Here is a 935,842-nt window from a genome sequence, read left to right as displayed (position 1 = left end):
ATAAAGATGGGAAGAAACCAGCGCAAAAAGGATGAAAACACCCAAAACCAGAACACCTCTCCTCCTACAAGGGATCACAACTCCTCACCAGCAAGGGAACAAGAGTGGATGGAGAATGAGTGTGATGAAATGACAGAATCGGCCTTCAGAAAGTGGGTAATAAGATACTTCCATGAGCTAAAAGAACATGTTCTAACCCAATGCAAAGAAACTAAGAATTTTGAAAAAAGGTTTGATGAAATGCTAACGAGAATAGACAATTTGGAGAGGAATATAAGTGAATTGATGGAGTTGAAAGACACAACACGAGAACTTCGCAAAGCATGCACAAGTTTCAACAGCCGAATTGACCAAGCAGAAGAAAGGATATCAGAGGTCGAAGATCAACTCAGTGAAATAAAACGAGAAGGCAAGATTAGAGAAAACAAGGTAAAAAGGAATGAACAAAGTCAACAAGAAATATGGGACTATGTGAAAAGACCTAATCTACATTTGATAGGTATACATGAATGTGATGAAGAGAATGAATCCAAGCTGGAAAATACTCTTCAGGATATTACCCAGGAAAACTTCCCCAACCTAGCAAGGCAGGCTAATATTCAAGTCCAGGAAATACAGAGAACACCACAAAGATATTCCTCTAGAAGAGCAACCCCAAGGCGCATAATCATCAGATTCACCAGGGTTGAAATGAAGGAGAAAATGCTAAGGGCAGCCAAAGAGAAAGGTTGGGTTACCCACAAAGGGAAGCCCATCAGACTCACAGCAGATCTCTCAGCAGAAACCCTACAAGCCAGAAGAGAGTGGGGGCCGATATTCAACATCCTTAAAGAAAACAACTTTCAACCCAGAATTTCATATCCAGCCAAACTAAGCTTCATAAGTGAAGGAAAAATAAAATCCTTTGTGAACAAGAAAGTACTCAGAGATTTCATCACCACCAGACTGGCTTTACAAGAGCTCCTGAAAGAGGCACTACACATAGAAAAGAACAACCAGTACCAGCCACTCCAAAAACACATGAAATGATAAAGAGCATCAACACAATGAAGAATCCGCATCAACCAATGGGCAAAACAGCCGGCTAGCATCAAAATGGCAGGATCAAATTCACACATAACAATATTAACCCTAAACATAAATGGACTACATGCCCCAATCAAAAGACACAGACTGGAAAATTGGATAAAAAGCCAAAACCCATCAGTGTGCTGTATACAGGAAACCCATCTCACATGCAAGGATACACAAAGGCTCAAAATAAAGGGATGGAGGAAGATTTACCAAGCAAATGGAGAGCAAAAAAAAGCAGGAGTTGCAATTCTCATCTCTGATAAAATAGACTTTAAAGCAACAAAGATCAAATGAGACAAAGAAGGATATTACATAATGGTAAAAGGATCAATGCAACAAGAAGAGCTAACGATCCTAAATATATATGCACCTAATACAGGAGCACCCAGATACATAAGGCAAGTTCTTAATGACTTACAAAGAGACTTAGACTCCCACACAATAATAGTGGGAGACTTCAACACACCATTGTCAATATTAGACAGATCAACGAGACAGAAAATTAACAAGGATATCCAGGACTTGAACTCAGACCTGGACCAAGCAAACTTAATAGACATTTACAGAACTCTCCACCCCAAATCCACAGAATATACATTCTTCTCAGCACCACATCACACCTACTCTAAAATTGACCACATAATTGGAAGTAAATCACTCCTCAGCAAATGTAAAAGAACGGAAACCATAACAAACAGTCTCTCAGACCACAGTGCAATCAAGTTAGAACTCAGAATTCAGAAACCAACCCAGAACCACACAGCTTCATGGAAACTGAACAACTTTCTCTTGAATGTTGACTGAATAAACAATGAAATGAAGGCAGAAATAAAGATGTTCTTCAAAACCAACGAGAACGAAGACACCACATACCAGAATCTCTGGGACACATTTAAAGCAGTCTCTAGAGGAAAATATATAGCAATAAGTGCCCACATGAGAAGAAAGGAGAGATCTAAAATTGACACCCTATAGTGAAAATTGAAAGAGCTAGAGGAGCAAGATCAAAAATACTCAAAACCTAGCAGAAGACAAGAAATAACTAAGATCAAAGCAGAACTGAAGGAGATAGAGACACGAAAAACCCTTCAAAAAATCAATAAATCCAGGAGCTGGTTTTTTGAAAAGATCAACAAAATAGACCACTAGCCAGATTAATAAAAAAGAAAAGAGAGAATAACCAAATAGATGCAATAAAAAATGAGAAAGGGGATATCACCACAGATTCCACAGAAATTCAAACCATCATCAGAGATTATTACAAACAACTCTATGCACATAAACTAAAAAACCTGGAAGAAATGGATAAATTCCTGGACAGTTGCCTCCTCCCAAGCCTAAACCAGGAAGAAGTCAAAACCTTGAATAGACCAATAACAAGGTCTGAAGTCGAGGCAGCAATTAAGAGCCTACCACCCAAAAAAAGCCCAGGTCCAGATGGGTTTACAGCCGAATTCTACCAGACATACAAAGAGGAACTGGTACCATTCCTTCTGAAACTATCCCAAATAATCCAAAAAGAGGGAATCCTTCCCAAATCATTTTATGAGACCAATATCATCCTGATACCAAAACCTGGCAGAGACTCAACAAGAAAAGAAGACTACAGGCCAATATCCATGATGAACATAGATGCAAAAATCTTCAATAAAATACTGGCAAACCGATTACAACAGCACATCAAAAAGCTCATCCACCATGATCAAGTAGGATTCATCCTGGGGATGCAAGGCTGGTTCAATATACGCAAGTCTATAAATGTAATTCACCACATAAACAGAACCAAAGACAAAAACCACATGATTATCTCAATTGATGCAGAGAAGGCCTTCAACAAAATTCAACAGCCCTTTATGCTAAAAACCCTCAATAAACTAGGTATCAACGTAACATATCTCAAAATAATAAAAGCTATTTACAACAAACCAACAGCTAATATCATACTGAATGGGCAAAAACTGGAAGCATTCCCTTTGAAATCTGGTACTAGACAAGGATGCCCTCTCTCACCACTCCTATTCAATATAGTACTGGAAGTTCTAGCCAGAGCAATCAGGCAAGAGAAAGAAATAAAGGGTATTCAATTAGGAAAGGAGGAAGTCAAATTGTCTCTATTTGCAGATGACATGATTGTATATCTAGAAGACCCCATCATCTGAGCCCAAAATCTCCTGAAACTGATAAGCAACTTCAGCAAAGTCTCAGGATACAAAATCAATGTGCAAAAATCACTAGCATTCCTATACACCAATAACAGACTTAAAGAGAGCCAAATCAAGAATGAACTGCCATTCATAATTGCTACAAAGAGAATAAAATACCTAGGAATACAACTAACAAGGAACGTAAAGGACCTCTTCAAGGAGAACTACAAACCACTGCTCAATGAAATAAGAGAAAACACAAACAGATGGAGAAACATTCCATGTTCATGGTTAGGAAGAATCAATATCGTGAAAATGGCCATACTGCCCAAAGTAATTTACAGAGTCAATGCTATCCCCATCAAGCTACCAATGACCTTCTTCACAGAACTGGAAAAAACCACCTTAAACTTCATATGGAACCAAAAGAGAGCCCGCATAGCCAAGTCAATTCTAAGCAAAAAGAACAAAGCGGGAGGCATCACACTACCAGACATCAAACTATCCTACAAGGCTACAGTAATTAAAACAGCATGGTACTGGTATCAAAACAGAGATATAGACCAATGGAACAGAACAGAGGCATCGGAGGCAACACAACATATCTACAACCATCCAATCTTTGACAAACCTGATAAAAACAAGCAATGGGGAAAGGATTCCCTGTTTAATAAGTGGTGTTGGGAAAACTGGCTAGCCATATGCAGAAAGCAGAAACTGGACCCCTTCCTGACACCTTACACTAAAATCAACTCCAGATGGATTAAAGACTTAAACATAAGACCTAACACCATAAAAACCCTAGAAGAAAACCTGGGCAAAACCATTCAGGACATAAGCGTAGGCAAGGACTTCATGACCAAAACGCCAAAAGCATTGGCAACAAAAGCCAAAATAGACAAATGGGACCTAATCAAACTCCACAGCTTCTGCACGGTGAAAGAAACAGTCAATAGAGTGAATTGGCAACCAACAGAATGGGAAAAAATTTTTGCAGCCTGCCCATCTGACAAAGGGCTGATATCCAGAATTTACAATGAACTAAAACAGATTTACAAGAAAAAAACAAGCCCATTCAAAAATGGGCGAAGGATATGAACAGATACTTTACAAAAGAAGACATACATGAGGCCAACAAGCATATGAAAAAATGCTCATCATCACTGGTCATTAGAGAAATGCAAATCAAAACTACATTGAGATACCATCTCACGCCAGTTAGAACGGCAATCATTAAAAAATCTGGAGACAACAGACGCTGGAGAGGATGTGGAGAAATAGGAACACTTTTACACTGTTGGTGGGAGTGTAAATTAGTTCAACCATTGTGGAAGACAGTGTGGCGATTCCTCAAGGACCTAGAAATAGAAATTCCATTTGCCCCAGCAATCCCATTACTGGGTATATAGCCAAAGGATTATAAGTCGTTCTACTAGAAGGACACATGCACACGAATGTTCATTGCAGCACAGTTTACAAGAGCAAAGACCTGGAACCAACCCAAATGCCCATCGATGATAGACTGGACAGGAAAAATGTGGCACATATACACCATGGAATATTATGCAGCCATCAAAAACGATGAGTTTGCGTCCTTTGTAGGGACATGGATGAACCTGGAAACCATCATTCTCAGCAAACTGACACAAGAACACAAAATCAAACATCGCATGTTCTCACTCATAGACGGGTGTTGAACAATGGGAACACATGGACACAGGGAGGGGAGCACTATACACTGGGGTCTGTTGGGGAGGAGTCGGGGGGACAGCGCGGAGTGGGGAGTTGGGGAGAGATAGCATGGGGAGAAATGCCACATATAGGTGAAGGGGAGGAAGGCAGCAAATCACACTGCCACGTATGCACCTATGCAACAATCTTGCATGTTTTTCACATGTACCCCAAAACCTAAAATGCAATTAAAAAAAAAAAAGAGGACTGTTCGGGGCCAGGACTTGCAGAAACCTGAGACTCAACTACCTCCAGCTTTCAAGGACACCGAAAGTACCACTTTTTGGACTTCTCACTTAATTCATAGAAGCATTATTTTAGAGAGAGGTGGAATGGGCGACTGGGTACCTCAGGCGGCTGCTGAATGGGGGGTCCTCAGCGCTGCAAACCCCGGCCATCCTTTGCCATCCTCTGCTGCCACCAGGCCTCCGATGCTCTGCGACTTTGTCATTCCGCATCCCACGGTGCTAGCTAAGTCAGTCAGCTGTCACAATGAGGTCTGGAGCTGCAGGATACAAAATAACTCCGGGGAGACCTCCCCGAGGCGAGGCGAGGCGAAGTGGGGGTGCGTGGGGGGTGGGTGGAAGGCTGGGCCCCAGGGGCGAGGAAAGGAGCACCAGCTGCCTCTTGCAAGTTGCTAAATTAGTCAGGCTGTTGTTTTTCCTTTTAATTTTTGTGTGAATTCAAGAATAGGTTGCGGGTGTCTTGGCAGCATGTGAATGAGACCCTTCCTCAAAGAATTCACCTTGCTCAAGGGCTGCTGTCAGGCGCACAACACTGAGCGAAGCAAGCTTTGCCGGCTGCCTCCTGCTCTCCCTCCCGGCCGGCACGCTCGGCCTCCTTCCCAGCGCCTGCCTCCCGGACCCCGCGCGCCAAGCCGGCTCCACTGCCCCGTGGGCCGCGCCCAGCCTGCCCGCTCCCTCTTGGCCTCACCCCGCCGGAGCAGTGACCTGAGCAGCAGGCAGGGGAATCGGGCGGAGGGCTCTGGAAGCTGCCAGACTCGCTCCTGGCCTCGCACCTTCTGGCCTCGCACCTCAGTGGCGAGCCCCGAAGCCGCCTCAGGCGCGCACAAGGAGAGGGGCTTTCGGTGACGGTGGCCCCAGACATTTGTTACCCTTATAGAAGGCAATGCACGGATGGCGAGTATTACCATTGTTTTTTGTCTCAGTGGCACATCCACCTCTTTGCTGCCACCTTTCTCCATCTGAGTGCACTTGAGGCCTCCTGGACTTGGGTCTCCAGGGTAAAGCCAAGGACCCAGAGCCTCAACAACCTGTCTGACGGCCTCGGCCGGTGCTTTTGCCCACGCAAGCGCGTGTCTCAACTGAGATTCATTAAGAATCAACAAGATACCAGGCGCGGTGGCTCACGCCTTTAATCCCAGCACTTTGGGAGGCCGAGGCGGGCAGATCACAAGGTCAGGAGATCGAGACCATCCTGGTTAACATGGTGAAACCCCGTCTCTACTGAAAATACAAAAAAATTAGCCGGGCGTAGTGGCGCGCGCCAGTAGTCCCAGTTACTCGGGAGGCTGAGGCAGGAGAATCACTTGAACCTGAGAGGCAGAGGCTGCAGTATGCCGAGATCGCACCACTGCCCTCCAGCCTGGGAGACAGAGTGAGATTCTGTCTCAAAAAAATAAAATAAAAATAATGAGAATCAACAGGTTGCCGGGCGCAGTGGCTCATGTCTGTAATCCCAGCACTTTGGGAGGCCTAGACAGGCGGATCACTCGAGGTCGGGAATTCTAGACCAGCATGACCAACATGGAGAAACCCTGTCTCTACAAAAAAATACAAAGAAAAATTAGCCGGGCATAGTGGTGCATGCCTGTAATCCCAGCTACTCGGGAGGCTGAGGCCAGGGAATCACTTGAACCCGGGAGGCAGAGGTCGCAGTTAGCCAAGATTGTGCCACTGCACTCCAGCCTTGGCAACAAGAGCGAATCTCTGTCTCGAAAAATAAATAAATAATAAAAGAATAAAAAGGTTACTGGGCTCGGTGACCCATGCCTGTAATCCCAGCACTTTGGGAGGCCGAGGCAGGAGAATCACTTGAGCTCAGAAGTTCGAGACCAGACTGGGCAACATGGTGAAAAACCGTCTCTACTAAAAATACAAAAATTAGCCGGGGGTGGTGGTGCACACCTGTAGTCCCAGCTACTCGGGAGGCTGAGACACGAGAATTGTTTTAACCCGGGAGGCAGAGGCTGCAGTGAGCCAAGATCACGCCACTGCACTCCAGCCTGAGTGACAGAGTGAGATTCTGTCTCATAAAAAGAAAAGAATCGACATGTTACAGTTTTTAGAATGTTTTGGATATTTTAAAAATATATAGTCCAACATGAAGAGTTAATAAAAGTTCATGAATAACAGCGAATAAACATATGAAAAACGGTCAGATTCAATAGTTACCAAAGACATGATCATTAAAACTATGAGAGGCTATTTTTTTCCTCCCAGATTAACAAAATGAAAATATTGCCATTCTCCACACTGACCTGGGTGTGGAGAGTTTGGCAATCTCAGTGGGAGTGTGAGGAAAGTAAACTGATATTAGTTTTCTGGAGAGTAATTTGATGTTTACCAAGAGCCTTTTTTTTTTTTTTTTGATATGGAGTTTTGCTCTTGTTGCCCAGGCTGGAGTGCAGTGGCACAATCTTGGCTCACTGCAACCTCTGCCCCCCGGGTTCAAGTGATTCTCCTGCCTTAGCCTCCTGAGTAGTTGGGATTACAGGCAAGTGCCACCACACTCAGCTAATTTTTTGTATTTTTTGTAGAGACGGGGTTTCACTATGTTGACCAGGCTGGTCTCAAACTCCTGACCTCAGGTGATTCACTCACCTCGGCCTCCCAAAGTGCTGGAATTACAGTCGTGAGCCACTGCACCTGGCCACCAAAACCCTTAAAAATATACCAAGTAGGCCTGGTGTGGTGGCTCATGTGGTAATCCCAGCTCTTTGGGAGATCAAGGTGGGAGGATTACTTGGGCTCAGGAAACTGAGGCTGCAGTAAGCCATGATAGCCACTGCACTGAAACCTGCACAAAACAGAACCAGACCCTCTCTTTCTCAAAAGAAGAAAGCCCCGCCCAGCTTGGTGGCTCACATCTGTAATCCCAGCACTTTGGGAGGCCGGGGCAGGTGGATCACCTGAGGTCGAGGGTTCGAGAACTGCCTAACCAACATGGGGAAACCCTGTCTCTACTAAAAATACAACATAAGCCAGACGTGGTGACGCATGCCTGTAATCCCAGCTACTCAGAGGCTGAGGCAGGAGAATTTCTTGAACCTGGGAGGCAGAGACTGCAGTGAGCCAAGATCGTGCCATGGCACTCACTACAGCCTGGGCAACAAGAGTGACACTCTGTCTTTAAAAAAAAAAGCCCCAAGTAAATGAAGGGCCTCTAAAGCAGGGGTTTGGGAGCTGTAAACCAAAAATAAAATTCTAAGCCTCCCCAACCATCTGAATGGAAACTTCTTCCTCAGCCAGGGCTCTTAAAATTTAACCTGAGAGACTGTTTCAGGCATTAACATCAACACAGACCTTTAAATCTAAGAAGAAGCATTTACAATCGGTTCTCTCTGAAACCTGCTACCTGGAGGCTTCATCTGTGTGATTAAACTTTGGTCTCTACAACATCTTATAGCACCCAGACATTCCTTTCTATTGATCCCAGGTCTTAATTTTTTTTTTCTTGAGACAGAGTTTCACTCTGTTGCCCAGGCTGGAGTGCAATGGCGAGATCTTGGCTCACCGCAACCTCCACCTCCCAGGTTCAAGTGATTCTTCTGCCTCGGCCTCCCAAGTGGCTGGAATTACAGGCATCCCTCCACCACGCCCAGCTAATTTTGTATTTTTAGTAGAACGGGTTTTCTCCATGTTGATCAGGCTGGTCTCAAACTCCCCACTTCAGATGATTTGCCCACCTTGGCCTCCCAAAGTTCTGGGATTACAGGCATGAGCCACTGCGCCCAGCCTGATCCCAGATCTTTAGACAAACTCAACCAATTGTCAACCACAAAATGTTTAAATATACCTATAGCCTGGAAGCACCTCCACCACCTCCACCCCCTGCTTCAAATTGTCCTGCCTTTCTGGACCAAACCAATGCATTTTCTTCAATGTATTTGATTGATGTCTCTTGCCTCCCTAAAATGTATAAAACCAAGCTGCACCCCAACCACCTTGGGCACATGTTCTCAGGACCTCCTGAGGGCTGTGTCACGGGCCATGGTCACTCATATTTGGCTCAGAATAAATCCAAATATTTTACAGAATATGAGTCTTTTCATCAACAGAGCCAAGCAGATCCGGGTCTGCTGTCAACATTCCAGCTGTGTGCCCTGGAACAAGTCACTTCACCTCCTTTAAGCCCCTTTCCTCAACTACAAAAGGGAGATGCTCCTCCCTACCTCATGAGACTGTTGAGAAGATGAAGAAAAAAACAAAACAAAACAAAACAGCCTGCTTAACAGATGGTGATGGTTGCCGAAATGGTTGCTATTGTAAATTCATTTTGCTATCTCCTTGGCCCAGTAATCTGGACTGTCCCAAGTAAACAGCTTTAGGTGTAGACAGAAATTCATGCGCAAAAGATGTCTATCACAGCATTACAATATAATCACAAAAACATGAAAACAACATACCCAGCAACAGGAGAAAGTTAAGAAAATTATGGTATAACCATGGGATTTTACATATAAATTCAATGGATAGCATATGATATACACTGCTTTGTAGCTTGCTTTTTTCACTTAACAGTGTGACATGTTGCAAGTTTTTACTGTGTCTGCAGGATAAGTTCCTAGCACTAGAATCGTTGGGTCATAAGATGTGCATTTTAGATTTCTACGGCTATGGCCAACTTGCACGGAGGCTGGCCCCGTGCACACTTCCCTCAGATATAGGGCAGAGCCTGTTTCCTCAACCCTCTGCAAACATTATCAACATTTTGCTGTGATAATGTGAAAGTGGTATCCTGTTGAAATTTCAATTTGTATTTTTCTTTTCTTTTTTTTCTTTTTCTTTTCTTTTCTTTTTGAGATGGAATTTCACTATTTTTGCCCAGGCTGGAGTGCAATGGCATGATCTTGGCTTATTGCAACCTCTGCCTCCAAGGTTCAAGCAATTCTCCTGCCTCAGCCTCCTGAGTAGCTGGGATTACAGGCACCTGTCACCACGCTTGGCTAATTATTGTATTTTTAGTAGAGATGGGGTTTTGCCATGTTGGCCAGCCTGGTCTCAAACTCCTGACCTCAGGTGATCCACCTGCCTCAGCCTCCAAAAGTTCTGGGATTACAAGCATGAGCCACTGTGCCCGGCCTGCATTTTTCTTATTATGAATGAGGTTGTGTACCTTTTCATGCATTTAAGAGCCATTTGTATTTCCATTTCATTCAACTGTCCACTCAATACAATTGGCCTGAGTTTCCAATGGGTAGTGAGTCTAATTTTTATTTATTGTTATTACTTGAGACAGAGTCTCACTCTGTTGCCCAGACTGGAGTGCAGCGGCATAATCTTGGCTCACCTGCAACCTTTGGTTTCAAGGGATTCTCCTTTCTCAGCCTCCCGAGTAGCTGGGATTACGGGCACCTGCCACCACATCTGGCTAATTTTTGTATTTTTAGTAGAGACGGGATTTCTTCCATGTTGGTCAAGCTGGTCTCGAATTCCTGACCTCAGGTGATCCGCCCACCTCAACCTCCCAAAGTGCTGGGATTACAGGTGTAAGCCACAGAGCCCTACTATTTATTTATTTATTTTTGAGGCAGAGTATTGTTGTGTGACCCAGGCTGGAGTGCAGTGGCATGATCTCGGCTCACTGCAACATCCACCTCCTGGGTTCAAGTGATTCTTCTGCCTCAGCCTCCTGAGTAGCTGGGACTACAGGCACGCGCCACCACGCCCAGCTAATTTTTGTATTTTTAGTAGAGACAGGGTTTCACCATATTGGCCAGGCTGGTCTCGAACTCCTGGCCTCATGATCCGCCCGCCATGGCCTCCCAAAGTGCTGGGATTATAGGTGTGAGCCACAGTGCCTAGCCTATTTATTTATTTATTTTTTAAGTGGAGACAGAGTCTCACTATGTTGCCCAGGCTGGTCTGGAACTCCTGGGCTCAAGCAGTACTCCCACCTTGGCCTCCCAAAGTGCTGAAATTACAGGCATGAGCCACCAGGCATGGCCAAGAAAACAATTTTAACTCAAAATATGCATTGTCTAGGGCCTAGGTAATTTCTCTTTCTATCCTTAGACTCTATTGTTGTAATCCATTGACATTTCCTGCTCTCTAGCTCCTTCAGGGCAGGAAACTTGATGACCTAGTTTACAATTTGAACTCCAGCAGGCACCCCACAGAGACTTCAGTGAGACACTTCTGCTTTGTAAGTGACTGCCAAGAACTTCTGGTCTCCTAGGCAAATCTGCATACTACACAAGGAAAAAGGATTATTGTATTTTATCAAGTTCTATCACGAAACAGTCGTGTTCAACTGGTGACAAAATGTAGTGAATTTTCAAAGTATTACCCCAGCCTTCTATAATAGGTTGGCAGCCTAACTTTCAAGGGCACATGAGTGAGTGTGGACAAGTTCACCCCAAGCCTTGCCCGGGCCCAACCCTACTTCCTAGCCCCATATTCAACAGACTCTCCCGACCTGCCACACCTCCAACCCCTGAGACTTGCTGGGATCCAGCTCCCCACTGGTAGGTTGACAGGCACGTCTCCACCCACAGGGCCTGGGCAGCTTGTAAAGATCCTCAACTTATCCTCTTAGGAGCCAAGAAAAGTCCCTTTCCAACAGGAAAGAACAGGGTCGCCCAGATTGTTATGCAAATGTTAACTCATCTATGGAAACTTCAGAGCATTCCTGGCCTCATCAGCAAGAAACAAACCAAAAAAAGAAAAGAAAGAAAAGGTAAAATGAGAAGATACAGAATAACATCCAGCTTCTAACAGAGGAGGGTCAGGCCAGGCATCGCTGCCACACTCTCATGTGTTGCTTGCTGTTTAAAGGCAAATTTGGGCCAAAGTACAAGGTGAAACCTTGTGCCCCAAACTGATTTCATTTTGGACCCCAGCCATCAGTGTCATCTGCTAAAGAGGCCCTTCCCAGGATCGAGGGACATGAGTGTGGCACTGGAGAGACATCAGTGTGACTGTGCTCTGGCATCCAGCACCACTCTACTGGAATGCTTAGTCCTCGACAGAGCCCCTTTAAACAACCACCTCTGCCCTTCCTTTACATGTCTTAACAGGCTTTCTGAATTTAAAATTTTTATTTTGAAAAGCATGTCAAATTTACAGAAAAGTTGCAAAAACAGTTCAAGGAACTCCCATATGCACCTCACCTAGGTTCACCAATTGTTCATATTTTTGCTGCATTTACTTTAGCCTTCTGTATACAATATATATCGCTATTATCTTTTTTATCAACCTGCTTACCAAATTATTTTTTATTTTCTACTTTTTTTTTTTGTTAGCATTTTACTCTTGTTGCCCCGGCTGGAGTGCAATGGTGCGATCTCGGCTCACCGCAACCTCTGCCTCCTGGGTTCAAGGGATTCTCCTGCCTCAGCCTCCCAAGTATCTGGGATTACGGATGCCCGCCACCATGCCTGGGTACTTTTGTATTTTTTGGTAGAGAGGGGGTTTCACCATGTTGGCCAGGCTGGTCTCAAACTCCTGATCTCAGGTGATCCACCACTACACCCAGCTAATTTTTATCTTTTTTTTTTTTTCAATTTTTTCTTTTCTTTACTTTTCTTTTTATTATTATTATTTTTTTTTTTTTTTGAGACGGAGTTTCGCTCTTGTTACCCAGGCTGGAGTGCAATGGCGCGATCTCGGCTCACGGCAACCTCCACCTCCTGGGTTCAGGCAATTCTCCTGCTTCAGCCTCCTAGCTGGGATTACAGGCACGCGCCACCATGCCCAGCTAATTTTTTGTATTTTTAGTAGAGACGGGGTTTCACCATGTTGACCAGGATGGTCTCGATCTCTTGACCTCGCGATCCACCCGCCTCGGCCTCCCAAAGTGCTGGGATTACAGGCGTGAGCCACCGTGCCCGGCCCTCTTTTCTTTTAAAAAAAGAAAAGATATATTCATATATTTTTAAATTGAGACAGAGTCTGGCTCTGTTGCCCTGGCTGGCCTCAAGTGATTCTCCTGCCTCTGCCTTTCTTTTTTTTTGAGACGGAGTTTCGCTCTTGTTACCCAGACTGGAGTGCAATGGCGCGATCTCGGCTCACCGCAACCTCCACCTCCTGGGTTCAAGCAATTCTCCTGCCTCAGCCTCCCGAGTAGCTGGCACTACAGGCGAATGACACCACGCCCAGCTAACTGATTTTTGCATTTTTAGTAGAGACGGGGTTTCACCATGTTGACCAGGCTGGTCTCGATCTCTTGACCTCGCGATCCACCCGCCTCGGCCTCCCAAAATGATGGGATTATAGGCGTGAGCCACCACGCCCGGCCGCCTCTGCCTTTCAAAGTGCTAGGATTATGGACATGAGCCACCACACTCCAGCTATTTATTTATTTATTTGTAGAAACAAAAAAATAAATTTTTTGTGTAGGCTGGCAAAATTACTTCTAATAATATGTCTCCATCTTCCAGTGAGCCTAAAACCCACCATCTTTGCCTGGAACCCCATTTGAGCATTAGTATGCTTGATTTGAAGGTGGAAGGTGGAAGCTTGGCTTTCCTGGGGAAGGGCTCCTCCCAGAAATGAAGGAAAGGATGGCTCTGTGCTGTCAGACTCTCTAATAAAGGACGGCAGGTTGGAACCCAGGGAATTCAACCCAGTCATTCTGTGGGTTGAAGCTTCCGGTTGCTCCTTTTATCTTGCAGTTTGGTCCAACCACGCAAGCCTGACACTTAGCCTTTACATCCTGTCCACACCCAGATTCTCCTTCCACATCGTTCCTCTGCCAGTTGAGTAGAAGGCACACCAGCACCTTCTCTACTCCCACTCTGGAGTTCTGATGTTTGGAGAATAGATGAAAACAGGCTCAAACACACAGAGAATTAACCACATTAAAATTATAATGAAGTGGCCAGGTGCAGTGGCTCATGCCTGTAATCCCAGCACTTTGGGAGGCTGAGGCAGGAGAATCACTTGAACCTGGGAGGCGGAGGTTGTGTGAGCCAAGATTATGCCATTGCAATCCATCCTGGACAACAAGAGTGAAACTCCACCTAAAAAACAAACAAAAAACACAAATACCCTCCAATCCAAGTAATTCCCTTCTTAGGAAAATTCCCCCACAAGTGCCCTAAGGGACAAATACAAAAATGTCCACTGCAGCATTATATATAGTGAACATGGAAATAATTGACCACTAATAGGAGAATGAATCAATACTTTAATGTATAATCCTACAATAGAACACCATGCAAAAGTTAAAATTAATGAACCAGAGCTATATGTATCAGCATTTCAAAATATAAGTCAGGTCATATCTCTACTCTGCTCAAAACTCTTCATTTCGGTGAAAGCAAAATCCTTCCAATGGCCTACAGCCCTCTCTGTGGCCAACATCCCCCAATCCACCCCCACCTACCCAATTATTTTTCTGATGTTACCTGGCACACACTTCGTTTACAGCTGCAAAGCCTCCTCCTCTTGATAGTCGCTAGCTCACCTGCCCTATCCTGTTTTCCATTTTTTCTAGCCTGATCTCTTTTCAGTGAAGGCAGGGATCTTTGTCTGCTTTGTTTACTGATGTATTCCAAATGCTCAGAATGAACAAACATGGCTAAATCTCAAAATCGTAATGTTAACCAATAAAATCATGTTGCAGAAGGATGTTTATGGTATGATATCATCTATATAAAGTTTTAAGATGTAAAATAATACTATATATATTTATATATATAAAATCATTCCCTTATGTTTTTATACGTTTACTACATACATAAAAAACTTTTACTACATATATAATATATATTATACTATGTATAATATATTTGTAATTATACTATATAATATAGTATATAGTATAATATATATTATATATGTAAAATATATATTTTATATATATAGTTAAAGTATAAAAACATAAGGGAATGGTCAACATCAAATTTAGGATAGTAATTATCTCTGGCTGTGGGAGTGAGTGGGATGGATTATGATAGATTTTTCATGTTTTGTTTTAAAAAACTGATCTGAGACAAATGAAAAAAAATCATGAGACTTGGTAAAGCTGAAAAGTTTGATTCTATTGTCTTCAATTCTTTTTTTTTTTTTTTTTAAGAGATGGAGTCTCCTCTCCCTCCATCACCCAGGCTGCAGTGCAGTGATGTGATCAGAGCTCACTTCAGCCTCCAACTCCTGGGCTCAATCAATTCTCCTTCTTCAGCCTCCTGAGTAGCTAGGAATACAGGCATACACCATCGTGACTGTGAATTTTTTTTCTTTTTTTGAATTGCAGTCTCACTCTGCAGTCCAGGCTGGAGTGCAGTGGCGTGATCTCAACTCGCTGCAATCTCTGCCTCCTGGGTGCCAGTTCAAGCAATTCTCCTGCCTCAGCCTCCTGAGTAGCTGGGACTACAGGCATGCACCACCATGCCCAGCTAATTTTTTTTTGTATTTTTAGTTGAGACATAGTTTCACCATGTTGCCAGGCTGGTCTTGAACTCCTGACCTCGTGATCGCCCACCTCGGCCTCCCAAAGCGCTGGGATTATAGGCGTGAGCCACTGCACCTGGCAAATTTTTGTATTTTTTGTAGAGACAGGGTTTCATCATGTTGCCCAGGCTGGTCTTGAACTCTTGGGCTCAAGCAATCTGCCTGTCTTGGCTTCCCAAAGTGCTGGGATTACAGGCATGAACCACTACACCTGGACCATCTCTATTCATTTTTTTTTTTTTTTTTGAGACAGAGTCTCGTTCTGTCACCAGGCTGGAATGCAGTGGTGCAATCTCGGCTCACTGCAACTTCCACCTCTCGAGTTCAAGTGATTCTCCTGCCTCAGCCTCCTGAGTTGCTGGGACTATAGGTACTCGCCATCACACCCAGCTAATTTTTGTATTTTTAATAGAGACAAGGTTTCACCATTTCACCATGTTGGCCAGGATGATCTCAATCTCTTGACCTCATGATCCACCCACCTTGGCCTCCCAAAGTGCTTGGATTACAGGTGTGAGCCACCACGCTTGACCCTCTATCCTTTTTTTTTTTTTTAAGATAGAGTTTCACCTTGATGGCCAGGCAGGTCTTGAACTCCTGACCTCAAGTGATCCATCCACCTCGACCTCCCAAAGTGCTAGGATTGCAGGCATGAGCCACTGCACCCGGCCAACCCTCTATTCTTTTAACTCTATTTGTGTCTTTGAATCTGAATTTTGTCTCTTGTAAATAGCATATTTTTGTTTGTTTGTTTTTTTCTACAGAGTCTCACTGTGTCCCCCAGGATGGCACCTTCTCAGCTCACTGCATCCTCCACTTCCCGGGTTCAAGCGATTCTCCTGCCTCAGTCTCCCAAGTAGCTGGGATTGCAGGCACCTGCCACCACACCTGGCTAATTTTTGTATTTTTAGTAGAGATGGGATTTCACAATGTTGGCCAGACTGGTCTTGAACTCCTGACCTCAGGTGATCTGCCTGCCTTGGCCTCCCAAAGTGCTGGGATTACAGGCATGAGCACCCCACACCCAGTGATAGTTTTATTTTTAAAATCCATTCTGAAAATCTCTGCCCATGGATTCAAGTGTTTAGTCCATTCACATTTAATTTAATTACTGATAACATAGGATATATATCTGCCATTTTGCTATTTTTAATATATATTTTAAGTCTTTTTAACATATATTTTAAGTAATACTCTATTACTGCCTTCTTTTCTGTTAAGTAGATATTTTCTAGTATATTCTATTGTCATTCTTTTACTATATATTTTTAGGTATTTTCTTAGTGGTTCCCTGGGGATTGCAATCAACATCTTAACTTAAAACAATACAGTTTGGAACCATGCCAATTTAATTTCATTAGCATACAAAACTTGCTCCTACAAAGTTTCATTCCCTCGACGTTCCTTTGTACTATTATTGCCAAGCAAATGCATGTTTATAGAATATATGACCCTCAATATATGCTTCATGGGTTTTTTTTTTTTTTTTTTTGAGATGGAGTCTCGCTCTGTCGCCCAGGCTGGAGTACAATGATGTGATCTCAGCTCACTGCAGCCTCTGCCTCTTGGGTTTAAGCGATTTTCCTGCTTCAGTCTCTGGAATAGCTGGGACTACAGGTGCGTGCCGCCAGGCCTGGCTAATTTTTTGTATTTTTTTTTTTAGTAGAGACAGGGTTTTACCGTGTTGCCCAGGCTGGTCGCAAACTCCTGAGCTCAGGCAATCGGCCCACCTCAGCCTCCCAAAGTGCTGGGATTACAGGCATGAGACACCGTGCCTGGCCAATATTTCATGCTTTATATTAGTGCTTTATGCAGTTGTTTGAAGTAAGACAGGAGAGAAAAAGAGTCACAAACAAAACATACATGTATACTGTCTTTTACAGTTGCCTATTTAGTTATGTTTTCCAATGCTCTTCACTGCTTGTGGATTTGAGTTAGTGTCATGTGTTCTTTCATTTCAGCCTGAAGGACAGATGTGCTAGAGATAAATTCTCTTCAGTTGCTGTTTTTATTTAACATTGTAACTTTTCTTGATGTGGGAAAATATACATAACAGAAAATTTATCATTTTAACCTTTAAATTTTTTTTGTTTTTATTTATTTCTTTTTCTTTCTTTCTTTCTTTTGAGGCAGAGTCTCACTTGTCGTTCAGGCTGGCATACAGTGGCACGATCTTGGCTCACTGCAACCTCTGCCTCCCATAGTCAAGCAATTCTTGTGCCTCAGCCTCCTGATTAGCTGGGACTACAGGTGCATGCCACCATACTTGGCTAATTTTTTGTATTTTTAGTAGAGTTGGGGTTTCGCCATGTTGGCCAGGCTGGTATTGAACTCTTGGCCTCCAGTGATTCACCTGCCTTGGCCTCCCAAAGTGTTAGGATTACAGGCATGAGCCACCATGCCTGGCCTATTTATTTTATTGATACCTACTACATGTACATATTTTGGGGGCATATGTGATAAATTTGATACATTTATATAATCAAATCAGGTTAACTGAGATATCCATCACATTAACTACTTTATGCCAGGGACATTCTCTTTAAATTACTATTTTCTAGCTATTTTGAAATGTACAACTGGTTAATGTCAACTGTAGTCACCCTACTTACCTATTGAACACCAGGTCTTGTGTCTTTTTTTTTTTTTGAGACAGAGTTTCATTCTTGTTGCCCAGGCTGGAGTGCAATGGCAAAATCTTGGCTCACTGCAACCTCTGCCTCCTAGGTTCAAGCAATTCTCCTACCTTAGTCTCCCAAGAAGCTAGGATTACGGCTGTGTGCCACCATGTCCTGCTAATTTTGTATTTTTAGTAGAGTCGGGGTTTCACCATGTTGGTCAGACTGGTCTTGAACTCCTAACTTCAAGTGATCCACCTGCCTCGGCCTCCCAAAGTGCTGGGATTACAGGGATAGGTCACCATGCCCAGTGGTCTTGTGTCTTCTAAGTGCATATTTGTAGTCCCCCATCTCAGCCTGCCAAGATGCTGGGACTACAGATGCATGCCACCACACCCAGCTAATTTTATTTTTGTTTGTTTTTTGAGATGAAGTCTTACTTTGTCGCGCAGGCTGGAATGAAGCCTTGTAGTGAGGATTAAATGAAATAATATACACAGGCTGGGCGTGGTGGCTCACACCTGTAATCCCAGGACTTTGGGAGGCCAAGGTGGGGGATCACTTGAGGTCAGGAGTTTGAGACCAGCCTGGCCAACGTGGTGAAACCCTGTCTCTACTAAAAGTACAAAAAAATTAGATGGGCATGGTGGCACATGCCTGTAGTTCCACTTACTCCAGAGGCTGAGGCAGGAGAATCGCTGGAACCCAGGAGATGGAGGTTGCAGTGAGCTGAGATCACACCACTGCACTCCAGCCTGGATGGCAGAGTGAGACTCCACCTAAAAAAAAAAAAAGAAAAGAAAGAAAAAGAAATAACATAAGCAAAGATCAACACATGGTAAATGCTCAATCATTGAAAACCATTATTAATAAAGATAATATTATAAAATGTTATTTCTGCAGACTATATTATTAGTTTTTGTTTGTTTTAAAAATATGTGTATAATTTGCTATCCAGTGTGTGTTTTGAGGTGGTGGGAGATTCTTTGTTTGTTTTTTGAAATAGAGTCTTGCTCTGTCCCCCAGGCTGGAGTACAATGGCACAATCTTGGCTCACTGCAACCTCCACCTTCCCGGCTTAAGCCATCCTTCCACCTCAGCCTCCTGAGTAGCTGGGACTACATGCATGTGCCACCACACCCAGCTAATTTAGTAGAGATGGGTTTCACCACATTGGCCAGGCTGATCTTGAACTCCTGATCTCAGGTGATCTGCCCACCTCGGCCACCCAAAGTGTTGGGATTACAGGCATGAGCCACTGCACCCAGCCCATCTAGTGTTTTTTTGTTTTTTTTTTTTCTTTTTTTGAGATGGAGTTTCGCTCTTATTACTGAGACTGGAGTGCAATGGCGTGATCTCGGCTCACGGCAACCTCCACCTCCTGGGTTCAAGCAATTCTCCTGCCTCAGCCTCCTGAGTAGCTGGGATTACAGGCACGCGCCACCATGCCCAGCTAATTTTTTTGTATTTTCTTCTGTTGCTTCGTGTCTCCATCCTTTCTTCGTTTACCATGGTATATTGCCTTAATTGTCTGAATCCCTTAGGGCCTTGGACAGTGTCTTGCACAAGACAGGGACCCAGTTAAACAGTGGCTAAAAATCAAATGAATGAATGAATTGTTAAATTAAGTTTAGCTTAAAGCTGCCTCCTTACATATTTTAAGTTCAGCCTAAAAGTTTCTTCATACATAGCAATCTGTAACCTAACTGGATGTGTAAACAGGCTATAACTTACTCAGCTACCGAGCATTCAGTTCCAGCCAATCAAAAGTGGCCAACTGTTCAAACCATGTTTAAATTAGGCAAACAATCAGCTGTAACCAATCCAGCAATTTCTGCACCTTTCTCTCATTTTCTTTTCTTTTTCTTTTTTTTTTTTTAGACGAAGAGACGAAGTCTCCCTCTTGTCGCCCATGCTGGAGTGCAATGGTGTGATCTCAGCTCACTGCAACCTCCACCTCCTGGGTTCAAGCAATTCTCCTGCCTCAGTCTCCCAAGTAGCTGGGATTACAAGCACCTGCCACCACGCCCACATAATTTTTGTATTTTTAGTAGAGATCGGGTTTCACCATGTTGGCCAGGCTGCTCATGATTTTCCTTTTTCTATATATCACATTGCTTTTTCTGTTCCTAAATCTTTGACCACATGGCAGCACCAGAGTCACTCTGAACCTAATCTGGTTTTTAGGGGCTGTCCAATTTTTGAATAATTCTTTGGTTAATTAAACTCTTTAAATTGTCTAAAGTTTTTCCGTAAACATAATGATCCTCTTCGAATCCTGGGACAGAAGGAAATGCCCAGCAGGCTTAGAACACCCATCATTGTTTATTGTTTCCTCAACTTCACGGCAAAGCATCAGCTTCACTGTTTAACCATTAGCTAAGGTCCAACTGTGCTATTATTATCTTTATTAGAGACAGAGTCTCAATCTGTTGCCCGGGCTGGAGTGCAATGGCGCCATCTTGGCTCACTGCAACCTCCACCTCCCAGGTTTAAGCGATTCTTCCGCCTCAGCTTCCTGAGTAGCTGGGATTACAGGTGCATGCCACCACACCCAGCTAATATTTATTTATTTATTTACTTACTTACTTATTGGCTACAGATCCTTGATTTAGTCCAACCAGCATTTTTTTTCTTGTTTTTTTTTTTTTTTTTTTTTTTTTTTTTGAGACGGAGTTTCGCTCTTGATACCCAGGCTGGAGTGCAATGGCGCGATCTCGGCTCACCGCAACCTCCGCCTCCTGGGTTCAGGCAATTCTCCTGCCTCAGCCTCCTGAGTAGCTGGGATTACAGGCACGCGCCACCGTGCCCAGCTAATTTTTTGTATTAGTAGAGACGAGGTTTCACCATGTTGGCCAGACTGGTCATAACTCTCAACCTCAGGTGATCTGCCTACCTAGGCCTCCCAAAGCTGGGATTACAGGAGTGAGCCACTGCACCCAGACTGTGCTATTATTTTTTTTAAATATGCAGTTAGGTAGGATAAATAAGTGTAGAGATGTAACATACAGCATGAGGACTATAGTTAATAATGTTGTATACTAAATATTTGCAAAGATAAGAGATTTTGGGTGCTGTTATCACACACACATACATGCATAAAAAGTAACTATGGAAGGTGATTGTTTGGAAAAACTGGAGCTATGCTTTACCTCTGCTCTCACATGACCATAAGAACAACAATCATCAACAAGGAAGGAGACTTTTGTGACCAAATGTGTATGGGAGCGTCTCCCTACCACCAAGTGAGCAATCAGTTCTGCAGGGAACACCAGTGGGGTGTCCTCCAATTTGATTCTGACACCACATACCTGGAGATAGTGTCAGATCCCACAGGTTAGGGGCTCAGTCTGCAAAACTGCCTCCCTTCAGACACTAGTGGCAAGTCCAGGCCTCTGCAATTTCTGACTGACTGGCTTTGAGTTGGGGCTCGCATGACCCCATCTTTGGGTTCAATTAATTTGCTAGAGTGGCTGGCAGAACTCAGAGAAACACATTTACTGGTTTATTACAATGTATGTTACAAAGGATACAGATGAAGAGATGTGTACATTGAGGTGTGAGGGACGGAGTTTGGAGCCTCCATGCCCTCTCCAGGAACCTCCATGTTCAGCTATCCAGAACTCTCTGACACCTGTCCTCTTGGGTTTTTATGGAGGCTTCATTACACAGGCATGACTGATTAAACCATTGGCCATTGATGATTAAGTTGACCTTCAGCCCCTCTCCTCTTCCTGGAGGTTGAGGGTAGGACTGAAAGTCCCAATCCTCTAAATATGCCTTGGTCTTCCATCCTGAAACTATAAAAAAGATAGCATACAAAAAGACAGCACTTTGTAGCTGAGCATGGTGGCTCCCACTTGCAAGTCCCAGCTATCAGAGAGGCTAAAGCAGGAGGATTCTTTGAGCCCAGGAATTGGAGGCTACAGTGAGTTATAATCACAGCCCTGCACTCCAGTCTGGGCAACAGAATAAGACCTCATCTTAAAAATAAATAAATAAATAAAGACCAACATGGAGTAACCCTGTCTCTACTAAAAATACAAAATTAGCTGGATGTGGTGGTGCATGCTTGTAATCCCAGCTACTCAGGAGGCTGAGGCAGGAGAATCACTTGAACCTGGGAGGCGGAGGTTCCGGTGAGCCAAGATTGCACCATTGCACTCATCCAGCCTGGGCAACACTCTGTCTCAAAAAAAGAAAGAAAGAAGAAAGAAAGAAAGAAAGAAACAAGAAAGAAGAAAGAAAGAGAAAAGACAGCACTTTGGAGATTTCAAGGATTGTAGGAGTTGTATGCCAGGAAATGGGGATGAAGACTGTGAAAGGAAAATAAATCTTGGGGCCCCCAAATTACTAAACTAAAGGGAAAAGTCAAGCTGAGAACTGCTCAGGGCCAACCTGCCTCCAATTCTATTCAAAGTCACCCTTCTGCTCACTGAGATAAATGCATATCTGATTGCCGCCTTTCGAAAGGCTAATCAGAAACTCAAAAGAAGGCAATCACTTGTCTCTCATCTACCTAAGACCTGGAAGCCCCTCCCCTCCCTACTTCACATCTTCCCACATTTGCTTCTAGTTGTTCCGCCTTTCCAGACCAAACCAATGTTCATCTTACATATATTTGATTGATGTTTCGTGTCTCCTTAAAATGTATGAAACCAAACTGTGCTCTGACCATGTAGGGCACACGTCCTCAGAACCTCCTGATGCTGTGTCATAGGCGCGCATCCTCATCCTCAAATAACCTTTCTAAGTTAACTGAGACCTGTCTCAGATTTTCAGGGTTCACATTTTGGTAATCCCAGAGGTATTCTGAGTGGAGATGCCCTGACCTTTGACAAATCTCCTATCAGTGCTTGGTACCAGCACGAGGTAATTTTAGTGCTCAAAACAATAGGACAATTTGCTGAGGTCTGGGAGCATCCCCTCTAGGGAATCCCTCATCTTCCCAGATTTGGTCAAGATCTAAAGTTTGTTTTGCTATACAACTCCTTTTTTTTTTTTTTTTTTTTTGGTTTTACTTGCTTCCAACAAGAAAGGCAAGATTTCCTGTTTCCATGACGATGGAAGGCAGGTAACTTCTTTATGGGAAGATGAGTTCTGGTTTTTCTTTTTTTTTTTTTTTTCCTGCTTCTAGGATGGTAGAGTACAGTCTTCAGCTGAGACCTATACCTAAGTAAGTATATGAATTGGGGTTTTGTCTTGGCTAAAGTTTGACAACCAGCTGGTCTTAATTTCTCCTTACCATTAGAGCACTCAGTAATCATGTAAGTTGTGTGATAAATTTCTTTTAACTGTTTTTTGTTGTTATTGTTGTTTCTGCTTTTTTGTTTTTTTGGTGGGGGGAGGCGGTTTATTGAGATGGAGTCTCGCTCTGTCACCAGGTTGGAGTGCAATGGTGCAATCTTGGCTCACTGCAACCTCCGTCTCCCGGGTTCAAGCGATTTTCCTGCCTCAGCCTCCCAAGTAGCTGGGATTACAAGCATACACCTGTAAATTTTTGTATTTTTAGTAGAGACGGGGTTTCACGGTGTTAACCAGGATGGTCTAATTTTTTGTATTTTTAGTAGAGATGGGGTTTTACCATGTTAACCAGGATAGTCTTGATCTCTTTTCTTTTTTGAGGAGGGTAGGGGCAGAGTTTTGTTCTTGTTGCCCAGGTGCAACCTGCACCTCCTGGGTTCAAGGGATTCTCCTGCCTCAGCCTCCCAAGTAGCTGGGATTACAGGCACCTGCCACCATGCCCAGCTAATTTTTTGTATTTTCAGTAGAGACCGGGTTTCACCATGTTGGTCAGGCTGGTCTTGAACTCCTGAGCTCAGGTGATCCTCCCGCCTTGGCCTCCCAAAGTGCTGAGATTACAGGCGTGAGCCACCTCGCCTGTCCTGTTTCTGTTTTTGTTGTTGTTTCGGTCTTTTTGTTTTTTTGTTTTTTTGTTTTTTTGAGACAGAGTCACCCAGGCTAGAGTGCAGTGGCTCAATCTTGGTTCACTGCAACCTCTGCCTCCCAAGTTCAAGCAATTCTCCTGTCTCAGCCTCCCAAGTAGCTAGGATTACAGGTGCCTGCCTGCCACAATGCCCAGCTAATGTTTTGTATTTTTAGTAGAGACGGGGTTTCACTGTGTTGGTCAGATTGGTCTTGAACTCCGGACCTCAGGTGATCCATCTGCCTCGGCCTCCCAAAGCGATGGAATTTACAGGCGTGAGCCACCATGTCCGGCTGTTTGGGTCTTTTTCCTGTTGGGTTTGACCAACTCTATCCAACTTGATCAAGTCCAAAAGAAAGTTCCAAATTATTGTTACAGGAAAGGGGTCCCGATCTAGATCCCAAGAGGGGGTTCTTGGATCTCATGCAAGAAATAATTCAGGGCGAGTCCGCAGTGCAAAGCAAAAGCAAGTTTATTTATTTATTATAAGATGGGGTTTCACCCTGATGGCCAGGCTGGTCTTGAACTCCTGACCTCTGGTGATCCACCCACCTTGGCCTCCCAAAGTGCTAGGATTACAAGCGTGAGCCACCGCGCCCAGCCCATAAAAGCAAGTTTATTAAGAAAGTGAAGAGTGAAAGAACTGCTACTCCATAGACAGAGGAGGACGTTCCTGAAAGTAAGAGGAGGAACGAATCCACCCAGGTACAATGCTTGTGTATGTGGGGAGATGTGCTTTGCTACAAGGGTTTGTGATTAAAGGATTACTTTTCTTAATTACTGCATTTTGCAAGATCAATACTATGATCTTTAAAGCAAAATTAGGAATGCCTTTGTTTTCCAGATATTGGGATATCTGGACACCTCCAACTCTGAGTCTGTTTAGTAAATATTATTATTATTATTATTTTTTTTTTTTGAGACGGAGTTTCGCTCTTGTTACCCAGGCTGGAGTGCAATGGCGCGATCTCGGCTCACCGCAACCTCCGCCTCCTGGGTTCAGGCAATTCTCCTGCCTCAGCCTCCTGAGTAGCTGGGATTACAGGCACACGCCACCATGCCCAGCTAATTTTTTGTATTTTTAGTAGAGACGGGGTTTCACCATGTTGACCAGGATGGTCGCGATCTCTTGACCTCGTGATCCACCCGCCTCGGCCTCCCAAAGTGCTGGGATTACAGGCGTGAGCCACCGCGCCCGGCCCTAGTAAATATTATTAATTTGTTCCCTTAATCATAAACATCTAGAGGCTAGGAATACCTTATTTTTTGAGAATGCAACCAAGCCTTATTTCCCTAACCCTCACTCAAAATGGAGTTGCTCTGGTTCAAATGCCTCTGACACATCTCCCCCTCCCTTTACAAGAGGATCCTTAATCCTAAGGATTGCAGAGGGATGAAGATCCGTTTTCTGTAACTTCTTTAGGCTGAATAGAGGTGATGATATGCCTGTTAGGATCTCTTGCATTCAGGACAGAGCAAAGCTCAGTCAGAGAGCATTGGTATGGTGAAGGTTGTTCATAATTCCGAGTTCCGGCAAAAGGTGATATATATCCCTTTCATTTCTTCTGAACAAGAGTAGGAGATCACTGATTGGCTCACAGGAATAAAAAGGTTTAGTCTCGGCCTGTGGGACTTTGTAAGAGACAGGTTTAATTCAAGATAAGTGGCTCCAGCTGTTCATTCCCAGAAGTTTAATGGCAGTTGGGGTACTAAGGAGAACTTGATAGGGTCCTTTCCATTTGGGGGAAAGATGATCTGCTGGGGACCCTTCCAAGTTTTTAATAGGACCCAGTCTCCCACTGGGTTGTAACAAGATTCTTTTCCTTAGTGAGGGAAGGGAGTCTTTGATTTCCATATTCAAGGAGTGCGTTTTGCACTTGTCCTAAGTTGATCACATAAATCTTTTTTTTTTTTTTTTTTTTTTTGAGAAGGAGTTTCACTCTTGTCACCCAGGTTGGAGTGCAATGATGTGATCTTGGCTCTCTGCAACCTCTACCTCCAAGGTTCAAGCGATTCTCCTGTGTCAGCCTCCTAAGTAGCTGGATTACAGGTGCCCATCACCACGCCCGGCTGATTTTTGTACTTTTAGTAGAGACAGGGTTTCATCATTTTGTCCAGGCTGGTCTTGAACTCCTGACCTCAGACGATCTACCCACCTCTGCCTCCCAAAGTGCTGGGATTACAGGCGTGAGCTACCACGCCCGGCCTGATTACATAATTATGTAGCTTGAAAGTATCTATGTCTATTAGGAGGTCCATAGTTACAAAAGACCTTTCATACATTATTTCAAAAGGGCTGAGCTACAGATTTCACTTAGCGGCCACTTGAACCCGGAATAAAGGTACAGGTAATAAAGCCGTCCAGGTTTCTGATGTCTCTGGGCATGGTTTAGCAAGAGTCCTTTTTAGAGTTTGATTAGCTCTTTCTACTTTCCCTGAAGACTGTGACGCTTCCTCCATGCCAAGTGAAGGCGGTAGGGAATTCCTAGGACTGAAGATGTGAAAGATGGGCCATTGTTGCTTTGTAAGCTCTTAAGCAACCGAAATATAGGAATTATTTTTTTTAGTAGGAGTTTAGAAACCTCAATTGCCTTTTCAGACTGGGTAGGAAAAGCCTTGATCCAACCTGTAAAGATGTCATGAATGCTAATAAATATTTAAGCCCTTTACATGGGGGCATCTGAGTATAATCTATTTGCCAATCTTCACCAGGGTACATCCCCCTGTGCTGAAGAGGCCTTACTAGAGGAAGAGGTAAAGACTGGTTATTTGGGTTATTCCAGGCACATAGTTCACAGGCTCCAGGAACCTGCTTTACTGTTTTAAGTAAGCTTGTTTCAATAAGAAAGCCAAGACATTAATTGAAATTGGGAATCTGTTCCCCGGTGAGTAGAGTCATGCAAATGTTTAACTATTTCCCACTGATTCGCACCTGGTAGTAACAGTTTGTTGTCCTGCTTCCCTGATGCACAAAGCTACTTCCATCTGTAAACCCTTCTACCTCATGATTATCTAGAGGCTCATCCTTTAAATCTAGACAGCTGGAGTAAACTTGCTCCATAACTTGAATACAAGAATGATCTAGGTCACCTGTGGGTTCAGGCAAATAGGTAGCTGGGTTCAAAGTCTGGCATACTTTAAGTACTTTTTATTTTATTTATTATTTATTTAGTTAGTTGAGATTGAGTTTTACTCTTGTCTTCCAGGCTGGAATGCAATGGTGCAACTTCAGCTCACTGGAACCTCCATCTCTTGGGTTCAAGCAGATTCTTCTGCCTCAGCCTCCCAAGTAGCTGGGATTACAGGCACCTGCCACCACACCCAGCTAATTATTGTATTTTTAGTAGAGAGGAGGTTTTACCATGTTGGCCAGGCTGGTCTTGAACTCCTGATCTCAGGTGATCCACCTGCCTCGGCCTTCCAAAGTGCTGGGATTACAGGCGTGAGCTACCATGCCCAGCCATACTTTAAGTATTATAGCATAATGTTTAACAACAAAGCCTGACACTTATTCACAGGAAAGGAGAAGGAGCAATTTCTGTCTACCTTGTGATTTCCAAAAGATACTACTGTTTGCAGCTGAGTTGCCAAATCTCTTCTCAACAAGGGTGGGGCATTCAGGAGAAAACCACAGTCCCTGAAGCACAGCTTAGAGTATAGGTAAATGTCATCTATGGGCTTGTGCATCTATCCCTTTGACCATACAGTTTTGGGGTGACAGAGGCCCATTATAATGGGTCAAAACAGAGTAAACATTCCAAAAGGAAGTTAATATTCTTACCTGCCACATGCCCAAGGCTCCCCCGGAGATACGTCGAGTTGTCTGATAGGAGAGTGATGGAAAGTCTAGGCCCCGGCACTCTTGGGCTCACCTGGCTATTTTGGCCATCACTGGTTCAGGTACTGATGGCCGCCTTTTGAACGCAGAGCAATCCCTCTTCCAATGACCAGTTTTCTTACTGTGTGTACACTGATTGGTGCCCAAGGCATTTTGACTCAGATGCCTAGCTTTGGGCTTCCCACCTTTTAGCTTCCCTTGTTCAGGCCAAGGGCCAGGAGGGCAGCCCCATGTGGGAGGTGAGCTTAAGGCTGAAGCCAAGAGCTGCACCTTGTGGGAGGTCCTTGCTCTTTCTGCTTCCTCCACTTCGTCCCTGTTTTTAAAACCTAAAAATGCCATATCCGAAAGCTGTTCCCTAGGAATCTGGGGACCCATAGCTGCTATTTGTAGTTTCCTGCAGATACCTGGTGCAGACTGGGTTATAAAAGGTACTTCCAAGAGGGTTCGTCCTTCCCTTGAGGCAGGATCGGTATTAGTATATTTCCTGATTGCCTCAACTAAAGCTGGATTCTCATCTCTTTGCCCTGAGAAACGTCCTTAACCTTTTCATAGTTAACCGGCTTTTTCATACATGTGTTTATCCCTCAACTAACAGGTGGTCATATGATCTCTCCTCCTCAAGTTCTCACTGCCCCTTGGATAATAGTTAGGTTCATGACTACGCCAAATGTCATGCCAGGTTCCAGCCCCATCTGAGGTCCAAGAGGAGTGGGTGGACGGGGAGTAGAGAGCTGATAGAACATTCGAAGGACTATAAGCAAGTGAAATGTGGTTTTATCCAGCAGCTCTTTCATGAGCAGCTTTCTCACTCTAGCTCTCACACTGTTCTCTCATCGGCAGCTTACTTACACTGCCCTGTCTCAGCTGCTTGAGCTGCCTGCTCCCACACACAGCTGCGTGGCCAGCTCTCCCTTGTTTTCAGGATCAGCAGCTTAACTCTTTCTCTCTCTGGGCCTGAGCACGAGTCGTGCCATGCTGTGCTGAGCCATACCCTGGCTCCTGTCTGTCTGCAAGATGGACAGCTCTGGTTCTTTCTCTTTCTCTAGGCACCAGTGTGCCTGCATGAGAGCACTCTCATGCCCCAGAGTGCCTGTACAGCATTAGCAGGGCACTTACACCTTTCACAGACAATAGTGGCTCCAAGGCAAGTATGAACTTCACAAACAGGTTATATAACAAGTGGCATATGTGCCTGCACCCTAAACTTGCTGAGTTACTTTGGCCTGGATGTCTACCTATTGTTGACCAAAGCACATCCATGTATCTTCCAATAGTTCAACTCTGGATCTTGATCTGGAACTGCTAGACTTCCTGCCTGATGTATATTATGGTTTGGGTTGTGAGCCAATACCTCATCTGCGTGGGTCCTAGCTGTCCCCAGAATGCGTTGTTTTTCTTCCACTGTACATCATAGAGACAACAAAACATGAAGACCCTGCCAAGTTAAACGATAAGTCAGAGTGAACTCCTCAAACTCAACTGTGAATTTTCCTGGATCTTCACAGAAATGACCAAACTTCTCTTTACATAGAACCAAATCAGACATAGAAAAGGGGACATGTACTCTCACAGTGCCTTCTTCCCCGTTTGCCACCTCTCTAAGTGGACAAAGATTTCTTTGGAGGTTGATGGGAGGCTCCACTGCAAGTAGTCCTCACTGGGCTCAGTTCCTCAGGGAGTGGTGGGTATAAAGTGGGACTCGACTAGTAAGGAGGAGGGGATGAAGGGTTCTCAATAGAACTTTCAGGCAGATTGGAGAGAGAAAAGACGGACACATCTGAGCTTTCAGAGCTGACGGAAGGAGGTTCTGTTCCACCCAAACCTGCCCGCTGAACCGGGTGTGGGGGCTTGCACTAGAGAATTATCTCGTATGTCTAGCTCCTTTTCCTCTTTTCCTCTCATCAAACATGCACACGCATGCCACAGGGTTTTACCCTGACTGAGCAGCAAAAATGCTTAAACATACAGTATTTCATACCATTTTCCCTCCCGCTTACAAAACAAATTAAGTTGAATTATAGTATTAAAGACCGTGGTTCCAGTAGGAGGCCATTTCTCTTGGTTTTCCAAATAATACTGAGGCCAAACAGTATTACATGGAAACACCAGTTTTCGCCGGGTGAGGTCGCTCACACCTGTAATCCCAGCACCTTGGGAGGCCGAGGCAGACAGATTACCTGAGGTTGGGAGTTCAAGACCAGCCTGACCAACATGGAGAAACCCCATCTCTACTAAAAATACAAAAATTAGCCAGGTGTGGTAGCATATACCTGTAATCCCAGCTATCAGGAGGCTGAGGCAGGAGAATTGCTTGAACCCAGGAGGCGGAGGTTGCAGTGAGCTGAGATTGTGCCATTGCACTCCAGCCTGGGCAACAAGGGCAAAACTCCATCTCAAAAAAAAAAGAAAAGAAACACCAGTTTTCTCTTGTTAAGCCCATTCAGTTTAAACTGGTCCCAGTGTTCAGGAATATATCCCAGTGGTGAGTTCTTTGGAATCAATGCTGTGGTTCCCACGAAGGAGGCAGGTGATGTTGAAAGAAAGTTCCAAACCTGTGAGATGGTATTGCCACTGGCAGAGTTCCACCAAAAAGTGAGGTTTTTAAAGCCAGCTGCATTAATGAGGGGATCCCTGCTGAAAACTGAATTCTCTTATTCACATTTTCCAAATAACATAAGTGAGCCAAGCCGTGAATCTCAGGTAAGCCACAACATGGATGTTGGCAAAAATGTGGAATAAGGCAAAGGAAATGAAGAGGATTTAGATGGGAATGACCAGAGCAAGCAGGTTCTGGGCAATAGCAGCAGTGTGGGTTGGACAAGCAAAGCTGGTTTGCCCAACTCCAAGAAAAGTTTTTTAGTGTGAAACAAAACAGCAAGGAGAAAATTCCCCTGACCTTCATCCTAGTGCTTCTCCATCACAAGCAGAAAGATGGAAATCGGGAGGTGCTTAGGAAAAGAGTAAATTAAAATCCTTAAGACTAGTTAAATAAAGTCTGCTGACAATGACAGTGAAACAGAGACAGCAACGAAGGAATTGATTTATGCAGCAAAGAGGACAAGGCAGATTATACAAAGAGCATAGCCTGCGGTGCCAAACATATTTTTAGCTAAGAGGGACTTTACCTGTAACCCCCAAATCATAGAAGTGATTCTAACCCTCCTAAGTTGGGCCTCTAACCCCAAATCAGCCAAGCATCCTTGCCTTTTATTAAGAAGGGCCTCTAACCCACTCTGTCTTAGGAGAGACTCTACCTCCCATAAGTTGGGCTTCTAACCCAATCTCATTATTATTATTTTTTTGAGTCAGAGTCTCACTGTGTTACCCAGGCTGGAGTTAAATGGCGCGATCTCAGCTCACTGCCACCTCCACCTCCTGGGTTCAAGCGATTCTCTTGCCTCAGCCTCCTAAGTAGCTCGGATTACTGGCGTCTGCCACCACGCCTGGCTAATTTTTGTATTTTTAGTAGAGATGGGGTTTCACCATATTGGCCATGCTGGTCTCTTGGCCAGGCTGGTCTCGAACTCCTGACCTTGTGATCCACTTGCCTCGGCCTTTCAAGGTGCTGGAATTACAGGCATGAGCCACGCACCGGCCCCAATCCCATTCTTTACCCAGGAACCCCACCACTTACCCAAACTCGCCCAATCAGTGCAGCAGTCTATTCCTTTGGGTTGGAGTTTTTCTTCAGTATCATCCCTCAGGGTTAAGACCAGCCTGGCCAACGTGATGAAACCCCTTCTCTACTAAAAATACAAAAATAAGCCATTAGATATATAACATCTACCCCAACATTTACCCAAAGGTAGCTTTTGAGTCAGAGTTTCCACACTATAGTCCCTTCTGTGGTCTCCAGAAATACGTTACAGGAAAGGGGTCCCAATCCAGACCCCAAGACAGGGTTCTTGGATCTCGCACAAGAAAGAATTCAGGGCGACCCTGCAGTGCAAAGCAAAAAGCAAGGTTTAAGACAGTGAAGTGATGAAAGGACAGCTACTCCATAGATAGAGCTACTTCAGGACCTTCCTGAAAGTGAGAAGAGGAATGCACCCGCGCCAGGTACAATGCTGGCATATATGGGGAGACGTGCTCTGCCACAAAGGTTGTGATAAAGAATTAATTTTCTTAATTATTGTATTTTGCAAGAATTAGTATTATCTTTAAAACCTTTGTCATCCACGGACAATTGTTGTCTTGGTCCTCTTTAGATGGTGGTTTTTTTTTTTTTTTTTTTTGAGACGGAGTTTCGCTCTTGTTACCCAGGCTGGAGTGCAATGGCGCGATCTTGGCTCACTGTAGATGGTGGTTTTATAATCAGCTATGAGACTCTAGCAGGTGCTCTTGAATGCAGGTTTCTGATAACTTTGGAGATTGTGACATCAGAATAGAGGAAAAACTGTAGGAGTCATGCAGAGCTGAAAGGGGCTTGAATTCTAAATAATTACCAGCCATTATTCCACAAATCATAAGATTTGCAACTTCCCCAATTACTAGGATTGGCCTTTAAAAATGTCTCTTCAGGTTTTTGCATTTCTGACAACCTGATGGCCCCATCTGGACCTGCCAATCAGTCCTGTGACCCCCACCCAGGAACTGACTCAGTGTAAGAGGACAGCTTCGACTCCCTATGATTTCATCTCTGAGCCAACCAATCAGTGCTCCTGACTCACTGGTCCCCTACCCACCAAATTATTAAAAACTCTAATCCCCAATTCTCGGGTACACTTATTTGAGTAATAATAAAACTCCAGTCTTTCATACAACCAACTCAGCGTGAATTAAACTCTTCCTCTATTGCAATTAACCTGTCTTGATAAATTGGCTCTGTCTAGGCACTGGACAAGGAGAACCTGATGGGTAGTTACAGCCTCTACAAAAAAATTTTTAAAAATTAGCTGGGTATGGTGGCACGTGGCTGGAGTCCCAGCTACTCGGGAGGCCAGTGTGGGAGGATCACTTGGGCCCATGAATTCTAGGCTGCAGTGAGGTATGATGGTGCCACTGCAATCTAGCCTAGGCAACAGAGCAAGACTCTGTCTGCAAAAAAAAAATTTTTAATTAAATTTAATTTAACAAATTAAAAATTTTATTTATTTATTTTTTCTTGAAACAGAGTTTCGCTCCAGACTGGAGTGCAGTGGCATGATCTCAGCTCACTGCAACCTCCACCTCTCAGGTTCAAGCAATTCTTCTGCCTCAGCCTCCTGAGAAGTTGGGACTATAGGCGCATGCCACCATGCCCAGCTGATTTTTGTATTTTTAGTAGAGACAGGGTTTCACTATGTTGGCCAGGCTGGTCTTGAACTCCTGACCTCAAGTGATCCACCCGCCTCGGCCTCCCAAAGTGCTGGGATTACAGGCGTGAGCCACCGTGCCCGGCAGCAAGTTTCTTTTTAAAATTTTTAGGCCAGGCACGGTGGCTCATACCTGTTATCCCAGCACTTTGGGAGGTTGAGGTGGACATATCACCTGAGGTTGAGAGTTCAAGACCAGCCTGACTAACATGGAGAAAATTAGCCAGGTGTGGTGGCACATACCTGTAATCCCAGCTATTCAGGAGGCTGAGGCAGGAGAATCGCTTGAACCCAGGAGGCAGAGGTTGCGGTGAGCTGAGATCGCGCCATTGCACTCCATCCTGGGCAATAAGAGCAAAACTCCATCTTAAAATAAAAAAATAAATAAGCAATTTCCCTTTTGATTACATTTAAGTAAAACAGCAAATTTTGTTGTTGAGAATGTTAGCCAGAAATTTCTCTTGAGGACTCCAGTGAAGCCGATGATAAAGTGGTTCTCTACTTCCCTGGTGGGGGTGTTCCTAGATGGGCGTGAAGGGGAAGAGTCCATGGATTTTTTCACTCTTTGTTGCCCAGGCTGGAGTGCACTGGCATCTCGGCTCACCGCTGCCTCCTGGGTTCAAGCAATTCTCTCGCCTCAGCCTCCTGAATAGCTGGGACTACAGATGTGTGCCTGGCTAATTTTCATATTTTTTGATAGAGACGGGGTTTTACTATGTTGGCCAGGCTGGTCTTGAACTCCTGACCTCAAGTGATTTGACCACCTTGGCTTCCCAAAGTGCTGGGATTACAGACATGAGCCACAGTGCCCGGCTAGCATTCAATTTTTATGATTTGTAAATTTAACTACCTAGAAATCCAGGATAAGGACTCAGGTTAATACTCAGACCCATCAGTAAAAGAAAAATGCAGTGAAACATTTTTTTATTATACACCATGCAATTGTTTCCAATTAGCCCAGGATTCATGTTGCATGTTATAGAACACAAAGTATCTCTAAACAGTCTAGAACGACTTCTTGTACAATATACTTCCTAATTATATCATTGCTGCTGGTTTGTAATTTCTGTTATAAACAAGTTTGCTGAGAGGTTCATAACTCCACTTTAGCTTCCATAAAGCATCTTTTTGGCAGGTACGAGTTGAATTGGATGCAACTCCTCACTCTAAATTAAGTGAGAACTTGTTAAGTCACTTTATTTAGATCAAGGAGGGATTTTATCAGTTTTTGGAGAGGATACAGACGCTTTTTGGTCCTGCCACTTCCCATAGCTATAGACAGCTATTTTATCAGGAGAAACCGTTCCCCAGGGGTAAACCCTGCTGAAAACTGGTGGGTGCTTCTCCTCTGGGATGCAGGTGGCTGGGAACCGGCTGTTCTGCACTCTGCATGGAGAGAGCTGAAGCCTGAGACGTGACCCTGGCTCTTCCCTGCTCCCTGGCCGAGCTCACTGCAGTTCGGCACTAGCATGAGATGGTCTGAAATGTCAGCAGGCCTGGGTCTCTTGGCCACACACCCTCCAGACTCCCATATCTTCGGTCCTTGCCTTCTGCAGAGTTTGGCTAGAAGGATTTTAGGGGCCCTTGTGAGAGGGTCTCATCATCCTCTGGCCAATCTGAGTGGCTAGTAACTCTGCCAGTGTCCCAAAGTGACCAGTGACTGTGACAAATGAAACACAATCTGTCAGGCCAGGTGTGCTGGCTCACGCCTGTAATTCCAGCACTTTGGGAGGCTGAGGCAGGAGGGTCACTGGAGCTCAGGAGTTCGAGACCAGTCTGGGCAACATAGTGAGACCAGCCCCTGTCTCTAGAAAAAAAAAAAAAATCCAAGTGTGGAGGTGTGCACCTGTAGTCCCAGCTACTCGGGAGGCTGAGGTGGGAGGATCACTTGAGCCCAGGAGGTAGAGGCTGCAGTGAGCTGTGATTATGTCACTGCACTCCAGCCTGGTAACAGAGCGAGACCCTGTCTCAAAACAAAAACAAAAAGAAAAGAACACAGTCACTAATTCTGAAATATAAAGCCAAAGAATTTCATCCAGACTCTTTCAAAGAATGTTAGCCAGAAGTTTCTCTTGAGGACACCAGTGAAGCCGATGATGTGGTTTTCTGCTTCCCTGATGGGGGTGTTCCCAGACGGGCATGAAGGGGAGGCACCCATGGACACCTTTTGTTTTCATTTATCCTTTTGAGCATTTTTGTTCCTCGGGCAGCAGATCAATGACCGCCCAAGGGACAAGGGACAGCTGCAGCTCTGAGTCATTTTCGTGTGCTCACATTTTCATGTTCATGCAGAAATAATTCCTCTGCTTGTTAACAACCTGGCGATTCTGCCTCTCCCTTCTCTGGACGCTGAGTCCTAGGTGTTGCAGCGGCTGCAGTTTCCTGGGCTGGGGCCTTTCCTCCTTCTGTTTCATCTGCAAAAACCCATTCCTGGTTTCAACTGCCAATTTCAGATTCAAAATGCCCATCTTTCCAGCTCCTCTCATTTCTGCTACACCTTCCCTCCCTCTGTGATCTACCCACTTGCTGGGCTGTGTGCACCTTGAAAATAAGACCTGTGTCACCTCTGGTCTGAATCCCCCCCAGGGGGCTGAGTTTATCATTTGTTGAATTAAACCAAATTATATCTACTTTTGCATTTTCATTGTCTCCCCATTTGAACCCTTAGCTTTGATCTTCACCACTCTGGACTTTCTATTCATTCATCTCTTCATTCATGGAACATGTATTGAGTGCTTTCTAAGGGTCAGGCACCAGTCTAGGTACTGGAGAGGTCCCAGTGAACAAAACTCTGTCCCAGGTGCCAAGCAGACCCCAGTGCAAGGGGAGGGCTGGGCAGGAGTACAGGGTCCACTGTGGAAGGGGCTGCAGATCTGCTGGGAGAAGGCAGGAGGCTTTCCAGGGCAGGCAGTGTCCATGCTGGGACTCCTGGAAGCTGGAGTCTGGTCCCTGAGGGGCCCTGTGCCCTCCTGCTCTCCTCTCTTATCCTCCTGCTATTCCTTGTCTCTCTTTTCAGTGTTGTGGGAAGTAGAAGAGTTCCTCTTTAAAGTTTCCTTTCTTGTTAAAGAATAAATTTGCTAATAACTCTTTGTTAAGCCCTATCCTATGTAGCTGTTAAACATGTCATGCTTATAGGCACATAGTATATTCTATATCCTTGTGCCCACAGGCATGTCCCAGCTCACCATTGCCTTTGCCTGTCTAAAAGAGCTTTAAGTTGTTAGCCAATTGGGTTTTAGTTTAGATTGTGAGGTCTGGCTCCAGCCAACAGAGATCAGACACAGCAGTAAGGCCTACCCCAAATGCGTAAGGGATAAATATGTCTGCTTTTCCTTTGTTCGTTGTACTCCCATGGCAAAATGGCTAGGGAGAGTACCCTTCCTGCAGTCCAGGAAGTAAAAATTGCTTGCTGAGAGATCCTTTGTCTTAGTGCTGATTTTTCTTTGTGGCACCAAGCATCTGTTTCCAAGTGTCAATGACATTGGCAAGGTTTTATTCTGGACCTTGTCCTCCTTCCTGGCTGGCTCTCACCTCAATGCAGGTGACTTCTCGCCATGTCTCTAAGCCCCAGGCTTCTCCTGCTGTACATTCTAACAGCAGGCCGGATCCAGTCCCCTCCAAACATTCTTCTGTTTCCCCAGAATTCAGCACATCTGAAACAGAACGTGGCATTTCTCTTCTGAGTTCTTGTTCCTAAGACATTCAGGTGGTTATGTTCTGGAGGCTGGGTCTGGAATCAGGTAGAAGGCATTGCCGTTGATTTCTGTCTTTTTACACAACCCAGTCCAAATTCTACTGGAGCCATATTCTCTCTACTCACAGACATTCCTTGGTGAGAAACATAATCATACTGTTGGATTATTTGTCTCTGTTTTTTGTTTTGTTTTGTTTTTAGGGACAGAATCTTTGTCACCCAGGTTGGAGTACAGTGGCACCATTATAGCTCACTGTATCCTCCAACCCGTGAGCTCAAGCCCTTCTCCCATCTCAGCCTCCTGAGCAGCTGGGATCACAGGTGCATGCCACTACACCTGGCTAACATTTTAATTTTTTGTAGAGGTGGGAATCTCACTATGTTGACCAGGCTGATCTCGAACTCCTGGCCTCAGGTAATTCTCCTGCCTCGTCATCCCAAAGCGCTGATATTATAGACTTGAGCCACCGCACCTGGCCTCTTTGTCTCTGTTCTTAGGTAACGGTTTCTATCATGTTATATCAAGAGTAACTTACTTCTCAGAGGTGGCCTAACGACTGCATGGGGCGGCTGCAGCTGAGCCCTGTTGTCGCATGCCAGTCGCCTCTGGCAGTTTAGGGGACTTGTTCAGATTTTTCACCAAGAACTTCCAGCCCCCTGCATTTCCCAGGACATGGTAGAAATGCATTTTGGAACCTCTTGTGGTTGGGTGGGGCCGTGTCACGTGTTCTGGCCAATGAGTCCCGAGTGGAAAAAAAGTACCATGTGTCCCTGGGCTGTGGCATTTCATTTACATGCAAGAGCCTTCCAAGACTCCCTTTTCCATGGCGACTGGCAGTGTTTGAGATGACAGCTGCTTCCCCAGCCTGGGTCCCAGAATGAGGAGACATGACACCGTGGCCCCAGCCAACCCATGATACACACAGAGCTTGAGTGAGAAATAAACCTTTGTTATTATAAACCACTGAGGTGGGGGCTGTTCGCACCTGACTGGTGTGAAACGAAGCTCTATTTATCACCTTTTATATTTCAAGTAGGCATGAGTTTTTATAAGTAAATAGCTGACATATCCATTTCCATAAACATTGTAAATGAAATCCCCGAAAGCAATAGGTTTCTCTTCAAACAATGGTTGAAAATATATGCAGTGAGAGCATATTTTACACAAACCTAACCTGGGTGAAAGCAATGTGTGTTCCATACTTAATAAGTTAGGTTTATTTAAGAGACCACACTGATTGTTAAGTTCGCCTTAAGCTCTAGCTGCCTCTGCTGGGACACAGCACTTACTTGACCTACTGAGCCAGCACGTGGTGGCCACCCCTGGCCCCTTTGTCCCACTGTCACTCACTCTGATAATTCAGAAGCCTGTTTCAACTGGCATCACCCCTCTGATCTTTCTTTTTCTTTTTCTTCTTTTGAGACAGTATTTCATTCTTGTTGCCCAGGTTGGAGTGCAATGGCACGGTCTCGGCTCACTGCAACCTCCGTCTCCTGGGTTCAAGTGATTCTCCTGCCTCGGCCTCCAAAGTAGCTGGGATTACAGACATGCGCCACCGCATCCAGCTAGTTTTGTATTTTTAGTAGAGATGGTGTTTCGCCATGTTGGTCAGGCTGGTCTCGAACTCCTGACCTCAGGTGATCCACCCGGCTCGACCTCCCAAAGTGCTGAGATTACAGGTGTGAGCCACCACGCACAGCACCCCTCTGGTCTTTCATCTTTCTCTTCCTTGTGCTAATGTGCCACTGAAGTTTCTAGTTAGAAGGGTCCCTCATGGTCACACAACAAGAACAGAGGAAGGGAAACTCGTGTGGCCATCATTTAAGGGCAGAGGACAGATGCTTGGGGTCCGGGCAAGGACAGTCTTTGCAGATACTAACATGGACCAGGCCTCATCCCCTCAGCCTGGAACGAGGCCCCGGCTGCCTGGGCTTGCTCCACCCTTGGGGCTTTGCTCAAATGCAGCCCTTTCCCCCAGTGAGGCCTCCCCTGAACCCCAGATTTAAAATTGCAACTGCTCCCTCATGTTGCTTAATGCTCTGCGTCCCCTGCCTGTGTATCCTGCACAGCACTGTCTCCTGAGCACACACCATACCATTTCCTAATTTATTATAGTTATTGTCTCTTTCCCTCTCTCCTAGAACATGAGCACTACAAAAGCAGAAAACTTTGTGGTTTTGTGTCTTGCACCCCAACAGGCTGTCCAGGCTCTTGTCCAGAATAGTGCCTGGCACAAAAGAGACACTTAATAAATATTTGTTGAGGCTGGGCATGGTGGCTCATGTCTGTAATCCTAGCACTTTGGGAGGCCAAGGTGGATGGATCACCAGAGGTAACAAGACCAGCCTGGCCAACATGGTGAAATCCAGTCTCTACTAAAAATATAAAAATTAGCGTGGTGGCACACTCCTGTAATCCCAGCTGCTCAGGAGGCTGAGGCAGGGGAATAGCTTGTACCTAAGAGGCGGAGGTTGCAGTGAGCCGAGATCACGCCACTGCACTCCAGCCTGGGTGACAGAGCGAGACTCCATCTCAATAATAATAAAAAATAAATATTTGTTGAATGAATAAGTAGGGTGGGTCCCAGGCATTGATGATTTTGCTGGGCTCCCCAAGTGGTTCCAAGCAGAGCAGGGTGGACAGCCACTGCCCTCAGGCCCTCATTCACCTGCAGTGTGCAGAGTGCTTGCCCTTTTCTCAATTTGATCCAAGTGGCCAAGCATTTTTTGGTTTCTTCCTGCCAAGCAGGGACAGTATCCCTGCCACAGCCTTGGGAGAGCAAGAAGATGGAGTCTGGGAGCCCCTGAGAGCCTCGCTATGTGTTCCTGTTTTAAATGGACACACACCAAAAAGAAACACAAATGGTGGTGATAAGGAACAATTTTTAGTGACTACTAGATTTGGCATTGCAAGTGGAGGACAGTTTTTCTCTCTAATTTCATCTCCTGAGCAGAGGTGTCCCTGGCCGCCTGTGGTGGTCAGGGCAGCATCAGATGCCTGTGGCGGCAGTGGTCTTGTTCTGAACCTTGGAGTAGCAAAAGGGAGACACAGTGTCATGACATAATTTGTCCTTTGCAAGACAGGACAGACACATCACTGTTGGCAAGCACACAGACCCTTCGCTAAATTTTTATTTTAAAATTTCTTTTATTTAAAGAGTACCACTTGCTGTAGGGCACAGTGGCTCACGCCTATAATCCCAGCAGTTTGGGAGGCTGAGGCATGAGGATCACCTGAGGTCAGGAGTTTGAGACCAGCCTAACCAACATGGGGAAACCTTGTCTCTACTAAAAATACAAAATTAGCTAGGCGTGGTGGTGTGTGCCTGTAATCCCAGCTACTTGGGAGGCAGCTGAGGCAGGAGAATCACTTGAACCTGGGAGTCGGAAGATGTGGTGAGCCGAGAGTACGCCCTTGCACTCCAGCCTGGGCAACAGGAGCGAGACTCTGTCTCAAAAAAAACGAAAAAAAAAAAAAAATTAGCCAAGCGTGGTGGCTCCTGCTTGTAATCCCAGCTACTACTTGGGAGGCTGAGGCAGGAGAATCGCTTGCACCTGGGAGGCAGAGGTTTCAGTGAGCTGAGATTGCACCACTACCCTCCAGCCTGAGTCACAGAGTGAGATCCTGTCTCTAAATAAGTAAATAGTACCATTTGCTAATAATTTTTTGCCAGATTGTGTTACAGTGTTGTTTGTTTGTTTCTTTGAGACAGAGTCTTGCTCTGTTGCTCAGGCTGGAGTGCAGTGGCACAATCTCATTTCACCTGCAACCTCCGCCTCCTGGGTTCAAGTGATTCTCGTGCCCCAGCCTCCCTGAGTAACAGGGATTACAGGTGTGAGCCACCATGCCCAGCCTGAATCTCATTACTTTCTAAGTAATGTATTTGATTAGTGGGTGGCTTGGTAATAATAAAATAACCACTATATTTTGAGCCCTTACATTGTAGTAAGAGATATTATCTCCTAATTCTTAACAACCATCAAAGGGAGTTATTTTTACTCCATTTTGCAGAGAAGCGTAGATATAGATTTACTGAAAGTCACACAGTTATTTTAACCACGGGATCTAGGTTCAAACCAGGTCTTCTGACTTCAAAATCTGTGCTCTTAATTGCTCTACTCTTTTCAAATGTGCTCTTGTCAATAGAGAACAGCGTTGGTTCTCTTCCTTTCCCTGGTCACGGAGGAGCCCTACACTTCTTACTGCCCTCGTGGGACTGTGCTACCATTTGTAACCAACGGGCTGTGCGTGGAATTTCCAGGCAGAGGCATTTAAAAGCAAGTATGAGTTCTCTACTCTCTTTTTCCCTGTTGTAGTAATTTGGAAGCAATGGTCAGTTATGGTGAAGTTATAAGATAAAAGGTGAGCCAGGCGCGGTGGCTCATGCCTGTAATCCCAGCACTGTGAGAGGCCGAAGTTGGCAGATCACCTGAGGTCAGGAGTTTGAGACCAGCCTGGCCAACATGGTGAAACCCCATCTCTACCAAAAATACCAAAAAATTAGTCAGGTGTGGTGACCAGCACCTGTAGTCCCAGCTACTTGGGAGGCTGAGGCAGGAGAATTGCTTGAACCCGGAAGGCAGAGGTTGCAGTGAGCTGAGATCCCGCCATTGCACTTCAGCCTGGGCAGCGAGAGTGAGACTCTGTCTCAAAAAAACCAAAAATACAAAAATAAACAAACAAAGTCACCCTGGATCCCTAAGTCACCACATAGCAAATAGCTGTCCTGGCTTGCATTGAACTTTGAGCAAGATACAAATTTTTGCTGGGCGCAGTAGCTCATGCCTGTAATCCTAGCACTGTAGGAGGCTGAGGCGGGTGGATCACCAGAGGTCTGAAGTTTGAGACCAGCCTGGCTAACATAGTGAAATCCCGTCTCTACTAAAAGTACAAAAAATTAGCTGGGTGTGGTGGCAGGTGCCTGTAATCCCAGCTACTGGGATGCTGAGGCAGGAGAATCGCTTTAACACAGCAGGCAGAGGTTGCGGTGAGCTGAGATTGTGTCATTGCACTCCAACCTGGGCAACAAGAGCAAAACTCTGTCTCAAAAAAAAAAAAAGTTTATGTGTTAAGCTGCTGAGAGCTCAAGCTCTGTTTGTTCTTGTGGTGTAGGCTACCCCATCCTATGAAAGCTGAGTATCAGTGCCTCCATTTATTTTTTCATGTTTATATTGTTTTATTTCTTTTTTTTTTTTCTTCAACTTTTCTTTTCAGTTCAGGGTTATGTGTGCCGGGATGTGCAGGGTTGTTACACAGGTAAATGTGTGCCATGATACTTTACTGCACAGATCATCCCATCACCTAAGTATGAAGCCCAGCATCCGTTAGCTATTCCTCCTGATGCCCTCCCTCCCCCAACCCCCACAGGTGCCCAGTGTGAGTTGTTCCACCCAGGTGTCCATGTGTTCTCATCACTCAGCTCCCACTTATAAGTGAGAAGATTTGGTGTTTGGTTTTCTGTTTCTGTGTTAGTTTGCTGCGGATAATGGCTTCCAACTCCATCCATGTCCCTGCAAAGGACATGATCTCATTCCTATTTATGACTGCATTGCCTTTATTTATTTTCCTCTGGATTGGAGTTCTGCCCTCTAGGGCTATACATAAGGAATGCCACATTATCTTACTGTCAGACACTTGCCAGATTGTTTTATTTGCTGTTACCTTCTATGAGTTAGTCTTGTGGTATTGATTAGTTATGATCTCCTTAGCTGGTCAGATATTGTGTTTTATATTTCTTTGTTGTTGTTATTTATTTATTTGAAACAGGGTCTCGTCTGTCACCCAGTCTGGAGTGCAATGGTGTGATCTCAGCTCTCTTTAACCTCTGTCTCCCAGGCTCAAGGGATTGTCCCACCTCAGCCTTCAGAGTAGCTGGGACTAGACTACAGGGGCACGCCACCACACTCAGCTGATTTCTTTTTAGAGACAGGGTCTCACTTATGTTGCCTGGGCTGGTCTTGAGCCCCTGGCCTCAAGCAGTCCTCCTGCCTCGGCCTCTCGAAGGGCTGGGATTATAGGCATGAGCCACTGTGCCCGGCCTATATTTATTCTTTATCCTGGAAGCTCTAAACACAAAGTTAGTGCTATAGCAGTGCTGGTGAATTATTGGGTCTATATTATCCAGAAAAAAACTATTTGCATTTACTCTGGTTTTAAAAAGTTAATATTCAGTAGACTTTTAAGTTCAGTTGAAACCCCTATTCTATTTATAAGTCTAGGTAATTTTAGCAATTACTTTTAAGGAGTTGTAAAGTAATAATTTAGTCCCATTTACACATTCAGTTAAATGCCTTCAACCATTTAAAACTTCATTTATAAATTTAATATATTCTATTTCCTTTTAAAAGTACATCAATACAAAAATTAGCTGGGTGTGGTGGCATGTGCCTGTAATTCCAACTACTCAGTAGGCTGAGGCAGGAGAACCACTTGAACCTGGGAGTCAGAGGTTGCAGTGAGCCGAGATTTCGCCACTGCACTCCAGCATGGGCGACAGAGCACGAGTCAGTCTCAAAAAAGAAAAGAAAAGAAAAGAAAAAGTACATTACTGACAAATGCTCCCAAGTACCTAATTTTTATAAATCTAATAAATTAAATATATTGCTCTGGTGATCCTAATTTCCCTTAAATGTTTCACTACTGTGTTTGAATTTAGTAAGATTTTTAGTTAAAAACCCCAAATCAAACACTTGATGACATGTTTCTGATGCAAACACAAACTCATAGTACACAGAACTGTTTTTGTTTTTGTTTTGAGATGGAATCTCGCTCTGGGCGGCGCAATCTTGGCTCATTGCAGCCTCCACCTCCCGGTGGAGAGTTCAAGCGATTCTCCTGCCTCAGCCTCCTGAGCAGCTAGTACTCCGGTGCCCACCATCACACACCCAGCTCATTTTTGTATTTTTAGTAGAGATGGAGATGGAGGTTTCACCATGTTGCCCAGGCTGGTCTCGAACTCCTGGACTCAAGTGATCCTCCCACCTCAGCCTCCCAAAGTGCTGGGATTACACCACCACACCTGGCCTAGAAAGAACTTTCTATCTGAATCATTTGAGAGGATTGCTAACCTAATACTCCATTACCTGTGAATATTTAGTGTGTGTTTTCCTGGAAACAAGGACATTGTCCTGTATAACCTCAACACAACCATCAAAATCAGGAGATTAACATGGTATGTTACTATCATTAGATCCTAATACCACATCTGAGTTTTACCAGCAGTCCTAACAATGCCCTGCACAGCAGGCAGACCCAGTTCAGATCCCGTGTTGCATGTAGTTGTCATGTCTCTTCCTTCTCTTTCAGTCTGGAATAGTTCCTCAGCCTCATGTCCTTGATATTTTTGGAAGTTACAGGCCAATTATTTTGCAGAATATTCCTTGTTTTGAGTATGTCTGATCCTCACGATCAGATTCAGGTTATCCGTCAGGCAGAAAAAAGACAGAAACGATGCTGTATTCTTTATTGCATCTTATTGATTGGTGCATGATTTTGGTTTTTCTCATTGTTGATGATGTTGACCTACATCATGTGATTAAGATGGTGTCTACCAGATCTTTCTGCTGTAAACTTAACTTTTTTTTTTTTTTTTGAGATGAAGTCTCGCTCTGTTGCCTAGGCTGGAGTGCAGTGGTGCAATCTCAGCTCATTGCAACCTCCACCTCCCAGGTTCAAGCAATTCTCCTGCTTCACCCTCCTCAGTAGCTGGGATTACTGGCTGGCACCACCATGCCCGGCTAATTTTTTGTATTTTAAGTAGAGACGAGGCTTCACCATGTTGGTGAGGCTGGTCTCGAACTCCTGATCTCATGATCTGCCTGCCTTGGCCTCCCAAAGTGCTGGGATTACAGACATGAGCCACCATGCCCAGTCAAACTTAACCTTTTATTCATTTTGTAACTAATCAGTATTTTGCAAAAATATTTTTTGAAGCTATGCAAATATCCCATTTTTAATAAAAATTCAAATAAAACTTTCAATTAATTAATCTATCCATGTTTGAGTTATAATCTACTACCATTCTTTTGAATCTCATTGTCTCTCATCAAGCTGCCTTGTTCATTTTTTATTTTTGAGATGGAGTCTTGCTCTGTCACCCAGGCTAGAGTGCAGTGATATGATCTCAGCTCACTATAACCTCTGCCTCCTGGTTCAAGTGATTCTCCTGCCTCAGCCTCCTGAGTAGCTGGGATTACAGATGTATGCCACCACACCCATCTAATTTTTGTATTTTCAGTAGAGACAGGGTTTCGCCATGTTGTCCAGGCTGGTCTTGAACTCCTGACCTCAAGTGATTTGCCTGCCTCAGCCTCTCAAAGTGCTGGGATTATAGGTGTGAGCCACTGTGCCCAGCTTGGCTTGTTCCTTTTGACATGCCCCCATTATATATATATATATTTTGAGTACTTGTGTGCTTTCTGGAAAAATAAGATGTTTAAGGTTTACATGTCACCTTGCTTGCTCTAACAATGGAAGCATCCATTTCTCCAAAGAGCTGTGGAAAATAGTATTTAGAGCCAAGACCTGCCCTCTGGGGGGGGGGCCCGTTGTTATTGGAGTGACGCCGCTCCTGGGTCCCCTCAGTGACAGAAACAGAGAGCACCCTGGCTTCCCTTGCCCTCAATTTCTTTACTTTTTGTTGTTGTTGTTGTTTGTTTTTATTGAGGCAGAGTCTTGCTCTGTCGCCAGGCTGGAGTGCAGTGCAGTGGTGCTATCTTGGCTCACTGCAACCTCCACCTCCTGGGTTGAAGCAATTCTCCTGCCTCAGCCTCCCGAGTAGCTGGGACTACAGATGCACGCCACCACACCTGGCTGATTTTTGTGTTTTTAGTAGAGGTGGGATTTCACCATGTTGGCCAGGCTGCTCTCGATCTCCCGACCTCGTGATCCACCCGCCTTGGCCTCCCAAAGTGTTGGGATTCCAGGTGTGAGCCACTGCACCCGACCTAATATGTTTACTTATTTCATTTCCACCTATGCATGTGATGAATCTCCCACCTGGGCTGCCACCGAATTTTCCCTGAGTGGACTCTGACTCTGTACTCTGAGCCACCCCGGCATGGATCCTCTCATCCCCTCTTTACTCTGCTTGGGATCTAACACTCTGGGCTGGGTCATGGCAGCACCTTACTCTCCCTCTGCAGATACAATAGATTTCCATTACTCATAGTAGCTGCATTTGATAAGGTGACCATGGACACTGGATTAGTGAATATTGAACCATTGCTCCTAGCAGAGATACAGGGTTAGCTTCCTGAGAGCCTCTGGTCACAACAGTTTTGTCAACCGATTAATATATAACATTTTTATGTGTATTTATGATTTTGGGGGTTTTGTTTTGTTTTATTTTTAGAGAAGCTGGGTCTTGCTGTGCCCAGGCTTGAATGCAGTAGTGGCACAACTATGGCTCACTGCAGTCTTAACCTCCCAGGCTCAAGTGATTCTCCCACCTCAGCCTCCCAAATAGCCGGGACCACAGGTGTGCACCACCATACCCAGCTAATTTTTTAATTTTTTTGTAGCAACGGAGTCTTTTTTTTTTTTTGGAGACAGAGTCTCTCACTGTCACCTAGGCTGTAGTGTAGTGGCGTGATCTTGGCCCACTGCAATCTCCGCCTCCTGGATTCAAGCAATTCTCCTGCCTCAGCCTCCCAAGTAGCTGGGACTACAGGCGTGTACCACCACGCCTAGCTAATTTTTTTTGTATTTTTAGTAGGGACGGGGTTTCACCATGTTGGCCACAATGGTCTCAATCTCCTGACCTCATGATCCACCCATCTCAGCCTCCCAAAGTGCTGGGATTACAGGCGTGAGCCACCGTGCCCGGCCCTAGCAATGGGTCTTTATGTTGCCCAGGCTGGTCTCAAACTCCTGGGCTCAAGTAATCCTCTTGCCTCGGGCTCCCAAAGTGCTGGAATTACAGGCATAAGCCACTGCTCCCAGCTGTGTATTTCTGTTTAAAGATGCCTTATTAATAAATATTGTTGATTCATTAACATCGAATGAAGTTGACCGCACTACAGCTCTTGCCTGAACAAAGCTCACCTAACACGTATTTTTTCCAGAAGGTGCATCACAATCTTTCTGCATTTAGGATCACTAGAAGGCACTTCAGCCGTGCACGTGGGGACCATTTTAAACAGCACGATCCCCAAGAAAAAGAACAAAAATATGAAAAACATGGCACTAAATGGACTGTGAAAAGTACATTTCTTCACAAAATGACAGTTGAAACAGGAAGTCAGAGCATTACCTTGTTCGGCCTCTGCTGGAAATGTGCTTGTCAGTTGACTCAAATTTTTTGGTGCTCTGTGTAAGTTGGTGAATATCTGCAAAAGCATTGTGAGTTGGGCACAATGACTCATGCCTATAATCTCAGCACTCTGAGAGGCCAAAGCGAGAGGATTGATTGAGGCCAGGAGTTCAAGACCTGGTCTATGTAGCAAAATTACATTTCTACAAAAAATAAAAAAACTAGCTGGGCATGCTAGCATGAGCCTGCAATCCCTGCTTCTCAGGAGGCTGATGAGGTAGGATCCCTTAAGCCCAGGAGTTTGAGGCTGCAGTGAGCTATAACTGCACCACTGCACTCCAGCCTGGGAAACAGAGCAAGACCCTGTCTCAAAAAATTTAAATAAATAAATAGAGTGCAGTGGCTCATGCCTGTAATCCCAACACTATGGGAGGCTGAGGCAGGAGGATTGTTTAAGCCCAGGCATTTGAGACCAGCCTAGACAATGTAGTGAGACCTCATCCTTTAAAAATAAAAAATAAAATAAATAGTAGCAAGTTTGAAAGACGCTTACCCACTAAGGGAATTATTATATTATCTCACACAATTTTGGGACTTATTAACTCATAATTTTTGAGGTTGCCTCACTGACTTGCAGTGCGTGAGACTGAAGAACTGCTGAGGAGGTAGGCTACTGGTAGGATTCTTGCTGGCGACACTGACAGGTTCCTGGGAATCAGTGTGTATGGGAGCCAGCTTGCCCGGGCTCACAAAAGCTGACTGTGCAATCTCTTTCCAGCCCTACATTCTGGGCCTACCTTCTGGGTAGTTTGAAATGGGCCATGGTGGGTGCATTTACACCACAGAAATCTGCAAATGCCTCAAGTCAGGGCTTTTTCTTAGAAGAACTGGTGGTTAAACCATAACCAGCACGCCATTGCCGTGAACTGTATTTATAGATGCTGCACCAGTGACTTCATAACCCAAGAAGGGAACGCCCAGACAGCCAGAGACCCTCTAACCTCTCCTCACACAAGCGTTCGTGCCTTATATCACTTGTTTGGATACTGCATTTCTTTGGCTCTTAAGATATGTAACCCCAGCTCTAAAAGCTTAAATTTGATGGCTTCCTGTATCCTTCGGAGGACCACACAACTCTTACAGCTACAGAAATAAAATCTGACTAAGTCTAGGCTCTCTACACTTTGTTCAGTTGAATCTTGACCCTGAAGGTCACACTAGATTCCACAACCCCCTACCCCCAACCTCCAAGCTGACACACACCCCCCTGCAGCACCCAGCCCTGGGTCCTCATGCTATAAACTTTCATCACCTCTTTTTTTCTCTCTCTCTCTTTAGGGTCCAGACAAGGGTTCCTTTTGCAGACGAGTCCCCTGGCCTCCCAGCCTGGGGTGCAGGCACCCCTCTCCCCCGCCTGCAGGTCTCCTCGAGCCGGGTAAGTCACTGCAGCCAGTTCCTTCAACACCTGGCAGCAGCATGCTAGACAAAGAACTCATGCTGTTGTGCTGAGCCTGGTGATTCAAGCTGTAAAACTGCAGGCCAAGTTGTTAAACCCAGATTCAGGTAGACAGCCAAGCAGGGCCAAGGCTGCCCCGCATGTGAGTTTTGGCAGACAGAGCAGTTTCCCCATCTGTGGGGGCCTTGGTGTGGCCTTTCCCTCCAGGAGGTAATGTCGGTATAATTTATTGGGCCATAATTGTTGAAAGGAACAGTCCTTCAGGCCATTCATTCAGGCCAAAAATATTTCTTTATTGAGCGTTCCCAGTGTTCTCAGCCTTGTGCTATGCAGTGGGGGTGGGGTGGGTGTGTGATGGGGGAGTCACGAAACAGACCAAGTCCACTCATTCTGCAGCAACAGAGTGGCAATGGCAAGCAGGGCTTGCTACACGATCCACGCAGAGGCAGCGGGTCTTGCTGGAGAGTCTCAAAGGAAGAGCTCCTCGAGCAGCCTTGAACTTCGCCAGGTTTTGCAGGATGAGTGGGATTTAGTCAGTGAAGAGTCCGGCAAGGCGCCTCCCCTGGGGAATCAAAGCACAGGATGGGGTGGGGAGGGCCAAGGCTCGCCCAGAGAGTGGTGAGTCCTATGTGTGGACAGGCAGGGCCTTGGAGAGGGTCTCCTGAGAGACAAGCCAGAGATGTGGCACAGGCCACCTGGGAGGGGACGCTCAATGACAGGAGAGAGTTTGAACTTTGTTCTGTAAGAAACAAGGGATCTGACTGAAAGTTTTTGAGGAGCAGAACGGCGTGACCCATTCCATGTCATATGAAGGCAAGTTGGTGTTTCCACTCTCAACGTGAGAGGAGTTTTCTCCAAGAGGAGCATAGCCATGTACCCATGTTAGCAGGCCGGGGGCGTGAATGAAGGAAGAGGGTTGGGTATGTGTCCAAGAGCATCTCTTCCCGTACTCGCTGGGCCGTTTCCATTGTCCTGCTGCTACTATCTGTAGGAGATGTCAGAGATAACAGTGTGACTCCTAATAATCATTGTGGCAATTATAATAACCACAAAAATCATCAGTATAGGTCAATTGTACTAAGTAATCCCTATGTGCTAGGCCCTGAGCTAAACACGCCAAATGAATGATTTTGTAAAATATTTACCTCAACCCTATGAAGTAGACATTATTTTCCCTATTTTACAGCTCAGAAAAACCAAAGCACAGAGAAGTGAATGTACTTGTGCAATGTCACACAGCCAGGGAGTGGAAAGGGGGAGGCGAGGACCCAGCATTGTCTGGCTCCAGAGCCTGAGCTCCACTACAGCCCTGTCTGAGATGCAGCACTTCCTCTAGAAGGCAGTCCCCAGTGTATCTGGGCAGGATGGGCAGTGGGCGGCTGGATGTCAACCTGGGGAGGTGGTTTAGAAAGGGGTTGAGGACTGTGTCCAGAGGGTACTGAAGAAGCCCTCAGACTTGGACACCCTGCCCCGAGGGTCCACTTACGTTACTTCCTTGGCATCTACAAGTATTTGATTTTGAGACCCCATCAACACATGCTTCCCTGGCCGGGTGTGGTGGCTCATGCCTGTAATCCCAGAACTTTGGAAGGCTGAGGCGGGCAGATCACCTGAGGTCAGGAGTTCGAGACCATCCTGGCCAACATGGTGAAACCCCATCTCTACTAAAAATACAAAAATTAACCAGTGTGGCAGCGGGCGCCTGTAATCCCAGCTACTCGGGAGGCTGAGGCAGGAGAATCGCTTGAGCCTAGAGACGGAGGTTGCAGTGAGCCAAGACTGTGCTACTGCACTCCAGCCTGGGCGACAGAGTGAGACTCCATCTCAAAGCAAAAACAAAAACAAAACACATGTTTCCCTGAATACTCTCAGGTGAAGTGAAGGTGGGAGGGATGGCAAGCAGATGGATCACAGCAGCAAGATCAGCAGGATCCAGTCAATGGATGAGCATCTAGTGAAAGTTTAATAGGAATAATGCGAAATCTTGTAATGGTCTATGAAATCAACTGTACTAGTGTGGACACAGGAGTACAGCTTAATACTAATGTGATGCCAGAAAAAAGAAAATGAAACAAACACTTAAGTTTTGGTTGATGAAAGTATCAATATGAATTAACAGTGTTATATGAGTATCAAAAAAGGTTGTGACTGGCACTTTGGGAGGCTGAGGCGGGTGGACACATGAGGTCAGGAGTTCGAGACCAGACTGGCCAACATGGCGAAACCCCATCTTTACTAAAAATACAAAAATTAGAAGGGTGTGGTGGCATGTGCCTGTAGTCCCAGCTACTCAGGAGGCTGAGGCAGGAGAATCACTTGAACCTGGGATGCGGAGGTTGCAGTGAGCCGAGGTGGTACCACTGTACTCCAGCCTGGGCAACAGAGCAAGACTCCGTCTCAAAAAAAAAAAAAAAAAAAAGCTGTGACTGCAGACTATAATAACAGAAGTATAAAGCAATTGTTTGGCTTCCACACAGAAGCTATTCAAGGTATGCTATGTAGCCTCCCATGAAGAGTATCCATTAATTGCACAGAGTAGAGATGAAGGGAAGACGGACTTTGGCACAGGGTAGAGAAGCTGCTCGGAGCTGTCCAGAGACAGAGTGGCCGGCAGGAGCCAGTGTATTCCCTGGAAACTGGAGTGCTCAGGCATGAACAGGATGGCCGCTTGGCAGAAGGGTAGAGTAGTGAGGGAACCATCGGAAGACCACTGGGCTCAAAGAACTTCACATCCATTTTGACCCTCATGTTCCATGATTCCATGTACTAGAAGTCTCTCTGGGGAAAGGAAGGTGATAACCCGTGTGTTGTTTTAGGTATGAGAGCTACACCTACAGCGCTAGTGCAGAAGTGAAGCCTCTGGAGAGAAAGCATTGGTTGACCCTGAAAGCGCACAGGGGTATCTCCAAAAGCTGGGCCACCCCCTCAGTCTCACTGTCCCAGCGCCCACCGCGGCACTTCAGACATGGAGAGGGCTGAGGGTGGGGCAGTGAGCCACCCCCTTGGTTTGTGGTTCGGCCAAACTTGTAACAGAGACATGGAAATGTAGGCTTTACTGAATTAAGTGACAGTCACTCTGTATAAACAAATTGCCAGCTGTGGGAGTCCCCATGCAGCCACAAACCAAGGCTGGCAGTCTGCTCCTGGATGGGGCTCTGTAAGCTGGGTCAGCAATGGTTCCGAGGTACTGGATGCATATGATCGCCGCGCACAGGGGTGATAGCTCTGCTGTGGAAAGAATACAGGCTCCAGAATCGGGCAGCCTGGGTTCAAATCCCAATTCACCACTTTTTTTTTTTTTTTTTTTTAATGTTTTGAGACAAGTTCTCTCTCACTTTGTCACCCAGGCTGCAGTGCAGTGGCACGATCTCGGCTACTGCAGCCTTGACCTCCTGGGCGCAAGCAATCCTGCCTCAGTTCCCCAAGTAGCTGGGCTGATTCACAGCTTCTTAGCACCATGTAGTCTAGAGCAATTTGCGTCCTCTCTTTGAGGCTGAGGTTACTCCTGTGTAAAATGAGGATAATCACATCTACATAAAAGCTAATATTTATGAAGTGTTCATAATAGTAGGTGAGTAACAGAAACTAACCAAAGACCTATTTTTCTTCACAAATATTTTTAAGATCAGATCCTTTGAAAAAAAAAAATTACATTGCCCAGGCTGACCTTGAACTCCAGTCTCAAGTGATCCTCCCTCCTCAGCTTCCCGAGTAGCTGGGACTACAGGTGCGTGCCGCTGCGCCTGGCTCAGATGTTTCTTCCTTTCATCCTGTTGTGGCTTTGCCTGTGGGGCTGCTTGGATTTCAGCAGCTTTGGCCTCTAAGAAAACACGTATGAGCAGACTGCGGGGAGGGCTTAGAAGACATGAGCTCTAATTATGGGCAGGATCAACACATCGTTCACGTGGAAAGATCATCCCTAGCAGGTTTGTTTGGTTTGGTTTTTTTTGAGTCAGGTCTCATTCTATTGTCCAGACTGGAGTACAGTGGTATGATCACAGCTCACTGCAACCTCGATCTCCTGGGCTCAAGAGACCCTCCTGGTTGGCCTCCCAAAGTGCTGGGATTATAGGCATGAGCCGCCATGTGTGGACTTCACTAGCAGTTTTGCTAGAAAAGCATCTCATGTACCATCCCACTCAGTGTCTCCTGGAAGAGCTTCCCTGCGAGGAATTGCTGTCACCAGCTCCTTAAAGTGCCATCTGGGGGTCCTTCGAGATGCCAGGCACACCCCAAACCAGGGCCTTTGCATTTGAAGCCCTCCTGCCTCGGATATTTGTGTGAGTCAATCTCTTTCATCATTCAAATACGGTCTCATTGGAGAAGTCTGTCCTGAGTGGCCTGTCTAGAACAGCGTCTCTCCCTGCCCTGATCACTCCTTCCTCCTCACCCTCCACGTCACCTGACATTCCAGGTATTTATCTGTGTGTTATCATCATGCCCTGTGGACAGCAAGCTCCAGGAGAGCAGAGACTTGGCTCTAAGCAGAACTCTTTCCCAGGGCCTAGAACATGCCGGCGCATGGTGGGTCTCAATAAACCTTTTTGGATCATGTGGTTCATAATGGCTTCCTGGATGGCTTTACTGCTTCCCAAGAAAACTGTACCCCAAACGTCCTGAGTTCACTCTGAGGAATGGGTCTGTGGCCAGTGGGCAACTTTTAGAGAGGTAATGCCTCCCCACCAGGCACCCAGATGGACAGGTTTTGTAGCTGACTCCCTCTGCCTCTGGCTTCTTTGCTGCTGATCAGGTTAAACAGTAACAGTAAGAGACCAGGCACAGGAACAGGGTCTTTAGAATAAAAAGACATTTACTCAGCCAGGTGCAGTGGTTCACACCTGTAATCCCAGCACTTTGGGAGGCTGAGGTGGGCGGATCATGAGGTCAGGAGATCAAGACCATCCTGGCCATGGTGAAACCCATCTCTACTAAAATACAAAAAAAATTAGCTGGGCGTGGTGGCACGTGCCTGTAGTCCCAGCTACTGAGGAGGCTGAAGAAGGGGAATTGCTTGAATCCGGGAGACAGAGGTTAGCCTGGCGAAAGAGCAAGACTCCATCTAAAAAAAAAAAAAAAAAAATTTACTCACACAAAAGCAGGACAAAGCATCCGACTTCTACTGAGACACACAGAATAATCCCTGGAAGTGGGGAGCACTTACCAGTCTATCTTTCAATGGTGCAATTGTCTGGCCCCACAGAGCTGTGAAAGCTGTTTATAGATGGGCTTTCACACTCAAGCAAGGAAAGAGTCCGCTCTTGACCGTGGTGCCCAAGGTAAACCTATCCTACGTCTTCTCTCTGCACGACCGTTGCATTTCACTCCCATGGAAGATCATGTTTACTCCTTGGGCCCTTAGAGGGCTGATACTGTTGAAGCAATTATTCACCAGCCAGTTCTCATGCTGTCGAAACCTGTATTTCAAAGCTGTGTCTGGCGTTAGAAATAAACTCCATTGGCTGGCGGGGTTTTTTCTTGTGTTGGCATTTAGCCTTGTTGGGCAGTGGGAGCTTTTGAGCCGACAATTCAAACAGTATCTTGTGATGGAAAGTGACCAAATGGATATGGCCGGGGGTCTGAAATGAGGAACTGGATGACTAGAAATATAATTATGTTTTGCGTGACATCAATTTTTAAAAATGTAACCGATAAAAGTAAATGACTCAGAGGGTGGAGGAGTGAGGGTTGAAAAACATCCAGGCTCAAGTAAGATAATTAACCCAGCTATTAGCTATATTTTGTATTCTGCATTTGTCCTTTGTCACATGCATTGTTTGGCTGTATTGCCAGAGCTTGCCGTATGCAGAGTCTGGCCATATAGGATGACCAGACGCTCCCCCTTGAAACAGACCCCTTTGGGGTGGGGGTAGAAATGTGGTGGCAATATGTGTTTGGTGACACCAAGTATATTCGTCACCCATTTAAATCCTACAAAAATGGCATAGGCCCAAATGAGAGCCAGGTGGAGACCATGGCCTCCGTTAAGAGTCTTCAGGAGCATCCAGCTCTGGAACAAGCCCACACATACCCATCTCCATCTCTGTGCTTCCCTCGCTGGCTCACTCAGTAAGACGGTGGGTCCTTCAATGGTGGGGTCCATGAGTCATTCCCTTTTGCAGCCCCTGGGAGTAGAAAGTGCCTGCCACACGTGCTCAACATGGGATCATTGAATGGAATTGGAATGATTATAAAACAGAATTTCAGCAATGGAGGGACTTCAGAGATCATTAGGTCAGAAAGCTGACATTACAGCAAAGAGCCTAAAGAGGTGACACAATTTGCCTGAGATCCCATAAGGCTGGCAGCCATCAACAACCAGGGCCTTTGCTTCCTTGCCAGACCTTTTTCCACTAGAAAACCAGGTATTTCAGGTCAGGCGTGGTGGCTCACCCCTGTAATCCCAGCACTTTGGGAGGCAGAGGCAGGAGCATCACTTGAGTCCAGGAGTTTAAGACCAGCCTGGGCAACATGGCAAGACCTTGTCTCTACTTAAAAGAAATCAAAAGTTAGCTAAGAGTACAGTGTCCTGTGCCTGTGGTCCCAGCTATTTGGGAAGCCGAGGTGGGGGAATTCCTGATCCCAGGAGGTGAAGGCTGCAGTGAGTTGTAATCAAGTCACTGCATTCCAGTCTAGGTGACAGAGAGACCTTGTCTTAAAAAAAAAAAAAAAAAGACAAAAATCCCCTACATGCTTCAGAGTGGGAGTGACCTTGGCATTTGTGAACATGTTTTCCAGTTGTGTCCATGTGTGTGTGTATGTATGTGTGTGTTCATATTCATGTGTGTGTGTTTGGTCACAATGAATTTCTGGTCATTGGATAAAAAAGAAAAAAAAAAACTAAAGTCGGCCAAGCATGGTGGCTCATGCCTATAATCCTAGCGCTTTGGGAGGCTGAGGTGGGTGGATCACCTGAGGTCAGGAGTTCGAGACCACCCTGATGAACGTGGAAAAACCCCTTCTCTACTAAAAATACCAAATTAGCCAGGCACAGTGGTGCACACCTGTAGTCTCAGCTACTCGGAAGGGAGGCTGAGGCAGGAGAATCGTTTGAACCTGGGAGGCGGAGGTTGCAGTGAGCCAAGATTGCGCCATTGCACTCCAGCCTTGGCAAAAAGAGCAAAACTTTGTCTCAAAAAAAAAGAAAGAAAGAAAGAAAACAAAACAAAACAAAAAAACTGAAGTCATCTCTGTAATGCTCTCATTTTATAGAGTTGAGGCCCAGAATCTTGGCATAGTTGCCCAGGCTTCACAGTTGGATATGCGGTAGGCAGAGCCTGAAGCTGCCTCCTTTTTCAGGAGCTGAGCTCTGGGCTGTCCTGGGTGTTCCTAGACCACTAGGAACCTCCTGAGTCATCCACAGGAGGTGAGACTGCATCACTATCACCCATCACAGCCCAGCACAGTCCACTATGGCCAGTCCATGAGGTAAAGACCTCGGGCCCATGGCAGCGCTTAGCCCATTCTAGGGGCTCAGAAAGCCTTTGCTGAATAAAGGAAAGGCTGCTCCCAGGGCTGTTTTAAAGTGGGCCACTTAGAGAATGGCTATAAAGTTACCACGTAGAAAACAACATACGTACTTTTTTTTTTTTTTTAATACAGAGTCTTGCTCTCATTGCCCAGGCTGGAATGCAATGGCATGATCTCGGCTCACTGTAACCTCGGCCTCCTGGGTTCAAGCAATCAAGCAATTCTTCTGCCTCAGCCTCCTGAGTAGCTGGGATTACAGGCATGTGCCACCACACCTGGATAATTTTTTGTATTTTTAGTAGAGACGGGGTTTCTGCATGTTGGTCAGGCTGGTCTCGAATTCCTGACCTCAGGTGATTCAACCGCCTCAGCCTCCCAAAGTGCTGGGATTACAGATGTGAGCCACTGTGCCTAGCCAAAAACAACATGCATTCTAATAGAATGGTTATATCTAAATGGGTTTTGTCTTCTAAAGAATTCACCTTTTGAGGCTATATGTGTTTATTTCATCATGCTGCAACTGTTCAAAACAGTTTTAAAAGATATCCTATGGCATTCCCTTCTGAGTTCATTTATTACTCGTAGAACACCAAAATCTCTTTACTTTGTGGTCAAATTTTCTTTTTCACCTAAACACAATTTTCTCATTCTAATCTCCAGTCATATTCATCATATTTTATTTATTCAAAGATGTTTATTAAATGTCTTTTGCATGCCAGCGTCACTGACTTTAAGATTTAGTATTCAATCATTGTATGTGTGTATATGCAGTGAATATTTATTGAATGCCAGGCACTGTTTATAAGCACATCATAGAAACTGATTTATTTAATCCCATAACTTTAAAAGGTAGTTGGGCATAGTGGCGTGAGCCTGTGGTCCCAGCTACTCAGAAGGCTGAGGTGGAGAACTGCCAAGGGCAATGTAGCAAACCTTGCCTCTGAAAAAAATAAATACATAGGTAGGTATGGAAACTGAGGCTGAGAGAGGTTACAGATTGTCCCACAACACACAGCTAGGAAGAGATGGGTTTAAATCCAGCTCTGACTTCATAGCTTAAGAGCTTAAATATTCTAATATTTACCAAGTCAGAACACACTTTTTTTTTTCTTTAGAGACAGGGTCTTGGCATGTTACCCAGGCTGGAGTGCAGTGCCACAATCATGGCTCACTGCAGCCTCGACCTTCTGGGCTCCAGTGATCCTCCTACCTCAGCCTCCTCAGTAGCTGAGACTACAAGTGCATGCCATGATACCTGGCTAATTTTCTCATTTTTCCAGTTTTTTGTAGAGATGGGATCTCCCTATATTGCCCAGGCTGGTCTTGAACTCCTGGGCTCTAGTGATCCTCCCAACCTCAGTCTCCAAAAGTGCTGGGACTACATATGGACTATAACCTACTAAAGTGGTTTTCTATTGCAGACATTTATATTTATATATATATGTATATTTTGAGACAGAGTCTTGCTCTGTCACCCAGGCTGGAGTAGAGTGGTGCAATCTTGACTCACAGCAACTCCGCCTTCAGGGTTAAAGCGATTCTCATGCCTCGGCCTCCCAATTTCAGGCATATGCCACCATGCCTGGCTAATTTTTGTATTTTTAGTAGAGACGAGGTTTCACCATGTTGGAGAACATTTAAATATTTCCGTTAAAATATTTTAAGTAAAAATATGTAGAAATAAAAAACAATCAGCAGATACATGTAATACAAACATTAAAATTAAAAATATATATATTTTAAGGGCCGGGTGCTGTGGCTCATGCCTATAATTCCAGAGCTTTGGGAGGCCGCCAAAGCAGAATGGTCACTTGAGGCCAGGAGTTTGAGACCAGCCTGGCTAACATAGCAAGGCCTCATCTCTACAGAAAAATTTTAAAAATTGGCTGGGGATGGTCATACACACCTATACTCTCAACTACCTAGGAGGCTAAAGCAAGAGAATTGCTCAAGCCCAGAAGTTTGAGCCTGCACTCCAGCCTGGGCGGCATAGTGAGATCCTGCCGCAAAAAATATATATATTTTCAGGAATTCTGTGATGCACATCCTTGGACATAAATCTTCACGTATGTTGCTTGATCTTTTCTCTACAAAAAATTCTATTACCTACCGAATTGCAGGCTAGTGTCCTGGGGGCCTATAAGCAGGTCCAGAAGGGACCCCTGAAGCCAAAAGGCATCACAGAACTTGGAGTGACCCAGCAGCAGAAGAAAAAGAAGCACAAAGACAAGGCCAAAGTAGGAATCGATGGGAACAAGCAAAAAGAATGAGGAAGAGAAGTGGTATGACCTGGGCAAGCTGACCAGGTGGCCTTCAAGAAAATGCAGGAAAAGCGACAAAGGGAAAGGATCCTGAAGAAAAGCATCCCAGACCCACAAGCAGAGAGAGGAGGACTTCAGCAGACACCTGGACACACGCACAGAGCATCGTGACACCCTCAAAGTCAACTGGACCCGGGAGCTACCCCCCACCCATATAGAGCAGCATCCAGAGGTCAAGCAGTCCACATCAAGTTGTGTCTGTTTCCTTTGGTGTTTCTAGAAACTTGGCTTTACACACACCTCTACATCTTCTGCTACAAAGTGCTTTTCAAAGCTGTGCACCCCAGTCTGGAACTGGATTAAAGCAAGCCTGTTGTTTTACTCAGTTTAGGTTTCTTGGTACCACCTAGAAGATACACCCTTTTGGTTTGGATAGAAAGTTTCTCAAAGTTTGTCCAGAGGTACAGCCTGTTTCTGCGTCCAAGGCATGTAAAAATATTTGACCTGCTAGTGGCAGCTATAAGAACGCTCAGAGGCCAGCCAGCTGTCTTTGCCTGGATGAGATGGACCCCAGAGGATAGGTGCTAACGGCGACTCGACCTCGTGCAGTGTGCAGATCCCCACGGGGCCTAGGGTGGGCACCCTTCCAAGCTCCATCTAGCTTGGCCTTTTCCCTGCAGGCCATGGGAAAGTCACTGGAAACTTTGTGGACTTGACTTCCTCCTCAGCCACCTGGCCGGTGGGATGGCACAGCCTGGGTAGCAGACAACCACCTAAAACAAAGATGAACCACATACCTTGTCCCTTTCTGAGCCCATTCCCCCAAACCCCACATCCTTCCAGGCACTTCTAATGGGTATTGTCATGGCAGGCATTGCTAATGGTCACAGCATTCTTTGTAATGGAAGCCGGATACAGCTCAGCCTGGGGCTCCAGGCAGCCTCTTGTATTTACTCAGAGTTGGTACATCACATGGAGCCCAGTTGACATTCCTGCCCTAAGGACACCTCAGGGTGACGGGACCAGGGCTGAGCCCCAGCACAAACAGACATGAGTGATGTCATACAGGAGGCCCAGGTGGCAGTGCTAGAGGGCTAGGATCTTTGAGGGCCTACGCATCCTGGATGAGGCTAAAATTGCATATGCTATTGGGAGAAATGATCTCTGTTGACATAGATATTGAAAGAATAACAAAGAAGAGAAAAACCAAGTGTGGAATTTGGGGTTGTCCTATGTAAACTACAGAAGAAAGCAAAAAATCAGTTACTGAAAAAAAAAAAAATCTAGACACAGTATTTCCAGGTCATACTTTTAAAGCTTTAACTGCCTTCCACATACGTGAAATCCTTGTTTACCAGTGCTTATGTTATCATTATTTAAATTGTTGATAATCTCACCAGGCACAGTGGTTCTCGTCTGTAATCCCAGCACTTAGGGAGGCAGAGGTAGGAGGCCAGTTTGAACCCAGGAGTTTGAGACCTGCCTGGGCAACATGGTGAGACCTCATTCTGCACAAAAAGAAAAGAAAGACATACACAAAAAAGTAAATTGTTGGTAATTCAGGAGATATAAAAAGGTATTTAATTTTTTTCTTATTTTTACCTGTGTTTCTGTGTTTATTGTTGAAAATAAACCTTTCAGCCAGGCCTGGTGGCTCATGCCTTCCTAGAACTGTGGGAGGCCGTGGTGGGTGGACCATTTAGGTCAGGAATTAAAGAGCAGCCTGGCCAACATGGTGAAATCTCACCTCTACTAAAAATACAAAAATTAGCCCAGCGTGGTGGCGTACACTTGTAATCCCAGCTACTCGGGAGGCTGAGGCAGGAGAATCGCTTGAGCCTGGAGGCAGAGGTTGTGGTGAGCCGAGATCAAGCCACTGCACTCCAGCCTGGGCAACAGAGTGAGACCCTCTCTCAAAAAAAAAAAGAAAAAAGAAAAAGAAAAAATTTCTTTTTTATTCATATTCTTCTTTTGTGAATTGCCTTTCGTCCATTTTCCTAATGGGATCGTGCCACTGCGCTCAAGCCTAGGATAGAGACTTCATCTCAAAAAATTAATTAATTAAGGCTATTAATCTTTTGTTGATCTTTTATTTTTTTATTTTTTTATTTTTTTTGTTATTTAGTCTTTATTTCATAATCATAAACTTAACTCTGCAATCCAGCTAGGCATGGAAGGGAAAAAGGAAAGGGAACTGCAGCGAGAGCACAGATTTTAGGATACTGCAAGCAAATGGGGTGGAGGGGTGCTCTCCTGAGCTACAGAAGGAATGGTCTGGTGGTGAAGACAAAACACAAGTCAAACTTATTAAAGTTGTCCACAGTCAGCAATGGCGATCTTCTTGCTGGTCTTGCCATTCCTGGACCCAAAGCGCTCCATGGCCTCCACAATATTCATGCCTTCTTTCACCTTGCCAAAGACCACATGCTTGCCATCCAACCACTCAGTCTTGACAGTGCAGATGAAAAACTGGGAACCGTTTGTGTTGGGTCCAGCATTTGCCATGGACAAGATACCGGGACCTGTATGCTTTAGAATGAAGTTCTCATCATCAAATTTCTCCCCGTAGATGGACTTGCCACCAGTGCCATTATGGCGTGTGAAGTCACCATCCTGACACATAAACCCTGGAATAATTCTGTGAAAGCAGGAACCCTTATAACCAAATCCTTTCTCTCCAGTGCTCAGAGCACGAAAGTTTGGAAACTTGTCTGCAAACAGCTCGAAGGAGACGCGGCCCAAGGGCTCGCCATCGACGGCAATGTCGAAGAACACGGTAGAATTGACCATGGCTGATGCCACAAGGTCCCAGGCGGCAGCGGCATCTGCAAAGCACTTGTTGATCTTTTACACTGCCAACATCTTGTACCTGTTTGTGGTTTGCCTTATTTTTTAAAAAATCAAATTTAAGTTTTAAATTTTTATGTAGGCAAATCTATGCATCTCATAATTTTTCTTTAAGTATTATGTTTTGAAAAATCCTTACCACTCAAGGTAATAGAAACACTTTATATTTTCTCATTACTTTGTTTATAGAATTTTAAAAAGTAGGCCGGGCTCGGTGGCTCACACCTGTAATCCCAGCACTTTAGGAGGCTGAGGTGGGCAGATCACAAGGTCAGGAGTTCGAGACCAGCCTGACCAACATGGTGAAACCCCATCTCTACTAAAAATACAAAAATAAGCCGAACATGGTGGCATGCACCTGTGATCCCAGCTACTCAGGAGGCTGAGACAGGAGAATCGCTTGAACCCAGGAGGCAGAGGTTGCAGTGAGCCTAGATCATGCCATTGCACTCTAGCCTGGATGACAGAGTGAGACTCTGTCTCAAAAAAATAAAATTAATAAAATTTAAAAATAACCACATTGCACTCTAGCCTGGATGACAGAGTGAGACTCTGTCTCAAAAAAATAAAATTAATAAAATTTAAAAATAACCAATCTATTTGAAACTTTACCTTAATGATTGGCATGCAGTGGGGACTCAAGCTTAATTTTTCCCGACACCAATTATTCCAGCACAGATTGCTTGCATAATATTTCCCCTTTCTGGTTTTAAATGCTAACTTTATCATACGCAAAATACTGGTGTATATATGGGTCTGTTTCCAGGTTTTAAATTTTATTTTACTGATCTGTCTATTCTATGCCAAATCTGTTTTAATTACTGTTTACAGTAATTAAAACCTTTACAACAGGTTTTAATAATTATGAAAAATGCTCTTATATTTCTTTTCTTCCTATGCAATTTACTGACTCTCTTCTTCCAAAGTCTCTTTGAGATTTGTTGTTTGTTTGTTTGCAGAAAGTGATTTATTTAGGTAGAGAAAGAGAAAAAGGAGAGAAAGCTTCTGAGAGAGAGAGTGTGTGGAAGGGGATCCAAACATGGAGGCCCCTCTTTGAGATTTTAATGGACACTGCACTACATTTACTAATTAGTTTGAAATGAACTGACATCTTTTATTATTGCCTTTTCTCTCACATACACGTATCTTGGCAAACGTTTGCTCTATTCTTCATTCAGATCCTATATACATTTTTTAAAGTTTATTCCTGGGTGAAATATGTATGTGTCTATGTGTATGCATATATACACATATAAATATATGTGTGTGTATACATGTATATATGTATATGTATGCACACATCTATATATGTATACATGTGCATGTGTATATATGTGTATACACATATATATACACATCTACACATTTCTATGTATTTATGTGTATATATGCATACATATACGTATAGACATATACATATACACACATATACATGTATACACACATAGATGGATATGTATGGAATACGTATGTGTGTATACATACACAACACACAAACGTGTTATTTACTGTAATTGCTATTTGCATCAGATCTTTTTCTTCTCATTTTATTTTCAAACCGATTATTAATAGTAATATTCAGTCACTCAACAAATACTTACATGCTACTGTGTGCCAGGCACACACAAGGACCATACTAGTGTATAAAACAGACACAGTCTATATGTACCATTGATCATTTCTAAAATATTGATCATCCTTGCATTTCTGGAATAGGCTTTGCTTGGTTATAAAATATTATTTTAAGATATTGTACTAATGAATTAAATTTGCTAGTATTCCATTTAGGATGTGTGCTTATTTATTCCGTATAAATAGCCTAAGTGAGACTAATTTTACCTGGCTTGAGTCGTGTGTGTGTGCATGTGTCTGGTTTTGGTAGAAGGGTTATTTTAGCTTGTGAAATAAACTGGAATCTTGCCATTATTTCTATATTTTCTTTTTCTTTTCTTTTTTTTAATTTTTTTTTTATTGCATTTTAGGTTTTGGGTACATGTGAAGAACATGCAAGATTGTTGCATAGGTGCATACGTGGCAGTGTGATTTGCTGCCTTCCTCCCCTTATTTCTATATTTTCTGCAGCATTGGAATTGTTTCCTTCTTACTCCTAACAATCACATTGAATTAAAATGTTCAAACTGGAAGACTTGAACTGAGAAAAGGCCCCAGTTGTCTATGTCTCAAGCCTTTGAAAGAATTTATGAAAATGAGATAGAATGGAAGTTTACACTACAAGTCTCCAGATGACAAGACATGTCTTTTTTATTTTTAAATATATTTTATTGCATTTTAGGTTTTGGGGTACATGTGCAAGATTGTTGCATAGGTACATACATGGCAATGTGGTTTGCTGCCTTCCTCCCCATCACCTGTATCTGGCATTTCTCCCCATATTATCCCTCCCCAACTCCCTACCCCCTGCTGTCTCTCCCCTAGTTCCCCCACACAGACCCTAGTGTGTGATGCTCCCCTCCCTGTGTCCATGTGTTCTTATTGTTCAACACCTGCCTATGAGTGAGAACGTGCGGTGTTTGATTTTCTGTTCTTGTGTCAATTTGCTGAGAATGATGGTTTCCAGGTTCATCCATGTCCCTACAAAGGACACGAACTCATCATTTTTTATGGCTGCGTAGTATTCCATGGTGTATATGTGCCACATTTTTCCTGTCCAGTCTATCATCAATGGGCATTTGGGTTGGTTCCAAGTCTTTACTGTTGTAAATGGTGCCACAGTGAATATTCATGTGCATGTGTCCTTATAATAGAACGATTTATAATCCTTTGGATATATACCCAGTAATGGTATTGCTGGGTCAAATGGAATTTCTATTTCTAGGTCCTTGAGGAATCGCCACACTGTCTTCCACAATAGTTGAACTAATTTACACTCCCACCAACAGTGTGAAAGTGTTCCTATTTCTCTATATCTTCTCCAGCATCTGTTGTCTCCAGATTTTTTAACGATCGCCTTTCTAACTGGCGTGAGATGGTATCTCAATGTGGTTTTGATTTGTATTTCTCTAATGACCAGTGATGATGAGCATTTATTCATATATTAGTTGGCCTCATATATGTCTTCTTTGTAAAGTGTCTGTTCATATCCTTCGCCCACTTTTGAATGGGCTTGTTTGTGTTTTTCTTGTAAATCTGTTTTAGTTCTTTGTAGATTCTGGATATTAGTCCTTTGTCAGATGGGTAGATTGCAAACATTTTTTCTCATTCTGTTGGTTGCCACTTCACTCTAATGACTGTTTCTTTTGCTGTGCAGAAGCTGTGGAGTTTGATTAGTTCCCATTTGTCTATTTTGGCTTTTGTTGCCAATGCTTTTGGTGTTTTAGTCATGAAGTCCTTGCCTATGCCTATGTCCTGAATGGTTTTGCCTAGGTTTTCTTCTAGGGTTTTTTATGGTATTAGGTCTTATGTTGAAGTCTTTAATCCATCTGGAGATAATTTTAGTGTAAGGTGTCAGGAAGGGGTCCAATTTCTGCTTCCTGTACATGGCTAGCCAGTTTTCCCAACACCATTTATTAAACAGGGAATGCTTTCCCTATTGCTTGTTTTTGTCAGGTTTGTCAAAGATCAGATGGTTGTAGATGTGTGGTGTTTCTTCTGGGGTCTCTGTTCTGTTGCATTGGTCTATATCTCTGTTTTGATACCAGTACTATGCTGTTTTGATTACTGTAACCTTGTAGTATAGTTTGAAGTCAGATAGTGTGATGCCTCCAGCTTTGATCTTTTTGCTTAGAATCGACTTGGTTATGCGGGCTCTCTTTTGGTTCCATATGAAGTTTAAGGTGGTTTTTTCCAGTTCTGTGAAGAAGATCATTGGTAGCTTGATGGGGAAAGCACTGAATCTATAAATTCTGTAAATTACTTTGGGCAGTATGGTCATTTTCACGATATTGATTCTTCCTAACCATGAGTATGGAATGTTTCTCCGTTTGTTTGTGTCCTCTCTTATTTCGTTGAGCAGTGGTTTGTAGTTCTCCTTGAAGAGGTCCTTTACATCCTTTGTTAGTTGTATTCCTAGGTATTTTATTCTCTTTGTAGCAATTGTGAATGGCAATTTGTTTTTGATTTGGCTCTCTTTAAGTCTATTATTGGTGTACAGGAATGCTTGTGATTTTTGCACATTGATTCTGTATCCTGAGACTTTGCTGAAGTTGCTTATCAGTTTCAGGAGATTTTGGGCTCAGATGATGGGGTCTTCTAAATACACAATCATGTCATCTGCAAATAGAGACAATTTGACTTCCTCCTTTCCTAATTGGATACCCTTTATTTCTTTTTCTTGCTTGATTGCTCTGGCTAGAACTTCCAATACTATGTTGAATAGGAGTGGTGAGAGAGGGCATCCTTGTCTAGTGCCAGATTTCAAAGGGAATGCTTCCAGTTTTTGCCCATTCAGTATGATATTGGCTGTTGGTTTGTTATAAATAGCTTTTATTGTTTTGAGATACATTCCATCAATACCTAGTTTATTGAGTTTTTAGCATAAAGAGCTGTTGAATTTTGTCAAAGGCCTTCTCTGCATCTGTTGAGATAATCATGTGGTTATTGTCTTTAGTTCTGTTTATGTGGTGAATTACATTTATAGACTTGCATATGTTGAACCAGCCTTGCATCCCCGGGACGAAGCCTACTTGATCGTGATGGATAAGCTTTTTGATGTGCTGTTGCAATCAGTTTGCCAGTATTTCATTGAAGATTTTTGCATCGATATTCATCATGGATATTGGCCTGAAGTTTTCTTTTCTTGTGGAGTCTCTACCGGGTTTTGGTATCAGGATGATGTTGGTCTCATAAAATGATTTGGGAAGAATTTCCTCTTTTTGAATTATTTGGAATAGTTTCAGAAGGAGTGGTACCAGCTCCTCTTTGTATGTCTGGTAGAATTTGGCTGTGAACTCATCTGGACGTGGGCTTTTTTTGGTGGGTAGGTTATTAATTGCTGCCTCTACTTCAGCCCTTGTTATTCGTCTATTCAGGGTTTTGACTTCTTCCTGGATTAGACTTGGGAGGATGCAAGTGTCCAGGAATTGATCCATTTCTTCCAGTAAACCTGGAAGAAACCTATGTGCATAGAGTTGTTTGTAGTAATCTCTGATGGTAGTTTGAATTTCTGTGGAATCTGTGGTGATATCCCCTTTATCGTTTTTTATTGCATCTATTTGATTATTCTCTCTTTTCTTTTTTATTAATCTGGCTAGTGGTCTATTTTGTTGAGCTTTTCAAAAAATCAGTTCCTGGATTTATTTATTTTTTGAAGGGTTTTTTGCATTTCTATCTCCTTCAGTTCTGCTCTGATCTTAGCTATTTCTTGTCTTCTGCTAGGTTTTGAGTTTTTTTGATCTTGCTCCTCTAGCTTTTTCAATTTTGACCATAGGGTGTTGACTTTATATCTTTCCTTGCTTCTCATGTGGGCATTTATTGCTGTATATTTTCCTCTAGACACTGCTTTAAATGTGTCCCAGAGATTCTGGTATGTTGTGTCTTCATTCCTGTTGGTTTAAAAGAACATCTTTATTTCTGCTTTCATTTCATTGTTTATCCAGTCAACATTCAAGAGCCAGTTGTTCAGTTTCCATGAAACTGTGCAGTTCTGAGTTAGTTTCTGAATTCTGAGTTCTACCTTGATTGCACTGTGGTCTGAGAGACTGTTTGTTATGATTTTCGTTCTTTTGCATTTGCTGAGGAGTGATTTACTTCCAATTATGTGGTTAATTTTACAGTAGGCATGATGTGGTGCTGAGAAGAATGTATATTCTGTGGATTTGGGGTGGAGAGTTCTGTAAATGTCTATTAGGTTTGCTTGGTCCAGGTCTGAGTTCAAGTCCTGGATATCCTTGTTAATTTTCTGTCTTGTTGATCTGTCAAATATTGACAATGGGGTGTTAAAGTCTCCCACTGTTATGGTGTGTGAGTCTAAGTCTCTTTGTAAGTCATTAAGAACTTGCTTTATGTATCTGGGTGCTCCTGTATATTTAGGATCATTAGCTCTTCTTGTTGCTTTGATCTTTTTACCATTATGTAATATCCTTCTTAGTCTCTTTTGATTTTTGTTGGTTTAAAGTCTATTTTATCAGAGACTAAGACTGCAACTTCTGCTTTTTATTTTTATTTTTATTTATTTATTATTTTTTTTTGCACAGCGCCCCTCCTGACTCTTTTTTTTTAATTTACTTATTTTACTTTAGGTGCATACTATATCTGGCATTTTTCCCCATGTTATCCCTCCCACCCCCTACTGTCTCTCCCCTACCCACCACAACTGCCCCCAGTGTGTGATGCTCCTCTCCCTGAGTCCACATATTCTTGTTGTTCAACACCCACCTATGAGTTAGAACATATGGTGGTTGGCTTTCTGTTCTTGTGTCAGTTTGCTGAGATTGATGGTTTCCAGATTCATCCAAGTCCCTACAAAGAATATGAACTCATCGTTTTTCATGGCTGCATAGTATTCCATGGTGTATATGTACCATATTTTCTTTGTCCAGTCTATCATTGATGGGCATTTGGGTTGGTTCCAGGTCTTTGCTATTGTACACAGGGCTGCAATGAACATACATGTGCATGTGTCTTTATATTAGAATGATTTATAATTCTTTGGGTATATAACCAGTAATGGGATTGCTGAGTCAAATGGAATTTCTATTTCTAGATCCTTGAGAAATTGCCACACTGTCTTCCACAATGGTTGAACTAATCTACACTTCTACCAACTGTGTAAGAGTATTCCTATTTCTCCACATTCTCTCCAACATCTGTTGTCTCCAAATTTTTTAATGATGGCCATTCTAACTGGTATGAGACAATATCTCCGTGTGGTTTTGATTTGCATTTCTCTAATGACCAGTGATGATGAGCATTTTTTCATATGTTTGTTGGCCTCATATATGTCTTCTTTTGAAAAGTGTCTGTTCATATCCTTCACCCACTTTTGAATGGTCTTGTTTGTTTTTTTTCTTGTAAATCTGTTTTAGTTCTTTGTAGATTCTGGATATCAGCCCTTTGTCAGATGGGTAGATTGCAAAAACTTTTTCCCATTCTGTTGGTTGCTGATTCGCTCTAATGATGGTTTCTTTTGCTGTACAGAAGCTCTGGAGTTTAATTAGATCCCATTTGTCTATCTTGGCTTTTATTGCCATTGCTTTTGGTGTTTTAGTCATGAAGTCCTTGCCTATGCCTATGTCCTAGATGGTTTTGCCTATGTTTTCTTGAAGTTTTTTTATGGTGTTAGGTTTTATGTTTAAATCTTTGATCCATCTGGAGTTAATTTTAGTGTAAGATGATTGGTAGGGATCCAGTTTCTGCTTTCTGCACATGGCTGGCCAGTTTTCCCAACACCATTTATTAAACATGGAGTCCTTTCCCCATTGCTTCTTTTTGTCAGGTTTGTCAAAGATCAGATGGTTGTAGATGTGTGGTGTTTCTTCTGGGGTCTCTGTTCTATTCCATTGGTCTATGACTCTGTTTGGTACCAGTACCCTGCTGTTTTGATTACTGTAGCCCTGTAGTATAGTTTGAAGTCTGGCAGTGTGATGCCTCCGGCTTTGTTCTTTTTGCATAGGATTGTCTTGGCTATGTGGGGTCTTTTGTGATTCCATATGAAGTTTAAGTGGTTTTTTCCAGTTCTATGAAGAAGGTCATTGGTAGCTTCATGGGGATAGCATTGAATCTATATATTACTTTGGGCAGTATGGCAATTTTCACGATATTGATTCTTCCTAATCATGAGCATGGAATGTTTCTCCATCCATTTCTGTTCTCTCTTATTTTGTTGAGCAGTGGTTTGTAGTTCTCCTTGAAGAGGTCCTTTATATCCTTTGTTAGTTTTATTCCTAGGTATTTTCTTCTCTTTGTAGCAATTGTGAATGGGAGTTCACTCTTGATTTGGCTTTCTGTTTGTCTGTTATTGGTATATAGGAATACTTGTGATTTCTGCACATTGATTTTGTATCCTGAGACTTTGCTGAAGTTGCTTATCAGTTTGAGAAGATTTTGGGCTGAGACAATGGGGTCTTCTAGATATACAATCATGTCATCTGCACATAGAGACAGTTTCACTTCCTCCTTTCCTAATTGAATACCTTTATTTCTTTTTCTTGCCTGATTGCTCTGGCTAGAACTTCCAATACTATATTGAATAGGAGTGGTGAGAGAGGGCATCTTTGTCTAGTGCCTGATTTCAAAGGGAATTCTTCCAGCTTTTGCCCATTCAGTATGATATTGGCTATAGGTTTGTCATATATAGCTTTTATCATTTTATGATGTGTTCCATCAATACCTAGTTTATTGAGAGTTTTTAGCATGAAGGGCCGTTGAATTTTGTCGAAGGCCTTCTCTGCATCTATTGAGATAATCATGTGGTTTTTGTCTTTGGTTCCATTTATATGATGGATTACATTTATGGATTTGCATATGTTGAACCAGCCTTGCATCCCAGGATGAGGCCTACTTGGTTGTATGGATAGGCTTCTTGATGTGCTGTTGCAATCTGTTTGCCAGTATTTTATTGAAGATTTTTGCATCGATGTTCATCATGGATATTGGCTGAAGTTTTCTTTTTTAGTTGAGTCTCTGCCTGGTTTTGGTATCAGGATGATGTTGGTCTCATAAAATGAGTTAGGGAGGATTCCCTCCTTTTGTATTGTTTAATACAGTTTCAGAAGGAATGGTACCAGCTCCTCTTTGTACATCTGGCAGAATTCAGCTGCAAATCCACCTGGACTTGGACTTTTTTTGGTTGGTAGGCTATTGCTTGCTGTGTCTACTTCAGCTCTTGTTATTGGTCTATTCAGGGTTTCAACTTCCTCCTGGTTTAGTCTTAGTAGAGTACAAGTGTCTAGGAATTTATCCATTTCTTCCTGGTTTACCGGTTTATGTGAGTAGAGCTGTTTGTAGTCATCTCTGATGGTAGTTTTTATTTCTGTGGAATTGGTGGTGATATCCCCTTTATCATTTTTTATTGCATCTATTTGATTCTTCTCCCTTTTCTTTTTTATTAATCTGGCTAGCAGTCTGTCAATTTTGTTGATCTTTTCAAAAAACCAGCTCCTGGATTTATTTATTTTTTGAAGGGTTTTTTGTGTCTCTATCTCCTTCAGTTCTGCTCTGATCTTAGTTATTTCTTGTCTTCTGCTAGGTTTGGGGCTTTTTTGATCTTGCTCCTTTAGCTCTTTCAATTTTGATGATAGGGTGTCAATTTTAGATCTTCCTCTCTTCTCTGGTGGGCATTTATTGCTATAAATTTCCCTCTCGACACTGCTTTAAATATGTCCCAGAGATTCTGGTACGTTGTGTCTTCATTCTGGTTGGTTTCGAAAAGCATCTTTATTTCTGCCTTCATTTCATTGTTTATCCAGTTGACATTCAGAAGCAAGTTGTTCAGTTTCCAAGTGGTTGTACGGGTTTGGGTGTATTTCTTGATCCTGAGTTCTAGTCCAATTGCACTGTGGTCTGATTTCTGTTCTTTTGCATTTGCTGAGGAGTGATTTGCTTCCAATAATGTGGTCTATTTTAGAATAAATGCAATGTGGTATTGAGAAAAATGTATATTCTGTGGATTTGGGGTGGAGCATTCTGTATATGTCTATTAGGTAAGCTTGGTCCAGCTCTGCATTCAAGTCCTGGATATCCTTGTTAATTTTCTGTCTCATTGATCTGTCTAATATTGACAGTGGAGTGTTGAAGTCTCCCACTATTATTGTGTAGGAGTCTAAATCTTGTTTTAGGTCATTAAGAACTTGCTTTTTGTATCTGGGTGCTCCTGTATTGGGGATATATATATTTAGGATAGTTAGCTCTTCCTGTTGGATTGATCCTTTTACTGTTATGTAATGTCCTTCTTTGTCTCTTTTGATCTTTGTTGGTTTGAAGTCCATTTTATCAGAGACTAGGATTGCAACCCCTGCTTTTTTTTTGTTCTCCATTTGCTCGGTAAATCTTCTTCCATCCCTTTATTTTGAGTCTATGTGTGTCTTTGTATGGAAGATGGGTTTCCTGAATACAGCACACCAATGGGTTCTGACTTTTTATCCAGTTTGCCAGTCTGTGTCTTTTGATTGGGGCATTTAGGCCATTTACATTCAATGTTAATATTGTTATGTGTGAATTTGATCCTGCCATTTTGTTACTGGCTGGTTTTCTTTCCCATTAGTTGACTCATTTTCTTCATTGCATTTTTGGTCTTTGCCAACTGGTTTGCTTTTGCAGTGACTGGTACTTGTTCCTTTCCATGCTTAGTGTTTCTTTCAGGAGCTCTTGTAGGGCAGGTCTGGTGGTAACAAAATCTCTCAATAATTGCTTGTCCATAAAGGATTTTATTTCTCCTTCACTTACGAAGCTTAGTTTGGCTGGATATGAGATACTGGGTTGAAAGTTCTTTTCTTGTCAGTTTGCTCCTTTCTGCCCGTGGACGCCGCCGAAGCAGCATCATTAAAGTCTCTCTTCTCCCTGCAATCATGTCTAAGTCAGAGTCTCCTAAAAAGCCAGAACAGCTGAGGAAGTTCTTCATTGGAGGGTTGAGCTTTGAAACAACCGATGAGAGCCTGAGGAGCCATTTTGAGCAATGGGGAACGCTCACAGACTGTGTGGTAATGAGAGATCCAAACACCAAGCGATCCAGGGGCTTTGGGTTCGTCACGTATGCAACTGTGGAGGAGGTGGATGCAGCCATGAATGCAAGGCCACACAAAGTGGAAGGAAGAGTTGTGGAACCAAAGAGAGCTGTCTCAAGAGAAGATTCTCAAAGACCAGGTGCCCACCTAACTGTGAAAAAAATATTCGTTGGTGGCATTAAAGAAGACACTGAAGAACATCACCTAAGAGATTATTTTGAACAGTATGGAAAAATTGAAGTGATTGAAATCATGACTGACAGAGGCAGTGGCAAGAAAAGGGGCTTTGCCTTTGTAACCTTTGACGACCATGACTCTGTGGATAAGATTGTCATTCAGAAATACCATACTGTGAATGGCCACAACTGTGAAGTTAGGAAAGCCCTGTCAAAGCAAGAGATGGCTAGTGCTTCATCCAGCCAAAGAGGTCAAAGTGGTTCTGGAAACTTTGGTGGTGGTCGTGGAGGTGGTTTCGGTGGGAATGACAACTTTGGTCGTGGAGGAAACTTCAGTGGTCATGGTGGCTTTGGTGGCAGCCGTGGTGGTGGTGGATATGGTGGCAGTGGGGATGGCTATAATGGATTTGGTAATGATGGAGGCAATTTTGGAGGTGGTGGAAGCTACAATGATTTTGGCAGTTATAACAATCAGTCTTCAAATTTTGGACCCATGAAGGGAGGAAACTTTGGAGGCAGAAGCTCTGGCCCCTATGGTGGTGGCGGCCAATACTTTGCCAAACCATGAAACCAAGGTGGCTATGGCGGTTCCAGTAGCAGCAGTAGCTATGGCAGTGGCAGAAGATTTTAATTAGGAAACAAAGCTTAGCAGGAGAGGAGAGCCAGAGAAGTGACAGGGAAGCTACAGGTTACAACAGATTTGTGAACTCAGCCAAGCACAGTGGTGGCAGGGCCGAGCTGCTACAAAGAAGACATGATTTAGACAAATACTCATGTGTATGGGCAAAAAACTCGAGGACTGTATTTGTGACTAATTGTATAACAGGTTATTTTAGTTTCTGTTCTGTGGAAAGTGTAAAGCATTCCAACAAAGGGTTTTAATGTAGGTTTTTTCTTTTTCTTTTTCTTTTGCACCCATGCTGTTGATTGCTAAATGTAATAGTCTGATCGTGACGCTGAATAAATGTCTTTTTTTTTTTAATGTGCTGTGTAAAGTTAGTCTACTCTGAAGCCATCTTGGTAAATTTCCCCAACAGTGTAAAGTTAGAATTCCTTCAGGGTGATGCCAGGTTCTATTTGGAATTTATATACAACCTGCTTGGGTGAAGAAGCCATTGTCTTCAGAAACCTTGGTGTAGTTGAACTAATAGTTACTGTTGTGACCTGAAGTTCACGATTAAAAGGGATTACCCAAGCAAAATCATGGAATTACTGGTTATAAAGATGATTGTTGGCACACCCTATGCAATATATCTAAATTGAATAATGGTACCAGGTAAAATTATAGATGAAATGAAGCTTATGTATCATCCATTATCATGTGTAATCAATAAACGATTTAATTCTCTTGAAAAAAAAGAAAGTTCTTTTCTTTAAGGATGTTGAATATTGGCCCCCACTCTCTTCTGGCTTGTAGGGTTTCTGCTGAGGGATCTGCTGTGAGTCTGATTGGCTTCCCTCTGTGGGTGACCTGAGCTTTCTCTCTGGCTGCCCTTAGCATTTTTTCCTTCATTTCAACTCTGGTGAATCTGATGATTATGTGCCTTGGGGTTGCTCTTCTTGAGGAATATCTCTGTGGAGTTCTCTGTATTTCTTAAATTTGAAATTTGGACTGCCTTGGGAAGTCTCCTGGATAATATCCTGGAGCATGTTTTCCAGCTTGGATTCATTCTCCCCATCATATTCGGGTATACTGATGAAGCATAGATTAGGTCTTTTCACATAATCCTATATTTGTTGGAGGCTTTGTTCATTTCTTTTCACTCTTTTTTTTCTTGTCTTGCCTTCTCTTTTTATTTCATTGAGTTGATCTTCAATCTCTGATATCCTGATATTGGAGGTTTTGTTCATTTCTTTTTACTCTTTTTTCTCTAATCTTGCCTTCTTGTTTTATTTCATTGAGTTGATCTTCAACCTCTAATATCCTTTCTTCTGCTTGGTCAATTCAGCTATTGAATCTTTTGTATGCTTCATGAAGTTCTTGTGTTGTGTTTTTCAGCTCCATCAATTCATTTATATTCCTCTCTGAGTCATTTATTCTCGTTAACATTTCATCAAACCTTTTTTCAAGGTTCTTAATTTCTTTGCATTGCGTTATAGAAGAGATCTGCTTGATTGATTCGGCTATTAGAACTTGTGTTTGCTTCACATAGTTCTCGTGCTGTGTTTTTCAACTCCATCAAGTCGTTTATGTTCTTCTCTAAGCTGGTTATTCTAGTTAGCATTTTGTCTAACCCTTTTTCAAGGTTTTTGGTTTCTTTGCATTGAATTAGAACGTGTTCCTTTAGCTCAGAAAAGTTTGTTATTATCCACCTTCTGAAGCCTGTTTCTATCAATTCATCACACTCCTCGGTCAAGTTGTGATCCTGTGTTGTTGAGGAGTTCTGATCCCTTGAAGGAGAAAAGGTGTTCTGGTCTTTGATGGTTTCATGTTTTTTGTGCTTTTTTTCCCATCTTTGTGGATTTACCTGGCCGTGGTGTCAGGGAGCTGCTTGATGATGTCACTTGTCTGCCTGTGGAGGTGCTACTAAGTTTCTAGGGACTTCTTTAGGTTACTAGGGAAGCTTCCTGTGTCTTTTTTATTTATAATGGGAGATTAGGCCCACCTCTTCTGCTCACCTGTAAGTGCTACTGGGTTGTCAAGAACACATTCCGTTGCTACATAGGCTTCCTGTGTTTTTTGTTAAAACACATAGCCCTGTCCCACCCCTCTAGTGCCGGGTTGTGCCCTTCCTCCACTGGGCTGGATCATTCAGGGTTCATCTCAGACTGTGGCACTGGCTGTGCAACCCAATAGAGTCAGAGCTTCAGCCCTCTGGGGTTTGTTGGGGAGGGTAGGGACCCGCCCAGCCACACCAGGCCGTCTCCCCCTTTCAGCTTCCTCTCTCTCTGGTCATAGGGTAGGGGTCCACCCAGTTGCTCCTGCTTACAGCTCCCTCTCTCTCCAGGTGGGGGAAGGGGGTGATAGCTCAGTCTGCAGGCTCTTAATCAACTCCGTGCTTGTAATTCCTGGCACTTGATTGGCAAAGATCCCTTGTTCTGTGTATTGCTGAGGCTTTGGGGGAAGTGCTGTATCTGGATGGGAGTGCCAGAGGGGGAGCCTCCAACTTGCTGGTCAGATGCACTTTCTGGGTGAAGCAGCACCCCTCCCCACCTTGGTCTGCCCTGAGTGGGCTTTGCTCACCATCAGACCAGACCCGTTGAAATGCACCTGGTATGTCGGTTGGAGCTAGGATATCTCTGGATTTCTGTGTGTCTCTTGCTGGATGTTGTGCGCTGGAGTTGTGTCTAATCGGTCTTCTTGGATCTTCTCCCGCAACTCCTGCTTTTTTTTTTGGCTCTCCCTTTGCTTGGTAAATCTTCCTCCATCCCTTTATTTTGAGCCTATGTGTATCCTTGCATGTAAGATGGGTTTCCTGGATACAGCACACCAATAGGTTTTGGCTTTTTATCCAATTTCCAGTCTGTGTCTTTTGATTGGGGCATTTAGCCTGTTTACTTTTAGGGTTAATATTGTTATGTGTGAATTTGAACCTGCCATATTGATGCTAGCTGGTTGTTTTGCCTGTTAGTTGATGCAGTTTCTTCATTGTGTCAATGCTCTTTACCATTTGGTATGTTTTTGGAGTGGCTGGTACTGATTGATCCTATCTATGTTTAGTGCTTCTTTCAGGAGCTCTTGTAAAGCAGGCCTGGTGGTGAGGAAATCTCTGAGTACTTGCTTGTTCATAGATTTTATTTCTCCTTCGCTTATGAAACTTACTTTGGCTGGATATGAAATCCTAGGCTGAAAGTTCTTTTCTTTAAGGATGTTGAATATTGGCTCCTACTTTCTCCTGGCTTGTAGGGTTTCTGCTGAGAGATCCGCTGTGAGTCTGATGGGCTTGCCTTTGTTGGTAACCCAACCTTTCTCTCTGGCTGCCCTTAGCATTTTCTCCTGCCTTTCAACCCTGGTGAATCTGATGATTATGTGCCTTGGGGTTGCTCTTCTTGAGGAATATCTTTGCAGTGTTTTCTGTATTTCCTGGACTTGAATATTGGCCTGTCTGCTAGTTTGGGGAAGTTTTCCTGGATAATATCCTGAAGAGTATTTTCCAGCTTGGATTCATTCTCTCCATCACATTCAGGTACACCTATCAAACGTAGATTAGGTCTTTTCATATAATCCCATATTTCTTGGAGGCTTTGTTAATTTCTTTTTACTCTTTTTTCTCTAATCTTGCCTTCTTGTTTTATTTCATTGAGTTGATCTTCGACCTCTGATATCCTTTCTTCTGCTTGGTCAATTTGGCTATTGAATTTTGTGTATGCTTCACAAAGTTCTCATGTTGTGTTTTTCAGCTCCATCAATTCATTTATATCCCTCTCTAAGCTGTTTATTCTCATTAGCATTTCATCAAACATTTTTTCAAGGTTCTTAGTTTCTTTTTATTGGGTTAGAACATGTTCTTTTAGCTCAGAGAAGTTTCTTGTTACCCACCTTCTGAAGCCTCTTTCTGTCAATTCATCAGACTCATTCTCCATCCATCCTTGTTCCCTTGCTGGTGGGGAGTTGTGATCCCTTGGGGGAGAGGTGTTCTGGTTTTGGGTGTTTTCATCCTTTTTGCACTGGTTTCTTCCCATCTTTGTGGATTGATTTACCTGTGGTCTTTGTAGTTGGTGACTTTTGGATGGGGCCTCTAAGTGGACGTCCTGTTTGTTGACGATGAAGTTATTTCTTTCTGTTTCTTAGGTTTCCTTCTAACAGTCTGGCCCCTCTGCTGTAGGACTGCTGGAGGTCCACTCCAGACCCTGCTTGCCTGGGGCTCACCTGCAGTGGCTGCAGAACAGTAAGGGTTGCTCCCAGTTTCTTCTTCTGCTATCTTTGTCCCAGAAGGATACCTGCCAGATGTCAGTCTGAGCTCTCCTTTATGAGGTGACTCTTTGGATATATGGGGGTCAGGGAGCTGCTTGAGGAGACAGTCTGTTCTTTATAGGAGCTCAAGTGCTGAGCTGTGAGCTCCGTTGTTCCATTCAGAGCTGCTGGGCAGGTACGTTTAAGTCTGCTGCAACAGAACTCATAACAGCATTTCTTTTTTCCCAGATGCTCTGTCCCTGGAAGGTAGGGCTTTGTTTATAAGTTTCTGTCATGCTGCTGCCTTTTTTCAGGGATGCCCTGCCCAGTGAGGAGGCACCCTAGTCACAGTGTGCCAGCAGAGGCATTGCTGAGCTGCTGTGGGCTCCACCCAGCTGCCTTGTGAACTTCCCTGCAGTCCTGTTTATAGGGGTATAGTTAGAACTGCCTTGGCAATGGCGGCCTGCCTCTGTAATGGCAGACTCTCTTTGTAATGGAGGACTGCCTCGCAATGGCAGGCTGCCTTGGTAATGGTGGACTCTCTCTGTAATGGCGGGCTGCCTTGGCAATGGCTGACCTCCTCGTTAGTAGTGAACTGCCTCGGTAATGGTGGACAGCCCACCCCCACAGAGCTGGACCGTCCTGGGTTCAGCTATATTTGCTGTGAAACTCTCAATCAAGAGTGTTTCAGATTGCTGGTCTTTGTGGGGGTGGGACCAGCTGTGCCTGATCACCTGGCTCCCTGCCTCAGACCCCTTTTTTTGCAGTTGAACAGGCAACTCTGTCTCCCAGGCATTCCAGTCACCAGTTGAAATGGCACCCAGATTGCAATGGGGACTCGTGGTGCTTTTTTGCCTGAGAATCTCCTGGCCTGGCTCCCTGTTTCAGTCCCCTTTTTATCAGTTGATTGGGCGATTCTGTCTCCCAGGCGTTCAGTCACCTGTGCCTGGATTTGTATGAGATTTTGTGTGTAGACCCGCTGCATGGGTTGAAACAGCCATGCTGGAGACTTGTGGAGCTTTTTCACCTGGGAATATCCTGACCTGGCTCCCTATTTCAGTCCCCTTTTTTCCAGTTTAACAGGTGACTCTGTCTCCCAGGCACTCCAGTTGCCAGCTGAAATGGCGCCCAGACCCATGTGAGGTTTTTTTTTTGTGGAGAATGCAACAGCTGAAACAGCTGCACTGGAGACCTGTGGTGCTCCTCCGCCTGGGAATCTCTTGGTCTGTGGGCAATAAAAATCCATCTGGAAATGCGGCAACCACTCACCCTCCATGCTCTCGCTGGGAGCTGCAATCCAGAGCTCCTCTATTCGGCCATCTTGGATCCCTGATTGACAAGATACGTCTTTCTTGTTTTAGTCCTGTCCCCTCAAAGGGGACCAGTGGACTTTTATGTTCACTTCTTGAAAGGACTGACTTTTTTCCCAGGGAAGAAAAGTGCACCCTCATCCTCCAGCTGTTTGATACTCCTGGCGGGTGCAGGACTGGACTGATGCTGCAAGGCCGGGATGACAGACTGGCTTTGTACCAGGTGGGTAGAAAATGCCAGTGACAGCAAGCTGGGGTCAAAACACAGCACCATTACTGTTCCCGTCTCATAGAACCTGCAGATAGCCAACACAAATGAGAGTCCCATATCTCCCACTTGTCTTCAGCCTTTGTGCCTGAATTTCTACAACTACAGCTGAATCTGTCAGGCCAGTTCCATGCCACAGCAGAGTGCAATGCCAGGGCCAACATGTGAGCCCCAAAGTCCTGGTTCTGTGATCTAATATAATATCTTCCATAATGTTTTTATTCATATCCCTAAACATGTCTTCCAATTTTTTTTTTTTTGAGACCAGTTCTTACTCTGTTGCCCAGGCTGGAGTGCAGTGGTGCAATCTCGGCTCACTGCAACCTCTGCCTCTGGGGTTCAAGCAATCCTCCTGTGTCATCCCATGAAGTAACTGAGGTTACAGGGGCACACCACTATATCTGGCTAACTTTTGTATTTTTTTGCAGAGAGGGGGTTTAGCCATGTTGGCCAGGCTGATCTCAAACCCCTGGGCTCAAGTTATCTTTCTGTCTCAGCCTTCCAAAGTTCTGGGATTACAGACGTGAGAGCCACTGTGCCCAGCCCCAATTTTAAAATTTAAGAACCATCCCTCTTACTTCTCTAAGAACTTTTAAGTACATGGAGTTCCTAGATCTCTACTTGCAAGCAGTGATCTCAGCTCACTACAACCTCTGCCTCCCAGATTCAAGCCATTCTCCCACCTCAGCCTCCCAAGTAGCTGGGGTTATAGGCACCCGCCATCATACCCGGCTAATTTTTGTATTTTTGTAGAGACAGGGTTTCTCCATGTTGGCCAGGCTGGTCTTGAACTCCTGACCTCAGGTGATCTGCCCACCTTGGCCTTCCAAAGTGCTGGGATTACAGGCATGAGCCACTGTGCCCTGCAGCAAATGGTACTCTTAAAAAGATTATAGGTGTGAGCCACCGCATCCAGCACAAATAATTTTTATAAATCGAGACAAGGTCTCACTGTATTGCCCAGGCTGGTTTCAAACTCCTGACCTCAAGCGATCCCCCCATTTTGTCCTCCCCAAATGCCAGAGTTACAGGTGTGAGCTACTGCACCTGGCCTCTCACTGTTCTGGAATCAGAAGTCTGATGTGTGGGCTTGGCAAACTACTGTCCTTAGGGTCTCCAAATGCTAAAATCAAGGTGGCAGCGGGGCTTTGTTACTTCCTGGAGGCTCTGGGAAGGAAGCTGCTAACAAGCTCATTCAGGCTGTTGGTCACATTCAGCTCCTTGTGGTGCTAGGGCTGAGGTCCCGCTTCCTTTCTGTTGGCCTCGAGCCTCTTGAGGTTTCCTGTGAGCCTTGTCACATTGCCCCTTCACCTTCAATGCCAGCAGTGGCTTCCTGACTCCTCCTCAAGCGTCGAATCTCTCTGACTTCTGCCTTATCTCTCCTGCCTCCTGCAGGAGAAAGTTCTCTGCTTTTAAAGGCTCGTGTGATTAGACTGGTCTCACTGGATCACCCAGAATAATCTCTATTTTAAGAACTGTCACCTTCATTATATCTGCAATGGCCCTTTTGCCATGTTACATAATGTACTTACAGATTGCAGGGATTAGGACATGGATTTCTTTGTGGGACCATCATGCCTATCAGAGCTTTTATCTCTTTGTTTTCTATACAGGATATTCTAGGATAATTTTGTTCCCTTTGTGTTTTTATTTTATTTTTGAGACAGGATTTCACCCTGTCACCCATCAGGAGTGCAGTGGTGTAATCATGGCTCACTGCAGCCTCTGTCTTTCAGGCTCAAAAGGCCCTCCCAACTCAGCCTCCCAAGTAGCTATGACTACGACAGGCATGTGCCAACACACCTGGCTGATTTTTGTATTTTTTTTTAGAGACAGGGTCTCCCTATGTTGCCGAGGCTAGTCTTGAACTCCTGGGTGCAAACATTCCGTCCACCAAAGTGTTGCAATTACTGGCATGAGCCAATTGTGCCCAGCCAATTTTTTCCCTTTAAGAGAAAGTAAAAGACAACTCCATCCTTTTGGGAAAAAATGAACTGCCAGACACCATCAGGCCCCACACTCACATAGCCATCACATATTCAGCTTACAAGCATAAATCCTTGATTCTGGCTGGTATCAAACTCAGTAAAATTCATTTGTGGATTTAAGATTTGAGACAGCCAAATTTGGACACCCATTAGGTGGCACTTGATTAGAAAGCTGGCTTCCATCTCAACTTTCTCAAGGCAGCAACCCAACAAGAGGGCAAGGAAACTCTGAAGTCAAGGGGCAGAGTGGGGCTGGGGTTCTTAGTGATTATGGGGAAGTTCTTAAAGGCAAAAACTGTCCAAGACTTGAAAGTTATTTGTACATTCAAGTTAACTTTAGAGAACTTATTACTTAGCAACTGTAAATAGAGTATTTAAACGTTTTACACATGATAGTTTAAAAAAGCATGGCATCATGAAATCACTGTGTGTGTGTGTGTGTGTGTTTAAGACAGAGTCTTGATCTGTTGCCTAGTCTGGAGGGCGCTGGCACAATCATAGCTCACTGTAGCCTCAACCTCCTGGGCTCAGGTTATCCTCCCACTTCAGCTTCCCAAGTAGCTGGGACTACAGGCTCATGCCACCATGTCTGGCTAATTTTTGTATTTTTTGTAAAGCTAGTGTTTCACCATGTTGCTAGTCTTGAATTCCTGAGCTCGAGCAATTCACCTGTCTTGACCTCCAACAGTGCTGGGATTACAGGCGTGAGCCACCATGCCTGGCCACCAATATATTTTTTATTGGCTGCAACATTTGTCCTACGTTTAAAATGAGCAAATGTTGGTTGAATGCTTACTATATGCAGGACAAGCATATCAAGAGCACCACTATGTCCTTCTACCTAACTCTGGCCAAGATTTTGCACCAAGCTGTGTTCTTCTGAAACAGCACTGTCCAACAGAAATATAATACAAGCCACATAAATAATTTTTCAACTGCTTTATTGAGATATAACTTACATAAGGTTCACCACTGTTCACCAATTTAAAGAGAATAATTCAATGGTTTTTAGTATGTTTATTGAGCTGCATAACTATCTAATAATTATTACATAGCATTTAAAACCCTTTTTTATTAAAAAAAATTAACATATACAGTAAAGTTCATAGATAAGTTTTCTCTGTAAAATAAAGTGTTCATTGATTAGCATCATACATAGAATAAAATACAACCTATTTTTACGTGTTTGTATATCATACACAGATTACCAGTGGGCAGCCTTGTGTCTGATGGGCTGGAAGGGTTTGTATTAATGATATGTCACATTGGGAAACCCCAATTTTGAATGTTAAAATATACAACTACTTTGTTTTGAGTTCAGATACAAACTTATTGTCCTTTATCTGAAATAAATGTACATAATATCTTCCATGAATAATAGTTTATAAAGCTGTCTGAGATAGAGTCTCGCTCTGTTGCCCAGGCTGGAGTGTAGTGGTACAATCTCAGCTCACTGCAAACTCCATCTCCTGGGTTCAAGTGATTCTCCTGCCTAAGCCTCCTGAGTAGCTGAGATTACAGGTACGCACCACCATACCTGACTAATTTTTTGTATTTTTAATAGAGACAGGATTTCACCATGTTGGCCAGACTGGACTTGAACTCCTAACCTCAAATGATCCGCCCACCTTGACCTCCCAAAGTGCTGGGAGTCTTTTATCAGATATGTGCTTTGCAAAAATATTTTCCTATTCTATGGCTTACCTTTTCATTTTCTTAACAGTTTCTTTTGAATAGCAGAGATTTTAAATTTTTATGAAGTCCAAAATATAAATTTGTCCTTTTTTTTTGGGAGACAGAGTCTTACTCTGTCACCCAGGCTGGAGTGCAGTGGTGCAATCTTGGCTCACTGCAACCTCTGCCTCCTGGGTTCAAGCAATTCCTGCCTCAGCCTCCCAAGTAGCTGGGATTACAGGCATGCACCACCATGCCTGGCTAATTTTTTTTTTTTTTTTTTTTTAGCAGAGACAGGGTTTCACTATGCTGGCCAGTTTGGTCTTGAACTCCTGACCTCATGATCCACCCGCCTCAGCCTCCCAAAGTGCTGGGATTATAGGTGTGAGTTACCATGCCCAGCCTAAATTTGTCTTTTTTAGGATTGTGTTTTGGTGTCATGTGTAAATATATATAAAAAAAATATACACACACACACACATATATATATATATATTTTGCCTAATGGACTACCAAAATTTTCTCCCGTTTTTATTTTTTGTAGAAGTTTTATAGTTTCAGACTTTTAACAATCAATTGCCACATAATTAAAATTTTAGAAATAAACCCATACATTTATGATCAATTGTTTTTCAACCAGGGTGCCAAGAAAATAGCCTTTTCAACAAATAATGCTGGAAAAATTGGATATTCACATATGAAAGGAATGTGGATCTCTAACACCATATACAGAAATTAACTCAAAATAATATACAGATCTAAATTTAAGAGCTAAAACTATAAAATACTTAGAAGAAAATGCAGAAGTAAATATTTGTGACCTTGGGCTAGGCAGTGGTTTCTTAGATATGCCAAAAGCACAAATAAGAAAAAAGAAAGGTCAATAGCGAAGTTAGAAACTTTTGTGCTACAAATGATACCATCGAAAAACTGAAAAGGCAACTAACAGAATTGGAGAAAACATCTGCAGATCCTATGAAGGAACTGCATCTAGAACATACAAAAATACAATTCAACAATTAAAGACAAAGAACCCAATTTAAAAATGAGCAAAGGATTTGAAAGTACACCTGAAGAAGTTATATAAATGGGGAATAACACATGAAGTGATGCTCAGCACCATTAGTCATTAGGGAAATGCAAATCATAACCACGGTGAGTTACCGCTTCACATCCACTATGATGGCTATCACGATTTTTAAAGCACAGAAAATTACAAGTGTTTGTTAATGAGGACGTGGAGAAATTAGTAAACCTCGTACATTGCTAGGAATGTAAAATGGTGCAGCCACTGTGGAAAACCATTTGATGGTTCCTCAAAAAGTTAAACATAAAATTACAAGATGACTCTTTGACTCTACTCCTAGACATATAATCAAAAGAACTGAAAACAGAGACTCAAGCAGATATTTGCGTGCTAATGGTCATTGTAGCACTATTCACAATAGCCAAACAGTAGAAACAACCCAGTGTCCATCCACTGATAATCAAAATTGCACATACAGCGCAATAGTATTCAGCCATAAAAAAGGAATGACATTCTGATACATACTATACCATGGGTGAATCTTGAAAACATTATGCTAAGTGAAATAAGGCAGACAAATATTGAATTATTCCACTTATTTTTTATTTTTATTTTTTTTGAGATGGAGTCTCACTCTGCTGCCCAGGCTGGATGCAGTGGCATGATCTTGGCTCACTCAACCTCTGCCTCCCAGGTCCAAGCAATTCTCCTGCCTCAGCCTCCCGAGTAGCTGGGATTATAGGTGCCTGCCACTACACCCAGCTAATTTTTTGTGTTTTTAGTAAAGACGGGGTTTCTCCAAGTTGGCCATGCTGGTCTTGAACTCCTGACCTTGTGATTCACCTGCCTCGGCCTCCCAAAGTGCTGGGATTACAGGTGTGAGCTACTGTGCCCGGCCTGTATTATTCCACTTATAATATTTATAATAGGCAAATTTATAGCAACAGAAAGTAGGTTACCAAGGGTTGGGAGTGAGGAGAGGTAGGTGGTTAACAGGTCCTGAGTTTCTGTTTGGGGTGCTGGAAAAGTCTTGCAAATAGTGGTGATGATTGCAAAATACTGTGAAGAATGTAATTAGTGCCACTAAACTGTGCTCTTATAATGGCTAAAATGACATATTTTATGTTACATGTATTTTGCCACAATAATTAGACAAACACATAATGAGATACCATTTCATGTTCACTAGCATGGCTATAATAAAAAAGACAGGCAGTAATGAGTGTTGGCAAGGATATGGAGAAATCGAAACCTTAATACACTTTTGGTGTGAATGTAACCTTTCGTAGCTGTTTTGAAAAATGATTTTGCAGTTTCTTAAAAAGTTAAACAAGTAGTTTTCGTACAATCCAGCAATTCCACTCCTACGTGTCCACCCAAGAGAAATGAAAACTTATGCTCACCCAAAAACCTGTACACACATGTCCCTAGTAGCATTATTGTAGTAGCCCCAAAGTAGAAATAACCCCAGTATTTATCCACTGACGAATGAACAAACAAAATGTGATATATATCCTTACAATGGAATATTATTTGGCAAGGTAAAGGAATGAAGTATTGATACACACTACAACGCAGATGAACCTTGAACAAATTATACTAAGGGAAAGAAGTCAGTTACAGAAGACTAAATATTAGATGCTTTCATTTTATAAAATATCCATAAGAAGCAAATCAGTAAAGAAAGAGATTAGCTGTTGCTTATGACTGAGGAGGAGATAATAGGGGAAATGAGGAGTTATTGACAATAAGTACAAGGTTTCTTTCTGGGTAGACAAAAATTTTCTATAGATTGTGGTGATGGTTGTCCAACCCAGTGAACTTATTTAAAAAATTTGACTTAGGCTGGGTGATGTGGCTCATGCTATCTGTAATCCCAGCACTATGGGAGACTGAGAAGGGAGGGTCACTTGAAGTTAAGAGTTGGAGACCAGCCTGGGCAATATAGTGAGACCCTGTCCCTACAGAAAAATTTAAAAACCAGCTGGGCATGGTGGTACACGTGTAGTCCTAGCTACATAGGAGGCTGAGGAAAGAGGATCCCTTAAGCTCAGGAGTTTGAGTTTGCAATGAACTATAATCATGCCACGGCACTCCATCCTGGGCAATAGAGTGAGACCCTGTCTCTAAGGAAAAAAAAATTAAAAATGTAAAAAGTAGGTCAAGAGAACAAGATCATCCTGGCCAACACGGTGAAATCCCATCTCTACTAAAAATACAAAAATTAGCTGGGCGTGGTGGTGCATGCCTTTAGTCCCAGCTACTCGGGAGGCTGAGGCAGGAGAATCACTTGAACCCAGGAGGCAGAGGTTGCGATGAGCCAAGATTGCGCCATTGCACTCCAGCCTGGCGACAGAGCAAGACTCTGACTCAAAAAAAAAAAAAAAAAAAAGATGTAAAAAGTATACATCTTAAATGGGAGAATGGTTTGGTTTGTAAATTGTATCTCATAAAGCTCTTGAAGAGTCACTTGTGCATATTTATGTGAGACTATTTCTGAAGTCTCTATTCTGTTCCACTTATCTACGTTTCTAACTTTATGCTAATGCCACACTGTTTTGATTACTGTGGCTTTATATGTCTTGAATCAAGTAATGTAAATCCTCTGACTTTGCTTTTCTTTTTCAAAGCTGTTTTAGTTATTCTAGGTCCTATGTATTTTCATATGAATTTGAGAATCAGCAGTTTGTCAGTTTTCACAAAAATGCCAGCTAGAATTTTAATTCTGATTGCATAGCATCTGTATTAGTCCATTTTGTGTTGCTACAAAGGAATGTTCAAGGCTGGGTAATTTACAGACAGAAGAGGTTTATTTGGCTCACGGTTCTGCAGGCTGTACAAGAATGGCACCAGCATCCATTTGGCTTCTGGTGAGGCCTCAGGAAACTTTTCGTTCATGGAAGAAGGTGAAGGGGGAGCAATTGTGTTATATGGCGAAAGAGGAAGAAAATGAGAGATGCCAGACTCCTATAAACAACCAGCTGTCATATGAACGAGAATCACTCATTACCATGGGAGGACACCAAGCCATTCATGAAGTCTGTGCCCATGACCCAAACACCTCTCACTAGGCCCACCTCCAACAGTGGAAATCACATTTCAACATGAGATTTAGAGGGGACAGATATCCCAACCATATAATTCCACCCCTGGCCCCCCAGATCTCACGTCCTTCTCACACTGCAAAATACAATCACCCCTCCTTAATATTCCCCGAAAGTCTTAAGACATTCTAGCATCGACTCAAAAGTCCAAAGTCCAAAGTCTCATCTGAGACTCAAGGCAAGTCCCTTCCACCTATGAGCCTGTAATACCAATAACACATGATTTACTTCCAAGATTCAGTGATGGTACAGGCATTAGGTAAAGATTTCCATTCCAAAAGGGAGAAATCGGCCAAACGAAGTGGGCAACAGGCCTCATGTGAGTCTGAAACCAGCAGGGCAAACGTTAAACCTTAAAGCTCCAAAATAATCTCCTTTGACTCCATATCCCACATCCTGAGCACACTGGCGTGAAGAACGAACTCCCAAGGCCTTAGGTGGCCTCAGTCCTCTGGCTATGCTGGGCACAGCCCAAGTGGCTGCTGTCACAGGTTGGAGTTGAGTGCTTGCAGCTTTTCCAGGATGAGGGTGCAAGCTACTAGTGGCTCTACCATTCTTGAGCCTGGAGGGTGGTAGTCTCATTTCCATAGCTCTACTAGGCAGTGCCTCACTGGGGACTCTACATGGGGGCTCCAACCCCACATTTTCCCTCAGCACTGCCCTAGTTGTGGCTCTCTGTGGGGGCTCTGCTCTGGTGACAGGCTTCTGCCTGCGCGCCCAGTCTTTCCCATACATTTTCTGAAATCTAGGTGGAAGCTGCCAGTCCTACTTCACGCTAGCATTTTGTGTGCCTGCAGACTTTACACCATGTGGAAACTGCCGGGACTTACATCTTGTGCCCTCTGGAGCTGCAGCTCAAACTGTACCTGAAGCCCTTTGAGCCAAGTCTGGAGCGGCCAGCATTTGGGGAAGCGTGTCCTGAGGCAGTACAGGGGAGCAGCGCCCTAGCCTGATCCCTAAAACCAGTCTGTCTTTCTAGGCCTCCAGGTTTGTGATGGGAGGAGTGTCCTGGAAGATTTCTGAAATGCCTTTGGAGCTTTTTTCCCATTGTCTTGAATATTAGCACCTGGCTCTCTTTTACACATGCTAATTGCTTTAGCAAGTGGTTGCTCTGCAGCCTGCTAGGATTCCCCTCCTAGAAACCCTCTTTCCTTCTCTACCACGTGGCCAGGCTGTGGATTATCCAAAGTTTTATGCTCTGCTTCCCTTTTAAGTATAAGTTCCAACCTTAGTAATTCCTCTGCTCCCATATCTGATCATAGGCTGTTAGAAGCAGCCATGGCACTTCTTGAATGCTTTGCTGCTTAGAAATTTCTTCTGCCAGTTACCCCAAGTCATCACTCTCAAGTGTAGCCTTCCACAAAGCTCTAGGACATGGACACAATGCAGCCAAGTTCTTTGCTAAGGTGTAATAAGGGTGACTTTTACTTCAGTTCCCAGCAATTTCTTTTTTCTTTTTTTTTTGAGATGGAGTTTTGCTCTTGTCGCCCAGGCTGGGGTGCAATGGCACAATCTCAGCTTGCTGAAACCTCTGCCTCCTGCGTTCAAGCGATTTTCCTGTCTCGGCCTCTGGAGTAGCTGGGATTACAGGTGCCTGCGACCACGCTCAGCTAATTTTTGTATTTTTAGTAGAGATGGGGGTTTCTCTAGGTTGGCCAGGCTGGTCTCGAACTCCTGACCTCACGATCCACCTGCCTCAGCCTCCCAAAGTGCTGGGATTACAGGCATGAGCCACCATGCCTGGCCAAGTTCTTCATTTCTAGCTGATACCTCCTCAGCCTGGCCTTCACAATCCACATTTCTATCAGCATTTTGTACACAATCATTTAACTAGTCTCTAAAAAGTTCCCAACTTTCCCTTGTCTTCCTGTCTTCTGAGCCGTCAAACTCTTCAAACCTTTGTTCATTACCCAATTCCAAAGCCACTTCCATATCCTCAGGTATCTTTATAGCAACATCACACTCCTGGTATCAATGTTCTGTGTTAGTCTGTTTTGCATTGCTAGGGAGGAATGCCTTCAGAGCCTTTTCTCCCTTGTCTTGAATATAAGCACCTGGCTCCCTTTATTATAAATTTATAAAGACTGGGTAATTTGGCCAGGTGCAGTGGCTCACGCCTGTAATCACAGCACTTTGGGAGGCCAAGGCAGGTGGATCACTTGAGATCAGGAGTTCAAGACCACCTTGGCCAATATGGCGAAACCCTGTCTCTACTAAAAATACAAACATTAGCTGGGCATGGTGACTCCAGCTACTCTGGAGGCTGAGGAAGGAGAGTCGCTTGAACCTGGAAGCGGAGGTTGCAGTGAGCTGAGATTGCACCACTGCACTCCAGCCTGGGTGATAGAGTGAGACTCTGTCTTAAAAAAAATAAGAAAGAGGCCGGGCGCGGTGGCTCAAGCCTGTAATCCCAGCACTTTGGGAGGCCGAGGCGGGTGGATCACGAGGTCAAGAGATCGAGACCATCTTGGTCAACATGGTGAAACCCCGTCTCTACTAATACAAAAAAATTAGCTGGGCACGGTGGCGCGTGTCTGTAATCCCAGCTACTCAGGAGGCTGAGGCAGGAGAATTGCCTGAACCCAGGAGGCGGAGATTGCGGTGAGCCGAGATCGCGCCATTGCGCTCCAGCCTGGGTATCAAGAGCGAAACTCCGTCTCAAAAAAAAAAAAAAAAAAAAAAAAAAATAAGAAAGAAAGACTGGGTAATTTATAAAGAAAAGAGGTTTATTTGGCTCACAGTTCTGTAGGCTGTATAAACATGGCACCATCATCTGCTCAGTTTGTGGTGAAGTCTCAGGAAAGTTTTCTTTTTTTTTTTGGAAACAGTCTCACTCTGTTGCCCAGGCTGGAGTGCAGTGGCACAATCTCAGCTCACTGCAACCTCTGCCTCCTGGGTTCCAGTGATTCTCCTGCCTCAGCCTCCTGAGTAGCTGGGACTACAGGTGCATGCCACCATGCCTAGATAATTTTTGTATTTTTAGTAGAGACAGGGTTTCACCATGTTGGCCAGCCTGGTCTCAAACTCCTGACCTCAAGTGATCTGCCTACGTTGGCCTCCCAAAGTGCTGAGATGAAAGGTGAACCACTGTGCCTGGTCAGCCTTAGGAAGATTTTACTCATGGCAGGAGGCAAAGAAGGAGTAGGTATGTCACATGGTGACAGAGCAAGAGTGAGATGCCACACTCTTTTAAACAACCAGCTCTCGTATGACATAATACAGCAAAAATCACTTATTACTGCAGGAAGGCACCAAGCCACTCAGGAGGAATCCAGTTCTGTGACCCAAACACCTTTCACCAGGCCCCACCTCCAACACTGGGGATCACATTTCAACATGAGATTCAGAGGAAATAAATATCCAAACCATATCAGCATCTATAGATCAATTCAGGTACAATTGATATCTTAACATTATTGAGTCTTCTGATCCATGAACAGAGCATATCTTTTTTTTTTTTTTTTTGATACAGGGTTTCACTCTGTCACCCAAGGCGGAGTGCAGTGGCATGATCATGGCTCACTGCAGTCTCGACCTCCCACGTGTCTGTAGTCCCAGTTACTTGGGAGGCTGAGATGGGAAGATCACCTGAGCCCATCTCAGCCTCTCAAGTAGCTGGGACTACAGGCATGTGTCACCATACCTGGCTAATTAAAAAAAACAATTTGTAGAAACAGGCTACAATTTGTAGAAACAATTTTCATGTTGCCCAGGCTGGTCTTGAACTCCTGAGCTCAAGTGATCTGCCCACCTCATCCTCCTAAAGTGTTGAGATTACAGGTGTGAACCACTGTGCCTGGACTATTTATTTATTTAGATCTTATTTAATTTCTTTCAGCAACATTTTGTGGTTTTCAGTTAGAGGATTTTTACATATTTTGTCAGATTTATTCTGTAGTATTTTATATTTTTGATGCTATTATAAATGGCATTGTACTAATTTGATAAATTAATAAATTTATGACTTTTCACTGTTAGCATATAGAAATACAATACAATGAATTTTTGTGTATTATCTTGTATCCTTCAACCTTCTTAAACTTGCCTATTCTAGTGGCTTTTTTCTGGGTTCCATTAATTTCTACATAGACAGTCATATTGTCTGAAAATGGAGACAATTTTATTTCTTCAATTTGGCAGTTTTTTCTTTCTTTCTTTTTCTGCCTGATTGCAGTGGCCAGGACTTCTGGTTTAATGTTGAATAGAAATGGGGAGTCAAGTGTCTTGTAGGCGAAACTCTTCAGTCTTTCCCCACTGAGTGTGATGGTAGCTGTGGGGTTTTTGTAGATGTCCATGATCATGTTGAGGATATCCCTTTCTGTTCCAGATTTATTTAGTTTTTATCAGGAATGAATATTGGATTTTGTCAAATGCTTTTCTGTGTATATCAAGATAATCATATGGTTTTCTTCTTTACTTTGTTAATATGGTGAATTATAATGAATGATTTTTCTTTTAGAGATGGGATCTTGTGATATTGCCCAGGCTGGCCTTGAACTCCTAGGCTCAAATGATCCTCCCACCTTAGCCTCCTGAGTAGCTTGGACTACAGGCATAAACCACTGCAACTTGCTCAATTATTACTTCTGAATATTGTATTTATTTAGAGATGGGGCCTTGCTACATTGCTCAGGCTGGTCTTAAACTCTTAGCCTTATGAGGTCCTCCCAGCTCAGCCTCCCAGTGTTGGATTACAAGTGAGAGCTGCCACACCTGGCCTGATTTTAAAGATTAAACCAACCCTGTATTCCTGGGATAAACTCCACTTGATCATGATATGTTAACCTTTTCTTTTTGAGACAAGGTCTTGTTCTGTTGCTTAGGCTGGAGTGCAGTGGCCAGATCATGAATCACTACAGCCTTGACCTCCTGGGCTCAAGTGATCCTCCCATCTCAGCCTCCTGAGTAGCTATGACTACAGGCATGTATCACCATGCCTGGCTAATTTTCGTATACATATATAAATATATATATATACTTTTAAAAGAATTTTAATTTAATATTTTTTTGAGATGGATCTCACTCTCTCACTCAGGCTGGAGTGTAGTGGAGCAGTCTCTGTTCACTGCAGCCTCTGCCTCCTGAGCTCAAGTGATTCCTGTGCCTCAGCCTCCCGAGTAGCTGGGATTACAAGTGCTTGCCATCACAGCCGGCTAATTTTTGTATTTTTAATAAAGATGGGATTTCACCATGTTGGCCAGGCTGGTCTCTAACTCCTGACCTCAGGTGATCTACCCACCTTGGCCTCCCAAAGAACTGGGATTACAGGTGTGAGCTACAGTGCTCAGCCAACTTTTTAATATAGTGTTGAATTTGATTTGCTGAAAATTATTTTGAATTTTTAATCTATGTTCATGAGAGATATTGGTTTATTTTCTTCTTTTTTTTTTTTGAGACAGAGTCTTGCTTTGTAACCCAAGCTGGAGTGCAGTGGCGTGATCTCAGCCCATTGCAAACTCTGCCTCCTGGGTTCAAGTGATTCTCCTGCCTCAGCCTACCAAGTAGCTGGGATTACAGGTGTGTGCCACCATGCCTGGCTAATTTTTGTATTTTCAGTAGAGACAGGGTTTTGCCATGTTGGCCAGGCTGGTCTTGAACTCCTGACCTCAGGTGATCTGCCCACTTCAAACTCCCAAAGTGCTGGGGTTACAGGCTATTTTCTTCTAATATCTTAATCCGGTTTTGGTCCTAACCTTAAATAATGAGTTGGAAAGAATTATGTTTTCTTTAATTTATTTTGGAAGAGTATATGTAGAATTGGATTCTTTCTTCTTTAAATGTTTGGTAGACTTCATGAGTAAAGCCATATGGGCCTGAAGGTGTTTTTGTAGGAATGTTTTCAACTTTACAAATTCAATTTCTTTAATATATAACAGGCCAATTCCTGCCATCTTTTTGTTTGTTTTGAAGTAATTCTTACTGAGATACAATTCGCGTACCATAAAACTCAACTTTTAAAGTGTACAATTTAGTTGTTTTTACTATATTCAGGTTGTACAACCACCACCACTAATTCCAGAATATTCCATTACCATCAAGCCACCAAGGAGAAACTCCATAACCATGAATAGTTACTCCTCATTTCTCCCATTTTCCCAGTTCCTGGTAATCACTCATCTACTTTTTCTCTGTGATTCAGAATAATACCAACTTAGTTTCAATAGTATATAAACGATCTGCTCCTGTATTGCTTCACCTCCCTTTTTATGCTTTTATTGTCACAAATTATATCTTTATAGGAAAGAAGAACTACAATAATAATATGTTAACATTGTCTTCTATATTTACTTATGTGGTTACCCTGGCTAGTGTTTTTTGTTTTTTTTGGGGGGGGGACAGAGTTTTGCTCTCTTGCCCAGGCTGGAGTGCGGCTGAGCGATTTCAGCTCACTGCAGCCTCCGCCTTCCAGGTTCAAGTGATTCTTCTGCTTCAGCCTCCTGAGTAGCTGGGATTACAGGCATGCACCACCATGCCTGACTGATTTTCGTATTTTTAGCAGAGATGGGGTTTCGTCATGTTGGCCAGGCTGGTCTTGAATGCCTGGCCTCAGGTGATCACCTGCCTCAGCCTCCCAAAGTGCTGGGATTACAGGCGTGAGCCACTGTGCTTACCTGACTAGTGTTCTTTATTTCTCTGTGTATTTGAATTATTGTCTGGTGTCCTTTCATTTCAGCCCAGAGGATGCCATTTGGCATATCTTTTGGAGAAGTTTCTGCAATAAACTCCTTCAGCTTTTGTTTATCTAGGAATATCTCAATTTCCTCATTTTTGAAGGATATTTTTGTTGGATTCTTGGTTAACTGTTTTTTTTTTTTTTTTTCCTGTCAGAGCTTTAAATATGACACCCCACAGCCTTCTTTTAAAATAGACTTGATTTTTTAGAGCAGCTTTACAATTTTCACGGCAAAATTGAGCAGAAAATTTCAGGAGTTCCCATATACCTCTGGACTCCCAACGGGCACAACCTCCTCCGCTATCAATGCCCTGCACAAAAGTGGTATATTTATTATAATCAATAAACCTACAATGACACATCATTATCCCTCCATATCTATAGTTTACATTAGGGTCCACTCTTGGAGTTGTATGTTCTATAGGTTTTGATTAATGTGTAATGACATACATCTACAACTATGACATTAACAGGGAAGTGTCACTGCCCTAACTATCCCCTGAGCTCCACCTCATCATCCCTCCCTCCCCCAGCCCCTGGCAATCACTGATATTTTATTGTCTCTATAGTTTTGCCTTTTTCAGATGTTGAATAGTTGAAATCGTATAGTATGTAACCTTTTCAAATTGGGTCCTTTTGCTTAATAATATGCATTTAAGATCGCTGCATGTCTTTGCATAGCTTGATTGCTTTTTATTTTTATTTTTATTTTTAAAAATAGAGATGGTGTTTCACTATATTGCTCAGGCTGGTCTCAAACTTCTGGCCTCAAGCAATCTTTCTGCCTTAGCCCCCAAGAGTGCTAGGATTACATTACAGGCATGAGTCACCGTTCCTCACCGGTAGTGTATTTCTTATTAATGTTGAATAATATTCCATTATCTGATGTACCTCAGTTTACTTATCCATTTACCTGCTGAAGGACAAGTTTTGGCAATTATGAATAAAGCTGCTAAGTGGCTAAACTGCAATAAACATCCATGTGCAGGTTTTTGTGTCAATGTAAGTTTTCAATTCCTTTGGATAAATACCAAAGAATATGAATATAGTAAGAGTGTGTTTAGTTTTGTAAGAAGCCACCAAATGTCTTTCAGAGTAGCTGTACCATTTTGGATTCCTACCAGCAATGAATGAGAGTTTCTGTTCTGGCATTTTATGTCTGTCAGTGTTCTAAATTTTGGCCATTCTAATAAGTGTGTAATGGTATCTCATGGTCTTTTTATTTTTTATCTCATTGTTTTAATTTGCAGTTCTCTAATGACATAGGAGGTTGAGCATCTTTCCATATGCTTTTTTTGGGGGGGACAGAGTCTCACTCTATTGCCCAGACTGAAATGCAGTGGTGCAGTCTTGGTTTATTACAACCTCCACATCCTGGGTTCAAATGATTCTCATGCCTCAGCCTCCAGAGTAGCTGGGATACAGGTGCATGCTCTCATGCCCGGCTAATTTTGAAGATTATTTTTAGTAGAGATGGGGTTTCACCATGTTGGCTAGGCTGCTCTTGAACTCATGGCCTCATGTGATCCACCTGCCTCAGCCTCCCAGAGTGTTGAGATTGCAGGTGTGAGCCACCTTGCCTGGCTTCATATGCTTATTTGTTATTTGCATAATTTCTTTGGTGATGTGTCTGTTCAGATCTTTGGCCCATTTTTAAGTCAGGTTGTTCCTTTTCTTATTGTTGAGTTTTAGGAGTTATTTGTATAGTAAGGATAACAGTCTTTTGTCAAATACATCTTTTGCAAATATTTTCTCCCAGTCTGTGGCTTGTTTCCTCATTCTCTTGATCCACACTGCCTGTTGGCTTCCATGATTTCTAATCAGAAGTCAATTGTTAATCTTATTGTGGGTCTCTTGTATATGATGAGTTGCTTCTCTTTTGCTACTTTCAGGATTCTTTGTTTTTGGCAGTTTGATTTAATGTGTTTCAATGTAGATCTCTTTAAGTTTATCCTACTTGGAATTTGTTGATCTTATGGGATGTGTCAATTAGTATTTGCCATCAAGTTTAGGGAGTTTTCAGCCATTATTTCTTCAAATATTCTTTTGCCCCTTTCTCTCTCTTCTCTCCTTCTGGGATTTTCATTGTGTGTGATAAGTGTTATGTTGGTTATATGTTGGTCTGCCCATTTGTCTCCATTCTTATTTTTTCTCTTCCTCAGATTGGATAATTTCAATCTTGAAGCCACTGATTCTTTCTCCCTGTTGTTAAAATCTGCTGTTAAGCCCTCTTGTGAAATTTTCATTTGAGTTATAATTATTATCATTATTATTATTTGAGTCAGAGTCTCATCTGTTGCCCAGGCTGGTGTGCAGTGGCATGATCTCAGCTTCCCTGGTTCAAGAGATTCTTGAGCCTCAGCCTCCCAAGTAGCTGGGATTACAGGCGTTGGCCACCACATCCAGCTAATTATTGTATTTTTAGTAGAGATGAGGTTTCACCTCCCCAGGCTGCTCTCAAACTTCTGACCTCAAGTGATCCACCCACCTTGACTTTCAAATGTGCTAAGACTACAGTCATGAGCCACTGTACCTGGCCTGAATTATTATAATTTTAAACTCCAGAATTTCTCTTTGGTTCCTTTTTTATATTTTCTATCTCCTTATTCATATTCCCTATTTGGCGAGACATCAAGCTTTTTGTTTTATTTATTTATTTATTTATTTATTTATTTATTTATTATTTTGGGGACAGAGTCTCCCTCCATCACCCAGGCTGGAGTGCAGTGGCACCATCTTGGCTCACTGCAACCTCCGCCTCCCAGGTTCAAGTGATTCTGCCTCATCCTCCTGAGCAGCTGGTACTACAGGCATGCACCACCACGCCCGGCTAATTTTTGCATTTTTAGTATAGATGGGGTTTCACCATGTTGGCAGGCTGGTCTTGAACTCCTGACCTCAGGTGATCTGCCTGCCTTGGCCTCCCAAAGTGCTGAGATTACAGGTGTAAACCACTGCACTTGGCTTTTTTGTTGTTGTTCTTTAGACGTGTTTTATTTAGCTGTTTGAACACATTTAAAATAGCTGATTTAAAGTCTTTTTCTAGTAAGTCTAATGTCTGAGCTACCCCAGCGATGATTTTTTGTTGATTTTCCCCCCAAACATATAAGCCATACTTTGTTGTTTCTTGCATTTCTTGGAAAGTGGGCTATGGAACTAGGGCAGGTTAAAATGCTACAATGTCATTGCGCCTGGCCAAGGATGGAGCCTCTAAGAATGGGGCTAAATGGAGAAGAAGCAAGGGTTTCAGTACAGAGGATGTACACAGAAGTAAAGCCAGATAATACAAAGAACTATAGTTGTTCTGGCAGCCAAAATCCTTGGTGACTCTGCCATTCCTAAGTCTCTAACTCACTACAGAAATCTGGAGAAGTGAGAAAGTTCATTGAGCAAACATTTATTTAGCATCTACTATGTGGCAGTAGATAGTTCTGCCTTAGAAGAAGACATATACATTAATAAATAATTATATGATACAATGCAATTGCATAAACTATGATAAGGAAATAGGCAATGTACTATGAGAGAAAAATGGGTGAAGCAGCAACCAAAATTGTCTGGGTAACATAGAATAAAACATTAAAGAGGACCTGACTTTTGAACTGGATTTTTAAATTCAAGTAGTTGAAGAAGAAAAATGGTAATCCAGTTAGAAGCATGAGTGTAGTTATAAGGTATGTTTAGGCTGAAGTGGGGGTTATAAAGTGGGATGGCAGTAGGAAGGCTGTTAAAGTGGTTAAGGGGTGAATGTTCAAGGGATTTAAACAGACCAGGCAATGTGATTGAGTTTCCTCTTTAACAAGGCATCCCCCATGGTTGGGGAGGACTTACCGGTGATGGGGAAGAAACAGAGTTGGGGAAATATATATGATAATGGTCTAAATTACACCAAAGGAGATGGAGACATGAGGAAGAGATTTAAGAGAGGGAGAGCTGATCGAACTTGGTGATCAATTAGAGATATAGGAAGGAATGATGTCAGCAACATGGTGGACAGGAATCTCTGGACTTTCCCTCCACTCACAGATACACCAAATCAATATCTATTTACAGATCAATTCCCTTTGAGAGAAAGTAAGAGACCAGTTGAGAGACACCCACTGGGTGACTGAGAAAACATCAACATTGAATGGGGAAGCCAAGCCACACTCAGGCATGGATACCATTCTGGGCACTGTGCTATAAAACTGGGAAAGGAATTGCCAAAATGTATCTTCTCTAGGGTTGGTTTCTTAATCCACCAACTCTGAGAGTAGAGGGAATCAGGCATACACAAGTCTCTCTAGATCATAGGAGAAAAGTGCCAGTTTTATAGGTACACAAGCACTTCTAGAGGCTTCGTCTCCTGGGAACAATGCAGAGAAGGGGTTTAAAAACGGCACCCCACTTTCTCCCCAGAAGGGGTTATGACATACTCTTTCAGTGGCTACTTGGCAGCCTTGCTTTTAACTAACTTGTATCAGGGAGTTAAAGAGGCAGATAAAATAGAAACCTGCTGGCAGTCTAAGAAGCAGATTGGCACTTCCCAAGCCACCTTTCCTGGTTCACTCCAGCAATAACTCCAGGTCTATTAATCCCTTCTGGTAGGAGATTGTCCACACATCAAGCACCCCAATGTTGACAGTTTCTATCTGAAGAATTGCATCCTAAATCTTCTAGCTCTAGGAAGAAAGGGGATCTAAGTATATGTGAGTCTCTCTAGTCCACAGAAAAAAGTAGTGGTTTCATATGGGCATGCAAGCATTATCAGGGGCTTTATCCCCTGGAAACAGTGTAGAGAAAGGGCTATAAAAATACAGTTCCCTGTTTCTCCCCAGAAGAGGTTTATGCCAAGCATCAAGCGCTCCAGTTTTTACAACTATCTCCCAAAGGATTCCATCCTAAGCCTCTTAGATCTGGGAGCAGAAGGGACTAGGCATATGTGAGTCTCCGTAGATCACAGAACAAAGAGGTGGTTTTAAACAGGTGCACAAACACTTCCAGGGGTTAGACCCCCTTATGGTAGTGCACAAAATGGGTTGGAATGTACTGTTCCTCTTTCCTTTCCAGAGGAGGTTTATAGCACACACGTCCAGTAGCTACTTGATGGCCTGGCTTCTAATGAGCTTGCACTGGGGAGTTAATGGGACAGACAAACAGTAGCCCTACAGCAACCTGAGCCACAGCTTGGCACTTCCTGGTATAAATCCTTTCCTTTGGCTCACCCCAGGTATAAATACAGGCCTATGCATTCTTCTTGGGAAGGAGTTTTTACATGCACTGAGTGCCACAAATTCTACATCTCCTACCAAAGGGACTGTCTCCTTAAGAACCTCACTCTAGGGCAGGCATGGTGGCTCACATCTGTAATCCCAGCATTTTGGGAGGCTGAGGAGGGTGGATCACCTAAGGTCAGGAGTTCAAGACCAGCCTGGCCAACATGGTGAAATCCTGTCTCTACTAAAAATACAAAAATTAGCTGGACATGGTGGTGCACACCTGTAATCCCAACTACTCAGGAGGCTGAGGTAGGAGAATCGCTTGAACCTGGGAAGTGGAGGTTGCAGTGAACCGAGATCGTGCCATTGCATTCCAGCCTAGACAACAAGAGTGAAACACCATCTCCAATAAAACCCCCAAAAACCAACCAAACACAAAAAACCTCTCACTCTAGGAATTGATGGGACTTTGCATTCCTGAGTGGCCCAGACCACAAAAAATAAAGTGTCAGACATACAATGGGCCCATTTCCAGTAGCTATTTCCGCAGGAACAGAGGGTGCTGCCTGAATGTGAAGACAGGTATTTGTCACAGATTCTCTCCCCAGCTTTGTGCTGAGAGGATGGGAGAAAATGCTTGCACTCAGCTTCACTGTGAAGATAGAAGGAACTGGAACGAACTGGAACATGTATGCAACACCTCAACCTTTCCAGCTATATCAAGAGAGTCTGCTTCTACCTTACCAGTCTTGGGGTATGGAAGGACATAGCATATTCTTTTTTCTCTCTCTTTCTTTATTTCATATATTAATATAGAGATAGGGCCTCATGATGTTGTCCAGGCTGGTCTAAAACTCTTGGGCTCAAGCAATCCTCCTGCCTTGGCCTCCCAAAGTACTAAGATTATAGGCATGAGCTACAGTGCCTGGCCAGGACATGGCACATTCTAATCTCCAAGGGACCACCAAAACAAGAAACAGCAGTTTGGATGAACATAAAGATTTGAGAGAAAATTTAAAGTCTCTGGCCAGATGAATTGGTGGGATTCCCTATATAAGGCCAGTCTGACAAGACTAGGAGAGGCAGTTCTTATCTAATGTACAGAAACCAATAAAAAAGCAAAGTAACCACAAAATAGGAGAATATATTCCAAAAAAAGAACAAGATAAATCTCCAGAACTGATGTGAAGTGGAAATGTAATTTACCCAACAGGGAATAGAAAATAATGGTCATGACTGGGTGTGGTGGCTCATGCCTGTAATCTCGGCACTTTGGGAGGCTGAGGCAGGTGGATCATGAGGTCAGGAGTTTGAGACCAGCCTGGCCAGCATGGTGAAACCCCATCTCTAAAAAATACAAAAATTAGCTGGGTGTGGTGGTGCGTGCCTGTAGTCTCAGCTACTTGGGAGGCTGAGGAAGGAGAATCGCTTGAACGTGGGAAGTAGAGGTTGCAGTGAGCCAAGATTGCACCATTGCACTCCAGCCTGGGCGACAGAGTGAGACAAAAAGTTGAAAAAGAAAATAATGGTCATAAAGGTGCTCATTGAAGTCAGGAGAGCAATGTAAGAATAACTGAGAATTTCAACAAAGAGAGAGTATTAAAAAGTACCAATCAGAATCTGGGAGCAGTGGCTCATGCCTGTAATCCCAGCAGTTTTGAAGGCTGAGGTGGGAGGATTGTTTGAGCCCAGGAGTTTGAGACCAGCCTGGGCAACACAAGGAGATGTATCTCCACAAAAATTTTTATTAAAAAATTAGGTGTGGTGGTGCATGCCTACTGGTCTCAAACTCCTGACCTCATGATCCACCTGCCTCGGCCTCCCAAAGTGCTGGGATTTCCAGCTACTTGGAGGGCCGAGGTAAGAAGACTGCTTGAACCTAAGAGGTCAAGGCTCCAGTGAGCTATAATTGTGTCACTGCACTTCAGGTAGGGCAACAGAGCAAGACCCTGTCTCAAAAACAAAACAAAGTACAAAACAGAAATCTTAAGAGCTGAAGAATACTATGACTGAACTGAAAAATTAAATAGAGGGATTCAACAGCCCACTAGATCAAGCAGAAGAAAGGATCATTTAACTTGAAGATAGGTCACTAGAAATCATCCAATCTGAGGAATAAAAACAAAAAAGAATTTAAAAGAGTAATGATAGCTTAAAAGACTTATAGGACACCACCAAATGTAACAACATAAGCATTATTGGTATACCTGAAGGAGAAGGGAGAAAGAAAAGGACAGAAAACATTTTCAAAGTAATAAGGGCAGAAAACTTCCTAAGCGTGGGTGAAGAAAATAGAAATCCAGATTCAGAAAGCCCAAAAGATACCAAATAAGATGAATCCAAAGAGACCCATGCTGAGACACGTCATAATCAAATTGGTAAAAGTTAAAGACAGAGAGAGAGTTTGGAAAGGCAGGCTAGAAGGAAGCAGTATGACATATTCAAAATCCCCAAAGAAAAAAAATTTTCAACCAATGATACACTATACCCAGCAATCCTATCTTTCAAAAATGAAGGAGTGATAAAGATGTACTCAAACAAAAGCTGACAGAGTTTATCACCCCTAGATCTGGCTTACAAGAAATGCTAAAGGCAGTTCTTTAAACTGAAGGAATCGGATGCTAATTAGTAACATTAAAACATATAAAAGTCATTGGTAAAAATAAGTATGTTGTGAAATCCAAAACACTCTAATATGGTAAGGGCAGTGGGTAAATAAATTAAATCTGTAGTATAAAAGATAAGCAAAACTATTAACAACTAAAGCTACCATAATTTGTTAAGATGCAAATAATAAAAGATGTAAATTTTGACAAAAACCTAAAACATGGGAGGAGGGGGAGTAAAAGTATAGAGTTTGTATAAATAATCAAAGTTAAATTGTCAGTAGCTTAAAGTAGCCAGTTATAAGATGTTTTATGAAAGCTTCAGGGTAACTACAAAGCAAAAACCTACAATAGATACAAAAGAGATAAAAAGAAAAGACCCAAAGCATACCACTACAGAAAGCCATCAAACTGCAAAGGAAGAAAGCATCAACAAAACAATAAGAAAACAATGATCAAGATGGTGCCAGTAAATTCTGATCCAGTAATAGTTATGTTGAATATAATGGATTAAATTATCCAATCAAAATGCATAGAGTGGCTGAATGGATTTTAAAAAACAAAAACCAAGACCCAACTATATGCAGCCTGTGAGAGATTCATATCACCTTAAAGGACACTCATAGATGGAAAGTGAAGACAGGGAAAAAATATTCTATGCAAACGGAAACCAAAAGAAAGTAGGGGTAGCTACACTTATTTCAGATAAAATAGACTTTTTTTTGAGATGGAGTCTTGCTCTGTCACCTAGGCTGGAGTGCACTGGCATGATCTCGGCTCACTACAACCTCCACCTCCCAGGTTCAAGTGATTCTCCTGTCTCAGCCTCCTGAGTAGCTGGGATTATAAGCACACATTATCATGCCTGGCTAATTTTTGTATTTTAGTAGAGACAGGGTTTCACTATGTTGGCCAGGCTGGTCTCAAATTCCTGACTCAGATGATCCACCTACCTTGTGTCCCAAAGTGCTGGAATTACAGATGTGAGCCACCATGCCCATCCCTGATAAAATAGACTTTAGATAAAAAAGACTGTAAATAGAGATGAAGAGGATCATTATATAGTGATAAAGAGGTCAATTAAGAGAATATAACAATTATAAATACATATGCACCCAACATTGTAGCACGTAAATATATAAAGCAAACATTAAGAGATCTGTAGGAACATGTAGACTGGAGCAACACCATAATAGTAGGGAATTTTAATGTCTCAATTCCAACAACAGACAGATAATTCAGATAGATAATCAATAAGAAAGGATTGTACTTGAATTACACTTCAGACCAAGTAAACAGACATATAGAGCACATTCTACCTATTCTTTAAGTAAAAGAGTAAATTAGAGGGGAAATTTGTAAAAAGTCTTGAGACAAAAATGAAAACATACAAAAACTTACGCAATACAGCAAAAGTAGCTCTAAGAGTAGAGTTTATAGTAAAAAAAAAGCCTACCTTAAAAATGAAAAAAGTTATCAAATAAACAAACACCTCAAGGAACTGGAAGAACAAACTAAGCCCAAAGTTAGCAGAAGGAAGGAAATAACAAAGATCAGAGCAGAAAAAAATAGTTAGAGACTAGACAATCAGTAGAAAAGACTAACAAAATTAAGAGTTGGTTTTTGAAAAGCTAAATGAAATGGACTCTTTTTTTTATTTTTCTTTTGAGATGGAGTCTCACTCTGTTGCCCAGGCTGGAGTACAATGGCACAATCTTGGCTCACTGCAATCTTTGCCTCCCAGGTTGAAGCCACTCTCCTGACTCAGTCTCCCAAGTATCTGGGATTACAAGTGCCTGTCACCATGCCTGGCTAATTTTTGTATTTTTAGTAGAGACAGGTTTCACTGTGTTGGCCAGGCTGGTCTCGAACTCCTGACCTCAGGTGATCTGCCCACCTTGGCCTCCCAAAGTCCTGGGATTATAGGCATGAGCCACACACCTGACCATGAAATGGACTCTTAGCTAGACTAAGAAACAAAAGAGACAAGACTTAAATAAATAAAATGTGGCCAGGCGTGGTGGCTCATGCCCGTTATTACAGCACTTTGGGAGGTCAAGTGGTAAGATGAGTTTGAGCCTAACCTGGGCAACATAGCAGGACCCTGCCTCTACAAAAAATAAAAAAGTTAGCTGGGTGTGGTAGTGAGCACCTGTAGTCCTAGCCACATGGGAGGCTAATGCAGGACATAGGATCACTTGAGCCTAGGAGTTTGAGGTTACAGTGAGTTATGTCACATCACTCCACTCCCGCCTGGGTGACAAAAAAAAAAAAAAGTGGAAGAGGAGACATTACAACTGGTAACACACACAGAAATACAAAAGATCACAAAGGAGTGCTATTAACAATTATACACCAAAGAAATTGGACAAACTGGAAGAAATGGTACATTCCTGAAAACATGTAACCTACCAAGACTGAATCATGAAGAAATTGGAACTCTGAACAGACCAGTAATGAATAAGTAGATTGATTCTGGAGTTAAAAGTCTCCCATCAAAAAAAGCCCAGGATTAGATGACTTCATGGCTGAATTCTACCATTTAAAGAAGAACTATTACCAAATCCTTCTTAAATTCTTCCACCAAACTAAAGAGGAGAGAATAATTCTAAACAAGGTCATCATTAACCTAATACCAATGCCAGACAAAGATACTACAATTAAATAAAACTATAAGCCAACATCAATGAAGAACACTAATGCAAAAAATCCTCAACAAAATACTAGTAAATCATGTTCAATAGTCCATTCAAAGATCATTTACCGTGATCCAATGGGGTCTATCCCTGGGATGTAAGATTGGTTAAACATATTCAAATCAATAAATGTGATTCATCATATTAACAGACTGAAAGACAAAAACCATGTGATCATCTCAATAGATGCAGAAAAAACATTTGACAAAATTCAAGATCTATTTATGATAAAAACTCTCAGCAAGTTAGGTATAGAAAGAATGTTCCTTAATACAATTAAGACCATATATGACAGGGCCACATCTAATATTATACTCAATGATGAAAATTTGAAGGATTTTCCTCTAAGGTCAAGAACCAGACAAAGATGCCCATTTCCACCACTTTGGCTCAACATAGTACTAAAAGTGCTAGTCAGAGTAATTAGGCAAGAAAATAAAATAAAAGGCATCCAAATAGGAAAGGAAAAAACGAAATTGTCTGTGTTGATGATAGAATCTTATATATACAAAATCCAAAAGATTCCACCAGAAAACTACTAGAACTGATAAATAAATGAAGTTGCAGGATACAAAATCAACATACAAAAGAGTAGTGCTTTCATACACTGACAATGATCTGGGGAAAAAAAAAAAAAAGAAAATCCCATTTACAAAAATAGCAAAATAAAATACTTAGGAGTAAATTTAACCAAGGAAGTGAAAGATCTGTATGCTAAAAACTATAAACATTGATGAAAGAAATTTAAGAGCCAGTTGGATACATTAAATATGTTAAAAAAGAAACTAAAGAGGACATAAATAAGTGGAAAGATATAATTTGTTCATGCAATGGAAGAATTAATATTTTTTAAATGTCCATACTACCCAAAGCAATCTACAGATTCAATGCAATCTCTATCAAAATTCCAGCGTCATTCTTTTTTTTTTTTTGAGACAGGGTCTGGCTCTGTTGCCCAGGCAGGAGTGTTCACTGTAGTTTCCGCCTCCCAGGCTTAAGCCATCCTTCCACCTCTACCTCCACCTCCTGAGTAGCTGGGACTATAGGTGCATGCTACCATATCTGGCCAATTTTTATATGTTTTATAGACACAGGGTCTTACTTTGTTACCCAGGCTGGACTCAAACTCCTTAGCTCAAGCAATCTGACTGCCTCAGTTTACCAAAGTGCTGAGATTACAGGCTTGACTCACCACACCTGGCCTACAATGCCATTCTTCACAGAAAGATAAAAAAAACACCCTAAAATTTATATAGAAGCACCTAAGACCTGAATAACCAAAGCAATCTTTATTAACAAGAACAAAGGAGGAGGCATCACACTACTGGATTTCAAAATATATTAGAAAGCTATAGTAACTAAACTGTATGGTACTGCCATAAAAATAAACCTACTGACCAATGGAATAGGATGGAGATTCCAGAAATAAACCCATACGTCTATGGTCAATTGATTTATGACAAAGGTGCCAAGAATACACAATGGGGAAAGGACAGTCTTTTCAATAAATGGTGCTGAGAAAACTTCCATTCTTCCATAAGTAGATATCCATATATGGAAGAATGAAAATAGCTCCTTATTTCATCTCATACAATAAACAACTTTGCCAGGTGCTGTTTGTGGGGCTGAGGCAGGAGGATCACTTGAGCATAGGAATTTGGGACCAGCCTGGGAAACATAGGGAAACCCCAGCTATACAAAAAATAAAAGTAAATTAGCTGGTTGTGGTGGTGCATGCCTGTGGTCTCAGCTACTTGGGAGGCTGAGGTGGGAGGATTATTTGAGCTTGGGAGGTTGAGGCTGCAGTGAGCTGTGACTGTAATATTGCACTTCAGCCTGGATGATAGAGTGTAAAGAGTCAAATGTAACATCTGAAACTATAAAACTACTAGAATAAAACAGGAGAAAAGCTTCATGACATTGATCTGGACAGTGGTTTCCTGAATATGACTCCAAAAGCACAGGTGATGAAAACAAAAAAAGAAAAATAGGATTACATAAAAAAAACTTCTGCATAGTAAAGAATTAATAAAGTAAAAATACACCCCACAGATTGGAAGAAAATATTTGTAAATCATACATCACATAAGGGGCTAATATTCAAAATATATAAGGAACTCAAACTACTCAGTAATAAGAAAACCCTATTAAAATGTGAAAAGGACATGAATAGACATTTTGCAAAAGAAGCAATATGAATGGCCAACAGATATGTGAAAAAATGCTCAAGATCTCTAGTCATCAGAGAAATGAAATTAAAACCACAATGAGGTATATCACCTTTCACCTGTTAGATTGGCTATTATCAAAAACATGAAAGATAAGAAATGCTGGTGAAGATGTGGAGAAAAGGGAACCCTTGGCTACTGTTGACGATATTGTAAGTTAGTACAGTCATTTTGGAAAACAGCATGGAGGTTCCTCAAAAAACTAAAAATATAATTACCACATGATCCAACAGTCCCACTTCTTGGCATATACCCAAAGGAATTGGAATCGGTATGTCACAGACATGTCTGTTTCCTCATGCTCACAGCAGCATTATTCACAATAGCCAAGATATGGAAACAACCAAAGTGCCCATCAATGGATAAATGAATTTTAGAATGTGACTTATATATACAATGGAATACTACAATTCAGTCTTTAAAAAAATAGAAAGTTGGCGAGGTGCAGTGGCTCACACCTTTAATCTCAGCACTTTGGGAGGCTGAGGCGGGAGGATCACTTGAGGCCAGGAGTTCAAGCGCCTGGCCAGTATGGCAAAACCCCATCTCTACTAAAAACACAAAAATTAGCCAGGCATGGTGACACACGCCTGTAATTCCAGCTACTAGGGTGGCTGAGGCATGAGAATTGCTTGCCAAGAGGCAGAGGTTGTGTACTGAGCCAACATGCCACACTGCACTCCAGCCTGGGCAACAGAGTTAAGACCCTGTCTGAAAAACAATTTTTTTTTTGTTGTATTTGCTTATCTTTCATCTACTTATCTCCCTCTTCATGTTTCTTATTTTTTGATGCACTTTACCATAGCCTGAAAACCTCAGAACACTTTATCTCTATCAGTACATATATTATTTAACTAGAATTCAGTATTTGCTTATATATATATATATTTTTTTTTTTCAGGCAGGCTTTCACTCAGGCTGGAATACAGTTGTGCAATCAAGGCTCACTGCATCCTCGACCTCCTGGGATCAAGTGATCCTCCCACCTCAGTCTCCTGAGTAGCTGGGGCCACAGCCATGCACAACCATGCCCAGCTAATTTTTGTATATATATATATTTTTTTTGTAGAGGGAGTTTTGCCATGTTGCCCAGCTGGTCTCGAACTCTTGGGCTCAAATGATCCACCCACCTTGGCCTCCCAAAGTGCTGGGATTACTGGTGTGAGCCACCACAGCCAGCCTATAATTCTTTTTTGTGTGTGTGAGGTTGTGAGGTAAAACTTAAATATAATGAAATCACATAACTAAAGTGGGCTATTTCCTGAGCGTTGACAAATGCATACAACCTATGTAATCCTATTACGATGCAGCACATCACCATCAGTTCAGAAAGTCCCCTCAGACCCTTTCTGATCAGTTTCCACTTTCTTCCTCCCCTATAAAGGCAACCACTGCTCTTTTTCTTTATAGGTTGCTTTGCTTGTTCTAGACTTTCAAATACAAGGAAACTCGCAGTCTGTATGCTTTTGTATCTGGTTTAACTCAGTAAGGTTTTTCACTTTTGAACCAATTCATGTTGTTTTATCAGCAGTTAATTTCTTCCTTTTCCTATTTTTTTGAGACAGGGTCTGCCTCTGTCACCCAGGATAGAGTGCAGTGGCCCAATCATGGCTCACTGCAGTCTTGACCTGGGCTCAAGCAATTCTCCCACCTCAGCCTCCTGGGTAGCAAATACAGGTGTGCATCACCATGCCCAGCTAATTTTGCTTTTTATTTTTCTGCAGAGATGGGGGCCTCACTATATTATCCAGGCTGGTCTTAACTCCTGGGCTCAAGTGATCCTCCCACACTGGCCTCCCAAATTGCTGGGATTACAGGCATGGGCCATCACACTTGGTCCTCTATTCCACTATTTTAATATGTCAGTTTATCCACTCTCTTGCTGATGGACAACTATCTCTTTCCAGTTTTTGGCAACGATGAATAAAACTGCTACAAGTCTTTTGGTGTATCTACCAAAGTTATACTTTAACTACTGTTGGGTAAATACCAAGAAGTGAAACAGCTAGATGAAAGAATAGGTGTATATTTACTTTTTTATAAGAAACTTAAGGGTCTCTTCCCAAAGTGATTGTTCAGTTTTACATCAGCAATGTTCAGTGGTTGTTCAGTCCATCAGCAATGTTGCTCCATGTCTTCTCCAACATTTGGTGTTGTCATTTAAATTTTAGTCATTCTAGTGTAGTAGTATCTCAATGAGGTCTTAAAATTTATTTCTCCCATGATAACAATGTTGAATTCTTTATCATTCAAATTGATATATCATTCATGATTTATCAATCATGCTTATTAGTGATTCATATATCTTCTTTTGTAAAGTATCTGTATTTTTGAATTGTAAGAGTATTAAGATATATTCTGGATATGAGTTCAGATATATGTGTTGTAATTATTGTATCCTGGCCTATGGGGGATTGTAATGGTGTCTTTAGATGAACATAAAGTTCTAATTTTTTTGAAATCTAATTTATCAATATTTTTGTTATATGGTTAGTGCTCTCATGGTTCTTTCCAAGAACTTTTGCTTACCCCAGCTGGGAAAATATTCTCCTGTTTTCTTCTATAAGCCTAATAGTTTTAGCTTTTATGTTGTGACCGTGATTTATCTCTAATTTTTTGTATGGTGTGAGGTCAGGGTCAAAGATTCACTTTTTTTCCTTATGAATATCAAGTTTTTATAGCATCATCTATTGAGAAAATTTTCCTTTTCCCAATGGATTGCTTTGGCAGCACTGTAAAATATCAAACTACTTTGTATTTAAATTAATTGCACTACAGATAGTCCTCAACTTTCTATAGTTTGGCATTACAAGTTTTTTACTTTATTTATTTATTTGAGGCAGGGTCTTGATCTGTTGCCCAGGCTGGCATACAGTGGTGTGATCATGGCTCACTGCAGCCTCAGACTCCCAGGCTCAAGCAATCCTCCCAACTCAGCCTCCTATGTAGCTGAGCCTACAGGTATAAACCACCACAGCTAATTTGTTGTTGTTGTTGTTGTTGAGATGGAGTCTCCCAGGCTGGCGTGCAGTGGTGTCATCTTGGCTCACTGCAACCTCTGCCTCCTGGGTTCAAGCAAGTCTCCTGTGTTAGCCTCCCAAGTAGCTGGGATTACAGGCAACCACCACCATGCCACCATGCCTGGCTAATTTTTGTATTTTTTTTTCCCCTGAGACGGAGTTTCACTCTTGTTGCCCAGGCTGGAGTGCAATGGTGCGATCTCAGCTGACTGCAGCCTCTGCCTCCTGGGTTCAGGTGATTCTCCTGCCTCAGCCTCCTGAGTGAGTAGCTGGGATTACAGGCATGTGCCACCATACTAGGCTAATTTTTGTATTTCTAGTAGAGATGGGATTTCACCATGTTGGTCAGGCTGGTCTCGAACTCCTGACCTCAGGTGATCCACCTGCTCTGGTCTCCCAAAATGCTGGGTTTACAGGTGTGAGACACCATGCCTGGCCAATTTTTGTATTTTTAATAGAGATGGAGTTTCACCATGTTGGCCAGGCTGGTTTTGAACTCTTGACTTCAAGTGGTCCAACTGCCTCATCCCAAAGTGCTGGAATTACAGGTGTGAGTCCTGTGCCCAGCCTGTGGCTGGCTAATTTAAAAAATTTTTTTTTTTGTAGAGGTGGGACCTTACTTTGTTACCCAGGCTGGTCTTGAACTCCTGGGCTCAAGTGATCCTCCCACCTTGGCCTCCCAAAGTGTTGGGATTACAGTAGTGAGCCACGGCGCCTGGTCAAATCCTTTCCTATGATTGATTTGAATTCAGTTTTACAAACCTTATCTATCTTTTTTTCTTATAAAAATGTCATAATGCTAATAGCAGCTACTTATTAAGCATTTACAAGGCATTGTACCAAATATCTTATACTTGGTAATCATCTTTCTCAAATCATCTCAATGACCTTGTATATAAGGGTTATTATCTCATTTTACAAAAAGGAAACTGAGGTTCGAAGATTTGCCTAAGGTCATATAAAGGTAACTAAGTCTGACTCCATAAGTCCTGTTATACCATTTTGTCTTCCTTAAAAAAATGATTTATTGGTTTCCAATACTAAGTTATTCTTTGGTGTATTATGTTGCTTTTTTCATAATTCCATTAACAAATTGGATATCATTTCAGGGCCCAGTATTAAATAATGATCTTTTTTCCTTAGTTTGTTGTACACAGGGAAAAAGACAGAAAAAAATTTCTATATGTTTTTGTTTGCATCAAATTACAGAGTTCTATAGGACTATGATTTAAATATTGTAATACAACTTAAATTTGGCACATTAATTATCCAAAGTTTATTACATGATTGAGTGCACATTAAAGAGAGATTATTAGGCATAATTTGACAAAATTTCTGTACCTTATTTGACTATCAGGTATATATGTGGTATATTTATGTATGTGTGTGTGTAGATACAGATATACTCCTAAATTAAATATATTTGTATAAAAAGCTAAAGATTACTATGTTAAGACCAATTCATTAAAAAATCTATTATATTAAATTGCATCTGCATTCAAAGCAGAAATGTAAAAAAATGAATCAGTGTACTAAATACACATAAATTTACAAAGTAATTGAAAATGAAATAAAATTTCAAATGTTATATTCTTGTTTAATTGACATTTAAGTGGCACTATCATCATCAAACTATGGAAATAAGCATCATTTTTTAGGTTGTTGAGATAATAAAGACTCTACAAGCATTACCGTACCCTTGTACCCTCTAAATTAAGATTCAGCATTATTATAGTAGGAAAAGATGGCAGATAATTTTCTTCTTTATTAATATGGGAATTCTCAGGAAGCAATCAGGGCAGTGTCTGCACTCCTGGGCTTGCATTTTCAGCTCTTCCATCATCAGTGGAAGTCTGGCTTCTCAGGAAAGGTGCAGCCAGTCCGTCTAATTATGACGCTTGCTGCATAGTGGCCAGCACGAATACATTCAGTCAGAGGCTTGTCAGAGACGAGTTGAGACAGAAAGCCTAGAACACAGGCAAAAAAGAACATGAGTATTGTGTAACAGCAGTGGAAATGTCATATTGGGTTAGACCAATATATGATCTAAGCCCCTATCTAACTCATTCTTCAGCTTTGACAGTAAGAAAGAAAGAGAAAGTCTCGAGCGTTACATTTAGGGAGGTCTTTTCCCAAACAACATCATGGACTCAGCCTAATATTTCTTCTAAAGAGCTCAAGTTGAGACATAACAACTTGCCATCAACTCAATCTGGTCTTTCTTTTTTGAGATGGAGTTTCACTCCTGTTGCCCAGGCTGGAGTGCAATGGTGTGATCTTGCCTCACTGCAACCTCTGCCACTCTGGTTCAAGCTTCTGCCTCAGCCTCCCGAGTAGCTGTGATTATAGGCACATGCCACCATGCCTGGTTAATTTTTGTATTTTTAGTAGAGACAGGGTTTCATCATGTTGGCCAGGCTGGCCTCAAACTCCTGACCTCAGGTGATCTGCCCGCCTTGGACTTCCAAAGTGCTGGGATTACAGGCGTGAGCCATTGTACCCTGCCAATCTGGTCTTTCTAAGTCTAACCAATCAAGTTTTCCTTTCACTTGGAGATGAAAGGTTCTAAGAATGACTGTACCCTGTGACTTTGCAGCTAAGAAATGATTTGTTATCCCTTTCCTTTTCCCTCTGAAGTCTCTGGATTTTCATCCCTAATATATTGCTATTTGGACAAAATTCTTTTACTGGATGTCTGCCTCTCCAAATAAAAACTCTGAGAAATGAAAAATTATGAAGGACTTTACATCTCCCTTTCATTCCCAGAAGAAATGGTGAAATAATCTCTGTAGTAGAGCATGATGAACCAGGTTGGCACGAAAATAAATTATAAGTTAGTTAAAAAGAAAATAGTGTTGAGAACTTCTACTTCTGACCAAGACAGAATCAAAGGGAACCAGATTTACTCTTCCTCCAGAAACAGCTACAACAAAGACAAAATATATGAAACAAAGTTTTTCAAAAATTGCACATCACCCATAAAGGATTCATGAAAGAGAAGAAACAAATGAGGCAAAACATAGAATTTCTCTAGCTCACTGTCTGGAGAGAGTTACCAGGCCACAATACAAGGACGGACAACTACATAGATCCTTAGCTTGGGTTGAGAAGATGAAATTGGGAGTACAAGTAGGTGAAAATTAACAAATCTTTAGGCTGACTATTAAAAAGAGAGGAAGGGAGGGAGAGAGAGAGAGAAGACATAAATTATTATTATCAGGAATGACAGACGTGATATCACTATATAGAATCCACACATATTAAAAGGATAATTAGGAAACATTGTTAACAACTTAAGCTAATAGATTTGACAGGTTAGATGAATAGGACAAATTCTTTGAGAGACACAAATGAGCAAAGCTCATTCAGGAAGAAACATAATTTAAATAGCACTGTATCTATTGCCTTTGCAGTTAAAAAGAAGTTTTTGATGAGACGGGATCCAAGATGGCGGAAAAGGAACAGCTCAGGATTGCAGTTCCCAGCAAAAATGCAGAGGGTGAGTGATAACCGTATTTCCAAATGAATTTTTACTGCCCACAGATCAGGAGATTCCCAGGCAGAAAAGTACCACAAACCCCCAGCACAGCCTTCAGCCGGCACAATGGATCACCGCATAAAAACTCACACAAATCCGGGTGCCTTCTCAACTGGTGACTGGAATGCCTGGGAAACAGAGTTGCTTATGCAACTGAAAAAAAGGGGACTGAAACGGGGAGTCAGGCCAGGAGATTCCTGGGTGGAAAAGTGCCACAAGCCCCCAGCATGGCTGTTTCAGCTGGTGCAGTGGGTCTCTGCACAAAAACTGACACAAATCCAGGTGCCTTTTCAACTGGCGACTGGAATGCCTGGGAGACAGTCGCCCGTGCAACTGAAAAAAAAAGGGGACTGAAACAGGGAGCCAGGTGATCTGGCTCGGCCGGTCCCACCCCCCACAAAGACCAGCAATCTGAAACGCTCTGGATTGAGAGTTTCACAGCAAGCACAGCTGGACCCTGGATGGTTCACTTCTGTGGGGGAAGGGCATCTGCCATTACTGAGGCAGTCCACCACTACCGAGGCAGTCCACCACTACCAAGGCAGTCCACCACTACCGAGGCAGATCGCCATTACTGAAGCAGTTCTAACTATACCTCTATAAACAAAACTGTCAGGAAGTTCACACAGTAGCTGGGCAGAGCCCACGGCAGTTCAACAACTCTGCTGGCAGACTGTGACTAGGCGATCTCCTTGCTAGGCAGGGCATCTCTGAAAAAAGGCAGCAGCATGACAGAAATTTACAAATAAAGTCCCACCTTCCCAGGACAGATTACCTGGGGAAAAAAAAGGCGGTTATGAGTTCCACTGCACCAGACTTAAATGTACCTGCCCAGCAGCTCTGACCAGAAGAGCGGAGCTCACAGCTCAGCACTAGAGCTCCTATAAAGGACAGACTGTCTCCTCAAACAGCTCCCTGACCCCTGTATATCCAAAGAGTCACCTCATAAAGGAGAGCTCAGGCTACCATCTGGCAGGTATCCTTTTGATACAAAGATAGCAGAAGAAGAAACTGCCAGCAACCCTTACTGTTCTACAGCCACTGCAGATGATCCCCAGGCAACCAGGGTCTGGAGTAGACCTCCAACAGTCCTACAGCAGAGGGGCCTCTTAGAAGGAAAATTAAGAAACAGAAAGAAATAACTTCATCATCAACAAACAGGACGTCCAGTCAGAGACCCCACTGGAAAGTCACCAGCTACAAAGACCACAGGGAGATAAATCCACAAAGATGGGAAGAAAACAGCGTACAAAGGATGAAAACACCCAAAACCAGAACGCCTCTCCTCATGGCAGGGATCACAACTCCTCACTAGCAAGGGAACAAGACTGGATGGAAAATGAGTCTGATGCATTGACAGAAACAGGCCTCAGAAGGTGGGAAATAACAAACTTCTCTGAGCTAAAAGAACATGTTCTAACCCAATGCAAAGAAACTAAGAATTTTGAAAAAAGGTTTGATGAGCATCACATCACACTTACTCTAAAATGGACCACATAATTGGAAGTAAATCACGCCTCAGCAAATGCAAAAAAAACGGAAATCATAACAAACAGTCTCTCAGACCACAGTGCAATCAAGGTAGAACTCAGAATTCAGAAACTAACTCAGAACTGCACAGCTTCATGGAAACTGAACAACTGGCTCTTGAATGTTGACTGGACAAACAATGAAGTGAAGGCAGAAATAAAGATGTTCTTCGAAACCAACAAGAATGAAGACACAACATACCAGAATCTCTGGGACACATTTAAAGCAGTGTATAGAGGAAAATATATAGCAATAAATGCCCATATGAGAAGAATGAAAAGATCTAAAATCGACACCCTATGGTCAAAATTGAAAGAGCTAGAGGAGCATGATCAAAAAAACTCAAAACCTAGCAGAAGACAAGGAATAGCTAAGATCAGAGCAGAACTGAAGGAGACAGACACACAAAAAACCTTCAAAAAAATCAATCAATCCAGGAGCTAGTTTTTTGAAGGATCAACAAAATAGACTGACCGCTACCCAGATTAATAAAAAAGAAAAGAGAGAAGAATCAAATAGATGCAATAAAAAATGATGAAGGGGATATCACCACAGATTCCACAGAAATACAACCACCATCAGAGATTATTACAAACAACTCTATGCACATAAACTAGTAAACCTGGAAGAAATGGATAAATTCCTGGACACTTGCATCCTCCCAAGCCTAAACCAGGAAGAAGTCGAAACCCTGAATAGACCAATAACAAGGACTGAAGCTAAGGCAGCAATTAATAGCCTACCCACCAAAAAAAGCCCAGGTTGAGATGGGTTCACAGCGGAATTCTACCAGACATACAAAGAGGAGCTGGTACCACTCCTTCTGAAACTATTCCGAACAGTCCAAAAAGAGGGAATCCTTCCCAAATCATTTTATGAGACCAACATCATCCTGATACCAAAACCCAGCAGAGACTCAACAAGAAAAGAAAACTTCAGGTCAATATCCATGACGAGCATAGATACAAAAATCTTCAGTAAAATACTGGCAAACCAACTGCAACAGCACATCAAACAACTTATCCATCATGATCAAGTAGGCTTCATCCCGGGGATGCAAGGCTGGTTCAACATACACAAGTCTATGAATGTAATCCACTACATAAACAGAACCAAAGACAATAACCACATGATTATCTCAACAGATGCAGAGAAGGCCTTTGACAAAATTCAACAGCCCTTTATGCTAAAAACCCTCAATAAACTAGGTATTAATGGAATGTATCTCAAAATAATAAAAGCTATTTATGACAAACCTACAGCCAATATCATACTGAATGGGCAAAAACTGGAAGCATTCCCTTTGACATCTGGCACTAGACAAGGATGCCCTCTCTCACCACTCCTATTCAATATAGTATTGGAAGTTCTAGCCAGAGCAATCAGGCAAGAGAAAGAAATAAAGGGTATCCAATTAGGAAAGGAGGAAGTCAAATTGTCTCTATTTGCAGATGACATGATTGTATATTTAGAAGACCCCATCATCTGAGCCCAAAATCTCCTGAAAGTGATAAGCAACTTCAGCAAAGTCTCAGGATACAAAATCAATGTGCAAAAATCACAAGCATTCCTATACACCAATAACAGACAAACAGAGAGCCAAATCAAGAACAAACTGCCATTCACAATTGCTACAAAGAGAATAAAATACCTAGGAATACAACTAATAAAGGATATAAAGGACCTCGTCAAGGAGAACTACAAACCACTGCTCAATGAAATAAGAGAGGACAGAAACAGGTGGAGAAGCATTCCATGCTCATGGTTAGGAAGAATCAATATTGTGAAAATGGCCATACTGCCCAAAGTAATTTACAGATTCAACGCTATCCCCATCAAGCTACCAATGACCTATTTCACAGAACTGGAAAAAACCACCTTAAACTTCATATGGAACCAAAAGACAGCCCCATAGCCAAGTCAATTCTAAGCAAAAAGAATGAATCTGGAGGCATCACACTATCTGACTTCAAATATACTACAAGTCTACAATAATCAAAATAGTGTGGTACTGGTACCAAAACAGAGATATAGACCAATGGAAAAGAACAGAGGCCTCAGAGGCAACAGCACACATCTACAACCATCTAATCTTTGACAAACCAGACAAAACAAGCAATGGGGAAAGGATTCCCTGTTTAATAAATGGTGTTGGGAAAACTGGCTAGCCATGTGCACAAAGCAGAAACTGGACCCCTTCCTGACACCTTACACTAAAATTAACTCCAGATGGATTAAAGACTTCAACATAAGACCTAACACCATAAAAACCCTAGAAGAAAACCTAGGCAAAACCATTCAGGACATAGGCATAGGCAAGGACTTCGTGACCAAAACACCAAAAACATTGGCAACAAAAGCCAAAATAGACAAATGGGACCTAATCAAACTCCAGAGCTTCTGCACAGCAAAAGAAACAGTCATTAGAGTGAATCGGCAACCAACAGAATGGGAAAAAACTTCTGCAATCTACTCATCTGACAAAGGGCTAAGGTCCAGAATTGACTAAGAACTAAAACAGATTTACAAGAAAAAAACCCATTCAAAAGTGGGTGAAAGATATAAACAGACACTTTACAAAAGAAGACATATATGAGGCCAGCAAACATATGAAAAAATGCTCATCATCACTGGTCATTAGAGAAATGCAAATCAAAACTACACTGAGATACCATCTCACTCCAGTTAGAATGGCAATCATTAAAAAATCTGGAGACAACAGATGCTGGAGAGGATGTGGAGAAATAGGAACACTTTTACAATGTTGGTGAGGGTGTAAATTAGTTCAACCATTGTGGAAGACAGTGTGGCAATTCCTCAAGGACCTAGAAATAGAAATTCCATTTGACCCAGCAGTCCCATTACTGGGTATATATCCAAAGGATTATAAATCATTGTATTATAAGGACACATACACACGATTGTTCATTGCAGCACTGTTTACAATAGCAAAGAGTTGGAACCAACCCAAATGCCCATTGATGATAGATTGGACAGGGAAAATGTGGCACATACACACCATGGAATACCATGCAGCTGTAAAAAACGATGAGTTCATGTCCTTTGTAGGGACACGGATAAACCTGGAAACCATCATTCTGAGCAAATTGACACAAGAATAGAAAATCAAACTCACACAAGAATAGAAAATCTCACTCACAGGTGGGTGTTGAACAATGAGAACACATGAACACAGGGAGGGGAGCATCACACGCTGAGGTCTGTTGGGGGGAACTAGGGGAGGGACAGCAGGGGGTGGGAAGTTGGGGAGAGATAACATGGGGAGAAATGCCAGATATAGGTGATGGGGAAGAAGGTAGCAAAGCACACTGCCATATATGTAACTATGCAACAATCTTGCATGTTCTTCACATGTACCCCAAAACCTAAAATGCGATAAAATATTTTAAAAAAAAAAGCTTTTCATAAAGAAAATTCCAGGTCCAGATGGTGCTGGTGAATTCTACCAAACATTTAAGGAAGAAAATAACACCAACGCTATATAAACTCTTCAAAAAACTGAAAAGAAGGAAATAATTCCCAACTCATTCTTTAAGGCTAGATTACTCTGCCAACAAAATAAAAAAAGAAAACTATAGACCAATATTACTCATGAATATTTTAGCAAGTCAAATACAACAATATATGTTAATAATAAACATGATGAAGTGTGCTTTACCCTAAAATGCAAGGTTGGTTTAACATTACAAAACCAATCAATGTAATTTACCAGATTAAGTAAAAAAGCCATAAGATCATCTTAATAGATGCAGAAAAAGCATTTGACAAAATCCAATATCCATTCCTAACAAAGACTTTCTCTCACCCTGATAAAGGGAGATTATGAAAAACTTATTAGTATCATTCTTAAGGTAAATGAGGAAATATTTTCCTCTTAATGATCAACAACACTGCAAGAGTTTTTGCTCTTAAATGCTATACTGGGGACTCTCACCAGTGCAATAAGGCAAACAAAATACACAGAAGACATCAAGATGGAAAAAAAAAGTAAAACTGTCACTTTTTGCAGATGGCATGATTGATTGTCTATGTCTGAAGTTCTGAAAAATGGGTGGTTTTGCCCCCCAGGGCACATATGGCATTGTCTGGAGATATTTTGGTTGTCACAACTAGGATGGGGATGCTTCTGTATTTAGTGTGTAGAGGCCAGAGATGCTGTTGAACGTCCCATAATGTCAATAATGTCAAAGTTGAGAAATCCTAGTCTTTGTAGAAAATCCTATGGAATCTAGAAAAAAGTTACTAGAACTACTGAGTCCAGCAAAGTTTCCAATACAAAAATAAATTATCTATACTAGTAATATGTATATATATGTTATAATTATATATACTATCAATGAACAATTAGAAATTAATATTAAGAATAAGCCAGGCATTATGGCTCACGCCTATAATCCCAGCACTTTGAGAGGCCAAGACAGGTGAATTTCTTGAGCTCAGGAGTTTGAGACCAGCATGGGCAACATGGCGAAATCCTGTCTCTACCAAAAATGGAAATATTAGCCAGGTATGGTGGTGCATGCCTGTAGACCTATCAGGAGGCTGAGGTGGAAGGATTGCTTAAGCCTGGAAGGTTGAGGCTGCAGTGAGCTATGATCACATCACTGCACCCCAACCTAGGCGACAGAGTAGGACCTTGTCTCAACAACAAAAAAATAAAAATAAAAAAATAAATTAACATTAAGAATATCTATATTTATTCTTAGGTACTTCACATATTTGAAGTATATTTGAAGTATGTGAAGTACCTTAGAATAAATCTGACAGAAGTTGTGTAAGGCCTGCACATTGAAAATGACAAAACAATGCTTAGAAATATAAAAGAAGCCTAAATAGACATAAGGTGTTCACAGATCAGAAGATTCAATATTATCAGTTCTGCAGGAATTTTTCTATTAATTCATTGGAATACCAATAAAAATTCTAGCAGGTTTCTCTTATAGAAACTTTTAAGCTGCTTCTAAAATTTATATGGAAATTCAAAGGACCTAGATTAGTGAAAACTCAACTTTGAAAAAGAAGAACAAACCCAGAGGATTTATACTACCTGATTTCAAAATTTATTATAGAATGATAATAATCAAGACACTATGGTATTAGCATAAAGATAGACAAATAGACCAATGGAGCTGAACAGAGTCCAGAAATAAACCTACTTCTATATAGCCAATTGATTTTGACACAGGTGCCCAAATAATCCCATGGAGAAAGGATACTCTAATAAATTGTATTAGAACAATGGATACCATGTATGAAAAAAACTGCATTTCAACCTTTACCTTACCCTATCTACAAAAATTCCCTTGAAATGAATCATAGACATAAATGTAAGAAATAAAATTATAGAACTCTTGAGGAGAAAACATAGGAGAAAATCTTTGTGATCTTGGGTTTGCTAAAGATCACTCAGTAAGATGTAAAAACTGTAAACTTTTCTTTTTTAAAAATTAATTAGTTAATTTTTGAGACAGGGTCTCACTATCATCCAGGCTGGAGTGCAGTGGGACACTCATGGCTCACTGCAGCCTTGACCTTCTGGGCCGAAGCTCTTCTCCCACCTTAGTTTTCCTAGTAGCTGGGACTAAAGATGTGTGCCACCATGCCTGGCTATTTCTTGCATTTTTTGTTAGAGATGGGGTTTGGCCTAGTTGCTCAGGTTGGTCTTGAACTCCTGGGTTCAAGTAATCTGCCTGCCTTGGCCTCCCAAAGCGCTGGGATTACAGGTGTGAACTACCACACCTGGCTAAGAGTACAACTTTTATAGAAGAAAAAATAATTTGAATTTTGTCACAATAAAATACTTGGTACCTCAATAACAAGAAACAACTCAATCAAAAGTAGGTAAAAGTATTTAACATCTTAGCAAAGAAGATAGATGCCAAATAAGACATGAAAAAATGTTCAGTATCATTATTCATTAAAGAAATGAAAATTTAAATCAAAATTATATACCATTGCATACCCACAGAATGGCTAAAACTGAAATGACCATAACAAGTGTTGGCAAGGGTGTGATCAACTGGAACTTTCATACACTAATTGTGGGAATGTAAAATAAGACCACTTTGCAAAACGATTTGTCAGTCTTAAAAAGCTAAACATACTTGTATCATATGACCCATTCTATTTCTAGGTATTTACCCAAGGTAGATGAAAGCACATATCCAAAGACTTGTAAATGAATATTCACATCAGCTTTATTTGTAATAGCCCCAAACTGGAAACAATCCAAAAGAGAATGAGAAGGGACAGGGAGGCAGGATTACAAAAGGCCATGAGAGCAGTGGCTATGTCCATAGTGATGGTTTCATGGGTGTACACATATGTACAAAGTTATACAATTGTACACTTTAAATATGTATAGTTTGTTGTATGTTTATTATGCCACAATAAAACTGTGAAGAAAGAAGTATGATTGCAAATAAGACAGGTCAAGAGCAGAAAAATCTGGGCTACCTTCCCCTTAGGGGAAACCTGAGCTGCTGCAGCAACACTCAGATACTCAGAAGAGCAGATGATAATGAGAAACTGTGCTGCAGCCAGGCTTCTGGGCCTTCCCTGAGGCCCTAGGCAGCCTGAGGGGGGATGGAGGTTAATTGAGAAGCTGTGGTATAATGACCTGTAGAGAACATTATAAGTGATTTATGTCCTTCTTCTTCTACCATTCTGACCACACAGACTTTTCCCAGTCAGATTTGGGGAATGCTCTGTATTAGATGAAATAAATAAGTATTCCCAACCAAAGAATAAAATTAATACGGTTAATAGAATGATGTATTTTAAAGACATTTGCTGAGACTGGAAAATCACTCTCTCAAGAGGTTTAGTATTTTATCACTAAGTTTTCAGGTAATAGTCAAAAGTCAATATTAACTTTTCTGCCAAACTGTGAGGCTAAAATGCTCAGTCCACACAGTGAATGGAGCAGATGCCAAATTCAGAGTCAGATCAGCTTACAATGCAAACATGTCTATTAGACGCCTTATAAGCAACATCTGTTTTCTTCATTCTGCCTGGTATGATCATTGTGAGAAAAACAAAAAGCTTATGTTTATGAAATATTTTTGTGAAGCAAAAGCGCCAGCATCCTCTTTCTAAGAGAACTAGATGATGAATGAAGTAAGTATTCTGAAGAGTCTTTTGCTTTGACAGGTGGAGAACCTGGATGTTAAAAAAAGCTAAGACCTTTGCCCAAAGTGAATGTCAGTTTTTCAACAATGTATTTTTAAAAAGCAACTAAAATGAAATACAGATACTACATAATCAGTTATAAGTGAAATCTTCAAACAGTAGCTGATGTGAATCTTGAAAGTTGTATAAAATTGTTTAAATAAACAAAGGGAGCTTATATTTAAAGAATTGTAGGGAATCCTTTCATAATGCAAGTAAACATCTCCAAGATACTTTTTTATTGTGGAAAATATACATAACATAAAATTTACTATTTTAACAATTTTTAAATGCACAATTTAGTGACATTTAGTACATTCACAATGTGCAACTATTACCTCTATGCATTTTTAGAACTTTTTCATCACCCCAGAAGAAACTCTGTACCCATTAAACCGTAACTCCTCACTCCTCTTTACCTCCAGCCTGCTACTCTACTTTTTGTCTCTATAAATTTGCCTATTTTGGTACCTTATATAAGTGAGATCATATAATATTTGTCTTTTTGTGTCTAGCTTATTTCACTTAGGATGTTTCCCAATATAATTTTAGTTTAGATTTTTAATTATTAGCCTGCTTAAAGTGTATTTTATTTGAAAAGAATTCCAAATTCAGAAAAAAGTTGCAGGAACAAAAATAGTACAAAAAGTACCTGTATATCCTTTACCCAGGTGCACAATATTGTTAACATTTTGCACCATTTGCATGTACTCTTTCTCTTTATACAAGTTTATTTTCCCTGAACTATTTGAGAGCAAGTTATATTTATCATGTCTACTTCTAAAACTTCAGTGTATCTTTTCTGAGAATAAGGATATTCTCTTACATTGTGGAAATCAACATCAACTGCAGTAATACCGTTATCTGATCTACTGTCCATATTTCAATTTAGTCAAGTACCCAGTAATGTCCTTTATAGAAATTTTCTCCTCTGGAACAGAATCTAGGATTTAACTGTTATATCTTTATAGTTTTAAAAAATCTGGAACATTTCCTCAGATTTTGACTTCTGAGATATGGACACTTTTGAGGAATATAGTCATTGCTTACCTCATTTTTAATTTATTTCTTTGTTTATTTATTTGAGATAGGTTTTTACTCTGATTGTCCAGGCTGGAGTGCAGTGGTGCGATTTTTTTTTGGCTCACTGCAGCCTCGACCTCCCTAGGCTCAGGTGAGTCTCCTACCTCAGCCTCCCGAGTAGCTGGGACCACAGGTGCACACCACAATGCCTGGCTAATTTTTTTTTATGTTTAGTAGATGGGGTTTTGCCATGCTGCCCAGGCTGGTCTTGAACTCCTGGACTCAAGCAATCCACCTGCCTAAGCCTCCTAAAGTGCTGGGGTTACAGGTGTGAGCCACCACGTCCGACTTGCTTATCCCATTATTTATTTACTTACTTTCCCATTTTTAACAGATGTATTCTAATTTTGGATTTGTCTAATATTTCCTCATGATTAAATTCCAACTATGCCTTCCCAGGCAGAATACTACATAGATTATACTGCATCCTTCTCAATGTGTCACATTTAGAGGCACATCATATCCATTTGCTGTTCACTGGTGATAGGAATTTTGATCACCTGATCAAGGTTTTGTCCTACTTCTCCATTGTATAGTCCCTATTTTTTTCCCTTGCATCTAACAAGCAGTTTGTGGATAGACAATTTAAGATCACATAATTATTCTGTTCTTTATCAAAAGTCCCACCCCCTTCCCAGATTGGGTATTCACTCACAGTTTTTAACTGAAGCAACTCATATTGTGATGATTTTCCAGCTCCAGCATACCTTTCACATTTACCAATCAGCCCTCACCATTCTACCATAAATAAGAGCTTACCTCTTCTCTCATTTATTATTTTTAAATCTATTATCAATAAGAATGCATAATTATTTTATTTATGTGGTGGAATGCTCTGTCACCGAGGCTGGAGTGCAATGGCATGATTTTGGCTCACTGCAACCTCCACCTCCCAGGTTCAAGTGACTCTCCTGCCTCAGTCTCCCGAGTAGCAGCTGGGACTACAGGCATGAACCACCATGCCTGGCTAACTTTTGTATTTTGAGTAGAGACGGGGTTTCACCATGTTGGACAGGCTGGTCTTGAACTCCTGACCTCAGGTGATCCGCTCACCTTAGCCTCCTAATGTGCTGGGATTACAGGCATCAGCGACCACACCCGGCCCACAGTTCTTTTTAAATCAATGGTTTATAATCCCTTACAGCCCTTAATTAATTTAGTCCTTAAAATATCCTAGTTTTTGCCAGTGGGAGCCCTTCAGGCTAGTGGCTCCAGTGTCCTTGGATATGACATCACATTATTTTTGATCACTTCTTTATGCTCTGGCATAATGTTTTGGGCTCTGCTATGCCCTGGAATCAGCCATTTATCTGAAGATAACTGGTTCCTTTTAGCATAGAATGATACTAGAAACCAAGATCTGGGTGGGAGGTATGCTCTTTGCTTCTAGGCCCTATTAATAAACAGAGCCAGGAAGTATGCATGTGTATATAATCACGCACACACACACATATCCATAACTGTATATGTATATATGTGTAGAGACCTATTTTAGAAACTGAGCTGACACCAGTACTTCCGATTCGAGTCCATCTCCATAGGGTTCTTTCTTGCCTTTCCTTATCCCATTATTTGTATGTTCCTTCTTCTATAGTGAGAACCTAGCTCCAACAATATCAACAAATTTCTTTACTTACTCATTTTTGTAATACATCTAAAATAGTTTCAAAGTCACTTCATCCCTAACTTTAAAAGAAAAAAATTCAAATCTACTAAAAAGAGTTTAGGATTGATTTTCTGTTCTCCAATGTAGTCAAATAGTGTGTTCAGTATGTTACTTAGATTGGTTCTCTTTTTTACCCTCTTCAGCGAGCTCATTTTACTTAAGATTGGAAAAAAGTTGGGTTCCTGTCTTTCAGTTTGCTTTAAATTTTAGTCCCATTTCTTCCATTCTATCCTTGTTAATATTTTTAAAAATACGTAAAACATTAACATGTTTCTAAAAGTAAAAATTCTATAAAATAAATGCTCAAAGAAGTGTCACTCTCTTTACCATGTCCTCCTCCCCATCCCTTGTAAATAACCAGTTTCACTGTTTTCTGGTTTACCTTCCTGCATTCTTTTAGTAAAAGTAAGCAGATATATGTACATTTTCTTCTGTTTTTCCTTTTTTTTTTTTTTAACACAAAAGGACTTAATACAGTATATATGCTCTCTCATACTTTGCTTTTTCCACTTAAAAATATCTCCTGGAGGCGTGGTGGCTTATGCCTGTAATCCCAGTACTTTGGGAGGTCGAGGCAGGTGGATCACCTGTCGGGAGTTCAAGACCAGACTGGCCAACATGGTGAAACCCCATGTCTACTCAAAATACAAAAATAAGCCAGGCATGGTGGTGCATGTCTGCAATCCTAGCTACTTGGAAGGCCGAGGCAAAAGAATTGCTTGAACTCAGGAGGCAAAGTTTGCAGTAAGCTGAGATAGCACCACTGCATTCCGGCCTGGGTGACAGAACAAGACTCCATCACAAACAAACAAACCCAAAATCTCCTGGAAATCATTCTACATCAATTGGTAGAGATTTTCTTAATTTTTTCTTTTTTACAGCTACATAGTACCTCCATGTGTAGATATATTGTAGTTTATTTAATCTATCTCCTATGTGTGGACATTTACATGGTCTCCAATGTTTTGAAAATATAAACAATGCTGCAATGAATAACCTTTACATATGTATTTTTGTGTTGTTAGGGGCATAGCTTCAGGATAAATTTTAGAAGTAGAATTGCTAGGTTAATGAGTAACTATATATATATATAGTTTTATTAGTGATTCTCCTTCATAGAGGTTGAAGCATTTTGTATTTCTTTCTTTTTTTTTTTTTTGAGACAAAGTCTTGCTCTGTCGCCAGGTGCCAGGCTGGAGCACAGTGGCACGATCTCAGCTCACTGCAACCTCTGCCTCCAGGGCTCAGGCAATTCTCCTGCCTCAGCCTCCTGAGTAGCTGGGACTATGGGTGCGTGCCACCATGCCCAGCTAATTTTTTTTTTATTTTAGTAGAGACAGGGTTTCACTATGGTGGCCAGGATGGTCTTGATATCTTGACCTCGTGATCTACCCGCCTTGGCCTCCCAAAGTGCTGGGATTACAGGCGTGAGCCACCGTGCCCGGCTGTATTTCCATTAGTAATGTAAGAGTGCCCGTTTTCCCACAATGTCACCAATATAGTATACTGTCCAGATTTTGAATTTTTGCCAGTCTGATGGGTTATAAATATTTCAAACTTTAATCTGTATTTCTCTTAAGTGAAGCTAAACATCTTTTTATATGTATAAAGAACAAATCTTCCTGTGAATTGTTAATTTTTATCTTTTGCTTATTTTCTATAGGATGTTTGGCCTTTCTTTTACCTCTATTTATTATTATTATTTTTGAGACAGAGTCTCTGCAGTGGTGTGATCTTGGCTCACTGCAACCTCCGACTCCCAAATTCAAGCAATTCTCCTGCCTCAGCCTCCTGAGTAGCTGGGATTACAGGTGTGCACCACCATACCTGGTTAGTTTTTGTATTTTTAGTAGAGACAGGTTTCACCATGTTGGCCACGCTGGTCTTGAACTCCTGACCGCAGGTGATCTGCCCATCTCAGCCTCCCAAAGTCCTGGGATTACAGGTGTGAGCCACCACACCCAGCCTCACCCTCTATTTTTATAAAAGTTCTCTGCATTTTAGGGATATTATTCCAATAAAGTTTTTTTTTTTTAAAAAAACACCAATAACAATATGCTATTAATAGATATAAATACTGTACTGTGTCAGCAAGTAAATAAAATACGTTTTTATATTTCATTCACTGAAACACAGCCTCAGACCCCAGAATGTGGTTGGTAAACACTATAGCAGATAAATATGGTTTGCAGGTATTTAAAAAAAAAAAGGCCAGGTGGGGTGGCTCATGCCTCACCTCAAATCTTAGCACTTTGGGAGGCTGAGATGGGAGAATCACTTGAGCCCAGGACAGCAGCCTGGGCAACACAGGCAACATAGGGAGACTCATCTCTACTAATAAAATATATATATATATATTAGCTGGGCGTGGTGCAATCCCAGCTACTTGAGAGGCTGGGGTGGGAGGACTGCTTGAGCTGGGAGGTTGAGGCTGCAGTGAGCTGTGATTGAGCCTACTGTACTCTAGCCTGGGCAACAAAATAAAACCTTGTCTCAAAACCAAAACAAAACAAAACAAAAAACAGGCCAGGCACTGTAGCTCATGCCTGTAATCCCAGTACTCAGGGAGGCTGAGGCATGCAGATCATTTGAGCCCAGGAGTTTGAGACCAGACTGGGCAACATGCAAAATTCTGTCTTGACAAAAAACTTAAAAATTTAGCCAGGTGTAGTGGTGCATGCCTGTAGTCTCAGCTAGTTACTCAGAAGGCTGAGGTGTGGGAGGATCACCTAAGCCTGGGAGGTTGAGGCTGCAGTGAGCCATATCGTGCCACTGCACTCCAACATGGGAGACAGAGTGAAACACTATCTCAAAAACAAAACAAAACAAAGCAAAAAAAGTCTGCTCTTTTTAAAACAAGATTTGGGCTTACCAAGAGTCCAAGAAGCAAAATCTTAAATAACTGACTTTGTGTGTTCAATATGAAAAAGTCTCTTAGGATCTGTTTTTCCCAGTGCCACTGGCTTGTCATCCTTAACAGTAAATCATCTTAAAAATGAAGAGCACAGCTCTCTATGTATGCTTTTCAACACAGCCAAGAGAACAGGAATAGGAGGCATTACACTGGAGAACAAGAACCATCAGTGCAGGTTTCCAAATCAAGAACTCATATGCCGAGACAGTTGTTACTGCTTTTTTACGCTGGTTCTTTCTCTCTAGCCTCTTACAGATAGGTGTATCAACCAGGGCCTTTCAGGCTTTTCCCATCTTTAGGAGACATCATAGACTTTAGGTCCTCTAGCTGTTGAGGCATAAGGTGAGAATCTCTCATCAACAATAAATTGGGTTCCTAGGGTTACTGTTGGCTAGCTCTGAATCTTAGAACAATCTTTCCAAATAAACCTGTGTTCATTAACAATTGGTGCAGCCCATTATCTTCTGATTGATTTTATTTAGACTTTTACTGATGTTACAAAGTGTGACCAATACATTGACAAACTGTATCTAGTATTTGACATGAGGCCTGAAACATATGTTTAAGTTGTGCAAAAAGAGGAGGTTTCCTCAAAGCACACAGAGGTGGGATTGCTGCTGTGGTCAAAAGGCAATGTAATTTCCTAACTTAAGCTGTCCATTCCATGTAGTTACTATAGAAGAGATATAATATCTAGAATTTTCTTAGTGTCATTTACAGAGAATCGAGAAATATTGTCAGTGGGTATGGAAGCCTTAATGGAGACACTTAATAAGAGCTAGGGATATTTTAGAAGGAAACGAACAAAGTCTTTGAGTCAATTTTTTCTTTTCCATTTACCTTCATTAATAGTTTTTCATGGTAGCTGGAAGTTAAAACCCAGCAGACTCTATTACTGTTCATTCTACATTCAGCAGCTTGTCAACAAGTAAGCAAGCTGTACTTTATAAACTTGGAAAAATAAAGTTTTTTTTTTGTTTTCGTTTGCACTCCTCGGCTTAAGCGATCCTTCTATTTCAGCCTCTCAAAGTGCTGGGATTACAGGTGTGAGCCACTGTGCCCTGCCAGAATAAAGTTTTACTAATTCACTTTTTACAAGTGTATATTATGCTGAAATTGTTTTCCCAAAGATACAGTACAAATACATAATCAGTGACTCTACCTTTATCTTCTTAAATAGTTCCCAGAAACCTTTTATATATGGTAGACCACAATATGCCTATGTAGAGTTTAAACATTTTAAAGCATTTTTGGAAATATATATATAATTTGTTCTTAAAAAATCTCATTTTACATTAAATTTAAATTATACATCTAGGTAGTATTTTGTTCACCTGGCAAAATATACAAATGTTTATGTGTTGAAAATGGATTTTAAGCCACATAAATTTAAAGGTCAGAGAATACTGTGAATAGATAGTAACACCTCATATATATAAAGCCTGAAGCCATAGCAGCTCCATGGCCATCCATATTACACCTATAAGGACCCCTCAGGCCTTCACTAAGAGATTATTTTTAAGAAAGTGAGTGAAAAAATTATTTTTCTGATTATAAAAGTAGAAAATGTGGAAAAAGTAAAACAGTAGAATTATGAATAAATGGATAATATACACAGTCCCATTAAAAATAATAATCAGGCCAGTGTGATGGCTTGCGCCTGTAATCCCAGCACTTTGGGAGGCCGAGGCAAATGGATCACTTGAGGTCAGGAGTTCGAGACCAGCCTGGCCAACATGGTCAAACCCCATCTCTACTAAAAATACAAAAATTAGCCAGGTGTGGTGGTATGTGCCTGTAATCCTAGCTATTCGGTTGGCTGAGGCACGAGAATTGCTTGAACCTGGGAGGTAGAGGTTGTGTTGAGCAGAAATTGTGCGACTGTATTCCAGCCTGGGTGACAAAGTGAGACTCTGTCTCAAAAAAAAACCAATGCTATTTAACATAGCATTGTTAAATGCTATGTGGGGAAGTAGCATTTAACAAGCTAAAGTAGCATTTATCAAGTTAAGTGGGGAAGTCCTCACAAGAGTAATAAGACTAAAAAACATTTAAGAATTGTAAAGGGAGGCTGGGTACAGTAGCTTGTGCCTGTAATTCCAGCACTTTGGGAGGCTGAGGTGGGCAGATTGCTTGAGCCCAAGAGTTCGAGACCAGCCTGGGTAAGAAGGTGAAACCTCGGCTCTACAAAAAATACAGAAATTATCTGGGTGTGGTGGCATGTGACTACAGTCTCAGCTACTTCGGAGGCTGAGGTGGGAGGATTGCTTGAGCCCAGGAAATCAAGGCTGTAGTGAGCTGTGATCATGCCACTGCACTCACTCTAGCCTGCCCAACAGTGTGAGATCTTTACACACACACATACAAACATACACACGCGCGCGCGCACACACACACACACAAGGTTAAGGAAGAAATAAATTTGTCAATATTTTCATTGAGAACAGCTTTGCATATAGAAAATCCCAAAGAATATATATATTACAGCAACAGTTTTAAAAATGTAATTTGGTAAAAATACAAAAGTGATGCAAGTTATTGCCAGCCTCTAATAAACAAAACTATAGAACTTTATGGAAAGATCTTACAAAGGACCTAAATGGAGTGATATGCTAGGTTATTGGAGAAGATAACATTCAATACGAATTCAATCACAGTCTCAACAACATTTTGGGGAACCTGAGAAGGTGATTCTAAAATTTATATGAAAAAGCAAAGGATCAAGAACAGGCAGAAACACACAATGAAGAGAAAAAAGTTAGGAGGGACTAGCCTTACCAGATTAAACACTTATAAAAAATCTATAATAATAAATGCAGTGTTTGTTGGCATAGCTATAAACAAATAGGGAAAAGGTGGAAACTTGAGCTACAACAGAGTTGCCATTGCAAATTCATGGGGAAAGGATGGCTTATTAGAAAAGTAGTGTTTAGGCAAGTAGTTTTCAGTTTGGAAAAATAACATTACCTCACTCTATATTTAAAAAAAGAATCCCAGATGTATCAATGAATTAAATGTAAATGGCAAAATTGTAAGACTTTTAGAAGAAAGTAAAAAATATCTTTATGTCCTACAGGTAGAAAACATTTCTTAAATAAGACACAGAAAAGCAGAAAACAGAAAGTGAAAGATTAAACTGTGCCAAAATGAAAACTTCTGGCCAGGCACAGCAGCTCATGCCTGTAATCCCAGCACTTTGTAAGGCTGAGGTAGGAGGACTGCTTGATTCCAGGACTTTGAGACCAACCCTGGCAACATAGCAAGACCCCGTCTCTACAAAAAATAGAAAAATTAGCTGGGCATGGTGCAAATCTTTAGTCTTAGCTACACAGGAGGCTAAGGTAGGAGGGGTGCTTGAGCCCAGAAGTCTGAGGCTGCAGCGAACTATGATTGTGCCACTGCACTCTAGCCTGGATTGCAGAGTGAGACCCTGTCTCAAAACAAACAAACAAACCCAAAGCCTTCTGTTTTGCATATGATACATTTAAAGAGAGGAAATAAATATTTTTTTTTTTTTGTAGAGATGGGGGTCTCACTATGTTGCGCAGACTTGGCCTCAAGGTCTGGGCAACATAGTGAGACCCTCATCTTTTGGCTTCAAGTGATCCTCCCCCTTCAGCTTCCCAAGGTTTTTGGATTACAGGCATGAGCCACCACACCAGCCTCATCCTGACTTTATAATTTCTACTTGTGTTTCCTTCCATTTTTAGTCTTTAGTCAGATCCATGCAGTACATTTAGAAATCAGTTTAGTCAAAATAGTAAAAAAAAAAGTGTGTTTGAAAAACATTGTTTCTAGAGTTGAGATGACTTTTTTCTTCTTCTGTTTGCTTTTCTTATGTTTTAAATATTCTGTAATAAGCTACATTATACTTTTAAAATCATATCTAAGTCAATAAACCTTTTTTTTAAAAAAATAACATGGGAACTTTTAACTATTCAGAAAAATGGTTATTAAAAGCAACCATTAAAGAGTTTCAGCTAAGTGATGTTTTATTTTAATAGTTTTCCACTCATGCCTTTGGAGTTAGTAATTGTAACCACTGGATGAGTTTTCCACAAAATAAATCAGTACAAGTATCAGTGTAAGTAGAATGAAATTGGTCACTCTTAGAAGATTCTTCAAGCACATAAAAATCATCACTATTTCCTGTATTTCACTCTTAGGTTTAGGGAAACACAGGCAATTTTAGAGAAGGCAATTAGAAAGTTTCTGAGGGAATCTTAGCACAACCTTCCTTCCCCAAATGAAATTTCATCTCACAGAAGTTCTATATCAAGTAAATCAGTAAGCATCTTTTGCAATGGAAATTCAAGGCCCGGTGCAGTGGCTCATGCCTGTAATTCCAGCACTTTGGGAGGCTGAGGTGGGCAGATCACAAGGTCAGGAGTTTGAGACCAGCCTGGCCAATATGTTGAAACCCCATCTCTATTAAAATACAAAAATTAGCTGGGTGTGGCAGCATGTGCCTGTAGTCCCAGATACTCGGGAGGCTGAGGCAGGAGAATTGCTTGAACCCAGGAGGCAGAGGTTGCGGTGAGCCAAGATTGTGCCACTGCACTATAGCCTGGGAGACAGAGAGAGACTCTGTCTCACAAAAGAAAATAAATAAATAAATAAATAAATAAATAAAGGGAAATTCAAGGACTCATGCTTCCCTCACAGGGAATGCTGGGGGGATTCCTAACAGAATTAAGAAGGATAACTACAACTTTGAGTGGCTATCATGTGATAGCAATGAAAACAAATATTTTGGTAAAAACTGTGAGGTCACTGGCCATAGGACACAAGTCTAAGCATTAGCACCTCAAGACAGTAAAATTGATCACACTGGGAAACACAGACCATACATTACACACCTAAGATGTCAGTAGAATTATATGGATGGATAAAAGATTTTTCCACTTGGGTTTTTTTAAAAAAATTAATAGACTTTATATTTTGGGGCAGTTTTAAGTTTACAAAAAAATTAAGCAGAAAATACAGAGTTCCCAAATCTTCCCTCATCCTCTTACTCCCCAGTTACCCCCTATGCTTAATATCTTGCATTAGTTAGTGAGTATATTTGTTAAAACTGATCAGCCATTATTGACATATTATCATTAAATAATGTCTATACATTAGGGCTCACTCTGTGCTGTACATTCTGTGGGATTTGACAAACATAATAAACTTTATATACCATTAAAGTACCACACAAAACAGTTTTGCTGCTCTAAAAATCCTCAGTGCTCTCTACCTATTCATCTCGCTCTCCTTGCACCACAGCTCCAGTCCATGGCAATTACTGACTTTTTTACTATCTCCATAGTTTTGCCTTTTCCAGAATGTGATATACAGTAACAAGTTGCTTAACAGGGAGGATATGTTCTGAGAAATGGATCTCTAGGTGATTTTGTCATTGTGCAAACATCAGCGTGTACCTCCACACACCTAGACAGTATAACCTATTGTTCCTAGGTTACAATCATGCATAACCTGTTACTCTACTGAATACGGTAGGTAATTATAACAAAATTTTAAGTACTTGTGTACTTAAAATTACTATACATATCTATACATATCTAAAAATAGAAAAGGTACAGTAAAAATAGGGTATTATAATCTTATGAGACCACTGCCATATATGTGGTCTGTCAATGACCAAAATGTTATTATGTGGTGCATGACTATAGTTAGAATCACACAGTATGTAGCCTTTCAGACTGGCTCCTTTTATTTAGCAACGTGCATTTAAGGTTCCTCCATGTCTTTTCTTGGCTTGATAGCTTCTTTCTTTCTTTTTTTTTGAGATGGAGTTTTGCTCTTGTTGCCCAGGCTGGAGTGCAATGGCATAATCTCGGCTCACTGCAACCTCCACCTCCTGGGTTCAAGCAATTCTCCTGCCTCAGCCTCCTGAGTAGCGGGGATTACAGATGCCTGCCACCATGCCCAGCTAATTTTTGTATTTTCAGTAGAGACAGCATTTCACCATGTTGGCCAGGCTGGTCTTGAACCCCTGGCCTAGGTGATCCACCCACCTCAGCCTCCCAAAGTGCTGGGATTACAGGCATGAGCCACCGTGCCCAGCTGATAGCTCATTTCTTTTTGTTGGCTGAATCATATTTCATCGTATTGATATTGTTTATCCATCCACCTAGTGAAAGATATCTTGCTGCTTCCAAGTTTTGTCAATTATGAATAAAACAGCTATAAACATTTGCGTGCAGGTTTTTGTGAAGACATAAGTTTTTAACTCATTTGGGCAATCAAGGAGCATGACTGCTGGATCATATGGAAAGAAGAGTATGTTGAGTTTTGTAAGAGATTGCCAAATTATCTTCCAAAGTGGTTGTTTACCATTTTGCATTTTTACCAGCAATGAATAAGAGTTCCCAGTGCTACACATCCTTGCCATATAGGCCACACATAGAACCTCAGGATGTTGGAAAATGAAATGAGTAAAATACTTTTTAATTAAACAAATTAATATTTACTTAAAAGAAAAACCTCCAGAAATAAAAGGAACTGTTTAAAATTACATGCATTATATCCCAAACTCACTGATCTATTCCAGTGCTTTGTCAACTTACTCACTTTGTTGTGTGTTTATGGTCTTCAGAAGACACTGACAAGCCATGGAGAATTCACCTCAGATCCCAAAGAACTGGGTGCAATGATGTAATTAGTTATTTGCATTCCTGATTGCAATAATCCTATGATTCCCCTACTGCCTCCATCCCTTGCCCCACCCTTGCTCATTCACTTAAGTTACCAATGTTCTTTATCTATGAGTAATATCAAACTTCACACTATATAGTAGTGACAAGCTAATTACATAGTTATTAAGAGATAATGTGGGAGTAGTAACATAAGTTATCATGTAATTACCTTTGTTCTTAGAGGCATTACCATGTAATTAAAGCAAACCTGATATAATATTTTACAGCAACTAACAGTACTAAACTCAATTCTTCCTGTCTCCCTGCACAAACTTTGTTGTCAGTCATTTCTGGGTCAATCTGGTTTTTCATCTCTTTGTTTATTCTCCATCTTTCTTAGCTATCTGTCCTTTAGTGATGATTTATATGCTGTCTTAAATTGGCCTGCTTAAACTTACCTTCTATAATAATGATTACCAAATATATGCTGCCACATTGCACAGGAGGCAGTCAACTTAAAGGCGCTACATTCTTTTTAAAGGTTTTTATTTTCATTATCTCTAGCTGCTTTAGGAAAGGGAACAGGATACAAATTATAACTTTGACTAATCTGAATCCTCAATTTACTAGACTTACGTATGACATGACTGTTTCCATACTACATTTTTATTATAAGAAACAAAAGAAAGTAAAAACCTGGAATCTATCAGAAGTACCTGGATTCACTCCATCAACCAACAGCTATTGAATATCTAGGTACTGGGCTTTAGGTGCACCAAAGGAGTCAAAGTTGGATAAAACACAGTATTTGTCCTTGAGGGTTTTATAGCTTTAGGAGAGAAAGCCACATGTGCACTTTAAAAATAACATAACACCTCAATTTGGGGACATTTAGAAATGCATCTTGGAGAAGGTGACATGGCTGGGTGTTGAATGAATAACATTTTGCAGAGATAGACATTATAAGCAGAAGAAAAAGCAGTGCTGTTGACAGGACAAAGCTTAGTTTGCAGTATACTAAAAGGTCAGCTGAGTTGGGGACACAGCAGTAAAGACAAAATGGAGACATACTGTCAAGGATCTTGTATGATGTGATATAGACTTTTTTTGAGATGGGGTCTCATTTTATCACCCAGGTTGGGGTGCAGTGGCACGATCTTGGCTCACTGCAACCTCTGCTTCCCAGGCCCAAGCAATCCTCTCACCTAGCTGGGATCACAGGTGTGTGCCACCATACCTGGCTAATTTTTATTTTTTTATAAAGAAAAATTTCAGTTTTGGAGTCTATAATTTTTTTGTATTCTTGGTAGAGATGGGGTTTCACCATATTGCCCAGGCTCGTCTCAAACTCCTGAGTTCAAGTGATCCACCCACTTCAGCTTCCCAAAGTGCTGGGATTACAGGTGTGAGCCATCACACCCGACCTGATTTGGATTTTATATTGTAATCAATGGAGAGCCAACCATACTCTGAGGAGGGGAGGCACATTACATTGCTTTTGGGCAGCTAACCCTGGTAGAAGTGTAGAATATGAACTTACTAGGAAAGAGACTGCTTGCAGAGAGATCAAATGGGAATCTACTGCAACATTCTTTCCAGAAATGGTTCTCAGTGTGTTCCCTGAACCAGCTGCTTCAGCATCACTTAAGTTCCATCAAGGATCTACTAAATCAGAAACTCTGGGAGAGGGTCCAGCAATTGACCATTTAACAAGCGTTCCAGGTGATTCTGATGCACGCTCAAGTCTGAGAACCACTGTTCTGCGTGATAGATAGTAAGGGAAGAAGAAAAATAAACAAGTTTGTTGATTTGATGTGGGTGCTAACAAAAGTTAAAGAGCTAAGAACAAGTCTGTGGCTTGAGGTAAAGAAACTGGAAAATGAAACATGGGTTTCAATGCTCTTCACTAGAGATTTTCACTGCCTCCTTTGTGGAGGAGCTACTTTTTACGCCACTCACACCTGAAATGAAGGAATGGCAGCAAAGATCCTAGGTAGGACAGGACAAGGTTCTATTATCTGCTGAATTAAATCCGTCCCACTGGACATTTTGGTGAACTATCTAAGTTTGAGAGTGCACATGTGTGTATTAGGGGACTTGAGAGTGATGTCAGGAATCAACTTGAAGATCTACTGGTTAACTTAAAAATATATTTTATGAAATCTTGACTGGAGCCTCTGACCTGTATGCTACTGCCTCTTACAGAAGGAACTGATATTCAGGATTATGATCCTGAGAATAAATTTTTCATATCTGTACTGTTAACTACTTAGTACAATTGTTATTAAATATCACCTTCTTTCCTAACACATGTATTCTCTCCATAGCATCCTCTATTTTAAATGACACTAAAGGTAGTGTGAATCAGTCTGTTTCTGGATTAGTCATATACACACCCAGGCTGAAGTGCAGTGGCACGATCACAGCTCATTGTTGCCTCGACCTCCTGGGCTCAAGAGATCCTCCCATCTCACCCTCCTGAGTAACTGGGACTATAGATGTTTGCTACCAGGCTTGGCTAATATTTTTATTTTTGATAGAGATGAGGTCTCACTATATTGCTCTGGTTGGTCTTGAACTCCTGGGCTCAAGTTATTGTCCCACCTCAGCCTCCCAAAGTGCTGGGATTACACGCCTGAGCCACTGCACCTGACCTAGCATGGGTTCATCTTAAACCAAGGTGACCTGATCCTAAAGTATGCCCTAGTCTCTTATTTCCTGACTCATTCTAACCCCTTCTGATAACAATAACCAAATTCCTAGATATACTGACTAAATGGTCTTCATTTGATGGTAGGGGGCAAATCAGTTTGCAGCTGTGCATGTGATTGACTGATATATTCATTTATTTAATATTTACTGAGTACTCTATGCCAGGCACTGTGCTGGGTCCTGCGGATACGCTGGTGAGTAAGACACATACAGTTGCTGTTTTCCTGAAACTTACATTATGTAATGAGGGAGATAAGCAAAAACAAGTAAACAAATAATAAGACAATTCCAGAGAATGTTAAGTACTACTATGAAAAAGAACTGTGTAACAGGAGAGAATTTTAGATAGGATGATAAAAGAAAAGTTAACTTTTAAAGAGTAGGGGACGAACATTCTAGGCAAAGTAAACTTCACTGTATAAAGTATCTAAGGCCTGAAAGAAGACTGACAGCCTGCAGGCAAAGGTGAAAATGGAATGAAATAAGGATGTAAGCATAGCAGGTCATATAGATTCTTTTAGATCACGATAGGAGCTTGGATTTTTAAGCTAAGTGCAGTGAGAAGTAACAGAATGGTTGTAATCAGGGGAATGAAATAATTCAACTTCTTCCTAAAGTGATTTTGGCTACTATAGAGAAAATGGAATGAAGTTCCAGAAAGAGTGAAGGCATAGACATCAGTTAGGAAAATACTATAGTAAGTGGAAAACAGGCCTAAGGTAAAGTCATGACAGAGAAATAGAAGTAGACAAATTTAAGATACATCCTTAAAACAGAATCAAAAGAACTCACTGACGGTTTGGAGAGAGGGAATGGAAGGACTCAGGAAGGACGTCTAGGTTTCTAGCTTGAGATATAAGCTGTTTGATGTTCAATGTCTGTTTGATGTTCCATGTATTGTATGATAGATGGATCATGTTGTAGGGAACATTTTGACTATAAATATGGGAAGAAGGTAGTAGACAAGGCATGCAAACACAATGTGTATAGAGCCCATCCACATATTACCCTTTTAAGAAAAATCACTTCCAGCACTGCTGAATGTTTTGTGCATTTAAATCAACCTTTACTATTAAATGGACTAAAGGGTAGGCATCTGGCTCAAGGGCAAACAACTTCTGGTTTTCCTAGTGTACTACTTATGACACTGCATAAAAAGTGAATTTGGGCTAATAATCCAGTGTTCTCTTTTAGGAGCCAGAATGGAAAACAGGCTGGGAAGCTGACTGTGAGACAAGCAGCAGCAGACATACAATGTAGCTCAGTAGCATTAATTAGTGAAGCACTGGAATGAAGATTCATGAATATCTGCTGCTGAGGTCTCTAGAACTATCTTGAACCTAGAATCACCACCTGGCTATCCACTCATCTTTTTTTTGTGTTTGTTTTTTGAGACGACTCTTTCTCTGTCACTGAGGCTGGAGTGCAGTGGTGCAATCTCGGCTCACTGCAACCTCCACCTCCTGGGTTCAAGCAATTCTCCTGCCTCAGCCTCCCAAACAGCTGGGACTACAGATGCATGCCACCATGCCCAGCTAATTTTTTGTATTTTTAGTAGAGATGGAGTTTCACCATACTGGCCAGGCTGGTCTCAAACTTCTGACCTCATGATCCACTGCCTTGGCCTCCCAAAGTGCTAGGATTACAGGCGTGAGCCACCGCACCTGGCCTATCTTCAGTTTTATAAATGAGGAAACAGGCTTAGAGATGTTAAGTAACTTGTCCATAGTCTCTCTCTTAGTCTGTGCTGCTACAACAGAATACTTGAAACTAGGTAATATATAAAGAGCAGCAATGCATTGCCTCACAATTATGACAGCTTTGAAGTTCAAGATCAAGCTGGTGTCTGGTGAGGGTGGAAGGGTAAGCCAGAGTGGAAGAGCAAGCTAACCAAATGCTGCATGAAGTGTCTTTTATAAGGGTCTTAATCCCATTAATGAGAGAGGAGCCATATGGCCTAATCACCTCTTAAAGTCCCCACCTCTTAATACTATTACATTGACAATGCTAGAATTTTAGAGTGGACATATTTGAACCATAGTAGTCCCACAACTAGTTAACAGTGGTACCAGGACTTAAAACCACATCTTTTGACCCAATGTCTTAAGCACTATGTTATAATGTATTCCTTACAAAAAAAAAATTCCTTAACCTGAACTAGGTGAAATGGGTTTATGCTCCCTGACTGAAAGAGTCAAAGGAAACAGTGCCTTGAAGCTCAAGTATGGCTGCTCTACTATATCCTGCTCCTCCCCATCCAACGAGCTCTCTCACAAGCTGTCATTCTCAAGAAATTGCAAAGAATAAATTACTGTATTGTAGAGATTTTGAGATGCACATTAAAAAAGATGATATAATCATAAATCCATATCCTTTATATTTTGTTTTTGAATATCTTAATATGGAAGAATGATCTAAATACAATTGTGAAAAGTTAATTTCTTCTACCTTTTGAAAAATTAGAAGAGCGAGCTCTAGAGGTGCCCTCTTATTTAACAATATTTCACAACATGCTACTTTTTGGCTTAAAGATTTAATTCAGGGTTGAATTTGGCTTAGGACTACATGCAAAGATAAACATGTGACATAGCATTTCAAAGACAAAGAAAACCCAACGTCTTTTGCTGTTCTTTCTGATGGAGTCTGTTACCCTTAGGCTTTAGAACTGGTCATCCTGAGATATCATAATTTTTATTATTAGACAGGTTGAGGCAGTAGTGCAAGAAGGCATAACAAGTTTACCATAAAGCACTAAATAAATTATTGTAATATGGGAAGATGTGCTTTAAATATGATGGTCAAACTTATTTTTCATTTTTTGAAAAAAAAAAAAACAACCCATATTTGCTTGACTGCAGCATCATGAGAGAAGGTCAAACTTATTTTTAATAAATTTCCAGTTTTCTGTTCATCATTCTAGGTGGGTGACTTTTTTCAACTATGATTTGTTTTTCTAGACATTTGCAAGAGGGCAGGTAGTGTTCATGTGAATGCTTTTCATGAAGCTTAGTAGCTAAGGCAGTTTCTATAGAAGGTAAGCAACTCCTCACTCTGATGCTTGCCTTTTGCACAATGTGCATCAACTTTTATTGTTAAGATGATGACTAAGTTAAAGCAAGCTAGAATATTTTAGAATCTGCTTTAATCAAGGTATTTAGAAATATGGGTGGCATTGACAGTTTTATGTGTTTAGGTAACGTGTTACAAAAATATTTAAGTAGAATAAAGATGCAAATTGGATTTTTCTACAAAGACATGTTTTATTTAATTTTTTTTGAGACGGAGTTTCGCTCTTGCTACCCAGGCTGGAGTGCACTGGCGCGATCTCGGCTCACTGCAACCTCCGCCTCCTGGGTTCAGGCAATTCTCCTGCCTCAGCCTCCTGAGTAGCTGGGATTACAGGCACGCGCCACCATGCTCAGCTAATTTTTTGTATTTTTAGTAGAGACGAGGTTTCACCATGTTGACCAGGATGGTCTTGATTTCTTGACCTCATGATCCACCCGCCTCGGCCTCCCAAAGTGCTGGGATTACAGGCGTGAGCCACCGCGCCCGGTGACATGTTTTATTTTTATTTTTTGAAACAGGGCTTTGTTTTGTCACTCTGGAGTGCAGTGGTGTGATCACAGCTTACTGTAGCTTTGACCTCCTGGGCTCATGTGATTCTCCTACTTTGGCCTCCTGAGTAGCTGGAACTATAGGCGTGCACCACCATGTCCAGCTAATTTTTTAAGTTTTTTAGAGATGAGAGTCTCTATGTTGACCAGGCTCATTTTGAACTCCTAGGCTCAAGTGATCCTTCTGCCTTGGCCTCCCAAAGTGCTGAGATTATAGGTATGAGCCATTGCGGCTGGCTTAAACTATTTTATAATTGCTTTACTACTTCTTTTAAGTTGATTTTTCAGAAAAAAAATTATGCATTTCTTCTGGTATAAGTAAGATCACTGTATCTTTACATTGGTTTTGGTTCTAATTGTGTTCTAGTGGTAGCCTAATTACTAGAGTGAGAAAAAGTCTGAAAACCCCTTAGCCATTAAATTCATATATTTAACAAGTCACAACTTTGATATCTTGATCTACCTGGAAACACCATTAAAAGTGCTTGGCTATTAATACTAGGGAAAGTTTTAATAAAAGCTAATTAAGCTAGAAAACTCCCAAGTGCTTAACTGATTTTAGGGGCTAAATTTCTGGCACTTCTAATTATCCTCTGATGGCTTTACTTAGTGTTTCACAACCATGACAGATGACAATGAAAAACTGCAGTGAAATTCATCCACCCTGACACTGTGCTAAGAACCGGCTTCTCCCTCTCCAAGTAAAATCAATACTCTGTTTGAGTAAACACGTTTACAGCTTTATTAGGATGTCTTGCTTGTTCTGTAACAGCTACTTGAAGCTGTGGTAACAAATCGACTCAACTCAGTTAAACCTAGAGAGCTGGGTAAGAGGCCCATCAATAAGGTTGTTATAAAAATAAACTGCAGGAGATCAGAAAGCTGGAGCAAACAGTCTGGTAAATGTCAATATTTTCCCTTATAGAGGATTACAAAACCAGTGAAATCATGCAGAAAGTCTTTTATCCCCCTTAAAAATGTTACTTGTTTCAATTGAATAAAGCATTTCTACTTTTTGTGCACAGCTCTTCTGAATGAAATATTCACTTCCTAATTCCCATGTGCATCTAGAACAGGAGGTTGATATAAATACTTGGTATTTTTCACGTCATTTCAGATTCTTATTTCCCTCATATTTAGAGACATATTTTGGTCTACACGGACTTTACAAAACAACCTTATCCAAGTTATCTGGAATACCTGTGGTGGTTCAGTCTTATCTTCTATTAACGAAACAAAATTTTTGTCATCTACATTTGGGAGGTTATTACAATGCAGTGTTCATCCTGTATATAATATTACTAAGACTGATGTACATTCAAAATAAGGCCTTCCATGTTTTTACATTTAACAAGAGCGCACAGTATTGACTTTAAATAGGTTGCACAACCTCCTGACTGGTGGTAGTACATATAAAATGTCTCTTGCCTGTTAGGAGCAAGCCTCCAGAGTGGGTATAGCTCTACCAAACAAGGACTCATAACCCCTCACTTAGATGTTCACAGGTTGCTCAAAGAACTAACATCTGGCAGGAAATTCCCACTTCAATTTGGTTAGCTTAGAACATCTAGATGTAACAAAGTAATGGTTTCCCCCAGTGCGCAGATGTAAACTTTTTGTATTTTCTACATAGTCTAGTTAGTAAAATTTTGTTTTGACTTTATATTGACTACCAATTAGTCATGAATTGAAATAACAATTTGTGACCCATATTTTAGAAAACTGATTTTTCAGGGAAAATAACAAACATTAAATTTTGAAATAACTGAAAAAGCTACTGTTCCTGCCAGGGTAAGGTCTGACCTAGTAGGTATTTGCATAATGAAAACCAGGCCAGATGCAGTGGCTGACACCCGTAATCCAAGCATTTGGGAGGCCAAGGCATGTGAATCACCTGAGGTCAGGAGTTCCAGACCATTTTGGCCAACATGTGGAAACCCTGTCTCTACTAAAAATACAAAAATTGGCCAGGTGTTGTGGTGCACACCTGTAGTCCCACCTACTCGGGAGGCTGAAGCTGGAGAATTGCTTGAACCTGGGAGGCAGAGGTTGCAGTGAGCCAAGATCACACCACTGCACTCCAGCCAGGCTACAGAGTAAGACTCTGTCTCAAAAAAAAAAAAAAGAAAAGAAAAAGAAAACCAAAGCTTAAGTGGTGTCAGATGGTGTAATTGTTGACATGTACAGGAAGTAAATTTAGAGCAAATGTTTCTTTAAGATAGTTCAGCAGAACACACCCTCCCACATAAAGTGAGCAACTGAGAAGCAATGTGTCATATACAGGCAAGTGGTCAGTATTATAGCTATAAGAAAGAATAATTTTATTGTCCTATAGCTATGGCTATGAGAATAACTTCTTATTCCTTCTTTGTGGTGGCTAAAAATGGAAACTTACCAAGTTCTGTTAACATGGTATGGGACATTGTATTTGAATTAAAAACAAAACCAAAAGCCCTTCAGTTTAAAAATGCTGTTAATTTAGGAAGAACGCTCTTGAAGAGTGCTGCTAAACAGTATATTGTACTAATATAGATAAGATGCCCTTTTGCCCCAATCCCTTTCAAAATACTGCTTTAAAAGTCATTCTTCTTCATGGAACATAGATGTACAACAATGAGTCAGAACTTGATTTTAAAGCTAATGTGTGATCTTTTGATGTGGTTCCCAAAATAAAAGTTTAGCATATGCTTCTGTTTATTGTTTAAACATCAAGACAAACAAAAAAAGAAAACAAAAAACTCTTCTTCTATGATTTGGGATATTGACTCTCTTTCTATGATTTGGGATATTTAGACCTCCAAGAGGTCTAAATAACAGACAGCTTAACTGACAACTTTTTCTTTTTTGGAGATGGAGTCTAACTGTGTCACCCAGGCTGGAGTGCAGTGGCACAATCCTGGGTCACTGCAACCTCTGCCTCCCAGGTTTAAGCAATTCTCCTGCTTCAGACTCTTGAGTAGTTGGGATTACAGGTGCCTGCCATCGTGCTCAGCTAATTTTTTGTATTTTTAGTAGAGGCGGGGTTTTGTTGTGTTGGCTGGGCTGGTCTTGAATTCCTGACCTCAAGTGATTTGTCCACCTTGGCCTCTTAAAGTGCTGGGATTACAGGCATGAGACACTGCACTCAGCCTTAACTGACAACTTTCATTTGGATTATGGACATAAGTAACTGCTGCATCATGAATTCAGTAATCTGGCTTCTAGTCTCGTATTTGCAATTAACTCCCTTGGACAACTCATTTTACCTTTCTTTGGGTCTTACTTTTTCCATTCATCAAATGGCGGCTTTTGAATAGACCACGGTTTTCCTACCTGACATCATAAGCCACCAAATAAAATGTGGATAAGGAAAAATGGGAGTTTGTTTAGTCTCATTTCATTCTTCCTTAAAACTTTTTTCAATTTTTAATTTTTTGTGGGTTCATTTCATTCTGATTCAGATAAGACCTCATTTGAAAAGAGTTTCACTATTGACAATTATTTGAAAAGCAGAAAATATGATTTAAAAAAAAATTTCCTTTCAGCACTAACACTCTAAACAATATAGTTAAAAACAAAAGATTCACGGGGGCAAAGTAATAGCTGCTGGAATAAGATGATGGTAAAACCTTATTTACATGAAGCTATGCTTATGCCCTAATTCATAAGCAAGATAATTAATTTTGTTATTACTAACTCAATTCAAAAACCTGCATTTGATCAACTAAAAATTTCTCATAGAAGGATGGTTCTAAAATTTTAAGAGCATTTGATGACAGAAACCAGTTTTTAATTTGCCATTTACTTTGTGGGCTAGAAATAAAATATATCTACACTCTATAAAATGTCAATGTGAACTGGATAATTAAATGAAAAATAAATTAAAAGCCTGTGTTTATACCCCAGGTTTCAGAACTTATATATCTGAAAAGAGAGTAGCTGTTAATTTGATAATCATGCTGCTAATTTTGTTTTATTAAGACCTCTGCTGATAAATAGCCTTAAAACATCAGAGGTTACATTTCATATAAATTATCCTAGAGTTTGAAATGTTGTGTCTGATGACTTATTTACCACAGTGAAGATTTCTGCTAGGTACTAAGGTTGGCTAGGCTCTGCATCAGTGCTAGACACAATTTGATTTTATTTATTTAGAAATTACATTAATTACAAAGTCAATAAGGGCACGTTGTAAAAAGAAAATCAGACATACAGAATGGAAAGTGATTATTTCATTCATCCACTTCCAAGTATATCCACTGTTAACTGTTTGGAGTGTTTCTTCTTGGGACTTTTATATGCATTTATAAATATACATACAACATATACACATAAGGACATTTTTAACAAAATACAAATCACATTGTATTATACTTACTGCTTTTACTTATCTGTTAACAGGAAGTATAGAACTGTAAGTTCTATACTTGTCTTCCTTATTTTTTATTTTATTTTTTGAGATGGAGTCTTGCTCTGTCACCCAGGATAGAGTATAGTGGCATGATCTCAGCTCACTGCAACCTCTGCCTCCTGAGTTTAAGCGATTCTGCAGCCTCAGTCTCCTGGGTAGCTGGGATTATAGGCATCCGCAACCACGACCAGCTAATTTTTGTATTTCAGTAGAGAAAGGGTTTTGTCATGTTAGCCAGGCTGGTCTTGAACTCCTCACCTCAAGTGATCCAGCCACCTCAGCCTCCCAAAGTGCTGGGATTACAGGTGTGAGCCACCATGCCCAACCTATACTCATCTTCTTTATATGAAGAAATGGGCCAGATATTAGATAAGCCCAATGTGAACAGAATTCAAGTAATCACTAATCTTTTAGTGGCATAAAAAAACTGGCCAAATAATTTTGTAGAATGAAAAAAAATGGTTGATCAGTGAATCTTAGACTTGGGGTTTCATAGAACACTGAAACTTGCCTAAAAGATTTTAGAGATAAAGAAAGAGCTGGCAAACTTTAATTCTGCTAGATAAGAACATTTTAAAAATCCACTATTACCAACATTATTCATAAAGCAAGAAAATTTAACTCCCTCAAAGTAGGAAGGGCAAGATTTAAAACTGAATATGTTTGGTTTTATGGAAATTTACTTTCTTGCCCCTGCCTTTTTAAATTTTGATATTGACTGATGAAAACTCTTATGTCATAGACTGGTACCAGTCTACAGACCAGTGTTTATAAAACCACTTTGGCTATTTCTCCTCCTTTAGAGAGGAAGATAAGATGATGTAGTAATAAAAGGGAGTATAGCAAAATGGCCAGGGCTAAGAACTTGGAGGCCAAATTTTGAGTTTGAATCTTAGCTTTCAATATGACCTTGGGCAAACTACTTAATGTCTCGAAACTAACACACATGTATTTTGTTATGTCACAATTCTGTTTAAGAAAATGAACTTCAGAAATTTTACTTATGACATTTCCTGTGGACCTCTGCAACTAAATAAAAATTTTCATATCAACATCATTTTCTTAGAATAAACTTTTCTCAATAATCATCAAATATAAGAAACCTAAGGTTCACATCTGAGCTTTGGAGTCTGATAGCCTACATGGTTCAGACTGTGTCTTATCCACATTCCCAGAAGATAAAGTCCTTTCAATTCCATTATCTATTTACAATTGCTTCTAGATGGAGGCCATTCAGGGTATTAGATCTCTGAGGGAACATTTGTGTTGATGAGAAATTACAGACTTCACTCTAAAATCATCCCGTATTTCACATGAACTAAAGTGATTTCTCTCTCTTTTTTTAAATCGTGGCTGGAGAAGGATAATCTTTACCTTTTTTAACTAACAAAGGCTCAAATAATCATAGACAGTGTTTGTGAAATTTGGTGCTGGTCTAGCTTTAGCTTGTCTAAGACTCTGGATGTATAACACAAGTGTAGCATGTAATGAAGCATCCTATCATTGTGCAAGGGTATAGCTCTCTCTTCCTTTCTCTTGCATGAACTTGAACTACCATCTGTGGCGAATGTGTCATATTCTTTTTTTTTTTTAATTTTTTTTAGAGACAGGGTCTCTCCCTGTTGCAAGACTGTAGTGCAGTGGTGACCTCGGCTCACTGAAGCCTCAACCCCCTGGGATCAAGTGATCCTCCCACCTCAGCCTCTTGAGTAGTTGGGACTACAGGCATATGCCACCCTGCTTGGCTATGTGGCATCCTTGTTCTGGAAACAACTCTTTTAATTTTTCTTTCTTTTTTTTTTTTGGTAGAGACTGGAGTCTCACTATGCTGTCCAGGATGGTCTTGAAATCCTGGCCTCATGCGATACTCCTGCCTCTACCTCCCAAAGTATTGGGATTACAAATGTGAGCCACCATGCCTGGCTGTTTCATATTCCTAATGACCAAGCCAATTTCACAGTTCATTTGATGGTTTTAAGAAAAATTGTGCTCAAGAAGATGTCCCATTAGAGCAGAAAGAAAAAGAGTTGGTGACATCGAGCTGCTTAGCAGTAGGCAGCTGTCATCTTGGTCACCATTAAGACGTGGGTCATATGAAGGTTTGTTTTTTGAGTGAAGTGTGAGAAACAATATATTTAATGCTCACCAAGTTGTTTTCTAGTCTTCTGAGTTGCAGAGCAAAGGAATGGGGTAGTGTAGAAAAAAAAATCCCAAGAATTCTGCACCACTTCTGTGCATAGCACAATGAAGCAGCAATTAAGGAGAATGTGGGAGGAAGCCATAAATGTTTGGGACGAAAGAAACAACGTGAGAATAGAAAATATGAATATAATTAGAGAGTCTTTATGGTTCTCAGAAGTATAGCTAAGTGCCACATGAAAAGGAAGGGCATACTTGTTCTGGAAACAACTCTTTTTAATTTTTTTTTAAAGCAATGTTCTTTTCTAAACATGAATTAGAGAATAGTTTTTTGTTTGTTTTTGAGACAGGGTCTCACTGTCACCCAGCCTGGAGTGCAGTGGTGTGATCACAGCTCACTGCAGCCTTGACTTCCCAGGCTCCAGCAATCCTCCCACCTCAGCCTCCTGAGTTGCTTGAACCACAGGCTCATGCCATCATGCCCAACTAATTTTTTTCATTTTTGGTAGAAATGGGGTTTTGCCATGTCGTCCAGGCTGGTCTTGAACTGCTGAGCTCAAGCTATCCCCCTGCCTCGGCCTCCCAAAGTGCTGAGATTATAGGTGTGAGCCACTGCTCCTAGCCTAGAGAATGAAATTAGTGCTCCTTTTTATTAGATGGAAAATAGGAGAATTATTTGCATTGTGATTGCTAAGTGGTTTTAAGAGTCATTTGCATATCTAGGTAATATTTTTAAGGGTAATACATTTTCCCTGCTGAAGCAGTTGTAAGGATTTTTAAAAGAAAGAGTATTCTGGCTGGGCATGGTGGCTCATGTCTGTAATCCCAAATGAATTGTCATTTTAATGAATTGTAATCCAGCACTTTGGGAGTCCTAAGCAGGAAGACTGCTTGAGGCCAAGAGTTCAAGACCAGACTGGGCAACATAGTGAGACTCTGTCTCTATAAAAAAAAAAAAAAAAAAAAGCCAGGTATTGTGGTGCACACCTATAGTCCCAGCTACTCAGGAGTCTGAGTTGGGAGGATGGCTTGAGCCCAGGTGTTTGAGGCAGCAGTGAGCTACCTTTGCACTATTGCACTCCAGCCTGGGTGACAGAGTGAGACCCCCATCTCCCCCCCCAAAAAAGAGTGTCATGAGGCAGCACAGTTACTTTATTATCATTCAAAATAAAATCTTCTGTTCAGGCATGGTGGTTTATGCCTGTAAATCCCAGCTCTTTGTGGGGCTGAGGCAGGCGGATCACCTGAGGTCAGGAGTTTGAGACCAGCCTGGCCAATATGGCAAAACCCTGTCTCTATTAAAAATAAAAAAATTAGTCAGACGTCGTGGTGGATGCCTATAATCCTATTTGGGAGACAGAGGCAGGAGAACTGCTTGAACCTGGGAGGCAGAGGTTGCAGTGAGCTGAGATTGTGTCACTGCATTCTAGCCTGGGCGACTCAAAACAAAAACAAAAACAAAAACAAAAACAAAGCAAAACAAAACAAACCCCAAAATGTTCTAATCTGTATGTGGCTCTTAACCATAGTAAATAAAGGTTGTTTGTTTTTTTTTATCCTAAGAATGTTGGCTCTTGGGTCAAGTCTCTACACTTTTATTTGAGAGTTGTATATAAGTGATATAAGTGCCTATGAATAATCTGTCAAAGATATACTCACTTTCAGTCTAAAGATGATTTGTAGGTCCTGCCCATATCCCTAAGCTGCCATAAAACATATGACTAAATCATATTAGATTAACACAGGCTGGTATTGACAGCCCAGTGGGAACATATTGATTAGGTCCTCTTTCATGTTATTTGTTATGATTTTTCTTCTCAGTTTCATTTACTGGGAAGACACAGGGGAAGAGATTTCACTGGGAACAATGACAGTGCCTGTCACAAAATGTTCTCAATGTTTCCATTTGTTACTATGGCAGTGACAAAGAGGGTTCCAAATGAAAAGGCAGACCTGCTGTGACAAAGCACAGCAGGACAACAGGAAGAAATTTTCTCCTGACCTGGGAAATTAGGAAATCATACTTAGAGATTATAGAATTGTCTCCATTTCCAAGAGTACAATCCTAGCACTTGGGCTTTTGAGGAAGAATGCGAAACAATTAGTTCTATCAGGGCTGGCCAGCGACAAATAAAGAGCAAATATCACAAGGTGCTTAAGACTGCCAAATAGAACAAGGAGTGATGCTTGTAGAGGTTGGAGGGATTTGTTACTGTCACTAAACCGGTGAGATGGAACTATGAATTTAATTTAATTTATGTACATTTGGGTTACTCATTTTTAAACTATACATGAAAATCCATGATGTAGTCATATATCTATTTAGCTGGCTAAAGGAACACATGGCACTTGTACTTACACAGATAATTAGCACATGGTAGTTGGAGTGATGCTTTATCCAAAACTTGAAGTTTATGGAAAGAAAATTATTGTCCTTCAGAGAGTTACATTACCACAAAGTGGACTAAAATGTAGATATGCAAAGTCACAAAAGATGGAAATACTCTTCGGCCAGCAAAACTTGAAAGTTATAAGATGAATATATTAGCCATCCAAAGACAGAATGTGTCAATCAGAAAGAAGATAATTGGGCAACAAAGCAAAGAAAAATAAACTACATAGTAAATGTAAAAGCGCCACTGCCTCTCTGAAATTCATGTCCAAGATGGAAGGAGTCAACAGCTATTATTTAATTAATTAATTAATTAATTATTTTGAGACAGGATCTCACTCTGTCACCCAGGCTCGAGTGCAGTAGCAAGATCTTGGCTCACTGCAAACTCCGCCTCCTAGGTTCAAGTGATTCTCCTGCCTCAGCCACCCAAGTTGCTGGGACTACAGGTATGCAATGTCATGCTTGGCTAATTTTTGTATTTTTAGTAGAGATGGGGTTTCTCCATGTTGACCAGGCTGGTCGTGAACTCCTGGCCTCAAGTGATCCAGCTGCCTCGGCCTCCCAAAGTGCTGGGATTACAGGCATGAGCCACCACATTTGGCTGATTTAGTACTTACATTTAAGTCTTTGATTCGTTGTGTTAATTTTTCCATATGGGCCGGACCTCAGCCTCCTGAGTAGCTGGGACTACAAGCGCATGTTACTATGCCAGGCTAATTTTTTGTCTTTTTAGTAGAGACAGGGTTTCGCCATGTTGGCGAGGCTAGTCTCAAATTCCTGGCCTCATGTGATCTGCCTGCCTTGGCCTCCCAAATTGCTAGGATTTTAGGTGTGAGGCACTGTGCCAGGCCAACAGTTATTATTTCTAATCCCAGTAGAAAGGCTCTTGCTGGTGTGGAGGGGGAGCAGTGCATTTTAACAAATGGATCTTTTAGAATTTCCAACTAACAAGATCACTTCTATTGTAAGATGGATGCATCAGGTTGTTAGATGGATGCTACTGATAAGGACAGGAGGCAGGCAAATTCTGGGCAGAAGAGGGAGGGTCTCTGGTGAGGGCCCCACCCTAATGCCAAAAAGCCTAATACCATGGGCCAAAGTGAGAACTTACATCCTTGTTTTCCTGCTCAAATGTTGCCTTTTCTAAAACCATCCATGGCCCACCCTGCCCCCAATCCTGTGCCCATAAAAATCCCAGACTCAGCTGACAAAGAAAGGAGAAGAGGAGAAGCAACTGGATGTTGGAGAACATGGCTGGGGATGGCCGGACTCCAGGGGATTACCTTCCTGCTCCATGCCCCTTTCAGCTCCCATTCTGGCTGAGAGCCACTTTCATCAGCAATAAAATCCCCTGCATGTACCACTTCCAATTCATTTTTGTGACCTCATTCATCCTGGATGCCGGACATAAACTTGGGTGCCATGAGTGTGGGTGCAAAAGGCTGTCACACTGACCCTCCACTGAACTGTTAACACTTAAGCTGTCTGTGGACAGCAAAGCTAAAAGGGCACTGTAACACTTCCTCTGGAGATTCAGGGGTCACAGGCACCTTCCCCTAAATGCTGCCATGGGGCTGGTATGGAGTTCACTCTTGCAACCAGTGCCAAAAAGTGATTGCCCCAGCTTCTGCACCTGCTCACCTGTGAGTGGTGGAGCAGCAAGTGAGTGGAGTTCACCCATGCTGGCACCAAAGTGGCCGCTAGTTCCAGCACCCATGTACCCCAGTTTCTGCCTGAGAAGGGGTTAGGGAAATATCCTGCTTCACTATTAAACAGTTGATTCATATAACTCTCTTATTCGGAGTCCATGCTAACCGAGCAAGTTTATTATCTGGCTTTCTATATCATTGTAGTGAAATTGATTCTACTGCTTAGCAAAACGCTCTTGGTTCAATCTCACCAGGGACTACAATTCTGGGATTCTCTTCCCTTTCAGTTTTTCTTTCTTTTCCGCAACAATCTTACCTTAGAGTCCTTACAACCCTATCAGATTACAAAAGATCCTTTTCAATAAATGAAGTCATCTATTCAGATAACAGGAAGATTCTCTGGCAAGACTAGCTTTTGTCAGGAAGGCTAATCTGTGGTTCTCAGTTCTAATGATGAGATTTACATAAATGTTTAGAGAAGCAGTATTAGTGTGGTGAGTAAAAGCACTGATTTTAGAGCCGAACTACTTGGGTTTGAATCCTGGCTCTGCTACTCTCCGGCCATGAGACTATGGGTACATTATCTCACCTTTCTTTGTCTCTGTTTTTTTCAATCAGTAAAATAGGGGTAAAAATAATCTACTCCAAGAAGCTTTTGTGAACACTAAATTAGTTAATATATACAAAGTGCTTAAGATATTGGTTGGCTAGTAGGTGTTGCATAAAGGTTATCTATTGTTGTTACTTTGTAGCTTGACTCACATTTGACAGACTGTGCTAAATATGCCAACATAAGTATTCCATTAATAACTGACATTAGGATGTTCATCTCATTGCATGACCCAATGTTTTGGGATCTGATTACCTTGGGAACTGAACAGGCTCAAATTGAGAAAAATGGCTATCTAATTGAGGTATTACCAGTGAAGTCTTGCTTAGTTTCTACCTGCCTTCCACTTTCTCTATTCTGATTTCAACAAGGTGTAGTGAAATCAAGTGTTTGGAACTTTGAAATGCTAGAAATGAAATGAATAAAGTAAGGAAGCTGCCCATGATTACCAAAGGGTTTGGCAAACTATAGCCTGTGGGCCAACCCTGGCCTATGGTATGTTTTTGTACAGCTGGAGAGCTAGGAAAGGTTTTTACATTTTAAAAGTGTTGTAAAAAAAAAAAACATAAGGAAGAAAACAAAACAAGAAGAATATGCAATACAGCCTGTATATGACTTGCAAAGCTTAAAATATTCACTATTTGACCTTTTAAAAAAAAAAAAAAAAAAAAAAAAAAAAAGATTGTGGATCTTTGTTCTATATTCGCTATCTTTTTTTTTTTTTTTTTTTTTTTTGAAGTGGAGTTGTGCTCTAGTTGCCCAGGTGGGAGTGCAATGGTGTGATCTTGGCTCACCCCAACCTCTGCCTCCCGGATTCAAGAGATTCTCCTGCCTCAGCCTCCTGAGTAGCTGGGATTATCACACCCGGCTAATTTTGTATTTTTAGTAGAGATGGGGTTTCTCCATGTTGGTCGGGCTGGTCTAACTCCTGACCTCATGTGATCTGCCTGCCTCAGCCCCTCAAAGTGCTGGAATTACAGGCATGAGCCACCACGTCCAGCCTCTCTTTCTTTTTTACTTACCTAACTATACTGCAATAATAAATATGATGAAGTAGGCTAAAAAGAGATTGAAAAATCCTCTAACAAAAAATCCAATTGCTTTCATGAAGTAGTTTATTTATTGCTGTAACCACAATACAAATGGTAGCTAGCTGGTCCTACCTCAGTATTCTAAGAATGGTCTCTCCCGCCCTCAGAAAGTCTGTATGTTCTCACCTAGTACTGGTAGCATTACAGATAGTTAGACATCTGTAACAGAATCTGTTGTTGCAGGGCCTCTAACCCAAGGCCAGGGGTAGTGGCTATTTAGGTCACCATCATATCTATCATGGCCTCATTATGTGTCCTACTGAATGTCAAAGAAATAGAACACTTCCTGTTTTAAAGATATTAAAGTACTTAAGTAATGCACATATGGTGTATAAAAGTTTCTAGACTAAGATTCCTGGTTTGACCAATTTCTAACTAAAAAATCACTAAGGTTTTCTTAATGTATTACAGAATATGGCTAAATTCAGAATAAAATATTTTTAGCTTACATACATCTATAGCTCTGAAGAGTATAAAATAGGAAAACTGCTGCTAAGTACTCTAATATTATCTATAATAAAGACTTTCCGAGCAAGGAAATAAAAAACACATGCATGATGGTAAAGTAGAATGTTGTCTGTGGTACAGACTCTTTCCAAAGAATACAGGGCATGGTGCATCCTAATAGTTAATAGTTCATTTAAGACTGGGCATAACCAGCCTGACCAACATGGCGAAACCCTGTCTTTACTGAAAATACAAAAATTAGCTGGGTGTGGTGGCATGCACCTGTGGTACTAGCTGCTCGGGAGGCTGAGGCAGGAGAATCACTTGAATGCAGGAGGCGGAATTTGCGGAAAGGAAGGGAAAGGAAGGAAAGGGAAGTGAAAGGGAAAGCGAAAGGGAAAGGGAAAAGAAAAGGGAAAGGGACAGGAAGGGAAGGGAGGGGAAGGGAAGGGAAGGGAAAAGGAAGAGAAGGGAAGGGAATGGGAACGGAAAGGGAAGAGAAGGGAAGGGAATGGGAAAGGAAAGGAAGAGAGGAAGGAAGGAAGGAGAAAGACTGGGCATGAATAGTTTCAAAGAAAGAAAAATAAAAACTTATGTTGGTAAAAGACCATTAAAATAAAATATTAAGTTAAAACGATCACATAAACTTAAATAAGTTTCCCATGATTCAAACTATCCTCCAGAGAAAAATGGACAATGGTCAGGTCCAGTTGCTTGTTTTTTTTTTTTGTTTTAACCTTGTCTCACTTAATGTTAAGAGAAAGAAACAGAGACCAGGAAAGACCCCCTTTGGGCTATTTTTAAGGAAGCTAAAGCTTTCTAGAGACTATAAACTAGCTTAATTAACTACACTTAACTAGAAGGAATCTAGACTTATCAAAAGAATTTTTGAATCAGATTTTAGATGAATCTAAGTCATCAAGCCAAAAATCTTCTATTGTCTTGATTTTATTTTTGAGTATTCATTCCCGAAATCATTAGTTCTTACAAAATTTGTCAGTTCTTATTGAGCCTAAATTAGGCAAAAATTTAACCCTTCCTAGTATAACAAACATCCACCATTGTGTTTGAAACAGATGTTTTAACCAAAGGGTATAATCCAAAGATATCATCCTTAGTTATTAGCATACTGTTTAATATTCATCACAACTTGTTTTAAAGAACAAAAATGTGTTAACATTTAAGCCTGAAGGGCTATGAATATACTATATACTGTACTTGATGCAGCTTGTTTATGCAATTTTCTGACAGATACAATTAATCTTGTGAAAATTACTGGGGTATAGCATAGTAGCAAATTATCTTTTCCAAACACATATTTTTCCTGTGTTAAAACCCCCTTATAATACTGACGATGATAAAAGCATATGGAAAGAACTTTGGAAGTTAATTATTTTAAAAAAGAAATGAAAAGTTATTAAATTAATAAATATTGGTTATGTGGTACAAACAAGGGTTAAAATGTTTAACTTATAAGTAAGAATGAAATAAATTAGTCTGTACCTCCAACAAATGCATCTCCAGCTCCATTGGTGTCAATAATTTCTTTCTGGTCTTGATCCAAGACAGCAAAAGCAGTGACTTCACTTTCTGCAATTAGAGCCAAAGAAAGGCAGACTGACTTCTCTTTGTAACTCTCAATACAAGCTCACCCAGTAACATCTGAAGCTCCTTTATAACTCATCATTCAAAGAGAGACAGGACATAAGCTCCATATTCTGTACAGGAGTACCTGGGAACTAAGGTGCAAAATCATCTGCAAGTAATACTTTTCTGGTAATTTTCTTTCTTTCTTTTTTTTTTCTTAGCCCTGCCTAAGCAGGACATTAAAAAATTTGGCTATAAACTCATAATTGCTCCTCTCCATGGAAATCTTTAGTAAAAGGTTGAACATTTATTTGTTATGAAGAGAAACCAGTGCATTTTTTTTTTTTTTTTTTTGGTAATTTTCAGCATACAGATGCTGCTGTATATGTCTTATAAGAGTTATACCTGGGTAGTTCACATTTTTTTTGGAATGACTATAAATGATAGCAGTACCTTTTTGGACAGTGCAAATGAATAGAAGCCATAAACTAAAGGAAGTGTTGGAATGGATTGGGTCATGGGTTTCTAATAAAGCTTCAAGCCTGACTATACTTCTGACAGTGAAACGTTGGATATAAAGAGCTGTACATTTTAAAAAATATAAATAATGAATATTGGGTGTTTCTTTATAGAAAATCACAATGACACAATAAAAACATTACTATTCTGTTAAAATACTTCATGCCAGTGTCAAGGATTTTTTTATTTTAGTTGTTTTATTACAAACAACCTAATCTGGTTATGTTTTGCAAAGAAGTCACTATCCGTCAACTGGCAAAAGGAAAAGCTACTACTGAATGCAAGGGCAGAAAAAAAGAGACAGTGCAACGGGGCCTTGCCCTAGATAGAGCAGTCTGGACCAGGGCTTGGTTGTTTTGACTACAGAGTAACCTAATTCAGTACTTTAAATACGGCACATGACCGGGGAATGGATTTATCTGTGATGAAATCTGGTTTACAGGACATCTGCAAATGATTGGACAATGCTTCTTATTGGGGGCTGGAACTTCTGAAATCATAAATTTGCATCCCTATGGGGACAGACGTGGCTAAAGACTTGTAAACTTCAATCTCATTTAAGAACAAGAGGGAGGCAAAAGGAGATCTTGAGAACCTTAATAAAGAACATAGAGAATCTTCAAAAGCATATTCTGTCTAGCTTTTGCTAACTGCTCTTAATGGATAGTTCAACAAGAGACATAAAGATGTTAATAAAAAGACTCTCCTGGAAAGATTGATATTCAAGAAGAGGACATATTTATTTAGTCAATCTTTTTAAAAACCTTTTTTTTCTTTTCAGGTCTTGCTCTGTCATCCAGGCTGGAGTGCAGTTATGTAATCGCAATACACTCCAGCCTTGCCCTCCTGGGTTCAAGGGATCCTCCTGTCTCAGCCTTCCATGTAGTTGGGACCACAGACATGCAGCACCACAGCTGGTTAATTTTTTGATTTTGTTTTTTTGGGTAGAGATATGGTCTCATTTTTTTGTCCAGGATGGTCTCAAACTCCTGGGCTCAAGCAATTTGCCTGCCTTGGTCTCACAGTGTTAGGATTACATGCATGAGCCACTGCACCTGGCTTAAACTCTTTTTTCTCTTTTTTTTTTTTTTGAGATGGAGTCTCATTCTGTTGCCCAGGCTGGAGTGCAGTGGCATGATTTCAGCTCACTGCAACCTCTGCCTCCTGGTTCAAGCAATTCTCATGACTAAGCCACCTGAGTACCTGAGATTACAGTCACATGCCACCACATCTGGCAAACTTTTGAATTTTTAGTAAAGACAGGGTTTTGCCATGTTAGCCAGGTTGGTCTCAAACTCCTGACCTCAAGTGATCTGCCTGCCCTACCCTCCCAAAGTGCTGAGATCAGAGGAGTGAGCTACCACGCCTGGCCACACACTTTCTGTAACTAAACATTCCACATTTTGTAACATGAGGGCCTACATGGCAGGTGACAAGATTTTGATTACTTGGAAGTTATAGGACAAATTTTCAGGATTACATTTTCTGGAGAGTATATATAGTACATACTATTATACAGGCAAATAAATAAATAAAAAGTAAGTAGACTTTATTAGAAATAATTGGGAAAGGTCTGCAGTCTGATTCAGGAAAAGGTCTATACCATAAGTAGTTATAAAGAAATCTGGTTTTACTACTTCCAAGTACAAGCTACACTACACAGGGAACTAACAACTATAAACCAAAACCAAACAGGTACTAAATATGTAAAATGAACTAAGTTAATGACAACATTACTATTTATAATACGTTTACATTATGTAATAATGTAACATTCTATAAAACATTTTAGGTAATATAAGAATTAATCACTAGATTTATAGATTTGAAAAGGATTATATATAAATGGTAAGTAAACCAAAATTACATAGAATTCCTTGAGCTCCTTATTTGAAAACAATTTTTTTGCTGCATAAATATTTATGAACAGAACTTAATCGACAATGGAAGAGATTATTTTGAATTTTATTCTTAAGAATCATGACTTCTGGCTGGGGGTGGTGGCTCATGCCTGTAAACCCAGAAATTTAGGAGGTGGAGGCAGGCAGATCACAAGGTCAGGAGTTCAAGACCAGCCTGGCTAACATGGTGAAACCCTGTCTCTACTAAAAATACAAAAAAAAAAATAATAATAATAATTTGCTGGGTGTAGTGGTGCATGTCTGAAATCCCAGCTACTCTGGAGGCTGAGTCAGGAGAATTGCTTAACCCTGGGAGGTGGAGGTTGCAGTGAGCCAAGATCGTGCCACTGCACTCCAGCCTGGGTGACATAGCGAGACTTCGTCTTGGAAAAAAAAAAAAATCGTGAGTTCTTGATCTAAATTCCTGAAAATTCTAAATAAATGCAGCTTCATAATACTTTTTTCTGCATGTATATATCAATCATTGAGATACTTTATCCTTAGTTGTCATATGAAGTTCAATTTCCTGAAATACAAAGTGAAATTATTTTTTACCTTTTATAATTATCAGTACAGATAAGTATATATCACATATGCAAAAGATGTGTCATAAACTCAGTTTTCATTATTATGTACTATCTACAGAACTAGAAGAATGCCTTTCAAAATAATGACACTAAAAAACCTGCAAGATCTTGAAATATGCTCATCATGCAAGAAAGATTAAAAAATATTTAATAATATTTATGTTTTATTACATTTTTAGTACGTTCTGATTTTCAAATGACTTAAGCTGGTTTACAAAGCTATTAAAAACAATCACAGGTGGTGGCAAGAAGGCCGAATAGAAAGAGCTCCGGTCTGCAGCTCCCAGTGAGATCAATGCAGAAGGTGGGTAATTTCTGCATTTCCAACTGAGGTACCTGGCTCATCTCAGTGGGACTGGTTAGACAGTGGGTACAGCCCACAGAGGGCGAGCCAAAGCAGGGTGGGGCATTGCATCACCTGGGAAGTACAAGGGATTGGGGAACTCCCTATCCCAGCCAAGGGAAGCTGTGAAGGACTATGCCGTGATGAACCATACACTCCAGCCCAGGTACCATGCTTTTCGCATGGTCTTCGCAGCCTGCAGACCAGGAGATTCCTTTGGGTTCTTATGCCAGCAGGGCCCTGGGTTTCAAGCACAAAACTGGGCAGCAGTTTGGACAGACACCAAACTAGCTGCAGGAGGTTTTTATTCATATCCCAGTAGGGCCTGGAATGCCAGTGAGACAGAACTGTTCACTCTCCTGGAAAGGGCGCTGAAGCCAGGGAGCCAAGTGGTCTAGCTCAGCGGATCCCACCCCCACAGAGCCCAGCAAGCTAAGATCCACTAGCTTGAAATTCTCACTGCCAGCACAGCAGTCTGATGTTGACCTGGGATGCTCAAGCTTAGTGGGGAAAGGGGCATCCACCATTACTGAGGCTTGAGTAGGAAGTTTTCCCCTCACAGTGTAAACAAAGCCACCGGGAAGTTTGAACCGGGCAGAACCCACCACAGCTCAGCAAAGCCACTGTGGTCAGACTGCCTCTCTAGATTCCTCCTCTCTGGGCAGGGAATCTCTGAAAGAAAGGCAGCAGCCCCAGTCAGGGGCTTATACATAAAACTTCCATCTCCCTGGACAGAGCACCTGGGGTAAGGGTTGGCTGTGGGCACAGCTTCAGCAGACTTAAATATTCCTGCCTGCTGGCTCTGAAGAGAGCAGTGGATCTCCCAGAGCTCACGCTCTGCTAAGGGACAGACTGCCTCCTCAAGTGGGTCCCTGACTCCCATGCTTCCTGACTGGGAGACACCTCCCATCAGGGGTCGACAGACATCGCATACAGGAGAGCTCCCACTGGCATCTGGCAGGTGCCCCTCTGGGACAAAGCTTCCAGAGGAAGGAAAAGGCAGCAATCTCTGCTGTTCTGCAGCCTCTGCTGGTGATACCCAGGCAAACAGAGTCTGGGGTGGACCTCCAGCAAACTCCAGCTGACCTGCAGCAGAGAGGGCTGACTATTAGAAGGAAAATAAGCAATCAGAAAGGAATAGCATCAACATCAATAAAAAGGATGTCCACACAAAAACCCCATCTGAAGGTCACCAGCAGCAATGACCAAAGTTAGATAAATTCATGAAGATGAAGAAAAACCAGCACAAAAAGGCTGAAAATTCCAAAAACCGGAATGCCTCTTCTCCTCCAAAGGATCACAACTCCTCACCAGCAAGGGAACAAAACTGAATGAAGAATGAGTTTGACGAATTGACAAACGTAGGCTTCAGAAGGTAGGTAATAACAAACTCCTCTGAGCTAAAGGACCGTGTTCTAACCCAATACAAGGAAGCTTTTTTTCAAGAACCTTGAGAAAAGGTTAGAGGAATTGCTAACTAGAATAACCAGTTTAGAGAAGAACATAAATGACCTTGATGGAGGTGAAAAACACAGCATAAGCACTTTGTGAGGCATACACAATTATCAATAGCTGAATTGATCAAGCAGAAGAAAGGATATCAGAGATTGAAGATCAACTTAATGAAATAAAGCATGAAGACAAGACTAGAGAAAAAACAATGACAAGGAATGAACAAAGCCTCCAAGAAATATGGGACTATGTGAAAAAAACCAAACCTACATTTGATTGGTATACCTGAAAGTGATGGGGAGAATGGAACCAAGTTGGAAAGCACTTTTCAGGATATTATCCAGGAGAATTTCCCCAATTTGAAGCAAGACAGGCCAACATTCAAATTCAGGAAATACAGAGAACACCACAAAGAGACTCCTCAAGAAGGGCAAGCCCAAGACACATAATCTTCAGATTCACTAAGGTTGAAATGAAGAAAAATAATGTTAAGGGCAGCCAGAGAGAAAGATTGGGTTACCCACAAAGCGAAGCCCATCAGACTAACAGCACAGCACTATGCAGAAACCCTACAAGCCAGAAGAGAGTGGGGCCAACATCCAACATTCTTAAAGAAAAGAATTTTCACCCAGAATTTCATATCCAGACTAAGCTTCATAAGCGAAGGAGAAATAAAATCCTTTACAGACAAATAAATCCTAAGAGATTTTGTCACCACCAGGCCTGCCTTATAAGAGCTCCTGAAGGAAGCACTAAATATGGAAAGGAAAAACTAGTACCAGCCACTCCTAAAACATACCTAAGTGTAAAGACCATTGCCACTATGAAGAAACTGCATCAACTAACAGGCAAAATAACCAGCTAGCATCATAATGACAGAATAAAATTTACATATAACAATATTAACTTTACATGCAAATGGGCTAAATGCCCCAATTAAAAGACACAGACTGGCAAATTGGACAAAGAGTCAAGACCCATCGGTGTGCTGTATTCAGGAGACCCATCTCACATGCAAAGATGCACATGGGCTCAAAATAAAGGGATGGAGGAATATTTACCAAAAAAAAAAAAAGAAAAAGCAGGGGTTGCAATCCCAATTTCTGATAAAAGACTTTAAACCAACAAAGATGAAAAAGACAAAGAAGGGCATTACATAATGGTAAAGAGATCAATGCAACAAGAAGAGCTATTTTAAATATATATGCACCCAATACAGGAGTACCCAGATTCATAAAGCAAGTTCTTAGAGACCCCCTACAAAGAGACTTAGACTCCCACACAATAATAGTGGGAGACTTTAACACCCCACCGTCAATATTAGACAGCTCATTGAGACAGAAAATTAACAAGTATATTCAGGACTTGAGCTCAGCTCTGGACCAAGTGCATCTAATAGACATCTATAGAACTCTCCACCCCAAATCAACAGAATATACATTCTTGTCAGCATCACATTGCACTTATTTGAAAATTGACCACATAATTGGAAATAAAACACTCTTCAGCAAATGGAAAAGAACAGAAATCATAACAGTTTCTCAGACCACAGTGCAAACAAATTAGAACTCAGGATTTAAAGACTCACTCAAAACCACACAACTACATGGAAACTGAACAACCTGGTCCTGAATGACTACTGGGTAAATAATGAAATTAAGGCAGAAATAAATAAGTTCTTTGAAACCAATGAGAACAAAGACACAATGTGCCAGAATCTCTGGGACACAGTTAAAGCAGTGTTTAGAGAGAGGTTTACAGCACTAAATGTCCACAGGATAAAGCGGAAAAAATCTAAAATTGACACCCTAAGATCACAATTAAAAAAACTAGAGAAGCAAGAGCAAACAAATTCAAAAGCTAGCAGAAGACAAGAAATAACTAAGATCAGAACAGAAGTGAAGGAAATAGAGACCTGAAAAACCCTTCAAAAAATCAATGAATCCAGGAGCTGTTTTTTTGAAATGATTAACAAAATATATAGACTGCTACCCAGATTAATAAAGAAGAAAACAGAGAAGAATCAAATAGACAATAAAAAATGATAAAGGAGAGATCACCACTGATCCCACAGAAATACAAACTACCATCAGAGAATACTATAAACGGCTCTATGCAAATAAACTAGAAAATACAGAAGAAACTGATGAATTCCTGGACACATACACCCTCCCAATACTAAACCAGGAAGAAGTTGAATCCCTGAATAGACCAATAACAAGTTCTGAAATTGAGGCAGTAATGAATAGCCTACCAACCAAAAAAAGCCCAGGACCAGACAGGTTCACAGCCAAATTCTACCAGAGGTACAAAGAGGAGCTGGTATCATTCCTTCTGAAACTATTTCAAATGATGGAAAAAGAGGGACTCCTCCCTAACTCATTTTATGAGGCCAGCATCATCCTCATATCAAAACCTGGCAGAGACACAACAAAAAAAGAAAATTTCAGGCTAATATCCCTGATGAACATTGATGCAAAAATCCTCAATAAAATATTGGCAAACTGAATTCAGCAGCATATCAAGAAGCTTATCTACCACAATCAAGTCGGCTTCATCCCTGGGTTGCAAGGCTGGTTCAACATACCCAGGTCAATACACGTAATCCATCACATAAACAGAACCAATGACAAAAAGGGTATGATTATCCCAATAGACGCAGAAAAGGCCTTTGATAAAATTCAACACCCATTCATGCTAAAAACTCTCAATAAACTGGGTATTGATGGAATGTATCTCAAAATATTAAGAGCTATTTATGACAAAACCACAGCCAATATCATACTGAATGAGCAAAAGCTGGAAGCAATCCCTTTGAAAACCGGCACAAGATAAGGATGCCCTCTCTCACCACTCCTATTCAGTATAGTAATGGAAGTTCCGGCCAGGGCAATTAGGCAAGAGAAAGAAATTCAAATAGGAAGAGAGGAAGTCAAATTGTCTCTGTTTGCAGATGACATAATTGTATATTTAGAAAACCCCATCGTCTCAGCCCCAAATTTCCTTAGGCTGATAAGAAACTTCAGCAAAGTCTCAGGATACAAAATCAATGGGGAAAAATCACAAGCATTCCTATACACCAATAACAGACAGAGAGCCAAATCATGAGTGAACTCCCATCCACAATTGCTACAAAGAGAATAAAATACCTAGGAATAGAACTTACAAGGGATGTGAAGGACCTCCTCAGGGAGAACAACCAACCACTCAAGGAAATAAGAGAGGACACAAACAAATGGACAAACATCCCATGCTCATGGATAGGAAGAATCAATATGGTGAAAATGGCCATACTGCCCAAAGTAATTTTTAGATTAAATGCTACCGCCATCAAACTACCATTGACTTTCTTTAAAGAATTAGAAAAAACTACTTTAAATTTTATATGGAACCAAAAAACAGCCCTTATTGCCAAGACAATCCTAAGCAAAAACTACAAAGCTGGAGGCATCATGCTACCTACCTGACTTCAAACTATACTACAAGGCCACAGTAACCAAAACATCATGGTACTGGTACCAAAACAGATATATAGACCAATGGAAGGGAACACAGGCCTCAGAACTAAAGCCACACATCTGCAACCATCTGATCTTTAACGTACCTGACAAAAACAAGCAATGGAGAGAAGATTCCCCATTTAATAAATGCTGTTGGGAAAACTGGCTAGCCATATGCAGAAAACTGAAACTGGACTCCTTCCTTACACCTTATATAAAAATTAACTCAAGATGGATTAAAGACTTAAACATAAGACCTAAAACCATAAAAACCCTATAAGAAAACTTAGGGAATATCATTCAGGACATAGGCATGGGCAAAGACTTCATGACTAAAACACCAAAAGCAATAGCAACAAAAGCCAAAATTGACAAATGGGATTTAAGTAAACTGAAGAGCTTCTGCACAGCAAAAAAAACTATCGTCAGAGTGAACAGGCAACCTACAGAATGGGAGAACATTTTTGTAATCTATCCATCTTACAAAGGGCTAATATTCAGAATCTACAAGCTCCATCAAAAAGTGGGTGAAGGATATTAACAGACACTTCTCAAATGAAGGCATTTATGTGCCAACAAACATATGAAAAAAAGCTCATCATCACTGGTCATTAGAGAAATGCAAATTAAAACCACAGTGAGATACCATCTCATGCCAGTTAGAATGGTGATCATTAAAAAGTCAGGAAACAACAGATGCTGAGGAGGATGTGCAGAAATAGGAATGCTTTTACACTTTTGGTGGAAGTGTAAAATAGTTCAAACATTGTGGAAACAGTGTGGCGATTCCTCAAGGATATAGAACCAGAAATACCATTTGAACCAGCAATCCCATTACTGGGTATATACCCAAAGGATTATAAATCATTCTACTATAAAGATACATGCACTCGTATGTTTACTGCAGCACTATTCACAATAGCAAAGACTTGGAACCAACCAAAATGCCTATCAATGACAGACTGGATAAAGAAAATATGGCACATATATACCATGGAATACTGTGCAGCCATAAACAAGGATGAGTTCATGTCCTTTGCAGGGATATGGACGAAGTTGGAAACCATCATTCTCAGCAAACTAACACAGGAACAGAAAAATCAAACACTGCATGTTCTCACTCATAAGTAGGAGTTGAACAACGAAAACACATGGACACAGGGAGGGGAACATTACACATCAGGGCCTGTTGTGAGGTGGGGGGCTTGGGGAAGGATAGCATTAGAAGAAATACCTTATGTAGATGACGGGTTGATGGGTGCAGTAAACCATCAAGGCACGTGTATATGTATGTAACAAACCTGCACATTCTGTACATGTATCTCAGAACTTAAAGTATATATTTTAAAAAGTCACAAAACTAATACTTTTCACCAGCATGACCTATTCCATAGCCATTCTAGGAAATTTATTATATGAACACCTGAAGTACATTCACTAAATCTGAATATACACTTACTGGTATGGACATTATTCAGCCAATGAAGCCTAAGACACTCACATGACTCTCACTGGGACCTAGTTTTCTTAGGCATGAAATGGGCCTGGAGTAGCAGTGGGAACAATGAGTAAAAACTAGCTTTCTGCTCTAATTGTAGAAAAATGACCTGGTTAGTTTTAATCAAGTACTTCTACCTAAAAGCTTAAGATTATTAATAGCATTTATTTCTCAATTCTGCATAAACTTTTTGTAAACTGAGAAGGAAAGTGTTGGGTATAATTATTATTCCTATTTTCTGGATTTCTATAGAACCACCAAATCATAAGCCTCCCCAAGCAAACAGGAAATAAACACTATCAATTCAGTTGATAATAGATTTGTCTCATGTCATTTGTTAGCTAAGACTTTAGAGTATTCATTCAAAACAGTAAAATTTAGCTTACTTAAAATACAAAATAATCAATTTTAGGCATTCTCTAGATACTTCATATAAATAATTTACTCTTCACTTTAATATGAGACAAGTTTCACTACCTAATCACTTAAGAGGCCAATCTAGTTAGAATGAAAACATATTTATGCATCTTTAATGTAAAGTCAATTACAGCAGAGATGGTTAAGTTTCTACAAATGCCACAATATCTAATTGAACAATAATAAAAATCCAGTCACTCAATGCCAAACAATTAAATGTGCCTGCAGGTTTACCTCCACTAAATTAACTATCTATTTTAGCACTAGATACACACTAACTCATAATATCCTTAGAAAATTTTGTTCAAAGTACTTTAAAATGCCACACTGTTCCTGTTTTGTTGATGTCCTCCTAAACTGTTGAGAAGATACAATTGAAGATGATCCAGCAGGTTGAAAGGCAGGTAGGCAGGTGTTTTACTTTCTCTCTCTCTCTCTCTCTCCCTCTCTCTCTCTCTCTCTCCCTCTCTCTCTCTCTCTCTCTCTCTCTCTCTCTCTCTCTCTCTCTCTCTCTCTCGCTAGGGTCTTGCTCTCCCTCCCAGGCTGGAGTGCAGTGGTGTGATCATGGCTCACTGTAGCCTTGAACTCCTGGGCTAAAAGGATCCACCTGCCTCAGCCTCCTGAGCAGCTAGGACTACACGCGCATGCCAACATGCCTGGCTAATTTTTAAATTTTTTGTAGAGATGGGGTCTTGCTTTGTTGTTCAGGCTGGTCTTGAGCCCTTGGCTTCAAGTCATCCTCCTGCCTCAGCCTCCTAAACACCAGGCATGAATCACCACACTTGGCCTGGTGTTTGTCAACCTCAAGGTAAAATGCAGTCACTACCCCTGCCACTGCCTCTGACCTAGCATCAATAGGCATGGAATAAACAGAAAAGTGATGGTAAAAACTTCTCCAGAAAGTGAAAAGTATGACTATGTAAAAACCAGAATACGTCACATTCTTATGGAGGCTCCTGTATCTTAGCTATTCCTTACAATAAGGTAATCTCCATAGTATTAAAATATTTTTGTTTGCTTGTTTTTTAAAACTATTTGGAAATAATTTTACATTAACAGAAAAGTTCCCAGAAAAATACAGACAACTTCTATACAACATTTATCCAGATTTACCAGTTTTTAACATTTTGCCACATGGCTTTATTATTCCTCCCATATATATATAACATTATTTATTCTTTCAAACTTTTTGAGCATTGGGGGCATATATTATGCCTTTCACCCCTTAATACTTCAGTGTGTATTTCCTAAGAGTGAGGGTATTCTGTTAGCCAGGTTATAGTTGAAAAACACAGAAAAACAACACTTTAACCTAATCTACAGTCCATAGTCCAATTTTGTTAATTGCCCTAATGTATTTTATAGCAATATTTTTCATCAGGTACATAATTCAGTCCAGAATGACATATTACTTTTTTTCTGAGATGAAGTTTTGTTCTGTTGCCCAGGCTGGAGTGCAGTGGTGTGATCTCGGCTCGCTGCAACCTTTGCCTCCCAAGTTCAAGTGGTTATCCTTCCTCAGCCTCCCAAGTAGTTGGGACTTACAGGTGCGGACAACCATGCCTGGCTAATTTTTGTATTTTTTAGTATACACGGGGTTTCACCATGTTGGCCAGGCTGGTCTCAAACTCCTGACCTCAAGTGATCTGCCCGCTTTGCCCTCCCCAAAGTGCTGGGATTACAGGCATGAGCCACCACACCTGGCCACGTGTTACTTTCAGTTGTGCTTGTTTTTAATTTAACTTTTTGAGTAGATAATGCATTAGTATGATTCAAAAATATAAAACATATGAAAAGCTATTCTATAAAATCTCCCTCTCCCCATCTCTCCCATTCAGTTGGTTTTTGTTCCTTCTACTTCCAAATCTGGTTATCACTGTTATTGTTTTCTTATATATCCTTCCAGAATTTTTCTATGCATATACAATAAACTACATTCTTATTTTTTTTCTCCCCTCACCTGCACAAAAAAGGTATCATACTATCTAGGCTGCTCTACACAATATTTTTAATTTTATATATCTTTCCATATTGATAAACAGAGAATGTCCTCATTTTTTTTTATTGCTGCATGATAGTCCACTATATGGATATACTATAAATTATTTATCTAATCCTTTACTGATCAACTCAGCTATTTTCAGTCTTCTATTATTGTAAACAATGTCACAAAGCATTAATGCTTTTAAACTGATCTTAAATTTAATTATTTTGCTTAATAGCCAGGTCAACAACATCACCCCAACTTTATATAGGGAACTGATAGAAGGAAACTAAATTGTCATACTAACAGCATGAAATATGCCTACATCAAGGAATAGGAAAAAAATGAGAATCCAGAAATGCTTTTCTTTTCACTAGGACGCATGTATCAGGATATGAGCAAAGGCACCCTGCTCAGACTGCCCTAATAAACAGGGCAATAAAACAGATGACAAACTCTGCTAATAATAGAGATTTATAGAACAATCCTAATTAACAAGGACTTTTAGGGAATAAAGAGCTCTGAGGTAATTTAATTTTCTAGTTAACTAAAGAAAAAGCAGAAAGACTTTTTAGTTGGAAATCTTTCTAAATGTATTAATATAATAATACACCATGACAACCCTGCTTTAATTAGTTTACTTTATTGAACTGAATAAAATTTTTCTTTGATAATAGAGAATCCTACAGCTCATCTTAATGTCACTATTCTGAGCATCAGTTCTTACTGTAGTTCCCAAGCTGTAAGTGCTTTCACAAAAAGTAGGAAAACTGAAATGTTCACGGAAAGTACACTCGATTAGGAGAAAAAAGCCATAGTTTTAGTCTAATTTTGGCTTAGCTATTTTGTTTAATATTTATTAAGAGTCTACCATGTGTCAGGTACTTTATTAGGGACTGGGAATACAGATCTGAATAGGACAAAATCCATGCTTTTATGAGGCCAACATTCTAGTGGGGATAGATAATATACAAGTAACAAATACATGAACAAGCTAATTTGATTTTTTTTTTTTGAGATAGAATCTTGCTCTGTTGCACAGGCTGGTGTACAGTGGTGCAATCTTGACTCACTTCAATCTCTGCCTCCTGGATTCAAGTGATTCTTGTGCCTCAGCCTCCTGAGTAGCTGGGATTACAGGTGTGCATCACCATGCCCAGCTAACTTTTTGTACTTTTAGTGGAGATGGGGTTTCATCATGTTGGCCAGGCTGGCCTTGAACTTGTGAGCTTAAAGGATCCACCCACCTCAGCCTCCAAAAGTGCTGGGATTACAAGCATGAGCCATCATCCTCGGCCTAAATTAAGATATTAATAGGTGCCATAGAGAAAATACTACAGGATGATATGATGAAGTGTGATAAGGGAGGGGAGTTAATTTAGATAGTGTTACTTCCTCACTGAGGAGGTGATATTTCAGTCAAGATTTCAAGGGCAAGAAGGAGAAAGCCATGTGAAGTTTCAGGGGTAGAACATTCTAAGCACAGAGACCCCAGACTAGCAACAAGCTTAGTAAACTAAGACTGCTGAAGGTAAAGAAGGCCACTGTATCTAGAGTATAGTGAATGTAGGAGTTTTGCAGGATTTCATTCTACATAAAATGGAAAACTGTTGGAAGGTTTTAAATAAGGGAGTGATGCTATCCCAGCTTTGATTTGAAAATATTGCTGGGCACAGTGGCTCATGTCTATAATCCCAGCACTCTGGGAGGCTGAGGCAGGAGGACTACTTGAGCCCAGGAGTTTGAGACCAGCCTGGGTGACATGGTGAAACTCCATCTCTACAAAAAATGGAAAAATTAGCTGGGTGTGGTAGTGCATACTTATAGGTAGGCTGAGGTGGGAGGATTGCTTGAGCCCAGGTGGTTGAGGCTGCAGTGAGCTATGATTGTGCCACTGTACTCCAGCCTGAATGGCAGAGCAACGTCTCGAAAGAAAAAAAAATTATTTTGGCAGCTTGATAGACAATGGACTGGAATGGCAGGGGTTAGGGTGGGGTCAATAATGCTACTTACCAAGAATCCTTGGGCAAACCATAATGTAATTTAAACTCAGTGTTATTACCTAAAAATGAAGATAATACCTGTTCTACCTATTTACTATGACTATTATATGGATTAAGTATTAACAGTGTTATAAAAACACTCTGTCAATATAAAGCCCAATATAATATTATAAGGTATTTTTAGGAGCTTATTCTCTTCAATCACGTAATAAGTGTTTGTTGAACAATAGCTAAGAGCTCATTAGATCTCACAGAACAATAGTTATGATACTCTGTTAGATCCTCTGGGGGAGATAGAGGAAAAATATTAAGACATGATCTGTCTTTTCAAGGAGTTTAGAATCTAGATGGAAAGAGAACATACCATACATCAAAGAATTTGTGAAATATCACACAATGTAATATCTATTATAATTGCAACAGGAGTTCAAAGAAGGGAAGGAACAATATAAATTTAACTGGAGATGCTTTCACAGAGAAGACTGAACTTAAAGTAGGTCTTAAAGATGTGGATAATGAAGAAGAGAGGAAAAGAAAGGTGTGTATGTCCCAAGAAGAATAGAGGCAGAAGAAAGTTTATATCTCAAGGAAGGCAAGAAATAAATCAAGATGGGTGGGATCTAGATCCATTTCTAGGGAGACTTTGAAAGCCAGGCAGAAGTTTGGATTTGATACATCAGGCAATGGAATGAATCAGTAGTTATCTGAGTGAAAAAGCACTGCACCAAATGCTTTATATACTTTACCTCATCTATTTCTCACATGAGTAAGTTATTACTAACCTTATTTTATAAATGATGACACTGAGGCTCACAGAGTTTGTCAACTGCCTAGGATCCCATGGCAAAGGCAGGAATTTGAAACAAAACGAATGAAAGAGAAGTAGTAAAATATGATCCCAAGGTTGTCATTCAAGTAATGTTGCTACTATTTTTCTGAAAAAAGGTGATCATAGAAGAAATAGATTTTGATTCATCATTATACAGCAGTTAATTGACATTTAAATTCCCTTAAGCCTGGTACTGATAACCAAATTTGACTAAATTAAATTGATAAATTCTCCATATAGAGTAGAGGCAGTATAACATTGTAGATAAGAGTATGAGTCAGACTGCTTGGGTTCACATTCCAGATTTGCCATTTACAATCTGGTAATCAAATTAAATTCTCCTTTTTCTTTTTCTTTTTTTTTTTTTTTTTGAGACAGGGTCTCACTTTGTCACCTTGGCTGGAGTGCAGTGGTGTGATCTTGGCTCACTGCAGCCTTAACTTCCCTAGCTCAAGTGATCCTTCCACCTCTGCCTCTGGGTAGCTGGGATTACAGGTGCATGCCACCATGCCCAGCTAAATTTTTGTAGAGATGGGTTTTTGCCATGTTGCCCAGGCTAGTCTCAAGTAATCCTCTCACCTCGGCCTCCCAAAGTATTGAGATTACAGGCATGAGCCACTGTGCTAGGCCAATTTTCTTATATTTAAAATAGGAGTCTAGGCACGGTGGCTCATGTCTGTAATCCCAGCATTTTGGGAGGCTGAGATGGGCAGATATGTGCTAACAAGTTCGAGACCAGCCTGGGCAGAACAGTGAAACCCCATCTCTACAAAAAATACAAAAAAATTAGCTGGGTGTGGTGGTGCATTCCTGTAGTCCTAGCTACTCAGGAGGCTGAGGTGGGAGGATGGTTTGAGTCTGGGAGGTGGAAACTGCAGTGAGCCAAGATCCTGTACTGCAGCCTGGGCAACATAGCCAGACATTGTCTCAGAAAGAAAAAAGGAACAATAATAGTACTTAGAGGATTTTTGTGAGCAGTAAATTAGTTAATACATATAAATTACTTGGAGTAAAAGTTGGCATATAAGATTCTAAGTCTTTTTTATGATTAAATAGACAAGGATATTATTAATCTTGAAATGAGACTTGTGATGGTTAATACTGTCAACTTGATTGAATTGAAGGATGCAAAGTATTGATCCTGGGTGTGTGTGGGAGGGTGTTGCCAAAGGAGATTAACATTTGAGTCAGTAGGCTGGGGAAGGCAGACCCACCCTTAATCTGAATGGGCACCATCTAATCAGTTACCAGCGAATAGAAAGCAGGCAGAAAAACATGAAAAGGCGAGACTTGCTTAGCCTCCCAGCCTACATCTTTCTCTCATGCTGGATGCTCCCTGCCCTCAAACATTGGACTCCAAGTTCTTTAGCTTTGAGACTCAGACTGGCTTCCTTGCTCCTAGCTTACAGATGGCCTATTGTGGGACCCTGTGATCATGTGAGTTAATACTACTTAATAAACTCCCCTATATGTAGATATACATCTATCCTATTAGCTCTATCCCTCTAGAGAATTCTGACTAATACAAGACTTTTGAGTACAGGAGATTCAGGTCTCACTTAAAATTGCTGCTTCTGAAGGCATGGTTCTGACCTTGCAGACTACCTGCCTCTACATCATTGTTTGTGGTAAAATCTCTTAGTTTGTTCGTGTTTTCATCTAATTTTCTACCAATGTTTCAAGTTAATTGCAGTTCAATTCAGTTCTGAATGTAAACAGATAAAAGAATGAGTATTGACTTTGAATATGAATATAGTTTTCCTGGAACCAACCCAAATGTCCATCGATGATAGACTGGACAGGAAAAATGTGGCACATATACACCATGGAATATTATGCAGCCATCAAAAACGATGAGTTCGCATCCTTTGTAGGGACATGGATGAACCTGGAAACCATCATTCTCAGCAAACTGACACAAGAACACAAAATCAAACATCGCATGTTCTCACTCATAGATGGGTGTTGAACAATGGGAACACATGGACACAGGGAGGGGAGCACTATACACTGGAGTCTGTTGGGGGGGAGTGGGGGGACAGTGGGGGGTGGGGAGTTGGGGAGAGATAGCACGGGGAGAAATGCCACATATAGGTGAAGGGGAGGAAGGCAGCAAATCACATTGCCATGTATGCACCTATGCAACAATCTTGCATGTTCACATGTACCCCAAAACCTAAAATGCAATTAAAAAAAAAAAAGAAAAAGAAAATAGTTTTCCATGGAAAAATGACCAAGGAAACAATGGTAGATGGAATTACTGCTCTAAAACCTTATTTCCCTTTTGTTTAGTGTGTGTGAGTGCATTTAAAAAAATTTTTAGAGACAGGAGCTCTGTCACCCAGGCTGGAGCCTGTGGTGCCATCACAGTTCACTGTAGCCTTGAGCTCCAGCTGAACTGACCTTCCCGCTTTAGCCTCCCAAGTAGCTGGGACCACAGGTATGCACCACCATGCCCAACTAATTTATTTATTTTTTTTTTATAGAGATGGGGCCTCCCTATATTGCTTAGGCTGGTTTCAAACTCCTAGGCTCAAGTGATCCTCCTGCCTTGGCTTCCTGAAGTACTGGGATTATAGGTATGGGCCTATATATACGTGTATATATATATATATACACACACACACACATACCTATATATATGTAAATATGTATGTATATATTTACATATATATATATAAAAATGTGAATTAATACTGGACCTGACTCTCTCTTTCTATATATATACATATATAAAATATGAATTAAGGAGGTTTCTGTTACTTTAATAGGTTCACTAAATGAAGCATATCACTTTAATCTTACTATAAAGCTGTTCATTTCAATTTGATATCTCTTTACTTCTTTAAATGTTATCTGTTGCACTGTCTTATCTGAAGAATTGGTTTCCATCCAGGCCTGGTGGCTCATGCCTGTAATCCCAGAGCCTTGGGAGTCTGAGATGGAGAATTGCTTGAATACAGGAGTTCGAGATCAGCCTGCACAACAGCTTGTCTCTAAAAAAAAGTAAAAAGTCAGCCATGCATGGTGGTGCATGCCAGTAGTCCCAGTTACTTGGGAGGCTAACTAAGGTGGGTGAATTGCTGTAGCCCAGGAGGTTGGGGTTGTAGTAAGTAAGCTATGATAGTACCACTGCACTCCAGCTTGGGTGACAGAGGGAGATCCTATCTCAAAAACAAACAAACAAAAAACTGGTTTCCTCTGCTGCTTCAGCTCACAGCTCACTGACCATCTATGGACTGTCTACCTTTAGTTAGGTTGCTAATTCTGATTCATTCAGCTGAGCACAGGAAAGGAGCTAGGGTTCAGGGCACAAAACTTGGCTGCCTACTTAAGAGGGGCTATAGAAAAGGCAAATTTTTTTCTGATGATCCCTAGCATCCAGAACTACGCCTGGTATATTATAGGAGCTCAATAAATATATGTGGAATATATGCCTGGTACATTATAGGGGCTTAATAAATATATGTTGAATAAACGGAGTAATTTTTCATGACCACAAATCTGTTGTTATTACCATTAAAAACTCTTCAATGGTTCTCTATTGAATGAATTCTTAACTCTAGGATATGAATCCAGCCTATTGTTCAAACTTTCCCTGACCAAAAGAGTAACTTTAGTCAAACAGTTACTCTTTGGTCATATTCATGATTTCGTAAATGTGCCATGGTCTTTTATTCTTGTGTATATAGCACGTTTACATTTCAAATTGTTTTTCACTCTCAGTTTCAAATCCCAGATAAGGCATGTTTTCTTAGCTATAGTCCTTGACCTCCAAGCAGAACTAATTACTCTCTTTAATGCCATCCCTTATAACCTTCACATTTTTCCAGGAAAGTATCTATCATAGTTATAATTACTTATTTACAAATATTTTCTCAACTAAACTATGAGCTCTTTATGGGTAGGAATTATGACTTAATCTTATTCTCAGCTTTTAGTACTGTATCTAGTAGAGAGTAGGTGCTCAATTAACATTTATTGCTGAATGTAATGATTATTCCTACTAGATTTTAAGTTCTTTGAGACTGGTGTATGTTTTACACTTGATTCTCTCCCAGAATCTAGTATAATATGAACTCACTATAAATTTTCTGACTGATCTTAAGTAGTACATAACTGTACTGTATTTCTCTTAGTTTAGTAAACCACATAAGCAAGTAAACTTACGTTTCTAGTTGTCAATGATCCTGCCTTTGGGATTTAATAATCTAGCATTTCAGATGCTTGTATAAAAGTAAATCATACAATTGCTTGAAATTTAGCAGGTAGTGTGAATTTATTCACCATTTACTCAATAGTGAATAAATTTAACCTTGCACAACCTTTCCCAAAATCCTTTCCAGACTTAACTGTGCTGAACACATTCTGGAAATAATGAAAATATGATTTGATTGGAGCTTTCACTTTCCATTATTCCATCATTTAAAAATGAGGACATGTTTATGAGTTGATAAATCTAGATTCAGATCCTGTTTAAAGATAGAAGGCTGACTGGGTGCAGTGGCTCACACTTGTTGTCTCAGCCAAGGTAGGAGGATCACCAAGAGGCCAAGGTGGGAGGAACACTTGAGGCCAGGAGTTCAAGACCAGCCTGGACAACAAAGCATGACTCCATTTCTACAAAAAAATTTAAAAAATTGTCCACAGAGGTAGTCTTCAGATTAAAAAAAAATTAGCTAGGTATGGTGCCATATGTCCATAGTTCCAGCTACTCAGGAGGCTGAGGCAGGAGCATCCCTTGGGTCCAGGAATTTGAGGATGCAGTGAGCTGTGATTGTACCACTGAACTCCAGCCTATGTGAAAGAATGAGACCCTGTCTCTAAAACAAAACAAAACCCAAAACATAGAAAGCTCTCAGGTGGGGACTTTGAATTAACACTGATTATTTATTTATTTACTTACTTAGAAGGAAACTAACATTTATTGAGTGCCTACTGGTTCTGGCCTTGTGCAAGAAGTTTTCATCTATAATATCCCATCTAATCCTCATGTCAACCCTGCGAAGTAAGTATCATTCCCATTTTTGTCAGATGAGGAATAGGAGGCTCAGAAAGGTTAGGTAGTTTGTCCAAGGACACAGAACCAGGAACCGATGAGCTGGGATCCCATGCTTAAATCTCAGACTCAGTTATTGCTCTCTCTCCTATGCTGCCTCTGGGAGGAAGAAGGGAGCACTAGCAAAAGCTGCAGTCCTCACACTTCCTGCCCTATGGCCCAACAGCCACCAAGAGAAGCCTGTACCTTCCCACAGACCTTCCCCCTACCTTTGGAGGATGCAGTCAATTGAAGAGATTAAGACATAAATACAAGAATAAACAGCAGGGACAAGGCCCTAGCAGCAAGGATGTGCCATCTCGATGCTGTGGGAAAATCGCTGTGCCATTCACAGCTGCTGTGAGAGGAAGCCCCATGGGCCCTGGGGGAAACTGGGACAATGGCTGCCAAAGGGTGGAATGGGTTGGCTCAACTGGCCCCTCCTGGGTTGCAGAGATTCCAGAACAAAATGTCTAGAGTAGACAGCAGCCACCATCCTCCTCCATCTGATCATTTTACCAGTATTTGTGAATTGGATCAAACCAGGGCAATCAAATGAATCCTAGTGATGCACAGGTGGGATTCACCTCATGAGGATGCTATATAAATTCAAGTCATATCTGTATGCATATGATTCTTCTTTATAAAGAGATCATGGACTCTGGGGCTGGGAGAATAGGAAGAAGCATTTATTAGATAATTTGAACCAAGGTATCATAGTTATAGAAAATACTGAAAGGTCAAACATCAGTTGCTTTCTTTTTAGCAGTCTGGTCCTAATCATTACAATAGTAGGACGTTATTGGTATTCTAAATGTGATCCTTCTTAAAATCATATATCTCCTTCTGAGCACAATGGTCAAGATTTTCAAAATGGATATGTATATATAAAGTTCTTTATTTTTGAAGAAGGAGGTCTTTCTAACATGGACTTTCCATCAGCAAGATTATTATTTGAATTGTTGATGGTGGCAATGGAAAATATTTAGAATTTACAAAGGAAAAATTGTATTAGATATGAGGGAACCAAACGTTCCTTTTTTCTTTATGTCATAGAAGAAACCTTAGAGCAAGAAACCATTTCAGGGATGATAATGCCACAAGGCAATGTCATAGGTTTATACTGAAAGATGAATTTTTTTAAACATTGTATACTGTACAATAAAATTAAAGTTCCCTAAAATATCAAGTCAATTTCAATGGGCACCCTGACAATCAAACACTGATGAAAGTTCTGAGTACTATTTATCGTCCAATAAAGTAAACTGGAGTCACTGATTACTTGTCTACACAGCAATAAAAACCAGTAAACAACCATTTTATCCAATTTATGCAGAACTGTTTTCTTTATTGAGTCATTTGCCAATCTCTCTTGCACTTAAAAGCAGATTAAAATGTGTAACATATGGTTAATTACCTGTAAAAACAAACAAACAAAAACCTCTCAAGTACACTGATTTTAAAGCTTGGTTGTATTTCTCATCATTCTTTACAAATAGAAGCTGCAGCATCAGGGAAAAAAAAGTTGCAGAAATACTTTAAGGATCATACTCCTGTTAATGTTATTCTCTCTCTGTTTTTTTGAGACAGAGTCTTGCTCTGTCACTCAGGCTGGAGTGCAGTGGCAAGACTTCGGCTCACTACAACCTCTGCTTCCTGGGTTCAAGCAATTCTCCTGTCTTACCCTTCCAAGTAGCTGGGATTACAGGCACCCGCCACCATGACCAACTAATTTTTGTATTTTTAGTAGAGACAGGGTTTCATCATGTTGGCCATGCTGATCTCAGACTCTTGACCTCAAGTCATCTGCCCACCTCAGCCTCCTAAAGTGCTAGGATTACAGGTGTGAGCCACTGCACCCAGCCCTCATGTTCTTCCTTCTGTTAAAGGATCTAAAGTTGAGCCTAGCCAGACATATGTGAGGTTCAATAAAGTCTCTGGGCAAAGATACAGCTCTGGGAAAGATTGATTAATCTGAAGAACTAAACTAAAACCAAGAAAATTTGGTCCCTCAATGATAGTGATTGGTAGCAGTTCAGAAACTGGGTTCACACCAGCTTATGAGTTGATTGTACATTTCTCTTCCTAATTCACCATTCAATGCCTTCATCTTGGTAGTCTGACATGGGAGTCATGGTGGGAGTATTTATACCACGGAAATTAAAAAACGAACTAGGGCTTGGTTTGCTATGAGCTGACTGTTAAATATATACTAGCATACCAGGTTCCATCTTACTACTAGGCTTTTTTTTTTCTAGACTAAATTTCGCTCTTTTGCCCCCGCTGGAGTGCAGTGGCGTGATCTCGGCTCACTGCAACCTCTGCCTCCTGGGGTCAAGCAATTCTCCTGCTTCAGCCTCCCAAGTACTTGGGATTACAGGTGCTTGCCACTATGGCTGGCTAATTTTTGTATTTTTAGTAGAGACGGGGTTTCACCATGTTGGCCATGCTGGTTTCTAACTCCTGACCTCAAGTGATCTGCCTGCCTTGACCTCCCAAAGTGCTGGGATTACAGGTGCGAACCACCGTGCCTATCTTTAAATTGCTGTTCGGTTTTTTATTTTTCCTAAGCAGAGACTGAAACACAATTGTTATGTTGATAGTTATGTAGAAAGTACTATTGGGCAATGCTGCTATGAATATTTTCATCTAAGAAAGTTCCTGGCTTGGCAGTGCTCATACCTGTAATCCCAGCACTTTGGGAGGCTGAGGTGGGCGAATTACCAGAAGTCACAAGTTTGAGACCAGCCTGGTCAACATAGTGAAACCTCGTCTCCACTAAAAATACAAAAAAAAATTAGCCAGGCGTGGTGGTGGGCACCTGTAATCCCAGCTACTTGGGAGGCTGAGGCAGGAGAATTGCTGGAACGCAGGAGGTGGAGGTTGCAGTGAGCTGCGATTGTGCTATTGCACTCCAGCCTGGGTGACAAGACCGAGACTCTGTCACCAAAAAAGAAAGAAAGAAAGAAAGAAAGAAAGAAAGGAAGAAAGTTCCTTCATATCCCTTCATAGCCAAATTCTCAATAAAACAAAAACCAAAAAGCTACTATTCTGATTTCTATCACTGTAAATTAATATTGCCTGTTCTAAATTCAAATATAATTATTTGAATATAATGATTCAAATGTAATCACACAGTATATGTTCTTTTATATCTGGCTTCTTACCTCAGCACATTTTTTTAGCATAATGTTTTGCAATTCATTCATATGGTTGCTCATATCAGTTATCTATCTCTTTTAACTGTCAGTGGTGTGCTGGAGCCTGCTCAGATTGGCTAATGAGAATTAATTCTGCACATACAGAGCTCTTCTGAAATCTACATTCAGTGACCTCATGTTGTAGGACAGGTCTATTAGCAATAAACCTCTTTATATTTTATCTGGAAATGTCTTAATTTCTCCTTGACTTCTTAAGGATAGTTTTGTCAGATTATAGAATTTCTATATTCTTAAGCCTGTTTTTTCACATGACAAGATACATACATATATACATACATATGTGTGTGTGTACATATATATATATTTTATAACAAAGAAGCTAACTTACCAAGTATATATATATATATAAAAGAAGCTAACTTACCAATTCACAATCCATTTAAATCTATTGAAGATGCAAGAAGATAAATTGTATCTGTGGGCTGAGATCAGTGTTGAACTCAAGATAGGAAAGCTTTTCACGAAATTAGTTGCTGATTGTACCTTGATAATTAAATATACAAACCTATGATCCTTTTAGGCTTACCTAATTAGTATCAAATGAGCTTACTTAATTACAGCTGTGAATTAAATGCATAGGATTTGCCTCATCTCAAAATAATTATATGTGCAGTATAATGTGAATATGGAACATTAATTTGTAGCTTATCGATTACTCCCTAAACAGAGACTGAAACTCATTAGGACAAAGTTACTATCACAGCAGTTTTGATAAATAGCTCCTAGAAGAGGTTCCTGAATAATGTCTGCATGCAAGTTCTTTAAAAGAGAACTATACATGTGTCAGAGTTAGTAGTACACACATTTATTGCAAAGCCCCAGTTCAGAAAAGTGTGCTCCCTGAGGTATTCAGGTAAGAGGCATATATGCTTATATATATGTATATAGTAATATCTCTCCTCTCATTCTGCACAGTTAGAACAACTTTTTCAAGTTTATAGTAGAGGATGTAATTACCTTTAAAAAATCTTTTAACACAAATAACTATAGGTCAAACTATTACCTCTAATAAACCAGTTCTTAGCATCCCCCAAATAGGGAAAATAATAGATTAACTATCATATTAAGAAAGCTTTTGTTATGTCTATTATACTCAAGAACCACACAACTCTATATCATCTGTGGATACTACACTGTGGGTAGCTATCTTTTTTTTTCTTCCTTGTACAATTTATTCTGAGAACAAATATTTGCTGCTAGAAAATGAACAGATAATTATTAAAGGCATAAATACAGATTAATTAGAGAGAGGAAACATTCTAAATTTAGAGGTTTTTTTTTTTTTAAGGAAATGACTATGTTTATCAATTGGGAAGAGTTGAGTACAAATGGAGCTCACTCAATATACAATGTAATACCTTTTAATTTGGGGTGGGGAGGAGATTCTAACAGCAAATTAAAATATTTTAAGTGTAATTTCATGAACAGGCCTTATATTTTTCCTTAAATATAAAATGGATTTGCATAAAAAAGTGAGATTTTCTTGATTAAAACAGACAAACTTTTCAGACTAGCCAGCCCTTGTCTTACATGCTTTAAATGCACCTACTGTTTTTCACATTTTCCTTTTCCTGCTCTCTTGTGAGGCAACTCCCATTGACCACACCAGTAACTGTGGCTGAGCTTATATCATTCTCCTTCATTTTTTTCTTCAATATTTTGCACTGTGAAACTGCTACTATATAGCCTGAAGACTATACTTGACTGCTTACTGTAATACTAACATTTGCTAGTTGGGAGTAATGGCATTATCAGGCTTCAAAAGCAACGACAGTGAAGGCTGAGCAGCTATGTCAAGGCTTTCCTCAGCATTTGGTATTTTTATCTTTGGCCACCATAGCTTTTTCCTCACTATATTTGTAGTTTTCTGTCATTTTCTCTCTTTAAGTACAGAGACTGAAGGGAAGACCTAAGCATAATAATCCTGTTTTAATTCAGCTCAATTTGGGCCTAAACAAACATTGAATTACTCATGATTACTTCTAAGGAACATAACCTACTCTCATGTTCAATGGGCCTATGTTTGAATCTAACTAGTGGCTTCCCCTTATCCTTCACTGCCTTTCAGTCTTTCTTTTCCCTGTGTTAATCCCCAAAGTGACTGAAGAATCATAACTTGCCATTCTCCTACTACACAAAATTTTTGTACTATGCAACAACTCACATTTCAAGGAACTTATATTATTATCCTTGTATTATGTGTTCAAATTCAGATTAAATTCAGTCCACTCTATAAGTGACAAGATGCATGAGCGCACTGTGATCTAGGCAACCATAATTATACAATTATTGATGAAGTTCCTGTTGATAAACAATGCAAACATTAGGAAATACTATTTTGCAATTAAGTGATGAAGAAAGCTGTTTACTGCCTTCCATTGTATCCTCTGTTAATAAGATTGAAGTTGCAGATGTTCATGTATGCTGCATTGATGTTAAATGGTGCATGATACTCTAGGTGGTTCCCATAACCTTGCTTTGTCTACTCTGAACTGACTCAATTGATATGATAATATAGAAAAATGCAGGGCTGAACTGGCACAATTTGCATAGCCTTGAAATCTGCCATTAATGGACAGCCAACTGCTTCTTAAAGTTCTTGTTCAGTTGTCACTGACAACAACGTATTAGACAAATAATATTTTGAAATTATTCACAGGTGGGGATATCACTTACTGAAGCTTTTATCTCATCAAACAAGGTACTCATCAATGTATTTATAAAGCTAGCAATTGAGGACTTTGTGATCTTTTTGGGAGTTCAATTACTATTAGAGTAAGTACTAATATAAAGAAAGCAGAAATCATTCAGGGGTCACAAAACAGTGGTAGTAGCACTTGCAGCTTTTTGTCACAGGTATAATATTTAGAGAAACACCTTTCTCCCTTTTGCAAAACCTGTATTTCCATTTCATTATTAAATAAATATTATGTTTTAGATGAAGAAATAAAATCTTCAATGTTGCTCAATATTGCACTTTACTCATTAAAAAATCATGTAAGAGACTCCATATAAGAATGGTAGGAATTGCTCTGATATGTGAAATGAAATGACACACTAGAGAACCTCAAACACTAAAGAAAACTGAATAAATTACAAAAATGTATTGAACAGAGAAGAAGTAGAAATGTGCCACATATATAAAAGAGAACTAGAAATCTTTGAGTTTAGAATTTATGGGCACATATGAATAAAAGGATAAAAGACAGTACATGTGCCTTGGGGCAGGGAGTAGGGGATGGACAAACATTTAGAAGAGAAAATTGGAAATAAATTAGAATAATACAATTTTGAAACAAAAATTCTAGAAAAGCTGATATAGAAAACTCAGTGCTAATGAAGGTATAATACAAAAGTGAAACACATTGGGCTGCTCTGTACTACCTAGAGGTTAATATTAAATATTTAACTCCTCAAAGAGCCAATTCCCACACGACTAGTTGGATAAGAGATGGGCTAAAGGAATTTAGAGAAGCGTCAGATAAAATAAAATGTGCATACATATAATTAATGTTTTAAAAAAAGAGCAGCAAAAGTGTTTTTTAAATAAACCAGGCCGGGCATGGTGGCTCATGTCTGCAATCTCAGCATATTTGGGAGGCCAAGGCAAGAGGATCACTTGTTGAGACAAGGTTGGGCAACTTACAGAGCCTCATCTCTACAAAAAATTTAAAAAATCAGCTGGGTGTGGTGGCGCTTGTTCTCCTAGCTATTCAGGAGTCTGAGGCGGGAGGATTGGTAGAACCCAGGAGTTCAAAGTTACAGTGATCTATGACCGCACCTTTCGGGTGGCAGAGTGAGACTCTGCTGCCAAAAAAAAAATATATATATATATATTCTTTCACTGAAGTCAAAGTTTGAACAATAGCTTGTTTAAAACTTTTTGTTTTAGTTGGCTTAAATCCTAAATCAAGACCTTTCATTCTGAGTAGTAGTTTTATTACAAGAAGACTATAATACAAGCATGAAGAAAAATGGGGTCACTGTACACGGTATCCATTGCTCCTCTTAACTGAACTCATCCCTGTGGGAAGACTAAATCTGTTCATAAAGACTGTACTTTCTATCTGATTAGTATCAGATTAAACCTTCAAGAGGAGCTCTTAAAGAGCATCCAGTTGAATGTGGTACAGATGCCCCGGTCAGGGTTACCCCTGCTCTCTAACAGTTTCCTAAGCAATCCAGAAGGACAGAAAAATATTAATATGGATTTAAGTAGGTTGCAGGGACTAATGGCAGCCTAGGTAATTTAGACCATCTTATCAAGAATTAGAACCTCTGGACGTATTTTTAAAAAATCTGTTTGAAGGCATTGAAGTCCTAATAAAAGAATGAATAATTACCAGGCTATAATACAGAGGATGATAGAAACCCAGAGAGGTGAGTCTGGTGTGTGATGTTGCTAGGAGGACAGAGTCTGGAACCCAGAGTCTGTCAAAAGAAATGACCCTAGTTAAAATCTCCTTATCTCAGGGTGGGAATCAAAAGGATTAAGAGTGTGTGAACTGGCAGTAGAAAGACCTAGAAAAGGGACTGTAGCTTAGCCTCTAATCATCTAAATCTCTAAACTTAGATTAAGATAATTCCAGTGTGCCAATGTCCCCATGCCTGCCAAAAGCAAACATGAATCATCCTATACCTCGAATGATTTCTATAAGCAATTTTGCAAATATAACACATTACCCACAATAAAACATAAAGAGGCAAGTAGGAAATTAAAAACAGCAGAAATTACAGCTTAATAAAGCAGTTCCAGATATTGAACTTACAAATAGAAATTTTGAAATAACTGTGCTTACTGATCAAGAGTTAAGGATAAAATTGAGAATTTTAAGAGGCCTAGAATGCAACAGACAGATTTAAATGAAAATTGAAAATGAAAATTCAGTGGATAGTTTTAATAGAAGCTTAGACACAATTTAAAAAAGAATTAGTGGGCCGGGCACAGTGGCTCACACCTGTAATCCCAGCACTTTGGGAGGCGGAGGTGGGCGGATCATGAGGTTAAGAGATTGAGAGCATCCTGGCCAACATGGTGAAACCCCATCTCTACTAAAAAAATACAAAAATTAGCTGGGTGTGGTGGCGCGCACCTGTAGTCCCAGCTACTTGGGAGGCTGAGGCAGGAGCATTGCTTGAACCCGGGAGGCAGAGGCTGCAGTGAGCCAAGCTTGCGCCACTGCACTCTAGCCTGGCACCTGGCGACAGAGCGAGACTGTCTCAGAAAAAAAAAAAAAAGAAAAAGAAAGAATTAGTGAACCGGAAGGTAGATCAGAAGAAAATACCCAGAATGAAGCCCAGTGAAGACAGATAAGACGCATTCTATATAGTTCCCCAAAGTAGAACTAGAATCTATAGGTAAAACTTATCAAGAAGCAAATTCATGTCCAACAGAAGGAAAAAGTTTCTAACAATGTAGGGTTTATAAAAAACGAAATAGACCCCTCAGGTTGTGAATGTTTTAGAAAGGATTTCTGACTTGAGTTGGGAATGGGATAGGATGATCCCTCTGTCCCTTTTAATTTTAAGACCTTAGGATTTAGGCTAAGCATGGTGACTCCTGCCTGTAATCCCAGCACTTTGAGGCTGAGGTGGGAGGATTGCTTGCTTGAGGCATTTGAGACCAGCCTGGGCAACACAGTGAGACCCTTGTCTTTACTAAAAATAAAAAAATTAGTGGCCGGGCGCGATGGCTCATGCCTGTAATCCCAGCACTTTGGGAGGCCGAGGCAGGTGGATCACAAGGTCAGGAGTTCAAGACCAGCCTGAAAACATGGTGAAACCCATCTCTACTAAAAATAAAAAAATTAGCTGGGCGTGGTGGCACGCACCTGTAATCCCAGCTACTCAGGAGGCTGAGGCAGGAGAATTGCTTGAACCCAGGAGGCAGAGGTTGCAGTGAGCTAAGATCATGCCACTGCACTCCATTCTGGGCGACAGCAAATCTCCATCTCAAAAAATAAAAAATATTAGCCAGGTATGGTGGCATATACCTGTAGTCCTACCTACTCAGAAGGCTGAGGTAAGAGGATACCTTGAGCCCAGGAGTTTGAGGTTACAGTGAGCTATGATCATGCTACTGCCCTCCAGCTTGGGTGATAAGTGACAGAGTGAGACCCTGTCTTAAAAAAAAAAGACCTTAGGATTTTAGAAGAATTCAGAGTGTGATCAGGTAGAAAAATTAAACTCAGGAGAATAAGTTTTGGAAGACCATAGTATGATCCAATAAATGTAAAATTATGTAATATGTGTGAATGCAAGCACTCAGTAGAAAGATGCCTAGAAGTAATCACTAAATTTTTAACAAGTGTTATCTCTGGGGAGAATTTTAGTAGATAGAAGAGGGAATATGGTAAAGATGATTTCAGTAACCATGAGATCAGAGTACTGCAACTAAGGATATTACATTAGAGGAGGGGTTCTCAAACTTTTTCTCTTAAAAAATTATTGAGGCCAGGAGCAGTGGCTTGCACCTGTAATGCCAGCACTTTGAGAGGGTGAGGCAGGAGGATTGTTTGAGCCCAGAAGTTTGAAACCAGCTTGGGCAACATAGTGAGACCCTGTCTCTTTTTAAATTTTTAAAAACATTGAGTCCATCAAAAAAATCTAAGCCAGAAAAAAAAAAGAAAAAATATACTGAAGAATCCAAATAAATTTTGTGAGAGTCATATTTATTAGTATTTACTATATTAGAAATTTAAATGATCTTTAAAAATTTCTGAATAAACCTACATTTTAACATATTCTAAACAAAAATGTTAATAAAGAGTATGGCATTTAAGTTTTTGCTAATCTCTTTAATACTCAGGTAAGAGAAGTCAGCTGGATTTTTACATATTCTTCAGTATTCAATCTGTTGTGATATCATACATTATGTAGTCTCTGGAAAACTCTACTGCCATTTAGAGTCAAAAAGGCAAATAATATCTTTGAATTACTGTGAAGTAGTTTTGGCTTTATAGAAGAGATTCCTTGAAAGAGCCTCAGAGAGAGCACCCCCAGTGGGTCTACACTTTGAGAACCACTGCATTCGATTAAGGGCTATAGCTGTCACTATGCTGGGAAGGTGGCCCTGCTCACTCTGAACAAGCTATAATTACTAGGAATGTGTCAGTTCTGCTGTGCTCACAGCTGTGGCTAGTGGGATAGGCCAATAAGGAATTCATGCTCTGCAACTTAGAAAATAAAGATTCCAGACAGTGCTTATATGAAAGCAAGCTGGCCAACAAGAATATTTTAGACTTCCCTAGTCAGATAAAGTACCACTGTGCTGATCCTTTTATGTAGTAATGGGCCTGAATTAAATATTCCAACCTGTAATTACTTTTTCATTGTTGGAAACAAGTTTTATATAAATGCATTAGACAAACTATACTAGCTAAAGCCTAACAAAGGTCTCCAAAGTGAAGACAAACTTATCTCCACATTAGAATACTGATAATTTAAGACCAAGATATAAACCCAACGCAAGATAGATGGGGATCTGAAACCTGCCAAGCATGGCAGCTGCCCCTTTCTGGACCATCAAAAAATTATCTATTTATTTTTAATTTTTAAAAAGTTTTTTTTTTTTTTTCAGTAGAGATGGGGTTTTGCTATGTTACCCAGGCTGATCTCAAACTCCTGGGCTCAAGGGATCCTTCTTCCTCAGCCTGGGATTATAGGCATGGGCTATTATGTCTAGCCACCAGAAATTTAGAAAAATAAAATAGTAAAGGGTCCACAGCCTACCTTCTACTACGAAAAGCATATTAGCCCATTTGATCAGAAAGAAAATTAACAGGCCCTTGAGACTGTCTCCTACTGGGCCCCCAACTTTTGAAGACTTAAAATAACCCAGTCACAGGTGTTACAGACACCATTTTCTTCCTTAATTGGGAACTCAAAGGCTCTATTTCAGATAATTTACAACAACAGTTTGGGGACAGAGTATTTTAAATCTTTTTCCTATGGCATTACATCCTAACAGTGAAATAATATTTTATATTTGCCTACTCTTTAAAAGTTAAAAAGTCTGAGAGAGTGGTCTCTATGAAATAAGGATTATATCCTATTTGTCAAATAATTCTTTTAATATGACATTCCCATTACATTAACATCAGACCTGGGCTTGTTAAAATATGACCTGTGGGCCAAATCTGGATAGCTTCCTATTTTTATAAACAGAGTTTTATTGGAATACAGCCACACCTATTTGTTTACATATGGCTGTTTTCACACTACAGAGGGAAAGTTGAACACTTGCAACAGAGGTAGTATGCCCTGCAAAGCAGAAAGTAATTACTATTTGACCCTTTACAAAAAGTTTGCTGACTCTCGATTTAAACATGTAGTCTATTAGAACCGAAAGATACATTAGAGATTTTTTAGCCACTCCTTTCACTTTATAGTTGAATAAAATGAGGCCCAGAGAATTGAAAAAGCAGAATACAGAGCACACAGAAGACAAGTGGAAGCTTCCTAGCACATGGGATTCCCTCTTTGTTATTTTCCAGCTTACTCATTCCACACGAGGAATGCTCTGCCTAAAGCAAGAATCCTGCCGAGTCTCTTAAAAGCCACATATGGTGTTGGCACAGAAATTGTTTTTTCAACACCTGGGTAACCAGGCTGTGTAGGTCCCAGGAGTGCACCAGTGCCCTCAGTTTCAGCTTTAGCCAATCCCTGAGGAGTTAGATCTGAGAGAGAGCCACTTTCAAGGCCCTGCCTCATTAGTCCCCGCTGCTACCGATCTAGCACAGAGAAAACTGGTCCTTCCCTCATGTCTACTACACCAGGGCCAGTCTTGGGTAAAGAGGCTTTGTTCATAGAGGATTTGTTAATTAAGTCATCATTGTACTAATAAAACCCCAGAGCTTCAGCCAGTAGTAGTCTAATGCTACTTTAGGGTTGCTGAATTTGTGTATTTGTAATTAAAAGAAATATGTTATTTTAGAAACATATTCTAAATTTTAAAATAATGATATGTTTTTTAAAGTATGAAAATAAGATATGGAAAATACAGAGTATCTAACATCTTACCCCCAGCATACTGGCATACTCACTCTTGCTACATTGTTTTTGTTTTGGAATGGAGTCTTGTTCTGTGGCCCAGGCTGGAATACAGTAGCAAGATCTAAGCTTACTGCAACCTCTGCCTCCTAGGTTCAAGTGATTCTCCTGCTTCAGCTTCCTGTGTAGCTGGGATTACAGGTGCAAGCCACCACGCTTGGCTAATTTTTGTAATTTTAGTGGAGACAGGTTTTACCATGTTGGCCAGGCTGGTCTCGAACTCCTGACCTCAAGTGATCTGCCTGCCTCAGTCTCCCAAAGTGCTGGAATTATAGGCGAGATCCACAGTGCCCAGCCTTTCTTGCTACTTTGTAATAGCAGGCAATTTTATGTTTTGATTTATTTATACTTAAAGTCCTCAAATCCTAAGTGGTGAAGTTTCACAAAGTAAATAAACCCATTGTGTTGGTTTATTTTTCATGTAACATAATACATATAGTTTCAAGTTGCTACATTCTTTTTAATGATGGCTTAAATAAACAACACACTTTACCTATTATAGTTTGCTTTTTTTTTTACTATTACACATAAAAGTGACATGAATGTCTTCACATGTAGATGCTTCCAGATTTTTTATAATTATTATTATTATTTTTTTGAGACAGTTTCCCTTTTGTTGCCCAACCTGGAGTGCAATGGCGCGATCTTGGCTCACTGCAACCTCTGCCTCCTGGGTTTAAGCAGTTCTTCTGCCTCAGCCTCCAGAGTAGCTGGGATTATAGGTGCCCGCCACCACGCCTGGCTAATTTTTTTTTTTTTTTTTTGTATTTTTAGTAGAGACAGGGTTTCACCACATTAGCCAGACTGGTCTGGAACTCCTGACCTCAGGTGACCTGCCCCGCCTCAGCCTCCCAAAGTGTTCCCGGGCTGATAAATTATTTAGAGTAAATTCTAAGAGCTGAAATTGCTGTATAAAAAGATAGGAAAAGTTTTAGCAATTTACACGCTAGCAATATTAAGAGCATATGACTACACCCTTAGCATCAAATAACAATTCTTTTAAAAGATTCTCCTATCTCACTTATTTGAACTTCTTTATGAAAGTCCCCTATGTCTTCTAATATATTCAGGTTCAACCTACAGTATTAATCTTCAATAACTAGAGCTCAGCTGGGCATGGTGGTTCATGCCTATAATCCCAGCACTTTGGGAAGCTGATGTGGGTGAATTGCTTGAGTCTGGTAGTTCATGCCCTGCCTGGGCAATATGGTGAAACTCTGTCTCTACAAAAAATTAGGCAGGTGTGGTGGCATATGCCTATAGTCTCAGCTACTCCGAAGACTGAGGTGGGAGGATCACTTGAGCCTGGGAGAAAGGGGTTTCAGTGAGCCGTGACTGCACCACTGTATTCCAGCCTTAGCAACAGAGATCCTGTTCCAAAAAAACAAAACAAAAACAGTAACAAAAATTACAAACTAGAGTTCATATTAGTCTCAACCACAACCAGGATGTCACTGACAGAAAGCCATTAAAAATCTGATTGATTCTAAAGAAAAGCTCAATAAAAGTAAAAATGTACAAAGGTTCAAATAAGTTTGATTGATTGAGACTGGTTTCACTCTCTATAGTGCAGGTGGTATGACCATAGCTCACTGTAACCTCGAGCTCCTGGGCTCATGTGAGCACCTGCCTCAGCCTCCTGAGTAGCCAAGACTATAGGCGTGTGCCACCATACCTGGCTAATTTCCATATTTTTTTGCAGGGTCTCACTATGTTCCCAGGCTGGTCTTGAACTCCTGGCCTCAAGTGATTCTCGAGCCTTAGCCTCTTAAGGTGTTGAGATTACAGATGTGAGTCACCATGCCTGGCCAAAAAAACTTTATTGAAATGATATGGAGCATGTAAGACATCGATCTTTCCGCATCTCTTGCAAGAAAAAAAAAATCAAGCTAATGTGGTATTGATATATTATATAAAACCTGTTTAAAACCCACTTTAACATTCTGTCTACAGAAACCAACTCAAGAAAAATAATCATTCAGAATTAGCATAAATTTACAAATCTATATCTTAATAAAGTATATTATGTCAAGACTACTTTAAATACCATGACACTCAATTCATTATACCTCAGGCAACCTACATTGCTTCAAGTCCTGTATAAATATTTTTAAATGACCATCTCTTCTTTATATGGATGATGGTGTAGGATTTAAAACAGTGTATCTTACCATTCTAAGATGAAAGTAATTTCTTTTGCTAACATCTTTACTGAAGCATGATGGACGTGCAATAAACTGCGCTATTTAAGCGTACAATTGGAATAGTTTAAATGGGTATTACTCATGAAGCCATCACCACAATCAAAATAACAAACAGCCAAGTGAGGTGGCTCATGCCTGTAATCCCAGCATTTTGGAAGGTTGAGGCAGGTAGATTGCAAGAGCTCAGGAGTTCACACCAGCCTGGGCAACATGGTGAAACCCTGTCTCTACAAAAATACAAAAAAATTAGCCAGGCATGGCAGCGTGTGCCTATAGTCCCAGCTACTTGGGACGCTGATGCAGGAGAATTGCTTGAACCTGGAAGGTGGAGGTTGCAGTGAGCTGAGATCACACCACTGCACTCCAGCCTAGGTGAAAGAACAAGACTCCATATCAAAAATAAACAAATAACAAACATATCCATCAATTCTAAAAATTTCCTCGTGCATCTTTGTAAGCTCCCACCCCTTCCTGCTGTCTATCCTTAGGCAGCCACCCCTCTAGACTTGGCAGTCTCAAGGCTTGATTTGGATTTCTAATCAATTATCCTTAAATGATTAAGGTAATACTGCCCATACCCAGTGGGGTTTGTCTTCACAAACAGATATCTAATTTGAACAACAGAAACAACAGAGGTTACTTTCTAGGAAAATTTCTGAGCTACAGATTCACTGAACCAACAGCAGGCTCAAGTATTCTGCTAAGCAATGTACCAGTCTTCTGTAGAGACTGACAGCCTTCTCATGTATCAATGCATAATTATAGACTTCCAGCATTAGCTGATGGTTGTTGGTTCTTGGATCAACAATATTTTAAAACAAATGAAAGAGGAATTAACTTGATTATTTAGAACCAGGCTTTAGAACATTCACAGCAATTCTGTTTTTTCTTCAGTTATGCTATACGTATTTAAACATTTTTCTTTTCTTCTGAGAAAAACATTCATTCAAGTTTTTTTTCTTTTATAGTGTGTCATTTTTGAAAAAAACTGTGCCAATGGTCAGTATCAATTCTTGGCTGTTGACTGGCTTTAAAAACCTGTGATGATTATTTGATATTCAGAATTCCATTGATGAAACACATCTAGTGCTAGTCTTCACACATATACAAAAAGACCTCCTAGGTATTTTATGTCCACTCAGATGAAAAATGTCTATAAATTATATAATTCTTAATACTAGGTTTATCATTATTCTTCTAGTCACTTAAATTCAAAATATTACAGTCATCCTTGTCTTCTTATAAAGTCACTAAATCCTGTTTCATCTCATATAGTCACTAAATATTTCATGATGTCTTTTGCCCATAGTGACAGGATCCTTCTTTATCTTTCTATCTTCTGTACCTGTGCTTAGCTTGCACATGTACACATACTGAACTACATCCCCCAATTCACCATGTGCTACTCTTCTTTGTCTATGACTTTATATGTGCTGTTTCTTCTGGCTAGAATGTTGTTCTCTGCCTCCTTTGTTTGGCAAACGTCACTACTCATCTAAGGTTAAATCTTATGTAAAGCATGTCTTAGACTCTGTATTATTGGCTGCTTCCTATTCTTGTGTCCTCAACACCTTAAGCATTCATCTACTATAGTTCTTATTACAACAAATTGTCATTATTTTTTTACACTTCTATATTTCATATATTGTGCATTTCTTGAATATAAAGACAAAAATATATACAGTTCCTTACCGAGTACATATAACATAGTAGGCCCTCAATCTCTGTAGATGTAGCATCAATATATTTTATTATCATTTTTTCCATTAGCTTGCCACCATTTAAATTCAATTTCTATTGGTGCATATCTAAATTGTTGCCAAATTGATCTGTTTGCTAATATTCTCTCCCTCCTCCAGTCTAATTTGTACACTAGCATGGAATTATACTCCTAAACCACTGTTTTGAACATATGATTCCTCTGCTCAAAACCCTTCAATAGTTTCCCACTTCCCTTCAATTAAGACCTAGCTCTGCAGCCAAGCACTCAGATCTCACTATAATCTAACCCTAAGTTATCTTTTTCACTTTATCACCTATTAATGTGTCTTCTCTACACTAGTCACACAGAAATACTTATATTTTCTGGAACATTTGTAGTTTCCATTTTTGTTAGATTGTAATTTAAAAAGAATTATCTATTGCCCTTTGAAAGTAGACTTTTTTTTTTTTTTTTTCAGACAGGGTCTCACTCTGTTGCCCAGGCTGGAGTACAAGGGTGTAATCATGGCTGAGTGCTGCGGCCTTGAACTCCTGGGGTCCCTGAACCCCCTTGCCTCAGCCTTCTGAGTAGGTAGGACTACAAGCATGTGCCACTGTGCCCAGCTAATTTTTTTTTTTTTTTGGTAGAGATGGGGTCTTGCTACGTTGTCCAGGCTAGTCTCCAACTCCTGGTCTCATACAATCCTTCTGCCTTGGCCGTCCAAAGTATTGGGATTACAGGTGTGAGCCACTGCATCTGGCCTGAAAGCAGACTTTTGAGGTATGACATATACAGAGAAGAGTACAAATTGTAAGTCTGACCCTGGAAATGTTTGCCTTTAGACTAAACAGAATTATAGACATCCCTAATGAGTCTAGCCTGCAGCCAACATACTACCTTAATGTAGCTAACAAGTGACGACTGTCAAGACCAGCACAACTACTCAGCTGAGCCTAGCCTTGATTGCAGAATCATGAGAAAATAAAACTGATGTTTTTTATGTTACAAATTTATGAGGTGGTTCGTTATGGTGAAAAATTCCTTCCTTGCAATTACTCGACTCCACCAAAAGTAATTTGATGTCTATCTCTATTGACACTATACACATGGAATCACATAGTATATACTCTTATGTTTATATAAAAATGTTTTAGGAGAACCGAGCGGAGCTGGTTGAGCCTTCAAAGTCCTAAAACGCGCGGCCGTGGGTTCAGGGTTTATTGATTGAATTCCGCCGGCGGGGGAGCCTCTGCAGAGAGAGAGCACGAGAGATGGAGATGGGCAGACGGATTCATTTAGAGCTGTGGAACAGGACGCTCTCTGATGTGAAAGAACTTGTCCTGGACAACAGTCGGTCGAATGAAGGCAAACTCGAAGGCCTCACAGATGAATTTGAAGAACTGGAATTCTTAAGTACAATCAACGTAGGCCTCACCTCAATCGCAAACTTACCAAAGTTAAACAAACTTAAGAAGCTTGAACTAAGCAATAACAGAGTCTCAGGGGGCCTGGAAGTATTGGCAGAAAAGTGTCCGAACCTCACGCATCTAAATTTAAGTGGCAACAAAATTAAAGACCTCAAAGTTAGAAAACCTCAAGAGCTTAGACCTTTTCAATTGCGAGGTAACCAACCGGAATGACTACCGAGGAAACGTGTTCAAGCTCCTCCCGCAACTCACATTTCTCGACGGCTATGACCGGAACGATAAGGAGGCCCCTGACTCGGATGCTGAGGGCTACGTGGAGGGCCTGGATGATGAGGAGGAGGATGAGGATGAGGAGGAATATGATGAAGATGCTCAGGTAGTGGAAGACGAGGAGGACGAGGATGGTGAAGAGGAGGATGTGAGTGGAGAGGAGGAGGAGGATGAAGAAAGTTATAATGATGGAGAGGTAGATGATGAGGAAGATGAAGAAGAGCTTGGTGAAGAAGAAAGGGGTCAGAAGCGAAAACGAGAACCTGAAGATGAGGAAGAAGATGACGACTAAGTGGAATAATCTATTTTGAAAAATTCCTATTGTGATTTGACTGTTTTTACCCATATCCCCTCCCCCCCTCCAATTCTGCCCCCTAAAACTTATTTTTTTCTGATTGTAACGTTGCTGTGGGAACGAGAGGGGAAAAGTGTACTGGGGGTTGTGGGGGGAGGGAGGGTGGATGCGGGTGGAATAAAATACTATTTTTACTGCCAAAAAAAAATGTTTTAATATCACCTTCATCAACGAAGGAAAATATTGTTGGAGATAGAGTTCTGGGTTGGTGGTTTCCTTTCAGCACTTTGAAGATGTTGGTCTATTTTCTTTTGATCTCTGCTCTTACTGATAAGGTATCTGCAGTTGTTCATATAATTTTCCCTTCTATGCAATGTGCTGTTTTGCTCTTCAATATCTTCTCTTTATCTTTAGTTTCACTAGTCTAATTATATGTTTAGGTGTGATTTTCTTTGTATTTATTCTGCCTGTGGTTCATGCCTAAGTTCGTGTCTTTGACCAGAAGTGGGAAACTTTCAGCCATTATTCATCAAACATTTATCTTGCCCCATTCTCGAACTCCTTTCCTAGACTCCAATTATGCACACATTAGGCCTTTGTTATTGTCCTAAAGATCACAGAAGTTCTGTTCACTGGTTTTTTTTTTATTTCTGAGATGGAGTCTTGCTCTGTTGCTCAGGCTAGAGTGCTGTGGTGCAATCTTGGCTCACTGCAACCTCTGCCTCCCAGGTTCAAGTGATTCTCCTCCCTCACCCTCCCAAGTAGCTGGGACTATAGGCATGCGCCACCACACCCAGCTAATTTTTGTATTATTAGTAGAGACAGGGTTTCACCACGTTGGACAGACTGGTCTCGAACTCCTGATTTCAGGAGATCCACCCGCCCTGGCCTCCCAAAGTGCTGTGATTACAGGCATGAGCCACCGCGCCTGGCCATGTTCACTGTTTCTTCCTCTTCATTTTCTACACTTGATAATTTCTACATACCTACATTCAACTTTGCTTCTTGTCATCTTTAAATTACTGAAAGAGTACCTAGCAAATTTTTTATTTGAAAAATACTTTCAGTTCTACAATTATTATTTTTTAAAGTTTCTTTCTTTGATGAGATTTTTCTAATTGTTTATCCATTATGAACATACTTTCCTCTACCTCTTGGAGTACAGTTAAAATAATTATACAGATTGCTTTAAAATCCGTGTCTGCTAATTCATACATGAGCATCATTTCAGAGTTAATCTCCATTGATTGCTTTTGTTCTTCAGTATGTGTATTTGTTTGTCTCATAATTTTTTCTTGTACCTTGGATACTGTGATTGAGACGCTGTAGAGCAGGTGCTGCCAAACTATAGCCAGTGGGCTGATCACTTGTTTTTCTAAAGAAAGTTTTAATGATATGCAGCCACACCCATGTGTTTACATTATTGTCTGTGGATATTTTTACACTACAACTGCATTGCTGAGTAGTTAGAACAGAGACCACATGACCTGTGAACCTAAAATATTTACTCTCTTGTCCTTTAAGAAAAAATAGCTGACCTCTGTTGTACAGACCAAATATGTTTCTAAGGAGAGGATTATTATTTAAGTAGACAAGTAAACTTGGCTAGACTTAAATTCCAAACTCTGTACCCCAGCAATGGATAATAAGAAATCTCTATTTAGTTCTTTTGGTCTTAGCTGGGCTGCTAGGAATCCACTCTGCATATGTATAATTCAGGGGTCATCCGGAGATTTGGACAAAGCTGTATGTAGAATTTAGGGCTACCTCTGTATGGTTTTTCTCCTTTCTGAAATTTCCTCACTCACTTTTTACCCAAACTCTTCCTCTGGATCTTCAAGCCAGAAAGACTGCATGTTTTCTACCAAATTTTAGACATGCTACTTGGTGCCAACTCAGGCTGGCCCTAGAGAAAGAGTCATAAAAATAGGAAATGTACTCAAGGCCATTCTCCTCCTCCGAGTATAGTCTCTTCTTCAGTTTCTGCCCAATTTTCATTCTTCTCCAGTGTCTCCAGGTAGTTGGTTTTGTAATATTTTATTCAGAGTTATAATTGCTACCTGAAGAAGGACTGGTCTGACATGAGCTATCCCTACCCTATTTAGATTGGAAGTCTGTATATACTCTTTTGGGTCTGACTTTGTTCCACATTATGTTTGTTATATTCATTCATATTGTTGAGTTGAGTGGTAATCCATTCATTCTCTCTTCATTATGTATGCTAGCACATAAATATATAATTTATTCAGTTTACTCTTTATGGACCTTTGGGGTTGTTTCCAATTATTTTGGTCACTGCAAACAGTGCTGCTATATTTGTTGTAGCAAAAGACTAGAAATACTAAGATGTATATCAAAAGAGGATTAGTAAAATAAAGTATGATGTGACAAGAAAATGGAACATTATGCAGCTATAAAAAATAGAACAATCTCTAAGATATATTAAGCAAAAAGGCAAGATGTGGAGCAACATGTATAGCTGACATTCAGTGGAAGCATTGGTTGACTCTGGGAAAGGGCTGAATAGATGGAAAACATAATTAGAAGGTGGAATTTCATACTGTGTGAATATAATACATTGAAAATAAGAATTAAAAAACCTGTAGAACACCCCCAATATATTGTGCACATCATTCCATATTCATAAAAATTAAAATACTAAATCAATTTCCATCTTACATATATATTAATAAATTATCTATGACTGAACATTTAGATTAGAATAAGTGAGAGCTCTATGAAGTGATATGAAAACACTTCCAGGATATAATACAAAGTAAAAAAAGGAAAAAGCAAATATATCAACAGTATGTACCTTTCAAATAAAAAGGAGGAGAAATGAGAAAATGCTCATCTATCTGCTCATTTGGGCATAAATAAATACAGGAATAAAATTCCATTAATTGAAGAATAGGTAAACAAAATGTTGCTTGTCTATATGTAGATAGCTGAATAGTGTGGTGTTGCCCTCAATTCATGTCCATCTGGAACCTGAAAATGTGACCTTATTTGGAAATAAAGTCTTTGCAGATTAATTAGTTAAGATTAGGTCACACTAGATCATATTAGGCCATATAGCCAATTATTGGTGTCTTTAAAATAAAAGGAGTGGGCACAGAAAGATATACACAGGGAAGAAGGCCATGTGAAGACAGAGGCAGATATACTGAAGTGATACAGCTACAAACCAAGGAATGCCAAAGATTGATTGGCAGGAGCCCAGTAGCTAGGAAGACACCAAGAACAATTTCCTAGAGTTTTTAGAGGGTGCAAGGCCCTGCTGATATCTTTTATTTTGGACTTCTAGCCTTCAGAACAGTGAAATAATAAATTTCTGTTCTTTTAAGCCACTCACTTGGTGGTAATTTATTATGGCAGCCCTAGGAAATGAATATACCATGCAACAGAATGTTATATGGCAATACAAAGAAGTAAAATACTGATACATGCTATAATATGGATAAGCCTTGAAAACATTATGGTAAGTGAAGCAGCCTAACACAGAAAAGCACATATTGTAAGAATCCATTTATATACAATTTCCAGGCTAGGCAAATGCATAGAGGCAGAAAGTAGATTAATGGTTGCTTAAGGCTGGGAGAAGTTGGGGGAAACTGGAGAGAGACAATTTCTGGGGTGACGAAAATGTTCTAAAATTGATTGTGGTGATGGTTGCACAACCTAAGAATATATATACAAAAAATGAATTGTATACTTTAAATAAGGAAATTGTATGGTGTGTGAATTATCTCTCAGTGAATCTGTTGGGGGGAGGGGGTGCGGGAAAGAAGAAATACAGAAAAGATAAGCCAAAAACTGAGATTGGTTGGTTACCTATAAGAGGTAGGTGGGAACAGGGTGAGAAGAATGTGGAAACAACAGCGGTGAAAAAGTAATGTGAGGGAAGTGACACTTCTCTTACTGTATCTTTGTGAATAGTTCTTGACTTTTAGAACCATCGTAATTTTCTATATACTCAAAAAACTTAGTTAAAATTAACCAGGATATGTGGTTGTGTGAGCTCCTCATTTTGCTCTGCTTATATCCTTCCCTGGCCTTGATGGTTCAGGCTGCACCTACAGAGTTGGGGTAACAGCTCTAAGCCAGTCCTGAACTCTGTGGTGTTGGATTGCAATAGGTGATACTACTGTGTACTCATGTTTTAAAAATATATACACAGATAGGTTAAATCAGACACAGATATAGATGTGTGTATAAATTCTTAGTATACAATAAAAGAAACCAGGGTTCCTTGGAGAAATTCCTATCTCATGGCTGGGGCAAGGAAAATACAAGATGAACCTGGAGATCTTGTGGTGCCAGAATGTAAGGAAGTCAGAAAATAACGGTAGTACACTGGAAGTTCACAAGAACTGACTTGAAAGCACTTCCAATGGTCAAATCTAGGGCAAATTGAGGAACACAATAAATAATGATAGTAATAAATTTTAATCAATAGAATAAAATATCTGTGAGTCCATATAAGTAAATGAATTAAAAAAATGGGGAAGAAAGCTCTTCTCTTCTAATAAGTGCATAATTTTGAATTAAGACATTTATAAGAAATAATAAAAATAAAATAAAATTTTTTGGCTAATGCCATAGTAATAATTATTTCAGGCAAGATTAACCAATGTATGTACGGAAGACATATCTCAAAGTACCGCCCCATGAGATATTTATTCATTAAGAAGGGAAAATATGTATTGAAGACATATCTCAAAGTACCTCCCCATGAGATATTTATTCATTAAAAAAAACTAAAGTTAGTTTTTGTGTTCATTAAAAAAACTAATTTACATGGAGCAACCTGGCAGGCACCACTTTAACCAAGTAAAGTGAATCAAAGTCAACATCACTACTATCAAGGCTAATTGGTATCATGTCTTTGAATATGATTCACTGAGAAGAGCATAATGTTATTTCTGTGGTATTCTTGCCAAAAATGCATAATCTGAATTTTATCACAGAGAAACATTAGTCAAACAAAAATTGAAAGACATTCTACAAAATAACTGGGCAGTGCTCTTCAAAAATATTAAGGAGAAAAAAGACTGAAGAATTATGCCACATGGTAAAAGAATAAAAGAAGATAGTTACCTACTAAGCACAGAGTAGACTCCTAGATTGTATCCTGGACCAAAAAAAAAAAAAAAAAGTGGGATAATTGGGAACATCTGCAAAAGGTCTGTAGCTTCAATAACAGTATTACATCTATAGTAGTTTGTTGGTTTTAAATTTTTATTTATTGACAAAAATTCTACCTATTTATTAACTTCTTGGTTTTGATAAACGTACTCTGGTTATGTAAAATGCTAATGTCTGAGAAAGCTGGATGAAGGATATATGGAAAATATCTACTATTTTTACAACTTTTTTTGCTGCAAAATGAGAAGTTAAAAAAATTAAATAATTTAAGACCAATGCTATGAAGAACGTTCTTGCATGTAAATCTTTGTGCATATGTTAAATTATTCCATAGGATTAATTTGTAAGTAAAGTTACTGAGTCAAAGGATATGCATATTTTAAGGCTTTTGATATGTATTCTCAAGCTGTCACCAAGAAAAACTGTACACCAAAATTTATCCCACTAGTAGTGGGTCTTAATTTTTCTCAAATTTCTAAGATGTACCAAATGATATCTAAGGTCATTTCTAGTTATTTTTTGCATCAAAATCTCACTTGCATTTCACAAACCAGTTTACATGTCCCTTTTAAAATACATTGTTTCTCTGATCATCAGTGTGATGTGAGTCATGAATTATTTCTACAATACATTTTTTGGTAAAATTCACTTAATCCTTTCTACATATTGTCTTCTAGTGTACATTTCACAAGTATAAGCTCTTTGAAGTAAAGGCCATATACCTTTCTATCCAATTATTACTTTGAATATGGTATACACAGCAGTGGTTTTTAGCACTGCAGGAGTTAAACAAGTTGCAACTGGCTTCCTATCATAGACATGTTCAGATACCTTACCTGCTGACATTTCAAGTCTTAATTATGCTTGTATGAGCTCCTCATTTTGCTCTGCTCATATCTTTCTTGGGTCTTGATAGTTAAGCCTGCATTTACTTACAGAGTTAGGGTAATAGCTCCAAGCTAGTCCTGACAAGGGAAGAATACAAATCAAGAATAAGGTGCCCTGTAATCCCAGTGACTTGGGATGCCAAAGCAGGAGAATCACTTGAGGCCAGGAGTTTGAGACCAGCCTGGGCAACACAGCAAGACCTTGTCTCTAAAAGAATTAAAAAAATAAAAAATAAAACTAGTCCACATGGTGGCATGTGCCTGTAGTCCCAGCTATGTGAGAGAAGAGGATTATGTGAGCCCAAGCATTCCAGGGTGCAGTGAGATATGATCACTCCACTCTACTCCAGCCTGGGAGACAGAGTCTCTTTAACTTAAGAAAAAAGAGTAGGGTGCAGAATTATTTCTGACATCCAGATGTAAGTTGTGATGGTCCAATTGTGACTGCAGAGCTTCTGTTCTAGCTTAATAAATCATATTTTGCACTAATCCTAGGAACTGGAACGAGCTTTGGTCTAGATTCCCTATCTTTAGCTCTGACTATCCCTCCTAGTCTCTGCCTTCTAAAACTAGATGCTCCAACTCCAAGGTGTTGGTTAGGCATTTTAGTGCTTGCCAGTTCCTGACAACCTTTCTTCTTAGAAGACCAATATAACTCCTTTTATATAAGAATAGACTTCTCCAAGTGACACTGGTTGTCCAAGAAAGAGCTTTTTCCAGTTTTTTTTTTTCTGCCACTCTCAGCTTACACAATATCTTGATTGTATTCATACTAGAAGTGATGAGGTTGTTGTACCGCCTTGGAGTTAGATTAGTGCTCCAAAAAGGATGCATAGTGGCTTTGGTTGAATAGCAAAGTCAGTAAAGTGGAGCCAGCAGGACCCGAGAAAACTGAATCCAGGTGAGGCAGATGCTCTGAATCTCACCTGTCTCACCTGGATTAAGTTTTCTTCAGATCCTACTGGCTCCACTTTACAGACTTTCCTATTCAAACAAAGCACTATGCCTCATTCCTGGACTATTATTCTAATTTCCATAATCCTATTTAGGGCAGTTTTGACTTGTGAACTACAAAAAGAGCACAAGAGGTCAACATTCAAGAACCGTGACTGTGGGGGGAAACCCTGCAAGTGCTGTGGCAAGGGTCTGAAGCCTCAGCCTGTTCCCATATAAATATTGATTTAGAAAAGAATTAGAAATGTAGGCACATAGTTATTCCTTTATATAATCATATATAATCTATAGTTACTCACTTAATAATCATAAAGATATATACTCAATAAAACCTTTAATTTTACTAAGGACTATCGGGTTATGAAGCATGGAACTGAGGTGACACTGTGAACAAAGTGATCCTAAGGCAAGATGCTCTAAGCCCTCTGTCATGCCCGCATAAAGGCTGCTGGAGGGCACCTCGGCTGTGTGGCAGTGCGGCAGTGCCAGTGCTGTGAAAGCGCCCGCTGTTTAGCCAGCTAGGGAAGGAGATGTCCAAAATGATGAGACATCTCCTTCCTGGGGAAGTTAGGAGAAAACTCTGCTTCTCCAAGCTCTTGTGGCAAGGCCTGACGACTGTCAGGGAAGCCCAAAGACATCCAGGGACTTAACTGTCTCTATGTGACCTGTCACTGTGCTTCAGTGGTCACATTCCATGTCTACTCTCACGCCCTGCTTCTGCACCTGGTTTCTCTTTTTCTCAGAAGATAAGAATTAATGTCCTTGACATTTCTAACAAATATGCGAAGAGTGCTGACGCATTAGGTTTTCTCCTCGTCTCAGCTACTTGAAAGTCCTGGGCCCCCTATCTTCAAGACATATGATTTCCCTGACCCTATGGCCGACCACCATTACCTCACCCTACCGTCCCTGCCCACTGCTTTGCACTCAATAAAGGTCAGAGTGTCCAGGCACTCGGTGCCACTGCGGGTCTCCGCACTTTGGTTGGCAGTGGACCCCGAGCCCAAACTCTCTTTTCTCTATCTCTGTGTCTGTGTCTTTCATTTCTACAGTTTCTCGTCTCCACATCAGCGGGGAGGGGCTCACAGAACCCTATAGGGCTGGACCCTATACGTAACTGGCATGACTCATCTGAAGAAAAATGATCACCTCAGTAGTAAACAGATACTTCTGTTTTCCCTTGTTAGGTAAAATCCAGAAAAACTAGAGATGCTTTGAGCCTGAATTGAGACTATCAAATACACAGTAACACAAGGAAAGCTGAGTTGCAAATAGATCCTAGATTAAATGTCAAAACTGTCAATGGTGACAAATGTCTCTACGCTGTATAGATTAAGTTTACAAGTGACATGCTGAGTTGGGTTCTTACTATCATCTGTAAAAGAAACCTAATGACCCCCATTATAATCCACTTCATATGCTCAAATACCAACATGTAGGCTTCTAAAAACTTACTGTAGCTAGGAGTGGTGGCTCACGCCTGTAATCCCAACATTTTGGGAGGCCAAGGTGGGCGGATCACAAGGTCAGGAGATCGAGATCATCCTGGCCAACATGCTGACACACTGTCTCTATTAAAATACAAAAAATTAGCAGGCCGTGGTGGTGCGCCTGTAGTCCCAGCTATGCAGGAGGCTGAGGCAGGGAAATTGCTTGAACCTGGGAAGCGAAGGTTGCAGTGAGCCGAGATGGCCACCTCACTCCAGCCTGGCAACAGAGCAATCTCCATCTCAAAAAAAAGAAGACAAAAAAAAAAGCTTATAGCAGTGAAGCCAGCATAATGTTTAGTTAAAAAACATTACGGCCAGCCACAGTGGCTCACGCCTATAATCCTAGCACTCTGGGAGGCCGAGGCAGGTGGATCACTTGAGGTCAGGAGTTTGAGGCCAGCCTGACCAACACAGTGAAACCCATCTATCTCTACTAACAATACAAAAAAAATTAACTGGGTGAGGTGGTGTATGCCTGTAATCCTAGCTTCTTGGGAGGCTGAGGTGGGAGGATGGCTTGAACCAGGGAGGCAGAGGTTGCAGTGAGCCAGGATTGTGCCACTGCACACTCCAGCCTGGTTTTCCCCTTAAAAAAACACTCAAAAAATAAATCTGAACATGTAGAGCAACGTAAAAGTAAAAATAGATAAACCTGAGGCCATTTTGAAAGAAAGCTTTTTTCTATAGACAGGGTCTCACTCTGCCTCCCAGGCTGGAGTGCAGTGGCACAATCATAGCTCACTGCAGCCTCAATCTCCCTGGCTCAAGTGATCCTCCCACCTCAGCCTCCTGAGTAGCTGGGACTACAGGGGCACATCATCATGCTGGGTTAATTGTTTACAATTTAGTTTTTAGTAGAGATAAGGTCTTGCTATGTTGCTCAGGCTGGTCTTGAACTCCTAAACTCAAGGGATCCTCTGCCTTAGCCTTTCAAAATGCTGACATTATAGGAATGAGCCACCATGCCTGGCCAAGAAAGCTTTTTTTTGATTATTACCCTGTGTGCCAAATTTTCAAAGTGGTGAGAGCCAAAGATCTGAAAAGCTTATATATATATATATATGCTTGCTATGAAGGCCTAAGGTCTAAATGCTTTAACAGATCCCTGAATCGTCAACTGCAAAAATACTGTTTATTTGATCATCACAAATAGCAATGTTGATCCTTGACAGTAATCATGTAATGATCTCTAATTTATGGTAGAAATAAAATGATAAATCTTACTACAAGACAGAAAATCAAGGCCAAAGATTATGTTCCACAATTTATGGAAATATTCAGATTAACCAGCAGTATAGACAGAAATATGAACCTTGCTAGGGATCCATATAACTGTTGCAGGGAACCACCCTTGTTCTCTTGGCCTCCACTCATTGTTCCACATCCAATCTTCCTTAAGACCTAGATAACTCTAGACATTTAAACAATATCCAGAGGGAATAAGATAATTTTAAAATAATTCATTCATTAAAATGCAAGCCACTGATGGAAAAATGTTCCACAGAAGATTCAATCACAAAGATTTATCTAAACATTTATAAAAGTCACTTTCAATCATATACATCCTAAGAATTTAGACTCTTGGGCTTGGTACAGTGACTTTTGCCTGTAATCCCAGGACTTTGGGAGGGTAAGGCAGGCAGATCACTTGAGGTTAGGCATTCAAGACCAGCCTGGCAAACATGGTAAAACCCCATCTCTACTAAAAAAACAAAAAATTAGCCAGGTGTGGTGGCACACACCAGTAGTCCCAGTTACTTGGAAGAGGCTACGACAGGAGAATCGCCTGAACTCAGGAGGTGGAGGTTGTAGTGAGCCTGAGGGCCGTGTAAGACTCCTCCAAAAAAAAAAAAGTTAGACTCTTTATTGAAGATATATTTCTACTGCTCTAAATTTCAGGTGATTCTACCATTGATTTCTCCACCCTTAAACCATGACTATCTCCTGGAAGTGGATGCATATTTCTAATGTTAACTGCTGTTTCTATGTGGATTTAAAATGGGGTGAATACGATTTTCTTTAAAACATTATTTTAAACATCTATTTCTAGAGTCTATTATCAGAATTTCTAGAATTTACTATCAGCTTCAGTATCTCCTAATTTAGTATCAACTACAAATTTTATTAATGAGTTACCCTTTTTGTTAAATTAAAAAAATGCTTAATAAAATCTCATCTAGCAGTAATTCTTTTAGCAAACACTTTATAAACTTTCTCCATGACTGAATTCATTAGCCTTTTGCATTAGTCTTTGTTTACCATCTTTAAACCAGCCAATCTTTATTAATTTTCTAAGGCATTTCCCTAGTGCTTTTATAATAATTTTTCTCTACAATTTTTCTAACCCTATCATATTTGTCTCACTATAACCCCATGGGATTGTTCATCACTAATACTTTTTAGAGGGATTATTGCAGCTTTTATTCTTTAGCATTTAATTAAAAAACGGATTTCCGCCTTTAGTATTTGTTGATCCCTCTGAAACAGGGCTTTATAAACAAATAGAAGTGTGATTCCTTTCTTATATGGAATTATGGTAAACTGACAACAAAATGTTTCTCAGTCCAAAAGATATCTTCTCTCTCTGTATATACTTTAAGCACTTAATAATGCATTGCCCAGCATAGCATTTAAATCCCACCACAATTACCATTTCAGAGATGCTCTGTATCTCCCTTCTGCCATTCCTTGCAACGAATCATATGAAGGACTCTGCCTTTTGCTCTTATTACTTCATTAACTTTGAATACCTTTGTAATCTCAATGCCAAAATTGTAAGAATTCCTCAAGGCCTAGTTTGAACATCACTTGCTTTGTAAAGCTTTCCCCAACTTCTTGTTCCTTTTGTTCTCCCATAAAAATTAGTTCATGAAAGTCATACCACTTTTCACATCATGTTAGTTGAGTATGTCTCTTCTTCTAGATTTCAAGAAAAGGAGTTTTTGTTTTGTTCATCTTTATAACCACAATTCTTGACATACAGTAGGCACTGAATAAAACCATACTGAATAATTCAATTTGTGCTGTTACCTTACTGCGTTATCTATAAGTATCTTGCCTCTCCAACTTGTCCTGCTTGAGATTAGAGATTCTCACTTTTTTTTAAGTTCTATATTACCTGGCATATACTTAGCACACGATCAAGAATCTTTTCACTGGAAGAAATGTTAGAAATAAACACAGTCAAAAACCTCAACCAATACACAAATTCATTTAAAAAAAAATATCTATAATGATTAGTGCGACCATATGGGCTGGTTTGCCCAGAACTGTCCTAGTATTATTAATAGCACCCCCCCTTTCACTCTCAGAAACATATGAGTTTTTCTAATAAGTTATATGGTCATCCTAATAATAGAAAAACTGCTTACTTCCTCACAAGTAATGACAGCTGAACAGCTCTGATTATTGTACTTTTTGCATATTAAACCATGTGAATTAGTTACAAAAAAACCTGTTTTTTAAACTGCACCTTCATTATGGGTAAGGGGTGGAGTTCTAGGACTAAAGGAAATAATTGAGTATAAGCAAAATTTATCATGATAAACAAACTGAATAGATGGCTAAGTGCCAAAATATTAACAAAAGAATCTGGATATTTTCTCGAGATTTTAGAATTGTTTATTAAACCAGAAAGGCTTTAAACACAAGAATTTACAATAGCTTAACAACAGCAGAGAAAAGCTAAATAAATTTTCTGGGTCAAAACTCAGCAAAGTTGGGGTGGAACATTAGAAATGATGGCTTCTATTGGGATACTTAAAAAAAAAAAAAAGATAATGAATCAAAAATGATATGGGTTGTAAAGCAGTTGAAATAGGATAAGTTACCTTGGCTAAGACTTAAAAGAAATAAGGCAATAATTGACTATCCATTTGAATATGGTTTTTAATATTTCATGTGTAACCAGTTTATTCCTTTTAAACAGAAAAAATTTTAGCCATTCAGTTATCTGAATCAGACTTTTCGGCTATACCTCCAAAGATTTTTATCAGAGCCAAAAGCTTGCATGCAGTGTTTCAGCCAAAAGAAAATTTTGCCGCCAAGTTGTAATGCTCTGAAAATTGAATTTTAGAGTCTAATTGAATTTCTGAAAGAAATACTCACTGGTACAAACAATAATTATTCTGAAAAAACATTTGGTAATATACCTCTTTAATTAAATATCTATTGGTATTATATTTTCAAGAGCTTTTGATTATAGAAATTGATTATAAACCAAAAAGAATACATTCTCTAAGAACCATTTAGACTAACATGTGTGTGTATATATATACATACGTATATAAGCCTAGAATATATATATATTATGTATATATGTGTATATATGTAAATAAAGTCTATAAATGTGTAGGTAAATGTCACTATCATCTAGATATCCATTCATGCATACAAAATGCATTTACAAGATAGCACGTACAATTCTACACCAGAAAGTTTTCCAGCTCTAACAAATTCTAACTAAAGAGAAGTCTTAGAATTGGAGCTTATTTGGCAAAAGCTTTGTGAAACACAGTTAACCAAATATGGACTAGATCACATATGGACATTTTCTTGGGTCATGCGGCCTCTGGATGTATTTCTACAAGAAGCTTTATCCTACTAAAGCCTATTGGTGTTGACTTTATGATTAAGTGTAAAGAGGGATCAGCCAGTAATCCTTTAAATATATAAATTTTGAGGTATACTGTAAGACAGGGCTTTTTAAAACCTTGATGCAATTAATAATTTGGGCCAGATAATTCTCTGTTGTGGATTGGCTGTCCTGTGCACTATAGGATATATAGCAGCATCCCTGGCTTCTACCCACAAAATGCCAGTGGAAGACCCAACTCTTTCACACCAGCCAGTTGTCATAACCAAAAGGAAGGGGGAAAGTTGTTTCTTCTTGAAAACCACAGTTGTAAGCAAATGAGTTAATGTGGTATAGAACAGATTAGACTAGTCTGGGATTCAAGAGGCTGGGTTCTAATATAGCTGTTTTTGTTTCTAATTTTGAGACCCTGGGAAAATGACCTAATCCAGCAGTTCCCAAAGTGCAGCATGAAGAACAGTATTCCTAAATCACTTGAGTACTTTATATACTACACAGACAAGCCCACTTAACTTTCTCGGGCTATGTATTTTTCTATTTAGTATTTTAAAAACATGTATTCAGTAGGGACTTTTCAGTTAGGCTCTAATGCCATAGCTTGTAGTAAACCAACTCCCATGCCATAAAAAGGTAGAAAAGCTTAAATTTTTTTAAAAAAAAGAAGGTATGAGAGAGCTGACAAAGTAGTCAAAATTTGATAGGAGAAGGTTTCAGAGAGAAGAGAATCTTAAAGAGCTAAACTGACATTCAAAACGCCATTTTCCCCCTAGTGTATTTGCAGATTCCTGTGTTGGGTAAGAAGCTAAGAATGTGGGCAATGAACTATTACCAAGAGGTAGAGAAGCCAACACAACTTTTGTAGTCTCTAGTGGGTGGTGAGACAAAAATTTGAGTTTGGGAGTATCAAGACAGACTGACTAAGGGTCATAATCCCGAAAAGAAGGGGAAAACAATAAAGTAGGCCTGAAACTCAGGAGAGGAAATACTCTACTTGAGGTATTTGCCAAATTTGTCAAGAGGCAGGACAAGAGGCCAAGATACCAAGTAGAAAACCTCCATAAGGCAGAGTGGTGATTTTGCTAGTTGTATGGTACACAAAACAAATAAAATTTGGAGTTCAGAATCCATTAATGAGTAGGGATCTCATAAACACTCCAGGATTTCAGTTGCGATTCCAAGAGGGCTATGGTATAGAAGTGGAAGCAAATGAGAGGTAGACTGGGTCTTAAAAAATCTATAACCCAACCATTAGGTGGCTTAGTACTAGATCTAATTTTATTCTACACTAACAGAAACTCTATAATTTATTATTGACAATGTTTAACATTTGATAAAAAATTATCAGATCAACCAAGAAATAAGCCCCAAAGGGATATACATACCAAACCAAAAAAAAAAAAAAACCCCAAAAAACAGATCCATATACTACCCAAAGTGATATGCCAATTCAACACAATCCTTATCAAAATACAAATGACATTCTTCACAGAAATAGAAAAAACAAAATCCTAAAATTTGTGTGGAATCACAAAAGACCCTAAATGGTAAAAGCATCCTGAGCAAGAAGAACAAAGCTGGAGGTATCACACCATCAGACTTCAAGATATATGACAAAGCTGTAGTAACCAAAACAGCATGTTACTGGCATCAAAAGAGACACAAAGAGCAATAGAACAGAACAGAGCACCCAGAAATTAATCCACATATCTATAGTCAACTGATTTTTGACAAAAGCACCAAGAATAGTTACTGGAGAAAGCACAGTTTCTTCCATAAATGGTGCTGGGAAAACTAAATATGCATCTAGCCATATTTTTTATAGAGAGTGAGAGCTAGTTTATTTTTAAAAAACTCCTAGCTCCTATAGACTCCTATAGACTCCTAGCTCTCACCCTCTATAAAAATCAACTCAAAATGGATTAAATGTAAGACCCAAAACAATAAAATTACTAAAAGAAACATAAAGGAAATGCTTCAAGACATTGGTCTAGGAAAAGGTTTTATGAGTACAACCTCAAAAGAACTGGCAACAAAAGTAAAAATAAACAAATGGGATTGTGTCCAACTAAAAACCTTCTGCATAGCAAAGAAAACAATCAACAGAGCGAAAAGAAACCCTATGGAATGGGAAAAAATATTTTCAACCTACTCATTTAATCAGATATGGGATTAATATTCAGAATACACAAGGAACTTAAAACATCTCAGTAGGAAAAAAAAAGCAAAGTAAAAAACACCCTCTAGTCTGTTTAAAAAATGGGCAAATGATCTGAACAAGCATTTCTCAAAAGATGTACAAATGGCCAAAAAATGTGAAAAGAAGCTCATCATCAGTAATCATCAGGAAAATGCAAATCAAAACCAGTGAGATATCATCTCACCCTAGTAAAAATGGCTACTATTAAAAAGAAAAAATAATATCAAATGCTGGTGAGGATGCAGAAAAAATAAACCAACAGAACTACTATATGACATAGCAATCCCACTACTGGGTATTTCTCCAACAGAAGGGAAATTAATATGTTAAAGAGACATTTGCACCCCCATGTTTAATGCAGCATTATTCACTATAGCCAAGACATGAAATCAACCCAAATGTCCAACAACACATGAATGGATAAAGAAAGTGTGGTTTATATACATGATAGGATACTACTTATCTATAAAGAAGAATTAAATCCTGTCATTCATTGTAACATGGATGTAACTGTAAGACATTATGTCACATGAAATAAGTCAGGAACAGAAAGTTAAACACTATGTGTTCTCACTCATATGTGAAAGCTAAAAAATGTTGATTTCACAGAAGTAAAAAGTTGAACAGAGATAGAGGCTGGGAAGGGTAAGAAGAAGGAGGAAATAGGGACAGATTTTTAAAAGTATACAAAATTTGAGCTAGATAGGAATCAATTCTAGTGTTCTACAGCATTGGAGGATAACTACAGTTAACAATAATATATTATATAGTTTCAAACAGCAAGAAGGAGGATACTCAATGTTCCCAATACAAAGAAATGATAATTGTTTGAGATGATGGATAGGCTAATTACCCTGCTCTGATAACCATACATTGTATATATCAAAACTTCACTATGGGCTGGGCATGGTGGCTCATGCCCATAAACTCAGCAATGTGGGAGGCCAAGGTGAGAGGATCATTTAAGCTCAGGAATTTGAAAACAGCCTGGGCAACACAGCGAGACCTCATCTCTAATAAAAATTTTAAAAATTAGCCGGGTGTGGTGGCAGGTGTCTGTAGTCCCAGCTATTCAGGAGGCCGAGGTGGGAAAATTGCCTGAGCCTGGAAGATCCAGGTTGCAGTGAGCTGTGATCACACCATTGCATGCTGACCCTCTGGCCTGGGCGACAGAGCAAGACCCTATCTCTTAAAAAAAACAACAACACCAAACCCATCGCTATGTACCCCAAAAATAGTTGCAATTATTATGTGGAAATTAAAAAAATAAAATATCTTTAAAAATCAGACCTACAAATGACTGAGATATTGTAGTTTTCAGACATAGAATTTATTAATACTATGATTAATATGTTAGACAAAATAGATGACAAGGTAGAGGATTACACTCTAGAACTAGGATAAATAAGAAATAATCAGATACTTTAGAAAGTACTCACTGGATTTTTTTTTTTTGGAGACAAAGTCTCACTCTGTTGCCCAGGCTGGAGTGCAGTGGCATGATCTTGGCTCACTGCTGTAACCTCTGCCTCCTGGGTTCAAGCAATTCTCCTGCCTCAGCCTCTCAAGTAGCTGGGACTACAGGTATGTGCCACCATGCCCAGGTAATTTTTGTATTTTTGGTAGAGATGGGATTTTACCATGTTGGCCAGGCTGGTCTTGAACTCCTGGCCTCAAGTGATCTGGCTGCCTTGGCCTCCCAAAGTGCTGGGAATACAGACATGAACCACTGAACCCAGCAGCACTAGATGTTTTGAAATGCAGATGGGACAAAGCAAAAGAGAGAATCAGGGAACTAAATGCCAGGTCAGTGCAAAATATACAGCCTGAAGCTTGAAAAGAAAAAGGGGTAAAAATACAAAAAAAGAGCATAAAAGGCATATGGGATACAATGAAAAGATCTAGTATATGTATAACTAGGTTCCCAAGTATAAAGAAACAGATCTAGTATCTAAAGAGGTAATGACTGAGAATTTTCCAAGTTGATGGAAGTCATAAATCACAGATTCAAGAAGCACTAAAAACCCCAGCAGGATAAATAAAAGGAAAACCAGAACTAAGGATAAAGTTAAAAGTTTGACAAATTCTAAAAAGCAGCTAGAGAAAAGACAAATATATACAAAAGAACAGAGTAAGAGTAACAGCTGACTTCTCAACAAAAATAAGAGAATCTAAAAGATAATGAAAGATCATCTGTAAAGAGCTCAAAAAGCATAACTTCTAGCACAGAGAACTCTACATATTGAAAGGCAAAAGGCAACATTTTCAGAAAAACAAAAAACTAAGAATTCAGGCTTAGGCATGGTGGCTCATGCCTGTAATCCCAGCAGTACGGGAGCACAAGGTGGGTGAATCACTTGAGCCCAGGAGTTCGAGACCAGCCTGGGCAAGATAGTGAGACCTTGTCTCTTTAAACAATTTAAAAAAATTACCGTGATGGTACATGCCTGTAATCCTAGCTACTCCAGAGGCTGAGGTGGGACGACTGCTTGAGCCCAGGACACGGAGGCTACAGTGAGCCTGGATAGCACCACTGCACTCCAGCCTGGGTGACACAGCAAGACCCTCTCTCTCAAAAAACAAAAACAAAAACCAGAAAACAAAATAACATCGGATCAAATCCAATAAGACATTAAAAAGATACTATGTCAATGTTGGCATTATTCCAAGAATGCAAAGGTGAATTACCTTTCCAAAATCAATCTGTAATTCAAACATTAAAAGTAAAAAGGGAGGCCAGGCACGGTGGCTCACGCCTGTAATCCCAGCACTTTGAGAGGGTGAGACGGGTGGATTACTGGAAGTCGGGAGTTCAAGACTAGCCTGACCAACATAAAGAAACCCTGTCTCTACTAAAAATACAAAATTAGCCAGGCGTTGTGGCACATGTCTGTAATCCCAGTTAGGGAAAGGATATTTCTGTCAATGAATGAAGTTGGGTTAAATGGTTATTCATATGTGCAAAATAAATGAATCATTCTCCCTACCCTACATCATATTTATAAAAACTAATCTTAGATGAATTGTGCTAGTTGAAAAAGGTAAAAGAATAAAAGTTTTAGAAAAAAACAACAGAAGAATATCTTGACAAGTTTGAGATATGCTATGATTTTCTTTAAAGGAACTTGAGAAGCACTAATCATAAGGGGAAAACATTATGAATTATACTATATTAAAATCAAGAGCTTCTGTTTATCAAAAGATACCATAGAGTGAAAAGGCAAGCCACTGAGTAGCAGAAGATATCTGCAATACATTTATCTAACAAAAGACTTGCATACAGGCTGTAAAAAGAATTCTAAATCAGTAAGACAATTATATATGGGCAAAAGACCTCAACAGCAATACCATCAAAGAAGATATCCAAATGCCAGTAAGCAAGGCAGGGGGCAGTGGCTCACATCTGTAATCCCAGTACTTTGGGAGGCTGAGGCAGGTGGATCACTTGAGGTCAGGAGGTCAAGACCAGCCTGGCCAACATGGTGAAACCTCATCTCTACTAAAAATAAAAAAATTAGTTGGGTGTGATGGCAGGCGACTACTCAGAAGGCCAAGGCAAGGGGATCACTTGAACGCAGGAGGTGGAGGTTGCAGTGAGCCAAGATCACATCACTGCACTCCAGCCTGGGCGACAGAGTGAGGCTCCATCAAAAAAAAAAAAAAAAACACCAAAAACAAAAACAACAACAAAAAAAACTATACATAAAAAAAATGCCAGTAAGCAGATGAAAAGGAGCTCCATCTCACTATACATCAGAAAAATTTCAATAAAAATCATTATTAGGTCTATTACATACTCATCAGAATGGCTAAAATTAAAAAGATGGAGAGTAGCAAATACAGGTAGAGTTGTGGAACAATTAGAGCTGTCTCATAAAATTGGGGCAGTATACATTGGTACCACCAAGTCTGGAGCTGAAAAATGTAACTCTTTGGTATCACAACTATGGTGGTGATTACATGAGCTTATGTAATTGTCAAAACCCATAGAACGTGACACTAAAAAGGTGAATTTTATTTATTGAGCACTTTGGGAGGCTGAGGTCGGTGGATCACGAGGTCAGGAGTTTGAGACCAGCCTGACCAACATGGTAAAACCCCGTCTCTACTAAAAATAATAATAAAAAAAATTAGCCGGGTGTGGTGGTGTGTGCCTGTAATCCCAGCTACTCAGGAAGCTGAGGCAGGAGAATCAATTGCACTGTTGCACTTCAGCCTGGGCAACAAGAGTCCTGCGCAACAAGAGTGAGACTCCATCTCAAAAAACAAAACGAAACAAAACAAAACAAAAACCAATATAATAAATGAAAAATTTTAAAACAGGGACATACAAACAGCCAACAAACATGAAAAATGCTCAGGATCACTAATCATCAGAAAAATGCAACATAATGAGATATTATTGCAACTGTCAGCATGGCTATTATTAAAAAGTCAAAAAATTAAATTTTGGTGAGGAACCAGAGAAAAGGGAACATTTACATACTGTTGGTGGGAATGTAAGTTAGTTCAGACCCTGTGGAAAGCAGTTTGGAACTTTCTCAAAGAACTAAAAACAGAATTACCATTCAACCCAGCAACCCAACTATTAGGTATTTACCCAAAGGAAAAGAAAGTGTTCTGCCAAAAAGATACCTGCACCCTTGTGTTTATTACAGCATTATTCATAATGGCAAAGTGATGGAATCAACCTAAGTATCCACCAACAGTGGACTGGATAAAGAAAATGTGATACATATACACCATGGAATACTATGCAGCCATAACAAAGATGGAAATAATGTCCTTTGCAACACAGATGCAGCCAGAGGACATTATTCTAAGTGAATTAACACAGAAACAGAAAATCAAATGCTGCACACTGTCACTTATAAGTGGGAAGTAAACAATGGATACACATGGACACACATGGACATAAAGGGGGAGGCAGGAAGTGGGTGGGGATGAGTTAAAAACTATTGGGTACTATATTCACTCTTTGGGTGATAGGTTCAATAGAAGCCCAAACCCCAACATTATGTAATATAACCATATAACAACCCTGAAAAAGTATCATGCCCTCCCCACAAATCTAAAAAAGAAAACAAAAGGTAGGACTGTATTTACCAAAAACTCACTAGGTGATCTTGATATGACAGAACCAGTCTTCCAGTTGAAAACCTCTCACTTAATATATTTTCTCCCTTTGTGAAAAATTAGAATTTAAACAAGAATTCTGAGTGTTCAGAAAAGTCTACAATTTAGGCCGGGTGCGGTAGCTCATGCCTATAATCATAGCACTTTGGGAGGGAGGCCAAGGCAGGCAGATTACTTGAGCTCAGGAGTTTGAGACTAGCCAGGACAACATGGCAAAACCCAGTCTCTACCAAAGAAAAAATACAAAAATATTAGCTGGGCAGGGTGGCATGTTCCTGTGGTCCTGGCTACTTAGGAGGCCGGGACAGGAGGATCCCTTGAGCCTGGCTGAGGTTGCAGTGAGCCATGATTGTGTCATTGCACTCTAGCATGGTGACAGAGCAAGGCCTTGTCTTAAAACAGAAAAGTCTACAATTTATTTTTCAGTGGACCTTTTTAACTGGATACACATTATTTCCAATTTAGAACAAAAGTCATATTGTTTTCTCCAATTTTTGGTGATTTATTTAGCACAGAAACTTGGGAAAGTTTAAACTTTCTATAAAGTACTATATATGTATTTACATACATACATATGTGTTTACTATTTTACTACAATGCTTAATATAATAAGGTGTTATTATATGGAGATCTCATTAATAGTTGCTCTCCAACAGGTAAAGAACATTGTTAGTTTTTCTAGTTTGTAAACACAGAAATAATTTCCTTCACCTGATTGCCATGTTATTAAACAGATTCATTGAATATTTATAAAGAGGATCAAAACGGACAGTCATCTTTTCTGCTTTCATCCCCAGCATCTTACTCTTTTGGTTATGTTTAACTTTTTTTAATTGAAAAATAAGCTTAAAAAATAAAAAATACACATAAAATTTACCATCTTAAGCATTACTGAATATACAGTTCAGTGCTATTGTATATTCATATTATTGTGCAACCATCACCACCCATCTTTACAACTTTTTCATCTGGGAAAACTGAAACTTTGTATCCATTAAACAATAACTCCCATTAGCCCTCCTCCAGGCCCTGGCTACCATCATTCTACTTTCTATCTATAAAGTTAACTACTCTAGGTATGTCACATACATTGAATCACACAGTATTTATCCCTTTGTGTCTGGCTTATTTCACTTAGCATAATGTCTTCAAGGTTCATCCATGTTGTAGTATATGTTAGAATATACTTTTTTAAGGCTAAATAATATTCCATTGGATGTATAATATCACATTTTATGTATTTGTTCATCTGTTGATGGACACTTGGATTGCTTCTACCTTTTGGTTATTTTGAATAACGCTGCTATGAACATGGGTGCACATGTATCTGTTTAGGTTCCTGCTTCAATTATTTCAGACCTCTACTTAGCTCTAGAATTGTCCAGCCTGTTACTTTTAATATTCTTCAGTGTCCAGTCTCCCTTGAAAAATTTTTTTGGAACTCAATTAGCTTGCAAGGACTAAAACAATGATTGTTTTGTGACAAAACCTCTAGGGTGGAAGGAAATCCAATCTGAAAGAGGTATGACTCATAAAACAGGGTGACTGAGAAATATGTTAGATTCACAGGCAATTTAAAGAATAAAATTATAAAATAAAGAGGAGATAAGTCTGTAGAATAAACTTCCAAGGAAACATTTTGATACATTATTGCTAAGTGCTACAAAATTAACAGTGTGATCATTTAAAAATAGGTTTGGGTGGCTGGCAAGATGTCCGAATAGGAACAGCTCAGGTCTGCAGCTCCCAGTGAGAGCAACACAGAAGGCAGGTAATTTCTGCATTTCCAACTGAGGTACCTGGATCATCTCATTAGTACTGGTTAGACAGTGGGTGCACCCCATGGAGTGCGAGCCAAAGCAGGGTGGGGCACTGCCTCACCTGGGAAGCGCAAGAGATTGGGGAACAACTCCCTCTCCTAGACAAGGGAAGCCATGAGGGACTGTGTCATGAGGAATGGTGCATTCTGGCCCAGATACTATGCTTTTCCCATAGTCTTTGCAATCTGCAGACCAAGAGATTCCCTTGGGTGCCTATGCCACCAGGGCCCTGGGTTTCAAGCACAAAACTGGGTGGCCAATTGGGCAGACACTGAGCTAGCTGCAGGAGTTTTTTTTTTTCATATCACAGTGGCACCTGGAACGCCAGCGAGACAGAACTGTTCACTCCCCTGGAAAGAGGGCTGAAGCCAGGGAGCCAAGTAGTCTAGCTCAGTGGATCCCACCCCCATGGAGCCCAGCAAGCTAAGATCCACTGGTTTGAAATTCTCACTGCCAGCACAGCAGTCTGAAGTTGACCTGGGATGCTTGAGCTTGGTTAGGGAAGGGGTGTCTGCCATTACTGAGGCTTGAGTAGGAAGTTTTCCCCTCACAGCGTAAACAAAGCTGCCAGGAAGTTCAAACTGGGTGAACTCACTGCAGCTCAGCAAAGCCACTGTGGTCAGACTGCCTCTCCAGATTCCTCCTCTCTGGGTAGGGCATCTCTGAAAGAAAGGCAGCAGCTCCAGTTAGGGGCTTACACATGAAAGCCCCATCTCTCTGGGACAGAGCACCTGGGGGAAGGGTTGGTTGTGGGCACAGCTTCAGCAGACTTAAATGTTCCTGCCTGCCGGCTCTAAAGAGAGCAGAAGATCTTCCAGAGTTCAAGCTCTGCTAAGGGACAGACTGCCTCCTCAAGTGGGTCCCTGACCCCCATGCTTCCTGACTGGGAGATACCTCCCAGCAGGGGTCGACAGACATCTTATATAGGAGAGCTCCCACTGGCATCTGGCAGGTGCCCCTCTGGGATGAAGCTTCCAGAGGAAGGAACAGGCAGCAATCTTTGCTGTTCTGCAGGCTCTGCTGGTGATACCCAGGCAAACAGGGTCTTGGGTGGACCTCCAGCAAACTCCAGCAGACCTGCAGCCAGAAGGGGCTGATTGTTAGAAGGAAAACAAGCAAACAGAAAGGAATAGCATCAACATCAACAAAAAGGTCATCCACACAAAAACCCCACCTGAAGGTCAGCAGCATCAAAGACCAAAGGTAGACAAATCCATGAAGATGAAGAAAAACCAGCTCAAAAAGGCTGAAAATTCCAAAAACTGCAATGCCTCTTCTCCTCCAAAGGATCACAACTCTTTGCCAGGAAGGGAACAAAACTGGATGAAGAATGAGTTTGACAAATTGACAAAAGTAGGCTTCAGAAGGTGGGTAATAACAAACTCCTCCGAGCTAAAAGAAGCATGTTCTAACCCAAAGCAAGAAAGCTTTTTTCAAGAACTTTGAGAAAAGGTTAGAGGAATTGCTAACTAGAATAACCGGTTTAGAGAAGAACATAAATGACCTGATGGAGGTGAAAAACACAGCACAAGCACTTTGTGAGGCAAACACAAGTATCAATGGCTGAATTGATCAAGCAGAAGAAAGGATATCAGAGATTGAAGATCAACTTAATGAAATTAACACATGAAGACAAGGCTAGAAAAAAAAACAATGAAAAAGAATGAGCAAAGCCTCCAGGAAATATGGGACTATGTGAAAAAAACCAAACCTACATTTGATTGGTATACCTGAAAGTGATGGGGAGAATGGAACCAAGTTGGAAAGCACTTTTCAGGATATTATCCAGGAGAACTTCCTCAACCTAGCAAGACAGGCCAACATTCAAATTCAGGAAATACAAAGAACACCATAAAGAGACTCCTCAAGAAGGGCAACCCCAAGACAAATAATCATCAGATTCACCAAGGTTGAAATGAAGGAAAAAATGTTAAGGGCAGCCAGAGAGAAAGGTCAGGTTACCCATAAAGGGAAGCCCATCAGACTAACAGTGGACCACCCTGCAGAAACTCTACAAGCCAGAAGAGAGTGGTGACCAATATCCAACATTCCTTTTAAAGAAAAGAAATTTCAACCCAGAATTTCATATCTGGCCAAACTAAGCTTCATAAGCAAAGGAGAAATAAAATCCTTTACAGACAAGCAAATGCTGACAGATTTTGTTACCACCAGGCCTGCCTTACAAGAGCTCCTGAAGGAAGCGCTAAATATGGAAAGGAAAAACTGGTACCAGCCACTCCTAAAACATACCTAAGTGTAAAGACCATTGCCACTATGAAGAAACTGCATAAATGAATGGACAAAATAACCAGCTAGCATTATAATGACAGGATCAAATTCACACATTACAATATAAACCTTAAATATAAATGGGCTAAGTTTTCCAATTAAAAGACACAGACTGGCAAATTGGATAAACAGTCAAGGCCCATCAGTGTACTGTATTCAGGAGACCCACCTCACGTGCAAAGATACACATAGTCTCAAAATAAAGGGATGGAGGAATATATACCAAACAAATGGAAAGCAAAAAAAAATTAGGTGTTGCAATCCTGGTCTCTGATAAAACAGACTTTAAACCAACAAAGATCAAAAAAGACAAAGAAGGGCATTACATAATGGTAAAGGGATCAATGCAACAAGAGCTAACTATCCTAAATACATATGCACCCAATACAGCAGTACCCAGATTCATAAAGCAAGTTCTTAGAGACCTATAAAGAGACTTAGACTCCCAAACAATAATAGTGGGAGAGTGTAACACCCCATCATCAATATTAGAGAGCCCAACAAGACAGAAAATTAACAAGGATATTCAGGACTTGAACTCAGCTCTGGACCAAGTGGACCTAATAGACATCTACAGAACTCTCTGCCCCAAATCAACAGAATATACATTCTTGTCAGCACCATATGACACATATTCTAAAACTGACCACATAATTAGAAGTAAAACACTCTTCAGCAAATGGAAGAGAATGGAAATCATAACAAACAGTCTCTCAGACCACAGAGCAATCAAATTAGATCTGAGGATTAAGAAACTCAATCAAAACCACACAACTACATGGAAACTGAACAACCTGGTCCTGAATGACTACTGGGTAAATAATGAAATTAAGGCAGAAATAAATAAGTTCTTTGAAATCAGTGAGAATAAAGACCCTATGTACCAAAATCTCTGGAACATAGCTAAAGCACTGTTTAGAGGGAAATTTATAGCACTAAATGCCCACAGGAGAAAGTGGGAAGATATAAAATCAACACCCTAAGATCACAATTAGAAGAACTAGAGAAGCAAGAACAAACAAATTCAAAAGTTAGCAGAAGACAGGAAATAACTAAGATCAGAGCAGAAGTGAAGGAGATAGAGACACAAAAATCCTTTAAAAAAATCAGTGAATTCAGGAGCTGGTTTTTTGAAAAGATTAACAAAATAGACAGACTGCTACCCAGACTAATAAGGAAGAAAACAGAAAAGAATCAAATAGACACAATAAAAAATGATAAAGAAGAGATCACCACTGATCCCACAGAAATACAAACTACAATCAGAGAATACTATAAACACCTCTATGCAAATAAACTAGAAAATTTAGAAGAAAGGGATAAATTCCTGGACACATACACCTTCCCAACACTAAACCAAGAAGAAGTCAAATCCCTCAATATACCAATAACAAGTTCTGAAATTGAGGCAGTAATGAATAGCATCCCAATCAAAAAAAGCCCAGGACCAGACAGATTCACAGCCAAATTCTACCAGAGGTACAAAGAGGAGCTGGCACCATTTCTTCTGAAACTATTTCAAATGATAGAAAAAGAGGGACTCCTCCCTAACTCATTTTATGAGGCCAGCATCATCCTGATACCAAAACCTGGCAGAGACACAACCAAAAAAGAAAATTTCAGGCTAGTATCCCTGATGAACATTGATGCGAAAATCCTCAATAAAACACTGGCAAACTGAATCCAGCAGCATATCAAAGAGCTGATCTACCACGATCAAGTCAGCTTAATCCCTGGGATGCAAGGCTGGTTCAACATATGCAAATCAACACACATAATTCATCACATAAACAGAACCAATGACAAAAACCACATGATTATTTCAATGGATGCAGAAAAGACCTTCGATAAAATTCAACACCCTTTTATGCTAAAGACTCTCAATAAAGTGGGTATTGATGGAATGTATCTCAAAATAATAAGTGCTATTTATGACAAACCCACAGCCAATATCATACTGAATGGGCAAAAGCTGGAGGCATTCTCTTTGAAAACCAGCGCAAGACAAGGATGCCCTCCCTTACCATTCCTATTCAATTTAGTATTGGAAGTTCTGGCCAGGCTAATTATGCAAGAGAAAACAAAGGGTATTCAAATAGTAAGAGAGGAAGTCAAATTGTCTCTATTTGCAGATGACATGATTGTATATTTAGAAAACCCCACTGTCTCAGCCCAAAATCTCCTTAAGCTGATAAGCAATTTTAGCAAAGTCTCATGATACAAAATTCATGTGCAAAAATCACAAGCATTCCTATACACCAATAATAGAGAGCAAAATCATCAGTGAATTCCCATTCATAATTGCTACAAAAAGAATAAAATACCTAGGAATACAACTTACAAGAGATGTGAAGGACCTCTTCAAGGAGGACTGCAAACTACTGCTCAAGGAAATTAGAGAGGACATAAACGAATGGACAAAGATTCCATGCTCATGGATAGGAAGAATCAATACCGTGAAAATGGCCATACTGCCCAAAGTAATTTATAGATTCAATGCTATCCAAGAACTTAAAGTATAATTAAAAAAAAATAGGTTTAAGTTACAATGATTCCTAATTAGCCTTATAATATGTGTGTTAGCACTGCCTTGTGCCATTCTGGAATGTCACTTATGGTAAATTAAGGGATAGTTTCCCTCCCTATCTTCCATTAGTATTTTAATGCTAGGAGGTGGGAAAAAGCTGATCCATATTCAAGAGGAAAGGAGGGAAAACAATAACAAATTGGCATCTCTTTTCTGAATTGCCCGACAGGCCAAGCATTTTTATGTTCTTAATCATTATTAAATGACTTAACATGACACCCTGAGCCTGGCAAATGATTGCATCCTGACATGAGAACGAATTACAAATGAAATGAAAGATCAAGCCGTATTAGAGAACTGCCTCTGGGAAATGAAAATCTTTAATTCTCTTTTATTATTGACATTTATTTGGCTGCCATGAATAACAACATAGCAAAGAGATTCAGCTATGCTTGTGCATTGAATAGCTTATCCGAGGGCTCAAAACTGCATTAACATTTATCATGTTTGCTTTTGTAGCTGACACCACTGAACAGATTCTCTATCCATCTTGTATTTATCATGCATTGCAGATATAGTGCATCCTCTAATTTAAGTTCATTTTCATATGGCAGGAATAGCAAAGATTAGCCAGTGTCTTTCCTCAAATAAATTCCAGCTTGTAAGCATTCCGAAGAATGCCTTAATAGATTTAATAAAGAATAAAATGAGTTCACAAGGAAATTCAGTCACAGGATAGGGAGGTTAATTTTCAATTTGGGGAACCTGCAAATTCACAATGAGGAAGACACTTGCTTGTACAGTATGTATATCTAGAATATATAAAGACTTAAAATGAATGTCTCCACAAAGAGCAACCAAATAATATTTTGTAAATCTGAAGGTAGTACTACAATTTCTGTAAGACACCTGCATGTTTTTCACTTTTCTAAACTGTTGCTAAGACAGGAATAGTCCATATACTATAGAAATAAAGCAATTCAGATAGTTTGTATCAATGCAGGGGTATCTTTTCACAGTTTTTTTTCTCTCTTGTACAGATTAACAACGAAGCTCTTCCTGCCACCACAATAAAAGATTGCTAGTACCTGTGCCCTTGCTTACTTGATCCTCTTTGACTCCACTGCCCTCCTTCCCTTTTTTTGGGGGGGAGACAGGGTCTTGCTCTGTCACCCATGCTGGGGTGCAGTGGAGAGATCATAGCTCAACACAGCCTGGAACTTCTGGGCTTGAGTGATCTTCTTTTGTCAGCCTCCCAAGTAGCCAGGACTATCGGAATGTGTCACTACTCCCTCAGCTAATTTTTTTTTTTTTTTTTTTTTTGGTAGAGATGGGGTCTCGCTATGTTACCAAGGCTGGTCTCCAACTCCTGGGATCAAGCAATCCTCCCACCTTGGCTTCCCAAAGTACTAGGGTTACAGATGTGAGCCACTGTGCCCACTTGCCCTCCTTTCTTTAAATCCTTCCTAGAATTTAAGGATTAGCAGGATATTAATGTATCTTGGGAAAGCCACTCAACATTTCTGAATCTTGTTTGAAAGATTTTTAAAAACTTTTCTTTCTTTTTTAAAGTTTTAATTATGGATAATTTCAAACATATCTACAAGTGAAGATAATAGCATAATGATGCCCCCATATATCCACTGCCTAGCTTCAACAATTAATTCATTACCAGTCTCATTTCATTGATACCCTCACTTTATCTATGACTAACTGAATTACTTTGAAGCAAATTTTTTTGAAACAAATCTCTGAATCTTGCTTTTGACTATTTGGAAATAAGAAAGTTAATCTATATGTATCTATGTATCCTACAATAACATGTTATAAACCTCAAATATACACAATAAAATTTATTTTAAAAAAGAAAGAAAGAAAATATCTTGACAATAATTTCATCTTTGACCCTTTTCAGGCTTTATATTTAATTCAACACACATGTACTTCATATCACTATAACATCTTTCTTCAAGATTTACTGATCCCCTGAGTAAATACAATCCATATAGTTTGCACCAATAGATAAGAACTATAATTATATTTTACTTTGTACTTATATTTTATGAATATTAATTTCCCAATTAGGTCTTTAAAGTTATTATTATTATTATTATTATTTTGAGACAGAGTATCACTCTGTCACCAGGCTAGAGTGCAGTGGCACGATCTTGGCTCACTGCAACCTCCACCTCCCAGATTCAAGAGATTCTCCTGCCTCAGCCTCCCGAGTAGCTCAGACTACAGGCACATGCCACCATGCCTGACTAATTTTTTGTATTTTTAGTAGAGACAGGGTTTCACCATGTTAGCCAGGATGGTCTCCATCTCCTGACCTCATGACCTGCCCTCCTGAGCCTCCCAATAAAGTTCCTATTTTATATTTCAGTGTTCAGCAGAGTACTGAACAAACACAAAGGTAATACTAAATTGCTCTGGTTTACAATAATTACTAATCAACTGATTGGTTTCAATCTGAACAGTACAAACAGAATTAAAACGTTTATGTTTTGGTTTAACACTATTAATCATTTTAATCAATAACATGTTTGCTTACTAGATGAAATTTCTGTTTTATGAGTGCTATAAAATAGATGGTAAAATAAAACCAAAAATGAGATTTTCTTCTTGAAGGAAAAATGGAAAATATAACATAGTTTTGGATTTTAGTTGTTCATAATTGAGTGAATTTTTTTTATTCTAGTGCAGGTATTTTATAAATAAAATATATTCTTTTTTTCAGGAAAGATATTTCTTGATTGACAAAATCCTGAAAATAAGTAAATAAATTATATCAAAGTGGTTTATTAAATTTTAATAAATTATCTTCTTAAACATGAAATATTTTCTACTGAGATACATGGTAGAAATACTTATTAAAATAAAATGTACAGAGCTTTGTATATATTATGATAGAAACAACACAGAATTTTGTAAATAATTAATCTCCATAATAATAGATTCATCACACATTTCCCACATGTACCTGTAGCCACTATAGTGTCATCTCTCCCTTGGGTGAAGATCACGATTCGCTGCCTCTTTGAGTTCACCTTTGGTAGAGCTTGAGTCTTTCTGGCTATGTCTTTAATGTTTTTCGTCTATTAATAGAAAGAAGAAAAAAATTCTCATGACCAATAAAATAAAACAAAACTTTTTTAGTAGATTAACAATTTAGCTTCTGATGATCAAAATAAGAGACCTGCACATCTATTAAGACACATTAAAATTTTTTCAACCATATACAAAAGTAAACAGAATAGCACAGTAACTTCCAAGGAACTCATCAATGATCTACAAAAATTTAAAATGTATGATGAATCTTATTTCACCTACATCCTCATCCACTTGCATTTCATATTATTCTGAAGGAAACCTCATGAACTATATATAATTTCATCTATAAATGTTTTAGTATATATCTTTGAAAGGTAATGATAAACATAACCACAAAACTATTATCATATTTCAAAATTATTAACAATTACTAAGTATCAGCAAATATCCAGGCAGTTTTCAAATTTCAAATTAAAGAGAGGTTATTTTTTTTTTTTTTTGAGACGGAGTTTCACTCTTGTTACCTGGGCTGGAGTGCAATGGCGCGATCTCGGCTCACCGCAACCTCCGCCTCCTGGGTTCAGGCAATTCTCCTGCCTCAGCCTCCTGAGTAGCTGGGATTACAGGCACGCACCACCATGCCCAGATAATTTTTTGTATTAGTAGAGACGGGGTTTCACCATGTTGACCAGGATGGTCTCGATCTCTTGACCTCGTGATCCACCCGCCTCGGCCTCCCAAAGTTCTGGGATTACAGGCTTGAGCCACCACGCCCGGCCAAGAGAGGTTTTTATAAAGAGGAAAATTTAATTATTTTAGAGGTTTAAAGAACATAATTATGCTCACTTTGGAAATAATACAATTCTTATAATGCCAATTTTTCAAAGGACTGATATGAGAGCAAGAAATGCTAATCCTTTCCTAAAAAGACTTAATTTTCTTTAAAAAAGATAAAGTTTAAAAAATGACAAACTAATAATCAAATCCTGTTGCTGTTTTTCACACCACATAGGCCATAAAGTTTTACTGAAATCTTTTTTGAAGTTTTCTGAAATCTTGAAACCTAACTCTTGAGCTAAAAGGCAGAGGTTTTAGAATCATGTTTTCAAATATCTTAGATAATTTGACAATCCATGTCTGTATTCAGTGGGCTTCTAAGACTGTTATAGTTTTGCTAACAAAACTAGTTCATTCTATCACTATGCAAAGTTTCAAATAGTTACAGAGAAAGAAACACCTGTCAGAGGGGAAATACAGCTAAGTGGCATAAATAAAGGATATATAAGAAAACAAATACGATATATGAGAGAGAAACATTGAGGCAAGCAAAGCAGACAAGTCACGATGGTTTGCTATGGTTACAAACATCATCAGAAACTGGCATTTTTAAAGGGATGACAATCTGTAATGAAATATTTTTATATTGTTTGTCCACTAAATATTTAATAAATTCCAGATAATATATGAAGCTAAGCTTCTAATATACCTAACAAGATAACTTTTAGAGGACAGTTGTTTCTAAAAGGAATAGCCATTTGTAGTAGGACAGTGCTGCTGACTTTTTAAACATGCTGAATATTTCACTTTCGATTGCTTATTTTAGAACTGAACTAAGCCTGAACTCTGATAAGATGAGAAGAAATTCCCTCAGTTTTAGAAGACAGACTTTTAGAAATGACTGGTAACAGCTGAAAGGACCAAAAAATGCCATGTAATGTCTTCACTCACCTAAATAAGTGTATGCATTTAATTAAAATGACTGATGTATATTTTGCCAATGTCCTTAACACAAATATATTTACTACTACAGGATTTTTGCCGTGATTAAGTACAGCTCATATTTAATAAAGATAAACAGACAAACACATTCACTTTATCATCTTGAAAGCAGAATCTTATGAATGTCCTAGATGTTCTTTAAAAGAAAGTCTTTCTTCAAGGCGGTATAAGGAATAAATTAAGAATAAAATTCCAGCCAGGCACAGTGGCTCATGCCTGCAATCATAGCACTTTGGGAGGTTGAGGTGGGCAGATCACGAGGTCAATAGATCAAGACCATCCTGGCCAACATGGTGAAACCCCATCTCTACCAAAAATACAAAAATTAGCCGAGTGTGGTGGCACACGTCTGTAGTCCTGGCTACATGGGAGGCTGACGCAGGAGAATCGCTTGAACCTGAGAGGTAGAGGTTGCAGTAAGCCGGAGATCGTGCCACCGCATTCCAGCCTGGCAACAGAACGAGACTTCATCTCAAAAAATAAAAATAAAATAAAAAAGAATAAGATTCCATGGTTGCTTTCTACCAACACTGTGAGAAGATATATTTTGTTGAGAGCTTTGGTAATTTAATCAAAGAACTGTTTCTTATATCTCAAATTAAACCTCATAAAAATGGCAATTAAAGGACAAAATAAATTTTCCAAGTATAAAACACAATTCTTCCAGATTTATGTAAAACTTTATTTCTCCTTCCACAGTATTTCCCCTCCTCTGTCCCCAATAGGTTTTCTTCCCCTTATACTTAAGCTTACACATCTTAACAAATAATGAAATTACAAGGACTTTTAGACTATGACAGGTTTGGACTTACTATTTGTATGATTTGGGGCAGGTTAATAAACCTCTCTAAGCTCTATTTCCTCATCTACAAAACTAAGAAAATATTCACATTAAAAGATGTTGGGGGATAAGTTTGCTAAGATTAGTGGGCAACAGGTTGAAGGAAACAGGATATTTACAGTCTCGAAGTTATGTCCCCCTAAGATATTCATTACAAAAGGAAAAATCATAATGTTATATATAGTAGAGATGTATGTATAGAGTACATCACCTTAACCCAGATAGATCAGTTTAGTGATGCTAAAATTAGTGGATAAAATAGAATATTTCCATAGTCCCAAAGTAGTATCTCCTCCACGATATTTATTAAATACGATGGGAAAGTAGTAACTTTACCTCTGTAAAGTTAAACTGGCAAACACCACCTTAACCTAGTGATCAAGGTTTAGCATCACTAACAATAAGAAACTGTGACACTGTGTAACTCCCTGATATGATGCACCATGAAAGGAACATAATTCCTCTGCTTTTCCTGCCAAAAATGCATAATTTCAATGTAATCATGAGAAAACATCAGAAAAACTCAAATGGAAGGACATTCTACAAAATGATTGACCAGTACTTTTCAAAAGTATAAAGGTCATGAACAACAAGAGTGAAGAACTATCACAGATTAGAAGAGACTAAGGAGACACGACAAATGCAATGTGGGATTAGATTCTGAAACAGAAAAAGGAAATTAGAGAAACAATGGTTGAAACTAGAATAAAGCCTGCATATAGTTCAGTTATTGTAGTTCAATGTTAATTTTCTGTTATTCATTATACTTTGGTTATGTAAGATGTTAATATTAGGGGAAACTGGGTGAAATGTATGTGGAAATTCTGTATTATTTTTTGTAATTTTTCTAAGACTAAAGTTATTTTAAAATAAAAAGTTAAAAATAGTTGTTGTGAGGTAAATAGTTGAAAGATGAGGTAAGTGAAATAGCTTAATGCAATATTCAGCACATACTGAGAACTTAAATATTAATTTCTTTCATCTAATTACTCTCATTTTAATACTCTCTAAAATAGTCACATCCTTAGAGTTCCCCAAAATCTTTAGAAAGCGCCGCAAGAGTTTTGAATATTGAACATTCAATAATAGTATCTATAAGGTAGAAAATGAGGGGGAGGGGTAAGAAGTATGAAAGTTCATAAAATTGAGCTATGTATGAGCCATGTATATAGTTCTAAAGTGCTCATTAAATCTTAAGTTTTCTAGACAGTAGGTACTATTATTATCCCTATTTTATAGATGAAGAAACTAAGAGCCAGGTATAAAGCTCTAAAGTATTCATTAAGGTAGGGCGTGGTGGCTCATGCCTGTAATCCCAACACTTTGGGAGGCGGAGGCAGGTGAATCACTTGAGCCTAGGAGTTTGAGACTACCCTGAGCAACATAGTAAAATCTCATCTCTACAAAAAAAATACAAAAATTAGCCAGGTGTGGTGGCATGTGCCTATAGTCCCAGCTGAAGTGGAAGGATGGGTTGAGCCTGGGAGACAGAGGTTGCAGTGAGCTGAAATGACACCACTGCACTCCAGCCTAAGCGAAAGAGCCAGTCCTGTCTCAAAAAAAAAAAAAAAAAAAGAAAAGAAAAGAAAAGAAAAAAGAGAATGACATTGGAATTTTGATAGGAATTGCACTGAATCTATAGATTGCTTGAACTCAGGAGGCAGAAGTTGCAGTGAGCTGAGATCATACCACTGGATTCCAGCTGGGGCAACAGAGTCAGGCTGTCTCAAAATAATCAATCAACCAATCAATAAAATAAAGTACTCATTAAATCTGAACTACTCTAGGCAGTAGGTAATAATATAATATGCCATTTTATAGATGAAGAAACTGAGTCAGAGAGGTTAAGTAATTTGCCTAAGGTCATAAATTTAAGTAGTGGAGAATAGACTAGCACCCACAAAGTCTGACTCCAAGGATAATACTCGTAACCATTATTATAGTCCTTCTAGAAATGCCAGCAATGTGCTTTTTGTTGTTTTTATCACAAAACTATAGCATGTTCATCCTAAATCATTTTTCTACCACATTCACAAGTCACTCTTGATCTTGTGTTTAAGTTTGCTATTTTTTCTTAATTAAGTTGGCTGATATCTTTACTCCAGTGAATTTCAGTTTTATTTTGTTTGTTTGTTTGTTTTGGAGACAGATTTTCACTCTTATTGCCCAGGCTGGAGTGCAATGGTGAGATCTTGGCTCACTGCAACCTCTGCCTCCCGGGTTCAAGCGATTCTCCTGCCTCAGCCTCCTGAGTAGCTGGGATTATAGGTGCTCGCCACCACATACAGCTAATTTTTGTATTTTCAGTAGAGACAGGGTCTTACCATGTTGGCCAGGCTGGTCTTAAATTCTTGACCTCAGGTGATTCCCCTGCCTTGGCCTCCCAAAGTGCTGGGATTACAGGCATGAGCCACTGTGCCTGGCTGAATTTCAGTTTTTGAATTTCAAGATATTTTTCATTTCTCAAAGTCATTTTGAAATCTAATCTCCTCTTCCCATATGTGAGAATGTGTGAGAGAAAGCTGTGTGGTTTACAGTAAAGAGCACTAGATATAGAGGGCTGAGCTCTTGTTCTGGCTATATGATGTATTAGCTACATGACCTTGAACAAGTCATATGGCCTATTTTTTTTTTTTTTTTGAGATGGAGTCTCACTCTGTCACCCAGTCTGGAGTGCAGTGGCATGATCTTGGCTGCAACCTCTGTTCCGGGTTCAAGCAATTCCCTGCCTCAGCCTCTCGAGTAGCTGGAATTACAGGCACCCGCCACCATGCCCAGCTAATTTTTGTATTTTTAGTAGAGATGAGGTTTCACCACCTTGGTCAGGCTGGTCTTGAACTCCTGACCTCGTGATCTACCTGCCTCGGCCTCCCAAAGTGCTGAAATTACAGGCGTGAGCCACCATGCCCAGCCCATATAGCCTATATTTTCTTTTCTTTTTTTCTTTTCTATTTGAGACGGAGTTTCACTCTTGTTGCCCAGGCTGGTGTGCAATGGTGCTATCTTGGCTCACTGCAACCTCCACCTCCTGGGTTCAAGCAATTCTCCTGCCTCAGCCTCCTGAGTAGCTGGGATCCGCCACCACACCTAGCTAAATTTTTGTATTTTTAGTAGAGATGGGGTTTCACCATGTTGGCCAGGCTGGTCTCTAACTCCTGACCACAGGTGATCCACCCGCCTTGGCCTCCCAAAGTGCTGGGATTATAGGTGTGAGCCACTGCGCTGGTCCATATAGCCTGTTTTTTTAAATCTGTTGAACTGATAAGGCAATACATGCCCTATCTACCTTTCAAGGTTTGTGCAAGTATTACTGTATTAATGATATATTGGGAAAGGTTTCATAAATTGTAAAGCATTTTATAAATGTAAAATTATGCTTTTATTGTCATTGGTGATCACATTATCTTCCAAATCAAAGAACATACTCTCTTCATTCTATTTTCAACCAGCTGGTTATACAAAGGTAAAACACTCCTGTTATAGTCTACCTAGTAATAGGAGTTACTGTAGAAAACCAACTGTAGTGTTTCTACACATTGAGTCATCAAGCCATACCATTTTGTCTTGTTTTCCAAATGGAAACTCCTTTAATAGTTATGTTGTTTATACGATGTGTCAGTGCCAGCTTGATCTCATAGTCCCTCCCCACTCACTCCATTCCAGTCATAATGGCCTTCTGTCAGTTCCTGGAGTAGATAGTACATTAGTTCTCTCTCATTCGGAGCCCTTTATAGTCATGTTCTGTCTGTTTGAAATTTGGTTTGCTGTTTGTCTTGCTTTTTTTTTGTCATTGCTAGATATTCATATTTTTAGGGTCATTCCATAGCCATCATACCTAAAATAGGAACCCTTCCCACATTCTCTTTCACAGCACATTCTCTGGTCACTTCCACCTTGTCTTCAGGGTCTATCAGAGTGGTATGTACATAGTAAGAACTCAGTAAATATTTGTTGAATAAATAAATGATTAAATGAAGAGAATTAGAAGATTAGCTTATCGCTTTCCCTTAACTGAACTGTTCTAAAATTGTCTTCTTCTGGGGTTCAGGCACCTATAAAACAACACTGCACTCTCTTAGCCAGCAGGACCTGATTTAGGGTCTTATTTTCAGAAACTCTGAAACTCTGGGTGATCATCCATTGCATTATTTATATTTGTGAAGAACACAGGAACTTAAGAATCACCTAAAGTAATTCTTTGGTAATCAATACAGCCTGAATACATTCTCTGTAGACTTTCTATCCATGCTGATCAATGGAACTTTCTGTGATGATGTATATGTTCTATCCTGCATTATCCAATAAAGTAGTCATTACCTAGTCTATAGAATACTCAGTATGTGTCTAGTATGACTGAAGGACTGAATTTTAAATTTTATTTAATTTTAATTAATCCTAATTTAAATAGCCACATGTGGCTAGTAGATGCTGTGTTGGATAGCACAATTCCATACTTTTCTCTTTCAGTGGTATAAGATGAAAGAATCCTCATTGGTCAGAGAAAGACTACAAGTCTGGGATCTTCTGGGTAGTCAGGGCTATGGAGGAAGTGAAAAAAGGGAAAAGGATTGCTTTGTTTCCCTTATGAACAGAAATATTATTCTTAGATATCTAAAATAAAAAAAATTAAAATTTGTTACTTGGAGTAAAACAAAATAAATGATCCAATAGAGAAGGTATGAATTCTCTTCATCATTTGGCATTTACTCAGTTGCAGAGACAATGAAAATATAGAGAATATATATATATATTTAGGTTTTTGAGGTATTTTCTTCACTTTATTAAATTTAAATCAATTTTCAATAGTTTAAGAAAGGCTTTATAATGAAACATGCTTTTGAACCCTTATTTTTATTTATGTTCTAAAAATACAAACATTTAATCAGTTGAGCTCAAGAAAAGGTAGATTTAAAAACATACTCCAGTCTGAACTGATTTTCTAGGATAATAAAAGGCTTATAAAACTTTTTACCCCAAGAACTGTCATTTTAAATTCTTAGCAGGTCTGTCATTTAAATCAGGCACTATGCAATTTTCCATCACCTATGTAAAAAAAAATCCTCTCTCTTCTGCTTTGTGTTCTGCCCAGCTCCAGTTTTTATCTCATTCTCCAGTGCCCTCCTAAGCTGCTGCTTCTCACTGAAAATTGCCCAATTCAGTTTAAAGATTTTTTTAAAAAAAGATTATCTAAAATTTGTGGAGAAGCTAACCAGAATAAAAATTAAAAAAAAAAAAAAAAAAAACCAATACCACTGAGAATATTTCCTGATGAATAAACACTGGTTATTTTTAGAGGTGCTTGGATTGGTCTGTCAGCAGCCAGATCACTAGTGGCAATACTCAGTGGCTTTTGGAACTGATTGGGATTTATAGTAGAAAATGAGGGTAGGACAGCAGCACTGATGGAAGGAAAAAATACCTTTCTTTTAATCTTTTCACTTTTTTATTCTCATTCGTGTTCCAAATTTAGAGTCAAAATTAAAGTTAGGAGGGATAAAATGCAGATTTTTGTCTAGTTTGTCACACTAGCCAAGAGCATTAATGCATTTTCATACAGAAAACTACTAAGATAAAGTGATTTATTTTTGTTTTATTCCTTAATAACACCAAGTTTCAAACCTATGCTTTCCTATTTCTGTCTAATGAACTAGGAAACTTTAATGACATTATAAAATTATTGAATTTCCCTAGATAGTGTTCCATACATGGATTATGTTTGATTAACAATATCTACCCTCCTCATGTTTCAAATATATTTTGCAATGCTTGTGATGGTTTTGGGAATCTACAAAGGGACACATCAAGACCCTATGTGCTTTATCTAATCTAACATATCACTGTCAATATCACTGACAGAGCAGTTTTGTTATGTCAAGAGGTAATAAGGTATGCAATTATAATCATTATCATTTTGCTTATATGCTGTAATCAATTATAGCAGATTTATGGCAAAAACAATTCTAGAATCAGTAAGAACTAATGGAAAGGTTAATATAGTGCTAGTTAGTAGAGAACAGAAAAAGTAGTTTGTTGCTATGAATGAATGTAAATAAGGCATATGCAAAGCATATAGCTCAAGAAAGAAATAAAAGTATTAATCAGGCTTAATAAACTATTTTTTAAAAACTGCTGTGTAGGTACTACAGGATCATGATCATTTGTTATACAACAAGTTATATTTCTAAGTATCTGCAAAATTGGTTATTTTATGGAACCAAAAATACATTGTTTATGGTAACACAGTAAACTGACAGGATACAAATGTCTGTTCCGCAAGTTTTTATTTATGGAGAATTTTGATGTATCGAGAGAATATAATTTTTTAACACTAAAACTTAAGTAAAACTTTAAAAAAACTCTGAAAACTTTTAATTATATTCTTGTGATCAAACATCTGACTTTTTAATTGAATATTCACCTGATTACATTTTGTTCTATATATAATTGCCAATTTGGGAAATTACAACGTGAAACTTAAAGTAGAAAAAAAACCCAACACTTGGAAATCCTTTCTCTATACGTGACTTAACCCTAGATTTGCTATAATATGGTAAAACACAAAAAAGCAAACATGTAAGAAACTATCACAGTTCTTAATAATTAAGAAGCAACGTTCCTACTCTAGAGTATTTTTTTTAATAGAATCTTCAGAATAGAATACCTGTATCACATGTTCATTGTCTTCCTCTCTGAAGAAGCAGTTCTATGTCTGGTTTGTCAAGTCTGATGACATGAGTAACATGCACATGTATTACTTTGTTGCTTGGAAATCTGCCTTTACTGCATTTAAATAAGAGTTTCACAAACTCACATAATCTCTTTCTCTAGAGTTCAAAGTGAGCTTACTAATTCTTACCGATTACTATACAATCACCACTCACCTCTTCCCTAGACAGACAATACTAAATATGCAAATAAAAAAGGAGTTCCTACATTTTGGCTGTGGTTAGATTAAATTCAAAAATTTAGTTTAATCTTAAAATGACTACCCTGTAACATTTTAAGTTGCTGTACAGAACACAGCATTCTACATAGTTCTGCTCAATAAATATCATAGTCATAAAACACTCCAACCTAGTTAATTCTTTGTCAGCTAACCTGGGTTCCTATTAGTCAGTGTTTTCTAACAATCAGTTGGAAGAGGGGTATTATAGAGGTAAAAAACATGGTTGTCTCAATTTTGCCAAAAACAACCACATGGAGTTTTGAATCTTGACAGGATAATACTTGTATCAGGAAAACAGAATTAGGACCTAGAAATTAAATCCAATTATTGATACTTTATTTCAGAAAATGTATGTATATTTTATGCTACCTCCCTCTCCCCAGAAAAAAAGAGGAAGAGAGAAGAAAAGATAGGTTCAAACAGCAAGTTTATAAGAGCAGGATTTAAATTAATCAGTTTCTAACAACTGTTAAGTACAACCTTTTAGAAATTAATTTGCATAATGATAATCTACATGTGATAGGGCTGAAATTATTTAAACGACATTATATTTCATTATTTAGTCTTGTTCCACCACTGCTTTTGGAGTGAATCCTTATGAAATGTAATGCAGCTAATGAGATAGCTTTTTAACTGAACAAACTGACAGGCCCCATATCTGCAGAGGCAGCTTGAAACCGTGCCCAACCTCTTGGCTTCCCAAGAGGCTTTTCAAAATTCAATAAATAACATCTGTAGGCGATGTTGGGTGCAGACCTAGCAGAGTGCGTCATAACACTGTGCTGGCAGAACAAAGAAACCATGACGACTGCCAAGTTTCCATGGCAACTGCTGCGAGGCTCTGAGAGTATAATAGCACATCAATCACTGTCCAAAAGAACTTCATTATCAGCTAGAAAAAACCTTTAGGATCTGTTTAGTGTGCAATTGTGGGTTAACTCACCTCAAAGCCTTGCTCTCTAGCAAAAGTGGCAGCTTCCTGAAATAAAAAAAAAAAGAACAGTTAATTATAAAGTGCTCGGTAATGAAGAAATAATCCATTTTTTTTGAAACTCATTCAGTCTTCTTTTTTACACAATTATCTCAATATATCCACATAGTTCAATTTTTATTCTTACAGCAATAAAGATTTCTTTTTTCCCTTGGAATAATAATTTTAAAAAGGCAGCCTAATGTCAACACACTTCACAAGTTGGAATAAAGAAGATAAAGTACATGTTTTTACTGTAGCTGCCACAGTGAGTTCAGGTGTTCTGACCTCAGCAAAGAAAGACAATCCAAGGAATATGGTGGTGGTTGTGTTTTTAATTAAAACAATACCTCTCAAAAAGCTCTTCTGTAGAGAAGAATGACTGCTAATAAATGTACAGATTCAGAAATATCACCCTTTTCCAATCCTTATAATGAAATTTATTACAGACAAAGATCCTCTTTAGATGTTAAATTCACTGGGTAAAAGGATGATAGGGAACTGAGTATTTCCATGGAATCAAAGTATCTCAGGTTATATGCTGGTCATGGGGAGCAAAGCATAACTTTATAATGGAAGGATCAAGCTGTCATCACTTTAACCCAGTGATCGATGCTATCACTTATCATCACTAATAGTGGGATCACCAAATATTCTATGTCTGCCGTTACGATGCAGTGTGAAGTACACAGCATCATCTATAAAGTATTCTGACCTAAATATTTTAACACGAATTAATCAAAACCTTAGTGCAGTAATTTGCAGTCTATAAGAAATACAGAGGATAGGGGAACAAGTTAAAGGATACACAGAGAAAGCAACTGAAAAAATTCATAAGGCAGGACATTCTATAGGACAACCAGCTTAATGTCTTTAACAAGTCAATGTCATGATAAAGTAGGAAAGGGAAAGTGACCAAGAACAATGTATAAACCTTAACTGGTTTATACAAACCAGCTATAAAAGACATTTTTGGGACAAGGAGAGAAATCTGAATCTGAAATGAAAATTAGATAATATTAGGAATTATCAGTTTGATTTTAAAAGTCCTTAATTCTTAAGATGAATCCTGAGGTATTTAGGGATTAAATGTCATGATATACGTAATTTATTTTGGAATACTTCAGAAAAAAATCAAAGTTAAGCAAAAGTGGCAAAATGTTAACAACTGTGAAATCTAGATGTATGGGCTATGTAGGGGTTCAATGTCTCCTTTTTTGTTTGATAAACAGTCCAAAAATCCTCTTTAATATAAGATGACACGGTAACAACAGTTGAGCATTAAAAATATATATATGGTTGAAAAATTTTAATACACAAAGTTCTTCCAGATTTTAAATATCTTAAGGACACAATCTGATGATTATTATATACCCTAAGTCTCTTATAACAGGTTACCAAATGACAAAAATACATATGTGTAATGAAATCCTTTCCCTTTCTTTACTCTTTGTGCATATACTTCAATTTTGAAACTGATAGAAAAGGGAGGCAATATTACTTTTCAGCTCTACTTCCCTCTTGAAAATGAAAAAAAAAAAAAAAAAAAAAACCGCAGACAACTGTCAAGAGCCTCTACATCTTAACTTACATTCTTCCAAAATTATCTTTGCCAAGAGATATTAATAGAAGGATGGGATTTGAGCCTGAGTAGTGAGCATATCCAACTCAACTAAAACGACTGCAGCATCAAGCCATGTAAGGCAGAAAGTATACTCAAGTGTCTTCAGCAGAAATTTGGGAAAACACTGGGAAAATAATACATGTATGCACCTATGGTCCAATATACTGATAAGATACAGGTTAGAGAACTATTTTGAGGATTTAGAAAGGTCAAAATGTATGATTACAGCTAAACACTGAAGTCAACAGAAAGTGATTAAGTTGAAAGTACAACTCCTTATGCTATTTACTAGAGAAACATAAGCCTGATCAAGTTAGCCGTAGTTGATGTAGACAAAAATAAGCACATAAATATGAATCTTGACAATTGGTCAATTTGTGCAAGCAAGGTTAGAACTTTGTACATCACATAGTCAATAACATTTGCTGGCTGTGATATCAAGGAATAGGATAAGGTTCAAAAGCTTACTGGTGTGGTGCTTCCCATGCTGTCATTAGGAACCAAGCAAATTCTTATATGAAAAAGACAACAAAAAGCTATATTAGAACCACTTATCTATATGGAACTTCATCAGAGACATGATAGAACCCCAGGGGACTGTAAGACAAAGTTCAAATGAAGAATCTGTAGGACTAAAATTGCACTAAGCCACAAACACTCAAAATTCACATAGAGTAAAATTGTTTAATGTCCAGTTTTGCTCATATATATATATATAAGAAATTAACTGTAAAAATGTACACACACACATATATACGTACATATGTATATGCATTTTTTTGAGACGGAGTTTCGCTCTTGTTGTCCTGGCTGGAGTGTAGTGATGTGATCTTGGCTCACTGCAACCTCTGCCTCCTAGATTCAAATGATTCTCCTGTCTCAGCTTCCCGAGTAGCTGGGACTACAGGCACGTGCCACCATGCCCAGCTAATTTTGTATTTTTAGTAAAGATAGGGTTTCACCATGTTGGTCAGGCTGGTCTCAAACTCTTGACCTCAAGTGATCCACCTGCCTCAGCCTCCCAAAGTGCTGGGATTACAGATGTGAGTCGCTGCGCCTGGCCCAAAAAATTATTTTATATATTCTATTTTAAAATATATTTTATATATTTAAAAATAAACTGTGTTCTGTTAGGGTATAAAGCTGACTAACTGCAAGAAGACACATATGTAAATGTCAAATCATTATCTTTTAAGAAAACCAGGCCCTAGGACACTTCCATGACTGTAAACTATTTCAAGTATCAACATATTTCTGACTGAGGAAAGATGTACTTAAGAAAAGTCAACTCAATTTTCTGTCTTAGTGCCCCTGCACACAGGTTTGCTGAGCTGTGCCCTATCACTAGAAAAGCTAAGCTTGTTGTTCTGTGGCTTAAAATGATCTTATCTTCTGACTTCCTCCCACCTTCCTTTGATCTTGGACTGGTGCCCCAAGTCACTCCATTAGAGAAGGCAGCTGGCTCATATCACTGCAGACTTTCCCACAGCTAACCTCTGATCTGAAGGTGTTTGTAGATACAATGATGGAACAACATTTATTTTTCCCTGTCAGCAAAACAAACAAAACAACACAGGGGAACAGTTTGACCCAGTAAGAATTTTAAGCAGAATTTTAGTTGTCAGATTCATTCCATGCAGAGGCAGAAAGAAAAGGCATTAGGTCAGAAAGTAAGGAAGAAAGAATGGTCATAGATGGTGGGAAGAGTAAGACAGGTTCCAAATATCAGAGGTAATTCCAAGTGAACTGATCGCACTAAATTGAAAAGGATTTTTTAGTGTGCCTTTGCAGTAAAAGTGAGAAAAGAAAACAAGCAAGTCCCCATCTGTGCTGCCCCAGGGCGCCTCGTACTGAGTTTCACAAATCTAATGAAGCAGTCAGGTTAAAATCCAACCACAGAGTGGATGTGACATGTGGAGAACAGCTCGGGTTAGAATAGAAAAGCAGGGCGGTTCCTAATGCAGGTGATTATCCATGTGATAATCATTATATTTACAGGCTTTCCATTTTAGATCTGACATCAAAAATCACAAAGGAGGAGGGATTAAGGAAATAAACAACCGACACAGAGGCTTTCCTGCTCCCCTGAGAGTATAGCACTTTCATTCATGCATGACAAGCAACAAAAGCAAAACTAAACAGGCCAGGAAACAGTATTTCTGAGAAGGCTGGATTTCACATTAACACTTTTTTTCCATTTTGATAACTTTCACTATTATTCAGTTTCTCAGTCAGGTCACATTTTCAGAATCTGTTCTCATTGTTGTCTATGCTATATAATACAGTATCATTTTTGGTTTACAATGAATGATACTCACATAATATGTCTTTTACAACAACAGAGCCATTTTTTCCTTCCTGAATTGAGTGTTGTGAATAAAATGACATATAATTAAAGTCTTAGGCTCTCATCTATACCACACCACTTAGGTTTTGCAGTAGGCTTGCTGCTTTAGCAACCAGGCTAAAAGGGTGCTGGTAAAACAACAATCAAATATAGTTTCTGAATGGAAGTTAGGGAAAAACTATGTTAATCAGGTTAATGAAAACTATGGAATATTTACATTAAGAGCTAAAGGGGTTAGCAAGCCACTATTAAAAAGTACAATCCTCAGATTATACAGGAAAGGAAAGAAACTCAAGTGCATATCTGTATATATGAAAGACAACTATGGAGGAGAAAACTTTCTCTGTATTTTGTCTGATAACACAAGTTTTTATTTATAAAGTAGAATTATCTATAATCAATATTAAACTAAAACCATAACTTGCCCATACTCACTGCAATTCCAATTATTTGTTACTAGTTATATAGAAACACAATACTTTCTGTATATTGACAAGCCAAGGGGGAATGGAGCCACCAGACCAGGTCTGTTTCTTTACTTTGCTTGTTCATTTCTCCATGCAACAAACATTTACCTCCCAAGTGTAGTTTTAGGCTGCCAGCATCTGTCTACAGGTGTATCATTGCTACAGCTGTTGCAGGCCTTATAATGGTATTAGATTTTGCCTCAATAACACTATAATTCCTAAATGGAATGGTATAGGTGAGAGTTTAAGACTGGGGGTGGTGGTGTCTGCCTCTCTTTCTCTATATATATGTATAAAAAAATTTCTGTATAATAAAAATTGATATAGATGTAAAATATTCTCTTTGAATGACTTTAAGCACAACATACTACTTACTGGTCAGGAGGCAGTTATAGTCAATGGAAACAGTACAGGGTCTAGAATCAAAAGGGGTACACTAAGGTCCCAGTTTTACAGATTATTTGCTATGTAATCTTGAACCAGTCACTCAGTATATCAATTTCTTCATCAATAAAATTGAGGTTAACAATATCTATTTCATTGCATTGTTGCTAGGAATAAATGAAATACTTTAGGTGAAACTGTGAAATCATTTTAGCTATTGAATTCAAGTTCTTGTTAAGATCTCAGGATAAACAAATGAGTGTCAGAACACCTAGAGTACATTTAATGATCTGTCCTATCTGTGGATTATATGTGTAGGAGGCAGTTTTCAAAATGGTTTTCAATGATCCTTGAACATAGTATTCAAATCCTTGTACATTCTCTTCCCCTTGAATGTGCACTAGACCTAGTGACTTGCTTGTAACAAATATGACAAAAGTGATGGTATGTTTTGTTCATTTTCTTGATCACATGCCTTGTTTCCTTGAGCCCTCACTCTAGGAGAAATAAGTTGCAGTACTGTGAGAACTATGGAGAGGTGCATGACCAGACAGAAGTGGGCTTGGAAGATCCTCCCCTAGCTGAGCAGCAAGATGACTACAAACCAGGTTGACACCTTTATTAAGTCTTATGAGAGTCAGAGGCACCAAGCTAAGTAAGCAGTGCTTGAATTCCCTATCCCACATTTTATATATGAGGTTAAGAAGAAAAATTCAGCTAATTTCACATTCAACTTACATTAATAAAAACTTCAAAGTGGCCAGGTGCAGTGGCTCATGCCTGTAATCCCAACATTTTGGGAGGCTGAGGTGGGATGATTGCTTGTGTCCAGGAATTTGAGACATGCCTGGGTAATAAAGCAAGACCCATCTCTTCAAAAAAACAAAAACCAAAACTTCGAGTGTGTTCAGCAGATCAGAGGGTAAGCAAGTTCTGGAAAGAAAATTTAGATATATGCTATCTAAATGGCTATGTATACCTGATTATGGTCAACCATTTCAACACAGATTAACCAGGAGTTATTATCCTTTGCATGAAATTTATTTTAAGTTCCAATTCACGATGTCTTTTGTTATTCTGAAGCAATGATTGCATTTCTGACACTAAAGTAAGAGTTTTAAGTAGTGCTGGACCCTCAGGTGAGAAAAACAATATTAAGTCAAAATCTCCTACCACTAGAATGTCTGCAACAGCTGTAGCAGTGACATAACTCTAAGTCATGCTGAAATTTAACAACAAAGAACTATCCAATGTGTATTTCTTTTCATACCATATATCATAACATAAAGACTTATATTGCTAAAGCCTCTAAATATTTTCTCATGCTGTCCTTCAAACTATGAGTTACCTTTACTTTATGTTATCTATAAAATCATTTACATACTTTCTTATGATACTATATTAGTATTACACTATTTTAAATTATGCATTATTTTTGATCAGGAAAAGTTTTAATTTATAAATAAAGTAACTGAAGGCTGGAGAAAACTGTTGCATCCAATGTGAGCCTGGGAACTACTTTTAAAAGAAATTTCATTCACAAAAGTATCTGTACTAGCTTTTTCAAATAATATATCATATAACTTTTTGAAGATTTTCAACCTATGCTCTGACATGTATTACCATATGCTTCCTGTCTGCAGAATGCTGAATACAAATATTATTTAACATTTTATTAAGTGCCAAAAACTCTATGGGGCAATGTATTGCTATAAAGATACTCATGCCTCTATCCAATAGGTTTATAATAAAAATTAGATAGACAGTATATAAATTATACCTCAATAAACATGACAAAATATTATGCAGCCAAAACACAGGCAAAAAAATAAAGTTTAGTTTACAAGAAACTTGACTGTTTCACAAAGTGATTTATTAACTGACTTGTCTATTCTAGCAAGGAGAGTTGTTCATTCCCACTTTTAAGCATATTTAATCCGGTAACTAAAAAACAAGTCAGGAAAAAGTGCTTCATCAAAATTAACAAATAAGCTACTTAGACTAATTTCTTTCAGGACAACCCAAGTTTTTAGTATTAAAGAACAAGAAGAAAGAGGATAGCATAAGAAAAACTGTTAGGATAGTAGCCCCATTATTGGGAATTTTATTTCCTTTTTTATTTTTGATTCTGTTGCCCAGCTGGAATACAGTGGCAGGATCATGGCTTACTCCAGCCTCAACCTCCCAGGCTCAGGTGATCCTCCCACCTCAAGGTCTCAAATAGTTGGCACTAAAGGTGCGCATCACCGTGCCCAGCTAATTTTTGTATTTTTTGTAGAGACAGGGCTTTGGCATGTTGCCCAGGCTGTTTTTTCTCCATTTTTAATGATATAATATGTGCTTGGCATAAAGGAGACATTCAACAAACCTGAATTCTTTTTCCTTTATATCATTTGATTCTCACAAAAACCCTAAAAATTAGCATTACTTTTATTTTACAGATAAAAATTTGTAGGTTCAGAGAGATTCAAGTACATCCAAAACCATATAGCAGGTAATTGTTATAGGTAGCACTTAGATTTGAGGTTTTCTGAATGGTCAGCTGATAATGAACTCTTTCAGGTTTTATATGCCTAAAAAGTGTTCTGCTTTTGCTTTTGAAAGGTACTTTCACTGGGTCTAGAATTCTGGGTTAATAATCTCTTTCTTTCTGTGCTCCAAGGTCTAGCTTGCATTGTTTCTGTTGAGGAGATTGCTGCTATTCTTACCTTTGTTTCTCTGTATGTAATGTATTTTTGTTGTTGTTTTTTAGAAACCTAGCTCTTTAAGGTTTTTTTTTTTTTTTAAATTATTATTGATCTTATGCAATTTTATTATGTGCCTTGGTGTAGCTTTTTGGTGTTTCTTCTGCTTTTGGTTTGTTGAGCTTCTTGGATTTGTGGGTTTACAGATATCAAATTTGGAAAAATTTCAGCCCTTATGTCTTCAAATATCTTTTCTGTCCCCCTGCCCTATCCCCAGACTCTTTATATTTGATCACCTAAAAGTTGCCCCACAGCTGACAGCTACACTGCTTTTTTTCCAATCTTTTTTCCCCTCTAGGTGTTTCATTTTGAGTAGCTTCTATTGCTATGACCATTAATCTTTTCTTCTGAGTGCCACATTTTACCCAGTGCACTTTTCACCTCAGACATGGTATTTTTTATTTCTAGAAGTTAGGTCTTTTTTACATTTCCCACATCATTCTTTAATAGGATTATGTTTTTATTTACCTTCTTGAATATATTTAGAAATGCTGTTTTAACATCTTTGTCAACAAATCCTAACATCTGTGTCATTTCTGAATCCATTTCTATTAATATTTCTCCTTATGATGGTTTGTATTTTCATGCTTGTTTGCATGAATGGTTATATATACATACATATACATATGTGTGTTTATGTATTATTTGATTGAGACAGGGTTTTGCTATGTTGCATAGGCTGGCCTCAAACTCCTGGGTTGAAACTATCCTCCTGTTTCTGCCTCTCAAGTAACTGGGGACTACAGGCATATGTAATTGTGCTTGGCTTACTTATTTATTTTATAACAATGCCTTTGTCAGTGAATGAAAGGTAATTTTTGAATGGATGACTGACATTATAAATGTTATGTTTTGAGTGTTGATTATTGTATTAGTCCATTTTCATGTGATAAAGACATACCAAAACTGGGCAATTTAAAAAAGAAAGAGGTTTATTTGGACTTACAGTTCTACATGGCTGGGGAAATCTCACAATCATGGCAGAAGGCAAAGAGGAGCAAGTCACGTCTTACATGGATGGCAGCAGGCAAAGAGAGAGAGTTTGTGCAGGGAAACTCCTTTTTGTTTTTTTTTTGAGATGGAGTTTTGCACTTGTTGCCCAGGCTGAAGTGTGATGGTGCGATGTCAGCTCACTGCAACCGCTGCCTCTCAGGTTCAAGTGATTCTCCTGCCTCAGCCTCCCAAGTAGCTGGGATTACAGGTGAGTACCACCACGCCAGGCTAAGGTTTTATATTCTTATAAAACCTTATAGAGATGGGGTTTCACCATGTTGGTCAGGCTGGTCTCGAACTCCTGACCTCAAGTGATCCACCTGCCTCGGACTCCTAAAGTGCTGGGATTACAGGTGTGAGCCACTGTGCCTGGCTGGGAACTCCTCTTTTTAAAACCATTAGCTCTTGTGAGACTCATTCACTATCATGAGAACAGCATAGGAAAGACCTGCCCCCATGATTCAATTACGTCCCACTGGGTCCCCTCCACACATGTGGTAATTCGAGGTGAGATTTGGATGGGACACAGCCAAACCATATTAAATATTTTGTTTCTCATTATATATTTTTGAGGTTTATCCTGAAATTCAGTTGGTTACTCCAAAAAAATTTTGATTCTTTACAACCTTATTTATAAGCTTTGCTAGGTGAGATGAGAGCAGCTCTTAATCTAGATCTAATCTGGTCCCCAACTGATGTTAATATTCTTTTGAGTACTAAAAAAGATGTCCAGGCTGGACACGTTGGCTCATGCCTATAATCCAAGCACTTTGGGAGGCCAAGGTGGGTGGATCAGGAGGTCAGGAGTTCAAGACCAGCCTGGCCAAGATGGTGAAACCCTGTCTCTACTAAACATACCGAAAAAAAAAAAAAAAAATTAGCAGGGTGCAGTGGCAGGAGCCTGTAATCCCAGCTACTCGGGAGGCTGAGGCAGGAGAATCGCTTAAACCCAGGGGGCAGAGCTTGCAGTGAGCCGAGGTCCTGCTACTGCACTCCAGCCTGAGCACCAGAATGAGACTTCATCTCAAAAAAAGAGAAAGATTTATTAGAGGCTTTTTCACTCTTATTATTGGTGCCATAAACTATTATTAGTCTTATCTGAGTTCAGAAAATGTTCTGCTTATTCCTTTCCAGTGGTTTTATCCCTGTCTCTGAGTAGTTTCCTTGCATACTTATGTGGGTCAGTAGTTGGCTTAAAAATCAAGGGACAGCCCTCTGCACTTATCCAGTGTGTGTGCCCTATCTCTGTGAAGATTTGTCTTCTCTGGCACTGTCTCTTGAAAATTCTAGCCACCTTGGCTTTGTCTCAATTCAGTTGGGCCACTGGGTTCTGTTTTGAATCTCCTTCCTCCACTGCAGATTGGAAGATATCTAGGCAGAATGCTATGGAAATTGTAGGGATGTCTCATTTATTTTCTCTCAGGGATCACTACCCAGTATTGTCTAATGTCTAAAAACTCTTGTGTTACACACCTTGTCTGGTTTTTGCATTGTCTGAGGAAGGAGGATAAATCTGGCTGCTCTTACTCCATTACATCCAGCAGAAGTTCAGTGTGAATCCATTTTAAAGTATAGATGCTAAAGGATCCTGGCATATTCAATAAGTCTGTGATTCTCCATTTATTGGTATAGAAAAATGTATCAGGCCAAAGACAAGACTGATTGATCAGATATATTAAATGTCTCTTACCCTGTTCTTTGCATCTTTTTTTTCTTTTTTTTTTTTTTTTAAAGACAGGGTCTCACATTGTTGCCCAGGCTGTAGTACAATGGCATTATCTCAGCTCACTGCAACCTCTGCCTCCCAGTTCAAGTGATTCTCACACCTTAGTCTCCCTAGAAGCTGGTACTACAGGCACGTGCCACCACACCCAGCTAATTTTTGTATTTTCAGTAGAGATGGGGGTTTTGCCATGTTGGTCAGAGTTGTCTTGAACTCCTCATCTCAGGTGATCCACCCGCCTTGGCCTCCCAAAGTGTTAGAATTACAGGCCACCATGAGTCTGTACCAAACATGAACATGTAAAAACATGGTGGCTAAGATGTAGCCAACATGTCCAGCTACATTTTATTTTATAAAGGATATAGTTCTTGATGTACTGAACTATAAACATTCTACTTTACCATAATCTACATTTGACATCCTCTGAGAATTATCTACTCAGTTCTGAATCTTCTCTTATTTTATATACTCTGTATTACTGTAATTTTCTTGCTCTTTTTTCTTACCAACTAGAAAGTTCTGTATAGCTAATATACCTTTACTTGTTCTCTCCTGGTCCTCTCTTCCAACTAACAGAGGGCTCTACCATAATGTACAGTCAATACATTATGCTTGGATCAGCAACCTACAGCCTACAGGACAAATACATTCTGCTACCTGTTTATATAAAGTCTTATTGGAACAGAGCAAATGCCTATTTGTTTCTATAGCTGTCTTTATGCTACCACAGGCAGAACTGAAGTACAATATCTTAACAGAAACCTTACTACTTGGACCTTCATTAAAAAATATGTTTGTGGTTGGGTGCGGTCAGTCATGCCTGTAATCCCAGCACTTTGGGAGGCTGAAACCAGTGGATCATGAGGTCAGGAGATCAAGACCATCCTGGCCAACATGGTGAAACCCCGTCTCTACTAAAATACAAAAAGTTGGCAGGGTGTGGTGGCATGTGCCTGTAGTCCCAGCTATTTGGGAGGCTGAGGCAGGGGAATCACTTGAATCCAGGAAGTGGAGGTTGCAGTGAGCTGAGATTGCACCACTGCACTCCAGCCCAGTGACAGAGCAAGGCTCCACCTATAAAAAAAAAAAAAAAAATTTGCTAAGCTGGATGTGGTGGCTGTTAGCTTTAAGATAAGTAAAATGTGTGTCTTTTGAGAGGACTTCCTTCATTCATTGGCAAAACAATCTAAAAACCAAATAACTTATATTAATAAAAAGGCACATAAGGTAAACAACCAATTCTTACAAGTTTAGATACCTGTTTATGTAGAATAATGACAAAGACTTCACTGATCAGTGCTTAAAATTACATGAAAAGAAGAAAGAAGACCTCAAATGGGAAGAGATCACCCTTGTTAAGTGCTTTACTAATAATTCCTTCCACTTTGTTCAACTATGAATCAATGTCCTTTATATTTTCTATATCCCATGAGCCCTTCCCAGGTTGTCAAGGTGTGATAATCATTGCCATATAAGTCCCATCTTCCAGGCCAGGCCTACTCTAATGGCCCTAACTTACTCTACTCTGAAAGTTTTACAAAATTTCCTCTTAAAACAAAGTAAAAACAAAATGAAAACAATACATAAAACACAGAAATGAACAAATATACAAGACACATTTTTATTTTTTAAACTACTGTGAGTAAAGTGGTAAGAGTAAGGTGTGAGATGTGGTAGATGAATATAAACTTTAAAGAGAGAGCACTAGTTTCTAGCTCTTTTGACTAGAACATATCACAAAAGGTCTACTACTCTTTGGCTCTTTTGATTTTTAGAGATGTGGGAAGAGAATTAGAAATTCTGGTAATATTCACAGTCTAAAACAGTACTGGATAAAATAAAAAAGAAACTTACAGGACTACACTGTAATTTTTTTTTTTAATGTAACAAAATATAGTGAAAACAGAGCAGCATCTACTTTCCTACATCTGGTGAAAAACAAAGGTAATTTCCCTCCAGGTCAGAATTTTTACCTATGAATAGCACATCCCATGTAAATACAACCAACAGCCTCTTCAGAGGTAGCAATAGTAGAAAGAAAAAAAAAGAAGAAAAAAATCTTTAAAAAAGTGAACATATAAAATCAACAAATATTACCAATAACCAGTATTATTTTCTTCTTTCTTGCCAGCTGATTCATAGTAATTATGTACAGAATATACTGTAAGGCTGCTGTCTTAGAAACAAATTCCACCTAGACAAGATTTTTCACAATGGCCAGTGGGAATTAGCAAGGACAGCCATAGAAATAATCAATACAGGTCTCTTAAGTGAAAAACAAAACTACCCCACAAGTACAAAGAAGTCAGAGAGAAAACTCTAACATGCATAAAAAAGAAATTGGCCAAATGTACAAGTTAGATTATTAAAACACACACACATACACACACAAATACACAGAAAGAGAGATTTAAAAAATAGTACAAAACACTCAGTAGAGCATGTAGTAGATGGTCAATAAATATTAAATTAAAAGTAGGTATCACTGCTATATGGGAAAGAAATACGTTTTAAAAGATACTGAATACTTCTGCAAAGTTCATACTGCATTTAATAATGAAATAGGAGCCAATTATCTTAGGAGCCAATTATCCCAAAACAGAATCAAGAAAAATATATCTACCTCATAGATCTTCCTTTCAGAATCTGAGATAACAATTATCTAATCCTAGTGCTTGCTTGTGGTGTTCTGTAGTCTCCATGACAAAGGATGAGTTCGTTTGGGTATCAACAACACACTGGGATTTGAAGATAATACAGCACGTAGGTAATTACAAAGTAATGGCATTTCTATTGTAACCAACATTATAAAGCGACTGGGCTAACAGATGAGATGTAGAATTAATTCTTGTTAACAGCCATTTGACTTATTGTAAATAATATTACAAATTCCATCTACACTTATCTCAGAAACTGTTTTCTCACAAGTCACCAATCTTTCTTTCTTCTTGATCTTTTTGAATAGCACTTGATCTCATTTTTTCCAGGGAAGAAGAATTTCTGCATAGTGTAACATTTAGAAATATTTATTTAAGATATAAATTGAGTATTCATTTCCTTTTATTCTTTCGGAGATTTAATTTCAACTCCCATCCAAATTTCTTAGCATCTCCAGTTACTTTTCATTTTGTGGCTAAATATTCTTTCTTTCAGGTCTTTGGTCAATTTTCTCCATCCACTCTTACACATTTAAATTCTCTCTTTTGGATCTTCCAACTCTACTGGATAATTTCATACATGAAAAATGAGACTTTATTGATATTTTAGAATTTGAATTTCCCCACCCTTTTCTAGGAACTCTTTTCCCTACTTTTCTGTTGCATATCTTTTTCCCATTCTCTCACTTTTCTGTTGCCTATTTTATTTGCTACACTCTCTAAATGCAGTCTTTCTTTAAAAATTCAGTTTTTAAACTTTCCAATCTTTTTTCTTTAGTTTTTTCTCTGGGATGGGGGTAATGATAATTTCTATTATTTCTTTCCTTTGACAACATAAGATATCCTGCCTCATTTCCTGTGTCCTTTTGATACTTTCTCTTTGCTTCAAGTTCTGTCAAGTTCATTTTATATGCATAAGCCCTATAATACCTAAAACTCTTGTTTCCAATCCTACTCACTCAAAACTAGGTCAGGCCTGTATTAATTTTTACATAGATTATTGTTGTAGTCTCTTAACCAGTCTCCAGTACTGGTCTCACTGTTTGAAGGCATCCTTGCATACAACTGTTAGATTCATCTTCCTAAATACAAACGCTGATTAGCCTTTGCTTGAAAAAGCTAACTACTGTTTCCTGATAAAAGTTCCAGTTCCACAGTCTGACTTTCAGAGGTCCTTCGTAACCTGCTCCTACTTTTCCTTTCTAGCCTGATATTTTACTATTCCCTTATACATGCACCAGATGCCACTCAAACTAGAATACTTGCTATTCTCTGAACATGCCCCAGGCTTTTTTGCCTTCATGCTGCCTCGCACATGTAGGCACTAAATGAATTAGAAAACCTTCAACCACTCTTGTCAAAATCCTACCCATCCCTCCAGGGTTAGTTCAGCCATCTTTTGCATAACGGAAGGCTTCTTGAATTGTTCATGTTCTCTTCTTTCTCTACCTCCAGGAGTGGCTTTCTGCATTGTACAAGAATTTGGCTCAAGTTGTAAAGGCTTCTTTTATAGCAATTATGTGCAGACTGCAGACATAGTTATTTGTATAGTTAGCTTATCTCCTCTACTAGATTATACATTCTTAGTGCAGAAACTCTTTTTCATTTAGTATCCTCAAATCATCTAACATAGTACTCTGCACAGAATAGATAATAAATCCTCGCTGATTTACCAAATAGTAAGGATAAAGCACCCACCTACATTAAGCAAAGAAGAAAAGAGAAGCCCTCAAATAATTCTGCATTAGATTGACACTGACTTGATTTCTTGTGGTTCATACTTAATTTTGGGGATCAGAGTTGACTGACTTTAGTGGTCTGAATATTCTTCTATTATACTATTTCTTATACTGCATTATAATTTATTTATAGTCTGATTCCCCCCACCAGTTTATCAGTTTCTTGAAAACAAAGTTTTGTATCACATCCTAAAACTGCCTCACACATAGTATCAATTAAGTAAATATATATTAGAATGAGTTAATTTGATTATTCTAGTAGTAGAATCTTTGCTTACAAAGGTAAAATACTTTTCTAATCACATGCATTAAGATTTTCAGGAATGTTAGCAAAGATCTGGCTAAAAACCTGAGGAAGTGCTAGTCTGATGCATTCTATAAAAGTATGTACGCAATCCTTATTTTGTGCCATACCTGCAGTTGTCCTGATGTGGGAAGTTATCCTCAAGGATTTTGGTATTGTTTCATTTCCAGTATCAAACAAAATCAGGGAACAAGATTTTCCTGAAAGAATATTTTACCTAAATTTTTAATTACAGATATATTTTCAAAGATGTATGTAGTCCAGACATTATTGGTAGATACTGGATATCAAGGAGTACAATAAAGCAGAATAACAAAGCCAAAGCCAAATGTTTTGTTATAAAAGTAGCAAGAATAGCAAAAACAAAATCAAACCAAAAATAACTAAACAGAAATCATAAAACAATACCCTACATACAGACAAAATAATGGGTAAATAGTAAGTCCTGACTCAGTTTGAGCACTTGGCAAATTATCAACAGACAGCAATTTTATGATATGCTACTGTTCTGTGTTGACGTGCAATATAATTAGAAAATCTACAGCATGTGGGATAGAAACAGAAATCTAAATAAGCTTATAATCAGCAATAACCTGCTATGGTACACTTTCACAGCTTTAAAATGACTCCTTTATTTCCATCTAATAAATAAATTCTAATATGTATCCAATGTAATCCTATGTCATTTTAAAATGGCAGTATATACATCATTGTAGACACCACCACAGGTGTAGCTCAAGATACATTGCTAAATTTTCTTATTTTCAGAAGAAAAGATTACACACAATACATTGATCTTACTTGTAAGTACAAGACCTGATTCACAAAGTTAAACCCTTGGAAACAGAAGCTAGCAGCTTTTATGGTAATAATCTTAAACATCTTGTGAAAGGAATGATCTGAGTTACATCTCTAATGAACATGAACTTTACCTTACAAACAAGGAAAATCAATTCTTGATTAGCTAGAGCAGATTAAAGATGGTTTAGACACAACAGGGGGACTGAAATGTGTTCACTATCCCAGTAGATCCTGGTAATTAGGCAGTACTGGTTAGCAGTAACAGGACTGAAGGAAAGGAGTCTGGATTTAAGGATTGGAGGGCTCCATGTCCCCTATCTCCACTTCAAACAGAAAAAATCACTATTACTCCAACATGGTTAACCTTCACCTGGACAACCAACACTTAAAAGTGGTTTTGTCATTATAGAGATTTTGATTTATTAGAAACTTTTCTTTCTCCTCTGCTATCTTCACATTATCTTTTGCTAATCAATAGGTGACAGTAACCTACATAATCTACATTTCTTATCTTGAAAGCATGGCAAGGAACATTAGGAGTCTCAAGAAAGCAATGGTACATGCTTGGGAAGAAAACAATAAACCACGCATGTGAGAGAATGCCAACAGTCTGAAAGTCTGTTCTAGCCAAGGTTTGCAGAAGCATCCTGAATCTCCAAATGCTAAAAAATATGGCATAGTTTTCTGCGTAATTACGTAAGAAAATATGTACTGTCATTAGTATGTCAAAGTAAAATGCATGCACTGTATATTCTGTAAGTAATGCCTAAATTGTGAGATTTGGTAACTGTGTTAGACCCAGGGTAGCTGTTTAATAATGAATATCTCCAGTCTGCATGAGACCATTGTAACAATATTATTGAGATACTAGTCAGTGCTGGATAGGCATAGGAGGTACAGGATTTCTCTTGGTTGTGATGACCTGGACAGATCTTTGATTATTTGATGTAGAAAGAAAAGACGATAGCAATAAGTATCTTTCATCTGCTTCAAGAATCTTAATAATCAATGATCATATCAGACACTATCTCTTCAGTTATGTTGTACTCTTCTAGGCTCATCTGATTAAACAAAAATAAGGTAAAAAGAATTAAGGTGAAAGCAAAATATAAAGTCAGAATATAGTACATCAAAGGTGTCCAATCTTTTGGCTTCCCTGGGTCACAATGAAAGAAAAAGAATTGTCTTGGGCCACACATAAAATATACAAACACTAATAAATGGTGTTGGGAAAACTGGCTAGCCATGTGCAGAAAGCAGAAACTGGACCCCTTCCTGACACCTTACACTAAAATTAACTCCAGATAGATTAAAGACTTCAACATAAGACCTAACACCATAAAAACCCTAGAAGAAAATCTAGGCAAAACCATTCAAGACATAGGCATAGGCAAGGACTTCATGACTAAAACACCAAAAGCATTGGCAACAAAAGCCAAAATAGACAAATGGGACCTAATCAAACTCCACAGCTTCTGCACAGCAAAAGAAACAGTCATTAGAGTGAATCGGCAACCAACAGAATGGGAAAAAATTTTTGCAGTTTACCCATCTGACAAAGGGCTGATATCCAGAATTTACAAAGAACTAAAACAGATTTACAAGAAAAAAACAAACAAGCCTGTTCAAAAGTGGGTGAAGGATATGAACAGATACTTTACAAAAGAAGACATACATGAGGCCAACAAGCATATGAAAAAATGCTCATCATCACTGGTCATTAGAGAAATGCAAATCAAAACTACATTGAGATACCATCTCACACCAGTTAGAATGGCGATCATTAAAAAATCTGGAGACAACAGATGCTGGAGAGGACGTGGAGAAATAGGAACACTTTTACACTGTTGGTGGGAGTGTAAAATAGCTCAACCATTGTGGAAGACAGTGTGGTGATCCCTCAAGGACCTAGAAATAGAAATTCCATTTGACCCAGCAATCCCATTACTGGGTATATATCCAAAGGATGATAAATCATTCTACTATAAGGACACATACACATGAATGTTCATTGCAGCAGTGTTTACAATAGCAAAGACCTGGAACCAACCCAAATGCCCATCAATGATCGACTGGACAGGGAAAATGTGGCACATATACACCATGGAATATTATGCAGCCATCAAAAACGTTGAGTTCATGTCCTTTGTAGGGACATGGATGAACCTGGAAGCCACCATTATCAGCAAACTGACACAAGAACAGAAAATCAAACACCGCATGTTCTCACTCATAGGCGGGTGTTGAACAATGAGAACACACGGACACAGGGAGGGGAGCACTACACACTGGGGTCTGTTGGGGGGAAATAGGGGAGGGACAGTGGGGGGTGGGGAGATGGGGAGAGATAGCATGGGGAGAAATGTCAGATAAAGGTGAAGGGGAGGAAGGCAGCAAATCACACTGCCACGTGTGTACCTATGCAACAATTTTGCATGTTCTTCACATGTACCCCAAAACCTAAAATACAATAAAAAAAAGAAACTTCTCCCATAAATATATATATATACACACACACACACAAACACTAACAATAGCTGATGGGCTAAACACCCCCACACCCACACATCCCTACACACACCTCATAATATTTTTAAAAAGTTTATGAATTTGTGTTAGGCTGCATTCAAAGCCATCCTGGGCTGCATGTGGCCTGTGGGTTATAGTTTGGACAAGCTTATAGTACAATGTAATTGGAATTAAAAAGAGAGGGAACAAAAGAAATGGGAAATGGGAAATTTGATCTAAGTCTCAAAAGATGGGTAAAATTTTAGGAAAAGTTGTTATGTAAGGAAGGATAGAGTAGTATGAAAAATAAGAGGTGTGTTCTGAGAATAGTAAATAGTCTATTTGGTAGGCCCATAAAAGATGAGCAGAGGAGTGGAAAGTACTAAGATTTGAAAGGTAGATTTAGTCTGTAATGGGTAAAAAGATTGGATTTCATTTATTTAACTATGTGGCTGATAGACAGAAGGGGTGAGACATATTACGGTTTTTGAGTGACATAATTAGGACTACATTGTAGAAAGATTAATTTATTTGGCAGCAGTATGTAGACTCAATGTTAAAGGGAAGACAATAAGTGAAAATTCTTAGATGGCAGATCAAAAAACAGGTGATAAATATAAAGTATTTTAATTTAAATAGTGAATAATTTAAATGACAAATTCCAAGATACAAACAATGTAATGAACTTTAGATGAACAATCAGCATGCTCTCCATATTTCATAAAATAGTGAGGTTAAAAGAAAGAGTCGTTGACTTGGAATATAGAAAACCCAAATTCCAATTCTTCCTCTGCCTCTTACTTTACCCCTAGTGTGACTTTGGGCAAGATACTCTTTTCAAAAATGAGAGGCTAATAACATTTTCTAAAGTCTTTTCTAACTCTAAAATTCAATGACCATAAAAATGAATTTTTAGGAGGTCTCCTTACGCAAAATGGAGATTCATAGAAACAGAGATTCTACTAAAAAATAATTGGCCTAAGTCAGTGAGCAGATTTAAATACCTGTTATTTTCTACTGCTGATGTCTTTCTATAAAAAGTAAAATATCTTTTTAAAAGGTGACAGGGAAAAATTACTTCTTTCTAGAAGCCAAGATTCAAGTAACCTTCTCCTCATTCATAGATACTTAAACTCTCATCAAGAAAAATAAATTGTAAAACATAAAAGTTGGAAAATGTGAATCATCACTAGTATTAAAATCTACATTTAATAATTATGTTGCAGTTCAAGCTACTGCTAAATCTTATTATATTTAAACACAAATAAGAGTTTCTGATTTTATAAGTGGCATTTAAATATATTCAGAAGTAGAAACAAAAACCATCGATAGAGAAGTGATTATGTTTAGAATGAAAAGAAAGAGAAAACAGGCCCAGGTACAGTGGGCTGTAATCCCAGCACTTTGGGAGGGTAAGGAGGAAGGACTGCTTGAGTCCAGGAGTTCAAGACCAGCCTCTCATATAGTGAGACCCTGTCTCTACAAGACATCAAAAACATGGTCGGGTGTGGTAGTGCATGTCTATGGTCCCAGCTACTTGGGAGGCTGAGGTGAGAGGATCACTTGAGCCCAGCAGTTGGAGGCTACAGTGAGCTGTGATCGTGCCACTGCATTCTAGCCTGGGTGACAGTGTGAGACTCTGTCTCAGAAAAAGAAAAAGAGAAAATAAAAACATAAAGAGGCTAGATGTGAAGGAGAAAAAGAACATAGAAACAAGTTGAAAGTAAACATGCTACGATAATGATTCTGTGGCTAAAGTTGGGAGGTAAATGCTTATAAATTTATCTTTCATATCATGCATTATCTTGTTTGATGGGATTTAGAATTAATATTTGTCACTTAAGAGTCAGAAATTATTTCAGCAGGACTTGTACCAAGTTCCTAAGGAATTTTAGAACATATGAAAATATGCAACATGTGTCTCAAGATAACAATTTGGTTTTTATTCTACAACCAATTTGTATTTTATTTGTCAACAATTTTTATTCCATCTTAATTTTAATCATATTCATTAATATGAAAAATAAAATTGCAAGTGGGGTCATAGTACATTGCTTTACTTCCTTAAGGAAGGTTTATTTTTTTTATTGATACAACAACTTGCTTAAAAATCATCAGTATCATAGGCAGCAATCTTGAATTGTTAAATTCTTTAAGTTTCTCATTAAGTTGTTAGGGAAACAGTTATGCCAATACTGTTTCATAGACTAAAAAAGCACATGTTAAGGATACAGTAATGTTTCAGGAGTGCTACTAGAGCTCAGCTGAATTTGAAGATTTTTGACTTGACTAGGCTCCAACTCCTCCTTTCTGAACACGTTTTTAACTTTCACCCAACTTTCCCAGAGCTTTAAAACTATGCTTTAAATAATTTAGAGTTCCAGTACTCTATATCCCTTTTTTGTCTCCGTGTTACTAATACCTGCAATTTTCTCAGGGCCTTGGGCACAGAACAGGGAAAGAAAAGATTAAACAGCCTATCTGGAGATGCCAAGAGAAAATATCCAACACAGAAAGCTATTGAAGCCTTGGCCAAGATGCTCATGTCCACTGAGCAACAGAGCCACTGAACTTTAAGGGATTATGTGGTTTAACAGTGGACAACTCAGGGCAGCCAACGTGGACAGAAGATTAGGGTGGGGTGGGGCAGGGGCAATTAATTATCTGAATGTTTTACTTTGTGTGAGATTCCAGGGGAGGTGAAGCAAAGCACCCCCCAAATTACTTACATTTAATTCCTCAGGAAAGGGATTTAAAACTGTATTATTTCATTTAAGAAAAATAAGATTAAAGTGACTTTTTTTTTGCACATGTAAAATTAAGAAGAATGCAAACACACAAAAAAACCTACTTCTAATACAAAATAAAGTTATACATGACTGACTGTATTATAGTATTACATGCAAACATTAAAGAATGCATACCAAAAAATGTTGAGAAAATTCAAAGACTTTAAAAAAAAAAAAGGAAATAGGGTTAGTCAGGAAAGGTTTGTAGAGAAAAAAGATTTCTGTGTTGGACCTTGAATGAGAATTCTAGGAAGAAAAAACAGAGTAAAAGGATAAAAGCAAAATGTATTACAGGATGCTAAGAAAATCATAGGACTTGTGGGCTAACAAAGAGAATAGATGGAAATACCATTAGTTTTCCTGGGTTTGAGAAGGTTTTCAGGTTTTGAAAATTAAAAGTAGAATGTAATATAGTGCTTTTCTTTTTTTAAGCAGCTTCTTCCAAATCTTGATGGGTGCATTTAACTTAAGTTGTCTTTCTGGGGGATTTCTGAGATTCTGGCTCTTGACTCTCAGCAAAGAACTCTTAGAAGCCAAAGATGCAGTCAGCAGAGAGATGTTTGGGGAAATTGACAAGTGAAACAGGTTGTTTTCTAGATGTGCTTATTTGGAGATTATTATACAACAATATCCACTAATACAGTGGCTTTCAAGGTTTATGACAGCAATCATGGTATTCATGTTACTTTGCAACTTGCCATATTCAGACAATTTATACATGCATTTATATAATGCATATGCTTATATTTTTAATTCTATTTCACTAAAAAGTGCTAATTTTGTTCCCTAAAGTAAAAGTAAGAAAATTATTTACAAAATAACATGGCCCTTTGAAACTCAGATTTAAGAAAGTTCCTTGAGGACATTTTATAATGACTAGAATATAGTATGTGCTCAGTATGTCAACCCATCCTTTCACTTACCACAAATCCGCTATGTGCTAGGAACTAGTAATACAGAAGAGATTTTCAAGGGAGATCTAACTGAGATGTGGAGGTATGGGTGAAAAAAAATCTCTGAGAAAATATTTGAGACTTAATAAATTAGTAAGAGTAAGATAAGTGAATAACATTGAACATGGGGTAAAAATAGGTCAAGGCAGAGGGAAGAGCATGTACAAAGAGTTTGAAGGGATAGGTGAAAGAGGTCAATTGTTTTAAAAACAGAAAGAAGTCAGGTGTGGAGGCACAAGCCTGTAGTCCCAGCTACTTGGGAGGCTGAGGCAGGAGGATCTCTTTAGCCCAGGAATTCAAGGCTTAGTGTGTTATGATCACACCTGAGAATAGACACTGCACTCCAGCCAGGACAACACAGTCGGACGCCATCTTTAAAAATATTAAAAACAAAAAAATCCCAAACTGAAAGCAGGCCAGTGTGGCTGGAGAATATTTAGTAGATTTTGAATTTTGTTCTACATGAAAACCAAACCAAAATAAAACAAATACCCACAAGACAATACAACACAAAGAAAAAATGATATTTGTTGAATGTAAAACCAAATACAAAACCCAAATTTAATTTTACCCTTGACCTGGTTAACAAGGACAGTTTAAAAGTTACAGAGTACAACAGCTTGTACTTGACACAAAAAACACTGGTTTTATTTCTTGCCAAAGCAGGCATTTATTGAAAGCACATGTACTATATTAAAAAGGATCCTAAACATTTTTGTGCCAGATTTGATAAGGGATCTAATTTATATTCTGGCATTTAGCTGAAAGCCTGGATTAGTGATGCAGCAACATAGTAAGGATTTCATTTTCCTCTTCTTTCATAGGTATATCATATTCACTTGGTCACTGGCAATTCCACTTAGTACAAACTGCTGCACTAATCTCAAGCAAAGGTTAAGTTAGGAGAAGGAGAGTAAGACTATCCTTAAAGGAAATATGCAAACTGCTAATCAGTGAAAGTGTGTTTGTACCCATCCCAATATATTCTTGAATCCATCCCCAAATCAGAACCTTCTTTGCTTTTCTATTTTTTATATATATATATATATATATATATATATATATATGAGGCCCTTACTCCTTTAAAAATGCCATGTGGTCTTATTTATTCAAAAAGCATTTATTAAGCATCTACTATGTGTCAGGCAGTGGGTCATGAAAAAAAACATGACTAATGTCCTTCTACTTCCTCTGTAACTATGTTTTCCACAAGTAGTAATGTTGGTGTTTTCTTGTCTCACTTTTCTACTAGATTGTCTGTCTTGCTCACCACTCTATCAAGAGAAATGCTTGGTACATAGCAGGCATTTCAATATTTTTTGAATTAAGAAATGATTTTTAGGGACTTAGAGAAGGTTGTATATGTGCTCAAGCACACCAGATATAAACAATTAAGAATACAATCTCACAATCAAATTTCACTAAATGCAACTCTAGACCATCATATCAGTGAGTAAACTCTAGGGATCCATTATAGAAAATTAAAAGGCAAAGTTAGGTGAGGCCTGTGAAAGAGAGCTTAGGCTTTCCCTGAGCCGAGGGACTCTAAACAGCTTAGGCCCTTGGGTTTCTGGCCTGCTTTCCTCTTGACTGGGCTTTGGACTTGCTTAGCCAGCCTCCAGACTTCCATCAGCCAATTCCTTGTAATGAATCTCTAAATCTGTATTTTCTACTGGTTCTGCTTCTCTGGTTTAACATGGACTCATATAATGATGTTATAAACAGTGAACATCTTAAAGTATTTTAACTGTTCTCATTGAAAGTACTCATCGATTTCAATGAAATGAATAGATTCGGAGATTAGGAATACACACAGTAGACAGATAAAATCTACATTTAAATAAATGTAGGTTATCTTGATGCCTGATCAAGACAGATAAAGTCTACATTTAAAAAAAAAAAAGGTTATCTTGATGCCTGATCCCTTGATTCATATTCTTCATCATCTTCCCTCACCTCAGACTCCTCATCTCTTCATGTCTCTTTCCTTCCCTATCCAAGACGAACAAAGAATCTTAGCCTATCACTGTACTATCAGGTTTGACAACAACTAGCATGCTAAAATTTCCAGGAGGTACTTCTCTTTAATAACAGTGAAAGCTTTAACAAGAAGGAGCATCTGGTGGTATAAGCAAGAAAATAAATATATTCTGGTAGACAAATTTACAAACTCACAGATCACCACTTATTCCATTCAACAAGTAAAACTGGCCACTCTCAGTTTTTTGGATGATTTCATTTTACATTCCAGAAATGACTGCAGCTAAAGCTCTTCGACCAGTAACAGATAATACTGGTCACAGAAGAGACTAACACTTTTGTTGTTTTGTTTTGGTTTGGTTTGGAGAGGGGGGGTCTTTACACATTGTCGAGCAATTACCATTTGTTTTATTATTTACCTTTGGATGTACTTATGCCAAATATTCCAAACTAGATTATGAGCTCTTTAAAAATAGGATGATAGCTCACACCTTAAAAAAAAACCCCACCACTTCTCTCTTCCTCTTGCAAGAGCTCAGCAATGAAACAGGCACCCAATAAACATTTACTGATTTTGTAATTTGTAGAACAGTATGTAGAATGAGGTTAATTGTGATTTGGTGTTTATCTAAAGGAATTTTTTCTGTTGGGTGAAATGCCACTAGCTATGCTTCGCACAATACTATAACTTGGAAAGATGTACACATTTTAGCCACAAAATTAATATTTATAAATATAAGGACACATAAAAGACTTAATTAACTAAACTTTAGAAAAAAACAAACTGTTACATGTTTTTACTATTGCTGTACGTGTTACATGCTACTATGACTTTACAGCAATATTCAGAAGTAGCTGCTAATCATTCTAGAGAATTTGGTTTGTTGCTAGACTAAAGCATCATTGTTGCAAATAAGATTCTTCTTAGATTGTACAGGAAGCAATGACCCATCATCTAAGATACTTGGTACACTAGGACATCAATGATTAGCTTCTGTAAGTAAGCTAATGCATACTTTATGAATGCATAAATTAGACCCATATGAAACACATCATTTGATATTACTAAATAAGATAAAAGCTAGAAGGGATAAAGGACAAGACTAACAAATATGACTAAATACAAATAAAAAAAGTTCCATATACAAAAAGAAGCACCAAAAATAAAATCAACAGACAGGCTGGATGGGTAGCTCATGCCTGTAACCTCAGCACTTTGGTAGGCCAAGGATGGAGGATCACTTGAGCCTAAGAGATTGAGACTAGACATAGTCCCCTTTTCTACAAAAAAAAAATTTTTTTTTTAATTAGCTGGGCATGGTGGTGTGTGCTTATAGTTGCAGCTACTCAGGAGGCTAAGGCCGGAGGACTGCAAGGTTAAGGCTACAGTAAGCTGTGATGACACCATTGCATTCCAGTCTGGGTGACAAAGCAAGATCCTCTCTCAAAAAAAAAAAAAAAAAAAAAAAAAAAAAAATTTCAATGGACAAACTGCAAGAAGCATTTACAAGTAAAAATTTATTTTCCTAATTACAGGGGGAAAAAGAAACAAGAAAAAAGTTAGTTGGAAAAATTGAACCAATCAAAAGAAAAAGAAAGCTAGGCAAACAAGGAATTAAAAGAAGAGGAAAATACAAATGGACTATAACATGAAAAAATATAGAACTACAACATTTACTCCAAAAATGCAAATTAAAACAATACAATATTTTAAATTTATCAGTTTGGCAAAGCTTAAAAAGACAAACAGAGAATATGATTTGGTAGAATCTCTCTGAAGGGCAGTTGGTAAAATTTATCAGAAGTTAAATTTTCCTTTCCTAAGAATTGGCAGTTCAATTCTGGAGACTGAGCCTATAGAACGATTCACATAAAAGTACGTGAGACATATTACTATAGAACTATTTATAATAACAAAAAAAACATAAAAACTTTTAATAGTAGAATAAACAACGATGTATTCATATAATACAGCTCTTACACAAAATAAGACAGATAAATTTGTATTATTAGGAAAAGAGATCTAGCTATTTTATGTGAGAAGATATAAAACAGAATTAAAGTATGATTCTATTAAAATGAGGATTTTGTCCATCAGGTCCTAGTGTTGCTGGCTCCGCCTGGTCCCCACAACCCAGATTTGGTATAGTCTGCCATGAGTGGGCAGCTAGGCCAAGGAATGGAGGTCAGTGGAAGGCTAGTGCCAGGGAGCAGTGCTGACACACAGCAGGGTGGCAACTGCAGGCCTCCAGAACACCAGCTTCCAGGGAAGCCCAGAGCATGAGGCTACAAATCTGAGAGGGAAGAAGCCAGACCACCATAGTGTGAAGGTGTGCAGACTGTGACATCCTACTGGGTCCAGGGAATGCACGGGTCCCATGAGGCTTAAGTTCTGGATCATGAAAATCAAACATTCAAATGTTTCAGCTTTCATTTACTTCAAAGCCTAAAGTTAGTCCTAAGTCTGCCTGAGACAGGCAAGGGAGGAACACTTGTGGGCCAGGCTTTTGTCTCTGAAGCATCAGAAGTCCAGCCCAGCCTTACCAGGGTAAAATCAAGGTATATGCAGGGCTGATTCCTTTCGAAGTTCCAGGGGATAACTTTTTCTTGCCTTTTCAGCTTCTAAAAGTGCCTGCATCCTTGGCTCATGGCCCATCCCCACTTCAAAGCCAGCCAAGTTACTTTTAAGAAACCAGGTGTATTTCATACTGCTATAAAGAACTACCTGAGACTGGGTAACTTAAAAAGAAAAGAGGTTTAATTGACTTATAGTTCCACATGACTGGGAAGGCCTCAGGAAACTTATAATCATGGCGGAAGGTGAAGCAGAAGCAAAGTACACCTCACATAGTGGCAGGAGAGAGCCTGAGCAGGGAACTGCCACACACTTTTAAACTATCAGATCTTGTGAGAATTTACTCATTATCATGAGAACAGCATGGGGGAAACTACCCCCATGATCCAATCACCTCTCACCAGGTCCCTCCCCCAACACACCAGGACATCCACCAGATAGAAAATACTGAGCTGGGCACAGTAGCATGTGCCTGTAGTCTGAGCTACACAGGAGGTTGAGGCAGGAAGATTGCTTGAGGCCAGGAGTTTGAGACTGCAGTGAGCTATGAACGTGCCATGGCACTCCAGTCTGGGCAACAGAATGATACCCTTCTTTTAAATAAATAAAAGAGAAAAAAGAAAATGTCAACTGCTGTCACATAGAACTTTGATAAGGGAAACTGAAGTCTGAACTCTGACTACTGCTCTTTGTTCTAAATTGCTTCCTGAGGGGCCTGGAAAGAGTCACACCTGCGGGCTATCAATTTCCTGAACTAGTCACTCTGACCCAGTGCATCCTGGCTTGCTCTCATACCTTGACCCTGACATAGCACGCCATAATGATTAACAGGTTTCCTTATCCTAACTAACCTATGTTAAGGCCAAACCTTAACACTCCTTTCTGCTGACCCCAAGTTTTTAGACAAAGCCTTTCTTCCTTAACCAACTGCGAATCAAAGACTCTCCTAATCCACAGATGACCTGTAAGGGCCCAGTTCAAGATCGTCCTCCTGTTTGGGCCAACCCATGTATAACCTCCATGTGTTAATTTAAATTTTGCCTGTAACTTCTACTTTCCTGAAATGTACTTCTGCCTTTAAAAACCCATGCTTGTAAGCCAGCAGGGCGGTTGGATCTTAAGCATGAGCTGCCCATCCTCCTTGCTTGGTGCCCTACAATAAATGCCCTTCTTTCTCTTGCTGCAATAAAATCAGTATTTTAAATACTTTATACAACAAAATATGTCTAGAAGGACATATTTTAAAACTAATAAAAGATTGAGATGTGGTAGGATTATGAAATAATTTTCTTTCTGCATTATCTATTTGTATAATGTCCAGATTTTAAACAATGACCAAGAAAAAAGAAATAAAGTTCAAGCATAAGATTACAATAACATCTCTGGTCATTTATTCTACTTTGTTGCAAATTACATGGATACAGAAGTGTCCAATATTTCATAGTTATGTAGTACATAAATGGTTTTTAAATTATAACTGAAAGGGTAGATAAAATTATTACATAATCAACATATTGCCCCCATCAGTAGTCAAATACATATGCCGTTTTAGCTTCCAAAATTTATTAATTTGTGTTTGAAGACCTATGAATCACCTCTTACAAGTTTCAATCAATATATAGTAGTAAGAGAATGAAGTACTGGTTTCCTCTACTATATATAAAACAGCTGTTCCCAGTAGTTTCAATAAATAATATTTAAAATTTTGAATTTGTAGCTCCACTCGACAATTGGCCTAGTATAGCCAAAAACTCAAATTGAAATTTATTTTGCTTATTAATGTTTAGAAACAGTTACACAGTAGCCCCATTTCCTAATATGCCATAGCACTTGGACTGTTGCAAACAAATATCTGGTAAGAGACACAGTAAAAGGAGTATGTTCCTACTTTATTTCTGGAGGTCTGACAACCTACAACATACTCTAAATGCAACAGTAGGGTATAAGTAGGGCCTTGATAGCACCAGGCACAGAAATCTGGAGTCCTTTTCTATAGATAAACTGCTATAAACCCAATGCATTTAAAAATCTTACACATCAATAATGGACCTAAAAGGAACTAATAGCATGCCTCCAGTTGTGCCTGGCATCTTGCTCTCCTCAAATTCTAAAACAGACTCCTGTATTTTTAAAAACTTAAAACATTAAAGAAGACAGTAGGAGAAAAGCTACAATTGGTTAAGAATTGCTCAATAAGACTTAGAAAATGTGTCCATGAATGCTATATATGCCTCTCCCACCAATCTTCTAAGTGGCATTGCTATTCCATTGACGATACATATCTAAATATACAACAGCAGAGTCCCTGCTGGTCAAAGCTAATGAAATGTTCTTTTAGCTCAGTGGCAAATAACAGTACAAGAGAGGCTAGAAACTTGAAACATACTACTTCCAATTGCTTTTTACTTTGAAAGCTTTCTAAATCAGTGATAAGCTATCTGCACTGAGAAGGTTATGGAATAGCCTCAAGTTGTATACGCAGTTCTTACGTAGAAAATAAGCAGAGCTCATATGGCATATTGCTGTTCTCTATTTTAGAACTAGCACAGGAACCATGTGATGTGCTCATTGCTATGGTAACTACATTTCAGTAGTGAACAGGAGAGCAAACAGGCATGTAAAACATGTATAAGTTGTCAACATATAAGTAATTGCTGCCCTGGAGCTGCAATACCAAATTTCATTGATGTATGACTTATTAGAATAAAAATCTACTTCTTATATCTTTAAAAGTGGCATTAATAAAGCTTCATTCCCTTAAATGCCTTCCCCATTTAAGAAAATAAGTGAATAGTGTCTTTCATCCCAGTTTGCTTCTTAGAGAACTATTATTATTAGAGACCTAAAAAGTATATGCTATGTCCTACGTAACACAAGAATGAATGGAGTCTCAGACATAGTCAATAGGAAAATTGCTCTGCCTAGTCTTTTCTAAGGGATTGAGTCTACTGTTAGGACCAACTCAAGTTTTGAGGTTGATTATAATGGGGGGAAATCTCTGATTTTGCATCAGAATTATCTCAACCTTCTAGGTGCTTTCTGTGCAGAGCATCTGAGAAACAGGATATCCCCAAGACATGATCACCTTTGATTACTTTTAGATTGGTCTCTGATTGCCCTGCATTTTAATAAGATATGTATAACTGCATACATTTAATTTTAAGCTTTCTGTATGATGCCACTTAGGATATATTTTGTTGTTGTTGTTGTTGTTGAGACAAGGTCTTGCTATGTATCCCAGGCTAGAGTGCGATGGGATGATCATATATCATTGCAGCCTCAAACTCCTGGGTTCCAGGAATCCTTCCACCTTGGCCTTCCAAAATGCTGTAATTACAGGCATAAGCTAATACACCTTGCCAGGATAGAAATCTTAATAAGTTTTTCTGATAATTCTTTCCCCCTCTTCCATCTATAATTCTGGCTTATGGAACTGCTAGCTGTATCTGACACCTATGACATAAAAAAACAACAAACAGTTAATCAACTTAGTTAAATACATAAAAAGAAAGATCAGCCCTTAACATAAGCTATTATTATTGATATTATTATTAGTATTGAGACAAAGTCTTGCTCTGCTGCCCAGATGGGAACACAGTGGCATGATGATGGCTCACTGAAGCTTCAATCTCTGGAGATCTGAGACTACAGGTGTGCACCATGCAGGGCTAATTTTCTTTTTTTATAAAGATGGGGTCTCCCTATGTTGCCCAGGCTGGTCTTGAACTCCTAGGCTCAGGTGATCCTCCTGCCTTGGCCTCCCAAAGTGACAGGATTACAGGTGTGAGCCACTGTGCCCAGCCTAACATAAATTATTTTTTAAAAGTTAAAATATATTCCAAATTTCACATTATTACACCTTAAACCTGTAGTCACATTAACTGAATTGCTTACCACAAAGACTATTACAGTGTGGTTACATATCAAATAAGCTACATCTGCATGTATACCAAATTACGTTTTTATAAGTAAATACTTTGGAGTTCTTTTATGAAGAAACCTATTCTGTGGGAAATAAAATGCTGTTTCACAACAACAGTTTTTTTTTTTTTTAAAGTAAGAGACAAGGTCTTGCCATGTTGTCCAGGCTGGTCTCGAACTCTTGAGTTCAAGTGATCTATTTGCCTTGGCCTCCCAAAATGCTAGAATTACAGGCAAGAGCCACTGTGCCTGGCCACAACAAGAAATACTAATATTAAAATGGACTCGTGAAAAAAGAAACCAACACTAGAATTGCAGCTATTATTTATAGTGAATGACAATGTTCTAAGCTTTATCATTCTTATAACTTAGTATTAATTTTGTCCTGGAACATTTTAAAAAATTGTAATAACTTTTTATTTATTTGTTTTTCTTGCAAACTACAAAAAGAGAATGTAATAACTTTTTAATTTAGAAAACATTATTTTATTGGAACTTAGAGAAAAATAACCCATTAAATAAACAGGATATATTTGCAATTATTATATATACAACTATCCACGTAGAAAGTAAGCTATAAAGACTATGGATTTGTATTTGTGTACAAAAGAGTAATTTATACTTTGTGCTGTTTCAGCAGTAGGCATATTTTCTTCAAACTCATTGGTTCAGTTGCACTGTATGCAATATGCTGATCTTCAGATACCCTAAATGTCTCCAAGATACATTTTATTCTAGTGTGTTAAAAATTCCCACCCTGCGGTTTTCATTATAACTATTTAATTCATATCCTATTATAAAATGCAAATAATATAGCTTACTAAGCTTATAGAAATAGAAGGGATTGCCAGTGGTGTCTATATTTCAAAGCCATAATTTAAACTCTTTATTAGAAGAGTTCCAAACTTGTTGAAGTCACTAATCATTTTTCTTATTTAACTAACTACTGCTATATATAAGTGGGGTCAAAGGATGAAAAAGAGGGCAAGGGACAAAAAAAAACAGGGAAAAAATAGTGATATATGCCAATAATAGAAAATTATACAGCAATGTAAATTAATGAACTTCAGCTACATACAACAATATAGATGAATCTTAAAAATATATTAATGAATGAAAAGAGAAAAGCTCAGAAGACTACATATTGTACCATATCTGTAAAGTTAAAAAGAAGCACAACTAAACAACAAATTGTATAAGGATACACATATGTATACACCTATTAGGGCTACATATATATGGGATATATAAAAGGAAATGAAAACACAAAAGTCAGAATAAGCATTAGCTCTGCAGAGGATCATTAGGATCTTCAAATGAAGAGGGAGGCAGAGGATATACTTTGTAATATATGTTAGACATATTCTTTGATACATGAAATATTTCATAATAAAAAAAGAACAGGAGAGAAAAGGAGCACATTAGTGTATAATTACCCTTTCATGAAAAAAAATTAGTTTCCATTTTACTACAAGAAAGCGTGAGAGAACAGAGTGTAAGAAGCTACCAAGGGAAATCGCCTTGGTTTTACTCAACATAAAAGAATATGCAATAAGGCAAAAGATTCACCTTCTTTATGAAATTTCTTTAGCCAACTTGTTTAAATAATCTTTTCACAATCTGTATGTCATATATTAAAATATGTTAAATAGCATTAAATAAAATTAAATGCTTCATTTTTTCTCAAAATAGAGTTAGGATTTACTGTTCTTTTAAAAATGGTGAGATTTATTAGTAGAGATGTTGGGTTGACTTGAAATTGGCTTTTGTAGCATTTTGCATTCTTATTATTGAGGTATAATCACATAAAATATCATGCACATATCTTAATTGTTTATCCAGAACAAGACATAGAACATTTCTATCATCCCAGAAAGTTTTCTGCGGTTTCTTACCAGTCAATCCCTATACCCCCTAACAAAAAGGAAACTACTTTCTGATTTCTATTATAGATTGTTTTTGTTTGTTTGAATGGTATAATGTAGAACAAAAATGCTGTTTTGTGTCTGACTCTTACTGTTCAACATGTTCCTGAGATTTATGCATGTAGTTGGGGACAGTAGTAGTTCATTTATTTTTATTGCCCAGTAGTGTACTATTAAATGAATACACAATGCGCTGAAAAATTATCTTGTTAATGGACATCTCTGTTTGCTGCTATGAATCTTCTTGCAGTACTCTTTTTGTGGATATATGTTTTTGTTCTTCTTGGGTAAATGACTTGCTGGATCATAGGGTAGATGTATGGTTAATTTTTACTGGGGAAAAAAACTCAAAAACTACCATACATATTTTCAAATGTGTGGTCCCACTGCATGGTCTCACCAGCTGAGAGTTCCAGTTGTTCTGCATCCTTGTCAACAACTGGTAGTCCTTTTGATTTTAACTATTTAAGTGGATGAGTAATGGGTCAGTATCTCACTGTGATGTTAATTTGTGTTTCCTAATGATTAATAATGTTCAGCCTCTTTTAGTGTGCTTATTTGGCCATTTGATTATTTCCCTCTGTGAAGTGTCCAAGACTTTTGCCCAATTTTTAAAAATGATGCTTTTTGTCTTACTATTAAATTGTATTATTACTGATTTCTGGATACAATCCTTTGTCAGATACATGAATTATAAATGTTTTCTCCTAATCTGTGGCTGGCCGATTCATTATCTTAATGGTATCCTTTAAAAAAAAAAAAGCTTTATTGAGGCATTCATTTACGCACTACAAAATTAATATGCTTCTGGTGTATAAGTCAATGCTTTCGGCAAATTTTGTGAAAACACCACCATAATCCAGTTTTAGAACATTTACATCACCCCCAAACGATACCTCCATGCCTATTTACAGTTAATCCCTCTTCTACCCTCAGTCTACTCTTTGAACTGCCTTAACCATAGGAGACCTTTTGAATTAACAAACCCTTTTAAAAATGTAAGGTCATTTAAAAATAAAGAACTACAAAATGTTCTAATATCTCAAATAAGTGCTGACGGCAGTGGCTTATGAAAACATTCTTTTTTTTATTTTTTTGGTTAGGTTTATCCACCACTTTTTAATCTTTTCTATCAATATAATCAGTGGAAAGGGCTAAGACATTTTACTATTTAATTAGGATAAATGTGGCATATTTCACAGTTGGCTGTGAATTAATAGAAACAGTTGGGGAAAACCAAGTTTTACGAACCACTAAAAAGATCCCAAAATATGTATACAGTTGGCCCACTGTATCTGCATCCACATTCAACCAACTGTGAATTGATAATATGAAAAAAAAAAATCCAACAATAAAAGATAATAGTAATACAAAATAATACAAAAAATCATGGTATAACAACTATTTACATATTTAAAGTATATGGGCGTGTATGCATAGGTTATATGAAAATGTTTCTCCATTTTATGCAAGGGACTTGAGTACTGGTATCCCGTGTGTGTGTGAGAGGGATCCTGAAACCAATCTCATGAAGATACCAAGGGAGGACTGTATATCACATGCACGAATCTATCATTCTAAGGTATGTACATTTACTAAGTAAATGGCATAAAATGAGAACAAATATGGCCTCAAAATATTTGCTGTCTTTAGTTAAATGAAGGGTTCTCTATTCTTAGTATGGGTTATAGGGGAAAAAAATTATGTACAAACATATTTCCTTCCACTAGTCCTCCATGCTGAACTTCTCACAATTCTCAAGCCTGCTTTATATTTTGCCTTTTCACTTTCACAATGTCTTCTGATGAAAAGTCCTAATTTTGACAAGTCCAATTTATTTTTCCTTAAAAATCGTTTTTCCTAAGGCTAGTCAAGTAAAGCAGTGGAAGTGGAGAAGGAACCAAAGAAATCTGTAACTGGTTGCGATCGATTAGTTGTAAACATCACTGCATTTGGACTAGACTATACTTTCTTTATTTTTTAATTCTTCGTAAGAAAGTTTTGCCTACCCAAGACCATGGTATTTTCCTATGATTTCTTTTAGAAGTGTTATTGTTCTTTTTCACATTTATGTATAATCATGTAGAATTAATTTTGGTGTGTGGTGTAAGATAGAAGTTAATTTTTTCCCATACGAATATCAACTGACCCCAACACTATCCTTTCTCCTCTATATTCCAGTGGTATCTTTGCTGTAAATTAGTTGACTGTATGTGTGTGGGTTTGTTTTCTATCCTTTGTATATTAGTACATCCTTGAGTCAGTAACACACTGTCATAACTACTCTCGTATACAAGCTTGTCCAGAGCTGGGTGTGATGGTGCATGCCATGCCTGTAGATCCAACTACTTGGGGGGCTGAAGCAGGTGCATTGCTTGAGCCCAAGAGTTCAAGATCACCCTGGACAACATGGTGAAACCTGCAACATAGAGAGACCTTGTCTCTAAAAAGTAATTAAACTATATTTGAGCATAGCATGTGAGTATAGCATATTATAAACTAAGATTCAATTGAATATTAGTAAGTAAAATGATATAAATTAATTAAAATTAAAATTACAAGTACTGGTAGGCCTATATTCTTTAACTACTAAGAAAATGAAATGTCTTTAAGAACTGATTGTTGGGCCGTCTTGACTACCTACCATGTCAACCCACATCTACTATGCCCCATTCCAATCTACCAAACACAACATAACTGGCTGTGTCAAAGAACAGATCTAGTAATATTACCATGCTTACTTAAAAACTTCCAACATTTCCTATTACTGCTGTGGAGGAGGGGGCAAATCCAGAGGCAGGAAGAGCAATTATGAGGCTACTGTAATAATCTGGGCAACTGATAATGGCATCATCAACTAGAAGGGAAGAAGTAGAGGTAGTAACAAGTAGTTAGATTTTCAATATATATTGAAAGCAGAGTCAAAGTGATTGGGTTCTCAGCTGGGCGCAGTGGCTTATGTCTGTAATTCCAACACTTTGGGAGGCCAAGGCAAGAGGATCGCCTGAAGTCAGGAGTTCAAGGCTAGCCTGGCCAACATGGTGAAACCCTGTCTCTAATAAAAATATAAAAATTAGCCAGGCATGGTGATGGGTGACTGTGATCCCAGCTACTCGGGAGGCTGAGGCAGGAAAATCACTTGAACCTGGCAAGTGGAGGTTGCAGTGAGCCAAGATCATGCCACTGTGCTCCAGCCTGGGTGACAGAGCAACACTCCATATCAAAAAAAAAAAAGTGATTGGGTTCTTATTTATGCTAATATGTGACAATGGTTACCAAAGCTCCCTGACTGCAAATCATTAGACATCTATCCCTGACTTAATATTGCCACACAAGGTCTAAGTAGCCAAGAATAACAACTAGGCATCATAAACTTCAAGAGGTTCAAAGAATCCAGAAATCGTCTTTAAGTGCACATGGCATATCTATAGCTATTAAAAGCCCCATTATAATTTCAATGAATCAACATGTAAATAATTAACACCTGTGTATATTTTATATACATGAAACAATAGGGGATAAAAGTAAACTGAAATACCCGCTGGCTCACTAAAGAATTTACAATCTAGGCCAGGTGCAGTAATCCCAGGATCTTGGGAGGCTGAGGCAGGCGGATCACTTGAGCCCAGGAGTTCGAGACTAGCCTGGGCAACATGGCAAAACTCCATCTCTGCAAAAGATATGAAAAATTAGCTGGACATGGTGATGTGCACCTGTAGTCCCAGCTACTCAGAAGGTTAAGGTGAGAGGATCACCTGAGCCCGGGAGGTGGAGACTGCCACTGAGTGGTGATTGTGCCACTGTACTCCAGCCTTGATGATGTGAGTAAGACCCTGTATCTAAACAAATAAATAAATTACAATCTAGTAAGTAAACTAAATCACCCATATAAAAAGACTTTAAAAGATGTGTAAGAGTAAGTGTAATAGTCCAAAGAGTATTCTACAAATTCAGAGGAAAAATTAGCGAATAAATGTAGATTTCAAAGAAAAGACTGGATCTATCCCCAAGACACACCATTCACACTCAGTTTGATCAGATTAAGAATACTCCCTCATTTAGTGTGATTTTAGAACATAATTATTATATCCTTTTCCCTCACAGTACTCATATTTCTAATTATAAATTGGTTAAAAATTCAATTTTATAACTTGTAAGTTACAATTTATAATAACTTGAATTGAAATTTATTGAATATTAAATGAATAATGGAATTATAAATTTAATGTCTGCCTCTAATACAGACTATAAAATCCATGAGGGTAGAAGCCATGTCTGTTCTTGTTCATCAAAGTATCCTGTGCATGTGACATATATCACTTAATGAATCATTATAAAATAAATAAGGGAAGGCAGGAAGTCCAAATTCTTCTGCCAGGTTTTCCAGGTTCACAGAAATTTTATCTTTATCTACTTAGTTACATAGGTAATCTTTGTCCCAAATTGCCTGGTTTTATTTATAGTGCAAATTCATTTACTCATTCAACAAATATTTACTGAGTGACTACAGTGTATAGATTCTTCAAGGGATTGGGGATACAGCAATGAATGAGACATAAAGTCTTTATCTTTATGGAGACTATTTTACATAAACTATGTTCATTCTTGTTTTAGAGATAATCTTAACCATTTCTTTTGTGTAAAACATCTTCTTTACTCCCTCTCTTTATCTCTACCACGAAGTCTTCCTGAATACTCAAACCACTGGTAGACCTGCCAGATAAAATACATGATGCTCAGTTAAATTTAAGTTTCAGATATGCAATGAATAATTTTTTAGTATAAGTATGTCCCAAATATTGTGTGTCCCATCTGAAATTTAAATTTAAATGGACATCCTATATTTTTATTTGCTAAATCTGGCAACCTGTTTATCTGGCAATTTTCTCCTTTCTCAAATTTCCATTCTAATGTTATTCAAAATCAAAGAGATTAACATTTAATTATCCTCTTCTGTAGGATTTTTGCTTTGTTGCTTCATGTTTTAACAAATACTTGATAGATTCAGAAATTAAAATTACAACAAATATTTATTTACAAAGTTTTTTTCCAACTGTATTTGCAAATACTGAAAAAAAAACAGTAAAAATTTCCAATAAGAGAAGACTAATGAAAATAAATGATATTATACAGTGATTCAAAATTATAATTGACATAATTAAAAACATTGGAAAATGTTGAAAATATATTAAGTGGCCAGGCGTGGAGGTACACGCCTGTAATCCCAACGCTTTGGAAGGCTGAAGCAGGCGGATCACAAGGTCAGGAGATCAAGATCATCCTGGCCAACATGGTGAAGCCTCATCTCTACTAAAAATACAAAAATTAGCTAGGGGTGGTGGCGCGCACCTGTAGTCCCGGCTACTCGGGAGGTTGAGGCAGGAGAATTGCTTGAACCCGGGAGGCAGGGGTTGCAGTGAGCTGAGATCGCACCACTGAACTCCAGCCTGGTGACAGAGCAAGACTCTGTCTTAAAAAAAAAAATACACACACACACACACACACACACACACACACACACACACACACATATATATATAAAGTGGGAAAAATAATATAAAATCTCTTTCAATTTATTAGAAATTTACATACACAGAACAGTTGACTACACTCTTTGTAAATGTAATGCCATGAAGGAGAAAGACCAAGAAACTCCAGATTAAGGAAACCAAAGAAACATGACAAGTTAAGGCAATGAATGATCCACGATCCTGGAAAACAAAATTACTAGAAAGAACATTCGTGTGACAACTAGACAAATCTGAATATGTACGATGGTTAGGCATATATATTTAGAGAGAAAGAGGAGAAAGCAAGAATGCTCAGAGTATAGTAGGAGAGAACTCTGAACTCTTCTTACAATTCTTTCCTAGGTTGTAAATCATTTCAAAATAAAAAGTGTGTGGAATAAAAACAAACATAATAAAAACGAATACAAATGTGTGGGAAAAACCCTACAAGGAAACACAGGAAAAATTATAGAGTAGTTAATGCTGGGTGATATGACAAATACTAATTTTAATTTTTTTCTTTTGCATGTTTTTGTATTTTTAATACTCTACAATGAGCATGAATTGTTACAACTGGAATTTTTTTAAGAAATCACTTAAAGGTTCTTTGATGAGCTAGGTAAGGTGGCTCACACCTGTAATTCCAGCACTTTGGGAGGCTGAGGCAGGCAGATCACGAGGTCAGGGGTTTGAGAACAGCCTGACCAACATGGTGAAACTCCGTCTCTACTTAAAAACACAAAAATTAGCCGGGTATGGCAGTGCACATCTGTAATCCCAGTTCCTTGGAAGGCTGAGGCAGGAGAATTGCTTGAACCTGGGAGGCAGATGGATGGGTGAGCCGAGAGCATGCCATTGCACTCCAGCCTGGGTGACAAAGTGAAACTCCGTCTCACAAAGAAAAAAAAAGACACTTTGATGAAATGTATCATGAATCTATCAATTTTGATGTCTACAAACCTCCAGAATAAGAAATTATTTTTAATGTTTTACTAATCATTATATAAAATGAATTCTTCTCAACATTTTTTCCAACTGAATACATTCCTAATTATTTTCCTAAGAATGAGAGGTACTAAAAATGAATATCAAATAAGTTTTTCCATCTGTCCTACTATACAAGACACTCTATAGACTTACAAGTAATTTTTAAATGATCTAACTTAAAATTTAGGTACAGGCAACCTTTTCAGATGTATTTCCTGTACTCACATTACCTATTATACAGAGATAAAGTAAATCTGATAACTAAATCAGTGATGTCGTGGAGTATTTTTCTCATTGTTTAAAATAAAAAGGAAATGAAAATCTGGAGCTCAGTTAATAAAAATCTAAGTGACAGCAACTAAAAAAACAGAGATGAGAATATTTTGAGAAAAGCCTATATCTTATCATGCCCATGCCACACAGTAATTACTGCACTGAAATCACATTAAGTCAACCTAGTCTTACAAATCTTCCATTTGTTATTTGAAAAACAGTACTAAGTTCCAGTCAGTTGTGACAGCATATTTTGGTAGGTTTATATTACTTTCACCCATTTTGCAGCCGTCTAAATATCCTCAGCATCAAGCAAAATTTCAGCTGGTTTATTTTTTGGTATTCCTTGTGGTGTATGTCTATTTTCCACATAACAAGAAAGATAAACCCTGTCTTCAGCATGACAGATGTGAAGTTTGATTGTAGAGTAAATTGAATTTACCTCCTAACCAGCATTTCCCTTCTGGAGGTGATAGGAAATGAAGAGGTCATTTTTGCATTAATACCTAAGAAATTATCTTTCTATAAACTATCAATCCAATTGGACTGATGTTGTAATATAAGAATTCTATTTATCAAATTAAAAATTCTTAATTTGAACAAATTAGTACTAATACCCATTGTATTAACTTAACAACTCCATGTTTAACATTTACTTTTATTCAGGTCAATTATTTGAAAACATAAATTGCCTCTCAGAATGAATTGTTCATTACAGCTCAAAAGGAATAGTAGTTTAACAATAAAACAGAAATGGGAACATCATATCTATTTGGCCCTAAAAATATCTAACGTAAATCCTATGAGAAGTCATATTTCCGAATGAAAATTAGCATACCCTTCAACGACAAGAAGTTTAAACACAGGAGGAACCAATCAACTCTGGAATATAAGATAAAATTATAGATTTAAATCTTCTGTTTCTTAAGTAGCAATATTTGACAATTTGGGGCTGAAGTTTCATAGTTTCTTTATGCTATGGACTGAAACCAGAGAGGATGAGAAATAACAAAATGTTTTCGGTGGAAACTAGAGTCCATGAGCTTGTTAAATTAGTATAATAGAATACCTTAAACAAAAAGGAAAACATTAAAATAAATTTTCACTTCTCTTCTCTTGAATTTCTATCACCCAACAGTGCTTTTTTTTTCATACTGATCACTTTACCAAAGCAAACAATTTGGATTTTACCAAAATTGTGAAGCATATTTATTCTTCCATACTTATGTCTGTGTTCAGAGTCATACAGATTCTACTTTACTCACTCTGTATTCTGCAGTAACAGAAGTAAAATAAAAATTGGAGTAACCATATCATTGCCTTGCTTTTACATAGTCTGTTGTATTTCTGAAATCATATTCACATATTTTACTTAATATTGACAAAACAGACTATACACATTACCATTTTCAGATGAGAAAATTAAAGGCTAGAGAAGTTAAATGGACTTGTCATCGCCACACAGCTAAATTTGCTACGAGATCAGAGGTCCCATGACTCCCAGGCTAGCCCGCTAATAACTCTATCATACTGGTGAGTATATCTGGCATAGAAACAGAGCATTAATATGTACTGCTATACCATTCACTCTCAGGGAAAGGGCTGCATGAAAATAATAAAAATTGTGAAATCTATTATCCATGGTTGAAATCAGGCTCAATGTAGATGAGCAAGTCCCAGACGCCCTACATCATGATATCCTAATTTTGAAAAGGTGACAACTGAAAGCAATGTAAAAATCTTGCCCACAAATAGTAATTACCTTATGTGTTATTTTAACAAAAGATGCGTCATTCTCAACTTCTCTTTCTTTTAATCTCACTTGCATTCCATTAGCAAATCCTGTTGATTCTAGCTTCAAATTATATGCAGAATTAAATTTCATCCAAATATACAATGTGACCAGTGATTGGATTATTTGTTATTATTAAGGACATATTGTTAAATTTTTTTAGATGAATAGTGGCATTGTGGGTATGATTTTAAAAAATAATCCTAGCTTTTAGACATTGAAAGTGTATAAAAAAATGTCTGAGAGTCTATTATATCAGACTGACTGGCTGAAGAAAGAACTTTTGGATAAATAGCCTTCAATATCAGACAAGTACAACTAAACTGTTTATTGATGGGATCACATTGTATGTTTGGATGAAATTGGATTCAGCAATAAATTTTTACTTCATCTATGATTATTAAGGACTCAAGAATTTTTTTTTGTTTTTATACATTCATTCAACAAATATGTGAGTTCCTACTTGCTAGAAGCTGTTGTAGGTATTTAGTTAAAAAATAGGGCCGGGTGCAGTGGCTCACGCCTATAATCCCAGCACTTTGGGAGGCCGAGGCAGGTGGATCACAAGGTCAAAGAGATCGAGACCATCCTGGTTAACATGGTGAAACCCCGTCTCTACTAAAAATACAAAAATTAGCTGGGCATGGTGGCGCACACCTGTAGTCCCAGCTACTCGGGAGGCTGAGGCAGGAGAATTGCTGGAACCCAGGAGGCAGAGGTTGCAGTGAGCTGAGATCGTGCCATTGCACTCCAGCCTGGGTAATAAGAGTGAAACTCTGTCTCAAAAACAAAAAACAAAAAACAAAAAACCCAGAAACACAGTATCGGCCCTTGTGAAATGCATACTTCTGTGGCAGAGGAGAGATAAGATAAATAAGTAAATACAAATGAAACAGAGTAAATAATTAGGGAGTAAAGTGTATAAGGGAATTATTTCATATAGAATGGTTAAGGAACACCTCACTGAAAAAATAATGGGGATTGAGCAGAGGCCTGAAGACATATATAGGAAGGAAGAACATTCCATGCAGAGGGATAGTAAGTGATCAACCAGGATACTAGTGTGGCTAGAAAAGGAGAATGGCAGAAAATAATGTCAGAGCTGTATGGGGTGCTTGATTATCAGAGTCTTGGAGGCCATTTTAAGAACTTTGGTTTTTATTTTTAATTAGATGGGAGGGAACTGGATGGGTTTGGTTTTAAACAAGGTAATGATATGATCTGATTTACCTTTTAAATGAATTTCTCTGGCTGCTATGTTTATTCATTAAACAAATACTATTTGAGAGACTATTATGGGCTAGATACTGTACTAAGTTCTAGGAATACATAACAGAAAAATACCTGTGTTTGTGAAACTTTTCTAGAAAAGATTATACTATAAGGAGCAAAGACAAAAACCAATGAGATTAATTATTAGGTTATAGAAATCATCTAAGCAAAAGAGGATAATGACTTGCAACAAAGGTAATACTGGCAGAAGTGGCGAGAGGTATGTGTTTTAATTCTGCATATAATTTGAAGCTAGAATCAACAGCATTTGCTAATGGCCAGAATATAGGGAAGAACAAAAGTCACTCCTGTGAAGGAACGCATTCTAGTTAAGAGAATATAAACCAAAGGAAGGACAGCAAAATGGCCGAATAGGAACAGCTCTGGAGTGCAGTTCCCAGTGAGAACAACACAGAGGGTGAGTGAACATGACATTTCCAAAGGAGGTATTACTGCCCACAGACAAGGAGATTCCTGGGCTGAAAAGCACCATGAGTTTCCAGCACAGCTCTTTCAGCCAGCACAGCAGGTCTCTGCACAAAAACTCACACAAATCTGGGTGGCCGTTTCAACTGGCACCTGGAATGCCTGGGAGACAGAGCAGTCCATTCAACTGAAAAAAAGGGGGCTGAAACTGGGAGCCAGGTGATCTGGCGTGGCAGATCCCACCCCCAGAAAGACCAGCAATCTGAAACACTCTGGATTAACAGTTTTGCAGCAAGTGCAACTGGACTGGGATGGTCCAGCTCTGTTGAGGTAAGGGCGTCTGCCATTACCGAGGCAGTCCACCACTACCAAGGCAGTCTGCCATTACCAAGGCAATCCACCATTACAGAGGCAGTCCATCATTACTGAGGCAGACCACCAGTGCCGAGGCAGTTCTAATTATACCTCTATAAACAAAACCGCAAGGAAGTTCACACAGCAGCTGGGCAGAGCCCACGAAAGCTCAGCAACACCTCTGATGGCAGACTGTGACTAGGCTACCTCCTTGCTGGGCAGGGCAGCTCTGAAAAAAGGCAGCAGCACGTCAGGAACTTATAAATAAAGCCCCACCTTCCCAGGACAGAGCACCTGGGATAAAAGGCAGTTATGAGTTCCGCTGCAGCAGACTTAAACGTACCTGCCCAGCAGCTCTGAATGGAACAACGGAGCTCACAGCTCAGCACTTGGGCTCTTATAAGGGACAGACTGTCTCCTCAAACAGCTCCCTCACCCCCGTATATTCAAAGAGTCATTTCATAAAGGAGAGCTCAGGCTGACGTCTGGTGGGTATACTTCAGGGATAAAGATATCTGAAGAAGAAACTGGCAGCAACTCTTACATTTCTGCAGCCATTGCTGGTGATCCCCAGGCAACTAGGGTCTGGAGTGAACCTCCAGCAGTCCTACAGCAGAGGGGCCTGATAGAAAGAAAACTAAAAAACAGAAAGAAATAACTTCATCATCAACAAAAAGGACTCTCCACTCAGAGACCCCATCTGAAAGTCACCAACTACAAAGACCATAGGTAGATGAATCCACAAAGATGGGAAGAAACCAGAGCAAAAAGGATGAAAACACCCAAAACCAGAAGGCCTCTCCTCCTCCAAGGGATCACAACTCATCATCAGCAAAAGAACAAAGCTGGATGGAGAATGAGTCTGATGAATTGACAGAAAGAGGCTTCAGAAGGTGGATAATAACAAACTTCTCTGAGCTAAAAGAACATGTTCTAACCCAATGCAAAGAAACTAAGAATCTTAAAAAAAGGTTTGACAAAATGCTAATGAGAATTAACAGCTTAGAGAAGAATATAAATGACTTAATGGAGCTGAAAAACCCAACACGAGAACTTCGCAAAGCATACAAAAGTTTCAATAGCTGAAGTGACCAAGCAGAAGAAAGGATATCAGAGGTCGAAGATCAACTCAATGAAATAAAACAAGAAGGCAAGATTAGAGAAAAAAGAGTGAAAAGAAAAGAACAAAGCTTCCAAGAAATATGGGATTATGTGAAAAGACCTAATCTACGTTTGATAGGTGTACCTGAATGTGACAGAGAGAATGAATCCAAGCTGGAACACACTTTTCAGAATATTATCCAGGAGAACTTCCCCAACCTAGCAAAGCAGGCCAATATTCAAGTTCAGGAAATACAGAGAACACCACAAAGATATTCCTCAAGAAGAGCAACCCCAAGGCACATAATCGTCAGACTCACCAGGGTTAAAATGAAGAAAAAAATGCTAAGCACAGCCAGAGAGAAAGGTAGGGTTATCCACAAAGGGAAGCCCATCAGACTCATAGCGGATCTCTTGGCAGAAACCCTACAAGCCAGAAGAAAGTGGGGACCAATATTCAACATCCTTAAAGAAAAGAACTTTCAACCCAGTATCTCATATCCAGCCAAACTAAGCTTCGTAAGTGAAGGAGAAGTAAAATCCTTTACGAACAAGCAATTGCTAAGAAATTTTGTCACCACCAGGCCTGCCTTATAAAAGCTCCTTAAAGAAGCACTAAACATAGAAAGGAACAACCAGTACCAGCCACTCCAAAAACCTAACAAATGGTAAACAGCATCAACACAATGAAGAAACTGCATCAACTAATGGGCAAAACAACCAGCTAGCATCAAAATGGCAGGATCAAATTCATACAAAACAATATTAACCTTAAATGTAAATGGGCTAAATGCCCCAATCAAAAGACACAGACTGGCAAATTGAATAAAAAGTCAAAGTCCATCGGTGTGCTGTATCCAGGAAACCCATCTCACATGCAAGGACACGCATAGCCTCAAAATAAAGAGCTGCAGGAAGATTTACCAAGCAAATGGAAAGCAAAAAAAGCAGGAGTTGCAATCCTAGTCTCTGGTAAAATAGTCTTTAAACTAACAAAGATCAAAAGAGACAAAGAAGTACATTACATAATGGTAAAAGGATCAATGCAACGAGAAGAGCTAATGATCCTAAATACATACCCACCCAATACAGGAGTGCCCAGATAAATAAAGCAAGTTCTTCATGACCTACAAAGAGAGTTAGACTCACACACAATAGTAGTGGGAGACTTTAACACTCCACTGTCAAAACTAGACAGATCAACCAGACAGAAAATTAACAAGGATATCCAGGACCTGAATTCAGATCTGGACCAAGCAAATCTAATAGACATATACAGAACTCTCTACCCTAAATCCAAAGAATATACATTCTTCTCAGGTCCACATCACACTTACTCTAAAATTGACCACATAATTGGAAGTAAATCACTCCTCAGCAAATGCAAAAGAATGGAAATCAAAACAAACAGCCTCTCAGACCACAATGCAATCAAATTAGAAGTCAGAATTAGGAAACTAACTCAGACCCACACAACTTCACGGAAACTGAACAATGGGCTCTTGAATGTTGACTGGATAAACGATGAAATGAAGGCAGAAATAAAGATGTTCTTTGAAACCAATGAGAACAAAGACACAACATACCAGAATCTCTGGGATACATTTAAAGCAGTGTATAAAGGAAAATATATAGCAATAAATGCCCACATGAGAAGCAAGGAAAGATCTAAAATCGACACCCCATCATCAAAAGTGAAGGAGCTAGAGGAGCAAGATCAAAAAAACTCAAAAGCTAGCAGAAGACAAGAAATAACTAAGATCAGAGCAGAACTGAAGGAGATAGACACACAAAAACCCTTCAAAAACAAAATCAATAAATCTAGGAGCTGGCTTTTTGAAAAGATCAATAAAATAGACAGACTGCTAGCCAGATTAACAAAAAAGAAAAAAGAGAAGAATCAAACAGATGCAATAAAAAACGATAAAGGGGATATCACCACCAATTCCACAGAAATACAAACTACCATCAGAGATTACTACAAACAACTCTATGCACACAAACCAGTAAACATGGAAGAAATGGATAAATTCCTGGACACTTGCACCCTCCCAATCCTAAACCAGGAAGAAGTTGAAACCCTGAATACCAATAACAAGGGCTGAAGTAGAGGCAGCAATTAATAACCTACCAACCAAAAAAAGCCCAGGTCCAGATGGGTTCACAGCAGAATTCTACCAGACATACAAAGAGGAGCTGATACCACTCCTTCTAAAACTATTCCAAACAATCCAAAAAGAGGGAATCCTTCCCAAATCGTTTTATGAGACCAACATCATCCTGATACCAAAATTCGGCAGAGACTCAACAAAAAAAGAAAACTTCAGGCCAATATCCATGATGAACACATATGCAAAAATCTTGAATAAAATACTGGCAAACTAATTGCAACAGCACATCAAAAAGCTTATCCATCACAATCAAGTAGGCTTCATCCCGGGGATGAAAGGCTGGTTCAACATACGCAAGTCTATAAACGTAATCCACCACATAAACAGAACCAAAGACAATAACCACATGATTATCTCAATAGAGGCAGAGAAGGCCTTCGACAAAATTCAACAGCCTTTATGCTAAACAACTCTCAATAAACTAGGTATTGACAGAACATATCTCAAAATAATAAAAGTTATTTATGACAAACCTATAGCCAATGTCATACTGAATGGGCAAAAGCAGGAAGTATTCCCTTTGAAATCTGGCACTAGACAAGGATGCCCTCTCTCACCACTCCTGTTCAATACAGTATTGGAAGTTCTAGCCAGAGCAATCAGGCAAGAAAAAAAAAGGGGGTATTCAATTAGGAAAAGAGGAAGTCAAATTGTCTTTATTTGCAGACGACATAATGGTATATTTAGAAGACCCCATCATCTCAGTCCAAAATCTCCTTAAACTGATAAGCAACTTCAGCAAAGTCTCTGGATACAAAATCAATGTGCAGAAATCACAAGCATTCCTATACACCAATAACAGACTTAAAGAGCCAAATCAAGAACGAACTGCCATTCACAATTCCTACAAAGAGAACAAAATACCTAGAAATCCAACTAACAAAGGATATAAAGGACCTCTTCAAGGAGAACTACAAATCACTGCTCAAGGAAATAAGAGAGGACATAAACAGATGGAAAAACATTCCATGCTCATGGTTAGGAAGAATCAGTATCATGAAAATGGCCATATTGCCCAAAGTAATTTATAGATTCAGTGCTATCCCCAACAAGCTACCTATGACCCTCTTCACAGAACTGGAAGAAACCACCTTAAACTTCATATGGAACCAAAAGAGAGCCCGCATAGTCAAGACAATCCTAAGCAAAAGAAACAAAGCTGAAGGCATCACGCTACCTGACTTCAAAGTATACTACAAGGCTACAGTAATCAAAACAGCATGGTACTGGTACCAAAACAGAGATATAGAACAATGGAACAGAACAGAGGCCTCAGAGGCAATGCCACACATCTACAACCATCTGATCTTTGACAAACCTGACAAAAACAAGCATTGGGGAAAGGATTCCCTGTTTAATAAATAGTGTTGGGAAAACTGGCTAGCCATGTGCAGAAAGCAGAAACTGGACCCCTTCCTGACACCTTACACTAAAATTAACTCCAGATGGATTAAAGACTTAAATGTAAGGCCTAACACCATAAAAACCCTAGAAGAAAACCTAGGCAAAATAATTCAGGACATAGGCGTAGGCAAGGACTTCATGACTAAAACACCAAAAGTATTGGCAACAAAAGCCAAAACAGACAAATGGGATCTAATTAAACTCCATAGCTTCTGTATATCAAAAGAAACAATTATTAGAGTGAACCAGCAACCAATAGAATGGGAAAAAATTTTTTGCAATCTACACATCTGATAAATGGCTAATATCCAGAATCTACAAAGAATTAAAAGAGATTTACAAAACAAACAAACAAACAAACCCATTCAAAAGTGGGCGAAGGATATGAACAGACACTTTTCAAAAGACATTTATGAGGCCAACAAACATATGAAAAAATGCTCATCATCATTAGTCATTAGAGAAATGTAAATCAAAACCACATTGAGATACCATCTCATACCAGTTAGAATGGCGATCATTAAAAAATCTGGAGACAACAGATGCTGGAGAGGATGTGGAGAAATAGGAACACTTTTACACTGTTGATGGGAGTGTAAATTAGTTTAACCATTGTGGAAGACAGTGTGGTGATCCCTCAAGGACCTAGAAATAGAAATTCCATTTGACCCAGCAATCCCATTATTGGGCATATATCCAAAGGCTTATAAATTGTTCTACTATAAGGACACATGCACACGAATGTTCATTGCAGCACTGTTTACAATAGCAAAGACTGGGAACCAACCCAAATGCCCATTGATGATAGACTGGACAAGGAAAATGTGACACATATACACCATGGAATACTATGCAACCATAAAAAACGATGAGTTCGTGTCCTTTGTAGGGACAAGGATGAATCTGGAAACCATCATTCTCAGCCAACTGATACAACAACAGAAAAACAAACACTGCATGTTCTCACTCACAGGCAGTTGTTGAACAATGAGAACACATGGACATAGGGAGGGAAGCATCATACACTGGGGTCTTTTGTGGCGGAAATAGGAGAGGGACAGTGGGAAGTAGGGACGTTGGGGAGGGATAATATGGGGATAAATGCCAGATATAGGTGATGGTGGGATGGAGGCAGGAAACCATATTGCCATGTATGTACCTATGCAACAGTCCTGTATGTTTTACACATGTACCCCAGAACCTAAAGTGCAGTAAAATATATATATCTTAAAAAAGGGAAAATACATTAACAAATAATTACAAAACCATGTAAGCATTATAATTGTATACATAAGATCACAGAATCACATTTATAAAATAACCAAATGAATGGGAGTGGAGAACGGAGGGAAAAGAGGGGATAATGTGACGTAGGGAATATATGAAATGAGTATTAATGATAAGAAAACATGAATTGTTATGCAGTACAGAAGAAAGGAAGAGGTACTTGTAGCAGAGAAGTATAACATGAAAATATAGGGCCAGGAAAATGAAACTAAAGAGTGTATAATGGGGATTCTTTCATATTCCTCTAAGGTGTCTAATAAAATAGCAAAAAACAAAAAACGAAGAGAAAGAGAGAGATAAAAGAATCTTTAAAGTCTGTACCTTAAAGAATGACCAATGTTTATTTCTTGGATTACTTTTACTGTGCTAAAATGGATTGGCTGGTGCTAAATGAATGGACTAAATGCTACACTCTTAAAACGGTTTAATTATTGCAGCAACTAAGTATTTGAAATAAAGCTAGAATTTTACACTCTTCTAATGAATTCCATTTGATAGCAATGCTTCATAAACAATTGATAGCCAAATATTAAAATAACCCCATTAGAAACAGGCACTCACCTACACTGCAGCTGAGAATGAAAACATTTTTAATTATTTTGGAGAGGAATTTGGCAACACTAAACAAAATGTAATATGCACTTATCCTTTAATCCAACAATACCATTTCTACGAATTTACTCTGAAGAAATATGTCTAGCAATACAAGAAATATGCCTGAATACGATTATTCATTGAAAGATTGTTTTTAAGTGCAAACTCTGGAAACAGTATTAATGTCCATACATAAGAGAATGATTAGATAAAAGATGGTACATTCACACAATGGGGAAAATGCAACTATAAAAAATGAGGATCACTGTGGCTGCATGTCTGTAATCCCAGCACTTTGGGAGGCCACAGCAGAAGGATTGCTTGAGCCCAGGAGTTCAAGACCAGCCTGGGCAACACAGCAAGACCCTGTCTCAATTTAAAAAAAAAAATGAAATAAAATTAAAAATGAGGATGATCTCTATGAGCTTTTATGGAATGATTTCTAAGATATACTTGATTGAAAAAATGCTAAGTTCAAAGAGGATCTATCTATATTGTGCTACCTTTCATGTAATAAAGAAGATACAATAAAATATGAATTTAGCTGCTCATTTGTACTAAAATAAATGTAGAAATGTGAGCCAGAAACTACTGAGATTATTTATAAACAGTAGGTAGGAAGAAACAGGGTAGGAATACAAAGAGAATGGGGAATGAGGAAGATGAGAGATACAGGAAGAGCAACACTTCTGAGTAAACCTTTTTATATAGTTCTGATGTTAAGAACCATATAAATGTTTCACATACTTAAAAAAAATTAAAGTACTTGGAGGGCAAAGGAACTAATTTTAACTAAAATCGGTATTTTGACAATATACACAAAGGCTAAAGACAAAAAGAATCATACATAGATATTGAGCTCTACTTAGTAAATTTGTTTTTCACAGAATAGTAGTTATTATTGTGTGACAAACTGTCCCAAAACTTAGTGACATAAAATAACAAACACTTATATCCAGAGTTTCTATGGATCAGGAATCCAGGTATGGCTTAGCTGATGCCTCTGACTCAAGATCTCACAAGACTGCAATTGAGATTTAGACCAGGGCTGCAGTGGTCTCATGTTTCAGGGAGCATTTGCTTCCAAGGTCACTCATGTGACCTCCTGGGCTCAAATGATCCTCTTACCTCAACCTCCCAAGTAGCTGGGACTACAAGTGCATGCCACCATGCCCAGCTAATTTTTATATTTTTAATAGAGATAGGGTTACACCACGTTGCCCAGGCTGGTCTTGAACACCTAAGCTCAAGCAATCTGTCCTCCTCGGCCCCACAAAGTGCTGGGATTACAGGTGTAAGCAACTATGCCTGGCCAAAAATAGTACCTTTGAAGTCAATAAACTGGGCCAACACTTTCTTAACCAAGTGATCAAAGTTAGTATTACCACTAATGAAACATACTAAAATCTTAATATAATGTGTAAAAAAAGACACAATAGCATTTCTGTGTTCTGTTTTTTTTAAGGGGAAGCCGCCTTGCTCTGTAACTCAGGCTGGAGTCCAGGGTTGCAATCACGGCTCACTGCAGCCTCAAATTCCTGGGCTCAAGCGATCCTCCTGTCTCAGCCTCCCAAGTAGTTGGGACTACAGGAATGTGTCACCATGCCTGGCTAATTTTAATTTTTGTAGAGACAGCATCTTGCTATGTTGCCCAGGCTGTTTCTATGGTATTCTTATCAAAAATGTGTTAATCATGAGGAAACTCCACACTGAAGGGCATTCTGCAAAAAACCAATCAGTACTCTACAAAGCCTGTCATGGTCACAAAAGACAAAGACTGAAGAACTGTTCTAGATTAAAGAGACTAAGGAAATGTGATTACTAAATGCAATGTGAGGATCCTGGACTGGATCTGGATCAGTCAAAAAGGATATTAGGAGTGTTCCAAATGTGAACATCCTATATATCCATATTATAATTATCAAAACTAAAAAATTTATGCTAGGCTGGGTACAGTGACTCTTACCTGTAATCCTAGCACTTTGGGAGGTCAAGGCAGGAAAATTACCTGAGGTCAGGAGTTTGAGATCAGCCTTGCCAATGTGGCGAAACCCTTAGTAACACAAAAATTAGCCAGGCATGGTGGCAAGCGCTTGTAACCCTAGCTACTCAGGAGGCTGAGGCAGGAGAATCACTTGAACCCAGGAAGTGGAGGTTGCAGTGAGCCGAGACTGTGCCACTGCACTCCAGCCTGGGTGACAGAGTGAGAATCTATATCAAAATAAACAAAAAATAACAAAATACCATTGACTAATCAATGACACTTATTTAAATTTTGCTAATTATCTCCCTTATGTCAGAATTTTGGCTTCTTGGCTCCTGGTTGCTCTATGAAAAACTCAAGAGCTAAGTGAAAAGACAGGTTTTCTAAATTTAGGTCTAGCACTTTTTCTACTGTGATATAAATTTACAGTTTTTATTTATAAGTCAATGTCATTAAATGATTTTTAATAAACAATAATTTTTGGCTGTCTCTTGTCTGTAATTCCAGGACTTTAGGAAGCCGAGGTGGGCAGATCACTTGAGGCCTGGAGTTCAGGATCAGTCTGGCTAATGTGGCAAAACCCCATCTCTACTAAAAATACAAACATTAGCTGGTGTGATGGCACATGCCTGTATTCCCAGCAGAAAGCTGAGGCTTGAGGATTGCTTGAACCTGGGAGGTAGGGTTTGCAGTGAGCTGAGATTGCACCACTGCACTCCAGACTGGGTGACAGAGCAGGACCTTGTCTCAAAAAAAAAAAAAAAAAAATTAAAGAAGAACCTTAAATATTATCATATATTTAATATTTTTCATTATTTTTATATTATGGCATACTATACAAATAATACCAAAATAATCACTTACAAATTTATGGTACAGTAACAGAAACAAAGATTAATTGAAATAGTGAATAAAACAGAAAAGGATTACTGCATAAAATATGATTATCTCCATAGTAATTCAAACTATTTCAAATTACACAGTGTTTTCCTTTACTTCAGTCTATTTATTTTCCCCTTGCAATGAAAAACATTTAAATGCTCCTCTTGATTTTCTTATAATTTTTAATTTTTAAAAATCAACACATAATAATTAGATGGCTTTTTACCAGTGATGGATGTTAGGTTGGGGATGATTTAAAAGAATTTAATCTTCAGAGAGGCAATGTAGTTGACATAAAGAGGAAACAGAATAAGAAAGAAAGGATAGAGATATGTAGAAAGGAAGGGAGATGCAGAGCATATAGTTAAACACCCTTTGCATTTTCTGAATCTTTCCCATAGCACATCTTTACAACATGCCACTGACATTAGAAGTCTCCCTTGTGCTACAGTCAATCTCACTTTTTTCAGCTGAGTAAATATATCAGAAAAACACTAGGGAGAAAGTTAAATCTAGGAGCTAACCAGCAATCTTATGAAGCAACAGTTCTATGTTAACTCAAATTTCATTATCTGCCCCAGAAAATACAACTATGTCAGAATTTCCACCATAAGTTTTTGTTTTTTTCTGAAGGGGTTATGTACATCCTCCAAAAAAGTTTCTTTCTCCCTTCTTTGATGATTTTATAACAACCTTACAACAGCTCCTTTTATTGCTTATAGCAGAAAAAGGGGAATAAAGAGATCTATAGACACAGTCTCAGAAAAGTGACTTCCATCTCTCTCAGGAAGAAACAGGGCATTTCTGTATACTTTAAAAGGCAGAATTACCATTTTAGATATAGCCTCATTCCCTACATTCTTGGGAGAAATATTCTGATATGAAGGAAAGATCATCTCTTTTGTCAGAATATGGATCTAGGTAACAGTCTTGAATCCCTGGAAATACTTAGAAATCACATCCTTTAAAGAATTAGACTTGGCCAGGCTTGGTAGCTCAAGCCTGTAATCCCAGAAAGTTAGGGAGGTCAACACGGGAAGATAGCTTGAGGCCAGGAGTTTAGGACCAGCCTGGGCAACACAGTGAGACCTTGTCTCTAACTAACTGATAATTAATATATAAATACACACATACATACAAAAATAAATAAAAGAATTAATCTTGACACAAATATTTTAAAATTCAAAAAAGAATTCTCTGTGTATATGGACTTGATAAAAACTTTGCTTTTTTCTCCCAAACATGTTCCCCAGTGCACAGAAAAATAGTTCTAAAAATTAAAATAATATCTTTACAAAGAAAAGAAAGTCTCTTAACCAAAAGGAGAATATCTCAAAGAAGGTATATGTATGTATAATTACACATAGATTGATAAAGACTTTTTATCTTAAAATAGCAAATGACTTCTATTTTACAGATGTATAGAACTGAAAAATAACTTCAGATAAGATACCTGCATCAAAGTTATTTACAATTTAAATAACTGCTTCAAATTATTAATTCACTATTAGATATATTAAAATGGGATTAACAGTGTAAAAAATATCAATAAAGTCTCCTTCCGTCTCCATGGCTGTAAAATGTGTAACAGAAGAAAAAGGCAGTATGTCCCATCTGGTTTAATAAAATGATGATGATAGTTTATTTATGAAGAGATACAAGCATCATTCAGGTTTAGAAGATATGGATAACAAACCTAAAGACAATTTTTATATTTTCTTTTAAAATATCCTGATCTATCTAGCAGTATTTCTGTTTTTGGCCACATTCTGTCCAAATATGAGTGAAGCTACTCAACAACAAAAACAACCAAAACAAACTACAGAATTTTTCTCACTGTTTTGTAATTCATTTGTTGATAAACCAGATATTTTTAAGTTAACTCACCAATCAGTAAAGAAAGTAATTTCAATTTTCCTGGTATATATTAGAGATTTTAAATATACTGAATTCTCTGTGAGGTTAACAGGAAAAATGGCTTTCCCTATACGGAAATTTGCAATGTGGAAATATTGCCAGGAAAGGACTGATGAAGCGGAGCTATATATTATTATTATTTTTTTTTTTTCTGAGACGAAGTCTCTCTCTGTTGCCAGGCTGGAGTGCAGTGGCAGGATCTCTGCTCACTGCACCCTCCGCCTCCCAAGTTCAAGCAGTTCTCTTGTTTCAGCCTCCAAGTAGCTGGGACTACAGGCGTGTGTCACCATCCCTAGCTAATTTTTGTATTTTTAGTAGAGATGGGGGTTCACCATGTTGGCCAGGATGATCTTGTTCTCCTAACCTCATGATCTGCCCATCTCGGCCTCCCAAAGTGCTGGAATTACAGGCGTGAGCCACCACGCCCAGCCTATGTTATCTTTATAAACTGAAATCATTTCTGAAATTCAAAATGCTAGATAGGAGGGAGAGCTTTATCTAAAGCATACCATTCTTATCTATATGAAAAAATTCAGCTGAATTCTTCTGCCCCATTTCAAACTGTTATTTTATTATTGAAACTATCTTAAAGTGCATGGTATGGGTGATTTGACATTTCACTGTGGAATTAAGTGGAAACTCTTGACAAAGCAGTTATTATCATGAGATAATTGACCCTATTTGAGAGTTAAGCATCCTGAGGCAAAGTTGAGTGTACTTAATCCTGGCAGGTTAATTATCTAGTGATTATGGCGCCTTGAAAGGTATTACTCCTAAGAGCCATTTGCAAAATGACATAATTTTTAAAAACTTCTTAATTTAATAAAAATGAAAAACAAGAATAATCAAGTTCTTTAGTCATCTACTGCTAGATAATGACTACAAAGCAGCTTGCATTAATGAGCATCAATGGATTATAATTACCTTTGTGTTGAATGTCCTTTATTAAGCTGATTTCATGTGAGTGCAGCTAACAAATGGTTGTTGCTGAAGGGAAAATTTCAAACTTCGAAGAAGTCAGAAACAAATTAAAACTACAATGTAATATTTCAAGAGTTTTTATACTACAGTAATTTTGGAATTACTGTAACAAGGGTAACCAATCAATTTAGATGTGTAATTTAAAAGTACAAAGTACAATGTAAAAGGTTACCAAATATTTTAAATTAAAGAAACAGAAATTTGTCACTACATATTTCTGAACTTTGGCTGAAAATCAAAACCACAGTGAGATGCCACCTCATGCCCAGCAGGATAGCTATTATTTTTTAAATGCAAATTAAGTGTTGTTGAGGAGGTGGAGAAACTGGAACCCTTGTGTGTTGATGGTGAGAATGTAAAATGGTGTAGCTGCCATGGATCCAACAGTTTCACATCTAGGTATATATCCAAAAGAATTAGAAGCAGGAACTCAAACAGATAATTGTACATTAACATTCACAGTACCACTGTTTATAATAATCAAAGGTGGAAACAAATTAAATATTTATGAACAGAGGAATCAATAAAACAAAATTTCACACATACAGTGAAATATTATTCAGCCTTAAAAAAATGAAATTCTGATAACATGCTATAACATGGATGAAGTTTAAAAATATCATGCTAAGTGAAATTAAGTCAAATAACTTTTATATGATCCTATTTGTATGAGGCACCTAAAACAGGCAAATTCATAGACAGACAGTAAAACAGTTACTAAGGGCGACAGGGGAGGAGGGAACAGGACACATGGAGTTATTGTTTAATGGGTACAGAGCTTCTGCTTGGGTTGATTAAAAAAAAGTTCTGGAAATGAATAGTAGTGATGGCTACACAACATTGCGAATGTACTTAATGCCACTGATTTGTACACTTAAAAATAGTTTAAATGGTATAAATTTTATATTATGTATTTTTTACCAGGATTAAAAAGAGAAAGTAAATCATATAATTTAGTAATTATAGTTTGTTTGTGTCACAAAAATATAGCAATGATATTATTGTGGATACTTCACTTTTTGTCCCAGCATGTATCTAACCAAATACTTTCAGATATTCTTTGGAGAGGAATATCATTTCCCTTGGGTTCATTAAACAAAAAAGGAATAGTGGGGTCACAAATGGGAAGAACTCAGCTTAAAATGCACTACAATTAAGGCTATACTCATAGTAAAAACAAAGAACTACCTAAAATAAATGTCAGGCATTATTTTAGATTTCAAAACAGGAACTTTGTTAATTTATAATAAAATCTATCAGTATGACTCAATGTTAGAATATGGGAAAAAATGAATAACCAGCCTTATGTTAAAGCTATAGGAAAAAATTTTAAAGATTATCTAGTATTTCTATGCAAATCCCCTTAATTTACAGATGAGGAAATGGAAGAAATAGTAGCTGATAAATAAACCAGAGAGATGATTAAGGGAAAAAAATAGCTTTCATAAACATTTTATTTTAATATATAAAGATACATCATTTGCTAATATTTAAAATAAGTACACACCTGTATTCTCAGCTCTTTGCGAGGCAGAGGCGGGCAGATTACTTGAGGCCAGGAGTTCAAAACCAGCCTGGTCAACATGGCAAAACCCCATCTCTACTAAAAATATAAAAGTTAGTAGGGCATGATGGGAGGCCGAGGTACAAAAACTGCTTGAACCTGGGAAGTGAAGGTTGCAGTTAGCTGAGATTTTCTGGAAAAGAGCAAGACTCTGTCTCCAAAAAAAAAAAAAAATATATATATATATATATATATGGTCAAGACATTTGAGCATGCCTATTGACTTCCTAGAGTTTTTCTTACAGAACCACATCTAGAATTCATAGTTTATGAATTCTAATTTTACTTTTAAAAAATTTTATTTTTAGACAGGGTCTTAGATTGTTACCCAGACCAGAGTACAGTCACATGATCATGGCTCACTGCAGCCTCAACCTCCCAGGCACAAGCGATCCTCCCAACTCAGTCTCCTGAGTAGCTGGGAATACAGGTGTGTGCTACCATGCTCAGCTAATTTAAAAAAATATTTGTAGAAAGAAAATGTGGCACATATACATCATGGAATACTATGCAGCCACAAAAAACGATGAGTTCATGTCCTTTGTAGAGACATGGATGAATCTGGAAACCCTCATTCTCAGCAAACTGACACAAGAACAGAAAACCAAACACTGCATGTTTTCATGTTTTATAGGTGGATGATGAACAATGAGAACACTTGGGCACAGGGAAGGGAACAACACTCACTGGGCTAGGTGGGGAGGTGGAGGGGAGGGGAGGGACAGCAGGGGGTGGGGAGGACAGGGAGAGATAGCACTGGGAGAATGTCTGATGTAGGTGGCGGGGGTGGGGAGAGCGGGGTTGGAGGATGATGGAGACAGCAAACCACCGTGGCATGTATGTACCTATGCAACAATCCTGCAGGATGCAGGATGTGCACATGTACCCCAGAGACCAAAGTACAATTTTTTAAAAAAGCTAAAAAAAATATGTAAATATGTATTTATAGAGATGGGGTCCTACTATGTTGCCCAGGCTAGTTTCCAATACCGCTGCTCAAGCAATCCTCCCACTTCAACCTCCCAAAGTGCTGGGATTACAGGTGTGAGCTATGGTGACCAGCCTAGTTTGAATTTCTTTAAAGCAGAGAGAAAAACACAAAAACATCTATGAAGCACTCCTGAATACAGATGTTTACAGCTTTTTTACTGCCTTTAATCTTTTACACTTTTCATGCCCACATCCAATTCAATAGCAACCTTAAAAATAACTCATATGTATTTAGTTTTGTACCCAAATGTAACTCATTTAAACGAATTCTCATTTTACTTAATAGAACTTAACGGCTCAGAATAATTTTTCCTATTTTTAACCATATAAATGGAACCACAAAGTATAAATTCATTTTAATAGCTTTACTTTGAGGTATAACTGACATACAATAATTGGCACAAATTAAAAGTGTATAATTAGATAAATTTTGACATATGTATAACGTTATAGAACCACAACCTCAATCGGAACATATCTATTACTCCTAAAAGTTTCCTCATGCTCGATCACAAACGAGCATGAGGAAACTTTTAGGAGTAACAGATGTGTAATAGCACATAGAGAGCACATCCCTGTCCCCAGACAACAATGGATCTGCCATCACTATAAATTTCTTTGCATTTTGTACTTTATAGTATCTTTCACTCAGCATAGGTATTCTGAAATTCATCTATGCTGCCATTTCATTTCTTAACAATAGTACAATTCTTTGATAGTTCAGTAGTATTCTATTCTATGAAAACATAACCATTTGTTTATGCAGTTACCAGTTGGTGGACATTTGGTTTGTTTTCCAGACTTTGGTTATTACAAATAAAGCTGCTACGAACCTTTGTGTATGTCTTTACATGGATAGATGCTTTCCTTTGTCCTGGGTGAATATCTAGGAGTGGGATAGCTAGATCATTTGGAGGATGTATATTTAACTTTGTAAGAAACAAGAAAACCATTCTCCAAAGTAGTTGTACCATTTTACATTCCAGCAGCTCCATACATCCTTACCAATATTTGGTATGGTCACACTTTTAGACATTCTAATAGCTGTGCAGTTGTTTGTTATATGGGTTGAAGTTTGTGTTTTTGGATATGGATATTCAATTGCTCCAGAATGACTTGTCAAAAAGACTTTTTTCTCCATGAAATAGATGCTGAAACATTGTTGAAAATCAATTTAGGTCTATTTCTGAACTCTCCCTTCTGTTCCATGGACTATTTTTCTATCATTACACCAATGCCACATTGTCTGGATTATGTAGCTTTGTAATAAGTCTTCAAATTATGGTAAGGTCCTCTGATTTGGTTCTTTTTAAATCCACATTGGTTTGGCTATTCTAGTCCAGTGCTTTTCCATATAAATATTAGAATCAACTTGTTGAGTTTTAAAAAAAAACCTCTGAAATTCTGACTAAAATAAATGAAACTATATTTTGAGTAGAATTTATATTTAACAGTACAGAGCCTTCCAGTCCATGAACATGATATATCTTCCATTAGGGTCTCCTTAAATTTTTTCAACAAGGCATTTCTCAAGGCGTTCAGTGTATACATCTTTGGTCTGGTTTATCCCAAAGTAAATACTTTGTAATACTTTTTGATGGTATTGAAAATAGTATTTTTAAATTTTAATTTCTGGTTGTTTCTTGAATAAGAAACAACAGAAAGCACATCTGAATTTAAAATTTTTATTCTGTATGCTACTATCTTGCTAATGTCACTTTGTTCTAATTGCTTTCTTTTATTTTGGAGATGGAGTCTTGCTCTGTTGCCCAGGCTAGAGTGCAGTGGCACAATCTAGGTTCATTGTATCCTCTGCCTCTCTGGTTCTCCTGCCTCAGCCTCCCAAATAGCTGGGATTATAGGCAAGTGCCACCACACCCGGCTAATTTTTGTATTTTTAGTAGAGATGGGGTTTCACCATGTTGGCCTGGCTGGTCTGACCTCAAGTGATCCACGAGCCTCGGCCTCCCAAAGTGCTGAGATTACAGGTGTGAGCCACTGTGCCCAGCCAGTTCTAATAGCTTTTTGAAGATCACATTAGATTTTATTTGAAGATGATCATGGTTTTGATAATAAAGACAGTTTTACTTCCTTCTTTCTAAATCTGGATGTTTTTCATGCTTTGTTAGCACTGGCTAGAACCTCCAAAACAATGTTGAATAGAAGTGGAAAGAATGAATATCCTTGATTTGTTGTTTCTCATCTTAGGCAAAAGCATTCAATCTTCCACCATTAGGTATGATATTAACTATATATTCTTGGTGGATGTTCTTTATTGACTTTAAGAAGTTCCCTTACTCCTACTATTCTGAGGGCTTTTGTTTTTTTTGACACAGTGTTACTCTGTTACCCAGGCTGGAGTGAGGTGGTGTGATCTTGGCTCACTGGAACCTCTCCTTCCCCGGTTCAAGTGATTCTCCTGCTTCAGCCTCCGGAGTAGCTGGGATTATACGCACCTGCCACTACGCCCGGCTATCTTGCATATTATTAATAGAGACAGGGTTTTCCCATGTTGGCCAGGCTGGTCTCAAACTCCTGACCCCAAGTGATCCGCCCACCTCAGTCTCCCCGAAGTGCTAGGATTATGGGATTACAGGCCTGAGCCACCACCCTGTCTCTGAGGGCTGTGTGTGTGTGTATGTGTGTGTGTGTGTGTGAGTATTTGAGTGTATGTGTCTGCTGGAGTGCAGTGGCACATCTCGGCTCACTGCAACCTCCGGCACCCCAGTTCAAGTGATTCTCCTGCCTCAGCCTTCCTAGTAGCTGGGATTACAGGTGTGTGCCACCACGCCCAGCTAATTTTTGTATATTTAGTAGAGACAGGGTTTCACCATGTTGGCCAGGCTGGTTTCAAATTCCTCACCTCAAATGGTCTGCCTGCCTCTGCCTCCCAAAGTGTTGGCATTACGGATGTGAGCCATCATGCCCAGCCTCCGAGGGCTTTTAACAGAAATAGATGTCTGATTTTTTCAAAAGCTTTTAGGATAATCATGTGATTTTTCTTTTTTAGTCTTAATATGTTTAATTACATTGATGGATTTTGAAATGTTAAACTAGCTGGACGCAGTGGCTCACGCCTGTAATCCCAGCACTTTGGGAGACTGAGGCAGGAGAATTGCTTGAACCCGGCGGAGGAGGGGGGAGCCGGCAGAGGTTGTAGTGAGCTGAGATCACGCCAGCCTGGGAAACAAGAGCAAAACTCTGTCTCGAAAAAAAAAACTAAAAAAAGGTAAACCAATTCTACACTCCTAGTCATGATGAATTACTCTTAATATAGTGTTGTGTTTGATTTGCAAAAATTATCTGAAGAATTTTTGAATCTATGTTTATGAGGGATATTGGTCTGTAATTTTCTTTTCTTGCAATATTTTGTTTTTGGTATGAAGGTAATGCTGACCTTATGAAATAAGATAGGTATATTTTTCCTTCTTCAATTTTCTGGGATAGTTTGTATACAATTGATATTACATCTTTCTGAAATGTGTGGTGAAATTCAACACTGCCAAGTGCAATGGCTCATACTTATAATCCCAGCACTTTGGGAGGCTAAGGTGGGTGGATCGCTTGAGCACAGGAGGTTAAAACCAGCCTGGGCAACAAAGTGAGACCTCCTCTCTACAAAAGTTAAAAATTAGCCAGGCATGCCTGTCATCCTAGCTTCTCGGGAGGCTGGGGTAGGAGGATCACTTGAACCTAGGAGTCTGAGTTTGCAGTGAGCCACCTCTGGGTGACAGAGCGAGATCTTGTCTCAAACAAACAAACAAACAAAACAAAAAAGAATGAACCACTAAAGCAATCCAGCCTTTGAGTTTTCCTTGTAGCAAGGGTTTTAACTACAAATTCAATTTCTTTAATAACTTAAAGAGCCTTTTTCTATTTCTTCTTGAGTATGATTTAGTACTTTTTGTCTTTTAAGAAATTTGTTCATTTCATAAAGGTTGTCAAATATATTGCAATAATATTGATAAGAGGGACCAGAACATCTTCTAGTCTAGAGCTGATTTTACCCCACTAATGGGATAAAATCCCTTTTAATGCTCTGAGGCCTCATGAATTATGAGGTTATCCACTCTGACTAGTAGGATAGGAATGGTTACAAATTCTCATGTGTACACTGAGGATTGTCCTCTATAATCTTTTTGGGTGGTTCTTTTCCTGGTCTTCCTTAATTTCTTCACAAATATGCACTGACTTATACTCAGCTGAAGACTTGGTGGGATTCTACAAATGTCCTGTGTTCTCTCTCTATTCAGCTCTTTCTTCTCTGGCACTTTTAACCTGCAAACACTAGCTGTCTTAGACTCCTTGAATTTACAGCTCTAACTCCTCATTAAAAGAGACTGCAAGGCTCTACTTGAGTTACCTTTCTTTTTTTTTTTTTGAGAGTTACCCTGGCTGGAGTGCAGCGGTGCAATCTTGGCTCACTGCAACCTCCACTTTCCTGGTTCAAGCAATTCTCATGCCTCACTCACCTGAGTAGCTGGGATTACAGGTGCACAACTTTTTTGGTAGAGATGGGGTTTCACCATGTTGGCCAGGCTGGTCTCGAACTCCTGACCTCAGGTGGTCCACCACCCTCTGCCTCCCAAAATGCTGGGACTGATTACAGGAGTGAGCCATCATGCCTAGCCCACCATCAACTTTAAAATATTGCCACAGTCTTTATCAGACATACACTCCGAAAGTCCTTACTACCTTCCAATCTTACACAAAGGGAGTTGGAATCTTGACCCTTTCTCTCCCAGGAGGCCTCTGTACCTTGGCTCACTGCAACCTCCGCCTCCCAGGTTCAAGCAATTTTCCTGCCTCAGCCTCCTGAGCAGCTGGGATTACTGGTGCGTGCCACCACACCCAGGTAATTTTTAAAATTTTTCGCAGAGATGTGGTTTCATTATGTTGGCCAGGCTGGTCTTAAACTCCTAATCTCAAGTGATCCACCTGCCTGAGCCTCCCAAAGTGCTGGTATTATAGGCGTGAGCCACCGTGCCCAGCCTTAGTTACCCTTCTTGTACTGTGGCCTGGAAATTATCTCCAAGGCATTAGCTGGGGTCATCATCAAATATATCTTATTTATTTATTGTCTCACAGGGATCATTGATCATTGCCTATGAAGAAATAATCTTTATGGACAAAATATTTTTTTTAAATATTGAAGCTATTGGAAGTTTTAAATCATCATTACTTCTATACAATCGTCTGAGAAAAAGAAGGTAATATCATGTAGAAAATAAGGTCCAAGTGTGTCTTTTCAGCTGAGTTTTGACATTTTGAAAATTTATACTAAACACAGTATATTTTATTTTTTCGAGGGGGGAGGATTAAAGAATCCTATGTATAGAAATATATTTTATCCTTCATCACATTTTAGAAGTAAAATGTCCTTTTTTTCCCTGAAGAACTAAAGATAACTTATTATTACTATAGTATTTAAGGAGAAAAAACAATAGATGATGAGATTAAAGGGATAAAGCATTTTACTCTACTTGCTTTTTATAATAAAATATGGTATAATTTTTATTATCCCTATTAAATTTCATCACTCAACTGATATTTAGAGTCTACTAACATTTAAAAAAATCTGATTTTGACCTTCAACTTACCTAGTATGTATTAAGGTGCTGTATTATTTGCATTTGAATTATATGCAAATATAGCTTATCTAAATCACTGTTACTTTACTTAAGCAAAACTAGGGTAAACACTGAGGCATACCCCTAGAAATCGATTTATTTATCAATAGACCTTTTGAGACTGCTTCAATAAAATACCAAATACCTCTAATTGTCCTATAGCCAGTCTTTATTATTCTTTAATCCATATAATGACAGAAGTTCTCAAATATACCATGCATTCACTGCTTATTGGTCTGCCATAATAGGTACTATATAAATACCTCTTGAAGTGAATTCAAATGAAGAATAATCACACCAAAAGAGAAAAGATTTTCTTGCCCCAGGACTTATAGCCAGGTAGCAGCTTACAGTTTGACTACTTCCTCTTCTAGGTGGGGAAAATAATTCCTTTAATAATCTATACTAAGCTGTGATCCAACTTCTAAGTTTACTGATTTGTAGAATCAATCTTTTTTAAAAATTGTGGTAAACTACACATAGGATAAAATTTTCCATTTTAAGTATTCAATTCAGTGGCACTAAATACATTCACAGTGTGTGGCACAACTATCACCACTATCCATTTCCAGAACTTTTTAATCATCCCAAACAGAAGCTCTGTACTTATTACACAATAATGCCTCATTCCTCCCCACCCCATTCCCAGGTAACCACTGTCCTACTTAGTGTGTCTCTATGAATTTGCCTATTCTAGGTACCTCATGTAAGAGGAATTATTCTAAGAAAATCCAAATAGTTGATGTGTCTGGCTTATTTTACTTAACATAGTATTTTCAAAATTCATTCATGTTGTAGCATGTATCGAAATTTCATTTGAGGCTAAATAATACTCCATTGTGCATATGCATGAAATTTTGTTTATTCATCTGTTGATAAATATTTGATTTGCTTCTATCTCAGCTATTGTGAATAATGCTGCTATGGACATTGGTGTATAATTATCTGAGTCCCTGCTTTCAGTTATTTCAGGTAACATATCTAGAAGTAGAACTGCTAGATCATATGGTAATAATTTTATGTTTAACATCTCGAGGAACCATCAAATTGTCTTCTACAGCAGTTGTATTATTTTACATTCCCACCAGCAATACACAAGGGTTTCCAATTTCTCCATATCTTTACCAATACTTGCTAATTTCCATTTTTTTAAATAATTGCCATTCTGATGGGTGTGAAGTAGTATCTAATTTTGGTTTACATTTGTACTTACTGACAGGCTATGTTGAGCATCTTTTCATGAGTTTACTGGCCATTTGCATATCTTCTTCGAATAAATGTTTATTAAATTTCTTTGATCATTATTGAATTATGTTGTTTTCTTATTGTTGAGTTATTACTGTGTTAAATATTCTGAATATGAATCCTTTATCAGATATATGATTTGCAAATATTAACTCCCATTCCTCTAGTTGTCTTTTCACATTCTTAATAGTGTCCTTTGATGCACAAAAGTGGTTAATTTTGATGATGTCTAATTCATCTATTTTTTCCATTTGTTGCTTGTACTTTGGAGATTTTTCTTTTTTCCTTTCGTGAAGATTGGTTTGATCTCATCAACATCTGCTGCAAAGTTAAATCACTTTTGGGCCCATTCTTTTAGCATCATTCCCTGGTACTAAATATATTTTCTACCTTCTTTTTACATGTCTTTTACAAATTTGAGCTTTTTTTTTTAAGTTTTAAAACTTTTATAAGTTTAATGTTGTCACTGTATGTTTACATATTCATTGGTACAATTTACATCAAGTTTTATACTTATCCATTTTTGCAAAGATATCATGTACACAAATTTACATATTCAATAACTGAGAAACAAGTGAAACTTCTGAGCTACATTTTCAGGTTTGTTTGATCATGATACTTCTGATAAGAATCATTGACATAACAGTTTCACCTCTTCCAGAAGGATGTCATCATTTTATCTTAAGAGTTTACTCTGGGTTTTATTGCAGAATACAAATTCGCTCAATCACTTTTTTCTTGAAGGTGACTTTTTCCATAATTTTTTCTTAGAACCAGCCCTTCTCCTCACCCAAAGGCCACAATGAAGTCGAAGAAACCTGTAGATGACAGCTTACACAGTCTTTCTCTTGCCTTTTTGTGTACTGATGTATGTTAGAGATCTGACAAGCAGGTTCAGGACACTTGGGAGCAAGGGGGCTCCTCTATTAAGGATCACTGAAATTTGCCCATGTGTCAGGTTTCTCTCAGATGTGGTAAGTCTGGAAGTGGAGGAAACAACTGGTGTCTGAATATGACTAAAATGTCTAGTGGACAATACAGAAATGAGAGATGCATTCTTGACACAGTTTTGGTAGGCTGAAGATACCAAAATATTCAGGGGCTGTAAGATTCCTGAAGCTGCTCTACCTGCGCCAGCAAAGGCAGAGGCAGCCATCTTGTCATCTTCCAAATTTAAGCTCTTATTAAACAGTTTTCTGCGTGCTCTGCAATTATTTTTTTTAAAGGCCTCTGTACATTCTCTCCTTAAGATCATTTGTGACTATAAAGTCTGAATTGCATTTTTGATTGCATTGAATCCCCCTAGTCTCATTCTTTAGAATCATATTTATCTTTTTTAGAAGTTTTAAGATTTGTCTCTTAAACTCTAGAGAACATATTTAAGTGCTGTCAGTCTGATCTTTCTTGACTATTAAGAACTCTGAGACTAAGTGTCAGTTTCTCCAAATGATTCTCAAAACTACTGAGACCAATGCTTTAATGTTATTCAAAGGGCTTGAGTAGCACCTTTCCCAGTTACTTCTTTTAGCCGCTAGAAAATAAGATTGTTAATAAGGAAAAACTAAATGGTAGATTTTAGTCGATTTAGACTTCTAGCAGTTATCTGGTACTTCACTTTTACCACCATTTCTTGCTAGTATCTCAATTTGTGAATTATCAAGAATATAGCATTTCCTTCTAATGTCACCATTTGTAACCAATTTAATCATCACCTTTATAGATACACTATGATGTCATTTCTATGGATCATCCTTTAATCTTTACCCAGGTGATCTCATAAATTTCCAGGTCAATTTTTATGTTATTTTAGGCAGACAGCAGTTATTAGATATAAAATTGATGAATATATTCAAGCTGTGTTAGAACTGTGGAATTAGAATCAGAATGAACTTCTGGGACGATTAATACAACACCTTCATTTTATACATTAGAACATCAAGTGACATGGCCAAGTCACAGGAAGGCACACTGAAGGCTTTTTTCCTCTTCCATGGATTTTAAAAGAGGTATAAACAGCAAATAAGCAAAAAAAAAAAAAAAAAAAAAAATTCCCTAATTTAGAATGGAAGAAAATACATTCTTGGTAGAAAGAGAAAACTAACTATTGAGATGAAATTCCATTTTATCACCTTCAAGTATAACAAACAAATATTAACAAAAATGACATTATTAATAAAGAAATATAAATGTAATATATCAAAATTTACTCATAATTTATTAAATGAAAATTGAATGGACTTAGACTCTGAAAAGACTTAAAAAAGTGATGAATGTGTTTTTTATCCTGACAGTGGTCATAGTAACAGGTCAGGTATCCATCTGTAAAAACTCACAGAAATTACATTAAACCTCAAACACCTAAATTTTAAAAAATAAATGTTGGGCCAGGAGCGGTGGCTCATGCCTGTAATCCCAGCACTTTGGGAGGCCGAGGAGGGCGGATCACCTGAGGTTAGGAGTTCTTGACTAGCCTGGCCAACATGTTGAAACCCTGTCTCTACTAAAAATACAAAAATTAGCTGGGCATGGTGGTGGGTGCCTATAATCCCAGCTACTTAGGAGGCTGAGGCAGGAGAGCTGCTTGAACATGGAAAGCGGAGGTTGCAGTGAGCCGAGATTACACCATTACTCTCCAGTATGGGCGACAAGAGCGAAACTCCATTGTAAAAAAATAAAAATAAATAAATGTTTCACTAAGTAAGAAGACAGTATATACTGACGGAAATATTGAAAATACTGAGAGCAGTCGACATTGAGGCAATTTTGTTGCACAATTCTCAAGGATATTTACACAAAAATTTAGGTTTTAATTTATATATTTCTAAATATATATATATGTAGATCAGAAACAAACAAAACCCCAGACTCTTTTAAAAAAGGAAAGGTAACTCACCGTCTCATTTCCAAAAAGTATGTCAACAAAAGGCATAACTTTCATCAGTGATTCCTTGTATAACTGGCTAATAAATGGTGCAGACAGATTCAAAGTGAAAATCTTGTTGTTTTCAGAAGCATGGCGAGCCACTTTTAACACTGACTCTGGGGAAACTGTAAGGAAAAAGCCCTGGATGAAGAAAAAAGAAGGGAAAATTAAAAATGCCATTTCCACAGCCACTGTCAGTGAGAATACAAGAAACCTACCCAAAATACAAAAGTACATAAAATACAATTATAAGATGCAAAGCAGATGCTATAAATAGCAACATTTGACTGGAAGAATATTTGATCATATGAGTACCATATACTTGATACATGCCATTACTTCAGAGAATAAAGCATTACTTATTTCAAACTAGATTTATATGCACAATACTAAAGAATTCTGGAAATTCATGAAAGAAAAAATATTTGAAAGGTCTCATTCAAGACAATAATTACATTTGAATTAGATAAACTATACTATGAAGGTAGATTGAATCCTAGTTTTTTACAAACAGTTTGGAATTTATATTTTTTGAGATAAGGTTTCACTATATCTCCCAGGTTGGTCCTGAACTCCTGGGATAAAGCAATCCTCCTACCTCAGCCCCCCAAGTAATGGGATTATAGGTGTGCACCACTGAGCCTGGCTGAGTTTGGATTCTTATAAGTGACTTAAAAATAATCTGTTTATTAAGATCTTAACGGGGAGAGAGATCCAAGATGGCTGATCACTAGCAGCTCGGGCTCCTAGCTCCCAGTGAAAGTGCAGAGAACGAGAGGATGCCACACTTTCAGACGAATATTTGTTGCTCACGGACCAGGAGATTCCCAGCAGAGGAGCCCCACGGGTCGCCAGGGCGACTCTTGTGGCCGGCGCGGCAGTTTTGCTGGTGCCTTAGCGCGCCGGTTTTTGGTGCAGAGTGCGGAGATTCCCGGGCAGAAAAGCACCATCAATCTTAACACTGCTATTTTGGCCAGTGCAGTGGACTGCTCAGATTTCGGCGCTGGGAATCAACAAGTTGGACGTCTGCTCAGAGACCTAGTTAGAAAGTCGGTAATTACAAAGACAACAGACAGATAAATATATAATGAAGGGAAGAAATCAGCGTAAAAAGGCAGAGAATACTCAAAATCAGAATGCCTCTCCCTCTACAGGGGATTGCAATTCCTCATCAGTAACGGAACAAGGCTTAATAGATTACGAGTGTGTTCCAATAACAGAAGCAGGCTTCAAAACGTGGGTGATAAGAAACTTCTGTGAATTAAAAGAACTTGTTCTAACCCAATGCAAAGAAACTAAGAACCTTGAAAAAAGGTTTGATGAAATGTTAACGAGAATGGACAATTTAGAGAGGAATATAAGTGAATTGATGGAGCTGAAAAACACAACACGAGAACTTCGCGAAGCATGCACAAGTTTAAGCAGTCGAATTGATCAAGTAGAAGAAAGGACATCAGAAGTCGAGAACCAGCTCAGTGAAATGAAACGAGAAGACAAGATTGGAGAAAAAAGGATGAAAAGGAATGAGCAAAGTCTCCAGGAAATATGGGACTATGTGAAAAGACCTAATTTACGTTTGATAGGTGTACCTGAATGTGATGAAGAGAATGAATCCAAGTTGGAAAATACTCTTCAGGATATCATTCAGGAAAATTTTCCCAACCTGGCAAGGCAGGGTAATATTCAACTCCAGGTAATACAGAGAACACCACAAAGATATTCTTCAAGAAGACCAACCCCAAGGCACATAATCGCCAGATTTATTAGGGTTGAAATGAAGGAGAAAATACTAAGGGCAGCCAGAGAGAAAGGTCAGGTTACCCATAAAGGGAAACCTATCAGACTCACAGCAGATCTCTCAGCAGAAACCCTACAAGCCAGAAAAGAGTGGGGACCAATATTTAACATCCTTAAAGAAAAGAACTTTCAACCCAGAATTTCCTATCCAGCCAAACTAAGCTTTATAATCGAAGGAAAAATTAAATCCTTTGCGAACAAACAAGTACTTAGAGAGTTCACCACCACCAGGCCTGCTTTACAAGAGCTTCTGAAAGAAGCACTATACATATAAAGGAACAACCAATATTAGCCTTTCCAAAAATATATCAAAAAGAAAAGAACATTAACACAACGAAAAATTTACACTAACTAATGGGCAAAACAGCCAGCTAGCATCAAATGCTAGTATTAAAGTTATATAAATTCTAATTGGATAAAAAGCCAAAACCCATCGGTATGCTGCATCCAGACCCATCTCACATGCAACGATACACAAATACTCAAAACAAAAAGGAGGAAGATTTATCAACCAATCAGAGAGTAAAAATAAACAAATAAAAAGCAGGAGATGCAATTCTCGCCTCTGATAAAGTAGACTTTAAAGTAAGAAAGAGCAAAAGAGGCAAAGAAGGACATTACATAATGGCAAAAGGATCAATGTAACAAGAAGAGCTAACGATTTTATAGATCAACGAGACAGAAAATTAACAAGGACATCCAGGACTTGAACTCAGACCCGGAACAAGTAAACTTAATAAACATTTATAGAACTCTCCACTTCAAATACATAAAACATACATTACCACCTCACACCTCTTCCATAAGTGACTACATAATTGGAAGTAAATCACTCCTCAGTAATCGCATAGCATTTCATAGGTTTAAATGAAATATTGGTTGGCTGCTTGTTTGTTATTTTCTTCCCTTATTCCTTCCTGTCTACATCATTAAGTATAATTATTGGTATAAAAGAGGTTTTCAATACCCATTACTAAACTGCATTCTAGCCTGGGCAAGAAAGCAATACTCCCATTCTCTCTCTCTCTTTCTCTTCCTTTTTCCTCCTCTTCTTTATTCTTTTTCTTTCTTTCTTAAAAAAAAAAAAAAAAAAAAAAAAAAAGATCTTAACTTGTGGCCAGGTACAATGAATCACACCTGGAATCCCAGTACTTTGGGAGGCCAAGATGGGCCAATCACTTGAGTCCAGGAGTTCCAAACCAGCCTGGCAACGTGACGAAACTGTGTCTATACAAAAAATTCAAAAATTAGCTGGGTGTGTTGGTGTGTGCCTGTGGTCCCAGCTACTCGTGAGGCTGAGAGGGGAGGATTGCTATAGCCCAGGAGTTGGAGATTGAAGTGAGCTGAGATCAGGCCACTGCACTCCAGCTTGGGAGACACAGTGAGACCTTGTCTCAAAATAAATAAAAAGATCATAACTTGTTACCTTAAGAAATATCTAAATTGGGTTTTTGAGGAAGATTCTGAATTAGAATTTTCAAATAATGAGAAAAGGATTCAGTAGTGCAAAAGAAAAATATTTAATTAAAATTTCATGTCAGGAAAGTTGTATTTAAAATGCTATTTATCTACAGCTTTAATATTAATGAAAGTCTTATTAAAACATATTTATGCTTTCTAGATGAAAGTATAAGCAAAGACATACATGTATATGTAGGAAATTTGGATGGTGCGCAAACAAGTAAAGGAATAGACAAAGGGCAATAACAGAAGACTTGAAAAGATCGGCAGAGTTAAGAATACAAAGGGCCTTGGGTGGCAGGGTTTTTGGTAGGCAATGTGTGAGAGGGGTAGGGATGGATCATAGGTAATGAATATTTCCTTGAAAGGAAGAAATAACAAGCTTATGGAAAAATTTAAAGCAAAGTTAATGTGGGCAGCAACAATTCAGCAACAGTTAATTAATGGCTACCTTTGGCTGTGTAAAAGAAAACCATACAAGGAGTGCTACATACAGGATTTGGCAATTGTTTAAGATGTGGAAGGCAAAGAAGAAGAGAATCAAAAGATGACTAAGATTTTTGAATCTGGTTCCACCATTAATAAAAGTGGAAAATTCCAGAATAAGATCTGGCTTAGATGGTAAAGAGTGTTTAATTGTGGTCATACTACAGTTGAGGGTCTAAGAGATCTCTAAATATCCACCAAAAAGCTGGACTCAGAGGAAAGGCCATGAATGTGATGGTCAAAGAGGTGTTGGAATTCCCAAGGTAGACAAAAGAGGACGAAGGACAGAATGGAGAACAAAAATTAGAGGAAACACAAAAAGGAAAAGGAGCAAACAAGAGGAGGGCAAATGAGAAGAATGAAGTGATGGTGGAGAAACTGAACAAGGAAAATTTTAAGAAGGTGCTATGGGGAAGTAGAGAAAGAAAGGAATGAGTAAAAGTCATAAGATTTGATGATTAATAGAAAGCACTTAGTATGATGGTAAAAGTAGCTGTTAAAAAAAGGAATGGTGAAAAAGTAAGGGTAAGAATAATCATTTTCAAAGCTTCATCAGTAATGATAATAAAAACCATTTGAAATGTAATGAGTAATTATTGTGTCCCAGGCACTATACTATATAGCAACTCAGTTATTATTGTTTTTTCTTTATGTCAAACCTATGAGGTAGAGACTTATTAGTTTCATTCGATAAATAAGCACGATAGAGAAGTTTAGAGATGTTCCTTTAGGACACACAGCTTACATGTGATGAAACCTGGATTCATATGACTCCAGATATGTTGCTAGTTTGAGCACATAATTAAGAAGAGGAAAAGGCAGAAAGGCTTTTTTGAAGCGGAGGGTGGGTGAGGAAAGGAAGAAATAAGAAAGTTGTTTTTAAGGGCAGGGAAAGTTGGAAAAATTTTGCTTTTCAAAGAAAAGGATCTATTGGAGAAACAAGAATGAAGAGGCAAGGGAGGGAGGATAAACTAGAGCAAAGAACTAGAGTTAGTGGGAGCACTGGAAACTAGAAGGGGAGAATAACTGGCTTATAAATGGAAGAAATAACCTTGAAAATATAGAAGAAATTTTAAAAGTTACAAAAATGCTACTGAGATATTCACTTACAACTGAGGGACTGATGATTTCCATAATGCAAACTTTGAAAAGTTTAAAAAGAAAAAAAAATCTTTAAAAATATTACTTTCAAATTTCAAATAGACTACTATAAGAAGACTAAAAAAATTAATTTCGTGGCAGGAGTCATGTGTATTGGCATTCATCTTTGAAGGAAGGGTTTACTGTCCTTATATATTCTGAGATATTAAGAGAGAATTGTATACTCTAATTGTCTGAGGGACCAGAATACAATACCCCAAAATATGGCCCCCTAGAAATTGAGAAAACCGCAGAAGCAAGGTCACACTGACCTTCTCCCACCTTTCTGTGTGAAAGCTGGCCAGAAAACCCTATTCCAAAGGAGTCCTGCCGTATACCTAGAGGCCAAGAATAATCTAACAGACAGGACTTGCTGGCTTCCACCTCCTGCAACCCTAAGTTTATTACCATTAGATCACATCCCTTTTGTTTAATCATGTTTCTTTAGAACTATCTATGTCTTTCATCAGACTCTGCATTAAAATGCAGTTTTTGCTGGTCTTTGGGTCATTTTTTTTTTTTTTTTTTTTGAGATGGAGTCTTGTGTCACTCAGGCTGGAGTGCAGTGGCGCGATCTCGCCTAACTGCAACTCCGCCTCCTGGGTTCATGTGATTCTCCTGTCTCAGCCTCCCGAGTAGCTGGCACTACACGCCCAGCTAATTTTTGTATTTTTAGTAGAGACGGGTTTCACTGTGTTAGCCAGGATGGTCTTGGTCTCCTGACCTCGTGATCCACCCGCCTCGGCTTCTCAAAGTGCTGGGATTACAGGCGTGCGCGACTGTGCCCGGCTGGTCTTTGGGTCTTAATTTCTGAAGGTTCCTGTGTCATGTAAAACTTTGTTAAATAAATTTATTATGCTTTTCTCTTATTAATCTCTTTAGTTACAGAGGGTTCAGTAATGACCCTTGCGATGGATAAGGAAAATATGTTACCTTTTCTCCCCTCCAACTGCCTCTTATCACTTTAAAGTACTGCTAGTGAAATTCTAATAAAAACGTTTTTGTATCTTAATATTTTCTCATCATTTAAAAATTCAATCCATTAATTCTTTACCAATATTCAAGTGTTCTAAGAGGCAATAAATCTTAGTCTTGGTTATTATTTTTAAATTTTTTTATCTTAGTCTTAGTTATTATTTTTAAATGATTTTTTTTTTTTAACCAAGTATCCTATCACTTGCAAACTATGAGCATCCAAGCTGCTGCTTTGCTATTTCTGTCACTTGGAGAATTAAAACGAACAGTTTATACAGCATCTTGTCTCCATAGTAATATGTATGTACTCTACTTGCTTTTTAGTCTTTCATTTAATGAGAAGATTTTAAATCTTTCTCCCTCTATTTCTCCCCAAAATGTTCCAGCATGAAATAAAATCCTCCCATAGCTAGCATTCTGCCAGCTGTGGATTAACCACAGACAGCCACAGAATGGTCTACATAAATAGTAACCTGGTCAAATAATTAGGCTTCTCACCAACTTCAGAGTGAAAATTTGATCTGTGCTAAAATACATCTGATTGTAATTTAAGGTACAAAACACTATGCCCCTGGAATCCAAATCTGGCCCCAATCCAAATACATGTATGCTGTGTGTGTGTTTTCCTTTAAAATGCAACATAAGAGTCTTGTGATATGGATAGTATGATGTCAATTTTGTTAATTTTATAAATATACAAAACTCATCAACTTTTAAATAAAAGGTAAATTCACTATTTAATTCTATTTTTGAATGATCTCGTTTTTCTTTAAGTAAATATGTACCATTTAAAGAATTTGGGATTTGTGCTCTGTTAGATCGCAAAGACTATTAAAATTGATGCCATCCATAATTTTTCTTCCTAGATTTATAAGCTTTGCTAGGCCACATGTTCCACACTATAGTATGACCAAAAATAAAAACGGTGCCATTACATTTTTTTCTACATGTAAGGTTTGCAATGAAATCAAGTCTATAGTTTAGAAAAATATATAACCAATAAAATCTTGTGCTTTACTAATTAGGGATTTCAGTCTGCACAATAGTTAACTGTTTATCTTTGACCCTATAACCAAAAGGAAAGTGGATGCTAACACTTAGAGGCTGGATAACATTAATTAGAACTCAGAATGAAGTAGGACTGTTTTGTTCATTACAACACAAAACAAAACAACACAAAAAGGTAGCAGTAAAGACGGATAGGGAAAGATAAAAGTAGAACCAAAGAACCATTTTAGCAAAGCCAGACTTAATACCTGGAAATCTAAAAAACTTAAATCCATTACACAACCACTCTAAGGATTTCTCAGGATAGTTTAAACATGAGGGAATATTAGAAACAACATTGATTAATATACTAAAGGAAAATAATTTCCCTTTTTGCTCTTTACCAGTGTTTATCTTAATTCAAGGTAATTATTTGGGGTTCTAATTGTCCTTGCCTAAGAGCACAACCTCTTTTTATTATTTCTATTAACAATTATCTGAGGAATTGGGATATGTATATGTGTGCATGCACACCTATGTAAATTTCAGGGATGTATAACTCTTGGAAGTATAAATCTATATTGATTCAAAAGGAAATAAACCTATGTAAAATAACCATGACTATATAATTAATCAACCATGGATACATGGTGATACAGAAAAAAAAAAGCCTTTGTTTTTGTTTAGAACAATATTCTGATCAGAATATAATAGGGAAGAATACATGGTATTATTTTGAAATATTCAAAACAATGAATTTTAATCTATTTGGATCTATCTATTTCCAGATTAAATACACATATGCATAAAACTATACCGTGGCAGTCAGCAACTATACATAATGAAGATTATCTATAAATAATGGGTAAGCACTGGATTCAACTGAAGGTTAAGAACTTGTAATTTAGTTCCTTTTCTCACAATTACATAATCATATATTCCACTTTGATAAAAAAAATTTTAAATGCATAGAAAGTCTATGATAAAAGTGAAGTAAATATCAAACTTCTAGAATAGGAATAAATTTCAAGCTTACAGAGGAACTATTATCTAAAGATTTGCTATAGAAAAAGTGAAGGATTCAGTTGGTACTCTTTCAATCCCAGAAAGAAGAAAACATTATAGGAAAAACGTGACAAAAGGTCAGTATCTTTAGTCCACAAAGAAGTTTAAAAGTAGACTAAAAACTCAACAAACATTAGAACACCAATAGATAAATGAACCATAACATGAAAAAGTATTCCACTGAAAGAGAAATACATAGTAAATAAATACATAGAGAAATTTTCCTCTTCAGTAACTACAGAAACAACATGATAACACTAAATGATGAAGAAAGGTTGGTGAAACAAATATTAATACTACTTATAGTACTGCAACTGACACAGTCTTTCAGGAAATAGTTTGAAAATACACAAGATGTACCATAAACAAATTCATACTCTTTGACCCAATAATTCTGCTTCTGAGAGTGTACTTTAAGAAAGTAATCCAAAACATAGGAAAATATAAATTCATGAACATATTAGTGTATTTATTTCATTGAAAACAATGTAAAAACTGACAGAGAAACAGTCAAGAATTGGCTATATACTCTAAAGCTCACTACTGATCACTTAAAATGTGACTACTGCAGAGAGAGAAATAAATTTTAAATCAAACTTAATTTAAATTTAAATGAAGAAGCTACATGTAGATGAACATAAGTAATATGGCCAGTATGATTGTGAAACTAAATTTTTTATTTAATTTCATTAATTTAAATGTAAAAATTGAAGCATTTTAAATGCTGGAGATTTATTGTTTTGGTAGAACTACATTTTATTCTGACATTGAAAGTTTAGTGACAGAATTCACTGTTATATATGTAAAATAGGTACATATTTCATGTAGTATGAAAAGAAGAATGCTAAAATCTAACAATTTTTATACCTAATACAGTATATCCTTTTTACATGTTGAAACAATAAGTATTTTAGATATATTAGGTAAATAAAATACATTATTAATCTGTTTTTTTTACATTTTTCATGTGAGTACAGAAAATTTTAAATTATATATGTGACTCGTATTATATTTCTGTTGAACAGCACCACTCCACAGAATATTTTAAAGATATTACAAATGATGATGAAAACTAAGTAGTTAAGTAGAAAATTTTATGGCACATAAATATTCAATTACATATAAGACATACAAATAGTGGGTACATAATATGATTATACCCTACATTAAATCAATAGTAAAAAAGATTAGAAAGGAATAACCAAAAGTAAATCTGGGGTAAAAAGATTGTGAATAATTCTAATATTTTCTTTGTTTTTCAAAATTTACTAATATGGTTAGATGGCTCTTCTGATTAAAAAAAAAGTATTGATTGCTCTTATCGCTTAAACAATTTTTATCAGGAGAGCCATCTAACCACATCAGTAAATTTTCAAAAATAAATTGTAAGAAATACCCGAATTTAACCATTTTTAGTTTTGGTGTATTTGTGTCTACACAAACAAGAGATGTTTACAAATAGTGAGAAACTTAACAAACAGGAGTAAGAGTAGATCATACACAGCTGGGAGTAAGTCTATATTACTTCTTTGAGTAGACAGAAGGCTCAAAAAGGAACAAACTAAATATGAGACTAGCGGCTTTACAAAGCATAAACCACTATTTATAGAAGAAAAAGAAAATAAAGAAGGATATGTGGTAACAGAAAAATATTTGGACAACCAGAAAGCCCAACCAAGCCTAGACTAGCACTGATGAGGAAAGGGCTAAGAGTACCAGATGCTTGTATCTCAAGATGTACCACTGTCGTCTGTTCTAAAGAACATAATTAGCTTGTTTTCCATGCCATAACTTAGGTGCCATAGTAACACTAGTGAGAGAACAGGGCTGAGAGAATGAATAAATTACAAGTCAAAAATAACAAATATAACAACCATATAGCATGCTTTCTTCCTCTTAATGGGTCCTATATGTTTTGTGAATCTCCCAGAAAGTGTAAAATGTATTTTGTTCTCGGAGTGGATCAAACTTGAGTTATGACAAAACATAGTTCCTATCTGCTTGTAAGAAAAATGCTGGCCCTGACAATGATTAAGATAATGTATAAATCATATATAATTACAATGTTATGCAGTATTTCATACAAATGACAGCAACAGAATTACTAAAAGAAGAAAGCTAGAACAAATATACTTGTGAATGCCATAAAGTTTATGCTACCGATGACAGAATGCAAAAAAATGTAAAGAAATAGAAGAGAATAATTCACCCGGATCTTCTTCTTGCCTATGTGGTTCCTTTTGGAAGCATAAAATCACCTAGATTACATATCTTTTAATCTTTTTTTTTTTTTTTTTTTTTAAAGACAGAGACTTGCTCTGTTGCCTAGACTAGAGTGCAGTGATGCAATCACAGCTCAGTGCACCCTTGACCACCTGGGCTTACGTGATTCTCCTACCTCTGCCTCCTAAGTAGCTGGGACTACAGGCATTTGCCGCCATGTCCGGCTAGTTTTTGTATTTTAGTAGAAATGGTTTTGTCATTTTTCCCAGTCTGGTTTCCAATTCCTGAGCTCACGCGATCCACTTGCCTCAACCTCCCAAAATGCTGGGATTACAGGTGTGAGCCATCGCACTTAGCTCATTTTAATCGGTTTAAGGATTAAAATACTCCCAACTTCAAGTATGTTATGAATGAAGAAGTCCATTTTCTTCTATCCCACATAACTCCCTCAAAAAAGGAAGTAAAATGAGGAAAAAGGTATAGTAGAAAGAAGATTAGCTTTAGGGGGATACATAGGAGCACATTTATTATAGCTCTGTTGAATGTAAAACAAAGTGAGGAATCCTAGAAGTCTATTTCTAGGGGAAAAGATGAGAATGTGGTGAGTGCACACTGATATGGTTTGGCTATGTCTCCACCCAAATTTCATCTTGAATTGTACTCCCATAATTCCCAGGTGTTGTGAGAGGGACCAGGGGGAGATAATTTCAATCATGGGGATGTTTCCCTCATACAGTTTTCATGGTAGTGAATAAATCTCACAAGATCTGATGGTTTTATCAGGGGTTTCTGGTTTTGCCTCCCGCCATGATTCTGAGGCCTCCCCAGCCATGTGGAACTGTAAGTCCAATTAAACCTCTTTTTCTTCCCAGTCTCGGGTATGCCTTTATCAGCAGCATAAAAACAAACTAATACACACACTATTATGCAGAGATTAAAAGCAATAAAGGAGCCATGCCTGTAATCCCAGCACTTTGGGTGGCTGAGGCAGGTGGATCATATGAGGTCAGGAATTCAAAACTAGCCTGGCCAACATGGTGAAACCCTGTCTCTACTAAAAATACAAAAATTAGTTGGGTGTGGTGGTGAGTGCCTGTAGTCTCAGCTACTTAGGAGGCTGAGGCAGGAGAATCACTTGAACCCAGGAGGTGGAGGATGCAGTGAGCTGAGATTGCACCATTGCACTCCAGCCTGAGCAACAGAGTGAGACTCTGTCTCAAAAATTAAAAAAGCGATAAAGGAGTAACATCAGCAAGATGGCTGAGTAGAGATACCTGGTGCTTATTTAACCCACAGAAAAAGGATCAAGACAACAAACAAACAGCTAAGATTTGACTGGGGTGTGAAAGAAGAGTAGTGGAATGCAGTGATGGAGTGAAGATACACTTGAGGTGACTGGAAGTCTAGGAAAGCAGCACAGAGACACTCAACCTCTGTGGCTCCATCTTCCCCACCTAGATCAGATCTGTCTGGAGACAGGAGGGAATTGCTGTTGAAGGAGAAAAAGTCAGCAGAAGACCCCTACCAGCCCTCTTTGCCACCACAAATACCTTAAGTCCTTACTACACAAGAATCCCATGGTCCTCACAAGCCCTGAGCCCATTTTGGAGAGCTGCCAGGAGTTCATGCAGCTGTACTGCCCTGGATTAAGAACACAAGGTGTGTACTCCCCATCCCACCACTGTGAATTAAACTACTGTAACATGGCACCATCTTGAGACTAGAACCTCCAATGGCCACTGCACCTCTCCAGAACTGGGGCTCCATCTTCATTATGCCAACCCCAAGCAAGTTTCTGAATACCATGATCCCAGCTGGTAGAGGCTGGACCCAGGACTGGCTGTGATTCCAGTCTTGCACAGCAAGAAAACCAAGCCCCATGGCCATACCACCAACAGAGAAACCCGTCTCCCACTCCCACCCAGAGCAAACCCACTCTTAAGCTGGCCACACTGCTGGGCTCCCTCCTCTAGGAGAGCCCCCTTGAGCCTCTGAGAAGGTGATATGCCCAGGCCAGCAGAGTAGGGATACCTGCCTGCAATCAGAACCTGAGAAACAGACACACAGCTCCCACATAGGCATGCCCTTAGTCTGCCCAACGATCCTGTACTCCCAATAAGGGGATGAGAAATAGTCCCACAGACTGCCCCTGTGCCACAGGGAATATCTCCAAGCTAGCCAAGCAGCCAAAAGCCCATGTCCCAGACCTGAAAGCTGCTCTTGGCAGGCATATCCCCAGGTTGCCCAAGCAACATTGTACTTGTATTTCTGGTCAGCGTAACAGCCTTGTAGTCCCAATCTCAGCAAGCCAATCTCACCAACCAAGTTGGCTGACCTACTATGTGCACATAATGCCCCAGACCTGAGAAACAGCCCAGTGAGCCCACCTCTGGCAAAATGGCACCACCATTGCCACAAACTCTCTCAGCCTATGCCACTGAGAAACTCACAAATGCCACTAGAGTGGATCACAGCTGAAGAAATTACACAGAACTACACAACTGCATGCATCTAGAAATAAGGCCAATGCACTCTAATAAACCAACACTCCAAGACTCATTCATATAAGTAAGTCTTTATGAAATCTACTCCATAAAATTAAAAGCAGCAACATTTCCACCAGATGCATAGAAATCAACATAGGGACACATCAACCATGAAAAAGCAAGAAAAAGCCTAGGCAACATGGTGAAACCCTGTCTCCACTAAAAACACAAAAATTAGCAGGGCCTATTGGAGAGTGCCTGCAGTCCTAGCTACTCGGGGAGCTGAGAAGGGGGAAGATCACTTGAGCCTAGGAGGTAGAGGCTGCAGTGAGCTGAGACTGTGCCACTACATTCCAGCCTGGGCAACAGAATGAGACCTTGTCTTAAAAAAAGAAGAAAAAAAAAGCAAGAAAACATGTAAAGTCAAAAGGAAAAAAAATAATTATCTAGTAACAGACGCCAAACTATAAGGAAATATATGAAATATGAGAAAAAAATAAAAATAATAATCAAAGAAATTCAATGAGATACAAGAGAATACTGATAGATAATTCAACAAAATCAGGAAAACAGTTAATGATTTGAAAGCGAGATTGGGCATGGTGGTTCATGCCTGTAATCCCAGCACTTTGGTAGGCCGAGGTGGGCAAATCACAAGGCCAGGAGACTGAGACTATCCTGGCTAACATGATGAAACATCATCTCTACTAAAAATACAGAAAAAATTAGCTGGGCATGGTGGTACACACCTGTAGTGCCAGCTACTTGGGAGGCTGAGGCAGGAGAATTTTGAACCTGGGAGGTGGAGGTGAGCTGAGATCGCACCAATGCACTTCAGCCTAGGCAACAAATTAAGACTCTGTCTCAAAAGAGAGAAAAAAAAAAAGCAAGCAAGAAAGAGAAATTCAACAGAGACAGATGTCATAAAAAAGAACGAAGAAGAAATCCTAGAGCTAAAGGATTCAATGAATGAAATAAAAAATACAATAAAGAGCTCAACAACAGACTAGCCAAGAAGAAGAATTTCTGAACTTGAAGAATAATCTTTTGAAATAACACAGGCAGACTAACTTAAAAAAAATACAAAGAGAATGAAAAAGCCTAAAGGATTTACGGGATACCAGTAAGCAGACAAATATCTCCAGAAGGTGAAGGGAAAGGTGAGAAAAACATATTTAATGAAGTAATAACAGAAGGAGAGAGAGACATCCAAGTTCACATAATTCAAACAACCTCAAATATATTCACCTCAAACAGGACCTCTACAAGGCACATTATAGTTAAATTGCCAAAAGTCAAAGACAAAGAAAGAATTTTAAAAGCAGCATGATAAAAGCATCAAATAATATAAGGGAATCCCCGTTAGACTAACAGTGAATTTCTCAGCAAAAACTCTGTAGTCCAGGAGAGGACAGGATAATATAGTCCAAGTATAAGAAGAAAAAAACTATTAGCCCCAAGAATATGCCCAGCAAAGCTAACCTTCAGAAATAAAATCTTTCACAGACAAGCAAAGCTAAGGGAATCCCTCACCACTAGCCTGGCCTTGCAAGGAATGCTCAAGGGGGTCTTACATGACAATAATTACCATCATGAAAATATGTGAAACTATAAAACACACTGATAGAGCTGCTGTACAAAGGAGAAAGAGAAAGGAATCAAACCTTCTCACTAGAGAAAACCATTCAACTGCAAAAATAACACTGAGAGAAGGTAATGAACAAAGGATACACAAACCACCAAAAAACAATCAATAAAATGACAGGATTAAGTCCTCACTTATGAATAATAACTCTGACTGTAAATAGATTAAGTTCCATATTTAAAAGCTACAGACTAGCTGAATGGATTTAAAAAAAAAAGACTCAATTGTATGCTGCCTATGAGAAACTCATGTCACCTGTATACACAAACAGACTGGAAGTGGATGGAAAAAAATATTCAGTGCAAATGGAAACCAAAAGCAAGCAGGAGTAGTTATACTTATATCAGGTAAAACAGACTTCAAGTCAAAAGCTGTAAAAGAAGACAGAAGGATATTATATAATAATAAAGGGGACTGATCCAGCAAGAGAATGTAATGACTGTAAATACATATGCATGCAATGCCATAGCACCCAGATATGTAAAACAAATATTATTAGATCTAAAGGGAGAAACAGATCCCAGTGAAATAATAGTTGGGGACTTCAACATCCCACTCCCAACACTGGGCAGATCATGTAAACAAAAAGTCAACAAAGAAACATCAGATTTAAACTGCACCATAGATTAAATATGACAGATATTTACAGAACATTTCAACCAACAGTGGCAGAATACACATTCTTTTCATCAGCCCATTCAACAGTTTCAGGATCAATCATATGTAAGGACACAAAAGAAGTCTCAAAACATTCTTAAAGAATCAAAATAACATCAAGTACTTATCTGAATACAATAAACTTAGGTATCTATAACAAGAGGATCATTCAAAAATATGCCATTACATGAAAATTAAACAATATGCTCCTGGGTGACCAATGGATGAAGAAAGAAATTAAGAATAAAATTTAAAAATTCCTTCACACAAAGGAAAACAGAAATACAACATACCAAAATCTATGGGACACAGCAACAGCAGTATTCAGAGGCAAGTTTATAGCAATAAATGCTTACATCAAAAAACAAGAAAGATTTCAAATAAACAACTTAATGATAAACCTCAAAGAACTAGAAAAGAATAAACTAAACTCAAAATTAGTGGAAGGAAAGAAATAATAATGATCACTGCAGAAATAAACAAAATAAGACCAAAAAAATACAAGAGATCAACAAAACAAAAAGCTGGCTTCTAAACAAAATTGACAAACCATTAACTACAATAACCAAGAAAAAAGAGAGAAGATCTAAATACATAAAAATAGGAAACAAAAAAGGAGACATCACAAAACATGCCACAGAAATACAAAGGATCACTAGAGACTACCATGTGATAGTCTAGACTACCACTAGACTACTACTATAATGTCTTATATCATATTCCTGGATATATAAAACCAACAAGGCCGGGCACGGTGGCTCATGCCTGTAATTCCAGCACTTTGGAAGACCAAGGTGGGCAAATCATGAGGTCAAGAGGTAGAGACCATCCTGGCCAACATGGTGAAACCCCGTCTCTACTAAAAAATACAAAAAATTAGCTGGGGGTGGTGGCGCATGCCTGTAGTCCCAGCTACTCAGGAGGCTGAGGCAGGAGAATTGCTTGAATCCAGGAGGCAGAGGTTGCACCACTGCACTCCAGCCTGGTGCCTGGTGACAGAGTAAGACTCTATCTCAAAAAAAAAAAAAAAAAAAAAAAAACCACAACAAAACAACAACAACAACAACAAAAACAAGACTGAAACAAGAATAGAAAACCTAAACAGATCAGTGACAAGAAACAAGATTGATTTAATAACAAAGTCTTTCAACACCAAAAAAACCAAAACAAAACCATCCAGGACTGGATAGCTTCACTGTTGAATTAACACCAGTCTGTCCCAAATTATTCCAAAAATGAAGCAGAGAGAATTCTTCCTAGTTGATTCTATGAAGCCAACATAACCATGATACCAAAAATAGATAAGACAAAACAAAAAAAAAAGATAGACCAATATCCCCGATGAACATAGATGCAAAAATTCACAACAAAATACTAACAAAGTGAACCCAATAGCACCTCAAAAAGATCATGAGCAAGTGGGATTTATCCCAAGAATGCAAAGATGGTCCAACATATGTCACCCAATTAATGTCTTATATCATATCAATAGAATGAAGGCCAAAAACCATATAATCATCTCAATAGATGCAAAAAATGCTTTTGATAAAATTTAATATCCTTCATGGATATAAAAACTCTTAATAAATTCGGTATAGAAGGAAAGTACCTCAACATAATAACATGTTGAAAGTACCTCAACATGACAAACCCACAAGCTAGCATCTTACTGAAAGCAGAAAGCATTTCCTCTAAGAACTGGAACAGGCAATGATGCCCTCTCTCACCACTCTTATTCAACATAGTATTGGAAGTACTAGCCACAACAATTAGGCAGGAGAAAGAAATAAATCATATCCAAATTTAGAAGGAAGTCAAACTGTTCCTGTTTGCATATGTAATGATTCTACAAATAGAAAAGCCTAAAGACTCTACCAAAAAACTCTTTGAACTGAAAAATGAATTCCATAAAGTTACAGGATACAAAATCAATACACAAAAATCAGTAGTGTTTCTGTACACAAACAACAAACTAGTTGAACAAGAAATCAAGAAGGCAATCTCATTTACAAAAGCTACAAAAGAAAACAACACCTTGAGAGTAAACTGAAGCAAGAAGATAAAAGACCTCTACAAGGTAGATTGCAAAACACTGATGAAAGAAATTGCCATCAAAATACCAATAACATTTTTCACAGAAATGGAAAAAAGTTCTAAAATTTGTATGGAAACATGAAAGACCTTGAACAGCTAAAGCAATCCTGAGTAAAAAGAACGAAGCTGGAAGTACCACACTACCAGACCTCATAATATACCACAAAGCTGTAATAACACAAACAGCATGGTACCAGCATAAAAACAGACATATAGACTAATGGAAAGGCATAGAGAACCCAGAAATTTATCCACATTATCTACAGTAATATGATTTTTGACAAAAGTGCCAATAATTGTCATTGGGGAATGAATAGTCTCTTCAATAAATGGTCCTGAGCTAACTGGATAGCTATATGCAGAAGAATGAAACGAGATTTCCACCTCTCACTGCATGCAAAAATCAACGCAAAATAGATCAAAGAGGCTAGGCATGTGGCTCACAACTGTAATCCCAGCATCTTGGGAGGCCAAAGCAGGTGGATCTCTTGAGCCCAGGAGTTTAAGATCAGCCCAGACAACATGGTGAAACCCTATCTCTACAAAAAAATAAAAAAATTAGGTGGGCATGGTGGCATGTGCCTGTAGTCCCAGCTACTTGGCTGGCCGAGGAGGGAGAACTGCCTGAGCCTAAGAGGTCAAGGCTTCAGTGAGCCATGATTGCACCACTGTAGTCCAGCCTGGGTGACAGAGTGAGATGAGAGCGTGTCTCACAAAAAAACATAAATAAAAAAGGATCAAAGAACTAAATATATAACCCAAAATAATAACCCTCCTAGAAGAAAACACAAGCAAAATGCTTCAGGTCTAGAAAAAGATTTTATTAATAAGACTTTGAAAGCACAGGCAACAAAAGTAAAAATTAACAAATGGGATTATATCAAACCAAAGAGCTTTAGCACAGCAAAGGAGACAATCACAGAGTGAAAAGACAACTTACAGAATGGGAAAAAATATTTGCAAACTATTCATCCCATCAGATAGGGGATTAATACTGAGAATGTACAGGAACTCAAACATCTCAACAGCAAAAAACCAATCTGATTAAAAAATAAGTAAATGATCTAAACAGACATTTCTCAAAATACATACTAATGGCCAACAAATATATGAAAAAATGCTCAATATCACTAATCATCAGAGAAATGTGGATGAAAATGACAATGAGGTATCATCTCACTCCAGTTAGGATGCTATTATAAAAAAGATGAGGATGAGGATGGAGGAAAGGGAATTCTCAATACAATGTTGGTGGCAATAGCCACTATGGAGAACAGTTGGAGTTTCCTAAAAACCACAAACAGAACTACCACATGATCCAGCAATCCTACTACTGGGAATTTATCTAAAGGAATGGAAATCATTATATTTAAGGGACATCTGTACCCCCATGTTTACTGTAGCACTATTCACAATAGCCAAGATATGCAACAAAACTAGGTGTCCAACAACAAATGAATGGTTAAAGAAAATGTGTACTATATACCCAAAGAAAACGGTTCAGTCATAAGAAAAGCATAAAATCTCATGGTTCACGGCAACATAGATAAAACTGGAGGACAGTATGTTAAGTGAAATGTCAGGAACAGAAATTTAAACATGGTGTGTTTTCACTCATAGGTAGAAGATTTAAAAAAAAAATTTGATCTTATATAAGTAAAATGTAGGACAGGATATTAGAGTCTGGGAAAAGTAGGGGGAAGGGAGGAATAGGGAGAAGTTTGTTAAAGGATACAAAGTTGCAGCTAGATAAGAGGAATAAGTTATAAATTCTATACCTCTGCAGGATGACTATTTAGTTAACAATAATATATTAAATAGTTTCAATAGCCAGTTGGAGGATATTGAATGTTCTTAACACAAAGAAATGATAAATGCTTGAGATGATGGATATGCTCTTTACCCCTGTCTGATTACTATACATTATAGATATCAAAACATTATGATAGGCCAGGTGCGGTGGCTCATGCCTATAATCCCAGCACTTTGGGAGACTGAGGCAGGTGATCATGAGGTCAAGAGATCAAGACAATCCTGGCCAACATGGTGAAACCCCATCTCTACTAGAAATACAGCTGACTGCATTCTGGTCTTGATAACATAGTAATAGCAAGACCTTGTCTTTATAAAAGAAAAATGTGTGTGTGTATGTATAAAAGCAATATAGTAGAAACATATATATCAAATCAGACAAACTATAATTTATACTTTTATATATTATGTGTAATTTAAACACATATGCACACATCTAAAATAACACAATACACTCTTCAAGACACATCAAAATGTAAGAGCACATTTCAAACACATTAAGAGTACCCATGGTGGGAAGAGATCAGGAATGATATGAAAAATTAAAAAATGAACTATGCCTAAGTCAGATGAAGACAATTTGACAAGACCCAAGGAGAATTAACTCAATTCTCCTTAGTATAAATCAACTAGTAAACTCATTTTTAAAAGTTTTGCTAATCTGTTTACTTATTAACTATGTGACTCTGGACAACATAACTTTCCTAGGCTTTACTGTTCTCATCTGTTAAGTGGGAATAATAATAGCTCTCAAGATAGTTGTGAGAATTAAATAAATGCTTAATACATTTCCTTGCCTGTAGTATGCATGCCATACATATTTACATTGTATTAATATTTAATTCCTATAGAAATAACAAGAAAGTTAGAAAGTCTTCTGCCTCCCTTCAGAAAAGTGAGTTTTATGTTACAGCTGTTAGTTACAGTGCTGAACAAAAGTATGCTTTTTAAAGATCAACAGTTTGGTATTTCCTTTGAAATGCAAATACATAAAGCAAAATCCATCATTCCCTTTTTAAAAGCTATCCCTGCTTCCTTTCTCTCCTTGACTTAATCATCCTATATGCTGTTGACAGATTAATCACCATAATCACTATTTTTTTCCTAGTAAATTAAATCCAAATGCCCCACACCCCAGCATTTCAAGTGCTCCACTATACTACTCCAACTTATAGTAAACCAGCTGTAATCTACATTACTTCATAACATATGTCCTTACTTCAGTCATACAGAATGATTTTCTTCTCCCAAAATAAATCTTGAGTTTTTATGTTTTTCCTTCTATGTGAAATGTCCACTACCTCTACATGTTAGAACTTAGCACCATGTCAGTGCCCATTTAAAATCTAACAAATTCTTTCTTCATTCCCACTAACAGATGTATACATTCTTCTTTGAATGTCTATAATAGGTAATATTATGAAATAAATGAGGGTAACTATTTTATTTTATTTAACAATACAAGCAACTTGTATTTGTTTTCCTACTCTGACCTGATCATAACCTTATGGGGAAAAGCACTTTTTACTTTTGATACAGCAAAAAGGCACAGAAAATTTTTTAATATTTGATTAAATTTTTGTTAAAATGCTACACAAAATCCCACGTCACTAGAATGTGCTTTTTAATTTGTTTTTTGTTTTTATGAGTGAGGATTTCACTGTCACCCAGCCTGGAGTGGAGTGGCACGATCTCAGCTCACTGCAAACTCTGTCTCCTGGGCTCAAGCAATTCTCCCACCTCACAGCCTCAGGAGAAGCTGGGAGTACAGATGTGCACCACCACACCTGGTTAATTTTTGGACTTTTTGTAGACATGGGGTTTCACCATGTTGCCCAGGCTGATCTCGAACTCCTAGGCTCAAGTTATCTGTCCACCTAAGCCTCCCAAAGTGCTGGGATTACAGGTGTGAGCCACTGTGCCCAGTCTAGAAAGCTATTTTGAAAAAAAGAGAAAAAAGAAAGACTGCTGCCTTTTCACATGCTTATGGAAGAATGTATTCATTTTAGAGTTGAACAACTCTCTCAAATTCAGAGGATCTGAAACTTTCTTAGTTTACAGTGTTTTTGTTTTTTCATGGTGTGCTAACAAATGCCTAACAGTTCTGTTTAACATTAAGTTCAAACAATTTAATAAGTACTATCTTTAGAATTTAATACTCAATTAAGAAAAATACATATAAATTGAAAAAAGTTTTAGAAATCTCATTAAAAAATAACTACAATACAGTTGACCCTCTACAACATGGGTTTGAACTGCATAGATCCACTTGTGAGTAAATTTTTTTCAATAAGTATGTCAGAAAATTTTTTGGAAATTTGTGATAGTTTGAAATCCCCTACAGACAAACTGTGTAGCCTAGAAATATTGATAATAATTGTTAGGTACATCATGAATGCATAAAATACATATAGATACTATTTTATCACTTACTACCATAAAACTACAAAAATCTATTATAAAAAGTTAAAATCTATCAAAACCTATGCAGGCAAATGCTTACAGACCATGCATAGCACCATTTGAGTCAAGAGAAATGCAAACAAATGTAAAAATTCAGTATTGAATTCTAACTGCATAAAATGAACTGTAGTAAATACTGTACTATTGTAATAATTTTGTAACTACCTCCTGTTTCTTTTGCAGTAAGCTCAAGTGTCACAAGTATCCACTTAAGATACTTGTTGCAGCTAGATAAGAGGAATAAGTTATAAATTCTATACCTCTGCAGGATGATTAGCCATGTAATGCTAATCATCTCCAAGTGAACCCTACATCATACAGGAAATTCCATATTGCAGTAAAAATGATCTCTTATGGTGCCTGTATTATTTTTCATCATGTTTAGTGCAATACTGTAAACCTTGAACATCACCGTGGGACCCATATCAAGTATCACTAGTGATGCTGGAAGTGCTCTCTAGAAGTAGAGAAAAATCATTACAAGAAAAAGTTGAATTGCTTGATATGTACTTTAGATTGAGGTCTGCAGATGTGGTTGCCCATAATTTCAAGATAAATGAATCCAGTGTAAGGATCATGGTGGTAGCAGGAGGACTTTGTGGAGCCATCACTGTAACTATGACAGCAGGCATGAAAACCTTGAAATTTCTGTAAAATACCTTTTTATCTTATATTTAAAATACAATGTGAGAATAGAATTGCTATAATAAAGGCATACTCTAGTAAGACTTAAAAGTCATTACATGACAACTTAAAGCAAAAGTAAGGTGAAAGATTTAAAGCTGGAGAATTTAATGTCAGCAAAGGATGGCTTGACATTTTTAGAAAGAGGTCTGTTTTCAAAAAATGCATAACAGGAGAAGCAACTTCTGCTGACAAAGAAGAACCCTGTCAGTATGGGACTGTCTTTTAAAGTTCTTTAGATATTGGACAATGCCCCGGGTCACCCAGTCCCCAGGAGTTCAACAACAAAAGTGTCAAAGTGGTCTCTTCAGCCTACTCAGTGTGAAGACTACTGGGATGAAAATGTTTATGATGATCCACTTCCACTTAATGAATAATAAATGTACTAACCCGTTAAAGAACTGACCGAGACTGTGTAATTTATTAAAAAAAGAGGTTTAATTGACTCATAGTTCTGCATGCCTGCAGAAGCCTCAGGAAACTTATAATCATAGCAGAAAAGGAAGCAGGCATGTCTTACAAGGTGGCAGGCAAGGGAGACCACATGAAGGAAGAACTGTCAAACACTTACAAAACTATCAGATCTCATAGAACTCACTCACTGTCACAAGAACAGCATGAGGAAAACTGCCCCAATGATCTAATGACATCTCACCAGATCCCTCCCTCAACATGTGGAGAGTACGGGGATTAAAATTCGATATGAGATTTGGGTGGAGACATAAAGCCAAACCATATCAATACATATATTTTCCTTATGATTTTCTCAATGTTTTCTTTCCTTGAGCTTAATGTGTTAAAAAAAATAACAGTGTATAATACATATAATATACAAAATACATGTGGTTCAATTATTAGTGTTACAGGTAAGGCTTCTGGTCAACAGTAGGGTCTTAGTAGTTAAGTTTTTGGGGAGTCAAAGTTATATGTGAATTTTCAACTACACGGGGGAGGGGAATGCCTCTAACCCTCGCATTGTTCAAGGGTTAACTGTGTTTACTAAAGGAATATGTATGCTTATGGGATACTGCACACTCTTCAAGCCTTATATTCCAAGTGTATACCACTACCCTCATTTCCTGTTTTGCACTGATTTTTCAGGAGGTACATATATATATATATATTTTTTAAATACCACAATAATTCTTAAAAAAATGAATCATCCAAAAAGAATGCAGCAAAATTTAATTTTGAAACTGATATAAAACATCCTGTAGCACTCTTGTGAGTCTGCTGCAGTACCCTGGGGTGTCAAAGCACAGTTTGGGAACTGTGGCTCTACTTAAATTAAACACTTTGAGATAAGTCTTTTTATTTGAGAGAGCTAAAGCCCTTCTTGAGCATGGTTCAGAGTACTTGGAAAATGGAAGTACTTTATTCTGCATGAGGTAGCATAAGTAAATCTGTATATGAGGGTGGCATTCTAGAGAGCAAAGTAAGAGGATTTTATAAAGAGACGGACTTTGACAAGGTGATAGCAGCTGGTGCCCTGTAGGTAAAATATGGCCAGTAAAAAACTGCCTGTGCCTGGGATGAGTGAACAACTTCAGTAATGCTGATAACTAGTAATCAGTTTTGTTTCTTATCCTATGTAGTGTTATAATACTTTTCCATCAACTAAACCTTCCATAAAAATTAGCTCTTTACCTCCCTAATATGTATAAATAATTCTCCTGCCCAATGAAGTATTAATCTTAGAACTTTTATCTCTTTGTCTCAAAATTCAGTGTCTAATGTCCTATCAATTTTAATTGTACAGTAACTCCTGCAACTATGTCATTCTTCCTATTAATATAACTTTAGTTGATAACTCTCATTACTTTGTAAACACTACTGTAACACTTTCCTGTTTTGGCAAAGCTCCTTTGTTCAAAAAACTTTAAGTGACTCATTTCCTAAACAACAGTACCTCAAGTTCCTGAAGTGGCATTAAAAAACCTCTAAATCTGACAGAAATCTATCTTTCCTATATTATATCTGATGTTTCACATCTACAAAACTCTTACTTTGACCATATGGAGTTTCTACCTAGCCTAAGTACAAATCCTATACCTTTCTATATCCTTTCCTTTATTGATTATATTTATTCACTCTGCAGAATTTGCTCTTCTTCTTCCACTTGGTTAACTAAAGGAAGGACTGGCAAGTGTTTTCTGTAAAATGCCCCAATAAATATTTTAGGTTTGCAGGCCACATGGTTGATCTCTGTTGCAACTATGTTGTAACTTTGCTATTGTAGTGTATGGCTCAGAGTCCATACTTCATTGACCTCTGAATTAAAAGGAAAGAAGGAAATGCATACTAAGTAGAAATGAAAACAACAACCCAGACAAAAATAACATTGGAGATAAATATTAATATGAAATCCATTTAGGGTGGTAAAGAGAGTGTAGCTTTCTCTTAGTAATGAAGAACATAAAGAAATTGAACATTAAAGTGGATTTAGAGAGAAAGAAATGAATCATTACATTTCCTAAAGTTTTCCCTTAAAATGAGGACACATGACTATTTTCTGAGGCTAGCACTAAATCAATACAAGTCCTTTACATTTGAGTATAACACCCAATTTCCAGTGGGTACTACATTATCTTGTTTTACCCAATTTCCAGTGGGTACTACATTATCTTGTTTTAGTTACTGCTGCTTTCTATCTCTAACTCCCAACCCGACTCAAATGTTTCTCCCTAGATGCCTTTCAGGATAGTTTTGTTGAGAACAGATCTTCTAGCTTCACCAACAAGACAAGATCATTTACATAATATTTTTACAATCTATATGCTTTTGTCTATTGAAAGAAACAAAAACTGTCAAGTGGTAGAATGTGTTAATAATTATGCAAAAATTATTTTGAATTTAACTAAAAAAATGAATTTTAATCATAGAAGTGTGGGATTCATAAGTCAGGCAAATGTGGACTACATTTAAAATATAGGTGCTTTATGTGATTGTGAAAGTACTGCAGGGAATAAACCTCTTCTAATTTAAGCTCTGGCTTGCTTTTTGGCAAATTACTGCAATAAACACTCTCTATGGCTACCTTTCTTATATGTGGCACAAAGGAAGCTATGCTTCTTTGTCTTTACTTTTATGTTAGTTTACTTTTAAACTAATACTTTCAGTATGTTCCCATGAAATTTTTTTTTTTTTAAATAGCAATAGATAATAAAGCAGCATGTTAGTTTAAAAAGAAATCACTGGGCTAGAAATCCAGATACTCAAATTCTGGTTTGGGACTACTAGGCAATCTGAGTGATATATAGTATTTAATCTTGATGAGCTTTAGTTTTTTTGTTTGTAAAAAAAGAGACAGGATATTGGGTTGGATGAATCTTGAGAGACACCTTCATTTCAAAAATGCTAGAATTCAGTTAAGTTTTAAATTAACTGATTTCTTTAAAAACTTGAGGTGATGGAGGCAGCAAACCACTATGGCATGTATATACCTATGTAACAATCCTGCAAGATCTGCACATGTACCCCAGAACTTAAAGTATAATAAAAAATAAAAATAAAAATAAAAAATTGAGGTGAAATTCACATAAAATTATATTCACAGTGTTGTGCAACCATTGTCTCTATCTACTTCTAAACATTTTTAGCAGCCCAAGTAGAAACCCTACTTTCCTATTAAAAATTTATTCCCCATTCCTCACTACACACAAGCCCCCGGCAACCACCAATCTTTTTGTTTCTATGGATTTACCTATTATGGCTACTTCATATAAATGGAATCATATAATATGTGATCTTTTACGTCTGGCTTCTTCCATTTTCATGATTTTGAGGTTCATTCACATTATATCATGTATCAGTACTTTATTCTTTTTTATGAACGAATGATATTCCACTGTATGGATCTATTACAATGTATTTATGTTCCTGCTTGTGGACATTTGGGTTGTTTCCATAACTTAATATTTTTGCAGAATATGTTCAGAAGCAATAAATAACATAAAAACATGTACACATCAAAGGTACACTTTCAAAAAAGATTTAAAGGGATACTCTGAATAGGGAGTCCCTTTTATCCAAAAACTGACAAATCTTGGTGAGCCAGAAATGAAACTAGTTGTAACTTCTGATTCATGAAACTAATAATTGAGGTTTTAGTGGAAATTTTATAAATACAAAATTTTATATGATGAAAAAGTTTAAGAAATACATGGATCAGGCTCTGAAAGAGAAGTAACAGAGAATACAAGTGATCTTGAAGTACCTAATTGAAGATGATTGCTCTTTTGGGCCATATTTTACCATAAAGTGATTTTAACTAGCTTTAACTTAACAGAACACAAAACAGTGGTACTAACAGACACAGTTGTTTTAAATCTAAGTTAAAAATGGCAAAAATGCAATGATTTTTCTGGGTAATTGTTTTGGCTCTCTGAAGTTTGCATTGTTTATTTCTATAAAAGTATCACTTTATAAGTGGAAAATGACTAAGCTGAAAGCTATTGTTTATATCATTCAAAGTAGTCGGTGTTTCTGTTTTTGATAAGAGCTAAACTTGAAATCATTTTCTGTAACATAGGAAGGAGCCAAACTGTCAATAAGTGCACTTATATTGACTCTGACATTTTCTTCTTAGGTGCTGCCAACATGTCAAAAGGAAAGGAAAGGACTGCTTTCAGATATCAATAATTTCTTTATTGCTGAATCAAATCCTGATCACTGGAGGATTAATATCTATCCATTTGCACCAATAGCACAAGAAGTCAAAAAGGGATAGATAGGCCTTGACCCTAGATAGGAAACGTTTCAAACCAGTTTCTCACTTGCTCCATGACATTGGAAACTTCATTAAACCATTTATTACTTAGATACTAATTGTCTTCTGAGTATTACTAAGTTATAAAATTTGATGTGATTTTTAAAATAAGAAAAGTACTAAAATCCATTTTTAATACTGACATAAGGTAGTAGTTCTCAAAGTATAATTTCTGAATCATTTGGAAAGTTGTTAAAAATGCAAATTCTTGGTCACACCCCAGACTTACTGCATCAGAAACCTGTGTGGGTAGCACAGAGCAATATGTGTTTTCCCAAGCCTTCCAGGTGATTTTGCAAACCACTGATTAAAAAAAACACTGAAATATCCTTTTATTATCTTACGATTTTTATCCATCCAGAAAAATTCAGAATCTTCACAAAGATGGCAAAAAGGAGGCCCACTACACAATGTAAAACTTGGCTGTAGTGGAGGAAAAAGTAGTGTACTCAAGGCTGTAGTGCAGAACACTGTATTGCAGAAACATTGGAGGTAGTGTTTCTTTGTTCCAAGAGGCAGTTCTAATATGATCTGGATAAAAAATGAGGCTTAGTTTCCCTGCCACTATGGCAGTGGCCTGACCACAACAGTTCTGCTACTAATTGACTTATATTTTGGGCTTCTAAATTATTTCCCATGAAAATAAGAGTTCTGCCGCTAAACATATTTGATCTTTCAATCCTCTCATTTTGCAGATGAAATTAACAGCCCAGAAATGTTGCCTAACTCATCTATGCTCATACAACTAATGATCTGAGGAGGCAACAGCATTCCAGGCTACTGACATATCTATCTGCTCTCTCTGTCATACGCATCCCTGCCATTGTTCCATAATTAGTGAGACACCTAAAAAAAAAAAAAAGATCAGGGAAAACAGAACAGTATAAGACTGGGGAGAAAAAGAAATACATGGCAGAAGGGTCTTGAATTAGCTCTGAATTTGTTTCTAATTTCTTGACAGTGAAAGTAAAAAGTAAGACATGCTTAGTTTTCTACTTTTCATTCTTGAAGAGAAAAATGTCACTTTCTTATAAGAAACAAGTGATATTAAAATGAACTCTTATAAGAAACAAGTGATATTAAAATGAACTCTTCATAACATGTTAAACATTAATTAATACAGAAGACTATGTTGTCCTCAACAACTTCTCAACAGCAAGTTCAGACTGTTTATTGTAGTATTCCTCAATGAAAGATAAAGGCTTCAATATAAAAAAACAACTCAGAAATTAGCTAGGTATCGTGGCATATGCCTGTAGTCCCAACTACTAGGGAGGCTGAGGTGGGAGGATTGCTTGAGCCCCAAAATTTGAGGTTGCAGTGAGCTAAGATCATACCACTGCATTCTAGTGTGGGTGACAGAGCGGGACTCTGTCTCAAAAAACAAAAAGCAACAAATCAATATACATCAGGGTAAAGAGTTTTTCTGTAAACCGTTTTCAAGTAAACAGTTTTTCTGATGGTCCAAGCATAAAATGTAGAGCTTCTAAAGAAAAGGATAGATTATATATGTTCCTCAAATAATCTTCTATCAATATCAGTTCTCTAAAGCAGAACAAGAAGAGTTGAATAGTAGACAGCTTGAGATTTTACTTTCTGTAAAATTCTTCTTATTTGGTACGAATTCCATAATACTACATGCCCATTCTACTATAGAGGTTTTAAAATTAAATAATTTATCATGGAAACCTGATCAGTGGCAAAATCTTATTGATTTACAAAAGATAAATGCTCATATAAACAGATGTACTGACTATCCCATAACAAAACAAAAGTTACTCGTGACACTTTCTCAAAGAGGTCTTTCTCAACTATTGTAGGTAGCACTAGAACGTCCCCAAGTTCTTGACTAATTACTTTTAGAGAGAGTCTTGTTTTGTTGCTCAGGCTGAAGTGCAGTGGCTACTCAAATTCCTAGGCTCAAGTGATCATTCTGTCTCTGCCTCCCAAGCAGCTGGGACTACAGGAGTGTACCACTGCACACAGCTTGTTTATTTTTAAATATAGCATTAATCACTACCTAACATTATAGTATATATTCACTTATTTGCTTTATTCTTTGTCTCTACCACTGGAATATAATATTTATGAGGACAAAACATTTGTTTTGTTTATTACTATATCCCTGGAACCATGCCTGGCACATAGCACTCACCAAATGTATTGTGAATGAATAAGTCTGCTCATAATGAAGAGAAGGGTGGGAGAAAAGACGGTGTATAAAGTGAAAATAAATTGAGGAATTCCAGATAGCTGAAGCAATGGTTGCCATCTAAGCCCTGTCTCCCTCCAAAAGAATATAGAACAAGGACAGAAAAATAAATCTACAAAAACACAATGCCATGCCTTCAGCATAACTTGAAGACAAAAAGAATGCCTAAACTTCAAGATAACTATGAGTGGAAAAAAACAAAGCACCACATCCCAGTGTAAAACTTCTTACACTTAAGCAGCACCCCTACTCTACCATACAGCCATGTGGAGACTAAGGTACAAATGTTATTTTTTGGGACAAAGCAGAAATAATGTAACTAGAGTACGTAAGGTAAGAGAGGCGGGAGCCAGACAAGGTGGCACATGCCTGCCTGTACTTCCAGCTATTTGGGAGGCTAAGCAGAGAGGATCACTTGAGCCCAAGCATTTGAATCCAACCTGGGCATCATAGTAAGACTCTATCTCTTAAAAAAAAGAAAGAAAGAAAGAAAATGAGAGAGGAGGAGAAGAAAACAGAATAGGCTCTGTTTGGACTGCTGTAAAAGCAATAAGTGAGGCTTAAATGATAAAAACAGAGTAAAAGGTTAAATAAAATAATAGAGGACTTAGCTATTTTTAAGTACTGACAAATTTTAATGATGGGTCAGTGAATGACGTGGAGTTGATTTTAAGGTAGTATTTCTGCCTGGCATGGTGGTTCATGCCTATAATCCCAGCACTATGGGATGATGAGGCAAGAGGATCACTTGAGTCAAGGAGTTCAAGGCCAGCGTAGGCAACACAGCAAGATTCTGTGTTTACAAAAAAATTTTAAACATAGTAGGGCATGGTGGCTGCATTAGTCCATTCTCATGCTGCTATGAAGAAATATCCGAGACTGGGCAATTTATCAAGAAAAGAGGTTTAGTTGACTCATAGTTCCACATGGCTGGAAGCCTCAGGAAACTTACAATCATGGCATAAGGCACCTCTTCATAGGGTGGCAGGAGACAGAATGAATGAAAGCAGGGGAAATGCCAGATGCTTATTGAACCATCAGATCTTGTAAGACTCACTCATTATCATGAGAACAGCCTGGAGGAAACCATCCCCATGATTCAATTACCTCCATCTGGTCCTGCCCTTAACACGTGGGGATTATTACAATTCAAGGTGAGATTCCGATGGGGACACAGAGCCAAACCATTTCGGTGGCACATGCCTGTAGTCCAAGTTACCTGAAAGGCTGAAAAATTAAAACTAACCATGTTAGTAAACAAACTAGAAGATATAGATAATCCTGGATTACAATTTCTGAGGTCAGATAGTATATGGCAAAAAGGTAATTAGATTAGCAGAGGAAAGAAAGCTAAAGTATAAAAGCCTACTAAGAGGAGATTCCAACAAAAAACAAGCTTATTCACCCCCCAAACCCCAGAAAATTCAGAAAATGGTGGTACCAGGTAACGAGGAGGGCTAAAAATAGGAAGATAATTAAGAGCAGAACTTTCAGACCCCATTCATACAGCCTGACAAGAATCCGTTTCCTACCCCTGCAAGATAACAGAGGAAAGGTAGGCTAGGAAAGAATTGGAAAGGCTTCAGACTCAGGAATTCCAAGCACAAAGGAAGATAGGGAAATGGGTGAAGTGCTGAACTAAGAACAGGCTGGGCTGGTTATGTGAACATTTATATAGCAAATACTCCTTCTGACTCTTCCTGATCAGTACTCAGGCTTAAGTTCACCCAAAAAGAAAATTAGAGAATCCAATTTTCCTTGGAGAAATTTAATAGCCCTGGAGAAGTCACATGTAAATTACTTCCCCTATGAAAAAGCTGTCTTTTACTCAGATACCCTAAGAAGGTTGAAAGGTCTCATTTTGTACACAGTTTAGGGCATCACTCTTAAATATAAAGGCACAATCAGCATTATCAGACACTTGAGAAGAGTATCCAAAAAGCTGAATTCCAATGAAAGAGAAAAAAAATCAAAAAGAAAAAGTAAGAAAAATAGAGAATCAATCCAGGAAGTCAAATTTCATTTAAAAATTCACAGAACTGATTCACTGTCTAGATTTATAGGGAACAATGTATTAACATAATGAATTAATGAAGATACCTACATCATTATTATTTATCATAAAATGTTAGAAAACCAGAGAGAGATCATAAATGCTTCTAGAGAAAAGACAGATCACATATAAAATCTTAGAAAAAAGAAAAAAAAAATGAACCAGACTTCTCAAAAACAATATATAAGTTTAGAATATAATAGAATTTTCTCCTTAGAATTCCACATGGAGCCCAACTATTAATCCAGAGTGAGTAAATGGAGATACTTTGAGACACACTGCTTCTAAAAATATTTATCTCCCTTGTATTGTTTCACAGAAAGTTAATGAAGTATGTGAGCTATCAAAATAATTTGGCCCAGTGTGCTGGCTCACGCCTGTAATCCCAATGTTGGAAGGCTTGAGGTGGGGAGACTGCTTGAGACCATGAGTTCAAGACCAGCCTGGCCAATATGGCGAAATCCCATCTCTACTAAAAATACAGAAATTAGCTGGGCGTGGTGGTGCACACCTGTAATCTCAGCTGTTCAGGAGGCTGAGGCAGGAGAACCTCTTGAGCCTGGGAGGAAGAGGTTGCAGTGAGCTGAGATCATGCCACTGTACTCCAGCTTGGGCAACAGAGTGAGACTCTGTCTCAAAAAAAAAAAAAAAAAAGCTTTCAGAGCACATGATTTATGATTACCTATACAAATTAAAGCTCACAGCCATTTAAAATAATTGTTCAAGAACACACAACCAAATGATATAAGCTGGGAGGAATCTTTAACTCAAAAAAAAAAAAAAAAAAAAAAAAAAGGACTTAACTAAGGAAGAATATATGGAACTCTAAGAACTGAGGATTTAACATAGGCCAGAGGTGAAGGGAATTTTAGGATGATGGCGAAGGGACGTCCCAGGTAAAAGCTTAGAGTAGAAAAATAAAAGCTTCAGAAGCAGGATCTTCAAGATGAACAAACAAAAAATGCTAGCGGTAGGTTTAACTGATAACTCACACTTTATGCACAAAATAAACATGAGAAGCTATTGGAAGGTATGTGTATGGAAGTCACTGCAGGTATAAAGAAACCTAAGGAAATAAAAAGATGAGGGAATTCTAAACTCCAGGAGAAAGCTGTAAAACACCATAGAATATAATTTGTCTCAGAAATTAATAATATATACATCTGTATAATATTATTTATGCTGAAAATTGCTTTATCAAAAACTCTACTGGAGAATTGGGGAGGAAGAGAGGACAGGATGTATGTATATAAGAGAGATAAATGTTTATCTTATCATAGTAGGAAGTTGGTAAGTACATAATATCTAACCTGGATGGATTAGGTGATAAAAATATGGAGATAGATAAAAGAAGAAATAGCTAAAAGAGTTGTCAAAGTACAGGGCAGGGTATTGCTCTTTTCCAAAGTATACCCTTAAGGACAAAATCAGTAAACTATGCACATATATTATTTTAAAATACTAACTTAAAATTTTTTTTAAGAATTAAAATAACCATAAATAATCCTATTTCATCATTCACTATACTGAATCAAAACTTAATTTACCATGTCTCTATGTTTCTCTCCTATTAAATGACTACCTTACAACAAGAATTTAAAGTACTGCATATCCTATGAAGTATGCTACAAATACATTTTCTGCATTAAATAACCAAAAACTGTCTTAGGTAAATAAAAAAGATACACATACATATGATGGCTGTTACATGATCTCACTTCTGACCTTAACAAAGATGAGGTAAAACATTAATGGGAGGTACACATAAAATATTTGCTATTTGTAACATTTCCTATGACCTTTCAAAGATCTTTAAAATGATCTATTTCTTTAACTGTCAAGTAGATACTAGCATAATAAAAATTATAATATTGAATATTTTAAAGAGCTATGTGCTAAGAACTGTCCCAAAACAATGTATTATTTTGGGAGGCTGAGGTGAGTGAATCACCTGAGCCCAGGATTGAGACCAACCTGGGCAACATAGGGAGACCTCATCTTTACACACACACACACACACATATATATATAAATGTATACGTGTGTGTGTATGTATGTGTGTGTAAATATATATATATATATTAGAGAGAGATATATATATATATCAAATATATACATATTAGCTGGGTGTGTTGGTGCACACCTGTGGTCTCAGCTACTAGGGAGGCCTGAGGTGGTAGGATCACTTGATCCCAAGAGTTCAAGGCTGCAATGAGCTGTGATCATATCACTCACTGCATTCTAGCCTGAGTGACAGACTGAGACTCTGTCTCAATAAAATAAAATAAAAATGCATTATCTTATATACTACATGATTTGGGTGTTATTAACCAATTTTACATTAATTAGGTTCATTTTACAGATGTAAAAATTGAGGCTGAAAGCCAAATAACAAAGGCAGAAAAAATGATGGAATGAAAAAAATCATTATTTGGCAATTTCCATAGTAATAACTGTCTCTAGGAAGAATGGATGTCAAAACTAGTATGTGAACATGTAATGAGAAATAGGATAGTTAGGTACTCTCAGAGTATCTTCCCACAAAATATTCATTACAAAAGAAAAATGGTAACTTTATGGTAGAGAAATTTGAAAATATAATATTATGATTTAAGGGTAACATCACCAACAATAGAATAAAAGAGGTATCATGTACCTCCTAATATAATACATGAAGGATAGGTCATATCCATAGTATTTTAAGAAAAGGCATAACCTAAATCTAGTCATAAGGAAACATAAAACAAAACCAAATTCAGGTATAGTCTACAAAATAAACAGCCTGTACTTTTCAAAAATATCAAAGCTATGAAAGATAAAGTCAGATATGTTAACGTCACATCAATCATTGACCAATTATGAAAATTTGTTAGTACTTACAAATAGCTAAGTCCTCTGTTATTTAACCTTTTATTATTTATCCGTTTTGATTGGCATCCTTTATGTCTCATTGCCTTTATAACAGTCCATGAGCTTATTCTGTTTACTTCTCCTTCTTTTTCTTTTCTTCCTTCCTCCCTTCCTCCCTTTCTTTCTTTCTTTCTTTCTCTCTCTCTCTCCCTCCTTCCCTCCCTCCCTCCCTCCCTCTCTCTCTCTCTCTCTCTTTCTCTCTCAAACTCTTGGGCTCAAGTGATCCTCCCTCCTCAGCCTCCCAAATAGCTAGGACTACCAGCAGTTTCTAGGGATATAACAATTAAATGCAATGTGTGATCTTGGATTCAACCTAAGAATAATGTAATTTTTCTTTGACCATGAAGGGTATGAGTGGCATAACTGGAAAAATTTGAATACGATTTCTAGATAAGACAGTAATATTTTATCAATGTTAATTCCCTGTTTTGGTAAATATACTATGATTACATAACAAAATGTTAATTTTTACTAACTACACCTCAAGTATTTAGAAGTTAAAGAGGCATTGTGTTTGTAACTTACTCCCAAATGATTCAGGAAAAGAAATTATACATACATATATATGATGGCTGTGGTAAATATTAATACATGGGAATTCATTGAACTATTTTTGCTATTTTTCTAAAGGTATACAATTATTTCTAAGTTAAAATTAAAAAACTAAAACAACTTTGAGACTTGTCTTGCTCACGTTCAAAAGGTAAAGTAGTATAATTGAGATTCATACACATTTTCCCCAACTCTACAGCCCCGTAATGCTAACCACAATAACACTACCATTTATAGTTTGTTACTGGAAAAAAGCAACACACACACACAAATTCAAATAATTCAAGTAAGTAAACCTACACTCCTACTTATCTACTTTATTACCAAAGATAAGTTGAAAATGAAAGGTCATTCATCGAATTATTGGTAAAACAAACCAAAATATAGTCAAATGCTATGAAGATATAACAAAATTTAGTTTGTTGTCTATTGGTTTATGTCACAAATTACTATAACTTTCTCTAAAATACAGAGTAAAAAGCCCAGAGGTCAAGTATTTTAAAGTAAATCATTCAGTGGAGAAATTTCTCTAAAGGCTAGATAAAGCAAGCGTGGCAAAATCTTGGTAATTATTAAATCTCAGTAATGGATAGATATGGTTTATTACATTGCTTTCGCTACTTGAAAACTTTCATAAGCGTAGTAACACATCCCTGTAGCCCTAGCTGCTTGAGAGGCTGAGGCAGGAGGATTGCTAGGGTCTAAATGATCAGGTCCAGCCTGGGCAACATGGTATGATCCCGTCTCAAAATAAAGTAAAATAAAATATAACAAATTTTAAGGAAATCTAATATACCAAGTGAAAACATTTTATTCACTCAACAAACACTCAATAAGTATCTTCCATCTATAAGGTACTGTGAAAAAAGGCACTGTATAGCTTATGTGGCAGTGTTTTTTTGTGTGTCCATTTTAAGCTAATCCAGTATTTAATATTTAATTAACAAATGGTTATATATAAAACCTAACTATTAGAATTCTATAGGGCTAGTATTTTAGGTGGCTGATCAATGCACTACACTTTTTAAGAATAAAAAGACACATTAAAACCCATAGCAAAGTACATGATTATTTTTATAAATAACAAGAAAAAATTAAAATAACCACAGATCAATAAGCACAAATCTGATCTAACACATGGTACCTAAATGTGTATACCATTATTTCCAACCTGGGAAGCTATCTGTGAGTTACTATGGGGAAAAAAAATCAATACAATTTTCAAACTAGAGGAGGCTTTTGCAAGCATCTTGTTCAATCTTACCAGGAATAAATTAAGACAAAGATCAACTGATTGACTTGTCCAAGGGTAAAAACAAAATATTTTGTTATCAAGAAGATATGAATGGTATTAAAGCATTTGGACTTTGGGCCACTTTCCTTTAGGCGACATACACTGAGACATGGGTTCAAAATGTTTTTTCTCTTTTTTATTAGCAGTGTGGAAATACCCATCTATAACTATTAAGGCTCCTAAACTCTGTTCTAATTGTGGCCACATATTCTGAGAGAATATATGCTGCATGAGGATAAAGTATCTCTGACATTCTCTGGATATAGAGAATGTAACAAGACAAAAGACTGCATTTGTAACTATACTTTTCTTCAGTATAATTAAATTTGTGGTTGTTGGTAACTCCCTGGCAATATTTTGTGGGTTTAACATCATTCTACATTATCATTAATTGCATAACACATACCATATGTTAAACCTATTCAAAGTTGGCATCCTTTTATTATATAGAAAAAGCTGGGCCAGGCACGGTGGCTCCCGGCCACTGACATTTTTGTAAAAATGTCATTTTTACAAAAAGACATTGATAAAAATCAGTATCTCAATGAATACATAAAGAACTTTTAATTTCCTCAAACATTTTCATCTCATTTCAAAAATCTTTTCTAAAACATTTTAAAAACATGCTTATTTTCTTCCTTATTGAAATTCAGATGTCATGGATTTGGGAAGAAAGAATAAAGGGAAGGAATTTTAAAGCATATAGATTATGACTGGAACCATGATTCATTTTCAGAAATATTGGTTAAATGATCCAATGCTTTCAAAATGATGGGCTCAAACACTATCACAAATAAAACTGATATATGCGCTTTGTGATTTAAAAAAAATCATAAAGGCTGGGCATGGTGGCTCACACCTGTAATCTCAGCACTTAGGGAGGCCGAGGCGGGTGGATTGCTTGAGCTCAGGAGTCCGTAACCAGCCTGGGCAACACAGTGAAACCCCATCTCTACTAAAAAAAAAAAAAAAAAAAAAAAAATAGCAGGGCATGGTGGCGTGCACCTGTAGTCCCAGCTACTTGGGAGACTGAAGAAGGAGAACTGCTTGAACCTGGTAAGGCAGAGGTTGCAGTGAGCCGAGATCATGCCACTGCACTCCAGCCTGGGTGACAGAGCAAGACTCCGTCTCCCCACTCCCCTCAACAAAAAAAACCAAACCAAAACAAGACACAAAAAATCACAGAAACTATTTCACATGATTTTAAAGAATCTCTTAAGACAGCATTTCAAATCCCATTATATTATTCCTACTTACATAAGAGTTTTTTCTTCCCCATGGACATCTAGTGATTTCAGGAAATAGATATAATAATGTGTCTTAGGTCTAAAAAAACCTGTGCATTCCCTTTTAACTGGAGAAAATAGAAATTGGTTTAATTTGGGGAGTTATCATTAAGTAATTTTGTACAGAACTTAGGTTGAGCCATACTATTCCAGTAGGAATCGTAAAGAAAAAAAAAATCTCATCCTGCTATGCATCTGGAACAATAATAGCAGCATTTTCAGGACTAGGTATATGTCTGTTTCAAAGAATGCCTTAGGAAACAGAATGATAGCAAACACAGAATACAGAGGGAAAATAAATTCTTAAAATCAGAATTTAATTGAAATGCAAACATTTCAAAGACTTTTTCTCCACATAGGTACATGCACACACAAACAGTCTAGTCCACTGTGTATACTACATGCATCTGCATCCTTGTTCAAGTCATTAAGCTATTATTTCAGCTGAGAATGCCCCCTTTCCTCACTCTCTATGTTCTATCCAAAATACATGACATTCCTTTATTTATCCAAATGTCCTGAATTTCTCTATATAGTATTATTTTGACACTTACATAACCTCTGACAAGTGTATTTTTACGTGTCAGGCTGACATCTCCCTTCTACACTGGAGAACTTATTATCTGATTGAAAAGAACATGAAACATATAAGCAAATGTTCCATATGAACTTTCTTTTAATATAAAAGGCATAATTACCATGTCTGTAAAAATTCTTCACTACTCAATGGCTGTCCAGTCTTGTATTCTTACTCATATTTCCTCAGCAAAGATACATGTCATAAGTAGGTATAATTTTTCTATGTACCTGGCTCTATTATAAGTGCTTCAAATATATTAACTCATTTAAGCATTACTAAAATCCTAAGACACTGGTATGTACTATTATTACCCTGTTGGATATTTGAAGAGAATGAGGCACAGATATCTCAAATTACTTGTCCAAGATCACAAAGGTGGTAAGTGATGGGATCAGATGGAATCTGGACAATCTCAATAGAGAGCCTCTAAGATTAGCTACTCAATCTCATCACCTAAATGTTCAACATATAGCTGTTGAATAATGCTAAACATGAAATCCCACATAGACCAATTAAATGTCTTTATATGTTGTAAAAGTCCAGTTTTCATTAACATTTACAAATGAAATGGAAAAAAAATTTAGATGTCTACATTTCTGACATCTAAAATTTAGAAAAGTTTTCTTTAAGAGGAGAAAAATCCTGCTATCTACATAAACATGATTTTCTGAAGGAAAAAAAACTCATGAAACCTATAAAAAGTTTATCTAGTGTGCTCATTTATTATTACCATACTTTAAAAATATTTTCCCTGAAGGATTTTCAAATTTTCATTTTGAAACCAAGCCTACAGGAAAAATTGAGTACAAATGAACACTCTTATACTATTTACCTATATGTATCAATTAGAACATGTTCTGTTCACACAGAACAACACACACACACACACACACACACACACACACGAAGTTTTTCCTCTCAAACCACTGGAAAATAAGTTGCAGACATTATGACCTTATTTATGATACATTCAGTATGTATCTTCTAAGACCACGGACATTTTCCTATATAAGCACAAAATGTGGCAGTGATGCAATATTATCTAATATATAGTCAAGGATCTAGTATTACATTTGCTTGTTAAGTCTCTTTAGTCTCCCTTAATCTAAAACAGTCTCTTTCCATTCTCTTTACTGTCTTTCTTGACAGTGGCATTTTTAAAGAGTCCAGGCCATTGTCTTTTAGAAATGTTCCACAGTGAAGATGTGTCTGAACTTTCTTTATGATTAGATTCAGTTAACTATCTTAGGCAAGAAAGTATACAATGTTTCATACTTCTCACTGCATGCCACGTGGACACACATTAAGTCATTATTAGTTAGGATGCTACACTGAATCACTTGGTGAGGGTGGATTACTTCTCCTTCTTAAAAGATTAAATAGAATTATTATAAGTACTGATTGGCTGAAAACGTGATTTTTAGATAAGTCAAATAATACGTTGAATGTGAAAGACAATAATCAATGCAGGTTTCAATATGCTGTTTTTAAGTGTTCTAATATTCCCTCTAATTTTCTATTGGCATTTCCTTTATTTTCATTACTTAAAGACTGATATTTTGCATCTTGGGACACAGTACAATACTGTGAGGTCTTCCTCAAAAGCTCTGATGGAAAGTCAAATACAATACTCTGTTTTGATAAGCAAGTTTTGTGACTTATTTGTCCTATATTTAATGTGGTATTTAAGAATAAGGTTAAAAAGATAGTGGTAAGTTTCTACAGGTTACACAATTTCAGGATGTTGAGAAAAATATTACTAAATTTGTTTTCAAATTAAGATGTGTTAAAAAAAAAATAGCCAAAAACTAAACTGGCAAATTCTACCACCCTCATCTCAATTTTAAAGTGCCCAGAAAAAAAATGAAATATTTCATAAAATAAACACTACAAATTTTAAGACTATAACTCATAAAGCTTTTTCTTTTTTTCTTTTTTTTTTTGGTTTTTGTTTTTTCTGAGACGGAGTTTCACTCTTGTTACCTAGGCTGGAGTGCAATGGCGCGATCTTGGCTCACCGCAACCTCCGCCTCCTGGGTTCAGGCAATTCTCCTGCCTCAGCCTCCTGAGTAGCTGGGATTACAGGCACATGCCACCATGCCCAGCTAATTTTGTATTTTTAGTAGAGATGGGGTTTTACCATGTTGACCAGGATGGTCTCGATCTTTTGACCTCATGATCCACCCTCCTCGGCCTCCCAAAGTGCTGGGATTACAGGCGTGAGCCACCGCGCCCGGCCCAGCTTTTTCTACATAATAAAAAATTAATGTAAGTGCTATACTTTGTGGAGTTTTCCCCATCATTCATTCTGAGCAAGCACCAATCCACACACAATTAACAAAATTCTTAATAGCAATTATTAGCACATATAAAAATTAGGTTCCACTAACTTAGATTAATGATAATAGGATTAACTATAAAACGTCTATGGCTAACCCTTTTCTAAATTTCACTGCATTATTTAAAAAAATTAATGATTTTGGAGGCTATTAATTTTTCAAAATGCTATCATAATCAGTATTTACAAGACTGCTTTATGAATACAGGGCAGCAATATGGCTCTTCCAAAACTACACAAACTAATCATGATTAGAAAACCACTCTGAATAATGAGTTGTATGTACTCAAAAAAGATCCAGTGGCAACCATGACCAAGGATACAATTTGATAACCTTGAATATAATACATAGTACACACAGATCTTGGAAACATGAATTCTTACCAAGAATAAACAGAAGTTTTGCATTCCTAAGAAACATAATAACAAATTCCCCTCATCAAGGGAACAGCATGTGCCAGCAGGATTATACTTGTTATGTCAAATTCTCACCATAATCCTGAGAGGTAATTTTATTATCTCATGTTATAGATTAAAAAAACTAAGAATCACAGACCTGTTGAATAGCTACCATAAACAGCTAGTAAGTACATGATAGAACTGGGACTGGAACTCACATTTGGATCATTATTTGGGTCAAACTCACATTATAGCCTCAGAGGCTTTAATCCACAACATCACTTTGCTTCTCAAGTAAATAAATTTTTACTAAAAGTACATATTCATTATAAAATTTTAAAACATCTAATGAAAGTAACACATGTTTTAAACATTAGCTCCAACACATAATCAAAATGGAAGACTGTGTCTGTTGGTGTGTTTTCAGGTTCCCTATTCTGTTCCATTATTTATCATTGTACCAATGCACCAATAAAATAAAATATTATTTTAACGTTATAAGATGACTCAATATCCAGTTGTATTAGTCTGTTCTCACACTGTTATAAAGTTCTGCCCGAGACTGGGTAATTTTTAAAGAAAAGAGGTTTAATTGGCTCATGGTTCCACAGGCTCTACAGGACACATGGCTGGGAGGCCTCCAGAAACTTACAATCAGGAAGAAGGGGAAGCAGGCACATCTTAAATGGCTGCAGCAGAAGGAAGAGAGACAACAGGGAGACCTTAGGAAACTTACAATCATGGCAGAAGGAGAAGAGGCACATCTTACTTGGTGGCAGGCAAGAAAGAAAGAGCAAGTATGTATCTATCAGACACTTACAATACCACCAGATCTCGTGAGAACTCACTCATTATCACAAGAACAGCCTAAAGGATACTGCCCCCATGATCTAATTACCTTCCACTAGGTCTCTCCTTCAACATGTGGGGATTATGGGGATTTTACAATTCAAGATGAGATTTGGGTAGGGGGAAAAGCCTAACCATGGCACCAGTAAATTAAATTCTCCTATCTTATTTATCTTCAAGATGGTCTTGGCTATTTTTATCCTTTGTATTTCCAAAAACATGTAAAAATTAGTTTGTCAATTTACATTCATATATACCCCTATTTGTTAGGATTTTAATTAGAATTGCATTGAATTTACAGACTAAAATGGACAATGTTAAGAGTCTTTACAATATTGAGTCTTCTAATAAATAAACATCATTAAAACACATCTCCATTTACGTTTTAAGTTCTCGTGATTATGTTTTAAATGTTCTTGGGAGGGGCCTTGTTCATAGTTTATTAGACTAAGTTCTTGATATTGGATATAATGCCCAAAAGCAGTAACATTTTCTGGATAGTAAGGAATTTCTATCTTCAAGTGTGTAAGAATCAGTAGTTCTAATTTTACCCATTTGAAATTGTTATACTTTAAAACTTTTATCAACTGATTGGTATGAAAAGATACCTCATTGTGGATTACATTTGAATTTCTCTTATTTTTCAAAGGATTATTTATTTTTTATTTATTTTGAGACAGGGTCTCACTGTGACCCAAGCTGGAGTGCAGTGGTAAGATCATACCACACTGCAACCTTGACATCCTGGGCTCAAGCAATATTCCCATCTCAGCCTCCTGAATTGCTGGGAATACAGGCATGTGCCACCATGCCTGGCTAATGTATTTCCCTAATTAATAATGAGGTAGAACAATTATTCGTTCCTTCAATACATATGTGATTTTCTTCTAAGGTAAATTTCCTGTTGGTAACTTTTGACTATTTTTCTTGCGTGTTGTCTTTTTCATATTGATTTCTAAAATTTAAAAAATATATTATGGATATTAATTCTCTCTTGGTTATTTGTGTCATACATATCTTCTCCTACTCAGTGGCTTGCCTTTTATTCTCTTAAAGGTATCTTTTGATAAACAAAGGCTCTTAATTTTAATGTGGTACAACTTATTAGTCTTTGCCTTTATGCTTTTGTGTCCTGTTCAAGAAATTTTTCCACACCCCAAGATCATACAGATATTCTCCAAAGTTACCTTCCAAAAGCTCTGTCATTTTAACCTTCACATTTGGATCTATATAATCCACCTGAAATTGATTTTTGTGTATAGTATAAAACGGAAATTTTATTTTATTTTTTTGTTATGAAAAATAATTATCTCAGCACCCTTTATCAGATAATCAACCATTTCCTTAAGGAAATGAATGAAGGGTGTGTCTCTGTTCTCTCTGTCCCATTACACTGGCCTACTACTAATAGCGAATTGCTATATTACAAAAATCACAGAATGTTTAGATATATGGTAGGCTACATCACACTTCTCCTTGTTGTCACTCTTCAGGAGTAGCTTGACTATTCTTGCCTTTTCCAAAGAAATGTATGGTAAAGTTTCACAAAAATCTTGTTTTTTGGTTGGAAAGGCATTGATTCTATGGTTCCCCATAGGGAAAACTGACATTTAAATAATATTAAAAATTTCAATTTATAAGCAGAGTATATTGGAAAGCTGAGCTTTGTAATAAAAATAATAATAATAAAATTAACACTGATATGGCCTGGATTTGTTGTTCCCTTTGAAATCACACGTCAATTTTAATCCCAAATGTTAGAAGAGGGGCCTAGTGGGACAGATATTCTTCTCACTGTTCTTGTGATAATGGGAAAGATATGGTTGCTTAAAAGTGTATAGCACCTCCCACTTGTCTCTCTTCCTTCTGCTCCAGCCATTTAAGATGTGCCTGCTTCCCCTTCTTCCTGATTGTAAGCTTCCTGAGGCCTCCCCAGCCATGTGTCCTGTTGAGCCTGTGGAAACATGAGTCAATTAAACCTCTTTCCTTTATAAGGTACCCAGTTTCAGATAGTTCTTTATAGCACTGTGAGAACAAACTAATACGGAAAATTGGTACCAACCACTGGGGCATGGCTATAAAGATACCTCAAAATGTGGAAGCAACTTTGGAACAGGGTAATGCGCAGAGGTTGAAACAGTTTGGAGGGCTCATAAGAATTCAGGAAGATAAGGGTAAGTTTGTAACTTCCTAGAGACTTGTTAAATGGTTGTGACCTAAATGGGGATAGTGATATGGACAGTGAAGTCCAGACTGGGGAGGTCTCAGATGGAGATGAGGAACTTCTTGGGAACTGGAGTAAAGGTCACTCTTGTGATGCTTTAGCAAAGAGACTAGCAGCATTATACTCCTTCTCTAGGGAAATGTTGAACTTTAAACTTGAGAGAGATGATTTATGTTATCTGGCAGAAGAAATATCTAAGCAGCAAAGCATTCAAGATATATCCTATCTGCTTCTAACAGCGCATGCTTTTATGCATGAGCGAAGAGATGATCTGCAACTGGAACTCATATTTAAAAGGGAAACAGAATTTGAAAAGTTTGGAAAATGTACAGCCTAATCATGTGGCAGAAAAGAGAAACTCATTTTCTGGGCAGGAATTTAAGTTGGCTGTAGAAATTTGCATAAGGGGAGCCGAATGTTAATAGCCAAGACAATGGGGAAAATGCCTCTAAGGTATTTCAGAGACTTTCCAGCAGCCCCTCCCATCACCAGCCCAGAGGCATAAAAGTGAAGAGTGCTTTCCCAGGCCAGGCTCAGGGACCAGCTGCTCTGTGCAACTTTGATACTGCTCCCTGTGTCCCAGCCACTCCAGCCATGGAAAAAAGGGCCCCAGATATATCTCAGGCCATTGCTTCAGAGGATGCAAGCTGTAAGCCTTGGCAGCTTCTACCTGGTCTTCAGCCTGTGGATGTGCAGAGGGCGGTCTAGATTTCAGAGCTTGTATAGAAACACCTGATGTTCAGGCAGGAGTTTGCTGCAGGGGTGAACTCTCATGGAGAACCTCTACTAAGGCAACGCAAAGGTGAAATGTGCGGTTGGAGCCCTTATGCAGAGTCCCCATTGGGGAACTGTCTAGTGGAGCTGTGAAAAAAGGGCCACGGTCCTTCAGACCCCAGAATGGTAGGTCCACTGACAGTTTGCATCATGCAAGTGGAAAAGCTATAGGCATTCAACGCCAGTCCTTGAGAGCTGACATGGGAACTGAGCCCTACAGAGTCACAGGTGCAGAACTGCCCAAGCCCTTGGGAGTTCTGCACCTGTAGCTCTGCGGGGCTTGGGAGCCTACTTGTTGCATCAGTGTGGCCTGAATGGGAGATATGGAGTCAAAGATTATTTTGGAGCTTTAAGATTTAATGACTGCACTGCTGGGTTTTGGACTCGCATGGGGCCTGTAGCCTCTCTCTTCTCGCTGATTTAACCCTTTTGAAACAAGAGTATTTACCCAATGCTGTATCTCCATTGTATCATGGAAATAACTAAGTTTATTTTGTAGGCTCAGAGGCAGAAGAGACTTGCCTTGTCTCCGATTAGACCTTAGACTGTGGTCTTTTAAGTTAATGTTGATATGAGTTAAGATGGGGGTGGGTGGGGGTTTAAGAAGGGATGATTCTATTTTGCACTGTAGGAAGGACATGAGATTTGAGAGAGGGCACGGGCAGAATGATATGGTTTCGCTCTGTGTCCCCACCGAAACTGCATGTCAAACTGTAATCCCCAATGTTGGAAGAAGGGCCTGGTGGGAGATGATTGGATAATGAGGGTGTATTTTCCCCTTGCTGTTCTTGTGATAGGGCATGAATTCTCAATGCGATCTGGTTAACAGTGTGTAGCACCTCCCCCTTGTCTTGCTTCCTTCTGCTTCAGGCATGTAAGATGTGCGTGCTTCCCCTTCTGACACGATTGAAATTTTCCTGAGGCCTCACCAGCCACACTTCCTGTAGAGCCTGAAGAACCATAAACCAGTTAAAATTCTTTTCTTTATAAATTACCCAGTCTCAGGTATTCTTCATAGTAATACAAGAAAGGACTAATACAAATACAGTATAAGACTGACATTTTTAACAATAGACTTAAAACTTGTTTAAATCACCAAAAGTAGGGCAATTTTCTTAATAGCTAAAAGTGACTAAAAACTACAGTGAATCTTCCCTAGATGTCACCAAGGGTTAAGGAAAAGAAAATCTGAAATAAGGTACTTGGGGATAGCGGTAGGAAATAACACTTAGTTACCATTTGTATCATCCTGAGTTAATACCATTAATTGAACTGGTATATGTGCATCATATGGACAATTCTTCACAGTATAAAATACATGTGTAACCCCTTCCTTAATCAAACCTCATGTAAAATAGCTGTGTAGGAAAACACTATATTCATAGATGAGAAATGAAAAAGGAACCAGAACAGAACCTGTATGAGGACAGAAGAAAAAAATTAGCGAAGTAAATGACACATACAAGATATTTAACAGAAATATATAGTAATGGAACACACACCAATTATAAGCAAATGTATGGACAAAATTCATGAAGTAATTTGTCCTATTAAGCAGAGACACTAAAGTATAGAGAAATTATAATTAAATATATTAACAGATGGTGAAACACAAACTGGCTGGGCTCAAGAGAGTGTAAAAGAAAAATATGACCATCAAAGAAATGGAGAAAGTCATTGATAAAAATACAGTAAATAAAATGGAGGTCGGGACTGTGTAAAGCAAGCAAAATGAAATAGGAACAAAAGTAATAAAATAAATTAGTGAGAAAAGGATAGAAACAAGAGGAAAAGTAAATCTAAGATAATACAAATGACATCCCTAAGTTAGAGTAACAAAGTAGTAGCACAGAAAAACAGTTCCAAATCTATTTCAGGGTAATAGCAAGCATCTGAAACCAAATTTATCTTCATATTCTCTCAATAAGCCACAAGAAGTACAAATAAAACAATACATGACCATGTCTTCAACATTACTAGGACAAAGTAATCAAGAAATAAATGCAATAAGAAGAAAAAAAATCCCAGAAATAAATTACAAAGTACTTAAAGCAGAATACATTAATAAAGTGAAAATCTAATAAGGTACATTGAAGAAATAAAGGCAAACAACCAAAAGAACTAAAATGAGAAAAGAAAGAAATAAAAAAGAGAGAAAGTAGAGAAAACGGAAGACAGGCAAAGAAGATCCAACATAAAGACAGAATCCTTGAGGAAAAAAATAACACAATGAAATAAAATATTTAAAATATAGTCTAAGAAAACTTTCCAGAAATAGTAGAAAATTTAAATCTACACAGTCAAAAGATAAGCTGCTGATGCAGAAGCATGTGCAGGCATATTACTATATAAGCTGAAAACTATAGTTCCAGCTTATTATTGCATATCTGGAAAAACTGACTCCAAACAAGAATGGTCTAAGACACATCCTGGTAAAAGTATTAGACCTTAATGATGAAAAAGTATTCTCAGGCCTATAGGCAAAAAGATAAAATTACTAATAAGAGTAAGAAAATTAGGTTAGGGGCTGGGTGTGGTGCCTTATGACTATAATCCTAACACTTCGGGAGGCTGAGGTAGATCATTTGAGGCTAGGAGTTTGACACCAGCCTGGGCAACACAGTAGGATCCCTGTCTCTACAAAAAAATAAAACAAATTAGCCAGGCATGGTGGCACATGCCTGTAGTTCTAGCTACTCAGGAGGCTGTAGCTGAATAATTGACCCAAGGAGATCAAGGCTGTAGTGAAGTATGATCACATCACACTGTACTCCAGCCTGGGTGAGACTCTGTCGAGAAAGGAAACAAAGAAAGGAGGGAGAGAGAGAGAGAGAGAGAGAGAGAGAGAGAAATAGGCTGCCTTAGACTTAGAGCAATACATGAAGCAAGACAATACCAGAACATTTTCTCCAAGAAATAAAGCCAAGGATTTTATATGCAGCCAAGCTGTCTTTGTGTAGGACAAAGTATAAAGTAATAGGAAAAAGAGAACACAGAGGATCCTGTATACATATGTCTTTCCTGAGAAATGTATTAGAAGACAAGCTTCATCCAAGCATGACTGGGAAAAAACTGAAACACAGGACTATTGCTGGTAAACCTCATTACATTTAATAAGAGAATTACAATTACAAATTAAAAGGATGGAAAGAAGATAGTTTGTAAACATTACATATTGTGACAAAGTAGACATAACACAATTTTAAAACAAAGAAGCAAGAGAGAAAAATGCAGAATAAAATCACTGTTGTATAGATAATAGGTTAGAATCAAATCAAAGGATACCATTTAAAACTGATAGGAGAGTAGAATGTTATAACAAAAAAGGGGGTAAAGCCACCATAAAAAGTACACTTAAAAGAAAAGCTAATGGCTAGAAAAGATAAACCTTCCCAAAACGCCAGAATAAAAAATTTAAAAATGCAGAGAATAAACCACATAGAAAAAAGTATACATACATATTTAGTAATTATAGAATAACATGACAGTTTTGAGGTCAAATATATCACCAGCTATTGACATGAAAGTATATTCAAATTGTCTCAGGAAGCAAAAGAAAATTATCTGCTGTATGGCACAGAGACACTAAAACAAACCGATTCAAAGTGGCTAAAAGAGACGGGCAGGGAGAAAAGAAAATGAAAAAAAAAGAAACAAAAAAAAGTGGCTAAAAGATATAGAGAATGATAAACCAAGCCAGTGAGAACAGTAAGAAAACAGAAGCTGCAATCCTAATATAAAGATATGTGAGGCTGGAAATGATGGCACACACCTGTAATCCCAGGTGTGAGTATTCTGGAGGCTGAGGCGAGCTCTGCTTGAGCCCAGGTGTTTGAGCCCAGCCTGGCAACTGGTAAAACCCGTTTTTACAAAAAATATAAAAACTAATTGGGTATGGTGGTACGTGCTTGTGGTCCCAGCTACTCGGGAAGTTAAGGTGGGAGAATCACTTGAGTTGGGGAGATGGAGGTTGCAGTGGGCAGAGATAGTGCCCAGCCTAGGAGACAGAGTAAGAACCTGTCTCAAAAAAAAATTTTTTTTTTAAAAGATACATGTGGAAGAACTTTCTAGAAAGAGCACGTGAAAATATAGTTGGAAAGAGCACAGCATTAACACACAGTAGTTAAGACCAAGGCATATTTGAGTAAAGGCACAGGAATCCAATTTTTTTTTTTTTTTTGTAGACCAAGTCTTGCTCTGTTGCCAGGAGCCATGCACCAGGCTGGAGTGCAGTGACGTGATCTGGGTTCACTGCAACCTCCACCTTCTGGGTTCAAGCAATTCTCCTGCCTCAGCCTCCCGAGTAGCTGGGACTACAGGCGTGAGCCACCACACCCAGCTAATTTTTGTTATTTTTTAGTAGAGACGGGGTTTCACCATGTTGGCCAGGAGGGTCTCATCTCTTGACCTGGTGATCTGCCCTCCTCAGCCTCCCAAAGTGCTGGGATTACAGGCGTGAGCCACCGTGCCCCCGCCGCAGGAATTCAAAATTTAAAAGAAATCTTTTTGTGAGCAATCAAAACAATCAAAGTACTTATAAGGATGGAGAATGGGGCAGAATCATGAATCCTGGCCTCATTAATTCAATAAATGTTTATTAGATATGTGCTAAATATTAAACGCTAACTTCAGAATTCAGCACAGAACAAATCAGACAAATCCCTTTACTACTGATAGCTGTATTCTATAGATGGAGACAGAGAGCAAACAAATAATCCAAGGAATACATACACCAGGTGACACAAAAATAAAGCTACATAAGGAACTGAGAGTTACTAACAAAGAAGGAAGAAACATGCATATGCTCAGGTTCTTCAAAGTATCATTTAAAGATCTGCTGGGCACTCATGTCTTTAATCCCAGCATTATGGGAGGCCAAGGCAGGAGACTCCTTGGGGCCAGGAGTTCAAGACTAGCTTGGGCAACAGAACGACACTCTATCTCTACAAAAAAAAATTTTTTAAATTAGCTTGGTGTGATGGCACATGCCCATAGTCATTAACTCAAGATGGATTAAAAACTTAAATGTAAGACTTAAAACCATAAAAACCCTAGAAGAAAACCTAGGCAATACCATTCAGGACATAGGTATGGGCAAAGACTTCATGACTAAAACACCAAATGCAATGGCAACAAAAGCCAAAATTGACAAATGGGATCTAATTAAACTGAAGAGCTTCTGCACAGCAAAAGAAACTATCATCAGAGTGAACAGGCAACCTACAGAATGGGAGAACATTTTTGCAGTCTATCTATCTGACAAAGGGCTAATATCCAGAATCCACAAAGAACTTAAACGAATTTACAGGAAAAATCAAACAACCCCAAAAAGTGGGCGAAGGATATGAACAGACACTTCTCAAAAGGAGACATTTATGCAGCCAACAAACAAATTTAAAAAAGCTGATCATCACTGGTCATTAGAGAAATGCAAATCAAAACCACAATGAGATACCATCTCATGCCAGTTAGAATGGTGATCATTAAAACATCAGGAGACAACCGATGCTGGAGAGGATGTGGAGAAACAGGAATGCTTTTACACTGTTGGTGGGAATGTAAATTAGTTCAACCATTGTGAAAGACATTGTGGCAATTCCTCAAGGATCTAGAACCAGAAATACCATTTGACCCAGCAATCCCATTACTGGGTATATACCCAAAGGATTATAAATCACTCTATTTTAGAGATACATGCACACATATGTTTACTGAGGCACTGTTCACAATAGCAAAGACTTGGAACCAACCCAAGTGTCCATCAATGATAGACTGGATAAAGAAAATGTGGCACATATATACCATGGAATACTATGCAGCCATAAAAAAGGGTGAGTTTATGTCATTTGCAGGGACATGGATGAAGCTGGAAACCATCATTCTCAGCAAACTAACACAAGAACAGAAAACCAAACACTGTATGTTCTCATTCCTAAGTGGGAGCTGAACAATGAAAACACATGGACACAGGGAGGGGAACATCACACACTGGGGCCTGTCGGGGGGTGGGAGGCTAGGGGAGGGATAGCATTAGGAGAAATACCTAATGTTGATGATGGGATGATGGATGCAGCCAACCCCTATGGCCCATGTATACTATGTAACAAACCTGCATGTTCTGCACATGTACCCCAGAACTTAAAGTAGAATTAAAAAAAAAAAATTGGAAAGGCCCCCAAATAACCAAGACAATCTCAAGAAAGAAAAACAAAGATAGAGGTCTCAGAGTTCCTGATTTCAAAACATACTATAAAGCAACAGCAATTAAAACAGTATAGTACTGGTACAAAGACAGACATGTGGACCAATGAAACAGAAGAGAGATTCACAAAATAAACCCACATGTATTTGATAAAATAATTTTCAACAAAGGTGCCAAGGTTACAACATGCATATAGGATAGCTTTTTCAAGAAATGGTGGAGAAAACAGGATATCCACATGCAAAAGAATAAAGTTAGACCTTTATCTTATTGCATATATAAAAATGAACTCAAAATAAATTAAATATTTAAATTTAAAATCTAAAACTTTACAACCCCTAGAAGAAAACACTGGAGAAAAAAGTTTCATGGCAATGAATTTGGTAATGATTTCTTAGACAAGGCACCAAAAGCACGGGCAACAAAAGGAAGAATAAGACAAATGGGACTACCAAACTTACAAAATTCAAACTTCTGCACAGCAAAGGAAACAAGAGAGTAAACAGGTAACTTATGAAGTGAGAGAAAATAGTTACAAACCACATATCTAATAAGGGGTCAATATCCAGAATATATAACAAACTCCACAATACCCCAGCTCCTAAAGAATCTAACTAAAAAATTGGTTAAGGGCTTGAATAGATATTTTTCAAAGAAGATACAAAATGGCCAAAAAGTATATCAAAAAATGTTCAGCATCACTAATCATTAGGGAAATGCAAATTAAATCCACAATGAGATATCATCTTATTAGGATGTGCACTATACAAAAAACAAACAAACAAACAAACAAAACAGAAAAATAACAAGTGCTAGTGAGGATGTGGAGAAACTGGAACCCTTGTGCACTGTTGCTGAGAATGTTAGATGACATGGCCACTATGAAAACACTATGAAGGGTCCTCAAAAAATTAAAAATGCCAGCAATCTCACTTGTGGAAATATATCCAAAATATGAAAACAAGATGTTGGTGAGATATTTGTACACCCATATTCATCACAGAATTATTCAAAATAGCAAAGAGGTGAAAGCAATCTAAATGTCCATCAGCAGATGAATGTATCAAGAAAATGTAGCTGGGTGCAGTGGCTCATATCTGTAAACCCAGCACTTTGGGAGACTGAGCAGGCTGATCACCTGAGGTCAGGAGTTTGAGACCAGCCTGGTAAATGCATTGAAACCCTGTCTCTACTAAAAATACAAAAATTAGCCAGGCGTGGTTGCATGTGCCTGTAGTCCCAGCTACTTAGAAGGCAGAGGCAGAATTGCTCAAACCCAGGAGAGGGAGGTTGCAGTGAGCCGAGATCGCACCACTGTACTCTAGCCTGGGCGGCAGAGCAAGACTCCATCTAAAAGAAAAGAAAGAAAATGTGGTATATATTCCAAGTGGAATATTACTGGGCCTTGAAAATAAGAGAAGGAGGGCTGGGCAAAGTGGCTCATAAAAAATAAGAGAAGGAGGGCTGAGCAAAGTGGCTCATACCTGTAATCCCAGCACTTTGGGAGGCCGAGGCAGGGAGGTCACATGGTTAGGAGATTGAGACCATCCTGGCTAACATAGTGAAACCCCATCTCTACTAAAGAAAAAAAAAAATTAGCTGGGTGTGGTGGCAGATGCCTGTAGTCCTAGCTACTCAGGAGGCTGAGGGAGGAGAATCACTTGAACTTGGGAGGCAGAACTTGCAGTGAGCCAAGATCGTGCCACTGTACTCCAGCCTGGGTGACATTGCAAGACTCCATCTCAAAAATAAAAAAAAAATAAAAAAGAGAGAGAGAGAGAGAAGGAAATCCTGTGAATACTACAAGACGATGAACCTTGAGGACATTATGCTAAGGAAGTGAAATAAGCTAGCCATAAAAAGCCAGCCACAAACCATGATTCTATTTACATGAAATACCTAAAATAGTCAAATTCACAGAATCAGAGTGGAATGGTGGTTGCCTGGGGCTGTATGAAGGTAGCAAAAGGGAGTTGATGTTCAATGGCTATAGAGTTTCTGTTTTGCAAGGTGTTTGTACAAGAAATATATTGTACAACAATGTGCATATACTTAACATTAGTGTACTTTACACTTAAAAATGGTTAAGATGGACTAGGCATGGTGGCTCATGCCTATAATCGAAGCATTTTGGGAGACCGAGAAAGGAGGATCACTTGAAGCCAGGAGTTTGAGAACAGCTTGGGCAACATGGCAAAACCCCAGTTCTACAAATAATTTTAAAAATTAGCTGGGCGTAGTGATGTGTGCCTGTAGTCTTAGCTACCTGACAGGCTGAAGTAGGAGGATCACTGAGCCCCAGGAGTTGAAGGTTACAGTGAGCTATGCTGTGCACTACTATACTCCAGTTTTGGGTGATACAGTGAGACCCTATCCCTAAAAAATAAATAACAAGGTTAAAAAATATTTTTCTTTTGAGACAAGGGCTCACTCTGTCACCCAGGCTGGAGTGCAGTGGTGCAATCACAGCTCAGTGCAGTGTCGAACTCCTAGGCTCAAGTGATTTTTCTCACCTTAGCCTCCTGAATAGCTCAGACTACAGGTGCATGCTACCACACCTGGCTAATTTTTGTATTTTTCTGTAGAGACGGGGTTTTGCCACATTGCCCAGGCTGGTCTAAAACTTCTGGGCAAAAGCAATCCTCCGGCCTTGGCCTTCCAGATTGCTGGGATTACAGGTGTGAGCCACCATGTCCAGCCTAAAGTGGGAAATTTTATGGTATGTATGTTTGACCACAAGTAAAAAACACAACTATATCTCTCTGTCTCTCTCTCACACACACACACCCCACACACACATGCACTCATACACACATACACACATCCCTTGTCTAGATTATAGTTTGAACAAAACAAAGCAATTGGAAACTTATTACTGAGATGATATTTTAATATGGACTAGATACTTTAATTGAAATTTTAATATGAACTAATATTAGAAGATACTAAGGGATAACTGTTGATAACGTATAAGGACAGGTAATGAGTACACAGGGATTCATTATGTTATTTATTTTAATTCTATTTTTGTGTGTATGATTAAATGTTTTCTATAATAAAATAGATCTTCAGATTTGGATAGACTTTAGAGATAACCCTATTCATCTTTCAATTTCAGAAGAGAATTGTAGGCCCAGAAAGGTTATTAAACTTGCATATTATATAAATTAGTGGCAAAACTATGCCTAACAATATTTGAGACCCAATTTGCCATCTAATGCTCTATCCAGTACATAATACTGACTCATTCATAAGAGGCTCTATTGATGAGCAAAGAGTATATATAATAAACTTTACTGGTTGTAACTAGCTAAAATACTAAATATCATTCTGGTAAAAATTATCATTAAAAACTGACATGACAGCACGTCATATCTGAAAGGATCACTAGACATTACTCTATGAAGGTTTGGAGAGCACAAATTTGTTAAAACTATAAAAGTCGAGGAGGTTTTGACTTCCCTGAATTCTTCATCTCAACGTCAAAAACAATCTCTAATGGTTCGTCTTAAAAATAAGAATGGCAAAAAAGTTAAGGCACAGCCTTTGTCTTTATGAAAATAGTGGGAAAAAAGGCTCTCTTTAAGAGAAAAATTATACATCTACCTTCCTAAGGGCTTTTTAATACCACTTGCTACAACACCATCTTCTCCTTCTTCCCCAATCAGAATCATTGCTCACCCGGGACCCTTACTGAATGGAAAAGAGCACTTGAGAAGTACAGTTGTACTTTAACAGTGTAATAAAATACAAAAAGTTAAGAGGAGGAAATAGCCATACAGTGTAGTGAGAACTAATGAGGAAATGTGGTATACAGGAAAAGACCTGGGTTTGAGAATTGGCTGTCAGTGACTAATGAGATTTGTGACCTCTACCTAGTTTCATTAAAATGTTCATTAAAATATTTAATAGAAATGAATTGAAATTATAAAATCAACTATAATACAAAAATAACATTTATATTCATTGTGATTCTAAGGCATAAAAAGATCACTTAATGTTTAATATAGAGATTTAAATGATAATAATGAAAATTAATATTTTCCTTAAAATTTTTTTTGAAAGAGTAAACAGAGAAAAATGGAGACAAGTCTCCCATAATCTGACTTCCTAGAGATAAACTAAATAGCTTTACTATTAAATATCAACTACCATAAAAAAGTTCACTTCATATATCATTCTACTACGAAATTATCTACTAGATAATTGCCATGAAAACTTTTTATTGTAATCCAGCAATGAACGTATTAAGTCAAACATTTTTATCTTATTCTTTTGAATTCTAAGTATTAATGATTGAGCAATCTCAACTATGAAATCAAAGACACAAAGAAATACCTGGAGGTATAAATAATCTATAACGTCACAGTAACACATGTGGTGGCTTTTTGTACTATCAACTCAGAACAGAGATGTCCAGAAATGGCAGTTCATTGTTCTTCACTGCATCAAGTCTAAAGTACCCTAGTAACTCCCAGTTTCTTAGATATAAGCCTGCACAAGTAACATTGTGGTAAAAGGTTGTTCAAAAGGTAAAGAGACCACTAAAAGCATCCACGAATTTTGTTTCAATGCTAAAACATACCACTATCTTTAATTTGAGGTCATTTACCTTCACTGTAGTAGTGTAACAGAAGAAATAATTTTTTAAAAAGAGGGTTATAATTATGCTGCTGGATCAATAACCTATACTTTAAAAGTACAAAACTTTGATTTTTATATTTTCCTTCTATATTATCCAAAAATATTTAAAATGTCACTTAAAATACATATATACATGGCAATACAAACATGTATGTATACACTAATTTATCATCATGCTATTCTTGGAAAGATCTGCAATTTCATAAATTTATCTAGATTTGTTAAAGTGGATTGAGATTTTTATTTATTGTATATAAATGCCACCAAATCACTAAATGTCTCAGGTAACAGATATTAAATGAAGACATGACATTTCAGCTAATGAAGCAAAGCCATTTATCTTGAAATTTTCTTGCTACAGAAAGAGAAACCTTTAAAAATGGCCTTAAGTTTGCAAAACTCAGCAACTTTAATCTATCCACTTTCTTTTGACCTTTATACTCAACCTCAAAAAAGTGTTCAGCAACATAAATTCGATCTCAAAAGGCTGCTGCAGATCTCATTTTCTGCTGTTTTTCCATTCGGTATTTATGGGACTTGTGAGTGCTACAAGGGACTAGTAAACGCCAGAGTAATCCTGCAGTTCCTGTGTATGAATTCAGCTTTTCCCTTTGAGATGATAACTTTTTCCCAACCCTGGCCAAGGCCTTTTCAGATTCGAGTTTAAAACTAAGACTATAGGTGTAATTTTCCTTTCAAGAGGTAGGATAGGTAAGTAGGGACTGAAGGCAGAGGGAAAGAAAATTAAACAGATTTAGTAGTTTAACTACTGAAACAAAATAATTTTTGAAGCCATTAAGATAGGTTGTTACACATTTACACTAATTGAAATCACAGCATGCTTTGACAGGATAGAAACTGAATCCAATGAGTTCTGAAGTTTGAAGATCTCAGCTGTGTGCATGCCTTCTCTTAACTGCACAGGAAACCAGCTGCTTCCATTTATGACATGTATTGAACACATATGCTCCAGTACACCCATGACATAACATGTAACAGTATACTTTCAGATAAGTTTGCCAAGAAGGGGGAAAAGGGATATGAATACATAGTGAGACAAAAAAAAATTATACAGTATATGTTCATTTGTTTAAATGTTAGCAAGATAAGAAAATACGCTTTAAGTTGTGTTTTCATTAATATGCTTTAAAATTCATTATAAAATACAAATAATGAAATCAATTTTAAAAATCCATCCATCATAAACAGAAGTTTATCGAAGTCTAAGTCAAGTTTGAGACCAAAAAATTACTAAATTAGTCAATAAAACCTATCAGTTATACACTATAGAGAAGGTATCATATTAGCCATGGAATATTAAACTATGAGACCAAGACTTCCCATAATTTATATAAAACTAGACCAAATTATCCCCATTTACCCTCTCTCAGTTAATGAAGCTTCCATCTTTGACTCATTTCTCTCATAAACTATTCTTCAATCCAACAGGAATTTCTATTAAACCTACCTACACACTATATCCAGAACCTGATTGTATCTTACCACCACCACTGCTAATTCTCTAGTCCAAGTCACCATATCTCTCACCTGGGTTATTGCAATGGCCTCCAGGTGATCTCCCTATTTCTATCTTTTTGCCCCATTCAGTTTTGTCCTTATAACAGTGACAATAACCCTACTAAAATATAATTCATGTTAAGTTTCTCCTCCATACAAAACCTAAAGGCTTTTGATCTCGTTCAGAGTCAAAACAAAATAGAAAACAACAGTCTTTATAGTGGCCTACAAAGTCTTATTTAATTTGCCTCTCGACTCTTTTCCAGTGTAATTACATCTCCTACTTACTTTTCCCATTGCTCATTTTACTCTAGCCATATTAACCTCCTGGCTCTTTCTTAAACATGTGATGCTCCTGGCATAGAGACTTTATACTTGTTATTTATTCACTGATTGCTTTTCTCCCTAATATGTGCATAACTTGCTTCTTGAAATATTTTTAAACATCACTGTCTTGGGTGACACTTTCCCTAATGATCAGATTTGAAAGTGTAACCTTTCACGCTAGACCTGAACACTCTTTTCTATTTTATTTTTCTCCAAGGTTCTTATTACCATTTAACATATTAGATATTTTGTTTAAAGCATTATGCACTAAAAGTTAAGCAACCACCCTGAGGGCAGCAATATTTACTTGGTTGCTGCTATATATTCACCACCTAGAAAAGTGGCAGGAATGTAGTATTCCTTTAATAGGAATAAATTAACCATGCAAAACAACCTTTACGTTAAGTGCATTTCAAAAAGTATCCTTTCAATTTCTGCTTCTCTCTCTCTCTTTCTCTCTAATAGTTGCCCAGGCTAGAGTACAGTGGCATGATCATAGCTCACTGCAACCTCAAACTGTTGAGCTCAAGTAACCCACCCAGCTTGGCTTCCAAAAATGTTGGGATTACAGGCATCAGCCACTGTGCCTGGACTGCTTCTGTATGTCTTCAATAAAAATAATTTAAAAGTTTTCGAGAAATTTGAAGTTATGACAGGAACTAATATACAGTAAAACTATAAAATAATACATATTCCATGAATTGTGTATAGATTCTTATTTTAGTTTTTTAAAGACAGGGTCTCGCTGTGTCACCCAGGCTAGAGTGGACAGACACAGTCTGCAACCTTGACCTTTCAGGCTCAAGTGATCCTCTTGCCTCAGCCTCCCAAGTAGTTGGGACCACAGATGCATGCCACCTTGCCCAGCTAATTTTGTTTTTATGAATAAAGATGGGATCTCCCTATGTTGCCCAGGCCGGTCTTGAACTCCTAGGCTCAAATGATCCTTCTGCCTCAGCCTCTCAAAGTATTGGGATTACAGGTATGAGCCACTGTGCTCAGCCAGATTCTTAGAACAAACCTTTCGCACACTCACATGATATTCTTACAAAGATAAAAATTTCTAGAAACTTGAACACAAAGGATATAGAAAAAGTTGATTATCGTAAGATATATCTTACATGTATTGCTGAAATTTTTCTTGGTGGCCACTATTTGTACAAATACTTTACATGTATAATTTTGGAAAAATGCAAGTAACATAGGTGTACAGGAATCTCTGGGTGTCTGTAAAAATACCTCAATTCAAATTAATCATAAAATCAAGAGTACTTTCCAATTCAGTAAACTCCCTGTTAAGCAGTTTTGCTAATAACATTTCTCTTATACTTAGGCTCTGTATGTTTTCAACTAACAATCTAATTTCTTTCTAAGAACATTTCCTTGCATCTTATTAATTATATTTATACCTAGCCTACTCCCTGGCAAGGATTAAGGCAATTTAGAAAGACGTAAAAAAAAAAAAAAAGACAAGATACCATGACAAAAATTTGGTGGTAAAGAAGAAGAATCTGCACAACATAGGTTTGTTTTAGCCTCCTAACAATGAGAAAAAAGAAATTCAATGATACAATTAGAAATGTATAAAAACAGGGGTCCCCAACCCCTGGGACAAGGGCCAATACCAGTCCATGGCCTGTTAGGTACTGTGCCACACAGCAGGAGGTGAGTGGCAGCTGCGGAAGTGAAGCTTCATCTGCATTTACACCACTCCCCATTGCTCACATTACTGCCAGAGCTCCACCTCAAGTCAGATCAGTGGCAGCATTAGATTCTTACTGGAGTGAGAACCCTATTGTGAATTGTACATGTGAGGGATCTAGGCTCGTGCGCCTTATGAGAATCTAGTGCCTGATGATCTGTCACTGACTCCCATCACCCCCGAATGGACTGTCTAGTTGCAGGAAAACAAGCTCAGAGCTCCCACTGATTCTACATCATGGTGAGTTGTATAACTATTTCATTATATATTATAATGTAATAATAATAAAGTGCACTACAAATGCAATGCACTTGAATCATCCTGAAACCACCCCTCACCCACCCCACCCTGTGGAAAAATTATTGTCCATTAAACTGGTCCTTGCTGCCAAAAACATTGGGGACCACTGGTATAAAACACTGGTAAATCTAATAAATAGTAGATAAATATTTTTTGTTTTAAAACTATACAACAATAAAATAATCACTTATTAGACAGCAATTTCTCAAGAACTTTAGCTTCAGTTTTTCTTATTTACTGATGAAATTTGAGTCATTACTATGTTGAAATTCCAGGAGACAGGTTTGAGACCTACATAAAGCCTAAATCTCTAAAGTATGAACATGCTAAAACATTCATGTTTATTCTAAATTTTATATGAGAGTCATCTTGATGTGTATTTCTAAATTTAATCAATAGTCTATCCTTACTATAGATTTCTGTCCTAATTTAGAGGTTATCTTTCATAAAAAGCCCAAGTTCTTATCATTCCAGAGGGTAACTGTTTATTTGATAAATTGTAGGTAATAACAGAAGCATGTCACATTGGATGCTAGATAGTTAACAAGAATAATTCACTACCTAACATCGCAGTAAATACGGGTTAAAGTATGCTAAATTTTTGAATGCCAAGAGACTATCTTGTTCTTTCATTTTGAAGCTGATGATTACATTGTGACTAAACTGTAGAATCTACCTGACGGTCAAAATACAAAAATTATATGGATTTTAAAAATTTGATATGAAACACTGACTCATTTTCAGAAACTTCAGTGGTGAGTTCTAGGAGAAAATGTGGCTTGTGTACACATATACACCCATACACATATTTCAAAATACTTTCTATACTTTTCTTCCCTGTAGGTTGATTTACAGAATTTTTGAAAATTTCTTAGTTAGAAAGAGGTTTTAGTTTTCCTGGGAGTACTAGAACAAAAAGTTTTTTTCTTAATATTCTGTATAACTTCTAATTTTTCTAAATTAATTTTTCCATGTTCCCTATAATAGGTCAATAATTCAGAGAAACTATTATAAAAATCTATTAATGATATTATAAAACTATCCCAAGCAGTGTTATCAATTTACTGTTGCTTAGGACATGGTGCTCTGGTATAAAAATAAAACAAAAAATAAAAAAGACTTACAAGAAGACTGTTTTCAAAACCTGCAAGGAATTTGTATAAGATTTAAAACAGACATATGCTTTTAAAGAACTTTCAAATGCAACAGTTAATCCACATAATAATTCAACAACCAACATAGACTCAAAGTTCTAACAGATACCATATGCAACCTGTAATAAAACCTGAGTAAAGATATTTCAGGCAACAGGATAATTTCATTTTCCATTTTAAATATTCAGTTATTTTTAGTTAACTGGTCATAATATAGTACATGAAAATGTTGTCATTATTGTATAATAAAACTCTGGTACAAATAAGATATTTTATTAGTCAAGAAGCTAAGATTTGGGGAGCACTATTACAAAAATGCTTTTCTGTGTTACTATAGAGGATATGCATACTGAATTTACCATTAATTCTATAAATAAATATAATTCTATAAAGTCTAGTACCTGTAAAGATAAATCTAGCTTAGGAAGTAGAAGAAACAGTAGAAGAGTTATATTTAGCCTATGAATTCCAAACCATGAATTATATTAAATACCTCCTATGTGCAAAGCTCCATGTCAGTTATAAAGGAAATAAATATTTGTAAGATTTACATCTGCTATTGTAGTGGAAAAACAAAATATTAGTATTAGTACTGAGATAGGGAAGGGTCATGGAGATATCTAACATAAGTCATATTTTAATTTAGAATGAAACAATTAATTTATATGCAAATAGTATTACCAGGCTTTTTTCCTTGCCAAAATAATCAAACCCTTTGTTCTGACAGTTATAACAATATTGGAGTACATAAGCCATTCAGACTAGTAAGGTTAGAAAGTTTTAAAATAGAATCAATGTGCAAATAAAATTAGATGTTAGCTAAGTAAAGCAAGAAGTATATTTATTGTTTTCTGCTAACAGTTTTTGAGACAAAGGAACAAATGTCTACCAGCTGAATCAAGAGAAGTTAGGAACTTAAACGGCATTGTTTAAAAATTTTTTTCTATTTCTGGTTTCTCAAGTTTATAGTTGGTTTACTCTAAAGACTTACTCTAAGTATTCTTTACTTTCATCACAAGATGTCCTATAAATTTAAAGACAGAAAACTGGCAAACTCTATTAGTAGTATTTCAATACTACAATAGTGTCTTTTATTAGAAAACTCAGTACTCCTTATTCATTCATCTGCTAGACAGAACTTCCTGGCTAACAGTCCATAGTGATGACATAATTTCTGACAGAGACATTCTGGATAAAATGGAGACTACCAGGACTAATCATTATAGTTTTATTTTAAACATTTTCTTAAGTCATTTGTAATTCATGGATAAAAGAAACACTTTACTAGAACATATCTATCATATGCTGTCACCCTAAAGGGAAAACTTCACAGAGGAGAGGGACAAACAAAAAAAACCTTGCAAGTCTCATGTTTGTTAGGGACAATCTTGCATATGCTACAGTTATATGCAGCAAAGTATTTAAATTATCCATGGTGCCGGGGTGGGGGGGTCAAGGTAAATAGGATAATCTGGCACCTAGAGAGATGAAACCATTTACATTGAATATAAAATCATAACTGAACTATTAGAAAAAGCTAAGCATCCTTCAGTAGGAATCTCTCCATCATTTGCATTATAAAAAATTAATGAAGTTAATGAACACCTGAAAAATGACAATCTTTTTACATTCATACAACTTATTAAAAGCAATACTACACATGTGTATATAATAAAAAATCAAATCCACAAACTAGACATGTCTGAAATTTCACAGTTGCAGAATAGGAGGCTCATAAGCACAAGAAATTACCCCTAAACTCTTCGACCAAAATGAGTTAATTTGTGCTTGTGTGTGTCATTAGGATAACACAGTTTATGTCAAGAGGACCTTCTGGTACACAGAGATCACAACAAGAAGTTTTGTTGATTTTTGATTTCAAAAATGTCTTATGTAGGGTATGATTGGGAGAATGATGCTCAAAGCATGCTCAATAGCAGGTGTTCTTTTGCAGTTAGGGTGAAGAAACAGTTTCACCTCTTGGGGCCAAGAAACAGTTGGATAGCCAGAGACAGAAACAAGCTTCCAAACTTAAATCTCTTTCTAATTTGAAATTTGAAAATAAAGTATAGTGGATCCTACTTTTTCTTTTAAGTGTGAGTATAATTATGGGGAGAAATACCCTTAGAGGGAAGCAAGAGAAAAAAGAACTGATCACAGGTTTGGGTTGTAGTGGGAAACATTTGTATACTTTTTTTTTTTTTTTTAACTCTTTGGGAGACAAGAAAGAACTGATAAAAGATGGTATGGCAATTAAGCAAGGAAAAAAAATGCCTTATTTTAGCAGTGAAAATGTTTGACTTTTGACTACAGAGAGCCTGATTTTTTATACTAGTATTTCCCAAATTGTGTCCTGCTAAACTCTAATGTCCTCTGAAATGTAAAAAGATGTTCTGGGAAAAACTCACATTAAAAATATCTGTTAAATTTTTGCATATCCTTGTATTTTCCAACTGATTGGAAATAAACCTTTGTTTTTCCCAAGATGGAGTCTCACTCTGTTGCCCAGGCTGGAGTGCAATGGCGCAATCTCGGCTTACTGCAACCTTCACCTCTTGGGTTCAAGCGATACTCCCTGCCTCAGCCTCCCAAGTAGCTGGGATTACAGGTGCCCGCCACAGTGCCCAGTTAATTTTTTGTATTTTTAGTAGAGACAGGGTTTCACCATGTTGTCCAGGCTGGTCTTAAGCTTGTAACTTCAGGTGATCCACCTATCTCGGGCTCCCAAAGTGCTGGGATTAGAGGCTTAAGCCACCGTGCCCAGCCAAAACTTTTTTTTCACAGAATATAATTTAGGAAACATTACTTTCCACCATATGTTAAGGTAGAGTATATATGTATATGTTTTTAAAGTATTTTGATCAAGTTTTAGCTAATTATTTCTTTTATTTTCCATATTAAACCTTATCTGATCAAAAGAACTCTCTCGTAAGAAATGAACTACTAGGTGGGTCTGTGGGCTAGTATTAAAGGTAAGGCAGATTAGTACTATTTCAGAAAGAAATGGCACAGAAAAGAAAGCTATTTTATTTATTTGTTTTGGGATCTGTGAAAAGTGAAAGCTGGTAGTACACGTGTAGAGTATAGAATGGTCTGTATCAAACTGGATCTACATTACTTTACTAGAACTATAGGGCAATAATAAAATTTCCAAAGCCAAACTGATAATATATATTTCTTTGGAATAAGTCTCAGAGTACTCATTCCTCAATGACAAAACAGAGAGATAACTTTCAACTAGGTGATGGTGGTAGTGATCTGAGGGATAAATCTGAAGTTAAATTTTCATGGTTATCTACTTCAAAAATTCACAACTATTCTGCACTAAAATGTTTCACTGGGTCAGGCACAGTGGCTCATGCCTGTAATCCCAACACTTTTGCAAGCTGAGACAAGAGGATTGTTTGAGGCTGGGAGTTAGAGATCAGCCTGGGTAACATAGAGAACCCTTGTCTCTACAAAAAAATAAAAATAAAAATTAGCCTGGCATGGTGGTGCACGCCTCTGGGTCCAGATACTTGGGAGTCTGAGGTGAGAGGATCCCTTGGGCATGCAAAGCTGAGGCCACAGTAAGCCAGGATCTTGCCACTGTACTCCAGTCAGGGCGACAGAATGAGACCTTGTCTCAAAAAAAAAAAAAAAGTTTTAACGCACATTAAAAAAATTTACTTTTCCCCAGTTTCACATTCAAGAAGATGTGAAATATGCGATCTTTTTCAAGCTGGTTTGAAGGGCAGGGGCATATGTCTATCATTTGTTTTGTTTGTTCTGCTAAGCAAATAATGCAGTGACCTGGGCCAGTGTCTCAAATACTCAGTTAGTCATCAATAAATACTAAATGATTATATGTTATGTGCTGATCACTGGTTTTAGGGCCACAAAACATTCTCTTCCTCACACATGCCCGTTCCCTCTCCCCTCATCATAAAGACTTCCTGTTCCTCAAAAATATCAAGTATGCTATACTGTGTCTCCCCCTTCCTAAAATATTGGTACCACAATACATACATGACTTGTTGCCTCACTTAATTTCTGTCTCTGTCAGCAATCCCTTACAGAGATCTTATATAAGCACCCTGTTTAAAAGGAAACACTCCCCTGTCACCCTTGTCAGTCATCCTCTCTCTAACGGACTGCCCTTGGTTTAGTCTTCTATAAAGTACTTACTGCCACATGACTGAATGTCACCTCTGTAAGGTATTCCTGAACAGCAAGGAATAGGCAGATGCTGTTTAACTCAACCATAAAGGCAAGGAGTGACTACTTCTTCTAAATTGTGATGTTGCCTTGAATACAGTTCTATTCCAATTAATTACAAAGAACTATCTTCATTCTTATACCAAGTAAGCTGTGTGTCAAAAGATGTTACATTTTTTAATGTATAGATTTTCATTTTATTGGGATCCAATTTCTCTCTTGGAATTGCCTTAATTTTAGAATAAACATATGTAAACATATATAATTTAACACAGAACCTGGAAAATAATAAAAATATCTTTATTTTTATCTTTTATTTTTTTCAGACAGAGTCTCGCTCTGTTGCCTAAGCTGGAGTGCATTGGTGTGATCATATCTCACTGCAGCCTTGAACTCAAGCACAAGTAATCCTCCTGTCTCAGTCTCCCAAGTAGTTAGGACTACAGGCATGGGTAATTTTTTTTTTTTAAATATGGGGTCTTGCTATGTTGCCCAAGCTGGTCTTGAACTCCTGGCTCCAAGTGATCCTCCTACCCCAGACTCACAAAATGTTGGGATTATAGGCATCAACCACCATGCAAGGTGGAAAATATCTTTATAGCAAACATTTTGTGAGTGTTTCTTGTGGGTCATGCACTGTTCCATACAATTTACACATATCATCTCATTTTATCCTTATAAGGGAGATATTATTATCATCATCCTTACAGATAGGGTTCAGGATATACTATCCCAAAATATAGCACTTTGACATGTTGAAACTTTTAAGGTGAAGGAACGTGAGAAAATGGCAGAAGGAGGAAGGTCTCTCCGACCTCCCCCTGCCCTTTTCTCTTGAAACGGATCATAAAACTTGGGAACTATTTTTTGACCTTTCCCTGAAGTAGGTCATAAGACCCTTATGTGAGAGGTACTCTCCCTATAAAGGAGCATCCTTATCTCCAAAGACAAAGAGATAGAGGGTAATCCAAACAAAGAGGTCTTGCCAAGTTTCACTCAGTTTACTACTTACTTCATACCCTATCATTTCAGCATCAAACCTTATATAAAAAACACTCAGATTTAGCTGTTTCTTTGGGTCTTCATTTCTCTAGGAAGACTCCCAACTCCTGTAAAACTTACATTTAAATTAAATGTGTATACATTTCTCCTGTTAATCTGTTTTTGTTATAGAGGCGCAGGCCCTGTATATATAAGGATGGAAGGGAAAGATACTTTTCTTATCCTATACCATTTTGCACATAAAGAGAGATTCAGAAGTTAACTGCTTAAGAAGTTAACTAGTAAGCAGTGAAACTTGAATTTATACCCTCCCTTCAGGGTATATCCTCTTATCCAATGTACTGTTCTTGCCTTAATACAGCATAAAGTAACATTCCCACTAAATATTTGCTATTATTGTTATATATTTTTAAAAATAAAAAGTACAAAAGCACCAATTTTTTTGCATACTGAGTAAGACATGCCATATACTCACTGCAATACCTCAAAACTTTTGCTAGTTATTTCAAATCCTCTCCAGTGATCATTTCTTCAAACTAATCAAGCACACCAATGAAACAAACTGGATCAAGTACTGTAACAAAGCATGCCACCAACAAACAGTAGGAAAACAACTGAAACAATTTTTTAAATGGGGAAAGAAAAAAGATATGTATCAATGAAGTCAATAGATTTTAATCTAATCAATGATGTCACATTCCTTAAGATTTAGGTGGCCCTTATTTAACATTCTTATTTCTGATCTGCTAGAGAATAGTCCATTGACTGCAAAAGGAAGGAAAAATATAGACATCTGTTAGCAATGAGAAAAATTTAAGATTTTAATAAAACTGCAATTTAGAAAAAGTTCTGTCTCACATGCACAAAAAAGTTTACACTATGTGCTTTTTGAATTTTTTGGCAATTACTAATAATTTTTAGATTCAATTCTTATCATTATTCTCCAAATTATGGCTTCTATCTTGAATATTTATAAGCTTAAAACAAAGCAGTTCTTGCAAAACACAAAACCAAAAATTTCATTGGTCCTTTAAAAATTGTAGTAATTAAAATATTATTAAGTTATTGAATCACAAGTTTATAAATTATTACTTTTAATGAAATCAATCAATGAAATAGTTGTTTCAATCCTTTCTTGTAGAATTTTATAGGATGGGGAGGGTAGAGAAAAGAGAGGGAAAGGAAATAACCATCAAATGATGAAGTAATTTTTAAAAGCAAAATCACTGAAAGACCACTAATAACTTCAAGTGAAATGGCATATAAAAGTTTTTAATTGCCTTAAATTTGTGAAAACCTACCCAAGAGATCAACAAATTCACATCAATGAATTGTATTATACTAATAAGAGACCCCTGGCCTCAAGCCAGGGAGAACAAACAAAATGAACTATTCTCACACAGCTGCAAATTATCAGAAAAGAAGAGAAAGAAAGTCAAAGTAACATGTTTGCTTGGTGGGAAAAAGATCAAATATTGATCAGTCCAAGCTGAGGTAATTAGAGCCATTGTCAAGGAGATAGGATGCATGTTCTTAGTAACACAGAAATACATGTTTGTCTTAAGTGTTGAGTAAATTAGCCATTCATTAGATAGACTTTTATTTTAGAAATTCAATAAAACATCTGGATGGCATGAGGTATATATACATTTTAAATTTGGTAAATTCTTAACTGTTTAAAAAAGTCTCATTTGTGAGATTTTTCAGAAAGATGTATAAGAATTTGCTTGAATTTCTGTTAAATATTTCACTATGACCATGGTTTGCACAAATTAGCAAAATGTAAAATTATTGAAAAATGAGGATAATTTTAAAATTAGTACATCTGACTGTATATCCACACAATCTATAAAGTATGGAGCTTATATAACTTGTTCTTATGTTTACTATAGTAAAGCCTACACATATCCTTTTTTGAGTATACTTCCAGTAATCATTGTTGAATATTTTAGAGATTAAAGTAACATTTAAAAAGTGGAAAAAGGTCTTAATACTCTATGGCAGAAAGCAAACCAGAAATGTGTTTTATTACTTGGTCACAAAAAATCCTGGAGCTATTCTAGTTATAACCACTAAGTAGATCTGTAGTCCAATAGGGGAATGTTCACCCACAATTAACTTGCCATGAGAAATCCTTAAAAAAACCTGAATATTTCAGATGAATTGAACCTTTGGTAAAAATAAGAAAAAAATAAATTTAAAAAAAACAACAAAGGAAAAATCACCTGAATATATTTCTAATTATCACATTTCTGGAGCAAAATAAAGCTCCCATTTATGTTTCCTGATGTAGATCCAAAGGACTGTGTTTTTATATCAATTTACAAATTTGTGGTTTTAATAATGTTTAAATAAAAAAGAAAGCTTGTATGCTTAATCTCACTGCTTCCCACTACATTCATGTGTGTCAATCAGAGACAGACTTCCAAAATTCAGAAAAAGTAAATCATTGAGCTCTAAAGGCAGTACAACAAAGCCTCATTCCATAAATTTAGTACTACAGAAGCTGTTGGTGAGGAGAACAAATGCCTATTTTCATGCTCTAGCTAATTCAATAATCCAAATTTATATAAAATTCTAGGCTACTCTGAAAATTCAAAATTTATATATTTAAAAGATATCTTTTACATTTTTGTTAATCAAGTCTATTTTCTCTGTTGCAAATTTACTAAAATAACTGGTATTTGTTCAAGGGAGGTATATCTTTCTTTTAGTCATGCAATATATTATACATACCTTAATTTTTGTGTAATTTTGTGTACATCATATCCATACAGTGAGAAGTTATAGTCTGTCCAACATGACAGACAACTGAAAATTGAAATGTTTATTCAATGTATCAGTTGTTTTTCAAGCTCACTTTCCCAAAACACCAAATACAGGAAAAAGTAAGCAAATAACTATTAATGTAATCATTATTTTTACACTGAGTTCTGTTACTATTCTATCAAAAAACACAAATTTTGTTTTCTTTCTCGTATTTTACTCCTTCATTTTAGGATGATTTTGTTCTATCATTCACTTCTTTGTAAAAAGAGAAGGAATTACATCCATTTATGCCAAATTCTTTATCCCAGTGAATCTTTTGACAGATGGAATGAAATACTCAAATAGTCACTTTAGTAGCTTAGCTATATATAAGCTTTCCCACCTCCACCTTTATTTCTGAATTGCTGGCAGAAGCGGATCAGGTGTGATGAAAATGAACCACAAATGTGGATGTCACCTCAGAAAGATAGTTTTCATTTCCAACTTTTTAGTCACATTTCAAAGAATATAAATTATACTCATCTTTCATCATTAGCATTTTTCAAAATATACTCATCTAATACGTGCTACCAGTGCTCCCTAGGAAAGAACTCAGCAAACTGTTCCACTGGAACCCTGCTTTTATCATACCTTTGGGAAAAAGTGAAAAAGTAAGTATACTGCTTTGCATTTTGTTATCTACTTTGCAGACAATTTTACTGGCTAAAATAACAAGGCAATGTTTATCTTTCTAGTAATAAAATCAGTAAAAAGCAATCAGGGCAGAATACTATTTGCTCTCTCCCTCTCCTCACAACAAAATCTCTGCATGTTCTTGACTAGGTATTATAAAATCAGAACAACCTGAAAAAAAATCATGAAATAAAAACTATTATTTTTTTCATAGAATCCCAGGCCAAATTCATCTATGAAAACAAAACAGGCAGTAGAGCCACAATTCTTATAAAATGTAAAAGCATGAAAACCAGAAAGGAAGCTCAGTTGTATTGTTTTTCCTTGAGCATTTTTCTAATATTTAATTAAGAAATGTAAACAGTGGGAAATACAGCAGTTTCTATATATTAGCAGACCAATGACCTACAGATAGAAAGGTAAAATGATAACACAGTTAATTAATCTTTAAGTCATTTATCTAACAAACCTTTAATTCCCCAACAAATATTTGTACTCAGTAGGATAAAACTACAGCTGCTTTCTTTCATATTCAACAGAAAAGCTATTAATATGTCTTGTTCCACAGAAAAGCTATTAATATGTCTTGTTCACTGGAAGATAACAAAGCAGAAAAATTTCATAAAGACTTTAAAACAAAATAACTAAACATTAACTTCAAATACATAAAAACAGGAACATTAAAAAATCAGTTTACTGTTCCTTATTCAATTACATGATGTATTTCAAATATTTTCATTTTTCTTATCATTCTCAGAGGCAATGTATTAAAAAGTTAAATTTGGATTTCTTCTGTATGCTGTTTTTAATTACTTCATCAAGCAGTATTTATCATCTTTTTAATGCAAGGCAATAAAACACTGAAGAGCAAACAAAACTGCATAATTCTTACCCTCAAAGAGTTTACAATCTAGTGGAGGAACAGAGGGAGATGAAATAGAAAACAACATTTACCAATTTAGAAATTGGGACTGTATTGCTGTATTGATTCCTTTATTTATTTATTTGAGAAAAAGTCTCGTTCTGTTGCCCAGGCTGAAGTGCAGAGGCATGATCACAGATCACTGCAGCTTCCACCTTCCAGATTCAAGCGATTCTCTAACTCAGCCTCTCAAGAAGCTAGGACTACAGGCACACACCACCATGTCTGGCTAATTTTTATTTTTAAATTTTTTGTGGAGATAGATTTTTTTCACTGTGTTGCCCAGGCTGGTCTCAAATTCCTGGTCTCAGGTGACCTCCCGCCTCAGCCTCCCAAAGTGTTAGAATTACAGGTGTGAGACAATGTACCTGGCCCTGAGTCTTAATATTAATTTAAATATGGTGCTTTTGACTCCAAGTACAATCAGATCTGAATGCATATAACAGATCACACTTCAATACAGATAGCTTTCTGCTCATTTCTTAATCCACCTAAACAACAAACCATTGTTGAACTTTTTCAATTACTGTGCCAGGCCACTGAAATACAAAGATAAATAACACACAATACCAGCTTTTAGAAAGTTCACAGTCTAATATTCTTGAGATCATTTCTTATCCTCTTAGTCACCAAACATGCTCTTGCCTCAATCTAAAGCATGTGCATCATCCGAGTTCTACCTCTTCTAACAATCCTTAATCAATGAATTCAGGGAAAATGCTTGAAAGAACTTTAAGATGTTAAGATTTGAAAAAAAAATTAAGATACCTTTGTTTCCTTTATAACTCATGGCAAAATACTAGGCACTAAAAGATTCTTAAAAAAAAAAAAAAAAAAAGATATAATAGTATAATAGGCATAATACACAAAATAAAGACCAAAATGCCCTGAACTTTCTATTTCCTTTTTCAAAAAAATTTATCCCGAGATGGCTTTTTTGAGGTGACAACTTGACTAGGCTACACGCTCTAGTTATTCAATCAAATTCCAATCTAGGTGTTGCTATAGGTATTTTTCAGATGTAATTAAAACTCCCAGTCAGTTGTCTTCTAGTCTGGAGTATCCCAGATAATCTGGAGGGGCCTGACTGAATCAGTTGAAAGGCCTTAAAAGCATAGCTTAAGTTTCCTTGACAGAGAGAATAAATTCCACCTATGAATGATAGCTTCTGCCCAGGCCTAAGGAGTTCACGCCTTTCTCCCCTTCCTGGTTGCCTGCCCTATGGTTTTGGACTGCTTAGCCAGTCTCCACAATGACATAGGCCAATTCCTTGAAATCAATCAATCAACAAATAAATCTTATTCTCACTTTATATTCCCTAATTGGTCTGTTTCTGTGGCTGAATCCTAATACAACCTCATTATTTCAAATTATATAATTATTACACTAATACATTTTGAAAGAATTTGTGCCTCTGCTTTTTCATTTGAAAAGTGGGCATTTTTTTTTAAAGTCATTATACAATCTGTTATGGGATAAGAGGGAAAACAAGAAAGTCAGTATATATTATTGTATGTGTGTATATAAAATAAAATGTATACGCAAGTATACATCTTGTATATATGCAAGAACCTGTATAAACATGAATAGGAATTCCTAACAATTCTTGGCCTAAACGTCAGCTTTTAATTAAAGGAGCCCAGATGTAGAAAAAAGCAGTCTGTCAAAATTATGCTTAGTTTTTTTTATAGCCAGAGCTCTTCATTAAGCATTGAGGAGTGTCATAAAGGAAAAAGAGAACATGGCTTAATGTGAAAGTCACTTATCTTCCTAGGGCAAGGTGAGAGCCTTAGAAAGTCTACATAGAAGATGAAGTTGCATGTAATGAATACTTATTATATACAATATACTCTATGTATATATGTATTTATATATATATACATATATATTTATATAAAGCTGCCTCATTTAATCCTCACAACAATCTAATGAGGTAAAAATGATTCCTATTTCACACAGGAGAAAGTTGAGGCTTATAGTTATCCAAGGTCACATAGCTAATAGGTGGCATAATCAGAACTGGGAACACTCCCCTCTCTATATATTTTTTTTTTAAGAGATGGAGTAGAGGGAAGTGCTTATTAGGTTGCCCCAGCTGGACTTGAACTCCTGGGCTCAAGAGTCCCTTCCACCTCAACCTTCCAAATAGCTAGGATTACAGGTACACACCACTGCATCTGGCTTTAAGCCTAACTCATTTTTTTTTTTTTTTTTTTTTGAGACAGAGTCTCACTCTGTTGCCCATGCTGGAGTATGGTGGCCCCATCTCAGCTAACTGCAGCCTCCACCTCCCGGGTTCAAGCAATTTTCCTACCTCAACCTTCCAAGTAGCTGAGATTACAGGTGCATGCCACCACGCCCAGCTAATTTTTTGTATTTTTAGTAGAAATGAGATTTCACCATGCTGGCCAGGCTGGTCTTGAACTCCTGACCTCAGGTGATCTACGCACCTCCGCCTCCCAAAGTTCTGGGATTACAGGTGTGAGATACCACACCCAGTCAAGGCTAACTCTTAAGCTCCAACTTCTTTTGCACTGTGTACTCTCAGAGGTAAATGACTTCTTAACAATATATACATTATTCATTGAGCATTTACTATGTGTTAGACCACTTTATTAAGCATTTTTTGGTGTTTTTTAAATTGACGTCTTACAATTTTTTGAGGTAAGTGCTATCATGATCTCCATTTTACAGATGAGAAAACTAAGATAGGAAATTGACAAAGAGTAGTAAATTATTAGCCAAGCCTTCAAAATATCTTAACTCGGTACCCTGGTATTAGAGAGCAGTCAATAGTGAAGGGGATCAGAGTATGACACCCCAAAATATGCCACTTCAGCATAAGGATTATTTTGAACTACAGGCAATTAAGAAACAGTAAACATAGGAGGAGCTCTCTGCCCTACCCTTTACTTCATAAAAACAGGGCATAAATTTCCCTTTTGTAAAGGAAATTCATATTTGTAATGGTGTCCTCCTCTCCAGTGACAGGAAGAGAAGGAGCAGCCTCTTCTCATTTGAGTCTACATAATAAACCTTACTAAACAACCCTTATTTATCACTCATTTCCTAGTCACCTAACCTGAATTCCCAGCCTCACCCTACCAAAAGTCCAAACCCACATTTGGTCTAGTCTCTTCTCCATACTTTATCACTCTTTGTTAAAATGGTATGTAAGCCCCTTGGTCTCACTGGCATTTTAGGGTTTTCAGTTATTTTCTGTGAGGCTTCTCATGGGCATACAAAATAAACCTTTTATCCTTTTAATTTTTTGTCAGTTTAATTTGCAGGCCCCAACTACTGAATGTAAGAGGGTAGAGGAAAAGTCTTTCCTCCTATAGCACCTGCTGTACCCGTTTTATGAGGGGATGGGGTAGTGGAGAGATGTTTAAGTAAATATAGCAAATAGTACAGCAGATATCAAAATATATTTGATAAAATTATTACTGGAGAGTAGAAGATTTAAAATGTTTTGGGTAAAGCATTATAAAAACAAAACAAAAAATCCCCTAAAGCTTCCTAAGTGAAAATCAATGAATGAGAACCATACAGTGATTTATAAACTAGTAATATATTTTGGCTTTTAAAATCAACATTAACAGTTTGCTCAAAATCATTGTACTATGTAAATAAGAGCAAATACAATTGATGAAACTAGTTTACCTGCCTTTTTAACATATTTCCAAGCTCTAAAACCAATGAGAATAGTTGAAGATATTTGTCTCCTATATTTCATTCACTGTATGTACATGGGAATCATTAGCATAAAGGAATAAAATCAAATGTACAATTATCCACCCTCTCACTATTCTTTCAAATTAGTTTTATATCACAATACTTCTTTAAAGGATTGTATGGTTCCCAGCTGCTAATCGTATACAGTTTATATTCTAAGCATGGAATATAAGGCTCTTCGGACCCTATGCTATCTTCTTTCCTATCATCATCTCTCACTATTCTTCCACAGGCAACCTAGTTTAGTATTTCACAATTTGATCCACAGGAGGGTTAATAAGCTCTCTTTGAAAAACAGCTTGACTGGCAAATAGATTTTAAAAGCTGAATATCATACCTCTCTCTTGGAAATCCAAAATGAACATCAGCGTATTAAGGTGGAGAGAGGGCAGGTGGGAAGGATTGCTGACAAAGTCAATTAAACAAGGGTTACACAATAAGTGACAAGATTGCCCCCTCTCCTCCAACAAAAAGGGTCAATTAGAATAAGTAAAGAGATAAATTATCAGTCTTAAATCAGTATAAAAGAAAAAAATTAAAGCCCTTTAAAGTATATACTATTCATTTCAGCATTCAACTGGCAGAATCGATTCCCAACTGATTTATTGGGTTTTGGCTAACAAACTGTTTATTTTTTCCCAACTATTTAAATGTAATTAAAAAAAGTATATACTATTCATTTCAGCATTCAACTGGCAGAATCGATTCCCAACCTATTTATCGGGTTTTGGCTAACCAACTGTTTATTTTTTCTCAACTATTTAAATGTAATAAAAATATGTTTAAGCTGTATGCTTCAATTAATTCTGAATCACTACTGAAGCAATTAAAATCAAAATATTATAACATCCATTTATGTATTTAAATTAAAATAGCTCATTTAAAAAGAGTTATATTCATGAGAGAAATTCAATGTGTGAATGGCAATTCTTCTCAAAGAGGAAAACAGTTATAAGTGTTTCATTTATACTTGATGTTTTCCATTAGTCTTTATGGGAATTCTCGCTAAATAATTATTTGCACTCACTTTATGATTTAGGTAAGACCCAACAGCCACTTCCTTTAAATAAGGAAACCAAGATTAAGAGAGGTTAAATGCCTCAGTGCAGATCAGAGGTTGAACTACCTATATAACTGTGGGGTTTTAAGGAAATACTTTACTCTTTCCTTCAAGCAGGTGTAAATATACTAACACACTTGTTATTACAGACACTCAAGTAGCTTCTTTAACATTTCAACCACTTCTCTTCACTTAAAGGCACTTAAAAATTATTATATAACAGTAAAGGAATATATAAAAGAATGACTATAAAAGGATATTATAAGGAATGTAGGAATTATTATTAATAACATCAGACACAATTTATTGCTTCATTAAATAAAAATGATGTAATAATTACCACTTAGTTATAAATGGAAAAATCCTTCATTTGAGGAATGAATAATAAGAAACATAAGGTGTTAATACTGAAATTAATTATGGGCACATTAATGACATTCACACTTGTTATTAACATGTTAATCACTATGAACTCAAGATATGTCAAGCTAAGGGCAGCTGATTTTAACAGAAGGTCTTTCCAACAGAGGCTATATATGACATCTATAAATTTTGTTTGAGAATAGGGGAAAAAAATTTTTTTGGTAAGACATCTGGGTTAGTATGTAAAAATAAATGTGCATGTAGTGAATTCTTTATTAAAATATTGAATAATCTATTTATGACCCATTGTTTATATTTGTTTTTCTACATTAGTTATCATGACATTAAAGAAATAAATTCTACCATGTTTTTATTCTCAATGCCTTCTTACTGCTTCTTTTCTAACCTACACCTTTAATCTTCTGCATGTGTGTGCCACTATAATCAGATGTTGTGAAAATTATTGTACTGTCACAGGAAATAGATTTTGTGATTTCTGGTGGGAAATAAAGCAGTCAGACAAATGAACCATTACGGGAAAAAAAATCTTATCTTTTAGGAAAAGTAATGGATCAAGATATTAATGACCATCACCCCTGAAAGTGTCACTGCGAGATGCTAAAGAAAAAGAATTTAAACTCCTTGACTCTGAAATAAAAAGAAATGGTTTTGTTAAAAGACCAAACCCGTTTTTTCCACATTATAAATTGTATGTTTACACTATACTCATAAGAAAGAGATGTTGTCAGAGAGAAGCTGCCTTAGAGTATACTCCTCCACCCCTTGCTACAAAAATGTCTATCCATGTTTACTTATTTAAATAAACACTTCAAATACTCTAGAGAAGTAGGAACATTTCAGTTGTAACAGAGAAGGCTAGAGAAAAGTTTAAAGATATCTACTCTTTAAAGAAAAAGGTTCACGTTAGTTAAAAGATCAGTATCAAATGGGAGATGGGCAAGTCTACTTACTCCTAAGTGTGTGTTTATCACAACACAGACAACTCTGCCCCATTAAAATTCAAAACCTTGGATCAGGTTCTAGCTCTGGGAAAGACTTTTCTTCCTCTCTTGCTGCACGTACTGCATTTCCTACCTAATTAAGCCTTTATGGAAGAGTAACAATCAATTAGCCAGCATTTGTATAGGATATTAATTTCTGTGGGGAAATGCATTTTGGAAATTGACTTTGGACATATTGCTCATTTGGGCATAGTGGATGGTCTGGCTGATGAAGCACCATAGAGTTAATCCTCTGAACAGGTAGGTCAGTGGCATATACCTAAAATGGAGGGACAGGAGATAGAACTGTGATCTATAAAGTTCCGGTATTAATTCTTTCTCACTGGCTTACCAACACACAAATTTTATTCTAAATACTATAATGTATTTATCCAATAGGGATTACAGTGGAGTAAATAATAGTATCACAGTGTTTGATTAAAATAAGAAATAAAATAGCAATAATAACAATTTTACATTATGTATTTCTTCAAGAGGTTACATGCCCCTATCTAAATTCATGTCTTTCACACTACAAATTAATGTATATTTAAATATTAATCTCTTTGGATGCTTTGTTGTTAGGTGTGCCAAGTGGTCACAGTAGTCTAAAAGTTTTGATAATATCTATTTTTTAAAACAAAAGCTTTATTGAGATCTAATTCACATATAAAATACATCTATTTAAAGCATACAATTCAGTGATTTTTAGTATATTCACAGAGATGTGTAACCATCACCACAATCAATTTTAGAATAGTTTTCTAACTCCCAAAGAAATCCTGTGTTCATTAGCAGTGCAGCATTGTCCCACACTTTCAGCCTAAGACAACCACCAATATACCTTCTGTCTTTATGGATTAATCTATTTAAGACTTCTCATGAATGAGATCATACAATATAGAGCCTTTTATAAATGGCTTCTTTCACTTAGCACAATATTTTAAAGGTTTATCCATGTTGCAGCACAGATGAAAGTACTTCATCCTGCTTATTATTAAGTAATATTCCACTGTGTGGATATAATACATTTTTCTTTCAACTTTCTCAAGGTATAACTGAAAAAAATTACATTTATTCACAGTATAAAATGTGATGTTTTGATCTATGTATACAGTGTGAAATGATACCACAATCAAGCCAATTAACATATCCAGGACCTTACAAATTTCTCTTTTTTGTGTGTGGTAGAGGACATAAGAGTTACTTTCTTAACAAATTTCAAGTATACAATACATAATTACAGACTATAGCTATCATGTTGTACATTAGGTCTCCAGAACGTATGCATCCTATAACTAAAAGTTTATATACCCCACGACCAAAATCTCCCCATCACTCCACCCACCATTCTTCCCTCTCCCAACCTTCTACCCTGTTTCTATGAGTTTGACTTTTTCAGATTTCATATATGTAAGTGAGATCACACAGTATCTATCTTTTTGTGTCTGGCCTATTTCACTTAGCATAATATCCTGCAGGTTCATCTACGTTGCTGCAAATGGCAGGATTTCCTTTTTTTTTAAAGGTTGAATAGTACTTCATTGTTTATATATACATATACTTTATCCATTCATCTGTCAACAGACCCATAGGGTATTTCCCTATCTTGGCTATTATGAATAATGCAGCAATGAACATAGGAGTACAAATATCTCTTCAATATACTGATTTCATTTCCTTTATTTTATTTATTTATTTATTTATTTATTTTGAGACAGAGTTTCACTCTGTCACCCAGTTGGAGTGCAGTGGCATGATCTTGGCTCACTGTAACCTCCACCTCCTGGGTTTGAGTGATTCTCCTGCCTCAGCCTCCCAAGTAGCTGGGATTACAGGCATGCACCACCACACCTAATTTTTATATTTTTAGGAAATATGGGGTTTCATCATGTTAGTTATATTTTTAGTAAAGACGGAGTTTCACCAGTCAGGTCTCCAACTCCTGGCCTCAAGTGATCCACTGCTTGGCTTCCCACAGTGCTGGGATTACAGACATGAGCCACTGTGCCCAACTGATTTCTTTTAGATTTATATCCAGAAATGGGATTGTTGGATTATATAGTAGTTCCAGTTGTTTGTTTTTGTTTTTGTTTTTGAGATAGAGTCTCACTCTGTCGCCCAGACTGGAGTGTAGTGGCATGATCTCGGCTCACTACAACCTCTGCCTCCCTGGTTCAAGATTCTCCTGCCTCATCCTCCCAAATAGCTGGGATTACAGGCGCCCACCACTTCACCTAACTAATTTTTTGTATTTTTAGTAGAGATGGGGTTTCGCCATGTTGGTCAGGGTGGTCTCACCTGCCTCGGCCTCCCGAAGTGCTGTTTTTCATAATCTCTGTGCCAATTTACCTTCCCACTAACAAGGGATCCATTTTCTCCACATGATTTTTACTTTTTGATAACAGTCACAAGTTTAAGGTAGTATCTCATTGTGAGGGAGAGGGAAGTCGGGGGGGGGATTTTTTTTTCTGTTTTTAAAGAGACGGGGTCTTCCTATGTTGCCCAGGCTGGCTTTGAACTCCTGGGCTCAACTGATCCTCCTATTTTAGTCTCCCAAGTAGCTGGCACTACAGGTGTGCACCACCACCACTAGAACCAGCTTCACTGTGGTTTTTTAATTTGTATTTTTCTAATTAGTGACATTTAACATGTATTCATATACCTGGTTCATTTATATATCTTCCATGGAAAATCTCTATTCAGGGCCTGGGCTCATTTTTCAATCAGATTGCTTTTCTGCTATTGAGTTCTATGAGTTCCTTATATATTTTGGATAATTAATAAAGGTTATCCAAATATCCAAAATATATATATGGGGTTTACAGGTATTTTATTCCATTCTGTGAGTTGCCTTTTGTTGTTTCCTTTGCTGTGCAGAAACTTTTCAGTTTGATATAGATACACTTGTTTAATTTTGCTTTTCCTGCCTGTGCTTTTAGTATCATACTTAAAAAATCATTGCAAGACCAATGTCACAGATCTTTTCTAATATGTTTTCTTCTAAGTTTGAGAGTCTCAGGTTTAATGTTTAAATCTATAATCTGTTTTAATTTTTATGTCATGTGCAAGATAACAATCTTATTTATCCATTCAGCAGTTGATGAACATTTCAGTTATTTCTATTTTTTGACTATTACAAATAATGTTGCCATAAACATTCATATACACATTTTTGTGTAAACAACGTTTTCATTTTTCTTTGGTATATATCTAAAAGTGGAACTGCTGGGTCATATGGTAACTCTGTGTTTAGCCTTTTGAGGAACTGCCAATATTTCCACCAGTGGTGCATGAGGGTTCCAAATTCTCCACATCCTTGTCAACACTTGGTATTATCTGTCGTCTTGATTATAGACATCCTAGTGGGTGTTAAGACGAAGCTCACTGTGGTTATGCACTGCCTGATGAAAAGATGATTAGCCTCTTTTCATGTGCTTATTAAAACTCCTTGTTTTGTGTATATGTGTTTTCATAAACTGGAAGTAAGGTCCTGAGTTCATAAAAACTAAGATTAATACTAAGGTGGTGAAATTACACTTAGCTTGCTACTTTTTGGAAATTAGCTGAGGGATCCTCACACATACTAAGCACTCATCACTCTAATTTATATTACAATAGATCTTATTCTTCCTGAAAGATGGGTAATTCAATAAAGACAGCACCCATGTTTTCTTCATCTTTGTATTGGTCATGTTGCTTCACAGGATACATATAGTAGGCAGACTCAATGAATGATGCTTAAATGAATAAATTTAACATCTGATCTCATATTACCTTTACAATGCCTTCCTAAGATCTGCAATAGAAGAATACTATTCAGCCCTCTTTGGAAAAACGATGAACATAAACAATTACGTGCTGAATCAGTAGGGCCATTTCAAAACGCCAAATTTTCCAATCCCAAATTTAATTATCAATGTGCCTTTGACTAGGCCAGAGATTTTTCATGTTTAGATGATCTGAGTTTTAAAACATTAACATCTGTAATAAAACAATATCTTTATTTTTATTTATGAACATAATGGTAGATCACTTATTTTAAACAAATAATAAGATACCATCTCATTAGGATATGCTAAAGCCTAACTAACTTAATTCATTAATTGTAAAATAAGCATTCAGGAATCTTTTGTTCTTCTCAAGTATAAAAGGCACAACTGGGAATAACTTTATTTCTATAATCCTATAGTATAGGCTATAAATATAGGCTCTGGTATTAGAGGAACTGAGTTCCAGCCCAACTCTGTCACTTACCAGCTGGGTGAATTTTAGCCAATTATTTAACCTATCCAAGCTTGAGTTCCTGCATTTTTCAAATGGATAAGAGAATTTAACTCAGAAGGCCCACTGAGAGAATTAAATATGTAATGTATTAGTATGTGGTAAGCTATTATTATTCAAGGAAATATTGTAAATATGTCCAATGTAGAATCAATTTTAAATTAAAAAAAATTCTTTAAACAATACTAAGCCACTAGGATTAGTCTAAACACCTTAGAGATGAACTAGGAAATAGGGATAGGAAAAAGATATTATAGCTTTTGAATAATATATTATTCATATCTACCATATATTCAAAATAAAATAATCAACTAAGTTTAATTATTGACTATTAAGATAAATACCTTATTATAAGAAAATTATTTCTACATTATAAGTTTTAAGGAGAAATTACATAACCTAGTAACATGGACTACTAAAACAAAGCATATATGCCTATAAGAAGTTAAGCTAGTCTATATGTTAAAATTAAATGAAGTTGGTTTGTAAGAAAAATCTGTGATTATTTCAAATTGAGACAATTTAAAAATTAAAATAACATAATGGTTTAACATTAGAGATTCAATTGTATGTGATATCCCTAGAATGTTTGCTTGATTTATTGTGTATTATAAAATGTGTATATAGGAAAATATTTGCTGATTTAACTAATCATTTTCAATATAAAGGTGAACTTTCTTTTGGAAGCCAAGACAGATTATAATCCATTAATATATCTTTCAATAAAAAGGATGAAATCTTCCACTGGGTAGGCTGATAAACTCTTTCGTGTCAAAACTAAGCCTCTTTATCATGATAACCCAGAATAATGGTCGGCTGCTCTAGGCACTTTATCTACTTTACAGATGAAAAATCAGTTCTACTTTCATGGAATTAGATTAATGCCATAGCAAGAAATACTTCTGGGGCTGAACTTGCTTCATGTCTTCAAAGCTGCCTGTAAATTTAAAGTACTTCCTGAACTCAAAAGATAAGACAGGAGAAGGAAAAAGGAAAACAGTACAGTGACCCTTTTACTGAAGGAAAATATTGCTTCCTGAAAAAGATGTTGAAAGCTACCTGCTAAGGGCATTATGCTCTAGAAAGTCTAGGGCAAGTCTGTTTTAGTGGAACATAAGGATTCTGGTCATATATCAGACAGTTGCTCCAAATCTGTTCTTTCTATAATCCTTTTTGATAAACTTTAAGTCATCCCAGTGAAAGCTAAAGTAATAACTTTCTCACCTTTTAGTACATACAGAATTGCTTACTCTTTTACATATGACATTTTATGAAGGATTACACTTTTAACACATTTGGAAAAATGCTGACTACAAACTCCAGAATTAAATTTTGGTTCAGAATGTAGATCAAAGGCAGTGAATCCAGTTGACACTTCATCAGGTATTCTAACATAAAAAATAGGCCATTTTATCTAGAACATATAAAAGTTTTTTAAATGGTGATGATACTGAAGATGATATATATAATAAAGAGGAAAAGAATGTTAGTTATATGTATGCATTGAAATATGTTCATATAAAATCAGAGATGAAAATAAAACTAATGATTATACAACCTAAAAAGACTGGGTAAAGGTGGAAATGGACCTGCCATGAAAACAACAAAGAAAATCTAGAGAGAGAACACCATCTATCAATTTATGCATATTGGGTTGCTTACAACATAGTAATCACTAAAAAGTAGACAAAATAATAATATTCAACAGATGCATACCAGGCACTATGCTGTCTGCCAGAGGTAATATGGTTATTAAAAGAGGCAAGGACCCTACTTTCTCATTAGCTGGTATTCTATGAGGGTTTAAACAAGTTAATTACCAAATGGAGATAACTGCAACAAAGGAGACAAGCATGGTTATACAAGGTGGGGTTGGGGGTTGGAGGGATATAACAACAATAGCTCAAGGAGGAACAGGGAACGCTATTTTAGATAGCTAACAAGAAAATGACTAAGAGGATGATATTTGAGTTGAATGTTGAAGATTATAAATGAGTCAGCCCTTAGAAAATAGTGAAGAGCATTCCAGGAAGAAGGAATAAGACTGAAGGACTTTCGATGTAAAAGAGCTTGGATGTTAAAGAAATAATCAATGAGAAAGGAACTACAATAAGATAATATTAGACAGATAGAAGGAAAGTCATGTAAGACATGTAGAGTTTTATATAACATGGCAGAAAGTTTGGAGTTTATTCTATGAGCAATAATTGGCAGCCATGAAAGGGATTTAAACATCAAAGAGTCTTATGCTGATTTGCATTTTCAAAGGGTCACTCCAGATATTCAGTGGAGAATGGTTTGAAAGGGTTAAAAAGTAAAAGTAAGGAGATCAGTCAGGAAGCTACAGCAGTAGGGCAGGAGAAAAATAGTAATGGTCTGTAATAGAATGGTAATTGCTGATAAAAGAGTAAATGGGTTCCAGATATAAAGATAGGGACTTACTGAAGGAAAAGAAAAAATCAAGGATAGCTCCTAAGTTTTGGCTAGGGCACATGAGTCAAACCCTCCAGTGGTACCATATAAAGAGACGTATTAAACATGAGAGAAACAGGATTGACACTGTATATTAAGATATCTATTTGCATATAATCAAATAACCAGTTGGACATTAAATTTGGAGATCAGAAAAGAGGTATGTGCTAAACATATACATTAGGAAATAGCTTTTTGTATGGTACTTTTGGTCATGAATCTAAGAAACCTATGACAATATAAATATATAAATACAAAAAAATACATAAACAAATTAGAAAACCAGATTCTGTCAAACTTTTATTGGTCAAATTTCTTCTTAGAATTGTTTACTGATTAAACATTGTTTTTCACTTATATTGCTAACTTTTATCTTTTCTTTTTTTACTTAGTGTTACCATCACTTTATTTTGTTAATTTTATTTTAAAAGGGTTTAGATTTAATTATATTTTCTTGTTTCTATTTCGTTATTTTCTGTTTCTGTATTTATCACTCCTCCTTTATTTTTCTTAGTGGATTCCTTAAGATTTTCTATATGCAAAATGATGTCATCTACAAATAAGAGTAGTTTTGCTTCTTTTCTAATCTTAATGCCATTTCTATTTATCGCATATTTGCTGTGGCTACTACAATTTTCAGTAGAAATCTGATTACCCCTAGATCCTGAGATTTTCTCCTGTGCTTTTCCTAAAAGGTTAATCATTTTGCATTTAACTCTGTGATCAATTTTGACTTGATTTTTTTTTATCAGGTCAAGGTTCACTTTTTGGCCTTCTGGCTACTTTTCACTTCTGCTGTCAAGGTGCCACAACATTTTGAAAAGGCTAACTTTTTACCATCGAATTGGCTTTGTACCTTTGTCAAAAATCAGTTAAACATATTTATATGGGTCTTTTAATAATTTTTAACTAGAATTTTTTGTTATTTTCTCATTCGTTGCCTTAAGGCTTACAATATATATATATCTTAATTTATAATAATCTACTTAAAAGTCATGGAAAATTTTTTTTTGAGATGGTTTATTTTTTGAATGAAATCTTTTTGATGAAGACTAAGAGGATGAAGACCTTTATGATGATTCACTTCCACTTAATGAATAGTAAATATATTTTCTATTCCTTATGATTTCCAGGCTGGAGCACAGTGGCATGATCTCAGCTCACTGCAACCTCTGCCTCCCAGGTTCAAGCAATTCTCCTGCCCCAGCCTCCCAAGTAGCTGGGAGTACATGCATTTAAAGAGTTTATCATATTAATCTTCTTATTTACCATTCTGGTTTTCTTCATTTCATCTTGTGAATTTAGTTTACCATCTGGTGTCATTTTCTTACTCCAATACAGCTCTGTTGCCATGCACCTCCTTTCTGTTGTTACCGTCATATATGTATTACATTCTAATAAATTATAGGGCCAAAATACAATTATATACAAATTGTTGTATGCATTTGCTTTTAAATGAGTTGGGAGAATAGTGAAGAAATATGTCATTATACTGTCTTTTGTAATTACTTATATAATTACCTTTATTGATGCTCTTTGTTTTTTGTGTATAGATTTATTTTTATTTTTTATTTATTTATTTATTTATTTTTAGATGTAGTCTCACTCTGTCACCTAGGGTGGAGTGCAGTGGCGCCATGTTGGCTCACTGCAACCTCTGCCTCCCAGATTCAAGCAATTACAGGTGCATGCCACCACATCTGGCTAATTTTTATATTTTTAGTAGAGACAGGGTTTCACCATGTTGGTCAGGCTGGTCTTGAACTCCTGACCTTGTGATCTGCCCACTTCAGCTTCCCAAAGTGCTGGGATTATAGGTGTGAGCCACTGTGCCCAGCTGTGTATAGAGTTGAATTGTTATCTGTTGTAATTTAATTTCAGCTTAAAGAATTTTCTTTAGTATTTCTTGGTAAGGCAGATGTTCTAGCAATGAAGTCTCTTAGATTTGCTTATCCAGGAAAATATTTCACTTTATTTTTGACATATTTTTGCTGGATATAAAGTTATTTGCTGATAATTTTTTTCTTTCAGCACTTTAAATATGTTATCTCATTACCTTCTGGCCTCATTGGTACCGGTGAGAAGTTAGCTGCTAATTTTGTGTTCCCCTGTTGTGATTTGCTGAGTTTAAAATTTTCCTTTTGTCCTTATCAAATAGTCAAGCTTTTGACTATTATGAGTCCAGGTGTGTATCTCTTTGCATTTATCCTACTTAGTGTTCAAAGAGACTCTTAGATGTATAAACAAGTGTTTTTCAATAAATTTGGGCTGTTTTTTGCCATTTTTTCTTGAAAATTTTTTTTCTGCCTTTATTTTCAGACATAATAGCAGTTATAACATAGAACTGGGTATGGAAATATCTCCCCATTTACTAACCACATGACTGTGAATAAAACACAGCATTTTTTGTGTCTTAATTTTTTTACCTGTAAAGGGAGATGAATTATACCAACCACATTTCACCTAATTCATTGGATTACTGTGAGTCTCAAGTTATATAATATCTAATTTTAAAACTAAACATTAAATAAATGTAAATATACTTTTCCAAGGATAAAGTCTTCATCTATAAACCTTTGATCTCAGTAGTTATCACTCTTCCACAGTGCATTATCAGTCTTCTCTTCTATCATGTCTTCCTTAGACAATATACAAACTCAGATTTCTTATATCTTCCCTTCTCTTTGACCCAACCTTCCCTCTCACCCAACACTCTTTCACTCAATGTAATCTGCCTACTACTACCATCTTTCTGGTAGTATAAAGATACAGAGTCTTACTCTGTCACCAGGCTGAAGTGCCGTGGCATGATCTCGGCTCACTGCAACCTCCGCCTCCCGGGTTCAAGCAATTCTCCTGCCTCAGTCTCCCAGGTAGCTGGGACTACAGGCACATGCCACCACACCCAGCTAATTTTTGTATTTTTAGTAGAGATGGGGTTTCACCATGCTGGCCCGGATGGGCTCGATCTCTTAACCTCGTGATCTGCCTGCTTTGGCCTCCCAAAGTGCTGGGATTACAGGCGTAAGCCACCGCGCCTGGCCAGTATAGAGATTCTTAAACTCTCTGAAATGAAGGCCAAGTCAGTTTTCATCCCCCAGTCCAACACAGACCCAGATATGGTGCTACTGTGCATAACTAATTTATGGATTTTACATATAAGCAATTCACCACAGGTGTTTCCCAGCATTCAAAGTTGTCTATTCCCTGTTCAATGAGAAATCTGATGATCGTGCACCAGGATGTTGGCAATGTTAAATAAAATTTATAGAAGCTCCTGTGCTAGGCCCACCAGATTAAATCAAAATGGAATCATTCGAGCTTAAGTTCCACATCACCAAGCTAAAACATAGTTGTTTAATCTTATTTTCCAATAAATCAGGAGAAAGAGATAAACAGCCAAATCCCCAAACAGACCAGTTTTAGCTGGTATAAGGAAGTCCCCACTGCTTTAACCTTTATAAGAAAAGCAACTTTGAGAAGATCATCCATGTTTCATTTTCTGTTTCTGCTTTCCTTAGCCCTTTTCTGTCTATAAAGTCAACCTCTTCTGCTCAGCTTACTGGAATATTAATACTATTTTACAGAATGAGGTGTTATTTGATTCTAGAGTTGCAAATAAAAGCCAATTAACATCTTTAAATTTGTTGTAGTTTTGTATTTGCTGGAAGGGGGTGTAACTTGTTAAACAGTTACCAAATACTCACAAATTTTATACTTCATTCATTACAGACTAAGATCAAATAGTTCTCAGACTACACTGTTCTCTGATAATTTTTTTTCTGTCACCAGTTGTGTAATCAAAATCCATTAGTCATTTTAAACAGCAATGAACTCCTATCTTTTCTGTCTCTTCTGTTGATATTAATTTCTTTCTTCACCATTTAGGAAGCATTTCTTAAGATGTTGTTTTGGCCGGGCGCGGTGGCTCACGCCTGTAATCCCAGCACTTTGGGAGGCTGAGGCAGGTGGATCATGAGGTCAGGAGTTCAAGATTAGCCTGGCCAAGATGGTGAAACCCTGTCTCTACTAAAAATACAAAAATTAGCTGGCTGGTGAGTGCCTGTAATACCAGCTTTTGAGGAGGCTGAGGCAGGGAATTCCCTGAACCTGGGAGGTGGGGGTTGCAGTGAGTCGAGATTACACCACTGCACTCCAGCCTGGGCAACAGAGCAAGACACCATCTAAAAAATTAAAAAATTTTAAAAAAAGATGTTGCTTCTGGCATTCTTCCTGTATTCCAAACTCATTATGTGTATAGATCATCATTTCTTCCTCTGGATTTAGTAAAGGAGACATGATTCTCTCAAGTCATGTAAAAGGGTAACCTCTATCTCATTTTACTCCACCACACAAAAATATTCATTTCCAAGGCCCTTTGCATCCTTTTCTACTTTCTTACTTATATCAGCCTCAATCCAGACTAATATAACACCTTTTTAATTAATGTATCTGTAACTAATCTTCCTCACCTACAATTCAAAGACACATGGTCAAATTAATGAATCCAGCATAGTTTTGACCATATTACTTCCCTGTCCACTCCAAGTACTTCATGGTTTTAGCAATCCATACGAATTTCAATTTTTTTTTTTTTAAAGATGAAGTTTCACTCTGTCGCCCAGGCTGGAGTGCAGTGGCGCAAGCTCACTGCAAACTCCACCTCCGAGGTTCAAGCGATTCTCCTGCCTCAGCCTCTCGAGTAGTTAGAACTACAGGCATGTGCCACCATGCCCGCCTAATTTTTTGTGTTTTTAGTAGAGATCGGGTTTCACCATGTTAGCCAGGATGGTCTTGATCTCCTGACCTCATGATCCGCCTGCCTTGGCCTCCCAAAGTGCTGAGATTACAGAAGTGAGCCACTGTGCCCAGTCACCAATTTCAAATTTTACTACTGTTACTCTCATATGAATCAACTTTGACAAGTCAACAATTCCTTTAATATAGCTAGCAACTGCAAACATTGGTAAACAGTTACTGGATGAATGACTGACTTAAATGATTGTTGGATTCAAATAATTTTGAAAATAAAAAATCACTCTATACTGTTATATCATGATTATATACTTTTATGTTACTATTCTTATTTTACAAAAAATATTCCATAACCAACACTATTTTCACATATCTAATAATATTGCTGCTGGTTTTACTGTTGGATGAACTACATTCTAGCCTCCTGCTGTTACCGAGAAATGCATTAAAGCAGGTCACGTGGTTTTCTTCATGTCAACAAATGATGGCTCAATTAGGCAGATAAGTATCTACAGCCCTCAGCAGAATCTTCAGTCCATTCTTAGCAGTTTAGAAAAGCACTTTGGTTAGCATTAGAGCCAAGGAAAGGAACACTTGTAATTCTTTAAGCATTCAATTAATTTTTTTTAATTCAAGACTGGCTATTGAATGTTTCCAAACACAAACAGTGTGGAAGTAGACGTTCATCATGAATGAGCACTCTAAAATCTGGTGTGTATGTAAATTTCTTAATGAATGAGATTATGACATTTCTGATGCACTGTTTGCAGTATAAACACTTATGGATGATCCATTTTGGTAATTTTGTCATCAACAGATGATTCTATGTTGGTTTGCTAATTAATGGGCAGTGTTTGCTTGCACAGAGCCAAACACATTTCCAACTAAAAGATACATAGAGCTACTGCTGAGTCACTTTGTAAAGTAAAGCCTTATACTTCATGAAAGGAAATCTCAGAATGCAAAGTAAAAAAGAAAATCATAAAGCAAAAAAGGTTGCAGAATAGTCAAATACCTAAATATTTAGATATCAGTTTACTCTTTTCTAAAAATTCAATCTACTGAATTAGATTTTTCCCACCCTAAGAAATTAGAATTTAAAAAGGAAGTTGTCTGAAGGTGACACACGATCAGCTCCAGAGTTGATAAAATTATTAAAAAGTATATATATGGAGGCCAAGGCGGGTGGATCACAAGGTCAAGAGATCGAGACCATCCTGGTCAACATGGTGAAACCCCGTCTCTACTAATACAAACAATTAGCTGGGCATGGTGGCGCGTGCCTGTAATCCCAGCTACTCAGGAGGCTGAGGCAGGAGAATTGCCTGAACCCAGGAGGCGGAGGTTGCAGTGAGCCGAGATCGCGCCATTGCACTCCTGCCTGGGTAACAAGAGCGAAACTCCGCCTCAAAAAAAAAAAAAAAAAAAAAGTATATATAAATACTCAAAATATATAACAATTTGAGTAATTTTTTAAAAAAGCAAATAAATGTATATACTTGAAGAGACTCATGGAATAGTCCTATAAGTAACAAACATAGATGATCCTCAGTCATGAAGAAAATTGAATTATATTCATGAAACTGATGAAGAAAGAAAGAGCTACATCAATATTTGAAACAGGAAAATTTAAAGAAGGGTTCACTTCTGCAATCAACAACTATAGATATATGATACATCCAGAAACTAAGTTTCAATAATACTAGCAGCAGTGCTAAATTTATCTAAATGAAAAAAAATCTACATTTATCACTATTGCCAATACAAGGATGCAATGTGAGATATTCCTCAATAACATGGAAATAACAGATATTAATACTGCCTTTTAGTCAATCATCAAACCACTAAGTAGAATCAAATATGGAATATGGCCTGTCTGAATATAGTAACAAATCTACAAAAGGATTATGTTGGGGGTTAGGGTAGTGTTGATACATTACGAAAGAGAAACAAAAGCAAATGTTAGTGCTACTATTTTTTTATTTTAAGAGACAGGGTCTCGTTCTGTCAATCAGGCTGGAGCACAGTGGTGCAATCATGGGTCACTGCAGCCTCAACCTACTGAACACAAGGTATCCTCCCACCTCAGCCTCCCAAGTAGCTGGGACCTCAGGTACAAGCCACCAGGTCTAAATATTATTATTATTGTTTTGGTAGAGACAGGGACTTGTTATGTTGACCAGGCTGGTCTTGAATTCTTGGCCTCAAGGATCCTCCCACCTTGGCCTCCCAAAGTGCTGGAATTATAAGCATGAGCCACTGCATCCTGCCAACACTACTTATTAAAGAAGAGCTTAGGAAACCTTTTGTCTATGAATTTTAATTTTTCAGGTCCCTACTAGTGAGATAAATGTATTATATTCAGATTGATTCATTGATTGACTGAGACTTGAGTCCTGCTCTATTGCCCAGGCTGGATTGCAGTGGCACAATCTTGGCTCACTGCAACCTCCGCCTCCCAGGTTCAAGCAATTCTTGTGCCTCAGTCTTCTGAGCAACTGGGATTACAGGCGCCAGCAACCACATCTGGCTACTTTTTGTATTTTCAGTAGAGGTGAAATTTCACCATTTTGGCCATGCTGGTCTCAAACTCCTGACCTCAAGTGATCTGCCCACTTTAGCCTGCCAAAGTGCTAGGATTACAGGCATGAGCCACCATGCCCAACCTCGGATGTATTTAAAGACTGATTTATTCAAGTCCCCTTATCCTGATTCTATAGTCACCATTACATTCTAATGCAAGTTTGCCTAAAGAAAGAGATATGCAGATTAAGCAGACACAAACATTTGGGCCCATGTGAGAACTATATTTCCTACTATAAATAAATAAGGCGGCTGGGCGCGGTGGCTCAGGCCTGTAATCCCAGCACTTTGGGAGGCTGAGGTGGGCGGATCATGAGGTCAAGAGATCGAGACCTTGGTGAAAACCGTCTCTACTGAAAAATATAAAAATTAGCTGGGCGTGGTGGCGCGTGCCTGTAGTCCCAGCTACTCGGGAGGCTGAGGCAGAAGAATTGCTTGAACCTGGGAGGCGGGGGTTGCAGTGAGCGGAGATTGCGCCACTGCATTCCAGCCTGGTGCCTGGCAACACAGGGAGACTGTCTCAAAAAATAATAATAATAATAATAATAAAATAAATAAATAAATAAATAAGGCAATCTACTGGTTTATGTAATCATTTTCTTGGACCTTGGTAATTGGAATCATTCTTTCCTCCTTTCCTTCTCTCATATCCAACTGTCAACCCAACAAAAAAAATTTTGGAGCTCTTCTTCAAAATATATCTAGAATCTGAACCATCTTTAACATTTCTACCTTAAGTTTAAGCTAACATCATCTCTTATGTGGGCAACCTCTTAATTGTTCCCCATGCTTCAATTCTTGCCCAACCACCATCTACTTTACATAGCAGCCACATCTTAGAGACCTGGCTCACAGCTGCCTTTTAGAACTCATCTCTTTCCACCCGCCTTGCTGTGTCTCGCCGCCCTCCTTGCTCTGTTGCAAACACTCCAGGCATATACCCTTCTCAAGGCCTCTGCACTTGTCCCCTCTGCTTGAAATATGCTTTCCCCAAACAGCTGTATGGCTTTTTTCTTCATTTACTTCAGGCCTCTTCTGAATGTCAACTTACCATCAAACCATTGCCTACTATTTACTCCCTACTATATATAGAGAGGTGGTAGAATTAAAAGCTTAGAGGCAGCCTAAAGAAATGAAAATTGATGTACCTTTAAATATATACATCTCTCTCTCTCTCTCTCTCTCTCTCTCTCTCTATATATATATATATATATATATATATATATATATTTTTTTTTTTTTTATTTAATAAAATGAGTTAGGGTCTTGCTATGTTGACCAGGCTGGTCATAAACTCCTGGCCTCAAGCAATCTTCCCATCTCAGCCTGCCAAAGTGCTGGGATTACAGGTGTGAGCCATCGCGCCTAGTCAAAAATTGATGTTCATACAAAAACTTATGTGCAAATATTTACAGCAGTTTTATCTGTAATAACACCAATCTGGAAACAACCAAGATGTCTTTCAATAGATGAACAGAGGGAAGTGGGTAGGCAACATGAAAGATCATTGAGGTGACAGATATACTTGGAGTCTCAACTATATCAGTATCAATATGATGGTTGTGATTTGGTTCTACAGTTTTGCAAGAAGTCACCTCAAGGGAAACTCAGCAAAAATTACATGACATCTCTCTATATTATATTACAACTGCATGTAAATCTACAAATTATCTCAAAATAAAAAGATTAATTTAAAAAAGACTGGACACAAGCCAGTCTGATGGATTCAAAATCCTGGGTCTGCTACTTATTAGCTGTGAAACTTGGAGAAAGTTAATACCTCTGTGCCTCTGTTTCTTCATCAAAAAAATAAAATAATAGCACCAATCTAATAAGGTTGTTTGAGGCAAAGGAATTACTATATATAAAGATCTTAGAATGGTATGTGGCCCAGAGTAAGTATCATAAAAGTATTAGCTATTATTTTTAATAATTTTAGAGAATAATGTCTGCTATATTGTCTATTTTAACATATGCTCCCGATTCACAGTTACATATATATATATATTTTGAGACAGAGTTTCGCTCTTGTTACCCAGGCTGGAGTGCAATGGCACGATCTCGGCTCACCGCAACCTCTGCCTCCTGGGTTCAAGCAATTCTCCTGCCTCAGCCTCCCGAGTAGCTGGGACTACAGGCCTGCGCCACCATGCCCAGCTAATTTTTGTATTTTTAGTAGAGACGGGGTTTCACCTTGTTGACCAGGATGGCCTCGATCTCTTGACCTCGTGATGCACCCGCCTCGGCCTCCCAAAGTGCTGGGATTATAGGTGTGAGCCACCGCACCCGGCTCACAGTTATATTCTTAATGAGTATAACACTATCTGGTACATAATAGGCACTGGATAAATATTTGTTGAACGAAAAAATGAAAGCTCCTGACAGATGAATTTGCTTTTAGTGTACTGACAGACTCATTCTTCTGAATAACCAAGTTTGAGAATATTACAGTGAAACAATTTTTCCTTTTATATTTGTATAACTGATTACGGCATACCACAAAAATTTTCTATATTAGACAGTTCCTGCTCCTCTTCTGTTCATGAAAACTTTCTTCGCTCAAAGTCTACTAATATTATACCTTTAGGACTTGATTGAAAGAACTGACAGATTTTTAAAAATCTCTTCCTTCTCTACTCCCATGACAGATATGAATTATGGTAATGAGACCACTTGACTAAAGAATATGCAAATGTCTGCAAATAATTTTAACCATCTTTTTCAGGCATATAAAAATTGCTCAGAATTCTTAAAATTGGGATAGTTTGTTGCAAGTTATAACATCACTATATTAAACTATTATCATGTGTTGAATCTCAAGTTGATTCTAGGTAACACAATTTAATGCTGTAAGAGACATAAAGTCAATGCAATAATGTATTTCATAATTAGCACAAAATCAGTTTCCTAATTGAATAGCTTGAATAATATTCAACTAAGAAGATTTGCTAAGTGTCTTTCATGATTCTTCACTATTAGTCTACTTTAAGATGCTTTTACCCCCAAGTTCTCTGTAATTTTAGGACAATTTATCTAAACTTTTCCATTGGCAATCATTTCAATGTACAAAAATTTTCAAAAATAAAAACAAAAATTTTTTTCAAAAATAAAAACAGAAAACCCTTCTATCCAATTTCATCTGTTGTCACATTTTTATCTCATTTTCGTTATCATCTATGTTCAGTTGCATTCTCTCTGGTTCTGTATGTGTGTATAATTCTCTTGTGATTGAGTTGAGATGCATTCTGGGCCAGAAACTGCATAGATGATGTTGTGTCCTTCTCAGGGACAGATAAACACATAAGGAGGCAAACAATGCTCATTTGACTCTCACTGGAAGTAATCATTGTGATCACCCTGCCAATGTGTTGTTTGATTTCTCCACTGCATTGTTGCTGTTTTTCTCTTCTCCTGTACTGCATTTTAAGACCATGTAAATATTCTGTTCTTCATCAACATGTCTGTCCTCTTAGATGTTACAACCATTGATGATTTTTGCCTGATCTAATCTTTACCATGATGACTGCAAAATTATGTTTCCTTGTTCTGTTTTTTCCCAATTCTACCACAACCTCCTTATCTGCTGGTCCACTTTCAGCATTCCATTGTAAGCAAAATATCTTCCTTTTCTATCCATCCACCCATCAGTGACTGAAATGGTCTCATAAAGTCCTTTTTCTCCAACAGCCTATAATTCATTACTGTATTTAATTATTTGATGCTCAAATTTTCCTACGTTTGTCTAGTGGGGAACTCTTCAAGCTAGATTCTATATACTTCCAACAAACAACGCATCTAAATTTTTAGCATTTCCTTACTTTTTGGCATTACAACATGTTCCAAGTTCATCTTGTAATTACCCTGTCTGGTACTGAAGCCAGCCATTTGAGTGAAGAGCCTTGATTTTAGTAGGCATTAGGGATTGAACTGTGCTCCTCGAAAAGTCATAATCAGGTACCAATCCTGTGAATGTGAGCTTATTTAGAAACATGGTCTTTGGAAGTTAAGATAAGGTCACAATGAATTACAGTGGGCCCTAATGAGTGGATTACTCTGATAAAAAGAATAAAATTTGGACAGATAAACACAGGGTGAAGGTCATATGACAACAAAGGCAGAGACTGAAGTTATACTGTCACAAACCATCAAACTCCAAGGATTATGTGCAACCACCAGAAGCTAGGAGAGAGGCATGGACAGGTTCTCCCTCTGCCTCCCCAAGAAGGAACCAATCCCACCAACACCTTCGCTTTGGAGTTCTGGTCACTTGAACTATGAAAGAATAAATTTCGGTTGTTTTAACTTTGTGGTAATTTGTTATGCCAGCCTTAGGAAACTTACAGTGCGAAATAATGCTAGGTGTGTCACTACTCCTTGTGTGACTTTGCTCCTTTGCTCTTTCAGCAATAAAGCTAAGAAATATATGAATGTCTCTTCACACATATATACACACATACAAAAATACATGCACACATATCAACAAATAAATACACACAGAGAAATGTCCATATTTATAGACACCTCCAATCTAATTCATCTACACAGAGTTCTTACCTGTCTTCCTCCAGTCTATATGTTTGTCCCTTCTTCCATAGTGAGAACCCAGGCTCACTCATTTGCTCAAAATAGTCTCTGATTTAGTTTGCCCATATCATTAAAATAAACCTACAAAAATGAGTTCAGGATTTGTTTGCAATTCTTCATTTCTCTCCCACCCACCTCAAGCTAAGGACATATAGTTGAATCTGGTATTCATAAATTAGTGCTCCCTTCTTCCTTCATTTCTTTCCCCTTCATCCCCCTTCAGTATGCATATAGTATTCATTTTACTTTAAAATTAAGTTTATCAATGAGAACACATGGTCACAGAGAGGGGAACATCACACACCAGGACCTGCTGGGGGATAGGGAGCTAGGGAAGGCATAGCATTAGGAGAAATATGTAACGTAGACAACAGGTTGATGGGTGCAGCAAACCACCATAGCACATATATACTTATGTAACAAACGTACACATTCTGCACATGTATCCCAGAACTTAAAGTATAATAAAAAAATAAATAAATAAATAAACAAATAATTACATTCATTTGTTTGTTTCATTACAATTTTAGGTCCCTTGTCCCACTGATATCATTTTTATTTAACTGTTTGAATATGTTGGACATTAACATGCTTTCAAAAGTTGAAACTATGCCAAAAAAGTATACTCCAATATCCAGGTTTCACTCTCTCCCACATCCCTTCCACCGTACTTTTCCTTCCACCTCTTGTAACTAATTTTATTGTTTTCTGCTTTATCCTTCCTGAACATACACATTCTTTAATTTTCTCTTTTTCTTGTATGACAAGTAGCACTATGAGTGTTTGTTTCTGCCTTTTGTTTCATGTAATATTCCCTGGCAATTACTCCATATATGTATAAAAACAGGTAACTTTTATCAACATAGTGGTCTATTGTATGTTCCAGAGTATATTCAAACAATCTTCTATGAAGATTGTTTGAATCTTCTATGGTCATTTATATGGTTTCCAATATTTTGCAATTATTAATAAGGTTGCAGGAATAACCTTGAAAAATTATTTTCAAAAGAAATACAGATTGCATTTCTGAATTATACTAATTGCTATGTGTGCAGAGTTTTAAGTTTACTCTCATATATAATGGGGTAGTGGTGTAAAGGAACAGTTAATGGCATGAGCAAACGTTCATTATATATTAACAAAAATCATTTGAAATATCATAGTATAATGCAAATTATGTAAAAACTTATACAGACATACATGCACATAAAATGAACATATATAGGATTATGAATTATTTTAATATTCTCTATACTTTTCTCTATTTCTCCAAAAAGAAAAACATATTATATTTACAAACAAGAACAGAGACTTCTATTTCTTTCTATATTTCCCAAAAAAGAAAAATAATACATTATATTTACAAACAAGAACAGAGACTTCTATTTCTGACTAAATAGGCACCCTAACACATGCCTTTTGCTAAAAACAACAACAAACGCTGGGTTAAAATAAAAAGAAAACAAAAGAATCTTTTTTTGAACTATATTCCTAAATTGACACAGAATACTCAAAAGGTCAAAACAAAGTAAAAATGGAAATGGAAATACAGGGGGGTAGGTAAACACTCAGATATCTTTCATTCTAAGGGATATGCCAAGCCCTGTGCATTGAGCTTCAGTTTTCACAGCCATGTACAGAACTGGCAGTGATACACTAGAGCCAGCTCAGGAAAGCTAACTGTGCATATCTTTTCCCAACTTCATGTTCAGTGACTTCAGGTTGGTATCTTGAAATCAGCCATAGTGTGAAATCAAAAAATATGAGAAATTAGGATTTTTTTTCTCCCCCCGGAGAGCCACTTTTGAACTATTTACCTGGATACTACTGAACCCAAGATTTAGGGGATAAATTCTAGGGTATATTAAAGATAAGCAGTCTAATTTGACTCTACATAAAATTGGGACCCTAAATAGCTACAAACATGTTTAGTGTAAGAGTTGAATAGAATGATGTCGACTCTACAGAAGGAATAAGCAAGGAAACTAACCTCTTTCAAACTTGATGCTGGGTGGAGGCAAATATATCTTCCCTGAAAATTTAACCACAAGCCCACCCTTATGAAAGCTTATGGATCTGGAACTCATGTTACCTATGCAGCCCACAAAACTTTAAGCCCAACATTTATTTGAAAGTGTTCCCAGGTTGATAATATCCCCAGGCTTTTGGCAGATTCAAATGTAAATACTCTCTTTGGAAACATATCTTCATCTCAGTCTCAGAAATCACCACAAATAACAAATACAATCTAACCCACAGGAACATAAGGCAGTTTGAGTTACAGCCAGAGGAAACAACAGACAGCAAAATCAGAACTGCATAAGCTTTAAATATTAAGCTATGCACAAAATAGAAAATAAGTAAGTTTAATATATTTAAATAAATAAGAGGATTGTATATATGAGAATGAAATGAGTTTATTAAAATGATAAACTGATTTCAGGGGAAGAAATGAAAATGGAAGTAATGATTTTTATATCAAATTCAATGTCAGGTAAAACAGAATATGAGACACTGCTGAAGACACAATTAGCAGTATCAGAAGATAGATCTGAAGAAATTATCCAGAACATAGCAAATATGACCAAAAAAAGGAAACTATATAAGAGGTTATGAGATGCGGTAGAACAGTTAGTGATACATATCTGGTTAAGCTATAAAGAAAAGCATGGGAATAATAATCATAAAATTTAGGATAATGGTTACCCCTGGGGTGGAGAGAGGCAGGGGAACATGAGGGGCACACAGAGATGAAAAGATTCTGGTAATTTTTTATTACTATTATTTTTGAGATGGAGTTTCGCTTTTGTTGCCCAGGCTGGATGGAGTGCAATGATGTGATCTTGGCTCACTGCCACCTCTGCCTCCCAAGTTCAAACAGTTCTCCTGCCTCAGCCTTCTGAGTAGCTGGGATTACAGTCATGCACCACTACGGCCAGCTAATTTTGTATTTCTAGTAAAGACAGGGTTTCTCCATGTTGGTCAGGCTGGTCACAACTGTCGACCTCAGGTGATCCTCCCACCTTAGCCTCCCAAAGTGCTGGGATTACAGGCATGAGCCACTGTGCCCAGTCATATTTCATTTCTTTAAACAGGTGTTTGAGTACACAGATGGTCTCTGTGTTTAAGTAAAATTTTTATTTGGAGATACTGCCAGCGGGTGGGGAGAAAAAAGGAGAGCCTGTCTGAGTCCTAGCCCTAAGTAATGCCACTGCCCTTGAGTCATCTTGGAGACCCCCTTCCCAACTGCCTGCCTGTTTGCATAGCACTGGCTCCCACACCTATGGTCTCTGGCACTGCAGCTGGATGGGTTATCGCGGGTTAGCGAGGCACAGCACATGACCTAGTGGACCAGCCGATGGGAAAAATAAGTCTGTGGTGGTCAAATCCAGCCTTGTCCTCCACTTTGTCAAGGGACAATTTCAAGAGTACCAGGAGCACATAATCAAAGCAGCCTTCCTCACAGAGACTGTCCACTTGGCCAACACAACAGTCAAGTTTGAGACCTGGGGCAGTGCTGGAAAAGAGCAGTATTGCAGCCTGGCTGCCATGTGCTATGACATCACCAAAAAAGAAATATTTACACCAGCCAAGCAATGGGTGAAGGAGCTAAGAGGCAGGCCAGCCCCAACATCGTCACTGTACTTGTGGGTAACAAGGCAGAACTGGCCAGCAGGAAAGTCCTGGAATTTCAGGAAGCACAAGACTATGCGGATGACAAAAGTTGACTGTGGAGATGTCAGCAAAGATGCAATGAACATGAATGAAATTTTCATGGTGATAGCTAAGAAGATTCCAAGAATAAGCCCCAGAATGCACCTCGTTCTCCAGGCTGAAACCGAGGTATGGACCTCCAGGAGAACCACCCAGCCAGCAAGAGCCAGTGCGCTGCAGCAACTGGGCCCCTCTTGCCTGCCCACTGCAATTACCTCTGCTTGAACGACTAGACTGGAATCCATTTTAACCAATCACACTCAGCAACTGGTGCCACCACTGGGGACAGGAAGCGGGGTTCACCATGATTTATTTCTCCATATAATTTTGATCATGGGCCAGAGTGAGTTATTCCACCTGCACCTTTCTGGGCAAATACTAATTCAATTTTAAGTCTTAAGTCACTTTTAAAATAATACTGATTTTCTGCTCTTCCCACTTCCTCCCCTTTCTATTGCTCTACTGTTTTTCCTTTGCTCCTGTTCCCCCTCACCCTTGATTATGAGGATGACAGGGTTGGAGCAGCTACTTTTCTTTGCCTCTTGCGGAACAGACTCAGCAAGAACATCCACAGTCTTACTTTGTTTGGCATGGTCTTGGGTTCAGGTGATGGAGTAGGCCTTATTGGGCAGCTAGGGAAAGGAGAGGCAGTTCTTCCTTCAGCTGGCTGTTATCAGGCTGCAGTTCCCTCTCCACTCCTAACTCCCAGCTGGGAAACCACAGAACTGCTGCAGCATTATTGTGACAGCCACAAACCCATTGTCCACAACTCCTCCACCCTCAGTCACCCTGACCTCTGGCACTAAGCCCTGTTCTGACCAAATCACAATGATAATTACTGGGGAGCCGGTAGGGGGAGTGGGAGGGATGGAACTGACTTTTCCTATATTTTATGTTTTCTTCAACATGTAATTTATCAGTATCTTGTCAATATAGTCAGCCCATTGATTGACCTCAAATAAAATGTTTTTAATTTGGGAATTTTATATATACAGAAAAATTACAAGTATAATATACAGACCTCCCATGTACCCCTCATCCAGTTTGTTCTAATATCAATATTTTAGCATCTTACATTACTGTGGTACATTTGCCCAAACCAAGAAACCAATGTTGATGGATCACTGACTAAAGTCAAGACTTTATGTAGATTTCATCAGTTTTCACACTAATATACTATTTCTATTCTGGACCTGATCCAGGAAACCATGTAACATTTAGTTGTAATGACTCTTTAGTCTCTTCTTGTCAGTGACAAGATCATAGTCTTTCTTCATTGTTCATGACCTTGACAGTTTTTAGGAATGCTCAACTTATGTGGTGAATGTCCACAAGTTTGGATTTGTCTGATGTTTTCCTAATGATTAGACTGAAGCTACAGGTTTAGGGAAAGAGTATCAGAGAGATGAAGTTTCCACCTCTTTACATGAACATGACTACCCATTTGTGATGTTAACCTTGATCACTTAGCTAACATAGTTGTTTACCAGCTTTCTCCAGTGGAAATACTCAAGTCAGTATTTCTCTCTTTTCCAAACTTAATTTTTGGAGATGATTCACTCAATCCAGCTCATACATTAGAGAAGGGAAGTAGGATCCATCTTCTGGAGGGGGCAATATGTTATTTGGAATTCTTCTGTCAGGGAGATTTATCTCTTCTCCTCCATTTATTTATACGATTTATACATAACACTGTAAATTCATGTATATTTATTTAATAATTTATCCTTAACCCAATGCAACATGTTTTATTTTGTTGTTCTAATTATTCTGGCTATGGCCATTGGGAGTTCTTTCATGTTGGCTCAAGTGTCCCTTTTGGCATGCTTAATCTTCATTATTTTTAAGTAATCTCTTGCCTTCTGGCACTACAAGATATTCCATGCTTATGTTGTATTTTCCTTTCACCAGCCCCAGAATCAGTCATATTTAAAATGAATCCTGAATCATTTTATTGGAGAATAGGATTTACAAACCGGGATGTGGGCGTTGGATGTGTTTGTGGCTACTGGGGTATCACTGCTTCTAGGCCTTCTCAGCGAACACAGCTAGGAAACATATGTATGTATACTAATCCATGTATACACATGTATCTATAATTATTTCTGCATTTATCCATCTACATATATTAAACAAAACATGAGTAAATACTTATATCTCCAACTCGAATCCAGTACCACAGGTTTCATTCTAGCTCTCTCCTCTTGTTTATTTTATTTATCTGTAACATTCCTTTCTGACAGCGAGAAACCTAGCTTCCACCATTCATCATCCATTTACTTATTAGTTCAACCCCAGGATACATGTAAAGGGGTTCAGAACTGTTAACCCATACCCATTTGAGAAACAAATTTACAAACTAGAATAGAGAGTGTTTCTATAGTGTTCCTTTGATTAAGTTTTACAATGTCCAGCTAAAACACCATTTTCCAAAGTTACTTAGGTCTGCTCCTTCCCTGCGACCCATTCAGTGAAGTTATGCCATAAATTTGTAATACAGTTAGATTAATTTGTTACAGTTTGCACTCCATCCTGAAATCCCAACTTTTAAAAAAGACTGCATAAATTAAAATTTAATCCTTTTTGATGTATAATTCTTTGGGCTTTAACAAATGCATAGAATCAGGTATCCACTACCATAGTACTATATAGAACATTACCTCACCCTAAAACTTGCCTTTGTGTCCCCTTTGTAGTCAACCACTTTTCTTTTCTTTTCTTTTCTTTTCTTTTGAGACAGTCTCACTCTGTCGCCTAGGCTGGAGTGCAGTGGCACAATCTCGGCTCACTGCAACCTCCACCTCCCGGGTTTAAGCAATTCTCCTGCCTCAGCCTCTCAAGTAGCTGGGACTACAGGCGTGTGCCACCATGCCTGGCTAATTTTTTGTATTTTTAGTAGAGACGGGGTTTCACCATGTTAGCCAGGATGGTCTCGATCTCCTGACCTTGTGATCCACCAGCCTCAGCCTCCCAAAGTGCTGGGATTACAGGCATGAGCCACAACGCCCAGCCAGTCAACCACTTTTCTTTCCCATCATTCATAATTTCAATACCTGAAATAACTGAAAAATTAGGATGCAAAAATTAAAAATCATGAGTCTTCACAGAATAAAATCTAAAATGTCAGAAGAGTTACCAGTTGACAGTTAAACTGTAGGAAGAGTTAATACTTAAAAGTTACTGAGTTCTAGACAGGAGAACAAACATCTAAATTCCTTAATTAACTTTTTCGTGGTATTATTCTACAACATGCAAGATTATGAAATCAACTTAGAAGTTGTTCGTGGTCAACAGAGTTGGATCCCAATCCTAAGCAACTGTTTTCTGCATTTATAGAATATTTTCCAAGGATGGAACCTGCAAGCTTTGCTTATGAAAATGTTTTGGATTGATTTAATAGTTTAAAATAAAACCCAAACTATTTATTAAAAACAAAACCACAGTGTAGTACAAAAAATAAAAATAGAAAACTACCTTAGTCTATTCATTTTGCTGTATCAATTAAGTGATTAGTAGATCTTAATAGATGTGGTATGATCGCTGTCCAGTTTCATAGATCTAAAGCACTCAATTTCAGAAGGACAGATCCTCAAGTAGATTAACAGATAAGAGAAAAACAACAAAGATGTCCAGGTTGCTTATTTGTACTGCCTCTTTCCCCTTCCCAACCCCAATCACCAGAATATGAAAGTTTCCATTTTATTTACAATTAATAGTGTGCTAAGTCTACAGGTTTCACATATTATAGGTTTTGAGAATCATGTCCCAAAAGGTGGTATTATCTGAGGGAGGTAGTTAACTATGTAGGCTAAGCAATATAGTCTACCTGCTGGCAGTATCATCATCAGTTAAGAACTTTAAGATTTTAGCTTCCTCCCCCTGGTGGTAGTGTCTGGGGTGATAACTTTTAAAAAATATTCAGATAGCATCTTAAGATTTATAGCTGCTATAGTCAAATATAGGTAAGTAATTTGGGGATAGAAGTAGATCTAAATGAAAGAGAAACAGATTTAAAAACTCTTCCACTTGCCTTCTATAGTTCTCTTTTTTTCTAAAATGCAATTACAACCATTACATCATTGTAAATTACATGCTGGGGTTATCTCAGTAGGTATCTGCCAAATGTAAAACTTACAGAAGGTCTTCGATGTAATAATGATGTTTTATCATTTTAATTACAAACTCTTTAAAAAACTCCCTAAAGTGTACCAATTGGGGTGGTCTAAATTAACAGTATCTCGGTAGCCCAAGGGTGGCAAAAATAGATTGAACTACAAAATTTCATCATACTTATAGCAGCTGTCTTCCTGCCTCTAGGAAGCTAAGTATTTAACAAAGCAGACAGCTTGGCATTGGCATCTGATTAGCAGTGTGTGTATTGTCAGATAGAATGTGCTGGGCTCTTTTGTTCCAGGGTTTGATTAGAAATCTGGAGAGCAGAGGCATCATGTAACTTTATTTTTAAAGCTTCTGAAAGGTAAATAAAGTGTGATGGTTCCTCTGGTATTATACCCAAAAGACTGATTGATGCTTTTCTAGTAATATGCTTCATCACACCCTAAAAAATTTAAATAAGGAATATTTGGTGGGGGCGGGGGAAGTACTTCAAAGATTGAAATAGGCCATTCTTAAAATCACTTTAAATACTGTACATACCAAAAATATTTTTGCAATAGAGTGCTTTGCATATTAAGTCTTGTACTAAAATACTGTTGTTGTTGGGGAGGAAGCATGGTCATTTTAGAGTGTGTAAATACAAGACTCTATTCCTAAATATATGAATAGTCTAAATGAAGATTCAGAATTTTTTTTTTCCCAAAACCACGTGAAAAGCTTACTGGAAAAATAACACTGTCTCATAAGAATAATATTATTTTGATGGAGGTGCCCAAACATTAAACTATAACAGGGTAAGTCTCATTACCTTTTCCTCACAAATTTCTTTGAAAATTTATTACAAATGATTGTGCTTACTGGCAGAGTTCAAAATCAGTAGAGTCCATGCAAACAATCTACTTCAATGAGAAGTACATTCTTTTACTCTATCAAATCCATCGGAGGTAATCAGACTGGATGTTTTATTCAACAGGGCTGAAGAAAATTGTTCTACAATAGGTTAATTCAAAATGGCAGCATAGAAAATGCATCTGTCAGTGGGATCAAATTACAGGGCAAGCTCCTCTCAATGCTTAGAAAAACAAGTCTGCAGTTCTACAGATTATGTGCCTGTGTGTGTTTAAAGGGGTGGGAAAGGAGCTAAATATCTGAGCTAACCTCCAATTAAAGTCAATCATAAAAACAGCCAATTTAATGAGTGCGGATTTCTTTGGGTAATTATAACACCAACCACTTTTTTCTCTTTTAAATCTGTAATTCTGCCTTCTTGTTATTGCTTGCTTTGTCATTAATCGCCTCAGGACCTTGATTTCCTAGCAACAGACTGCCACCAAACATTTGGCTCCTGTTCAACATTTTCTTTGTGAAAAATGGCACTGCTGTTGCCGCCTGGGCTGCTGCAGCTAGACTGGCTGTGTAAGTGCTCTAATAATGTATTCCACTGGAAAAAAAATCACATGATACAGGGTGCAATGATTGAGCTCAGTTAATTACTGAGCTGGAAGTTCATCTACAATCTAAAAGCTGTGTTGCGGGAAAGGGAACTAAGGATTGAAAAGGTGTTCCTTCTATTATCAGTAACTTGCAGGTAACAACATGCAAAGAAACATTTCATTTTGGGGTGTACAAGTTTCTGTTTAAGTTTATTTAGGAAAGAGTACAAAAGGCCAATGTTCCAAAACTGTTGCCTAATGAAATTTTCCTCAGCCCCAAACACACAAAAGATTCACAGAATAGTTTGCTAAAATTTTAAAAAGCAAAATAACCTATGTATCTTTTAGCTGTTTCTTTCCTACTTAAGGCAAAAATTATTTGTATATATAAGTAAGTTATGAGATAACAGAATGAGGTTTTCATTCATGACATGAACACCCAACACTGAGAATATAGAATTCAAAATATGTTTTGATATATTGTACACAAAAGTAAATATTTAATAATCTATAGTAAGATGAAAAGTATACTTATCACTATTTTTGAAATGATTTAAGTAGTACTGAAGGAGTCAGGCCTCATGATTGGAAACCCAGGAATAAAATAGATATTTTGCTTTTTTCTTTTTTTTAAATAAGTAGATTTACTGAGATTCTCCATGCCTTAGAAATATGACCACCTCCCAGAAATGATAGTTATGGAAATTAACATGGCATGTCAGATATGGTTCGCTGATGTCTTTGCTTTAGTTCTCAGAAATAAGGCTTTGTAAGACTGGCATGTTTCAGGATTGCTGTCAGGATATGATAATTTAATATACCCAAGAGTACAGTAAGAATTATAGAAGCATCTGTGAAACTAATAACCCAGTGGACATACTGATTTTTACCAATGTGTCCATATACTATATAAAATAACTTCCTACAAAGTATTGTCCCAGTTCAGTTCATCCGAGGATGTGAAAATACTACAGTTTACCTTAAAACAACACAATCACAATCCTGACAGACTGAAATAAAAATGAAATTAGGGAATATCTATAAAGAAAAACTAAGCCTTAAAAAGTCTTCAGTTATATTCAAGTAGTTAAAATGTATATAGTTTTTGAAAAAGACAACACAGGAATTAAAGATATTTGAATGAATTTAAATAATTCTGCTTATTGCTGGCACTAAGTCTGCAACATTTCACCACTGAGTTTGATTCCCCACTTTAATTTTATAAAAACAAATTCTCAGTTGATGTAAGAAAGCAAATATATATTTACAATGAGAAAAGTTTTAGAAACAGGGCTCAAAACTTGCATATGATTAAAAACTACCACAAGAAGCCTATCAGTCTACCAGGAAAACATCAGTTGACTTCAGTAAGTAAAATATTTTAAAGATTTAATTTAGTTTATTGTAGTTTTCACATTAAAAAAGTTAAACTTACAAAAAGCAACATATCTGTGAAAAAATTATTGAGAATAATAAAATATATAATGCTCATTTACTTTATTATATGTGTGCCTTTTGGGAAAAGATGAAATAAAGTATTTTTGGTAGACTATTCTATATTTGATATTTTATTTCATTTTTACTATTTCTGTCCTGTCCCTTAAATGTAATAATACAGTATAATCTTAAATAATCTTGTTATTTATAGAATGAAGACCAAAACAGATACTTTGAAAGATGAATACAAAAAATGATTAGTTAGGATAGCAGAGCTGAACAGAGTTGAGAGACGGGATAGAAATTAGATATTTACAGTGAGGGTATGATAAGGAAAGATGGGAAAGTTATAGAGAAAAGCATCCACGGAATTTCCACAATTGAAAAACAAAACAAAATCTTGTGTCAGAAATCTGTATACAGAACGAGATAAATAAAATTTTAAAAAGCAGCAAAATATTTTTCAGAGTATCTTCAACTATGTAGGATTTACTAATATCTCTAACTAGTAAATCAGGACAATGTTAGTTAATATCAATGTGTTCTAGAAGTCTGGGGCTTCAAGAAGCTATTTCCAAGGTGAAGAAAGAAAACACATGATAGATTTAAGAGGTCAGAGCCAAAAGATCCCTATTATATAGCTGAGAAACCAATATTGGTCTGAAAATGGGTAACAGAAAATATGGATTTATACAAGAACTTGCCTTCCTGCTAAGTACCAGAAAGGAAAAAGGTTGTTCTCTCGTTTTTTCATACCAATTTACCAAATAGTTTTTTTAAGCTTCATGTAACATGCCATCTACCCAAATAAAAAAAAAAAACCCTGCTATTTCAAAGAATTGACCCTCATGAACCTCAAATATGGTAGTATTAATGTGTGTGTGTGTGTGTGTGTGTGTGTGTGAACAAAAGCTTAAAAGACCGTACCACCTGCAATAGAGAAATAGATAAGAGCAAGAGATCAAAGTAGACTTATTATGACTTCCACTACATGTCAACAAATAAAGACATAAATACATTATTTGTGTAATTAGGAACAATTGTACTGTTTGTAGTAATAATAACTAGGTATCATTGAAACTATTATGAGAGATGAGGATATAAGATTAAATCCAGCGGGGATGGAGCATTACTGCTGATGAGTATAACGTTTCCTTTTGTGGTGATGTGAACATTCTAAAATTAGATTACAGTGATGGTAGCAGAACTCAGTAAATACAATAACAGCCAATGAATTATATTTTTTAAGTGGGTGAACTCGAGGGTACATAAATACCTCAATAAAAGCTGTTAAAAAAGATTAAATTCAACTTTATCTGAAAAGATAGAGACAACAGAACATGCGGGATAAATCATATTAAACTATATTCTATAATTATATTCAGTAAATATGTTGGAATACAGATACCCTTCTGTAGACACGCGATTGTTTATGTCCAGTTTACACACAATTTCAAAGATATGACAACTAGCACATAAAAATGTACACTGCCATCCGAATGTTTATACATTTTTCCTCTCTTAAACATGTTTATTAAAGAGATTTAGTAAACATTTCATTTTCTCAAGCAACTGCTGATTTTACTTTATGTCTAAAATACATAAAGTAAACAGAAGTGAAAATATTTCAGTAGATGATTTGTTAATTCATTTGTGGCTCTGCATAAGTGCCTACTGTCTTAACAACTAAATGCTATACATATGCTTATTTTCTTACCATTCTGAGGCAATTAGCACATAGTGTGGTTTCCAATCTCACATAAAATTCCCAGACTTTGTTATAGTGCCACAAGTCCACAACACAAAATCTTCCAATCTTTATCTTTAGGGATCTAAGCTTCTATAACCAAAACCATCCCTATTCTTCTTAAAAGGTTATTCTATGTAATGAAAAATAACATTACTTTAATATTCCCAAAGATTTCTTCTCAATCTTGGTAGAGTTTAACTTTTGGTAGCTGCCAAAAATAAGACTTAAGAAAAATTACGGGAATAAAGGAGTACATTCCCCCATTTGGAGAAAGTCTTTCTGTATAAAAATCAGTGTTACTCTAAAAAAAACTGATGTTAGAATTTTATTTGCTGAGGAAAAAAAATTCTAGAGAAATTAAAAATGAACAGGATTTCTATAATCATACTTTTTCTTTTCTTTTTTTCCTTTTTTGTTTTTTGAGACGGAGTCTCACTCTGTCACGTAGGCAGGAATGCAATGGCATGATCTTGGCTCACTGCAACCCCTGCCTCCCAGGATCAAGCCATTCTCCTGCCTCAGCCTCTTGAATAGCTGGGATTACAGGCATGTGCCACCATACCCAGCTAATTTTTGTCTTTTTGTAGAGATGGGGTTTCACCATGTTAGCCAGGCTGGTCTCAAACTCCTTACCCAAGTGATCTGTCCGCCTTGGCCTCCCAAAGTGCTGGGATTACAGGCCTGGTCTATAATCACTCTTGTTTGAAAATTTCTCCAGCAAAAATCAAAGATTCTCCCTACTGAGGTAGAGGTGATAACAGCAAATAATTGGTGTAACTCACTGAACATCAATAACATGTGGAAAATTAAAAACATTAGAAACTGAACTCTAATACTAATGGTAAGAAACAGCATAATTAAGTCTTTTTTGGTATGAGCATACCTTATTTTATTGCACTTCACAGATACCATGTTTTGTTTTTTTTACAAATCAAAAGTTTATGGCAAGCCTGCCTTAAGTAAGTCTATGGGTGTCATTATTTTCCAACAGAATGTGTTCACTTGGATCTCTTGTCATGTTTTGGTAATTCTTTCAATATTTCAAATTTTATTATATCTGTTATAGTGATCACTGTTCTATGATATAACCATTGTAATTGTTTGGGGATGCCACCAACTACACCCATAGAAAATGGTGAACTTAACTGAAAAATCGCTTGTTTTCACTGCTCTACCAGCTGGCCATCACCTCATCTCTCTACCTCTCCTAAGGCCTCCCTATTTCTTGAGACATAATAATAGTGACATTAGGCCAATTAATGATCCTACAATGGTCTCTAAGTGTTCAAATAAAGGAAAGAGTTACATGTCTTTCACTTTAAGTCAAAAGCTAGAAATAATTGGGCTTAGTGAGGAAGGCATATTGAAAGGTGAGACAGGTTGAAAGCTGGACCTCTCACACCAAACAGGCAAGTTATCAATCAAAAGAAAAAGTTCTTGAAGAAAATTAGAAGTGCTACTTCAGTGAACACATGAATGATAAGAAAGTGAAACAGACTTATTGCTGACATGGAGAAAGTTTCAATGCTCTCTATAGAAGATCAAACCAGCACGGCATTCTCTTAAGTCAAAGCTTAATCCCGAGCACAGTCTTAACTCTTTTCAATTCTATGAAGGCCGAGAGGTGAGGATGCTGTGCAAGAAAAGTCAGACTCTAAGAGAGGTTGGTTTGTGAGGCTGACGGAAAGAAGCAATCTCCACATCATAAAAGTGCAAGGTAAAATAGCTGGTGATTATGAGTTATCCAGATTTTGCTAACATCATTAATGAAGTTGGCTACACTGAACAACAGATTTTCAACACAGACAAAAGAGTCTTCTACTGGTAGAAGATGCCATCCAAGACTTTTATAGCTAGAGAGAAGTCAATGCCTGGCTTTGAAATTTCAAAGGATAGGATGACTCTTTTGTTAGTGGCTAATGCAGCTGGTGGCTTTCAGTTGAAGTCAATGCTTATTTACCACTCTAAAAATCCTAGAGCCCTTAAGAATTATGCTAAATCTCCTCTGCTTGTGCTCTATCAATGGAATAACAAAGCCTGGATGAATGCACACCTGTTAGAGTACGACATGCTGAATATTTTAAGCCCAGTGTTGACATCTACTGCTCAGAAGAGATTCTCTTTAAAATATTACTGCCCATAGACAATGCATCTGATAACCCGAGAGCTCCGATGGACACATACAAGGAGATGAACGTTGTTTTCATGGCTGTTAATACAACATTCATTCTGCAGCCCGTGGATCAAGTAGTAATGTTGACTTTCGAATCTTATTTAAATAAAATGTTACATAATGCTATAGCTGCCATAGTGACTTCTCTGATTGGTCCAGGCAGAATAAATTGAAAACCTCCTGAAAATAATCCATCATTCTAGTTATCATTAAGAACATTCATAGGCTGGGCATGGTGGCTCACACCTATAATTCCAGCAATTTGGGAGGCTGCAGTGGGAGGATCACTTGAGCCCAGGATTTTGAGACTAGTCTGGGCAATATGGTGAGACTTCATCTCTACAAAACTAAAATAAATGATGAGATGGGAGGATTGCTTGAGCCTGCCTGGGAGGTCGAGGCTGCACTGTGCTGTGATTGTGTCACTGCACTTCCCTGTCTGGGTGACAGGAGTAAGACCCTGTCTCAAAAAAAAAAAAAAGAAAAAAGAAAAAAGAAAAAAAAAATTAATGACTCATGGGAGGTGGTCAAAATATTAACATTAACAGAAGTTTGGAAGAAGTGGATTCCAACCCTCATGGATGACTGTGAGGGCTTCAGGACTTCAGTGGAAAAAGTCACCGCACATATGGTGGAAACAGCAAGAGAACCAGTATTAGAAGTGAAGCCTGAATATGGGACTGAATTGCTGCAGTCACATGATAAAACTTGAATAGATGAGAAGCTGCTTCTTAAAGATGAACAAAGAAAGTGGTTTCTTGACATGGAATCTACTCCTGGTGAACACGCTATGAACAATGTTGAAATGACAACAAAAGATTCAGAGTATTACATAAACATACTTGTTAAAGCAACAACAGGGTTAGAGAGGGCTAACTCCAATTTCAAAGAAGTTCTACTATAGGTAAAATGTTATCAAATGGCATTATATGCTACAGAGAAATCTTTTATGAAAGGAAGTGTCAATTGATATGGCAAACTTCATTATTGCCTTATTTTAGGAAATCGTCACAGATACCCCAACCTTCAGAAGCCACCACCCTGAGTAGTCAGCAGTCATCAACATGGGTGCAAGACTCTCCACAGGAAAAAGATTATTACTCGCTGAAGGCTCAGATGATCTTTTGCATTTTTTAGCAAAAAGGTGTTCGTTCGTTTGTTTTGAGACAGAGTCTCGCACTGTCACACAGGCTGCAATGCAGTGGCAGGATCTCGGCTGACCACAACCTCCATCTCCCAGGTTCAAGCGATTCTCCTGCCTCAGCCTCCCAAGTAGCTGGAATTATAGGCACCCGCCATCAAGCCTAGCTAATTTTTTGCATTTTCTTTTAGTAGAGATGGGGTTTCACCACGTTGGCCAGGATGGTCTCGAACTCATGACCTCATGATCCACCCACCCCGGTCTCCCAAAGTGCTGGGATTACAGGCGTGAGCCACTGCACCTGATTGCAACAAAGTATTTTTAATTAAAGTATGTATATTTTTAAAGGTATAATGCTACCGCACACTCTCGAGAGTACTGTATAGTGTAAACATAACTTTTACATGAATTGAGAAACCAAAATATTCATGTGACTTGCTTTATTGTGATATGTGCTTTATTGAGGTAGTCTGGAACTGAATCCACAATATCTCCAAGGTATGCCTGTATTTGCCTATATGTTAAGCAAAGACATCTTTGGTTAACTCAAATGTTAACATAGTTTGGGCTTTACTTGAAGTGACTATCAAATAAAATTTTAAAACATGAATGAAAAAGATTCACATGTGTTAAGTGTCAGGAATTTTACACCAATATGAAAAGCTCCAAATAAAACAAACAACTCTACAGATTTCTTTTCATTTTATTCTCTGTATTTATAAATGAAATAGTTAAGGTCACCTGCAACTATTTCATTAGGGATTAACTATGAATATTTAAGCCTTTAATTGACATTGTCAAATAAAGTTAATGAAGTAGTCCAGAATAGGATAGTTAAAAATTGGAGGCAGAAACGGAGGACTAAAGTCATATGGTGATCATATGGAGACCACTGATTTGACCAATATAATGGGAGTTCTAACACATAAGAGTTCAAAACTGCACTAGGAACAATGATAAAACAAAAGGCTAGACACAGTTTAGCTATCCCACCTCTTGAACTAATAATGTCAGAAGAATATTATAAAAATTAACAAATTCCAAAAATACTTGCACTCTATTTAAATGCTATATAAAGAGCTGTGATATTATTTAATCAACTGTCATTCCCAGAATATCTTAAATTATAAAAAATCATTAGTTCACTCACTCTGCCAAAGTATGCTTATTATAACAGTATAGATTATGTTACAAAGGCTTGTACCATGGTCTAATAAGGTTTAAGGGAATCACTTTAAGGAAGTAATTTTTTTTTTTTTTCCAGACAGAATCTCGCTTTGTCAGCCAGGCTGGAGTATAGTGGCATAATCTTGGCTCACTGCAACCTCTGCCTCCTGGGTTCAAGAGATTCTAGTGCCTCAGCCTCCTGAGCAGCTGGGACTAAGGTGTGAACCACTATGTCTTGCTAATTTTTGTATTTTTAGTAGGGATGGGCTGGTCTCTACTAAAAATTTTGGCCAGGCTGGTCTCTACTAAAAATTTTGGCCAGGCTGGTCTCGAACTCTTGATCACAGGTGATCCACCCACTTCAGCCTGCCAAAGTGCTGGAATTACAGGCATGAGCCACTGTGTCTGGCCTAAGTAAGTAATATTTAGCTTAAAAAAAAAAATACTTCAATTTCTATTAGATTACCATTACAAAACAACTTAACTTACTTTCACCGAAACTTTCTCAAATCTTTTCATGACAGAGCAAAGAATACTAGATGACACATTCTAAATTCTGAGCAAGAAATTTTGACCAATCTTTTTAAATTTCTAGTCATGTTTTAGTGTAACCATATGTTTTAGTAAGTACTGCCAAAAGATAACCAAATCCTAAAAAATAGAATTTAATGATAAATTCTTTCTAACTTGTTATTCAATGGTCACAGACCACATTACTGACATGTAAAATTTCAAATATGTGATTTCTTAGATGAAATTTCTTATAATCTATCACATTGCCTCATTTTAAACACTTTATTGCTTTTAGATTACTGACAAAGATATCTAATTGTAACTGAGTATAAATAAAAGTCTTACTAAGAAAAATTATTACTCATGGCATAGGTATAAAAAACCTATAGGCCAAACAAAGCAGGAGATGTAAAACGCAAACATTTGGTAGTGATTCTTACTTGCCTTTAATATACATATACTTCTATTTCTTTGCAAGTATGAATTCTGTTGCTTACCACCAAGGCTGTACATTTTTTCATACCATGTTTCTTCTACTGACCTATAATCATACTTATTCCAGAGGCAAACATTAGTGACATTCAAAAACTCTATCCTCATGAATATCACGTTCTCCAAAGTAGTAAAATTCTAGGCTGAAAACAGATAGAAGTGGTCAAGATAGTTATAAATAAATGAAGACAGGAAAAGGGAAGACCTATAATAAGACATAAAAACTGGAAAAATAATTTTGAAAAGAAAACAGGCATGAGTGTTAAAGGAAAACTCACTACAAGTCTCATATTCTCACAAAATTATTGACAAGATATGACTTATTATTCTTTCATTTATAGTGTTTAATTTCTAATCCGTGAAACAGGGTACAAATTTTGCTGATCTTGTTTACGGACAATAAGTCACAAAATAAGTCTAAACTTGTAAGATGATTAGTTCTTGACAGTGTATTTGAAACTTGGAACTTTTTTTCCTATCATAAAGAGATGTTATTTGAAATAATGCATAGATTTCTAAACAAAATCCTACTTACTCACAATGTAGTTCAAACATTATAAAGAGATGACCAAGAAATTACAAAAAATTATAATACTAGTAATTACACATAGATGAACAACTATATCTTAGCTGAGAGCTTTCACAATTGTTATTATCATTTTTTTTTTTTTTGAGATAGAGTTTCACTCTTGTTGCCCAGGCTGGAGTGCAATGGCATGATCTCAGCTCACTGCAACCTCTGCCTCCAGGTTCAAGTGATTCTCCTGCCTCAGCCTCCCAAATAGCTGAGATCACAGTCATGTGCCACCATGCCCAGCTAATTTTTTGTACTTTTAGTAGAAACAGGGTTTCTCCATGTTGGTCAGGTTGGTCTCGAACTCCCAACCTCAGGTGATTCTCCCACCTTAGTCTCCCAAAGTGCTGAGATTATAGGCGGGAGCCACCATGCCCGGCCTCACAATTATTTTTAAGTGATAAAATGGTATCTAGAAAATTTTATAGACTCTAGAATAATATTTGAGGGTGTTTTTGACATTAAATTAACCTGAAGATGAATTTAAGATTATAACTGATACTATAACAATATGGATTTGAACTGTGTGGGTCAACGTATACATAGATTTTCTTCTGCCTCTCCAAACCTCTGAGACATGAAGACCAACCCCACCTCCTCTTCTTCTTCCACTCCTCAGTCCACTCAACATGAAGATGACTAAGATAAAGAACTTATGATGAGCCATTTCCACTTAACAAATATATTTTCTCTTCCATATGATATTATAGCATCTTTTCGCTAGCTTTATTGTAAGAATATAGAATATAATACATACACAAAACACATGTTAATCAACTATTTACTAGTTTTCAATTAACTACCATTAGTAGTTAAGTTTTTGGGGAGGTAAAAGATGTATGTGGATTTTCAAAGGAGTCACTGCCCATAACCCCCACATTGTTCAAGGGTCCACTGTACATTCCCACAACTAGGGATTTCTGCTTCTATTCAAATATCCCCATAACACATTTATCAGTGATGGTTATGGTCATTTTCTGATACTCCAATAGGTCAAGTAAAGGAGAAACAATACTTGCGGACAAGAAAGTTAACTGGGAGCCAAATCTACAGTTTAAAAGTAATACAATGTTCCAGGAAAACTCAATATAGAATTTGCATAGAGATAAATCATGTCTATTATTAAATTAAAATCCAGACTGGGTGCGGTGGTTCATGTCTGTAATCCCAGAACTTTGGGAGGCCGAGGTGGGTGAATCACTTGCGGTCAGGAGTTCGAGACCAGCCTGGCCAACATGGTGAAACCCCATCTCTACTAAAAAAAACCACAAAACTCAGCCAGGTGTGGTGGTGGGTCCCTGTAATCTCAGCTACTGGGTAGGCTGATACAGAAGAATCGCTCAAACCCAGAGATGGAGGTTGCAGTGAGCCGAGATTGTGTCATTGAACTCCAGCCTAAGCGACAGACAGAGACTCTGTCTCAAGGGAAAAAAAAACAAAAAACAGAAAAATATTCAAATTCAAATTAGAAAATTAGGCAACTTAGAGGGGGTGAAAAAAGCAAGTTACCTGAAAAAGGGAAAAGCCAAAATCAACCTAGAGATTTATACTTCCAACCAGTATGAAGGATTAGGGAGTAGATTTATACTCCCATCTTAAACAACTAACAAAGAATAAAATATATGAAAACACTATTTCCAGGCATTGGATAATAATCAAAGAAGGGGCACAATAAGGTAAGTGCTACAATTACTCAAACTTATACCTTGAATAGAGTTCCCAGGCTGTAGAGCAGTAAGGAAGAACCTAAATAGAGTCAAGTAGTTTCCGTTCAGGAAGGCCAAGCTGGCTACCACATGTCAGGGCAGAGTACTGGAGAGGAGAGAGCTGCTTGGAGAAGAAAGAGGTGGAAAGTGAGAACTCAAGATATGCAAGGGATTCCTCCAGAGTCTTCAGCACGTATGTATGAGGAAACAACCAATACCCAGGTAATAATTAGAAAAAAAAGTGATAGAATTAATAGACATGGACATTAAAACAATTGTTATAACAACATTCCATAAGCACAGGACAACATAAGCATACTATGTAGAGACATGGTATGAGTAAGAGAGGTCCAAATCAAAGTTCAAGAGATTAAAACTATAATGTCAGAGATAAAAAAGTCAACTGGATAAGATTAATGGCAGATTAAACATTGTAGAAGAAATAATTAATAAACTTCATAGTAAGAGAAATTATTCAAGGTCAGATATGGTGGCTCATGCCTGTAATCCCAGCACTTTGGGAGGTTGAAGGAGGCAGATTGCTTGAGCTCAGGACTTTGAGACAGCCTGAGCTACACAGCAAAACCCTGCGTCTACAAAAAACACAAAAATTAGTCAGGCATGGTGGTGCACTCCTATAGTTCCAGCTACTTGGGAGGCTGAGGGTGGCGGTTGCAGTGAGCCAATGTTGCACCACTGTACTCCAGTTTGGGTGACAGAATGAGAACAAGAAAGAAAGGAAAGAAAGGAAGGACAGAAAGGAAGGGAGGGAGGGAGGGAGGGGAAAAGAAAAAAAAAGGGGAGAGATTAATTATTCAAAATGAAGAACAGACAGAAAAACAAAAATATTGAAAACAGAATCACTAAGACATGGGTCAAATACAAGTGACTTAATAATAATATTATTATTTGTAATTGGAGTCCCAAAGGTAGATGGAGGTGGAAAGAGAAAAATTATTATAAAATAATTTCAAAGTGAATGAAATTATAACAAACCCCAACCACACAAAATATAAAACTATGCCAAGGTACATCATAATAAAATTGCTTAAAACTAGTGATAAACAGAAAATCTTAAAATCAGTTAGAGGAGGTTAAAAGATATATTAGGTAAGACGGAGCAATGATAAGAATAGCAGCAGGCTTTCTTTCAAAAACAATGCAAAGCAGAAGACAGTAGAGGAACAGAAACTATATTTACTCCCTATTGTGAAACAATAGCAAAACTGGAACACAATGGTAGAAACAATGGTTTTTAATTCACTGGACATCAAGAAGAAAAAATACTGATCTCTGAGAGATTGGAAACAATGGAGGTGAGCCATATGACTACAGCAGTTTATTTCAAGAGTTTCCAGAATATGGTATAAGGAGGAGAACTGCAGTAGATTCCAGTGAGTTGAAGAAACAGAACTGAAAGTCTGAGAGTTTCAGAGCAGTTAGAGTTGAAGGGCCACAATATCAGAGAACAGAAAGATTTACAAAGAAACCTGAAAATCTCCAGAGGGTCTTTTCTTAAAGATTTACCAGGTCAATACCTGGGAAAGAAACATCCAAAAGTATTAAGAGGGAAAAAAAAATAGAGGGAACAGTACCTGAGACACACATACATTTGTTTTCAAGACCTAGAGCAGAAAAACTCATCAAAGTCTCCAATGTTTTTGGCACCAGAGACCGGTTTTGTGGGAGACAATTTTTCCATGGACAGGGGTAAGGGGTATGGTTTCAGGTTGAAACTGTTGCACCTCAGATCATCAGGCATTAGTTAGATTCTCATAAGAAGCATGCAACCTAGATCCCTCACTTGTGCAGTTCAAAATAGGCCTTGCACTCTTATGAGAATCCATTGCTGATCTGACAGGAGGTGGAGCTCAAGTGGTCATGCTTGCTGTCCGGCCACTCACCTCCTGCTGTGTGGCCTGGTTCCTAACAGGAACTGGTACGGTTGCAGTAACAGGGATTGGAGACCCCTTAGTACTCTATGCCATGGAGTAATAACAAAAGTCTTGCCCCAGTAGAAGAGAATAGTTTTATTTATTTGATGAGATGAATGACAGTTCAGGTATTACAGAAGAAAAGATTAGTGAACTAAAAGGCACAGCAAAGGAAGTAACCAAAATAAAACATAGAGAAAAAGATAAAATAAAAAGAAGAGTATCAGTGAGCTATGAGACAACTTCAAGAGGCCTGAAAGGGTCAGAAAACTAATTTGAAGATACATAATGGCTGCAAATACTCCAAACATAATAAAAACTAAAAATCCATAGCTCTAAGTTAAACAAAACCCAAGCACAAGAAACATGAAGAATATACTAAGGCCTATTATAACCAAACTGATCAAAACCAGTAATTTTCTGTGCATTTTTTATAGGAACAGGGTCTCACTATGTTGCCTCAGCTAATCTTGATCTCCAGGCCTCAAAAGCCATCCTCCCATCTTGACCGCCCAAAGCACTGGGATTACAGGTGTGAGCCACTGCACCTGGCCTCATACAGAAAATCTGAAAAGCAGCAAAATATAGGTGGTGGGGGACATGAAATATTGAAGAACAAAAGAACATCAGATTTCTAATCAAGAACCATGCAAGTAAGAAGTCAATGGGGTAACATTTTTCATGTACTGAAAAACTGTCAAACTAGAAGTATATATCTGGCACAAATGTCTTTCAAAAATGAGGGTGAAATAAAGATGTTTTCAAACATACAAAAGCTGAAAGAATTTATTACCAACAGATCCAAATACGGGAGATATTAAAGAATGCCCTTTAGGCAGAAGGAAAATGATACCAGATAGAAATTTGATTCTAACAAAAAGGAATGAAGATAACTAGAAACGGTAATCACATGAGTAAAAATATGCTTTATTTTCTTATTAAGTCTTAAAAAAAGATATCTGACAATTTAAACAAAAATAGTAGCAATATTATGATGTTTATAATATATATGTAGAAGTAAAATGTATGTGTTGTAAGTTGTGAGAATTATATATTAACAAAGCTGATTTTAAAAAAACAATTAAAAAAAAAGTCAGGTACAGTGGTACACACCAATAGTCCCAGCACCTCAGGAGGCTGAGGTGGGAGTATCACTTGATCCCACTGTGGTTGAGGCTGCAGTGAACCGTGACTGTGCCACTGCACTCCAGCCTAGGCCACAGAGTGAGATGCTGTCTCAAAGAAAAAAAAAAGTTGAAAAAAAAATTTAAGGCCAGGCACAATGGCTCATGCCTCTAATCCTAGCACTTTGGGAGGCCAAGGTGGGTGGATCACTTGAGGTCAGGAGTTTGAGACCAGCCTGGCCAGCATAGAGAAACTCATCTCTACTAAAAACAAACAAAACAAACCACCACACACACACACACCCCCCACAAAAAATTAGCAGGGTATAGTGGCATGTGCCTGTAGTCCCAGCTCCTTGGGAGGCTGAGGCATGAGAATCGCTTGTACTTAAGGGGTGGAGGTTGCAATGTGCAGAGACTGCACCACTGCACTCCAGTCTGGTGACAGAGTGAGACTCGATCTCAAAAAAAAAAAAAATTAAAATGTTATAGTTATAGCATAAAGGTTAGGAGAGGCAAATGGAAGTACATCATTATAAGGTTCTTTAATAATATATGTGAAAGCAAACTGTGATGAAAGATGTGCACTATAAATCCTAATGCAATCATTAAAGTAAGACAAAAAGAGAGAGATTAAGCCAGCAAAGAAGATAAAAACACAAGATTAACCCAAAAGAGAGCGGGAAAGAGAAAAGAGAATGTTGAACACATGAGACAAATAGAAAACAAATACCAAGATTATAAAATCAAACCTAACTATACTGATAATTGGAATGGTATAAACATTCCAATTAAAAGGGAGACACTGTCAGATTGGACAAAAAATAAGACTCAACTATGTTGTCTATAAGAAATGCACTTTAAAAAATAAAGACATAAATAGATTAGAAGTGAAAGAGAGGAAAAGGATGTAACATGGTATCAATAATCAAAAGAAAGTTGGATTGACTATATTAATATCAGACAGTAAATTTCAGAGTAAAGTATATTAGCAGGGATACATATTTCATAATGAAAAACAGGCCAAATAATGAACCTTGCAACTTATGCACCTGACAACAGATTTTCAACATAAGTGAAAACTAATAGAATATGAGAGATAAATACACCAATTCATTATTATGAGAGAAAGATCTCTGGAAAGTCCTCATATCTAGAAATTAAATAATAGACATCTAAGTATCCCATGATTCAAAGAAGTAGTTAAAAGAGAAACTACAAAGTACTTCAAAGTGAATGAAAATGACAACATGACATATCAAGATATATGTGATGCAGCCAAATTAATCCTTAGAAATGTATACACTAAGCACGCACCTTTAGTAGAAAAAAAAGTGATGAATCAATGAATTACTCTTCTCCCTTAAGAAAAAAACTAAAAGAATAAGGAGAGGTAGTGGGAGGCAGAATAAGGAGAATAACAACAACAAATGAACCCCAAAAAAAGAAAAAATAATAATAATAATAAAGACCAGATAAAAATCAACCTGAGCTTAGATTTCCCAGAAAAAGTATAAGAAGTCAATGAAGCAATAACTACAAAGTATTTTGTTGTGAAAAATATTACACCAAACGAGCTGTCATTTATGTAAAAGCAATAGGAGGTAAATAAAAGCTAAAGAAAGGCAGCATTTTAAGTCCTTCTTGTAAAAAAAAAAAAAGTTTAATGATAAAATGCAGCCAATCAAGGGATAATCAAAATTAACAATAAAGGAATGGGAAAACTGTGATAAAGCAATTGATGATAAGCATTTAACTTATTTAAATATAGAATTAAGACTACAAGAGTTATAGCTACAGAATAAAATGAAAATGTTTAAACACTGAAACTATCAAAAAAAAAGTAAAAATGTAACTACCAAAATTCAAGATGAAACATAGTGCTAATTTTCATTTCACCTAGCCTTTATGCTATCATTGTCACATTTCAATTTTTTTACATTTTTCATAGCAGATTAATATACCTTAAAAAGGAAATACAGGCCAGATGCAGTGGCTCACACCTGTAGCCCCAGCTACTTGGGAGGGTGAAGTAGGAGGACCACCTGAGCCCAGAATTTCAAGGCTGCAGTGACATGTGATCATACTACCACATCCCAGCCTGGGAAATAGAGCAAGACCTTATCTACAAAAAAATCAAAAGTAAAAATAAAAATTAAGAATATATAAGAAAGAAATACATAGGGTAGAAAAATTAATGGCTCAAATTTACTGTTCTTTTTCATAAGCCTTTCCTGAATATCACAGTCTTACAGGTATAATTTAAGAAATATTATTTTTCCTTTTGCTAATTTTTTATTTTTTTTTTTAGAGACAGGATCCTGCTCTGTCACCTAGGCTGGAGTACAGTGGCACAATTATAGCTCCATGTAACTTCTAACTCCTGGGCTCAACTAATCCTCCTGCCTCAGCCTCCCAAGTAGCTAGATCTACAGGTGAGTGCCACTATACGTACCTAATTTTAAAAAAAAATTTTTTTGGCACAGATGGAGTCTCACTATGTTGCCCAAGCTGTACTCCATCTCCTGGCCAAAAGCAATCCACTAGCTTTGGCCTCCCAAAGCACTGGGACTACAGGCATAAACCACCACACCTGGCCAAGAAATACTATTTCTCAAGTGAGAAAAAACAGATATATCACAATCTGATTCTAAGGTGAAGAGAACCTGAGACTTAAGTTTTCAAAAACATAATTAGCTAGTCACCATAACCAGTAGTGCCTAATTACCTAAGAATCTGAGAAGTTTGTTTAAACATGGAAAAACTGACTTTATGTGGCATAAAATGAGACATTTGTTATGAAAGATTAAAAAAATAAAATTTAAAAGATCTCGACACTTTATTTAAACCAAGAGAGGATACTGGTGTATCCATATTCAATTTCAGCTTTTTAATCAGGAAGGTTTCCAGTATGAAATTACTCAATGAATTATATGGTGAAGAAAATAAAGAAGGTTTGGAATTTTCTTAATGTTCATGAAATAATGCTAGTGTAGAGAACAGTGTGAAGAAGCAGAGCTGAATATGTAGATCTAGTTTAGCTTATGTGATGCAGACAGATGTTTTAGTTATGGAAATTTGTTGGATAGATAAACCGAGTTGCTTCCTTAGATCAAAAACATTTTACAATTAAAGAGCTCCCAGAAGTTTAACTTCTTAAACCTCATTATTTTATGATGATAACGTAAGGAGACTGCTGACCTCGTAGAACCTGAAAGTATAGGGCAGCCCACTTAATTTGTGGTTTGAGCATATGCTAAGCAAAAACTAGACTAGACTACATCTCATTTCTGAATGCTCCTGAAATCAAAAACAATTACAGATTTGTAAAACCTGCAGTGTCTTTGTGGAAATAACATTATATTTTAAAAGAAAGTTCACAGATTTCAATGAATAAGAATTATATTCTTAATAAGTAAATATTTGTTGAATATTCACCAAAAATATACAGCATCCCAGGTATCCAATGAGTCTAATATTTTCAGAACTATTTTGGAATAAGCCAAGCTATGAGAAGAGCATAGATTTACCTGGCAATGTAAAAGATCATTCTTTTTAAAAATGGCTGAAAAAGAAGCTATGAGCTAACATCTGTATCAGAGATATCAACTGAAATCCATTTTGTTATTTCTTCTGGCTGAATATACCACCCAAATATCAAAAATAATCCCATTTGCCTTATTAATTTAACCAAAACTGATCACCTTATGCCTTACAAAATTGTACATAAGTATAAATATTTAATACAACTATAAAACTTCACCCAAATTTGGCTAGATGCAATATAATGCATAAATGCTAAAACTATGAGTTGTCTGCAAGTTGAATCTATACTTTCATAAAAGTTCCATTCACCCAAAGTTGGCTAGACGTGTTACACTGTATAATCATTACAACTATGAATTGTTTGCAAGTTGGCTCACAATTCAAGATTGAATGACTATATATTGAAACACAGAAGACCATAATTGTCAAGTTAAATACACTTTTTCATCAGAATATACTGTCTTATTTCATAGTCAATGAATATACATATGCCAAATTCTAAACATATGCTTTTGAAAATCAGACTGTCAAGTGTAAGATGGTTTGAAATAGTACATAAATCTCCCCTGAAGTATCAGACTACAAAAAATACATTACCAAAATTTGAAAAATGGGACAAAAATGAGCCCATTTTGAGAAATAAAATGAAATGGCAATAAGAAAGGGGGAAAAATATTTAACTATTGAAATGTTTTTCTCGCATACTGGCAGAAAAGATAGCATGACTTTCCATTATATAATCTTCTCAATGTAAAGGTATCCAGAAGAATCAATAACAATGTTGTAAAGCCTGAGCAGTGCACATAAACATGCGGTAGGAGACATTAACATTAAACTGAAAGAAATAATTATATTTTCAATAAACATGTTCCTACTGGATAATCAATTTTTTACACATCTTACCAGCTGTTTCACACAGCTCAGGTAGTGAAATGGCAGCAGCTGTTATACCAAAACCACATATTACATGCACAGGAGATGCTTTTAATTTTTCACAGATATCTACTTATTTGTAAGCAGCCACACTTAACACATATTAAACAAAAACAAGGTAATCATGGGGTGATTAATTCAGAAGAATTTTTAGTATAGTCCTATTTTAGAAATAAATTCTTAACCAATTATTTTTATGTCAGAAGACTTAATAATTCAAATTACACACTACCCTTATTCCCAGATTTAAAAGATTTGTCACAATCAATGTTTTTGAAATATTAAATTAAGAGGTGTCATGGTAATTACTACGGAATAAATAGCAATTAAGTTTTTTAGGCAAATCAGCTCTAACTGTTTGCAGTGAATATTTATCCTACTGTAAATTTGTAGAATTGTAGAATTACTTTAAAATATATATTTGGAAACTAATTTAATACAAAATTTATTACTTGGTTGGGAAGCATCTATGCATAATATATCCAAAATAGACAAGATATGAAGATAAATAATACAAATTATGTTACCCACTGAATGATAATTATTTCTGTTCTATATTCACAATAGTGAATCTAACATATGCTTTGACATAGGTAAATAATTTGCAGGGTAAAAAAAAGATGACTATTTTAAAATATGTATCAGCCAACAACTATAATCCGTCATGTAAATATGTATCAGAAATTTGAATTAGCCAAGTACTTACAGCTATATAACAAACTCTTGCTTTTTCTACCAACATCCAGTTTTTCTCCAGATCAAGATGTTTTTCCTTTTTATAACAATTGGCAGCAGCAAGATTAGCTACAAGAGACCTAAAACAATCAAAGAAAAAGCAAATAATATTATAGCCAAACTTGGCATATATTTCTATAGATAATTACCAATATTTTTTTGTAAATTTTAAAATTCATATTTTAATTAATTCTTCAAAATTGATGGTATTGATTTTTAAATAAATATAAATATTAATTTGTTTTGAGAACTTTCTGAGGCATCTATGTTAATTTTTGTTCTAAGCAACACCTGGTATTTTGAGAAACTGGCATAAAGTTGCCTTTTGATAGTAAAATAGGATCTACTTTTTACACTTTAATAGTTCACAATGTAGTTAAGAAATAAAGCTACTAACTCATTATATAAATCTGTGCAACTAAAAACATTTTTATAGAAAAATATAAAAATAAATATCAACATACTATAGCTGTCTATTTAAGGCTTTAAAAGCCAAGTATGGAATTAATTTCACAAAGATACTTATAAATGTAGACCATATTAACTAAGAGGAATTAATTTGTAAACCATTACATTTTAAGGACTGAAATCAATTAGAATTGTTTTCTATAGTTGAAAAGTCCCTTGACTGGTCCAGTTTTAGAACTGGAATATCTAAACAGGATGTTGCATTTAAAATCTTGCTATGAGTTGAGTGCAGTGGCTCAAAGCTGAAATCTCAGCTCTTTGAGAGGCCAAGGTGGGAGGATTGCTTGACGCCAGGAGTTTGGGGTCAGCCTGGATAACACAGCCAGAACCCATCCTACAAAATTTTTAAAAATTAGCTGGGGCAGTGGTGCACACTTGTAGTCCTAGAATTCAGGAGGCTGTGGTGGGAAGATTGTTTGAGTCCAGGAATTTCAGGCTGCAATCATGCCACTGCATTCCAGGCTATGTAACAAGGCAAAACCTCATCTCCAAAAAAAATGAATAAAAAATAAAATCCTGCTACAAGTTTAGGTTATTTAATTAAAAAGAAATACAATAATTATTTACATTATAAACAAATTAATAAAAATACTTTCCTTCCTCATACTGCTCTAGAATTTACAAAATTAGTTGCCAATTTTTCTTTTTCTAATTAAATGGTAACAGTTACAGCTTACAAAAAAAAAATCATATCATTTGAGACTTTGGTAATATGTTCGATTACACTGTTAAAAAAAAAAAAAAAAAAAAAAAAACTCGATTCTCTTCCAAAACGTATTTCCACTCATCTATCTGCCAATTTACTACTGAAGGATACATCTGTTTATGCTCAAGCAAATGAAGGAAAGAAAGAGTAATATACATCAACATATTCATGTGCAAAATAGCTACGTTACAGACTTAAGAAAATTTAGATTTAATTTATAAAAATATTTTAGTAATTATGACTTTAGGAAAATTATGACAAAATGGTTGCTAAATAAAAGCAAACACTTCTGGTACCAGATACTAAACTCTATTTTGATAATGAAACTACTTTTTGATGGGAAACTACACAGTTTCTCCAAAAGAAAAATGTAAGTATTCTTTTTTCTTTTTTGAGACAGTTGTTTTTGTTGCCCAGGCTAGAGAGCAATGGCTCGGTCTCAACTCACTTCAACCTCTACCTCCCAGGTTCAAGCAATTCTCTTGTCTCAGCATCCCAAGTTGCTGGGATTACGAGTGCTCACCACAACGCCAGGCTAATTTGTTTTTTGTATTTGTAATAGAGGTGGGGTTTCGCCATGTTGGCCAGGCTGGTCTTGAACTCCTGGCTTCAAATGATCCACCCATCTCAGCCTCCTAAAGTGCTGGGATTACAGGCATGAGCCACTGCGCCCGACTAGAAAAATGTAAGTATTCTTTTATCCCAATGTATTTGATTCTGACTTTGAAGAGGAAGAATCTGGATCAAGAAAGATACTGCATTACCCAAACACTTTTATTTCGGAAATTTTTTGTTTTGTTTTTTGTTTTAGAGACAGGGGCTCACTCTGTTGCCCAGACTGGAGTGCAGTGAGTGGTACGACCCCAGCTCACTGCAGCCTTGACCTCCTGGGCTCAAGCAATCCTTCCACCTCAGCCTCCCAAGCAGCTGGGACCACAGGTGCACACCACCATCCCCAGCTAATTTTTGCATTTTTTGTAGAGATGGAGTTTCACCATGTTGCTCGGGGTTGGTCTTAAACTCCTGAACTCAAGCAATCAGCCTACTTTGGTCTCCTAAAGGGTTGGGATTATGAGGTGTGACCACCATGGCCAGCCAATTTCTGAGTTTTTGCTAGTGGCAGCAAAGGTTACCAGTCCTATCCAAAACAACTGATCCAACTCTATTAGGTTCTAGAACTTAGATAATGATTTAGATACTGAAGATTTCTCCCCAGTATTTGGTTCCCATATCATCTAAACAATATAATCACTATAACCATAAAATTAGTATAAAAGTTAAGTCTTTGACATCTAGAAGATCTAACATTATCATAACTTTTTTTTATTTTTTTGAGACAGAATCTTGCTCTGTTGCCCAGGTTGGAGTGCAGTGGCCTGATCTCGGCTCACTGCACCCTCGCCTCCTGGGTTCAAGCAATTCTCCTGCCTTAGCCTCCAGAGTATCTGGGATTACAGATGCATGCCTGGCTAAGTTTTGTATTTTTAGTAGAGACAGGGTTTTGCCATGTTGGCCAGGCTGTTCTCAAACTCCTGACCCTCAGGTGATCCACCCAACTCGGCCTCCCAAAGTGCTGGGATTACAGGCATGAGCCACCACACCTGGCCATAACTGTTCTTTAAGACAGCCATTTAGCATACCAAAACAATTTAGTAATTTTACTGTAGCCTAAATGGTTGTCAGAAGAAAATTTGACCTACTTCTCACTAATGGGAAAGCTTTCCACCTGCAGATTAAAGCTGGTCTTGAGAAAATTAAGGACAAAGGTCTAAACAAGCATGTTTCAACATTTTTTAGTTGTTTTGCTTTTTTTTTCCTCCCTGAATCGCATATTTCAATGTTTGAACACTGGGTGGTTTTATTTATTGAAACTTTAAAATCATAAAATTCTCCTGTACATTAAAAAAAATCAAAGGTCTAAAAATGGCTTTCATACCCTAATAATTTTTAATATTATATTTTAGTTATTTAGTAAATACTATGCTTATTGATCCTCAGGATCCAGAATAGTCCATTCCTTAATATACCTCTGCTAGAGGTCAAGTAGTGAACAATAAAGCAAGTAAACAGAAGAAATGGAGCAAGGTGGTGGTGGAGAGGAGGAAGAATGCAGAGGAGGATGAAAAGGGAAAAAAAGAAGGAAAGGAAAAGATGGGAAAAGGAGACAGGGAATGAAGGAGGACAGACTAAATATTTCTAACTGTAAGTAATGCAAAATTTCTAGTGAATCACTATCTAAAAAGAGGTAATCTTTGATGATTCCAACAACATAATAGCTAGGGCAGATAATTTCTTTTTTCGCTTGCAAAGGGAAAAAACTCTGTGCTGATACGGTTATAATGTTAGCAATGCAAGAATACACTGAAGGAGGATCTCCATGTGGGTACAAAAGAACAAACAACCAATACATGTAGAGCCCTGAGAGAGATATTTCAAGTTCATATAAAGAATAATTTTCTAATAAGTAAGGGTATATAGAAATATACTTCGTTGTTTAGTTAGTGATATATTACCAATGACTGAGTTTACTTAATATGAATAAATTACTATTTGCCAGAAATGGTTTAGATGACCTAAGTCATAAGAAACTGAATGTAATGTTGTATTTTATATAAGTAAAATACATGGCTGGGTGCAGTGGCTCACACCTGTAATCCCAGCACTTTGGCAGGCAGAGGCAGGCGGATCACGAGATTGAGACCATCCTGGCCAACATGGTGAAACCTCCATCTCTACTAAAAATACAAAAATTAGCTGAGCATTGTGGTGCACACCTGTAGTCCCAGCTACTCAGGAGGCTGAGGCAGAAGAATCACTTGAACCCAGGAGGTGGAAGTTGTATTGAGCCGAGAAGACACCACTGCACTTCAGCCTGATGACAGAGGGAGACTCTGGGCAACAGAGCGAAGCTCTGTCTTAAAAAAAAAAACCAAAACAACCCCCCCACACACACACACTTACAGACACACACACACACTCTCTCTAATATTCCAACTTCAAGATATACTGAAAAGAACATTGTTTCTAATTCAAGTTTGGCAACAAACTAGCTACAAGGCATTCAGCAAGATACTTGCCTTTTCTGATTCTAATTATAAAAAGTAAAGACTGGACTAAATAATCACAAACTTTTATTCCATTATGCCTGTTGAATTCAACTGCATGTTTAACAAACGTAAATTTAAAAACAACAAAGGAAAACTGATATAAGGAAGAAATATTTATCAAACATTAAAAGGAATTATAAAGTCAAAATTCCAAATTCACATTGGAATTCAGATTTTACCAGTGTTTAAATAGCCAATTAGTATAGTGCTTCCCTTGGAATTACACTGACCTGTTGCCACCAGTGATGCATGCAGCACATGTTCCCGTTGGCTGCTCATTCTGCTCGTAGTAATGAGCATCCACATGGGCTTCAGCAGCTTTTCTCTTCAGAATCTCCCCAAATTTATCTATCCCAATGCATCCAAAAAATGTTGCTGCTTTGTGTGGCTGTTGAATCATCCACTGTCAAACAGGAACATAAATAATTTAATGGGTCAAAAAAATGGTACACATTGTTCAATATTCTGCCATGGATAGTGATGTGAAAGGAATGCTTTATGAGAAACTGTGGCTGTTATGAAAGGAATATCAATTCTATACTACCACTTATGATAAAAGAAAAAAACTTTATATAACAACCATGTAATATCTTATACTGCTTTAAGGAGAGAAATAAAGTACAGAGAGTAGTTGAGAATCAGCAGCTAAAATCATACAGACCTTAAGACAAATGTGGGCTTGATATAAGAAAATAATAGTGGGTTCCAATATAAGCAATCAAGCATTGTCACAAAAAGAGCTGAATCCATCTTGATTGAAGACTATCTGGATTCAAATCCTGCTTTTGCCACTTACTAGTTGCATGAGCTAGAGCATGTCACTTAACATTTCTCATTTCACTCATGTTTAAAGTGGATATATAATTACAAATACATCTCATAAGATCACTGAGGATTAACTGAAATGATGTAAATTAATGTACATGCAATGTTGAGCATGGTACTCAGCACATAGTAAACAACATATATTAGCTGTGGCTGTTATTATGATTGTCATACTTATTGTAGTAATTCATACATAAATTAAGCTAAAACATGCTTGTATCTAGTAAATTATTTAAAAAATTCAGAGATAGTGTTACAATTCTAATTACAAATATCTCATTTTTTCTTGAAGTAATTACTATAAATTTTAATGTCAATGGATTTCTTTTAAGATGCATACATTTCACAGCTTTGAACTTTTTACCTTTCATAATTATCTCAAATCCCTGAGGGTTTTAATACTCTATGGTGATTCTGAAGCTAACACCTATTTAGTTTCAAACACTTAGAGGTAGCAAAATAACCTACAAATAATCTACATACAAATCAAAAGACATCAAAATAGATTTTGATAAAATCTATTGTCAAATATTTGGAATATAAAAGAAATACATGTATATTTAAGAGGTAAAAAGATGAGGAGAAAAAAAAGTAACAAAGACAAAACTGTAGAAATGAGATATAATAACAGCCTGATAACCAGCAATCTCACTTCTAGGGATTTATTCTGAAGAGATTCATTCACAATATAAAACAGAACACGTATAAGTATTGAGATGTTATTTGTAATGGCAAAATGTTGGAAACAAACCAGAAGTCCATCCGTAGAAGATCAGTTGATTATGATATATCTACACAATGGAATATTCAAAAACCCCAATAAAACAACACAAAACAAGGAAAAGCTCTATGGAACATTCCATCTATATAAAGTAATTTCCAGGATATTTTGTTAAGTTTTAAAAAATCAAGTCTCAAAGGTACAAAGGCTTTGTTTAAAAGAGAATAAAACAATAACATATATTATTTTCAAGTATAGGGGCACAGCTTCAGGACACTGGATTTAGCAATGATTTCATAAATATGGCAACAAAAGCACAGGCAACAAAAGCAAAAATAGATAAATGTGACTACATCAAACTTTCCTTCTGCATAGCAAAGGAGGTAATCAACAGAATGAAAAGGCAACTTATTTTCAAACCCTATATTCAATGAAAGGTTAATATCTAGAATACATAACAAACTTCTAAATGAACAATAAAAATACAAATAATGTGATCTTAAAATGGGCAAAGGACTTGAATAGACATTTCTCCAAAAATGATATGTAAATGGCCAATAATCACATGAAAAGATGTTCAACATCATTAATCATCAGGGAAATGAAAATCAAAACCACAAAGAGATATCACTTCACATGATCTGGATGGTCACTATTGAAAACATAGAAAATAAGAAGTGCTGGCAAATGTGGAGAAGTGAATGAACCCTTGTGCAGTGTTGGTGGAAATGTAACATGGTGCAGCCACTATGAAAAACAGTATGGAGGTCCCGAAATTAAATTAACATATAGTCAAATAACCTCATTTCTGGGTATACAGTCAAAAGAAATCAAAGCAGGATCTCAAAGAGATATTTGCATGTCCATTCATTGCAGCATTCGTAATAGCCAAGAGGTTAAAGCAACCTAGATGTCCATCAACAAAGGATAAAGAAACAAAAGAAGGAAATCCTGTCACATGCTACAACATAGATGAACATCAAGCACTTGCTAAGTGAAATAAGGTCTGTCACAAAAAGACACATATTGTATGATTCCATTCATAGAAAGTATCTGAAATAGTCAAAATCATAGAAACATAAAGTAGAAAGTTGGTTATCAAGGACTTGAGGGAGGGAAGTTGAAGAATTAGTTTAGCTGGGTATAGAGTGTCAACACTGCAAGAAGAAAAAGTTCTAGAGATTGGCTGTGTAACAACATGCATATACTAAATGGTACATTTAAAAATGGATAAGATGGTAAAGTTAATGTTATGGTTTTTACTACATAAAAAAAGAATATATATATTCTTGCCTCAAACTCCTGGGTTGAAGAGATCCTTCCAGCTCAGTCTTCTGAGTAGCTAGGACTACAAGTGCAAGCCACTGCACCCAGCCATATATATTCTTTTAGTATAGATACTATACTATATACATACATAAAATATATATCTTTTGTGTTTGCTAATTTTGTAAAAAGAAACACAGAAAGAATGAACTAGAAATGAAAAATGCTTTTCTCTGAGAGTGAGTGGGAAAGGAGTAGAGGAATAGGAATAGAAGAGTTCTCTGATACAGCATAACATACAAATTTGACTTCTGAAACATGTTAAAATTTTGCATTTTCAAGTAATAAAATTTAATTTGAATTTCAAATTCCATTAGAAGAAAAACAAATTATTGAGTTGAATATAACAGAAATGAAAAATCAAGGAAGGTATCAAATTGTAACATAAGCACATAGAAAATATAATGCAAATAATTTTTCAATATGTTCTTATGACAATACAGTCTTCATGGGATATAGTATAAGCAACAAAAACAACAGAAAAATCAAACTTTATTTAGTAGGTTTATTGTTGGTTATATTATTGGTGAAGCTATTTCGTGTGTATTGTAGGACAGAGTAAATGAATATTAAGTTGATGCTAGGTCTGCTGAATAGGATAAGGAAAATACAAACATAGAATGAGGCAAGAGAAGCAGGTTCTAAGCAAGAAATATGAGGGATGCTATCTTAACCATTATCAATTAGCATTATCAATAAAGCCATAAACCTTATGATGTGATGCAAGGGGAAATAACACAATGTTGCTTATGTAATATTATTGCCTAAAATCATGCGAATAAGTCTACAATGTGGCACATTTTACAAGCAACTGAATTGGATTCTTAAAAGAAGGAAATGCCTTGATCAAAAAGGTGGGAGCAAAGGATATTAAAGAAATAGGACTATACATGTAATGTGTGATTCTTATTGGATCCTGGACCGAGGATAAAATTAAACAGCTATCAAGGACACTATCAGAATAATTGCTACATCTGGAATCTTGATCATACATAGGAAAACAGTATCAATGCTTAATTTCTTGAATAAGGAATAAATACTTCAGAATTCTTCCTTAGGAAAATATAGGCACATATATTTATCTAAAGAGAGAACACAAATGTGTTGAAATGTTAACAATTGGTGGATCATTGTGAAGGGTATAGAGAAATTCAGTTTACTATTCTGAAAGTTAGGAATATTTCAAAATTAAAAGATGAGACAAAGACACTGTAGCTAAATAATTCCTTTAAACAATAGTGAAAGTATAAATTTAACAGCAGAGAATTTCTATGTGTTATTCTATAATTTACTTTTATTTATCTATAAGGCACAATTAAATGATCAACCATGTCTGCTATATGTAGCAAAATAAACAAAACCCAGAGCCAACAGCAACTTTTACTATGATGACTTAAATAATTTGTCATCGAAATAACAGGAAACTTTTTTCAGTGAAAATAAAGTCATTATTATGTAACTTAGCCTAGTTATAATCAGAGAGTCTATATATTAAAACTACAGTCTGAAATAAGGGCTATATCAACTCACTCTCAGGCTTAAACGTGATTTACAACCTACTCCATAATCAAGATTTAAATGAATTAAAACATTTCCATTACAAATAAACATTATTTGAACGTGCAAGGCAAAAATTGATAAATAGCAGAAATATTCAGCAGTTTTGTTAGCCTTTTACTATTGAATATTTCAACGTGGGAAACTGCCCGATATTCTATTTCTGATATTCAGATACTGAAAAAATGTGAGAACTTTGAATTTGATCAGCAATTTCCACTCAAAAATCAACCTAAAACCAGAATTTAACAAGCCTAAAAATTGAGTGTTTTTTACAGTCTAAAAAAAAAAGAAGCCATGTTAAGTGCTTCAAACCACTTAATAATCTAGGTGAGTAAAAATGTTATAATTGAGAATGAAATAGATTTTTAAAAATTAATTTAGAAAAATTTAACAAGCAATTTGCCAAGATTTCTATTAAAATTTTAGTACATCTGTAAGCATCTCAAACACAATGCTTCACCAACATCTAACTAATCTATTCCGTACCATTTTGATATTCAATCAACAAACATTTAATGCATGTCTGCCAGGGACTAAAAAGATAAAAATGATGATGTTCCTCATACAAAGTCACAACAACTGCATTTTCAGATTCTCCAGGAAGGAGATTCAACCTTGCTTACAACCTCTAATTATGCTCTTTCTTTCAGCTAAAATAAATTGCCCACCCTCCCTTGGTTTACATATATAGACAGTAACCTTAAAAACTTTAACTTCTGCCTTGGCCATGAATGAGTACCAGGGTCTAGAGTTATCATTGTGCTGTAAACTAGAAAACGGAAAAGAAATACCTATAGAATTTTCAGACATTGAATAGCAGGCATTGTAGGACTATGATCTCTGATAGCAAAGAAACAAGGTGTGTCCTGGTATCATGCAGGCTCTCTGCCAGAAGGCAAGTTCCACATCATAGAGAGGAAAAAGCCTGGCATTCTCACTGAAATGAGGGGACAAAGATTAAGTGTTCAAGGACAGCCAGGAGACTAGAAATTCTGAGAAAGATTTTCAGAGAAGAATAAGCTGAAATGTATATAGTAAACCTTGAGGCTATGGCTGGATACTAACCTGTGCATGCATAAGGAATATATATAAAATCATAAGAAATCTACATAAATGCTCTAGAATTAAACATAAGTTAATCAAGGTCTCAGACCTTAAGATCAATATATAAAAATCTAATGTATTTCTATAAATTATTAAGGAAGAGTTGAAAATTAAAATTAAGAAAACAATACTTATAATACCACCAAAATTGAAATATGCAGAAACACATTTAGCCAAAACTATGCAAGACATATACACAAAACACTACAAAAGACTGCTGAGGAAAATAAACAACTTATATAAACAAAGAGCTATACTATATGCATGGAATTAAAAACTCAATATTCTTAAGACATCAGTTCTCCCCAAATTGATTCATAAGTTCAATGCAATCTTAACCAAAATCTCAATGGGTTTTTGAGGATATCAAAAAGTTAATTCTATAGTCAATATTAAAGGAAAAAAAAACTAGAATAGCTTAAAGGCTAGGAGTTATGTGGGTGTGAGAAAAACTAACACTGTTAAACCTCAATTTCTTCAAATATAAAATGTGGATGACATAACTTTTGATCCTTTAAGGATGTTGTAAGAATTAGAAATTGACTAACAGGACATGTAGTTTAGTACAGTACAGGGTACCTATTATCATATTTGTATCACTTTTATACTAAGGAGGAAAGGGTTCTCGTTATAATTTAAGTAGCTATACCTATCTGGAGGAATAGGAAAACCACAGACATTATTGGTAACTTCAAATAAATACTTCAATTAGTTTAATTCAACTTAAACAGCAATAGAAAAAGCAGAATATGACTAGAAAATACCCATGAGAGAGATTAATTGTAGTGGAGGGGATCAGGAAAGGCCTCCAAAGACAGGTAACAGTATCAACTGGTCTTTGAAGGATGGGTATGATCTTCCAAATGGTTACAAACTAGGAAAAAAAAAAAAAAAAAAAAGTCATAGAGCATATAGTACATGCCTCCTTTCCTCTATTAGAAATTTTATCATGGTGCCACTAGAATGAAAGAAATTCCATTTATTAAATAATTCGTTTCAGCGAAAAGTGTTCATTTCCCAACAATTTGCTACCTGTTGAGCACTGCAAAATTCTCAAACCTTGGAATCAGACTGATAAACATCACCCTCATTTGTTTCACATTGATTTTGGGGGAGTATTTGCTTTTTATCACAGAGACTGTCAAAGATCCAGTTTTGCAGAGCATAATGCCACAAAAAGGAATGTAGTAATCTAATGTTAAAACTGAAATATCTGGAGCTAGTGGTTCATGCTGTTTCTGATAGATATCACTGTGTTTCCCTTGAAATTCTGAAATACCCTGAAGACTCTCTGTGGGTTTGTTACAGCACGCCAAGAGGACTTAGTGCATAGACTTGTAAACAAGAACATAGTATTAACAAAAACAATGAAAAAGAGAGACAAAAGACTATTAGAGTGTACTGACAGAGCAACTATGTGGGAGGGAAGAGACTAATGAGAAAGGTAGATATAGGCAAGATCATTAAATACCACTACAAGAAATTTAGGTAGCGTTCTGAGAGTAGAAGGGAATACATGAAGGTTTTTGAGCAAAGAGTAAGATGACAGGAGATGACGCTTCATTAAGATAAGAAAGCAGAAGGAAAAAATTACAACTGAATTAAGTAATGCCTAAATAAATGACATATTAAACTTCATAACAAGAGTCTTCAACAACGTATGGAAAGATTTCTATTAATATTAACTTTACCTTCAAGGCAGATTTCCTTTTTATTACCTAAATGCAACATTTAGGTAGGACAACATAACTGACAATGATGCCCAAGAGCCAGTCACTTCTGAGATAATGCCATATGCTTTAATTCAATTCATAATAGAATGATGAAGAATGACACCTAGATACCAAAAGAGTTAGAATAAAGCCAAAGACATGAAATTTTATACAGAAAACTCAATGAGCCATCTCAGAAACACTGTAAAGCACAACTAAAAGAAATTAAACATCAGCTGTGCAGGGTGGCTCACACCTGTAATCCCAGCACTTTGGGAGGCCGAAGTGGGTGGATCACAAGGTCAGGTGTTCGAGACCAGCCTGGCCAATATGGTGAAACTCTGTCTCTACTAAAAATACAAAAATTAGCCGGGTGTGGTGGCATGTGCCTGTAGTCCCAGCTGCTCAGGAGGCTGAGGCAGGAGAACGCTTGAACCCTGGATGTGGAGGCTGCTGCTAGTGCCACTGTACTCTAGCCTGGGTGACAGGGCGAGACTCCATCTCAAAAAAAAAAAAAAAGAGAGAGAGAGAAATAGAATGTCAAAACTGAGAAATAGCAACAAGCAGACTACAAAGGATGATGAGGAAGTCAAAACTGAAAGAGATTGATTAGAAAAGTAGCATATATCAAATAACTTACAGGATCGATTCTCAGATGACTGCAATACCACCAAGTAAGACAGGGTAAAACACAAGATTTTCATAAATATTAAGAATCGATTCTCACTGAATAACTAATATGTTATGCTTCTTTCCTTAAAAAACTGCTCCATTGCCCCTACTGGCAAGCATCCTATTAATAAATATCAATTTCTAATAATCCTATTCTTTCCCCTAAATAGTTCTATTGTTATTTTTGTTAGTAAATACCTGTTAACATCTTTTTCTCAGAACAGATTTTGGGAAAATTAGGCCTGGTAGAAAAAATACACTTTAGACTCAGATATGTAAGTTCAACCAGTCATGTGATGGTAAACAAGCTACTCTTTCAGAGATTATGTTTCTTGCAGAATTATTATTAGGATTGAATAAGATAATGAAAGCAAAGTGCGCAAGGCAGTGCCTATTACAGAGTCCAGATGATGATGACAACAGTACCCTGAGACTATGATAAAATGAAAAATTTTTAGTGTATATTCATTCAATTCATTCCATCAATATTTTTTGATCACCTATTTGTTGGACATTATTATAATTAATAACTGATAAAGAAGTTTTCTTTATCTCTTATGTAGGCTTCTTTCCTTCTCCCCATCCCTTAGAGTTTCTCAGGCCTGGATTCCCAGCTTACTTATAATTCTTACCCTATATACTTTCTCTGGATACGTGTAAGGCTGGTTGCCTTGCCGGGAGCATGGACACACACCCCCGCCACCGCCCAGTCGGGAGCTCGGACGCTCCCCCCTCCCTCGCCGGGAGCTCAGACGCACCCCCCTCCCCTCGCTGGGAGCTCGCGCACACACACCCTTCCCTCGCTGGGAGCTCAGACACACACCCCCCCCCCACCGGAGCTCAGAAAAAAAGCCCCGCCAGGACCTACCTGATACCATTTTGTCCCATCCGGGCCCCACTCCCCACTATTTTGTCCCATCCGGGCCCCACTCACCTTGGGCACAACCAATCAAACACCTCCACTCCCTATAAAACCCCACGTCTGAGAGGAGTCCGCGTCACTTCTCCGGCCCATCCCGTCGGATCGCAGAACCTTGTCCGGGAGCCTGAATAAAACCCTTAGCATTGAATCTTCTTGTGCTGGCCTCAGTTTCTTCCGTTTTAAGCTCGGCAAGAACAAACCTTACAATATGATCTAATCTACTCCATGGTTTCAATTATCATCTATCTGCTGAGACCTCCCCCATTTTTAGCTTAGACTTGTCTTCAAATGACTGATCTGAATATCTAAATATCTACTCAACCCTATTTTGCCTATTAAATTGACACATTTTTACTCCTGCCTCTATTAGCAACACTTTAGTACAGGCCACCATCTACTCTCAATTAGACTACTATGAAAGTCTCTTTCAAAAAAATTTATTAAAATATCTCCATATACCATAAATTTTGCCACTTTAAAATGTACAATTCAGTTGTTTCCTGTTTATTCCTGTGCAACCATCAGCACTAACTCCAGTACATTTTCATTATTTCAAAAAGAAAACTTTACCCATTGGATGTCATCTCCCATTCTCTCACTCCATCCTCCCAACCATGCAACCATTTGCAAAAGCTTCTTAAACCATCTCCCTGCCTTTAGTTCTGTTTTCACCAATCCATTGCATTTTGAGTGCTCTTCCTAAAATGTCCTTCAATAGTTACCCAAATATCTTAAGCAAAGTTCAACATAAACAACTTTATGACTGAACCATTAACTTCCTCTCCAAGTTCATCCTAAGCATTAACACTCTTGAATGCAATGTTCCAGTACACTGAATACTTCATTCTGTTTCTTTTTTGTTCTTTGTAGCTTCCTACTTAGGTTTCAGGTTTCATGTACTCAGACAAGCATTTCCTAAACTCTACTCTATATACCAATATTATTATTTTTTTTATTTTTTCAAGACAGAATCTGGCTCTGTCACCCAGGTTGGAGTGTAGTGGTGTGATCTTGGCTTACTGCAAACCTCCACCTCCCAGGTTCAAGCAATTGTCCTACCTCAGCCTCCCAAGTACCTGGGAATTACAGGCACACACCACCATGCCCAGCTAATTTTTGCATTTTTATGGACGGGGTTTCACCATATTACCCAGGTTGGTCTCGAACTTCTGAGCTCAAGTGATCTGCCTGCCTCAGCCTCCCTAAGTGCTGGGATTACAGGTGTGAGCAACCGCGTGTGGCCTATATGCCTGTGTTTTATGTTGCTGCAACAAACTGTATCATTTCTATCATAGAATTAATTCCACTTAATGGTAATTTACTGTTCAAGACTGTTTGCTTGGCTTCTTTAAAAGAGTTGTAGGGTATATTTCCAAATCTAGAAGAGTGCCTGCTACATTCTATGCCATTAAATAATTGTCAAATAAATGACAGGAAAGCCAGGATTGTCTCTTCTTAAAGCTTACAACTTAAGGGTACATAAAACTTACATACAAAAGTATGTTACTATTTATTATACGAGATTATATACATATATGATATGAGCTGTTGCAGCACATCAAAGTAGCATCTAACTCAGTCTTTGCAGAGTGGCCAAAGATTTCTTAATATAAATATGAGAAACTGTGTCCAAGCTGACATTAACTATGATGGAAATCAGGACACACTACTCCAAAATATGGCACTTGACATACTGAAAATTTTAAGCTAAAGGAATTTGAGAAACAGCAGGTGCAGGAAGGACTTTCTGATCTCCTATGAAGCAAATTGTAAGGCCATACATGTGAGAGGATGGTCCCTATATGCAGAAAAAAAGCACATCCTTATCTCAGAATATGGAGGGACGTAAGATGAACTTAAATAAATAGGACTTGCTAAGGTCCCCTCAGTTTATTACTCTTAGTTCATACCCCTTTTTGTCTTATTGCCTTTCCTGTCTAACTCTTCATCAAACCTGATGTAAAAATGCCCAGGTTTAACTGTTTCTTCAATTCTTCATTTCCCTCCATGTTACATAAAACTTAATATAAATTGGTATACTTAATTTTTGTTAATCTGTCTTTCGCTACAAAGGTCTTATAGCAGAGAACTTAGAAGGAAAATATTTTTCCTCCCTCACAACTATAAATAGGAATTAGGGGATATATGAGGCTCAGGTGGGAAGCTAATTTTCAGAGGAAGAAGAATGGCAGAGAGGCCCAGAAAAAAAGAGCGAGAGAGACTGACTATTGGAATTAGAAAACTAAAAGTTCAGTATTCCAAAAAGTCTTAGAATCAAAATCCTTATAATGCCTTACACAAATCTGTATTCTAAAGAGACAATATTTCCTAAAGTACAGAATAAAAGTATACTGAATATACTCTAGTTGGAGAGATCATTAAGAATATAACCATTAATACAGGTTAAAGGTTCACATAGAATCCAGCATAAGGTTAGCAAAGAGTAAATTTTAATTATTATTATGATTACTGTTATAATTATTGTAGTAGTATCACTAACATTGTTGTTATTGTTACTTCTAAGTCAAACTGTTAGATATCTAGAATACTAAAAAGGAGTATGAATCTTATTTTCTAAGCTTTGTTAGTCTGCTTGAAGTCCAAGGGCCGGTATCATTGCAGGGTATGTGTGAGAAGAGTGGGGAAAACTCCAATGAACATGCTGAAATTGTAAGGAAATTCTGATGTGTTTTCCAAGAGAGGATTCACAGACTTCATCAGATGACTAACAGGGTCTAGGTCACCTACACCAAGGGGAGGTGAGGGAACAGTATAGGCAGAACCCAAATATGGCCAGTGAGGAAGACTTTTTGTTTTCAAGAAAAAGAGCAAAAAGGTTATAGAATTGCATCGAATTAAACAAGAAACTCATTTATTCCAAAAATATTTTTTACTTACTGAAATTTTAAAATACTATATCATGATTTAAAAAAAAATTATTACTGAAACTTTCACTCAATTTCTTAAGATTAACAAAAATGGTTACAAAATACTATGAATTTCTCTCCAACGGTCTCCAAAACCAGGGATAAAAAATAACACAGCATCTGGTATGGTGTTACAATAGGTGTCAAGTTTTTATTCAATGTGACATTCATCAGAACAAAAGAACAGGCTATACATAAAATAAGAAAGAAAAATCACCAAAGAAGTTTACTGTGGTAAATTAAAACTAGGACAAAAAGGTGAGAAACGGCCAGGTGTGGTGGCTCACACCTGCAATCCCAGCACTTTGGGAGGCTGAGGCAGGCAGATCACTTGAGCTCAGAAGTTCGAGACCAGCCTGGGTAATATGGTGAAACCCCATCTCTAGAAAAAATACAAAAATTAGCTAAGTGTGGCGGTGTGCACCTGCAGTCCCAGCTACTCAGGAGGCTGAGGTAAGAGGATCGCCTGAGTCTGGGAGATGGAGGTTGCAGTGAGCTGAGATTGCACCACTTGTACTCCAGACTGGATGACAGAGTAAGACCCTGTCTCAAAAAAAAAAAAAAAAAAAAAAAAAAAAAAGGAAAAGAAAAGGAAAGGAAGAAACCTTTAGAGAAAAATCACAGTGATCTTTAGACATAAGAATGTCACTCAAATGCATCTGCCCAGAAATTCTACAGAATCTACAGAGAAGTGTGCCAACTAATAACCAAAGAATAAGAAAAGAATTGAGAAAATCCTGCTCCTTTCCTATTTCTAGTACACACTTTATAAAAAGCAAAATCCCTCAAGGCAGTAAACATCTGCCTATCAACACTTATCAGCAGCAACATCAAAAACATAAGACAAAGGTCAAGTCAAAGTTTATTGACAATGATGAACTATGACAGCCTCTATTAAATTACCCCTTCCTTCAAGGTGTATGTGATCAAAGCAGCAAAGATATTTTCACTCAGTCACATAACAAGCCATTTGTTGAGATTGAAACATCTGGTCAATATCTCCTAACACTGCAATTTCATGCACAGTTAGCATTAGGGCACATTTCTTCTGCTCTTCTTACAGGGTCCATAAGGGTGGCACATATGGCTGATCATTTCATTCAAAAAGGATTCAATTCAAGGCATTACACACAATCGTCTGTGCTTTATGTTGTTTTAAGTCTACCTGCCATAGTTGTCCATCATCATTGCTTACTGCTGTTCTCTTCTACTATAAAAGTCTGCAAATATGACACAGTACTTAAAGCTTAACAGCTTTCCTCTAATGGAGTTAGCAAGCATTTAAGGCAAAGGAATCTATGAAGTGCAGGTCGTTTTCTATTGTCAAGAACTCCCAATACATGAAACCATTTACCATTTTATTTACTATTTAGCAAAAATCTAGTATTGATTAGAAAAGTAATTTTTAACGTCAAATCAAATACTTGACTTTCTGCTTTACAGATCTACGAAAGTACACTCTTTTGATTCTAATTTTAAGTGATAATAAACTATGAAAACAATATAAAAATACTTAAAAATTTAATTTTAACATATATTAACAGAATTTTTTTTAACTTGACAAAGAACAATTCTACACCAGAGAAAATCGGAATGCTAAAATTTTATCAGTTCTATACACTGAAAATTTTCCACTTGAAATTCATGCATTTGTTGTCATGGTAACAGGGCCCTTTCTTAAACACTTATAGTAGAAACTTGAACTCACACCACAGATTTCTATTTTTCCCTTTCTTTCTTTAGTATAATAGCTTCAAAAGAAAAACAGAGTGAGGGTGGGGGACAACTTTAAAGCTACTGTTTCATATTTTCTTTGATACATCTCCTTGACAGGTAGTCTGACTATATGAGTATAATTATCTTTTGAAATTTAAGATTTTGCCTAGATGCTAATAGCTACATGAAGAGATATTGTTTTCATTATAAAGATACACAGCCATCTTACAATAAGGAACATGCAACAGCTGATTAAGGAAAGCAAGTATCAAAATAACAAGGTTAAACTGAAATCTAAATTAGGTACATTGTCCAGGACTGCTACTTCAGCATATAATGTAAATATTTTGTTTGTTCATTTGTTCAGTCAATCCAATCTAATGATATTTATAAAGATAGTTCTAAGGGCCAGGTACCATGCTGTTACTTGACCACAAACTTGAACAGGTCAGGTTGGTCCTTATTTTCATGGAGATTCCACACAAAACAAAATGCAAAGCAAAGCAAACAAAAACATTAAACAGAAATAAAATGCATAATTGTAAGAAATGCTATGAAGAAAAAAATGTTTGAGAAAGTCAATGAGTAGGAGGAGGGCAAGGAAGGAACCAAGTTTTTATTTTTTTTAGAGATGGAGTCTCACTCTATCACTCAGACTGGAGTGCAGTGGTACAGTTATAGCTCAATGTAACCTTAAACATTTGGGGTCAAGTGATCCTCCCTGCCTCAGCCGCCTATGTTGCTAGGACTACAGGTGCAAGCTATCACACCCAGTTAATTTTTCAATTTTTCATAGAGACAAGGTCTTGCTATGTTGCCTAGGCTGGTCTCGATCTCCTGGCCTCAAGCAATCCTCTTGCCTCAGCCTCCCAAGTAACTGGGATTACAGGCACTCACCTAAAATCTATTTTAAATTGACAAAAGGACAGTTAAACTGAGACATGAAATATGCAAATGGCTGATTGGGTAAAGAGTGACCTTAGGGTTTGGGGAAGTTTCCAAAGGGAGGAGCAATGCAAAGCATCTGAGGCAGGAAAAACTTTGGCATATTAAAACAATTTAACACCAGTATGGCTGGAGCTCAGGAAGATGAAAATGGTTTAAAAAAATATGCAGGTTCTAGATTATGCGGGCCTTGTTGGTTTTATTAAGAAGGATAAATTTTATTCAGTGTAACAGCACACCACCAAAGGATTTTAAACAAGAAGGTGAAATTATCAAATGTAAAGTAACATCACTTTTGCCACTGTGTACAACTGGATTAGAGAGGCAAGAAGACCAGTTAGAAGAGTGTTATTCACATACCACATCCAGTCCATTTGAAAAGCCTGTCCTTAAACTACTTCCAGATTTAAACGACTTTTCATTAATTCCACTGCTAACACCCATCCAAGTTGTCAGAACTGCTTGCCTAGACTGTTGCAATGATTTCCTAACCTCTCTGCTTCCATCCTTGACTCCATGCACACAGAGCCATCCTTTTTAAATGCAAGTTGGAGTATGCCATGCCTTTGTTCAAAACCCTGCAATGCTTCCAACAGCACTCACTAAGCAAAAATCTTTCCAATAGTCTATGAGGCCCTAAAGGTTCAAGTCATTTCCCTTTACCTCTTATTGCCTCTCTCGCTCCACTGTCTACTGCTGTCCATTACTCTGCTCCAACCACTCTGAATTTTCTATAGGATTTTAAACAACTTTTTAATTTTTAATTTTATTTTAGGGATGGGATCTTGCTATGTTGTCCAGGCTATATTTGAGCTCCTGGGCTCAAGTGATCCTCCCACCTTAGCCTCCTGAGCATCTGGGACTACAGAAGCACATCATCGCACTCAGCTCCCTATTGGATTTTGAAACATGCCAAACATGCTCCCTTTAGCAAATGCCAACCCCTCCACTGAACTGGATTTCCCCCAGAAAGCCATATGGATCCCCACTCATCTTGAAAGTCTTTTCCCTCACCTTCTCAATAAAACTATTTAACATTGTAAAGTCTTCCTTCTGTTCCAACATTCCCTATGCCACAAACACTCTTCTAATGTATCCCAGAACCTGGCATCATAAATATTGGATAAACTGTATCTTATCATATCAATGGAGGGAAATTATAGTATTATCTCAATAGATCCCAAAAATCTATTCTGCTGATATTAAAAATATACTACTAAAACAGCATAATTACACAAGAAGAAAACTGTACTAAAATAAATATTAGCTATTCATGTTACCATAGGATGCATATTATCACTGTTATTTTTTAACTGTTATGGCCTATATAATTACATTCTGAAATTAAATAAAGTCCTAAAATATGAAAAAAGGAAAAGCGCAATATCATGATCTGCAAAAGATATGGAAGAATTAAAAACAAACATCTGCTTTTTTTTTTTTTTTTTTTTTTTTTTGAGGCAGAATCTCACTCTGAGTGCACTGACATGGTCATAGCTCACTATAACCTCAAGATCCTGGGCTCAAGGGATCCTCCCACCTCAGTCTCTCCTAGTGCTGGGATTACAGGTATAAGCCACCACTCCCAGCCCAAGCATGTAGTTTCGGAATATTATGGGAAGTAATTCAATATTCATTATAAACTATGAGGTTGGTACGGGATCTCCATTTCACAGATTTAAAAAAAAAAGAAAACTGAGGCACAGAAAGGCTAAATAATCATCCTAGGATTTAATTTGAGACACTTCAACTCCAAAGCTTAAGTCTGACTATAGTCACAGAAGAGGATCAACCAAAATATTATTAGAAACAGTTGTGAGATAAAGTAAAATCCTAAGTGCCCCAACCTACTGAACAGACATCTATGGGCTAAGGAGACCGCAGAAAAACTTTAAAAACGGAGTTTTCCAGCCTTGATGAGATAGGATGTTGGTCATGCCTCAGTATACCCTCTTCCTCACTACCCATCACTAGACATTCTTTCCTAAGAGTTAAACAGAAACCAGTCCTGGAAAACAAAGAATGGAAAATTCCTCTACTGACCAACTGCCTGATGTTATGGCCAGGTTCCCCTCTTTTTCATGGTTTTCAACATGACTGCTGACCAACTTACAAAGCAATCCTTCCTGATAAATGACAATTGACCATGGACTGGTTGGTTTGCAGGGAATATGCACAAAGCACCTTTGAGTCCCAAGTTTTACCTTTGATGTAAACAGTCTAATTTTACTGCATTTTTAATGGTAAGTCTCCATTCTAAAGTGAACATGGGACATATGTAACATGTTATGTTAGCTTATCACGGATACATGTGGCCCCTTTCATAAATATTCATAGCTCCTCCTACAGCCTGTTAAATATGTATGTTCAGCTAACCCATTTAGTGTAAAATTCCTGTCTCACCCATCCTCGTTTGAAATATAGCCTACTTTTGATCTAATCCAGAGGCTGTGCTTCCCACCCTACAGGTTGTAACCCTTCTCAGAAATAAAGTTCTCTTTTCCAAATTTATAGATCTCATGATTTTTAAGCTGACACAATAATGAGAGTTTGGTCAGACGTCCAGTTATTAAAATACATGCTCTAAAAATCTTTTCATATACCAGTAATAACCTATTAGAAAAACAGTAAAGAAAAAATTCTATATACAATAGCAGCAAAAAAAAAAAAAAAAAAAAAAAACCTACACCTGAACACATTAATATCAGCATCATTAAAAGTGGAACAACCAGCCGGGTGCGGTGGCTCACGCCTGTAATCCCAGCACTTTGGGAGGCCGAGGCGGGTGGATCACGAGGTCAAGAGATCGAGACCATTCTGGTCAACATGGTGAAACCCCGTCTCTACTAAAAATACAAAAAATTAGCTGGGCATGGTGGCGTGTGCCTGTAATTCCAGCTACTCAGGAGGCTGAGGCAGGAGAATTGCCTGAACCCAGGAGGCAGAGGTTGCGGTGAGCCAAGATCACACCATTGCACTCCAGCCTGGTTAACAAGAGCGAAACTCCTTCTCAAAAAAACAAACAAACAAAAAAAAAAGTGGAACAACCAGATATGATGGCTCACAGGTGAGCTAAAATGGAAATGATGGAGCATCATTTTAAGAAGATTCTTATCTAAAGAAATGAAACCTGAGTTTAACCAAATCTCTAGTCCTAACTCTCTGTAAATACTAAATATGAAGCAACTAACCAAATTCAGAAAGTGAGATATTCTCCCAGACAAATAACCCAATTTCTCTTTAAAAAAGGTCAATGACAATTAAAACAAAGAAAAAAGAAAAAAAGAGAGAGACAGAAAGAAAGCAGTATATAATTACTTAATAAAAGAAACAAGGGGTACAAATATGTGTTTGAATTCTTCTTTAGATGCTGATTCAAATGAACATATTATAAAAGGCTATTTTTGAAACAATTATGAAATACAAATCTAAATTGGATATTAAATAGCATTAAGAAATTACCGTTGTGAATAATATGATGGTGGGTTTTTCAAGGTCATTCTCAGGCAATCTGGAGCATTTGAGGATAAAATGGTAAGACATCTGGGACTTGCTTCATAGGAGAGGTACTTAATTAAGTTTGGCAAATGTAAATAATTACTGAAGCTAGATAGCTAGATAATGGGTACATGGAGTTCATTATACCTACTATTCTCTCTGTATGTATGTTTGAAACTTTCTATAACAAAAAGCTATGAAATAAAAATTGAAAATGAAAATCTTGAAGTATGACAAAAAGACATAAATTTACCCTAAAAATGTTATTTCTTCCCAAAGAATCTACAAATTTCAATGTGGTATTTTGAAAATATCAATATGATTTTTAAACTCATGTGGAAGAATAATAGGAAAGTACATTCTGAAATAGATGAGTAATGATGATGGGGTTAAGGGTGCGGTTTGCTACTAGGTATGAAAATGTACTATTTGTTAACTGCATTTGTAACAATTTGGTATTAATACAGAGACCAACAGAAAAATACAGAGTTCAAACACAGATCCAAGTACCTATGGCAATATAGTATTAAAATAAAGTGATTTTTTTTTTGAGATGGAAACAAGAGAATTAGTACATTAAGCTGGCATAAAAATATAACCATTTTCAGGGGAAAAAAGAAAAAGTTTTCCTGTCACACTTTAACCAAAAGCATAGAAACAACAAAAACCCCACGCAAACAAAAACCAAACCAAACCAAACCAAAACGGAACCCATAAAATTACTAGAAAATCTAGTCACTTATTTTAATAACTAAGACAGGGAAAGATTTCCTAACTATGGCGCGTACACTGAAAACTAGAAAGCAAAATACTGATAGCTTAGACTTTAAGTGAAGATACCATAAAGTCTTTGAAGCCCCCTTTGTCATACTCCTGGTGCTGCTGAGGTGCTCATGCCATTCTGGTCCCCCTTGACAGACTCTAATAAGCGACTACAGCTTTGAGCCTATCAGCCAAATGTAAATAGGAAGTAAAAACTGTATCATGGTCCGAAGTGCTCATTGTGAGGGCAGGTGAATCAAAGGACTATTTCCCAGACATATTCACATTTCTGGAGAGTCCACATTTTAGCCTGCCTACATCTATTCTTCTACAACTACAGTTTTTTTAAAAGGGAAATTATATAAACACTAATGAAGAATAAACATATATATTCTCTAGCACAGTAACTGAATTATGGCAAACAAAAATAATGAGAAACCATTTTTTATAATTTGACAGGCAAAGTTGTCATTTTATATGAAAAAACACAGAAAGGCAATATGATTTTATATGAAAAAACAAGGAAAGGGGGTGGTAATGCATCACTTTGTAAAAATCTGGCAACAGATATCTACGAACAATATTGTAATTCAGTTTTAATAGGATAATTAAAATGTATAGAGTTATTTTGGGGAAAAAAGACATGCAGAAAGTTTAAGGGGAGTCTGATTAGTAACTCAATTATAACATCATCAAAATAAAAATGTTACTGAGCATCCACAATAAAATTAGGTACCTGTTAATCCAAGAGACACTCTTATTATATCTAAAGTACTCCGCGAGGGAATACAAGCACAAATAAAGTCATGAGAAGTTCATAGATCCAGTGGAAGAGTAAGCACAAAAACAAAATACAAGGAGTATTATAATAAAGGTACGAACAAAATATTCTGAAAGCACCAAGGAATACGGAGCATAATAAAAAGGTCAAAGAATAAATGACCAGATACGCTTAAGTTTGAAGATTTTTATCAGACTGAAAACAAGAAAAATAAAGTAAATTATATAGAGAGAAACTCATACACACAAAAATACGGAGAGATATGGTCAAGCTTTCTCTAGTTTTAGTAAAATGGTTCATAATAGCATATTTTATGAAGGACTAACCATGCATGACAATGACAAGCAGGCTAGGATCACAGAGTTACATGATAAATGTGTATTTCAGAAAGACAATTAGGCAACAGGGTATACAAAAATAACCAAAAAATGGGAGATAATTCTCCCTGGGTCTCTGAAAATTATGATCATGTAAAACTCATATCCACCAGTGAGGTTCCCAATACTTAAAGACTGTTTTCTTGTTTAGTAGTGATATTGACAAATGAGACATTTTACATTTGTAAGATCTGCATAATTTAAGGAACAAAACTTTGCAAATGATCAATGTATCACGGTGAAAATATCACATACAGGTAAAATCCATTCGAAAGGTTAAACAGACCAATAAATATATATTCTTTATATATCAGCTTCTTGAGATATAATTCACATACTACACAATTCATCCCTCTAAAGTGTACAATTCAATGGTATTTAGTATATTTGGAGTTGTACAAGCATCACCACATCAATTTTAGAACATTTTTCAATACCCCCCCCAAAAAACAAGTTCATTCCTTAGTCATCACTTCCAAAACCTCATTCTCACAAGCCCTAGGCAAACACTAATTTATTTTCTCTCTCTACAGACATGCATATTTAGGCCACTTCTCAGATATGGAATCATAAAACATGTATACTTTTATGATTGGCTTCTTTCATTTAGCATGGTATTTTCAAAATTTGCCCATGTAGTAGCACGTATCAGTACTTTGTTCCTTTTGTGTCAAATAATATTATATTGTACGCATATTCCAAATTTTGTTTCTTCATTTATCAGTAACACACTTGGATTGTTTCCATGTTTAGGCTATTATACATAACGCTGCTATAAACATTTGTGCAAACATTTTCATTTGTCTTGGGTATATACCTAGAAGTAGAACTACTGGATGTGGCAACTCTATGTTCAAATATTTAAGGAATTGCAAAACTCTTCCAGAAAGTCTATACCTTTTAACATTCCCACCAGTAATGCCTTTGGGTTCTCCAAATCCTTGCCAAAACTTCTGTCCCTCTGATTATACCTATCATCCAAGCAGGTGTAAAATGGTATCCCATTGTAGTTTGACATTAATATACCTGATAGCTAATTATGTTGAGCATCTTTTTATGTGCTCATTAGTCATTTGTACATCTTCTTTTGGGAAACTGCCTATTCAGATACTCCGCACATTTCTTTTTAAAGTGAGTTATTTCTCTTTTCATCATTACTGAGTCTAAATAATTCTTTATATATTCAATATAAAGTAGATTTTAAGTGCAAACAATTTTCTCTCATTCTGTGGGTTGTCTTTTCACTTTCTTGATGGTATCCTTTAAAGCACAAAAGTTCTAAAACTTGATGAAATCTAATTTATTTATTCTTTTCTCTTATGCTTTTGGCTTCCTATCTAAGAATCATTTGCCAATTCATATCATATGCCAGGTCATAAACATGTATTCATATGTCTTCTTTTAATGGCTGCAGTTTTACTCTTACATTTAAGTCTTTAATTCATTTTGAGTTAATTTCTGCATATGAAGATAGGGGTCCACTTCATTTTTTTTTCCATATGGATGGACCCAGTACCCTTTGTTGAAAAGATTATTCTTTATGCCATGGCACACTTACAGAAAGTCAGGTTACCATAAATGTAAAGATTTATTTCTGTTCTCAATTCTATACCATTAAAGATATGTCTATCATTATACCAGAACTACATATTGGTGTGGCTTCATTATACGTTTTTTAATTGGGAAGTGAGACACACAATTTTGGTCTTTTTCAAGATTGTTTTGGCTATACTGGGTCCATTGAATTTCCTTATTAATTTTAAGAGCAGCTTGTCAAATTCTGCAAAGAATTTAGCTAGGATTTTAGTAGAAAATTTATTTTAGATCAATTTGGGGGAGAATTGCCATCATAAAAATATTAAATATTTTCAGAATATCAACATTTAATGTCTTTCCATTTAGTTTCCTTTAATTTCTTTCAGTGTTGTATAGTTTTCAGAATATAAGTTTCACACTTCTGTTCTTATATTTATACTTAAGCATACTATTTCTTTTGAAGCTATTTAAATGAAATTGTTTCATAACTTCATTTTCAGTTTGTCCATTAATATTGTACAAAAATCCAGATTTTTCTATCTTGATATATATCTGTCAACCTTGCTGAATGAATTACCTTTTTGTTTTTTTAGAAACTGACATTTATTTTCCATCAACCTTATTTCCATGTTGCTTAAGAACACGTGCAAGAACAGCTTAATACCATTCAGGCGTTGCTCCTACCCATTGAATAGCCTGAGCAGTAGGACCTGCAGACCAGTCTTCCGAGGCAGGCTAAGCGCTCCCATCTTTAGTAGGGAACTGCTGAATAGGCACAGAGGGCATCTGCACACATTCAGACCAGTCTGCAACCTCAGGCTGAGTAGTAGTGAACTCAGGAGCTGGAGCAGTGCATTCACCCTGAAATTCCTCCTTGGTCACAGCCTTTTCATCAGCAGCCTGCTCTTCTTTTTCAATCTCTTCAGGATCTCTGTAGAGTAGAGATCAGGCATGACCTCCCACAGGTGTTTATGGACAATGGTGCCACACATGTGCAGAACTTGCCAGGCCGGCATCCACCACATCAAACTGAGTGAGCTCCCTTGTTGTTGCATGGAATGGCAATGTCCACATAGTGCAGAGGAGAATCTGTGTTACACAAAGCAATGGTAGGTAGGTTAACATAAGATGCCTCTGTGAGATGCTGGTGATCAGCCCTGGGGTCAGTAACTACAAGAAGCCGTGACTCCTGGGACATTGCCTGGATATGGTTAGTAAAGGTTCCAGGATTGAGGCAGCCAGCATTTGGAGTGGCTCCAGTGGCAGCAGCAAACTTCAGCATGGCCTTCTGGCCAGTATTCCTAGAGGATATAAAACTGACATCAGTGGGATTTTCAATGGCAACAATGGCACGAGCTGCCAGCAGAAGCTTCTCCCAGGTCCTTTTCAGATTTATGATGTAGATGCCATCACTTTTCCTTTTATAAATGTACTTTTCCATTTGGAAGTCAAGATTGGTGCCACCTAAGTGGGTTCCTGCTGCAAGGAACTTAAGGACATCCTCCTCTTTCACTTGCAGAACATCAAGGATTAAGGACATTGTCAAAAGTTTCACTTTAAGTTATGATGAGAATCTAGAACAACGCTATATGGACCCCTATGTGGATAGCGCAAAAAGCCATTTATTACATCCAACAGATTTTTAGGGGACTCCTTAAGATTTTCATTTTGCATATAAGATCATGTTATCTACAAACAGACACAGATTTACTCTTTCCTTTCTGATATAAATGCCTTTTGTTTATCCAGTTAAAGTGGATTCGATGATTTTAGGTATAATCATACTTGTGTAACCATCATCACAAATAATTTTAGAACATTTCCTCACCCTAAAAAACCTTGTACCTATTAACAGTTAAACCTAAATCTTCTCATTTCCTTCCAATCCTAGAATGACTTTTCCAACATGTTTGTAACATGTAAACACAGCTGACTTTAAAATTTCCTTCTCAAACCCCAAAGTTGCAATAGCTAGTATATACTTACTGTTGAAAACTGATCTTTCATCATAATGTGTTGTTTGAAAAAGAAACATTATAAATAAAAACACAGGAGATAATCAGTAAAGATATCCTGGAACTAACAGTATAAATACATCTCCACCATAAAAATTGCAAAAGCCTACTTTGAACTCACACTAAAATTATTCTACATAATCAAAAACATTTATCAAAAGTTTACTCTAGGCTGGGTGCAGTGGCTTATACCTGTAATCCCAGCACTTTGGGAGGCCAAGGCAGGAGGATCACTTGAGACCAGGAGTTCAAGACCAGCCTGGGCAACATTGTGTGACTCCCATCTCTAAATTTTATTTTTAAAAACAGTTATATGATAAAAATATTGATCAAATATTTATAATAAAATATTTTAAATACTCTGTATCATAATTACACATATTTAAAACTGCCGACAATGATCTGGAGGGTCAATTATTTATCAGAAAGACTGTAGAAATCATTCTACAAAAAGTACCAAAGATGTTGCTTTCTAAAATTGTGGACAGCTAACTCAAAACATTAAGTTACCAGTCAAATGTATTTAACAAGGAAAGCAGTTGGTCAACGTTATGACTATTTAAACTAGTTCTAATTTCCTAATAAATAACAATAATTGATATATATGAGGTTATGGGAGAAAATCTACAGCACATCTGTAACTTTTCAGAGGTGTTCAGTACTTTTTAGAGATAGATTCATCTTAGGATTAAAAATTGAGGTGGGTTCCTTTGTTTTTCTAATTTGTTTTAACAGTAGTATAGGAATTTGAATTAACAAAATTAATTGTACATATTTAAGATATGCAATTGTTAAGTTTGGGCTATGTATATAGCTGGTGTACAATTAATTTTAAATGGATCATTCTATTAGTATATGTGAGGAATCTGCTCACTTATTTTTATTAATGTTTTTACACTTTTCAGAGTAAAGATCTTCCAGATCTTTTGTCAGATTTTTCCCTAAGTATAGCCTATTATTTATGTGATAGAAAATATTGCTTTTATTAAATTTCAGTCTCGAATTTTTGTTCCTAGTGCAGAAAACCACGAGTTTTAAGTACTGATCTTATATTCTGCAAGTGTGCTAAACTCAATTATTCATTCTAGTACTTTTTTGTAGATTCTACAGAATAACATACATAGATGATCATATCACTGAAGTATGATGATTGATTTATTTCTGTTTTTAAATCTAGAAGTACTTCTTAACTAATTGCACTGGCTAGAACCTCCAGTACAATATCGAACAGAAGTAGTGAAAGCAGACATCCTTGTCTTATTCCTGATCTTAGTGAGAAAGCATTCAGACTTTTACCAGTAAATATAATGTTACCATTGGTTCTTTATAGATGCTAATTATCAGGCTGAGGAAGTCCCTCTCTATTACCCATTTCAGGAGAGATTTTATGAGGAATGGATGTTGGATTTTATCAAATGCTTGTTCTGTGTCTTAAGAGATAAATGTACAAATTTTCTTTAATCATTATTTTAGGTGGAGGATAGGTACAATACTTGTTACTTCAACTTATCAAAAGCAGAGAGCCCCAAATTCCTTTACTTTTAATGAACAAAAAAATTTACTTTAACTTCATAAATGCAATCAACTATCCAAATATACAACTCATATTTGTTAGATAAAAAAATTCTTCTAATTCTTTTTGTGGTACTGCTCTGTCTCTGAGGCTGGAGCACAGTGGCACAATCATGGCTCATTGCATACAGCCTCTACCTATTGGCCTCAAGCAATCCTCCCACCTCAGCCTCCTGAGTAGCTGGGACTACATGCATGCACCACCACACCTGGCTAACATTCGTAATTTCTGTAGAGATCAAATTTGCCATGTTGTCTTGGCTGGTCTTGAGCTGCTGGACTCAAGCGATCCACCTGCCTTGGCCTCCCAAAGTGCTAGGATTATAGGCATGCGCCACCATGCCCAACTAGTAACTCTTTATCAACAATGAATTAGTAAACTCTTAAGTAAAATGGCTAAACTCAGCATAAATGGTTATAAACACCCTGGAGCAAAATACAGTACTATAGCCCAATATACTGTATGATGAACAATGAGACTATTTCAGATAGAGGCCAGATGCAGTGGCTCATGTCTGTAATCCCAGCACTTTGGGAGGCTGAGATGGGCAGATCACTTGAGATCAGGAGTTTGAGACCAGCCTGGCCAAATGGTGAAACCCCATATTTACCAAAAATATAAAAATTAGCTGGGTATGGTGGTGTGCCTATAGTCCCAGCTACCTGAGGCAGAAGAATTGCTTGAAACCAGGAGGCGGAGGTTGCAGCGATTTGAGATGGGGCCATTGCACTCCAGCTTGGGCAACGGAGTGAGAGACTGTCTCAAAAAAAACAAAAAAAGGCCAGGCTTGGTGGCTCATGTCTGTAATCCCAGCACTTTGGGAGGCCAAAATGGGTGGATCACAAGGTGAGTTCAAGCCCAGCCTGGCCAACATAGTGAAACCCTGTCTCTACTAAGAAGACAACAATTAACCGATGTGATAGTGGATGTCTGTAATTCTAGCTACTCAAGAGGCTGAGGCAGGAGAATCGCGTGAAACCAGAAGGCAGAGGTTGCAGTGAGCTGAGATCACACCACTGCACTCCAGCCTGGGAAACAAGAGCGAAACTCCATCTCAAAAAAAAAAAAAATAGAATATTTCAGACAGAAACTTGAAGTAGATTAGTGAATTCTGGTAAAGCTGGAAAGTGTAAATAAGACCACGAAACCACTAATATTTATCATGGTTATGTTAGAAGTATCTGATGTGTGATACTATGAAGAGGTAAATGACACATAGCCTCTATATAGTAAATGTTTACCCCAGGAGAAATTTAGAAACATTAAGTTAAAAAGAAAAAGAAAAAGGAAAAAAAAAAAAAACACCGCAAAAGATTAACTAGGGCTGGGCATGGAGGCTCATATCTCTAATCTCACCATTCTGGGGGGCCAAGATGGGAGGATCGTTTGAGCCCAGAAATTCAAGACAAGCCTGGGCAACCCTGTCTCTACAAAAAATACAAGTTAGTCAGGCATGATGACATGTTCCTGTAGTCTGAGCTACTTGGAAAGCTGGGGCAGAAGCACAGAAGGTCAAAGCTGCAGCGAGTCCTGTTCATGCCACTGTACTCCAACTTGGAAAATAGATTTTGCCTCCTGCAGAATTATTGTTCTCGGAAAAAAGACAGGGTTAGTTTCCTGCAAACCTCTCCAAACAACATTTTTGCCAACCAATCAATGCTAATACATAATTTCTAAAATGTATGTTTCTTTTAAAAATTGCCTATTTTATTTATATTTATATCTATATATAATTATATTTAAATATAGATATTGATACTTCATATTTGATTTATTAACAATGAACTCACAGTCAACAGCAGTGTAACTCATGCCTAAACCAAGTTTGTCTATTACAGATTTTTATTCTCTAAGTTGTATCACAGCCTTCTTATGCTTAGAAACACTAGACAGCATATCTGCACTATGCTTGGGAACCATTTTAAACAGAAAAATCAACAACAACAAAATATGATTATTATGGCACTAAATATGCAATGAAAAGCACACTTGTTTACAGTTTGAAAGCTGAAAACAAGAAGGCAAACCATCACCTTCTTTGACCTCAGAGAGGAATGAACACATAAGGTGACTCAAATTTTTTGCTTCTACACATATGTCTACAAATGACTGCAAAAGCACCCTGAGTATTAGTTTTGGATTTACAAGTACATTTTAGTGAGTACGTAAACTCACACATACATTGTCTCTGAAGAATGAGAATCAATGTATATATAATGTGATCCACCATGGCCTTTACCAACATTTTATATCAGTGGCTCTTAACCATTTTTTGAGCTTTAGATTCTTTTGAGAATATGATAAAAGTTATGTATCCTAAGAAAAATTCACATGTTAAAAAACCTGTAATTTCATGAATTTCATGGACTTGTGGACTTCCTAAAGTCCATTCCAACCGATAATCCACGAAACAGTTTTAAAGTACCAGCTTTAAAGATTCTAGGCAAAGAAGTTTTTAAAGCATTCCTCAACAGCCATTTTGGATATAAACTATTGGTGAATGTGCTGAATATGAATGCTTCATATTTACAAAATAGTCACTGCTATTTATTTTCTGAGTGTATAGAGCAACAATGATCAGGGTTTATCAACTAAATTAAAGGTAGTTTCATAGAGGATAATATGCATTTGCAGTTTTCATTCTTTCTAGAGCAAATTTTTCTTATGGAGTACTAAAGAATCTACATAACATAAGCAGAAAAGGAAGATATAAACTAATTTAGAGCACTATTCTTGCTTCCTAAAATGCTCCAATTTGGCGGACTGAACACATACAATGTGAGGTTTCATGCACATTGATATTTGGGTGTTTTTGTTTTGCTTTCTGAGACAGGGTCTTGCTTCGTTTCCTAGGCTGGAGTGCAGAGGCGCAATCCCAGCTGACTGTAACCTCTGTCTCCTGGGTTTAAACAATCCGCCCACCTCAGCCTCCCAAATAGCTGGGACTACAGTTGTGTACCACCACGTCTGGCTAATTTTTCTGTTTTTTTTTTTTTTTTAATAGAGATAGGGTTTTACCATGTTGCTCAGTCTAATCTCAAACTCCTAAGACTCAAGTGATCAACCTGCCTCAGCCTCCCGAAATGCTGAGATTACAGGCATGAGTCACTGTGCCGAGGCAGCACATTGATATTTGTATCAGATTTATAATTTTTTTTGGTTCTCTACATACGACATATCTACAAATGTTGATTGTAATCCAGTATCTCTTTAGTTTCAATGACAATTTTATTTGAAAGACTGCTAAAAACAATTTTATTTCAGATTTGCAACTGACACATAAACATAGCAATTGTTTGGAAGTATTAACGAGAAAGCACAAAATATTTTTTTAAAAAAGTAAACATCACAGAAGCAAGTATCAGCAATTTGTTCAATATCAACCAATGAAAGCTACTTTATTGGAAGAGGAAATCACACCCTTTTTATAATTGCATTTTAGGATATAGAGAAATGCTTAATAGAATGTTCTTTCTATATTAAAATTTTCAAGAAGTACTAAATATTTTAGTATGAAGATTTAAAATAATTTACTATGTTTAAAGTACAAGGGGTCTAGAGATGCTGATAATATTCAAGTAATTATGAAAAACAGGACTATAATAATAGATAACATCAAAAGTCAAAATGTGGTTCTGCTTGGATAATCATTAAATCTGGCAAGGTTCCAGATCTGATCATTCATATTTCTTGGTTAAAAATAAAAATCAAATAAAAAGTGGAAAAATAAGTTGAACATACATTTCTCCCAAAAAGATGCATGCATGGACAACAAGCACATGAAAAGATTTACAATACCATTAGTCATTAGGGAAAGACAAATCATAAATACAATGAGATATAACTTTATACCCACTAAATTAGATATTAATAGCATTTAAAACTGAAAAATAAAATAACAAAGGTTAGTGAAAATGTATACAAAATACATAACAGGTAAATCCATGGACACAGAAAGCTGATTAACAGATGCTAGGGGCTAGCCAGAGGGGAGAATGACAAGTGAATGCTTGATAGGTATGGAGTTTCCATTTGGGGTGATGAAAACTTAGAACTATTTAAAAATTATGGTTCGCAGCATTGTGAATGCAGTAAATGCCACTAAATTGTATACTTTAAAATGATTTATTTTATATTATATAAATTTTAAATCAGTTTAAAAGTTTTCTTAAATATAAGGCTGTTTTTAACCTAAATGTTAACATTAATTACTGAAGCATTGTAAGGAAATGATATCACAAAATTTGTCTCTTAGTAGGGTTTTCAGTAGCTCTATAGAACACAGACTGGAGGAGAGCCAGATTGGATGTCAGGAGAACAGAGGAAAATTGTTCTATAATCTAAAAGAGAAGTGAATGAACTGGAGAAAGGGTGAAAAGAAAGTGTCAGGAAAAGACTGTGGGAAGTAATGATCACTAGTGTAGATTCTGTAATACTCCCGGGAAGATAAAGGAGAAGAAATCACAAGTAGAACCTGTGACACTCCAGCTTCGTGTTAAAATCCATTTTCATTTGCAAAGAGGTTGCTAGAAAACACACACACACACACACCCCCACCCCACCTACCCTCCCATCCCCCCACCCCCCACCCCCTATCCCCGGCTAAAGATAAAGGAAAGGAAAGGGAAACATTAGAAGAGTTAGGAATTGTCAGTTGTGGAAAAGGAAGAAGGAAGAAGAGGGCCAGAAAAGAAGAAAAACCTGAGGGTAAAAGTATCACATAAGCCAATCAAGACAGATGAAAAGTTTCAGAGTTATAGTAGGGTCAACACTGATAAATGCCAGAGATAAGTCAAATAGACAAGAACTGAAAAGTGTTCACTGGATTTGGCAACTAAAAAGTCATGGGTGACTCCTGTCAACTGGATTTCAAAAATGTGGTGAGAGCAGCTAAATGTATCAGAGATAAAGAAGTATGAACTACACTGTCAAGAAATTCAGCTGAAATTAGGATAGATCAGGCAGATGGAGAGTTTGCCTATTTGTTTCAATGTTGGGATAGGAGTACATTTACAACAAAGTTTGCAAAGACCAAGAAGAGAAGAAGATTTGAGATTAGACTAAAGGCATGAGAAGAAAATATAGATGAAATGTTTTAAATATAGAGGAAAGAAGGGAAATATCTATTCCTCAAATATTAGGTAGGAATAAGAAAGTACAGGTATGAATGTAATTAAGTGCGGTTATGTATAATGCACCACAAATACTTAATGATTCAAATGATTGCTTACTAGGAGAGGTTGGAAATTTGTCTCCTATGGGTGTGTCTCTGAGTCAGTGAGACCACAGTCTCCAGACTCCACACACAGGTCCCAAGGTGGGGCCCCAGACTCAGCACCAGCTCCTCCTCCTGCAGTAGGGGATGCATCCTGTCTGTGCAGAAACAGGAACCTGCTGAGAGATGGGCACCCCTTTGAGCTGATGAGACAGGCACACCAACTTCCATCCCACAGCAGATCCTCAGGTGGACCATTCTCAGCTCTGACCCTTCTTGCTGTGGTCTGAAAATAATTGTGCAGAGAGCTGCTGGAAGAAGGGTATCTGTCTGGGTAAACAAGAAAGGCTCTCCAGATTCTGGACCACAGGAGATCCTGAGGGAGCCCAGACTCAGCTCCAGCCTTTCCTGCTGCAACCAGGAAACTATCTTCTCTGCAGGGTCTACCTGGGAGATGCATGCTCAGACCAAGTTCTCCAGCCTCCATTCCACAGTAGATCCTGAGAGGGTCCAGTCTCAGATCCAGACTCTCCTCCCACTGTTAGGGAACTATCCTGTCTATACTGGGACCTGTTGGGAGACATATGCCCATCTGAGCCAACAGGACAGGCACACTAACCTCTATCCAACAGCAGATCCCAGGGTGGTGCAGTTTCAGCTCTGGCTCCTCTCACTGCAGTTGGGGAAGTATCCTATATGTGTAGGAACATTCAGGGCAATGTACACCCTTCTGAGACAAAACCAACCTCTCAATCCTCTGTCCCACAGCAAATCCCAAGGGAAGATTGTCTTACCGCCAGCCTCTCCTGCTGTAGTCAGGGAACCATTCCATCTATGGAAGGACCTGCTGCGAGACGCATGCCCAACTGCACCAATGTGAAAGACATATCCATAGTAAATGCTGACCATAGTAGATGCTGAACAGGCCCAGTCTTAGCTCTAATCCCTCTTGCTGCAGTCAAGAAACTACCCAAATTGTGCTGGGACCTGTTGGGTGATGCATGCCCATCTGAGCCAGTGAGGTGAGCCAATCAGCCTCCTTCCCACAGTAGATTCCAAAGAGGCATAGTCTAAACTCCACCCACTCTCATTGTAATAGGGGATCTATCCCATCTGTGCAGATACTTGGTGGAAGGCAAACCCACCTGGACCACTAGGACAGTCTTCTGGCCTCAGGTGTCAGGATGGCATTCCCATGCAGCCCAAGTACCTTGGGTCTTCCCCAAGTCCTTCTGGGCCAGAAACCTGTGTCAACCTTGGACCCCTTGCAGGGCTCATAGCAAACCTAGGCTTAACACATTCTCTAGTACTGAGATGGCGGTAATTGTTCAGAGACTCAGGGAATGCAATTGTCAGTCAGCGTTAGAATCCCTGGAAGGCACCTCGAAGAAGGACAGGCACAAACAAAGTCAGACTAGGAAGATGAAAATAAATAACAAATCCCTCAATGCACAGGTATCATCACACTTCTAAAGCATTGACAACATTTGGGAAAATATGATCACATCTAAAGAACAAAATAAAGTACCACAGACTAACCTGAAAGTGACATAAATATGTGATCTGTACAACTGTTCAAAATACCTGTTTTAAGGAAGCTCAAAGAACTTCAAGAAAAAAATTAATTCAGAAATTTATCAGAGAAATATAACAGACTGAAATAACTTTAAAAAAAAAAAGAAATCCTACAAATAAAAAACATAATGGAACAAAAATTGCAATAGAGAGCAACAGAAGCAGAAATAAACAAAAGAATCAGTGAGCTCAAAGAAAGGTGATTAAAAATACAATAAAAGGAAAAAAAAGAAAGCTTTTTAAAAAATCTGTGAAACAACATCAAATGAGCAAATATTAAGGTTATTGGAGTCAAAAAAGGACCAAGAAGGATAAAAGGGTAGAAAACTTATACAAGGAAATGATAACAGAAAACTTTCCATACCTGAAAAAAGATATAAATATTCAGGTAGAGTAACAACAAAGATCACTAATTAGATTAAACACAAAAAAGATGACTCTGAGACATATTATAATCAAACTCACAAAGGTCAAAGACAAAGAAAAAATTCTGAAATCAGTGAATGAAAAGAAGTAAGTAACATGCAAGGAAGATCCAATATGCCAGGTAACAGACTTTTTAGCAGAAACCTTATAAGCCAGAAGAATGTGGAACAATATATTTGGATGCTGGTGGGGAAGAAACTGTCAACCAAGATTACTATGCTCAACACAATTATCCCTCAAAAATAAAGGAGAGAGAAAGATTTTCTTAGACAAACAAAAGCTAAGGGAATTTATCATAACCAGATTTGTCTAACAAGAAATGCTTTAAAAACTTCTTCAAACTGGAAGAAAGGAATACTAATGTCAGTGTTATGTTAATATTGTATTTGCAGTGTTTAAAAAACTAATATCCATAGTAAGAAGACTAAAAGACAAAACTATTAAAAATAATAACTACAACAATTTGTTATGAGATAGGAACTATAAAAATGTGACTATGACATCAGAAATTCAAAATGGGGGGAGAAAGAAATTAATAGGCACTTTTTTGTGTGTGTTTCTTTCTAATTCAAATTAAGCTGGTATCAGTTTTAAATACTTGCTGTAACTACAGGATGTTTATTTATAAGCCTCATGGCAATCACAAAGCAAAAAAGAATAAAAAGCAATAAATTAAAATGTACTTTCAAAAATCCCATAACAACAAAGAAAGACAGTTAAGAAAAGAAAGAAGCAGTTACAAAACAACTAGAAAACAAGTAACAAAATAACAGTAGTAAAACTTTATCAATAATACTGAATGCAAATGACTAAATGCTCCAATTAAAACACAGGGTGGGCTAGGCACGGTGGCTCATTCCTGTAATCCCAGAACTTTGGGAGGCCGAGGCAGGTGGATCACAAGGTCAGGAGTTCAAGACCAGCCTGGCCAATATAGTGAAACCCCATCAATACTAAAAACACAAAAATTAGCCAGGCATGGTGGCGCACACCTATAGTCCCAGCTACTCGGGAAGCTGAGGCAGGAGAATCACATGTACCAGGAGGTGGAGGTTGCAGTGATTCGAGATCACGCCACTGCACTCCAGCGAGGGCAACAGAATGAGAGCCTGTCTCAAAACAAACAAACAAACAAACAAACAAAAACAAAAACAAAAAAAGCTGCAGTGTGAGTGAATGGATTTTAAAAACAAGACACAACAAAATATGTTTGCTACAAGAAACTAATTTCACCTATACAGACACATATACACTGAAAATGAAGGGATGCAGAAAGATATTATATTCAAATAAAAAACAGAAAAGAGCAAGAAAACCTATAATACCTATAATTATATTAGGAAAAATAGACTTTAAGTCAAAAACTGTAAAAAGGGTCTAATGAGGTCATTATATAATGATAAAGGGGTCAATTTAGCAAAAGGATATAACAATAGTAAGTATATGTGCACCCAACATCAGTGCACCCAAATATATAAAGCAAATCTTATTACATATAAAGGTGGGGAGAGTGAGAGAGTAGAAGAGAGAGAGAGAGAGTGAGTGAGTAAGTGCAAGTGTGCAAGAGCAAGAGAGAAATGCAATAATAGTAGCGGATTTCAATTTTGTATTTTCAGCAATGTACAGATCATTCCAAAAGAAAATCAACAAACACTGAAGTTAAACTATACTCTAGATCAAATAAACCTAACAGACATTTACAGAACATTTCATCCAACTGCTACAGAATATACATTCTTCTCATCAGTACATGGAACATTCTACAGGAGAACTCTTATATATCTATTCTAATATATTAGACTATATTATATTAGAATTGATAAATGAATTTAGTAGTCAGATACAAAATCAACATACAAAAGTCAGTAGAATTTCTATACACTAAGAGCAACCAATCTGAAAAAGAAATCAAGGAAGTAAACCATTTACAATAGCTACAAAAACAAACAAACAAACAAAATACTAGGAAATAAGTTTAACCAAAGGGATGAAAGATCTGTACAAGCAAAATTATAAAACACTGATGAAAGAAACTGAAGAGGAGAAAAGGAAAAAGAGACATCCAATGTTCATGAATTGAAAGACTATTGTTAAAATGTCTTTTTTCTTTAATCATAATTTGTTTCTTTTACATAGAGATAAGATCTTTCTTGGTTGCTCAAGCTAGAGTGCAGTGACATGATTATAGCTCACTGAAGCCTTGACCACCTGGGCCCAAAAGATCCTTCTGCTTCAGCCTCCCAAGTAGATGGGACTACAGGTGTATGCTACCATGCCTAGAGAATTTTTAGAATATTTTTTGTAGAGAGGGTCTTGCCATATCGCCTGGCCTGGTCTTGAATCCCTGGCCTCGAGCAATCCTTCCACTTCGGCCTCCCAAAGAGCTAGATTATAGGCATGAGCCACCATGCTTGGCATTCGTAAAATATCTTTACTAACCAAAGTGAGCTACAGATTAAATGCAATACTTGTGAAAATACCAAAAGTATTCTTCACAGAAATAGAAAAAACAAATCCTAAAATTCATATTGAACCACAAAAGACTAAAAATAGCTGAAATAATCCTGAGCAAAAAGGGAAAAGCTGGAGGCATCACACTACCTGAATTCAAATCATATTACCAAGCTACAGTAACCAAAGCTGCATGGTACTATCATACAAAGAAATATATAGACCAAAGATATCCACATAGAAAATAAAACTAGACCATAATCTTATACCATACATAAAAACCAACTCAAAATGGATGAAAGACTTAAATGTAAGACCTGAAACTACAAAAGGGAGGCAGAGACAGGAGGACTGCTTGAAGCCAGGAGTCAAAGTTACAGTGAGCTATGATTGTACCAATGCACTCCAGTCTGGGCACCACAGAGACTCCCCAATTTCTTTAAAAAAAATTATGATTTTAGTCACCGTGACTTATTCTGCTATTATTCTAGTTTATTCTTGCATTATGTACTATTTGAAATAACGATGACTCAGCATCATTTTAAAAACTATTCAATATTTACAAACTATGTATGTTACTAAAATTTTTTCTCAATTAACTATGTTTGTTCCATCTGCACTTCCAAAATGTTGCTATATTTATAAATAGATCTGGAGAAATGTAGTATTTGTTGATGATATATTATTTAAAACTCTAAAACCTTTGACTTTCCCCTGTAGCCAAACACAAGAATTCCTAGTTCTGAGAATGAAAAGTTTTGTCAGTTTTCTATGTCACTATGAGAATATATCTACTTATGTGGGTATGGAGGAGTTTCTTGTATAAAACTGTATTCATAAAGAAATAATATATATGCTTTTGCATAAATTTTATTCTAGATTTTCAAAACAGAATCAACTATATTATTTTGGTCACAAACTTCTTCATACATAATCTAGTATGCACCTTTGAGAATAAAATTTGAAATAAATCAGTGGAACACAGTCTTTTGTATTAGTCACAGATAACATTAAATCAACTGTTCTAAATCACAGTGAATTTTAGAAGTCTATATTAATGCTAAATTAATGCATTTCCCTCAAAAGTTCCACAAGGTTAACTTACAAAACACAGGGTTAATAATATCCAAACTACTGCAAAAACCCTGTCACTTGACATAAATATTTTTGGATATGAGGTAATTTCATAACAAGTATAAAGATATGATCTAATTTTGCATGTTGCAATTATGAGGTAAATTTAGAATTTTTGAAACTTTATTATTGTAACTAAATTGTTTATTAAGTCCATTTCTTTAGCTTGCATTACAATCTAAAGTACTGACAAAAATGATTAATTTAAAAATTCTAGAAGCATTTCTTTCCTGTGGGCATTATTAAAAGGATTTTTAAGTGAATATTTTTATGGTCATTACACTTTTATTTTTCAATATATTCTGAAGTATATGTGTATATACACAAACTGTTCATATAAACATAATATTGCCACTAGATATCCCAGCCTCAATCTATCACTTTTTTAGTTTAACATGAGGATTGTTGAAAAAATATTCAGACTGCTCATTGATCATAAATTATAGGCATGTAAATGTGATATAAAACCTTTATCTATTTATACCAAATACTAATCTTTAGCACCATATTTTCTACTCATTTTATCTGTTTATGTAAGGAAGGAAGCGTAGAAAGGGCTTCAGGTTTACAAACAGACCTATGATTAAATTGTATGAGCCAGCGCTAAGTTAAAAAACCAAGTGGCTCATGCCTGTAACCCCAGCACTTTGGGAGGCCAAGATGGGTGGATTCCTTGAGCCCAAGAGTTTGAGACCAGCCTTAGCAACATGGCAAAACCCTGTCTCTTAAAAAAAAAAAAAAAAAAGCAAGAATTTGCTGGGTATGGTGCCTTCAGTCCCAGCTGAGAGGGTCACCTGAGCCCATGGACTTTGAAAGTTTAAAGACTGAAATGAGTCATGATCATGACACTGCACTCCAGACTGGGTAACAGAGCAAAACTCTCTTCCAACATCAACACCACCACCACCACCACCACCACCTCCCCCACAAAGGTCTGACAGTCAACTGTTTTTCAATCTGCTGCTTTCTTTCTCTCTGCATACACACATACACACACACAATAACATAAGGACACAAGAATTGTGGATCAAAAACGAAGACAATTTATTACTTGTAGCAAAACCAGCTGGAACAATATATTTGGGCCAGTTCCCTGAGCTCCAATCTCCATGAGGCAAAGCAGTAAGGGATTGATGTTACTAGTGCATACAGTAGAGAGCATCACAGGAAAGTAACCTCCAAATTAAGGAACTCTGATCTTCTATTGGTTTGCTACTCTGCTCTGTCCCAGAAAGATTATTCATTACTCTAGAATGTAAGCAAATCTCCTCTGGGTCAAAGAAGAGGAGGTCTTTTATTTTTATTATCCTTGGATGTCTCCATGGAGGGACATGTCACTAGTTTTACTGTCCTGAAATTTCTCCTTATATGAAAATTGGCACTTTAAATGCCTTTCCTTAGAAGATTCAGACTGTGTAGGAACATGAGAAATCCCAACACTCTGGTTCCCATCTGTAAATGGATTAATAATGTATACATTCAAGTTATACTGAGGCACTATAACATCTAGATGTAAGAGTGACTAACATGTAGAAAAATTAACTACTTGAAACAGAGTCTATTGGAATAGGCTTGCTAGAGGTGTACTGAACAGGAGTGTTTTTTATTCAAAATGAAAAAAGGAAAAAATACTACTATCCATTTATAACATACCATCCATTTGACAAAATGTGTATTTTATAAAATAATCCAATAAAATCTACTATACAAACAGAATAAAAAAAGAACCCTTGATTTATTCTAATTAATCTATTTAACACTGATTTTAATGCTGCAGAGTGTGACCCACTAGTGGAAGATGTGAACTGTAATTGGTCACAACCATCATTTAAAAATCTAGCAAAATATCAAGGTGTAATGGAGGTATTAACAATATGAATTCTTTTTTTTTTTTTTGCTCCTTTGGGCTACAATCTCCAGCCTGGATTTGAGCTTCTTCTTCTTTTTTTTTTTTTATTGCATTTTAGGTTTTGGGGGTACACGTGAAGAACATGCAAGATTGTTGCATAGGTACACACGTGGCAGTGTGATTTGCTGCCTTCCTCCCCTTCACCTATATCTGGCATTTCTCCCCCTGCTATCTCTCCCCAACTCCCCACCCCCTGCTGTCCCTCCCCTATTTCCCACCAACAGACCCCAGTGTGTAGTGCTCCCCTCCCTGTGTCTATGTGTTCTCATTGTTCATCACCCACCTATGAGTGAGAAGATGCGGTGTTTTTCTGTTCTTGTGTCAGTTTGCTGAGAATGACGGTTTCCAGGTTCATCCATGTCCCTATAACGGACACGAATCATCGTTTTTGATGGCTGCATAATATTCCATGGTGTATATATGCCACATTTTCCCTGTCCAGTCTATCATCGATGTGCATTTGGGTTGGTTCCAGGTCTTTGCTATTGTAAACTGTGCTGCAATGAACAGTCTATGTCTTTTAAATTGAGGCATTTAGCCCATTTACACATAAGGGTAATATTGTTATGTGTTAATTTGATCCTGTCATCATGATGTTAGCTGGTTATTTTGCACATTAGTTGAAGCAGTTTCTTCATAGTTTCATTGGTCTTTATATTTTGGTGTGTTTTTGCAGTGGCTAGTACTGCTTTTTCCTTTCCATATTTAGTCCTTCCTTCAGGAGCTCTTGTAAGGCAGACCTGGTGGTAACAAAATCCCGCAGCATTTGCTTGTCTGTAAAGAATTTTATTTCTCCTTCATTGTGAAGTTTGGCTGGATATGAAATTCTGGATTCAAAATTATTTTCTTTAACAATGTTGAATATTGACCCCCACTCTCTTCTGGCTCGTAGGGTTTCTGTAGAGAGACCCACTGTTAGTCTGATGGGCTTCCTTTCATAGGTCACCCGACCTTTCTCTCTCACTGCCCTCAACATTTTTCCTTCATTTCAACCTTGGAGAATCTGATGATTATGTGTCTTGGGGTTGCTCTTCTCAAGGTGTATCTTAGTGGTTTCTCTGTATTTCCTGAATTTGAATGTTGGCCTGTCTTGCTAGGTTGAGTAAGTTCTCCTGGATAACATCCTGGAGTGTGTTTTCCAACTTGCTTCCATTCTCCCTGTCACTTTCAGGTACACCAATCAATCGTAGGTTTGGTCTTTTCACATAGTCCCATATTTCTTGGAGTCTTTGTTCCGTTTCATTTTTTTTTTTCTCTAATCTTGTCTTTACGCCTTATTTCAGTATGGTGATATTCAGTCTCTGAAATCCTTTCTTCTGCTTGATCGATTTGGCTATTGATACTTGTTTATGCTTCATGAAGTGCTCATGCTGTGTTTTTCAGCTCCACCAGGTCATATATGCTCCTCTCTAAACTGGTTATTCTAGTTAGCAGTTCCAGTAACCTTCTGTCAATGTTCTTAGTTTCCTTGCACTGGGTTAGAACATGTTCCTTTAGCTTAAAGGAGTTTGTTATTATCCATCTTCTAAAGCCTACTTCTTTCAATTCATCGATCTCATTTTCTGTCCTGTTTTGTGCCCTTGATGGAGAGGCGTTGCAATTATTTGGAGAAGAGGCATTCTGGTTTTTTGAATTTTCAGTGTTTTTGAACTGGTTTTTCTTCATCATTCTGGATTTATCTACCTTTGATCTTTGAGGGTGATGATGTTTGAATGGGGTTTTTGTGTGGAGGTCCTTTTTGTTGATGTTGATGTCGTTGTTCTGTCAGGTTTTTTTCTAATAAGGCCCTCTTCTGCGGATCTGCTGCAGTTTGCTGGAAGTCCACTCCAGACCCTGTTTGCCTGGGTATCACCAGTGGAGGCTGCAGAACAGCAAAAATTGCTGCTTGCTCCTTCCTCTGGAAGTTTTGTCCCAGAGGGGCGTCAATGCCAGCCAGAGCTCTACCATTTGAGGTGTCTGCCAACCCCTGTTGGGAGGTCTCTCCCACTCAGAAGGCACAGGGGTCTCATCAAGTGGGTCAGGGGCCCACTTGAAGAGGCAGTCTGTCCCTAAGCAGAGCTCAAGCGCATGTTCTGGGAGAATCTTCTTTGTCAGGATCAGCTGCTCTCTTTAGGGCCGGCAGGCAGGACAGGAAAGTTTATGTCCACTGAAGCTGTGCCCACAGCCACCCCTTCCCCCAGGTGCTCTGTCCCAGGGAGATGGAGGTTTCTCCATAAGCCCCTGACTGGGGCTGCTGCCTGTCTTTCACAGATGCCCTGCCCAGTGAGGAGAAATCTAGAGAGGGAGTCTAGCCACAGCCGCTTTGCTGCATTGTGGTAAATTTCATCCAGTCCAAACCTCCCAGCCTCCTTAGCACCGTCAGCAGAAAACCACCTACTTAAGCCTCAGTAATGGTAGACACCCCTAGCCTGATCATCCCAGGTTGACTTCAGACTGCTGTGCTGGCAGTGAGAATTTCAAGTCAGTGGTTCTTAGCTTTTTGGGCTCCATGGGAATGGGACCTGCTGAGTAAGACCACTTTACTCCCTGACTTCAGCCCCCTTTCCAGGGGAGTTAATGGTTCTGTCTCACTGGGGTTCCAGGTACCACTAGAGTAAGAAAAAAAACTCCTACAGCTAGCTCGGTGTCTAAACAGCCTAAATAGCCACCCAGTTTTGTGCTTGAAACCCAGGGCCCTAGTGGTATAGGAACACAAGGGAATCTCCTGATCTGTGGATTGCAAAAGCCATGGGAAAAGCATAGTATCTGGGCAGGACAGCACAGTCTCTCATGGATTCCCCTGGCTGGAGGAGGGAGGTCCCCTGGCTCCATGCACTGCCCAGGTGAGATGATGCCCCACCGTTTCTGCTCGTCCTCAGTGGGCTGCACCCATTGCCTAACAAGTCACAATGAGATGAACTGGGTACCTTAGTTGGAAATGCAGAAATCACCCACCTTTTGCATTGGCCTAGCTGGAAGCTGCAGACTAGAGCAGTTCCTATTCGGCCATCTTAAGTATTGAAAATAAATGGTTTTTCTCTTCATGGGTTGTTTTTACTTACTTATAAAGCCTATAGCCAACATGTGAGACTCCTGACTCCACTGCTTCTCTTCTTCAATTCACTCCTGATATGGAACTGTCCTGGCACTCTAAAGTCTGCATCCTTACTACACAGCTTCAGGGCTAGAATAGCCTTTAAGTGCAAGGGGAAAAAAACTTCTAGTATTTCCCAAACCAGTAGCTGTAGAGGAGCTAGATCCTTACTATAAACTGAACATTTCAAAAATAAGATTGCTCTTTTACGTTATGAAACCCTTTCAACCTTGCATTTAATTGATTCTAGTGTTCTCGTTCCAGTTTTAAAATTTATAGAAAAAATCAAAATATAAGAAATGTAACTCAAAAGTCCAATTGTTAAAAACTGAAACCATGAAAATTTAGACTAGTTTATATTAATTACAAGTTAATTAATTATAAAGGATGAGGCCTACACACATTTTAAGTATACTGTACTATAAGTGTAAAGCCCTGATTCATATAGCCATTCTATCAATAAGGTCGAAATCTAGTGTTCACTGAAGCAAAATCACTACTTTGTTTTTGTATGTGTACCATGGCATAAAAGAAAAAAAAACATGAAACTTGGATTCATTAAAAAATATAATTTTTTTTTTTGTAATTGACCTCATGTGTTGTATAGGAAAAAAAAAAAATGGAAATTTTGGCCGGACACAGTGGCTCACCCTTGTACTCCCAGCACTTTGGGAGGCTGAGGCAGGTAGATCACCTGAGGTCAGGAGTTAGAGACCAGCTTGGCCAACAAGGCAAAACACTGTCTCTACTAAAAATACACAATTAGCAAGGTCGTGGGATGCACCTATAGTCTCAGCAACTCAGGAGGCTGAGGCACAAAAATTGTTTGAACCTGGAAGATGGAGGTTGCAGTGAGCCAAGATCATGCCACTATCATTCAGCCTGGGCAACAGAGAGAGATGCCGTCTCAAAAAAAGAAAAAAAAAAAAAAAAAGAGGAGAGGATCCATGGCCAAATAGGAACAGCAGTGGAGTGCAGTTCCCAGTGAGAACAACGCAGAGGGTGAGTGATCACCACATTTCCAAACGAGTTATTACTGCCCACAGACAAGGAGATTCCCAGCCTGAAAAGTGCCAAGAGTTTCCAGCACAGCTGTTTCAACCAGTGCAGCAGGTGTCCGCACAAAAGCTCACACAAATCTGGGCAGCTGTTTCAACTGGCGCCTGGAACACCTGGGAGACAGAGCTGCCCATTCAACTGAAAAAAGGGGGCTGAAACAGGGACCCAGGTGATCTGGCTGGGTGGGTCTCACCCCGACAAAGACCAGCAATCTGAAACGCTCTGGATTGAGAGTTTCACAGCAAGCGCAGCTGGACCCGGGACGGTCCAGAACTGTGAGGGGAAGGGCATGTGCCATTACTGAGGCAGTCTACCACTATCAAGGCAGTCTGCCATTACTGAGGCAGACCGCCATTACCAAGGCAGTTCTAACTATACCTCTGTAAACAAAACCCTAAGGAAGTTCACACAGCAGCTGGGCAGAGCCCATGGGCAGCTCAGCAACACCTCTGCTGGTAGACTATGACTAGGCTACCTCCTTGCTGGGCAGGCCATCTCTGAAAATAGGCAATAGCATGTTAGGAACTTAGAAATAAAGCCCCATCTTCCCAGGACAGAGCACCTGGGAAAAAAGTTGGTTATGAGTTCCACTGCAGCAGACTTAAACGTACCTGCCAAGCAGCTCTGAACAGAACAACAGAGCTCACAGCTCAGCACCTGAGCTCCTATAAGGGAAAGACTGTCTCCTCAAGCAGCTCCCTGACTCCCATATATCCAAAGAGACACCTCATAAAGGAGAGCTCAGGTTGACATCTGGTGGGTATCCTTCTGGGACAAAGATAACAGAAGAAACTGGCAGCAACCCTTCCTGTTCTACAGCTGCTGCAGGAAATCCCCAGGGAAAGAGGGTCCGGAGTGGACCTCCAGCAGTCCTACAGCAGAGGGGCCTGACTATTAGAAGGAAAACTAAAAAACAGAAAAAAATAACTTCAACATCAACAAAAAGGACATCCACTCAGAGACCCTGTCTGACAGACACCAACTACAAAGACCACAGGTAGATGACCCCAAAAAGATGGGAAGAAACCAGCGTAAAAAGGATGAAAACAACCAAAACCAGAATGCTTCTCCTCCTACAAGGGATCACAACTCCTCACCAGCAAGGGAACAAGACTGGATGGAGAATGAGTGTGATGAATTGACAGAAACAGGCTTCAGAAGCTGGGTAATAACAAACTTCTCTGCACTAAAAGAACATTTTCTAACCCAATGCAAAGAAACTAAGAACCTTGAAAAAAGATTTGATGAAATGGTAATGAGAATAAACAGCTTAGAAAGGAATATAAGTGAATTGATGGAGCTGAAAAACACAACATGAGAACCTCGCGAAGCATACACAGGTTTCAACAGCTGAATTGACCAAGCAGAAGAAACGATATCAGAGGTCGAAGATCAACTCAATGAAATAAAACAAGAAGGCAAGATTAGAGAAAAAAGGGTAAAAAGGAATGAACAAAGTCTCTAAGAAGTATGAACTATGTGAAAAGACCTAATCTACATTGCATAGGTGTACCTGAATGTGACGGAGAGAATGAATCCAAGCTGGAAAACACTCTTAAGGACATTATCCAGGAGAACTTCCTCAACCTAGCAAGGCAGGCCAATATTCAAGTTCAGGAAATACAGAGAACACCACAGAGATATTTCTCAAGAAGAGCAACCCTAAGGCACATAATCGTCAGATTCACCAGGGTTGAAATGAACGAAAAAATGCTAAGGGCAGCCAGACAGAAAGGCTGGGTTACCCACAAAGGGAAGCCCATCAGACTCACGACAGATCTCTGGGCAGAAACCCTACAAGCCAGAAAAGAGTGAGGGCCAATATTCGACATCCTGAAAAAAAAGAACTTTCAACGTAGAATATCATATCCAGCCAAATTAAGCTTCATAAGCAAAGGAGAAATAAAATTCTTTATGAACAACAATTGCTGAGAGATTTCATCACCACCAGGCCCGCCTTACAAGAGCTCCTGAAAGAAGCAATAAACAGAGAAAGGAACAACCAGTACCTGTCACTCCAAACACATACCAAATGGTAAAGAGCATCAACACAATGAAGAAACTTCATCAACTAACAGGCAAAACAACCAGCTATCATCAAAACGGCAGGATCCAATTCATACATAACAATATTAACCTTAAATGTAAATGGGCTCAATGCCCCAGTCAAAAGATACTGACTGGCAAATTGGATAAAAAGTCAAAACCATCGGTGTGCTGTATCCAGGAAACCAATCTCACATGCAAGGACACACAGAGGCACAAAACAAAGGAATGGAGGAAGATTTACCAAGCAAATGGAGAGCAAAAAAAGCAGGAGTTGCCATCCCAGTCTCTGATAAAATAGACTTTAAACCAACAAAGATCAAAAGAGACAAAGAAGGACATTACATAATGGTAAAAGGATCAATGCAACAAGAAGAGCTAATGATCCTAAATATATATGCACCCAATACAGGAGCACCCAGATACATAAAGCAAGATCTTAAAGACGTAGAAACAGACTTAGACTCCCACACAATAATAGCGGGAGACGTTAACACTCCACTGTCAATATTAGACAGATCAACCAGACAAAAAATTAACAAAGATATCCAGGACCTAAACTCAGATCTGGACCAAGCAAACCTAATAGACATATATAGAACTCTCCACCCCAAATCCACAGAATACACATTCTTCTCAGCACCACATCGCACTTACTCTAAAGTTGACCACATAATTGGAAGTAAATCACTCCTCAGCAAATGCAAAAGAACAGAAATCATAACAAACAGTCTCTCAGACCAAAGTGCAATCAAATTAGAACTCAGGATTAAGAAACTAACTCAGGACCCCACAACTTCATGGAAACTGAACAACTGGTTCTTGAATGTTGACTGGATAAACAATGAAATGAAGGCAGAAATAAAGATGTTCTTTGAAACCAATGAGAATGAAGACACAACATACCAGAATCACTGGAACACATTTAAGCAGTGTCTAGAAGAAAATTTATAGCAATAAATGACCACATAAGAAACAAGGGAAGATCTAAAATCGACACCCTATCATCAAAATTAAAAGAGCTAGAGGAGCAACATCAAAAAAACTTAAAAGCTAGAAGAAGACAAGAAATAATTAAGATTGGAGCAGAATTGAAGGAGATAGAGACACAAAAATCCCTTCAAAAAAATCAATAAATCCAGGAACTAGTTTTTTGAAAAGATCAACAAAATAGACAGAACTCTAGCCAGATTTATAAAAAAGAAAAGAGAGAAGAATCAAATGATGCAATAAAAATGATAAAGGGGATATCACCACCAATTCCACAGAATTACAAACTACCATCAGAGATTACTACAAACAACTCTATGCACATAAACCAGTAAACCTGGAAGAAATGGATAAATTCCTGGACACTTGCACCCTCCCAAGCCTAAACCAGGAAGAAGTCAAAACCCTGAATAGACCAATAACAAAGGCTGAAGTTGAGGCAGCAATTAATAGACTACCAACCAAAAAAACCACAGCCAAATTCTACCAGACATACAAAGAGGAGCTAGTACCACTCCTTCTGAAACTATTCCAACAATCCAAAAAAAAGGGAATCCTTCCCAATTCATTTTATGAGACCAATATCATCCTGATACCAAAACCCAGCAGAGACTCAACAAAAAAAAAGAAAACTTCAGGCCAATATCCATGATGAACATAGACGCAAAAATCTTCAATAAAATACTGGCAAACCGACTGCAACAGCACATCAAAAAGCTTATCCATCACGATCCAGTAGGCTTCATCCTGGGGATGCAAGGCTGGTTTAACATATGCAAGTCTATAAACGTAATCCACCACATAAACAGAACCAAAGACAAAAACCACATGATTATCTCAATAGATGCAGGGAAGGCCTTTGACAAAATTCAAGAGCTCTTTATACTAAAAACTCTCAATAAACTAGGTATCGACAGAACATATCACAAAATAATGAAAGCTATTTATGACAAACCCACAGCCAGTATCATACTGAATGGGCAAAAACTGGAAGCATTCCCTTTGAAATCTGGCACTAGACAAGGATGCCCTCTCTTACCATTCCTATTCAACATAGTATTGGAAGTTCTAGCCAGAGCAATCAGGCAAGAAAAAGAAATAAAGGGTATTCAATTAGGAAAGGAGGAAGTCAAATTGTCTCTATTCGCAGACGACACGGTTGCATATTTAGAAGACCCCATCGTCTCAGCCCAAAATCTCCTGAAACTGATAAGCAACTTCAGCAAAGTCTCAGGATACAAAATCAATGTGCAAAAATCACAAGCATTCCTATACACCAATAACAGACTTAAAGAGAGCCAAATCAAGAACGAACTGCCATTCACAATTGCTACAAAGAGATTAAAATACCTAGGAATACAACTAAGGATGTAAAGGACCTCTTCAAGGAGAACTACAAATCACTGCCCAAGGAAATTAAAGAGGACACAAACAGATGGAAAAACATTCCATGCTCATGGTTAGGAAGAATCAATATTGTTAAAATGGCGATACTGCCCAAAGTAATTTATAGATTCATCACTATCCCCATCAAGCTACATATGTATGACCCTCTTCACAGAACTGGGAAAAACTGCCTTAAACTTCATCCAGAACCAAAAGAGAGCCCGCATAGCCAAGGCAATCCTAAGCAAAAAGAACAAAGCTGGAGGTATCAGGCTATCTGACTTCAAACTATACTACAAAGCTATAGTAATCAAAACAGCATGGTACTAGTACCAAACAGAGATATAGACCAATGGAACAGAGGCCTCGGAGGCAATGCCACACATCTACAACCATCTGATCTTTGACAAACCTGATAAAAACAAGCAATGGTGAAAGGATTGCCTGTTTAATAAATGGTGTTGGGAAAACTGGCTAGCCATGTGCACAAAGCAGAAACTGGACCCCTTCCTGACACCTTACACTAAAATTAACTCCAGATAGATTAAAGACTTCAACATAAGACCTAACACCATAAAAACCCTAGAAGAAAACCTAGGCAAAACCATTCAGGACATAGGCATAGGCAAGGACTTCATAACTAAAACACCAAAAGCATTGGCAACAAAAGCCAAATGGGATCTAATTAAACTCCAGAGCTTCTGTATGGCAAAAGAAACAATCATTAGAGTGAACTGGTAACCAACAGAATGGGAAAAAATTTTGCAATTTACCCATCTGAAAAAGGGTTAATATCCAGAATCTACAAAGAATTAAAAGAGATTTAAGAAAAAAAACAAACAAATCCATTCAAAAGTAGGTGAAGGACATGAACAGGCACCTTTCAAAAGAAGACATATATGATGCCAATAAACATACGAAAAAATGCTCATCATCCCTGGTCATTAGAGAAATGCAAATCAAAACCACACTGAGATAGCATCTCACGCTAGTTAGAATGGTGATCATTAAAAAATCTGGAGACAACAGATGCTGGAGAGGATGTGGAGAAATAGGAACACTTTTACACTGTTGGTGGGAGTGTAAATTAGTTCAACCATTGTGGAAGACAGTGTGGCGATTCCTCAAGGACCTAGAAATAGAAATTGCATTTGACCCAGCAATCCCATTACTGGGTATATATCCAAAGGATTATAAATCGTTCTACTATAAGGACACATGCACACATATGTTCATTGCAGCATTGTTTACAATAGTAAAGATGTGGAATGAACCCAAATGCCCATAGATGATAGACTGGACAAGGAAAATGTGGCACATATACACCATGGAATACTATGCAGCCATAAAAAACGATGAGTTCCTGTCCTTTGTAGGGACATGGATGGATTTGGAAACCATCATTCTCAGCAAACTGACACAAGAACAGAAAATCAAACACCGCATGTTCTCACTCACAGTTGAGTGTTGAACAATGAGAACACATGGACACAGGGAGGGGAGCATCACACACTAGGGTCTGTTGGGAAGAAATAGGGGAGGGACAGTGCGGGGTAGGGAGGTTGAGGAGGGATAACATGGGAAGAAATGCCAGATATAGATGATGAGGGGATGGAGGCAGCAAACCACATTGCCATGTATGTACCTATGCAACAATCCTGCATGTTCTGTACATGTACCCCAGAACCTAAAGTGTAATATAAAATATATATATATATATATATATATATATATATATATAATTAATTAACTCAATGCATTGTACCAAAAGAAAACAAAATCAAAAATCAGGTGATTATCTCAACAGACATCGGTGGCCTACGCCTGTAATCCCAGCACTTTGGGAGGCCAAGGCAGATGGCTAACCAGAGGTGAAGAGTTTGAGACCAGCCTGGCCAACATGCTGAAACCCCATATCTACTAAAAATACAAAAATTAGCTGGGCATGGTAGTGGACACCTCAAATCCCAGTTACTCAGGAGGCTGAAGCAGGAGAATTGCTTGAACCTGAGAGGCAAAGGTTGCAGTGAGCCAAGATCACACCATTGCACTCTAATCTGGGTGACAAGAGTGAAACTACATCTCCAAAACAAAAAACAAAAAACAAAAAAAGCATTTGGCAAAATCCACTACAAGTGACTCCTGAGCAACACAGGTTTGAACTTCACAAATCCACTTACACCAGAAGAAGGACAGCAAAAGAAAACAAAAAGAGACAGCAAGAAGTAAGTTAATGATTGTAAAAATCCTTTTTTTTTTTTTTCTTAGAGTCTCACTCTTGTTGCCCAGGCTGGAGTGCAGTGGTACAATCTCGGCTCACTGCAACCTCCACCTTCCAGGGTTCAAGCAATTATCCTGCCTCAGTTCCCAAGTAGCTGGGATTACAGGTGTCCATCATGCCCAGCTAATTTTTTTTTTTTTTTTTTTTTTTTTTTTTTTGTATTTTTAGTAGAGACAGGATTTCACCATGTTGGCCAGGCTGGTCTCAAACTCCTGACCTCATGATCCGCCCGCATCGGCCTCCCAAACTGTTGGGATTACAGGCATGAGCCACCACGCAGATATACTATGGCAAGTGTAAGAAACCTTAGTATAAGCATTGTAAAAATACAAGTCTAAATGTGAAAGAAACAAATCTAGAGCATCACTTTGAATAAATTATATATATAGTGTGTTTATGTATTGACAGATCCAGGCATCAGAATAGCATCAAGAAATAAATAGAAATAGAAATTCGGTAAGAACACATATGAAACTGGAAACCAGTGGAGGAAAACTGAGGAATTGCTCTTTGTGAGAGAATTGTTTTTCACTCAGTTTACACACACACACACACACACACACACACACACACTGATATATATATAATGAAGTTTCCAAAACGGTCTAGATTCCTATTATTTTAAATCAAAGCAAATGCTATGTATGGCTTCATTTTAATTTCTACTTGCTTACAAGTAAGAATAGTAATATTCAGAGTTGTCAAATTAAGAACCAAAATATATTACCTGAAATCTGGTTTAGACAACATTTTAAAAACTAAAAGTCATCAGGTATATAAATGAAGAATGTCATACTCAAAAGTTATATGGGAATATAGAGAAACAATTTTTTCTCATATAAACAATACGAAATGCAGACACATGATGAAAAATCAACACAGTTCTTTAGTTTTTTTTTTTTTTTTGAGACAGTCTTGCTCTGTCACCACACTGGAGTACAGAGGTGTGATCTCAGCTCACTGCAACCTCCACCTCCTGTGTTCAAGCAATTCCCCTGCATCAGCCTCCCTAGTAGCTGGGACTACATCACGTCTGGCTAGTTTTTTGTATTTTAGTAGAGACGGGGTTTCACCAAGTTGGCCAGGATAGTCTCAATCTCCTGACCTCTTAACCAACTCGCCTTGGCCTCCCAAAGTGCTGGAATTACTGGTGTGAGTCACTGTGCCCCACCAGTTCTTTAGATTTTTAACTGGAATTTCACGTCTTTTCCTTACCCCTACACTCACCCAATATTCTACTTTTCTGATCAGAGTTGAATCCTAAAATTAAATAAATGTAAATTAATATGCTATTTTAAAATCAAACTAAAACCAATTTATAGTAACAGAATACATTAATATCAACTCAAACAGTTTAAATTACTTCATATATAGATGAAAAATGGCCCTTCAAAATAGAAGTGAATCTCATCATCTGGTTTAAAAATAACAATGAAATAAAGAGCGGCACAGACAAGACTACTTTTGGCCTCCGGCTTCTTTCAATATAGAAGTATTATAAAGAAAAGAGTAAGCCAGTGTTGATATAGTAAAGAAACCTCCACTTTAATAAATCATTTTCTTCAGGAAAAAAAGTAGTCTGCAAAATCTGTGAAAGTGATTTATCTTTAGGTGAATAAAATGAACAGCAATTGATCTTGTACCTAGGGAGTGATTCTTCTTCCACCAGTTACAAACATATCTCTGTTAAATATCATTAGATAGGTTGGATAATCTCATGTTTTGAATAATTTATTTGCACACTTAAGATTTAGGATTTATCCTAAAGTTTTATGTCCAACACCACAGTTTCATTTGGGCCATTAACTTGTTCATCATTTTATCACTTTTTGCATCTGTAAAATGAGTCCAGCTTTGTATGGAACTAGAGTGATACCAAACACAGATTTGGTGGGTGAAAGAGGTATGTCAGAGGTAAGATCACCATGAAAAAGGAACAGAAAAGCTGAGATATGTGAAATGGGCACAAATTAGTAAAGTGAAGGAAAAGTATTTTATATGCAGAGGAAATGGTATGTTTATGTCAACGAGATACATGACCACCAAACATTCCACTTTATAGCAAAGAATTCTGGAGAAATCAAGACTGTCTTCTAATTTAGTCTATAAAGTGGATAATTTTGAAAATAAAATCTACTTATATTGGTTATCATAGAAATTCTGTGAAGAGGCTAAAAAAGGATTTAGGCCAGGACAGTGGCTCATGCCTGTAATCCCAGCACTTTAGAAGGCCAAGGCAGGAGGACTGCTTGAAGCCAGGAGATTGAGACCAGCCTGGGCAACATGGTGAGACCCCATCTCTACAAAAAATAAAAATAAAAAAATCAGCCAGGCATGGTGGCATGCACCTATAGTTTTAGCTACTTGGGAGGCTGAAGCAGGAGGATTCCTGCAGCCCAGGTGTTTGAGGCTGCAGTGAGCAATGACTGTGCCACTGCACTCCAGCCTGGTAAATGGAACAAGACACTGTCTCTTAAAAGAAATTTAAAAAAAATACTCCCAAAAGTAAACATTACATGCATTCTTCTTAGTGTGTGTGTACTATTCTATAAAATCTTATCAGCTGTAAACATTCACCAGCACAATTAAGACACAGAACTATTCCATCACCACAAAAAAAGCCCTCTCCTGAAACTCCCTTATAGTCATATCCATTCCCTTCTCCCACATGACATCAATGGGTCATTTTTCCAAGACTAATTTTTTTTTTTTTTTTTGAGACAGAGTTTCGCTCTTGTTACCCAGGTTGGAGTGCAATGGCGCGATCTCGGCTCACCACAACCTCCGCCTCCTGGGTTCAGGCAATTCTCCTGCCTCAGCCTCCTGAGTAGCTGGGATTACAGGCACACACCACCATGCCCAGCTAATTTTTTGTATTTTTAGTAGAGACAGGGTTTCACCATGTTGACCAGGATGGTCTCGATCTCTTGACCTTGTGATCCACCCGCCTTGGCCTCCCAAAGTGCTGGGATTATAGGCGTGAGCCACCACGCCCGGCCCTCCAAGACTAATTATTTTTCATTTCAGTAATACTATATAATTGGAAATATACAGTATGTAACATTTTGAGATTACCATTTTTTTTACTCAGTGTGATGCCCCTGAGATTGATGGAAACTGATGACTGTACCAGTAATTTATTCTTTTATAAAGCTTATAAAGCTTAGTATTCCATTGGATAGATATATCACAGTTTGTTTATCTAGTCACCTGTTGAAGGTTATCTGGATCATTTCCAGTTTGAGGCAATTACAAATTAAGCTGATGTAAATATTTGTGTAGCAAGTTTTTACATATACATAAATTTCCATTTCTCTATGTTAAATACTCAGGAATATGACTGCTGAGTCATATGGAATATTTTTCTTTAATTTTTTTTTTTTTTTTGAGACAGAGTCTCGCTCTGTCGCCCAGGCTGGAGTGCAATGGCGTAATCTCAGCTCACTGCATCCACCTCCCAGGTTCTAGCAATTCTGCCTCACTCTCCTGAATAGCTAGGATTACAGGTGTGTACCACCAAGACTCCATCTCAAAAAACAAAAACACAAAACAAAACAAAAAACATGATCTGAAGAGGGAATAGACAATAATATCTTGAAGTTCACAGTTAGTAAGCTCTTACAGCTAATAGTAGGACAACAGATATTAATATACAAAAAGCTAATGAAGCTAGCTGTAGTAATAAAAAGTAGAGAAATGTAAGTATAGAAAATTTAATTTACTTAGAAATGGCATTATAGAGATGATTTGATTAAAGCTATTTATTTTGATAACCCAGGAAAGGCACTTAAAATTAACAAGGTATGTGTCAGATATTGTCAGTGCCCCTACAATATCCTTTGGACCTAACCCTTTCCCACCACTCCAAATTACTTCTAACAGCCAGTATCCTCCTCTTTATGTCTCAGGGTTTTCCTATGAATGGCTGAACGCTACTATGCCCACCATAGCACCACCAGGTAGGTGCACTGTCCTCTGGATGGCAGTTCACAACCAGTAACAGGAAATATACTCACTCTCACGCTTCAGTTGAATTAATCCCGAAACTAAATTTGACATTGACTTTCCCAGAATTATCCCAGAAGATAAAGCTCCAGCAACCTATTGTGGTAATTTAATTAGTAAGTCTTCATTGCTGCCTTGGTTTCCTTGCATCAGTTCTTGCCTGTTACATATATCTCCAAAGTAGGCTTTGTGCTAAAATCCTTGCTTCAGGATCTGCTGCTGGCAAAACCTATGTATGTTAAACCACCCACCACAACAAAATAACTCTCATTAAAAAAAAACTGGAAGCAAAAGGTAGTGACAATAAGTAAGATGTATATACAGTAGGCCCACCATATCCATGGGTTCTGCATCTGTAGACCAGTCAACAGCAGATTAAAAATACTTGGAAGTGGGGAATGGATAGTTGCTGATTCTATGCTGAGCATGCACAGACTTTTTTCTTGTCATTATTCCATAAACAATACAGTATAACAAGTATTTGTTTAGCATTTACTGTGTATTAGGTATTATAAGTCATCTAGAGGTTATTTAAAGTATATGGGAGGATATGCATAGGTTATGTGCAAATATTATGCCACTTAAGGGACTTGGTATCCAGAGGGTCCTAGAACCAATCCCTTATGGGCACCAAGGGACGACTGTACTTTCCTTTCTCTGTTTTTCTATTTATTATTATTTCATAACTCTCTTCAGTTGTAAATTAACAGCATTTCCCCTGCATACTGAAAACCTAATTTTGAGTATGTCCATTACATTAAAATTAACAGTGCAAAATTACAGATGTCTACAACTACAACAAATATCGACCTGTAAAATGCAATAATTTCAACCTCCATGATTAGACAGCAAAAAACCAAACATATTAAGCTACAGTAATCAGAGAAGTATGATACTGGAGTAAGAAGAGACATACAGATCAATGAAACAGAATATGGAATATAGATATAAAACCATATAATTGATTTATAAAAAAAGTACAAAGGTAATTAAAGAGATTTAAATAGACTTCAGGAAAGGGTAATGGAACAATTGGATATCCATATGTCAAAGCATAAAACAATTTTTAAAAACTGTTACAGACCTCACCCGATATACAAAAAATTAACTTAAAATGGATAACAGACCTACATGTAAAAAGTAAAACTACGAAATTTCTAGTAGAAAATATAGAAGAAAATCTTTCTGACTTTGGATTAGGCAAAGAGTTCTTACAGGACACAAAAGCATAATTCATTTTAAAAGCACATAAATTTGTAAGAACTTCTGCTCATGGAAAGATATTATTAGGAAAATGAAAACACAAGCCACGAACTAGGAGAAAATATTAGCAAATCCCATATCGGATAAAAGTCTTGTCTGCAGAACTGATAAAGAATTCTCAAAACTCCGTTACAAAAATAAACACAATTTTTTTAAAAAGGCAAATAGTTTGAACAGACACTTCTTCAAAGAACATATACAGATAGCAAATAAGCATATAAAATGTGCTTCACACAGTTAGGGAAGTAGCAACAATGAGATGCTCCTCTCCTCCTTATAATTGATAGTAACAAAAACTGACAATACCAAGTGCTGAAAGGATGCAGAACCACTAGACTTCTCATACATTACTAGTGGGAATGTGAAATGGCACAGCCACTTTGGAAAGGAGTTTGATAATACACTTAGTGAAATGAAAATTTATGCTAACACAAAAATGTATAAATAAATATTTTTAGCAGCTTTATTCATAATCACCAGAAATGATTCAAATATTCCTCTAAAGTAGATAGAGACACAAGGTGCAGTACATCACAATGGTGGAAAACAACTCAGCCATTAAAATTTTAAAATTATTGACCATTAAAAAACAACTCAGCCATTAAAATTTTAAAACAGCAAAATGGATGAATCTAAGATGAACTTAACGTCAAGTGAAGAAAGATTCAAAGGCTATGCACAACATGATTCCATTTGTGTGTATCAGTACCTCAGGAGAGCTGGAGCGAGCTGGGCTGCCAAGTTTTGGTACAGCCAATGGCAACAAGCAAACAAAAAAGAAGTCTGCAATCACTTACTATGATAGTATAAGAGGCTAAACTGGAGAACGTGCCAGCTACTCCCCTTTCCATTTTCCCTTGTGGGATGGCACATTGGTCACAGGTCACATAGACCAGCACAGATGTGAGGGTTGCATCACTGCCAAAGGGAACCCCCAATAAAAGACTCCGGAAGTTTTACAGACCTAGAAGTTGAGTGAAGCCTGGAGAGGGAAGGGTTAGAAACAGAAAAGTACAAGTAACAGTTGAGAAACAGTTGTTAAGGGTCTTCCCCTTTTCCCCAATAAAGTCTTGCCAGAGACATTTAAGGAAACCCTCCCCAAAAGCTCCAGATTAAGAGGCCTCTCAATGAAGGCACCTGGGCTAGGAATGCAGCTATGTGTAAGAGCATGGCTGGGTTGACTGCAACTCCCCTATAAGAGCTTTGTACCAAGTCTGCTCTGGAGTGCCAGGAAAACTCTGTAAATGCCTTATGATTGGACCTAAAACATCAGTCATAGGTTGTTGGCCAGAAGCAAGAACCTTCAATACAAGTCACTGGAAAAGGCAAAACTATACAAACAGAAAATTATGGAGAATGAGATTTAATTTTACCCTGTTTAATAAAAGCTAACACAAAAGCCTCTTACTAATTCATGAATGCAAGCAGAAGACACAAGACTCTGGTTAAAGGAAAAACACTTCATTACTTACGACAAAGCAGAAGAACATCAGCATATTTGAATCAGTTCCCCTCATGCCCAAGTCCTTTGGGGGTGCTCAGATAGATGCTATGCATGTAGTGAGTTTACACTGACAAATGAGAAGCACTGAACTTGGGGAATCCACCAATTTTATAGCAAACAATAACTAAGCTTGCTCTTTGGGAAGAGATGTTATCTCATGTCTCAAGTTTATCAACTACATATATAACCCTGAGAAATGTCCCAGGAAAAAGGGCCTTAGAGTCGTCACAAGCAAGTGAAGATAACTGTCTCTGTCAACAAAAACGGAGCAGGGATTGCTAAGGGCTGAAGTGGGTGAAAGGATGACTACAAAGGGGACACAGAGAAAGTTCTGGGGTGATGAAACTATTCTCTATCTTATTTCTGATACTGGTTACAAGACTGTGTGCATGTGTCATAACTTATAGAAAAATACACTACAATGATCAATTTTTTTGTATATAAATAACTTAATTTTTAAAATGGAAAAAATACTGAAGAAAAAAGTAAATCTTCCCTAAAAAAACAAAAATATACCCAGGACCCTGTGGTACCATCCCTGGTGTCCTTTTCTGCATACGTCTACTTTCAGTTGCCAGCTACTTAATGTTTACAGCATTCATTTAAAGTTAATTAATTATACTTTCAGATATGCTTCAACATGTATTCAAATATTAAATCAGAACTTAAAATTTCTAAATATTTTATTTCTTACAACAGTTTTTGAGAAAGAAAATAGATTAAATCTGCAAAACAATGAATTAAAAATTAGTATAGTTTACTGCTGCCTTTCAGCTCTCTAAATCAAGATATCAAAAATAAAACATTTGGTAGGCATTCCTTCACCCTCCCCATCATCAATATTAACTCACAAATAAGATAAACCCTCAAAATTATTAAACTGCCATTGTTCATATTTCTCCTATTGACTAGTGATCTAAACACTCATTTTAGTAAAGTTCTAATAGAATGGAACATCTGTTTTAAGTTACATGGGAGGCAGCAAAATTCTTCTCTCTGACTGGATTATTAATGCTCATGCCTTTTATAGCGTTATACTTCTCATTCGTATCCCTGTACCAGCTCTCTAAAGTACAACATACCCCCTGATGTAATATATTTTCCTGTTAACTGTACAATACTGTAGATGTCATATTTTTAATGTGACATGCTGGTATTTCTTTTTTAAAACCACAAATACATTTCATATTCTCAATCACAAATTTAAATTTCCTGTGTATTCCCAGCCCACTAGGCATTTTTCTTTTAAAATAGCTGAAACAATAGATGATTTCAATTTTTTGATTTGTCATCTCATTTTTTATAGACCTCTCTCCAACTGGCTCTTAGAATGGAAAGTGAAAAGATATTTAGCTTTTTATCCTTTTTCTACAAAATCAATTTAAGCTTAAGAAAGACTGTAAAATATTTCTACTTCTTAAGAGGAATAGTAATAAGTCCATGGCACATCTAAAATAATACATTTATATTCAATTTAAGAAAAATAACCTTAATAAGGCATTCTTCCAGTGTTCAAGCCTAAAATTATTTTAACATAAGTGTTTTCATTTTTAAAAGTCATCAAAATTTGACATATATTCCTTATGTTATTTCAGAGATTTACACAAATACTTAGCTGATACCATCTTACACTTCATTGCTTAAATTAAGATAAAGTAATACTCTTCACATGGAGTTGTATTTCTAATACCTTCAGTTTTTCTTGTTGTACAATATTTTGTTCATTATGAACAGATTCTGACAAAATTGAGACAAACTGCATCACTACTGATGACTCTCAATTAGGTCTTCAGTTCATTTCCCTTGCCTAACGCTAAAAAAGCTACATATGGTTTAAACCACTGGTACTTTTTACTTTCTGCCAATACACAAACCATGCTTTTATATGTTGAAAATATTCCCATGAATAATTATAGTAGTCTCCAAAGAGACCAGATGGTAATAAATTCTAGAGCAGATCTGGAAGCTTTCTCTAAATTTACCTTTTTATAGTCTCACCATCATAATACAGTTCTTTGTGCTATGGCTTAAAAAATACTAGACATACAAATGTGAGTAAACGTTGTACAGAAATAAAAAATATGCAATCATTTCAGGGTCTTTCATAAGTACATACACCTCTCATCTGAATTATCACCAACTTTTAAGAGAGCATCATCTTGATATTACTAATCAAATAATAACATTTTACATTAGCAAAATATGTGACCAATAAAGGAAAATTTGTCTTGGCACAGTGGCCCATGGCTGAAATCCCAGCATTTTGTGAGACCTAGGTGGGTGGATCATGTGAGGTCAGGAGTTTAAGACCAGCCTGGTCAACAGGGTGAAACACTGTCTCTATTAAAAATTTTTTTTAAAAAATTACTTGGGCATGGTGGCAGGAGCCTGTAATCCCAGCTACTTGGGAGGCTGAGGCAGGAGGATTGCTTGAACCCAGGAGGCAGAGTTTGCAGTGAGCCAAGATGACAACACTCAATTTCAGCCTGGGTGACAGAGCAAAGCAGACAGAGAGACAGAGGGAGAGAGGGAGACAGAGAGAGAAAGAAAGAGAGAAAGAGAGAGAGAGAGACAGAGAGAGAGAGAGAGAGGACTGATTCAAGAAATACAAACCAGCTAACTACAGCAAATGATACAAAGTTAAAGAAACAGAAATGTTGGCCAGGCCTGGTGGCTCACACCTGTAATCCTTGCACTTTGGGAGGCCAAGGCAGGTGGATCACCTGAGGTCAGGAGTTCAAGACAAACCTGGCCAACATAATGAACCCTCATCTCTACTAAAAATACAAAAAAATTAGCTGAGTGTGGTGGCAGGTGCCTGTATCCCAGCTTCTCAGGAGGCCTGAGGCAGGAGAATCATCTGAACCCAGGAGGCGGAAGTTGCAGTAAGCTGAGATCACACCACTGCAAGCCAGCCTGGGCAACAAAGCAAAACTCCATCTTTAAAAAAAAAAAAAAGAAAGAAAGAAAAAAAGAAATAGAAAAATGCAGACTAATGTTTACTAGTATTGTCACTGATTCTATTTTGTTTGTCTTCTGGAAAACATAATTAAATTATTCTGGCCTTGCTATTTCAATTTAAGTAAAATAACTTGCACAATCTTGATTATTTGTATTAATCATAAATCACTCCATTTTACTTAAGAGTATCATGTTTGTGAGAAAAAAATATCAAAAGAGGTTTTCAAAACCCAAAGCATTATACAAAACTTCCAAAACACATTGTGGTATATAAAATTAAATTTTAGCCATTTCCTTCCATCTATAAGAAGCAAAACATAGCCAGAGTAGTTTATTTTGTACTTTTATATCAGTATACTGGTTACAATACTGGTGTAAAATATTAGCTACATAATTTCTGGCATTAAATTATTCCAATAGCTCAAAACAATTATGTATAAAAGAAATGAAAACCAAAAAAAGTTCAAATAGAAACTAGAAATATAAATTGGGAGTAGGAAGGTACAGGGACTACAGAAAACAAGAATTAAAAACAATGTCTGAAAGTTATTTTATTATTATTTTTTTTTGAGATGGAGTTTCGCTCTTGTTACCCAGGCTGGAGTGCAATGGCGCGATCTCAGCTCACCGCAACCTCCGCCTCCTGGGTTCAGGCAATTCTCCTGCCTCAGCCTCCTGAGTAGCTGGGATTACAGGCACGCACCACCATGCCCAGCTAATTTTTTGTATTTTTAGTAGAGACGGGGTTTCACCATGTTGACCAGGATGGTCTCGATCTCTTGACCTCGTGATCCACCCGCCTCGGCCTCCCAAAGTGCTGGGATTACAGGCGTGAGCCACCGCGCCTAGCCCTTATCCTGTTATTTTAATAGTCATTGTTGCTTCAAAACATGGTGGTTATAAATAAGAAATACTATCTCACGTAGTTTTGGTGAGTCAGTAATTGGGAGCCACAGTTCTCTCTTGGGGTATCTCATCAGGCTGTAGTCAGTTAAGTAAGGCAAGGATCCAGTAATCTGATGATTTGACTGGGGCTGGCTCACTTACATGGCCAGCATATTAGTGCTGGTTGCTGCTGGAAGGCTTATGTTCCTGCCCATGTGGGTCTCTTCATAGGCTGACTGAGTATCCTCAAGACACAGCAGATGAATTCCCCATTATGGGTATCCCAAGAAAAAATAATGTAGAAGTAATGATGCCTTTAATGATCTAGCCTCAGAAATAGCAGACCATCATTACATACATTCTACTTGTTAGAAGCAAGTTGCTAAGTCTGGGCCATATTCAAGAGTAGGGAAATTAGGCTCCACCTTTTCAATGGAGGAGTATTAAAGAACTTGTGAACATGCTTTTAAAGAATCAAAATGGGCCAGATGCAGTGACTCATGTGGGCAATTCTAGTGCTTTGGGAGGCAGGGGCAGGAGGATTACTTGAGGTCAGGCATTTCAAACCAGCCTGGGAAACAAAGTAAGATCCCATATCTGCCATTCACACAAAAAATTTTTTAATTAGCTGGGTGTGGGGGTTCATGTCTGTAGTCCTAGGTATTTGAGGGGCTGAGGCACAAGGATCCTTGAGACCAGGAGTTCAAGGCTGAAATAAGCTGTGATTGTGCCCCTGCACTACAGCCTGAGCAACCAAGCAAGACCCAATCAAAAACTAAAATGAAAAATAGGCCAACTCTTGGTTCACTGCCTCTGAGCTGCCTTGCTCCACAAAGAGTAATAAAAAATAATAATAATAATATTAATAATATTATGAAATTAAAACCAAAAGATTCTGTAGAATCTTTAAATTCTGTGAAAGACAAACTGACAAAAGAGTGCTAAGATATGGTCATGTGCAGTGGCTCATTCCTGTAATCCCAGCACTTTGGGAGGCCGAGGTCAGGAGTTTGAGACCAGCCTGACCAACAAAGTGAAACTCATCTCTATTAAAATACAAAAAAATTAGCTGGATGTGGTGGCAGGCACCTGTAACCCCAGCTACTTGGGAGGCTGAGGCAGGAGAATTGCTTGAAACTGGGAGGCAGAGGTTTCAGTGAGCCAAGATCGTGCCATTGTACTCTAGCTTGAGCAACAGAGCAAGGCTCTGTCTCAAAAAAAAAAAAAGAGGAAGAAGAAAAGAAAAAGAAGAGTCCTGAGATATTTCACTTTACGAAATGGCAACATACACTTCAATCAAAGATAAAACATTTGTTGACCTCTAAAATCCAACCCATAATACTGTGATTCTGTCACAACAGGCAGAGCAGCAGTAAGGAATATATAACCAAAAATAGCTTTAGAAATATCAGGGAATACTAATTTAGGACTGTTTTTGCAGCTGGCTTTTCCAAAGCAATTCATCAATGTGTATCACCTACTTTGTAAATACTTTGTGAAAATAATGAAAAATTAGGCCAGGCACAGTGGCTCACACCTGTAATCCCAGCACTTTGGAAGGCCAAAGTGGGTAGACTGCTTGAGCCCAGGAGTTCAAGACCAGCCTGGACAATATAGCAAAACCTTGCCTCTATTTTAAAATAAAATAATAATTTAAAAAGTACTTATTAAACAACAAAAACTTTAATGATGATGGTGAAATCTAATAATATCTATATAATAATTCTTTTATGTGCTCGTACTTTACATACTATTATATATTATTCACATCTTCAATTTACAGTATATAAATGAGCAAAGTGAAGCACAGAACAACTGAGTAAACTTACCTACGGTCATACAGAGCAAGTAAGAAGTTTGTCATGTACCTCCAAAAATATGGTTCCCAGAACTATGCACTACACTTAGAAAATGTAGCTTATTTTCCCTGATTTGGAACACTCTTTGTACATTAAGACTGCATTTGGTGGCTCTGCGAAACTATGATGTCAACTGAGTGTACCTTAAAACACAAAGCAAAATGACTTTTCTTTCAAATGGACATAAAATTGAAATTATGTAAACACACATACTCTCACACACAATTTAAGTAAAATGAAAGGTTACCATCATTGTTTTCTTTATTTTTCAATTTTCTAACATGTTTCCTATAAATTTAGTAATATCATTAAAAAATTTTTAAGTAATCCCAAAGATAGGAGAACGTGAGAGGTAAATTGTAAATATGCCACAACTTCTTAGAGGCCAGGTTTAATGATCTGTAAAAGAGTCTAAAAGAAGAATTTGCTTCTCTACCTATATATAGCCTCTCCATAAGCCCTGTCAAATCAGAAGCTTTGTACATCTTCTGAGCACTTTACATTATTTGTAGCCATTGCTGCTACAAAGTTAAGATTCATCCCTTAAGAACTTAAAAGAGATGGCTAGGAATAGACAGTTCCTGCTTTAAAAAATTACAACACTGACTACAGTATTAGTGACTGATTTTTCACATATACTAAAGCTTTCCTTAAGGTAGAATTAAATCCATAAGTTTTAAAAAGGGAAAATTATCTATTTCAAATAATTTAAAGAAGTGTTCTATATAAAATTTTTTATCATTAAAGGCACATGACACATGTATTAATACATAAATGTTTCGCAGAAATTTTACTTTTCAGTTTCCCAATATTTTTTACTTCATCACATATTTCAAATATTAATCCTATGTTGGTTACAGCAGTTTACCTGAAAAGCATTTCATAGATTTTTTTTTCAAGAGACAGGGCCCCACTGTGTTGCCCAGGCTAGAATACAATGGCTATTCACAGGCACAATCATAGCATACTGCAGCCTCAAACTCCTGGCCTCAAGTGATCCTCCCATCTCAACTTCCTGAGTAGTAGCATTAATTCAAATGTAAGTTAGAAAATCAATACAATTAAATATTTTCTTTGGCTGGGCACAGTGGCTCCCAGCACTTTGGGAGGCCGAGACGGGTGGATCAGGAGGCCAAGAGATGGAGACATCCTGGCCAACATGGTGAAACCTCATCTCTCCTAAAAATACAAAAATTAGCTGGGCATGGTGGTGCATGCCTGTAGTCTCAGCTAGTTGGGAGGCTGAGATAGGAGAATCACTTGAACCAGGGAGGCGGAGGTTGCAGTGAGCCGAGATAATGCGACTGCACTCTAGCCTGGCAACAGAGTGAGACTCCGTCTCAAAAAAAAAAGAAGAGAGAGAAAAAGACATAAAGTTTCTTTGCTTTCAAAAAAAATGGTAGCTGACAATACCACTGTATAATTAAAATGGCAAAGACCATCCTTGTCAACCAATTAACAAATGAAACTCTCAGAAAAGTCTGAGTTTAATTTTCATTTCGAATAAATGAATATACCATCCATAGGATAAAAAAAAGTTTCTGAATTCCAATTTCAAAATAGAATTAAAAGCAATAGACTTTTATCCCCTTGATGAAATTAGGTCCTATTGCTTGTACTATTTCTTACTGAAGCTTTATTTGTTTTGCTTTTGGACAGAAAAACACAATTTCAAATTGTACCCACGTTTAAGGTCATACCCAGGAAAAATGCATGACATTAGGCCCACAAGAGTAGAGATATGTCATTCTTTTATGAAGTGGATACATGCGATATGTGTAGATTTATATCGGACAACTGCAGAGCACAACCATAACTACTGAGACAGAACTGAAAGCATGTTATCATTAATAGTAGTAAAACAATTTCTTAATATAATGCATAAAACAAGGTAGGAAGAAAGAAGAGGGAAAGGAAGGGGAAGGGTAGGAGGAGAAGGGAAGGGGATGAGAGGAAGGGAGGAAGAGGAGAAAGAAGGGAAGGGGAGAGGAGAGGTAAAGGGAAGAAGAGAGGAGAGGAAAGGAGAGAGGCAAGGGAAGGAGAGAGGAAGATAAGGGAGGAAGGAAAAAATGAAATACTGATTTTTCTTTACATTAAAGAATCTGATCTAAGTTAGAATTATTTCACAAACACTTCAAAAATATAATTGAGGACAGAAAGCCACTGCTTCCTTCATCTTATTTTAGCTACAAAAACTTTACAACCTAATTTGAAAGGGAAAGAGATCAGAAAGGCAAACAAAGAAGAATATTAATTCATATTTAAACTTTAAAAACTATATGGAAGTATCACGATTTGAATAGTCAACCTTATTTTTAGGGTCTATGTTATTTAAAATTATTCACTAGTCATTAAATTGGCAGAATTAGTACTTACTACTTTCTTAAATGACACAAAGAATTGACAAGACTGTGTTGCATCACCATCTGCCACATCCTGCTATAATTATAAATACAGTTGTGCTACTGACATTTTTACAACTGCTCCAGGTGAAAGTATTTAAGCAGAGAATTCTCTTTATCACTTTAATGTCATTTCTTCTTTTTAAATTTACATCTGGACTGTTCCAATGCGCATAAGTATGTCTCATTAAAACCTGTTAACCTCTAACTAGCTTTTCTAGGTAAAATAGGTCACAAACAAATTTAATATGAAAAAACTTTAAAAATTAACTTTTTTTCAAAAAAGATCTCAAAATAAATAAACAACATGAGGCCTTTGACTTAAATCAATTTTAACTTCTAAATACTATAATGCAATTAATGTTACACCAACTGGTAGTTCTTGAAATGCTAGCTTTACAATTTTGAGTTTAATATGTTTGTATTTCATTCAAACATAATTCCTGAAACTTCTTTAATGTTTTTAAAAACTAATTTTACACAGGATTTTGGAAATCTTTAAAATACAATTATGAACACTAGTTTATTATGTGATGGTTTACATCAAGAAAACAATTAAAAGCATCCCCCTGAGATGTATAAAAGATAAACACATTGGCATTTAGGCAGTCCTCTCAAACTTTAATTAAAAAATGACACAACAACATGGTTAAAATTTTACTGGAAGTTAAATACAAACATGGAGGCTTATCTAACTGGAAGAGATATGAAAAACTGGAAGACTGAATGTAAGTCAATAAACATAAAAGCATATTAGAAATTATAAGACAGAAATAAAAATCTGCTCAAGAGAAGACCAAGCTAAATGTCTTGAGGATTATTTGAGCCCAGGAGTTGGAGACCAGTGTGGGTAATATGGCAAAATCCCATCTCTACAAAGAGAGATTTTTTTTTTTTAAAGTTAAAAATTAGGCAGGTTTGGTGGTGTGCACCTATAGTCCCAACTACTCAGGAGGCTGAGGAAGAAGAATTCTTTGAGCCCAGGAGGTCAAGGATGTAGAGAGCTGTGATCACACTACTGCACTCTAGCCTGGGTGGCAGAGTGAGACTCTGTCTCAAAAAAAAAAAAAAAAAAATCCATACAGCCTCAATGTTATGATAATTACAGGGAAAAAAAATAATTCAAATGATGACCTGCTTATATCCCAGTTAACAAAGAATAAGAAAGTATTTAAAATTTTTAAGATGCCCAGGATATACCCCAAGATGGCATTTTTTAAAATAAATTTAAAAATACTATAGATAAATTAAATTGCAGGAAACTTAAAAACAAGTGAATTTATAACAAAACAAATAGAAATACTTCATGTAGCTCACCATTAAGCTTTTGAAAAATTCAGTAAGTCACATAATACTATAAATCTCCAAGGAACAAAAAAGTATCTAGGCACCATGGAAAACTGTCATCCCTGGGAAGCATGAATGAAAGAGTCCATTTACTGATAACTGTATTTAAAGTGATGCATATTCGACACTCTCTTTGACAACCTACAATTATTTCCAAATTGAAGAGAGTAAGAAGTAGAGAAAGCATGTGAAACACTACTCAAAATCTCTAACACTTAGAGAAGTAAAAATTGAAGTCTCTCAGGATGAGAGAAAAATCTCCAGTAAAAATAGCAAGCTGAGGTTACTAGCTAGAACAGCAGGATTCTATTTCTGCTTTGTTTAGTTACTCACCATAGTGTTTTTTTCTATCTTATCTAACTAGAAGCCTTATCATTGAACGATCATTGCAGACCAACATATTATGAGAATGCCAGAAAGAAAACAGGAAGAAAATAACAGAAGCTTCCCAACTTTGATGAAATACATGAATCTACACATCCAAGCATGAACCTGAAGCATGAACTTCCAAAACTTCCCAACTTTGATGAAATACATGAATCTACACATCTAAGCATGAACCTGAAGCATGAACTTAATAAGCTCTAAGCAAGATAAACATAAAAATATTCAGACCAAGACACATTATAGTGAAACTGCTGAAAGACAAAGACAGGGAAAGAATTTTGAAATCAGTGAGAGAAAAGCAACTGGTCACAAGTAAGGATTCTCAATAAGATTAAGAACTGATTTTCATCAGAAACCATGTAGGCCAAAAAGCAGTGAGATGACATATTTAATATACTAAAACAAAAGCACTGTTAACCAACAATTCTATATCCAACAAAACTATCCTATAATAAAGGGGCTATTTGAGACATCCCAGATAAACAACAGCTAGGACAGTTTGTTAATAGACCTGCCCTATGCAAAATGCTAATGAGTCCTTCTGGCTGAAATGAAAGGACATTTGATAGTAACCACAAGCCATATGAAGAAGTAAAGAACTCTGGTAAAAGTAACTATATAGGTAAATGTAAATGTCAGTATCATTGAACTTTTGGTTTGTAATTACTTTTATTCTTATATGATTTAAAAGGTAAATGAATAAAACAATAATTACAAATCTATGTTAATGGGCATGCAATATACAAAGATGTAATCAATGAGAGTAACAATATAAAAGAAGAAGATGGAGATGTAAAGGAGCAAAGTGTTTGTATACTATTGAAACTATGTTGGTACTATTCAAACTAGGTTGTTATGAGTTTGAATGTTAATTGTAATTTAAATGGTAAATAACAAAAGTAACTAAAACATATACTGGAAAGAAAAGAAAGAAGGAATCAAAAAATAACCAAAAATTAACTTACTCATATTTTGTTACTCAGATAAAAAAAATTTAAAAACACATAGTTGTTATGGGCTGAACTATAAACACCCCTCCACAGACCCTCCTGCCACTATTCATATGTTGAAGCCCTAAACTCCAGTATCTCACAATGTGACTATATTTGAAGACAGGGTCTTTAACAAGGTAATTAAATTAATGATGGAAGTAAGGTAGGCTCTAATCCAATCTCACTGGTGTCCTTATAAGAAGACATTAGGGAACACAGAGCGACTCTAGGGGTACATATGTACACAGAGACCACCATACAAAGAGGCAGCAAGAGGGTAGCCATCTGCAGGCCAAGAAGTGAGGCCTCTGAAGGAATCAAGGTGTCAACACTTTGATCTGGGACTGCAACACTGTGCGAAAATAAATCTTTGTTGTTTAAGCCACCTAGTCTCTGAAATTGTTAACACTGCCCTAGGAAACAAATATTGAACTTATTCATAATCATATATTATTCTGTACTATTTACTTCTGTCACATGAATGGTATTATTTAAATAAAATAACAGGAATAGCTGGTAGTGGCAATAAGTAGTAATTAACAGTAGGATAAATTCAACAAATAATATGTGAGATAATATAACAATATTTCTATTGTTTCTTTTGTTACAATAAATACAGCAATTTAACTTTTCTTAATTCTTTACTACATGATTTTTTATAGGCCATACTGTGTTTTCTTAAGATACATCCAGTGTTAGACTTTTTAAAAGAATAATATAACTACAGATGGATTAAATATTTTACCAATATTTAATTAAAAAGAACAATGTTATGCTTCTTTTGGCCTATGAAATAATAAAATCATTTTACTTTTATGTTTCCTTTCTATACTTGACTAGAGCCATTAGGTCATCCTTCTTGTATGTGTGGTAAAACTTAATACAGTCAAATGTAAAATCCACTGTGACTTACAGCTCTGATGCATCAAGCCCACATTCTTGGTGTCAGTCCAATGTGATGACATTAAGCTAAACATCGTCTCAACAAAAGCATGTAAACATAAAATACTTAGGATTCTAAATACAATCAATAATAGGTGTTTAGATATAGGAATTAGTTTATAGTTCTATAAAAATATCCATTTACCTTTTAGCTAAATGCATTGTTTTGGCATTCCAGCTCCTTAGCAGTCGTATTCCTTGTGTTTATAGATTCATTATATAGGCTTATCAGTGTTCAAAATGTCCATCACTTTAGAACACTCTGAAAGACATTGACTATCATCCTATGTTAAATTTTATCTTTCTTTCAGAAATGATTTTAAAACACCTGAATTTGAATTTGTGCTGTCAAAACTGGAATTCCTAAAAGTTACAGTTTTAGTAAAGAAACTGAAAAAAAGTTTTATTTAACTTCATTGGTTTTTTTCTATGACTTTTTAATTTGAGTTCTGAAGCACTCTTTATATATATAAAAATGAGCCATTTGGGCCAGGTGAAATGGTTCACAACTATAATCCTAGCGCTTTGGGAGGCCAAGGCAGAAGGATCACTTGAGGCCAGAAGTTCAAGACCAATCTGGGAAACATACAGAGACCCTGTCTCTATAACAAATAAATTAGCCAGGTATGGCAGGATGTCCCTATAGTCCTAGCTACTCAGAAGATGGAGGAAGGAGGATCCTTTGAGCCCAGCAGTTCAAGGCTGGAATAAGCTATGATCACACCACTCCATTCCAGCCTAGGCAACAGAGCAAGAGTCTCTGTCTCAAATAAATAAATAAATAAATAAATAAATAAATAAATAAATAAAATTATTTGGAGTTTTTTGGTATGTGTTTTTTCTAGCTACTTGTGGCCTCTTTAAAAACAGATAAAGCATACACGTTTGTTTTACCGTAATCTTTTTTTCCATTCTCATCCTCAATGTACTGCCAGATCAGAGAAGGGCATATCTTTGGTCCCATATTTTGTTAATATTGTACTGTTGGGCATCTATGTCCAGCAACAATAATAGCCACTTTTCAGGCACATATTCAAGGAGGTTATTTTATTCCATTTATTTTTCTTCTTGTGGAGACAGGGTCTCACTATGTTGCCCAGGCTGGTCTCAAAACTACTGGACTCAGTGACCCTCCTGCCTTAGCCTCTCAAAATGCTGGGATTACAGGTATGAGCCACAAGGTCCAGCCTTCTTCCATTTCTTTCAAGTCAAAAATCACAGTAAGTGCTTCTACAAATTTTTTAAAAGCTAACAAAGTAACCAAAAGTGTTCATTAAGAAAGCATCAATTATCAAACAAGCAACTCATACCCCTTTTCTTAGCAGCGTTAGATACACACTGTGCAGGACATTGAGCAGATAAGAACTTTTCACTTTCGTTAGTAAGAAGATTAGACCAAATGAAATTTACTAAAATTTACATCTGTACTGTGTATCAAATAAATCTAGAATTGTATTTGGACAAGACATCAACAATATTTGTTTTTGTTGTCCATGGTTTCATTAAAATCTTCAAGAATATGATTTGACAAATCAAAATACCTAAGAGTTTTGGAAACAATTTCCTGTTGACATAATTTGCCATATCACTTGATAAGTGAAAGTATGATTCTTAGTAAGATTAGACAGAATGAATTACCCAAAACCTCAAATTCCTTTTTTTTTTTTTTTTTGAGATAGAGTCTCGCTCTGTTGCCAGGCTGGAGCACAGCGGTGTGATCTCAGATCATTGCAACCTCCGCCTCCCGGATTCAAGCAATTCTCTTGCCTCAGCCTCCCAAGTAGCTGGAACTACAGGCATGTGCCACTACGTTCAGCTAATTTTTGTATAGTAGAGACAGGATTTCACCATGTTGGTCAGGATGGTCTTGATCTCTTGACCTCATGATCCGCCCGCCTCGGCCTCGCAAAGTGCCGAGATTACAGGTGTGAGCCACCGCACCCAGCCCTCAAATTCCTTTCATTACCTTGTTAAAGACAGAAATAAATAAACCACTACTAGAATACATTGTTAGAATGCATATGAAATATTTTAAAAAGTACAAAAAAACAAAAGTAGGCAATGACTGTTTTATTATGAGACCAGTATCAGGGAGAAAGCTGATGTTGGAAAGCTGAGGGAGAACTTAATTATATAATTAATAAACTTTTAGAAGACAGAAACTGAAGATCCCCAAGAAAGGAGACAATTTATTAGTGGACAGCCAATCGCCTCCCCATATTAGTCCATTTTCACACTACTGTAAAGAACTGCCTGAGCATGTCTGGAAAGGCCTCTGGAAATTTACAATCATGACAGAAGACAAAGGAGAAGAAAAGAATCTTCTTCACAAGGCAGCAAGAAGGAGAAGTGCCAAGCAAAGGGGTAAGAGCCCTACTTATAAAGGCATCAGATCTTGTGAAAACTCACTATCATGAGAACAGCATGAAGGAAACTGCCCCCATGATTCAACTACCTCCACCTGTTCACTCCATTGGCATGAGGGGATTATGGGGATTACAATTCAAGATGAGATTACAATTCAAGATGAGATTACAATTCAAGATGAGATTTGGGTGGGGACACAAAGCCTAACCGTATCATCTCCAGTTCTAGGAGGAGAAAAGACTAAAAAGATAGCAAAATGTGCCTTGATAAATGGAGGCTTTAGTAAATCATTCTTTTTTATTTTTTTGGAGATAGAGTCTCACTCCGTTGCCCAGGCTGGAGTGCAGTGGCACAATCTTGGCTCACTGAAACCTCTGCTGGCCGGGTTCAAGTGATTCTCCAGCCTCAACCTCACAAGTAGCTGGGATTACAGTCATATGCCACCACACATGGCTCATTTTCATATTTTTTTATTAGACACCGGGTTTCACCATGTTGGCCAGGCTAGTCTCGACCTTCTGACCTCAACTGATCCGCCCACCTCAGCATCCCAAAGTGCTGGGATGAAAGGCATGAGCCACTGTGCCCAGTGGTAAATCATACTTTTTCTATTACTCTGGAAGCTCATAAAGTGGCCACCAGGATGTTTTACCAAAAACAATACAAATCAATTGACAATACAAAGACTCAAACCACTTCATATTAATGACCATTTTAAAGAGTCATTTTTACAAAATATTTTTAAACTACGATTAAATTTGAGCTTGGAAGTATGTGGAATAATCATACTATATGTCTAAATCAACTAAGAGTTACTTGAAAAGAAATCATTCTGGATTTTGTCAATTTTCCACTTTTCCAGTTCTTGAAGTTAATTAGAATTCAAAGGGAAAACATCAATCAATAAAAAAGAAAAAAGGAATCTAGTGTAGCAGAACTGACATATGATTGCAATGAGCAGAATTCTGAGCTAGCTTCAAACTGCAGAGGTAAGAACTAGAGATATGTAAAACGAAGATTAAACTCTCTCAATCAAGATTAGGTTAAGCTGTTAACTCAAAGAGTATATGTCTAAATGGGTTTATTCAATTACTCATTGGAAGATATGGGAATAGAGACAGATACATGGATTCACAAAAGATATACACCGGTATAGATATATAGATGCATATACATATCAACCAACATATATGTCTATATACAGATATTTAGGTATGAATCTATGTATGTATATTTATGTATACAGATATCTATATATAATACAGAGCAATTTGTACTGTCTTGTGGCAGAAACGTCCTTTCTAAGGAGGACATGAAGGAAACAAAGAAGCCATAAAGTTTAATTATGTTAAAGACTTTGAAAGTTACATTAAGAACTAAAGGCACATAAGTTAGTGTACACGTAACAAGGAATAAATACTTTCCACTTATAAAATAAAAAGAATACTGTCTATAAAATATGAAGAATTGACAAATCCATAAAATACGAAAAATTATAAAATGATAGTACAGGAAACAAGTAATTTAAGTAAAAATGCAAATGAACAATAAACATATTAAAAGTTCCAGCTTATCAATAACCAAAAAAATACCAATTAAAATAACTTTTAATTAGCTGTGCAATAAATACTAAAATCCCAATTCAAAATGAACAAAACTATTCTACAGCAACACTATACAAACAGAAACAATTTTACAAAATAGACACAGGTCTAGAATCATTTTGAATCCTTTTAACTTTTAAAATAATTAACCAACCTGAGCCACTTTAATTGAATTCTGGGTAGAGCCACCAGCATGATATTCAACTTTGAATTTTTTCACAAGTTCATCAAACCTATAAGGAAATCATAGTAGAAAAAAGTAAGCTACCTTATGTGAGTTGCCACAATGTAAATTTTCTGATAATAAGAGCATTAAAACACAAATAGTGAAAAATTTTAAATTATTTATGTTGAATAAATGAATTAAAATACCATATAACAAAAATGCAAAATTTTCACATTTAAGAAATGTTTTCCATAAGTGTATAACTATAAGAATTTAAGAATTTAAAATAGACTGTCCACAATTAGCCATTAAACTAAACAGAAAGTAAAAATAATAATAATAGATTGCCAAATGGAGGTCACATGTGGCAAACTGGTTAAGTTAAAATCAGAATCCCAGTCTCAAAATTACTTGTTACTACAAACATACAGAAATCAGTGTCTATTTCTCCTCATTCTAGACAACTAAGAGATTTTCTATAGAAACTAAACAAAATTTCACTTAATGTTACCCTTGGAATCAGTTCAAGAAGTATAAAAATTATAAGACCTTACACTTCAAAAGAGATAATGAAGCATATGTTCACTTCCTCTTGCATGTTTTACTAAAGGTCAAAAAATATGTTTTAGATATAAAAAATAAACGAAAGTATAACAGCACTGCCTGTAAAGCAAGGAAAGAAAGATGCCACAAACAGACCTATCTAATTATATGAAAAGATGCAGCTAGAGAATGACACAGTTTCTATACACTAACTTAATAGTTATTGAAAATTTTTTGAAAAATCAATAGTTGGATAGATTACCTGAGTAATCAAAATGTGCCTGGGTAAAAACTAAGATAAAAAGAGAAAAGTTGAAATTTTAAAAAAATACCAAAAAACTAGATAGAAAATATAAGAGATTAAAAATATGAAATAAAAATTAAAAGGTGCGGAGAATTGATTAGGTGATCCAAAATCTATCTAACAGGAAATACAGAAACAGAAAATAGAGATTATGAAGGGTAAGAAAGAAATGTTAGGGAAAAAAAAAGGTGAAAGATAAATATCTTCAGATTTTTCCAAACATCAAGCAGTTTTACAAGGGATTAGGGACTAAGACCTATACTTGGACACATCTTGTTTAATCTCTCATATTAATATGAAACCCTAAAAGCATACAAAGTGAGAAATATTAATTAGCTTAAAAGGAATAAAAATCAGACTAACACTAAACTTTTCAAAGAATATGGGATGCTAAAAAAAAATAATGGAGTACTGTATTCTATGCTGAGAAGGGGGAAAATATTTGAAACTAGAATTCAATATGCGCTCAAACTACCAGGTTAATAAGGCAAAGTGATATTTAATAATCCTTTATCCTATGTGGAGAAAAATTACTAAGGAGATGTGCCAACCTCTCGACCCAAAAAAAACAGAAAACAGATGGAATAAGGTTAAAAGGAGAGTGGTGTATGACTTTGAAAAAGGAAACCATAAAGAAGTCAAAAGTGCCCATCATATATTACTGCATGCAAAATTCTCCCTTTCATGGAGAAAACTCCATAAATATCTCAAATGTTTCAAATCAAGTTTTTAAAAATGTTTTAAATATATTGTTGAAGTCATAAAGTGAATCAATAAAAAATCAAACTACAGCAAACAAACGTAAGAAAGAATAAAAAGGCAAAATAGTGTAAGTGCACTACATTGTTCATCTTCCAGAATAGAGTTCGCAGACATCATATAAATTTGTTAATTCAAAAAATAAGCACAACTTTATTATTTAGATTTATAAAGGTGAGCTAAAAACATTAACTTTTATTTATTTATTCATTTATTTATTTATTTATTTATTTATTTTGCTTTGTTTTGTTATTTTTTGGAGACAGAATCTTCATTACCCAGGCTGGAGTGCAGTGACGCAAACATAGCTCAATACAGCCTCCCCTTCCTGAGCTCAAGTGATCCTCCTGCCTCAGTCCCCCAAATAGCTGGGAGTATAGGTATGTGCCACCACACTTGGCTAATTTTTTTTTGTATTTTTTGTTTTTGTAGAGACACGTTTCACCATGTTGCCCGGGGTGGTCTCAAACTCCTGAGCTCAAGCAATCCTCCCACCTCAGCCTCCCAAAGTGCTAGGATTACACCATGGAGTAAGGCCCCTAAAAACATTAACTGTTAACAATATTTGCATCTCTACAGAGTCAATATGAAAAAATTTTTTTAAAACTAGTGTTTATAATTTATTTTTGTTTTTTTATAAATTTTTTTTAGGGTAAGTAAAATAAATGTGCAAATTTTTAAAAGCGAACATCTGTGTAACCACTACCCAGGTTAAGAAAAAAAACACTGACTGACTTAGAAACCCCATTATCTTATACATATCTCATATATAATATATATATATAAAAACACACACATACACACACACACACTCTGCAAGTGTCCTTATCCCATTGTTCTTTATGAATGCTTTGGCTATTCTTGGTTCTTTCAAGTCCATAAAAATTTACAACTAGTTGTCAAACTCCAAAAACTAACTTGTTAGGATTTTAACACTGATTACACTAATTCTCTATATCTATGCTGGGAAAAGTGATCTATTTCCAATATTAAATCATCAACTCCATGATTATAGGATCTCTCAAAGATTCACAATGTTTGCCACAAAGTCTGTTCATCTTTTATTATGATCACTACTTCATACTTCCTATGTTTTACTACTACTATATTGTTTAAACTTAATTTTTATTTGTGGCTGACATTTAGAAACATTCTTTGTATCAATTTTTCTAGCCAAGTTTCTAATATCTAATTAACTCCGATGATTTATCTATGTTTTAAATAAATTAAACATAATTGTCATTTGTGAATAACAACAATTTTTTCCTACCCTTTCTTGTGTTAGTACAGAAAATACAATCTCTACAATAGTATGAATAGAGGATAAATAATAGTAGTGGAAATGGAAAAACTTAGTCTTGTTCTGAATTTTGCCCTGAGAAATCCTAATGAATAGCAGAATAAGTCAATTTCCCAAAACTAGAAATCTTCAAATAAGTGTTTAATTTTCCACTTTGATTTAGTTTTACTATGTGAGTGTGTTGCTTCTACTAAAGTGTTAAAGATTTTTAAATGTTACAGATTTAAAATATATTTATGTCTATTGATAGGTATTTTCCATGTTATTTCAATAGAGAAATGTTAATTTACAAATTTTATGCACAATATAATCCTTTTTTGTGTAAACAAAATTATCCAATATACATGTCTACTGAAAATAAGCTGGAAGAATACAACCAAGGTATTAACAGTAGTTATCGCCAAATTAGGAGCAATTATGGCTCCTTTGTATATCTGTTTAGATTGTGCAATAAGCACATAAACTGTTTTGTAGTGAAAAATCAACTTCATTTTATAATAAAAGAACATAGCAATTTTCTATACAATTATTTTAAAAGAACTATATATAGAACAAAGCTGAATAAAAAGCAAGAGCAGATAAGGAAGTGATTCTGAATGAAAGAGCCAGGGAAAGTTTAACATCTGAATTGAAATTTGACAGTTAAGGGAGAAAAAAATATTCAGGGTTGAGGGAAAAACAATAAACATGACATATTCAGAAAAACCAGTTAAACATAGACTAAAATGCAAGTCAAAATCAAAGCAGTAAAAGCGGACAAAGAAAAGGTAACTATCAAGCTCATAAGTATAGACATTATTCTGAAGGCTACTAGAAATTATTAAATTCTGTTTAGCAACAGTGCGAAAAGCAGACTTTTAAAAAATGATGATAACACTGGAAGACAGAGTAAAGAGAAGCAGACCACCTGCCTTTAGAATAGCTCATACGAAAGAGAGGATAGAGAGATGAGACCAAACTAAGTAATCATTCTGAAGTTGAAGACACAGGATATGATAAAGAAGTAGAAGTAGAAGAGGGATAATTCTGAGGTTGCTAGTTTGGAAAACCAGTTGGATGGTGTTAGAAAAGAAATATAGGACAGAAGAAAATCATAAGAAGGAAAAGGAACTCCTAAGCAGCCAAGTAACAAACCAAGAAACACTTATCTTTAGTGAACTAATTGTACTGTGGCAAGACTAAAAGTTGTTTAAGATGAAAATTTATCATATCATTACATTTTATGGGAAACTTCTACATATTTTCCTTATATGACTTTTTCCACAGAAAATAAAGTATGGGGAATTTCAGTAATATATTCATTCCTTCTTACGTAGGTTGACATTCTTTGTCTGAGCAGGGTGGGCATAAAAACACATCAATCAAAAGCTTGACAGAATTGAAAGGACAGTACCTGATCCATTTTTCGACCACAATCCTATTTCCCAAGCCCAAATTAATAAAGGACATAGAACTAATAATGTTTGAAAAATGACGTTAAAAGAGGGAATGTTATTTAAATAAAATGCTAGAGGGAAACTGAATTCAGCACTTATCAAATTTCTGGATAAGACTTTCAAGTTCACAGAAGCAAACACAAAGAATAAATGTAATTATATTAAAAATTTGAAGCTTTTCTATATAAAAAAATTAACAAAAACTTTAAGTATAATAAAAAGAAAAGGAGAAGAAATGTTTAATATGAAATGGGGTATTTTTATCAAAAATAAAGTGTTCATTCAAAAGAGAAATAAAAACATTAATTTTCAGATAAGAAACAATGATAAATGTTGAAAAGTAACCAACCTCTCTTACTAGTAGTCGAACACATACAAACATTTCTTCACATTAAATACGTTGAATGTATAAATTACAACATTCAGCATTAGTAGGGATATGAAAAGCTGACATAATCATAAAGTGTTAGTGAAAGAACTCTTTTGGGCCGGCATAGTGGCTCATGTCTGTATCTCAGCATTTTGGGAGGCCCAGGTGGGAGGATTGCTTGAGGCCAGGAGATTGAGACCAGTCTGGCCAAAATGGCAAAACTCCAACTCTACCAAAAATAGAAAAATAAGCCAGGCATAGTGGCACATGCCTGTAATCCCAGCACCTCAGGAGGCTGAGATAGGAGAATTGCTTGAGCATGGAAGGTAGAGGTTGCAGTGAGCTGAGATCAAGCCATTGCACTCCAGCCTGGGTGACAGAGTAAGACCCTGTCTCAAAAACAAACAAAACAAAGAAGAAAGAAAAGAAAGGAAGGAAAAGAGGAAGGGAGGGAGGGAGGGAGGAAGAGAGGAAGGAAGGAAGAGAGGAAGAGAGGAAAGGAGGGAAGGAGGGAGGGAAGGAGGGAGGGAGGGAGGAAGAGAGGAAGGAAGAGAGGAAGAGAGGAAAGGAGGGAGGGAGGGAGGGAGGGAGAATTGCCAAAAGCTGTTCATACTACCATAATATATAATAAGGTAAAACTAAAAATATGAACATCCAAAAAACAAAGAAATGGTTAGGTAAATTATAGTAACTATCAGTAGAAGAAATTAATAAACCTTATAATATTACAATTATTTAGCTTATAAAGATATTAATGTGGTATTAAACAAACATACAAAAATGACATTAAAAATAAGAGAAGCAAATTAAGTTGAAAGCATAAAAAATGTAAGATGTAAACATTTATAGTTTATGAAAGCTGAAATATAATATGGGATGTCCTTATATTAACTGTTCAACAAAATTATCAATAAATTCATTCAATATAATTATTTTGTCTTTAAAAATTAATAGAGGTGATACAGTTTGGCTGTGTCCCCACCCAAATCTTTGCTTGAATTCTCACATGTTGTAGGAGGGACCTGGTGGGAGGTAATTAAATCATGAGGACAAGTCTTTCCTGTGTTGTTCTCATGATAGTGAATAAGTTACACAAGATCTGATGGTTTTATTTATTTATTTATTTATTTATTTATTTATTTATTTATTTATTAAGAGACAGAGTCTTGCTCTGTCTCCCAGGCTAACGCACAGTGGCGCAATCTCAGCTCACTGCAATCTCAGCCTCCCAGGTCCAGGTGATTCTCCTGTCTCAGCCTCCCAAGTAGCTGGGGTTATAGGCACATGCCACCAGACCTGGCTAATTTCTTGTACTTCAGTAGAGACGGGGTTTCACCATGTTGCCCTGGCTGGTCTCAAACTCCTGAGCTTGGGTAATCCACCTGCCTCAGCATTCCAAAGTGCTGGGATTACGTGCCCAGCTGACCTGATGGTTTTAAAAAAGAAGAGTTCCGCTGCACAAGCTCTTTGCCAGCTGCCATCCATGTAAGATGTGACTTGCTCTTCCCTGCCTTCTGCCATGATTTTGAGGCTTCCCCAGCCACACGTAACTATGAGTCCAGCTCAACCTCTTTCTTTTGTAAATTGTTGAGGCTCAAGTATGTCTTTATCAGTAGTGTGAAAACAGACTAATACAAGAGGCTACTAGGTGCAGTGGCTCCCAGCTGTAATCCTAGCACTTAGAGAAGCTGACGCAGGTAGATTCCTTGAGCCCAGGAGTTAGACACCGGCCTGGACAAAAATTAAATCTAGGTGTGGCAGTGCACATCTGTAGTTCCAGCAACTCGGGAGAATTGCTTGGGCCAGGAGTTCAAGGCTGCAGTGCCATGTTCATACCAATGCACTCCAACCTAGGTGACAGAGCAATACTCCATATCAAAATAAAAATAAAAATTAATAGACTATATCCAGAATGGCCAGGCGCGGTAGCTCACACTTGTAATCCCAGCACTTTGGGAGGCTGAGGCGGGTGGATCACAAGGCCAAGAGATCGAGACCATCCTGGTCAACATGGTGAAACCTCGACTCTACTAAAAATACAAAAAATTAGCTGGGCATGGTGGCGTGTGCCTGTAATCCCAGCTACTCAGGAGGCTGAGGCAGGAGAATTGCCTGAACCCAGGAGGCAGAGGTTGCAGTGAGCCGAGATCGCGCCATTGCACTCCAACCTGGGTAACAAGAGCGAAACTCTGTCTCAAAAAAAAAAAAGAAAAAGAAAAAGAAAATATCCAGAATGAAAATATATTAACATGCATGTGGCATTTTTATATAAGCCTTTTCTTTTTTGTTTTCTACAATTTGATCATGTTTTTATATTCACTTTATAATAAAAAATTTTATTAATGAATACTTTTTAATAAAAATTAATGTCACTGGAAAGTAATTTAGAATGTCTTGAGGACTAACATTATGGGGAAAAAAGCAAAAACAATGCCAAATCCTTTTAAAGAAGTTTTTAATAGTTGTTCTAACAGTGTTCAGAAAAATTTAAATTCTAAGTGATGTTTTCTTTCTACTCTCATATATCATGAAATACTTCATGAACAACTGATAATTGCTGGACAATTAATATGACAGCTATCTATATATCTGCTTTGATTTTGAGAAGAAAAGTATAGTAAAAAGAAGGAGAAAAGGTTTGAAAAACTAATGAATAACGTGAAAGGCAAAGCTGTGAATAAATACTAGTCTTTTGATTCTAGTTTAGTATTAAATCTCTCAAGTTATTGTACCACTTCAGACTGATAATGTATACAAGAAAAGATATCAAATGAAAATAATCTAATATAACAAAATTTAACGTTGGCCAAGTGCGGTGGCTCATGCCTGTAATACCAGCACTTTGGGAGGCCAAGACAGCAGATCACTTGAGGTCAGGAGCTAGAGACCAGCCTGGCCGACATGGTGAGACCCCACCTCTACTAAAAATACAAAAATATTAACTAGGCGTGGTGGTACATGCCTGTAATCCCAGCTACTCAGGAGGCTGAGACAGGAGAATCACTTGAACCCAGGAGGCAGAGGTTGCACTGAGCTGAGATTGCACCACTGCACTCCAACCTGGGCAACGAGCGAGATCCTGTCTCAAAAAAAAAGATGTAAATTCTACTAAAACAAAGATAGCACTGACACACTGACTTCTAGTAAAATAACAATAGTGCTGATGATCATAAGCATGCTATTGGCATGCTTTAACACACTGGAAGCTCAAAATAATCCTGAGACAAATAAGATAAATACCATTACCCTAATTTTCTAAGATACAAGTTTAAGAGTTTTGGTGACTTGCCTTTTAAACATTTTATTTTAAATGTACAGTTTGAGCCCTGTAGAAAGGCTGAAGGAATAACACAATCAACACCTGTATACATTTTACCAAGACTCACCAATTTTTAACATTTTATACATGTTTTATTCTTTTCTCTATAGATACATAGATATTTAGTTTTTCCAAATAATTTGAGTAGGTTGTACATATCATCAACGCACTCCAACACCACTGTCTTCTCCCTTTCCATTATGTACCTCCCTTTTTCCACAGTGAGATCCCCCGCTCTGAGGTCCAGGGCAGAGCTTAGTTCCCTCTACTGGACAAGCCATTAACTGAAGTGGACTGGGGATGGTACACTGGGAAGAAGGCCTACCTGATCCTCCTGCCTGTCTAAAACACAGGCCTAGGACCTCTGTTGAGTTTTACTTTTCAGCAGTGATGGTATTTGTTACTGATCTACATTTCACACACTCCCCTCCTCATTTTTTCAGTCTCTTAAACCTCCCCACTACCTCTGCTCTCCAGATGTACATACTTAAAGCAGCAGAATGAATGTTGGAATATGATGTTTATAACTCTGGTTATAAGAAATTTGAATTCTTACTATGTTCTGTCTCCTAGCAATTTTGAAGGTATAGCTTATTTGTGACTTTAATTATATCTGTTGTTTTGGGAAAGATGGGAAAATTTAGATTCATTATCCTCTAAGTCCAGTTTAAATGGCTTTTGATGGTACAAATGGCAGCCTAAAAACTGGAAAATCAGGCCGGACGAGGTGGTTCACACCTGTAATCCCAGCACTTTGGGAGGCCAAGTTGGGCAGATCACCTAAAGGTCAGGAGTTTGAGATCAGCCTGGCCAACATGGTGAAACCCCAACTCTAGTAAAAAAAATAGAAAAATTAGCTGGGTGTGGTGGTGGGCACCTGTAATCCCAGCTACTCAAGAGGCTGAGGCAGGTGAATCACCTGAACCCAGGAGGCAGAGGTTGCAGTGAGCCGAGATCGTGCCACTACACTCCAACCTGGGCAACAGAACGAGACTCTGACTCAAAAAAAAAAAAAAAAGGAAAATCAACACAGTAATGAAAATAGAAATATGCAGAATTAAATACCTTGTGGTTGGAAACTAACTGAACTACTTTTAAATAAAAGGCAACTGTTGTCAGTTATATTTAGGATGCATCTAGAAAATGTATCCTAAAAAGCTAGGAAAAAAAACAAAAGAAAAAGTAAAGAGAACAATAAGAAATACAAAAGGGAGAGAAGAAAGTTTAAAACACAAGTAACGCTTTAATTTTTAATGTGTCATTTTTCTCCTTATCTGACATGAAGAAATAAAAAAGACTTCATGATTATACCCTTTAACATGACACTGTTTAATCCTATATAAGTACTTATAAATAAGATATAAGAAGAATAATGAACAGGAGAATGTTTACAAAACCAACACTTTACAACTTCTAGTCCTATCTAAGGGTAATTGCTTTCCATTTTCACAGAAACTAAAGCCACTATGTTATTTCAAACTCAGGGGGAAGGGAGGGAGAAAGGGAAAGAGGGAGAGAGGGAAAAAGCGGGGGAGAGAGGGAGAGAGGGAGAGAAGTGGGGGGAAGCGAGCACGTGAGAGTGTGTGCTCAGCATATTATCAGAAGAAGAAAGAAGATCTGATGTTGTGTTAATATCAGCACAGCATGGAAACAACATGAACAATTTTTGAACATTTCATAGACTGATGTATGAAGGATATAATATGTAATTAAAATCTTTACGGTGAAATTCCAAAAATTTAACTTCCTTAAGAAAGCATTCATAACTGCCAAGTAGAATTTCTGATGTTCTTCCTTAAACTTCTCATCTAAACAAATAATAAATAATAAACGTAAGTAATTTTAAACAGGTTATACTTATTAAGATCAAATGCTAATAGAATAATACAGGGGAAAAAATCCATAGGCAAATTGTAAAATTCAAAGCTTTGAAATCTTTTACCACAAATGTTTGGTGAGGTTTTAAAAAACTCAAATGTCAGTTTGATAAAAGCCAAAAGAACATTTTCCACATGTGTTTATATTTAAGCATATTTTTAAAAGATGGAAAAAGTAACAGTCATTGAAAACTAAGGTTAAGCTATTGGTTTATAAGAATTGTAATTTAAAGATATTTCTTGAACCTCTAATTTTATTTTCTTTGATAAGAAAGCAATTTTAAGATGTATTGCTTAACTAAGCCCTTGTTCAATTCTAATATGTTTACAGGTTTAATTATTCCCATTTATAACTCTGAAGTGAAGATTGTTGCACCTGAGATAATCAAATATACTGCTGAAAAGCATTTTGCATATAAGTATAGATGATTAAAAAATGAATTATTCCTAAATTTAGATGCGTGATATGTGTATGAGGTTTCTACCCATTGTAGGAACACAACAAAACTTTACTAAACCAATTTATGATTTTCATTAAATAGTAACTGGCTATTTAGTTTTAAATCATAAAAGAAAAAGTCATATGTACGAAAAAGAAAAATACAGGACAGGGGTTCTCAAAATTAGATGGGAAATCTCATGGTAAGCCTAGAGCATCACCCACATGTCCAAAGGCAGGTAGTTCCAAAACACAAATTATACGCCCCACCTCCCTTACTGGTTGGCCTTCGGCTGTTATTTCTACCAGAAAGTCCATGGTTATAATGGGCCTGAGTTTATCTGATCATAGAAATATTCCAAAAACATATGTATTAGATATGGAGAGAGAGTAGTTAAGCAATAACTAGCTAATCATTTCTCTCTACCAAACTTTAAAAAGTATCATTCATCAGAAATACTCAAACATCTAAAATCTCTTATCAAAACATAACATATGGAGCTTCCAATTCTGTGTAGCATATACAGCATCACAGCCAACATTCCTACTGATGACACCTAGGAAGGCCATATAAATCATAAATGATATTGTTAATGGTACCAAAGAGCTATGAAGCAACAAGGACAGAGTGGATAAATTTCCAGAGATGTGAGACCTGTTCACAGGGGCAGGCCAGAACTGGCAGCTTTTTGTTCTACCTGCCAACATTTGCAGTCAGAACCATGAAGACAGAGAAACAAAATTTGACATTTCCCAAACCTAATACACACAGCTAGTTTGTCCCAAAACACATTTGCTGAATTCTGAAACTGAATGCTAAGTTAAAGAGGTTAACTAAGATACTCCCAAAAGCAGAAAGTTCTCTAAGTCTAGCAGTGCTTATAAAAGACAGGACAAGAAAAGAGGAACTAAAAAATAACAGGCAAGAAATGAAAGCCCTAGAAGGCGTGGAGAAAAAAAACTAAGGATCCGTGGCACATTTCCACTGAGACTTGGGGGGAACCATATACTTATAGTGGTTACATGTGGAACTTGAAAATTCACACTTTGTGCTTAGCAGAAGATAATGATAAGGAAATGGGCAATAGGAGAAATCGGTAGGGATTTTAGCTATTACATAAGGCTAAAGTCACAGCATTGGAAACTGAAAATCTAAAACAAAAGATCATTTTCCCCTTTGACATAATTGCCAAATTTTGAAAGCAGAAAGACAATAAATTAAGCTAGAAACCTCTGAATTAAGCTGGAAACCTCTGAGGTCAGTTTGGTTTCCTCATTCTAGTGGACTGTTTCAGAACTAACTGAGACCACTGGTCTCAATTAAAAGTCCTAGAGGGGCTGGGCAAGGTGGCTCACGCCTGTAATCCCAGCACTTTGGGAAGCTGAGGCAGGCGGATCACAAGGTCAGGGGATCAAGACCATCCTGGCTAACACGGTGAACCTCCGTCTCTACTAAAAATACAAAAAATTAGCCAGGCGTGGTGGCACACACCTGTAGTCCCAGCTACTCAGGAGGCTGAGGCAGGAGAACTGCTTGAACCCAGGAGGTAAAGGTTGCAGTGGTCGCACCACTGCACCCTGGCCTGGGCAACAGAGCAAGATTCTGTCTCAAAAAAAAAAAAAAAAAAAAAAAGGCCTAGAGGTTCAGGTTCTAGGAATAAAAGCAAACAGGCTAGACTGAACTATCAAAACTGAAAATCAACTTCAACCTAAATTAATCCTTGATTTTTATTAAGGTAATAAGCTCTCCCCTCACTCCATATCAGCCTCATATAGAAAAGAGTCAACACTCTGGTAAAAGACACAATCTGAAGAATCTACAATTCTTATATGAAGTGCTGGTAAATAATAATAAACAAAGTTATAACAAAACGTAAAATAATTTGACTAAAAAACAAGAAAGAAAAAAGAAAAAAATGATTCAAAAGATTTTCAGACACTGGAATTAAGGAAAGGCACTTTAAAATAATTATGATTAAAATTTTCAAAGAAACAAAGGGAAGGAATGTATAAATCAGATGAATGGAAAAAGAATTTCATCAGAGAACTGAAATTATTTTTACAATGAATAAAATTAATGTCTAGAAGTGAATAATTTGATATGTGAATTAATAATTCATTGAATAGGTTTAAAATTAGACTACTCTTTCTGTATCTGTCTACTACTTAGACCTAGACATGGTTAGTCACAGGAAGTATGTGCAGAGCTGGGAATATAAAGCCCCAGTTCTCTGCTGGATTATCAAAGCAGTGAGTTCTAGGGAACCACAAACTACTAGGACTCTTCAAACATCTAGAAAAAGTGAAAAGTCTCAACAAAGAAACAAAACATAAAGAAGATAAAAATGTTAGAACTTAAAAATTCAGTAACTGGAAATTTAAAACTCACTAGATGGACTTAATAGTAAAATGAAGAAGACTGTTAAGAATCAGTATATTGGCCTTGCACGGTGGCTCACACCTGTAATCCCAGTAGTTTGGGAGGCAGAGGCGGGTGGGTCGCCTGAGGTCTGGAGTTCGAGATTAGCCTGACCAACATAGTGAAACCCCATCTCTACTAAAAATACAAAAAATTAGCCAGGCATGGTAGCAGGCGCCTGTAGTCCCAGCTACTTGGGAGGCTGAGGCAGGAGAATCACTTGAACCCGGGAGGCGGAGCTTGCGATGAGCTGAGATTGTGCCATTGCACTCCAGCCTGGGCAATAAGAGTGAGACTCCATCTCAAAATAAAAAAAAAAAATCAGTATACTTAAAGATACATCAATAAAAATTTTCCAATCTGCAGGACAGAAAAAGGATTTAAAAATAAAAAAATGAACAAAGACTCAGGGACCTACAGGACAATTCTAAAAGATCTAAATTTGTGCATGAGTAACAGATGAAAAAAAGTGTAGTGCAGAAAACAAATTTGAAAAAAAAAATGACTTGACCAGGCATGGTGGCTCACAACTGTAATCTCAGCACATTTGGATGCCATAACAGGAAGACTGCTTGGACCCACGAGTTTGAAATCAGCCTGAGCAACATAGTAAGACCCAACTTCTACAACAAAATAAAAATAGCCTGGCATAGTGATACATGCCTGTAGTCCCAGCTACTCAGGAGACTGAGGCAGGAGGATCATGTCAGTCCAGGAATTTGAGGCTGTAGTGAACTAAGATTGTGCCACTGCACTGCAGCCTGAGCTACAGAGCAAGACCCTGCTTCTAAGAAAAGAAAAGGAAAGAAAGAAAAAAAAAGGCTTAAAAATTTCCAAATTTGATTAAAGACATACTCTTAACAGATTCAAGCTCAGAAACTCCACAGAGGATAAACAAACACAAAATTCACACTCATATACAAGAGAAGAAAACATAGAGTGGAACCAAGGGGAATATCAAACTTTAAGTGGAGACAGTACCAGTAAAGAAGGATGGAAACAGCCACCCATCAGAAGAAAAGAGCTAAGGGAGCAGGGAATGCCATTGGAGTGAGGGAGGAAGAAAGGAGCAGAGGAAGGAGGGAAAGAAGAAGGAAAGGGGATAGGTCCAACATGGTCAAATTCTTCATTACAGACATATAAGACCAACTTGATATCAATATATGATTTCCTAGAGTGGAGTCATCAGGGTAGGCAACATTCCTCAATGGTTAGAAGCAAAGGCTCTGGTGTCAGACAGACCTGGCTTTAATCCCATATTAATCTAATTGTATGACATGGGGCCAGTATGGCTGGCCCTCCATTCCATAAGTTCCACATCCATGGAGTCAACAAACCATAGATTGAAAATATTTGGAAACATAAAGAGTGTTTTTTTTTTGACATTATTCCCTAAGCACTAGAGTATGACAATTACTTACATAGCATTTACATTATATTAGGTATTATAAGTAATCTAGAAATGATTTAAAGTATATGGGAGGATATGCATATGTTATAAAAAAAATACTACAGAATTTTGTATCAGGGACTTGAACATCCTTGGATTTTGGTATCTGAGGAAGTTTCTGAAACCAATCCCCCACGAATACCAAGGAACAAATATAATTTAAGTTCTCTGAGATTAGGTTTCCTCAATTGTAAATCAGAGCATTAAAGACTATTTTCTTTTTGTGTTCCACAATATTTAAGCATAGTCCTGATAGATAATGAGTACACAGAAAAAAAATTGATAAATGAATGGTTGAACATTAAACTATGGAACTTTAAACTATGGAAGGATTAAATAAGAATGGCTGCAGCTATTGTTCTTGGATTTTTAAGAACGTACACTACCAACCTATGCAAATTTTAACAAAAATAGATTTCCCTTGAATATTTTTAAAATAATTTAACATTGATTTGGTTTGTGCTTGTATGCCTGTTACCTACTGCTTTTTAGAGAAATTTCACTCTAAGACATAAATTTTTATTAACACAGATATGATGTTACTCAGCAAGAAAAAACAAAATCAAAATTCTAAACAAGTGAGATGAAATAAGGTGCTCGTACTTGCTTCCCTTTAGAGAGAGAAAGAGAGAGAGAGAGTGTGTGTAGTGCACTATTCCACTCTTTCATTTCATTTACCCTGAACATAGTAAGCACTCAATAAATGCTAGCAACTATGATTATAATTGTGGGAAAATAACTTAGTTACTGATTTTGCAGAAGATTTTCAACTGGGCTACCACCTAAAAAGAAAAGAAGTAAATAACATCTTAACATTTATTAATCCTAATATTGAATCTTTAATATTTTTAATTCAAACTTCCCACTACTTAGAAGGCACTTGATACAAAGCCTTCTCAATCCCCACTGTACTAAGTAATGAAGAACAGAATCTATTCAATAACCCACTAAACAATTAACTAAATGGTACAGCTATCCAAACCAAATACAAATCACATAACGATGTAAATTCAAAAGCATATACAACACACACTATTATTATTATTATTATTATTGAGACAGAGTCTCGCTCTGTCACCAGGCTGGAGTGCAGTGGTGCGATCTCAGCTTACCACAACCTCCGCTTCCTGGGTTCAAGCAATTCTCCTGCCTCAGCCTCCCAAGCAGCTGGGACTACAGGCACGTGCCACCACGCCCAGCTAATTTTTGTATTTTTAGTAGATATGAGGTTTCACCATGTTGGCCAGGATGGTCTCGATCTCTTGACTTTGTGATCCGCCTGCCTTGGCCTCCCAAAGTGCTGGGATTACAGGCATGAACCATCATGCCCGGCCCACCATATTACTTTTACATTACTGTTAATACAATACTCATATTAACATTCCCTTGGGTTTTTGTTTGTTTGTTTTTTTGAGACAGAGTTTCGCTCTTGTTGCCCAGGCTGGAGTGCAGTGGTGCAATCTTGGCTCACTGCAATCTCCACCTCCCAGGTTCAAGCTATTCTCCTGCCTCAATCTCCCTAGTAGCTGGGATTACAGATGCCTGCCACAACGTCCAGTTAATTTTTTGTATTTTTAGTAGAGACGGGGTTTCACTATGTTGGCCAGGCTGGTCTCGAACTCCTGACCTCAGGCAATCCACCTGAGTTACTCTCCCAAAGTGCTAGGATTACAGGCGTGCATGGCTTGGTATTACCTTTTAAAAGCAAGGATTTTGAAAAGTTATCAGTGTACAAGCTTTATCTTACGCATGCCTTTCTAGCAAACAAAACATTAAAACCAATATGAAAAGTGTTTAGATACTAAAGATATTTTCTTTCATCTACCAAATGCTACAAACAAAGACTCCAATAAAGAAAACCACAAGTTTGCTGAAGTTTAAAACATCTGGGGAATATCTTAAGATATTCATTTTTAAGAGCTCCATATTAAAGAATAGCCTGAAGCGTAGATCATAAATCTGCTCTAAAACTGAAAGTGTGTTTTTAATCCCATTGAATATAAACAGGCTTTTTTTTTTCCTTAAATGAGGGAACTATAATCCAGATGCAAAGTGCCAAGAGAAAAAATACTCCATAAAAGGAAACTTTAAAAATACAGACTAGTGTTCAATTTTAAAATAATCACAAAAATATGTTTTTACTGAGCTATTAACAACTATAAGATAAGTGTCAATAATCCTTCTGTAACTGCTAACTAAAAAATACTGGGTGCTAACCGAAAAATACACAGGTGATTATCTCATTACTGTGTTTCATATCTTCTGAACAGATTATAAATATATTTTTGTAAAAGATGTCCCCAGCTGTACACTCTCATAAGATAAACAAAAACCTGAAGATGCATCTTTATTATGCATAAAGTTAATACTAAATTCAACAGTATGTTTCATAACAACATCATTTGCCAAAATATACAATGATATCAAGGCATGGTACATGAGATCCTTAAACTCATATTCCCACAGAATTTAAAATAAAACTGCCTGTTACACTTATTAATTTGAAGAAATTATTCCTGGTGTTTTGTTCTGTTTTGTTTTTAACAAAAACCCACACTAGACTCAGTAAAATGTGGAATATAAATTCGTTTTCCTTTTTTGTGGAATATAAATTTGTTTTCCTCCATTCCTCTGTAATGGAGGCTGGAGTACAGTAGCACAATGTGGGCTCACTGCAACCTCCGCCTCCCAGGCTCAAGCCAACCACCCACCTCAGTGTCCGGAGTAGCTGGGACCATAGGTATGCACAATTACAACCAGCTAATTTTAAAATATTTATTTTTGTTAGAGATGAGGTTTTGCCATATTGCTCAGGCTGGTTTTGAATTCCTGGATTCAAGCGATCCACCTGCCTCAGCCTCCCAAAGTGCTGAGATTAAGGTATGAGCCACTGTGCCCAGCCTGGAATGTAAATTATTTACAGTACAAATTGGATTTCAAAAGTAAAGCACTCTGAGAAAACCATCAACTGTCCATTTAAAAACAAAAACAGGCCCGGCACCATGGCTCATGCTTGTAATCCTACCACTTTGGGAAGCCAAGGTGGGTGGACTGTCTGTTCTCAGTAGTTCAAGACCAGCCCGGACAACATGGTGAAATTCATCTCTACTAAAATACAAAAGAGTAGCCAGGCATGGTGGTCATTCCTGTAACTGCTGAGGAGGCTGAGGTGGAAGAATCGCTTGAACCCAGGAGGCAGAGGTTGGAGGGAGCCAAAATCATGCCACTGCACTCCAGCCTAGGTGACAGAGTGAGACTCTATCTCAAAAAAAAAAAAAAAGAAAGAAAGAGAGAGAGAATGAACGAATGAACGACAAGCAAACAAAAACGGTAAAAATGCAAAGCCCTGAATTCCAAAGTCATTCAGTTAATTCAGGAGAAAAGTGTTGCAGGATATGCTCTCCTAAAGTATCCTGCAGATATCAGTAGGATATATTCTACTGATATTTAATTGCAGGTGAATCTCTTTTGTAACACTTCAAACATTTAAATTATATTATCAAGACAATAAACTTTTCTAAATTTTAGTATTTTTAGTATTTTTCTAAACACAGGAACTCTAAAATGCTAATAAAGGATAGTCAACCCAATGCCTAACTGGTTTCTAATTAGACATCTATTATTCTTTTAGAAGAAGATGGGGGTCAGAAAGCTTTTTTTGTAAAAGGCCAGATAGTAAATAGTTTGGGCTCTATGGGTAATGAGAAAAACAACAAGGACATTATTTAGGTACTTATAAAACAAAAAACTTTTACTGACAAATTTAGAAATATTAATAACAAAAAAAATTTTGTTAATCAGGATTAGTAATGAGAAGAATGTAATTCTTTTAGGAGAAATAACAGTTCATTTAATTGGTGTTTAAAGTTACTGTTATCTATCAAAACTGATTGCAAATATTCATCTGTTAACACTGATCTATAATAATTTCACATATTTCAACTTTGAAAATGTCTTCACATACAGATAGATGCTCCCAAATACTGAAATAAATCCACTAGCATATGATTTGAATTACGCATATTTATCACTTAGAAAGCATTTATAGAATTCTATCAGAGCTTTTTCTTGATATTTCCCCATTAGCACGTAGACTGCAGATTAATCACTTCTAATGCAACATAAGGTAGAAGCTCCTCGATTGCATTAGATGGATTTTGAAATAAAGAAGTTATCTTTGCCCTTACATCAATGTTGCTAAAACTATAGTTTGAGCCCAGAAACATCTGCTACAAATGTGTATGGAAATAGAAGTATCACTTCTTGTTTTAACTTTTGACAGAATGGGACATTTTATATAAAGCAGTTTGACTACTTGTGATTCAAACTATATTAGCTGCTGTCAAATAATTTTACCATAGTGTAAGTTTTACGTATAAGCACTGGTATGCCTCAAAATTAAGAAACCATATCAAGGCTGGCACAGTGGCTCACACCTGTAATCCCAGCACTGTGGGAAACCAAGGTGAGTGGATTTGTTTGACGTCAGGAGTTTGAGACCAGCCTGGCCAACATGGTGAAACCCTGTCTCTACTAAAAATACAAAAAGCTTAACTGGGCATGGTGGCATGAGGCTGTAGTCCCAGCTACTTGGGAGGCTGAGGTGGGAGAACTGCTTGAACCAGGGAGTTGGAAGTTGCAGTGAGCTAAGATAGCACTACCGCGCTCCAGCCTACATAACAGAGTGAGACCCTGTCTCAAAAAAAAAAAAAAAAAAAAAAAAAAAAATTAGAAACAATATCAGTATCATTAAGAAACAATGTAGTAGCCAGGCACAATGGCTCACACCTATAATCTCAATACTTTGAGAGGATCACTTGAGGTCAGGAATTCAAGACCAACTTGAAGAACATAGCAAGATCCTGTTTCTATTAAAAAGAAAAAAAAGAAACAATATAAAGTCTTCAGTAAAAGCCATTTCATGTACAATAACAGTAGTTCAAAGAGCTTCTCCTTGTTTAGAAAAATTTGAATCTTGATCATGAGCTCAAAAAATTACAGTAATCAAACTGATGGGTGGTCAGGCAAGTCAAATATCCAGCTTAAATTTCTGATAAAAACTTATGGAACTATCTCTTCATACAGCAAATGAAGTTCACTGTTGATAATATGGTTCAATAATAAATGATATTCAAATAATAACTCATAGATTCAAATATTGTTCACAAAATAGCTGCTAATAAAAAATACAATGAATAGCCATAGGCTTTACAACCTTATATTTTCACAAACTTTGTGCCTTTCTCCAATTAACCTTTTTTTCTTCCCCATATGGAGCAGAAATTTGTTTTTATTTTATTTTATTTTGAGAGAGAGTCTCGCTGTGTTGCCCAGGCTGGAGTGCAGTGGCGTGATCTCAGCTCACTGCATCCTCCACCTCCTGAGTTCAAGCGATTCTCCTACCTTAGCCTCCTAAGTAGCTAGGATTACAGGCACACACCACCATGCCCTGCTTTTTTTTTTTTTTTAATGTAGATACAGGGTTTCACCATGTTGGCCAGGTTGGTCTCAAACTCCTGACCTCAAGTGATCCACCTGCCTCAGCCTCCCAAAGTGTTGGGATTACAGGCGTGAGTCACTGTGCCTGGCCTCCACATATATTTTTACCACTATCAGTAGCAACACATCTTAATGGATTCTATGTCAGATTATGCTGAATTAGTGTTTTCTCAAATTCTTTGAAAATATTCATGTCTGCAGATGTTTCACAGACTCTTCATGAAAGCTAATTTTTCAGTCACTTCAAACTCAATATTGGCTCGTCGAATAAACAACTGATCAGTGTCAGTAACATCTGTTGGCTCATCAAAGCCAAGTAAAACCAGTCTTCTTTAGTTGACTACTGATGTTGTACCCAATGTCATCAATTCATTTTTTTGTATTTATTTTAGACACGGGGTCTTGCTATGCTGCCCAAGCTGAACTCAAATTCCTGGGATCAAGTGGATCCTCCCACTTCAGCCTCCCAAAAAGCTAGGACTACAGGTGTGCATTACCTGCCTGGCTGATGTCCTCAATTCTTTTTTTTTTTTTTTTTTGTAGAGATGGGGTCTTGCCATCTTGTCCAGGCTGAACTTAAACTCCAGGGCTCAAGTGGATCCTCCTACCTTCACCTTTCAAAGCACTGAGATTGCAGGCATGAGCCACCACACCTGGCCTGAAGTCCTCTTTTTTTTTTCATTTTGAAATGAAAAAATTTCATTTCATTTTTATTTTTGTAAAGATAGGGTCTCACTATGCTGCCCAGACTGGTCTTGAAATCCTGGGCTCAAGTGATCCTCTTGCTTCGGCCTCCCAAAGTGCTGGGGTTACAGGTGTGATCCACTGAAACTAGCCCAATGTCCTCAATTCTTTAAGCAACTATTGTCACCAAATGGGTAATGATGTTTTTAAAAATGTATTTTTTCTGAAAATTTTTTTTGGCTGCTATAATGAAACAGCTTAATTAACTTACCATTAGTAAATAGCTCCCCTTGTTTTGCTAACAAACGAGCCACTCAAAATCTTACCTATAGGGCAGCCTCTTTTTCAATGTGAGAATGAGTGAGTGAGAGAAAGAGTGAGTGCATGAAAAATTCTGTTATGTTTTAAATTTTTGAATTTTTATGAGAATTGTGTTCCTATGAATTTGGAATACTGTAAGTGCTTAGTCTGGTAATGGCGACATATATCCTATTCCTTTAGTAGGGCATAATAAACCTAATGCTTTACCACCTAATTCGATAAAATAATCCCCAGTCCACTGCACTTTAAAACCATGAGATTTTCTACTTTTCTTGTTTTGACATGATAGGTATGGCCTAGCAATAAAAAAATAAAATAAAATAAAAGTGTTATAGCACAGCAATACATATGGCACTCGACACACTGTTGAATTATAACTGCATTACTGAGATGTGTAGTATGCCAAGCAGCAGTGTGAAGCAATGAAAATGCCAAATCCAATCTCTGTTGCAACGACTCAATTCTGCCATAATGGTGGGAAGGCAGCCATAGACAATACATAAAGGAATATGCATCAGTGTCTTCTAATAAACTTTAATTATGAACACTAAAATTTGAATCTCATATAACATCCATGTGTCATAAAATATGCTTTCTTCTTCCAAACATTAAAACATATTTAAAAAAAAAAAAAAAAAAAAAACTTTCTTAACTTCCAGACCATAAAAAACAAGAGTTAGGACAAATTTAGCCCACAGTTCATAGTTTGCCAACTCCTACTTTAAATAACTCATTTATTCACTTGGGATCAGTTCATCCTTCAGTAATGTGAATAAATTAATGATCATTATACTTATCTACTAAAGAGAACTACAATATAGCTCATCAAAGATAATGTGAACAGGTTCTGAAACGGTAAAGCAAATAATTAGTATTAAACATGTTCTTAAACTGTTTTTTTAAAAACCAAGTCTGTTTCACACTCAATGTACTATGCTATGCAGCATGGAGAAAATTATGAAGCATAAAACACAGTCCATATCTTCCATTTTCTATGAGTTTACAATATAAGTGAGAAAACAAAACATAACCAAAAGTGATACTGAATAGTAAATACCAGATGTTGTCAATCCAATTCCATAAATATAATACAACGAACGCTTAACTTTTACCTTGTGCAATACACAAAGTTATGCACTTTAGAAATTTACTATGCACACACAAAATACACCCACAAACTCATTTAATAAAATGTGTATTTCTACAAACAACATTAGTAGCAAGGGTCTATCGCCTTTTAGTGGCTACAGAGTTTCCCACTGGGTAGTTACAACCTAATCTCTAGAATAAACATTTAGGTTATGCCTAGTTTTTTGGCTTTTATAGGTAATACAGAAATAAACATCTTTATACATACATACGGTTTATGGATTAAATACTCAAAATTTTGATAAGTAATATAAACTTGTCCTTCAAACAGGCTGTAGCAATTTATATCCTTACAATAGCTTATGAAAGGGCCTATTTTCTATAACTTTGCCAATACTACTTATTAATGACTTTTAAAATACTTGCCAATGTAATAGCAGGTTTATTCTGAATTCCTCATATGAAAGGATGAACATCCTTTCATATGTTTTACTGCTATTAATGTTAACTTTTCTATGCATCATCTGTTCACAAACGTAGCTCATTTTCAATACATAATTTTAGCCTTCTTATTCACTTTTAGAAACTCACTACATATTCAAGAAGTAGGCCTTGGACTTTGATGTAATTGGTATTAAATAATTTTTTTTACAAGTTTATAATTTGTCTTCTGACTTTATGCAAGCTTCTTGCCATGCATAAAAAAAATTTTTATTCGGTCTTGTATCTATCTCAAGAATATTTGTTTTTTAAACTGTAGGGTTAGGCTAAGGAAAAAACTGCAAATGAAACCCAAAGATAGCAGAAAAAGGAGCAGAATATGTAGAAATAGAAAACATACATGATCTACAGAGAAACAACAAAGCGAAAGTTAGTTCTTTGAAAACGCTAATAAAATTGATGAACTCTTACAAAGAAGGCACAAATAATCATTAGCAGAAATGAAAAAGGATACATCTCTGTAGGTCATATACATATTTAAAAATCACAGAAAAATACTATAGGAAAAAGGTTATGCTAAGGCATTTTAACACTTAGACACAATGTACAAATATTTAGAAAAACAAATTTTACCGAAGCTGATTTAAGAAGTGAAAAAAATCTAAAAAGCCCTTTAACTATTTTTTGTAATGAAACATTCCTACAAAGAAAACTCTAGGCCTAGATGGCATCACCAGTGAATTCCCCTAAACATTTAAGAAATAAAACCAATAGAAGTAAAATCAATCATTGACAAAATCTTCTGAAAAGTAAAATAAAAAAGAGAAACACCAAAAAGAGGGTCCAGAGGGTCCATATTAAAATGAAGAACATTGTTTCATCAAACACACCATTTAAAGAATAAAAGATCAAGTCCAAACAGGCATATGCCAACCAAAAAAAAGTTATAGCCCTGAGTATAGAGATTTTTCATTAAAAAAAATTTTTTTTTTTTTTGAGATGAAATCTCCCTCCTGTTACCCAGGCTGGAGTGCAACAATACAATCTGGCTCACTGCAATCTCCGGCTCCTGAGTTCAAGCGATTCGCCCACCTCAGCCTCCAAGTAGCTGGGATTACAGGCACGTGCCATCACACATAGCTAATTTTTGCATTTTTAGGAATGACAGGTTTTCACCATGTTGGCCAGGATGGTCTCAATCTCCTGACCTTATGATCTGCCTGCCTCAGCCTCCCAAAGTGCTGGGATTACAGGCCTGAGCCACCTCGCCTGGCCTGTTTAAGAATTTTTAATGAATTTGGCAGGACATGGTGGCTCACACCCATAATCCCAACACTTTGGGAGGCCAAGTTGGGCAGATTACCTGAAGTCAGGAGTACTCAGGGGGCTGAGGCAGGAGAATGGCTTGAACCTGGAAGGTGGAGAGTGTAGTGAGCCAAGATCGTGCCACTACACTCCAGCCTGGCTACAGAAGGACACCCTGTCTCAAAAAAAAAAAAAAAACCGGCCAGGCATGGTGGCTCACACCTGTAATCCTGTAATCCCAGCACTTTGGAAGGCTGAGGCAGGTAGATCCCCTGAGGTCAAGAGTTTGAGACCAGCCTGGCCAAATGATGAAATCCTAGCTCTATCAAAAAATACAAAAATCAGCTGGGCATGATGGCAAATGCCTGTAGTCCCAGCTGCTCGGGAGGATGAGGCGGGAGAATCACTTGAAGCTGAGAGGTGGAGGCTACAGTGAGCTGAGATGACGCCACTGCACTCCAGCCTGGGCAACAGAGCAAGTCCCTGTCAATCAATCAATCAATAGAACTTTAAAATAAAATAGAAAATTCATAAAGACCCAATAGAAAACTGGGTAAAAAACTTAAACATGTAATTCACAAAGAAGTATATCTAATTGGTCAACATATAATTTTTTTTTTTTTTTGACACGGAGTCTCACTCTGTCACCCAGGCTGGAGTGCAATGGCAAGATGTCGGCTCACTGCAACCTCCTCCTCCCGGGTTCAAGCAGTTTTCCTGCCTCAGCCTCCCAAGCAGCTGGGATTACCAGAGCATGCCACCACACCCAGATAATTTTTTATATTTTTGGTATAGATGGGGTTTTATCATGTTGGCCAGGTTGGTCTCAAATTCCTGATCTCAAGTGATCCACCCGCCTCAGCCTCCCGAAATGCTGGGATTACAGGCATGATCCACTATGCCCAGCCTTATAAATAAATTTTTAAAAGCTTAACTTTATTAGTGGTCATGGTCAAGGAAATACAATTAAAACTACAATGATATACCACCACCTACTTACCAGTATAACTAAACAGTTAAGACGGAAAATAACAGTAGAAAAACTGGAACTCCCAGTTCTGCTGTTTTAAAGATAACACTTTGGGCCAGGCATGATGGCTCATGCCTGTAATTTCAGTACTTTGGGAGGCTGAGGTGGGCAGATTACCTGAGGTCAGGGGTTCAAGACCAACCTGGCCAACATGGTGAAACCCCGTTTCTACCAAAAATACATCTGGTGGCATGGGTGTGGTGGCATGTGCCTGTGATCCCAGCTACTCGGGAGGCTAAGATAGGAGAATCACTGAACCTAGAAGGCGGCAAAGGTTGCAATGAGCTGAGATCCTTCATGCCATTGGACTCCAGCCTGGGCGACAAGAGCCAGATTCCATCTCAAAAAAAGACAAGACGACACAAGACAGGACAGGAGGAGAAGTGGAAGGGGAAGGGGAAGGAAAGGGAAAGGAAAGGAGGGGAAAGGAGAAAGGGGAAAGGAGAGGAAAGGGGGAAGGGGAAAGGAAAGGGGAAAGGAAAGGAAAGACGTGTACATGAGCACCAAAAGGCACACACAAGAATGTTCACATATCATCATTATTTGTAATATGGCCAAACTAGTAACAACTCAAATATTCATCATCAGCAGAATATAAAAATAAACTGAGATAGATTCATATAATGGAATAGGACATGGAAAAGAAAATGAACAAAAGCACTGCTATGTTCAACAATGTGGATAAATCTCATAATGATGAGCCAACGAAGCCAGAGACAAAAAGTACATACTATATGATTTCATATATTTAAAGTTTTAAACCCGCAAAGCTAATCTCCGGTGTTAGAAGTCAGGACAGAAGATACCTTTGGGGAAGAAAGGGGGTGGGTGAAGGGTGCTTCCGGGCTGCTGGCCAAGTTCTATTTCTAGAACTAAAAGTAGTTAAGCAAGTATGTTTACTTTGCAGTAATTCTTTCAGCTGTACATTTATGATTTGTACACTTTTCTATGTGTTATACTTTAATTCATAAAAAGTTAATAAAAGAATCGATGAATTTTGGCAAATACTCTTCTAGCATCTAAGAAAATATGGAAATTTCTCCAAAAACCTACTAATATGGTACACTAGTCTGTGTTCAATCAAAAGATATAAATCACACAGTAAGGTAAACAGCAGAAGTTTAACATAAGGAATTTTTTTTAACTCTAATAAAGGAGTAACTATAAGATATAAGAAAGCTCCATATAGTACCCCAGGGCAGATTAAAGAGTATGCAATGATGGAAAAAACTTTTTAAAGAGTCAGACTTCATTGGAGAAGGTGTAGTTCAGTAACAAGGTAGAAAGAAGTTCATTAGTACTAGTAGGTCTGGAGTCAATGAGTGAACAACAGAAAACTGCTGAAAAGCATCATAAATTATTTTAATAGATATACTAATTTTGAACAACTCTTTCAGCTTGGAATAAATTCCACTCATGTTTCATTCTTTTTATATTGTTGTTAATGTAATTTGTAATCTGTGGCTTCTTTAAATATAAAAGTATAAAAAATATATTTGTGTGTATCAATTCTGTAACTACCTGCCATGTAAATATTCTTGTTTCTAATTTTTTTCATTGATATTTTTGGTTTTATAAAAATACAACCACTTTACCTGCAAATAATATTTCCTTTCTGTTTTTACTTTTGAGACATGGTCTCATTCAGTCACCCAGGCTGGAATAAAATGGCACGATCACAGCTCACTGCAGCCTCAACTTCCCAGGCTCAATCAATCTTCCTGCCTCAGCCTCCTGAGTAGGTGGGACCACAAGCGTGCACCACCATACCCAGCTAATTTTGTAGAGACAGGTTTCACCATGTTGCCCAGGCTTCCTGTCTTTACTGTTTCTATACATTTCGCATTTTTATTAAAGTGCCATTATCTGACTTACATTTTTAAAAAGTCAGCCAGTCTGTTGTGCTGACAATATACTGAAGGCAGCAAAGGTAGAAGGAAAGAAACTAAGAAGCTACTGCAAAAATCTAGGCAAAGGATGTTGGTGGCACAAAAGGGAAGTGGGGATACAGATGACTTTAGCGATGAAGATGGCATAAGTGATCAGATTTCAGGATATATTTCACAAGTGGTGCCAGTAGAATTTCCTTAAGGATTAGATGTGAGATATAAGAGAAAGAGAAAAATCAAGAACGAGTCTAAGATTTTTATCGTGAAAAACTAGAAGGATAAAATTGCCATCAAGTGAAACAGAGGGCTGTAGGTAGAGCAGGTTTTGGAGGAAATACTAGGAGTTCAGTGTTGGACACATTAGGATACCAAAAATACAAACACATTCATTAAATAAATGCTGAAAGAACAAGTCACCTAATTTCTCAAACATGATTGACTCTCCAGTACTCCAATATTACTATGACTAAGGACACAGAGTGCTATGTTATATAGGGCATACTCTACTTCACTGCAAAGATTTGACAAAAGGTGTCATCTTCCCATCACAGAAATCGGCCTATATACCGACTACCACCTTCAGGGAGAAACAAAATGGGCTCTTCTAAGACAGAACTAAAAGACCTAAATTCCCCTCCAGTATATTCCATATGATCTTTGTAACACACACACACACACAAAAAAAAAAAATGAGTAAAGGACTAGTATTATTGGTATAGTAGAAAACACTGAGCTCCCAAAAGTTTCACAACAGAGGTAAGTAGCTAGCTAGCTAGGTAGGTAGATAGGTGGAGGGAGGGAGGGAGGGAGAGACAGAGATTAAATACATTAGAGAAAAAGAAAAAAACGATCCTATGGCTCATGGTTCTAGTGATGCAGTCATTCTGTGCCCCAGGGAGACCTGACAAGTTTACTTCAAAAAAAGACATCTTGGATTTAAAATCTGAACTCTAGGACCTTAAAATTTCCTGTTTTACATTATGATACATTTTTTTCTTTGTTCCATGCTACCTCCTTTCATTCCTGCAAGAAAAGTCATAAAGAACAAAATATTGTACAGATGAGAAAACTGAAGCATAAAATTATTATGATATAGATAATACAAAGGTAGCCAAAATTAGAATCAATATCACATCCTTTTGCCAACTATCTACCCCTTATAGAATATCTAACATGGTAAAGCTATCATACTAGATATAAAACAAGATTATAAAAAGTTACCACATGTAATATAAAAATATTTGAAAAAAATCAATACTTCAATAATCACAATACTCTCCCGAGTTACTGACAATTATCATTAAGATTTGACCACTGCTGTATATCCTGCATATAAAAGAATTTCATATGGTTTATGCTGGCTTTCCACTTACCTATAACTCATAACAATCTATGTAATGTTTTGGTAGAAAATGCTTTCTTTTTGTTATATGTGACATTAGGGTTTTTCTTTTATTTTTATGAGCTAAAGATAATAATGAGCCCAAAACTTCTATATCCTTTAGTATGTATTTTACATATGGGCAATAAAATACATAACAAAACATTTTCCATTTTAAGTTATTTGGCAGAAAATCTCACACAGTCCTTAACTTATTATTATTATTTGCTACAGACTCTTTCTAAAAGCAAGAAGCAGCCCATTTTCTCCAGATGACTCATAAACTAAAGGTACAGTATAATGAAGTGCTCCAACTTAAAATACCAATGGCTAAATATAACCTCTTCCACAAGATTAGTAAATTCAATTTCTCTCTTTATTCTGTAAGAGCCACCGTAAAGGGTCACCTTTAAAAAACATAATTAGCAAGCATGGGAAAAGGACAGGAAAAATTAAATTTAAAAATTTTTTAAATAACACAATTAGTATGCTAGGGTGATAAGCAAGAAGAAAGACCTAAAAGAACATAAACTTTTTTTCTTTAAGCATTCAGCAAAGAAGAAAACTTCACAAAAAATAAAATCAGGGTTTTTTTTTTTTTTTTGAGACGGAGTTTCGCTCTTGTTACCCAGGCTGACTGGAGTGCAATGGCGCGATCTCAGCTCACCGCAACCTCCGCCTCCTGGGTTCAGGCAATTCTCCTGCCTCAACCTCCTGAGTAGCTGGGATTACAGGCACGCGCCACCGTGCCCAGCTAATTTTTTGTATTAGTAGAGACGGGGTTTCACCATGTCGACCAGGATGGTCTCGATCTCTTGACCTCGTGATCCACCCGCCTCGGCCTCCCAAAGTGCTGGGATTACAGGCGTAAGCCACCGCGCCCGGCCCTTTTTTCTCATTCTTTAGATAAAATACTTGTCTCTTTCATAAAAGCATTTAACACCTTACTAGATGAATACTGGTCACAAATGCCAAAAGTTATCTATGGTTTGTAGCATAAATTAGAGGAATTCTTGAGTCATTAAACAAATGAAAATCCAGTTTCAGTTGTTTCATTTGAGATTACCCTTTAGAGAATAGGGAAATATCCACAATATTTTTTAAATATTTTAAATATTTTTTAAATATTGTGGATATTTATTTTGCATACAAAATTAAAATATAAAAACATATGAAATTACTAATCAAAAGTACTGGTAGTTTTTCCAAATGAGTAATAAGAAAACTAGACCAAGATCATTACAAAAACAGTAAGTCAAAGTGAAAAACAGAGGAAGAGTATAAAGTGGCAGGCTGACAAAGTGAAGCTAACTCTCAGAGACAAAGAAAGAACTGAACAAAAAAAATCTGACAGCTTTTGAGACCTTAGATTTAGTCATTCCTGAGGCCCAACTGAACCGCTATGTGAGTGTGTGAGTAGTTTAGTGACTTGAGTCACTAAATCCCTAACATAGCACTAGTTTGGTTTCCCATCACTTGTAACTAAGAATCCTAATATACTGTAAAAATATTATCTTGAGAAAGAGTAAACTAATTGTTTAAACGGCTATGAAAAGGTATTGATTTTCAAGTGTACTATGACATACATTCTATCCTCCCTCCTTTTTCTACAAAGGAGAATTTTCTTTCCTTTTTTTGGACTACTAAAAAAGAAAAAATCATCAAAATAGGATTGACTATAGTAGTTAACTTCAGAGCCAACTTTTCAGAAAAGAACACGATTAAAAAAGTAAATTGAGGGCAATTTTCTTGAAGTAGTCAGCTTTTTCAAAAACATAGTGCCACTTTTAAGAGAAAAATTAGTTGGAAGGGAATACAAAATGACAAAAGGACTATTATATTCATGATGAAATTACTGATTAACTATATTTTTCATTTTGGTTTTATGTATTTTCTAATTTTTCAACAAAAACATAACACTCTGAATCAGAAATAAACATGCTACTTTTTAAATAAGGGTACATTTTTTTAAGTGTTTTAACTTTATTCATGGTCCCAGGCTATCTTTGCTTAAGCCAAATATTCACACAGTTTTGAGGTGAAATGTTTATTTAGCCCAATTCAGCAAAGTACCTACTGCATTTAAAGCAGAGTATGATATCAAAAATATAGTTCCTCCAGCGAGTTACACTGGCTCATGCCGGTAATCCCAGCACTTCGGGAGGCAGGCTGATCACTTGAGCCCAGGAGTTAGAGACCAGTCTGGGCAACAAAGTGAGACCTCATCTCTACAAAAAATAGTATTTAAATAAATAAATAAAATGTAGTTCCTAGAAGAAGCTATAGACAGACTTCAGGGAATGTATTTGTTTATATAGTTAAAAAAAAATTAGCCTCAAAATCGATTAAAGACAAGGAAAAAGAATTCTTTTTGGTGTGATGTTTGAATTGCAATGAAGTTTAATCAGGCTTTATGCCACATTATGGCCCAATTCAACAATATTGAGAATAAACTCTGAAGTGTGCGAGCTGCTTCATTCTGTTATTTTTATTTCTTACCTATTGACAATTTTCCAAGTATCCACTCACTCTCCAAATGAGCTGCAATAGTTTTATAAAATATTACTTACTTTTCATATAATCTCCAAAAATAATTTCAGGCAGAATACCATCCATGAATATTAAGAAAGCAAAGTGAAATAATGAAGTTACCCGTTCCATTTCAGAGGTACACAAAGAGATACTTCTAATATAGCTCACCTTCACTGAAATATTTTAAAAGTTTATAAATTTTGGCCAAGGCTAGGCATGGTGGCTCACGCCTATATTCCCAGCACTTTGAGAAGTCAAGGCGGGTGGATCACGAGGTCAGGAGTTCGGGACCAGCCTGACCAACATGGTTAAACCCCGTCTCTACTAAAAATACAAAAATTAGCTGGACATGGTGGTGTGCACCTGTAATCCGAGCTACTCTGGAGGCTGAGGCAAGGGAATCGCTTAAACCTGGGAGGTGGAGGTTGCAGTGAGCCGAGATGGCCGCCACTGCACTCCAGCCTAAGTGACACAGAGAGACTCTGTCTCAAAAAGAAAATATTGGCCAAAAAGCCCCAATAAGACTTTAAGATAAATTACTCTGTAATGAAGTTTTAAAAGTTTATGTTCACTTTTCTTTAACACCAACACAGATTTACATGATCTCTACTAAAAGTATCATTTAAGATTCTAATAGGCAACCATCTTGTCTCATCTCCATACATTTTCTATGAGCCATGTTTCACTGTACTTCAAGTTGATATAACAATTTGAATATTGGATTTTATATGTTCCCTCCCCAAATAATGTAAGCCAAACTTTCCACATTAATTTTATTGCCCATTATTTACAAATATGCTTTACATTCATGTCTACTAATTCTTAAAAAGAAAAACATCATACTGTCTTTGCCCAGGATTTCTGTAAATAAAGACACATAACAGAGCATTTGAAAGGTTTTAAGTAAACAACTACTTAAAAAATACTATTTCTTTTTTGTTTTGTTTTGTTTGAGACAGGGTCTCAGTATATCACCCAGGCTGGAGTGTAGCAGCACAATTATGGCTCACTGCAGCCTCAACCTCCTGGGCTCAAGTGATCCACCCACTATAGTCTCCTGAGTAGCTGGGATTACAGGCCCATGCCACCATGCCCAGCTAACTTTTTGTAGAGATGGCATTTCACCATGTTGCCCAAGCTGGTCTCAAACTCCTGAGCTCTCCCATCTCACCATCCCGAAGTGCTGGGATTACAGACATGGGCTGCCATGCCTGGCCTATTTCTAAATCTAATAACTTTAATGTCAATACAAACAATAATCTTATACTCAAGTTTCATACAGAATATATTTTATACCAGATATATTTTTATTTTTTCTTTTCAATTCAGTCAATAACACTGAGAATTATATTTCTACTTTAGGTAATAGGACACAACATCCCCCTCTCTCGTAATTACTTCTTAATTTTCCTTTATGACTTGTTTTTCTGGCCAGCCCATTATCGTAGATTTCCTTAAACCCTAGCTCTAGTTTTCTCATCCAAGAGATTTATCTTGAGTGATCATATCTACTCACTCCATTTATATGTTCACAATTCTTACATGTTAACTCTAGCTGAGATTGCTATCTTGAACTTCAGGATAAATGAGACCAGCAAGATTCAAATCTCATCTTTTCAATTCCTACCTATGTGACCATAAGCAGGTCTCTGTGCCTCAGTTTTCTCATCTGTAAAACAGAGATAATAATGCTAAAGATCAGTAGTGGTGGCTCATGCCTGTAATCCCAGCACTTTAAGAGGCCAAGGTGGTAGGATCACTTGAGCCCAGGGGTTCAAGACAAGCCTGGGCAACATAGTAAGACTCAGTCTCCTTAAAAATAAAAAACAAAAAAAATGTTCTGAATGATAACTATTTCATGGTAGTATTCTCGTGAGCATTAAGTGTGATAATACATGCAAATCATTTGCCACAATGCATAAATGGTAGCTCTGAGGTCTGGAGTTGACTGGCCTTTTCCTACATTATATAAAAACCATATGTCAGTGTGGCGATTCCTCAAGGATCTAGAAATAGAAATACCATTTGACCCAGCAATCCCATTAATGGGTATATATCCAAAGGATTATAAATCTTTCTATTATAAAGACATATGCACACATATGTTCAATGAGGTACTGTTTACAACAATAGCAAAGACCTGGAACCAACCCAAATGTCCATCGATGATAGACTGGACAAGGAAAATGTGGCACATATACACCATGGAATACTATGCAGCCATAAAAAAGATGAGTTCATGTCCTTTGTAGGGACATGGATCAATCTGGAAACCATCATTCTCAGCAAACTGACACAAGAACAGAAAACCAAACACCACATGTTCTCATAGGTGGGTGTTGAACAATGAAAACACATGGACACAGGGAGGGGAACATCACACACTGGGGTCTGTTGGGGGTAGAGGGGGCTAGGGGAGGGATAGCAGGGGGTGGGGAGGTTGGGGAGGGATAACATTGGAAGAAATGCCTGATGTAGGTGACGGGGAGATGGAGGTAGCAAACCACTATGGCATGTGTGTACCTATACAACAATCCCGCAAGATCTGCACATGTACTCCAGAACTTAAAGTATAATGAAAAAAAAAAAAAAAGAACCATACTCCTGCCCTTGAGCAAGTAAACTGCAAATATCATTGTCTATAAACCACAATGAATAATTCCTTCCTCAAGAATCTGTTGTTTCTAGCAAGATTATCAGCTTGTTGTCAATACCGGAGAATAAAAACTGGAAGTTCAGAAACTGGAAAAAAATAAGTTGTTACACAGTTGTAAAATGAGTAAATCTGTTTAAACTGAAGATATTTAACTCGATAGCTAAGTACTAGAACTTCCACTGTGCTCATTCTTCCAGGACTTAGAATGTGCCTGGGCCCTTGAGCACTCAGTAAAGCCTTGGTAAATTAATGTCTCAATGCTTACAATTGGCCAAGATGTTTAAAAAACACTCTTCAGGCCAGGCATGGTGACTCGCACCTGTCACCTTTGGGAAGCAGAGGAGGGAGGATTACTTTAGTCCAAGAGTTTGAGACCAGTTTGAGCAACATAGCAAGACTCTGTCTCTGAAAAATTAAAAAATGAGCCAGGTGTGGTGGCACACACCTGTAGTCCTAGCTACTTGGGAAGCTGAGGCAGGAGGCTCACTTGAACCCAAGAGTGCAAGTGAGCTATGATGATGCCCCTGCACTCTAGCCTGGGCAACAGTGAGATTCAATCTCTAAATAGATATATAAAAACACTGGTAAATAAATGGGAAATTATTTAAAAAGCAGCTTAAAGAAATATTTATTCAGACTATTAAGACCTTAAGGATAAGGTCTTAAGAATATTAAAGAGTATTTGCTAATCTGAAATAAAGGGTAACAGTGATAATACATAGTACAGTACAGTAAATAAAAATAAAAAATTAAATATTTAATTGTATTGTACTATGTATTATCGTTACATAGTATTGTACTATGTATTATCATTAATATCCTTTATTTCAGGTTGACAAACACCCTCCCAAACTCACTATAACCTCTCACTTACTTTTAAATCACTAAGTCTATTGATTGCATTGCACCTACCAGATAAACTTCAATTCATCTCTCTCCTCTTTAATCTCACTGACACATTTCAAGGTCTCCTTATTTCTTATTTGGACTATTCCAGCAGTCTAACAGGGTTTTGTTTTTGTTTTGTTTTGTTTGAGGCAGGATCTCACTCTGTCACCCAAGCTGGAGTGCAATGGTACAATCTCAGCTCAATGTAGCCATGATCTCCCAGGCTCAGGTGATCCTCCCACCTCAACCTCTTTAGCTGGGACCACAGATGCATGCCACCAGGCCTGGCTAATTTTTGCATTTTTTGTAGAGATGGGGTTTCGCCATGTTGCCCACACTGGTCTCAAATTTCTGGACTCATCGATCCACCCGCTTCAGCCTCCCAAAGTGCTGGGATTATAGGCATGAGCCACCACATCTGGCTAACTGATCTCTTTAACTGAAGAAAGCCTTCTTCCAATCCATTCTCCACATTATTTAATCACCTACTGAAAACAATTCTAAACCACTTAGCACAGTGTGTGTGTATATACAATATATATTTACATAAAATACAACCTGGTTTAATGCCTTTATGTCTAAAACCACTCTAAATTCCCCAACTCACATACTATCTTCAGTCATATTGAGCTGTTCTCCAATTTTAGCATATGTGTTGTCTGAGTGAGCACAAGGTGTTCTCATAAAATGCTTTTCTCATGTCTCTGTACAAAGACTATTCACAAGTATAACCATGCCACACACTCATTTTCTAACCTGTCTATCATTTTGTCTAAGTTCCTACTTGTCTTTAAATACTCGGCTTAATGCATCATCTTCTCTGTGAAGCCTATTTTGTCAAACTTCCAACTCTAAACTAGATATTCCTCCTCTATGCTCTTAGAGGTCCCTTTCAAGTATTTATCATAAAGCTTATCACTTGCTTTGTGAATTACTATGTGAGTCCTCAGAATTCTGAGACTGCCTGCTCATCTGTACAAGTAACTAATAATATCTATAACTAACGTACTATTATAAGGACAAATACATGAAGGGCCTAGCACTTAATAACAGTTCCAGTAAATGATAGCTCTATTATTAATATTTTTCTCAAAAGTAAGTACCCTAATATTCACTTTCCTAATTCCACTAGCTATCCCAGTACTTGGCAAATAAATAAGTTGTTACACAATTGTAAAATGAGTAAATCTATGTTTCACAAAGATGACTCCTGCAGCATTGTAAAAGATGAATCTGAGGAAGTCCTGAAAAAGACCCTTTAGGACCTCAGAAGAGAATCATTTTTAGAATGTTTTTTAAAACCAAATACACATTCTAAACAGATCCAGATTTGGCACCTCATTTGAAAATTACTACTAAAGGGAGTTTCTGTTAATTTATGTGGTAGTAGGAGTAGGGAGTTGGAGAGATGGAAGGGGACCAATCCCTCATGTGTCATTGGGATAGAAGAAACAGAGCCAGAGAGGTGAGCACTATGGCACCTAATGCAAGAGACGAATATGAAGGCAACATAAAAGTAAAAAAGAGGGGTGAGATGTAAGAGACATTTCAAATGGTAATAAGAGTTGGTGAGCAACCTGGTTGTGAAGGTTTAAAAAGTGGGGATCAAAGATGGCCGAAAATATCTAGTATGACAAAATAAGTTAATTTTAATATCAAGTCAAGAAGCAAGGCACAGAAATTGACCCAGATTTAGAAACTGGCAGGGTCAAAAGGGAGAGAGAATTGAGTAACGGCAAGATGTAGCTGAAATAACTGAGCATGCCACTCAGGCTGGATAGAGAGAGCAAAGTCAAACTAGGAAGAAGTTAAACAGAAAGCTAACATGAGTTACTTTTCTTAAAGCAGTTCTGGGTAGAAAGTAGGTTCAGAACATAGTCATAAAAGAAGGTTGATCAAATGGAATGGAGATAAAGGTCGTTATAAAAGAAGACTCCAAAAAAGTGTGGCAATTGGTATCATCTATATGAGAACAACTAATAAGATACCATAAAACAGAATATTTGTACAACAGGTACCAAAGTTTTTGAAGAACTTGAAGAGATCTCGGATGGGCACGGTGGCTCACACCTGTAATCCCAGAACATTGGGAGGCCAAGGCAGCAGGATCATCTGAGGTCAGGAGTTGGAGACCAGCCTAGCCAACATGGTGAAACCCTGTTTCTACTAAAATACAAAAAAATAAGCCAGGTGTGGCAGTGCACACCTGTAATCCTAGCTGCTCGGGAGGCTGAGGCAGGAGAACAGCTTGAACCCAAGAGGTGGAGACTGCAGTGAGCCAAGATCGTACCAATGCACTCTGGCTTGGGCAACAAGAGCGAAACTCCGTCTCAAAAAAAAAAAAAAGAAAGAAAGAAAGAACTTGAAGAGATCTAAAAGAGTGACACAGATGAGAACTTCAAAAGCTTCCCAACAAGTTTTCCTTAGGCTGATCTAGTATTTACTTATGACTAAAGTGGCTAACTAAAGCTTGCTTCTACTTCAATATATCAGAACCTACCATTGTCTTCCTGAACGACTACCCTCATGTTATTTTTTTCAATAGATCTTTGACGGTTTCCTATGGCAGGAAAAATACATTCTATATCAGGTGATTTTCACGTACTATAAGACAAAAATAACAGGAAAAGAAAATGATTTTATACTAAATGCTCACTTGATAATATTATACTAGAAGATCTCATCAAACGTTTTATTCTAAAGGTTCTGGTAAGAGAATGACTCAGATGGAAACAAGAAAAAACTTCATATATATATTTGTCACAACCATGAACACTTCTGCAGAAATACATGTTTTCTGGGAAACTTCCACTGTTCTTATCATTGTAGTTATTCTCATTACTATGCATAGCTCCAAAAGCAACAAAATGATTTCTTATTAAAGTAGTTAAATCCAACAAAGAAATAAAACTAAATCTTACTACTCTCAAAAGCTTAAGGGAATTATTATATTTTATGGCTATTCATAATATTTTAGTACATTTTAAATGATCCAAATACAGTGTCTTTTCATAAGTACTTTGGCATCACCATGCAATTTTAATCCATATGCTTAAACCCCTCTCACAGTTTACAGGAACAAAGCAGTTTTGATTCACACAACAATGCCCTGCAGTCAAATACGCTCATGAGGTATTAATTTACAACTTCATCTGTGATCAGTTAAACTGCATCTGAAATCTTAAACATTCTTAAAAAGCTCACCACAAATAGTTCAGTAAGAGATTTTTTAGTAACATTACTTTAACAAAAAACATGTAAGATTAAATTCTATTGTAAAATAAAACCAAATGCCACTTGCTTTTAAGGATAACCCACTAACAAAACAATCTTTTAAACTGTCACCTTTTATATCTAAAATATTAATTAAAAATGTAACAGTGCTATCAAAAACATGTGCTTTGTAAGCTTTTGCAAGAAAAGTCACAGATAAAAAAGAAAACCAGTTTCATGAAGACAATATGCGTATTTTAACAAATAAAATGTCTTTTTAATCAGCCCTAGGAGCCAGATTTATTAAAATGTCAGGTCAACCTGAATCATACCAAAACAAAAGATTAAAATTACCAGTTTTTCTAAACAACTAAAATGTCAGGTCCATACAAGTTATAGAAAAAGACAGCAATAATTTTTGAAAAACACTAAATAAATTTCCAACGCAGCTCATACTAGTAAAAAACAACAGTCACTAACTTCTCAGAAAACTTGCAGTTTTGATCTTCCTATTTACATAATCTGAACCTTACAGTGTTTACTCATATTTTTTTCTTAGCTAGCTAGAGTAATAGTTACTTTGATTGGTCTTCTAAGTCAATCCAAGGAATTATTATCTCACATTACAAAAAGTCCCGAGCTAAAGCAGCTCCAGGGATACGTAATTTATGATGCCTCATCATCATCATGGACCTAAGTTCTTTCTATGTTTTTCCAGTGTCATCTTTAATGTGATAACTTTTGGTCCCTTAATGGTTTCAAAGTAGCTACACTAGTTGTAAGTAACAATTTAATGTCCAGGATCACAAGAGAGACTGCCTTCCCCTTGCTTATGTTTCTTTACCAAAAAAGTGGGGAAATTCCCTCAATAAACTTCCTCTCAAGGCCACTCATTATTAAATCAATGGGAGAAGGCATAAAATTACCATTATTGGTTTGGATTGATTCAGGCTCAGCCCATGAGTGTAGGAAGAACCCAACTTTCCCTAAAGTACATGGGTATCTGATAAGTGATGGAAACGATGGAAACCAACACATCAAATCAACAGTATCAAAAGTAAAGCATCAAATCAACACTATCTTCACACATTGTATATAATGCATAATAGCCATTATTTCCTTTACATGCTTCAAATGAATATTATCCAAGTTGAGTATACCTTATTCGAAATTTCTTTTGAGCCTCTTGTTGGCGCACAAAAAGTTTCAGATTTTGGAGCATTATGAATTTCAAATTTTCAAATTGTGGATACTTTGCCTGTATTTATACCAGTGTGGCAAACCTTTTTGCAACTCCTATATCTCAACTTGATTAACTATCTCACTAGTAAACTTAATTTTGCACCTAAATTAGGAAAGACAAAATAAGAACTACAATTCAAAATATGTGTCAAACTTTAAGTAAAACCAAAGGACTCAAAACATGCATGAACATCTGATTCCTTCTGAAACCTCACTAAAACTCTGAAAGACAAGAAAAACAAAAAAATAATAGTGACAAAATTTTGGACAGTGGAAAGCAGAGTGAGGTGTAGTGATTAACTCAACAGACCCAAGAAAGCTAAATTCTAAACAGCAGGGAGAAAAACCAAATGTACAGTGCCATAGCCCTCAAAGGCACTACACTGTGTGGCATTAGGAATCTCTAAAAGTAGAAGTGAAGGCTAGCATTAAAGCTTACTTAGAGCTGGCACAGTGGTGGCACCCATAATCCAAACTATCTGGGAGGCTGAGGTGGGAGAAGTACTTGAGGCCAGAAGTTAGATACAAGCCGGGCCACAGGGCAAAGCCCCAACTCTTAAAAAACATGTATATGTATGTGTATATGTATGTTTAAGGCTGGGCATGTGGCTTATGCCTGTAATCCCAGTATTTTGGGAACTAGAGCAGGCAGGACACTTGAGGTCAGAAGTGCAAGACCAGCCTGGCCAACATGGTGAAACCCTGTCTCTACAAAAAAATACAAAAATTAGCTTGGCATGGTGGTGCGCACCTGCAATCCCAGCTACTCAGGAGGCTGAGGCACGAGAATCCCTTGAACCTGGGAGGCAGAAGTTGCAGTGAGCCAAGATCACACCATTGCACTCCAGTGTGGGCGACAGAGCAAGATTCTGTCTCAAAAAAAAAAAAAAAAAAAAAACTTGTTTAAAAAGTAGCTAGTTCTAAGATTCCCCTCTTGTATTCTGCACAAAAGGGCAAATGCTCTTCTTTCCTCATCCAGGTAGAGAATGAAGGGCTGTTTTTTTAGCAAGAATAATTAGGGAACTGGAACAACATATTGAAAACATGAGGACTAAAAAAAGATTGACATACTGTGGCAGGGGCCAGCAGCTCACACCTGTAATCCCAGCACTTCGGGAGGCCAAGGTGAGCAGATCACTTCAGCCCAGGAGTTCGAGACTAGCCTGGGCAATATAGCGTGACCCCATCTCTATTACAAATAAAAAATTAGCTGGGCATGGTGGTTCTTGCTTAGAGTCTCAGCTACTTGGAAGGCTAAGACAGAAGGATCACTTGAGCCCAGGAGGTCTAAGCTGCAATGAGCCATGATCATGCCATTGCACTTCAGCCTGGGCAACAAAGCAAGACCCTGTCTCAAAAAAGAAATAAAGGAAAATAAATATAAAAAATTTAAATTAAAATTAAAAAATAATAAAAGGAAAGGGATATATTGCTCAAATGTCCACCAAAAGAAAGAAGTTTAACTACATGTAATTATTATCAGATAAACTTTATAATAAAAGATAGTCAACTAGGAAAGACAAGATCGTAACAAAATTATTTAAGTTCACATTACCAGTAAGACAAAGTAATTTTAATTTATAAAGTATGTTCACCTAATAAAATAGTCTCCAAATACATTGAGAAAAATGAAGGGGAGGGGAGGGGAGGGGAGGGGATGGGAGGGGAGGGGAGGGGACAGGAAGAGAGGGGAGGGAAAGGGAGGGAAGGGAGGAGAGGGGAAGGGAAGGGAAGGGAGGGGAGGGGAGGGGAGAGGAAGGGAGAGGAAGGGAGGGGAGGGGAAGGGAAGGAAGGGAAGGGAGGGGAAGGGAAGGAAGGGAAGGAAGGGAAGGGAAGGGGAGGGGAGGGGAAGAGAAGGGAGGGGAGGGGAGGGGAGGGGAAGGGAATGGAGGGGAGGGGAGGGGAAGGGAGGGGAAGGGAGGGGAGGGGAAGGGAAGGGGAGGGTGGAGGGGAGGGGAGGGGAGGGAGGGAGGCAGGCAGGCAGACTTCGATACTTCTAATTTTATTCTCCTTCTTGACTCCCAGAACCTGGAAACAGCACATTCCTATAATTAATCTGGTCTAAGAAATATCTAGGCCAGGCACGGTGGCTCAAACCTGTAATCCCAGTATTTTGGGAGGCCCAGGTGGGCAGATCACCTGAGGTCAAGAGTTCAAGACCAGCCTGGCTAACATGGTGAAATCCTGTTTCTACTAAAAATACAAAATATTAGCCAAGTATGGTGGTGGGCACCTGTAATCCCAGCTACTTGGGAGGCTGAGGCAGGAGAATCACTTGAACCTAGGAGATAGAGGTTGCAGTGAGCCAAGATCATGCCATTGCACTCCAGCTTGGGCAACAAGAGCAAAACTCCATCTCAAAAAAAAAAAGAAATGATCGAATGATACCATGAGCTAATGATACCAGCATCATGGAAGTAGCCCATTCAGATCATATAATAGAGACTCAGACATTTGACAAGTCCTACCCAGACACAATGATTGTCTTTTAATTTCTTACTCTTATAAATAAGCAGAGGCAACGATTACCATTTGAGAAAAAAAAAAACTACAAGTGTGAAAGACAGAGAGCAAAATAAACAAAAATTTTAATGGCAACTTGGAGAAAAAAGAGACATGTAGGGGGTTAAAAAAAAAAAACCTTGAGAAAAAAACTTATCTACCATTAATATCCTCAGAGAAATGAGAAAAGAGATTGCATTCATGAGACAAGAGCAGATGCTATTTTTTAAAATTATCAAAAAATACTTTTTAAAGTATCAGAGAATATGAATCCTTTGAATATTAAAATGACAGCAAAAATTCTTAGAAAGTAGAATAAAACTAGATGAGAAAATAAAACTTACAGGACCAATCCAATATATCCAAAATCCATATAAACTGGAAGTTTTAAAAGAGAACAAATAAAATGGGAAGAAATCAAATAAATGAATAAAGAAAATTTCTCAGAACTGAAGGATGTAATACTCCTTATCAGAAGAATCCACCACCAATGTGCTGAGCAAAATGGATGAAAAGAGACACATACCAATTTGTTATAATAACAAAGATAATCCTAAAAAGTTTTGTAGAAAAAAGGTAGTTTCCAACAAAAAGTCAAGAATCAGAATAACATCAGATTTTACCACAGCAACACTGAAAGCTAGAAGATAATGGAATAGCACTTTGAAAACAGAAAGGCAATTTTGACAAAAACCAAAAATGAAACATGCAACTGAGACTTAGAATAGCTTTGCACCCAAAAAATGATCACTTTAAGCTGCTTTTACAATAACCAAAATACCAAAAAAGGAAGTGAGATCACTCAAATCTGAGCAACCCAGTCATTTTAATTCTATACAGAGACCAAAAAAACAGCATTGTGGTTTAATTCAGAGTTCTTCCAGAGTTATGGTTTAATTCAAAGTACTTCCAACTCTCATTAAGAGACTTGACTAAAACTTTTAATATTCATGAAATGCTTTCTTCCTCTTGGTAGAAATCATGCAAAATCAAGGGTAATGAAAATAGTAATAGCATTTTATTTTCAGTAAAATTAGAAGACAATATAGCCAGCAAGTATTACAAATTAATAAAGAAAAGATGGAATAATCAATTATGGTATATAGAAAAAGTATAAATGTAGGCTCTAATCTCTGTCAAAATCAGCTGCCTTGGAATAGGAAGAAAACACAAAATCCAGTGGTGGAAAGAAAATCCAGTGGAGGAAATTCACTAAACAGAGCCTGTAAAAATACTTCTTCAAAGTGAAAGGAATACCATGAAATGTATAACCATACCACTAATCTGCCAAGTTAACAATAAGACAAAGATGCCCATCCCACTGATACTTAACATTATACTGGAATACTAGCCACTACCATCAAACAACATAAAGGAAATTAGAAGTATAAATATTTGGAATTAAGAGGTAAATCCTTTACTACTTGAAGCTTTTATTATTGCATAGTTTTAAAAAATGAAAAAAAAATTAACCGAAAACTTATTACACACAATAAGAGAATGTGGTGAGGTGGGTGGGTAAACAATAAATACATAAAAGTCAGAAACTTTCATTTACATAAACTTCTACCAGCTAAAGAAGATATGGATTCACAAAACCAATAAAAAAGATAATAAGACATATAAGAAAATAAATTTTAAAACTCTTAAAATCATTAACAGAAGACTTGAAACAGGAGCAATGAAGAGACACACCATGTTCTTAGTTAGGAAGATTCAATGTCAAGACATCAATTTACCTCAGGCTGATTTCTAACTTTAACATAATCCCAGTATCAAAGAGATCTTACCATCCTTCCTACAAAAAAAAACAAAAAGCTCTAAATCCCAGGATTCGGAGCTTTTTTGTTTTTTGTAGGAAAGATGGTACAGATGAGATAACAAGATGAAACACTGAAAAATAAAAAGAATAAAGTGGGAAATTCTGAAAAACTGAAGAAATGAGAGGGAAATAGCCCAATTTGGAATAAAACCTTGTAAGAGGTAACACTATAGACCATGAGCTGACTGAAGTTGAACAGGGGTAGAAGGAGCCCCCACTCAGAGCAACACGAAGCCCTACCGACTGACGTGTATTTGTAAATTGTTGGCCAAAGCTATAAATGAAATAAGTTCATGTGAGCAACTGAGAAATTAACAGTAAATTTCTATAAACAGACTTTCCAGCAAACCAGCTAAATACATGTGTCTTATAATTTATCCATCACAATAAAGATCAATACAATATCACTATTTGGAGATTATAAAATTAAGCACTTATAATACTATCCTTTAAATTATAATCAGACTTAGAAAATAAAGCATGTTGGCTGTGATGGCTCATGCCTGTAATCCCAGCACTTTGGGAAGCTGAGGCAGGTAGATTGCTTGCATCCAGGAGTTTGACGCCAGCCTGGGCAACACAGTGAGACTCCATCTCTACAAAAAGTTAAAAGTTAATTGGGCATGGTGGTGTGCACCTGTAGTCCCAAATACTCGGGAGGCTGAGGTGGAAGGACTGCTTGAGCCCGGGAGACTGGCATGCAGGCAGCCACGATTATGCAACTACACTCAGCCTAGATGACAGAGTGAGACCCTGTTTCAAAAAAAGAGAGAGCAAGAGCATATTTGTAATGTTTTCATCACATAGTATTTAAACAAATTAAATCTACATTTTCAAAGAAATAGATGAGAATAAACAGAAATGAGGAGTAAAAAAATTTCTCACATCCCTTACAAGGAAAATTAATTTTATATGTAACATTAAGTAATGCAAAATATATTAGCAACACTTCCCCTTTATGCAAATAACTACACATATTTTGACTCAGTCACATTAAAGACAGTAAACAAATCATCTACACATCATAACATAAGTATATTCAGAATAATTAAGGTTTCCCTACATGTTAAATCCCTGCAATTAATTTACTATCAATGGGTTTGCAGTACAGTTGGTTTCTACTCAGAAAAAAACTAAGTACTTATTTGCTTGACATATCAATGGCAAGTTCAAGCTAATATGAAAATGTCAAGTGGCTCTGTCATATCAAATAATTATAATTTTGATAAATACTATTAAAGAAAAAAGGATATACTTAAAACAAAAACTGCCTTAAAATATACCTGAATATAAATGTAAAGTAGACGTAAGTAGACATCCCTAAGCATAAAAATGTAAATAACTTAAATGCTTAATCAACAAGGTTAGGGCAAAAATTTCCAACATTAGAAATGAAAATTATTGCCAAACATCAATCAAGGTCTGTCCTACCTCCAAGATTCAGCTGACTAACTGTCAATCTGGGGGTATCAAAAACCCCCAGAACTTGATACTGAGGTGAATATATGTTATACTAAGAAAAATTCTCAATACAGAAGCCTCTGTTTATAAGTAGGGTAAGTTTTATTTTTTTCCTTAATCTAAAGTGACCGTCCCTATATATATTCCTGCCAAACAGAAGACTACATTTCATTACCGCTATATGTATTCTATTAAGACTTTTTTTCCAAAATATTCTAGTTTCTCTACACTAAAAATTGGTTGTGAGAAATAATTCCTCTCTTCTTAATGATGTATGCATAAATGCCATAAGAAACTTGTTAGCAGCTATGGAATCCACTGTTGCTGCCTTGCCACCTACTTGGACATTATCTGGATTTAAAGGGCCTTAAGCCTACAGAATTATCTGGCTATGAAAAGTCTGATCAGCAGACCTACAATGTTTTAGCCGTTAAATTCTCAAACTCTTAGTCTTTTAACAAAGGATCAATAGACATCTAATATTGATGCCCAGACTCTACTTTAAATTCGAAAGCATTTCTACCGATGTCTCTTACTGTACTTACTTTCAATTGCCAAGGCCAGCAGTTCTCAAAGCATAGTCTAGGGACCACAAGGGTCCCCCAAAATCTTTTCAGGGAATCCACAAGGTTAAAACAATTTGCTTTGCCTCGTGCAGCGGCTCACACCTGTAATCCTAGCTGTTTGGGAGGCTGAAGTGGGAGGATGGCTTGAGACCAGGAGTTCTGGACTAGTTTAATACATTGCAACAGATTGCAGGCAGAAATAGATGAAAATCCAGCTGTCTTCTACTGAGTCAGACATTTAAAGAGACTTGCAATAAGCAATACCATTCTTTTAACAATTTTTTTTTTGTTTAGAAAATATAGTTATTTTTCACAAAAATGTCCTTATGCTAGCAAATACTGGCATTATAGTTATCTTTTATTGAATATTTTCAACTGTCTCCATGTTAATTTCTAACATGGTAAGTATCAATAGATATAACCCACTAAGCAATAGCACTTTGGGGCATAGGCACACTACTTTTCACATGTTTAATCACTTTCTTTATTCTTCGAAATAACTCCTATTGTTGAACAAACCAATTCTTCACCATTTAGTTTTTTTTTAAACTTTCTCTGCTTTTAATTACCATTAGAATAATATCTCTCCTTATTAACATGTCACATTCTTATCTTTCTTATTTATTTATTTATTTATTTTTGAGACAGTCTCACTCTGTTGCCCAGGCTGGAATGGAGTGGCATGATTTCGGCTCACAGCAACCTCCGCCTCCTGGGTTCACTATGTTGGCCTGGCTGGTGAACTCCTGGCCTCAAGTGATCCAACTGCCTCGGTCTCCCAAAGTGCTGGGACATGAGCCACCACACCCAGACATTCTTATCACTTTTACACCTACCTAACACAATATTCTTAGAAATAAATAGCAACTAAAGCACAAATACAACCAACATAGTACAGAATAATAAATACAATAACCAACCATAAAATGACCAGCCATGTCAGTTTACACTATTTTTGGTCTCATGTGGTTTATGTCCATAAAATATGGTGAAAATTAGTAAAAAGAAATTCTTCATATGTTACACTGATACTTTTCAAATTTGAATAAAAGATACCAGTATAAAGCTGTTTGTACCCAACCAGAGTTAAATATGCCATAAGTCAAATAATATGTACCACTATATTATAAGGAAATTAGTTCTATTCCATCACTATCAAGAGTTTCATGTGTATTGTTAGTTATTGGAAATATAAGTTACTGAATCTCTAAAGGTCAAACAACTTAAAAACAATTAAGGAGGCTCTTTTTTTGAGACTATACACGAGTTAACCCAAATAGATTATGAGAGTGTTATAGTGGGTAGGGAAAAAAATTATGATAAATATAAGCAATATTTTCTAATAAAGATGAATGGTAATAGAAAAATTAATGTTACATTTTAAATACATTTTGAATATTGTGTACAACAATGAAGCACTTTAATTAAAAAACAAGTTTAAACCACACTTAATCATTCATCTTTCTCCCTTGCTGCCAACTTCCTTTTATTCTTCAAACACATTATTTCCCCAAACAATAAAACCATTTATCATAATTTCACTATACTTATTGCTAGTCCTTAAAGATAATTTATATTTCCCAACATAGATTAATTGTAAAAATCTTGCAGAAGCTAAATCTGCACATTAAATACTAAGATAAAAATACTGGCAAGTCATGAATAGGACAATATCTACCAACTGTCATTTTTAGCACTGAAAGTGGTAATCAATAAATTAAATTGATAATTTGAAAACTGAACTTACAGATTATAGACTAATTTAAAACATATAGCAAAGACTGATAAAATCCAAACATGTCTGGCTAATAACCCTGCTTATAAGTGGACTAACATTTCTGTAATATCTAATATATGCCAGGTACTAGGCTACGTATTTCACACCCATTATCTTATTTTATCATCACAATAACTATATCAACAGTTATATCAACAATTTTGCCAGTGAAGAAACAGACTCTGAGCAGTCAACACAACTCATAAGTAGCACAGATGAGATTAAAGTAAAAACAAATTCTAGTGAAATAAAATAAATAGCATAAGAACAGACAAGTAAAAAAAAAAAAAAAAAAAACTTTTTCTTGTGTGAGTGGCTGTTGCTGTTTCTTAAAGATATGGGGACTTGTTCTGTTGCAATCATAGCTCACTGCAGCCTCGAACCCCTGGGCTCTAGCAATCCTCCTGCCTCAGCCTTCCGGGTACCTAGAACTACAGGTTCATGCCACTATCTCTGGCAAACTTTTAAATATTTTGTAGCTAGGATCTCATTATGTTGCCCAGGCTGGTCTCAAACTCCTGGCTTCAAGCGATTCTCCCACCACAGCCTCCCAAAGTACTGAGATTGCAGGTATGAGCCACCATAACTAGCAAAGAAAAACAACTTGAAGATGACTTTCTCAAAGAAATAAGTGCAATTTTACGACCATACTTTATTTCCCTAATAAGATCAAAATTTTATTTGGGGAAATCATCCCTTCAACACTCTTAATCCATAAATTTCCAGCACTGTTAATTCTATCTCCAGTTGCAGAGTAAATATGGAGCCCAAACAAGCCAAAGCAGCCTAATATGACATAATACCATACCTGTTTTTAGAGCCACTAGAATAGACACACATACACAAATGAGAAGGATATAAGCCAAAAGCTGATGGCAGTACTCTACCTCTAGAAGATGAGGTGAAGAGGGTCCAGATAACATTATTTGAACCACTGCATCACGCTTCACCTAAAATGACCCATACCAAGATCTTTTTAGATACATGATCCAATAAATTTCCATTTACTTAAGCCAGTCTGAGTTAGGGTTTCTGTCACCTGCACAATACACATATCAACAAAAATTAAATGGTGTAACCCATCTCCAGAAATCAAATAATGCATTAAATTATTCCCAATCTGAAATATTAAAAAAAAAAAAATGTAGCAGGAATCAAGGAACCATCTTCAATACAGTCATCCCTTGGTATCTTTGGGGGATCTAGGACCCCACTTGGATACCAAAATGCACACATACTAAAGTACTGCAGTTGGCCCTGTTGAACCATAGATTTGAAAAGTTGGCCCTTTTTTCCATATACATGACTTTCACATTCCTTTAATACTGTATTTTCCATCCATGTTTGCTTGTAGTTGCCAAACCAACCCATAGAGAGGGCCAAATGTAGTTACTGGAAAAAAAAAACTGCATAAAGTGGGTCCACACAGTTTAAACCTGCGCTGTTCAAACCTGTGCTGTATTTGCATATAACCTGCATACATCCTCTCCATACTTTAAATTATCTCTCGATTACTTATAATATCTAATACAATGTAATGTATGTAAACGTTTGTCATAGTGTATTGTTCAGGGAATAATGACAAGGAAAAAAGTGGACATGCTCAGTACACATGAAATTTCTTTTTCCGTAATACTTTCTTTCCACAGTTGAATCCACCAATGCAGAACCCATGGATACGTATTTCAAATACACATCTGTATTTCAAAAAGTTCAACAGAATTGTACATTGACCTAGGAAAAGGCCAGTAAAGCTTATTAAAACACCAAGTTCCTTCTGATTATAGCATTTCAATATGAAAATTTCAATTATCTTATTTTAATATGAATTTTAAGTGAAAATACATTCTTATATATAACTTTTAAAATTAGTAATGAACTGTCATTTTTAAAACACAGTTTATTTGGTGGACAAACTTCTTTACAATACAAATTTCAGGCTATTTTTCAAAATAATCACTGGAGAAGAAAGTATCAAGAACTATAATATTACTTTGAGTTATACTCAATAAGACAATTCACTTATTTAATATACAAGCTGTAACCCCTTGATTTGTGATTGCCTTTCTTTCTTTCTTTTTTTTTCTTTTAGACGGAGTCTTACTCTGTCACCCAGGCTGGAGTGCAGTGGCACGATCTTGGCTCACTGTTGCAACCTCCACCTCCCGGGTTCAAGCAATTCTCTGCCTCAGCCTCTTGAGTAGCTGAGATTACAGGCGCCCACCACCATGCCCAGCTAATTTTTGTATTTTTAGTAGAGTCAGGCTTCACCATCTTGGCCAGGCAAGTCTTGAACTTCTGACCTCATGATCCACCCTCCCAAAGTGCTGGGATTACAGGTGTCAGCCACCCACCAAGCCTAGCGGCCTTTCTCTTTTTCTACGCTGAGGCTACCAAGCCTCCGGAGACTTCAAATAAGCAGTCTAAGACTAATGGCACCACCTAGTGTCCTGTACGGGCCACTGTCTGATTCACTGTCTTCTACTTCCTTTTGCTGCTGGACATGGGCTAGTCTTCTTCCATTGCTGTTTTTCTTTAGTAATCGTTCCAAAAGTCATTTCTTTCTCATTTTTACATACATACACATCAACACATCATCCTAAGTCTCCTTCTCTCATCCCTCTCTCTGCAATTGTCCCATTACTTTAGGAACAACTATTTAGTATGCCCTTGATCTTGGCCAGGTACTTGGTCCTTCTATATTATCATCACAAGCACTTTGTAAAGCTAATAGAACCCCTATTCATATGCCCTAGGTCCCCTAAATATCAGATCATTGGACAGGCAGTGCAAATCTAAAACCAATTTGCCTAATTACTACCGATATGACCCATGTACTTTTTTAAAAAAAATTCTTTTCATACAATGGTCAAACCACAAATCCAATTTATAAAAATTGATGGTAAATGAATCAGTTATATCTCAAAAGAAAACAAATGGCATTAAAAGTGAAAATTAGATTCTTTTTAATGAGGCTCAATTCACCACTTGAAAGCTTCCAGAAGTTCTGACTTTGAAAAAGTTATTTTTTCACTCTTTTGTAATTAAGTTGAGCTTTTCTCAAATATCATCACAGAAAAAATGTTATTGTTCACATTTGCTGGCTATAATATCATTTTCTAGTATTTTATATTATAAATTTCAATGTTATAGCTTATCATCAGTTAAATCAATTTTAGGAAGAGGGCTTGGACCTAATTATCACTGTTATTTTCATTTTAAGAAAATCTGGCCAGGTGTGGTGGCTCACACCTGTAATCCCAGCACTTTGGGAGGCCAAGACAGAAGGATCACTTTAAGTTCAAGACAGCCTGGACAACAAAGCAAGATCCCATCTCTACAAAAAATAAAATAAAAAATTGGTTTTTTTAAAAAAAAAGAAAATTCAAGTGAAATATTGGTATAGGGACAAATAGACCAACAGAACAAAATTAGAACCCAGAAACTGACCCCCATGCAAACAGAAAACTATTATGACAATAGTCTTTTCAGAAAATTATGCAAAGAAAATTGGTGATCCATATGCAAAAAAAAATCAGTCTCAAACTCTACCTCACATCATACATTAAAATTACATATAAGCAGATAAAAGATCTACTTCTGCAAAGCACATATAGGAAACTCTGATATCCGAGTAGGAAGGAATTTCTTAAATAATGCATAAGAACATAAAGCATTTTTAAAAATTGATAAATTTGATTACATTACATTTTAAAACTGTGTGAGGCAAAAGACACCACAAAATTAAAGACAAGTCATACACTAGGCACAGACATATATGGTAAATATAATCAAATAATTTGTATCCATAAAATACAAAAAATTCATACAAATCAGTAAGTTAAAATATTTCAAAAGAAAAAAATGAGCAAAGGACACTAAGAGGCAATCACAAGATGGAAACTGTAAAAGGTAAATATACATGTAAGAAAAGAGGCTCAACCTCACTCGATATTTTTAAGTGCCAATTAAAACCACAGTGAAATACATTTCACACCTATCAAAATAGAAATTAGAACTTCTGATTCACCAGGGTTGAAATGATTCACCAGGGTTGAAATGGATTCACCAGGGTTGAAATGAAGGAGAAAATACTAAGGGCAGCCAGAGAGAAAGGTTGGGTTACCCACAAAGGGAAACCCATCAGACTCACAGCAGATCTCTCAGCAGAAACCCTACAGGCCAGAAGAGAGTGGGGGCTGATATTCAACATCCTTAAAGAAAAGAACTTTCAACCCAGAATTTCATATCCAGCCAAACTAAGCTTCATAAGTGAAGGAAAAATAAAATCCTTTGTGAACAAGCAAGTACTCACAGATTTCATCACCACCAGACCAGCTTTACAAGAGCTCCTGAAGGAGACACTACACATAGAAAAAAACAACCAGCACCAGCCACTCCAAAAACGCACGAAATGGTAAAGAGCAGCAACACAATGAAGAATCTGCATCAACCAATGGGCAAAACAGCCAGCTAGCATCAAAATGACAGGATCAAACTCACACATAACAATATTAACCCTAAATGTAAATGGACTAAATGCCCCAATCAAAAGACACAGACTGGCAAATTGGATAAAAAGCCAAAACCCATCAGTGTGCTGTATCCAGGAAACCCACCTCACATGCAAGGATACACAAAGGCTCAAAATAAAGGGATGGAGGAAGATTTACCAAGCAAATGGAGAACAAAAAAAAGCAGGAGTTGCAATTCTCATCTCTGATAAAATAGACTTTAAAGCAACAAAGATCAAAAGAGACAAAGAAGGACATTACATAATGGTAAAAGGATCAATGCAACAAGAAGAGCTAACGATCCTAAATATATATGCACCTAATACAGGAGCACCCAGATACAGAAGGCAAGTTCTTAAAGACTTGAAAAGAGACTTAGACTCCCACACATTAATAGTGGGAGACTTCAACACACCATTGTCAATATTAGACAGATCAACGAGACAGAAAATTAATAAGGATATCCAGGACTTGAACTCAGACCTGGAACAAGCAAACCTAATAGACATTTACAGAACTCTCCAGCCCAAATCCACAGAATATACATTCTTCTCAGCACCACATCACACCTACTCTAAAATTGACCACATAATTGGAAGTAAATCACTCCTCAGCAAATGTAAAAGAACGGAAACCATAACAAACAGTCTCTCAGACCACAGTGCAATCAAGTTAGAACTCAGAATTCAGAAGCCAACCCAGAACCGCACAGCCTCATGGAAATTGAACAACTTTCTCCTGAATGTTGACTGGATAAACACTGAAATGAAGGCAGAAATAAAGATGTTCTTCAAAACCAACGAGAACGAAGACACCACATACCAGAATCTCTGGGACACATTTAAAGCAGTCTCTAGAGGAAAACATATAGCAATAAGTGCCCACATGAGAAGAGAGGAGAGATCTAAAATTGACACCCTATCATCAAAATTGAAAGAGCTAGAGGAGCAAGATCAAAAAAACTCAAAACCTAGCCGAAGACAAGAAATAACTAAGATCAAAGCAGAATTGAAGGAGATAGAGACACGAAAAACCCTACAAAAAAATCAATAAATCCAGGAGCTGGTTTTTTGAAAAGATCAACAAAATAGACAGACCACTAGCCAGACTAATAAAAAAGAAAAGAGAGAATAACCAAATAGATGCAATAAGAAATGATAAAGGGGATATCACCACAGATGCCACAGAAATTCAAACCATCATCAGAGATTATTACAAACAACTCTATGCACATAAACTAGAAAACCTGGAAGAAATGGATAAATTCCTGGACAGTAGCCTCCTCCCATGCCTAAACCAGGAAGAAGTCGAAACCCTGAATAGACCAATAACAAGGTCTGAAGTCGAGGTGCAATTAAGAGCCTACCACCCAAAAAAAGCCCAGGCCCAGATGGTTTCACAGCCGAATTCTACCAGACATACAAAGAGGAACTGGTACCATTCCTACTGAAACTATTCCAAATAATCCAAAAAGAGGGAATCCTTCCCAAATCATTTTATGAGACCAACATCATCCTGATACCAAAACCCGGCAGAGACTCAACAAGAAAAGAAAACTACAGGCCAATATCCATGATGAACATAGATGCAAAAATCTTCAATAAAATACTGGCAAGCCGATTACAACAACACATCAAAAAGCTTATCCACCATGATCAAGTAGGATTCATCCCGGGGATGCAAGGCTGGTTCAATATACGCAAGTCTATAAATGTAATTCACCACATAAACAGAACCAAAAACAAAAACCACATGATTATCTCAATTGATGCAGAGAAGGCCTTCGACAAAATTCAACAGCCCTTTATGCTAAAAACTCTCAATAAACTAGGTATCGACGGAACGTATCTCAAAATAACAAAAGCTATTTATGACAAACCGACAGCCAATATCATACTGAATGGGCAAAAACTGGAAGCATTCCCTTTGAAATCTGGCACTAGACAAGGATGCCCTCTATCACCACTCCTATTCAATATAGTACTGGAAGTTCTAGCCAGAGCAATCAGGCAAGAAAAAGAAATAAAGGGTATTCGATTAGAAAAGGAGGAAGTCAAATTGTCTCTATTTGCAGACGACATGATTGTATATCTAGAAGACCCTATCACCTCAGCCCAAAATCTCCTCAAACTGATAAGCAACTTCAGCAAAGTCTCAGGATACAAAATCAATGTGCAAAAATCACAAGCATTCCTATACACCAATAACAGACTTAAAGAGAGCCAAATCAAGAACGAACTGCCATTCACAATTGCTACAAAGAGAATAAAATACCTAGGAATACAACTAACAAGGAACGTAAAGGACCTCTTCAAGGAGAACTACAAATCACTGCTCAACGAAATAAGAGAGGATACAAACAGATGGAGAAACATTCCATGTTCATGGTTAGGAAGAATTAATATCGTGAAAATGGCCATACTGCCCAAAGTAATTTACAGATTCAACACTATCCCCATCAAGCTACCAATGACCTTCCTCACAGAACTGGAAAAAACCACCTTAAACTTCATATGGAACCAGAAGAGAGCCCACATAGCCAAGTCAATTCTAAGCAAAAAGAACAAAGCGGGAGGCATCACACTACCGGACATCAAACTCTACTACAAGGCTACAGTAATCAAAACAGCATGGTACTGGTACCAAAACAGAGATATAGACCAATGGAACAGAACAGAGGCATCGGAGGCGACACAACATATCTACAACCACCTGATCTTTGACAAACCTGAAAAAAACAAGCAATGGGGAAAGGATTCCCTGTTCAATAAGTGGTGTTGGGAAAACTGGCTAGCCATATGCAGAAAGCAGAAACTGGACCCCTTCCTGACACCTTACACTAAAATTGACTCCAGATGGATTAAAGACTTAAACATAAGATGTAACACCATAAAAACACTAGAAGGAAACCTAGGCAAAACCATTCAGGACATAGGCGTAGGCAAGGACTTTATGACCAAAACACCAAAAGCATTGGCAACAAAAGCCAAAATAGACAAATGGGACCTAATCAAACTCCACAGCTTTTGCACAGCAAAAGAAACAGTCAATAGAGTGAATCGGCAACCAACACAATGGGAAAAAATCTTTGCAGCCTACCTGTCTAACAAAGGGCTGATATCCAGAATTTACAATGAACTAAAACAGATTTACAAGAAAAAAAAAGCCCATTCAAAAATGGGTGAAGGATATGAACAGATACTTTACAAAAGAAGACATACATGAGGCCAACAAGCATATGAAAAAATGCTCATCATCACTGGTCATTAGAGAAATGCAAATCAAGACTACATTGAGATACCATCTCACGCCAGTTAGAATGGCGATCATTAAAAAATCTGGAGAAAACAGATGCTGGAGAGGATGTGGAGAAATAGGAACACTTTTACACTGTTGGTGGGAGTGTAAATTGGTTCAACAACTGTGGAAAACAGTGTGGCGATTCCTCAAGGACCTAGAAATAGAGATTCCATTTGACCCAGCAATCCCATTACTGGGCATATATCCAAAGGATTATAAATCGTTCCACTATAAGGACACATGCACACGAATGTTCACTGCAGCGCAATTTACAATAGCAAAGACCTGGAACCAGCCCAAATGCCCATCGATGATAGACTGGACAGGAAAAATGTGGCACATATACACCATGGAATATTATGCAGCCATTAAAAACGAGGAGTTCACATCCTTCGTAGGGACATGGATGAACCTGGAAAACATCATTCTCAGCAAACTGACACAAGAACACAAAATCAAACACCACATGTTCTCACTCATAGGCGGGTGTTGAACAAGGAGAACACATGGACACAGGGAGGGGAGCACTATACACGGGGGTCTGTTGGGGGGAGGGGGGGGTAGCGGGGGGTGGGGAGTTGGGGAGGGACAGCATGGGGAGAAATGCCAGATATAGGTGAAGGGGAGGGAGGCAGCAAATCATACTGCCACGTATGCACCTATGCAACAACCTTGCATGTTTTTCACATGTACCCCAAAACCTAAAATGCAACAAAAAAAAAAAAAAAAAGAACTTCTATTTATACCAGTTGTTAGCAAGACAATTGAGAAAGGGAACGCTCAGATACCACTGGAAAGAACAACTCAGCAACATCTAGTGAAGTGCAACATGTGCATGCCCAATGACACAACAATTCCACACACAGGTATAAATCCCAAGGAGCACTAGCCTATAAAATTTTTTATGATAATGGAATTATTCCGTATCTACAACATGCAATACATTAGTCACTACTTACATATGGCTATTAAACAGTTTAAATGTTGCTAGTGCAACTGAGGAACTGATTTAATTTCAATTAACTGAAATTTAAATATCCACATATTTAAAATACAGTCCTCAAGAATCTTTCACATATGCATAAACAGATCAGTACAAGAACCTCAAATGCAGCAGTTATTTCTAATATTGAAAAACCTGTAATTCCTCAACCAAAAATAAACTGTGACATATTCATACAATACTATACAGGTGAAAATAAATTATATATAAATTACATGCATTAACATGGAAAAATCTAAAAATGCAATGTTACACAAAAAAGCAACTGAAGGAGAGACACCATAAAATATGTTTTAGAACATGCAAATCAATACTTCATATTGTTTATGAATATATACACATATATTTTAAGCACTAAGAAAAGCATTCCAGCTAAAAACAAAACTGGAACACCAGTGACCTTTGAAATAAGACAGAAAATGGACTGAAGAAAGGTATATAGAGAGCCCCAGATGTACTTGTAACATATTCCCTTTTATCATTTGGGTAGAAGATTCTGCCCACCCAAATCTTCAACAAATATAAGTGTTGAGATATTGGGTACACGGGTGTTGGTTTTAGTATTGTTAGTTTGTTCTACAGAGTATTTCATAAGGAAAAACTAAAAGTAAGAAAAATCCATGTTACAAACTGTAGAACATCACTAGCAAGTTTGAGAGGTTCCTGTTTATTCTTTAATATTCTCTCCATTTCACACAGCTTACTAACATCTATCACTAAGTACAATGAAATCAAATTTGTGAAGGCCTAAAACACCCAACTGTATTTTTATGATAAAGCATAGTCTGTTGCTAAAAATGTTTTCTATTTCCTAATAAAAGCGGTAAAAAGGCAAAGTTTCTCTTTTTCTTAAGGCTTTTGACATCATATTCAATCCCCCTGTGTAGCATATGTGGAAATCAAGTATTTGGGGTGGGAGAGGAGCCAGGGAAAAAACTTTGCTATTACCTGTGGGATAATTCATGGAAACCTGAACCGGGCCATTTAGCCATGAGGACAATATAACATATGTTTTAAATAACATTTAATCTACTCTCCTGAACTCTTTATTAAATGTTTATGTTCTGCAACAATTGAAGAACTCAGAGGATTACATATTAGGTCTTTCTGCCAAACAGGACACTCTGTTCTCTCCTAATTTTAAAAATCAAAAGCTAATAAATGTGTTCATCAAAACATAAACAAGCATCACATTCCATTCAAAGAAAGCCTGTCTCCAAAAGTTTTCTTGAATTAGTCAATATTATTACTGAAAAGCAAACATATATGTTTTATCAATTACACTCCTACCAATCCCTAAAATTGTAAATTCCATTGACAGCAAGTACAGTATCACTTTTCTATTCCCAAAGAATATCACAACATGACTGAATAAATAAATGAATAATAAATGAATGAAGCTACCTATTTATTTTTCAGTATGAAATGTGTTCTATGTTGGTTTGTTGTGCTTCATGACTAAGACAAAAATAATATAAAAAACTGAAAATAAACATGCTTGATAAAGCCATTCTAACTCAATATTGAGGTATCACACCAGAATTTGAAGTTCAAGTAGGAGAATCTCAAAGCTTCTTCCTCTCCCTGTCTTCCCTGCCCCACCTCTACCTCACAGAGAAAGTGATAAAATAAAAGCCATGTATATTTTACAGAAGAACTGGCACAATTTTACAAAAGTACATGCAAAAAAGATAATAAATGGCAGTGTTTTTTGTAGTGGAAAACTTGAAAAATCCAGTGTCTATTAATAGAAAACTGGCTACTAAAAACAACTCATAGCTCTAGAGAAAAGGGTAGAGAAGAAATTTCAAAAACCTGCATGAATGGCAGGAAGAACATTTAAGTGTCTGAACTGTAAGGGCCCATTACATACTCAGAACAATGAAAAAAAAAAAGGCCATAATAAGAAAAATCACATTGAGAAATGCCAGAATACCAAAAGGAAAGAGGAGATTCTAAGTATGTCCAAAGAGAAAAAAAATGGGTCACATACAAAGAATTAGAAATCAGTGTGGCATCAAACTTCACCTAAGCAACACCAGTTAGTAATGGAGTAAGGCCTTCAAATTTTTGAGGAATAATTATTTTCAATCTGCACTTCCATACTTAATTAAAATACCAATCTATATAAAGGTAGAATAAAGACATTTTAGACCTACGTGTACTCAAAAATTTTATTTCTCACATATTCTTTTCTCAGGAAGCTCTGGAGAATGTGCTTGAGTAAAACAAGGGCATAAACTAGTAAGACTAAAAATAACCAAAAAGCAAATTGTCCACCAAAAGAGCAACAAAGGGAAGTCCCAGGATCAGAGCTGAAGAGAGTAAGACAATTCCTGATTAAAGTAGAATAGAGAGCTGAAGGAAAGAAAATCCCATGAAAAAAAAAAATTGAGTTTTGAACCTATGATAAACAAGGAAATATTAATGGGAGGTGCCAGAGAGATTGCTGAAACACTGAGGGGGAAATTAGCAAATCAGCCAACAGGAAACTAAGCAAATGAATAAACAAGGCTATAAATAATATAGTGGTGGGAAGAGGGGAACCAAATATTTGTTTAAGCAAATGAATGTAATGTACTATATTACAGCACTCAGTACTTACATAGTCACTATAATAAAAATGACAATTATAGGCTGCTTATAGATTGAACCAAAATTATTACATAACTTTTCAGAACTGGGTGCATAGGTATATAATATGATCTAAATCCCAGGCCCCAGTGAAAAGGTCAATAGATAACATCTAAAATTGGTTAATCAAAAAAGCTGAATACATATATTATTTAGGAATAAGCTAGTATCAAAAGGAACAAACTAACAGTATTATAAATGGTCACTTCTGGAAACCCAGGGTAGGGTAGGAGACTGTTATATTTTATTGTAAACTTTTGGCACTAATTACTTTTTATTCACATGTGAGAATTACTTTAATACAAACAAGTTCTTAGCATTATCAACTTTGATATTAAAATTAATAGAAGTCAAGAAACAGTAAGGGAATACAGCTAACAAAACATAAAATATAAATTTCTCCAAATTATTTGAAGTTAAAAAGTAACCAATTTAGGAACTAAAACAGTGATCACAACTAGGAAGGATGGAGAAAAGGCAGAAGTGGTATGAGATAAAGAGTCACTTAAATTACAGAAAATACAAGAGCAGAAGCATCAAGAAATAATTTCTAAGGCTGGGCACAGGGGCTCATGCCTATAATTATAGCACTTTGGGAGGCCAAGGCAGGAGGATCACTTGAGGCCAGGCATTTGAGGGACAAAGAGTAAGACCCTGTTTCTCCAAAAAAATCAAGAAATTAGCTAGGCACAGTGGTGCGAACCTATAGCCACAGCTGCTCAGGAAGCTGAGGCAGGAGGATCGACTGAGCCCAAGAGTTCAAGGCTTCAGTGAGCTATGATTGTACCACTGTACTCCTCAACCTAATGAGTGGATGAGACCCTGTCTCTAATTTAAAAAAAAAAAAAAAAAAAAATCTATAATTCTACTATAGGCTAACACAACCACAATAAGCACTCAAAACCGAATCAGTTACAAGTGGCTGCCTTTGGGGGAGTGGGAACAGAGAAATATAGGGCAAGATTTCTCTTGTTTATCATTATTAGACTATCTGTTCTATTTGAATGTTAACCATGTAACACATACTACCTTTGAGTTTGTTTTTATTTTAATGGCCTAAGATATAATAGGGTCAGAGTCCTAGGGGTTCCCTAAAACTTGTTACTAAAACTAACTCTCTCAAAAGGGTAAAATGCACTTAACATAGTCTTCAAAACATAGACTATCCCTATCTGGAACATTCTTAAAAAGAAATAGAAGATGGGTGAGCAAAGAAAGAAATACTAATTTATTGTTAAGAAAGCTGCGTAGGACAAGAAGTGTTTCCAATAACATGAACATTTATAGAAAGAGTAAGTAATGCAATTCAATCTGAATCATTTAATTCAATGAGCAAATAATTGAGAAAAATGATTACATCAAGTTTATAACTCATTCCCAAGAATTCTAAGGAAACTTGTCACCACCTCAATCAGAAAACAAGTATCATTTTGCTAAAGATTTTCTAGTTAATTATATCTAATCATCTTATGTAACATAATTCTGAAAACAAAATATGTTTGTGCACATGCTTACATGTTCAAAACAAACTACTAGTAAATATTCTATGTGCCAGGCACAGTGGCTCACACCTGTAATCTGAACACTTTGGGAGGCCAAGGCAGGCAAATCACTTGAGGCCAGGAATTTGAGATCAGCCTGGCCAACATGGTGAAACCTCTTCTCTACTAAAAATGCAAAAATTAGCTGGGCATGCTGACACATGTCGGTAACCCCAGCTACTTGAACAGCCAAGGCACAAGAACTGCTTGAACCCAGGATGGGGAGGTTGCAGTGAACCGAGATCATGCCACTATACTCCAGCCTGAGCAACAGAACAAGATTGTGTCTCAAAAAAAAAAAAAAATCCTATGTTTACCATGACAAAAAGAAGGTTAAAAAGCAACGAATAAAGATATTCACTCGAGGAATTCTGATATTATGTATATGTTAAATAACTGTGTTACAAAAACAACCCATTTAGTAATACGATAAAAATGTAAGGAAAAGGTAGAGTACAAAACTATTATGTTATTAACATCTAAAGGTATTATATAATAACAAACTTCAGCCCATGGCACTCAACAGTAAACATAACAGCTACATTCCTTCATTTTCAGCAAAGAACCTTTTATCAGAATTGATACGTGAATTTCTAGATATGACCCTTCATTTTTTTCCCAGCTAAATAAAATGCTTCAATTTTGATTACTTCTAAATCTGTTGTATTAAGTCTAAAACTGATTAATGATATATTGTATCCTGCTAAATAGAATTAAATTAGTGTATAATTGATTAGTGTATAATTGAAGCAGTTGTAGATTTACCAACTTCAATTAAGGTGGCTTATTGCAGATAATTTATACTATAAGAGAAAATAAAAGCAAGAAGTTCATCAAAACCTTTCATTAAGATCAGAGATACAATATTAAAGATTGGAAAAAAGGCTATAAGCTAATACTGAGTACTTTGAAAGTAAATCATCTTAGTACAAATCCTTTTAGAGGAGAAAACTGATTGTTAGTATTAACATTTTCGGCTAGATTTTCCAAATTACCCTATTTGTGATAATTTAATAGGTGATGCTAACTTATGTAAGCAAATAAAAGAATATATCTAATAATATTTTGTCTACCTATAACACTAAATTACACTAAAAAAACTTAAATATTTCTCATAACTCCTTTAAAAAGATATTCAAGAGAAAAAGCTCATAATTCTCATTATAAAAATAAATAAAAACTAATTTATTAAGAAGGAAGCAACTGAGTGAAAAGAACATTACAGAAACAAAACACAGAGGTAGTGTTTGCAGTTCTCTCAATACCCTTGTGGGTGGTAACTACAGCCCAGAAACTTTCACATATAAATTGCTAACTCCCCTGAGTTTAAAGCCGTGGTAATTAGGCTCATTATCTTACATGCTAATGACACAGAGACAATAAGTTTGCAGTGAATAATTCATATACTACCAACTCTCACTGTAATGTTCATTGCTAATAGTTTATTTACAGTGTAAGTTACACTGCATTTCTTTATAGTTTAAATTTATTGCCCAAATAAACAGAAATCATTTCATGTGAAAATCTAATTTACTATCATTAAATGATAATAATCTCAAGCATGTATTGTCTTGTATATTTATATAATTTTTACTCATTATTCATAATTAGTTATGATAATAAACCACCATAAGAATGTCATATAGAAGATTAAGGTATCTACAGATGATTACTCTAAATTAAATTTCAAAAACAATATGCTGAATTGATATAAAATTATAAATTCCTTTAGTAACTTATATTTTCCATATTATTAACATTGCCACACTCATTTTAAAATGTACATATAGATTATTGTGAAACTTTGAATATCAAAGTACCACTTAGAGTCCTTATTATGCAAATACTGACTGTAAAATACAGTTGACCCTTGAACAATATGGGTTTGAACTGTCCAAGTCCACCTACAGGCTTAAATTTTTCAACCAAATGTAGATTAAAAATACAGTATTCACAGGATACGAAACCTGCGCATACAGTGAGCCAACTTTTCCTACATGTAGGTTTCACAAGGCCTACTGTAGGGCCTATTTGTAGACTTGGGTCCTGGAACCACCCCTTCATGTATACTGAAGGATGACTGTAATATCACGTACAATATAAAATTCAGGAACTTATAAAATTACAGTTGTCTTCAATTTTTACCCATTTTTGTAATGGATTTAACATCACACTTTTATTTATGTTAACAAATTAAAGATAAGGCAATTTTAATCTCTTTCAAAATGACTTAGTTGCAGTAGCTCATTTCAGTTTACACATATTATGAGAACTTTTATGTTACTATGTTACCTAAGTTACTGTGATTTTGAAAATGTCTCTAAATTGGATAGATAAAAATGTTCTACAATAATTCCTTCAAAAAACTGTTTTGATATACAGGTTACATTAATAAAAACACATTAGGTTCGCATAACATTTATCAGGTAAGAACTGCAAAATACCAGTGGCTTAAAACAATGAAGTAATTTTCTTGCTTACACTAGCTGTTCATCATAAGTCATTTGAGGACTCCACTCCACGTCTATTCATCTCAGTACCCAAGATGATGGAGCAATCGCCATCTCACATTCTGCCAGTTATCATGGCAGATGTAAAGAGTAGTCTGGACAGTCTTGCACTGGTTATTAAATGCTCTGACCTGTAAAAACATTATTTCACTTCTGCTCACAACTCAGCACAATTATCTGAGAAAGTTAACCCTTCAAAAAGTTTAAATCTCTACAATTTCAAAAAAAATTTTTTTACTGCACTAAGTAGACCATGAAGCTATGTTACATAATGTTCATTGAAGATAAACAGTATTCCAGGTTCCTTTTTGTATTAAATAACTATCAAATCATAAGAATCAGTTCTTGCCAAATCTGCTAAATATATAACCAGAATAATGTTAAGTACTCTTTCAAAACTACAAATTTGACCACATCATTTGCTTAAAATCCTCTAATCTTCTCAGCATGGCACTCCATGAAATGATCCCTGACTGCCTTTCTGTCAACTCTGAATACTCAATAAAATTTACAAAATGCTCCAAGGGAGACAAAACTAATAAATAGGCTGCATGCAGTCTTTCCTGCCTTTTCACATGTTAGAATGATTTCTCTGCCACCTCAATTTGAAAGCTTCCTCTTCCTTCAACTAAGCTTAGGCCTACAACCATTGTGAAGCTTTTCGTGACTCTGATTACAACACCTAAAGGATTTTGTACTCCCTCAACACTGGTTCCAGATCTGCACTGTGACTGTTTATTTAATACCCACTAGTTACGAGTTTCTCAAAGGCAGACACTATTATTTACAAATATGAGTCCCTGGCATGAGACATTTAGTAGCTAACAAATATCTAGAAAATAATAAATTTCCACAGTGCCAAAGAATGGTCTTAAAGAACAGCAGTATGTTTTAGAAATGAAGAACAGCTGTCCTAACTGTCCATGGAGATATAACTACAAGTATGCTTGACAAATTCCTTTTAGTATCTAAATGCTAGAGCTAATTTTGTTGGTGGTTTTTTTTTGTTTTTTTTTTTTTTAAGATGAAGTCTCACTCTGTAGCCCAGGCTGGAATGCAGTATCTCAGCTCACTGCAACCTCCGCCTCCCAAGTCTCAGTTCAAGCAATTCTCCTACCTCAGCCTTTCAAGTAGCTGGGATTACAGGCACAAGCAACCATGCCCAGCTAATTTTTGTATTTTTTAGTAGAGACAGGGTGTCATCATGTTGGTCAGTCTGGTCTTGAACTCCTGACCTCATGATCCACCCACCTCGGCCTCCCAAAGTGCTGGGATTACAGGCATGAGCCACCGTGCCTGGCCTGTTGGTGGCAATTCTAATAAATTAACTTGAAGTTATAGGACATTGAACTAATTTTTCTTTTTTTTAAACTAATTTTTCTTTCATTCATTTCCCAGACTTTTATTTATTCAACTCAGATGTACTAAATGCTAGGATCTATGAGAAATTCTAAGAATGGCATTAAGTAGATATTAGTGGAATTGTTGGCATCATTATATATACATATTGGACTGTCAAATTGTGCCCCCAGTTAATAGACAAGATAGACTCTTTGTGGCTCAAAAGTAAAAGCAGACCCAAGAGGCAATGACAGGGTAAGGGAGCAGTTATTACTCTGTGTCCTTAAAGTGCTACAAAACCTGTTTTTCTGCCACCAAGTCAAAGAACAGTTCCTTGAAACAACTGTGGCTGGAAACACCCCAAATGAACACCAAAAGACCATCTAGTGCCAACTGACCAACCACCTGGAAGCAGCCAATTAAGAGATACTTGTGATTTGAGATTAAAGGTCATCCAATCAAGACTTTATTTGTCACTTCTCTGGCTCCCCTCCCCTATCCTACAGTTTTTGCCTTTATAATCTCTACTCTCCAAACCACAACTAGGAGCACATTTTTATTTTACACCACAGGCTGCATATCCCCAATCTACAGATTGTTTTCCAAAGAAAATAAAGCTCTCCTTTTTTCCTCCATGGATCTCATGGTCTTTTGGTACATGACAACAATAGGCTGTTTAATATTTTACTCATCTAATTTTCTAATCTCTAATGTTCACTTTGACCATCAACATAACAAGAAAATACTGTACAGCGTAATTTTATATTAACACAATTCACTGTAGTTACGAAAAAGTTTGAACAATGATTGTCCACTGGCCATAAAACTGTCAACAGTTTAATAGCAGATAAACAAAGGAAGGTACTACACTTGGCAAATACAAAATGACTATTTGTCCATTGTGTCTGTGCAATTAAAACAGATTTAGGTTCCCTATTGGGACAAAAGGAAAAACACACACAAAAAAGAAGGACATTCCTTTTAAACACATACTCCTTTGCACCAAACTTGTAACAATTTTTTTTTTCTTTTTACATTCACTACACAAACTCTGTGACTAGGTAAGAAAAGTGGCAAGTGCTCTTCTTTTTTTTAACTGTCAGATTTTTGAAGTATGTTATTGAATAATATTTTTCAGGTTTACAATAATTTTAATATGAAACATTTTAATCAAACAAAAGCAATCTGATATTAAAATAAATGATTTTCTTTTTAAAAGAAAAAATAAGGAAATTAAAAAAAGAGGCATATCTAGATCTAGCAACTGAACCTGAAAGGTAAATATTAAAAATACTGCATTTGGTGCTTTTTTGTAAGTTAATTCCTTTACAATTTGGGGAACTCTATTTAAGGAAAAGAATACAAAATTAGGTGCAAAGTAAATATCTGGAATGAGAAATTATAACTAATCACTAACTTTAAAAAGCTAACAAATACCAAAAAAAAATCATTAATTTGAAAAAGAGCATATCTTTCATTTTTTAAGACAGAGTCTTGCTCAGTTGCCCAGACTGGAGTGCAGTGGCACAATCTCAGCTCACTGCAACCTCCACTCACCTCAACCTCCACCTTCCAGGTTCAAGTGATTCTCCTGCCTCAGCCTCCCAAGTAGCTGGGACTACAGGCATGTGCCACCATGCCTGGCTAATTTTTTGTATTTTTAGTAGAGACAGGGTTTCACCATGTTAGCCAAAATGGTCTCGATCTCCTGACCTTGTGATCCACCTGCCTCAGCCTCCCGAAGTGCTAGGATTACAGACGTGAGCCACCGCACCTGACCCAGAAGAGCATATCTTTATTAATTGCCTAATCCATCTCTACAATGCTCTTATTTTCTTACATTTCTGGCTGCATTTCTTGATTTCCTTTTCATATACAATTTTGTAATATTAAGAGAATAGAAACACAATTTTATCTTTTTACTACTGTGTTTGATCAATTTTTAGAATTGATAGTTAGGCTGGGTGTGGTGGCTCACACCTATAATCCCAGCACTTTGGGAGGCTGAGGCTGGCAGATCACTTGAGGTCAACAGTTCAAGACCAGCCTGGCCAACATGGTGAAACCCAGTCTCTACTAAAAATACAAAAATTAGCCGGACACAATGGCACACACCTGTAATCCCAGTTGCTCAGGAGGCTGAGGCAAGAGAATCACCTGAACCTGGGAGGGAGAGGTTGCAGTGAGCAGAGATCGAGCCACTGCATTCCAGCCTGGGTGACAGAGGGAGACTTCATCTCAAAAAAAAAAAAAAAGCAGGGTAGAGAGATAATGTCATATATGTTCTTAGGAATATTATCAAACTTAGGAAAACCACAATCAAGTTCCAAGATTTAGAAAAATTTTCCAGACTAGTTTCTGACTCTAAACACTTATACCATGTTTCTCTTCCTCTGCCTCTACCACAAAGAACATATTTATAATGCTTTAAGACCCCTAGCCCTACTGAGTTAGGAGTCAGGACTTGACTCTAGAGGCAGGGTTCAGACACCCAGTTAAATTGAGGACTAGTTGAAAGATGGCTGGGCAGAAGAAGCTTTCCATCAGACACACCCACCAGTGTGCCATGTCAACACTGCCATGAGAACACCTAGGAGTTACCACCCTTTTCCATGGCAATGACCCAATGACCCAAAAGTTACTACCCCTTCCCTAGAAATTTCTATGTAGACCACCCCTTAATCTGCATGATATTAAAATCAGGTATTAATAACTGCCCTGAACTGCTACTCTCTGCCTAGAGGGTAGCCCTGCTCTGCAAGCAGTCACAGAGCTATAACACCACCAAAGCCATAACACTGCCTGTTCAATAAATCTGTTTTCTTTTACTTCTGGCTTGACCTTGAATTCTTTCCTGGGCAAAGCCAAGAAACCTCGCAGGCTGAGCCCCACTTTGGGGCTCACCTGCCCTTTAAAACTATACCTATGTATCACAGGGTCAGGGAAGCAGACACAGTGGACAGTAATAGTATTCCTGGAAGTAATGCTTAAAAAATAACTGGACACATAAACAACTGCAAACCACATATTCTCTCTAAATGTATCCTCTACTCAATTTTCCCTTAGGTCAGGCCACTTTAATGTCACCCAATATGAGGGTTTGATACAGGGAAAGTCTAAGTGAAAAGGAATAACAGTTTTTGTTTTGTTTTGGTTTTGCTTTTTGAGACGGAGTTTCACTCTTGTTGCCCAGGCTGGAGTGCAATGGCACAATCTCGGCTCACTGCAACCTCTGCCTCCCAGGTTCAAGTGATTCTCCTGCCTCAGCCTCCAGAGTAGCTGGGATTACAGGCATGCACCACCACGCCCAGCTAATTTTGTATTTTTAGTAGAGATGGGGGTTTCTCCATGTTGGTCAGGCTGGTCTCAAAATCCTGACCTCAGGTGATCCACCTGCCTTGGCCTCCCAAAGTGCTGGGATTACAGGCATGAGCCACCGCAACTGGTCTAGGAATAGCAGTTTTAACAGATTAAAACACCTAACTTTTGTAAATCTTACCCCTCCACCAAAAGAAAAATATTATGTTAAGATATTGCTTGAGATCCTTCCAGAATCTTAGAAGGACTTATATAAGTGAGGGACCCTGAAACATAAGTTAACTGTCTACAAAGTAAATCCATTTCAATTTCCTAACCTAATCTAAAGACTTACTCTCTATTCCTTTTACCTACAAAAACTGTCAGAATAATCAGACTCATTTTCTCAATGATACTTCGCTACCTTTAACATATGTAAGATCTGTTTTCTAGAGCATGATCATCTCCAACTTATATACAATTAAATTAGGCACACTGACACAAAAATTGTCTTCTATACCTGTTTTAATTGAGTCTCAAAAGTAATGCAACCCCTACAATGGCTTTCTATTTACTTCAGACCAAAGATAAACACAGTAGATCCCAGTTAGGTTTCTTTCCATGATAAACATCATTTAAAAGAAAAAAACTCTTAATAGCTGAAAAAAGTCCTTATTTCAAATAGCCTAATGAATTTCCTCTAATTTCATGTAAGATCTAGTCCTGAGGTATAATAACTTTAGAACTGGGTAATTTAGAAGTTAAACAAGATCATTAAGGATCCAAGTTCTCACCATCTTTTCACTGTGCCATTCAGTGTTTTGGTTTTATCCTTACCTAGGCCCCAGATGGTTACAAGATAGCTCCCACAATTCCAAGAACCCATCTAGAGAGAAACATCCAGAAATGAGGGGAGAGGAGACATTACCTTTCCAAAGAGCCCCTCATCAAACCTCCCCTCATGTCTCATTGGCCACATATGAGCTATTGGTCATATATCAGTTATGTACACAGGTATTAATTAATGACTAGCAAGAAAAATGGGATAATCATGATTGACCTTGACTATGCAGAATTTACTCATGTCACATGGTAAAGAGGTGAGTCCACCACCCCCCAAAAAAAAAAAAAAAAGCATCTGCCACAAGGACAACAGCAGTAATGAATGGCTGTTGAGTAAGCTTCTTATTAAAGTAAATCGGATAGCTAATTCTGACATTAATTACAGACCTTAACTATGACATATATTTGATTATAGGGAAGGTCTAGATGATGTTTTAGATCCATTACAATGCTTATGTTCTACAAGACAAGCAAATAATATAGTGGTTAAAAGCTTGGGTTTTAAAATCAGACTGTCCTGGGTTTGAATACCCATCCACCACTTATTTGCTGTAATAATTTTGGTCAAGTTATCTTCCCTGTTCTGAAAATCCAGATAGCAATAATATTTCACTCATACTGTTATGAGAATTAAATGGGATGATGAATGCAAAATGCTTAGCATTTTACCTAAACTTCACAGGAAGTATTCAATAAATATTATCATCAGTCTGTAACATATATAAACTATAATTATTATAATTTTTGTACTACTAATTTAGAATTTGTGATAACTAAAACACGGGTTATTTCCAAACCAGAAAAATTATTGATTCCACCTCCAATATATTATAAATAACAAATTGAGGATTGGAGAGGTTTAATGACACACTGAACAGCTATCTCTTTCCCCTACTCCTCCTCTTTTCTCTTGAATAGGTATTTCCTCCACTTACAGTTTAAATGCCTCCAACATTCCCTTAGGTTTACTCCTGCCCTCAATATTACAAAACCAAATTCACTGATTCCCTCAATCATATTGCTTTTTCTTTTGAAGTTAGTAGTATCAGCATTTATCTATGCAGATGCCAAACACAAAACTTCAAAATCTCTCAATGCCCTCTCTCCACATCCATCACTAACTAAATCCTGTCAGTTCTACGTCTGGGCCAGGCATGGTGGCTCATGCTTGTAATCCCAGCACTTTAGGAGGCTGAGGTGGAAGAATCGCTTGAGCTCAGGAATTTAAGACCAGTCCGGGCACAATAACGAGACCTTGTCTCTACTAAAAATAAAAATAAAAAATTAGCCAGCCGTGGTGGCACACATCTCTAGCCCCAGCTGCAGTGAGCTATGATCACATCACTGCACTCCAGCCTGGGTGACAAAGAAATACCCTGTCTCAAAATAATGAAGCAAAACAGAAATACCTCTGCATTTGATTTTTAATTCATCCCTGTATTCTAAAGTCACTACTACTACTACCCTATAAGAGACCCTCATTTCATTGATATCTGTTATGAAGTTTTCAAACTGGTATACCTGTCTTTCTACAGCCTCAACTTCTCTCTACTTCATTCTGTATTCTATCAACTACCTTGGTAAACTGAGTTTGCCTGCTGAAAAATCTCCCACAGGTCCCCAACTAACTGTCATATAAAAAGCCAACTTTAACCTTGTATATAAAACTTTTCACAATTCAGCCTGAACCTATATTGTAGCTTCTTCTTTTACCTCTCCCTCCATGACATACCCAGTGTTTTACCCAAACTACACAAAAAGTACACCTTGTCTACTTCTGTGTGTTCATGAAGAGCCCTGTATTAGGAGAATAGGAGTAACTTCTCCTTTGATCTCCCTATACCCAACTATTTCTACTCATCCTCAAATATTAGCTCTCTACAATAGCTTCTTGCAAACCTCACAGCTAGAGAAATTTACTGTTCTTGCAGATTATTATTTGTAATTATACCATAGTCATCATCACACTATGTAATAGCTAGTTACTGCCTGTCTATAATCCCAAATAGACTGAATTTTTTCAGGGCAAGGTTGTATCTTACTCATCTCTGCATTTCTAGTACATATACTAAATATTCAGTAACAACTGTAAATGGATGAATAGTGAGATAGTGGCACAATAATAAGCCAGCAGAAGTGCTTTTACTTCACATATTACTAAAAATATCTATTGAATAGGAAATTTAAAGCTTAAGTCTATCTTCTCCATTAAACTATGAGTGAAGAAAAATTACTGTCCAGCACTATCTTCAGTGTCTAGAATAGGGCTTTATACATAGTATAAAATTAACAAATAATAGTTAAATGAATAAATACATGAATTGATATACTGAAGAACTGAATTATCTGGTAATTTGCATATGACAGGATAACCAGGAAGCCCTTCATTCAATTCTGGTTGAATTTCTTAATTATTTGAATATCACATATAACTGTGTATCTAAGAGCAAGATTCTACAATGCCACACAACTTATTTGGAAAAAGGTGATAATCTATCAATCAGTATTTATTGCTTCAAATTTGCTCATTTTACCATTCATTTCCTACACAGGCCCTGCAGTAATTTAACTTTGTAAGGCCCATGTCAGGCCTTAAATATACGATGAACAAATAAAACTCTGTGTGTGCGTGTGTGTGTGTGTGTGTGTGTGTGTGTGCGAGCACGTACGTGCATATACAATAAAACAATATAAGATCTCAAATTCTTTTTCAAAGTCTTAGGGATATAAACAATATATAGAGAAAAATAGATGCACGGACACAGTGACACACGAGTACCCCACTCACAAATGAAAACAAAGCCAAATATTTTGCAATAATCCATTTACTTCTAGTGTTTTGGGCTTTCTACTCTATAGTCATAAAAATGTTCAAAATTAATAGTAAGAACACTATTTTCCTCTAGGACTCCTAAAAAAAATTAAAGAAAACAAGAGAAGCTACAGCCTTCCTCCCACTAAATACGCTGTTAAATTAAGAAGTAACATAATATGGTTTAGTGCAGTCATCATTTCAGTAATTATATTCCAAAGAACCCTACAACTTCTAAAATTAGCAACAACCAAAGAGAATTTCACACAAATTTTGGTTGTGGAATACTTTATTGGAAGACATGAAAAAGACAGTGGCAAAAAGCAGACAAAAATGTTTATAATCATAAAGCAATGAGAAAATATAATACATACCAAAATATCAATTCATTTATATCTTCAAAATGGCCTTTATCCTCCTTTCTAATGTTTATCAACCCTTTCTCTGCCAAATTTGTTACAAATCCATCATCTCTTCAAATGGCTTGCAAAAAAATAAACAAAACACATGCTCCTTCAAGGAGAATTGATAATAGTGATCGTGGTAAGACCACAGATCCATAAAATCTTTAAGTTAAGTTAGCAACAGATATAAGAGTAGAATACATCTACTAAATCAACTGCTTTTTAAAACTTGTTTAAAAAGTTATTTGGAACAAGTATACCTGAATACTTAATAAAAGAATCTGAAAGGTCATCTAACCCAATAAACCCTCCATTTACTGATTCATTTGCTCATACACCCACCAAGAGTCAATAATCTGGTCTATGCTTTAACACCTCATAAGAAAGGGAACTCACTACTTCCAAAAAAAGCTGATTCTATTTTCATATTTCTTTACTACTAGAAAGTTTTCCTTTATTGAGCAAAAATCATTCAGTCCATGTCTTCTACATGAAGGAAGCCCCTCAAAGGAAGAGGGCTACTATGTATATTCTAATTGTCTTTCTTTGCATTAAAATTATGCAGTTTCTTTATAGCATGGTTTTAAATTCCTTCAACAATTAAAACGGGGGGGTTAGAATCTACCACCTCTACCATGAGGTTCAACCTGAGAAATAATATATATCCACCGAAAAAACAGCATATGTGTAATTATTATCCTCTTGATGCAATTTTTAAAATTTTAAAACAGAATACTTGTTCTTCTGTGGGTGGGCTGCCATAAATGTTCAGGGAAGCTTGTAACCAATGTTTTATTGTTGAGGAAGGGGGGAAAAAGAAACAAGGAATAAAGATGGTAAAAGAGTCTCTAAAACACAAGAACCTATTTCTTTGTCCTCAGCATTATTCTTTTTGACGCTAAGGTTACACTATTTCATCTATCAATTCCCTTTTCCTATTGGAAAGTTAATACTTTATAGCAAGGTTATACTAGACATTTTTTGAGTTTAAAAAAACACCATTTTATTATTGTTGAAAAACCAGGTCAATATTCCTGATTTACTCATGTACTTAATAAAGTTAGTTAAAATATCAAATGAAGAAACAGTTAAAGGAGCTCATAATTGGTATTAGGTTGAAGCATCTCTAAACAGCAAAACAGCTAATAAAATATATCAGACCAGGCAAGGTGGCTCACCCTGTAATCCCAATATTTTGGTAGGCCAAGGCTAGCTGATCACTTAAGCCCAGGAGTTCAAGGCCAGCCTGGGCAACAAAAAAATGCCCATCTCTACAAAAAACACAAAAATTAGCCAGGCATAGTGGCACATGACATATGAATACCCCACTCACAAATAGTCCCAGCTACTGAAGAGGCTGAGATGAGTGGATCACTTAAGGCAAGGTAGTCAAGGCTGCACTGACCCATGACACCACCACTGCACTCCAGCACTCCAGCCCTCCAGCCTGGGTGACACAGCAAGACTCTGTCTTAAAAAAAAATTAAAAGAAATTAAAAAAAAAAAAATCAAAAAAAGCCAGATGTCAGTGATCCAAGAATCAGTTAAGCCAAAAACTGTCTGAGAGTACTTAACTAAACAAACTCTCTGGGTCTCAGAGTATTCTCATTTGTGAAACGAGGATAAAGAATTGGAATCATAAGTTCTCAGACACTTTCATCTCAGGACCCCGTTACACTTTAAAAAGAGTATCAAGTAATTCAAGGAGCTTTAATATCTAGCCCTAGTTACAATATTAGAAGTTAAAATAAAATGTTCAAAAATATTTATTATTTTTAAAATAATAAACTCATTGAATGTTAATGTAAGTAACATTTTATGAAAAGAACTATTTCCAAACTAAAAAAATCTTAGTGATCTTTGCAAATCTCTTTAATTTATGGCTTATGAAGCCAAAATTACAGGTCACTGTGTTGAACTAAACTCCTGCACTAGGCTTCAAAACAAGACCAGACTAAAAATCAAAATGGAGTGATTCATGCTCACCAAACCCAAAATGAATTGCTATCTTGGCTTTCTGAAAAATGAGGAGAGACAGATAACAGCTTAATTTCCCAAATAGGCTAGTTTTCAATATTCAATGCATATGATAATGAAGTATTCAATCAGCATGATGATAAAGTTTCCTTTGTTAATCCCTAACCTAAAGTAACCTGATGTTAACCAATCTTTCTATTGCCCTGTCTCCCCATCTGGACTTTAAAAGAGAATTAACTTTGAAATGACCAATCTGCTTTCTTCAGCTCTTTCTGTCTATAAAACAAACTACCCTGCTGAACTCATTGGAACACTTCCTCTACTTTATGGAACGGATATTGCCTGATTCTAGCATCGAAATAAATCTGACTGAGATCTTTAAATTTGTTGTAACTTTGTCTTTTGACAGGCTTAATAGAGAAAACTTCTAGAGTCTCATATAACTTATGCATTCAATCAGCATGGCATGATATATGCAACCTCTAGAAAAACCCACCTATGCTCATGAGAGAATGACAATGAAAAGGGCAGACACAGTCTTAGTACTACTTTAAATATAGTTCTCCCCTCACAGAACCTCTGTCAAGGTCTTAAGGTCTGCTGATCCTCCCTCCTACAAGAGGCCCTTGAAACACAATCTGAGAACTTCAGGACTAGACAATCTCTAATACTCATGGAGGCTGATAATAAGATTTTTATTTTTTTTTTTAAACCTGAAAATACATTTACCCTCATCATGATAGAATGCACCATAACTATGATAAGAGATTCCAATGAGAGGATCCTTTTAAACCCAACTATAAAAAATCATTTCAGAAAAGCATAAGATTAAAAAAAAAAAACAACAAAATAAAAACTATAGAACAGAGGCCAGGCACAGTGGCTCATGGCTGTATTCCCAGCACTTTGGGAGGCCGAGGTGAGTGGATCGTCACCTAAGGTCAGGAGTTCGAGACCTGCCCAGTCAACATGGTGAAACCCCATCTCTACTAAAATTACAAAAACTAGCCGGGTGTGATGGTGCATGCCTGTAATCCCAGCTACTCAGGAAGCTGAAGCAAAAGAATCACTTGAACCTGGGAGGCAGACATTGTAGTGAGCTGAGATTGCGCCACTGCACTCCAACCTGGGTGACAGAGCAAGACTCCATCTCAAAAAAACAAACAAAACCAAAAAAAAAAAAATTATGGAATAAGGAATAGTTGTTGTCACTAAGGAAATTCCTTCAAGAAAGAAAAGCTATAATACTATAATACTAATAACAACACTTAGCATGACAAAACTATTCATTTATGTAAAAAATATATAAGGTCATCTACTACATGTAAAGTATTGTGATAAGTAGAATGAGAGAGAGAAAGCATGAAGGACTTTATGTTTTTGTAGGAGGAATCTGATGTATATTCCAAAACTATAATCAAAGTTAAAAAAATACAAATGCTGTACTTGGGATCCAAGATGGCCGAATAGGAACAGCTCTGGAGTGCAGTTCCCAGCGAGAACAATGCAGAGGGTGAGTGATGACCGCATTTCTAAACGACTTTTCACTGCCCACAGACCAGGAAATTCCCGGGCTGAAAAGCACCACAAGTTTCTAGCAAGGCTGTTTCAGCCAGCACAGTGGGTCTCCACACAAAAACTCACACAAATCAGGGCAGCTGTTTCAACTGGTGCCTGGAATGCCTGGGAGACAGAGCCACCCATTCAACTGAAAAAAAGGGGGCTTAAACAGGGAGCCAGGTGATCTGGTACAGTGGGTCCCACCCCCACAAAGACCAGCAATCTGAAACGCTCTGGATTGAGTTTTGCAGCAAGCACAGCTGGACCCAGGACGGTCCAGTTCTGTTGGGAGAAGGGCATCCACCACTACCGAGGCAGTCCGCCACTACTGAGGCAGTCCGCCATTACCAAGACAGTCCGCCACTACCAAGGCAGTCTGCCATTATAGAGGCAATCCGCCACTACTGAGACAGACCACCATTACCAAGGCAGTTCTAACTTTACCTCTATAAACAAAACCGCAAGGAAGTTCACAGAGTAGCTGGGCAGAGCCCACGGCAGCTAAGCAATGCCTCTACTGGCAGACTGTGACTAGGCTACTTCCTTGCTGGGCAGGGCAGCTCTGAAAAAAGGCAGCAGCATGTCAGGAAATTATATATAAAGCCCCACCTTCCCAGGACAGAGCACCTGGGAAAAAAGGTGGTTATGAGTTCCACTGTAGCAGACTTAAATATACCTGCCCAGCAGCTCTGAACAGAACAATAGAGCTCACAGCTCAGCACTTGAGCTCCTATAAGGGACATACTGTTTCCTCAAGCAGCTCCCTGACACCCATATATCCACAGAGTCACCTTATAAAGGAGAGTTCAGGCTGACCTCTGGCGGGTATCTTTCTGGGACGAAGATAACAGAAGAAGAAACTAGCAGCAATCTTTACTGTTCTGCAGCCGCTGCAGGTGATCCCCAGGCAAGCAGGGTCTGGAGTGGACCTCCTGCAGTCCTACAACAGAGGGGCCTGACTGTTAGAAGGAAAACTGAAAAACAGAAAGAAAAAACTTCAACATCAATAAAAAGGACATCCACTCAGAGAACCCATCCGAAAGTCACCAACTACAAAGACCACAGGTAGATGAGTACACAAAGATGGGAAGAAACCAGCGCAAAAAGGATGAGAACACTCAAAACCAGAACGCTTCTCCTCCACCAAGGGATCACAACTCCTCACCAGCAAGGGAGAAAGCTGGATCGAGAATGAGTCTGATAAATTGACAGAAATAGGCTTCAGAAGGTGGGTAATAACAAACTTCTCTGAGCTAAAAGAACATGTTCTAACCCAATGCAAAGAAACTAAGAGCCTTGAAAAAAGGTTTGATGAAATGTTAATGAGAATAAACAGCTTAGAGAAGAATATAAATGACTTAATGGAGCTGAAAAACACAACATGAGAACTTCACAAAGCATACACAAGTTTCAATAGTCAAATCAACCAAGCAGAAGAAAGGATATCAGAGGTCAAAGATCAACTCAATGAAATAAAACGAGAAGGCAAGATTAGAGAAAAAAGAGTGAAAAGAAATGAACAAAGCCTCCAAGAAATATGGGATTATGTGAAAAGACCTAATCTATGTTTGATAGGTGTACCTGAATGTGACAGAGAGAATGAATCCAAGCTGAAGAAAACTCTTCAGGATATTATCCAGGGGAACGTCCCCAACCTAGCAAGGCAGGCCAATACTCAAGTTCAGGAAATGCAGAGAACACCACAAAGATATTCCTCAAGAAGAGCAACCCCAAGGCACATAATCATCAGACTCACCAGGGTTGAAATGAAGGAAAAAACGCTAAGGGCAGCCAGACAGAAAGGTCGGGTTACCCACAAAGGGAAGCCCATCAGACTCACAGCAGTTCTCTCGGCAGAAACCCTACAAGCCAGAAAAGAGTGGGGTTCAATATTCAACATCCTTAAAGAAAAGAACTTTCAACCTAAAATTTCATATCCAGCCAAACTAAGCTTCATAAGCAAAGGAGAAATAAAATACTTTACCAACAAGCAACTGCTGAGAGATTTTTGTCACCACCAGGCCTGCCTTACAAGAGCTCCTGAAAGAAGCACTAAACAGAGAAAGAACAACCAGTACCCGCCACTCCAAACACATACCAAATGGTAAAGACCACTGACACAATGAAGAAACTGCATCAACTAACAGGCAAAACAACCAGCTAGCATCAAAATGGCAGGATCAAATTCACACATAACAATATTAACCTTAAATGTAAATGGGCTAAATGCCCCAATCAAAAGACACAGATTGGCAAATTGGATAAAAAGTCAAAACCATCGATATGCTGTATTCAGGAAACCCATCTCTCATGCAAGGACACACAGAGGCACAAAATAAAGGGATGCAGCAAGATTACCAAGCAAATGGAGAGCAAAAAAAAAAAAGCAGGAGTTGCAATCCCAGTCTCTGATAAAATACACTTTAAACCAACAAAGATCAAAAGAGACAAAGAAGGACATTACATAATGGTAAAAGGATCAATGCAACAAGAAGAGCTAATGATCCTAAATATATATGCACCCAATACAGGAGCACCCAGATACATAAAGCAAGTTCTTAATGACGTACAAAGAGACATGGACTTCCACACAATAATAGTGGGAGAATTTAACACTCTACTGTCAATGTTAGACAGATCAACCAGATAGAAAATTAACAAGGATATCCAGGACTTGAACTCAGAACTGGACCAAGCAAACCTAATAGACATATACAGAACTCTCCACCCCAAATCCAAAGAATTTATATTCTTCCCAGCACCACATCACAGCTACTCTAAAACTGACCACATAATTGGAAGTAAATCACTCCTCAGCAAATGCAAAAGAACAGAAATCATAACAAACAGTCTCTCAGACCACAGTGCAATTAAATTAGAACTCAGGATTAAGAAATTAACTCAGAACCACACAACTTCATGGAAACTGAACAACTGGCTCTTGAATGTTGAGTGGATAAACAATGAAATGGAAGGCAGAAATAAAGATGTTCTTCAAAACCAATGAGAACAAAGATACAACGAACCAAAGTCTCTGGGACACATTTAAAGCAGTGTCTAGAGCAATAAATGCCCACATGAGAAACAAGGAAACATCTAAATTTGACACCCTATCATCGAAATTGAAAACGCTAGAGGAGGAAGATCAAAAACACTCAGAAGCTAGAAGAAGACAAGAAATAACTAAGATCAGAGCAGAACTGAAGGAGACAGAGACACAAAAAACTCTTAAAAAAAAAATCAATAAATCCAGGAGCTGGTTTTTGAAAAAGATCAATAAAATAGACAGACCGCTAGCCAAATTAATATAAAAGAAAAGAGAGAAGAATCAAATAGATGCAATAAAAAATGATAAAGGGGCTATCACCACCGATTCCAAAGAAATACAAACTACCATCAGAGATTACTACAAACAACTCTATGCACACAAACCAGTAAACCTGGAAGAAATGGATAAATTCCTGGACACTTGCACCCTCCCAATCCTAAACCAGGAAGAAGTTGAAAGCCTGAATAGACCAATAACAAAGGCTGAAGTTGAGGCAGCAATTAATAGCCTACCCACCCAGGTCCAGATGGGTTCACAGCGGAATTTTACCAGACATACAAAGAGGAGTTGGTACCACTCCTTCTGAAACTATTCCAAACAATCCAAAAAGAGGGATTCCTTCCCAAGTCATTTTATGAAACCAACATCATCCTGATACCAAAACCCAGCAGAGACTCAATAAAAAAAGAAAACTTCAGGCTAATATCCATGATGAACATAGATGCAAAAATCCTCAATAAAATACTGGCAAACTGATTGCAACAGCACATCAAAAAGCTTATCCAACACAATCAAGAAGGCTTCATCCCAGGGATGCAAGGCTGGTTCAACATATGCAAGTCTGTAAACGTAATCCACCACATAAACAGAACCAAAGACAAAAACGACATGATTATCTCAATAGAGGCAGAGAAGGCCTTCGACAAAATTCAACAGCCCTTTATGCTAAAAGCTCTCAATAAACTAGGTATTGACGGAATGTATCTCAAAATAATAAAAGCTATTTACGTCAAACCCACAGCCAATATCATACTGTACGAGCAAAAACTGGAAGCATTCCCTTTGAAAGTTGGCACTAGACAAGGATGCCCTCTCTCACCATTCCTAGTCAATATAGTATTAGAAGTTCTAGCCAGAGCAATCAGGCAAGAAAAAGAAATAAAGGGTATTCAGTTAGGAAAGGAGGAAGTCAAATTGTCTCTATTTGCAGACATGATTGTATATCTAGAAGACTCTATCACCTCAGCCCAAAATCTCCTTAAACTGATAAGCAATCTATGTGCAGAAATCACAGGCATTCCTATACACCAAAACAGACTTAAAGAGAGCCAAATCAAGAACGAACTGCCATTCACAATTGCTACAAAGAGAATAAAATACCTAGGAATACAACTAACCAAGGATGTAAAGGACCTCTTCAAGGAGAACTACAAACCACTGCTCAACGAAATAAGAGAGGACACAAACAGATGGAAAAACATTCCATACTCATGGTTAGGAAGAACACTATTGTGAAAATGGCCATACTGCCCAAAGTAATTTACAGATTCAATGCTATCCCCATCAAGCTACCTATGACCCTCTTCACAGAACTGGAAAAAACCACCTTAAACTTCATATGGAACCAAAGAGAGCCCACACAGCCAAGACAATTCTAAGCAAAAAGAACAAAGCTGGAGGCATCATGCTACCAGACTTCAAACTATAATACAAGGCTACAGTAATCAAAACAGCATGGTACTGGTACCAAAACAGAGATATAGACCAATGGAACAGAACAGAGACCTCAGAGGCAACACCACACATCTACAACCATCTGATCTTTGACAAATCTGACAAAAACAAGCAATGGGGAAAGGATTCCCTGTTTAATAATGGTGTTGGGAAAACTGGCTAGCCATGTGCAGAAAGCAGAAACTGGACCCCTTCCTGACACCTTACACTAAATTTAACTCCAGATGGATTAAAGACTTAAACATAAGACCTAACACCATAAAAACCCTAGAAGAAAACCTAGGCAAAACCATTCAGGACATAGGCGTAGGCAAGGACTTCATGACTAAAACACCAAAAGCATTGGCAACAAAAGCCAAAATAGACAAATGGGATCTAATCAAACTCCAGAGCTTCTGTATGGCAAAAGAAACAATCATTAGAGTGAACCGGCAACCAACAGAATGGGAAAAAATTTTTGCAATCTACCCATCTGAAAAAGGGCTAATATCCAGAATCTACAAAGAATTAAAACAGATTTACCAGAAAAAAAAAAAAAAAAAAAAAACCATTCAAAAGTGGGCGAAGGACACGAACAGACATTTTTCAAAAGAAGACATTTGAGGCCAATATATGAAAAAATGCTCATCATCCCTGATCATTAGAGAAATGCAAATCAAAACCACATTGAGATACCATCTCACACCAGTTAAAATGGTGATCATTAAAAAATCTGGAGACAACAGATGCTGGAGAGGATATGGAGAAATAGGAACACTTTTACACTGTTGGTGGGAGTGTAAATTAGCTCAACCATTGTGGAAGACAGTGTGGTGATTCCTCAAGGACCTAGAAACAGAAATTCCATTTGATCCAGCAATCCCATTACTGAGTATATATCCAAAGGATTATAAATCATTCTATTATAAAGACATGCACACATATGTTCATTGCAGCACTGTTTACAATAGCAAAGACCTGGAACCAACCCAAATGCCCATTGATGATAGACTGGACAAGGAAAATGTGGCACATATACACCATGGAATACTATGCAGCCATAAAAAACTACGAGTTCGTGTCCTTGGTAGGGACATGGATGAATCTGGAAACCATCATTCTCAGCAAACTGACACAAGAACAGAAAATCAAACACCACATGTTCTCACTCATAGGTGGGTGTTGAACAATGAGAACACATGGACACAAGGAGGGGAGCATCACACATTGGGGTCTGTTGGGGGGGAATAAGGGAGGCACAGCAGGGAGTAGGGAGGTTGGGGAGGGATAACAGGGGCAGAAATGCCAGATACAGGTGACAGCAAACCACATTGCCACTTGTACCTATGCAACAATCCTGCATGTTTTGCACATGTACCCCATAACCTAAAGTGCAACAAAATATATATTTTAAAAAAAAGACAAATGCTATGAAACAAGTTCAAAGAAAGCATTATAGTAGGTCCTAATGTTAAGAGTATGTATGAGCATTATGTTACTTCATTTACAAACAGTACAGGAATACAATAATATCTACTATTTATATGTACCTGCCTATGGAGATATGATTCATTCTGTTATAAATAATTGAACAGTAAATTGAAAGTTATGCATGTACCTTTACAGAATAAAAATTCAAATCAAGACTTAAAAGCAAGTTTAATCTCTAATTTCACATATGCCAATAAAATCACAGACAACAGTGACTTTGGCAAATACTTATAACAAGAATCCACATGCCTTTTATGGTTCAATCTCATGACCAGAGAAAAATACAGAGTGATAATAAAATCAGGGGGAATGAAACTACATTAAAATCCTAGAAACACTTTTAAGAGCTGGCTAAAGCTTTCCAGCTTCACTGAAAAGTATATTTCATTAGCTACCCATTTTGACTTTAATGGATTGTCATTCAATGCCTGCATCTAAATGAACACTGTACCACATAGTTTGTCCTCTTCCTAATACAAAAATTTAGAAGAGTCATCTTTTTCCTTTGTAAAAATAGTAAATTCAAGCCTAACTTTCTCTCTTTTATTTGGGTAATAATTAAAAACACACAAATCATCAAACTATTTCCCTTAATTTGTAAATAACAATGAAACTCAGATGAGATAGTAATATTGTTTACTTCACAATAAAAAGAAATCTTGAAACAAATTTTGGTAACATCTATCTAATAAATAATTTCATTTTTCATGCATATACAGCTATGAGGTTAATAAGATGTGCATATAGGTCAACAATCTACTTAACATATTTAGATTAAATAAAAGGTTATCTGGCATATTAACTCTGAAAATTCATCTTTATCTTTATTAGGATAAACATATAGTACTGAACACAAATTTAGAACATTTGAATGCTTCCTTCCACTGAACTCATCTACACCCAAAATACTATGCCCAAATATTCTAGATCTTCCATATACTTTTTTGAAGTTCTATATTCATTTTTCCTACTTATTGTCACAGATAAAACAGGTGAAATAGCACCATCTGGTGGGCATCACTTTTATTTTACAATAATTTTCTACGTTTACCTTATGAATACTTCTTTGAAAAAAATTGCATTAACACTTCTAAATCGTTTATAAAGTATGCTAAATAGTGAAAAGTAGCTTGGTTAGCAAGAAAAATATATTTTAATATTGAATCAAGGTTGCAGCATTGTGTTGGTTTTTAATGATTGAGAAGTTAAACATTATTGTAATACCATTAAGCCTGAAGTCTCCTCAGAGCTTAACCTTGTGGTAATATTAGGTTTTTTTTTTTAACGTGTCAATTTTTAATACAAAAAAATTTACATTCTTTGTATACAGGTAATACATCTATACAGTTCAATGGAGAGAAAGATATGTGAACATAATCTTCAAAAAAGATAGTGCTGTTATTTATGTTTAAAAAAAAATTTTTTTTTGGCGGGATGTGGTGGCTCATGCCTGTAATCCCAGCACTTTGGGAGGCCAAGAAGGGTCGATCATGAGGTCAAGAGATGGCGACTATCCTGGCTAACACAGTGAAACCCCATCTCCTAAAAATACAAAAAATTAGCCAGGCGTGATGTCATGTGCCTTTCATCTCAGCTTACTCAGGAGGCTGAGGCAAGACAGTCACTTGAACCTGGGAGGCAGAGGTTGCAGTGAGCTGAGATTGCGCCACTACACTCCAGCTTGGGTGACAGAGCAAGACTCCATCTCAAAAAAAAAAAAAAGAAAAAATATTAAAATTGTTTTTTAAAAAGCCACAATTTTATGAGCTCTTTTTTTTTTTTTTTTTTAAAGGCAGACTCTCACTATGTCACCCAGGCTAGAATACAGTGGTGTGATCTCAGCTCACTGCAACCACCAACTCCCGGGTTCAAGAGATTCTCACGCCTCAGATTCTCATGCCTCAGAGTCCCGAGTAGCTGGGACCACAGGTGCGCGCCACCATGCTCGGCTAATTTTTGCATTCTTAGTAGAGGCGGGATTTCCCCATTTTGCCCAGGCTGGTCTCGAACTCCTGGCCTCAAGTGATCCGCCTGCCTCAGCCTCCCAAAGTGGTGGGATTACAGGTAGGAGCCACTGCGTCCAGCCTTAAAATGTGATTTATTTCAATGTGTCTAAATAAGCAACTGAAATTAGTCCTGAGTACCATGGGTGTGCTGAATAATGGTCAAAACATAAATTTGGCCACAATTTTATAAGCTAAGACAGACATATAATACCTATGGAAAAGAATATAAACAAACTGGAAAAAAAATCAGAGGAAATAAGATGATGTTATTTAATTTGGTACATTTCATATCAGTGACACGGGATTTTTCTTGGTCCCTTCATTGGATTTGCAACAGGGGTGACCATTTACTCAGCCTGCAGTGCTGTGAGCAAGAGAGTTCGGGACCTGGCAGGCTGCTCCAGGCACCAGCGGGAGAAAACTCCATGCAGGGACCACAGCAGCTCCCAGGTGAGGGTGCCCGGGACCTCAAAACCCCAGAAGGAGTGTTACAATGCTCTTTTAGCTCTGCCGTCTGTGGACAGCTGTGTGTTAACAGCTCAGTTGGTCCCTTACCATGTCACAAGGGGTGGCAAAGGGCCCGTATGACTGCCTTTTTGGTACCTGCACCGGGTGGGTCCTGAGCCCTTGTCCAGTGTCCAGGAAGAGGGAAGTGATGCAGACACTTGACGGATGGTGAAGGCGGAGAATTTGAGCAGTGGAAATGGCTCTCAGTGGAGAGCGGATAGGAAGGGCAGGTGGTCTTCCCCAAATATAGCAGTCTCTTCCCCCAAGTCAAGGTATCTCTCTTCCCCAAAGTCTGGCTGAATCTCTCTTCTCTAACTACTGAGTCTGGGACTTTACAGGCAAAGGATGAGGGTCGGGCAGGCATTAGGTAGCTTTGGAAAAGGCAACATTCAATTGGTAAAAAGACATTATTCAGAAAGAACCAATTGGGAGAGTGCAGGCAAAGAGGAATAAAAGTTCTCACTTTGGGCCACTGGTTTCAGGCTTTTCAGCTTGAAGGTGGGGTTTCCAGATTTCTCTGCCACCTGCTTCTATCATCAGCATTTTAAAGGTGAAATGAAGGGGAGTAAGATCAAATTAATGAAGCCAAATGAAAAGGTTGCATATTTCCTAAATACACTTTTAATTATCTAAAATTACACACTAAAATATATTTTTCCAGTAACTATTGGTTAATCACATACTGTGTTACCCTGTGCTAGGCAATGAATGTACAATGGGAAACAAATACAAATAAACAAAGATACAAACCCATTCCCTTACGGAGCTTACAATGAAGCTGTTTTGGTTGTTTTTCCTCCCCAACTGTCTGAGCACCTTCCAGATAACAGCAATTCTCCCTTCTAATTGTGATGCTTTTTCCTAATGTCAAGGAATTAAATATCTCAACTTATACAACTTGTATATTTAAAAAACATGCTTGCCATTAGCATACTTCAACACAAAAGATTTAAAGCAAAGTTCATCTCTGCTTCTTGCTCTAAAATTACGATGAACTCGTAAGAACAATATATTTGGCAGAAAATGTTCATAATAAATATGTTGAAGACTTTAAAGCAACAGAAACAATGATAGCTGAAACAGCATATCAGAGAAAATGAAAAACCAAAGGCTGAAGAAGAAGGCAGAAATAAGCAAACATTTATTTGCAGAACCACCATAAAAACTCAGAAATTTCTAGAGATATGAGCTGTACATCTACACTTAAAAAGAGAGAGAGATTAAATAAGTCTTCTGGGAGCAGTAGCAGGAGCCTATAGTCCCAACTACTCAGGAGGTTCAGGCAGGAGGATCACTTGAGGACAGGAGCTGCAGGCTGCTGTGAACTATGATTACGTGACTGCGCTCAGCCTGGGAGACAGAGCAAAGGCTTGTCTCAATCAATCAATCTTGTTTTAAGAGTTTTATCAGCTGGGCGCAGTGGCTTATGCCTGTAATCCCAGCACTTTGGGAGGCCAAGGAGTGTGGATCACCTGAGGTCAGGAGTTTGAGACCAACCTGACCAATACGGTGAAACCACTCAAAGACTTCCCAATATTTAACCTGATTCAGAGCTTGCCCATTGCTAACAGCCTTTTCCCCCAAGGTATTTATTTGTCAGAAACAATCAGCTACAGCTGCTTAACATTTCAGCTACCTGAGGTGCCGGGGCAAACGAGCTAACCAAAAAACACAAAAGGAAAAGTAGGAGAATGAGAGGTCCATAGAGAATTTTGAAAAGTTCTGAAATTCCTAAACTCTGGAAAGCCACAAGAGTGTGTCCAGGGCTGGCCAGGGGCGGTGGCGCATGCCTGTAATCCCAGCACTCTGGGAGGCTGAGGCAGGTGGATCACAAGGTCAGGCATTTGAAACCAGCCTGGCCAACATAGTGAAACCCTGTCTCTACTAAAAATACAAAAATTAGCTGGGCATGGTGACGTTCGCCTGCAGTCCCAGCTACTCAGGAGGCTGAGACAAGAGAATAGCTTGAACCAGGGAGGCAGAGGTTGCAGTGAGCCAAGATCACGCCACTGCACTCCAGCCGGGGCAACAGAGACTCTGTCTCCAAAAAAAAAAAAAAAAAAGTTTTATCTGGATTTGTCAGTGCTGGTTCACCAATTGTATCAAATGTACCACTCTAGTGAGGGATGATGAAGATGGGGGAGGCTCTGCATGTGTAGGGCAGGAGGATTATGGGAAATCTCTGTATCTTCGCTCAATTTTGCTGTGAATGAACCTAAAACAGCTCTTAAAAAAAACTCTACTAAGAAAAAGTTTTAAATAAAATTCCCACAGATTGACATTATAACATATGCTAAAGCATCCCAGGAATTAAACTTAAACAACAGCTTCATTTATTCTGCTTTACAAATGTGGACAATGGATAATTATTGACAGTGATAATGCTGTCAAACAATATAAATTCCAAATCAGTCTTACTGATAAGTTTTGTTTTACAATACCAATAAAACATTCCAGATAGAACAAAGAAGATAGTTAACAGACCTATGCCTTCACACTGGAGTTTCCCAGATAGTGAAACCTGAAATTAGCAATAAAAAGAAGTGCTTTATACCATATAGTAATAATTTTTCCAAATGACTGACAATGGGTTTTAAAGGTTGTTACTGTTTTAAAATAAATACTTTTTCCAGGCCCAGATAAAATATGAAAATGCATATAATTTTCAAATGTACTTTATAAGACCACAATTATATAGTGGTCTAAGGTAAGAACAATTATAAAGTCCCTCAGTTATATAAGTTGATACAAACAGTGACACATTATCACATACTAGGTTCTCAGTCAAATCAGTCAGTCAACAAATGCAATGGCCTACAAGTCCTAGGAATACAAATGACAGTTTCTACCTCTAAAAAATATTTACCAAATTCCAAATATCTGAAGTTTCCTTTTAAAAAACCTAATTTTATACTATGTTAATGCCTAAGAGCATAATTAGGACCAAAAAAGAAAAAGAAATAAGAAACACATATATTGTAATCACAGTTTAAAAGGAAAATTTCAGGATCTGGGAGAATGTACTAAAACACACACACACAAAAAAAAGAAAAGAAAACATTGACAGGCTGACAAATGCCTACTTCCCAGAAATATTCTGATGGAATTATATATCATCTTTAAGAAATGACAGCATTATTATTATTATATTACAAGTCTCACATGTCAACAACAAAATACTGTGCACCAGCATAGGCAACATGGCGAAACCCTGTCTCTGCTAAAAATACAAAAATTAAACAGGTAAGGTAGTGCACATTTGTAATCCCAGCTACTCTGGAAGCTGATGTACAAGAATCACTTGAAACTGGGAGGTGGAGGCTGCAGTGAACCGAGACCACACCACTATGCTCCAGCCTGAGCAGCACAGTGAGACTCTGCCTTAAAATCAAAACAAAAAAAAAAAAAGCTGTGCAAAGAAATGAAAAGCATAAATACATGCTCACATTCAGATTTATGAAAGTTAAGGTAGGACTTTCTATTTGAAAAATTTTTACATACAAAGCAAATTGAATGTTTGTAGTTTGGTTATTACAAACTAGTTCAAAGATACCCAAATAGAATATTCTATTGATAATTATACCCACTAATACTAAACATACTTACATATTGAGTATTAGATATGATAGCCTATTTTGTTTTCTCCAGAGATTATACAATTTTATTTATTTATTTTTCTTTTTTTTTTTTTTCAGAAAAGTTCTCACTTCATTGCCCAGGCTGGAGTGCAGTGGCACAATCATATCTCACTGCATGCAGATTCAACCTCCCCAGGTCAAGAGATCCTCCCACCTCAGCCTCCTGATAGCTAGTACCACATATAAACACCACCACACCTGGCTAATTTTAAAATTTTTTGTAGAGAGGGGGCTCTCACTATGTTGTCCAGTCTGGTCTCGAACTCCTGGGCTCTAGTGATCCACTGGCTTCGGCCACCACCCCACAGTGCTAAGATTACAGGCCTGAGCCACTGTGCCTATCCTACTCTTTCTACAAGGCTGACTGACTTCATAGCCATTGTCTTCATCCGCAGCCAACCAATGTCTCTTTGCATAAGAGAATACTTTTCATTTAATGGAGATCTAATCTTACCTTTGCTGAGTGACTGAGTAAAACAACTCCAACTATCAAGTAACAATTTTTGATATATGTTGATAGTTATAGTCGATTACAACTGAATCTAAAATTCTCAGAACTACCAAGCTTTAAACTAAAAAAAAAAAAAAAAGAACTGCAGGAGAAAAAAAGAAAAGAAATAATATATTAGTAACAATGTTTCAGAAGACAGAAGTATGACTAGCTTCCTCATTGTGATTTCCTAAAACTTTACAGCATCTCTTCTTAGTTAAAAAGCACTAGCTAAAGTGGCAGTTTCCAATGTATACTATTCTCCTGAATGTATTTTTCTATCTACCTTGGTTTAGAGACAGTAATTTTGTTCATTTCTTTTTAAAGGTGTCCTGCTGGGCTGCTTAGAATAAAATCAAAGAGCCTGAAGATTATGTTAAGACAAAAAGATATAGTATTTCCCATGAGGCCATAACTTTGCAGGTTCCCTTTCAAGTCTGAGGGTAACACAAATCTTCCATGCTTTAAAATATATTCACTAAATTTTACACATTTTTATATTTTGATCACTGTCAGGAAATGTGCTTAAAATTCTAAATTTGAATTTTTTCAGTTTTCTTAGTGCACAAGGTAATTAAGAATAATTACGATCCCAGAAAATAATTTTAGAAAATGTCTCACTGAGGCCATTTCAAAGTCTAGCCCTGGTTCCTGTGTTCCCAGGAAATCTGACAGGCTATTTCATTTAAACATTGTGAGTAATTCACTATTAGTTGCCAAGTCAACAACCATTTCCCCATTGCCAGTGGAACCCTAATTTTTGTTCGGTTAAAAGGAAGCATGTACTTCAGAATACACTATTTAATCATGATAATTCTATTTTCTTTGCCATTGACTGGTTTAGGAATGTGTGTGTGATGCAAGTCTCCAGAGTACTTCTAGGAAACCTCTTCTTGCTCTTAAAAAAATAAGAAAGACGGATGGACGGGCACAGTAGCTCATGCCTGTAATCCTAGCACTTTGGAAGCCTGAGGCAGGTGGATAACCTAAGGTCAGGAGTTCGAGACCAACCTGGTCAACATGGCAAAACCCCATCTCTACTAAAAATACAAAAATTAGCTGGACATGGTGGCGCATGCCTGTAATCCCAGCTACTCGGGAGGCTGAAGCAGGAGAATCACTTGAACCCAGGAGGCAGATGTTGCAGTGAGCCAAGATAGGCTACTGCACTCCAGCCTAGGCAACAGAGTGTGAGACTCCATCTCAAAAAAAGAAAAAGAAAAAGAGGACAAGAAAGGGACATTTTCCTTTGCATCTCTAGATATTGTCAATTATATTTGATCTCTGGAAATACAACAGTAATCTGTAACCATGAAAGGTACCAGCCTAAAAGAATGTTGGGTATTGTAAACAGAACAATATAAACACCCAGGACTCCCTGATGATAATCCTGAAGCACTGACTTAACCAATCATAAATTTTTGTGTTAAATAACAAATTTTCCATTTACTGATGAAGGCATTTTGATTTTCAGTATGTTACATACAACCGATGGCATCGTAGTACTAGTACATGTATCACTTCACTTTCGAGAGAACCAGTTCCGAAAAAGTTTATGCTCTCAACCACCACAAATTTGTAAAGAAAAAACCTATAATCAAAGAAATCTAAAATTGGCTAAAATCTCAGAAGCCAGACCAGAAAGGGCAGTGAAAGAAATTGTTCCAAACTTGATCACCAACACTAGCAGATTGCTACAATTAGAGGCACTTATACATGAAGTCAATCCAAATGCTGAAGGTAAAACAAAGTTTTTTGCTCTCTGCTAAGAAAACTAAAGTTGGTAATACTTAAGTAATAATGAGAGGGGCACATCATTTTATCTTATGAGTGTATCTGATTTTCTTAAAGAAGCCTATTATTCAATTTGACCACATTCATAAAGCTATAACTTAAATATAAAAAGTAAAAGGCTGTTTAACCTTCAACAACTAGCTTTGTGGTAAAACTAGGAACAAAAAAAAAAATTGTTGCAAGTAAACCCACTTAATTGTGAAATGTACAAATAAATACATGAATGAAAACATCAGAGATACTGTGCAGCCTATCTGCAAAAACACATTAATTATTCATAAATATTTACAAAGTATCTACTATGTGCTAGGCACTGGGAATACAAAAATGAATAAAATATGAGCCCTGTGCTCAAAGTACTGAGTCTAGAAGGAAAACAGGTGCTAACAAATAGTAATAAATGTAGCACTTTTATTAAGAAGCTTCTGGGCATACACTCAAAGCATACACTGAAAGCAACATCTTGAAGAGTTGTCTGTATATCCATATTCAAATTATTCACAATAGTTAAAACATGGAAGCAACCCAAATGTCTATCCACAGATGAAAGGATTAGCAAAATGTGGTATACACATATATTGGAATATTATTCAGCCTTAAAAAGGAAGCAAATTCTGACATATACTGCAACATGGATGAACCCAGAGAACACTGGGCTAAGTGAAATAAGAGAGTCACAAAAAGACAAATACTGTATGATCCCAATACTATGAAGTACTTAAGAGTAGTCAAAATCATAGAGACAGAAAGTAAAGAGGCAGTTGCCAGGGGCTGGAGTTACTGTTTAACGGGTTTAGAGTTTCAGTTTTGCAAGATGAAGAGTTCTGTAGATGGATGGTGGTAATGGCCGTGAAACAATATGAATGTACTTAATACCAGTGAACTGTAGGTACACTTAAAAATGGCTTAGATAGGGCCAGGTGCCGTGGCTCACACCTGTAATCCCAGCACTTTGGGAGGCCAAGATGGGAGGATCACAAGGTCAGGAGTTCAAGACCAGCCTGGCCAACATGGTGAAACCCCGTCTCTACTAAAAATACAAAAAAATTAGCTGGGCATGGTGGGCACACCTGTAATCCCAGCTAGTCAAGAGGCTGAGGCAGGAGAATTGCTTGAACTGAGACCCAGGAGGCAGAGGTCACAGTGAGATGAGATCGTGCCATTGCACTCCAGCCTGGGCTAGAGCGAGACTTCATCTCAAAAAAAAAAAAGGCTAAGATAGTAGATTTTACATTACATGTATTATACCACCATAAAAGAAACTGAAAAAAAAAAAAGAGGTAGTGGAAGTAGTTATTCACATGCCAGGCATCATGGAATTGTCTATATCCTCATAATAACCATATGAGGTTAAGTTCTATCATTCTCATAATTTAGCTGAGCAAACATTAAAGGAAAAAGTAAATACCTCCAAGGTCACAAAACTAGTTAAGTAATAAAACCAAGGTTCTAATTCTGAACGACCTGATGGTTTATACCTAACAAATCCCAGAGCACAGGAAGTACGTACAATAGAGAAAACCACCAGAAAGAATTAATATCTAAGGTAAATCTTAAAAGATGAGTATAAGGTAGTCAAATAGGGTGAAGGAAGTTACATGGCTTTCTTTTATAAATGTTTTTTATAAAAAAAAAAGTAAAAATAACTCCCACAGCTAATGATGACTCAGGGTTAAGTGATTCCCAAAGTATAATATGTGACACCTAAGACAGTATTTTTAATTTCTTACTCTGCAATAATTTCAAACTTAAATTTTCAAGATTTATACAAATAACTCTTGTATACTCTTTATCTACATTTACCTATTATTAAAACTATACCACAATTTGATTGATTGTTCTCACTTTATATCACTATTATTAGCCAGCACTGCTGAACTGTACATACATTGCTAAATCACATGTATATTGCAAACATCAATACTCCCTACCTCTAAATACTTGAGTGTGTAATTTGTTTTCAGTGTTTTGTGTTTTGTTTTAAGAGACAGGGTCTCACTCTGTCACCCAGGCTGGATTGTAGTGGTACAATAATTGTTCACGTGCTGCAGCCTCAAATTCCTGGGCTCAAGTGATCCCCTGCCTCAGTAAATAGCTGGGACTTCAGGTATGTGCCACCATGCCTGGCTAATTTACTTTTTTAATTTTGCAGAGACTGGGTCTCACTATGTTGCCCAGGCTGGTCTCAAACTGCTGGCCTCAAGCAGTCCTCCCGCCTCAGCCTCCCAAAGCACTGGGATTATACCCATGAGCCACCAGGCCTTGGCTTTACGTGTGTAATTTCCTAAAAACAAGATCAATGTGCTCCATAACCATATTACATGTCTTAATTTAGGATATTTACCATTAATGCAATGCTATAATCTACAGTCCATATTCAATTTTTCCAACTGTCCCAATAGTGGCCTTTAAAGTATCCCTCCTATCTGGCCAAAATCCAAGTCAGAATCATGTATTACATTTAGTTACTATGTTCCTTTAGTTTCTCTTAAGCTGGAAAAGTTTCTCAGCCTTTTTTTTTTCTGTCATTCCTAAGACAAAAAAAAAAAAAAATCCTGAATTTGAGTTTGTCTATTTCTTCAAAATTAGATTCAAGCTTTTATTTTTGTAAGACTACCTCACATGTGATGTTCTGTACTTCTCAGCACATCACATCAGGAAGAATGGGATGTTAATTTTCAGTGGCAAATATATTTTTAAGTTCTATAGTTAAACTAATGTATAAACCCCACGATGTCACAGACATAATAAGATGTGACTAATTTTTATAAATTCATATAAAGAAAAAATTAAATAACACAGAAAGTACTAACATTGACAAGGATTAACTACATGTGATACATAGGTCGAACCAAATTCAAAATTACAATGCAAAGGAAAGTCCACTTGAGGTTTCTTTCAATGTTAACAGAAGCACATGGGTTAGTTACCCTTAAAGACTGTGAGAGGGTAATTAGCAGATTAAAAACTATAAAGACCCCTCCAACAAAATACTTATATATCGACACAGACTTTTTACTGATACAAGCATACCTCATCTTATTGTGCTTTATTGTATTTCACACACACACGCACACATGTGTTTGTGCGTGTGTGTGTGTAAAAGATGGAGGTCTTGCTACATTGCCCAGGCTGGAGTACAGTGGCTATCACAGGCACAATCATAGCTCACCAAAGCCCTGAACTCCTGGGCTCAAGCAATCCTCTCACCTTAGCCTTGTGAGTAGCTGGGACTACATGCATATGTATCATCATACCCAGCCTAATCCAGAGCAAGCTCCTAACTCTCTTCAATTGTACGAAGGCTAAGAGAGGTGAGGAAGCTGCAGAAGAAAAATTTGAAACTAGGAGAGGTTGGTTCATGAGGTTTAAGAATAGAAGTTATCTCCATTGCATAGTACAAGGAGAAGCAGCAAATGCTGATGTACAAGCTGCAGTGAGTTATCCAAAAGATCTTGCTAACATCATTGATGAAGGTGGCCACAATAAGCAACAGATTTTCAATACAGGAAAAACAGCCTTCTATTGGAAAAAGATGCCATCTAGGAATTTGACCACTAAACAGAAGTCAATTCCTGGCTTCAAAGCTTCAAAGAACAGGCCGACTCTCTTGTTAGGGGCTAATGCAGCTGGTGACTTTCAGTTGAAGTCAATGCTCACTTACCATTCTGAAAACTCTAGTACCCTTAAGAATTATGCTAAATATACTTTGCCTGTGTTTTATCAATGGAACAACAAAGCCTGGATGAATGAATGTACATCTGTTAACAGTATAATATACTGAATATTTTAAGCCCACTGTTGAGACCTATTGCTCAGAAAAAAAAACTCTGTGTGTGTGTGTGTGTGTGTGTGTGTGTAAATATTCCTTTTAAAATATTCTTTTTTTTTTTTTCTTTTAGATGGAGTTTCACTCTTGTTGCCCAGGCTGGAGTGCAATGACACAATCTCAGTTCACCACGACATTCACCTCCCAGGTTCAATCAATTCTCCTGCCTCAGCCTCCCGAGTAGCTGGGATTATAGGCAAGCACAACCATACCTGGCTAATTTTGTATTTTTGTAAAGACAGGGTTTCTCCATGTCAGGCTGGTCTCAAACTCCCAACCTCATATGATCCGCCCACCTCAGCCTCCCAAAGCGCTGGGATTACAGGCATGAGCCACCACACCCAACCCCTTTTAAAATATTTCTGTTCATTGACGATGCACCTGGTCACTCAATAGCTCTGACAGAGATGAACAAGGAGATGAATGCTGTTTTCATGGCTGCTAATACAGCATTCATTCTGCAGCCCCCAAATCAAGGAGTATTTTGACTTTCAAGTCTTATTATTTAAGAAATAGATTTTGCAAGACTATAGCTGCCATAGACAGTGATTCTTCTGATGGATCTGGACAAAGTAAAATGAAAACCTCCTGCAAAGTATGCATCATTCTAGATGCCATTATGAACATTCGTGATTCATGGGAGGAGGTCAAAACATCAACATTAACAGCACTTTGGAAGAAGTGAATTCCAGCCCTCATGGATGACTCTCAGGGCTTCAAGACTTAAGTGGAGGAAGTTACTGCAGATGTGGCAGAAATAGCAAGAGAACTAGAATTGGAAGTGGAACCTGAAGATAGATACTGAAATGCTATAATCTCATCATAAAATTTGAATGGACAGGGACTTGTTTCTTACAGTTGAGCAAAGAAAGTGACTTCCTGAGATCGAATGTACTCCTGGTGAATATGCTATGAACACTGCTGAAATGACAACAAAGGATTTTGAATATTCCATAAACTTAGTTGATAAAGCAGCAGCATGGTTTGAGAGGACTGACACCAATTTTCCAAGTTCTACCATGGGTAATACGCTATCAGACATCATTGCATGTTACAGAGAAATTTTTCATGAAAGGAAGACTCTGACATAGCAAACTTCATTATTGCCTTATTTAAGAAATTGCCACAGCCACCCCAACCTTCAGCAACCAACATCCTAACTAGTCAGCAGCCATCAACACTGAGGCAAGGCACACCACTAGCAAAATGATTATAACTTGCTAAAGGCTCAAACGATTGTTAGCATAGTTATCCATTAAGCATTTTTTTTTTTTTTTTTTTTTCAGTTGATCAAATTCAGATGGGATGACACTTAAAGCATTTTTAAAGTAAGGCATATACATTTTTTATACAATGTTATTGCATACAATAGATTACAGTGTGATATCACCACAACTCTTATATGCACTGGGAAAATACAATTTTCATGTATTTCTCTTTATTGCGATATTCATTTTACTGTGATAGTCTGAAACCAAACCCCCAGTATCTCCAAGGTATGCCTGTATATGAAAACCATATTACTATTTCAGTGGTTTATGGATAATGAAGGGTATATTTGTTATACCAATACAATTAGTCTATTTATTCTTTTATTTTGAGACAGAGTCTTGCACTGTCGCCCAGACTAGAGTGCAGTGGCTCGATCTCAGCTCACTGCAGCCTCCACCTCCCGGGTTCAAGCAATTCTCCTGCCTCAGCCTCCTGAGTAGCTGGGATTACAGGCGCCTGCCACCATGCCTGGCTAATTTTTTGTATTTTAAGTAGAGACAGGGTTTAATCATGCTGGCCAGGCTGGAACTCCTGACCTCATGATTCGCCCACCTATGCCTTCCAAAGTGCTGGGATTACAGGCATAAGCCATCACGTCTGGCCCGTCTAGCTATTCTTTAAAGCAGTTATCTGATATCAAATTTAGCCAAGGTCAACAAACAAAAAGAATTCTTGAATTTCTTTGTGCCACAATACATGCTGTACATCTGTGTTTGAATAAATTGTATTTTATTTTAACAGAATAAAGATGTTTAGTATTAACAGAGGCTTCAAAGATAATTATCCACACAAAATTGTTTAAAAGCCTACTCATGCATAATCCTAAGAACATCCTTCAATCTACTTAGAAGAAAATACAGTTAAATTTTTAGAAACTGAAAGAGCATACATACTTCAGTTCTTTCTTATCCTCATTTGTATGTTTTAGTCCCTAGCTTTATGGTTGAAATCTGTTCACTCATTTTTCTAAATTCCATGTTGCAAGTCAATCATATTCCCTCTGCCGTCATGGAGCTTATATTATGTCTGAAAAAAAAAAAATCTTTGGGCCGGGCGTGGTGGCTCAAGCCTGTAATCCCAGCACTTTGGGAGGCCGAGGCGGGTGGATCACGAGGTCAAGAGATCGAGACCATCCTGGTCAACATGGTGAAACCCCGTCTCTACTAATACAAAAAATTAGCTGGGCGCAGTGGCGCGTGCCTGTAATCCCAGCTACTCAGGAGGCTGAGGCAGGAGAATTGCCTGAACCCAGGAGGCGGAGATTGCGGTGAGCCGAGATCGCGCCATTGCGCTCCAGCCTGGGTATCAAGAGCGAAACTCCGTCTCAAAAAAAAAAAAAAAAAAAAAAAAAATCTTTGAAGAGCTAATTATACAACTTACAATTTAATATAAAATGGTTTAGGGAGTGTCTTAGTCCGATTGTTATGGCTGCTAACAGAAAACCTGAGACTGGGTAACTTATAAAGGAAAGAAATATTAGTATGTTTCTCAGTTCTGAATGCTGGGAAGTCCTAGAGTATGGTGCTAGCTTCTGCTCAGCAACTTCTTGCTGCATTATCCCATGGCAGAAAGCAATTGGCAAGCAAGTGCTTGAGGGGCCAGACTTGCTTTATAACAACCCTCTGGAGATAACTAACCCACTCCTGCATTAATGTACTCAAGAAGGTAGAGCCCTATGACCTAATCACCTCTTAAAGACCTCCGCCTCTTAATACTGTTAAAATGTCAATTAAATTTCAACATGAGTTTTGGAGGGGACAAACATTCAAACAGTAGCAGAAAGAAAGGAGAAAAAGTGGTGGTAAAAGAAGTAAGCTCACTCCCACACAGGAAAATTGGAAGTGGACTTTGATAACAAAGGATTTTCCTATAACAGCATAAATTCATAGAACTCACATATGTGGGCAGAGTGCAGTGGCTCATGCCTGTAACCCTAACACTTTAAGAGGCTGAGATAGGCAGACCACTTGAGCCCAGGAGCTTGAAACCAACCTGGGTAACATGGCAAAACCCAATCTCTACTAAAAATACAAAAGTGAGCCAGGCGTGGTAGCACATGCCTATAGTCCCAGCTACTTGGGAGGCTGAGGTGTGATGATCATCGTGATTGTGCCACTGAACTCCAGTCTAGGAGACAGAGTGAGACCGCATCTCAAGAAAAAAAAGAAAAACAAAAAAATTTTTTAAATCATGTATGTAAAGCATTTTTTTCCTGCATTTCTTCGCTAAACTTGGGGATCTTGCCAAGATTTTCTCTTTGCTCTTTCTACCATGTTATAGACGTTTGCTTTTCCCTTTTCTACAAGACAAATTTAAAAATCTCTTATGAACATTTTCCCATCCAATCAACACTGAAAAAGCTCAAAAAAAAAAAAAAGGGGGGGGGATAATTTCAAGTATCCAGCTAAGCTTCAAAATTAATTTTTCCCCTAGGGCTTCCATCAGGCTTTACTCAACACAGACCTAGAAATCACACTTCTCTCTAGCCTTCCTAAATAAAAATTCATTAAAGTTATAGGAATGTTTGAAGAAGATTTCATTTTGAATATGTTATTAAAACTTTGTGTATACAAAGCGAAACATTTTTATAAACGTAATATTTATACTTTTAAAAAACCACTTGCAACTGATTTGAATACAAAGTAAAATTTTACAGGGAAATTTTATAATTATAGATAACGTTCAGGTCACATTTCTAAATTATTGAAAAAGTCCAGTTGCAATCTTATTGGAGTTCTACAGAGGGAGCTAGTATCACAAATAATGAAGTTATAATACACCAAACTTCAAAAAAAAAAGACCTTGTCTGATGGAAATATCAGATTCCCATTCATCAATATGAGCTCAGTTTATCCTCTAAGGTTTACCTTAACAATTAGCCAACTCAAAATAAAACACATTATTACCTACACACTGTGACATATTTCTAATGAACGATACTAAAATTTATAAAATATAATAGTTAGTAGAGTTTTCAGGGTTAGACAGACTGCTAATAAATACTAAAAGTTCCCTTAAGACCCCCAAGTCTATGTCATTCCCAAAAGGTCTGACTCAACCCTTAAGGGGAAATAGTGTTGGCATAACTCTTACATTAAAATCTGCCATAGCTACATTCTCAAAATATTCCTGTTTGTTGTAGACCAAGAAGAAAGAGAATTCATCATAGCAGCAGTTTCTCTCTCCATTCTGCTACCCTCAATAAAATTCATCCCATAAATATATCTTGTCAAGTAAATTGCAGTTAAGGATCAATGAACTACACTTTGACTAAAAAGCTCTGAATAAACTTTCTAGGAAACGTCTTATCCTTCCTCCTAAAAATTGAAGGCAAAGATTATGGTTTTTTTTTTTTTTGATGAAGAGTATTATGCTAGAAATTCAGAAGCTATACCCAGAGGGATTACTGAATAGACTAAAAGAGAAGTAGCTAACAAAAGAAATCATTTGTTCAGTGGACAATAACAGAAAAGCACTAATCTAAACCCAAAATGATATTTGAGGGACTTAAGTTTGGAAGACTAAGTGATTAAACAAAGTTAAGGTCTTAAACTGTGTTAAGTAGAAGTGTATTTCCCCTAATTTCCTCTCCTATGTGGTTTCAACTTAAGATATGTCACAAAAGAAATTTGCATAAATTTAGGAAATGCAATTGAGGCAGTAGCCATTTCATTCCAAAGGCAGTCATTGGTTAAAGGCAGGGAAGGACAGACACAAAGGTATGGGCAGAACTGTAATCTGTCCTTACTTATCCCCACTCCACCACGTCCACAACTACCAGGACCAAGCCTATCACCAGATATCTCACTAAAAGCCCATAGTGGTAGCTGCAAAGAGCCTACAACACACAAACCTCCTTCACAGTGTCCCTACAGCAGTAGAACATGTTTACCTGCTTTTGAAAGGTCTAACTCACTAACCTACATCAAAAGGAAGGTTAGTAACTCTTCTCTCACATTTTTTGGATCTTAACATCCGTAGTTTTTCCCATGATTAAATAAGATTTAATTCCTGTAATAAATTCCTTATCTCTTAATAATCATAGTGGCACTGAATTCTGATACCCCAAGACTATAGCCTATGGTAAAACTCATACATAAAGTTTCTTCTAATGCTAAGTCCAGAGCACCATACAGTTCTTCTTAAGTAGAAGGTAGCAATTTAGAATTCCTTAAGGGTTATAAGATTTTACTACTAATAACATACATTTTTTATTCACCTATCATTCATGAATATAAGACCATTTTTAATCACAAAATTACTCTTTATAATGAGTTGCCTTCCTTGATTACAGTGTTAATTATTTTCTGTTTTTTTGGGGGCGGGGAGGGAGTTGTTTGTTTTTCATTTGTTTTTTGGGACAGGTTCTCACTCTGTTGCCCAGGTTGGAGTGCAGTTGTGCAATCTTGGCTCGGTGCAGCCTAGACTTTTTTTTTTTTTTTTTTTTCTGATGCCTAAACTTTTTATTTCACACAGCTATGCAAGTTGTGAGGCCAAGGACATGACTTGAGCTCAAGCAATCCTCTCACCTCAGCCTCCTGAGGTGAGTGCCATCATGCCCAGCTAATTTTTTTGTACTTTCAGTAGAAACAGGGTTTCACCACATTGCCAAGGCTGATTTTGAACACCTGAGCTCAACTGATCCACCTACCTCAGCCTCCCAAAATGCTAGGACTACAGGCATGAGCCTCCACACTCGACCAATTATTTTCTTTTTCTTTTTTTTTCTTTTCTTTTTTTTATGAGACAGAGTCTCACTCTTGTTGCACAAGCTGGAGTGCAATGGCGAGATCTTGTTTCGCCACAACCTCCGCCTTCCGGCTTCAAGTGATTCTCCTGCCTCTGAGTCCTGGGTAGCTGGAATTACAGGCATGCGCCACCACGCCTGGATAATTATTTTGTATTATTAGTAGAGACGGGGGTTTCTCCATGTTGGTCAGGCTTGTCTCGAACTCCTGACCTCAGGTGATCCACCCGCCTCGGCCTCCCAAAGTGCTGGGATTACAGGTGTGAGCCGTAATGCCCAGCCCAATTATTTTCTTTTAAGCAACAAAATATTTAAGCAAATCCTTCAGAAGTTTTATAATCCAGGTATAAAAATTTCATAGAAGTTATGAGATCCTAGAATTTTAAAGTAAGATAACAATCAAAAGTTCATCAAAAGAGGTAAACTCTGATCTCAATTGGTTGAGAATCCTTTGTAGATTATGCATAAGCCTGAAATGACCTCAATCAATACTAGTTTTGGATCTTTACAGAAGTCACCTGACCAACTGACCACATCAGTTAAAAAAAAAAAGCAGCAGCAGCAGCAAAGAAACCCAACACAGATTTACTACTTACTCCTGGAGATGCAGCCTTATAAGCACAATGGTAACTCTTATTACAAGGAACTATTTAAAGCTTAGTTTTAAAAACAATACAGTAAAAGGTTACCTTACAAATACTATGACTACATATAAAAATAAATTAAAAAAAAAATTTTTCTTGGCCAGGCACAGTAGCTCACATCTGTAATCCCACACTTGAGGAAGCCAAGGCAGACATATAACTTGAGCCCAGGTGTTCAAGATCAGCCTGGACAACATGGCAAGACCCCATCTCTACAAAAAAATACAAATATTAGCCATACATGGTGGTGCACACTGGTAGTCCCAGATACTCAGGAGGCTGACGGGAGGATGGCTTAAGCCCATGAGGTCAGGGCTGCAGTGAGTCACAAACTTTTCTTACAAGAGAGGCATTTATAGCTCAGGATAAAATTTCCAGAGAAAATATCAAAAATGGAAAGAGACTGATGCGTTCCAGAGAAAAGGGCTCCAATGATGACAAGGATGCTAATGAAGATTCTAAGTAAGTCTGTTCGAAGAAATGAGAAGGAAAAAAAGAAAAAAGTAATTCTATTTAACATACTACATGGTTGTAAAATGTACACATTTGACTTATTTCATGAGCATATCTAAAATATTTTATATCAAGCTGACCAAACAGCTTTGTGTTGCATCCTCTCCTTTGGAAGAATGTAAAGTGCCTTGTATTTGGAAGTGATTAATTCTCTTCAACTCATTCAATATTGGCTATTGGTCTGAAGTGGTTTCTAAAACCACAACACAATACTGTGAAACTGATTCAATCAGCTACTGAATTCACTGTAATCAGTTACCAAGTCTTGCAATGGATATTAATTCCTTTAAAAGAAATTACTGGCTGGGTGCAGTATATCATGTCTGTAATCACGACACTTTGAGAGCCAAGGCAGGAGGTCCCTTGAGCTCAGGAATTTACGACCACCCTAAGCAACATAAGGATACCTCATCTCTAAAAACAAGGCTGTAGTGAGCCATAATCATGCAACTGTTCTCCAGCCTGGGTGAGGAAGTGAGATCCTGTTTAAAAAAAAAAAAAAAAAAAAAGACTATATACTTAGAGAACTGTTTGGTGTGGCAAAAACAGGACTTAAATGGGAATCAGGGGACTTGGATTCTGGTCTAGTACTGTCCTTAAGCAGCAATGTAAATTTTATCAATCAAGCAAGTCATTTTATCAGTGTTACTCTCTCTCTCACTTTATTCATGATAAAATATGGATACTGGTTCTAGGGTTCATTTCTAGAATCAAAATACTGTAATTTTAAAGATACAAAAAAAAGTGGGCCCTGAAAACAGGATCATAAAAATATTTATGATATTTTTAAAACTGTATCCTATTTATGAACACTAAAAAAAATTAAACACTTAACTTTGCTATTGGTCCTAACTTCTTTATTTTTAATTTTGACTTTTTGCTTCACAGGGTTTCTCTCTCTTTCTCTCTACTAGCTTTACAGGCATCCAGTTCTTAGACCATTCTTACAAAAAAAAAAAAAAAGATTCTTTTGACACAGGGTCTCATTCTGTCACCCAGGTTGGAACACACTAACACGGATCACAGCTCACTGCAGTCTGGACCTTCTGAGCTCAAGTAATTCTTCTACCTCAGTCTCCCAACCAGCTGAGACTACAGGCACGCGCCACCACACCCAACTACTATTTTTAAATTTTTGTAGAGACAAGAGTCTCACTGTGTTGTCCAGGCTGTTCTCCAACACCTAGACTCAAGCAGTCCTCCTGCCTCTGCCTCCCAAAGTGCTGGGATTATAGGCACAAGCCCAGTCTATGATTTTGATGTTTTCAAAGAACTGCTAAGTCACAACATTAATAATAATTAAAAGCATGCCAGATGTTATTGTATCTAGCTACCCTGATCTATTCCTAAACATTCCTCTTAAACACTTATAACTCTCCTGCTGATTTGAAAATTGACACTATTCTCTAAGAAATATTTTTACACTGCACCAAAGATCATAGCCTGAGCACGTCCTTTCTAATATCCTTGAAGGTTCATGTCTATTGCGTAATTTATTTGTTTTCTCCCATCTCATCATACTTGTAAACTGGCAAACACTTAAATACCATAATATAATTCCCTTTTATAAGACAAAATTTAAAAATTTAAGGGGTAATTCTGATAAAATAATTTAACTTTTGACATTAAAAAATCATAAATAGGCCAGGCGTGGTGGCTCACGCCTGTAATCCCAGCACTTTGGGAGGCTGAGGCAGGCGGATCATGAGGTCAAGAGATCAAGACCATCCTGGCCAACATGGTGAAACCCCATCTCTACTAAAAAACACAAAAATTAGCTGGGCATGGTAGTGCACACCTGTAGTCCCAGCTACTCAGGAGGCTGAGGTAAGACAATTGCTTGAACCCAGGAGGCAGAGGTTGCAGTGTGCCGAGATCACGCCACTGCACTCCAGCCTGGCGCCTGGCAACAGACCAAGACTCTGTCTCAAAAAAAAAAAAAAAAAAAAGTCATAAATAGAATTCATTCACTATCAGAAGGGAAAATATACTTCATGTTTAGAACAGTATACACTGCCTACAAAGGTTCACTGTTTACCTTGTTAGCTATCTTTAAAAGCTGGGTAAATAAATGTGAATCCCTTTTAAGGAGGCTTTCTCCTTGCCTTATAGCAAACAAAAAACATCTTCAGATATCAGGTTACTCTGTGTTAAGTGGTATGGATACTTCAGAATTTATTTATATTCTCATTTGGAATTCACCTCTAACTCCAGACAACTTTAACTTTCCTTAACTAAATCTTTATGATCAGATCTCAAAATTCAAGGTGAAACAAAATTTATATATTCATAAAATAGATATTCATGGAAACAAAGTGGTTCTACTTTTGAAAACTGCAGATGTGTCCAAAATTTTTAAAAACCACTATTGGAGAGTAAGATGCCATTTATAAATAAAATCAGTACCTTCTACTTTTTCTTAAACCACTTTACTGAGGTATAATTAATATACAAAAAGATGCACAGTATCTTTTCTTTAAATAATGCCTAGCACAATGGAAAGTAAGTAAAAATATTTGGTAAAATAGTGATGTTTCCTTAATTTATTTTAAATTATTCCATTTACAAAACTACAACTGAAAAAAACTAGAAAGCTGTTGAAACCAGTTTATTACTGGATCATGCATAGAGCAAAGTATAAATCCTACAGTTTTAGATTAATCACATTGCAACTTTAATTGCTCAGCTTTCTCTACTTAAAATCATCCCCCAAGGTCTTCAGTAAGTAGAATAATGAAAAACAGGAACTTGAAAAAAACCACTTTGCTTAGAAAAACAAGTGCCACTGCTGACCAATAATTCCCTGTTTTCCCATGCCTATCTTCTTCACACAGAGAAACAAGTATATTTGTGAAGCATCAGTAACTAAGTGTATATAAAATCTGAATCATGAAATTTCAGGAACTAAAAATGTTTTTAATGAAAATATACTTAAAATTTATTAATATCAAGACAATTAGAACTATCATTGTACTCTCTTATTCTTTTTTTATTTTTTTAAAGGCAAGGTCCTACACTGTTGTCCAGGCCAGAACCCAGTAGAATGAATGATCATGGTTCACTGCAGCCTTGATCTCCTAGGCCCAAGAGATCCTCCTGCCTCAGCTTCCTGAGTAGCTGGTACTAGAAGCTGACACCACCTTGTCAGGCTAATTATTTTTTCTCATTTTTTTTGAGACAGAGTCTCACTCTGTCATCCAAGCTGGAGCACAGTGGCACGATATCAGCTAACTGCAACCTTGGCCTCCCAGATTCAAGCAATTCTCCAGCCTCAGCCTCCCAAGTAGCTGGGATTACAAGCACCTGCCACCACACCCAGCTAATTTTTGTATTTTTAGTAGAGACAGGGTTTCACCATGTTGGACAGGCTGGTCTTGAACTCTTAAACTCAGGTGATCTGCCCGCCTCAGCCTCCCAAAGTGCTGGGATTACAGGCGTGAACTACTGCGCCCAGGCTTTTTAAAATTTTTTGTAGAGATGGGGGTCTCACTATGTTTCTCAGGCTGGTCTCGAACACCTGGCCTCAAGCAATCCTCCCACCTTAGCCTCCAAAGTATTGGGATTACATGTGTGAATCACCATGCCAGGTCACTCTTTATTTATTAATATCAAGATAATTAGAGGTATCACTATACTCCTGTACACTCTTAGTGGTACTCTTATAAAATTAGGGTACATTTTCAAAAAGCAGGTCAATGTGATGGTACCAACACATTTTTTATAATTTTATTTTCAATTAAGCTTTAACAGACTGAAATTAAGAGGTTATAATAATGTTTTATAAGAAGAAAGCATGGAATTAGCTAATAAAATTTTGTTTTATATCCATATCTCTTACGTTTTTTAAATCTTGATCTTGAACACAAAGAGATCTTTTTGTTTCTAATACAGCAGGTGAGTTGTTACATACTCCTTAGCAGACTCTGACTTTCATGACCGCCATCCTACTAAGATTTTGGCTATTTTAATTCCAAAGACACAAATGAGATTATTTATAAACAGTTTTCATGAATTCATGAAATTCATTAATTCAGTAACCATTGAATTTTTTAAAATTAATACTCTGCTTTTATAATGCCATATTCAACTGAATGTTTTCTTTGGTATGTAAATCAAAAACTACAAGGCAGAGAGCCAGCAGCCAAAAATATCAAGACCATCAAATAATGACAAATCAAACAAGTGGCAATACTTAGCAATAACAGAACAAATAAACAACAGAATGTTAATCTGCAAAAATAAAAAGGAATTAACTGATAGACGCAACAACAACACTGATAAATTTCAAAAACACAGTAAGTGGCAGAAGCTTTATACAAAATAGGACATACATATGACTCAGTTTATAAGAAATTTTAGAACAGGTGAAACAAACAAAAAAAGTTTGAAATATAAAACTCTAGTTAATGGTGTATGTGTTGAAATATTTAGGGGGAAGCATATAGATGTCTACAATTTACTTTGAAATGCATCCAAAAAAACAGAGGAAGTAATGCATGAATAGAAGAATAAATAGATGATAAAGCAAGTGCAATCATATGTTAAAGGAAAATCTCGGTGGTAAATATATGGAGGAGCACATATTAAATGTTTAATACTTTTCATTATAAAATGTAAAGGCTAAGCACAGTAACTCACGCCTGTAATCCCAGCACTTTGGGAGGCCAAGGTGGGTGGATCGCTTGAAGTCAGGAGTTTGAGACCAGCCTGGCCAACATGGTGAAACCCTGTCTCTACTAAAATACAAAAATTAGCTGGGCATGGTGGCAGGTGCCTGTAATCCCAGCTACTCAAAAGGCTGAGGCAGGAGAATCACTTGAACCCGGGAGGCAGAGGTCTCAGGGTCACAGTGAGTGGAGATGGCACTACTATACTCCAACCTGGGCGAAAGAGCAAGACTCCATCTCAAAAAAAAAAGAAAGAAAGAAAGAAAGAAAAGTAAGAAAAAAGTATCAGTGACCAAGTTATAGCCATAGAGACAAATTATATCTTGGACAGTTTAAAAACTTTCGGCCAGGGACAGGCGTGGTGGCTCCTGCCTGTAATCCCAGCACTTTGAGAGGCTGAGGCGGGTGGATTACTTGAGGTAAGGAGTTCCAGATCAGACTGGCCAATATGGTGAAACCCTATCTTTACTAAAAATACAAAAATTAGCCAGGCATGGTGGTGAGCACCTGTAGTCCCAGCTACTCGGGAGGCTAAGTCAGGAGAATCACTTGAACCCAGGAAGTGGAGGTTGCAGAGAGCTGAGATCATGCCACTGCACTCCAGCCAAGGTGACAGAGTGAGATTCCATCTCAAAAAAAAAAAAAAATCATCAACAAAAATTTTTGGCTGGGCATGGTGGCTCATGCCTGTAATCCCAGCACTTCAGGAGGCCAAGGTGGGTGGATCACCTAAGGCCAGGAGTTTGAGACCAGCCTGGCTAACATGGTGAAACCTCATTTCTAAAAACACAAAAATACAAAAAATTAGCCAGGTATGTGGCATATGCCTGTAATCCCAGCTACTGGGAAGGCTGAGGCAGGAGAATCGCCTGAACCCAGGAGGCAGAGGTTGCAGTGAGCTGAGAACTCGCCATTGCAATCCAGCTTGAGCAACAAGAGCAAAACTATGTCTCAATAATAATAATAATATTTACTCTTTAAAAGCAGATTTCTGATATTTTTAATACTGGTCATAGTCTAAGGACCAAAGGAACTTCCAAGGCTCACCAGCTACTTAATTCCCAAAGCAAAAGAAGCTCTGTTACCAGACCTATAAATAATAACCAATGAATGCTACAGTCACCTACCCTCATTGACTACTAGGCAATAAAAAAACAGCAAAAAAATTTATTGACAGCATATATATTTGAGAATCCACTATGGAGATTATAAACAAATAAGGATAGACCAAATGTAAAAATACGGATCAAAGGTTAGCATTAACAATGGAATATGTAAACGATAAGAATGCATAAGGAAATCCTTTCCTTGAACATTGGTCCTGCCATTTTATAATTAACACTTCATATGATATTTTAAATAGGAGAAAAGAAAATATTTTGCAAAAGGTTCAAGACAGTTTTTAAAAAGCAGTTTAAAAGTACTTGGAAAAATTATTATTTAATCTCAGAAAAATAATAGTCTTGATGTCCTCTACAAAAAAAAAAAAAAAAAGTCACCCTCCATATAGATAAGTACAAATGAAGGTTACATTAAACTAAATCAAGAGATATCTGAGTTAGATGTGAAAATAAAATGTCTTTGGCCAGGCTCAGTGGCTCATGCCCGTAATCCCAGCACTCTGGGAAGCCGAGGCAGGAAGATCACCTGAGGTCAGGAGTTTGAGATCAGCGTGGCCAACATAACAAAACCCCGTCTCTACTAAAAATACAAAAATTAGCCAGGTGTGGTGGTGGGGGCCGGTAATGCCAGCTACTTGAGAGGCTGAGGCAGGAGAATTGCTTGAACCCGGGAGTTAGAGGTTGCAAGGTGGCGAGATTGCGCCTCCAGCCTGGGCAACAGAGCAAGACTCTGTCTCAAAAATACAAAAATAAAATAAAGTATTTTACCTTGTACCAAACAATAGACATTTAATTTTTCATAAAGCAATGAAAGAAACAAAATTATATTTCTCCATCATTATCATAAGAGTGGGGGATCCACCAGAATAAGACCCAAAAATTAACAGTGGCAATTTAATTCTATTTTTTCCTTTTTCTGGTAGAGCAGTCAGAAAGAAAACAGGGACAATTTATATTTTATCTAGAAAGAGAGAAAGAAATGACATATTCCCAATAAGACTTTAATCTAGATGATGGAAATGATGGAATACAACACTACATTTTTTAATGTGAATACAGAAGAAACTATGTCCTATGCAAACTTTATGTTGTGTAAATTATATAATGTAAGTTATTGTAATCCTGTTAGGATTAAGATCATAGTGTTAATTATACTTTGTCATTATCTAATTTTGAAAATCAGATTATTTACATATACATATATCAACTTCACAGAGAGAGTAAATTATTTATAACCCATGGTTTAATGAACTTACAGTTCTTTGTGTTTGTCTTCAGCCAAGATTTGGTCATTTGGTTTCAGAGAATACCTATATAACAGAAAAGAAAATTACACTCTTCATACAAACAGTATCAACCTAAGTTGGTTGACCTTTACAAAACAAGCACTCCAACACTGTTATAGGTCTCTGACTTAATTGATCAAACACCAAGAATGCCCAGATAGATAGGTTTTTTGCTGTTCAATTAGTGATTTCCAGGAACACCATTCCATGGACTGAAAGGAGATCACCTTGACCATGCTTTGAAGATCTTCAATATTCTTCTGAATGGAATTATACACTATTGTATTGCCTGGGTATAAAAACCTTTTAAGTGTTAAACAAGGAATGATTCATATTTTGTCTGCAAAACTTATTTTTATTTTTATTTTTTGGAGATGGAGTTCTGCTCTGTTACGCAGGCTGGAGTGCAGTGGTGCAATCCTGGCTCATCACAAACTCTGCCTCCCCAGTTTAAGAAATTCTCAGCTCCCAAAGTAGCTGGGACTACAGGCATGCACCACCACCTCCGGCTAATTTTTGTACTTCAAGTAGAAATGGAGTTTCACTATGTTGGTCAGGCTGGTCACGAACTCCTGACCTCAAGTGGTCTGCCCACCTCATCCTCCCAAAGTACTGGGATTACAGGCATGAGCCACTGTGCCTGGCCTATTTTCTTCTGTTTAATACTTCTTTTTTTTTTTTTTTGAGACGGAGTTTCGCTCTTGTTACCCAGACTGGAGTGCAATGGCACGATCTCGGCTCACCACAACCTCCGCCTCCTGGGTTCAGGCAATTCTCCTGCCTCAGCCTCCTGAGTAGCTGGGATTACAGGCACGCACCACCATGCCCAGCTAATTTTTTGTATTTTTAGTAGAGACGGGGTTTCACCATGTTGACCAGGATGGTCTCGATCTCTTGACCTCATGATCCACCTGCCTCGGCCTCCCAAATACTTTTTTTTTTTTTTAAGCAACATTTTGGAGGCAGAGGAGGAGAAAAAAAATTTTTTTAATAAATAAATTTACCAACATTTTAATACATTTGTTATTTTATTCTGTGCTAATTACAATTTAATTACTAAGAGGTATTTTTAAATTTACATATTTTGGCTGCAAAGACATATAAGGTAATCAATATGCATGAATGACTGTAATGTATAAAAATATACTACCTTCATAATGTATGCATGTTATATGCAAAATATAACTTATGCATAAAATGTATCATATAAGAATAGAATCTCATGTGAAAAGTGTAACAGACATGCAAATTCAAAACAGAAAGGACTATAAAAATTTTAAATGTTAAAAAAGGAAGCTATTTATGTATTTCTATAAATGAATGATGGGAGTATCAAATCATGATGGTATTTAGAGTCCACTAAAAAGAGTGATTTATCAGTATTATTTAAAGTTGTTAAAAATCATTGGCTGGGCACGGTGGCTCATGCCTATAATCCTAGCACTTTGGGAGGCCAAGGAGGGTGGATCACTTAAGGTCCGGAATTCAATTCCAGCCTGGCCAACATGGCAAAATTCCATCTCTACTAAAAATACAAAAATTAGCCAGGCGTGGTAGCAGGAGCCTGTGATCCCAGCTACTGGGGAGGCTGAGGCAGGACAGTCACTTGAACCCAGGAGACAGAGGTTGTAGTGAGCCGAGATTGCGCCACTGCACTCCAGTCTGGGCGACAGAGTGAAACTCCATCTCAAAAAAAAAAACAAAAAAACAAAAAAACAAGGCCTGGAGCAGTGGCACATGCTGTAATCCCAGCACTTTGGGAGGCCGAGGTGGGCAGATCACGAAGTCAAAAGATCGAGACCATCCTGGCTAACACGGTGAAACGCTGTCTCTAGTAAAAACACAAAAAATTAGCCGAGCGTGGTGGCACGCACCTGTAGTCCCAGCTACTTGGGACACTGAGGCAGGAGAATCACTTGAACATGGGAGGCAGAGGTTGCAGTGAACCGAGATTACGCCACTGCACTCCAGCCTGGGCGACAGAGCAAGACTCCGTCTCAAAAAAAAAAAAAACATAAAAAGTAATGTGTGAGGAAGTACTTCTTTATCAAAACGTATTTATAAAATATGAAAGTTTCTAAGTTTGAAACCACTGGAGGCTGGGCACGGTGGCTCACGCCTATAATCCCAGCACTTTGGGAGGCTGAGGCAGGCAGATCACCTGAGGTCGGGAGTTCGAGACCAACCTGACCAACATGGAGAAACCCCCTCTCTACTAAAAAGTACAAAAAATTAGCCAGGCATGGTGATGCATGCCTGTAATCCCAGCTACTCAGGAGGCTGAGGCAGGAGAATTGCTTGAACCCAGGAGGTGGAGGTTGTGGTAAGCCAAGATTGTGCCACTACATTCCAGCCTGCGCAACAAGAGCAAAACAAGAAAGAGAGAAAGAGAGTGAGAGAAGGAAGGGAAGAAAGGAAGGGAGGGAGGGAGGGAAAAGAAAGAAAGGAAAGAAAGAAAGACACCACTGGACTTGATATCTATGTCTCAGCAAAGTGCTTGGCACATACAATAGGCACTCAACCAATGACTGTCTCTCACTGGTTATTGATAGAGAAATAACAAACATACTTACTGTCTTTAAAAACCTCACAATTCAGTAATAAAAATAACTGCTCATAGTGTGATAAGTCAATAAAGTTAAGTACAGTGTGTAACAATGATGCAAAAGCGGGTGTAATAAGTCTTCTCTCTAAAAGTCAAACAAGGGGACAGTGTTTATCTGTTCACCAAGGTTCTCTTCCTTGCCCATCTCAGCTCTCTTCTTTGCCCTTTCCTCATAAACAACCTTCCTTTTTAAAGTCTCAAGATAAGAATTTGAAGGGAATTGGGAAGGAAGACAGAAGAAAGGGACTGTGATAAGCAAGAAGCAAGAAGGCAAGAATAGCCTGATTTTTATCAAATCACTGAAGGAGAAATTTTACTCTCCTAATTCATACAGTATATCTCCAGGTCTTCAACAATGAATCTGAAACATTCATCTTGAACTGTTCTCCAGGCAAATTAGTTCTCTAATCCCAAATCAGCTTTAAAAGCAGGCACTCTTAGTATTCCTCTGTCTAATTTGATTTCCCACTGTCCTGAGCCAGTGCTTCCTAGGAATCTGTCCTATACATATACTCCCCAGAGTTGGCCAAACTATGAAGTTTAAGGACAAAGTACCCAACATTGCCCTCACTTCTGACACCAGTAAAAAGAGGATGGTTGTGTCTGTACTAAACATGTATTTTTTTTCTTGTCATTATTCCCTAAACAACAGTGTAACAACATAGCATTTATTATTATTATTTTTTTTAGAGCTGGGGGGTTCTCACTGACACTTAGGCTGGGGTGCAGTGGCATGATCATAGCTCACTGCTGCCTCGAACTACAGGTCTCAAGAAAGCCTCACACCTCAGCCTCCTGAGCAGCTGGGACTACAGGCACATGTCACCATGCCCATCTAATTTTTTAATTTTTAATTTTTTTTTAGAGATGGGAGCTATGTTTCTCCGGCTGGTCTCACATTGTTGGACTCAAGTGACTCTCCCACCTCAGCCTTTCAAAGTGCTGGCATTAACAAGTGTGAGCCACTGTACGTGCCCACATCTACACTGCATTAGGCTTTGTAAGTAATCTGGAGATGATTTAAAATATGTGGGAGGATGTGCATAAATTATATACAAATACTACACTGTTTTATATAAAAACCTGAGCATCAGTGGATTTTCGTGTCCAAGGGGAATCCTAGAACCAGTCCTCCACAGATTGCAAGGGGCATCTGTACAGCCTGAGTCTATCATGTTTAATGTATTCTTTGAATACTCAATGTTTTAAATTAATAAACATCAAAGGGAAAAGTCAACTCAGTGGAAAGCTATAACTCAACTTCCCACCATGTCTTTCATAGAATGATGCAAACCACAGCCTATATTTTGGTTGAGTTTTGTTTCCTAATGGCGTAATTAGATAGATATTCTTCTTTTATAATCAATTCTTAGCATGAACATAATTCCTAAAAATCAGAGCAAAATGATACAGTGGTAGTCCTCAACATTTTTTTTTCCCCTAAATTACTGCTGGAGAAAAATGACATACACTCCAAAAAACAGAAGACGGGGAAGCAAGAGGGAGCACAGGGAAGGGCCCTGTTTATTCTACCTCTAGGCGCTAGACAGAGAACCCTGAGTGAGAAAAACACTAGATTACGAATAGAAAAACCTGCAAATATCATCCTGATTCTGCCATTAACTCATTTTCTGAATTGGGCAAGCTATTTAATTTCTCTAATGAGGATAAAACTACCTATGTCAAAGGGTTGCTATCCAGATCAAATAACATTACACAAAAAGTGTCCAGCACATTATTTAACAATTATAATACTCATCCCTGCTCCTTCTTCTTGGAATCTTCCACCCCTATAAAATGAAGAATTCAATTAGCTCAAAAAGGGAGGAAAGGGCAGTTTTAGACGTTCATAACTTTTATAAGAGTCTTTCATTGAGACTGAAACAAACACTTTTTATTCAAATGTGCTCCTTCTCTGAAGAATAGCATAGCACAGAACTTAGTGCTCTGAAAGGTCCAGGTACATACTGTGAAGTTCCGAAATAGGACAGTCATAAGAGAGGTGCCATGCCTAATGTTACACAGTTAATGTCAAGTTAAGACTTGGTACATAGCAGATGACAATAAAATATTCTACAAATACTTAGAACTAAAATTGCCTTCCAAGAATTAAGTAAAATTTCTATAAATCTATAAATATTACCACATAGTCCAAAGAATCCCAATAATATCAAGTAAAGTTTTACAGAATTGGCAGAACCAATCAGGTAGACAGTGTGGATATGACAAGATCTTAAACAACATATTTAATTGGCTCTTCAAATAAAAATTGATTAAAATATATTAGAAAGGAAGAAAATGGGATGCAAAAGCATTAATCACTACAACAATGTTTGAGACTAACACTGGAGTGTAATTTAAGAAGCTTATAAAGAAACAGATTAACAGTAACTCACAGGGTTAGAATAAAAAAGCAAAAAGTTACAAGGTTTATGAAAATAATATTTTTAAATCTCATTAGCAAAGTAAATGAGGATTAAAAATCAGAGAAAGCTGAAAGAAAAAAATTAAACTACATTTAAACCTAAATACATAAAATAGAACTATACCCTTTGTATTCTTAATTTTTCTTACTTTTTTTTTAAAAAAATTATTGGATAATTGTTCAAAATGACTAGCCACATATTTTTATTAGAGGAAATTTTTAAATTTGGTACTTGGAAGGTATCGATATTACTGCTTAGCTCTTGGGTCACATCAACAAAACCAGCCCATGTTATATTAGCCTCCCATTTATTTGCTAATACATTCTATTTCTGGCTTCTGTCTCCATACTTCCACTGTGATTTACGTAGCAGAGGGCACCACTGACATCCCATTCAAATACAGTGGTACCTTTTAGGCATTACTTTACTATATAGCTCTGTTGCATCAGATATTTTTAACTATTCTTATATAAACTCATAGTACTTCATCAGACCTTGTCTTAGTTCTGCTTTTTCTTAATCTCATTCTATAGTCATTCTTTATCTGTCCATCTATTAAATGTTCTACCTTCCAGCCCACTTCTTTTACTTTTTACTTTTTTTTAGAAAGGTTCATCTATTGGTTGCTTTAAATACCACCTACATAATAATAAAAATAATGCTAATAATGGCTACCATTTATTGAATATTGTGTCAAACGATGTACAATTAAATAGAATTAAAGAGTCCAGGTGAGGCACTGTAGCTCACATGTGTAATCCCAACACTTTGGGAGGCCAAGGTGAGAGGAGTTCAAGAGCAGCATGGGCAAGCAACATAGTGAGATCCATCTCTAAAACATAAATTTGTTTAAATTAGCTGGGCATAGTGGAGCACATGCCTATAGTCCCAGCTACTCAGGAGGCTGAAGTAAGAGAATCACTTGAGCCCAGGAGACTACAGTGAGGGCATGACAGCACCACTCACTGCACTCCAGACTGGGCAATACAGCAAGACCCTGTCTCCAAAAACAAAAGGAGTCCAGCTGTGACTCTTCAACCTGCCAAAAAAACATAAATCCAACTGAATATGCCTGCCTGGATATCACAGTCATCTCAAGCATGAACAAAATTCAATGCACTCTCTCAACCTCTTCTTCCACATCCGCCTCCTACACTCCATAACTCAGTTGTAAATACCACCATCATTCAGACACCAAAGTCAAAAATTCAAATGTTATCTCTGACTCCTTTACCCTCTTCATTAAATCAATCAAGTCTTACCTTGATAACACTAAAGTATTATTACACTCTCTCTCCCAACCATTCTATCATAACTACAGTGATCAGGTCATCATTTCTCAACAGGTTTATCACTATAGCCTCCTCAAATCTATTGATCCACTACAGACACAGCAATTCACATAATCCTAAAATGTGAATCCAACTTTGTCATCTGCCTGCTTAAATCTCTCAAGTGCTCTCCACTGCCAATAATAGGGGCATGAGACATTTCAAGCTCCTCAGTAGCCAATAATATTAGCTAACATACGCCAAACACACAAATAATCTCATTCAATCCTCACAAGAACCCTAATATCCTTATTTTACTCACAAGGAAACTGAGCTTCCATAGATAAACAAGGTCACACAGCTCCAGAGTACGCTCTTAACCTCTATTCTATAATGCCACTGGGAAGAAGTAAGTGATTTCTTTCCATATCTAACTCCTCAATTAGACTACAAGCTGCTTAAAGGCAAAACAGTTATTTAACATTGTATTCCCAGTAACCATAAAGTATGTGCTCCAAAAAGTGCGTGTTGAGCTGTGAAATGAACTGTTTAAAAAGAATCCATGTTTAGGTATCCTGAGAAGTACCATTTCCTTCAACATTCAAAGTTAGGTTTGAACATCAAAGAACCCAAAGAACGGCATCTTATATCTGGGCAAAATGAAGGAAAGTAGTCTATGTTCATTTAGGATCCATAATTTAGGTTGTTTCTTGAGGAAGTCCCAGAGCAACTCAGGACCAGTTACTTAATATGTGACATGACATAAAGATTCAAATAGCAATTTACTTATATTCTAAGTATTTAGAATTCTGAAAGAGAGAAGCAGAATAACCAAAGACTTTCTTTTAATGTGGGTCACAAGGTAGTCAAGTAAGAGAAAATATTCAAGTAAGAGAAAATATTCAAACTTAAGTAGCATTTCTGAATACCACCAATAATCAAGAATGTTATAGAAAAACATACCATATACACAATAGATTATTTGAAAGATACCTTTTTAAAAAAATAAACATATAAGGAGAAATGTAAAATTTTACAATAAACCTAAGCTGTACTTATCATAAATGCTAATTACATATGGCTATTAAAATTTAATTTAAATGAAACAAAATGTTGAAATTCATCAGTTGCACTAACCACACCTCAAATGACCAAAGCCAAATGTGACTAGTGGTTACCATGTTGGATAGCACAGATATACAACATTTCCATAATCATGGAACATTCTAGTGGACAGCACACACTGCTACAAAGATACTAACTGATCCCAGGTTTGATTTGTACTTTATTGACTTCTACATGGTTTAAATTTTTTCTAAAAAGCATTTAGTTTAGCAAATGATCACTAACATAAGATATTTTAAGTTTTTTTAAAAAACCAACCTAACCATTTTGTAACCCAAATTAAATGTATTTAAATTTTATGTGTTATGAAAAGATCACCCTGGCAAACAGGGCAAAACCCTGTCTCTACTAAAAATACAAAACTTAGCTAGATGCAGTGGCGCATTCCCATAATCCCAGCTATTCAGGAGGCTGAGGCAGAAGAATCACTTGAACCCAGAAGGCAGAAGTTGTTTGTAGTAAGCCAAGATCACGCCACTGCACTCCAGCCTGGGCAACAGAGTGAGGCTGTCTCAAAGAGAGAGAGAAAAAAAAAAGAACCACAATGTGTAGGGACTTGGCCAGACACGGTGGCTCACACCTGTAATTCCAGCATTTTGGGAGGCTGAGACAGGAGGATCGCTTGAGCCCAGGAGGCGTATGTTGCAGTGAGCCAAGATCGTGCCACAGCACTCCACCCTGGGTGAAAGAGAGACTGTCTCAAAGAGAAAAAAAAAAAAGAAATCAGGTAGGGACTTGCCCTACCAGATGTCAAGCCTTACTGTAAAACTATAACAATAAAAATGGACTGTTTTAATTAGTTCAGGGATAGAAAAACAAACCAACTGAAAAGAACTGAAAACTTATCACCAAGCTATAGATAAATAAAAATTGGCACCATAAGTCACTGGATAAAATTTAGACTATTCAAAATATAGTGATACAGACCAGGTACAGTGGCTCACGCCTATAATCCCAGCACTTTGGGAGGCTAAAGCAGGTGGACTGCTTGAGCCAGGAGTTTGAGACCAGCCTGGGTAACAGAAATACTCCATTCTCTACAAAAAATTTTAAAATTAGCCAGGCATGGTGACACACACCAGTAGTCCCAGCTACTCAAAAGGCTGAGGTGGGAAGATCACTTGAGACCAGAAGGTTGAGGCTGCAGTGAACCAAGACTATGCCACTGCATTCCAGCCTAGGCAATAGAACAAGACCCTAGCTTAACAAACAAGAACAGAAAACACAATGATATAACAGTTGATTTTCCATTTTAAGAAGTTTTTTTAAACTGGATTTCTACCTCACAGCATATACAAAAATCAATTCAGGTCAATTAAAGATCTAAATATACAAAACACAATGTTAAAAGTTGTAGAATAAAATATGCCAATAGCTTTATAAAGAACTAACTATAGGCTGGGCGCTGTGGCTCACACCTGTAATCCTAGCACTTTGGGAGGCCAAGGTGGGTGGATCACCTGAGGTCAGGAGTTCAAGACCAGCCTGGCCATCACGGTGAAACCCCATCTTTTTTTTAAAAGAGAAAAAAAAGAATTAACTATAAGGCCGGGCATGGTAGCTCATGCCTATAATCCCAGCACTTTGGGAGACCAAGGCAGGTGGATCTCTTGAGGTTAGGAGTTCAAGACCAGCCTGGCCAATATGGTGAAACCTCATCTCTACTAAAAATTTAAAAATTAGCCAAGGGTGGTGGCACATGCCTGTAATCTCAGCTACTCAGGAGGCTGAGGCATGAGAATCACTTGAACCTGGGAGGCAGAGGTTGCAGCAAACCAAGATAATGCCAATGCACTCCAGCCTGAGTGACAAAGTGAGACTTTGTCTCAACCAAAAAAAAAAAAGAGAATTAACTATAAAAATGTCAGAGCAGTTTAAAATTCATTTTAAAGCAAAACAATTGTCCAGTTTTTAACACATGCAGTCTCACTTGACACTCCAAATATTTTTTTCACTTTCAAAGCTAACATATACCCATGTGTAGAAGTAATACATTTTTATTTATAGAAATAATTCAATTGTAAATTATTGGCACTGAATAATCAGCACTAAAATTTATGGCCAATTACTTTGAGCACTTTCCTTTTTTTTTCATTTTTAGAGACAGAGTCTCACTCTATTGCCCAGGATGGAGTGCAGTGGCTATTCACAGGCACAATCATGGTGCACTACAACTTTACCCTCCCAAGTAGCTGGGACTACAGGCAAGCCCCACCACATCCAGCTACTTTGGGCATTCTAGGTGTGAACGTTAAGTAACATCTTTCATATACACTTAGATTAATAAAAACTCATGTAGGTTTGTATGTTTATTTTATTAAAGGTTTAGATGTGTGAGAAAAATAGATTTCCTCAACTATTCTAGCTTCCCTTCATAAAACTGAGTATTTTCATATCTAATGATGGTTTTCCTTTCCCAATTACAATTTCATTAATCCTCTCATTCCTCTTACTTTCATGATATTTATCTATTGTCAGGAAAAAACAAGGCAAACCTGTTTTACATATTCCTTCCCTTCCTTTTTCATCCCTATTGAAACATACCTCCATAATTATAGACCAGGGCTCATCTGGAGATATTCATATGTTCCACATTTCCTATCCCCTCACACTCACTGTGTCCCTACACTATACTAGAAAAGATTATTTTCAATAGCATACTTTCTGCCACAGGTGTTCCTACTAATTCTCAATTTCTTTTTTTGGTGGAAGGGACAGGAGATTGAGGCTGCAGTGAGTAAGCTATGATTGTGCTACTGCACTCCAGTCTGGTCAACAGAAACCTTGTCTCAAAAAAAAAAAAATCAGAAAAATATTTTAGCAAATGAATTTTGACAATTAGATCTCACTTTCATAGTATAAGATACTAATCAGTACATATCTAATTCATTTGGTATATGTCTTAGTCCCCTTGTGTTGCTATAATAAAAATGCCACAGACCAGGTTATTTATTTATTTTCTTATGTTTTGTTGTTTTATTTTTCTTATTTCGTTTGGGGTAATTTATAAACAATAGAAATTTATTTCCCACGTTACTGGAGGCTGGGAAATCCAAGGTCAAGGCACTGGCAAGACTGGTGTCTAGTGAGGCTTCTATCTGCTTCCAAGATGACACCTTATTGCTGCATCCTCCAGAGGGGAGGAACACTGTGTCCTCACATGGCAGAAGGGATGTAAATGCAAGAGAGCTCTCCTTTCAATCTTGAATCCTTTCACAAGTGTGCTAATTCCATTCGTAAGGGCAGAGCCTTCATAACTTGATCAACTCCTGAGTCACACTTCTTATACTACTGCACTAGGTATAAGTTTCAACATGAATTTTGGAGAGGATACCTTCATTCAAACCACAGCAATATACTGCTTACCTACGCTGGGTGCAGTGGCTCACGCCTGTAATCCCAGCACTTTGAGAGGCCGAGGTGGGCAGATCACCAGGGGTCAGAAGATCGAGACCAGCATGGTCTAATACAAAAATTAGCCAGGCATGGGGACACATGCCTGTAATCCCAGCTACTCGGGAGGCTGAGGTACAAGGATCACTTGAACCTGGGAGGCGGAGGTTGCAGTGAGCTGAGATTGCACTACTGCACTCCAGCCTGGGTGACAGAGCAAGATTCCATCTCAAAATTAATATATATATAAACTTGTCTAAATACTTATCTAATGGTGGCCCAAAATGTAAGCTAAACACAATCTGTTTATATCATAAAGAACAGTTTTAAATATATTTAGAAGAAATAGTCAGAGATAACAATAGAGAAGACTCTATCTTTTATTGTTAGAGTCCAAAGACTTGTTTCTCATTTTCAGGTACTTATTTGAAAATCAAACCTTCCAAATATAAAATAAAACTTCAGCTAGCCACTTAGGATCAGCTGCTAGTAAAACATTCAAAACAAAGAGGTTACTCGAGCTCTCAGTAGTGTCACTGGTGGCAGCAGTGGGCTGTCTAGAGCAGCTGCTGCAAAGACGCTGGCTTCAATAGGGGAAGTGCAGCCAGGGCTGCATGCTCCACAGAGCCCATGGGAGCTGGGAACAGGTAGGAGCTACACCTACTTCCAAGTTGGCAGAGCCAGAGTCCCACCCTCCTGGGTACAGCTGCAGCCACCCAGCCATGGCTGTGGACCCAGGTATCCATGTGTTTTCTGGGGCCCAGGAAGTCCCACTTGCCCCTGCAGACTCAGAAGTGCCTGCTTCCATTGCCTGGCCTCTCCTTGATCCCAGCACCAGCTCTGGGGTGAAGCAAAGGTGTGGCCAAGCCCGGGCACTGTCACGACCCAGTGGGTGTGCATGTGCATGTGCTCAGGGCAGCACTGACATACCAGTCCCCTGCCACCTCAGCCCCTTCTGGGCTTTAGGTGCTCAGAAGCATGGGAGAGAGGCTAAGGTGAGGGTGGCTCACCAGGACCAGCAGGTACCCCTCAGCACCAACAGCCTGCACACCATGGACAACATGCTTGATTGCAGCAGGAGGCAGACAGGCTCCTGGGAAAAAAGGGGAGGGTTCAGATGAAGCCCTACCTTCAAGCCAGGGACAGCCTGAAGCATGGGGGCCAGGCTGTCAGTTCCAGGTGGGGTCCAGTGAGGGGAGAACTTGCATTGCTTTTTCCAGACCCACCCACAGACACCCATGGACCAATCAGTACACACTTCTCCCTTGTGAAGCCCATAAAAACCCTGGACTCAGTCAAACTCATAGAGACTCGGGACTACCAACTGTGGAAAGGAGTGAGTTGGACACTTGTCAGGACGACCTGCCTGGGGAAAGGAGCTGCCCACTTGGGGTCTCCTGAGAGCTGTTCTATTACTCAATGAAGCTCCTCTCCACCTTGCTCACCCTCCAGTTGTCCCATACCTCACTGTTCCTAAATGCAGGATAAGAAGTTAAGACCCACCAAGTGGCAGGACTGAAACAGCTGTAACACAAATAGGGCTAAAACATGCTTCACCCTACTCAGCACCTTGCAGGCAACAAGAAGGAAAGAAGAGCTGAAGACCTTCTGGGAGCCCAGACCTAGGGGCTCCCCAAGCCAGGTCTGTGACACCCTCTTTGGGGCTCTGTGGTTTCTGGTGTCTCCAAGCTTCCAGGCACCACTGTATTCCCCTCGTCCAGATGCAGGTTCCCACAGTGGAAGCCACTTAAGATGGATCAGATCCAGCCACAGGTTTACATGGAGCCAGCATGTGTGCCAGCGCCTGGAGATGCCCAACCCACTGCAGCAGCCAAAATGCCTGGCTGTAGACAGTAGCTGGACCTTATGCTCATTTACTCACACCCTTTGCCACTCTGTGCCTGGCTCGCCCTTGACAGGTGTGGGATCCAAGCTGGTAGCACAAGCCAAACACACCCTGCCAGGCCAAGTGGGCAGAACAAGCCCAGCAGGCACAAGCAAACCTCAGGCAAAGGCTCCACCAACCACAGAGGCTTCCAGCTGAAAAAGCAACACCCTAAGGATCCTGTGACATCATCACACAGCTGCTGGGTCATAATCACTCTGATCACATTTGCCTGAAATTTTAACAACAGTGATCCAAAACATAATGTTGAGTGAAAAACAGCAAACTACCAAAGACTACACATAGTATTAGCCCATAAACATTTATCTTCAGGTTATATATGCCTAACAGACATCCGGAGGCACATTCACCAAAGTAACAACACTGGTCATACATGTGTCCAACGTGATCATACAAATTGGGTCATTCTTGTCATACCTGAATAAAACAGGTGACAGTCTGGAGGAAAGAGCACTCAGTACACATAACACTGCTCCAAGAAGGTAATTCTCTGCAAGCCTGGCTGCTGAAACTGCCTGTTGTAACCTAAAAACAGTTTTATCCAGTAGCTACTGAAACAACCAGCTGTGACTCTAAGACTAGTTTTACTTACTGTAGTCACTCACCAATCAAAGCTTGCCACCTCCCCAAAACTAGTGCCAATGAGCTTTCTTTCAAAATGATACAAAACATTTCTCCTTTTTATAGAACTTCCAATCTTATCTTTCTTCTTCAGACCTAGCAAAGATCACCTGGTCTGTATATATATCCCAAATTGCAATTCTTGCTTCCCATATAAAATGTTCTAAATTGATGGGTCTGTCTCTATTTTATTTGACTTTTGACATACATAATAAAATTTCAAATTTTTAAGTTTATCTTTCCTTTTTTTTTTTTTTTGATCTTTACTTTTATACATCATGTGGTTTTTTGTTTTTTTTTTTAAATGGTGACCTTGAATTAGTTGACTTCCTGGACAAAATATTTCACACTACACAAACAAAGATCTAATTTTAAATCCGTGAATTCATGTCCAACTGATTTTCTTTTTATTACAGGCTTTGATGTATAACTGACACACAATAAACTGTAGACATTTAAAGTTTACAATTTGATAAATTATATACCCAGAAAAGCATCACACTTCCAGTTTTCCCCTAACATAACCTTTATAGGGTTAAGAAAGTTATCTACATGGTTACCCAGGTTGCTTTATTATTTTTTTTTGTCATCAGGAATAGATACTAGATTTTGTCAAAAGGTTTTTCTGTGTCTGTTGAGATAATTGTATTGCGTTTTCTTAGATTATTAGTTTGTTACTATAGTAAATTACTCTAACTACATTTCTTTCTTTTTTATTTATTTTTTTTTTTTTTGAGGCAAATTCTCAATCTGTCATCCAGGCTTGAGTGCAGTGGCACAATCTCGGCTCACTGCAACCTTTGCCTCCAGATTCACTTGATTTTCCTGCCTCAGCCTCCCGAGTATCTGGGATTATAGGCATGCACCACCACACCCAGCTAATAGTAGAGACAAGGTTTCGCCATATTGGCCAGGCTGGTCTCAAGCTCCTGACCTTAAGTGATCCACCCACCTCAGCCTCCCAAAGTGCTGGGATTACAGATGTGAGCCACCACAGCCAGCTTTCTAATTACACTTCAAATGTTAACCTGCTCTACACTCCTGGTATACTACTACTTAATTCTGCAATAAATGATACAGACAGTAATAATGTTAATGTGGGTAAGTCATTTTCAACTTTCACTATCGATTTGTATTCAAAGTTGAGAAAACAATTATAGATGGATAACAGAATGAAAACATCAACCTTAATACATAAATTTCAAAACACAGTTAACAGAAGGAGGTAGAAAGATGGAAGACGTTGCAGAGAGAAGAATAGGGGTACCAATAATCTCGTTCTCCGTAATCAGAAGTCAAGGGATTCCACTGAAATTTGGGTTTTTTGTTTTGGTTTGGTTTATTTCTTTTGAGACAGTCTCACTCTATCACCCCAGGAGTGCAATGGCTCGATCTCAGCTCACTGCAACCTCTGCCTCCTGGGTTCGAGCAATTCTCCTGCCTCAGCCACCCAAGTAGCTAAGACTACAGGTGCGTGACATCACGCCTGGCTAATTTTTTGTATTTTTAGAAGACACTGGGTTTTGCCATGTTGGCAAGGCTGGTCTTGAACTCCTGACCTCAAGTGATCCGCCTGCCTCAGCCCTCCAAAGTGCTGGAATTATAGGCATGAGCCACGGTGCCCAGCCTGAAATTTGACAGAACAGGAAATTTAAGTATAGTATATTATTTAAAAGTACAAGGTAACCAAAAGAACTAAATTCATTAATGTAACTGTATACAGTAGTATTTTCTGATTGGGAAAGTGTGTTTTAAAATTTCTATATGAATGTGTTAGGATAAAATACATCTCCCAGTTTATCCTAGGCCTCCAATACATTTCCTATTATATTACCATAAGTCAAATTAACACATTTATAAATTCTTACCTTACCCTTTGACATTTCAGTTTATCCGAATATAGTTATGAGGTAATCTCCATGATATAAAAAAAGTTTCAAAAAAATTATTGTCCCCCATAATTACTTATATTTCTATATACTATCAATGAACAATAAGAAAATGAAAGAAAACAATCCCAATTTACAATAGCATCAAAAATAATAAAATTAAATTTAACCAAAGAAGTGTAAGACATAAGCACTAAAAACCTACTAAACACTGCTGAAAGAATTTTTAAAAGACCCAAATAAGTGGAAAGACATTCTGTCTTCATAACTTGGAAAACTTAATTGTGTATTTATCTATACATTCAATTTAATTCCAATCAAAATTCCAGCTGCCTTTTTTTACATAAATGAAAAAGCTATCCCCAAAAACTCATATGGAATTGTGAGGGATCTCTAATGAAAAAACAAAAAACTTGAAAAAAAGAAAATTGGAGGACTTACACTTCCTGACTTCAAAATTTACTACAAAGCTACAGTAATCAAAACAGTGTTGTACAGGCCAGGCATAGTTGCTAATGCCTATAATCCCAGCACTTTGGGAGGCCAAGGTGAGAAGACAACTTGAGCCTAGGATCAAGCCAGGCTTGAGTTCGAGACCAGCTTGGGTGACATAAGGAGACCCCATTTATACAAAAAAAAATTTTTTTTTTTAATAGCTAGGGATGGTGGTACATGCATATAATCTCAGTTACTTGGGAGGCTGAAATAGAAGGATCACTTAAACCCAGGAGTTCAAGGTTTCAGTAAGCTATGACTGCACCACTGCACCCCAGCCTGGGTGACAGAGCAAGACTCTCAAAAGAATAATGTTGAACCCTTATTTCATACCTTATACAAAAATTAACCCAAACTTGATCAAATGCCTAAATCTAAGACCTTAAACTACAAAACACTTAGAAGAAAGCACAGACATAAATCTTTGTGATCCTGGATTTAACAATAGATTCTTACAAATGACAGCAAAAGCATGAGCAACAAAAGAAAAATAAATTGGACATCATCAAAATTTAAAACTTTTGTACATCAAAGGACACTATCAAAAAATTAAAGTAAATCCCCAGAATGGGAGAAAATATTTGCAAATCATATGCTAGCTGATACAGGTCTAGTATCCAGAATATAAAAAGAACTTTTACAACTTAATGAAAAGACGATGACCCAATTAAAAAATGGGCAAAGAACTTCAACATTTTCCCAAAGATATACAAATGTCCAGTAAGTGTATGAAAAGATGCTAATCTCAAAAGTTTTTCATTAGAAAAATGCAAATCAAAATCACAATGAGACATCATTTCACACCCACTTAGATGGCTGTAATTTAAAAAATAAAATATAAGTTTCGGCAAAGATGTAGAGAAACTGGAACATTTATACATCACTGGTAGGAATGCAAATAGTGCAGCTACTTTGGAAAACAGTTTGGGGGTTTCTCTGGAAGTTAAACACAGAATTACCACGTAACCCAGCAGTTCTACTTCTATGCGTATAACCAAGAGAAATGAAAACACATTCTCACACAAAAGCTTATACATGAATGTTCATAGGAAGTATTGCTCCTAATAGACAAAAAATAAAAACAACATAAGTGTCCATCAACCAAAGAATGGATAAACAAAATGTGGTATATCCATACAATGGAATATTATACCACTATAAAGAAAAATGAAGAACTGATACATGCTACAACATGCATGAACCTTGAAAGCATTAAATAACTAAAATAAGCCCAAACACAAAAGGTCATACATAAAAACACAAAAGATCACATATCGTATGATTCCATTTATATAAAATGCTCAGAATAGACGAATTCATATAAAAACAAAGTATACTGATGGTTCCAAGGAGATTGGGCTAGAGGAGTAGAGGAGGGAATAGTGAATGACTACTTAATGGGCATGGGATTTCATTTTGGGGTGATGAAAATGTCCTGAATTAGACACTGGTGATGGTTGTACAACTATGTGAATATACTGGCAGTCACTGAATTGTATACTTTAAAATGGTTAAAATGATCAATTTTATGTGACATAAATTTCACCTCATTTTTTTTTAAAGAAGAAAGAGAGAAAGAAAAAAAAGAATGAAGAGGAGGAAGAAAAAGGAAGAGAAAGAGGGAGAGAGAACGGGAGTACTGCTTTATTGCCCAAGCTAGAATGCAGTCTAAAAATAGGTATTGAAAAGCTCTTTTATGCCAATAATTGTGCTTAACAATGGAGACAGGAAGGAATAAGGGAAGAAAATAACAAACAAGCAGCCAACCAATATTTCATTTAAACCTGTGAAATACTATGCAATTATTGATGAGTGATTTACTTCCAATTATGTAGTCACTTTTGGAATAGGTGTGATATGGTACTGATAAGAATGTATGTTTTGTGTATTTGAAGTGGAGAGTTCTATAAATGTTTATTAAGTTTACTTGTTCCGGGTCTGAGTTCAAGTCCTGGATATCCTTGTTAATTTTCTATCTCGTTGATCAGTCTAATATTGACAATGTGATGTTACAGTCTCCCACTATTATTGTGTGGGAGGCTAAGTCTCTTTATAAGTCATTAAGAACTTGTCTTATGTATCTGGGTGCTCCTGTATTGGGTGCATGTATATTTAAGATTGTTAGCTCTTCTTGTTGTATTAATCCTTTTACCATTATGTAATGTCCTTCTTTGCCTCTTTTGATCTTTGTTGCTTTAAAGTCTATTTTATCAGAGGTGAGAATTGCAATTCCTGCTTTTTATTTATTTATTTATTTTTGCTCTCCGTTTGGTTGGTAAATCTTCCTCCATCCCTTTGTTTTGAGTCTTTGTGTATCGTTGCATGTGAGATGGGTCTGGATACAGCATACCGATGGATTTTGGCTTTTACTGCCATTTGATGCTAGCTGGCTGTTTTGCCCATTAGTTCAAAGGCTATACTGGTTGTTCTTTATATGTGTAGTGCTTCTTTCAGAAGCTCTTGTAAAGCAAGCCTGGTGATGGTGACATCTCTAAGTACTTGCTTGTTCGCAAAAGATTTTACTTTTCCTTTGCTTGTGAAGCTTAGTTTGGCTGGATATGAAATTCTGGGTTGAAAGTTCTTTTCTTTAAGGATGTTGAATATTGGCCCCCACTTTTTTCTGGCTTGTAGGGTTTCTGCTGAGAGATTTGCTGTAAGTCTGATGGGTTTCCCTTTGTGGGTAACCTGACCTTTCTTTCTGGCTGCTCTTAGTATTTTCTCCTTTATTTCAACCCTAATGAATCTGACGATTATGTGCCTTGGTGTTGGTCTTCTTGAGGAGTATCTTTGTGGTGTTCTCTGTATTACCTGCAGTTGAATATTGTCCTGCCTTACTAGGTTGGGAAAGTTTTCCTGAATAATATCTTGAAGAGTATTTTCCAACTTGGAGTCATTCTCTTCGTCACATTCAGGTACACTTATCAAACGTAGATTAGGTCTTTTCACATAGTCCCATATTTCTTGGAGACTTTGCTCATTCCTTTTTATCCTTTTCTCTCTAATCTTGACTTCTCGTTTTATTTCATTAAGTTGGTCTTCGAACTCTGATATCCTTTCTTCTGCTTGATCAATTCGACTGTTAAAACTTGTGCATACTTCACAAAGTTCTCAGGTTGTGTTTTTCAGCTCCATTAATTCACTTATATTCCTCTCTAAATTGTCTATTATCGTTAGGATTTTGTCAAACCTTTTTTCAAAGTTCTTAGTTTCTTTGCATTGGGTTAGAACAAGTTCTTTTAATTCACAGAAGTTTCTTATCATCCACCTTCTGAAGCCTACTTCTGTTAATGGAACGCACTCATTCTCCATCAGGCATTGTTCCATTGCTGATGAGAAACTGTGATCCCCTGTAGAGGGAGAGGCATTCTGATTTTGGTTATTCTCTACCTTTTTACGCTGGTTTCTTCCCATCATTGTAAATTTATCCACCTGTCATCTTTGTGATTACCGGCTTTCAAATTAGGTCTCTGAGTGGACGTCCAACTTGTTGATTCCCAGCGCCGAAATCTGAGCAATCCACTGTGCCGGCCAAAACCACCTCAGTTTTTTTTAAAAGTAATTGTTCTTGGGTGTGCAAGGAGAGGGGGATCTTGCTTTCTCATCATTAATCTTTTTTACTACTTAATTTTTCCATATAGTAATCCCCTGTTATCTGAGGTAGATGCATTGTAAGACACCCAGTGGGTATCTGAAACCGTGGATAGTACTGAACCCTATATACACACACACAATGTTTTTCCTACACATACACACCTATGATAAAGTCCCATTTATAAATGAGGCACAGTAAGAGATTAATGAAAACTAAAAATAGAACAATCATGAAAATATACTGTAATAAAATTTATGTGGACATGGTATGTATGTGTCTTTCTCTCAAAATATCTTCTTATACTGTCCTATCGGTAACTGAGACCTCAAAAAGTGAAAACGAGGACACCAGAGGGGAGTATTATACCAAATGGCCTCAAATACCTAGGCAAATAAACAAACTGATTTCTCAGCTAAGTTAAAACACTCATAGTTACTTATAAAAGGGAAATAGCAGAGCTTCATGCCCTCTGAATTATATCCTACATATTCTCTTGTCTTTAATCATCTTTCTTCTCCCATTATAGCTTCTGAGAGGAAACCAGATTGGGCACACTCAGGGTAGAATGGCTGTAGATTATGATACCATTATGGATGTAGTTCACTAACAGTAGTTTAAAATTGGGGGAATTAAATAATCAGGTAAATCATATAAACTTTCTTCTTCCAAATAATAAGCAAAAAAGTTTTATATAAAAATAGCAATATATGTAAGTTTTCCCAAGGAAAATTATGCTCACTCAATAATGATACCATACTTGCTAATAACTGACTTAAAATTTCCTGACTTTTCCTCTAATTGAAGATTTTAGGTAGTAAATTCACTTCTAAAGTTTTCATCCATTTTTCTTCAAATATAAGTTCCACATAGTACATATGAAGAGTTTAATACTTACTTATCAAGGAAATCTTTGTCCACTACAGCAGAGATGTCAAGCAGAGGATTTCCCATTCCAAAGAGAGTATTTTCTCTAAAAAAACACAAAATATAAGTTAGAAATACTTCTAAAAGTAAGTGTATATGTAAAAGGTACACAAATATAAAAATAACTATCTTCGTTTCAACCCGAAAATAAACCTAACATATCAGTTTATCAAGCATTTGATTTGCCCATTACATGTAGGACATTTTAGAGGTAGCATAAAGCCATTTAGAAAAAAAGATGATTAACTGAGATGCAAATCAAAACTACAATGACATACCATCTCACACAAATCAGAATAATAATAATTATTATTATTATTATTTGACACAGAGTTTTGCTCTTGTCACCCAGGCTGGAGTGCAATGGAGCAATCTTAGCTCACTGCAACCTCCACCTCCCAGGTTCAAGCCATTTTCCTACCTCAGCCTCCCGGGTAGCTGGGATTACAGGCACCTGCCACCATGCCCAGCTAATTTTTGTATTTTTAGTAGAGACGGGGTTCTGCCATGTTGGCCAGGCTGGTCTCAAACTCCTGACCTCAGCTGATCCACCTGCCTCAGCCACCCAAAGTGCCAGGATTACAGATGTTAGCCACCATGCCTGGCCCAGAATAACTATTATTAAAAAGTAAAAAAATAACAGACATTGTGGAGGTTGCAGAGAAAAGGTAACATGTTGAGGAACTTTAAGTTAACCCTGCCCCCATGACTCCCTTATGGAGGATACTTTGTGATTAGTGGTAGGCAGGTAACAGCTGCCTACTTGATGTATTTTTAAGTATAGAACACCTGTGTATTAATGAGAATTATCTGTTTAAAGCAAATAAATATGCGGATGAAAGTCTGCTTGGGGCCTTCAGTCTGGAGAGCTGTCAGCCCTAAAGGCTCTCAGACTGTTGGTCCCCAGGATAGATCCACTCTGTTGTGCTATCTAGGTGTCTGCCTCTCAAATATCTTCAGTGCTGCATACGTGGGGGTCTCTCAACCAAGCTGGTTCTTGGTAGTAACCCTTATAAACTGTTGATGGGAATGCAAATTAGTTTAGCCCCTATGAAAAGAAGTTTAAAGATCTCTCAAAAAACTAAAAATATAATTATCATCTGACTAAGCAATCTCCTTATGGGTATATACCCAAAGAAAAATGAATTATTCTACCAAAAAGACATTGCACTTAAGTGTTTATCACAGTACTCTTCACAATAGCAAAGACATGGAATCAACCTAGATGCCCATCAATGGTAGAATGAATAAAGAAAATCCAATACATATACACCACAGAATACTATGCAGCCATAAAAAAGAATGAAATCCTGTCCTTTGCAGCAATATGGATGCAGGTGAATTATCCTAAACAAATTAACATACAAACATAAAACCAAATACCACATTTTCACTTATAAGTGGGAGCTAAACACTGGGTACACAGGAACACAAAGACAATAGACACTGGAGATTTCAAAATCAGGGAGGGAGAGAGCAAAGCAAGAGCTGAAAAACTACATATTGAATACTACGTTCACTACTTAGATGACAGGGATCATTACAAACCCAAACTTCAGTATCACATGGTATACCCATGTAACAAACCTGCACATATGGCCTCCCTGAATGTTATTAGGGAGTCCATGGCATATCCTGGAAGAGTCCAAGCAAGAGCCCTATCTACCCCTCGACAAACTGTGAATGACTGCGGTAGGGTCTTCACAATAGATATCAGAAGTGATATAATTTTCTTATTATGTATCCAAAAACTTTAAATACATGCTTTCTATAGAATGATTTGTAGCTATTACAAATTTAAATGCACATCTTTCCATGTAAAAATGTCTAGCTAAAACTTTTATTCATGTCCTCTTATATTTCTTATACTTCTTATGTTCATGCCTTCTCAAACATATACTTGCATGTTATATATATAAGGATTCATTTCAGATGCCTATAATATGAAATAAAGCAAAACAAAAACAAACAAATCAACAAGAAATGATATAATTTTCAATTACATTCAACAGACTTTAAGAAATGATATAATTTTCAATTACATTCAACAGACTTGGAGGAAGTCTGTTTTCCATAAGAGATCACAGTATGGCTCCAATCCAAATAGAAAGAACTCCACCACAAGTGAAGCCTTAAACAGAAGCTCATCTATAGCAGCAAGTGAATATGGCTGGATCAGTCTCAATAGGAGACATTCATCTAGTTTATCCAATAAGATTTGCCTCTGTGTAATTTTCTACTGGTCTCCAGTTTACTGATGATCTCCCTTTCAGTTGCCCCCAAACTAGTAACCATTCTCATCATTTGGAGACTATCAGTAGTATCAATGGACCAGTATGCAAGGATTTTTTTTTTTTTAAAGAATGAGGTATAGCCTATAATTATAATTTGAAATGATTTTTAGAATATAAAATTACAGTCTCTTATTAACACCATAGATTGGGCAACTATGGCTGAATATCTGAGACATTTGTCCCTTTTCTATTTAAAGAAAGCTGAGTGGAGGAAGGTAAGATACACTTACTTATTCACATTTAAATTGCATTTATTAGTCTTCATTAGACTTGTGATCAAAACAAGTCTAATAAAAAGAAAGTACTTTAAGTGCTTAGAAGATGAAGGATCAACAGAGAAATACAGTAACACTTGACCATGATTTCACTGGGACTACTCTGCCTGATTTGTTTATTCTTATTCAAACAATAAAAACTCCTAGAACTTGTTATTTTAAAAAAAATTATGACTACTTGGCTTTTTATTTTCATTCACCCTTTTTAAGCATCCAGTTCAAAGTACACAGTCATGTAACCACCAAACTATGGAACATTTCCATCATGACAAAAGAAAAAAAGCATTCTCCTGCCCCCACATCAATCGCTCTACCCTCAATTGGTCCCCTCTCAGTTTTTTGTTTGTTTTTGAGACAGTCTCACTCTGTCAACCAGGCTGGAGTGCAATGGCACAGTCTCAACTCACTGCAACCTCCACCTCTCGGGTTCAAGCGATTCTCCTGTCCCACGAGTAGCTGGGATTATAGACGCCCACCACCACGTCCAGCTAATTTTTGTATTTTTAGTAGAGACAGAGTTTCACCATGTTGGCCAGGCTGGTCTTGAACTCCTGACCTTATGATCTGCCCACCTCAGCCTCCCAAAGTGCTGGGATTACAGGCATGAGCCACCATGCCCGGCCAGTCCCCTCTCAGTTTTAAGGAATATAATTGTTACACTTCTTTTTAAGAATTCAAACCTTTCAACATCTACCACATTCCCAAAAGAGTTTATTATACTCTGTTTGAAAACTCAGTAAAGACAGTCTTACAGACAGCCCAATAATTGATTCTAAGAACAAAGTACAAATCAAGAGTCAAATAATTCATGTCTTGAATCTCAATTTTGTTTTTTTTTTTTAAGATGGAGTCTCACTCCGTCACCCAGGCTGGAGTGCAAAGGCACTATCTCTGCTCACTGTAACCTCTGCCTCAAGGGCTTAAGCAATTCTCCTTTCTCAGCCTGCAGATTAGCTGGGAGTACAAGTGCCCAGCACCACACCTGGCTAATTTTTTTATTTTTGGTAGAGACAGGGTTTCACCATGTTGGCCAAGCTGGTTTCGAACTCCTGACCTCAAATGATGCGCCCGCCTCAGCCTCCCAAAGTGCTGAGATTACAGGCATGAGCCACCACACCAGGCAAGAGTCTCAGTTCTTGAGGTAGCTTGTTGAGAGACTTAAGCAAACTTTCCACCATTTCTGGGTCTAAATGTTAACAATGTTCGACTTATTGTCAAACAATATTACAATTCAGTTAAGGTCATTTGAAGTCATTCTTACAATAAACAGGAATCCTGTGTTTGTCATCTGTTCCTTGCCAGGAGGTAAAAGGAGGCTTTTACCCCAAATTTTCTCACTCAAGAGTTGAATTTGGGTGGAATTGATCCCTAGGGCAAACCAAAACCTAGGCCAATCAGCACAATATACTTTATCTCTAGCTATCAATATATTTCTCTAGCTGACAACATATTTCTCTAGCCGTCATGATCAGTTCAGAGATTGGCATGTAACCTAAGTCAGGCAAATCAGAATTAATCCAATATTTTTTTCCTATAATACTCAGATACAAAACATATTTTTCCCTAATAGATATAAATGAAGAAGGTGCTAGAAGCCTTAAAAACCTAATGGCCTCAAGGTGGCTGCCTTAGGATAAATTTTATACCACATAAAGCAGAGTGCAAAAACTGAAAGAAACCAGGGCATTAATGAAGTTGTTGGGCCACCTAATTAAGCTTTACCTGAACCTATACTCCATCCAAACTTTTCTTTTTGTTTTGTTTTGTTATTTTAACTTTTAAGTACAGGTGTACAAGTGCAGATCTGTTACATAGGTAAACTTGTGTAATGGGGGTTTGTTGTACAGGTTATTTCATCACCCAGGTATCTGGACTTTTCAATTACATATGTTGGTAGTTTCAGTTTGAGGCTGGTTTTTAGCTACTTATAACTGAAAGTATAGAGGCAGATGTAAATTGTTATTAGTTTGTTTTGTGAATCTGTTTAATATGTAATGCATTTTTATTATAAAACTGTAATATAGACAAGATTACTAGTGCTCAATCTTAACACTACAGTTCCCCAATGGAGAAAGTATGCAACATAAACCCTGATGAGACACACTATTAGACTGCAATTGTCCAATGTCTGCATGAAACTGTTTGCAGAAGCAGTGGCTAGAAGCAGTCAGGAGAAAGGAATTAAAAGTAGCACAGGCTGGACATGGTGGCTTACACCTGTAATCCCAGTACTCTGGGAGGCTGAGGCAGATAGATGGTTTGAGTTCAGGAGTTCAAGACCAGCCAGGGAAACATGCCAAAACCCCATCTCTACAAAAAAATTGGCTGGGCACAGTGGTTCACACCTGTAATCCCAGCACTTTGGGAGGCTGAGGCAGGTGGATTGTCTGTGCACATGAGTTCAAAACCAGCCTGGGCAACATAGCAAGACCCCATCTCTACAAAAAATACAAAAATGAGCCAGGCGTGGTGGTGGCAAGTGCCTCTCTATAGTCTCAGCTACTAGGAAGGCTGAGGTGGAAGAATCCTTGAGCCTAGGAGGTTAAGGCTACAGTGAGCTGTGAGTATGCTACCACCAAGAAAGAAAGAAGAAAGAAAGAGAGAGAGAGAAAGAAAAGAGAGAGAGAGGGAGGAAGGGAGGGAGGAAAACGAAAAGAAAAGAGAGAAAAACACAAAAAACTGAGCCAGGCATGGTGGTGCACACCCATAATTCCAGCTACCAGGGAGGCTGAGGTAGGAGGATCAATTAAGCCAGGAAGGTTGAGACTGCAGAAAGCTGTGATGGCATCACTGCACTCCAGCCCTGGGTGATAGAGTAAGACCCTGTCTTAAAAATTAAATAAAATAGCACATAAAAGATATCTACAAATAGTAAGTAAAAAAGATACAATTATTTTCAAAAGCAAATGAAACTTAGCTCATGTCACCTTTCCCCTTTCTTCACTGCAATAACTGAGATTATATGAGATTATAATATGACAAAGGAAATCTGTTAAAACATCAATTTTTTAAAATGGCTGATTTCTTAAATATAAACACAAATAAACTAGTGTCCAGGCCAGTAAATACTATGCCCTTCTTAAGTGATTAAGACACTATATAAATAAGTATTTATTTTTATCTTTTTCTACTAGAATGTGAACAAGATGAGGTTTAGTCTATAGCCAAAAACTATGACTAACCCATACTGGGATTACTTTTTGTTCCAAATGTTAGCAATATCTTTTTTCTGGAAGGGATGCTAGGATGAGAGATTCTGAACAATCTTTTCTATTTGGGCGGGGGGGTTGGTAATTTTATAAATGTCTCATAATTTAGGCTTGCAGCCAACATAAACCAATACTATAATTATTATTTTGCTGGACAACCAACAAATTTTAAACTGACATACATGAGTAAGAGTTCCTGAGAAAATTTTTTCTTAGCTATTGATATATTAATGTTTGAATGTTGATTAGCCCTCTAACAGAAATGTTTAGTTATGTTATGGTACCAGAATAAACACTAACAATGACTGCCTTTAACTGTTACACCAGTCATCTTCTCTTTAAATCCAGAAACCTCAGCTTTATACATGACTCTTCTCTCTGCATCAACTAGCCCCATCTTATTAGTAAGGACATCATCTTAGTTTTATCAAACACTTCTTGTACCAGGATCTCCCACAATATACCCATGAGCACTAGGCCCTCTACAGACATTGCCTGAATTTCTACATTGTTAGCAATTTTTTTAGCCACAATAAATCCTGCACAGTATCACCAGAATTGTATTATTTTAAACAATTCTAGCCATAATATTTTTCTACTTAAAACCTAGTTTCTGATTATGTATAGGATAAAATCCAAAAGTGTAACATAAAGGACATTAAATCTAGCTCAAACTTACCATATTTTACCACATCTAAGATGCCATTATTCATAAAATAATCCCAATTTTCAATGATGATGCAAAACAGTTGTAAGATGTATGCCAATTTCAGAGTTGTTAAAATGGGAAGAAATGTGCACATTAAGATCATCAACATTTAGTAATTCTTTAGCCTTACCTCTCACCATTCTAATATAGACAACCTATTTAATCATAATGCCTTACTGTTCTTTGAATAAGATTCTGCCTGTAAAGTCCTTCTCCTACTTCCTTTGCCTGGCAAACTCCCATTCATCTTTTTAAAATTTCCTATATGCTACCTGTCTTGGGAAATTTTTCCTGATCATCAATTCCTACCCACGGGCTTCCACATAAGATACACAAGCTGCTCCCAACACAACTCAAGAGTGCCAATAATACTGTAGAAAATGGCTCCTGGTACTGTGTATCAAGGCACTGCATCCCTCCCTCCCAAACATTCATTCATTCCCTCCAGCTCACTTCTAAAAGTCCTTTGAAGAACTTTTTAGTTTATTTTAGGAGTTGCTTTGAACTTTATCTCAATCAACTGATCTTAATCACCTAGACAACAAAGGGTAAGATTTTTTTTGAAGTCTTAATTGCATTTTTATTCCCAATGGCTAGCATATGATCATTCCATGGGTTTTTGAGCAATTCTGTGATTCTAGGTTCTGATCTTTTCTTTCTTTTTTTGAGACAGGCTATTGTTCTGTTGCTCAGGCTGGAGGGCAGTGGTACAATCATGGCCCACTGCAGCATCAACCTCCCCAGCTCAAGAGATTCTCCCACCACAGCGTCCCAAGAAGCTGGGACTATAGCCACCACGCCCAGTTAATTTTTTTCTTTTTAGTAGAGGCTGGGTCTCCCACTGTTGCCCAGGCTGGTCTCAAACTCTTGGGCTCAAGCTATACTCCTGCTTCAGCTTCCCTAGGTTCTAGGATGACAGGCATGAGCCAGTATGCCCAGCCCAAGATACACTTTTATAAAGACACAAAAGATTTGAAAATAAAAAGTTAGAAAAAAGACACACCATGAAAACACTAATCATAAATTACAGTGGCTATATTAGTAACAGATAAGGTAAACTTTAAAATATGGAGTATCACCAGATATAAAGGGATTTCATGAAAATAGGTCAAATCATCGAGAAAAGGTAATAATACAAAAGATAACAATACAAAGTGGGTACACACAAATAAAATGGCTTCAAAATACTTTAAAAACTTAGAAACAAAAGAAATAGGCAAATATATAATCTTAATTTAGCATCCTTCTTTTAGTAATTAGCAAAAGAGGCAGACACATAAAAAATTAAGGAATCACACTACACATTATTTATCTTAGAAAAAGAAACACTTAAGTGCACAGAGTTCCTAACAGAACGCTTTTGGATTTATCTGTAAAGATAAAACACTAGGCTAGCCATGTTAGCTCACAGCTATAATTCCAGCACTTTGGGAGGCTGAGGTGGGAGGATCACTTGAAGCCAGGAGTTCAAGACCAGCCTGGGCAACATAGTGAGACCTCATCTCCACAAAAAATAAAAATAAAAATAATTAGCTGGGTGCCGTTGTGCATGTCTATAGTCCTAGCTCCTCAGGAGGCTGAAGTGGGATAATTCTTTAAGCCCAGGAGGACTATAGTGTGCAGTGATCACGCCAATACACTCTGGCCTGAGTGACAGAGTGAGCAAGACCATATCTCTAAAAAAAAAAAAAAAAGGTAAAAATCTGGAAACATAAATGTCCTTTAACTGGTAAATTGGTAAACAAACTATGGTACACCCATAAAAGAGAAGCAATAAAAAGAAATGAACTCTAACACATACAACAACTTGAATGGCTCTCAAAGGCATGGTGCTAAGTGGAAAAAAAAAAGCCATATCTACAGGTTACATACTATATGATTCCATTTATATAATACTCTCAAAGTAACAAAATTACAGTGATGGAAAACAGGTTAGTAGTTGCCAGGTGTTAGGATTCAGAGAAAAGCATAACCATAAAGAAATAATTTGAAGTTACTTCTTTGTGGTAACAGAACAGCTTGGTACCCTGAATGTAGCAATAGCTACACAAATCCAGACATGATAAAATTTTATAGAACTATACACCACCATCTCCTCAATTTAAAAAGTAGATACAAAACTGGTAAAATTCTAATAAAGTCTATAGTCAACTTAACACTATTGTATAATATCGAAATCAGCCTCCTTGTTTGGGAACACACTATAGTTACCTAAGATATGTCATTGGGGGAAGTTGAGTGACTAGTACACAGGAACTTTCTGTACTATTTTTGTGATTTCTGAGAGTTGTATTTCAAAAAAAAAAAGGGAGGAAAAGGATATAAAAATAGATGTATTAAAAATGTTTAGGCCAGGTGTGGTGGCTCACACCTGTAATCCCAGCACATTGGGAAACTGAGGCAGGAGAATCACTTGAGCCCAGGAGTTTGAGACTAGCCTGGGTGAGACCCTGTCTTTGTATTTTACATAGTGAGACCCTATCTTTATATTTTAAAATAATTTTTTTAATGCTTAAAAAACAAATTAGGGTGACATCATTGGGAACAGCACATTAAGAACCTCCAAAAATCCTCTCTTCCATAAAAGCAAGAAGAACACTGGCAAAAAAAAAAAAAAAAAAAAAAAAAGGGAAAAATCGGACCAGACACGGTGGCTTACGCCTGTAATCCCAGCACTCTGGGAGGTGGAGGCTGGCAGATCACAAGGTCAGGAGTTTGAGATCAGCCTGGCCAATATGGTGAAACTCTGTCTCTACTAAAAACACAAAAATTAGCTGGGCGTGGTGGTGGGTGCCTGTAATCCCAGCTACTCAGGAGGCTGAGAAAAAAAAAATCAGAGTTCTGAAAAAGTTGATTTTTGACTTTTTTTTTTTTTGAGATGTAGTCTCCCACTGTCACCCAAGCTGGAGTACAATGGCACAAGCTTGGCTCACTGCAACCTCCGCCTCCCGGGTTCAAGCCATTCTCCTGCCTCAGCCTCCCAAGTAGATGGGATTACAGGTGACCGCCACCATGCCCAGCTAATTTTTGTATTTTTAGTAGAGATGGGGTTTCACTATGTTGGCCAGGCTGGTCTCAAACTCCTGACCTCGTGATCCACCCACCTCGGCCTCCCAGAGGGCTGGGATTACAGGCAAGAGCCAGCGTGCTCAGCCCAGAACTCTGAATATTAGCCCAAAGGCATGCAACAATCCAAGGAGCATTTATTCAAAAAAGATGGCTGAATCTCAGTAAGAACAGCAAGCTTTGCGGCATTATAACATGCCCTATTCCCCCGCCCCTCTTCCCAGTTCCAGGCTAGCCATGAAAAGTAACAGCCCACAAACAGTGGAATCCAGGAGCCTAGCAGACAGTAGAGGTGACAGAACAGGGCTAGAGCTCCTTCAAAGTCCCATTTTCAGAGCACTGTTATTATTTGAGCTGACCGGCAGTTCCCTGAAAAACCCCACTCTCAAGACTTCCCAGTATTTAAGCTGATTCAGAGCTTGCCCATTGCTAACAGCCTTTTCCCCCAAAGTATTTATTTGTCAGAAACAATCAGCTACAGTTGCTTAACATTTCAGCTACCAGAAGCAGCTGCGACAAACAAGCTAACCAAAACACATGAAAGTAGGAGAATGAGATGTCCATAGGGAATTTTGAAAAGTTCTGAAATTCCTAAGACTCTGGAAGGCCACAAGAGTGTGCCCAGGGCTGGCCGGGCGCTGTGGCTTATGCCTGTAATCTCAACACTTTGGGAGGCCAAGGCAGGTGGATCACGAGGTCCAGTATTTAAGACCAGCCTGCCAACATAGTGAAACCCCGTCTCTACTAAAAATACAAAAAATTAGCTGGGTACGGTGGTGGGCTCCTGTAATACCAGCTACTCAGGAGGCTGGGGCAGGAGATTTGCTTCAATCTGGGAGGCGAGGTTGCAGTAAGCTGAGATTGTGCCACTGCACTCCAGCCTCCGTGACAATGCGAGACTCAGTCTCAAAAAAAAAGGCCCTAAGCAATCACCATTGACTGAGCATGAAGCTCAGCAAAAACAGGAAGTCAATGCTATGGATGAACTGTAAGCCTGGTTGAGTGCTGAAAGCATGCTCCAACAAGCACACAAAGCCTCTCAGCAAAGACTAGAACAGTAACAAGTATTGACAAGAATATGGAGAAACTGGAATCTTCATACATTGCGGTTGAAAATTATAAAGTGATTCAGCCACTTTGGAAAATAGTTTGGCAGTCCCTCATAAAGTAAACATAAAATTACCACATGGGCCAGGCACGGTGGCTCATACCTGTAATCCTAGCACTTTGGGAGCCAAGGCGGGCGAATCACTTGAGGTCGGGATTTTGAGACCAGCCTGACCAACATGGAGAAACCCCATCTCTACTAAAAAAAAAAAAAAAAAATACAAAATTAGCTGAGCATGGTGGCAGATGCCTGTAATCCCAGCTACTCAGGAGGCTGAGGCAGGAGAATTGCTTGAACCCAGGAGGCGGACGTTGTGGTGAGCCAAGATCATACCATTGCACTCCAGCATGGGCAACAAGAGTGAAACTCCGTCTCAAAAAAAAAAAAAAAAAATACATGACCAAAACAGAAATCCAACAAAATTAAAATCTGGGTTTTTGAAAAGATTAATTGCTAAAACCCTAGTAAAACTGATCCAAAAAGTCAAAAGAAGTACCAACATCAAGAATACAAATGGAGAAATATAGCAGTTCATACAGGCAATAGCAGAATATTAAGAAATCTTATGAACAACTGTATAACGACTCAAAAATTTAAAATAAATGCATTTAAAAATGCAACTTCCCGGCCGGGCACGGTGGCTCAAGCCTGTAATCCCAGCACTTTGGGAGGCCGAGGCGGGTGGATCACGAGGTCAAGAGATCGAGACCATCCTGGTCAACATGGTGAAACCCCGTCTCTACTAAAATACAAAAAATTAGCTGGGCAGGGTGGCGCGTGCCTGTAATCCCAGCTACTCGGGAGGCTGAGGCAGGAGAATTGCCTGAACCCAGGAGGCGGAGGTTGCGGTGAGCCGAGATCGCGCCATTGCACTCCAGCCTGGGTATCAAGAGCGAAACTCCGTCTCAAAAAAAAAAAAAAAAAAAAAAAAAAAAATGCAACTTCCCAAACTGACACAGGAAAAAATGAAGAATCTGAATGCTTATATAGCAGTTAAAATAATTAAACTAATTTAAAACCTTCTCCTCTTTCCCGCAAAAACACTTCAGGCCCACATGGCTTCACTGTTGAATTCTATCAAAATTTAAAGTAACAATACCAATCTTACAAAGCTACAATAATTAAGACAGTGTGGTCTTGGCATAAGGAGATACAAATAGATCAACAGAATAGAATGAATCCAAGAAAAGACCCATAGCTATCTAATCAATTGAGAATCCCTTTGAGAAACTGTTATATGACAGCAAAAGATTAGTTCAAGATAGATCATAGGCCTAAATACAAAAGATAAACTATAAAGTTTATAGAAAAAAATGTAAGAGAATAGTTTCACAAGCCTACCAGAGGGTAAGGAAAGACTTCTTAGAAAAGGTAATACCATAAAATAAATCAACAAATTCAACTTGCTCAAAATTTGAAAGTTCTGTTCTCAAAAGACATTGTTAAGAAAATAAAACAGCAGGCCGGGCGCGGTGGCTCAAGCCTGTAATCCCAGCACTTTGGGAGGCCGAGGCGGGTGGATCCCGAGGTCAAGAGATCGAGACCATCCTGGTCAACATGGTGAAACCCCGTCTCTACTAATACAAAAAATTAGCTGGGCACGGTGGCGCGTGCCTGTAATCCCAGCTACTCAGGAGGCTGAGGCAGGAGAATTGCCTGAACCCAGGAGGCGGAGGTTGCGGTGAGCCGAGATCGCGCCATTGCACTCCAGCCTGGGTAACAAGAGCGAAACTCCGTCTCAAAAAAAAAAAAAAAAAAAAAAAAGAAAATAAAACAGCATAGCTCAGATCAGGAGAAAATATTGTGTGTGTGTGTGTGTGTGTGTGTGTGTGTGTGTGTGTGTGTGTGTGTGTGTGTGTAAAATCTGACAAACCTGGCAAATAACTTCTTTCAGATATAAAAAGAACTCCTACAAATCAGCAACAAAAAGACAACCCAGTAAAATAGGGATGTATATAAATGTTTAATAAAAACTTGTACATCAATGTTTATAGCACCATTATTCACAATAGCCCCAAAGGGAAAATAACCCAAATATCTATCAAATGATAAATGGATAAATCATGGCATATCTATACAAAGAAATATTATTGAATCATAATATTTCAGAATTGAACTGACACTTCAAATTAAAAGATAAGCAAATGGCCAATAATCTATCACTATTAGCCATCAAGGAAATAAACTAAAACCGTGATGAAATACAACTATACTCTAACCAGAATGCCTAAATTTTAAAATGCCAAACATTGTCAAGAATGTGGAAAACTGAACTTTTATAAAACCACTGGTGGGAATATAAAATGTGTTAATTTTTTCTTTTGGAAAAGTTTAGCGGTTTCTAAAGTTAAATATAAATTCTACCCTAATTTCACTCCTAGGTATTTACCCAAGTCCATGTAAAGATATATACAAAAATGTTCATAGCAACTTTATTCATAGTGACCAAACACTGGAAATAACCCAAAGTCCATTAACAGGAGACTCATTGCTACATACATATAATGGAATATTTCTTGGCAATAAAAGGGACAAACTACTGATACACACATCAAAATGGGTGAATCTCAAAATTACTATACTGAACAAAAGTAATCAGACACAAAATATTCCTTGCTGTATGATTCCATTTATGTGAAGTTCTAGAATGGGCAAAATATTATCTACAGTAAAAGAAGTCAGAGAGTGTTTGCCTGGGTGGGAAGGGGGACAGAATTAATTAAAAAGAGGCTGAGTCAGGCACAGTGAGATTACACACCTGTAATACCAACACTTTGGGAGGCTGAGGCGGGTGGATCACTTGAGCTCACGAGTTCGAGACCAGCCTGGTCAACATGGCAAGACACTCCCCCGCACCCCACTCTCCTGACATTGTTACAAAAAAAAAAAAAAAAGGGCAGGTATGGTGGTGCACACCTGTAGTCCCAGCTACCTGGGGGACTAAAGCAAGTGGATGGCTTACGCTGGGGAAGTCAAGGTTGCAGTAAGACTTGTTTGTGTCACTCCATTCAAGCCCGGGTGACAAAGTAAGACCCTGGGGAGGGGAAAGGAGAAAGGAAAGGGGAAAGGAAGGGAAAGGGAAAGGGAAAGGGGAAAGGAAACAAAAGGCTGATTTGACTTTATATAAATTATATTGAGAGAGCCAGGCACAGTGGCCCATGCCTGTAATCCCAGTACTTTGGGTGGCTGAGGCAGGCAGATCACTTGAGGTTAGGAGTTCCAGACCAGCCTGGGCAACATGGTGAAATTTTTTCTCTACCAAAAAATAAAAAAATTAGCCCAACTCGGTGGTGCACACCTGTAACCCAGCTACTCAGGTGGCTGAGGCAGGAGAATTCCCTGAGCCCAGGAAAGGTAGGTTGCAGTGAGCCAAGATTGGGCAGCTGCACTCCTGCCTGGGCAACAGACCAAGACTCTGTTTAAAAATATATATATTGTTGGCATTTTAAAAAAACTAAACAAACTAGGGAAATGTCTCTTGGTTACGTAAAACCAATCCTTCCATCTGTATTCTAGATTCTATCATTCTTGCCTACTCAACAACATTGATCTCTTCCTTCTGTCAAGCATCATCTATTTTTTCTGCTTTCTATTGGATCACTGTTTTCGACACACAAATGTTAAAATTTCAAACTCTCCCTGCAGAAAACCTCAGCCCAGCATATACTTCCAACTACCATTATTTCCCTGCTCCCCTTTACACCAAAACACTGCCAGTGCTCTATCAAATAGTAGGTTCCCCTAAACTAGGTAAAATTACTCATTTTAAATTCAATTTGGAGAAAGGCACACATGTGACATGACTAACACTTATATAACAATTTTCAGCTTAAAATGCATTTTTTGATATGTCACTCTTTAATATCTTCAAAACACTCATGTAGGATAGATATTGCTATTATCTCTGTTTAATGGATGAAGAAACAAGAGGTTCCTCAAGGTTTTATAACCTGCCAAAAGTCAGATAACAAATAATCCCTAATTTCAAATCATGTGCATTACTGTTCAATATACTACATTTCTACACTCAGAACTCTCCATACGATAAAAATGTTTGACCAGTGAAAAGCATCCAAATGTACCCAAAATAGACCAGTATTCCATTATCTTACAGTCCTATTTCAAATAACATTTCAACAAACAAAACCTAGTACAACAAAATAATTACAATGTATATGTAAGTGACCAGATAATTTATTATCCAAATGGGACACTTTCGAGAATAAATGAGACATATTTATGTGTCTATTAATAACTATGTCAGGATAACCAGGCACAGCGGCTCATGCCTATAATCCCAGCACTTTAGGAGGCTGAGGCAGGAGGATCACTTGACCAAGAGTTTGAGGCCAGGAGGTTTAAGAACAGCCTCAGCAATATGGCAAGACCCCAGGCGTGGTGGTGTGTGTTTATAGTCCCAGCTTCTGGAAAGCTGAGGTGGGAGGATCACTTGAGCCCAGGAGTTCAAGGTTACAATGAGCCATGATCACACTGCTGCACTCCAGCTGGGCAACAAAGCAAGACCCTGTGTCTACAAAAGAAAAAAATAAACATGATAATGTCAGGATAACAGAGATGATCCAGGATTGTCCTGGGCAAACTGGGACATAATGGTCATCCTATTCATAACCTAGTTTTGCTATTTAAAAAATTAAAATCTCAGACCAGAATGCCAGCTAAAAAAGTAAAAAGTTAAAAAAAAAAAAGTATATCTATGTTTTATTTCAGTATTTTTATTTTATTAATAGTATATTTCATTACAAGATCAAGGGATCCTCCTGACTCACCTTCTCTAGCAGCTGGGACTACAGGCACACACCATACCCTGCAAATTTTCGTATTTTTTGTAGAGACAAGGTTTTGGCATATTGCCCAGGCTGGCCTTGAACTCCTGGCCTCAAAGTGATCCACTTTGGCCTCCCAGAGTGCTGAGATTACAGGCATGTGCCACTATGCCCTGCCATAGTATTTTTTAAATATCAATTTAAAAACAAGGATGTGGCTGGGCACAGCAGCTCACACCTGTAATCCCAGCATTTTGGGAGGCCCAGCCAGCACTTTGCGAGGTCAAAGTGGGTGAATCACTAGAGCTCTAGAGTTCAAAACCAGCCTGGGCAATATGGCGAAACCCCGTCTTTACAAAAAATACACAGGTGAGACTATAGGACTACAGGTGGGATTGTAGGGACTACAGGTGGGAATACTCCCAGCTACTTAGGAAGCTGAAGTGGGAGGATTGCTTGAGCCCAGAGGCTGAGGTTGCAGTGAGCTATGTTCATATCACCACACTCCACCAAGGGCAACAGAGCAAAACCCTGTCTCATAAAATAAAAAAATAAAATAAAACCAAGGAGGTATGAAGAGGTAAGGAGACATGATTGTTAACCGATATTACAGGAAAGATTAACATTCAAACAGTCTAGAAAATCACTTTGGTTCAAGTTTTATCTTTGATAGTTCTGCTTAATGTAGCAATATTGTAGCTGGAAAGATTTGGAGTCAGAAAACCTTATATGCTTTTTCAAACAAAGATGACCTATTTATAAATAGGAGCATTAACAGCTGACAACATTGTACATGAAAGAAAGATTACTGTTTTAGTTCTTCAAAATATTTCATAAATGAAACAATTTCATTTTATTTTAAAAGTTCACTTACCTCTCTAAGAAATCCCACAGCGTAAAAAAAAATGTGCAGTAATGTGAATTTACAATTCTTATTTTAAAAACACAAGTAAAAATGAGTTTGAAAACTGTTTAAAGGCTCTAAAGAAACCAACTCAACAAAGACAGTTTCAATCTTAGCCAAATTTTAGTCTCCATATGAATGTTCTGAGTGGCTTGGCAGATGCTATTGGACATACCTCAAAAAGTTTTGAGTCTCAGAAGGAAAATACCCCAGGACTCCACCCACTGTCCACATAAATTTTCCAATGTAGGCCTAACCCACAAAAGTGGTTCCAGAATCATCATGTAGGGCACAGTGATGTCCAGAGTCCCAGAATAGTTTTAGACCAAACCTGACCTATCTGGGCAGACCAAAGAATAGGGCTCCTTAGCTCTACAACAAACACTCCCCAACTCCATTCCCTAGTCTTCCCTGGCACAAACCCAAACTGTAAGCAATGCTCAAAACCAGACTAGACACTGATGTTAGGAAAACAAGACAATATTCAGAGGGGAATTTTGAAATAATGTTGCTCAGTGAAAAAATGCATAAAGTAGGAGTCAGAAATCTAAATTCTATCTTAGGCTCTACCACTGTCTAAGTAGGACATTGCACTTTACTTTGGATACAAGGTCCAGTATAGAAAAGGAAAAAAAGTAAAATGCTAAGTAAGATCTTCTTTGAATCCTGACATTCTGCATTTTCCTCTGTCTCCTGAATTTAACTCAGGCGCCAACTTAACTATTGGTCCAATTTAAAATGACACATCAATTTATCAAATGTTTTATCATTTCCCAAATGAAGACCAGTAGGAATCTGATATGTATAACAAAGGATATAAGTTGTTCTCCAGGGATACCTGGTTTCAAAGGCTATAAATTTAGACTCTTCATCAGTAATTAAGTAGAATAGAAACAAATGATAAAAGACTATCTCTAGCTATATTCAAAGATCTTAAGTTTAAAAAAAAAAGGTTTTATTTAAAATCATTATTTAGGAATTCCTAATAGTCGAATGCTACACTAGAAAGGGCACTGAACAAGGTATGTAAAGATCTCATATCTAGTTCCAGATATGTAACTGTGTGAACTTGAACACAGCACAGTATCTCTGGGCTTTAATTTCTTCAACTGTAAAATGACAGAATTAGACAGGTAAGTTTGTTTCCTGTCTAAAAATTTAAGATTTAAACTTTTTTTTTTTCAGATGACCCCATTCTCTAAGTGCTCAAAGTGCTTTTACTCCATTTTAAAAATGCTTTAAAATTTAAAAGCACTTTTACACTTATCCAACACTGGTAGGATGCATATCTCTACTACTGAGTTATTTCATTAAACAAATGTCCAGAATAGAAAAGAGAAATGGAAGATCAGTAACTCACAAAAAGGCCCTCAATTGGGCCCCAGATATTCTGATCATTGGTCCTCATTGATTTTCAATCCTCTATTCTTTCATAGCCATTGCTATGAAAACAGTCACATTACCACATTTAGCAACAATTATTTTAAGGATGGTGTAGAAACAAGAACATCAGACACAAAGTCATTAATGGATATCTTGTAATCATTCAGCTTATCAGTAAAAGGAGGTCAATAATACCTACCTTTTAAGCTACTGTTAGACTGAGCACAAAATGGGAATGTTAACAGAAAGGGGTCCCAATCTAGACCCCAAGAGAGGGTTCTTAGACCTCATGCAAGGAAGAATTCAGGGCAAGTCCATAAAGTGAAAGCAAGTTTATTAAAGAAGTAAAGAAACAAAAAAATGACTACTCCAAAGACAGAGCAGGAGGATGGGCTGCTCAACTGAGTATATTGTTTTTGCTATTTCTTGATTATATGCTAAATAAGCTGTGGATTAATCATGAGTTTTCCAGGAAAAGTGATGATTTCTCAGAACTGAGGGTCTCTCACCATTTTAGACTCTATAGGGTAAGGTCTGAATGTTCCCATGGCATTTGTAAACTGTCATGGCATTGGTGGAAGTGTCTTTTAGCATGCTAATGTATTATAATTAATGTATAATGAGCAGTGAGGACGATCAAATGTCACTCTCATCGCCATCTTGGTTTTGGTAAGTTTTTGCTGGCTTCTTTACTGCATCCTGTTGTAGGGTCTTTGTGACCTGTATCTTCTGTCAACCTCCTGTCTCATCCTGAGACTTAAGAATGCCTGACCTCCTGGGAATGCAGCCCAGTAGGTCTCAGCCTTATTTTACCCAGCCCCTATTCAAGATGGAGTCACTCTAATTCAAACCCCTCTGACAGGAACATACCTGATATCATGAATGCAAAAACTAAAGATATGGCATAATTGCATTAAATGTAGTGTTCACCAGGAAATGGCTGTTACCTGTAGAATTACCAACTCATTCAAAACTACCACCATACAGAGTCACTTCACTTTCAGTGGCCTCCCTGCTCTTCCTCCCAACACCCAGCAGTTGTGTTCTCTTAGCTAACCCTGCCTGCTTCTGAACCCCAGTAATCAAGTCTTTGCAGGATAAGAAGAAAGTAAAAGAGTTACTATAGTTGTCTCTCATATGATACTTTATAATCGATGTCCACCAAAGCAGCTTTTTCAGGAAATTTAAGTAGTATATTGTTTCTATAAAGGCACCATGCAGAGCACTAGATCATGGAAATCTGGATTCAATTCCTAACTTTGCCACTAACTGATTTTGCACAAGGCACTCAAATTTTCTTCCTCGGTTTCCTCAGGTGTAAAATGTTGTAACTGGTTTAAATAACATCTGAAAGAGATTTTTCAAGTCATATTACTATAGTTCAAGATTATATAAAATACAAACTGACATCTGAAGAAACAAGTATAAATAAATTTTATAATCAGTTAATCCATCCTTTCAAAACATGTCAAGTAAGGCTGGTGTCAACCTTTACATCAGTCTTTTTAAAACAATTCTCAACCTCTTCCTTAAAAAGATACACCCTGATGTCACTTGTTAAACAGCAGAAGCTTTAGATTTGGATGTTTCTCCAAAGAGGCATGGTCAGGAAGATGATAATCAATTAAAACTGAATCCACATAACACCTGATTCTTAACCCAGAAAGTATTTGACCGGTACACCTAATTAGTAGCATTCTGTGATGATGGGAGTGGAAATGGGAAGACGGGGAATTAACTCTAAGTATAACAACCTAATTCTAATTCATCATAAAATACTGTTAGCTTTAAAAGCTAGATTTATAGGCCCCAATATAGTTTACTGTGAAATCTTTCCATGTGGGGTCTCCATGTTTCAGCACCTGAATCTCCTTCTGCATAACGAGATAAGTACTTTGCCTATGTTAGTACAGAATTACGCAATTTAGGCTGTGCGCGGTGGCTCGCCCCTGTAATCCCAGCACTTTGGGAGGCCGAGGCAGGTGGATCACTTGAGATCAGGAGTTCGAGACCAGCCTGACCAATATGGTGAAACCCCGTGTCTACTAAAAATACAAAATTAGCTGGGCGTGGTGGCGGGCGTCTGTAGTCCCAGCTGCTCGGGTGGCTGAGGCACGAGAATTGCTTGAACCCGGGAGGCGGAGGGTGCAGTGAGCAGAGATTGCACCATTGCACTCCAGCCTGGGGAACAAGAGTGAAACACCGTCTCAAAAAAAAAAAAAAAAAAAAATTATGCAATTTAAGAGACAGACTGTGTCCCAGTTCAGCACAGTTGTATCTCAGTATCTTACCTGATCTTACCGAGTGTTAGGTTCTCAAGCTATCTCTTAAACACAAGGTAGTAAAAGTTACCATTCAGAATCACCTTAAATCACCAGGACGTGTGAAGCCTGGAAAGCTCACAGACCAAAAATGAGCTTATTCTATTTCTCTTCACATTTTTGTGCTGGGGCCTCCCTTTCTCTGGAACAATAACGCCCAAGTTCTGCTTTTTAAAAAGACCAGGCAGGACACTGCGTACATAAAGAAACATCTCTTTTTATAAATAGTTGAACTAGTGTAAATTAAACATTCAGTCAAGGCTACTGGGAGAAAGTGGACAAGCCCATTATCCTGTCACCAATAACAAAAAAAAAAGAACCTTCCAAACTGGAAGAACAATTGGGGGAAAAGTCTCCAGTTTCATGGCTTTCGCTACATGCCCAATATCTCTCAATTCATTTCACTTGTGACCCTCAGATAAAAGGAGTAACGAAACAAGATGGTACCTTCGGGAACGAGGGTCCTAATTGCAGTTATGAGCAAACATTTAAGAGACACACAATTTCACAACTTGAGGGCAATGTACCTGCATCAGAGAAGAGCCAACTTTGCAAGTCTGCTCCCGGCCAACAATGAAGTTCTGTCAGAAGGCAGGACACGCAGGCATGACACTCACTGTGCACGCCACGTTCCCTCGCGCCCTGGGCCGCCCCCCGGGGGTGCGGGTGGGGAACATTTTTCATGGAAAATCCACTACACACCCAAAAACGCTTGCAACCCTGGAATCTGGGAGAGGGTCACCTCAACCAAGCAGCAACACACAGGACTCTGCAATGTGCCACAAACCCGAAAACTTCTGAGGAAAGAAGAAATGCCCAAATGAAAAGTGCGGAGGGAACCCCCAGCACGAGGGGGACCGGCGGCGGAGGCAGGCTCCAGACCACCCGCGAGAAAAGGCGACAGTGCTCGGGCGCTCGGGAGGCTAACACCCAGCCCGGAGCAGTCGAGGCGGCCGCCAGCTCGTTACCTGACGGACGTCATAGCTTCGCCCTCCTGCCCCTCGCCACGGCGCCCGCGTCCGATGCTCTGCGTCCGCTAGGGCAGCAGCAGGTATCACAGCAACTGCTTCCCGGCTCAGGCACTCAGCGACTGGGAGCGCGTCCTCACACACCCCGCGCGCGGGCGGCCCCGGGCGAGCCGGCCCCGCGTGCTGATTGGCCGCGGCCGGAGGGAGGCGGGTGCTCCGCCCCGGGCGAAGGGCTGGAGATCGTCCCCGGGCACCGCGGGCCACCGCGCGTCTCGTACTGGCGCACTGGCGCGCGGGCTAGCGAGCTGACTAGCGGGCGCGGTGGCCATCTTGAGTCCTGGTAACTGCGTCCCCGCTACCCCGCAGTTTACAGGGCAAGAGGTTGGGTGCCCGCCTCAAAAATGGCCGCGCCGCTGGCAACGAGTTTAGCAGTCACATGGCCACGGTCTACCTCACAAGCTCAGGTTCCTTTAACAGCACTTAGGACGGTGGCACTGTCAGGGCAGGTCTTCGGGGATGGGATTTAACAGCCTGCAAAATCCATCTGCAAAGGGGGTTGAAAAAAAACAACAGCCTGGAAAGCCTCAGCCTAGGAAAAAATTAAAAGCGTGGCAACAGCAGCACGACGTGCTAAATTCCAGTATGCGGCCTTTGAGAGTCGATTGCTCGGTTTGATGGTCCGAAAGGTTCCTTAACTTCAGAAACACTTAGAGCAGCTTATTTAATATGTAAAGTGTCACTTTATGTATCAGAATCTAGAAAGGTAAAGCCTGGACATCAGTATTTTTAGCTATACCAGGTGAACCAGGTACGCATATAAAATTTTACCACTTCTGGGCCCCCTTCAAGACCATCCTATTTGACACACTTAATTGCCTCACTTTCCAGAGAAGTATGCGAGCTATAAAAGAATCTGGCCGGGCGCGGTGGCTCACACCTGTAATCCCAGCACTTTGGGAGGCCGAGGCGGGCGGATCACCAAGTCAAGAGATTGAGACCATCCTGGCCAACATGGTGAAACCCTGTCTCTATTAAAAAATACAAAAATTAGCTGGGCGTGGTGGTGCGCCCCTGTAGTGCCCGCTACTCGGGAGGCTGAGGCAGGAGAATTGCTTGAACCTGGGAGGTGGAGGGTGCAGTGGGCGGAGATTGCGCCACTGCACTCCAGCCTGGCGCCTGGTGACAGAGCGAGATTCTGTCTCAAAAAAAAAAAAAAGAAAGAAAAAGAATCTAAGGCCATAGGGAGGGAAAGTCTGGATGGTACCCTAACTCCTGGCTCTAATCTTAGAGTTTAGTGCAGTTGAAGAGTTAAGAAATTATGAGCCAATAAAAGGAAAATTAACTCCAACTGTGAAAAGGGGGGAATCAGTAAATGCTTTATGATCTAAATTGCTTTTTTTATTGCTTCTTTATTCTCTGTGCAATGATTTTTTTAAATTTTCATTTTTTTACTTTTGAAGAGATGGGGTCTCACTATGTTGCCCAGGCTGGTCTTGAACTCTTATCCTCAAGCAACCCTCCCACCTTGGCCTCCCAAAGCACTGAGAATATAGGTGTGAACGACTGGGCCCTGCTCTACAATGTTATTTATATTAATAGACTACAATATCCAGTGGCATTCACTTACCATCTAGGATGGTGATCCATTTCGTATGTCTGAAATCAGTTACATCAGACACAAACCAATACCATCAGATATAGAAATGTGGCTGATGGGACTGAAGAACTTTAAATTTAATTTTAATTCATTTAAATTTTATAACTGAAGCAATGTATTTTCCCATTAAACACAATTTTATTGTTTTGGTTGGACTACATTTCATTTTTTTTTTTTTTTTTTTTTTGAGATGGAGTCTTGTTCTGTCACCCAGGGTGGAATGCAGTGGCATGATCTCCAACCTCTACCTCCTGGGTTCAAGCGAGTCTCATGCCTCAGCCTCCCAAGCAGATGGGACTACAGACAGGCACCATCATGCCTGGCCAAATTTTTTTGTATGTTTGATAGAGACAGAGTTTCACCATGTTGGCCAAACTGATCTCAAACTCCTAACCTCAAGAGATCTGCCCGCCTCAGCCTTCCAAAGTACTGAGATTACAGGCATGAGCCACCACACCAGGCCTCTTTTTACCTTTTTAATGTGGCTACTAGAAAATTTAAAATTATAGGAATCTTGCATTATATTTCTACAGAATAGTGCTGCTCCACAGTCTGTTAGCCTTCACTGTCCCTGTGAGAGAATTAAGTTCACAAAATGAAATTAGTAAGGAAGCCAGTTTATACAAATCTGTTTCCTTACTAGCCATAAAACACATCAAACATTCCAAAAGATTTCAAATTTCCTTAGAAAATGCTATTTTCAACATTGTTCCCTTTAATTTTGGAAATACCTATCCAGAATAAAGCCATGGACTATAAAACTCATGTGTTCAGTCCATGAGTAAAAGCTGTAAAAACACTGAGCTGTACTTGGTGTGGTTAAGACTTTGACACTGAATGTCCACAAGCAGAATTAGTCAATTGTTCCTCTGGATTAAACAGGATCTGAAGCAAAAAAGCAGCTGGATTAGCAATTCAAAGTGGGGGAGACACTGACTAATTCAAGAGTTACCCACCTTCTCTAGTGGAAAATGTTAATAGATAATCTGCATTTCAAACCATCAGTGCTTTTCAAACTTTAACATGCATACAAATCATGTGGATCTTGTTAAAATGCAGGTTTGGCACTGCAGTTATCAGTGACCAAAATTTTTCTTTTTTTTTTTTAAGACAGGGTTTCACCATGTTGGCCAGGCTGGTCTTGAACTCCTGACCTCAGGTGATCCGCCCGCCTCTGCCTCCCAAAGTGTTGAGATTACAGGTGTGAGCCACCACGCCCGGCCAAAATTTTTCATTTCTTTATGTTCCCAGGTCTCACCAATTGCTTCTGGTCTGTCTGCCAGGTTAAGTAGCAAGGCTGTAAAGGTAGCAAGAGAGATCTGGTTTGGAACTACTGCTTGACTTCCTATTACCTGTATGACTTTAAGCTGGTTTTGTTTTTAGGTTTTTTTGTGTGTGTTTGTTTGTTTGTTTTTTGAGATGGAGTCTCACTCTGTCGCCCAGGCTGAACTGCAGTGGCGAGATGTTGGCTCACTGCAACCTCCAGCCCCTGGGTTCAAGCAATTCTCTCACCTCAGCCTCCCAAACAGCTGTGATTACAGGCATGTACCACCATATCTGGCTGGTTTTTTTTTTTTGTTTTTTTGTTTTTTTAGTAGAGACAAGGTTTCACCATGTTGGCCAGGCTGGCCTTGAACTCCTGACCTCAAGTGATCCGCCCACCTCGGCCTCCCAAAATGCTGGGATTACAGGTATGAGCCACCACACCCAGCCCTTAAACTGGTTCTTAAGCTGTCTGTCCTTCGGTTTACCCATTACATGCTGTTCAGGGCACTGTGATTAAAATTTAATTATCTGTAGTAAAGAGTCTAATAGAATCCTTGGTACATGGCACAATTATTACTTTCTTATTATCATAATAGTTAAACTTACATCTCTGGAGGCATGATCCGAAAGCTAACATGAACTTGGTGCTCTTGCTTAACATACTTTGGTAACACCTACCTTTAATTTGTAACATTAAAATTTTCAAATTAAAAAAAAAAACTAATTTTGATACCAAAACAGGTAGTCGTAAAACTTTATTTTTTAACAAATATACTAAATTCAGTATCGTTAAGGGAAGATATGGGTCTGCAATATTAAAATAGTTAATAAAATGGAAACCCCACCAAATTTTTTTAACTCATTTTTAATATTTGCATCTAACTTTAAACTTTAAATGTTTCTTACTGGCCAGCTGCAATGGTTCACATCTATAATCCCAGCACTTAGGGAGGCCAAGGCAGGAAATCACTTGAGCCTAGGGGTTCAAAACTAGCCTGGGCAACATAGGGAGACCTATGTCCCAGCTACACCTGTAGTCCCAGCTATCTGAGAGGCTCGGATGGAAGGATGGCTCGAGCCCGAGAGTTCAAGACTACAGTGAGCTGTGTTTGCGCTGCTGCACTCTAGCCTGAGCAACAGAGCAAGACCCTGTATCAAAAATAAATAAATAAAATCCGTGTAGTTCAGGAAATGAAAAAAAACTTTTACTAATGGTCAACAAAACTTTCAAATAGTTTATTCTCTCAAAATTTAAGTAGAAGTCATTTCAGCAGTTATAAACGCAAAAATATTATTTCAAGAAAGAGGACTTGTGATCTTTCAGAGTCAATAAGGTTAGAAACAAAAGTAAAATGCATTTTTCCAGGTTAATACAGAAGTTCTTTTATTCATAGCCACTTCCCTTCCCCAGCCTTTCATACTCTATTTCTAATCTTTCCATTCCATGTAGACTTTTTCTAAACACACACACACACACACACACACACACACACACACACACACAGAGTTAGGGACTAACTACTACTTTTGATCGATTTTTTAAACAATTTATTTCAACCCTATTCTTTTCCTAAAAGCCTAGCTTATCCTACTTTAGGGGAAAATAATCAACTGAAATTTTTAACCTTCAGTAGCCTTTTTACTAATTGTAAAAAGTTTACTAATTGAATAGCTGAATCAAGATAAATGGGTCCAAATAGTTTGCTCTTGGTAAGACTGATAAGTAAATATTCCATATACTTTATCTAATCTTGTGATTTGTCTGCCCCTATAAAAGCAAAGAGGTACATAACCCAAAATAGCTTAGTGTCTCCAGATAGCATCACAAAAATGTGGACCCATCCACTAATCCCTTCAACAAATGCCTCAAGGCCCAAAATAATAGCATAGTTCTCTTCAAACACAACCAGTTTGTTACAGATGCAATAAAACAAGCACTCTCATATAAAATTAAAGGGAGTAGAAATTAGCACATTTCTACTATAAAGGTTTTTTGGTAATATGTGTCAGTAATTCCACATTTTAGGCAACTATCATTAAAAGAGAGACCAATGTAAACAAAGATTTGTATACCCAGTTATTCATTTCAGCCTTATTAACAACAGCAAAAATTTATTACATCCTAAGTAACCAGAAATAGGGTAATAGTTAAATAAACTACAGAATGTTATGGAACTGTTATAAAATGTTTCCATAGACCTTTTAAGGACATAAGAAAATGCTCATGATATAATGTTAAATGAAAAAAGCAAAACAAACAAAAGGAAGTGGAGTATTAACTTGACTGTGTTTAAAAAAGTACATGCCATATGTGCATATAAAAAATGATTAGAAAGAAACACACCTGAATATTATTAGTTATCTCTGGAAAGTAGGATTATGCATTTTACTTTATTTACATTGATCTATATTATTAACTTTCTAATACTGATTTTATAGTCATAATTTTTATAATTATTATTAAATTTTAACTATCTTTTTTAAATCGCTTAAAAATAAAAAACTTACTCCTGCCCTTTTTGAAAACTTGCAATGTTAAAATTATAACCTTGTTCCTGCAGTTTTTTTTTTTTTAAGTTACAACCATCAAAACTACCCTTATTTTTAGAAAAATTGGGCTAATTCTATAAATGTTTCATCTTTTCATGTGTAAAGATTCTTTAAGACAGGAATGACAAAAATAAGATGTCCTTATGATTTTTTTGATTAATTTTAAATCACAACTTGACAAAAATTAAAAGTATATATACCACTTTTAGAGCTTTGTAAAGCCTTGATGACCCCAGCTGTCATAACTTGAATGTGGAATGTTTTCCCTGCATGTTACTTAAAAATACATCCCCTCAATTAATATGAATTTAAAAATCAGTACCATAATATTTTTTAAATAGTCTATATCATATCCAAAAATCAAAACTCCTTAAAACTTGTCTCCCTAAAATAGTGTGCAGCCATGTAAAGTAGCCTGGGAATGAGAGCGAATTCTAATCCTGGACTTACCAATAACTTTATTCCTTTTGATAAATCATTACCTCTTTGATCATCAGTCCTTTTCTGAAACACAAAGGAGTTTGTTATAGGTGACACTTCAGGTTCCTTTAAGTTCTTATCAGACAATGAAAGAAAATACTTGTTCCTATTTGTGTCTCAACACATATGGAATTTTTTGTTGGGAGTTAATAAATTTTAATGCAATTTTAGTTAGCTTTCATTATGGACAGGTTTATTAGAAGAAACACTGCTAAATATATTCTCTCCTGCAAAAGACATTGTAAGAATGCTATTATTTTTATTTCCTTTTAATTATCATCTTTAGATTCTTATATGTCATATTTCACTTTAACATCACATATTCAAACAAAATACAATCTTTAAATGGAAGCTGAAAATTTATTTCCCTGGAGAATTTGAAGAGTACAATAACATTTGATTGATTGAACTTTATTTAGTAAGAATTCTTAGCAAAACTCCCTCCCAGGCACACCCACACGGTACTTCTTTATTTTCAGTGAGCTACAAATCTCTGAATCTCGAAGAAAACTCCAATCTAAAAGTACAAGACAACACTGCTTATCAATTATTTATGCTGCAAAGAACATATTTTTAAACTACACAAGTGAATATCACCATTATTTTACAACAGAAAAGGGATTTTAATACAAAAATATAGAAAGCATATCACAGAAATAAAGAAAAGCCATTCTCAAAGGCTTGTTGGTAACCTTATGAAATATATTTTCTTTTTCTTTTTCCTTGTTTTTTGGTTTAAGACAGGTTCTCACTGTCACCCAGGCTGGAGTATAGTGGCACAATCTCGGTTCATCATAACTTCCGCCTCCCAGGCTCAAGCAATCCCCAGCCTCCTGAGAAGCTGGGACCACAAATGCATGCCACCATGCCCAGCTAATTTTTTGGTATTTTTGGTAGATGGGGTCTCACGACGTTGCCCAGGCTGGTCTCAAACTCCTGAGCTCAAGCGATTCACCTGCCTGAGCCTCCCAAAGTGCTGGGGTCACAGGCATGAGCCACTGCACGGGGTCTGTTATTTTCCATCTTAAAAGATTTTCCTTATTTTGGCCAGCCGTGGTGGCTCACGCCTGTAATCCCAGCACTTTGGGACGCCAAGGCAGGCAGATCACCAGGTCAGTTCAAGACCAGCCTAACCAACAAGGTGAAACCTCGTCTCTACTAAAAATACAAAAATTAGCCGGGTATGGTGGCAAGTGCCTATAATCCCAGCTACTCACGAGGGTAAGGCAGGAGAATCACTTGAACAGGAGAGGCAGAGGTTGCACCACTGCACTCCAACCTGGGCAACAGAGCGAGACTCCGTCTCAAAAAAAAAAAAAAAAAAAACGATTTTCCTTGTTTGTATCATTTTAACATAGATCTAATCTATGATCCTTCACAAACAATCTTTTAAATTGTTCACACATTAACTCAACAAATATTTATCAAGCATCTGTTCTACTACAGGAGACACTAGAGATTAATTCAGCAAAGATCAAGACCATGTGCTGCCCTTTTAGAACTTACTAAGGAGAGAAGATGAATAATCAAGTAACAAACAAGAACAGCATCAAATGATCGTAAGTACTATTCAAAGAATTAAAACCAGCAGATCAATGAAGAGAAAGAAATTTTATACCTTAAATCATTTCTTCAAAAACATAAAACCCTCAGTATTCCATGGAAAAAAATATATATATATTTAAATTGAACTATGAAAATCAAAAGCAGACAAATTTCCCAATCAAGGAAAAAACACTTTAAAGGTAATATTCTTTCAAAGGGCAATAACAGAATTAAAAGCTTGGATATATAATTCAGTCTTGTTTTTCTAAATTATTTTACCATAATTGTGGCAGATTTAAAATGGGAACAATATCTTAGAGACAAGAAGTCTATGTTCCCGTCTCTTAAATCTGTGCTACCCTGGAACTCCTCAGACCAATAGTGTATAAAAGTGATTCTAAGCTAGCCTTTGAGAAGGCTGCCAGTTCCTGTTTTGGTATCTTGGAGCTGCCATGTGAGAATTCCAACTACCCAGATGAAGAAACCACAGACAGTATCTCAAACTACACTAAGAGAAGCCCAGTTGAGCCAAGGCTCCAGTTATCCTGAGGCACGAGGTGAGTTAATAAACACAAGATGGACCCTTCAGACCAGACCTGTTGTCAGCTGAACACCTCCATGTGATCCTATTCACCACATGAAACAGAATCAACAGGCCAAGCTGTGTCTGAATTCCTAATCCACAAAATTGTGAAATCTAATAAAATAGTTATTTTAAGCCACCAAATTTTGAGACAGAAAACCAAACTCTGTGAAAAATGCATTTTTTGGCCAGACGCAGTGGCTCACGCCTGTAATCCTAGCACTTTCGGAGGCTGAGGCAGGAGGATCACTTGAGCTTAGGCGTTCAAGACCAGCCTGGGCAACATAGGTGAGACCTCATCTCTATTATATATTTTTTATATTTATATTTTTTAATTAAAAATTCATTTTTCACATTGTAACCCAGTACCCTATACATATAAATGAAACAATGTTTCACAAAGCGATAATTTTATATACTCAACACTTTTATATACTCAATGCAGGATATTTTTTATTCTATTTCTCTTTTCTAAAATACCAGTTGTGCAATACTCAAAAAAGTTCACAAATTAGTTTGAAAAACATTTTAGTCTATACAACTCACTTCATAGGTGCATTCACAAATCCAGACAGAAACTTAAATAGGACCCAGGTGTCCTTATCCCTAATCCAAAGCTCTTTCCCTTGCACCATGCTGAAAGCCAATAGGTATTACAGTTCGTAACCAGAAGTTCCTCACAAGCTCATATACATACCTCAGAACCGAGTGAAAGCTAAAAAAGCTTAGTGTAATTCATGTAGCAATCAGAAATAGCTAAGAGGAACTGAGACTTTTCCTATTTCAGCCCTTTTTTTTTTTTGAGACCAAGTCTCTCTGTCACCCATCCTGGAGTGTGGTGGCGCCATCTCGGCTCACTGCAACTTCCACCTCCCAGGTTCAAGCGATTCTCGTGCCTTAGCCTCCTGAGTAGCCAACGTGGGCAGATCACTTGAGTCCAGGAGTTCCAAACCAGCCTGGGTGACATGGCAAAACCCCATCTCTACAAAAAATACAAAAATTAGTCAGGCGTGGTGGCACAAGCCTGTGGTCCCAGCTACTTGGGAGGCTGAAGTGGGAGGATGGCTTGAGCCCAAGAAGCGAAGGTTGCAGTGAGCTAAGATCCTTCAACTGCACCGAGTAAGACCCCCATCTCAAAAAATAGTAATAATAAATTGTTCTTAACTTGAACATTTTAGCTCTTAAACACAGGCAAAATTGGTCTGTTAGTAAATACAATCTACTGGTAGGGCATGGTGGCTCATGCCTGTAATCCCAGCACTTTAAGAGGCCAAGACAGGTGGATCACCTAAAATCAGGAGCTCGAGACCATCCTGGCCAACACAGTGAAACCCTATCTCTACTGAAAATACAAAAATTCACTGGGTGTGGTGGCGCATGCCTGTAATCCCAGCTACTTGGCTGAAGCAAGAGAATTGCTCAAACCCAGAAGACAAAGTTGTAGTGAGCCAAGATCACACCATTGCACTCCAACTTGGGCGACAGAGCGAGACTCCATCTCAAAAAAAAAAGAAAAAAACTATGTATGTGTGAATAAGAAAACTTGAGAGACACAAGTCTAAACAAGATTATAAAACACAATTGACAATTGCCACAGAATTTCTTTAAATAGTGTGCTTATCTAGCACATACAGAATTTACTTTGACAACTTCTCAATTTCTATCTTCATACAAACAGCAAGAAGCATGAGTCAGAGGTCCTGAACATGAGATGAATGTTTACTACTCGGGGACTCTTAACCTCTTTGGGTCTGTTTCCTCAGCTAAAGACAAGTTACCTTGTTGTCTTCTTGTGAAGATCAGTAAGAAAATGTAAGTGAAAGTACTTGAAATTTGCTTCAAATATGTTATCCTTATCTTTTAAAAAAAAATAGCTCTGCAGTAAATTCATGCTTCATTTCTTATTCAGAGCGTAGAGCAATGGTAAGTTACAAGACTTGGGATCGAATCTCACCATGGATACTCAGTAGCTGTAACTTACTGTGTTACTTTACTGATACCACTTAGCCTCTCTGGGCTTTAATATCCTAAACTGTATAACCTAAATATAAGACTCTGATTTTAAGTACCTCATCAAGAACTAATAATCTAAAAGGTCTAAAATATGTTCAGAGTTTTCAAAAATCACAAGAAACTGTGAACCACCATTTCAAAGCCACATCTACCTGATCCTGAAATCTGCTGCTGCTTTCATACCCCAACTCCATGTCTTGCAAGAAATCTCAGCTCTAGGAGGGAACATTTCCCAGTCTACCTGGGAATGTGCACTCTTGGGCATCTCCTCCCTCCCCTGCTCCTATCCCAACTCTCACTAGCATTCCCGAGCAGTCTTTAGAAATATGAAAGTAGTTTCTCAAAGGGAAAGGCTGAGAGAGCCTGCTTTAACCTGTTTTATGAGAGTAAAGAATCAACATCTTGGCCAACAAGAATACATTTAAAGACCTCTGAGTCTGATTTGATATCTACAAGACACTCACAAGTCTTCTCAGGAATGTAGTTTATTGAAGTTTCACTGAGAACTGAGGTCAAAGGTCTCTGATGTGGTGTTTCTTCACATTTGAAAAATGTAGGAATGCTACACTAATATGGGGGAACAGTGCTAAGGAAGAGATGCCTGTCTTTCAGAGAAAACTACACAAAAACAAGAATCTATGAGTATAAGTCTAGAAATACATATATTTCTCTACAGAACACCCTTAGGATATTCAAACATATAGATGAATACACCTAAGAAAGTCAATGTATTATGTAGAGAACATACACCCCTCCCAAAAAAAAGGGCACATTTTTCCTTTTTGTTTTTAATAAAATACTTTTTTTTTTTAAGATGGAGTCTCACTCTGTGTTGCCCAGGTTGGAGTGCAGTGGTGTGATCTTGACTCACTGCAACCTCCACTTCCTGGGTTCAAGCAACTCTCTTGTCTCAGCCTCCCAAGTAGCTGAGATTACAGGTTCGCATCACCACGCCCGGCTAATTTTTGTATTTTTAGTAGACAGGATTTCACCATGTTGGCCAGGCTGGTCTCAAACTCCTGACCTCAAGTGATCTGCCTGCCTCAACCTCCCCAAGTGCTGGGAATACAGGCATGAGCCAGTATACCCAGCCTAAAATACTATTTACAATAAACATTTTATACTATGTACTTAATTTAATAATGTAACCAAGTTTTATTATAATATCTCAAATCTAAACAATCAAATTTAATACATTTGGATGAGCAAGCACTAAGTAAAACAAGAAAAAGTAGAATTTCATCCACATTTTATATGCATCAACATGCTATCCCATGGTAAATGTAGTACAATCAGTTCATCCTGAGTGGGTGAGAACAGATATAGCCAACAGCATAAATCTGCATCACTTCTACAGCTTAATGGCTTCAATATTCAACAAAACTAAGAACTAAAAATGATAACTAAGGTCACATCTGGGCTGAGAAAAAAACTATTTTAAAAAACTCTATTTTAAGAGAAGACTTCCTCAGTCATGGCTGTAAAACAACAAACTGTTTAAATCTCTATGTGGTTAAGTTCAAAGATAACACATGAGAACTGTTTATTTGTAAAGGAGATAATTTTCTTGTATTTCAATTTGTTTCTATAAAAACTTAGATGGTTTTTCAGACTGCCATTCTAGGGCTGAAAAGGAAACAGTTTATTTTGCTATATCAAGCTTAAAGGAATTTGAGAAAACCTAAGACATCTGAATTTGATTTTTTTGCCATATTTTGTTTTCAAGTAACCCCTCCTTGATGAGTCAATAGAAACAAACTTCTTTAAAAAAAAAACCATTTTGTGGAATTATCTATATTCATTTCACAGTACATTATGTTACACGGTACATTATGAAATTCTGAACAGTACTGCTGACCTTCCATGCTTGTGCAGTTCTAATTACACTGCAAACAGCCTTACTAATTAAGGACTTGCTAACCCAGAGAAAAGAGATTCATCATTCTGACAGGTCACTGAGATCTTCTTTGTACATTCACTCTTTCAGAAAATCTACTCCTCCACCAAATCAGCAATTCTACTACACTTAAAAAAAGAAAGAATGAGTGAAAATACTGACCATGGGACTTAAGAAAATGTTACTGTTGAATAGGCACGGTGGCTAACACCTGTAATCCCAGCACTTTGGGAGGCTCAGGCGGGTGGATCATGAGATCAGGAGATCGAGACCATCCTAACACAGTGAAACCCCATCTCTACTAAAATCAGCTGGGCCTGGTGGCACACACCTGTAAGTCCCAGCTACTCGGAGGCCAAGGCAGGAGAATCGATTGAAAAAAAGAAAAGAAAATGTTACTGTTTATCGGAGAAATGTATTTATTCTGAGGGAATTTTCCCCATAGAGAAATACAAGAAATGACTATTATACTGGAGCTCACTCAGTCACCATAAAGAACAGAAGAATGCAATTTGGGGTCGGACGTGGTAGCTCACACCTGTAATCCCAGAACTTTGGGAGGCCAAACAGTCAGAGGAGAAGGCATTTCTAGGCTTGGTGTGTAGAAAAGTTTTATAGAGAAGAGAGAATTTGGCTTGAAGACTGAGGGTTTTTTTTTTTTTTTGTAGGGGAGGATAGGAAGGTTGTTTTAATAAATATTTATTCTACACACTAATGGATTTTCTCTTGCTGAGGGAATGACACTACCTCCCTCACTCTCCAAGGTCCTGACAGAGTTGCTGATTACAGTGTCCTCTACAACACCCATCAGTTTCCCCACTCATATACAAACAACGCCTACACTAATTGGCTCCCCATATACACTAGCACTACCTACACACACACACACACCCCTACCTGCATGCACACACACATAATGGATGGGCAGACAGCCAGAATGTATCCAAGGCCAGCCCAAATCTCCACCTCTGATACAGTGATTGTAATGCAGGACAGGCAAGCCCCAGAATTGGGGCTTAGCCCAGGAAGGTGCTTAGCTTCATCCAGGAAAAAAATTCAAGGGTCAGCCAGTGGTGTGTTAGCAACTTTTATTGAAGTAGCAGTGTACAGCATTGGCAGAGGTACTGCCCTGTACAGAGCAGGGCTACCCCATAGGCAGTGTGTCCAGAGCAGCAGCTCAGAAAAAGTTCTGTGATCATGTTTATACCTACTTTTAATTACATACAAATTAAGAGGCAGACTATGCAGATATTTCTAGGAAAGGGGTGGTAATTTCCAGGTCATTGTCATGGAAAGGGATGCTAACTTCCAGGAACTGACAAAGCACATTGGTGGGCGTGACTTACAGAAAGCTGCTTCCGCTCTGTCCCTGTTTTAGCTATTCCTCAGTTTCGTACAGTGTCTGAGCCCCACCTCCAGAGTGGAGTCCCACCTCCTACCTCAACTGGTTCAAGGTAATGTGTAACACAGGCAGAACCAAATTTCTCTCATAACTAATACAAGGGTATAGAAAAAGTCTCTTCCTTTGGACTCATAAGATTTTGGCTTAGAGTTGAGAACTGCCATCTTGTTACACTGAAATGGCCTATGTGAGAGATAAATTGAATCTAAAGGACAACAGAGACAAGTGGTGCACTCCTAGACTGAGTCATATTTAGATAGACTTTAGCCCGGGTGCTGTGGCTCACACCTGTAATCCCAGCACTTTGGAAGGCTGAGGCAGGCAGCTCAGGAGTTTGAGACCAGACTGGCCAACGTGGTGAAACCCCGTCTCTACTAAAAATATAAAAATTAGCCAGGTGTGGTGGCACGTACCTGTAATCCCAGCTACTTGGGAGGCTGAGGGAGGAGAATTGCTTGAACCTGGGAGGCAGAGGTTGCAGTGAGCCAAGACTGCACCACTGCACTCCAGCCTGGGTGACAGAGCGAGATTCCATGTCAAAAAAAAAAAATTAGATGGACTTTCCAGTTAGGTGAGTCAACTGAGTCTCTCAGAAACTTCAAAATGGTTCTAAGTATGAACCAAAGTCTAGCCTAAGCCTGTAGAAGGCAAGTAGCCAAGTGACCACTTCAATATAATTTCTGATAATCCCTAATTCAGTCAGTGACCAATGATCACACAGGCTACCTTCACATCTGCAATCCTGTTTACAGTTAACACTGCAAATTAGCAGGACTTACCACTAACTAAATATGGCTTGCTGACAAAATGCTGAGACCCTGTTAATACAGTAACCAAACTGTTGTGCCTACAGAAGGCAAGAGTTTCTTACATAATTGCTATACAGATATATCTTCTAAATTATAAAGAAAATACTAAAGTCAGCATGCATGCAATGAAAGTAAAAATGAAAACAGAAACTCCAATGTTCTTATATTGAAGGCTAATTACATTGCTTTCTAGATCTGATTACATTGCTTTCTAGATCTAGATTCTTTAAAAATTTGGTTCATAAACCAAAGCCAAAAATTTGGCTTCATGGTATGAAGCCAAAAGTACAAACAACATCAGAAATAATACACATAAATGAGGACAACAACTCTAAATCTGCTTTGAAAAATCATCAGAAAGCCCGGCTCAAGAAGCTAACAAAGCCTGAACAGCTTTTAGTCAAAAAAGAAGAAGAAAAAAAAAAAAGAAAAATCATCAGAAATTATCTTCTTCAAGCAGTATGAGAAACTTCAGTTCGTGAGACCATTTTGTAAAACAGCTTTCCAAATCTTCAAGTCCAAAAGTTGAAGAGAAGTCTATCTTTGCAGTTACAAATGGAAAGGAAGAAAAGCCTAATAATTCAGTAACATGAACTGTGCTGGTATTATGGTAGAGCTAGCCAAAAAATATCTTTGAAATGAGCATCTATGTAGTATCATAGAAGTGCAGCACGGTGACTAGAGAAAAATATCTAGGAACTGACTCTGATGAGAAATTATTGTTCCTGCATAGTAGCCAACTTTAAAAATAAACTATTAATAAAAGTCCACAATCCCTTTCTTAAATCCTTGGGGCAGGGTATGTTGGAATTCAGAATTTTATGGATTTTAGGAAGGTAACACTACACTATGTATTTTATGGAACATCCAGGAGGAATTCATGGAGCATGTCATTAACAGCCTATTATTTCCATATCAAAGCATATACATTTTTGTCAGACAAATAAATGCTACTGACACCTTTACATCAGTTCAAATTTTGCTGCCAAATTATTTCATCTCAAACTTTTTTTTTTTTTTTTTTTGAGACAGAGTCTCGCTCTGTCACCCAGGCTAGAGTTCAGTGGTGTGATCTTGGCTCACTGCAGCCTCTGCCTCCCGAATTCAAATGATTCTCCTGCCTCAGCCTCCAGAGTAGCTGGGACTACAGGTGCCCACCACAATGCCCAGCTAATTTTTTTGTATTTTTAGTAGAGACGGGGTTTCACTGTGTTAGCCAGGATGATCTCGATCTCCTGACCTCCTGATCCGCCCTCCTCAGCCTCCCAGTGTTGAGATTACAAGCGTGAGCCCCACACCCAGCCCATCTCAAACCTTTTTAAAAACTTCCAGCTTCCAGAGCTTTGAGATTGCAGAAATACAGATTAAAAGATTACAACCTACAATAAAGTTATAATAATTATTTTACTAAGTTTCAGATGTATTTGGTATCTCAGAGGTCCATTCTGTAAAGGTGATATTTAGCCACTCAGCACTTGGACACTTATACATTCAGTGTTACTTTAAGTTTCTCCAGCTTAAAAGCAAGAGTCCTAATATGTTCAGTGTAGAAACACTGGAAAATACAAGATTTTTTTTTTAAACATCATAATTCCACCTAAAGATACCCACTATTAAATTTGGAGTGTCTAAATTTTCATACTCTTTCTATAACATATACATTAATATAATTAGCAAGAAAATCTCTGTAATATAAGTGTATATTTTTGTTTCCATCTTACTATATACATATAATACCCTTTCAAGCTGAGAACTGGTCTATCTTAAATTTTGGTAAATTCTCAGCCATCGACTCTTCCAACCTGGCTTCTCCACCATTCACATTATTTCCTCGTTTTGGAACTCCCATTTAGATATAAGTTGGTGCCTCTCAATTTACATTCATATTTCTTTTTTCTTCTTTTCTTTTTTTTTTTTTTGATGGAATTTCGCTCTCGTTGCCCAGGCAGGAGTACAATGGTGCGATCTCGGCTCACCGCAACCTCTGCTTCCCGAGTTCAAGTGATTCTCCTGCCTCAGCCTCCTGAGTAGCTGGAATTACAGGCATGTGCTACCACACTGGCTGTGTAGTTTTTTTTTTAGTAGAGACGGGGTTTCTCCATGTTGGTCAGGCTGGTCTCTAACTCCCGACCTCAGGTGATCCACCTGCCTCAGCCACCCAAAGTGCTGGGATTAACAGGTGTGAGCCACCACGCCCGGCTTGAATTTCTTAATTCCTATTTATCTCTGTGTGATAGATCTGGGTACTTTCTTCCAATCCATTAATTTTCTCTTCAAATTTGTCTGGTCTAGAGTTTAACTGACCTATTTTAATTTCAATAATTCCATTGTTCCTTTAATATAGCCATCTATTTCATATCTACCTATTTTTGATTCATGTTTTTTGATGACCATTATTTCCTCTATCTTTTTTAAGAACCTTTAAAATACCCATATTGAAATACTCATTTTTTTTTAATTACTCATATTTCCATCAGATTTTTTGTGAATTTATCTCCTGGAATTATGCTAATTTTCTAAGTAAAGGTCTTCCTCATGTTTATAGGCTCAGACTTTCCCTCTTTTCCCAGTGGTTCTGTGATAGGCCACTCCTCTTCCAGAGTCCACAACCTCCAAGCTCAGTGCTCTTGTACTAGGTAATAGTAAGGAAACCACAGTTCCTGACTCTGAGCCATCTGGCAGCTGAGCCGCTTCATATCTTCACTCCAGGTTCACAGCTTTTTAAAGCAACAGCCGGGAGCAGATGTTTTCAGCCTTCTTTCATCCAGTCCCCAACCAGCTTCAGTTTCATACAGAGTATCTGTCCCTAGTTCCCCTACATGTTATTTCTACCAGCTCCTGAACCCAGTCTAACTGCATGTTTCTTTTCTGTTCTTGGTCCCTGGAGATGTTTATCTTGTTCTTGAGTATATCTATATATTTTCCCTTTCTTTCTAAATTTTCAATTGCTGCACTTCCCTCTCAACATCCTTATGAGGTTGGTATTATTACTATACCCATTTTATAGGTAAGAAAAGAGAGGTATGGGGCAAGTAGGCAATCTTCCCAAGATCACCAGCTAATAAGGATCAAGGGTCAAACCAGATGTCTGATGCCAGAGACCATGCTCTTAACCTTGCTCTACTGGCTTCCATTCTGCCCAGAATTCTCTTTACAATTTTGATTCTTTTTTTCCCCACTTAACTGTAAACACTTTGCACACAGGCAAGATTTTTTGTTTTCTTTTTTTGAGACAGGATCTTGCTGTTACCCAGGCTGGAATGTACTGGTGCCAGTGCCTCAGCTTCCAGGATGGCTGGACCACAGGCGCCATGCCTGGCTAAGTTTATTTTTGTAGAGAAAAGACCTCACTATGTGCCCAGGTAGGTCAAGAACTCCTGACCTCAAGCAATCCTCCCGCCCTGGCCTCCCAAAGTGCTGAGATTACAGGAATGAGCCACCCCACGTGGCCAGGATTTTAACTGATGAAGTAAAGCAAAGACATATTCCAGGTAAAAAGCAGCATATCAGCCTCATGTTTTATTTGAGGCTGAATATTCAGTCTGACCTATACCTAAAATAAGAAATATAGTTGTCAATGCTCCTCATTTTCCTAAGGCCCTTCCCACTTTCCTTGCATTTCAAGCACTTCCATGCTTGTGTCTGGATACCCAGGACCATGCATGCAGGCTTTCCTCTGGCTGTCTGCCCCACCCTCATGCTGCACTAGTATGTATTGCCCAGGAAAGGATCTTACTAAGGCATTCATACTAAGTACATCAGGGGACTTTTGTTTTCCATTTCTTCGTAGCACAAAGCCATCTTAAAGGATTAAATTTGTGAATATAAATAAAAGGCAAGCAATATTATCCAAAAATAACCAAACTCTTTCAATAGTAGATCATGATGGAAAAAGTAATTAGTAGCCAAGCTCAATTTCAGGCTGCATTATTAAAAGCATAGGGTTAGAGAAGGCTGGGCGCAGTGGTTCACGCCTGTAATCGCAGCACTTTGGGAGGCTGAGGCGGGTGGATCACAAAGTCAAGAGATCAAGACCATCCTGGCCAACATGGTGATACCCCATCTATACTAAAAAAAAAAAAAAAAAAAAAAAAAAAAAAAATTAGCTGGTGTGTTGGCACATGCCTGTAATCCCAGCTACTTGGGAGGCTGCAGCAGGAAAATCTCTTGAACCCAGGAGGCGGAGGTTGCAGTGAACCAAGATCCCACTACTGCACTCCAGCCTGGCAAGAGAGCAAAACTCCATCTCAAAAAAGAAAAAAAAAAGTACAGAATCTAGAAAAATGAAAGTTATCAGTCCCACTCTATGCAACAAAGATTAAATGAAGGCTGGGCATGGTGGCTCACGCCTGTAATCCCAACACTTTCGGAGGCCAAGGTGTGGGCAGATTACTTGAGGCCAGGAGTCAAAGACCAGCCTGGTCAACATGCTGAAACTCCGTCTCTACTAAAAATACAAAAATTAACTGGGTGTGCTGGCACATGCCTGTAATCCCAGCTACTCAGGGGCTGAAGCAGGAGAATCATTTGAACCTGGGAGGCAGAAGCTGCAGTGAGCCAAGATTGCACCACAGCACTCCAGCCTGGGTGACAGAGCAAGATCCTATCTCAAAAAAAAGATTAATTGAATAGCTCCTAAGGGCCAGGCCCCATGCAACATTCTAGGGACATACAATCATCCTTTTTTTCTTCTAGTCAGTATATATTTTCCTCATTTAATCCTCACTGCAGACCACTTAAAGGACAGTGTGCTCAGTTCATAAAACGTAATTTTCCAGAGAGTTTTCTGAAAGAGAAAAAAAATGTAATTTAAAAGAAGGGATAACTGAAGCTATTGCTTGGCCACCGAAGATAGACTCTTCTTCCTAGGTTTTTTCTTTTTTTTTTTTTTGGTGAGGCAGGGTCTCACTCTATCACCCAAGCTAGAGTGCAGTGGCATGAACATGGCTCATTGCAGCCTTGACCTCCTGGGCTCAAGGAATCCTGCTGCCTCAGCCTCCTGTGTAGCTGGGACCATAGATATATGTCACATGTCCAATTAATTTTTTTTTAAGATTAAAGGGTCTCATTTTGTTGCCCAGACTGGTCTTGAACTTCTGGGTTCAAGGAAACCTCCCACTTTAGCCTCCCAAAGTGCTGGATTATAGGCGTAAGCCACCATGCCCAGCTCCTAGGTTTAATTTTAGAACACAGGGTCCAGAGTGAAGTAGGAGATAGAGGGAAATAATAAAAGGAGTCTATGGGCCGGGTGCGATGGCTCAAGCTTGTAATCCCAGCACTTTGGGAGGGAGGCTAAGACAGGCAGATCACCTGAGGTTGGGAGTTAGAGATCAACCTGACCAACATGGAGAATCCATGTCTCTACTAAAAAAAAAAAAAAAAAAAAAAAAAAAAATTAGCCAGGTGTGGTGAAGCATGCCTGTAATCCCAGCTACTCAGAAGGCTGAGGCAGGAGAGTCACTTGAACCTGGGAGGCGGAGGTTGTGGTGAGCGGAGATCATGCCATTGTGCTCCAGCCTGGGCAACAAGAGCGAAACTCCGTCTCAAAAAAATAAATAAATAAAAATAAATAAATAAAAGGGGGTCCATGGAAGTGAAATAGGAAGCAATATTTGAGAAAAGCTCAATATTTGCTGATTAGAAAACTGTAGTTTGTTTCCTTTTTACTAGTATCAAAAGTCATGATCCTCAATAATCCTTAATTGCTAATGGCAAATGGAGTAATTACATGGACTTTCAGAGTTCAATGTTTCCTAACATCAACTTCAGAGCTTACAAATATTTGCTGTGATGAATAAGTAGAGCTATGCCTAAAGAAAAGTAGGCAGAACTTGAGACTGAAGGTAAAGACACTGCTTAGGAAGCCAAAACAAAATCTAAGCAAAAGTTAAAGTCTAAACCTAAGTTGTGAGAGCAGGAATGGAAAAGGAAAGACATTATAATGTGGATGTAAAATGAATCAAATATCTAGGTCTCAACCTTTGCAGAAAAAGAGGTTACTGGTGCCATTAAAAGATGCAGGAAATATGGGAAAATGCACAGATTCAGGACAACAGGTGAATTTAGTTTGGTATATATGACTTTGAAATGTCAGAAAGTCACTGAGAAGCAGATATTCAGCAGACAGTTAAAATTAGGATCTAGGGGCCAGACGCGGTGGCTTACGCCTGTAATCCCAGCACTTTGGGAGGCTGAGGTGGGCAGATCACAAGGTCAGGAGTTCAAGACCAGTCTGACCAACATGGTGAAACCCATCTCTACTAAACATACAAAAATTAACCAGGTGTGGTGGTAGGCACCTGTAATCCCTGCTACTCAGGAGGCTGAAGCAGGAGAATTGCTTGAACCTGGGAGGTAGAGGTTGCAATGAGCCACGATCATGCCACTGCACTCCAGCCTGGGTGACAGAGTGAGATTCTGTCTCAAAAAAAAAAAAAAAAATTAGGGTCTGGGAAGGCCAGGCAAGGTGGCTCAAGCCTGTAATCCTAGAACCTTGGGAGACCAAGGCAGGTGGATCACTTGAGGTCAGGAGTTCGAGACCAGCCTAGCCAACATGGCCAAAACCCGTCTCTACCAAAAATGCAAAAATTAGCCAGGCAGGGTGGTGCACACCTGTGGTGCACACCTGTAATCCCAGCTACTTGGGAGGCAGAGGCAGCAAAATTGCGTGAACCCAGGAGGCAGAGGTTGCAGTGAGCGAAGATGGCACCACTGCACTCCAGCCTGGATGCCAGAGTGAGACTCTCTTTCAAAAAATATATATAATTAAATTAAGATCTGAGAACTGAGAGATACAGAGACAGAAAGGTTACATGTGATAGTGTCCAATACAAAGCCTGGACCCCCTACATCTCTGCTTTAGTCAGAATATCTACACTTCCCTAAAAGGCAGCTCTCTCCCAGTTCTGCCATCAAATAAACTTTCCTATAAGGCAGATACCCTGCAGTCACAGATGAATGGTTAACTCCTAGTCATCTTTAAGAATGCTCAGGTGTCATTTTCCCAAACCCCGCTTATTTCCCACCAAGAAGACGGTACCTGTGCCTTACCGCTTTCTCTATAAATATGCCCAGTTTCTAATACCATGCCTAAAATAGCATGTACTTGAAAGACAAACTGAAGGAAAAGATCTTGGCATGTGCTCAACAAGCCTTGGAAGGCACTGTATCCTCTTAGGTGATTGCTAAAGAAATGAACTTGGATGAGATTTCCAAAGGAGAGAAAAGAAAACTAAGTTGTCTTAAATATAAGTGATCATCATGGAACACCTTCATCTAGGGAGCAGTTCCCAAAAACGTTTCTCCACTTTTTTCATCACAAAATACCTCATCTGTAACACAGGAATCATTGCTCCTACCTCATAGGTCACTGGGAGGGTTAAAAGAAATAATATTTATAGAGCACATAGTATAATATCTAGCACTCAATTAATGTTCCCTTCTTTCCCCTAATCCCACCTGAAAACATGTTAGAGCCTGATTCTTTCTTTGTAAGCAACTGTTATGCCCTGAAAAGCAACCCAGCCTAGAAAAATAATGGATATTTCAGAAAGGCAGACTAGCCTTGTCAGATGCTCCCTCTAGAACAGATTTCTCAACCTCAATACCATTGACATATTTGGCCAGATAATTCTTTGTTGTGGGGGTTGTCCTATGTAGGATGTTTAGCAGCATCCCTGAATTCCACCCGCTAGGTGCCAATAGTTCTCCCAACCAAAAATATCTTTCTAGACCATGCCAAATGTCCCCTGGAGGGCAAAACTTCCCCTGGTTGAGAATTACTGTCCTAGAGCTGACCAAATTATCACAAAGCCCTAAATCTCCTAAATATTTTCCCTGACATCTACAAATATATCTTATTTGTTCCCACTGATTCTGCACATTAAATTATGCTTAGTCTTTATAACCCATTCTCCTTAACCAAAACTAGTAGCTATCCCTTAACCATCAAGCAAGTCATTATAAATTAATTCAGTGTAAATACTCAATGCATTATCTATCACACTTTGAAAGCCAAACTAATATAATGAAAGTAATTGCAGTCAATCCCAAAATGTCTCCCCACAAAATTAGATTTGTCCCAGTATTCACATATCTAATCTTTTAATTTCATATGTACAGGTGGCACTAAGTTCATATTATATAAAGTGAATTTTGGTTGCCTAGGGAATGCTACAAGTTGCTTTTTTTTTTTTTTTGAGACGGAGTCACGCTCTGCCACCCAGGCTGGTACCATCTTGGCTCACTGCAACCTCCGCCTTCCAGGTTCAAGAGACTCTCCCACCTCAGCCTCCCGAATAGCTGGAACTACAGGCACGTGCCACCAAGCCCGGCTTTTTTATTTTTAGTAGAGACAGAATTTCACCGTATTAGCCAGGATGGTCTCAATGTCCTGACCACGTGATCCACCTTCCTCAGCATCCCAAAGTGCTGGGATTACAGGCATGAACCACCATGCCCGGCTTGCATTTTTTTTTTTTTTTTTTTTTTTGAGGTAGGGTCACAGCAGCCTTGATCCTCCTGACTCAGCTTGCTGAGTAGGAGCTTCCTGATTGCAAGTGTGCACCACACCCCAGTTAATTTTTTGTTTTATAGACAGGGGTCTAGCTATGTTGCATAGGCTGGTATCAAACTCCTAGCCTCAAGCGATTCTCCCACCCCAGCCTCACAAAGTGCCAGGACTGCAGGTTTAAAAAAGCATGCTCAGCTAGGTCTTATTTCTGTTCCTTTACTAATTGTTTCATTTGGGTTTCAGTATCTTCAGTTGTAAAATAGGCATAATTCTTGCTGTCCTTTGATCACAGAACTGTCCAACAAGATAATAAACAGAAAAACACAGTGAACATGAATCAGCATTATATGTAATTATTTTTATGAAGGAAAAATCTAAGGAAATCTAAGGGTTATAATGTTTAGTAGGATGGTAGGGAAAAGTTGCATCTGTCTTCCAGTTTGGTGAAGGAAGTGCCTTGTAAGGAAATACTCTAGGTTAGAATAGGGAAAGCACATGCTTTGAACTCAGTAAGTCTGATTCAAAAGCCCTTGCTCTTCATTCTGCATATAGTTTGAATATTTAAAATAAAAATAGAATATCCTGAGGGTTTTTACTTTAAAGTTTATGTTCTTGGTATAAAGTAGGCACAAATACCCTTTGAGGGTAGTAGGAATACATTAAAGGCACTGGCAGGGATTTGTTCACCCTCCATTCAAAGGAGCATGAACACACCACCAGGCCCCTAAGTATCCTTTTCAATTGTGAATGATTCGGAGGTGAAGAAGAGTGATACTGGAAGAAATGGGATATGTCTTGTATAATCAGGAGTGTCCCAATAGTTTTAAATCAGTTTGATATGTCTATTTTAAGATGGAAAAAAATCGTTGCCTTTCAACAAACATTTCCGAATCATCAAAGGCTGTCTGTTTCACTTTATACTTATTAGGAAGGGATATTTTAACAAATGGCTTTTTATAAGTAAAAGGTGCAACATCAATCACATGTGAGGCAGGTGTCAGGGGCAGCACTGTCTCTGCTGCTGCCAAAAAGTGCAAATAGAAAAATCAATCTTTCTTATCCATTCATCCAAATGCTGCCCCTGCAAAGCCTCGGAGGGGTCTAGGTCCCTGGTAGAGGGTCCTCAAACGTGCGGGATTTCAGAATAGTGTACGAAAAGGAAGGTCAACGTGCCCTTCCGCTACACTTTCTGAAAAATTCCCAAGAATTCTGTCTTTGCCCCAGAGTAGAGCAGTTGCCGGGCCTCCTCCCCGTCAACCCCCAGGGAAGAGAAGGTAGCCGCGTACAGACGCTGCTCCGTTCCGGCCCTCCAGTGTCGCAACAGCCTAGCCGGCACTAGCTCGCAGGTGGCGCGAGGAGCCGGCTCGGCCCCCCTGCCGGCCACTACTGGCCAAGGGCTACTGGAGCCGGAGCTGCAGCAGACAGGCGGCGACACAGCCAAACTGAGAGATTTCCGTCAGGCAAGGGGTGGTGGCCATGCGGGCAGCTCCCCGAGCGGCAGGTCCTGCGTTTTGGCCCCAAGCTGGCAGCGAGAGACACCACCCAGCGCCGGGGCGCGCAACCCCACGTGGGCCCTGGCTTGCTTGCTGCAGGCGCCGTCACCCTCCTCCCCAAGTCGGGCAGCGCTCACCTCAGCGCTTGCGGCGCCTCTACCTTCAGCTTTTTGGGCTTCGGCTCCCCTTCAGCAGCTGCCATCTTCGCACTCCCACCTCACTTTGGCTCTACCGCCCACCTCTGCAATCCACTCTTTGGCCCGCCCCCTCTTCGCCTCACCGCCTTCTCTTCTCCAAATCCCGCCCCTCCAGACTCCACCCATTCTGTGCCACTTTCATCCACAACCATTGGCTCTATTCCTCGGCCCCTACAGCGAATGCCCCGCCCGCTCCTGACCCCGCCTCCGCTACCGTAGGGGACCCCAGACTGAGTTAGGCCGCAGATGAGCGCCTGAATCTAGATGGTGAGAAACCTACTATTCTTCTAGACCCTGGATGATGTAGAAGATTTAGATGCTAAGCCTCAAGAGGCATCTTTTCTCTCAGTTAAGGTCTTCCTGCATATTTAATCTTTCTAATATGGTAGACAGAGTCGGTATCTTTGAAGCTGTTAATCAGGCGATCTCCTGGCCACTACAGCTGCGGGTCCTCGCGGCCTTCTCTGCTTCCTCAGCTTGGGTCTGTAGAGGACCCGGCGCCGAATCACTGACTGGCCCTGGTGTCGGGGTGAGTGTGAGGGGCGGGAAATCTGTGGACTGGGGACAGCTCTAAAACCCGGGAGTAGGCTGAATAGCTGGGGCCCCCGAATCCGGTCTGGGCTCTAGGAGCGTCCCTGGTGGTGTGGGCCAGGGCCTCGCTTCCCCTCGACTCCGGGCCTTCCGGACTTTCTTGCCAGCAAGGCCGGAAGGGAGCGGTGCACCTGCAGCCCAGTGTTCTCAGGCCCCCAAGCCTCAGAGGTCAAGCTTATTGGGGCTGGAGTACAAACGGCAGGAATCTCTGTCCCAGGTTTCTGCTTTGGAGGACAAAACCCCAAACGGACCTGAGCAGACAGACGTCCTGTTAACGGGCGGTGCCTGGAAGAGCCTGGGGTGAGGAATGCAGTGAAAAGGGTGTTGCAGTTCTTCAGGAGAGAGGTAATGGGGTTCTAAGCTGAGCATGTGGCAATAAGTATGGAAAAGTGAGGGGCGAGGTGGCTGTTTGAATTTGGTAGATTTGTTTGAACCTGAAGCTTACAGCCTTATGTGATTAAGAAGGTGTTGTGCCAATGACACGAGGAGGAATTTTATGGAGTTTGGGTTTTATCGAATTTGAAACAGTGGTTAACATGGAGATTGTAGGAAGACTTTTAAAAAAAATTTTAAGCGTCAGAATTAAGCCCGCAAAACTTTAAAGGTGAGAACCAAAACAAATGAAGTTTCATATAAAAGGGTAAGAAGTACTTTGGTTTAAGAGAAAGTTATCAATGACATAAAATGCTGAAATGGTCAAAGGAGGAAGCTGAAATCAGAATCGTCGTTGGATTTTATAATTAGAAAGTCATTGAGCCATTTGAGAGAGATGCTTTAATAGTAACTGAGGAAAGATTGCAAGTGTAGACTAATCCTTCATCATTTGGGGCATGAAGCAAGATTATTGAGAGTGGCAAGGGGCGGGGAAGTTTGGGGTTTGTTTTAAAGAATACAAGATATATATTTGGGGGCAGGAACCAAGCAACTATTTCAAGATTCAAGAAAAAGTCTCGTCTCCCAGAAGAGAAGGAAAGGGGTGGGATCAAGTTACAAGTGAAAGGATTAATTTGGGAAAGAAAGAAAAAAAAAAAAAAACCTTTAGGAAAGCTCTCTTTGCAACAAGGTTAGATTTTCTTTTTTTTTTTTTGAGACAGAGTTTTGCTCTTGTTGCCCAGGTTGGAGTGCAATGGTGCAATCTCAGCTCAGCACAACCTCCACCTCCCGGGTTCAAGCGATTCTCCTGCCTCAGCCTCCCTAGTAGCTGGGATTACAGGCATGCACCACCACGTCTGGCTGCTTTTTGTATTTTTAATAGAAACGGGGTTTCTCCATGTTGGTCAGACTGGTCTTGAACTCCTGACCTCAAGTGATCCACCCACCTCGGCCTCCCAAAGTGCTGGGATTATAGACATGAGCCACCGCACCCGGCCTAAGGTTAGATTTTCTTACTCAATCTTATGAATTTTATTTCTTACCATTTAACATAATATACTATTGGCAGGCAGAGTGTGGAGGCTCATTACCTGTAATTCTAGCACTTTGGGTAGCTGAGGCAAGAGAATCACTTGAGGCCAGGAGTTGGAGATCAGCCTGGGCAACATAGTGAGACTCCATCTCTACAAAAAATTTAAACAGTAGCCAGGCTTGGTGGTGCGTGCTTGTAGTCCTAGCTGCTCAGGAGGCAAAGGCAGAATGAGGCAGAAGGATCACTTGAGTCTAGGAGTTCAAAGTTATAGTGAGCTATGATTGGTCCACTGCACTTCAGCCTGGGCAACAAAATGAGACCCTACTTCTTTAAAAAAAAAAAAATAAATACATATACACATACTCTATTGGAATTCTTTGCAGACTAAATATTTTTAAGTAGCTCAGTACTGTGTCAATGCATGAGTAGCACATGTTATTTACAGAGAACTTCTCTCTCCATTTGGAAGTGACCTCTCTCCCATTACACAGAGAAGGAGAGGCATCATCTGCCTGCAGTCAAATATACAAGACTTCCTTTCAATCTGAAGAGTAGAAAATGTTCCTTCCCCTTAGAGAAGGCAAACTCTTTCACCTAGTGTCCCAATAGCATCCTCTCCTGCCATCTCAGAGTCTCCTTCTACTACTTCAGCTTTTTCCCCTCTATGCACACCTTTCTTTCAGCATTTGAATATATTCTTCTTTCACTTTATGAACTGCTACGTTTATTTTCCTGTCTTTTCATTTTCTTCACAGCTAAACTTCTTGAATCTACTCTACATAGCTCTATTTTTTTACACTTCTTGCTATTTATTTCCCAACCTACTGCAATGTCTTATTTCCAGCATTCCACTGAACTACTACCAAAACTACTTTTACCAAGATCACCAATGTCCTCTGTGTGTTAAATCATGTACTCTCAAAGCAGACAAAAACTGCTTCTTGTAAGGTGAAAAAAAATTATACTCTTTTTATGTATAAAGTACAAGTACAGTACATAAACAGATAATATTTTGTGGTATTAAAATTGTATGGTGATATTAATTAGCTTCATTTAATTATTCCACATTTTATTTATAAATCATAACATCTTGGACCCCAAAATATATACAACTATAACTTGTCAATTTACATTTGAAAAGAAAGAATAATAAAAAGTTTTGTGGGTGAGGAATTTGATTGGCAGGGTGGTGGGAAGATTGGAGTCTAAAAGGGCTCCTTAGCTGGCATTAAGGAAAAGAAAGTTAAAAAACACTCCTAAATCAACAGATATTTTAAGGTTTTTTTTATTTTTGAGATAGAGTCACGCTGTATTGCCCAGGTTAGAGTGCAGTGGCACCATCTCAGCTCACTGCTACCTCTGCTTCCCGGGTTCAAGAGATTCTCCTGCCTCAGCCTCCTGATCAGCTGGGATTACAGGCACCTGCCACCACACCCAGCTAATTTTTTTGTATTTTTAGTAGACAGGGGGTTTCACCATGTTTGTCAGGCTGGTTTCAAACTCCCGAGCTCAGGAGATCCTCCTACCTCAGCCTCCCAAAGTGCTGGGATTACAGATGTGAGCCACTGCGCCCAGCTGACATTTTCTTTTTCTTTTTTGTGGGGGATGGGGGACAGAGTTTCGCTCTGTCACCCAAGCTAGAGTGCAGTGGCTCAATCTTGGCTCACTGCAACCTCTGCCTCCCGGATTCAAGTGATTCTCCTACCTCAGCCTCCTGAATAGCTGGGATTACAGGTGCACACCACCACACCCGGCTAATTTTTGTATTTTTAGTAGAGATGGGGTTTCACCATGTTGGTCAGGCTGGTCTCAAACTTCTCACCTCGTGATCTGTCTGCCTCAGCCTCCCAGCTGACATTTTCAATTCTTGTAGCTTCACCTTTTTGTGCCATTTAACAGTATTTACCACTCCATTCTTCTGGGAAAATATATTAAAATGTTTTAGTTACTAAAAACCACCCCACTTTTTTTTCTTATGCCTCTTCAGTCACATCTTGATCATTCTTTAGGTCCACTTTTTTGACCCACCTGCTAAACTCAAATGGAGTTCCTGCCATAAGCTCTCTTCGTACTGTGCACATTCTTTCGTTTTAATTCTCCTTATGGCTAATTCCCATTAACAAAAAATCCTGATCACTTACAATTCTGATTCCAATCTGGCTTCTCTAAAGCACCAGAAGTATATGTGTGTGTGTATATATATATAAAAAATAGTTTTTTGAATATATTTATTTGGGTCAGATATATCCAGAATTGGTCAAATTATACAGTACCAGGCTAAATGACACATCTTCTCTCTCATCTCCACACCCTCCCCCCAAGCCTAAATGGTTTTTAGCTCAAAGCTTAAAACTTTAGCTCTTATCTTTTCACTGTACCCCATCCCCATAGTCAGGACTGTAGTCCAGGCTATCACCATTCATCTCTCAACTGGTGTCACAGTGTTGAGTTACCTGTTACCCAGTTTCCACATGTAATTAGTATAATCTTTCTAAAAATACAAATTGGATTGCATGATTACCATTTAAAAAAATTATATAATGACTTTACATTGCACTAAGAATAAAATCCAAACTCCTTAACAAGTTTAGCATGCTTCATGAACGAGTCAGTCTCTGCTTACCTCCTTCTCCAGTTTCATCTCCCCTCGTCTCTCCATCTTCCAGATTTGCTACGTTTAAAATGGATTTCTTTGTCTTGTGTTTCTCTCACCTCTAAGCCTTATAGATTTCCGTAGCACACTTTATTTCCTGTATCATCATAGGAATTACATGTTACTATATTAAGTTTCCTTCTCTGCAGACCTCTAAATGCTGTGATTGTAGGAACTCTAATTTTGTTTGTTCTTGTATACCCAATGCCTCAAAACTCTGTGTTGAATGAATATGTGATCAAGATATTGGCTGAGAATCAGAAAAGTAGATTGTTTTCTGGTCTCATCTCTCATGTTCAGTATAGGCCCATCTGTACCTCCATCCTGTTATATATGGAGGGAATACATTTTTGTTTTTAGACACTATCTTACAAGAATATTTTGACTATTGTAAATGTATTGTTTGTGAATTACCCAGGATGATTATAAAATGTTTAGTGAAAAGGATTTATGATGTATTTAAGCTGTAGTCAAAGCTCTGATGGGACTGCCTCTGAACACTGTTTCTTCTAGTGGCTTTAAAATAAGCTGGGAGAATTCTATTTTATGACTCAAAAGCCACTAGGAACAAAAAGATGATTGTGGTGATAATGATTGTGTAGCTTTCCTAGAAAGTTTATTAAAGTAATAATTTTTTAAAAGTAACTGCAGCTACTAAAAGGATGATAAATAAAGAAACAGGCTAATTTACACTGTAACATGTGGTATTATTTAATTGTTATATGCATTAGACCCTTGGTCATAATATGGATAGAAGAAATACGCTGTCTTTTCCTATTATAGAAAGTTAAGATGGGTTTTAAAGCTAAGCACAGTTGAGAACTTACAAGTGTTATGCTTTCATCTCAGCACTAAGGATAACAACAATAAATCTAGGGGGCTGGTTTAACTTTCTGTATTCTGAGACCTGAACTACTGCCAATAAAAACAACTTTGGTGGAAACTTTCCTGGAAAGAATTTTTCACCAGCTTAAGAGGATGAGTAGAAATCTGGCCCTAAAATAAAGAAACTACAAAATCACTTGCTTCCAGAACAAGCAACTCTTTTAGGGTATATTGTGGCAATGGAGTACTATAAATTCTTGTGAGCTATACTCTCCGTAGGATGAATGATTTAGATACCTGTTTCAGCTCTTTTAAATAGAACTTCTACTCTAAATAATTCATTAAACTTTCTCAGCATAAAAACTAGAATGTGTTTTGGCTCCTAACTAAACAAGAAACATCTTTTACCTTTTCCTCTTAAATCATAAGCTAAAGCAGCACGTTTTTGCACTGTTCAATATATTAATGACTAACGACATATGGTTATTTAAATTTTTTTTTTTTGAGATGGGGTTTCACCATGTTTGTCAGACTGGTCTCGAACTCCCGACCTCAGGTGATCCTCCCGCCTGGGCCTCCCAACGTGCTGGGATTACAGGCGTGAGCCACCGAGCCCGGCCTGCTTATTTAAATTTAAATTAATTAAAATTAAAACTTCAGGCTGGGCTCGGTGGCTCACACCTGTAATCCCAGCACTTTGGGAGATCAAGGTAAGAGGATTGCTTGAGCCCAGAAGTTCAAAACCAGCCTGGGCAATATAGGCAGTCCTTGTCTCTACAAAACAAAAATTTGCGAATCACCTGAGTGTGGTGATGTGTGCCTGTAGGTCCAGCTACTCAGGAGACTGAAGTGGGAGGATCACTTGAGCTCTGGAGGTGGGGGTTGCAGTGAGCGAGGATTGCATAACTGCACCCCATCCTGGGCAACAGAGCAAGACCCTGCCTCAAAATAAATAAATAAATAAATAAAACTTCAGTGTTGGTTGCATTAAACACATTTCAAGTGCTCAATAGCCATGTGAGTAGTTGCTGTCATATGAGATGGCACAGATAAAGGACATTTCCATCATTGCAGAAAACCCTGTTGGACACTGCTATATTTGAATGTGTTTCTAATAATTAGTCTCTACAAGGCAGATAAGAGCAGGAGCTCAGCATTCAGCTGGATCTAGGTTTGAATCCTAGCTTACTATGTGATCTTAGAATGGGGATAAGAGTGTATTTATAGAATAACATTGTGAAGATGAGATAAGGTAGATAAAGTGTCTAGCATAGTGTCTGGCCCACAATAAGTACTCAGTACATTTTAGATGGTATTAACTGATTTATATTATTATTCATTATCTTTAATGAATAAAACACTTTGAATGGGGACCAGGTACAGTGGCTTTACACCTGTAATCCCAACACTTTGGGAGGACGTTGCAGGCAGATCACTTGAGGCCAACATGGTGAAACCCTATCTCTACTAAAAACAGAAAACCTAGCCGAGCGTGGTGTTATGTGCCTGTAATCCCAGCTACTAAGGAGGCAGAGATATGAGAATTGCTTGACCGTGGGAGGCAGAGGTTTCAGTAAGCAGAGATCACACCACTGTACTCCAGCCTGGGTGACAGAGCGAGACTCTGCTCCAAAAAAATAAAATAAAATAAAAAAATAAAAAAGACTGAGTCTTCCTCTGTCACCCAGACTGGAGTGCATTGGCGCAATCTCGGCTCACTGCAACCTCCTAAAACCTAAGTTCAGGTGATTCTCCTGCCTCAGCCTCCCGAGTAGCTGGGATTACAGACACGCGTCACCACAGCCACCTAATTTTTGTACTTTTAGTAGAGACAGGGTTTTGCCATATTGGCCAGGCTGGTCTTGAACTCCTAAACTCAGGTGATCTGCTGGTCTTGGCCTCCCAAAGTGCTGGGATTACAGGCGTGAGCCACCACACCCAGCCAAAAATAACCAAAAATTTAATGGGGCCAAAGGATTAATTTTTGCAATGGATGCCATGTTCCATATGTGATTCACCTGAAGTGTTCAAATCTGAGTCTCCTTGTTGATTACAGTCCTCCACTTGAAGTCGTACTTTACATTTTGGATGCTGATTTTATTCCAAGAAAAAGGTGTAATAATAAAAATTTAGTTGCAGATCTTATGGTTGATGTTCTTGTTTCATTTTAAAAATGAAAATGAAAAATTTATCAGCTAAGGTTATAGTTAAAATCAGCAGGTTCTATAAAGCAAGTCTAAGTATTCTAATGGCACTTATATTAATACCCAGACAGAAATATAAGACACAAAGCAAGCCTACTAAAGCAAAGAATCTGACTAGATAAAGTAGAAAAATTTGGCAGGTTCCAACGCTGAGGTGTCAGAGTTTATTGCTGACAACTCAAGTTGGTTGCTTGGCTAAACAGAGATGGCTTTAAACAAAGAAACTTTTTTTGTTTCTAATTAAACAGAAACCCTAAACTGTTAACAGTAGTCATACTTTATTAATATAATAATTACTAAAACATATCTTAGTAATTAGTATTATTTACTTCATAACTATTGAACATGTGTCAAACGGGAAAGGGAGATCATCACCACCTGTTCTTTAAATGTCAGCTGCTTTCATAAAAGAAATGGCTTCTGAAAAGAATTGGCCAGGTTGATGTTATTTTCTATATCAACAGAATCAAATGAATCAATTCTGGAAAGTCTTCCTTTTCTCTTTGGAATTTATCTTCATTCATAGAAACTGTATTCATAGCTTTTAAATTCTTTCTTCTTAAGCTGTGTTTATCATATACTACTATTACTTGGAATGATTGAACCACTAGACTAAATACCTAATACTGGTGCTTATCCATGTAAAAGATAGGAACAGGGTAAGGTAATTAGACATTTTTCCATTGTCCCTCATATTGCAGGAACAATAAACTTCTTATTGGAAGCATAACTAACGCTCAGAAAAGTATGCAAATCATAATGTAAAGCCTAATGAGTTATCACAAAATGAACACAGCTTGTAAACATCATGCAGGTCAAGAAATAAAACACTGGTGGGGTGTGATGGCTCACACCCATAATCCTAGCACTTTGGGAGTCCGAGGCAGGCAGATCACAAGGTTAGGAATTCAAGACCAGCCCTGGCCAACATAGTGAAACCCCGTCTCTACTAAAAATTAAAAAAAAAAAAAAAATTAGCCAGGTGTGGCAGTGTGTACCTGTAATCCCAGCTACTCAGGAGGCTGAGGCAGGAGAATTGTATGAACCTGGGAGGCAGAGGTTTCAGTGAGCTGACATCGCACCATTGCACTCCAGCCCAGGCAACAGAGCATGACTTCATCTCAAAAAAAAAAAAAGGAGGAAAAAAACATTACCAGCACCTTAGAGGATCAATCCCATGGCCATCTCAGTCACCACCTTCACTCTCCTTTATAAAGGAAACCATTTGATTTAACATAGATTACTTTTGCCTGTTCTACAACTTCATAAAAATGGAATCATACGGTGTATATTGTTTTGCATCTGGCTTCATTTATTTAACATTGTATTGTAAGATTCACTTGTATGTATATATTCTTTGGAGAAATGTCTTTTCAAATCCCTTGCCTGTTTTTTAATTGGGTTGTTTATTTGTTTGTTTGTTTACATTTTAGAGGCAAGGTCTCCCTCTGTCACCCAGGCTAGAGTGCAGTGGTGGGATCATAGTTCACTGCAGCCTTAAACTCCTGGACTTAGGCGATCCTCCCACCTCAGCCTCCTGAGTAGCAAGGACTACAGATGTGAGCCACCATGCCTGGCTAATTTTTAATTTTTTTTTTTTTGTAGAGATGGGGTTTTAAACCCCTGGACTCAAGTAGTCCTCCCTCCTTGGCCTCCCAAAGTGCTAGGATTACAGTTATGAGTCACCACACCTGGCCCTTATTATTGAGTGAAAGTTCTTTTTTTTTTGAGATGGAGTTTCACTCTTGTTACCCAGGCTGGAGTGCAGTGGCATGATTTCGGCTCACCGCAACCTCCGCCTCCTGGGTTCAGGCAATTCTCCTGCCTCAGCCTCCTGAGTAGCTTGGATTACAGGCACGCACCACCATGCCCAGCTAATTTTTTGTATTTTTAGTAGAGACGGGGTTTCACCATGTTGACCGGGATGGTCTCGATCTCTTGACCTCGTGATCCACCCGTCTCGGCCTCCCAAAGTGCTGGGATTACAGGCCTGAGCCACCGCGCCCGGCGAGTGAAAGTTCTTTATATATTCTGGATGGGGTCCCTTTAGGATTTATAGTTTCAAATATTTACTCTCATTTTGTGCATTTTTGCTTTCTCGATATGTCCTTCAAAGCACTAAAGTTTTGATTTTGATGGAATCTAGGTTATCTATTTCTTATTTTTCTTACTTGTACTTTTGGTATCCTATCTTTAAAAACATGGTCTAATTGCCAGGCGCAGTGGCTCACGCCTATAATCCTAGCACCTTGGGAGGCTGAGGTGGCTGGATCATGAGGTCAGGAGTTCAAGACCAGCCCGGCCAACATGGTGAAATCTTGTCTCTACTAAAAGTACAAAAATTAGCTGGGCATGGTAGTGTGCACCTGTAGTCCCAGCTACTCAGGAGACAGAGGCGGGAGAATGGGTGGAGGTTGCAGTGAGCTGAGATGATCACCACTGCACTCTAGCCTAGGCAACAGAGTGAGACTCCATCTCAAAAAAAAAACAAACAAAAAAACATTGTCTAATCCAGAGTCAAAATATATGCTTTTTTTTCCTAAGAGTTTTATCAGCCAGGCGTGGTGGCTCATGCCTGTAATCCTAGCACTTTGGGAGGCTGAGGTGGGCGGATCACAAGGTCAGGAGATCAAGACCATCCGGGCCAACAAGGCGATACCCCACCTCTACTAAAAACAAAAAATTCGCCGGGCATGGTGGCACACACCTGTAGTCCCAGCTACTTGGGAGGCTGAGGCAGGAGAATCACTTGAACCCAGGAGGCAGAGGTTGCAGTGAGCTGAGATCTCGATACTGCACTCCAGCCTAGGTGACAGAGCAGGACTCCGTCTCAAAAAAAAAAAAAAAAAAGAGTTTTATCATTTTGACTTTTCTGTTTAGGTCTTTGATACGTTTTGTGTTGCTTTTTGTATCCGATTTCATTCTTTTGTATGTGGAAATCAGTTGTTCCAGTACCATTTGTTGAAAAGGCTGTTCTCTCTCCAACTGGTCCCCCAGGTCTTGGCACCCTATTGAAAATCAGTTGACCATAAATATAAGAGTTAATGTTCTGTTTATCTGTATGTCTGTCCTAGTGCCCATACCACACAGTAGTTTTGCAGAAAGCACGAGTTATCTTTGTTTTTCCTTTTCTTTTTTTTAATTAAATTCAAATATATATATATATATATATATATATATATATATATATATATTTCAGTCTTTTTACATTCTACATGTTTTTGTAAGCATCCCCCAATTCTTTTTTTGTAGCAAAGTGGACTATAGATGAAGCATTTCAGATCTTTTGTCAATCATGTCAGGTGTGAGGGGAAGTCTTTTGTAAGTCAGCCAAGTATTTGAAAAAAACTTTTCCAAAAGTAAAGGTTTGACCTCACTTTGAAAGCGCTGGTCGGCACAGGAAGGCTTGCAAAGGTGTGTAGGTTGGTCCACCGGTTACAGGTTTAGTAAGGTGAGTTCAACCTGTGGCAACCTAGCTGGCCAGGAGCGCCCCAAGGCAGACAAGGACGCGGGGCTCAGGCGCACGGCTGCTTGCAGCCATCTCACCCCAGATCCTGGCTCAGGAAATGCAGGCTCGGGCTGAACTGGATGTGTGCGCCCCAAGCCCCCGCTCCCCACCCGCCATCCCAGAGACCGAGGGCTCCTTCCAGGTTCTCATAATGGCAGAGTGGCCCCACTTCCTCGGCCCCCCGGAAGAATGCTTGGCTGAGCCAGGTGTCCACGGAGCTATGCTCGCTTGACTGCAGGCATGGGTCCCCGCTTCCTAGCACCTTGGCCTGGGAGGGAAGGCACACCCTGCCCCCTGTGCACCGTAGTTCCTTTTCAAGATTGTTTTGGCTGTTGATCTTTTTCATTTCTATATAAAGTTTAGGATTACTCTGTCAAATTCCACAAAAAGACAGCTGGGATGTTAATAGATATTATATTGAATATGTAGATAAGTTTGGGAAATGTTGCTATCTTAAAAATATCAAGTCTTCCAATCCATGAACATGGAATGTCTTTGAATTTTTTAGGTCTTTTTCATTTATTTCACTGACATTTTGTAACATTTAGTGTACAAGTCTTGTACTTCTCTTGTTAAATATATTTTCTACTTATTTATTTATTTAGAAACAGAGTCTTGATCTCTCGCTCAGGCAAGAGTGCAGTGGCACGATTATGGCTCACTGCAGGCTTCACTTCCCCCGTTCAAGCAGTTCTCTGCCTCAGCCTCCTGAGTAGCTGGAATTACAGGCACCTGCCACCACACCCAGCTAAGTTTTTTTGTATTTTTAGTAGAGACGGGGTTTCACCATCTTGGCCAGGCTGGTCTTAAACTCCTGACCTCGTGATCCACCCACCTCAGCCTCCCACAGTGCTAGGATTACAGGTGTGAGCCACCATGCTTGGCAAATTTAAATTTTTGGATGTTATTGTAAATGAAATTGTTTTCTTAATTTCATTTTCAATTTTGTTGTGTTTACTAGAGATGAAGTATCACTGTGTTGCCCAGGCTGGTCTTAAACTCCTGAGCTCAAGCAGTCCTCCTTCCTCAGCCTTCCACAGTGCTGGGATTACAGGCATGAGCTACCATGCCCTGCCCATTTTTAGTTTTTTATTGATATATCGGATAGAAATATAATTGATTTTTACGTTGAGTTGTATCCTTCCAGCCTGCTGAACTAAATTTATTAGCTCTAATAGGTTTTGTTGTGTGTGTGGATTCCTTAGGCTTTCCTATATATAAGATTGTGTCTTCTACAGATATAGTCTTAGTTCTTCCTTTCCAACTTGGAAGTCTTTTGTTTTATTTTCTTGCTTAATTGCCGTTGCTTAAACCTCCAGTACCATGTTGAATAGAAATGATGGAACTGGACATCATTGTTTGGTTTGGTTATTCAGGAGAAAGTGTCCGGTCTTTCACCGTTAAATATAGTACTAGCTGTGGGGTTTTCATCAAGTTAAGGAAATTTTTTTTTTTTAGACAAATTTAGGGTGCAGTGCCACGATCTTGGCTCACTGCAACCTCTGCCTACTGAGTTCAAGTGATTCTCCTGCCTCAGCCTCCCAAGTAGCTGAGGTTACAGGCAAGCACCACCACACCTGGCTAATTTTTGTATTTTTTGTAGAGATGAGGTTTCACCATTTTGGCCAGGCTGGTCTCGAACTCCTGACCTCAGATGATCCGCCCCCACCTTGGTCTCCCAAAGTGCTGGGATTACAGGTGTGAGCCACTGTGCCCAGCCTTTTTTTTCTTTTTAGATAGGGTCTCACTTGGTCACCCAGGCTGGAGTGCAGTGGCGCAATCTCAGCTCGCTGCAGCCCTGACCTCCCTCCTGGGCTAATGCGATTCTCCCACTTCACCTTCCTGAGTACCTAGGACTACGGGCGAGGGCCACCATGCTTGGCTAATTTTTGTATTTTTTATAAAAACGGGGTTTTGCCCTGTTGGCCAGGCTGGTTTCAAATTCCTGAGCTCAAGCAATCCACCTACCTCAGCCTCCCAAAGTGCTAGGATTACAGGCATGTGCCACCATGTCTGGCTGAGGAAGTTTCTTTCTGTTCTTAGTAGCTTTCTTTTTTTTTTTTCATAAAGTGATGTTGGATTTTGTCAAATGCAATTTTTGCACCTTTTGAAATAATTGTTTTAGTTCTTTATCTTATTGTATATTATGTTGATTAATTTTGTATGTTGAACCAACCTTGCATTCTTGGAATAAATCCCACTTGGTCAAAGTGTATATTTTGTGTATGTTAAGTGATATTGGTCTGTAGTTTCTTATATTTTCTTTGTCTGGCTTTGGTGTCAGGGCAATACAGGGATATGTTTTAATGTGTAATAAATTTTTTTGAGGGGGTTTTAAATTTTTATTTCAAAAGCTTGGATAGCTTTAATATCCAGGTTGTGGCAAAATCAGGACATGTGTAAAATACCTTACAATACATTAGATTCCCAAAAGGTACCAAAAAGTACAGTAAAATTAACACTTCCATTACAGGAAATGTATGACACAAATAATATAAAATTAAAAGGTGAAAAAAAGGTGACACTGGTTTCCTAAGATACAATTTACTCTTTACAACCAGGGTCCACAGGTCCAGGCTGCAGAGCGGCAGCAGGAAGCAGAGCCTCCCATCTGGTTCTGGGGGACCTGGTAATAAAAATCAGCCCATAATGCCACTCTGGCCTCTCAGACACCACACCCTGCCTAAACAACTAGAGCCTGGAAATAGTAAACAGGAGAGTGATTTCCATGGGGGAAATTTTAAATAAGATGCACATGGGACAGGCCATAGAAAGTTTGTCAAGTTACATTTGGTACATAATTGTGTTCACTCCATATCCAAACAAAGCATGTGTGCAGTCAGTTGGTCGCTCCTGCTGCCGCCTCAGTATGGCTTGTAGTTATTCTGATGGCCACCATGTCGCTGGCTCTTGCCGTAGTTTGTACTACCCTGACCTCCACCTCCACCACCACCTCCACTGCCTCGGTTCCCTCGGTTGCGGTTTCCATGGCCCCCAGAGCCATACTGCTGCTGCTGATAAACCTCTTTAGGCTGGGCCACCTTGATCTCACACTTGCTTCCACTGATAGTATTAAACGTTTTCTCCAGAACCTTCTTTACAGGTTCTTCTTCTTTAAAGGAGATAAACACAAAACCTCGTCTTTTGTTCAACTTAGGATCCATTGGAAGTTCAATGGCCTCAATCTCCCCAAAATTGCCGAAGTACTCCCTGATCTTTTCCTCAGTGGCTTCAGGATTCAGACCCCCGACAACGATTTTCTTCACTGGGTCCTTATTCATAGCCATGGCCTTTTTAGGGTCAATGACACGGCCATCCAACCTATGCTCCTTCTGGTCTAGAACCTTCTCCACACTGGCCGCATCTTTGAACAGGATAAACCCAAACCCTCTGAACCGTCCAGTGTTGGGATCCATTTTTATTGTACAGTCAACCACCTCTCCAAATTTAGTAAAATAGTCTTTTAAATCTTTTTTGCTGGTATCCCAGCTCAGGCCACCAACGAACATTTTTCCCGCGTCTTCCTCGTTCTTGCTGGCGTTGATCGGGTCGCCCTCAGCGCCATTCCGATTCCCGCTCGGGGGCACCACGGTCGCACCTCCAGCCCGTGCCGTGGCGCCCGCGCCAGCCCCGGCAGGCGACTCGCCTTCGGGGGCGGCCTCATGTCCGTTCTCGGTGGCGCCCGTCGTCTCCATGGGTTGCTGCTCGCCTGCTTCCGACATCCTAGGCCGAAGCGCGGTGGCTCCTCGCCGCCGATGACACCGCGGGGCCCACTCGTCCCCACCCGCCGGGGAAGGCGCCACGGGCTCGGCCGCACTCCAGCTCGCGCTGCTGAGGCCTCCCCTCCGTCACGCGACGGAGCTTTTCCAGCTGCGTCTCCTTCTCCCGGGCCGCGACCGCATGAGAACCCACCAGCCCACAATCGAGCTCTCGCCCGCGCGGTGCTGCCGCCTCAATATGTAATAAATTTAAACCTTTCTTTTCCCCAACAGAAAATGATCCACAGTCTATTTCTCATCAACTGTTCCGGTGACATATTTCTAGAGAAGCACTGGAAGAGCGTTGTGAGCCAGTCTGTCTGTGATTATTTCTTTGAAGCTCAGGAGAAAGCTGCTGATGTTGAAAATGTACCACCTGTCATTTCAACACCTCACCACTACCTCATCAGTATCTACCGGGATAAGCTCTTCTTTGTATCTGTCATACAGACTGAAGTGCCACCTCTGTTTGTAATTGAGTTCCTACATCGAGTTGCTGACACTTTTCAGGTTGGTTATCTATCACACCTTTCTAACTTAAATTACCCAAGTTAGTTGGAGGTGAGACATGATTATATTATTTAATTACCCAGGTTTTGATGTTTACTGTCTCTCTTTAACTAAGCATAAATTTATAAACCCATTTCTATGTGGTAGACAATGGCACACATGGCTGCTCTATTCATGATTTTTTTATGTATTACAAATTACAGTTGGCTCTCCATATATGTGGGTTCTGCATCCATGAATTCACCCAACTTTACATGGAAAATATTTGAACAAAAAAATGGAACTGAACATGTACAGACTTCTCCTCATTATTACTTAAACAATACAGTATAACAACTAGCTACATAGCATTTACATTGTATTAGATATTACAAGTAATCTAGAGGTGATTTAAAGCATATAGGAGGATGTGTATTCCATATGTATTTTGGGATAGTTAATCAAGATGAAGTTTATAGCTCACATTCCAGTTTAATGTTTCAATACTATCTGGTATAAAATGTAAGAGGATTTAAATTCAATCTAAAAATATTAAGAAAATATTGAGGAATAATGTTAGGACTATAGAGGGATTTTTTTTGGTTTGCTTGTTTTGTTTTGTTTTGTTTTTGAGACAGAGTCTCACTGTGTCATCCAGGCTAGATCTCTCTGCCCAGTGGTGTGATCTTAGCAGCTCATCGCAACCTCCACCTCTTGGGTTCAAGCGATCCTTCCGCCTCAGCCTCCTGAGTAACTGGCACTACAAGCATGTGTCACCATGCTCAGTTGATTTTTGTATTTTTAGTAGAGACGGGGTTTCATGGTGTTGGCCAGGCTGGTCTCGAACTCCTGACCTCGGGTAATCTACCCGCCTCGGCCTCCCAAAGTGCTGAGATTGCAGGCATGAGCCACAGTGCCCAGCCTATAGAAGGTTTCCCCAGCTCTGTTTTACATATGTTCAGCATCTTAAGCAATGAATTTTGCTACTGTAAGTTTATTCTTCAGAACAAAAGTATTTAGAAAGTCTTTCTTTGTGCCTTCCATTGTGTGATATTTTGTGTGTATTTTGTAAGGACTACTTTGGTGAGTGTTCAGAGGCTGCAATTAAGGATAATGTGGTGATAGTATATGAACTCTTGGAAGAAATGTTAGACAATGGATTTCCACTGGCTACCGAATCCAACATTTTGAAAGAATTGATTAAACCACCAACAATTTTACGCTCGGTTGTCAACTCTATTACAGGTAAGATGAAAACATACTTGACTAGTAACTGAGCTATTAAAACTTTGTAAACAACTCATTGTTGCTCATGATCTGACATATTATTAAAGTAGTCCAGTTCGGCCAGAATTAAAGTTACTGGTAAAGTTAAAATGGATGTACTATATATTTATATTCATGGAAAGAGGCTTAAGTGATAAAATAACTTGGTTATTACTCTTTTTTTTTTCCTTAAAAAACCACAACAATATTATTACTATTATTTAACACTAAATACTAAGACTGAATAAATTATTCCACTTAGTCCTAAAGAAGCCAGTATATGAGCCCACTTAGAAGAGCATTTAGTCCATTTATAGACTGGCATTTCAATATTTAAAATAGCATTACATAACTGTTATGCTGCTACTCCACAATTACTAGAGAACAGAAAATGTAAGACTCTTACCCACACAGTATGTACTACAGTCTCCTTCAAGTCTTTGTTTTTATGCATGCAGAAGATGTATTAAGAAAAAATAGGAAAATAGTTTACTTATGAGATCTCATGCATTGTGGGCCTGTACTTGTGTTGTAAGCTTTCAGTTGGATTTAATTCTTAAGGGTAGCTAGAAGTTAGGCACATCCAGATGCCAATATTCTTTCAAAAGCATTAAAGTCTTTTAGAGAAAGATTCCTATGAAATGTTATATGCCACTCCAACTCCACTGCCCACCATTGAACACCCTTCTCCAGTGCCTTGACCTAAAAATGATGTGAGAGAGGCCTATAAGAAAAAGATCATTCAGCAGCTCTTTATTCATCCTCTGTATAAGGGGGAATGTTAGGACAAACTGAAAGAAAGATAAGGTGGAATGTCTGTGCTCCTTAAACTTATACTCTGAATGGGATTTGGAAAAAAATTAAAATTAGCAAATAACTATAAAACTTTAAAAAGCAATTTCATACTTCACAGATAATGTAGTAGCATTGGAAAATACACATGATATAATGTTAAATTGAAGTCAGCACAAACTGAAAAAAATTATTCTTAGTTATATTCACTAAAAACGTTCCAAATATATAAATGATTATGCCAGCCAAAAAAATATAGATTATCTTTATTTTTGCTTTATGATTTAATTTTCCAAAATAAACATGTATAGTCAGAGGAAAGTTACTAAAATATAGAATGCAAAACATAACAGATTCATAAGACAGTATATTATGAAGTTCAAGAGAATGGTTCAGTTAATGAAGTAATCCCTCCTGAACAGTGGTGGGTAGCCACCTTGGAGAATCAGTAGAATTCAGGAAGTGGGGTAGGAATAAGAGCATTCTCCATAGACGTAACTGTATTTGAAAAAACACACATGAAGTGAAAAACCTCAAGTTTTATTAATCCCTGTAGCAGAAGCAGAGCTGTTTTTCAGTTGAGAAGTTAGAGATCAAACTAAAAGTTGAGAAAGTCCTTCAATGCTAGGCTAAATATTTAGCTTTTATCATAAAGCCAATTAGCAAACATTGAAGGTTTTTGAGCAGGAAGATAACATGATTATAGGTTGCAGGTAGGAACACCAATCATAACTAGACTGCAAAATTGTAGATAAAGTATGATTGCGACTATATTTTGAAGTGCAGTTAAAAACTAAAATATCAAAATAGAAAAAAAAAATGCAACCTTCTGGTGGTGGAAATGTTTAAAGAAATATACCAAAATGTTAATGTTATATTAAAATATTAATACCATACTATTAACCAAAATGTTAATGGTATTTGTATTTTGTTAGTAAGAAGACAGATGTTTTTCTTTAAACCATCTTTCTGAATTCCATCTTTTTGTTTTGTTAAGTATGTGGTACTTTTGAACTGGCAATATAAATTAACCAAAATGTTAAGTAAGTCACAGCTCAAAGATACGTGTTTTGGACAACCAGACCTATTTTTAGACATGTGTCAGTTTACCAGGAAATTAGCCAGATACTGAACACTAGCTATATTGCAGCCATATGGGTATGCTGACCTTAAAATGGGAAAAGGTCAGATTCCATTTACTCCACTGAGGCCTGTTTGGCAACATCTCATGTTAAATAAAGTTGAATACTGAAGGGCCTAGTTATAACTCTGTATTCTCAGTGGAGACATTTTATTGGCAGAAGGTTTTGAAACAACCAGCCTCTTTTTTCATCAGTGGCAGAGATTCTGCTGTTGAGCCACTGAAATTAGATTAGGTTACTGTTACCACAGGAAGCAAAAGATAAGTAAATAAATTTAACCTGATTTGGCAGGTAGACAGAGGGCTACATGGCCTATTTTTCTCTTCTAGAAATTTGATCATGTTGGTATGGATATGTCTGACAATTCTAGAGACCATCCACAACTTTATTAAGAAAAATCCAAACATTAAAGAAGCAGCTTTTTCTTCCCCTATAATGAGTTTTCTGATAACTGTTTCACACATCAGCTTTGCTTTCTCCTTTTTTGGTTTCTAGGCAGTAGTAATGTTGGGGACACACTCCCCACTGGGCAGCTGTCCAACATCCCGTGGCGCCGGGCAGGGGTAAAGTACACAAACAATGAAGCCTATTTTGATGTCGTTGAAGAAATAGATGCAATTATAGATAAATCAGGTAATTGTGTACATGTGGTCTTATTTGGGGAAAAATAATTCAGCTGATACAGATGAATAGAAAATTGAAGTCCTGGCTGGCACGGTGGCTTACCCTGTAATCCTAGCACTTTGGGAGGCCGAGGTGGGCAAAACACGAGGTCAAGAGTTTGAGACCAACCAGGTCAACATGGCGAAATCCTGTCTCTACTAAAGATACAAAAATAGCTGTGTGTGGTGGCGTGTGCCTATAATCCCAGCTACTCAGGAGGCTGAAGCAGGAGAATTGCTTGAACCTAGGAGGCAGAGGTTACAGTGAGCCGAGATCACGCTGTTGCGCTCCAGCCTGACTCCATCTCAAAAAAAAAAAAAAGAAAGAAAGAAAATTGAAGCCCTTTGGCAGTATGGTTTCAGTGGAAAGGCATTCGTTATCTGATAATTTAAAAATCTGTTTGTTTGTTCATTTATTTTTTAAAACGGATCCTCACTGTGATGCCCAGGCTGGAGTGCAGTGACATGATCTCGGCTTACTGCCTCCTCCACCTCCTGTGTTCAAGCGATTCTGCTGCCTCAGCCTCCTGAGTGGCTGAGATTACAGGCATGAGCCACCACAACCACACCTGGCTAATTTTTTGTATTTTTAGTAGAGATGGGGTTTCACAATGTTGGCCAGGCTGATCTCGAATTCCTGACCTCAAGTGATCCACCACCTTGGCCTCCCAAAGTGTTGGGATTACAGGCATGAACCTCTGCCCCTGCCCCATAAATCTGTTTATTTTGCCTATAAGTTACATATAATTTTCATAACCACTAGTTGAGATCTGCCAAACTTGTAAATCAGAACTCATAATGCCTTACTTTAAGCCAGCTATTACCCTGTATACCTTTACCTCTTGCTATTTATTCATTCTAACATTTATTAAAAATCTACCATATACCATGCTCTTTTGCTACTATTATGTGCAGTACTTTTTTCACTTTCTTTTTTTTTTTTTTTTTTTAATGCAGCGTCTTGCTCTTTCGCTCAGGCTGGAGTGCAGTGGCACAATCCCTTCTTATTGCAGCCTTGACCTCCAGCTCATGCGATCCTCCCACCTCAGCCTCCTGAGTAGCCTATAGTCCCAACTACTTGGGGTCCATGCCACTATGCCTGGCTAACTTTTATATTTTTTTGTGTGTAGACAGGGTCATTGCCCAGTCCAGTCTTGAACTCCTGGGCTCAAGCAGTCCACCTACCTCAGTTTCCCAAAGTTCTTGGATTATAGGCATCAGCCACCACACCCAGTCTAATTATCTTTTTAACCAGATAAAACAATTGTACTCTATAAGAATCATGAAATTTCATTATTAAAAATATCGGCTGGGTGTGGCAGCTCATGCCTGTAATCCCAGCACTTTGGGAAGCCAAAGTGGGTGGATCACTTGAGGTCAGGAGTTTGAGACCAGCCTGGCCAACATGGTGAAACCCCGTCTCTACTAAAAATATAAAAACTTGCTAGGCCTGCTGGCGGGCACCTGTAATCCCAGCTACTTGGGAGGCTGAGGCAGGAGAATCGCTTAAACCTAGGAGGCAGAGGTTGTAGTGAGCTGAGCTCATGCCATTGCACTGTAGCCTGGGTGACAGAGCAAGACTCCAACTCAAAAAAAAAACAAAAAAAAATCCGTGTGGTGTGGTGGTGGCTCACGCCTGTAATTCCAGCACTTTGGGAGGCTGAGGCAGGCTCATCACAGGGTCAGGAGATCAAGACCATGCTGGCTAACATGGTGAAACCCCATCTCTACTAAAAATACAAAAAATTAGCCAGGTCTGGTGGCACATGCCTACAGTCCCAGCTACTCAGGAGGCTGAGGCAAGAGAATCGCTTAAACCCAGGAGGTGAAGGTTGTGGTGAGTCAAGACCATACCACTGCGTTCCAGCCTAGGTGATAGAGCAAGACTCCATCTCAAAAAAAAAAAAAACAAAACTAGTCCTTCCCTTACATTTATTTTGTACATAAGGAAACTAACGAAGCCAAGGCTCAGAAGGGTTAAGTGAACTGTTCCAGGTCACACAAGTTGTTAATATGTAATGGTGACTTATTCTGAATTATAGTCAATGTCTTCTCTTCTATGAGTGCCCTTTTCATTATAACATTCCATCTTTATAGAATAATAGATTTTTGCCAGGCACAGTGGCTCACACCTATAATCCCAGCACTTTGGGAGGCTGAGGCAGGAAGATCACTTGAGACCAGGAGTTCAAGACCAGCATAGGCAACATAGTGAGACCCCATAGCTACCAACAAATTAAAAAATAAGCTGGGCATGGATTCCTCTAATCCCACCTATTCAGGAGGCAGGAGGATTGCTTGAGCCTAGGAGTTCAAGCTGTAATGAGCTATGTTCACACCACTGTACTCTAGCCTGGATGACAGAGGGAGGCCCTGTCTCTTAAAAAAAAAAAAAAAAGAGAGAGAGAGAAATCTATTTCTTAAAAGTTAACTGAGTTTGTTTCATAATACACTTGCCTCATTTTCCTTTTTTTTTGTTGAGACAGAGTCTGGCTCTCGCTTTGTTACCCAGGCTGTAGTGCAGTGGTGCAATCTCAGCTCACTGCAACCTCCACCTGCTGGGTTCAAGCTATTCTCCTGCCTAAGCCTCCCAAGTAGCTGGGACTACAGGCACACGCCACCACACCTGGCTAATTTTTTGTATTTTTAGTAGAGACAGGGTTTCGCCATGTTGCCCAGGCTGGTCCGAAACTCCTGAGCTCAGGCAGTCCACCCATTTTGGCCCCCCTAAGTGCTAGGATTACAGGCATGAGCCACTGTGCCTGGCCAAATATGTTTTAAACTCAAATCCCGTTGTCTTACAGGGTTGGCTCCATAAAGGAGACAGTTTAATTTTCCTTATAATTAGCATATTCTGGCTGGGCACGGAAGGTCATGCTGGTGAGATCTCATCTCTTAAAAAAGAAAAATGAATGAATGAATGAATGAGTGAATGAATGATCATATTCCAACCAGAGTTAGGTATTTGTTCCCTGACCTGTTTTAATAGAGATATAAAGCTTCAGTATGTCTGACACTCGGGGGTATCTCCATTATTCTAGATACAGTGATTGTGTGGGCTAGGTGTGGTGACACACATCTATATTCCCAGCTATTCGGGAGGCTAGCACAGGAGGATTACTTGAGCCCAGGAGTTTGAGGCTGCAGTGAGCTATGATCGTGCAACTGCACTCCCACCTTGGCAACAGAGCAAGACTCTGTCTCTAAAAACAATAAATAAATAAAAATAAAAAGATACAGTGATAGCTCTAGTTAAGACTGAGATTCTATTGATGTTGTCTCCCTTTTTTTTTCTTCAGGATCTACAGTCTTTGCAGAAATTCAGGGAGTCATTGATGCTTGCATTAAACTATCTGGAATGCCTGATCTCTCCCTTTCCTTCATGGTAAGTTTTATTCTCCTGTTTTATAGCCCCTTGCATGCCTAATACATGTGAACTACTAAATGAAATGATAAATATTGGGATAAGTTTGCATCTTAGATTGCAAAGGATTATCTGAAAAATATTTCTAGCAGAGTTTCCTAAGACAATCGCTTACATGATGAGCATGGCCTTTATGGAAAGGCTAAGGGAAGTCTTTGCCTGAGTGTGCTAGAAAGCGCTTAAAATTGGCTGGCTTGCTTCTGCAAAACACCAATATCATTTTTACTGAATAATTATTTGCTTTGCTGATATGAAAGGGCATTGGTCTTTTGTATCATTTTAGAGTCCGCATAACATACTGCTAGGAACAATTAAGAGAACTGACTTCTGATGTTGTCACCAGTTTGTCCTGACCTTAAGTCCTCTGAACATCAGTTTTGTTTGTTTGTTTGTTTGTTTGTTTTTTATAGAGACAGGGTTTCTCCATGTAGGTCAGGCTGGCCTCAAACTGACCTCAGGTGATCTGCCCGCCTCAGCCTCTCAAAGTGCTGGGATTACAGGAGTGAGCCACCACACCCAGCTGAACCTCAGTTTTTTTATCTGTTAAAGGGAAATAATACTACTTGCCTTTTCTTCTTTATAGTTATTGAAATTCAAATAAAATAATTTACATAAAATATTTATAAACTTTAAAGCATTGTGAAACTGTAAAGTTGTGTCGATGTGGTCATAAACTCTTCCATGACTGCTTTATCTTCAGGGAATATATTAATTTGTCAAGCTATCTGAGTAGAGTTAACATATTTATTATACTATTTGAACACGGCTGTCTTCTGTTTTGCTGGCAGAACCCTAGGCTTCTGGATGATGTCAGCTTCCACCCCTGCATCCGGTTCAAGCGTTGGGAATCTGAAAGAGTTTTGTCATTTATTCCTCCAGATGGAAATTTCAGACTCATATCATACCGTGTCAGCTCACAAAAGTATGTTCAGATGCATCAGCCGGAATCTGCCATCATACTTATCAAGCAAAACTCACCTGTCCCTGTTTCTTTCTGACAGTTGGATACTTGAGGTCATCACTGCTCACTTTAACCATGGCTCACCAGGAGACCCAGTGAGAACTGGCAAAAATACACACCTAAAATAATCAGTATACTTTGAATGTATGAGTTTAGAGTGGTACTAAGTGAGACTAGAGTAAAACCTATAGCTAACAGCAAGCAGACAGTATATAACCTGGGGAAAAGGTTATGGTACCAGTTCTTTGCAAGGTTATGGGCGGTCAAATTATGGCACCGGTTCTTTGCTCAGGTTATGCATGGTCCATTTTGCTCTGTTTCTGACAGCTGAGTACTTTGCAAGCAAAGCAAAACGGACCATGCATAGCCTGGGCAAAACCACGAATCATTGCCGTAATGTTACCATGGTCTGTAAACTTCGTAGCTAACAGAAGAAGACAGACCTACCTGTAGCTCATGAGGACATTCCCCAACTTACTGCCTCAAGTCAGTCTTCTCTGCATTGAGTTTTAAAGGAACTATTTAGCATTGGGGGCTAGGGGCCGTGGTTCACTCCTGTAATCCCAACACTTTGGGAGGCCAAGGTGGGCAGCTCACTTGAGGTCAGGAGTTCTAGACCAGTCTGGTCAACATGGTGAAACCCCGTCTCTACTGAAAATATAAAATTAGTAAGGAGTGGTAGCATATGCCTACAATCTCAAGAACTTAGGAGGCTGAGACATGAGAATCACTTGAACCTGGGAGGCAGAGGTTGCAGTGACATATCATGCCACTGCATTACAGCCTGACCAACAGGGTGAAACTCCATCTCAAAAAAAAAAAACACTTAGCATTGGAGATCGTAGTTATAGCTAGTTTGTTTCTTGAAAATACCAGAAGTTATTTGAGTAACATGACAGGACTCAAAAGCAGAGAAATTATTTCTTGGCTCTTATCACATAGGAACTGTTTCAATTATATAAAACATATTTTAGGCCAGGCGCAGTGGCTCACACCTGTAATCCCAGGACTTTGGGAGGCTAAGATGGGCGGATCACCTGCTGTCAGGAGTTTGAGATCAGCCTAGCCAACATGGTGAAACCCCGTCTCTACTAAAAATACAAAAATTAGCTGGGCATGGTGGCGGGTGCCTGTAATCCCCACTACTCAGGAGGCTGAGGCAGGAGAATTGCTTGAACCCAGGAGGCGGAGCTTGCAGTGAGCCAAGATCACGTCATTGCACTCCAGCCTGGGTGACAGGGTGAGACTTTGTCTCAAAAAAAAAAAATACACACACACACACATACACATATATGTATTTTACACTATTTTTCCATTGGATTGTAATTCTTTTTTTAAACTAGGGCCATTTGCCCCAGTTTAAAAAATAAAATAATGGATGAGTGAAGACACACTCTGAAAAAGGACAGAATGACTCACTTTTCTGTTCATTTACTTGATGTTTCACTTTTCTGTTGATCTACTTGGTAGCAGATGCAGTTGTTTCTTGTTTTGGGGGGATTTTTTTTGAGATGCAGTTTCACTATTGTTGCCCAGGCTGGAGTGCAGTGGCTCAATCTCGGCTCACAGCAACCTCCACCTCCTGGGTTCAAGCAATTCTCCTGCCTCAGCCTCCCAAGTAGCTGCGATGACAGGCACTCACCACAACTCCCTGCTAATTTTTTTTTTCTTTTTTGAGATGGAGTTTTGCTCTTGTTGCTGAGGCTGGAGTACAATGGCTTGATCACAGCTCACCGCAACCTCCGCCTCCTGGGTTCAAGTGATTCTCCTGCCTCAGCCTCCCAATTAGCTGGAACTATAGGCACACACCACCCTGTCCAGCTAATTTTTGTATTTTTAGTAGAGACGGGGTTTCACCATGTTAGCCAGGCTGGTCTCAAACTCCTGACCTCAGGTGATCCACTCACCTAGACCTTCCAAAGTACTGAGATTACAGGGGCACCACACCTGGTCCCAGCTAATTTTTGTATTTTTGTAGAGATGAGATTTCACCATGTTGGCCAGGCTACTTTCCAACTCCTGACCTCAGGTTATTCCCGCCGTCTTGGCCTCCCAAAGTGCTGGGATTACTGGTGTGAGCCACCATGCCTGGCTGATTTTTTTAAATAATATTTTCAGTTCTTAGCTGGTCAAATTCAAGGATGCAGAACTGTGGCTACAGAGAGCCAACTCTGTAGGACCTTACTGTGGAGTTAAAGAGAGGATAGGATACTCTGTACAGAGGTTTTCAGGATACCTGTACAGAGGTTTTCAGGATACCTCTGGAGCTGTCCCCACACCATTAATTGTATTTGTGCTTTTGTGTCTTTTTCTGTTTCTCTTTTTAGTCTAGTGGCAATACCAGTGTATGTGAAACATAGTATCAGCTTTAAGGAGAACAGTTCTTGTGGCAGATTTGATATAACAATTGGACCAAAGCAGAATATGGGGAAAACTATTGAAGGAATTACAGTGACAGTTCACATGCCAAAAGTCGTGCTGAACATGAACCTGACACCCACACAAGGCAGCTATACATTTGATCCAGTCACCAAGGTACAGCCACTTCAAATCAAGAGTGAGCAAGTGTTTCTGCAATCTATTTTGTAATTTGTGGGGAGGGATGGAGGGAAAGGTTTAGCACCTTGTTTAAAATTAAAGTTTGTATCAAAACCTGGAGAGCATACTGTGCTGTGCTTCTGCCACTGGCTACAGAGGGAATCCTGCATCTGCTACCAAGTAGATCAACAGAAAAGTGAGTCATTCTGTCCTTTTTCAGAGTGTGTCTTCACTCATCCTTTTTTTTTTTTGAGACGGAGTTTCGCTCTTGTTACCCAGGTTGGAGTGCAATGGCGTGATCTCGGCTCACCGCAACCTCCGCCTCCTGGGTTCAGGCAATTCTCCTGCCTCAGCCTCCTGAGTAGCTGGAATTACAGGCACGCGCCACTATGCCCAGCTAATTTTTTGTATTTTTAGTAGAGACGGGGTTTCACCATGTTGACCAGGATGGTCTGGATCTCTTGACCTCGTGATCCACCTGCCTTGGCCTCCCAAAGTCCTGGGATTACAGGCTTGAGCCACCGCGCCCGGCCTCACTCATCCATTATTAATCCAGAGCCTCACTCTGCTATCTAATAAGAAAGAAGTAAAAGCTTTTTTTTTTTGAGACAAGAGTCTCGCTCTTGTTGCCCAGGCTGGAGTGCAATGGCACAATCTTAGCTCACTGCACCCTCTGCTTCCCAAGTTCAAGCAATTCTCCTGCCTCAAAGCCTCCTGAGTAGCTGGGATTACAGGCAAGCGCCACCATGCCCAGCTAATTTTTTTGTATTTTTAGTATAGACAGGGTTTCACCATGTTGGCCAGCCTGGTCTCAAACTCCTGACCACCCACCTCGGCCTCCCAAAGTAATGGGATTACAGGCAGGAGCCACCTCGCCCAGCCAGTAAAAGCTTTTTTAAAAAGAGAAAACATGTAGATAGAAGAATTATGGTCTATGAATTATTAAGATTTCCATGTAAATTGATCAGTAAGACCTTTTTCTTTTTAATTTAAAATCATCATTTCATACTCTTTCTTGGGGCTAGGAAAGCTGCTCCTCTTACTTACATTTTCCTGTAGCAGAGGGTTTTTAGAGAAACTGTAGCAGATGATTTTCTCTCAGCTTCCTGCTTAGGTAGTAAATATGATTGTTTTCAATACCAGAGTTATTGCGGTGCCTGATAAATGAAAAGACACGTTTTTTGAATAATGTCATAGAATGTTAAAGATTATTTAATGTGGTTGTAAGGATTCAAAGAACCTCCTCCTGGACACTACACAGGGCTAAGAAAGAGTTTCAGTTTCCTGGCCCTTTACTGCAGCTTCAACTATGACAGCTTTGCTTTCTTTCTCATTTGCTGTTGAGCCTCCACACTAAAGATTTCATTTGAACAATGGATTGCACAGCTAAAGTTTTAAAAACACCATCTCAAGCCAATCTAATGATTTTACAGAAAAATAAACAGGCCCAGAGAAAAGTAGTGAAGATAGTATGATGGAGAACATTTGAAATCAGAGGGCCTTAGGTGCAAATCCCAGCCTTTCCTCTGACTAGCTGTGTGGCTTTGAGCAAGTCATTTGATCTCTGACCCTTAATTTCCTCATTTGTAAATAGAAGACAAAAGCTACTTCACAGCCCTCAATGAGACAACATATGAATAGTGCTAAGCACAGTGCTAATACAAAAGAAAATGCTCAACAAATGTAGATTCTCTGCCCTCACTTCCCATTCAAAGTCACAGAGCTAATCAGAAGTAAACTCATTGTAGATCCCATATACCTTGTTTTCAATAGACTGCCCTTCATTTTGTAAAGAAGTTTATGGTGTCTTTAAACCTTCTTTTTGAGGGTTTGTCTTTAATAAATAGTTCCATTTGTTTTTCATTTTTTTGTCTTTCCAAGGTACTAACATGGGATGTGGGAAAAATTACTCCACAAAAGCTCCCAAGTCTTAAAGGACTGGTAAATTTACAGTCTGGAGCCCCCAAACCAGAAGAGAATCCAAGCCTCAACATACAGTTTAAGATCCAGCAGCTTGCTATTTCAGGTAAGGGTAAGGCTCACTTGTAGTTAAGGGTAATTGAGTTTTACAAGCTCAATTATTAGGCACTTAAAAGGGTAACAAAATTTCCCACTCTAGAAAGCAACAGACCATTTGCCTTTTACACTGTGCTTGGGGGACCAGTCTCCCAGGCACCAACCAAATGATTTTGGAGAGTACCTTATTTCACACAGCCTCCCCTTACCTCTGCCCTCATTCAAGCACCAAAGAGGGAGTTGTTCATATTTACAGAAAGTAGAGTTATACTTCACAGACATTCCCGCCTATGTGGGATGCTTAACCAAAACCATCCCATCAAAGTGCAATCATTTGTAAATGGTAGAAGAGATGTTTCTTCCAAATGGTAGAAGGGACACTGGTTAACGTCAGATTTTCCATGCTCATTGCTAACATTATATTGGTTGGGATCATGATAATTTATTCTTTTTCCCTGTTTTTGACACAGGCTTAAAAGTAAACCGTTTGGACATGTATGGGGAGAAATATAAGCCATTTAAAGGAGTCAAATACGTCACGAAAGCTGGAAAGTTCCAAGTGAGAACATGAGAAGAGGCCAAAATTCTTCAAGACCAGTTTGTTTTCCAAGTGTCGTTACAATGTATTACTATTAGATACCAAGTGGGTGGGAATACATATTCTAGTTAAAGGATTTGTGTCTAGTTACACACCGCTAACAAAGTTGCTTAGTTATCACTGTAGAATTCTTAAGGAGCTTTAAGCTAAGGAAACCTTTTAGTGACTTAGCTTATTTTGTATCTTTTCACTTAGGAAATTTTTGGAGGTAATTTTTTTTCCATAGGAGGGTACCATCTGAAGGCTGCATATTTTAACAGTAAAGGCAGAAAGGTATACCTCTCTCCTAAAAGGAGTTAACTGGTCTCCTCCAGCAGAAGCTATCTTAGTCTGTGATGTGTCAGATGCAGCCAAATACCACACCTTCTGATCTTAGCCATCCCAAACCAGTATCTGTCCCAAGAAAGGAAATTCTCCCCACCCCCAGAAGTTTACAAAAAACTGCCTCTTCAAGTGTTTGCCTTATTCAGCTTTTCACTTGTGCCATTAAGCAAGCACTGTAGCAAAAGCCACTTCCACATGGCCCTGGCAGGGAGCACTGCTGCTCCATGCTCCATTCTCACTGTACTTGGTATTGTATTTTTTATAAATAAGATTTTTATGTAAAGCTTAGAATTTGATTTACAGGGACCTTGCTGCAGTAAATACCATCTCAGTTTTGTGCCACTGGTTCAGCTGTTAGCACAGTAAAAAAATCATTTGTATCAAAGGGGCAAATGCTTTACTAAGGTAGTAAAAGGGAACATTATTTATGCTTTTAGGAAGTTACTGCAAGCACAAGTATTTGTGCTTTTAAGCAAATTAAAGTAGTAAAAGAAAAACTTAAGTGAAACTTTGCCATCTTCATGTTTTATAAACCTTAGCCAACACCAGTTAAATCGTAGTTAACCTAAATGCCTCATCCCCCAGTTCAGCAAAAGGAGGAAAATGTGCCTGCCTCACTGTCATCAGTCTTTTTAAATCTTTTATTTTAGTTGTTGTTCTTAAGGGGTTGAATTTGCTTATATTCCTTGTCTTTAGGGGAAATTAATATTGTGTGCTTCCCAAAGCTATAGTCATAGATTTCTTCCAGAAACTATTGTCATAATTGTCACTGGAGTGCTTAAATGTACCTACAATACTGACAAAATGCATGAAAGTGCGTTACAATGAGGCAGAAACAAAATCCTTGGTAACATTGATGATACTGTACCAATCACCATGGTTTTGGAAAGTCAATCAACAGTTGTATAATTGCACTCAACTTCATTGTGTCATTTCATTTAAGTTCTTCATCTTGGTAGTCCTTATCCAGTTATTTTGCCTCATTAGACATCAAGAAATGGAGAAAGCCTGAAAGTTAAGATATAAGTGCTTGTTCTTCATGTTTCCTTATTATTTATGCTATTTTCTTCTCTTTGTGGCTCCATTCTTTTCTTCTTTCAGTCTTCTCAGCTTATAACTGTCTTTCCCTTACGCTAGGATAGCCCTTACACTCATCCTATCTGTGCTGTTGAGGGCTACTGGTTGGTGCTGGTACAAGGAGCCCACTGAGCAGCTTTCTTACCTTTGCCTGCCCACAATACCCACCCTGCCTTTCATGGAATAAGAAAGGCCACGTTTTGCAGCTTCTAAATTTCTAAAGAAACTAATCTCAGATTGGCAGTTAAAGTCAAAATGTTGCCAAATATTTATTCCTTTTTCCTAAGTTCAATTGCTTTTTGTTTTTAATGTTGACTCCTCAGAGTTTGTACCTCAAAAGAACAATGAGAACCTTTGCTTTTCTTTCTGCTGAATCCCTAATGTCAACAATCTATACTTGGACTGTCCAGTTCTCCTCCTGTGCTATCTTCTCTTCTGTCCAACTAGAATGTATGCCAGGAGCTCCTTCCCTCTAGCAATTTTTACTAAAATGTCCAAGTAGAATGTTTCCTTTTACAATCAAATTGTCGTATTTATTAATTTGCTAGAATCCAGTAAATCATTTTGCTAGCTCTGGTCATATTATCAATAAAAAGATGAAAGCAACAAGTTGATTTTTTTTTTAGGTCTACTATTGATTGAACATTCTCCGATGGGCAAGGCTCAGTGTCAAAGCAGGGTGAACATGATCAGATTTTCTTCTGCATCATCCCACAAGCTGTGAGTGTTGCTGCAAAGCACTTCTCAGTACTCCTCCCCTTAACCTCAGTATGTTAATAGCCATTCATACTTTCCTTAAGCATCACCATTCAGGCCACAGTCTGAGAGATTAGTGATCAAAGCTCCCTTATCTATCACTACCACCACCTACTGATAACAAAGATTTATGAATACTTAGTAGTAGTAGAATATTTTTCAAGCACAGAGTTACAGCTAATCCTGGATCCCTTGTTCTAAATTCATAAGGCAGTATATCCCAAGAGCAAATGCAGTAGATGATTATTTTCTGCGTGCGGGAGTCACCATCATTTTATTCAAAGGGAGTTCCTTTGATAGGTTCGTTCCTTAAGTCATGCTACAGAACCCTAGGAAAATGCTGATCTTGTCCTGAGAGGCAACTGATTTGAGAAAATGATTATACTGCAGCAGGAAGGCAGCACCAGTAAACATATGGTGCATAGCAAAAACGAGACAGTTTTAGAAACAGCTAATTCAGTAGTAGCCTTGGATTTTTCCTTTAACTCAAACAGGCTGGAATCTCTATAGTCGGCAACTTTCCAGGGTAAAGCAGTGATAAAAGCAGTTGGCAACACTAAATATCAGTATCATTACCCTTTAATGATATATTACCCCTTTCAGATTGGGAAAATGAGGCAAAAACAGTGATGTCCCAACTCTATTCCAAAAACCTGCTGTTACTATTTTAGTTGGTATTTCTTTAAGGAAAAGGACTATGTCCCCAAAAGCTAATTCTGCCTTTTAGCCCTGGTGGATCCCTGAAAACCCTATTTTTATTCCCTGTGTGGCCGGGCATGGTGGCCTGTAATCCCAGCACTTTGGGAGGCCAAGGTGGGTGGATCACTTGAGGTCAGCAGTTTGAGACCAGCCTGACCAACACTGTGAAACCCCATCTCTACTAAAAATACAAATATTAGCCGGGCGTGGTGGTACGTACCTGTAATCCAAGCTACACAGGAGGCTGAGGCAGGAGAATTGCTTGAACCTGAGAGGCGGAGGTTGCAGTGAGCCAAGATTGCACCACTACACTCTAGCCTGGGCGACAGAGCAGTACTCCATCTGGTGATTGGGGGAGGACAGGAGGTATTCCTGCACACTTAACAACCTTAGCTTTTAAGGGAACTGTGATGGTCTCCACAGATAGATAGCTAGGTCTTCTAAGATGAAGACAAACTGTTTCATCCAGCTACTTTCTGCCTACTGTTAACCTTTGCCACTTCTATTCCGAGTGTGTAACCCCCAGAGTTGTCGTCGTCTTTTATCATACATATCTTCATTAAGTAAATATACTACCATTGATTTCTTCTTCCAGTACAACATTTGGATTAAATAAAAATCTTTAGATTCCAGATCTTGAGGATTAGTTTCATGGGCTATTCATCAAAACAAAGGAGAAACCTGACCTAAAAATTCTTGCTAAAAAAACATACCCATCATTTAAAGCATTATTTATACAAATGCATTTTATTGTTTTAAACAGAACAAAAGAAGAGGCAGAAAATATTTGCATATAACAAATCCTAGCTTATAAATGTAGTTTTTTAGCGGCGGTGACGTCTCTAATCGTCATTCAGGGATTTTTTTCTTTAATTTGTTTCACTGTGTCTTGAGCACTTGATAGTGGAGAAAAGCACATCTGGCATAAAGTGTAAACCAGTGTCTCAAACCACTGGATGAACCGGGACAGCAAACATGATTTTTCTTATTTCCTCTAAGTAATCATCTTTAGTAAAACAACAGGTGATCTTTGGCATAGATTCATACTTTAAAGGCATTAATATTGCATTTTTATCAGGCAAGCAACTATACAGATATGCTGAGGACCTTGAAAATAATCATCATCATTTTAAAGGAAAAAGAAAAAGCCTGAGTGTACAGGACCAACTTAAGTTTTACACATTCGATGTTGGGAACTAACATACAGTGATGGGTGGCAAGGAAGGATATTCGGGCAAGGGTTCTTACTCCTTTGCTCATCTGGTTCTGGCTTTAGGAAAAAAACGTTTCATGTGCTGGGAGATACTAAGCAGTGATAAGTACAAAAAACGAAACATTGCCCTCTCATTTTGCCTACTAGGAACTGACTGTGGTGATAATGAAATATTACACCCATTACTCTCTTGAACCTCTTACTTGGGAGAAGATGCAGAGCTTGGTTGTAGTTGGTTGCAGGGAGGTAGGAATTACAGAGGAGTATTTCCCATTGATTCATCTTCAGCAGCACCAGAATTCTAGTCTGCAAATATCACTCTCCCTTAGGCAGGAAGTGTCCTTCAGACAGGGTTGCCTTTCCATTAAACACTCTTGGGGGACAAGCACTCATTCTTAGGACTGAATTTTAAAAGGATAAAAAGGATATTTCAGAGTTACAGATGAACAAACACCTACACGTCTTTAAAATCTTGTTTAGAAAGGGAATGGAGGAAGGCTACAAAAACCAGGATAGGAGACATGTTTTGGTTAAAATTAAAATGCAGCATTTCAGCTCAGAATGAACAATTAAAAGCTAAGAATGAATGATAAGGCCTCAGCACAGACCTCTGCAGGCAGTGACTAAGCATGGAGTACCTGGGAGTGACCCTGCAGGGAAGATGGCAGGGCCACACCCTGGCTACTCTGCCCTTCCAGTGGCAGAGAGGACCAGGACACAGTGTGTTCATGGGATGGCTACCTTGGTAGGCTGAGGCAGGATATGGGATGGGAAGTTTCCCTAGCACAGGCATTGCTCAGGGGTCATAGTAAAGGCAGAACCATATGATTCTGTGGTTTTATACTGTGGGAAGCTAGAAGGATTAAATTGAGGAAGGGCAGGAAGTGAATCCAGGCCCCATATGCTGGGGCTCCACAGAGGCCACCTTCCCCTGTAGCAGCGAAGCTCACTTCTGAAAAGGACCCAGGTAGCACAGCCCAGGGAAGGCAGGCATGGTTGGCAGCCACATGGAAAGCTCAGAACAATTTTTGGAGGCACAGCAATTTTCTTCTTAGGAACTAACTTGCCTAAACTCTGAGTTTTGGGAGTCTGGAAGGGCAAATGGGGGGCAAGGAAAGAGAAACAGAGGGAAATGTCCCCTAGGGAACAAGGGCAGAGCAGGGTGTCTGGCTAGCGTTCACTTGGATTCTGAGCTTATGTGAAGTATGAAGACATGGGCTAGAAACCCAGTCTGCCTGTTGGGATAGAGGGTGCACCAGTATAACTGTGTTTGAGAATACAGGCTTTATACAGAAACACATGTCAAAATGTCCATGAAAAAAGAGTATAAATGTTTTCTAATGTAAAGAGGCCCCCATTCCTTTCTGATGTGTCAGGCCAGGATGTGATTTTCAGCTCCTAGCAACTCTGGGCAGCTCCTGGGACTCAGATCATTTTCCTTCTTTTCAGTAGAGGTTTCTGTGCCAGCCAGGCTCAGCCAGGTGCCTACTGGTACCAAGGAGTCTTTCTAACCCAGCGCAGTGTAAATCCAGCATCTGTTCGAATTTTGATTGAAGCAGCTTCTGCTTCCCGTACAGTCTCCTTCACAGACTGCATGAGGTTCTGGGCGTTGTGAACCAGCATCTCTGTGGCCTGCAAGAAAAGAGGTACCTTCCGTTACTCAGATTCCCTGATGCAGGCCTGTCTCTAAAATAGGTTTCAGCCAGGAGTGGGATACAGTTAAACCCACTGGTACCTGGCATCCCCCTATTTGCTTGCATCACTAAAGGTTTTCCTGGATCACCAAAAAGAACCCAAAACTGGCCATCGCTGATTGTGTACTGTGGCTTCAGATGGCCTACAGCATGTACTCTTTCTTGGTCTTCAAACATGCTTCTCTCTCAGGACTTGCTGTTCCCTCTACCTGGACTGCTCTTTCCCCAGGGATCCCAGAGCTCCCCCTCACCTTCAGACCTTTGCTCACTTGTTACCTTGGTGAGGACTTCCCTGCTTATTCTTTTTTTGAGATGGGGTCTTTGTCATCCAGGCTAGAGTGCAGTGGTGTGATGTCAGCCCACTGCAGCCTCTGCCTCCTGGGTTCAACGATCCTCCTGCCTCAGCCTTTGAGCAACTGAGACTACAGTTACAGCTGCCATATCTGGGTAATTGCTCTTTTTTTGTAGAGATGGGGTTCCACCATGTTGCCCAGGCTGGTCTTGTACTCCTGGGCTCAAGTGATCTTCCTACCTCAGCCTCCAAAAGTGCCAAGACTACAGGCATGAGCCACCGTGCCTGGCCTTATTTTTTCCATTGAACATATAATCACTAACTGATACACTATATATTTTACCTAGGTTGTTTGGGAGATTTTTGTTTTTTTTCTGTCTTCACAGTAAAATTTAAGTTATACAAAGTAGATTTTTGTCAGTTTTGTTCACTATTGTACCCCCAGTATGTAGGATGGGGCCTGGCACACAGGAGGTATTCCACAAATTGTGTGTGTGTGTGCGTGTGTATACACGCACACACACACACACATACATACTTTTTTTTTTTTTTTTTTTTGAGACAGAGTCTTGCTCTGTCACCAGGCTGGAGTGCAGTGGTGCCATGTAGGCTCACTGCAACCTCTGACTGCCTGGTTCAAGCAGTTCTCCTGCCTCAGCCTCCCAAGTAGCTGGGATTACAGGCACACGCCACCACACCCAGCTAATTTTTGTATTTTAATAGAGATGAGGTTACACCATGTTGGCCGGGATGGTCTCGATCCCACCCACCTCGGCGTTCAAAAGTGCTAGGATTACAGGTGTGACCAATATTTAATTAATGAATTTTAAAAACAACCAAATGAACCAATCAACCCAACCACCTTATAAACCCATGAAAATCTAAATAAGTTAATCTTCCAAACACATAAACTTATTAAGACTGAACTCACATTGATACTCTACCATAGAAAGTCAAGGAACTTGGCAATTCATCAGCCCCGTAATTCTTAGCTATTTTTGAGTCATACATCTTTTGAAGATTTAATGAAGGCTGTGAATTCTCCCCCAGAAAAAATGCACACATGCATAAAATTTGTACACTCAGTTTTACAGGCTCTGATAAGTGTAACTGTGGGTTGGAATTCCTCATCAGGAATTGTTCTTTTCACTTAGTCAGCAAAGGGCCTAGAGAGGTTCATGAAGTGAGGATTAGGACTCAAGACTTCTGACTTATAGTCATTTGTTTATTTGTTTGTTTGTTTTTGAGAAGAAGTTTTGCTCTTGTTGCCCAGGCTGGAGTGCAATGATCTCGGCTCACTGCAACCTCTGCCTCTTGGGTTCAAGCGATTCTCCTGCCTCAGCCTCCCGAACAGTCCTGTGTTTTTTCTGTTTTACAGTACTGTCAATTTCTACCCTTTTTTAACTGGAATATTTAATGGCACTCAATAGATATTCTCAAGGCATATTTTTGTTGGTTAATTGATTAAGTCTGTGATTAAGCCTGAATGTCAGTCTTATTCTGCCTTCCTCATTTTTTTCCACCTTTCTTTGGACAGAAGAGATCACATGACAGAGAAACAGCCTAGTGGCCAAATCCTGCATAGAATATATGGAAGTTAGGTGTGAAGATACAGTTCTCATGGTTTGGGAGAAGAGAGGATTAGGGTGAGAGTTGTTGTGTTAGAATATGGTAGCAGAAGCAACTATAATGGCACCAAGAAGAGAGGCCGCCTTATTTCCTCTAAAGTGCCCCAGGCCCCTATATCCTGGTCTAGAGATCAGAAACAGTTGTTCTTTCAAACTATTTTGGAGTTCCCCAAGGGTGGCAAAGGGATTGTGTCTCTTAATTTTTTAAACTCTCATAACACCTAATACAGTGCTTCACCTTACCCCATGTGTGATGAGCCCAGTGTAGGCAGTCCATCTGGGAATCTGGCTCAGAATAGGGTCTCCCAGAGGGGAAATAAGGAGAGTAAGGGGTGCTCAAATGAGGGTTTCCTGAAAGACCTGGGCCACAATTCCAGGAAGGAAGACAAACTTTAAGAGGTGATTGCCAAGGTATATGCAGGAAGCAGTGCTTAAGAGAACCTTCCCAGCATCCTTATTTCTATCTCTATCAGAGAAACCTCAAGAGAATATAAGAGAAGCACCTCCTTTAAGCTACCATTTCAATTTCAGCACAGGCATAACTACGTCATGTCTCTGAAAAGCCTGCACTACTCAGCCTCCCTGAGGCACTAACACCCAGAGAGCTGGAAAGCAGACATTCTCTCCAGCCAAAAACATACAGTGAGTTGGAGTGAATAGGCACTTGAGGCCTCAAAAAAGCCAAACTTATTCCAGGGGTGAGGAACTGAGTAGAGTCCTAACTGCCACGGATCCATAGTGTTACTTCAGATGCTTAACCTCTCCATACCTGTTTCAACCTGTAAAATGACAAACGTTGCCCAAGAGCTTTACTTCCCATTCCAAATTCTTTTTTTTTTTTTTTTTTAAAGATAGGGTCTTGAACTTCACTCCTGGTTTCAAATGATCCTGCTGCCTCAGCCTCCCCAGTAGCTGGAACTAGAGGTGCATACCACCACACCTGGTTTTCAATTCCTGGTTTTTTGGTTTTGTTTTGTTTTTTTGAGACAGGGTCTCACTCTGTCACCCTCTTTTGAGGCCTCCAGTGCCTATTCACTCCAACTCACTGCAGCCTTGACCTCCTAGACTCAAGCAATCCTCCCGCCTTGGCCTCCCAAAGTGCTGGGATTACCTGCATGTGCCACCGCATCTGGCCCCAATTCCAAATTTCTGATATATCTATCCAACACAGACTTTCCCCTCCTGAGAGAGTCTGAGTGCATCCCACATACTGAATACTTAATTCAGAGGTAAAATTTCCCCAAAGCTGAATTAAATTACTGCAAAACAGCACAGAAGCTGCCAGCAAGAAACCAAAAGCAGCTGCCACGTACCTGCTCAGACTCCTCATCACTGATGTTGGTCCGGCCCAGCATGGTGGCCTTCACTGTGGACAGGATTTTAAGCTGGGTACTTATGGTTGGGATTCGCTCACATACCTAAAGAAAAAGTTTAATTTGGTATGTTTCTCTGTTTGCCTTGCCCACAAGCTCCATAAAGGCAAGACTTGTTTTTTCTCTAGAGTCAGTACAATCCTTTTCTCCAGAAATGGAAGCATGCACATTCTTTCATTTGATTAGGAAGTCACCTTTCCTGAATCTGCCTTTCGCAGCACATTTGTTATTTCCCCTTTCTGCTATTTCTGTCCCTAGTGAAGTGCCTCTTTCTTCCTTACTCACCTAGTTTTTCTCTCTTGCTTTTCCCCCCTCATACCCTCTCTCTCACGCACACACACACAGAGCCTCTTACACACACACACACACACACACACACACACATACAGAGCCTCTTTCACACATACACACACAGCCTCTTTCCCCGAGTACCTGTAAGAGGTTGGTTCTAATCCGTTTATCTGTGCACTGCTTGGCAACCTCCTTGGCCAACCGAGTCACCTCATCTGAGGCCTTGGCGATGTCCTTGGCACACTGAATGAGTGCCCGCTTGGTACCACTGCCCCCTCTTACCAGCCGAGACATCTCAGCCATCAGCAGAGCCATGCGCTTGGCTGCTGCGATGATGTCATTGCCCTAGAGAGAAGCAAAGATACAGTGTGAGCTCTTCCCACGCTCTGGCCATGTTAAGGAAGGAAGGAGAAGCACAAAGAAGAGGAGGGAGCTTGCCACCCTAGCGTCCCTCCAGAAGGGTGAGAAAAGGAGAAAAGAGCCGTCCTTGAGTGATACAGATAGCACTAGAGGAAAAAAAGAAGAATGAGACAGGGTATTCGCCCAAACACTCAGTGCAAGAAACACAGAGAGAGAAAAGAGAGAGGAGAGAAGAGGGGGAAAGAAGGAGAGGGAGAGAGACATTTCCTGACTGAAAAAAAGGAAGACCCAGATATTACTCTTAAAGGGCAAGATGTGCACCCCAGGCACAGTACTGAACAAGCACTTTGGCATCTCCAGGTTAATCATATCAATAAACTGGGAACAGGCCCAAGGAGTTGGTTAAACAGGCACTTTCATTTCTATAGGGAGAAAGCAGTAGAGCTGGCTTGAGGGGAAAAATACAGAGGAGCCTTTCCAGATGCTGAAATCACCCTCTTCATGCTTACTCTTGTTGCAAATAGCAGCCAAGGACTCTTGCTACTTAACTAGAATTTCAAACCTCAAGTAACTATTCTCAGCCTGGATGAGGGAAAAAAAAAAGATATTTTCTGATCTAGCCTGCTCTGGCTATCCCTCTACTGCCTCTTATTTGTCCCGTCACCCTGAAAGAACATGTTGCTTTAATTCTTCACATGTAAAAGGGTAAAGAATCAATTCTTCAGTCCCCTCAGCTAAGTGAAGACTCCAGTTAACAGAACCTTCAGCTAAGAGGATGCAAGGGAAGGCATCAGGAAAATTAAAGTCGTGATTCAGGCTATAAATGAAACCCTCATGCCAAGGAATGTCAGTTTATCTTAGATTTGGCATTTTGGTTTACTAAAACCCTCATAGGTCATAATGAAATAGACACGTTATTTATTCTGTGCCCTCTCATGAAAGCTCCTCTTTTGGCTGCTAAGAACCCAAAATAATAGCAACTGCGATGTTCAAAACTAGCTAAAAGACCAGGCCCTACTCATTTTTCCCCTCATGCTCTTCATTTCTATACAATGCAGTGAGGCATACACAAACCATACCACTGCAGGGTGCTCTGTGAGAGGCCTCCACAGGCACCATGAAGCAGCTCATTTATGCTAGGTGTGTAACATCTCAGGCAGTAATTGAGGCTGGAGAGAATGCAGGTATGGGAAGAAGTTAGGAAGCAAGGGGTATGTTAGAGAAGGTCCTCTCGGTCTACCTCTTCTAGTGCAGACCTAGGATCATTCCAGGACCCCATGACCTTGGTTAGAAGATAGCATAGTGCCATGGTTAGTTACTACCCATCACTCTTCAAAGCCTTCCTGCAGCATGCCGCTTTTAAAGGGAAAAGTGATCACCCCACCCCCCTCCTCTCCAAACTAGCTTTGGTTCATTCCCCAAGGCCAAAGTTCTATGGCTGCCTGTCATGTGGCCTTGAGTACTCCATTTTCCACTCTCATTCCCACTCCCTCCCACTGAGATACCTGGACAAGCAGTCAGTGAAGCCCCATTTTCTGTGGGCTCCCATCAAGGCCAGTATCTGCCACATAGCCAAGTGCAGGGCAGCAAGCAGTCCTCCCCTAGAGACCCTGCCATATAAAGCTGCCTCTCACCCTCATCAACTCTCCCTGAGCCATCACTGAGGTAAGTCGGGAGCAGGCAAACCTCAATGGTCAGACCAGGTGACCTCGTAATGGTCTACAGGGTTCCTGACCTGGAAGTCATTGAGAGATGCATCCACGGCTTCCCAAGAGGCTTAAAGTTCCAACGATGGCCACAAAGTCAGAAAAGGAATCCTTTCAAAAAGTGACCCCCATCTCTCTTCATCCCCCAAACATAAATACAATTCAATTAATCTGGCATTAGCAGACCTGTCAAACTTGTGAAGCCAGTCCTAACAACATGGTGCAGACAGACAGATGCCCGCCCTGCTCAGACTCACAGGACCAGCACAGATCATGAGTGATGCAATGTGTCAAGGCTGCACATGGCTGGATGCATTTGGAGCAGCCCCCAACTGGGGGTGCTGATCAGTACCTTACTAGACCACTTGGTAGCTTCCCGATGCAAGGACTGAGCCGCGGCCAGAATGGGCTGGTTGACCGGCTGATTGGATGGCATTAACAGAAGCTCAGGTTCGTAATCGTCTTCCATGTCAGGGGGGACAGGGAACCCAGCAGCATCGGCCACATCTGCCTCAGCTACAACACCTATACCCACCTCAGCGGCTGGGATGCCCGGCTTTGTCGATGGCGGGAAGGATGAGAAATAGGGATAGTGTTAGTAAGAGCAATAGGACTTGGGAAACCGGGCTTCAGCTGGTTTAGTAACCAAAGCCTGCCTAGGATGAGAAGGAAAATAACATGTTCTCTAGGAGCCTTGTGCACCAAGCTCCACAGAAGGGAGAATTCTCAGCCTCCAGCACCACTCAGCCCAAGCCACCCTGTGGTGAGGGAAGAAAAGGGACTAATTACAATGGCAAAGGGTTTCCAGAGAAATCTTTATACCAAGAAAGCTAGTGGGATTCATTTCTTTCTTTTTTTTTCCTTTGAGGCGGAGTTTCACTCTCATTGCCCAGGCTGGAGTGCAGTGGTGCGGTCTTGGCTCACTGCAACCTCCGCCTCCCAGATTCAAGTGATTTTCCTGCCTCAGCCTCCCAAGTAGCTGAGATTACAGGCACCTGTCACTATGCCTGGCTAATTTTTTGTATTATTAGTAGAGACAGGGGTTTCACCATGTTAGCCAGGCTGGTCTCGAACTCCTGACCTGAGGTGATCCGCCTGCCTCACTCTCCCAAAGTGCTGGGATTACAGGCATGAGCCACTGCACCCAGCCATTCATTTCTTTAATATACTTGCTACTAAAGTTAAATTTGACAAGAGTGATTCTCACATCAGAATATTTCTGAGGAGCCCAGCAACCAAACGATAGTAGCCAATTACCTTAAAAGAAATCCAGAGAGAAAAAGTAAATGCAACCATACAAGTTGCTTTGAACAGAACAAAGTGAACACTGCTAGATCATGTGGTCACTGTTCTACATTTTCCTGGGACACAGTAGGCAACTTGGCTCAGCTCTGCAGCTGCCAGACACAGATTATTTCCTTCATGAGTTAAAAGTCCCAGAATTGGGCTGGGCGCGGTGGCTCAAGCCTGTAATCCCAGCACTTTGAGAGGCCGAGGCGGGTGGATCACAAGGTCAAGAGATCAAGACCATCCTGGTCAACATGGTGAGACCCCCGTCTCAACTAATATAAAAAATTAGCTGGGCATGGTGGCGCGTGCCTGTAATCCCAGCTACTCAGGAGGCTGAGGCAGGAGAATTGCCTGAACCCAGGAGGCGGCGGTTGCGGTGAGCCGAGATCACACCATTGCACTCCAGCCTGGGTAACGAGTGAAACTACGTCTCAAAAAAAAAAAAAAAAGTGATACATCAGAGGTAATGAATACCAAACTAGGAAAGAGGCAGGAAAAACAAGCACAATGGTGAGTGAAGATCATTTAAGTACCCCACCATCACCCAGCTATAAGGAGCCTCAAGAAGCCACCTCATCAGCCACCCATCTCAGGGAACACCCACGCATCAGACCAGCTCTTTATCCCCTCAAGGTCTTCTGAGGCAAAGCTTCTACCATCTCTTCATGCATCCATTGCTAGTATGAACTCAGAAAGCTTCTCCTTTGGTACAACCTAAATCTCTTGCAAAATAGGTTCTAACTCACCCCAAACTCGGCTTATCTACTTCGCAGATAGAATAACATGTGGACTTGGCAGGTAACTGCAGCTGAGCTCACAGAAGCCCAAAACTGGTGCTCATGAAAGAATAAGAATCATGATGGAGAGAACATGAATTTAGAAGCACAGATGGGGATTATAAAAGCCAGATGCTGAAAATAGAGTAACGTGGAAAGATAATAAAAAACTGCCACAGTGAACCCAAACCATTTATACAAGAATGGTGAACATGGGTTCTTTACATCAAACATCTGTACTCAAGAGGAAGTAGTTTGTATGGAATTTTCTTTGAGGTTGTTATCACTCCTAAAAGTCTTATCCTGCACATGAAACCTGACTCCAAAAGGTGACAATGAAGTCAGAGGATTCAGAGCCAACGAGGGGTGCAGGTACCATCCAAACTCTTTTGCCTAAACTCAACCAAGACCCATCTCTGTTACTCAGAAGAAAAGCCAGCTCACTGCTGCTAAGGTTCAGAGTTCCAAAGTATACAAAGACAGATTGACAGATACACAAACACATCTTCCTCCTCAGCCCCAGTATACACATGGTTCAAGTAACTTTTGACTTAACACAAAGTCAGCAAACTCCTGATGTTCCACACTTCAGGAGACAGAGCTCAGGACTTCTGGCCACAAATGGCAGAGTGCGCCAAGTATGTGGGCCAATGCTGTCTGCTTTTAAGTTGTTGTTTTTTTTCAATAATTCATGTATATTTTGTGTTCCACTGCATAGTATACCTTGGTTCATTGTAATGAAATTTACATTTCCTTTAAAATCTTCACTGTCACTCTCTTCAACTCCCCATGCACAGTAGGACTCTGCCACATGGGCCCAGGGTTATGCATGCTCCAAATGGAGAGATACCATTATAAATAATTCTACAAGTCAGATCCAACACCAGCAAAGTCTCCATTCCTTCTTAGAACCTGGGCTTACAGCTAACAGTTCAGAAAAACACAGTTAAAAACCAATGTGAATTTCCCAGCCTGAAAAAATCCAACATCAGCTGCAGGTGCAGGAGGTACCTAAGGAAGTACAATCAATACAAGAGCTTGAAAGCTTTGAGGATGTGCAAAGAATAAAGGCAAATAGATGGGAATAAACATCTAGGGTCATATTAGAAACAGTTTAGAACTAAGAACTACATTTCACTGCAAGGTTAGTAATAATATTCCTCCTATCTAGAAAAGCTACCACTCAGTTTTCATCATTTAGGGGGAAATAGGCAAAAGTTCTTCATGGGGCATGACTGCTGTAGCATCCATATTTTTACCAACCACATTAATATTTACACCTTCAGACTTGCTGAGTAAGAGACAGCCTGGAGCTCTCTTGAGTTGAGAGGTAAAATGATTCTGAGAAAGGACAAAGCATATGACTTCTAAGATACCAATTTACTTGCTTCTATAAAAAAAACAAAATGCAAACGTTTCATCTAGTTTTAGCACAGCCCACAGAATTCGTATTTCGAGCTCTGATAATTACCAATATAGCATCTAAAAACATTGCAATTGCAAGAAAGATAAGCAATTTCTAAAAGACCCCAAATGCCCAGGGTCAAGGCAGCTGGCACTCTAACGGACAAAGAGGATAGGAACCCTCTTCTCAAATCACAGGCATCCTAGCTCTGGCTTTTGCAACTTGAAGGAGAAACCATCAGGCACTAGAAACATCTCACTAAACCACAGGAAAGAAGAGGAACATGCTATTGGCAACACAGGAACCAAAGCAGAGAGAAAGGGTGACTCCAGACTCTTCTTTCTGGGCTCTGCGCATGGTCCTTCATCCCTTTTGAGAAGACATCCTTTCTCAACCAGAAATGCTTCACCACTTACCTTGCTGGACCATTTGCGAGCTTCATCATGGAGCTGTCTGGCAGCCATCATCATTGGCTGGTTAATCACCTCCCCAGCCTTCTGCTCAGGGAACTCTTCATCCTTTTCCTCTGGTGGTGGGGGCCTGGGTGGAGGGACCTCACCCTCAGGCAGAGGTGGTTTGGGAGGAGCAAGCTCATCTGTTAGCTAAAAAAGAGAAAACAAGTTGTAAGTAAAGTCCTAAAACTATTTCCCTCTGGAATTCTTTCTTCTAAAAAGCATCCCTAGAAAATCACCCACATTCACTCCACATAAGACCACCCACACTGAGCCACAAGGACCATCTGTTTCAATCTCAACAGAAGCAGATTTTCTCTACAGAAAGTTAGCAGCAGCCAGGCACAGTGGCTCACGCCTACAATCCCAGCACTTTGGGAGGCCAAGGCAGGTGGATCACCTGAGGTCAGGAGTTCGAGACCAGCCTGGCCAACATGGTGAAACCCCATCCCTAAAAACACAAAAATTAACCAGGCATGGTGGCATGTGCCTGTAATCTCAGCTACTCAAGAGGCTGAGGCAGGAGAATTGCTTGAACCCGGGAGGCAGATGTTGCCATGAGCTGAGATCATGCCATTGCACTCCAGCCTTGGCAACAGAGCAAGACTCCATCTCAAAAAAAAAAATGGCTATCAGCTACTGTTTTGGTCGCATCTCAGGGAGGCATACACAGTGCTACCAGACGAAGGATTCGCAAAAAATCCCTACAGAAGATGTATGTTCTCGTCCTGGTTCAACCAAAAAGCAGCTACATAGACAAGTAACTTCTCCCCTTGGCCTGAGGTTCTTCATTTGTCAGTGAGGGGTAGCTACACAAATGACCTCTAAGATTCAGATTCTAAATGGCATGACTCTTCTGCTCACATAAGAAGCCATTCCCCAGGAACAGCCCTCTCTCCCAGCTCCAAATACCCACCAAGAGCTTCTCTGGAAAGAATCTAAGGAAGTATTGAGGGCTGGGAAACACTGTTCCTTAGCAGTGGGCGCAATGACCTAATTTTGTCTTCAACCAACTTAGAAACTTAGTATCTTTTACAGACATTAAATATGGGAAAGTAAATCAAATTATTGCCTTGATAAGTTATTTACAAGGTCAAGGTATTTCAAATACTGTTCATTGGAATAAGTGTCTAGAAATAATAACTATTTCTGTTTCTGGAATTTGTATCTGCAACATACTGCCTAGCTAGCCTCTTCCTACACCATGGGAAAATTTATTCACAGTACTTGCAGTGGGTAGTGGGGAAGGTATCAAAAGATTTTAAATTATAGTTGGGCAAAAAATTTTAAAAGCATGTATTACTTTTGTTACTTTAAAAAAGGCAAATAAAGGAAAGAACTAACATCAGATTTCAACCACCTCCGTTCTACCATTATCAACTAAGAACACATAAAATCTCTTTACTGCAAGCTGTGAAGATTATTTTACCACAATGCACTACCTCACCACTCATCACATCCACACTTACCAAAGCCAGCTCCTCTGCTCCAGCCACTCCCCATCATAGCAGGCCACTACCACACACACCTATCAACCCATGCATATAAGCACTAAGTTATAATGCTACTGGATTTAGGAATGAAAATTGAGATCTGCCTCCCACTAAGCTTCAAATGAAAGCTAAACGAAGCCACCTAGTGATGGAGGCTCTAAAACACAATCTACCTCTCTCTTGCTGCAACCTCAACACCTTCCTGCTCAATTCTCCCTATCTCTGAATTTACTTACTCGGAGTTGTTCAAGGTCTGGTGGAGGAGGTGGGAAGTCAGGCTCCTGAGGTTGGAAGGCTTCTCTGACCTTGGCCACAGCTCCCAGGATCCGGTATCCCGAGTCCAGGAAGCTCTTTTGCAGTCCTAAACACAAGACACCCTCATTTTCAGCTGGGGAGGTCAGTGCCCCAAAGCACTGTCTGTGCAGCAGAAGAACTGGTTCCATGAACAAAAGCTGGATGTGAAGTTGCCAGTAAACATCACGGGCAGTGATTGAAGAGGGAGGGACGCAGGACAAGGCAGATGCCCTGAGGCCTGCAGACTGTTGGAAGCATCACAGACCGGCTGTTCTTTTAGTGTTCGGAGTGCCTTCTTGGCTATACAACTAACAAGTACCTAGGAGATCCCTGGGTGTGAACACTTTGGGCTCAGGTGGCATCCATTGCCTCTCTTATGTTGAGGCAGTCAAGAGATAAGCCTGCCCAACTCAGAACATGGGAGATGTCAGTTGCAGATTGGACATACATTCCCTGGAGTACTTCTCACCTTTCTCTCTACTCCTTTGCTCTACTTGGCATTCAGTATGTTAACCCTTGCGCTGAGCTGCGGTACTCTATCCAGTTGCCTGGAATTCAGGAATCCACTCAAACTATTAGAAACTCCATTTAGGAAACCAAGAATGTCCTAAATGATAATGGGTTGAGGATATTAGAGATGGATAGGGGAGCCCCTCCTTCCCACTCTCGAATTGACTTCATTCTACTCATAGACGAGACTGAAAACATTAGATGTTCAAAACAGGAAGGAATTCAGATGATTTCAACCAAAGGAGTGGCTCCAATTATGATCTGCTGTGATAGTACTGGAAATATGATCAAAATTCACCTAAAGAAAACCCAGATTTTCTTTAAGTGTAGGGCCTAGGAGACCCACAGATCAACTTAAGCCCTCCAGATTTGACAGAAATTGAGAATGCTTTACAGAGAAAAAAGCATTTTAAGAAAAGCACAAGAGAAGTTAACTCCAGTTACATGAACTAAATGGATGGTAAATTGGTTCTCATGCATCTTTTGACAATTTTCCAAAATAATGACTGAACAGGGCAAGGAGCTATTTAGCCAGACCATATTAATAAAGCACAGACTGGGCACAGTGTGTCACGTCTGTAATCCCAACATTTTGGAAGGCCAAGGTGGGTGGATCACCTGAGGTCTGGAGTTTGAGACAAGCCTGGCCAACATGGTAAAACCCCAACTCCACTAAAAATATAAAAAATTAGTCAAGTGTGGTGGCAGGTGCCTGTAATCCCAGCTACTTGGGAGGCTGAGGCAGGAGAATCGCTTGAACCCGGTGGGAGGTAGAGGTTGCAGTGAGCCAAGATTGTGCCATTACACTCCAGCCTGGGCAACAAGAGTAAAACTATGCCTTTAAAAAAAAAAAAAAAAAAAAGCACAGGCGGGTGCAGTGGCTCACGTCTGTAATCCCAACACTTTGGGAGGCCAAGGCGGGCGGACCACCTGAGGTCAGGAGTTCAAGACCAGCCTGACCAACATGGCAAAACCCTGTCTCTACTAAAACCACAAAAAATTATCCAGGCATTGTGGCACACACCTGTAATCCCAGCTACTCAGGAGGCTGAGGCAGGAGAATCACTGGAACCAGGAGGCAGAGGCTGCAGTGAGCTGAGATCACATCACTGCATACCAGCCTGGGTGAGAGAGTGAAACTCCATCCCTTCCCCCCCGCCAAAAAAAGCACAGAGAAGTTGGTCCAAAGAAACTAACATACAACAAGCCTGCTGATACTACAGAGATTTGGATGGAAAAAGATTAATTTAGCATTCTTGAACTAAGTGTCTACAGTTTTTGCCCCCAGACTGTGTATGTGTACACATTCCTTCAATACTATTCCTGAGTTAACCTCTCAGCAGAGCTGAGCTGTAGTACTATGCATTGCTTACCAGGGTCAGAAATGTTTCCAGCCACAGCCTTTGCATCCATCACCATCGGGGAGATGGTTTTGCTCAATTCATCAGAGGCGGCTTTTACAGCCTCACGGAACTTGGGATCCTCAGAATTCTCCACCTCCCTCTTAGCCACCAGCAGGATCCGGTTGGCCCGACGAGCAATGCTGGTTGCCCCAGCAACCAGCATCTGAGGCTGAATGTTGGCCATAGCTACCTTGCACTTGTCCAGGTCTTTTTTAATTGCTTCTTCTGAAGCATCCAACAGAGATTTGGTATCAATGGCTTCGTCCACCAGCCCTGTTAGGAAAAGAGAAATGGAATTTAGTTTCAATTTAGAAGAATAGAAACTCCAAAACACTGCTATCCACTCAAGTTTCTTATGAGAGAGTATAACATCCAGTATTCTCTTCTTCAGCTCAGAGCTCTTCCTACATAATCAAAAGCTTCCAGGTAAACACCACAATAAACAAACAACAAAAAAAAGTGAGAACATAGCCCAGAAGCCTATCTGGACTTGCGGCATTTATACCAACCGCGGTTGCCAGCCTTCTTGTATCCACCCTAGACAACCAGAAATGCAACATCGGAAAGAAACAAGGAATGCGTCTGAAACCATCACTGCATCACCACCACATTATCTGTGAATAATATTTTCTCCCAGCTCGTCTCACTCCCCAGCCATCTGTTGCTTGTTGGCAGCTTGTAGTGCCCAAGATGAGCCACACAGAGGCTTCCAATAACCTAACAGCCTGTTTCTTATTCCTGTTACCTCTCTTCAGACACCTCAGGAATTCCACTTTCATCTCAGGCTGCCATGGACTCCAGTCACAGCAGGTTCTTCGGGGACGGCAAAAAGCCTACATTCCTCATTCCTTCCCTTCTCGCCTATCTCTTTTACAGAGAATGAAGACGATTCAGAGGTGCCACTTCAATTGCACACACACAGGTTTGCTGGTGGTTGGTTTCTCCTTTTTTAAAAAACTACGTAGTTGATAAGTTGGAGGAAACTCTGAGACAAGTTGTATTAAATGGTAGCTATTGTGGTTCCTTGAAATGTGAACCCACTGAAAATGACAGGGACACTTACTGTATCCACAAACACCGCCTCCCAGCCTCTGAAACCAAATTCGGGCTCAGACTGGGCAAAGACACTATTCCAAGAGAAGATAGGAGTGGTGACAATAAACATCACACCAGGAGGGCAGCATTAAAATAAAAGAGACTCAAAGAGTCTCTCTTCTGACAAAGTTGCAAGGCTTGAATGAGAAGCCGCCACTGCTCAGCAGCCTTAATCAGGGCCAAGTACACTGACGAGCACATGACCAGCCCTTTATTCAATTACAGCTGAGTAACAGAACCAGTCCCGCTCCAATTTCTCAGAACTTATTCCTCATGGATTAGACAACAAGAACTTTATAGAAAACTCTACCTGTCATTTTTTCAACATTATCAATCCACTGGTTCTTCATGGTCTCAAAATGTTCATAAGCAGCTTGATTTCCAGGGTTCCTAAGTAAGATGCGAGCAGCCGAGACCACCTGACAATGACAAAAGACCTTTAAACGCCAGAACACCCTCACGCTCCAAATACAAACCTTCAGTCAAGCTTCCTCCTCTTTACCTACAGATGGCACTGTAAAGCTAGAAACTGGCAAGTCTCTTTTCAGGCTGAACATACTAGGTTTGGTCTCATAAATAGCTCCCCAAAATGGGCCCTTCACAGGAAGGTTTTACCATCACAGCCTGATTTTAAGAAGGTAATAAAGTGACAAAGTAAATCAGTGTCCACTTGATACTTCAGAAGAACATACACAAAACTGGCATATGTTTAAACACTTGATGTCAACTCTTCCATCTTAAAAAGCACCAACAAGAAAGATACCAAAAACTACTCAAAACTGACTTATGGATAATATAAAGAAAAAAATCCTCACCACAACCCCATGAGAGAGGCAGGACAGTTAATATCTCTACAGATGCAAAAACCGAGTCTCAGAAAATTTAAATGACTTGCTCAAGAGGTCCTGGCCAGTCAGTTATAGCATTTGGGGAAAAAAGGATTAATGTTTGCTAACTATCTGGTAAGATACGAGCTGTACATGCGTATTCTTAATCCAAAAAAAGTCCATTAGGACGGAGTCAGCTCCATTATACAGATGAGAAATTGAGCATCAAGAGCACAGAGGACTCAGCTGAGCACAGTGGCTCATGCCTATAATCCCAGCACTTTGGGAGGCTGAAGTGGGTAGATCACTTGAGGTCAGCAGTTCAAGACCAGCCTGGCCAACATGGTGATACCCCATCTCTACTAAAAATACAAAAATTAGCCAAGAATGGTGTTGCACGCCTATAATCCTAGCTACTGGGGAGGCCAAGGCAGGAGAATTGCTTGAACCTGAGAGGCAGAGGTTGCAGTAAACCGAGATCAAGCCACTGCACTCTCCAGCTTGGGCAACAGAGTGAGATTCCGCCTCAAAAAAAAAAAAAAGAAAAGAAAAGAAAACCTATTACATAGTAGACTTTTAATAACTGTCCAATTTTTTATTTTACCAATGTTCTTTTGCTCCTAAACGTAATAGTCATGCCTTATATCCCAGCACTTTGGGAGGCCGAGGTGGGCAGATCACGAGGTCAGGAGTTCAAGACCAACCCGGCCAACATGGCGAAACCCCATCTCTACTAAAAATACAAAAATTAGCCAGGCATGGTGGCAGGTGCCTGTAATCTCAGCTACTGGGGAGGCTAGGGCAGGAGAATTGTTTGAACCCAGAGGCAGAGGTTGCAGTGAGCCAAGATAGCACCATTGCAACCCAGCCTGGGCAACAAGAGCAAAACTCCATTTTGGAAAAAAAAAAGGTTATCAAATATTTTCCTAGTTAGTATCTATGTGGCAAGGGGATTGCTTTACTAACTTTTTCTACTTTCAAAACTAATAAGTAGTCCTTATGAAAAAAAATTCAAACGTTATGAAAATATATAAAGACAGTGACAGGGTCTTACTCTGGCTGGAGTACAGTGGGGCAATTAAAGCTCACCGCAGCCTCAACCTTCTGGGCTCAAGTAATCCTCCCACCTCAGCCTCACAAGTAGCTGGGTTCACAGGCATGCGCCACCACACCCAGCTAATTTTTTTTTTGGTAGAGTCAGGGACTTACTATGTTGCCCAGGCTGGTCTCAAACTCCAGGACTCATGCAATCCTCTCACCTCACCCCCGCAAAGTGCTGCGATTATAGGTGTGAGTTACCATGCCCAGCCTATATGTGTTTTTTATGACATCTTACAGTAAGTAAACAAAAATGTATAGAAATTGTTCTGCAATTAAGTTTCTTTACTCAACACTGTATGATGAGTACTGATATGAGGAGTGAGCAAAACCCAACCTGGGGTGTGAGTTCTCGGGCTGTCTTCACTGAGGCCTGAATGCCTTCCACTGTTGATTTATTAGCAGTACCAACCGCAGCTGCCTTCTCAGCCGTGGCACCAAGCTTTCCTGAATGGTTTTCAAAGTTAGCTGCTCTCTCATCAAATACCTTGAGGAAAAAACAAAGACATTAAGAACATTTATTTCAATAAAATGGGTCAGGCAGCCTAAGAAAAAGTCTCTTCCTTTCAGCAGAGGCAGCAACTGCTCAAACAAAGACTTTATAGATAACATCAAACCCTAGTTAATAAAACAACAAACTCCAAATCCTGGCCTTGATAGATCTCCCGAGACGTTTAGCCATCACCATCATGTGCAAATGGACACATGCACACACGCACACACACACCCTTAATTTTCAGTTCAACCAGTGCTTACCAGGTACAAGCAGAAGCATTATATACTCTGCAGTAAGTAATTCACTGCATGTGAAGACTAAACAACCTCCATTTTCAAAAGCTTATCTTCTAGTTTGAAGAAGACAGTCAAACCCACTCCAGGCTCTATTGTAGGTGGCTGGGTGCGTTAAAAGCCCAGAACATCCACATGGTCCTAAACTGAGCTCCAGCCTCCCCAGAGCAGCATCCTCCATATATCCCATTACCATTAATGTAAAAACTCTGCCCTTGATCTCCAAGGGAAAAACGATAGCTGGTGCTCACACTCAGGCTTTAGGGCAAGGATGACTGACTTTTATTAACTCCAAATGTAAAACCATCTACTTAATTGTTCATTCAGCTCTCAAATTTTTAAAAAGTTAATGTTTCCCCCAACATGGACACTGTGCAAGGTTGCATACTATGAAGGGGACTATTTAACTTACTTCAAGTAGCAAGAGATCTTTGGTCATTTGTTAGAATAACATTATTAAAACTGATTCTTGCAAAAGCTTATCTTCTTCAAACTAGAAGATAAGCTTTTGAGAATGGGGGTTATTTAGTCTTCACATTCAGTGAATTACTTACTGCATTATTAGAACTGATGCTTCCCAACAGCACTGGGTCAGGTTTATACACTACACAAACGTGTCTGGAGCTGCCTGGTGGAATGCATCCTCTTTTTTGTCTCCTCCTGCCTAACCTGGAGACCAGTTCTGGCTCTAGACAATCTCTAAAGGTCACTTGGTTCAATAGCAAGTTCTCATTATCATTGCCAGTGTTCTGTGTCTATCCTCTCAAGTCTCTTCCCCATGCTGGCCTCTCGTTTAGATTTAGCTACTTGGGTTCTTGCCATTTAATGCCCAGAACCTCTGCCTAAAATCCCAGATCTCCTAGTCTCCTTCCCCTGGCCTCAGTTCTTTTACCTTAGCTGGTCCCCCACACTCTGGATCTCCTGGGTTTTTACCTACCTAATATCCTTGGTTGACTATCTCAATGCCAGACCATGACTACTGCTCCTTCTGATTTAACTAACTGCTTAACTTGCTTTTCTTGTCACTCAACCAAAATTTACTGAGCACCTACTCTGTGCCAGACCCTGAGCCAGATGCTGAGGATACAAAAATGAGTAAGACACAATATCCTCATCTCAAGGAACTCACAGCCCAGTGAGAAAAAAACACTGAAAAACAGATTTACAACACAGTGTGCTATGTACAATAATAGAGCTAAGCACTGATATTATAGGAGCAAAAGAAAAGGCACTTAACCTATCTAGGAAGCAAAGGATAATAGGATGAAGAATAAATAGGAATTCACCAAAAAAGAAAGGGAAGATAATTAGACAGAAAAAACAAAGACATGGGAAGGACAGGCTATGCAGGAAGCCACAGGCAACTAGGTATAGCTAGGGCCAGAAATGAGAGGGAGGGGTTTGTAGGAAATAGGTATAGGAAGTGTCAGAGCTAGATCACAGAGCTCTGGCCTTATCCTCTGTGAAAGGGCAGGCATCACTGAAGGGTTTAAGAGGAGAATGTCAGAGTCAGGTTGTATTTTTATTTTATTGATAGCCTAGTGAAAGTCAGAGAAGACCAGTTAGAGCTATGCAGTCATATAGGCAGCGGGGGACTAGGAACAGAATTCAAGCTGTGGCAATATGAACAGAAAATGAAGTGAGATTAAATGAGCATATCTTAGTTGTTTATTTGTATGAATGGGTCAGGGAAGGGAAAAGTCAGTGACAACTCACAAATTTCTAAGACAGAACAGAAGGACAATATATGCTGAGGTAACTAGGAAGCCTCTAGGTGGAGAGGCCCACCTAGATGTATCTACTAGTCTGAAAGAAAAGTCTGTAATGAAAAAAATAGCAAATCATCTCAGTCTAAGGGAACAATGAGCTGAACTGCCTAGTAACCCAGCTTACAGAAAGAAAACTGGGGTCATCAGCACATAACAACAAAAACCTCCACCTACCAGTTCTACATTGTCTTGGGTACCTGACCCCAACCCCTTCTCCTTTGCTGTCAATACTATAAAGGCTGGAAAACCAAACACTTGCTTTTCTAATCTCCTTTGCAGTTAGGTGGCCATGAGACAGAGTTCAAACCAATGAGACATAGCAAAGCTCTCCTGGACAGTTTCTAGAAAAGCCTCAATTTTCACTCATTCAACACCAACAATGTAGCAGGCACTCTTCCAGGAAGTAGGAATAAGGCAATGATAGAATAAAGTCCCTACCTGCATGGAGCTTTCATGGTAATGGGAAGGAAACAGACAAATCAAAAATGAAAAATGGGTAAATAAATTAAATGTTTATAAATGCTGGCCGGGCATGGTGGCTCACACCTTTAATTCCAGCACTTTGGGAGGCCAAGTCGGGCAGATCATCTGAGGTCAGGAGTTCGAGACCAGCCTGACCATCATGGAGAAACCCCGTCTCTACTAAAAATACAAAATTAGCCAGATGTGGTGGCACATGCCTGTAATCCCAGCTATTCGAGAGGCTGAGGCAGGAGAATCACTTGAACCCAGGAGATAGAGGTTGTGGTGAGCCGAGATTGCACCATTGCACTCCAGACTGGGCAACAAGAGTGAAACTCCATCTAGAAGAAAAAAAATTGATAAATGCTAAGGAAAAAAGGAGGATATGGAGATTAAGAAATTCATGGGGATAGTAGTTGGGGTGGGTGTTGTTATCTTAGTGGTCACCCAAAAGTGGCATTTCAGTAGAAATCTAAAGAAAGAAAAGGACTAATAGATATAGTTATCTGGAGAAGACTGAAAGAAACAGGTGCAAAGGCCCCAAGGTTAGAACATATAAACACACACTAGGAATACAATTCAAGAAGCTACATATAGATGTAACTAGAAGAGCATGAGGGGGAAGAGTGGCACCACACAAGGGCAAAGAAATGGATAGGGACCAGACCCAGTGGTATGCTGAAACCACTTGTAAGCCAGCTTACAGGAGCCAAACGTGTCCATCTCTTCCCAATTACGCTTTCGGTGACTTCATGTTGAAACAGCCACTATGGAGTATTTACGTGATGGAAATCAACAAACATTACAAACCCTGGTTTGTAATCCTGGAGAGTTGGCTTACCAGCATATCACTGGCAATTCTGTTTATTGTTAGCACTCTGGCTTCACTCTGGGACAGGGAGGAGTTTGAGTATAAGAATGACATCAATTGATTTAAAAAGATCATCCTGACTCAAAAGGCACAGTAGTGACTGAAGTACCCCCATTCTTCATTTCTTCCCGCCTTTAACATGATGCCATCCCACACCCTGCCAAAATGACCTAGAAAAACATAGAAATGCCAGCTCTCATGATATTTAGCTGCTGAACCAATGCCAAAGCTACCTACTTCCATGTTTCTTGGTTTGTGGTGAAAACAAACCCAGTTGTTTTCATCTCTGATGGTCAGGTCTTCTATTGCTTGCAGCTAAAGATATTTAACTGATACACGTGGAGACTAAAATAAGAGGTGACAGGGTTTTCCCTGTTCTACTCTTCCACCCTTCAACTACTTTTCCCAGCCACTGATCCTAATGTCTACTGTAATCACATATTTCACCTTTACATATACCTATAGTGCAAGCCAACAGAAAAATGAAGAACTCATTTACCCACCTCTTCCCTATTGGGTGCGTCAGGAGGGGCCGTGGCTGCCACTGCCAACAGCTTGATGGGAGTTGTGGTATCGCTGAACACATCTGACACTTCCTGAGTCATAGCCTCCTGCATCCGAGCTTTTAGATCCTTAAAAACATTATTTATATATGAAAATTGCCAGATATATCCACAAAGCATAACTATTAATGCCCTTACATACTTCACTTACATATTCATTCATCCATTCAGTCTTTCATTCAATAAATATTTATTGTTAACTGTGTACAAAGCCCTGAGCTAGCACAGAACAGTTGTAATTTATGAATTCTGCCCTCTAAGACATTAGTGGTCTAGTAGAAGAAGTAAGACATGACCCACATGTCCCTAAGGACTGTTCCACTCAATCAAGGAATCCTACTTCCTTTCTTGGTGGCCTCTATGAAATGATACTGAGAATTATGAGATTGAGCCCAAAGAAGGCCCAGAGATGAGCTAGAGTTCCACACCATTGCCAGTGCTGGTGCGGCCTGATAAAGATCACAGTAACTGTAAGGATTGTTTGGTGGATGTAGTGCCAAATTTCTAACCAATTTATTGTCTTAAGAGGAAATAAATCAAGAAAAGGAATTTTTTCACCCAGATTTTTTCAGTTAAGGTTTCTAGAAAAACTCAATAACAAATATATGTATCAATTTCTCAATGTGGGTCTAAATAAGAGTATTCTTAGAAGCCATGAAAAAGCTCTTTTTCATAGTTTTCACATTTAGTCCAATTTAAGTTTTCTGGATTTATACAAAGAAGTCTCCATCACTCTCACTGTTTCCCAAGGTGGGTGGCATAGGCTAGCTGGTGGTACCTGAGATAATTTTAGGTGTTACATGAGCAAATGTTTTTATTTTAATAATTATCCATTTCTTTTAAAGGATAATAGAAAAAATACAACCCAAGATTTCAGGATTGTTACAAAGTTTTCTTTTACTTTTTTATTTATTTATTTGAAATGGAGTCTCGCTCTGTCACCCAGACTGGAGTGCAGTGGCGTGATCTCGGCTCACTGCAACCTCTGCCTCCCAGGTTCGAGTGATTCTACCACCTCAGCCTCCCAAGTAGCTGGGATTAGAGGCATGCACCACCATGCCCAGCCCACAGAATTTTCTTTGAAATAAATTTAAGTTTTAAAAAGGAGTCCATTTTAAGAAAAATATTGGCTAAATAAAAGGACAGATGATATGTAGATAGAGCAAAAATCACAAAAGGGCTCTTAACTGAGTAGAATTTGGAAAACGCAAATGTAGTTGCTACTATATACCAGCAAGCTCTTTCCTAATAAGCTCTAGATTTCCTTATATCCTTGGTCACTCTCTTTTCACTTTCCCTAGACCCCAGAAATTATGTATTTTTCAAAACTCTCTCTTCCTTCCCTTGTCTTTCAAAAATAAGAAGCGTAAAAAGTAAAGTGAGACATGCTCCTGACTTCTACCTTTAAGGAGTCTTGGAGCTGAGATGCAAGTGCTCGCGCCTGAGGACTCTCCCCTTCCCCTCTGGCAGCCAGGTCAGCCAGCTGGGCTGTCAGCTGGTCCACTCGGTCACACTTGGCGAGAAGATCTTGCCGATAAGGCCCCATCATGACATTAGCCAGACGATGCCCTTCGGCCACAAGCCCCCGGATGGCAGCCTGACCTGGACCAAGAGAAAAACAATGAAACTTACATAGACACAGAGGAGACAATTGCAGTGCCATTCTGTGGTGTGGTATGGTGTGGCATCTTGCTCTATCACCCAGGCTGGAGTGTAGTGGCACAACAACAGCTCACTGCAGCCTCAGTCTCCAGGCTCAAGCAATCTCTCCCACCACAGCCTGTCAAGTAGCTGGAACTACAAGTGTACACCACCACACCTGGTTGTTGTTTTTTTTTTTAAGAGAGATGAGGTCTCACTACGTTGCCTAGGCTGGTCTCAAACCCCTGAGCTCAGGCGATCCACCCATATCAGCCTCCCAAAGTGCTGAGATTATATGCATGAGCCACCACACCCAGCCAATTATTTTTATTTAACACTTTAATTCTTTTTATTTCACTATGTTTTAAAATCATGATCTAAAATCTATGTAATATTTTATCATATTAACCATAATTATTTCACCATTCAGTTATTATTAAACATGTATACTGTATACATATATTCCTATATGCAACTTCTTAGATCTCTAATTATTTCTTAGAAAAAAAAAAACCCTTAATTTTCTGAATCAATAGGTATGAACTTTGTTTAAAGCTCTTGACATCTAATACCAAATTTAGAAAGTTTGTCCTAATTTATTTCTCCAGTAAATTATACATGTACCCAGTTCTCCAACTCCTCACAACACTGGGTATAACTAACAACTAACTTAGAATTTTGTCTTTTCTTTTTTTAAAGAGACATATCTCTCTCTGTCACTGAGGTTAGAATACAGTGGTATGATCACAGCTCACTACAGCCTGGAACTCCTGGCCTCAAGCAGTCCTCCCACTTCAGCCTCCCAAGTAGCTAGGAAGGTGTGACTACAGGTGAGCATCACTATGCCCAGCTAATTCTTTATTTTTGTAGAGAAAAGGTCTTGCTATGTTGCGGACTGGTCTCAAACTCCTGGGCACAAGTGATCCTCCCACCTTAGCCTCCCAAAGCACTGGGATTACAAACAGGAGCTACCATGCCTGGCCCACTTCTTGATTATATCATAGGAATTTTATTGGCTGCATTTGGAAATGGAATCACAGTTATTTATCAGTGGTTAAAGAATCCTTTCTGTACCTAATTACAGATGTTACAGGACCCCTATCAACAACTTGCTTATTTGCACTGAGACCAATTTAATTAGGGTTAAGTGCACTGCTGCCCTTACCGACTCCGCGGTCATCCACTGTGGGATTATCAATCCACCGCTGTGCTTGCTCAATCTTGCCCTCAAGGTGTACAGCTGCTTTGGCGGGTCTGCTGTTGGCCACAGCCCGGTTGGTTTTGGTCTGCAAGTTCTGCAGGGCCGTGGCTACCTGTTTGGCCAAGGCTCGAGCCTCTGGGGAATCTCCTTTCCCCCTGCAGAGAAAAAGCCATCCTGTCACACATAAACACTATTTACATTGAGATCACTTAGCCGCTAATAACAAATGCTAATGAGAGGACAAATTGCTCATGATTGCTATTTATTAATTTGGTTTGAAAGGAGTGCTTTATTTATTTAGGCCTTACATAAGAAATTAATAGTTTACATTCAAATTATTTTGTCCTAGTTAAGACATTAAATATGAGTTTGCTTCAGTAAAACTCAAGTCAATCATTTGGTTAGCTGAGCTCAATCAATCATCACTAAGTTAGCTGTACCCTCTGCCTGCCACCTCTAATAACACTAGTTTCCTCTGGAACTGGGTGGGCCCAGGCAGCCATGTTTGCTGTAGGAGTGGCTGGAGTAGTTATAGTCGAACTAGTAGTAGTACTATCTTTTGAGTCCCTAATTCTGCCAGGTACCATTGAAAGCAATATTTTATTGTTTGTTTTTTGTTTTGAGATGGGGTTTTGCCCCATCACCCCAGCTGGAATGCAGTAGTGTGATCATGGCTCACTGTAGGCTTGACCTCCCAAGGCTCACTGCAGCAATCCTCCTGCCTCAGCCTTCCAGGTGGCTGGGACTACAGGCATGTGCCAGCACACCTGGCTGATTTTTAAAAAATATTTTGTAAAGATAGGAAACATTCTCCCTATGTTTCCAAAGCTGGTCTTAAACTCCTGGGTTCAAGTGATCCCACCATCTGGGCCTCCCAAAGTCCTATGCTGGGATTACAGGCATGACCTGCCACACCTGACTATAAGCACTTGTCTTATATTATTTAATCCTTACAACGACCCTATGATGTAAATAACAGTATTATCCTTATTATTAAAGAAATAAAAAGGATGTATGAGGTTGGATAACTTGCCCATTGCCCATTGTCCCATTACTTACTTTGATAGAGTCAGATTCAAACCTAGCACTGTGACTTCAGAGTCTTCACTCCTATTTTTTTTTTTTTTTTTTTTTTTTTTTTTTTTTTTTTTTTGAGATGGAGTCTCGCTGTATCACCCAGGCTGGAGTGCAGTGGCTTGATCTCTGCTCACTGCAACCTCCGCCTCTCGGGTTCAAGCGATTCTCCTGCCTCAGCCTTCCAAGTAGATAGGATTACAGGCCCCCGCCACCGTACCCAGCTAATTTTTGTATTTTTAGTAGAAACAGGGTTTCACCATGTTGGCCAGGCTGGTCTCGAACTCCTGACTTCAGGTGATCCACCCAACTCAGCCTCCCCAAGTGCTGAAATCATAGGCGTGAGCCACTGTGCCCGGCCTTCATTCTTAAACTACTATATATTAGGTATCACATAATCCCTAGTCCTTGCCATAACTGATTAAAACTGGGTTGTTATCTACCTCAAGGACAACATACCAACAGTCAAGCAAAGCACTTAATTAGATTCTGGTGGTTCTCAAAGTCCAGTGTGAATAAAAGTCACTGGAGAGCTTATTTTTAAATACAGGTTGTTAAATCCACCATCAAAAGAGATTCTGATTAAGTATGTTTGGGGTGGGGTCAACATACAGGGTGAAACAGACATAGAGGATCCTACATCGTGACTAAGAGGTGGAGGGAGGGGCTTCCAGTTGCCACAACATCTGGCCACAGTTCAAGCTGTTGGGTTTGATGAGGTGCGTCTGTCTATTTTCAATAATCCTCCACTTTTTACTTGACTGGGTCCCTCTAACCAAAGAACCTCAACCAAGTATCAACACAGTAATACAAAGCCATAATTATATCACAAAGGGCAATAATTGCCCCCAAAACCTTATTCCAAAGACTTCAAATTCTAACCATTATGAAAATACAAAGAATCTGACTCATTTTCCATTACAGATCCTCTCAGCCATAGAGAGGTAACCTTCAGGCTAACTTTATCTGTCTCATCTGTAAACATAAAAATAATAGCCCATCTGTCAGAACAGCCAATTTAGATACTCTCTGTTTTTTGTTTTTTGTAGTTTTTTTTTGAGATAGAGTCTTGCTCTGTCGCCCAGGCTGGAGTGCAGTGGCACGTTCTCGGCTCATGGCAACCTCCACTTCCTGGGCTCAAGTGATTCTCCTGCCTCAGCCTCCAAGTAGCTGGGGTTACAGGTACCCACCACCAGGCCTGGATAATTAAGAGTTCCTTTATGATTCTAAATTTTTATAACATTCTCCTTTATAAAGCTGAACAAAGAGTGTATTTAACATGATTCTGATCATGCCTACTCCTGGCAAGAGTTTATGTTGATGTATGTTTATGTGTGTGCTATAGTATGAAGTAATGATGGTATGAATGACCACATATGAAGGTCTGCTGTTAGCCACCATTACCATTCATTACCTCTTCATCATTAAGAAACATTAAAGAGTATCTAGTGTGTATATGTGTATATGGATTTACATTAGGTCCTAAGAGTATGGAGAGCAACTTTTACTTTTGACATTAAGCCCTTCCTTGGTGCTGTTTTAGCATGTGTTGCAGGGGTTTTTTTCTTAAGAGAGAAAAATATCTATTGAAAGAAGGAAGCAGTTAGGTGCAGTGGCTCACGCCTGTAATCCCAAAATTTTGGAAAACTGAGGTGGGAGGATTGCTTGAGCCCTTGAGTTTGAGATTAGCCCTGACAACATAGCGAGACTCTGTCTCTATAAAAAATTTAAAAATTAGCCAGGCATGGTGGCAAGTGCTGTAGTCCCAGCTACTTGGGAGGCTGAGGTGGAAGGATGGCTTGAGCCCAGGTGTTCAAAGCTGCAGTGAGCAAAGTCAGGCTGCTGCACTCCAGCGTGGGTGGTAGAGTGAGACCTTATCTCAAAAAAAAAAAAAAAAAGAGGAAATACCCCTTTCGATATCATCAAAATAGGTGCCACAAGAGCCTTTAAGAAAGGAGGCTGTGGCAAGGCTGTTGTTACAAAAAGAATCATCCAGGAAATATAATTTAAGTATCTCCTATAATTGCTACTTACAAAATAACACTGCTGGGGAAAGAATAAAGTAACTTCTTATGCTTCTTCCCTGCTATATATATATAGGAGTCTTTCAATAGCTAGTGACAAAAATTATTTTCCTCTTATGTAGGGGGAGCAGATAGGTCACTAACATGATATATCAAGGAAAGCCCTAGCTTAGGAATTTAAAAAGCTTTTCAAAAAAGGAGTTCTTAGCATCCTAAATTTATCAATTTATAACTATGTGACCAGCAACAAATCATTAAACCTCAGTTACATGACTGATAAAACAAATTAACATCTGACCTAGAATCAATGAGAATATAGTGGAGGAGCATCATACACGCAAATAACCTTGAAATATGTATGTTCTTGGGGGAAGAAAGAATGATAAGGAGAGGGAAGGGAGAGGGAAAGAAAGAGAAGAAAAAATATAAAAGGTTAATTTAAGGGTTAAATACATACTGTCTTCGTAGATCTGCTAATTTAGAAGTCAGAGCAGATATTTCTCCAAGGGAACGTAGAATGTCATCTCTTTCTTTAGGATCATCACATAATTCTGCTATTTTCCGAGCTTCAGCCAAAGCCCCTCGAATCTGCTCTTCTCCTTCCGGTCCACCATTTGGATCTGCAAGCCAGTTCTACACACAGAAACGGAGAAGCAGCATGCTGTGATCTACTAATGAACCCCATTTTACTAAACTTAACAAGGCCAGAAGTATTGCAAAAGTAATACACCAGTAATCATTTTACAATGCTGATCCTTATTATTATACAAAGGTTCTTAGATAAGATGAACTCTCAATTTTTTCATGCCCATTAGAATAAAATACCTTCCCAAGCTTTATTTTATCTCTGAATTAACCATACCTTATTAGTTCCTCATTTCCTCAAATGTGTGTTGTGAAATGCTTGAAAATCATTTTATAGTAGAGCAGTATCAGAAAACTTTAACCCCTAAACATTGCAATGACCAGGGTTGTCAATTCTGGGACAAGGAATAGTTTCAATGTACTGCAATCTATATTAGGAACTAAAATTCTCTTGGTACTCTGAGAGCTTACTTTTACCTAATTGAAGTACTGTAAATTAACATCATTATTTCAAAATATAGATAAATGTTTGTTTAAATCTGTGGTGGTAAAGGAGGTGTTAACATTGGCAACTGCAAGAAGTCACTCATCACTTAGAAACCATTATCCAACTACAGTAAATGATAAGAGAGAGAAAAGAAAGATAGGATATTTATGATTTAGGATATTTATGAAATATTTCTTTCTCTTTTATTTCCCACCCCTCCTGAAAATCACCATCACTACCTGAGCAGAATCAATCCTCTTTGCAATGGTCTGCTTTGAGTTGGTCATGGCTTCGAGCTTGCGAGCTGCATTTTCCACTTTCGCTGTGAGCACATCTAGACCCTGAGATACCTGCTGGGCTTTTTGCATGGCCACTGGTGAGGATCCTTGTCCTCTGCTCAAAACAGACACATGCTGTCATTGCACACTCTCAAATACTTAATGACAAAATATTCCTAATAACACAGTATGTGTGGTTTTTGTGAACATGCTTATCTTTTTCCTTTTCCCCAGTAAATTTGGGACAGCACAAGAAAACGGACATATACAAAGCAAGATGCCCAAATCACATACTTTTTCTTTTAAAAATGCACATTAGCTTCATGGAACTGCATAACCACTATGAAGACCAGGCCAGCAAATTTTGATAATTATTCTTCTCCTGGTAGTGATTACATAATCAGATCTAAACTTGAGTGGGAAAATGTGCTGGTGATCTTATTGCTAGGGAGGATTTTGTTACCATAGTAATGTGTGCTTCTGAAATAAATGGCCCATTAAATTGTCTTCTTATGGGCAAGTATACATTGAAAATGTTTCAGGAGGCAGCACACATGGTGTTAATGAAAGTATACCACATTGGGAACAAGCAGGTCTGTGTTCAAATCTTTACTCTTGGTACCTGTGGAACCTTGTTTATGATGTTTAACCTCCCTGGGTTTCCACTTTCTAACTTATATAATGAAGGTAACATATAATGTAGGTAAGTAATACATTTTCCCCATTTATTTATGGAGTGGCTTCAAGCATCAAAATAATATACTTGAAAACACTGTCAATATAGCTATACAAATATATAACCTACTATTATTTTTATAACCTTTCATTATTTTTATAATGAAACTAACGATAATGTTAAATGTCTACCCTCCACTCCTAGGCAATCTATAAATATCGAAACTAGCTAATATTGAGAGGGAAAAAAGCACATAGCAATAGGAAACCACTGTTTCTCCTCAAGTTCCAAAACAACTGATTTCACTATTTTCCTCTCTCAGAAATGGTAGGCTATTACTACCAAAAATGATGTGAGTTCGTGAAAACTTGTTTCTCTATTTACTTGTTTTCCTTATTTACTTCCAAGTCACAAAGTATGATTTGCCCTCATTTTACAATCCAGATTGTTTTAATCCAAGCAGCCTGGTAAACCCAATGATAGAGGCAGCAACTTTACCATTTGGTAGAATGGCATGGCTGATTATCTCCAATATGCCTTTACTTCCCTTCATAATAGTATTGATCTTTCATCTATCTAGCCTCTGTGGTTTAAAAAAAAAATTTTTTTTTAATGGAGTCTCACTGTTGTCCAGGCTGGAATGCAGTGGCATGATCTTGGCTCATTGCAACCTCTGCTTCCCAGGTTTAAGCAATTCTCCTGCCTCAGCCTCCTGAGAAGCTGGGATTACAGGTATGCGCCACCACACTTGGCTAATTTTTGTATTTTTAGTAGAGATGGGGTTTCACCACGTTGGCCAAGCTGGTCTTGAACTCCCAACCTCAAATGATCTACCCGTCTTGGCCTCCCAAAGTGCCCAGCCTATCTACCCTCTTTTAAAAATTCTTCTGTTTTTATCTATACCAAAACTTGAGGTAACAAATTCATTCACTTATTGTCAGGTATATAAAAGGTATATATACACCTTTGCCTTGAAGTTGAGGCCTTCCTTTTATGTGGCAGAAGAGGACTTTTAGGAAATACAGTCTTTAGGATTTAATTTGCTTTTTTTCTTAAAATCTACTACTTCATGATGAGAGATCTTTTTGGTAAAAGAGTCGAACTCTATATTACAAAATAATAACTTCTCTGAGGCTAGAAATTATTTTTTTAAAAAGAGTTCAACTATGAAAAAGTAAAACTATTTATGAGCTACACAGTTTTTTCATTCAAAATAGAAATTGAATCCCATGGGGGTAAAAATATACACTAACAACCTAGAAACCCTGTGTGACTGAATAGAATATCAAGAAGAAATTGTTACTGCATTTCAGCCACTAAAATATTAAACAGCTGGGTACACTTAAGAAAGGACTACAGGGAGATAACTTTCTAAGCTTTCATCGGGAAAGGATATTGCAGGCTCCACTGTGAAGCAGGCCCATAGTTACTCTTCACTGTTCTAGCCTTTTCTCTTTACAGATTAATGGTAGAATCCCTACAATAACTACCTCATTCTCTTGCTCATACTCATCTTTCTCTAAACACATACAACTGTACATCTTGAGAATTCCAAGTGAAAACTGGCTACCACACTGGGAAAAGGCTGCAGACAAAAGACACAAAAGTGAGAAATTAGAAGAGCCAAGAATCTTGTCAAACTGCACTGGCATTTCTCTGAATGAGAACAAAACTTATTTTTGTCCTTTTCACAAAGTTCTTGCCATGCTCATGACAGAAGAGACTGCTTCTCAGCAGGAGAAAAGATTCACTGAACTCAGAGATCACATTTATTTAAGCTGTTTCTCTCCCCTTCAAGATAGAGACTCAACCTGAAATTCCTGGAGCTTCCAGAGCTACAGGGAATCCATGAACCTCCAGAAATTAGGCATCATGTTGTATGGGCATGTTTATATGCATCTTTTTAGGTAAGGATGAATGCTTTCATCAGATGATAGAAGTGATCTTGGTCCAAAAAAGATTAAGAACCACTCCTTTTAAGATCGCCATTCTTGGCCAGGTGCGGTGGCTCACACCCATAATCCCAGCACTTTGGGAGCCCGGGGCAGTCAGATCACCTGAGGTCAGGAGTTCAGGTTTCCAACCTGGCAAAACCTCATCTCTATTAAAAATTAGCCAGGCATGGTGGCGCATGCCTGTAATCCCAGGTACTCAGGAAGCTGAGACAGGAGAATCGCTTGAACCTGGGAGGTAGAAGTTGCAGGTGAGCCGAGATCACGCCATTGCACTCCAGCTTGGGCAACAAGAGCAAAACTCCGTGTCAAAAAAAAAGAGAATCTTTTAGAATTTCATTAACTCTAGGTATGAGTTCATTTGTATGAATTCCAAACAAATTTATATGATATTGAGTTTTCTCAACAGCAAACTATGTTTATTTAGTTTATGGGGAGAAAAGCTCTCAAGGCCAAGACTTTCGGAGGGTAAAAGTAAGGTAAATAATTATGAAAATGAATAAATAATGATGAAAAGGAAACTCAAAAAAGCCCAGAAACTACCAACTTAGAAGATAACCTAGTTAACTGATTTTTTTATTGTGTGAAATAATTCCAGTGTTTTCACTCTGTATTTCTTTCTCCCTATCCTTCGTAAAATGTATTTACCCATGCCAGATTTCACCACTGCCCCTTATTTTCATAAGCCTATGGCTAGAAAATCAAAAATTAGATTTGTGTTTCAGTTTCAGTTACAGAACAAGTTTCAACTTTATGATTAGGCATTTGTGTATTTTAAAAGTTCGAGCCAGGAGTGGTGGCCCACGCCTTTAATCTCAACACTTTGGAAGGATCACTTGAGGCCAGAAGTTTGCGACCACACAACATAAGACCCTATCTACAAAACATTAAAAAACTAGCCAAGCATAGTAGCACATGCCTATAGTTCTAGCTACTCAGGAGGGTGAAGAAGGAACATTGCTTGAGCCCAGGAGTTTAAGTTACAGTGAACTATGATCATGCCACTGCACTTCAGCCTGGGTAACAGAGCAAGACCATGTCATTAAAAATAAAAAATTTGACTGGGCATCGTGGCTCATGCCTGTAATCCCAGCACTTTGGGAAGCTGAGGCACGTGGATCACCTGAGAGTTTGAGACCAGCCTGGCCACCACAGTGAAACCCTGTCTCTACTAAAAATACAAAAAATTAGCCAGCATGGCAGCACATGCCTGTAATCCCAGCTACTTGGGAGGTTGAAGCAGGAGAATTGCTTGAGCCTGGGAGACAGATGTTACAATAAGCCAAGATCACACTACTGCATCCCAGCCTGGGCAACAGAGCAAGACTCCATCTCTAAATAAATAAATAACTTAAAACATGTTTTTAACAAAATCAGGCCAAGCGTGGTGGCTTATATGCCTGTAATCCCAGCACTTTGGGAGGCTGAGGCAGATGGATCACCCGAGGCCAGGAGTTCAAGACCAGCCTGGCCAACCTGGCAAAACCCCATCTCTACTAAAAATACAAAAATTAGCCAGGTGTGATGGCGGGCACCTGTAATCCCAGCTACCCAGGAGGCTAAGGCAGAAGAATCTCTTGAACCTGGGAGGTTGAGGTTGCAGTGAGTCAAAATCGTACCTCAAAAAAAAAAAAAAATAGAGAGAGAGGAAAAAAAAGTCAGCCAGCAAAGGGAAAGATCACCTCCATGTCAAAAGAATTTAATAGATTATAATATCTGTGTTATCTACTAGCCAAAGAGATAACCCAAAACTGGCAGAGACTTGCTTTCTGAATCACCCTGTTAGGAGTGAGTTACCCACTACTGCTCTATAAGGGCAGAGGAACTTTACCTGGCACGGAGGTCAGCCACTTGATCAGTCATCTGCCCTAGCATTTTGCAGGTTCCCAGAATCTCCCTGCGTTCTTTGCCTGCACAGAGTTCACCAACTTTTCCAGCTTCATCTAAGATCTGTCTGATGGCCTGCTCACCAGCATCCCCTAAAATAAAGAGATATTCAATATCTACATTGTTGACACATTCATTATTTAGAGAGGATACTTTACAAGCCATTTCACTCACAATGGAATGGATGATTTTAAACAACACAAGTGAATAGAAAGCAACATATCTGATAGCTAACAGCCAAGCAGTGCCCTTAAACCATACGGTGAGGTTTCAGCCACAGACGCTGCTAAAAAAGATACTTGGAACCATATCTATTTGGAGATAATAAGTAGCTTGTGGTAAGAATATGGATGATGAAAATAGACTCTTAACAATTTAATAGTATTTAGCACCTCCAACCTCCATTAGGTTTTTATATTCATTCAAATATTAATCTAAAACAATAAATATTAGATTAGAAAATCAATAAAGCCTAGTTCAATAATCTATTTGGGTCTTATCTTTATATAGTCAACTTCACTTTCCAATTCTTATTGCCATCATGATTTAATCTGTTATAATTAAGTACTCTGTTGACATAAATGGAAGTCTGCTCAATGGGAACTGGAAAAGAAGAGCTTTTATTCAAAATAATTACCTTTTTGATTCAGGGAAGGGGATAACCAATAATTCTGCAAAGAATGCCCAGCTCAGTCTGACTTATTCCTCCATGATTAGAGGTGATAGAATCTATGCCCTTCCTCCTTTTAAGGCCTAGTACTTGCTTCAGTTACTCAAAACTATGAGATAATGGGGTATGCCCCATAATGTTACAATAGTTCTCTCAGATTATAAGATTATGAGAAAATTTCTTTCTTTCATTTGCTTGTTTGTTAGCTTACTGTTGTATCTACTGGAAAAGTAGAACTAAAGGGTTACCTGGGGAGGCACTAGGGTCACGGAGCCAACCTTTGGCCTGGTTCAGTTTGGAGTCTATGGAGGCCAATGCTCTCTTCATGGCTTCAGTGTCCTTTTGGAAAGAAATCTCACAATTACTTTCTTTGCAAAAGTTGAGATACCATGATACAAAGTAAGACAAAGAAGTTACAGCATTAACATACAATAGCTGAGGTAGTCAGTCCTATGAAGGTCTTAAAAATATTGTCACCACACCACAATTCCCATTTCTGTCAAAATGCAGCATCTTGCATGCAAATCTTCAGTTAATTCTACTCTGTTCCTAAACAGAGTAGAATTGGGTTCCCTATTGCTAAAACTGTGAAAACTGGTAAAATTGCTCAAGCCAGAATATGTTTAATGTCTTCAGCAGGAAACAGCCCTGTTGTCACATGCCTCATTATCAGCCTTTCCACTAGTCAACATTCATCTACTTCAGCCTTGCCAAAGCCCTTCCCACTTCAGGGAAGCCTCATTAGTATGTGGTGCCACAAATCAGTTCTTTTACATCTTTTTTGAAATGTACACAGTGGATGATGTTTCACTATATTTAATTACTCTGACAAACTTGGAATTACTGGTTGGAAAAAAACAATTAAAAATGTTAATCTAGCAATTTAATTTTAATTCTACAAATAAACCCCTCAAAGTAATATAATTTAGAAGTGTTTTCTGACCTTCCCTGCTATTCTTTATTCTTAGTTCCCTTACCATCCCTCACCTGGAAGAAGATGCAGGATAGAATAAATGGGTCTCAGCTTATTGTTTACAACCAGGATTCATGAGGACTAGCTTGAAACTAGCATAAAATCTCCCAGGATACACCAGGAGAAGCTGAAACAACAGACTAATCACTTTAAATATATATAAGTATTTCAGTAAATTTTTTAAAATCAATAAAAGCACAGAGAACAATATAACACTGGCCATCTCTTAAGTCTCTATTTAGCATGTTCAAAGACCATCTATCCTTTTTGCTGTAGGAAACTGACTCTTACAGAGTTAATCCATCAAAGCACAAAGTCAACCTCTAAAATGCTAGGCAATGTCCTAGCTTCCTTCAGTTTCCAATCCTGCAAAACTGGGGTTCTTAAAAAGGTGTTGCACCACAATTTTCCACACGGGGGCACCAGGAGCATCCCAACTTCCAATTCAAAGAAGATCCAGCACTATCACAAATAAGCATTAGCAGCACACATAGTTAGGCTCAAGGTACACAACTGTCCCAAAGCACCTATTCAAAAGATAGAATCCCTCCTTCCCCATCTAAACAGACACACATTATCCTCCTGTTGAATCCTTAGCTATCTAAGGCTCTAAATAGCAAATTTTCAGCTATAGCAATGAAAAAGAAGTAAACTAAATTACTGAAAAAATTGAAAATAAAATATTTTTATTATCGAGTTATATGTAACTATGGTAGCTGTCAATAAAAGGCAGAGTCATGAGATGATCTATTTCAAAATCCACTTGTAATTAGAAGAAGATAAGTGGTATTTTTTAAATGCTTAGATTCTCAAATGGTTTGAATATCAGCAAATCTCTTCTATCGTGTCTTGTATTAATTTGTGCACAAAACCTTGCCTTCAAAAATAATGCAAAGGTCAACTTTAGCTTCCCAAAGTAGCAAGCCTGAATCAATAACTTTTTAAAAGAATCTGAGGCCAGGCAACCCCTAACCTCAGAGAACTGGGTAGCCTTCAGGATCTAACACGAGTTATCTAGGTATAAGTCTTCTTTTAATCACAAACTCTTACTTAGGAAGTGTGTGCACATCCTGGAGAAGAATTATGTCAGTGTAAAAATATTACATTTAAAACCTGTTAATAAACCATTTTCCTAACACACTTTTTTTTTTCAGTGAGAAACCAATAGGTTTTTGTTACATTTCAAAAATCTAAATTCAAAGGGAAACAAAGGTCAGAAATTTTTATGTCTACTCTAGCATTAAAGGCTATTAGGAAACCAGATTCAACTGACATGTATTTCCTGCATGTTAGGTTCTGTTTTAGCTACTTTCCCCCTCCTTACCTCACTGAATCTCAAATTTAAATGTCATTTAATATTACAAATTAAGAAACAGGAACTTACACCTAGAAACCTAATTTGATCTCACGTTTGTTGACTCCAAACCTCATTGTTTTACAGCAAATGAAACAAGATTTTGTCTTTTACCAAGGAGAGTTGCTAAAGATTCTACTAATCTCCTACAACAGTCAGCAAATCTCTGCCTTGTCAGTTTTAACTTTGGTTAATACTGCAGAGAATATAAGTTCCAGGAATCAAAATCATAATCTACACTAACAAAAATGACTGCTTTTATTCTCCAATACCCAAAAATGATTTGAAACACAATGGAAAAAAGTTTTGTCTACTCTGCATCCTCAAAAAGTCATTTCTTCATTTCTTTTTTTCTCCTTAATAAAGCTCAAATAGCCAGTATTCAAGGAAACGTAATTCTCAGGAAGTGGGTAATTCACTGCTCAGTGGGAGGTGGGACACCATCAAGAAGTTAAAATTAAGAGATGTTCATTTTCCCCTAAAAGAAACCAATGGCCAATTTTGAATGAAGCTGCACTTAATAACTGGGACTTTCAATAAGTTAACGAAGTTTTTAATACCATTAATTTTGACAATTTCGGAGATTTAAAACAACAACTGAAAAGAGCCATCTTAAATTTTTTTCGGAACACAGCAAGTTATAAGTAATCATTTTATTTTTAGTCATATCTAATAAAAACAGACATGTCTAAGGGAATATTTTTTCTCCTAAGAATTTCATATGTATTTCTTTTGAAAGGCAGTATTTATGATAGAATTGACCGAATTCTGTCATAAGCATATAAGTATACAAACATTGAATATGACATAAACAAATTCACTGGACAACTAGGACAGAAGTCAATTTGGGGATATATTTACAAAGGGTGAAAATAATCATAACCCTTGTGGTCAGTCATACTATGTATCACAAAGCATTTTACTAAACCTTGTCATGTAGGTCTGTACGTACCCACAGTATAATTCAGGTATGAAATAGAAGAGAGAAAAACTGCACCTTCATTTGAGTATTCTTCTCTATAAAAACTCAACTTTGGGAAAAAGAAAAGTCTCTAGCAATTTTTAACTGTTTTTGATTTGTTTTTCCTGGGGGGAGGGGGCAGTTGAGGGTGTTGAAAGAGTGAGTACAAAAAGACTAGGTCTAGTCATATGGCTTTGGGGACAGCTGGCATGAATCTATCTGGGTCCCCCCATGCTATGGTCCTTTTTACCATAAAATTCTTAAGAATTCATGTTTTAAATTAAAAAAAAAAAAACAGTGCCTTGGCACTCCTCCCTACATACCAAAAGATGGAAAGAAAACCTAAGCCATTTGTACATGCTCTCCTAGGAACTGAAACACTCCTAAAATTTAATATAGATTTAGGCCTCAGAACACCTGTGAATAATAATGACCTCCTCCTATGGACAACCAAGAGGAACTTCAGTTAAAAAAGTGAAGTCCTGCAATCCCAGGCTCTTGAAAATTTTAAATATGGGGAATAAGTACCCCTCTCCATGACTGCTCACCATACTCTCTCTTCTCCCTCCACTAACACTCCCTTCCCAGTCCATCCCCTTTCTGACCTCATTTCCACCCACAAGTCAGTGATTTAAACCAGATGTTCTGGTTTAAGATGTTTCTGGAAAGTACAGATGGGGCAGTACAACAAAATCTTACGAACTACATTTAAACAAGAGAAACTTGTCTAGTCCTGGGACTTCATGCAAGTTACCTTCTCTGGGTCTCAGTTCCTCATCTCTTAAGAATACCTTCCCACTCTAAAAATCTGTGCTACCTATGAGTGCATGATCAGATGTACCAACCAAAGATAACTTAGATCAGAAGGGAAACATCAAGTTCTTTATTTTGGGATTTTCTCCTCATGGGAGCAGGGAGATAAAATATCATAAATGCCTGAATTAACTATTTATCTCAAGCTCTTAGAGGTCTTTCATTCTCTTAGCTGCTAAAAACAAAACACTAGAACACTTGCTCATAGAAAGCTCACAAATGACCTTATTTATTTACAAATCAACCGTTAAATCCCAACCATCTGCAAGTAAGGGGTAGTATTACACGATCACAAGTTCTAACCAACATTTCCTGCCTTAGTTAAGTATAATAATCTTCTGTATAAGGCATCTGAGTGAACCACTACTTTTACCCACCACCAACCTAGGACCACAGTGGGGACAGACCCACCACAGGAACCAATTCTGAAAAATAGAATTTAATGACTCAAGGTGCAAAGCTGCAGGAGTGACTATGTAGGGTTCAAAGTCTTAGCAGTGAAAATTTTTTTTAATTTTTATCTCACTTCCTCTTAATTCTCAGCATGCATCAAGATACAAGTAATATAAATACCAAAAAAAATTAAATATAGAACACTAACTTTACAAAGGGTAGAATTAGAATTGTGTTTAGCTCAAATTATTTTGATTAATAATGTATTCTCAGAAAAAATGCTAACTTGATTTTTAATAATCACTATAAAAAGATTGTTGATTTAAGAAAAGGAAACTTTTTACTTTTAAAATAAGTGACATGTTTAAAGTCAAAGTTACTTTTAAATTTGTAAATGTGCAATTTGAATATAAAAGGTAAAATAATCAGCTATTGCATTGCCTCTTTAAAATCTTAACTTATTCGGCAAGACGCACTTTTACCAATAATTTTTTCCACTTACTTTCTTCCCCCACTTTTCTAGAGGAACCATCACTTTCCAGAAGAATACTGCACCAATGGGGAGGCATGAAACAAGTATGGTAAGACAAAGTTAATTATTTACTGGTAGGGGCGAAAGAGGTGAAAGACACTATATGCATTAAACAGAATGGGAACCCAGCAGTCACAGTCAGACAAAAGGTCTGATTAATTCACTGCTTACAGTGGAGCAATAAAAGATGCATAATGATACAAAACTGAAAAAGAGCCAAAATCCTAGTTGCTAATTCCTAATTTCAAGGTAATTTTTTTTCTATTTTTGCAACCAGTAGAAATGATTACTCTTAGAGTGTGAGGAGAGTTAGAGTGAATGGGAACCAGGTTAGGAGGAAGACTTATCATGTGTATTTTTTTGTAGCACTTTGATTTTTTGAACCACATAAATGTATAACAAAAGCAAAATTAGGTTAAAAATAAACCTCTTTTGCTTATTCTGATGTCATTAGGTTAAAAAATAAGCATCTCTTGTTCATTCTGATGGTCAGTAGGTTAAAAAGTAAACATCTCTTGTTCATTCTGATGTCATCATGTACTTGAATTGAGCTAATTTAATTTACCTTCTTTCATTTCAGATGAAGTTAGTTTTGTAGCATCCTAACAAATTGGTTTTCGTCAGCATAAAACTGGGACCAGCTATAAGACTATACACAGTGAGTACCAGGTCTGTTTCCCTTGTATCCCCAAGTGCCTAATCCTAGTCCTGAAAAACTCAACTGACTATATTTTTTTAATGAGAGAAGCAGCCCTTGATGGCACTTACACAAAATAAAGCTCAATAACATTTATTCACTAAATGATGGATAGCTTTTCCCTTCTGAAAATAGAGAAACATTAAGGTTAAAATGCCTGTTCCTCCTTATTACTTTTTCTCATCTGCTTAGAAGCAAAGGAAAGAGAATAAGCGAAGAGCTTAGGTTAGGGGAACATGAGGTCATGGAGAACTATAGCTAATTCAGCTTGGACAGCAGTACATGCAGTGAGCCATGGAATGAAGTTAGGAAGACCTTTAGACACACTTCACTTCTGTTTTCTTTTTGATTTTGAAGGCTAGGATTAGTATGAAGGACAGATGCCTCATCTAAGCTCTCTAGCCAGCTCTTTTTCATTATGGCTTAAAACCTCAATGATGCATCTCCAAAAGCAAAATTTCAGAGCCTGCAAAGAAGACTAGTGAGAGAGGCAGATACAGAGATAGCATCAGTTGGAACTCTCCTCTCCCAACAGCAGGGTCCACAGGTAACTCAGGGGTCACCCAGCTACCTGGGGAATCCTGTTCCTCAGATGGAGTCAGTGGGAAAGACCAGGCCAAAAAAGATCCCAGGAGCCTACTCAAAGAAATGAAAGTACCCACTAAATATAGGCAGCCTGATAGCCCATAGTAATGTCTTTCCTTTAGCTTTCCCCAAAGAAATAGCTCAATATGAGCCAGAGTCAGTTTCCCTAGCACTGCCTAGAGTCCTATATTAAATTACGTTCTGACGCACATTCGAGCACAGTGTTACACACAGAATAAGGCACGGCACACAGCACAAGAAAACCTCAGACATGCTTTTTCTCTTTTTAAGTGAAAAAGAAACTAGAGGGCAAGAGAAAGCTTACCTTCTAAACGTGAGAAAAAGAATAAAACAAAAGAACAAAAAAAAAAGATGCATAAAGAAGTCATAATAGAGAAGTGAAAGTTGTCAACTTTGCAAAAGCAAAATTAAATAAAATATCAGTTAAAATGATTTTACCATATAGATTTAAAATACAGTCTTAGAATCTGTTCAAGAACTTCACATCAATGAGAAAATGTCTCTGTAAATAAATCCATAGTTAAAATAAACTAATTTACTCTAAGTAATTAAATTAGCTTTCAGGGCAACAAGAAAGAGGGTTGGTGATTTCAGGACCCAACTTTTACCTTACCTTATAGATGTCCTGGAGAACATACTGCTCTACTGAGTACCCAATGGAAGTTATACTACAAAATCCCCTCTTTAGTTGGCTACCAGCCTTCTGGGTGGCCCTGGAGACATTTGGGTCACACATGGGAAAGCTAGATCTTAGGGACAGTGTGTTCCCCCAACTGTCTGCATCTTGGACTCTACAGGGAAAGTGTAAACCCAAGTATCTGTGTTCCCCCCGACCTGAAAGCTTTGTTCACAGTCATTAAACATGGAGCAGCAGACCAGAGCAGCAGCAACACAAAATCACTGCTAACAGGCTCTAGAAGGAATCCGCCAGCCCCTCTGGAGTCCAAGAAGAGATTCCAGACAAAGGGTGAAGGGATCCCTCAAACTAACTGACCAATATGAAGACTAATATTTTAATTAAACTTTCCTTGGGGAAAATGGAATGATCAAGGGACACATCTAGAAATGCCAAGAGTTTCCTCTGTATATTTCTCTGGATCAAAGTTTGGTTAAAGAAAAGTTTTCCATAAAGCTCAGAATTACAGGTATATCTGTATCTTACTTAGTCAACTGGGAACAACCACCCATATACAAGGCAGCGCTCCCACCCAGGGGAATATACTCTTCTACCACAGGTAACTCAGAGGCCCAAACAATGAGATTCCAGCCTGAAGGAAAAGCTATAAATCTCAGCTTTAAGCCAGTATTTACCCCACATGCCTATTTACTTGTTCTACTTTAGAACAAAGGAAATTAGCAGACAGCAAGTAACCCATGAAACAAAAATGAAGAAGAAATGTCTTTCTTTCGTAATACCTGAGTACTCTTATGCTACAAAAATTACAAGATAAAGTATGAGACAGGTGCCAATCAATACCTCCAATGGGGGAGACTTGGGTTTTTTGCTTATTTCTCCACCAAGAACACTTACCTTACTGGCCCAGGCATCTTCGTCCCAAGAGGTGAGTTGTAACACACGAATTATCTCATTAATTTCAGCACTCATTTTTTCTACAGTAAAATTGCGATTTTTTAAAGCTTCTTCTATGCCTTGGTTTTTTGAGTTTTTAGTTGTTACAAAAATCTTCATAGCTATAAAAATAAAAGATCAGAAACTAAGTTTGGAATTTAATCTTGTTGTATAACAATATTCACACAAGATGTTCTACACCTTGGTTGTTTTGGGCTTTTAAGGTCCTAAAACGAATATACAAAACAAACACTGTAGGTCTAACAATAAAGTTCCAACATCAGCAACTTTTATTGTAAAAAAAAAAATAAACTCAAGGTACAAAGACAGCATCACAACATGATTAAGGAACTAATTTAACCTGCATATGCTAATGACCTACAATCACAAAATATCTAATATCCTTCTAAATCAGTTATCCTGGCCATCACCCTGGCTCTATCCACTATAAACCTAATGGGACAATAAGAAAACTGTCAATAATACTTGGAGTATCCTGCTGCCCCTGACCCCAGCAGAAGATCCCAAAATGTCAGGTTTATCGTCCAAGATTTCTCTCAACATGTACCTTGGACTTGCTAACCCCCAAACATAAAGAAGAAAACAATAATGGCTGGGCGCAGTGGCTCGCGCCTGGAATCCCAACACTTTTGGCAAGATCTCGGCTCACTGCAACCTCCAGCTCAAGCAATTCTCCTGCCTCAATCTCCTGAGTAGCTGGAATTATAGACGTCTGCCACCACTCCTGGCTAATTTTTGTTTTGTTTTGTTTTGTTTCGTTTTTAGTAGAGATGGGGTTTTGCCATGTTGGCCAGGCTGGTCTCGAACTCCTGACCTCAGCTGCCCCGCCCACCTGGGCCCCCCAAAGTGCTGGGATTACAGGCGTGAGCCACCATGCACGGCCTCCTGAACTCTTACACTCATATGTCCTTTTTTAGCTACTATCTGAAATACCAAAGCAAATAGCTGGGAGTCACAATGACATTAGTAACCAGATTTTTATAATAAAGTTGCCTTCTGAGAATTAACTAATTAATTCACAACCTGACCAAGATAATTCATATAAACCATGAGATGTCTGGCATATACTAGACACTCATTAAGTGTAACTCCCTTTTGCTAGTCGAGAGAGCAGCCAACATGTTTGCATTTCAGGGTGCTGCCCAATAGGAAATTAGTCCCCAGCTGGTAACTAAAGAACTGATCTACTCATGATGTAAAGAACAGTTAAGTATCTTTTAAGAAAAACTGTGTTAATACACACTAAAAAGGGCTCTGAGTTCATATCTTTATCATATGGCACTCTGTAATATCCATTCTAGCTCCTAATTATTTTTCTATAACACAAATAAAGGTGTGAAATTTTTTTTCTTTTCTTTTGTGTCTATCAGCACCAGGCATCAGATGAAGTGTAAAAATTTAATACCCAGAATAGAGTTTATAGAAGAGAGTCACTACCCAGGAAAGGGGCTTGTTAGAGCTTTAGGAAAACAGAACTAGGCCACAGGAAGGTAATTTCAAACAAAGAACAGAAGAAAGACAGCATTAGAGAAGACTTGGTTCTCAGCCAATCAGCTACAGCCATCATGTGATAACCAACCAATCATGTCTCATTTTTACCTAGGTTGAACGGCATGCAGTGAAGCTGCAAAAGAAAATGAACTTCAGTGTTTAGAACATGCTAACATTTTTACCCCTATAAAATAAAGTACAGGCAGGAAGTACCTGAAATGAGAACTGGCAGCAACTCTTTCACAGTGTTCATCGAGTTCACCAACATCACTCGGTGCTCCTGGTGAGTCAGCTCCTGCTGTCTCTCGTCAATCATCTTGGCCATCTTAGTCATTCCTGGGGCACAAAGAAGAAACTGTGCAGGGTGAGTAGTGAAACAATCCAGGGTCTGGCTTTCCCAGCCTAAATCCATTATAAAATCCATTATAAAATATGAAGGTTCAAACTGATTGCTCACTTATTTAAACAAGAGTCTAAACAAGACTCACTTGTCTAAACAAGAGTTCAGACACCATCACTGAACTCTAGTATTTACACATTACTCTTTTCAATGAAAGTAATGTATTAAATGTAAACCCTAAATGTGATAAACATTTTCATATTTTGATATAAATACATTCACAAATATTAAACATCTAAATGAATAAATATATATTTATTTAAAAGAAATTTGCAGTTAGGGGAAAAACGGTTTGCCAGGCTTCTATGCATATAGGTTTCATACCATGTCTCTGAACTCTGTGCTATATTATGTAAAAATTTCACGAGCCTCACTGATCTATTGGCTGAAAAAAGTTCTAAGAATGACAATGATATGTTTTGTTTTCATCTTTCTATTTTTCTGTACTTTCCAATTTGTCCAAAATAAGCATGTACTAGTTTTATAATTAGAAACAAATAGAAATATTATAAAAATAATTATAGTGATAACAGTGTTTGAAAGCATCTGGTTTTGGAATCAGTCTGCTAGCACTTTTTGTTTATGTTGGTGGTTATTCAAAGGCGCTATGATTCTCTAAAGCTTTGATTTACAAATTGCTCTTAGGATTTCTCAAGTTTTCTCCTAGACCATCAAGACCAAAGAGAAGCAGAGGTAGAACTGCTCCTGCTTCACACAAAGTAACTCCATTTTGTCTTTTATGTTTGGGGATTCTGCATAAGATTCCATTTGGGGAAATATAATTTTTGCCAGTGTTATGAGAAATTTTAAGAGGACTACTCTAAAGCCACCAGAGAAACTATTTCTAGATGATCTTCAATGATGGCTCAGACAAATTCTTAACTGCCATTAAGTTTTACAGAACCACCACACTAGAACCTCATAAAAAAGCTGTTAATTAAAAATCGACATTTCACATAAAACGAAGGAATTTTATAAAGTGGTACAAATCAAGTTAAGCAGGTTAAACATCTAACATATCATTGGTATCATTCATACTTTAAGAACCCTCAAGTTGAAGTTACATGTCTATAACATCAAAAGCTGGTGTCTGTTTATATATTTTGAATATTTAATGCTCAGATGCCTGAATAATCATTTCAAAATAAGATTTAACCACAATAGCTCTTCTCTCCTTCTAGGTCTGATTATATTATGCAGCCTTGGGCTACGGCATGAATCCATAATAGTAGGCAGACTAATTAGCAAGCTAAGAGGTCTTAAAGAACTACAGGCCAGCTGGCAGACAGTGAAGGAATGCTGTGTAATGTGGAATGGAGATGTCAGGATGCAGGATGGCCTGCAGCATTACAGTAATAGAAAACTATTTCCTACATTCTCCAGCAGCAATATTTGCAATGTCTGGTTTAATTCATTTGACAAGGCCAGGTATCTGAAAGCAGATTCAGATACCAGAGACAATGACATCACCTCAAAGCACAGCATCAACTCCATCAACAGAGCAGACACCTGAAAGCCCAGTGCATCTTCACCTACCTTCTGCAAAAAGTAGGAAGAAGGTACTCTTTCCTTTTGATCCAACATGGACAACCCACAAAAAATCTTATAGAAATTGGATATGACTAACCTGGCCCAAGATTCTTTGTGTAAGTGACCAAATCTTCCATAGTCTCCACCACCTCTGCCACTGTAAGATATTCCAAAATTCCTTTGCAAACTCTAATAATTTTACGGACCTGAAAATATATTTCAGAGTATTCAATCACATGAGTGGACAAGTAGCAAACACACTAACACAGATGTGCAGCATTCAATATATTTTCATCCTAAACAATCATCAATCTTCCATTATTACCTTTTAGAGTAAGCTTTTTGTCTCAGATTGCCTACCTCAGCTTCGTCGAAGGTAAGGAGCAGGTCTGATGTTCCAGAGAGGATGCCCCTTGACCCATCAATTAGATAATCTCTAGCAGGCACTGAGTAAGGATCTGACTGAAGCATCTGAGCTGCCTGGACAAGCTTGGTGCAAGCGTTCTCAACCCTATGGGGAAGAACACAGGTTAACTCACTGGCAGAACCATAGAGAATAATACCGTATGCAAATGCAAAGAGAGAAGATGCATGTAAACTCACACTTTTTTCCCTACATGAAAAATAGCCAAAACCAGTTGATAATAGGACCTAAGTTTTTAGATTTTACAATTTAGGCAGGGCGTAGTGGCTCATGCCTGCAATCCCAACATTTTGAGAGACACTATTTCAAAAAAAAAGAAAATTATAAAATTACAAAAGCAGCACATTCATTCAGTGCACTGTCCTTATTCTTTGTTATTGCCTGACAACAAAAAATGATGAGAAAACATCTTGGACTTTAGGTTGCTCTATCTCTGTAATGCCTGTTTCCTTACTCCTCCCCACCCTATACACACTGCCATTAAAAGACACTGCGCAAAGAACTGAAATCCTTGGCATCATTTTCAGATCTAACATCTGGAAATAAAATGCCAAAGCATGGTGTTAAGTGAAATTTAAAAACTAAATGAAGCAAAGGAATAGGAAGAAACACAAAGAAAAAGCATGAGGCAGTGCATAAATTTTTCACTCATTCATTTAGCTAAATAAATGTTTGATAAATCCATTGGGCCATTTGAAAATATACTGTTAAAATAAAAAGAAAAATTAAAAATGAAAATATATTGTTAATTAAAGGTCACTAGTATTAGTACTAAACCAGTCATTAATAGTTTAATATTAATATAGTTTAATGTAGGCAACTAGGTCAGCCAAAGGTTGGGTGTGGTGGGAGGGGAGCTGGGAAAAAACTCATTTAAAAGAGGAACCCAAAATGCATACGCCAAGTATTCTCTTTGCCTTCCTTATACTAATAAAATGTATTCATTTATTCCATTATTCATCCAGACGGAGTTGGATATAACCTAATAGATCATCTCCTCTAGTCTCATAATCAATATAGTCATTATGTTGTGACAGAGTAACTTATAAAGACAAGGAACAAACTACTTAAAGTTAAAATGCTTAGCCAAAATTATACATTCTCATTTGAAAACATAGAAAACGTCACCTGCAAATAAAAGTCTACCTCACAGGGTTGTTTTGAGGATAAATGAAATAATACAGAAACACTACAAGTATAAAACAGTATTACATTGTTAACACGTAGAATTAAACCAACTTACGAATTTCAACAACATAAAAAGCACTGGGCTGTGGACACTGTAGGTATATAAAGATATAAAAAGCACCATGCTAACTCTCAAGGAGCATACTTTACTAAGGCAAGACGCAAACATTCGCAGCATTAGGCAGTACATGGCCGGGCGCGGTGGCTCATACCTGTAATCCCAGCACTTTGGGAGGCCCAGGCAGGCAGATCACTTGAGGTTGGGAGTTCGCGACCAGCCTGGCCAACATGGTGAAACCCTGTCTCTACTAAAAACACAAAAATTCGCTGGGCAAAATATAAGGTAGTACATAATAAAGATCAGTGAAGGGCAGGACCTGTTTGATGTGACTTTTGATTGGGCTTAGAGGACTAGGTGTTTGGTCTTTTTAATTTGAAAATTAAAATTTTAATTTGATTTTAAATATATATAAAATATATATTATATATATTCATATAATATATTCACATAATATATATATGAATTCATATAATAATATATGAATATATTATATATAATATATTCATGTATATTACACAAGCATATACACATATTTAAAAACAAAAGGGCATACAATGAAAAATCTCCTTCCCTTCACTATCTTCCAGGCACTTATTCCATCTCACTTGCAACCAATATTGAGTTTTTGTATTTCCTCTGTATGTAAATGTCTTCATAAAACATTTCAGGCCTAAAGAAGCAAAAATGTGTATTTCCCTTTTCTACACAAATAGGATCATACTATGTACATTCTCTGCAGTCTATTTTTTTCACTTGGGTGTTGTTCTATTAATAGTACATAAAGAGCGGCCTCCTACTTTTATAAAGCTACATAACAGTCCATAATTCATGTCCTTAACAGTCCATAATTATATATCACAGACTTGCTGTGATGAATCACCTTGAATATGTATCATTTTACCCTGCATGTCTGTAGGATCTGTTCTAGATATGGAATTGCTGAGTCAAAGGTATGAATATGTATAATTTTAACAAATGTTGCCATATTGCAATCTGCAGAAGTCATACTAAACAGTTCTTACCTTCTCACCAACTCAAATTTTGGACCTTCACCAATGATAGACCAAAATTGGATCCAAATATAGTTTCTTTTCCGTTGAGACGAAATTCACGTAACATACAAATAACCATTTCAAAGGGTACATTCAATAGCATTTAGTGTATTCAGTGTTGTGCAAAAACCACCTCTCTCTAGTGCCAAAACTCTTCATTATCTCAGTAAAACACGCAATACTCATTAAGTAGTAACTACCCATTTTCTCCTTCTCCCATCCCCTGATAACCACTAATCTGCTTTCTGTTTCCCTGGCTTTGCCTATTGTGGAAACATCATATAAAAGGATTCATACACTATGTGACCTTTCTTGTCTGGCTCCTTTCATTAAGCATGTTTTTGAGGTTCATCCAATTTATAGCCTGTATAAATACTTCATTCATTTTTATGGATAAATAATAATATTCTTTTTTTTTTTTTTTTTGAGATGGAGTCTCATTCTGTTGCCAGGCTGGAGTGCAGTGGTGCTTTCTCGGCTCACTGCAACCTCCGCCTCCCTGGTTCAAGTGATTCTCCTGCCTCAGGCTCCCAAGTAGCTAGGACTACAAGCATGCACTACCACACCCAGCTAATTTTTGTATTTTTTCAGTATGTTGGCCAGGATGGTCTCAATCTCTTGACCTCGTGATCCACCCGTCTGGGCCCCCCAAAGTGCTGGGATTACAGGCGTGAGCCACCACACCTGGCCTGAATACTAATATTCTATTGTATGGATATGTCACAGTTTGTTTACCCATTAATCTACTTATGAACGTTTGAGCTGTTTACACTTTTTAGCAATTATGAATAATGCTGCCATAAACATTCATGTATAAGTTTCTGGGTGGACACATGTTTTCAATTCTCTTAGGTATATACCTAAGGGAGGAATTGCTAGTTTATATAGAAACTCCATGTTTAATTTTTTGAGAACCCACCAAACTATTTTCCAGCACTGTGTCATTTTACATAAGTGCTCCTAATTATCCATATCCTCACAAACACTTGTTATTTTATTTATTTATTTTGAGACAGAGTCTCACTGCCACCCAGGCTGAAGTGTAATGGCGCGATCTCGGCTCACTGCAACCTCTGCTTCCCGAGTTCAAGCAAGTCTCCTGCTTCAGCCTCCCAAGTAGCTGGGACTACAGGAGCACACCACTGCACCCAGCCAATTTTTGTATTTTCAGAGATGGGGTGTCACCATGTTGGCCAGGCTGGTCTTGAACTCCTGACCTCATGATCCACCCACCTTGGCCTCCCAAAGTGCTGGGATTACAGGCCTGAGCCACTGAGCCCGGCCATTATTTTATCCTTTTAAATTAAAGCCACCCTAGCAGATATCAGGTGGTATCTCATTATGGTTTTGATTTGCACTTCGTTAATGATCAGTGATGGTGAACATCTTTTCGTGTGCCTGTTTTCCACTTCTACATCTTTTACGGAGAAATGTCTATTCTATTAGGCCCATTTTTCAATTAGATTTTTTTGTCATTTGGGGCTAAGTTGTAAGAGTTCCTTAGATAACTTAGTTAATTAAACCCTCATCAGAAATATAATTTGCAAATGTTTTTTGCCAGTCTGTAGGTTGTCTTTATTCAATATAGTGTTAATTTCCATGGTTTTTAAGTTATAAAATAAAATAACACATGTAAAAGATTGTATAAATTTTAATCCAAACAAATTCCATCTACCTAAAAGTCAATAATCATTTTATGCCGGGCACAGTGGCTCATGCCTATAATCCCAGCACTTTGGGAAGCCGAGGTGGGTAGATCACTTGAAGTCAGGAGTTCAAAACCAGGCTGGCCAACATCGTGAAACCCTGTTTCTACTAAAAATACAAAAATTAGCCAGGTGGGGTGGTGGGCACCTGTAATCCCAACTACTTGGGAGGCTGAGACAGGAGAATCGCTAGAACCCAGGAGGCAGAGGTTGCAGTAAGCCAAGATCATGCCACTGCACTCCAGCCTGGGCAATAGAGCAAGACTCAGTCCAAAAAAAAAAAAAAAAAAATTTTATAAAATAGTACCAGGTACTTTAGAACCCCACCTTAACCAAATCCTCCTTCCCATTCTCAAGAGATAATTATTACTCTGAATGTTGCTAATTATTTCCTTGATTTTCTTTATACTTTTACTACCATATAAGTATACATACCTAAGCAACTTTTTGTTGAGTTCTGCCTATACTGGAACTTAAGAGGAATCATAGTATTACGCATGCTTCTGTGACTCTTCTTTTTGTTCAAAATTATAATGTTGAGATGGGTCTATGGCTGTGTTAACAACTGTAGCTACTATATTGTATTCCGCTGTAAGAATATACCAAAATTTATTTACCCATTCTACCTCTGCTGGACATTAGAGGTGTTCTAGGTTCTTGTTTCTGTTATTCGTGTTAATATGAATAATAGCACTGTGAAAATTTTTATTCTGGCTTCTGGCACACATTAACAGAGTTTGGGTTATATAACTAGTAATGGAAATACTGAATTACAGAAAATATATATATTCAACTTTACCAGGGAATGACAAACTGCTTTCAAAAATTGTATCAATTTAATACTTCTACCAGCAGTATGCAAACTTGATCCTCAATGTTTGAACTTTTATTAAAAGTTTGAACCCAAGAGGTTGCACTGAGCCGAGATTGTGCCACAGCACTCCAGCCTGGGCAATACAGCGAGTCTTTGTCTGAAAAAAAGAAGACAAGGTCTCCCTATGTTGCCCAGGCTTGTCTTGAACTCCTGGCCTCAAGCAGTCCTCTTCCTATCACATTGACCAATCTGGTCAATGTGAAATGATAAATTATTGTGAATTTAATTTCCTTTTTTGTTGTTGTTTTGTTGAGACAGGGTCTCGGTCTGTTGCCCAGGCTGCAGGTACAGTGGTGAAATCATAGCTCACTACAGCCTCGACCTCCCAGGAACCTCCCACCTCAGCTTGTTAAGTAGCTGAGACTACAGGCACACACCATCATGTCTGGCTAATTTTGTTTATTTTTTGTAGAAATGGAGTCTTCCCATGTTGCGCAGGCTGATCATGAACTTCTGGGCTCAAGCAATTCATCCACATCAGACTTCTACAGTGCTGGGGGCCGGGCACAGTGGCTCACACCTGTAATCCCAGCACTTTGGGAGGCCAAAGTGGGTGGATCACTTGAGGTCAGAAGTTTGAGACTAGCCTGGCCATCATGGTGAAACCCTGTCTCTACTAAAAATACAAAAATTAGCCAGGCACGGTGGTAAATGCCTGTAATCCCAGCTACCTGGGAGGCTGAGGCTGCAGTGAGCTCAGATCGCTCCACTGCACCCCAGCCTGGTTAACAGAGTGAGACTCAGTCTGAAAAAAAAAGTGTTCTGGGATTATAACTGTGAGCCACTGTGCCCAGCCCTGCATTTTTCTTTTATTAATAAAACTGAGGATTGTTTGTTTGTTTCACTGTTTACTGGTCCCATGAGTTTTGATAGGTAGTGTTTTTATCATTCATTTCTAACTAATTATTACTGTGTTTATTTGGCAATGAGTTGTTTGGGAATTTTAAAATATACTTCTACATATAAAGGGCTCTTCCACTTATCTTCTCATCATTGATTTATCATTCAAATGAGTTATGTAGAAAATGTGGTCTTAAGGCAATAAAATGTATTAGGCTAGGCTAGTTTAATGGTTTAACATATGATTCATTTTTATAAATTTTCTATGTGTTCTTGAAAATACTGAGTGATCCAAATTTTAGGAAAAATATTTTACATATTCGATTCAATCAAGCTTGTTATTTGAAATGTTCAAATCTTCTACATACTTTCTAACTTTTTTTTTCAATTTTATCTATCAATTATGAAGTATTAAAATCTTCCAATATAATAAATAATGGATTTGTCCATATCTCCATGTGGCCATTTTTGTTTTATATATATTGAGGCTACCTTATTAGCTACATGTAAATTTACTAGTATTATATCTACCTGAACCTACTTATCATTATAGAGTGCCCCTGTTTGTTGTTTTTTCGCGAGTTTTGCTCGTTGCCCAGGCTGGAGTGCAATGGCATGATTTCAGCTCACTGCAACCTCCACCTCCCAGGTTCAAGTGATTCTCCTGCCTCAGCCTCATGAGTAGCTGGGATTACAGGCACCCGCCACCATGCTCAGCTAATTTTTTTGTATTTTTAGTAGAGATGGGGTTTTACCATGTTGGTCAGGCTGGTCTCGAACTCCTGACCTCAGGTGATCCACCCACCTCGGCTTCCCAAAGGGCTGGGAATATAGGTGTGAGCCCAGCCTATAGTGCCCCCACTTTGTCTCCAGTAATGTTTGCTGCCTTAATATATATTCTGCCTGATGTTAATATTGCAAACTAGCTTTCTTTGGTTATTTTACTTGACTGATATACCTCTTTTAGCCTTTATTTCCATCTCTTTGTGCCATTATGTTTTAGATGTATCTTTAAAACATACCATGTAGCTACATTTTTTCATCTAGCCTTTTAATTTAATAATGTAGCTCATTTACATTTATTACTGTTACTGATACATTTGGAATTATTCCCATATCTTATTATTTATTTTCTATATGTTCTATATTTTAAATTCCTTTTCCCCCATTCTTTATCCTCCTCTTGGACTGAGGGTTTTTCCCCCTCAATTTTTCTTATTCCTTTTATTATTTTAGAGATTATATACTCTGTACTTCTATGATTTTTGTGGTTACTCAAACTACACATGCCTACTAAGCATGTTAAAAATCTAAAATTATCCCCTTCCCAAACAATAGAAGGATCTTAGGCTACTTAATTCCCAGTTATCACTTTCTGATCTTTATACTGTTGCTAAATTTTTAATTTCATGTTCATATTGTGTTAATTTATAAAGTCATATATTTTAATTTAAGCTTTAGATCTTGTTAGATATTATTTGTGATTAAAAAAATAAGTATTTGTGGCTGGGCATAGTGGCTCATGCCTGTAATCCCAGCACTTTGGGAGGCCGGGGTGGGCAGATCACCTGAGATCAGGAGTTCAAAACCAGTCTGGCCAACATGGCAAAACCTTGTCTCTACTAAAGAAACAAAAAGTAGCCAGGCATGGTGGCAGGTGCCTGTAGTCCCAGCAACTCAAGAGGCTGAGCAGAAGAATCGCTTGAACCCAGTCGGTGGAGGTTGCAATGAGCCGAGATTGCACAACTGCATTCCAGTGTGGGCAACAGAGCGAGACTCCATCTCAAAAATAATTAATTAATTGGTTAATTAATATTTGAGGCAGGGTGCAGTGGCTCACACCTGTAATCCCAGCACTCTGGGAGGTTAAGGCAGGTGGATCGCTTGAGCCCAGGAGTTGGAAACCAGCCTGGGCAACATGGTGAAACACTACTTCAACAAAAAATACAAAAATTAACCAGGCATGGTGGCACATGCCTGTAGTCCCAGCTACTCAGGAGGCTGAGATGGGAGGATCACTCAAGACCAAGAGGCGCAGGTTGCAGTGCACCAAGATCACACTACTGCACTCCATCCTGGGCAACAGAGCAAGACCCTGTCTCTAAAAAAATAAATATTTGATCTTGTCCCCATTCTTGGCACACAACTCCTAAAATCCTTGGACTCTCCAGTGATAAGAGCATCTTTGTGGACAGGCACGATGGCTCATGCTTGTAATCCCAGTACTTTGGGATCCCAAGGCGGGAGGATCACCTGAGCTCAGGAGTTCCAGACCAGCCTGGGTAACAGAGCAAGACCTCATCTCTACAAGATCTCATCTCTATTAAAAATAAAAAAATATTAGGCAGGCATGTTGGCTCACACCTGTAGCTAGCTACTCAGGAGGCTGAGGCAGGAGGATTGCTTGAGTTCAGGATATCAAAGCTGTAGTGAGCTACGATCGTGCCACTGCACTCCAGCATGGGTGACAGAGCTGGATCCTGTCTCCAGAAAAAAAAAAGAGTGTCTTTTGTATGCTAATGAGATGACTAGTGTCTGGGGGACCCTAGATAGCTTCAAAACATGAGCTGGTTCCAGAAACATACAGGCATGGTCAGAGGGTTTCTGAATTGGTGACCACATCTGGGTGCTGGGAGGTGGTGCACCCAGACCGCATGAAAGCTTCCTCCTCATATCTTGCCCTATGCATCTCTTCCATTTGGCTATTCGTGAGTTGTGTCTTTTATAATAAACTGGTAACTATATGAGTAAAGAATTTCTGTGAGTTATGTGAGTCATTCTAGCAAATTATCAAACCCGAAAGCAGGGAGTTGTAGGAACTCCCAACTTTGTAGTAAAGTCAGACAGAAGTGTTGGTATACCAGGCACCCAATACTTGTGACTGGTATCTGAAGTAAGGATAGTTTTATGGGACTAAGCACTTAAACACTGTAGTAAAGTCAGACAGAAGTGTGGGTATACCAGGCACCCAATACTTGTGACTGGTATCTGAAGTGAGGACTTACGTGAGTGCTTATGGTACTAAGCACTTAAACTTGGAGTCTGATACTAACTCTGGGTAGTTAGTGTCAGAATTGAACTGAGTTGTTGAATACCAAGTTGGTGGCTGAAGAGTTGGAAGACTGGTTGTTGGTGTGGAAAAAACCCACACATCTGGTATTGTGTTGAGTAAATACCCATTATTTGAAGTGTTAAGTAAAAACATCTCATTATTATATTATATACATCAATGCTTGTCTACATTTACCAACAAATTGTTCAGTATCTTGGCTCATCATTCCCTCTTGTATTTCAGGCTTACATCTGGGATCATCTGACTTGTCTGAAGTACATTCTTTAGGATTTTCTCTAGTAAAAGTCTGCTGGTGAAAAAATTTATCAGTTTTTATTTGTTTGATAATGTCTATTTTGTCCTCATTCTTCAATGACTATTATAGTAGGACTGAATAAGTTGACAGTTATTTTATCAGCAAACTGAGGGCATTATTTTACTGACATGGCAATAGAAGCAGGAGAGAAGGAGGTATGATGATGAAAGCAGATACTGGAGTAATATGGGGCTACAAGCTGAGGAAAGCAGGCAGTCTCTAGAAGCTGGAAAAGGCAAAGAAACAGACTCTTTCCTAGAGTTTCCAGAAAGAATGTGGCCCTGCTGACTCACTTTGGACTTCTGGCTTCCAGAACTATAAGACAATAAATTTGTGTTGTTTTAAACCACAAAGTTTGTGGTGACTTGTCATAGCAGTAAGAGGAAATGCTCACCCAATCAAAAATTATCAGTTATACAAAAAGGCATAAAAATACCACTGATAATGAAGAGAAAAGTCAATCATTCAGAACCAACCTAGGGCCTGGTGTCATGGCTCATGCCTGTAATCCCAACACTTTAGGAGGCTGAGATAGGAAGAGGACTGCTTGAGGCCAGGAGTTCAAGACAAGCCTGGGCAACATAGGGAGACCTTGTCTTCTTTTTTTCAGACAAAGACTCGCTGTATTGCCCAGGCTGGAGTGCTGTGGCACAATCTCGGCTCAGTGCAACCTCTTGGGTTCAAACAATTCTTGTACCTCAGTCTCCCAGGTAGCTAGGATTATAGGTGTGTGCTACCATACCACAACTGGCTAATTTTTGTATTTTCAGTAGAAATGGGGTTTTACCATGATGACCAAGCTGGTCTCAAACTCCTGACCTCAAGTGATCCACCTGCCTCAGCCTCCCAAAGTGTTGGAATTGCAGGTGTGAGCCACTGCACCCAGCTAAGGAAGACTTTGTCTCAACAAAAAATTTAAAAATTAGCCAGGCATGGTGGCAAGCACCTGTGGTCTCAGCTACTCAGGAGGTTGAGGTGGGAGGATCACTTGAGCCCAAAAGACCAACACTGCAGTGAGCCATTATTGCACCATCACAACCCATCCTGGGTGACAGAATATGACCCTGTCTCAAAACAAAACCAACCTAGAAATGACAAAGATGACAGAATTGGTAGATAAGAACATTAAAATGGTTATAACTGTATTCCACATATTCAAAAAACAAAAGTAAAGATTGAGCTGGGCACAGTGCCTAATACTGTGCTTTGGGAGGCTGAAGCAGAAGGATTGCTTGAGGCCAGGAGCTCAAGACCATCCTGGGCAATATAGCAAGATTCCATCTCTTAAAAAGAAAAAAAAAAAAAAAAACAGGCCTATAATCCCAGCACTTTGGGAGGCCGAGGAGGAGGATCTCTTGAGTTCAGGAGTTCAAGACCAGCCTAGGCAGCATGGCAAAACCTCATCTTTGCAAAAAATAAAAAATTAGCCATGTGTGGTGGTGCACACCTGTAGTTCCAGTTACTCAGGAGGCTGAGGTGGCTGGATCACCTAAGCCCAGGGCAGTCAAGGATGCAGTGGGCCGTGATCGCACCACTGCATCCAGCCTGAGCAACAGAGTAAGACCCTTTCTCTAAAAAACAAAAAAATCAAAAATTTAACAGCATGGTGTTGCACTTGTAGCCCCAGCTACTCTTGAGGCTAAAGTGGGAGGATCACTTGGGCCCAGGAGGTTGAGGCCGCAGTGGGCCATGATTGTACCACTACATTCCATCCTGGGTAACAGAGCAAGATCCTGTTTCAAAAAAGAAAAAAAAAATGGTTACACTAGTTAGATAAATGGAAGATAGAGAAAAAGACCCAGATAGAACAACTAGATACAAAAGATATGACTGAGCTGAGCTATAAGAATACACTGTGGCCGGGCGCGGTGGCTCACGCCTGTAATCCCAGCACTTTGGGAGGCCGAGGCGGGTGGATCACCAGATCAAGAGATCGAGACCATCCTGGTCAACATGGTGAAACCCCGTCTCTACTAAAAATACAAAAAATTAGCTGGGCATGGTGGCGCGTGCCTGTAATCCCGGCTACTCAGGAGGCTGAGGCAGGAGAATTGCCTGAACCCAGGAGGTGGAGGTTGCGGTGAGCCGAGATCGCGCCATTGCACTCCAGCCTGGGTAACAAGAGTGAAACTCCGTCTCAAAAAAAAAAAAAAAAAGAATACACTGTGAATTACTAGCAGATTAGATATTGCAAGGAAAAAAATTAGTGAAATTGAAGTCACAGCAATAAAGACTATCTGAAGTAAAACAGAGTGAAAAAAGATTTTAAAAAACAAACGGCATCAGTGAGCTGTGGGACAACTCCAAGCAACCTAATATAGGTATAATTAAAGTTTCCAAAGGAGAGAAGGTAGTGGTAGGGTAATATTTAAGAAAATTGTTTCCAGGGAACTTGAACATTGATGAAATTATAGCCAACAAACAAAAGCATCACCAACTACAAGTCTTGTGATATATCTATTCATGAAATCCAGTTACTGTATAAGTTTTTCAAACTTGGGGAAAAAAATTATAGGAATGACCATTATGAAGAAAGGAAACTGAAAAAGAAAAGATGAAATTGAAAAGGTTTACAGGAATAAAATTGATTGTCTACTAATGGTTCCCTTGTGTGGTAAAATGATAGGTCCAAAACAGAGATTGTACCATTTTTTTATACAATAAGACATCTGATCTGCACATTAAAAATTAATGGCATTCATAAAAGCCAAACAAATCCCACTAAGACTAACCAGCAGTCAGACACAGGAAGAAGTCTGTCTTGTCTACAGAAAATTGTATTTTATTTAAATATTGAAGCTGCCTAGCTTCTTAAAGTGATCTTGTATATTTTAATAGAAATCTGAATTTTAAAACAGTATTTAAAGAATGAAAGTAGAGATAACGGTCAGTTTCCTAAATAATTGTATATCTTAACTATATACTAATAATACTTAATTAGATACTTTAAATCAATGAAGTACTACTTCTCTCTGCCTTGGAATCTTCAACCTAAATTGCTAGAAAAAAAATCTTATGCTATATATCAAATGGCCCAATGACAGCCTCATGGGATCCCTAAATATGGTCACTCATGATCCTCTAATATGTTCTTCCCAGAATTACCACCTGCTATAATTTGAGACAATTTAAGAGAAGACCTTGAGTATGAGTAATTACTTCGTAAGAAAAAAAGAGCACAAACTTCTCAGTTCCATGTGATTTCAATGATCACTAACCAAGAAGATTAAATGTATGAGGAATAGGAGAAAAATACACTTAGAGATTATAAAAAGACTATCACAAGTCTTTTCTTTTTTTTTTTTTGAAGACAGAATCTAGCTCTGTCACCCAGGCTGGAGTGCACTGGCTCGATCTCAGCTCATGGCAACCTCCATTTCCCAGGCTCAAGTGACCCTCCTGCCTCAGTCTCCCAAGTAGCTGGAAATACAGGCATGCGCCACCCTGTCCAGCTCATTTTTTTTTTGTATTTTGGGTAGAGATGAGGTTTCATCATATTGCCCAGGCTGGTCTCCAATTCCTGACCTCAAGTAATTCACCCACCTCGGCCTCCCAAAATGCTGGGATTACAGGCATGAGCCACCATGCCTGGACTACAAGTCCTTTTTAAAGTTCTTTTAGACTGTATTTGGAAAAGGTGAGTTACTAAAAATTTTTTTTTAACAAGATCTCACTCTGTTGCCCAGGCTGGAGTGCAGTGGTACCAGCACAGCTCACTGTAGCCTTGAGCTCCTAGACTTAAGTGATCCTCCCACCTCAGCCACTCAAATAACTGAGACTACATGTCCATGCCACCATGTTGAGATAATTTTTTATATTTGTTGTAGAGACAGGGTCTCACTATGTTGCCCAGACTGGTCTTGAACTCCTAGGCTCAGATGATCCTCCTACCTCAGCCTCTCAAGTAGCTGAGACTATAGGCGCACATCACCATGCCCAGCTAATTTCTTATGTTTTGTAGAGATAAGATCTCCTTATGCTACCCAGACTGGACTTGAACTCCTGGACTCAAGTGATCCTCCTGCCTTGGCCTCCCAAACTGCCAGAATTACAGGCACGAGCCACTGTGCCCAGCCAAGTCACTAATCTTAAATTCCTTTAGTTGAATTCTTTCATACATGTATTCATCCAATATATTGAGGAACTATTACATGCTATGTTTCCTAGAAATGGGAACATTTTTTAAAAGTCCCTACCTAAGAGGAACCTTGGTAGGAGGAGACAAGTATAAATCAGTCCTTAGAAGTATGTCCAGTGGGCCAAGTGCAGTGGCTCACACCTGTAATCCCAGCACTTTGGGAGGCTAAGTGGGATGGATGACAAGGTCAGGAGTTCGAGACTAGCCTGACCAACACCAGTGAAACCCAGTCTCTACTAAAAAAAAAAAAAAAATCAGCTAGGCATGGTGGCGAGCGCCTGTAATCCCAGCTACTCAGGAGGCTGAGGCAGTAGAAACGCTTAAACCCAGGAGGCGGAGGTTGCAGTGAGCTGAAATTGTGCCATTGCACTCCAGCCTGGGTGACAGAGTGAGACTTTGCCTCAAAAAAAATAAGAATAATGCAAAAAAATAAGTATGTCCAGTGCATGCTGAGGGTGCAAAAGCAGGAGGAGGGTTTTTTTGTTGTTGTTGTTTTTGAAATGGAGTCTCACTCTGTCACCCCAGCTGGAGTGCAGTGGTGCAATCTCAGCTCACTGCAACCTCTGCCTCCCAGGTTCAAGCAATTCTCAAGCCTCAGCCTCCCAATAGCTGGGATTACAGGTGTGTGCCACTACACCCAACTAATTTTTGTATTTTTAGTAGAGATGGGGTTTCACCATGTTGGCCAGGATGGTCTCAAACTCCTGACCTCAGATGATCCCAAAGTGCTGGGATTACAGGCATGAGCCACCATGCCTGGCCAGGAGGAGTCATTTTTACCCAAGAGGTTAGGAATGTTGTGATGTAGAAGGTAACAACTATACTGCTCCTGCCTTCAGACGCTCAGCACTACTTACAAAGATGATTGTCTTTGCAGCATCTCTTTGAGCTCTTTTTCCAATAGATCTCCCTCTCTCTCTCTCTCTCTCTCTCTCTCTCGCTCTCTCTCTCTCTCTCTCTCACATGCACACACGCACATACACAAGTCCTTTCTGTGAGAAATAACCTACACTTGCAATAGGCCTAGTTGGACTAGGGAAGGCAGTCTACCATCACAAAGTGCAGGTAACTCATCCTGAAGCCAAGCAATCTCGATCTACTTCTGTAAAAAGCAGTCATCCTATGTCAGCTGTGGTTTAGCTGTGGAAAGGAGAGCTTTAGACAAAATAATATAGAGGAAATCATGTGATTAAGTCTATTTAGACATATGGTCCATAAGTTAAAACTGGAAAGCACTCTAAAAGATTCAAGTTCAACTTTCACTCCCACCAAAAAAAGAAAAAAAAAGGTGGGAGAGGAATGGAAATAACTCATATCACATTCACTGTTTTAATAAAAACAAAAAAATTAAAACTGACCTTAAACAGTATAGCCATTTAGGTTATAAATACTGCCAAAAAGATGCATTGTTTGCAAAGAGTGAAGTACTATGGAGCAGAGCACCTGAAAATTTGATTTCAAGGAAGTCGCAATTCCTGGAGCACACCCAAGGAAACAGGTGTTTACATCCCACGATCCCTGTTTTAGAGAGCTTTTTGCAGAGCCCACAAACATATTTGATCAAACAAGGCTATGACAACACTTGAGAGATGGGAAGGAAACAAGTGAAAGGAAGGAAGTCAGAGAACATGAGAAGCTGGTCAGTGAGGCTTTCTCTACTGTGGCCACTGCATCCAGCACCTCCCTCACTGTCATCTCCAACCAGTCTGGCCTTGGTATAATTATGTAGCAGGCAAAATCAATTGTCAGGGCTATTCTTCCTCTTTTCTTAGTCCTTGTTGAGACCTTCCCATCCCTTCCCATTCTTTCAGTGTCTTTCAGAGATCAAGAAAAGCCTAGACCAGCTTGACCAACATAGTGAAACCCTCTCTTTACTAAAAATACAAAAATTAGTCAGGCCTGGTGGCTGTAACCCATGCCTGTAACTCCAGCTACTCAGGAGGCTGAAGCAGGAGAATCACTTGAACCCGAGAGGCAGAGGTTGCGGTGAGCCGTGATCACACCACTGCACTCCAGCCTGGGTGACAGAGCAAGACTCTGTCTCAAAAAAAAGAAAAAAGAAAAGCCTAAATCACTTCCCAGTCTGAGAAGCCCATCATATATAAAACCCAAACCCAAGAAATGCCAGGCTGGGCACAGTGGCTCACGCCGATAATCCCAGCACTTTGGGAGGCCGAGGAGGGCGGATCACCTGAGGTCAGTTCAAGACCACCCAGGCCAACATGGCAAAACCCCATCTCTACTTAAAAATACAAAAATTATTCTGCCCTGGACCCAGAGGGAAAAAAAAATACAAAAATTAGCTGGGTATGGTGGCACATGCCTGTAATCCCAGCTAGTCGGGAGGCTGAGGCGGGAAAATCGCTTGAACCCGTGAGGTGGAGGTTGCAGTGAGCCAAGATCGCACCACTGCACTCCAGAGAGACAGAGCGAGACTCTGTCTCAAAGAAAACAAAACAAACAAATGAATAAATGCCAAAACACGTTCATAAAAATGGTGGCCTATTTAAGTGCTTACATTTAATATTTTAACTGCACGATCAACTTGTGTCTGGGCTAGAGTGCAGTGGCACAATCATGGCTCACCACAGCCTTGACCTCCTGGGCCCAAACGATCCTCCTACCTTAGCCTCCCAAGTAATTGGAATTACAGGCATGTGCCACCATGCCCAACTAATTTTTTGTAAAATTTTTTTTTTTTTTTGAAATGGAGTCTCTTGTTCTGTCACCCAGGCTAGAGCACAATGGCGTGATCTCGGCTCACTGCCGACTCTGCCTCCCGGAGTCAAGCGATTCTCCTGCCTCAGCCTCCTGAGTAGCAGGGATTACAGGCACGCACCACCATACCAAGCTAATTTTTGTGTTTTCAGTAGAGACGGGGTTTCACCATGTTGGTCAGGCTGGTCTCGATCTCCTGACCTCATGATCTGCCCACCTTAACCTCCCAAAGTTCTGGGATTACAGGCGTAAGCCACTGTACCCAGCCAATTTTTTGTATTTTTAGTAGAGATGGGGTTTCACCATGTTGCCCAGGCTGGCCTTGAACTCCTGGGCTCAAGCAATCCAGCCACCTCAGCCTCCCAAAGTGCTGGGATTACAGACGTAAGCTACCATACCTGGCCATGAACATCTTTTAAGACTCCTCTTTTTCCTGGGACTACATACATGGCCTCATTTGAAGATAATATTAAAGTCCAGACCCTGCATAATATAAGGCCTGATTGAGAAGACAGGGGTTTGGGGTACAGGCAGGCCCTCAAGCTCTCTCTGCTTTCCTGCATAATAAGAGCCTACCTTCAGCCAAAGGTCTAAGTGAAAATGACTGCTAAGGTCCCACAAATTCTCCCTTCATTAGATATGTAAGATTTAAATTGTTAACCTAAGGAATGAACTCCAATATAAAATTTCAGGCATCAGCAACCGAGAGTTCAGCCATTCTAGTATCCATCAGATAGGAAGTACTGCCTCTATAATCAATTCATCCCCACCTTGGAATATGTAAACACATATGATTTTTTTAAAACAATAAAAATAAAGCCAGGGTGGTGGCTCACACCTATAATCCCAGCGCTTTGGGAGGCTGAGGTGGGAGGATTGCTTGAGCCCAGGAATTCAAGAACAGCCCAGGCTACATAGCAAGACCCTATCTCTACAAAAATTAAAAAAAAAAATAGCCGGGCATGGTAGCATTTACCTGTAGTCTCAGCTACCCAGGAGGTTGAGGGGAGAATCGTTTGAGCCCAGAAGTTTGAGGTTACAATAAGCTATGATCATGTCACTGTATTCCATCCAGCCTGGGAGACAAAGCAAGACTCTATCAGACTCAGGAGGTATGTAAAAAGAAAGTTTTCTTTTATATATTAATATGAAGCATTTGGCACAGATTTTACTTTAAAACAGTAGAGATGGGCACATTCTGTGGCATACCAGTAACAGCTAATATGCTTTGTTCCTGGCATTGCCGTTTTGAGAAAGGTCAAGGATCCACAGCCATTCATCAACTAGAGACCTGAGTGAAGCCACAAGCATAGTTACAGTTTTTAGGAGGGAGTTGGGAACATAGAGTACAATGACAAGCTTTAATCTAATTCAAGTAGCAAGTATGCAGCACCAACTCACATGAGATAGGGTACACTGTGTGATAATCCTAAAACATGCTGTTCCAACCTCGTACTCCTACATTTAAAGACCCTACAGACCTCATCCACAAAGTATTCCTTTCCCTGTCCCAACTCTCTTAAAGTACAACATAATGCAAAGTACCCTTCTTGGTCTTATCAAGGCCAAACGGTGATAGTACAGGACACTGCATGAGTACACCCAAAACTAAAAATAAAAACCACAAGGATGCAGCTTAAATATATACAATTTCCATTTGTTAATTATATCTCAATAAATAAAGCTAAGGGAAAAAATGAATTTTAAAAAATAAATCACAATGAGTCATACTGAAAACATTCATAACATTTCAAGGGAAATACCAAACCCTTTGCTAGAGCACGTATACTAGATAACAAAGCCTAAACACACATACACACACACACACACACACACACACACACAAACACACACCCCCTCCACAGGTTCACTAAATTCTCTTATTTCAGATTATTGAGATTAGGAGGGTATGCAGCCAGTTTTGACTTCACTTCAAATAACACAGGACTCTGGCCAAGTCAAGAGATAACTGAAGGGGAAGCAGCATGTTGGGAATGAATGGAGAGGAACAAACATTACAGCTGCCCAAGCTAAATGTTCCTCAAGTCTTGGTAAGCAGTTTATTTGAAAGACAGTGTATGAGTCACAACTTTAAATCCTTTAAAACCTGAATAACTAGTCCTGTTCTTTCTCCCCTCTTCCCTCACTCTCTTGTCAAATCTAGCATCAGTGCAGATTCTGGGCGTGCAAAGTTCAATCAAGAACTCTGCTACCTACTGGTCCATCAGCCCCACAGTCCTTCCTCCATCTCATACTAGGGTTACAGCAGAAACAGACTGAGCAGACAAGCGTGTCTTACAGATACTAGTAGTTTTCAAATATATGTTGATTCTGTTGTGATGAATAATATTTTTAAATTATCTTAAAATATTACTAAATTGGCCAGGCATGGTGGCTAACGCCTATAATCCCCATATTCTGGGAGGATCGATTGAACCCAAGAGTTCTAGACCCACCTGGACAACAAAGTGAGATCCCATCTCTAAAAAAAAAAAAAAAAGAAAAATTCTTTTAATTAGCCAAGTATGGTAGCATGCATGCCTATAGTCCCAGGTATTTGGGAGGCTGAGATGAGAGGACTGCCTAAGCCTGGGAGGCAGAGGCTGCAGTGAGTTGTGATCACACAACTATATTTCAACCTAGGTGACACAGCGAGATCCTGTCTCCAAAAATATATATAAAATAAAATAAAATATTGCTAAATTCACTATATCTTTTTGTTTGTTTGAGATAGAGTCTCACTTTGTCACTCAGGCTGGGGTGCAGTCGTGTGATCTCCACTAACTGCAATCTCCGCCTCCTGGGTTCAAGCCATTCTCCTGCTTCAGCCTCCCAAGTAGCTGAGATTATAGGTACTCACCACCACCACCACACCCGGCTAATTTCTGTAATTTTAGTAGAGACGGGTTTTCACCATGTTGGCCAGACTGGTCTTGAACTCCTGACCTCAAGGGATCTGCCCTCCTTAGCTTCCCAAAGTGCTGGGATTCCGCACCCAGCCTGTATCTGTTTGTTTTTATGCATTTCTTAATCAACAAATAATTTACAATCTCACTATTATTATTTTGCTGTTGGTGGGGTGTGTGTGTGGGAGGGTTTTGAGATATAGTGTCTGTCACCCAGGCTGGAGTGCAATGGTGCAATCTCAGCTCACTGCAACCTCCACCTCCCAGGCTCAAGAGATTCTCCTCCCTCAGCCACCCGAGTAACTAGGACCGCACCACCATGCCCAGCTAATTTTTGCATTTTTAGTAGAGACGGGGTTTCACCATGTTGATGAGGCTGGTCTTGGACTCCTGACCTCAGGTGATCTACCTACCTCGGCCTCCCAAAGTGCTGGGATTACAGGAGTGAGCCACTACAACCAGCCTAATTTCACTACTATTATTTAAAGGTCCTTATGCTAAAAAAAAGTAGGCAATCACTGTTCTACAGTAGAATGTAATAAAAGAGTTACAGGTGTGGCTACCTAAACACAAAATGAAGTGGAATAAACACAGTAAGAAGATATTTTCACTTATGAAGAAAATTGCCAAAAACTAGGATGTGGATTAAAAGAAGGAGAACAAAATCTGGAGAAACAAGCCAACAGCAGGCTAATGCCTATCAATAGTCATTCTAAAAAAAGATAATTAGCAACAAATAATTAACAGAATTCAGAACCCATGAGAATCACAAACCTATAACCACTTAACAATATTGCTTTGAAATACCTAGAGCTAACACTGACAATTATAAGAAAAATCAACAGGTCTATAATTAGTATAGGAGTTTTAACATATATCAATCATAAGCTCATAGTTCAGACAAATTAGGCTATAAAAAATTGGACTAGTAATATTTCTATACTGACCTAATTGATATAAATAGAACTCTATAACCAAGCAAAAAAGAACATACTTTCTTTTAAAGCACACATATACACTCACTAGAATTGAGCTCTTACTATGTTGCAAAAGAATTTCAAGAATTGATATTACACCAACCATGTCTTTGAGTACAATACAATTATATTAGAAATATAACAAAAGATAATAAAAAGAATTTTTTTTTAAAGATGGAGTCTTGCTCTGTCACCAGGCTGGAGTACAGTGGTGCAATCTTGGCTCACTGCAACCTCCAACTCCCTGGTTCAAGCAATTCTCCTGCCTCAGCCTCCCAAGTAGCTGGGACTATAGGCTCGTGCTGCCATGCCCAGCTAATTTTTGTATTTTTAGTAGAGACAGGGTTTCACCATGTTGGCCAGTATGGTCTCAATCTCTTGACCTTGTGATTCACCCACCTCAGCCTCCCAAAGTGCTGGGATTACAGGTATGAACTACCATGCCCGGCAATAGTAATAATTTTAAAAACTAAAAATTATTTTAAAGAATTTTTTAATTCTCTAGTTTAAAAATTAAAGTGGCACATGCCTGCAGTTCCAATGCTTTGGGAGGCCAAGGTAGGTGGATCACCTGAGGTCAGGAGTTCGAGACCAGCCTGGCCAACATGGCGAAACCCCATCTCTATTAAAAATACAAAATTTAGCCAGGCATGGTGGCGAGCGCCTGTAAACCCAGCTACTCGGGAGGCTGAGGCAGGAGAATCACTTGATCCCAGGAGGTGGAGGTTGCAGTGAGCTGAGATCATGCCATTGCACCCCAGCCTCGGCGACAGAGCAAGACTCCATCTCAAAAACAAACAAAAAACAGTAGTGCTAAATTATGTTTAATGTGACAAGTCCAAAGGTGAACTATTTAAAGTTTGAGTGCTTTCTCTAGCTCAAAAATGCAGTAAGGCAGCTGGCAGAGGTGAATGATTATCTCACGGAATCTTGGGCATCCACATTAAGAGACAAAAATCTTCTAATACTGTAGCAGTGGAAAGCACCACAAAACTCAGGACACATATGCACAAATCACATATTAGCCCCAGGCAAACACAGGGTATGAAATGATATGATCAAATAATTATTAAAAAAGATAATTCTGGGCACTTTCAACCACAAGCGTGTTTAAAAATACAAATTTCATCACAAATTATTTTGAATGTTCAAGATCACGAGCAAAACAAAAGCCACAAGGCCTGATTCATGTCGTAAAAATGTGACATCATTACTTTAGGTCAAAAGAGATCTAAATTAAGTATAAAGCATGTTTTAATCTTTCTCAAATTTCTTCTTTGTGCATGAATATAAATTATGGTAAATTTGTACAAGTAAACACCATAACTGTTCTTAACTAATAAAGTTTAAGTGTTAAAACAAAGAATTCCCAAGAAATGTGATTAATGACAATCATGTAGCAGTAGTTTCACACGGTATTTTGGGAACATTCTTTTATTCAATAAGCCTAGACATTACAATATGTATCAAAAATAGTCCAAGCTGGTGAACCAATCCAAGTTTTGACTTCAAGCAGGCTGTCAGAGCAGTACTGAGGCAGAAAGTGAGAACACTGTCCAGTTTGAAATGAAGCGGTCATTTGCCTGCCAACAGATAATGCACACCATGCCCTTTTCAAGTTCATCACAAGACTACCTCAGAAGTGACACTTTTTGATCCATTCAGTACTGAACATCCTTGGAAAGGGTCCAAGAATTGCCTTCATTATTCATTTCTGCTTCATTGCAGAAATAAGAATGAAATTTCATTGTATATATCAATGATAATTTTTCCAAGGCAAATAAAATAGTCTGCCATAAACATTTCTCACCTATAGTAAGGAATCAATCTGAAGCAAATCTATACTGACAGAAAATAAATCTGGTTGGTTTGACATACAGCTTATTCTCTGTCACAACACTAGTACCTACTATTCATTCTGTATTTGATTATGAATCTTCCTGAAGATGCTTTCATATTGTCATCCTACTGCTCAACAACTACAAAGCTTCCCTGCTGCCCAATTCTAAATTCCTTTGCCTGGCTTTCAAGGACTATTGCCCAACCTACCTACCTAAGCTTAGTTCCTACCAGCCCCACTATGACTGACCCTCTCCCCACAGGCCCTCATGACTTGCTCATCCCATTCACTGTACCCAGAGTATTTTCCTTCCTCCCTACATCTATCCATCCTCCCAAGCCCCACTTCCTACATAAATGTTCTTTCTACTATTTCTACTTACAATGATAGAGCTCTGTCTCTGAATTCCTATCATAAAGTCAGTCTTTATTACAGCTCTTTAATTGGAAACTTCTTAAAATATTTCTTTTTTACAAAATTTCTCACAGTAGTTTCCACCTTTGCTCCGCCATCATACATAGAAAAATAAAACTCAAATTTATGGCATATCCCCATGGGTCTACTTGGGATTATGCACAATATCCAGCCACAAGAGCTGTAGTTCCACTAATTTCTCTCCCATTAAAGAAAACATAATAACAAATATATTATACTTCAATGAAAGTTTTAAAAAAACAAACTCAAAATGAATAGGAATGAGAGGGATATTATTATACATGTAAACTTAAATATGCTCCTTTAATTTTTTTTTTTAAGCAAAGCGTTAGTATCCTCTGGCACTTTATTACTGTTAAATTATTTGCAATACATCTCACAAGTGACCATTCATTACACACTGGTAAGAACAACTATTCTATATACAGCACTTATCATGCTAGGCAATCAGTAAATAATTAACCAAAGAGCATGTCTAGCCCATTAATCAATTATACATAAAACATTACTGCCACAGCTGTATGATGATGATGATGAAGAAGAAAATGACAACTGACACATGATACAAAATGTAAACATGGAGTACAGCAGCTGACTCCACTGCTAACAGTCTCAAAAGGAACAAATGATTTCTTTCTTTCTTTTTTTGAGACAGAGTTTTGCTCTTGTCACTCAGGCTAGAGTGCATGGCATGATCTCTGCTCACTACAACCTCCGCCTTCCAGGTTCAAGCAATTCTCCTACCTCAGCCTCCCAAATAGCTGGGATTACAGGCATGTTGCACCACACCTGCCTAATTTTGAATTTTTAGTAGAGACAGGGTTTCACCATGTTGGCCAGGCTGGTCTTGAACTCTTGACCTCAAGTGATCCACCAGCTTTGGCCTCCCAAAGTGCTGGGATTACAGGCGTGAGCCACTGCGCCCAGTTAGGAACAAATGATTTCTTACAGGGTTAAAAGGTTAGTCTAACCAACATTTTAACAATACAGCATAGCTGTTGCACTCCCGAAGTTTATGACAATCTGGGCAGTTTCTATGGCAATCACCGTGCAACCCTACACCTCTTGTGCAACACTGTGGCTATTATTGCAATCTTGGGTAAAATTAGTAAATTGTGAACTCTATCTGCCAGTACAGCCAGGGATCAGATAACTTTTGCTCCACCCAAGAGAAAGGCTGTGACCATGCAAATCTTGTTCTATATTAAAATGGTTCTCACTTTTACAATAAGGAATTGCCTGAGCACTGGAAGTTCCTCATTGACAATTACATCATTTTAAATTTATTAAACCCATTTTTCAAAATGCCCTTAATTGCCAATCACACAAATAGCCTATGATAGGATTTTGAGACCCCTAAATTCTAAAAGTGTCATATCTTTCCCCGAAAAATCTTTAAATAAATATCAGATAGATTAGGTATGAATCTATCTACAGGTCAAGTATCTTCTGTTTTCTCTAGCCTTGGTATCTTAACATTCTAGGAGTACAGACCGATCTAACAATAAATTTTTTAATATTTTAGCCTTCAGTGTTGCTTAAGCAGTCACTTGAGAAATCCTTGCAAAAGTAGACTACAGAGGAAGTTTCAGTCAGTCATGCCCTAGAAATTTCTAAACATCAACCAAACAGCTCAAAAGAATGTCCTACTCAATAGTTCCAAGGATGTCTTTAATTGCTTCCATCTGTTTACCCTTCTCTGTCCCTGTCTTTTCCAAGTCAAGGCATCTATTATTTTCTGCTTCATTTTTGCATTCTATAGAAAAACAAGAAAAGCAAAGCATAAAAATCCATCATGGTTTGTTTTATTTGGTTTTGTTTTAAACAGGGTCCCACTCTGTCACCCAGGCTGGAGTACAGTAGCATAATGACAGCCCACTGCAGCCTCGACCTCCTGGGCTTAAGCAATCCTCCCACCTCAGCCTCCCAAAGTGCTGGAATTACAAGTGCAAGCCACCATGCCTAGCCCTCCACCACGTTTTCAATTATAGAATACTTATTTACCCCCAAATTTGTTTGACAACCACAGCCATACTGTTGTTTGTATTCAAGGCTATTTTCAAATAACATTTCAGACTGTGGCATATTAAATTATACACTTCAAAACTGCTCAGTGAAGTTTTCAGTTGATCATAACACATGGTTTTTCCCTGATTAACAATGGAGCCCAGAGTTTTTCTCCACGGCACAATAAAAGTTCAAACCTCTGAATGGTCTCATCCATTGACTATCCTTTTCTAAATCAATTGTTTCATTAACAACTACGTGATCAATCATTTTTTAGTTCTGTCATTTCTTCCATGTTTGTTGGTTAGAATTCACCTTACAACTAGGGCTACTGGGCTATTCTAAAAATTTTGTACAGGAAAGGCAAAATAAATGCTTACTTTTCATTAAATTACCAATTATTAGAGTAAGGGGTTGATGCCCTAGCTACTACACAGGGTGATCAATTAAGTTTTGTTTTGTTTTAAAGTTACCAAATTTTTTGAAATTTATACCACAATTAGGATGTACTCATTGTTAATTTTTCTAAGTCCCCAAGGAAGCCTGTGAGAGCAAATAGAATATTTCAGAATATGTCTCTAGGGATGAACAAAAATAGTTTCCTGAAATAATCCATTTACCAATCAAATCATATTCATAAACTGGAATGTCAGGGTTGGAAGCAATTGTTTGTAGGGTCATCGAGTCCAACTACTTACCTGACAGTGAAACCCCTACTCACTCATTCCCTGTGTTCTATACCTTCCAAGGGGTGAGGAGTAACCTGCTACAAGTTAGAGCTATGTTTTTAATGTAAGGTAAATGCAAGTGTAATTATAGTATGTTTAGTTGACAGCATAAGATTCCTCTTAATATTACCAGGCTAAGGCCGGGGCACAGTGGCTCATGCCTATAATCCGAACACTTTGGGAGGCCAAGGCAGGAGGATCGCTAGGAGTTCAAGACCAGCCTGGGCAACAGAGAGACTTTGCCTCCACAAATGATTTAAAAATTGTCTGGGCATGGTGGCACACACCTGTAGTACCAGCTACTCGGGAGGCTGAGGCAGGAGAATCACATAAGCCTGAGCAATCGAGGCTGCAATGAGTCATGATTGCACCACTGCACTTCAACCTGGGTGACAGAGTGAGAGCCTGTCTCAAAAATATATATATATTACCAGGTTGATCAGATGGCGTGTAAACAAAGGAGGCTGATGTTGGTCAGAGCTGGAAGAAACCTTAAGATCACCAAGTCCAATGAAGGTAGGACAAAAAAGATACTCCCACAAAATAGGCTCTACAAAAAAAACCAGATGCTTCCAGCACTTTACTTTCTGACACATGAAGGCATTTTATGGAATTAACAGAAACACAGATGCATAAAGCACCCACTCAAGTTAGTCAGAAATAAGAAAACATCAATACGGGTGAAAGTTTTGCATCTGTTCAATGAAAACAATAGAACATAAGGAGGATAAAAATAAAGGAACACATTTAGCTTTATTTAAAGTTGTGATATATAACATACATAGAGAAAATAAACATAAGTATGATATAATGAATGAACAAATATAAAACAACCACCCATGTAACTCATCACTTAAATCAAAAATAGAACATTATTACCACTTTTAGAAGCCCTTGTGTACCTCTTCCTGAGTATAAACCTCTTCCTCTCTCCCAGAGATAGGACTACCCTGGTTGTGGTAACCATTTTTCCTTACTCTTCTTTATCTTTTTACCATATAAATAAGCATGTCTAAACAACATAGTTTATTTCTGCATGTTTTTGAACTTTTTTTTTTTGAGACGGAGTCTCACTCTGTCACTCAGGCTGGAGTGCAGTAGCACGATCTTGGCTCACTGCAACCTCCACCTCCCAGATGCACGCGATTCTCCCTCCTCAGCCTCCCAAGTAGCTGGGATTACAGGTGTACACCACCACGCCTGGCTAATTTTTGTATTTTTAGTACAGACGGGGTTTCACCATGTTGACCAGGCTGGTCTCGAACTCCTGACCTCAAGTGATCCACCTGCCTCAGCCTCCCAAAGTGCTGGGATTACAGGTGTGAGCCACTGCACCTGGTCTCATTGTTTTTTTCAATTGAAATGAAATCATATAGAATAGAATTCACCATTTTAAAGTGAAAATTTCTCACCCTTTTTCATTACTGATTAATATTACAATTTCTGACTATACCATGATTATTTTTATCCATTCTACTCTAGATAGACCAGTGGAGTCATCATGAACAATGCTGATAGAAATGTTTTTTATATGGATGCTAGTGTGCATGCACACAAGTATCTCTAGGGAACATACCTGGGAGTGGAACTGCTTATCTTCTACTTTACTAATGTCAAATTGTTTTCCAAAGTGACTGCACCAATTTACATTCCCAACAGCAGTGTAAGAACATTCCAGTTGCTCTACATCTTATCAATGACTGCTATGATCAGGCTTCTTAATTTAGGGTGCATAATAAAATAATTTGCACTTCTCTGATGACTGAGATAAAACACTTTTTCATATATTTATTGGCCACTTAAATTTCCTCTCTTTCGAGGTGCCTATTCAAATCCTTCGCACACCTTCTTTTTGAAAAGTCTTATGTTATCCTTATTGACTTCTATGAGTTCTACTTTTTTTGTCCTACACATCAGCCTTTACTTTTGTTTAGGACTTGACTGCCATGTAGAACAAAACTACTAATGAATGAAAATATAAGAACCTACGAAGTTTTAAGTATTCAAACATTAGTAAATCTGTTTGTTTTATGGAGAATAGGCCAAAAAGCCTGGAAATTGTTTTTAGGAGTACTAGGAGATATATATATATATAACTTAAATTTAAAATATAACTGAAAATATGAAACAATAATTTTTAAAAGTTTATATCTACTATTATTCCCTTATCTCCAAGCAAAGGTGCCTAGTATACAATGCAAATTCATGCATGCTATAGTCAGAATGGGTCTCAATCATTTTCATTCCGGAAAGAAAAGCTCAAAAGTCATGGTTTTATTAAACATTATTATGTCAAAAATCGGCCAGGTACAGTGGCTCACACCTGTAATCCCAGCACTTTGGGAGGCCGAGGCGGGTGGATCATGAGGTCAAGAGATCGAGACCATCCTGGTCAACATGGTGAAACCCCGTCTCTACTAATACAAAAAATTAGCTGGGCACGGTGGCGCGTGCCTGTAATCCCAGCTACTCAGGAGGCTGAGGCAAAGAGAATTGCCTGAACCCAGGAGGCGGAGGTTGCGGTGAGCCGAGATCGCGCCACTGCACTCCAGCCTGGGTATCAAGAGCGAAACTCCGTCTCAAAAAAAAAAAAAAAAAGTCAGAAGACAAAAATGTTGAAATTTCAATTGTAAACAAAAGTTTTATATCCAAAAAAAAGTTATTACTGAAATCAACTACTTTTTCTTCCTATCAATAGTATTGTTCTGCTTAGCAACCCAAGAATATTTTAATTACTTACTTAATAAATGCTGGTGGCATATCTCTCTTCAAAATCTGATCCTCAGTGGTTTGAACAGTCTCTTTTCCAACCTACAAGGGGAAAAAAATTCATAATTCAAGTATAAATTCTCAGACTTTAAAAAATTATTACTTAAGCATATTTGAAACATAAACATTATCATTAAAATTTCTAGATTTAAGGGAAAATTCTGGATTAAAAAAATTTTTAAGATTACTCACATAATATGCCTTTTAGTAGAGATGGGGTTTTACCATGTTGGCCAGGCTGGTCTCAAACTCCTGACCTCAACTGATCCACTAGTCTCAGCCTCCCAAAGTGCTGAGATCACAGGCATGAGCCACTATGCCCAACCGAAAGAATATTTTTCAAATATTCCAGTGGTTGTACTAATGCTTAGGAAATTGAGTGAATTTGTATCTGTATTTCCTATTTTCTAATTTCCTGAAGTGTAAATGTTAAAGTAATTTTTGTAATTTAAAAATACTAAATTGTTATTCTAAGTTGTTTTGTTATTTTTTGTTTGTGTTTTTGAGATAGAGTCTCTGTTGCCCAGGCTAAAGTTCAATGGCGCAATCTCAGCTCATTGAAACCTTGGCCTCCCAGGTTCAAGTGATTCTCGTGCCTCAGCCTCCCAAGTAGCTGGCACTACAGGCATGTGCCACCACAACCAGCTAATCTTTTTTTTTTTTTTTTTGTATTTTTAGTAGAGATGGGTTTTTACCATGTTGGCTAGGCTGGTCTCAAACTCCTGACCTCAAGTGATCCACCTACCTTGGCCTCCCAAAGTGCTGGGATTACAGGCATGAGCAACGATTCCCAGGTAAGTTATTTAGGTGTAATTATTTCCTAGATAATAATCTTAGTACATAATTATCTGTCATTTTATATAAATCTTCCAAATAGTAATGGTCAGAATTTTTTTTTAATTATCAAAATATTAAATATCACACTAGCAAGTTATATATTTATTATATCACTAATAGTATACATATTCACTTTCTTCAAAACTATATGCAGGTCTTGAATGTCAACTTCTCTTCCACTATATTCATATACATTATAAAGTATAAGAGTAAACTTTAATATGGTAAATGGTGAAATTCACCCATTTGAACCATATAAAGCCACCTAGGAGTACTAAATCATAATTATAAACCTTATTTTAATGCAGAAATCTGTGACATTAAAAAACCCCAAAATCAGGCCGGGCGCGGTGGCTCACGCCCGTAAATCCCAGCACTTTGGGAGGCCGAGGCAGGTGGATCACGAGGTCAAGAGATCGAGACCATCCTGGTAAACAAGGTGAAACCCCGTCTCTACTAAAAATACAAAAAATTCGCTGGGCATGGGGGCACGTGCCTGTAATCCCAGCTACTCAGGAGGCTGAGGCAGGAGAATTGCCTGAACCCAGGAGGCGGAGGTTGCGGTGAGCCGAGATCGCGCCATTGCACTCCAGCCTGGGTAACGAGAGCGAAACTCCGTCTCAAAAAAAAAAAACCCAAAATGGAAAATATGTCAGCCTACTATTTAACCATTTAACTTTTGATTGAGTTTAAAGAAAAAAAATGGAGTAAGAAAAATCCTGGCTGCCACAGTGGTGCACACTTATTATTCCCAGCATTTTGAGAGGCCAAGGTGAGAGAATTACTTTAGACCATGAGTTTGGGACCAGACTGGGCAACATAGTGAAACCCTGACTCTACAAAACACTAAAAATTAGTTGGGTGCGGTGGTTCACACCTGTGGTCCCAGCTGCTTGGGAGGCTGAGGTCAGAGGATCACTTCAGGCCAGGAGGTTGAGCCTGCGGTCAGGTGTGTTTTACACCATTGCACTCCAGCCTGGACAACAGGGGAAGACCCTGTCTCAAAAAGTCTCTAAATGCACAGTAAATCAGCTAAAGAAAATAACACAATAAACTATTCTCAGGGAATATAAGCCATGTATAAATCATGAATACTAGTTTTTTCTCTCAAGTTAATAGCTAGAAAAAGCAACACATATCTACCACTGTATAATAGCCAGTGCTTGTGTAGACAATAGACTGTCTGTATCAAAATGAAAGGCTTTTAAATCAGCAGCTGGTTCTCTAGTTTCTCAGCTCAAAACATGACAGAATATTTCCAGATGTATTGTTCACTATATTTTCCAACTGAAACCAACCATTCAAAAAGCTGTGGCCATGATTTCATGAAGTAAAAGATGAAGTTCAGCCACAAAGTTGCTGGTTCACTTTCAGTATAAAGGGCCTAGAAAGATATTCACATTTAAGACACATAGAGATCCCTTTTATATACGTGGCGGAAAGGAGGGACACAGACACAGAGAACAAGGGTGGGAGGGAGAACTAGGTGAGTTCCTCTTACATCTCCTTTAGAAAATAGTAAGTTATTCAGTGTTATTAAACATTGTTTTTAGCACAGCTTCATGTGCCAGGCACTGTTTAGGTATAGAAATAGAGCAGAGAATAAAAATAAGTTTTCTACCTTCATAGAACTTATAGTCTAGTAGGGATAGACAGAGAGTCAAATAAATGAACAAGTATGATTCCAGATAATGGTAAGAGGGATGCTGTAAAGAGTACGGCTAGAAGCAGAGTCTACTTTGGAAACAGTAGACAAAGAAGCAACATTGGAGCTGAGACTTTGAAACTAAGAAGGAGCCACACATGAAAGAGCTAGGCAAGAACAATGCAGGGGGAGTAGCCAGAAAAAGGCCCTAAAGCAAGAAAGATCTGGTGTATTTTAGAAACCTGAAAGAGGCCAGAGTGGCTGAAGCTCAGGGAGGGAGGGAAGTGTGGTGTGGTGAATAGTTGGGTAAGAAGGCAAGGACCAGATCATAAAGAGCCTTTTAGGCCAGCTTGAAATATTTGGAATCCTTTATCAGTACAATAAGAGGCAGGAGTTCTAAAAAAGAGATTAATCTTTTTTTTTTTTTTTTTTTTTTTTTTTAAGAGACAGGATCTGGCTCCACAGCGCAGGCTTGAGTACAGTGGTGCAATCAAAGCTCAAGTGATCCTGGGCTCAAGTGATCCTCCCTCTGGAGCAGCTAGGACTCCAGGCATGAGCCACCATGCCCAGCTAATTTTTTTTTCTTTTGTAGAGATGGGGTCTCACTATGTTTCCCAGGCTGATCTCAAACTCCCATGCTCAAGCAATCCTCCTGCCTTGGCCTTCCAAACTGCTGGGATTACAGGCATAAGCCACCATGCCTGGCCTGATTTTCTTTTTAAAAGGTCATTTTGCCTATTTTTAGGGGGTGAGGGGAAAGCAGGGTAACCAGTACCACTCTCCCAGATGATTGCAGGAAGGCTAGTGTAGTCAGCTAGGAGAGTGATAGTAGTGACTTAAAATTACTTAAGTAGTGAAAATAGAAATGGAGAAACGAATAGAATTGTGTTACCTTTTGAAGGAAGAACTATTATTAGGACTTGTTCTTGGACTGGGTGGGGTGGGGGATGAAGATCAGACTGAGGTAAGGAAAACGAATCACATGGCCAGGCACAGTGGCTCATGCCCATAATCCCAATGCTTTGGGAGGCCGAGGTGAGTGGATCACATGAGGTCAGGAGTTCAAGACCAGCCTGGCCATCATGGTGAAATGCTGTCTTTACTAAAAATATGAAAATTAGCTGGGTGTGGTGGTGGGCACCTATAATCCCAGCTACTCAGGAGACTGAGGCAGGAGAATCACTTGAACCCGGGAGGCGGAGGTTGCAGTGAGCTGAGATTGTGCCACTGTACTCCAGCCTAGGAGACAGAGCAAGTCAAGAGAGCAAGATTCCATCTCAAAAAAAAAGACAAATGTGGCCAGTATAACTGAAGAACTGAATTTTTACTTTTATTTTATTTTAATTGCCACATGCAGCTAGTGGCTACCGTATCAGGCAGCTCAGATCCATAAGACCTCCACTGTCTCCTAAAACAGGTCTTCTTCCTCCACACTCTTCTTTCCAATTCATTATTCACACAGCTACTGGATTAACCTTCACTTATGTCTTTGCTATGTGGTCTCTTAGAAGAAAGGAGCCAGGCCTGGAAAGGAGAAGCTGCCCAGTAGAGAAGAATCAGACAGCCCAGCAAGAAAGAAGAGCACAGGCAAAGAAGGCTCAGTCCAATATGCGAGCACAAGGTGGCCTGGATTACAAAGACAGGCTGGTGTGGCTTCAGCAGAGGAAATGAGGCTAGAAACGAAAGCTCAGTTAGTTCAGAAAGGACTTTGTATGGTAAGTGAAGGCAAAAAGATTATGTTACCTTGACCTGCCCATTTATTCAAAGATTGTCATCCTCTGTTCTAGACCTTTACAATTCAGTGTTCTATCACCAAAGTAACAAGTCAAGAACTTCCAAAGAACCAGTTTCTAAAGATCTACAGAACCAGAAAGGTATGTCCGATTTGGGAACAACTGGAAAAGCCTGTCTAGGAGAACTAAAGACAAATCTTTGATTTTTAAGCCATTAACCCGCTGATGACAGAAAATGCCTTTTCCTGTACTCTTCTGTCACCATCAAAACAGAAAGTTTCCATAACACCCATGTTTTCCAGATAAAAATAGAGTAGAACAAACAAGAAAGGGATTAATTCATAAAATACTTTTTGTTAACTAGCAGGAATCTTCATGGCTGGGGGGAAATGTTATTCTTGGAGGTCAATTTAGTATGGGGTAACATGACTCCCAATATAGACTACAACTTTGCAAACAGGTCAGTAAGAATCAACAAATGCTTCTTTTTTACTTTTTTTTTTTAAGATGGGGTCTTGCTATATTGCCTAGGCTGGACTCAAACTGGTGGGGTCTAAGGAATCCTCCCACCTTTAACCTCCCAAGTAGCTGAGTGTTCAGGTGCATGCCACCACAACTGTCAGATGCCTGATTTTTTTTATGCCTTAAAATAAATCTTATTCCTTCTGAAAAAAAGCCCTATGGATTAAAGGGTTAAAAAGAAACAGAAAAGCTGGGCACAGTGGCTCATCCCTGTAATCCCAGCACTTTGGGAGGCCAAGGCAGGTAGATCACCTGAGATCAGGAGTTCGAGACCAGCCCGGCCAACATGGTGAAACCCTGTCTCTACTAAAAATACAAAAAATTAGCTGGACATCGTGGTGGGCACCTATAATCCCACCTACTCAGGATTACAGGCGCTTGAACCCGGGAGGCAGAGGTTGCAGTGAGCCGAGATTGTGCCATTGCGCTCCAGCCTGGGCGACAAGAGCAAAACTTCATCTAAAAACAAAAACAAAAACAGAGAAAAGAACAAACAAATCTTATAGTCTGAATAGGTTTCTCTAGGTCAGTATTTAAAAACAACACTTTTGGAGTAATCTAACTTTATAATAAATATAGTCATGTCTCACGGTATCTATGGGGAATTAGTTCCATGACCCCCTTTCAAATACCAAAACCCACAGATGCTAATAAAATGGCATAGTATTTGCATGTAGCTTACACGCATCCTCCCACATACTTTAAATCATCTCTTGTTTATAATACCAATTACAATATAAATGCTATGTAAATAGTTGTTATACTGTATTGTTTAGGGAATAAAAACAAGGAAAAAAAATCTGTACATGTTCAACACAGATGTAACCATCCTTGTTTTCTGAATATTTTCAATCCACAGTTGGTTAAATGCACAGGTATGGAACCCACAGAAACAGAGGGCCAATTGTACATGTTATCCCTCCCTAACTTTATTCCATTGCTAGAGAAACTCAGATCTGTTGGTTCTATTCACTGACAAAATTATTTCTCGTTTATTTTCTTCTTCAGAGAATAGCCTTTAACTCTTGGGGCTTGATTCCATTCAATTCAATAAACAAGCAGTAAGTGCCAACTATGTGTCCACTAGGTGGTGGGAAGAAAATGAGATAAGAAATAAAACATCTTTAGACATAAACCGAAATAATGGTAGTGAATGAGTAAGAGGCCTGGGGGCATTTTTAGGGGGCTTGGCAGGAAGCCCTGTTTCTTTTGAAGAGCTCTTACTTTGTTCAGTAGTTAATTTAAATATCTTTTGTTCAATATGTGACTTTAGTTCAAAATTCTGAGAGGCCTTTTGTCTTCTGCTGTTGTTATTATTATTCCTTTCATCACAATCTACTTGATTTGGTTCACTAATGTAGAGAGATTTGGTTTTTTTCAGCAAAAAAAAGAAAGAGAAAAGGTTGGCTGGTTGAAGTCACTACCTAGACTAAAAAAAATATGTTAATGTAGCTGTCTCCCTTAGCTAGATAAGTATAAGAAAAGAGGAAGACAAAACAAAGGTGGGAAGATTTGTGTTACTGATTTGTACAGAGTAAGTGGTAACTAAAGAGCATTACATTAAAAAGCTGGTAGGAAGATGCTCTTAATATATTTAGACAATAGATTCTTGATGTATTCAGATAAGACGATACATGTGATGAAAATGTCTTGAACTCCCGATCTCAGGTGATCCACCCACCTTGGCCTCCAAAGTGCTTGAATTACAGGCGTGAGCCACCACGCCCGGCCTACATGTGATGAAAATGTAAGCCTTTGCAGAGTTGCCGACCCATGGGGCCAATTAATTGTGACCAATTGACTGTGACCAGATGTAGGAATGTGTACCCATTTGCCTGTACTTACTGTGGTTCAAATCAATGTCTTATGGCATAAGAGTTAGCCTGATCAATCCATTATACTGAACAACCATTCTGATTGTAGCTGTGTCCAGAACCAGGCCTCAGTCATAAAAGGATAATAATGTATGTGACGCACCATCAGCAGTGCTTTCAATTGTTTTTCTGGGGTGGTGATGTACTTGTGATCCATCAACCCCTCACTGCTATCCTTTGTACATCATTCACAGATGGCCAGCCAGAGTCCAGTGTTTTAAGAGGCCACATCCAGAAAAACTAAAACTCTCTAGTCTACTCTGATTTCCAACTTATTCATTTAATCAAGCACTTAATGAGTACTTCCCATGTGGTAGGCACTGTGTCTGTTGCTTTTGATTGGGATACAAAAGAGAGATTCAGTTCATGCTGTTCACAGACAAATGCTTAAACAAATAATGCAATGCAATGCATGCTCTAGTAGAGTTACATCCAAGTTTCTGCTCTGCATAGGTGAGGTATGGGAAGTTTCACAGAGGAAGAGAAACTCTAGAAAGGCAGACTAAGAGTTCTCCAGAAGTAATGAGATTCAAGGTAAAAAGGAGGGCTTCCCAGTTAAAAGCACAAGATAGGGAAAAGCATGGCCAGTTCAGGAAACACAGCTGGAAAACAGGATATTGGGTAGACAGAAGGTGTGGAGAGGACAGGAAATTGGAAAAGCAGAAAAGGGCCACATCATGGAGGGCCTTGTATGCAATGGAGGGCCTTGTATGCAATGCAATGCAATGCAATGCAATGCAATGGACTTATCCTCTAAGCAATGGAGAATTATTTAATTATTCTAAGTAAAAGACATTGTTAGGTCTGCATTTCAAACGAAAAAATCTGCAGCAAGAATGGATCAGAGTGAAGAAAACTAGGAAGACAAGTTTATTTGTGAGTTCATTTATTCAATCAACAAATATTATTTATATAACATGCAATGTATCAAGCATTACAGACAGTGATGAAGAAAACACACATGGCCCCAGATCTCATGGAGCTTAGAGTCTTAGTGAAAGATAAACTACAGATTAACTGTAGCAGAAGCAGCAGCAGTGTGACTGGAGATGAGAGGGCAGCTGTAAGAAAGGCAGCTAAATGACACGCCACGTGGAGTGTGAGAGAGAAATCTAGGATGACTCCAAGCCCCTGGCTCAAGTGACCGGGTCAATTGGTAACATAGGAAGAAAACCAGATCTGAGAGAGAAACTAATTAGAACTGGGATGTTCAAAGGGAGATGTCCAATAAGCAACTAAAAAGATAGTTCCTCAGTTCACTTACCTGGACTAGAAAAATTGATTCACAAGTAACAGGCAAATCGGACGTGCTAAAAGCCATGGATAATGAATGAAATCACAACCCAACAACACCAACAGATAAGTAGCTGGTAGAAGAATAAGCTGGTGAAAAGAGCTGGGAAGAAAATGTCAGAGATAGGGGAAGGGGGATCAGTAGAACTGTGTCATAAAAGCCAAAAGAGAGAGTTTCAGGAACAGTCAATAGCATCAACTGCCATAGAGGTTAATGGTGTCATTAAGGTATTCACAGAGTTGTGCAACCATCACCACAATTAATTTTCGAACATTTTCATCACTCCAAAAAGAGATCTAGTAACCAACAGCAGTCAACACCACCCCCATTTAGTCCCAACCCATCCATACCACCACCTACTCTTAGGTAATCACTAACCTACTTTGTCTCTACAGATTTATTTATTCTAAATATTTGATATAAAGAGAATCACAGAAGATGTGCTTTTTAGTGACTAGCTTCTTTCATGCTGTAGTATGTATCAGTACTTCATTTCTTTTTATTGCCAAATCATATTTCATTGTATGATTATACCACATTTTGTCTGTCCATTCATCAGTTGATGGACACCTGAGTTGTTTTCACTTTTTGGCTATTATGAATAATGCTGCTACAAACATTAGTGTACAAAATTTTGTATGAACATGTTTTCAGGCCGGGCGTGGTGGCTCACACCTGTAATACCAGCACTTTGGGAGGCCAAGGCAGACGGATCACGAGGTCAAGAGATCGAGACCATCCTGGCCAACATGGTGAAACCCCGTCTCTACTAAAACTACAAAAATTAGCTGGGCATGGTGGTGGGTGCCTGTAGTCCCAGCTACTTGGAAGGCTGAGGCAGGAGAATTGCTTGCACCCAGGAGGAGGAAGCTGCAGTGAGCTGAGATCGCGCCATTGCACTCCAGCCTGGGCAACAGAGCGAGATTCCCTCAAAAAAAAACAACAACAAAAAAAAACATGTTTTCAATTCTGATTATAAACCTAGGTATTGAATTGCTGGGTCACATGGTATCTCTATGTTTAACCATTTGAGGAAATGCCAGACTATTTTCAAAAGAGGCTAAACCATTTAACATTCGCAGCAACTACATGTGAGGGTTCCATTCTCAACATCCCTGGCAACACTTGCTATTATCTTTTTAACTACAGCCATCTAAGTGAAGTGATATCTCACTGTGGTTTTGACCTGATGACTAATGATGTTGAGCATCTTTTTATGTGTTTATTGACCATTTATATATCTACTTTTGAGAAATGTCTATTCAGATCCCTTACCAATTTTTTTTTTTTGAGAGAAGAGTCTTACTCTGTTATCCAGGCTGAAGTGCAGTGATGCAATCTGTGCTCACTGCAACCTCCGCCTCCCAGGTTCAAAAGATTCTCCTGCTTCAGCCTCCTGAGTAGCTGGGACTACAGGCATGCACCACCTTGCCTGGCTAAAATTTGTATTTTTTTGGTAAAGACGGGGTTTCATCATGTTGGCCAGGCTGGTCTCTAACTCCTGACCTCAGGTGATTTGCCTGCCTTGGTCTCCCAAAGTGCTGGGATTATAAGCGTGAGCTACCGTGCCTGGCCCCTTGCCAATATTTTGAGTTATTTATCTTTTGTAAATATTCTTCCCAGTCTGTGGGTTGTCTTTCCCTTTCTTGATAGTGTCCCTTGCAGCACAAGTTTTTAATGGATTAAGGCCAATTTAAGACTAAAATATAGCTTTTTTTTTTTGAGACAGAGTCTCTGTCACTCAGGCTAGAGTACAGTGGCATGATCATGGCTCACTCCAGCCTCAATCTCCCTAGGCTCAGGTAATCCTCCCATGTCAGCCCCTTGAGTAGCTGCAACTACAGGTGTATACCACCATACCCAGCTAATTTTTTTATTTTTTGAGATGGAGTTTCACTTTTGTTGCCCAGGCTGGAGTGCAAATGGCGTGATCTTGGCTCACCACAACCTCCGCCTCCCGGGTTCAAGCGATTCTCCTGCCTCAGTCTCCCGAATAGCTGGGATTACAGGCACATGCCAGCCCGCCTGCCTAATTTTGTATTTTTAGTAGAGATAGGGTTTCACCATGTTGATCAGGCTGGTCCTGAACTCCCAACCTCAAGTGATCCACCCACGTTGGCCTCCCAAAGTGCTGGGATTACAGGTGTGAGCCATCGCACCCGGCCACACCCAGCTAAATTTGAGTATTTTTTGTAAAGACAGGGTTTTACCGTGGTGCCCAGGCTGGTCTCGAACTTCTGGGCTCAAGTAATCTGCCCATGGGGTTTCCCAGACTGCTGGGATTACAGCCTAGCTTGTCTTCTTTTGTTGCTTGTGATTTTCTTTGCTTGTGCTTTTTTTCCTGTTGTTTTGTCTTTTGCTACTTGTGCTTTTGGTGTAACACCTAAGAAGGCTTCATCTAACCTGAAGTCATGAAGATATACTTCCATGTTTTATTCTAAGAATTTTACAGTTTTAGCTCTTACAGTTAGGTCTATGATCCATTTGGAGTCAATATTTGTATATGGTATAAGGAAAGGTTGTCATTTTGTTAAACTGGAGAAAACCAAGCACACTGATAGGCTACAGGAAAAGAGGCAGGAAATAAGAGATTTCTTCTGAAGGCAGGTCCCTGAAGAGACAGGGCGGGAATCTGGAGAGAAGTACAGAGACTAACCTCTACCAGGAGGAAGGCCACCCTTGATAGAGACCTAACTGTAACTGTGAGGTAATGGGCTATATCTTCTTAGGAATTTACAAGGCATATTAGCATAATTGAGGATCTACAATAACCTTCAATCAGGAAATGTGTTCAGTTTTGTTTAATCCACCATTTTCCAAGTTCCTTTGACCATGAATTCCTTATTTTTTAACATCTATTAATATATGATGGAATTAGGATTTCTAGGACATATGTAGAAAAACAGTGATCTAGGCCAGGTGCTACAAATTAGTGGCCTTTTGTAGAATTTAGGACAAGGATGGTTTTTGTTTGGTCCACACATTATTTTTAACCCATTTATGCCAGAGGTTGCAAAATTTTGGAAGAAAAATCAGACTTTGGCAATGACCTTAAGCAGCAGGATATAAATAACTCCCACAAGCTTAGCATTCTAATAATGGAACATTAGGCATAAATGGGCTAAAAATCAAGAAATTTCACAAAGATCCAAATTTGTGACATATCTTAAAATACTAGAAGCTCTGGCACCAATTTGGATCTGCATTCCATCAGGGAAAAACATTGCTGGAACCCAAACGTCCCAAATAGGCCATTTGCACCATGTCCACCACTCCATCTAATCTTAATCCCAGTCCATTTTGCTCATTTATTTACCACCTGACTCCTGTAACTGAGTTTATCATTCTATACTAAGCAACTCTCTCAGTGTCTATACAGAGGGAAAAATTCCTGAAGCCATTCTCAGAAACTCCTTATCTATAAACTCTTCTCTCGACATTTTCTTTAATAAATGTTCTCTTCTTGTGAGAGCTACGAGAAAGACTGAGAAGCATTTATGTCAGGAGTCACAAAAATGCCAGTTTATGGGCCAAGTGCAACACACAGACTATTTTGTTTGACCTGCACAGTATTTTTTAACATGGGAAATTTCACATTAAAAAGAAACAGACTTCTGGGACTTTCTTGACAATTAGGAAGATTTGGTAACACTGGCCACTGTTTCCACATGACAACAGTAAGTTGAAGATGGTAGTAACTTCTTCAGTCAGGGCTGGCATTTTCCAGTTACCACAGTTGCCACCACTCCCCATTGCTTATAACTGGCCTGATTCACTCATTACTTACTTGGCTTCTAAGGCATCAGAGTTTGTGCCACCTGATTAAACAAACAACCTTAATTAATTAGCACAGTGCATTAGGCAAACATCTCAACATCATGCATGTTAAGTGAAAATTTATGAAGCCTTAGCTATTTCACTAATGAGGAAACATCCCACTCTCTCCCAAACATATATCCACATTGAAAAAATAACTGGAAGCAAACATATCACAGAAAGTAGAATTTCAAGTGATTTTTATTTTCTTCTTAATCCTTTTCTATACTTTACGGATTTTTTTTTTTTAATCAACTATGTATTGCCTTCATAATCAGAAAAACACAGAATAAATTCTAAAATGCATCAGCGACATTTCTTCATGATAATCTATAAAGTTATGAGAAACCTTTAGTGCCTAAAGGTCAAAATTTTAACCAATTTCCCAAAAATGTGCATCAATGAGAACACAATCACATGGGCTAAGCAGTAGATGAACCACATCAGTAGCAAGTTCTAACGTCAAACAAACTTTTTTTTTTTTGAGACAGAGTTTTGCTCTTGTTACCCAGGCTGGAGTGCAATGGTGCGATCTTGACTCACCGCAACCTCCGCCTCCTGAGTTCAAGCAATTCTCCTGTCTCAGCCTCCCGAGTAGCTGGGACTACAGGCGCGTGCCACCATGCCCAGCTAATTTTTGTATTTTTAGTAGAGACGGGGTTTCACCTTGTTGACCAGGATGGTCTTGATCTCTTGACCTCGTGATCCACCTGCCTCAGCCTCCCAAAGTGCTGGGATTATAGGCTTGAGCCACCGCGCCCGGCCAAGCAAACTTATCTGATACCACGTAGTTTCCTTAGAACCAATGTTAAGCTGCCTTGGCAGTAGCTGTTTATTCTAACCCAAGATGAGACTCAGTCTATCAATTAAGGCTACATAAATATTAGCCACCAGATTCCCATTTATGAAGATATCATGACTAAGCATCCATTGTGCAAACAATTCGTCTTCTCCCTCAACTCAAAATTCTTCTGTATAGAGGCACGCCTGTAATCCCAGCACTTTGGGAGGCCAAGCCAGGTGAATCAGTTGAGGCCAGGAGGTTGAGAGCAGCCTGGCCAATATGGTGAAACCCCATCTCTACTCAAAATACAAAAATTAGCTGGGCGTGGTGTCACCCAGCTGTAGTTCCAACTACTCCAGAGGCCCAGGCACAAGAATCGTTTGAATCTGGGAGGTGGAGGTCGCAGTGAGCCAAGATAGTTTACAACTGCACTCCAGCCTGGGTGACAGAGCAAGACTCTGCCTCAAAAATAAAGATCCTTCTTTAGATTTCACAACTATTTCTACTTGTTTTCTGGAGAGGAACCAAATTAACAGTAAAGCGGGTCATCGGCACAGAGAACTTTTCCCCACTATCTACTTTCTCCCCAACTCCCTTAAAGAAACACATTTCACAGATAGAGAATTGTAGAGTAAAAGAAAATGTGGCAATCTAATCTAAATTCTTCACTTTAGATACAAGGCTCAGAGAAGTTATTTATCTGAGAAAGTTACAGTACTTGAATTTGAATCTAAGCCTCTTGGCTCCATTTCCTGTGTTTTCAGGTACACTAACTGACTTGCAAGCAAGATATTTTGTTAAGTGACAGCTATCCCTATGCTCATTTAGAGTATACCAAATCATACCTAAAGTTTCCTTTTTTTTTTATACAGGATTTCACTTTTGTCACCCAGGCTAGAGTGCAGTGGCGCAATCTCAGCTCACTGAAATCTCCGCCTCCCAAGTTCGAGCAATTCTCCCACACCACACCCAGCTAATTTTTTGTATTTTTAATAGAGATGAGGTTTCACCATGTTGGTCACGCTGGTCTCAAACTCCTAACCTCAGGTGATCCACCTGCCTTGGTCTCCCAAAGTGTTGGGACTACAGGCATGAGCCACTGCACCTGACCTAAGTTTCCATTTTGGTTGCAAACATACATAAGCAAATGCTACGAAACAGAACACAAAGGTCCCACAGCTCCCATTTTTTAGTCCTGACTAGTGACAGGAAATCAAGCAATAATTATGGGAAAATAAAATGAACACTTTTTACTAATAATCTCCTCTAGTTTTTCCAGTTTTCTTAGTAATTAAAAAGATTACTTGCCAGGCACAGTAGCTCACACCTGTAATCCGAGCACTTTGGGAGGCCGAGGTGGGCAGATCACCTGAGGTCTGGTTTTCGAGACCAGCCTGGCTAACATGGTGAAAGCCTGTCTCTACTAAAAATACAAAAATTAGCTGGGCATGGTGGCAGATGCCTGTAATCCCAGCTACTGGGGACGCTGAGGCAGGAAAAACACTTGAACTTGGGAGGCGGAAGTTGCAGTAAGCTGAGATCACTCTATTGCATTCCAGCCTGGGCAACAAGAGCTAAACTCCTCAAAAAAAAAGAGATTACTTAAGGCTGGGAACAGTGGCTCACATTTATAATTCCAGCATTTTGGGAAGCCAAGGCTAGAAGATCACTTGCAGCCAGGAGTTTGAGACCAACCTGGGCAATATAGTAAGACCCGGTCTCTACAAAAAAATAAAAATAACAAATTAACTGAGTGTGGTGTCTCTTGCCTGTAGTCCTACCTACTTGGGAGGCTGAGGCAGGAGAATCACTTGAGCCCAGGAGATCAAGGCTGTAGTAAGCTATGATTGCACCACTGCACTATGGCCTGGGCAACAAAGGGATATCCCGTCTTTAAAAAAAAAAAAAAAAAAAAAATCAAACCTCAATCTTATTCCCACTAGTTATAATTAAGTAACCTTTACATATTCATAAATACTGATGAGGAGGAAAACATCATTGGATGATCTGAATATAATCTTCAGTAGATGATTCAAGTACAAAGCAAATTCTTTTGAAAATTTGTGACTTAGGGTCTGTGACTCTTTTTTTCCCTCATAGCCATGACAAATGGTGACTGGCACATAGCATATGCTCAGAAATTAGGTGCCAACTGAAGTAAAAAGATAAAAACAATAAAATAGGTTAAAATTTAAATTTATCATTTTCATATCTGTGTACACATGCTCTTTAGCTCCTCCATTCAAATTCCTACACGATTCACTCAGGAAAACATTCTTTTATCTTTATTCTTTCTTCAACACATCCATAAACTATTTATTTATTTATTTTGAGACAGAATCTGGCTCTGTCGCCCAGGCTGGAGTGCAGTGGCATGATCTTGGCTGCACCTCTCCCTCCTGGGTTCAAGCGATTCTCCTGCCTCGGCCTCCTGAGTAGCTGGGACTACAGGCGCCTGCCACCATGCCTGGCTAATTTTGTATTTGTAGTAGAGGCGAGGTTTCACCATGTTGGCCAGGCTGGTCTCGAACTCCTGACCTCAAATGAGTCACCCACTTCAGCCTCCCAAAGTGCTGGGATTACAGGCATGACATCTATAAACCTTAATACTCTATGATTCTATGAGGGTGACTCTCTGGGCTCCCACATGTCATTACAAAAAAAAATGGGTAAATATATTTTAAAAGGAAAGCTAAATATTGCCAACAGAAATTAGGTCAACACTACCGCCTGTCCTATCTCTCTCATATGTAATTATTTTTTAAAAAATATGTTTGAATGCCTAGTCCCTGAAAGTATCCCAGAAGCCCCGCCAGAATCAAAATTCCCCATCTTCTTCCTCAATGCCCTCTATATGAACGTGCTTCTCTCATTTCACAGAATTTAAAATGCATTCTTGCTTTTTCTTTTTCGGCTTTAATAGCTAGAACTGCAAATGCATTTGTTTCCTTAATAGTTTTAGTTCACAAATGTGCAGAATTTCAATTACATTGTAGCTTTTGCAGATAAGCCTGGGCATGTAACCACCACTTATAACATTGTCTCCATGGAAAAATAACACCAAACAACCAATTTGTAAATGAATTTTTGAAATGCAACCCATTTTCATGTTAGAAAACGAGGTTCTACTCTTCACCTTGAAAAGTAACAGAATAGTGGAAAAAGAACTGGGGCTTTGGAATGCAGGAATCTGAATCTCACCTCACTCTGTTATTACCAGATCTGTGTCCTTTGGCAAGTAACTTAATCTCTTTGAGCCTCAGTCTCCTTATCAGTAATATGGAAAAAGTAAAATCTCTCTCAGAGCTAAATGATGTAATACATATGTAAATCACCTAGAATAGGGCCTGGTAGATAACAAAGGCTAAATAAACATTAGTCCCTTTTTCCTTCTCTCTGCTACGGTAATACTCATTTGTGATTTCAGTTTTCTCCTTCAAAAAAAAAACTATTTTTCATTGAGCACATGCTGTAAGTCAGGAGCTCTTTATTACCTCATTAAATCTTTACAACACCCCACGCAGTAGGTTCCATTTACTATCCCATGCCACAGATGAGGAACAGAGTCACAAAGAAGTTCATCAATTTGCCTAATATTAATACAGGAGCTAGAAAGAAATTATTTAGGCAGTTAGTGAGGGTAAGAGAGTTCTCGGCAAGGTTTCCCTTTAAATAAAAAAAGCCCCCAAATAATTTCTTTTCTAACAAAGAGCACCCTGAAAAATCAAGCTGCAGATATAGAAAAGCATGCTAGAAGCTTGCATGGGTGAATGCCAGCAGCTATGCCAATAGGAAAAGGCTATCTGGGGTCCAGGCATGTTCAACATGGAGGCTCCATCTTCCCTTTTCTTTGTCAACCATGTGTACAGTAAAAGAACAGGCAACATGGTGCCGATCGGGTAGAGAACCATCTGCATAATCAAAGATGAGGGTGGGGTGGCCAGCTTCTTTGCCTGGTATGTAAATGGCACACCTGGTCTGACCAATCTTTTGGGCCTTATGTATCAGACACTGCCTCCTCAAGCTCATCTATAAAACTCCATGTATTTCATCATGGAACTGGCAACCCATTTTTCTCCTGGATCAGATAATTCTCTCTGGGCAGATAATTCTCTTTCTTTTGCCTATTAAACTTCCACTCTTAACCTTACTATGGTGTGTTCATGTCCTTGATTTCCTTGGTGTGAAGCAACAAACCTTGTGTATTACCCCAGATAAACAACACTGCTTCAATTATTACTCAAATAGTGATGTTGACCTCAGCACGCCTACACTTTAATCCTAAACCACTATACTGCTTCCTTCCTTCCTTCCTCTTTCCGCCTCCCCTCCCCTCCCCTTCCCTCAGAAACAGCTATACTCTAATCCTAAACCACTATACTACTTTCTTCCTTCCTTCCTTTCTTCCTCCTTTCCCCCTCCCCTCCCCTCCCCTCCCCTTCCCTTTCCTTCTTTTTTTTTTTGGACAGGGTTTTGCTCTGTCACCCAGGCTGGAGTACAGTGGTGTGATCTCAGCTCACTGCAACACTGACCTTCTGAACTCAATCAATCCTCCCACTTCAGCCTCCCAAGTAGCTGGAACTGTAGATGCACACTACCACACCCAGCTAATTTTTGTATTTTCAGTAAAGATGAGGTTTTGTCATATTGCCTAGGCTGATCTCAAACTCCTCGCCTCAAGCAATCCTCCCACCTCAGCCTCCCAAAGTGCTAAGATCACAGGTGTGAGCCACAGCACCCAGCCATACGCCATACTGTGTCTTTTTAAAATAACAGAGTGGGGCCAGGCATGGTGGCTCACACTTGTAATCCCAGCACTTTTGGAGGCCAAAGCAAGTGGATCACTTGAAGTCAAGAGTTCGAGATCAGCCTGGCCAACATAGTGAAATACCATTTCTACTAAAAATGCAAAAAATTAGCCAGACATGGTGGTGCACAGCTGTAATCCCAGCTACTCAGGAGGCTGAGACAGGAGAATCACTTGAACCCGGGAGATGGAGGTTGCAGTGAGCCGAGATCGTGCCATGGCACTCCAGCCTGGGCGACAGAGTGAGACTTCATCTCAAAAATTAAATAAAATAAGAGAGTGGGATTCAATGATTTCTAATATTTTCTGCTGTTATATTGTGTGATTCTATAACTCTACAGCACTATCAGACGACAAGAAAGAAAAGAAAAACTTCAAGTACACATATAAACCATCAAAATGCAGTCTGACCAACTGATGTCCCATTGTCCTGATTCTTCCCAGAAGCTGAAAGGTTTCCACAGCCAAGATCAGTAAGGCTTAACTAGGCCTTCAGCTCCTTAACTGTTATTTACTTAGGCATGATCAACTGAGTCAGCCTGGCCTTAAGTAACTTTTAAAATTGAACCAGTACTGACCAAGTATGTGGACCCCCCCATCCATTTTTTTAAATTACAGGTGTGATGAAAACTTGAAATAGTAACACAATGGCAAAAGTCTTTCTTTCTTTTTTTTTTTTTTTGAGACGGAGTTTCACTCTTGTCGCCCAGGCTGGAGTGCAATGGCGCAATTTTGGCTCACTGCAACCTCCATTACCAGGTTCAAGCGATTTTCCTGCCTCAGCTTCCTGAGTAGCTGGGATTACAGGGATCTGCCACCATACCCAGCTAATTTTTGTATTTTTTTTTTTTTTTTGAGACACAGTTTCCCTTTTGTTACCCAGGCTGGAGTGCAATGGCGCGATCTCGGCTCACCGCAACCTCTGCCTCCTGGGTTCAGGCAATTCTCCTGCCTCAGCCTCCTGAGTAGCTGGGATTACAGGCACGCGCCACCATGCCCAGGTAATTTTTTTGTATTTTTAGTAGAGACGGGGTTTCACCATGTTGACCAGGATGGTCTCGATCTCTTGACCACGTGATCCACCCGCCTCGGCCTCCCAAAGTGCTGGGATTACAGGCGTGAGCCACCGCGCCTGGCCCAATTTTTGTATTTTTTTTTTTTTTTTTTTTTTTTTGAGACGGAGTTTCGCTCTCGATACCCAGGCTGGAGCGCAATGGCGCGATCTCGGCTCACCGCAATCTCCGCCTCCTGGGTTCAGGCAATTCTCCTGCCTCAGCCTCCTGAGTAGCTGGGATTACAGGCACGCGCCACCGTGCCCAGCTAATTTTTTTGTATTAGTAGAGACGGGGTTTCACCATGTTGACCAGGATGGTCTCGATCTCTTGACCTCGTGATCCACCCGCCTCGGCCTCCCAAAGTGCTGGGATTACAGGCTTGAGCCACCGCGCCCGGCCCAATTTTTGTATTTTTAGTAGAGACGGGGTTTCATCACATTGGCCAGGCTGGTCTCCAACTCCTGACCTCAGGTGATCTGCCTGCCTCGGCCTCCCAAAGTGCTGGGATTACAGGTGTGAGCCACTGCAGAAGTCTTTAAATGCATTTATTAACGTTGCCCATCCTGTTTGCTAATTGGAGATTATTCAGTCACTTTTACAATATAGTAATTGAATTTGGCTCCAGGCCATAATAAACATTCTGACCCATTAAATTAAGGCTACAAGCAAAATTACTCTATTCCTTTGCTCAAGCTACAAAACATTTCTCACAGCCACAGGCAGAATATTATACATTTTATAATATTCATGTGTCGAATGGCAAGACCTCCAATTAAAATGCTCATAGTAAAGAGTCCTTGATTATATCCATACTTCCAAAGTTATATACCTTTAGGCTATTTTCCTTAATTTTTTTTATCTTTCCTTTTCAAATACTGCAAACACAATTTAGTGGGACTACATATGAGCTGGGCACAGACTCAGTTCTAAAGTTGCTGAAAAGTGAAACAAAAGAACAGCTGCAGCACTTCCAGAGCATACTGGCTGAGATGTATTGATAGAAAATAAGCTGTAAACCAGCCCCAGCAATACTATTTGTGTTTGTGCCTTTTGCAGATTGTATTTCATCACTGCTCTTCAAAGAACATTAATAGATTAGACACAGCCTTTGGTCTAAAACAAGAAAAAGACTTCTATAGAAATGTTAAGTTCATTTCCTTTTGTTTCACTTGCTTACCAATATAAAACATAAATACTGCAGCCTAGATATTGAACAGTTGCCACAGACAACAAAATTCATTAGCAAATTAGGGTCTCAGATAACTTATTCCCAATTGGGCAAAAGGAATAATCAGAATTAGTCAGAATTGAGAGAATTACAGTATAATGAGAGTCCATTAGTTTATCTAGTTCGTTACTGTTTTAAGGAAAGTACAGTCCTGCATTATTTAATGACAGGGATATGTTCTGAGAAATGTGCTTTTAGACAATTCTGTCATTTTGCAAACATATGGAGTATATTTACACAAACCTAGACGGTATAGCCTCCTACATACCGATGCTTTAGGGCATAGCTACTGCTCCTAGGCTACAAACCTATATAGCATGTTACTGTTGGAATACTGTAGGCAACTGTAACTCAATTGAAAGTATTTGTGTATCTAAACATATCTAAACATAGAAAACGTACAGTGAAAATATATTATTATCTTAATGGTATCATCATCACATATGCAGCCTGTTGTTGGAATCTTATTAGGCATGAATGCATTAAAAACAGTGCTGGCAAAGTACCTACACACTAAACTACAACCCTTTTATCTTCATTCATCAATAAATATCAAGTTCACTTCTAACAATTCATTAAAGAACAACACAAGTCTATATTTGCTTCATAAATGAAAACCATCTGAAACTAAGAGTTTAAGTGGAAGATATGTAACAGCAGAGAGTCCCTGGAGATCTAGAGACAACATAAGCCAGGCACAGTGGCTCATGACTGTAATCCCAGCACTTTGGGAGGCCAAGGCAAGTAGATCACCTGAGGTCAGGAGTTCAAGACCAGCCTGGCCAACATGGTGAAACCCCATCTCTACTAAAAATACAAAAACAAAAATTAACCGCACACACTTGTAATCCCAGCTACTTGAGAGGCTGAGGCACGAGAATCGTTTAAACTCAGGAGACAGAGGTTGCAGTGAGCTGAGATCGTGCCATTGCACTCTAGCCTGGGCAACAAGAACGAAACTCGATCTCAAAAAAAAAAAAAAAAAAAAAAGGACGTTATGGACACTGAAGTTTTATCTATTTAGTTATTTTTATTTTAGTTTTTTTTTTCTTGAGACAGAGTCTGTCACCCAGGCTAGAGTGCAGTGGCACCATCTTGGCTCACTGCAACCTCTGCTTCCCCGGTTCAAGCAATTCTCCTGCCTCAGCCTCCCGAGTAGCTGGAAATACAGGTGTGTGCCACCACGCCCAGCTAATTTTTGTATTTTTAGTAGAGATAGGGTTTCACCATATTGGTCAAGGTGGTCTTGAACTCCTGACCTCAGGTGATCCACCCACCTCGGCCTCCCAAAGTGCTGGGATTACAGGCTTGAGCCACTGCACCAGGCCTGAAGTTTTAATTTTGAATAATTTCTTGTGTCACAAAATATTCATCTTCTGTTCTTTTTCCCAAATATTTTTAAATGCAAACACTATTCTTAGCTCCTGGACAGTACAACATTTGGCACACAGGCTATAGTTTGCTGACTTCTGCTCTCCACAGAGAAATAAAAAAATCAGAAAGGAGTTAGGGATGTGATAGACCTGAAAAGCCAGAATAAGGAATTTAAATTAATCTGGAAGACAATGGGGAAGAGGCATAGGTTTCTGAGCAAGGTGTTGAGATCAGAGCTATACCTAAGAAAGATTTACTTGGCAGGAGGAAGGAGAGATTAGAAGATAACAATCAGCCTAACCCAGACTGGTTGCTTTGAGGAAGGAAAAGGAGAAAAAAAGATATGAAAGGAAAGATCAACAGAACATTTGTTAGGGGAAAAAAAAGAATAGGAATGGTTTATCTGGCAAGAATACGTAAAAGGTTCAATTTCTAGACAAGGAGAAAAAGGGAGATTTTTGCATTCTCATTCTCTAGAGCCATGATTATAGTACATAACTTCAGCAGACTAATTGAGGAATTTGTCTTTTTACAGAAGCTTTAGAACAGGCCAAGTTGGAACTTCCAGTTCAGAGACAGAGTCTTCTGGTATATGTCAGTTGAAATGTAACAATCATGTTTTGGTTTTACAGATGTACTAGGTATGGCAGTTTCAGAGATGATTTATTTATTTATGGCCCTTTTTACTCCAGGGACTTCTTAAATTAGGAAAGGGTATTTATCTGGCTTACATAGACATATCACTGCCTTCGGAAGTCTTAAGTCATTCTTCTATGACTCAGAATTTTTACCTATCTTTTCTTGTTCTGACAGAGAAAAAAAACTGCAGTGCTGAAAATGCAACAAATTCAACACTAAAGTATGTAATTACTCCCATCCTATGGACTCAAATTTGGAAGCTGGGAAGGGGGCTCAGAGAAAGGAGGGGTGGAAACAGACACGAACACAATTAGCTCTAATTCATGATAACAACCATAGTCAAATATTTTAGGAACACAGCAAAGGGAGAGATTTATTTCAACAGAGCAGCGTGGGAAGAGCTTCATGAAGAGAATGGCATCTGCACTGAGCACATTCTAATGAGAGAGGAAGGGTAACTCCAGGCAGTAGGAAGAGTACAAACAATAACAACAAAAAGATGGGGGCCGGGTCTGGGAAGAAATACAGAATTTATCTCTCTTATTTCCAAAGTGGCACATGTTCATTGTTAGGGTAAAAGCACAAACTATAGTAAGAAAAAGTTTTTCACTAAAAATTTTTTTTAACCTGAAATCGACCATTCAATCCTGCCACCATTTTAGTATGCACTCTTCCACGCATATACCATAAACAGATTAGCCTACTGTTTTCTCTCTCTTATTTTATTTTTTCTGAGACTAGGTCAGCCAGGCATGGTGGCTCATGCCTGTAATCCCAGCACTTTGGGAGGCAGAGGCGGGCAGATCACCTGAGGTTGGGAGTTCGACCAAAAACTGACCAACATGGAGAAACCCCGTCTCTAAAAACAATAAAATAAAATAATTAAAAAAAAAAAAAAAAAAAAAAAAAAAAAAAACAGAGAGAAAGAGAGACAAGGTCTCACTGTGTTGCCCAGGCCAGAATTCAGTGGGGTCTCGCTGTGTTGCCCAGGCCAGAATTCAATGGGGTCTCGCTGTGTTGCCCAGGCCAGAATTCAGTGGGGCAATTACGGTTCACTGCAGCCTCAACCTCCAGGGCTCAAGTGACCCTTCTGCCTCAGCCTCCTGAGTAGCTGGGACTACAGGCATGCACCACCATGCCCAGCTAATTTTTATATTTTTTGTAGACAGGGTTTCACTATGTTGCCCAGGCTAGTCTCGAACTCCTAAGCTCAAGTGATCCACACACTTCAGTCTCCCAAAGTGTCGGGATTACAGGCGTGAGCTACTAAGCAATTGACCCTGTTTTTCCTTAACGTCTTACCAGCATAGATATCTGTCCCTTCCAGCTTGGAATACATATCAGAGTCATTAAAAAACACTGGCATTCCTGAATTCAAGCCCTTTCCTTAGGCACCTTCCTTTGAGCTCTCACTTGAATTAGATTGTTTTCTTGCAGCATCTCTCTAGGTGGATCCATGCTACCAGCTATTGTATTGTTTTTCTTTCTTCTAAGTGAGATCAAAAAGGTTAGGGCATAACTTCTTTCATATTCAACTTCAATAACATCACTGATGAGATCTTTTAGATTTAATAAGAATTCCAGGTTTTCTGTCCTATGTTTCAAAGTAAGCTCATTTGCATAATTAAAATATTTGCAGTCTGACACTACCAATTACTGGCTCTGGACAAGTTGCTCAAATTCATCGAAACTTAGTTTCCTTACCTCTAAAATAGAAATAATAACCACATAGTGCTGCCCTGAGGATAAATGAGTAATTTTTTTTATTTTTTATTTTTTTTGAGACGGAGTTTCACTTTTGTCACCCAGGCTGGAGTGCAATGGCTCAATCTCGGCTCACTGCAACCTCTGCCTCCTGGGTTCAAGCGATTCTCCAGCCTCAGCCTCCTGAGTAGCTGAGATTAGAAGTGCCCACTGCCACGCCTGGCTAATTTTTGTATTTTTAGTGGAGGTGGGATTTCGCTATTTTGGGCAGGTTGGTCTCAAACTCCTGACCTCCACCCACCTCAACCTCCCAAAGTGCTGGGATTACAGGCATGACCCACCACGCAGGGTCAATTTGTAATTTTTAAAACATTTACTTTGCTGATTCATTTTCAAAATTGAAAACACAATGACTTCAAATATAAATTAAGTAATAACGAGTCTGTCTCTAGAATTTATCTTTTTTTTTCCTTTCTCCCTGTCCCTCTTGTATTCTACACATGCTGCAGATTGGTCTTTTCTCTATCTGTACTCCTCCCACTGCTTGAAGGCCACTTTTACTACCTCTTGCTTGAATGGATGGCTCTCCAATCCCAGTGTCTCACCAGCGCCCCACTCCATCTTCCTCACTGCTACCAGGATTATTTTACCAAAATTTTATACATCAGCTTAAACACCTCTGTTGCGGGAGGGGAACATCACACACTGGGGCCTGTCAGGGGGCAGGAGGCAAGGGGAGGGAGAGCATTAGGACAAATAGCTAATGCATGAGGGGCTTAAAACCTAGATGATGGGTTGACAAGTACACCAAACTACCATGGCACATGTATACCTATGTAACAAACCTGCACATTCTGTACATGTATCCCAGAACAAAGTAAAATAAGTAAAAATAATAATAATAAATATATCTCTGTTGCCTAACATCCAATGCTTAGTATGTTCGTCTTCTAGAAATTATCCTATAAATGTACTTGCACATGCATAAAATGACATATTTGTGTCATTCTTTGCCGTACCGTCGGAAACAGCAACAGATCACAAATAACCAAAGATCCTTTCATAAGGGTCTAGTCAAATAAATTATTTACAACCATCAAGGGACTACTATTTAACTGTCAAAAGAAGAGAAATTTCTGTAGGTACAAACAAGTAATATTCCCCAAAACATGCAAAGGATGAAAAAAAAAAAAAAAGAAACAAGACAAGACGGTATAACAGGTCTTCATTTGTATAAAAGGGGACTAGTTGCTGCCAAACTATCTCTAAAAGCATATCCAAGAAACTGTGTTTCCTAAGTCCATTGGTTTCCTATGAGGAGGGAAATTGGGTGGCTGGAGTTCAACGGCGAAAGGGAGATTTTTCACCGTATACTTTTACCTTTTAAATTTTGAACCAGGTGAATTGTATACATATTCAAAAACTGAAGTTAATTTTGTTAACTTCATCTGATTTATGTCATCTTCACAAGGGACACAACCTACCTTAACAGTCTCATTACTAAAGCTTCCCCATTCCCTAGCTGCACACTCACACGCTTGTATCTTTGTATTCACCCTGCACAGAAGGTATTCCCATTTTCTCTGGCTGGCAAACTTCCTTATGCTTCAAACACTGCCTCTCTAAAGTAGAATGAATTTCCCTTCCTGTCTTCCTGACATATTATGCAAACGGGCCTTTGGCCTGCTTTCATTGCATGTTTGCTCCTTGGCATCAGAAGCTAAGTTCACAGTACTAACTCAAGTCCATCAGAAGATTACATTCTTTGGGAGGCCGAGGCGGGTGGATCACGAGGTCAAGAGATCGAGACCATCCTGGTCAACATGGTGAAACGCTGTCTCTACTAAAAATACAAAAAATGAGCCGGGCATGGTGGCGCGTGCCTGTAATCCCAGCTACTCAGGAGGCTGAGGCAGGAGAATTGCCTGAACCCAGGAGGCGGAGGTTGCGGTGAGCCAAGATCGTGCCATTGCACTCCAGCCTGGGTGACAAGGGCGAAACTCCGTCTCAAAAAAAAAAAAAAAAGATTACATTCCAGGGCTGGGTGTGGTGGTTCATGCCTATAATCCAGGCACTTTGGGAGGCCGAGGCAGGCAAATCATGAGGTCAGGAGTTCAAGACCAGCCTGGCCAACATGGTGAAACTCCATCTCAACTAAAAATACAAAAGATTAGCCAGGCATGGTGGTACATGCCTGAAATCCTAGCTATTTAGGAGGCTAAGCAGGAGAATCACTTGAACCGGGGAAGAGGAGGCTGCAGTGAGCCAAGATCAAGCCACTGCACTCCAGCCTGAGCAACAGAGCGAGATTCCATCTCAGAAAAAAAAAAAAGCAGCAGCTTACATTCCAGCTGGGCACAGTGGCTTACGCCTGTAATCCCAGCACTTTGGGAGGCCAAGGCAGGTAGATCACTTGAGCCCAGGAGTTCAAGACCAGCCTGAGCAACATGGTAAAACCTCATTCTATATAAAAAAAAATCTATGTGTGTGTATATATATATTTTTTTTTTTCCCACAAAAATTAGCCAGACATGGTGGCGTGCACCTGTAGTAGTCCCAGCTACTTGGGAGGCTGAGGTGGGAGGATGGCTTGAGCCTGGGAGGCTGAGATCACACCACTGCACTCCAGCCTGGGCAACAAAATCAGACCCTGTCTCAAAAAAGAAAAAGAAGATTACACCCTTCAGAGACAGAGTTCAGGCCTCTTAAGGCATTAAACGTGTGATGAAATAGCAGCATTATAGCAGCATTATTCACAATAGCCAACAGGTGGAAGCAATCCAAATGTCCATCAATGGATGAATGGGTAAACAAATGTGGTATGCACCTACAATGAAATATAATTCAGTCTTAAAAATGAAGGAAATTCTGACACATGCTACAACATGGATGAACCTTGAAGACATTATGGTAAGCAAAATAAGCCAATCACAAAAGGATAAATACTATATGATTTCACTTTCATAAAGCATAAAATATACTGTATGTTATACAGTATATACAAACAACAAACACTTTATGATTCCACTTACATAGAGTAGTCAGATTCATACAGACAGAAAAAATAATGGTGGCTGGGGCTGGGGGAAAGAGAAATGGAGAGTTTCACTTGGGAAAAATAAAAAGGTTCTGGAGATATGTGATGGTAATGGTTGCACAACTATGTGAATGTACTTAATGCCATAGATCTATATAATTAAAAGCGGTTAAAATTGACTGGGCGCAGTGGCTCACGCCAGTAATCCCAGCATTTTGGGAGGCCAAGGCAGGCGGATCACCTGAGGTCAGGAGTTCAAGACTAGCCTGGCCAACATGGTGAAACCCCATCTCTACTAAAAATGCAAAAAATTAGCTGGGCGTGGTGGCAGGCACCTGTAATCCCAGCTACTCGGGAGGCTGAGGCAGGAGAATTGCTTGAACCGGGGAGGCAGAGGTTGCAGTGAGCCAAGATGGCGCCACTGCACTCTAGCCTGGGTGACAGAGCAAAACTCCATCTCAAAAAAACAAACAAGAAAACAAAGCTAAAATTGTAAAGCTAATATTATGTACATCTTACCAAAATTAAAAAAATTAAGAGAGACTCCTACAGTCTCAAAACAATAGGAGTATCCTGACATTTCACAAGATTTTTCTTTTATTTTTGAGACAGAGTCTCCTCTGTTGCCCAGGCTAGAGGGCAGTGGCACAATCTCCAGCTCAAGAAATCCTCCCATCTCAGCCTCTCAAGTAGCTGGGACTATAAGCATACGCCACTATGCCTAGTTAATTTTTGTATTTTTTGTAGAGAAGGAGTTTCGCCATGTTGCCCAGGGTGTACTCGGACTCCTAGGCTCAACCAATCTGCCTGCCTCGGCCTTCCAAAGTGCTGGGTTAACAGGCATGAGCCACCTTATCCAGCCTTCAACAGATTGTAAAGGTGCCTTGCTATTCTCGCTCTGGTATTAAGCTCTTGTAGTTTCTATACTCCAAGAAAAACAAGAACAACAAATGACAATTTTAAGTATAATAAAAGAACAAGAGACAATCAAAACTGAAGCAGATTTGAAAAAGAGCCAAAGGGAATTCTAGAAGGGAAAAAGACAGCCATTTAGGTAGGGCATGTTGGCTCATGCCTGTAATCCCAAAACTTTGGGAGGCCCAGGCAGGAGGATCCCTTGAGCTCAAAAGTTCAAGGCCAGCCTGGGAAACATAGGAAGGCCCCATTATTTACAAAAGTAAATAAATAAAAAGAAAAAAACGCTGAGCATAGTGGCTCACACCTGTAATCCCAACACTTTGGGAGACTGAGGTGGGCAGATCACTTGAGGTTAGGAGTTCAAGACCAGCCTGGCCAACATGGTGAAACCTGTCTCTACTAAAAATACAAAAATTAGCAGGATGTGGTGGTGAATGACTATAATCCCAGCTACTTGGGAGGCTGAGGCAAGAGAATCGCTTGGACCTGGGAGGCGGAGGTTGCAGAGATCACATCACTGCACTCCAGCCTGGATGACAGAATGAGACTTTGTCTCAAAAAAAAAAAAAAAATCAGGGAACCCCAAAAAATCCCAAGAAAGATAAGTAAGATATTTAAAACACCAGGAAAAAGTTGGGCACAATGGCTCATGCCTATAATCCCAGCACTTTGGGAAGCTGAGGCAGGTGGATCATGTAAGGTCAGGAGTTTGAGACCAGCTGGACAACATGGTAAAACCCCATCTCTATTAAAATTACAAAAATTAGCCAGGTATGATGGCGTGCCCCTGTGGTCCCAGCTACTCAGGAGGCTGAGGTATGAGAATCACTTAAGCCCAGGAAGTGGAGGTTGCAGTGCGCTGAGATCACACCATTGCACTCCAGGCTGGGAAAAAAAAGCAAAATTCCACCTCAAAATAAATAAATAAGGCCAGGCACAGTGGCTCACTCCTGTAATCCTAGCACTTTGGGAGGCCAAGGTGGGTGGATCACCTGAGGTCAGGAGTTCAAGACCAGCCTGGCCTATATGGTGAAACCCTATCTTTATAAAAAAAATTAAAAATAAATAAATAAATAAAAATAAAAATAAAAACCTCAGGGAAAAATAACATAACCAACAGAGAAGTAACAATTAGACTGATGACTGATTTGAAGGCAGAAGACATTGGAATAATATCTTTCAGTGTCTGAAAATGCTGAAAAAAAAATTACTATCAGTCTAGATTTTTATTACAGGCAATTAAATTGTCTTTCAAAAAAGACAGCAAAATAAGCAAGGGCAAATTAAGGATTTTTCTGAGAAACAAAAAGAGTGTTTACTGCCCAAAGACCCCACTAAAGATATTAGTGAAGGATGGACCTCAAGAATGGAAATATACCAGAAAAAAAAGAGTATTCATCATTTCCCTTATGTCTCAAAGAAAATGGTTAAATGTGGGTAAATGGAGGGCAAAACTGTACAAGGCAACAATCGTGTCAAATACGTAGGTTGAAAAAGTCAAGACAAATTAAATCTTAGGCAACAGTATATAAGCGGGCAATGGGATTAAAAGTGGAGTTTTTTTTGTTTTGGATTTTGTATTTTTTTTTTTTTTTTCATTTTTTGAGACAGACTCAGCTTACTGAAACCTCTGCCTCCCAGGTTCCTGCGATTCTCCCACCTCAGCCTCCCGAGTAGCTGGGATTACAGGAGCACACTACGACGTCCGGCTAATTTTTTGTATTTTTAGTAGAGATGGGGTTTTACCATGTTGGCCAGGCTGGTCTCAAACTCCTGACCTCAAGTGATCCACCTGCCTTGGCCCCCAAAGTGCTGGGATTACAGGCGTGAGCCACCAGGCCCGGCTAAAAATTGTTTTCAGATCCTTTCATTACTCAGGAGGATAGTAAGGATGCTAATTAATTTAATACTTTGAAGTTAAATATACATAGCAAAAAACTTCTTGAAAGACTAGAAGTACTGAGTATAACCTCTAAACTAGTAGTTACAGTCTCCTAATCTCACTTTTCAACTCTATTACTCTTGTATTTGGTAGGAATGTGGAAGCAATTCTATCCCTTTTTTCAGGCAAGAGATATTAAACTAGACTAATATCTGGCATAGAATGTACTCATTAAATATTTGATAAACTGCTGGGCAAGGTGATGTGCCTGTAATCCCAGCACTCTGGGAAGCTGAGGTGGGAGGATCACTTGAGCCCAGGAGTTCAAGATCAGCCTGGGCAACATGGCAGAAACACCATCTCTAACAAAAAATACAAAAATTAGCCACATATGGTAGTGCAAGCCTGTAGTCCCAGCTACTCAGGAGACTAATGCAGGTTTGAGCCTGCGAGGTGGAGGTTGTGGTGAGCTGAGATCACACCACTGCATGTCAGTCTGAGCAACAGAGTGAGACCCTGCCTCAAAACTAAATTGGCTGTTCCGAGAACATGATAAACTGTATTTCACAAATGCATCATATTTCTCAACTCTACCTGGAAAGCTCCTTCTATCTTATTATTTCAGTGAATGGCCTGGGTACTCCTTTGGGATTTTTTGTTTGCTTTTTTTTTTAAAGAAAATAGGACAATGGCCAGGCATGGTGGCTCATGCCTGTCATCTCAGCACTTTGGGAGGCTGAGGCGGGTAGATCACTTGAGTCCAGGAGTTTAAGACCAGCCTGGACAACACAGCAAAACCCTATCTCTACAAAAAAATACAAAAAAAATTAGCCAGTCATGGTTGTGTACGCCTATAGTCCTAGCTATTCGGGAGGCTGATGTGGGAGAATCACCCGAACTCAGGAGGTCCAGAATGCAGTGAACCAAGATCGAGCCATTGCACTCCAGCCTGGGTGACAGAATGAGACCCTGTCTCCAAAAAACAAAAAAGAAAAGAAAATAGGACAATGAATGCTTGAGCTAAAATCATAAATCATAAACCCTAATTCTTGCTTCTAAATTGGAAAATATATATATACTTTTTCTGTCACTATTGCTTCTAACAAAAGAAATATAAATTAAAAATTTATATGTCTATCTTTAATCATGGGAAACTGGCAATCAAAGGTTCAAGCACCTAAAACTGTGAGTGATATTTTCCCCACAGTTAGTAAAACTATATTCCACAACATATGGAATTCTACTGAAAGCTTTCATTGGCATTTTGCCTTGTTGAGTAAAAGTTAGAAGCTATGCTTAGACATAAAAAAAAAAAATCAACACTGCCTTTTTATTAGACTAACATTTAAAATATGACTTAAAGTCATGGGAAAATATAGTAATGATAAAATCTAACACTCATTGAGCTCTTAGCTCTGTGTCAGGAATAATTCTAAACATTTTAATGAACTAATTTAACCCACACAACATTATGAGCTAAGTACTATCTTTACACAGAAGGGTCATGAGAAATGGAGATTAAATAACTTCCTCAATGTTACCTATCTCAAAGGTGTCAATAGTGGGATTTAAAACTAAGGAGTTTAACTCTTAACCATTATATTCTACTGTCTCCCAAAATTTTTATCATGTGCTGATTATGATATGCTGATTTATCTAGTATCTATATCTAAAGTCTGACTTTGGTATTTGCTAACTCATACTACCTGCACTTTGCCAAAGATGGCTATTCTGCTCATTTGCAAAGGATCAAAACTAATAGAGAATTCTAAATCCATGTTTATTTTGTATTTACACTTACATGTTCTGCATAATCTTGTGTTGGGCTGTGCAGGATTATCCCCATCTGCACCCCAGGACTCTGTGCCTAGATTTTATTCACTCAGGGAACATGAATTAGATGGTCCTTTTGCATGCAATGCCCTGGGTTAAGCAGTGATTTACAGCTACTTTCCTAATTGGCAGTTAAATTTCACCAAGGTTCAACCACAGCCTAATATATATTTCTCCAAAGAAGCTTAAAACAGTTTTGGTAGGAGCAGAAAATGGTCTTCCTATTTGTTTATTCAACAAATATTTTACTACACAAGGCAAGATCCTACTATATACCAAGCACCATGATGGATACTAAAAATTCAGGGACAAACACAGCAGAACCAATATTTGCCCCTGAGGCTCTAGTGGGAAGAGATGTTAAACAGTCAATAATCACACAAATAATTAATTACAATTGAGATAAGCATAATAAGGAAAAATATAGAAAGTACATGATAGAAGGACCTAACCTAGCTTACAAGTAGTCAGGTGAAGTGTCCCTGAAAAATGGACATTTAATATGAGACCTGAGGATTAGTAGAAATTATCCAAGTAAAGTACAGAAGAGTACATCGGGCAAAAGGAAGGTCAACAAGAAGCACTGTGCTTTGGAGGAAACGAAAACCCAGTGAGTTTGGGTAGCCACAAGCAGAAAGCAGCTGAGGCCAATGCTCAAAGGTCTCTTCCTAACTAGGTGTGCCATCACCTCCTCACTCCCCTCATACTATACCAGTCTCAATCTGCTGCTGGCCCACTGTGTGTGTCACTCTTCCCCCACGTCACTACCACTTCACATATTCTCCATGACTCCAAATAATAAAAACCACTCTATTTGTAGTAGTAACACACAACTCTTCTTAAAGAATAATTTAAATTCTTCAACAATTACATTGGTGGAGAGAATGTGGATACATTTTTTATAAGATTATTGATTTCACCTATGTTTTAGGCAACTTGCGGCCAGAGACCATATCTTATATATCCTAGTGTTGTTCCCAACACCTAACAATGTGCATAGCTAGAGTTTGATAAATAATTTTACTATTGGGGGAGAAGAATTGTAGAATGAGAAATTTAAGTGTTGCTGATCTAAATTTTTTCTATATAAGATTTACTAGCCCATTCATATATCCTTATCTATTTTAATTGCATGAATAAAAACATGTTATCCACCTGCTAGATAAAAGATGAGCCAGTTCTCCAGGGATGGAAAGAGAACAAAGAGAAGGCTGGAAACACAAAGAAGCTATATAATAGAGGTCCCTCAACTCTCAACTCTAACAACTGTGCCATTTCTCTTTCTTCACAGAAAGCTTACTCATGGGAATAACTTAAGCTTATTTCAAAAGAAGGAATGACTTTGACTTGGATTGACTTGGATTGTGGCCAGCTGTGGTAAGAAGTGCAGTGAAATTCAGCCAGTTTCCTCTTAAAAATTTTATCAGTGGGAAATTCTCTAAAGGCCAAAGACTCTATTTTCTGCAGCTTAACAATATTTGTAAAACATTTTGAGTTCTAAGATTCACCACCTCTCTCCTCTATACACACACCCCACATTCATGCCAATCTAGTGTGCTAACTTCTGACAGAAGTGAAAAGGAATTTTTTGGAATCTAAAAGTTCAGAATATGTGCCAACACAATATAATATCACTTATGAATCTTTGTTTCTCTTTGTGATTGTAGAAATATTTGATACATAGCAATATTTGATGGCAGGAAAAGAGAAACACCACACCTTCCAATAGAGGCAAGAGATAATCAGCTATCCTTATTGTCATGAAATAACCTAAAATGCTAGCTGGTATCCCAAATATCAGAACATAACACACTTAACTGAAGAGCTACCATGAGCAAGGGACTATGATAAACACAGAACCAATAATATGAAGAATATAACCCAGTCCTTGCCCTCAGGAAACCAACAGTCTAAAGAGAGAAATCTTAGGGGAGTAGGGAGGGAAGGGCGAAGAAAATTTGATAAAATCCATTATCAAGGACTGATGATCCAGTATATGAGGACACAAAATCTACAAAGTTTTTACCAAGGGACTTGAAAGAAGGCAGTGAGTTCCCCATTTCCTATGTCTAATTATACAAGTTCCCGTTTACCTAACACTCTATCCTACTCTACCTCTTTGCATGCATGCAATACACATACTTAATCAATGGTTATTTGACCCCATGTCTTTTTTTCTTTCTTTTTTGGAGACAGAGGAGTTTCACTCTTGTCACCCAGACTAGAGTGCAATGACACAATCTTGGCTCACTGCAACCTCTGCCTCCCAGATTCAAGCGATTCTCCTGCCTCAGCCTCCCAAGTAGCTGGGATTACAGGTGCCTGCCACCACAACTGGCCAATTTTTTTTATTTTTAGTAGAGACAGGGTTTCGCCATGTTGGCCAGGCTGGTCTCAAACTCCTGACTTCAGGTGATCCACCCATCTTAGCCTCCCAAAGTGCTAGGATTACAGGCATGAGCCAATGCACCCAGCCCCCATGTCTTAATAAGTATGTTGAGACCAGAAGTTCTTTCAGGATGTAGTTCCTTATCTTGAAGTTATTTCATTTCATACTTTCTGAAATAGCAGTTTCCTATCTAGAGCACAGCTCCTCGAATGGCAGAGAAAGTCCTGGGGCATTGTAAGACAGTGGGTTTTTTCCTCACCTTGCTTTGAAACTCATGAGCAGGAAAGTGAACTAGAGGTGGGTTTTGTTTTTGTTTTCATTTTAACTGTGAAAAGGATAAGAGCTGGTGCATCTATATATAGTTAAATTTGTATTTATACCCAGAGAAACATAAATTGGCTTGGAGTAAAAAGAAAAAATGATGTAAATCAAGCTCAAATAGACCGAAATGAAAAAGGCTGAGAAACACTGAAAGAAGATTGCAAATAAAGATAGATTTTCTAAAATTTCAATAATAAAAATATATTATTTTGTAACAAGAAAAATTATTCTTTCATGCTATATGAAGACTCAGCATGATAAAATGTGATTGCTAATAGTATGCTGTTCAATCATATTATTTTTAGTGTGGTATGAAAACAAATAATTTATGATAAAAATATCAAAGAACAAAATTCCCTACTTACCTATTGATCTCAACTTCCTTCCCTAATAAATCTTTTTGTAACTTGTTAAGAAGAAAAAAGTAAACCGAATGCAGTGGCTCACGCCTATAATCCCAACAGTTTGGGAGGCCAAGGTGGGCAGATCACTTGAAGTTAAGAGTTTGAGATCAGCCTGGCCAACATAGTGAAACTCTGTCTCTACTAAAAATACAAAAAATTAGCCAGGTGTGGTGGTGCACGCTTTTAATCTTGGCTACTTAGGAGGCTGAGGAGAGAGGATCACTTGAACCCAGGAGGCAGAGGTTGCAGTGAGAGTTCTCACCACTGCACTCCAGGCTAGGCAACAGAGTAAGACTCCATCTCAAAGTAAAGGAAAAAAAGAAAAGAAAAAGATGGCTGGCGTGGTGGCTCACATCTGTAATCCCAACATTTTGGGAGGCTGAGGCGGGTGGATCATTTGAGATCAGGAGTTCAAGACCAGCCTGGCCAATATGGTGGAATCCATCTCTACTAAAATTATAAAAATTAGCCGGGCATGGGTGATGCATGCCTGTAGTCCCAGCTACTTGGGAGGCTGAGACAGGAGAATGGCTTAAACCCAGGAGGCAGAGGTTGCAGTGAGTCAAGATCATGCCATTGCACTCCAGCCTGGGCAACAGAGTGAGACTCCGTCTCAAAATAATAATAATAATAAATAAATAAAAACAGAAAAAGGTAAGACAGTTTTCCTTTCCATAACAATTCCCAATAGAAACAGAATTAAGTACTAAAATTGTCTGAAAAAAAAAAAAGCAGTAGCCACCTAGATAATTTGAAACTTATGTTACCTGAACTTATGTAGCCTAATATATTCAAACATATACTGCAAGACTTCTACAGATTCAAAGAACAAGGAAAAAGGACAGATGAAAGCTCTCAATGAGAGGTCCTTCCTCCAATATATCAAATTTCTTTTCTTTGTGTTTCAGTCTTATTACAGACTTGAATTTTCCCCGGAAAAGTTAACTGTGAAGGATTTACATTATATAGCACTGAAAGTTGTTGAAGCTTAAAAATGCCAAGGCAGAAGTTTGTTTTTTATTCTAGTCCTATCTATACGGAAAGGTTTAAGGGCTGCCCTGCCTGAGAGCAACAAGAACTGACTGAATGGACCTTTCTTATCAAGAATTCTGACCAAAGAGCATTATTCTAGAAAGAAACCTCTACAAAGAAAGCAGCTAATCTCTGATATTTGCTCATTAAGGACTGCTACTTCTTTTGAAACTGCCCTAATGCTGGTTTATTATGTAAAAATATACCCCACCATCAGAACCATGACCTAAAGGTTTAATGAAAAGGGTGGGCCCCAATCAGCCAGAAAGCAAAAAAAGCAGCTGATCAACTTTATGATATCTTTGTCTCTTGCCATATGGTTCAGGGAAATAAAGATCCTTTAATGAGGAATTCTGACTTATAGTATGAGACTACACTGTAACCATCAGGGCTCCAAATAATATATCAACATCTGGTCTAAATCTTTAAATTTTAAAAAGGCAGTCCCAAAAAGAGAATGCAAAAATCCAAATGCCACTTTCAGATAGAAGGCAACATACTCTCACATTATGAATTTAATACGTGATCTGCATAGCTGAAATGACTCTGAAACAGAAAAACCACAACTCAAAATAGCCTGAACACTTTTGTTATCTCAAACAATGGGCAGTTAGCCATTCATTCCTCTCTCTTAATATATATTTCACTTGTTTCAGTCAAAGCCCATTATAAATTCCATGAACTGGTTCAAATTCAGCTATATCAGATGTTTGAAAGCTTGAGATGGGAAATATTCATTGTACAATAATTCTTAATACTATATGTTATAAATAAAAATGAATGCTATGCATATGTTCATTTAATTAAAAAATTTAGGCTGGGAGCAGTGGCTCATGCCTATAATCCCAACACTTTGGGAGGCCAAGGCAAGTGGAACACTTGAGGTCAGGAGTTCAAGACCAGCCTGGCCAACATGGTGAAACCCTGTCTCTACTAAAAAATACAAAACTTAGCTGGGTGTGGTGGCACGTGCCTGTAATCCCAGCTACTCAGGAGGCTGAGGCAGGAGAATAGCCTGAACCCAGGAGGTGGAGGTTACAGTAAACTAAGATCATTTATATCTCAGCATTTTATATAGTCATTTTATTTTTATTTTTATAAGCCACTGCACTCCAGCCTGGGTGACAGAGCAAAACCTGTCTCAAAGAAAAATTATATTGCATACATATAACCCAGACAGGCATCATCCCTGCCACTGAGGAACCTACGACTTATGAGACGAAAAACACTGAACAAGAATGAGTATAATAACGGAGCATCTCCATGCTATGCTGAACTACAGGCTATACATAATGAGGATATTCCCATCCTACCCATTTCCTAAGGGTGCAGTGAAAGACCAGGAAGTTATCAGAAGGCTTTTAAAATGACAATCCTGGCCAGGCACAGTGGATCACGTCTGAAAACAAAGCACTTTGGGAGGCCAAGGCAGATGGATCACTTGAGCCCAGGAGTTCAAGACCAGCCTGGGCAACATGGCAAAACCTCATTTGGATATTTGTTTACTACTAAAAATACAAAAATAGCCAGGCATGATGGTGCAAGCCTGTAGTCCCAACTACTCAGGAGGCTGAGGTGGGAGGATCAATGCCCAGGAGGTCAACGCTACAGCGAACTCAGATCGTGCCACTGCACTCCAGCCTGGGCACCAGAGTGAGGCCCTGTCCCTAAATAAATAAATAAAAATAAATAAAATGACTATATATAAAACATGAACATTTCATAATTATATAAATGATGAGTAATTAAGTAAGTACGGGTCGAATATCCCTTATCTGAAACACTTCAGATCAGAAGTGTCTCATATTCAGCTTTTTTTGGATTTGGGAATTTTTGCATATATATCATGAACTATATTGGAGATGGGACCCAAGGTTAACTATAAAATTCATTTAGGTTTCATACACACCTTATACACATAGCCTGAAAGTAATCTTATATAATAGTTTTAATAATTTGTACATGAAATAAAGTTTTGACTTCTACCCATCACATGACGTCAGATGTGGAATTTTCCACGAGTGGCATTGTGTCAATACTCAAAAAGTTACAGATTTTGGAGCATTTCAGATTTTCAGATTAGGATGACTCAACCTGTGTATGAAATAACCAGGCTAGTTTGTTTTTTAAAAAATATCCAAGAAGCGGTAAAATTCAAATGAGTCTTAAAAGTAGTTTGTCCTACTCTTGTCCTTACTCCAGGACTGTAACAGGCGGACCCAATCTAAGCTACTGTCGCTGACACCAGAGGACTTTTGCTCTCTTACTTTGTCCATTTAGAGCTATACCAGGTCTATTTATATAACAGCTTTAGAAATGACCAATTTTCCTCTGTGTAGATATAAACAAACATTTAAGTTGTAGTTCCATTAAAATTATAAATATAGTTGTAGAAACATATACAGTCAGCCCTGCATATCCTTGAGTTCCACATCTATGGATTCAACCAACTGGAGGACAAAAATATTCAAATAAAAATAAAAATAGGCCAGGTGCAGTGGCTCACACCTGTAATCCCAACACTTTGGGAGGCCGAGGTGGGTGGATCACATGAGGTCAAGAGTTTGAGACCAGCCAGGCCAACATGGTGAAACTCATCTCTACTAAAACTACAAAAATTAGCTGGGCATGATGGTGGATGCCTATAATCCCAGCTACTCGGGAGGCTGAGGCAGGAGAATCACTTGAACTGGGGAGGCAGAGGTTGCAATAAGCTGAGATCATGTAACTGCACTCCAGCCTGGATGACAGTGAAACTCTTTCTCAAAAAAAAAGAAATAAATAAACATAAAAATAAAAATAAAAAATAATGCAACAATAAAAATAAAAATTTAAAACAACACAGTATAACAACCATTTTTAACATTTACATCATATTGAGTATTACAGTATAAGTAATCTAGAGATGACAAAGTATACAGAAGGATGTGCATAAGTAATATGCAAATACCACACCAATTTATATAAGGAACTTGAGCATCTGTAGATTTTGGTATCTGAGGGGGGTCCTGCAGCCAATCCCCCACAGATACCGAAGGATAACTGCGCATCTCCAAAAATCTTCCATTCTCTCAGTCGCATGAGTAAATGTTAAAAATTACTGAAACAAAATATATATCTGTCTCTGCTGGGTGCAGTGGCTCATACTTGTAATCCCAGCACTTTGGGAGGCCAAGGCGGGTGGATCACAAGAGGTCAGGAGTTTGAGACCAGCCTGGCCAACATGGTGAAACCCCGTCTGTACTAAAAATACAAAAAATTAGCCAGTCTTGGTGGCACGCATCTGTAATCCCAGCTACTCAGGAGGCTGAGGCAGGAGACTCACTTGAACCTGGGAGGCGGAGGTTGCAGTGAGCCAAGATCACACCACTGCACTCCAGCCTGGGCAACAGAGCGAGACTATGCCTCAAAACAGAACAAAATATATAGATAGATAGATAGATAGATAGATAGATAGATAGATAGATAGATAGATAATCTGTCTCATTCTTACCTCTCTGTTGATGTAGGGACAGTTTTACAAATGAAACTTCATGATTCCCCAAGGAATCTACAAAATTATTTTAAATATGATTTCATTCAATAGGCTTCAAGCTAAGCAGTCACATACACCACAAAAACTCCTTATCTGTTTTTCAGGCATACTTTTGTGCTGATCTGTATCTACTGTAACTTCTCAAAAAAGAAATGCTGTGAAATTGAGTGTGGCTATGAAGCAAGCTTACCTTCACATCATACTTCTCATAGAGGCCATTCACGCAGGCTATGCTAAAGCCAGGCTCTAAGCAGATACTGTTGCCAGGCCCAGGACAAATGGAACCTCTATGACTAACAGCATTCCTGTTGCTTCTGATTCTAGATGGGAAACCTCCAGTGATATTTAACAACTATGCTCTAAGTAGATGTGGAATGGTGATGTGGAAAAAAAGCAGAGGATCAGGAACAACAGACCACAGTTCAACTAGCTGTGTTCCAGGCTAACTAGCTGTGCCACTGTGGGCAGTTTACATAATTTCTCTGAACTACACTATCCTCCCTCATCTGTAAAACGGGGACTACCACTGTATCTACCCACAGGATTGCTATGAGATTATAAATATGAAAGCATTTTATGAACTATAAATGATCAAATATATATTCTTTTTATTTACTTTTTCCTTAACATAGGAATTATATATTAATTTTCAAAAATTGGAAAATATGGAAAAATATTAGGAAGAAAAAAAGTCACCCACTCAAACACTGGTATTTATTTAACTGAAATAAAGTCTAATATCAATCAAATTTTAAAAGCAAAAATATTTTCAGATGTTAATACTGATAATAACAATGACAAGATTAATTGCTGATCTCTTTTTAAGATCAGAGTAGGCTGGACACACGGCTCATGCCTATAATCCCAGCATTTTGGGAGGCTGAAGCAGAAGTATTGTTTGAGGGCAGGAGTTCAAGATCACCTTTGGAAATAAGATGAAACCCCATCTCTACAAAAAAAATAAAAATAAAAATTAGCCGGGGTGGAGGTGCATCCCTGTAGTCCTAGCTACTAGGGAGGCTGAGGTGGGAGGATCTGTTGAGCCCAGGAGTTCAATGCTGCAGTTAGCTATGATCACACCACTACACTCCAGCCTGGGCGACAGAGCAAGACTCCATCTATAAATAACAACAAAAGAAGAGCAGAGCTGTCTTTCCCATTTACCAGTGTAAAGTGAAGACAATACTGCTATTTGTCCCAGAGCTGGTCCCAAGAGCATATGATATACAGGTGAGGCCCATAAAAGTCAAGGCCACAAAAATTCCAAAAATAAATATTTCATGAGCCCAAGGAGTACTTACAATACATGCTCTCAGATGCACTGCAGAAAGCAAAGTATCTGAAGCCTCATTAATAAAATTGGCATGACTGTAATGTCACATCACAGACTGACACATTTCTATGGGCCACTTTAATGAAAAAAAGAAAAGAAAAATTTATATACCATGCTACAAAGTACTCAGTCTAAGACTTGTGACATTTTCACACTGCCTGCTAAATCAAGCCTTCTTAGAATTTCTTGTGCCCCTTCTCTATTTTTCCTTTCCCACCCTTCCCTTGACTACCTACCTCCTGTCCCTTGACTACCTCCTCTCCCTTGTTTCATTATTGCATTGGACTCACTCTCTGTGTTTAAAACTGCTTCAAACACAGTTTTAAGTAGTGCATGCCTATAATCCCTGCTACTTGGGAGGCTGAGGCAGGAGAATTGCTTGAACCCAGGAGGGAGGCAGAAATTTCAGTGAGCCAAGATCATGCAATAGCACTCCAGCTTGGGCTACAGAGTGAGACTCCATCTCAAAATAAATAAATAACTCCCACCTAGGGTGAGTAAAAGTGATGACTCATCAAATTACAAATCCTAATGAGTCCTGCCCCCATAAAAGTAAGTAATGCTTTTCTCTCTCTCTCTGTCTCTCTCTCTCTCTCTCTCTCTCTCTCTCTCTCTGTTTCTTTCGTCACCCCCGCCTCAGCTCCCGAGTAGCTGGGACTAAGGTGCGTGCCACCACGCCCAGCTAATTTTTGCATTTTCAGTAGAGACAGGGTTTCACCATGTTGGCTAGGATGGTCTCTATCTTTTGACCTCATGATCTACCCACCTCAGCCCCGCAAAGTGCTGGGATTACAGGCATGAGCCACCGTGCCTGGCCAAGTAATGCCTTTCTTACCGCATCTCTAAATATTCAAATCCCATCTGTCTTTAAGACCCAACTCAATGTTATATCCTCCATGAAGCCTCTATTTCACCTTCCTCTGACTTTCCATCATACTCTATTTCCTCAGTGCTACTTAAGACCTCCAATCCAGTATTATACTGATTGTGCCAAGCATGATACTTATCACTTTGGCATTCAAAGGGGTCTCAATAAATACCTGCTTGACAAGTGAATAACTATGTACAACAATTGAGAATTCCATCCTCATCTAGTAAATTTTAATTTTGGAAATATCCAAAAATCAAGAACAGTAATAAAGTAGTTGAGTACTCAAGAACAGTAATAAAGTTGTTGAGCTCAAGAATGCCTACTTCAGTCAAAATGTACATTTTCTTGATCAAAATCAGACTAATTTGGCATACGTATGTAAATAATCTGAAATAAATTCCCAAAGAAAATCACTGGAATAAGGATATAACCTCCCAAAGTAACTCCCAAGAAACACTCACCGAGATTATATAAATTCCAGAAGATTTGCTCTAAAATCAGTTTCATTAGTTTACAGTAATACCACGTTTCTTTCCTAGCAAATTCAGAGTTCAATTATCCAGTTATATTATTTCTTCTTCTAATATATTTCTGATTAACTCCTCCATTTTCCCTGCCACACCCAAATCCAGGCCTTCATTTTCTTCATAACCAACCAATTTAAAAAGCTTCTCAATTTGTCTCCCTTCCCACAGTTCCTTCAACAATATTTACTGAGTGATCCCACGTGCCAATTTTGAGGGCAGGAACTGAGGACCATATAAAGAAATATGAGGCCAGAACAGTGGCTCACAACTGTAATCCAGCACTTTGGGAGGCCAAGGCAGGAGGATTGCTTGAGCCCAGGGATTCAAGACCCTGTCTCTATTTAAAACCAAAATAAAATTTTTAAAAAAGAGAGAAATATCAGACAACGTGTTACCTCCAAGAACAATTTGAAGCATGTACAGAATCCACATATTTAACAGTCACAATTGGCACCGAGAATGTAACAATGGGTAGGTCCTCTGGCCTCCCCAAAACACACTATACTATTTTCACACGCCATTCTCACACAGTCTTTCTCATACACTATTCTCATCCTCCTCCCCCTCCTGCTCTCTTTGCTCATCTTATTAGATAAGGCCCATGTTACACTGCCCATATGTCTCACACCAACTTCATCTCCAATTTCTCTCCAACTTGTCTCCTCAACTGTGATCAAGATAATCTACTAGCTGTAACCTGGAAGTGACTTACTCACAAGTACCTTTGGTCATGATTAACTGTTTATCAGCACAATCATAAATTGTCTCTGCTAACCCACAGCTACCACCAATCTCAAGTTCCCTCTTTTGCATGTGTTGGGAAGTATGTAACTTAACTACATATCATTGTTTTCATCTTATAACCTTATTTCTTTGGTATTTCTCTCATAGTATGCATTACAGTGTTTCCTAACTAAGGGCATATATCACAGTTACCTATGGAACTTCTTAAAAATACAAAGGCCTGGCAGAGCACAATGGCCCATGACTGTAATCCCAGCACTTTGGGAGGCCAAGGCAGATGGATCACGAAGTCAAGAGATCGAGACCATCCTGGCCAACATGGTGAAACCTCATCTCTGCTAAAAATACAAAAATTAGCTAGTGGCACACACCTGTAGTCCCAGCTACTTGGGAGGCTGAGGCAGGAGAATCACTTGAAGCCCGGAGGTGAAGGTTGTAGTGAGCTGAGATTGCGCCACTGCACTCCAGCCTGGTGACAGAGTGAGACTCCATCTCAAAAAAAAAAAAAAAAAAAAAAAAGCCAGATGTGGTGGCTCACGCCTGCAATTCCAGCACTTTGGGAGGTGGAGGCGGACAGATCACGAGGTCAGGAGTTCAAGACCAGCCTGGCCAACATGGTGAAACCCCATCTCTACTAAGGATACAAAAAAATTAGCTGGGCACAGTAGCATAAGCCTGTAATCCCAGTCACTCAGGAGGCTGAGGCAGGAGAATTGCTTGAACCTGGGAGGCAGAGGTTGCAGTGAGCTGAGATCGTGCCATTGCACTCCAACCTGGGCGACAGGGCAAGGCTCCGTCTCAAAAAAAAAAAAATAATAATAATAATAATAATACAAAGGCCTTCAGCTACTCAGGAGGCTGAGGCAGGAGGATTTTCTCAGCCCAGGAGATGGAGGCTGCAGTGAACTATGATCATACCACTGCACTCCAGCGCCTGCGTGACAGAGAGAGACCCAGTCTCAAAAAAAGAAAAAAAAAAAAAGCAAAATACAAAGGCCTTGACCCGTGGGAGCTGGACATCTTTATTTCTAAAAAGCCCCGCTGATGATTCTCATGCACACTCCAAGCTGAGAACCACTGATTTATTGCAATGCTTTCCATATAAAAGACATTCAATGCTTATTAATTCATGGCAATGGAAGCCCATAAATAACTTTTCTCTAAATAGCCTAACCAGATATCAACCCCTAGACTACACTAGCTCTGTTCCAAGTGCAACATGTGGTTTTAAGATTTCATTTCCTGAAGTACTACATGGAGAGACACTATTACCTTGTCTCTTTACATTGTTTCCTATTTGTTGAAAAATGGAGGGCTGGAATGCAGCCAGGTTAGACAACACTACATAAGAATGTACTCTGGAGTGTTCTGTTCAAATTAGTTATAAAAAGAAGAACAATGTACAAGTAGACATTGTGAATGAATACAGCATTCTTACTGAATGAATAGATTCTTACTAAAGCTATACAGAAGAAAGATCAGGAATTTGGTCGGTGGTGTCTCCCTGTCTTCCTAGCTACCAGTCTCCTGAATTGCTTGAGACAGTCCGGGGACCCCTGAAGACTGAGAAAGACTTTCAGCTGCTGAAGAACCTCTAAGTGCGCTAAAGTGCTTGAATCAGGTAAGCAACCCAAGCCCCACCCAGACAGACCCACAGTTGCCTCCCAACTGCCCTGACATACACTATTTGCACAGCTCAGTGGGGGAGCAGTATGAACTTTTTCCAGAGTTGTTCCTCACAAGCAGGACCAGTCTGAGTCACCCACCTAGGGTGGGAAAGAAATGTTTGGCATTAGCCAGGGGAGTGTTGGGAGACTGGTCTCAGCACCTCTTTTTTCCCATTTCAGACGTGGGCTCCACCTCCTCCAGGAATCACCTCGTTTATTAGTGATAAGTGGTTACAGCTGTGGGTTACAGGGGTCTGCAGAGCCACCAGGAAAGTTGTGGATGGGGAGGGGATGCCCCAGCCTTCTCTCCGGCAGGGGCGGCAGATCCCAGATTCCACAGGCCTCTCCCAACAGCTCCATCTTGCTTTCTGCCAGGAGGAGGGGCTAAGGAAGGCCCCCGAGTCTGGAATGGCCCCAGTGGGAGGAGGCCGTTTGACAGCAGGTAAAGCCAGGTGGAAATGTCCACAGGAGGGAATGAAAGGAAGGGCAACAGAGCTGAGCGGAAGGAAAAATCGAGGTTGTGGTCACGAATGACTGCATAAAGGTGTGAGTGCCAAAGGAGTGAGCAGAAGTAAAATGCCCAGGAGGGAGGAGGAGGCGACAGAGACTGAGGCAAGTGAATAAAAGGACCGAATGCAGGGATCTCTGGGGAGCGGGGGTGGGCGACGCGGGTCATAGGGTGAGAGGCAGAAGTATTAGAAAGGAGGACAACGTGGCTCAAATAAGGATCCCTGGGAGAGAAGGCAAGGGATCCGTGGGAGGGCCCGCTCTCCCTCTCCCACACAGGCCAGATCGAGGAGGCCTGAAAAGGCGCTGAAAGCGAGAGGGTCAACGAGGGGGCGAAGCCTGCGCGGAGCAGGGACCCTTGGACAACCCAGCAACTCTCATTTACCGGGCGTCTGCTGTGGACCACACGCCGCGCGAGGCACTCCACAAATAATACCTCCCCGGATCTTCACAACAAGCCCGCAAGGCAGCCTTTTTCATGACTGCTCCCATTTCATAGATGAGGACACTGAGGCCAGGCGAGTTTCAGGACTCGCTCAAGGTCACAGGGCGGGGAAGCGGCCATTCGAACCCTTTGCGCCCAGCTCCGGAGCCCACACGGAAAGCCACGGCCAGCGAGCCGGCCAAGCAGCTGCGACGCGGGCCGGGGCTCCGGGGACACCTCCCGCGCCCGCTCCCGCGCCAGGCCCTGCGCGCTCACCCGGACGAGGTTGCTGACGGCCGCCTGCACGGCGGCCACGGGCGCGGTGAGGTCAGGAATGGCTTTGCCGTCCACCTCGCCCTCCTCGTGCATGATTACCAGGTGGGAGATCTGCTGTGCCACCGGCTCCAGAATGCTCTCGATCGTGCGCGTATGAAACACAGGCATCGCGGCGGCGAGCGGGGCGGCGAACCGCAGGCGACAGAGAAGTGGGATCCACGGGGCCGGGAACCGGCGAAGAGACAGACTCCGAGCAGCAACTACGGAGTCGGGGCTTCCCTCAGCGTAACCAGCCTCACGGACGCCCCGCCCCCTCGCGTCGCCGCGCCCAATGGCAGCGCCGCTCAGACCCGGGCCGCCACTCCTACTGGTTCATTTTCGAGATGCTCCGCCCCAGCCACCGCGCCGCCAAACCCCGCCCCGCCCCCATTCCCAAGGGAGGGGCCTGGGATTGGGGCTGAGCCGCCGGGATTGCTACCGGATTCCCGAGCCCCAGCGCCGGGCGCTCCTTATAAGGGCATGGTGGGAGCGGAGCGGGCGACTGGAGTCGGCTGGCCCCGCCCCAGGGCCGCCTCCCGCCTCGGATCTGGTGAGCTCCTCCCCTCTGCAGAATCACCTCAGCGGGGCGGGATCTCCTCACCTCAGGCGGTGCTAGAGTCTGATGAGACCAAGGGGTCTCCCGCGTCCCCTCCTCAACTTTTCCCTTCACACGAAACCCTCAAAATATTCTTTCCATTCCCTCTCAGCAGTGCATGGAAAAGGTTTTTAGTAAAAGATTCAAACAGCAGAGGCGCACTGAGAAACAGCAGCGTCCCATTCATGTAAACGCAGACTCCACCCTCTGCCCTCCTCAGAGACAGTCTGTTAACAGCTGCGTGTGTAGCCTTCTAGACTTTTGTCTATAGATTCACTTCTACATATATCTGTTCTAAGTAAATGAGATTAATAAACGTTTTCCTGGAACTAGGTATGTTTTGCCCTTGATGAAAATGCCCTTATCTTTCACTGTTGGTAAAGATAGGTCTATCTAATTCTTTTTAATGACTGCATGGTATTCCATTGCATGAAATAAAACTATTTACAGAACCAATTTCCTAGTCATAGACTTGGGTTGGGTTCTGGTTTTCACTATTAAAAAACAATTCTGCATGAATTGTACTTGCCTCTGTGCTGCGCATCTATGTATTTATCTAGGGCCAATGTCTCAAGGGAAGTGAAAAATGCAAAAGTATGTGCATTTTATATTTTGATAGGTAAGACCAAATTATCCAGTTACCTCATGCTTTGTATAAGACATCTTCTGGGCCGGGCGCGGTGGCTCAAGCCTGTAATCCCAGCACTTTGGGAGGCCGAGGCGGGTGGATCACGAGGTCAGGAGATCGAGGCCATCCTGGTCAACATGGTGAAACCCCGTCTCTACTAATACAAAAAATTAGCTGGGCATGGTGGCGCGTGCCTGTAATCCCAGCTACTCGGGAGGCTGAGGCAGGAGAATTGCCTGAACCCAGGAGGCGGAGGTTGCGGTGAGCCGAGATCGCGCCATTGCACTCCAGCCTGGGTATCAAGAGCGAAACTCCGTCTCAAAAAAAAAAAAAAAAAAAAAAAAAAAAAAAGACATCTTCTGAACGTCTTACTTGCTTCAAATTCGCTCTTGCCCAAGGTTTCCCATTCTGAGACAAAAAGACTTTCAGTAATGCCTCCAAGCAAAAGATTGTCACATCAAATGAAAACTTTTGTCTATCAAAACCGCCAGAGCTGTTTTATCTGCCCATTGCTTTGTGTTAATAGTATTAATATTTAAGTGATGGGGCCAGGTGCGGTGGCTCACGTCTGTAAGCCCAGCACTTTGGGAGGCTGAGGTGGGCTGATCACCTAAGGTCAGGAGTTCGAGACCAGCCTGGCCAACATGGTGAAACCCCATCTCTACTAAAAGGTACCTGTAATCTCAGCTACTCGGGAGGTTGAGGCAGGAGACTCACTTGAACCCAGGAGGTGGAGGTTGCAGTGAGCCAAGATTACACCACTGCACTGGGTGACAGAGCGAGACTCCCTCTCGGAAAAAAAAAAAAAAAAAAAAGTTGAAAAAAATTTTAAAAAAGAAAAAAAAAGTTGAGTGATGGAACTATATGATTTTTTTTTGAGACGGAGTTTCGCTCTTGTTACCCAGGCTGGAGTGCAATGGCGCGATCTCGGCTCACCGCAACCTCCGCCTCCTGGATTCAGGCAATTCTCCTGCCTCAGCCTCCTGAGTAGCTGGGATTACAGGCACGCGCCACTATGCCCAGCTAATTTTTTGTATTTTTAGTAGAGACGGGGTTTCACCATGTTGACCAGGATGGTCTTGATCTCTTGACCTTGTGATCCACCCGCCTCAGTCTCCCAAAGTGCTGGGATTACAGGCTTGAGCCACCGCGCCCAGCGATTTTGTTGTTGTTTAAATTATTTTATTTTATTTATTTTTTATTTTTTGAGACAGCGTCTCACTCCAATTGCCCAGGCTGGAGTGCAATGGTGTGACTTTGGCTCACTGCAGCCTTAACCTCCCCAGGCTCAGGTGATTCTACCACCTCAGCATCTCAAGTAGCTGGGACCACAGGTACATGCCACCATGCCCAGCTAATTTTTGTAGTTTTGGTAGAGATAAGGTTTTGCCATGTTGTCCAGGCTAATCTCAAACTCCTGGACTCAAGAAATCCACCCACCTTGGCCTCCCAAAGTGTATATGGCCTCCCAAAAAGTATATGATTTTTTTCCACCGTAGAAAGCATTGTCAAAGTAACCACTGAGTTAAGCTGGCCCAAGTATATGATTTTTTAAAAATCCCCACCTTGTCCCCACTTTGCTGATTATATATTTATGTGCAGTTTAACCTGTTCTTCTGCCCTTTGTTTTTCCTACAGACTGGTAGGAAGATTCAAAGGCTTGATCACGTTAATTGTCTTTAACGACTGACTGGCCATATTAGTCTCCCTAAAATATCACATAGCACATCCAGCCCTTGTGCTCCCCCCACCAGTCCATAATCATACCCACTTCCATCCCCCTCATTCCCACATTCACTGGCTCCCTCTAAAATTTTCTTGGGGCTGTTAGCACGTGCTAACACCAATGCCCTCCACAATCTTCTAGTTTCCAGACCAACCTTACTGCCTTCAGCTTCCCTACCTAGACCCACAGACAGGCAGGTTAAACGGTGCAAACAGCACATATTCAGAGCTATCCAGAGATCAACCCAGAACCCCAGCTTTACAACTGGAGATATAACTCTGGCAAGAGGCTTTTCTTCTCTCTGCTAGAACTTCTTTCTTTATTAAAGTGGGACAATAGCACCCTCATAGAGCTGATGTAAAGACTGATGAATGAATTTGTAAAGCACCCAGGAGACCTTCAGTAAAAGAAACAACTATCATTATTAGAGCAGTCACAAACCAACACATTCACAGTCTCCAGAAATTCCTGGTAGAGTTTCACTTTTGAGTTTTTCTCCACATTTCTTTCCCACCTAGAAAGCTCTCTGTGCTTGTCTAACTCTTACCTATTGCAGTAGACAGAATTCTAAGATGTCCCCCAGGATTTCTCACTCTGAGTATACACACTCTCCATAATCCCCAGGCTGTGAATATAATGAATTTTACTTTCATAATTAGATTACATTATATAGCACAGTTGGTCTTAAAATAGAGAGATTATCCAAGTGGGCTTGACCTAATCACATGAGCTCTTTTAAAGCAGAGAGTTTTCTCTCTGGCCAGTCATGACAAATGAACTCAAAAACACAAGAGGATTTGATGAGCTATTGCTACATTCGAGATGTGGGAGGCCATGTGTCAAGGAATGTGGGCAGCCTCTAGGAGCTGAGAATGACCCCTGACTGACAGCCAGCAAGGAAACGGAGAACTTGATCACACAGTTACAAGGAGCTGAGCTCTACCAACAAGAAGAATGATCTTGGAAACAGATTTTTCCTCCAGCTGAGAGCTTTAGTAGACACCTTGATTTTAGTCCAGAAGACACCTTTATTTCAGCTTTGCAACACGGAGCAGAGAGCCCAGTCACACCATGCAGGACTTCTGACCTACACAGTTGTGAGATAAAAAATGAGTGTTGTTTTAGGCCTCTAGGTTTGTGGTGATTTGTTCATAACAATAGATCACTAATATACCTACCCTCAAGGTCCACTTGCAGTTCTTTCTTTATGATTTCCCATAACAAGGCCCTGGCATGAGCTGTTTGTAACTAACCCTTTTAATTGAGCTTTTCTGACATGATAATTTTACATTTCTCTCCTATGACACAGGCTGCTAGATGTCCTCCAATATGTCTGTTCTGCTCTTCCTCCACAGTAATAGAACCCCAGATTTATGTGGGCACTTAGCCATATGGTTCTCATTTGACACTTGGAAAATTACAAATCTGGTTTCTAATGTCTAAATGGGAACAATAAAGTTTTCCATCTCACTCAACATAGCACAGATTATTAAGGACTCAAATGTTACCATAGAAAGAGAGAGGTCAGTTCATAGCATGGGCTAGACTAAGGAATCATCAAGAGTGTGTAATGCTCAAATTCCAAGCAGAAGGAGATTCCCATGGGCCTAAGGGTAAAAAAGAGTCTATGGGACAATGGAACTAAATCTGCCCTCAAAGGAAGAATAATGTTTGGTTAGGCAGGCAAGAGGGCAGACATTTCAGAATGAACAAGTCAGAGAATGTGGGTGAATGTTCCAGATCGGTGATTAGTCAGACTGAAGTGAATGTTCATGCAACTCAGAGATAAGGAAGAAAAGGAAAATTGCTACAGAATTATAAGCTACAGAGGTAAATGACTGTGTGACATTTACTCTTGATTGTGGCTAGCTCAACATTACCCTTTACTGTGTAGTTTGGAGACCACGAATGATAGGGAACATTGTAAGATACGTTAAAAAAAAAATGGCATTTCTTTTTTTGTTTTTTTGAGACAAGGTCTAGCTCTGTCACCCAGGCTGGAGTACAGTGGTGTGACCACAGCTCATTATAGCCTCAACCTCCTGGGCTTAAGCAATCCTCCCACCTACAGGTGTGTACCGCCATCACACCTATCTTTTTTTTTTTTTTTTTTTTTTTTTTTTTTTTAATAGAGACAAGGGTCCTGGACCGGGAGCGATGGCTCATACCTGTAATCCCAGCACTTTGGGGGGCGGAGGCAGGTGGATCACCTGATTTCAGTAGTTCAAGACCAGGCTGGCCAACATGGCAAAACCCCATCTCTACTAAATAAATAAATAAATAAATAAGTTTAAAAAAAAAAACAGAGACAAGGGTCCCCTATGTTTTGCAGGCTGGTCTCAAACTCCTTGGCTCAAGCAATCCTTCCACCTTAGCCTCCCAAAGTGTTGGGATTGAGCCACTGCTCCCTACCCCAAATTTAGCATTTCTAAATTAGAAATCATGGCCTCGCATGGTAGCTCACGCCTGTAATCTCTGGACTTTGGGAGGCCAAGGCAGGGGATCACTTGAGGTCAGGAGTTCAAGACCAGCCTGGCCAGCATGATGAAACCCTGTCTCTACTAAAAATACAAAAATTAGACAGCCATGATGATGGGCGCCTGTAATCCAAGCTACTCAGGAGGCTGAGGCAAAAGAATAACTTAAACCCAGGAGGCAGAGGTTTCAATGAACTGAGATCACACCACTGCACTGCAGTCTGGGCAACAGAGTAAGAATCTGTCTCAAAAAAAAAGGGGATGCTGGGTGTGGTGGCTCACATCTGTAATTCCAGTATGTTGGGAGGCCGAGACGGGTGGATCATTTGAGGTCAGGAGTTCGAGACCAGCCTGGTCAACATGGTGAAGACTCGTCTCTACTAAAAATGCAAAAAAGTTAGCCAGGCATGGTGGCATGTGCCTGTAATCCCAGCTACTGGGGAAGCTGAGGCAAGAGAATGGCTTGAACCCGGGAGGCAGAGGTTGTAGTGAGCCGAGATCCGAGATTGAGCCATTCCACTACAGTCTGGGCAACAGAGGGAGACTTGGTCTCAAAACAAACAAACAAACAAAAAAGAAATCACTGGGGAACAATTTTTGATGGTAGCAACTCTATTACACAACAGCTCCATGACATGGGTAACTTTCTATTTTTATATTCTGTAGCAATTCTCTGAGGTAGGTGGAAAACAAGAAATACAGCTCTCTTTCATATACAGACTGAGAAACTGAGACATAGTAGCCACTGTCAGTTGTGAGTACAATTTGTGAATTTTTTTTTTTGAGGTGGAGTCTCACTCTGTCGCCCAGGCTGGAGTGCAGTGGCACAATCTCAGCTCACTGCCGCCTCTCAGGTCCAAGCAATTCTCGTGTCTCAGCCTCCCAAATAGCTGGGATTACAGGCACCTGCCATCATGCCCAGCTAATTTTTGTATTTTTGTAGAGATGGGGTTTCACCATGTTGGCCAGGCTGGTCTTGAACTCCTGACTTCAGGCGATCCGCCCATCTTGGCATCCCAAAGTGCTGGGATTACAGGTGTGAGCCACCACACCCAGCCCAATTTGTGAAAATTTTAATCCAGGATAGAGCTGTTTATAAAACCTGAGACATCTATATTTAGTTGGGATGCTCGGTGTCTCTCCAGATTTTGGGGCTCTCCTCCTGCCTAGTTTTTGGACTGTTGAATATGTTATATGGCTAGATTTACTTACATATTTCCATATATTCCAATACACTTTGTGCCTGCATGAGTGAACCTGTAACTTCACACACACACACACACACACACACACACACACACACACACACACACACACTCTCTCTCTCTCTGCATTCCCCAGCTCATCACAGATGAACCTTCTCTATCTAGACCACTTCAGCAGCCTCTTCCCCACATGTGAACCGCACAGTGGCTTTGTTAGTAGCTCTTCCTTCCTCTCTCCAAACACTGACGTGTACACCACGCCCCACCCTCCACCTCCACCCAAAACCGCAACCATTTCCCCCATCACTTTGAATTGTGGTTCTTCTTTTCTTGACCAATTTTTGAAAATTCAATGTGGATTTAAATCATTTTCCACTTTATACGTTTTCCAATTTTTTTAATTGTACACTTCTTTATTGTACTTTAATCTTCTGTGTTGTGTAAGAAAGCTACAAACAAGACTATTAGTTATGTAAAATTGCAGCTCCTAGAGATGACACTATTAGCATTTTAATGTATTCTCTTTCAGCCTTTTTCTGTTCACCTGTATTGTGTGTGTGTGTGTGTGTGTGTGTGTGTTTTTCTCATTGTGATTTTTTTTTTTTTTTTTTTGAGATGGAGTTTTGCTCTTGTTACCCAGGCTGGAGTGCAATGGCGCGATCTCGGTTCACCACAACGTCCGCCTCCTGGGTTCAGGCAATTCTCCTGCCTCAGCCTCCTGAGTAGCTGGGATTACAGGCACGCACCACCATGCCCAGCTAATTTTTTGTATTTTTAGTAGAGATGGGGTTTCACCATGTTGACCAGGATGGTCTCGATCTCTTGACCTCGTGATCCACCCGCCTCGGCCTCCCAAAGCTCATGTGATTTTTATTGAGATCATTTGCATCCATAAAATTCACCCCTTAGAAGTATAGTGTTCATTTTTATTCTTGCTGTTTTCACCTAAATATGTCAAGAGCATGTCCTGTAATTGCAGCTATGGAGGTTGAGGCAGGAGGATTGCATGGTAGTCAGGGTTCTCCAGAGAAACAGAAGCAATTGGAGATTACATCTATCCTATTGAATATTGTGTGTGTGTGTGTGTGTGTGTGTGTGTGTGTGTGTGTGTGTGTATATATATATATATATATATAAAATAAAGGATTGGCACACACAATTATGGAGGCAGGCAAGCCCTAAACCTGCAAGATGAGTTGGCAAAGTAGAGACCCAGGAGAGTAGAGATTTAGTTCCAGTCTGAAGGCAGAGAAAAAAAAACCAGTTCAAACACACATAATCAGGCAGGAAAGAATTATCTTACTTGGAGAAAGGAGGAAGGTCACTCTTATTTTTTTTTTTTAATTTTTTGAGATGGAGTCTTGTTCTGTCCCCCAGGCTGGAGTACAGTGGTGCAGTCTTGGCTCACTGCAACCTCTGCCTCCCAGGTTCAACTGATTCTCCTGCCTCAGCCTCCCAAGTAGCTGGGACTACAGGCCTGTGAAACCACACCCGGCTAATTTTTATATTTTCAGCAGAGAAGGTTTTACCATATTGGCCAGGCTGGTCTTGAACTCCTGAGCTCAAGTGATCCGCCTGCCTCTGCCCGACAAAGTGCTGGGATTACAGGCGTGAACCACCGTGCTAGGCGTTTTTGTTGTTGTTGTTGTTGTTTTTGATATGTAGTCTTGCTGTCATCCAGGTTGGAGTGCAGTGTCGTGATCTCAACTCACTGCAACCTCTGCCTCCCAGGTTCAAGCAATTCTCCTGTCCCAGCCTCCCAAGTAGCTGGGACTACAGGTGCCTGCAATCCGGCCTGGCTAATTTTTGTACTTTTAGTAGGTACAGGGTTTCACCATATTTGCCAGGTGCCTCTCAGACTCCTGACCTTGTGATCTGCCCACCTCAGCCTCCCAAAGTGCCAGGATTATAGGCATGAGCCACCACACCCAGACAGAAGGTCACTCTTTTCCTTATATTCAGGCTTTTAAAATTATTTGATGAGGCCCACCCACACTAAGGAGAGAGGACCATCTTATTTACTCAGTCAATCAACCTAATTATTAATCTTATTCAAGAACACACTCACAGAAACACCCAAAATAATGTTTGACCAAATATGTGGGCACCCCATAGCCCAGTTAACACAAAATTAACCAGCACGCTTGAGCAAATAAATCCTCCTATGATTTAGGCCAGTTTGGCTTGGGTTTTCCTTCACTTGCAGGCCAAAGAGACATAACTGATTATGTTGATAAAATTATGATATTATTTGTGATAATATAATTACATATTGATTATGTATGACAAAATAGAAATCAATATTTCCTGTTTTAGAAAAAAAGATAATTTTAAAACATATTGATTAAATTATTTGAAAATAATAAACTCATCACATTTTAATATAACATATTTTTATGAAAATAATGGGAACCCTGTAAAACTGTCTCAGAGAGACCCTGAGTGTGGCCTAGACCACACTTAGAAACCACAGTTACATGCTGATGAGTTCCTTGCCCTTATCACGCTAATTTTTAGCAATTGTCTCTTATTTTGACTTCCCAGAATCACACCCATCTTTGTGTAGTGACAAAATTCTTCTTTCTTAAAAAGAATCTTTTGAGATGGTTCAGATGAGGCTGACTACAACCCTTTTCCAACTCAATAGTAAGCATGTGACCCATGATTGGCTAGTTTTTTCTGTAATTCTGATGCTGGACTATTAGAAAATTCTCTCTCTGGAACACATGCTCTTGCTGTTGCTCTCTCCCTCCCACCACCACCCAGCAGGGTTGTGAATCTTGGGCCAACAATAGCTTTCTTGCCCATTAAGTGGAGAGAGAACCTTCTAAGAAATGGGAAGACCCAATCCTTAGAGAAATAATTTGAGTTATTGGAGCAAGCCATGACTGAAAAAATCTCTCCTTCCTCTTCTCAGTTGTGTGAGCCAGTTTGCTCAAATTGGGTTTCTGTCACTGGCAACTAAATGAGCTCTGATTGATTGATACACATCATTAACATTTGCACACCATTCATAACCTTCAAAACATTAAGAGTAACATGTGGCCGGGCATGGTGGCTCACACCTGTAATCCCAGCACTTTGGGAGGCCAAAGCAGGTGGATCACCTCAGGTCAGGAGTTCAAGACCAGCCTGGCCAACATGGTGAAAACTTGTCTCTACTGAAAAATATAAAAATTAGCCAAGTGTGGTAGCAAGCACCTGTAGTCCCAGCTACTCGGGAAGCTGAGGCAGGGAGAATCACATGAGCCCGGAAGGCTGAGGTTGCAGTGAGCCAAGATCGTGCAACTGCACTCCAGCCTGGGCAACAAAGCGAGACTCCATCTCAAAAAATACAAAAGAGTAACATGAGAATTTCAGACACTGTGATAGAACAAAAGGAAAAACATTTAGGAGTATGGAATCTTCCAGACATCTAATAAAATTTGGCTGCACCCCAGAATCAACTAAGGGAGCTTAGTTGATTAGTTCTAGGCTGGACGTGGTGGCTCACGACTGTAATCCCAACACTTTGGGAGGCTGAGGCAGGAGGATTACTTGAACCCCAAGAGTTTGAGACCAGCCTGGGCAACATAGCAAGATCCTATCTCTACAAAAAATAAAATAAAAGAATTAGCTGGGTATGTTGGCATCACTTGCGGTTCCAGCTACTTGAGAGGCAGAGGTGGGAGGATCACCTGAGCCCTGGAAGTTGAGGCTGCAGTGGGCAGTGATTGTGCCACTGCGCTCCAGCCTAGGCAACAGAACAAGTCCCTGTATCAATTAAAAAACAACAACAGGCCAGGCACAGTAGCTTACGCCTGTAGTAATCCCAGCACTTTAGGTGGTCAAGATGGGCAAACCACCTGGGGTCAGGAGTTCAAGACCAACCTGGCCAACGTGGTGAAACCCTGTCTCTACAAAAATTAGCCAGTCATGATGGCAGGTGCCTGTAATCCCAGTTACTCAGGAGGCTGAGGCAGGAGAATCACTTGAACCCAGGAGGTGAAGGTTGCAGTGAGCCGAGATTGTGCCATTGCACTCCAGCCTGGGAGACCAAGCAAGACTATGTCTTTAAAAAAAAAAAAAAAAGTGTCTTTAGTGAGGACAAAGAATCTGTATTATTAATAAAGTTCCTTCATGAACCTGATGAAATCAATCCAAGACCTGGCATTTGATAAACACTAACCTAGGAAGTTACTAACTAGGAGTTAGTAACTACAGAAACAATTCTTGATAATGTGTGGAATTCTATGCCTCTATATATACATATATTTTTCTAAAAATCCCTTGTAATTCCAGGTACTCTGCAGGCTGAGGCATGAGAATTGCCTGACCCCAGGAGGCAGAGGTTGCAGTGAGCTGAGATTCACCACTACACTCTAGCCTGGGCAACAGAGCAAGACTCTGTCTCAGAAAAAAAAAAAAACTCCTTGGCTGGCACCGGAATGCCAAAATTTTCCAAAATTTACTTGAGAGAAATCCTGAAATTTGTAAATTTAGTAAAACGTTCCCACAAGGCATAGTACCCATTTATCTCCCATCAGTTTTCAGCCTAGATTATTTAGGAGTTTCTCACTATCATCTTCAACTTTCTATCTGGTCGACAGCTTTACCAACCAAATCATTAACCATATGTATCTCATAGTCTGACTCTACAGAGCATCTAGCAACTCAGCATTTTACCAACCGTAACAGACATCATTCAAATGTGATAACAACTACTAATGAGGACATCAAGTTGGATATCACTATCTGGATCACCAAAGAAAAACCTAGGCCAGGTGTGGTGGCTCACACCTGTAATCTCAGCAGTTTGGGAGGCCAAAGTGGGCAGATCACTTGAGCTCAGGAGTTTGAGACCAGCCTGGGCAATATGGCAAAACTTCATTTATACTAAAAATACAAAAATTAGCTGGATGTGGTGGCTCACTCCTATAGTCCCAGCTACTTGGGAGGCTGAGATAGGAGGATCACTTGAGCTTAGGAGGTGGAGGTCGCAGTAAGCCAAGATCCTACTACCGTACTCCAGCCTGTGGGTCAGAGAGAGACCATGTCTCGAAAAAAAGAAAAAGAAAGAAAGAAAGGATGGAAGGAAGGGAGGGAGGGAGGGAAGGGAAGGAAGGAAGGAAGAAGGAAGGAAGAAGGAAGGAAGGAAGGAAGGAAGGAAGGAAGGAAGGAAAAAGAAGGAAGGGAGAAAGAAAGAGAAAGAAAGACCTAGGAAATCCAGGCACAACTTTCTTTTCTCTCTCTCTCTTTCTTTCTTTCATAATCGCAGGTCAATGCAATCACCAACTCCTGAGCTCAAGCAATCCTCCTGTCTCAGCTTCCTGAGCAGCTAGGACTACAGGCATATGCCACCATGCTTGGCTAATTTTTGAAAAAAATTTTTTTTTGTAGAAACAGGGTTTTGCTATGCTACCCAGGCTGGTCTTGAACACTTGGCCTCAAGAGAATGCCTCAGCCTCTCAAAGCTTTGGAATTACAGGTGTGAGACACTGTGCCCAGCAGAACTTTCTTTTTTCTTTTTCTTTTCTTTTTATTTTTTTAGGTGACTCCAGTTACCTAGGCTGAATGCAGTGATGTGATCATAATTCACTGTAGACTCCAGCTTCTGGGCTCAAGCAATCCTCCCACTTCAGCCTCCTCCCCAGTAGCTGGAACCACAGTTGTATGCCACCATGTCTGGTTAATTTTTGTATTTTTGGTACAGACAGGATTTCACCATGTTGCCCAGACTGGTCTTAAGCTTCTGGGCTCAAGCAATCTGCCCACCTTGGCCTTCCAAAGTGCTGAGATTACAGGCATGAGCCACTGCACCCAGCTGAACTTTCTAATTAGTTGATCTTTGTCAGATTTTAGCTGATCAGTTTTGCAATTGGGTGGCTTTTGAAAGAAAATCAAGGCCAGGTGCAGCGGCTTGCATTTGTAATCCCTAATCGCTGGAACCCAGGAGGCGGGGGTAGCAGTGAGCCAAAATCGCACCACTGCATTCCAGCCTGGGCAACAGAGTGAGACTCCATCTCAAAAAAAAAAAAAAAAAAAAATTAAGACCTCTCTCGAAGAAATGTTTTTCCAAATGTGGATATTATATATGAAAATTATAAAGATTTATTTTGTTTTGTATTCCTTCAATAAAATGTTATGGCTCTTTTCCCTATATATGTACCTATCTTTTTTTTTTTTTTTTTTTGGAGGCAGAGTCTCGTTCTGTCACCCAGGCTGGAGTGCAGTGGCGCAATCCCAGCCCACTGCAACCTCCACTTTTTGGGCTCAAGCAATTCTTGTGCCTCAGCCTCCCAAGTAGCTGGGATTCCAGGAGTGTGCCACTACGCCCTGGCTACTTTTTGTTTTTTTGTTTTTTGGTAGAGATGGGTTTCACTTTGTGTCCAGGCTGTTCTCAAACTCCTGACTTCAGATGATTTGCCCACTTCAGCCTCCCAAAGTGCTAGGCGTGAGCCACTGGGCTTTGCTGATATGTACCTATCTTAATATATTTATTTTGGTCCAGGTGCAGTGGTGCACACCTGTAACCCCAGCATTTTGGGAGGCTGAGGCTTGTGGATCACAAGGTCAGGAGTTCAAGGCCAGCCTGGCCAATATGATGTCTCTACTAAAAATACAAAAAGTAGCTGGGCATTGTGGCGGATGCCTGTAATCCCAGCTACTCAGGAGGTTGAGGCAAAAGAATCACTTAACCCGGGAGGCAGAGGTTGCAGTGAGCTAAGATCGTGCCACTGCACTCCAACCTGGGCCACAGAGCAAGCCTTCGTCTCAAAAAAAAAAAAAAAAAATTATTTGGGCCAGGCGTGGTGGTGTCTAATCCCAGCACTTTGAGAGGCTGAGGTGGGAGGATTACCTGAGCCCTCGGTAGCATAGGGAGACCCTGTCTCTATAAAAAATAAAAATAATAACTTAGCCAGATGTGGTGGTGCATATCCATGGTCCCAGATACTTGGGAGGCTGAGGCAGGAGGATCACCTGAGCCCAGGAGGGCAAGGCTGCAGTGAGCCATTATTGTGCCACTGCACTCCAGCCTGGGTGAAAGAGTGAGATCCTGTCTCAAAAAATAATAACAATAAAATAAATTTATTTTTCGGTATTCATAGTTTAGATAACTGAAATGGATGTTTTCCCATTCCTCCTTCCAGGAAGTTATTTCTGATTTAAAGAAAAGCTATTTTTAAATTTTCCATAGGATAAATTATCTTATTAATTATAAATAAGATTTTATTTTTGGTAGAGTATCTTAAGTTTTCTTGTTATGTAATTATATAATCTGAAAAATCACATTTGCCACTTGGTTTCCAATATTTTTTTCCATATGTTTTGTTTTCTTATTGCATTAACCACAACCTTTAATGTCAAATACAGTGATGATTATAGTCATCTCCTTTTTTACTAATGATTTTAATGTATCACCACTTAAAATAATTTTATTCTTTGTTTTGACAAACAGTAAAGATTAAATTTTAATCAAAATATGTATGAACTACCTAAATAATTGCAAAGATGGCATATATCCATTAAGAATGTTTTGGCCAGGCTTAGTGACTCATGCCTGTAATCCCAGCACTTTGAGAGGCCAAGTTGGGCAGATCACCTGAGGTCGGGAGTTCAAGAGCAGCCTGACCAACATGGAGAAACCCTGACTCTACTAAAAAATACAAAATTAGCCAGGCGTGGTAGCGCAGGCCTGTAATCCCAGCAACTCGGGAGGCTGGAGCAGGAGAATCACTTGAACCTTGGAGGCGGAGGTTGCAGTGAGCCGAGATCATGCCATTGCACTCCAGCCTGGGCAACAGCAGTGAAACTCCATCTCAAAAAAAAAAAAAAAAAGCATGTTTTTAGCTGCAGGCCAGGCATAGTGGCTTACACCTGTAATCCCAGCACTTTGAGAGGCCAAGGTGGGTGGATTGCTTGAGGTCAGGAGTTCAAGACCAGCCTGGCCAACATGGCAAAACCTGTCTCTACTAAATATACAAAAATTAGCTGGCTGTGGTGGTGCACACCTGTAGTCCAAGCTACTTGGGAGGCTGAGGCAGGAAAATCACTTGAACTCAGGAGGTGGAGGTTCCTGAGCTGAGATCACACCATTGCACTCCAGCCTGGGTGACAGAGCCAGACTCTGTTACAAAAAAAAAAAAAAAAAAAGTTTTTAGCTGCAAATAGCAGGTAATCTAACCAAAACTGGCATAAACAAATAGGAATTTGACTTCCAGTCTTGACCAAGACAGAGTAACAGAGACTAGATTTACCCTCTTGTCTAAAAACTTTAAAAAGGCAAATATATGAACAAATATTGTTCAACAGGCAGTGCATAATGTTAATCCCTGAGGGGAGTGAAACTAGTGAAGCAAGCATTCAATTTGCCCTGACTCACCATCAGCTCAGAGAAGAGGAATAAGAGTCCACAGTCTTCCTGAGTTGAAGAGATGTTGCTGAAAGTACTAAGCATCCATGGAGAGTGTAATTCACAGTAAAGAGTACCAGAAGAAGAGAGCTCTGCACATGAAGAGAGCACTGAAGTTTTCAGAGGATCACACTGGGTTTTAGCTGACCACTCTTTAGAATATGCATGTGAGAAAACTACCCAAGGCTGGGAAAATAACCATCTGAAAGGAGCAGGTGAAATAACTCACAGAGATCAGATGGCAGTGGAGATGCTTCACGTTCTCAAGAGCCAGAATGGAAAAATCTTTTAATACGTGGGGCATCAAGCAGTGAGGGTTTCTAGAGAAGCAGAGCCAATAGGAAATAGGTAGGTAGGTAGATAGATAGATAGATAGATAGATAGATAGATAGATAGATATTATATAGGTATATATCTGTACATATAGAGAGAGATTTATTATGAGAATTGGCTTACATAATTATAAAAGCCAAGAAGGTAAGAATAACAGCAGACTTCTCTTTGGAAGCAATGAAACCAAGAAGTCAGTGGAGTGATATATTTAAAAGACAGACATGCATCACTTAACAATGGGAATATGTTTTGACAAATACATTGTAAGACAATTTATTCATTGTGCAAACATTATAAAGTGTTCTTACACAAATCTGGATTGTATAGCCTACTACATATCTAGGCTTTATGGTATGGCCATTGCTCCTAGGCTACAAACCTGTATAGCATGTTACTGTACTGAATACTGTAGGCAACTATAAGGCAATGATAAATATTTATGTATCTAAGCATAGAAAAGGTACAGTGAAAATACTGTATTGTAATCTTATGGGACCGCAGATGTACATGAGGTTTGTCATTGACTGAAATGTCTTGTAGTATATGACTGTACTCAAAGAAAAAACAAAAACAAAACAAAAAAGCTGTTAACCTAGAACTCTGCGCACATTTTACCTTTCAAAAATGAAGGTAATCAACACCTGTGGAAAAAAAGGGGGAAAAAAGGAAGGCAAAGAAAACTTTTTCAGATGTAGAAAGCTGAAAAATTTTGGAACGAGTGTGCATGCATTATAAGTAATGTTAAAGGAAATCTTGAGGCTAGGTGCGGTGGCTCATGCCTGTAATTCCAGCACTTTGGGAGGCCAAGATGGGTGGATCACCTCAGCGGATCACCTGAGATCAGGAGTTTCAGACCAGCCTGCCCGACATGGTGAAACTCCATCTCTACTAAAAATACAAAAATTAGCCAGGCATGGTGGTGGGCACCTGTAATCCCAGCTACTCAGGAGGCTAAGGCAGGGGAATGGCTTGAACTTGGGAGGTGGAGGTTGCAGTGAGCGGAAATTGTGCCACTGTACTCCAGCCTGGGTGAGAGCCAGACTCCACCTTGGCGGCGGGTGGAAAAAGGGAAATCATTCTGACAGAAGGAAAATGATATCTACACAAAGGAATGAACTGAATTGTAAATGGGAAATATGCATGAAACTATAAACAAATAAGGATTTATTTTCCTTACATAGGAAAAAGTTTGGCGATTGACAATGGGTGACTTTAATTCAACTGATTGGTCTTCAAGGATTCTAGCTCTTTTTAATCTTCATTCTGCCAAATTGGGCTTTTCACTGGCATGTGTGTTCCTTCAAAGAGGGCTTATCTTTTTTTTTTTTTTCTTTTTAATCATTTCACTCTTAAGGTTATACCTGAATGTAAAGAGGCCTTATCTTAAAGTTTTTCTATTAATAGGCCAGTGAGCTACAGGTATAACTATAATATTTGCATAAATATTACTGAGCAAAGGGATCTAGAAAGCAAGTTCAAATGCTATGGAAAGAAAAACCAAGAGGAGTTAACGTGAAATTTGTGGCTAAAGAAAAAAAACTCACAAACTTAAACAAATTATAGTTATTAGCCCAACTGAGGCATAGAAAAGGCCAAAGGTAAACAATTCTAGATTGATGCCTTGCAAAGCCGAAGCAGGAAGATCATTTGAGACCAGGAGTTTGAGAATAGCCTGGATAACATAGTGAGACCCCATCGCTACAAAACAATTTAAAAACAAGCCAGGTGTAGTGGTGCATGCCTGTAGTCCTAGCTACTAAGGAGGCTGAAGCAGTAGAACAGACATCCTCTCCTACTTTATATGACTTTGTAGGGCTCCTAAATACAGATATCTCTTTTCTCTAACCACCTCCTCTGCAACATTATCAAAGTGGAAGGAATATGACCCAGGATTAGCCAATCATAGTATCCCACCTCCTTGGTAACAGTCAACCATTCAAGAATAGACATGTAATCCTAGAAGAGCCTGTCAGAATCCTTCCCTGAAATTAATATATGGGTATTAAGAAAGAATAATTCTCTATTGGAGTTACTAACCTTGAAAGATGTGAAATTGGAACTGTTGGAGTCATTTTCCCCAGAAGTCAGGAGTAAGAAAAAATGAGACCAAACCACTGTAAGAAGCAGGGCACAGAGATTGGGAGAGAGGGATAGATGTAAACCATTGTTTGAGCTCCTGAGTCCAATCATGCTCAAAGTCAGAGACTGCCCTGACCCAACCAAATATAAAAACCAATAAATTCCCTTTGGCTTTAATTAGGTTAAGGTAGGATTCCCCCATCTGCAGTGTAAAGAGCTCAGGTTAATGCTTGTTGCTAATTCCCAGTCTTGGCTATGTCCCTAGCCTGAGTATTTAGAACTGGGCATGGTAGCAGGTGCCTGTAGTCCCAGCTACTTGGGAAGCTGAAGTGGGAGGATTGCTTGAGCCTAGGAGTTTGAAGCCGGCCTGAATGATATAGTAAGACCCTAACTCTAAAATAAATAAATAATAAAAATTAGGAGGAGAAGGAAAAGAAAAAAAATTAAAATTTTAATTTAATTTTTAAAAAGAAGACAAAAAAGTAAACCTGGAGTATACTAGATGGTTTCTACCAGCCTAGGAAAAAGATAAAGGCATTAAAATCACCCGAAAAAGAGAAGTATTGCTTTCTTTTTCCTATCACCCCAACACACACCATCTGGCATCAGGTACACATCTAGTATTTGTATTCGGGGACTCATTTTGAGAACAGCACGGCACTGTAATTTGGGATATTATGATAATTACATTATTAAATTTTCTAAAGGAGTTTCTTTTTTCCTTCCAGTCTTAGATCTATACAAAAATTGCTTTTTTAAAACAGATTTTATTGCCACAATAAAATCCAAGTTGCAGTTAAAAAAACAAAAAACTAAATAAATAAGAAAAAGAAAGAAACAGGTTTATTTTAATTTTATTATATCTTCTAAATATATTTATAATTAGAGTGCTTTAGAACCTCATGATCGGTAATTTTTAATGGGAGTTAATGACAGACCATAAGCCACCTAGCAATATTTCTAAATGTGATTTATTCTTCTAAGCAAGGGGGAAACTTTGCATTACACTGTGTGTGCTCAGGAATGATTGCTCCAAAAATTAGAGTGGATTTATAAATAAAGTGACTGTGGAGCATGGTATTTTACAGAATGACAGAGAATCTTGGAGAGTAGGTGAGAAATAATTAGTGTTCACTGTAGTCCTGTTGTGAAGCAAGTATTTTACCTGGGCAACCAAAATGCCTGGACCTTGTCAGCCTAGTACCGCAAATTTCAATCATATTTCTATTAATACTAAAACAACGACTCAATACTCATTCTTCTAATTAATTGCCAAAAGTCACCTCTCATTGTGACCTGGTGGGAGGGACTCTCTATTGAGGGGTCAGGAATAGGTCTGTTAAGACTCTGCCACTCTGGCCTCCTCTCCTTGTGGATTCTCAGGGACCCTCATGAGATGACCACTGCAAGGGGCTTCAAGTTTCCCACTGGTTCTTTCCATGGTTACCCACATTCTGGTGACAGGAAATAGGGTGTTGCTCTCCCCATAGCTACTCTATCCCACATCATGTGGCAGTTTTTTTTTTTTTTTTTTGTACGTGTGGCCGTCTTAGTCAGAAATAAGATGACCTTAAACAAAAACCCATATATTGCACAGAGAGAAGAATATCTCACAGCATTCAAGGAGTTGCAGTCCAGCCTCATAAGAGACAGAACAAAAAGATACCTTCTATTTCAGTATCTTCTGCTGGGGCCTCTTGCTCTTGTGGGCACCTGCTTCATTCCCCTGTCTCTAGAGTCTAATTTTCTTTCTTTCTTTTTTTTTTGAGACAGAGTGTCACTCTTGTTGCCTAGGTTGGAGTGCAATGGCTTGCTCTCGGCTCACTGCAACCTCCGCTCCCCCAAGTTAAGTGATTCTCCTGCCTCAGACTCCCAAGTAGCTGGGATTACAGGCGCCCGCCACCACGCCCCACTAATTTTTTGTATTTTTAGTAGAGATGGGGTTTCACCATGTTGGCCAGGCTGGTCTCGAACTCCAGACCTCAGGTGATCCACCCGCCTCGGCCTCCCAAAGTGCTGGGATTACAGGCATGAGCCACCATGCCTGGCTGAGTCTAATTGTCTTTACTTTTTCATCCACAACATGGAAAATGACTATTTCAGTCTGTCTTGGTTTCCTCCTCATTTTCTCTCACAGGCATATTCCCTAATACATTCCTTGCACATTTAATACCATCTTGAATCTGTCTTTTAGAGGACCCAGACTAACACATCCAGCATCAATATATTCTGGATTATTTAGTCTTAAATATATATATATATTACTGGTAATATATATATATATAACATGGGTAATACATGCTATTACCCTTTGCATGGTGTGTGTATATATATATATACACACCATGCAAAGGGTAATAGCCCAGAGCAGTCACCATGTACAGCCTCCCTCCAACTGAAATTCATGCCTGTGACCCGTCCTACAGTCCTCAGGGTTCCTTCATAAACCATAGGGGAAAAAAACACTCTCCAAAAAGAAGCAACAATGTATGGGCGTAACACAGCCTAAATTCATAGAGGAAAGAACAGATTCCCCTTCGAAGTTGTGAAAAGATACACCCAGTTTATATGATCAAACACACAATTTCTTGACCTAAAACAACTGTATCTGAGTTATTTTACTGTATTCAATTTTTCTCTCAAGAACAATGGGTGAACACTTCATATATATTTGCATAATTTAAACACAAAGTGGTGGCTCTCCCAGAACAGAGAACAGTGGACTTTTGATGTGTATCCAAATCTTCTTACTAGGCAGGAACTGCTTGTAACTTTTTAAAGTTTTTATTCTGCTTTAAAGATTTCAAGGTCCAGTGTCTATCAAAAACAATCCATTGCACACACATGGTCTCATTTAATTCTAAAAACAATTATGTCTTTCATTAATCTCCATTTTCCAAAAGGAAACTGTATTTCAGAGAAATTAGGAAATTTGCCCAAGGTTGCTGCCATAAGTGTTAGACACAGAAATTAGAGCTAGCTCATTCCAACTCGCAATCATGTCTTCTCACTGTTTTCAGAGATGCTGCTGGAAATCTATTTTGCTAAGCTTTTAGTAAAGGATAATATACAGAGCATTTAAACAAACTGGCTTCTACTTTATATTACTTAAGAATGAATGGGCCAGGCGTGGTGGTTCACGCTTGTAATCCCAGCACTTTGGGAGGCCGAGGCAGGTGGATCACAAGGTCAGGAGTTCAAGACCAGCCTGGCCAAGATGGTGAAATCCTGTCTCTACTAAAAATATAAAAAGTAGCTGGGTGTGGTGGTGGGTCCCTGTAATCCCAGCTACTCGGGAGGCTGAGGCAAAGCATCACTTGAATCTGGGAGGTGGAAGTTTCAATGAGCCAAGATCGTGCCACTACACTCCAGCCTGGGTGACAGAGCAAGACTGTCTCAAAAAAGGAAGAATGAATGGTCTGTGAACAACTTGATCAAAATAGTTGAATAAACATAAATGTTTGCCCGCATATATTGCTTAAGTTTCTGATGCACTGAAGGGGGAAATAGCCTTTTTTTTTTTACCTCTTCCCTTCCATTGGTGCCGAGCTTTCTGTTGGTGCCCAGTGGAGGTCAGCATGTCCAGGGTTAAGCAAATAAATGTATACATGTTTCTTACTGTTAGAGAAAGGAGGTACAACTATGGAAACTGGGAAGCCTAGAATATATCCTCTAGTGTTGCAGAGGGATTGTAGGTATTGGTATTAGTCTGATTAGATAGACAACAAATATAGGGATGTGTGTGTGTGTGTGAGTGTGTGCATGCACGATAGCTCTGTCCACTGAGATGGCCTAGAAGCAATGACATTCTGATAGCAACAAACGTATTAAGATCTTGGTTTCTGGCTGGGCACGGTGGCTCACGCCTGTAATCCCAGCGCTTTGGGAGGCTGAGGCAGGTAGATCACGAGGTCAAGAGATCGAGACCGTCCTGGTCAACATGGTGAAACCCTGTCTCTACTAAAAATACAAAAAATTAGCTGGGCATGGTGGCGCGTGCCTGTAATCCAGCTACTCAGGAGGCTGAGGCAGGAGAATTGCCTGAACCCAGGAGGCAGAGGTTGCGGTGAGCCGAGATCGCACCATTGCACTCCAGCCTGGGTAACAAGAGCGAAACTCCGTCTCAAAAAAAAAAAAAAGATCTTGGTTTCTAAATACCATTATCTGCTAAAAGGAAGCAGGGCTCCTTAAAGAAATGGCAGACTCCAGGGCTGAAGTAGGGAGAATATAAGGATGATCTTGGAACATTTTATGACACCAGGAAGTAAAGAAATGCTTAAGGATTCGGGAGACTGAGGCAGGAGAATTGCTTGAACCCAGGAGACAGAGGTTGTGGTGAGCCGAGATCGCGCCACTGCACTCCAGCCTGGGTAACAAGAACGAAACTCCGTCTCAAAAAAAAAAAAAAAAAAAAAGAAATGCTTAAGGAATAAAGGGCACACGTCTATGAGGCAGTAATCAGCTTAAAGGGACTTCCAATGGGCAAGTCTGAGACAATTTTAATATCAAGATTAACAATGATGATAACAGATTGTAACTCTGTGAGTAAAAGAGGAATCTTGAGTCCATACTGGTATCAGTAATTAATAGGAGAAAAAGGAAACTCTATCCCACCTAATAAATCTAGAAGGAATAAGATAGAAATTTCCCATTTGGTAATCATCAGAGTAATAATTTATTCAGGTTAGAACCATTAATCAATGCTAAAACTGGTGAACGTTTGATGAGAAACAAGATTTACATGATTGCACTCAAAGATTCTTGCCACAAAATAATTACTAATTACTTTAAAATGGAGAACCTGGCAAACACCTTCTTACCTAAAAAGTTAACATCACCATTAACGGAACAAGTCGACATCTTGTGCCTTCTGGTATGCTGCACTGAGACTAGCACAGCATTATTCCTGTGATATTCCTGCCAAATGCATAATTATAAACATTAAACAATCCCCACCCGCTACACTGAAGGAAATTCTCAAAAGTAACTGGCCTGGACTCTTCAAAACTATCAAGGTCATGAAAGAGAACTCAGAAAATGAGAAATGGCTGGGTGGGTGTCTCACACCTGTAATCACAGCACTTTGGGAGGCCGAGGCAGGTGGATCACCTGAGGTCAGGAGTTTGAGACCAGCCTGACCAACATGCTGAAACCCCATCTCTACTAAAAATACAAAATTAGCTGGGCCTGGTGGTGCATGCCTGTAATCCCAGCTTCTTGGGAGGCTGAGGTAGGAGAACCTGGGAGGCGGAGTTTGCAGTGAGTGGAGATCGCGCCATTGTACTCCAGCCTGGGCAACAAGAGCGAAACTCCATCTCAAAAAAGTAAAAATAAAAAGAGAAACAGTTCCAGACTGAAGAAGACTAAAGAGATGTGACAACTAAACACAACACGTGATCCTAGACTGGATCCTGGACCTGTAAGGGACACTTTTGGGACAATGGGTGAGATTTAAATTGGGTCAGTAGATTAGATGACATTATTGGATCAATGTTAATTTATCAGTCTTAATTGTTGTACTGTATCCTTGTGCTAAAGACATGCAAATTGAAGTATTAAAAGGTAATGGAGCATCAGGTCTACAATTTATTCTCCAATTATTCAGAAAAAATAATAAGTGGAGGATCTAGGTGAAGGGCATATGGAAGGTCTGTGTTCTATTTTGCAACTTTTTTTGTAAGTTTGAAACTATTTCCAAGTAAAAAGTTTCAAGGATAAAAAATTGTGACAGTTTCTTCACTGAAGAGCCCTAAGAACAGCAAAGCCCACAAACACTTGTGGATTAGGAGATTTAGAGAAAACAAAACAAAATTATACCTTTCAGTTATTTATAACTGCATAATAAACCACTCCAAAATTCAGTGGCTTAAAACAACACCATTGTATTGTCTCTCATGATTCTGTGGATTGATTGGGCTCAGCTGGGCAGTTCTTCTGCTCCTTGTGATGCCAGATGGGGCTGCAGTCATTTGGGTGAACATGCACAATGGCACACTCCCATGTCTGGTGTCTTGGTGAGGATGACTAGAATGCTGGGCTGCCAGGATGCCTGGGCCTTTCTCCATGCAGTCTCAGGGCCTCTTCCACTCTGCTTGGCTTCTCCAAGTCACTTCTCCACATGATCTCTCCACAGTAGGATAGCCGGACTTTTTTTTTTTTTTGAGACTGAGTCTTGCTTTTGTCAACCAGGCTGGAGTACAATGGCGCGATCTCAGCTCACTGCAACCTCCACATCCTGGGTTCAAGCAATTCTCCTGCCTCAGCCTCCTGAGTAGCTGAGATTACAGGTACCCACTATCACACTGGACTAATTTTTTTGTATTCTTAGTAGAGACAGGATTTCACCACGTTGGCCAAGCTAGTCTCAAACTCCTGACCTCAAGTGATCCTCCTGCCTTGGCCTCCCAAAGTGCTGGGATTACAGGCTTGAGCCATTGTGCCCGGCAGCCAGACTTTTTACATGGCAGTTAAGGACAGTTTTCAAAAGTGCAAAAGCCAAAATTGTCGGGTAGTCTTAAAGCTTAGGTCCCGAACTGATACTGTATCACTTTTACTGTATTCTGTTGGTTAAAACAAAACAAAATCAAAGCATACAAAAATGTTCAAACATACAAAAAGTGCATAAGCTTTTTGTATGTATCTACCTCCAAATTTTGTGTAATATCTTACATCTAATTATGATCCTTAGTAATTTTTAAAAACTACTTACAGGATCGATCCTGTATGGGAGAGGATTACATGAAGACATGAACAACAGAAAGTATATCAGGTACCATGGCCATTTTCGAAGATTAGCTACCATACCATCATAGCTAATTTGCTTGTCTCCTTGCCAGAAATATGTTATATTCTTAAAAATCGTGTTAAATAAGTAGTCTTTAAAGGCCAAATATGGATCAAAGCAAAATAGATTAAAGATTTTTTAGAGGCATGCTATAGATTCTTACTCAAATTATCTCTTCTACCCTCTATCTGACCAGTATGTAACTTTGTGGTTGTTTCTTGTGGTTTTCAAAAATCTCCTTTCTCTCCTCATTATAACCTTGCCATTTCTGAACAGCAAAGTACCTACCTTTATTTATTTATTTATTTATTTTTTTCTACCTTGATTTATGACAGTTTCATGATCATATGTGTATTATTTCTTTAGATTTCAAGGACTGGTTGAAATAATCAAATGTATTTTAATCATGTTCTTTCACTATCATGAATTGAAATTTTAACAGCTTTATTGAGATATAATTTATATACTATAAATGTATGCATTTAAAGTATAAGGTTCAGTGATTTTTAGTATGTTTACAGAGTTTTGCAACCATCACCACAATCAGTTTGAGAATTTTTTTTTTTTTTTGAGACAGAATCTCATTCTGTTGCACAGGCTGGAGTGCAGTGGTGCAATTATGGGGCTCACTGCAACCTCTGCCTCCTGAGCTCAAGCAATCCTCCCACCTCAACCTCCAGAGTAGCTGGGACTACAGGCATGCATCACCACACCCCACTAATTTTCATATTTTTTCTAGAGACAGGGTTTCACCATGTTGTCCAGGCTGGTCTTGAACCCCTGGGCTCAAGTGATCTGCCCACCTTGACCTCCCAAACTGCTGGAATTACAGGTGTGAGTCACCATGCCCAGTCAATTTTGGAATATTTTTATCACCCCAGAAGTAACCTTCTACTCATTTGCAGTCACTCCCCGTTGCACCATCCCTACCGCTGGTTGTAGGCACCACTAATCTACTTTCTGTGACAACAGATTTGCATACTCTGGACATTCATATAAATGGAATCACACACTATGTGATCCTTTGTGACCAGCTTCTTCCACTTAGCAAAATGTTTTCAAGGTTATTCATGTTGTACCATGTGTCAGTACTTCATTCCTTTCTATGGCCAAATAATATTCCATATGTGACTATATTGCATTTTTTTGATTCATCGCCAGTTAATGGGCATTTGGATGTTTTCTACTTTTTGGCTATTATAAAACATGTTGCTGTGAACATTCATGTACACTTTTTTTTTTGAGACAGAGTCTAACTTTGTCACCCAGGCTGGAGTGCAGTGGCACAATGTTGGCTCACTGCAAGCTCCACCTCCCAGGTTCAAGCAATTCTCCTGCCTCAGGCTCCTGAATAGCTGGGATTACAGGCACCCGCCACCATGTCCAGTAAATTTTTGTATTTTTAGTAGAGAAAGAGGGTTTCACCATGTTGGCTGGTCTCAAACTCCTGACCTCAGGTGATCCACCCACCTCAGCCTCCCAAAGTGCTAGGATCACAGGCATGAGCCACCACACCCAACCTTTTTTTTTTTTTTTGAGACGGAGTCTCACTCAGTCGCCAGGCTGAAGTGTAGTGGTGCCTCCTGGGTTCAAGCGAGTCTCCCGCCTCCGCCTCCCGAGTATCTGGGATTACAGGCACACACCACCACACCCAGCTAATTTTTGTATTTTTAGTAGAGACGGGGTTTCACCATGTTGGCCAGGATGGTCTCGATCTCCTGAACTCGTGATCTGCCAGCCTCAGCCTCCCAAAGTGCTGGGATTACAGGCGTAAGCCACCATGCCTAGCCATTCATGTATACGTTTTTGCATGGACATGTGTTTTATTCCTCTTGGGTATGTACCTAGGTCCATGAATTGATATTTTTATGATAAAGTCAATGATTATTTTCTAATTATTAAACTTTATCTTTCTGATATATGCAAAACTGTAAGTAATAGTTAATGTAGGAGAAGAAAAGTAGAGAAGTTAATGGAAACTTTCATTCAAGGCATAAAGGAATTTAAGAGCTTAGATGGTGAAGTGAAACTGCATGGTTTAAAATGCTGATTCTACCTCTTACAAGATGTTTGCCTTAGGCAACTATTTAACTCTCTGAGCTTCAGTTTCCTTGTCTATAAAATGGAGAAAAATATAACTACTTCATAAGATTGTTGTGAGGATTGAATCAGATAGTGCTAAACCCAATGTCCAGTACATTGTAGATGTTCATTAATAGTTAGTGATTATTGGCCAGCCTCAGTGCTCATTCCAGTAACTCCAACACTGAGAGGCTGAGGAGGGAGGATTGCTTGAGTCTAAAAGTTCAAGGCTGCTGTGAGCCATGATTGCACCACTGCACTTCAGCCTAGGCAACAGAGCAAGACCCTGTCTCCGAAAAACAAAGTGATTATTATTATTAATAATTTATACACTGCTACATTTTTATAATAAACATGCATTGCTTTTGCAATTTAAAAAATAATTTTAAGATGCATGAAATCAACCTTAATTCTGTGTGTTTACTAATGTAAATGCATTCTTACATTATCAAATAATGCCTTAAGCTGGAAAATAGTGCTTTGACCCTGCTTCCTTGCTGTCTGTGTTTAACTGAAGAAATGGGGACTACTTACTTAAAGCCTGTATCATGCTTTAGTTATTCTTTTCTATTTTACAAAGCAGGAGGGAGAATTTCCTGGGCAAAAAAAGTTCATGAAGTAGTGGTACAATTTTTCACCAAAATTGATCCTAAGAAGAATATTAATAGACTGCACACAGTCTACAAAGAGTTAATTTTATCTTTCCATTGATAATTTGGATCTTTGAAGTGAAGCAATTCTAACTGAATTTCTTTTTGACCCTTAAGCCTTTTATTTTAGTGCAAAAGAAATCTGTTAATAATCTAGCATCTTGCCAAAGATGTCTCATTTCTCTATAGCTGATTTGAGTGTTCCATTTTAATTCACTGCCTGTGGAATTAGTAATTATATGATTTCTCTAGTGACTCCAATCTTAAATAATGATATCCTTCTAATAAGTCTTGTTCTATTTATAGGGCTTAAAGAGAAATTAGATTTTTAAGAAGAAACAGCAGAAATACTAGAAATGACTGTTAAAATGTACTCAAATCTATTTTCTGGACTGCTTTCTCTTGCTTTAGTCATATTTCTAGCCAAAAGAACAGGAGTACAGAATAATGAGCACATGAGGCCCTTGCCCTGGCTCCTCCCACCCATGCTTGGCCCCAACAGTGGCCACTTACCAGGAGCTCCAAAGGGAGAACCAGAGCCATTTTCCATTCCTAGGGACACCTGCAGCTTTTTCACCAATCAACTTGTAACTACCTACAAGGTAATAGGTACTGCGTTCCAGACTATCTTTGTGGTGTTATGTGTGTGTGTAAAACAGCTTTATTGAGATATAGTTTATATGCCCTACAATTCACCCATTTAAAGTATACAATTCAATGGTTTTTAGTATATTCACAGAATTGTGCAACCAGCACCATAATTTTAAAATATTTTCACTACCACCAACATCAATTCCATACCCATTAGCAATAATTCCCCTTTTCTTCCCAGCCCCTGCAACCACTAATCTATTTTCTATGTCTATGAATTTACCTATTCTGGACATTTCATATAAATGGCATTATACAGTAAGTAGCTTTTTGTGTCAGACTTCTTTCTCTTAGTATGAAGTTTTCAAATATTGTTCATGGTGTAGCATGTAATCAGTACTTCATTACTCTTAAGACTGAATAATGGCCAGACACAATGGCTCACTCCTGTAATCCCAGCACTCTGGGAGGCTGAGGTGGGTGGATCACCTGAGGTCAGGAGTTCGAGACCAGCTTGACCAACATGGTGAAACCCCATCTCTACTAAAAATACAAAATTAGCTGGGCGTGGTGGCATGTGCCTGTAATTCCAGCTACTTGGGAGCCTGAGACAGGAGAATTGCTTGAACCTGGGAGGCAGATGTTGCAGTAAGCCAAGATCACAGCATTGCACTCCAGCCTGGGCAACAAGAGCAAAACTCTGTCTCAAAAAAAACAAAAACAAAAAAACAAAAGAAAGACTGAATAATATTCCATTGTATGAATGGATTACATTTTGTTTATCCATTCATCAGCTGATGGACATTTGGATGTTTCCATTTTTTGGCTATTGTGAATAATGCTGGTATGAATATTTGTGTGAAAGTTTTTGTGTAGACATGTTTTCATTTCTTTTGGGTATATATGTAGGAGTAGAATTGTTGAGTTACATGGTAACTCTACATTTAACCTTCTGAAGAACTGTCAGACTGTTTTCAAAAGAAAGTGGCTGCACCATTTTGCTTCAAGACTACTTCTAAGATTTACTTGGTCTGGGGTTAATTGATATTCCATTTGGCTATGGACTTGGGAACAGGCTTTTGCTGTTCGGATAAGAAACTTCCATCAAAGTCAAAGTTTCTCTCTCATCATGATCCAAATTTAGGGGTTGGCAGAGAGACGAAATCTCGCTCTGTCACCCAGGCAGGACTGCAATGTTGAAATCTCGGCTCACTGCAACCTCTGCCCACTGGGTTCAAGCAATCCTCCTGCCTCAGCCTCCCAAGCAGCTGGGACTACAGACACGTACCAACGTGCCCAGTTAATTTTTGTATGTTTTTAGTAGAGACGGGGTTTCACCATGTTAGGATGGTCCCGATCTGCTGACCTTGTGATCTGCCTGCCTCGGCCTCCCAAAGTGCTGGGATTACAGGTGTGAGCCACCACGCCCTGCCTCTCTTCCTTTTCTTATAAGGACACTAATCTCATCATGGGAGCCCTATCTTCATGACCTCATCTAAACTTAATTACCACCAAAAAGCCTTACCTCCAATCAAATACCATCACATTGGGGGTTAGGGCTTTGATATATGATTTGAGGAAACATAAGCATTTCGTCCATAACCCCTCCATATTGCAACAAAGTTTTCCATTTCATTTATAACAGCATCCCTGGTCACAGCAATTAGAAGTTCAGATGGGCTAATAAATGTCTTATTTTAGTTACTCACACCTAAGCATAAATTCGTTTTCTTTTTCTTTTTTTCCTTTCTTTTTTTTTTTGAGATGGAGTTTCACTCTTGTTGCCCAGGCTGAAGTGCAGTGGCACAATCTCAGCTCACTGTAACCTCCACCTCCTGGGTTCAAGCGATTCTCCTGCCTCAGCCTCCCAAGTAGCTGGGATTACAGGCATGTGTTACCACACCTGGCTAATTTTTTTGTATTTTTAGTAGAGATGGGGTTTCACCACATTGGCCAGACTGGTCTTGAACTCCTGACCTCAGGTGATCCACCCACCTCAGCCTCCCAAAGTGCTGGGATTATAAGCTTGAGCCATTGCACCCAGCCTCTGCACATAAATTAATACAAGCTTTCCTCTTCCTCTTAATCTCTGTTTAAGTATAATCAGCTCAAACTAAGGGGTTCTGATAGTACAGAAGGTACTGAAAAAGGATAAGAAAGGAGTAATTTTAGGGTCAATCTAGAATGTGCTATGTGCATTATACTGATTAGGTTATTTACTCCTCATAACAGCTGCATGAGCTAAGCACTATTATTTTTACTCAGAAAGAAAGGAAAAGTCTCAAAAGGTAACTTACTAAAGGCCATTTAACAGATTATATGTGTAGAGCTGGGATTTTACCCTAAATTTACTTGATTTCAGAGAATCAGAGCATCCTCTATCCTGAGTTGAGGGCCGACATGGGTGGGGCGCGGACTGAGAAGGAGATGGAGAGGGTAGGGGTGTATGCCAAAGCCAAACTTTGTCTTCTCTGCATACTTTTTTTTTCATGTCCCTGGTTGTCACAACCACTTGCTGGCAGCACCCCCACCCCTTAATAGTTTTGGCTGTGCAGAAGTGCTAATGAGTCCCTAAATGCTTCCCAGCTTAGTGGAGCTACTGTACTCCCCTAAGTGAAGACGGTGGCAACATTTGCTAACTGGGCCACACACACTCCGGCAAGACTTCCTTATTTGGAAAAGCCTTTTCCATCCTATTCGGGCAGGAAGAATACAATCTCACATTTAAGATAAACAAAATGCCTTGACCTACATCAGAAGGGGCACTCGAAAACTCAGACAAACACCAAAAGATCCATTATATTCCTAGCTACTTTGCTTCAAGTAGAAGGTGGTGGAGCAGGGAATGCTCAGAGAGTTAAAACAACATTCACGAATTCCTTTTTCTTTAACCCCAGATGCTGTTCTAGTTAGCAATAAGCTTTGAATATCAGTTATAAGAAATTTAGCACACTTTTTACTAGAGTTAAGAAAGTATACATTTTTAGATTGTTCACATCGTTGAAGTTGGGAGAGATCTGAGTGGCAGGACAATATACTTCCTCAGATAGGATTTAGCATTGTTTTTCATATCCTGAGCAGAGGTTACATTTGAAAATACAGGACCAAGTAGGTGTTTGCAGGGTGGGCCAGTGGGGTCGACCTGAGTGTCCACTCCTGTCACTCTTGGAAACTGTGCCCAGGAGCAGCTTGTTAGAAAGGTAAAAAGAGAAAACTTAAGTCTCAACTCTCCCCTTGCAGGGTGAACTTGGGCAAATGACTTAACCTCTCTGGGCCTCAGTGTGCTGGTGTCTGAAGAGGAGTTGACTGAATGACCTCCAAGGGCCTTTCCTGTATCAGGGCATTCTTTTTATTTTTGAGACAGAGTCTTGCCCAGTCTGGAGTGCAGTGGCGTAATCTCAGTTCACTACAACCTCTGCCTCCTGGGTTCAAGTGATTCTCCTGCCTCCGGCTCCTGAGTAGCTGGGATTACAGGCATGCACCACCATGCCTGGCTAATTTTTGTAATTTTTTTAGTAGAGACAGGTTTCACCATGTTGCCCAGACTGGTCTCAAACCCTGAGTTCAGGCAATCCGCCAGCCTTGGCCTCCCAAAATGCTGGGATTACAGGTAAGTCACTGTGCCCAGCCCCTTCCCAGGATGGGCATTCTATTTTGTGATTTCCATGATTGTGGAAAGGGCTTGTCTAGGCTTGGGTGTGCAATAGAACACATGGGTTTCCAGTGCCCTCTAGACCTGACTTCTCTCTTGATCCTTTTGCTCCCTCAACCCTTCCAGAGCTCAGCCCTTCCTGGGTCCTGGCTCAAACCCCTGAAAGCCTCATTAGAATGCAAAGCATAAGAAGCCTAATACCCTCCATCACCTGAAGTCTGCTGTCACCACCTGACCCCAGGTGATGATGATGATTAAGGGATAAAATAACCTTTATTGATACTAGCTAATATGTAACTCTCTCCCCCACAAAAATACCTTAAGGATAATCAGAATATATGTGCTTCCCCCGAAAGGTCCTAAACTCTGCATTTTTTTTTTTTTTTGAGATGGGGTCTCTCTCTGTCACCCAGGCTGGAGTGCAGTGGCACGATCTCAGCTTACTGCAACCTTCGCCTCCCGAGTTCAAGTGATTCTCCCACCTCAGTAGCTGGGATTACAGGCATGTGCCACCACAGTCCCGTTAATTTTTGTATTTTTGGTAGAGACAGGGTTTCACCATTTTGGTCAGGCTAGTCTCGAACTCCTGACCTCAAGTGATCTGCCCGCCTCAGTCTCCCAAAGTGCTGGGATTACAGGCGTGAGCCACTGCACCTGGCCTGCATTCTTCATTTCTGTGGGAAGGAGAGTGTTGATTGAATGGACTTCCTGTGCCCCTCAAATTGCATGAAGGTTAGGCTGCTTTCTCTGATCAGGAAGACTCGGAGACATTGTGTTATATTGGCAGGAATATTGTAAAGTCAAGATGGAGATTTTGTTTTCCTCTGCATTAATCTGCAGCTAATGCCAGTGAACATTATCCGTGTTTAATTACATTCGCTAACCAACTGACACAACTTCCCCTGGGAAGAAGCTTATCCGACTCTGACTCATGCTTTACAGCATGTTGGATTTGAGGAAATGGATAATATACGCCCTGCTGGCTTTGGAATTTTAAACAGAAACCCACATGCCGCTAAGTCTCCGGCTTACTCCCAAATATGGGAGAATCTGCGCCCCAGCAAGGGTGCAGGAGGCATGCTCAGTGTGACAAAAGGCAAAAGCTGAGGTATGTGCGGGGAGGGCCAGAGCCAGCAGCCACTTAAAGGAGAAGGAAGGAAAGGAAGGCCAACATCCCAGAGCCCTTTTCTAGAGTCAGCTTGATGATGTCATGGCAGTGAATGTCTTACTGAAAGTAAAACGTATCCCTAGCATCAGGGGCCAAAGAGGAGCTGACCTTTGGAGGCATTTAGAGCAGTACTCATAGGCACCGCATGTCCGAACTGGACGAGAGGATAAAAGCCTGTGCTGGAATACGTGGGTCATCCTGAACCAGATCGCAGTGAGAAACCCCCTGGTAGCCAGGGTGCCCCAGGATTCTCTAAGAAATAGAGCTGTCCCGGGGCACAGTGATTGGGGTCATTGTTCTTATGTCTGAGCCAGGAGGGAGGGGGCAGTATCCCAGAGCAGAAAGAGGTAGCAGTGGCTCACATTCCACCACCCCCTCCTGCTATGGCTGAGCCCCTCCACCCCCCACCCCCCACAAGCCCTCTTACAAACTCTCTTCCCTTCCATGTGGTCCTTTTGCTTCTTCTCCTTAAAAAACCTTTATTGGGGCCGGGAGTGGTGGCTCACACCTGTAATCCCAGCACTTTGGGAGGCCAAGGCAGGTCAATCACTTGAGATCAGCAGTTTGAGGCCAGCCTGGCCAACATAGTGAAACCCCATCGCTACTAAATATCCAAAACTTAGCCAAGCCTAGTGGCGTGCACCTGTAGTCCCAGCTATTAGGAAGGCTGAGGCAGGAGAATTGCTTGAACCTGGGAGGCGAAGGTTGCAGTGAGCCAAGATCGCACCACTGCACTCCAACGTGGGCAACAGACCGAGATTCTGTCTCAAATAAAAAGGAAGAGCCAGACTATCTCGCACAAGCTCTGGGGCATGTGAAAGCAGCTCTCATCTGTATCTTCCCCAAGCTCTGCAGCCACCTGCTTTGACAGCTTCCCCATTTGTTCTAACCAAACTGCAGGAGTTTCACCTTCCTGTTCCTCTTCAGGAAATGAACAGACAGAAAACGACCTTTTTTCTTCTTAAACAGAATCTAGCTCTGTTGCCAAACTAGAGTGCAGTGGCGCGATCTTGGCTCACTGTAACCTCTGCCTTCCGGGTTCAAACGATTCTCCTGCCTCAGCCTCCCGAGTAGCTGGGATTACAGGGATATGCCGCCACGCCCAGCTAATTTTTATATTTTTAGTAGAGACGAAGTTTCACCGTATTGGCCAGGGTGGTTTCTAACTTCTGTCCTTGTGGTCCGCCTGCCTTGGCCTCCCAAAGTGCTGGGATTACAGGTGTGAGCCACTGTGCTCGCACAAGATCTTTTAGCTGGGTGCAGTGGCTCACACCTGGTAATCCTAGCACTTTGGGAGGCTGAGATGGGCAAATTGCTTGAGCCCAGGAGCTCAAGACCAGTCTGGGCAACATACTGAGACCCTGTCTCTACAAAACATACAAAGAAAAAAAATCAGCCAGGTGTGGTGTGTGTGCCTGTAATCCCAGCTACTTGGGAGGCTGAGACAGGAGGATCACCTGAGCCCTGGAAGTGGAGGCTGCAGTGAGCCACGATGGTGCTACTGCACTTGAGCCTGGGCTATACAGTGAGAGTGAGATCCTGTGTCAAAAAAAAAAAAGAAAAATCTGGCCAGGTGTGGTGGCTTACACCTGTAATCCCAGCACTTTGGGAGGCTGAGGTGAGCAGATCATCTGAGGTCAGGAGTTCAAGACCAGCCTGGCCAATATGGTGAAACTCCATCTCTACTAAAAATACAAAAATTAGCTGGTTGTGGTGGCAGGCACCTGTAATCCCAGCTACTCGGGAGGCTGAGGTAGGAGACTTGCATGAACCCAGGAGGTGGAGGTTGCAGTGAGCCGAGACCAGGCCACTACACTCTGGCCTGGGCAACAGAGTGAGACTTCATTTCAAAAAAAAAGTCACGCCATGTCATCCACATATCCACATTTGGAGCACTAATGGAGACATGGTGGCCACCAGGGGGCCAGAGAGAGCCCAAAGCCCTCCCCTCCCTGCCAAACACGGGTGTCAGTTAGAGACATAGTCCTCTAAGTAGGCATTACTATCTCAAGGTTTCTCTTAAAATATAAGTACTCCCGAGAGGGGGAACACAAGACATCCAGAATTCTTCAGAATAAATGATTCAGAATATGCAATGATAAGTGATATGGTGTCATCAAAGCTTTGGTAGACAATAGTGAGCAGGGAGTGGCCGAGGATGAGAAGGCAAAAACAAAATTTGCCTACTTTGCCAAGTGACTGGGATCCTCTGGGACTCTGGGTTTTACGAGAACAAGTGTTAACAGGGCTTTTCTGCCAAATCTGCATCCTGGACCTGGTCTTAGCTCCTCATTTGGAGGTGGAGGAACTAGGAGGATGGCTTTGCTTTCCTGAGAACAGAAACAGCGAGAAACAATTGGGGATGGAGCATAATTTAGAAACTAGTGATGGTGAGAAGTAGCTGATGGCTCACTCCCAGCATGTCACTTCTGCCTGGCTGGTTTCTTGAAGAGGAACAAGAAATGGATGCTGTATTTAAGGTTTCTTGCTTTCCCCCACCCCCTTTCCATGGCTGCAGATACGGGTGGCCTCTTTCCTGGTCTGCTCCTGTCACTGCCCTCTGAGTGGAAGGGATGGTTGCCCACAGGTTGGCTGCAGAGCTGGAGCCTCAGGCTGGCAGGGAGGCCACAGCCCAAAGCACAGGGGCACCCAGGGGTAACATTATCCTGCCAGAGCCAAACAAGGAACTGAGTGTTTAGAATAACTTCAAGAAAGTTGTGGGTGTTTCCTCTGTCAGGGAAACCAGAAACCACAGTGAGATAATGGATAGCTATATTCAGGTCACAGATTATCAGCTGCCACTGCTGCTTCCTGTTCAGAATTCGATGAAACTTCTTTCTAGTCACTGGAGCCTCCTGGATTCTGCGGGCATGACAGCATTTAGTGATGCGGGGCTCAGAGTTACACCTAAAGACCTGACATAACCCAGGGGCAGAAAGCGTTCTTTTGGGGTGAGGCTTCAGGGCCATTTCCTGGTGGAGGAGATGGTAGGTAAGGGGCCAACAGTAAGAATACATTTTCTAGTTGGGCGTGGTGGTGCACGACTGTAGTCCCAGCTACTCAGGAGGCTGAGGCAGGGGAATCACTTGAACCCAGGAGGCCAAGGTTGCATTGCGCTGAGATCACGCCACTGCACTCCAGCCTGGTGACAAAGTAAGACTCTGTCTCAAAAAAAAAAAAAAAAAAAGAATACATTTTGCTGAACTTTTAGGGTTTTTCAGGCTCTTGGGCTAAGAGATGTTTGTGCATTATCTCATTTGACTCTGAAATCACCCTATGAGAAAGGTACTATTAGGATCCCTATTTTTTTTAATGTTATTTTATTTTAGAGACAGGGATTTGCTCTGTTGTCCAGCCTGGGGTGCAATGAGGTAATCAGGGCTCACTGCAGCCTCGACCTCCTGGGCTCAAGTGATCCTCCCTCCCCAGCCTCCTGAGTAGCTAGGACTACAGGCTCATGCCACCACATCTGACTAATTTAAAAATTTTTTTATTTTGTAGAGACAGGGCCTCACTTCATTGCCCAGGCTGGTCTCAAACTCCTAGCTTCAAGCAATCCTTCTGCCTTGGCCTCCCAAATTGCTGAGATTATAGGTGTAAGTCACCCAACCTGGCCTGTGATCCTCATTTTATAGGTGAGGAAAGGGGCTCAGAAATGGTGTCAGTTGTCCAAGGGTCACAGGGGCAGAACTGGAAACCAAAATCAAAATCAGGATTTTTTTTTTACTTTCTTTCTTTCTCTCTCTTTCTTTCTTCCTTCCTCTATTTCTTTCTTTCCTTTCTTTCTCTTCTTCCTCCTCCTCCTTTCTCTCTCACATAGTACTTTATTAAACTATAACTTACATATACCTACTATGTAACATATTAGGCCATGTGCACATAATTATGCACATAATATGTGCTACAAACTTATACCATATATGCCCATGTCGCCACCACCCAGATCAAAACGAGACTATTTCCATCACACTCCAAAGTTCCTTCATGCCCCTTTCCAGCAAATACCCACTCCCCCTAACCTCCAATGTAACCAACATTCTGACCTCTATTCTCATAGATTAATTTTACCTATTCTCGAACTTCATATAAACAGAATCATATTCTTGTTCAGGAGTGGTGGCTCATGCCTCCTAACACTTTGGGAGGCTGAGGCAGGCAGATTGCCTGAGGTCAGGAGTTAGAGAGCAGCCTGGCCAACATGGTGAAACCCCATCTCTACTAAAAATACAAAACAATTAGCTGGGCATGGTGGTGCATGCCTGTAGTCCCCACTACTTAGGAGGCTAAGGCATGAGAATCACTTGAACCTGGGAGATGGAGATTGCAGTGAACTGAGATCATACCACTGCACTCCAACCTGGGCAACAGAGCTAGACTCTGTCTTGATAGAAGAAAGAAAGAAAGAAAAAGAAAAGAAAAGAAAAGAAAAGAAAGAAAGAAAGAAGAAAGGGAAAGAAAGAAGAAAGAAAGAAAAAAAGGAAGAGAGAAAGAAAGAGAAAAAATAGAATTATATTCTTGTATGTGGCTTATTTTGTTCTGTATGGTATGTCTGTGGATTTTCCCATATTTCTGTACCAGCAGTATATTCCTTTTTACTGCTGAATAGTATTCTACTTTATGAATCTACCACCCAATTCATTTATCCATCCTCCTGTTGATGAACACTTGGAATTTTTTTTCCAGTTTTAGGTTATTTTGGATAACACTGACATGAACATTCTTATTAGGGGAAAATATGTTTAACTTTATTAAGTGCACCAAACAGTTTTCCAAAGAGATTGGGCCATTTTATTTTCCCCACAGCCCTATACAAGGGTTTTAGTTGTTCTGTATCCTCACTAACACATGGAATTGTCAGTGTTTTCATTTTAGCCATTAGCGTGAGGCTGAGAAATTAGGTCTTTCTTATTTCAAAACCTATGCAGCATCATAAAACACTCAATCTGGCTGGGCAGAGTGGCTCAGGCCTGTAATCCCAGCACTTTGGTAGGCCAAGGCAAGTAGATCACCTGAGGTCAGAAGTTTGAGACCAGCCTGGCTGACATGGTGAAACCCTGTCTCTACTAAAAACACACACAAAAAAAACAAAATTAGCCAGGCATGGTGGCCGGCACCTATAATCCCAGCTACTCAAGAGGCTGAAGCAGAAGAATCACTTGAACCTGGGAGGCGGAGGTTGCAATAAGCTGAGATCACAACACTGTACTCCAGCCTGGGTGACAGAGCAAGACTCTGTCTCAAATAAATAAATAAATAAGTCTGGGTGCAGTGGCTCACACCTGTAATCCCAAGGCTTTGGGAGGCCAAGGTTAGCAGATCACCTGAGGTCAGGAGTTCAAGACCAGCCTGGCCAACATGGCAAAACCCTGTCTCTACTAAAAATACAAAAATTAACTGGGCATGGTGGCAGGCACCTGTAATCCCAGGTACTTGGGAGACTGAGATAAGAGAATAGCTTAAACCCAGGAGGTGGAGGTTGTGGGCGACAGAGCAAGACTCTGTCTCAATCAATCAATCAATTAATCAATAAAACACTCAATCTGAGCTCCTGCCACATCCTGTCGTGGGGAATAAGAGGCCTAAGTGCCACTGAATCCTGGCAGCAAGAATGGGAAGCAGCTCCCCAGCATGGCAGAGTGCCAGGAAATCCACCTTCTTCATCATTTCTGAAGGGTACCCACCAACTTCAGGGTTGGGTGTGTACGTGCCATTCTCTGGGAAAGACTCTCAGAAAAAGCTTTCTTGTGGCTTCGGATACAAGGGTTCGCCAAGTGTGTGGCCAGCGTGGTCAGAGCCTACTGTGGGGTAAGCCTTCTTCTTCTTTCCTAACAGCTTTGAAGTGGTTCAAGCCAGAACATCAGAGGGATCTCGAGGATGGGGCCTGGCCCAGCACAGTGGTTGAAAGCATAAAAACCCTCAAGTTATGTTCCAGCTTGGCCTCATCTCTTAACATGGCCTTAGGCAAGTCATTTAACCTGTGACTCGGTTTTCTCAACTCTTAAATGGGGCAACAATGCCTGCATTCCATTCCACACAAGCCTGCACTCCATTCGCTCAAAGGCTCTTTATAGACTCCAGGATGTCTGTTTCTCAGCTCATCTTCCCCCCATGTCCACTATGCTTCTGCCTCATTAACCTACTGAATGTTCATGAACAGGACCTCCTCTTCCACTTCTCTGTATTGTTATAAAAGGTGCTTTATGCAAGATGTTCTCCTTTTCTGCAATGCCCTTTCTCACCCAGTGCAACTGGCAAACTCCTCCTCATTCCTCAAGACTCAGTTTAAGCAACACCTCCTCTGTGAAGCCTTCCCTGGTCATCCCTGGACTCTCCTGGCAGATGGATGACCATAGTATTTGGTATTATAGATCCTCACAAACCACATTGTTTTCTTGTGGGTCTTCCCACCAGACTATGAGCTTAAGAAGAAGCACCATGTCAGGCACATAGCAGATACTCAACGAACATTTATTGAATACATGAGTGAATCTTGAATGAAAAGAAATATGAAAATAGTTAAAAAGGAAAATTAAACCATTATTATTGTCTCTGATAGTTAAAGAAATATATACATATTGTAGGGTCGGGCATGGTAGCTCACGCTTGTAGTCCCAGAACTTTGGGAGACCAGGGTGGGAAGATCACTTGAGGCCAGGAGTTCGAGACCAGCCTGGCCAACATGGTGAAACAGCATCTCTGCTAAAAACACAAAAATTAACTGGGCATGATGGGGCATGCCTGTAGTACCAGCTACTTGGGAGGCTGAGGCAGGAGAATTGCTTGAACACAGGAGGCGGAGGTTGCAGTGAGCTGAGCCATGATCCTGCCACTGCACTCCAACCTGGTCAATAGAGTGAAACTCTGTCTCAAAAAAAAAGTGTATATGTGTGTGTGTGTGTGTGTGTATACATACATATATACACATATATATGTATGTGTATATATATACACATATACTTTTAAACATACACACATATGTATATATGTATATATACTTTTAAACACATATATATACTTTTAGATATATATATATTATGTATATATACACACTTTTAAGTATATATACATATATGTGTGTATATACATATGCATATTTTTCCCCAAAATATATATACATATTTTTTCCCCAAACTGGGGTTATACTGTTCTGAATCTTTTCTTTTATTATATCAAAAACATCTTTTTAAAAATAAATTAGGCCTGGCATGGTGGATTATTCCTATAATCTCAGTATTTTGGGAGGCCAAAGCAGGAAGACTGCTTGAGGTCAGGTATTCCAGACTAGCCCGGGCAACATAGCAAGACCCTTCTCTTCAAAAATAAAAAAATTAGTTGGGTATGGTGGTACATGCCTGTAGTTCTAACTACTTGTGAGGCTGAGGAAGGAGGATTGCTTAAACCCAAGAATTCAAAGCTTCAGTGAGCTCTGATTGCACCACTGTATAACAGCCTGGGTGACAGAGCAAGACTCTGTCTCAAAATAAAATAAAATATGACCAGCCTGGGCAACATAGCAAAACCCTATCTCTATTAACAATACAAAAATTAGCAGGGAATGGTGGCATGTGCCTGTAGTCCCATCTACTTGGGGTGCTGAGGCAGGAAGATTGCTTGAACCTGGGAGGTAGAGGCTGCAGTGAGCCAAGATGGTGCCACTGTACTCCAGCCTGGGCAACAGAGTGAGACCCTGTCTCAAAAATAAAAATAAAATAAAAAGTTGAAAGAACAGGTCCCAAACTTGGTCAGTAAGTTGGAGAGAAAAACTTAAGGACTGAATTTCCTTCTCAATTCACCACTCTAAGAACCCTTAATAAGAAATCTCTTATTTATTTATTACTTCATTCATTCATTTATTCATTTTAATTACAGAGGTTATGCCTGTGTACTGTGACAAATTCAAATACCACAGAAATATGTAAATTAAAAAGTATGTGTTTCCCATATATGTATATGTGTGTGTATATATATTTTTTCTTTTTTCTTTTTTTTTTTTGAGACAGAGTCTCACTCTGTCACCCAGGCTGGAGTGCAGTGGCGGGATCTCAGCTCACTGCAACCTCTGCCTCCCAAGTTCAAGCAATTCTCTTGCCTCAGCCTCCTGAGTAGCTGGGACTACAGGTGCACGCCACCATACCTGGCTAATTTTTTGTATTTTTTAGTAGAGACACGGTTTCACCATGTTGCCCAGGCTGGTAACAAACTCCTGAGCTCAGGCAATCTGTCCACCTTGGCCTCCCAAAGTGCTGGGATTACAGGCATTTTAAAACAAAAAATAACACTGCATTATATGTGTACTATAACTTCCTTTTTTTATTTAATAGATTGTGGACATCTTTCTTTCTTTCTTTTTTAGAGTTGAAGTCTTGCTCTGTCACCCAGGCTGGAGTGCAGTGGCATAATCACAGCTCACTGCAGCCTCAAACTCTTGGGCTCAAACAATCCTTCCACCTCAGCCTTCTGAGTATCTAGGACTACAGGCATGCACCACCATGCCTGGCTAAATTTGATTATTTTATTTTTTGTAGAGGCAGAGTCTTATTATATTGCTTAGACTGGTCTCAAACTCCTGGACTCAGGCAATCCTCCTACTTCAGCCTCCCAAAGTGCTGGGATTACAGGCATGAGTCACCATGCCCAGCCCTCACAGGCATCTTTCTATATCAGCAAATACATACCAATTATGATTACATATCAAATATATATCAAAAGAACAATATACATTGTTATTTTTCATGGTTGCCTAGTATTTCACTGAATGCTGTACTATAATTTTATGTTGTCTAACCCTGTGCTAACACAATATATCCATTAAATAAGTACTTATTAAGCACCAATAGGAGAAATCAAATGACAGTATGGGGCTTGCAATAACAGGTTTACCCCAAGATGCTGTGGAAGCCCAGAGGAGACAGACTGGGGGGCCTGTGTTTGGCAGCATCTGCAGCGCTGCAGACAGAACTGGGAAGCGTGGATGGAAAGACCAGCTGCCCAGCCCAGTCCTCTCCCTCCCACCAGGACTTGCATTTCATAGGCCAGGACAAGGCAGGATTCAGGACCTCCAGAGGGAGCATCCAGGAACGCAAGCTGAACAGAGCAAGCACAGTTTGCTTTACAAGAACAAACTAGTTTTGCAGAAACAGGAAATTTCTCTCATACTTTAGGTCCTAAAATAGAAGAAATATGCTGGGATGGACAGGGATTTGGAGAGTTTGGTTAACATCGTAAAGTAAATTTGATGTGCATTTTGAATCTGATCATCTTAATGTGAACTGTTACACTCTTCTCAAAAAGGCTTTCATTGAAAATCAAGGAGTGTTCACACAGTGATAAAATGCAACAAAGAAAATACCTCTAAATACTGCAGGTCCCTTCACGCACTTTTGGGGAAACTGTAAAATCCGCAGCCTACAGAGCTGAGCTTGGCCTGGTCCAGCCTTCCTCTGGAGTCTGGCTTCCCAGATTCTCTCCCCACACACTGGCCCCAATGCTCCTTTACCTCAGCACACTCTGTCTCACCTCAGCGCCCCCACACAGCCTTTGTCTGGAAGCCTCTTTCCCCCTCAGTCTTCCTTGTCTACTTTTATTCATCTTTAGTTCTCAGCTCAATGGAGGCTGTCCATGAACCCCCAGTATAGATTAGTTTCTTCTGACTACATTCTCTGACAACTGTTTTCTTTCAGAGAAGTTTCAGCAATTGCAATAACATATTGATTTGTGTGATTATTTGTTTAGTGATAATGTTCTCCACTAGGAACTGTGTCTGCTTTGTTTGTAGCTGAATTCCTAAGACCTCATATATGTCTGACACAAATAGATATCCAACAAGTATTTGTTGAATGATTGCTTTTAGAGGGTAATCGCTCCCTAATTGTTTTTTTTCTTTTTTGAGACAGAGTCTTACTCTGTCACCCAGGCTGGAGTGCAATGGCACAATCATGGCTCACTGCAGCCTAGACCTTTCCAGGCTCAGGTGATTCTCCCACCTCAGCCTCCTGAATAGCTGGTACTACAGGTGTATCCCACCATGCCCAGTGAATGTTTGTGTTTTTTGTAGATACGGGGTTTCAGCATGTGGCCCAGGCTCGTCTTGAACTACTGGGCTCAAGTGATTCACCCACCTTGGCCTCCCAAAGTGCTGGGATTACAGGCATGAGCCACTGCCCCCAGCCTAGAGGGCAGTCTCTATCACAATTGTAAATGTGACACTATGTGACTCAGCCATCCAAATTAGAGTCTATCCTATAGAAATAGCAGAATTATACAGGTGCAAGTGTATTCATGGATGCAACATTTGTATTAGAAAAGGGTTAGAAATTGCCTATATTATGGCACATCATTCAGTGAGATACTATGTAACTATTAAAAAGAATGACAGATATATATTTGGTGATATGTAAAATGTGGAAGGAGGGATGAACAGACAGAGCACAGAGGGTTTCTTAGGGCAGTGAAATGACACTATCATGGTGGATACATGTCATTACTCATTTATCAAACCCACAATGCCAAGAGGGAACCCTAATGTAAACAGTGGATTTGGAATGATAACAATGTATCAATATAGATTCACTGAGTATAACAAATCCTTTGGTTGGGGATGTCAGTAGTTGGGGAGGCTATGCATGTAGAGGATGGGGATATATGGGAATCTCTCTACCTTCCACTCAATTTTGCTATGAACCTAAAACTACTCTTAAAAATAAAGCCTATTGTTTTAAGAAGTTCATAAGCTATATATGGGGGATTTCTAGTTTTTTTTTACATATTGATGTGTTTTCTGATTTTGTTACAATGCACATGTTACTTTTTTTTTTTTTTTTTTTTTTTAGACACGGAGTTTCGCTCTGTTGCCCAGGCTGGAGTGCAGTGGCACAATCTTCGTTCACTGCAACCTCTGCCTCCCGTGTTCAAGGGATTCTCCTGCCTCAGCCTTCCATATAGCTGGAATTATAAGCAGTGACACCACATCCGGCTAATTTTTTTTGTATTTAGTAGAGAGAGGATTTATCCATGTTGGTCAGGCTGGTGTCGAACTCCTGACCTCAAATGATCCACCTGCCTCCATCTCCCAAAGTGCTGGGATTACAGGCATGAGTCACCACATCTGGCCCATTACTTTCGTAATTAAGAAATACTAGGCTGGGGTGGTGTGCCGTGGCTCACGCCTGTAATCCCAGAATTTTGGGAGGCTGAGGCGGGTGGATTACCTGAGGTCAGGAGTTCGAGACCACCTTGACCAACAAGGCGAGACCCTGTCTCTACTAAAAATACAAAAAGTAGCCGGGTGTGGTGGCACACACCTGTAGTCCCAGCTACTTGGGAGGCTGAGGCAGGAGAATCGCTTGAACCCGGGAGGCGAAGATTGCAGTGAGCCAAGATGACGCCACTGCACACCTGTACAACAGAGTGAGACTCCATCTCAAAAAAAGAAAGAAAGAAAGAAATACTAGGCTGGGTGCGGTGGCTCACACCAGTAATCCCAGCACTTTAGGAGGCTAAGGCAGGTGGAATGGATCACATGAGCCCAGGAATTCAAGACCAGCCTTGGCAACATGGTGAAACCCCGTCTTCACCAAAAATACAAAAAATCAGCTGAGCATGGTGGTGTGCACTTGTAGTCTCAGCTACCCAGAAAGCTAAAATGGAAGGATCACCTGAGTCCAGGAGGTTGAGGCTGCACTGAGCCATGATTATGCTATTGTACTTCAGCCTGGGTGACAGTGAGACCCTGTCTTAAAAAAAAAAAAAAAAACAGCTGGGAGCTGTAGTTTACGCCTATAATCCCAGCACTTTGGGATACCGAGGTGGGTGGATCACGAAGTCAAGAGATCGAGACCATCCTGGTCAACATGGTGAAACCTTGTCTCTACTAAAAATACAAAAATTAGCTGGGCATGATGGCGCATGCCTGTAGTCCCAGCTACTCGGGAGGCTGAGGCAGGAGAATTGCTTGAACCCAGGAGGCGGAGGTTGAGGTGAGCCGAGCTCGCACCATTGCACTCCAGCCTGGGTAACAAGAGCAAAACTCCGTCTCAAAAAAAAAAAAAAAGGCTCAGTGACTCATGCCTGTAATCCTAACTATTCCAGAGGCTGAGGCACAAGAACTTGAACCCGGGAGGCAGAGTTTGCAGTGAGATGAGATCATGCACTCCAGCAGCCTGGATGACAGAGCGAGACTGCCTCAAAAAAAAAAAAAAAAAAAAAAAAGAGACAGAGAAATACCAAAGACCAAAAAGAAAGGAAGAATAAATACAAATACTGTTGGACCACACATAAAGTTCACACTGTAATCTGAATACATGCACAGTAACAGGCAGATATGTAACCATGTTCATAGCTCTCTGACCAACAATAAGAGCATACACACTTACCACTGAACACCCACAGGCCAACACTTTTTCATTGATTTGTGGATCTTGCTGCAGGAGAAGAAAGTTCCTTGTCCCCAAGAGATTTGCTCAAACTTGACCTTGGGAGAGAGTGAGCCTAGGACCCAGTGGGTGTCAGACTCTTTGCAAGACATCCAGGGAGGTCTCTTCTGGGACTACAGGCACCCACAACCACGCCCGGCTCATTTTTGTATTTTTAGTAGAGACAGGGTTTCACCATATTGGTCAGGCTGGTCTCAAATCCCTGACCTCAAGTTATCTGCCTACCTCGGCCTCCCAAAGTGCTGGGATTACAGGTGTGAGCCACTGTGCCGGGACAGTTTTTTCTTATAATTAAAAAAAAATTACATATTTTTATAGTGAATATTCAAACAATACAGAAAAGCACAAAGAAGAGAATCACTTATAGTTCTACATCCTAATAATAACATGATCTAGAGATGATAGTACTTTAGTATAAATTCTTTCAAGCTTTAAAATTCACACGTATATAGATACATATGTACACACACATCTTATGTTAATATATAAAATGCCTGATTGAGGCTGGGCACGGTAGCTCACACCTGTAATCCCAGCATTTTAGGAAGCGGAAGCAGGCGGATCATGAGGTCAAGAGATGGACACCATCCTGGCCAACATGGTGAAACCCTGTCTCTACCAAAAAATTACAAAAAATTAGCTGGGTGTTGTGGTACGCACCTGTAGTCCCAGCTACTTGGGAGGCTGAGGCAGAAGAATTGCTTGAACCCAGGAGGCGGAGGTTGCAGTGAGCCGAGATGGCACCACTGCACTCTAGCCTAGCGAAAGAGTGAGAGTCTGTTGCAAAAAAAAAAAAAAAGATGCCTGATTGATATATTTGCCTATTTTCATTTATTTTATACACCTTTCAGCTAGAGGTTTTATTTTTTTTCTTTTTCTTTTGGAATAATTTTAAGTTTACAGAAAAGTTGCAGAGATAAAGAGAGTTACTGTATACTTTTCACTCAGCTTGCCTTAATATTAACATATGACATACTGCAGTATATTTGTCAAAACTAAGAAATTAACAATGTATAGTATCCTTAACTAAACTACAGACATTATTCAGATTCTCGGTTTTCCACTTATGTCCTGTTCCTTTTTTTTTTTCGAAACAGAGTCTTGCTCTGTCACCCAGGCTGGAGGGCAGTGACATAATCTGGGCTCACTGCAACCTCCGCCTCCCAGGTTCAAGAAATTATCCTGCCTCAGACTCCCAGGTAGCTGGGATTACAGGCACCCACCACCATACCCAGCTAATTTTTTGTATTTTTAGTAGAGATGAGGTTTTGCCATGTTGGCTAGCCTGGTCTCAAACTCCTGATCTCAAGTAATCCATCCGCCTTGGCCTCCCAAAGTGTTGGGATTACAGGCATGATCCACTGCACCCAGCCTATGTCCTATTTCTGTTCCAGGATACCACACATTGTGTTTAGAAACATACTTCTTTTTTTTATTTTCATACAGATACAAACACTTTATTAGTTTCCTCTACAAGAGACAGTAACATCAATCTTTTTTTAAACAGGAATCTCAGTTCATTTGAGAGGCCAAATAGATTCAAAGAAGGAAGATGAAAATTAAATACTTAAATCAATCAAAAGGCACTACAATACCACCTAAAACCTACTACCTCAGTGGCAGTAGGCTAAGGAAGATCAAGCTACCGCACATCATCTAATGTGAATGTTAGCAATTACACAGCAGGAAGAATGTTTGCTTTCCAGAAGACTGGTACAATGTTCATTTGGGCCCAAGAGGATATTTGGCCAGGAAAGGATCAAGATAGATGAAGGTAAAGCCAAATCAAAAGGAATAGGTACAAAGTCAAGCAGATGGTGATGGATCAGGCTTCTTCCTCCCAAGAACCATTTGCTGCACTGTGCTGCCTCCCGCCTCAAACAGCCCCCACCCCCACCTCCCACCCAATGTCTGCTCAAGCCAAGCTGCCTGCTCCTGCCTTACAGGGTGCTCAGCCATCAGGACTAGGTTTGGGGTTGCCCTGGGCTTTTGCTATAATTCAGCATAGACCTTGGAGAGAACTGGTCACATATGGGTTGGCTTTGTTACTAGTGATACATACTATTTTTTTGAGACAGAGTCTCACTCTGTCGCCCAGGCTAGAGTGCAGTGGTGCAATCTTGACTCACTGCAAACTTCACCTCCGGGTTCAACCAATTCTCGTGCCTCAGCCTCCTGAGTAGCTGGGACTACAGTCGTGCACCGCCACACCCAGCTAATTTTTTTTTTTTTTTTGAGACAGAATTTTGGTCCTATTGCCCAGGCTGGAATTCAACGGCGCAATCTTGGCTCAATGCAACTTCCACCTCCTGCGTTCAAGTGATTCTCCTGCCTCAGCCTCCTAAGTAGCTGGGATTACAGGCGTACACCACCATGCCTGGCTGAGTTTTGTAATTAGCAGAGAAGGGGTTTCACCATGTTGGTCAGTCGGGTCTGAAACTCCTGACCTCAGGTGATCCACCCACCTTGGCTGTAATCCCAAAGCGCTGGGATTACAGGCATGAGCCACCGCACCCAGCCTAGACACATAAATTTTTACAAATTTCAGCTGTTTCTTAATTGTTCCTTTTCTTTCCCCACCACGTGCATGAGAGTGCCTTCCGGCATCTTTCTGTCTCCTTGCCTTTGGGCCAAATGTTTGCTCTCCTTGCATGTTTCTCCATATACTGCCTTTGGCGGCCCTCAGTGTGAAGTCTCCCCAAAGACTCCTTTGATCAAACAAACCCTGCTCTCGGTCCCCTCTCTGGGTAGGGTCATTCTAGCCAAGAGGTTTAACCATCATGGGACACTTTCCCCAGGACTGGACAGGATCCACTGCCTTCTGCTTCCTTTCAGTGTGAGTCTACCCTGTACTTGCCACTGTAATTCCAGCCCCAAAATGCCCCAACCTGTCTTCTGGGAGCCTAAGACTTTACCTGTTATCTCATCCACGTAATTTCCTGTGCCACCTTGAAATTCCCCAAAGATGCCTAAAGCATCTTTGTAGTCCTTGCTTTGAAATGGCTACCCAAGTTTTATATAGGCACCAACTATTTCAGTCATTAAGGGGACTCTCCTGCTATCCTTATATTTACCATCTATGTGAAACTTTTAAGGGCAATTTTCCTTCCCTTCAGTACAGAGAGTTGAAGAAATCTCTTCAGTTCAAGTATACCATTTTTCATCTCTGGTAAGGAGATCTCTTTTATTTTTTCCCCCTAGTCATGCCCTACTTGTTCGTCTTTCTCCCTATCCCATAAGAGACTCACTATAATATGTTTAATGCATTCCTAAAAGATATACAGTGCTCTTATGGGTAGGTATAACTTTAGCCTACATAAGTAGTGTTATACTCTAGATCTTACTGTATTTCTTCTTTACGTGACACATGTTTTTAAGATTGTTGTGGGGTTCTAAGTACCTTTAGTTCACTGTGGCTGACTGCTGCACAGTATGGCAAAGTATGCGTTTACACATTTTGTTTCCCCATTTCTCTAGCAATGAACCCCTAGGCTGCCTTCATGTACAATCCAGGCATATTCAAATTCATAAAATAGAGTCAGGTGGCTTCCAGAATAGCTCTACAAGTTTATAATCCCACCAACAATTGTTCCCTTTTCCCCACATCCTTTCCAGCACTTAGGTATTATCTGATTTGCCTAACTTTTGTTAATTGAGGTGACACCAAGTGATATCATGTTTTTTTTTTTTTGCGGGGGGACCAAATTTCTTTATTTGAAGGAATGGTACAAAGAACTTAAGTGGATGTTTTGGTGCAACTGATAGAAAAAGTAAAGGAAGCCCCAATATGCATGCACAGCCTTGGTGACCAGGGAAGTTACCCCGTGGCTATGGGGAAATTAGCCTAAGGCTTAACTTTCATTATCACTGTCTCCCAGGGTGTGCTTGTTAAAGAGATATTCTGCCAAGCCAGATTGGAGTGCTCCCATCTTGCACAAGTTGGTCACGTGGTCACCCAATTCTCTGATGGATTTCACCTGCTCATTCAGGTAATGTGTCTCAATGAAGTCACACAAATGGAGGTCATTTTTGTCAGTGGCCAGTTTGTGCAGTTCCAGTAGTGACTGATTCACATTTTTTTCCTAATGTAATGCACACTCCATCACATGCAGCCCGCTCTCCCAGTCATCATGGTCTGGTTTCTGGATATCCTGAAGGAAGACGCCGCCACCTCGTTGGTTCTGCAGCTTCATCAGTTTCTCAGCACGTTCCCTCTCCTCATGAGATTGGTGAAGAAAGTACTTGGCAAAGTTCTTCAAAGCCACATCATCGCGGTCAGAGTAGTAAGACATGGACAGGTGAACATAGGAGGCGTAGAGCTCCGGGTTGATCTGGCGGTTGATGGCGGCCTCTGAGTCCTGATGGTAGTTCTGGCGCACCTGCGAAGGAGACGCGTTATGGCGGCGGCTAAGGAGAGGAGGCTGCGGCGGCGGTTGCGCGGCGCTGGTGAGGCGGCGGGGGCCTTGGGGCGGTCCGAGGGCGCAGTGTGGAGGTGACGGAGGGCTGGCCGTGGGCGGCTGGCCGGGGTTGGGGACGAGCGCCGGGTTCCGTCCAAGCACTGTTGAAGCAGGAAACCGCGGCGACTCTCGGCGAGGAACGTCTCGTGATATCATGTTTTAATTTGCATTGCTCAGGGTACTTCTAAGATTGAGCATTCTTTTTTTGAGACAGGGTCTCACTCTGTCGCCCAGGCTGGAGTGCAGCTTTCAACTCCCAGGCTCAAGCTAGCTCCTGCCTCAGGCTTCTGAGTAGCTGAGACCTCAGGCGCACATCACCAGGCCTGGCCTTTTTTCTTTTTTCTAGACGTGGGGTCTCGCAATGTTGTTCAGGCTGGTGTGGAGCTCCTGTGCTCAAGCAATCCTGCCTTAGCCTCCCAAAATGCTGGGATTACAGGTGTGAGCCACTATGCCTGGCCAAGATTGGGCATATCTTCACACACTTGCCAACCATTCTAATTTCCCTCCTGTGATTTCTGACTTTATTCTTTGCCCACTTTTCCATTGGATTTCTGACCTTTTCCTAGTTGATCCACAGGAGTTTCTTGAGCATTCCAGATATTAATGTTGTATAGCTTTAGACATTGCAAATCTCTTCTCTATGGAGGAAGTCTGCTTGGAGGGGGTTGGAGCTCACTATCAGGGAATTAATATAATTCATTTGCTGAGATCTAGCCTCTCCTGCTAAATCTCTTGAGTCCTAGTCACCCTCCCTAACCAAGAACAATTAAACTATTCCCCATTTTTCTAATCCATTTATTAAAATAGTAAATTTGGGGCTAGGTGTGGTGGCTCACACCTGTAATCCCAGCACTTTGGGAGGCTGAGGTGCGTGGATCACCTGAGGTCAGGAATTCGAGATCAGCCTGGCCAACATGGTGAAACCCTGACTCTACTAAAAGTACAAAAACTAGCCGGGCATGGTGGCAATTGGTGTGGTGTGCACCAGTAATCTCAGCTACTCACCAGGCTTGAGGCAGGAGAATCCCTTGAATCCAGGAGGCGGAGGTTGCAGTGAGCTGAAATGGCGCCACTGCACTCCAGCCTAGGTGACAGAACCAGACTTAGTCTAAAAAATAAAATAAAATAAAATAAAATAAAATAAAAGTAGTTAGTTTGGGTTTCGATGTCTAGGTTGTCCTCCAAAATATACATCTTGATTGCTGTATTACTCAGGATAGTGATGGTTTGTGGGAGGAGAAAGGGTTGTGATTTGAACAGAGCACACAGAAGATTTTCTGGGGAGGCTGGAAAAAAATTATTTTTCATTTTTTTCTTTTTTGATACAGGGTCTCATTCTGGTTGCCCAGGCTGGAGTGAAGTAGCACAATCTCAGCTCACTGCAGCCTCGACCTCCTGAGCTCAGGTGATTCTCCTACCTCAGCCTCTTAAGTAGCTGAGACTACAGGTGCACACTACCACAACTGGCTAGTTTTTTGTATTTTTAGTAGAGATGGGGTTTTACCATGTTGCCCAGGCTGGTCTCAAACTCCTGGGCTCAAGCGATCCACCTGCCTTGGCCTCCCAAAGTGCTGGGATTACAGGCATAAGCCACCATGCCTGGCTTTATTTCTTAATCTGGGTGGTTTTACCTTATAATAATAAATTAAGCTATACATTTGATTTGCATGGTTTTCTTTTCTATGCCCTGTTTTACAATAAAATATTAAAATATATGTCCTTCAGTTACCTTTCATTTTCCACTACTCTTTAATTTGCAAGACTAAAATTCATTTTTCAAAACAATCTAGTTTCTCCCTGAGTGGAAATAAACCTGATTGCCAGACATAGACTGCTCCGGAAATGGGCTTTTTCAATTACTACAAATCAGATATTCCTCTTTTTTTTTTTTTTTTGAGATGGAGTTTCGCTCTTGTTACCCAGGCTGGAGTGCAATGGCGCCATCTCAGCTCACCGCAACCTCCGCCTCCTGGGTTCAGGCAATTCTCCTGCCTCAGCCTCCTGAGTAGCTGGGATTACAGGCACACGCCACCGTGCCCAGCTAATTTTTTGTATTTTTAGTAGAGACGGGGTTTCACCATGTTGACCAGGATGGTCTCGATCTCTTGACCTCGTGATCCACCCGCCTCGGCCTCCCAAAGTGCTGGGATTACAGGCGTGAGCCACTGCGCCCAGACCAGATATTTCTCTTTATGGTCCACTGATAAAACTGACCACCCTCTGGTGGCTGAATCCACAGCCATGGCAAGGGTCTGTGCAGTCAACCTGCCAGGGCAATGCTGGGCCTGAGAGTGGAGGTGGGTGGGACTCAGGAACCTCTGAATCTAGCTCGTCAGCCTAAGGGCTTAGCTTGGCCATGGTTCCCTATTAATAGGCTCTGGGTCACATATAAAACAAGAGAAAGATGACAAAATCTAGAGAGGTTACGGCCACTAGTGACCTAAGGACTCAAAACTTCACACACAAATATGAAGAACCATATATAAAGAAATGGCCATGGATGGGTATGGTGGCTCAAGCCTAAAATCCCAGCACTTTGGGAACCTGAGGTGGGCAGATCACTTGAGCCCAGGAGTTCAAGACCAGGCCTGGGCAACATGGCGAAACCCCATCTCTGGTAAAAACATCATATATTAGCCAGGCGTGGTGACACACACCTGTAATCCCAGCTATTCGGGAGGCTGAGGTGGGAGGATCCCCTGAGCCCAAGAGGCGGAGGTTGCAGTGAGCCAAGATGGCGCCACTGCACTCTAGACTGGGCGACAGAGGAAGACCCTGTCTCAAAAAAGAATTTTTTAAAAAAGTGGTCATATACAAAGAAGCTGCTCTTTCCACAGTTGAAAGTTTCCATTTGCAATATTGGATGAGAATGGGTGAAGGGGCGCCAGCAAGCTGTGGTGGCATAAACTGCTTGACTCACAGTGACTAAAATCTCTGTCTATTTGAAGTGAGCCTTTGCCAGACCCAAAAGGCTCTATTTTCCCAATAACCTGATACCAGCTTTGGTCAAGGCACTAGCCATGGCAGCTGCACTAAGCCATGGGCTCCCATAAGCTATTTTTATCTCAAATACTCACTAGGACCCACTGCGTCACCAGTATGCTCAGGGGAAGGTTTGGGGCCCTGAATCCTACCTTCCACCTGACAGGGATAAAGACCACGAGGAAGGCGAGGGAGCATTTTTATTAAATGGTTGATTGAGGCTCCTGCATGCCCTCAGAACAAGGTTTTTCAGTAAATGCGGGTCAGAGAACTTGACTTTGGCCAGGAGGTCTCAGCAAGAAATCCTGCTCCCTCTTTCTAAATCTGAGAGTTCATGACCCAACCAGCTGCACGGAGGAGGATGGCTGCCCTGCTCAGAGAGGCCAGGGAAGCAGAAGAGAAGAAATGGGGTCATGAATTCCCACCCAACAATCTGACATTTCCCTCCCTGGGCTCAGCCCTCTTGACCTCATACCTGGGTTTGCCCCCTTCCTCAGCAGCACTTTCAGAATAATCCCTTAGCCCCCAGCGTGGCATAAACAACCACGAGGTAAACAGAGCTTGTCTTCTTTGAGTCCCCTCCACCCCAACGTCCTCGTGCTGCCCACCAGGACACCCCACACAGTCCCTTCTTCCCCAGCCTGAGCTCGGGGCATCGCCCCATCTCAGGTCGCTTTTCACCGCCAGCCCAGCAGGGGCCGCCAGAGCGATGCAGATGAAGCCAGAGCCACCGGGGCTGCAGCAGCAAGGCTCCCACGGGCCGCGCCTGGTCTTTGACGCTTGTTCTAAGTGCCCAGCAGGGACAGGCCCTCTCAGGCTTCGGCTTGGGGCTCTCCTTACTCTTCTCAAAGGTGAAGACTGAGCCAGACTCTTTTCCGTTTTATTTTTAATTTATTTTTATTTTGTATTTTTTGTAGAGATGAAGTCTCACTTTTTTGCCCAGGCTGGTCTCGAACTCCTGGGCTCAAGCACTCTTCCCGCCTTAGCCTCCCAAAGTGCTGGGATTACAGGTGTGACTCATCGCACCCGGTCCCTGTTTTATTATTTATTTATTATTTAGAGAGGGAGTCTCTGTCACCCAAGTTGCAGTAGCGCGATCTTGGCTCCTAGGTTCAAGTGAGTCTCCTGCCTTAGTCTCCCAAGTAGTTGGGATTACAGGCACGTGCCACCATTCCCAGCTAATTTTTTTTGTATTTTTAGTAGAGACAAGGTTTAACTGTGTTGGCCAGGCTGGTCTCAAACTCCTGACCTCAGGTGATCTGCCCGCCTTGGCCTCCCAAAGTGTTGGGATTATAGGTGTGAGCGACTGTGCCTGGCCCGTTTTATTTTTTAAAATGTTTACTACTTCCCTTTTAAAGCTCCAGATATATAAATATAGATATAAATAGAGATATAGAATTTTAGTGCCAAAACAAAGTTACTGAAAGTGTGGTATATCTCAAATGTTTACACTTAGCAAGTCAAAGCTGTGACCCCCACCCCCAAATAAAAAATAAGTGAATAAAAGAAAGCCAGTCATGGTCGCTCCTGCCTGTAATCCCAGCACTTAGGGAGGCTGAAGCAGGAGGATCACTTGAGCTCAGGAGTTCGTGACCAACCTGGGCAACAAAATGAGACACCATCTCCACAAAAAATACAAAAATGAGCTGGGTGTGGTGGTCCATGCCTGTAGTCTCAGCTACTTGGAAGGCTGAGGATCACTTGAACCCAGCAGGTCCAGGCTGCAGTGAGTGGTGATGCCCCACTACACTCCAACCTGGGTGACAAAGCCAGACCCTATCTCAAAAAAAAAAAATACCCAAAGCTGTAACGCCCCACCTCCAAAACAAACACACACACACACACACACACACACACACACGACAAAAAGAGTCAAACTGTGTAAAACTGTGTAAGATATTTGAAGATATTTATTCTGAGCCCAATATGGGTGACAATAGCTTGTGACATAGCCCTCAGGAGACCCTGAGAACATGTGCCCAAGGTGGTTGCAGCATGGGGCACAGTTTGGTTTTATATGTTTTAGGGAGACATGAGACATCGATCAACACATTTAAGATAGATCCGGAAAGGCGGGACAACGCAAAATGGGGAATGGGAGTATAGAGGGCTTCAAGGTTATATGTAGATTAAAAAATTTTCTGGGCCGGGCACAGTGCCTGATACCTGTAATCCCAGCACTCTGGGAGGCTGAGGGGGGCAGCTCACCTGAGGTCAGGAGTTTGAGACCAGCCTGGCCAACATGGTGAAACCCTTCTCTAATAAAAAATACAAAAATTAGCTGGGTGGAGTGGCAGGCACCTATAATCTCAGCTACTCAGGAGGCTGAAGCAGGAGAATCACCTGAAGCTGGGAGGCAGAGGTTGCAGTGAGCCGAGATTTTGCCCTGCACTGAAGCCCGCATTCAAGACTCTGTCTCAACAACAAAAAAAATTCTCACTGTCAATGGTTAAAAGAATTATCAATAGAAAGCAATATCTAGGTTATGATAAGGGTTATAGAGACCAAAGTTTTATCATGCAGATGAAGCCTCCAGGTAGCAGGCTAGACTGTAAAAGATTTTTTTATCAGACTTAAGGTCTATGTTGATGTTAATGCTGGTCAACTTTTTCCTGAATTCCAAAAGGCAGGAAGGCATTATGAGGCTGGTGTGATCACTTTCCCTCATGGCCTGAACCAGTTGTTCGGGTTGACTTTGGAGTGCCCTGGCAGAGAAGAGGGAGTCTATTCAGATGGTGAGGGGAGCCTTAGATTTTTATCTTTGGTTTACAACACACACACACACACACACACACACACACACACACACACACACACAGAGTCCCGTAAACACATATGTGTATATATATGTATATAATGCAACATAACAGGGCAATTCACAAGCCATATGAAGATAATATGAATTTACAGCACACCATATGCTAGTAATGGGAGCAAGTTTAGGATGCATGTCTTCTGCTGATTCCGTGGAGCGAGGCTCAGTGTAGCTCTGTGACAGGTGCATGACCCCACACATTTAAGGTCTGTATCTGAGGCCCTCCATAATCTGAGGCCTTAGCCAAATGGCAGTCCTGGTCCACTGCCTACTCTCCAACCCCACCCTCATGGTCCAGGCCACCAAGAAATATTATACTCAATGAAGAGTGGAGAAGAAGGTGGGGAGTCTAAAGTCACTGGGCCTCTTCCTCCAGTTCCCAACTTGCCACCGCAGCGGAGAAAGGCTCTCAGCTAGCCTGGGGAACACGGCTGGACAGTGAGGAGGAAGCTTCTCTGTTCCTGGGCTGCTCTCTGTATCAGCTTCTACCCCAAAAGTCTCTACCTTGGTCCGTTATCCCCTCTCCTTAGGCCCCAGAGCCCCAGAGCCTTTTCCTGTGTTTGTGTTGTTTTTGTCAGAGCAGGAAGTCTTCCTGGAAATCCACCAGAAATTCAACATTCTCCTCCCTCCCCAGGGGACCCTGGCCTTAGGCGTGCACCCCACCCCACCTCAGCTCTGGCTGAGGCACAAGGCCAGAAACACAGGAAGCCATCTTCCCAGGAACCTGCCCTGCCCTGGCGCTCTGCGTCAGCCCTGGGCCTGCCTCCCCACACAGTAACACTAAGAGCAGCAACTCCTTACTGTGAAGACAGCAATAAAGGAGAAAAAGCTCATCATTTCTTTTTTATTTATTTATTTATTTTTATTTTTATTTTTATTTTTTTAAGATGGGGTTTCGCCCTGATGGCCAGGCTGGTCTTGAACTCCTGACCTCAGGTGATCCACCCACCTCGGCCTCCCAAAGTGCTAGGATTACAGGCCTGAGCCACCGCGCCCGGCCAAAGCTCGTCATTTCTAAAGAAAATGAGAAAAATGCAGAAGTACTCACAGAAGAAAACCACCATAACCCAAATGTCCACCATGCCGCTCTTCTTAGTGTCCCTTTCTCACCAGGAGCTGACGCCTGAACCATGACTGTCCAGCCACATCTGCACATATGCGCAGGCACTCCAGCCTGTCCTCCTTGTTTGGTTGTCAGAATCCTCACCTCATCTAGTCAGTGTGGGAGACGATAAGGCTAAATGAGAATGACCAACTGTGTTCACTCCCCTGTGTTATAGACTAATCTCAGGATATCCTGGGAGTCCATGAAATAACTGTCCTGCTAGAAGCTCCTGGAAGAGGGAGTTCTGAGGTCACCTATGTTGGAAACACCATCTACACGGACCCATCCTGTATCCACCGGGTTGAAGTCCAAAAAGTGCTACAAACTAAGTTTTTAAAAATAACAGGCCAGGTACAGTGGTTCACGCCTGGAATCCCAGCACTTTGGGAGGCCGAGGCCAGTGGATCACTTGAGGTCAGAGGTTTGAGACCAGCCTAACCAACATGGTGAAACTCTGTGTCTACTAAAAATACAAAAATTAGCCAGGCATGGTGGCAGGCACCTGTAATCCCAATTACTCAGGAGGCTGAGGCAGAATTGCTTGAACCCAGGGGGCGAAGTTTGCAGTAAGCCAAGATCACGCTACTGCACTCCAGCCTGGGTGACAGAGCAGGACTCCATCTCAAAAAAAAAAAAAAAAAAAAAAAACAACTTAGGGGTAAAATCTGACCTAAATTGATGTTGCGGCTTTTCAGATTTTTTACTTACCCTTCACACTTACTGCTTAGTGTGAAGATCCGTATGTTTTTCTGCAGAAGTATGTGTTTGATTACAGGGCCTTCCAGCTCTGCTAGATGCAGTGGAATAAATAACATAGTCATCATTTCCCTTATTGAAACCTGAAATATTCTGAAATCCAAATACATCTGGTTCCAAGGGTTTTGAGTACTGGATTATAAGATGTATGGACTTTTAATCTGTTCAAAGCATATTAAGCCTTGTTGTAGACAAGAAACTAACCTCACATAGCATTGTCCAAATTTATTTGGCTACAAACCCCTTCGTTCCACTTACTACCTATTAATATATAACAGAATTCCCACGTGGACCCTTGGGAAACATGGAATGTTTCAAAGAATTTAACTCTCTAACAGTGAGTTTTCAGATGTAGGGAAAGAGTAGATCTTCCAGAGCGCTCTTAGATCCCAGGCCCTAAGACTGGGTAAGATTAAAAGCTGATAGAGGGATGACTGAGGCAAAACTTTGATGGTTTACATGGGCCTGAGACAGGGTCATGACCTGCTGGAAAACCTAATTAAGACAGACACATATGTCAAACTAGAGAATCAAATCAGAAAGTCAAACAAAAATCAGAAGGGAATCAGTTAAAAGTTGAGCCAAAGATCAGAAACTAGAAGATCTTCAGGACTTAAAGCACTCAGGAATCTACGTCCCAACAGCAATGAATCTCTGAGAGTAAGCCAACGTTTGCCTCCTCCTGTGAGCTTTTATAAGCTTCCTGGAAAGATCTGCGCCCATTCTGTAGGTTTCAGGTAGAAAGACAAGCGAGAGCTCCTGGTTGGTGTGTTAAATCTGTGGAGAGGCAGCTGGGACCCACTTAATGTCCTCTCTTGATGCAAGCAAAGGTATTATATTCAGGCACAATATTGAGGGAATTGTGAGAAGAGCAGATTCAGGCAACGAGCATTTGGATCTATTCTTTGGATCTCTGGTTTCTCAGCTGCTAGTGTTACAATTATTTGAAATCATGCATTGACCAAACATATTGGGCTTGGGTCCCATGTCTCAGCATGATCAGAGCTGGGTGCCCTGGCCTGTCAGAATATGCTGGTGAGGAGTTGGCCATCTTGGCTGGTACTGCTTAACAGTCCTGGACCTGAGAGGTGGCAGGAAACCCTTCAGAATTAGCTCTGGGTAACTCTAGGGTAATTCATTAGCAGTTTCCTCTAAGTTCTTAAGGCTGGTGCTTGGAAGCAGCAGGAACAGGTCAGAAAAGGATGTGCTGTGTCCATGTCAGGCTTTGCTGGAGCCGACTCCTGTCTCTTGCTGCTGTAAGTACAGTATTTACCAGGCCTTTAAAAAATGTCTCTTCCTGGCTGGTGTGGTAGCTCATACCTGTAATCCCAGCATTTTGGGAGGCCCAGGAGAGTAGATCACTTGAGCCTAGGAGTTTGAGACCAGCCTGGGCAACATAGTGAGACCCTGTCTCTATCAAAAATATAAAAATTAATCAGGCATGGTGGTGCACACCTGTGGTCATAGCTACTCAAGAGGCTGACATGGGAGGATCACTTGAGCCCAGGAGATTGAGGCTGCAGTGAGCTATGATTGCACCACTGCACTCCAGCCTGGGTAACAAACAGGCAAGACTCCATCTCAAAAAAAAAAAAAGAAAAAAAAAGAAAGAAGTCCAGTCCAAAATTCTCACACTCACCCCTTAACTACCTCTCTTGTGCTTGCCCTCTACAACTTATTCCCTAGGATTTCTCAGCTATGACACTGTGGATATTTTGAGCATCTTACATTGTAGGATGTTAGTTACTTATGAGATGCCAGTAGCATTTTCCCAGTTGTTACAATCAAAAATGTTTCCAGACACTTTCAAATGTCTCCTGAGGGCAAAATCACCACCTTCATTGACAACAACCACTGCTCTATCTGAATGGGGAGGTCACATGGCAGACAGTGCATGTCTGGGTGAGATCCCTGCTCTCCCTGGGCTAGCTGTGTCCCTAGACATCTATATTATTCCATTTATGACTCTGTAAGATTTTTGGCTTAATTAAACCCCTTTGAGCCTCAGTTTCCTCACTTACAAAACATTAAATAGAAAAAATTTATAGTAAAAAAAAATCTCAGGCACTTTTTGGGAGGTATTTTTTTCTTTTTTGAGATGGAGTTTTGCTCTTGTTGCCCAGGCTGAAGTGCAATGGCACGATCTCAGCTCACTGCAAACTCTGCCTCCCAGGTTCAAGCAATTCTCCTGCCTCAGCCTCCTAAGTAGCTGAGATTACAGGCGTGCACCACCATGCCAGGCTAATTTTGTGGAGATGAGTTTTCTCCATGTTGGTCAGGCTGGTCTCGAACTCCCAACCTCAGGTGATCCACCCACCTCAGCCTCCCAAAGTGCTAGGATTATAAGTGTAAGCCACTGCACCCAGCCCTACTTTTTGGGAGTATTAAATGAGCTAATGCATAAAAAAGATTACAGTGCTTGGCACAACAGAGCATTCCAATACGAGTTGATTATTAATCCCTGTCCCACAGGGCTCCATACCTGTTCAAGGTGACCACTAACCGACCTTACACTAGCTTATAAAATACTCCATGATCCGACCTTACCTCTGTGGCTTCATTTTCCACACGCCCTCTCCAAACTTGACTGCTTGCAGTTCCAAGGAAGCAGTCAAGTTGATATGGCTCCGGCAGTCTCTGCATATGTTGTGCTATTCCCTCTGCCTGGAACTCTCTTCCCCTCCAACTAACTCCTGCACGCCCTCCAGGTCTCAGCTTGGACATCACTGGGTCCAGAAAGGTTTTGTCTCCCCAGGTCTGGACAGAGGAGCAATTCCCTTTGCAATTCCCTGGTGTCTGCACTTCTCATCATCACACTTCTGACACTGCATGGTCATTGCCTAGCTGTCTGTCTGAATTGCTCTCTCGACTGGGATCACTGTGAGGCAAGGGATGCTGTTTTGTGGACCCTGAGTCTCCAGAATCCAGCACAGTGCCTGACATCATCCTATAGGGATTCCATAATTCTTGTGCAGTTAATGACTAACTGTACAAAGTGCTTAGCATTAATGTGGAAAAAGGACTCTCTTTTTCTCTTCCTTCCCAGGTAACCATGTATTATTCTTTCCATTTGAGTAGGTAGTACTTGCAAATGGAACACAATTGAAAAGTGATCAGGCCAGGCGTGGTGGCTCATGCCTGTAATCCCAGCATTTTGGGAGGCCAAAGCAGGTGGATCAACTGAGGTCAGGAGTTCGAGACCAGCCTGACCAACATGGTGAAACCCCATCTCTACTAAAAATACAAAAATTAGCTGGGTTTGGTGGCAGGCACCTATAATCCCAGCTACTCAGGAGGTTGAGGCAGGAGAATGACTTGAACCTGGGAGAAGGAGGTTCCAGTGAGCTGAGATTGTGCCATTGTACTCCAGCCTGGGCGACAGAGCAAAACTCCATCTCAAAAAAACAAAAAAAGTGATCAAAGGATATGTGGAAAAGAATAGTAGCAATTTTACTTCCTGGAGGTCACTTCATTTCTGGTTCTTCCACAACCTTCCAGAGAGAGTCCAACTGTGCATTTTATTTTTATTTCTATTTACTTATTTGAGACGGAGTATTATTCTGTTACCTAGGCTGGAGTGCAGTGGCGCGATCTCAGCTCACTGCAACCTCCACCTCTTAATTTCAAGTGATTCTCATGCCTCAGCATCACGAGTAGCTGGGATTACAGGTGCGCCACCACACCTGGCTAATTTTTGTGTTTTTAGTAGAGACGGGGATTTTGCTAGGCTGGCCAGCGGGGGGTTGGCCAGGCTGGTCTCTAACTCCTGGCCTCAAGGGATCCACCGCCTTGGCCTCCCAGAATGCTAGGATTACAGGTGTGAGCTACCAGGCCCAGCCCCAACTGTGCATTTTAAATGGAGCTTTTGTGATCTATTGGCTGGACTCTCCTAAGCACTACCCTACTATTAGGTCTCCAGTCTGAGCAATCAGCAAAAGTCCTCCCTATTGCCCAAACACTACCTTCCCTAGTTTAAAAAAAAAAAAAAAAATTCACTGGGGCAAGAAATAAACTCTCAACTCTCCTTAAAGGGCAGCAGGATAAGAAGTGACAGGTGACAGAAGTGAAGGCAAGGCGGATGTCTGGTAGATCCCAGCATGCCCACCCTCAAGTATCCTAGACTGTCTACACACACACACACACACACACACACACACACACACACACAGAGAGAGAGAGAGAGAGAGAGAGTAAAAGCAGAAGCTATGGGAAGAAGAATGTTCTAGGGGACACCCCATGGAGCACTGTCACCTGTAAAGCTCCCCTTCCCCCTTCACTACCTTGAGAAATCAAAGGGGAGCATCTGGCCCAGCTACGGGCTTCCTGCTCCCTCCCCAGTGAGGGAAAGAGAACTTCAATGCTTAGTCATTTCCCATCGGGTTGGGCTTTACCTGGGAGTCTGAGTCAACCTGCAGGTGTTGGGGAGGGAGAGGTGCTGCCCAGCATGACACATCTGCCTGCTCAGGAAGGAGGTTAGCCACTGGGGGTAAGGCATTCCAGGGACCCCTCTAAGTCTGACCCTGGAGCTAAGAACCCCTGCTGCTCTGTGAAGGGTTTTGCAGTCCCAGGCCAGAACCAAGGCCTCAGAGGTGAGAATCAAAAGCTCAGGGTTCTTGTCTAACACCTCTTCCTTTCACCTCTTGCTTTCCCTTCCACAGCCTGCAGGCACCCAGCCATCCTGGGCTGCCTCTCCCAGCATCTCAGTTGGCAAAACCACAACCCTCCTGACAGGACTTGGATAAAGTCCCCACGGCTCCAGACACAATAACAACAATGTCATTTCCCTTCTCCCCTCTAGTTGAGAAGAAAATCCCAGACCTGAGGAGCACCCATAAGAGTCTCATCCCAAGGCAGCTTCAGGGGCTGCCCAAACCTTTCAGCCACCCCAAGGGCTTCTTGGAGCTGACCAGCCCAACCCCAGGAGGCTGGACTCTAGACAGGAGATCTCTATCTGACTTACTTTTTTTTAAGACAGGGTCTCTCTCTGTCGCCCAGGCTGAAGTGGTGCAGTGGCACAATCTCGGCTCACTGCAACCTCCGCCTCCTGTTTCAAGCGATTCTCCTTCCTCAGCCTCCCAAGTAGCTGGGACTACCGGCACCCACCACTACGCCAAGCAACTTTTTGTATTTTTAGTACAGAAGGGGTTTCACCATGTTGGCCAGGCTGATCTCAAATTCCTGACCTCAGATGATCTGCCCACCTCGGCCACCCAAAGTGCTGGGATTACAGGCATGAGCCACCTAGCCTTGTAGCTTTAAATTTAATTGACAGAAAAATAAAAATATATATATATATCATATTTTGATAATGCATATATTGTGGAATGATTATATCAGCCTAATCAGCATACTATTATCTCAAATATTTATTATTTCTTTGTGGTGACAATGTTTAAAATCTTCTGTTTTAGCTATTTTGAAATATACAACACCTTCTTATAAACTCTAGTCACTGTGTTATGTGTAGAATATGAGAGCTTTTCTTCCTAACTGTAACTTTGACCTGTTGACTGTCTCCCCTTTACCCTTCCACCCCTCCTGCTTGACTGTCATTGTCCCTCCAGCCACTGTTTCCACTCTCATTAGTTAAGCCATGCTAACTGTGGCAGGCTAAATAATATCCTCCCAAAGACGTCCACATCCTAATCCCTGGGGCTAATGATGCTGCTCCTTTACATGGCAAAGATGACTTTGTAGATGTGATTAAGATTTTTTTTTTTTTTTAGACAGAGTTTCTCTCTGTCACCCAGGCTGGACTGTAGTGGCATGATCTTGGCTCACTGCAACCTCCACCTCCCAGGTTCATGCAATTCTCCTGCCTCAGCCTCCAGATTAGCTGGGACTACAGACATGTGCCACCACACCCAGCTAATTTTTTTTGTATTTTTAGTAGAGATGAAGTTTCACCTTATTGTCCAGGCTGGTCTCAAACTCCTGACCTCAGGCCCACCTTGGCCTCCCAAAGTACTGGGATTACAGGCTTAAGCCCCCACACCTGGCCTAAATTAAGGATCTTGAGATGGGAAGATTATCCTGAGTGACCCAATGCAGTCCTTAGGGTCCTTCTAAGAGGGAAACAAAAGGGTCAGAGTGAGTGAAGCGGATGTCATGATGGAAGCAGAGGTCAGAGTGATGTGGGGTCACGAGCTAAGAAATGCAGCCAAGAAAAGGCAGGGAAATGGTTTCTTCCCTATAGCCTTCGGAAGGAACCCAGCCTTGCTGACCCATTTTGTATTTCTGACTCTGAGAATTGTAAAACAATACATATGTTGTTTTTAGCCATTAAGTTTGTTACAGTAGCAGCAGGAAATTAATACATTAACCTCTTTCTTTTTTTTTCTTTTTTTTACTTTGTTCTTCCCAGCAAATATATTCCATCATATACATTAACCTCTTTCTATAGTGAGCTTTACACCACCAAGCCAGCCTGCTCACTTTCCCACCTGAGACCCCTTCCACCTTCCCAATCAATCCTCCTGGCTTTCCAATATGGAAATCATAATTAGCCTTGCCCTCAGGCTTCCACCAAATTGTTCCCTTGGCATTCCTTCACCTTCTCCTGTTTCCTGACCTTTCTTAGATCTGCATCTCCCTTTAACCTGATAGGTTTTTTCGGTCTTTGTATTTTGTTTTGAGACAGAGTCTTGCTCTGTCACCCAGGCTGTAGTGCAGTGATGCGATTTCAGCTTACTACAACCTCCACCTCCCATGTTCAAGTGACTCTCGTGCCTAAACCTCCCGAGTAGCTACAGGTGTGCACCACCATACCCAGCTTATTTTTGCATTTTTAGTAGAGGTGGGGTTTTACCATGTTGGCCAGACTGGTCTCAAACTCCTGAACTCAAGTGATCTGCCTGCCTCAGCCTCCCAAAGTGCTAGGATTACAGGTGTGAACCACCATGCCCAGCCTAACCTGGTAAGTTTTTGTTTTGTTTTTGTTTTTTTAAGAGGCCAGGCTGAAGTGCAATGGTGTGGTCATAGCTCACTGCAACTTTGACCTCCTGGCCTCAAGCACTCCTCCTGCCTCAGCCTCCCAAGTAGCTGGGACTACTGGCTACACCACCATGGTCAGCTAATTTTTAAAACAATTTTATCTCGTAGAAATGGGGGTCTCATTCTGTTGCCCAGTCTGGTCTCGACCTCCTGGGCTCAGGTGATCCTCCCACCTCAGCTTCCCAAAGCCCAGGGATTGCAGGCATGAGCCCCACATCCATCCAAACCTGATAGTTTTTAGCTCTACCCATTAAAATAATCCAGTGTGAGACATTTAAAAAACATCGAGGCCCCAGCCCAGACCAATTAAGTCAGCCTCTGGAGGTGAAGCTCAGGTTATCACATAGTTTTATAAAGCTCCCCAGGTGATTCTAATGTGCATCCAGCATTGAGAACACCTGACAACTTGTTGCTCTGTGGTAATCACAATTTAGTATGCACAATAATCACCTGGAGAACTCCGAATGTAGATGCTAGGGCCCCACACCCAGCGAGTCCGGGGCAATACCTCTGATCCTGCTTTTCTGACAAGCTCTCCAAAGGTTCAGATGCAAGTAACATTTAGAATGTTGAGAGACACTTCCACAGCCCTTCTATCTGCCCCCTCACCTCGTAACTATTCAGCTAATTAGATGAATTCCTTAGATCAATGATCCTCAATCTTCAATGAATATCAGAATCATCTAGGGAGCTTACTAAAAATACAGTTGCCCAGACACCAGTCCAGTTTGTTTAACCGGATCCTATATAACCAGTTGCCCCGGGCCTTAGGATGCATCCTGAAGTCTGAGAATCAGTGCCTAGAACAGTGGTCCTAAACCTGAGTAGGCGACAGAATCCCCTGGGGAGCTTGTTAAAAACAGATTGCTGGGCCCCACCTCTAGGATTTCTGATTCAGTCTATCTGGGGTGGGGCCTGAGAATTTATACTCCTAACAAGTGCCAGGTGATACAAAATTGCTGCTTTGGGGACTGTAATTGCTTTAGATTGATGTTCTAGGCTGGGTACTGTGGCTCACATGTGTAATCCCAGCACTTTTGGAGGCCAAGGTAGCCACTCACTTAAGGTCAGGAGTTTGAGATCAGCATGGCCAACAGGGCGAAATGCCATCTATACTAAAAATACAAACAATTAACTGGACGTGGTGGTGCACACCTATAATCCCAGCTACTCAGGAGGCTGAGGCAGGAGAATCACTTGACCCGGGAGACAGAAGTTGCAGCGAACCAAGATCATGCCACTGTACTCCAACCTGGGTGACAGAGTGAGACTCTGTCTCAAAAAAAAAAAAGATTGATGTTCTAAGCAAAGTGTTTATCCCACTCTGTCTCCAGTTCATCATTTCTCCTTATTCCCTCAACCAGGACAGAGTTCAGTCCAGGAGACAGAAAGGGCAGAGGGAAGTATTCAAAGAGGTCTTGACTTGAGGGGACTTTCAGAGAAGGACTTCTGGTGAGCTCACCACTAGAAAAACTGGCAAAATTCCAGTAACTCTCTATGGTCAAGGATGGTGGTCAAATTCCAGTGGGGTATAGAAGTAACCTGATCAATAGCTATTAACTTCACAGATACGTCCAGTTCCAATAGGACTCAAGGGCTTAGAGATTACCTGGCAGAATCTCTCAGCCTGTGGTGGTGAGGAGTGTGTAGGTATAGTGAGGAATCAGAAAATTTGAAGCTGGAGCTGACACTTGTTACAGATATCTATCTATCTATATGCGTATATAGATATCTATATATACATGTAGATAGATATGTAGATAGATAGATATAGATATTTAGAAATAAATTCTCACTATGTTGCCAAGCTGGTCTTGAACTCCTGGCCTCAAGCAATCCTCATTCCTGAGCCTCCCATGTAGGTGGGATTACAGGTGTGCACCACATGGCTGGCTTCACCAAGACAATTAAAGGGAAAAGCCAAGCTGGAGCTACAGAGTCCTCCCTCCAAAGGCACTAAACCCAGCTTGTACAATGCTCTGGAGAGAGAGCTAAAAAGGCAATAGGGTGAGGATGGGAAGAGCCAGGTGAGGTAGAAAGTCATTTTCTTCCCTTTATATGAAGAGGGAATGAGAAATTAAGGGCAACTGGAGAACCACAGAAAAGAGGGAAGCAGAGACTGGGTTGGGAAGCCCACCAGCTGGAGTCCTTACAAAATCTGCTCCCTCCCTACACCCTCGTGCCAGAACTTGGTGATGTGCTAAGTGCATGTGATCTGTTGAAACACCAGAAGTCACATTTTTAGGAAGTCAGAAGGCAGACAGCTAGATCAAGCATCTGCTGACCTCCTTATAGTGGGCCTATCCACTAACTCACTGCCAGCGCATCATAGGACAGGAGGTTTGGGAGAAATTCCAAGTGTTAGAACCGTAGTCATGGAGCTGAGCAGGCTTGAGGTATTTAGGAAACAAGCATCAGCCGGTGGAGTCTTGGTTATTAGTACTGCGTGTTGACTATGGTGCTAGGAAAGTTCTCCTATTGGATGGACAGAGTCAGGGAGGTCATTAGCAGGGCTAGCTGCCCTGAGGTACGGATCCCCAAAGTTCTACAAGTGGTAACTGTAGCTTGGTCAGCTACATACTATAAATCACATAGAGTGGAGCCTCAGTTTCTCACCTGTAAAATTATACTGTTACCTTATCTGTCCGAAGTCAGGAGACTATACCAAGTGATAACTCCTTCTCTTCCCGCCCCCGGCCAGGCACCAAGTCTATTCTGTCTCCACCAACCTCCCACATCTGTATCCTCTGCTCATATCCCTCTGCCATAGCCCTGGCTCAGACACTCTTCAGCTCCTACCTCACTGATTACAATAGTCTCCAAACTTGCTTTTCCCTGCTGTAGTCTCACCCAGGCCCAAGAATCTTCCTTTGATCAATTTTTTACGGTGCTCCAAAATCTTTAACAATTCCACATTACAAGAAAGTTCAAAGTCCTTCATGTGGCAGGCAGAGTCCTCTAGGCCCAAAGGTGCCAGCTCTTGCCAATCCCTCCAGTCAAATCACTTCAATGCCAGCACCTACCCCAGCTGCTGGAACCACCTGCAGTTCCTCCGGTGCCCTGGGCTTCCTCCCTCCTCTTCACATTTTGCAGTTTCCTCTGCTCAGAGAAGCATTTCTTCTTCCTGTATTTGCCCTTCAAGATTTTCCCCAAGGTCACCTCCTCCACCTTGCTGTCTTAGCCCTCCCTCCCCATCTTGTACATCTTCCTCATCCTGTACTCTATACATTCGCAATATGTCTCTTTCCCAACTTGGCCCTTATCTCACTGGGGTTGAGACTGGGGCTCAACTTGGGGCAGGTTGACTTTGAGATGCCCTGTGAGTGACAACCAAAAGGGGGTGTCAAGTAGACAACAGAATATAAGAGTCTGGAGTGCAGAAGAGAGGTCTGACTGGAGATCAGCTTTGTGAGTCATCTGTTTATTGGTGATCACTTAAGCCTGGGTACTAACAAGATCCTGAGGGAGAAAGCTTAGGGTGGGAATAGGAGGTTTAGGATCAGGCTTTGGGAAACCTAACACTTAAGACCAAGTAAAAGAGGTTGAGATTACAAAGGAAACCCAAGAAGCCAGAGATGTTAACAATGGATGTGGAATGTTATGAAAGTATTTTACATTTGTAGCTACTTTTACAATTGAATAAAAATGTTTAGTTTAAAAGGCCAAACTTTTTATGGCTTCTAGAAATTAATTCACTTTCTGGACTTTGAAAAATAGTACCTGAGGGCAAGAGATGATATTCAAAATATTTATCTAGCAAGATACTCCAGTAGGACACTTTCATCTGAGCCAGCTGGAGGAGAGAGGGTCTCAGGGGCCTTTACTGTGCCACAGGCATTAATCCTGTGGTTGCTGGATCATGAAGAAGTGGAGAGAGGCTGATGACAGGGGCCACATGGAGAGGATCTTATCTGTTTAGTCATTGAGGAGAACCGGTGCCTGCTGCTAAGAATCAGTCCTGCCACAGGGTTCTCACCAGCTGGATCTCACCAGCTCCTTCCCCACCGTCTCCACCTGCTCATTGTCCCCAGACTTCTCCACCACAATGGACTACTCCTCATTTCCTGAGAACAACTTGCCTTTTCATGTCTCCAGGAGCTTTCCTATGCCTACAATGCCTTTCTCCTAGTTTGGAAAATTTCTGTGTATATTTGAAGGTCCAGGTAAAATATCACCTCTTCTGTAAAGTCATCATTGACTTCCCCAGGCACAATCAATTGCTTCTTCGTTATCGTTCCACACATTATATGCAGACTTAGTATAGCACTTTGCAAAGTCGTGAGCTCCTTGAGGACTAGGACTGTCTCATTTGTATCTAAAAGAATGTCCTATGTATGGGTACTTTAAAAAAATGACAAAGGGGGCCAAACGCCTGTAATCCCAGCACTTTGGGAGGCTGAGGGGGACGAATCAAGAGGTCAGGAGTTCAAGACCAGCCTGGCCAACATGGCGAAACCCCGTATCTACTAAAAATACAAAAAAATTAGCTGGGTATGGTGGCTGGCACCTATAATCCCAGCTACTCAGGAGGCTGAGGCAGGAGAATTGCTTGAACCTGGAAGGCAGAGGTTACAGTGAGCTGAGATGGCACCACTGCATTCCAGCCCAGAGGGCTGTGCAAGATGCTGTCTCAAAAAAAAAAAAAAAAAGACAAAGGTTGTTGAATGAATCTCAATGTGATTGCAAGCTCAAAAAGAGACCTAGAACATCTTTTTTTTTTTTTTTTTTTTTTTTGAGATTGGGCCTCTCTATGTTGCCCAGGCTGGTCTGGAACTCCTGAACTCAAGGGATCCTCCTGCTTTGGCCTCCCAAAGTACTGGAATTTATAGATGTGAGCCACTGCACCTTGTCTAGACCATCTTTTCCCTCAATTTGTTATTTAAAACTCAGCAATCTCACTGATACCTGCTATAACATGGATAAAACTTGAAAACGTCATTTTAAGTGAAAGAGGCCAGTCACAAAGAACCATATATTATAGAATTCTATTAATATAAAATGCCCAAATTTGGCAAACCTATAGAGACGACAGAAAGTAAATTAGTGATTGCCTAGGGCTGAGGGGTTGGAGAGAAAAAGGGAGTGACTGCAAGTGGGTACAGGATTTCTTTGTGAGGTGATGAAGTGTTCTAAAATTGATTGTGATGTTTCACAACTCTGAATGTACTAAAAACCATTGTGTTGTACACTTTAAATGGTGCCAGACGTGGTGGTGTGAGCCTATAATCCCAGTTACTCAGGAGGCTGAGGTGGGAGGATCACTCTGGCCTAGGAGTTTGAGATCAGCCTGGGCGACAGAGCAAGACCCTGTCTCTAGAAAAGAAAAAGAATAAATGGGTGAATTATATGATACATGAATTTACTTCAATATAACTGATTTTTTTTTTTTCTTTAGAGACAGGGTCTTGCTCTGTCGCTCAGGCTGGAGTGCAGTAGTGCAATCATAGCTCACTGCAGTCTCGAGCTCCTGGGCTCAAGCAATCCTCCCATCTAGGCCTCCCAAAGTATTAAGATTACAGATGTGAGCCATTGCACCTGGCCCAGAATTGATATTTAAAAAACACCTCAGGCTGGGTGCGGTGGCTCATGCCTGTAATCCCAACATTTTGGGAGGCTGAGGCAGGTGGATCACCTGAGATCAGGAGTTTGAGACCAGCCTGGCCAACATAGAAAACCCCGTCTCTACAAAAAATACAAAAATTAGCCAGGCATGGTGGCAGGCACCTGTAATCCCACCTACTCAGGAGGCTGAGGCAGAATTGCTTGACCTCTGAGAGGTGAAGTTTGCAGTGACCCAAGACCACGCCAGTGCACTCCAGCCTGGGTGACAGAGTGAGACTCCATCTCAAAAAACAAACAAATAAATAAAAAAAACACCTCAGCAACTCCTCTTACTCCATCTAATTGAAAGGGAAGGCTTAAATGTTTCCTGCTGGGGAGGAAGGTGGATGCAATGGGAGTGAGTATGGAGTATATGCAGGGGTGCAGCTGCTGCTGGCTGCTGGCTTGGGAAAGATAGGCCATACGTGGAAAGCAGACTGAGTTCTGTTAATATAATGGGCTGAGAATACTCAGAAAGAGGGGAGGGGTTCTGGTGAAAACAGAAACTACTTCAGTGAAACCAGATTTCAGCAGAAAGCCTGAGGTTTCCGTGAGAACAGTGAAGTTTGATTTTGAAACTGGTGACTGAGTGTGGTCTCCTCACCCGGCCTGGGAATCTTCTAGGAGGAAAAAAATGTTATCTAGGAGAGGGTTGAAATTCTGATAGATGTTGCCTAGAAACCCAGCATCCATGAAGTAGGAAGCTTGAAAGGGGGGCTGCTCTCCTTTTCCCCTATTTGGACCCTCCTGAGAGGTGATAGATCCCAGTGCTGCACATGAGGACTCTGGAGCCAGCTGCCTGGGTTCCAACCCTGACTCTGCATTTGGAGCTGCATTGCCTCATGCAAGTCACTCAATCTGTCTATGCCTTCATTTTCACTACTGTTAAATGGGGCTAATGATATTAACTTCCTCATAGGATTGTTGGGAGGATTAACTCAGACAACACATGAAGAATTTAACACAGTGTTGGTTGGGCGCAGTAGCTCACGCCTGTAATCCCAGGACTTTGGGAGGCTGAGGCAGCCGGATCACTTGAGGTTAGGAGTTCGAGACCAATCTGGCCAACATGTTGAAACCCTGTCTCTACTGAAAGTACAAAAATTAGCCGGGCATGGTGGCACATGCCTGTAATCCCAGCTACTCAGGAGACTTAGGCAGGAGAATTGCTAGAACCTGGGAGGCAGAGGTTGCACAGTGAGCCAAGGTCAAGCCACTACATTCCAGCCTGGGTGACAGAGCAAGAAAAAAAGAATCTAGAGCTATGAAACTGGTTTCTGGAGAAGTGGCTGATGCCTGCTAGCCTAGGGTGAGATCTAATATTAGGGAAAGAGACAGCAGCTGGCTGGGGGTCAGGATGTTGGCTGAGAAATGGCCTGAAGATTGTTAACAGCCTCATTGCCTAACTCTGCCAATGGGGCTCATATTTCCTGTTTTCAGTATCTCTGAGCCCTGATGCTGGCTGCTCAAGTTTGAACAAGATCTTTCTTAGCCCTTGAGGGGAATGCAGAAGCTGAGCAGCCACTCTGCCTGGGTGACTTCCTAGCAAGTTTCCAGTCCCACAAAACAGTGCAGTTCTGAGGTGGGAGAAGGGAGAGGGCTCCCATCTGATCTGATGCTACAAGAATTTACTTAGCTTTGTAATAATAACCACTGTTTTTATGCTTTTATTAGGTCCCAGTATTATGCTAACGGACTTATGAACTCAGGATTCCTTTTTTTTTTTTTTTTTTTGAGATGGAATCTTGCTCTGTTGCTCAGGCTGGAGTGCAGCAGTGTGATCTCGACTCACTGCACCTCCTGGGTACGAGCAATTCTCCTGCCTCAGTCTCCTGAGTAGCTTGGGATTACAGGAGCCTGCCACCATGCCCAGCTAATTTTTGAATTTTTTTTTTTTTTTTTAGTAGAGATGGGGTTTCACCTTGTTGGTCAGGCTGGTCTCAAACTCTTAACCTCAGGTGACCCACCCGCCTCAGCCTCCCAAAGTGCTGGGATTACAGGCATGAGCCACCACGTTGGGCCTTCATGAATCCCAAATCCTTATAACAACCCAGGGAGGTAGATTATGTCATTTCTTTTGTACAGATGAGGAAACTGAGGTGCAGAAAGGCTAATAATCTTTCCCAAGTCAACAGCTAGTGTTAGATTCTAGTTCAGGCCACCAGACTCCAAAATCTGTGCTCTAAACCGCTTGCATCACCCTGTGTAAAACAGCATGCTAAATTATGGGGATCAAAAGCCGAATACTAATCCCAGCACTTTTGGAGGCTGAGACAGGCAGATCACCTGAGGTCATGAGTTCAAGAGCAGCCTGGCTAACATGGTTAAACCCTGTCTTTACCAAAAACACAAAAATTAGGTGGGCTGTGGTGGTGTATTCTTATAATCCCAGCTACTTGGGAGGCTGAGGCAGGAGAATCGCTTGAACCCAGGAGGTGGAGGTTGCAGTGAGCCAAGATCGCACCACTGCACTCCAGCCTGGGCGACAGAGTGAGACCCAATCTCAAAAAAAGGAAAAAGCTGAATACTTGGAGTTCTTGCCCTCTAGGGAAACACGTTCCAGAAAGCCTCTAACCAGGAAATCCAGGAGACCTTGTGCCCCCAAACCCCACTCAGAAAACTGGCTGTTCATGCAGAGAACTCATGCTGACCATATCTTGAATTTTCTGGGCCCTTCATATATTCTGACCAATTGTCCCCAATCAGTGGTGCATGTCAGTAACACCCAGAGAGCTTTTCTAAACCCATGAGACCTGGTGCTAGCCCTGACCTGAATCATAATCTCTACAGGTGGAGTGTAGGTGTGCATATTTTAAAAGGTCCTCAGGTGACTTGATTAAAAAATACTGCCCAAACGCATTAACACAGCTTGGAAATTCTAATTCTTGACACCCAATTATCTCCCAACCTGCTTTCTACACCCTAGTTTTTCAAAGCTTGATGTTTGGTTCAAAATATATGGTCACCCACATTAGGACATCATCCAGCTTTGAGATTCTGGGCCCCTTAATCATAGGCATAGCAATGGCTGGTCACAAGCTCCCTTAACACACTGAGAAAATTCCAGCATCAGCCCCACACAGATGATGGGAAATTATGTTTCCTGAATGCCACAGACTCAAGCTGGCATTCTGGATAAGAAATTTTCTTTCTTTCTTTTCTATCTTTCTCTTTCTTTCTTTCTTCTTTCTCTTTCTTTTCTTTCTCTCTCTTTCTTTTTCCTTCCTTCCTTCCTTCTTTCTTTCCTTCCTTCTTTCTTTTTTTTTTGAGGCAACGTCTTGCTCTGTTGCCCAGGCTGGAGTGCAGTGGTGCTATCTCAGCTCACTGCAACCTCTTACTCCCAGGTTCAAACGATTCTCCTGTCAGCCTCCCGAGCAGCTGGGATTACAGGCACTCACCACTACACCTGGCTAATTTTTTTACATTTTTAATAGAGACGGAGTTTCACCACGTTGGCCAGGTTGATCTCGAACTCCTGACCTCAGTCTCTGTGCACCTCAGCCTCCAAAAGTGCTGGGATTCCAGGTGTGAGCCACCGCACCTGGCCAGCAATTTTTACTTACAAGTCATCTTTTTTTTTTTTTTTAAACAGAGTCTTGCTCTGTCACCTAGTCTGGAGTGTAGTGGCACAGTCATAGCTAACCATAACCTTGAACTCCTTGGCTCATGATCCTCCTGCTTCAGCCTCCCAAGTAGCTAGGACTACAGGCATATGCTACCACACTTGGTTAATTTTTTTTATTTTTTGCAGAGACAGGGTCTTACTAAGTTGCCCAGGCTGGTCTGAAACTCCTGGGCTCAAGCGATTCTCCCACCTTAGCCTCTCGAAATGTTAGGATTTACAGACATGAGCCACTGCACTTGGCCACAGGTATTCTTCTTGGTTGAGGTCAGCTCAAGGATCACTGGGGGCAGAGTGAAGAGAATGTTGTAGAGTTAATCCTAAAGAAGACCACCATGTACAGACGTACAAGATGTGTACTGAACAAAGGCATCAGGCTAAGGAGGCAATTGGGAGCTGACACTAAGCCTGCACACTACTTACACAGCCATGGGATTGTGGTTTGGGGCAACTTAGTATACCTTATGTGCTGTGGAGGCCCTGCCCTACAGCCCAACTAACCTCTACCTCCCAAAGCTCCATTAAGTCCAGAGATTTAGAGCCATAAGAGACTCTGGAGTGCAGTCCACCTTTGTTATTTTCTCCTTTTTATGCACTCCAACTCCCACCCATACAAGCACCAGAGAGAAGCCAAAGTCTTCAGAAAAATCACATTTTATTGATCACTTTTATTTAAAATTACAAAAATATAAATAAAAATAGTGAAATATAATTATAAATATTCAGTGTACAAGAATGGTCCTCACCCCACCCAGTGAGGATTGGATGAACTAGGCTAAAAGGAAAGAATAACTGGCCAAGAAAGGGGCATCTATGTGAAAATAAAACTGAGACAATTAGTACTGGTCACAGGTCATGCTGCAGAAAAATACATTCCCAGGCACTATTATGTGGGGGACCCAAGATGCTCCAGGAGTGACCTACAACCTTTCCAGGCAGACCACTCTGTATGGCATCACAGTCCACACAGTTTAAGGAAATATCTAGTCTTGCAATCAGACACCAGCTCTTACTCACACTTACACTCATAGCCCACACATGAGTGTGTAAACATACACACACATACATATTTCCTGATAACATTCATGGAATGTCAGAGCCCTGCCCTGAAGTCATTAGTATCTCTGCTCCCCAAACCTCTGCTCCCACATTGGCTAAGCTCCCTCAAGAGGCCTCAGCTGTTACACTTCCTAATTGAGAAATTACTCATTTCTCAACCATGGGCCTCATGAATGCCCACCATCAGGGGAGCCGGCTCCCCCTCCACCCATGCACAGGAGATGCCCTCTTTAACTCCTGCAGGCTTCAGTCCAGAAAAAGACAAGCTGCTGGTCAGTAACACCTTGATTCAGGACCACCCCTCCATCCTGGCCAGAGGGGTCTGGGCAACCAGCACCCAGGCCTGTGCCTGAGGGTAAAGCTATTGTGGCTCACGCTGGTGGGCGGCACAGGCAAATCCATCTGTGCAGAGCCTATCTTCCCAGTCTCTTCTTACAGCTGATGGAGATGATTCTACTGCAAAAATGATGGCCAGCAAGAAAGCGGGTGGTGCCCGTTTCCTCCCTGGGGACCCTCAGAGGGCTAGGCCATTCTCTTCCTTGGTATGCCTACGGATCCAGGGCAAGAAGCGTGAGACCCTCGTGTAGACACCTGGCTTGTCCTTCAGGGCACATCCACGGCCCCAGCTCACAATTCCAGTCAGAGTCATGTGGCCTTGGATGGAGCAGATAAGGGGTCCCCCTGAGTCTCCCTGTGAAGCCAAAGACACAAAAGATGAGCCCTGGAGAAGTGAGGAGGGGGTTTCTGATCCCACCACCCAACCATACCTGAGAGAGGGAAGAGTTTCCCAGACTCAAAGTCCTTAGTGACTTTTCATTTTCTTTCCTTTCTTTCTTTTGGACAGAGTCCCACTCTGTTGCCTAGGCTGGGGTGCAATGGCGCGATCTCAGCTCACTGCAACCTCTGCCTCCTGGGCTCATGTGATTCTCCTGTCTCAGCTCCTGAGTAGCTGGGATTCCAGGCATGCACCATCACACCCGGCTAATATATATATGTATATTTTTTGTATTTTTAGTAGAGACGGAGTTTCACCATATTGGCTAGGCTGGTCTCAAACTCCTGGCTTCAAGTAATCCACCCACCTCAGCCTCCCAAAATGCTGGAATTACAGGCATGAGCCCCTGTGCCCAGCCCAGCCCCATTTTCTACCACATTGAGTTTAAAATCCCCTGCTCGGCTTTTAAAATCCTGTGCTGCTATTCCATCCACACTCCCAGATCGTGCTTCTCCTTCCCACCCAGAATATGCCAGCCTCCTTCTCAGTTTTGTATCTTTAAACTGAAACAACTTCCTTTCTTCCCTCTGCATCTTCAAATGCCTATCAGGTCACATTTCCTTTAAAGCCTGTCCTCCCTGACCCTCAGGTTGACACTCACCTCCCTCTCCTGAACACCTGATCGTTTACAGTTCACAGCGCACCCTGGGCACTGCGTTACAAGTTTTTTTTACCATTTCCTCTTTCTAGGATCTCATGTTCCCTAGGCTGATGTGACTAGCGAAGAGCTGGGATTTATTTGGTAACGTTTGGTAAACACATGGCAATGTTTGGTAAACACATAAGGATTGGTTTAAAACCTCAAAGACCTGAGCTCCTGATTCTGGCTACTTAAGGCTTTGGCTAGAGAGAGATACCCCAACGCTGACTGGGACAAGCCCAGGAGCTCTTAGGAGATACAGAAGAGATGGAGAGAGAAGCTTGAAATTCTCACCTGGCAGGAATCTGTTTCCCACTGTGGGTCGGCAGCACATAGCATTTTGGTGGTGACTTCAGAGCCGTAGTAGTGGGGCTGCTGGCACTCCTGGTGGGAAACCAGCTTCACAACAGTCATTTTCAGCTGCTCCGGATAGAAATAGTCGGCTAGGTAGAGGAAACAGGGAGGCGATTGCATTAAGATGTATCTGTCCACTGGGAGTCTGCCAGGGAGGGGTACCAAAAAGTGTCTCTACCAGGGAAGGCCCTTATTCTTTTCCATGCAAATCTGAGCCTTTACTTCACCTATAACCCCCATCATCTGTTTACCTTTGCAGCTCATCACTCCCTAAGTAACACTCATCATCCATCCCTGGACCCATCTGCCACTTCCTAAATGCTCCCATCTCTAACTCTGCAGTCTTCCCTTGATCATGCTGGGCTCACTTTCAGGTCAAAACACTCCCCAGGACCTCCTAAGTCAGTCCCAAATGTTACTTACTAGTATTCTCTTTTCCAAAGCCAGTGATCTCACAGCTTGTGCCAAAACGGGCATCGTTATACATCGGGGGCAGGCAGATGGTCTGTATGGTGCGGGATGGCTGTGCACACTTGCCCTCCTTGGAATGGATCTTCAGCAAGGCTGGGGGAGGAGAGAGGGTCAGAGGAGAAAGATCAGTACTGGTTAGGCGGTCCCTATCTGTCCCCTCCAAATGCTGAGGAAGTAGCTATGTCCATCCCTAGTTCAATCATCCAGGGAAGTCTGCTGGTCGCTTGTCACCTGGAAACCTTCCCTGCCCCATGCACCAAGGGCTTTGTTGTACAGGTTGTTTCCTGCAAAAAGTCCCAGCTGAGGTAGGTAGGCTGAAATCCAGCCCAAGGCTCCATTCTCCAAGTTCTATATCCTAGCACAGACAGAGGCTGCATCCCACAAAGGAAGGGGCATCTTTTCTTAATTCACATAAACAGGGCATTACCAGCCCAAGCCATATACCCACAGGGCCGTTTCCACTCTCAAGAAGCTACTAGTTGGGGAAATTCAGGGTCTCTCCAGAGGAACACAGGGCCCCTCAGACTTCCTGGAACTCTTCCCCATCACTCCCTTTGTCATGTAAATCGGGGCTTCAGGGTCCCCCACAAGTTTCAACCTCAGCTCCAGTCTCTTTCTGTGTCCCATTCTCCCCAAGCCATCATGGCCACGGCAGCCACCTCACCAATGTCGTTGTGGTGAGCAAGCGTGTCAGCACTGTAGTCCTCATGTAAGATGAGGTTTTCCACCTCAAACTTCATCTCCCCTGGCGTGTTGGAGTTAAGGTTTGAGCGACCCAGGTAGACGATGTAGTCCTCCTTCACTGCGTGATTACTGTGGGAGAAGAAATCCATCAGACAGTCTCATCCCATGAAATCCTGCCGCTTCTTCCTTCCCTCCCTAGAGGCCTCAAAGCAAGACTTGTCCCCAAGGCCAAGGGCTGCATGGAGAGGGGCTGATGAAGGAGAATTGAGGGGGATCCCTTTGCTGGGAAGGAGAAAGGGATATGCTTGGGGTGGGGCAGAAGAGTCCGAGAGGAGAGACCCAGGGCCGTACATGAAGCAGTGTGTGGCGCTGACCACCCAGCAAGGGCTGATGAGGCTGCCTCCACACAGGTAGGTGACAGAGCCCCCCCGGTGCTTCCTGTAGATGGCTGCAAACCAGGGCTGGTTCTCGATGGTGGTGTATTCTCCGCCAATAATCTTAAAGCGGGGAGTCAGAGGCTTCTGGCCACACTGAAACTCTACTTCTGCTGGAGGAGAGGAGGGCTTTTTTCCTAGAGGACAAACAGAGAGATGTCTTCGGGAGGCAGGTAGGAGTAGGCATCCCTCTCAGGCGGCACCCCCTCCTTCGCCCTCCTGTGATGGAATAAGGGGACATGTGAGTTTGTCCCCTTCCACCCCACTGTCATCAGCAGGTAGTGACACTCACCATCTGCACAGTTGTGCACCATGCACTCTTGGACAAGCTGCTTTAGGCCGACCTGCACGTAGCACCAGGGCTGCCTCCGGTTGTCTGGGTTCCTGGCAACACAGAGAGAAAGGGGATGTCATTCCAACCCAGAGGACCTTCCCTGCCTCCTCCCCTCAGGGAAGACTCAACCAGAGGCTGCACTTCTTTCGCTACAGCCGGCTGTCTGGGAGAAAGGGATGGTAACAAGGGTTTCTGAGAAGCTGTGGGGAGGGCTCTTGGTCCTTGTGGCCCCCACCTCACCTGCAGTAATTGTGTTTCCCCAGGCCCAGCTGAAGAGCATCAGATCTGTGGGCATGGTATGTTTGCTGAAGAACAGCAGCAGAGTTCCAGGACAGGCAGGACCGGCCCATGATGTCGGTTTTGGCCTTTCCTCGGTAAAAGTGACCATTCCCCTCATAGCAGGTTTTTGACTTATCTACAAGAGAATGTGAGAATGAGTGAGGATGAGAGAATATGAAAAAGAGAAGGAAGTTCCAATTTTTTTTTTTTTTTTTTTTTTTTGAGACGGAGTCTTGCTCTGTTGCCCAGGCTGGAATGCTGTGGCATGATCTCGGCTCACTGCAACCTCTGCCTCCTGGATTCAAGCAATTCTCTTGCCTCAGCCTCCCAAGTAGCTGGGACTATAGGCATCTGGCACCACGCCCAGCTAATTTTTGTATTTTTAGTAGAGACAGGGTTTCACCATGTGGGCCAGGCTGGTCTTGAACTCCTAACCTCAAATGATCCACCCACCTTGGCCTCCCAAAGTGCTGGGATTACAGGCGTGAGCCACCATGCCCAGCCGCCAATGGACATTTTAAAGATGATGTGGTTTCAGACCTGCCAGAAGCCTGGACAGGGTATCCTTCCATCACCACCTTACATTTGTGCGGCCACTACTTCATGAGCATGTGTGTTTATCCTTGTCACATAGAGATGAAGATGTCACCCACCCCATCTGCAGCTCCTAACTCCTGCCTGCTCTTGCCTCCCACCCATCCCTCCGTGTCCCTAAATTTCTGGTGCCCCCTCCCTCCCAGTTGCAGTGGAGATCTCCATACCTATCTCACAGTGCAGCCCTCCGAATTTCTTTGGGCAGTTGCACCAGCGAATGTTAGAGAAGTACTTGTTGGACACACATGTTCCTCCGTTTAGACAGTCACAGTTCGCTGGAGAGAACGAAGGTGGAGTAAGAGAGGGGGAGTGGAGGTGATAAGGGTGGGGGTAGCCCTGCAGCAGGGGCAGGGAGGGGATGTCCCTGAAGCTTTCCCAAGATGTCTGTGCAGCCATCTGTTGTAGGGGTGGATACTCACATGGAACTTGATGTTCACGGCTGCCCTGAAAGAGATTGGGGAGGAGGCTTCACCAAAGGTCCCATGTTCCCGGGACTCCAGGGAGAGGATAAACCAGCCCCAATCCCAAAACCCACTCTTCCTTCCCTCTCCCTCTCGCCTCACCCTGTTCATATCTAGTTCTCAAATGGACGATCATGGGTTTCCAGCAAGGAAAAATGGATTGACCCAACTAAGCTTCATCTACCAGGTGCCTGCAGGCTGGGGCAGTCCTCGCGGCCTCTTCCTCCCTTTCCCGCCAGTGCGAACCCCCGTGGTACTCAAGCCTCCGCCGCCGCCACCCTGTCCCATTTCCTGGGGAAAGCCTGGCCCTGCTGTGGATGGAATCCGGAGGACCCTAGCTCCCGGAGCTGCCCCTCCTCTCCCCTCATGCTGATCAGAGGTCCTCAGGCAGCATCAGTCCAAGCAAGGGAGCACTCACTTTGGAGTCGCTCACGATCAGGACGCAGAGGAGCAGGCGCACCAGCAGGGCTTTCATGGTGGCGAGGTCGGGGCGCTAGACGGCGGCTCTGCAAGGGAAGGAGAAGTCAGGACAAGAGGCGGAGGAGCGGGAAGTCTGGCCGGGCGGGCGACTGCAGCGCAGGGGAGGTGCCCGTGGTGACCAGGCTCCCCAGCCCCGGCTGGCTCTCTCCTCTCTGGGCTCCGGGTTCCCGGGCAGCCTGGACCGGCACCCGTGGAAGACGCCCAGGACCGGGCGAGGTGACTCGATGCAGCCGCCAGGCTCCGGAGCTGGGGCTGCCGCGCATCCGGCCCGGGGCTCTCGGAATCGCGGCACTCACCGGTGGCTGCGGCGGGACGGTGAGGGCCGGTGCTGCGGGGACAGGTGGGCCCTGGGCCAGGCTCCGGGACTGCGGACTCCGCGCTGTTTTGCGGCTCGCGGCGCCTGCTCTATATCAGGGCCCGCCCTGGCCCCGCCCCGCCCGCTCCCGTCCTGCTCCCAGCCCTCACCCGCCCTTCAGCGTGCAGTGACCGGGGTGGGGGCGGGGGGGGGACCCTGCGTGCTTCCGAAACGCTCACAAAGATCTGGGAGCAGCGCGGTCTCCAGCGGAGAGGACCCAACAAAGTCTGGACTTAGGAATCGAGAGGCTCGTAAATTCTCCGTTCTTCCTCCCTTGCACCTGGCCCGGAGCCCGTGTCAGTGCAAGGGGTCCCCGAATTGCAGAGAGGGGAGAGGGCCACGGGAGACCCTCTCCCTCGCCTAGCTCTGAAGCCTCCTGGGGTCCCCTAATCAGTTCTCCAACCTCTCCCCGCTGGGCTCCAACTTGCCTAAGAGTGCTTCAGACCCCCTTGCCCGCAGCTGATGGAGCTGTGAAATCTTCATCAACGCGACAAACCTACGAGACATACTCTCCCAGAAACACAGACACAAAAACCCCTGGCCAGAGGGGCTGCCTCTGTGCCTTTGTCCAGCGGCAGTCCCCAGATATCACCTACACAACCAGTGGATGGAACAAAGCCGGGCTTATTGCTTTTCGCAGTAAGGGAGTTTTGATGGTGCTATCAAAGGGGGAAACGCAAGGCCAGATTCTACTGAAAATTTGCAATTTCGTTTAAAGACAGTTTTTGACAGTAAGGGCTTGATAAGGATTGGATTAAGTGTCATGATACGATGTTACAGGACTGTGGGAACAAAGTCCTAGAGAATAAACTGTTGGTGCTTCCTACTGAAGTGTTATTGGGTCTTTTGGGAAGTGGTTTTTTTTTTGTTTTTGTTTTTTTGTTTTATTTTGTTTTGTTTTGAGATGGAGTTTTCCTCTCGTTGCCCAGGCCAGAGCGCAATGGCATGATCCCCATCTCGGCTCACTGAAGCCTGCTTCTCCCGGGTTTAAGCAATTCTCCTGCCTCAGCCTCTGGAGTAGCTGGGATTACAGGCACGTGCCACCATCCCTGGATCATTTTGTATTGTTAGTAGAGACGGCGTTTCTCCATGTTGGTCAGGCTGGTTTCAAACTCCCAACCTCAGGTCATCCGCCTGCCTGGGCCTCCCAAAGTGCTGGGATTACAGGCGTGAGCCACTGTACCCGGCTGGGAAGTTTTAATAATGAACAGTTCATTTATTTGTGTGGGCAAGAATGAAAGTAAAGACAATAGAAACATGTAGACAGTAAACTGTGGAGGTTCTGGAGGGTGTGGAAGTTCTGCTCTCACCTCTGAGTAGAGGAATTGGGAGAATGGAGGACAAAATAAGAGGAAGGTTTATTTTTCACTGCATGTCCTTTTACACTGCTTACATTTTTAAAAACACATCCCTGTATAGCCCACTCCAAAAAGATAATTACACATGTTTAAATGCCTGTGTATTTAGTGTTTTACTTCGTCATAGAGCCTTGTTTATTCTATTCAGATAGTAACAATTATTTATCAAATAAAATTGGCCTCCAGAAAAAACAGATCATGTGTAAATGACTCCACCCACCCTTCCTGCCTGAGGATAAGCGCACATTTGTGTATACACACATGCACACACACGCACACACATCTCTGGGCACACTTGGAGGAACATTCTGTGGTTCTGTCACCCCCATCTCTTTCCCCTTGTGTCAGAAACCAAGGCTTGGGATTATTTTGAACCCAGTAGGATTCGCTCTCTTAGTGGAGGGAGAGGAGACTGAATCCCAGCAATCCACTAGAGGCCCACACTTTGGTCCCTTTCCCAGCCTAGGCCTGCTGCATTTTGTTGCCTTGCAAATCTGGACCTTGGGTCTGGGTCCACTTGAGAGTGACAGAAGAAAGGCAGGAATGGTAGGAAGGAGGAAGGCTCCTTTGCTCCACCCCGGCCAAGGGCTCAGGATGCCAGCTGCTGGCTGGGGAAAGTGCAAGTTAACCTTACAGCTTTTGGGAGGCAGGTGACCCACTGTCTTCAGGAGAGACTTCTGTGCCTGTGAACTGCCAACCTTCCAGGGGACAGACTGAGTCAGAGCTGCTGTAGGCCTCAGATCCAACCTTGCTACTTCCTCTAGAAGACTGTGGTCAGTTTTGTTTGGATTTGAGAACCCATTAATTGTAAATAAACGTGATCAAAATGTAAACAGAGATGTTGCAGCCTGAGGACTTACCCCGAAACTCCTAGGTTAGTTACCAGGAAATTCCCAGCAGCCCTCGTGATTCATGTTGCTCCCTTAGCAGCTCTCATGACTCCAGATTACTTGGCTGGAGGCTGTCATGCTGATTGTTGAGAGCAGATGACTTCATTTCCTCCTGGACAAAGAGGTTTGGAGACCGTTATGAAGCATGACACCCTTTCTCCCCCTCCTCCCCGCTGCTACCTCTTCACCTAGCGCCTCCAACTCTTCACAGAACTTCTTTATCCATGCGCTAATCTTTAGCACTCTCTGAAATCTTTGTGCATAGTGTGTTCAAGACTTTCAGTTCCTTTTTTTTTTTTTTTTTGTCCTTAGGGACAAGGTTTCACTGTGCTCCTGGGCTCAAGGGGTCCTCCTGCCTCATCTTTCCAAAGTGCTGGACTTACAGGCAGGAGCCACTGTGCCCGGTGACTTTCAGTCATTTGAGGGCAAAGATCACATCTTAAATATATTTTTCTCTCCCTCAGCACTTGGTACGTGCCTTATTCATGTAGGTGTTTATTGTGACTGAATTAATCAATGAGTAGGAACAAGAGCTTTGGGGCACCCTGGAAATTTTCCTCCTCTTTTTTCTTGTCATTTAAAAAATAGCACCAGCTTGTACTTTTTTTTTTTTTTTTTTTTGAGACAGAGTCTCACTCTATCACCCAAGCAAGAGTACAGTGACGTGATCATGGCTTACTGTAGCCTCCACTTCCCAGCTCAAGTGATCCTCCTGAGTAGCTGGGACTACGGGTATGTGTGAACACACCCAGCTAATTTTTTTTTTTTTTTTAAGATAGGGTCTCACTCTGATTACCCAGGCTGGAGTTCAGTGGCACAATTTTGGCTCACTGCAGCCTTGACCTCCCCAGGCTCAGGTGATCCTTCCACCTCAGCCTCCCAAGTAGCTGGGACTACAGGCATGTGCAACCATGCCCAGCTAATATTTTTGTATTTTTAGTAGAGACAAGGTTTTGCCATGTTTCCCAGGCTGGTCTTTAGCTCCTGGACTCAAGCAATCTACCTGCCTCAACCTCCCAAAGTGCTAGGATTATAGGCGTGAGCCACTTTGCCCAGCTAATTTTTGTATTTATTGTAGAGACAGGGTCTCACTATGCTGTTCATGTTGATCTCAAACTCCTGAGTTCAAGCAGTCCATCTACTTCTGCCTCCCAAAGTGTTGGGATTATAGGCATGAGCCACTACTGGCATGTACCTTTTGTTTTGTTTTGTTTTTTTGTTTTTTTGAGACAGAGTTTTGCTCTTGTCACCCAAGCTGGAGTGCAATGGTGCAATCTTGGCTCACTGTGACCTCCACCTCCCAAGTTCAAGCGATTCTCCTGCCTCAGCCTCCGGAGTAGCTGGGATTACAGGCACCCGCTACCACGCCCAGCTAATTTTTTTGTATTTTTAGTACAGACGGAGTTTAATTAAACCCCGAACTGGGCTGGTCTCGAACTCCTGACCTCAGCTGATCCACCTGCTCTGGCCTCCCAAAGTGCTGGGATTACAGGCGTGAGCCACTGCGCAGGGCCATGTTTTTTATATTGTATTTCCATCTTGTGCTTAAAGGCGCGTTAATGTAAACCATTTCTCTTTAAACTCATAACTGCCTTGTGATATAGACTGGTATTGTTGTTCCCATTTTGCAGATGTGGAAAATGAAGTTGAGAGAAGATATATAGTTGATGAGCAGCAAAGCCAGCACTAAAACCCAGGTTTTCTGATCCTTATTCCCATGTGCTATACCTCACTGTCTCTATGAAAGACAGAACACTGTGAAGGGAGAGGTCAGTGAGCAAAAATGATCCAGCTCAGGGGAACCATCCTCCTGACTTTGGAGACCTCCTTCCAGAAAGACTGCTCAGACTATGGACTCTGAGCTCTTAAGTTGCATCCACTGTAATACAAGTTAGTTGCTTGCCTGAATTCCAAGAACTGCCTCTGTGGTCTAGGCTGTCTGAAACTTCTATTGAGAGTAAGAGAATAAGGAACTGGATGTGTATGATTTCATTCTTTTCCTGACTCCTGTAGTGAAGCCACCAACCCCTGCCTCTGCGTCTCAAGGGAACGGAGCTCCTGAGTCAGATGCGGCAACAGAGACTGATGGAGAAGCCCTCTTTCCAGGAGATTCTCATAAAAGGGAAGGCAGATGCCAGATGTGCAGAGAGGGGCAGGGTATCCAAACCTGGCCCTGAGACTAAGTCCAGGAAACTGGGCCCCTAAGGACCACTTTCTGACCCAAAAGGAAGTTCCCATGGAGTCATAGGATGCAGTCCTGTGTTACATATGAAGAATGCTCAGCATGGCACTATAGAAAGACCACAGTGTCTAGCCTTGGGTCTGCTACACCCAAGTTGAATGATATTAGGCAAGTTGCTCAACTCTTTTTTTTTTTTTTTTTTTTTTTGAGATGGAGTTTCACTCTTGTTGCCCAGGCTGGAGTGCAATGACATGATCTTAGCTCACTGCACCCTCCACCTTCCAGGTTCAAGCAATTCTCCTCCCTCAACCTCCCAAGTAGCTGGGATTACAGCTTGAGGATTTACGCCGAAACAGGTGTCCGTTACCATGCCCAGATAATTTTGTATTTTTAGTAGAGATAGGGTTTCACCATGTTGGTCAGGCTGGTCTCGAACTCCTGACCTTAGGTAATCTGCCCACCTCAGCCTCCCAAAGTGCTGAGATTATGCTGAACTCTTTTATCTAGTTCTCCCATCTGCAAAATGAAGCAACACCTGTCCAGCCTGAGCCTCACTCTGCAGATTGGCTGAGATCATGCTTGCATGTGAAAGCATTCATTCCATATTTATTATGCATGTACAGTGTGCTGGGCACAGTTCTGGATGCTAGACATAGGAGGATGAATTGTGTAAACTATGATTCCTACCTTGAGTGTCTGCTTCCCCTTCTTGACTGTGGCTGGATTGGCTCAGAAAACCAAGTTGGGCTGGAGTCCATTCCAGGATTCCAGGCCAATGGGGATGCTGTCTCCTTGGCCAGCAGTTCCCAGCAACTAGGCAGCTGGGCCCACAGCTGCATGTGCTGTTCACCCCCACATTCCCTATGCTCACTCCTTCTCCCACTTCTCTGTGTCCCTGTGTGGCCTGAAGCGCCTCTTTCCCTCCTACACATGAGCCAGACAGACTCCTCAACAGTTCTGGGAAGGAGGCATGGAATGCTGGTCACATAGCTTCCTTGAGTCTGAGGACCCCTTTTCCTGAGTGTCTAGTGCTAAGGGTAAAGCTGGCCGGGCAACAGCAGGCACCGAAAGCCGCTTCTGGGCCTGTAACACGATAGGGAGGTTGCTGGAGCTGCAGGCCCCCAGCGGCCTGTGGAAGGGGTGGAGGGAGGCTGCATACTTGCTTCCTTACTCATGGAAAGCACAGAGCCCAGGGGCTGGACCCTGAGGTTAGACTGTCGTCAATAGCACCATGAAAGGGAACTAAGCTGGTCCCTTCGACATCAGGTTATGACACCCCTAAACTTCTTCACTCTGCTGCCTCACCAGCTCTGGCCTGCTTCTTGGGCCTACCCAGGCCAGTCAGCTCAGACCTCTGCATGAATGTCATGAGCCTTGGCCAAATTTTTCTTTGTCCCTGACCCAAACCCAGTTATTACCTAAGTCAGGAACTTATTACTTTAAAGTAGTTTGCCAGCTGTGGTGGCTGACGCCTGTAATCCCAGCACTTTGGGAGGCTGAGGCAGGTGGATCATTTGAGGTCAGGAATTCAAGACTAGCCTGGCCAACATGGTGAAACTCCGCTCTACTAAAAATACAAAAATTAGCTGGGAGTGGTGGTGCATGCCTGTAATCCCAGCTACTCGGGAGGCTGAGGCAGGAGAATTGCTTGAACCCGGGAGGCGGAGGCTGCAGTGAGCCGAGATGGGGCCATTGCACTCCAACCTGGGTGACAAAGCGAGACTCCATCAAAAAAAAAAAAAAAAGTAGTGTTGGTCACAACTTTCCAGACCTTCTGGATTCTGAGCCCCTCAACAGGATGAAAGTTAGGCCCTGATCCTAAAAATTCTCAGAGTTCAGGTTACCATGTTGGGTGGCAATCGACGCTTTACTAGAAGCGAAGGGACATGCTCAGGAACAAAAGACTGGGATGGCTAACCAGCAACTTGTGGGCTTGCTGAAGACTGCCAAAAAGTAAGATTTATGGATATATGTTCAGCCAGAAGCTGAAATACTGAAAAAATCCTATTTAGAAGGAAACTAACATAATATTCATAACCCATATGATTTCTAATTCCACAAGCTTATGGCTCTTCCAAACTGGATTCTATATGCTGGATTCTATATACATCTCTGTCTTCAAACCACGCACTTCCCCTTCCATTACACAGAGAGGAAAATAGAGGCTAATGAAGGGAAGTGAATCATCTGAGTTCATTCACTAAAAATGATGAGATTCAAGATTAGCAGATTTTGAGGAACTTCATGACACATTTCCACCCTCTCCCTTTTTTATTCTGAATCCTCAGCTCCTCCCTTTTCCCATCACCATCCATTCCCATTCTCAATCTTTTATATTGTATTTCCATCTTGTGCTTAAAGGCACAAATAAACTCAATCTGTCTTTCCTACCCTCCTGCAGAAGGTGCTTCTTTTTTCTGGTTTGCTGAGCCTCTGGGGAGGGTTTGGAGGCAGCCAAGTCCTGCAGAGGGGACAGTCTCCTTTGAGAAGGCCGTTAGAGGACTAAATGCATGAGTGTCTGTGGGAAGAGGGAGCAGGGATCCCTGGAGGCAGGTGTGTGTGCAGAGTGAGTGGTAGGAACAGTATGTGGGTAATCTCCTAGCAGGGCACTCCTTGTTTACTTTGGAGACAGTGATGGTGGGGAATGTGGCAGGGACCAAAGAAGAGGAAGAGTGCCAGACGCAGCAGCTCACACCTGTAATCCCAACATTTTAGGAGGCTGAGGCAGGAGGATCGCTTGAGCCCAGAAGTATCAGATCAGCCTGGGCCACATAGTGAGACCTCATCTCTATAAAATGCTTTTATTTTTTTTGAGACAGAGTCTCGCTCTATTGCCAGGCTGGAGTGCAGTGGCGCGATCCCAGCTCACTGCAATTTCCGTTTTTCGGTTTCAAGCAATGCTCCTGCCTCAGCCTCCCAAGTAGTTGGGACTACAGGCATGCACCACCATGCCGGCTAATTTTTTGTACTTTTTAGTAGAGACAGGGTTTCACCATGTTGGCCAGGATGGTCATGATCTCTTGACCTCGTGATCCACCCACCTCGGCCTCCCAAAGTGCTGGGATTACAGGCATGAGCCACCACACCCGGCCCGCTATAAAATGTTTTTTAAAAATTAGCCAGACGTAGTGGCAAACACCTGTGGCCCCAGCTACTCAGGAGGCTGAGGTGGGAGGATTGCTTAAGCATGGGAGGTCAAGGTGGTGATGAACCTTGTCATGCACTCCAGCCCGGGCAATGAGACCTTGTCTCAAAAAAAAAAAAAAGTTTGTTGTCTGCAAGGGGACAACCAATTTATCTATTGTTAAAGATAGATAACAATAATAACCAACTTTTATTTGCATTATGTTCATTTTCTTTTTACATCTTAACACCTTTAAGGAAGTTACTCTTAATGTTACCATTTTATGGATGAGAAAATGAAGGCTCGGCCGGGCGCAGTGGCTCACACCTATAATCCCAGCACTTTGGGAGGCCGAGGTGGGTGGATCACGAGGCCAAGAGATCGAGACCATCCTGGTCAACATGGTGAAACCCCGTCTCTACTAAAAATACAAAAATTAGCTGGGCATGGTGGCGCATGCCTGTAGTCCCAGCTACTCGGGAGGCTGAGGCAGGAGAATTGCCTGAACCCAGGAGGCGGAGGTTGCGGTGAGCTGAGATCGCACCACTGCACTCCAGCCTGGGTAACAAGAGCGAAACTCCGTCTCAAAAAAAAAAACAAAAAAGAAAATGAAGGTTCACTGCACTTAAGCAATTTCCGCAAGGTTAAACTCCAGGGAAATGGAAGCACTGAGACTCACACGCAGACCTGGTTGGCTCCAGGGTTTGGAGAACTATCTCTGAGGCAGTATCAAATTCAATCAGGAAAGTGGAAGTGCTTGTCCTTATAACTGGGAATCTTCCTACTTCTAACCCATGGTGACATCCTAGGGATAGCTCCAGCTGTCTGTCCAAGTCATGTCTGCCTTGGTTCCTGCCTGCCTACCTTGAACCAGACTTTGATTAAAGTGTTCTTCCTTTTGTTTAATGTAGCCAGCCACAGTTGTGTCTGCTGGGTGTAGTCAGAGAAGTGATCGCCGGGTCTTCTGGCTGTGCTTTTATATCTGTGTGGTGGACCCCTGGAACCACCCATGACCACTCTTCCTTGTCCACAATTATTCAACCATATTTATATGATGGGGATACTCTAGGATTCTTCTGTAGGGAAATAACAATCCCATTTATTTATTGGCCATGCTTTTATTTAGCAGGCACTGGGCTAACAGTTCTGTATGCATTATTTCATTTAATCCTCAGTGAATGAGATGCAATATCATCCCCACTTTATGGATAAGGAAACTGAAGCACTGAGAACTTAAATAACTTTTCAAAGATCACACAGCCAATCTGAGAGGTTAAATAACTTGTCCAAGATCACACAGTTCTGGGAAGTGTGTGACCACAACCCCAATACCTGGCAGGTCAAACCCAGGTTTGTTGCTCCAAACCCCGTGTTGATAATCATCACTAAGATGGTGTTGTCTCTTTACCCATTTTTAAAGGGGGGGAAGCCCTGTTGAGTTGATGCCCAGGTATGTGAAATAATAAATATTCAATAATGTTATGTTTGCCAAACTTGTCTCATGATAAGAGTCACCTGGCTTGAAGGTTGAAGAAGTACAGATTTTCAGGTTACCGCTTCTTAAATTCTGATTTTTTTTTTTCTTTTTTTGTGTGTGTCAAGTGTGGAACCAGGTGAAATTCTGATTCTTTAGATGGGGCTTAGAAATCTGATTTTTTTTTTTTTTTTTTTTTGAGACAAGGCGTCAGTCTGTCACCTAGGCTACAGTGCAGTGATGCAATCATGCACCTCACAGCAGCCTTAAACCCCTAGGCTCAAGCAATCCTCCTACCTCAGCATCCCTTGTAGCTGGGACCACAGGCACACGCCATTATTCCCTGTTAATTTTTTAATTTTTGTAGAGATGGTGTCTGTCTATGTTGTCCAGGCTGGTCTTGAACTCCTGGCCTCAAGTGAAAGAATCTGATAGGAGGGAATCTGAAGGGATCTTAATAGGTGCCCCAGAGGTTTCTTTTCACCAAACAAATTTGGGGAAATGTCAGCCAATGCATCATTTATCTAGGGAGTGTTGTTTTACTTTTTCACCCAACTAAACTACAAACTTTTTACCTACTGGGGCTTCTACTTCAACCCCATCCTTTGAGATGGGGGCTAAAGGAGAACACAGAGGTGGGTAAGCCCTGGGACTGCAAGGCAGGTCTTTGAGCAGCACTCCCCAGACAGGGATGAATCAAGGAAAGGGATGTATACCTGAGAGCCTTGTGCCAACCGAGCCACCCCGAGGTGACTTTTCTAAAGAATCTGTTCTCAGAAATTGTTTCAGCACTTAAATAGTTGTTCTTTTTTTAGATTCCTAGCAATAGTTTTATTTATTAAATGCCAAACGAATGGCCAAATTGAGGGACTTTTCCATATAGACTAAAAGAGCTTGGAGGCCAGGTGTGGTGGCTCACCTGTAATCCTAGCACTTTGGGAGGCCAAGGTGGGCTCACTGCCTGAGCTCAGGAGTTCAAGACCACCTGGGCAACATGGTGAAACTCTGTCTCTACTAAAATAAAATAAAAAATTAGCTGGGCATGGTGGTATGCATCTGTGGTCCCAGCTACTCAGGAGGCTGAGGCACGAGAACCCAGGAGGCAGAGGTTGCAGTGAGCTGAGAGCAGGCCACTGTACTCCAGCCTGGGCAACACAGTGAGGCTCTGTCTCCAAAAAAGAAAGAGCTTGGGGACTTAGAGGAACCCTCAAAGTCATAGCAGTGGATGAAAAACTGGCTCCCCAAGACCTCAGGAAAATTAAGTAGAAAATTAAGGGAAATTAAATTTGTTAGAACAAAGCGAAGTTGAGAATAGCTGTACCTACTGGTACCTGTCTATCTGTGATATTTCCGTGCAGTGCCTTTACTGGCCCTCCTCTGAGCTTCTTGAGGTCAGTTTTTGGTTTTACTTTTATTTCTAAGGTCTTATGGTTCTACCTGCATAGAATTGGGTTCCTAGAGCATTGCGCTTTGCAGGGAGAGTAGACCCAACACAATATTGCATCTTGAGTCAAAGAGGAAGCAACAGTGACATTGTCCCCATGCAGACTTTGCTCCACAGCGCAGCAGTGTCCTGAAGATTCATTCAGTCTGTATCATAGCAGTCAGCTTGTTCTGTTTGTAAAGAGAATTCTACCCTAAGTTCTCAAAAGGATTGAGCTCAACTCAAATTGTTCATTGGAGACACTAAAGATAGAGATTTGCTGGACCTGAACTAATCTTTTTCTTTCAGGGGGAGAGGGACAGGGTCTCACTCTGTCATCCATGTTGGAGTGCAATGGTGAGAGCTTGGCTCACTGCAACCTCTGCCTCCCAGGATCAAGCAATTCTCCTGCTCAACCTCCTGAGTAGCTGGGACTACAGGCGCCCACCACCACATCTGGCTAGTTTTTTATTTTTGGCAGAGACCAAGGGGTTTCACCATGCTGCCCAGGCTGGTCTTGAACTCCTGAGCTCAAGCAATCTGCCCACTTTGGTCTCTCAAAGTGTTGCGATTACAGGCATAAGCCACCAGGCCTGGCCTTCTGAACAAATCTTTTTGTTTTGTTTTGTTTTTTTAAGACAGAGTCTCACTCTGTCGCCCAGGCTGGAGTGCAATGGTGCGATCTCAGCTCACTGCAACCTCCGCCTCCTGGGTTCAAGTAATTCTCCTGCCTCAAACTCCTGAGTAACTGGGACTACAGTAGCTGCCACCACACTCACCTATAAACAAACCTTAAAAGATAGGTGAGGTGGCCAGATGCGGTGGCTTATGCCTGTAATCCCAGCACTTTGGGAGGCCAAAGTGGGTGGATCACCTGAGGTCAGGAGTTTGAGACCAGCCTGACTAATATGGTGAAACTCCGTCTCTACTAAAAAATACAAAAATTAGCTGGGCGTGGTGGCGGGCACCTGAAGTTCCAGCTTCTCAGAAGGCTGAGACAGGAGAATTGCTTGAACCCAGGAGGCAGAGGTTGCAGTAAGCCAAGATTGCTCCACTGCACTCCAGCCGAGGCAACAAAGAACGAAGCTCTGTCTAAATAAATAAATAGATTGGTGAGGTTGGGATTGGCAGAAGGCAGGAGAGGTTCCAGGTAAGACCCTTGGAAGAGACAGGAGCTAGGAATAAACATTTTACATGTTGTGGAGAATAAACCTGTATGTATTTAAGTCTCTCTCTCTCTCTCGTGTGTGTGTGTGTGTGTGTGTGTGTGTGTGTGTGTGTAGATGTTATGCATAAGCAGTGAGAAGTCTGACTTGATTAGGGAAGGTTTACATTGCATGACAGCTAAGTACAAATAGGTAGAGTAAGGTCAGATTATAAAAGGTCTTATTGCAGCTAGAAGTGTGCACTTGATTCCATAGACTCCAGGAAGGTACTACAGGTTCTTAAGCAAGGGTGTGCATAACTTTAGTAAAGCTGAAAATCCCATCAATCTCAGCTGAAGTATAGGAAGCAAAAGACAATGATTTGAAATTTGTCTGTGCTTGGGCTGTGTGGGGAGTAAACCCCGGAAGCTTGGTGCAGTAATGAGATTGAGAATTGAAAGGAGAGGACTCCAAGAGAGGAAGTGAGAGTGCAAGGGAAGGCATGAGGACTTGTACAGCTGTCATCTTTCCTATATTTAGGGGCTTTTGTTTTTCCAAACTTGGAAAGTCATGTGCTTTGCTTTAGAGTCTTAGAAGCCGGGCACTGTGGCTCATGCCTGTAATCTCAGCACTTTGGGAGGCTGAGGTGGGCAGATTACCTGAGGTCAGGAGTTTGAGACCAGCCTGACCAACATGGTGAAACCCCATCTCTACTAAAAATACAAAAAATTAGCCAGGCGTGGTAGCGAGTGCCTGTAGTCCCAGCTGCTCAGGAGGCTAAGGCAGGAGAACTGCTTGAACCTAGGAGGCAGAGTTGCAGTGAGCCGAGATGGCACCACTGCACTCCAGCACGGGCGACAGAGACTCTGTCTCAAAAAATAAAAAATAAAATAAAATAAAATAAAGAAAGAGTCTTAGAAAATTCCTTTAAAGGGCTGTACTATTGAAATTCATATTTGAAAGCCAGTAGTCTGCTGGATTGGAGTAGGAAGAACCAGGGGTAGAAAGCCCCATTGCCCAATGCCAGCAGCACCTGTCAAGTCCAAAGGCCATATCCTCTTGAAGAAAGGAGTGACTGCCATGGTGAAGGCTGTGGTTTCGGAGTCAGAGGATAGAGCTCCATTCCTGGCGTGGTGGCTGACTCCATCCATGAACCTGGCTGAGTCACTTCCCTCTACAGGCCTGTTGTCTCTTTTGTGGAATGCAGCAAAACGTTTTTCCCACCTGCTTTCACAGAAGACAGAAGCGGCTAAAGAAAAAGAGATTTTCATCAGGTACCTGTAAGCAAAGGGGTGAGGCTTGGGGTGAGGCTTGGACTGAAGCAAAGCCCAGGACATCTGCAGCCCATGGGGGCCAGGTTTGATGTGGACATGGGGCCCGGGTTTGACTTGACCTGCTCTTGACATCAGAAGGCCATGGAGAGGATGTAACTATTAAACAACATAAACAAACGTTACCCCAGAGAGCCTGGGTTCTGGGAATATGAACAGGGACTCCTGACCAAAATTCCAGGTCTCCAAGTTCCCCTCGAGGAGTCATGAGGATCAGACAGAGGGTGAATCACCACACCGTGTGTGTGTCTTGGAGACCTAAGCCCAGATATGAGCTTCAGCAAAGGAAGGGGCTGATTCAAATAGCATGGGGTTGTAGCCAGAGCAATATAAGATGTTCCCCTGGGTCCTGATGGGACCAAGAAACAGTTTTGCCCAAGACTTTGGATGCTGTTCTAGTTCTGAGGTCAGTGGCAGGTCAAAGCCACAGCTGGCCCCCATGGAGTCAGCATCGTTGCCTCTGGTCTGGAAGACTATGTGGAAAAAGAGGCTCAGAAGATTGTGGGTTCAGAAATAAAGTTAGTATTCTTCCTAGAGCCTATATTATTTCTCAGTCTATCTCTACATAAGATACATAGGCTGAAGTGTTTGGGGTGAAGTGTCCCAATGTCTTGCTTTCAAATTGTTAAGGAAAAAATAATCAAAACTAGGTGCATACACATGGCCATCCCTGCATGGAGGTGGGCAGCAGAGAGAGAATGCAATTATGAAAAAAGGTTGAAATTGTCAGCCATATCCCCAGCTGAACTCTATTTGGGTCAACTTCTCTTTCATCTCTGACACTCATACTTGGTCCTTGTCCCTTGCGGGCAGGTTTCTTTTTCTCTGTCCCAGGCCCCACCCTCATCTTAGTTCACATCTCTGAATGTCATTCTGGGATAATGAAAAAGTTCTGGAAATGTATAGCAGTGATTGTTACACAACAGTGTGAATATAATGTCACTGAACTATACATTTAAAAATAGTTAATGGCTCATGCCTGTAATCCCAGTACTTTGGGAGGCCGAGGTGGGTGGATCACTTGAGGTCAGGAGTTCAAGACCAGCCTGGTCAACATGGTGAAACCTTGTCTCAACTAAAAACACAAAAACTTAGCCAGGTGTGGTGGCATGTGCCTATAATCCCAGCAACTGGGGAGGCTAAGGCAAGAGAATGGCTTGAACTCGGGAGGTGGACACTAGACAAGGACACCCTCTCTCACCACTCCTATTCAATATAGTATTGGAAGTTCTAGCCAGAGCAATCAGGCAAGAAAAAGAAATAAAGAGTATTCAATTAGGAAAGAAGGAAGTCAAATTGTCTCTATTTGCAGACGACATGATTGTATATTTACAAGACCCCATCGTCTCAGCCCAAAATCTCCTGAAACTGATAAGCAACTTCAGCAAAGTCTCAGGATACAAAATCAATGTGCAAAAATCACAAGCATTCCTATATACCAATAACAGACTTAAAGAGAGCCAAATCAAGAACGAACTGCCATTCACAATTGCTACAAAGGGAATAAAATACTTAGGAATAAAACTAACAAGGAACGTAAAGGACCTCTTCAAGGAGAACTACAAACCACTGCTCAACAAAATAAGAGAGGACACAAACAGACGGAGAAACATTCCATGCTCATGGTTAGGAAGAATCAATATTGTGAAAATGGCCACACTGCCCAAAGTAATTTACAGATTCAATGCTATCCCCATCAAGCTACCAATGACCTTCTTCACAGAACTGGAAAAAAAACAGCTTAAACTTCATATGGAACCAAAAGAGAGCCCACATAGCCAAGTCAATTCTAAGCAAAAAGAACAAAGCTGGAGGCATCACACTACCATACTTGAAACTATGCTACAAGTCTACAGTAATCAAAACAGCATGGTACTGGTACCAAAACAGAGATATAGACCAATGGAACAGAACAGAGGCCTCGGAGGCAACGCCACACATCTACAACCATCTGATCTTTGACAAACCTGACAAAAACAAGCAATGGGGAAAGGATTCCCTGTTTAATAAATGGTGTTGGGAAAACTGGCTAGCCAGGTGCAGAAAACAGAAACTGGACCCCTTCCTGACACCTTACACTAAAATTAACTCCAGATGGATTAAAGACTTAAACATAAGACCCAACATCATAAAAACCCTAGAAGAAAATCTAGGCAAAACCATTCAGGACATAGGCATAGGCAAGGATTTCATGACCAAAACACCAAAAGCACTGGTGACAAAAGCCAAAATAGACAAATGGGACCTAATCAAACTCCACAGCTTCTGCACAACGAAAGAAACAGTCATTAGAGTGAAGCAGCAACCAACAGGATGGGAAAAAATTTTTGCAATTTACCCATCTGACAAAGGGCTGATATCCAGAATCCACAAAGAACTAAAACAGATTTACAAGAAAAAAAACAAACAAGCCCATTCAAAAGTGGGAGAAGGATATAAACAGAGACTTTACAAAAATAGACATACATGAGGCCAACAAACATATGAAAAAATGCTCATCATCACTGGTCATTAGAGAAATGCAAATCAAAACTACATTGAGATACCATCTCATGCCAGTTAGAATGGCGATCATTAAAAACTCTGAAGACAACAGATGCTGCAGAGGATGTGGAGAAATAGGAACACTTTTACACTGTTGGTGGAGTGTAAATTAGTTCAACCATTGTGGAAGACAGTGTGGCGATTCCTCAAGGACCTAGAGATAGAAATTCCATTTGATCCAGCAATCTCATTACTGGGTATATATCCAAAGGATTATAAATCGTTTCACTATAAGGACACATGCACACGAATGTTCATTGCAGCAGGGTTTACAATAGCAAAGACCTGGAACCAACCCAAATGCCCATCGATGATAGACTGGACATGGAAAATGTGGCACATATACACCATGGAATACTATGCAGCCATAAAAAATGATGAGTTTCATGTCCTTTGTAGGGACATGGATGAACCTGGAAACCATCATTCTTAGCAAACCGACACAAGAACAGAAAATCAAACACCATATGTTCTCACTCATAGGTAGGTGTTGAACAGTGAGAATACATGGACCCAGGGAGGGGAGCATCACACACTGGGGTCTGTTGAGGGGAAATAGGGGAGGGAGAGTGGGGGGTGGGGAGTTGGGGAGAGATAGCATGGGAGAAATGCCAGATATAGGTGATGGGGAGGAAGGCAGCAAATCACACTGCCATGTGTGTACCTATGCAACAACCTTGCATGTTCTTCACACGTACCCCAAAACCTAAAATGCAATTTTAAAAATAATAATAAAAAAGTAAGATTTCCATAAAAAAAAGAGCAAGGATTTTCTCGTAAATAACCACCATACCATCACACCTACAATTTAACATTGAGTATGAAGAAAGTAAATAACCACCACACTATTGCACTTACATTTAACACTGAGTATGGAGAAAGAAAGAAATGGGGACTGACAGGTCACATTTTAAAAATGAACCTTGAGTCTGAGTCTTTTTTCCCTTGGCAGGCATGTGGATGTCCATGTTTAGCGCCCACAGGGCTTGCGGTGGGATGCTTCTGGGACCTTCATCCACTGGCCACTGGTCAGTCCGCAGTTGCCCTTGAGGCTTCCTGCCTCCTTTTATAGCTGACAGACACCACAGTGAGTCAGTTCTACCAAGGCTTGACTCATTTTTAACCCAGTTTTGGTGATCAAACACAATGCCCTGGAATTTGGCACTACAGCTCAAAAGGTATGGTGGGCTCAGGGTTAGAAGACCAGGATCCAGCTGCTTCCTGTTGCCCCATCCCATTTCTTTATAAATATTGGCATGAACTGCAATTAAAGTCAGAGAGACTTGGGTTCAAGCTCTGGCTCAAACTCTTGCTAGCTGTGCTACCTTGGGCAAGTGATTTAACCTCCATAAGCCATGGTTTCCTCTGTGAGATGGGGCTACATAGCTCCATAGCATTGCTGTGGGGATTAGGTAGCTAGTGCATGAAGAGCTTGTCAGTACTCTTGCTTGTCACAAAGAAATTCCCCAGTAAGCTACGGTTATTGTTATCACCACTGCTATTAGGACCCTGAGATCCTTGGCTTTGCTCACTATGTTTCCCAGGCTGGTTTTGAACTCATGGCCTCACAAGGGCAACGGAGACCTATATGAGGAGCTTCAGCTGCCCCGGCTCCTGTAGTGCTGATTTAAAGCTGGAATACCTGAATCTGATCTAGGTTCCCCCATTTCTAGCCTTGGGCATTTTTCACAATGAGTCTCAGTTTTCTCATGCATAAAATGGGGATGATTATGTAAAGTTATAAATGTCAAATGAAATAATGTGTGCAAAAGCTTTATAAATAGCCAAAAAAATTAAAAAGGCACAGATGCACGGATGTACAATGTACTCAGGATCAGAAGCCAAGGTTAGGGTCAAGATGGGAATCAAAGCTGGGCATGGTGGCACATCTGTAGTCCCAGCTACTCGGGATGCTGAGGCAGGAGGATCACTTGAGGCCAGGAGTTTGAGACCTACCTGGGCAACATAGCAAGATCTTGTCTTTAAACATTTTTTAAAAATATGTATGTATGAGAATCAAGGTTGGGATTGCTGGGATTGGCACCAGGGCTGTAAAAGCAATTGTGATCAAGATCAGGGTTGGCACTGGGGTTAAACAAAGCTTTGGGCGAGGACAGGGAAAGTCTCAGGAGCAGGGTCACAGCAGGGGGTTGGGTGGGGTTTTTGGGTCAGGATAGGAATCCAAGGCGGGAGGTGCACACTGTCTGAGCCCTGAGGGAGTATGGCAGTGCTGTGCAGTGACTCAGAGGTGGCTACCCTGCCTTGTAAGCCGCTGATCTTAGTTTGGGGGAAAGTAGAGTGTGGGATTTAACAAATCCTTGGAGATCTGCAGAAGTACAGGCCTTTGGCAAGACAGTTCTATTGGAGTAGTGCAACCATCTCATCTCCTTCATCCTCCTTCCCCACCTCCAGTAGTTAAGTCAGATCAAGAATTAGCCTATCTCCAGGGACATCCTGCACGGTGCTGGTCCTCATGGCTCTGACCATCCCTCTCCCATCCATCATCCATCAGCCACCTAGCATCATTCATCCATCAACCCAAGATGTACTGAGTATTTACTATGTGTCCAGCACTGTGCTAGGCCCTGGGGATCCAGCAATGATAGAGGCAAGCCTGTAACCTGTCATCATGGAGCTTCAATCCAGAGGGGAGACAGATAATACAGTGGATTTCCACCTTCTGCATTTGTGGGAATAGTGACAGATTCTAAAATCAGTCTGGGATTTAAAGGTTGCCAACTTATTCTTGAAAATCGCTTACATTACCAGGACCTAGGCGTTCAGAAGCATAAAAGCAGAAAAATAACATCTATTTCTCTTTGTACTTTGGTTGTGACCCTGGGGCAGTAGCTGGCAAGATCTGGCTTTAATGGTGGCATGTGATTTCAAATAAAGGAATTTCTTTGTTTCAGGCTCTTTCAGCTGAGTGTGTGGTCGGGTTTGAGTAAGTGAACTGCATTATCAATGGAACCACAGTGTAAATACAAATTAAACCAATATGTAAGTAATTATTGTGAATATGTTAAGGAGGAATACAAGGCCCTGTGTGAATGTACAGCAGAGGGATATAACCTGGTGAGGGGCAGAGGAGCAGATGATGTGGAAGACTCCACTGAGGAGGTGACATTGACACTGAATCCTGAAGAATGGCCATGAGGGAGCCTGTCTAAAGGGGGAGAACTTCTCAGGCCAAGGAATTGACATGAGGCAGAAAGGAACACAGCATCGTAGGAACTGAAAGCCAGTCAGGTACAAGATATCAAACAGATAATGAAGGGGCTCCCCAAAGTGAGGATCTATTTCACATGCTCTGACACACTGCACTTAACTGCAGAGAGGGAAGGCGGTCTGAGACTCAGGGAGTTAAATAATTCAGTTGCAGATCTAGAGAAACAGAAATAATCAGTCAACTATTTTTTTTTTTTTTTTTTTTTTTCCTGAGACAAGGTCTTACTCTGTCACCCAGGCTAGAGTGCAATCTCAGCTCACTGCAGTCTCGACCTCCTGGGTGGGTGATCCTCCCACTTTAGCCTGCTGAATAGCTGGGACTACAAGAACGCACCACCAGGCCTGGCTAGTTTTGTGTTTTTTTACTTCTTCCTCTTTTTTTTTTTTGTAGAGATGGTTTCACCACATTGCCGAGGCTGGTCTTGAACTCCTCGACTCAAGCAATCCTCCAAATTAGCCTCCCAAAGTACTGGGATTAGAGGCATGAGCCACTGCGCCCAGCAAGTCAACATCTTTTGGAATCACTGGGCTAGCTGTCTCGTGGAATGCATAGAAGAATAGGAAACAGATTATTGGAAACAGAGACAGTGGGATTCACAGCTGTAGGGGAGTAGCCTACACACACATAAACCAGGATTTGTGAACGTGAGCACTCACGAAGCTACACGGGTAACATCAAGAGGAAAGCAGCTGAGTGCAGCTCTCGCCTTTTCTAAAGGGGCAACTGCTGATCAGCTCCCACTGATTATTGCCACATGGGAACTGAAGACCAGTTTTGCTAGATCTGTATTGTAGCGGATCCTGTCAGTGCCAGCTTCCTCTGGCCTCTGGAGCCTACTCTTCCCTTGTAAACAGCAGGCTGGAAGTTCCCCAGGAGTTACCACTGCCATTACTCTTCCTCCCCTACACCGCATCAGCGCCCAACCAGTGACTGACGAGTTTGGTGGATAAATACCCTAATGCCCTTGCCTCTCAGGTGAGAAAACTTTGAGATACATGTTGGACACTTTCCCAGAGTTCTCCAGGAGACTTAAACTCCAGCTACCCATATGGTACTTCCTCGCCCTTATTGACTGCCTCAATTCCTTTCTGTCCACCTTGGTCTCCCGAAATGCTGGGATTACAGGAGTGAGCCACTGCACTTGGCCTTTTTTTTTTTTTTTTTTTTTTTGAGACAGAGTCTCACTCTGTCACCCTGGAGTGCAATGGCGCCATCTCAGCTCACTGCAACCTCCGCCTCCTGGGTTCAAGCGATTCTCCTGCCTCAGCCTCCCAAGTAGCTGGGATTACAGGCACACGCCACCATGCCTGGCTAATTTTTTGAATCTTTAGTAGAGATGGGGTTTTGCCATGTTGGCCAGGCTGGTCTCAAACTCCTGACCTCATGATCTGCCCACCTTGGCCTCCCGAAGTGCTGGGATTATGGGCGTGAGCCACTGCACCTGGCCGGAATTTTTTTTTTTTTTTTAATTTAGACACAGTCTCATTCTGTTGCACAGGCTAGAGTGCAGTGGTACAATCACAGCTCCCAGGCTCAAGGAATCCCCCTACCTCAGCCTCCCAAGCAGCTGGAACTACAGGCATGTGCTACCACATCTAGCTAATTTTTAATTTTTTTGTAGAGACGGGGTCTCACTATGTTGCCCAGGCTGGTCTCAAACTCCTGGGCTCAGGTGATCCTCCTGCCTTGGCCTCTCAAAGTGCTGGGATTACAGGCATGAACCTCCACACTCGGCTCCTGCTTCCTTTCTCTGTCTCACTTCCCCATTCCCTTATTGCAGTTTCCTAGAATCAACTCCCAAATCAGCTACTTGGTACTGAAGCCTTGTAGCAGGGTCTGCTTTGGAGAAAAACCAAGCTCAGGATGCCAAATGTTAAGATATTTGAAATCTGGGTTTGTTTTGTTTTGATTTTGTTTTTGTTAGAGAGAGAGTCTCACTCTGTCACAAAGGCTGGAGTACAGTGGCTCGATCACTGCTCACTGCAGCCTTGACCTCCTGGCTCAAGGGATGCTCCTCCCTAGTAGCTAGGATTATAGGTATGCACTACTGCACTTGGCTAATTTTGATTTTTTGGTAGAGTTGGGATCTTGCTATGTCCCCCAGGCTAGTTTTGAACTCCTCATCTCAAGCAATCTTCCTGCTCGGCCTCCCAAAGTGCTGGAAGTGCGGGTATGAGCTGCCATGCCCAGCTGAAACCTGGATTTTTTTTCTTTTTTTTTTTTAATGAAAAAAAAAGGAAGAAAGAAAGAGAGAAAGAAAAAAGAATGAACAAGAGGAAGAAAAAGGAAGAGAAAGAGGGAGAGAGAATGGGAGTATTGCTTTATTGCCCAGGCTAGAATGCAGTCTAAAAATGGGAATTGAAAACCTCTTTTATGCCAATAATTGTGCTTAACAATGGAGACAGGAAGGAATAAGGGAAGAAAATATCAAACAAGCAGCCAACCAATATTTCATTTAAACTTATGAAATGCTATGCAATTATTGAGGAGTGATTTACTTCCAATTATGTAGTCACTTTTGGAATAGGTGCAATATGGTACTGATAAGAATGTATGTTTTGTGTATTTGAAGTGGAGAGTTCTATAAATGTTTATTAAGTTTACTTGTTCCGGGTCTGAGTTCAAGTCCTGGATTTCTTTGTTAATTTTCTATCTCGTTGATCAGTCTAATATTGACAATGTGATGTTACAGTCTCCCACTATTATTGTGTGGGAGGGTAAGTCTCTTTATAAGTCATTAAGAACTTGTCTTATGTATCTGGGTGCTCCTGTATTGGGTGCATGTATATTTAGGATTGTTAGCTCTTCTTGTTGCATTGATCCTTTTACCATTATGTAATGTCCTTCTTTGCCTCTTTTGATCTTTGTTGCTTTAAAGTCTATTTTATCAGAGGTGAGAATTGCAACTCCTGCTTTTTATTTATTTATTTATGTTTGCTCTCCATTTGGTTGGTAAATCTTCCTCTGTCCCTTTGTTTTGAGTCTTTGTGTATCGTTGCATGTGAGATGGGTCTGGATACAGCCTACCGATGGGTTTTGGCTTTTTATTCAGTTAATAATATATATGAGTTTAATACTGCCATTTGATGCTAGCTGGATATATTTTTGGAAAGGCTGATACTGGTTGCTCCTTTATATGTATAGGGCTTCTTTCAAAAGCTTCTGCAAAGCAGGCCTGGTGATGGCAAAATCTCTAAGTACTTGCTTGTTTGCAAAAGATTTGATTTTTCCTTCGCTTTTGAAGCTCAGTTTGGCTGGATATGAAATTCTGGGTTGAAAGTTCTTTTCTTTAAGGATGTTGAATATTGGCCCCCACTTTTTTCTGGCTTGTAGGGTTTCTGCTGAGAGATCTGCTGTAAGTCTGATAGACTTCCCTTTGTGGGTAACCTGACCTTTCTCTCTGGCTGCTCTTAGTATTTTCTCCTTCATTTCAACCCTGGCGAATCTGATGATTATGTGCCTTGGGGTTGGTCTTCTTGAGGAATATCTTTGTGGTGTTCTCTGTATTACCTGGAGTTGAATATTGTCCTGTCTTACTAGGTTGGGAAAGTTTTCCTGAATAATCTCCTGAAGAATATTTTCCAACTTGGATTCATTCTCTTCGTCACATTCAGGTACACCTATCAAACGTAGATTAGGTCTTTTCACATAGTCCCATATTTCTTGGAGACTTTGCTCATTCTTTTTTATCTTTTTTTCTCTAATCTTGACTTCTCGTTTTATTTCATTAAGTTGGTCTTCGAACTCTGATATCCTTTCTTCTGCTTGATCAATTTGACTGTTAAAACTTGTGCATACTTCGCGAAGTTCTCGTGTTGTTTTTCAGCTCCATTAATTCACCTATATTCCTCTCCAAGTTGTCTATTCTCGTTAGCATTTCGTCAAACCTTTTTTCAAAGTTCTTAGTTTCTTTGCATTGGGTTAGAACAAGTTCTTTTAATTCACTGAAGTTTCTTACCATCCACCTTCTGAAGCCTATTTCTGTTAATGGAATGCACTCGTTCTCCATCAGGGCTTGTTCCATTGCTGATGAGGAACTGTGATCCCCTGTAGAGGGAAAGGCATTCTGATTTTGGGTATTCTCAACCTTTTTACACTGGTTTCTTCCCATCATTGTAAATTTATCCACCTGTCATCTTTGTGATTTCCGACTTTCAAATTAGGTTTCTGAGTGGACGTCCAACTTGTTGATTCCCAGCGCCGAAATCTGAGCAATCCACTGCACCGGCCAAAACAGTGGTGTTAAGATTGATGGTGCTTTTCTGCCAGGGAATTGGCCAAAAGGGGACCCAGTCCCGCTCACTCTGCACCAAGAACTGCTGTGCTGAGGCGCCAGTAAAACCGCCGTGCTGGCCACAAGAGTCGCACTAGCGACCTGTAGGGCTCCTCCGCTGGGAATCTCCTGGTCCGTGAGCAACAAAAATTCGTCTGAAAGTGTGGCGTCCTCTCATTCTCTGTACTTTCACTGGGAGCTACAATCCCGAGCTGCTAGTGGTCAGCCATCTTGGATCTCTCTCCTCAAAACCTGGATTTTTTATTGTTAAATTTTCCCAAATAAAGTAATGCATGTTAACAAAATCAGGTCTGGGTGCAACATTGACCAACAGACCATCAGGATTCTGACGTAAAGTTTGGGATTCTGACGTAAACTGAGACTTTATCTGTCTTTCTTATAGCAGCCACCCAGCAAAGGAAAACACGTACTAAAGAAAATGTTTTAAAAAGAGCTGAATAAGGCCAGGTGCAATGGCTCACACCTGTAATCCCAGCACTTTGGAAGGCCGAGGCGGGCAGACCACCTGAGGTCAGGAGTTTAAGACCAGCCTGGCCAATATGGTGAAACCCTATCTCTACTAAAAATATAAAAATTAGCCAGGCATGGTGGTGGGCATCTGTAATCCCAGCCACTCAGGAGGCTGATGCAGGAGAATCACTTGAACCTGGGAAGCAGAGGTTGCAGTGAGCCAAGATCACGCCATTGCACTCCAGCAACAAGAGTGAAATTCCATCTAAAAAAATATAGACAAAAATTAGTTGGGTGTGGTGGCAGGTGCCTGTAGAACCAGCTACTCAAGAGACTGAGGCATGAGAATCGCTTGAGCTTGGGTGGCGGAGGTTGCAGTGAGCTGAGATCGCACCACTGCACTCCATCCTGGAGTGGAGTCTTGCTCTGAGCAACCCAGCAGGACTCTGTCTCAAAAAAAAAAAGAAAAGAAAAGAAAAAGAAGTAGAGCTGGGTGCAGTGGCTCATGCCTATAATCCCAGCATTTTGGGAGGCTGAGGCAGGCAGATCATTTGAGGTCAGGAGTTCAAGACCAAACTGGCCAACATGGTGAAACCCCGTCTCTACTAAAAATACAAAAAATTAGCCAGGCATGGTGGCGCGTGCCTGTAATCCCAGCTCCTCAGGAGGCTGAGGCAGGAGAATCACATGAGCCTGGGAGGAAGAGATTGCAGTAAGCTGAGATTGCACCGCTGCATTCCAGTCTGAATGACAGAGTGAGATAAGACCCTGTCTCAAAAAAAAAGAAGAAAAAGAAAGATAGATAGAGCTGGATGAGAAAGTTCTAAAAGTAGAGACTTGTGCCACATGGAAATGGCAGCTTAACATAGGGTCAATTAGAAAAGGGCTGGGTAATGATGAGTGTTCCTGCTACAATGGCGTTTCTTGTCCATGGCTCCCAGCTACAAGCTTCTTCATTTGAATCAGGCCTTGGCAGCCACCACTCCCACCAGGGTAAGTCATATGAAGGCCCCATGGGAAATCCCAGAGCTGAGCCAGGCCCAGTGGCCCACAGGCAAGCACTCCAGCAGCTGCACACCAAACTGGTTCTGTAGCTACAGTGACAAGCCAGGGCCTGCTGGCCACAGATAGGTTCCTCAGAATCAGGCTTTCCTGGTACCCAGTCCACAACTTTCCCTGGGGCCACAGCTGCAGCTACTGTTCCACATGATCTTAGCCCAGCTTACCTGACCTCTTGGCACAAGGAAAGGTCCCAAGAGCACAGGGGTGAGGACCCGGTCGGGGGTGCAGTAAGCTCCCTCCTCTGGCACCTCTAGGCAAGCCAGCTTCCTAAGTAGTCATCCACTTCAGCCACCCAAAGTGCTGACAGGAGGCACTGTCATCCTGGGGCTGCATAAAGAAAGACAGGCCAGACCCTGGAGGGTGGAGGGCTGCACCTGGCTGGGATGCCCAGACAGGCCCATGGGTGACAGACAGCACCCTATGCCCCAAGCCCAGTTTCTAGCAGTGTTTGCAGAGTCTGTGCTATTTTAGGTTTCTTTGTCATCACTGCAGGCAAACTGGGCTGGAGGAATCTGATTAGAAGAGAAAGAACCGGTTTAACAGAGCTAGGGTGATGGGGGTTGCTTCCCTGAGCTGGCACCATAGCACCAGGCAGAAGAGCCAGTGTCAATGCTTCCAAGGCTCAGGACTGGGTTTCAGAGCAACTTGTCAGAATAAAAGAGGCAAAGAGGAGGACTTTGAGCTTCAGGAGCCAGAGGCTACAATTTCTATCTCAGGAAAAATGATGACAACAATAATACTCTTATTATAAATGTGCTTTTTAATGTACAAGATAACTTCATAGACATTATCTCATTTGATCCTTACTCCAGCCCTATGAGGCACCCAGATATTATTCACCCCACCTTAAATATAAGGAATCTAAATCTCACCCAAGTAAGTGACTTGCCCAAGGTCACAGCCTTAAGAAAGTAGCAATGGCAGGACCTGCACTAATGTAGAAGGGGGTTTGAGGAATCTAGACCTGCACAACTAGAGGTCTTTGCAGGAAGAAGGGAACTCAGAGAATGAAGGGGGAGCCCTGGCTTTCTGCTGATGGCCCTGGGAAATATGGGGCTTCATGGCTCTGTGGCCTGAGGAGTGGCCCCATACACAGAGCCTGCTGGTGGTCTGGGTGTGCAGGGCCATCACAGCAGGCCCCCAGGCAGCTTTATCTCCCCTCTTGCTGGTGAGTGGGAAGGGTTTTTCTGTTCCCTTCACGCTGCCCCCTGAGTCAGCTCTCTGGCATTGCCCTGGCATGTCCTGGGCCCCACGCCCAGGCAGTGAGGAGGCGCTGGCAGATTGCCCAGGGAATGCTGCTGTCTTAACTTAAGCCAAATCCTAATTACGACCCCCTTCCCAGAGGCAATCCAACAATAGCTGCATTGGGGGCTGCAACTTGTAGGCACAGGGTGAGTCTCCTGTGCCCCTTGGGTTTTCTGGCACAAGTGTCACTGGGCACCCACCTTTACCTGATGGCTGCAGCCCTGGAGGGAATGCAGGGAACAAATCCATTTTAGAGACTTTGGCTGAGCCAGGCTCCCACCCCAGGGCCCTGCTTGTGTTTCTGGTCACATCCAAATAGCTACGGAGGGAGTTGCATTTGGACAGAATGGAGGAAAACAGAGCCAAGACTCCAGCCTGAAGCCGCCTCAGCTGTTTCTGGGGCTCTGACTCAGAAGCTGCTTCTCAGGAATGTGGAGCACTGGGGCCTCTGAGACCCTTGTCCAGGAACAGTGGAATGAAAAACTGCATGGCGGGGTGGGGAGGGGCGTGTTTCACCCTTCTCTTTCTCTGTCTTTTCTGAAAACACCTACACACAGCAACCCACCACTGGGCAGACTGAGCTCCTCCAGGAAGGAACCATTCCTAGACCCCCTCAGACCCCAGGGATCTATCCCTAGCAATGGCCATGGGCAGCCACAACTTGCACTTACAAAAATGCTGCACTGTGTGGGAGTCTGTCTCTATCCCTCTGTAACTTATTTCCCCTACTCTGTCGTGACTTCCTTGACCTCAAGCTTCCGGGTGAAAAAGAGTGCCCTAAATATCACATTCATTTGACAAACATGTTGACTGAAATAATCTGAGAAAAAGGAAGCAAGAAAGAAACAAAAAAGGCAAAGAGAAATCAGTGAGAAAGCAAGCAGGCGGGTCACAACCCAAAGTCTGGGGAATCTGCTTCCCTTCCCAAGCAAAGCTCCCAGGCCACTTGGAGAAGGAAGAGCAGGAAGGCTGTGTCCAGGTGGCCTGTACTTCCTTGTCCCCAGCACCCACTCCAACCCCAGATGCTTTCAGATCTACCAGAAGACACTGGAGATCCTTCTACCTCCAGAAAGGAGGGGTTCTGCAGTGATTCTCCAAATGTGGGCCATTTTCTTTTCTCTGCTTCTGGCCTGACTTCCTCGCCCTAAAGCAAGTAGGTGTCCCATGGGATAATTCACAGTGAAATGAGATGTAGAGAGAACTAACACTGGAACAGAAATCATGTCAGCAGTTTATCACATAATGCATTGATTTTAGGTTTGTGTACCTCATTAGATCATAAAAGCTGGGAGGGTAAGAAGGGAGGTCTTGTTCACTAAGCTAGTCCCAGAGTAGAGCATGCTGCATAATACACAGAAGGTGCTCAGTTGGGTGCCCCATATACATTTGTTGATTTGGCTCATTGAGGGGCACCTGAAGCCTGCCAGAACACTCCTGTTACCTAGCTGGCATCAGCAACTTTTATTCTGGAGCTCATTCCATGTCCAAGATCTAGTGATCTGTTGGAAGAAACCAAAGCTGGAAGCACCAATAGACTGTGGGGCCTTGGGTTCTTAGACAGACTTGGCGCTGAAAATGATTCCTGGGGTGGGGTGGGCTGAGTAGTCCGGTAGTGCTCTGGCTCTTTAAAACTGGGTTTAAGGCGGCCTCTAGTGGACAAGCATAATCACTGCCCGTTTGGGGTGGCGGCCCAGCCTCCTCACTTGTGGCCCGCACCGTCTCCAGGTTCTCCATCCTTGGGCCCAAAGTAGAAAGCATTCAACATGGCACCACCAGCAACATAAGTGGCCCATATTAGGACAACAGGATCCATCCAACGGACGGACCCATTCAAAAGCACTCACTACAGTACTTAGTGCTCGGCCACAAGCTATGAGGAGGGAGGAGAAGGAGATACAAGGAGGAGAAGACAAGGGCTCTGTCTTTAAGGAACCTATGATCTAAATGAGAAGTCAAAACCAAAATTTTAAGAAAGCAAACAGCAAGCCCATATTTAGGTGCCAACCATTTCAAGGGGTGAGTTCAGAGAATCAGTGCAATCTCTCTGCCTCAGTTTTCTCATCTGTAAAATAAGAATACTAAAACTTACCCTGTAGGGTTGTTGTGATGATTAAAAGGAGATGGTAGGGAGAAAATACGGCATTATTGTTATTGTTATTCAAGCAATCGATGTTCAACATAAGAAATTTATTTATTTTTGTTTTGTTTGTTGTTGTTGTTTGAAACAGAGTCTGGCTCTGTTGCCCAGGCTGGAGTGCAGTGGCACAATCTCAGCTCACTGCAGCTTCTGCCTCCCGGGTTCAAGCGATTCTCCTGCCTCAGCCTCCCAGGTAGCTGGGATTACAGGAGAGCGCCACCAAACCCAGCTAATTTTTGTATCTTTAGCAGAGATGGAGTTTCACCATATTGGCCAGGCTGGTCTCAAATTCCTGACCTCAAGTGCTGGGACCTCAAGCGCCTCCCAAAGTGCTGGGATTGCAGGCATGAGCCACTGTGCCTGGACTCAACATAAGAAATTTAGAGGGGCCAGGCGCGGTGGCTTACGCCTATAATCCCAGCACTTTGGCAGGCCGAGGCGGGTGGATCACGCGGTCAAGAGATCGAGACCATCCTGGTAAACAAGGTGAAATCCCATCTCTACTAAAAATACAAAAATTAGCTAGGCATGGTGGCACGCATCTGTAGTCCCAGCTACTCGGGAGGCTGAGGCAGGGGAATTGTTTGAACCCAGGAGGCGGAGGTTGCGGTGAGCCGAGATCACGCCATTGCACTCCAGCCTGGGTAACAAGAGCAAAACTCCGTCTCAAAAAAAAAAAAAAAAAAAAAGGAAATTTAGAAAGCACATTTAAGGAAGAAAAAAAGTCCACACTGATACCAGTCTCAGAGATAGGAACTATTAACCTACTGATGCACATCCTTCAGCATTGGAGCCTGTCTGAAAAGCAGGGCAGTGTGGGCGTAGAACAAAACCACAAGCCTAACTAGAACCACGCAGGTTCCAGAGACTTATACATGGGCATTCATACTTAATGCTGAAGGAAACAGCATTTTAGCAAAGAAATAGCCCATTGAAAGTGATCTTATTTTCTGCAGATCTCTGCCTATGTGTTCATCTTAGCAGAGGGACTTTCCCTGATCACCTTATATTAAATAGTACCCCTCTGCCACTCTCTATCCCCTTTCCCTCCTTTAATTTTTTTGTGAGACTTATCGCCACCTGATATATTAAATATTTATTCGTTCATTTGTTTATTGTTTATCCCTCTCACAAGAAGGTAGGCTTCCTGAAGGCAGGGAGATCACCTGTTTTGTTCACTACTTTTTTTAAAACTATATAATTATTTTTATTTTTAACGTCCAGAATGTAATATAAGGGTCAGAGCTTCCTCCTTCCTGGACTCAATTTTATAAATTCTCAATTGGTTCATGAGGCCAATAGGGATACTTTTTCTTGTCTAATTTGGTTTCTGGGAAAGCTTCGTTCAAGTTTCAATGGTCATCTGATCAACTGGAATTAAGTTCCTCATGTTCTCCATCTGTTTCTCATATTCTACAATCCTGGCCTTTTGAGAGAGACACCCACTCAGCACAAGATTTTACATCTTCTTTTTCTTCAGCATCCACCTGGACAGTACATTTATCCTCTGGTACAGGAACCTTCAGGGCATTAAACTTCTCAAAGTCATCCACCAAGCCTGCCTTGGCCACATTGGCCTTGTAGTAAGCCCAGTCGATAGCTGGTGGATTCCCAGGTAAAGTAGCCAACCTGGAGGTCAGGGTCTCATTCCAGGATTTCAGGGAATTAGCAATGGCCTTTTGGTTTCAGGGTATGATCTCTCCAAAAGCTACCCAGTCAATTTTCTTTTCTTTTTTTTTTTTTTTTGAGATGAAGTCTCACTCTTGTTGCCCAGGCTGGAGTGCAGTGGAGTGATCTTGGCTCACTGCAACCTCCAACTCGCTGGTTCAAGCAGTTCTGCCTCAGCCTCCCGAGAAGCTGGGACTACAGGCACGCACCACCATGCCCAGCTTTGTATTTTTAGTAGAGATAGGATTTCACCATGTTGTCCAGAATGGTCTCAACCTCTTGACCTCATGATCTGCCCCCCTCAGCCTCCCAAAGTGCTGGGATTACAGGCACGAGCCACTGTGCCTGGCCCAGTCAATGGTTTTCAGAGCAAGTTTTCACCCATCCATCTTGGGAGCCTTCACCAACCCATGCTGCCCATGGTCTTTTTTTTTTTTCTCTCTCTCTGAGACGGAGTCTCTCTCTCTCCCAGGCTGGAGTACACTGGCACAATCTTGGTTCACTGCAACCTCGCCTCCTGGGTTCAATCAATTCTTCTAGTCTCAGCCTCCTGAGTAGCTGGGACTGCAGGTGCACACCACCAAACCCAGCTAATTTTTGTATTTTTAGTAGAGATGCGGTTTCACCATATTGGTCAGGCTGGTCTCGAACACTTGACCTCAGGTGATCCACCCGCCTCGGCCTCCCAAAGTGCTAGGATTATAGGCATGAGCCACCACACCCGGCCTTGTTCACTACTGTATCCCCAGAACTGAGACAATGTCCTGAAAAGAGAAGGTGTTCTATTAATATTTCTTAGAGATGGAAGGAAGGAAGGAAGGGAGGGAGGGAGGGAGGGAGGGAGGAAGGAAGGAAGGAAGGAAGGAAGGAAGGAAGGAAGGAAGGAAGGAGAAAGGTAAAGAAAGAAAGAGGAAAATAAATAAAATGGGTCAGCAAAGTTAGAAGAAGGGCTACTACAGAAACTCCGGAGGCTGAGGACGGCCTAGTTCAGGATGCTGGATGGTGGGAGGGAAATAAAAAAGAAGAGATGGGGCCAGGCACGGTGGCTCACACCTATAATCCCAGCACTTTGGGAGGCCAAGGCAGTGGATCACGAGGTCAAGAGATCGAGACCATCCTGGTCAACATGGTGAAACCCTGTCTTTACTAAAAATACAAAAATTAGCTGGGCATGGTGGCACGCGCCTGTAGTCCCAGCTACTCAGGAGGCTGAGGCAGGAGAATTGCTTGAACCCAGGAGGCGGAGGTTGCGATGAGCCGAGATCATGCCATTGCACTCCAGCCTGGGTAACAAGAGTGAAACTCCGTCTCAAGAAACAAAAAAAAAAAGAAGTGATGGATACAAGGACATGTAAAGAGAGTAATATATGGGTGTCAGTTCCTAATCATATACAGGATGATAATAATAACAACTACCATTTATTTAGCATTAGGCCTCGAGCCATTCACCTACAAATACTATCATTAAATTATTATAACAACCCTATAGTGAAAGTTACAACATCTTTATTTTACCAATGAGGAACATGAAGCTTAGGGAGCTTAAGTACCTTGCCCAAGGTCGCACAAGTATTAACTGTAAGCAGCAGTCCCAGAATTCAAACCCAGGTTGGCTCCTTAGGGAGATAAGGGATGAGTCAAGATTGACTCCAAGATTCTGACCTAGGTCATTAGCAGACTAGTCATGTCACTGTCAGAGCCAAGGGATCCTGAGAAGAAAACCGGCCAAGGGTGGTGAAGGGAATAGTTCTAATGGTTTAATATTTATTGAGTCCTGACTATTCCAGGCACCATTTTACCCTTCACTTGTACTGATAATTTATTCCTCATAAAATCCTATCAATAGATAGGAGGAATAAGTTTATGAGATCTATTTATGTGCAAGATCTATCTAGCACAGTGATTGGCCAGGTGTGATGGCTCACGCCTATAACCCCAACACTTTGGGAGGCCAAGGTGGGTGGATCACTTGAGGTCAGGAGTTTGAGACCAGCCTGGCCAACATGGTACAACCCTGTCTCTACTAAAATTACAAAAAAAAAAAAAAAAACAGCTGGGTCCAGTGGCACATACATGTAATCTCAACTTGAACCCGGGAGGCGGAGGTTGCAATGAGCCAAGATCATGCCATTGCACCCCAGCCTGGGTGACAGAGCAAGACCTTGTCTCAAAAAAAAAAAAGGAGATATAGCATGGTGACTATAGTTACTAACAATGTACTGTATACTTGAAAATCACTAAGAAAGTTGATTTTAAAGTGTTTTCAACACAAAAACAGTATGTGAAGTAATGCATATGTTAATCAGCTCGATTTAGCCATAATGTATACATATTTCAAAATACGTTGTATATGATAAATATATATAATTTTTGCCAATGAAAATAAATAAGATGCTAATTTAAAAAAAAAAAAACAAGTCTATGAAAT

At 39.2% G+C, this 935,842-nt stretch overlaps 7 protein-coding genes, 1 non-coding gene and 4 pseudogenes across 14 annotated transcripts; 3 read left to right on the top strand and 9 right to left on the bottom strand.

Moving 5' to 3' along the window:
- Positions 1–60,599: 60,599 nt before the first annotated feature.
- Positions 60,600–61,183, bottom strand: LOC135273949 (peptidyl-prolyl cis-trans isomerase A-like). Its single transcript, XM_064373686.1, has one exon. It carries the CDS (start codon positions 61,181–61,183, stop codon positions 60,701–60,703), a length of 483 nt encoding a protein of 160 aa, XP_064229756.1. The 3' UTR covers positions 60,600–60,700.
- Positions 61,184–71,703: 10,520 nt separating this feature from the next.
- On the top strand, positions 71,704–72,916 carry LOC135273948 (heterogeneous nuclear ribonucleoprotein A1-like). The gene has a single exon (XM_064373685.1). The coding sequence runs from the start codon at positions 71,704–71,706 to the stop codon at positions 72,601–72,603; it is 900 nt and encodes a 299-aa protein (XP_064229755.1). The 3' UTR covers positions 72,604–72,916.
- Positions 72,917–109,913: 36,997 nt separating this feature from the next.
- ADK (adenosine kinase) lies at positions 109,914–671,644 on the bottom strand. 2 transcript variants are annotated; one of them, XM_012460167.2, is made up of 11 exons: positions 671,515–671,644; positions 626,121–626,195; positions 605,873–605,926; positions 498,874–498,952; positions 427,915–428,087; positions 423,375–423,483; positions 300,426–300,596; positions 232,708–232,743; positions 222,128–222,242; positions 153,778–153,864; positions 109,914–110,628 (listed from the first exon to the last, which is right to left on the bottom strand). In XM_012460167.2, the coding sequence occupies exons 1-11, from the start codon at positions 671,577–671,579 to the stop codon at positions 110,504–110,506; spliced, it is 1,089 nt and encodes a 362-aa protein (XP_012315590.1). In that variant the 5' UTR covers positions 671,580–671,644; the 3' UTR covers positions 109,914–110,503. The 2 variants fall into 2 exon arrangements, with proteins under 2 accessions (XP_012315590.1, XP_012315591.1); XM_012460168.2 differs by lacking the exon at positions 671,515–671,644 and adding an exon at positions 647,171–647,294.
- LOC135274135 (U5 spliceosomal RNA) lies at positions 154,081–154,197 on the bottom strand. The gene has a single exon (XR_010341928.1). It is a non-coding gene; the product is annotated as a U5 spliceosomal RNA (small nuclear RNA).
- On the top strand, positions 191,272–192,240 carry LOC105722595 (acidic leucine-rich nuclear phosphoprotein 32 family member A-like; annotated as a pseudogene).
- Positions 298,181–299,261, bottom strand: LOC105722596 (large ribosomal subunit protein bL35m-like; annotated as a pseudogene).
- Positions 671,645–671,799: 155 nt separating the features above from the next.
- AP3M1 (adaptor related protein complex 3 subunit mu 1) lies at positions 671,800–704,493 on the top strand. Of its 3 annotated transcripts, XM_012460174.3 has the most exons (10): positions 672,006–672,103; positions 672,383–672,510; positions 686,753–687,028; positions 688,081–688,252; positions 690,703–690,840; positions 694,169–694,254; positions 695,082–695,215; positions 697,582–697,789; positions 699,674–699,818; positions 700,279–704,493. In XM_012460174.3, exons 3-10 carry the CDS (start codon positions 686,756–686,758, stop codon positions 700,377–700,379), a joined length of 1,257 nt encoding a protein of 418 aa, XP_012315597.1. In that variant the 5' UTR covers positions 672,006–672,103; positions 672,383–672,510; positions 686,753–686,755; the 3' UTR covers positions 700,380–704,493. The 3 variants fall into 3 exon arrangements, with proteins under 3 accessions (XP_012315595.1, XP_012315594.2, XP_012315597.1); XM_012460172.3 differs by lacking the exons at positions 672,006–672,103; positions 672,383–672,510 and adding an exon at positions 671,800–671,841; XM_012460171.3 differs by lacking the exon at positions 672,383–672,510 and having other exon boundaries at positions 671,892–672,103.
- On the bottom strand, positions 685,314–686,482 carry LOC105722600 (heterogeneous nuclear ribonucleoprotein A/B-like). Its single transcript, XM_064373684.1, has one exon. It carries the CDS (start codon positions 686,480–686,482, stop codon positions 685,625–685,627), a length of 858 nt encoding a protein of 285 aa, XP_064229754.1. The 3' UTR covers positions 685,314–685,624.
- A 777-nt stretch (positions 704,494–705,270) lies between the features above and the next one.
- On the bottom strand, positions 705,271–824,031 carry VCL (vinculin). Of its 4 annotated transcripts, XM_021676362.2 has the most exons (22): positions 823,776–824,031; positions 778,735–778,805; positions 751,093–751,243; positions 750,830–750,938; positions 749,016–749,138; positions 747,252–747,412; positions 739,640–739,730; positions 738,666–738,813; positions 734,168–734,321; positions 733,314–733,489; positions 729,723–729,913; positions 728,319–728,518; positions 726,857–726,985; positions 722,800–722,949; positions 720,848–720,956; positions 719,413–719,715; positions 717,472–717,596; positions 715,707–715,892; positions 712,172–712,375; positions 709,895–710,098; positions 709,403–709,507; positions 705,271–706,107 (listed from the first exon to the last, which is right to left on the bottom strand). In XM_021676362.2, the coding sequence occupies exons 1-22, from the start codon at positions 823,941–823,943 to the stop codon at positions 705,961–705,963; spliced, it is 3,405 nt and encodes a 1,134-aa protein (XP_021532037.1). In that variant the 5' UTR covers positions 823,944–824,031; the 3' UTR covers positions 705,271–705,960. The 4 variants fall into 4 exon arrangements, with proteins under 4 accessions (XP_021532037.1, XP_021532034.1, XP_021532035.1 ...); XM_021676359.2 differs by lacking the exon at positions 712,172–712,375 and having other exon boundaries at positions 739,640–739,733; XM_021676360.2 differs by lacking the exon at positions 712,172–712,375.
- A 48,427-nt stretch (positions 824,032–872,458) lies between these two features.
- On the bottom strand, positions 872,459–873,220 carry LOC105722579 (ferritin heavy chain-like; annotated as a pseudogene).
- Positions 873,221–897,576: 24,356 nt separating this feature from the next.
- PLAU (plasminogen activator, urokinase) lies at positions 897,577–903,529 on the bottom strand. The gene is made up of 10 exons (XM_012460175.2): positions 903,442–903,529; positions 902,982–903,006; positions 902,730–902,837; positions 901,930–902,104; positions 901,648–901,739; positions 901,273–901,492; positions 900,902–901,050; positions 900,190–900,330; positions 899,707–899,855; positions 897,577–898,688 (listed from the first exon to the last, which is right to left on the bottom strand). Exons 1-10 carry the CDS (start codon positions 903,496–903,498, stop codon positions 898,512–898,514), a joined length of 1,293 nt encoding a protein of 430 aa, XP_012315598.2. The 5' UTR covers positions 903,499–903,529; the 3' UTR covers positions 897,577–898,511.
- A 28,993-nt stretch (positions 903,530–932,522) lies between these two features.
- On the bottom strand, positions 932,523–933,826 carry LOC105722580 (ATP synthase subunit d, mitochondrial-like; annotated as a pseudogene).
- Between the last annotated feature and the right edge of the window lie 2,016 nt (positions 933,827–935,842).

Source organism: Aotus nancymaae, unplaced genomic scaffold, assembly GCF_030222135.1.
Source record: "Aotus nancymaae isolate 86718 unplaced genomic scaffold, 86718_ANA_hifiasm-v0.15.2.pri h1tg000010l, whole genome shotgun sequence".
Classification (NCBI taxonomy): Eukaryota; Metazoa; Chordata; class Mammalia; order Primates; family Aotidae; genus Aotus; species Aotus nancymaae.
Note: the sequence above shows the minus strand (reverse complement) of the source record. Positions and strands in the feature narration are given on the sequence as shown.

Coding starts and splice junctions, on each gene's coding strand:
- ADK (XM_012460167.2), bottom strand. CDS start 671,579: ATGGCAGCTGCTGAAGGGGAGCCGAAGCCCAAAAAGCTGAAGGTAGAG. Junction 605,927..626,120: donor GACAAAGATTTCCTTGATAA/GTAAGTATTAAA, acceptor TCTGTTATATAG/GTATTCTCTGAAACCAAATG. Junction 232,744..300,425: donor TACTTTTTGGAAATGAGACG/GTGAGTTACCTT, acceptor TTTTTATTTCAG/GAAGCTGCCACTTTTGCTAG.
- PLAU (XM_012460175.2), bottom strand. CDS start 903,498: ATGAAAGCCCTGCTGGTGCGCCTGCTCCTCTGCGTCCTGATCGTGAGC. Junction 901,740..901,929: donor GGGAAACACAATTACTGCAG/GTGAGGTGGGGG, acceptor CTGTGTTGCCAG/GAACCCAGACAACCGGAGGC. Junction 901,493..901,647: donor GGTGCACAACTGTGCAGATG/GTGAGTGTCACT, acceptor TTTGTCCTCTAG/GAAAAAAGCCCTCCTCTCCT.
- AP3M1 (XM_012460171.3), top strand. CDS start 671,957: ATGGTAGACAGAGTCGGTATCTTTGAAGCTGTTAATCAGGCGATCTCC. Junction 694,255..695,081: donor ATCTCTCCCTTTCCTTCATG/GTAAGTTTTATT, acceptor TTTTGCTGGCAG/AACCCTAGGCTTCTGGATGA. Junction 699,819..700,278: donor CCAGCAGCTTGCTATTTCAG/GTAAGGGTAAGG, acceptor TTTTTGACACAG/GCTTAAAAGTAAACCGTTTG.
- LOC135273949 (XM_064373686.1), bottom strand. CDS start 61,183: ATGGTCAATTCTACCGTGTTCTTCGACATTGCCGTCGATGGCGAGCCC.
- VCL (XM_021676362.2), bottom strand. CDS start 823,943: ATGCCTGTGTTTCATACGCGCACGATCGAGAGCATTCTGGAGCCGGTG. Junction 734,322..738,665: donor GTGGCTGACCTCCGTGCCAG/GTAAAGTTCCTC, acceptor TGTTTTGAGCAG/AGGACAAGGATCCTCACCAG. Junction 710,099..712,171: donor CTACCAAGTGGTCTAGTAAG/GTACTGATCAGC, acceptor GCTTCTCTCTAG/GGCAATGACATCATCGCAGC.
- LOC135273948 (XM_064373685.1), top strand. CDS start 71,704: ATGTCTAAGTCAGAGTCTCCTAAAAAGCCAGAACAGCTGAGGAAGTTC.
- LOC105722600 (XM_064373684.1), bottom strand. CDS start 686,482: ATGTCGGAAGCAGGCGAGCAGCAACCCATGGAGACGACGGGCGCCACC.